The sequence below is a fragment of the Ambystoma mexicanum genome, chromosome 13, assembly GCF_040938575.1.
Source record: "Ambystoma mexicanum isolate Mex_15411 chromosome 13, UKY_AmexF1_1, whole genome shotgun sequence".
Taxonomy (NCBI): domain Eukaryota; kingdom Metazoa; phylum Chordata; class Amphibia; order Caudata; family Ambystomatidae; genus Ambystoma; species Ambystoma mexicanum.
The window spans coordinates 556,411,786-557,565,218 of NC_090938.1; the positions used below are offsets into that span (position 1 = coordinate 556,411,786).

The 1,153,433-nt window shown below is 47.3% G+C and overlaps 3 protein-coding genes across 11 annotated transcripts; all 3 read left to right on the forward strand.

Moving 5' to 3' along the window:
• Window positions 1-4,418: 4,418 nt before the first annotated feature.
• Window positions 4,419-12,113, forward strand: PPY (pancreatic polypeptide). Its single transcript, XM_069632939.1, has 2 exons — window positions 4,419-4,525; window positions 11,922-12,113. Exons 1-2 carry the CDS (start codon window positions 4,517-4,519, stop codon window positions 12,111-12,113), a joined length of 201 nt encoding a protein of 66 aa, XP_069489040.1. The 5' UTR covers window positions 4,419-4,516.
• Window positions 12,114-108,414: 96,301 nt separating this feature from the next.
• MPP2 (MAGUK p55 scaffold protein 2) lies at window positions 108,415-778,948 on the forward strand. 9 transcript variants are annotated; one of them, XM_069634348.1, is made up of 14 exons: window positions 108,421-108,548; window positions 116,927-117,013; window positions 216,002-216,117; window positions 411,606-411,724; window positions 478,202-478,354; window positions 496,875-497,024; window positions 498,506-498,733; window positions 653,826-653,957; window positions 658,661-658,766; window positions 680,134-680,202; window positions 687,990-688,151; window positions 714,438-714,640; window positions 757,583-757,711; window positions 773,219-778,948. In XM_069634348.1, the coding sequence occupies exons 3-14, from the start codon at window positions 216,087-216,089 to the stop codon at window positions 773,393-773,395; spliced, it is 1,659 nt and encodes a 552-aa protein (XP_069490449.1). In that variant the 5' UTR covers window positions 108,421-108,548; window positions 116,927-117,013; window positions 216,002-216,086; the 3' UTR covers window positions 773,396-778,948. The 9 variants fall into 9 exon arrangements, with proteins under 9 accessions (XP_069490448.1, XP_069490451.1, XP_069490449.1 ...); XM_069634349.1 differs by lacking the exon at window positions 116,927-117,013 and adding an exon at window positions 175,028-175,154 and having other exon boundaries at window positions 108,425-108,548; XM_069634347.1 differs by lacking the exon at window positions 116,927-117,013 and having other exon boundaries at window positions 108,415-108,548.
• A 104,674-nt stretch (window positions 778,949-883,622) lies between these two features.
• LOC138521474 (all-trans-retinol 13,14-reductase-like) lies at window positions 883,623-1,078,458 on the forward strand. The gene is made up of 11 exons (XM_069634354.1): window positions 883,623-885,557; window positions 907,493-907,675; window positions 915,879-916,108; window positions 955,775-955,970; window positions 963,552-963,749; window positions 965,732-965,851; window positions 981,453-981,591; window positions 994,836-994,945; window positions 1,005,312-1,005,478; window positions 1,029,529-1,029,688; window positions 1,073,079-1,078,458. The coding sequence occupies exons 1-11, from the start codon at window positions 885,389-885,391 to the stop codon at window positions 1,073,222-1,073,224; spliced, it is 1,818 nt and encodes a 605-aa protein (XP_069490455.1). The 5' UTR covers window positions 883,623-885,388; the 3' UTR covers window positions 1,073,225-1,078,458.
• The last annotated feature ends 74,975 nt before the right edge of the window (window positions 1,078,459-1,153,433 follow it).

The following is a 1,153,433-nucleotide window of genomic DNA, read 5'->3' on the forward strand; positions in this document are numbered from 1 at the left end:
TCATGAGCACTGCCCCCCTGGGGTGGACTGGGAACCAAAAGAGGCCCTAGAAATAATGTTCAATGTGGCCCCCTATTACACATTTTCAGCAAGCCCCACAATTTTCCTATGGAAAAAATTGGAAATACAACCAAAAGAGGCCCAGAGTGTAGAGGCCTACCAGGAAATCTCCAGAGTTCCCTACAGGCCAGTCCGCCCCTCACTGCCCCAGTGACTAATAATAAAATCGGCCATGCATCAGTTGGTACTATGACTAGCAAAAAATTGAATTCGAAACAGATGGACACGCTGCTTTGCAATGGACTAGTGTGTCTTCCTTTAGTAGGCATCCCATTATCAATCGGGCTGTGTGATCGCAAATTCTACCAAGCCTAATTCCGCGCAGGGTCGTTCCTAGTGATGATACAGTGATTGTTGACCAAGTTGAGCGTATTTCCCGAGCCACTTCTAATATGGTATTTCAAACGAATGACCTACTGGAATTTGGATTGGCACATGTGAACATATTATTTTAAAGGGGATACGAATGTCAAATGGTCAAGATACCCAAGTGGAGACTTCATAAAGGCTTGCACGATCTGATGGTAAGGCAACCTGGAAATCCAACCAAACCCTAAGATTCCGGGCCTGATGAAACAACATTGAATAGTATAGATGGAAAAAACACAGGGAAAATTACTATGGGACGGGAACCTGAGGATGGGGAGGTTGATAGTTCTAGGCAATGGTTGCCCAGAACATTTCAATCCCAATTCTTCAAAACAGCCCTAACCATAGATTTGGTGTTTGTTCTTGACACACAAGGGTTTTTCCCACTATACATCTGAGGGTGGACTATCTGAGAAGATGCATGTGTTTCCCCTGTTGCTATTAGGGTAGACTTGGTGTGTTGAACCATTTGAGGTGAATGTTAGGATAACCACACATGCCCCTGCGGTGAAGGAAGCTAAAGGGAGACCAAAGGGTGGGTTGCTCATTTCCATCGATAATTCTTGCAATATTATAAAGCACAAACAGAGTACTGAGACTCTCTTGGCTGGGACTATTACACATGAGGCATATCGGGGCGGGGGGGAATCCTTGTTATAAATGTATATGATCCCCCTGCAATGGCTCTTCACAGTAAGAATCTCAAAACAGTCAAGGAACCTTTAGACACTGGGGGCATTTTTAGGCCTGTCATTATAGGGGGTGATTTTGATGCTAAGCTTCCTCCTACTACCATTGCTTACATATCTGACACTGAGTCTTCTCCAACCAAGAAGTCTCCATATAATCACAAAGGGATGTCATGGGTCAGATTGTTATATCAGTATGGGTGTACGATGCTCGATGGCCATTGCCCGGGGATGGTCACGGTGGCTGTACTAGAATAGGGGGTTGTAGCGCTTCTGTTATAGATTATATATGTGTAAATCATGTTGCCTCCCATTTGGTTGTTGATAAATTCTTTGTAATTAGGGTTTAAAGCAATCATTCCCCACTGTGTGCTATACCCGATTGGGGAAATACTTTACAGTGGTATGATACGTGTGGTGTAGTATCCAGCAATTCTGGGTGTAGCCGAGTAAAGTGCAATCAACCTACATTGACTAAGTCTAACCAAATAGCTAGTGTTGAGCTAGGGAAGTATATCTTATTGGGTGTCCCTTGTACGAAGACTGAGAATGTCGATTTGATTGGGACATTAGAGATGATTTCGACCACGATACAGGAATATGTGCCTATAGATAGGGTAATTAATAGAATTCGCAATGTCTGCAAGTTAAATACCAGGGCTACTCACCCATATGACCCAAAGATCCAGCATGAGAAAAGGAAGGATATTAAATCCTTGATTCATGTATTTGTTCCACACATATACCCTTAATCTTAAGGCGGTCATGAAAAAAACTGAAAAATATATATATTAAATGGCTGCAGGTGTATTTTTAAAAAAAAGAAAGCGATCTGTGGTTGACTCTCGTTGATTATGCAAACAAGAACAAGTCTAGACTGTTTTGTGGTGTCGTTAATTGTAGGGCGTGTTCCCCAGTGATGATTACCACAATCGAGCACAGATTGGGGGGATGATATTGCTACCATATTGGGCATGCCAACTGGGTAACCTACTTTTAAGATGGGTAACAAGAAAAGTTAGAGGTTAACGTCAACTATTATTGATTTGGTGCTTCTTGTACAGAAACGGAATACTTCACGCGTGGCAGGACTCTATGGTAATGCCTTATTGAAACAGAACCCAGAATGATGGGCTGCTGCTCTCCATGGACCACTTTCTTGTATTAGTTTTACAAGTTGTATGGAAAGATAGCAATAAAATCCCACTATATTTTAAAGGGAGTAGAAATTCACTGGGAAATTATCGGCTAAATGCTAGACATACCATCAAATATCTTCGCAAGAGTATTGCTTGACGAATTAACAAATTGGAGTGACAGAGTCATCACTATTACCCATAACCACTCAGGGTTTCAAAAAGGTGCTAGTACCCTTTATAATGTGTAACTTAGGTATCATTGGTTGAGTTCACATGGACAAACAACTGACTATATAGGTGCTATTTATAGATTTCAGTGCAGTGTTCGATACTTTAATCACAGACCGTTTATGGTGAAAACTTCCTGCACTAAATATCCCGAAAGGACTTTTGTCTATGATTATTCCACTGCATACTAAAACCAGGGTCAGAGTCAGGCTGGATGGATCTGGTTGTGTCACTCAATGGATACCCACCTGTAGAGGTGTCAGACAAGGGTGTATACTTGCCCCGTCTTTGTTTAACCTCTATTGTGCAGACTTGCCAGAGGTATTTGATTTACCCGAAGCTAATTCCATAAGGAATGGTGATGATTCCATCCCCTGGCTTGGTTATGCGGACAATTTATTAATACTCAAATACACACCTGGAGGCCTGCAAGCTAAACTGAATGCACGTGCGGAATATGCAGAAATTAACAGATACAAACATTTTTTGATAAAACAAAAATCCTGGCATTTAAATACACCAGAGCAAATAAGAAGAAAATCAAATGGGCAATAAACAAGAGACAAGTCAAACCAGTTAGCACCAATAAATATATAAGGGTAATGGTGGATGAACAGTTAAATGGTCTGCCCAGTGAGTATATGTATGTGATAAGATGTGATAAGATTGCACAGCAAACAGGTTCTCTTAAATTTGCAGTCAATAAGGGGGGACACTCTTTGGAGTCAATTCTTGTTATCTATCGGGCAAAAATCTGCCCTGTATGCTGCATGGTGCTGAAGTATGGGGTAGGAGGTACATGAAAGCTGTGCATGAATTAGAGGGAAAATACTGAAAAAGCTAGTAAGGCCTCCCAGGTAATTGCTGATCGATGATATGTGCTTAGAATTCAATCTAACAAGTACTGAGACCTTGTTAGTAAAACAGCGATTGCTGTTATATAGGAAGATGCATGGACTGGATCATGGTGTGATTAGCTATTGGTTAGTCCAATCCTATATTAAGATGGCTGACCCACTGAGACATTGTTGTTTGAAATGAATATCCTTAACTGCCGAGCATTGAGATCCTATTTTGGGACCCCGCATTGCACAATTAACAGCCTCTAGCTATGCAAGTTTGGTAAGAGGTATTAAGAGTGTATTATTATAAGGAACGGGGCATAGCTTAGCTTGCAACCAAAGTAAACAGTGGGATGTTCCTGGAATATATGTTGGAGCAGAGGAGTATGCCGGAGTATATGTGTGCCTATCCGCATTGGGGACACAGTTAGACACTATATGCAAATTAAATTCAACATTGCCAATTCGTTTGAAATTGAAGGGGCTAGAAGGGGTACACCTCGAAATGAAAGGATGTGTAGATTATGTGGGGAGCCTGTTATCAAAACCATCAAGCACCTTATAGTTGAATGTATTAGCCTGGAGTCGCTCCACCACCGCTTCTTACTGCAACATAAGAATGATGTTAATGGAATTATCACACAGGAGGTGTGGGAGAAGTTCATGTCTGGGAATGATTGTAATTTAATTTACTATGTAGTGAAATTATGTGATTATGTATTTGGGATTTTAAGTGATCTGGTATCTTGCGGTTGTTTTAGGAAATGATGGCGAAGTCGGTGCAACACATTTTATTTCTATATTTACATCTATCCCCCCATTCTGTATATGGATTTGTTCATGTGGTATGATTTTAATGTGTACAAAGTCAATATGTAACTATTTGGAATAGTGGCTAAAAATAAATAAAGAATGACTATTTCGTCAGCTGCTTCCATTTGTCCACCACACCCTAGCATGGCCGCACAGGCTGAGCCTTGATCGAGGAGGTTCGCCATTTTGGATTCCTATCGCCGAGTGGCGCTGCAGCTTAACATGGATGTGCTGAGAGGGGAGGCGCTTGTCTGTTATGTTTTGGCAGGCCCAGTGCTCAGTGGCTCAGGCTTGCGACTGCCCAAATGAGTGGAAGCTGCCGTAGGGACCGTTGGGTGAGATTAGAAGCAGTCTCTCCAGGGGTGATGCAGCAGCCATGATGCAGGTGGGTATAAGAAGAGATTTGCATTGCCTGGAAAAGCAGCTCTCACTCTCAACCGAAGTACCCCATTTGGTGGCGTGACTGATTGCACACTTTACACGGCAAGCGTGTGGAGAGGGGCCGATTGCCTACACGATCCATTAAAGTCCTTAGTCGAGCTAATGGCTGCATCCTATGTGGGAGAGAGGCCTCTATATGTGCGGATCCCTGCCACTAAGGCGCCAGATCCCAAACTGTACTTGGACATTTTTCCCGAGTGAACTGTAAAGGAGGATGGGGGCCCTGGCCAGTTTGTGGGCCTCAGGGTGTGCCAGACCTGAAGCTACTAAGGGTTGTGTCCTTGGATGCCACTCTGTGGCTGCTGATGAACCGAGGAGCCTGGGTCATCCCCTGTGTCCTTCCTCTGTGGCCTGCATCATTGTGGCACCCAACCTTCCATGGACACCCAGGTTCCTGAGCCAGCATCCACCATGGGACCTCGCCATAGCGTTCTGTCACTCTATGTGCTCTGTCTCCCTCTCTGTGCTCTGTGCGCTTGCTCTTTCTCCCTATCTCTCTCTCTCTCTTTCTCTCTCGCTCTCTCTCTTTCTCTCTATCTCTCTCTCCTTAGGAAGAGAGAGGGTGCACATGCCCGCTCCCCAATGCACAGACATCCTTAGTGCTTTATAAATACAGGATACTATTATCTGACTTTGATGCTTTAGTTCCATAAGTAGGGTTTTTAAAAAATGTAAGAAGAGTGAAATAAACAAAAATATTGTATTGTGATATTATTATTGCTTACATATAGCATGTTTATCTTCACCTCCTCTCCCTATCTCTTCATCCTCCCTTTTCTTATTTCTCCCTTGTGTATCCTCTAATTCCATGTTTACCCCCTTTTCCTTTGCTCACCTTTTCTCTCCATCGTTCTAATGTTCCCATTGCTCTTTCTCCTGCTCTCCTTTTCCCTTCTTACATGTTCTACCCTACCCATTGCCCTTCCGTGTCTTCCCATTGTCCATTCTTCCCGTCCTTTTGCCCTTTTGCCCTTTCTTATCTTACTGTGAGGAATTCGCTCACCTGCGATTTTTGAAAATGTTAATTAAATTGAATGATAGTAGACCAACCTCAGGAACATGTGTGGGGCTCATCCACACACATGTTCTTCTGCTCTCACCACAACAAACTCATAGACCTCTGTACTCTGGGTGGACACATCCTACAGTCAGATTTAGTTGGAATGTGACAGCCAGGAGTGCACTATGTTATCTCCAGGAAGGGGGTGAAAACAACCTTCCCCCTGTCATGGCAAGCCTGATTTACTAACGATGTGCTCCATAGATCCGCTCAGCTCTTTTGTTAGGCTCTGCAGCTGGTGGCACGATTAACATACCAATCGAGGGTACTTCAAACAGGCCCACATGGGGCTTGGCTGCAGCGGTTAACAAAGAAGACAGGAAACCTAACAACCTTTCATATTTAACTGTGTCAACCTGAAGCCAGCTATGTCTGGCACTGCTCTTGACAGTAGGCAACCCCGCTAGGGGGACCCCATTCATAAGGTATGAGAATGTGGTTGGCGGGAGGCAGAGAGTCTGGTCTCGCTGCAGCTTCATGGGAGTGCAGCCACTTCAATAGAGACCACATAGAGAGGACCATTAACCAGAGAGACTCTGTGAACACAACAGACAGGAAGATGGGTGGGATGTAGTGTCAAAAAGGAGTGCTGCCAGAGCTTTCTGGTGAAAGAAAGTTTCCAATATTTTAGTTCTGGGGCACACCTTGTTTCCTGTTTTCACATCTTTACCTTTCCTGTTACAAAGCACTTTGATTATGGCCTCATGCATACAGAATATTGTTGGTAGGGACCTCAGGATTGGTTAAGGTAGGCCTAGCCTACACAAATCACTTTGGCCCACTTTGCTTTAAAAGAGGACTGGAACCCCTCTTTAAGCAGATCATCTACAGACTTAATTTGAAGTAACAAAGAAGAACTCAACCTTGGACCCTGGCTGTAGGTACAGTCTGCCTTACATCTATACCACGTTGTGTTCAAGAAAGCAGTCCTGCAGAAGGTGGGCACAAGAAATATTAAACCACTGAAACAGGTCAACATTTTGTGTGTAGTGATGGTATGCAGATGCTTGCCATTTGATAAAGCACCATTCTGATCGCACAGAGAAGAATTAGGTTGCCCTCCCTGGTGTGGAACAGAAGGGTCTTCATAGATACATTTTTAGCACTGTGTTTTTTTTTGTTGTAATTGGGAACTATCGACCAATAAAGTCATTTTGCCTAAAATAGAATTCTGGGACCCCAACATCTTTTTAACCATGAATGGGATGAATGAGGTTGAGATCAAGTGACGTGATGGGTTAAGATACAATGACGAGTACCAGATTGCATGTTCCGCCTATAAAGTTACAACGTTATTGCGTAAGGAGCTTTCCTTCTTTTCTATCCACTTTTAGATAAGCAACACACCAGTGCTCACTAGGAATAGTGCCAATGCTCTCTGTCCACTATTTCTCTAATTTAACCCCATTTTTAGAGATTGGAATACCATTGCACAGGCGGGATCTGGTCTATCGTGTATGTGTGTTTGGCGAGTTGCACTAAAGTACCTCAAGGTGTTTTGCCTGATTTTTGTGTTATAGAGCATTACAAATAGCTACAGCACAAGATACATTGTGGTTCTGCCTCTCATTCCCGGAAGACCCCTACCGACATATTAAGACTCATTGCTCCCTTGGTGTTGAAGCCAAGAAACTTTAAACTGTTGTGGTTATTAACTATACTGACTACACTCCTGTCAGTATCCAGAGTACATCCTTTTTCCTGCTTTGAAACTGTCTGTCCTCTACATTCCTTTACAGGGTGGGTTGCAGTTCGTAGTGTTGCTAGAACTGTCACTGTCTGTTGTGATATAAATAAAGTAATTATTTTTGATACAACCTTGATTGGACAGTCCCTTTTATCATTGGGTAATAATTGTATTTTCGCTGTATTGCAACTAACAAGCAATCCATGACCTTTCGGAAATAAGCCTGCCGTTATGTCCATGTTACCAAAATTGGACATGGAAGTTTATAATCTGCTTGTTATTCCAATCTGTTTGGATTCCTTCTGGTGTACTAGAGGTGTGGGGCTGATTGATGGTTTAGAAAGCAATCTTCACCCCAGGTCCACTGGTACCCCGGAAGTTGAGTCTTCACATTGGTGGCAGATTGTTGCATCTAGTTGGAGCCTTGCGCACGTCAACACACAATAAAAACAGTTAAAATTTAGAACACTGGTAGTTGTTTGTAATAATCATGGATCTTAACATAGAGACTGCAAAAGGCATGAGACATAGATGTCCTGCGTGTCCGTGTCAAGAGAGGGGACTACCCTACTGCACCAAGATTAATAAGCTTGCGTAGTAGTGAGGGTGGCTGGGGAAGAGACCCCAGGGGATGGGCTAGTCCCTGTGTACCAAGATGAAGAAGGCCTTCCAGAGGGGTAGTGGAAGATGGCGAGGAAGACAACTTGAGTAGTGTTTATCACCAACCATCCTTCAGGGGGCAGGTGTGGTTTCCCAACACTCCAGAGTGTCAGTGAGGTCAGGGGCACAGTCTCAAAGTGGCCACGTAATTGTTTCCAGCTGTTAACGCTGTAGCGGCTAGAAAGATCCTGCTGGAGGAGTCTAGCACTGGAGGAACAAAAACAGCGGGACAAGGTCACCCTAGAGCTGCGCAAGCTCTGCGCAAGAGAAGAAGAAGGCCAACAGATCTACCTCTAACGAAAGCAGCAGTAGTGATTCAAACCACAGTGCCCAGGATAAGCCCCACCGCCACATCATCAAAGACTTAGTGCAGGCTTATAAAGTGGGAAAGGATATTTCTGTTTGTTTTGAAGCACTCAAGCTTGCTTTTCAACTACAAGAGGTGGACGAGCTGCTGTGGTGTGCAGCCCTGATGAGTCGCTTCCCGACACCAGGAACTGATGTAATTCTTCAGTTCCCTCATGAGGAAAGATCCATTTATGAGAACATGAAGGCGGCCCTCCTCAGGAAGTTCAGTAAAACCACTGATCAGTGTCTCAAGAGCTTCAGAGAGCTCGGAATGAAAACTGGGCAGACATTTGAAGTGTTCACCCACTTATAGTTGAAATATCTGAGCGGGTGGGTGTCTGTTAACAAAGTTGACACATTTAAAGGGATGTACAATTTGATTGTGTGTGAGCATGTCTTGAAATAATGTGAGGTTGATCTGTGGACAAGACTATTACAGACCATCGGGAGCTTGCAAAGGCTGCCGACAGGTTTGTGAGTACTCGAGTCCAGATAAAGGCTCAAGCGAGCACACCCTAACCAGACCAAAAATCCTCAGACAAGAAAAGTAACAAGGATAGGAAGGACAAAGGTCCAACCCACTCCTCTTCTAAGTCAGGTCCCCAAAATAATGAAGTGAAATCACAAAACATTAGTTCAACTGTACACACCGAAAAGAAGAGAGCAGTCACTCAACACTGGGACACCTGCATTCTCACAACCCACACGTTGTTTCGTGTTTAAGGAGCTGGGCCATAAGAAAGGGGATCCAGTTTGCAACGACTTACCCAAGCAAGCCATAGTGAATGTTGGACTCATGGAGGAGGCCATCATTAGTGTGGGCCTCCTGGAAGAGAACTTCCCACTAGGCCAAGGAGTGGCTGAATGTGGATTGGTTACACTGGTTGGGAATGGTACCGGGTCTCCAGAACATATCCCAGTTATCAATAATACTCAAATGTTCTTAGAACATGTGTATATCAATGGACACGAAACTCTGGTGGTCAGAGACACTGCGGCTAGCATCACGTCTGTCACACGGCAGTGGGTACAACCAGACAGTACATTGATGGACCTGATTGTAACATCAGTGGGTTTGATGGAAAGGTTAAGCACCCATTGTCGACCATAGAGGTCAGCTGGTGAGGTGAAACGATCCAGCGCCATGTAGCGGTGAAGACTCAATCCCTGTCCCATATATGTTGGATAATGATCTTACTGACCCCGAGATAGTCACAGCGGCTACCAGATCAAGGGCGAAAGAGGCAGCCAGTTTAAAGGCTCTCAGTGCCTTAGGGCCTGGAGTGCTTCCAGAGAGCTTGTTGGAAGGACTGGAATGGCCGGTAGCCCCTGGTCCCATTCCACAGACTGCTGAGTTGCCTACTCCTGTGGGAAACGGGCCAGTAGCCAGTGAGGACCCTACCTTGGTAGCAGGGGACAAGGTGACTTCAGAGTTGATTGGCACAGTTCAGGCAACTGAGGTGGAGGAGAAGATGAGTTCAGATCTGAAGGGCCTGCCCAAGCTGGATGAGTTTGCATCAACTGGGGCCCATATCAAACTGACTTCTTCAAAGCCCAGAAAGAGTGTCCCACTCTGGTGGGCCTGCAGAAACAGACAGAGGAGCAGGCTAAGGGTGAGGCCCCTGGACTGCTCAAAGTGTACTTGTAGAATGGACCCCTATACAGTGAGCCAAAGGACTCTGAGAGTAAGGGCACCAGAAGGTTGGTGATTCTGCAATGCCAAAGAAAGTTCCTTTTGGATTTGGCTCATCAAATTCCTTTAGCGGGTCACTTGTGCACTTTTACTGACCCCATTTTGGTGTAAAAGTCAAGGAATTTGTCTGGTCCTGCCCGACTTGTGAGGCATCTGGCACGTCAGGTTGTTCACAAAGGCCCCCTTAATTCCACTACCTAGGGTTGGGCGGCCTTTCGAGAGAATAGGCATGGACATTGTGGGTCTTTAGACCACGGCACTCGGTACACTGAGGCTGTCCCTCTGAGAAGCATCAAAGCCCCTGTGGTTGAGAAGGCTTTGTTTGGGATATTCTCCTATGTTGGTTTCCCCAAGCAAGTCATTTCTGACAGGGCAACAAACTTCATATCAGCATATATAAAGGCTATGTGGGAAGAGTGTGGAGTCACCTACTGGTTTTCCACACGCTTCCATCCACAAATGAATAGGCTTGTTGAGCGGTTCAACAAGACCCTGAAAGGCATGATAGGTGGCTTGGAAGAGCACCTGAGGAGAACATGGGATATTCTCCTGCCATGCCTTCAGTTTGCCTACTGGAAGGTGCCACCTAACGGAGTAGTGTTTAGTCCCTGTGAACTTCTGTTTGGACACCCTGTAGGGGGTCCCCCTCACTCTAGTGTGCAGGTTATAAATCCCAGTAATATAGCATCTTTCTTTTTATTTCTTAGCTGCCATTCCTACCTTTCAATGTATCTACCCCTTTTCCTTTCTTTCCCTCATCTTGACTGCTTCTACACTTAACTTCTGTTCTTCTTATTTTCGTCTTGGAGACCTTACTGTTACCCAGCCCCTCACATTTTCTTACCCACTTGTACCACCTCTCCTTTCCTTTTCCTACACCAGCTTTTCTCTCTTTATCACTTTCCCCTTTCCATTTTGCTCACCATCCTTTTCCCTACTCACCTCTCATTGCCAGTTCTCTCCTTCTCCATTCTTCTCTTTTGCTCGCCTTTACCACATCTCCTTATCAATATTCTCCTTCTCTTGCACCAATTATCACTCACGGTACTATTTCTCACCCTTCCCTTGTCTATCTTATGTTCTCCTTGACATTTCTCTCCCATTCCCTGTCTGTCCCTCCCCCTTCCCTGCTAGTTTTATGTTTTAACACATGGGTGTCACTTTAGTGACAGCCATTGGAGCAATAAAATGTTGTATGCATATTTGTAGATGGCAGATATGTATAAATACACATCCACTTGAGTGATTTTTAATTATTCCCTACTTTTGTATGTTTCTAGCATTGTGATTTGCTAGAAGATGAACATTGTGTGTGTGTCTTAGCTGCAAACGGTTGCCCCTGCTGTAAATGTAACAGAAAGAGTCCCAGATGCCTGAAGCTTGACAGAACAGTTTTTGGTTTTCTCTATTGTATGTACTTAAAGCTGGAGTCTGCCATGTGTTTTGTCCTTTCATGATGTATCATTTGTAACTGAGTGAAGCTTTTTGATGTCCTTCAGTCATGGCATGGAGGTTATTGAGGCATTTGGCATGAGAAAGCCAACATCTAGTTGACCTGCACATGATTATTTCAATTCCCTTTCTGTTTCTTAATTTGTTGTCTCATACCATCCTTTCCCATTTGCTTGCAATACTTGACCTTTGCCAGCCACTCAATGACCCTATCTTCTCCTTGAACTTTCTCACCCTCACTCTTTTACCCTGCCTCTCCCTCCCCTTTCACATCTTTTTCTTCCCTGCTCCCATCTTGCGCTTTCACACTTTTCCCTTGTCTCTTCTCCTCACCCACTAATCGCTGTTGCTGCCCACTTTTTTACCTTCTCGCCCTCTCCTTTTACCCCCCTCACCCCTGGACATTGCCACACTGTTTCTCATCTCCCTCTCTCTTGCAGATGGCAGCCCTCCAGACACGCTGGCTCTCTCTTGTCACTCTCACATGCTGCATGGCACTGTTCTTGAGCCACTGTGCCCACGCCGCCCCGAGTGAGCCCCAGCACCCAGGTGACAATGCCACTCCCGAAGAGCTGGCCAAGTATATCTCGGACCTCTACCAGTACATGACCTTCGTCTCCCGCCCCAGGTGAGTGGGCCGAACCCAATATAGAGTGACTGGGGGGATGGGCTTCCCAGTGGTCATTGGTGTCAGGCACATGTTACAGAGGGCGCATTGTATGTTTAAGGTCAAAGTGAGAGTTAACTAAAGGGAACGGAATCCTACTACTTTACTTTTATATTTGTAATAGATCTGCTCCGTATTGAAACCATTTTAACTGTTCCAAAACTGTTATTTGTTTCATTTAAAGCATTCATCTTCCTTTAACATGATACACACTTAGTTTTTTTTTGTTTTTGTTTTTGTTTTTTGTCTTTACCCCGGGGCACCTCCTTTTTTGTTTTTGTTTTAATGATACACTCTTTTAAGACAATTACTTTAGTCAGACTAAGCTCCTAAGCTGTAGAATAGTGTTTGTGGCCTTGCTAAGTGTTGCTTTCTGGGTCCTCTGTTTGTGTGAGGCGGGGACTGTAAGGAGAACCTGCTCAGCTTAAAACCTGGCAGAACCTGATGGACAACCCAGAAAGCTTCTTTCTTGGCTCTATCTATCCTTTTGGAATGCATGTTTTGCGAATTTCCTTTTTTTCAACTACAGGACCTTTGGGAAGGGAAGAAGGCTACTCCCCCTGTGCCCCAAAAGACTGCCGTGCTACCATCTTCTTTCGGGATCTGGCTGTGGTAATCACCCCAGAGCATTATCTTGAGAATGGCTGTCAGCTCTCCCCCATCTACCCCTTGACTAGGCACCTAAAAGATGTAATGCCCCAGACTGCTTGAAACATTCTCATCCTTTGTGCGAGCAGCCTGTTAGGAGGCCAGACAAAGAGCAGTGAGGCAAAGGCTCCCACCCACCACCACCAGGGACAGACCCTAACCTACACCCTCTCCACCTGCCCCTGTCCCCTCACCTATTTTCCTTTACCTCCTGAGTTATAGTTCGTGTTCACCCGCCACCCTACCAGATTGACACAAAAGTATCGGACCTCTGACCTGACTGTGAGGCCTACTGCTTGTTACCGGCTTAATTGCATTTTTATTACCTGTTGGACACTGCCAAAATAATAGAATATTTTCTTATTTGTAATTCGCTACCAAACAAATAGTTTTTGTAAACTTGTTGGCTGCTACCAAACAAATTGCTTTTGGTTTCCGTTTGGTCGCTACTGGATTGGTTAAAAAAAATCCTTTCGGTAACCATGTGCTTACAGAAGAAACCCCCTAAATAATTGCGTATCTTTTGCTCGCTTTTCTGGCAGCTGTTGCAAAACTGGTAAATTTCGGATTTAGGACACACAATCCTTCACAAATGTTGTTGGGCACCCTAGGGAAGTAAACAGAAGGGCTTTGCCACCTATGTTTTCCTGGTAGGACTACAACATACTCAGGCACACCATGACACTGTGGCAGACTCACAGTACTGACCAATGCAGAGCCAATGTCATACCTTGTGTCCTTAACTCTGCCCAGAAGCATAGGCCTAGTGTTTGGCATAGTAGTAGTAGTCGTAGTAGTAGTAGTAGTAGTCGTAGTAGTAGTAGTAGTAGTAGTAGTAGTAGTAGTAGTAATAGTAGTAGTAGTAGTAGTCGTAGTAGTAGTAGTAGTCGTAGTAGTAGTAGTAGTAGTAGTAGTAGTAGTAGTAGTCGTCGTAGTAGTAGTAGTAGTAGTAGTAGTAGTAGTAGTAGTAGTAATAGGAGTAGCTGCCATTTATATAGCACCTTTTCCCATTTGTATGGCCTCAAAGTGCTTTGTGGTAGGAACGACGTCAGGGACCAAAGTCCAGCTATGGGAAGATTCTCAGAAAAGGCCTAAAGTGTGTGTGTACATTTGGCCAAGATTAGGAATTAGGGGGGGCTGACTAGGCTCCAGTAAGCAAACCAAGAGGTCAGGCATGTGGATGGGTGCTCAGGGAGGTCACGCCAGAGCGCTAGTGCAAGAGACTCGCTATGTGACCAGCTAGACTGAAAATTGTTGGTGAGACAAACAGGCTACCATAGGATCTAGGATAAGAGGATCCTCTAAATGCAATCCACAGGCTGCCTTTATTGTCCTACTAAATATTTTCCAAGTTCTATAAATGCTACCAACAGGCATCTACTAAATGCGATATCAAGGACCCCTGCATATAACCACTGTGCGTTACAATAGCTAACTTAAAGATCTATAAGTGCAATGGAGGGTTACCAATATATATCTTCGAGCCTAATGGGTGGGCTAATATTATAAGGCGCAACACAAGATGTTCACTCCCAGATTTGTGTAATGTCACACACTGCCCACACTGCTGACCTTCACAATTCTTTAAGAGCAATACAGGTGTTAGTTTTCACAGTTCTTCATGTGTAATGCATGTGTCAACCTAACAAATTCCTTCTAAGTGCAATACTGGTGGCAGCCCACACAATTACTTCTAGGTGCAACCCAATTTCCGGCTTTTACAGTTCTACAAGTACAAAAAAAGTGCTAGACATACGCAAATTCTTCTAAGTGCAATGCATGTGCTAACACACACAATTGCCTCCAAGTTTAAAACAAGAGTTAACCATTGTAGTTTTTCTAAGAGAAATAAATGTGCTAACCTAAAGCAAATTTCTAGGTGCAATAAGTGTGCTGACCTACAAATATCTACCAAGTGCAGTACAAGTGCTAATCTTCACAGTCAATCCATGTGCGGTACATGTGCTAAACTTCACAGTTATTTCATGTTGCCCTCGCACTGCCTCCGGGCCCCACTAGCACTTACGGGTCTGTATCTGCAACCCTGCAGTCCCTTCTCTCTGCACTTATGAGCCACCCTCGGGTAGCACTTATTGAGTTACCTGTACTTCTACCTCCCTAGCACTTCTCCCCTCCCTCTTGCCTGCACTTTCGCAACCAGAATGACACAAGGGCTAGTAAGACCGTTGTTTTGTCTTCCTTCTGTTTCCCCCCTCCTTGTCTTGTCGTGCCTAGAAACACTTGTGTACAGGTGCGTTACACATTTTATATCATATCATGTCATGTGCAGTACATTTGTTAATTTACACCAAATCCTTCAAGTGCAACACATGTGTTAACCTACATGGGCTAGTCTTCGAATTGCAATACTAGCCTACTTGCATACCTAGGTGCAAGCCCATGGCTGTCCTCACAGGTATTGTAAGCGCAAAGGCAGGCTAACATCAAGAATTTACCAGGTCCAATACAGGCAGCATTTACCCCCAGATTACAGCTGGGGGTAAATGCTGCCAGACTTGTGATTGGGCGGACCCTTTAATGCGGCGGTAATAGCGTTACTGCTGCATTTAAGGGCTACCACTCAACTCGTGATGAGGCCCATAGTCTTGACTAATTTCAATTGAACAAATTGTGCATAAGTGCTTGTTACCATTGACCCGTGAAAGGCAAGCCCATCACCGAAAAAGGGGGTGTCCCTATGGCATGGAGTCATCAGCTTATTCTTTGTTTGAGAAATTAAGCTTCATTCCTCCCCTCAAAGGAATTTCTTATGGCGGAGACTCCAGGACGGCATCCCGCATCTGTGTATGTCCAGCACAGTGGGGATAGGCAAGCACTAGGTCTAGAGGAGCCGGGGCAAGAAACCCCTGGCGTGCCAGATGTTTTGGACTACAACTCCCATCAACCCTAGCCAGCATAGTCAGGCCAGGTTGCCTAACCCTGGTCTAAAGATATGTAGAGGCTGGGCGTGTGTCTCTACCGCCTTAGACAGTGCCTATAAAATGATTAAAAAGCAGCATGTGTCTGCCCTACTTGTCGTTCTCTCTACTTCAATGCTAATTTTGCATCTCTCATATTCTGAAAATACATATAATGAGCCAAATGCAAATAGTCGCCGTATTCCAAGGAGACCAAGGAATGAAGCACCAATTTATGAAACAGTGACATACAAAATGTAGCTCTGGATCAATAGCTCCACCCAGTGGTTCATAAAAGTAATAAAACAAGGTTCTTCTATTCCATTTAATGCGATTCTCGGGTTAATAGTTCATTTCCGCGAACTTTTTCGCCTACGTGCCTTTCTGTGCCAAAGATGCACAGGTCACAAAGAGGTCACGGTATCCAGATCTGCTTAAATTTGAATTTCAAGAACCGTCCGGCAGCTGCCGCTCGTGAACCAACAGTATGGGTGTCCGAACCCTCCCTCCAAAAACAAACATCCGTTTTAATGTCTCACTGTAGCATCCCAAATACTGTAGTTCTAAATGTTGATGGCTATTGTCTGTAGAGAAAAGAGGATTCAGTGTTAAATGCCACTGTGCTAATAACTAGACAGAACCTATTAGGTTTTAAAGGCCATCTTGTATGGGAGATTAGGGGCTATCTTCAAGGAACCTAGAACCATTCGGGTTATACAGTGTAACTTCTTAGGACCATTACGCCAGTACAATTTAACTTCTGGGGCAGAGAGGGATCTGCGCCCTTTGGCTCTGCAAATCTTTTCAACTCCAATTCCCATCAGGCCCCGCCAGCAGAGTCAAAAGGATGGAATCATGGGAGTTTTAGACCAAAACAACTGGAGAGCCAAAGGTTGCAGACCCCGATCTAACATTTGCACCAGTGCTAAAAATTGGGCAAATGCTTAGGTATTGCGAAATGAAACAAACAGGGGCTGTCACAATCTGTATTATCTAAACACGTTTGCTCCAGCACACTAAAGAATCAGAATTGTTTGTACGATGTTTACTGCACAAGGTGGACAGAAATGTGTTTACTGAATGTCTGCTCACACCTCTCAGAAAACACAGTAAATAAAACAGCCTGCCTCATTTTGCCTTAGTGAAAACATTTTTAGATAAAAGGGATTGGTGCTAAACTTGTTTGCTCCATTCTGTATTATCTAAAAAAATTGGTGTTAAATACATTTCCTCCATGTTTTTTGCACAAGAGCACAGTTTTGATACCCTGGGCCAAGATTTGCCCGGTGTGGATTTGTTACAAGCATGAGAGCAAAAAGATATATGGGGAGAGGGTGCTAAATCAAGCGCTCAGTATTAAAAATAACACTAAATGGAAGAAGGGGTCTTGGAGTAGTCAGGAGAGAGAACGGCTACCAATTTGGATAATTTGAATGCCCTGAAGAGCACAGAATATACTGTTTTGCCCAAGATCACACGGCTGTACATCAGTGCAGTTCCTCTTCCACCTCATAGGCCATGCGTAATAGCAGCTTCAGATACATTCTCCGTGCACAGTCTGTATTGTGACAATAGAGCTAAAAAGGGGGGTGATGGGCAGGGCAGACAGTTGTTTCTAACTTACTTAATTCCATGCCTTGCCCATGCTCTTTGGCAAATTCTTCAAAATTAATATGTCACGTAAGGCAGCTATTCATGCAGAACATACGATTTACACATATCCAGTCCAGGGCAAAAAAGAGGGAAGGGTGCAGCAGGGACAGTGTGTCAAAGCTTTAGCTGTGAGAACAGAGAGCTCACTTTGTCAGTTATTAAATACTGCAGCAACACATGGACAGAAGCAGAGGAGGGACGCGTGTCCTGCCCTAATCCATTTACCGTCATGATGCAGCCGCAGGCTACTCTGCTCAGAGTTTTTAAGAAGGCTTGCACCTCCCAAAATGACCATCTCTTTGTGAAACTAAACATCCTTAAAAAACGGTCGCACAATATTAGGTGTGATTATTGCTACATAGGGACTAGGGAAGTCATTTCACCAAAATGCGAGGGGTAGCGGAAGTGACATTGCATGAACCTTGTCCTCTGATGACATTTGACCACACCCCGAAGTGACATCACGGGAAGCGATGGAACGCGACCTTTCACCCCTTGGCAAAACAGGGAGTGCCATCATATAGTACTGGTCGCTAAGTACACTACAAAAAATATGGTTACGATATCACTGTAATGTGATATACATTTCATACAAGAATGTATCACCATATTCATCATTAATATCAGTGTGTATAGGCCCATATTACCAAATTACTGTGAATGCAGTCAGACATCCAAGGCCAAATGATAATGTGTTATTTATTATACATTAGCACCAGCCATAGCACACGGTATTCCCTTTTACGCTGTGCGTGCCGGCTACTCTGTTCCCGGCCAGGGGCGTGGCAGCACCTCAGCCAATGAGGAGGCTCAAAACGGGGCAATCCCCGCTCCAAGCCTCCACACGGCTGGAGGCTTCCATCGTCCCCCGCCGGAGACCGCGGTACTTCTTTTTTTTTTTTTTTTCCTTCCCCCTCCTCTCCGCCCTCCCAACCCCACTTACGTTCTTTTTTCTTCTGGTCTTGGGAGCGAACACGCTGGGAACACTTGTGATCCTAGCGCATCCGCTCCCGATGGCCGCCATGGAAAGGGAAAACTGACTACGTTTTCCCTTTCTCGGCCATTTTTTATCTTTTTTTTTTTCTGTTTTGAAACAAGCGAAACAGAAAAAAAATGCCATTAGCACCCCGGTCTAACGGGCCGGGGTGCTAATGGCAATAAGACCCTCGGCGGCAGGCCAATACCGGCCACGGTAATGCCCCCGGGGCTTCGTTAAGGCCCTCGCTACGCTCGGGCCTGTAACTACGGCCCCAGGGGCAATACCTGGGGTGGTATTGGCCCACCGCCTCAGGTCTTATTGCACAGCACTTACGATTAAGTGCTTTACATAGAACAAATATACATACACTATCACCCAACCTGTGTTGGTACTCATTTATCTACCTCAAAAGGATGACCGACAGGGATTTGAACCTGCAACCTGCAAATCACACACACATCGCAGCAATGAGCGCTCAACCCATTGAGCTATCTTACCGCTATAGCTATCTTACCGGCTATAGTAAAATGAGCAATTACATGTCTGAATGTTCTCAAAGTCAGAAAGTAAATTACACTCTGTCGTGGATACCATTAAACTGGTAACTGAGAGTTAAAAGCAGGCCATCTGCAGGTCTGGTGCAAAGTTGGCCACATGTGAAGCCTGCATGGATCAACTTTTCAGGCTTCAGAGGTTGGCAAAATATGTACCATTGGGAGGGTTCATAACTGTGTATTAAAAAATTCAGAGTAGAGCAAGGAAAGCAGAGCACTCAAATGGCATCCCGCACTCTGGGCACTCGTTACCTCATACATGCGAACAAACATCCTGAACAGCATGCCAGGGAGAGCGGACAGATAGACACATTACAACAAAGCATTAATTGTGGCACAATGATATCAGGGGCCACCTTATGTGCTATGGTCAAACATTTCTACACTGTACACAAGCTTTTAGGCACAAGGATTTTGTCAAGTGACCGCGGACACCGAGATGGAATGTCTTGTGATGATGGTAACAGAGACAACAGCAGAAAAAAACATGCTAAAATTTCTACTTGCGAAAAGGAAAATACATAGTCCGAAATGGATGCTTATTCTACTCTAAATGCTTTTTGGACGTTTTTGTCTGCATTGTGCATTTGAGGTGTTTAAGAACAGACTAAATCAGTGACCCACCCCTTGAAGTGTGCCTGAAATAAACCTTTAATGAGTCTAGCAATTATTGTATAGAATTCCAGAATTACAAATTATTTGTTATTCCTATTCTTTCTTATTTAGGGTCACTGCTCAAAGTGTTACACTTGTGGAACCCCCTATTATTTTTAAGAGGCTTGAAAAAGAAAGCCTGCCCCTCCAGAAACAAAGAGCCGCATGGCGCAGGCCAAAGCGCAGGAGCTTCCATTTGTTAAAAAAAATATATATGCATTTGTATTTATTTTTTAGGGGTAGCAAGAGAGACCACGGGGGTAGCAAGGGAGACCTCAGGGGTCGCAGCTGCGAGACCCCTGCCGACTCCCAAATGACGTCCCTGATACTCGAGTGGCAGAGTGGAGTGTTTGGTTGTATACGAATTGTTCGTATTACAATTGTCCAAATGACAATTTGACCTTCTGCACAATTGACCGAATATAAACGGTCAATTAGGATATATATGCGGTGGAAACCCCCCGCAACCCCCTACCCAATCCACCAACCCCCCACCCAACCTCCTTATATTATTATTACCCCAACCCAACCCATTATATATATATATATATAAATGACCATACGGTCAATTGTGCAGAAGGTCAATTTGGACCACTGCAAAACGGTCAATTGTGTCATTCGAGCAATTGTACTGGAACAATTCGGGTAATACCGAGTGGTTTGACTCTAAGAGTGATATGATATGATATAGCAAAGAAAGGTTGGAAGCATGAGGGGTCTGCACTGAAGGGGCTAACTCCATTTGTTTGGGGGTGTATAGCACGAGTGTATGTGCTGTGGAAAACATGTATGCAAAGATAGAAAACAAGCATTAATACAGCCAACACTTTTGGCTTGTGTGTAGTGAACACGTTTCATTTGCTGCTACTGTAGGTATTGAGGCCGCATGGCCATGTACCCTCTCAATTTGCCTGGTGTTACAATACGTCCAAGTTACCATCATTTGCTAGGCTTTGCCAGGATATGTTCAGACACACGGTGTTATACAGTATTTTGAACAACTGATTTTTAAAAGTTGTCCTCATGTTCGTGCACTTTTGTTCAACCATAATTCGATTGATTTTCTACAGGGAGTGGGGGGGTAGAGGGTGGGGAGGTGGGTGAGTGGGGTATGTGGCGATGTGTGGGGGGTCACCCCTAAAAAAAAAACCTGGTCGAATTCTAGTCTAACAAAAGTGAACGACCACATTGAAAACCTTTAAAGTGAAGTCGTTCAAAACAGGTAGCAACATGAGGGCGCTAGAGGGCCATCCAAGATGGCCGCTTAGGTCAGAGCTCCCTCGTAGCCCCGCATCAATCCTGGTTAATCCTACGGATCCTGGCGCCACCGGCCCCCAGTTTGCCGGTACACGAACTGCTGATGTCCCCAGCTGTGCCACCCCGAAGTTTCGAGTGAAATCGGAGCTCCCAGCCCGAGACTCGGCCCAAGAAGCCTGGCTGCCGTAACTCGCGAGGTCGGCCACTCGGCCCCACGCTCCAAGAGCAGAGCTCCCCCACTACAGAGCCCGACGCACTCCCCCCGACCGCTCACGAGACGGGGGGCCAGTATCCTGGCAAGGAGACGGCAGTGGCCCGAGAGAGCCGACGGGAGACTCTGACCATCCCCCTCCTCCCGCCAGGAACCATCGCCAGAGCGGAAGAGTCAGACGTAAGGCGCCTGGGCCTCCCCCACGCCCGGAATTGGCTCCTTCGGCTCCGGCATCCGGCTTCCCAGCCGCGGGCCGTGGAGCGACAGACCCCGGAAGACAGCCAGCCGCCCAACAAGAACCCCCACACCCACCAGGTGGAGACGAGCGGAGGGGTCGCCCCCGAGACCCCGGCAGGTAAGGAGTGGTGGGGTAACAGCGCTGTTCCCCCTGGGCGGCCGCCGTACCCGCAGTGGCAGGGACGATCAAGCAGCGAAGCGCCCCCTGGCTAACCAGTCACTCCTGCAACCCGCTGGGCCCAGACGGGAGCGGCGCCCCCACGCACGGACGACCTGAACCCTTTCACCTGGGGCGGAGTACCCTCCCTGTCGCTGACCATCACACGGCCCTCTATTACGAATCGCGAGCGCGGGGTGCTGTCCACCACTTCACCCCCTGAACCAAGAGGAGCTGGCAGAAAACTTCTGTAAACCTCTCTCGTCACGAGCCAGCATAGCGCCTGAACAGTCAACCCCGGCACGCATAGCGGGCAACGCACATCCTACGCCAGTCTTCCACTGAATCCCACCAAGGGGGCTGCGCTGTCAGTGGACGTCCAGCCCTCGGCCCGCATTGCTGATCAAACACCACATTCACCCAGCCGCGGCCAGTACGATCCAGAGGGGGACCCGAGGCACAACCTGACCACCTGCAGCCAAAATGGGGAAAAGCGATAAATCTCAGCGGAAGCTAAACTTTGAGAGTGGCCTGACCCCCAGAGCCCCTCACCAAACTGAAGATCAAGCTTCATCGTCCGAATGTTCCCACCAAGATGAAACGGCGGAGAACCCCTTTGAAATCAAAGAAATCCTCCTTGACTTAAAAGCAGGCATCGGCAGCCTGAGTAACAAAATGGATGGTCTCGCGTCCAAAGTCGATCTCATGCAACACCGCATGGACTCCCAGGCCCAACTTCTAAACAAGGTGGAGCAGAGGGTGTCAAATCTCGATGACATTTCGGAAACCCTCACAAACAGAGTTTTACAGCTAGAATCGCAAATGAAACTAACCGCCGACAAGTGCGAGGACCTAGAAGGTCGGTTGAGGAGGAATAACCTACGGATAGTCGGTGTGAGAGAACATCAAACGCAGGAGAAAATGGAAGACTTCGTGGAAGCCTTATGCATCACTCTATTCGGCCACGAGGCCCTATCTCGCCTATTCATAATCGAGAGAGCCCACAGGATTCCCGCGATGAGACCGGCCCCAGGGGCTCCCCCTGGGCCCATAATAGCGAGGCTGCTGAATTACAGAGATCGAGACTCCCTGCTCCGCCTCGCCAGAGAGAAAGGCGATCTGAGCCACGATGGGGACAAAATCCACTTTTACCCCCGACTTCTCCCCGGCAGTTCAAACACAAAGGAAAACATTTGCAAGCGTTAAACAGAGACTCCGCAACAGCCAACTGCCATATTCCATGCTTTACCCAGCACGCTTGAGAGTCCAGCACGAGGGAAAGGTCCAATTTTTCCAAACCCCAGATGAAGCAAATTTGTTCCTCGATCGTCTGGGGCTCCCGGATCAGAATCAGGCTCGCCCCAGACCACAAAGAGATAGAATCCCCAGGAACCCTCCTTAAACGGGTGGACACAGAAGGACACAAGACCGGACACAGCTGCACTGAGTGGGCCAGACCAATTACAGCGGCATAAGTCGGGGCTGGGACACTTGGGAGACCCCAGGCACCCCCAGCTCAGCTACCGTTAAGTTGCTGTTAGCCTGAGTGGGGTCTGCCCGCCGAGGTGTGGAACGCACGTCTCGACATGGCGACTCCTAGGGCCGTTTTGGTTTGGGGTTGGGTAAGTTGGAACCTCCCGGTGAGCATGTTCAAGGTTTCCCACCCTCGGGAGAGCTACGTTATGGGCCAGTTGGGGATTGCCCGAAGTTCGAATATTACAAAGTTAATGGAGAAATCCAGCGCCACCAGTTCCCGATTGCCCCGCTCGCTGCCTGCTCCCTGCTCGTTGCCATATTCATCATCGCATCGTGACTCCCATCCCTCACATACAGACCCAGTCAGCAGCTTTGGCTCAACCAGACCACGGCCGCCCGCTGATCTAGATACAGGATCCGAAATAAAAGCAAAGCCGCCCCGTTCAACGTCTTAACATGGAACATAAGAGGAGGTAACATCCCGGCTAAATCTAGGAAAATCCTACACTATCTCAGACGACATGATGTAGACGTGGCCTTGATTCAAGAGACACACTTTACGCCGGCGAGTGACCGCCAGTGGGCCAAAAGCTGGGGCTGCCACAGATACTTCTCATCATACTCCACTTACTCGAGGGGTGTTGCGATCCTCATACACAGGCGGCTCAGTTTCCGGCTACTGCACACGGCAAAAGACGAGGAAGGCAGAGCACTACTGGTGAGTGGCATCGTCGCCGGTCAGAAAGTGACCTTTGTCAACTCATATGCTCCGAATGTGAATGGCCATAACAACTTCGGCTGGGTGTTGACACAGCTCTCCGTGCTCGGCCCAGCCACGGTCGTTTGGGGCGGTGACATGAACACGGTTATGGACCCTACGAGAGATAGATCATCGGCCATACATCAACCAACCTCAAAAGCTGCTATCCAAATAAAGGAAATCTGCAAAGCATTTGATTTACAGGACACATGGAGAGTCTCCAATGGGGAAAGGCGCGAGTACACCTTTCATTCTACAGTCCATAACACAAGCTCCCGAATCGATTACTTTTTCACCTCAACCAACAGCAACCTAGCCTGTGGCCGGTGCCTCATCCACCCGAGAACACTCTCGGACCACTCACCAATCTTCCTCAAGCTTCAGCCAGCTAGCCCCACCCCGCCGCTACAACGCTGGCGCTTCAAGCAGGGATCACTGCGGGACGAGGTCTTTGCCTCCGAATTAAGAGAAGAGATAGACGTGTTTTTAGGAGCCAACCTGGGTTCAGTCCCATCGGCAAGCTTAATTTGGGAATCCTTTAAATGTTTTATCAGAGGAGTCTGCCTCGCCAAAGAAAACGGCATCCTCAAGCTCATTAGGGGCGAGCTTGCAAGCAGCGAAAATAAACTAAAACAGCTCGAAACTCAGAACGCGAACAACGACAACCCGGAAGCTGCAGCGGCATTGAAGACGGAATTGCAGAAATTCAACGACGCAGCGGAGCGTGAGGTGAAATTTCTCCAACTCCCCAACCAAATCCGCCAATACGGCGAGGGCCAGAAACCAGGAGCTTTACTGGCAAATCTAATTAAAGCCGACAATAAACAGTCCCGAATCGAAAGGATCAGAACTAGGCAAGGGGAAGTGGTCCACACTGACGGAATGATAGCGGAGGAATTCGGCCTATTCTACCAAGACCTTTACAGTGCCAAGCTACCGAAAGATTCGCACCTCCCCCTGGAATATCTGGAAGACACAGAGCTCTACTGGGTCGAACATCATCTACGTGAACCCCTGAACGAACTAATCTCACAAGAAGAGATCAAAGCAGTCATAAAGACCCTACCGCCCTCCAAAGCACCAGGCCCTGATGGCCTAACGGGAGAATTTTATAAGGCCTTTGCAGAACCCCTGGCTCTGGTGCTGGCATCGGTGTACGAGGAAGCGCTAGAGCTTGGAACCCTTCCTCAATCTTCACGTGAGGCCAATGTCATTCTTTTGCACAAATCAGGAAAACCACCAGACGAATGTGGCTCGTATCGCCCGATCTTCCTGCTCAATCTGGACAATAAAATCCTTGCTAAGATCCTGGCGAATAGATTGATGTCTCTGATGCCTGCCCTAGTACTAGCAGACCAGGCAGGTTTCATACCGGGTCGCAATACGACCTTCGGCATCCGGAGAATGTTTGGAATCATCGAGGCATTAGACCCTACAGGCCAGGCAATCGCGGTCCTGCTTGATGCAGAAAAAGCGTTTGACTCAGTGGAGTGGCCGTTCATGTTCATGGTTCTCACCAGAATGGGGCTGGTGGCCCGCTTTATCAAACTGGTCTCTCTCCTGTACACCAACCCACAGGCCAATATCATAGTGGGCAAGGCAAAATCAGCAGCAATAAACCTGCAGCGCGGCACGAGACAAGGATGCCCCCTGTCAGCACTAATCTTCGCTCTGGTAATGGAGCCACTAGCTTCCAACCTGCGGGAACTACGCCAACAAATGGGACTCACCATCGGCCCACACAAACTAATTGGGCCTCATTACGACCCAGGCGCTGGACCATGGTGCTATTAGCACCATGGTCCATGCCAGCCTCCGGCATGGTGGATGGCGGAATTACCGCCCCCATCACAAGGTTGGCGGGGGCGGTAATTCCCCATTCACCATTTGCCCTTCCCCATTCCCATTTTGCCCCATAGGGCATAATGGGGATGGAGAAGGCGCTAATTACGGCACCGTAAATTACGGTTGCCGTAATTAGCTCCAAGGTCCCATAGCGGGTTGGATTTTAACGCCTGCAAAAAGAAGGCGTTAAAGCCTCCAACCCGCTAAGGGACCTTGTAATCAGGCTCTAATGGTTTAACGGCGCCGACGCTCTTTACGGCGCCGTTAAACCATTAGCGCCAGGGTCGTAATGAGGCCCATTGTGTCCCTATACGCCGACGACATAGCACTATTCATAAGAGATCCTGAAGTCAACCTGAACCCGGTCATGCGGGAAGTCATCAGATTCGGGGTAGCCTCCGGACTGAAAACCAATCACTCAAAATCAGTCGTCTTCCCATTGACCAGGGACACGAAACAATTCGCCGACGACTTCGGACTCGAGTGGAGAACCTCGAGGGTCTGTTATCTTGGAATCCAACTGTCACTGGACCCACTAGAGGTATTCCGGGACTACTATGAGGAGGTGTTTAAGTCTCTACAAGACAAGGTCACGTGCTGGAAGACACTCCCACTGACACTCTGGGGCAGAACCTCCTTAGTCAAAATGGTAATGCTGCCAAAATTACTGTATCTTTTCAACAATATCCCGCTGCTACTACCACAATCCTTCTTGAAAAGGCTGAAAAGCTTGGTTCTGGATCTACTGTGGGCTGGCAGACCAGCCAGAGTGGTGCACGCAATACTGATGCTTCCCGTGTCCAGCGGTGGTCTGGCCCTCCCAGACATGGAAAAATACTTCTGGGCAGCCCAAGCACAGTACCTCAGCCATTGGTACCCAACGCAAATGATTCGCCCCCATGTACAGGTCGAGAGGGCCTTGGCAACACCCAACTTCCTAACCGCCGTGGTTTTCAGTCGGCTTCCCATTCCCAACCGCACAATGAACATGATGCTTACAACATACAAGGTCTGGAAGTCACTAGCAAACAAACTGGGGGTGCAGATAAGGTACTCTCCCCTCTTGCCAGTTAAGTTTATTCCTGGAATCCCCCTAACATCAGAGAAAGTGTTTCACCAGTGGGTCGACAAACTACACTTACAATCCCTTGGAGACCTATTCACAGAGGAGGGCTTCCTGACCCCTGACCAAGCCAAACAGAAAGGGGGCGACTCAGCACTGGACGTGTTACTCTACTTCCGAACCCGATACACTATGAAGACCCACCTGCCTGGTTTCCCAAGACAGCCACCGACATGGCAGCTACTGCATGATGTCATTCAAGCACAGGGGGAAGGCAGGCTGGTGTCGCAAATCTACAAGGCGCTGACCACCGGAACACCCCCCGTCAACTCAAGAGCGAAAACGAGATGGGAACGAGCACTAACCACAAGTATATCGGAGGTTGATTGGGACTACATTCTGAAGCAGACTCAGAAAATTTCACTTAACTCCCGGCTCAAACTTATCCATTTTAATTTCCTCCACCAAACCTATTATACACCAGAAAAAGCTAATAAACACCATTCCGACACCCAGGCAGAATGCAGGAGATGCGGTATTCAATCAGCGAGCTTCGTGCACCTGGCATGGGAATGCCCTGAAGTAGCCCCATTCTGGAACCGAGTGTTAGACACGACATCCGCAATCGTGGGTGAAGTAGTACAACCGCGATGCACAGCAGCTTTGTTGGGAATGACGAGGTTGCTATCCACGCCGTCGAGGAAACTGACCGGAGTCCTACTGACACTAGCCCGCAGGAGAGTCGCCATGGCATGGGGCCGCGGCCCCCCGCCTTCCTACACCGCTTGGCGGAAAGACTTACTCTATTACCAGGACACAGAAGCAGATTTCATAAAACTCCTCCCGCTTCACGCGCGCCCGCCCGACATATGGAGCCCGCTGATATCCTTCCTGATAAGGGAGGCCGACACCTCCTCAGAGGAACCACTAGACACTGGGAACACACCCTGATGCAGTCTTAACTCGGACTGACGAGAATTACCACTGGGTCGCTGGGAGGCTGAAACGATGCACAATGAGGACGATGCGGAGATGCGGCAGGGGCTGGGGGAGGGGCTCGGAGGGAGGCGGGGGGGTTGGGGCACTGGTTGAAGGCGTAAAGTTAAATCCACCCTAATGTGGGTGCGTATTTGTATGGTGCGTTGAAAGACCAAAAATAAAGGTTTAAAAAAAAAACAAAAAAAACAGGTAGCAACATAACAAGATAGAACAGGTGGTGTCATAACACAGTGAGCTACTTGCATCATTGCCAGGTACTCACAAAAGTGGCCAACTTTTACAATCAGACACTTGCAACTCGCACAACAGGCATTTCAATATGTTTGCCTTCTACCTTTATACTTGTAGCATATAACAGTAATGGCATGATGTTTATCACGATTCATGTAGATGGACTGCTTCGAAGTTCTTCCATAAATCAATGTTATTGTTACCCCCTGATGGCACGCAATTCTTTGCCCGTGGACGGATGAAAGGCCTGGCCAGCCCACCAGGGTTTGGAACTTCTCACATGGCATTGTCACATTTCCAAAATAAGCACGTGGCACATGAGCTGGCCATCCGGCGTGAACTATTTGCCAGAAGTTAATACTGTATGCCAGGCACTCACACCACTGGCAGTTATTGCCATCTCATTGCAAAGCAGCCATTTTGTAGGACGTGCCATCTTACACTAAGTTTCTGTCGCCAGATGCCAGGTTTTGCCATTAAATGCTCACACACTCACACCATTTGCCAGGGGTTTTTATAAGCTGTCTGGGTGCTCACAACAAATGACTGCTTCACCTTGTAACCTACCTACTTCTCTATACTTCCCCTATAGCACTTAGAAGTAACTTCAAGGCACTCTTTGTAACATAGCCTTACTGCAGATGGCTAGGAACTGTCACCACTTCTCCTCACTGCCTAGCGTTCCCTTTCTTCTACACACATCTTCCATTCTTCCGCAGGAGCATTTGGAACACCCTCTCGGCGCTCTGTTCATCAATCGCCTCTTGCCACACTTTCAATTGAGAACACATTTGTTGGAAAAATGTATTATGCAGCAATAGATGCTTTTGAGGCGGCAGCAAGATCTAGGAGCGTGCCCTTCATTTAGACAACAATTAACATGACAATGGGATCATGAAAAGGAATTCCTTTTTGAAATATTGTTAATTTGTAAGCAAAAGTCAATAAAACATTATTTATATTGCAATGAATTCATGATGTTATGATATGATATTTTATTTGTATCACGTTCATACACAAGTGTTTTAGAGCACGACGAGGCAAGGTAGGGAACAAGGGAGGACAAAACAACGATCTTACTAGGACCAGTGACATTGAGAACGCGCAAATGCAGGGGAGAAGGAAGGGTGGAGTGCAAGGGAGAGAGGAGAAGTGGAAAGCGCTGAGCAAGGGATAAAAACAACAACAACTCGTAGAGCAGCCAGCAATGTGGCAAGTGCCAGGTTTAAAGTGCAGACAACGGGTGTCTGATAAGTGCAGGTAAGCAGACTGTAGGGTTACAGATACAGACCCAAGTGCAAGAGTTGCCAGGAGGCAGTGCGGGTGTGTGGCTGGGTGGGCAGGGACCTGGGCCCGAAATCAGAGGGTAACCCGGTGCACAGTGAAGAGGCAGAGAGATCAGCCGGAGAGAGGAAGAGCGAAGGCAGAAGCAAAGAGGAAGGTCAGAGGGGGGGCCCAGCTGAGGAAATTGATGTTGAAGGGGGGGGGTGCAGTGTGAGGTAACAGTAGAGCAGCAACATGGGGAGGAGGCATATTCTTTTTTTTACCACAGGTCCAGAAGTGTCTGGATAAAGCCCTGTTGGTCAGTGCCCCACTCTTGACCAACACATGCCTCTGAAAATGTGTGTGCATTATAGATGTGCACTATCAGGTGGCAACGTTTTGCCCAAAGTGCATTTGCATAGAGCTGAGTGTGCGAGAGGAAATGGCCTGTATCCTGTATTTACAAGAAGATCTGCTCAAAAAGTGAGCAGCCCTTGCTTCACACTGCACATGTTAAGTACAAGTGCAGGAACATGAGCAATGTACAGAAGGATCACTCCTGATCTTGCTGTGCGTTGCTGTAGCTTTAGATCAAAAGAGAACATTTTTACCAGGTTGTCTAGGATAGGAATGTTTGTCTAAAATTGTACAACTCTCCATGTCTGGACATTTAAAGCATGTTATGATCTGGACATTTAAAGCATGTTATGAATAACTGATCTACCACCCGCAGAGGGCTGGGGGCTGCTGGCATTAGGGGACTGCAGCCTTCCTACCCATTTGGACTCTAGGAGCCAACAAACAAATAAGCATCGGGTGTGATGAATGGGTGCTGGTGATCTCAGCATTTGCTTTTCCCTGCCGCTCCTCCCAAAATGCATCGATAACCTTTGCAAATGAGGTGGCCTGCATCATTCTTTTTGCATTTCTAAAATGCCCTTTGTTTTTAATAAACAAATGCTTATATCCTGCACGCTTTATCACGGTTAACTAATGTCCATGACAAAGTCCACTTGGCACCTGAACCCTGCTGCCATTGCTCGTTTTAAAGCTTCCATTTGACTTTCCTTCCTACAAATAGTACAATGGTGTTCACAGAACCCTCCGATTGGTAGGAGATGTCATGAGCTTGTACAAGACTGTGGACAGACTATTGACAGGATTAATCCAAGCTGGTCGAATTGAGTAGATACGTGTAATTTTTGATTTTCAAAGATTAAGTAGCAGAAAGCCAAAGCTTGTGAAAAAAATCATGTATGCCCATTGGTGAGACAGTTAAAAGATGTCTATTCAAACTGAAAAATAAAATCCTTACTTACCATAATCTGATAGACTAAAATGAAGATTGCTATGGTGACGTTTTTATATGTAATTTATGTCAGCACATCTATGTATTGAAATGCAAATATAACAATGTATAGTAGCAGTGGCTTGATAAAGTAAGAGTAAGTGTTGACATGTACATTTATTGCACATTATCCAGTGTTTCGGTAGAACCCTTTTTTTTCTCCAGAAAAAGCACTATAGTGGGTTGCGCTTGTGGTAAAAACGTTATAGACACCAATTATTATTTATTTTGAAAAATGATTTATTCTTTAGCGTGTCTTTGCTCATATTTTCATTGGAAAATTAACCTTTTTCTTTCTTGATTACATTGATTTTCATGCAAATCACATTCAGATTTTTCTTCAGTTGCATTAACTTTCATGCAGCTCTTGGTTTCAAATTAACTTTTTCCTTGTATAGTTAACGGATTATTTCAAAATTGTATTAACTTTCATGCAACTCAGAGTTTTACATTTTCATCTTGCATTCCTTGTTATTCACTTGTTCCAAACACGTGCTTGCCCACAGTGTAAAAAAAACGTGGTTCTTCAGGAGAGATACTAAGGAGAAAGTATGAAAAAGAACAGAAATTAAGTAATTGAAATTAGAAATAATAAAATTAGAATGTAGGGGTGGGAGGATGAACATATCTATTCTTTTGTTTTGTTTTGTTTTGTTTACTCACCTAGAGTGATTTTCTTCTTTGTTTAAAACTGAATGAAGATTTCTCTATAGTTTCTCATTGATTTCCCAATGTTCATTATACTTTTATCTGAAACAATATATGAAGCCAATCAGTTGACCCATGCATTAATTTTCGAATTTATACTTGCAGCTTTAAGGCAGCTGCATAACTCACTAATGGTACCAACTTGGCTACCAGTGTCACAAATCTTGACTCCCCAGTTTACAGCTTTAAGGGAACTGCATAACAAATGGTACCAACTTTGCTATCCAAGTCACAGATCTAGACTCCCCAGATACAGTATTTTAGAAGGGAAGTCCTGGAGAAAAACCTTACTATTCCTTAACAACAGTTACCTTTTGGTTTCAGATTCCTGGGTACGATTGCCTCTGGAGTGTGCCTGGATCCGCACTGCGTGTTGTGCTCATTTTTCTTTGTTTTTATAGGCCGCGATCGCGTAACGCGTGATGTCACGCGTCACGCAAAAGCGGCAGATGGCCATTTTGGGAAGTGAAGTTCGCTTTTGCTACTGTTCACTATCGCGTCTGATTTCTAATTGAAAAAGGAAGTGGAGAGAGCAGATTTTTGCTAAAAAAATAGATAGGTCTGGATATAGTGTTGAAAAAAAATGAAAGTATTTTAAATGGGTGTTGAAATATGATGAAAATATAAAAAATGAAATAAGAAAAAGTAGAAAAGATTTTCTTTAAAAGGAAGAAAAAGGATTTTTTTGTAATAAAGAAGAAAAAACAAAGTAGCATGGACAGAATGTTTTCTGAATAAACAGTAAGAGACAAACAAAAGTAACAGGGGGCAATTTAAGCATACATTATAAATAGCATTTCACAAATAAAGTTATTACAACATTCCTATAGCATCTGTTTCTCTCTGATTCAGATCTATGTTCATATCCTTGATGTTGATTAGGAAACATTGGAACTCAAGTCTGACTATTATAGCCAGTAGGCCATTTCATGTTCCGAATTCAGACCGGAATGGCAAGTGTCGAGAGTACATATCCATTTTGCTTCCCTCCTTCTTAACAGGAGTTCCCTGTTTCCTCCTCCCTCTGGTGTATCAACTCTTTCTAGACCCAGGAATTTATTTCATTGATTTCCGTTGATTGATGTTCTTGGTTGAAGTGAAGTGCCATAGGATATCTGATGTCTTTGTTTTTAATCGCTCTCAGGTGTTCTTTAAGTCTTATTTTTAATGGTCTAATGGTGCTTCCAACATATCTTTTCCCATAGATGCAGGTAATCGCATAAATCACAAACTTCGTGTTACAGTTGATGTATTGTTTGATTTTTTGAAGCTTTCCATTTGGTTGCATGATTTCCTTTGTTCCATTTTCCATTTGGGTGCAAATTGTGCAGTGTCCACAGCTGTGGGTACCTGTTGGTGCCAGCACTTTTAGAAATTGACTTAAAGTATCTGTTCGATCTTTTTTAGATGATTAGGACTGATTTTTTGTTTCAGAGTTGGTGCTCTTCGGTAGATCATCCTTCGTCTAGCTTCTATGTTTTGTTTGATTATTTTGTCAGTTTGTAAAATGTTCCAATGTTTTTTCAGAAGCTTATTTAATACAAATGTTTCACTGTTGTAAGTTGCGATAAAGTCTACTTTTGTTTGTTTACTTTCCAATTTTGGTTTGTCCGTTTTTGTTCTAGGTATATTTTCAGCTTTTCTTATTGCTCTATCCACTTCGGTTGAACCCTTTTTAGGTGCATTTAAGTCCAGTAAAAACATCCAAACATCCTAAACATTGGATCCAGGGAGTCAAAGCTTTTTCACAGATTACAATATGTTCAATATGTTCAACATATGTCTTCTTGTCGTGGAACCTAAAATGTATTCTTAAATGTGTTGATAGACTCTGTACTTCCTTTCACTGTCGCATAGAGAAACTCCCATCACTCTTTGTGGCTCAATTGGCATTTTTGCAAATCCACTGACTTTTTTAATTAGATTTTGTTCTTAGATAAACAACAACAAAAAAGCAGATGGCAGGGCAATTTTACCACATTTGTCATCCAAATATTAGCTTCCAACTCTTATTTCTCAGAAGCCATTTACTCCCAAAAATGTGAACATTGAGTATTTTTCCTTACAAAAAGAAGAAAGGACTTCCACGATTTTAATCATGGATTTTTTTTTAATTTCCTCCCCTGAAATGTCAATAGCAGCTCAGGCACTAGCTATATCTTTGCTCTAATTTCTATTTTGGAGTCACTCTAACTCAGACCCTTGGGTTTCCATAATTATCCTAAGTAAGTACTATCCCTTTTGGAAATCCTGATGTTTTTCATTTTACATGCAGGGTCTAGGTACATTGTCTTGGCATCACTGCACCATGATCACAGTCACGGTAGTAAATGTGGGCTGCCTGACCTCCTTGGGCTGCCTGACCTTGTTATGGGAGCTGCCTGTTTTAGAGCTTCCCTGCAATCATGCAGACTCTGGGGGTGTACAGCGGGTCTCTCTCTGCTCTGAATGGCCCCAGGAAGGGACAGGGACAGGCTGTGAGTGAGATTCCCACCAGCGGGGAGGAAGTACTGTTGGTTTGGAGAATGTACACCTCATCAATAATTGTCCTCCCTCCGTGCCCTTGCAATTGGCGCTTAATGGGAGCCGTAGCCAGAATTACATTTCCACCTTTTGAGCTCTTTCACGTTTATTTCTCCCCTTGCCTTTGTCCATGCCACGTGACGTGTTCTTGTCCACAGAACAAAAGCAACAACCCACCAGGGTAACACAAATGGAACTGACACAACCCAGGCAAACTATGTTTCCTGAATCTACTTTCCCTTACTGAAAAGGACAACAGTGCACTCTTCTTTACACAGAAGAAAGCAGGAAAGAAATGCTAATTCCATCAATAGCTATAGGGAAAACCCCTCTACACAATGCTATGTCCTCCCCTTGGATGGGGCACACGCTTTGACTCTATCATAGTGTCAAACAGTGGGCCGGTGACATGCTGGTAATATTGGACTCTTGACTTATTTATTATGTGCCGTCAGGTAGTGGCACACATGCATGCATTTCCTCCTTGTCACACCGCCGTCCTGAGACATGCACAAAGCCATCAACACACATGCTCATGAAGCAACCATTTATGAAATGTACAGCATTTCTTGTCATGCCGCCAAACCTACTCATTCAGAGACAGCAGACTACGAAATGACCCGCCAGACACGTCATAGTAGTGGACTGAGAGATGCTTAATATGGCATTCCAGTTGCCCAACCAACGTAGCGGCAAGACGGACACTTATCCTATGTACGGCTCTTCCTCTGGTGCTGCCCGGAAGAGAAACCTTTTCCAGCCTCTAGAGAAACTTAAATAAAAAAAACACATTCAAGTTTTGAATAGAGGAGTATTGAGAGGATAGTGTCAGGGCTCACTCTCTGGAGCACTCACAGCATGTCTGAAGTTGGGAGTAACCTTAGGCCCAAGGTGCCCAAGCACACAATCCAGGATGGGCCCCCTGTACTCAGTGTGACTCAATGACTTCTGCTCTGCAGGAGTACAGGGATGACAAGAGGCTAAACCTCCTACCCATCCTGGTGGTTGAAGCGTCTCGGATGGCTCTGGTGACTGCGGCGTGACAACAGTCAGCGGTGCAGTCGGATGCGGTTCGAGGACTCAACTGTTTCAAAATTGTCCTTAAAAAGATGGACGCTGGATGATGCTTGTGTGGCATTCCTCCTAGCTTCTTCACAGGACTTGTGTCCTTTCAAGGCGGATGGCCCAAAGCTCAGGAGGTTGTTAGCAGGCAACAGCCTTGTCCTTTGTCCAGAGACTCTCTGGCACTTTCCACCTAGGAAGCTTGCTGTCAAAACCTAGCAGGGCACGCTGTGTGCTGGGTGGGTACCAGATCTGGAGCTGCTGGGCAGGTCCTCTGAGTCTGGTATCTCCCTCTGTTCGCTGGGAGATGTTAAAGAGAGGGATCTTGCTTTCGTCTTGGAACTCCTGGCCTTCCTTCACTGGCGGAAGATGTAAGGTAGACTCTACCTTCAGCCAGGGTCCTATTGAGTCCTTCTTCTTACTCCTTTCGAAGTCGTCGGATATCTCCCAAAAGTGGGGCTCAACCCTCTTTTCAAGCCAAATGGGCCCCAGTGATTGATGCAGGCTAAACCTACCTTAATGAACCAATCCTGAGCCTCCACCAACAATCTTCTGTTATGCGCGAAGTCATAACCAGAGTGCTTTGCAACAGGAAAGGTAAGGGGTGACAACATGTACTACTAAGTGCCACCCATCTCCCTGTCTGTTGTCGATCAAAGTGTCTCTTTGGTTAATTGAGCTCTCTGTGACTCTTGACCAAAGCGCAGGTCTCTCCTAAAGTTTGCGGTGAGAACAGACTTTCTGTCTCCATCAAATCACATTCTCTTCCCTCTAAAAGTGGGTTCCCTGCAGGGAATGCCTACTGTAAGCAGTTGTCCCAGACTTGACATTCACTGACCTTCATACAGAGGGGTGGGAGCTAGCTTCAATGTGCCACATTGTATAACAAACAGGTGTTAGTTTCATGTCCCTTTTGTTAGTTTGTTGACCAGGCATCTTCTCAGGCCTGCATTCATTTAACTCTCATTAGTATGCGCTGCCACCACACAGAACTTTGACAATAGAACAGGGCAGATCCATGGAGCCTTTGATATTTAATTAGGCTGGCCATGGCAATAGGAATTTGTTGCTTTCCCCCTTCCTGAGATGCTATGATGATTCGTGGCTATCACATTCCAGCTACATCTGACAGGGAGGACTGCGCCTGTAGGTTGTGTCTCCCAAGAGTACACTTGACTATGTGTTTGTTGTGCAGCGAGCATAGGGAAAAGTGTGCGGATTAGCTCCACACATTTTCTGAGGCTGATCTCCCATCATTCTATTTATTACAACATTTAAAAAAAAAACAGGTGAGCACACACTCCCCGTGCAGATGGTCGAATTCCTCACACCATGCCCCCCTAAAAACCGGCTCTGCTAAGACTGATCCATCTGCTCATTGGTGCACCTCAAGCCCATCTCCAACAAACAATCAATTAGTGCCCTAGAGAAACGGTAGTGTAAAAATCGAAACCTCAGAGATCTCACCAACCACTAATCTCTCTGTGCCAACTGTAGGATTTTGGTCACTGAGTCCAAAGTTTCTTCCTACTTGATCACCATGAGAGCAGCCTCTAACAGGAGCAAATCCCACTTCAAAGTAGTAAAGCATTTCACCAAGCCCTTACCAAAGCCCTACGTGCCAGCTCCTCAGGAGAAATGTGACAGAATCAGCAACTCATTGACATAAAAGACAAAATTCAACAGATCATCCAGTCAACCTCCCTCTGGACTGAACTCTCTCCTCTCTCCCACCCAGACCTCCTAAAAGTGCTTGCCTCACTGAGACCTACTTCTCACGCTGACAATATCATCCCAGTTGCCATCATTAAACAACTGATGGGTCCGATACACAACACACTCCTCAGCATCATTAATGCCTCCTTCACAGAAGGGTAATTCCCGGACAACCTCAAAACTGATCTCATATGAAAAAAATACCACTAGGCCTAGATGACCTGGCCCATTAATTTAATGGCCCCTTTCTAACCTCCTGTTTGTCAGCAAAATATTGGAAAAAGTAGTTTCTACAAAATTAATCACCAAAATCTAACAGGTACATCTCCTACATGACTATTAGTCGAGGTTCTGCCGCAAGTACAGGATCGAGATAGCCACCATCCAGGTGGTGCACAGTGCTCTCAAAATCATGGGTAAGGATGACTTATGCTTCCTTATCCTCCTTGACCTCTTGGTTACATGGATGACCGCATCCTCCTTTCTCCTTGTCAACAGGGTGTGATTCACTGGTATCGTCCTCAATTGGTTTACCTCCTACCTATCGGAGCAATACTTGGCCATCCCGATGAGCACGTTCCTTGCTAAACCACTTCCAAGGCTCCATCATCTCACCAATTTTCTTTCACCTTTACATGTAGCCTATGTGCCTCATCCTCAAAGATTCCCATATAGCCATCCACCAATATGCGCATAATACTCTGTTATACGTGAGAGTAAAAAGCGCACGGGACATCAGTCGTTTTGGTAACTACATAGGCATCATCTAGTCCTGGATGTCGACTACCTACCTCAAACCTAACCCCTCCAAGACTAAATTCATCCTCATTGGTCCCCCCACTAAACAACAATTAAATCAACAATGATACTCGCCTATAAGGATTTGATCTGCAACGCTGCTTGGATTCAGCCACATCCTTAGGCTTCACCATCAACAGCAGCCTTTCCTTCCAGAAACACATACTAAAGAAAGCGCAAATGACATGGCTACATAACTCCACCCTTTGCAGAATTAAACCCTTAATCCTGCTGCAGGACATCTCAACCATCATCGCACATCGATGGGGGAAACACCTTCCTGTGGGGGCTCCCAGCCACTCACCTAGCTCCCCTAAAAGCCGTCCACCACGCTGCAGCATGCTTTATTATAAGTGCATGGAAACTTGAGTGGAACAACCCCAACCCACACAAACTACACCAGCTTCCTCTCCTGGCCAGGCTACTGTTCAAGACTGCATGTATCTCCTACAAATCAGTACCACACCAGCATACCTTGCAGCTATGCTCTAGATATCACTCGAATCACAGCTTACCTGCAAACAATCCTTCTCTTGTCACGCACCCACCCTCTGGAACTCAATCCCTATTTCGGCTCTGAATTTCCCCACAATTCTCCAATTCCACAAAGCACTCAAGACGTGGCTTTTTCAACGATGGACACACAGACTGACGGAATGACAGTGATTCACAGTACTGTGCTACTGTTAAAAGATGCTGCGTCCCAAATCCTGGCTACCCACCCCATGTACAGCGCATCACTGCTCTCAAGCGACATCTGTGCTTTAAACAATACAATAAAAATAAAATCAGCAGGGGTTTCAAGCAAGAGACGTGGCAATGATGTCAATATGTCATCGGTATGTTTTTGTAGAAAAATGTAAAGAAGAGAGAGCTTAAAAGTCACTATGGTCCAAACAATAGGATCAGGCAGACAAAGCCTCTTCAGAGTACCTTTGATTTCCTGTCTTTGAGAGCTCAAAAACACTAAATCAGACCTCTAGGAGCTTTCTGAGACTGTGATCCATCGTTGGGTTGGTGAACTGGTCAACTCGGTCCAACACACAGTGTGATCCATTCCAGCAATGACACGTGGCACTAAGAAGCTTGGGGCAGGCAGGCAATGTCTGGACCGGCGTAGCTAACAAGTGGTTCAAAGCAGTAATTAAGACCCAGAGCTGTTGTTTGATTTCTGGGGTGCTGGAGGCCCAATCCAGGGTCTCCAGGGACATGAGGGGCTGTTCTGTTCTGCACTCCCACTCCAAGGAGCCTGAATGGCACCTATAGGGATAACTCACCTACAGAGGACACAGGGTCCTGGTTCCAGCACAGCCAGGACAGAGGGCTTGGTCCACAGAGGTTCACCCCTACAGTTTCGGAGGCTGGTTAGGGGGCAGAGCTCTCTTCTGGCTTCACCTTCATAGCAGAGGACATTGGTGAAGGTTGTACTCCCAACAGAGGTCCACGGAATCCTTCTTGTCCTTGTAAGTGTCCAAAGAAGTTGCTGTCTCATTATAAGGGCAAACTGTCCCAGGGTCAACAGCAAACCTGCTGTGCGGGGACCAATCCAGGCTGTTTTAAAAAGTGCCCTTTGTCTTCTGACATCACACCAAAAGTGCCTTGAATGCAGGAAATAGGAGTGACGGGAAGTGGTATAGAGCCCTAGCAGAAACCAAAATGGCGAAACCCTTCTCTAAGCCCACCTCTCACATCTGGCTACTCTAACTCCCCCCCCTTATGTCTACTGACGTCAAAGGGACACCAGTGGCCAGTACCCTGTTGGGGGAGATTCCTATGTCCAGGGAGGAAGCAGATGGCCTTACTATGGGGGATCAAAGAGGCACCAACCTGGACATTTTTCCGCATGGCCGTTGTGGAGACAGTCAGACCAGACACCAATAGAGATCAGTCCTGTCATATCTGGGCCTTGCTCACACAGCTGACAACAGTGTAATTTCAAAACGATGTGGATGTATAATTGTGTGTGTTTATTAGTCACCATGCCACAACAAGGTGTGTCTTATATTCAAGGATGATCATGCCACCAGACTAACTAAAACATATAATTATTATGTTTGGGAATGGAAATGCAGAAGATTAAAAAGCCACCCCTGCCTGCAGGAACTTTGTGTTCCAGGAGCTGACATGGATGTGCATATGGTCTTTGAACTTCACTGTGTCATTGCAGGGCTTGGGCTGAAGGTGCCATGATGCTGTCTCAGAAAAGGCACATGGGCCCACTATAGGTTTGTCATGGAGCAATTTGAAAGGGGGTAAGGGGTCTGATTAGAAGACATCCTTTTCAGAAACAGAATTACAAGCATAATTTGATTGTACACCCTTGCAGATGGCAATCTGTCATACTCAGACATCTGGGTGGACAGTGAGTGTCTGCTCTGACCTTCTAAAGGCAGCAGGCAAGCAACTCTTGCAGTTTATGTAGGTTGTTTTCATGGATGAAGTGCACCTGGAGCATTCTACTGAAACATCCAGCATTCTTGACTACTGGGGCTTGAGGTTAATCTCTGTGGACGGACCTCAAGTCAGTGCCTCCTCCCCCTCTATGGTGGCGGTCTCGTGCAGCCTCTCCCTGTGACTTGGCACCTCCTGAGTGGTCTGACCACTATCTACATGCCCGCAGAGAAAATGCGGAATGGCTAGACTCCGAGGAGTGGCCCAAAGACGACACCCCTGCTGCCAGGTAATTTCCGGGCGTGGGGGAGCTCAGCTGCTGCTTTGCTCCTGGGGCTCACCAGTGGCAGGTGCTGCCTCTGAATAGGCATCAAGAACTCCCCCTGAACTCCAATAAAGACGTCAGGGGGCCCTGCAGTGCAGATTACTAGTGGCAGATTTAAGGTAAAGGGTCCATTGGGCAAACATTAAGGGGGTCCCCATGTGGACGAGCCAGTGGGCAAACATTAAGGTAGGTCCCAAGTGGGCGAGCCAGTGGGCAAACATTAAAGAGACCCCCAAGTGGGCGAGCCAGTGGGCAAACAATAAAGAGGGCCCCAGGTGGGCGAGCCAGTGGGCAAGCATTAAAAAGGACCCCAAGTGAGCCAGCCAATAGGCAAACATTAAAGTGGGCCCTAGGTGGGCGAGCCAGTGGACAAACCTTAAAGAGGGCCCCAGGTGGGCGAGCCTGTGGAAAAAATATAGGAGGCCCCCAAGTGGGCGAGCCAGTGGGCCAACATTAAAGAGGGCTCCAAGTGGGCGAGCCAGTGGGCCAACATTAAAGAGGGCCCCAAGTGGGCGAGCCAGTAGGCAAACATTAAAGAAGGACCCAAGTGGGCGAGCCAGTGGGCAAACATTAAAGAGGGCTCCAAGTGAGTGAGACAGTGGGCAAACATTAAAGAAGGACCCAAGTGGGCGGGGCATGGGCGTGGGCAGAGTTCCACAATGAGTAACTTTAGCTACCAATGCTTCATTTTATTTAAAGTTGTGTTTTTTACAGTTTTCTGTCCTTGGGGGTTTGACTCTAGGTAGAGGCAGCTGGGCCCCCTCGCCAGCTTTTGCTGGTAATGGTCGTAACATTGAAAGATCCAGCCTGAAGCTAATGCTGGAAATTATAGGGTTGAAGGCAATGGGCAATGGGAAGGGACATTACAGGAGGTGATATCACGGAGTAATTCCTACAGCATGCAGAACCATTTTGTGCATGTCCTTGGTGTTCTTACCCTTACCAAGTTGGCAGCTAAGCCCAGATGAAACCTAAGGTCAAGGGACAGGGCTGGTTGTCTCTGTAGGGTGGCCAAACATCCTGCATGTTGTGGGACTGTCCCAGATTCATGGGTCGTGTGCTATGTCTCACAAACATGAAGCTCAGGACAATAGTAACACCTAACATTTCTCATCTGAAGCAGGATCAGCTGTCCAGAGACTTCCCAGCTCACACACCGGCGGGTCCCTGTGTCAAACTCATTTGAATAAACCAATTAGAGGTTGTTGATCCAGATACAGAAGCACCTGTGTAAAGCGTGATTGGAGGTGATAATAAATGCGAGAGGAGTATAACACGGCGTCCGGTGTACAATGATGGCTCAAGCAGATTACCTTTCACTGTGAATAACTTTTTTAACCAAATTATATTATTTTTAAATCCACATTCCTCTGCAGGCTGCTACAGCAATTGTGCATTCAGGGTGGCCAAAATAAAGCTATATATCTCTTTTTGCTTGACCTATTTCTATAACAATGCATACAATGGCAGCTTGTTTTCTTTTCTGATTTCTAAAGACATTAATACAAAAACGAATTGTTTTGCTTTTGGAAACGCAACCTTAAAAAATATTTGTGACCAATGACTGGGAGGATATGTAGCCAAGTGCTTAAATCACAGACTGGTTCAAAATACTGATATCATCACTTTAACGAAAAGTGTGATCGTGGGCAAATCATTTCATCTCACTGTGCCTGACCTGCTCACGTTGGTTGTCACCAGACATTATTTAGTTTGCCATGTTTCCTATAAAGAAAAAAAAAACATGGTTTACTAAACTATTGAGTTGTTGCATATTAATAATAGTGAATATTTATATATTGCACTTGATTCTATTGTCTTACACGTGAAGACGTACTTTAATGTTTTTACCAAAGGTGCCCTAGACTACTGGAGATTGATGCCACTGCTTGTAATGTTATTTACTGTTATATCACTTCTGACCATGCCAATCCATAGCGTGCAAATTAGGGTTCTATATATCTTTTGCTGGACAGGTCTAAAAGAAAAACTAGAACATATCAGTGCCTTGTGTGCCTAACAGTTCCGCAGTGTTGTAATTTTGTGGTTCTGTGTATGTGTTCAGGAGCCTCTGGGAAGGGGGGTGGCCCAAGCAGCTGCTATACTAGCTCCTACACAGCCATCTAAATAAACCTTTTACACTGAACGGGGGGCGGAGGGGCAGTGGGGTTAAATCTCACAGCTTAAGGACCCTCCTCTGACATGTGGCAAGTCTGAGCATTGCATCTTCGAATCCCAGAAGTGCCAACTCACCCCATCATCCTTTGGAGGTTCATATAGTGGGTTGTAATAATAACAGCTATTATTGTAGTGCTTAGAACTGAGAGTATATTGGGATGAAGCACTATATAAAATCCTGATATTATTGTTATGATGCTATGGGACATTGCCAATGCAATTCAACTCAGTTTACTGTATTGTTGTCCTCTGCAAACCTGGCTGTAGAGTTGTTGAAGCATTGGAGCTTGGGGGTCATTTTCTTTTTCTAATGGGGGTACAGTTATCAACCCCCCCTGTATGATATACAGACCTGTGTTTTACCATGAAGAATCAACTGCCGGGTTCGGAGGGTGATTGGAGGTTGTGAGTAGGGATTGAAGCAATCTGGTGTTAAAAAAGCGTAGGTGCCACCCTGGGAATAAAGTGCTTAAAACGATGCTTTTGTTCTACTCTTCTAGGTATGGTAAGAGATCAGAGAAGGAACCATGGGCGGAGCCTGCATTGGGGGACTCCAGATACTGAGAACAACCCAGGTGAGTGCACGCCAGAGAAGGCAGAGTTCAGAAATGGGCAGCAGTCACCTGTCCCAGGATCCCCACAGGCGGCCTCTAGGCTTCATTCACAGAGCGCCGAGTTGAGCCATGCTAGGTGCATCCAGTCCTTGTAGGTTTTTTCGCATTCTGGGACTTGTAGTTTTGCATTTATCGAAGGGAACAACCAACATTTTTTTAAAAAACAGGATTGGATCCAGCACGGATGGCTGACACAGACCACTCGCGACCTCTCTGCTGCAAATTACAGCTTTTTCACTTGTTAACATTGTACAACTCTTGACAAATCTCCTTGTCTGCCAGTGCCACAGTATCCTTATCATCACACATTGAGATCTCTTGGAAAGAAGCTGAGGCCCACAGTTAAGCACTGTTTTAAAAACGAGACATTTTCATTATATGGACTTGCCACTGGGGAAACAGGGGCTGTCACCAGTGGGCACCAATGGACAATGACACCCTTTCTTGGAGTCCATTTGCGTCTTTTGCTCACAATTTGCTGTGCTAGCATTGCCTCTTTCAGAAAATTCGACGCCTCTGTAGACGTTTACGTTACAAGAAGTGGCGGCAGCGGTATGTACGCCAGGGATGCACCTATGCTACTATTTCGGTGGTGGGGAGGGACAGGGGGGCTGACCTTTCAAATGTTGGGAGAGGCGCTAACTTCAGAGGTCTTGGGGGAGTGGTGACCTTATTTGTGAGGGGGGCATCTAACTTCTTTAGGCATTCTAATGAGACTATTCTTCAATGTTACAAGCAGTTACCCTCTCCTTTAAGTCTGAAAGCACCCAGTAAGGACTGCTGAGAGTATGAGAGTCTCCTGTCCACTCTCTACCCTTCCAATCACTCCCCTGACACGCAAGTACTAAACCCACATCGCGATTTCAATTGCCTAAAAATGTATGCATATGATTGCAGCTGCTAACAGTGAAATGCTTTCTGTTAGTAATTGCAGGGCCTTTGTTAACAGCAAAGCCACAGGCACCGTTTAAATCTTTAACGTCTGTGTCCCGTCCTGTCCAGCAATGACTTTGTGGATCAGCGAGGTCGAGTCAACATAGGACAACATTTTGGAGGCGAGGGGGAGCAGGCAAGATCTCGATCTGTGCAATGGTGTTGCGCCACTTTTATTTATTTATTTATTTATTTATTACATATATAGAGCACCCAGACCCAGAGGTATCACAGCGCTTGTAGAGGTTCAATATCAGGATATTGGGGAATAGAGGCAGGTACAGTCGGGCCATTGAAGATACAGTAATCACATGTAAAGACAGGTTAGGCATGCTTGTTGAAGAGACATGTTTTTAAACGTTTTTTGAAAACCTGGAATGATGGCCCGTTACTGATCTTGTCGAGGAGAGTGCTCCAAACAGCGGGAGCCATTACGCAAAAGCTTGAGCCCCCGCTTGTTTGCGCTTTAATCTGCGGGGCGCAGGGCACCGCAGGATGACAGGCGGTGGCAACGGGTTACTGGGTTTGTGGCCACGCGAGGAATGAGATAGTCAGGGACATTTTGGTTGCAGACATCGGTGGGCAATAGTGAGCGTTTTGAAGTTGATACGTGCCTTCATAAGGAGCCTGTACACCTCTCTTCCTGTTGCTGAGATGTGAGCCGAGCATTTGAGACCCAGAGCAGCGCCTAGGGCTTTATTTTGTAGGAGTTGAGTTTAGCCAAGTTCTTGGAGGAGGTGCTGGAGAATAGAACATTGCAGTAATCGAGCTTACTGCCTATATTAGCTCTGGCGAGGGTGAGGCAATTTGGCAGAAAGATGAATTTCCTAATCAGGGAAATTAGTGTATGCTGTGGAGGAAGCTAATGCATTGATGTAGCGGTCCATGTTGAGTTCGGCATCGAGGTAGACCCATAGAGTCTACACATGCTTGGGCACTTGGATGGTGGATCTGTCAATGGGTACAGATGAATAGGCTGTGTCCAGGGTGTTAAGGCGGTGAGGAAAGCCTGCAACGAGGAGTTCTGTTTTCTTATCGTTAAGGCAAAGGTTGTGAGCAGCCATCCAGTTCTGAAAGATAGAGTAAGTCTGGTTGATTGTGGTCACAGCTTGGGCATACTTCCTTGATAACGGCAAAAGAACGTGAGTCTCATCAGCAAAGTTTGTGTAAGGGATACCCAAGGCGTCGAGGTGATCGATGAGTGGTTTTGTATAGGTATTATAGAGGGCCGGGGAGATGCAGGATCCCTGGGGAACACTGCATGGAACGGGGATGGGATCTGCAGTGTGGTCTCCTATAAATACCCTAGACATGAGCTCACTGAAGAAGGATTTCATCCAGTCAGTGGCTTGAGGAGAGAAGTAAAAGTTAGTCAGGAGGTGGAGGCAGAGGATGTCGTGGTTGACAAGATCTAGGAGGAGTAAAATAGCCATGTTGCCTGAGTCTCGGATGCTATTGAGTTGGATTTTAAGATCCAACAAAGCCGTTTCTGTGCTGTGTTTGTGCTAAAGCCAGATTGACATGAACCTGGGAGCTGGTGATGTTCTAGGTAGATTTGGATTTGGGAATAGGCAACTCAATCCAGAATTTGTAGGAGAAAGGGCACACTGGTGATGGGGTGGTAGTTAGAGGGGAGGGTGGGATCGAGGGAGGGCTTCTTGGTGAGGGGCAAGACCCATGCTGATTTGATCAGTTTGGAATGCTGTTTGAGGTGAAAGAGGCATTTACAAAATCTGCAATAGCCAGCACTAAGGAAGCTGCGCAGATTTTGATGATATGAGCAGGACAGTCGTCGCCTTTCCAATTAGATGGTTTGAGGTGTTGTATAGTGGTGACAATGCCGTCTGTGGCGAAAGGGGAGAAGTGGACGAGGGGTGTTGGGTTGGATGGGGGAAAGCAGTGGGGCATCAGGGTGGTGGGGTTAGCTAGGAGTTGTTGTTATTTAGAGAGGATTTTGTCTTGTAGCTTTTCGATTTTGTCCGAGAGGGCTGATTGGATGGTCGAACACCAAGCCTTGTCAAGAAACTGACACTGGTGTACGTGTGTATTTATTGTTGTGTATATGATGCCTACTGGAATAACATATTGTTCAAGTCCCCCTACACTCCATATTACCATAGTATAACGATATCTGGATCTGTCCCAGTAAGGTCGGTATGTATCGGGCAAAGTCATATATGTGTCAGGCTCATAGGGCCATTTTGACTATTTGTCTGTCACAGCAGCAACTGTGTCGATGACTGCTGTCCATGCATCAAACACTATGTAAAGAAGTGGCAGGGGCACTCTTAGCAGCTACCCCGATTACCAGCAAGAAGGTACTTGTGCCCTAACAAAATCCCAGCCGCAAGAATGGAAGACTGAACCATAGGGCAATGTTTACTGTCTTTATTATCAAACAAAGTGACATGGATCACACTAGAACAGCCATTAATGATGTCTCAAGAACAAGTTGCATCCCCCAAAACCTATCAGGGAAGGCAAATGGTCTGTTTAGGAAAACTATATATGTAATATATAGGGGCTAGTCTGGTTATTGGATCACCATATCTGGTGGCTCCTCCTAGGACCACCTCTAAATGTAACAAATACAAAGTTGCAGGTTAGCAGAGAAAGTTTTGGTCACTGTAACATAGTGTGCCTTAACGTGAAAGGTAGCCAAGGATTAGAGAGAATGGGCTTCATTACGAGGTATGCCGGTAAGGGAAAAACGATGCCGGTATGTTAATACTGGCATCATTTACTGTTCCGTAGCATTCCGACCTGGAACCCCGGTATTAGCGGCATACCAAACAACGGTGCTGCTAATAGCGGCATAGGCGCGTACACGCGCCTCTTCAGGTAGTAAATACCGGCATGCCGGTAATAGGGGGTCATTTCAACCCAAGCAAACATGCAAATACCGGCATTGCGAACCCGGTAATAACGGGCTGCATGATGCCGGCAAAACAGGCATCGCGGACCACCCACAAACAGCAAGCAAGATACAAGGCAGCTGCCACAGGTGCACACAATCTCCACAGGTGGAGTCAAAGGAGGCTGTGCTAGTATGAACTGAGCACACCCACACACCACAACCCCCCCCCCGCGGTGTAGGCAATGCAGAGTTGTCCAGTACAAAAGGGGCACAACTAAACACCACACCCCTTCCTTCACCAAAATGCCACCACTAGCATTTGCAAACATGGCGCAGGAGGACCTGCCTATACTGATACAACTACAGCAACAACTGCAACAACAACAACAGCAGCAAGAACAGGCAGCACAGAGGAGACACAGGAGGAGAAGGAGGTTGAGACAGGCCCATCCATTACCACCAGCGCAGCCACCAGAGCCTCGTAGGCAGTCAACAATACCTCACACCAGACCCAGCCCAATCAACCCTACCGCTGAGCAGATCCACACCCTGTACCGGTTGGACCGTGACACCATCACCACCATAGTGCACATGATACAGAACGACATTGCCAGCCACATACAAATATGCACTGCCATCCCCCCACTACTAAAGGTGGTGTCTGTGCCACACTTCCTGGCCACCTACCAACACACAGTGGGCCAGCTGCATGGCATTTCACAACCACTATTTTCATGCATGCTGAACCAAGTGCTGGATGCCCTCCTGAAGCATGCAAGCACCCACATATCCCTACCACGGACTGCCCAGGAGATAGCCGAAACCAAAGTAGGCTCCCATGCACTGGCAGGCATGCCCAATTGTGTTGGTGCCATCGACTGCACCCATGTGGAATTGATAGTCCCCCATGCCATAGAGGCTGTGTACCGCAATCGCAAACAACACCACTCCATCAATGTGCAAATGGTATGTGACTCCAGGAAGATCATCACCCATTGCTGCCCCCGATTTCCTGGATCAACACATGATGCCATGTTACTGGGTAAATCCACGGTACCCCATCAAATGGAGCGACATATCCCTTGAGGCCGTGGCTACACACCCCTGTGCCTAACCCGCAGAATGGCCATGAGGAGGAGTACAATCGTGTGCACACCCGTACCCGTGTTGTCATTGAGCAGACCTTTGGCCTGTCGAAGGGGCGGTTCCGCTGCCTCAGCAGGTCTGGTGGGGCACTCCTATATAGCCCTGAGAAGGTGGCAAAGATCACCATGGCCTGTGTCATGCTGCACGACATGTGCGTCCGGAGAAATGTACCATTGTCACCTGACATTGACATGCATGGGCCGGGTGAGGATGATGAGGACGGAGACGGAGGTGAAGTAGCCCCACTGCCAGTACGTGATGCACGGGATGGCCATGCTGTATGGCAAGCACGAATTCAAGTGTACTTCTGAAACACAGGGACTATGAAAGACTTGTGTCAGTCAGACACTGGGCCAATATGAACATGCACACAGGGAATGTTGGGAGTTGGGCACTGAACACCGTAACACATTAAATGGATGCACACGAAAAATAACAATATCCAGCCATGGATTTTTCTTCTCAAAACTTGTGTATTATTTAAAACTGCAAAAATGTGCCCACTCCCCCCTCCCTGACCCCCCGCATCAAACTCCCTCACCCACCCCACAAACCCCAGAAAATACCCCAACAAACTCCCTCACCCACCCCACAAACCCCAGAAAATACCCCAACAAACTCCCTCACCCACCCCACAGATCCCAAATGTCCCCATGTGTGCAACAAACAGTGTTCCCTTCACCAATGTAGTTCTTCACATTGTCATTGGCCATACTGTTATTTCTTCGAGACTTTTGGGTCTGGGGGTGCCATGGCCGAGCGCCGTGCGCTCCTACGCGTTAACCGCACAGGGCTCTATTGCACCGATGTGGAAGGGGTTGTTGTAGTGGAGGTGTCTATTGTCAGTCCCATGGCTGGGCCAAGGTGTTTCCGCTGCATTTGCGGGATGTTTGCAAGAAGGGGCTGTGTCAGTGACCCCATGCACTCCCTGAATGCACACGTAGATGCCTCCACAGCAGCTGTATTGGCTGCAATGGACGTGGCTATGGCCCTCATGGCCTCATTCCCAGTGTCGACCTGTCGATGCATGATTTGCAGCATTGACTCTTGGCGGGCCTCTACCCTTGCTAGGCGAGCCTCGAAGGAGGTGTCGGCTGCAGGTGTACTGGTGGCTGGCAGGGTGGTGGTTGGCAGGGTGGTGGAAGGCACCTGCATGGGCTCCTCGTCCTGGGCTCTGTCCTCCTGGAAGATCCCAATGTCTGATTCTCCAAGGTCAGAGTCATGGAGACACGGATCGTCCAGGCTCTCAGACTCCGCAGGTGGGTGGGGGCTGGCAATGGGGCTTGGAGTGGGTATTCCAGACATGATTCCAGCCTCATCATCCACCTCTGTGGACACAACGTCCGTGGTGGCTGGCGGAACGGCTCCCACTGTTGTGGGTGCCTGCTGCTGTTCTGTTGCTGCAGGTGCCCCCCTGCAGGGTTGATGCCTTGCGTGGCACACTGGGTGTTGCTGCAGGCATTTTCTTGGACGGGGGGGGTGGCGGTGGCCCTGGTCCCTTTGCGTGCACTGGATGTACTCGCACCCCTGTCCTGTGTTCCACCTTCCTCATCGGTGCCTGGGAGATAGAAGAGATGCAGGTCATCAGTGATGTTGTCAAATGGCAGCTATGATGTATTGCGGTGTGATATGTTCATACATTCAGGCATCATTTCATTTCGGGTGTGTGGCATTTGGTGTACTGAGGGGACATGTTGGCAATCAATGCATGTCTGGTGGCATAGCATTGGTTTGGTGTCTGTGTGGTGGGTCCCATGGGCATGGTTGGGTCATGTTGCACCTCTGTTGGGATTGGGATTTTCACTCAGCATGCGTGTGGTGCAGGGTGTGGCACTCATTATTCTATGGATGTGTTGATGTAGCCTTGGAACATGCATTGCCTTGCGTAGTCTAACTTCCACATCACGTGTGCCACATCATGTTTGGGTATACGTGGATGTGATGGTTCACTCAACTTCCTCTGTGGTAGTTGCAGCGCCGAACTCCTGGTCTCCTATTCCCTCTATGGATTCCGGGTCAATGAATGCACTTGCGGTCTCCTCCCATGCAGTGAGCTTCACAGGGGAGTGTGGGCCACCGCCTGTCACCATTGCGGCCCTCCTGTTCTCCGCCAGGATCTTCCTGACCCAGAGGCGGAGGTCGTCCCAGCGCTTCCGGCAGTCACGTACACTCCTTGGGGTGCTCCCCACTGCCGACACCCTCTGAGCGACCTCCTGCCAGACCTGTTTTTTTTTGGTTTGTGCAGCATGCCTGAGGTCTGTGCTCCTGATTGTGTCTGCATGCTGTTCGAGGGTGTTAGCAAGCATAGTCAGTTCAGCATCAGAAAAACGCTGCTTCCTCTTCCTTTGGGAGGATTTACTGGTGGCCTTCGACATCCTGCCTCAGTTGTGGCACACAACAACACGAGTGTAGTGGTGGTTATGGAGGATGGCAATGGATTGTGTTTTTAAAGATGGCCGCCGGCTCATTTCCCGTTCCGGCGCGATGACGTAATTTCCGGGTCCTTCTTTGCGACTGCCGGTGTTTAGTGGTTGTTATGACGCGGTTACGGAATGGGCGGTACCCGTAATGCCGGTATAGGGGGGTTGGTGGCCCGTTACAGGTGTGGCGGTTTTGCCACTACCAGCATGGGGTAACTAACGCGCCTGCTCGCAAACTCCTAATCACCCACTATTAGCGGGTTCATACGAGCACGGACCCGCTCATTCCGGCATGCCGGTAATGAACCCGGTTTTACCGGGCAACTCGTAATGAGGCCCATTGTATCTTTCAACCTCTGGTTTGATGGAACCAGCTTTCCTCCATCTGCCTCAAATGAACAGGCACTGTCCTAGTCTTCCAGGTCATGTGTGCAGAGACCACAAAATGGAGCTCTCCTGCTTGTAATTATGAGGATTTTTAGCTATATTCCTTGCAGGTGTCTTATCGGCATGGTAAACTGGAAACTTTTCATCTCTGCTCGTCCTTGGTTAGCTGCGCACAGTGTCTGCACTGGAGGCTCTCGGCCTCATTACAAGTTTAGTGGTAGCCGTGCTGGTAAAACCGACAGGCTGCCGCCAAACTTGCAATTTTTTCCGGCGCTAGTGAATGGGCAATTACCGGGTCATTACGGCCCTGCCGGACCCGGTAATTGTCCATTTGTGGGCGCCAGATTGGAATGGTCCCAATTCCCATTGAGCCCCTTAAAGCGTAATGGGAATGGGGAGGTTGGATGCACCGGCACCATTCAGAATGGTGCTGGTGCATCCGACATGCTCTGCTCATGGGTGCCGGTACGGCCGCCAGGTCAGACTTGGCCGCCATAATGGCACCCCCGAGCAGAACTCGTAGTTTGCCGGCCCGGGAACTACGGTACCAGCAAGCTTACCGGTACCGTAGTACCCGAATCGGCAAACTTGTAATGACCCCCTCTATCTGTCTGGCCTTAGCAAAATCGGGCTGTCTGCCTTTCCCCATATTCTGAGATTCACGTTGCTTCTCCATTCACTTCAATACACCATCTTTGTTCTTATGGTCGTCCATGTTAGTCGCTATAAAGCATGTGCAAGTTGATTGTACGTATTCTTGGTGTCTTGATTTTTCTGCTTAGCAAAGAATATATATGTAGGTGTGTGTGTCAGTCCTCTATCTGCATGTGTCATAAGCATTTGTTTTGTGTCTAGCAGCAATAAACTAAAAAGTGTTTGTGCAGCTTCATGGTTGGATGCCTATATGCTTTACGTCTAAATGCATCTATGCCGTGATGTCAGTAGTGACGTCAGCAGCTTTCTGAGCTTATAGTCAGTCAACTTCTTTGATCAATGACAGCTCTATCTCTGCCATATTGACAGCCGGGTATGGTTTGAATGACTGTGTGAGTGAATAATGTTTCTCACATCTCTAATACATCGACGATGGTGACAAAGGGCCCTGGAGTGATGTACATCTCTAATTTCCCTGCCTTCGAGCTGCGAGTCAGTTGTGGGTCACGAGATCCACATTTGACCTCTGCCTTCAATCCCTCCCTCTGGCCAACAAGTCGACCACACTCCTCAAACAACCCTCGCTATTCACGTATAGTTTTGGGACCCAAACATTTGTCACTCCTCCTAGATGTCCATGATAACTTGCATGGTCGTCCAAACTCCAGGTCATGTAGCTGCAATCTCCAACAGGGACGCACCATAGCCATTGTCCCCAATAATCACAAGAGTTGGAAGGAAACTCGAACATTGTGCCTTGCAGGAACAGAGGACTTCAGTGCATTACATATTTTCGTCTCCTCATCTTCTTCTGTCTCTACGTCCAGTAATACTTTCTTCCCTATAGTCTTTTCAGTGGTCTTCCTGCATTGTGATATTGCTATTCTGATGACAAAGAAGGCGAATAACAATAGTATCAATGCTGCTATCAGTACCTTCAATCCAATCGCCATGCATGATGGTATCCAGGAAAAGATATATGATAACCAGTCGTCATCCTTTCCTGTAGTATTTGTCTCTGCCTCTGTTTTAGCGTGCAGGTCTGATAGTTGACTGATAGCATCTATCAGGGTCCCATTATCTTCCTTGTGGGTGGGTTGGAATGTACAGCAAGAAGGACCGATCTTGGCACAAACTTCTCCTTCCATAGCTGTGAGAAGGTCTAGAACATTTTGATTCTGTAGAGCCATTGACCTGACAGCTCTCAGTTCTTCTTTGATGCCGTTGAACCCCTTAATGATTGAGTTTATCATCTGCATCAGCTCCCATCCTGTGATTTGGAGCCACTTGGCATTCACATTAGCCTGGACTGCTGGAACAATGGACGGGAAGAACATCTCAGTCCTGCTGAACAGCCTATGTTCTGGTGGTATTGCGTCCAGTGCATCTTCCATCGTTGATGATGCATAGTTCCCTCTTTTCACTCTTGTCAGCTCTACAGACCTCTTCTTCCGTTGATGGGAATCCATCTTAGGGAACCCGTCTACTTGTATGTCCTTCCGAGGTACTACTAATTCTGGCGTATTTACCTGCACTAGTGAGCATATTCCTAACAAATTCAGAGGCAAATGCATGTATGCCTTGGATCCGCAGGGCCAGTAGTGGTCCATTAGCAGTGCCAACCTTCATGGCAGGTATCTTCAATATATGATTGTATCCTTTATTCTCTCCAACATTCACTGGACCATCATTCTATAAACACAAAGGGCCTCATTACGAGGTGGGCGAAAAGGGATACTTGGCGCCGGTAATCCCTTTGCGCCCTATTCCAAGGTTCCTTAGCAGGTCCCTTCCTTAACGCCTGGTTTTACCAGGCGTTATGGACGTGGCCCGTTAAAGGTCTTCAGAGCTAAAAACTGTACAGCAATTTGCGGTACTGTTATTAGCGCCTTCCCTCTTCCCATTGAGCCCTATGGGGGCTGAAATGGGAATGGGGAATGGCTTTAACAATGGGCACTTAACGGTCCCGCCAAGGTCGGACTGGGCCGGTAAGTCCCCAATGAACGGGACCGGACACGGTCCTGTTATTGGTGGTAGTCATGGCACAAATAGCGCCATGACTACCACCAACCTTGGAATGAGAGCCAATGAAGTACTCTTGAGTGATAGAATTGGCATAGGACCTGCGTCATTCTCTACCAATGTGAGCAGTTTTGCACTTGCTTCCCATTCTTTGAGGCAGTTGTTGTTTTCCTTTTCTACCACTTCTGATGGAATTGTTAGGAGCTCAAGTGCCTTGCTCCCAACCATTCCCTCTTTCCATCCCTCTGGTGTGTAGATTTGCTCATATACTAATAGCTGTGGTCTTTTCCAGCATCCTGGCATTCCCCCTATCTCCTTTTGTCCTGTCTTGGGCATTGTAATTCCTTTTGTGTCACTATCTTTGCTTTTCCTTTCTGTGGGCCATCAGAGATGTACTCTAGTGTCTTGTCAGTGTTCCAGTAGTCATCTATCATGTCTTGAGTCTTGATATAACTGTCTTCACATGGGAACATCTTCTGCAACATCCATCTTAGTGCATCCCATCTCCCTTGAAATCGGTCTCTGGTGGTGCAGAGCGACAAGTGCACGTGGCATCATGCTCTGGCAGTTAGAATTTCAGGTGCTATGAATCTTCTGGATGTACTCATGGCATAGGAAATTAGGGAACATAGCTTTCCTTTGTAGTTTCTTTCCCTAACATGGACATGAGCTTGTACCACATGTTGTTGGAGATATGGGCCGAAGCAGTTAGATACAAATTTAACTGCTCAAAGTCCACGTCTGCACTATGTTTAAGTCTTTTTACTTCGTAAGCAGCATTTGTCATCTGGCCAGGTATGGGTTCCATAAAAGCATAGATGGGGGTTGCGTTTTTAGGAGTCAGAGCATTTGCATGCAAAAATAGAATCCATCGTAGTGCAAAGAGGGAAAAGAAGTAGAGACAAGAGAAGGCACAAAACATCAATACAGCAGTTTGAATTACAGTTCCCATTTTTTGTAGTACTGGATGTCCGTTCTGTTGTTCTGAAAGTTTGTAAGAAACACTTGAAAAGCCTCAAGAACATGTGATTATTGTTTTAGTGTGTTAGTTAAGCTCTCCGTCTCAAGTATTGGGTGAATGCTGCATAAAACAATCGCTCCCACACCAAAAGAACTCTAGCACTACTTAGTAATGTGATGACGGATGGACCTCCATGGGTCAGATGTGGGTAGGTTTGTGACAGGTAAAACAGAAAACCATGAAAAAAACAATCTAGGTGGGATCATCTGTTCAGTCTTGGTTTCAATTACAAATCTAACAAAGTGCTCCTCAAACGGTGTGTGAAGGTACGGAATCATATATTTTAAGCAGTCCTTTTACTTTCACGATAAATACCTAGTGTGAGAAAAGATAGTGTGCCTAGTCTAGTTCTGGGTTTTGTCCTTCCCTAACTCTAGTCATGGATCGAGCCAATTTTTATTGTGATTCTTCTCCTTTGTCTTTTTTGTCTTCTTGCTTCAAATTGTCTTCATACTGGTGGGAGGAGGTCTCACGTCGGCAGGGCTTGATGTCTCCAAGGTAATTCCAGGCTTTTTTGCCACTCAGTTTCACAGTGCGATCAGTGGCCTGCTCTACAAAAAAGGGCCCCCCAAACCTGGGTTCGAACCAAGGACTGAAGAAAATTCATAAAAACACAGAGTCCCCCTGATAAAGTTGGGGTTGCTTTAGTAGCTCAGCGTTTGCTTCTGGTTTGTTGTCTTCTTCAACCTTCTTTGACCTCTCCCGCCGGGATTGAAGCTGTCGAAGCAAGGTAATCATACAATTTGTCACCTAAGACAACCACAGAACTGTGGGCATGTGTCAGCGCTCTAGTGGGCGGAGCAAGTGGAGCAAGTGGAAGTTGCATGCGTTGCCCTGTCACCACATCGTGAGGGGTTAAATGATGGTCGGACCAAGGTTGATTGCGCAATGCAAACAATACTAAGGGCAGGCAACGGAGCCATCCCTTTCTCAATGTGGCTTTCATTTTATGCTATTTTAGCTTTTAACAGCCCATTGAGGTGCTTTCATATTTCATTCACCTGCAGGTGATATGCACAGGACAACTTGTGCTTAATCCCCAGTAGAGTTGCTATGTGGTTGAAGGTCTCATTTACAAAGTGAGGTCCATACCACAGGACCTCGCACCCGCCCCCCCCACACCCTCCCTGGGAACACCTAATCAGGAATTTTGCGTCCCTGGTGGCATCAGGGTGTGAACACGGACCAGCTTTGATCCATCTGGAAAAAATGCACACAACTACTATCATGTAGCGGTAACCTTGGCATACATGAATCATGTCTACATAATCAACGTGGAGATGTTGGAAAGGTCCAATTGGGCGGGGTATTGCTCCATGCACTATGCACAATGTATGGCCTGTGTTATACTATTTACAGACAGTACAATTGTCCATGAATACGGCTATATGCTCTCGCATATTTTGACAAAACCACTCTTCCCCAATGTGTGCAGCCAGTACATCCCTACTTAAGTGAGTGATATGATGCAGTTGCATGAGTCTAATTTGCAACAATGCTACTGGAATCACTAGTGTGCCTGTTCGCTCCTTGTGCCATAATGCATCTCTAGGGTATATTGAACAACCTTGCCCTTAATTCCTTTTTTTTCTAATGGTGCCTTTTCATGAAACTCCATTATTTCCGAGGCAGTTAGTGAACTATGCCCTTCCTGCAGTACCGTTTTGTGCACGCGCATCAGTGTGTTAGATGGAGTACCAAACTCATTTAATTTCTGCAAAATATGGTGCGCACTTCACTTCTGCGTCTGTGGCTTCATGGCCACAGAAGACTAAGTCCTCCCCCTTCCTGTGTTCTTGGCACTTCATGACCACTATGGCTGATGGGAGTTGTAGTGCGTCTATGAGTCTGCCCCATAGGGTCACGTGCTGCACTGGTTTGCCGTCAGCATGCTGGAAGCCCCTCCTCTGCCATCATGACAGTCCTGCGTGTACTGTAGACGTCACATAGGCCGAATCGATATACACTGTGACCTCCTTGTCTTTGTGCGCTTCTAATGCCATTATGAGAGCCACTAATTCTGCTGCCTGTGCTGATAACTGCGAAGGTAATCATACGCTTGCTACTACTTCGGCTGTCCCATCTGAATTCATTTTTACCACTGCTGTCCAAGTATGCCTGTCTGCCATCATCTTTTCAATAGTTGAGGGCCGGTCAATAAAATGTTTCTCTCCCCCCTAAAGGACATTCTCCCCCACCTTAGGAATGTTGTCATATTGTTCTATGCGCATAGTACAGTCGTCCACATAGTCTCCCTCCTCCACTGGTTCAGCTGTGAATGTCGTTGGGTTTATAATTCTGTATCTCCCTACCTTTATCGCTGGATTCGAGATGCTCACCTCGTGTCCAGATGCTATCTGGGTGGTCAATGTGCTTTTGGGCTTTTAGAAGATCGCAAAGATGGCATGCTCCATGTAAAGTGTGGCGCTGCACCCAATTGTGATACTCGCTGACCTTTCTACTGCAAACGCAGCAGTAGCCAAAGCTTGTTTGCAAGGGTAATGTCCAGTCATCACTGGGTATAAACGTTCACTATAGTAGGCCATGGGTTTGTGTCCTAAGGTTGTCTTTTGTGTGAGTACCACGGTCATCACTACTCCGTTTGAGTGTGAGAACAAATAGAATTCATCATTGTAATTGGGAATCCCTAACACTGGAGCTGTACATATTGCCTTCTTCTGCTCCTCAAAGGCTTCAGTCATTTACTTTGTCCATGATAGGTTCAGAGCCATCTTAACAGTTTCTGGGGCCCAGGGCACAGGCAGTCTTGGGGCCCCCTCCGAAATCCATGTCCTACTCCCCACCCCCTCGAAACCCATGTCAACCGCCCACGAAACCCATGCCATCCTCCCAATCTGAAAAATGAAAGGGATTTCATACCTTGAGTCATATTCAACAGAAACTTGTCTAAGCAAAAGCCCTGATTATGCATGTTAATGCCCATTACTCCAGCTCTCCTCTTTCATCACTGTACAAAAGATCCAGGGCACACATCTCTACATGTGTTGGTGAGACAGGGGGTGCATTTACATTTCTCTAGTTTAGGCTACAAGCTCCCGTCTATAGGAGAAAGCACTTATTGCGACTTGTAACTCAAGCCCCCATTGGACAGCCTTGCCTCTCTCTCTTTTTCGCACTGTCCGATCAGCCCTCGCCATTTGGCACATACTACACATATCTTTCCCTCATGTCCGCAGGTCTGTCTCTGTCCATCCCTATCTCTGTATCTCCCTCCGTATAGCATGTGTGCATGTGTTCAGCATTATCTCCCTACCTATAAAGACGGTGAAAGAGAATGCTAGACTCTTGCTCTATCTGCATTGGTAGGTCTTGAGATAGGCTTTGGTATACACATAAAGTAAACAACATGACAAGTAGTAGCAGCGGGCTTGCACATGTGCCATATTGCCTGTAGCATTAGCTCCTTTCTAGAAAACATTACTATATCGAAAGTGACCCCCCCCATAAAGGTGGTCCTGGAGCTCTTGCTGTGTCATGAAAGAGTCAGGCTGGCATTCCAGGGATCATATGTGGAACTCCTGGGTGAGGGAGGGGAGACCTTGTCAGCAGACAGCACCCAGTGCTGACACGCCATACTCCTCATGGGCCGTGCTGGGTTGACAAGCCACAGGGACAATGCAGAGGGCAGCCCAAGCCCTCTAACACCACTCATCACTACCAAGTACAGGGCACACAGTCCCTCTGCTGGTTTTTGGATACATGTACAGTGCCAGGCCACTTGCTGCCTACACCCCACACCATGCATGCCCATACCTTCCCTAAGATGAACTCTACATCCTTTCCTCAGGCCGTCCTCTGGGGGCCGAGGCAGGACTTTCCGCATGTTAAAACCATTATATTTCAGGCTATAGTGATTAAAACCCAGGCGTTAATTGGAGCAAGCAAAGCTGGCACCCATTGACAATCAAAAGAGGTGCATAAAGCACAGAGAATTGAAAACCCCTCACTACTACAACGCGGAGGTTAGTAGAGATTGAACGATTGTCTTCACATACAACTTACAAACACCATATTGGTATCATCAGAATGCACACTTCAATGACACTAATTGAGGCTAGAAGGCAGTTGCAACAACCCAAGTAAGGAAAAATATATATATACATCACTTTAATGATAAAAACAGTACATATTCATACAACAATGCATCACAAAAAACACAAAAGACATCTGTCTATGCAATAAAACATACAGTAGGGAGAGTGGAAATATTATCAATCCTACTTTCACATTAAAGAAATTCAACTATGGCGGCTATATTTAGACGCTATTCGAGAAAAAGGAGTGTCGACATGGACATGTTTCGGCCAAAGATCAGATTGGACATGTTCTCAGGTGTCCATTCAGGAACAGGTAAAGTGGCCATCTTCAGGACAAACAATTTCTTTATAATTAAGCTGATGTGTGGTTAGGATGAGACATCATGGATTTAATTCCAATGGGTCGAGTGTGATGGAATGGATGCAAAATTTCATCTGTCTCAGAATTATTTAACATACGTCTGGCGGCACACTGGCAGCACAAATCATAGATTCTGTGGCACAATTTACCACGTCAAATAGTTCAGTCACCAGCGCCCTTTCCACTATGTGTTGGCACTGCTTTCTGCAGAAGCAAACTGCAAGGAAGGGTAAAAAATACCCTCAATGAAGAGTGAAATGGAAGCCCCTCTCAAGAAAACTTGTAATATATCTGCCATGAGTGGCAAAGTTGAAACCTCTTGGGTTAGTTACACTTGAAGCACAGGGCATCTGGGCGTCAGATCGAAATACTGGGCAAATTATTAGCTCATGTGTCCAATATAAAGTGGTGGCACGAGGTCCGTTACGATCTCGGCCTCAGGGGGTTTAGGAAGACGCTCGTCCGCTTTGGATGCTTGCTGCTCTCCCAAAAGACTGGCAGTCTGACAGCAGAGCTCTGGGTTCAGACAGGACTTCGTGAGCTTAGCTAGGACCCTGAGGGGGTACTTAGACAGCTTATAGTTGAACTCGACACGGGCAGCCAGGGACCCAGTGTATGATGATAGTTGAACTTGAGTCGAGAGAGAGAAGCCAATCACATGGGGTCTCGTGCAGCTTGACTCAGTTGCACGCAGTCACAGTCAGTAAAAGGAAGGATGGAAAGAGCCTCAAAGATACGCCCAGAACAAGTCAGAAGCTCATAACAGTGGCTGACAGAAGCTGGCAGAAGCTGCATTGTTCCTGATTTTTCTTTCTCGCTGAGCAGAGCCTGTCTCACTCTAGTCTCTTGGATGGCTCAGCACACGATGTGCGCACTGTGGCAGCAGCTCTAATGTCTCAGTCTGAACACAAACACACTACATCTCTCACCCATACAAGACACCCTTCCAAAGTGGTAGGGGACCCTTCAAAGGATCCCAGGATGGGGGCACGGGGCATGAGCCCCGTTTGCCCTCCTAGAAAGACATCACTGGATAGGTTACCTTCCCCTCTCTATGTCTCACAAAGTCTGCTTTATAGGAGTCTCATGTATGTGCTGTTGTCGAAAAAGATAGAGGGTGATTCACAGTAGCCCTGTGGTAAGCTCGTGTGTTTCCACTTCTGGTTTCTAGATAGGAAGGAAATCAAATCCTGTGACTCCTTGTGGAGTGGTATAGAAAAGAAGTCATTTTTCAAATCTATTATGGTGAAATGGGTAGCTTCCGACAGAACGCTACACAAAATTGTCACTGGATTGGCAACTAAAGGAAATTCTGCATCAACAATTTGGTTCAAAGGATGTAAATCTTGGATAAAACTCCATGATCCCCCTGTGGCCTTCTTCACCGGGTACACAGCTATATTACACCGTGACTCCGAAGGGACTAGAATGCTTTGCTTTACTAACGTGGCAATCGTCTCATAAATGCCTTGGTCTGCATCTCTAGATAGGGGATATTGTCTTGCCCTCAATAAAATAGCCCCTGGCTTGAGCTTTATTTTGACAGCGCCTATCCCCTTCAACAGGCCCACATCATATGGACTGCTAGTCCATAGAACACTGGGTACTCGTGGCAAATCTTCCTCGAAAAATGGCGGTAGGGACTTTTTCAGCAAAACCATTCTCTGTGGTACTTCCCTGTAATGTATCCTCACCCAATGGGTAATGTTCATGGAAAACACTCTCTCATGATCTGTACGATCATCTTCAACCAGTTCCTCATGTGCCAAATCAGTCAGTCTGTGCCCTTCTCCCACTGCGATTACTGTCCTCAATGCTCCTCCTGTGCCATCAGTCCCAAGCAAAACTACTCTCTCGTCCTTTACTATAACCGCCTCCAGTTCTATTGGTATCACCTGTCCCTCCTTCTCATCTAGGGGAACCTCTGGTCTGAACAAGGACTCTTTGGGTATATGGAGCAGTTTGCCTTGTATCCCTGGAAGCCATTCTATTAGCACTTCCAATCAATATACAGTACAGTCTTCCCGCAATATGCCTGGAAAGTTCCCTCACATTAATATTGCGAATTCCTGGTGTTGAGCACACTATCCCCTGGCCAGAGAATGAAATTACCATGTTAAGTCAGCTCAACATGTCCCTACCCATTATGTTTAGGAATCTGTAGAAATGATCGAATACAAAAAACGGTATGGTATATGTGTTCAAATTTCAGCTGTACGAAAATTACATACAGCTGAAAATGTCAAACAAATACACCATAACATGCCATTATAGCAAACAAGGGGACCGGGGTTTGCAGGGATGTCCCCCGCACCCTTGTTCACTATAATGGCATCAGGGGTTGTGGGGTTGTCCCCCACTTTCTATAGAATAAATACTTTTTTTAAAAAGGACCCTGCTGAGTCAGTTCCCATCCACGTAAGTGAAGGGAACAGGCATCGCAGGAGACAGGGAGTCGGCAGCACACAGCAAAGTTGCCAATTTTCCATCTGTATCGCGAGTCCATTCCGCACTATACTTGCGTATTGTGTCTTGATATCGCGGAAGGGACTTGCAAAAATGTTGAATGGGTATATCCCTCATGGTGACATGTTACTTTGTAATTGTCAATACTTACTTGACCTCAAATCGGGATTTTGATATGTTCAATTACCTTTGTGAATTCACAGTTTATGTAATCAACATCACTTTTCAATCAACTTCTCAAAACCATAGCAATCCAAAGAATCGTCTCAACAGCTTCTCTGGCTCCCCCCCCATCAACAAGAGCGTGCTCCATGCACCACCCACACTGCGTTTTCCATCCTTAAGGCCCAAACCGCAACTTCATTCATGTGCGCCTCGAGCTCTGCCCAAATGCCTTAACACTTTTCATCAATTCAAACAATAGTTCAGCAAAATGGAATCCACCACCTTCTAAGCACCTCATATCCTATTCAACAAACTCACATGTGACGTCGCCAACTGTCCAAAGAAAATCCCCTTACACTTTGATATATGTCACTGCTTTTGACAACATAGATAAATTAACAAACATAACATAACACAGAGCCATCTTCCTGCCTCAATTAGACACCGGGTATCCCAGAAAATCATGAGGTCCCTCTTCTGTACCGCCGCGTATAGTAATACATCTCAATGAGATAAATTTAGAAACCACTGTCAGTGATATAAGCAAGCATCTCCTGCTAATACCTATACACAGGTAGCCACAAATAATTATGCATGAACCAAGCTAAATTGCCTATTCACAGGTATCCTTATGTTGTGCTTTTTAAACAGGTAAACTTTTTTATAGTATTTTTTATATTTTTCATCCATAAACTAAGCTGACCGTCTAAGCTTACCACCAAAACTGACCACCTAAAGAACAGGTAACCTTCACAAGGAACACAGAAACACAACAATAAGCTGAACTGTCCTTCCCCCTATATTTGCTGTATAGTTGAGTCTATACTTACACTCTGTGATCATTTGAAGCCCTTCGGACATTGACTCTCCCAGAATCTGCTACTCTGCCATCCAGCCTGCTTGGCATCCCACAGGGAGAGGGCAGGAATTCCTCCAAGGCGGCTCCTGATGACCACTTCAATTATTCCCATGCGTGGTCTTGGGGTCCGATCCCAGTTCAGACATGCAGCGGAACAAGGTGGGCTTAGTGCCGAAAGGGCTTAGCAACCATCCCTCTGCTACCGCTTGTAAAGGTGCGGCAGGGGCATTCTTAGCTGCTACCCTGAATACCAGTAAAAGGGTACTTTGGCCCCAACAAAATCCCTGCCGCAAGAACGAAAGACTCAACCATAGGGCAAAGTTTACTGTCTTTATTATCAAACAAAGTGACAGTGATAACACTAGAACAGCATAGTAGTCCACAGGTTCTCGTCTTCCAAATGTGTGTCACACCATTTAACCATAAATGACATCACAAGAACAAGTTGTATCCCATAAAACCTATCATGGCAGGGAATTGGTCAGTTTAGGAAAACTATATATGTAATACATAGGGGCTAGTCTGGTTATTGGATCACCATATCTGGTGGCTCCTCCTAGGACCACCTCTAAATGTAACAAATACAAAGTTGCAGGTTAGCAGAGAAATGATAGGCCACTGCAACATAGTGTATCTTAACGTGAAAGGTAACTAAGGATTGGACAGAATGTGTCTTCCCAGCCTTGGGACCTTGGCCAGCTACCAGGCTGAGTGAAACAATTCAAGGCAATGGGAACGATCACAAAGGTGTTGTATGCTCCCATCATGTTGCCATCGCTTATCGCCTAATTCCTGAGAATGTACATGCAGCTTTGAACCTGCGCAGTAATTGTATCTTTCCACCTCTGGTTCGATGGGAACAGATTTCCCCCAGCTGCCTCAAATGAATAGGCACTGTCCTAGTCTTCCAGGTCACGTGTATAGAGACTACGAAATTGTGCTTTCCTGCTTGTAATTATGACGATGTTAAGTTATATTCCTTGCAGGTGTCTTATCACCTTGGTAAACTGGAAACTTTCCATCTCTGATCGTCCTTGGCAAGACTGCGCACTGTGTCTGCACTGGAAGCTCTGTCTGCCTTTAGCTGAATCAGGCTGTCTGCCTTTCCCCATATTCTGAGGTTTGCCTTGCTTCTCCTTTCACTTCAATGCACCTATGGCTTCCATCGTTGTTCATATGGAGGACGTCCATGTTAGTAACAATTAAACATGTGCAACTTGCAAGCTGATTAGACGTATTCTCGGTGACTTGCTGTTTCCACTTAGCAAAGGATATATATATATATATATATATATATATATATATATATATATATATATATATATATATATATATATGTAGGTGTGTGTGTCAGTCCTCTTACTGTGTGAGTCATAAACTATTGTTTCGTGTCTAGCAGCAATAAACTAAAAAGTGTTTGTGTAGCTTCGTGCATGCATGCCTATATGCTTCATGTCTAAATGCATCTCCATCGTGATGTCAGTAGTAACATCAGCAGCTTTCTGAGGTTATAGTCAGTCGACTTGTTTGATCGATGACAGCTCTATCTCCTCCATATTGGCAGTCAGGTATGGTTTGAATTGCTGTGTGCGCGAGTAACCTTTCTCACATCTGCGATACATAGACGCTGGTGACGACGGGCCCAGGAGTGATGTACATCTCTCATTTATCTGCCTTCGGGCTACGAGTCGGGTGGGAGTCACAAGGTCCTCACTTGGACGTCCATCTTCAACTGGGTGCCCCACTGTGTCCCTACTAATATAATTGTGCACCTGCATGTCTATCACAGGGGCCGACTATGTTTACAAACACAGCTCTGCTGACATTCACTGCGACCCCACTATGTCTGTGATCCATTTGCCCATCCCTGTGACCCCTTGGTCTATCAGTGCAGTCCTTATTTCTCTAAGTTCAACTCTGTGTCTGTCACAGTCATGCCCCTCAATCACTCACTGTGGACCCTATGCATGTCAATATCTCTGTTTATTTCTTTGACCCCGGTACCTGCCACAGTGACTCTTCCTCTATTTTACCCCTATGGACTCCTGTGTTTATCACTATGCATTCCAGATCTGTTCCACTGTGTGCTCACTTTTCAAAACAGGATTTGACTGCCATAATCTTTAAAAGCAAATGTTATGCATAGGATGACTTCAAACGAAATGAGTCCTCAATTTTAAATCAAATTAGCACACTGTGTTTCGATAAATCCCTTTCTCGTTTTCAAGTTCTGCAACAGTAAATGAATGCATCACTCACTGTGGTTTAGTTCATTTGCTGAAGGGGGAAATCGTTTTATTTCAAGGGGAAAATAACAATCAATGAAAAAGAAGCAGAAGAAATACATATGAATGGAAGAAGGACCCGAACTAAAACAATCCTACAGCTTGGCACCATGAATCATTGCCGGTGGCCTAATGCTTGACTCTATGTTACTAATAGTAATACAGTAGACATAGAAAAAATACAATATAAAAATGGAAAACGAAATACTCAATTTCTTAAAATATCTCTCTAGTCTGACCAAATAGCATAAATCATATACTCAACTAAAGACAAATCACTATGGTAAAAAAAAACACGGAATATTTGTATTAATTCCCAAAGGGTACAACCTTTACAAAATGAAAATCCAAAAGCATTCCTTCTGTAAAAATCATTTTTCCGGTCCTTAAATCGAGCATACAGTGGCACTAGTTCTAAGACTAAATATCGTACTTAAGACACATTAGGATCCGCTCGAACCAAATGCTGTGCCATTTAAGACTCAATGCTATGTTCCAATAAACACTTCTTAAGGAGTCCAGTTGTTTCCCCACATAAGGATGATCACACAGATACATAACTGCGAAGAGACGCATAGCCATGGGATGGAAGAGCCCAAGGGCCCCGTATGAGGCACTGTGGTGAGGGGACCTGACGAAATGGATAACGGCGGAGACCGGCGCGTGGGAAACGGCAATCCTTGAACAGAGGCTGGACTCCAGTGGAGAACTGCATCGCTGGGTGGCTTTAACAGTGCCACTAATGCATCCTAATAACACTGACGATACCTCGGACGGTTCGGACTGTTCTAGCCATTAATCCGGATAATGTTGACTGTGGTCTTGAGTTGGGGGTGGGAGGGGATACGTAATTCTGTTGATTAACGTCTGATATTACAAGTGATGCATACTGTGTTTGTTAAACTGTTAAAACCAATAAATAAAGTTTAAAAAAAAAAAGGATGATCACACAGACATTTCAAGTGATAAATGGCACGCTTGCATGGCTCGTGACAAATGGTTTCTGTAAAATTTCAGACCTTGGACTAGGAGGCGTAAAACATTCACCATTCATTGGGACTCATTACAAGTTTGGCGGCTGCCTTGCTGGTAAAACCGGCAGGTGGACGCCAAACTTGCAAATTTTTCCAGCGCCAAGGAATGGGCTATAAACGGGTCATTACGGCCTAGTCGGACCCGGGGATCACCCGTTCCCGGGCGCCAGAAAATATTCTTCACCGTTACCATTCGAGCCCCATAGGGCTCAGTGGGAATGGGGAGGCCGGATTCACCAGTACCGTTCGTGAATCGTGCCGGCGCGTCTGACATGCTGAGCTTGCGGGTGCCGGTCTGCCCCTCAGTTCAGACCTGGGGGGCACACAGGCACCCGTGAGCACAACTCATAGTTTGCTGGTCCGGTAGTAACGGCCCCGGTAGCTTACCGACGCCGTTACTACCGGACCAGCAAACTTGTAATGAGGCCCATTGTCTTAACGCAAGAGGGACATCCCAAACAGCGGAAAGTTCCTTACTTAAGGGGTACAAGAAAACCTTGAGGATCCCTTCTCTGCAGCAAGTCAGAATACATAATAATATTAGCGATGCTCTTTTTCCGTCTCGGTGAAAATATAGCAAGTGAAGTTACATTCCTGGACGTCAATCAATCTTGAGTTCGCAGTGGCTAATATTTACATAGAATATTTTTTAAGGATGCTATGTGGCTGATGTTATCTTAGGTGGAACATTTATTTTTTAAAATAATGGAGCCAGAGACATCGGGAAAGGGGCATTTTATGCATCAAATGGGTTGTAGAATTTTGCATCTACCCCTCAAAATTCTGCGCTTCAGAGTAGAACCGCCAAGAACAAATATTTGCATTTTTGTGATTTGGGATATAGAATGTATTGGATTCAATTTCCTGCAACATTGTTCCATTCCCATGGGGACTTGATTTTGCCCAGGGAAAAAAAGCAACACTTTAGATGTTCTCCAGTGCTGAATGCAGAGGCGTTGCTAAGGAGAGGCTGAGGGCGCTACATCCCCGAGTCTTTTGTTTGCAGCCCTGGATAGAAGCTCCGGGGCTACAACCAAAAGGCTATCTAGCCCCGATTCCCGACAGTCCCGACAGTAGCGTAGCCCCGGATCTTTTCCACACCTAGGAACACCGCTGACTGTACGTTTACCTCAGTTCCAGTTCCTTGCTGTTTCTCCTATCCTTGCCCACTGGCATGGGCGTCATTTTAGGGGGGACAGGGGTGTCTGTCCCCCTAACTTTCATGGCACACCATTTTGTCCCCATTCGTTTGGCTGGGGCACCCTTTCTTCAGATGGCATGTCCCCCCCAACTTTTTCAGCAAAGTTACTCCATTGCTCACTGGCGCCCTCTGTGGCAATGAGGGGAAGAGCAGATGTTCTGTGTGGTCACCTGTACTCAGAGCAGGTTGTGGGCCAGGTAGGCAGTAGATGGTAGGACATGAAGGGGGCACACTGAGTCAGAGGATTATAAATTGAGGAAAATTCAATTTTGATGTGTGAAATAGTATATAACGCTACAAGCATATCAGTCTCACTGTACAGGCATTTGAACTAAAATCTGTCATAGTCTATTGCGCAATCTCAGACTTTTTAGTAATGGCGTTGCTTTGAAACTAACAGCTCTGCTGTAAGACTATTTGGTGACCTCCTTGTCTTTTCTGTTCCACAGGAAGTTAAACTCTCTGCACCAGCTGCAAATTTCCGGAAGTAACAAAGCAGACGTTGGACATTGCCCCCTGTGGTTCAGCGCTAACTCTCCTGCATGCCCGTCTTCGACAATGTCCCACAAACTGTCTGTTTTGTCAGAAAAGATGCAGAGAAATGTATGTGTCATGTGAGAAAACCCTGTGAATAAAGTGGGGAAGGAGGGAAAATGGATTGAATGTCTTTATTTTGTATTGGTAGGTGCCAATATGGCCGCTTCAGAGCACGGCAGAGTGGACGGTCATTTCTAGTTTGTTATTCACAAACAACTGCTAGAGTGAGGTGTGGAACAACAGCGGGTTCGATTGTTTCAGTCAAAGTGGTAGTTGCAATGGTGAAGGCAGGTTTTGGTGTTAGAGGGGGTGAAGGATTCCTCATGGGAATCCGCTCAAAAACATGTAACTACTTTATAAATGTTAAGGGAGTGCACCAGGAACTGAAAGGAGTTCCCGGTGGAAGGTGGGGCCATCGCTGTCCAGCCCCCTCCCACGGCTCCACAAGTTTCAAAGGAAGCTATAGTGTTGGGGGCGGAGCACTGTGGTCAGACTGAAGTGAAATGAAAAGTGTAATAAAAATGACAAGGCCAAGGAAAAGGACCTGGACGCGTTTCAGAATCAGGGCCTGGTCTAAAGCGTGGCATGACTGAGCAGCAAGGCAGAGGGAACGCCAAAAACGCACTTTGACCGAGGTGCATTAAATCGTCCCAATGACCCTGCTGAGGAGGAGAAACGTTCTCCCGAGTGGACAGCAGAATTATTAGGGTTTTTAAGGGATATGGGAGGTGGGGGAAGCAAGAGTAATCAAGTGAAATCATGCCTCCTCCGGTAATAAAATATCACCCTCCTCTTGGCCCTGCCACTTTTAAGAAGCTCAATGCTTTCAGCTTCACAAAACAATTAATTTACAGATTCTGTCCTTTTCATGATTCTTTCACCCACTTAATCCTTTTCTCGATATCTCATGCATTGCTGGCCTTCCCCGAAGGAGAGCATATTTCTGAGATCTGAACCCCCATGTTTACTACGTAAATTCCTGTTATCCCACCATGCCCTGACTTCCCTGAAGTTGTAGGCAACAAACTCCTTGACCAGATTCCATTGGCTATTAAAAAGCAGGAAGTGCCTCAGCTTTTTCCATCCAACTGCACGGATGTTCTCTCTGATGTGTGCAGCAATTTTTTTGTGTGAGGCTTCAAACATTCCCCAGGAGCTTGCTGCCCATGGCCGGATGCCCCATCTCCTATGTCCCCTCCAAACTAACCCTCATAAAAATCTCCCTCAACTACCCTCTACCACAGCCGTGTCAATAGAGAACATTGTATGTGACAATGGCATCTGTAGCTCCCCCCAATAGACATGAACGCATGAAGACATTTACTGGAACTCCTGACGCATGTGCTGCCCTGAGACATGGTTCGAACTCTATAATCACATCACCGGCGAGAGGGCGAATGACCCGTTAGTCAAATAATTGGTTTCTAAACCTTTTCCATAAAACCAGGCAATACTTTATTCCATGGGGACAACCCAAAGTTGTGCAGGAGGAGCAAGCCCTGGAAACCGAGCTCCTGACCATCGCTCATTGGCAGTGTGAGGGAGTGCCAGGTGGGCTACATTAACTGAATCAAGGGAGCAAGAAGATATATATGTGTGAACTATTTTTGACAGGCACTTGAAACTCCCTGGTATCATAGGAGGGTATGAGGGTTGCAGTCAGTCTGGAGCATGATCCAGCCATACATGTATTGCAGGAACCTCTGAAGGGCCCAAACCACTGTGAGGCACTCGCTGTGGCCACTGACTACATTAGGTGCCTAGCCCCTTGCAAGACATTTACGCTAAGTGCCTATCTGGCCAGTCTTCAGACTTCGTTTTAAGAATTGCCCAAATCTACATCTGAAGTATCCAATTGACAAATCTTAAGTTTCTCTTTGTTTAGGCAGGCAAATAAACAGGCAGAACACAGAACCCTCTTCTTGAGATCTTCAAATCTTTCTCGACTGGCTGGACTCCCCTTCGACATGTGGCACAGCTTCCCTTTAGCGGCCCTGCTAGAGAGGTTGTGATGCAGCTACTCTTCAGGTTGAACCCTCCTAGTCACCTCTGATGTCTATGCAGGCCACCATCTGTTTCTGGGTATAGGGCACATGTCAAATTAAGATGGCTTCAATTTTAGCTTGTACAGACTTCGGAGGGCTAAACACTCCTTCGGCCAAGATATGTGACTTCACACAGGGCAAAGTGACAATTATCTGCCTCCACACTGAGCCCTGCACCTCAGATCCGTTGCACCACATTCCTAGTGCAGGATTTCCAGTTATGGCAAAAATGGCTATATCATCCAGATGTGGCAAATCAATGGTGCCCTCCCAGCTTGCATCTAGTCCACCGTGTATTTATTAGATCTGTTAGGTTAAGTGCATGTGTGTGTGTTGTAGTCAGACTAAGGGGGTTATGTAAAGGGAAATCTGGCCCTAACAAAATCAGCATGACAGTAGCCCCATAATCTAATCCATGGTGGAGAAAACCTGGGGGGCACAGCCTCATCAAACAGGATAACAAACAGAGCCCACACGCAAGAGCTAGCACAGTGTTCCAATGAAAAACCAGATACCAATGCAAGATAAATCCAACCAAGGACTAGCACAGTGCTTCAAGGACAAACAGACACTCATGCAAGATAACCCTAACCAAATAGCTAGCACAGTGTTTCATGGACAAAACAGACAAAAACACAAGATATCCCCTACCAAAGAGCTAGCACAGTGCTTCAAGGACAAACAGACACTGATGCAAAATAACCCTAACCAAACAGCTAGCACAGTGTTTCATGGGCAAAACAGACAACAACACAAGATATCCTCAACCAAAGAGCTAGCACAGTGTTTCATGGACTAAACAGACAGCAACACAAGATATCCCCTACCAAAGAGCTAGCACGGTGCTTCAAGGACAAACAGACACTCATGCAAGATAACCCTAACCAAACAGCTAGCACAGAGTTTCATGGACTAAACAGACAGCAACACAAGATATCCCCAACCAAAGTGCTAGCACAGTGTTTCAAGGACAAAAGAGAATCTAATGCAAGGTAACACCAACAAAGGGCCAGCACAGTATTTCAAGGACACAACAGACACCCATGCAGTATAACCCCCAAAAAAGAAGTAAAACATTTGTTCAGGGAAAAAAACGGACTCCAATGCAAGATAGCCCTAACCAAAGAGCTAGCCCAGTGTTTCTAGGACAAAAGAGAAACTAATGCAAGATAACACCAATAAAGAGCCAGCACAGTGTTTCAAGGACAAAACAGACACCAGTGCATTATAACCCCAAACAAAGAATGAAAACATGTGTTCAAGGAAAAAACTGCCACCAATGCAAGATATCCCTAACCAAAGAACTAGCACAGCATTTCCAGGACAAAACAGATACTAATACAAGATAACCCGAACCCAGGTGCTGTCACAGTGTTTCAAGGACTAAATAAGCAACAATACAAGATACCCCCAACAGAAGTGCTAGTACAGTGTTTCTAGAACAAAACAGACATTGATGCAAGATAACCCCAACCAAAGAGCTAGCACAGTGTTTGAAGGACAAAACAGACAATGATGCAAGATAACCTTAACCAAAGTGCTAGCACAGTGTTTCAAAGACAAAACAGACACTAATGCAAGATAACTAGCAGGGTGTTTCCAGGACAAAATAGACACCGTTAAATACAACCATGCCACATAACACAAAACCTTCCAATCCAGTTCCTACATTCTAATTGTCATCTAGTGTAACCACAACGGAGACGCACTAGAATGCCCAGACATTAAAACAATGATGAAAATAACTCCAACCTCGAGCACTCTCAAATTGGACAAACACTCAAACCAAAGAACCAACCACTCAACAGAGCATAAGACATCATGGAAAATAGCCACAAAGGTAGGCTGCAGAGACTGACCACATACCTAGACCCAGACAAAAGCCTTCAAGTGACTCTCCCACTCGTACGTACCTGACGAACATATCCAGACCGGCAGAAGCACCTAGATAGACGTTAGCCTGCGTCACATCTGGATAGGATTGATTGAAGGATAACATTCCCACGCCTAGAAAAAACATGAATGCTAGCATGGGCCACACTTAGAGTTGTGAACACCAGCCTGCGTGGCGTTCGGATGGAGTGGTGAATGTTGGCATGCCCACACCTGGATGGAGTCCTAAACATTGGCCTGCGCCTCGTCTAGATGGGAATGTGAGGGCCAGCAAGTGCCACACTCAGACAGAACTGTGAATGTTAGCATGGTAAAGGTCAGGTAACCCACTAACCAATATAAGCTCAAACTCTGCATACTTATCTCACTCAAAAAACTCACACAACCATCTCACGCACAACAAGCCGCACGCACTTCACAACACTGCAACAACACATAAGCCGGAACAACAGCACACGCGGACTGACTCCGATTCGATACCCGCACCAAAGCTCAGCACCCGGTATATACTGAGTTGAAGCTGCCAACAGAACACCACTCCACTTACTATCCTACTCCCTTCTTCACCCTTCTAACCCATCCCACCTTTATCATTTACAGATCCGCCTACGCGCCTGGGGACCAATTCCGTTGGTGACGGTGCGCGGTACAAATACCTCTAACATTTAACATTTAACATCTTCCAATCCAATATCAAAGTTCAGTTTTTCGAAAAGTGGGAAATGCCAAAAGATCCCATCCCTAAAAAGGGGCCCACATCATCCTAAAGAACTTATTAGCCTGATCCTGCACCTTACTATGATGTGCCCTTTCCCCTTAAAATTGGGGATAATTCCAATGGCTACGAAAAAAGCAACCCTGCTTTTAAACACATCAAATGCAGACATATCCATTATTTAAAACTACAGTCCTATCTCACTCCTTCCACTCAACACCAAAATACTGGAAAGGACAGTGATCTGGCGCCCAGAGACACAGAAAGAAGAATACTCTATCCCTGGAATGCCTGGAATAGCAATCCGGATTAAGACGTGTGGATATAGGAGAGGAACTATTAGGGGCGCTTAATGGCTGCCAGCCAGCTGCACTGACACGACTTGATTTATCCAGGCCCTACAGTACAACGGACCACGCAATCCTGTGATATCACCGCCGCTACGCTATGAGAATGGAGTGAAGGTGAGCACTCAGATGACTGGAAATCTTCAAGATCGCTCAGCCTGAGTGAAGATCATCCAATTCCTATGAGACCCCCCTCATCAACTCTTGTGGGGTACATTAAGGCTCTACAATATGTCCTCAGGTATTTTGTTTTTGCATTGACATTTATTCAGCAAAGAAGAGCATTTTCAACGGAAGCATTGTTCGTGAGCAATACCAGTCAACCGAAGAGTCCCATCCCATTGTGCGAAGAGTCCCATCCCATCGTGCGAAGAGTCCCATCCCATCGTGCGAAGAGTCCCATCCCATTGTGCTTTGCAGCAGGGCAGGCGGTAAACAGTAAATGGCCGGGGTGAGGGAGCGGGTATCAAGGGGGTATGGTAAACTGAAGACAGCACAGACTGACACATAAGCCAATAATAGAGGATATACAACTCAACACAGCATACACAATATTATAATACACACAATATACAGTGTGAAGGTGGCATGTTTAGTACATAAGGATGATGAGATGGGTATCCAGTATTACATCGACAAGCAAAGCATCGACAGCCAAACCATCTAAAAAAGCATCTAAAAAAAAGCATTCAATGCATTTATTTAGATGGTAAAGCGTTCATGGCATTAGTTGCTTTGGCTTTCGATGGAATGACTATAAACCGATGAGATGTGAGTAGGGAATTGTCATGGCATCTGTAGTTGCCTCTTCAAGGGAAAGGAGGTGGCATTCATGGGCATTTTCTAATGCAGGGGGGGAGGGAGTTACAGTGTTGGGGGCCGGAAGTAAGAAGGAGCAGAAAGTGGCAGTCAGCCAGTGCAGGGTAACGGACAGTTGGATTAAGGCATTAGAACAGAGCCTGCCATTGCGTGATGACGTTAGCCATGGTGGGGGGCTGGATAGATTTTAAGACATGAAGGAGGAATTTATTGTTTTTTTTATATTGCCCTAATACCATACCTGAGTTTGGTTTCTAAGCGCTGATCTGTTGCCCTGCGTGGTCTTGCTTCCAAGACCAGTGCATTGCCCCTGTGCTATCCTCAGTTCACAATAATAATTTGTTCTGTCCAGTGAACTAGCTACCTTGGTGACGGTGAGCACAGGCGGAGGAGGCGTTTGGAAGGTTGGAAAAGGCATGAGTAAGAGGAGGCTGACAGGGAAGGCTTATGCCATGCTTTGGTGGAGTGTTATGCGATAAGTAAGTGACTGATCCTGATGTTATGCAGGTGATTCTGGCAGCAGGCGCAGAAGAGATGATACATTGGTGCAGTGTGAGGTCGCTGTCCAAATAACCTTGAGGTTGCAGGTCGTAGGGGCTGGTGTAAGTATGTCAAACGAAAATAATAGGAAGAGTAGAACATTATTCAGAGGGAGGCAGATAAATGGAGGTACCGATTCATGGAATTTGTAGCATGGTGCAAAGGGACTTTTCACTGGTGCAAAGTGACTCTGCACTGCCAACAAACACCCTGATTCATGGTGCAGTCCAAAGTGGTTTGCCCTGCAAAAATACACTTTGCACTGCTCCATGAATCAGAGTGTTTGTTGGCAGTGCAGAGTCACTTTGCACCAGTGAAAAGTCACTTTGCACCGTGCAAGAAATTCCATAAATCAGTCCCTGAGTCTTAGCAGAGTCCAGCACTGGATTGATTTAAGAAGCTTTGAGATGTGGCAGGAGAAGGAGATGTGAGGGAGAATCTAGGGGCTCAGATGATTGGCCGGAATGTCGAGAATGATTGGTAAGTGGGATAATGGGCTGGCGAGTATTGGGGTGCCTGACAGTGAGTTGGTCAGGGGAGACTGAAGAGATTGGTCTCTGGGTACTTGGGTCATAACCCTGAGAATGCCAAGGTGCGATTGGCTTCCTTGCAGTCTATTCTCGCAGTTGGCGCTCCTCCTCCTATGGTTCTTCAGTGCAGTGCTTCCTGTGCCCCTCTCCTGAGAACGAACATGAGTCAAATACTCTGTTCTATGGGATTTCTTCCACTCTGGGTTTCTTTTACTTGAGTAACCCCATTCATTTCTCAGCACCAGCTGCGCCCACCTGTTGCCATTTGATGTGTGATTTCCCACAATGGACACCAATGCTCCACATTGATCTCCAAATACTAATGATGTCGCACATCTCAGCAATTGGGGGGAGCGTCTCTGAGAGCAGAGGTGTTTTTGTATCACTCTTTATATCATGCTTCATGCCAGTATCACCCTCTAAACACTGTACTGGGGATTGAACCCATGCTGCCCATTGTTGTCTTGCTTCCAAGACAAACACGTTGCCACTGAGCTATCCTCCCAGCTGTCTGGCTGTTATTTTTCAAGAAAGAAAGAACTCTTTAAAGGTCCTCCCCTACCAGCCAATCAGTGACATGTGTTATCTCTGTAATTGTGTAGTACAGCCTTGCCTGCGCTGAGGACCACTCACGCAGGGAGGCCTACAAGACTTAAATGAAACACGAACACAACGGCCGGTATGTACATGTTTCTTTATTGCATGCCATTATTCATAGCACTGGCTTTCCCCTTTGCTCCCACCCCCTCCCGAGCCCAACATCATTTCCCTTATCTCGCCCCAAACGAGGGCCTTCCCACACAACGACGTGGGAGGGCAAGTAGCCCGTATTCACAACATGACATCATCTTGCGGCTTACCCCATTTCTTCAATCAATCTCTAAGTTTGATGCAACATCTCTGGGGTCGCATTGGACGATTGTGCAAATCGGAGGGCAGTCCGCCTCGGCACTGCTGGCTTCTTTTTCTGACTGCTGGCCGTCCCCCAGGTAGGAGTCATCCGAGAGGAGGTCGTATTGACTGCTGCTCAACAGTTCCAGGCTGTGAGGAGTGTCCCTGTGACTTTCTTGAAGTGGGAGGAGTTTCATGTTATGGACTGCTGCTTGTCTCCGCTGGCAGTTGTCATCATGGCGCTTGTTACGACCAACCATTCGGGGTGCGAATGTGGGGTCTTCTTTTTTCACTTTCAACTGTTTCACTAGAACGTGGTCTCCAAGTTCTATGTCGCACTCTTTTGCCCCTCGACTGGAGTTTGCTTTGTCCTTCATTTTTTCTTTCACTGCTTGGTCTCGGGTCCTGGCCTGTTGTTCCAGAGGTACTGTTGGCTCTTGTTTGTTACCTTCTAGTAGTCGTGTTCTTACTGTTCTGCAGATGGGCAGACTCCTGTGGTGCTATGTGGAGTTTGCTGATATTCGCACAGGAGTTGACATAATGCTTGTTCGAATGGCTTGTTGACATTGTTGGCAATTTGTAGTGTTCTTTTGATATTGGCCATGAATCTTTCAACGATGCTGTTGGCTTGAGGCCATTGTGGGGTTATCTTCCGGTGCTGGAACCCCATGTGGCATGCAAAGTTTTCAAAATCATGGTGAAAGGTGGGCCATTATCTGACTTTATGATCTTTGGTATACCGTATGTTGACAGCATGCGGTCCAATGCGGGGATGACACAGGTGGCTGCTGTGGATTCAATGAGCTGGGCAAATTAGTACGAGAAAATATGCTCCGTTTCGTAGTGGTCCAAAGAAGTCTATGGCCAGTTCTTCCCAAACACTTTCCTTTAGCGGGGACATCTGCAGTGGGTTGGGATGAGAGGGCGAAGCGACTTGAGTGCAGAGAGTTAATTTGCCTATTATTTCTTCTTTGGCATCCAGTTTTGGGAACCATACTTTCTGTCGTAGGAGACATTTTGTGGATAGTACGCCCTGGTGACCTTCGTGCGCTAGCATGACCGTCTTTTCTCTAAGCGACTTTGGTATTATCACTTTGCAGTCCTTCATGATGATGTGGTCATCTACGATAGTGAGTTCGTCCTTTACCAGCTCCATTCATCGCATGTCATCCCTTACGGACTCTGGTACGCTTCTGGCATGGTTCCTTAGGTGGGTTGTCTTCCCTGTCTTGATGCAGTGGGCCACGATCGTGAGCGCCGGGTCTCATTGTGATTCTTTCGCTATAGTGGTCCAGTCAACGGGCAGAGGTTGTAGGTGATGAACTACATAATGAATGTATGTGTCTGCAATGGGGGGCCTGCTTGTGTGGTCCCTGTTGGATGTCTCAAAATTTAGTAGGCTGGGTTGCTTTCTTTGCCTGGACGGTGTAACATGTTAAACTTGTAATCTTGTAATCTTAGTCCCCATCCCACTATCCTCTGTGGCATTCTTGCTTTTGGGTCCCAATAGATCGTCAGGAGGAACTGGTGGTCTGTGATAACAGTGAATGCCTTTCCGTACAGGAAGAGATGGAAGTACTCCCAGGCCCATACCACTGCCAGGCTTTCCTTTTCTGCCTGGGAGTATGCTTGTTCCAAGGCTGTGAGACTCCAGGTTGCGTAGTGTAAAGGAGGTCCCAAAAAAAAGCCTGCACTCCCATCGCCCATTTTGAAGTACCAGGAATGCTCACACCAAAATATGTGACAAATGATGAGCAAATAAACCAGCAAAGAGCCGCAGTGGGGCTCTGCCTAGTACCCATCAGAAGAGCAACACCTATTGAAGTACCGATACCCAGACAACCATGGACATTAAGGTGTCCATTGAGAAAACCCTACCAACAAATGAGACGAAATGAAGATTGCCTAAGTACCGTCCCGGAAGAAACCAAAAAGGCCTTAATGGAAAACGAATGGTGACGTCACGAGAGGCCGGACAGACTCACAGATAGAACAAATGACAAACCAAGAATGACACAAAGAGACGAAATGCCATGAGAAAAGAGATCGTGAGCTTAAAGTGATAGAAAGCTATCAAAGCGTAATAGAGTTAAACTGTAAGCAAAATGAATACAGTCGATCAGTTTACGCCTGTACATATGCTTGGAACCACAAGAAAGCTAAGAAAACAATGCAGCTTGTTATGTTAAGTAGAAGAATAGTGCGCCAAGCGCCATTATACATAATCTACCTCAAAACGAAGCACATTATTATAAGTACGATTCCACTTTGCACGACAAGCAGAAACAACTCAGGTTAATAGAGGCCAAACAAGACAAGATTCATATTCTAGCAAAATGAGAAGAGACGGCTGAATCGAAACTCAGCAGATGCAACACGTGCCAGAAGAGCCAAGGTCATACCAATAGAAGGAACGAACAGTAGCTAAATCTAATTGAAATTTAAGAACAGATATCCTGTCTTTGAAAGGTCAAGATAAGGAAGCATAGGCAGGTGGCAAGCCGGATAAGAATGAAATGCACAAATTGAGAGAAACTAGGCAAATTCACGGTGTCTGCATCACGTGACCATCCGAGCGCTGGAGAAGCACGAGTTCACACCTACGCTTGGCATCCGCCCAGAAAGAAATATCGGAACTTTCCCAGACAGAAGATGCAGTTTTGAGGCCAACCACAGTAACATAATTGACAAATAGTTGTTGAAGTGATGATTGATTGTAAACTTAACTGGAGGAAGGCCAGGTAGCTGAGGAAGCACCCTGCACCTGGCTGAAAATTCTGGGTGCTGTTATGTAAAGTTGAAATGTATGCATGGGGTTGGTAACAACCCAATCACAATGGACCAAATAATCTAGGGTCCTATAGTTAGTAGAACCAATGGGACGTCTTACTTTCAGTGACGTCTACAGTAGTCATTTTTGAAGGAAGGGCTTAGATGCCCACCTAACAGTATTTACCCAATCCCCTCACTCTGTTACCATATACAGATATAGTACCTATATTAAAGTTACCTTTTTCTAGCCAATAGAATTACATGTTAACTTTTAAGTGTAACATGTCATTATGATGAGTTTTGAGTATAAATGTCACTGTTTGTATGAAATTCATTGGAGTTGAAGCAAGACGGACTATCACATCACTGCTGATTGCCATGACTCCCCATTTTTTTATACTTGTCATTAAACTGACTCCCTTTGCCAAACCATTGAGTTATCCTTATTGATTGGTGTTGGAGTAATAAATCTGCACCCCATCCATCTCAAGGTCCAGCTATCTCGTCTTAAAGTACTTTGGAGCAAACCGGCCGGGGGTCTCCTGAGTACAGTAGGCTACGATGAATAAGTTGGTTGTGTCTGTGGAGTCTCGTTGTGTAAGTATTGCGCCCAGTCCTACCGGGCTGGTGTTGATGATGACCTCAGTCTTTCTTTCAGCGTTGAAGTAGGCCATGTCTTCTGCCTTAGAGATGTTGTTTCTTATGGTCTCAAGGGCTTGCTGGCAGTCCGTCGACCATTTGAAGGTTTGGTCTTTCCATGTGAAGAGGCGGAGAGACGTTGCTGACCATTGCATAATCCTGGAGGCATCGTGAGCAGTAGCTCACAAGTCCAAGGAATGAGTATAGTTCTGAGATGTTCTGAGATGGTTGTGCTCTGTTCAAAGCTGCTACTTTGTCCTGGCCAGGTTGCATTCCTTTCTCCAAGAAGATATGTCCACAAAACCTGAGTGGCCCTTTCCTGAATTCACATTTGGTCTTGTTGAGAGTCAGACCCACAGCTTTGAGAGCCGCACACACACTCGGTGCAGGGCAGCATCATGTTCTTCTTTCGACTTGCCGAACACAAGGACATCAACGGAATAGTTGAGGCAGTTGGAGACATGGCAGATCACTTTGTGGATCACCTCTTGAAAGATTTCTGCCACAGATAAGATGCTGAAACTGAGCTGTTTGTACTGGAACAGACCCATGTGGGTGTTACGAACGCTGCACAGAGGTGGTCCGTGCTGCGCCGCTGGTGCTATTTGCCGTCTCTCCACAACATCACTCCCAAGATGGCGCTGTGTGTGCAATCAGACGTTCCAGTGTTCATGCTGTTACCTGGGGAGTCTCCTCCCACTGACCAGGTCACGGTATGTAACGAACCGGAAGAGAAGCCGCAGTGCGTTGCTACTGCTTATGGTGGTCATGCTTCGTAAGTTCCTGCATAGGAAACTCCTATTTTCATTACCTAAAGCTTATTGCTCATTACCAAGGTTTCCTTATACTAAATCCTTTCTTTTCGAATCTTACTTTCCTCCTAGACATTTCCATCCTTTCAAACACCGCTCCTCTGAGCTAACGACGGCGTCAACAACAGAATCAGCCACTCGAGTCCCTTCTGAATTGTAGGTCATATTCGTTTCCTCTCCTATCTCACCTTTTCACTATTCTAATGAACATATTCTCCTACTTACACTTTGCTTGCCGTATAATTCAGGGATCAGCAGATTTCCCGACTACAACCCCCAGCGTGCATTTCTGGAACGCCTCATTCCTTTCAACCCGCATCCTACCCAGGTCGGTTAGCACCCTGACCACTCTCTTCTCTCCGATCTATAAACTTCGGTTCACACAAATACTCACCTGTTTTCCCTTCTCATCCTAAAGCTCCGGCTAGCTGCTGAAGCAGACCTGCTCCCACTCCCGGACATCGAAGGTATTCACTTCCGTGTCTAGAAGGAACACACCCTGGGAAAAAATAACCGGAACCCGTTCCGCTTCCTTCTCACCTCCGCTTTTCTGCGACTCAGGGTTTTCTCCCTTTCGAGGGTTTCCCTGCCACATCCTCTGTCCGCCGTGCACATTTTAGCAGTGAATTCCTCCATTTACATTCCTTTTCCTGTGTTTTCTATACCCAATCACATGGGATATATTTTTTTTTACAAGCAAAATTCACTGTTAAAATGTGCATATGGATGTCTAACAACGTATGTCATCTGTAAAAATGTTACACTGAATTGCCAATAGAACTATTTGTTTGTTTATTACAACGGTTACCTCGCACTGTTATGTATATATTAAAACTTAAAAATACTTTGCAAAAAAAGAAAAAGCATCAGCTAAAACTAATAAATGCTGACACTTTCTTACAAATTCGAGATATGTGTTTTTCAGTAGCAAACATGTGTTTTCTTCAAATCATGGTGGCCCCAATCACATGGGCACCCATAAGGGTTTAAAAACCAGTGCGTACTTGCTGGCCGATTCATGTAATTCTTCCCAAAAGTGTCGCACGCGGCTGGCGCACAGCGTGCCCGTGCGAACGTCTGCGCCAGCCACGTGCGATAAAATCAATTTCCGCGCACAGCGTATTCATGGATTCCCACCTCCAAAAGCAGACGTGGCGCAGAGTGGCGCAGCGACCCTGCATCAGCGCCAGTTACGCCCCCAAGAACGCCCTCGCGCAAGGAAAAGCCATCAAGATCGCAAAACCATTGCAAAGGGCTGCGCCTGCGAGAAGTATTACACGCGAATGGCCTGGGTGCGTGTATTCCAGGGGTGCGCGAGAAGTCCCACACGCGATTGGCCTGGGCGTGTGTATTGCAGGGGCTCGCGGGTGGTTTCACACGCGATCGGGCCTGGGGGAGCGTGTGCGTGTATTACAGGGGTGTGCGAGAAGTTCCACACGCGATTGGCCTGGGCGCGTGTATTTCAGAGGTGCGTGAGAAGTTCCACACGCGATTGGCCTGGGCGCGTGTATTACAGGGGCTCGCGGGTGGTTTCACACGCGATCGGGCCTGGGGGAGCGTGTGCGTGTATTTCAGGGGCACGCGGGTGGTTTCACAGGCGATCGGGCCTGGGGGAGCGTGTGCATGTATTCCAGGGGTGCGCGAGAAGTTCCACACGCGATTGGCCTGGGCGCGTGTATTTCAGGGGCTCGCGGGTGGCTTCACACGCGATCGGGCCTGGGGGAGCGTGTGCGTGTATTTCAGGGGTGCGCGAGAAGTTCCACACACGATTGGCCTGGGCGCGTGTATTTCAGGGGCTCGCGGGTGGTTTCACACGCGATCGGGCCTGGGGGAGCGTGTGCGTGTATTACAGGGGTGTGCGAGAAGTTCCACACGCGATTGGCCTGGGCGCGTGTATTTCAGAGGTGCGCGAGAAGTTCCACACGCGATTGGCCTGGGCGCGTGTATTACAGGGGCTCGCGGGTGGTTTCTCACGCGATCGGGCCTGGGGGAGCGTGTGTGGGTATTCCAGGGCTGCGCGGGAAGTTTTACATGCTCGCCTACAACACGTATTCATGGAAATGAACGTGGCCAATCCGGAAACACGTACGCCAGCAGGAAGTAGGCGTACGTCCATCCGCACAGCATAAAAGTGCACGCAAACAACAAACAAGCTCAGACGCCAGGATGAACATACCGTTCCTAGCAGCAGTGGCCGTGGGATACCGCAGGAGGAGGAGGAGGATAGTCCGGGCCAGAATTTTTACACCCAAAACCAGCCTTTTTGGGATGCCTGATGACCATGTGTATGGGAGATACAGGTTTCCACCTCACATAATACTCGACCTGGTCAGTGAGTGGGAGGATGACCTCACATCAACCACCCTGTGCTCCCAAGCACTCAGCCCCCTGGAGAAGGTCCTCAATGTACTGCACTTCCTGGCCACTGGATCATTTCAGCGGACAAGTGCCATAGTGGGGGGGGGTGTCACAGGCCACGCAGTCACGCTGCCTACACCAGGTCTTGGCCATCATGGTGTCCAGTCATAATTTCGAAAACATAATTTCGAAAGTCAAAAAAGTCGAATCAAAAATGTCTAAAAAAAAAATGTCGAATTGTTTTTTTTTTCGATATTTTTTTTTGGGCTCTAGTTTCTGTGAAAAAAATAGGTAAAAATAAAAAAAAGGGGGTGGGGGTTGGGGGGGGAACCCCCCCATTTCGAAAAAAAAACGTCATTAAAAAAAAATTCGACATTTTTTTTTCCGACGGTTTTTTTTCGACTTTTTGACTTTCGAATATTTTGTATTCGAAATTATGTCTATGAACCGGCCATCATCACTGCACGCCCATCAGTCCGCAGGCACATATACCTGCCCAGAACACCTGCAGAAAGGCAGGCTGTTGCCCAGGACTTCTACAGGGTGGCACAATTCCCCAAAGTGCTAGGTGCCATTGATTGCACCCATGTGGCTCTACGTCCCCCCAGGGCAACTGAGCACATCTATAGAAACCGCAAGCACTGGCATTCCATTAACGCCCAGGTAGTATGTGATGCCAAGGGAATCATCACCTCAGTATACGCCAACTATCCAGGCTCCACCCACGACAGTTTCATCTACAGAATGTCTACCCTAAACCGGGACATAGAAGCTGGTCGGCATGGCGATACATGGCTGCTCGGTGAGTATAAATGCCACTGCGCATGCATGCATGTCAGATACTGAGTAATGTCACAACCCCACTGATGATACCCATCACCACCTCCCCAGGGGACAGTGCCTACCCTCTCAGCACCCACATGATGATGCCAATTCGGAACCCCACCACGCCACCCCAGGTAAGATACAACACAGCCCACATTGCAACCCGGGGCATCGTGGAGCGCACATTCCGAGTGCTCAAGTCACGCTTCCGCTCCCTTGACCGTTCTGGCGGTCAGCTGTTATACGCTCCCCCAGTAGTGTGCAGGATCATAGTGGCAGCATGTGTCCTGCACAACGTTGCAACACGCCGGGGCCTGGCCGTGGACATGGTAGTGCCCCCACATCCCCAACCACATGCATGCCCACTGCGCATGGGAGGGGAAAGGGCACGGGGTGAGGCAGCCCGTACGCAGCTCTTGGCTAATTACTTCACATAAAATCACACCCCTGTGGAGTGCACACAGCCCTGGCACATACCAGCTGACAATCAATGATGATTGTTACTGACAGTTATGATGTGTCAATGGACAGTCAACTGTCACAACCATACCAGCCTGAGATTGTACATCTGGAAGTGTTCCATTGTGTGCTTCCCAAACTACACAAACAGCACCAATGCTGTGTTCAAAAGACACACTTCTATGCTGCTGAAATCATTACCCCCTTGCAAGACACAACATGACAACAGTGCCATGTCACCCAACCCCTCCCCAGCACCGCCACCCAACACACCATGGCATGACATGCCATGTGAGAGCAAACAAAGTCATCCCCAAAACATGACACGTGTCACAATGTACAGTGTCCCTAATGAAACTGGCCACACACAATATGCCCACATGAATGTAGAAACAACAACACACATGACCAAATACTTACCACAATACAATCGACATAGCATAAACATGACAGTACTAAGGCAAAGGATACGTAGTCTTACAACATGAGAATGCCAGCACATCCACCACCTCCAACTGTACAGTGTTGTTGCCACGCACATCTGGAAGTCCACTGCTCACAACATGAGCCCCATCTCCAAAGAGGACGGCCTTGTGAAGACACGAGGAATGAACCTGCAAATCAGGAGGGAGACATGGATGCACAAGCACACATCAATACACCATGCAGTGCACAATACAACAACAATATGCACTAGGAATGTATACACAGTATTGACTGCAGACTGCCCACACAGCTCATGGGAGTCCAACGTCACTGTGTAATTCACTGTCACTTGGGTACACCCTTTGCAAGCCCATGGAAACGGGAAGCAGGAGGGGTGTGTGTCTCACTGACCCAAGCATCTAACCCAAACTCAGGACAAGCCTGCATGTGCCCAGCCGGAATACAGTGGATGCCCACGGGAGCCACACAAGGCAACACACTGCAACAAAAAATCAAAAATCAAAAATCAAAAATGGCCATGTGTGGGCCAGGGGGGGGGGGGGGAGGCCACCCAGGAGGTCCGAGGACAGGGTGCCCACCAACAGTCACCTGCGTGAATGTTGCAAAAAAAACACCTCCATGGGCTCATGGCCTGCACGGCTACTAAATAGTGGGAGATTCACTGCTGGATTCGCTCTCCTCAACCTCTGCTGCTGCTACCACAGGAGGTGGTGGTGCCATGGGAGGCAGCCCACGCAATGCCCTAGTTTGGTCCTCCATTGCAGCAAGCATGCGGGCCTGGAAGGCCTCGTTCTGGAGGGATATGGTGCGGAGATCCCCATGCAACACCCGACGTGTTGCCCGGACCTCCGCCGGTGTTGCCTGCATCTCTAGTGAGAGCGTACGGGTGACGCGCTCAAGCAGCTGTTCCGTCCTGGTGACAGTGGAAGCCTCAAGGTCCACAAGAGTCTGCCTGAGGTGCCGGACCTCTCCCCTCACGGCTACCTTCTGTCCCTGGGCATCTATAGAAATTGATTCCCTCAGATTGTCCAGGGCTGCCTGTCTGTCCCTGTTGGACGCCAACATGTCCTCCCTGACTGAATGGCAAATGGAGTCTGTTGCCTGCTGTAGTAGCTCCATCTGCCTTTCTGGGGGGACAATGGAAGTGGCCACCCTCTCCATGGCCTGAGCAATCATTTCGGATGATGCTGCCTGTTGGTTGGCCATACCGTAAATGGATTGCTCCCATGCGGTATTGCCTGGTGGCGGACGGCCACCGCGTTGGCGGGCACCACACCTGTCTGGGGCAAGGCGAACTGCGCCTTGCTGTGTCGGCACTGCCTGAGGCTGCAGGACTGCATTTCCCCTCTGAACTGCTGGCCCAGGAACAGGATCAGATGTTGCAGAGTGTGGCCCTGCATCCGTAACCACCACAGGCGCACCTACCAGCACTGACATCCCCATAGTGGGCTCTACCCCTGGTGCAGGTGGGTCGGACAGAACAGTATCCCTTCCATGAACACATACCTGCGAATCCACATAGGCCTCATCCGAATCAACACCTGAAAAGAGTTCTGGGGAGGTGCAGCCAGGGACACCCCGGGACAGTATGGCCTGCAGCAAGAGAGGGTTCTCCCCCACCACCAAACCACGTCCCCCACTGGTGCCTGGTCGTGCTTCAGATCCCTCCTGGGCCTGCACCATCTCCTCTCCCTCAACAGCATAAGGTGCGTCATCCTCTGCAAAAACAAGAAAGACAAAAAATGGAAACAGGCATTAGCACCATGGCACGCTATTAGGCCAGACAAGCTACAGTACCAGTACTTGATTTATACATGTCCCACATGACTATAACCCTCCCATGCATGCACTGTCCATGAGTTGGAAGTGGAGGGAAATGTCAGACACTGATGACACCAAGATGGGAGAGCAACACATCAGCTGCATGCTGTCTAGCAGTGATATCACACATTGGCCTGTGAGTGGCATGTCCAATACACATACATGACACATGCCATCACACAGATGGCATGTACCATGGGCATGTCATATATGTGACAATGGGGCAGAGTGATGCGCAGTAGAACCAGGTGAATTCCTACTATCAGCCTGAATGAACACAGCTAAATGCGGAACAATGTGGTAGCAAGATGCCACTTCAAGGGCAACTGGCGCAATGTAGTGCAGAACGCCTACTGTGGCCAGAAGGGATACTGTAATACCCAAATCCGGGGCGCAGAATGCATTGGATGAAGCACATGGGTGGGACAAAACACTCAGGCACACACACCCTGACCTGGCACTCAACCAGATCCCCTCCCACAAACTACATACACATGGATCACACACACATGCATGTGCACTCACCGGACAATGCCTCGTAATCTGCCAGTTCTCCCACACCTTGGATCTGCTCCTCTGTGACGTAGGTCCCAGCAACATGCTCATGTAGAGTGAGTTCTATGTCCTCTTGTGGAGACCCACCTCCAGTCACCAGATTTGCGGAATGACTTGAGGCCAGCTTTTTCTTTGCCCTACGCTTAAGGTCGTTCCAGCGCTTGTAGCACTCAACAGCTGTGCGCCTCATAAACCCAAGGGCACTTATGCTGTCCGCGATGGACTGCCAGTGTGCCTGACGTCGAGCAGGTGTAATCCTACACCCTGAAGTGACCAACATTTCGGCGTCATGTGCGGACACATACTGCACAAGTGCATCCAGTTCGGCATCATTGAAGCTAGGCTTCTTTGGCGTGCCGGACCGTGTAGCCGTGTCGGGGTCATCAGCCTGTACTGGACGAGCACTCTTCCTCTTTCTTTTTGTGGGTGGTGGGGATCCGGAGTGCCCTACGCCGCTCAGTGCCCTACGCCGCTCTGGACACTAGAGGCAGGAGCACCGGTGGACTGTGTAGTAGTAGTGTGCGATGGCACACTGACCACATGACTTTCTGCAGGCATTAGCTGAAGTGTGATGATGGCAGGGGGAACCTCAATCTGATGTACCGGGACCAACACTGTCCTTGCTGGGGGAGTCAGAGATGGGGTGGACGGAGCTGCAGCTGCCCCTGCAGCCTCCCCACCCCGCCTACTCGGGGCAGCAGATGACATGGCTGCCCCTGTACCACGTGGCCTGGTGACACTGGCTTGCGCCGCCACCCGTGGCCTAGACTTGGCGACCTGGAAGTCAGCCTGGGAGTCACCCTGTGCTAGGTCAGGTGCCACAACGGGCCGGTCCAACAAGGGCTGAGCAGGGATGGTGTCAGCCACGTTTCCCTCAACCATGGGGGGGGGGGATGTGTGTCCCTGACTGGTCCTCCACACGTGGGGTCTTGGGGGAGTCTGCTAATCCTGGCCACGTCCCCTACCGCGCCCACCACGCCCACCTCTTGAGGCTTGGCCACCTTTGCCACCCTTACCACTTGCTCGCCTCCCAGCCATGGCACTGATGGAGTTGTGCGTATGGGATTTGCAGTGGACAATTGTCGTGGGCAATTGGGGGTCAAAGGGGTAGGGTACTGGATGGAATTCGTACCCAAGTGCTCTAGCAAGGCTGTATGTAACCCCTGGGGAAAGATGACGGGTCACGCAACGCACAGGCACCCCTAAAACAGAAAATGACGTGCACGCGACCCCTCGTAGACCACGTGCGTGGGAAAAGGAACCTGCACTATGCTGTGGCACCCAGGAACACAAAAATGAACGTATGCGTGTCACACGCAGCCTACAATGACCTCTGAAGGGGTACGCTACACACGTGGCTAGCACAGTTGGTAAATACGTGCGCGACTCACCGTCTGCCTGGGAAAAGAGCGTGAAAAATACGCGCGTGTGCGCGTTGGCAACACCCCCGCCAAAAGAAGAATTGTACACTGTCTGAGGAGACAGGACAAAAGGAGAAGTCAACGCTGTTTGAGGAAACAGGTCGAAAAGAAAATCAGAAAAATACTGACAGAGGTAACAGGGAGTACGAACTGGAAACGCTGTGTAGTAAATCGCGTGTGAACCGACAAGAAGTACAGATTTCACCCACTCGCTCTCCACGGGAAGACGTACAAGGAAATGACGTACTACATGCACCTTTTAAACCGCACCACACGTCCAACGTCACTTCTGCGTATACGCACTGAGGCACTATCCTCCAATCACGCAGGCTGACACTCGGACGTGCAGTTTTTGATCTTGTAACATTCCCCTGGGTACAGGGACACGCCCGTGCGTGTCACGTCACAGACGCGCCTGCGCTGTCAGGGCCTTTGGTCCAATGGAATTGCGTACACAGGCCAATCGCGTGTGGAACATCTTGCGCACCCCTGGAATACACGCACACGCTCCCCCAGGCCCGATCGCGTGTGTAAACACCCGCGAGCCCCTGAAATTCACGCACACGCTCCCCCAGGCCCGATCGCGTGTGAAAACACCCGCGAGCCCCTGAAATACACACGCCTAGGCCAATCGCGTGTGAGAAGCTTCTCGCGCACCCCTGAAATACACGCGCCCAGGCCAATCCCATGTGGAACTTCACACGCACCCCTGAAATACACGCACACGCTCCCCCATGCCCGATCGCGTGTGGGCCTTCTCGCGCGTGTAGGACTTTGGCGCACATTTTTTTCCTGCGCAGGGACGCTACCGCCTGCTTTCGGGTGGCGGACATGTATGGGCCTGTGCGCGTCTTTGGCCGTGCGCTGTTTTTCCCTATTCGATTCCATGAATACGTGTTGTAGGCGAGCGTGTGGGCGTTCTGCGCACTTGCCTCCTGTACTTCCCCAGTGACGCCCACATTTTCATGAGTTGTTCCCCATTCTGCGTGTGACGCCCCGTGTTACGCCTACTTTTGTTATGTGCGCCGCGCTATGTGCGAATTCGCTGTGGCCTTATCGCACGGCGTTCATTGACCTGTGCGCCAGCGTGCGCCAGCGTGCGCCGCGCACTTTCTCAGCGCACATCCCACATTTCGCGCGTGCACAGACTTCCATGAATTGATGTGCGATGTTTTCTGTGCGATAATCGCACTTGCACTGCGATTTTCGCTTTTTCTCTGCGAATCGCACGTTTTCGCACGCGTGCGCCGTTTTTTCGGCGCACGTTGATTCCATGAATCGGCCTGTTGATGTAGTGTGTGCACCCTTTTTTGACTCATAGAGGGTAGGACAAACCCCCTTGTTATTGCCTGCGCTGAGGACCACTCACACAGGGAAGACTCCAATATTTAAATGAAACCCGAACACAAAGGCCAGTACAAACATGCTTCTTAGTCGCACGCTGTTATTCGTAGTACTGGCTTTCCCCTTTGCTCCCGCCCCTTCCCTAGCCCAACGTCATTTCCCTTATCTCTGCCCAAACAAGGGCCTTCCCACACAACGATGTGGGAGGGCAATTAGCTCGTATTCACAACATGACAGTAATGGATATTGCTGCTTCAGTGCGTGGTAGCACATGTTAGTGTTTGGTATGCCAATGATATTTCTTCTATGTCTATTATAAACTCTTTCACTCAGTAACAGACATGAATCAAATGGTCTTTCCATCTCAATATCCGGAAGGAAAGATACTTTAAATGAGAAAGCCAGCAGTACTGGACGGCTAGAATATTTCACGGCAGACTAAGCAGGATGGCAGATGTTTCAAAGTCCGAAAGAACAAGGGTCTGACTTGAGGATTTTACAACAAATGTTAATGTTTATCAGGAAACGTATGATAGCCAGGTGTGTGATTAATTGTAAATTGAAGAGGTAATTTACACACGCCAAGATTGAGTGGTGAAACTTTAGCTGTCTGCAATGTGAGAGTTGCGTCATCATTATTGCAGTCCCAAGAAGACGTCTCCATGTTATGTAGATAGGTTCACTTTTTCATCAGCAAAGTTTCTTTTTACATTTCCTCACTTAAGCACCACAAATAAAATGGCGTCCATTCACATGAGCAATCTGAATGTGTGCAAATAAGGAGACGCTTCTGCACATTTCAATGCTCATCCGGAATTCGTTGCTCAAGTTGACAGTGGCGCAAATAATGGAACACACCCGTTTTGCAGTATTTTTGCTACTTGTTTAATAGGGAACGAAGCAGACATGTTTTGCTCGAGTCTGTACACAGAAGGATATTTGGCGAGGGGACAAACAGACCTAGGGCATTTTGCACAGTTCTTAATGGCCCCATGTCACAGACACGCTTTACTGCACAACTGTGCTTGGTACGTAGTGCATAAAATGTGCACTCATGCTGGAATGCTATACAAGTGATGTGGCACGATTTTGCAGTTTAGATGAGAGTAAATGGAGATAATATATGTTGTCCTTGTTAAAGATGATATTACCTATGAGAGGAAATCGGTTTGCTCCACTCCATAGTCCATACACTTCACAAATGCTGCAAAATATAATTTATCGGGTTTTAGGCCTATGCAAAAAAATACTGTAACATTGATCTGTGTCACAATGCTCGGTGCCCTTGCCTTTTAACATCAAGAAGCAGGTGAGTGCTGCGCATACCGATCCGCCCGCATTTGGCTGAAAGAAAGTATTATTTGAACCCCCAGGCACCCGTATCCCCTCGGTGTTCACCGCTTCCTGATCCTTCCCGTTTCAACCCAGCTACCGCCTCCCATCCCTCCCACCATTCCCTATTGGTTACTTATGCCCGTGGTTAGGGACTAGCGACCCGCAGTAGCCTGCCTGCTTCCTTTAACATCAAGACGCAGGCGAGTGCTGCGCATACCAATCCACCCGCATTTGGCTGAAAGAAAGTATTTTTTGAGCCCCCAGGCCCCCGTATCCCCTCGGTGTTCACCGCTTTCTGATCCTTCCTGTTTCAATCCAGGTCCTGCTTCCCATCCCTCCCACCGTTCCCTATTGGTTACTTATGCCCGTGGTTAGGGTCTAGCGACCCGCGGTAGCGTCCCTGCTTCCTTTAACATCAAGAAGCAGGTGAATGCTGCGCATACCAATCCGCCTGCATTTGGCTGAAAGAAAGTATTTTTTGAGCCCCCAGGCCCCCGTATCCCCTCAGTGTTCACCGCTTCCTGATCCTTCCTGTTTCAACCCAGCTCCCGCCTCCCATCCCTCCCACCATTCCCTATTGGTTACTTGTGCCCGTGGTTAGGGACTAGCGACCCGCAGTACCCTGCCTGCTTCCTTTAACATCAAGAAGCAGGTAAGTGCTGCCACGCCCAAAGCCTCTGATTGGCCAACTCATCTGGTTATAACTGACACTCCCAAGGCAGCCCTCTGCCCGGCAACCCCTGTGGCTAAGGGCCCCAAGGCAAAGGGCGGCTCCTACAGAGGTGGATCCAGATCGTGTTTGCAGGTGTCAGCAGGGGAAGCCAGTGGCCAGCCGTCAACCAGCACCAACCACTGAAGTAAGTGTGGCACGGGTGGGGAGTGGAGCAATTAATCCACTCCAAAAGCCCTGCCACCCTACATTAACATTAACCTACCTCTGAACTATGAATCCTTGCATATGCCGCACTTAGACAGACTATAAATGTCAGCATGCACCACACCTAGATGTACTCGAGAACATTAGTCTGCTTCTAAGACACATTTAGATAGAATTGTGAATTTTGGCCTGCGCCGGACCCAGACAGATTTGTCAATGATAGTAACTGCTTCTTAAGACTGTGTCACATCTCAATATTGTGCCTAAGAGATATTGGGCCTCATTACGAGACATGCCGGTAAGGGAAAAATGATGCCAGTATGTAAATACCGGCATCATTTAACGTTCCGTAGCATTCTGACCCACAAACCCGGTATGAACATCACCGTTATTTACGGTGCTGCTAATAGCGGCATAGGCGCGTACACGCGCCTCTTCAGGTAGTAAATACCGGCATGCCGGTAATAGGGGGCAATCACAACCCACGCAAACATGCAAATACCGGCATCGCGAACACGGTAACAACGGACTGCATGATGCCGTAAAAACAGTCATCGCGGACCACCCCCAAACAGCAACCAAGATACAAGGCAGCTGCCACAGGTGCACACAATCCCCACAGGTGGAGTCAAAGGAGGCTGCGCCAGTATGAACTGAGCACACCCACACACCACAACCACCCCCCCACAGGTGTAGGCAATGCAGAGTGGGCCAGTACAAAAGGAGCACACCCACACACCACAACCCCCCCCACAGGTGTAGGCAATGCAGAGTGGGCCAGTACAAAAGGAGCACACCTACACACCACACCCCTTCCTACACCAAAATGCTACCACTAGCATTTGCAATCATGGCGCAGGAGGACATGCCTATACTGCTACAACTACAGCAACAACAACAACAACAGCAGAAAGAACAGGCAGCACAGAGGAGACGCAGGAGGAGAAGGAGGGTGAGACAGGCCCAGCAATTACCACCAGCGCAGCCACAAGCGCCTCGTAGGTAGCCACCAATCCCTCGCACCAGACCCAGCCCATTCAACCTAACCCCTGAGCAGATCCACACCCTGTACCGGTTGGACCGTGACACCATCACCACCATAGTGGACATGATACAGAACGACATTGCCAGCCACATACAAATACGCATTGCCATCCCCCCACTACTGAAGGTGGTGTCTGTGCTACACTTCCTGGCCACAGGCACCTACGAACACACAGTGGGCCAGCTGCATGGCATTTCACAACCACTATTCTCACGCATGCTGAACCAAGTGCTGGATGCCCTCCTGAAGCACGCAAGCACCCACATATCCCTACCACGGACTGCCCAGGAGATAGCCGAAACCAAAGTAGGCTTCCATGCACTGGCAGTCATGCCCAATTGTGTCGGTGCCATCGACTGCACCCATGTGGAATTGGTAGTCTCCCATGCCATAGAGGCGGTGTACCGCAATCGCAAGCAATACCACTCCATCAATGTGCAAATGGTATGTGACTCCAGCAAGATCATCACCCATTGCTGCGCCCGATTACCTGGATCCACACATGATGCCATGGTACTGCGCAACTCCATGCTACCCCGTCACATGGAGCGACATGCTGGACCACGTGCCTGGCTGCTCGGTAAGTTGCACAACAGGCCCATGGCCATGCTGTGGGGTACTCATGTGTGAGGATGCAGAAGGGGGGGATAGTACACCTGGGGGGGATAATTTACCAGGCCGGGAAAGGGGGGGTATAGTTTACCAGGCCGGGAAAGGGGGGGTAGTTTACCAGGATGGGAAAGGGGGGGATAGTTTACCAGGCCGGGAAAGGGGGGGATAGTTTACCAGGGCGGGAAAGGGGGGGTTACAAGTGCACCTGGGTGGCAATAGCCAGTGAGTGGAGAATGAATGCAGAGCTAAACACTCCTCACCTGACACAGCCAAACTGAAAATGACACATCACTGGGCCACATATCACAAATGATGCAAATGGATGACAACAAGTAAGAGGCACAACCAGGGCACCATGGTGATGGCAAGCAATGCATGACTGAATAGGATGGCAACTGTGCCAATGCGGCCAGTGTGACCATGCATAGCAAAGAGTATACTGCATGAATTGGAGGCTAAACATTGTCGCACTGCCACAGCACATCTGCCTCAGCATGCATGCTTACACCCTGCATCATCTATTCAACCCCATCCAGTGTTCCACACCTCTTTACAATATACATTCCATATAGGTGACTATTTGGTACACGTACAGGGACATGTGCATGCTCACACCTAATAGCTGCTGCCATGACCGTGCTCCCTGAAGATGTCAGTTCAGAGTGACACACACCTATTTGTATCTGCTTGCAGGTGATGGAGGATATCCCTTGAGGCCGTGGCTACTTACCCCTGTGCGGAACCCGCAGAACAGCCATGAAGAGGAGTACAATTGTGTGCACACTCGAACCCGTGTTGTGATTGAGCAGACCTTTGGCCTGTTGAAGGCGCGGTTCCGCTGCCTAAGCAGGTCTGGTGGGGCACTCCTGTATAGGCCTGACAAGGTGGCAAAGATCACCATGGCCTGCGTCATGCTGCACAACATGTGCGTCCGAAGGAATGTACCACTGCCACCCGACATTGACATGCATGGCCCGGGTGAGGATGAAGGGGATGGAGACGGAGGCGAAGGAGCCCCCCTGCCAGTACGTGATGCACGGGACGGCCATGCTGTATGCCAACTACTAATTGACGAATACTTTTAAGACACAGGGACCATGAATGACTTTTGTCAGTCAGACACTGGGCCAATGTGAACATGCACAAAGGGAATGTTGTAATTTGGACACTGAACACCGTAACACATTAAATGGATGCACACCAAAAATAACAATGTCCAGCCAGGGATTCTTGTGTATTATATGAAAGTGCAAAACTGTGCCCACTCCCCCCTCCCACAATCCCCCAACAAACTCCCTCACCCGCCCCACAGATCCCAAATGTCCCCATGTGCGCAACAAACAGTGTTGCCTTCACCAATGTTACTCCTCGCATTTTTTCCATTTTTCAGAAAGTCACTTTTTGGTGACTTTTGGGTCTGGGGGTTCCATGGCCATGCGCCGTGCGCTCCTGCGCGTTAAGTGCACAGGGCTAGATTGAACAGAGGTGGAAGGTGTTGACGTGGTGGATGTGTCAATTGTCAATCCCCTTGCAGACCCATAGTGTGGCTGCTGCACTTGCCTGATGTTGGCTAGTAGGGCCTCGGTCAGTGACCCCATGCACTGCCTGAATGCAGACCTGGACGCCTCCACGGCAGCTGTATTTGCAGCAATGGCCGTGGCTATAGCCTTCATGGCCTCATTACCGGCAACGACCTGTTGCCGCATAATCTGCAGCATCTCGTCTTGGCAGGCCTCCACCCTTGACAGACAGACCTCAAAGGGGGTTTCTGTCGCAGGTGTACCGGTGGCTGGTGGGGTGGTGGAAGGCAGGGTGGTGGAAGGCAGGGTGGTGGAAGGCTGGGTGGTGGAACGCTGGGTGGTGGAAGGCTGGATGGTGGCAGGCACCTGCGTGGGGCCCTCGTCCTGGGCACTGTCGTCCGCGAAAATGCCGATGTCCGAATCTCCTAGGTCGGAGTCATGGAGACATGGGTCATCCAGGCTCTCTGTCTCCACAGGGTGGGAGGGGGTGCCAATGGGTGTTGGGCTGGGCAATCCCAAAGATTCTTCGGCCTCTTCGACCACCTCTGTGGACACGACGTTCGTGGTGGCCGGTGGTACAGCTGGCACTATCACAGCAGGTGCACCCTGCAGAGATGATGCCTTGTGTGGCACACTGGGAGTGGTCGCAGGCAATTTTTCGGAGGAGGGGTTGCGGTGGCCCTGGTCCCCTTGCGTGCACTGGATGTGCTTGCCCCCCTGTCCTGGGTTCCACTTTCCTCATCGGTGCCTGGGGGATAGAAGAGATTCAGGTCATCAGTGAGATTGCCAAATGGCAGCTGTGATTTGTTGCAGTGTAATATGTTGATACATTCAGGCATGATTTCATTTCTGTTGTGTGGCATTTGGTGTACTGTGGGGACATGTTGGCAATGATTGCATGGCTGGTGGCAATGGATTGTCTAGGTGTGGGGGGGGACATGGGCATGGATGGGTCATGTTGCACCTCTGTTGGGTTTACATATTTCACGCAGCATGCATGTGGTGCAGGGGGTGGCAATCAGTATTCTGTTGGTGAGTTGATGTTGCCTTGGGTAAAGGAATTGCCTTGCCTAATCGGACTCCCACCTCACTTGTGTCACATCATGTTTTGTTATTGGTGGATGTGATGGTTCACTCACCTTCCTCTGTTGTGGTAGCTGCCCCGAACTCCTGCTCTCCGATCCCCTCTATGGATTCTGGGTCGATGAATCCACTTACAATCTCCTCCCATGTGGTGAGCTTAACAGGGGAGTGTGTGCCACCGCCTGTCGCCATTGCGGCCCTCCGGTTCTCCGCAAGGATCTTCCGGACATGGAGGCGGAGGTCGTCCCAGCGCTTTCTGCAATCCCGGACACTCCTTGGGGTGCTCCCCACTGCTGTTACCCTCTGCGCAACCTCCTGCCACACCTGTTTTTTACGCGTTTGGGCCGTATGCTTCTGGTCCGTGCTTCGGATTATGTCAGCATGCTGTTGTAGGGTGTCCGCTAGCATTATCAATTCAGCATCTGAAAAGCGTTGCTTCCTCTTCCTTTGTGAGCTTTTTCCGGTGGCCTTTGACATCCTGGTTGTGTTTTGGCACTCAACAACACGGGTGTAGTGGTAGTAATGGAGGATGGCAATGTATTGTGTTTTTAAAGATGGCCGCCGGCCTATTTCCCGTTCCTGCGCGATGACGTAATTTCCGGGTCTGTTTTTTGCGAACACGGTAATAACATGCCGGTATTACCGTGCCGGTATTTACGGGTTAGTGGAGGCGGTAGCGCAATGGGCGGGCCCCGCGATGCCGGTATAGGGGGCTTGGAGGCCCTTTACCGGCATGGCAGTATTGCCACTACCGGCATGGGGGAACGCGCGTGCTCGTGCACTCATAATGACCTGCTATTAGCGGGTTCATACGTGCATGGACACGCTCATTCCGGCATGCCGGTAATGAACCCGGTTTTACCGGGCAACTCGTAATGAGGCCCATTGTGTTGCATACCACTCTCATAGCCTAACAAATCTAGACAAAGCATTGAATAATTATCTGTGCTACACTCTGCCCCTTAACACTGTATCACATCTAGATAGTGTGCTCAAAGATTGCTCTGTTGTACTCTGCCTATTAAGACTGTGTCACATCTAGATAGAAGGCTGAAAGTTTACCGAGTTATATTCTACCTATTAAGACTGTGTCACATCTAGATAGTGTGCTCAAAGATTACTGTGTAGTACTCTGCCTATTAAGACTGTGTCACATCTAGATAGTGCGTTCAAAGATTACTATGCTGTACTCTGCTTATTAAGACTGTGTCACATCTAGATAGTGTGCTCAAAGATTACTGTCTTGTGCTCTGCCTCTTAACACTATGTCACATCCAGATAGAGTGCTGAAAGTTTACTGAGTTGTTTTCTACCCCTAAGACTGTGGCACATCTAGATATTGTTCCAAAGAGCTATTGTGTTGCATACCACCCTCTCAGCCTAACAATTCTAGACAATGCACTCAATAATTATCTGTGCTACACTCTGCCCCTTAAGACTGTATCACATCTAGTTAGAACGCTGAACGTTTACTGACTTGAACTCTACCTTCTAAGTCAGAGTCACATCGAGATAGTGCGCTGAAAGTTAGTTTACTGAGTTCTATTCTACCCCTTGGGACTGTGTCACATCTACATAGTGTGCGCAAAGATTACTAGAAAGTTTAATGTGTAGCATTCTACCGCCTTAGACTGTATCACATCTAGATAGTGCGCTCAAAGACTATTGTGGATGGCGCACTGAAGGTTTGCTGTGTTGTACTCTGCCTCTTAAGACTTTGTCACATCTAGATAGTACGCCGAATGATTACTGAGTAGTATTCTACCGCTTAGGACTGTGGCACATAGATATAGTGCGCTCAAAGATTACTGGAAAGTTTAATGAGTAGTATTCTACTGTGACTGTGTCACATCTAGATAGTGCACCCAAAGATTCCTGTGTTGTTCTCTGCCTCCTCGCATATTGTGCCCAAGAGATATTGGGCCTCATTACGAGTCTGGCAGTAACCAGGTGGTTTTACCGCCTCGGTTACCGCTGGAATCGTATTACCATTCCGCCTCCGTGACTCCTGGAAATACGAGGGCATTTCCGGAGGCGGAATTCAGTAAATCCCCATCTCGTGATGGTGCTGGTGTTTCCACGTCCGCCTGCAGGCGGGCGGTGTTAAACCCACCAGGTCAGACCTGGCGGGAACATCACCTCCCGCCTGCAGGAGTCGGGATCGGGCGGTCCGGAATTAACAGTGGCGGCGGGTTTATCGCCACTGTTATTTCCGGACCACCCGACCTGTAATGAGGCCCATTGTGTTGCATTACACCCTCTTAGCCTATCTCAAATCGAGATAGCACACTGAAAGTCTACTGTGTTGAATTCTACCTAGTAAAACTGTGTCACATCCAGATGGCGAGCCCGTCTCGCAAATATCCACCTCTCACACCCGTCCAGATTCCTAGAACCCTGCGCTCCTTCCCTCCCGTCCTCACTCAGTACCCAAAGCTCGCGACCCGCACACTAGCTCCCACCTTCTCGAGCCCCCCATCCATTCCTTCTCTGAGCCCACCCATAGAAATCCTTGTGTCCTCCGCAATTCAGCATAACGCCACTCCCCTAATCTCCTACCACCACCCCGCATCCAACTCTAAAATCAGAGCCGCACTGTGGCACACCAACCACCTCCATCCTCGGAAGCCCACTCCCCCCTCCCCCTCTCTCCCAAACTCATCGCTCCCCACCCTCCCTCTGACCGTTTCTGAGAACTCCCCAATACACCACGCCACGAAACCCCGCCCCCTATCAAACTCGAAAATCAGAGCCACAATCTGGTAGGCCAACCACATGCCTCCACTGAACCCCATTCCCCCCTTCCCTCCCACTGAAACTCATCACCCCCCACCCTCCCTCTGACCGCTATTGAGAACTCCCTAATACCCCTTGCCATGACACCCCGCCTCCTATCGAACTCCTAAGTCAGAGGAGACCGCTGGTGCTCCAAACACCACAAACCCTCACCTTCTTCAACCCCTACCTCCCTCCCAACAGCAAACATCCCTCCGCTCCTTCCCCCATACCTCGGATTCCCTATCCCCTAACCCATCACAGAAATGCACAGCCCCCCGCCCACAACCTCTCCACACTCCCCAGCCCCCGTTAACCTCTCCTCGACACCTGCCAACAACCCCCCCACCACATCCCTTCCCCTCTCTGAAAGCAGCACGTCTCGCCCTCGCAAGAACAATACCAAGAACAATAGCTGCATCTCCTTCACCCTCTGACCCCCCAACCTTCTCTCACACCCCTACTGAAACACATGAAAAGTAGAAAATGAGCCTGGTCCCCCTCCATGTCTGTCTACTCCTCACCACCCCTACCCAGCCTCCCAATCTCTCCCTCATCCCTGCTACACTCCCCCCTGCCCTCGCCCTGCTTCCACCCCTCTCTCTTGATTTCTCGCCTTGCACACCAGAGCCCCGAATCCTTTGAGACTCACCCGAGACACCCCTCGCCCAATGACCATCCGTCCACTCGCCCGTGCCCCCTAATCTCTACACACACCCCTCACATATCCTCCTCTGCCTGCCTACTCTTCACAGCCACCACAGACTTGTCTCAACCCTTCATTACCCAGAGCCCGCTGACACCCTACCTCCCCACCACCCCTCATTTCCCTACCTCACTGACCTTGAGCACCCCACCCCTCCCCCCACTACCCTCCACGCTCCTCCTACTCACACCCCAACAACCTCCATGACCACACCCCACTTCGAAGTCAAGTGCATCTTTTTTAATGCCTACTCTGTAGCGAAAAACAGACACAGCATCTTTGACCTCCTCTCCTCTGACAAACTTGACCTACTCTTTATCACTGAAACCTGGTTCTCGGGCGCCTTCGCCCCTGTCGCACATGAGGCACCCCCCCCCCAGCTACTCCCTCATCCCGCTCAACAGACCCTCAAGAGGAGGCGGCCTGGCAGTCCTTTTCAAATCTCACTTCTCTGTCTCACTCGTTGATTCTCAGACATGCATTCCATCATGCAAATCCCTCCTTGTTAAACTCTAACTACCTCCACCTTTCTCCCACAGCTTCCTAATCATTTACAGCCCTCCTGGTTACGACAGACATTTCACAACTAACCTCTGTGACTCTGTAGCCACCATTCAAGTAAATCACCCCTCTTTGACTCTCCTAGGAGACTTCAATATCTGGTTGGACATCCCCACCAACCCCATGACCCATTCACTGGTCGACAGTCTTGATGCGCTCAATCAACCTCTCCCTTCACATGAACGATCCAACCCATTCTAAAGGGCACACCCATGACCTGATACATCTAGCCCCCCCTTACTACTCATCTGGTCTGACCACCTTGTTGTCCCTTTCTCCATCCTCTCCCCTTTCCCTGCCCCTAACCCCCAACCCGCCTCCCACTTCATGGAAAATCATGGAACAAACTAAAGATCATCCCTGACCTAGCAGAAGCCCTGCTTCTCAGACCCCCCATAACACCCCCCTCTGACAGACCTTTAACCATCGACTACTTCGACTTATGGCTCAATGATTCACTAATTCCGCTCACCGCCTTGCGCCCCTCTTCCTCACGCCTCGGACCGTTTCCCAAATGGCTTACTCCTAAGCTGAGGAATGCCAAAAAACGAAATAATTACCTGGAACACAAATGGCGAGCAGAAAAAAACAGTCTCAGCAGATCCACTTTCGGATTGCACCATCTCAACTACAAAGCAGAAATCCGGAAAGCCAAGAAAGCCCACTACAACAATCGGATCCTCAACTGTGGAAACCGCAGCAAAGAACTCCACAGAATCATATCAGAATTCGCCAAACCCACTAGCACCTCCTCCTAATCTACCCCATCACAATCGCTCTGTGACTATCTCTCCCTCCACTTCTACACCACTGCACTCGACAGAACGACTTCCCTTAACAACAAACTGTCCCTCCTCTCCCCGCCCCAAATACTGACCAATCCAACAACCACCCCTGTCACCGCAAACCCCACCTTACTCACCTTTGACTCCTTCAAACCGATCTCCAGAGAAGAATATCTTTACCTTCTATCTACTCGCAAACCTTCTGGTTCCCCCCTACTCCCCTGCCCTGCCTCTCTCCTCAAAGAAATATTCACGCCCACCTGCACAGGAGAGCATGCAAGAATCATCCTAAATGACTCCCTCAGCTCTGTAATCTTTCCCAATGCCTTCAAAATTGCACATGTCAAGCCACTTCTTAAAAAACCATCCCTTGACCTCCTTGATCCCAAAATTTACCATCCCATCTCAAACACCAGATTGCCTGCAAAACTCATCAACCAAACAGCATACTCCCAACTAAACACCTTTGTCAAATCCAGCAACCTCCTTGGCCCTGCCTAATCAGGCTTCAGACTGCAACATGGACACAAAACCACTCTGGCCTCAATCTGGGACGATCTTAAGATCACTGCAGACTCTGCAGGATGCGCTGCACTGATTCTCCTCAACCTGTCTGCAGCCTTCGACACAATTAACCACTCAATCCTCCTTGACCGCCTCCACTCCCTAGGAATGCATGGAACCGCTCACAAATGGATCGCCACCTTCCTCAACAACACGAAACAAATAACCCTCCTCCTCCCCCCTTTTGTCTCGGTTGCTCGCACAGTTAATACTGGAGTACCGCAAGGCGCATATCTATCTGCTCTCCTATTCAACCTCAATATGTCCACCCTCCCTGGAATCATCCGCCAGCACAATATCGTGTTCTACAACTATGCCGGCGGTACCCAAATCATCCTTAAACTCCACAACTCAGACTCCAACTCTCAAACCGACCTCGCAGCCTGCCTCCTAGATCTCGACCATTGGATGACTGTAAACCACCTCCTCTTAAACCCCACTAAAACAAAAATCATGGTGTGCGGCAACACTGAGCTTCTACCTCGTCTACTTCCTTGGCCCCCTTCCATGGCCCAACTCCCCCACCCCCTCCGTCACAGTATGAAACCTTAGATGCAACATGGGCTCTGGCCTAACCCTCTCCTGGCAAATCAACAACGTATCAAAATCAACAACGTATCAAAATCATCATGGCCCTTATTAATTACTCCTTCAATACTGGTACTGTCCCTGACAACCTCAAGAACGCTTGGGTCATTCCCCTCTTAAAATAACCAACTTTGGACGCAAGCATGCCAACCAAATATAGGCCCATCACTACTATCCCTTTCATACTCAAAATCCTAGATTGTGCAGCTTATCTGCAGATACAGAACTACCTGGAGTCTAACAAACTCCTTGGCCTCAGACAATCCGGCTTCTGCCGCAGGCACAGAACTGAGACGGCGCTTATCAACATCAAGACACAAATTGAGGATCTTAAAGATAATGGCAAATTAGCCCTGCTACTTCTTCTTGATTTATCAGCGCCATTGGACTTGGTCAATCACCATATCCTTTGTCAACACCTCAAAACTGCTGCTCACTTCTTGGACAAAGACACCACCTGGATCAGATTGTTCCTGAACAATAGGTCCATGAGGGTCTTCTCCCCATCCACATCGGCTGATCCATCACCAGTCCTATGTGGGGTCCCCCAAGGATCTTGTGTTTCGTCCACACTCTATAATGTGTTCACCAAACCTCTTTTTGACATACTTGACTATCTGGGTTTCACGTACACCACCTATGCTGATGACATCCCGATACTCTTCCCTATTACTGGTGACCACACTAAAGACATTAAGGCTCTGAATGAGGTATATCAAGTCGTACAGGCCTGGATAGCCCAACACGAGCTCTGTCTTAATGATGAAAAGACAGAGCTCTTCATCCTCAGCTCTCAGAACCAGCTCATCAAATTGGACCCAGCTTTCAAAGCCTTTAACATTGATGGCAACACTATCCAGGTCTTGAATAATACCAAAACCCTCGGTATCTACCTCAACTCCACACTCTCACTCAACAGACAAACTAACGCGGTCATTGCAGCCTCCACATATCTGCAAACTGATCTCAGCCTGCCGCCCTTTCCTTACTACTCCTAATTGCATTATTCTCACCATGACGCTGGTTACGTCTAAATTAGATTACTGCAATGCACTGTACCTAGGGACGATTCAACGCAACTTAAACAAACTCCAGGTTACTCAAAACAATGCCATTGGGGCTGCCCTTAACTTTCCTAGATCTTCACACATCTTAAACACTAGACGTAGCCTTCACTGGTTATCGATCACCCAAAGAATATCACTCAAAACGCTCGCTCTCACACATAAGTGTGTGTACAATCAGGCCCCCACCTAGCTGGTAAACCGCTATGATCATCACTCTTCCACTCGCCCACTGAGATCTGCCCAAATACGACGAACTCTCAATGTACCAAGATATAAACTTCATAAAGGGGGCGGGGTGAGCGTCCCTGTCCTCGCCGCTAAATTATGGAATTCGCTGCCCAAACCCATTAGGAATGAGCCATCTTTCCACTTTTTTAAGCACAACGCCAAGGCATGGTTGGTGACCCAAGATGTCTAAGCCGTCATGCTGTACATTAACTCTGCATTTACACTGTAGCTCTCGTACTATGGTACTTTCCAGTCTCCTCTAATCTCTAGTAGCCTCCTTGATGTATAGTCTCTTAATTTTCTACCTACTGTGTACATAGACTGCTCACCTCTCGCTCATGCTTATTGTAAATATGTGTAACTGTACTTGGTTGTTCTTATGTAATTGTAACGTGTAATGTAATATGTAATGTGTAACTGTACCATGCTGTTCATATGTAATTTTAACATAAGATATGCGCCCAGATGCCTTTGGGCCAGGTGCACTTTACAAATAAAATAAATACAAATACAAAGTATCTAAATCCTGTCACGACCATCTCAAAATTCTCAGGCGTATTTTTCCCTACCTCTCCTTCCCGAACAGACTTGCCGCTATTATGTCTATTGTAATGTCGAGAATGGACTATGCCAACTCCCTTTACCTAGGAGTCCCAGCATACCACCTTAATAAACTCCAAAGAGCGCAAAACGCTGCTGCTGAACTGCTCCTCGCCCTAGGTCCAAGAGCACACCTCTCCAGCTCTCAGAACCCTCCACTGGCTCCCAGTCGGACAAAGGTCCACTTTCAAGACCCTGTGCATAACACATTGTGCAGTGCACAAGACCAGCCCTCTATACCTGCAAGATAAGCTAAACCCTTACCTCCCACCCCACACCCTAAGATCAAGCTCTGCCCTCCTTTTAGTGATCCAAAACACTAACCCCGTCAGGATCGGAGGATCCTTTTTCTCAGCATTTGCCCCGACTCTGTGGAACTCGCTTCCACCACATTGGACACACCCAAGACTGACATTCCGCAAATTACTAAAAACATGGCTCTTTCCATAACTCCAAAAACAACCTTAAAGATGTGTCTGAACTCCCAACAACCCAATGACTAAATTCACAATGAGACTCTCTACCCTGTCTTCAATGAATACAGGCTCTGATTCGGCTATAGACATTCGTATATGAACACCGAACAAATAGATACACGCTGTGATTCGGCTATAGACAACCGTATATGAACACCGAACAATGACCTCTGATCCTACCCACAAGATAGGATGATGGACGGAATGGATGGATGGAGGGAATGGATGGATGGAATAATGGAGGGAATGAATTGACGAAAAATGATGGATGGAAACGCATGGAAGGGGGGATGTATGGAATGATGGAGGGAATGAACGGATGAAACAAATGGAAAGGATGTAATGAATGGAACGGATGGACGCATGTGAAAGGAATAGATCAAATGTATGGCACTGATGCATGTGGAATGAATGGAAGGTATGTATATGGAATGGATAGAGTGGATGAAATGGAGAGAATGGACGAAATTATTGGAACGGATGGATGGATGGATGTGGATGGAATGGATAGATGGAATGGATGGATAGAATGATGGATGAATGGATGGATGTAATAGACAGAATGGAATAGATGGATGGAATAGATGGAAAGATGGATGGATGGCAGGTATAGGTGGAACAGATGATGGATGGAATGGATGGATGGAATAGATGAAAAGGACATTTAGATGGAAGAGATAGAGGGTATGAATGGAATGGATGGACACATGTGGAACTAATGGATGGAATCGATGGCATGGATGCATGTTGAATGATTGGAAGGCATGTATAGGGAATTGATGAATGCAATGGATGGAATGGTTGAAATATATGTATATGGAATTTATAGATAGAATGGATGGAATGGACGATGTGGATGGAATTAGACAGAATGAATGGATGGAATAGATGGATGAAACGGATGGACGGAATGGATGGATGGCTGGAATGGATAGATGGAATGGATAGATAGAATGATGGATGAATGGATGTATGGAATGGATGGAAAGACGGATGGATTTAAGGGATGAGGGATGGAATGGATGGATGGAATAGATGAAAAAGACAGATGGATGGAAGGGATAGATGGAATGGATGGAATGGATGGACGCATGTGGAACGGATGGATGGAATCAATGGCATGGATGCATGTGGAATGATTGGAAGGTATGTATAGGGAATTGATGATTGCAATGGATGGAATGGTTGAAATATATGTATATGGAATTTATAGATAGAATGGATGGAATTAGATGGAATGGATGGATGGAATAGATGGATGAAACAGATGGACGGAATGGATGGATGGAATGGACGAATGGATGGAATGGATGGACAGAATGGATGGATGGAATGGATGGATGAATGGATGGATGGATGGATGGAACAGATGGAACGGATGGAATATAAGCATATGGAATCGATGGATGGATGGAAGGGATGGAGTACACGTAACGGATGGAACGGATGAATTGGATGGATGGAATATAAGCATATGGAATCAAATGATGGATGGAACGGATGGGGTAGACGGAATGGATGGAACGGATGGAACGGATGGAGTACACAGAATGGATGGAATAGATGGATGAAACGGATGGATAGAATGGATAAAAAAGACGGAATGGATGAAATGGACAGAATGGATGAAATTGGTGGATGGAATTGATCAATGGATGTAATGGATGGATGGAATGGATGAATGGAATGGAATGTATGGATGGAATTGATGGAATAGATGAATGGAATGGATGGATGAAATGGATGGAATGGATGGATGGAATGGATGAAAGGGATGGAAAGGATCGATGGATGGAATGGATGGAATGGATGGAATGGATGGATGGAATGGATGGATGGAAGGGATGGATGAAATGGATAGAATGAATCGAATGGATGAAATGGAAATAATGCAAGAATCGGACGAAATGGATGAGATGGAACGGATGGATAAGGCTGATGGATGGAAAGGATGGATGGACGCAATGGATGGATGAAATGGATGGAATGGATGGAATGGATGGACGCATGTGGAATAAATGGATGCAATGGAGGGCATGTATACATGCAGAATTAATGGAATGTATGTATATGGAATTGGAACATATGGAACGGAATATAAGCATATGGAATCAGTGGATGGATGGAATGGATGGAGTAGACGGAATGGATGGAATAGATGGATGAAACAGATGGATAGAATGGATAAAAAGACGGAATGGATGAAATGGACAGAATGGATTAAACTGACGGATGGAATAGATGGATGGAATGAATGGATGGATGGATGGATTGGATGGATGAAATGGAATGGATGAATGGAATGGATGGATGGATGGAATGGATGAATGGAATGGAATGGAATGGAATGGTATGGATGAATGGAATGGAATGGATGGATGGAATGGATGGATGGATGGAAGGGACTGATGGATAGAATGGATGTAATGGATAGAATAGATGAAATAGATTAAATGGATGAAATTGATTAAATGGATAGAATAGAGGAAATGGATAGAATGGATGTAATGGATAGAATGGATGAAATGGAAATAATGCAAGAATTGGATGAAATGGATGAGATGGAATGGATCGAGGGGATGTATAAGACTGATGAATGGAGCGGGTTGACAGAAATGGATGGATGAAATGGATGGACGCATGTGGAATAAATGGATGGACGCATGTGGAATAAATGGATGGAATGGAGGGCATGGATGCATGCAGAATTAATGGAATGTATGTATATGGAATTGATTGATGAAATGGATGGAATGATTGGAATGTATGTCTGTATGTGTACATACGTATGTATATGGAATTGATGGATGGAATGGACAGAATAGATGGAATGGATCGACGGGATGGATAGAATGGAAGAGATAGAAGTGATGGAAGGCATCGGATAGATGGAACTAATGGATGGAATGAGTGAATGAAGAAATGGAAGAAATGGAAGAAACGGATGGATGCACTAACTGAATTGATAAATTGAATTAACAGAAGAAGAAAAGGAAGAAATGGTTTGATGTAATGAATGGTTGCTGGAATGAATTGATGAAGAAATAGAAGAATTAGATGGATGCAGTGATGGAATGGATAGATGGAATGAATGGATGGAATGGATGAAATTACCCTACCCTCTAACACCTGTGTGCCCCCACACACGTGTCTCTGTGTACCCTGCTTTCCTATTCCCCATGCGGTTGTTGTACATCCCCATTTCCTGCCCTATTGCTATAATCCCAGCACCCTGTCACTGTGTGTCCATGTGTCGCGTGCTCCCTGCCATCCCGTTCCCATGATACTCTGCTTTTTTGTCCCCCATGCTGCCCCCTCCTGTCACCATAAAACCAACATTCTGTGTGTCCATGTGTCGATGTGTTCCCTGCCATCCTGTTCACGTGCCTGGTCTCACTGTGCTCCGTGCCATCCCGTTCCTGTGATGTTGATATGTATCCCAATGTATCACCAACCCTCTCATCACCATATGTGCCCACTGTGCCTATGTGTCACTGTTCTACTCTGCTTTCTTGTCCCCCAGGCTGTTATAGATCCGTATGCCCCCTCCTGTCACCATAAAACCAACCCACTGTCACTGTCCGTGTGTCGATGTGTACCCTGCCATCCTGTTCACGTGCCTGGTCTTGGGCATTTTAAAGATGGACCCTCACTCTTATCACATCACTATGCGTACTCTCTTCTATACACCATCGCACAACTAGAACACAGCTATACCCTTGATTAATTTGACGTAGCTGTTCACATACAAACACTACACCATGAACACCTCATCACCCTAAAAATACGCAGCTATCCCATGACACTCGGGCCTAGCTGCTCACATAAGCATCCTCCAGGGCTAACACAGCCAAACCCAGTCTGGATGTAAACTCACCAAACTGCAAACACATCCAACTATTATCTCCAACACCACACCTTACGCTAGGATACAGCTACCATGCGACAACTACACCAGCTGCACACATAACTGGTGTAGTTGTGCACCCATGCACTCTTTGACACCATCTATCTCTATTGACCTGAACTGTGGTTCCCAAGGGCGTTCAACCTACCAGCGCTTTGAGGTCATACCAATGATATATAGAGTGCTATATAAATGCCACGTAATAAAACATAACATTACAGACCACTAAGGGGATGACTGCAGAAGCATACAAACTCTGAACATAGCATGCCATGTGTTTTGTGAATTCCTCCTCTTAATACTACAAACCATTTTTACTTTCTCATGCTATGTGGCTCTTATCACCACCCATAAGCTAAAAATGAATGCAATAGAGGACAGATAGGGAGAAATGGCTTTTGAGGAGGGGCACACAGCTTGTAGGTGTTGTTTGGTTATTTGCACACCCATTGACTGCCCATGGCCATGCTAATCCCTATGGCCATTTGAAAGGATGATATCCGCTGTAAGAGCCGATGTCAACTTTTGAGTTTTATATATTCAAGCCCGCCGGCAAAGTCTCCCTCTCTGCCTCCAAGCACCAACTGTCACTGCCGTCACACGAACATCGCTCCTTGAAACAATACTAAGGGAAGATGTTCGCACGACGACATGCACACGGGTCAACCAGGACGTGCTCGCGGGCAACTACAATCTCTACACCATTCCCACCCAGTTCTTGACCCTCCTCATCCAAAACACCACCTCATGGGAACTCTTGACCTCGCTTTAACAAGCCTTACCATCAAACTGTGTACTCTAAGGGCCTGGCAGTGTTTTTAAAGCAGTCTTTTGGGAGTCCATTACTTAATTGGAGTTGCAAACCTGCTATTGCTGTAAAAATGCCTTAATCAGGTCTGCTTTCAGCCACTCTAGTATTCATAACCACTTCACTTAAGTCCTGTTAAAAACAAGCATTGGCAAAGCCAAGAGTTTTGGCTTGTATATAAGTATTGGGCATTTGCGAGGCACTGCTAGTGGATGCCCAGGTACTTCTACAATCAATGGCCAGTTTATACCACTAAGGCCGTGCCTGACAACTGCTTTCCCATGCTTACCCAAAAGCCCAAACTGTTGGCAGTGCCAATGCTTGTTAACATTTGATAATACCCTAAAAGATGTATAGGGACAATCCGGGGACACATTGAAAACGTGCAGAAGAAATATTGGGATATTTCCAGCATACTAGAGAGAAGTGTCAAGCTCGACACCGTCTGCCCGCCCTCCGGCTGAATCCAGGCTTTCATAGTGGGGCCAACTGGCATCGCCGCTTTAAGAAGGCACAGCTGCCGGTGCAGAGATTGGAGAGGGCGCTGCATAGAGGAGCATCAGAGACCGCGCTGGGGGTGGGCTGTACAGGCAGGGGGCTCCGGGTAAAGGACTGAGCAAGGCAGCTGCCTGCAGAGGGGACCTTCTCGGAAGAAGGTAAGGCAGAACGAGAGACCCCCACCTCAGCATCGCCTTACGGCTTGAATAGGGCAGTCCGCGGAGCGACGCGGATATGAGCCCCTGCCGCCTGCATGTTTGATATGTGTGAACGATATCCCCGTGGGGCCTGTGTAATATGCATTCACGGCGCGTGATACCGACATGAATAGACTAGAGTGATTCGGTGGTGTCACATGCACGCACCGCTGTCCCGGATGCACTGCCTGCCTGCTGGCAGGCATCAATAAGCGAATGCCTGCTCTCGTGCAGTCATCTGTCTCTGGCATTGTGTGGACAGTGTCACGCGCAAGGCATGGTTCTATCCACTAGCCCCAGGGAGCGCCTCGTCTATCAAAGGCCGTGCATGCATATCCACAACCACAGGCAGTGCATGCGGATCTACTATTGCAGGCAGTACACACGTCTACTCCCACAACCTGTGCACCATATCTCTTATCCCAGGCAACATATGCCTATCATTTCTCATGGGTAGAACCACGCATCACAGACACATCGCGCCTATCTACTATCACAGGCAACATATGCATATCATTTCTCATGGGTAGAACCACACACCACAGATAAGTCATGACTATATACGATCACAGGCAACATATGCCTATCATTTCTCATGGGCAGAACCACACATCACAGACACATCATGCCTATCTACTATCACAGGCAACATATGCATATAATTTCTCATGTGCAGAACCACACATCACAGACAAATCATACCTATGTACTATCACGGGCAACAGAGCCATACATCAGACAAATGGTGCCTATCTGCTGTCACAGGCATCATATGCATATCTTTTATCCTCACTCTCCTCTTCTTTTCCCTCTACTGCCCTCGATCCCCCCTCTGGCTGCCTTTCCCTCTCGTCTTCCTTTCTCCTCTTTCTCTCTGACAACATCTGACAATGTTTCTAGACAAGTCCGATCTATGAAAGTGTCGTCCAAACAGGTGCTCCCCTGCTCCTCCATAGGGGTGTACCGAACTTCGGCTTTGAGAAAGTATTTGGCCGAATTCCGGCTGAGAAAAAGCTATTCGGCTCCGGCCGAATAGTTTCTTGCTATTCGGCTCTTGCCGAATACTTTGACATTCTCATTTGAATACAATACAACATGAACTAAGTAAGGCAAATATAGATTTCCGTTTGCAAAACTGAATAGAAATTAGACCAGACAAATTGCTATCACACAGCTGAAAAATATCTTATATTGTAATCTCTTTAGGGCATGTTTTGTTACAGATTCTTAGACATAAAAGGTGGTCCCCTTTTATACTTAGCCTGCAACAATACAGGAAAATCTTTTCTTTTGGCAAATGTTTATATGCAATGTGCTCTTTTTTCAGTTGGAAAACACAAACTTGAAAGACATGTGCATAGATACTTTCAGTTCCTGTCATGTCACTTCCCATTGCGTACGTCATAGTCCACTCTATTCTTTTTTTAAGGACTCGAGTCCTGAGTTTAACATTATCTGATATTTTATCAGGAATGATAAGCTGCATATGTTTGTGTATTGGCGAGAAGGAGTGGCTGAGATAAATGAAAAGTGAGAAGCATTTATTTGGGTGGGGTGAATATTTGTGAGATGGAGTTCACACATTTCACATTTCCTCTTGACTTGTGGCATGAGCCAACATGAACCATTTTATACATTTCTATGTGAGCTGCAAAGAAGTTTTGAAACTCGACCACATCGACTTTGCAACTGGTTAGAGAATGCAATGCATCTGATTCACAAAGGCAGTCCTTTTGCATTTGTGAAGCCGCCTACTTTAACTGGCACTGAATATGCAACAATCTTCTGTACATTTGGTCCCTTCATTTTGGTTACATCCGCTTTATTTCTGGCTTTTATGCTTCAAATAAAGATGCTACATTAATTACAATCAAGAGAAATAAAAGTATAGAATGCATTTAACATGGTGCTTAATTCGTTTTTTTAAATAAAAGTGTTTTTTGAAGTTTGGAACATGATTTATTAAATAAAGCAACTGTTCGGCTTCATATTCGGGTTCGGCCGCATAGTTGACAAACTATTTGATATTCGGCCAAATACTAAATATGCTATTCGGTACAGCCCTACTCCTCCAGAACCATCAAGGACCACATTGAAAACCGTTGCTCCAGCCTTGGCCGATTTCTGCAATCACTCTTTCGCCACTGGATCTTTCCCCTATCTCCTCTAGCACTCCCTTGTGCATCCCCTCCCTAAAAAGCCTTCTGCCGATCCTACCTGTCCAGCAAACTATCGCTCGATCTCTACTCTATCACACCTTTCCTGGGCAAACTAATGGAAAAGCTGGCCATCTCCCAGTTTACTCTCCCCACTTAATCTGTTGGTTGTCTCCATGACCATCAATCTGGCTCCAGAGCAGCCAGAGGCACGGAAACTGCTCTCCTGAACACCAGTGAAGATCTGCTTCCTAATCTTGACTCCAGCCTTGCTTCGTCCCCATCCTCCTTGACCTTTCCTTTGCTTTTACAATGGTCAATCACAGCATCATGATCAATCGACTCTGTGAGAACCTGGGCATCATGGAGCAGGTCCTGGAGGGGCTGTCCTCCTTCCTCCTGGACCGACCCACCCAGGTCCAATTTGGATCCTTTCTCTTCAGCACCTCTCTCTCCACATGTGGTGTTCCCCAGGGCTCTATCCTCTCACCCTTCAATGTCTACTTGGCTCCTTTAGCTCACATGCTCTCTGCCTTCTCCTCTAGCTTTCAGTGTTATGCAGGTGACACTCAGCTCTCTTTCAGGCTCCCCTCAGCCTCCTCTCCTCTTGCTCATTGCTGACTGCCTATCCGCGACTCAGGATTTGTGCACCTCCAATGATCTCTGACTTAATGCTAGTAACATGGAGATCCTTCTCATTGGGACCCCTGCTTCCTCTTTCCCTCTCTCACTCTGGCCGCCCTTCTTGGGCCCTCTTCCTTAGCCTTCCTGTGAGGGAAAAAAACATTGTGTCATCTTCAACTCCACTCTCTCCTTCTCTCCTCACATCACAGACCTTGCAAAGAAGGCCCACTACTAACTACACCTCCTCAGAGATATTCTTCCTTTTCTCACTTTCCCCCAGAAGCTCACTGTCTCCAGAGCCCTGGTTCTCTCTTGGCTCGACTACTGCAATAACCTCTTTCTCAAACTGCCTTCCTCTACTCTCTGCCCTCTGCAACAAATCCAGAACAGGACAGCAAAACTTAACCTTGGCCTCAAGCCAAGGGACCGTAACTCTCCAGCCTTAAACTCTCTCCACTGGCTCCCAGTGGCTACAAGGATTAAGGTCAAGACCCTCTGTATCGTCCATAAGGTTATTCTGGGGCCAGGGCCCACAGTACATCTAACTCTCTCTTACAGAATACCTTCCTTCTTGAGCCCTTTGCTCAGGTACCTCCAACTCTCTGAGGGTCAGACGCTTCTCCAGGCAGTGAGCGGGGGGGTTGATCCCTCTCCCCGGCAGGTACCTTCCTCTGGAATTACCTCCCTGCCCTTCTCAAAATGGAGCCGCACCACCTGAAGTTCCGGAAGCAGCTCAAGACCTTTCTTTTCTCCTCTGCTTTCTCTCTCTACCTCCTCCACTGACCTACCTGTCTGCTGTGCCAACTGGTTGCTTGACTACCCTCAGAGTCTCACTGGGTACCAGGCTTTCCCATTATAAGTACCCCCTGCACTGCCTCCAGGCCTACCACACACTTAGGGGACGTAATTGCAACCCCCACAGTCCCCTGCCTCCTTGCACTTACCCAGAGCCACTCTGCCCTGGCTGCACTTTCTCAGTGCATTTTACCCTGACTGCACTTCCCCCTTCCCTTTCCCTAGCAATTTCCCCCTCTCCCTTCCCCCTGCTCTTTGCATTGACGCAATTGCATGATCTGAATGACTCAAGTCCTAGTAAGATTGTTTGTCTAGTCCTCCCTCTGTCTTCCCTCCCATGTCTTGTCGCACCTAGAAACACTTGTGTACAGACGCGTAATACATGACATATGATACATATCTTATCACAGCCAGTGAATGCCTGCCCAGCTACTACTACAAGCTGTGCACCATATCTCCTATCACAGTCAACAAATGTACATCCATTAACATGGACATACATCACAGACAGTTCATGCATATCTACTATCACAGGCAGTGTACTTTTGCAGGCAGTGCATAAATAACTACTATCACAGGCAACCTAAGCATTTCTACTATCATATATAGCATATATAGTACTTATAGATCTACTATCATAAGCAGTTAATGAATCAAAGACAGTATACTTGGCTATCTAATTTCAGAAACAGAGCATCGTCTATACTGTCACAGGCAATATATATATATATATATATATATATTATTTTTGTTTGTTATGTTATACGCATTTATAGAGCACACAAACACCCAAAGGCACCCTGGTGCTAGGATGAATAAAGAGCTACCCTATGAGAAAATTAGAACACAGATGTTTTTAGCATAGACCGAAAGGTAAGGTGATTGGCTGTCATCTGCAGTGGCAGGGGAATAGCATTCCAAGCCATAGCGGCAGCCACAGAGAAGGCCCGGTCACCAGTACGCATCAATCTGAACCAGGGGACCTTAAAAAAAGAAAGCAGAGTGGGAGCGGAGACATTGGGCCTCATTACGACCCAGGCGGTAAGTTACTGCCTGGGTCTTACCTTTACCACCATGGCGTAAACTACGTTTACGCCATGGTGGTTGGCGCACTTACTGCCCCATTCCGAGGTGAGTGGGGCGGTAAGTCCCCATTAACCAATTTACCCTTCCCCATTCCCATTTTTGCCCCATAGGGCATAATGGGAGTGGGGAAGGCGTTAATTACGCCACCGTAAATTACGGTGGCGTAATTAACAACAAGGTCCCCTAGCGCCATGGATTTTAACACCTGCTAAAAGCAGGTGTTAAAACCTCCATGGCGCTAAGGGACCTCGGAATCAGGCGGTAAGGGTCGGCGCTGTTTACGCCGCCGTAAACCCCTTACCGCCTGGGTCCTAATGAGGCCCATTGTGTTGGTACGTAATGGGGGAACTTAGCTTGAATATATTCAGGTCCAAGGCCGTTGAAAGCCCGGTGTACCATACAGAAGGATTTAAACAATATCCTCTTGTACACCGGAAGCCAGTGGAGCTGCCTCAGAAGAGAGGTAATGTAGGCTCCAATAGGAGGCCGGAGAGTAGCTCTGACAGCAGCGTTCTGTAGTAGCTGTAACCGAAGAATCACATAGCGGGGCTGGGCAAGATTCAGTGAATTGCAGTAGTCAAAGCCACTCAGAACGAGTGCTGCCAATACTGGAGCGCAGCATTTTTCCGGCACAAAAGGGAGTACCTTCCAGAGTACGCGCAGCTTAAAGTGACCGCTCTTACATACTGCTGCACCCTGGGCATCCATAGCAAGAGAGGAGGAAATAACCCCCAAATTCTTTACGGATGCCACAGGGACCTGGAGCGGGCCAAGGGAGACTGGCCAGCACTCATTGGTCCAATAAAGGAGAGGAGAGGTGGTACCAACCACTAATACCTCCATCTTACTACCATTTAGTTTGAGCCAGTTAGATGACATCCATTCCCCGACCTCCAGAAGACACAGCCTAAATCGATTGGCCATATTGGCATGATTACGGTCAATGCGGACCAGAATTTGGGTGTCATCGGCGTAGGAATAATAGCAAAAACCATGGGAGTGAAGGAGGGCCAGAAGATGCCTAATATAAAGATTGAAAAGAATCGGGGAGAGGGCAGACCCCTACGGAACACCGCAGGATAATGAAACTGGGCTAGATCGAAAAGGAGGGAGAGACATAGATTGTGAACGGTCGGCCAGGAAGGAGACGAATCAGTCCAGGACTCTGCCAGACAGTCCAGCAGTAGAGAGGCAGGAGATCAGAGTGGGATTGTCAACGGTGTAGAATGCAGCAGAGAGATCTAAGAGAACAACTGCGCTGACACCAACCTGGTCTACCAGGTGAGCCAAGTCGTCAAGCACAGAGTTCAGGACTGACTTGGTTCCCCTGGCAGGCCGAAACCCAGACTGAAATGGGTCAAAGTAGGATGTGGATTCCAGGAAGGTAGAGAGGAGAGGGGAGACTAGGGCTTCCAACAATTTCATGAGAAATGGCAGTAGCGAAATAGGCCGATCATTTGCTAACACCTCTGGATCAAGTGAGGGCTTTTTTAATAGAGTGATCACAAGAGCGTGTTTAAGTGTGGGTGGCATGATGCCCCCCTTAAAGGAGGAATTTAGAGCTGCAGTAATTTGAGAGATAATAGCCTTAGAGTTTTCTTTCAGAAACGCCAGCGGAATAGGATCAGTGGGAGACGCTGATTTCCGCCCTAGGATGGCATATATACACACAAATCCAAGAAAGTTATGGTGGGTTTAAAAAAGTTTGAATAAAAACCCTTTCACCTGAAATGTGAAAGTAGGAAAGTCCACATCCCACAATGCCACCTAGTAGCCATCACTAGAATTTCCCCTCCAGTTCTGAGCCACAACAGCAAGGCATTGTGGGTATGCAAATTACCTGAAATACAAACTGTTTTCTTCAAGAAATTGTCTTGTTCTAAGAGGGCAGTGCTACTTTATACATAGCTTAATCAACCCAAGACAGACATTTGCAAGGCTGCCAGGAAAACTACATACCTGGTTTCACCCTTATTAGGGCTCATCAGTGCAGTCTAGTCCTGACAGCCTAGTGGTTGGAGCATTTGGCCATGTTTTCAGAACACCAAAAAATAGTGCTTTTAGAAAGGTTTGAAAAATAACCTTTCACCTAAAGGTAAAAGTAGGAAAGTCCATTTGTGCCAAGTCACACATTCCACAATGTCACCTTGTGGCCATCGCTGGAAATTCACCTCTAATTCTGAGCCACAACAGCAGTACCCAACGCTGGAAATTCACCTCCAATTCTGAGCCACAATAGAAAGGCATTGTCGGTATTCAAATTAGCTCAAAAGCACTGCCCTCTTAGACAAAGACAATTTCCTGGAGAAAAAGGTTTGCATGCAAGCTAATTTGCAAACCCACAATGCCTTGCTATTGTGGCTCAGAACTGGAGGTGAATTTCCAGCGATGGATGCTAGGTGGCGTTGTGGAATGTGTGAAGTGGCTCAAATTGACTTTCCTATATACTCATAAAAACCAATCAAATTCACTTTATAGTGAATTTGATCGGTTATAATGAGTGCAATTTAACCATAACTTCCCTTTAACAACATTTTTTCAAAATGTTGATGTTTTTCAGTGAATTTGATAGGTTTTTATGAGTGTAACTTAACCATAACGTGTCACAACCCATTTCCTTGAACCCCCCGGGCAGGCCCATGGGCCAGGAGGGGTTTCAGTTTGGGCCCCCAACAAGTTTAGGCATCCTTGGCCAAGGCCCTCTTGGGGCAAGTCCTGGCGCCTTTGGCGCTAGGCTCATATTTAATGAGACTTGTGCTTGTTGCTGGGCACTACTTTTTCAATGCCAGTCAACATGGAGGCATCCACATAGCTTGGCTCCTGGGAACCAAGCTATGCGGTATAGTGTTTTGGGTGCGGTAGCCTAGAGACTACTTTTCCTAGACTATTTTTCTTGAGGCTATTTAAACCACACCCGATTGGAAGAACACGCTTCGCGTTACTTTGCGATCCAGCAATGTGACGCTCACCGTGTTCTGCAGCATCTGTTCTGCAGCATCTGCAAACCTCGGATGAACTGCACCTGAAAGGACAAAAGGACATTGGTATTAGCAGCAGCTTACCTGAGATTCCACTGTTAGCTGTCCACTGCTCCTGCGAGCAGCATCCAAGGAACAGCATGCCTCCTGGATCGTTGAACCTGCAAGAGAGAAAAGAGACATTAGACAATACATTTGAGCCGGCAGCTTACCTCAAGTCACCCCTCGATCAGCACCGCTCTGGAACTCCTTGCTCCGGTGAACACCACAACCTGCGGGAGCAAAAGACAACAGGTTAGCAAGGCAAGACATCATCATAGCGCTGCGCAAGCACTCACCTACCGCATCAAGGCACTCTTGAAACACCATCACTCGCCGGTGAGTCCAAAACCAGCCAACGTTCCACAGCGGACTTCCGCGCACCTAAAGAGAGAAAAAAGACATTAGTAAATCAAGGAAAGGCTTACAGTATACAGTAATAAGACCTACCTGAGAGACTCTAAAAGGGCAGCATCAGTGAAGTAACTAGATCGCATTCGCCCACAGAGGACAACGCGCCCCTGCGAAGAAGGCAGGACAGAGAGCACGCCAAAACCCAAAACAAGTTGAGGAAAGGTCCGGGAGGGGCCGCGGGCATACCGGATGTTGGGAGGCTCTTTCCCTGTTGCCCAGACTTGAACATTGCCCACCTGTTTTCCAGGCAGAACTTCCCTGCTGATAAATCCAGGGAGCGACCGAGAGGGGTACCAGAGTCCCGGCAGCTGGGTGGAGTCCCCGTGGATACCAGGTGAGCGTAACATAATGTCCCATTAACAATGTTTTTTCACTGAATTTCATGGGTTTTTACCAGTGCACCCTAATTTGCTACAATTTCCTAATATCATACTTACCTCCAATATAGCCTAGCCACATTTTCGGCCGATGTTAAAAGTTTTAACTTAAAACTGTGCCATTCCCCACCTCATAGCAACATTTTGAACACTTCTATAAACTTTTTGTAACTTTTTCCACTGCTTTTCTATTCCCCGATGTTTGCAAACGACTGACGTCACTGCAGACGTTCCGGACAGTGTCATGTGACCGAGCGCGCGTGCTGCATGAAGGCGTGTTTGCAAACACATCTGCACTTTGTGCACGGGTCCATGCTTCGCAAATAGTTTGAAACTGCATTTTCAGCTGATCTGGGGTGTTTTAAGGTGAAGATTTACGCTTGCACAGCTCCTACACCTATTCTTACTCCCTAGTATCCATCTGGAACGTCCTGAAAAAAACAGTTGACACAGAAGACTGCGCTGTGCTCATTCTCTTTGACCTCAACACAGCCTTCGATAGCATAGATCACAGTAGCCTACTAGACAGGCTACAAAAACTAGGAATCAAAAACTCAGCTCTCTGATGGATCTCCTCTTTCATCTCAAATCACTCACAAATCATGCACCTCCACACGTTCACCTCCACCTCACGATCAGTAAGAAATGGGGTCCCACAAGAAGCATCCCTATCTCCCCAAATCTTCAACCTCTACCTACAACCCCTGCACGCAATCGTCTACTCCCACAATCTTACTTACTACAACTACGCAGACGACACCCAGATCATCCTTAAAATCCCCAAATCTCCAGGCTCTGACAGTCCAGACCTGTCTTCATGCCTCTCAGATATTGACCTCAACCCTGGGAAAACTGAAATCCTAGTCTGCGGGAACACTGCGCGCCTTCCCCAACCAATTCTGTGGCCTTAATCCCTAAGACCTGAACCGGCAACTACAAACTTGGTAAAAAAACTCAGATGCACATTATACACCGATCTATCCCTCGCCCAACACATCACCTCTGTATCTAAAACCTGTTTCTTCCATCTATGGATTTTCAGGCGTATTTTTCCTTACCTCACCTATCCTCACTGCTTCTCAGACATCAACTCCATCATCCTGTCCCGCGTACACTACCCAAACTGCCTCTATCTAGGCGCACCAGTGTTTCAACTAAGGAAACGGCAAAGAATCCAAAACGCTGCAGCACACCTGCTCATTAAACTACCTCCCAGAGAACACATCAGCCCTACACTAAAAGTCCTGCATTGGCTACCGATTGGTCAACACGATACCGTTAAAGCCATGTGCATCACCCACTGGGCCATACACAACACCGGTCTGGAACTCCTTCAGGAGAAAATCCTGCACTACCAGCCCCCAAGGAGTCTCAGATCTAACACAGCACATCACCTAGTGGTCCCACTTCACAACTCCTCCAGGCTGGGCGGATCCTCGTTTCTCCGTCCAAGCACCGATCATCTGGAACTCCCTACCCCTACACATTTGCAATACAAAATAATCACCTGAAACACAGAAAGAACCTCAAAACCTGGCTTTTCCCAACATCCCCTTGAACCCTTCCACCTCTCAAAACTATATTGCTGAACCCAAACACAAGAACATTCCTATCCACCAATTACAGCACAGAGGCGTTTGCAGTGGTTCACCATGACAAAATATGCCCCCCCGCCAGGCACAACCACACTCCTACCCATCAATTCCACAGGGAAGCTGGCAGCATTCGCTGAGGCACACTGCAATAAACCTTACTCCTCCGAAGAAAAAACATATTTCTGCCCACTAAATATCAAAACCTCTGCTACTTAGTTACAGCGACTACCAATGAAAATAAAATCTGGTATAGCTGTATTGTGCAGTAAAAGAAGTACATGAATAGAAGTAGGGATTATCTAGTGCTCATAGAAGCTTAGAAGTAAAGTGCCAAGACATGCCACAAACTACCTGCTGGGTCAAAGGAGTACCAAGAGTGTGGTACACAGCTGCCAGGCGGTACCCCCGAAGGGTAATGCTAAGGGGTGTACTGGTGTTCACTAGATATAGGGCCTGTAACCTGTGAGGTTTATGAGGGACCAGACTGCCAGTCTCAGTAGCAGTGGTATCAGTTAGCAGGGAAGTGATTAAGTAAAACAGGGACACAAAAGCAGAGTTTTCGGACGTTTTCAAAACTTAAACAAGTCCATCTGAAGTATAAAAGGAGCAGGAAGGTTGTTCCAAAGAGATGCACTGGCCGACGACAGGGACATGCCTCCCACTCTCTGTTTCAAAAAGCATTTGACAAGCAGAGTATTGGAGTTACAGCAGCGGAGGGGTGTAGCAGGGCAGAATCTAGGGAAATAAAGTTGGACGTATTATAGTCCATGCAATTAGCAGGAGCCAATGTACACATTTGTGCTTAAGGCCAAGGATAAGTCTTGCAGCCCTGTTCTAGATTAGCCGAAGAGGTATAGACAACCAAGGGGGAGGTTAAAGAAGAGGCTGCTGCAGTAGTGCAGCCTACACAGGAGACTAGGGCTCTACAGATGTTCAGCTTCTGGGGGAAGGTAAGGAACGGTACAATGCCTGCAAGGAGGTCAAGCTCAGACCATGGGCTTTTTTACAAGCTCCAAAATGTAAGGAGTAAAGGAGAGAAAGGACTTAAAGATAACCCCAAGGTTTTTGGCCTCACAGAATGGTGTGAGTAGAGTGACCAAAGACTGCGGCAAGAGAGTATGAGAAAAACAGGGCACAGGTGTCATAATAGGAAAGATCTCTGTCCTACTACCATTGAGACAGAGATTGTTAGCCGCACACAATGCCTCGATGGCGGTGAGACAATTAGGGATAAAAAACGAGAACACATTAGCTCAGGTAAGTTTAAACAGACCTGTATGCCATTAGCATAATACTGGTAATAAGAAAAGAAGAAAGACATCAGGTGAGCCAGAGGGACGAAATAGATATGCAGTAGCTACAATGACAGGATAAAACCCTGGGGTACTCTGCAGGTACACAGTGCGGTGGTGGAGTACATACAGCCCAGTTGCAGCTGGGAAGGGCGTTTAGTGAAGAAAACAGAGTAGCCACTCCAGTGTCCGGTCCATGATGCTAAAGGTATCATGTAACCATTTAATGAGGATGCAATGGTTGACTGTGTGAAAGGTGGAGGAGACTTCAAGGAGCACTATCCTCAATTATACTACAATTATAAATACCATATACACTTTAATTATATAATTCCACCATATTACAAATACTGTGACACTCCCACTACATTACCTATAATGACTATACACATATTGCTACTGTGGTGGTTGTGGCCAGTAGCAGATTCTTGGGGCCAAGAATCTGGCCCCTGGCCACAACCACCACAATAGAATTAAACCATATAGCAAGTACATATAATACATCTTCAAATAACAAAACTCGCCCTGAACCCCCTGCAATCCAAATGATGTCCGCAGACACCAATATTGACTGCAGGCTCGGCGGCATCCGCAAACCATTTCTTCATCCATAAAAACAGCTCCATATCACCTTTATTCCACTCCTCCACCTTTTCCAAACCCTCTTTCAGCCATCAAAAAATCTCAAATGTGTTTTCCAAGCTGTTCGTTCACAGCGTTGTCCACGGACACCGGCCGCTGTCTGCGAATCCAACATTGCGACCGCTTAAAAAAATATGCCGCACCTCATGCTTTTCACCATCCAATCAGTGGCCGCATCCAAAGTCTACAGACATCACACCGCCCCTCTGATTGGTCCAGGGGGGTGTCCGTGGACCAAATAGGGAAGTGAGTGCGTGGATCAGACCCAGATATCACCACATTTCTTTACCTATTTTTTGGCCATTTTAAAATAAACTACTGCACGGATTTACACCAAATTTACACACTTTCAGGACCAAGCCGCCACTCCTGCCATAAAATTGCTGAATATCCGCTCAGTAGTTTGAGCTTTATTTGTGAGCAAATCTTTTTTTACATTGCGTATACGAGGATTTCCACACATTTCCGGACCCCACCTATAACTTTGCCCCGACTCCCCCCGACGCCCCCGGAAGGAATCCGGGGGGCCATATACTTCTTTTGCAAAGTTTTGTGAGGTTTCATCCAGGGGGTGCAAAGTTATGAGCCACCCAAAATGTGCTCTTTCTAGGAGTTGAGCAACTTAACCATAACTACCGGGCCACTACTGCAAGCCCTGTAACATATATATTTTGTGATCATGGACAGTACATTCATTCGATTCAGTTCATGCCGTTTTACTGTCACATGCTTTACACCATATCTACTATCATAGGCAGCAAATACATATTTATTATCATGGTCAAAACATTCATCACAAGCAGTACAAGTGTATCCACCATCACAAGTAGTGCATTATATCTACTGTCACAGACAACATATGCATATCTACTATCATGATCAGTAAATACAACACAGGCCATTTATTCCTATCCATCAACATAGGCAGTGCATACACAGCTACTATCAAAGAGAGAAAACAGATCCCAGGCAGTTCATGTCTATATGTTCCTAGGCAGTGCATGCATCACAGTGCATGCCTATTTACTATCACAGGCTGTGCATGAACAGCTACTATCCCAGGCAATATATACATCACACGCAGTACATGTCTAACTACTACCTCACGCAGTGCATCAAATCTACTGTCACAGGAAACATATGCATACCTATTATCAAGAGCAATTACATGCATCACAGGCCATTCATGCCTATCTATCAGCATAGGCAGCACATACACAGCTACTATCACAGATAGTACATATATCACAGGCAGTCCATGCATGTCTACTTTAATAGGCAGTGCATGCATCACAGTAAATTCCTAATTACTACCACAAGCTTTGCATGCACAGCTACTATCACAGGCAGTTCAAACATCACAGCAGGTACATGCCTGCATACTTTTAAAGGTAGTGCATCATATCCATAATCACAGGCAACATGTGCATCCCTATTATCTTGACCAGTAAATGCATCATAGGCAGTTCTTGTTGATCTACTATCAAAGGCATTGCATACATTTTACCATTAAAGTAGCACATGCATCACAGTCAGCACATGCCTATCTACTATCACAGAGAGTGCATTCATAACCATTGTCACATGCAATACATGTCCTTCTACTATCATGTCTACTGCATCATATCTCCTATCAGAAGCCACATATATGCATAATCTCTATCATGGGCAGTGCATAGGTCAGAGGCAACTCATTTCTATCTGATATCATTGCCAGTGCATGAATCACAGCTAGTACCTGCCTACCCATGGTCACAGGAATGTGTATATACTATCAGAGATAGTGCACACATAGCTATTATCACAGGCAGCACAATCATCACAAATAGGACATGCCTATCTACTTTCACCAGCCACAGCACATCCTATCTACTATCACAGGCAACACATACATATATGCTATCACGGACAGGACATACATCACAGGCAGTTCATGCCTAGCTACTATCGTAGGTAGTGCATGCATCAGATGCAGTGCATGGCTGTCTACTATCACAGGTAGTACATTTAGATCTACCATCATAGATGGTACATGCGTTTTTACTCTCAAAGTTAATGCATCCATATCTACTATTGCTGGTATTGTAGGCATATCTACTACTATGGGTAGTCCATAAATATCTACTATCATAGGTAGTGCATGAAAGACAGCACATGCCTATCAACTATCACGGACAGTGCATCGTATCTAGTATCACAGGCCATATGTGCATATCTACTATCATGGGCAGTAAATACATCACAGGCAGTCCATGCCTATCTACTATCACAGGCAGTAAGGTAATGTAATGTCAGTGGTCCTTTATGGTGCCTTTCTGCCAATAATATTGACTTTGCTGCTCATGGCACTGTAGGAAAAGCAGGGTGGGGCTGTTAATTGGATAGTGGAAAAGCAGATGGGGAAAACCTGTGGTGTTGAGTGTAGGTCGGAAGTACCTGTTGCCTGTGTGCTGATGTGAAAAGCTGTTCTTTGTTGAAGGTTATAAACCAGTGCAGGTTAGCCATAAGAGCGGCCCCTATGTTGCAAAGTAGTGATTGAAGTACTGGTTGAGTGGTTAATGAAAATAAGAGCAAAGGGCAGGGGTCTGGTAGATACACCAGATCTGGATGGTCACCTGATGGGAGTGAGTAGAGTATAAAGGTTGCTAGATTTTAGAGGCGAAGAGTTAGTGGGGGCATGGGGAGGGGGCAGAGACTTGGTTGGATAGAATTTGTCATTTCCAGATTTGGGGCATGGAATTACATAGAAAGATTGAGATGTGGCCCAAAAATCATGCAGCAGGTGTTCATGAACTGATGGGGTATGAGTGAGTGGTAGTCTCCAGTGATCTGTGTCACTTGATTTCCAATGGGTTTTCAATTCGACAACTAAGGTGTCTATCATATTGTGATATCATTTTTTCCCAGACTATCTCATATTCATATTAGGGGATAGGAGATGGATCTGGATGATCTTCACTAAATGGGGACGAGGAAGGTAGCTCTCGCAATAGAGCATGTTTGCGGGCTGGGTTGAATGACTTGTTCGTCTGTTCGAGGGGGAGACAGATCAAAACTGATATCCCAGGTGGGTATCAAATAGTCTTGCTCTTGCTTCATTGCTGTGTTATCCGAGGTGGTTAGTTGAAGAACCACGTATTGAGCCATTTTCTGAGCGTCAGGTGGTTAACTTCCAAGTGAAGATGCATAGGTAGGTTGTTCCAGAGTTTCGTGGCAGTACATATATCACAGGAGGTACATACTCTCACTGGTAGGGCATCACATCTCCGGAGGATAGCTCAGCGGCAACGTGCTGGCCTTGGAAGCAAGACGGCACTAAGCAACACAGGTTCGATCCCCGGGTCCGTGCTTAGAAACCTCTGGGTATTAAGCGCATTATAAATAACCTATCATATCATATCTACAATCCCAGACCCTGGACTGCCACAAGACCCCGAACCTCTTGTCTTGGAGCAAGACTGGGTTGCACATTTTAACTCTCTGTACAGTGCACATGATAAGGTTGATATAGACGGCATTCAGATTTCTTCTTACTCCAACCATACGCAATTAGACCCCTTCACTGTTGGGGAGCACGAACAAGCTATCACGCAAAACAAAAATCCATAAAGCACTAGGGGCTGAATGAATTTCGAAAGACCTCTTTCATATGTTGAGCCGTGGGCTCCATTCCTGACACCGATTTTGAACGCCCTTCTGCTAACTACTATGATTACGACTAGTTGGAAAAATTACAATATTAAGCCATTTATAAGAAGGGCTCTAAATCATCCCCATCATTCTACTGTCCAATTACCTTATTGGATGGAACGTCGAAGATGTTCTCCATTGTATGATCATGAAAAGGCTTGAGGAATGGGTTCTGAGGAATAATGTTCTTTTCTGATACCCAGCTCGCCTTTAGGTCTGGGAACTGTTCATCAGTGGATACATCTGTACTTGCCAGTCTCCAAGTATGTCCTTCTTTCTGGAACTCCTGACTACGTGTCTTTTAGGGACCTTAATTGGGCCTTTGATCAGGGAGACAGGGAACTCCTGTTGAGGACTTTGCAAGATATGGGAGTCTCTGGTGCCCTCCTGCATACACTCGAGACCCTACACTCTGATTCTACGGTCCGTGATGTGGTAACAAGGGTGAAGTGAGTGGCATTATCAATGTGGAGCAAGGGGTTCGGCAGTGGTATTTCCTTGCACCCCTTCTTTTTTATTTGTATGTCAATGGTTTACTGTCCTTCTTAGAAAGTCTCAACGCTGACGTCCCTAGGTGTGTTGTGTGGGCAGGAAGATCCCTATCCTGAGTTATGCCGATGGTGCGGCTCTGTTGGCGAGGTACTCGAGATCCCGTCAGTGTCTTGTAGAAGGGTTTCCCAGGTGTATGGCCCTTGGGGAACTGAAGGTTAACACTGACACATGCTATGTAATGTGCTTCACCAAAGAACATCTGTGTGATCACACAGCCTTCCATGATGGCCGCAGACTAAAGGTTTGCCACTACTTTGAGTACCTTGGCATAACGTATCGCAGACGACTAAATAGGAAGGACAATTAAACAATCAGAAGGCGTAAAAAGAAACCATCTTCTGGGATTGTTTTCAGATTTACCAAATCGCTGCAACATTACTCTGTGGTCATATACTAACTGCCTATAGGGTTAAGTGCGTGGCTAGAGGTGTCTGCGGTAGCCAACTTTGGGGTGTGAGTGATGTGGGGAGGGGACTTCAAGCAGAGGATAACTCTTTTATTTCTCACCTTCTGGGAGTTCCTCCGACAGCAGTGTCTTTTAATACTCATTTTGGAACAGGCCTACCTTATATCTCTGACACTCTGAGGCTCAAATCTGTTATTTGTTGGCTTTCTCTGTGGAAGGGCAGGAAGGTAATGGAACCAAAGCTTTGGTTAGCTCAGCTGATTGCTACACTTTGGCAATGGTTATAAAGTAAATTGGTTATTCTATATCAAAAGAACTCTCGATTCTGTGGGTTTTTTCCAACCCATCATATATTGTTGATATGACTGCGAAGGAACTTAAAAAGAGTCTCCTTTTATATTGTATTTAGTGTTTGCTTGTTAGGCGCTTATACAATAAGAATATACTGTTTCAAAGCGCCCACAGGGCAGGGAGGGAGGGGGAGTGGGAAATACATTACAGCATTACAACATAATATTAAGAGCAGAAGGGGAAGAGGGAGGGGGAAGAACCTACTTTGCCTTGTGAGTAATTAGAACGTGCAAGTGCAGGAAGAGGGAAGAGGGGGTAAGTGCTGGGGAATTTGAGTAATAGTATGAGAGGGGATACGAATCTTTTAAAATCGATTGTAAGACAGTATCTTCCCCTCTTGCCATTAACAGGGATGGCTGTGTATTTTGATGTTGTGAATCTCTCTTCTGTCACGAGCTAGTCTAAATACACTGCAGCTAAAAGCTCTATGTTGCTATTGGTCAGGAACGAAGTACATTAATGATAATCACTGCGTCTGCGGCCAGGCTGCATCTTTGGCCGACTTTGTCTTATTCTGTCCATTGTATAATGACCTGCGGATACAATACCTCCCAACGTTACTTAGACGTTTTGGTTTTAATTCCTGGTAACCTGCTTTCATGATGTTACTAGGTCCTCCTGATGCTGCCAGTGCCTTTAAACACGCAAGCTACCTCCAACATGCTGGGAATCTAAAAACATGCGTGTGTTCTTAACTATACTAAAATACTGATTGTTATTTTATGATGCACATTTTTATAATTCTTTTAATCTTGATGTATCTGACCCAGATTTGAATGTATGTTGTTTTTGTTTGAAGTTTTATGGATTATTGTTGTTGATCCGAAATAGACTACATATACAATTACAGGCAACATGTACATACCTATTATTATATGCAGTACATGCATCACATGTATTTCCCATCTATCTCCTATCACAGGCGTTGCATACAAATCTAGTGTCACAGTCAGTACATTCATCACATGTAGCACCTGCTTATCTACTATCACAAGCAGTGCATCATATCTACTATCAAAGACAACATATACGCCTATCTACTATCATGTGAAGTACATACATTGGAGGCAGCTCATGTATATCTGCTGTAATGGGCAGTGCATGCATCACAGGCAGTGCATGTCTTTCTACTCTTAGTGGTAGTCCATCATAGCTACAATCACAGCCAACATGTACACTCTGCTATTATTGACAGTACATGCATCACTATCTCCTATCACAGACGTTGCATACATATCGACTATCACAGGCAGTACATTAATCACAGGCAGCAACTGTCTACTATCAGAAGCTGTGTATCATATCTACTATCAAAGACAACCTATATGCATATCTCCTATCACGTGCATCATATCTACTATAACGTGCAGTTGGTACATCACAGGTGGGGAATGCCTATCTACTGTCACAGGTAGTGCATCATAACTACTATCACAGGCAACATATGCACACCTATAATGGTCAGTATATGCTTCACAGGCTATCCCCATCATAGGCAGTGCATATATTTTCCCAATCATAGACTGAGCATGCATGCCCATGTACTATCGCAGGTCACGCATGCATATCTATTATCACAGGCAACATATGCGTGTCTGTTACTGTGGTCAGGGCATACATCCCAGGCTGTGCACACATATCCACCATCACAGGCAGTACATACATACACAAGCAGCACCTGATTATCTACCGTCATAAGCAATGCATCATATCTACTCTTGCAGTCAGCATATATGCATATCTTATATTAAGTGCAGTGCACCCTTCACAGGCAATTTGTGTATATTTACTATCATGGGGGCAGGCATGCATCACAGGCTGTACATACCTATCTTCTATTACAAGCAATGCATCATAACTACTATCACAAGCAGCGCATACATGTCTACTATCACGGGCAGTGCATACATATCTACTATCACAGGCAGTGAATATACTAGATATGTTACAGGTTGTACATGCCTGTCTACTATCACAGGCAGTGTATCATAACTACTATCACAGGCAGTGCATACATATCTACTATCTACTATCACAGGCAGTGCATACATATCTACTATCACAGGCAGTGAATATAGTACATGCCTGTCTACTATCACAGGCAGTGCATCATAACTACTATCACAGGGAGTGCATACATATCTACTATCACGGGCAGTGCATACATATCTACGATCACAGGCAGTGAATATAGTAGATACATTACATGTTGTACATGCCTGTCTACTATCACAGGCACTAGATCATATCTGCAATCACAGGCAACATGTGCATGCCTACTATGATCACCAGTTTATGCATCACAGGCAGTTTTCATCTATCTCCTATCAGAGGCATTGCATACACATGAACTATCAAAAGCAGTTAATCAATCATGGGCAGCACATGCCTATCCACTGTCACAAGCAGGGAATTTTACCTACTACCATAGTCAACATATATGCATACCGTCTATCCTGTGCAGTACATCCACCACAGCCAGGTCATTTATACTTGCTATCATGGGCAGGTCATAACTCACAGACGGTAAATGCCTACCTACGGTCACAGGCAGGCATGCATGCATAACTCTTACCGCAGGCAGTACATACATCACAAGTTGAACACCGCTATCTACTATCAGAAGCCGTGATCTCCAATCACGGAAAGTGCATGTATATCTGCTATCACAGGCACTAAGGACTTTGCAGGTGGTGCTTGCCTATCTAGTATGACAGACAAGGCATGCATATCTCCTACCAGGGGAGTGCATACACCATAGGCAGTGCACGGCTATCTACCATCACAGGCAATGCATACGTCACAGACAGTGCACACATATATTTAATCACACCCAGTGTGTGGAAATCTATTGCAGGCAGTATGTATATACATTACATGCCACCCATGCTTATCTACTATCGCAAGCAATGCATTGTAGCTACATATCAACATATGCATATTTACTATCAGAGCCAGTACATACTTTACAACATTTCTTGTCTATCTAGTAGCACACGCTGTAAATACCCGAAATGACAGGCAGTTCTATCACAGTGAGTGCATGCATACCTACTATCACACGAAGTGCATACCCATCTAATATCACAGTCAGTGGATGCATATCTACTATCACAGTGAGTGCATGCTTATGTACTATCAAACACAGTGTATACCCATCTAATATTGCAGGCACTGCATGCTTATCTACTATCGCAGTGAGTGCAGTGCATGCATATCCACTATCAAACTCTGTAATACCCATTTAATATTGCAGGCAGTACATGCTTATCTTCTATCTCAGTGAGTGCATGCATACCTACTATCACATGCAGTACATACCCATCTGAAATATCAGGCAGTACATGCATATCTACTATCACAGTGAGTGCATGCATATCCACTATCAGACGCTGTAATACCCATTTAATATAGCAGGCAGTGCATGCTTATCGACTATCGCATTGAGCACATGCATATCCACTATCAGACATTGTAATACCCATGTGAAATATCATGCAGTGCATGCATATCTACTATCACAATGAGTGCATACATATCCACTATTAGATGTTGTAATACTCATTTAATATCGCAGGCAGTGCATGCTTATCTACTATCGCAGTGAGTGCATGCATATCGACTATCACATGCAGTACATACCCATCTGAAATATCAGGCAGTGCACGCATATCCTCTATCACAGTGAGTGCATACTTTAGTACTATCAAACTCAGTGCATACCCATTAATATTGCAGGCAGTGCATGCTTATATACTATCACAGTGAGTGCATGCATACCCACTATCACATGCAGTACATACCCATCTGAAATATCAGGCAGTGCATGCATATCTACTATCGCAGTGAGTGCATGCATATCCACTATCAGACGCTGTAATAACCATTTAATATTAAAGGCAGTGCATGCTTAACTAATATCGCAGTGAGTACATGCATATCCACTATCACATGCAGTACATACCCATCTGAAATATCAGGCAGTGCATGCATATCTTCTATCGCAGTGAGTGCATGCATATCCACTATCACATGCAGTGCATACCCATCTGAAATATCAGGCAGTGCAGCATATCTAATATCACAGTGAGTGCATGTATATCCACTATCAGACGCTGTAATACTCATTTAATATCGCAGGCAGTGCATGCATTTCTACTATCACACTGAGCGCATGTATAGCTACTATCGCACACAATGCATACCAATCTAATATCAAAGGAAGGTTGAGCTCGTGCTCCTCACTTATAGACACAAGACAGGTTGGATGAGAGTGATCTGGAGTAAATTGGACTGTACTTTTCTGCTCTAAGAACTGTCAGAGGCGATTGTTGTGACGTCTCCCAGCCCAGCAGTTGTTCTTTATTTCTCTTTTTTCAAAGAAACATTGCTGGCGCATGTATTTACTAACTTCACTTTAAACAAGGCTTTTTTCCTTTTTGAATGTCTTGATTTGTTTTTCTTTCGTCTACATGAAGTGTATGCAATGTCAAAAAATCGTATAACTATTGAGGGTGACTTTGTCTAAATTAAGAAGTTATTTTCTCTAAACAAGCTAAATATCGATGGAGACCGAGAGAGAGGTCATTATAGTGGGATAATGACCCACTACCAAGTTTTGGCCAGAGGCTGTGCCAAGGGCAATAAGTTGGGAAAGGCTCATTATCCCAAGGGATAATGACCCCTCCCTCTCCCGAGGTCTATAAGGCTATTATCACATAGTGCTAGTAGCATTAAAGGTTTTTGAGTTGTGATGGGGAAGTAAAGCATGTAGGCATAATAATGCTCAAAGTACACAAAACATGTTAGTACATTAAACGTAGTTTCATTTTGTAAAATGTAAGTAAAGAGGTTGCCTTTATGAGATAAGCAACTTAATTATAAACATGGTTAAACTAGGGCAATTTTATCACAAACTTGCTTTAGATGCAATGGGAACTGTTGTTCGTAACAAAAGTCAATGCATTGTTGCATGTTTTAACTTTCACTTTGTTGTGTTAAATTAGGGAAGAGTGTTTTGTTCAATGAAATCTTGCTGGAAGACTGCTATTGTTTCTCTGGCTACTTCTGAAGTCAGGATGTCTGGAATGTTGTCAATATCAGTAGTTATTGACTGCATTCCGAACATTCTGATTGAGAGGAGGTTAGAAATGACTTCAATGTGCTAATTATTCAATATACCCCGAGATGGACAGCTATTAATGGCCCATGCAATATCCCTGGACCCGAGTTACAGCTCATAGACCCTGGGCCATTATCATACCTTGTAATTTGTTTATTTATTTTTGCATTTGTTACAGCGCACTGTACCCTTGGGCATCTGGGCGCTGGTTACATTGATAGATCAAGAGACAGAACAGCATAATAGGTGGGGATGGGAAAGATGTAGTGGGGTACATGGAGGGTCAAGTATAATAGGTTCAGTGCACTGACATGAAGATGGTGGTAGATTGGGTCTTGGAGCGTGGTGCTTTAAATGAAAAGCCAGGTCTTTAGGTTTGTTCTGAAAGTCCAGAATGATGGCTCCTTTCTTAAGTCAATAGGGACGTTGTTCCATTGTTTGGGGGACCACGACCGGGAGCTCGAGCTTCCAGCGGATTTGCGTGTGAAACTGGGGACTTTGATTAGGTGGCAGTTGAGAGCGGTAGACTGGGGCAGTGTTGGAGAGGCATCTGTGCACGATGGCTAAGGCTTCGAATTTGATCCTCTCGCAGATTGGAAGCCAGTGAGCATTTCTTCTAGCTTCAGTGATGTGGTCATGCTTGGATAGACCTGTGGCAGCATGTAGGGCATTGTTCTGGATAATCTGTAGTTTGTTCAGATTACGTTTAGAAATTCCTGCAAATAGGGCATTGCAGTAATCCAGCATGGCTCCTGTGATGGCTCCTGCTATCGTAAGATAGTTTGGGGTGAAGAGGAAGGGCATGCTGGCATTGAGCAGTTTGGCGGTATATGCCGCGGATGAGACAATGGAGTTTACTTGGCAACAGATGTAAAGAGTCAAGTCAAGGTAAACGCCCAGTGTTTTAGCTGCAGATGAGTTGGGGATCAGGTCACCATCAATGTTGAACTCTTTGTATACTACGTCCATGTTTGGGAGGGTGTAATGGGAGCCAACAACTAGGATATCAGTTTTGTCATCGTTGAGGCATAGCAGGATGGTCACCATCCAGCTTTGGATGGTTTTGTAGACTGCGTGGACTGCTGCAGCAGCTTGCGTGTAGGAGCCCAGTAGGGGGATAAGGAGTTGGGTATGGTCGAAGTAGTTTGTGTAGGATATGCCGAGGTTGTCATAGCTTTCGAAGAGGGGTTTTGTATAAATGTTATACAGTGTGGGGAAAAGGCCGAAGCCTTGGGGGACTCCACATGTTACTGGCATTGGTGAGGTGGCGTGATCATCAATGAAGACTTGGGAGGACCTGTCAGCCGGGTAGGATCAGATCCGCTCTGTGGCTGATGGTAAGAAGTTTGCTGTCGATGCGAGGTGGTCGCAAAGTGTTTGATGGTCGACAAGGTCAAATGCTGCCGAGTGGTCCAGCATCATAAGTAGGGTTAGTTTGCCGTCATCCTTAATGACATCGAGATGATTTTTCAAGTCGAGCAGGACAGGTTCAGTTCCATGTATGGGGCAGATACCCAGAATATGATTTTTTTTCTCAAGGTATTGTACCTGGATGCAGGTGGCTCGTTCCAGGATTTTGAGGGCATGATTGTGATAGGGTGGTGGTTTGTGGGGATGCTGGGGTGCAGGGATTTGTTTTTTTGCAGGGGCAACACACAGGCTTCCTTCAGAGATGTAGGGACATTTTTTGAGGTGATGGAGGAATTGATGATAGCTGTGATGATTGAGTTGAGCGTTTCAGTGCATTCTTTGATGATTGGGGCCAGGCAGGCATCTCCTTTGCATTGGGATGGCTTTAGACTCCTGATTATGTTTAAAACCTCAAGTTCTGAGACCGTTTGGAAGTCAAATGAGGGATATGTGGGGGTGCTAGGTGCAATGGGGGATGGCTGGGGTGGTTTGGAGTGCATGGCAAGTTGTTTGAGGGAGCTAATTTTTCCAGTGACCGTGTCTTGAATATTGGAGCAATTTATACTAGGAGGAAGCCTGGTATACTAATAGCTAGGAACAGTTAGCTATGTATACTTTGTCTATGTCCAGGTAGACAATAGCCTGTATATATAAAGAGAGACAAAGCTAAAGTGTAGATGCCAGAGGTACGGAAAACAATTTATCACATCGGGGACCAGTCACAATTAAAATCAAATTTTAATAATAAATCATAGAAGTTAAAACAACCAATTAAATGAAGTGGTCCACAGTACAAAACATACAATATTCAAAATAAAAAAACAAACTAAAACAGAAGTTACGTGACAAACTAGTTCGGCTAGTTACAAAACCAGTGTGTTGAAAGAGCACAAGGGGGTACCTATTAAACAGATTGTATAGTACCCTACTTCCGTTGGAATCAATGTGTCATACATTTAGATCTCTGGTTACAATACAGAGAGGTATCTCGACATGTTTCTGTTCCTAAAACAAGTATGGAACATTCATCAGGAGGAAAATATTAACGTAACCCAGTTACAGTTGAAATATAGCACATAACAGTGAACACTCTCTAGCATCTGTGAGGATAAAACAGAAAAAACAAATAGTCAGCTCATGAGTAGCAAGATACTATGAAAAGTTCAAAATCTATGAACAGAGGCATACAAAAAGAGGAAACAAATACCTCAAATGACCCCTGTGGGTGCTCGCTACTCAGAATAGTAGGAGGTGGAAGACCATATGGTCAATCCTACAGGAGATAAAAAATAAAAATACCTTATAAGCGTAATGAGTCGCTTACAGAAAAGCAGAAACAACAGAATGGGAGACCAAAATGCAGATGTCAAGTACTGTGTGGCAGACGTCACAAGGATACATCAGAAATACGAAGGTACGTAGGGGTGGATCGCCGAGCAAAATGGTCGAATCATTTCATAACCGGTAAAGTAATGAAAGTCAGAGAAACGCTATGCTCAAAGTGCAAATACAGAAGCTCAACAGTGCTCGAAATTACTATGAGGGCCATGCATCGCTCCGAAAAGTAAAGAGGAAGGTGAAGGTCAATTATGTCCCGAACCCGAAGATGACACCCAGGGATGTGCTACTGTGAGGTATAAAGCAACACTGGTATACCTTAGGAGAGCCCATAAAGGCAACAGTTCAGCGGGAATCCTTCGTTCGACACTAGAAGAAAATAGAAACATACGAGCGGAGCTAGCATAAATATACGCTCGTAACACATCTCACTTAAACTTGTTCATGAGCGCTTAGGAAATAAAAAATTAATATCGCTTACCCTGAACATAATAACCGCCAGAGGATAAGTGCTCTGTACTCAGCGGGAACAACTCCCCGAGTGGCTCAGGAGGCTCGCCACCAATGCTAGCAGGTAGTCATAGTTACCTGGTAGTCCTACCTCTATGTTTAGTGGAAATAAGGCCAGAGCCTGGAAAAACAAGGAACACGACGGCGGCCATCTTAAGAAGTAGAGTAAGTGCCTGCAAGACAGTGGCCCAAGCGTATATATTGAATATTGGAGCACCAGATGTTGTTTATGGTCAGGTCAGGGAGAGGGAAAGTGGGTGACTGGAGCTCTCGCAGGATCGAGGAGAGCTTGCGAGAGCTGGAATTGGCATTGTTAATTCTCTTGTTGTTGATGTTTGCTTTGGCAGTGAGGATCTCTGTTTTGTATGTTTTGGCAAGAGCACTGATTGAGCTTTGGTAGGGGTGGAGGTGTTCTTTCTCCAGGCTGATTCTGCACCGCTCTTTTTGGCATGGGTGGTGAGGAGCTCAGGGGTGTACCAGGAGTTCTTTTTTAGGGTCGGTTTGACTTTGTGCTTTTTGAAGGGGGCAACTGTGTCAACCGCCTGGGCGATGGCATTGTTGTAGAGGTTGACTAGGGCTGCAGGGCTGGTTGCTGTGGCAGGTGGTTTCTCAAGAGCAGAGAGGTGCAGGGCCAGGCTGTCCTTGTTCAGATTTTTAGTACAGTGTGCCATGCCATTAGGTGTCACGGGTGGGCCGGACTTGGCCGTTTGCCGATGGAGAGGTCGCAGGAAAAGGTGTGATGGTCGGACCATGGGCAGTGTGAGGTGATGGGTTTGGTGACATTGCAGTTGAGGTCGGCAGTCCAATCGAGGGCGCAACCTTGGGAGTGGGTGGGCTCAAGGGACCGTTGTATGAAGCTAGCTTGGTGGCGCGATGAAGTTAAGCTGGGGGGATGGGAGTATGTGGGGTCATTGAGGCCTATGTTAAGGTCTCATAGGATTATGATTTTGGCGTTGGGCTTGATGGAGGGATAAATGCTTTTCAGGAGGTCTTCCTTGAAGGAGCAGATGGGGACACGGGGACATAAATGAGGTGGCGTGAGATGGTGCTGGTGGGGAGTTTGGCGATGATGGATGTGTAGCGGGGAATAGTGCTGGTGCTAACGGTGCTGATGATGAGAGTAATTTTGAAGATAAATGCAACACACCACCTTTAATGGGGGTTTCTGTCACTTCTTAGGATGGTATAGCCTGAGGGGATGGTGATGGAGAGAGCAGGACCAGCCGCTGGGTGGAGCCAAGTCTCTGTTATAGCTAGTAGCTCTAAGTCATTGCATGTGAGGAGGTCATGAATTTGCACTTTTCATAGCAGGGTTTTTTGCCGCGATTTTTTTTTTAAAAAAAAACCTCCCTTTCTTTTTTTTCTTTTTTTTACATCCCGAACACCCAAACCCATTTTTTTTAAAAATGTACCCCCCCAAAAAATTAGATGTTTTTTTTTTACGAAAAAAAATCGTGGCAAAAAACCCTGCGATGAAAAGTGCGGCGATGAAATGATGGTATACCATGAATTTCAGGGGCATGGATTGATCTGGTGTTGATCAGTGCGTATTTGATGGGCTTGTTGGCTAGTTAGTACTAACTAGTTGAGCCACAATAACTTAATCTAATGTTTTAAAAACTCTAGTACAAGCGAAATTCCAAAATGACTGTCTTCCTTGCATTGTATAGTCACAAGTATGTTGAGTTTTGTGCTAAAATATCATGTCTCCTGCACCGGTTTCAAGCACTTGATCTTCTTCTGGGCATACAATACTATTGCAAAGAATGTTTACTTGTCGAGTTTCTAAATTATATACATTAGTGTGCCTTCAGAGAAAATGGCAATGCATTTTCAATCCAGAGAAGAAATTTGTATCAAAGACTGTATTATGAATATACACGACATCCATCAATGGGATAATTCAACATGGGTTGACATGTTTCATGCTACAAAAACTTTTTCAAGACTCTAAATAAAACAAAGACAAAAATAAACATATCAACTGGATAAACAATCACTCTATATATATATCACTGAATCTCAAAAAACTGTAACGAATGGACTACACATAAATCAAATATCGTGCTGGTACATAATTTGATGGCCTGTTTGCATTTAATGATGTTTAATTTAACATGGAAACATTTCAAAACCCAATAACCAAATTACAAAATATGTAAACAGTGTACAACTTGATATCTCATAATCTAATTGCAAGGTCATGTGAAAGGTGTCTCAGGGGAAACGCCCCTAACTAATCTGACACTGGCTTCAACCCATGCGGTTCAGAAGAGAGTGCATCCACAAAATTAAAAAGCGTTTGTAGAGTGAAACATGTCCCATATTGAGTGAGCTCACTGGTGGATGTCTTGTATGTTCATAAAAACACAGACCGGGGCCAATGACAATTCTCTGCGAGTGTATGGCTCCCGTGGCAGCAGAGAGAAGGCTTAAGTGGGATCAGGTGTTATTTCACCAACATTATTAAGTTGCAAACTCAACTGCTTTCTGAAATCATTTGAGGTACTTGTTTGCTTAGGAGCCTCTTTGTGTAGGTAATTCTTCTAATCAAACAATACCATTACCATCAATGATTCTAAACAGTTAATAAAACATAAATAGAAGTATAAAAATTCCTGGGTTGTAGAAATTCCCCTTGTTATCACAAAATTAAATAAAACAATGAAACATACATTTAAAGGAGGATAAATATAAGCAAACAATGTTAGTGTAAATGTGCTAAAGTTAATCCAAAAGGGCAGTCTAATATCCATATCAGGCAGATATATTTTAACGCAAGTTCAATACTGATACTATGTTACTTGTGAATGACATGTCTTTAAACCTAGCAGTAATGTCCCCAAAGTACTTATCTTCTGTAAAGATTTAAATGTCCTAGGAGGAATCTTCTTCTCAGAAATTAATTAGGAAATCCATGGTCTCATATTTCAAGTTATTCTTCCTCACCTATTCTTCTCATTAATTTCTAGTTCCCATTCCGTGCAAATTCCAAGTTATAAAGAGGATCCTCTTCTAAAATAGATCCATTGACTGATTTTGAGCTCCAACCTTGCGGTGGTTGAGCCCAAAACCCTCTGGGTTGATGAAATAATCCAACGTTTCAGCTGTAAGTGTTGAAATTTTGCCAACCCGGGTCGTATCAAACATCACTGATCTTGCCAAAAGTTTGATGTCTGTTTGAAAGATCACATATTTTATGCATCCCGACTGCTCTTAGAATAACTATTAAGGTATCTTTAAAACAGTCATGGGTACCCTGGGACTTCCACCATGGCCGGGTATTAGCAGAATATGACAGACCCTTCTGTTCTCAATGTGCAATTATATATTGACAAAATACTGCAATACTTTACATGTTGTCTTTTTGCAGTATTTTATAGAGACATGTTTCATGGCAAAATGATCAGTCAAAACCAAAAGAAAAGGCCCTGAAGCTTTTTGAAATTAATCTAACAATCCCTGCAGTTATAAGAGCTCTAATAGCCTTTATGGTCTTTGCCCGGTGGTATCACAAAGTAGTCACGTGCAGCCCAACCTCCTTTGGCAATGGAGCTTTGAAGAGTAGTTTTTGAGAACATGCCATATCTAGTACTGAAATGTGCAGTATTGCTTTATGTAACTTAGAGTGTGGATTCAAGGGAAAACTTGTTTGGATATTTACATTTTAAAATATTGTCAATTTACAACGATGGTTTTCCAACACACCGGATACCCTCAGTGTTGAATGAGTATTAACCATGAGGGGATACTCTAGTACCTTTATCACTCTGCCCTTAAAACAATACCCTATGCAAAATAGACGGTTTCCGGTGATAATAGAGAATACAACTACAGAGACTGCTATAACAAAGAAACAAAAACAGTGAAAAAAACATTGACTTTAAAAAAAAAGTTATGGGGTTGGGGTAAGGGGGTTAAACGGATTGGAATGGAGTTGGGGTCGGTTTAAGCACATAGAGAAACAGGGGCCTTGGGGGTGGAACCCCCCCCAAAAAAATGTGATATCTTTTCACTGTTATTTTTTTCGCTGGAAAAGATGTCTCTGTTATGTATTCTCTGTGATCACATAGAACCACATAGATATATGGAGTACTATAATTATGATTTTGCACCAGTAGTCCACTAAAGATTACTAACAGACATTAGAATGAAAAGTTTCCCAAATCCCTTTACTTTACAAATCACAACAAATTTACTTCAGTTCAACAAAGAAAAAAGTAGGCCTTCACTATCTGAATGGTAAAGGGTATCAAGATTTTCAATTCGAGATTTACAGAAATGAAAAGCCTTGTCTCCAGCAATGTTTCATTGGAGATATATGTAAGTGTTTGGGCGCCAGGGACACCCTGCTCTCTGGCATTTAAAAACATATAAACCACTGGAATGGATCTACACCATAACAACAAAGGATTTCCTTTGAGTGCTTTGTGCCCAACTTGTTTCTTATTTGGTGACAATCCATCTAGCCACTTCGGCTGTGCCCTTTGTCAAAAAGTTACACTTTTCTCTATGTGAAAGCCAATGCAAAAAGTGAAAAACACACCTTTTTTGACTCTATAGAGCTTATGAACGGTAACATTGATTTGCACCAAGTTTTCTGGTTTTGGTGGAACCGGGCCAGGCTATTTGTTTGGAACATTTCATGCTGATCTGTCCTATGTGTTAAAAGTCATTAGACATAGCATTTTCACATTTCCTATGGATGACAGATTTCGCCTTAACTACCACAGAGGCCACACTCACACATCTGTAGTTGTGAGTAAGTCCATCTTCCCATAACAAGAGCACTTTGCGGAAAGGTGATGACTTTGGCATCATTGATATTGAAAGGAAGCAACAGTGAACATTGTACTTGAATTGTTCTGGAAAGTTTTGAACCAATCAATGAAGGATGGGAAAAGTTGTAGTGGGGTGATCCAAAAAGTAGTAATATTACTCTCTGCTTTTGTATATAGCAGCTGGCTGGATTTACATAGATGTCGATTAATGCTTAGTGCTTGGTGCAACATTAAGGCCTCATCACGAGTCTGGCGATAACCTATTACCGCTGCATTTAAGGGTCAGCCAGATCAAGGGCTTGGCGGATTTGCCCCTAGCTCTGAGCTGGGGGCAAATCCGCGTGAAATTTGCCGATTTTTGGCTCTATTACCGCCGCCAGGAAATCCGCCGGCGGTAATAGCGCGAAGATTCCCCATTGGGGAATGAGAAATTCCCGAATGGGCCCAATGGGGAATGGGAACCAACCATTCCGCCAAACCCGTGATCAAGCGCTAATAGCGCCGAGGGGTTTGGCAGTAGCGCTAATAGCCCCGGCGGTAATAGCACCGGGGCTACCGCCCAACTCGTGATGAGGCCATAAGTATGTTTGGGATTTGAATAAACCTGTCCAGCAGAAAAAAAAGAAGTGACACTTGACCTGCCTTACAATTTCAATGGAGCACTGCAGTCAAGGACAATCCATTCTGGGTGCAGGACCGGCCGTGCCCTGCAAAAAAGGAGAACTGCATCTGTCATCCCCATGGAATAATATCCTCAGGGCAAGGCAAGAGGCCATGCCTTGTTGGCACTGCCGGCATAGACAAAGGGGCCGATTCATGGAGTTATCTCTGCGGAAAATAGGATACATGCACGCGCAACTGTGCGCAAACCTGCCTTCGTCGATTCATCGAACCGAATGCGCTGTACTTTCCCTGGACTTGCGTGGATTTTGATCTGGCTCCGCACGTCTGTGCGAGCCGTTGAGGGCCTTGCGTGAGACTCCGAGTAGAGCATGGCTGTGGCCTTTGCAGGCAGCTGGGAAGGGCAGAGCACCAAAAATGGGGAAGAACTTCGAAAAAGTGGCCGTTCCGCGGGACGGATTGCAGGCAGTCCCTCGCATGCCCACTATTGCGCGGCACAAGACGTATTCATGGATTTGATTGCGCAACATCTTAGCTTGGAAATGGCCATGCAAGTCCATCATACGATCTGCCACCCGAAGGCAGGCGTAAATACAATCGCGCATAGGAATTTTAGCACGCAGGTGGGGTCACATGTCGGATTTCAGGGTGCATGCACTCAAATGGTGTTCCGATGTAATTTAGGGGTGCGCGTAAGTAGTGTAGCGGGGTGCAGGAACATTATGCGAGAGTTCACACGCATATTTCCACAGGTTATTGCAGAGTTATGATTTTTTATACGCATGTTGTCGGGTAGCCAGATACAGGGACAGGGGGAGCCCACGCACCTTTTGAAGGGTGCATGTATTCGCACCTTGGGGAGCGTGCAAAGGTTTGCATGTGGGCGTGTCGCGGGCGATCCAGCCATGGCTTGCAAATACGGTTACTTTGCACAAACAATTCCATGAATACATGGGGTGCACATTTCTTCTTGTGCATGCAGGCTCGCGCTGTGTCCTTCTCGTCGTGCGGTCCTTGTGTGATTTCTGCTCGAAATTCCATGAATCAGCCCCACAGTGTCTGAGCCTTAGCGCAGGCCCTCTCCCTGGTGCAGGGCCAAGTCATGCCATGAGAGCATTGCATGCAGTAGCATCCCCGTGGGGCAAAGTGACATCAGGACATAACTGTAGGCAATGCCCTGTGAATATTACATACCGGGATACTACACCCACACCATGGGTCCCAAAAACAGTGCGTGCAGGGCATGGTGGCAAGCAGTGCCCTGCCGACACTTTGGCCACAGTGACATGTTCTAAGTAGATCATTATCGAATATGTTTTTAAATGTACAATACTTTATTTAAGCAAAGTTGTGGTTCTCTTCTGCAATCAGCTAACCTATTTTAGGCAATGGTGGTATAGCTCAGTGGCAACGTGCTTGTCTTGGAAGCAAGATGACGCAGATCCCGCGCTTAGTAACCTCTTCGGTATTAAGGGTGTTACAAAAAAACAATTATAATAATAATATAATAATGGTGATGCTGGTGTCTCTGTGGTGGTTGTCAATATTCTGTTCTGTCTGTGAAGAAGGTTGTCCTCGATCTTAGCGCGGTGTTACGCAGTCCCGCGTCTTCCAGCCTCTTGACTGGTATTTGAGTATATGAGTATAGGGGCAGAGCTGATTGTGGCACCAGCCTTGGCTTTAAGATCATCCCCGATGGGTGGCAGTGCAGACTCTGCTGCTCTCATTGGTGTGAATCCTAATTCAATCGATTGCTGTTTGGGCAGTTGTTGGACTCGACATGTTCCAGGATTTGTCTCTAACTGTAGTTTTCCAGGATGATTTTAGCTGGGTGCGCCATGTTGGAAATTGGTTGGTGGCTTGTAGCGTCATCCAGGTTTTCAGTGCAGTTGTTGGTGAGTGGTTCAACACAGGCGCTCTTGAAAAGTCCTGGGGATAGTCTCATTTTGGAGAGAGGTGTCACCGAGTTTATGGTGAATCAGGCATTCATGTCCATGGAAGGTACGTCTTTATATATGTATGTCTGGTGGGCAGGCCGGGGCCCATTGGCGAGCTTGCCTTCTTACTTTCCCTCACCAGTTTATGGTCCTCAAATTATTGAGCGTTGAGGTTGTTGGAGGGAGCACTGTCCTTGTGAAGAGTTCCCGACAGTTAGAACAGCATCTATGACTTGCTCAATGTCTTGAGCTGTATTTCTGGGCAGTTTGGAATTGTTATTGCCTAGTTTTTGAGAGGGCAGAGTTTTGTTGCAGGGATGTGCTTTTATCTTCTCCGCTGACTTTGCACATTGTCTTGCTGTGGGTTGCTTGCCATTCTAAGGCGGCTGGCCTGCCTCTATGTCTTTGGGCACTGTGAATGTTGCATGGCCTTAAGTCAAAGTGACGCTGCCCTGTGACCACATGCCAAGCAGAGTGCCCGCACCTGCGCTGCTCACTGTTAATAACCTGTGCTTATGTCTTGGAGCTGTTGTCCCCTAAGCAGCATGGCCTGAATTGCAGCGCCCACAGGGTGACCCGCACGCATAAACCAAGCACAGATATCCTACCTGCGTTGCCCACCGGGCACGGCCTGCACCATGTTCTTTTACTAATGCGCCTAGGGCATGACCTTGCCAAACCGGAAATTCCCTTGCCCTACCTGTACCACCTTACTACGATGCCATGTGGCCTTTCCACCCTTTTCACCGGGCACAGTGACCTGACCCACAGTCCTGCTGCAGAGTAGGACCTCCAGGGACTGCGCGGTGGCACAGTGGCACTTCCAAAGACCAGTACACTTTGCTGAACTACTGCAACACCCATTAGTTGAACTCCGGTGCCTCCGGAAATCCACACACCAGGTGCCAGGTCTGCAGACCACATGGCTGAATGTAGACCCCTAGGAAAGCCAATGCCAACATTTGAAAGACCCCACCATGAGATGGGACTACTGGAGACCATGCTGCCCAGTTTGGCTAATTTCTCTGTAAAGGGGCAACTCCTACTCCTGTGGCACATGCCATGTACTCCACATGACCAGGACATGCTACAGAGGGCCGCTACATGTTGCTGCCTAAATTATGTTTGTTGTGCTGGATCTGTGAACCCGTTTCCAGGCGCTCAGACTAAAGATGGTTCCCACCAGTCATATGTAATTCTGTTATCCAAAGTCAGATTCCTGGATTCAGTTTCAACTTTAGATTGCCCGAAAAAACAAAGGGACCATTAATACATATGTTTGCCTATTTTTTTCATACAAAACTGATCTTGCGAAAAAGGATTTCAAATTGGTCCAGGCACCAACTACTTGTACAATGTTGCAGTACACGAGGGCAAATGCCCGATATGGGATTTTGAATGGGGTTAGGAAAGGTGGGGCACAGCCATGACAATTTCCCCCTTTTGATGAATTTGCACAATACTTTCCAAGACACATTTTTGGCAACCTCTATATGAGCTGTGTGCTAATACGTCAAAGAAGCAGAAAAGTAACAGAGGAAAACAAGAAACTTTCATGTCCATTCTAAGCCAGATGAGAACTCTCACCATCAGCACAAAAACTGCCGGACATATCAACATCAAATCCTCTAGTGGTTCAAAAATGTAATTCATGAAAAGAGCCGAGAGCTATACAATCATAAGATCCAGCTATTACCACATACAGATTGTTATTGACTTCCTCTCAGCCAATCAAAATGTGGAGGGTCTAGCTCACATTTGCCGAATGGCATTTTTGCTGAATGCATTTTCGACAACTTTTTCCCCCCGACAAACTTGCAATGGTAAGTATGGCAATGGGATATGGTAAGGAGGGAAGTTGGGGGTGGAAATGGGGGTCAGGCGGAAGGTCTCCCTTCACCGTTTGTGGTAAAAAATGTGGAACATTTGGCAAAGATATTTTCAGACAAAAAAAATGCGGCAACGGTTCAAAGAACCGAGCGCAGTCAATAACCATTGGTATTGACTGAACATTCTTTTTTCAAAAGCAAACATGGAAACAACATTTCAATTTTGATTCAAGATTTCTTTCAACAAGACACTTGCTCTCTGGGAGGATCTTTTTTGTACTGTGACATCATATTTAGCACACCAAAGAGAAAGCTAAAACATCGGGAAATACTTTCTTGCAGAGAAACTGTTTACTTTTACATTACACCTATGCATGCTCAGGCTAGAACTGCTTCAACTTAACCAAGTTTGCAGTTGAAATGCTTAAAATATGAAGGCAACCTTGTCATTAAGATACAACAAAATAAAACCACATTTAATATACTCATGAATTTTGCTTATTTACTTTAGTCACTATTAAAGTTGTTTCTTTTTTTTTAATTTTCCATCAAAACTCCAAAACAAATATTGCTACTACCACTATGTGGTAATAGCCTTATAGACCTTGGGGAAGGCCAGTATCGCTTGGGATAATGTGTCACGACTCGCTGCCTTCGCTCCCGTTCCCACCACTTGGGGGCATGATTTGGGGTTTATTCCCTACTGGACCTTTCCTCCGAACCTTATGCTACAGTGCTGTGATGAATTGGGAGCGCTAAATCCCTATTTTCCAAGCTACTTCCCTTCCGGATCCATTCCAGGTTTTTGGCAGCCAGCATGCTTCTTTAACCAAATGACTATGCTTCCCAGAATGTCTGGCCCACTGCTCCACCTCCACCCTTGCAGGACAAGGTTGGGTGGAGGATAGGGAACAGCTGTGGCTGCAGGTGCAGCAATCAGCACACCTGAGGCGTGTGCTCGTTAAGCAGCTTTAAAAGCCTCAGTCTTACTTCAGTCCAGCGCTGGTCATCGTTTGCAGTGTTCCTGTTGTGACTAGTCCCTTGTTCCTTGTTCCTTGCCTTTGTACCTAGTTCCTAGTTCCTGTTTTCTTGTTCCTCCGCCCTGAATCTCGGATTCATGCGCTAATTGATTTCTGCTCCCTTGATTCCCTTTTTGTCTTCCTCTGTTTGCAGGCAGCATTTCTCAGTGCTTTCCCCTTTTAGATGCAGCCCAGCTTGTCTGTGTTCTATATTTCTTTGACTCTGTCCTTTGCTGCTGTAAACCCGTATGCCTTAGCCTTCCTCTTAGATTAGCTTCCTGTCTTTTCCTTGCAGGGGTAGGGAGAAGTTTGCATTGGTTATTTCGTTTTTCCCTGCTCCTGATCCTTACTTTCTATTGGGATCCATTCCATGTTTTCCATTGCACTTCTGCATTTATTTCCCATTTGATTAATAGGTGTGGTGTGCGGTTGTAGCTAGCTCCTGTGTGAATGCTTATGTTTTCCTCACTAATTTGTAATCACTATTTCAACTTAGGTATTTAGTTTTCCTCCCATTGCTGTTCTAGCCTTTCTGGGTCCCAGTTTCATCAACAGGATTCGTGGGCTAGCTGACATTCAAGAGGTTTATCTCGTCCTCGTGAGTACAGTTCTTTAGTTCCCTTATTTAATACCATCAAGAGTGTTAGTTCACAGATCCTGTCATTGCTTGCCCTCCACGTGGGTTTAGCGCTGTCAGTACCTGTAACAGCAATTGGGGGTAAGGCGCTTGCCGACTTTCCTCGCGGTCAGGTGCTTACCCCACATCCCTTTTCATATATTGGTTTTGTTGTCACACTCTATTTGCACTCCTGGGTTCTAGCATACATGAGTCGTTGTTCCTGTGTGCACGTAGTTTAATTCGAAGCTATTCACTGTGTGATTTAGTGCACATTTCCCTTGCCATATTCGCTGCCTTTGTACTGCCTGACTAATCCTGACAGAATGACCAGCCCAAAATTCCCATTGAATATGGCAAGTTTAAGAAAGAAAGGCAGCAAGGCCTCTAACATGTTTGTTCAGAAAGCTTCCCCTACATTTACCTGTGACAATCAAATCACGAGTCCTGACTTAAATGAACTCCTTGTCACGAATGGGCATTTACGTGCAAAGTATTTTTCCCATAGGATGGCACATCCTACATTGCCTGATCCTAGTTCTATCTTTTGTTTTGATCCCGATTCTATGTCAGCGCAAGCCTTAGCCGCAGAAAACAACACACTGTTAGACTTATTATACAAGAGTACCTCTGTTGTTGAACCCCATGATTCCAGTTGTGCTTCACCTCAGATAGAACAGTTTCATGATACAAACATAAAGAATAGAGGGGTTCCTTGCATAACTTCTGTTTTCTACCCTCAGTCTAAAGCATACTCCTTTGCACAGGTACATACTGTAGTCCCTAATACCAAGAGGTCTAATGTCAATAGTTTGCTTAAGGGAAACACAGACCAAGTTGGTAAGAGAAACTATAGATCACAGAACCTGCAAGTAGTAGAGGACAATGTACAATCGGCGCACATCCAGATTGCTAGTGCAGGATCCAGCCCTGATGCCACTATGCCTCCCCCTGTGCCTACTGATAGTGATGTACAGTTAATGCAGGGCATGCTAAGAGCTAAGCTTGAGGAGTTAAGACAAGAATTCATTTCTTTACAAGAGGAGAATAAAACCTTGCACTCTTTACTGAATACACCTCAGACTTTATCTGTTGATGTTGAGGAAGTGAACACTGTTCAGCCCCTGAGTGCAGAGACTTTGGTAAACCATGATATTTGTCAATATGTTAGATCTATTGGGAGTGAAGGTCTCTCGTCTAGCACAGCGCTTAATCTGGGCACAGTTTCTAACAATTGTTCTGCTGTTTGTCAGGGATTGCAGTTAGCTGAAGATTTACAAGCCACTCCTTTACCTAAAATTTCCTGTGTAGCAGTTTGTCATAATTCTGAGCTAGCACACATACAAGCTTCTGATTTCCAAACACAATCCACAATGGTGGCATACACAGATTCAGTCACTACAGTAGGCTTAGGCCCTGCTCTTGATACAGCTGCTGAGACTGAAGTAGATGTTAAAGCTGATGTGGAAAACGATGTTACCTCTGGGTTCACTCTTCCTTCTGCCAATTCTGATCAATACGAACAGTCAGAGACAGTACAGATTTCATGTTCTGATGGACTCATTCCACAGTATACAGAACCAAAAAACCGGCAGGCGATTCCTGAACTGTTGATTGTTAATCTGCCTCTTTCAGAAGCTAAAACAGAGGAATGGACAATTGACGAAATCCTGATTAACAGAGACTTTACTATGGTGATTCCACTGGTTGACTTTGACTTCTACAAAGAAAGAGACTCTGTGTCACCCACTAAAGAAAGGGACTGCAAGGGTACAGCTCAGTCTTTGGTTACTGGTGCCAAGGAGTCTACTGCCCTAAAGGTGCCCTCCATTCCTGAGCCACCAATGAGTCTGTCAACTTCTGAGACTTCTGTCTGTCCTCCTACAACCATTGACTCTTCTATGATCCAATCCACAGCCTTGCAGTCATCTTTGGCACACGTGTCTTCAACCAATGAACCGCTGCCATGTCTGCCATTTATTCAAGAGCCAGTCCCAAAGACCTGGACATGTTTGTATCCAGCAACCGAGATTGCTCATGCTTGCATGCCTTCAGCCTCAAGGTTTCCTCTGGCCTGCCTGTCTTCAGCTACAGTGACTCATCCTGCAGATCATCCTTCAGCTTTAGAGCCTCCGGTAGTCCATCAAAAGTGCATGTCTTCAGTCCCGGAGTATACTGAGTATTTGCCTTCAGTTCATGAGACGCCTGTATCCTGCTTAGCCTCACTGCCAATATCAGAGGTATACCTGTCTACACAATCAGATCCTGCTGTATTTTCTTCTGCTCCAGCGATTCCTCCTGAATCCCAACCATTTACTGTCGATGAACGTCTAGCTTGCCTTTCTTTTGCTTCAGGAGGAGCACCAGAATGCCTGCCTTTTCCACAAGACGATTCTCCCAACTGCTTCACTTTAGCATCAGAGCCTCCTAAAAATGCAGCATCAGAGTTTGAGACTTTTGCCAGCTCCCGCTTCAGAGTCATCAAGCTGGACCAAGTGGTGAGTCAGAACCACTCACCTGGGTGTGCACAGGGGGTGGTGCAGACCGGCGTATTACCTACAGGACTTGTGCAACAGAATTCCGCCAAGAAGCACCAGTTGGGTGCTGGTAGCCAAAGGAATGGAATGACTGCTGCAGTTCAAAATGTGTCTGTTATTGCTCCTTCTGCGAGTGTGCCTGAAATACCAAGTACTGCGTCTATCACTCCTATCAGTATGCCAAACGTCCCTGCTGTTGTATCCCACGTGCAACAAGGTGGTTACACGACTGTCACCAGCAGTACCGGACTTGTACAACCCATTGGACTTTCAGGTCTCCAAGGCGTAGAACATGTGCAGTTAAACCTTAGTCACTTTCAACCACAAGCCTTTTCCCAGATGGATGACAGAAGAAAATCTGAACCTCTACCTCAGCCGCCACCTTCTCTAATGGCTGAACATAAACCTTTCCTGAAGCCAGCAATTTCCTCACCTCCCGCATGTCCACTCTCGGCAGAAAGGCTAACAGGGCTTCTACCATTGTCTAAGGCATGTTGCACCAGCCTGCCTCCCTCCTCAAAGACTTATAAGTGTCCACTCCCAGTGACTGAGCTTCCTGGACCTTCCAACTCTGCTTCAGGTCCTGCAAGTCCTTCATGCCTTTGTTCGAACCATGAGTCTCTTCCTCACCAGAAGCCACCGTTTCCATCAGTACCACCTCCAAAGACAAAGCACTCCTATCATGGAAGTCCATCTGCCTTTGCCCACAGGCCACCATTTCCATCAGTGCCACCTCCAAAGAAAAAGCACTCCCATCATGGAAAGAAGATGTCTCGTGCGGGTGGCGGGCACCCGAAGACGGCCGTAGGAGGGGGTATACTGTCACGACTCGCTCCCTTCGCTCCCGTTCCCACCACTTGGGGGCATGATTTGGGGTTTATTCCCTACTGGACCTTTCCTCCGAACCTTATGCTACAGTGCTGTGATGAATTGGGAGCGCTAAATCCCTATTTTCCAAGCTACTTCCCTTCCGGATCCATTCCAGGTTTTTGGCAGCCAGCATGCTTCTTTAACCAAATGACTATGCTTCCCAGAATGCCTGGCCCACTGCTCCACCTCCACCCTTGCAGGACAAGGTTGGGTGGAGGATAGGGAACAGCTGTGGCTGCAGGTGCAGCAATCAGCACACCTGAGGCGTGTGCTCGTTAAGCAGCTTTAAAAGCCTCAGTCTTACTTCAGTCCAGCGCTGGTCATCGTTTGCAGTGTTCCTGTTGTGACTAGTTCCTTGCCTTTGTACCTAGTTCCTAGTTCCTGTTTTCTTGTTCCTCCGCCCTGAATCTCGGATTCATGCGCTAATTGATTTCTGCTCCCTTGATTCCCTTTTTGTCTTCCTCTGTTTGCAGGCAGCATTTCTCAGTGCTTTCCCCTTTTAGATGCAGCCCAGCTTGTCTGTGTTCTATATTTCTTTGACTCTGTCCTTTGCTGCTGTAAACCCGTATGCCTTAGCCTTCCTCTTAGATTAGCTTCCTGTCTTTTCCTTGCAGGGGTAGGGAGAAGTTTGCATTGGTTATTTCGTTTTTCCCTGCTCCTGATCCTTACTTTCTATTGGGATCCATTCCATGTTTTCCATTGCACTTCTGCATTTATTTCCCATTTGATTAATAGGTGTGGTGTGCGGTTGTAGCTAGCTCCTGTGTGAATGCTTATGTTTTCCTCACTAATTTGTAATCACTATTTCAACTTAGGTATTTAGTTTTCCTCCCATTGCTGTTCTAGCCTTTCTGGGTCCCAGTTTCATCAACAGGATTCGTGGGCTAGCTGACATTCAAGAGGTTTATCTCGTCCTCGTGAGTACAGTTCTTTAGTTCCCTTATTTAATACCATCAAGAGTGTTAGTTCACAGATCCTGTCATTGCTTGCCCTCCACGTGGGTTTAGCGCTGTCAGTACCTGTAACAGCAATTGGGGGTAAGGCGCTTGCCGACTTTCCTCACGGTCAGGTGCTTACCCCACATCCCTTTTCATATATTGGTTTTGTTGTCACACTCTATTTGCACTCCTGGGTTCTAGCATACATGAGTCGTTGTTCCTGTGTGCACGTAGTTTAATTCAAAGCTATTCACTGTGTGATTTAGTGCACATTTCCCTTGCCATATTCGCCGCCTTTGTACTCGCCTGACTAATCCTGACATAATGGCCCTTCCCCCAATTTATAGCCCTCGGGTTCGCCACAGGCCTGGTGGCAGGCCATTAACCCGCAATAACGAACCCTCTCCTGTTCTATAAGGCTATAACAGTGACATTGTCAGTTGGAAATTTTGAATTTAAGTCCTGATGTGTGACTCGTGAAGGCCACACTTTAAATGTTTAGTATGGCAGCCATTTTTATCCCCAGACCGTCTGGTGTAATACCTCGTGAGTACCTCGTTAAGGCATGTTATATGGACAGTGGGCACTCCCAATCACCAGGAAAGTTATGCTTAATTCCCAAATGGGTTAAAATGCCCCCTCTGATTGGATAAATGCACCTTGAGTTAAACGGGTCCACTGGCATAATGGGGGGCCCGCCAGCACATCTGCTGGGAAGAGGCCCCACTTGGAGTAAAGAAAAAGGCAAAATTATATTTTTTCTTTTTAAAAAAAAATGTTTCTTTTTGAATTCACTCTGCATTCATAAAGAAATAATTTCTTTAACAGAAATAATTTCTTTATGAAGGCAGAGGGACTACAAAAAGAAACTTTCTTTTTGAAGTCTGAGTGCTCCCCCCTCCCCATGACATGGAAGACCATAGACTGGAGGCCTCCATGTCATGTGGTGGGGGGAGCCCTATGACTTCAAAGATAAATAGTTATTTTTGCAGTCACTCTGCATTCATAAAGAAATTATTTCCATTATTGTTGGGTCCTTAACAGAAAAAATGTCTTTATGAAGTCAGATGACTTCAAAAAGAAACAATTTATTTTTGAAGTAATAGGGCTCCCCTCAACCCCATGAGGTATGCGTGTGTGAGTGTATGGTGAAAGGGTGTACACACATGCATGGGTGGCTGGGTGTGCGTGTGTGCGTGTACGGTGAAAGGGTGCACACTTAAATGTACGGGTGGCTGCCTGGGTGTGTGTGCCTGTATAATAAAAGGTTGCACACTTAAATGGATGGGTGGCTGTGTGGGTGTGCCTGCATGGTGAAAGAGTGCACACTTATATGTATGGATGGCTGCCTGGGTGTGCCTGTATGGTGAAAGGGTGCACACTAAAATGTATGGGTGGGTGCCTGGGTTTGCCTGTATGTTGAAAGGGTGCACACTTAAATATACGGGTGGCTGCCTGGGTGTGCCTGTATAATGAAAGGGTGCACACTTAAATTGATGGGTGGCTGTGTGGGTGTCCCTGCATGGTGAAAGTGTGCACACTTAAGTGTATGGATGGCTGGGTGTGGGTGTGTGTATATGGTGAATGGTGTGTTTGTGTGCTTGTGGTCAGCGGCACAACAAAATCTACTTTTTCGGGGGGCTAACCCTTCAAATGTTGGGAGAGGCACTAACTTCACGGGCAGTGGGAGAGGGGCAAACTTATTTGTCTGGGGGCCTCCAACTTCTTTACGCATTTTAATAAGACTGTTCTAGTGCACCTTCAATGTTACGCACAGTTAACTCTATCCTTTAAGTCTGAAAGCACCTACTTATGGACTGCTGTGAGAATGAGCGGTCTCCTGTTCCCTCACTACCCTTCCAATCACTCCCCTGGCATGCAAGTACTAAACCCACATCACGATTTCAATTGCCTAAAGAATTTGGCATTTGAATGCAGGTACTAACAGTGAAATGCTTTACGTTAGTAATTGCTGGGCCCTTGTTAACACCAAAACCCAGGTGATGTTTAACATCTGTGTCCTGTTCTGTCCAGCAACTGCTCTGTAGGTCAGCCAGGTCGAGTCAACATAACCCAAAATTTCAGGGGGGAGTGCTGAAGCCCCATCAGCTCAATGCTATTGCGCCACTACTTGTGTTTAATGCCTTGATTACTTATTGCTAATCTTCATTACTCCTAGCCCAATTCTTCCTCGTCCCAGTACTTGTGTATGAGGTACTCTGCCTCATACACAACTACTGGGCTGAGGTAGAGGTACATGGATGTAATGCCTGACTTAGCTACATGTATTCTTCATTACTCCTAGTCCCACTCTTCCTCATCCCAGTACTTAGCTATGAGGCAAGGAGCCTCATACGTAAGCACTGAAGGTAATCCTGGGCCATGGAGCTGATTTTGGAAGTTGGGGAAGGGGTCGAAGGGAGAGGGGATGTGTGGGGGGTGGGATTGTGTGATAAATCATAATGGTCGTCCATGTCCATGCTAAGCAGGAATGATATGTGGTATTAGTGGCTAGAGAGGCATTTTGGTGCAGCCAGTCTATCCATTTCTTAGTTTGGTATGCATGCTTTTAACTGAGCATTCCAGATAAAGCAGTCCTGAAAGTGTCATTACCTGGCTAGACTGCCATTTGGGTGCTGCAAGTCTGGCCATTCCTTACCGCAACATTGTATATTTTTCTGGGAATATGTGGTAAAATGATATGATATGATATATGATAAGTCATTTATAAAGCGTCTGTAGACAAGTGCGTCTAGGCGTGACAAGACAAGGGAGGGAAGACAGAGGGAGGACAAGACAAACAATCTCACTAGGCCTTGTGTCATTCAGATCGCGCAAGTGCGAGAACGAGAACTGCAAGGGTAAAGGGAGGGTGAGTGCAAGGGAGAGGGAAGGGGAAAAAGGGCAGCAATGCTCTGAGTAAGTGAAGCCAAGGCAGCACAGCTCTGGGTAGTGCAAGGAGAACAAGGGACTGTAGGGTTACAGTTACAGCCTCTAAGTGTGTGCTAGGCCCGGGGGCAGTCTAAGGGTGACTGATCAAGAAAGAGCCTGGACTCAGTGAGATTCTGAGGGCAGCCATGCAACCAGTTGGTACAGCATACAGGTAGGTCAGCAGGGTAGGGAGAGAAGAAAGCAGAGAAGAGGGATGTTTTGAGCTGCTTCTGGAACTTCAGGTGGTGCGGCTCAAGTTTGAGAGGGGCAGGGAGGCTATTCCAGAGGGAGACACCTGCAAAGGAGAGGGATCTACCCCCCATTATCTGCCTGGAGAAGTGTCTAACTCTTAGAGAGTTGAAGGTAGCTGAGCGAAGGGTTCGAGAAGGAAGGTATTTTGGAAGAGAGTATTGGATGGAGTGTGGGCCCGGCCCCAGAAAGCTTTGTGGACAATGCAAAGGGTCTTCAACTTGATCATCGCAGCCACCGGGAGCAAGTGGAGAGATTTCAGGGCTGGAGAGATATGATCCCTGGGCTTGAGGCCAAGGATAAGTCTCACAGTCGGGTTCTGGATTAGTTGCAGAGGGGGGAGAGTAGAGGAAGGCAGATTGAGAAAGAGGCTGTTGCCGTAGTCCAGCCTAGAGAGAACCAGGACTTTGGAGACAGTGAGCTTCTGGGGGAAAGTGAGAAAAGGAAGAGTCCCTTTGAGGAGGTGCAGCTAGTAGTGGGACTTCTTGGCGACATCCAAGATGTGAGGAGAGAAATAGAGAGTGGAGTCGAAGATGAGACCAATGTTTTTTGCCGCACAGGAAGGTGAAGGAAGAGGGCCTAAGGCGGGCAACCAGAGTGAGAGAGGGAAAGCAGGGGCATGAGTCCCAATGAGAAGGATCTCTGTCTTACTGGCATTAAGGCAGAGATCATTGGAGGCACACCAATCCTGAATCGCGGATAGACAGTTAGGAATGAGCGACAGAGGAGAGGAGACTGAGTGGAGCCTGAAGGAAAGCTGAGTGTCATCCGCATAACACTGAAAGTTAGAGGAGAAGGTAGAGATCAGGCGGGCCAAAGGGGCTAAGTAGAGGTTGAAAAACCAGGGTGAGAGGATAGAGCCCGGGGAACGCCACAGGTAGAGAGAGAGGTGTTGGAGAGAAAGGGACAAAGTTGGACTGGGAGGGGTGGTCCAAGAGGAAGGATGTCAGCCAGTCCAGGCCCTGATCCGTGATGCCCAGTTTCTGACGGAGTCGATTGATCAGGATGGCATCGTTGACCATGTTGAAGACAGAGGAAAGATCAAGTAGGATGAGGACAGAAGGTTCGAATCAAGGTCAGAGAGCAGATATTCACTGGTTTTCAGGAGAGCAGTTTCCGTGCCTCTGGCAGCTCTGCAACCAGACTGATGGTCACGGAGACAACCAACAGATTCAGTGTGGAGGCTAAGCTGGGAGATGGCCATCTTTTCTAAGAGTTTGCCCAGGAAAGGGGTGATGGAGATTGGGTGATAGTTTGCCGGGCAGGTAGGATCGTCAGATGGCTTCTTGAGGAGTGGGTGCACAAGGGAGTGCTTAAGCGAGAGGGGAAAGTTCCAGTGGCGAAAGAGTAATTACAGAAATTCGCCAAGGCTGGAGTGGGGGTATCAATATGATCCTTGATGATTCTTGAGGAGCAAGGAAGCACCTGTTTGGATGACACTTTCATAGATCGGACTTGTCTAGAAACCTTGTCAGGTGATGTCAGAGAGAAAGAGGAGAAAGGAGGAGGATAGTTAGAGATGGCCAAAGGGGGGCCGAAAGAGGAAGAGGGAGAGGAGGCGGAGATAGAGGACAGAATGTCCTGAGTTTTAGCAGCGAAGTGAGAGGACAGATCCGTACAGATGGCCTGGGATGGAACTGGAGAGGTAGAGACTGCAACAGGATTGGCCAGTTCCTTGTAGATTTGAAAGAGTTTGGTCGTGTTGTTAGAGGATGCAGAGACGCGGGCTTCAAAGTGTGCTCCCTTCTTGATGAGTGTTATTGCTTCGACTGGCATTTTGTTGCAATCAATCTAGCTATGTCTAAATGTGGCTTGGCATATTTTACTGTAATGTTATTACGTGTCTACTCTGGTCTATATTGTGCAGCCAGTTGGATATGTTTTCATTGTGGCATTGCATTTTTAATAGCAAAGCATGAATGTTCCTGTGCACTGTTGGTGACTTGCATGTATTGGATTTGTATTACCCTACAAAACCATTGCAGACACTCTGGCTTTTTAGCCAATTTTCCTCAGAAAGTGTGCTGTATATTGCATTAAAAGACATATTTATATCTTTCTCCTAGTTCAGTGTGCAGCATACCCCTTCAGCAGTACGTTTGTGCGTATTGCACAAGCATGGTAATCTAGGCCGGCCCAGAGTGTGTCACGACTCGTGATTTGTTGCCGAGTTGTGAGGCGGGGACCCTCAGCATGGCTCGTAGCGGGACCCCCAAATTTTGTGTTACGCCACTGAACGGGTCCCAGCCCTGAGTCTGTAGAACCCAAGGCAGGGGGCTATGCACATTTCTGCACAGTCCTTCAAGCTACACTTCATACATTATCCTGTGGTATTGTTTCTTCGGCTCGTTTATAATCTTAACCGCCACCGCCCATTGACGAATCTGCGTGAATGTTTCCGTCAAAACTATTTATCTGCTTAAGTGTGATACTTGAAGATGGATTTCACACAGACACATAATAGTAATAACCCATGTCCCTTTTGATCACACTTACGCATGAAGGGTTTCTTCTGATTGATCAAGGCGGGGTACACCCTTAGACTAGTCCTAAAATGTGAATTGTCAAATCAAACTTCCAAAGGTGAGTAAGAGTTCGGCTACATATGGAGACCACAGCCCTGGCCCACAGACCCATTCCTTCCCTGTGGGATTACTGGTTAGGAAATAAAGGGTGTGTGCGCATGCGTATTGCAAGCCAGGGCATTGCACTTGGGGCGATGCCGCGGGCACAGACTTCCCACACAGTGCGCCTGCAGGCCACTCCCTGCAGATATTCCAGAGGGCCCGTGGTGAAGGGGGCACTGAAACAGCCTGGGCCCTGTGCACTAAACCACCGCGATGAATGGGCAGAATGTATCATGACATCCCACAGATTCACCTGTGATTCTTTACAACGCTTCCTGACTAGCCAACTTCAATAAGAAACAACGCTAGGTGAAAGGATATTATGGTTCTGATCAAAAACCTAAAAACCAAGGATAATCGGCAGTTTTGGTGAACTAAGGAAAGAAAACGTGCCCGCCATGCAGGGGGGAACTTCGAATCAAAAGAGGCCTTGGAAATAATGTCCAATGTGACTCCATATTGCACATTTTCAGCAAGCCCAACCCTTTTCCTATGAGATCATTTGGAAATATAACAGGTTACCACACAAAAAAGGCCCAGGGTGCAGAGGCCTACTGGGAAATCTCCACCCTTGGCGTCATGCGTGTTTATCATGAACTGGCACATCTAATGGATGTTTATTTCAGACAACGAACACAATCAACCCCCCAACTTGTCACTTTAGCTATATAAAAACATGTACCCAAAATCGCCAAGGACCCAGGGCGCAGAATGAAAGGAACTCTTTGCCCCTCACACCTCAGTGCTCGAAGCTCCCACTGCGCCAGTTCACAACTGGGTATTTCGAGGTGGAGGAGGGGCTGGCTGCGGGAGCATGGAACATGCAGGAAGCATCTTCATGCACACCTAAGTGTTGAGTGCATTTGTGACACCCAGGTGTGCAGTGACTCACTGACCTCATGCGGGTACCAAAGTGGCGTCAGTAAATGCATTTCTAGCAATTGGCCTTAAAGGGCCTGTTACTGCAAAGTACCTGTTTTCATTCCCTCCATCCAATGGGGGCATATGAATGTACACACAATAGATAGAAACTCTCATGGCAAGCATGAGCGTTTCTAATCAGTGGCAGGAAAATGATAGGTGGGACATGGTGCTGAGGATTGATTGTTAGGACGCCACAGATTACTGTGCATCCCTTTGTGAATGAGGGAGGAGCTTTCATCTGTGGCAGTCCCTGGCCTAACACACTACTTTATGAATCAGTCAATCCCAAAATGCAGGAGTATTTTCCACTTGGAGGTCCATGCGCGCGCGCGTGGGCACACACACATGCACACACATGAAGAAAACAATGTTGTTCTTAGCTTCCATAGAAAGCGATTAGCAACGGCGTCCTTCTACTGTGATGTCATAGCAGAGGATTATGGACTTGATAACCAATGCTGTGACATCCCAGCAGAAGACTAGAGTATTTTCTCTGCCATGAAGGTTTTCGCCCCTTTAGGTTGATGTGTGGTGACTGCAGAGTGAATGTGGTATTATGTTATGTTGCTGTAGTTCCCTCATGCCTCCCTGCAACACCCACTGCAATACAGTGTGGGGGGGGGGGGGAGCAGTGTGTCTAAATGACTACAGATCTGCAGGAATACAAGGATGAGTAGTGTCTTGAAGTGGAAGAGCTTTCTGACTGACAGCTCTGTACCCAGGCAGTCTGCCCTGGGATTTGGCTGGGTCCTGGGACTTAAATGAAACTCAGGATATGATTGACACTCAGGAACCTAGGGAAACCACACTATCATCCCTTTGGGTGCAATGGCACGAACAGCTATCATTACTGCTGTCCCTGACCACGTCCATGTCCGCCACTTGAATGGGTACCTGGATTGAGAGTTCAATATTACTACCTGCCCCCCTGGGCCTTCTCCGCCACCCTAGCTTTCTCAAAGCTTGGAGTCTTTTAAACCTTTTGGGTTGGCTAACCTTACTGCTATGGAGGATCACCCTTTCCTGATATAGCTCATGAAGAGCACTGGACTTCAGGTCCATCACTGAGGCCATGTTAAGCTGCCTTCTGCAAAAATCAAAAAATGCCTGCCAATGTTTTTAACATTGAATGCACAGTCTTTTATTTTGGCTGATTAAGCTGTAAGCGAAGTCTGTACCAAAACCAACCCCTGATAGCTAGTGTGATGAAATGACTACTGCTCTGCAGGAGCACAGGGATGAGTAGTTTCCAAAACAACGACTCAGCCCCACACTACTAGTAAACCAGCAGTGATCCCAATCATAAAGGTGAACTAGGTCAAGCTTGGCAGTTATACCTCCTTTGTCTCTTTTGGTAACGTTGGCCGATGGCAGACTGTGGTCTTCAGGAGGGGTTGAGCTGGTAAATATGCTACACACACAACAATAGTACGGTGGTACCAAAATAAAATAATGTCTCCCCAAGGGTCTATAAAATAAGATCTTAAACTAGAAATGCACACAACTAATTAAAAACACTAAAGAGTCACCCTGCAAAGGAAATAACGAAAATGCAGACTTTGAGAGCAAAGAGGGTTTTCTGGGTTGAGAGAGGGGTGCAGGCAACTGATTTGAGCAGCAGATGTCAACAATTCTTGAAAGTGTCTTGGAAATGCAAAGAGTGGGGTTTAACAATTTACTAGGGCCATTTAAAGTGGCCCATGACCTCTTCACATAATATTGATTGCAGTGTGAAGCCAAGCTTCTTTGATATTTTCTTCAGTCTTGTCAGTGTTGAGGTGGTCAAGCCGAGCTGTCCTATTTGCGAGTTGACATTGAGGTGCCTTTCATATGGGGCTCTCTGTGTTTCAAGTTGGTGCTCAAGAGGGGTTGAGCGATGGCTCCCTATAGGTTGAGTCGGCAGTCAAGTGGCTTTAAGACTGCTTCCAATGGGTCGATTCAACATTCGAGATGAGGATTCAATGGCTTCCTGTGGTTGGATTCCTCTTTCCAGTTGTGTAGAGATGATGTTTCTGTTTTGTCGAGTCTGCGCTTGGGATGCTGCAAGTTGGCTGCTTCCAAAACAGCACACCCGTGGTTAAGTTGCTGTGGCGATGTGCTTCACTGGGTCAAGTCAGCATCAAGACGGCTTGAAGAATCAGGCAAGCAATTTAAAGTTCTTAGTGTGCAAAAAACAGAACTGCAATTCCTGTAGTGGCTCACCATTAGTTGAGTGCAAACAAGTCAGTTAGAAAGTGTCTCGTTGTTCCTCACTTCCACTCCAGGATGATTCCTTAGCACCTGGAAGGGGTCTTTCATCTCTAGTGAACAGGATTCTAGTTCCAGTGCACAGTAAGCAGAGAAGTCTTGGTCCTCAGCAGTTTCACCCCATAAGTGCCATTGAGTTGGCTAGAGACAAGAGCTTTCCTCTTCCTTGTAACCTTCTGTGTTCACCTCTATGGCAGGGGACTTTGGAATAGACTGTATCCCCAAAATAGTTCCAGGTGAATCTTTCTTGCACTGAAGTCCAAATATGAATTAACTAAGTGGAGGGTTTCCTCTCTTGTAAAGGCAAAATGCTATAGTGGATTGGTACAGAACAGGTCTGTTGTCAGGGGTCCAATACAGGTTACTGTAATTAGTGCCCTTTGTCTTCTGATGTTATACCCATAGTGCTTTGTCTGCAGGAAGTGGAGAGGGGAGATAGGTTTGGGGAGCCCTAGCAAAATCCAAGATGGTGAAACACCTTTCTGGACTCAAATTCTCTTCTGTACTACTCTTACTTCACCTGCTTTCTCTGTCTGACTACTTCAAAGGGACTACAGTAATCAGCAACCTGGTGTGGGAGGGCCATAGTAATATCTGGACTGTCTCCAAAGCTTTAGTTTCTAGGAGCCCTCCCAGGGAGGGGACCTGTCTCCTGTAGTAGAGTGTTGACCTTCCTTGGGGATCAAAAGAGATGCTTCCGGAGCAGGGTCCCACATGGTCCTCCACCATCAAGCACCACATTGACTCCCTGGCTCCTGCCCGGGCTGACTTCTGCACTCATTCCTTTGCCACTGGAATCCTCCCATCCCCTCTAAAGCACCCCCTTGTGCCCCCTCTTCTTAAGAAACCCTCTGTGGACCCATCCTGCCTGGCTAACTATCACCCAATCTCCATCACTCCCTTCCTGGGCAAACTCCTGGAAAAGGTGGCCATCTCCCAGCTCAATCTCCACACGGAATCTGTTGGTTGTCTTCATGACCATCAGTCTGGTTTCAGAGCTGCCAGAAGTACGGAAACTGTTCTCATGAACATCTGTGAAGTCCTGCTCTCCAACCTTGATTCCAACACCCCCTGTGTCCTCATCCTACTTGATCTCTCTTCTGCCTTTGACACAGTCAACCATGCCATCCTGCTCAACCGTCTCCGTGATAACCTGGGTATCCCGGTCAGGCCCTGGCATGGCTGACTTCTTTTCTCTCTGACCAACCCTCCCAGGTCCAACTTGGGTCCTTCTTTTCCTCTATCTCTTTCTCTAGCTGTGGTGACCGCAGGGGTCTAACCTCTCTCCCTGGCTGTGCAACCAATACCTGGCACTTCTTGCTGACTGCATTGCTGCTCCCTGCCCCAACTTTCAGTGCTATGCAGATGACACTCAGCTAATTTTCAGGATACCCTCGGCCACATCTTCTCCCTCTCTCATCTCTGACTGTCTGCTATCCAGGAGTGGTGTGCCGCCAATGATCTCTTCCTTAAAGTCAGTAAGACTGAGATTCTCCTAATCGGCACACCCGCTCCCTCCTTTCTTGTCACTCTCTGGCCGGCCTCTCTTGGCCCTCTTCCTGCTCCCACCTGCGAGGCTAAAAACCTCGGGGTCATCTTCAACGCCGCACTCTAAGAAGTCACACAACCAGCTGCACCTCCTCAGAGGTATTCTTCCCCTCCTCCCCTTCCCCCAAAAGCTCACTGTCTCCAGAGCTCTGGTTCTCTCCAGGCTGGACTATTGCAACAGCCTCTTTCTAAATCTGCCTGCCTCTACTCTCCGCCCTCTGCAACTCATCCAGAAAAGGACTGCAAGACGTGTCCTTGGCCTGAAGCCCAGGGATCGTATCTCTCCAGGACTGAAATCTCTTTACTGGCTCTCAGTGGCTGCAAGGATTAAGTTTAAAACCCTCTGCTTTGTCCACAAGGCCTTCTGCGGCCTGCGGCCTCAATACCTTCAACTCTCTATTCCTAAATATCTTCCTTCTCGAGCTCTTTGCTCATCCGCCTCCAACTCCCTCAGGATGAGTCGCTTCTCCAAGCAACAAGTTGGTGGTAGATCTCTTTCTTCGGCTGAGGCCTCCCTCTGGAACAGCCTCCTGCCACCCTGAAACTTGAGGAGAACCACCTCCGGTTCTGGAAGCACCACAAAGCCTTCCTCTTTGCTTCTGCTTTCTCTCTTCCTCTCCCTGTTGAAATCCTGGCTGAAACTGTACTGGTTACCTGGCCACCCTATGATCTCGGGCCCAGGCCTCCCCCACCAGTTACACACCTGCACTGCCTCCCCGGCAACCCCCTGCATTTTGGGACTGTTTCTGTACACCAACAGTCCCCCACAAGCACTTGACACCTGATATCTGAACTTACCCTGGCACTTGCCACCAGCTGACCCTACTTCTCTTATTTTTTTTATTTGTACTTTATCCCATGTATTACACTGTCCAGACCCCCCTCCCATTCTGCACCTTTCCTCTTCCCCCTTCCCCAGAACTTGCACGATGTGAATGAAACTTGGACTAGTAGGGTTGTTGTCTCCGTTCTTCCCTCTGGCCCCCCCTCCCTTGCCGCTTCGCACCTTGAAACACTTGTGTATAGGCGCTTAATAAATGCCATATCGTATCATATAATATCATGGTTGTTGGGGGTGCACCCAGGCCAGAGAGCTAGTACACACCAGTGCTGTAGCGCAACATTTGGGGGTCCCCTGTTAGCCATGCTGAGGGGGACCCCCTAAACTCCTTAACAAAGCACAAGGAATTCCACACTCCGGGCCGGCCCGGACCATGACGTTTGTGCAATGTCCATGATGATCATGCCGCTGCAGGGGCATCCACTGCCTCAGGTGAAAGATGTAACTATATTTTTTTATCAAAGCTTAAATATTTCACCTAGCATAGAAAGAAGCTGATGGTGCCTGGCCCCAAATATATCAGCCACCATTGGTGGCTGGTGAGTTGTTTTATTAGAGGGTGTAAATATTTGACACAAATGTACGATTGCAACCAAGCATATCAAGTGAGCCCGAACCAATGCAAATGGGTTTGAGGGTCGGGGGGGATTCCTCCCGCACCCTGAGAAAATGTTTTGAATACTGGGTTAAAATGGTGAATTAAGCAGCACACTTTCTGTGAAAAATTGGGTAAAAGGCCAGAAAATGTGCAATCGGTCTAGTAGGGTAACTCATGAAAAATACTCATGTTCGCTTTGCACATAATGTCAGTATGTTTACTATAATAAAACATGTCAAAGTTGGCTCTGCCAATATATGCAAGCATCGCTATGTAAGAACATACTCCCGTTGGATTGACCATTAAAAGTGCCAGGCCACAATGAGAAAACATGTCTAAACTGGTTCCAATGTCGGCTAGTCTAGACATATAAGAACACATATTACGTTTGCTTTATCATAGAGGCTCAGTAAAAAAAAGTCATGCCACAGTAAGAAATAGCCAGGCTGGCTGCACCTAAATACCCATCTAGTAATGCAATACCACTTACCATGCTTGCTTGATCAAAAACGCCTGGTAATACATGTCATGACATAGTAAGAAATGTCTAGACTATCTCACCAAAATGCCAGTTTAGCCACATAATAACAATTATCATGCTTGCTTTATCATAGATGCCCAGAAAAGAAATGTCATGCAACAGGAACCAATGGCTAGACTGGCTCCACCAAAATGCCAGTCTAGTCTCGTAATAACACAAGTGAAGTTGGCTTTGCCCTAACACTTAAGGGAATGCCACAAATGCTCCATTGATCCCCAGCATCCCAGAGTAATGCAAACACACATAATCACATTCATCCCATTTCACCCAAAAGTCACTCACCTATACATCTTCTCTCACATTCACTCATACTGTGTTCTCCACCCAGGCACCTACCCACCCAGAACATTCACACTCACACACACATAATCACATTCATACCCATGCACCTACCAGTCACTCACCCATACATATTCTAACACATTCACTCACACTACATTCTCCCCACAGGCACCCACCCACCCAGAACATCCACACGCACACAAACACACACACAAATGCCTGTAAAACATGCCATGTCACTTAAGGGAATGCCACAAATGCTCCATTGATCCCCAGCATCCCAGAGTAATGCAAACACACATAATCACATTCATCCCATTTCACCCAAAAGTCACTCACCTATACATCTTCTCTCACATTCACTCATACTGTGTTCTCCACCCAGGCACCTACCCACCCAGAACATTCACACTCACACACACATAATCACATTCATACCCATGCACCTACCAGTCACTCACCCATACATATTCTAACACATTCACTCACACTACATTCTCCCCACAGGCACCCACCCACCCAGAAAATCCACACGCACACAAACACACACACACACACACATACACACAATCATGTGCATACTCATTCACCCGCCAGTCACTCACCCATACACCTTCTCTCACATTCACTCACACTGCATTCACCACACAAGCAGCCCACACACCCATATAATCAAATCCATACTCATTCACACACCAGTCACTCACCCATACATCTGCTCTCACATGTACTCACACTGCATTCTCCATACAGACACCCACCCTCCCAGAACATTCAAACACCCTCATAATCACATTCATACCCATTCACCCACCAGTCACTCACCCATACACCTTCTTTCACATTAACGCACACTACATCCTCCACACGGTCAACCACCCAGAACATTCAAACACACAGATAATCACATTAATAACCATTCACCCACACGTCACTCACTCATACGCCTTCTCTCACATCCACTCAAATCTCCAGAACAGCCACCCACCCACCCAGAGCATACACACACATTCATAAGAATACTCATTTGCCCACCAGTCACTCAACCATACACCTTCTCTCACATCCACTCACATTGCATTCTCCACACAGTCACCCACCCACACAGAACATACACATCCAATCACATCCATATTCATTCACCCACCAGTCACTCACCCATACATCTTCTCTCACATCCACTCACACTGCATTCTCCAAACAGGCACTCACCCAGAACATGCAAACACTCACATAATCACATTCAACCAATTCCCTTACCAGTCACTCATCCATACATCTTCTCTCACATCTACTCACACTGCATTCTACACACAGGCACCCACACTCCCAGACCATTAAAAAAACCACATAATCACATTCATAGTCATTCACCCACCAGTCATTCACCCCTAGACCTTTTATCACATTAGCTCACACTGCATTCTCCACATGGTCACCCACCCTGAACGTTCAAACACCCACATAATCACATGCATACCCATTCACCACCCAGTCACTCACCCATACACCTTCTCTCACATCTACTCACACTCAATTCGCCACACATTCACCCATTCACCCAGAACATGCACACACAATCACATTCATACTCATTCACCCAACAGTCACTCACTCATACACCTTCTCTCATATCCTCTCACAATGCATTCTCCAAACAGCCACCCACCCAGGACATACACACACAATCACACACATATGAATTTACTCACCAGTCACTCACCCATACACCTTCTCTCACATCCACTCTCACTGCATTATCCGCACAGGCATCCAACCCCCCAGAACATTCAAACAACCACATAATCACATGCATGGCTATTCACCCACCAGTCACTCACCCAAACACCTTCTCTCACATCCACTCACACTGCATTCTCCACACACCCAGACAGTCACCCACCCCCACAGAACATACATACCCAATCACATTCATGATCATTCACCCATCAGCCGCTCACCCATACATCTTCTATCACATTAACTCACACTGCATTCTCCACATGGTCACCCACCCTGAACATTCACCCACATAATCACATGCATACCATTCACCACCTAGTCACTCACCCATACACCTTATTTCACATCTACTCACACTGCATTCTCCACGCATCCATCCACTGACCCAGGACATACACACACACACAATCCCATTCATACTCACTCACCCACCAGTCACTCACTCATGCACCTTGTCTCACATCCACTCACAATCCATTCTCCGCACAGGTACCCACACACCCAGAATATTTAAACACCCACATAATCACATGCATACATTTTCACCCACCAGTCTCTCACCCATAAACCTTCTCCCACATCCACTCACACTGCATTCTCCATACAAGCACCCATCCACCCACACATTCATACTCATTAACTCATCAGTCACTCACCCATACACCTTCTCTCACATCCACTCACACTGTATTCTCCATACAGTCACCCACCCACACAGAACATACACACACAACATCAAATTCATACTCATTCACCCACAAGTCACTCACCCATACACCTTCTCTCACATCCGCTCACAGTGCATTCTCCATACTGGCACCCAACCACCCAGACCATTCAAACAACCACATAATCACATGTGTGCCTGTTCACCCACCAGTCACTCACTCACCCATACACCTTCTCTCACATCCACTAAGACTGCATTCTCCACACAGCCACACAGTCACCCACCCACACAGAACATATATACCCAATCACATTCATACTCATTCACCCACCAGTCACTCACTCATACGTCTTCTCTCACATCCACTCACACTACATTCTACACACAGGCACCCATCCACCCAGAACATTCAAAAACCCACATAATCACATTCATACCCATTCACTTACCAGTCACTCACCCATACACCTTCTCTCACATTGCATTCTCCACACAGGCACCCAGGCTCCCAGAACATTCAAACACCCACATAATCACATTCATACCCATTCACCCACCAGCCACATTCACCCACCAGCCACCCACCCATACACCTTCTATCACATTAACTCACACTCCATTCTCCACATGGTCACCCACCCTGAACATTCAAACACCCACATAATCATATGTATACCCATTCACCACCCAGTCACTCACCCATACACCTTCTTTCACATCTACTCACACTTCATTCTCCACACATCCAAACACCCACCCAGCCACACACGGCATACACAATCACATTCATACTCACTCACGCAACAGTCACATCCACTCATGATCTATTTTCCACACAAACACCCGCACACCCAGAACATTCAAACATACACATAATCACATGCATACATTTTCACCCATCAGTCACTCACCCATAAACGTTCTCTCCCATCCACTCACACTGCATTCTCCACACAGGTACCCACCCACCCAGAACATTCAAACACCCATATAATCACATTATACTCATTCACTCATCGGTTACTCAACCATACATCGTCTCTCACATCCGCGCTGCATGCCGTCAGGAACTAGGAAGCGAGAGGTAGCCTGAGGCAGAGTCCATCTGTCCAACAGCGTGAGCCGCGTTCTGCACTGGCCCAGCCTTCACCCTAATAGGTTAGGGCTTGGCTGGCTTCCCCCCTAGACTTAGTGTGGCGGGTTCCCCATAGTACGGGTGCTGTGGGTACGCCAGTGGTACACGCCCAACTCTGTCATTAATGGGTTGTCTCACCAAGAAGCCAATAATATGACAGCCAAATGCTTTTCACTTTATAATTGTATAATCTTAGTAGGCCACATGTCATAAACAGACAAGGCTTGGATTTGGAGATGAACGTGCCACCGGGCTGCTGGGGTACACAATTATAAGAATGTTGAACCAGTGATACAGATGAATTAAAAAGCAACCTAAGTCTCTTGGAACCTTGTCTTCCAGCGGCTGTTCAGGAATGAATGTTTGATATCTGAAGAGCAGTTTCTGGGAGATGTCCGTGGACAGCCACAGCAGGGGTGCATTGGTGCAGTATGTTTTTTGTATGAGCATTATGAAAGGGGAGTCTGATTAGCAAGCCCCCATTCAGAAATAGAATTGCCTGCATAATTGTATTGCTGAAAACACAAAAACACAGAGACCTTTACAGCTTCGCAGATGGCATTACATCAGAGACAGCACAAGAAATGCAGAAGGGATGCAGCGGGAAATACACAACATAAAATTATAGATGAATATCTTTTAACCACGGGTCTTATTCCATCTTGGAGTTCACAGTAATGTCAAAGATGACTAATTCTTCACTCCTGTTGTCTATCAGTTGTCACTCTGTGCCACTTGTTGGGTATATATCCCTGTATTTGATAGCTAGCCATTGATGTTTCTATATTTTGTAAATTGCCTCCTCCCGCTGCATTAGTGCCTTCTAGAAATTGACACAAAGCCCTGCTATGGATGACTGTGGACTGTCGAAATGCTTTCCTGTTCGGGGGGTTTGAATGCAGACGTTAACAAGTAAAGGATTTGGAGGCACTTCTACAAGTGGGAAGTTGCATTTCTGGGTTCAATGCAGTATTAAATGTAACCTATTTTAGATAGAAACTTTTTTTGCTGAAATCATTTTGAATTAATATGACAGATTATTGTCATTGTTATATTGCATTATATTTTGTTATTTGGACTTGCAATGCGTACCACCACCATTGACATGCTTTCCAGGTTCCTCTGGCGGGTACGACGTTCATTCATTCCCCATTTTTCAGCAGCACTTTTTGTCGAAAAATCTTTGCCAAAAAATACATCAGAAAATATGGGGGGGTGAGTGGGTGAGGGGGGAGGGCATATAAGGGGTAGGGTACAGTGGGGGGGGGTGTAACAGATAAATAATAGGGAAGGAGGATTGTGGGTATTGGGGGAGACCCCCAAATAAAAATAAAAATTCTATAATTTTTTTCAGCAAATGTTTTTCCGCACAAGTGCTGCAAAAAAAATGGTCGAAGAATGAACACAGATCCCTCTGGCGGATCTGAAAAGAGCTGAGTGGGTTAGGTTAGTTTGAACAGAGGAAAGCGAGTAGATAGCTTTGCTGTGTGTTAATGTGTGAATTTGGAGTACCTGATTATTGTCTGTTTCTAGGTATTTTGTGTCATCGGCATGAAGGCAATTGTGTCCAGTTGGAAACCTTGTGTGCCTGTGATGTCAGGATGCATTGGCTGGGGCAATGGAAAGTTGGTTGCATAGGTGAAGAATTCTGCTATTTGATTCCTGTAAGCAGAGTTTTCAAATATCCCTGTGTGAGCATCTTAGTTGGTCTGTGTATATTGTGTTTAGTATAGTAGATGAGAGAGTTAATGAAAGTGGTACAGTGGCAAGCTTACAGTGCCCATCCAATGTGACAGGGGACAATACTTAATAGGGCATAAATGGACATTAAATAGCATAGCAAAAATATCATAGACCCCCTCCCCTTGTCTGGACCCACAGGTAGAGTACAACGGGCAACAATGAATCTAGGGGGACAGTTAAATGTAGTGTGCAATAATTGATCTAGGATGCCAGGAAACAAAATACAGTGGGCAGAAATTAGTGAAGAACATCAGTTCAATACATTGAGAGCACCAGTGTGTCTATGGCCACAATTGATCTAGGATGCCAGAGATCAAAATACAGAGAGATCAACAATTAATCTAGGGCAAGCAATTAATGAAGTGGGGCAACCATTAGTCTAGGCCAACAGTTAAGTACAGTAGGGGGAAACAATTAATCTAGGGCAAATACATCATTCATTGGGCAACCAATTCATATTGGGCAAACACATCATTCAATGGGGAAATAATGTAGGGGAAATACATCATTCGGTGGGGAAACAATTAATCTAGGGCAAATACATCATTCATTGGGCAACCAATTAATATAGGGCAAATACATCATTCAATGGGGAAATAATGTAGGGCAAATACATCTTTCGGTGGGGAAACAATCTAGGGCAAATGCATCATTCAGTGGGCAAGCAATTAATCTGGGGAAAATACATCATTCTCTGGGGAAACAATTAATCTAGGGCAAATACATCATTCAGTGTGGAAACAATGAATCTAGGGCAAGTACAACATTCATTGGGCAACCAATTAATATAGGGCAAATACATAATTCAATGGGGAAATAGTGTAGGGCAAATGCATCATTCAGTGGGCAAGCAATTAATCTGGGGAAAATACATAATTCTCTGGGGAAACAATTAATCTAGGGCAAATACATCATTCAGTGGGCAAACAATCTGGGGAAAATAAATCATTCTCTGGGGAAAAATTAATCTAGGGCAAATGCAGCATTCAGTGGGGAAGCAATTAATCTAGGGCAAGTAGGTAATTCAATGGGGAAACTATTGATCTAGGGCAAATAGATAATTCAGTGGGCCAACAATTAATCTAGGGCAACATCTAAGTACAGTGGGGTCAACAATTAACATGCGGCAAACAAATCATACAGTCAGGTCAACAATTAATCTAGGGTAAACAAATCACACAGTGGGTCAGAATTAATCTAGGACAACAGTTAAGTACAGTAGGCCAACAATGAACCTACTGAAAACAAATCATACAATGGGGCAACAATGAACCTACAGCCAACAAATCATACAGCGGGGCAAGAATTAACCTACGGCAAACAAATCATACAGTAGGCCAACAATTAACCTATGGCTAATAGATCATACAGGGGGGCAACAATTAATCCAGGGCAACATTTAAGTACAGTGGGGTCAACATTTAAAATATAGCAAACAAATCATACAGTGTGGTTAACAATTCCCCTAGGGCAAACATATCATACAGTGGGGTACCATTCAATCTAGGGCAACAGTTATGCACAGTGGTGTCAATAATCGACCTAGGGCAAACGAATCATAGAGTGGAACAACAATTAATTTAGGGAAAGACGTAAGTATAGTGGGGCAGAAATAAATCGAGCACACCAGGGAGCAAAATACCATGGGGGCAAAATGTAATCTTGGGCAAACAATGAATACAGTTGGACTACAATTAATCTAGGAAAACAGATAAACACAGTGCACATCAGGGAACAAAATAGCATGGGCAACAATTGATGTAGGGCATCAGTTAAGTGCAGTGGTGGCCAGGGAGAAAAATACAACTGGGCAACAATTCATACAGTGGGGAAACTATTAAACTATGGCAAACATTTCATACAGTGGGGCAACTATTAATCTAGGAGTTCAGTGCACAAAATGAATTATTGGTGCATTTGTAGCTAGCAAATCATTGTAGGGTGATGCCTATTACCTGGTCATGCACATTCTGGGGTTACTGGATAGACTGTGTGTTTCAGTGCAGGACTTGCATGCCACATTGAACAAGCAGACAGGCTTTACCATGGAGGAGACGTGCCAGTAACGGGCAGAGAACACGGCTGGGGGCTGTGACAGTAAGGGAAAGAAACACGCAGAACCATGGAAGAACCCACCATAATATAGCAACCCTTGTCCAATCCGGTGGGCGAACATTATGCAGTGTTTGCTGCGGCTGCATATTTCATTGGCCCTAATTATGGTTCTTTTACTCCATCTTGAGTTTATGACGCCCTGATCCTGTGCATCATGTGAGGGTCATGCCTGCAAACCAAAGCTCTCTGGGCCTACAACGCTGAGGGCTGTACCCACAAGAGAAGAAGAAGCTATCTGGAGCATGTAATTGGCTCCCAGAGAGACATGTAACACACTGGTTCTCTTATTTAGTCTTCCTGGCCATCCAGCCCCGGCGTCTGCAGAGAAGGGCCAAAAGCAGCAAAGGCCAACTCCCTGTTTGGGCCTGTTACGGCTAGAAAGGGCCTTGGGCCAGAACACCTGTTCAAGCCAGGACTTTCCCGAGCTCACCCTTTACCTGACTTCTACTTCCATGCATGGGGTTACTTCCACTCATTGACTATCCTATCACCATGCAGCATCTGTTAACTCACACAATCAAAGAACATTGTTGTTTTAGGCCTGTTAAATATTTTTCTACCACTATAGCCCCATTCTAGTCCAAATCAGAATGTACACCTCCTTCACAGCCAACCATCCACCCCTTTCCCTTTCCACTCCCCCACCTATCCTCGCTCTCTTATGCTGCACCCTATCTTCATTGTCTTCGCTTGCCTATTTCTTCTAGCATTCATCATGCATTTTGACTTCTCTTCATTCCCCCTCATACTCACTTTTCTCTTTCCTTTCTCTCACAGTCTTCACCCTCAACATGCTCTTACTTCTGCATAGGTCTCCGCGGCCTCTCCATCGTCCTCCTTTCCCATGTACCCCTCAAATAAGACACTACTGTTCTTCTAGGATTCCCAACATCATCTCTCCCCGTCACCTACCGCACAACACCTGCTCCTTTTCCGCACCTCCTATCAGTCTTTCACTTGTCCTCTGCAATGCACAATCCCTCTGCAACAAGTCTGCCTACATCCCTGGCCACTTCCACTCTTATCACCCTCAACTTTCACTTCATGCGATCAGAGAAACCTGGATCTCCCCTCATGGTTCTGCTACACTAGCAGCTCTCCACACAGACTCTGCTACCTTCTCCCACTCTCCTCGACCTGTTGGGAGTTGGGAAGGGAGACGGTGTGGGAGTCATATCAATAAGGCCCTCAACACTACCCCTCTACCACGTATGAAACTCCTTCTTCCCTGATCTGAATCTTCTCCTTGAGTTACTTCCTACTGACATCCCCATAGCCATGCTGGGATGCTTTACCCCCTCACTCCCAAGCCCTCTACGGCCACCTGCCCTCAACTCAACTGCCTCCTATTTGACCAATCCCTCTACTCCCACCAAGACCAGCCCATCCACTCTGGTGAGAACTCCCTCAATCTTGTCTTTCTCTCTGCATGACTCTCGTCCTCTGGCCTCCGCATTGAACCCTCTCCCTCTGATCACTCAATTGTTCACTTTAACATCTCAGTCCCTCCTCCTACTCCTCATCTCCCCCCTTCAATGACTAGGAGGGGGACTCTCTTGCCCCTTACCTTGAGGATGTGAGGACCTCTCTCCTGCCTCGTTCCCCTATTCATGCCTCTTCTTCTGACCGTACTTTCTCTCACTTTCACTGTTCACTTATGACTCCATTTGACTAACATTATCCTGCTTTCACATTCATACTGTGCCGTCCCCGTCCTCAGCCCTGGATCCCCTCTGAAAATCATGTGCTCAAAACAAGCATGCACCATGACATTTGATGCTGGCGCAAATCAAAGACACCGATCCTACTCCTAGCCTAGCAAACTTCCCTTCCTGCTCTAACCTCTGCACTGAACTCTGCCAAATCCTCGTACATCAAAAACCTAATCTCATGCCTTTGCAATCACCTCCATAAACATTCTTCTGCCCTGCAATCTTTGCTCAGAACTTCCAAGTGGCTATCCATTGCCCCCTTCAATTCCGCTAATAACTTTCGTCAATACATTTCCATTAAAATCTCTAAAATGTGTGGAACACTCACAGCCCTTCTCATTCTCCCCCAACCCTCATATGTCTTCTACTCTCAACTACTTCTTCCTTACCTCTTCTTCGGTATTAGCATCCATCCTTCACAGTACCAACATATCTTATACTCCTATTGACCCTTTTGCTCCCCTGAAAGTCTCTATCACTTGTCCTTGTCGCTCTGAGCTCTTTAACATCTCTCTTTCTGCTGGAGTCTTCCCTGGCTTCTTCACATCATCAACTGCCTTACCCCCTAATAAAGAAACCCTCTTCTGACCCAACTGTCCCAGCAAACCATCTGTCACTGTTTACAGTAGGGGTTCCCGGTTCTTGGTCACTCCACTCCCCCTCCTCCTCACCTGAAGTCTCGGAGTCCACCGGGATCACCAATTTCTTCTTCCACAGAGCCTTTGTATTGGTCAGAAGGTATGGTCTGCCTCGGAAGGAAGCCACCCTGACCGTAAGTCAGAGAGGTCTGGGAGGGCCCCTCTTCCGGAACAAACAATTTGGGGAAAAAGCCTGACGGCACAAAAAAACCCTCCCGGGCAATGATTGAAAAGGTTTCCAGAGGCTGCCTGCTATCCGTGAAGATGGTAGGGCCAGGTCTCTCAAGGACTGGTTTCAAAGAGGAGGTGGCTAAGTAAAGAGAGAAAGAGGACCCAAACAAGGAAACTGGAGACTGGAAGGAGGGACTGCAGAAAAAACAAAGAATACACTAAGAGAGGGAAAAATTATGGCTAAGGCAAAAACCGCAACAGAAGAACTAAGGAAGTAGAGAAAAGCAGGAAAGGAAGGAAAGAAAGCAAAAAACGGTAAGTAATGGCTAACGAGGGGAAAAAAGAGGTAAGCAGAGTGAGGAGGAGGGGAGGAGACAAAATAAGGAGGCACAAGGAAGCCCTCCGGGAGGAAAGCAAAGGACGCAGCGAAGTAACAACGGAGCGAGGAAAACTCCGGCAGCGTTTCACCCGAAGCCTGACGCGAATGGGTTGCAACGCGCAGGCTTCTGGGTTCGGCATACGGAAAAGGCTTCTCACGGCCGTACGTCTGCAGAGAGCTAGACAGTCACACATATTAACGTGAGGAACGTGTTGGAAAGATCAATGGCCGCCCAAGCGCCACTTGCTCCATACACGCCAGTTCCTTTGGCGTGTGACACTATTGCCCAGTTTCTCTTCTTCACCATTATTCAAAAGTCCTTAAGTGGGTGGTCTTCAACCAGATCACTAAGTTCCTTGAGGATAATGGCCTTGGTGATCCACTTCAATCTGACTTCCGTAGTAAAAGCTCCACTGAAACTCATGCATATCTCCAACTTTCTCTCTAATTCTCATCACTCCGAACCCTCTTCTGTAGACATACTTTTGGACCTTTCTTCCGCTTTGAACACTGTCAACCACTTTTCTCTCCTCCTCACTTGCCAGGACCTTGGGTTTTGCAAATTTGCTTTTGACTGTATCGCCTCCGACCTTGAAAATCCATCCTTTAAACTCTCTTGGGACTAGCAATCATCTGAATCCAGCCTTTTCCATATCGGTGTGCCACAAAGATCAGCCCTTGGACCTCTGCTCTTCACCCTCTATACCTCTGCCCTAGGAAGACTTATCTCATCCTTTGGATTGTACTACCACTTTTTTGCTGATGACACTCAAATCTTTTTCTCTGTTCCATTCTTCACCCAAGCATCACTGAATGGATTATGAACTGTCTCACTGCAATGTGTCACTGGTTGGTTCACTTGTGCCTCATGCAAACCTCTTCAGAACTGCAAGTGATCTTTTTCCCATCTTCCAGTGTCCTCCCTGTCCCCCCTATCTCATCTCCTCCCTGCCTGGCCTTCTTGCTCCCTCGCCAAAGGCTCGCCATCTTTGGGTCCTCTTTGATAGTAACCTCAGACTGCAAAAAAACATCACTACCACTGCCTCTGGCACTCATATTAACCTTCTCAATATTTGGGAAATTCATGCTTTTCTTACTAACTACAAAAAAGAATCACCACTCCCATGCTCATAAAACTTGACTGCTGCTCAAGCCGGCTACCGGTCATTTGGTCGGAAAAAAAAAGGTCGACAGGTTAAATGGTCGCCGCAATTTGGTCGAAAGACAAATGGTCAATTTTTTTTTTTTTTGGGGGGGGTCCCCCTCTACCCCCTTTTTTTGCTTAAAAACTCTTTTTTTCCCAAACGAAAACCTGAAAAATATATATAAAAATAAATAAAAAATTCGACCATTTGTCTTTCGACCAAATTGCGTCGACCATTTGTCTGTCGACCAATTTTCTGTTGACCAAATGACCGGACAGCGCTCAAGCCTACTCCTTGTCCTTCCTCTCTACACTTTCCTCCCTCTAGACAAAGTCCTCAACTTTGCTACCTGCCCAGATCCTCCACCACTTTCCCTCTCAACAACATGCTGGTTGGCTCTCCATGTACAACCACTCCCTTTTTAAGTTCCTTCTCCTAGTCTACAAGCTATCACTGGTCTTGCTCCTCAGCACCTGTCTGATTGTGTCTCAGTTTGTTCACCATCTCATTCCTCTGATCTTCCCCTGCACTCAACCTCCCTGTCCCATACCCTTAGTGTCTTCTCTTGTTTCTGCTTTTTCTCCCTACTTGCCCAGTTCCACTGGCACCCACTGTCCATAATAAGCAAAGTCAACAAACTGTGGACCTCTTTAAAGGCTGGCTGAAACTTTATTTATTTATTTATTTGCTTATTTGTATAGCGCCTGGAACTCGCAGACATCAGGGTGCACACGTACACATCAAGACATACATAGAGAAGATGAGACAGAGAAAAGTCAGCGAGAGGCTGGTCAGGGCTAGTTAGGCCTCAAATTAAAGGGTTTTTAGTGATGAACAGAAAAACGTTATGTTCTTATCCGTATGTAGATTGGTTGGCAGGGAATTCCACAAATGTGCCGCTAGAGTGGGAAAAGCCCTTCAAAGCCCGTTAGCATGTATAACCTTGTGGCTGCTAACCAAGACAAGGTTTGTTGAGCGTAGAATACGTTTGGGATCGTATAGGGTCAGCGAGCCTTCAGGTAGGCTGGAGTCTTACCATAGAGGCATTTATAAACAAGTGTAGCTGTCTTGGACTGTATCTCTGCATGAATTGGGAGCCAATATAGGTTCTGTCTGCTAGACGCTATGTGCTCTGATCGGGGGATTCTCTTGATGACGCGAGCCACGTCATTTTTGAAGGATCTGAAGCTTTTGCATGCATTCTTTGTTTGTGCCTATCAGCAAAACATTGCAGTGGTCTAGGCATGAAAGAATGATTGCTTGGGCTACTGATAAGCAATGTGTCTCTAGGATAAAGGGTGCTATGTTCTTTAATAGTCTAAGGTGATATTGGCAGTTTTTGGAAATGTAGTTCACCTGAGTCTCGGCACTGAGTGAGAGGTCAAGGAAAATACCTTAGGTTTTAACTTTCCCAACGGCTGGCATGGTCCAATCCTGGATACGACAGCAAGCATATTCACTTCCGAGTTTGGCTCGGGCTAACGGTGATCCGAACATCAGTAATTCTGTTTTTCCGCCGTTTAAAGATAGCCAGTTCTCAGTCATCCAACATTCGATCGTATAGTGGATGGAATTGAGATTAATAGTATTGGAATCATAGTCCCCGCTGATGTTCATAATGAACTGTGTGTTGTCTGCATAGTTTGTAAAAAATACCCCCTGTTTCTCTCCCCCAGATCCAGCAATTCAAACATATGGGTCTGAAGGTCAAGTAATGCTGTCTCAGTGCTGTGCTCCGCTCTGAAGCCTGATTGTTTACTGTGGAATTCAGAGGTCGCTTCAATAAAGGCTTGCAGTTGGAAGGTAGCCACTTCATCCAATAATTTCAATAAGAAATGTGTGGTAGCGATAGCTCTCCGTTTTTTTTGCATCTTTAGGGTCATCTTTACTTTACTTTATTATATGTATATCGTGAACCACTGACCCGGAGGCTTAAGGGCGCCGAACAGACAAACAACAAAAAAGCATGGGTGTACGCGACGCCTCATCCGCGGTGGAACAGATACATGTAGCAAGGGGTGGTCAGAGAACAAAGCAGTGATTTTACACATAAAGGTTTTTAGTCTTTTCCTAAACAAGGCAGTTGATTTCTCTTCCCTAATGTCTGTGGGAATGGCATTCCACACAGTGGGTGCTGCCACAAAAAACCCTCCTTTTTTAACCTGTGTCAACCTAAGGGCTGGAGCCCTAAGTTGATTGGTGTTGTTAGATCTCAAATTACATACACTTGATTTTTTCCCGAGTACGTCACAAATATATGGAGGCGACGATTCTTTCATGCACTTCTGCGTTATAAGGAGAAGGCAAAAATCAATTCTGGGTTCTATAGGGAGCCAGTGCAGGCTCCTTCTAGCCTCTGAAACATGATCCCTTCTTTTGAGATCCATGGTAGTTCTAACTGTGTTATTCTACTTGAAGCCAACCTTTAATAGACCTAGCTAGGCCAGCAAGCAAGCTACCACAGTAATCAAGTCTAGAACCAATTATAATCCTAGCTAATATCTCACGGTTTAGTTTTGAGATGAAAGGGCGTGCTTGTGTCAGTGGTTTAATGTAGTATGAGGCTGCGGATGCTAGGCTGCTGACCTGTGCCTTCGTATTGAGATTAGAATCAAAATAGACCCCCACGGTTTTCCCCTTTGCTTTTGGTTTTTATGTCACACCCATCAATTTGCAACTGGGATTACTCAGTGCCTACCACTATCAATTCGGTTTTACCTGTGTTCAGGGCCAGCCATTATTACTCACCCAGCGTTGGATTAATCCATAGATACTATTAATATTTTTCTCATCCTCTGCATGATTACCAGAAAGAGGGATAATGCACTGACTATCATCTGCGTGATTAGTGAAATCAATTTGGTTTTCCTCTAGAAGGTCAACAAATGGTACAGTGAAGATATTATAAAAAGAGGGGGATGGACAAGCCTACTGGGGCACACCATGTGTAAGCATGACAGGTTTCGCCTGCGCCAAGGCACTGCCGACTCTACACCATCGATTACTGAGGAATGATTCTACCCAGTGGGTGGCAGGCCCTGAGAACCCCACCACACCCCCCAGCCTAGAGATCAGTAGTGCATGATCTACCAGTTCAAAGGCAGCATAGTGGTCCAGCAGCATTAGTAGGCCTGTCTGCCCGTGGTCCATGACACTGAGAAGTCTGGACTTCAAATCCAGAAGAGCAGTCTCCGTGCCGTGGTTTTCCCTGAATCCTGATTGCCATGTGTTATGAATCTTACTGTTCTTAGGGTGCGTCATGACTTGTGTGTATGATACACGGTCAAGGGTCTTCAACAGAAAAGGAGAGTTCGAGATTGGCCTGTAGTTCAGGTATTTAGAGGACACACACCTGGCTTCTTAAGCAAAGGCGTGATCCATGCATTCTTAATGTCCTCCGGAACATGACTGTCACTGAATGAAGCATCAACAAACTTACGCAGAATGCTAATTATTGGGGGAGAGCATGTTTTTATAGCCATAGCAGGGCAAACGTTCCCCTTGCAGGCAGTCAGCGTCAGGTTTTCTATCAGTAGAGCCAGTTCCGACTCTGACACTGGTTTACAGTAGAACTGTTCGTCCTGCCTCCACAGTTTCTGAATAGGATTGACAGTTATCTCGTCACTGGGTGCCAGGGGTTTTTTGGTGAGTTCCATGTTGAGTCATAGTTCGTTTGCCAAGCTTGGCTTCCTGGATGGATGTGCACCATTCAGCATTCCCAGTGATAGTTTCCCATCCGTGCTTTCTTCACTAATGGGGTGATGGTAACGTCCTTGATGGAGTCCGCGACAAGATTATGGTCAAATGAGGAGTTTAAAAATCTAGTGAGAAAAGGGACAACATGTTCTTATTATCCAGCGCACGTTTGGCAGGAATAATATTTTCCGGGCATGATGTAGGTAAGGGTCATTGCCATCCCCAAACTCGTGATGGATTTAAAGAGGAATTGAGGTTGTTCCTTTTTTGCTAAAGAAAGAGCCCCCTTGCCCTCTGCCCCATTCTCCATGCCTGACCCCACCACTGCCTCCAGTGACGCTTCATAATGTACATTTGTTTGCTTGTTTGTTTATAATGCGCTCCTCACCCGAAGGTATCTGGGCGCGACAAGGGAATGCAGTTTTTATATACAGTACAAGATAGTTACAGGTAAGAAATTACTATATACAATACAGGGAAGTAATAGAAATTAAAAGTAGAATACAATACAATATGGTACAAAGTGAACTTGCAGAACGACATGGTTGCATTAATTAGTATTCCTCTTTAGTTTGAAGCACTTGCCCCGTTAGGTTAATGTCACCTGTGTAACCTACCTGTTTTTTTTGGTTCTAGGTCAAAATATAGTTTTAAAATGTGCGAACAGGAAAAAGATTGCATGGTATCGAAGGCTTTGTGACCTCTGAGCGGTCTATCTAAAGCAACCTTCCATGCTAAGGTGACCTGTCATGCTCCTACTCCAATTATTTGAAACAAAATGGTGGCGTCCTGCCACATACATTTACGTCAGTTTGCATTATAATTTCCTGCAAATGTTATCTCATTTGTCATGCTGAATATCAGAGACACTGTATACTCGTGATTATATGAGATGTAAATACAAAGGGAACCCCACGTTTGATTTTTAGCTTATTTATTTGGCTAAGGTCAAAACGAAGAGGTAGAGTAAGGGTACAGTTTCCCTTAATAATTGGTGCTTTTTACAAACCAACACTTGCCTCTAGGTTGGCAAACATGTTCGAAATGGAGTGAAACAGAAAGCAAATTATAGACATAGTTCACAAACTTATTGTGCATAGTCATAACATTGTTAGTGCATGAGCATAAGAACAAGACAGTTATTTCAGCAGTTATGCTCAAGACAATACATAGGTGTGAGCCATGGACTGAAGTTAGATTTTCACATAAAACATCCTGGTAGTTATTTCCAAGCTGTATTGGATTATTTTGAGGGAGGTAACCAAGTCTTTGGCCTACGTCTAGATGTTGATCAGGTGGTGTGAGGGGACCGGCATGTCTGAGCCAGAGGAGGTGTGGTCCCGTGACGTTTCGGCGGGAAGCGCCTTCTTCAAGGGAAAAACCCAGTCTCCCTGCATGGGGGAATCAGATGGAAAGGGATTTAATGTAAATCCGGCATTATTGTGTTGTTGTAAAAACACAACAGGATATTTAGCATGGCATATAAACAAAAACAAATAGATTTAATTGAGGTTAAAATGCCCCCCGGCAGGTTTAAAATGAATACCCAGGCTTGTGGCTTGTGCTATCCAGTGACTGACCTGAATGTGTTTAAAATGGGATTCAACTTCCATTGGCGTGGATTTGAGAAGAGTGGCCTGGGACAGAGTTTTAAGGCAAACACTGTTCTGTGCCTGAATAATAGAGGGAGACAGAAAGAGTGGACATACATGTAATAAGCGTCGTTCAAATGTGCCACTGCTGGCCAAAAAACAAAACTGTGTGTGTGGATCAACTGGTAAAGAAATCCGCATCACAGGTGGCAAACTTAGATTTACCTATATCTGTAGTTGGTAATTTTTAGGCGTCCTTCGGGCGTGTAGAAATGCTGTGGGTCAGAGCCAGGACGCTTGCAGGGACAGGAGGCTATTTTCGTCACCCGCTTGCAGCGAAAAAATAAAGCAGCTGCACGTTCCACGTTGTGGATGTTGAGTCACCCACTGTATAGAAAGAGAGGGGAAGAAACGAAGGCCCGGTTAGGTGGCTGGCCGTCCTAAGAGACTGGCCTGCAGGCGGGCTGCACACGAGTACGCTCAGGGGCCTACAGGCAGGCCGCGCACGAGTACGGTCAGGGGCCTGCAGGTGGGCCGCGCAGGAGTACGCCCAGGGGCCTACAGGCAGGCCGCGCACGAGTACGGTCAGGGGCCTGCAGGCAGGCCGCGCACGAGTATGCTCAGGGGCCATCAGGTGTGCGGCACACGAGTGCGCGCGGAGGCCTGCAAGCGTATACCGACGAGCGGGCATTATAGCGTGGTCCCTCGTCAGTGTACCTCAGTGAAACAGCAACATTTAATACACTTTTAAGCCCCATACCCGCACCCCCTCCCCTACTTATTATCCAATCACCTACCTATTTTAATGAATGCACTCTCGTGTTGCTCCCGCCATTTTCGACTTGACAGCTGAATACTGTGTTGTCAACGCGACTGGACGAAATTGCTCAAGTACCCGAGTGTTTAATATAATAGCGCGGGAGAGTGGGGGGTAACGGGTGGGAGCAAAATAGGTCCGGGGGTGAAACCCCCCAAATTATAAAACAAAAAAGGGAAGAAGTGTGATTTTTAACAACGGCCGATACAATTACATGAGACCCTTATACTGCAGACTTTTCCCATACAACCGTGTGCTTTTTTGTTTGTTTGTTTTGTCCCTTGAAAAATATTGCTATTTTTCACGGTCTCCCACCTAAAATACCTTTAGACCCAATGCAGTCCTATGGGGAAATATGTGTCTCCCGATTTCCCTGTGGAAATCTCCCTCCCAGGTGCATCTGAATGTTGGCATGTATGTTATTGTAAAAGCACCCTTCCTGTAAACGTGTTACTGTATGTCATTTCTGTTTGAAACTGACATCCATTCTTTAAATAAATACACATACAGGCGTGCACGTAAGACTGTTTAATATCTTAAAGGCGCAGTCCAAGCGCTGGCATCGGCACTGTAAAGCAGTAGATGGATAGCGCTGTGCGTTAAACACCTGCTGTTGATACCTCTGTGCACCTAGCAGGTCGCTGGGGTCATGATGACTTCCCTCTGGCTGTCATTTTTCTGAGGTTGTTATAAAGTGCCGGTTTGCAGTAAGGTCCTGCAGCTTTTTTCTATTTCATTGGTAAGGGCCGCGGTGTTTACAGACGGGTGTATTGAGCCGAATAGACATTCTTGGCTGTGTCTGTTTCCAATCTCCATTGATAGTAGATCAGAGTCCTTCCGGGTCCCTGTATGAGCAGTCGTGCCGCGAGCTCGGGTGCCAGGTGTTGCACTGAATAAATCAGGAAACATTTCTGCTTTAAGCCGCGGCTTGGTGGTGCTGTGTTTGTGTGTGAGGCGGGAGCAGTGATGAGCTCACCGTCACATTGTACGGGGGATGCGTGCGCGCCCACATTAATAAAAAAAAGTAAACAGCAGAGATTGAGCTTAAAAGGGGGTTGTGTGTGCGCGCGCATTAACAATAAAGTAAAATGTATCGCACGCTGCAATATAGTCATATAGAAATGTGCAGACCTGTTTTTGCCAGATCCTGGATCTGTGAAGTCCTTGCCCAATGCCAGTACGACAAGTATATATTATAATAACACTGTGTGCGTGCATGCCTCCATGTGTGCAGGGCTGCAGGCGTCTGGGTATTTGTGTAGATTCATATCGTTGTGTGTCTTTCTACGTGCGTGCGTGTGTCCTTTATGCGGGGGTGTGTTTATGTTTGTGTCATACATGAGTGTACACTATTACGGCTGTTTGTATTTTGATGGGCATGTTTTGCTGCGCCGAGGCCTTTGTGTGCATACATATGTGTTGGCATACATCCAGTATTACTTGCTCATCAGATTAGTTTGTGTGCGTGTATGGTAGCGTGCTTAATTATGTGTTTTTCTGTGTGTATACATCTGTGTTTTTTTGTTGTGAATGTAAGTGTTCTCGGGCCTGCGTGCTTTCGCATGCGTGTGAGCGTTTGAGGGGGTGCATGAATGTGTGTTTAACGTCACGTGTGCTCTACAGTTTATGTGGGTGTTTGCGTTTATATTTGTGTGCTTCTGGGCAAATGTTGATGTGTTTTTGTCTGTGCACTGATGCAATCAGCCTGTTCATATGTGTGCATGAGTTTGCATGCATGTGCTTACATTGATTGGCAAGTACAGCACGTGTTGTTGCGATCTGTAGGCAACCTGAGGCCGCAGGGTGATTTGTGGCAGCTGTCAATCATGGCCATCTTTATTGCTATTGGGGCTCGGGGGAAAAGACAACTTTGCCCCCCCCCTAATCGAAAAAATTAAAGGACCCAAGAATAATTGATTGCAACCCCCCATCTCACCCCTTGGCTTGATTGCAACTCATAGCTTGATATGTTGCTCGGCAGTGTTTGAAATAAGCATGCAACTTCCCTCATGTCCCGTGATCCTCAGCATCCCATGATCCTCATCATCCATAATCATCATCCATGATCCTCATCATCCCATGATCCTCATCATTCATGATCCTCATCATGCATGATCATCATCCATGATCCTCATCATCCATGACCATCATACATGACCCTCATCATCCCATGATCCTCGTCATCCCACGATCCTCATCATCCATGATCATCATCCATGATCTTCATCATCCCATGATCCTGATCTTCATCCATGATCCTCATCATCCCATGATCCTCATCGTCCATGACCATCATACATGACCCTCATCATCCCATGATTCTCATCATCCATGACCATCATACATGACCCTCATCATCCCATGAGCCTCATCATCCATGACCATCATACATGACCCTCATCATCCCATGATCCTCGTCATCCCATGATCTTCATCATCCATGATCATCATCCATGATCTTCATCATCCCATGATCCTGATCTTCATCCATGTTCCTCATCATCCCATGATCCTCATCCATGACCATCATACATGACCCTCATCATCCCATGATCCTCATCATCCTATGGTCCTCATCATCCATGATCCTCATCATCCACGACCATCATACATGACCCTCATCATCCTATGATCCTCATCATCCCATGATCCTCATCATTCATGATCCTCATCATGCAAGATCATCATCCATGATCCTCATCATCCCATGATCCTCATCATCCATGATCATCATACATGACCCTCATCATCCCATGATCCTCGTCATCCATGCTGGAATAAAAATAACAAACAAGCATCTTTTCAAATAATAGCTGTTTGATGTCGGCATGTGTGCTCTAGCATAATAGTACCAGTCAGAATTAAGGAATACAGGCTATATTGTAGCTGTTTGAAGCAAGCATTGGCAATGCCAGCAGTTTGGGCTTTTGTGTAGGCATGGGAAAGGCACTTGACGGGCACTGTCGTAGTGGTATAAACTGGCCATCACTGGAAGCAACTGCAAAATAGTGCGAGTACCTGGGCATCTAATGGCAGTGCCTGGCAATATCTAATATTTATACACAAGGCAATACTGTTGGTTTCCCAATGCTTGTTTTTTTAACAGGACTTCTGTAAAGGACACACATAAACATCAAGTGATTGAAGGCAGACCTGGTTAGGACATTTTTATTAAGACAGTAGTAGGTTTACAGCTCCAATTAAGTCATTAACTCTCAGAAGGCTGCTTTGAAAAAACCCTGCCAGACACTTCGAGCACAAAGTTTGATGGTAAATCTTGGAAAATCTAATTCAACGAGATCCCAGAAGCATGTGTTTTGGGTGGGGAGGGGCAGGAAGGATGGTAATGTCAATAGGGATTAGCACAGCGACGGGCAGTCAATGGGTGGGCAGTCAATGGGTGGGCAAATAACCAAACAACACCTACAAGCTGTGTGTTCCTCCTCATGTGCCATTTCTCCTAGCTGAACTCTAATGCAATAGTTTTGTCTTACAATAGCCAAACCAATAAAGTATGCATAAAATGTATACATACCCCAGCATGGACACAGAACTCAGATTAGTAGCCTCCCAGAATGTACACATGCTCAAACATGTATAAAGAGGAAACATTTGAAGCCACCGAGAAGTACACATGCTATTGCATAGAGGATACTGTTTAGAAGTTGCCATAAGGGTGCACATATCTGAACATAGACTGAGATTAGCATAGAGCCATGGTTTTCAAGTGGTGTTGCCGTGATTGTTCGAAGAACACCCTCCTTTGATCCTTGCAATACAACAGTGGGCACTGTGATCACATATGAAGAAACAATGTAGCAAGTTAAACCAAGAATAAAGAAGAGAGAACTAAATGCCATTTAGGGGCTGAAAATTTTGAAATATGTAGGGGCTAGGAATGCTGATAGTTTATGCATAATGGGATTAAATGAGTTGCCCAGGATAAAAGACTTTGATCAAATGGCAAAGCTGGGATTGGAGCCCAGTCTGCAATCTCTGTACTTGATCACAATGTGTTTCGCAGTTATGGTACAGCAAGGTACAATTATGTGTGAATGTTTTACTTTCATAAACTATAATGAATAATCTGTTTTGGTGACCTCACTTGGAAAGTACACAAATCACGGGGAACGCTTGCTAGGAGGGCCCAAGCTCAATACCTGCAACGTGCTGGTGCTATGTTATTGTTGATAACTAGTGATATCTGGGGCAAGTTTGTTATTTTCCAGCACAATGGTTGTTACTGTCACCAGTGTGTGTCTACTCAAGTGCATTTACCTCTGAGAATATACCCGAAATCTGTCTTGCTAGAACTTGGAAGTGGGATCTGGCATATGAGCACAGATCTCTGCAACATGTGCTTAACACACTCAGCTATATTCAGATAAAGTGTGACACTCAAGCGTAAACATATCCATTTCAACATTGGTTATTGCATTTGATAAATACACTGCCTCAAAGAATGATAACAATGTTGCACAAGTTGTCCAGTAAACAACCAACCTGTGAGTACTACAGTGAACACAGATTGTGTTACAGGATTAATTGGCCAAATTAGACCTCCATTGTTAAGAACAGCCAGGCAGCAGGCACAGAGCCTCAGCGGCGCCCTGCGGAATATCAATACATGTGTAATGTATATGTTGCAAAACACGTGTATGCCTTCTTTCCATCAGGCAATCAGGTGGGGACCCCTTATGCCCTCCCTTAAAGACGTCTCTCCAGTAAATGAGCCTTGTTTCCATCCGAGGTTTATAATGGGGACCCATTAAATGAGGTAATACTAATACCTGTCATTCATAGCCACATGTCGAAGTGGGCGGGAACTAGAGGGTACAACGTTCCCCTGCTTTTCGTGTGAAATCTGCCATTGTTACCTTACTTAGTGTCACCTGAAGCACCCTTTCAGGACTGTACTAGAAAGCAGGGGGAGGGCACCTTTTTTTGTTTTACTTCTGACTTACCAGGGATTGAAGCCTGGGCCTTGCTGGTAAAACTTCAGTGTCACATCTTACTGAGCTATCTTGTCAACGGGATTGCTTTTGTTTATTTGAAGAGGCTGCTTAGGATATAACACCCACTCACGAGCCCCTACCAAGACCCCCTGCAGTGATCTGCAATTAAGCTTGCATTGCTGCAAGCACCGCTGTCTGTACAGGTAATAGGTAGGGTGGGGGGCAGGAGGGCTGCAGTCCCTTGAGAGGTGGGAATGTTGCTGCGAATGGTGGGGGATTGGAAAGGGGAGGGTGCATGAAGCAGCATACTCTGGGGACCAATGACTGGAAGTAATGGTGGGCATTTAAGATGCATTTTCTTTCACTGTGTTTTCTTCAGTCTTGATGAACTGTTCTAAAACACAGCGCCGGTTGGAGGAAAGGCAGGACCCAGGTGTGGAGTTTGAATTGGGGGTGAGTATGTGATCAGCGGGGAGCCGAGCAGGGAGGGGTGGTAGGGAAGAAGAAGGGGGAGGGCGAACATAGTTCCACTATTATTATTTCTGCACTTAGGCCCCCGTCATAGCGCTATCAATTGGCAAAATGACAGTTCCAAGCTACTTCTTACTTTATGTAGGAGCTTTGTGTGTGCACTCAAGTGCATGCGTGTGTTTTTGTCTGTAAATGTGTTTGTTATGTCTGTATGTGTTCCTATGTTTGTGTGCATATATGTCTGTGTTGCGGTACGTGTGTGAATGTTCCATTATGCTATGCTGTGTGTGTACTTGTTTGTATGTAGGTGTAGCTGGGTGTCTGTGCTGCTCTATGTGTGTCTGTGTTTGTATGAGTGACATTTTCTGTTTGCAGGCTTATATTTCTGTGTATTCAATGCTTGGGCTGCTGTTTGTGTGTGTGCAGGCATCTATGTAGGTCCCTGTGTTCATGTCCAGGCATGGTTTCATGTATGCCTAAATGTGTATGTGGTTGCATTCGATGACATGTCTCTCTCATGTGCGTTCATGTCATGGTATGTGGTTATAGACAGTGCTTTCAATGGGCCTGGCTCTAACCGCCCCTCAGTAACCGCACCTCTTATTTTTGGCCTTATTGAGGGCCGAGACTACTTCAAACTTGGGGAGAGTACCGGTACTCAAGAGCGGCCCTCAAGAACGGCACTCAATAACGGCACTCAATAACGTTGCCAAATGTCCCCTATTTCCTTGTCAGCACATATCAGCTGTCCACAGCCTAGGCACATCTGCTCCCCCTGGAGTGCCGCTTTGTGTCAACAAAGCATTAGAAGCGTGGTGATATGAGGTTGTTAGGCCAGGCACAGGGAGCCTGGGGAAGGACTAGTGTCTCTTAAGAGGTACGAAGGGGGGTGATAATAAATGGGAGGGAAGCATAACGATGCATGCGGTGTGAAATAACGACTCCAGCAAATGACATAGTTTATTTCACTATGAATACAGTTTCACAAACCGTTTTATTTCACTGTGAAATTAGTTTAAAAACAGAATCACTTCATTAGGCTTTTAATGTGATCTTCTTGTCAGGATGGGTGAAATAAAGCTAAAATCCTGTTCTTGCTTTATATATTTCTAAAATTATTTATTTGTCACGTTAGTTTTTTATGTAATTTGAGTACTTTTCTGCGTTCATGCCTCCGTTCGTGACTAAATCGCTATCATTTGGCTTAGCAGCCGTGGAGTTGAAAAGGGCTATTGTTGCACCCCTTTTGAAAACATTAACCTAGACTCAGGTAACCTTCAGGATTATGTCCGGTGGCCGGCCTGGCAAGGTATTAGAGAAGGTAGTCACAGTTCAACTACAGGAATATGTCGAGAAAGAGTCCCTACTGGACCCTCTCTAATCAGGGTTTCGGCTGGAATGTGTCACTGAGACAGCGTTATTGGCTATCTGGGATGACCTTCTGCAGGTCGCAGACCAAGGAGAACTATCACTATTGGTTATGTTGAATCTATCTGCAGCTTTTGATACGGGGGACCTCCGTATCTTGCTTAGTCACCTCAGAATGACCGGAAATGTCTCAAAACAAGCCATCAAATGGTTTGAACCTTGTGTAACAGATCAGCAGCAACATGTGAGATCGGCTGGGTTTACCTCAGACCCTCTCTCTCAGAGGTGAAGAGTACCTCATTGTCCCCACTATCATTTAACCTGTATCTTTGCCTATTGATGGATATTCCAAGGAATCACAAGGTACATTTCCATTTGTATGCCGATGATACCCAGGTGTTCATTAAAATAGGTAATGTGGAGGAATCATTCCTTAGGGGGTCACGACCCTCAGCCCTGATCCCCACTGGCAAGCCCATTGGCCAGGTGGAATCACGACTCGGATCACAAATAAGGCCTGGCATCCACGTCTCAGGCCCTCTTGGGGCCAGTCCTGGTGCCTTTGGCGCCAGGCTCATACACAGTGAAAGACATCTGGTCAGGGAACTACTTTATTTAGGCTTTCATCCAACATGGAGGCATACACATAGCTTGATTCCTAAGAACCAAGCTATGCAGTATAGTGTTTTGGGTGTGGTGGTCTAGGGACTGCTTTACCTGGACTACTTTGCAGAGGCTATTTAAAACACACCCGAACAAGACAACACGCTTTGCGTTACTTTGCAGCTAACAAAGTGACGCTCACCATGTCCAGCTTACTCACGAGCCTGGGAAATCAGAACCTGCAGAAAGACAAAAGAACATCGTTAGCAGCAGCAGCTTACCTGCGCTCTCCATCCTTCACTGCTTGCAGCTCCTGTGTAGCTCCGTTGGATCTGCGCTCCGCCCGGACCAAAGGACCTGAAAAAGGAAGAAAAGACATAATTAAAGGAGGTATTAGAGACATTTCAACCACAAATTGCTTAAAAGACTTACCTGGCTGATCGCCTTTCGGCTGGCATCGCTCCGGGAATCCACACGCGCTGGGAGCACACTGCGACCTACGAAAAAGGGAGAAAACACAGGTCAGCTAAGACAAGACATCGCAGCGCTTATTGTGCGCCATCATTTACCGGCGAGGCCCATCTTAGGCCCAGCTTAGGCCGCTGTCAGTGAAGTAACTGGACCGCACACGCCCACGAAAAACAACGCGCCCCTGCCCAGAAAGCAGGATGGAGAGCTCGCCAACTTCTACAACAAGGTGAGAAGAGGGCCCAGAGGGGCTGAAGTCATACGGGAGGTGGGGGGAAAACTTACCTTGGTCGGCCAGTCCTTAACACAGTCCTCCTGTATTTCCAGGCGGAACTTCCATCGAGAACCATACCAGGGAATCACTGAGAAGGATACCAGCGACCAACTGGCTGGGTGGTGTCCCCGTGGATACCATGTGAGCGTAACATAGGGTCAGACAGTGTTTGGATGAAGTCAGCAACTGGATGTCCTCCATCTGGCTTCAACTAATCCAAGTAAGTCCGAAGTAGCACTGTTTGGGCCCAAACATCTTCCTGACACTGATAGGTGCCCATCGCGCCTTGAAACACTTGTGTATAGGCGCGTTACAAATGCCATATCATATATCATATATCCTCCCTGTTTTTTAGGCTCCGAACTGTCTTTCGCTACCAAGAATAAAAGTGTAGGCTGCAATTGCCAGGATATTTGAGTAGTGATTGTCAGGTGGGGGTTAAGAGACAGGTTATTTTCTATGCACTATGTCTACTATGGCCGGCACTCCCGATGGTTGCTCCTGACGACCATGCAGTAGTAGTTGGAGCTCTAGTGAACTAGGAACTGGACTACTCTAACAGCCTTCTTGCAGGCATTCAGCTTAAACAGCGTCAGCGGCTGCAGAAAGCACACAATGTTGCAGTTAGACGGGTGTTTAGAGTGGGGAAGTTCTCTCCCATCCCAGTATTGTGGCATTCTCTTCATTGGCTGATGGTGGGTGATAGAATTGATTTTAAGGTCCTCTACTCGATATTCAAATTCTTAAACAATCTTGCCATCATATTTGGTGGATAAAATCAGCAGATATCAACCTAAAAGGACGCTCCGGTCAGGTCAGGTGGCAAACTGTTATTGACAGTCCCACCCTCTTCTTGTGTTTTTAGGGGAGACTGTAGATATGCAGTATATGCTCTCCGATTATTGAAGAGCCTTACTTTTGAGATAGGGCATTAAAACCCATTCTTCAATTTCATAAGGCCCTAAAAACTGACTTATTTAAGTAAAACTATCTAGAGTAGTCCTAGGGTCTGAATACTGACTGGGGTCTTCGAATTGAACTGAACCCTTTTATTTCTCTGTGCATACTGTTAACAACCTGTCCCTAGATAAGATTAATTGTGTTTAGCACCCTATACACATGAATCAAATCAAATCAAATGCATTGCTATAAAACTATTAATTAATATTTTGAAATCCAAAGCATAACAAATACAATGAATAAAGATGGCAAAAAATGTGGCCAACTGCTTAAATCGCCAACTGTGCTCAAATCCTGCTTTCAATACTTAAGCAAAGTGTGTGATCCTGAGCAAATAATGTATTCTTATTGTTTTTCGCTCAAAAATTGGGAGTCCTGAGATACAAAGTCTCCCTAATATTGGTTCCAGATTCCAATCTCCCAGTGCAGTAAATGAAGAGTTAAAAAACGTGTGTACTAGATGTATGCATTGATTTTTACTTGATTTTTCACTCCAATGTATGCAAGCTTTTGACTGGCTCAGGTGATTTCCAGAACAAAACGCACCTGCCCACCACCTCACTCAGACAAAGGCAGATGTACATTAGATTCCTATGGACTCAGCCAGCTTTTAGTAACCGCCCGCTAATACACAGAAGGAGGCCTTTACGATTGCAGTGCAAAGTTCAAAAAATGCACTGAGACGCGGATTCGCCTGCATTTCCATGCATTTGTGCTTCTTGGTGCAAGCAATCAAAATTGCATCAGGGGACTGCTAACACAGCAGTGTTACGGATAGTGGCCATCTCTCTGCAATTGGCAGAGGTAAGAAAAGGACCCCTTCAAACCAAGGAGTTGGTGTGATAGGTGACTCTCAGTAAAATGCACAGATCTACTTTCGGATGATCAGGTCTGAAGTCAAGTTACACATCTAAAAGTCTGCAGAGCAACTCATCGGGAGGATCAGGCGTGAAGCTAGGTTGCGCACCAAGCTGCTTAGTGTTTCATGCAGCCACCCGTGTCCCTCAGCAGTTTTCAATGGGAATTGTGAAGTGTATCTGTGACTTTTTTCTTTAAGCACGCTAATTTAGCCATAGACCATAGTTATATCTAAAGTATTCAGGTCTTCTGACCCTCCTTTCGATCAAACTCTGCCACCTTTTATACATCACAATGCAGTGGTGCCATACCAAGGCAAAAGGAGTCTGTGATTAATGAATGTCTTTGAGAGATGACTGCATTAGGTTGGCGGAATCAAATTTAATGCAAATGACTTAAAGTACACCATTATACTGAGTTGCTAGTTAGAATCACTGATTGTAAGGTATTAGTGTGCTCCAGACCCAAGGGCCAAGGCCAGAAACAAAACGACATACACAGAGTGACATGTGGTGAACATATGATTGGAGTGGGGGTAAGTGGGGAGAGAGACAAATAGAAAGTGATACAAATAAATAATGAGACACAAAGAGCAAGACACATATAGAAAATGAGAAAAATAGAGAGCTGCACCACTCTGAGTGGAGACCATGTGAATTTCATAGAGCTGGGTCGGGGAGACCCAGCTGGGCCCCATCACAAGACATTTTTTTTGGACCTTACCAGGTCTGAGCCCCGGCCCACATAAAGCCTAGAGTGGTGAGCAGCTGCACTTTCATTCCATTTAAATCACTGGGTATAGCTTTGTGTTTGTGTGCTGATCTGCGCACGTGTGGACATTTGTACGTCTGCCAGTTTACAAATGTTCATAGTTCTGGGGAGCACGCACATGTTTGTCACATTGTATATCAATGCTTGTGTCAGCACACTCTGTGAGGATGTGTGTGTGTTGTATGTGCTGCTATATATGCATGCCTAGACATATGCATTTTACATGTAGCTGTGTGCTTCTCTGTGTTCATGCATCTGTATATGGGTCTATGTAGGTCTGCATCTTTTATCTATGTTCATGGCTTCGTCTGAGTGCATATTTGCGTGTATTCGTGCATGTGTGGATGTATGCCTGATCATGCTGTTTCTGTGCATGCTTCTACAGCACACGTGTACACTGCATGTGTGTATGTGCACCTGTGTTTGAAGGGGTGGGTGTAGTTCTGCATGATTTGATTTGTGTGCATGGCTTCGTCTGAGTGCATGTTTGTGTGTATGTATGCGTGTGTTGATGTATGCCTGCTCATGCTGCTTACTTGCAAGCTTCTAGGTTATGTGTGTGCAGACCCGTTTTCGGGGGGGCAAAGCGGGTGACTGCCCGGGAAGTACATCTAAATAGCTCAGGAGGGCGGGGCAAGACGGGGCCCACCCAGACTGCTGCCTCTGAGCTGGAGAAAAAGTTAAGCATTCCTTTGTTACAAACAAAGGAATGCATATTGCAAACACACAGTCTCTGAGATTATCTGGAGACACACACCTGTGCCCTGTGCCCTTTGTGTTGACAGAGCCTTTAAAGTGGGGGTAACTTATGAGTGATGGCTCATTTAACGAGCCATTGTTTTTACACTGTTTGTGCTTAACATTTCAGTTTTAAGAACTGAACATGGGGCATTTTTATTCTGAAGGCCAACACAAAGCATCACTTAGCTGAACAAACATTCTTCCAAGAGAATTAATGTGCCACACAGAAAAAGTTTTAAACTATGTTCTTTATTTTCGTGTATTTTTATTAGGCACACCAAAACAGGGTTTTTTGTATATATATTACTTTTTAGTTATGTTGGTGGTTGCTTTAGGACATGGAATAAATGCACCCGCTCAGAATCAAAGTTCTTTTCATTTTCTTAACAATCCAACCGCTGCCTAGCGCACTCCAGATGACACCTCAACGTGGCTTTGCATCTTGATTAGGAGAGCAGGGTTCATTGTGGGTCACCATGCAGACAGTAGTCCATGGCTAATGCATGCTGTGATATGTGTGCACCAAGGATTTGTGCGCTGCACAAGTCACCACCCTGTTGGTTAATGGCGCCTATATGGTGCTCCTCTATGTAACACAGCATAGGTCTGTTTTTGTATGATGTGTCCATGTCCATACAATAGCACACTGTAACGTTGTGTGTCTGTAGCTCTGACAAGTTTGCCACACTGTGCCCACACTTAAACACATAAAGCAATCAAAGAAGTTGTCTCAAGGTGTACATCCAATAGGCCAAACGCCCTTTCTAGACTGCCACACCATTAGTTTCACTAGCTGTAGTCCAGCACTAATAAGATATGCTAATGCCAGCTATGTTAGGTAAAGCTTGGGCTTTGCCTTTTTGCAGATATAACTCATGAGGCCTGCGTAATGGTGAGGAGGTAGTGGCTGAGGAACTGTGGACCCTTCAGCATGCATTAGACACTAGTGTTGTTTAAAATGCTTCATCAGCTTATTACTGATTAGGCTAAAGTTTGTAAGAGGTACAATCCTTTCTGTGCATCCTTTCCTGCATATAGATATAATTCCCTAAAGATGTTTCTGTATCGTTTGCTGGGCATGCTCACACTCAGTCCCAGCCCTTCCTCATCTAAAATTCTCCAGAAACAAGAAGCAGAAGAGCTCTTGTACTGCATTTGAGTGGCTGGTGTTGCAGCCATTTTATACGAAACATTTAAAAAAACATGAAGAACAAAAGAGGTCCCAGTCTCTCTGTGCCAAGGAATTGGAATTTATTGAAGGTGAAAAACGCCTAACACGTGTTTCAAGCTGCGTACAGCTCTTCTTCAGAGGCTTGAATTACAGCAATTAGTCGTCAAAATCAAACGTAGGACAATGCCAGGATGAATTCTCAAACTGCCTCGCTATTGCGGAAGGCGCGACGATCGTAAGTTTGTGTCTGCTCAGGATTCCATCGCGCGAATTCCAGTTCGTTGCCGCAGAGAGACTGGGACCCCTTTTGTTCTTCATAACTTACCTCGTGGATTTATACTGGCAGTATACCCACACCACCCAGACACCTGCAGCCTTGGTTGATCTCTTTAATTGTTATACAAGCGCTGTGGACCTTGTGACTTTATCTGCCATAACCTTGTTGTTTATTTAAAAAAAACATGTAAGCTGTCCTAATGAGTATGAATGGTTCATGGTTACAAATATTTTGATGTAGGGGGGTGTTTTGTGTACAGTGATGTGACCACCAAGCCATGTGTGTGTTATGATCTTTGATCAATGTCATATTCCTAAAATGATCTTGTGATTTAATACAAAGCAGACCGGAACACTCATTTGTGCTATTTGTCCCTTTTCCCACTCCCATAGAGGTATTTTGAAAGAGTACAAATGATTGTACCAGAGAGCCCATCTTGGAATGATAACCTTCTATCAGAAAATAATTCATATGGTTTTTATAGTATTGTCCCTTGCGAAATACAAGTGAGGAGGCATGAACAGAACACCTGCAAATCTGGCCCACTGGTCAGTGGGATCTCAGACCCCACCAGGTTGATTACACCCCAGTGTGCCAGTACGGATGTTTGGAAACTGCTTTCAGGCAAGGCCTTCCCTAAGAGCAGATGACAGAAGAACTATTTACTTGAGCAGCTGTGTTTTCACGTTAGATTTCTTCTGTAAAGTAATTGAATTACAATGTAATGAAATCCAGCTTCTAGCAATGAGTTATTGATATGAAGGAGTTTTATTTTGTGTGACACAGAGGTGTAGTTTGGGGGTGATGTATGGCAGTCAGGGGGCAGTGGGGGTGGAGGGGCGGGGGGCGTTCTAGTGTTTTGTCTCGGACATCAAGTTGGCTAGAAACTGCCATGTGTACATCTGCACGTTTGCACGGTTGTAGGTCTGCGTGCGTATCTTTGTCCGCGTGTGTGCGCCTGCGCTGGTATGTGCCCGCACGTGCTGGTTTATGCTGGATGGGTTATAAATAGCACCCCCGCTTCTACCACCTCCCCATCTCCTTTGCTGTCAGGGGAGGTGGGAGCGGTTCCTGGATATCTCAGCTCTAACAGCAGGAGCTCTGGGGGGGGGGGGGGTTACGCTCGTCGGAGGGCGGAGGAGGGGAGAGGGGCATTGGGAGGAAAGCGCGCTGTTCTGCTCCAGGATCCTGACCCTTTCAGGATGAGCTCGTTTCCGTTAATTCCGCTCAAAGAGTTCTTGGGACCACGACCCCAGCCCGCATCCCTTTACTTGTCATGTGTGTTAGCACACACGTCACATGCTGATATTGAAGAGGCTGGGCAGGTGGGTTTCACTGCAGAGACACGTGATTGCGTGATGAGTGTCTGCTTTCTACTGGGCGCTGCACCACACAACAATTTTTTCTAGGTGCTATTGCTTCGCTGCTGCATTAAAACATGATTCTTTTAAGTTTACATCTCTTTCTGTTTTTTTTTCTATTTAATGTTAATGTTAAAGGATATTTGTACCACGCACTATCACCACCGGAGTGGTCCTCTGGCGCTCTGGAGGGGGATGGGGGGTGAGTTAGTGGGAATAACTAAAAAGTGAAAGAGAGCAGTGATGTGCTGTTGGCGGCTTCAACCCGATTAACTCTGTTGGCTGGGCTTGGGGTGTTTTTCGGTCAGTAGTCGTGTGCTGTTGTGCGAGTCTATGGGCCTCATTCCGAGTATGGCAGTAGGGGGTTAACGGCACCGGTAAGGATGTTGGTGCTGTTAACCCCCTACCGCCACATTCCAAGGTCCCTTAGCAGGTCCCACCATGAACGGCTGGTCTGACCAGCCGTTCTTAGCGGGACCCGTTAAGGGACCTTGGAGCTAATAACAGGCCCGCAATTTGTGGGCCCGTTATTAGCTCCTTCCCCATTCCCATTGAGCCCCGTGGGGGCTCAAATGGGAATGGGGAATGGTTTTCTGAATGGGGACTTACTGGGTCCTCCAAGGTTGGAATGACCCGGTAAGTCCCCATTCAGAGACAACGGACCCGGACCCGGGTTTAGAGGCAGCTATGGCGCTAATAGCACCATGGCTACCTCCAAACTCGGAATGACCCCCTATGTGTGGTTTGTTTTGTTGTTGCAGTGTAGTGAAGTTTGTGCGGATTGTTGTGTTAGAGGCTTGTGGTTGTGTTTGGTTAGAGTTTGAGAGGTGTATGCAGAGGGTGAGATTGTTAGTGGATTGGTTGAATGGCATTGCTGTCTGGAAGCGAGGCGCTAAACTTTCATATTCTCTCCTGGTGGGGCGCATGAGCATCTCTGCATCTCCATCCAGATTTGGGACCGGCCGACACTCACAGTCCCTTCCGCACATGACACCCACTCACATTCACAACCGTGTCCAAGTTCAGGTCCGGCCATCTCGATCCAACCTGTCTGTATGCAGGGCAAGCATGCGTTTGTGAGTCCATCCAACTCTGACCTGGCTAGCGTTCCCAAACCCGCCGGTACGTAGCATCGGTCAGCCAACGCTACTCCGTCCATAGTTGGGAATGTGTGCACTCATATAGCAAAACTTTACGCATTATTCGTTTCCTGGCGCTAAAGAAGACTGTTAATGGGAAAGGCGACAAGCAGGCAAGTAGCTGGGCATGTGGTTGGGTATCAATGGGACATAAATCAGGCAAGGACCCCTATAAAACATGCATTGGCAATGCCAACAGTTTGGGCTTTGTGTAGGCACTTGCCAGGCACAGTTGTATTGGTATTAACTGGCCGTTGATGGTAGCAACTGCAAAATGGTGCGAGTACCTGGGCATCTAGAAGCAGTGGCTGATGTGTTTTCTGCCCCAGCGTGTTGCTTCACCCACTTTGTTGCTGTGTCTTGTGGTATGTTGTATGAAGGGAGGTGTGCTATATCCTGTCTTTCTTCCCTGTGTGTGTATGAAGGGAGGTGTGTTATAGCCTTTCTCCTAACTATCGTGTTCCTCATCTCCAGCACCTGATGTCCTGAACGTAACCTGATATCTATGTAACTTAATAAAGAGCCTAATGATTTACCTGCAGACTCCAAGATTACTTTATTACACCTGGCAAAGGCCTAATACGTATATATAAGGCAAAACTGTTGGCTTTGTCAATGCTTATTTCTAACAGACCTTCAGTGAAGGAGAGGCATAGTACTTATAAATCCAGTGGCTGAAGGCAGACCTGGTTAAGACTTTTCTATTGCACCAGTAGTAGGTTTACAGCTCCAATTAAGTCATTAACTCTCGGAAGACTGCTCTGAAAAAACACTGGCAGACACTTAAAGTGCAAAGTTTGATGGTAAGGCTTCAAGAAAGTGAGCTCAAAGAGTTCCCACGAGGAGGTGTTTTGAGCAGGCAGGGGCCGGAACTGGGTAGAAATGCCATAGCGACTAGCATGGTCATGGGCAGTCAATGGGTGGGCAAATAACCAAACACCTGCAAGCTGTGAGTCCCTCCGCATATGCCATTTCTCCATATCGGTACTCTAATGCAATAGTTTCAGCTTGTTGGTGTCACAAGCGACACCTAATAGCCCAAAGTAAAAAGTGGACAGCGATTGCACATTCTAATATGATACATTGGCCTGATTTATAGAGTGTTTTCCTATGAGGTTGCACCATTATAAAACGCTCCTTTGAACCAGGCCCCTTGTGTCGAAATGTTTGTATGCTACCTAAGCGTGGGTAAAAATGTACTGCAAATAGTGCATTTTAAGGCCCATTTGAACAGAACCATTGCTCAAAACTACCTGTTGGACAGTACATTAACTCATCAAACTAGCCCGTTTTGCCACGAAAGACTGGCCCACACTAATATGTTGGGTTGGTCCTTTGGGCATTGCCCTATACGCCAGTCGGAGCCTGAGGATGGGGGTCCAATCTGTTGAGAAGAGACCGAGTTTCAAGGCTTTCCTGAAAAAGAAAAGACCCTTAATGCATCGGATGGACTCCAAGAGGGAGTTCCAGAGTAAAATGGACTGGACGGAAAGGGATCAGCCATCCAGGCGTGATGAACAGAGCTTGGTGTAGTCACGAGATTAGCCGACGATGACAATGCAATGGGACTGGATGATAGCCATGACATTTCAATAACAGGAATTTCAAGAGGTTCTAGTGGAGAGTTCTAATGACGAGACATAGGGTTTTAGCTTGGCTCATTTGGTGGCGAGACTCCAGTGCAAGGAGCCTATCGTAGGAGAGACATGGTCAGAAAGCCTCAAGCCAAGCAGAAGCCAAGCAGTGAAGATGGAAAATAGAGGACTTGGGGAGGCCTAGAAAGAGCAGGGTACAATAGGAAGGTCGGATGGAGGTGACGCCTATGAGTATTAAGGTATTACTAACATTAGAAAAGGTTGAGAGCTCTCTGTAAAGAGCAGAGATGAAAGAAACAAGCCTGGGACACAGAGGAAATACGGAGGCCAAGGTTTAATATGGCCCGATTTTTAACAGTGGCAGCTGGAGTGGGGTAGGGGGCAGGGGAAGAGGGCAAAAGGCAGGAATATAGGTCAGCAGGAGAAAAGGAGGCTTGAACCTTTTTCTGGGTCTATTTCAGTTGAATCTATGCTATCAATGCGCCACCCATTATTCCGCCAACGAAAATGTCGACTCCAATTACGGCACGGCGCAGTGATCAGATAGATCACTTTTGCCCGTACGCCCCGGCCCGCAATCATCCAACCCGCATCCCCCCACTTACCTGTACTGCAGCGCACCTCTGTGTGTGCCACCAACTGCCTGTTACCCCTGCAGCGTCAGTTCCTCCCACGTACGTGGGGTGGTGCTGACGCCACTGAGGCCGTTTTAAAAACAAAAATAGATTTCCTATCCGCCGCTTACCATAGTGGTAAGCAGGGGACACCCCTGCAACCCCGACCCCCATTACACTGACTATGGGAAGCGGGGGACACCCACGCAATGCCCGCCCACCTTTCAGTGTAATGGGGGGTCGGGATTTTTGTACTGCGCTCATGTGCAGTATTAGTAATGTCGCCACAATCGTGGCAACATTTTGGTATGATTTCTTTCAGTCTCACCCTATTGTGAAACTTCCAAGAGGCCTCCAAGGTCAGGCATGCATCACATTTGGTTGAGACGTTATGCAGGTTATCATGTCAACTTGTGTGTGGTTTCATGCATGCATGCAAAGGCTCCTAAAATTATGCAAGTGGTCCCACATAGCGGCTGAAGAGAGGAGAAGACAGGACCATGGGGATCCTCACAAGTGAAGAGGACCCTGTTGGAAGAGGAGAGGGTCGGATCCTGGGAGAGTTCGGAGAGCTGGATTCAAATCCAATCATTGGCCTGACCCAGTCCGCCATCGAGGAAAGGTCAGAAATATGCTGATGATGTTCTATTGAGACACAAGCAGCAGATAGATGAAATGGGATTGGAACTGTAACACTACCACAATTAGCTGCCTGCCTAAGGTCATCGAGGACACTGTGATGGATCAACTTCCGGTGCACCAGTGGTCCAGGGATGAATATTGGTTTCTAAACCATCAATCAGCCCCACACCTCTAGCACCAGAAGGGATCCAAATAGATTGGAAACACAAGTCAATAATAAACCTCCTTGTCCAATTTTGGTATCATGGACTGAACAGCAGGCTTATCGCCGCAAGGTCGTGGATCGTTGGCTAGTTGCAACACAGCGAAAATACACTTATTGCACAATGATAAAAGGGATGGTCCAGTTAAGGTTGTATACAGCTATCTACTTTATTATTATCACAACTGATAGTTCTAACACACCACAAAATACAACCCACCCTGTTTGGAATGCAGAGGACAGACAGTTTCAATAAGGGAATGGGATACACTCTGGATACTGACAGGAGGGTAGTTGTAAAGTAATTAATCGCAAAAGTTGAAGGTTACTCGGTTTCAGTACAAAGGGAGCAATCAGTTGTAAAATGTCACTAGGGGCCTTCAGGGAAGGACCAGGGGGTCGGGACCACAATGTACTTTGTGCTTGTAGAAGTTCTGGGTGCTCGACAGTGTAGAGTCGGTTTCAGGGCACTTTGCAGCTTCTGCAACAGAGTTCAAGATGGGAGACAGCTGTGGCTATCAGGCGCCAGGCAGTTTGGTGAGCGAGGATGGTCGAATTTCTCACATGCCCCCCAGCCATAACATGTGAACCACCACCCTATTGAGGGTCTTGTTCGTCATCAAGGTGAAAGTTGTGGGAGCCTGGCTTGTATTGCATGTCCATATCTAAATCCCGGTAGGGATATGGCCCAACGCAAAAGCTTAGGGTTCTCCCCTTGCATGGCCATTAACCATTGCAGAGGCCGTTGGTCTGTCTGTCGCATAACATGAGATCCAAAGATGTAGGGTTTCAGCTTCTTTGTGGTCCACATGACTGCGGTCGCCTCTTTTTTTATGACAGCCCAGTTCCTTTCCCTTTTTGTCAACCACCTGCTAATGTAGGCAACAGGTTGCTCTACCCCTTCAGAGTTCAGCTGCACTAACACTGCTCCAATCCCAAAATCACATGCGTCTGTCTGGATAATGAACTCCTGACCATAGTCTGGCACTTTCAGACCTGGAGCCCTGCACTATCCATCCTTTTAATCCCAAAAGGAGGTTTGACAGGCGGGGATCCAAGATATCTTCTTCTGAATTTTATTGAAGGTTTCGTCATTCGGGGGCATGTTATTGGTCCATACCCTCTGATGAACGACCATTAGTAGCCGGTAAGACCTAGAAAGGCTCTCACCTGCGTCTGTGTGGTGGGGATGTCCCAATCATTAACAGCCTGTACCTTTGCTTTGAAGGCTTGTTTCTTACCTCCAGCGGCCAGGTGGCCGAGGTAAGTCACTGTGGCCTTCGCTATCTGGCACTTTGTGGCCTGGATAGTCAGACCTGCATTCTGCAGCGCCAGGAGCACTTGTTTCAGGTGGGATAAGTGATACTCCCAGGTGTGTCTGAAGGCAGCAATGTCGTCTAAATAGGCAACACTGAAGTTTTCCAGACCCGACAAAACCTGATTAACCATCCGCTGAAAAGGGGCTGGGGCATTCTTCAATCTGAAGAGCATCACAGTGAACTGACAATGTCCTCCCGGGGTTGAGAATGCTGACCTCTGTCTCGCTCCATCTGTCAAGCCGACTTGCCAATACCCTGCTCTGAGGTCAAAGGTACGCATGTACTTGGCAGCGCCGAGCTTGTCAATGAGCCCATCTGCCCGAGGAATAGGGTGAGCATCTGTCTTCATGACAGAATGGAGCCCCCTGTAGTCTACACAAAATCGAACTTCAGTCCTTCCACCACAGGTATTTTTAAGGACCAGTACCACTGGGCTACTGGATATTGACAGGGTCGTAAAATATCACTAAGGGCCTTTGGAAAAGAATGAAGGGGGCAGTACCATAATGTACCTTGTGCTTGTATAAGTTTGATGATGCTCGACAGCGTCATGTCGGTTTCAGGGCGCTTTGCAGCTTCTGTGACAGAGTTCAAGATGGTAGATCGCTGCGGGTATCAGGCGTCAGACTGTTCTGTGAGAGAGGTTGTATTTGTATTTGTTTTATTTGTATAGCGCAACCGGGCCCATGAGCATCTGGGCGCATCATAAATTCCATAAATTGCATGAGTTACATAGATTACAACATAAATGAACATTTCTTGATGGAATATAAATTACAGACTATAAAATGCAGTTTAAACAGTTATATAGTTACAAAGTTTACAGAAGTAGCATACAAGTAATATTGATGTATAACATACAGAAAAGCAATTATGCGTGAGAAGCAGCTAGGTCCTGCTCATAGAGAAATTTCATGACCCTGTGCTTGAAGGAATGGAAGGAAGGCTCGATTCTCAGTGTAGTAGGGAGGGTATTCCATAACTTGGCTGCCAAGACTGTGAAGCAGGTCCCCCCTGCTTTTTGCAGCTTAAATCTGGGTATGTGCAAGCAGTGGACTTGGGTAGATCTCAAAGGTCGTGTAGATGTATGAACCAAGAAGCGGTTGGATAAGTATTCAGGGGCGCAGTTCGCTTTGCATTTATGAGTCAGAGCAAGTGTTTTCAAAGCTATTCTTTGCTCAACAGGGAGCCAGCAGAGGTTACGTCTAGTGTCAGATATGTGTAATTTCCTGGGAATGTTTAGGGTAGCCCTAATGGCGTTGTTTTGATTTACCTGCAGTTTATTGATGTTCCTAAGGCTAGTACCAAGGTGAAGAGCATTGCAATAGTCTATTTTAGACATTATGATGGTTCTGGCGATGGTGATACAGTTGGTGGCAGTGAGAAAAGGTCTACATGGTCTTGTAAGTTTGCACGTATAAGCTGCAGCTGAAGCCACGGCATTAGTTTGTCTGTTAAGAGATGAGGTGGAATCAAGATAGTTACCAAGAGTTTTAATATCATTGGACACCTTGATAGTGTTCCCATCAATGCTGAATGCCTTAAAGGCTAGGTCTAATTTGGTCAGTTTGACGGGTGAGCCTAGGATGAGTAGCTCAGTTTTTTCATCGTTAAAAAAAGCCCATGGTGGGCCATCCTGGCCTGGATGATCATGTAGACCTTGTTGAGCGCTTGAGTCAGACACGTGGTCACCGGTGATAGGGATGAGTATCTGGGTATCATCGGCATACCGATGGACGAACGGCTGCAGTCTGGCCTACACAGCGGCTTGGGGTCAGAAATCATCACAGTGCTGGTAGGAGGGCCTCTAGCACTAGTCGAGGTGCCTTGGACGGCGTGAGCGACTGCAGCTGACAACAATCAGCGGGCAGCCGGTTACAGCCTGAGGGGCTCGACTGTGTTGAAAATTTCCTTAAAAGTGGACGCTGATTGATGCTTGTCGGTGCACTCCTCCTAGCTTATTCCCTGGGCTTGTGGTGTCCTTTAAGGTGGACGGCCCAAAGCTGAGGAGAGTGTTGCAGTTAACAGCCTTGTCCTTTGTTCAGAGACTTTCTGGCACTTCCCACCTAGGAAGCTTGCTGCCAGAACATAGCAGGGCATGCTGTGTGCTGGCTGGGTACCAGTTCTGGACCTGCTGGATGGGTCTTTTGCATTCCCTGGGAGATATTTAGGGGAGGGATCTTGCTTCCCTCTTGGAAATCCTGGCCTTCCTTCACTGGCGGAAGCTGTAAGGCAGACTGTACCTTCAGCCAGGGTCCAAATGAGTCCTTCTTCTTACTCCTTTCGAGGTTGTCAGATGATCTACAAAGAGAGGGGCTCTGCCCTCTTTTAAAGCCAAATGGGCCCCAGTGAATGTTGCAGGCTAAGCCTACCTTAATGAACCAATCCTAGGTCCCCACCAACAATCTTCTGTTATGCAGGAGCTCATAACCAGAGTGCTTTCCAACAGGAAAGGTAAAGGGGGAAAACATGCACTACTAAGTCTGACCCATCTTCCTGTGTGTTGTGGATCAAAGGGTCTCTCTGGGTAATTGAGCCATCTGTGATTCATGAACAAAGCGCAGCTCTCCCTTGAAGTTGTGGTGAGAACAGACATTCTGTCTCCATCAAATCACATACTTCTACCCTGTGAAAGGGGGTCCCCATGCAGGGGTTGACTACTATAAATAGTTGTCCCAGACATGACAGTCCACTGCCCTTGATTCTAAGGGGTGGGAGCTGACTTCAGGTTGACACAGATGAATATCAAAAACATGTTGGGCTTCCTGTCCCCTTTGTCTGCTCTATGACCAGGCCTCTCACAGTCATCCTTCAATTAACTCTTATCAGGATTCATTGCCACCAGCAGGGCAGTCAAAGGGTATGGCAGATCCATGGGGCCTTTGTCAGTTAATGAGACTGGCCATGGCAGGAGGAAGGTTTTGCCTGTTCCCTTCTTGAGATGCTTTGATGTACCTGTGGCTGTCACATTCCAGCTGAACATGACACAAGGACTGCAACTGTAGACTGTGTCCACCCAGAGTGCACGTGACTATGTGTTTGTTGTATGGCGAGCATAGGAACATGTATGGATTAACCCCACCAGAATTAGGGGATTTAATGAGGTTTATTGGACCCTACCATCCAGTAAATCCTGCTGGTGAGAGGGGTTCTATGAAGCTATTATACCCTGTCTTAAAAGGGAATACCTGGTGGATGCAACAATTGAATGCAAATCTGCCTGGACAGTGAGTACATAACAGATGTGAAAATGTAATGTAAATCCACCTGGGCAATTTTGGGGAATTGGCTGCAGGTATGCTGAACCCCAATAAGGCCACTTGGCGTGTGCTGAGGAGGCATCAAAGACAAACTGTGGCAAGGATAGCCATTGTCATGAGGGAGAGGAACCTGTGGAGAAGGGACAGAGTATCCAATCAATGGCAGAATGGGAGCACACGGGCTCCCATATGTGAGCTCTGTAGCGGCACAGGAAAGAAGGATGGGCAACTAAGTGCGGTGCTGGAAATGACGGTGAACTAGAGGAGAGGGAGGGCACGGTGAGTGGCATCCCAACAACCTGTGGGCCATACAAGATTAGCGGACTATTTCACCTCATACAGCACCCTGATTTCTAAATGGCAGAGGCAGAATAATATTCCAAGTGCTGAAGGTAGAGCTGCAGTCAAATATAACAGTATTAGGGTCAGATAAAATAGTTTAGGGCTGTTGACCTATATAAGGGGATAGCGATTGACTAGTAAATCATTTCTATTGATGAGATACTATCTTGGTGCAGGGAACAAGTGGATGTAAAAACATGATTTGAGTGGAATCTCAAACAAAACACTGTAGGTTGAGTTTTGTGTCCTGACACTCAAAGTTCAGGTTCAGGTTCTGGCTACTTAAACTGAAAAGTGATGGCAATGCCAGGATCAGAGTATGAAATGAGGATTGATAGAAGATTGAGGGTGGCACATCTATATGAAGGCCTGGCAGCAAATGAGCATCCAACAATGACTTTAAAATCTGGGTCGAGAGAGGGGAGACATTTGTAAGCCAGGCATGATTTTAAAACAGATCTCATCAGCTATTTGTAATCTCAATCATTGATGGCATATTTGGCCCTAAAGGTGCATTATCTCATAATTGAGCCACAGTTGTGTTCTATAGGCAACCTTTGGAGGAAAGCAATAGTAAATATTGGAGAAATAAGTGGAAGGAAAACTGTTTCTACGGACGATGTGTCTGGCGAGCGACTAGCCGGACTTCACCCAGTACAGGGTATCTTCCAGGAAGCACAGGAGAGGTATACAGATGTTATGGCTCAGGCCCCCTTACTTTAAATCTGGTTGTCATCAGTATAGGAATGACATGGGATTGAATTGTTTTCAATCCCGGCTGGTCATATTGGATCAAATTCCTAGAAAAGACTCCAGCTAACTTAGGCAGATGGAGTTTTGATTGCTCTCCTGGATAATAAATCAAAAAGAACAGGATGATCCATGATTTCAAATTCAGGGTGGAGGCCCCACATCCTCAGTATCATAGAGCGATACAACCATGACAAGGAACTAACTGCTTTCCAGATGGCCTTGCGTGTATCAATCTTATTTTTTGCACACATTGTACCAAAAGACCACAGGCAGATGTCAACTGTTGTTGAGGTGTAGTTATTGCCCCCTTCTCTAAAGAGAGGATTTTCTCTAGCCTTATTTGATTTACACTAAGAAAGAAAACACAGATATGATATGATATGATATGTTATGATGTGATATGATATGATATAATATGATAGGTCATTTATAACGTGCCTGTACACAAGTGTTTCTGGGTGAGAAAGTTTCCCTAGCCTTATTTGACTTACTCTAAGAAAGGCAACCAGATTTCATATAATATGATATGATATGTCATTTATAACGCACCAGTGCACAATTGTGTCTAGGCAAAGGGGTTTCCCTGGCCTTATTTGAATTACACTGAGAAAGACATCACAGATATGACCCTGGTTTCAATGGAATAATGGTTCATTGAACGAGGCTATGATCATGGAGAGGTAAAGAATTTATATGTAAAGGTTTTGCAAGGAAGAACATGATATTTCAGGGAATTCAACTTGAATACTCCTTGTTAATGAATACAGTACATAGTCTGGTTCAAATAAGGCTACTTTTCTCCAACACTGGCATATTTTAGCTAGTGAAGTGACCCTTGTTCCAATATTGAATGTTAATAAATACAGTGCACTATCTGGTTCATTTGAGGCTACTATTCTCCAACACTGGCATTTTTTAACTAGTGAAGAGGCCTTTGATCTTTTATTTAATATGAATGAGTATGGTATATTATCTGGTACAATTGAGTCTACTATGCTATAACACTGGTATGTTGTGGCTAGTGAAGAAACCCTTCATCCAATATTTAATGTTAATCAATAAATGTATATTATCTGCTACAATTGAGATTACTATGCTACATAACCGGTATGTTTTAGCTATTGAAGAAACCCTTGATCCAATATGTAATGTTTCTACATTCTGAATATTATTTTGTACGATTGAGGTTCTATGCTACAGCACTGGCATATTTTAGCTAGTGATGAGACCCACAATCCATTATTTAATGCTAATGCATATAGTGTATTGTGTGGGTCAATTGGAGCTACTATGCTACAGCACTGGCATATCTTAACTAGTAAAGCTACCCTTCTTGCAATATTTAAAATTCCTCCATTGTTGACACAGCAACATGGCTGCAGCATTCGCAACCTTGTGATTTCAAGTGATAACCTAACTAAATATACAGTGTGCGATAGTTTCAGCCCCAAGAAAGAAAAGAAAACTGTGTCTGGCTGACTGGGCCCTAAAAATGCAGAAATACTTTCCTGTAATCAGAAGCATACCATTGACTGGCAGACTGAAAGGCCAGCATGGACATTTTAACACTGCCAAATATCCTAACAGTGTTCTCAGAAAAAAGGAAGAATACAATTAAGTGTGCCCTGTGTGTGAATGACAAGGCTGAAAAGAAATGTAGCCTACCTTCCATTACAGGCTAATGAGACACTGAAGTGCATTTTTTCCAAAGAGAAAGCTGCCATAGAAATCAATACATTTGGCAGTTTGGGTTGAATGGAATTGCTTACTGAGGACACTCCCTGGCATGAATCATTCAAATGTGTATTATAATGGGACGTTGTACATTGATGGCCTGATGCAAGATATTAAAGGAGGCCTCATCTGTAAAGTACCAGTTTTCTATGCATGAAGAAAAGCTGTACTTAGCCCAAAAGGCATATTTCTCATATGATTAGAAGGCCAAAACTATTCACTTTCCCCCATCAGATGGAAGGGTCAAGGTCTGCTCTTCTATGTATCAAATAATCTCTTTGAAGCTCCCAGAGCCAATAAAAGGACTGAATTTGTGCCAGGCTAAAGTTTTATGAGGTGAACAGATAACCACTGTGAAAACATGACACCCAAATAATAGGGGTGAACTCTTTAAAATACAGATAATTAAATGTGATTCCTGGTGAAGTCCAGGGTCTGACTGACAACTGACATGCTACAGAGACTTCCACATGAGTAAGGGGACAGAATTATGCCCTCTGCTCAAGGAAGATAAGGACCCGAATGGGCATTAGCCCTGGGAAAAGAATGTAAATGACTTTAGGGTTGGCAGAATAAACGAAGAAGCAGATGGCCCAGACTGATGTCTAAGTTTGAAGTAAATGAATGTAATATGCAGTTGAAGTTAAAATAAGTAGGCCATTATTTTTACATATGATCATATGGAGGATCATACTTTGGCCATTATCCCAGGAACTATAACACTCACTGAAATCATTTAAATATTTATGAAAAGATCACTGAAAGCTCCATCCTGTTATTCAACTCTTATACAAATCTGACCCTGGGAACTAAAGTTATAAGCTGAAATATGGTGGCTGTATCCCAGAAGAAAACAAAGTGGAGATTCAGGGAGATGATAGATTATTGAATAAGATATCTGTATAGAAAATATTGAGTTTATAAATGGTATATTTGTTCAATAAATTACAAAAGTCTACCGTGCAAACCTGAAACATTGTGCCAATGGCAGACACATCTCATTCAGTCCAGCATGGTCAGGTGCATTCAGACATATATATTTGTGATGCTTATTTGTAAATTGAAATAAAATGGCCATGCTGTAGATTTTGCTGCAACTGTAAACATTTTCAGAACGATGAGTCAAAGGGGTGGAGTCTTAAACTCCCAAACATGAGGCTTGGTAACTAAAGGAACCAATACAAAGAGAAGAGGCTAGCCTTTGTTTAATGGGAGGAAAATGGATGATCAATTGGAATTAATAGCCAAGGAGCCAATCTCAGATAATGTGGATATTTTGGGGGAGTGGTTAAAGATTTATAAGAAGACACACAATGGGGAAATGGGAGAACTGTCTGAAATCATCTGAGAGGGAACTGCTTAAAAATAATTGCTGGAGAACCAATTTTGCCTGGGAGGTGGATTAGATCAGGAGGAAGACTAATATCTGGAGGAAACCCAAAACAGGCAAATAAAGGGATTGATTTTGGAGTTCTCCATGACTGAACCAGGTGAGGCCATATAACCATGTCCCTATGTTTCCCTTGACTATCCAGAAGCCTTGATGTATTTTCCTGAGCACAGAACCCAGAGAAATCCTACATAAGTAAACTTGTCCAACCAAACCAAGGCTTGTGGAGATTTGTTTGATTTAATATCTTATCCTTATTGTTTGAGTGGGCAGACCAGGTAGATCCTTAGCATATATAATAATGTAATTAACTTGCATATAGTGAAAGAATGCGGGTGAACTTGGGGGAGTTCAAAACCTCTGGTCTCTCTCCTAGCTTGATTAAAGGTATAGGGCCTCATTCCGAGTACGGCGATAACCAATGGCGCTATTAACGCCTTGGTTGACGCCGTACCCGGACCGGCAGAGCCTTGGTGGATGGCGGAATTACCGCCCCATTCCAAGGTTGGCGGGGCGGTAATTCCCCATTCACCAAAGCTCTTCCCCATTCCCAAATGAGCCCCCATAGGGCTCAGTGGGAATGGGGAAGATGCAAATAACGGTGACCGTTCATTACGGTCACCGTTATTGGCTTGGAGGCCCCTTTGCGCCCTCGACTTTAACACCTGCTCAAAGCAGGCATTAAGGGCGAGGGCGCAAAGGGAACTCGGAGTATGGCGGTAAGGGATCACCGCCACCGGTCTCGTTACCGGTGGCCGCTATCCCTTACCGCCATACTCGGAATGAGGCCCATAGTCATTTAAAAGAAGTGGGTATCCCATACCTTATTGTGGCCAACTCCAAAATCCCCTAAAGGGAAGTGGGCCACTTATTTGTTTTAAAAACGAAATTCCTCACTGTTCACCATTCTTCAGACCGTGCCTTAAAGGGGTGGAGCAGCAATAGCTTGTCAAATTAAATAGAGTGAAGTGCCTGATTAAAAGCATACCCTCTGCAGAGAGTGAGAAAGTGACTCCTGGTAGAAGAGGGATTCTTCATTGCATTGTGGTGAAGGAAGAAGGGTTCGATATATATATAGCATTTCCCAGTGTGCAGGTAGATTATAAATAAAGAGTGCTGCATGTGTGAAATTGCTTTTACCAACAGAAAAGTGCTACATGTTATAAAGTAAACCTCATGCAAAGTATATTGTGAAGTTAAATTGTTCTGTCATGTCCAGAGTGCTGCACAATTCTGTACATTAAGAATATTTTGTGAGTGACCCAGGTATCTGAAGTATTCTAAAGACCTGTGTTTTTATGTAACCAGGGTGGAATTAAGCAAAGAAGGAAAACTGTTCATGTTGTGGGCTTGAAGAGTCTGTGATCTGTAAACCAACTGGCGTTTTCCATTTGTGTGAAAAGGGAGTTGTCAGGAAAGAAAAGTATTTGGGACCACAGAGTGACTGTGTGACATGGTGGCGTGTCTGGTGATTTGCGCAAATATTGATTTTCCTATTCATAAATAAATATATATCCTTTCTACACAACTGCCTTATTCTTGGCTGTTCTATTGTACTGGGGTGAGGGCTGATAGTGATATGAATTGAGTCAGGGGCTTGTGAATGATCCGGTAAATTGAGTTATTGATTTGGCGCTCTTGATAGGAGAGGGAAAAGATTCCCTGCATTGATTGTTGCCGCATAAATATCTACTACAACCCAACCATCCAGAAAAGGTATCAACTCGGATGGGCTGTTATCGTTGTTGTGATTGCAGTGTCTGAAAACCATATTATTGTTAGCCACACTTTCACTTCTCATACTTCAACAATAAAATAGGAAAATAAATATCACATTACATGTGATATTGAATTTGTAGTTTAGAGATTGACCTCTTCATCTGGATTAAGTTATGAGGGCACAACCAATAGAAAACTCGAGACAAAAGTTGTTCCTAAATGTTGGAGATCACGCAACACTGGTACATTTAACACTCAGAGACTCATTTTGAATACGGCATAACATAAGCAAAATGCATTAAAAAGTCTTGCATAAAAACTTTCATGCATTTTGATTACGCTGTGCCCCATTTTCATCCAATTCTATGGCAGAGAGGAGGGGCGGAACGCAACTTGTGTTTCCGTCGCTCCCTTACTCTCCACCATACAGATACTCCCACATTTGTACCTTCATGCATTATCATGCAGGCACAAATGCTGGGGATAACTATACAGTCCGGAGGCTTTATGCGCCAGTAAAAAGTAAACAGACTCCACAGGGATCTATTGTAAATGCTGCTTGCCATGTGTATATGGAAGGCAGCCTTTACTTCATTTGCATGGAGGAATGCAAAAGTGCAGGGCAAAAGGCAGCACACATGCTTGTATGAGACCTTTTGCCCTGCACTTTTGCACTCGGCCATGCAGATGACCAAAATTCTGCAGCGACCTGGGCACACCAAACTGCAAGCGTCCAGCTCCCTGCAACCGAGTTACACAGGAACTCTAAAATGATCTCCTCAGTGTTTAGCTGTCAAGGAATTGACTTGGTTTGAATACATAAACAAAGGTCTGTGAGCCCCTCTACCCTGAAAGTAAACCGGAGTAATCCAGATGTGGGAGCCCTTGCTCACTTAGAGTGGCACAGCCTCTCATTGCTGAGGAGGCCCGGCAAGGCTGAAACACGTGTCTGGGGTTGCTTATGGTCCTCTTGCTCAGAGGAGAATCGCCTAGCACTTTGGGGCTGTACTGCCCTTTTGGGTGGCACCAGACTAATATGCAAATGGCTATTTCTCCTCTGTGAAGGGTCAGTGAGCTCAAATGTGGTTGTAGGCCCTCTTGAGTGGAAGAAATTCCATAGAATAGGTTATTTGAACCATATTCGTTCTCAATTGAATGGCTATCACACTTCTGTTGATGAATTTGGTTTAAATATATTCTAGAGGGGGTTAGAGAAGTGATGCTACTCTGGTGAGAGGCTTTTTGGATTGCAAAATTGAAGACCATAAAGCCTCGAGATGTAATGACAATGTAATGACAAAACAGGAATTAATTGTTATTTATAATTCATGTCATTAGGATGCATTGCCATTTTACCTGTGTTCCGCATCCAATGTGTGGCGGATTAACTTCCAGGGTACCAGTGGTCCAAGGATGAATATCGGTTTCGGTTTCTAAACCATCAATCAACCCCACACCTCTAGTACACCAGAATGCATCCGAACAGATTGGAATACAAGTGAATTATAAGAGCCCTTGTCCAATTTTGGTAACGTGGATGTAAAGGCAGGCTTATCTCTGCAAGGTTGTGGACCGTTGGCTAGTTGTAACACAGAAAAAAACAATTATTACCCAATGATAAAAGGGACTTTGCAGTCAAGGTTTTATAAAAGATCTACTTTATTGTTACTACAACAGACAATTCTAGCACACTACAAAATACAATCCACCCTGTACAGGAACACAAAGGACAGACAGTTTCATGAAGGAAAGGGATGCACTCTGGATACTCACAGGAGGGTAGTAAAGTAATCAGTCTTACTGTTCAAGGGTATTTGTTTTCAGCACCAAGAGGGCAAAGGGTCGTAACTGTTTCTAGGGGCCTTCGGAGAGGGACCAGGGGGGCAGAACCACAATGTACCTAGTGCTGAATACGTTCTTGGTGCTCAACAGCGTTGAGGCAGTTCCAGGGCGATTTGCAGCGCTTGAGACAGAGTTAGTGGTAGGAGACAGCTGTGGGTACAATGCGACAGGCAGATTGGCAGCAAGGCTGGATGAACGTCTGCAGTCTGTCCGGCGCCGCAGCTCGGTGCCAAGAATCAGTGTTTCTGTGCTGGTTGAAGTATCTCAGACGGCTCTGGTGACTGCGGCATGACAACAGTCAGTGCTGGAGCCGGATGCAGTTCGAGAACTCGACTGTCTTGGAAATGTCCTTAAAAGATGGATGCTGGATGATACTTGTGTGGCACTCCTCCTAGCTTCTTCGCAGGGCTCGCATCATCCTTTCAAGGCGGATGGCCAAAGCTCAGAAGATTGTTTGCAGGCAACGGCCTTGTCTTTTTCACAGAGACTCTCCAGCACTTCCCACCTAGGAAGCTTGCTTGCAGTACCTAGCAGGGCATGCTGTATGCTGGTTGGGTGCCAGTTCTGGAGCTGCTGGATGGGTCCTCTGAGTCTGGTATCTCCCTCTGTTCCTTGGGAGATGTTTAGGGGAGGGATCTTGCTTCCCTCTTGGAATTCCTGGCCTTCCTTCACTGGCGGAAGATGTAAGGTAGACTGTACCTTCAGCTCGGGTACAAATGAGTCCTTCTTCCTACTCCTTTCAAAGTCATCAGATGATCTGCTAAGTGAGGGGTTCAGCCCTCTTTTATGGCCAAATGGGCCCCAGTTATTGGTGCAGCCTAAGCCCACCTTAATGAACCAATCCTGGGTCCCCACCAACAATCTTCTGTAATGCATGAGGTCAGGGTCAGAGTGCTCTGCAACAGGACAGGAAAGGGGTGCAACATATACCGAAGTCCTACCCATCTTCCTGTTTGTTGTATATAAAAGTGTCTCTCTGGTTAATTGTGACTCTTGATTAAAACACAGGTTTCACTTGAAATATGTGGCGATAGCAAACTTCTTGTCTCCCCCCAAATCACATACTTCTCCCCTCTGAAAGGGGTCTGCTCTGAAGGCTGGACCCAGACAAAGCCACTCACTGCCTTTCATACAGAGAGGTGAGAACTAGCTTTAAGTTGACACATTGCATACCAATGGTGCATTAGTCCTGCCTTCCTGTTGTCTCTTCCAGCAAACAAGCTTCTCAGGCTTGCCTCAATTATCTCGTTAGTATGCACTGCCACCGGCCGGAGTAGACAAAAGGAATGCAGATCCATGGAGCCTTTGATATTTAAATTGGACTGCCCGTGGCTGGAGGAAAGTGTGCCTTTCACCCTTTTTGAGATGCTTTAATGTCACATTCCAGCTGAAGATGACAGGGGAAGATGGTGCCTGTAGGCTGTGTCTTCCCGGAGTACACATGACTGTGCGTTTTTGTGTGGGAAGCAGAAGAACTGTGCAAGGAATGGCCTCACACATTTCTCGGAGGCTGATCTCCCATCCTTCATTTTCATTGTTAAAAAATCAAAAAAGCTCAGGCGAGCGCACTCTCCCTGTGCGTATTGTCATATTCCTCACACAATGCTAGTCTGATAAGTTACGATTTACTTTAAAAAACTTTCATGGTTTGAAGATATGGACCACTATCTTCACATCGGGAAGGTCCATATAGACTGTTTGCGGCCCTGTGAGATTATCAGTCCTCACTGTCACAGGTTTCCTAAGAGGAAATTCACTTTAACAATTTTCATTGTATGTGCTGGTTTTTATACTTTGTGCAAACCTACATGTTAAGCAAGGGAGCCCTGTCCAAGAACTGGGTACAGTAATAGAGTCCAATAACATGAACACAATTAGAAGTATGGCTCAGACAGTTTACACTTGGAAGGGCATGGAGTGATTGGATATGGTGGTGTAGAGGCAGGCGATACAAGTTAGGGAAGGAAAGGCAGACCCATCTTAATTTGTTTATTGGTGGATCCACAGCTGTGCTCATACTCCTGTCAAATTCACACAATCTGGCCTTCATAACTGCACTGTTGGGTCCCATGGTCTGCATCAGTGAATCCCAACTGTGTCTTCTAGAAGTCCCCAAAGGTGGACGGTCATTAAGCAGCTCTTTCACATTTTTCACTCGGTTTTCTATGCCAATCCCTCAGAGGACCACAAAGCAGGCAAATCATTAAGCAATTTTTCCCACATTTTACCCACTTTTTTCAAGACCGATGTTTACCAGATTTAAAAAGGCAACTCTGAATTTCACCTCTCTAGGAACTTGCACTACTTCTGGTGAAAGCAACAATGTGAATTCTACAAATTCACAATTACGTTTATTCTTTATTTTTCTTCTTTTCCTCTTTATTTTTCATTCCAAATCTTTGCTTCTTTAAAGCCCACATGAATTGAGATTCATGTGTTCCTTGTGGAGTGCTCCGAAATGGCATCTCTGCCAGAGAATCCAGGGAGTAACATCACAAAAGCTCAAGGTGCCTGCATCAGCCCCATGCAGAGGTCTAAATCTGGACCGAAACGTGTGTCGATGTCAAGATTAGGCCTGGGTGAACTTGCCTGAAAGTTATCCACAGGTCCTGTGAATCGCCTTGTGGGATTTGGGAAGGTTTGCTGGATACTGCAGCTTTGTCTTCCAGACAGAATGTGTCTGAATCTCTGTTAAGAGAGATACACATTCAGGGTAGTTTTTAGAGAAGTTCCGGCACGTTTTGGGGGCTAATTCATGGAAAAATGATATACAAAATAACTTTAACCTCTTTAAGAAGGTAGATAAAGATTAGAGGAAGAAGGGGTTGGGTGAAGCTGGGCTGGGGTGGATTAGCAAGAGGATAGAGCACTGTGCATCTGTGAATGTTATCTAAGTAGGCCGACACATCAAACTCTGCAGTGAGGTATCTCTGTAGATTAGTGCACCTTTTGCAGGGTCCTTTGTGTAGCCTGCAGGTCCCAGCTTTGAATCGGGCTAAGAAGCACTGAACCGTTCATAATTTTGAAATTGGTCAAATTAGTAAAGTTGAAGTGGGGAATTGTAAGATTACAAGACAGACCATCATAGTCAGTAATATGTCTGCCATGCGTGGGTCTACTTTTTCCCATTCACAGGTTGACACAATTAGTAGTGTTGGGGTTTATAATGTTACAATGTAGGAATTTCAAAACAGACATAGACCTATGAAAGTCTTGTAGGGCTGGGGAAGAGTCCTGCATTAGGGGTACATGAAGTTTGCTTCCATGAAGACGGCTGAGGTTATTTATTTAATAATAGGAGAGTCCATGGCTGCGGGTGAATGACCCCAGAAAGGCCTTTAGGGTAAAGGCAGAGTCAGTCACATGTTAAGTATTCATGATGTAGACTCTGGCGTTCCTTAAAGGAATATGATAATATGATTTAGTCAGGGCTGCAATATGTTGAGCTCTGTACCTGGAAAAAAACGATATATATATATATAGATATATATATATATAGTAAGAGGCATCTGAGTGCAGCCCATACGTGCTCCCAACACTAATAAATTCAAGGGGGCAGGCCAGTGCTTCACTTGCACTTCTGCATACTGAAGGGAAATGTGCATGCTGCGTTGTGAATAAGGTTACTTGCACATTGCTCAAAGTAATGCAAACAAAAAATGCAGCATCTGTGCTGACTTTCATAGCACCGAGTTTAGAATGTTAACCTTTGAATAATACAATAATAAACGTGATTTTTGAAGGTCCCCAGTCTCATTTGCTGTAAACTCTCGGATGGACGTCGACCTTTTGGACATGAAATTGATATTGATATTGATATTTTATTTGTATCACGCTCGTACACAAGTGTTTCAGAGCACGGCAAGGCAAGGGAGGGGAACACGGGAGAACAGAAACAATGATCTAACTAGGCCCAGTGACATTGAGAACGTGCAAGTGCATGGGTGAGGGAAAGGGGAAATGTGCATGGACGGGGGGAGAAGTGGAAAGGGCAGAGCAAAGGAAAAAATGATATAAATAAAAAATAAATAAATAATAAAAGGCAACAAACAGTGTTAGTGCAGCCAGCAAGTGCTCGGTTTAAGTCAGCAGACAGGGTATCTCTGAAAAGTGCAGGAAAAAAAGGGCAGGGGACTGTGTGGTTACAGATACAGACCCTATTGCAAGGGATAGCCTGGAGGCAGAGCAGGTGGGTGGCAGGGTGAGCAGGTACCTGGGCCCGGAAGACGGGGGTGGGCTAGCTGCACAGTACAGAGCGAAAGGGGATCAGCAGGGGAGAGGAGTGGCAAAGGCAGAAGCAAAGAGGAAGGCCTTGAGGTGCTTCCAAGAACCAGAGATGGTTCTCCTCGAGTTTCAGAGTGTCAAGGAGGCTGTACCAGAGGGAGGCCCTGGTAGAAGACATAGATATACCCCCAGCCAATTACTTTGAAAAATGACTGATGCTGAGGGAGTTATAGGTCCAGGAGTGAAGAGCTCGAGAGGGGAGGTATTTACAGAGGGATAGCTGACGGTATATTGGGCCCAGCCCCAGAAAGCCTTGTGGACAATACAGAGGGTTTTGTATTTAATCCTTGCAGCCACTGGGAGCAAGTGGAGAGATTTCAGGGATGGATAGATACAATCCCAGGCTTGAGGCCGAGGACAGGTCTTGCAATCAAGTTCTGGATGAGTTGCAAAGGGCGGAGAGTAGAGGCACGTAGATTTAGAAAGAGGCTGTTAGAATAGTTCAACCTAAAGAGAACCAGGGCTGGAGAGACAGTGATATTCTGGGTGAAGGAGAGGAAAGGAAAGCATTCAATCTCTGACGTTGAGGCACTCCAAGATCCTATTTAAGCACAATGAAGCTGTTTATTGATCACAGGACGCATAGGATGTTGGGGGCTAGCCTATTGATCAAGAGTGGGCAGGGGATATTGGCTGGCGACTGTTAGGGAAAAAACCCACCGAGCACAGAAATGAGAACTCAGACTGCATATGTCACCATCTATATATTAAGTGCGTGTCTACAAGAAACAGACATCTCCTGTTGCAGCTGGGCCTGTTGTGTCCTGATACCACCCTCTCTGGCACATAATGTGCCACTCTGCTCTTCCTCTATCAGTTTCACAGCTGGACATGTATTGTGCTCTTACCTCTCCCCTCTGTTCTTGTTAACCGGTCGTTTCTCTTTCCATCTCCCCCTCCTATTCCTCCTCTGCCCCTGTCACAGTCGCAGTAGTTCTGCACTTCCCTCCGCCGCGTGTCTTTTCACTCACTTTTACAGTTAGACATGTTGTTTTCCTCCACCTTCTCCTGTCTACCCCCTTCCACGATGCTTTTCTGTTCATGTGGGACCAAATGTCTTCTCCCCTCCCCCTCCTGCTTTCTCCTCTGCCCTGTCACAGCTGGGCCAGTTCTACGCGTCCTTGTTAATCATGCCCTCGCTCCCAACCACCCTCCCTCCCTTCTTCGGTCCCCTTCACAGCCTGACTCGATTTGTTCCCTACCTCTCTCCTCCCCCCCCTGCCTTCTTCTCTATCCCTGGCACAGCTGGAGCAGTTTTGTGTTTGCGCGTTTGCCTGTTTCTTGTGGCCTCCCCTCTCCCCTACTGCTCCGATGCCCGCTGCAGCCGCTCTGTGTTTTCCTATCTCGCATTCGCCCCTCCCCTTGCTCATAATCCCTCTGGCCCTGGCACAGCATGCCCCCGTGTTCACACCCTCTCTTTATCTCTCTGCAGCTTCCAGGTGCCCAGACTACTTCAGCCAGAAAGCATCTCCAGACCGACCGCTGTAGTGCCACCGGGCTCCTCTCCGGCCTTCACCATGCCAGTAGCTGCCACCCACTGCCATTCAGGCAAGTAGCATATCTTTTCTGTCTGGGTGGCATGTGTTATTTATTTATATCTGACGTGTGTCTATGGGATTTAGCATGGTGGCGTGAAGGGGCATAGGCCGGCAAAATAGTAATTTAACGGGCAACACAGTATTGCCGAAACATGATGGCTTCCACAGGTTTGTGCCCCTCAAGGGGTAATGTGTGGCTGCGGGGTGGCTGCCCTCCTTGTGTTGAAGTTCCGCACACCTGGCAATGCTACAGATCGTATCCAGTTTTCCTGCACCAACAAAAATCAGGCATCATATGCGGGAACGTGTGGCAGAGTTGAAGCAGGGCGTGTTGAAATGGCAGCACCGGCATGGCCGCCGTCATCGCAGTTCCCGGACATGCGCATGCGTAGCGAAGTTTGCATCGTTGCACCTGTGCTGTGAAAGGCCCAGCTAAACGGGCAAATCCGCTGGCATGCGATACATCCGATGGGGGGCGGATGGAAATGGCTGAGTGCCGCACCGGCTGGACTCGTCATCGGTCAGGCGCTTGCGTGTGCGCACGCCATGGGGGCTCCTGACCTGTAGACTGGCGGGTGTCTCTTCAAGTGCCTTTCTGTTGGCAGGGGCCCGGGTGCCCACTTTACCACACACCGGAAGTCGATGTCCCATTGAGAGATGTATCACCATGCTTTGCTGTTGCAGCTTATTACAGTGCTTAGAAGTAGGAGGGATGCTTCATGGGGCACTATCCAGATGCGCAATGCCATTGACCTTATCGGGCTTCAGCCCCGTCCCCGAACCCCCGCTGTAATGTGAGCTCAGGGGTGGGACTGAAGCCCGATTAGCTCAATGGCGTTGCACCCCATACTTTTCTGTTAATCAGAGAGGGGAAAGAAGCCTTTCCTGAAACTTGCGACTTTAAGGTTTTACTGTGTGCAGAAAAATGTATTTGCACAAACACAGCAACACTTTAAAGCTATACAGCGTCTTTGGCAAAAGGACTACATAAATCCGCATAAACTAATAAAGATTCTCTGCCTGTCCTCGCCAGAGCATGGAAAGGAAGGCTGTATGTTTTCTGCAGCCTTTGGCTTTCCAGATGTTTAGAACTACACCTCCCATCACTACTATCCAAGATAGCCAATGGTGAAGGATCATGGGAGCCGAAGTCTAAAACATGTGGAGAGCAACCGGTTGCAGACCTATGTTTAAGATGGCAGATTTTCCTTTATTTGGCTGATTAAATAGATGCTTCAGACCGCTGGAAATGATCTGAGGTACTTGGGTGTACCCCCATTTTACTTATAACAGTTAAGAGAAGAAAAAGACCACCAGGTCTATCTGTGGCGATAACTATCCTACCCATTGTAGTTGCTCAACAGGACAGCACTCCAGCACTTCCTGCTATTAATGAGTTGTAGATGTAGATTTCTGTAGATAATGTTTCTTTGTGGGGCACTGCTTCTACATACACTTTATTTACACACTTACAGTTTTCATTTGTATTTTTTTATTTTATTGTGCAATTAGTTTAACTCATTAATACACACTTACATTTAATTTAATCGTGCGCTTCTTCCCATAGAGAGGACAATATTGAACTAGGTTTCTACCCTGACCTCTTTCTGCCTTTCCAAATGCATAGAAGCTGCATCGTGCACACCCTTCCCGGGCTGTGAACACCTTTTCTTGGAAGTCCCCATTCTTAGGAGATGCTTTTATTAAAAATCCTGATTTTGTTACACTGTCAGCCAAAAGTGATGGATGTAAATGGTTGAGTCAATGCTTTTTAAGCAACCGGAAGTGAAACTGTTCTCCTGTTTTTGGATAACTCGGGCAAATATACACGGATTCGACAGGCTGCAGGAGGTTATATCCGTCCGGGAGACTTTGTAGATGCCAAACGGCAGAGTTGTGCCTCTGGTAGGTAGCGGAATTCAGTTAGCTGCCTAGATTTCAGTTTTCCCTGGGAAAATGCTAGGAGATGGGAATGTATTGCCTAGTGTGATGTTCAACTGGCTCTAGTACATTTTATCTAATAAATGCTGAGCTCTATTATCAGAAAGAGGCTGTGACGCGGTGACATCAGTATTTACGACGGCACGGTTGTGAAGCTTGTTAATCAGGGGGTAAAGATCATTTTGTGGTGATCAGAAAGGCAACAAGCAATTCTGATAATACTTTTTTTGGGAAAGATTTAAAGACTTTGGGTAAACTGGTGAATCAAATGCCTTCTTCTAGATTGTTCCATCTCCAGATGCGCTCTGGGCGAGTCTCCTATTTTTTGATTGTCTTGAGTTCTGGAGTTTTTATGTTGGATTAGAAGTATTCATTTTAGAGGAATGAAAGGGCCCTCACGCTTGCATCTTCATGCCCTTGGCCTTTATATTGATGGAGAACGCTTGTGCTTTGGGAGATAGACCAACAAGGATCCTGTCACTGCTGAATGATCCCATTGGGATGTGTCTGGGCCTGGCAAAGAGTTTCACTTGCCTTGATTTCTGTGAGCAATGGCACCTGCTTGCTGGTGGTTTCCGGGTGCTGACTGTCAGTGCTGTAAAGCAAGACCTCACAGTGTTGCTTCCAGTGCCCCTCAGTGATGTCCTGAGAAGGCAGACTCATAGTTGCTGGGTACCAGCTCAGAGGACCAAAGGCCATGTAGACAGACTGTTTCTCCTACTGTGTGTATGGATTTCCCGGCCCTGTGCTATCGATGGTTGTGGATCTCCGACACCAGGAGGTGGTGGCAGTGAAACTCACACTGGGCGATAGCCCCAGTGGAGATGTACAGGCAGGTTTAAGACACTCTTTCAAGATATGATGGTGGCCCTGCATGAAACTGATGCACGCACTCTGCATTTGATTGGCAGTCAGTTCAGGTGCTGTTCATACTGGGGTCTGCAGGACCCGTGAGAGGTCAGAAGTTCATTCTGAGTTGCCACAGGGCTATTTATTGTTATTATTGTTATTTGGCATTTATATAGCGCTCTAAATATCATTGGTATGATCTCAAAACACTTGTGGGTTGAACGCCCTGGTGGACCGTAGTCCAGGTCAGTCGAGAGCGTAGGGTAGTACAGGGTGCTTGGATGCACTCAATATGTGAGCAGCTGATGCTATTGCCTGATGGTAGCTGCATCCTAACATTAGGGGCGGTGGTATTGAGAGATCAGTTGAATGTGTGCAGTCTGGTGGTTGGTCTCTTGAGATTGCATTCTGGCAGCATTAGGCCTGTGTAGGACGCTTATGTGTGTAGCTAGGCCGATTTTCTCGTGGGGTATAGCTGCGTTCTAGCAGGATGTTGAGGTGTTCATGGAGTATTGTTCGTATGTGAGCAGCTAGGCCGAAACTGATCGAGGGGTATAGCTGTGCGCTATTGTCTGTTGGTGTAAAGTAGAGAGTGGGCATAGTGGTAGGAGAGGTGAGTATCTGGAGAGGATGTTTTATTCTTACGAGCCCACTGTTCCAGGATTGCATTCTCGTGTTTCGCAGTAGCTGCACTCAGAGGTGGATTCACAGCTAGAAGCCGAGTAAGATATGTTTACTCGGTCAGAGGGTCATTACTTTTAGGTTAAGCACTATGCATCTCAAGGGCCCGGTTTCCAGATCACTGAATGTGGTTTATGGTGGGTTGCTGGATAGCCTGGGGACTAGTGAAGGTGTCAGGAGGCAGGTGCAACCTGGGGTATTGTAGCCATATGGGGCCCACTGTCCTGAGTGGTGGCATTGCTCAGGTTCATTGAGTTGAATCGGCCGCACAGCCCAATGCTTGGAGCCTTTACTACTCTGGCCTGTGGTATTGGACCCAGACACAGGGATGCTGAGCTCTTGCATTTGAGGATTGGAATCTACAAAGCATGTCCTTTTTTTCTCCAACCAGCAGCTGTTGGTTGGTTCTTCGATGAGGACCTCAGGCAGTGACAGACTCCAGGGGTCGAGGTAGTCAGGTCCAGTGCTGCCCCCAGTGAAGATAGTGATTGCTTCGATCGAGCCTCGCTCTTTCCCCAGCGATAGCTTTCAGCTGGATGGGCTTAGTTTGCTCCCAGGCACTTTTATTAAATCCCCAAAGGGCCAACAAATGGTGGGTGGGAAGCATTGAGTTAAAATAACTGCTAAGAATGTGTCTAGTCGGCTCTCATTTGATCATTTGTTATCCTGTGGGTCACAAATGACATGGGCGCCAACGCTGACATCACACGCCCTTTGACGCCCGGAGAGAGAGCGCGACAGGAAAGGACATCACCAGTCACTTGACCCTGTTCATTTTAAGAAAAGAGAAATTAAAAAAGCATTTAAACCTGATGAAGTAACAGAAAGTGCCGAAAAGGAAGCAACAGAAGGTGCAGAAAAAATCCGACAAGAACTCTAGTACTAAGGATTAAGTAAAAAAAAGGAAGAGACGTTGATGTAAGACTGGGGTGGAAGTTGCAAGCAGGAATGTGGGGGTTACAGTTGCATTCACTGGTGAGCCCAAAATGCCGAACATTGTGCGGACTTTGGGAGGAGGCGGCTGCACAATTGCCAATATCTCCTTTCCCCTGGGTGCTAGAGTTTCAGGCAGCATCTCTTGCTTCATGCCAGCTCTGTTAGCTTTCATTGAATCCTAGGATAATGGCACCCTGGCATACTTCCTTACCAATTCCCTGCTTCCCCTGCCCCCCCTGCAAGCCCCTCCTTTCCAATGTGGTCTTTTGAGGCTTATCAGTGACCCTAGCTATGGCATCCAACGCTATCTGGGAAACAGCACTAAGAGCTGGAGTATCCCAAAAGAGTGGGCCGTTGCCAGGCTAGGGCATAGCTAGGTGGCAGGGGAGATGCTAGAGTCCCAGCAGGTGCAGCCCGGCTACTTTGCCCACCATGGAGCTCGCAGCAGAGACAACCGTGCAAGCAATTCAGCTTTCTTTCTCTGGCACCTCCCTGCCTGCTGTGCTCCTCTGGCCCTCCAGCAATGGTGCCCAGGACCTGGCCTGGCGCTGTGTGATAAATAGGGAGCCATGTCATAGTGGGTTTCTGGAAGATCATAGCATGGTGTGTGCAGCCATGTTATCTGGTCTCCTAGTGACACACAGGATGTCCTTGGCAGAGTGGGCCCTCGTCCCTGCCACTGCACCTGATGCTGCACAAAAGCTCACCAGCCTCCTACCAGTGGACATGATATAGCACAAACGACCCGAAGAGGGGGTGGGAGACTAGGATATCCCCCCTCTCTGTGCTCTTCTTGCACCTGGTGCTTGGCTGCTGGAGGGCTTTACATCACAGACCTCAATCCCAGAAATTCCAGGTAACTGGGGACGCGCCCCAGCTTTCGGATTGATGGGTATGCAGAGACTACTGGTCCATACGGCTTCTTCTTCCTGCTGGCAACTGACCCCCTATTCCTACTGCTGACTCGTCATCAGTGCCCCCCCCCCTCTTATAGATTCCAAGTTCTGCACAAACCCGTGGAAAAGAACTGGGGTGGACAGGCAACCCTACCTTCTAAATTCTCCTTCCCCAAAGCTATCTCTTCCATAGAGACGTTAGACGTTGCTGGAGGCAAAGTCACCCTCTGCATCTGGGCTCCCTCTTTCGTCTCTTGAAGGTCTCGCGTCTTTCTTCATGCAGGATGGGGCGGTGTGTGGGTAAGGAGATCTCCCCACTCTGCAGGATCCTGGCCTGGAACTGTGATCTCCCAGAGACCGGCACTCTCTCCAGCCAGCCCCCCAACTCTTTCCACCCGTCTGGAAGCGCTTTTTGCTGGATGAGACTGCGTTCTGTCCAAGGATGAGGTGAGGCGGTTCAGGGGGCACTGCCTTCTTTTATGCGGACCTCCTGTGCACTGGATCTCAGATGGCTCCAACTGGCAAAAGGATCTGCTTGACAATTCCATCCTGATGCTCCTTGCATGGGACCAGTGCTTTAAATGTAAATACAGAAGTGCAAGCACTCACTATTTCGGAGGGCTTGCTTATGTTGAGAAGTACTCGTACTCTCCCATTAAAAGTATCAGCTTTCTGCTGAGAAGTGCTGGTACTGTGTTTTTCAAATAAAAGAAGTGCAGGTACTCAGGACCGGCAAGTGCCTCCCCACTTAAAGCACTGCATGGGACTACCCCTGGAGATGTGTCACTACGTGGGAGTCAGGCTGTTCCTGGGGAATTCTTCCCATGATCCGCACACCAAGGATGTGGATCGTCCATTACCTGCATGCCTGCTGAAACCCAGGGGATGATAACTCTAAAGGTGTCCTTCGCCAAGGTATCGCAAGCATGCAGACAATCCTCATGTTCTTCCCAGCATGCACAGTGCATAAACAATGGCAAAGGCCACCTCATAGTCTCCTTCTGGCACCCTTGGTGCAGCCCACACTGCAATGCCCTGTGATGATCATCTGTGAGGCTCAATGTTATATGGTCTGACAAATGATCATTACAGTGTATTGTGCCATGTCTGGGGTGGGTGGGGGCAAGCAAAGTTCCCGGCCATAACACCAATGCTTGGCAATTGCAATTTGAGCACATTTATGAAGGATGCAGATCAAGATTTAGTGTGTCGGCAAAACCGTAGTAAATGCGCGGCACAAGGCTATGCCTCAGCTCAGCCAGCCCCAGACCTCTGGGCAGAACATGTGGATGTGAGTAAACACTGCGGGCAGGCTTTTCGATATTGTTCACCTGCATGTCGCACTGACTTAAAGAGGAGTTCTCCATTCCTGCCTCCCTTGCAGTGCCTTTTTAATTTTGGCTATTATGAACCAAAACTATTGGCATAGGAGTATAGAAAGGAGCAGTGCTTTAAGTGAGCCAGGGCCAGCCGGGGCTGGGCCCCAGCATTCTCTAAAGAGTGGGGCTGAGCTGGGGCCCTCGCAGGGCCCACCGATCCCACCACACCATGGCGGGACACATTATCCCACCACGGCCATAGCCGAGACAGGAGATGCGGCCACCATTTTAATGTCAGGCAAGCTGTGACTGACAAAAGTGCCAGACAGCCACAGCATCGCTGAAGCTTGAAGTTGCAGTTTCAGCAACGCTGTGGCTGGCTGGTACTTCTGTCAGTCACTGTAACTTCCTCTTGTGAGGAAGTTACAGATTATATCACGGAGCCTCACGAGAGGAAGTTATGGTCCCTTTGTTTCCCCTCCCCAGGTCACTGACCCTCAGCGAACCTGGGGGCTACGTGATCTAATCTGCAGATTATATCACAGAGCCTCCAGGTTCACAGAGGGTCAAAGACGCCTCGGGCTCAGTGATCGAGCAGAGCACAGATCACTGATCCCGAGGCGTCTTTGTCCCTTAGCAAAACTTTATAAAAGATGCCTTGAATTGTGTGCTTTTCAAGCCATCTTTTATAAACATAGAAATATGTAACATATTTCTATGTTTATAAAAGATGGCTTGAAAAGTACACAAATCATAGTAAGGTTCCAATTTCTCCTCTTTTCCCTCCCTCCCCATTCTTGCCCCCTTGCCAATATCTCTGCCCATCTACCTGATCTTCTTGTTACCGCCCTCCCTCTCGTCCACTTTCTCCCCACCCACCTGCTTCCTCTTCCACTTTTTCTCCCTGCCTTTGCACTTTTGTGGCCATCTTTGATTTCCTTCCTCGCTCACTTCTCGCCTGTTTCTTCTCTTTCTCATACAGCCTGGATGTACATGAACACATTATATTGCATTAAAGGCGAAGGACATTACAATACAACTGCAGGCACATTACATGTTGGCACTGAGGGCTAGTGCTGTATATTATTAATATTACATGCTGCAGCTGTATTTGTTGAATACTGGATTATGTGGGATTTCTTCTGTCACTGCATAAGTGATGGCTGGCACGAGGACCAAGGTTGGTGGTGAGACTCAGCCAACTTATATGGTGATCATGATGCTGCATTAAAGGTGAAGTGAGCAGTGCATATACACTACTATCTACTTCTAGAGCAACTGATTGCAGTCGTAGGCATTGCAATTATGTTTGACAGATCTTTACATGCCATCCCTATTTACTGAACTTTACATATTAAACATTGCATTGCATGCGTTGATGGTAGTAATGTTATGTCAAATGTTCTTGTACCGTGCGCTTTCGCCCCTTGCATGGTCTCTTGGCACTCTGACGGATACGCAATGGGAAGGGGTTGGGTGTTTGTTAGTGAGGTTGAGAGGGAGAAGAGCAAGATAACTGTAATGGGCTGTTGGCAGCTTCAGTTTGTAGAAACCGGTCACTGAGCGTTGGTGCGTTTTCGGTTGGTAGCCGTCACTTGGTGTTGAGGTCTGGTTATGTATGGTTTTGTTTCATGTTGGGTGTTGTAAAGTACATGCAGTTTGTGGTGTGTTAGAGGTATGGCTGTGTTTGGATCAGAGTTTGAGGGTGAGTATGCAGGAAGGTGATTTTTTTGTACGTGTAGGAGCAGTAACATAACCTACCCCAACCTTCCATCTAAGGGTGACATATTAGTGTTCCCAGCAGTCCATCTCCGTGTGATACATTACCATCTTTTATAAACATAGAAATATGTAGCATAATTCTATGTCAATAAAAGATGGCTTTAAAAGTACAGAAACCATAGTAAGGTACGCATACAGATATGTAAATGCTTACATACATTTGTATATTTGTTTGCCAACCTTACTATGGTTTGTGTACTTTTCAGGCCACGTCCATCATGAAGGCCACGCCCCCAAATGAGGGCGCCCCCCTCATATTCTTACCCCACTTAAAGCACTGAATAGGAGGGAGGTGGGGTGTGAGGAAGTGTCATTACCTCCACGTCCACTCTTCTTTGTCCCAGTACTTACCTCATGAGGCCCCTGCCTCTGACACAGGACCTTCTTTTATTTCTTTTAATCCGTATAACTCCTCCCCCATAACCACGTCGCTCAGTTTAATTTTTCCTGCTTCTGACAGGTTGGACTTTTTTCCCGGCGCGGGGTGCCGGGGAACGACAATTGTGGGCCCCCTGTGGGGCTGTGTGGTGGGGCCTTCGGCTCCCTCAGTTGCGGCAATGCGGGTTGAGCAGGTTTCCTTGCCCGGTTTCTGTGGGGCTGTGGCCAGCCCAATGCATCATGGCCCGGGTCTTTGAATCACAGATGGGGACCCAGGTTGAGGTAAGGAGTTGGGGGCATGATTCTCCTGCTGGTGTAGCCATGCATTCCCAGGCAGCTGGGCGTGGCTTACCGGCTCCCTTTTGATCTTTTCTCCCGATTTGATCCAGAGGCGGGTGGGCTCCTCCTCTGGTGCTATGGAGCAGTGTTACCATGGGAATTGGTTGTTGTTTCCCTATTGGTTGATGTTTTACTGGCCTCTTTTAAAATGTGGGAGTGGCAAGTTAGCATTTGTTGTCTCGGAGGCCTTGGTTCATTGTACAGAGGACTCTAGTGGTGAAACAGGCATCCCTTGGTTGCTGTTTCTGGGTTCTGCAAAGCGCAGGAATCTGGTCCTGTCTTCTTCTTCATCTTCCTCTTCACCTGAGTTGTACAGGAGAAGAAAGAAGAAGGCTAAATGTTTTTCCCTGACCGGAAAGGAGTTACGAAAACTGCTCAAACATCATGGAGGAAGTCGCGTCCATGCTCATCAACACAAGCACCAGCGTCTGTCTTCATCTTCATCCTCTTCCTCGGCCTCTTCCTGTTCCTCATCGGCTGATGCAGAAGTAAAATATCTGGACAGTCCTTGCTCAAGTTGGGGACTGCATGTGGTTTTCAGAGGCCCTGGTACCGGTAGAGGGGGCTGACCCTTCTATTCGCCAGTATAGGCATACCCCTAGGATGGGGTTACCCTTGGTATCTGATATCCGGGATAAAATCCTTTGGGAGTGGCGTGACCCAGAGAAGATTTCAATGCCCCGCTTTATGAACAAACTTTATCCATTAAAAAGGGGCGAAACTTTACTGTCTGATCCAGTTGAAGTTGACGATATCCTCACCAGCCTGGTGGGTCGCTCCTCTATGTCAGCCAAGGAGGTGGCCGTCCGGGACCCAGTGGACCGCAGGGTTAATTCCAGCCTTAAGAAAGTTGATGCAGGGGCACATCTGGCCCTTAGGGCGAATATCTACGGTTCCTACACAGCTGAAACTGTGCTAAATGGGTTCAGAAAATTGAAAAAGACTGTAGACGGGGGTTCTGATTGTGCCCGTTTGCTATCGGACATGCAGAGACAGGTTGAACATTTGACCGATCTGGCTTTTACAGGTTGAACTTTTGTCCGATCTGGATTTTGATGGGGTGTGTGGTTCGCCAATGGCCATGGGGGCTGGTGTGTCTGCCCAGAGACATGTGCAGATACAGGATTGGAAAACAGATGGTTCTCAGAAGGCAGCTGCCCTGAAACTTCCTTTTGATGGGTCCAAACTTTTTGGGGATTCACTTGAGGCTAAAGTGCATAAAGTGTTTAGGGCTGACAAACATGCTGACATATTGCGACGCAAGCCTGCTTCAACGTCCAAGAAGTCTTCCTCTAGTGCTGGTGCGGTGACCGGCAGGTCTTTCCCTGGCTCCTCATTTCATTCTTTTTGAAAAGCAAGCGGGGGTCAGGGTCCTCCATGCTCCTTGCGTCCTGGTCTAGTACCAAAGTCCTGACGGTTTGGACATGCTGGTAGGCGGGCGGCTCCGGCAGATTTATCGGCATGGGAATGGTGGTGCTCGGATTCCTGGGTTCTGGACACAGTTCGGAGGGGTTATCAAGTACATTTCCTATCTCCACCTGTCCAGGGTTGCATGGTTTGTACTGTGGTTCCCAGGTCACGGACCAAGAGGTTTACTATGGAAACCGCTCTCTCCGATTTGTTGTTGAAGGCTGCCACCATTCCCGTTCCTCTACCTGTTCGGGGTCAGGGTTTCTACTCTCGGGTGTTTTCTGGTCCCCAAACCTTCAGGGAAGTATCACCTAATTTTGGACCTCAGGCACTGAACTGCTTTGTCCAGAAAAAACACTTGAAAATGGAGACTTTGCAGAACATTCTTCCAATGTTGTACAAGGGGGATTGGATGACATCTCTGGATCTCCAGGATTCTTATTACCACGTGGCTCTCTGGCCCTGGCACATGAAGTTCTTCCGTTTTTCAGTGGGATCCTGACATTTTCAGTTCAGAGTGCTCCCGTTCGGGTTGTGATCTGCTCCCAGAGTGTTCACCAAGCTGATGACTCCCCTGGTGGCTTATTTGCATCTGCGGGGCATTCAGATTTTTCCCTACCTGGACGATTGGTTGATCAAGGCGTCCTGCAAGCAGACGGTCCTGACTCATCTCCAATTAGTCTGCCAGGCATTGTAGGACTGGAGATTCCTGGTGAACTGGCAGAAGTCTCAGTTGGAGCCTTCTCAATATCTAGTTTTCATTGTGGCACAGATTTGCACCAGGATGGGGAGGGTGTTGTCCCAGGATTGGGCCCATTGTTTGCTGTCTGTTCTGGGCAGGGTTCTCAGGAGGCAGTGTGTCTCGGCTCGCCTGCTGCTCAAGTTGCAGGGGCACATGGCATCTTGCTTGTTTCTGGTTCCTTGGGTCTGTCTTCATTTACGTCCTCTGGTGTCTTATCCTCTCTTCCACTGGCTACAGACATCTCAAACTTACGAGGCATTGTTTCCGGTGTCCTCTGTGCTGCGGGACTCCCTGCTGTGGTGGATGGGGGTTCCGAATCTCAGGGCTGGGGTGTCCCTGGTCCTTCCTCCTGTGACCACTCTTACTACCGACGCCAGCGCAAGGGGATGGGGGCAACATTGGATGTCCTCTCAGCTCAAGGGTTGTGGGATCTGGAGGAGAGCCATCGTTCATCCAATTGGCAAGTGTTGTGTGCCGTTCTCCACGCTCTGGTGGGTTCCATGTCTTAAAATCGTGGCAGGATTGGCCGTGTTTACAAAATATCGCAGCAAAAATGCTGTGGTTTTGCCACCACAATCATGTAAAGGATGCGGGGGACACCCCCCGCTCCCCTTAAATGGTATAATGAGGTACACCTTTACCGGGTCAAACCACAGCATTTTTGCCGCAATTTTATTACCTGATACCCTCTGGTGTACTTCAAGATGTTTCTGGAAGGGCGGGCGGTTTTGGTCCAGACGGACAATATGACGGCCTTAGCATATGTCAAGCGCCAAGGAGGTTCCAGCCGCTCCTTGAATGCTCTGGCGGCTCAGATAGGTTCTTGGGGGGAATCGCATCTGGTGTCCCTGGGGGCCTCACATGTCAGGGGGGTGGACAATGTACGAGCGGATCTTCTCAGCCGCTGGTTTCCCTCCTCTGCGGAACTTGTTCTGTCGGACCAGGTCTTTGCGGAGATCTGTGTCAGATTCGGGACTCCTGTTCTAGATCTATTTGCGTTTCCAGCCTCAGCAAAAGTTCCCCTCTTCTGCTCTCGGTTTCAGGCAAGGGGGCTTGGCGAGTGGACGCCCTCTTGGTGCAGTGGCCTCAGGGTCTCCTTTATGCTTTTCCACCTCTTCGCCTTCTGCCCTGGGTAGTTCAGTGCATCAGAGTGTCCAGGGTGACTGTGTTGTTGATAGCTCCATTCTGGCCCCGCCGGAGTTGGTTCCCCTCTCTGTTGGAGCTTCAGTCCCAGGAACCTTGGTTGATTCTGAAGTGGCCTTTTCCCCTTCAGGGGGGTTTGCGGTTGGAAGTCCTCTGGATTCAATGGGCAGTGTGGCTATTGCACAGTCTAGGTTGATGTCTCAGGGCTTTTCAGGTCCTGTGGTCGAGTATATAAACAATGCTCATAGACACTCTACTCTGAAGGTGTATGGCAGGCATTGGGGCCATTTCTAGGACTTGTGTGGGTGGTCTGGGATCCCTCCCCTGTGTTCATGTTTACCTGCTATCCTCAGCTCCTCCAGGAGGGTTTTGACAAAGGCTTGGCTGTCTCCACGCTATGTTCTCAATAGGCTTCTATTAAGTTCCTCTTGGGGGACTCTGATGGCCACCTGGATGGGGAGGTGTTGGTGGGGAAGTTGTTATAGGGTTTTTCTTCTTCCGGGCCCTGTGCTTATAAGGGGCGTCCCCCTTGGGACCTCCCTCTTGTCTTACGATTCCTTCAGGGGTCTCCCTTTGAGCCCATTTCTGAGATTGACCTCAAGCATTTTACGCTGAAGACTGCCTTTCTTATTGCTATCCTTTCTGCCCGTAGGCTCTATTGTGTCACCCGCCTTTCCTGAGGATGCTGCCGTACTCGGTGGTGTTGAGGTGTGATCCAAAGTTCCTTCCTAAAGTTGTGTCTCGTTTTCACACTTTTCAGGATCTGGTTTTCCCTGCATTTTTTCAGAATCCACAAACACCTGAGGAGGTGGCTTGGCATGCCATTGATGTGCGGCGGGTGGTGTCGGAGTAATTGGCGCTGACTGCCCTCTTACGCAAGTCTGATAGTCTACCGTTTACTTTTGGTCCTACTGGTGCAGGTCGCAAGGCCTCAGTGGTTTCATTAGCCATTGGATCAAGGTTGTTGTCTCCATGGTCTATGTGGCGGCTGGGCTCCCTGTGCCCTCGCATATTCAACACGGTCCACCAGGGGTTTGGCGGCTTCCTGGGCTGATGCAAGGGGGTTTCTCTACAGGAGATTTGTACGGCTGCCACCTGGGCTGATCAAAGCACTTTCGTCAACCACTATTGGGTGAATGTCTCCCACCCGGGCAAGGGTTCCTTCGGGGTTGGGGTTTTGTCAGTGGGAGATGTGATTTTGGAGTTATTAAGGTGTGTGTTTTCTGCACTGTTTTTGGCTCTATATCTCATTGGGACCTTTCCCCGTTGCTGCTATGGTATGCTTCGTGAGGTAAGTACTGGGACGAGGAAGAGGGGACGTGGTGGTGATGTTCTGATTACTTATCAATAATCTTCATTACTCCTAGTCATACTCTTCCTTGTCACAGTACTGACGACCCTCCTCACCCTACCTGCGGGGAAGGTCCCATGCTACAGCTTGGTAATATGAAACTGAGTGATGTGGTTATGGGGGACGAGTTATAGGGATTCAAAGAAATAAAAGAAGGTCCGGTGTCGGAGGCAGGGGCCTCATGAGGTAAGTACTGGGACGAGGAAGAGTAGGAGTAATGAAGATTACTGGTAAGTATTCAGAGCATTCCCACCCATTTCCCACTCCACCTTGCCCAAAACACACCCACATACCCTTACGGGATCGCTCTGAGTTAACTCTATTGTGTAGTAACATCAAACTTTGGATGTTATGGGGCTGCCATTTTTATTTTCTGAGAGTTAGAGCCTAATCAGATCTATACATGAGTTCCTGGTGTAATAAAACATTTCTTGACCAAGTGGGCCTTCAGCCACTTGATTTATAAGCAATATGTGTGTGTCCTCACATCCTCTCCTTTCACTGAATTCCTGTTCAAAATATGCATTGGAAAAGCCAACAGTTTGGGCTTTTGTGGAGGCATGGATAGGCATTTACCTGGCTGCACCATCATATGCCCAAGAAACACCATTTGCAAGCTATTTCCCCATGGTCTGGTAGTTCCATTATGGCAGTTCCTGGAAAATGCCTATGCCATGTCTGCGCAAAGGTCAAAAGTGATGCCTTTGCCACAGAGTGTTTCATTTGATTCGGTCTCGTAGGCAGATGGATACACCATTGTGAAAATGTCCAGGAAAGAACTCAAAGTGCCCACTAATATGCAGCCTGAACTTTGAGGGCAGAATTTACTAGACAATAACGTGGCAGCGTGAGTATACGCCTGCGGTACACATTGACCACCAGGGGAGGCTGCTGATGGGCACACCTGCACCGAGCTTGTAGAATTCTGGCTTTGAGGAGTGCGGCTGATTGACACTTGGGCAGTCATTGTCAAACATCACTTGTAATTTCCACTGTAAGGCTGTAAAATAACAGTAGAACTCACAAACGCCCAGTTTCCCTTTGAAACATAAACAGAATGTGAAAATTACAAGCAGGAAGTATTGCAGACTACCTACTCCAAAGTCTACACTAAAGGGACGTGCAACCCTGGTCACTAGAGGCGTAGCCGGGATTGTCTAACAAGTGGGGCCTGAAGCTAATGCAGTTCGGCCTTACTTCTCTCTCTCTCTCTCTCTCTCTCTTTCTCTCTCTTTCTCTCTTTCTCTCTTTCTCTCTTTCTCTCTCTTTCTCTCTCTTTCTCTCTCTTTCTCTTTCTCTCTCTCTCTTTCTCTCTTTCTCTCTTTCTCTCTCTCTCTTTCTCTCTCTCTCTTTCTCTCTCTCTCTCTCCCCCCAGTGGATTATTCATGTTGCAGTGCCTGCCTTATTTATAATAGTGAAGATTGAAGATGTTTGTCTTTTTACTTTTGGCCACTAGGTAGCGCTCTAGGTGCTGCCTATAAGCCAAAACTATTGGAATGACAAGCGGAGAAGGAAAGAGATGGGCTTCCAGGAGGAACACACAGCCTGTGGGCCTTATTCAGATTTTACCCACCCACTGACCGCCCATGGCCATGCTAGTCCTTATGGCCATTTCCATACACTACCTGCGCACAACCGCACCACTCCTTCTGCCCTGCAAGTTGCCCTCCAGTCTCTCTTCCTGGCACCATAGAGGAGGCTTAGAAAGGTGAGGTGAGTTTAGCAGAGCCAAAAGGGTTAGCTTTGCCAATGCTCGTTTCTATTATACAACGTCCTGTTCGCAAAGGTCAGATGACCCACATGTGTTAAAAAACGACAATGAAATAAACACTGTCAAAATAATTATCCATTGCCTACACACGAATTGGAAACACGCTTTGTATTTACTAGAAACCCCTGAACAAATAATGAGACTTGCTATGCAGCGAAGGGCAGAGGACTATCCGGGCATCAGGGCGGCTGCAGCCTTGCTCATTGCAAATAGGCATTGTCTCACTGCACCACTTTTAATAAAAACCAGAACATCCCATAACAGGGGTTTCAACTCCGCCGACAAACAAATAAGCCTGCAGTTTTACTGCATTATGCCATCGCTGCATCCCGTTGGCCCGGAAGCTCTGCCACTGCCATCTTTGCTTGCGTATTGAGTCCCTCCGCACGTCCCTGCCACTGGCTCTCAACCTTGCAAGAGTCATGTTGAAAAGTATCTCGAGCCCCAGTCCCAGGACTTGCAAAGATTCGTAGACCTGCCATAGCGAGCTTCCAAATGGACTCTGCTTCAGAGGTCGCAGCCTCTATTTGAATATTGAGTTCACCCAACACAGAGTCTCACATATAGCACGAGTCGCCTTCCCTGGTGCTGTGTACAGTAAAATATCCCAAACTCTGCAAACGTCTCCTTCCAAGAACGTTGCAAGAGTCTACCTGCAAGATGTCGCTTTCTATCAGGGTACCTCAACACTACAGGGGACCCCATTGGCGAGACGTTTTAGTAGCCAGGACCTGCCTTTCACCATGTGAAGTACTGGATCTAAATTCAGTCTCAGAATTGTGTTCCACAATAAGGTGGCGGCAGATGAAAATCTAAATATAAGGCATGTCTGGTTATGACATGGTGGTCTCTGGAAATTTACAAATAGACTGGCAGGAACTTCCAGGTGCCATTCTGTTGTGACCTTTCAGTGAGGGTCTCCAGTGTATTCACTGTGTAGGACCGAGTTTCACCCAATATGGGGCATTTGGGCTCTGCCCCAGTACAAGCCCTTGTTTTCCCTGGGAAAGGTGTGTCACCTTGCAAGAGGCAGGAGCTGCCTCCTGGGATCAAGGAGCGGTCCAGTGCTTTACAAAACAGGCTCTGCCAAGCCAAAGGACAGCACACCAGGGCGATAGTTAACAAAGACAGTATAAGAGAGTGGAGTGAGAGTAGCCATCTTGATTTCTCCCAGAGCTCCTAAATCTCCTGTACCTACTCACCACCTGCTGCAGACGAAGCAATCTTGGTAAAACATCACCAGGCAGAAGATTCCGAAACAGAAACCAGGAACGGACCACTTACAGAAGGCTAGAAGGGAACCAATGAACTGAAAAAGGTTGCCCATTAAAGGGGAGGAGACCACCACACTGTTCAATCATCTTTGGCTGTCCAAAAAAGAACGATTTTGGCTGCTACTTTGTTGGGGGTACAGTCTGCCCAAAAGTCCTCTTTGTTAGGTAAGATTTCCACAGAGCTAGTAACTCTTCCTTTCCTGGTTCAACCCCAGAACATTTTGCTTTTCTAGTGGGATATTTTCATTGATACCTCAGTGAATGGGAACCTTTTTCCACACTCACCTAATCTTTAACTCTTTTTATGGGTGTCATTTTTAAGACTCTCCATAGTGTCTTTTTAAAGTTATCATGTTTAACAACTTATTGGCATTACATGCCTGTTGTTGCTGGGTTGCCCTAGGGGCTCCCCATTTAACTTTCTTGTGCTAACCTTGAGTGAACTACAGTTTCCAAGGGTAGAAAGGATGTTTGGATCCCTTTTACATTTCATTCTGTGAAACCAGCACACCCTAATTTATGCGGAGTGCTGGGGCGATACAATGTATCCCCTTTCACAGTAAAACTGTAGCAATTCTGTTACAGTGACAAGCTAACCTTTAATGGCTGGTGGCAGTAATACCTTTTACTAATTTGGTGCACCTTTACCGTGGGCTGTGATCACAGCTGCAGTAAAGGCACCTATGGGTGCTCATTTTACCAAAATGGCCCCTGTCTTCATTTTCTGCCATTTTAGTGTTTCTTGTCATTTCTTGTTCCTTCCCCTGACATCCAGGGTGGAAAATTCCTTTCTGTGAGTTTTGTCTTCGGCAGGAGTCCCTTGGACACCCCGCCCAGTATCCAGTCAGTCTGTAAGCACAGCAAGTGGGGGAGGAGTCCAAAACTTCCCCTTCCTTTGTCTTACACCTTGCTTCAACTGGGACAAATCCCAGTGGGGGCTGACTTTCCTGATTGGACAAACCGGACGCCCTTTTCTTGTAAAATACGGAGAGAGAATGCAGAGGTTGTGCTGTAGTTCCCGATAAATACTAGAAACCTGTAAGCTGAAGTCATGTTGACCACTGGAACTTAAACCGAAAAGGATGATGAAGGAAAAGCATCAGAGATGATTTCCATTGACCAGAGAGCCTGCTGTGTAACCGGAGCCTGCTGCAGCACTTCCTTCCATTTGACCTGGGGTCTCCGAAAATGATGACCCAAACCCAGAGCCTGGTGAGTCCCACTAGACTTAGGAAGACCTGCATTTTGAGCCATCCCATGGGTTGCTGCAACCTTGCAATCTTGCAATATCCCAATACCCTGGGACCTCCAGCCACTGTGCGGTACATGGTCTCCCAAATTCCGAATCTCGCTGAAAATGCGTGGGCTTCTTGGTGTATCTCCAGAGACACAAATCAAGCCTGAAAAGTCCCTTCACAAGAGAGCTGGACCCTTAAAACGATTAGAATTCAACCACGATTTTCTGTCTTCTTCTGTGCTCATTGAAAAGGCGCCAAATCTGCAGAACCACATTCAGCCAAGAGAGAAATCTTGCCTAGAGTCTTCTTCATTGATCGCTGCTGCAAAGTCCTCTCTGAGGTCTTGTGTACAGTCTCCAGGACAAGGAATCCACTGACCAGGTATTTGGCTGCAGTCCCTGAAGTTCTCCTGCTGCAATCTCTTCTTCATTGCTGAGGTACTGTGTTGGCTTGGGTATATATTTAACTTAAGTCTTTTGGGATTTCTGTGTAGTCTTGGGATGTTTTCTGTGATTGGGGGGCCCCTCGTCCAGTGCACCCAGTCCCACTGCTAGAATCCTGCCGGGGTGTCGTCTGTGAAGCCCCTGGACCCTCTTCTAACTCTAAAGTAAAGTACTCATCTGTTTGCAAGTTTTCCCAAGGAAACTCTGACTTTTGCTACTAAAGAACTTATTCTAACACTGCCTGTTGGTCACTAGCTCTAGTGACCCCCCTTCTGCCACTGAGAACACTCATGCTCCAAGAATAAGGGATATATTTTGAAGGGATTGGGACGTCTGCTTAGAAAAGAAATCAAGTGTGAACAGTTAAAAAAGTTCTTACTGATCATGAATGTGTGATGCACTATTCTTAAAAGTATGGTTAACATCTTTTCTTCCTTAGTCACTGTTTGCCAGTCTAATAGAAAGTAGATGTGAAGGTATTTTATTCTCCTGTGATTAGGTTGTGCCTCTTTACAAAAGTAATGTGTTGGTTTCACCAGATTATTCCTGTAGGGTAATTGTATGAGTGTTCCCGAACTGGGTCTTGCTTCCCCTGACTTGCTGCTAGCCTATCTTTAATAAGTCTACATTAGGTTGTTGCCTACGTAGAATAACTATTCAGTAAAGTGTGACATTGGGTTTCACTTTCCCCTTCATTTTCAAGTTAAAGTATGTGGGTTTTCCTTGCCTTGTGTTAGCTGTGTGCCATCCAAATAAATTACCAAAGTTATTGCTTACCTCAATCAGGGGTTCCCTGATTTCAAAAGTACCTCACCTGGTATAACTGTGTGTTATGACAAAAGTAGTTATAGTTTTTTACTGCACCTAGGATAAGTGTTTCACTATTCACCAAAAGTATATTGTCCAGTTGACTGTTTATGTGATTTTTTCTAAGAGCCACTGTACAACTGGAAGGGCCTACTGTGCTTGTATTACTGAATGTAATCTGAAAGTAACCATTGGTCTTTTGCTCCCAAAGAATAGACTTGACCTATACTAAATGTGTATTACACGGTTTTGACTTCCCTAGAACTACTGTTAGGTGTTCAAACTAAGGTTTATACTTGGGTTTGTGTGCTTTCAAGTATAGTGTTGTGTTTTATATTGTGATTTCATATACTGTGTTAGTACTTACTTAACCCCTAGATTTATCTGGGCGTACCTGTATTTAAATAAATCCTTTATTTTTACAATACATAGTGTTTCAGTGTTTATTTTGATCATTTGTATTACAATTTCACTTGTACTGTGTCTACTGCCCTCTCTCCCTCCTAAGATAAGCCTGGCTGCTCTGCCTACGCTGCCATGTACTCAGGTGGTACAGTCTTATACTAAGAGTGGAGTCTTGTTCTGCCTCAGTTGAATGGTTTTAAAGAAGTTGGTAGCACTTCAGAAAAACTGTCCTAACACTCTTCCATAGATGTGAAGACAATGGTCTCCAAGAAAAGGCAATCCCTTTCCCTCAACCTTTCCAGGGAAACATTTGGGGTAACCTGCTTGCTGGGGACAAAGCCTACTGGTAACCAGGAATATGCTCACTAGAGGAGGCAGACCCTACCTGTTCCCTAAAATCCTTCCTGACTGGGAAGTGTAGACAAAGGACCTATCTTGTGCCTGATAAATGTACCCAGAAGACATTTGGAATTGGAATCATGAGGTCCATGATATGATATGAGTGGTTATTTAAAACACGGTTAATACCCAGAGGTTTCTAAGCGCGGACCCGGGGATCGAACCTATGTTGCTTTGTGTCAACTTGCTTCCAAGGTGAGCATATTGCCCCTGAGCTATCCTCCCGAGACATGATGATTGCCTGTCCATCACACTTAGAAGATGTATTAAGCTAGCATGTCTACTGCACCTAGAGATAACGCAGCCTTTGACAGATGACATGAGCACCCAACGACTCAAAGACAAAGCTCTGGCCAATCCTCAAGGTACGTATGCATACACTGCTGCAGTGTACCTCAGCCACAGGCATGACTACCCTCCCACACACATCAGAATGCATCAACGACTATGACAAAATATAGTCTTGCTGGACACATAATGTTTCCCCCAGGCTTAAACAGATCTCACAGCACATCTTCCATCAGAATGCAGCGTCGACCTACGAACAAATAAATCGATCCTGCTGGTCACTTAAAGAGTCCTCTTGTTCCCACACACATTCCCCCCACTCAGCACCATCCACATGCCTGATTTCGTGGCCAGCTTTTTTGAGCCCAGCCAGCCCTCATAACTCCATATCCAGGCCAAATGCACACACGCATTGTAGCCATCACACACTTTCCCACACCTCAGGCTTAGGTCCCCTGATGGCGTTCCCATCACAAGCCCATTGAGGCCATATTAATGGGATAAAGGCGCTATACAAATGACTACTACTACTACTGCTACTACTACTATACAGAGTCCCTCAGCAGTCAGGAAACAAGAACTGGACACTATTTTCCAGCTTTAATATTTTTTCAAGCCTTCTCCACTGCTTCAAAATGTTTTTTCGAGCCACTACAAGCACCCGGATATGCCTTTGACACTTCCAACTTTTCAGTCTGCTGCCTTTCTGTTGAACCCCTGACTTGACCCATCATCTGCCTGTGCTCCAGCTGTTTGCAAGGTGATTACCACTGAAGAACGGCATTGTATAGTTCACCTCTTCTAGCCAACTCGACTGATTAGAGACGGCAACTCGACGCATCACCTGCTTGTTCACCCAATTTGATCTGATCTCTGCTGCAAGGCCGCACCGCATCGCAGGACCATCTCAAGCCAACTAAACATCTCGATGCCCATGATCCATTGGGAACAACCAACTCAAAACATCTTGACACTGACTTTAAAGCACTTAGAAGCCTGGATCGATGTTGTTGAGTCTGAAGAACAAGCATTACATGTGTTTAAAGTAATCACCCACTCTCTACTTTTTAAAAGACGTCTTCAGTGAAATGACATTGCTGCTGAAATGATTACCTTTGTACCCCGTCATCAGATCCAGAGTGCCCCCTTTCTTTACAAAGTCTGCATATTCTGTGTCTTCTTTTAGAGGGGTGGGTTATAGTATTTTTGATGAGTGCGCTTGTATTTGTCGTTTAATTAAAATCTCCTATTTTTATAATAACTGGGTTTGACATTCTTCTATTTTGGATTTCTCTGATGAATCAACTTCCAGGGCTCCAGTGGTACAGGGATGAATATCGGTTTCTAAACCATCAATCAGCCCCACACATCTAGTACACCAAAAGGGATCTGAGCAGATTGGAAACACAACCAAATTATGATATGATATGATATGATATGATGAGTTATTTATAACGTGCCTGTACACAAGTGTTTCTAGGCATGACAAGACAAGGTAGGGAGACAAAGGAGAACAAAAACAACGCTCTTACCAGGCCATGTGTCATTCAGAACGTGAAAGTTCAAGGGGGCTGAGGGGGAAAGGGAAGTGCGGTCGGGGCAGCAAGTGCTCTGAGTAAGTGCAGGCAGGGGAGTCAGCTATGGGAAGTGCAGAAAAAATGGGGGGGTCTGTAGGGTTACAGATACAGCCCCTAAGTGTGCAGAGACCCGGAGGCAGTGCAGAAGCCTGGTGCCCGTTGAGTTCAGAGGGTAGGCAGGCGACCAGCTAGCGCGGCAGACAGGTGGTCAGCAAGGGAGAGCAAGAGAGAAAGCAGAAGCGAAAAGGAAGGTCTTGAGTTGCTTCCAGAACCTGAGGTGATTCTCCTCAAGTTTGAGAGGGGCAGGGAGGCCATTCCAGAGGGAGAACCCTGCAGAGGAGAGAGACCTCCCACCAACTCTCTACCTGAAGAAGCGTCTGACCGTCAGAGAGTTAGAGGTAGCTGAGCGAAGGGCTAGAGAAGGAAGGTGTTTCTGAAGGGAGAGTTGGATGTGATGCGGGCCACGGTCCCAATCAGCCTTGTGGGCAATGCAGAGGGTCTTGAACTTGATCCTTGCAGCCACCAGGAGCCAGTGGAGAGATTTCAGTCCTGGAGAGATACTATTCTTGGGCTTGAGGTCAAGAACGAGCCGCACAGTCCTGTTCTGGATTAATTGCAGAGGGCGGAGAGTAGAAGAAGGCAGACTGAGAAAGAGGCTCTTGCAGTGGTCCAGCAGCCTAGATATAAACAGGGCTCTAGAGACAGTGAGCTTCTGGGGGAAAGTGAGAAAAGGAAGAATATCTCTGAGGAGGTGCAGCTGATAGTGGGACCTCTTCAAGTCAAAGATGTCCCCAAGGTTTTTTGCTGCACAAGAAGGCGCAGGGAGAGGGCCCAAGGAGGGGGCAAAGTGAAAGAGGGAAAGCGGGATCAGGGGTCCCAACGAGGAGGATCTCTTTCTTACTGGCATTGAGACGGAGATCGTTGTAGGTGTGCCATTCCTGAATCGCAGATAGATAGTCAGGAATGAGCGAGAGAGGAGAGGAGGCAGAGGGGAGCTTGAAGGACAACTGAGTGTCATCTGCATAACATTAAAAGATAGAGGAGAAGGTAGAGATGAGGTGAGCCAAAGGGGCTACATAGAGGTTGAAATGCCAGGGAGAGAGGTTGGAGCCCTGGAGGACACCACATGGGGAGAGAGAGATGGTGGAGAGAAAGGACCCCAGTTGGACCCGAGGGACAGTCAAGAAGGAAGGAAGTCAACCAGGTGAGGGCCTGATCTATGATGGCCAGTTTCTTACAGAGACAATTGATCAGGATGGCATGGTTGACACCCAACAGATTTAGTGTGGAGAGTGAGCTGGGAGGTGGCCAGCTTTTCCAAGAGTTTGCCCAAGAAAGGAGTGATAGAGATTGGGTGGCAGCTTTCCGGACAGGAAGGATCGGCAGACAGTTTCTGGACAGGCTGGACCAACAGCTGCAGGTTCGCCTACACAGCAACTCAGGGTCAGGAATCATTGTCTCAGTGCTGGTCGGGGAGTCTGAAGCACTGGTCGAGGCGTCTCAGACGGCGTTAACAACTGGAGCCTAATAAGAGTCAGCATTGCAGGCGGTTGCAGCTCGAGGGTCTCGACTGGCTCGTAAATGTCCTTTAAGGTAGACGTCAGGGGATGCTATCCTCTTAGCTTCTTCACTGGGCTTGTGTCATCCTTTAAGGCAGACTTCCACAGCTGAGGAGTGTTGCACGAAGATGTCTTGTTCTTAGTTTAGTTCAGAGACTCTCTGGCACTTAGCACCTAGGAAGCTTGCTGCAGAGCCTACAAGGGCACTCTGTGTGCTGGCTGAGTACCGGTTCTGGAGCTGCTGTAGAGTCCTCTGTATTCAGTATCTCCCTCTATTCCCTGGGAGATGTTTAGGGGAGAGTTTGTGCTTCACTCTTGGAGGTCCTGGCCTTCCTTCACTCACTGGAGGAAGATGTAAGGCAGACTGTACCTTTAGCCAGGGTCCAATGCTGAGTTTTTCTTGCTGCTCCATGCAAAATCTTCATTGGTCTGTCCAAAAGAACATCTCAGCCCTCCTTTAAAGCCAAATGGGCCAAAGTGATTGGTGTAGGCTAGGCCTACCTTAATGAACCAATCATGGGTCCCCAGCTACAATCTCCTGTATGCATGAGGTCATACCCAGAGTGATTTGCTACAAAAAAGGTAAATGGGTGAAAACATGTAATACTAAGTCCCACACTGCTTCCTGTCTATTGTGCATCAAAGGGTCTCTCGTTAATGGAACTCTCTGTGGTTCCTGATTAAAGCGGCATGTCTCCCTTTAAGCTACATCAAGAACAGACTTTCTGTCGCCTGCAAACCACATTCCCGTAACCTCTGCATGGGGTCCCCCTGCAGGTGTTACCTACTGTAAGCACATAGTCACAGACAGGGCACTGCCCTTGATACTGAAAGGCAGTAGCTGGCTTCGGGTTGACACAGTGCAAATGAAAGGTTATTGGGGTTTCCTGTCTCCTTTGTTAAACTCTGCAGTCAGGCCTCATGTGGATCTGTTTGAATTAAACTCTGATTAGTATGCAAAGCTGCCACCAGCAGCAGAGCCTAAACAAAGGAAAAGGTCGGATCCATGGGGCCTTTGTTAGTTAATTAGGCTGGCTATGGCATGAGGAAGGATTGGCCCTTCCCCTTCTGAGATGACAGGTGTAATCCTGGCTGTGATATCCCAACTAAATATGACAGGGGGGACGGCACCTGTAGGCTGTTTCCACCCAGCGTACATGGGTATATGCTTTTATCCTGCAGTGAGCATAGGAAAATGGGTGCGGTTTAGCCCCACACATTTCCTGGAGGTTTATCTACCATCATTCAATTTCATATAAAATTTCAAAAAAGCCCAGGTGAGCACACACCCGCCATGCGGATGGTTGAATTCCTCACAGTAACACAGTAGTATTGTTGTTTGGATGCTTCTGTGTTAGCTCACATCCCTCCTGAGAGTATAGTCTGCCCTCATCCCATGCTACCTTTAATAGGGAAAGGAGGTACACATGTCAGGCTGTGTCTCTTTGACCTTCAAGATTGGGATCACTGCTGGTTTGACAATAGCATATGGCTGGATAGTCATCCTTGTATTCCTGCAGAGCAGTAGTCATTTTGTCACATCTTGAGAGTGGCAAAGCTGGGGATCGCATCTCACTCGTATCTCACTCATGCGTCAAAGTTGACCTTGCTCATCAGTGGGGGAGCCCATAAAGTCTTGTGAACTATTCTGTGAGTATGAGGCGCTCTTGATGCAGGTGAATTTGGGGCCCATTAATCAGGTTGAACTCTCACATGAGCACAGGGGCACAATCATTGGGTTAAAGCCAGGGCCGTAAATCCGGGCCAAGTCTTCAGTGAGAATAGGGCAACACGCCTGGATTTTGCCAAATCCACCAACCCACTCTCAACACAAGCAGTAGCACCAACAGTCCTGCACATTTGTGGGAAGTGGATTTAGCTGCATTACGTGCCTCTGACTCAATGCAGCAAATATACAGCCATCAATGCAGGCACACTGACAAACCACAGCACGCACACCCACCAACACACACACACACAAATGCACACTCGTCTTCGATGCACACATACACAAAAGAAACACACACACACATTCATGTACGCAAATACAAATACACACTTGTTTACGACACACGCTTAAACAACAGACATAAAAACATACACACAAACACACTAGACATACTGAACTATATATGCACCGTAAAGTCCCACACAGTTACTCAGATGAGGTGTCCTGCTTTTTTTCACCTTTTCCCTGATTGGTTGAAACTATTCTCCCTGATGATCCCTATGGAGGGATTTACCAGAGTCGTAAATGCTGTATATGCTCCTAGTTTTCACTGTGCAAGTCTCATAGCTGGGTATGGGGGATCCACTGGTTGTTGTAAGCCTTTTCCTAATTTCATCAGGTGCAGTCCTGCCAGATCCCAGGGTGGCACCTACCAGTGAACCCCGCGTGAAAATCTATTTCAAAGTACTGCAGAAGGCCAGTTTTTGTGGGTGAATTGTATATGAGGGTGGCCATCAATGACCATAGCTTTGCAGCCCTCAGAGTTGCAGCAGTGCAGTGGCCATGACTGGATAAGATTGCCTTGTGAGCGGTGCCTTGGCTCAAGGCTCAACCCACACCAAGAGAATTTGAGCTGGAAGGAAGCTTGTGAAGCCTGAATTTAGTGGCACCCACTGAGTGCATGGCCGCCAAAACATTTTAAATGACTGCAACTATATTATAGGGGTATGGGTTTCTTTCCAGACCCAACTCTGCGTCAAAGTGCCAGGGTGGATTGTGTGACCCCCAGGACCCCGAGGAAGAATCTCTGGACATGGAGAAGGCACTAAACGTCAGATTGGACCGGAGGAAGCCTTGCTGGGCTTGTAGCCTTCGAAGACCCGTCCTGGTGGTGGGGATTAGGCAGAGGACTGTAGTACCACACTTTCCTTGACCTGGGTGAGACAAAGGACAATGCTCATTCTCCTTGACGTGGCAGGAGCAGCGTTATAACATGTTTCAAGATGCCCCCCACCCACTGAATTCTTTGTGGTCTGTCCCTGCAAGGAAGTGATGACAAAGTGGCAAGGGTATCAGAACCGACATGCACCATCAGTCGAGAGACTGTGAGACCTGAAGATGCCAGAGGCTGAACTAGGAACAAAACAACCACCTAAAGTTGGTGGAGCCCTTCTGAAACCCTTCACCATGGAGGATAATCCTCCACCGGGAAAGACTGGTGTGCACTTCATCTTAAGTAGAGTTCATATCCTCCATCTGTGCAAAGACCCATCTACACATGCTCTGTAATGCCACTGGGCACACGGTACCCTCAGAACATCATCCCTTGACCTTCTCTGCAGCCGAGTATTTGACAGTTGTTGCAGAAAAGCCAGACGGATGGTCCCGCGAGCTGGTATCTGAATGCGTGACAGTTCTGCTCTAAGGTACATGATCAGTTCTCAATGCGCATCCAATTCACCTGATTGCAACTACGTATCATCAAGACCATAACCCACTCAGTGACCCAGGGATTTTCCCAGTGCCTCCACACTTCTGGGTACCATTTTATTAACTGTAACGATTTATTGGACAGCCAATCTCTATTTGGGGAGTTCCTTCCCTCCCTAATCGAGGTGTCGCTCAGCAAGCTGTTGAATGGATTCTTATTTGGGTCAATTCACGACCTGTATAATACCACTTAGCTTCCTCCCCCTGTGCCACCAATAAGCCAGGCCAGGCTGATGCATAGAAAAATATATATTGACTTATTTAACTTACACAATTAGAGAATTAAAAATAGCTACACCACAATAACACATAACTTCAGCACATAGGTAATTTACTAATTCTCATTCACTAGCAGATATTTCTAGATATTTCTGAATGACATTTCAATTTCTATGAACAAAAATTTATTTTTAAATTGGAGTGCACATCGCAAATGAACACATAGGACAGCTTGGAAACACACAGTCATTTAAAATAAACACCTCTGTTCCTTCTTTAACCCAAAGCAGTCTCAAACCTTTCTGTATTACTTGTCCACTGTCTGGAGAGAGTGTATATGCTTTAACTGGGGTGTCACGCTTTGCTTGATTTATTTATCAAACATACTCTTTCATCCCAGCACCCCACCCAGGCATCTGTTACATGTGACACCCTTGGCTTAAAGGCAAGGTTTAGGTAGTGGGAATATCTTGGGAATTTTGTTTGGCTGTTTATTTCAAAGGTAGGGTTTGGGAAATGGAATCGATGGGAACATTCACTTTGGGACAATTCACTTGCAAATGAAATGCAGGGTTTGGGGGATTTAAAATAAATGGGAAAATTTGGTTTGGGAAAATTCACTTTCAAAGGGAATGCAGGGTGTTGGAATGTTTGTTTTGGGCCAGGGGACCCCTTTCTTCACAGGCAAGGTCTGGAGAAAGGGGTAACAGTAAAGAATTTCATGTTAGGGCTATAGACCCCTTTCCTTAAAGTCAGTCTGTGGTTGAATGGAATTCAGACAGGTAGTTTCCCCATACATGTAATAGCATCAGGATATATCTACTTACATGGGAGATCTCTGTTAGTAGCTCAGGAGGCCAGCCAGGTTTTAGGATCCTCTTTTGGGAACGGGTAGGGGTCAGCTCACACCACAGGTATGGACAGCTCAGCTATTCTTAACAGGGCCCAGTCAGGTGTGTAAGCTGTCTCCCTCAGATGGGGCACCCAGTTCTACAAGCAGAAGTCTCCAGCAAGAGCCAAAGGGCCTAATTCACAGAGCTTTTTTCCAATGGGGTTTTGCCATTATAAAACGCTTCTGTGAATTAGGCTCAAAGTGTCTGCTGTCTCTCCCTCTTTTCTCCTTCTTTGTCTTTCTCCATTTCTCTCTCTGTGTTTCTGTCTTTTTTTCCTCATGATCATAGAGATTTAACCATATATAGGCCCTCTAACACCGTCCTCCTTATGAATATTCCCACACATTGGATTGGACAGTTATTTTCCTCTCCCTCCCACAGTCTGGCCTCTGCCAGTCGATAGGGCAATGTGTTTAGGAGGCCTGGATGATGGCATAAATTTGCACATCTGTCTCTCTAAAAGTCACAACATGACAACTTTCTTCAATTTACAGATAACCAACATAATATAAATAATTTTGTATTCAGCGATTTCTGGTTTGATTGTGGCACAACCTTCCTAAAGAGAGCTATCATTTTTCACAGTTAATTCATACACCCAAATAGTTATGAACATCAAACTTCACAGAACACACATTAATTTAGCTTTCCATGACCTCACCCAATTTCAAATGTCAGTAATTTATAGAAATGCCACAATCACCTTTTTATCTATCACTCAGATTCCACACATCACAGGAAGTTGAGCTTTACAAAGAAGTGGCAGGCTTTTGTGATCTTTGATATGAGCCCTGGATGAGCTCAATGGGCCACATGATTCTCTTTTTAGTAAGGCAATTGAGTCCCATGTTATTCAATAGCAATATATTAAAATAGAAGTCTTTATTTTCACAGCCCAGGCAGTTTTGTTTCTCTGAAGTCACATGACCTAGACATCTGATTGTCCATGCCGGCTGTTTATGTGACAGTTATTGAAGTTCCATTAGAATTCTCTGTTTGAACTGGGAGCCACTTTTAGTGGGGCCATATCAGTGCAAGAGGTCGGGTCTGTATTTCCTTATCTGCCCTCTGACAAAGTTTTGATCTGAAAAGATGTATTTCATTGCATTTAACTGAAAACAGAGCACATTCCTTGTATGCATCAGCCAAAGGTATCCAGGGGTCAAAAGCAGATAACCCAATCCATCTCACAGTTCAGTGGGGAAGCTGCAAAGCAAAGTCACATGTACAATTCTGAAAGAAATGGCATTTTAAATCACAAGCAATGCATTTTACATGCAACATTTTACATTGCATGTGGGTCTTCTGTCCGTGTGTTAATATATTTCTTAAATCTGGCAGTGGAAAAGATATGAATGTTCCGTCTGAATTGTCCAGATATGGGCCAATATTTAACATGGGAAACCAGTGTCCATTTTCAAATCAAGTAGGCCTTTCTATTTACATAATGTCAGTTTGTGTGTTGGAAAGAAAGTGTTTTATTTTTTTCAAATGAAATGTGTCACTTGGCTTTGCTTTTTGATATCAGGCACAATTTCACTCAGATTTCCAGATCACAGTCTGCTGTTTATCTTTCTCAGTCAGAATGTGCCTGCCTCTTCCCATTATACATGAAGTCAGCATCTGCAGAAACACATGCCTTTTTGGAATCTATTGGGCAAATTCAGCAATATTACACTTCTAAGGCACACTTTCCTTCACCTGGGTGCCTTTCCATTTTGCCACTTTTCACATTCAATAGGCCTCAACTATTTATTATGCATGTAGGATGCCCTGCATGTTCCAAAGGGCCTCTTTCATTGTCCAGCTTACATCTTGCATTGGAGGCCCATCTTGGCCTTTTAGTTAACATAACACTGTGGATTAATGTATACCCCACATAACAATGACTGTAACATCTCACGGTGAACCTTAAAATGATCATGACACCACTGTTGTCCTTAAACCTGGTGGTTAGGAGCTAACAAATGCTTTCACCAAAACTTGACGTTGTTAATGGTTGACATTACCTTTATCTGTACAAGCTTAGTTTCCCTGAATCGGCATATAAAGTATATGAACTACGCATCACGTGTTAATATTCTGTTCTTGTTGATACTGGTTTGCTCGTGAGAGCTTGGTATTGATTGTTCAACCACTGCTACAAATACGTTAGTTAAGGGAAGCCCTGTTCTGGCTATAAAAGTAGTGGCCTTGACCTACCGCCTGCTCAGCCTGACAATCTACGGCAGGCTTCCCGTCACAGTATCTTTTTTTTGCCTCACCCACTCTCCCCTATTGTCTCTTACTCCTTCCCCATTCCCTTCCTTGCCTACCTTCTTCTCGCTCTTTTCCCTGCCCTTTCTCCCTCTATCTTGCCTTTCTTCGATTAGTCTGTGGTGTGGGTTCTGTGTGCTGTTGCAGTTATCTTATCTGGTCCTTGGTGGAGGTTTGTCTCTAGGTTACACTCATCTCGTAACCCTTGAATAGCTGGCCTGTGATGCAGGTTCTGACTGTATGTTACACTCATCCTGCTGTGGCCCTTGCGTAGCTGATTCATTTTGTAGGTTCTACCAGTATGTTATGCACATTCTGTGGCCCTTGCCTTGCTGGTCTATGGTGCAATTTTTATTGGTTTGTTCCACTAATCCTTTGGACCATGCCTCGCTGATCTACAGTGTAGGTATTGCTGGTATGTTACACTCATCCTGTGGCCCTTGCGTATCTGAATAATAGTGTAGGTTCTACCGGTATGTTACACACATCTTGTGGCCCTTGTCTTGCTGATCTGCGGTGTCAGTTTGATTGGTTTGTTCCACTCATCCTTTGGACCTTGCCTTGCTTGTCTATGGTGTAGGTATTGCCAGTATGTTCCACTCATCCTGTGGCCCTTTCATAGCTGGTGTGTGGTGTAGGTTCTGACTATATGTTCCAATCATCCTGTGGCACTTGCCTTGCTGGTCTACAATGTAGGTATTGCCGGTATGTTACACAGATTATGTGGCCCTTGCAAAGCTGCCTTGTGGTGTGTGTTTTGCATGTATATTTAAATCATCCTGTGGCCCTTGCATAGCTGGTCTGTGGTGTAGTTTTGCCTGTATGTTCCACTCATTCTGTTGCCCTTGCATAGCTGGTCTATGATGTAGTTTTGCCTGTATGTTGCACTCATCATGTGGCCCTTGCACACTTGGTCTGTGGGGTAAGTTCTGCCTACACGTGTTAGGGAGAATTCTCACCCAAGTGCTAAATTCCCTCTACCTTAGAGCCCTCCAGCTCTTTTGCTATATTTTGGGACTTTGAACTTTTTATTTTCATTGTGTTTTACTTTTGTGTTCTTTGGATGTGGTGTTTTTAGACAAACTCCATAGGCATCATCTGTTTCTTGTATGTCAAACAGCATCTTCAGTGCAGTGGCACAGGGGTATCTTTCAGACTTCCCAAGGTTTAAATACCTTCTCTGGGACTGCCTACCGTCTCCCAGAGCATGTGAAGTTAAATTGACTTTACTAGTCCTTTTAAATTCATAGACCTACCACACCCTATCTTCCTATAGAGTGCTGGAGGGGTTGCTTAGCATCCCCTGTCTCTAAATACTCATGTAACAGTCAAATGTTACCCTTTCCCTCTTGAAATGGCTGGTGGCAGTGCTTTTTAACAAACTACCATGATTTTTCCCGACCGCGAACACCAGTAGCGAAAATCGGGTCAGCCATGTTTTTCAATATGGCGCCCAAGACCTATCTGTAAAAACAGACTCCGGTCAACTTTTTTCGCTGTTTATTTTAGGAAAGTCCTTCTACTGTTTGGCTCTGCGCAGCAAACCAGGTTTGGTCCCTTTGTTTGTTGGGCTTTGGCGAGCTTCAGTGCTGAAGCCCTCCTCTGGCGCCTGAGTGTCTGGGGTGGACAGGATGTGAGGGAGGTGCCCAAAACTCCCTGTGCTTAGTCTCCTAGGATACCTGAATTCACTCTGGCGTGATTGGCCAGCTGGCTGTCCAGCAAGGACAGCCACCCTGCTGGGTGAGTGACAGCTAGGCTGGAATGAATGGGGGAAAACCTTTTAAAAGCAGGTCTCTGGGACTTGGAAAGCACAGTCGACCACTGGAACGAAAGAACCGAAGATGAGCTGAAGGAAGACAACTGTTGCAATTCTTGGTCCCCCGGTGAAGCCCTGCTGCAGGTCTGAATCGCCTGAAACTCCATCGACAGAGAAGCCCTTCAAGGTTAACCTCTTCCCTTGAGTTTGGTGGGAACAACCAACTCGCAAGTCACCTGGACACCGTCTCAATACTGGTCGAATTTTCATCAGAGTGCTGTTGAAAACCGGATAGCCAGTGAGAAGGATACCAGTTTGTGGTCTTTAAGGCACTCAGACCTTAAACCAACATTTTGCCAAGCTTGTGGCTTCTTCCCTGGGCAGTGCAGGAACCTCCCGATGTCCTCCTTCTTGTCCCCACGACTGAAGCTCAGGAACAGCGAGATCTGCAGGAACTGCCAGGAACAATTGCCTCAGCTACAGCTCTTCTTCATTTAAAAGGTACTGTGCAAGTATGGTCAAGAACTCCTTTCTGCCGCTGTGAAAGTTTGTAAAACTTTCCCAACTTTGAAGGCTCGTCCTTCCCTAAACGAACATATAACTTTTCGTCTGAACAACTACTTCTAAAAACCGCGGCAAAGACTTAACCGTTTACTACTAGAACTGTGCTCTCATATCCAAGAATCTGAACCATTGACTTTGGCCCAGGCCTATTGAATTGAATTGCTTGTTGTAGTGAACTGAAACTATTTACCCTACCTCTGCAAAGTATTTGTGCTTTAATTCGTTTAACCTTGTCTTTTTACCCCTCTTTAAAGTAAATGAGGTGCCATTTTGCTTTGACTTCAGGGGAGCTGAATGCTAGTGGAATGTTTTCCAACTGACTGTGTAAATAAATGTATATTCTTTTACCAAGAAACCTTGAGTAAGTGTTTGTTTGAACCACTGTGATTGCTAGTCCTTTGTGTAACTTCTTGTACTGCTCACTTTACTCTTTAGATAGGTCTTGCTGCTCAGCCACTGATACTGCATTACTGTGTCATACAGGCTTGTACCAAAAGTGAAATAGATGTTATGCCGTGAAGGTTCTGCTGGCATGTTTCACTCATCCTGTGGTTCTTATATAGCTGTTCTGTTGTGTAGGTTCTGCTTCTGTGTTCCACTCATCATGTGGCCCTTCAATTCCTGGTCTGTGGTGTTGGTTCTGTTTGCATGTTACACATATACTATGGCGTTTCTCTAGCTGCTCTGTGGTGTAGGGTCTGCCTCTGTGTTCCACTCATCACGTGGCCCTTGAATTCCCAATGTGTTGTGTAGGGTTTCTATCTGTGTTCCACGCATCATGTGGCCCTTGAATTCCTGGCCTGTGGTGTTGGTTCTGTATGCATGTCACACACATCATGTGGTCTTTGCATAGCTGCCCTGTGGTGTAGGGTTTGCCTCTTTGTTCCACTTATCATGTGGCCCTTGAATTCCTGGTCTGTGGTGTTGGTTCTGTTTGCATGTTACACACATCCCGTGGTCTTTGTCAAGCAGCTCTGTGGTGTAGGGGTTGCCTCTGTGTTCCACTCATCATGCGGCCCTTGAATTCCTAGTCTGTGGTGTTGGTTCTGTTTGCATGTTAAACACATCCTGTGGTCTTTGTCTAGCTGCTCTGTGGTGTAGGTGTTGCCTCTGTGTTCCACTCATCACGTGGCCCTTGAATTCCCAGTCTGTTGTCTAGGGTTTGCCTCTGTGTTCCACTCATCATGTGACCCTTGGATACCTGGTCTGTGGTGTAGGTTTTGCCTCTGTGTTCCACTCATCATGTGGCCCTTGAATTCCTAGTCTGTGGTGTTGGTTCTGTATGCATGTTACACCGATCCTGTGGTCTTTGCATAGCTGCTCTGTGGTGTAGGGTTTGCCTCTGTGTTCCACTAATCACGTAACCCTTGAATTCCTGGTCTGTGGTGTTGGTTCTGTATGCATGTTGCACATATCCTGTGGTCTTTGCATAGCTGATCTGTGGTGTAGGGTTTGCCTATGTGTTCCACTAATCACGTGGCCCCTGAATTCCTGGTCTGTTGTGTAGGGTTTGCCTCTGTGTTCCAAACATATTGTGGCCCTTGAATTCCTGGTCTGTGGTGTTGGTTCTGTATGAATGTTACATACATCCTGTGGTCTGTATAGCTGATCTGTGGTGTAGGGGTTGCCTCTGTGTTCCACTCATCATGTTACCCTTGAATTCCTGGTATGTGGTGTAGGTTTTGCCTCTGTGTTCCACTCATCATGTGATCCTTGGATACCTGGTCTGTGGTGTAGGTTTTGCCTCTGTGTTCCACTTATCATGTGGCCCTTGAATTCCTGGTCTGTGGTTTTGGTTCTGTATGCATGTTACACCGATCCTGTGGTCTTATCATAGCTGCTCTGTGGTGTAGGGTTTGCCTCTGTGCTCCACTACTCACGTAACCCTTGAATTCCTGGCCTGTGGTGTTGGTTCTGTATGAATGTCACACACATCATGTGGTCTTTGCATAGCTGCTCTGTGGTGTAGGGTTTGCCTCTTTGTTCCACTTATCATGTGGCCCTTGAATTCCTAGTCTGTGGTGTTGGTTCTGTTTGCATGTTAAACACATCCTGTGGTCTTTGTCTAGCTGCTCTGTGTTGTAGGGGTTGCCTCTATGTTCCACTCATCACGTGGCCCTTGAAGTCCCAGTCTGTTGTGTAGGGTTTGCCTCTGTGTTTCATGCATCATGTGGCCCTTGAAATCCTGGTCTGTGATGTTGGTTCTGTATGCATGTTACACACATCCTGTGGTATTTGTCGTGCTGATCTGTGGTGTAGGGTTTGCCTCTGTGTTCCACTCATTGTGTGAACCTTGAATTCCCGGTCTGTGGTGTAGGTTTTGCCTCTGTGTTCCACTCATCATGTGACCTTTGGATTCCCGGTCTGTGGTGCAGGTTTTGGCTCTGTGTTCCGTTCATCGTGTGGCCCTTGAATTCCAGGTCTGTGGTGTTGGTTCTGTATGGTATGAACGTTACACCCATCCTGTGGTCTTTCCATAGCTGCTCTGTGGTGTAGGGTTTGCCTCTGTGTTCTGCTAATCACGTGGCCCTTGAATTCCTGGTCTGTTGTGTAGGGTTTGCCTCTGTGTTCCACGCATCATGTGGCACTTGAATTCCTGGTCTGTGGTGTTGGTTCTGTATGCATGTTACACACATCCTGTGATAGTTGTCTAGCTGATCTGTGGTGTAGGGTTTGCCTCTGTGTTCCACTCATCATGTGACCCTTGTATGCCTGGTCTGTGGTGTTGGTTCTGTATACATGTTACACATATCCTGTGGTCTATGCATAGCTGCTCTGTGGTGTAGGGTTTGCCTCTGTGTTCCACTCATCATGTGGCCCTTGAATTCCTGGTCTGTGGTGTTGGCTCTGTATGCATGTTACACCCATCCTGTGGTTTTTGCGTAGCTGCTCTGTGGTGTAGGGTTTGCCTATGTGTTCCACTAATCACGTGGCCCCTGAATTCCTGGTCTGTTGTGTAGTGTTTGCCTCTGTGTTCCAAACATATTGTGGCCCTTGAATTCCTGGTCTGTGGTGTTGGTTCTGTATGAATGTTACATTCATCCTGTGGTCTGTATAGCTTATCTGTGGTGTAGGGGTTGCCTCTGTGTTCCACTCATCATGTTACTCTTGAATTCCTGGTCTGTGGTGTAGGTTTTTCCTCTGTGTTCCACTCATCATGTGACCCATGGATACCTGGTCTGTGGTGTAGGTTTTGCCTCTGTGTTCCACTTATCATGTGGCCCTTGAATTCCTGGTCTGCGGTGTTGGTTCTGTATGGATGTTACACCGATCCTGTGGTCTTTGCATAGCTGCTCTGTGGTGTAGGGTTTGCCTCTGTGCTCCACTAATCACGTAACCCTTGAATTCCTGGTCTGTGGTGTTGGTTCTGTATGCATGTTACACATATCCTGTGGTCTTTGCATAGCTGATCTGTGGTGTAGGGTTTGCCTCTGTGTTCCATTAATCATGTGGCCCTTGAAATCCTGGTCTGTTGTGTAGGCCTTGACTCTTTTTTCCATGCATCATGTGGCCCTTGATTTCCTGTTCTGTGGTGTTGGTTCTGTATGCATGTTACACACATCCTGTGGTCTTTGTCTAGCTGATCTGTGGTGTAGTGTTTGCCTCTCTGTTCCACTCATCGTGTGACCCTTGAGTTCCCGGTCTGTGGTGTAGGTTTTACCTCTGTGTTCCACTCATCATGTGACCCTTGGATTCCTGGTCTGTGGTGCAGGTTTTGCCTCTGTGTTCCGCTCATTGTGTGGCCCTTGAATCCCAGGTCTGTGGTGTTGGTTCTGTATGCATGTTACACATATCCTGTGGTCTTTGCATAGCTGCTCTGTGGTGTATGGTTTGCCTCTGTGTTCCACTCATCATGTGGCCCTTGAATTCCAGGTCTGTGGTGTTGGTTCTGTATGGTATGAACATTACACCCATCCTGTGGTCTTTCCATAGCTGCTCTGTGGTGTAGGGTTTGCCTCTGTGTTCCACTTATCATGTGGCCCTTGTATTCCTGATCTGTGGTTTTGGTTCTGTATGCATGTTACACCCATCCTGTGGTCTTTGCATAGCTGCTCTGTGGTGTAGGGTTTGCCTCTGTGCTCCACTAATGACGTGACCCTTGAATTCCTGGTCTGTGGTGTTGGTTCTGTATGCATGTTACACATATCCTGTGGTCTTTGCATAGCTGCTCTGTGGTGTAGGGTTTGCCTCTGTGCTCCACTCATCATGTGGCCCCTGAATTCCTGGTCTGCGGTGTAGGTTCTGTATGCATGTTACACCCATCCTGTGGTCATTCTCTGTGGTGTAGGATTTGTCTCTGTGTTCCACTAATCATGTGGCCCTTGAATTCCTGGTCTGTTGTGTAGGGCTTGCCTCTTTGTTCCATGCATCATGTGGCCCTTGAATTCCTGTTCTGTGGTGTTGGTTCTGTATGCATGTTACACACATCCTGTGGTCTTTGTCTAGCTGATCTGTGGTGTAGGGTTTGCCTCTGTGTTCCCCTCATCATGTGATCCTTGAATTCCCGGTCTGTGGTGTAGGTTTTGCCTCTGTGTTCCACTCATCATGTGACCCTTGGATTCCTGGTCTTTGGTGCAGGTTTTGCCTCTGTGTTCCGCTCATCGTGTGGCCCTTAAATTCCAGGTCTGTGGCGTTGGTTCTGTATGCATGTTTCACATATACTGTGGTCTCTGCATGGCTGCTCTGTAGTGTAGGGTTTATCTCTGCATTCCACTCATCACGTGACCCTTGAATTCCTGTTCTGTGGTGTTGGTTCTGTATGGTATGCATGTTACACCCATCCTGTGGTCTTTCCATAGCTGCTCTGTGGTGTAGGGTTTGCGTCTGTGTTTCGCTAATCATGTGGCCCTTGAATTCCTGGTCTGTTGTGTAGCGTTTGCCTCTGTGTTCCACGCATAATGTGGCCCTTGAATTCCTGGTCTGTGGTGTTGGTTCTGTATGCATGTTACAGACATCCTGTGGTCTTTGTCTAGCTGATTTGTGGTGTAGGGTTTGCCTCTGTGTTCCACTCATCCTGTGACCCTTGAATTGCTCGTCTGTGGTGTTGGTTCTGTATGCATGTTACACATATCGTGTGGTCTTTGCATAGCTCCTCTGTGGTGTAGGGTTTGCCTCTGTATTCCACTCATCATCTGGCCCTTGAATTCCTGGTCTGTGGTGTTGGTTCTGTATGCGTGTTACTCCGATCCTGTGGTTGTTGCATAGCTGCTTTGTGGTGTAGGGTTTGCCTATGTGTTCCACTAATCACGTGGCTCTTGAATTCCTGGTCTGTTGTGTAGGGTTTGTCTCTGTGTTCCACACATCATGTGGCCTTGAATTCCTGGTCTGTGGTGTTGGTTCTGTATGCATGTTACACATGTCCTGTGGTCTTTCCATAGCTGCTCTGTGGTGTAGGGTTTGCCTCTGTGTTCCACTCATCATGTGGCCCTTGAATTCCAGGTCTGTGGTGTTGGTTCTGTATGCATGTTACACCCATTTTCATTGTGCAGCCATTTTTTGAGCTTTTTAATACCTGGAGCTGCGTTGCTATTTTGAAAGCACTCGTTTTTTCCTCCTATTGCTGCTTATTTGACTGTTTTTGGCCCTTCCAAGATGGCTGCCGTGGTTTTCTTTGTTTTGTAGACAGGCTGTGCTGAATCACCTCTCCCTGTGCTGCACTCCCATTGGTTGCTGAGTGTTTTCTTCCATCCAATCAGGGACCGGCAGGCTTCAGCCGGCCCTCTCAGCAAGGCCCATTGGCTGGAACTGGGTTTTTTCATCTGCTTCTCACTGGCAGTGAGGTCCTGTTTCCACCCTCCTGGCCATCTGTTGTTCTCCTGCACATGTGGAGTTTCTGCTTGGCTGCTAACCATTCTATTAGGCAGGTGCACTTTCTGTGCATTACTGCACCTCCTGGGGAATTATTGAACCTGAAAAATCGAAATTATGAAAAAAAAGAATAAAAAGAAAAACAGAGGAAATTTGCATAATATTGTTGGAAAGGACTGTTTTATTTGGCATTTTCTTCGTGCAAAGAACAGAGAGAGAGTCAACAGCTACCCTTATTTAACTGTGTTGCTACGGTAGGTTTTCAAAAGGCAGAAAGCTAGATTATGGTTGCTAGCTATTAAAGGTCACAAAAAATAGGAGTGGAATATAGTTAGATTTATTCAGACATACATATAGAATTGGTGAGTTCTCAACACGAAAACACAATTTAAAATGAAGGATCACATGCAAGCCTGGTTTGGCTTGTAACAAAGAGCAAGAAAAAATAATAGTAATGAGTACAAAACTGTTATTGCATCACAGTTAGGTAGGTGAGGGTTAGTAACATGTTGTGGATTTCAAATACTACAGTCAGACTGGTAGTATGTCATTGTGGTCGACACATTGTTATAGGTGTTTCTGGTTCGGGGTGTATTCAGCCTTCACTGATTAAACAATGTTCACAGATGAAGGGTCCTGCCCCATGAATAGGGGTAGCTGCTGACTCTCTCTCTGTTCTTTGTTATAAACGCCTTCTTGAGTAAAGCCCCCCTCTAACAAAAATGAAGGACCCCAGCCCCACTTTTTCTTTAATTTTCATTGTGCAGCCATTTTTTGAGCTTTTTAATACCTGGAGCTGCATTGCTATTTTGAAAGCACTCGTTTTTTCCTCCTATTGCTGCTTATTTGACTGTTTTTGGCCCTTCCAAGATGGCCGCCGTGGTTTTCTTTGTTGTGTAGACAGATTGTGCTGAATCACCTCTCCCTGTGCTGCACTCCCATTGGTTGCTGAGTGTTTTCTTCCATCCAATCAGGGACCGGCAGGCTTCAGCCGGCCCTCTCAGCAAAGGCCCACTTCCAAGGCCCGTGTCTGCTCCCTGTCCGCTTCCAGAACGCTAATTGGGGTCCTCCCTACACCTTAACCACAATGATGCAGCCACCTCTCTCCTCTAAGAAATCCGGACTGCCTTGACTTTGCCACCTCCAGAACTATGGGTTAGTTCCCTCCTTATCCTTATGGACTCACTTCTACTGCCTTTGACTATCACTGTTCTTTCTGCTTGTTGCTCCCATGTTGTCATCTTGCTGCGCAGTGCTTCCTAAACCCTTTGCCAACATTCGATTCCAAGATTGGAAAAGTCAAATCTTGCTGTTTTTGCTTTGTTCAAAAAAAGTCAAATCTTGCTGTTTTTGCTTTGTTCAAAAAAAGTCAAATCTTGCTGTTTTTGCTTTGTGCTAAAAAGTCAAATCTTGCTGTTTTTGTTTTGCTATTAAAAGTCATATCTTGCTGCCCAGTGCAAAATTATCTGTATTTTGCTTGTATACTGTTTCTTCTCTGTAACTTGCCAGCCCAGTGATCTCACCACTCTCTTTTGTCTCACACCTACCTGCCTTAGCCCCCCAGTATCTCTATCCTCTCCTTACTTCCACCCCAATGGCGCTTTCTGTTTCTCCTATCTTCTCCAACTGCTTCTCCATTGACTATCCTTCCCTTCTCACTAAGTCTGGTAGGAAGAAGTTCAAAAAGGATATCTTGGCCTCTAATCCTGGTCTTCCTATCACCGACACCTACTCTAATGCTTCTGCCAGACAGACCCTTACCGACATCCTCTTTGTCGTTCCTTCACCAGCTCTATGGACTCCTCATATGGTCTCTGTGCTCTGCCCTATCTCCTCCACGCCCATTAATGGTGGCACTCACTAGGAAGTTCTCATGGCTTCCTTCGACTCCTCTAAAGTCATCATTAATGTCTACCTAAATGGCACTGTCATGGTCCAAGGCCCTCAGGCCAATCTCCTCCTCTTTGATAGGCGCTTCCCTCGCCTCATCAATTTCCTCTCATCTCCTGCTGTCCCCTCCTCTTCCCCCTTGGCTACCTTGCCCTCTCTCCCCTCCTCCTCTGCCCCTCCTAGGGCTCTTTCTCCTCCGCAGGGCGTACCTCTGATCTGTACCCCTCCCCGGAAGGTCTTTAGGGCTGGCAACCTTCTTCATATTGCCACTCTCAACTCTCGCTCTGCCGTCAAACACTCCTCTGACATCTACCACCTCCTTGAAGAACTAGACCTTGATGTCCTTGGTCTTACTGAGACATGGTTCACGGCCAGCTCTGTTACGAGCTTTGACACTCTCCTCCCTGATGGCTACAAGATCCTCTCAGCACCCAGATCCTCCTGGTCCGGTGGGGGGGTAGCCCTGATCTTTCCTGAGTGGTTTCCTGCCTCTATCATTCCCACTCAGACCTACTTCTCTTTTGAATGCCTTGTCTGTAGGCTTTCTCTCTCGCCTACCCATTCTCTTACTGTGGTTACCATCTACCGGCCTCATTTCTCTCTGAGTCGGCTTACCTCTCCTTCTCCCTCCTGGCCTCTACCACTCAACTCCTCCTCCTCGTTGACCTAAATATACATTTAGACTCTCTTTGCTCCTCCTCTGTACTCTTCCGTGACCTCTGTGACTCCCTCTCCCTGTCCATCCTCCCCTCTGGCCCGACTCACTCTGCAGGGCACACACTCGATGTCTTGATCTCCTCTGACCTCCCCCTCTCCATCCCTCTGACCACTCCTCTCTCCTGGAGCGATCACTCCCTCCTCTCATCTCATCTCTCCCTCTCTTCCCCCCAAGCCAAGCCTACCCCAACACTGCCACCTACCTTCTCGGACATCCGGCCCATGAAGCGTGTGTCAGTTGAGGCTTTTGCCGCCACTTTCTCTCCCCCCCCCCCTCCACTTTTGGCTGTCTCTCATTCTGATACAGCCCTGTCTCTGCTCTACTCTTCAATTTCTGATACACTTGATGTTCTTGACCCTGTCAAGAGGATCCATTTGAAGTCCAAAGCCAAGTGCAGTTCCTGGTATGACTCTGACCTAGCTACACTTAAACGTAAGTGTAGGGCAGCTGAGAGGAAATGGAGGACTTCCTGTTCACCCTCTGACAAACTGGCCTGTCGCCTGCTACAAAGGCAATACCGACTCACTGTCCTCACCAAGAAGAGAGTCCACATTCAAGCTCGTGTCTCCGCGGCATCTAACAAATCGGCCGAACTCTTTAAAATCTGCAAGGAGCTGGCCAACCCTGCTGCAGTCTCTACCCCTCCTGTTGCCTCCCAGGCTCTTTGCAATGCCCTTGCCTCTCACTTCATTTCAAAAACCCAGGACATCCTGTCCACCCTCTCCACCCACACTCCTCCTCTTCCCTCTCCATCTGTGCTTGCTGACCCTCCTTTAGCCACCCTCCCACCATCCTTCTCGTCCTTTCCTCTTTTCACCCCTGACGAGGTTGCTAGACAAGTCTGATCTATGAAAGCCTCTTCAAAACAGGTTCATTTCTGTTCCTCTAAAACCATCAAGGACCACATTGACACCCTCGCTCTGGCCCTTGCTGATTTTTGCAACCACTCCTTTGCCTCTGGATCCTTCCCCTCCCCTCTGAAGCATTCCTTTGTGCATCCTCTTCTCAAGAAACCCACAGCTGATCCTTCTTGTCCAGCTAACTATCGCCCAATTTCGATTACTCCCTTTCTTGGCAAACTCCTGGAAAAGTTGGCCATCTCTCAGCTTAACCTTCATTCCAATTCTGTTGGCTGTCTCCATGACCACCAGTCTAGCTTCAGAGCTGCCAGAAGCACGGAAACTGCTCTCCTAAACATCCGTGAAGATCTGCTCACCAACCTTGACTCTAACATTGCCTCTGTCCTCATCCTCCTTGATCTCTCTTCTGCCTTCGACATGGTCAACCATACCATCCTCTTCAACCGTCTCTGTGAAAACTTGGGTATAACTGATCAGGCTCTGGCCTGGCTGACCTCTTTCCTCTCAGATCGACCCTCCCAGGTCCAACTTGGGTCCTTCCTTTCATCTATCTTCCTCTCTACCTGTGGTGTTCCCCAGGGGTCTAACCTCTCGCCCTGGCTTTTCAACCAATACCTGGCAACTCTCGGCCACTGCATTGACATTTTCTGCTCAAATTTCCAGGGCTACGCGGACGACACTCAACTCATATTCAGGCTGCCCTCTGCCACCTCCTCTCCCTCTCTCATCTCTGATTGCCTAACTGCCATTCAAGATTGGTGTGCCGCCAATGATCTTTGTCTGAATGCCAGCAAGACGGAGATCCTCCTCATCGGCACACCTTCACCATCCTTTCCCCTCACTCTCTGGCTGGCCTCCCTTGGCCCTCCTCCTACCCCCACCTGCGAGGCTAAGAACCTCTGGGTCATCTTTGACTCCACCCTTTCCTTCTCCGCCCACATTTCTGAGGTCTCTAAAAAGTCAAAATTCTGACTGCACCTCCTCAGAGGTACTCTGCTTTTCCTCTCCTTCCCCCAGAAGCTCATGGTGTCTAGAGCTCTGGTTCTCTCTAGCTTGGACTATTGTAACAGCCTCTTTCTAAATCTGCCTGCTTCTACTCTCCGCCCCCTCAACTAATCCAGAACAGGACTGCGAGACTTGTCCTTGGCCTCAAGCCCTGGGATCGTATCACTCCAGCTCTGAAATCTCTTCACTGGCTCCCAGTGGCTGCAAGGATTAAATTCAAAACCCTCTGCATTCTCCACAAGGCTTTCTGGGGCCTGGGTCCAAAATACCTTCAGCTATCCCTCCGCAAATACCTCCCCTCTTGAGCTCTTCGCTCCTCTACCTCCAACTCACTCAGGATCAGTCGTTTTTCTAAGAAACAAGCTGGGGGTAGATCGCTGTCTTCGGCTGGGGCCTCCCTCTGGAACAGCCTCCCTGCCACTCTAAAACCTGAGGAGAACCATCTCCGGTTCCGGAAGCACCTCAAGACCTTCCTCTTTTCTTCTGCCTTCGCTCCCCCTCCCCCCTGCTGATCTGTTCTCTCTTGGCACCGTGCACCTGGCCACCCTCTGTCTTTTGGGCCCAGGTACCTGCTCATCCTGTCAACCTCCCACACTGCCTCAGGGCCACCCGTTGCACTGGAGTCTGTATCTGTACCCATACAGCCCCACCCTTTATCTTCCTGCACTTATCGGACCTACCCTGTCTGCTGCCTTAAACCTAGCACTTGCAAATTGCTGGCTGCATTACCACTGTTTGTTGCCTTTATTATTTATTTATTGTTATTTATCTGTTTCTCCTCTGCTTCTCACTTTCCACCTCTCCCCGCTTCCATGCATTTTCCCCTCCCCCCTCTTCCATGCACTTGCACGTTCTCAATGTCACTGGGCCTAGTAAGATCGCTGTTTTGTTCTCCCCTGATCCCCTCCCTTGCCTTGTCGCGCTCTGAAACACTTGTGTACTAGCACGATAGAAATAAATTATCAATCAATCAATCAATCATCCTGTGGTCTTTGCATAGCTTCTCTGTGGTGTAGGGTTTGCCTCTGTGTTCCACTCATCATGTGGATCTTGAATTCCTGGTCTGTGGTGTTGGTTTTGTATGCATGTTACACATATCCTGTGGTCTTTGCATAGCTGCTCTGTAGTGTAGGTTTGCCTGTGTTCCACTCATCATGTGGATCTTGAATTCCTGGTCTGTGGTGTAGGTTCTATATGCATGTTACACCCATCATGTGGTCATGCTCTGTGGTGTAGGATTTGCCTCTGTGTTCCACTAATCACGCCCTTGAATTCCTGGTCTGTTGTGTAGGGCTTGCCTCTTTGTTTCATGCATCATGTGGCCCTTGAATTCCTGTTCTGTGGAGTTATCTGTGTATGCATGTTACGCACATCCTGTGGTCTTTGTCTAGCTGATCTGTGGTGTAGGGTTTGTCTCTGTGTTCCACTCATCATATGACCCTTGAATTCCTGGTCTGTGGTGTAGGTTTTGCCTCTGTGTTCCACTCATCATGTGGCCCTTGAATTCCTGGTCTGCGGTGTTGGTTCTGTATGCATGTAACACATATCCTGTGGTCTTTGCATAGCTGCTCTGTGGTGTAGGGTTTACCTCTGTGTTCCACTCATAATGTGACCCTTGAATTCCTGGTCTGTTGTGTAGGTTTTGCCTCTGTGTTCCAGTCATCATGTGACCCTTGAATTCCTGGTCATTGGTGTTGGTTCTGTATGCATATTACACACATCCGGTGGTCTTTGTCTAGCTGCTCTGTGGTGTAAGGTTTGCCTCTGTGTGCCACTCGTAATGTGACACTTGAATTCCTAGTCTGTGGTGTTGGTTCTGTATGCATGTTACACATATCCTGTGTTTTTTGCATAGCTGCTCTGTGGTGTAGGATGTGCCTCTGTATTCCACTAATCACTTGTCCCTCGAATTCCCGGTCTGCTGTGTAGGGTTTGCCTCTGTGTTCCACGCATCATGTGGCCCTTGAATTCCTGGTCTGCGGTGTTGGTTCTGTATGCATGTAACACATATCCTGTGGTCTTTGCATAGCTGCTCTGTGGTGTAGGGTTTGCCTTTGTGTTCCACTTATAATGTGACCCTTCAATTCCTGGTCTGTTGTGTAGGTTTTTCCTCTGTTTTCCACTCATCATGTGACCCTTGAATTCCTCGTCACTGCTGTTGGTTCTGTATGCCTGTTACACACATCCGGTAGTCTTTGTCTAGCTGTTCTGTGGTGTAGGGGTTGCCTCTGTTTTCCACTCATCATGTGACCATTGAATTCCTGGTCTGTGGTGTTGGTTCTGTATGCATGTTACACATATCCTGTGGCCTTTGCATAGCTGCTCTGTGGTGTAGGGTTTGCCTCTGTGTTCCACTCATAATGTGACCCTTGAATTCCTAGTCTGTTGTTTAGGTTTTGCCTCTGTGTTCCACTCATCATGTGACCCTTGAATTCCTGGTCTGTGGTGGTCGTTTTGTATGCATGTTACACATATCCTGTGGTCTTTGCATAGCTTCTCTGTGGTGTAGGGCCTGCCTCTGTGTTCCGCTCATCATGTGGCCCTTGAATTCCTGGTCTGTGGTGTTGGTTCTGTATGCATGTTACACATGTCCTGTGTTCTTTGCATAGCTGTTCTTTGGTGTAGGGTTTGCCTCTGTGTTCCACACATCATGTGGCCCTTGAATTCCTGGTCATTGGTGTTGGTTCTGTATGCATATTATACACATCCGGTGGCCTTTGTCTAGCTGCTCTGTGGTGTAAGGTTTGCCTCTGTGTGCCACTCGTAATGTGGCCCTTGAATTCCTGGTCTGTGGTGTTGGTTCTGTATGCATGTTACACATATCCTGTGGTCTTTGCATAGCTGCTCTGTGGTGTAGGGTTTGCCTCTGTGTTCCACTAATCACTTGTCCCTTGAATTCCCGGTGTGTTGTGTAGGGTTTGCCTCTGTGTTCCACGCATCATGTGGCCCTTGAAGTCCTAGTCTGTGGTGTTGGTTCTGGATGCATGATACACACATCCTGTGGTCTTTGTTTAGAAGATATGTGTGTAGGGTTTGCCTCTTTGTTCCACTCATAATGTGACCCTTGAATTCCTGGTCTGTTGTGTAGGTTTTGCATTTGTGTTCGACTCATCATGTGGCCCTTCAATTCCTGGTCTGTGGTGTTAGTTCTGTATGCATGTTACACATATCTGTGGTCTTTGCATAGCTGCTGTGTGGTGTAGGGTTTGCCTCTGTGTTCCACACATTATGTGGCCCTTGAATTCCTAGTATGTGGTGTTGGCTCTGGGTGCATGTTACACAATCCTGTGGCCTTTGTCTAGCTGCTCTGTGGTGTAGGGTTTGCCTATTTGTTCCACTCATAATTTGACCCTTGAATTCCTGGTCTGTTGTGTACGTTTTGCCTCTGCGTTCCACTCATCATGTGGCCCTTCAATTCCTGGTCTGTGGTGTTGGTTCTGTATGCATGTTACACATATCCTGTGATCTTTGCATAGTGCTCTGTGGTGTAGGTTTTGCCTCTGCTTTTCACTCATAATGTGACCCTTGAATTCCTGGTCTCTGGTGTTGGTTCTGTATGCATGTTACACCCATCCTGTGGTCTTTGCATAGCTGCTCTGTAGTGTAGGTTTTGCCTCTGTGTTCCACTAATTACGTGTCCCTTGAATTCCCGGTCTGTTGTGTGGGGTTTGCCTCTGTGTTCCATGCATCATGTGGCCCTTGAATTCCTGGTCTGTGGTGTTGGTTCTGTATTCATGTTACATACATCCTGTGGTCTTTGCCTAGCTGATCTGTGGTATAGGGGTTGCCTCTGTGTTCCACTCATCATGCAACCTTTGAATTCCTGGTCTGTGGTGTAGGCTTTGCTTCTGTGTTCCACTCATCATATGGCCCTTGAATGCTGTCTGTGGTGTTGGTTCTGTTTGCATGTTACACATATCCTGTGGTCTTTGCATAGCTTCTCAGTGGTGTAGGTTTCGCCTCTGTGTTCCACTCATCATGTGGCCCTTGAATTCCTGGTCTGTGGTGTTGGTTTCTGTATGCATGTTACACATATCCTGTGGTCTTTGCATAGCTTCTCTGTGGTGTAGGGCCTGCCTCTGTGTTCCGCTCATCATGTGGCCCTTGAATTCCTGGTCTGTGGTGTTGGTTCTGTATGCATGTTACACATATCCTGTGGTCTTTGCATATCTGCTATGTGGTGTAGTGGTTGCCTCTGTGTTCCACTCATCCTGTGGCCCTTGAATTCCTGGTCTCTGGTGTTGGTTCTGTATGCATGTTACACCCATCCTGTGGTCTTTGCATAGCTGCTCTGTGGTGTAGGTTTTGCCTCAGTGTTCCACTAATTACGTGTCCCTTGAATTCTCGGTCTGTTGTGTGGGGTTTGCCTCTGTGTTCCATACATCATGTGGCCCTTGAATTCCTGGTCTTTGGTGTTGGTTCTGTATGCATGTTACACACATCCTGTGGTTTTTGTCTAGCTGATCTGTGGTGTAGGGGTTGCCTCTGTGTTCCACTCATCATGCAACACTTGAATTCCTGGTCTGTGGAGTAGGTTTTGCCTCTGTGTTCAACTCATCATGTGGCCCTTGAATGCTGTCTGTGGTGTTGGTTCTGTATGCATTTTACACACATCCTGTGGCCTTTGCATAGATGCTCTGTGGTGTAGGGTCTGCCTCTGTATTCCACTCATCATGTGGCCCTTAAATTCCTGGTATGTGGTGTTGGTTCTGTATGCATGTTACATACATCCTGTGGTCTTTGCAAAACTGCTCTGTGGTGTAGGGTCTGCCTTTGTGTTCCACTCATCATGTGGCCCTTGAATGCCTGGTCTGTGGTGTTGGTTCTTTATGCATGTTACACATATCCTGTGGTCTTTGCATAGATGCTCTGTGATGTAGGGTTTGCCTCTGTGTTCCACTCATTGTGTGGCCCTTGAATTCCTGGTCTGTGGTGTTGGTTCTGTATGCATGTTACACATATCCTGTGGTCTTTGCATAGCTTCTCTGTGGTGTAGGGCCTGCCTCTGTGTTCCACTCATCATGTGGCCCTTGAATTCCTGGTCTGTTGTGTTGGTTCTCTGTTCATGTTACACACATCCTGTTGTCTTTGCTTAGGTGTCTGCAGTGAAGGTTCTGCCTGTGTGTTATAATTACCCCCTAGACCTCCCATTGCATTAATTTAAAGCTTTATTTGAAAAACACATTGCATTCAGCCAATACATTTTATTGCTCTTCAAGCAAATACTTGAAATACTTGAAATAAATTCAAGCAAATAAATTCATGCAATACCACCTTTCATCCATCTTTTAAAAAAATGTGTAGAGAACTGAGCATTCATTTATTGGGGCACAGAAAAGAACATAGCCCAAAGATTAAGGACATTCCTTAGATTCGGAGCAGCAATTCCAGTACTACATGTCATCCTTCTTAAAAGGCAGCGGTGCGTTGCTCACATAACAGTGATATATATTTTGCAACCGCAAATGGCACAACCCCCAACCTCCCCCTGCACCTCCACTCATGCACACACACCCCAGGCCCCTGGGTTCCGGGACCAGACACCATTTCATTTAATTAGATTACGATGTTCAGAGAAATGGAAAACGGACTGGCGTTTTGCGATGTGGCAGATTTGCCACATAGATACTAGTTGCCGGAGGAAAGATTCTGTCACTCCAATTTGCGGGTGTGTGTGGCTAGCAGCAGCGTCCCAAGCTCGACCTGCGCACGCGCAGATGATCCGTATAGGCCACATCTGGATCACATAAACCAGAAATAGTCTCAAAGGCCACGCCACTAGGCCCCGCCTAGCCACAGTATGCCACATTCAACCCCACATTCCCAGCTGCTGCCGTTACATGGCAAGTGCAGCCTTCTATGTGCAGGCACTTTCATCTTCTGGAAGTTTCAGCTTCACATGGGCAGGTGCTGCCTTCATATGCCATGTGCAGCATGAAATACCCCGGTGCATGCTGGCCACTCAAGTCATGTCGCAGAATTAATTCTGCCAAACACTGATTCATCTTCCACAAACTCCCCCAGTACTATCCTGGCACTTTGGGACAATGACACGCAGGCCACTCATGTCTTGAAGCTATTATGCACCAGTACTGTAGGGGTTATTTTAAATGATGCATGGCACTTGTGGATTTACTGAATCATGATTAAGCGCTTACGTGCAGGGACGTCATTTAGGGGTCAGCCGGGGTATCATCTGTCACCCCTGGCAACTCCCTTGGCAACCTTGGCACTGCCTTTCTGGCCTCTGGTTTTGAGTGCACAATGGCAGCATAGTCAGTGCACAGAAAGGGAGCAGGGCTCTTCAAGAGCCATGTTTGCATTCTGCACTTCCCGCACCCTGACCCTCTACAAGGCCCATGAAGGCACGCCTCTGCACGCTCACACCAGAAGAAATACAACCCGCTAGGGAAAAAGGTCCAAGTCACTGTTTGCCAGGCTAGCAAGTATTTATTTCTACAAAATAGAAGTGCATCAGCAAGGAACCCTGCTGCAGCGGACATTCTGAGCCCCGTCGGCATGTGCGGCACGCTATCAGCACAAATAACCTCACCGGTGATGTAATTTCATACAGCGCAATTCTTCAGTACTAATTGGCAGAGCCCTGTAAGTGTAAGGCGAACAGCATAGGGGATGTCAGGCCATTGGTGCATCTTCATCTGTCCATCTTCGTTCATGTGGATGCTGCTGGGCTCATCATCCGCAGTCAGATTGGCCTAACAAATGAATTAGCTACTTGGAAAACAACGTTATTTTATCATTGGAACAGTGCACCTGGCACACCGATGGGCCCCGGGTGGGGATGGGGGGAGACGAGGTCACGCTAACTCTCAAAATTCACTCACTTGCAGACAAGTCAGCAACTTCCAAGGCCATCCACCTTCGTTTTAGGCTATAATTTGAAACCACCCTGCACCCCGCTGTTCAAATCAAGTGACCCAATTGTGAAGACACAATAGCTTTGCTTTCTGATCTTATTGATCGATCAGGGGGTGTAACAGTTTTGTGGTCTGGGTTTGGATGGTACTGTGGTATGCAGAGGTCTTAGGATAAAAGCGTTGTAAAGCTGCATTTCTCATGTGGGGATTGTTGGGGGCAGGAGGGCCTTGCTATCTGTTCCATTGGATGGTAACTGCCAATAGGCACTTTAGTCCCTTCTCGTGACCTTGCAGAGCACATTCTTCCCAGAGCACGAAGGCCTGTATCTTCTAGGAAAATGGAGGACTTATGAATCTCTCAGGCCTGCCCAGGTGGGTGTGATGTCTGCCTTAAGGCAGGGATCTAATGCTAACCCATTTAGTGCTTTTTCATTGTGCTCGGGCCTGAATTGCAAAATGGCAGCCACTAAGATAGCGTTCACACTCGCATCTCATATGTAGCCTCTAATGCATGCACTTCTATGATTGTGCACCCACCTTCGTGTGCACCCTCAACCCCCTTACTCCCTTCAAGTGGTCTCTGGCATCTGTTTCTCACCTGATGCCGCCTAGGCGAAGGTAGGGATGTCCCTCTCTCCTTCCCAACACCCTCAGTGGCTTTATAATGCTGGGAAGAGGCTAAGGGAGGGCAAGGGCTAGGAACTCCTCTTCGAAAACTGATTGCACCAACAGAATTGTCCAAATGCAACGCAAGCAAGAAGAGGCGAGGGTGGAGAAGGAGTGGCAGCCTCTGCGTATGATGCAGAAAAATGTTGCTGTAGATGACCGGTTAAGCCAGTAGTGAAGGCAACTTTTGGTGCAGTGGGGTGGATAATAGGGTGGCAGTGGGCGATTGGGTGCATTGGGCGGCGGGGGAAGCAAGGAGGGAGGTGGCAGCTGCCCCCCTGTCCTCCCCCTGCCTCTGCCACTTTGTTGAGCATATACTGCATGCACAACTTGAAGGCAAGGATCGTCATTGGCTGAGGCGGTGGCCCCAGGAGGCTTGCATGCCGATACAGTATAGAACTCAGAAGGCACTTCAGGGACCTCAGTCTATGGGGCATTTATAGCAGAGCTGAGGGACCGCACATGGACATGTGAGGCTGTATGCACCTTACAAATGACGGCTACACCAGGCGCACCAGGCCTTAAGTGGCATCTTCACCCCTTTTTTCTCAGACCTACATTTGTGAGATCAACATTTAGCCAGTCTGCTACAAACACTTGTGCCTTCCCTTACCCTCGCACTGTTATCTGCCAACCTTTGCTGCTTCGATTAAACCATATTCCCGCTTTCCCCTACCTGCACCCCCTTCTCCTTTTTATTTTCCTCCACAGACCATGGTCTGGACACCCCAGGCAGAGGCCCAATAGGGCAACATCCAGTCAAGCCTCGGAGCTGTAAGACCACTTCTTTGGGGTGTTGGCGCATTGCAAAAGATGCCTCTCTTAACATAGCAAATGATGTTAAGACGAGGGCACTTGAGGCTGGCCTTGGAATATGATGGCAGCACCGGTACACTGGAGTCTGTGTCCCAAATAAAAATATGATCCCTTGCATGTGAGGTATTGCCTGGCAAATCAAGGAGCTCCGGGGTGGTGGGGGGAGGGGGGCTTTAGTTGAGGCTGAAATTGGCATTTGATAGCAGCACCATGACATTTGTGATTGTTCCAGACATAATGTGACTGTACCAGGCATATGAGATACGACAGGAATAAGATGTCCAGACCAGGGCATGTGAAGCTGCACTGGACATAAAATAACAGCACCTGGAGAAGTGTGGCTAGAAGATGGCATGTGCATGTGTTTGGCATGCATAGTAAAGCCCTTAACTGTAGACAGTTTCCTGTGGGTCTATAGACTAATACAGCAATATCACCCCATTCCAAGGGCTGGAACAGGGGTAACGGCCCGGCAGCCCAAGTTATAGGCCTGAGCCAAGCAATGCTTAAACTGTTTTCCGTCACACATTAGAACATTAGAAGCTGCCTACCAGGGGGCTCATTTTTGAGGACCCTGAAATTTGATTGCGGGGACCCGTTATTTGTACGCGTTCACGTGCACAGGTTCCCGCCGCCATTTTTTCCTCGTTTGCACAGAGAAGGTGAAGAGGGGAGGGCAAAAGGACGGTGTGCACATTTATACGTCGTCCTTTTGCACTCCGGCCCTGCAAATTGAGTAAGCACTGCCTGCCAATTGTGCCTGACAGGCAGGGTTTACCGTGGATTCGTATGGAGTTGCCTTGGTGCAAAAAGCTGGCGGACTCCATAAGACTCTCCAGCATTTACACCGGCATGAAAATCCAAGCCGGAGCAAATGCTGGGGTATTTGTATGGTGAAGAGGAAGGGAGCAGCGGAAATGTACGTTATGTTTTACCCCTCTTCCCCATACACATGAAGGAAAATGAGTCGTGACAGAAATGACATGCGTGAATGCCTTACGCAAGGCTTTTAGGCATGTCCTTTCCATTATGGAATCTAAATTGATTATATGTTTCAGCAGGTGGAAGATCTCTTACAATGCATTAAGCAAGTGGGCATGTACTAAAGGGGATGGCAGTGTAGGGCCATGTATTATAAGAAATATAATATCTCATATCATGCGTAAAAAGGATATTGCAAGTCACCTCAGAATTCCTTGACCTTATAAAGAAACGAGGCCACGGAACTCTCTGAGACTTGCAATATCCTTAAAACGGTTTATAGTCATTGCATTGAATGCTATAGCATCGAATGCCACTCCTTATCACTTGAAAAACAGGTAAAATCCCTTGCCTCCTCTACGGCTTACACCTGCAAATTGATAAGAGCCGGAAAACCATTCCTTTCTAATAATAGTTGTTTAATCCTGGCCAGAGCCTTAATACTCTCCAGAATTGATTACTTCAATGCACTATATTCCAGAGCCAATAAAACAATAACTCAAAGATTACAAATATTACAAAATAATGCCTTGAGAGCAGCACTAGGCATAAACAAAAGAACCCATATCGCCTCCGCCAGACGCCATCACAAATGGCTGACCACTGACAACAAAATACAACTCAAGATGCTATCTCTGACCCATGAAGCCCTCAATAACTCCGCCCCCAGATACCTGATTGACAAATTCCACAGGAGAACATCTCTCAGACCGACCAAAGCTGTCAATTCTAACTGTTTGATAATACCTAACTTCAGACTCACCACGATCGGAGGAAATAGTTTCCCTGTAAAGGCTGCAAAATCTTGGAATTCACTACCACAAGATTTGAGAGTGGACTTGCCCTACCTTCGCTTTAGAAAAAATGTCATTCAACTCCTAACTTCTACTGACCTTAGCTGACCTGTGTCACCTACCTCCCACTGTATTCATTCGCCTCAAACTCTACTGTATATTTCTGTAATTCCGATTGACCATACATTGAACATTGTATATTTTGTAATTATCTGTGATCTAGAGGCCGTATTGTACACTGCACATCATTCTATGTTGTAACCATGTAAGTTTTGCATTTTCTTACTGTTGCGCCCTGCTACCCTTGGGTCTGGCGTGCATAAAAAAGTGAATTCAAAAAAACAAACAAACAAACACCTGCTTGGAATGTCGCCTGCTCTCCACTGCGCATGCTCCCTTTGAAGGGCCAGCTGCTGTGCACGCCCTTGCGCACCCACTCCTTGCAGTCGCGTGGCACGCCTGTCCCGCATTGCCCTTTGGGAGTCTGCGGACAGTATCCCCGCGCGGTCCTGATTTGTTACCTCCCTGTCGCACTTTGCTCTTTTGTAAGCTCCTTTGTGTGTAATTAAATCCATTCTCCTGATCCAGAGATTACAGTGCACACTGGGCTGTAATCCCAGGGCTGTGCTCTAAACCAGTTAATGGCACACCGAGGCACTCGGGGGAGGTCCTGCTGTAGGTCGGCTGTGAACCCTTGTAGTAGGGAGAGAAGACAACTCTACGAGTGGAGGGTGATGTTCCCCTCTCATGCAGAGATGCACTGCGCCTAATGAGAGCAGGCCCCGGGGGACTGCTGTCAGAGCTCCATGCTCGAAGCCCTATGGTTGTTCTGTATTTTAAAACCCATAATTAGCATTATCACAGGGAATGGCATCACGTGACTGCTGATCCTAGCACCATCACAAGGACGTATGTCGTTTGACCTCTGACCCTGATAGCATCACATTCAATGGCTTTAGGCAATATGTTTTTGTGTCCGGAAATCATACAGCCTGATGAACAATAATTACTGTTCACAGGGGTCAAGTCCTAAAAATGAAAGTGGGGGGACTCATCAACAAACGCAATGGGATGTGACGTCGCCAGAAATTAGCATAGTAAGGGGAAATATGCACATTTCATTAAATTTTCTTTGCATAACCACCCAAATTGCACAGGAGGAATGGCATTTGCCTTTCATAAAATCAACACACACAAAAAAACAAGAGATTACATTTTCTTCTAATAGTGTTTTTGAAAACTTTAAAGAGGTGTGCATGTTTTAAACTCCAAGAACCAATACAAATGTTTTCCCTGGGACTTGCAGTGCCAAAATCGGACATTTCACCTTTAGTTGTTAGCTATTTTTCCTCAGGTTATATATAGTGCAGTGGTGAAGTCTCCGGCCTACAAACCTGACGATTGTGGTTTGATCACCGAGGATGGCTTTAATTCATAAATTTGTAGAGGATATTCAATGTTTCGCATTTTAGCTGGGGGGGACTGAGTCCACCCTCTGAATAAAGTGGGTGGACTCCGTCCCTGCGATTGTACCCTCGACTTGAGCCCTGACTGTTCGTGAAGACAGGGCCCCTGTGTTCTTTGGTAATTCCCAGACTCATTCAGCTCTTGACTAAGCCCAACCCACGAAACGCCTGGTAATTCTCAGACTTTCTCTGTGTTTTGGCAATGCTCATCCATCTCGGGAGGATAGCTCAGGGGCAACACGCTCTCCTTGGAAGCATGAGACTGGGAGCAACACAGGGTTGATCCCCGGGTCCGTACTTAGAAACTTTGTAGTTTTAAGCGTATTATAAATAACTAATTACATTACATCAGCTCTTGTTAAATACCGGACTGGATGTGTCAACGATCAGACTCAATCTTCACTCACATCTTGTTAAAGCCAAGACTGACTCATAAGTGACTCCACTCATGATAAATCCTGGACGATGTAATGCTACTGGTGTGGGATAGAGCCGAGAACTGGCCTATCTACTGGTCATTGCCAGTCTCACTCAGCTCCCATTAGAGCCCGCACTCCTTAACTCTTGGCATTGCACAGGCGCATTGAGCTCTTGATAGATCCCAGGCACACTTTATTCCTTGTAAATCGGGAACCCACTCTGTCCCTGATCAGACTCACTCCTCTCTTCAGAAAGTCAAGACGCGCTTAACTCCTGGCAACGGCTGGACTCACCCAGCTCGCGATAAAGCCCACTAAAAACTCAGACTCTCTTAGCACCCAGTGCCGCTCCGACACACCTCACTCCGATGGAGAACAGGCCCCAATGACTTTGCGTGATTCAAACCATTGGGAGACAAAACTCAACTTCTTTTGATGAATACCCTTCCCGATTCAGTGGCTGCAAAAGATAAGAGTGCGCCTAAGCTCGATGCGGGTCCGGAATGTTATCACATGTTTCTATTTTCATATCAATTTCCTTCAGTATTTCCTGCGTCTTCAGCTCTGATGTGTCCATTAGGCCCAGTGACAGGGCAAAGCAATCAACACTGAACCTGGATCAATACTTGCCACCTGTTCCACTTGGTGTGAATCAATTCAAAACACAAAGAAGGCTCATCAGCTTTTTAAAGGTTGGAATCCAGTCACAGGCCAATTCTTCCTAGAGGGATTTGACATGATTCAAACAATGATTTAATGATGTAAGAAATCAAAGTTGCGTTGAGCCCTTTAGGGCTTGCCCCTCCCTACCTCGAATGGGTGCTCCCAGAGCTCCGGCCTCAGGTCACAGAATGTGGACATTCCTTTAGCATCTCCCATCTGGGATGGATACAAAGCCCAGATGATCTATTTATTTATTTATTCATCACATTTGCTGATAGCGCCCAGACCGGGAGACATCACGGCACCAGTGCATGTTACAGTGAAGGCAATGCAGTCATGAGATGGTAGGATCTCGCAAGGGCATAATAGGTAACATTTGTGTAAATACCACTGTGCAATGTGGTTGAGTCTGGGTTACATGTCTTTATATGGACGTATTTTTATAACAAATGCCCATATATCGAAACTTTGATCATGAAAACGTTTATAGTGAATGCATTTTTTTATTTTTTTATTTTGGAGGTCCCCCACAAACCCCCGTTTCCCACCCCTAAAAACCCATCCCGCCCGTTTCCCAAAAATATTTAACCCTTTACCCCACCCTAAATACATTCACTGTAAAGGTTTTCAAGATAAAAGATTCGATATATGGGTATTCAATATAGGATTCGATATAAACACTGTATACCTTGAGTCTGAACATATTGGCATAGCATATATACACACACACACACACCGCACTGTGTGTAATATGCTATATGCACCACTCTACGTAATATCTCCTTCGACCTGACAGTACTCATGCTGAGTTTGCGCTGTCAAGTTTACTAATCGGATATTATGCAAACATAGCACAATGGCAACCAGTAACGTGTGCTACTGGGCACCCTCATACCCTGCAATGTGTATTAGGGGACACTATAGTCATTACCATTCTGTAAATGGGTCATACTCAACATTATGGATACTGTTCATTGTAAAAACTTAAACAGTGCTTAGCTGGCATAATGGAGACAGGCAGTGTCTGGTAAGGTGGGAACATTGTAATGCGCAGTGTTAGATGTAGCAAAGGTCAGCTCAGGTCAGCTCACTTGAGACATTGAGTTTAGACGGCAGGAGTTCCAGAGGAGCCGGCTCCGCATTTCATCCTTCCATGGATGACAAATTGAGTACCGTTAAACGGAATACAAGTTACATCTGTTATTAAATGCTCTCAAAGGGTGGCATTCCTATCACAATCCGTGTCGGCATGGACATTGGCAATGAATACTTAAAGGAACGTTATGAAAACCGATAATTTACTATATGATGGACCATAGTGGACACTGACTAAGTGTATTCACCTGTGCATTATCGAAGCTGGCACTGTTTATTACTGGGCCTAATAGGAACCAAATACAGCTGCACCCCTAAGCATTGCATGCACAGCAATCTGGCGAGCATTACTGATTATGGCAATATGATTAAAGTGATGTGTCAGAATAGGATATTGGGTCCTAGTGGACTATGGCAAGAATCCTTGCTTAACTTCGGTTCAGTGGCCTGAGTAAGAGCCCCCACCCCGATCTACTGGCACTAGATGGGGGGATTCCCAGCCAGGCGTGTGCCATGTGCACGCGGGGGAAGCAGGCCCGCCTCCACATTGCTTTGGTTTCAGTTAACGGCTGTTCTTGGCTCCCTCTGAACATGACGGGGGGTGGCGGGGGGGTGGCGGGGGGAGGGGGCAAGGCAGGCCCCGCCCTTAGCAAGCATGGAGCCATGGTCGCGCAGCTTTCGGAACAGGCAGGTGTCAGGAATGCCTGCAACGAGAGCAAAGGGTAAGTTTCCTTACACCTTCAAAGTGAATTGGTTCTAATAGAGCGGCTGGTAATGGGCAGCCTGTCCTGTTCCTATGCGCCCAGGCCTTGGCAGAGCCGAGGCACAGGGAGAGGACCTGATGTGCCCTCCTGATTAGGATCCAGCTCTTGCGCAATCAAGGTGTGCCGTCTGCCCACCCCACTCCTCCCTTTTGGTTCTTTGCACCGGCACCGCCTTCCTCGCTTGTTCCTTCTCCCCAGCCTGCTTTACTCGCCCCTTCCTTCCACTGTGTGATCCTCACTCCCTCTTTCCCTTTCTTACTCAGCCCCTCCTGCATCTTGGCTTCTGAACTCCCTCCTTCCCTCCCTTATCCTTGTCCTCATCCTTATCCTTCTTCCTTGTAATTCCTTCTCCCTTCTCATTGTTATACTTCCATCCCTTATTCTTCTTCCCTCATTTTCTGTCCGCCCCCACTTCCGCAAATTCTTCCATCTGGATACAGTCTGCCCCATTCTCCCAACCTCCACCCTCCTCCATTTCCCCCTCTGTTCCCCGCCCCAGCTCCCTGCCCTCCTTCCCTCTTACTACACCTTTCGTTCCACATCCCTCTCTTCCCTTCCATGTTCTCCCTTCCTTTCCTCCCTTTTTTTCTTACTGCATATTCTATTTGTCAATCCTCTTCCCCTTCTGCGTTTTCGCTTCCGTCTTCTCCATTCTCCCCAAGTTCTTCCTGGTCCACTACGTCCCTTCATTACTCCCTTTCCGTCCTTCCTCATTCTTACCCCCCTGCTTCTCTATTTCCTTGTACCCTATTTGTATTGCTCTTTCTTTCTTTCTTTCTTTCTTTCTTTCTTTCTTTCTTTCTTTCTTTCTTTCTTTCTTTCTTTCTTTCTTTCTTTCTTTCTTTCTTTCTTTCTTTCTTTCTTTCTTTCGCGTGAGAAAGCCATCAAGACCGGTTTTATTTTCTTAATGGGGTTGTGAACTGCTAAAGCCTGATTTGAGGTCGATCCGATTCAAGTGTGATTCTCGAAATCAAAGGGAGCCAGAGAAGAGCCCAGTTAACCAGAGCAACGGTCTCCCCTGGCACTGCCTGGGGGCAGCTTCCTACATCCTAACAACAGTATATTTTGAGTGGCCGGCGTACATGCCATTAAAGCATTCTCATGTACTGGTCAGAAAGGCTCAGGCGGGGCGCTTATGGTCATCCTTTTCAAATGGGGTCCTCAGTCTGCGGATGAGACGAAAAGAAAAAGACATCTTGTCCCCAAAAATATGAGTGTCGAAAGGTACCTCATCGAGTGACACTCAGGCTGTTGACTAAAAGATGGGAGGCACCGAAATGAGTTTGGGGTGAGCTTAGGCAGCCAACCCATAGAGAGGTCTATGCTTCCAATTGAAAGCATTCAGACCCAAACACTTTGAGTTGTTTCAGTTTTTAACCTGATGGCTATTGCCGTGAACCTAGCGCTTTGCAAAGGTACAATAACTTCCGATTACACCAATTTATTCCCGGAAGTTGTCAAAGGGAGTCACAGAGATATTTGTGGACACCTACCCGTGCGTAGGCTTAGGCTGCTGTACTGACACCTGAGGGTGCCTTGCTAGAAATGGAGGAACTTCGCAAGTGGATTGTCGGCTTCCTCTGTAATGAGAAAGCCCAGGAGTGTGTGAGTTACTACAAGTCACCTTTCTGGGGGAACCAAACCTTTGCACCGGCCCAACACCAGGGAGTCGACTCACCTGGGAGGACGGATTCGTGAAGTCTCTTAAGTGGCCTTGAATGACCTGGAGCCAGTGCTTTAAGTGGGCCTGGGCCAGCTAGGACCAGGCCCTGGCAGTCTCCAAAAAGTGGGGCTGAACCAGGCCCCCGTGGTGCCACCACGGCAGATCACATTATCCCACCATGGCCGCAGCCGCCACTGGAGATGCGCCCGCCATTAAGTCAGGCAAGCTGACAGAAGTGCCAGCCAGCTTTGCTGTGGCTGGCTGGCCCTTTTGCCAGTCATTACAACTTCCTCTGGTGACCCCTCACGCGTAACTGTCTTTTGTTTCCCCACCCCCTCGCCAGGTCACCGAGGCATCTTTAACCCTTGGCGAACCTGGGGACTCTGTGACATATTTCTATGTTTAAAAAAGAAGGCTTGAAAAGTACACAAATCATAGTAAGGTAAGCACACAAATATGATGCTATATACATGTGTGCGTACCTTACTATGGTTTATGTATTTTTCAAGCCATCTTGAAGTACACAAACCATAGTAAAGCGCGCAAACAAATATATAAATGTAAGCATTTGTATATTTATGTGCGTACCTTACTATGGATTGTGTACTTTTCAAGTCATCTTTTATAAACATAGAAATATGTAACATATTTCTATATTTATAAAAGATGGCTTGCAAACTACACCAACCATAGTAAGGTACGCATGCAAATATATAAATGCCTACATGCATTTATATATTTGTTTGAGTACCTTACTATGGTTTGTGTACTTTTCAGGCCACGTCCATCATTCAAGCCACGCCCCCAAATGAGGGCTCCCCCCTCAATTTCTTACCCCACTTAAAGCCCTGCCCGGAGCTATAGCTACATAAGCTCAGGGGCATTAGTATTTGTGATTATTTTGGAGGTTCTGTGTCTTGAACAGAGACACTTGGGCTTGGGGGTCCTGCAATCAGGTGCTGCAGAAGAGCAATTTACAAGGAGAGCAGATTTGGGGCATGGCCTGGGTAGGAGCAGTACATAGACTGGGGTCAAATGCAGAGATATCTACTCAGAACATCTGCTCGGGCATTGAGGGAGAGATGATAGGGTGGTGGAGAGTGAGTGCACTGATGGTGGGTGGGGAGGATTCAGTGGGGGTCAGGCTGTGTGAGAGGGTGGGTGCTACTTTGGGTGCACGGGGTGAAGCTTGAGTGCTAATAATATGAAGGCGTGAATGTTGGTGATGCTTTTTAATATCAGGAATAAGGAGTTCCAGTGGAAGAAGAAAAGGACTGATGAGGAGCGAAAGGGAGAAGGCGCGCAGACGGGTGAGGGACCAAGAGATTGAGGACTGCAGGATTCAAGTGGGAAAGTAGGGTGAGATAATGGATTCCAGGTGGGAGAACGAGCGGGCGGAGGGATAAGGATATGACTAGATTTGAAGACGAGGAAACTATGTGTCAAGAGAGATTGGTTCTGCGCGGCTAGCCACCTGGCATGATGGCAGCGAGGGGAGGAGAGGGAGGGTGATTGAAGGTTGCAAAGTTCAGGGCTTTATCAAAGTGAGCAAAGGAGTAGCAGAGGAGACTCAGGAGGTGACTTGAGCAGTCAAGGGCGATTGAGGACCGGTGTGGATATTAGAGTTTTTGGAGAGGGGTAGGTGTTAGGGGGAGGAGGGCAGATCTTGCAGATGCTGGGAAGCTTGATCCATCCTGGAGGCAGAGGCTGTGTAGGGGATCAGGTGCTGCAGTTCAGGATCACTGCTGAAGAGGACCATAAGCTTCCAACAGTTGGGGAAAGATGAGAAGTTTGCGGGGCCGAGGCAATGGGTGATGGGGAAAGGGGAAGAGTGTTAGAGGCTTGGAGAAAGGTGGTATCCGTTTCTTAATCCATGAGTGGATTGAGGGCAAGGAGGAACTTCCTGGAGGTTGCCAAATAATATTGAACCGAGACAAGGGATTAAACACATGCTGGCCTTTCTTCAAGGTAGTTAGTATGGATATGTGCCTTCTGGAGACAGAACAAGCTGGGGTTTAGAGGTAAGGCTGCTCTAAGTATGCACATTCTGCGTTACTGGGATCACCATCTGAGCAAACACTCCCAGCTTTTCTCTCACTTGGCTTCTTCCGGATCGAGAGTCCTAAATCCACATGTTTCTTGGACCATGGGGACCGTCTTCTCGGATCACCTTCCATTAGGCTGGTAAGGAAGCCACTGTTGCTGTGGAAGGCAACGGCTTGGTGTGTTTGCCCTCCTCTGCCTAGGAGAGCGAGTGAAAGCCATTCCTTTAGTCTGATCAATGGGCTACTGATAATATTCTGTTAAACATGGTCACTGCTAGCCAGACATCCTAATGACTTGCCCTGGCTGGACCCTTGGGAGTTGTGTGGAGCAGGTGCAGTGAGAAGGTCCCTGCATGAGGAATGAAGTGTGGCGAGAAGATGATGTAGCTTGGAAGTGGCCTTAGGTGTCGGATGGAAGCAAAGTGTCAGGCGCGCGTGCAGTGACTGCCAGCCTGTGGGTGTGGCACGTAGGCACAGTGTCAGAGAAGCATGGACGCATAGTGATAAGATCCCTGCTTGTAGGATGACGGCAGCTGGTACGCGTAGGATGGAGGTGTAGGAACCAAGGCTTTCGTATTGTGGTGCAGAAGCCAAGACTTCAGGATGTAGGCTTGGGATACAGGATCTGGAAGGAACCTCACTGACAGACCCACTTGGATTTTCATTTGTATTGAGGTCCAGTGATAGGGTCCCTTGGGAGTGGGACTGCAGTACAATAAATAGAATGAGTAAGTTTTAGAGAGAAGTGCAGTGACATATGCGTGTGGCTTTGATATTGAAGTACAGTGACGGGCGAGAGCTGGTTATAGCATTGAGGAATGGGAAATGTGGTACTTTTAGCACAGTCCGTGGTCAGCTCACACAGTGTCAGATGAGCATCAGCCAACCCCAGACATGTTTTGGTCCTACTTGCCTCACCAGTGAGGCACAAACTGAATCCCTAAAAATGGAGATCTTGAGACCGAGCTCAGACAAACAGGTCTCGGTTGGGGGCCTTCACTTACTCACTTACAAAGCTAAACATTGATGGATGGAATACCTGATCTAATGCTTCTTAACTACGGGGAATGTTAAACTCATTAGTCCAATTACAGAAGATATCAGTCAAGGGGAAGGATTTCAGCTTCTCCGGCTGGAAAGGCAGAGGCCGCCGACCAGGCAGCAATGGGTTACTGGGGCATTCAGCAAGGGTTTGGGAAGTGCATCATTTTCTTGAATATCGCTTACCACCACCTTAAGGCATTTCATAGCACAAAGGGGAGCGGAGAAGGGCAGCTGCGAGGGAATAATTGGGTGAGAATAAAAGGAAGCAAGCGGCGACAGTGATTGGCACTGGGCGGAGAGGTACTGGGCAGGGGGTTTCTCCATCTTTTCCCCAGGGTGTCTACGGAAGCCCCTTGGTCTTTCTGGAAGGGAATCATGAACGACGGAGCATCCTCAATGCATTTGGTGCTTCATGGCGCTGACCTTTCCTAACAGGGGTGGCACCGCCATTTTACCACAGCTCTTTGAGCACTGCAGTGATATCAAGGGGCAAAAACTCTTACCACGGAAAGCATGCAACGCAAAGTTCAGTGCCTGCAATGAGTATATACCAGGCTCGCAGGCTGCCCGCTCGGCTTGTACATACTATTAACCCACACAGAATTCCCTCACTGACCTCTCCTTCTGACACATTTGCAGCCAAACTTAAATGAGCCTCATTATGAGTTGGGCGGTGAAGTAAAAATGCGGCGGTAATACCGCACTGCTATACTGCAAGTTTGCGGGTAAGGTGGAGGAAAAACCTCCAGCAAGAAGCTGGAGGTAATTCCGCCACCTTACTGCCCAAAATTGGCCAATTTGGAGGTATTACCGCTGGCAGTAATACCACCAAAATCCCCATGTTGTCCTATGAACTCAAATTAATGGGTACTAACACCGCCTACCACTACTTGTAATACTGTGGGACCAAGTGGCAGTAACAGTAATACTGGTGGATCGGAAGCGGCCTCTGTGACGATACGTGGATACGAGGTGCAGCCTGATTCACTCGTTAATCACTTAAGGGCACGCTTAGAGGGTCTTCCCCTAACATCGATCTCCCCGATGGCGCTCTGAGTGTATCCCTGTCGGACATCCTGAGGCTGAAGCCATGTTCTTTGGCCCGTGGAAGTTCAGAGCTCGAGTAACAGAAGAAGCCGGCTCGCTGAGGGTACTGGGGAGAGCTGAGCACAGAGCATTGGTCTCAGGCCGTAGGCTTGTGGGCCTTGGAGACACGCAGTCCCGGAGCTGGGCTATAGGCCAATGGTAAGATTGAAAAGATCTCCCTGCGCTTTGTGAGGCACACAGAGCATGCTATAAAGAGCAGATAGTGTTTATAACACTGTGCTAACGTCGCGTGAACGGTTGTCATTCTCGATACGCTTGTGCGCAGCGCAACAGTAACTGCTGGCGCTCAATGCCTAGAGTTTAGTGCTGACGGAATTGCCGGGTGTGCGGCTAGCCTAGGGCGCCCTCTGGTTGCTTCTGCTACTATCTTGCTGCTGGCAGGGCCCGAGCATCTGCACCTATAGGCTGTAAGAGTGTGCATACACCGAGGTACAAATCTGTGGTGCGAAGGGGGATTCTGTACTACCTGGGTAGTGGGCGGAAGCCAATTCACGTTAAATAATAGCATGAAATTGGCCACCCGGCTACTGCTCAGGGTTAAATTTTAAAAGTTAATGCAGCACTACTCACAGAGACAGTGAACAGCACAATAACAACAGGAGACTGTGGGCTTTGTGCCTTTGATCCTGTTGGGTTCATATCAACACTTGATTTCTATATTTAACTCTCTCAGTGAAGAAGAGATACTGTCTGGGCAGTTCAAATTCCATCTGGGAAAGGGCCCTTCCAGTCTAAGTACAACCTAAGAAGAACAAAGGAGATGGTGAAATCTAGGAATCCACCAAACAGGGATCGGGAGGTGGTAACAGCTAAAACAAAAAAAAGGGAAGAACCCCATCCCAGCTGATCAAGGTGTGATTACTGGGTTCTTCCCCCCAAATCAGCTCCTTGAAATAAACTCTACTGCTATTGAGGAAATAATAGCCCCTGGACCCTGTGACAACGGTCTACTGAGTTCATCAAATTTTGAAGACATTGATAACAACTCACTGCTGGTAATACAGTTTGGTGGTATCTCGGCAGATTTACAGCTGAAATACCACCAAACGTATAATGAGGCCGATTATGATATGATATGGTATTTATAACGTGCCTATACACAAGTGTTTCAAGGCATGACGAGGCAAGGGAGGGGGAACAGAGGGAAGACAGAGAGAACTATTTTACTAGGCCAGGTGACATTGAGATCATGGGTTATGTGGACAAACGGATCAAACATTTATTTCATTCCCTTCACTGACTACCGGGAGACTGATCACGTTATAGCTTAATGGTGCAGCGAATATATACAAGGATCCAGACGCCCAATAGTGCCTTTCCCGATCTATGTCCAGGCTGCGTAACTTGCAGGGTCCTTGACTGTACACACACGGGACACACTGAAGCCTTCCATGTTACTAGACATACACCAGAGGTTGAGGAGTTGGTCCCTCACCATGCACCCGGGACCTGCAACACTTGGATCGCCAGCTGTTTTAGAGTATGAATCCCAGGATCCCTCACTATTCACTATGCGGACTAGGGGTGCATCGAGTTGTGGCCCAGAACAACTAAAATGCCAAAGGTTGCAGACCCCATCCCTACAGCCAAAGCTGCCATAAATAGACTTACGGTGTATATTTTTTGACAAGCTATGTTGGTATCCAGCGCAATGTCGAGTCCGACGCTACCAGCCCTACCCAAGGCCCTTTGTGCTGTATATAAGGAGCGGCCTGCCCCATGTTCCCAGCAACTGGCCAGCTTCAAGGAATTTGGCGTTTGCTACCCTGCCATTAACTAAACCCATTCAACCCCATAACATGTCTCCTATCATTTTAGAGGTCATTTTCTGACAGTAAAATAAGCGGCCACTCGCTGAACATCAGCCTCCAAACTTGAGATCCTCTAAGCAAACATCTCTCCAGGCCTTCTCCTCACTCTCTCTCCACAGAGCCAAGCCTGTCAGCAGTAACTGTCAAAACCCTCTCTGGGATAGGTCAGAGCACCCGTCAGTCAGCCTAAACGTCAAAGGGTGCAGCTCTGCCCTCTGCAGGGAGAAAGGCCACATCACACTCGCCTAAGCTGACCAATGAAACTGACCCTGGGTGTGACATCATCACTGTGTTGCAGGAGTGAAGACGGGGTTCGCCCTCTTCCGAAAAGCAGCTCGAAGGACGAAACTCACAAGGAAGATGCACACAAATACATGCTGCTGCGTAGCCCCAATGTATTCAGGGGCACCATTCTGCAGATAGGCATGCTCTGTCCTGTCTCCTCAATAAATACATTTCCCTAAGTCACGTGTGGTCGGGGGTGGTGAAGGGGGCCGGGTTGGGTCATTCCAGCTGCTCAGCCCTTCCCTTTCCAGGGCAGATGGGGCTTTGCGACCGCACGAGGATGACAGAGTTCGAGGGAGGTCAGTGTGCTGAGGGACCCTCTCCTTGCCCAGTGGGTGCCAGGCCCAGGCTGCTTAGTCCAGGTCCTGGCCCCAATTTGCTTCGGTGGTTTCATCGCCTGAGAGCTGTGTCAGAAGATGGCAGGTCAGGGTTAGCAGCTAGGGCGGGGACGGGTGGAAGACACTCGATGCAACACTCGGCCTGTTTCATTCCAGGATTAGAGCAGTCTGTGCAAAACGCGAGGCCTTGGGGGCAAAGAGCAAAACATACATCCTGGCACTCGGAAGGCAGGGGGGCACTCTATGCTAAATCAAGTGAACAGTCGGGATTGGGGTACGATAATCTGAAATCTGCCCAAATCCTAGATAGCCGGAGGGCCAGACCACATCTGGGTTAGAGGGAGGAGCGCCGAGGAGCCGGAGGCGAGTAGGCGGAGCTCAGCATGGGCAGAGTTGAGAGAGCGGGGCGGGGAGTAATGGGCAGAGGAGGGCAGATAGCAGGAGAGAAAGGTAGGGCAGACACGAAAAAACAAGGAAATGAAAGCAAAGCAGGGAGAGCAGAGGAGGTGGCAAACAGCTGGGAGGGTCAAAGAAGGAAGGACAGATGAGAGAGGCGAAGGGAGTGCCGAGGGGGGGAGTTCAGCCAGAGATGGGACTGTGGCAGGCAAACGCCTTTGGTGTGAGGGCAGAGAAGGGTGAGCAGGGAAAGGGAGATCAGGGAGAATAGATCAGAAGCAAACAGCAGGGAGAACAGAGTGGTAGTACCAGGAGAGAGGGGAGAGCAGAGCAGTAGTGCCACAGGAGAGAGTGCAGAGCAGGGGGAGCAGAGTGGTAGTACCACAGGAGAGAGGGCAGAGCAGGGAGAGCAGAGTGGTAGTACTGCAGAAGAGGGAAGAGAGCAGGGAGAGCATAGTGGTAGTACTGCACGAGCGGGAGCAAAGCAGGGAGAGCAGAGCGGTAGTACCGCAGGTGAGAGAACAAAGCAGGGAGAGCAGAGCAGTAGTGCCACAGGAGAGAGTGCAGAGCAGGGGGAGCAGCGTGGTAGTACCGCAGGAGAGGGAACAGAGCAGGGAGAGCAGAAGGGTAGTACCACAAGAGACAGGACAGAGCAGGGAGAGCAGAGTGGTAGTGCCACAGGAGAGAGGGCAGAGCAGGGAGAGCAGAGTGGTAGTACCGTAGGAGAGAGGGGAGAGCATGGAGAGCAGAGTGGTAGTACCACAGGAGAGAGGGCAGAGCAGGGAGAGCAGAGTGGTATTACCACAGAAGAGGGAAGAGAGCAGGGAGAACAGAGTGGTAGTACCGCACGAGAGGGAGCAAAGCAGGGAGAGCAGAGCGGTAGTACCGCAGGTGAGAGAACAAAGCAGGGAGAGCAGAGGTGTAGTACTAGAGGAAAGAGAATGGAGCAGGGAGAGCAGAGTGGTAGTACCACAGGGGAGAGAATAGAACAGGGAGAGCAGAGCAGTAGTGCCACAGGAGAGAGTGCAGAGCAGGGGGAGCAGCGTGGTAGTACCGCAGGAGAGGGAACAGAGCAGGGAGAGCAGAAGGGTAGTACCACAAGAGACAGGACAGAGCAGGGAGAGCAGAGTGGTAGTGCCACAGGAGAGAGGGCAGAGCAGGGAGAGCAGAGTGGTAGTACCGTAGGAGAGAGGGGAGAGCATGGAGAGCAGAGTGGTAGTACCACAGGAGAGAGGGCAGAGCAGGGAGAGCAGTGTGGTATTACCACAGAAGAGGGAAGAGAGCAGGGAGAGCAGAGTGGTAGTACCGCACGAGAGGGAGCAAAGCAGGGAGAGCAAAATGGTAGTACCGCAGGAGAGGGAAGAGAGCAGGGAGAGCAGAGTGGTAGTACCGCAGGAGAGGGAACAGAGGTGGGAGAGCAGACTGGGAAACCAAGTGCTGTGGGGCCTGTGCAGGAAGTGGCACGGTGAGCCGAGCAGCAGCGTGCCCCTTCCCTGATTGGAACTCCACCCCCCCTCTCACCTTCCCTGCCAGCCCTGCTATCTCTTTAAATCTGTACTACACCCTGGCATCATGTCCTTTTGTGTAATCCTTTACGGTTGCCATGGAAACCAGCCTGTAATACGGGGAGAGCCAATCTGCAGCTCTGAGCTTTAAAGAGGTGACAGCAGAGAGGCCCGAGAGGAGCTAGAACAGCCGGAGGGGAAGCAGGAGGGGGCGGGCGCCCTAGATCCGCCCGAGCATCCCTAACCCGAGGGCTGAGCGCACAGCCCACCACGCACCCTTGTGATAGGCCTGCACAGACTCTCCAGTCTGCTCAAGCATGGCATGGGTGTGTAACTAGGACATGGGGGGGTCTATATTACAAACAGTCATTCTGCCTAGTTCCTTTCCATCCGCTGTCCTTTCCTCTCCTCGACCCCCGCCCCCCATCCCCGTTGCCTGTCTTCCATGAAGCACACTGAATGCAGCATGAAGCTCTATACAAGCAGTCTAAATACCTGGGCGTAACTGTGCAGACGTCCCCTCTGGTGGAGACAGGCCCCTAAAATTGAAGGGACCACAGGTTACCCAGTGTTTTAAGTGGGCTGAGGCTAGCCGGCAGTCTCCAGAAATGGCTCCCGAGCTCCTGCTAGAGCTCACCCCGGACTAGCCCCAGCCACGCTGACACCTGAGGCAGCCCGTGTAGCGGCTGCACGGTTACACCAGCTGGCTGCAGGTGTCAGCACTTCGGATTAGAAAAAGAAAAGGCAGAGCAAGCAGCACGCGTAACCGTGAAGTGCGGGCTGCCTGATGGCTCTGTACTCTGAAACAGGAGGAGGGCTGGACAGCCCAACCCTCCTTTTATTTCCTAGTAAATGGCCATCACCCAGCATGAGAAGGCCAGGCTTTTCATGCTGGGTGATGACCATTTACTAGGAAACAAAAGAAGAGCTGGTCAGTCCAGCCCTCCTCCTGTTTCAGATCACAGAACAATCAGCAGCAGGCAGCCTTTCATTCAAGGAGCCCATGATTAAAGGGTTGCACCACGTGGCTCCTTGAATGAAAAGGCTGCCTGCTGGATGTAAAACCTTGGTGCACCCAGCCACCTTCTTTTGTTTAAAAGGAGGGTCTGGGGGCGCATCAAATGTAATAATGCCAGTGTGCCCCAGCTCTACTTCTTTTAGCAGGCCCCACCCCTTAGGCGAGGGGGCGGGCTCACACATACTTAGGCCACATCCCCTAATGAGAGCCCCCTCCCCTCGATTTCTAATCCCACTTAAAGCTCTGGGGTTACATGAAGCATGTGCATGTCTCGAGGTGGGGCTGATAAAGTTAGGGGCTCCTCATTACTTTTTGAAGGGGGCCAACACATTTGGTATTTTGTCACTGCCCGCATAAGAACTTCTTGCCTCCATCCATCCATCTTTCCTGCACTTGTTGTGCCTTCTCTTGCAGGGCACAAGTCTTGAAACAAACTTGCGCAAAGCCAACATTTTTGCCTTTTGGGTAGGCATGGGATAGGCATTTTCCATGCCCTGCCATAATGGTACTCTGTGGCCAAAAGATGGCAACAGCTGGCAAATGGTTTTAGTGCATGGGCATGTCAAGGTGGTGCCTGGTAAATGCCAGTGTAAAATGTCTACATTAATGTCAAAACTGTTGGGTTGACCAATGCCTGTTTTTAACAGGAATTTGGTGCAAGGAACAGATACCAGGATACACATATTACGTATAAATCAAGTGGCTGACGGCACACTTTGTTAAGACATGTGTATTAGGCCAGGAGCTGGATTACGTTAGCAACTAAGCCATTACCTTTCAAAAGCCTGTTTATGAATCACACTGGAACATAGTTCGCTCAAAGAAATCCCACGGGTGTGTTTTGGGTGGAGTGAGCATTTGGTGGGTAGGAATGGCAATTGGGACTACCATGGCCATTGGACATCAACAAGTGGATGAAAAGCCAAACAACATCTCTTCGCATCCCATTTCTCGCCTATCTTCACTTCGCATGCCGATACGGTCTGCTTCTAGGTAGTGCTGACAGCACCACATGAGAGCCAAAGCTAAAGATAAGCGGGTGGGGGCAGGGGCTAGTTAGCCTACATAATGCGCCACACCAGGGGGAAGCAAATACAGAGGACATGCTGCCACAGCAAGGCAACGCCAACCCCTTTCAGTGAGTGGGGCTGAATCTGGGCCCTTTGGTGACAGTCACCTGCTTCACATTAGAATGCGTCGTCTCTTCTGCCACGTGGTAGTAATATCCCTGCAGAAAAGCTGCGGGGGGGGGGGGGGGAGTGTGGGGCAATGCTGCGTTTAGACATAGTGATGTTGACTCGCTTCCTGGCACCTTTTCCACCTCACTCCTTGATCTTTCACCGTTTGTAATAAAGAAATGGAAAGCCTGCAAGTGCTGTTCTGCACATCCTGGCTTTTAGCCCATGTTATTCTGATGTCCTGTAATGTACATGTAGTGTCCTTTTCCATTTATAGATGTGGGGCTACACTTGCCAGAAATTCCAGAATGCAAAGTAGCACGACTTTTAAAGCCTGAACTGACTAAAGAGCTGACACAGCAACAGCAGCACATGTCAGCTCTCTGGCCCCACAATAGAGACACTCTCCAAAAGAGCAAGCAATACAGCCACCTGCTTATAGAGGCAGGCAGGCAGCCTGCTGTTATTAATGAGGATTTTAAATCTACCCTTTAGCAGACCAAATCATTTTTTTTAGGTATCTTTGAGTTGCAAATAAAAAACGCAGCTCAAAACGAACAGTGTCAGAATGGTCAGTAACCGAAGCCCACCATGCGATGATAGTTGGGGTGCAATTACTGGGGATGTTGGGCTCCAGAAGCTTAGATTTAGATGGGCCACACCCACTCCCAACTAAGATGGACTAAAGGCGGCAGATGCCCCTCGAACAAGCATTGGCAATGTCAACAGTTTGGGCTTTTGGTGTAGGCATGGGAAAGGCACTTGCCAGGCACATCCATAGTGTTATTAACTACGCATTGATGGCAGCAGGTGCAAAATGTGTGAGTACCTGGGCATCTAATGCAGTGCCTGGCAAAAGCTTAAAACTTATGCACAAGCAAAAAATGTCGGCTTTGCCAATGCCTGTTTTAAACAGGACCTCAGTGGATTTGCCAATGCTTGTTTTTAATAGGACTCCGGTGAAAGACATGCAGAGTGCTTATACATTGAGTGGCTGAAGGCAGACCTTGTTAAGACATTTTTAGTACACCAGTAGTGGGTTCACATCTCCAATGAAGTCATTAACTCTCAGAAGACTGCTTTGCACAAACACTGGCAGGAACTTTGAATGCAAAGCCTGATGGTAAGGCTTGATTAAAGCAAGCTCAAATAGTTATTACCATGGCCATGGACAGACGATGGGTGGGCACTAATGTTTCCTCTAAGCTGAGCTCAGGTGTGTTTGCCCGACTTCCATCTGGGCGCCGCTCAGAAGAATTTTAGCAGCGCACACAGACAATTCCCAGCTATTCAAAAATATGTAACAAGGCACAAGCCACAGCAGGTACTTAAATTTGCTTTCTTTCAAAATGAATCTAAATTATGCTAACTATTCTTGATATTCTGGTCTAGCTTATTTGCATTTCCCTACTATGCAAGCTTGACCATAAAACTTAAAAACCCTAAAAATAGAATACACACACAAGAGGTTAAAAACGAATATTTAAAAGTGCCTGCAGGAACAGAAGATATAACTAAGATATGCCTGCACACATTAACCACATTATCTTCCCTCCCCGCCCATGACTCCTTTACTTGACTCTACCGCACTTACACCTTATGACTCAAACTTCCGCACCAGGCCTCATTCGGATATTGCCAGCACACCTTTACTCTGCCTAGCTTAGCTCTGCAAAAGGTTACCAGAGTTGGGTTCAAGTCTTGTTTTATGTTTTTTATAATATGAATGATATTTAAGCACAAGAATTTCTGTTACTCATGATGCCTTAGCAAAAGCATCCCCCACACTATGACCCAAGTGTCAATTCAAATATCGGATACTGACTGCAGAATGTAATGTGTGACCTCGTCCCATGCTTCCTACTAGCTGTACACATCAAACAAGCACTTTGAAGTTCCCCCTTGCAAGTTTATGCATTATAAAACTCAAATATGAATTTGCGCTCTAAGGATTTTGAGCAGGCAAATGTCATGCTCAATGTCTCCTACTTTAGCATTGCTAACATTACCCTATTAGTGGAGAGCAACATTGCAGTATCATTTACTTAGCCTGCAAGGGATAACTAGAATGTTTCTCACACAATATGCAACCTTTCAAGAGTTCCATAGGGCATAGACCTTAACAAATAATATGGCAACTCGCTGCTATACAAAAATGGTTTCACTGAGCACTTGTATACTCTTACCCAACAATGGGTATGTTGCAAATAATCTTGTATGAACTTCATAGTAATTGTGCACTTGCTGGTTCATTTTCTTAAACTGCACATAATATCAGCTTGAGGTTTAACATGAAATTTGCTTGCAAAGTATTGTGATATGCAAATATCCCTGTTAGTGTTTTACTGCTGCAATCACTCACTTTTTTGCAAAGCCATTTCAACTAATGTTGGAGGCTAGCACAGGAGTCGGGGAATGCTACTGGTGGACAGCCACAGAACACTCCTTCGGGGTGAAGAACAAATCAGCAACCTTCAAAAACCAAATCAGATATTTTGGCAGTACAGTACAGCAAAGGATATGTGTTGTTTGTTTGCTAAAGGATAAGAAACTCTAGTAATAGTCTAGGAAACTGCACCTCATGTTTCTTGCTATGCTCCGCTGCTAAGGGTTTTTCAATATAAACATGGATTTGCATTTGTTGCATCTAGAATGCCCAATCATCTTGTTCAACTTATAACAGTGAATTTCAGAAGAGGAGTCCCTAGTTAAAGAAGAAGGGATTCATTATGTTGTACCTGTGAGCATTGCTGCTACTGGTTTAAAGGGCACATTTATGTGATTTTCTTCAGCTGGGCTCCAGAAGAGACTTCAGTAAGGCTCCTGTTGATTTTTGCCTAGGCTGTGGTGAGCACAGGTGGGCAAAACTATAAGCTGTATTGTGTGCCCTATCATTTCACTTCCTATGTCAGAGTTACAAGCAGAGCTCTGATGCGATTTTACTCCATACTTGGAATCAAAAGATGTTTCAGGGAGTAAGAAAGTAATTAGCTTTGCCAGTAGGGACATGTCATGCTTATTAAAATATGTTCTTTGTCCTTCAGATTTCTCTTGAGATCAGGCAATAATATTTGAGTTCCTACCATTGCCAATGCTCTGATGGTCACTGATTCGAAAAGAAATCAGTGGAACTTTGTGGGTGAAAGCAGGGCGTAGGCTCCTATATGTTCATGGTTTCCCATTTTTGTTAGGCCCATTGCTCTGTTTTTAGGGAGTCAAATGGATGGTGTATATGCCTCTTAGCTTTAATGTTGGGTTTGAGTAAGTGGATAGTGAGCAGAGGCCCAGGAATTCTGATCATCATATTCTGTGGTGCAGTTATTCTGATGTAATTATCGTCCTTACACAAATTATGAGAGGCATTTTCTCCTGGCCCATGAATTACTACATCGTCTTGGGAGGATAGCTCAGGAGCAACATGTTCGTCTTGGAAGCAAGACGGCACAGAGCAACACAGGTTCGATCCCCGGACCACGCTTAGAAACTTTGGGTATTAAGCGCGCTATAAATAACTGATTACAATTACAAAATTGCAATTTAAGCAATACTGGCATGTTTTCTGACACATTCCTTTTTGTTGCAATTATTCCATTCACAAAAATTGCCAGGGTGTCGCATTCACAGGGAGTAGCCTACCAAAGTATACTAATTACATATTCATCTTTAGTGAGGAACTATACTGTGAGCTCCCTATACAAGTCTATCAAAGTATAGTGGTACATAGCCATCTATAGTGAGAAACTATACCGTGAGAAGCCTATACAACTCTATCAAAGTATAGTAATCCATTGCCATCTATAGTGGACATTATATCATGAGCTTCCTATTCAAGTTGATTAAAGTATACAAATACATAGCCATCTATAGTGAGACACTATACCATGAGCTCCCTATACAAGTCTATCAAAGTATAGTGGTACATAGCCATCTATACCGAGAAAATATACTGAGTCCCTAGGCTAGTCTAGCTAAGTATAGTAATAAGTAGCCACCTATAGTGAGAAACTATACCATGAGCACACTATGCAAGTATAGTAATACGTAGCCATCTATAGTGAGAAAATATCCAGTGAGCTTCCTATATAAGTCTATCAAGGTATAGTGATATGTAGCCATCTATAGTGAGAACCTACACTGTGAGCTCCCTATACAAGTCTATCAACGTCCTGCAATACGTAGCCATCTACAGTGAGAAATGATTCTGTGAGCTCCCTATTCCCGTCTTTCAAAATATTGCAATATGTAGCCATCTATAGTGTGGAACTATACTATGAGCTCTCTATACAAGTCTATCAAAGTATAGTCATACATAGCCTTCTATAGTGAGAAGATATACTGTGAGCTCCCTATGCAACTCTATCAAAGTATAGTAATACATAGCCATCTATAGTGAGAAACTATACCTTGAGCTCCCTATACAAGTCTATCAAAGTATAATAATGCATAGCCATCACCAGTGATTAACTATATCATACACTCCGTATGCAAGACTATTAAAGTACAGTAATATGTAGCCATCTGCATTGAGAAACTCTACTATACTGTGAGCTCCATATGCAAGCCAACCAAAGTATAGTAATCAATACATAGCCATCTATAGTAAGAAACGATACCATGGGCTCTCTCTACAAGTCTATCAAAGTGTATAAGTCTGTCTATCAAAGTATAGCAATACGTAGCCATCTATAGGGAAAAAATATACTGTTTGCTCCCTATGCAAGTCTATTAAAGAATAGCATGACATTGTCACCTATAGTGAGAAAATATATTGTGAGCTCCCTATGCAAGTCTATGAATATATCGCAATACATAGCCATCTATAGTGAGAAACTATCCAGTGAGCTCCCTATGCAAGTCTATTAAAGTGTAGTAATACGTAGCCATCTATAGTGAGACACTATCCAGTGAGCTCCCTATGCAAGTCTATTAAAGTGTAGTAATACGTAGCCATCTATAGTGAGACACTATCCAGTGAGCTCCCTATGCAAGTCTATCAAAGTGTGGTAATACATAGCCATCTATAGTGAGAGACTATACCGTGAGCTCCCTATGCAAGTCTATCAAAGTATAGCAAATTATAGTCATCTATAGTGATAAACTATACCATGAGCTCCCTATACAGATGTATCAAAGTATAGCAATACATTGCATCTATATTGAGAAAATATCCCATTTGCTCCCTATATAGATTGTGTTTATTAGAAAGGTGGAGGCGGGTGTGCTACAAACAGCGTAGCCAGGGACAGAAGGGCCAGATCGATGCGCTTCTGTAAGCAGCGATAGTTTGAAACCCTTCTGTTATGTTATGTTAATGCTTTTGTACTAGGCTGGATCAGCATCGTGGTAATTTCAATGCAATGATCGTTGTTGGTGGCATTTTGTTCCACCCCCACGCCCACCAGAGTAAGCCAGACATTACGTCTGCTTGGAAGGAGGGCAAGAGCAAGAGTAAAGTAATAGGGATGGAAAGTGGGGAAGAAGTTTGCAGACACAGGGAGGAGTGAGGGACACACCTTTGAGTAAACAGAAAATGCAAAGGGGTCAAACATCAATACCAAAAGTATAAAAAGACCCAACAAAGAAAATATGTATTTAAGCCATTGAGGTTCTTTCAACAGCTTTTAAGAATAACATAATCGATGCATAAATGGTGGCTTTGTGCTTCTACACTTGTTTATTTATTTTAATGAATTTGTTTTATTTTACTTCCTGTAGCTCTTTCTTGAGTGAGAAGCTAACTTCCTTGAAGCAACAGTGATCTGAACATCGGCTGGGATGACAGGCATACGTTAGATGGTTACAGGCGGGACCAGTCCTTACAGCATAGCATGTATTCCTGCCATACCATTTAGGGGAGCGGGGGATAAGAACATGTACCGTTATATGGCATCACGGACCAGCGCTGAAAAGGGTCTTTGAGGTGGAAAAGTGGCCGGGCTGTAAAGGTGGATTGGGGCGGGTGTGCAATTTATGAGGTATGACCCATACCTCCCAAGGTCTCCCTGCAGTTCCCCCACACACCCACACACGCATGATTTCCCTTAAACTAGCAGGTCCGGAAATGTGTAAATTATTGTAAAAAGTGGCCAACCAGTTAACAGCATAAAATAAAAGTAGGGGAACTCAGTTCCTGTTAGTTCCCGCTCACCTTGTCATCTGCCTTCAACTTCCACCCAAATGGAATTAAGCACCATCACTGAGAGTTTGAAAGCCTTCTAAAGCTCTCCAACCACATCCGTACACATCCTAAGAATGATCAACAGCCCCTCCCACCATTGCATACCCCAGTCTAGAATGTATTTTCACCCCATGCCCCAAGCCTCTACCTTCGTTCTTCACTGCCACATCCGGCCTCTATAGAATGGTGTGTTGGTGGGTGATCCTCTCACACCCAGCCATTGCTGCCTCGTTATCAAGATAAGGTAAAGCACGTTCGCAGTGAAGCCCATGTGCCCTGTCTAGATGATGTCTGTCTCAGCCCCACCTCGAACATCCGCTCCTGCCTTCCTTCGCCACTCTGTTGCCAGTGGGTCTCCTGCTATTGGCCCAGGTGCCCCACTCTAGATGCAAACATCCAGCTCCAGTAGAAATGTGGGCATGAGGCACGGAAGGCGTGGGTGGGGGCGGGGGGGCTACTAGAATGCAGGGGTAGTGATGGACCCGGACCACGTGCATGTCTCTGTTTGGAGGCTGGTGTTTGACGCGCGTTGGCGACATATGTCTGTCAAAGCTAAACACTCCCACATCCCCCCCACTATAGGCCAGGCTGCCCTTCGTTTATAAGGCCAGGCTCAGTCATGCCCTCCCTTTGTTGCCCTTCGTTCGCACAGCTGTGGCTTCGAGGCTCTAGTAGTGGGAACCTGGCAGCTTGCCTTTGCTACCACTCTTATCCCAGAGTGCCTCGAGTGAAATGGGCAGTTCTTGCCCCACTCTGATGTTTTGACCACCCAGATACTTTACCCATGCTAATGTGTCCGAGCCCTTGCCCACCCTGATGCTTTGCCTTTTCTGATGCCATACGACCCTGGTGTTCGGCCCAGCTCGGTGCTTTACCCATTCTAATGTGTCTGACCTTTTGTGGACTCTGATGCTTTGCCCATTCAGATGCCATACGACCCTGGTGTTCGGCCCAGCTCGGTGCTTTACCCATTCTAATGTGTCCGACCTTTTGGCCACCCTGATGCTTTGCCCATTCTGATGCCATACCACCCTGGTGTTCGGCCCATGTGGGTGATTTACCCATTCTAATTTGTCTGACCTTTTACCCACCCTGATTCTTTGCCCATTCTGACTCTCACCGAGGTGTTTGGCCCGCCCTTGATGTTATTCCCATTCTGTTTTTCTTCTCCATTTTGACGTTCTGCCCTGACTGGCTTGTCCCTCATGGGGAGGTTCTGCTCACTGTGACATTCTGGTCACCCTGATGTTTTATCCACCCTAATGCTTTCCACAATCTGATGAGGTGCAATTCTGATGTCTTCCCACCCTGGTGTTTGGCCTGCACTGATATTTTGTCGATATTGATTTTCTGACTTCTGTGAAGTTTTGTCTACTGTGAAGTCCTTCCCACTCTAATGTTCTGCCCACTCTGACGTTTTGCCTACTCTGATGCTTTGCCCATTCTGGCACGGTGCCCATTTTGATGTCTTCCCAGTCTGATGTTTTGTCCACTCTGGTAATTTGCCAGTTTCAATGTTTTGTCCATTTTGCTGTTCTGCCTTCCCTGCTGCTTTGTCAAACATTCCAATGTGTTGTCCACTCTGATGGGAGCTACTCCAATGCTTTGTCCACCCTCAGCTTTCCAATTTCATGCCTGTGTCCATCCTGTCCACCCTGACGATCTGCTTCTCCTACTGTTCTGCCCACCCTGATATTCTGCCGACCCAGACACTCTGCACATTTCAATAGTTCACCAACCTTACTCTTTTTTACTCTGATGAAGCCTTCCCGCTCTCATGTGAAAAGTGAGCAAAATAATGTGCATTTCCCCACTAGCTGTTAGTCTAGGCGAGCCCTGTGATCTGGTGCGTTTGTGGAGTCCCTCAGGGTTCCAAACTGAGCATGTCAATTCTTTGCATTTTGACATACCTCCTTTTTTGACTTGGGCATTTTATATCAGTTCTTCAGTTCTCTGCACAAAGGCCCATGTGACCAAAAGTGAAACAGTGATTTGATTCTCTTTGTGGTCCATTGGCAAATTGACTTCCTGTCCTGTTCTCTCCACTGTGCCTTCAGATACTTTCGTCATGGCGGAACCTCATTTATTTTATTTTTTATTTTATTGTTCATTTATAACGTGCTTAATACCAGCGAGTGGTTTCTAAGCATGGAATCGGGATTCGATCCGCTGTTGCGCCGCGTTGTCTTGCTTCCAAGACAAACGCGTTGCATGGCTGGCTTTTGCTGTCTTGTTAGACTATTTTCATTGGGCTTTGTCCTCTTGGTGTATCATTGTTCCTCTATTCCAATGTGTATGCATCAATGAAACAGCAACGCTGTCTTGCATTCTCCTTCTCCACCCTCTGACTCAACGCGTTCCCCTCGCTTTCAGATCCAGCAGAGCACAGGTAGCAGTACAGATGCCAGGGACACAGCACACACTCTCTATAGATCTCCTCAATGCACGTTGAGCTCTGGGGCACCATTACATGGCCATCATTGGATGTTGGACTTTTTTTGTCTTCTTGGATTTTCTTCATTACACCTGACTCATGAGAGCCTCTGCTTTTCACACCGGTCTCTCGTGCAACATTAGACTCTCTTCATTACATATCAGTGCCTGTGTCTCTCCCTAGAGCTCCTCATTGCATGCTGGGCGTGTTGTCTCTTGTAAGAGTTCTTTTTTGTGTTGGTCCCTGTCTCTTGCAAGCGCTCTTTATTGTACTTTGGCCTAAGTGTCTCCTTTTCGATCCCTCTATTGTATGGTGGTTGCGGTCTCTCATATAGAGTTCTTCTTTGCACTTGCCTCTTAAGGTTTATTTGTATAGCACTTCATTTTATGTTGCTCTCAGTGTGTCTTGTTAAAGCTTTTTGTTGCACATAGGTCTGTGTGTGTCTCATTGCAGCAAATTCATTGAATGTTGATCTCTGTTTCCCTTGTTTGAGCTCCTTATTGCATATTGGTCATATGTCTCCCGTTGGAGCTTTTATTGTATGTTGGTCGCGGGGTGTCTACCAGGAGCTCTTCATGGCCTGTTTGCCTCTTTGTCGGTTCTTAGAGGTCTTTATTGAATCTTTGTCTTTTTGTCTCAGGTTTGATGTGTTTCTTTGCACAGAGCTTTTTCTGTTCCTGTGTGGGTCCTCTCTGTTGACGTGGCCGCTGTGTTCTCTTCTCTTCATTGGCTAGGTTTCATGTGCTAATGATTAGATGCTGCTTATCTCATTAGATTTGCTTTATCTCACATTGGTGTTTCTCGCATTAGAGGCTCAGCATTGCACACCGGTCTCTTGAGGAATCATTAGATTGACAAACAATATTGTATTTTTTTATTTTTATTTTATTGTTTAAAGCACAGGGCTAGCTCAAGAGCAGTGGTGTGCTGTACAGATTGTGAGAAGTGCAGTACTGTGAGGTCTGTGTATCGGTATGTGCATCCATTGGAATTAGTCCTTGGTCAGGTATTGCTGAAAGAGCCATGTTTTGAGAGATTTGCGAAATTGGAGAATTGTGGGGGCATTCCGAGCCGACACCAGGATCAAGTTCCAGAGGGTGGGTGCATGACAAGAGAAGAATTGTTTGCAGGTCCTCTCTTTGCGGACAAGTCGTGATTCCAGTCGGTAGGTTGATTTGCTGTGCAAGTAGCGTGTGCCACCAGATATGTGGAGCTTAGCCGCCAGATACTTGTGACTGCGTTGTAGATGATACATGCAGTCTTGAACAGTATCCTGCTTTGGAGAGGAAGCCAATGTAGTTTGCATGGTATGGGGGTGATTCGGTCACATTTCCGTGCTCCTGTAATCAGACGAGCTGCAGTGTGGTGGACTACTTTTAGGGGAGCCAAGTGAGCAGCTGTGAGTGATGTCAAGAGAGCACTTGCCCCATCGATGTGTGAGACCATAAGGGCCTGCAGTATGGTCGGGAAGTGCTGTGGAGGGATGAAGGGTTCGATTTTCCGATGGCTACAGATTCTGAGCAAGGCTATTTAGGCCTTCTTGGCTATGAGTTACTGGAAGGACAGGCTGCTGTCAATGGTGAAGCTTAAGGATTTTGGAGAGTCGGAGAGTAGTGGATCAAATCCTTCTAGATGCATATCATTGAGCCATTGTTGCACAAGATGTTTTTTAGCATGCGGAACGATGAGAACGAATTCAACCTTGGATGGGTTCAGCTTGAGGTAGAGAGTCGACATCCAGGAATGGATGATGGCTTGGTAAGTGAGGAAACGAATGATATCCTGTCCGCTATTTACTTTCATGGACAAATGAGTATCGTCCGCTTATTGGTGGATGGCTATATTGGGACCTTTAAGGAGACTTCCCAGAGGCTCTGTGTAAAGGTTAAAAAGGATTGGTGAGAGGATGGAGCCTTAGGGGACTCCGCAGGAAACCTGAAGTCATTTAGAATGCCAAAAGTTAATCTGGATATCCTGGTGTCTCCCCGAGAGGTAGGAGGTACACCAGTTCAGGACAGTGCCAGATAATCCCATCCTGTCAGCAAGGAGACAGAGAAGGATGCAGTGGTCAATGGTGTTGAATGCAGCTGAGAGGTCAAGGTGGACGAGCAGGCAAAAGTCGCCCTTATCCATGATTTGGAGAACATCATCCACCACCTAGATGGTGGCTGTCCCAATGCTACATCTGGGGCTGAACCCTGACTGATTTAGGCGGTGGAGTTGTTGAATTCTCAACTTCTTTTTCCATGATGTGGCCAATAAACGGGAGGTTCGTAATGGGTCCAGTTGTTAGCCAGATCGTCTGGATCTAGGGTTGTTTTATTCAAGCAAGGTCATATGAGAATCAGTCTTGAGGGTGTCCAGGAATGACCCTTCTGTGAGGGAGGCGTTGATAATCCCAAGGAGCGCATAGGGCGCTGAGCCCGTCAATTGTTTAATGGGTGAGGATGGGATTATATCGTCAGTAGGTTTGAGGGAGGAAATATCTTGTATTTTGTCTATTTTTTAATAAAAAATGTTTTGATTCCGTCACATTTTTCCTGAGTTACTGGTACCTTCGGTTTGGGTGAGGGTTTGCTACGATGCTTTACTACTCCAAAGATGGCTTTGCTCTTGTTAGAGGCTGACAAAATGGTTGGGGTGTAGTACGCAGCTTTGTCCTCCGTAATCAGAATCCTATGGTTTGCACAGAGAGATTTGAGGTTGGTGAGCTCTCTGTGGTTATGGTTTTCACAAAGCGTTTTCTCTAGGGCTCTGATTCAGCATTTGTTGGAGGCTATCTCCGAGGTGTACAATGGGGCAGATGGTTTGGTGTTCGTCCACTTGATTCTAGGGGGGAATGAGTGTCCACCAGTTGCATAGCAGAGTTGTTGAATAATTCCACGAGGTCCAAGTCAGTCCCTATGATGGGAGGTGTGCAAAGTTTGCTTCTTGCTCATTGACTCAGAAGGTTTTGAATGAGCGACATCCAGTGAGGGGGCGTTAAGCCTGATCTTTGTGGGCCGTAGTCAAATGGGTGACTGATAATGGGATGACGGTATGGTCAGCCAAGTCAAGGGGGATAGGGTCTGCACAGGTGATGTGGGTGGATGATGTGATGACTAATTCTAGGGTGTTGCCTTTATTATGCGTGGAGGAAGTACAATTTGCGTAACGTCCATGTAAGCGGTCATTGCAAAAAGTGTGCTTTGAGTGTGGTTGTCATCCTCTGGCGAGTGATTCAAACGAGCTTGTTCTGGGAGAGGGTATAATGCAGCATGGCCAATCGCTCATGTGGATGATTGCCACTCTGAGTCCTGCCCTTCCTGGCCGGTTGGTATGTTGGATGCAGTTGCCATGGGGTAGGAGGAGGTTGAAATTATGTGGGGAGGATGGGATAAACCATATTTCAGTGATGGACAGAGCATCGAATTTGCTGTATGAGACGATATAATCTCATACAGAAAGGGGAAACAAAATGAATTGGGCTGTTCACATCTATCACGCGCGGCAGGAGACTAGTTTGCAGAAGATATTTTAGTCTGATTTTGCTAAGACCACAAAATGCTCACAAGATAATTATGTGAACGGCTGGTCTGTAAATCAATCATTTTGACTATTCTTAAAAGTCACCCTATGACTCCTACAATGCAAATAATTGATATACACATTGAATCTTTTGTGTATGCTGCGCCCCCATTGAGTGTAATATCATTAGAGGCAGTTCATTAATTTAAACATGTTATTCTCAATGGCTCCTGATTTATTCTTATAAATATCTAGATTTTCTGCGTTGCATATTGGTTTCTTTGTAGTGTATTAGATGTTCTGCATTGTGCATTGGTGTCTTGGTTATGTATTACTTGATCTAAATTACACATTGGTTTCTTGCCACCTGATTTTGTTCCCCTTATTGCACATTAACCTTTGCCACTTATTAGATGCTCTGAATTGAACATTTGTTTCTTGGTAGCTTCTTAAATGATTTGCATCGCAGATTGGTTTCTTGGCGGCACATTGCATGCTTCGCATTGCACATTTGTTTCTTGACAGCTCATTAAGGGCTCAGCATTGCATGTTGGTTTCTTGTTGGTTCATTCAATGCTCTGCATTGCACTTTAATTCCTTGGCACCTGATTATATTTTCCTTTTCGCATATTACCCCGTGTCTCTTATTAGGTGCTCTGCATTACACATTGGGTTATTTGCAGTCATTAGATGCTCTGCAATGTACATTGGTTTCTTGGTGGCTCACTAAAGGCTTAGCATTGCACGTTGGCTTCTTGTTGTCTTATTCAAGGCTCTGAATTGCACTTTGATGTCTTGGCAGCTGCTTATATTTTCCTTATTGTTGATCACACAGCAGCTCTCTTATTAGGTGCTGTGCATTACATATTGGGTTCATTCTAGTACATTCTATGCTGTGCAGTGCATATTGGTTTCTTAATGGCTCATTAAATGCTTTGCACTGTACATCGGTTTCTTGGGGGCTCATTGGTTGCCCTAAATTGAACAGTGGTTTCTTAGTGGTTCATTAGATGCTTTGCAATGTACACTGGCTTCTTGGGGGCTCATTAAATGCTCTGCATTCCACGTTGGTTTCTTGGCTGTTTATTATACGCTTTGCATTGCACAGGGGTTTCTTTGATGCTCTGCAGAGGCATTGTTTGGGGTGTGGGGGGGGGCGGCTGAGAGGGCTATAGCCCCGGATCTTTTAGTTGTAGCCCCGGGTAGAAGCTCAGGGACAACAAGCAAAATGCTAGCTAGCCCCCAGTCCTGACAGTCCGGACAATAGCGTATTAAATGCTCTGCATTCCACGTTGGTTTCTTGGCTGTTTATTATACGCTTTGCATTGCACATTCGTTTCTTGAGAGTTGATTGGTTGCCCTGTATTGCATAGTTGTTTCTTGGTGATTCATTTGATGATTTGAATTGCATTGTTATATCTTGGCACCGGATTATATTCTATTATTGCACATTAACCTCCGTCTCCTATTCTGTGCTCTACGTTGAACATTGACTTCTTAGTGGTTGGTCAGATGTTCTGCTTTGCGCATTGGGTTCTCAGTGGCTCATGAAATGTTCTTTGTTGCACATTGGCTTCTTGGTGGCTCATAAAAGGTTCTGCATTGCATATTGGATCTTAGTGGCTCCGTAGATGCTCTCCATTGTACATTGCTTTCTTGGTGGCTAAGTGCAGGTTTCCATTGCCCATTGATTTGTTGGTGCATCATTGGATGTTTTTGCATTGCACTTTAGGTTCTTGGCACATTTATTTTTAAATTTGGTTATTAGCATTTATTAATTGTTACAAACACAAGGCAATAAATGCATCGGTAGTTAGAGGATGAAGCACGTTGCATCTTAAAAAAAAACAATAACAATTCAACATTATAACATTAACTGTATCCAAATGTTTTTCCCGATAAGCCAGGGTTATTTAGTAGTTCCGGAGGGGCCAGGTCGACCAGGGGGGAGGGGGAGAGTGGCCTCATGCTAGCAAGGGTCCAGTGAGGTTGTGGCCAGTTGCCCTCAGGAACTTCCGGTTTGGTTCCTAGGACCGCCTTCAGTGGATCTGGTCTAGTTCATGGGGGTTTGTCATCAGAGGGGTAGAACAGGGGATCCGTAAGTTCTTTCCAGGCCACTATGGTCGTACTCGAGGCGTCCATAGATCTGGCCACACTGTCCTCCCAGGCCTTCGTTTCCGCTTGTATCCAGCGTTTTAGTTCTCTGTGCCAAATTTTCTGTTGAGGCCCAGCTGGTTTTTTCCAGGACATCGCGATGGTCCTCTTTGCCAATATGTACATAATAGCCATTAGTCTGGCGAGGTGTTTAAGTTTGGCCGGTCTAGGGTATGTGCCCAGTAAGCACTCCATAGGAGTCCATTTGTATCTGGTCAACCCCAGGTTGTCACTTGTTTGTCGTATGGCGGTCCATAGGGATTGTGTCTTGGCACACAGCCAGAACACGTGAATCAAGCCTGCATTGTCCATTCCGTACCATGTACAGTTGGAGTACTGTGTTCTATTGAGTTTTGCCAGCCTGGATGGAGTTAAATATGTCCGATGTAGTAGGTTGAGTTGTATTTGTCTGAATCTGTGGTTTCTGGAGACTGTTTTGGGGTGTGTCATAGCCCTTTCCCATTCTCCATCAGTCATTTCCAAGCCCATATCTGCCTCCCATCTGGCTTTCAATTCTGCACTTCGTGGGTTGGGGATGTCATTTAAGTGGCTGTAAATTTGAGAGACCGGCCTACAGCCTTCTCCCAAGGCATACAGTAATGTGATCAGGGGGTTCGACTCTGGTTCCTCCGGCCATGTTGTCCACTTGGTTTGTGCTGTGGTTCTTATCTTTTGATACCAAAGGAACTGGCCTGTATGGACACTGTTTTCTTCCTGGAGCATTTCAAATTCTTGAAACGCCCCCTCTGTATACAGGTCCCCCCATGAATATATCCCTTTCTTTTCCCAGGTGTTGTAGATCATCCGGGGATCTGTATAGGTCCGAGATCAATGGTATGTTCTGGGAGTATTGGTGCTTTGCATGGGGAAGGGTTTCAGTTCTGTGCCAAATTTTCTGTCCTAGGGTGGCCATGAGGGGGGCCCCTCGTATCAGATGGGCGGGGGCCCAGGTAAGTTCTCTCATATATAATGGGGAGATCAGGGGCTGCAAGAGTGGCGTTTCAGATGTGGCATCGTCTGCTAGCCACTTGGTGATGAAGCTCAGCTGCGCTGCCAAATAGTACTTTTCAAAGTTTGGGAGTTGGATTCCCCCCTGGGTAAACGGTAGTGTCAAGGTGGCGAGTGCTATTTTGCGTCTTCCTTTCCCCCACAGGAAGTCCCTAAGCATTTTTTCTAATAGGCCGAAGAAGGGCACTTTGATGTGGAAGTGTACGTTCTGGAACCCGTACAAGAATCTGGGAAGGACGATCATTTTGATTATTGAGATCCTGCCCATCATGGACAGGGGAAGTTTTGCCCAGAAGTTCATGGATTTTCTCAAGGCGGGAAGTGCAGCTTTGGTGTTATGCTCATGCATCAGTCCCGTGGAGTGCATTATGTGTATCCCTAAGTATTTAAACGAGGTCCTTTCCCACTGTATTCCCACCAAGGGAAGTTCTGTTACGTCTGTTTCCTTAAGGCCTGCCAGAGGGAATAGGCAGGACTTTGCCTTGCTGAATTGTATGAAACCCTTGCGAAATTGTCTAGGACGTCAAGCATCGCGGGCACGTTGTTGTGTGGATCTCTGACGTACAATAGTACATCATCAGCATAGGGAGAGATAATGTGGTCTATTCCTCCCAGCCGGATCCCAGCTTCAAAGAACTGTTTTCGAAAGTAGATAGCAATGGGTTCCAGACCTAGTACGTAGAGCATGGGGGAGAGGGGGCATCCCTGTCTGGTGCCCCGGCATATGTTCCAAGGATCAGAAACGTGTTTTCCAGTTTTTACTCTGGCCCTAGTTCCTCTGTCCATGGTTTTCCATGGCACCTTGGCCTCTTGATTTCTCTGTCCATGGTTTTTCATGGCACCTTGTCCTCTTGGTTTCTCTGTCCATGGTTTTTCATGGCACTTTCTCTGTCCATGGTTTTTCACGGCACTTTGGCCTCTTGGTTTCTCTGTCCATGGTTTTTCATGGCACAGTGGCTTCTTGGTTTCTCTGTCCATGGTTTTTCATGGCACCTTGGCCTCTTGGTTTCTCTGTCCATGGTTTTCCATGGCACTGTGGCTTCTTGGTTTCTCTGTCCATGGTTTTTCATGGCACCTTGGCCTCTTGGTTTCTCTGTCCATGATTTTTCATGGCACCTTGTCCTCTTGGTTTCTCTGTCCATGGTTTTTCATGGCACTTTGGCCTCTTGGTTCCTCTGTCCATGGTTTTTCATGGCACTTTGGCCTCTTGGTTTCTCTGTCCATGGTTTTTCATGGCACCTTGGCCTCTTGGTTTCTCTGTCCATGGTTTTTCCTGGCACTTTGGCCTCCTGGTTCCTCTGCCCATGGTTTTTCATGGCACTTTGGCTTCTTGGTTTCTCTGTCCATGGTTTTTCATGGCACCTTGGCCTCTTTGTTTCTCTGTCCATGGTTTTCCATGGCACTGTGGCTTCTTGGTTTCTCTGTCCATGGTTTTTCATGGCACCTTGGCCTCTTGGTTTCTCTGTCCATGGTTTTTCATGGCACTTTGGCCTCTTGGTTCCTCTGTCCATGGTTTTTCATGGCACTTTGGCATCTTGGTTTCTCTGTCCATGGTTTTTCATGGCACTGTGGCTTCTTGGATTCTCGTTCATTGGTGTTCATCTTTACCTCCTGGGATTTTTCCTGCTGCCCTTCATGTCACATTGGACTGTGATTGCCTCGACAGATTTTCTCCATTTTGCATTTATTCATCGCAGTATTTGTTGTGTGTGACAAAGGGGTGCCAGAACCATGCACATTTAGCAACAATTCAGAAGAAAGATGTGGGAGAGATTGAAAGAAGAACACTGGCCCCCCATTCAGTGTTCTGCATATTGGCTTTTTAGCCTTGGCATCTGTGTAGATGTTCTTTGTTGTGCCTCTGTCTCCTTAGCTGTCGCATTATCTTCTGTTAGATTCTATGTGTTATACATTGCTCTATTCGTGCTTTACTAGACGTGTTGGTTTACATGTTGGACTCTGGTGTTGGCTGCTTTATGCAATGCATTGCAGATTGGCTTTTTAGTCTTGGCATCTGTGTAGATGTTCTTCGCTGTGCCTCTGTCTCCTGAGCTGTCACTTTATCTTCTGTTAGATTCTATGTGTTTTACATTGCTCTATTTGTGCTTTACTAGACACGTTGGTTTATGTGTTGGACTCTGGTGTTGGTTGCTTTATGCAATGCATTGCAGATTGGCTTTTTAGTCTTGGCATCTGTGTAGATGTTCTCCGTTGTGCCTCTGTCTCCTGAGCTGTCACGTTTTCTTCTGTTAGACTCTCTATGTATACATTGCTCTATTCGTGCTTTACTAGATGCGTTGGTTTACGTGTTGGACTCTGGTATTGGTTGCTTTATGCAATGCATTGCAGATTGGCTTTTTAGTCTTGGCATCTGTGTAGATGTTCTTCGCTGTGCCTCTGTCTCCTGAGCTGTCACTTTATCTTCTGTTAGATTCTATGTGTTATACATTGCTCTATTTGTGCCTTACTAGACGCGTTGGTTTATGTGTTGGACTCTGGTGTTGGTTGCTTTATGCAATGCATTGCAGATTGGCTTTTTAGCCTTGGCATCTGTGTAGATGTTCTTGGTTGTGCCTCTGTCTCCTTAGCTGTCGCATTATCTTCTGTTAGATTCTATGTGTTATACATTGCTCTATTCGTGCTTTACTAGACGCGTTGGTTTACGTTTTGGACTCTGGTGTTGGATGCTTTATGCAATGCATTGCAGATTGGCTTTTTAGTCTTGGCATCTGTGTAGATGTTCTTCGTTGTGCCTCTGTCTCCTGAGCTGTCACTTTATCTTCTGTTAGATTCTATATGTTATACATTGCTCTATTTGTGCTTTACTAGACACGTTGGTTTACGTGTTGGACTCTGGTGTTGGTTGCTTTATGCAATGCATTGCAGATTGGCTTTTTAGTCTTGGCATCTGTGTAGATGTTCTCCGTTGTGCCTCTGTCTCCTGAGCTGTCACGTTTTCTTCTGTTAGACTCTCTATGTATACATTGCTCTATTCGTGCTTTACTAGATGCGTTGGTTTACGTGTTGGACTCTGGTATTGGTTGCTTTATGCAATGCATTGCAGATTGGCTTTTTAGTCTTGGCATCTGTGTAGATGTTCTTCGCTGTGCCTCTGTCTCCTGAGCTGTCACTTTATCTTCTGTTAGATTCTATGTGTTATACATTGCTCTATTTGTGCCTTACTAGACGCGTTGGTTTATGTGTTGGACTCTGGTGTTGGTTGCTTTATGCAATGCATTGCAGATTGGCTTTTTAGCCTTGGCATCTGTGTAGATGTTCTTGGTTGTGCCTCTGTCTCCTTAGCTGTCGCATTATCTTCTGTTAGATTCTATGTGTTATACATTGCTCTATTCGTGCTTTACTAGACGCGTTGGTTTACGTTTTGGACTCTGGTGTTGGCTGCTTTATGCAATGCATTGCAGATTGGCTTTTTAGTCTTGGCATCTGTGTAGATGTTCTTCGTTGTGCCTCTGTCTCCTGAGCTGTCACTTTATCTTCTGTTAGATTCTATATGTTATACATTGCTCTATTTGTGCTTTACTAGACACGTTGGTTTACGTGTTGGACTCTGGTGTTGGTTGCTTTATGCAATGCATTGCAGATTGGCTTTTTAGCCTTGGCATCTGTGTAGATGTTCTTTGTTGTGCCTCTATCTCCTGAGCTGTCGCATTATCTTCTGTTAGATTCTATGTGTTATACATTGCTCTATTTGTGCCTTACTAGACACGTTGTTTGTTTGTTTATTTGAATTTGTAAAGCGCACAAACAGCCCGCAGACATCGAGGCGCTGGAACAGTGGTTAAGCGTGCTTACTTGAGGGTTACATTGAAGCCGCCCTAGAAAAAAATACTTGAAAACATTTGGGTAGTTACAGGTTACAGTGCGTTGCAGGTAGGTTTTGAGAGTTCAGACAAAGAGGTTAGTTTTGATGGCTTTGCGGAATGCAGTGTGGGATTCAATGGCTCTGAGGTGCGGAGGGAGCGCATTCCAGAAGGTGGGGGCAACTGATGGGAAGCTGGAGCCGCCCGCACGCGCTTTGTGAGTCCTAGGGATAGACAGGAGGTTAGAGTATTGTAGTCTAGATGGTTTTTGAGAGATGGGTTTGGTAATCCTGCGGCTTAGGTAAGGAGGAGCAAGGTCATGGAGACATTTGTGAGTTAAGGCCAAGGCTTTGAAGATAATTCTTTGCTTGACAGGAAGCCAGTGGACTTGTCTTCTGAGTTCAGAGATATGGTCTTTGCGTGAGAGGCCTGTGGCAGCTCTGAGCGCGTTATTCTGAACAGTTTGGAGTTTGGCTATATTCTTGGCAGTGGTACCAATGAATAGGGCATTACAGTAGTCGAGTCTCGAGCCAATGATGGCTCTAGCGATGGTGAGACAGTTTTGTTGGGTCAGGAATGGTCTGGTCACATTGATGAGTTTGGAGTAGTAGGCGGATGTGGAGGTTATGGCGTTGACCTGTTTATTCATGGACATGTCAGGTTCAAAGTACACTCCAAGGGTTTTGATGGACTGGGAGACGGTGATGGGGATACTGTCTATGACGAAGGAGGAGTACTGTTTGTTTAGTTTATTTAGGGTGGACGGTGAGCCAACCAGCAGGAGCTCAGTTTTGTCACTGTTAAGGCAGAGCCAGTTTTCTGCCATCCAGTTTTGAATTGTTGAGTAGATTGCGTTCAATGTATTTTGGTCAGATGTGTAGTCACCTGAGAGGGGGATAAGTACCTGGGTGTCATCCGCATAGTTAGTATACGAGATGCCCATGGAGTCGAGGATTTTGAACAGGGGCCTTGTAAAGAGGTTGTAGAGGGTGGGGGCCGTGCATGAGCCTTGCGGGACGCCACACTTGATGGTGCTGGGGTCGGCAGAAGAGGAGTCTGAGAAGACCTTCATAGATCTGTCTTTCAAGAATGATTCTATCCATTTGCAGGCATTGTCTGAGAAGTTCGCTATTGACGATAGATGCTGGCAGAGAGTTTTGTGGTTGACTAGGTCAAATGCTGCCGACAGGTCGAGGAGCAAGAGGAGAGCAGGCTTTCCTGAGTCTCTAAGGTCATCAATTTGATTCTTCAGGTCAAGGAGAGCTGTTTCGGTTCCATGCCGTGGCCGGAACCCTGATTGCCTAAGGCCAAGGAGATGGTTGTCCTCTAGAAATTTCTGTATTTGCAGGTAGGCTGCTTTATCCAGAATTTTCAGTAGGAAGGGGACAGTGGTGATTGGCCTGTAGTTTGTTGGGATGGCTGGATCAAGTGAGGGTTTTTTGAGGAGCGGGCGAACCCAGGCTTGGTTGCGTAAAACGTTGGTTTACGTGTTGGACTCTGGTGTTGGTTGCTTTATGCAATGCATTGCAGATTGGCTTTTTAGTCTTGGCATCTGTGTAGATTTTCTCCGTTGTGCCTCTGGCTCCTGAGCTGTCACTTTTTCTTCTGTTAGACTCTCTATGTATACATTGCTCTATTCGTGCTTTACTAGACGCGTTGGTTTACGTGTTGGACTCTGGTGTTGGTTGCTTTAAGCAATGCATTGCAGATTAGCTTTTTAGTCTTGGCATCTGTGTAGATGTTCTTCGTTGTGCCTCTGTCTCCTGAGCTGTCACTTTATCTTCTGTTAGATTCTATATGTTATACATTGCTCTATTTGTGCTTTACTAGACACGTTGGTTTACGTGTTGGACTCTGGTGTTGGTTGCTTTATGCAATGCATTGCAGATTGGCTTTTTAGTCTTGGCATCTGTGTAGATTTTCTCCGTTGTGCCTCTGTCTCCTGAGCTCTCACTTTTTCTTCTGTTAGACTCTCTATGTATACATTGCTCTATTCGTGCTTTACTAGACGCGTTGGTTTACGGGTTGGACTCTGGTGTTGGTTGCTTTAAGCAATGCATTGCAGATTAGCTTTTTAGTCTTGGCATCTGTGTAGATGTTCTTCGTTGTGCCTCTATCTCCTGAGCTGTCACTTTATCTTCTGTTAGATTCTATGTGTTATACATTGCTCTATTTGTGCCTTACTAGACGCTTTGGTTTACGTGTTGGACTCTGGTGTTCGTTGCCTTATGCAATGCATTGCAGATTGGCTTTTTAGCCTTGGCATCTTTGTAGATGTTCTTCGTTGTGCCTCTGTCTCCTTAGCTGTCACTTTATTTTCTGTTACATTCTCTTTGTATACGTTGTTCTATTTGTGCCTTAATAGACGCTTTGGTTTACGTGTTGGACTCTGGTGTTGGTTGCTTTATGCAATGCATTGCAGATTGGCTTTTTAGTCTTGGCATCTGTGTAGATTTTCTCCGTTGTGCCTCTGTCTCCTGAGCTGTCACTTTTTCTTCTGTTAGACTCTCTATGTATACATTGCTCTATTCGTGCTTTACTAGACGCGTTGGTTTACGTGTTGGACTCTGGTGTTGGTTGCTTTAAGCAATGCATTGCAGATTAGCTTTTTAGTCTTGGCATCTGTGTAGATGTTCTTCGTTGTGCCTCTATCTCCTGAGCTGTCACTTTATCTTCTGTTAGATTCTATGTGTTATACATTGCTCTATTTGTGCCTTACTAGACGCTTTGGTTTACGTGTTGGACTCTGGTGTTCGTTGCCTTATGCAATGCATTGCAGATTGGCTTTTTAGCCTTGGCATCTTTGTAGATGTTCTTCGTTGTGCCTCTGTCTCCTTAGCTGTCACTTTATTTTCTGTTACATTCTCTTTGTATACGTTGTTCTATTTGTGCCTTAATAGACGCTTTGGTTTACGTGTTGGACTCTGGTGTTGGTTGCTTTATGCAATGCATTGCAGATTGGCTTTTTAGCCTTGGCATCTTTGTAGGTGTTCTTCGTTGTGCCTCTGTCTCCTTAGCTGTCACTTTATTTTCTGTTACATTCTCTTTGTATACGTTGTTCTATTCGTGCTTTACTAGACGCGTTGGTTTACGTGTTGGACTCTGGTGTTGGTTGCTTTATGCAATGCATTGCAGATTAGCTTTTTAGTCTTGGCATCTGTGTAGATGTTCTTCGTTGTGCCTCTGTCTCCTGAGCTGTCGCATTATCTTCTGTTAGATTCTATGCGTTATACATTGCTCTATTTGTGCCTTACTAGACGCTTTGGTTTACGTGTTGGACTCTGGTGTTGGTTGCCTTATGCAATGCATCGCAGATTGGTGTCTGGTTGGGTATTACCCACTTTTGCCAAATGACTGTTTGGCCAAAGAGTTTTTTGCTGCATTTTATAACACTTTTTTTGCCACGAAAATATAGATGATATGTTTGGGTAAGGTATATGGAAGGGGGGTCGTGGAGTAGAAGGAGGGTGCAGGGGTCTCCTCCTGCTTCTTGTGGTAAAAAAGCAGTACAATCAGCACATAAAAAATGGCGAAATGTCATTCTGCAAAGAATATTAGGGAAACTTTCATAGATCGATCTGGTTGTCATATGTGAAAGGAGAATGTATGTGCTCCCTTGCTCATTGGAACATCCCTATTGGACACCATTCTTGTGTCTGGTAATATAGCTCTGCTGTTATGGGCCCTGTGCACCACCTTGAATACGCTGGGATGCAGGTTGGGTTTCACCTTACCTGTAGATCTATCTGCTACTTGGTCTCCGTGTCAGATTCAGCACTCTGGCATTTGGGTGGGCCTCCGCATCACACTTAGTGCTCCGAGGTCTGTTTTGGGATCTCTGTCACCATCAACATTCTCAGATGCCAGTTAACACCTGTGTCGCCTCCAGTACTCTGGACTATTATTCGCCTTCTCTGTCACAGCCAGTCCATTGGGGTGCATAGTGTCCTCTGTGTCACAGCCTGCACTCGGACATGCAGGTTGATTTCTGCCACATTCAATACTCTGTGATACCCATTGGTCGCTGTGTGGCATTCCTTGGTCTGGAGGATGTTTCAGTCCCTGGGTCCCATTCAGTACTGTTGGATAAATGTTGGTCTCTGCCCACCTACTTTCAGTACTCGTGGATGCACGTGGGTCTCTGTTGCCACATTTAAAATATCACGCAACATTTTGGCCATTGTCTGTCGCATTCAGTTCTTTAGTCTGTACCCTGCTCTCTACTGTCATATTCAGTTTTCTGACCCATGCAGTTCTTTCCGGGTCATATTCAGCACCGTGGGCTACATGCTACCCTCTCCTCTTGGTGGTCTATGGCCTGCTGTCCCAGGTCACATTCAGGACTCTGGGCTACATTTTGCCCTCTCCTCTTGGTGGTCTATATGCTACTCTCCGACGTCTCATTCAGTACTGTGGGGTACATGTTGCCCTCTCCGCTCTGTGGTCGATGTGCTACTCTCTGACGTCTCATTCAGTACTATGGGCTGCATGTTGCCCTCTCCGCTCTGTGGTCGATGTGCTACTCTCCTAGGTCTCATTCAGTACTATGGGCTGCATGTTGCCCTCTCCTCTCTGTGGTCTATGTGCTACTCTCTTAGGTCTCATTCAATACTGTGGGCTATTGGTTGCCCTCTCCTCCTGTGGTCTATTAGCTGCTCTCCGAGGTCTCATTCAGTACTCTTGGCTAGATGTTGTCATCTCCTCTTGGTGGTCTCTGAGTTACTCTCCTAGGTTTCATTCAGTACTGTGGGCTACATGTATCCAAAAGGTTTCACTTTTTTTTTTATCTGATGGCTCTCAGTCACTCTTTCTTGCTCCCTACACCTCTTTTTCAGCTCCCATCACTTCTGGTGTCCTCCAAGACTTGTCTCTCTCTCCTCTCCTCTTTAATGTGTACATCCAACCTCCTGTTAAGTGGATTCACTCGTTTGGGTTTCGCTGCTATTCCTATGCGGGTGACACACACATGCTTGTTCGTCTCAATCTCTCACTTCAAGCCACTGCTGAGCGCTGTGACTCTTGTTTACTTTCTGTGCACATGTGGGTGAGCGACAACTGGCTTCACCTGAATGGTGATAAACACGAGATTCTGGTATTGGGCCCCGTTGCCTCAGCCAATCTTTGGTCCTCCGCTTCCTGGCCTGTGGTTCTGGGTCCACTACCCAAGCGTGCCTCAGTTGCCAGGAATGTGGGAGTTAAGCTTTCTGCCTCACTGTCCCTTGAGGCTCAAGTCAGCTTGGTGTGTCAGACTGTTCACCTTCAGCTCTGTATTCTTCGCAAAGTACTCCTGTACCTGCCGCCTCATTTGCATCCTCTCGTGGTTTCCTGTATGGTATCCGGGTCCCTTGACTACTGCAACTCTTTGTATTTGGCTCAGCCTGCCTACCTATTTCAAAGGCTCCAGATCCTTCAGAACTGTGCAGCTAGGGTTGCTAAAGGCAGCCCGTTTTACACTTCTATTTCCCTGGTTCTCGTGTCTGGCTTCCCGTATTACGTGTGACGTGTAAGGCTCTATGCATTATTCATTTGGAGTTCTTAAGGACCACATTCTGTACTTATGTGCCTTCTCGCCCCCTGTGCTCTGTGGCTGCACTGCGCTTCTCTGTCCCTCTCTTCAGACGCTCCCGTATTGGGGGTCGTGCCTTTTCTGTCATAGCAGCTGGTCTCTGGAACTCTATTCCTGCATCACTTCGTTCTATTCAGGATCTGCTTTTCCAATGCTCCCTTAAAAACTTTCTGTTTTAAGTGTTTTCCCTTTTCCTCTCTACCAGTTTCTACAGCGTCATGATGCCCTCGACGGTGTAGGTTGCACTATATAAATGTATTTAACATAACATGTTGCCCTCTCCTCTTGGTGGTCTACGAGCTACTCTACCAGCTCACATTCAGTACTCTGGGCTCCATGTTGCCCTTTCCTCTTAGTGGTCAATGTGCTACTCTGCTAGGTCTCATTCAGTACTCTGGGCAACATGTTGCCCTTTCCTCTTGATGGTCTATGTGCTACTCTGCTAGGTCTCATTCAGTACTCTGGGCAACATGTTGCCCTTTCCTCTTGATGGTCTATGTGCTACTTTCCTATGTCGCATTCAGTACTCCGGGCTACATGTTGCCCTCTCACCTTGTTGGGTCTATCTACTACTCCCCTAGCTCACATTCAGTACTCTGGGCAACATGTTGCCCTTTCCTCTTGATGGTCTATGTGCTACTTTCCTAGGTCGAATTCAGTACTCCGGCCTACATGTTGCCCTCTCACCTTGTTGGGTCTATCTGCTACTCCCCTAGCTCACATTCAGTACTCTGGGCTCCATGTTGCCCTTTTCTCTTAGTGGTCAATGTGCTACTCTGCTAGGTCTCATTCAGTACTCTGGGCAACATGTTGCCCTTTCCTCTTGGTGGTCTATGTGCTACTCTGCTAGGTCTGATTCAGTACTCTGGGCAACATGTTGCCCTTTCATCTTAGATCTACTCTGCTAGGTCTCACTCAGTACTCTGGGCTACATGTTGCCCTTTCCTCTTGGTGGTCTACTTGCTACTCTACCAGCTCAAATTCAGTACTCTGGGCTACATGTTGCCCTTTCCTCTTAGTGATCAATGTGCTACTCTGCTAGGTCTCATTCAGTACTCTGGGCAACATGTTGCCCTTTCCTCTTGGTGGTATATGTGCTACTCTCCTAGTTCACATTCAGTACTCTAAGATACATGTTGCCCTTGCCTCTTGGTAGGCTATGAGCTACTTTCCTAGATCCCATTCAATGCTCTGGCCTACATGTTGCCCTCTCACCTTGGTGGGTCTATCTGCTCCTCTCCTAGGTCCCATTCAATACTCTGGGCTGCATGTTGCCCTTGCCTCTTGGTGGTCTATAAGCTACTTTCCTAGGTCTCATTCAGTACTCCGGGCTACATGTTGCCCTCTCACCTTGTTGTGTCTATCTGCTACTCCCCTAGCTCACATTCAGTACTCTGGGCTCCATGTTGCCCTTTCCTCTTGGTGGTCAATGTGCTACTCTCCTAGGTCTCATTCAGTACTATGGGCTACATGTTGCCCTCTCACCTTGGTGGGTCTATCTGCTACTCTCCTAGGTCCCATTTAATACTCTGGGCTACATGTTGCCCTCGCCTCTTAGTGGTCTATGAGCTACTTTCCTAGGTCCCATTCAATACTCCGGGCTACATGTTGCCCTCTCACCTTGTTGGGTCTATCTGCTACTCCCCTAGCTCACATTCAGCACTCTGGGCAATATGTTGCCCTTTCCTCTTGATGGTCTATGTGCTACTTTCATAGGTCGCATTCAGTACTCCAGGGCTACATGTTGCCCTCTCACCTTGTTGGGTCTATCTGCTACTCCCCTAGCTCACATTCAGTACTCTGGGCGCCATGTTGCCCTTTCCTCTTAGTGGTCAATGTGCTACTCTGCTAGGTCTCATTCAGGACTCTGGGCAATATGTTGCCCTTTCCTCTTGATGGTCTATGTGCTACTCTCCTAGGTCCCATTCAGTACTCTGGGCTACATGTTGCCCTTTCCTCTTAGTGCTCAATGTGCTACTCTGCTAGGTCTGATTCAGTACTGTGGGCTACATGTTGCCCTTTCCTCTTAGTGGTCAATGTGCTACTCTGCTAGGTCTGATTCAGTACTCTGGGCAACATGTTGCCCTTTCCTCTTAGTGGTCAATGTGCACTCTGCTAGGTCTCATTCAGTACTCTGGGCTACATGTTACCCTTTCCTCTTGGTGGTCTACGAGCTACTCTACCAGCTCAAATTCAGTACTCTGGGTTCCATGTTGCCCTTTCCTCTTAGTGGTCAATGTGCTACTCTGCTAGGTCTCATTCAGTACTCTGGGCAAAATGTTGCCCTTTCCTCTTGGTGGTCTATGTGCTACTCTCCTAGTTCACATTCAATACTCTAGGATACATGTTGCCCTTGCCTCTTGGTGGGCTATGAGCTACTTTCCTAGATCCCATTCAATACTCTGGCGTACATGTTGCCCTCTCACCTTGGTGGGTCTATCTGCTACTCTCCTAGGTCCCATTTAATACTCTGGGCTACATGTTGTCCTCGCCTCTTAGTGGTCTATGAGCTACTTTCCTAGGTCCCATTCAATACTCCGGGCTACATGTTGCCCTCTCACCTTGTTGGGTCTATCTGCTACTCCCCTAGCTCACATTCAGCACTCTGGGCAACATGTTGCCCTTTCTTCTTGATGGTCTATGTGCTACTTTCCTAGGTCGCATTCAATACTCCGGGCTACATGTTGCCTTCTCACCTTGTTGGGTCTATCTGCTACTCCCCTAGCTCACATTTAGTACTCTGGGCGCCATGTTGCCCTTTCCTCTTAGTGGTCAATGTGCTACTCTGCTAGGTCTCATTCAGGACTCTGGGCAATATGTTGCCCTTTCCTCTTGATGGTCTATGTGCTACTCTCCTAGGTCCCATTCAGTACTCTGGGCTACATGTTGCCCTTTCCTCTTAGTGCTCAATGTGCTACTCTGTTAGGTCTGATTCAGTACTGTGGGCTACATGTTGCCCTTTCCTCTTAGTGGTCAATGTGCTACTCTGCTAGGTCTGATTCAGTACTCTGGGCAACCTGTTGCCCTTTCCTCTTAGTGGTCAATGTTCACTCTGCTAGGTCTCATTCGGTACTCTGGGCTACATGTTCCCCTTTCCTCTTGGTGGTCTACGAGCTACTCTACCAGCTCAAATTCAGTACTCTGGGTTCCATGTTGCCCTTTCCTCTTAGTGGTCAATGTGCTACTCTGCTAGGTCTCATTCAGTACTCTGGGCAAAATGTTGCCCTTTCCTCTTGGTGGTCTATGTGCTACTCTCCTAGTTCACATTCAATACTCTGGGATACATGTTGCCCTTGCCTCTTGGTGGGCTATGAGCTACTTTCCTAGATCCCATTCAATACTCTGGCCTACATGTTGCCCTCTCTTCTTGGTGGTCTATCTGCTACTCTCCTAGCTTACATTCAATACTCTGGGCTACATGTTGCCCTCTCACCTTGGTGGGAATATCTGCTGCTCTTCTAGTTGTATTTGCTACGTGGGGCAGGGGTGTGCAGGCCCGGCACTAGGCATATGCAGCATATGCAGCGGCACTTGACCCCGTGGCGCCTAGGGCCCCACGCCGAGTGTGCCGTTGACTCCCTCTTTTTGCAGGCTGCCACGTGGCCCGTCTAAACTTGCTACAGTGCACTCTGAGCACACGGGTGCCCACGCTTCAGCATGCAGGAGGGTGAAGCTTGCTGGTGTTGTGGAATATCTTTTTCAAATGCGGCTGTTCTACCTCGGGGCTGAGCTCGCTTTTTGTTTGTCCTGTGAGGCAATGTGTCACATCTCAACCTGATGCTGCGACTCGGGAGAGACAAATGCCCCCCTACGAGCTGCCCAATAGGCGTGGCTGGCCTTGTAAGCACTGCTGATCACTTTTCCTTAAAGCAGAGCATTTAAAGCGGTTGAGAGCCTATTTAAGAGACCATTGTTTTGGACAACGTGTTCTTAACGTGTTAAGTGCAAAGGGGCATTTTTGCTTTGAAAGTACGTACAAAGCACCAGTTAGCAGCCTAAAATCTGTGTCCCCTCCAGCACACGTTCCTTTCTGACTTTTTTAAATCAGATTGCACTCTCCCAAAAGCACAGAATGCTTTAAGAACACCAAATGTCTACAAAATAGAGAATGTATTGTAGTTTTGTTAGCACCTTCATTCATATACATACATTTTAAGGCAATTGAAATTGAGATGTGGGGTTAGTACTTGCATGTCAGGGGAGTGATTGGAAGGGCAGGGGGTACAGGAGGCAGCTCATTCTCACAGCAGTCCCTAAGTGGGGAGTTTCAGATGTGTAGAAGAGTTAACTGCTCGTAACATTGAAGCTTCACCAGAATATGATAGAATATAAATAGACTGTGACCACACCCCAACTAGCCCCAGCACATGCTCGGGTGATCATCGGCTCCAACCAACAGTGCAGGCCCATCCCCCTTCCAACCCTTCAGGACAACATGCTGTTGGCAATGTGGGCAACCAAGGTAGGCATTCACCCACCAATCCGTAACCAATCACGAATAGAAGTTACTAGCAGCACTGTTTTCATTATTGAAACTTGACAACAGGTGATATATATATATATATATATATATATATATATATATATATATATATATATATATATATAGGAAAGTTCATTTGAGCCAAGTCACACATTCCACAGCGCCACCTAGTAGCCATCGCTGGAAGTTCACCACCAGTTCTGAGTCACAACAGCAAGGTATTGTGGGTATGCAAATTAACTCAAATGTAAACCTTTTTCTCCAGGAAATTGTCTTTGTCTATGAGGGCAGTGCTATGGCCACTAGGTGGCGTTGTGGAATGTGTGACTTGGCTCAAATGAACTTTCCTACTTTCACATTTCCGGTGAAAGAGTTTTATTCAAACCTTTTTAAACCCACCATAACTTTCTTGGTGTTGTGTGTGTGTGTATATATACATACCAATAAAGTTATGGTGGGTTTGGTTAAGCTATGTATAAAGTAGCACTACCCTCTTAGACAAAGACAATTTCCTGGAGAAAAGGTTTGCATTTGAACGAATTTGCATACCCACAATGCCTTGCTGTTGTGGCTCAGAACTGGAGGTGAATTTCTAGTGATGGCTACTAGGTGGCGTTGTGGAATGTGCGACTTGGCTCAAATGGACTTTCCCATTTATACATATATGCATTTTTCATTGCTGCCTACATATGTAGCGGTCATTATCCTGGGATGTAACTGCCTGTGATGACATTTCATGCACATTAAGCGGGCAGCACTTAATGCCCCGCACTTGGCCCCACAAATCCTAGGGCTGGCCCTGGGTGTGTGTGCTATTTTTAGGGGGGTGACAGAGAAGGCTTTGCTGCTGTAGCGGGTGTAGTGGCTATGGGTGATGATGGTGTTCTGCAGAACATGGCTGGGGGAGGGGGTGCGTGTTGCTGTTATGAACGATTGTGCACTGCTGCACATGGGGCAGGCGTGCATGTGACTGAAATGGGGGTGGTAAAAGTTTGTTTTCTCCTTTTCATTAGGCCGGTAGTGTAGCTGGTTTGGGGGAGGATGATCGTGTGCGTTCATGCGGGGAGGGATGCGGGCTTGCGAAGCAGGCGGTGGCGTTCTGCTGTGCACCGTGCATCGTGTGGCACTGTTCCTAGCATTACCGTGGGGGAGGCGGCGGCTTTCTGCTGCAGATAGATCAGGGGTGCGTGATGCTGTCGTAGGGGTGACAGGGGATTCTGCCCTACAAGGCTCGAGCCTCTGTGTGTTACTAGTACGGCTGGGGGCGGAGGGCGACCTTTTGCGTCCCTGAAGCAGCAGCCCGCTCCGCGCGCTGCAACCTTGCTGGCTTCCTTGCCGTCTCGCACGTCGTGCTCCCGCGCCGCATCCCTCCGCTTCACCAGTGATTTCATAGGAGCCGTGGATGCTCCCCTGTGCCTCGGCCCTTCTGCCAATCCCGGGGAGGCTGGCAGCTGTCAGTGGGATCCCATTGGCCACTAGCGCATGCAGGCTGGGCGGGGGACGTGGTACCCTCCTGCCTCACGCTTGCAGGCTTCGCCGTGGTATTAACCTCCCCGTCCCCACTCGCCTGACTCCTGGATCCTCTGCGAGACTCGCTGCCTTGGGAGGAAGGTGGAGGGGCGAAGAGGCGAAGGAGCTTAGCAGGGAAGCCGTGCGTGAGCCTCTGCAAGGAGGGGCGGGTTTACCGGCAAACAGAGAGCTGGGAAGAGGGCCAGAAGAGACAAATCTACCCCTGGGCTGGGCAGCCAAAGGTTGTTTAAGGCCTTGGGGCTAGATTGCCTCTGGCGAGAAGAGAACTATGGTATTCGGGGGTGTAAAGAGGCATATATTGTTGAGTGACAGAGCCCGAGAACAGAGTGGGTATTGGAGCCGAAGGGGGTACCAGAAGACCGAGCTGGAGGCCTTTGGCACAATGGCGGAGTGACCAGCGACCGTTTTGGGGCAGTGGGCCGCAGGTCCCCCCTAAGCACGGTGGCAGAGAGGGCTCGCGGAGTCCACCAGCGGAGGGGAGCCTGGCTACCTGGCACTATCACAGAGGGCTTAGCAGAGGCGGGTGCAGGACTCTACGCCCCAACATCTCGCGGCCATGAGCAGTCCAGCCAGCGGTGTCTCTTTGGAAGGGATCTCTTTGAACTCCTCGGAGGAGTCGGAGCTGCGGAGGGAAGGTACTGTGAGGGATTTTCTGCATGACCGGGGATCAGTGGTTGGGGGCTGGCATCTTGGAGGCGGAGGATTAGACGCTCCCTGTTCCCGGTCCTCGCTGTCTTCGTTCCATCACAATACTCATCCTCTTCATTTGTAAATCTTTCCCTTTGTCTGGTCTCCCTTCTTCTCCCCCGCCAACAGTCCTTTTAATCTTCAATTACTCTCCTATCTACTTTTGCCAACCCTACATTTTGCCGGCCAATATATTCTTTCCTTAACCAACCCTACATTTTGCTGGTAAATTCTCTCCAATCTATCTTCACCAACCCTACCTTTTGCCTGTAAATACACTCCAACCTACCTCACCAACCCTATCTTTTGCTGGCCATTACACTCTCTTCTACGTCCGCCAACCCTACATTTTGCCGATAAATACACTCCAACCTACCTCACCAACCCTACCCTTTGCTCGTCAATGCACTCCCTTCTACGCTGACCAACAGTTGATTCTACTTTCTGATGCACTCCCTTCTACGCTGACCACCAGTTGATTCTACTTTCTGATGCACTCCTTTCTACCTTCCACCACACTTTTTTCTAACTACATCCACACTCTGTTCACTTTACCCGAGCACTGCCTTCTTCCGTGCTTGTTACCTATTCCGTAACCACTGCCTCCGTCTTCATTTTACTACTTCCTGTCCCTGTCTCTTCTTTCTGAGCTTTCAATCTTTCCCTCTCATTTTCCGCCCTCTTATTTTAGTGGTAAGCACTCTACCCCTCTATATCCGTTATCTCTTAAACCTCCACTCTTTCCCCCTATTAATCTCTACCAGCCTGCGCTCCATTTCCTTCCTCGCCATCCTTATTGACTGAAGACCCCTGTGACCAGGCTTTGGAACTGTGTTTGGGATTAGAAGGGTCGCTGGAAGACTGGGGAGTCTTATGTTATGTTTCTTCATCTTATACAGCACAGTTTTTGCCATTTGCACGGCCTCTTGCACTTTGGGTCCTGCAAGAGAGTGGTTGGTGTCGTGGTTAGTGCTGTAGCGGGAGAGCAAGTTCTCTTTTTTGAAATGTTGGCATGAGGAAGATCCAAGAATCCGTGCTCATCTTTAGGGAAGCTTCAAAACACGAGCCGCGTATGTCTTGATGCCAGATGATGGTCGGGAGCCTCGTCCGGGCCCGTATGAGTGTACCCATGGAGAGAAGATGCTACAGTGTAGACATGCAGTTCAGGAACAAGTGGGTACATTCTATGCTTCAGGTATGGGATAGCAAAAAGTGGTGCTTGCTAGAAAGGAGGAGTTTTGGCCGCGTTCTAGTATGAAGATGACATGGGTGTCAGTCAAGGAAGTAGGAGGCTGAGAGATGTTAGTGTTGGTCACTTCAGGACCTAACGGCAAGGCTGATACGGGGCTACCTGCTATACTCCATCATTTCATGTAAACACCACTCTTAAATGACCTCTCCTAAATCTCAGTCATACGCCTCAAACTGACATTACCCAGAAGGTATTGTCCAATTTGACCTAATGCCAATTTGACCTACTCCCATTTGACCGCATCTTTTTGACCTAATTTGGTAGGTCAAATGGTACACTTTAATTAAAAAAATGGTTGTGGGTTGGGGTAAGGGAATAGATGGGGACGTCAGGGGGAGGCTGGGGGGTCTCCCCACGCATTTGGAGGGGTTGCGGGGGTCTCCTTCTGCAGTTGGTCAATAATAATTTGGTCAACAAAATTTAGGTCAAATGGGCAGTAGGTCAGGTTTTTTAGGTCAAACAACACATACCCACGCAGAAGTCAACACTCTATGCCACTGTGCACACTGGCTCAATCAGGAAAGAAACTGATTTGGATCAATCTGCCCGGTTCTGGTCTATCTAGGCCACACAGCCGTCATTAAACTGAAACCATGAAAGTAAGAATTGTACATCCCAAAAAACAACAACAACACAGCAAATGTTCATCCCTCGGAGACAGTGTCCACTGGAACGGGACCGGTTCACTCGAGCATTGAAATCCAACAGCAAGGAGCCTTTATCAATCCCAAATCCCTTCTCCTTTCACAAGATGAGCCTTCTCGCCATCTTCCATAGTCTTTGCAAGAAACACGTAGACCACCTTCCACATGGCATCAAGATGCCAACTAATACGACATCAACCTCGGCAAAGCAATGGCAAATTGTACGATCTCACGCCACTGGTTAAGCCCATTGCCCCAGCACTGTCATCTAATAGATCTTGGGGTCACCCCTCTGGATAAAAAACATGCTCTAGTGTCGGATAGTGTAGGATCTGTTGGAGTATATGCATCATCCCAATTAGTGCAAATGTACACCACTGACACAATCATTTGCATGCAGAGGTCTGTGCACCATGGGAAAGTTAGCATTCGGTCCCTTTTCTAAACAGGACTGTTCAATCTAAAGGTTGACTTGTTGTTCTCGCAGCATTTTATAGTATTATTTATCTTGGTTTGGAGAGAACTGCAGTGTACTTTTTGTCTATTCTTTGTCTCGTATTGTAATATATTTGAACATTGTAAATAATAGCATGAAATCCCAAAAGTAAACTAAAAATAAATAAATAAATATGACTTTTTTTTTTTAATACCCAGATCGTGCGCCTCTGCTTTGCCGTAGCGCTATAAGGCCTTCGGGGGAGCAAGCGGTCTATAAACTTCTTTAATAAAATAAATGAATGAAATGCGAGGGAGCATGAACTAGGATGTGTCACAGGCACTTGTAGGCACCATGTTGTGGTGGTGACAAGTGACACAAAATAAAATGTGGTGATTGGCCCCTGATATTCCCAGTGCCTTGTGGGCCACTTTGCGCAGCAGTTGCTGGGGGGGTGTCCTTTGCACCCCTGGTGGTGACCGGTTCACTAAAACAGCAGCAACTTGTACAGGAGAAATTCCTTTCCCAAAGTTACAGCATATTTAGTAATGTTCACGCTTGTATTTCTTTTGCCTTTTATTGAACTTGTATAGCACTTTAACAGGAAGTACAAAAACAAGTAATGGCAACAATGACACTAAATGCATAATATTATTGCAGAGCAATTACACTAAATGTGTAATATTATTGCAGAGATTAAGCCGTAATTGAAAAGTGGAATATGACGATTCAGACCTTGGAGGGAGACGCATGTTATCGGCATTTGAATGAACGAGCGCCCACAGTTCACCCTTTTCAGTCTGAACGTCCCATAAATCAGGGGATTTCCATTAGGACAACATCTGTATTTGTTTATTAAAAAGTACCCTCACCTGGACACACAAGCTTGCAGAGGAGCGTAGGCCTAGCTTACTGGCCATGGCCGCCCACTCAGTGTCTCCGTCAACTAGCACCCAGAGGGGCGTGCCCTGCCTCAAACCCTTCTGATCTGGTTCCTAGGGAAATGGGGAAATGAAAGGCTGTGCTCTTGCAGAGCCATTAGCTCCCATTCCATCGTTCTTCTTGCTCGCTTCAGCCCCGCGAAGGGCTCCATGAAGACACCCTGGGTCTATTCCACCACTCTCTTTCTCCCATTCAGAACTCTGCATGTATTATGTATAGTACAAACGACATCAACAGGCAGGATCATGGATTGGCTGTCTGGTGCTCTGTAAGGCAATCACCCAACTGGAAATCAGTTGCTGAAATGATGAGGAAAAACAAGAGCAAGTCCTCAGTGTCAAAGTCCACTCCAGTGGGCTTAGGAATGACGGCTTTACTGGCTGATGACTACCTCAGATTACTCACTACCATGCTCAAGCCTAAACCCCTACGAGGAACCTCAGGTCATCTACAGGCGCTCTCATTGATGACTGGTCTCCATCAGACTACAAAATGGAGGTCATCGTGGGCTGGTCTCCTTCAGACCAGAAAACATAAATCATGAACAGCTGGTCTCCTTCCAACCAGGAACCTCAGGTCATCTACAGCAGTTCTCCCTCAGACTAGGAACCTCGGGTCATCTACAGCAGTTCTCCCTCAGAATAGGAACCTCAGGGTATCTACTACAGTTCTCCATGAGACTAGTAACCTCAGGCACTCTACAGGAGTTCTCACTCAGACTAGGAATCTCAGGTTATCTACAACAGTTCTCATTCAGAATAGGAACCCCAGTTCATCTACAGGAGTTCTCCCTCTGACTAAGAACCTCAGGTCATCTACAGCTGCTCCCCATCAGACCAGGAACCTCGGGTCATCTACTGCAGTTCTCCTTCATACTAGGAACCTCAGGTCATCTACAGCAGTTCTCCCTCAGACTAGGAACCTAAGGTCATCCACAGCAGTTCTCCCTCGCACTAGGAACCTCAGGTTATCTAAACTAGCAGTTCTCCATCAGACTAGGAACCCCAGGTCATCTACAGATGCTGTCCAACAGACCAGGCACCTCAGGCCATCTACAGCATTTCTCCCTCAGACTAGGAACCTAAGGTCATCCACAGCAGTTCTCCCTCGCACTAGGAACCTCAGGTTATCTACAGCAGTTCTCCATCAGACTAGGAACCTCAGGTCATCTACAGATGTTGTCCAACAGACCAGGAACCTCAGGCCATCTACAGCAGTTCTCCCTCAGACTCGGAACCTAAGGTCATCCACAGCAGTTCTCCCTCGCACTAGGAACCTCAGGTCATCTACAGCAGTTCTCCATCAGACTAGGAACCCCAGGTCATCTACAGATGCTGTCCATCAGACCAGGAACCTCAGGCCATCTACAGCTGGTCTCCCACCCACTGCCAAACCCAAGAAAAAACTCTGCAGAGTAGAAACATCCATCACACTGGCACCAAGCAGTGGAACGCACTGGCAGCAAAAGAACCACCTTTGCTTCAGAAAGGCCCTAAATACCTCGTAGTTTCAACATGTCTTGCCACCCTGAGCCCCCGCCCCCATCATTACTGAGGGTGTCCCATATATAGAGATCCAAAAAACGCAGCTGAACGTTTCCTTTGGAGTGGTGTCCACTCAGGAGAGTCTACGATCACACTTGAGCTTTCTATGCCATGCCAGAGGAGAAACATCCATTTCCGTATCATTCTGGTCATTCCCAGAAGCACAGTCCAGCACCAAATTACAAGGCCACTGAGCAAGGTTAGGTTTGGCTCTGTACTAACAACCCAACATCATGCTCACCTTGCCCAGGATGCTCCATTACACGTTGCTATGACCACGATCAACTGGCGACCACCAGAGGCTCCCGCCACTGTCCACCATGGGACCCGTGACCAGCCCGACCTTCAGACACGCTTGTGTTTTTAAGGGTCTTCCAAGCACTTTATTGTTTGTCTCGAGTATTTGCAATGCAGCCTTTGGGTTTCTGTGAATGAGACCTACCACCCCTTCCTGCTTCACATTTTCCAGTTCTCTAGCCTCTCCCTATAGCGCTTCGAAGCGGTTCATTTTGCACTTATAGTACAATGGAACGCACACATGAATTCGATTATTTTATTCAAAATGTCCCAGGTTTAGCAGCATAAACTCTTCCCATCAAAGAAGCACTTAAAGGTGGCCTGTGGCACTATTATTAAGATAGAAACACTTGAGCATAGGCGCGTTATAAATTCCATATCATATCATAGTTCGAGTGGTCCTTCTCTTATGCATGCCATCCCCATTCTCCCTTGCTAGACAGCACTCTGCTGAATTGCCCTTCCATGATATCTGCCCCTTTTGCACCTTGCACTCTACATCCACGTTATTGAGAATTAACTCAAAGAGTTGAGTTCCTTAGGTCGTGATTGGGTTTCACGACCATAGGGGCAGATACAAGAAATGCCTTTGTGAGTTTATCAATGTGTGTTTTTCTGTTGGGATGAGAACATGGACGACAACCTGTCCCGGGGGGACTCTCTGGGCTTCCTAAGTTCAGGACAGTGCCACAGTGGACCAACTTCTCCGGTGCCAGGGAGTGTGTGCCGATGAGGGGCTGGTAAGCCTGGTTGGCATCGGTAGTGTTGGCGTGCAGTCTGCAGTTAAGGAGGATTTCTAAAAGGTGTGAGACGCCTCCCTATTTTATGAGCAGTCGCCCACTCTTCACGCTTTCAGCAAAGACACTATGCCCGCAATGAGCTCCACCACTTCGTCGGTGCTGCAGGAACCCAGAGAACAGAGCAATTTCCAGGAAATCGCAATGCAGCACCTGCCACCTTGCCCTGTGTGTTTTGTGCAGATATGTGGTGCACCACAAGCCCCTTCACGAATAAGCATCATCCAAGGAAGTGCACTAGAATGCATATCCATGTTCAGTGCACATCTGCCACATCTATGTGACTGTGGGGCAAGTGGGGCCAGAAGACTTCACATGTGCCAAGGGAGAGAGGGTGCACTGGAGACTGCATGGCGGCCAAGTGCACTAGAGGAAACCTGGAACTCAAGTGCTGTAAGAGGCAATGCGCAATCAAGAAGGCTTGACATTCACGTGCAAGGAGGGAATGAGCAAGAGAAGACCCAGCATCCATGAAGACAATGCACTGAAGAATGCATAGCAACAAAGGAGCACTAGATAAGGCCTAACACTCATATGCGATAAGAGGCATGGGCAATCAACAAGGCAGGACATTCACGTGCAAGGAGGGAATGCACCCAACAAAAGACCCGACATCATGAGAGATGGTGCACTGGAGAATGCATGGCGACCAGGAGCACTAGAGAAAACCTAACACTCATGGGCAGTGAGAGTCAATGTGCAATCAACAAGGCAGGACATTCACATGCAAGGAGGGAATGCACGCAAGAAAAGACCCACAATACATGAGAGACAGTGCACTGGAGAATGCATAGCGACCAGGAGCACTAGAGAAAACCTAACACTCATGGGAAGTGAGAGTCAATGTGCAATCAAGAAGGTATGGCATTCACATGCAAGGAGGGAATGCACGCAAGAAAAGACCCACAATACATGAGAGACAGTGCACTGGAGAATGCATAGCGACCAGGAGCACTAGAGAAAACCTAACACTCATGGGCAGTGAGAGTCAATGTGCAATCAAGAAGGTATGGCATTCACATGCAAGGAGGGAATGCACGCAAGAAAACACCCGCGATCCATGAGAGATGGTGCACTGGAGAATGCATAGCGACCAGGAGCCCTAGGAACAAATCTGACACCCGTGTGCAATGAGAGACAATGTGCAAACAAGAAGGCGTGATATTTACGTGCAAGGTGGGAATGCACACACGAAATGACCCAACATCCATGAGAGTTGATGCACTAGGCAATGCATAGCAAGCAGGTGCACTAGATTAAACTTTACATGTATGTGCGATTGGAGGCAATGTGCAATCAGGAAGGTGTGACATTCACGTGTAACGAGGGAATGCTTGCAAGAAAAGACCCGCGATCCATGAGAGATGATGCGCTGGAGAATGCATAGCAAAGAGGACCAATAGAGAACACCTAACACTCGTGTGACGAGGGACAGTGTGCAATCAGGAAGGTGTGACATTCACATGCAAGGAAGGAATGCACACGAGAAGACCCAACTTCCATGTACAGTGGACTGGAATGCGCTCCGGAACATGTATAGAATCAGAATGTACACAAGAGAAGACCCAGCATCCATGTCTAGTGTATGGGAACATGCACTAGAGAACACATTGGCCTAAAAAACAGGATGTGTGCGCCATTCTGCCTGCAAATCCCCGTTTAACAAATGGGGATTTGCGGGCAGAATGGCGCACAAATTTCGTTTTTTTCGGCGCAAATAATCCATGAATCAGGGCCATTACCTTTGTGTACGAGAAGGGAATGTCCAAAAGAGAAGAACCAACATCTATGTGTATTATTGGTTGATGACCAGCAAATCGCGCTCCTCCGAAATAGTAATATAATTCAGTAGTAATGTATTGTATACATTTGGAGTTATTTGCAAAAAATCTTACATCCTCACGAGCATCGTCACAGGGATTAAACCCCGATATATTGAAACTTCTATTAGTGAGATAACAATCGATACATGAGAGTATTGGACTCAGAACACCTCTTTCACTCAACAGCTCGAACATTTTAGTCTTCAATTGACAATTACTCAGTGCATCTATCCAACCGGATTAAATATATCAGGAAGCAATTTTGAAAGATTATAGTTTTGGAGCTCTTTGCATAGTGTCAAACACGTGAAAGCCTTGAGAACGACGCAACACGTGTCGGCTGATTCAGTGTGTTATTAAACACTATAGACACATGGACTTGTAAGAGGTTTCAATTCAACACTACAGCTAAGTCAATGCCTAGTCTGGGATACTGAATGGAAACCCTTATTGATATATCTTTATGTCCAGTTCATGCGTTATGGATGACTACCCCTATATAACACCCCTCTCTTTGAATCCCCCTGACCCCACTGAGCCAAGAAGTAGTTCTGTTTTGCAAGTTAAAAGGTTTATTTGATAATTTAAACAATAGATATATATATCACACTTTATAATAATTTAATAATTGAATATCACACTGAATCTGAGCAGTAATCAATAATGGATAGTCGGGCACTAGCACACTTCTTTATAATCAATGATGAGTGGTTATAGGATGGATAAGATAGCAACAATACTTTATGGTTTCAAATGGATGCAAGGTGGAATGAAAATGCAGTACAGAAAATACTCAATATGCGTTCAACAAAACAATGTAATCACTTTTCTCTGGCAATCCCCTCCCCCCTTTATGCAATGCGAGGAAATGGAAGGAAAGTACACAGTTCTCAGAAATGCAATCAAATGTAATTCAGTTCACCCCAGCAGCTTAGACTACAGAAGTTTACAACACAGGCCCAAAATGCTTTTATATGTGCTGGCAATGAAGTGAAAAATATGCTAAAATGCTTTTAATTCCCTCTAGAGGTTCAGGGTGAGTGGTATCAAGTTAATATTAGTCCAGGCTCACTTTAGCAAGGATCTAGGAGTAACTAGCAAGTTAAACGAATTTCTGGCACCTGAAAGCAAGAAAACTGCTGTTTTCACACGTTGAGAAATTTGCAAATCGCGGCAAAAGTATCGGGGGAAGGAATGCGGTTCTAGGTTCGTAGAAAAGCCACGATTCCCAGCTTTCAGAGGAAAGTTACTGCAAGTCTCTAGCACAAACGGTCATGGAGTTATGAACGATTAAATAAAGGTAGTTTTTCGGATTTGGAATGTTAAAATTCAAAGTGACAAATGACAGCTAGCAACTAGAAATGACAGGTGACAGCTTTGCAAATGACAGGTGACAGGAGGCAGTTCTACTTAGATTAAAATAGATTGAATTATATTATTTTAACTAAGAGATTGGTTCTGCACAGTTCTGCTAGGTACTCACACTATATTCTTAAATTAAATGGGCCTCGCCACGGATCTGGTCAGGTTTTAGACTGGACTCTGGTCTGGTCTCTGCACTTCACAGTGATCTGGGTCAGCTCTCTCTCTCTCTGGATTCTGGAGATTGATGGATTTGAAGTCTGGATCTTTCTGCACAGCTTTCTCTAGAGATTGATGGAGGTAAAGTATGGATTTTCCCGGCAGAGCGTCCCGCAGCAAATGGATTTAAAGGTCCCTATCTGTCCTGACTGTCTGATTTTATGTGTTTTGAAAATGGGTGTGTGTGCAGCATCACTAGGCTCTACCCCTCTCCACTTGTCATTGGCCACTTCCTCCTCTTCCCCTTGATTGGGGGAATGAAATGAAGTGTCATCATGATGAGGTCTGTTTATGATACAGAGAACCCACCCCTGACAAATTACACACAATCTATATTTTGACCCAAAAGACATATTTGCACAGGTACACATTTGTTTAAAATTACATGCACCCTTCACATATCACAGGAGGTATACCCTGTCCAAATCTGCTCTTCCTGGGAGCTTGCATTTAGAAATGGCAACATATTTCACTTTTTAACTGGTTTCGCAATATCGGACATTACCCCAAATTTATACACATGTGCGCAAGGAGTATGGACATTACTTGATGAAGTGTCAGATTTTTAACATGCATACATTTTAAGTAATACCCTCTTAACTGCTAGTTTGCCCCCAGATCATGCCACCGGTTCTAAAAACCTCTTAAAATGTGGGCAGAAAAATCACAAGAATTATGGTATCATTTAAATAATTTTCACAAGTCCGCTCTATGAGTTATTCATCTTTTTCTAAAACCATATTTTGGCTACAGGGGTGTGGTTTCCCCCCAGCACAAGGTTGAATTTCTGGTTTTTCCAGTTCTGCCAAGCCAGCTTGCTCTCACAGGCAGTGCTCCTCCCCTTTACTTCCAGGAGGAAGCCACTTTTTACGGCCCCATAATAAAACATTTGCCTGAGTCAGGACAGGGCTTTGTTCAATTTCCTGCAGAGCCCAGGTAATTCAATCAGGGAAGTGTCATATCCCTTTTGGTGGGAGCAGCAAAAGGGCAGCTAGGCCTGGGAACACAGCTGTTGTGCAAGTCTCATCTCCTGTCAGGGGTAGCTGGTGGGCAGAATTCAGTTCCTTAAGCCAGGCCCCAGCTAATGTCACTTTTGTTCCCCAGTTTTCTGCATTCAAATAAAATGAACCATTTTTACATATGCAGCTAGAATGCTGATTCTAAGTTTAAAACTATGACATTTAAACAATTGCAACCTATGTGACACTCAAAAGTAGGTCACTCATTTCTTTTAAACATTTAGATTTTTAGTGTCTTTCAGTCCAAATTTACTTAAACTGCTGAAATCCACAGCTCAGCCAGTCTTGTTATAAACCTTCAAGTCACTTCAGAATATAACTTTAGATTGTATCCACCTCTCAGTAAGTCTTTCTTTGGCATGCTTTGGGTTCATCTATTCAGTTTTACACATATAAAAAAAAAAAATCTGGTGGTTTTAAAACGCCGGCTTTCTGATAGTGGTGAGTACTGGTACTGCACCCCTTTTTGGGATTTAAGAAAATGAATTCCCCACAATTCTAGGTTGCTTTTGGCAATCAGCATTGCCATTCCCAATGGTTTCAGACTACTGTGTGGGTAGTCCAATGGTGGTTTTAGGCAGTGCCCTTCTGTGCCCATAACATCGGCAAAATGGGTGGCAGCCTATTCTTCATGCACTTCCCTGGGCATTTTCTGGGAAGCTCTGGCCATCATGATGTTTTCAATGCCAGTACTGCACAGTTTTTGAGGTAGGGCTTGGATGCATGGGTAAAAACATCCCACAAGCCCCCCTCTTGCGATGGCCATTCTGTTTCACTGATGGGACTCGCAAGACCTGGGATGTTTCCTCATCTTCTTCCAATAGATGGCATAGTTCAGCATCTTTTCCTCCATCCGGTCGGATCGATCGGTTCTCCTCGCCGGTCCTGATGGGAATATTAGGCGGTACCCTGGGCCCGTTGCGTCTCTGCTCCCGGTCTCCGGATCGTCCTCCTTGTCTCCGGATCGTCCTCCTTGGCCAGTCTACAGGTTTTCTTTCTCCTAGGACGACAAAGGGAGAGCGGCAATACCTATTCATGGACATTTTTCCCCCACCATTGATATAGTGGGGTGGCATATAAATTTATAGTCAAAACATATGGACATGCACATTTCTTTTTGCATTCAAAAACGAAAACACGCACATTGAGAAACTTAGAATTTGATAGGCGATATGGAGGATATTTTAAGTTAGAACTGAATTAATCTGAGACAGTACCCTCTAGGATTCCAGAGGATTCCTCCAGTTGTTGCAGAGTGTGCCTGGGATGGCAACACTTCAACTGGTTTATGTGTACCCACTTGTCTTCCCCCTCTGCCAAACCGCCTTTGGGGATGCGGATCTTGTAGGCCACAGGGGAGATTTTGTCTATAATCTCAAAGGGTCCCTTCCATGTAGGCAAAAAGTTTCGCTGTTTGGCCTGGTTCCTTTGGAAATTGTATAGATAGACCCGGTCCCCCACCTGATATTCCTTCCTGGAAGTTTTCAGGTCATAGTGGGTCTTCATACTCTCAGCTGATCTTTCGAGATTCCGCTGAGCATAGGCAAAAGCATGTTGAAGGTGTTTCCTTAAATTCTCCACATACTCATGAGTTGTGGAGGCATTTATCAGTGTCTGCTCTTGGGTCCTGTAGAGCAAATGCTGAGGAAGCACCATCTTGCTCCCAGTCATCAACTCGAATGGTGACATTTTGGTTGCAGATGAAGGGGTAGATCTGATGGCCATTAGGACCAGAGGTAATCGGATATCCCAACTTGGCCCAGAATCTGCCACAAACTTCTTTAATATGCTCACAATGGTTCGGTTATATCTCTCTACTGCCCCAGAAGAAGCTGGCCGGTAAGCAATATGCAACTTCCTTTTGACCCCCAGTATCTCCCACATCTTTGTCATTACTTCACTGGTGAAGTGGCTACCCCTGTCTGACTCAATCCTTTGAGGTAGACCAAAACGGGAAAAGATGTGGTTAATCATCAGGGCAGCTGCGGTTTCTGCCTTGCAATTTGGGGCTGGGAGACATTCCACCCACTTGGTAAACAAGCATGTCACAGTCAACATGTACTTATTCCCCCTAGCAGAGCGAATCACGGAGCCTACAAAGTCGATTTGTAAATCTGACCATGGCAGTGTCATCCCCCTCTTTTGGAGAGGTGCACGGTGCGTGAGGGATGATGGCTGGAATTGTGCACACACAAGACACCCCTTCAAATATTGGTCGAGGTCCTGCCCCATGTGTGGCCAGTATGCAACCTCTCTTAAGATTTCCAGTGTTGTGTGAAACCCCCTATGACCGGCGGTGGCCGCATCATGGGCGTGACTTAACATCAGGCTTCGGAATGAGGTAGGAACCACCCACTGATCGTGGCCAGCTTTGGATTTCCTTACCAACAAACCGTCTTGGATCCGGAACATTTTTGGACATTTCATCAACACTCTTAGGTCCTCTTTCCCAGTGTAATCGGTATCCGTCAGGGGAAAGTTCTCAGGGTCCTCAAGGTGCTGGTAAAACTTACCAATAATTGGATCCCCCTTCTGAGCGGTAATCAAATCATCATCAGGGGTCTCCTTGCTCCATTGGGCAGTTGAAAGGTCGTTGTGAGCAATTGTCTGGAACCTAGTGATAGCAGTGACCTGGATTTCCCCCAACAGGGACTCAATCTCAATTAGATCCCCTTGAATGGCCCTGGTTTTGGCTAGCTGATCAGCTAAGTCATTTCCAGTTTTGTCTGGTCCCTCTACTTTGGAATGACCCTTGATCTTTTTCCAATAGATGGTCATCTCATTCGAGGTGACCAGATCATCAATGTTTTGGATCAACTTCCCATGTTTCAAGGGTTTGTTGTTAGCACATAACATGCCTCTGGTTTTCCAATTAACCAGGTGCTCCACGAACCCGTTCCGTACATAATCCGAATCTGTGATTATGACCAGTTCGTGGAGTTGATGCTGGACAGCAGTGAGGATGGCCTGATGCACAGCCATCAATTCTGCCACCTGACTACTTCGGGGACCAATTTTGTATCCAGCGGAGGGTTCTGGGGACTCATTCACCCATGCATTCCCTACGCCGGCCACCAGTTCTTTCTCCCTGTCGTTGTCAACATGGTAAGAGCATCCATCCACATACACAGTGGGCATTCCCTCACACTTGTCTTCTTCAAAGACTTTGTGGGGGGAATTAAGGTATGCCTCCATGTTGTCCTTTATTTTTAGACTTTCGTCCTCGAGACAGTTTTCTCTGGCACAATCATGCAAGTCAGCCAGACCTTGCGCGAGGGGACTCTTCTTGTTTTGGCCATATCTGACCTCCACAGGAAAGCCTTGCATTGACAGAATCCAGGAAGTAATTCCGGAATTACTCACATTTCCGGCCCGGATTCTATCACTTTGGAGATATTGCAGAGGCTGGTGTGGAGTCTCCACTATGATGTGTTCCCCATGGATAAACGGGCGGTAATTCTTCAATGCCCACACCGTTGCCAGGAGTGCCTTCTCACAATCGTTGAATTTTTCCTCCACAGAGGATAAAGTTTTGCTCGCATAGGAGATTACTTTATTGACCTTGTCATGCTTTTGGTATAATACTGCTGTCAAGCACGTATTAGAGAACCCCGTCTCCAGGAAGAACTCCTTGTTTCTGACAGGGTAAGCTAGGCAAGGCGCTTGTGAGAGGCTTCTTTTGAGTTGTTTTACTGCCTCGGCGTGTTCTGGACCCCATTCCCACTTGACCCCCCCCTTCAGGAGATGAATCAGGGGTCTGGTGATCTCTGCGTAGCCCTCAATGAACTTTCTGCTGTAATTAGTCAGTCCAAGGAGGCTCCTTAGTTCCCGCAGAGTTGTGGGGTCTTTCAGTTTCTGAAGTGCTTCCACTTTCTTTTCCTGGGGACAGAGACCCTGAGGAGTAATCTCATGCCCCAAGAAAATAACACGGGTTCTACACCACTGTGCTTTCTGAAAGGAAAGTTTTGCTCCGGCGGCCCTCAACTGCGTCAGAACATAACGGATCTCCGCTATGTGTTCCTCCACAGATGAACTTTTGATGAGGACATCATCTACATAAGCCAGGTTACCCCTCGCACCCAGGTCGGGCATGGCCTTATGTAGGAAAATGTTGAATTCATTGCCGGAGTTGAGGTATCCGAAGGGAGTCTGGGTCCAAGTGTACTGCTGGCCCCCAAAGGTAAAAGCCAGTTTGTATTGGTCCTTCCTACTGACAGGCACGGTCCAGTATCCATTGGTCAGGTCTATTGCTGTGAATACCTGTGACCCCTGAATCTGGGCCAGCCCTTGGTCAATGTAGGGCAGAGGCCATCGGGAAGTATGGACCCGTTTGTTGAGCTCCCTGAGGTCGGCGCAGAGTCTCCACTGGCCGTTTGGCTTCAATATTCCCAGCACCGGATTATTGAAGGTGCTGTGGACTGGACGGATTATTCCCCGGGACTCAAGGTTCTTAATTATTTCAGTAAGGGACTCCATTGATGCGAGAGGCAAGCGATATTGCTTCACAAGCACAGGAGTCATGCCAGGGTCCGTGGGGATTGTTGTTGTGTGGATGTCAGTGCGACCACAGTCATATGAGTCTACCGCAAAGAGATCTTGGAAATCCAAGAAAACTTGTTTCAACTTTTGCTTTTGTTCCAGAGCCACACAGGCATCAGCTAGGTTGACTCTCTCTTCCACCATCTGCCTGAAGCCTGGAAAGACTTCTGGTTTGGCTATTTCAGCGGCCTCCTCCAGCTGGGTGGAGAAGTCCCTGGTCAGAGTGCTGATTTGGACTGGAGGCTTCAGGTGGGAAAGGCAGCCCTCATGGACCTGGAAAATCACCTCATCCCCTCTGAAGTCACAAGTCACATCTTCCTTACCATAAGGGCAAGAAGTGTACACCAGGAAGTTCCCCCCATGCCGGTAAAAATCCTGTCTGGTGTTGTATTGTCATCACTGTCACTGTCAAAGCAGTCCTTGGGGATGGGCCCTAACAGTTCATTACCTAAATCGATGGAAAAATGACGGTCATCAACCGCCATTCCAATAATGGTGCCTGCGGCTAGGGTAATACTCTTTAAGTCGCTGTTATCCACCTCTATTGGAATGGTGTCATGTTCTATGTTGACTAATGGAGTTGGGTTTACCCCCAACCCTTGCTGTTGGAGAGAAGCGTTTAGATGTATGTAAGCATCAGGGTTTTGCAAATGTTGTCCTCTTTTAACTTTCACTTCCAGGGAGAATTGTCGGGTCCTTTCTGGGATGATGACTTCCTCTTTGATCTGAATTTCAACTGCATAAGGTAGCAATTGAGCTGACCTAAATGCTTTTTCTGGATCATCAAAGCCCATGGGATTATCCGCTAATCGGGACCAAGCTTTGAAGTTTATTAGGTCCAAACTAATGGCAAAGCGATTGAGAATGTCACTGCCTAATTAAAAGGCGGCAGGGACGTCTCGCACGACCCAACAATTGCGGACTATGCTCTTGTTGCCAATGGAGATTTTGAGCATACACCTGCTTGGCAGGAGATGTTTGGAATTAGGTGCTTCCAGGTCCATTTCCCATTTGTCTATCAGTTTGAATGTGGGAATGGCTGGATCTTTTGGGAGTTGGCGAAACATGGCTTCGCTGATGAAGCTCTTACCATTGTTCACACACACTCGAGTGAGAACAGAGTCCTTCCCATCATTTAATTGGACAGGGATGAACAACTGCTCTCCAATTTGCTGAATATCAGCCAGGCTCTGAGCTGATTTGACATCTTTCTGGACTATAGGAGTGGGAGTTTCTGATTGTGGATTAGTATAGAATTTCAGAGTGTTTCCTTCCAGTGTGGAATACCACCTTAAACTGGAAGGAAGGTTGATTTTCAGAAATAGAGAGGACCCTCCATCACCAGTCTGTTGTCCTACTGCTATTACTGTCACGTCTGGAATTTGGCTATTCTGGAAGTGAAATTCTACTTGGTCAGATTTTTGTTCAACCATGTGGCAGGTGCCATTTAAACTAACATGGTTGACACTCTGTTTTAATTTTATTGGTCGGCTAGTCTGGGTCCAGAGGACCTTGTTTACGCAATCTATTAGGGGGGACAACCTTCTCAGGAGGTCATTCCCTAGTAAACAAGGGGTGCCCTCTGGAGTCACAACTATGACTGGGTGTTTCAACTTGTGTCGCCCAATTTTAATGTCCAAATCTGCCGTCCCCTCGACGGGAATTTCCTTCCCGTCAAAGTTCTGGAGTTGTCCAGGAAGTGAGGTGAGAGGAATTTGGTAATTCCCTCCCCTTCCTGCATTCAGTTCATCAAAGGCCCTTCTGGACAGAAGGGTAGCTTGAGATCCCGTGTCCACCAGTGCCAAAATTGTACCCTGTCCCTGTACTTGTACCGGGGCATAGTATCTTCCCTCCTTCTCCTCAAGGGGGCACAGATAATGCACATTTTTGGACAACTGGTGGGCTAACTTTCTGGTTTTGGACATCGCTAGCGAAGAGATTTGGGCAGAATTCTGTGGAGAGCCTTGGGAATCTGAAAGAAAAAGTTGGCAACTGGAGATCAGAGCCATTGTGGGTTCCCCTGGCTCCGGTTCTGGGCCGCCCCCCCCTTTTTGGAGGCAGTCATCAGGATGGGTTTGAACCAGGGGATTTTGGTATTGTGGGTTCTGGGATGAGATGATGGGCGGCGGTAGCTCAGTCTCCATATCTCCCCAGTCTGGATTGGAATCCCTTGGGGCCCATTTTTCCTTGGGAGGAGTTCCCCCATCTCTGAAGGAGAAGATCCTTTTCCCAGGATCTTCTGGGGATCCTTCTCCTTCAAATTGGAAGATCTGTGCCTCCTCCTCAAACTGTGTCTGTTTGGGTCTTTTGTTTCTCCTACCCCCCCTCTGCTCCTTAGGAGGCAGACTTTCAGAGGCAAGAGATTTTGTTTCCGGTTCCTGGGTTTCCAGGGGCTGTTTACAAGTGAGGAAGGAAGCTTCCTCCAAGGCTTTACACCCCCCTTCCCCTTGTGCCTCCTCCCTGGGAACCGGTGAGTTATCGGGGTGCTGCCCCCGTCATTGTTCTGGAGCACCAGGTCCAGAGTTGGGTGCGTTCTGCGCTGGCATGCCGATCTGAGGGTTCTGCTGAGCCCTCAGTATGTGACCCAGATCCCGCGCCATGTTTTGAACCTGGCGCTCTAACTGGGAAACCCGCTCAGGCTGATACGGGGCCCTGTTTTCTCCCCTGGGCTGATCCCGGGAAGGGTAGCTATCCCTTCTTTGGTAGTACCCTCCACCCTTGGCCTCCCCTCTCCCGGATTCGGTTGTCTGGGCTCAGGGAATTGGGGAAAGAAGGGTGGAGGATTTTGGGGCTGGAAGTTGGGTGGATACCTGGGGAAGAAGTTCTGCCCAGGGTTTGGTGAGTTTCTGCCCGCCTGTGAGAAGTTGGGAGGAAAGTTCTCTGGGTTAGGTGCTTGGCTGGATCCCCCCCCTTGGGCTGGAGGAGTCCACACATAACCCAGGATGGGTCTGTTTCCCTTGTAACGGGGGCTTACATAATCAGGAGAGCGAGGGACCCCATTTGTGGGGCTGCCTCCCTGGCTCCCTGTCTGTGACTGGCCCGAGGACCTTCTGGGCCTAGCATTATTAGGTGCAGGTAGGTTTTTAGGCCCCCCCATCTCCAACTCTAAAACAGGGGTGACCTTTACCTCTGCCACCTTGGCAGCAGCAGGGGTGTTGTTGGCTTTGGGGTTTTTGGGCGCATTATTTTTATTTTCTATTGGCTTCTGCACCTCATAGATCCGGGTCGCCTGTTCAATGACCCAGTCTAAAGATCTTTTCTCGTGAAAATCCCTCACGAGCTGGGTCATTATGTATTTGGGCAAGGCATGGAAAAACGTGTTAATAAATTCTCTTGTGGTCTGTGCAAAAGCACGCTTTAACTCCTGCACAATCTCTTGTGGGGCCTGATCCTCCCCACATTGTAAATTGTAGGCTGCCTTGCGAGCCTCTTGGGGATTTCTGTGAACAGAAAAATGTTTTAATATGGCCGCCCTATAGGTGGACCACCTGGTATGATTTTGGTCCTCCAGCCCTGCAAAGAAACTGGAGTACTCTGGGGAGAATGTCCACTTTACATATTGGATACAGCTTTGGCTGTCCTTCAAATGAAAAGTCTCCATCATTTGCTCATAGAGCTCCAAGTGTTCCCAAACAGAGTACTTGGCGTACTCATGATAAGGCGTGATGACACTCCTGATTGCCTTAATCTGTTTCAATGGGTCCTTAATCAAGGCCCTTTTGGCCTTATTGGCCTTTTTGGTTCGGGTAACCCTGGTCCATTCATCTTCTGACTCAGAGGCACTGCTCCCAGAGGTTCCCGTCTGTTCTTCCAGGTTTTCCCGGATTCTGCGAGCCTGGGAATGGCTGGCAGAATGTGGGGACCTGGTCTCCTGTGTCCTGTACCGCTCAGAGGAGTCTTCAGATCCCTCCTTGCTGCCAGGATTTGATGGGTACCCCCCCAACTGACCTAACTGGGCAGAGGTTTTCAGGATGCCCTTAATGGGCCTACACTCCTGGGGTTCCCCATCAAATTGCACTGTGCTTGGGTGCCCATACCCGGATGCCCGCCCCTCCATTCCTGGGTGGTACTGGCCTATGAGCCCCATGCTTCTGGCTGGATAGTAATCTGCCATCCCTGTGGCCATGTGCTCATGTGCGCCAGGGGACATGGGGGTGGCAGAGTCCAGGGACTGAGAGAGATAAAGGCCTCTGGTGCTAGGGCTCCTGAGGTTATGCTCAGGAGTTTCCCTTTCCCAGCGAACCTGGTCTCCATCCGCCCCTGCTCCCTGTTGCAATGCAAGAGCCTGTGCCTTCAGTTCCTCAGTTAAGGCCTTACTAGACTCTATCAGTCTCCCTTGCATTGCTACCTGTTGTTGGAGCCTATCATTGTGCTGGCAGAGAGCCTCATTCTCTCTCTGCGTTTCCTGATTGGTCCTGGAGCACTGGGCCAGTCTTTGCTGCAGGAGGGTTACCTCCTGAGCTGTGTCCCTATTGGCCTGCTCCTTTCTTGCCAGAGCATCCTCCACCTTCCTGGTGTGCTCTAACAAGTTATGGTGTTCTTTTTGGAGGTCACCCAGTCCCTGGAGGGCCAGGTGATTTTCTTCCATTTTCCTTTTTAAGTGGCAGACTTCCTGGCCTAAGGTATCCCTTTCCTGACTAAGAGCCTGCATCTGTGCCGCCAGGTCGTCCCTTTGCCTTTGGAAGGCACCAGCTTTCTGGCGCTCCTGGTCAAATTCTGCCTGGGTATCCAGGTCTTTCAAAATCAGTTTATTGCTCTCTGCCTTCTCCCTATCTAGGTGGCTTTGCAGGGTGACTACCTGCTCAGCACATGCCCTATTGAAGTCTAACTGTTGCTCCAGCTTTTTCTGGCTCTGCAGTAGGGAGTCCAAACCTTCTTGGTACTCCTTCTGCAAGGCCAGAAATCTGGTATCCTGGTCAGCCTTTTCCTGTTGCAGGATGTCCATGTCCCTCTTTATTTTAATGATGTGCTGTCTTCTCTCATTTTCTGACTCCTGGCTCCCCTGCAGCCTCTGCTCAGAAGAGACCAGGTCAGATTGGACCTTCTCTAACGCCATCTGTCGCTTATTCGCCAGATCTTGGCTTTCAGTACATTTATCCTGCATGTCTCCCATATATAGGTACAGGTATGCCGCTATCCTAACCATCTTGTCTTGTTCATCCTTAGCTTTAGGAGCCATGTATAGTTCACTCAGGGCCACATGTAAGGGACCCTGATCTCTCCATATATCTGACCCTGTTTCTGTGACCTGTTGCGTGATGGCCTGCAACCAGACCATGCGGTCCTGGTGAGTCCACTCACCTCTCACAAATAACTTATGTAAGAAGTGCTCTCTGGCTATTTTCATGTCTACTAAGGTCGTCATTCTGGAATTTGAGTTCCTTCCTGACTTACAGAAGTTTGTATTTTATTTTTGCAAAACAGACCTTCCTTTGAGGAGTGCTTTACAGCGTAACACAGCGTGGTGATCCGACCGGATATGTGTATCTGGTCAGCTGGCACGCTGTATTAATCTGCACAAGTGATAGATCTAACCCAAACGTCCGGCACAAGCCCCCAATTTGTAAGAGGATTCAATTCAACACTACAGCTAAGTCAATGCCTAGTCTGGGATACTGAATGGAAACCCTTATTGATATAGCTTTATGTCCAGTTCATGCGTTATGGATGACTACCCCTATATAACACCCCTCTCTTTGAATCCCCCTGACCCCACTGAGCCAAGAAGTAGTTCTGTTTTGCAAGTTAAAAGGTTTATTTGATAATTTAAACAATAGATATATATATATCACACTTTATAATAATTTAATAATTGAATATCACACTGAATCTGAGCAGTAATCAATAATGGATAGTCGGGCACCAGCACACTTCTTTATAATCAATGATGAGTGGTTATAGGATGGATAAGATAGCAATAATACTTTATGGTTTCAAATGGATGCAAGGTGGAATGAAAATGCAGTACAGAAAATACTCAATATGCGTTCAACAAAACAATGTAATCACTTTTCTCTGGCAATCCCCTCCCCCCTTTATGCAATGCGAGGAAATGGAAGGAAAGCACACAGTTCTCAGAAATGCAATCAAATGTAATTCAGTTCACCCCAGCAGCTTAGACTACAGAAGTTTACAACACAGGCCCAAAATGCTTTTATATGTGCTGGCAATGAAGTGAAAAATATGCTAAAATGCTTTTAATTCCCTCTAGAGGTTCAGGGTGAGTGGTATCAAGTTAATATTAGTCCAGGCTCACTTTAGCAAGGATCTAGGAGTAACTAGCAGGTTAAACGAATTTTTGGCAACTGAAAGCAAGAAAACTGCTGTTTTCACACGTTGAGAAATTTGCAAATCGCGGCAAATTCGCGATTGCGGCAAAAGTATCGGGGGTAGGAATACGGTTCTGGATTCGTAGAAAAGCCACGATTCCCAGCTTTCAGAGGAAACTTACTGCAAGTCTCTAGAACAAACGGTCACGGAGTTATGAACGATTAAACAAAGGTAGTTTTTCGGATTTGGAATGTTAAAATTCAAAGTGACAAATGACAGCTAGCAACTAGAAATGACAGGTGACAGCTTTGCAAATGACAGGTGACAGTTAGGAGGCAGTTCTACTTAGATTAAAATAGATTGAATTATATTATTTTAACTAAGAGATTGGTTCTGCACAGTTCTGCTAGGTACTCACACTATATTCTTGAATTAAATGGGCCTCGCCACGGATCTGGTCAGGTTTTAGACTGGACTCTGGTCTGGTCTCTGCACTTCACAGTGATCTGGGTCAGCTCTCTCTCTCTCTGGATTCTGGAGATTGATAGATTTGAAGTCTGGATCTTTCTGCACAGCTTTCTCTAGAGATTGATGGAGGTAAAGTATGGATTTTCTCGGCAGAGCGTCCCGCAGCAAATGGATTTGAAGGTCCCTATCTGTCCTGACTGTCTGCTTTTATGTGTTTTGAAAATGGGTGTGTGTGCAGCATCACTAGGCTCTACCCCTCTCCACTTGTCATTGGCCACTTCCTCCTCTTCCCCTTGATTGGGGGAATGAAATGAAGTGTCATCATGATGAGGTCTGTTTATGATACAGAAAACCCACCCCTGTCAAATTACACACAATCTATATTTTGACCCAAAAGACATATTTGCACAGGTACACATTTGTTTAAAATTACATGCACCCTTCACATATCACAGGAGGTATACCCTGTCCAAATCTGCTCTTCCTGGGAGCTTGCATTCAGAAATGGCAACATATTTCACTTTTTAACTGGTTTCGCAATATCGGACATTACCCCAAATTTATACACATGTGCGCAAGGAGTATGGACATTACTTGATGAAGTGTCAGATTTTTAACATGCATACATTTTAAGTAATACCCTCTTAACTGCTAGTTTGCCCCCAGATCATGCCACCGGTTCTAAAAACCTCTTACAATGTGGGCAGAAAAATCACAAGAATTATGGTATCATTTAAATAATTTTCACAAGTCCGCTCTATGAGTTATTCATCTTTTTCTAAAACCATATTCTGGCTACAGGGGTGTGGTTACCCCCCAGCACAAGGTTGAATTTCTGGTTTTTCCAGTTCTGCCAAGCCAGCTTGCTCTCACAGGCAGTGCTCCTCCCCTTTACTTCCAGGAGGAAGCCACTTTTTACGGCCCCATAATAAAACATTTGCCTGAGTCAGGACAGGGCTTTGTTCAATTTCCTGCAGAGCCCAGGTAATTCAATCAGGGAAGTGTCATATCCCTTTTGGTGGGAGCAGCAAAAGGGCAGCTAGGCCTGGGAACACAGCTGTTGTGCAAGTCTCATCTCCTGTCAGGGGTAGCTGGTGGGCAGAATTCAGTTCCTTAAGCCAGGCCCCAGCTAATGTCACTTTTGTTCCCCAGTTTTCTGCATTCAAATAAAATGAACCATTTTTACATATGCTGCTAGAATGCTGATTCTAAGTTTAAAACTATGACATTTAAACAATTGCAACCTATGTGACACTCAAAAGTAGGTCACTCATTTCTTTTAAACATTTAGATTTTTAGTGTCTTTCAGTCCAAATTTACTTAAACTGCTGAAATCCACAGCTCAGCCAGTCTTGTTATAAACCTTCAAGTCACTTCAGAATATAACTTTAGATTGTATCCACCTCTCAGTAAGTCTTTCTTTGGCATGCTTTGGGTTCATCTATTCAGTTTTACACATATAAAAAAAAAAATCTGGTGGTTTTAAAACGCCGTCTTTCTGATAGTGGTGAGTACTGGTATTGCACCCCTTTTTGGGATTTAAGAAAATGAATTCCCCACAATTCTAGGTTGCTTTTGGCAATCAGCATTGCCATTCCCAATGGTTTCAGACTACTGTGTGGGTAGTCCAATGGTGGTTTTAGGCAGTGCCCTTCTGTGCCCATAACATCGGCAAAATGGGTGGCAGCCTATTCTTCATGCACTTCCCTGGGCATTTTCTGGGAAGCTCTGGCCATCATGATGTTTTCAATGCCAGTACTGCACAGTTTTTGAGGTAGGGCTTGGATGCATGGGTAAAAACATCCCACAGACTATTGTTGATTTTCTGCAAATAACTTCAAATGTATACAATACATTACTACTGAATTATATCACTATTTAGGAGGAGCGCGATTTGCTGGTCATCAACCAATAATACGTTCTATTTTACTGTGAATGGGTAGGCATAAACAGAACTTGACCACAGCAACGCAGCTCAAACTCTATTGTGTAATTGAACTGTAAGCGATATTCAATCAACACTACAGCTAAGTCAATGCCTAGTCTGAGATGCTGAGGAAAACCCTTATTGATGTATTTTTATGTCCAGTTCAGTACTCTGGATGACAACCCTTGTATAACACCCCCCTCTTAGAATCCCCCTGACCCCACTGAGCCAAGAAGTAGGTTTGTTTTGCAAATTAAAAGGTTTATTGGAAAATGTAAACAATATATATATATATATATCACACTTCTATAAATAAATTGATAATGGATATTACACTTGTGGATATGAGCAGTAATCAGCAAGAGGTAACTTATGAATAGGAACAGAAGAATAAGGTGGGAAAGAATGCTTTATATGGTTCAAGGAAACGCAATGATGAATGAAATGCAGTACAGAAAATAACTTGATATGGCTTCAACAAAAGACAATGTAATCACTTTTCCTTGACAATTCACCCCCCCCCTATGCAATGTAAGAAATGGAAGGAGAGCACGCAGTCTTCAAGAATCCCAACAAAATGCAATACGAAATGCAGTTCCCCCCCCAGCAAGCTTAGAGGAAAACAGGTAGAAGTCTGAAACACAGGCCCAAAATGCTTTTAAATGTGAAGGCAATGGATGGGAAAATGTGCTAACTGATTTTAATTCCCTCTAGAGATTCAGGGTGAGTGAGAGATGCTTGTTGGTATTAGTTCAGTCTCACTTTAGCAATGCTCTATGAGTTATTACCAGGTTGCAACGGATTTTAACAAAGGAAAGAATGGAGCTGCTATTTTGACAAGTGGAGAAATTGAGCCAAATCGCAAATCGCGGTAAATTTAGCGAGTGCGTAAATCGGGATTGTGGAAAAAGTATAGGGAGTAGGAAGTTGGTTCTAGGTTCGTTGGAAAGCCTAGAATCAATTTCGTTCCTAGCCCAAACGGTTCAAGAGATACGGACGATTTAATGAAGGTAGATTTTCGGATTTAAAGTAAAACTCAAAATGACAGGTGAAAGCTTGCAGCTTTAAAATGACAGATGACACGGTTTCTAGGAGGCAGTTCTACTTAGGTTAAAATAGTTTGAATTAGATTATTTTAACTAAGAGATTGGGTTCTGCACAGTTCTGGCGGATACTCACTCCTCATTTTGAAATGAATGGGCCTCGTCACGGATCTGGTCAACACGTCCAGCGGTGGTTCTCTCTGCTCGGCGGGTTAATCAGGCACCGGTCCTGCTCACAGCGATCCGGATCTCTGGTTCTGCTCACAGCGGTCTGGGTCAGCTCTGCTCTGCTGGTCTAGCTTCTCTGGATACAGCGGTCTCTGGTTCTGGATACTGCTCTGCTTTCCGGTCCGGATCAAGTGAATTCTGGATGTAACACTGCTTTCTGGGTACTGGCAAAAGTTCTTGGCAAAATAATTCAGACAGCTCGCCCGGCTGTGGAATAGTTTGCAAATGATTTTAAGGATGCTGAGGCCTGCTGATAAGAGTTCTCAGTTTGTGGGTTTAGGCCCTTGCTTTAAGTTCTGAAGTAAATTTCTGTTCTCTGAAGATTGATGGATGTGAAGTCTGGAGTCTCCTGGCAGAGCGTCCCGCAGAAAATGGAATTGAATTTCCTACCTGTCCCAGGAGTCTCTTTTTATGTGTTTTGGAAGTGGGTGTGTGCGTGGCATAACTGAGACTGCCCCTCTCTACTTGTCATTGGCCCAATTCTCCCCTCTCCCATGATTGGGGGAATTGGGTTGTGAGTCAGAGTGATGAGGTCTGTTTATGGGTCAGAGGATCCTCCCCTGGTCAATTTGCCCACAAATCTATATTTGATTCAAATACATATTTCCCAGGTACACAAGTGGTTGACATTACATGTACATATTACACCTTGCTTAAGGTAGTCTCTGTTCTGCCTCTGGCGTTTCTAGGAGCTTGCATTAAAAAATGGCAACTTATTTTCGATTTTAGTGGGTTGTGCAATATGGGATTTTCATCAAAAATAATACAAAGGTACATTTCCCTTCCACATATATCCCAGTAACTTTCCATGTCTCTAGCTTAAATACATTGACTACAATATTCATAATTAGCGGGGTTTTGCCCCAGAACATGGTACAAATTGGAGTTTGGACTCAAATCTTGAGGGCATTTTTCAAACTAAGACTCTCAAAGTTGTACATTCCTGTCATTTGGTTACAATAAGTTATCACAGTTTCTATAAAATATATATTTGTTGCAATTCAACTCCCCAAAGTGTTTGGGTCCGCCTCCAGAAGTCTGGGTGGGTCAGTGATCACATGTCTCTCCTTGCTGGCAGAGGGCTGTTGACAGGAAACACTCAACATTAACATACCCCATTCAACAGAAAGGGGCTATTGTCTCTCTTCTCCAGGCTGAAGGGGAAACCCCCTCCCTCTCACTCAGAAGGGCCATGTGATATCCTGCCTCCTGTGGTGAGTCTCTAGGGTGTTAAGAGTTCTCAGCCTCTTGGCCTCTGGGAACAGCAGGTGGCTAAGATTTATTAATTAACCAACAGGCCTTTGAAGTCCAGTTGACTGAGGTCCCTTTGTCAGCCAATTCTCTTGTCAGAGTTTAGACCGCTAGCGCCGCTTTGGGGAATTTGTCAGTACTGCATCCATTTTTGGGATCTGTCTTGAATTACTGCATTTCAATAGAGTGGTCTTTTGCTTGATAGAATAGGACCCTTGCTTAACATTGTTTTGATGGCATCCTTACAGTAGAGTGGTGATGTGGAACCCCCCACAAGAAGGTTGTATCTTTGGAGTGGTCTTGTGCCATCTGCGCAGTTCTCCTGGATTCTGGCGTGAATGTGGGCGGCGACAGCTCATCCCCACATCCACCCAGTCTATTGATTTAGTTTGTTCTGGGATAGAATAATGGGCAGCGACAGCTCATCCCCACATCTACCTAGTCTAAGGATTCAACATGGGTCAAAACCCTTGACAAAACCCCCTGCCCGACTGCGCTTTGATTCAAGTCGAGGTGAAGTCGGGTGCCAAGGATGTTTTGAGCCCTGTGTTGGTATGTCCGCATTATCTTCTTCCAATTCTGTAGATGGCACAGTTCAGCATCTTTTCCTCCACCCAGTTGGATCGATCGGTTCTCCTCGTCGGTCCTGATGGGAATATTGGGCGGTACCCCGGGCCCCTCGGGTCTCTGCTCCCGGTCCCCGGTATTCGTCCTTGGTCAGTCTCCATGGTTTCCTCTCTCCTAGGATGATAAAGCAAAAGCGGCAATACACATTCCTAGACATTTTTCCACCACTATTAATGGTGTGGTGAACATGTACATTTAATACATCCGAATGCATTTTGCAGTCTGATTTTAAAAACAATATATAACAGGGAACATTTGCATTACGTTACTATATTTTTGATGTGTGGAATATTTTAGAGTTTGAACTGACTTACTCTGGAGCGGCCCCCTCTGGTATTGCAGAGGACTCCTCCAGTTGCTGCAGGGTGTGCCTGGGATGGCAACTCTTTAACTGATTTATATGTACCCACTTGTCTTCCCCCTCTGCCGAACTGCCTTTGGGGATGCGGATCTTGTACGCTACAGGGGAGATCTTCTCTATAATTTCAAACGGTCCCTTCCATGTAGGCAACAATTTTCGCTGTTTGGCCTGGTTCCTTTGGAAATTGTATAGATAGACCCAGTTCCCCACAGTAGATTCCTTCCTGGTGGTCTTCAGGTCGTAGTGGGTTTTCATGCAATCAGCTGATCTTTCTAGATTCCGCTGAGCATATGCAAAAGCATGCTGAAGGTGTTTCCTTAAATTCTCCACATACTCATGAGTTGTGGAGGCATTTATCAGTGTCTGCTCTTGGGTCCTGTAGAGCAGATGCTGGTGAAGCACCATCTTGCGTCCGCTCATCAACTCAAATGGTGACATTTTAGTTGCATATGAAGGGGTAGATCTGATGGCCATTAGGACCAGAGGTAATCGGATATCCCAACTTGGCCCAGAATCTGCCACAAACTTTTTTAAGATGCTCACAATGGTTTGTTTATATCTCTCCACTGCTCCAGAAGAAGCTGGCCTGTAAGCAATGTGTAGCTTCCTTTTAACCCCCAGTTTCTCCCACATATTTGTCATTACTTCACTGGTGAAGTGGCTACCTCAGTCTGACTCAATCCTTTGAGGTAGACCAAAACGGGAAAAGATGTGGTTAATCATCAGGGCAGCTGCTGTTTCTGCCTTGCAGTTTGGGGCTGGGAGACATTCCACCCACTTGGTAAACAAGCATGTAACGGTCAACATGTACTTGTTTCCTCTAGACGAGCGAATTACAGGGCCTACAAAGTCGATTTGCAAATCTGACCATGGCAGTGTCATCCCCGTCTTTTGGAGAGGCGCACGGTGTGTGAGGGATGATGGCTGAAATTGTGGACACACAAGACACCCCTTCAAGTATTGGTCGAGGTCCTGCCCCATGTGTGGCCAGTATGCAACCTCTCCTAAGATTTCCAGTGTTGTGTGAAACCCCCTATGACTGGCGGTGGCCGCATCATGGGCGTGGCTTAACATCAGGCTTCGAAATGAGGTAGGAACCACCCACTGATCGTGGCCAGCTTTGGATTTCCTTACCAGCAAACCGTCTTGGATTTGGAACATTTTTGGACATTTCATCAACACTCTTAGGTCCTCTTTCCCAATGTAATCGGTATCCGTCAGGGGAAAGTTCTCAGGGTCCTCAAGGTGTTGGTAAAACTTACCAATTATTGGATCCCCCTTCTGAGCTGTAATCAAATCAGCATCAGGGGTCTCCCTACTCCATTGTGCAGTTGAAAGATCATTGTGAGCATTTGTCTGGGACCTAGTGATAGCAGTGACCTGGATTTCCCCCAACAGGGACTCTATTTCTATTAGATCCCCTTGGATGGCCCCGGTTTTGGCCAGCTGATCAGCTAAGTCATTTCCAGTTTTGTCTGGTCCCTCTACTATGGAATGACCCTTGATCTTTTTCCAGTAGATGGTCATCCCATTCGATGTGACCAGATCATCAATATTTTGGATTAGCTTCCCATGTTTCAGGGGTTGTTATTAGCACATAACATGCCTCTGGTTTTCCAATTAACCAGGTGCTCCACGAACCCGTTCCGTACATAATCCGAATCTGTGATTATGACCAGTTCGTGGAGTTGATGTTGGACAGCAGTGAGGATGGCCTGATGCACAGCCATCAATTCTGCCACCTGACTACTTTGGGGACCAAATTTGTATCCAGCAGAGGGTTCTGGGGACTCATTCACCCAAGCATTCCCTACGCCGACCACCAGTTCTTTTTCCCCGTTGTTGTCAACATGGTAAGAGCATCCATCCACATAGACAGTGGGCATTCCCTCACACTTGTCTTCTTCAAAGACTTTGTGTGGGGAATTAAGGTATGCCTCCATGTTGTCCTTGATTTTTAGACTTTCGTCCTCGAGACAGTTTTCTCTGGCACAGTCATGCAAGTCAGCCAGACCTTGCGCGAGGGGACACTTCTTGTTTTGGCCATATCTGACCTCCACAGGAAAGCCTTGCATTGACAGAATCCAGGAAGTAATTTGGGAATTACTCACATTTCCGGCCCGGATTCTGTCACTCTGGAGATATTGGAGAGGCTGGTGTGGAGTCTCCACTATGATGTGTTCCCCCTGGATAAACGGGCGGTAATTCTTCAATGCCCACACCGTTGCCAGGAGTGCCTTCTCACAATCGTTGAATTTTTCCTCAACAGAGGATAAAGTTTTGCTCGCATAGGAGATTACTTTATTGACCTTGTCCTGCTTTTGGTATAATACTGCCGTCAAGCACGTATTAGAGAACCCTGTCTCCAGGAAGAACTCCTTGTTTCTGACAGGGTAAGCTAGGCAAGGCACTTGTGAGAGGCTTCTTTTGAGTTGTATTACTGCCTCGGATTGTTCTGGACCCCATTCCCACTTGACCCCCCCCTTCAAGAGATGAATCAGGGGTCTAGTGATCTCTGCGTAGCCTTCAATGAACTTTCTGCTGTAATTAGTCAGTCCAAGGAGGCTCCTTAGTTCCCGCAGAGTCGTGGGGTCTTTCAGTTTCTGAAGTGCTTCCACTTTCTTTTCCTGGGGACAGAGACCCTGAGGGGTAATCTCATGCCCCAAGAAATTAACACAGGTTCTACACCACTGTGCTTTCTGAAAGGAAAGTTTTGTTCTGGCGGCCCTCAACTGCGTCAGAACATAACGGATCTCCGCTATGTGTTCCTCCACAGATGAACTTTTGATGAGGACATCATCTACATAAGCCAGGTTACCCCTCGCACCCAGGTCGGGCATGGCCTTGTGTAGAAAAATGTTGAATTAATTGCCGGAGTTGAGGTATCCAAAGGGAGTCTGGGTCCAAGTGTACTGCTGGCCCCCAAAGGTAAAAGCCAGTTTGTATTGGTCCTTCCTACTGACAGGCACAGTCCAGTATCCATTGGTCAGGTCTATTGCTGTGAATACCTGTGACCCCTGAATCTGGGCCAGCCCTTGGTCAATGTAGGGCAGAGGCCATCGGGAAGTATGGACCCGTTTGTTGAGATCCCTAAGGTCGGCGCAGAGTCTCCACTGGCCGTTTGGCTTCAATATTACCAGCACCGGATTATTGAAAGTGCTGTGGACTGGACGGATTATTCCCCGGGACTCAAGGTTCTTAATTATTTCAGTAAGGGACTCCATGGATGCGAGAGTCAAACGATATTGCTTCACAAACACTGGAGTCATTCCAGGGCCCGTGGGAATTGTTGTGGTGTTGATGTCGGTGCGACCACAGTCATATGAGTCTACCGCAAAGAGATCTTGGAAATCCAAGAAAACTTGTTTCAACTTTTGCTTCTGTTCCAGAGTCACGCAGGCGTCAGCTAGGGTGACTCTTTCTTCCACTATCTGCCTGAAGCCTGGAAAGACTTCTGGTTTTGCTATCTCAGCGGCCTCCTCCAGCTGGGTGGAGAAGTCCCTGGTCAGAGTGCTGATTTGGACTGGAGGCTTCAGGTGGGAAAGGCAGCCCTCATGGACCTGGAAAATCACCTCAACCCTCCTGAAGTCACAAGTCACATCTTCCTTACCATAGGGGCAAGAAGTGTACACCAGGAAGTTCCCCCCATGCCGGGTGAAAATCCTGTCTGGTGTTGTGTTGTCATCACTGTCACTGTCAAAACAGCCCTTGGGGATTGGTCCTAACAGTTAATTTCCTAAATCAATGGAGAAATGTCGGTCATCAACCGCCATTCCAATAATGGTGCCTGCGGCTAGAGTAATACTCTGTAAGTCACTGTTATCCACCTCTATTGGAATGGTGTCATGTTCTATGTTGACTAATGGTGTTGGGTTTACCCCCAACCCTTGCTGTTGGAGAGAAGCATTTAGATAAATATAAGCATCAGGGTTTTTCAATTTTTGTTCTCTTTTAACCTTCACTTCCAGGGAGAATTGTCAGGTCCTTTCTGGGATGGTGACTTCCTCTTTGAGCTGAATTTCAACTGCATAAGGTAGCAATTGAGCTGACCTAAATGCTTTTTCCGGATCATCAAAGCCCATGGGATTATCCGCTAATCGGGACCAAGCTTTGAAGTTTATTAGGTCCAAACTAATGGCAAAGCGATTGAGAATGTCACTGCCTAAGTAAAAGGCGGCAGTGACGTCTCGCACGACCCAACAATTATGGACTATGCTCTTGTTGCCAATGGAGATTTTGAGCATACACCTGCTTGGCAGGAGATGTTTGGAATTGGGTGTTTCCAGATCCATTTCCCATTTGTCTATCAGTTTGAATGTGGGAATGGCTGGATCTTTTGGGAGTTGGCGGAACATGGCTTCGCTGATGAAGCTCTCACCGTTGTTCACACACACTCGAGCGAGAACAGAGTCCCTCCCATCATTTAACTGAACAGGGATGAACAACTGATCTCCAATTTGCTGAATATCAGCCAGGCTCTGAGCTGATTTGACATCTTTCTGGACTATAGGAGTGGGAGTGTCTGATTGTGGATTGGTAAAGAATTTCAGAGTGTTTCCTTCCAGTGTGGAATACCAACTTAAACTGGAAGGAAGGTTGATTTTCAGAAATAGAGAGGACCCCCCATCACCAGTCTGTTGTCCTACTGCTATTACTGTCACGTCTGGAATTTGGTTGTTCTGGAAGTGAAATTCTACTTGGTCCGATTTTTGTTCAACCATGTGGCAGGTGCCGTTTAAACTAACATGGTTGACACTCTGTTTTAATTTTATTGGTCGGCTAGTTTGGGTCCAGAGGACCTTGTTTACGCAATCTATTAGGGGTGACAACCTTCTCAGGAGGTCATTCCCTAGTAAACAAGGGGTGTCCTCTGGAGTCACTACTATGACTGGGTGTTTCACCTTGTGTCGGCCAATTTCGATGTCCAAATCTGCAGTCCCCTCGACAGGAATTTCCTTCCCATCAAAGTTCTGCAGTTGTCCAGGAAGAGAGGTGAGAGAAATACGGTAATTCTCCCCCTTCCTGTATTTAGTTCATCAAAGGCCCTTTTGGACAAAAGGGTAGCTTGGGATCCAGTGTCCACCAGTGCCGAAATTGTACCCTGCCCCTGTTCTTGTACTGGGGCATAATATCTTCCCTCCTTCTCCTCAAGGGGGCACAGATAATGCACATTTTTGGACAACTGGTGGGCTAACTTTCTGGTTTTGGACATTGCTAGCGAAGAGATTTGGGCAGAATTCTGTGGAGAGCCTGTGGAATCTGAAAGAAAAAGTTGGCGACTGGAAATGGTTTCGGGTTCTGGGCCGCCCCCCCCTTTTTGGAGGCAGTCATCAGGATGGGTTTGACCCATGGGGTTTTGGTATTGTCGGTTCTGGGATGAGATGAAGGGCGGCAGTAGCTCTGTCTCCACATCTCCCCAGTCTGAATTTGCATCCCTTGGGACCCATTTTTCCTTGGGAGGAGTTCCCCCATCTCTGAAGGAGAAGATCCTTTCCCCAGGATCCTCTTGGGATCCCTCTCCCTCAAATTGGAAGACCTGTAACTCCTCCACAAAGTGGGTCTGTTTGGGTCCTTTGTTTCTCCTACCCCCCCTCTGCTCCTTCGGTGGCAGACTTTCAGGGGCAGGAGATTTTGTTTCCGGTTCCTGGTTTTCCAGGGGCTGTTTACAAGTTGGGAAGGAAGCTTCCTCCAAGGCTTTACACCCCACTTCCCCTTGTGCCTCCTCCCTGGGAACTGGTGGGTTATCGGGGTGCTGCCCCCGTCATTGTTCTGGAGCACCAGGTCCAGAGTTTGGGGCATTCTGCGGTGGCATGCTCATCTGAGGGTTCTGTTGGGCCCTCAGTATGTGACCCAGATCTCGTGCCATATTTTGGACCTGGCGCTCAAGTTGTGAAACCCGCTCAGGCTGATACGGGGCTCTATTTTCTCCCCTGGGCTGATCCCGGGAAGGGTAGCTATCCCTTCTCTGGTAATACCCCGGATTGGGAACATTTGGGTACCCCTCCACCCTTGGCCTCCCCTCTCCCGGATTAGGTGGTCTGGGCTCAGGGAATTGGGGAAAGAAGGATGGATGGTTTTGGGGTTGGACATTGGGTGGATACCTGGGAAAAAAGTTCTGCCCAGGATTTGGCGAATTTCTGCCCTCCTGGGGGAAGTTAGGAGGGAAGTTCCCTGGGTCAGGTGCTTGGCTGGACCCCCCCCCTTGGGCTGGAGGAGTCCACACATAACCCAGGATGGGTCGGTTTCCCTTGTAGCGGGGACTTACATGATCAGGGGAGCGGGGCACCCCATTTGTGGGACTACCTCCTCGACTCCCTGTCTGTGACTGGCCCGAGGGCCTTCTGGGCTGTGAATTATTTGGTGCAGGCACGTTTGTAGCCCCCCCATCTCCAAATCTAAAACGGGGGCAACCTTTACCTCCGCCACCTTGGCAGCAGCCGGGGTGCTGTTGGTTTTGGGGTTTTTCTGCGCATTACTTTTATTTTCTATGGGCTTCTGCACCTCATAGATCCGGGTAGCCTGTTCAATGACCCTGTCTAGTGACCTCTTCTCGTGAAAATCTCTCACTAGCTGGGTTATGATGTATTTGGGCAAGGCATGGAAAAAAGTATTGACAAATTCTCTGCTGTCCGTGCGCACCCTTCTGGTGGTCTGCGCAAAGGCACGCTTCAATTCTTGCACAAATTCTTGTGGGGCCTGATCCTCCCCACATTGCAAATTGTAGCCTGCCTTGCGAGCCTCTTGAGGATTTCTATGAACAGAAAAATGTTTCAAGATGGCCGCCCTATATGTGGACCATCTTGAATGGTTTTGGTCCTCCAGCCCTGCAAAGAAACTGGAGTATTCAGGGGAGAATGTCCATTTGACGTACTGGATGCAGCTACTGCTGTCATTCAAATGGAAAGTCTACATCATTTGCTCATAGAGCTCCAAGTGTTCCCAAACAGAATACTTGGCGTTATTATGATAAGGCGTGATGACACTCCTTATTGCCTTTATTTGTTTCAATGGGTCCTTAAGCAAGGCCCTTTTTGCCTTATTGGCCTTTTTGGTTCGGGTCACCCTGGTCCATTCATCCTCTGACTCCGAAGCACTGCTCCCAGAGGTGCCCGTCTGATCTTCCAGGTTTTCCCGGATTCTGCGAGCCTGGAAATGGCTGGCAGAATGTGGGGACCTGGTCTCCTGTGTCCTGTAACGCTCAGAGGAGTCTTCAGATCCCTCCTTGCTGCCAGGATTTGATGGGTATCCCCCCCACTGACCTAACTGGGCAGAGGTTTTCAGGATGCCCTTAATGGGCCTACTCTCCTGGGGTTCCCCACTAAATTGCACTGTGCTTGGGTGCCCATACCCGGATGCCCGCCCCTCCATTCCTGGGTGGTACTGGCCTATGAGCCCCATACTTTTGGCTGGATAGTAATCTGCCATTCCTGTGGCCCTGTGCTCATGCGCGCCAGGGGACATGGGGGTGGCAGAGTCCAGGGACTGGGAGAGATGAAGGCCTCTGGTACCAGGGCTCCTGAGGTTATGCTCAGGCGTTTCCCTTTCCCAGCGAACCTCGTCTCTATCAGCCCCTGCTCCCTGTTGCAATGCAAGAGCCTGCGCTTTCAGTTCCTCAGTTAAGGCCTTACTAGACTCTATCAGTCTCTCCTGCATGGCTACCTGTTGCTGGAGCCTATCATTGTGCTGACAGAGAGCCTCATTTTCTCTCTGTGCCTCCTGATTGGTCCTGGAGTACTGGGCCAGTCTCTGCTGCAGGAGGGTTACCTCCTCAGTCCCATCCCTACTGGCCTGCTCCTTTCTTGCCAGAGCCTCCTCCACCCTCCTGGAGTGATCTAGCAAGCCCTGATGCTCTTTTTGGAGGTCACCCAGCCCCTGGAGGGCCAAGTGATTTTCTTCAATTTTTCTTTTTGAATGGCAGACTTCCTGGCCTAAGGTATCCCTTTCCTGACCAAGAGCCTGCATTTGTGACGCCAGGTCGTCCCTCTGCCTTTGAAAGGCACCAGTTTTCTGGCGTTCTTCATCAAACTCTGCCTGGGTATCCAGGTCTTTCAAAATCAATTTATTGCTTTCCTCTTTCTCTCTGTCTAGTTGGATTTGCAGGGTGGCTACCTGCTCTGTGCATGCTCTGTTGAAATTGATCTGTTGCTCCAGCTTTTTCTGGCTCTGCAGTAAGGAGTCCAAACTGTCTTGGTGCTCCTTCTGCAAAGCCAGAATTCTGGTATCCTGGTCTGTCTTTTCCTGTTGCAGTATATCCATGTCCTCTTTTATTTTAATGATATACTGCCTACTATCATTTTCTGACTCCTGGCTCCTCTGCAGCCTCTGCTCCGAACAGACCAGGTCAGATTGGGCCTTTTCTAACACCATCTGTTGCCTATTTGCCAGATCTTGGCCTTCAGCACATTTGTCCTGCATGGCTCCCATATATAGATACAAATATGCCGCTATCCTGGCAATCTTATTGCGTTCCTCTTTGGCCTTAGAAGCCATATATAATTCACTCAGGGCCACATGTAATGGACCCTGATCTCTCCATATATCTGACCCTGTTTCAGTGACCTGTTGCGCGATTGCCTGCAACCAGACCGTTTGGTCCTGATGAGTCCACTCACCTCTCACAAATAGCTTATGTAAGAAGTGCTCTCTGGCTATTTTCATATCTACCAAGGTCGTCATTCTGGAATTTGAGTTCCTTCCTGACTTACAGAAGTTTGTATTTTATTTTGCAAAACAGACCGTTTCCTTAGAGCGTTCCTTTGAGGGATGCTTTCACAGTGTAAAACAGCGTGGTGATCTAACCAGATATGTGTATCTGGTCAGTTGGCACACTGTATTAATCTGCACAAATGGTAAATCTAACCCAGAATATCCCGGCTCCGAGCCCCCACTTTGTAAGCGATATTCAATCAACACTACAGCTAAGTCAATGCCTAGTCTGGGATGCTGAGGAAAACCCTTATTGATGTATTTTTATGTCCAGTTCAGTACTCTGGATGACAACCCTTGTATCACACCCCCTCTTAGAATCCCCCTGACCCCACTGAGCCAAGAAGTAGGTTTGTTTTGCAAATTAAAAGGTTTATTGGAAAATATAAACGATATATATATATATATATATATATATATATATATATATATATATATATATATATATATCACACTTCTATAAATAAATTGATAATGGATATTACACTTGTGGATATGAGCAGTAATCAGCAAGAGGTAACTTATGAATAGGAACAGAAGAACAAGGTGGGAAAGAATGCTTTATATGGTTCAAGGAAACGCAATGATGAATGAAATGCAGTACAGAAAATAACTTGATATGGCTTCAACAAAAGACAATGTAATCACTTTTCCTTGACAATTCACCCCCCCCTATGCAATGTAAGAAATGAAAGGAGAGCATGCAGTCTTCAAGAATCCCAACAAAATGCAATACGAAATGCAGTTCCCCCCCAGCAAGCTTAGAGGAAAACAGGTAGAAGTCTGAAACACAGGCCCAAAATGCTTTTAAATGTGAAGGCAATGGATGGGAAAATGTGCTAACTGATTTTAATTCCCTCTAGAGATTCAGGGTGAGTGAGAGATGCTTGTTGGTATTAGTTCAGTCTCACTTTAGCAATGCTCTATGAGTTATTACCAGGTTGCAACGGATTTTAACAAAGGAAAGAATGGAGCTGCTATTTTGACAAGTGGAGAAATTGAGCCAAATCGCAAATCGCGGTAAATTTGCGAGTGCGTAAATCGCGATTGCGGAAAAAGTATAGGGAGTAGGAAGTCGGTTCTAGGTTCGTTGGAAAGCCTAGAATCACAGCTTTAAAATGAAAGGTAGATTTTCGGATTTAAAGTAAAACTCAAAATGACAGGTGACAGCTTGCAGCTTTAGAATGACAGATGACAGCTCGCAGCATTAAAATGACTGATGACACGGTTTCTAGGAGGCAGTTCTACTTAGGTTAAAATAGTTTGAATTAGATTATTTTAACTAAGAGATTGGGTTCTGCACAGTTCTGGCGGATACTCACTCCTAATTTTGAAATGAATGGGCCTCGTCACGGATTTGGTCAACACGTCCAGCGGCGGTTCTCTCTGCTCGGCGGGTCAATCAGGCACCGGTCCTGCTCACAGCGATCCGGATCTCTGGTTCTGCTCACAGCGGTCTGGGTCAGCTCTGCTCTGCTAGTCTAGCCTCTCTGGATACAGCGGCCTCTGGTTCTGGATACTGCTCTGCTTTCCGGTCCGGATCAAGTGGATTCTGGATGTAACACTGCTTTCTGGGTACTGGCAAAAGTTCTTGGCAAAAGAATTCAGACAGCTCGCCCGGCTGTGGAATAGTTTGTAAATGATTTTAAGGATGCTGAGGCCTGCTGATAAGAGTTCTCAGTTTGTGGGTTTAGGCCCTTGCTTTAAGTTCTGAAGTAAATTTCTGGTCTCTGAAAATTGATGGATGTGAAGTCTGGAGTCTCCCGGCAGAGCGTCCCACAGAAAATGGAATTGAATTTCCTACCTGTCCGAGCAGTCTCTTTTTATGTGTTTTGGAAGTGGGTGTGTGCGTGGCATAACTGAGCCTGCCCCTCTCTACTTGTCATTGGCCCAATTCTCCCCTCTCCCATGATTGGGGGAATTGGGTTGTGAGTCAGAGTGATGAGGTCTGTTTATGGGGCAGAGGATCCTCCCCTGGTCAATTGGCCCACAAATCTATATTTGATTCAAATACATATTTCCCAGGTACACAAGTGGTTGACATTACATGTACATATTACACCTTGCTTAAGGTAGTCTCTGTTCTGCCTCTGGCGTTTCTACGAGCTTGCATTCAAAAATGGCAACTTATTTTCGATTTTAGTGGGTTGTGCAATATGGGATTTTCATCAAAAATTATACAAAGGTACATTTCCCTTCCACATATATCCCAGTAACTTTCCATGTCTCTAGCTTAAATACATTGTCTACAATATTCATAATTAGCGGGGTTTTGCCCCAGAACATGGTACAAATTGGAGTTTGGACTCAAATCGTGAGGGCATTTTTCAAACTAAGACTCTCAAAGTTGTACATTCCTGTCATTTGGTTACAATAAGTTGTCACTGTTTCTATAAAATATATATTTGTTGCAATTCAACTCCCCAAAGTGTTTGGGCCCGCCTCCAGAAGTCTGGGTGGGTCAGTGATGTGGGTCACATGTCTCTCCTTGCTGGCAGAGGGCTGTTGACAGGAAACACTCAAATTTAACATACCCCATTCAACAGAAAGGGGCTATTGTCTCTCTCCTCCAGGCTGAAAGGGAAACCCCCTCCCTCTCACTCAGAAAGGCCATCTGATAGCCTGCCTCCTGTGGTGACTCTCTGGGGTGTTAAGAGTTCTCAGCCTCTTGGCCTCTGGGAACAGCAGGTGGCTAAGATTTTTTAATTAACCAACAGGCCTTTGAAGTCCAGTTGACTCAGGTCCCTTTGTCAGCCAGTTCTCCTGTCAGAGTTTTGACCTCTAGCGCCGCCTTGGGGAATTTGTCGGTACTGCATCCATTTTTGGGATCTGTCTTGAATTACTGCATTTCAATAGAGTGGTCTTTTGCTTAACATTGTTTTGATGGCATCCTTACAGTAGAGTGGTGATGTGGAACCCCCCACAAGAAGGTTGTATCTTTGGAGTGGTCTTGTGCCATCTGTGCAGTTCTCCTGGATTCTGGTGTGAATGTGGGCGGCGACAGCTCATCCCACATCCACCCAGTCTATTGATTTAGTTTGTTGTGGGATAGAATAATGGGCGGCGACAGCTCATCCCCACATCTACCCAGTCTAAGGATTCAACATGGGTCAAAACCCTTGACAGAACTTTGGGTTGTGTAGAGTGCACACACAGGGCCTTTGCCTACCAACCAACATCTATGTGTGGTGGGAGGGAATGTACATGAGAGATGACGTCACATCATCTGTGAGGGGAAGGACGATGCATTAAAGAAGAACTTAAATATCCATGTGCGGCGGAGGTAATGTGAACTAGTGATGGCCAAACATCCATGTGCAAGAGGAGGGAATGTGAAATAGCGATGGTCTAACATCCCTCAATATGAGGGAAAGTACACTAGAGAGGGCAGGGGCAGGGATTGTGCACTCGAGAATCAATAACGTGCAAACGAACGTGTATCAGAGAAGCCCAAACATGCCTGAACAAGAGAAAAGTGAAAATGCACTAGATAATCCATAACATGTGTGAGGAGAGGGATGTGCACTAGAGACCCCATCACATGAGCAGGGGGAGGGAATTTGCACTGGATAGCCCATAATATGTACAGAGGGAAGGAATGTGCAATAGAGAACCAGTAACATGCACAGAGGATGGGATTGTGCACTTAGAGAGCCCATAACATCTGCAGAGGGAGGGGATGTGCACCAGACAAGACCTAACATCCATATGTGAAGAGTGGAATGTGCACTAGAGAATGCCTGATATCCATGTGCGAGGAGGTGGAATGTACACTTGAGAACCCATAACATGTGCAGAGGGAGGGGCTATGCACTAGAGAACTCATAACGTTCAAAGAAACAGAATGTGCACAAGGGAAGGAATAACACCAAGGGAGGTGTGCTCTAGCACCTTGAAGCATCTCATGTGCTAGATGGAATTACCAATAATGCTCTCAGGCTCAAATAACTGGACAGAACCAAACAATATGGCAAAGTACTCCTTTATTATTAGCATAAAATAAAGTAGGGCAAGCTGGCGAACAACAAGCTGTAGTCCACACACTCACACTCTAACTTGACTATACAAAGGTTTTATAAGGTTATATTCCTTGAAGTAGCATCCTTGATCACAGGCTAATAGACTTATCTTTACTTTTCACACAAAGCTGTTTTCCAGCCTCTCCTGACTCTGCAGCCCTGGTCTGTCTCTGAGGTAGGTTGATTGGTTTTAATATGAGTCTGGCGTCCATCTTTCGATCATGACCGATATAGCCACGTCATATTTTCCTCTGCAGAAAGCTTCTATATGTCTCGTCTACCTTGCATTTCTGCGTGTGTACACTTATTAGTCAGCAGGTTACTTTATCTTTTTGCATATATTATTTCTACATATTTGATTGTTTCTTTTGTTACTTCAGTTACATCTTTATTCTTAAAGTATTTGCATATAATTTCAGTACGTCTCAGTATCTTTCCTTCATGACTTCACTCTGCCCTTGTCAGATTTCACCTATAGCTCTATGATGTTCAATTGTGTGTGCCAACATCCTGCCACCCTTTCAGTGCAAGGGTAAATTCTGTATGGTTGTCTGAGTGCATATAGTCTCTCATACACTCATTGCGGTAGTGGGATGATACCTGGTGTCCCACATAGGGCTCTTCTCCTACTGTACAATATTCATCCTCTCTTCATACTGCGGTTTCTTTGGGATCCATATCTTTACCAGCCCCCTGAGGTGACCTGCATTCTTTATATGTTTATCCATCCCCCAGGTCATATTGCAGCACTCCTCAGATGGTGGACAGAATATCCAAAGACCTACATATTTCTTGTGATCCTTGGGGAAGTAGAACTTTGTTCCTCGGGGTGCCAGGGGCTTTTCTTTATACTCTCACAGGTACTGTCTTCATTTTGCATGTGAACCAGTTTCAGCATCTATATCGATCATTATCTTCACCTCAATAGCTTTCTTGGCTGTCTTTTGGCATTGTCCGAAAATGATCCTTATCATGCAGAACCCAAGCAATGTCAATACTACTATTGCTCCAAGTAATTTGAAGCCATTTGCCAGCCAAGTTGGAATCCATGAGAACAATCATCTCCTGCTGTCCCCTCAACTTCATCTTCCATCTTTGTATGCAGGATTGTCAGCATAGTTATTGCTTGTCAGAGTTTTGTTTTCTCCACCATGGGAAGGTGTGAAGGTACAGCAAGAAGGCCAGACCTTGGCACACACACCTCTTTCCATTGCTGCAATTGAGTCCAAAACCTACTTGTTCTGGAGGGTCATTATTTATGTATTTTTTTTATTTAATTTGGGTTTTATATAGCACTTTAAGCCAAAGTGCTGTACAAGAGGTTATAATCCGAATGGCCCTCAATTGTTCTCTAATTGCATTAAATCCTATAATTGTAGCATTAATCATTTGCAGCAGCTCTCATCGGGTAACCCACAGTCATTTAGCATTGACTGCAGTCTGAAGTCTTGGCATAAATATCAATGTCATTATCATTGCTGTCTTGCTGAATAATGTATCCTCATCTGGTATATCGTTATAGGCTTCTATTGACTTTGATGAGAAATAGTTCTCCCTCTTCAGTCAGCGGAGGTCGAGCGACCTCTTCTTCCTCTAGTGTTCATCCGTCTTTGGAAATTCATCAATATGGAGGTCACTTTGAGGAATCACTAATGTAGGAATGTGTATGACCACAATGGAGCATACCCCTCCCCACTTTTTAGGTAGCTGCATGTAAGCTCTGGATCCACAGGCCCAATATCGATCCATCAGTACGACAGTTCCTCCATTCACTCCTGGTACTTCGAACACCTGCTCACATCCTTTATTTTCTCCAACCAGATCCAGACCTTCATTCCTAAATTATGTTGCATGTTTTAGTGATATTATAGATACTGGTCCTGCTTCATTGTCAACCCATGTTAGTAGCTTAGCGTACTTGGCCCATGACTCTAAACACATGTTATTTACTATTTGCACTACGGTTATGTGTTCCTTCTTCAATAAGTGTGCAAGGCAAGATAACATTCCGTCCTCCCATCCTGTACTGGTGGCAACTCGTCCTTACATCAATAGCTGCGGTTGCTCCCAGTGTCCTGGTACTCCTGATCTTTTTACTATATGTGAACATTCCATCCATCCATTTCAACAACCTTTATTCGTTCTCCAATCTGGGATGGATACATACGTTTTTTGCTTGTCCAACCCATCCCTTTTTCCATCCTTTGTTTTTTCACATAAGTATCTTCATATGGAAATGTTCTTCTTGATCGCCATCGTAGGGTTGCCCATTTTCCTTCGAATTACCCCCTGGTTTTGCGAGCTGCTAGATGACCAAGGCAATTTGCATCATGTGCAAGCATTTCTTTTGCAATAAATGTTCTGGCTGCATTCATGGCTTAGGGGATGAGAAAACATATGTAGCAGCTTTCATATGACGTACTCTCTCCCACCTCCTTCATGTGCTGGTACCACAGATTATTCTTTAAATGAGCCGAATTGTCAAGACATGTATTTATATCTTCATGATGCTCCCCTGTATCTCTTTTAAGTTGACAATTTGTTTAGTAAAATCAGGAAAGATGATGCTTGTGCTTTTGTTAGGGACCATAATGAATGTTTCATTCTCACCCACAGTATTTGCATTTTTAATCTTTATGTGTCCAAATGCCATAATAATAAGAAAGAACAGACAAATCATAATGCAAAATGACACCACAATTAAAATTCCCGAAGAACTCATCGATTTTCTTGATGGCAATGCATTTCTTATATTCTGGAACAACCCATCTTGTTTTCAGTTTACCATGTAATTTTGTTATTTTCTATAAATCAAACATTTATGTAAAAACCTGTAAAATTATTTCCACTACAATTCTGAAAAGATTATGTTTGTTTTTAGGATTTCCAAGAAATGTTATAATGTCCACATGTTGTCTTATCAAAGCTGGGTAAGACTGCAATATGCTGTTGAAAACAGCATACAAGAATGTGTGTAATGTGATTATGATGGGTAGAATAGGAGATGCAGTATGCTCCTTGTCTTTCTGCACCTGTACTTCGTCACATTCTTCCTTGTACCTATCTAAAAAAGTTCCAGGATATTTGCAAGTCTATTAATTCCTTATCAGATTTCAGAAATGTCATCTTTATTTTAAAAAGGTGTTTTATTATTCCATAGACTCCCTTTCATGTGGATCCTATCTGCATGTGCAGAACATTTTCTCTTGCTTCACTGTCAGTAGATATAGGAGTGTTCGAAGAGTATTCCTTGTATAGTTTGATGTCATGCAGATGCAGTCAGGCTCGCATTAATTGTAGCTTAACAGCTGTGAGGGTAACTTCCCCCACCTCGTAGAGTCCCTCAAAACTTGGTTTGTTCCAAGTGAGGCCAACTTTTCCCACCGGCACCTGGTCCACTGGATATAAGATTGGTTGTTTTAATAGGCAGTCTGGATCAGTTGGCTGGCTTTCTTCTTCAATCCACTTGGACCCCTCCCTCCGGTTCTTGATCTCTTTAGAAATAAAAGGAACACTAGCGGTCATAGTTGGCAAATAATCATGCATCTTATCACCTAATGTCTTCACTACACTGTGGGCATCAGTTTGTAACCTAGCTGGAGGAGCAAGAGGGGCTCTCATTCAGCGTCCAGTCACAAACTCATGAGGAGTTAGATGGTGATCTGATCCAGGCTAATTTCAAAGTGCATATAGTGCAAGGGGTAGGCAATGGAACCACCCCTTCTTTAAAGTGATCTTAATTTTTGCTATCCTCTCTTTAAGTAGTCCATTTAAACGTGAACAAATCCCATTTGCCTGTAGGTGATAGGCAGAAGAGAACGTGTGCTTTATCACTAATAAAAGAGTGACCTGTTCAAATAATTCTTTTACAAAATGCGGTCCTTTGTCACACCACAAGATTTCACACACACCCCATCTTGGGAACACCTCATGCACAAGGAACTTGGTGGTGCATGTGGCATTGTGGTGTGTACACTGACCTGCCTTGATGCATCTTGAAAAGGGACATGCAACGACCAGTAGATGCTGAAATGGGCCATTGGGTCTAGGGATTACTTCTCTCACTGTTCACAAAGTGTGCCCTGCAGTACATATTTGGTGCATGATGTAATTTACAATAAACTATGTCACAGGTTCTAACAAATTTGGTGAAAACCAATCTTCTGCAATTGTAGCAGCAAGACTCTCTTGAGTCATATGCTCCAGCGCTACACTCAATAATATCACAGGCTTTCCAGTTCTATCCTGCCTCCAAATTGCCTCAGTGGGGAATAAAGAACAGCCTTGTTTTCTCCATATATCTTGCTCCTCCTGTGATGCTTGAACCTTGTATTTCAATTAACTGAACAATAGACAGCATGTTAAAACCCTCCTTTACTAACATGCACTGTCCAGTCATTTGTTTAACTCTTCTTACTTCAAAATTCAAAATATTTAGGAAATATGCTGCCTTTTGAGCTTCTACGTCTGCGGCTTCGTTTCCACTAGAAATCGTGTCTGTTCATTTAGTATCCACTGTGCATTTCATGACTGCGATAGTCAATGGGAGCCTTAGTGCCTCAATAAGCTTATCCAATAGGGCTACATGTTGCAGTGGAGTGCCATCTGCGCAGAGGTAGCCTCTCTTATTGCAGCGTGACAAACCTGCATGCACAGTTGATGTCACATAGGCAGAGTCAGAGTACACCATCACTTCCTCATCCTCGTATCTTTGGAGTGTGGCAATAAGTGCCACTAATTCTGCTGCCTGTGCTGAGCAAGGCTAAGGCAATCTCATGCTTGTGACTACTTCAGTTCACCCTCACAATTCAGCTGTGATTCCACTGATCCAGTATACCTTTCGCCAGTTGTTTGATCAATTTTTGAAGAACCGTAAATGAAGAGAATTCCCTCCCCCCCCCGCATTTTTTCTAACATGGGGAATGTCATCATAAAATTCAGTATATGTTGTACAGTTGTGTACATAATCCTCCTCCATTACTGGTTCTGCTATGAATGTTGCTGGGTTCACTATTCTGCATCTTGATAGCAGAGTTCGAGATAATTACCTTGTACCCTGATGCTCTTTGTGTAGTCATTGTACTTTTAGGTTTTTCTAAAATAGCATATAATGCATGCTCAACAAATAGTGTTACTGAACACCCCATTGTAATACTTGAAGCTTTTTGGATGGCAAATGCAGCAGCAGCTAAAGCTTGCTCGCAAGGGTAATCCCCTTTCATAACTGGATCTAAAATCCCACTGTAGTAAGCCAATTGTTTATGCCCATGTCCTAATTGTGTTTACTGTGTAAGGACTGCCATCATGACTTCTCCATTTGAATGGGAAAATAAATACAATTCTTCATGATAATCTGGAATTCCTAACACAGGGGCTGTACTGATTGCCTTTTTTAATTCCTCAAATCCTTCAGTCATTTCATCTGTCCATGTTATCCTACTTTTGTGTACCTGTACTTCTTTAAGTTCTTTTAAAAGTGGTCACATATATGTGCTGTAATTGAAAAGCCAGGCCCTGCAACATTAACATTGGCCTAAAAACTATTACATTTCTCTCAATGTTTTAGGTTCTAAAGTCTTCATAACTGCTTCTGCTCTTTCAGCTGTCACTTTTCTCCCTTCTTTAGAGATGAACTGTGCTATATACAGGACCCCTGTCTACCTTGTATCCTTTCTCTGCTAGCATGGTCATTAGTAGAACTGATCTTTCTCTGCATCTTACTTCTGTCTCACTGCACACTAATATGTCATCCACGTACTGAATTATTGCACTTTCAAGCTGAACATTACCTAAATTCATCTGGAGGACCTTGTTAAAGATTGAGGGGGATTCACAGTACCCTTGGGACAAACAAGTATATTTCAGGTGGATATTTCTAACAGAAAATGAAGTCAAATCTTGTGAGTCCTCATTCAGGGGAATTGAAAGGAAGGTTTTTTTTAATTTATAACTGTAACATATTTGGCTCTGATGGGATGTTACCTAATATTGAAGCAGGGTTTGTAACTAAAGCAAACTCTGCTTCAGCAATATTGTTTAGGGGTGGAAATCCGGAATAAATCCCCATGACCTCCCAGTTGATTTCTTCACTGGGTACACAGCCGTGTTACATGAGCACTCAGATGGCACCAATATTCCTTTCTTCAATAAGGCGGAAATATTCTTGAATATAACTTCATCCGCATCGCTGGACATGGGATATTGTTTTGCTCACTGAAAAATGGATCCTCGTTTAAGCTTGATTTGAACTGCTCTTATTCTTTTCAATAGACATAAATCATATGGGCTTGTAGTCCATAAAATATTTGGCACTCTCTAAGTCTTCCTGAAATAATTGTGGTTTCTTTTTTTACCATCACCATTCTCTGTGGTATTTCTCTATTCTCCACTTCAATCCAATAAGTGAGACTTATGAAAAATACTAGTTTATCATCCAAATAATCATCACTAAAAAGTTATTTGTTGGTCTAATCTTTCAATCTATATCTTTCACAGAGGGCTGTCACTGTTCTCCACCCTCTCCCCTCATCATCTGTTCCATGAACAACCACCATTTCCTGTCTGACCACTGCTGCTTTAAGCTCTAAGGGGATCACCGGTCCTTCTTCGTTATCCATAGGCATCTCTGGTCTAATTAAAAACTTCAGGTATTCTCAATATTTTACCTACCAACTTGGGTAACCACAATAATAAAATAGTCACTCCATACAAATATACTTCTGGGTCTAAAAGGGACTCCTCATAATGCCATCTAGCCTGTAAAAGCTGATATAAACTCTTTCACATTCATGTAAAGTATCCCTGGAGTGGAGCACAGTATTCGTTCGTCAGTAAAAGATATCGTCATGTTAAGTTTTGTCATCAAGTCACGACCTGACATGTTTACTGATGTCTGCCGAGAATATAATAATGGCATCGATGTGTCGTGTTCTCCTATAGAGATTGGTAATTCATCTGTAAAAGGAACTAAGCTCATCACCCCAGAGAATCCCTGTGCATTCATGGGAATGTCTGACACTGGGCATTTTCCCTCACGGACACAGGAACAAGTTGCTCCTGTGTCTAGAAGGAACACAAATGACTTGCCTCCTATCGTTTCCTTGACCCTTGGTTCCTCTTGGGGGTCCGGTGCCACTAATAGTACTGAATACATCAGGTCACTCTGTGGGCTATCCTATTGTGGATATAAATTAATTCCTGTACCGGTGAAAGGATTTCCTCCTGTCATGGTCACACTCCCTAATTTAGGTATGGGTATTTGCGGGACTCCTGCATTTGTATTTCATTGTGGTACCATGGCCTGTTGTGTCTCCACCTGCTGTTTTTGTATCTGTTATGTTTGCAAAGGCACTTGGTGTGGTTGTCCTTGTGGCGATTGCATTTGTAATGGAGCTTGCTGTGTTTGCTGTGATTGCAGTGCACATGTCTGATTCTGTGTGCTATCTTGAGCATAATGCTCTTGTGGTTCTGTATTATATTGTGGAACATAGCCCATGCCCCCTCTTGGAGCTTGCCAGTTTTGCTGCATACCTCCTCTACTTCTGCATGTTCTGGATATATGTCCTATCCTTCGATAATTACAGAATTGTTGGGGCTGCCCACCACTAACTCTTCCTACTCCCTGAGGGTGCTGGAATCTGTGTTATCCTCCTCCTCTAGGTCCATCCCTCTCCAACTTGGAAAAAATGGTACCCACTCTGATCCACAGGGTATACTAAATTACTTTGCTGCACTGTTCGCATCTCTTGTGTCGCCACAACTTCATTACTTATCAATACCGCTCCCTCTATGGCAGCTGTATTCAAACTGTGGGGCTCGGCCCCGGAGGGGGCCACGGTCATCTCCCTGGGGGGCCGTAAGAGGCCAGCATGAAATCTAAAAAAAATAAATTCTCTTTTTATTAGATTGCAAGAAATGGCTGGGGCGGCTCACATGGTCGGGCAGAAGTATGAAACTGTAGACACCATTGAAAAAGTTGCCCGCAGTTGTAAATGGATATTCATTCCTTTAGTCACAGACTGTTTGAATAGTACCCAAGCGGGTGCTTTGTGTTAAAATGTATGTAAATTGTGATATTTAAAGACTAGTTATTCAGTAACAATGGTCAAAATTATTAACTGTTCAATGGTCAAAATCTAACTGCATAGTGAAGTAACTCATCAAACTGGCCCACATTGGCCAAAAAGGTGGCCCATTTTTTTTTTTTTTTTTGATGGTTTTAGTTTGGTGTCAAACTTTTCCATCATTTTAATTCGTAAAAGAATGAGAGAAAGCGTATATGGCCATGGAGCTGGAAATATAGACATCAGTGGCAAGAGGCAAAGGAACTGCGGAAAGTCGTTGCTTTTTAAGATTTCTTTTTCGTGAGGACAAGGATATTTTGTAGGTAGAGAGATACTGTATAAGTATGTTTGTTGTTCTTTCCGCTGAGAATTGTCGCCCATCTTTTATCTGTAGTCATTCGTTGAGATCGAATGTCAAAATATCCCCCAAATTTTTTCCGTTGGATGGCAAGAGAGGGGCATTCCATCATGAGGTGAAATATGGTTTCTGGTACCGTCTTAAGTTTACAGAACCGACAGTGATTTTGGTCTTTTGGGATTTGTCTTGTTTCAGCTAAATAGTCATTCGTTGGTAAAATATTTAGCCGAAGTCGTAAAAAAGTTGCTCTGATCTTTGGATCAGGAAACTTCAACAGGTATTGCTGTGGTTCATGAAGTTTTCTGTTGTCTGCGTTACAGTGCAGCGTCCGTTTGTAGCTGTTTTTCTGTTCAATGGTTTGAATCCAATCATTCTGGAGAAGTTTGATTTTGGCATGTTGCGGCCGGTTGAGTAAAAGTTCTTCGGAGATCTCTTCTTTCTCCATTTCTTTGTTGATTAATCTTTTCCAGTTTTCTAAGATTGTGTTGTTTAGAGCGTTGCGATTGGTTTTCAAAATTTGAATTGCAGGAGTGATATCGTCCGCTATTATTTTCCGATAGAGGTCCATTCTTTTCCATCGTACCATGGATCCGATGGATTGGGTTGCTATCTCATAGCGGATTCTGGGCATAGGATATGATTGAGGAAAATTTAAGATCTTGCGCCAAAATATTGCCTCAAGTTTTGTCCAGTTTACATGTTCGGTATTCAACATAGTTTCAGATCCATATGTTATTATGGGAACGTATTTTTGCCTGTAGTACATAATGATTGGTTTATATGAGAATTTTCCATATTTTTTGTGCAGGATGCACCCCTGACGCGCCAATGCTTGGGCTTTCTGTTCTATTTTGTCCAGCCAGTCCGCTTCTGTTTTTGATTGATTGAGCGTAATCCCTAGATATCTAAATGTTGTGACATTTTCTATTCTTATTCCATTGATGTTGAAGTTCGGTTGGTGTTTTAATGTTGTTTGTGGTTTCGTCAGCATCATGGTCTTTGTCTTCGTAATATTGATGACTAAGTCATTTTGTTTCATGTAGTTGCTTAGTGCTGTAAGCGAAAGTTGTAGTCCAGATGGGGTTCTATCGAGCAAAACGATGTCATCTGCATAGGCCATTATCGGGACCGGTATCGAGTTTATTTTAGGGGGATTTGTTTGGGGATTTGCCAGATGTTGATCAATGTCTGACGTGAACAGGTTGTAAAGCGTCGCTGCCAGAGGGCATCCTTGTTTTAGGCCGTTCCTTGTCACGATGGAAGCAGATGTCTGTCCTTGTTTTGAGAGTCTGACTTTTATTGAAGTGTCAGAATACAGAAGGATGATGGGTTCGAGAATGTTCGCTGGACATTTCCATGCATACAGTTTTGCCCATAGCTTGTGTCGAGGTATGGCATCAAAAGCCATCTTTAAATCAATGAATGCCGTGTAGATCATGCTCTTGTTGTTTATGGCTTCATGCTTGATTAAGTGCAATAGTAGAAGATTTATATTGGTCCCCACGTTGCGCGTGAAACCTGTTTGGCGCGGGGAGAAACGTCCATTGGTGGTGGCCCACGCAGTGAGCTGCCTTAAGAGAGCTGTTGCAAAGATTTTTCCCAAAGGGTCCAGTAGAGCAATTGGACGAAAGTTCTCCGGGAGGTCGCGTGGTCCTTGTTTATGTATCGGAACTATTGTTGCTGTTCTCCAAGTGGTTGGGATTCGGTTAGTTTTGTTTATGATATCCAGGATCTGTGTCATGAACTGTGCCCATGCTGTGGGATTTTGTTTAAGGACGGCGTTCGAAAGGCCGTCCGGTCCTGGGGCTCTTGATGAGTTGAGACTTTTTATCATATGTAGGAAGTCTTCTTGGGAAGTATGGATTGTCCATTTTGTACTTCTTTGATTCGATGTTTCTTCTGGATCATTGTGCTGTGGTCCGTACAAGGTCGAGAAATGCGTAATCCATGTCTGTTGTGGTACATTAGCTGTGAGCTTATGTTGTTTCAAATGGTTTCTATTCAGTAGGTTCCATAGTTCACGTGTGTTGTTGGTCTTTAGAGTCTTCATTATTGATTCTGCATCCATCTGGAGTAGTATCGATTTATGTGATTTCCTCCAATTGTTGTAAGCTTGTTTTAGTCTTGCGATCTTTATCCGGTTTTCTGTTGTTTTGTTTTTGTTGAGTTGTCTTCTCTGTTTGGCCAATTCTTTTTTTTTTCTGCTATTTCCCGGTTGTAGGTATGTGCGTGTGAAGTTTGAGGACAGTTTTTTACTGTTTGTTGAAAGGGAAGAAGAAGCCACCCGTAATTCAGTTTTTCCAATTCTGGTTTTGATGAGTCTTCGAATTTCCTTGGAAGAAGTGTTATCGCTGTTTGTGATATGCGTAGTCTTGTTGCTGAACTTGCAAGTTCTAGTATTGTCGCATCCAGTGGTACTGGTTCATTCGTCATTAGCTGTGAGGTGACGGTTAGCATGTTGTGGTCACTATTTTCGGAGGTTATCGTTTTAGCTACCTTGACAGACGCTTGCAGCGTTTGTGAAAGAAATATGTAGTCGATGGTCGCTTCTGATTGTCCTCTGGTCCATGTTGGGACAAAGGGAGTCGAGTTATCTTTTGCATGATTTAGTAATATCAGATTTCGTGTTGTTATTTCTTTCATCCATGTTGCTGCTTTAGGAGTTAGTTGGTCCAGCGTGCGTAGAATACCATTTGATGTCATTAGATTTATGTTGAGATCACCGCACAATATTAATTCGATGTATTGATAACTCTGAAGTAGATTGTCTATAGTCATGAATACGCCATCCATGAATGCCTCATTTGTGATGGCCGCAGGATTCCAGTAGAGGTTCAGGATGGCAATTTTTGTTTCGTGGCTACTTTTTTGTTGTTTATCTGATGTAGTTGCTATTATGGTCAATTGAATCCAGGAGTTTATGTTTTCATTTGTTAACACTTTCCATTTCGGAGTTATTTTGATAAGTGTGAGTAGTCCTGATGCGGGTCTGCCTTGTTGTTTTTTTAAGGCAGGGTTTAAGAATACGAGAAAACCGTCGCAAGCTGGCGTATCAGTGATCCAGGTCTCTTGTAGGCAAATGATTAGATAATTCTCGAGATTAGAACAGGGTTGGGTGTATAAGTGCAGGTTTCTTCTTGTGTTCCATGAACAAAGTGACCATGTTATGCTTGTATTGATTGGTTGTTATGAATAGGAGTAGCTTGAACTTCTTGAGTATATGGTTTCTGACCTTGACGTTTCTAGGTCGTAAATTATTTTGATTGGTTGTTCTTGGCTGGTTGTTCTTGCCGCTATTGACAGAGAGTTCCACTTTGAAATTTTCGTTACTTGATTGTTGCTACAGGTATAGTTCTGTTTTCTCTCAGCATTGTTTCGTGACATTGTAGTAGGCCAACAGTTGAAGCCAAGTTTGAGAAGGTGTTCCCGTTTTGATATAATTAAATCCTGGTCTTCTGGATCAGATAATTCTGCGACAATTTTGTCCAGATGTTTATCGTCCTTAAAGGTGATTAAATCGAGCTTATTGGTTGTGATATGTTTTAGATGTGGTATTGCTCCAAAAAGACGGAGAATATTTGTTCTGTTCAGTATTAGAGGTTTTGATCTTTTTATTTGATTTTCGATATGAATTTGATAGATTTGGTTTTGTTCTAGTGGATTTATAAAAGATAGCGAGGTGCAATCGCTTGTAGACATGTTTTGTGATTCAAAGGAGTCGTCTGTAATTTGGTCATAAAGGTCAGTCGATGAAATGGTGGAACTGGGGCTGTTGAGGGACGTATTTGCGACATCTTGTAGTGATTGATTGGCAACGTGTTCATGCTGGTGTAAAGATTGCGGTTCACGGTTATTTAAGTACTCGTCAAGTATTATGTAACTTGATGACGTTGTGGGACATGTGGCTGGTGATGTGTCGTCTGTTTCCTGATCTTCATGAGTTGAGCAATTTAGTAGTTCTGTTCTGACTTGAGTGTCGTGTAGACCGATGAGACCTCCGTCCCCAAGTGACGCACAGGGGAACGAAAATAGAAACCCGCTGTGCGACCCTTGAGGCCACAGGTGAGAGATGTCTTCCCAGATCCACGGAGCCTCTGGAACACCGATGCTGCTGTCAAGAAGGAAGGAGGTTAAGCACCAGGCAATCACAATACAGGCAGGTAAACAAAATAAACTAAAGTGTCTTACCTATCTGGTGTAAGGGAGACCCAGGTAACCTAGTAGGGAGGTTCGAGGCTCATTAGATGCGGCGGTCCCTGGAATGGTAGAACCGCAGGTTAGCGTGGATGAGGAGTAGCCACCTGTGGGAGTCAGGGCTTGACTTGAATCCCCAGTAGGGAAAAGGCGTAGGAGATCAGCAGGGTACCAAGGGATGATCCAAAGACAAGTCGAGGTGCAGTCCAAATATCCGGCAACAGGTAAACAGTTCCAAGCAAAAGTACCAAGGGGTGTCCAAGGGAGTCCGAGATAGAGTTCCGTGATCAAGGTAACAAGGAGCAAGTTGTAACGCCAAACAGTGTCCGAAGCCAGCTGAGAAGCAATGAGCGTTCTGTCTCTCAGACCTTTATACTGATCGCCCCTGGGTCATGTGACGTCCACCAAGATCACATGGGGAACGATCACGTGACCGGCGTGAAGACGTAAGGCCGCCCTTTCTGCTATACGTTCTCCAAGGCAGTTGCCAATGCAGAAAGGGTTGCAATCGAGCCCGTACACTGGTACGAGGTTTTCGGTTCTGTGGTTTCACCGAATCACTTGAGCCTCGAAGCTTGGGAGGAGATGTTGTGGGAATGTGAGCAGTGTTCTGATGTGTCGTGGCCTGGTGTGTAGAGGATCGCCTAACATAGCCCCCCCCCAACGGCCCACGACCCCGTGGGCAGGACGGATGATCCCTATGGAAGCGGGCTACCAACCGCGGGGCGTTCAAATCAGATGCGGAAACCCACGAACGCTCCTCCGGGCCGTAACCCGTCCAATCCACCAGATACTGGAGCCTACCCCTAAACCATCTGGAACCCAAAATGGCCGACACCTCAAAAACATCAGGAGAGGTCAAGGACACCGGCGCAACAGGGGTACGAAGACGGACCGAGTCAGGACAGGGTTTGAGGAGGGAGACATGAAACACAGGATGGATACGCCAAGAGCTGGGGAGTACTAGACGGAAAGCCACCGGATTAACAACCTGTGAGATCACATACGGCCCGACAAAGCGAGGCAGCAATTTCCGGCAACCCACTAGGCGAAGATGTCGGGAAGATAACCAGACCCTAGAACCCACCACCAGAGGGGGAGCAGCACGACGTTTGCCGTCCACACGGGCCTTCATAGAGGCCTTTGCTTCAGTGAGATGAACCACTGTGCTCGCATGAATAGCAGAAAGATCCCTAAGACATGTCGTGGCCGCAGGATTCGATGAACCAGAGGCATCAGGGACCGGCAAAACCTTGGGATGTTGACCATAGAGGGCGTAAAAAGGAGAATAACCAGTAGCTGAATGAGCCGCATTGTTATACGCGAACTCCGCAAGCCGCAAAACGGCCAACCAAGAGGACTGATGTTGCAATATGAGGCAACGAAGGTACTGTTCCATCGATTGATTCGTCCTTTCGGTCTGACCATCGGTCTCCGGATGATAGGCCGAAGAATACCTCGTATCAATGCCCAATAGTTTCGTCAAGGATCTCCAAAACCGAGAGGTGAACTGTGAACCTCGATCAGAAACAATGACCGAAGGGAGGCCGAATAGCATAAACACATGTTCAAAAAACAGGTCCGCCAAGACAGGGGCCGAAGGGATGCCTTTGCAAGGAACAAAACGGGCCATTTTTGTGAACGTGTCCACCACTACCCAGACGGTATCGAAGCCTTTCGACTTGGGGAGATCGGTAACGAAATCCATTGTCAATGTATGCCAGGGCCTGGGAGGTACCGGAAGCGGAAGCAACAACCCAATCGGTCGACCCCTTTGATGTTTAGCCTGGGCACATACCGCACAAGATCTGACATAACACTCCACATTGCGCTTCATAGAAGGCCACCAACACCAACGCTTGAGAAGGTCTAAAGTGCGCTCTTGTCCGGGATGGGCATTAAAGGGGGCGTCATGAGACCACTCAAGGGCAAGATTACGTGTATCAGGTGTAGGAAGGAACAGGCGTTCATGTACGAAAGGTAAACCATCAGAATATACCGGATCCCATTCTCGTAACTGGTCAGAATGATCGCTAGTCCAGGATCGAACCGAGTCTATCAGTGACAATGAGGGAGTACAGAGACAGATCACATGACTCTTTCCGAGAACAGTGTCGGGGAATGTAGGCAATTGGACCCCCCCCGGGGAACGTGACAAGGCATCCGCCTTCCCATGCGCCGTTCCAGGACGGTGCATAATACGGAAGTCAAAGGAGGAAAAGAAAAGATGCCATCGGACCTGTCTGCTATTAATGCATTTCAGGGAGGCCAAATCCTGTAGGTTCCGATGATCGGAGTATACTGTGACAGGATACTTAGCCCCCAGAAGATGATGACGCCAAACACGGAACGCGTCCATGACCGCCAAGAGTTCTTTTTCCGTAACGGTATAATGGGACTCAGTACTGGAAAACTTACGGGAGTGGAATGCCACTGGATGTAATTTGCCGGTATTAGGACACGTTTGTGACAGCACCGCCCCGAGGGCAAAGGAAGAGGCATCTGCCTCGACTATGAACGGAAGATCCGGATTGGGGTGTTGGAGCACCGGTGCGGTAGTAAAGGCGGTTTTCAGAGTCTCAAAAGCCTCCTGCTGTTCTCTCTGCCACTGATATGGTACCCGAGGACTAGTCAGGGCCGTGAGTGGGGCTACAATCGTGGAAAAGGAAGAGATGAAACGCCTATAGAAGTTGGCGAATCCTAAAAAGGCCTGCAAGGACTTGAGTGTTTGAGGTACTGGCCAATCTAAGACTGCTTTGACCTTAGACTCGTTCATGGATAACGCCCCAGGGGTGATGTGGAAACCCAAAAACTCAACAGAGGTCTTATGGAACTGACATTTCTCGGGTTTGGCAAATAAGGAATGTTTGCTTAAACGGGTTAATACTTCTCGGACGTGTTTTACATGGTCATCCAGATCACGAGAGAAGATCAGGATGTCGTCCAAATACACAACCATGTACACATCCAGAATATCCCTGAAAATGTCATTCATGAATCGTTGGAACGTGGCCGGGGCGTTACATAAGCCAAAGGGCATGACAAGATATTCGTACAATCCGTAACGAGTACAGAAAGCAGTCTTCCACTCGTCTCCCTCGCGAACGCGTACCAAATTGTATGCGCCGCGTAGATCGAGTTTGGTAAAAATGGAAGCATGTGTCAAATGATCTAAGAGTGGAGTGATTAACGGGATGGGATATCTATCCTTCTTGGTGATCGCGTTAAGACGCCGATAATCCACACAAGGACGTAAATCCCCCTCCTTCTTGGGTACAAAGAAGATAGGACTTGCCGCTGGTGAAGTGGAGGGGCGGATGTGTCCTAAACGCAGGGCGTTCTGTACATATTCTTTTAACACCAGTTCCTCCGAAGGAGACAGAGAGTAGATCCTGCCCGAAGGAACGGTGGAATCAGGAAGCAATTCGATTGGGCAGTCATAAGGTCTATGTGGAGGAAGTACCTCAGACGAGCCTCGATCGAAAACAGATTCGAAAGCCAGATATTCTGGCGGGATCCCAGACACCAACCCCCCAACAGTATGGGACTGTATGGCTTCTGGATCGTCAACCGTCAGTGTGAGTTGTGCTAGGGCTCCCAAGACCCGAGAGGGTGTGTCAGGGGCTTGATGGATCGGGAGACAATAATTCTGACAAATATCGGACTCAAAGAGTACAGTGCCTGCTTGCCAATTGATCAATGGATTATGTTCACGTAACCAGGGAATCCCTAATATGATACCGAATTGAGGTGCGGTGATCAAATCAAAACTTAAGGTTTCGGTGTGTATGTCCTGTATGTTCAACAAGAGGGGTGCAGTTTGATGTCTAACAGGACCAGAAATCAATGCAGAGCCGTCTACGGCTTGGACAGGTTCCGGTCGTGTTTTTACCACTAAAGGTAGATTGAGGGAATGGGCCAAATCAATATCCATGTAATTACCAGTGGCACCAGAATCAATAATGATATTGACTATATGTAGAAGGCCAGTAGAGGGACATAGAGTAGCCTTTACGGAGATAGGTCGAACACGAGCAAAGGTAAGAGGGGTTCCCGGAGAAGATGATGGAACACTCGACCTGGTCTCCGGTTCTAAGGTCGAGCCATCCGAAAAACCTGACTCTTCTTGGGACGTCGAGGACACTCTTTCACGAAATGTCCAGTGGTGCCACAGTAAAAGCACGCATTATCAACCCTTCTTCGTTCCCTCTCAGATGTTGTAATAGGACTGCGTACCCCTCCCACTTGCATAGGTTCTACAGTAACAGAAACGGGAGTATTAACAAGAGGAGGAGAGGAGGAGGCCCCTGATTCAGCTCTACGCTCCGCTCGGCGTGCATCTACCTGCAGGACGAGATCAACCAGTTCCTGGTACTGAGTAGGCATAGAAGGGATCACTGCTAAAGCGTCTTTCATGGTGTTACTCAATCCCCTATAAAAGACCACCGCCCGCTTATTTTCTGGCCATGATGTTTCCGCAACTAGCTGATTAAACCTGGTGATGTAATCTATCAGCGTTCTTTTGCCCTGAGTCAATTCCAACAACTCCAAATCCCTAGACTGTGCCTTGTGTCGAGTATCGAATACTCGGGACATTTCTAGGACCAACAAATCAAAGTCATAAAGAACCGGGCTATTGTTTTCTAACAGGGGATTAGCCCAAGCGGCAGCTGTTCCAGCTAAATGGGAAAGGGCGAAGGCGGCCTTAGCAGTGGACGTGGGAAAAGCCAAAGGCCTGCATAAGAAATGTAACTTGCACTGGTTAACAAAGGTTCTGAATGTCTTGGGATCGCCCTGGTAACGTTCAGGAGCAGCCAGGGGGGAAGGAGTTGGGAGGACTATTGGAGTCGGGACTGGCGGTGTAGGGGAGGAGCTGCCCTCTCCAAACTCCGGGTCTGCAGGAAGTGAATGCTGAACGCTCTGTATGGTATCCAGCCTTTGGTGAATCACTGTGTTCGCGGCGGCCATGTCTGCCCTTAGTATTGTAATTGCCTGAACTAAAGCAGGTATGGGTTCGTCCGTGGATCCCTGCATCGTCTAACACGACTATACGGCTTCTCAGTCTGTTCTGACTTGAGTGTCGTGTAGACCGATGAGACCTCCGTCCCCAAGTGACGCACAGGGGAACGAAAATAGAAACCCGCTGTGCGACCCTTGAGGCCACAGGTGAGAGATGTCTTCCCAGATCCACGGAGCCTCTGGAACACCGATGCTGCTGTCAAGAAGGAAGGAGGTTAAGCACCAGGCAATCACAATACAGGCAGGTAAACAAAATAAACTAAAGTGTCTTACCTATCTGGTGTAAGGGAGACCCAGGTAACCTAGTAGGGAGGTTCGAGGCTCATTAGATGCGGCGGTCCCTGGAATGGTAGAACCGCAGGTTAGCGTGGATGAGGAGTAGCCACCTGTGGGAGTCAGGGCTTGACTTGAATCCCCAGTAGGGAAAAGGCGTAGGAGATCAGCAGGGTACCAAGGGATGATCCAAAGACAAGTCGAGGTGCAGTCCAAATATCCGGCAACGGGTAAACAGTTCCAAGCAAAAGTACCAAGGGGTGTCCAAGGGAGTCCGAGATAGAGTTCCGTGATCAAGGTAACAAGGAGCAAGTTGTAACGCCAAACAGTGTCCGAAGCCAGCTGAGAAGCAATGAGCGTTCTGTCTCTCAGACCTTTATACTGATCGCCCCTGGGTCATGTGACGTCCACCAAGATCACATGGGGAACGATCACGTGACCGGCGTGAAGACGTAAGGCCGCCCTTTCTGCTATACGTTCTCCAAGGCAGTTGCCAATGCAGAAAGGGTTGCAATCGAGCCCGTACACTGGTACGAGGTTTTCGGTTCTGTGGTTTCACCGAATCACTTGAGCCTCGAAGTTTGGGAGGAGATGTTGTGGGAATGTGAGCAGTGTTCTGATGTGTCGTGGCCTGGTGTGTAGAGGATCGCCTAACAGTTCTTCGTCGTGAGGAGGAGATTGTGACAGGAATTGTGACGGTATGGTGTTTGAGGTAGGTGGAGTATGATGTTGTAGCGTCGTGGATGTTGGAGCTGGAAGTCTTATTTGAGTCGCTGATGTTAAGTGGCACTGTCTCGTTGTCTTCTCTTTTACGTCTTGTGTGAGTTGTCCGTTGTTTTTTATAGTTCTTAGGAAGGCTCTCGATCCTGTTTGTCTTTTCTTGCAGGGTTTTGTCTGTCCAGGTTTTGGAGTGATATTTGGTTTTTCTTTTGAGAAAATCTTGAAGTGTTCTGTTTTAGTTGCCTGCAGTGTGTTCTGATCTTGTGTATCCGAGTAAGAGCGGGCTGCTGCCGTTGATGGTTGTTGTACAGTGTTTTCTGCAGAAAGTTCTGATTGTGTGGTTAGTTGTTGAATATTTGAACATTGTGGTACGAAGGGTTGAGTAATCTTCAAGGCTGGTTTTTGATTTAATTGATGTTGTTGTTGTATTTTGAGCAGATTCACTAGTTCTTTATTTAAGTTTGTTTTTTCTTGTTGGTCACATCTAGCCATTTCGGCTAGACGTTGTTGCCAGCGGTTTGATTGCTCTGCTTCTGAATTGAGACGAGCCTCCGTTGTGTTCAAAAATTTTTCAATGTAAATCTGTTTAGAATGGATCATTGCTAATAAAGTTCCTTAGTCTTTAATATTATCATTCATTGTTTCATGTAGCTTGATGAACGGTATCATGGTTTGCGCTAGTACTGCAATCATCATGTTTTGCAAGTCCAGCATAGTGGTGGGAATTCTTGGATTAGTGTTTTCATGTTGTTCAAATTTGAGATCCGTTAAGGCAGGGGATTTCTGTTCTGTGAAGTTTGTTAAGTGCGATGGGGGATCGTTTTTGTTGAAGTTATCTGGTGTGTAAAAAGAGTTATCTGTGTCATAGGTAAAGCAGTTTGGGATGTGTTGTCCCGGTTGGTGTATCATAGCGTGTTCTCTCTTGATAATCCTTTTTCCAGGTTCCTGGAATAAACACGGGGTTGATGTCATCCGAGATGGATGTGATCCTTTATTTGTACTAAAAATTTCCTTTCGTTTGTCGATGCTTGACATAATAGATTCAATTTCAGTTATGTCCATTGATAGTCTTTTTGCTTTTAGTAGTTCTTGATTGTTTGTGGATTCTATTGTCTGAGGAAGTTTGAGTGGGTTATGGGTTTTCAGCCATGCGATTTTGGCTAGTCTTGCCTTTTCTTTCTTTGTTTGGTGTTGTGTGTCGTTTGCTGCATCTTGTGGTAAATTTGGAGTTTGTAGTTCATCTACCAGCGATTTGATAGGATCGTGAGTAGTGGCTCTTGTTTCTTTGGGATATAGTTGTTCTTCGTTGTTTGGGTAGGTTCTAGATGGGCTAAGATTATTTAATTTTCCGTTGATTGTATGCTGTAATATGTCGGTTACTGTCTCGGGTTGTGATGCATGGGTACGTGGTTCTTCAGTCGGTGGTTTGATGAGATCATGCGTGATAGATCCTGGATCATTAGGAGACAGTTGTTCTTCATTGTGGTGGTAGATACGGGTGGAAATGATGGCAAGATCCGTTATAGCGTTGTTTTCAATTATATTTTGTTGGGTTTCACTGGGTCTTCGTTGCTCGGATTGGTTGACTATTGTAGGGGATCCAAGTTTGATGTCTTCTGTTGGGCCTTGTGTAGTTTCTCCTGGTATTTGTGGGCTTTCAATAGTTCGTTGGTGCTCATACGGTTGAGGTATTGTGAGATTCGCTTTTTGTCTTTCTTCTATTAAGGATGGTTCTGGTTTTCTGGGTGATGTGGGAGAATCCTGATTTCGGTGGTACTGGATGTTTAATGGGAGTTTTCCCCGGACAGTTTGCGGATTTACAGTTGTCTGTTTTTCTTCGATGGTGTTCACGCAAAATTTTCCACTTGTGAATTCAACTATTTCAAAATTATTGTTTAGATAGGTTTGAGTATTAGGTGTGCTTTGAGGAGCTGGGCAGTCATTTCTTTGGTCTTTAATTTCATTTTCAGATGCAGAAGAGGTATCAGAGATATGGTAGTACTCAGTATCATTGACCATTTTCTGTATGTGTTGATTCGATTTGATGTTTGGTAATTGTCTTCGCAAGAGTGTTTGCTCCAGGGTAAGTTGTGATGAGTCTTGGGTGATAGGGGCTGCTGTATTGAGTTTTGTTCTCAATCTCGTTTTTGGTCGTATAGTTGAAGGTTGCTTGGTTCTATTTGTCGACATTGTCTCTCAGGGTTTTTTTTTTTTTTTTTTGTTTTATTATTTTTTTTTATTTTTTGTCACCCGTCCTCTGTATGTATCTTCTGATTATAGAGACTACTGGTGAAATCCAGAGGAGGGTTCTTTGCGGTCTCTCACTGATGTATAATACTTGTCTCTTCCGATTTAAGAATCTACTGGTGAGATCCAAGGAAGGGTTCCTTTCGGTCTCTCACTGGTAGATGAGTTTCTAGAATCGAGGTATTTGAGGTAGTTTTAATTGGTGTCCGCCTGATCCAAAGGACTAGTCCTTTTAGTCTCCTGTCATACAGTTAGAATTATCGCAAATGCCACTTTACCTAAGTTGTTCGGTTTTAGTGTTGTGATCCAAGGGAGGAACCCTTTCGGTCTCACAACAGGGAGTGTGGGTCCTTACGGTCTGGTGGTTCGTCTCCAGAATAGCAAGTAAAATAAACCGTACGGGCTCTTGAAATATAGATGTCTTCCTCGTGGTGGAGTTCAATTGGCGTGGTCGGTATCTCTTTGGCTCGTTGTGTTGGGGTCTGAGATGGGGTCCGTTGGTAAAGCAGGTGGGTGAAAGATCGCTCAGCGTTTTTCTCTTTTGCTTGTTTGATAGTATCACAATAATCAGAACACAGTTGTCAGATTAGTGTAGAATAAAAGATAATAGTGATTAAGGTCTCTCAAATCATGTATTAAATCACAGTTTGTCCGGCCAGAGGGTAAGGAACGCCCGACAGCTTAGGGAGCTGCCAGAGTCCGTCTCTCCCCCCTTACCCTTATGGCAGTCAAAAGATTATGTGGTTACCTCTAAACTGGAGTGCACACTGCACACGAACACAACGAAAACAGCAAAACAGCGTCTCCAGCCCTTACTGCCTCCAGGGCTTAACGCCGCAAGGGTGGATATGCCGGCAATTAATGCTGGGTGAAAGTCACGTGACCGCTCACGTGTGCGCGATGGGCCCCGCCTCCTCCAGGAAGCAGGGAAAGCAGTCGGAGCTCGCGCTGCAATATGAGCAATTTCAAAAGCTTCGTTCGTGAAGCGCAGCCTCCAGAGAGTAAAACACACGCCGCTCGGGTGGATATGCCGGCAATTAATGCTGGGTGAAAGTCACGTGACCGCTCACGTGTGCGCGATGGGCCCCGCCTCCTCCAGGAAGCAGGGAAAGCAGCCGGAGCTCGCGCTGCAATATGAGCAATTTCAAAAGCTTTGTTCGTGAAGCGCAGCCTCCAGAGAGTAAAACACACCATTTTAAATGGCCCACACTAGTCTTTTTGCATTTTGGATACATGCATTCCCCTTTTGCCCTATAGGCCAGTCCGAGCCTGGTGGCTCATCTATAATGGCGAGGGGGCACCAACCCAGAGGCCCCCTCACCCATTATGGAGGAGCTAAGGAGCCAGTGAACCAATGAGGACTCCCTCAGCTGCTTTTTTCAGCTGAGGGAGTGCTCCTGGGCTGGCGGAACTGTCAAAGGGAAACACTATTTCCCTTTGACAGTTCTGTTCAGTGCCCCAGCCACACATGCTCACTGAGCCATGCAAGGCTGGGGCGTGTTGCTTCGCCAGCATTGCATAGCTCATTGGAAATGCTGGCTGGGGTACTGCATGTCTGTATGTGTTAGGCAGAGCTCCTGCACCACCTCGAACATACGGACAGAGCAGCTTAGAGTGGGGCGTTTCAGCACCCACACGCAGGCTTCTGCAGAAGGTACATTTGTGTTCATTTTTTTATTTAACATGTGTATGGATGCATGTATTCTTGTGTTATGAGTGAGTGTAGGGTGATGAATGCTTGTGTGAATCATAGAGTGATTGCTGTATGAATGTGTGTGTGTGTGTGTGTGTGTGTGTGTGTGTATGTGTGTGTGTGGGTGTGTGTGTGTGTGTGTGTGTGTGTTAGTTTTGGTCCATTGAGCTGATTTTGACAAGTTATGGATAGAGGGGGAATGAGGGTTCTACAGCAAAGGCATTTTAAAAATGCCTTTGTTGCACAATCCCCCTTCCCGCCTGCCAAAATCAGCTCTCCTTCTGAGGTGCTGTGGAGCCCAGGGAACAGGGATGGTATTTTTATACTGGATTTCTATCATAGATGTCCAGTCAAAAATACCATGCTTTCCCCCTTCGCACCCCACTGCCTTATATACACACAATCATGTTGATTGGGTTAGGCCCAGTGGGGCCCAGGGAACAGAGATGGTATTGTTTTATTGGACATCTATCAGAGATGTCCAGTAAAAAAGTCATGCCTGCCACCTGGGCTCCCCAGCACCAATTGCAAACTGTTTGGCTATTTACCCATTTTTTTATAGTATTCTCTACAATGCAACATTTTAACTCATTATTTTAAAAAGAAATCATAGGGAGAAACCCCCCGATCCCCTCTTGATTGGTTCAGGCTCCCTCACTGCTCTCGGTCGCTTAGGCATTTTTGGGGGAAATAGTTATGGCCCTCCACTTCAAAAATTCATCAGCCGCCACTGGCCCTCGGACTGGGTTGGGAACGGGATGGGGGGAGCCCAGGGACTGTGGTGGGAACAGGATGGGTGGGAACAATGGGATAGTGGTGGGAGCAGGTTGGAGAAAGTCCATGGTGTGTGATGGGGTGGGGAGAGAGGGGATAAGTAGGTGCACACCAAGTGTTTCAATTATAAAGTAAACTTTCTAAATGTGTAACAATGTAGATATTTTTCCAGGTGCGGGGGAGGAAAAGTGATCCTGGCACAGAATCACTATAACGTGTAAGTGAGGAAAAAAATGAAAATCCAAAGGTAGGAGCCCTTCCATCCCCTGCACCACATGGGGTGGGGAGAGCCCAGGGACTGGGTAGGAGTGGGATGAGGGAGCCCAGCGACTGTGATGGGAGCAGGTGGCAGAACCCAGGGACTGGGGTGTGGTGACAGCGCGCAATAGTGGTGACAGCCTGGGAGGATGGCTTAGTGGCAATGTGCTCACCTTGGAAGCAAGACAACACAAAGCAACACAGGTTCGATCCCCGGGTCCGCGCTTAGAAACCTCTGGATATTAAACGCATTATAAATAACCTATCCCATCATACATACTGTCAATTCAACATTTTTGGGGGGTCCCTGCCAAAAAAGTTTGAAGACCACTGCTCTATGGCCAGTTTTGATGATGTTTTCTCAACTAACTTCATTTTCTCATGCTTTCAACTCTCAGCTTTCTTCCTGTTCTATTCCTGTAACAATTGGATATTGGTGTATGATAGTCCATTTCATTTCTGGCCATGGCTTGGCTTCGTCTCCATCCCTACCTGTTTCTTTATCTGCCTGTGCACTGGCTCGGGCAGTCCCTGGCATAAAATGTGATAAAACAATGCCACCATTTTATCCCACGGTTCTCTAGTCTCAAGACACCATCTCTATTGAATATCTTGAATAAAGGCAACAGGATCTTCATCCTCACCCATTTTCCTAGCCATAATTGCACCCATATCTGAGGTATTTGGATATTGTACTCTGAGTGCCCGCCATACATCGGCTCTACAATTATTAAATGGTGCTCCATTGTGTGTTGTGTTTTGTGCAGTCACACCCGCATACCCTGCTCACTTTCAAATGTCATCAGCCCTCTCTCCTAGAATGGCTGCCAGAAGACCTTTTATGTCATCTATTGCTAACGTCATTACTAATGTCATTCTCTCTAATTCATTAATCCATTTTCCTGCACCCGAAGTCAAACTAGGGTATTCATATTTCAAATGATCCTTATCCATTTGTAGCCACTGAATATATTGTGGTCATCCTCCTCCTTTCTCTAATACTTGGAATTGTGAAAACCCTGATCCATAATCATACCCACCTATGCTTTGTGTTTTCCAGGTGGGGTTAGTCTCGCCCATTTGTCCCCGTCCTGGTAGTTACCTCAATCTGCTAACAATACGTGGGGCTACATGCCCTGCACTGCACAATTGTACTTGTGGTCGCTCAGTGTATTGTGTCGGTTCTGGTGTTTTTTCTTTATGGTCCTCTAGGTCTGACCATTTTACCCCTTTTTCTACACTCAGTTCTTTCAAAAAATGCCTGTGCCCTCTCTTTGTGCTCTCTTGTTTTTTCCCTTTCTTCGTCTGACATAATTATGCCCCAGCTTGTATGACTTTCTTCCCTCTCCACCTCATCAAGATCTAGTCTACTTAAAGACAGCATTCTGGGCTCGTCTGTTATGATGTCATCTGACCTCCTCCTGCTTCCCTCAATAAAGATACTTCAACATTCTCCTTGGTCTTGCACCCATCATTATCACTCAATTGCTTATATAAATCCCCAATCCTCTTCCCTATGTCGTCTGCTTCATGCTCATCAGCCCATGTTTTTATTCTTGAATTCCTGCAGAGCTGTTGTAACCCTCTCTCTTCCTCAGATCATTCTCGTAATCAGCACTATATTTCTATTTCTATTAAATAGATAATCTATCCCATCATCCGTTTACCCCCTACTTCTGTTAATCTCTTCTTGCCTTCTCCTCATCTCTCTCAACTCTTCCTCATTTTGCCTTCTTTGCAACCTATGTGCGTTCAATCTCTGTATTTCTATCTCTTCTCGTTTTTTCTCTTCTAGTCTCCCCTTCTCTTTCCTTGCGTCATACCTACTTCATTCTTCCTTGTTCTTCTTCTGTTTTTCCTTCTCGTCTTTCTATGCCCTCTCATGTCCTCTTTCTTTCTTCTCCTGCTTTTCTCTTTCTCGAACCACATCAATACCCTTATCGACTAGCTTGAGTAATATCTGTTCTCCCATCCATTCATTCTGTACTATCGTTACTCATCTAGTCTTGTCTTTCTCTTCCCCCTGTCTCCTTGCGCTTGCTTCTTCCTCTATCTCCATCTGTCTGCCCTTTCTCTCATCACTCTGTTTACTTTCGTTGCATGTTGATATATATTTGCATTCTCTACTTTTGCTCTCTTCCGCATTATCCTCACTGTTATAAGCGTGGGGCTTATATGTCGGATTGACATACCCCGCTGCTGCTTTCAATTCCTTTAAAGGATAAAATCCCTGCTCCTCGGTACCTGCGCTCTTGTTTTCAGAAGGGGAAAGAGGAGTTTTTTCAAAAGTGGAAAGAGGAGCCGAAGGCATTATATCCTCCTTTTTATGCTGATTGAGCATCCACTCCTTCTCCGACGGATCTTCTTTGTTGCTCAGATACATCTTCCACATCTTTAAAACGGCCAATCTTTTCTGTAACTTCTTCCCCTTATATGTAGCATGCAAATATTTTGTCATATTTTGTAATACAGTTTTTGACAATGAACACTCTTGAGATCATGTCATCAGTGTTTTATTAGTCGTGTCTCTGATCCTCTCCGCGTGATACTGTCTTATCTTGGGTGAATATCTCGGCAGTGTCCTGCACAGGTGTAAAAGAGGAGTGTCCCTAATGATACGTCGATCATGACTGTCAGTACTTGCCAGATCTTTTACTCTTTTATTTATTTTCTCAAGTATGGCACACTGATTAATTTGAGCAGGCACCATCAATGGCCACTTATTACCCCTACAATTGTTTTTAACAACTTTACAAATCTATGCAATGGTGTTCTTTTTGTTCCTTTGTTTACATGTTCTATCAATTTTAACTGTCTTGTCGCTTTACTATTGATGTTTTACAAATCTCTTCTTTATCATTTATTTTTCTCCTTTGATTTTTGCACTCCTGGTTGACGTCAATCTCTTGATTTAAAAATCTGATGATCACCTTAATTTTTCACTATCGTTTTATATATCCTAATCTAGGCACAATAAAAGTTTTATACTGACATATTTATAACCCCATAAACATGTGCACTTTTAATTTTTCTGCGTACGCCTCCCTTTACTATCTCTATAGTAAATGTATCTCATCTCACTTTTTACTCCATTTTGGAGTTTAACACACACTCTTGTTTTTGGCCTTGCCTTAGGAATCCTTAATAACCCTACTTGGCGTTTTGTACTGCATACACATCCACCCCTCTTTGAACCAGGAAAACGAGATATCTATTTCTCTTCTTTCTAATCCCCCAAAATCCTGTTGCTTTTATACATATATTTACAATACAGTCCCTCCCCCTATTCTTGCCACCTAAGATGTTATACACATCCATACTCAGTCCGAGTCCCTTGCCATCGACTCTTACCCAATCAACCAATTCAACTTCAGTCCACAGTACACATGCAGGGACCGGACAGGAATTTCATCAAAGGTGCACCTGCCAACTGATTCTTCTCACACGTATGTTTGTGCGTGCCAATCTCCACAGGAAGCTCCACAGTCTTCTGGTTAAAGGCAGAAGCAGTTGATAGACCAAGAGTCTAGACCTGGGCCTAGGTCGATTAGATCAGAACCTTGCACACTGCTACCAAAATGTGCTCTAGCACCTTGAAGCATCTCATGTGCTGGATGGAATGACCAATAATGATCTCTGAACCAAATAACCAGACAGACCCAACGAATATGGCAAAGTATTACTTTATTATTAGCATAAAGTAAAGTGGGGCAATCTGGCGAACAACAAGCTGTAGTCCACACACTCACACTCAAACTTGACTATACAAAGCTTTTAAATCTCAATGTACGTCAGCTATGACGTGATCCTACGCGGAAAACTTTAAAACCCATTAAGGGAGGGATTGGTTAAGGGAACATATGTACCTATAGTATGTATAAGTGTTAATAACATCATTGGCTGCCCCTTATCTGCTAGGCACGCCTCAAACCAGTGCTAAATGCATATATTACTGATTGCAGTGGAAAAAATGGAAGAGGGTTGGTCTTTGCAACATTGTATACCATGTTGCTCTTTATATCTCGGATTGGTTGGCATGCTTTCCCAACTTTGGACTTTTGGCTTGTTAGCAGCACATAGACAAAATGGACCCCAGGTGCAGAGAGTAAAGTCAGACTTCTCCCCACTTTCCCAATTAGTCCATCATCTCTGGCTCTAAGCCAAAGCTTCTCCTTTGTAGATGACCTTGCAGCCTATTTCCTTATTCTGGGACTTTTAAGGGAGCGTAGGCACATCAATATCTTTGTCTGAAGCTTAATGAATAGCCCTTGTTTTCGACTTCTGAATCACGTGTGAGGAGACCACAAATGCACTAATTTCAACCTTTTATTGCTTTTTGATTAAATTGCACTTGGTGTCATTACTCCTCACTGCCTCTAGAGACTTTCTCACTCCACCTTGCATAGGCTTTCCACACTTTTAATTGTCCAATACTTGGATCTTGCAGATGTTTCCCTCTTTGCTTAATATAATAGAAATATGTCTTACGTACATGGCTTAACCTTTTCACTCCCCTTGTGCCTTCCAATTATTCCTTGGAGTAGCATCCTTGATCCCAGGCCAATAGACTCCTCCTTATTCTTCACACAAAGCTGCTTTTCCAGCATCTCCTGACTCTGCAGCCCTGGTCTGTCTCTGGGGTAGCTTGATTGGTTTTAATACGAGTCTGACGTCTATCTTCCCATCATGGCCGCTCTAGCCACGTTATGTATTCTCATCTACCTTGTGTTTCTGCTTATATACATTTATTAGTCAGCAGGTTATTTTATCTTCTTTGCATATATGATTTCTTCATATTTGATTACATGTTTCCCTTGTTATTTTATTTACATCTTTATTCTTAAGTATTTGCATATCGTTTCAGTTCGTCCCAGTATCTTTCCTTAATGACAGAGCAGATTTCACTTTATAAGGTTCAGAGGGAATGTGCACTAGAGAACCTATAAGGTGCAGAAGGAATGTGCACTAGGGAATTTATAAGGTGCAAAGGAATTTGCACTAGATAATGTATACAGTGCAGAGGGAATATGCACTAGAGAAGACCTGCTATCCATGTGCGAGGAGGTGGAGTGTGCACTTTGAGAATCCACAACGTGTGCAGAGGGAAGGACTGTGCTCTAGGGGGTTGAGGGGGATGTCTGCATCCTGCTGCTCTGCAGATGTTTTAGACTATGACTCCCATGCCCCCTCCTATTAAGATAGTTCAGCGGGTTGAGCACTCGCTATTGCGATCTCTGTGTGATTTGCATGTCACAGGTTAGAATCAACTCAGCCTTTGATCCTCCCGAGGTCGATAAATGAGTTCCAACTTTGATTGGGTGATAGTGTATGAAGTTAAGGTTTAATTATCTGGGCTTACATCTGGTTACCTCCTTATGGAAAGTCCTGATTTTGTCCTTATCGCCCTAATGCAGCCAGATCATTGTTGCATTTTTTCTTCTCCTTTGTCCTCTTTATTGTCATGTGAGCACAACTTTGTTATTGCATGTGCTCCGAAAGCTGCGCACTGGCATCTACTCACCATTGTTGATGAATATGCTACTTGGTGTGCATTGCAGTTGGCGAAGAAAGCGCTTGCAAAGAGACCAAAGAGCCTTACAATCCTTGTCCCTTGATTTTAGCACTCCATGTAGTATTAAATTATGCATCGTTTTTTCCTGCATGCATTTGTTTATTTTCTATGGTATTTTTAAGGCGTCAATGCTGAAATAAAGTTTTGATTGAGTACAGCTCCCTTAACATGTTTTTTCAGATTTGGGGCACATGTGTAGAGCTGCAGGTCTGGACTGTGGGATGGGGGTTGTGGAGGCATGTGCAGGACTGCATGCTTGCACTGTTACTTTGGTATTGGGGTGAGCATGTGCGGGACCCTAGGCCTGCACTGTTACATGTGACTGTGACAACCTGTGACACTGTGAAATTGCTGTTTTCGTATTTGAAAAAGATACATTTATTTTCCTTGCGCCCTTTACAGTTGTAAATTCACTTAGCTGTATGAAGAAGTAAGAATGTTATATGTAAAACTTCGTTTGCTCACAAAAGAGAAAACACTTCACATTTTCACTCATTCGGCTGGGTCACAAATATGCAAATGAGTAACTGTGACGCTCAGTCTTGCATAGATCAAACGTTAACCATAGAGGAGGCCTTCAAACAAAACAGGCACCGATTATTTCTTTCTTCTATGGTGAATATAACAGTGCCACCGGTAGGCAGACATGATGTACTACTTGTCCTGTGGTTACAGGAAATGTAATGAATTGATTATTTCCTGGGGTGCTACAACATGTGGCTCTCCTTACGTTACAGACTACACCTCTGATCCGGGACCACCGACTAGTCTACCTAGACACGAACAAAACATCTGGAAAGCCAAAGATTGCAAGTGCCTGCTATAGTCTTACATGAAAGTTGTTCTATTACTTAGCTATTAGATAGCATTTTGGGGGATTCAATGGTAGCAATAACATTTTATTCATCAATCTAAAAGAAGATATGCTGCGGTGAAATGGTGATGATTGCATATTCCTCTCCCCCATGTTACAGTGCAGGCCTGCAGCCACAGCCCCTCTCCCCCCCGTTGCTAAAATCAAAGTGCAGGCCTGCACATGATCCCCCATATCACCCACATCACAATGGAGGCCTGCCCATGCACGTTACCCCATCACGCATCACAGAGCAGACCTGCAGCACTGCAAACATGCCCTCTGAAGCCCATGTCACAGTGCAATCCTTAGACCCTGCACATGTGCCCCCATCCCACAGTCAAGTGTTTCAGGCCTGCACGTTTCTCCATGTCACAGTGCAGATCTCGAGCCCTGCACATGTTACACCACACTACCCATGCAACAGTGCACTCCTGCAGCCCTACACATATACCCCACCCAATCACTTATTACAGTGCAGGCCTGTAGCCCTTCACATGTGCCCTTCATCACCCATGTCACCCCCATCATGGGTCTCATGGTGCAGTCCTGCAGCCTTGCATGTATGGCCCCGACCGCCATGTCACAGTGCAGGCCTGCAACTATGCACATGCCTCCCCACATCACTCATCCCTTGGTGCAGGCCTCATGTGCTCATACCATGTCAACCCTTACCCATGTCACAGTGCAGTCCGGAACACTGCACAGGTGCACTCATCAAACATGTGAAAGTGCAGACCATCACCCATGTTAGAGTTCAGTCCTGCAGCTGTAAACACGTGCCTACCACCCCAATATCACAGTACAGGTCTGTGTCCATATACCTGTGCTCCCTATCGCCAATTTCACATTAAATGCATAACATCTTGCAAACGTCTCCTCATATCACCCTTGTCACAATGCAGGCCTACAGCCATGCACATACACGCAAACCCGTCACTCATCGCAGTGCAGGGCTGCAGCCCTGCACACATGTCCCCCAAAACCCATGTCACAATTCATTCTTAGGGCGCTGCATATGTGCCATGTTGACTGTAATAGTCTATTGAGAAGCCACCCTCAACACAGGGATTTCATTCCTACCCCACTTAAAGTGTGACACAACAAACTGTTTAACAGATTATTTTCTTCAGCCCTACTTTAGACGCATATCAAGCCCCTTGGATCCCTCCCCCTGAGCTAACAATGAGCCAAGAACCAGGCCGGTGTACAGAAAAATATATTGGAATTTATTCAAATAAAAGTAATAGAAATTAGCACGAAAATATCAAACACCACTTTATCAGTGTCACAACACAATCAACTTCTCCCAGCATAAATAAATCACGAAAGTGAGTTTGAACAGAACACAATCACAATCCACTTTCTGCAAATTTCACTTCAAGAAATAATTACAATGATCAATAACAAACGCAATTATCATGTAGTGTTGTGCGTTTTTGATTTCCCTGCGGGTTTAAAATGCTAGCAGTAGGATTTCAAGATTGGTACAAATACATATGGCAATTATGATTTCGCCTACACTTTTGCTGATTTTGTGGTTTGGATTTCAGACCACCCGCCACTGAAAGGTCTGTGTTGGGGAAGCTGGATGAAGAGGCTGGACTGATTTAAGAACAAAGAAACCCCTCTTCCTTAAAGAAGTTGGGGTCTTTGGACAAAAAGCATTACCCAATTAATTTATAGGCTATTGTTTTCAGCACACACTGGGAAGTGAGCTTTGTTAATTTGGAATTTTACCAAAATTCACTCCGTAATGTTCTGCCAAATGAGGAATGAATTCAATTAATATGTTTAGTTAACTTGCCTAAGGATCTGCACAGTTCTGCCCCCCGCTCACTATAAAAGGAAAGGATTCAAGGCAAGCAGACTCCCCCACCTTTTGGTTTCCTAGGGCTCAGTTCTACTTACATAGGAAGCTTCTGTTTAAAGTTCAGGAAAGCCAGGTGCATCTCAGGCCACTCTGGAATGAGAGGGCAGGGGTCTGGTCACTCCACTCTAAATGTTGGCCTTGCGCTCTCCATCATAGGACCCAGTCAGTATTGAGGCCTTCTTAGAAATAGACAGCTCCACCCAGATGCACTATCAGCAATCTCCTCTGTCTGATGGTATGTTTCAGCAGCCTTCCTGATGGTCTGTCTCTTGTCTGTCTGTTCCTGGGTGTGTGTCCCTCTTCCTAGTGCAGTCCCCTTTATATAGCAGTGATGACACCATCAATTTTACAATCTTGGGGAAGTACCCTGCAGTAATTCCCACAACTAGGATTGGACTGTTACCCTTCTCTCTTCTCCCAATCCCAGCCTCCAAGCCAGGATTGGTTTAGGGGTCTGGAGCAACACATGGCAATTCCCATTTGTAATCTCCATGTGGTCTCCTTTCAAATTTTTGGCACACACTAGTTATGTATCACAACTTCATAATTTTACTAGCAACTGCCATAATATAAATATTTTCTGATTCAGCCAATCATGGGCAATTAGATAAGCCGACCACCAAGTCGGTATCATGTAGCACAGCCATGTGACACTTTTCTGCTGTTTCCATAAAAAGAATAACAGTTAAGAATATGTAAGTTATTACCCATATCCCTATTTTTATTCTTCACACGCTCACCAACTCTCACATTTGAAACATGTTCAGATCTGCCAGAAGCCTAGTTTAACTGGCCATTACAGTTCCCTGAGTCGCATGAGTAGGAATTTTATATCACTACAAGTGCCTGGAAATGACATAGAAAATGGTACAAAAATGAAGAAAATATGCAGTATGGTTTCTGAGAAAAGGGCCTAAATGATAATAGTCCTTTAAAATTAATTGTGAATCTTCATGTGGGACAAATGGCCATCCTCCTGCCTTCCGGCCATTTGTTTTCACTGGGCCAGCCTGTACCCAGAGTTATTTTTATATCAGCCTCTTTGTGTTGGAAGCTTGCTCTTTGAAGTTGTTGCCCCCATTTCCACACATATTGGTCATGCTCCAGCCGAGGGGAACTTCTCCTGCAGTCAATGCCTTCAGAGCCAGCAGGTCGCGAGAACACTGAATTTCAACACCTTTATCAGGACACTTTATTGCAGTTGGTAATTAGATGGGAGATGTGACATCCAGAATGGCAGTGGGAGATTTCCTTGTGAAATTTGCCCGGAGCCAGCAAAAAGGCTTTGCCTTTGGCTGACATTTTTATATGAAAACAAAGTGGCTTTTCAGTCACTGGTGTTTTGTGTGTGAAACATAATATAAATTGCTTTTTGTCAACCCACACATCATGTCTTTCCCCTGACATTTTTCTGTGAGCAGTGACACATTTTCACATTTAAATTGGTTTTATTTGCACACACCTGTGCAAGCCATTTTTTTGACATTGTTTAAAAATCCTGTTTTCCATGTGAAAGTTATCTTTGATTCACCCTTCTTTTGTGAATGAAAATGCTGCTTTTCATTGTGTTAATGACAGGTAGACCCCTTTTCCACATGGCTCTTCAATTTTACTTGAAATAGACACAAGCTGTTATTGTTTCAGTGTTTACAATTCTGCTGTTCTGTCACGCCGCCTGTCCTGGGGTCTCCTTACCCACTACGGCGCTCCCCGTCCTGGAGGTTGTATCCCCGCTTTCGGCTTCGGGGTCCGGGGCTGTTCTGGGTCTCGGGTGCTTCCAGGTCTTCTGTGCGCACTGTTCTGCGCATGCGCGGGCGTCCGCTCTCCGCTCTCCGCGCATGCACGGTGCGCAGGATGCTCGATTCGGGGAGACCTGCGGCTCAAGCCTCGTTGTGGGTTATCCAATGCCTGGGAGGCGGCACGGCTTGCGTTGCAAGCTTCCCAGGTGCTGGTGGGCCTATTTAAGGAGCCGTGATCCTTTTCCAAACCGCGTCTCAACGCGGTTTGTACGGATCGTGTCTTCGCTGCCCCTTGTGTTGCCTTCCCGTTTTTCTGTTGTCTTCCTCCTGCCCTTGGTCTGCCTGGGGCACTCCTGACTCCTTACCTGTTCTGCCTCGCTCCCTTCTTCCTGCTTCCATTCTGGTTCTGGGTTCCCGTTGGCCCTCTTTGGTTCTGGTCCCTGTCATTCCTTACCTGCCAGCCTTGCTCAGTCCTCCCTGACTCCATCCTGGTTCAGAGTTCCCACTGCTCCTTCTGGTTCTCGTAGCTCTCCTCGCCTGCCAGCCAACTCCTCTTGCTGCCTAGTCATCGCTCCTGGAGGAACTGTTCTGCTTCTAGTCTCCTGATCCTCATCAGCATCCGTCGGGATCACACTGCCTCCTGTGGACCTTGAACCTTCTACCCAGAGGCTCCCCCTGTCAGTGCTTGCACTGTCCTGACGCCACGCAAATCAGGGGTGAGCCAACCCGTGGCATTGGGAGCCGGTTCACCTCCAATCCGGTTCCATTCGGGCTGGTGTTGGGCTGGTTCCCCGCGCCATCAGTCACGTCTACACGGATCATCTGACAGCCTGGCTTCATCACCAAGGAACCCAACCGGACGAACAGGTATGCAGCGTTCTCGTGACGCTATCTATAATAGATTGAGACGCCTGTCTTCAGACACCTCGGACTCTGCGATGGAAGAGGATCCGGGTCTTCGTAATGAGCTTCAAGCGCTTCGTGCTGAGATGGCTGCACTCCGTCAGGAGAACTTAATATTACGCCAAATGGTGACACAGAACGTTGGTGCCATTTCACAGCCCGAAAGTCCCATGGCTCACACTGCTCCCATCAAGTTCGATGGAGATCCCCGCCGTGTGGGTGAATTCTGCAACCATTGCCGCATACACTTTCTCTTCCGTTCAACTCACTTTACCAATGACAAGGCCAAGATCGGATACATATTGGGCAACTTGTCTGGAAACGCGCTTGCCTGGGCAACTCCTTTGGTCGTTACCAATAACCCAATCCTGAATGATTTTGTAGCCTTTGAGAAGGCATTCTTGGATGTGTTTCAATCTCCCAATCTGGCTTCAGCAGCACAGAACCAATTGATGGACCTACAACAAGCCAATACTGACATCATCACTTACATCAGCCGTTTCTGTCAATTAGCAACTGACTCCCTATGGCCAGAGGTAACGCAAAAGACCTTGTTTCGCCGGGGATTAAGAGAGGAATACAAGGATGAATTGTAACACATTCCTGAACCTGACAATCTGCAGAAACTTATTGATCAAGTTTTGAGGATAGACCAGAAATTGGCCCAGAGAAAAGGAGAGAGACGACGGTTTGAGAAGGGAAACCCCAGACCACTGACTCTACCTACTGGGATGTCAGCACCTTCGGATTCTGCCCAGGAGCCAATGCAACTGGGAGCTGTAAGGGGTCCTTTATCGGAAGAGGAGAAGAAGCGCAGGAGAAGTCAGCGACTGTGTTTGTACTGCAGAGGTGCTGGTCATTATCTGGGTACCTGCCCTCTGCGTCCTATCAAGAAAGGGGGAAACTAGAAGACCTGTCGTCTAAGGGAAAGGCTACGACAGGTCCTTTCTTGCTTTCAGACCTTTCCAGTCCTGGTTTACAACTGCCCCCCATGCAGCCCGCCGTCTTGATGATTCTAGAGATCACTTTGAAGTGGCTTGATAAAACGGTTGATGTCCATGGTCTATTAGATTGCGGGGCCTCCGGAAACTACATAGACGAGGTATTCGCCATCAACATTGGTATGCCTTTACTTACCAGAAGAACTGCTATACCGGTAGAGGTCATCGGTGGTACACCTTTGGCTTCCGGTCCCATCCGGTTGCATACAGTCGGCATGCTATTGCAAATCAAGGGGCATGAAGAAAGGATAGCCCTCGACGTCATCAAGTCACCTTCGTATCCAGTGGTTTTGGGACTGCCTTGGCTTTTGCAACACAATCCTACAATTAATTGGGAGTCCCGCACTTTGATGTTTGTTTCTGCTTTTTGCCTCTGTGAATGTTGCTGCCACAACACATCCTTGAAGTCTACAGCCTCGATCCCTCTAGTCCCGGGAGGGGACTCATCTGCTTTATGTTCCTTGTCCCAGATTCCGAATGTTTATGCCGACCTTTGTACAGTGTTTTCTGAGCCCGGAGAAATACCTCTTCCTCCTCACAGGACATTTGACTGTCCCATAGACCTGATTCCTGGTGCTGTGATTCCTCATGGGAAGATATACTCTCTAACTCAGTCTGAAAGACAGGTGCTCCGGGATTATCTGGATGATTGTTCTAAGAAGGGTTACATCGTACCTTCCAAATCCTCCGCCGGTTTCCCGCTGTTCTTTGTCAAAAAGAAAGAGGGGACCCTGCGGCCCTGTATCGATTACCGGCAATTGAATGACATAACACTCAAGGACAGGTACCCATTACCTTTGATTCGGAACATCATGGAGCCTTACGTTCTGCCAATGTCTTCACCAAGTTGGATCTCCGGGGAGCCTACCACCTGGTTAGAATCAAAGAGGGCGACGAGTGGAAGACGGCATTCAAGACACCCTTTGGGCACTATGAATACAGGGTAATGCCCTTCGGGTTGTGTAATGCCCCAGCCGTCTTCCAACGGTTTATGGACAACGTCTTTGGCGACTTGATTGGCATCTCGGTCTGGGTTTACCTGGACGACATCCTGATCTTCTCGGACAATCTGAAAGAACATGTCTCGCATGTCCGAGAAGTACTTCTGCGACTGTCACGTAATCATCTGTACGCCAAAGCCGAAAAGTGTTTGTTTCATCGGAATAGCATGGAGTTCCTGGGATACGTAATCAGCAATGCAGGTATACACATGGATTCGGGCAAAGTGAAGGCTATCCAGAACTGGAAACAACCACATGATCTGAAGTCCCTTCAGCGGTTCTTGGGGTTCGCCAACTTTTATCTGCGTTTTATTCCACAGTTTTCACAGGTCACGGCCCCATTGACACGTCTGACCAGTGTTAAGATACCTTTCCTTTGGGATCAAGAAGCATCAACAGCTTTTGATTGCTTAAAAACAGCGTTCAGTACAGCTCCTGTTTTGCGTCATCCTAACGATGAGATGCCCTATGTCATCAAAGCGGATGCTTCCAACTTCGCTGTTGGAGCGGTCCTCTTGCAAAAGCATCCTACGTCCGGCGACGAACACCCTTTGGCCAATTACTCACGGAAACTCACCTCCAGTGAGCTGAACTACGCAGTCATTGAAAAAGAACTTTTGGCCATCAAGACGGCATTCGAAGAGTGGAGGCATCATTTGCTTGGTGGTCGTTTCCCTGTAGAAGTCCGTACTGACCATCGCAACTTGCAGTTCCTACGATCATTGCAGTGTTGCACCGCTCACCAAGCCCGATGGGCCTTATTCTTCTCCCACTATGACTTTAATATCACATACATTCCTAGCTCCCAGAACCAGAAGGCTGATGCCTTATCCCGATCCTTGGAGAAGGAAGAAGAGGGAGTCGGTTTTAACACGCCTATGATATCTCCCAAACACTTTCTACTGACCATAACTCTGCAACTCCAGAGGATCATTCAAGAGACCTTGAGGGATCCGGAACGTGTCAATCTGCTGAAGAAACCTCATATCTGTGAACGTGACGGTTTTCTGTTCTTTCTGAACCGGTTATACATACCGACGATTGCCCTTCACTTGGACATTCTACATGGCTTTCACGATTCTCAAGTAGCTGGTCATCGTGGTATCAAGGCTACCCAGGAGTTGATCTCCAGACAATTCTGGTGGCCTGGATGGGCCAAAGAAGTAAAATCGTATGTGGAAAGTTGTCCAATCTGTGCTCAGACGAAGACGCCCAGAAGAAAGCCTTTGGGGCTACTTAAGCCTACTGAAACACGACCCTTCCCTTGGCATACTATCGCCACGGACTTCATTGTTGAGCTTCCGCCCTCTGAGGGTCACAATTGTGTCATGGTGGTCGTGGATTGTTTCACTAAATACGCACACTTCATTCCTTTCATGAAGATCCCAACTTCCTCCCAGATGGCTTTGGCATTTCTACACAACATTTATCGGTTACATGGACTCCCAGAGAAGATCATCTCTGATCGTGGTTCACAATTTCTTTCTTCTTTCTGGCATCAGTTGTGTAATCATCTAGGTATCCACAGAGCCTTGAGCTCAGGCTATCACCCGCACACCAATGGTCAGACCGAAAGGACGAATCAAACCCTGGAGCAATACTTACGTTGCTATGCCAATGCCACTCAGTCAAACTGGCTAAGGTACCTGGATCTGGCGGAAGTTTCCTATAATAATGCGGCCCATGCTGCCACCGGTATCAGTCCTTTTTTTGTTCAGCCAGACAACATCCCAAGCTGGTTCCCTTCTCACCTGTGGTGTCCAGCACTGTTCCGTCTGCGGATCAATTGGTCTTCAATATTCAGAAACAGCATGACCTGGCCCGGAGTACCCTTACGGAGACACGAGAGCGCATGAAGGAGCAGGCTGATAAGGACCGAACCACAGAGCCCGATTTCCAGGTGGGCGATCTGGTTTGGTTGTCTTCCAAGAACCTGCCTGTTCACAATTTACCCACTAAGTTGGCACCCCGGTTCTATGGGCCTTTCAGGATTGCCAAACGTTTGTCTTCAGTGGCTTTTTGATTAGTGCTGCCCCTCACTTGGAGAATACACCCTGTATTTCATGCCTCCCTTTTGAAGCCCTATGTGAAGGAGGTCTTTAGGCGCTCTGGTCCACGACCCTCCTCTGTTCTGGTACAGGGGGTTCCTGAGTTTGAGGTTCAGGAGATCTGTGATTCACGGATTCGTCGGGGTGTACTCCAATTCTTAATCGATTGGAAGGATTATCCTGCTTGTGATCGCACTTGGGAGCCGCGCTGTAATGTGCACGCTCCCCGGCTTATCCGTGAATTCTTTCTTCGTTTTCCCTGGAAACCTGGGGCCCCGGGTCTTTCTGGGAGGGGGCATAGTGTCACACCGCCTGTCCTGGGGTCTCCTTACCCGCTACGGCGCTCCCCGTCCTGGAGGTTGTATCCCCTCTTTCGGCTTCAGGGTCCGGGGCTGTCCTGGGTCTCGGGCGCTTCCGGGTCTTCTGTGCGCACTGCTCTGCGCATGCGCGGGCGTCCGCTCTCCGCTCTCCGCGCATGCGCGGTGCGCAGGATGCTCGATTCGGGGAGACCTGCGGCTCAAGCCTCGTTGTGGGTTATCCAATGCCTGGGAGGCGGCACGGCTTGCGTTGCAAGCCTCCCAGGTGCTGGTGGGCCTATTTAAGGAGCCCTGATCCTTTTCCAAACCGCGTCTCAACACGGTTTGTACGGATCGTGTCTTCGCTGCCCCTTGTGTTGCCTTCCCGTTTTCCTGTTGTCTTCCTCCTGCCCTTGTTCTGCCTGGGGCACTCCTGACTCCTTACCTGTTCTGCCTCGCTCCCTTCTTCCTGCTTGCATTCTGGTTCTGGGTTCCCATTGGCCCTCTTTGGTTCTGGTCCCTGTCATTCCTTACCTGCCAGCCTGGCTCAGTCCTCCCTGACTCCATCCTGGTTCAGAGTTCCCACTGCTCCTTCTGGTTCTCGTAGCTCTCCTCGCCTGCCAGCCAACTCCTCTTGCTGCCTAGTCATCGCTCCTGGAGGAACTGTTCTGCTTCTGGTCTCCTGATCCTCATCAGCATCCGTCGGGATCACACTGCCTCCTGTGGACCTTGAACCTTCTACCCAGAGGCTCCCCCTGTCAGTGCTTGCACTGTCCTGACGCCACGCAAATCAGGGGTGAGCCAACCCGTGGCGTTGGGAGCCGGTTCACCTCCAGTCCGGTTCCATTCGGGCTGGTGTTGGGCTGGTTCCCCGCGCCATCAGTCACGTCTCCACGGATCATATGACAGCCTGGCTTCATCACCAAGGAACCCAACCGGACAAACAGGTATGCAGCGTTCTCGTGACGCTATCTATAACATGTTCATGTGAAAGGGACTTCTGTTTGGGTCCTTTGAATGCACCCCACATGACCTGTCTCACAGTGAAGTGCTGCAGTCCTGTGTCTTTTACCCCACCATCCACATCACAGTGCAGACCTCCAGGCATGAACATGTCTGACCACATCACCCGTGTCATAGTGCAGTGCTGCAGACCTGCACCTGTGCCGTCCATCACACATGCCACTGTGCAGCAATGTAGCCCTGCACATGTGCACCTCCATCATAGTGTAGGCCATTAGCCTTGTTCATTTCGCCCTGACACCCTTGTCATAGCACAGGTCTGCAGCCCTGTCCATGTCCCCTGCCCCACATCACCTCCTACCTTGCACCCTACCTAGCCACCTCCTACCTTGCCATCCAAGCTCCTCCCTCACCCCAGCCCCTATGTCACAGTGGAGTACTTGAGCCGTTTACACATGCCTCCCACCCCCATGTCACTATGCAGCCCCACAGCCCTCTACATGTGCTCCCTGTCGTCGGTGTCTCGGTGGAGGTGTGCAAGTCTCCACATATTTCGTCACATCACCCATGTGACAGTGCAGGCCTACAGCCCTGCACATATACCCTACCCCATCACTTATTACACAGCAGGCCTGTAGCCCTACCCATGGGCCCTTCATCACCCGTGTCCAAATGCCGGCCTACTGCCCTGCACATGCCCCCCACATCACTCATCTCACAGTGAAAGCCTTGCGTGCTTCCATCTTGCCTCCCCCATCAGCCATGTCACACTGAAGGACTGCAACCTTGCCCATGCCCCCATCATCACCCATCTCAAAGTGCAAGCGTCAAGTGTTCCATCTTGCCCATCACCCATGTCACACTGCAGGACCGCAGCACAGATTTCGAGTGAGTCATCTTTCTTTTGCCTTCTCTTGTGCCAGACTAATATATAATGAGGAATGATGCCTTTCCAACCAGCATCCTCCGGGTGAGGCGGGTGGGGACTGCGGTGGGGAGGGAGGGAGCAATGGCTTTGCAATGCCTTCAGCTAGAGGTCCCCTGAGAACACAGGATTTGATCAGACTCTCCTGAACTCATGTGCAGAGCCCTCCACAACATGGGGCTCTTTTAAATGAAGCACAAAGCCTCTCCCTACCTGGTGCCCCACTGAACCAACGTATGGAGCCCCTGCCTCCCTGGGACCCGTCTAAATCAATGTCCAGGGCCCCTCCCAAGCTCATCTACCCCACCTTCATTACTCAAGGATATCCCCCATCTCTACACCCTCCTGCTGCCCTACTGACCTCACTCTGGGCATCTGGAATTGCCAATCTCTCAGCAGCAAAACTTCCTATCACAGATCACTTCATCTCGCAGTTGCATCTCCCCAAATTCTCTGTGATGGGTGTTGCTGAAGTGTGGTTGCCCACCCCTAGACACTGCCACGCTGGCTGCTATTCACATCGATTTTGTTACCTTCACCAACACCCCTCAAATAGCCAAGAGAGGCAGCAGTGTTTATGTGGTGTTTAGGAAGGACACATCATCGGCCCCTCTTCCCGCACGGATTTTGCTCACGTTTCCTTTGAAAACATCTCCGTCTCCAACTTCTTTCCACCACTCCCCTAACTATTCTGCTCATCTGGTGCCGAGGTGGCATCATCAACCTCTTCTTTTCTGATCTGGACCTACTCCTCGAACCTCTCCTGGCTGATACCCCTGCTGCCATCATAAACAACCTCAACCACACTAACAGGACTAAAGCCCATGGACTGTAGCGGAATTACAGTTTTCCGATGAGCCTTTGGTCAATCTACGCAACCTATCTACCCACCACAAGACATATTACTAGATCTCATCATCTCGTCTTTTTCTCTTCACTCCTCTGCTCCCTCCATTGTTCCCTCATCCCTGACCACTCACTCATCCACTTCACCTCCTCCACCTCTCTTCACGCTCTCTTCCTTCCTCCACCATCAAAATTCAAGCCTGACCATATTCCCCCCTCTATCGACGTAGTCAGGACCTTGCTACACGCTCTCTCTCCCCTACTTGCTCGCTCTCTATTGAAACTGCCTTCAACACATCCCTATCTACCCCCCTGGAGGTCCCCGACCCAGCTTGTTTCACTCTCACTCACTCTTTCCCTCACTCATGCTTCCCCTGAGCCAGCCAACCACTGAGGACAGCCATGCATTGTCCCTTGAACCACTGGCATGAAGCTCACTTCCGTGCTACTGTCTGGATCGCTATCAGGTTTCTACAGGCAACCAGGCGGAAACGTAAAGAGTAACAAGGGTTTTTTCGTGATTGGTGTACAGGTTAGGGACAAAATAACAAACAGAGTGGGTGAAGGTAACTAAAGAAATCCTTCAGGGTTCATCAGCAGCCCCCTCGTGGGGTAAACTTCCCAGTTAATGATCTCGCCCTTTCTCTCTCGCTCACACTCTCGGGCCGCCGTCAGGGTTTCAGCTGCTGAACTCTTCTTGAGTCCCCCCATTATGGATTTAAAGGAGTACCCAACCCCTAATTAAGGAAAGTCTAAACAGTTGTTTCTGTGCTGCTTATAGGGAGAAGTGAAGTTTTGTTCGTGGAGAGAGTACTGGCTCAGGCTGGGGTGATGAACTCCTAGTGATCCAGAACTGTTGAATGGGGTTCCCAAATGTTTTCTGGTTTTGGCCCCCCTGTCCCAGTCCCCTAACTATGATACGTTCCCTCCTCGTCGCCATACCAGCAGTTAATTTATCCTCCTTCCTCTAATGGCTACCTATGATAGGTCAGGACCCTCTCGCATCGTCAGGCACTGTCTGAGTACCTGGCTTTCTCTAAAGCCTCCTTCCTCTCTGCAACTCTCCCGCTCTGCCCACTCACCCACTGTTTCCTTCTAATATATTTTAATTGATTCTTTTGTTCAGCTCTTTCAGCCTTCTAGCCCCCTCGTCCTATCTCTTGAACTCCTTCCACCTCCTGATCTTTTCCTCCTCTTCTGCCTCCTAATATGTATTACCTCTAGCTCATTCCTCTAATAACTTCTCATAAACCCTCTCCTCTAAAAACACAGTGCCCTCCTCAAATGTTCACACAACCTCCTCTTCAAACTAAAGTAGGTGTTCCTCACCCACCTTGATACCACTCTTCTCTTTAGCCTCCCGGGTATCTCCTCCAAGCACCTCATTTATCTCTCCTCCTTCTATTTCTCTTATACGTTCCTATGCAAGCTCTTTATTTCTTTCTTCAAGGTTATCTCTTTTTCCTCAGCCACTGCTAATCTTTGCCTACCTCCTCATCCTTCACAGTCTGTCTCTGTCTTGCCTTTGGTCCTCTGAGCCTCACCCTCCTCCTGCCTATATTGGACCTCGTTAATGATTTTAATCTTTACATACAACTCTCCTCAACGTCTTCTCTGACCACCTCCTTAGTCCACTCTTCCTCCACTTCTTTCATCTCTCCTCCTATCACCTCCTTGTCTGTACTCCTTCCTTCTAACTCCCACAGTGACTAACTGGAATTCTTAGTTTTTATTGTGCCTTGGCCTCTCCTTCCAGCCTCTCTATGGTGTAAGGGAGCTCAGGTGTGCAGACTTGTTGCAGGGCTGTTGTGATATATACTTCTTTGCGGCAGGGTGGGCCTCCAGTGTCTACTGCCCTGCAGCCGCAGGAACTACGTCAGCCAGCTCGGAGTCCCTAACTCCCTCTTCCCTCTGGGCATTGCGTGGTATGCCCCTTCCTTGATGGTGGCTTCCAGTTCTGAGGTGGGGCTTGAGACTGGTTGGCTGCCTCAAACATGAGGGGAGCCGAGCGCATAAGTGTTACTAGCTCCAGGGGACCAGAGTAGCTGGTTCCATTAACGCGGCCCTCCTACTTGCCCCATTTATTCTAAGGGGTCTGTACAGTGATTTCAGGTATTATTGGATGATCCCTTAAAAGGATGCACACTCATTTTCTGCCTGATGTAGTTTGACCCACAAGAATCCTATTTGTCTTAGGGGTATGTTTCAGGGTGCCTGTCTGGGAATTGAGCATCTGAGGGTCACCACACTGCTGACCTTCAATGCCAAGCAGGGGCCTGTGTTACACTACATACTAAGACTCTCGCCATAAAATCCTCTTATTACATCAATCTCATATCTCCTCATTCTCGCACCCTTGAAAGCTGGCTATGGTGCCCCAGGCCATACCCCCCTTTCCACTGATGACTTTGTCTCGTATTATTCCTCTATAATTACCAGAATACTGGGCGGGAAACCTGTCTAAATGTGTATCTTTCCCCTCTTGCTCCCTCCTTTTTTCCATCACCAACCACCCCCACTCAATCTTTACTCTCTCACTTCTGTCCCACCTCTCATGTGGAGCTGACACCCACCCCCCTATCAACCAACCCATCCTGTTCAATTGATATTCTTGCACCCCAAATAGTAGAAGAGCACTCACCAGGTTACCTGATCTCGCTTCCTCTCCCTTTTCAACCTAACTCTGTCATTTGACATGTTCCCCAGCCTGCTGCAAGGTAATCACGATCATATCCATCTTGAAAAAAACTTCATCTGACCCTAATAACGCTCTTTCTACAACCTGTCTACCTTCTGCCTCACCACTCTAAAACCCTTGAGCCCATGGTCTTTAAAAGCATGTTCAACAGCCTCAAGTCTTGCACTCTGTGCAACATCTTCCAGTCTGGTTTTCCATCGGCCATTACACTGAGAGCTCTCTCTCATGCCTCAAACCTTCCCCTTACTGCTCAACACTCTCACTTCTCCTCTATTTACATTGTACTTGATCTCTATGCTGCCTTCAATACTCTTTCCTCACTTGCCTTCTATGCCATCAAACTCTACTGGGGGCCCTTATATCTCTCCAGCGGCTTCTTCTCCATCTCCTTGTCCACAACCCTACTAGCCTAAATCCGACAAGGGTCAGACCTGGGCCCACCTCTCTTCACTCTTGTTTTCCTCCTCTCTGGGCAAAGTCACCTCCTTCGGCTTCTCATCCCACCTCTTTGCAGACAAGAACCAGATTTTCTTCTCTTTTCCCTCCTTCACCATTGACAGCTTTGAAGGCATCCCAAGCTACCTTGCCATCCTCTCTCAATGGATGGCTTCTAAACTCGTCTAAGACTCAAGTCATCTTTCTCCCAGACTCCAATGCCAACCCCCCTTCTCACCTCCATTGACCAAGACAGGCATGCGTGTGCATGTGTGTGCGCTCATATGCACTCTCATCACCATCATGGGGGTTGGAAGGACAGCGTGGCCATGGGATCACCTCTATGTCCCTCACAATTAAAACATCAAACCACAATAATGACATCAGTAACCGCACGGCTTCCAAGACCCAACCCTTGCCGATACCCTCAACCCATGCAAAAGGGGAATGCACTCACAGTGGGAAGCCGAGACTTCACTGGAATCTTTTAACAATTGTTCAGGGATGACGGATCTCGTAGCTCTGAGGATGGGAAATGACCACTGCGTGCGTGCACGAAGGGTGGTCCGTGTCTGGTCTGTAAAAGGGAACCAGACTTTGCTCAGATTAAACTGATGCAAACCTGCCTCTGCCAAAGCAATGTAGAGTTGAAAAGGGAGACTGGTACCAATAATCTTGTACAGATTCCTCCTCTCCTGGGTTATACAAGTGTAGGTGATGTGCCCAGATGAAGGTGCTACTGAAAGTATCAACATTCAGACACAGCTAGATGTCCTGCATCAAGCCCTGCCCCGTTCCCATGCGACCCACCAAAATACTACAATCTCTGTGATCTGTGTGTAATTTCAAGTGGATCTCTGCGTCATCAGCATATAGTAAACGATGCAGTTAAGTCCGGGTAAAATGTAGATGCTGAAGAGCAAATACAACAGAGCCGAACCCCCTCTTACCTCCCTTCACCCCCAATGTTACAGTGGGGCCGGCTGAGATGAGCTGACCAAGCTAGACACTCTGGGTTCTGTCTGCAAGGAAACAATGTATCCACGCCTGCGATGAGGCAGGAATCCCCATTGTTTTCATTAGGCAAAGGAGGCCCTTGGTCGGCCATGTCAATATCTGCAGATTGGTCCCGGAAGCAGTGTCAGCTGGTGAATTGGCAAACTATTGAGATGCAAAGATCCTGCCCGACGCGGTGCAATCAAGGCCAGCTAATGAGCCAACCCCAAACAGGGGGTTTTGGGTAGGGGTTCGTCCCAAGCAATATATTTTTTTTTTGGGAAGTTTTATTTATAGAATTATGACAGGGTCAAGCATCCCTACAGCGCGATAACATGAGGGACATACCCTCCAAAAATACTGTAGACAACGTTTAAACAATGGGAAGCAAGGCGCATTTTGCAGCATCATTTCAATTACTAGTTGACTACAAATGGACAGGATTTACAACAGTTCAGAAGGGCAATAAATGGGTAGCATTGCCCCCATTCCATCTTTCTGGAATGCATTTGGCTTAAAACATCAATGACAAATCAATTGCAGTCCGACACCATTGTGAAGATTAGGCTTGATCACCAAATATCGACTTAGTCCACATTAAAGCCACATTCCCACATTGGGTCCCGCAATCAGTGTGAGGGACTTCCGCCAGCTCTCCCATAACCCCACACTGGCCAATCAGGGACATTTCTCCAGTGACCCCCAGAATCAGAACCAGTGCTCTCAGTGGAACCAAGTGTACCATCAGATCTTGTTATAGGGCAATATTCGAATGCTGCCCAGGGTGGCACCAGGAGGGGGCACCAAAGTGGCCTTCCCATGCTCCTAAAAGAAGAAAATATTGCTCAGTTGCCATAGAGGGGCAAGGCAATATGTCTATTTGGCAATGGCTGCAAAGCCCCTTCCACAATCCCTGTGTAATGTATCAATACACAGAAGGCCCAAGCCTACACAATATTCAGTACACATAATGACCCAAATTTTAGCACACAAGTTGCCTATATCACCAGCATAAAAACAATATTGATCCATTGCATTTATTTCCTCTCATTCAGAGGAACTACCCTCATCTGCATGGAGGCATTGGTAAACAAGAGACACGCCATTGACTAATAAATCAGTATTGTCCCTCAGCATCGCTTGAGACGTGATAATGATGGTTACCAATGTTGTACCCCATGGCTCTCATTCCACCTAGAGAACAAAGCAAATTAATGTGATTTTCAGTCCAGTGGTTGACCACATTCTGCTATATTGGACGTTTGGGAGAGAATGGCTGTTAGCTATTTGCCAAATTAGTTATTCAGGGAATCAAAGGGTGTCAGTTTGGCAGTATTTCGGTGGTAACCCTGCCAAAATACCAACAAACTGACTTAGCGTTACCATCACTTGGTCCTGTGGATTTACTGTGGGATTCCAAGTGGTGTTGAGTGGTGTAAATCCCAATTATTTAGAGTCCATAGGATTCCATGGGGATTTTGGCAGCTGTCTGTAATTATGCTGATTTTGCCATTGTTTGATGATTTACCTCCAGCATTTTTATAAAGGAAAATCCTCCACCTTACCACCAAAGTTATAGTACAGCGGTGCGGTAATGCGTTGCCACTGTTTTTTCCCCACTCCGCCGTACTTGGAATGAGGCCCAAAGAATGATTGCAAAGAAATAATGTTGCTTGTTCTTCTGAGACATTAACTAATTTCTGATAAATCGTAAAGTGTTCCGTTCTGCTAGATGTGACATTTATAATTTTGGATGGGTAGTGTTCTGTCGTTGCTAATAAGATTGCCTTTCTATGCCTCTTGAAGTATGACTGACATTTCCTCTTTTCCTGATCCAAGATGGAGTGTCTCCACCGACGCCCTAGACATTTCCGTGCTTTTAAAATGGAAGAATATCTGGTGTGGACCTGGAATGACATCTTTGCTCAGTTGTGATAGTCCTAATATAATTGAAACTAGGTTGTCCTGTGCGTCCAACATTTTCCAACTTTTCCAGAGAAGCATAACAGTAGACTGGCCAGCGATGGCAATGTCCCTTTCCAAAGGCTCTGGTAGGACTTCAGAGGGACCACTGTAAATGCCCTCCCCTATTTGACTGCGATCTTCATCGAGTTATCTGAAACCTTTTCATTTGTTTAAATTCCAAATAAAAAATTGTCTCGTTGAAAAGCTTCACCAGCACATGATCTGGTCACCCAAAGCCATATTTAATTTCAAGAATCAAATCAAAAGAGTGACCTGGTTTGTAAGTGTCTCCCTTGGGGCGTTGCTTGACTGCAAGCACATTGAGCATTCAATGGGCCTCATTATGACCCAGGCGTTAAGTGTTTAACTGCGCCGTAAAAGGCTGGGCGCCGTTAAACACCTAGCGCCTAATTACGAGGTCCCTTTGCGGGACCCGACCTTAACGGCTGGTTTTACCAGCTGTTAAAGTAGGTACCCGCAAAGGGACCTTGGTGCTAATTATGGTACCGCAATTTGCGGTACCGTAATTAGCGCCTTCCCCATTCCCATTGAGCCCTATGGGGCAAAAATGGGAATGGGGAAGGGCCATGGAGGCATGGGGAATTACCGCCCCACCAACCTCGGAATGGGGTGGTAATTCCCCATTCCACCATGGCGGACACCGGCATGGACCATGGTGCTAATAGCACCATGGTTTAACGCCGGAGTCCTAACGAGGCTCAATGACTGGTCCATAGCCGTATGAATATTCAAATCACCCAATGTGATGGCTACCTCCAAACTCGCATCGGGTCCGGCACCCGCGAAAGGGGAATCACTGGGTCATTCCGACCTCTGCGGACCCGGTAATTCCCCTTGCGTGGGTGCCGGGTTCGGTACATCCCCATTCCCATTTGAGCCCCCACAGGGCTCAATGGGAATGGGGAGGATGGTAGCAACGGTACCGTCAATAACGGTTCCGTTGCTACCATCAAGTTCTGCTCGAGGGTGCCGGCGGCCACCTGGTCAGAACTGGTGGCTACAAGGGCACCCGCGAGCAGAATCCCTAGTATGGCAGTACGGTACCAACGGTGCCGGTAGCGATATTGGCACCGTTGTTGCCTTACCGCCATACTCATAATGAGGCCCATTGTCTAGAATCTTCATGCCATAGGCATCTCTTTCCTTTCAATTTCTCTGACTCTTGACTCAGTTCTTTCTTGTAACATGCTTTAATTTTTTGCCGCACATTTGTCAATATTTCATATTGCAATCAATACATGTAAAACCTACACAAGTGCTAGGATTCAGTGCAGTGTGTTTCAGTTCTAACCAAATGGAGAATGAACATGAGGACACTACATAATGTGTAAATAACTAACACAAAGTATGCAGTTCCCTTGAGGCATTTACAGTGACTTAATCTACTGTTAAAGCAGATGTTTTTTTTCCTGTCGGGACATCCCACTTTATCTTTAGCTTGTTCCCAAAGGCCTGTAGCTCTTTACGGAGGGTGTGACACTGTGGAAGGAACAGCGCAGTGTCCTTAGGTGTCCCCCTTGTTACTTTAATGATGAGATGCTGAGAACTAGACCACAAGCTGAAAAAGTCTCTAGAGGGAAACATGGGCTACAGGACGAGATGGCTATAACCCCTCCTCGAGCCCCAGTTTGTTCCTGCAGATTTATATACATTTAGTGTCAAGTTTATCCTTTAAGCACATAGGATAGACCTAAGAAAACCAATTCCCCTAATTGCCATGCTTATCAGTTCCTGAGTATATAAGGCATTTTTGGCTGCTGGCCAAATATTTAATAGGCCGACTGTGACATTAATCGATTTGCCGCTAGCGACGGTATATTAACGCATTGAAGGTTTGGTATGTCCAAACCTGCTGCTCTGCCGCGGAGCTTGCTCAGCCGTTTCTTACTTTTCACAAAGCATTCAATGACATTGAATCGGCCGCCTTCATGCTCAGCCCGCCTCGGCCCTTAAAAGTAGATCTGCAAAGGATGCCCAGTCTCAGGCTCCCTGACTCTTACCTGTTAGCATCGTGAACCAATCACTTCCGGCTGATGTGTGTGGCCGCATGATCCTCTGTCACCAATGAGGAACCAGACTGGCCCCTGAGGAGGCCCGGGATAGGCACAGGTCCCTGTGCTACTTCTTTTGCCTTAGGAGGAGAGCCCAGAGGACGAATGGCCTAAAGCAATACAGGAAAGGTAAAAGTGGCAAGACCTACAGCAGCCTTTGCAACCTGTGCTTACTGAGATGATAACCACTGGGACCCAGCCAACACGTGGGCTCTTCTGAATCCATGCATGGAGCGACGCCAGCATGTGAGCTCCTCTGAATCCATGCATGGAGCAACGGCAACACGTGGGATCCTCTGAATTCATGCATGGCGCGACGCCAGCATGTGAGCTCCTCTGAATCCATGCATGGAGCGATGGCAACACGTGGGCTCCTCTGAATTCATGCATGGAGCAATGCCAACATGTGTGCTCCTCTGAATCCATACATGGAGGGATGCCAACATGTGGGCTCCTCTGAATCCATGCATGGGGCGACACCAACATGTGGCTTCTCTGAATCCATGCATGGAGCAACGGCAACAGGTGGGCTCCTTTCAATCCTTGCATGTGTGACACCAACATGTGGGCTCATCTGAATCCATGCATGGCGCGACACCAACATGTAGGCTCCCCTGATTCATGCATGGAGCTATGCCAGCATGTGGGCTCTCCAAATTCCATGTTTGGAGCAATGCCAACATGTGGGCTCCTCTGAATCCATGCATGCAGCAACGCCAACATGTGGGCTCCCCTGAATCCATGCATGGAGTCTAAACATACTTTTAATTTAATATGACAGGGTTAACTCAACCCAAGGATTGGCTTGGTGGCAACTACATTGTGGACCATCTTCGGATGCTGAGTCGTTTGCCTCATCCTAATGTACCTGGCCATTATATTCTCTCCCAATCCCATGTGGCAGTGAGTGGACATTGTTGATTGGATCCATGCTGCTATGTGTTTGTCGAATAATACCATGCCTCGATAGACCGGTAAATACAACGCTTCAAGAATTTACCTGGACGCTTATGATGTGGCCGTCTGATCATTATGGCTCCTCAGGGAGACATTTAGAACAATAGTGCCCTAGTCCCTGGATACCATCAAAAGATCCCTCAGAGATGTCCAGTTTCAGCTTTGTGTCAACCTCATTTCAATAGACTGCTGAGAGGTTAATGACCCAGGCACGGGGCGCCTGCGTAAGGACTGTTGTCCCTTAAAAGGTGAGATTGGTGGGTGATAATAAATGGGAGGGGAGTATGACTCTGCATGCTGTGTAAACTAATGGCTCAAGAAGATGACCGTATATTGAATTCTCTTCACTGTGAATACCTTTTTAAAAACCAAATGATATTGCTTTAGGTCTGCATTCCTTTGCAGGCTGCTACTGCAATTGTGGAATCAAGGTGGTGAAAATAAAGCTATACATGTCTTTTTGCTTGACCTATTTCTATAACAATGCACAGAATGTCAGGTTGGTTTCTTATGTGGTTTCTGTACTTTTTGAGGCATTGTTAGAAAAACTAATTATTTTGTTTTTGTAGAAAATATTTATGTGACCTATACTGGGAAGATATGTAGTCAAGTGATTAAATCACAGCCTAGGTCCAGATACTGATTTCTCCACTTTAACGAAATGTGTGATCTGATCCTGGGCAAATCATGTGATCTCCCTGGGCTTGATTCTCTGACATTGGGTGTCATTAGAAGTGATTTAGTTTTCAATTTTTACTATGAAGAAAAACCATCATGGTTTGCTAATCTATTAAGTTGTATATTTACAATAGTAAATATTTATATATTGCACAGCATATTATAATATTGGCTTGCACATGAACACTTCTTGTAATGTCTTTACGAAGGGTACTGAAGACTGAAGTCACGGCTTGTAATGTTATTTAATGTGATGTCGCTACTGATTGTGCAAATCCATAATGTGCAATTTAGGGTTCTGCATATATATTGCTGGACAGGTCCAGAAGACAAATTAGAAGATATCAGTGCCTCGTATGCCTAACAGTGCCACAGTTTTGCTGTGTATATGTTGAAGAGCCTAAGAGGTAGGGGGGGGCACACAGCTTCCATTATTTTGTCTGTCTTACTACACAGCAACATAGTTCTTTCATTGCATTAAATATGCACTTTGCCTTGTGCACATGTTACAGGCTGCTCTTTTCTGGCTGCTGTCACCTTAACTCAACGGTATTCAAACTCTTTCATGCATGAGCCCCCCCCCTAGTAAATAAAATGTTTCTGAGCCCCCCTACCTAAGTGTTGGACTCCTCTGGGGCCCAACGGATGTCTAGGGGGGCACAGGCTCTATAAAATATTAGCATATTGTCTACTGTCACCTTAATCCTTTTTTTTATATTAAAACCATTAATCTTAATCAGAGTCTGCCCCCTTGGACATCCTTCGAGCCCTCTGGTTTGAATACCACTGCCTTAACTGAAGACTATACATGTGTGCTTGGCAGCAGCTTACAGACTGCCTTTGATAGCATCCAGCAGTGTTTACACCTCTTTGCCTTTTACCTTGGTTTCCTCTGCATTAGCATCTTGCTGATAGAGCAATCACTAACCTTTCAGTGGCTGTTTAGTGTTTCAGCTCGCATCTGGCTGCCTGCCCCTTGAGACTAAAGGACATTCCTTTGTATACATTCTTATTTAAGCAACCCAAGGGTGCCACAGACTGTGTCCACCCCACTAACCTTAGACAGGGGTCGAAATGGGGCCCCACAAGCCCTGACAAATGTTTAGCCGGGCCCTGTTAGCAAGTGCTAAAGCTGCTCTGTGTTATTCCAATGTGCCTGCCTGCCAGCAAGGAGGGAGGGGGTGTGTGTGTTGTGGGTGGTGCAATGAGATGGGAAGGTGTCGGCAGGGCCCAGTCGCCTTTTGCCCATCATCAAAGTGCTAAGTCCGCCGCTGCTGCTCAGCATCTAATAAAGTGTATGGCAAACAACCAATGAAGCCGCATACAACTGATGCCGGCTAAAGTTCCTGGATGCTAGGACATAACTCTCAAATGTATGGGAAAGTTATATGAACTCAGGTTGTGGGATGTGCATGTCATCAAGAGTCTCACATTTCATTCTCCTTTCGATACACATAAGACGGACATGTGAACAAGGCACATGTTCAGCCCTTAAGAACCACAGAAGGGGCCTTATATGTCTGTATTTTACCCCCAGCTTCTACCAAAGACCTTCCTATGCACTTTGTGCAAAGATGGGTGCATAATGAAAGGAAATGCTCAGCTTTATGTGGGTGCACAACAGAGCAGTAACGTGTGACAGCATCAACCGGATAATGGCTGTAGGAGTAAGTCAGGCACCCATGAGGCTGGCCTAAAATGTATTGAGCAAAGTGGGAGGGTTAGAAGCAAAGGAACCATGAGTGAAATGTGGCCTGTATGTGGGCTAAGCAGGGTGGATATAGGCATAGAACCCAATCCCACACTCTTAGAGCAAAAAGAGAAATACGTTGACAATGCAAAAACCCACAAAAAATGCATTGGCAATGGCAACAGTTTGGGCTTTTGTGTAGGCAGGGTAAAGGCACTTGGCAGGCACTACCCTAGAAGTGTTAACTGGGCATTGATGGAAGCAAGTTCAAAATGGTGCAGGTACATGGGCATCTTATAACAGTGCCTGGCAAATGCCTAATTCTTACACACAAGCCGAATCTTTGCCAATGCTTGTTTTTAACAGGACTTCAGTGGAAGTGGTGGAAGGCGGAGCTGGTTAAAACATTTTTATCACAACAGTAGCCCGTTTACAGCTCCAATGAAGTGATTAACTCTCAGAAGACTGCTTTGAAAAAACACTAGCAGGAACTTCGAGTGCAAAGTAAGAGGGTAAGGCTTGATTAGGGCGAGCTTAAAGAGGTCCCATGAGGAGGTGTTTTGGGTGGGGATTGGCAGGAACTGGGTAGGAATGGCCATATGGATTAGCAGGATCACGGGCAGTCAATGGGTGGGCAAATAACCAAACAACACCTACAAGCTTTGTGTACCTTCCCATATGGCATTTCTCCCTAATGTCTGTAGGGTCCTAACAGGTAACTATGCAAGATTTAGTGCAGATTGGTGAAACAGTGTGGAATTGTATAAGGAACAATGCTTTGCAACAAACACAGCCACCCACACATTTTCACTTTTATAAATATAGATATGAGGATGTAAGCCCGAACACCTTTTTCTGTCTATGAATGCAACCGACCTCAGGGCTTCTATAAAGTGACCCTTGCATTAATGTTTACGATTTGCACAACAGGGCGATGTGCAAAATAGTATCTCTTTGTCTCTCTCTCTCTCTCTCTTTCCCTCTCTCTCAATATATGTATATATGCAAATATATTTCTCTCTCTCTGTCCCTTTCTCTTTCTCTCTCTTCTCCCTTCCCTTCTCGCTCTCTCGCTGCATGTACTCAGCTGTAATATAATCACCATAGGAAGCTGCAGATGTATGCAATTTTCTCTCCCAGTAAATACATTTTTCTTTGCTTTAAGTCTTTCGCATAAAATCTCTCTTTATTTCTTACAGAATCCCTCAATTTCTCTGTTTTATTCTATTTCCTTTTGTGTTTCATCATCTATAGCTATTTCCCCACTATCATCATCTTTCTCTTTTCTCCCCTTTCTATTTCCACCTCCCCTTGCTCTTCGTGCATGTAGACCACCACGCAGCTTACCATCTGCTCTTCTCTCCCTTTCTCTCCGCAGCGATGCAGCAGGTCCTGGATAACCTGGGTGACCTACCGAACTCCACGGGGGCCGCAGACCTGGACCTCATCTTCCTGAGAGGGATCATGGAGAGCCCTATAGTAAGATCCCTGGCTAAGGTACCGGCTCAGGGGGTGGCAGTCCGCCGAGGCGAGTGCATGTGCTAGTATGCAACATCTAATGATCATAGGCTCTCCTCCATCTGATCCGCTCTGTCAGACTACTAAGGAGCCTTTCCCAGCACTCAGCATCCCTTGTTTCTGAACCTGCCCTGACTTAGTACAACTCAAGTGTACATTCCGAGTAGATGGACTTTCTAGTTAGCTGCATTGACCCTTATTGGACTAAATGATGACACTGATTCTAGGTGACTTGGGCGAGTTTGTTTCATTGAATTCGTTGAGATTTTATTTCTTTCTTTTTTCAATTTGGCTGCAAATATATGTGGGGGGAGACTCCCTAAAGCCCCCTCCAAATTACCCCCATATTTATTATCACAATTACCCCCCGCCCCATATATTTACGGCCAAATTCTGCCAACGGAATTAGACAAATTTGAATTCGATGAATTCTGCTGCGACCAAACCCCCCCATTCCCGATAACACCCTATGTTCAGTGGCATTACTTTCTCCTCTTGCTACAACAGTGCAACTAAGGGCTTTCAGAAACACTTCAATTTTGCTAGCTCTGTTCAAACCACTTACAACTGACAAGTAGCTTCTGGAACCCAAGGTTTGTGAAAGGAGGAAAGAAGAATGATAAAACAACAAAATGCTTTGCTTGGCTGGGGAAAGGTTATATTAAAGCTTCTTGTTCCAGACAAGAAATTGAGCTCAATAGATTTAAACCCACCAGCCAATGTTACAGCGAGAAGTCAAAGAACAAGTTTTACAAACGTTCCACTTAGTTACTTATAAACCCTAATCTACTAGTGTATCTTTAGTGAGGCGTACTTTGCATTTATACGACTCTAGATTAGGGGTCTGAATCCTGAGGCTCTCCAGATGTTCAAGACTATGGGCCTCATTATGAGTGTGGCAGTCCGGAAACAAGGGTGCCGGCACCCTTGTTTCTGGACCGCCACACTCCGAGTCTGCCTGCCGGGGCCGCTGCGCCTGACAGGTCTGACCCTGCCCGGTACAGCGGCCCCGTTAGGCAGATTGATCACAGAAGCATGCTTCCGGGAACCCATTCCCGTGGTGTCCTATAGGACTCCACGGGAATGGGGACCAACATTTTCCAGCACCTAGCTTCCCGGGCCGCTGGGACTTGTAATGTCCCGGTCGCACCGGGAATATAGGTGCCGGTAAACTCTGTTACGAGTCCGGCGGGAACCCTGCCAGCGCTTTCTTATGACTCTGATAATCCTATGCCATTGGCTATGCTGACTAAGGATGATGGGAGTTGTAGTCCATAACATCTGACGAACCAAAGCTTGCATACACCGCTCTGGATAATTTCCTCAAATGTTTGTGAAGACTCCATGCTGGGTCAGAGCTTTTAGGCACCCTCTTCAATGTGGGAAGTTCTAAATTGCCGGTATCTATTGCTCTGTCACGTTCTTCTTCTCCTTCCAGTGGAGCAGAATTATTTTCTTTGCCATTTGTCCGGGGAGAGGTAATTATCATGTCAATATTTTGCAAAGAGGTTCTCCCAAAATGAAAATCGTTCCAAGATTGAACTATCGTTTGCCGTCATTATAAGGGTTTTGGTGTTTGTGACACAATTTGTAATGTATACCTACATAGGCATAATTCTGCTGATGAAATATGTCAAACTAAGTCATAAGGAAACAATGTCAGTTGTATATACCTAATTCTTTCATGGCAAACCCCAGTCAAAGTTTATTTTCTGTAATCCCAAGTCATTTTTCAGGATGGTGATCTTATCCTGGATCACTACAAAGGGTCCGAACACGCAGCTGCACACCTGGAAGCGTATATTAAGTTGGGACGTCTATACATGATAGACGTGAGTCACAAGTGGAGACTCATGTTCCATCGCTTTCATATCTTTCTTGCCAGAGGTGAGCAATGAGTCCACAACAAGGAGTTTCCAGATCCATGTCAGGTGGATAGTCTAGCCACCTTATCAGTGGTTCCACTTTAATAGACTCAGTGCCACCCCAGACCTTTGTAAAGGTGTTTATTTATGCCCATGGGCATGTAGAAATATAAGACCTCTGGGCGTCCCATACGGCAATGGAACCAGAAGCTAATATAGTGACTAGAGCCTGGAGTATCCCTTATTTGACTCTGAAAATACCTCTTGCATTTCCTATCTTGACTGCTCAACCATGACCTTTGCATTCCACCTATACCTGGTTTAGAATGTGTCTCTGCTAGAGAACAGCGCTGCGGAATCTCCAGCTAACACTTTGTTTGCTGACCTATCACTAGCTTTGCACTCTAGCAAAGACTGCCTTCTCTCAAGGTGTTGGGTCATCCTCATAACTGCATTCCCTAAAACACGAGACAAGTCAGAATTACTGACTGGTCTTAAAGTTAATTTTGCACAAACTAGTGTGAAAGCCCGTGTGCACCGCCCAAAGTGCATAAGGAAAGTAATGTTCAGCGTGTTAATATATTATTTGGTATCTTTGACTGTAATTGATTGTAATTCATGTTAATAGAAAAAAATATTTGTTAGGTTTTCATTCACACAGTAGGACCACTATATGTCCCAAAGCAACAGCTTCATCAAGCAGTGACACCAGGCCGAGCAGGCAGTTTCTACTGTGCATGACGGCATCAGACACGCATACACCATCCAGTTTAGGCTACCTCAGACTCTGCCAATGCCCCAATCAGTGATAGGACATATAAAGCCCCAGAGCTCTCCGCAAATTAAAGGCTCCCTACAAGGGTCTAAACGTTCATGTTTGGAATCGCTTTGCTGCTGGAATCACATAGTGGGCCTCATTACGAGGTAGGTGGTAAGGGATTACCGGCACCGGTAAGGACAGCGGTGCCGGTAATCCCTTACCACCCTATTCCGAGGTCCCTTAGCGGGTCCCTTCCTTAACGCCTGGTTTTACCAGGCATTATGGAAGGGACCCGTTAAGGGACTTCAGAGCTAATAACGGTACCACAAATTGCGGTACCGTTATTGGCTCCATCCCCATTCCCATTGAGCCCTATAGGGGCTCGAATGGGAATGGGGAATGGTTCCCGGAATGGGGACTTACCGGGTCCTCCAAGGTTGGAATCACCCGGTAAGTCCCTATTTCGGGAACCCGGACCCGGAATGCGGTAAGGGGGTAGCCATGGTGCTAATAGTACCATGGCTACCTCCTACCTCATAATGAGGCCCAGTATCTTGATGAATTCAATAGCTCTATAGTGATTTCTAGGGAAAGGTTCAAACACAGGGCACTTAGTTCAGCAGCATCATAGCAAAGCAAGGACTGAAACTACAACCCGTCCTGTTAAAATCTGCTGTCTGAGAGAATTCAAGACATGATTTGCAAAACACTGCTTAAGAGGACTTCGAACATGCTCTTTTGCACACAAAGGAAAACAAACCACATCCACCATATTGAAATTCCTGGTTCTTCTGCTTAGGGGGTTTCCCTTCAAAATAATTGCCAGTGAACAAGTTCTTTGGAGAATGAAGGATATTCATTAAAGTGCCGCTGCTAATGTTGGTGCCACTCTTTTATGTAGGGACAGTCACTATTTATGTATTTATTTATTGTTTGCTTGTTGGGCACCTATACAGCAAGTAAAATACCATTTCAAATCGCCCACAGGGCGAGGGGAGGAAACAAGGCAGTGAAATATCTTACAAAACACAATATTTAATGAGAGCAGTGGAGGGAAAAGGGAGGAACGAAGGACAAACCTACTATGCGTTGTGAGTATTCAAAACATGCAAGTGCAGCAAGGAAGGGGGCAGAGGTCATAAGCGCTGGGGAGTCCGGGCTCCTGGGTGAGCCACAGATGAAGTGCTTGGGTTGTTGATTACTACCCGGCCAGGGGCCACGTTAGGAGTAAGTGTGAACCTCTAGGGTGGAGGCTGTGCCAAGGCAAGTGCTGAGGTTAGACAGGAGCTGGGACGATTAGGTGTGGGAGGTCAGGGGCCCCGAGAATACATAAGGGCCCCAGACACCAATCACAGCAACTGTGAGATTAGCAGAGGAGAGAAGAAGGGAAGGAGCAGGTAAAGAGGAAAGTCTTGAGGAGCTTCTGGAATTTAAGAAACTCCTGCTCAAGGCGCAGAGGCAGGGGGAGGCTATTCCATAGGAGGGAGCCAGCTGAGAGAACTAACCAACCACCTACCCTCTGTTTAGCGAAATGCTTTACACACAAAGAGTTTGTGGTCCCCGGGCCCAAACAGCCTTGTGGAGGATGCCAAGGTATTTGAGTTAAATCTGTGCAGCAACCGGGAGCCAAAGAAGACTTTTTAGGGCAGGAGAAATGCAGTCCCTGGGGTTAAGGCCAATGATAAGTCTTGCTGCCCTATTCTGTATTAGCTGGAGGGGTCACAGAGTGGAAGAAGGTACATTCAGGAGGAGGCTATTGCAATAGTTAGGCCGAGAGAGAACCAGGGTCCGTGTAACATTGAGCTTCTGGGGGACAGTGAGAAAAGGGAGAATTCCTTTGAGAAGGAAGAGCTGAAAGTGGAATTTCTTGGCAATGTCCTGAATGTGAGGGAGGAAGGAAGGAGAGAGAGAGGAGTCAAAGATGACTCCAAGGTTTCTGGCTTCAGAAGAAGGAGCGGGGGAAAGAGCCCAAGGAGGAAGGCCATAAAGCAGTCGACTGTGTTATTCATTTATGTTTATGATGGGGTATTCTGTGTTCCACATTCATGTCACTGGTGAACCTGTTTTTGGTATGTATCCCTTACTCCCTCTCTCTAGAGGTAAAGGGTCTAATTTACAAAAGTGTTGTCCAATGAGAAAATACCATTGAAGAACGCTTTGTAAATCGGCCCTTAGTCTTTAATTGTATTCTTTTGTGTCCACTGGATACCTTGCTTCCGTTTCAGAGGTAAGTTACCTGATGAAACGAACAATGGTGTATTTCAGTCTTGAAATAGGATTTTTGATGCATTTAAAACAAGTTGTCTGTTTATTTGGGACTGTTTCCTCCATTTCTTGCTCGATGGTTGTCTCCTGGCTTATTTGCTTGGATGATTTTATTGACAATATCTAAAAGTTATAATGCACAGTTTTCCCATAGTTATGATTGGTGGTTATCTTGTACTTTTTGATGTATAGTTTTCCATGAATTGGTGGAGGATTTTCTGGGCTTGTGATGGAGTTCTTAAGGTCTTCATGATGTCTCGAGATTTTCGTGGATGCATTTTCTATTGGTTTTGATGCTGATCTCTGCTTTAAACAATGCTTTGTTAATCATTTGTTTAGAATTTGGAAGTATTGGAATCACAAGGTTATGAAGGCTTGGCGAAGGGCTGCTTGGTAAAATATATATTTGACAGAATTATGATTTTCTGATAGTTTGGTAGAGGGTGCTCATTTTTTAGAAAGGGCAGTTCATTGTTGGATCAAAACATTGTTTTTCTTTTTCTTTCCAAGGTATTGTTCTCCTGTTTTAAAAAACTGTTTTCCATGGAGTTTTGTGAGACAATTGTACTTTGCTTTTGAAGAGAAAATATCCTTGTATTGTTGATGAACACTTTTACTTCAGGAATTCACAGGAACTTTTCCTTTGGTTTCAAAGGACATGTGTGCTTTGGTTTTGGAAGTAGGGGATATTGTCAGATAGTTTGAATGACTTCAGACTTTGCTCCTCACTTCCACTGATATGTGGGCAGCTTTTCTTAACTGAAGCAGATGTGGGTACCCTTGATTTTGATATTAAGTGGGTTGAAAGGACCAGTCTTGTTTGAAAGATGGCATTGGCCAATGAATAAACTCAGTGAAACCCAGAGTTGCATTGACTACTTACTGTTTATATATATAGTTGTTTCATGACTGCCTATTTGGACTCAAAAAAACAAAAGTGACACTTTATGACATTGATTATTAAAATCAGCACCCAAAAATGTTTGCCATGTAGAAGCAGTTAGTCTTTTTGAATTAAATGCATTTTGGCTAACAAATTCTCTATTTGAGTTGACAATATGTTTTTTCAAAGGATATATGAAATGCACATTTATGGATCTAATGATTGTCAGGTAGGAAATGTAAAATTTGCATGCTTGTTGGGCACTAGAAATTTGGTTAGTAACTTTCAGTCAGCCGCACGCACAAAACCAAAAGCTAGTGCACTGATACCATAAACTACAGCCTTTCTCTCTTGTCCCTGCTTGAAAGAGATATGAAGCACCGTCTCACCCTTGCTATTTAAAAACAGTTTGACAGAATTATCTATTTCCCCCCAGTTTTTTTTCTGCATGGGACAGTGATAGCTTGAGGATACGGTTTTTCCATTCTTTTTTTAGGATTTTGTTAGGTATGTAAAGCCACAGAGTATAGTGCTGGAGGTAAATACTGGAGGATCTACTAAGGTGAAATTAACGCACACAGTAAATCTTCCAAAACCCCCATGGACTCCAATAAATATGGACGAACACCAATGTTACCGTACTCATAATCCGGCCACACTAAGAGGCGGAAATGTTAAATTAACTTCATTGTGATTCAAGCAGAATTAACCCCCAAACTCGTAATTTGCTTTTTTTTCCATTTAGTGTGTTACATTTGTAAACTACAATAATAACTTCAAATATACTATATACATAAAATAGATTAAAAAAAACATTTATCAATATAAATGTGCAAACATTACACACTACATTGAACAACAACATAAAACTCAGTTCGCACCCGGGAAAGGTGGTCAGACCAATCAGAAAACACATCTCCAAGTCACGATTCTGCAAACCCCTCCCGTAGTGATGAAAAAAAAAGAAGACAACAAAAATGGATGCCGCTATAAAAATCATCCTACCAAAGCTCGGGCTCGCGGCCCGTTAAACGTTATGTCCACCCTGGTGGCGGGGCGTCAAAGTTATATTAACAGACATTTACTTTTACAAAGAACAAGACCATAGTTAAAAAATAAAAATAAATAATCAGTTAACAATTATGTGTCCACCCTTAGTGCAGACCACTTTTAGTGAACATAATGGCAGCAACTTTCCATACTTGCACAATGGATAAAGTCATACCCAGGCTAAATCCCGAAACACATCTCAACCAAAGGTTATCACTTCTAATTGTATGAATTTGTTCTGCGTGTTTACTATGGTACACAACTTAGAGCCTATGCATAGCAGGACATAGGGTTACACAATGTTTGATGGTCTTAACTTGATCAAGGTCCAGACATTGCCTACAGGTATGATTACACATTGGAATACCCAACCAAGCTCACCTATTAGCCAGTACTTCCAAATGATTTAATCTAAGTTACATAAACAATACATAAACAACCTGCGCATTACTGGGGATGGAATCTGGCCTATGCAATACTGCGGTTTCTTAAATGGAAAGCTCATTTGTGAAAAGATAGTGAGGGATTCCTTATTGGCTACTTTCTCATGACTGAAAACCCAGTCCCATTTTCACCACTGTTTCTAAAGGATTTCAGAACCACACCCATCGCATGTTCCCAAACAGGTGTCCACCCCATGAACTGAAAAAACGACTCATTCAATCGGTCATAGATTTGCCCAGGTCGACGAATGGTCCCTATACAAGATCTCCAGAGCTTAAAGAATTGTGGAGACTACCTTCTGTCTATAGATACGAATAATTCCAATTAAGCTGTACCCAGGCGCACGTCTTGCAAATTGTCTGATTGCTAACATAATAGACAAGGCTTTGGCGTGTTTTCTACACAGCAAAGGGTCATCACCCTTACCAGATGTAATCTCAAAACCCAGGTAGATATAATTGCCAACTCTCTCAATATCACCCTCCCTACACCTAATGTGGGCACAACTTACTCTATTCCAACCAAAGGCCATAAACTTAGTTTATTTCATATTGACACTATGGGGCCAATTCATAGAATTCGGCGCACAAGTGGCGCACGCGGCTGGCGCACAGTGTGCGCGTGCGGTAGGCTGCGCCAGCCGCGTGCGCCGAAACACATTCAGGCGCACAGCGTATTCATGGATTCCAACATCCACAACCAGCCGTGGCGCAGAGTGGCGCAGCGACCCTGCAGCAGCGTCAGTTACGCCCCCAAGAACGCCCCTTGCGCAGGGAAAAGCCATCAAAATCCCCAATCCAGCGCAAAGGGCAGCAGCAAACGCAGTGCGGGGAGCGTGTATTTCAGGGGTGTGCGGGTGTCCCCACACGCGATAGGCCTGGGTACGTGTATTACAGGGGTGCGCGAGAAAATCTACACGCGATTGGCCTGGGTACGTGGATTTCAGGGGTGCGCGAGAAATTCTACACGCGATTAGCCTGGGTACGTGTATTACAGGGGTGCGCGAGAAATTCTACACGCGATTGGCCTGGGTACGTGGATTTCAGGGGTGCGCGAGAAATTCTACACGCGATTGGGCTGGGTACGTGGATTTCAGGGGTGCGCGAGAAATTCTACACGCGATTGGCCTGGGTACGTGGATTTCAGGGGTGCGCGAGAAATTCTACACGCGATTGGCCTGGGTACGTGGATTTCAGGGGTGCGCGAGAAATTCTACACGCGATTGGCCTGGGTACGTGGATTTCAGGGGTTCGCGAGAAATTCTACACGCGATTGGCCTGGGTACGTGGATTTCAGGGGTGCGTGAGAAAATCTACACGCGATTGGCCTGGGTACGTGGATTTCAGGGGTGCGCGAGAAATTCTACACGCGATTGGCCTGGGTACGTGGATTTCAGGGGTGCGCGAGAAATTCTACACGCGATTGTGCTGGGTACGTGGATTTCAGGGGTGCGCGAGAAATTCTACACGCGATTGGCCTGGGTACGTGGATTTCAGGGGTGCGCGAGAAAATCTACACGCGATTGGGCTGGGTACGTGGATTTCAGGGGTGTGCGAGAAATTCTACACGCGATTGGCCTGGGTACGTGGATTTCAGGGGTGCGCGAGAAATCCTACACGCAATTGGGCCTGTGCGAGTGGGGCAGTGTATTACGTAGGTGTGCGGGAAGTTGAAGAGGTGAATTGCCAGTGTGGGTCCTCCCAGGTCTCCCCTCTACCCCCTCCACGACCTCTGCAGGCAGCCCACACCACAGGGGACTACCCTGCACCCCTGGTCATGTCCCGCAGGCAGCCCATCCACCATGGGCATGCCCCCCAGCCAAGCCACATGTCCCCTTGCACCCCCACCCCCCAGCAGGCCCCCACTCATGTCCCCCTGCACCCCCACCCCCCAGCAGTGCAGGGGCAGCCTCCACCAGGCCCCCACCCATGTCTCCCACCACCCCCAGTCACCAGCCACCAGGGGCAGCCTCCACCAGGCCCCCACCCATGTCCGACTCATGTCTCCCAGCACCCCCACCCCCCAGCCACCAGGGCCAGCCTCCACCAGGCCCCCACACATCTCACAGCACCACCACCCCCCAGCCACCAGGGGCAGCCTCCACCAGGCCCCCACCCATGTCTGACTCATGTCTCCCACCACCCCCACCCCCCCAGCCACCAGGGGCACCCTCCACCAGGCCCCCACCCATGTCTCCCAGCACACCCACCCCCCAGCCACCAGGGGCAGCCTCCACCAGGCCCCCACCCATGTCCGACTCATGTCTCCCAGCACCCCCACCCCCCCAGCCACTAGGGGCAGCCTCCACCAGGCCCCCACCCATGTCTCCCAGCACCCCCACCCCCCAGCCACCAGGGGCAGCCTCCACCAGGCACCCACCCATGTCTCCCAGCACCACCACCCCCCAGCCACCAGGGGCAGCCTCCACCAGGCCCCCACCCATGTCTCCAAGCACCCCCACCCCCCCAGCCACCAGGGGCACCCTCCACCAGGCCCCCACACATATGTCCCCCTGCACCCCCACCCCCTAGCATCCAGGGGCACCCTCCACCTGGCACCCACACATGTCTCCCACCACCCCCACCCCCCAGCCACCAGGGGCAGCCTCCACCAGGCCCCCACCCATGTCTCCAAGCACCCCCACCCCCCCAGCCACCAGGGGCAGCCTCCACCAGGCCCCCACCCATGTCTCCCAGCACCCCCACCCCCCCAGCCACCAGGGGCAGCCTCCACCAGGCCCCCACCCATATGTCCCCCTGCACCCCCACCCCCCAGCCACCAGGGGCAGCCTCCACCAGGCCCCCACCCATGTCTCCCAGCACCACCACCCCCCAGCCACCAGGGGCAGCCTCCACCAGGCCCCCACACATGTCTCCCAGCACCACCACCCCCCAGCCACCAGGGGCAGCCTCCACCAGGCCCCCACACATGTCCGACTCATGTCTCCCAGCACCCCCACCCCCCCAGCCACCAGGGGCAGCCTCCACCAGGCCCCCACCCATGTCTCCCACCACCCCCACCCCCCAGCCACCAGGGGCAGCCTCCACCAGGCCCCCACCCATGTCTCCAAGCACCCCCACCCCCCCAGCCACCAGGGGCACCCTCCACCAGGCCCCCACACATATGTCCCCCTGCACCCCCACCCCCTAGCATCCAGGGGCACCCTCCACCTGGCACCCACACATGTCTCCCACCACCCCCACCCCCCAGCCACCAGGGGCAGCCTCCACCAGGCCCCCACCCATGTCTCCAAGCACCCCCACCCCCCCAGCCACCAGGGGCAGCCTCCACCAGGCCCCCACCCATGTCTCCAAGCACCCCCACCCCCCCAGCCACCAGGGGCACCCTCCACCAGGCCCCCACACATATGTCCCCCTGCACCCCCACCCCCTAGCATCCAGGGGCACCCTCCACCTGGCACCCACACATGTCTCCCACCACCCCCACCCCCCAGCCACCAGGGGCAGCCTCCACCAGGCCCCCACCCATGTCCAGGAACAGAGACTTCCATGCTGTCATGTGTGCAATCTGCACAGGGCTCCCCATGTCACATTCAAACACATGCAACAACCATGCGGTTCACACATTACAGGTCGCACATGCATTACCATGATGTCCCTGCACACATACATGCGTACATGGCCTATGTCACACATACAGGCAGGTATCAGACAACCAGCACACTGCAACATGCCCTGTCTCACACAGCAATGCTTGGCCACTTACCGCTCAACTCCAGACGGGTCTCCCTCTCAAGGACCTGGGCGTGGAGCGCTGGGTGTATGCGTTCCAGGACCCTCAACTGGATGGAACTCATGCGGCCCCGGCCCCCCTCCACAAGGCGCCGGGCCTTCATGAGGGTCCTTGACCTCAAGTCCTCCCAGCGCTTCTTGACCTTCTGGATGTTGCGGGTTGCCACCCCCTCCGCGTCCTCTCCCGTCCTTCCCTCTTGGCGCGGGACGATCCGAAGAGGGCATCATACTGCCCCAGGACTTGCTCCACCAGGACACCAACTTCGGTGGCAGTGAAGCTGGTGCCCCTCTGCCCCTCTGCCCCTCTGGCCGGGGGTTGCAACTGGTGTCAGATGTGGATGTGCTCCACATGGCAACCCCAGGGGCAGGAGTGGCTGACCAACTGGGTCCTGGGGCTGGGCTGTGGAGCGATGTCATTTGAGTCGGGACTCTTCTGTACCAGCAGGGGTGGACACAGCAACTGGACCCCTGCAGATGGCTGATGTGCAGGCACCAAATGGCAGGGCACGGTGGCAGCAGGCAGGCAGGCAGGCAGCAGCAGATGGCATGTGGGAGGCTGCTTGGGGCACTGGGGGCCAGTGAAGTGTCCTTCTGGGCAGGAGCGCGGTCTTCCGTGCGTTTTCGCGTGGCCAGCTTCATACGGAGTGATTAGGCACGTGAAAAATCTGCACGCTGCGTGTAATGCGCGTAAGCGCGCGTGAAAAACTGCACGTCCGCGTGTAATAGGAGGAAAGGGCCCATGCATAAGCGTGCGCGCGTGAAAAACTGCACGTCCGCGTGTAATGCGCGTAATCAAACGTGAAAAAGTGCACGTCCGCATGTGACTTGACGCGCGCGTGCGTTTTCCCTCAGCACGGGTTAAAGGTGAGCGGGCCCAGCAGTTCGCTGTACGTGCCTTTCGTGGAGACCGACGTGTGTTGCTGCTTCCAGTTGTTTCGCGCGCCATCTACTTCACAGCTCTCAAGGACGTATCTCTTCTTTTGGCGGGGGTATTGGCTACGCATGTTTTTCTGCATCGCGCTAGTCAGACGGTGAGTCGCAAACGCTCCTTTTCCCACTGCGGGTGCCCCTGTGTATCGCACCCATTTTCGATGTCATCGTAGCCTGCGTGTCCCACGCGTACGCGTTATACGTGTTACTGGGTGCCACCGCGTACTGCGGGAGGTTTAATCCACGCACGTAGGCTGCAGGGTTGCGTGCACGGTTTTACTGCAGTTTTGGGGTGCCTGAGCGTTGCGTGACCCGTCAACACATCACCGGGGTCACATACAGCCTTGCAGGTGCAGGGGGGCTGTTAACATCTTGCTTCCCACCCCCTTCACCCCAATTGCCCAGGTCAATTGTGCTGTACACCTCCCATTGGCACCACTCCATCTGTGCCAGCACTATAACATCTGTGCCATGGTAGGGAGGCTACCAAAGGTGAGGGGCGCCTCAGCTGGGCGTCCTCCTCGTGGCGGGCGTGGTCGGGGACGTGGCCGTGGTGACCAGGGAGTAGGGGGACTCCAGGGTGTCCAGGGCAGCCACAGAGGGGGAAGAGGCAGGGGTGCGCCACTTGAGCACAATGTTGTGCCATGTGTCGGTGCAGCCATGCCACCACCCCCTGTGGTTCAGGGGGATGCAGCTCCTGCATCTGGCACTGGCACCCGTATGACCCGGCAGTCCGTTCCATCGACTGCCACGGGCCCAAGGGTAGCGGTAGCTGCAGGTGCAGTTGTGGACCCCGCCACCCAGGCTCAGGGTCTGCCAGCGCAGGCTGCGTTGGCACTTGAAGAGCCCTTGGTAGATCTCCAACAGGCCAGGGGGGAAACCATTGGGGCAGGCCGGGCTGCTCAGACCAAGACACGTGTCCCTGGGGCAGTCATGTCATCTGCTGCCCCGAACAGCCGGGTGTTGGCAAGTGCAGGGGCAGATGCACCCAACAGCACCCCGGTTGTGAGTCTGCCAACCAGGACCGTTGCGGTCAATGACCCTGCCACAGCTGATGTTGCTGCGCAGGGTCCATTAGTGGGCACCCAGCTGCCACTGACACAAGTCAGGCCTTTGGTCATCCCTCCACCTGCCACTCCCTCGGCTCAATCCACCCAACCCACTGGCCATACTGGTCAGGGCGGCATTAGCCAGCCAGGGTCTGCGCCACAGTCCAAGAGGAGGAAGGTTGCATCTGCAGCACAGGCTGGGACCCCACACACAGCCACGACCTCCTGCACGTCGAGGAAGAAGCCTTTCTGTAAGCAGGAACTGGACTTCCTCGTGGACTACGTGCGGGGACACAGCCGTGACATGCTAGTGGGTGCCAATAGTCAGAGTACGGCTGCCCAACGTGACACCCACTGGAAGCATGTGGCGGAACATGTCAGTTCATTCGGCCATGAGGTGCGCACGGCGCAGGAGTGCAAAAAGCGCTGGAATGACATCAAGCGCAGCACTAAGGCCAAGCGTGCCTCAAATTACAACTTGACTCTGGTGACTGGCGGTGGGCCTGCACCAGAGGAGGAAGAACTCACTCCGCATGAGGCTCTCGTTGCGGAGTTCATACCACCAGAATTGGTCGAAGGTGTGGGAGAGATGCTGGACTTTGATGCCCAGTCCAGTGAGTGTTGATGCGTAGTTGTTGAGGACGTGTGTGTTTCACATGTGGGATGTGTTGTGCATGATTGCTGCTACATGTGACCTGTACATGGTTCTGATGTGTAAGTAATGCAATGCCACCGTCATGCATGTCTCCTCTGCCTGCATGCGGGACTCCATGTGGCCATGCTCCCTTGCCCCTCCTCCGCCACTCTGCACCCCAGTTCCACCTTTGCACTGGTCTGCTACATTCTTGCCAATGTGTAGTTTCATGTTCATGTGTCCTGTGTAGATGCTAACTTCCAGCTTAGAAACTGCCAGACATATGCCGTGTGGTACAGCCTTAGTACTCGATGCAGGGCATCCCACTTGTACTGTGCATGGGTCAGATGTCCCGCAGGGACATGAGTGCCCATTCATGCTCCATGTGCATTGCACACATGCCCCTATGTGTCCTTGACTGGATGATCACTGTAATATGAGTCCTTGGTTACATACATTGCCTGCCATATTATCGGCCTCCCCATGTCAACTGTGGCTCAGTCCTGCGTTGCACACATGTTTAGGCTCTGACAATCTGTGTGGCTCACAGGCCTCAGCCTGTTCAATGGCCAATGACTCTGTCCAACTCCTGTCGTGTCTTCTACACACGTGGCCGGCCTCCGGATCTTCCATCATGTGTCCTGCCCACTGTCCCAGCATCATTTGCAGTGTTGTAATTGAAATCACATTAAGCTGTTGATGCCAGTCAACACTGCTTGTCAATACACAGGTGTATGGTCAGCCTTTTGATACCATGCTAGGCATCCCTGCTTTGGTACTGGGGTGGAGGGGTGCTTGCCTTCTAGACATGGTACACATTGAATACACAATGCACGTGATGTCTGATTTTGACATTGCACTGCCTTCACATTTCCTGGCACACACCATGGAGTGCTTGTACATGTAGGTAGTGAGTGGCGTACACATTTTCTGCACTGCATAGACCCACTTCCATGCAAACTGCCACCTTTCAACAGGTCTGATCACAGAAGCTATTCTAAGTAGACCCAGCATGCATGCAAGGTCATATGTTGTGTGTCACATGTCTGCCAGATGCCTTTGCTGTCGGTGTGTGTGTGTGTGTTGTGTGCTTCTGACATGTGTACTGACCCTTTCCTCTCTATTTTTCAGGTGATGACGCAATGGATGCAGAGGATGGTGTTGTCATGCCAGACACAGGGTTGGTAAGACCACATCAACCCGGCACTAGTGGGGGTCGTGGGGTGGTAGGCCACGAAAACCCCCAAGTGCTGCAGTCCATCCTGTCTCTGGCTGTCTATGAGTCCAGCCTTGATGACGACTCTGACGTCCATGTTGAGTTGGATGACCATCAAGTCCATGTGTCAGGGGTGAGTGATTCTGATGTGGACACTCCTCTGTCTGCGACCCCTGCACTGAGGGATCAGACAGTCTTGGTTCCTCCGCCCGTGGTGGATCGGGACGCAGGGTCACCCTCCACACCAGTCACTGATGTGCCTGGGACATCACGTCGACGGGGGCATGTAGTCGTGCAGCCGCAGGCGGTGCCAACACAGCGAGGACCCCCGGTCCTTGGGTCCCGCAGGGGTCAAGCCCGGCAACGCGGTCGCCGCGCGCAACCGCTGTATACTGAGTGGGAGCAAGACATGACTGCCAATTCAGAACGGCAGGGGGCAGCAATGGAGAACATCGCTGACAGCATGGAGCGTGTGGCCCGATCTGTGCTCCCCCCTGCTAGGCAGGTGCTACTCCAGCAGCAGGCGGCACGGTCCACGGCCCGCTCACTCAGGCTGGGCATGGCGGCCTCAGACAGGGCACGCCAGGCTGAAATGTCGTCTCTGCGTCAAGCAATTGCTGCTCACGCAGAGGCGCACATGGATGCCCTGAGGGAGGAGTATGCCTCCCTCAGATCCACTCTGGGTGTCCTTATGATGTCCCAGAGGCAGCAGGCAGAGGAGAGGTTTGCACAGCTTGAGCGCACCATCTCGGCTGAGCTACAGGCTTGCCGGGAGGTGCAGCGGTTGTCCAGCCAGGCCTTGCAGGAGGAACTCCGTGTTACACGTGCTACCTTGCAAGAGGAAGCACGTGTATCACGTGAGGTCCTGCATGCAGACCTATGTAACATCGCCACACAGAACCAGGCTCACCTGTCCGGCAGACTTGCTGCCGACGAGGGGCAAGCTGCGGCTAGGCGTGGCCAGGCTACTGTGCCACGTCCTCCTTTCCAGGATGAGCCAGACTCGGACGACCATCTATCTCCCACATAGGTCGTGCTGTGAAGGCGTTGAGCCCATGGGTATTTTTTTTTGGCTCAGCATCATCGCATGTGGATGTTGAGCAGCACCCTGTACCTCCCCCCTCCTGGGTGCCTCCCCTCCCCCCCGGGTCGTATGTGGCCATTTTTGATTTTTCTTTTAGTTTAGTTAGTTAAGTTTCTGTTTGATAGTTAGTTTAAATAGGTAATGTAGGTTTTCCTTAGTTAGTGTAATTAGTTAATAGTTGAGTTAGTTTAAAATTTGTAGTCTATTGTGCTTACATGTGACAGTGCGGTGCCTTGTGGTTTTTGAAGGCATCCACTGTCTGTTCCAGCTGGGCCCTTCATGGTTGTCTTGTGTATGTGTTTGCTGCTTGGGTTCCTTGACTCACATATGCCACTCCTGCCTCCCTTATCCATGGGCTCGCAAGGATGGTTCGGTGTAACAGAATTTTACACAAGGGCTTTGGACTGTCATATCTGTGGCATGTCTGGTGCTTTTTGACTTGTGTTGACACCCCTAGTGGGGATGATTTAGGTGTAATTGTCCACTGTTCAGCTTTTGCTAGATGGGGCGTGTCATGATTAATGTGGACATTGATTGCTATGCATTGTGTATTATGTTTCATATCTTTCCTGTACACGTGCTTGTTGCAAATCATGCTGTAGATAGTGTTCCACACTTTGGAGGTGAAAGACGGACTGATGGTGTGATTTGTGATGTGACTCTCTGACATGGTCAAGTAATGAGATGCCTGATGAGACACACACAGATCACTTTGATGCATTAATCATGTGTTTCATGCACTTTCTGCAGGGGGATGAGGCATCAGAGCACCTTTGCCAGCAGACATGGCCCATTGGACGACCTAATTCCTGACCCGTTTGTTGGTGCCCACATGCACATGTGTGCACAAGCAGAGCCACAGTGATTGCAGACCCACATCCTAGAACTGCTGACATGTTCCAAGCAACTCCAGGCAAGGTGAGCATCACAGGGGGGCCACGAGACAGCAAAGCTTGCACCAGGCGAGTTGCACGTGCAGGCTTAGTCACAGCACTGAGGGTGAGCTTAGACAAATATTGGTGTTGAAGCACAGAATGCAGCTCAGATGTGTTTGTGGACTGATGGCTGTTGATAGTAGGGTTGTCTGGGACACATGCGGGGGCAGTGGCACATACCCTGCGGTACACCAAGGTTCATTGAGGCACTTGTATCAACCATGTAGCCTTCCAAGACATGGAAAGGGGCAGCTCACAGGGACATACAGCAAGGGACATACTCGGGTGCAGTGCATGTCTATTCCACATACTTCATGATAAATGCACTGGCAACTTTGTTTTGGTCATGGTGGTACGCAACTTGATCTGTAGTCATGGCTTGCCATATGGGTCTGTCTGCTTACCCAGGGAACATTGCATGTTGTGTGAATTGTGACACATTGGTGTTCCATTTGCCACGCACCCACCAGCGGCTGACTTACTGCATTGACTGTGAATGACCCGTCACAGGGTTGATGTTATATATGGGTACGAAGCATGGAGCACAGATTTTCTGTTTGTAGAGGTGTATGTTGTTATGGGGCATGTTTTGTGTTGTGTTTTTGTGTAATTGGCATGTACTGGTTGCTGACTGTGTCTCTCTTTGCAGCATTGCAGTGCTCCTGTAACCGGACCTGAGAGTGCGCAGGCAGGAGGCCAGCATTCAAAACCAGAGCTAAGTGTCTTGTTGTATTTTCTTACAAACTGCCCTGCATAGGCTTGCTGGGGAGTGTACTGATGCATGGATGTATGTGTGGTCCTATTTGGTATGTTTTTTACCCTAATCACCCTTGATCCTATGCAATTTCGAAACCTGTACCCTCTACCCGGTGTTCCTGCTTCCCATGCCTATCCAAGCAATGTTCCCTGACCCTCTTTCCCCACTGGGGTTGCGGATGCCTGTGTAAGCCCCGAACTTGCAGGCGCCAAAACCCTAGAGGGGGTGGTTGGTTCGTACCACTCCTGAGCCTGGACTACAGAAGGCCATGACAATGATGTCCAAGTTTGTTTGGATTGTGCATGTGTTCATGCAGGTTGTACATTTTCGTGCATTCCCTGGTTTCATGTGTCATTCCTGCTCCCCTCACCTGCCACGCATTCCAGTCATCCAGTGTGTCTACACCTGTCCAGACTGCATATCCCTGAACCTCTTTCCCCACCAGGATCTCAGGGGCCTGTGTGAGTTTGACCTTGCAGGCACCCGGGACATGGTGTGGGTGGTTGTTTCATGAGACTCCAGCGCCTGTACAGGGGATCTGTGACAGTACACATCCATTCATGGTGCATCATCCTATGTCATGTACCACACATGTCTCACATCCAGTCGTGACATTGTTTTGCTGTGCTACCTTGGTTGTTGCATCATTGTGGTAGTACTTGGCCTTTGAGACGTACTGCTATGTCAAGTCATCTACTGGAGGGTGTTTGGGTTCCTTTTCATGCCTTGGATTATGTGATTTTGGAAATGAGTGTGGATTCTGAGGGTTCAGGCATCTCTTTACACACAAGGTGGGAGATGGACACGAAGGGTAAAGGTGATCCTGTGGCCAGGTGGGAATGAGGGTTGGAGGCTCCATGACCCAGGTGCAGTTGTTCAGTGGGTCATGGTCATTTGCGAGGGGGGGGGGTTGTTGTTGATAGTTGCGTTGCCCTGCAGTGTGATGGGAACTCTGACATTGTAATGTTGTTGTCCTATGTACATGTTGTGTTCTGCTGATCAATGCCTGTTCATGTGTTGTGTTTTCCTTTCAGGTGCGAGGGGATAGTAGTGGTTTGACATGCTGGGGTGTACACATGGTGGATGTTCACATGTGATGTGTAGGGAACACTGATGGTCACTTGAGTGCACATGCATATGTGGAGTGCATGTCCTTGCAGAACCACACACTTGCACTCGGATGCACTCCATGTACTCCCACCCTTGCATATCCACGTGTACACTGTTTGCCTTCTGGTGGCCACTGTGTCCCGCCAGCACATGTTCTGTGACCGATTATGGTTCGAGTACATGCCTAATTTGATGTTTGATGTAGTCTGTCACTTAGATGTGATGCTCAGGGTGTGCATCACACGCAATGGCTGTTCACTGTGCTGTGCGCTGAGCAGTGTGATGCAGGAGTAGGACATTGCACACATGAGCTGCAGTGTTCATTTTGCAATGCATCATGTGCATATAGCCAGGCATTCATTGTGATGTTACGTCTACGACAGTTGTAATGCATTAGGAATCGACTTATTTTTGGTGGGACATTTTGTTGGTCTGTCATTTCATCGGATTCCGGGTCAGGCATCATTGTCCGATGCCACTGTACATTTAGGACATGGAAATGTGTACCTTATCGTTACTGGGTCGGTGTATGGGTATTGCTTGCCATGTCATGTTGATGTTTGGGAGGGTTTGACTGTCATGACAGTGATGGCCATGGCCTGTTTTGCAGGTGTGTGTGATGCACACCTTGCATGTCCAGGTCATCCGCTTCTCAGAGCAACTAGCTGGGGGTAGGTTTCTCTCCGCAGCAGGGCCCTCCCCCTCAAACCGACTTCCTGACTTGACCTTGAGGGGAACCATCTCCAGTTCAGGAAGCACCTCAAGACCTTCCTCTTTGCTTCTGCTTACTCTCTGCCTCTCCCTTGCAGAATTCTTCACTGGAACTGCACAGGAGCTGCAACTGGGCCACTCTCACCAACCTCGGTCCCTGGCCCAGCCACTGTCCACTTGCACTGCCACCCTGGCAACCCCTGCACTGCAGTACTGTCTCTCTATCCCTACAGCCCTCCCTTCCCAGCACTCGTCTGCACTTACCTTAGCAGTTGCCACCAGGCGACCTATGTATAATTGTTTGGCCTACTTCCCCTGTACTGGACTCCCCCCCCCCTTGCACTTTTCCCTTCCCCCTACCCCTGCACTTGCACAATCACAATGACACCTGGCCTAGTAGTGCCATTCTCTGTGTTCCCTTGTTCCCCCCCCCTGCCTCATTGTGCCTTGTAATACTTGTGTATGGCTCATGTCATGTCACATGTCATATGTGTGCATTTTGGTTGCACAGGATAGCTTGTGTTTAAGTAGCTAGGGATGCAGACAATGTGGCACTTCCATGGCAACTATCTCAGGGTGGTAGGGTTGTGACAGTTGACTGTCACTTTGTCATCATCGATTGTCACCTGGTATGTGCCAGGCCTGTGTGCACTCCGCAGGGGTGGGAGTTTAGGTGAAAAATGTGGCCACAAGCTGGGTCCGGGCTACCTCGCCACGTGCCCTGTCCCCTCCCATGGGCAGCGCCTGTGCCTGTGGTTGGGGATGTGGGGGCACCACCATGTCCACCGGGACGCCCTGCCGTGTTGCAACATTGTGCAGGACACATGCTGCCACAATGATCCTGCACACAACTGCTGGTGCATAGAGTAGTTGCCCACCAGAGCGGTCAAGGGAGCGGAAACGTGACTTGAGCACTCCGAATGTGCGCTCCACTATGCCCCTGGTTGCAATATGGGCAGCGTTGTATCTTACCTGGGGTGGTGTGGTGGGGTTCCGGATTGGCGTCATCATGTGGTTGCTCAGAGGGTAGGCACTGTCCCCTGGGGAGGTGATAATTGTTCAGATTAATGGGGTTGGTATATTTGTCTGTGTGTGACTTGCATGCATGTGCAAGGGCATTTGTACTCACCTAGGAGCCATGTGTCACCATGCTGCCCAGCTTCCAGGGCCCGGCTCAGGGCGGACATTCTGTATATGAAACTGTCATGGGTGGAGCCAGGGTAGTTTGCATACACAGAGGTGATGATTCCCTTTGCATCGCATACCACCTGTACATTGATGGAATGCCAGTGCTTGCGGTTTCGGTAGATGTGCTCAGTGGCCCTAGGTGGACGTAGGGCCACATGGGTGCAATCTATGGCACCGAGCACTTTGGGGAAGTGTGCCACCCTGAAAAAATCCAGGACAACGGCCTGCCTTTCTGCGGGTGTTCTGGGCATGTATATGTGCCTGCGGACTGAGGGGCGCGCTGTTATGATTGCCAGTACCTGGTGTAGGCAGCGTGACTGCGTGGCCTGTGAGACCCCCCCCACTATGGCAGTGGTCCGCTGAAACGACCCAGTGGCCAAGAAATGCAAGACATTGAGCAGCTTCTCCAAGGGGCTCAATGCTTGGGAGCAAAGGGTGGGGGATGTGAGGTCATCTTCCCACTCCCTGACCAGGTCTAGGATGATATGGGGTGGAAACCTATACCTGCCGTAGACCTGGTCGTCAGGCATCCCAAAAAGGCCTGTCCGTGGTGCAAAAATGCGTGCCCTGGCTATTCTCCTCCTCCTGCGGTGTCCCACAATCACTGCAGCAACAAATGGGGCATTCATCGTCGCTGTATATACGCGTTTGTTGTTTGCGCGCACTTTTATGCTGGGCGCGGGACGCCTCCGTGTGGGCGGACTCGTTGGTTTCCCGTATTCTGGTGTCATCGCGTGTGATCGGAGGGCAGCGAGCGTACATGCGATTGGCCTGGGTACGTGTGTTTCGGGGTGCGCGGGAAGTTCCACACGCGATTGGCCTGGGTACGTGTGTTTCGGGGTGCGCGGGAAGTTCCACACGCGATTGGCCTGGGTACGTGTGTTTCGGGGTGCGCGGGTAGTTCCACACGCGATTGGCATGGGTACGTGCGTTTCGGGGTGCGCGGGAAGTTCCACACGCGATTGGCCTGGGTACGTGTGTTTCGGGGTGCGCGGGTAGTTCCACACGCGATTGGCCTGGGTACGTGTGTTTCGGGGTGCGCGGGAAGTTCCACACGCGATTGGCCGGGGTACGTGTGTTTCGGGGTGCGCGGGTAGTTCCACACGCGATTGGCCTGGGTACGTGTGTTTCGGGGTGCGCGGGAAGTTCCACACGCGATTGGCCGGGGTACGTGTGTTTCGGGGTCCCGTGAACTTTCACACGCGATTGGTTGGGATCCACGTGTGTACTGTCATCACGTGCAATGAGGGATACTCCCTCGCACGTCACGTCACAGACGCGCTCACGCGCTGAGGGCCTTTGGTCCAATGAAAATGCGTATGCGTGCAGACGCGCTTACGCGCTAAGGGCCTTTCCTCGAATTACACGCTGACGTGCAGAATTTTCACGTGCCTAATCACTCCGTATCAAGCTGGCCACGCGTAAGCACACGGAAGACCACGCTCCTGCCCAGAAGGCCGAACTACTGCCCCCCAGAGCCCCGAGCACGCTCCCACCTGCCATCTGCTGCTGCCTGACTGCCTGCTGCCCACGTGCCCTGCCATTTGCTGCCTGCACATCAGCCAGGGGTGCTGTTGGTGTGACCACCCCTGCTGGAACCAAAGACTCCCGACTGGGATTCCATCGCTCCACAGCCCAGCCCCAGGACCCAGTTGCCCACCCACTCCTGCCTCTGGGGTTGTCATGTCGGGGCCAACTCCATCTGTGACCACTGACAACCCCCGGCCAGAGAGGCAGAGGGGCACCAGCTTCAGTGCCACCGAAGTTGGTGTCCTGGTGGAGCAAGTCCTGGGCCAGTATGATGCCCTCTTCGGAAGTTGCCGCGCCGACAAGGAAGGACGGACTCGGATCTGGACTGACATCGTGACTGCCATCAACGCGGAGGGGGTGGCAGTCCGCGACTTCCAACATGTCAAGAAGCGCTGGGAGGACTTCAGGTCCAGGACCCTGACCAAGGCCCGGCGCCTCTTGAAGGCAGCGGATGCCAAGGGGCGCCGGGGCCACTTGTCGGAAGAACAGATGAGGGTCCTGGAACACATATCCCCAGCGCTCCACGTCCAGGTCCTTGAGAGGCAGACCCGTCTGGAGTCGAGCGGTGAGTGTACATGCATCCTGATTGTGAGCAGTGCGTGTGGTGATTGTTCAGTAGTGTGCAGGTTGCACATCTGTTTGTATGGGGTCGAGTATGGGTGCGGGTGTACAGGGCCGTGGGGCTGACACATGCGAGGGCTGTAATGTGTGAGACATGGATGGTGCCTGTGTGTGTGGGCTTGCATGCCAAATGCAGTTGTGTGGGCACACAAGTCTGTATGAATGTGTATGTGAGTAGACATGTCCGTGATGTCACGCATGTATGTTGTTTTCAGCTGATTGTATCAGCGCTGTGTACATGTGCATGTGTGTGTATTTGACAAGGGTGCAACAGTGATGCAACATGGATGCATGTGACAGCGGTATGTGGAAGCCTGATTGGCAGATGTGACATGGATGCCCGTCTGAACACTGCGACACTTAGCAGAGGTGTACACATGCATGCAAGTGTGGTGGTGTGTGTACATGTGTGGTGCACTTCCTGTGTTGCATGTGATGTCTGGCTCACCTTTGCCTGCTGATGCTGTTGTATGTGTATGGATGGTGTTGGCAGTTGCAACATGGCTGTGGTATGGCTCGTGTGTGCAAGTTGTAATGACATGTGTGTTGGGGATTGTGATGACATGTCAGAGGTTTGCCAATGCCACTCATGTACAACTGTCATGTGTGTATGTGTACATTGTACAGTGCCCTGATGCCTGTGTTTTGTTTCTCCCTGTCTGCAGCGTCAACTGATGAAGAGGGCGGAGAAGGTGCTGTGGAGCACAGCGACGGGGATCCCACCGCCAGCCGGAGACGCAAGGCCCGGCTCCCCTCCCAGGTTGTCATCTCGTCGGGGAGTGAGGAGTCCGGTGCCGCGTCCCAGGCCGCAGCTGCCGGGGGGAGGTCCAAGAGGCGGAGGTTGCAGTTGGACTCCTCGGCAGCAGAAGGGGCAGCTGGGACCCCACAGGGCCCAACGGGGGAAGATGGCACAGAGTCATCCAGGTTGGTGGGGGGTTTGGTGGAGGAGGAGGCCGTGCAAGCACCGGAGACGGGGTCTGGGGGTGGGGATCCCACTGGTGCTAGTGGTGCAGTGCAGGACCAGGGACAGGAGGCAGCACAGGCCGCCGCGGAGGTGCCTGTGTGCAATCCTGTCCCTGATCCTGTCCCTGCATCATCTTGCACCAGCAGGGATGCCCATGTCCAGACCAGTTTTCAGGCAGGGGATGAGCTGACGTCAACTGGCCTTCCCCTGCCTGCGGACGTGGCTATCCAGGCCCGGGTTGAGCCTGTCCTGGCTGGAGTGGCGTTGCGTCAACGGGCCATGCGAGGCGACCTGCAGTCTTTTCATGAAGAGACTGCAGGTCATCTCGAATGGCTCGTTGACCACGTCAGCCTGCTGGGACAGGTCACCCAGGCCGGATTCCTCCGTCTGATGGGGCTTGCCACGACCCCCTCCTCAGCTGGACCCCCTACGCGCCAGTCGTCTTCTGTGCCATCTTCCCACCCATCAGTCACCTGGGTGCCCTGTGGAGCTGCCTCTGACGGTGCGGCCAGGCTGGTGGAGGAGGCATCCCTGCCACAGTCGGGAGTCGGACGTCCAGCAGGGGTGGCCACGTCAACGACTGCACCCCAGCCGGCGGAGGATGTGCAGGCAGCAGGAGGCAGTGCAGGGGCAGAGGCACAGCAGCAGCAGCTCCATGGTGGGAGCCATGAAGGCTCGGGGCCTTCGACATCGGAGGGGCAGGCATCGGCCGGAGGGCAGGAGGACCCAGGACAAAAAGTGTCTTCCGTGTGGCAGCGGTTGGGCCACGCCATAGATGCGGAGCGGCAGCGGGCGGAAGAGGCACGGCTCTCAATGGTCAGGGCGGAGAACTCCATGCAGAGGGCCCTGAGGCGGGTCGAGTGCCTCGAGGCAATCCGCAGGGCTTTGGAGGTGGACACGTCGACGGCCCTGCGGACCCTCGGGGCCATGGAGGAGGACCGCCTCCGGGACATAGAGGAGGAGTTCGATGATGCCCTGGCCCGGCACATCCAGAAGTGAGCCGTGGAACTAGCCCGCTGCCCTTGTACATAGTTATGTAGGTAGTGTTAAGTTTCATTTTTGTTTTTATTTCATTTGGACCTTTTGGACATTGGCCACATTTTTGTATATAGTTTTTTTTATTGGTTAGTGTAGTTAGTTAGGTTTCCTTTATTTTGTTGGGATGATGGACCCTGGCTTCTTGCTTTGTACATAGTTGTGGACTTGTACATACTTTATTTTTTAAAATTATCCATGGATCAATGGCTTATGTTTTTTTTTCACATTGGATTTTGTTTGGTGGACATTGACTTTGTAGTACATTACTTTGGATTTCTATATTCTTTGATTTTTTCTTTTTTTTGGACGGACATGCTTCTTTTCATTTTTTCCATTCACATTTCAGTTTCTTCATTTTTGTTTCTATTCATCTTTCCTTTAATACATTATTTATTTGTTGCACTTCAATGTGTGGTGTCTCATTGTTTTCATGCATTTCATGTTATGTGTTTTGAGATTCACTGACACCCATTGGGTGTATGTGAGGGACATGTGTTTGTTTTGGAACTTGCAATTGGTGTTCTGTGATGTAATTGCAGAATATGAGTGGGTGGATGCAATACTCGGGTGGGTGTTTTGCATTTGGGGGCTGACCATAGAGACCAGGGATCTGGACTGTGATGACATGTTGGGTGGGGAACATGAGTTGGACATGGGTGGGGGCCTGCTGGCAGGTGCCCCACAGTGCTGGGGGGTGGGAGACATGAGTGGGGGCCTGGTGGAGGGTGCACCTGGATGCTGGGGGGGTGGGGGTGTTGGGAGACATGAGTGGGGCCTGGTGGAGGGTGCCCTGCACTGCTGGGGAGTGGGGGGGATGGGAGACATGTGTGGGGGCCTGGTGGAGGGTGCCCCTGGATGCTGGGGGTGGGGGTGCTGGGAGACATGTGTGGGGGCCTGGTGGAGGGTGCCCCTGGATGCTGGGGGTGGGGGTGCTGGGAGACATGTGTGGGGGCCTGGTGGAGGGTGCCCCTGGATGCTGGGGGGGTGGGGGTGTTGGGAGACATGAGTGGGGCCTGGTGGAGGGTGCCCTGCACTGCTGGGGAGTGGGGGGGATGGGAGACATGTGTGGGGGCCTGGTGGAGGGTGCCCCTGGATGCTGGGGGTGGGGGTGCTGGGAGACATGTGTGGGGGCCTGGTGGAGGGCGCCCCTGGATGCTGGGGGTGCTGGGAGACATGTGTGGGGGCCTGGTGGAGGGTGCCCCTGGATGCTGGGGGGTGGGGGTGGTGGGAGACATGAGTGGGGGCCTGGTGGAGGGTGCCCTGCACTGCTGGGGAGTGGGGGGGATGGGAGACATGGGTGGGGGCCTGGTGGAGGGTGCCCCTGGATGCTGGGGGGTGGGGGTGGTGGGAGACATGTGTGGGGGCCTGGTGGAGGGTGCCCCTGGATGCTGGGGGGTGGGGGTGGTGGGAGACATGAGTGGGGGCCTGGTGGAGGGTGCCCTGCACTGCTGGGGAGTGGGGGGGGATGGGAGACATGAGTGGGGGCCTGGTGGAGGGTGCCCCTGGATGCTGGGGGGTGGGGGTGCTGGGAGACATGTGTGGGGGCCTGGTGGAGGGTGCCCCTGGATGCTGGGGGGGTGGGGGTGGTGGGAGACATGGGTGGGGGCCTGCTGGCAGGTGCCCCACAGTGCTGGGGGGTGGGAGACATGAGTGGGGGCCTGGTGGAGGGTGCCCCTGGATGCTAGGGGGTGGGGGTGCAGGGGGACATGAGTGGGGGCCTGGTGGAGGGTGCCCCTGGATGCTAGGGGGTGGGGGTGCTGGGAGACATGTGTGGGGGCCTGGTGGAGGGTGCCCCTGGATGCTGGGGGGGTGGGGGTGGTGGGAGACATGAGTGGGGGCCTGGTGGAGGGTGCCCCTGGTGGCTGGGGGGTGGGGGTGGTGGGAGACATGAGTGGGGGCCTGGTGGAGGGTGCCCCTGGATGCTAGGGGGTGGGGGTGCTGGGAGACATGTGTGGGGGCCTGGTGGAGGGTGCCCTGGATGCTGGGGGGGTGGGGGTGGTGGGAGACATGGGTGGGGGCCTGCTGGCAGGTGCCCCACAGTGCTGGGGGGTGGGAGACATGAGTGGGGGCCTGGTGGAGGGTGCCCCTGGATGCTAGGGGGTGGGGGTGCAGGGGGACATGAGTGGGGGCCTGTTTGAGGCTGCCCCTGCACTGCTGGGGGGTGGGGGTGCAGGGGGACATGCGTTGGTGGGCAGTAGTGCTAGTTGATATGTGGGTTGGCTGGTGGGCATGGCCATGGTGGATGGGGTGCCTGCAGGACATGTGCTGGGTAGGCCCCTGTGGTGTGAGCCACCTGCAGGGGCCGTGGAGGGTGTAGAGGGTACACCTGGGAGGACCCACAGGTGCAATTCACGTGTGCTGCTCCCCGCGCACCCCCGAAATACACGTACCCCGCTCAATCGCGTGTGGAACCTCTCCTCGCACCCCTGAAATCCACGTACCCGGCCAAATCGCGTGTGGAACTTCCCGCGCACCCCCGAAATACACGTACCCCGCTCAATCGCGTGTGGAACTTCCCGCGCACCCCTGATATCCACGTACCCGGCCAAATCGCGTGTGGAACTTCCCGCGCACCCCCGGAATACACGTACCCCGCTCAATCGCGTGTGGAACTTCCCGCGCACCCCTGATATCCACGTACCCGGCCAAATCGCGTGTGGAACTTCCCGCGCACCCCTGATATCCACGTACCAGGCCGAATCGCGTGTGGAACTTCCCGCGCACCCCCGAAATACACGTACCCCGCTCAATCGCGTGTGGAACTTCCCGCGCACCCCTGATATCCACGTACCAGGCCGAATCGCGTGTGGAACTTCCCGCGCACCCCCGAAATACACGTACCCCGCTCAATCGCGTGTGGAACTTCCCGCGCACCCCTGATATCCACGTACCAGGCCGAATCGCGTGTGGAACTTCCCGCGCACCCCCGGAATACACGTACCCCGCTCAATCGCGTGTGGAACTTCCCGCGCACCCCTGATATCCACGTACCCGGCCAAATCGCGTGTGGAACTTCCCGCGCACCCCTGATATCCACGTACCAGGCCGAATCGCGTGTGGAACTTCCCGCGCACCCCCGAAATACACGTACCCCGCTCAATCGCGTGTGGAACTTCCCGCGCACCCCTGATATCCACGTACCAGGCCGAATCGCGTGTGGAACTTCCCGCGCACCCCCGAAATACACGTACCCCGCTCAATCGCGTGTGGAACTTCCCGCGCACCCCTGATATCCACGTACCAGGCCGAATCGCGTGTGGAACTTCCCGCGCACCCCCGAAATACACGTACCCCGCTCAATCGCGTGTGGAACTTCCCGCGCACCCCTGATATCCACGTACCCGGCCAAATCGCGTGTGGAACTTCCCGCGCACCCCCGGAATACACGTACCCCGCTCATTCGCGTGTGGAACTTCCCGCGCACCCCTGATATCCACGTACCAGGCCGAATCGCGTGTGGAACTTCCCGCGCACCCCCGAAATACACGTACCCCGCTCAATCGCGTGTGGAACTTCCCGCGCACCCCTGATATCCACGTACCCGGCCAAATCGCGTGTGGAACTTCCCGCGCACCCCCGGAATACACGTACCCCGCTCATTCGCGTGTGTAACTTCCCGCGCACCCCCGGAATGCACGTACCCCGCTCAATCGCGTGTGCCACTTCCCGCGCACCCCCGGAATACACGTAGCCCGCTCATTCGCGTGTGTAACTTCCCGCGCACCCCCGGAATACAAGTACCCCGCTCAATCGCGTATTTTACTTCCCGCGGCGCCACTTTTTTGATGCGCTGGGACTCTACCGCCTGCCTTCGTGTGGCGGACGTGTTTCAGCTTGTGCGCGGCTTTGGCTGTGCGTGGGTTTGCCCTATTCCATTCCATGGATACGTGTGGTTCGTGTGCGTGTGGGCGTTACCTCTGCTTCCGTGCAGTGCATCCCCAGTTACGCCCTTATTTTCGCGTGTTGTTCCCCATTCCGCGCGTTACGCCCCATGTCCCGCCCACTTTCTGCTGTGTGCGCTGAGGTTGTGCGCTTTCACTGTGCGCGTCGCGCACCGTCGCGCACGCCTTTCGCGATGTTGCAGTGACTTGTGCGCCATGCACGGGTTTGGCGCACATCGCGCGGTGAACACGCGCAGGGACTTCCATGAATCGCACGCGTGCGCGTGCGCCTGTTTTTTTCCGCTTGCGCCTGCTTGCGCCTACTTGCGCGTAGATTTTCGGCGCACGTTTGTTCCATGAATCGGCCCCTTAACCCATTAGCTGCAGCATACACAAGGATGGCCTGGGCACACCGCCTAATACCATTAAAGGTACGCTCAAAATGAATAAAGTCGTCGGCATATCCAAGCCACCCTATCTTTGTAGGCCCCAGCCTGGGGGGAGCATTATCTATCCCCTGCAAACTCAGATCAGAGATAAACAAATTAAACAGGAGGGGGGAGGAAGAACACAGCCTTGTCTTACCCCCCTCCTAATAGGAACTGGAGAAGAGAGTTCACCAAGGCCATTCAGTGTTATACATGCTGTGTTGTTGTGATACAAAAGTTGGCAAGCATACAACAGATTAGCGAGCATCCCTAAGTCTTTCAACTTTATCAACAGTTTTGATCTATCCACAGCATCGATTGCCGCTGTGAGATCAACGTATAGAACATACCGTGGAAGAGCATCCCTTTGTTTTGACTTATCAATGAGAGAGTAGACTAAGAAAAAAATCATATTAGTTGATAATCCTCTCCTTAAACCAGTTTGCAAACAGCTCAGTAAAGAACAAGTATAAACCCAGCTGTTTATCTCTTTCAGCAAAAGTGTTGAACAAGTCTTGCAAGCACTATAGGCCAACGCCATTAACCTAGAGCTCTCAGGGTCATCTCTCTTACCCCTCTGATAAAATGGGATCAAATGAGACATGCACCATGAATCTGGGCCTCCTCCGCAAGCAACTATCTTATCAAACAGTGTTCGCCGAATCTCCGACCAAATAGGGGGATTTGCCTTCAGTGCTAAATTACAAACCCCATCGGGTCCTGGAGCATGGGACTGTTTGAGACCTTTTATGTTGTCTATCAGAGAAGATTGATCGGGTTTCCTACCAGTAGATGCTGTAACCAATTCTACCTGCTCGGTGGAATCAAATATCTCCCTTGGATGTCTAATCCAAGTATCTTCATTTATACGGCAGGCCAGCTCTAGAGAAGCTTTTTTTTGTGTAAACTTCCTAAAAGACATCCGTAGCCTCTTACTATCATCAGATTTTAACACCCCCAAACATAGACTGGCAAGCTGCATTTTGAGATAGAGCCTTGTGATATTTGACCCAGTTCCTAAATCTATGTTTGGCTTTCCTGGTGTCAGCCAATTGAGCAGCCTGAGGCAAACCAGAGGACCTAACAGCGCAGATGATATGGCAAAAAGTTCTTTTCAGTACTAATTCTTTTATCAAACACCCGTCCAGAGGAATCCCCTACTTTGAAAAACCTACGACTGTTCATAGGTAAGAATCTCAAGGTAATCGAGGTGATCCAATTTACAACCTCATTCGAAGTCGCAAACGGGTTATACTCATCATTGACCGAGAACATAAAGTTGCTAATCAGATCCATGTTCTTATCCGACCAGCCCAATCTATTCATACCCGCATTAATAGACAGAGAGCCAACTTTATCATACCTCCTCGCCCTTCCTAGATTAATATTCAGCCTTACAATTAAGAAAGCGTGATCGCTACGTTCTGTAAAACGGACATTCATATCAGCTGCACCCTGCAGTAATTTTTTGTAAACAAAGAAGTAATCAATAGTAGAGGATTTCAAACCACTCTTCAAGGTGCAAGATGCAGGAAGATTGCCCGACACAGGTCCGTTCAGAATGTACAATTGTAGGTCATCAAAAAAGTCTCCCCACATAAGCAGATTTACCCATAGATCGCCTTGAACCTTTCTTAAACCCAGATTTCACGCGATTTTCATTCACAAGGGGGTCGTTTTTGCAATAAGCGTTCAAATATCCTCCAAACAATATCATGCCTCTTTTAGCCTGAGCAGATCTAGTGCACAAGGTTTCATATACACACTCCCGCCAGAGGGTCATAAATATTAACCACCAGGATATTGTAACTGGATGGAATTGTTATTTACGCCATTAACACATTCAAATGTTCTGGGAGGAGTATAATTTCAAAGGAGTTTAGGTCATTTGATTTTAATGTTGCTATACCCCCAAAGGGACTGCCACATCCCCTCTTTAGCATTTTAATAAAAACTAGTATAGGCATAAAATATGGCTTTGCCATGCAACCAAGTCTCTTAAAGCAATTTAACATCTGCTGAGGCCAACAGATGAACAGAACCTTCTTCCCTAAACAGATGGCGATGACCACGTGCATTCCAGCATTCAATTAGTAGAGAGGATCAGGGCATGGTCACCCTTGGGGGTAAAAAAGAGAGCAGCCAATTTAGGTGCACTGTAGCCGATGGATCCAACTTACAATCATTGGACCTGCCCCTCTCTTTCACCACCAGAACTTTTTTAGTTAAGTCCTGCTTAGAAGACCCCTTTGATTGCGCCACAATACCAGCCATTCTACTTGCTAGATTATGCACAACACAATCTAAATTGTTTCCCCATTTTAAGAGGGCTACTTAATTCAATCTGAATAAATCAGCAAATTTTGACCCACAACAAGGGACTCTAGTTAAAGGGGGAGAATGACCCTCAATTTGTTCCACATATTAAAGTCCTCACTTTTTAATACTCGCAATGCAGTAATATAGCCAAAGAGATCCAGCAACCAACCACAGTTAATACGAAACTTGCAGGGAGTATGTACAGTGAATGAAGATGAAGGCAATGGAGTGGATGACAATGCTTCACAAGCAACCACAGAGTCCTTCAGTGACTCCCTGCGAACATACAGTTTCTGAATACTCTGATTACTCTTCACCGACAACAAGGAGGACTCTAAGAAAGAAGCACCCTGAGTACTCTCATCATGATCAGTTTCCTGATCAACACACACAGGCTGCTGATGCTTCTCTTTTTTACAAGACTTTTCCTTTTTCAGCCAAAAGCCAATGAGTACGAATCCCTGTCTTATTTGTAGTTCTTTTAGCATGCTGAGCCAGAGCCTCTGTTTCATCTGTAGTTCTTTTAGCATGCTGAGCCAGGGCCTCTGTTTCATCTGTAGTTCTTTTAGCATGCTGAGCCAGAGCCTCTGTTTCATCTGTAGTTCTTTTAGCATGCTGAGCCAGAGCCTCTGTTTCATTTGTAGTTCTTTTAGCATGCTGAGCCAGAACCTCTGTTTTATTTGTAGTTCTTTGAGCATGCTGAGCCAGAGCCTCTGATTCATCTGTAGTTCTTTTAGCATGCTGCGCCAGAGCCTCTGTTTCATTTGTAGCTCTTTTAGCATGCTGAGCCAGAGCCTCTGTTTTATTTGTAGTTCTTTTAGCATGATGAGCCAGAGCCTCTGTTTTATTTGTAGTTCTTTTAGCATGCTGAGCCAGAGCCTCATATTTATTTGTAGTTCTTTGAGCATGCTGAGCCAGAGTCTCTGTTTTATTTGTAGTTCTTTTAGCATGCTGAGCCAGAGTCTCTGTTTTATTTGTAGTTCTTTTAGCATGCTGAACCAGAGCCTCTGTTTTATTTGTAGTTCTTTTAGCATGCTGAGCCAGAGCCTCTGTTTTGTTTGTAGTTCTTTTAGCATGCTGAGCCAGAGCCTCTGTTTTATTTGTAGTTCTTTTAGCATGCTGAGCCAGAGCCTCTGTTTTATTTGTAGTTCTTTTAGCATGCTGAGCCAGAGCCTCAGATTTATTTGTAGTTATTTGAGCATGCTGAGCCAGAATCTCTGTTTTATTTGTAGTTCTTTGAGCATGCTAAGCCAGAGTCTCTGTTTTATTTGTAGTTCTTTTAGCATGCTGAGCCAGAGCCTCTGTTTTATTTGTAGTTCCTTTAGCATGCTGAGCCAGAGCCTCTGTTTTGTTTGTAGTTCTTTTAGCATGCTGAGCTGCTTTCTTTCTATCCTTTCTAGTGCCAGCACACAATCTTTCCGGCCAATCGACTTCCTGCCCAGCTCCGCTATCACATTTTTGTGTCGCTTTCATCACCGCCCCGACTTTGTGAACTGTGCATTTTTGGATTTACTTGATTTGCTTCTTTTCTTCCTAACTACATTACAATGGACGTCTTCAACCAATGGTTCATCTAAGCCATCATCTACCTTTGTTTCTTTTTTTATGACGTTTTCATTGGAAATAAAACATTGAAACATACACATTCCATTTCAAAACAGTTGTTTCCCCAAAGTATTTTCACCTCCCAACTCTCCCCCTACCAAGAGAAAGTGATTTCAACCAAATAATCATGACTGCCACAATAGTTTGGATAACGTGCAAGTCCGGCCAGTTCAAAACATTCACCTTTTAGTAGTCCGAAACTTACCATAAAGTCTTTCCATCCCCCTCCCTTCCATCTGGTCACCGCCGTTATGAATCCCTCCTACAAATCCCAGCCTGCACTCTCTTCCCACCTGCCCCCCTCCAAGGTCTTCACTCTCCACTTGTACACACCCATCTCCCACCATTTATTGTACATTCCAGCACTACCCCAGACCCCCATTCTTCCCTGAAAGTACCCGCATAGCCATGGACCAGGGCCGTCAGTTTCTCCATAATAAACATTTCTCAGAGTTTACACTTCCAATCGTCGTCTCCTGACAGGTCAGTGCTCTTCTATTTCTGGGCTAAGGCCACTCAACCTGCTCCAAAGATGTCTTCCCGCATTCTAGGATATCTAAAGGAGATCTATGTAAGACAGGGGTAGCCCTACGACATCCACCCTAGTTGGTCCTTCCGGTAATTCTGAACTTTAGAGCGTTGCCACCACACGTGGGCCAGCGACCTCACCGCCTGCATCCCCTCGGACATAGTGCAGAGGCTCCCGCAAACATCTTCGAGATCCTCAATGGATCTCGGTGCCAACTCTGTAACATGTTAACATTGTCCTCAATGGAGACTGTAAACAAATTCCCATGAAACCCAATCTTAAAGATCCTACCTGACGTGTCCTCTGAGATGTCCTCACTACTCAATTTGTTCCAGTAATTCTTAAAATTCTGCTTATCCGTCCTTTCTGCTGTGCTTGAAACCCCATGGAACCTATATAGAATGCCTTTCCGCGAGGCTGAGTAGTCTAACACCTTCTCAAAGGGCGTAAGCGACCTCCCAAAATGAGTAATCCACTTCTGGTCCGTGAGGATCCCCTTAAGCCGAAAGTAATCAAAGATTGAAATCGATTCCCTAACCAAGGTGCCACTCATGGAGTCATAGTTAAGAAATCTTCCCTCTTCAAACAAGTGCCCTGCTCTCTCCAAACCCACGTCCGACTAGGCCTGCGCCCCCTGGAATCCTCGGCACCAAAGTCTCACCAGCGGACCCCACACGGACGTCATGGGTGATGGTCATGAGGACAGCTGCTTCATAAATCATCCCTCTTCCACAAATGCCAGATGGGTTCCTGCAGCCGACCCTCCAACTCTGTTGTGCGGGTGGCCCATAGTAAGTTGCACACTTTCACTGGCTGGGTATCCATATCTTCCAGATACGTCCAAAAAGTACCCAAAAGTTCCTCATATGCTCGCAATTGGGCCGCCAAGTAGTATAGTAAGAAATCTGGATATCCAAAAACTCCATGTACCATTGGCAGAGTAAGAGTGGTCCTCTTAATCCTGTGGTGCCTGTTCTGCCATACAAACCTACTCAACAATGAGTGTAGTCACCATTGGTCGAAGTGGGCAGGAGCGGTTGGAAGCGGTGCTCCTCTACTTTTTTAATTAGGTTTCACTGTTCCTATACTTTTATTTTAAAAAGAAACCGTTCCGGAATGGTTTCGTTTTGAAATAAAAGTGTACGAAAAAGTTGAAACTTGCTCTTCGTGCACTGCACTGAACGTTCCCTTAAAGAGCAGACTCATTTGTTTGGGGGTTTCGATTGTGCGTAGGAGGGTGGGTGGCGATGGGGTTTGTGGGGTGTGGAGCAGGCCAGCAGGGAACAGAGTTCCACTACTTTTTTTCATGCACTTCGACCACTGGTAGTCACACAAAAAAGCTACTGGGGAGTTTCGTTGGGAGGGCCGTAGAGGGGTACAAGAACCGGGGGAGAACATTCATCTTTACCGCCATCATCCGCCCATTGAAGGACAACACCAACAGGCCCCATCTCTGTAAATAACTCTGGACTGCCACCATGAAGGGATCGAAGTTGACTTTCCGCCAGCTGAGATAGCTCCAGCGGTATTATGATTCCCCAGGCATTTGCCACCTTCTCCACCCCTATATGATAAATCTGCTTCCTACCCTCAAGACAGGAGGTGCGGCTCTATAATGCCATTATGGATGATTTAGGAGTATTGATCTTCAACCCCGAAAATATCCCAAACCATTGGATAAGAGCCAACAATTCGGGGATGGATGACTCCACCTCACTCAGGTAACATAGAATGTCATCAGCAAACAAAGAAAGCTTAAATTCCACCTTCCCTCTCCTAATGCCTTATCTGCTGACGAAGTGCAATGCCCAGAGGCTCATGATTAATGTATAGGTAATGAGGGACATAGTTTTCTTCTTACTCCTGTTTGAGTGGCTTCCACTTTGCTGTTTTGCTTTGTTTTTCTCCTGATTTTGTTGGCTGATTTTACACACGGATTTGCTACACGCCTTTTCTCAGTTTCTCTTGCCATTTTTCTGTACCTATTGTCATTGTTTTTCTCCCCTGACTTTTATAGGTGGACTTCTCTTTACATTGATTGATGCTTTCATCTTGGTTTTGATGTACCTTTTGATCTGTTTCCTGTGTACTTTTGAATCCTAAAGGCTATTTTGCTTTCAGTTTTGAGGCACCAGAAAAGTGGTGTTCTTGTTGTTTTTCAGGATTTGTAAATCCTGTAGGCATTTTCTTCCCTGTGGCTAGAAGGGATCTGCTCTTTGCTGCTTTGAATGATGGTTTGCTTGCTGTTTTTTATGGAAAAGTTCTTGTTCTTTTTGAAGAAGCATTTTCTTGCTGTTTTCAACAGAGGCTTTTCAAGGATTGCTTTGATGTAGTTTCTAAATCATTAAATAACGAGTGTTCAGGTGGTTTTAAAAGGTGATTTTGTTGTTTTGGAAGGATATGATGATTGGTGCTGTCAAGATGTCTTTTTGCTGATTTATATAAATAGGTGACTGAGGATGGGCAGCTAGATTTCCCTTTGCTTTTTTGCCATTTCTGAGAGGCAGTAGTGTTCTGTTTGTGACACTTTTCAGTTATGCTGTTTGTGAAGTATGGTTGTCGTACTCTTTGTGACATAAACCTTCTGTTTTTTAAAGTACGCTTTATTCCTGTTTCAAAAAGATGTTTTTCTTGCTGTTTTGAAATGTGATCTTGCAGTTGCATAAGGCGCATTTTTTGTGATTTCAAATGAAGTCTTTTTGTCACTTTAAAGGTATTCGATTGTATTGTATTGTATTTATATAGCGCACCGAGCCCTGAGGCAACCGGGCACATTTCTTAGGTACAGACACAGATATGCATATATACAGTTACAGACATGGAGCATCAGGATTGCACGCATGGTAGATAACGGAAGGCAGAGTACATATAACAATTTTACATAAGAATTTACATTTACTTAGATAGCATAGAACACAGACGTCTGTACAAAGCTTACATGATTGGGAAAGAGAGTATTTAGATCGAGTGTAGCTGTTGTGGATTAGTTTTCATTCTGAGTGAGCCAAGTTTTAGCCCTATTGTGGAGTTTATGAATGGAAGGTTCTAGCCTGATGTTGGGCGGTAGTGTGTTCTAAGTTTTGGCTGCGAGGACTGGGAAACTTCTGCCTCCTGCTAATTCCATTATGCACCTAGGTATGGGGAGGAGATTGGAGTGGGAGGATCTAGTTTGTCTAGCAGAAGTGTTGAGTTTGAATTTGTCAGAGAGGTATTTAGGTGCTTGGTTGTGTATACAGTTGTGTACTAGGGAGAGAGTCTTGAATTTAATTCTTTGGTTGATAGATAACCAATGGACATTACGTCTTAGATCTGAGATGTGCAATTTTCAGGGGGAAATTGCACATACATTGTGTAGATTGTGTTGACTGGTGCCTAGATATAGCGCATTGCAGTAGTTAATATTGGTAAGTACCAGTGCTCTGGTCAAGGTGATGCAATTTCCTTCATCACAAATGGTCTGCAGGCATTAATGAGCTTGCAAGAGTAGGCAGTGGTGGATGCTGTGGTGTTAATTTGTTTACCTAGCGAGAAGGTGGCATCAATGTACATACCTAATGTTTTGACGTCTTTAGATACTTTGATGTCATTGCCTTCAATATTAAAGGTGTTGAATTAATTGTCCAATTTGTTGAGCCTGGCTTGTGTGCCCACTAGGAGAAGTTCAGTCTTGTCATCAAACTGGCATGTCGCCTACTCCAAAGGCAATACCGTCTCTCTGTCCGTACCAAGAAGAGAGTCCACATTCAAGCCAGTGTCTCTGCAGCATCTAACAGCTCGGCCAAACTCTTTAAAATTTGTAAGGAGATGGCCAACCCTGCTGCAGTCTCTACCCCTCCCCTTGCTTCTCAGGCTCTTTGCAATGCCCTGGCCTCACACTTTATCTCAAAAACCCAGGACATCAGGCACACTCTCCTCCACTCCCTCTCCTCTCCCCTCTCCATCGGTACTCACTGACCCCCCTCCAGCCACCCCCACCCTCCTTCTCTTCCTTTCCTCTCTTCTCTCCTGAAGAGGTCGCTAGACAAGTCCGATCTATGAAAGCCTCTTCAAAACAGGTTCATCTCTGTTCCTCTAAAACTCTCAAGGACCACATTGATACCCTCACTCCGGCCCTTGCCGACTTCTGCAACCACTCCTTTGCATCAGGATTCTTCCGCTCCCCTCTTAAGCACTCCCTTGTGCATCCTCTCCTCATGAAACCCACAGTGGATCCCTCATGTCCGGCCAACTATCCCCAATTTCCATTACCCCCTTCTTAGGCAAACTCCTTGAAAAGCTGGCCATCTCTCAGCTAAACCTTCATTCTGATTCTGTTGGCTGTCTCCATGACCGTCAGTCTGGCTTCAGATCAGGCAGAAGCACGGAAACTGCTCTCCTGAACATCCGTGAAGATCGGCTTTCCAACCTTGACTCTAGCATTCCCTCTGTTCTCATCCTACTTGATCTCTCCTCTACCTTCGACACGGTCAACCATACCATCCTGCTCAACCGTCTCTGGGATAACTTGGGCATCACTGATCAGGCTCTGGCCTGGCTGACCTCTTTCCTCTCTGATCGACCCTCCTAGGTCCAACTTGGGTCTTTCCTATCGTCTGTCTTCCTCTCCACCTGTGGTGTTCCCCAGGGGTCTAACCTCTCGCCCTGGCTTTTCAACCAATACCTGGCAACTCTCGGCCGCTGTATTGCCATTTTCTGCTCGAACTTCCAGTGCTACGCAGATGACACTCAACTCATTTTTAGGCTGCCCTCGCCCACCTCCTCCACCTCTCTCATCACTTATTGCCTAACTGCCATTCAAGATTAGTGTGCCGCCAGCGATCTTTGTCTTAATGCCAGCAAGACAGAGATCTTCCTCATTGGCACACCATCACCTTCCTTTCTCCTCACTCTCTGGGCGGCCTCCCTTGGCCCTCCTCCTATCCCCACCTGCGAGGCCAAGAACCTTGGTGTCACCTTTGATTCCACACTCTCCTTCTCCACCCACATCCCTGATGTATCAAAAAGTCAAACATCCTACTGCACCTCCTCAGAGGTATTCTTCCTTTCCCCTCATTCCCCCAGAAGCTCACTGTCTCCCAAGCTCTGGTTCTCTATAAGTTGGACTATTGCAACAGCTTCTTTCTTAAACTACCTGCCTCTACTCTCCGCCCTTTACAACTTATCCAGAACAGGACTGCAAGACTTGTCCTTGACCTCAAGCCCTGGGATTGTATCTCTCCAGCTCTGAAATCTCTCCATTGGCTCCCAGTGGATGCAAGGATTAAATTCAAACCCCTCTGCATTGCCCACAAGGCTTTCTGGGTCCTGGGTCCAACATACCTTCAGCTATCCCTCCGCAAATACCTCCCATCTCGAGCACTCCGCTCCTCTACCTCTAACTACCTCAGGGTCAGTCGTTTCTCAAAGAAACGAGCTGGGGGTAGATCTCTGTCTTCGGCTGGGGCATCCCTCTGGAACAGCCTCCCAGCCACTCTAAAACTTGAGGAGAACCATCTCCGGTTCCCGAAGCACCTCAAAACCTTCCTCTTTGCTTCTGCCTTCTCCTCCCCTCTCCCCTGTTGATTCTACTCTCCCTCGGCACCATGCACCTGGCCACCCTCTGTCCTCCGGGCCCAGGTACCTGCTCATCTTGCCACCCTCACGCACTGCCTCCAGGCCACCCCATGCACTGGGGTCTGTATCTGTACCCATACAGCCCTCCCCTTTTCTTCCTGCACTTTCAGACCTACATGGCCTGCTGCCATAAACCCAGCACTTGCCACTTGCTGGCTGCACTCCCATTGTTTGTTGCCTTTTTATTTATTATTTTATTATTATTTTTTCCTTCTCGCTCCGCACTCTCCTTTTGTTCCCCCTTCTATGCACTTCTCCCCCTTCCCCCTTTACCCTGCACTTGCACATTCTCAATGTCACTGGGCCTAGTAAGATCGTTGTTTTTGTCCTCCCCTGTTCCCCTTCCTGTTCCCCTGTCGCGCTCTGAAACACTTGTGTATGAGCGCGATGGAAATAAAATATAAATATCAATATCATCATTGAGGCATAGACCGTGTTGTGCCATCCAGGCATGGATGATCAGGTAGATGTTGTTGAGTCGTTGTGAGTCAGAGTCATGATTGCTTGTGATGTGTATGAGAATTTGCGTGTCGTCAGCGTAATTAGTGTAGGATATGCCCAGTTGGTCGAGTTTGTCAAATAGAGGTTTGGTGAAGATATTGTGGAGTGTGGGGAGACACATGAGCCTTGTGGGACCCCACATTTAACAGTCGAGGGAGGTGCAGAGGCTGATGGTGCAAATACTCTGGTTGTTCTATTGATCAGAAATGATTGGATCCAAGTAATGGCGTCATTGGAGAAGTGGGCTCCGGTGGAGAGGTGTTTGCAGAGAATTTTGTGGTCGACTAGGTCAAACGCTGCTGATAGGTCTAGTAAGAGAATGAGGGCAAGGTTGTCTAAGTCTTTAATGTTCTCAATTTGGGTCACTAGATCTATCAGGGCAGTTTCTGTGCCGTGTCTAGGTCAGAATCTGGATTGTCATAGCCCTAGTAGATTGTTGCTTTCCAAATGGTGCTGGATTTGTAGGTAGGCTGCTCTGTTGATGATCTTCAAGATGAAGGGTACCGTGGTGATTGGTCTATAGTTGGAAGGGTTGTTGAGATCGAGGGATGGTTTCTTAAGGAGTGGCATTATCCATGCGTCCTTCAGGTTAGTAGGGATTTCATTGGCCCTGAAGGAGGCATTGATCTGCGAGGTGATGAATGGGGCAATTTCCTTCACTGTTTCTTTTATGATGGGAGCAGGGCAGATGTCGCCCATGCATATAGATGGTGTGAGGCTTAGTATTATTTCTTCTACTTCCTTGACGCTGAGTGGGGAGAATTTGAATAGGTTAGGTTGGGGAAGGGGTGGGGTTGCTGATGAGTGAACAAGTTGGTTTTGAGTTAGGTTAGCTTTTTTCATTTCAGTTTTCTTTTGTAGGAGCTCAATCTTGTCTGATAGTGCTTTTTGAATGTTTTGGCACCAAGTGGTGTCCTTGATGCAGGTTTTGGGAGGTTGTATTGGTAATTCCAGCTCGCTAAGAATGCTGAATACTTTCTTAGTGTTATATTTGGCATTCTGGATGTGGTTGTTGTAGGAGTCAGATTTGGCTAAGAAAATAGCAGATTTATATAGGGTAGAGGCTTCTTGGAAGTTTTCTTTGTTAGGAGCCGTGGGTGCATTTCTTCAGTTTGTTTCCACTGCTCTTTCATTTTTCCGAAGTGTCCTCAGTTGTGGGGTGAACCAGGTGTTCAGGTGGGTGACAGGTTTGGCTTTACGAGCCGTCTGTGGTGCTACTTTGGCGATGGCATTTAGGATGGTGGTGTTGTATAGGTTCAACAGGTAGGTAGGGTCATCATTAGGTTCTAGGGCAGTGTCCCTATGCAGGATTGTTTGAAGAAGTGGGAGTAGTTTAAGAGCTGTTATGTTATGCAGGTTTCTTGCTAATCTTGGAGAGGCTATGGTTTTCTCTTGGTTGGGAGGGTCTCTAGGAATAGAGAAGAGGATAGCGTGATGGTCAGACCAGGCGAGAGGATAGTTTGCTGTGATGGTAGTGCTGTAATTGCAATCAGCTATCCAATCTGGTTCTCTACCTTTGGAATGGGTGGTTTGTGTCAGGCGCTGGGTGAGACCTAAGTCTGTTATGCTGTTGCTAATCGTCGTAGCGTTATTATCATTGGTGTCATATAGACCCAGGTTGAAGTCTCCAAGGAGGAGTGTTTGTGAGCAGGGTTTAGTGTTAGTGGTCAGTAATAGCGATAAGTCTTCTTCGAAGGAGGAGAGTTGGCCTGGGGGTCTGTAGATCAGGTGGGCTGTGATCATTTGGGACGGTGATAGAGGTATTTTGAATGATAAGTGTTCAGTAGAGGTGAGTGTTTGGCAAGGAATTTGTCTGAGGCCTAGAGAGGATTTCGCAATAATAGCTACACCACTCCCCTTGGATGAGGTTCTGCCTTGTCTAGTGATGGTGTATTGGTCTGGTATAGCTAGTGATAGGAGGGGGCCTGAGGCGCTGTGGAGCCACGTCTCCGTGATGGCTAGGAGGTCTAGGTCATTGGAGGTTATAAGGTCATTAATGTCAAGTGAATGTGCAGTTAGAGACCTAGCGTTGGTAAGGCCTCCTTTCAAAGTGGAGGAGGTCTAGGTCTGTGAGGGTTGTTGGCTGATGTTTTTGGCTGAGAGCTAAGCGTGGTAGGTGGATTATTAGCGGTAAATGCTATGTTGTGTACAGTGTGTTGTTGTTTGCTGTCACGGTTAGGTGAAGTCTTGAGATGTCTTTTAGGGAATCTGCTGCCTAATCTAGAGTTTCTGATGATGGTAGGGCATGGCATGTTGGGTGTGGGTTTTCTCGTGAATCGATGTATCCATTGTTCAGGTTTGAGGTTGTGGTCTTGGATGGTGTTAGATGCGTGTTTAGTTTTGGGATGTACAAAGTCTGGCAGGAAGGTTGTGGGTTGGATGTTGGCTGAGCAGGGCAGTGTCATAGCCATAGCTAGGGAGCAGCTGTAGAGTGGGTGGCTACTTTTGGCGTGATCCAATTGTGGTCTGCCGTGTGCTCGGTATACCAAAGTGGTTTGATACCATTTGTGAGTAAATAGGTGTAGGGATAGTGCATAGGTTAGCAGACAGGGTAATAGCCTAGCTAAATTAGTATGCTGGGTGGCCATAGGTAGGTAGTGGAGAGTGTTGGATCAGCAAGTAGATGGGATTTGAAAGCTGGACTGGTCAAATATCAAAGTATTGACAAGGGTTCCAAGCGGGCTGTGGTCAGGGGTAGCAAGGGAGTCACGTGCCGGCTAGTTCTGGCCGATGAAACAATACAAATGCAAAGGTACATATAGATCATGTGAGTAGTTGTTCATGTCAGACGACAAGCATGTTCAATAGCAACATAAAGGAAGGTATGCAGAGCGGAGGCAATTCTAATTTGGAGTAGTAGTTCAATTTAGTGGTGGCAAGCAGTCAGGCATTAGGCATGAACATTACAGACAGAGTGAAAAGCTGCCACAGGTTTAGTGAGCGCAGTGTGCAAATGCCTATTGTTGGTGGGGAGGGCTACGCAGTGCTACGCATTCGTAGGAAACATTTATATAAGCAGCTTGCCTAAGTGCATAGGTAGTGCTAATAGAGCAGCAGGGATATAAAATATGCCTGGGCGTGAGACAGTACCTGGTAGTCCTTAGCGTGGGGGGCTAGTGAGGATATTGTCCATGGCAAATTGCTTCAAGATCGGAAGCGATAGTTCATATGTATGTCGTCTGGATGTAGGAGGTTGTAGCGGGGTGTAGCAGCTGAGGAAGTGGCGACGGGTAGTGTCTTGCGCCGTGCTGCCGGTGCGGACAGGTGCAGACAGGCAGGGGGCCTTGGGTACTGTGGGCATTAGGTGAGGTGAGCCGGCTTCCGCCTCCATTCACCTTGCAGGCCTATCAGTACGTCGCAGGGCAGGTTGCCAGGCAACCGAAATAAACAAAGTGTAGCTCTGCGGTGCGGTGGCCATCTTAGGAACCGGATGTGCAGGGTAATGGCTCCTCGAGGTGGAGGGGGGTGCAGCTAGATCGTACCTTGTTAGTGGTGGCCTTCATAGGTGCCACTTAGGTTTGCAGATCCTTCAGAGTTAACCAGCAACAGCATCTGCTGGTTTGCTGAATGCAGCGAGCGCGGCTGGTTGAAGAGGCAGCGTGTAGCTGCCCCTGCAGCATGCAGGCCTTGCGTGCAGGCAGCACTGCGGAGGCTCGTGTAGCAGGGCTCCAGCCCTGTTGGTGTAATGGTGAGGCTGAAGGTGCAGACAGGCAGGGGGCCTTGGGTACTGTGGGCCTTAGGTGAGATGGCCCGGCTTCCGTCTCCGGTTCACCTTGCAGGCCTATCAGTATGTCGCAGGAGGTTGCCAGGCAACCAAAATAAACAAAGTGTAGCTCTGTGGTGCGGCGGCCATCTTAGGAATGGGGCGGCTCCTCGAGGTGGTGGGGGGTGCAGCTAGGTCGTACCTCGTTAGTGGTGGCCTTCATAGGTGCCACTTAGAGTTGCAGATCCTTCCGAGTTAGCCAGCAACAGCATCCGCTGGTTTACTGAATGCGGCGAGCATGGCTGGTTGAAGAGGTGACGTTTAGGTGCCCCTGCAGCGTGCGGGCCTCGCGGGCAGGCAGCACTGCTGAGGCTCGTCTAGCAGGGCTCCAACCCTGTTGGTGTGATGGTGAGGCTGAAGGTGCAGACAGGCAGAGTATTGTTGTGTCAGTTATGACAGAATCGTTTCTCAATGTTTTGAGACATATTTCTTAGTTTTGCTGGATGCTTTCTTCTCAGTTTTGTGGCCTTGTTTGCTAAGACTTGAAGCTTTTATGGAGTATCTGAGATGAACAACAACATTGCGTCTTTTTACTCTTGGCAGTTCCCACACCTTACTGATGTGAGAAATATTAGGCAGGGTTTATGGTCATCATGCTTAGGGCAATAATGTCTATGGCACTTCCCGTGCTCACTTTGCATTTCTATAGCCTGATGTTAGAAAAAGTACAACCACTATTCATTTATAAACATATAATAAGCCATACTAAAATCTACCCCTGGACAACTTCAGCAGTGGTTGCAGTAGTCAAAGACTAAATAATTCACAAACGCCTTTGAATGAGCAGCAAAGTTGAAGGAAACCGGGTACAAGTGGAACTATAAAATGCGATTCTAATATTGTCAACTGCAGAGGCCCACAGGGAGGCTTCCTCCAGAGCGCTGGACCACTGTACAGCCCCGCTCTCTGCATCATTTTTTGAATTCCTAAAACCTAAAATGACTTGAGCTGAGCCTCTTTCTTCTAAAAAGATATGATCTCTAGATCAAAGAACATTTCAATGTCCTTTATAATGAAATGAGCGTTAGACTCCCTGCTCTACCAATGCTTTAGATGAAGATAATTTGTGAAATAGTGGTTTATTATTAATTTATTTATTTGCTCATTTATAGAGCGCCGGCAGCCTGTGGGCATCGGGGCACAAACAAGGGCACGATTAGACAACAGAAAGCATGGGATAGAGCGAGATTGGCGAGATGCTATTGCAGGAATTTCATGTGCTACCAAAGACAGGCCAACATCCCAATTTTGCTGTTGAACTCTCAGTTTTCCCAGTCTATAGAACTGTCCTTTTATCAGGCAAAAAACACTTCCCAAATGGCTATAGTTCTTTGATATCCAATCTCAGGGGGTGTAGCCTGTGATTGCAAAAAGCCTGGACTGCTGTTAGCCCCAACCACTTAAGCGACTGTACTGTTGATATGTTTTATATAGTGACCGCGTGCCACATCCGCTTTGCTCCAGAGCACCTTGAGACATTGCAAAGAGACAGTTTCAGCGAAGATGACGGCGAAAGAAAACATAGCCAGGTGTAGTAAACAGAGTGACCTTGAAGGATAAAGGATGGCAGCATTACGTTGCTACATATTTACCAATATTCATACAACACGACCACAGAAGATATTTTTAACAAGGGAAGGTATTCGCAGGGGCCCCTACACTGGACACATTAGTGGTTGCCATTGTTGCAAACTTCACAGGTGAGATAAAGACGTCTGTGATGGCCTAACATGAGAAAATCACTTGAATTAATTGTTGCACCAACTCTCTACATATTGTACAATTATCAATTCACATTGGTTTTGTTGTGTTCAGTATCTTAATTTATGAGAAATCAAATTGTAATTTTCCATCATCTTATAGCTAGCACATGTTTCAAGTAATACGCTCTTCCTCAGGGATATCTATTTTGTACTGGAAATTCCTTGCATTCCTGATCTTTTGTGTAGGTGTTTCAGGCTCATTCTAAGTATGCCTCCAATTGTTAGTGGAACCCAGTTGTGTTCATGGCAACATTAGTTTCCTTCTGATGGTGGCATTATTCTTCATTGTCTGCAATTCATTTTATTTTTCCCTGTGTACAGGAGGGCAGAGCATCCTCTGACGGGCCCATAGGTCAGAACTCACCCTCTAGTACCTGTAAAACAAGATAGCTGTACCTTGATGAGGTTAGGGTGCAGGATTCGTTTACTCCGACACACTTCAATAAGGACAACTCAATGGTTTGGCAAAGGGAAATCGTTTAATGACAAGTACAAAAAACGGGGAAACAAATGGTAATCATCAATGGTGCGATCGCCTGTCTCGGCTTCAACTCCCAACTTCTTCATTCAGACAGCAACTTTTATAGGCAAAATTCATCATCATTTGACGTTCAAAACTCATAAGTTTGTCATGCAATTTATATTGGTCGGAAAGGTAACTTAAGTATAGGTGCTATATCTGTATATGGTAACAGAGCATGCGGGTTGGATAACTCTTATCAGGTGGGCGTCTATGCCCATCCCACTACATCACTCGTGATAGACGTCACTACAACTACGACGTCTTATTAGCTCTACAAGCTATAGGACCCTAGATTATTTGGTACATCGTGATTCGGTGGGTTACACCACTAGACATAAATATCCACTTTAATTAGCAGCATGCAGAATAGACACCCATATGCGGAGTGCCCCAAGATTCACCCTGCCTCCCTTCCATCACTCAGTACCTTTAGGGCTATGTGTCAATTAGTTGGTTGAGGATGTCCTCGAAACTGTAGTTCTTATCAGGAAAAGTTATGGCATCCTCGGGTTCTGGGTGACATCAGACGCTGGTACCTCTTTCCCCTTGGCTGGTCACGTGTCTGTTCGCTGTGAATCTGCTTCTTTTTCCTTCTTTTTGTATATTTATTTCTTTGTTCAGCCCAGCCACCTGCCTGGGGCCTCTTATCTCAACGTTCACTGGCTGGCAGTCATGCTCTGACGTTTTGAGTCTTCAGAGTAGCCGCTCTCCTCCCTTTCTGGAGTTGACCTCGAATTCCCAAGCATGAGCTACTTCTTGCTGAGTTTTGATTCCGCTCTTCCCTTCTGGCTTTAGCTGGAATATGAATCTCGGCCTTGGTGGCCCCCTTGCAGCCTGGGCTTGGTTCTGCTTTACTCATATAGCGTGCTTCTTTGAGGTAGAGATATAATTGGTGCATGCCGCTCTATTCTTCTACTAAGCATTGCAAGCAGTGTCTTTTACTTAGCTTCTTGCATTCCAAGACTATTTACATGCATTCAGTCAGTTGCACAGTTCGATTCTGGGTATGTTCTTTGTGCTGCAACGTGGTATCTTCTTATACGTTTGTCACATCATTATTCTTTTACAGTTCGTCCTTGTGTACTTTCTTTTGCTTGTCGTTTTATGGTTGTATGTACGTCACGTCTAGGCTCTTATATCGTCACCAATTGCCTTCCATTAAGGCTCTGTGGGCCTCTTCGGGGACAGTCTGTAAGTAGTCTTCGTATCGTGTCATCTGCTGGTATGGTTGTCTCAGTGGATACCTTGCAGACCATGGTTGTCTGGTTATTGGTGCTTCAATAGGTATACATGTCCCTCATATGGGTACAGGACAGAGCCCCACTGTGGCTCTCTGTTGATTCATTTGCTCCTTATATGTCACATATCTTGGCGAGTATGCTTCTGGCATTTCAACATGAGTGGCTGGAGTGCAGGCAGGTTATATTTGGGTCCTCCTCTACACACCCCCCTCTGGTCGGTTTATCGACCACTTCTTCTTCCTTTAAATTATTCTTGCTTTGTTCTTCCACATCCATCTCTTCGTCATCTGCGTTTGTACATGATGGTGTGAACGTGTGCATCTTTGGAGTCCATATTTTTATCACTCCTTTAAAACTTCCTGTTGTTTTAACGTGTTTGTCTTTGTTCCAGGTCATTAGCTGGCATTGCCCATTTGGGCTGCAGTAAATCCATTTCCCTTCATACCTTCTTCGTTTTCTGGGGTATGCAAACTTTGTTCCTTCTGGTGCAAATTTGCTGGCCTTCACGAAGTTTGTTATTTCTTCATCTGTTATTTCTCTGGGCTTCCATTCCAGTACGACATGGACCATAATTTTCATCCCAATGGCTTTCTTCGCCGTTTTCTGGCATTGAATTACGATTATCTTGATAACACAAAACCCTAGTAGTATCATTACTAGCAGGGCTCCCAGAATCTTGAATATGTCTACCATCCATTGTGGGACCCATAGAAATAGTTTTCCAAACCAGCTGTCATCATCCACTACGTCAGTTTCCTTGATCATCTGATTCTGCAGATCTACCAGCATACTTATGGCTTCTGTTAAGGTTCCATTTTCTTCATCATGTGAAGGTGTAAACGTGCAACATGATTCTCCGATGTTTGTGCAAACACTTCCATCCATTGCTGGAATCATGTCAAGTACATATCTATTCTGTAGGGTCATCAATCGGATTGCTCTCAGTTCTTCTTTGGTTGCATTGAATCCTTTTATGGTAGTGTTGATGGTCTGCAATAACTCCCATCTGGTTATCTGCAACCATTTCGTATTTACTCCAGCTTGGACGTGGGGCAAGAGCAGTGTTGTGAATACTGTTGAGGTGAGGCTAAACAGCCGGTGCTTGTATGGGACTGCAAGGAATGCTTCTTCTGATTTGGCAGAAAAGTAATTCTCTCTCTTCATCCGGGATACCAATTCTACAAATCTCCTCTTCCTTAGATGAGCGTCTGTTTTCGGGAAACTGTCAATACTCAGGTCATCTTTCAGGATCACTAGTGCAGGAAAGTGGACGTTTACTAGTGTGCATATGCCTCCCCAATTTTTAGGTAGTCTTAAGTATGCCTTGGATCCACACACCCAGTAATGGTCCATGATTACTGCGGTCCCTTGCATTACTCCCGGGGCTTCAAAGATTTGTCCGCAGTTTTGATTCTCTCCCATCTTCCTTGTGCCATTTTTCCTAAAGCATAATTTCGGGCTTTCCAGTGCACTATCTGCAGGCGTCCCCCTCTATCTTTGACCCATGTTAGTAACTTCACCAATTTTGGCCATAGGGGTTTGCACAGTTTTTGAGAGTTTTCCATTGATTCCTTGCAGGCTCCAAGGACCATCCATGCTCGGCATATCAATACTCCTGCTTCCCATCGGCCTGGGGAAAGCACTGTTCCCCAAATCTGCATCTGGCCTCTATTTCTCCATATTTGCGCTTCTTTTAGTGTTTTCCCTTGGATGTTCAGTCTTGGGTTTATCTCCCATCTTGTTCCTGTTCCTTGTGCTTCTGGCTTTGCATACTTAATCACATGATTCCTGGTGTGAGCTCTGTTTCTTGTCTTGATGTCTTGGATATAGTCGTCTTCATCAGGGTATGCTATTTCTGTTGCCCATATCAGTGAGGCATCTCTCCCCAAGAATTGTCCTCTTGTGTTGCACATTGCTACGTGTGATAAACAGTGTGCTGTCGGGACATCAATTTCTATAACCATGAAGATCTTGGACTATCCCATGCTGCACGGTAGGAGTGCGCAGACGTAGCATTCTCCTTCAGCTTTCCTTCTTCCGACCTCTTTCATGTGTTGGTACCAAATGTTGTTTCCTAGATGTGCTGTGCTGTCTGGGTAATCGTTTAGTTCATTGTTGTCTTCATGTGGGTTTCTCTTGATTCTTAATGTCTTTTTGTAGTTAGCTATAACTACGTCTCTAAATGCATCTATGTGACTTTTTCTTGCTGGAGGATTCTCCGGCATGCTTGTTGGAGGAGCAGGCTTCATTACCTGCATCGCTATGGTAGGAGAAGGTTTTGTGTGTCTCTTCTTCTCTTGCATTCTCCTGTAGGGCTCCTTTAACCACCATCTGTGTATCGTCTGTCCAACGTGTGGCCTCATCGTGGACCTGTTGCTCGTAGGAACTGATGTGCTTGCTGCGATAATCACTGTGGTCCTATTTTTCAGCTCCTTATGCACTTCCTTTGCTCTGGCTATAAACGGGAACACATGGTTATCAGCATTTGTGTTTTTGCAGAGAATTCTTTTGTAGCAGTCTCTGTCTTCTTGAGTGCTTTGCTTATATCCTTTTCAGTTGGCCTTTCGCTTGCTTCCTCTTGGTTGCTTCCACTATTTTCTGGAACTGGTTGTTTGATAGGCAGTCTCTTATTTTCTGTCACCATCATTCGAGGTTCTGTAGCCATTGACACTTACCCTTGTTCGTGTGCATTCAGTGTGTGTGTGCGTGTAGTGGTCATTGCTATGTTTTCATTCATTCCGTGCTGACCCTGTCTCCAGCTTTTCTCTTCATTTGTTAGCTCAGATGTGTATGAATCACTGCTAATTACATTTAATTTTAGTTAGTTAACCTTATCGTCAGTTTTTCTAGGAATCGAAATGACTATATAGGGTCTGGGTGCTTTTGTGGGATTACGTACATTATCTGGTGGGTGCACTGAAATTGGAGCGCTTTGCGCACTAATAAAGAATGCAGTTCTGATTGTTAATGAAAGAAAAACAATAATAATAACTATACATATGCACATTATCGTCCGATAAGATAATTTGCAGCATTTTATTCCAGGGAATTGGGGGCGCCCCCCCCCCCGGTTGTGGGAGGACTAGGTTACTGTTCTAGGCCCCCATTTCAATCATACCAATAGTTAAAGTTCTATAACAATCTCTTCTTTTCATTTACTCCACAATGGTCTTTCAGGAGGTCTTGGACGTAAAGTGTCATGTGCTTCATAAGAGTCCCCCCTCTCGAGGGTGACGATTGTCTCTGGTTGTGGGATGAAGTTCCCTTGCTAGACTATGGAAAAAGATTAGACTAGCCTCTTTGGTGAGTCACACACATTGAGCATATTCAAAATAGGTCAATTCCCAGTCCATCCCCTGAATTTGCCTTAGTCCCGGAAGACATGCTGCAATCTTGTTTGAATGCGACAAAGATAGAAAAATTGGAAACAATAGAAAACATGGAAAAATGGTAAAAGATGGAAAATGGAAAACGGAAAAATGATACCATTCAAAATCAAATCAAAAGATAAAAAATAAACATAAAAATGAAAAATAAAAATAACCAAAACAGTGAAGCTCTCTTCTCTACTCTTCTCGATCTGTCCCGCGGCGGAATGTTTCACTGGAATCTCCTCAGGTATTCTCGCTGAACATTGGATATTTCCACCTGGAGCATGATTCCGTGGAGGAGTGTGCCCATATGTGTGACATTAGTTGGGTCTCTGAGGAAGGTGATGACATCAACATCTGCAGGCCTTCCCACCATCTCGGGATAGTCAGTGACTAGACGGAACAGGACATTGTGCGCCAGGCGACTGTCCTCGGGTGACAGGAACATTTGTCCTGCTTGGCTGGGTTCTGTATTGCAGGCATTTCTTTCAACGAGAACAGTCTCTGCACTTTCCTGCTGCATGGATTGCGACCACGTAATTTAGCTTGATCCACTTTTGGTTCAGGTATTCATTGTTTCTTGGATCTCTGATGAATGTTAGGGTATCCGTGGTTCTCCCGATGAGTCCTGGGCACTCCTGTTTGATGCGAAAGAAAAGCGTATAAGTGAGTTCATCTATTATCACCTCTGGAGGAAGCATCTGCGTCAAGATTCCCGTACTCAGGTAGGACTATGAATGCTTCTGCGATGACAGTCAGTAGTTGCCAGATCACCTTCTTGTTGGCAGGATCTTGGACACAGTCTGTGATGCTGGCAACCCTCCCTACAAGCGATGGATATGTCTCTAGTATTAACTGAAAACAGGACAGCACATCCCTTGTGATATTTCTGTTGGGGGATGTCATACGTTCTGCAAAGCAAAGTCTGGCTGTTGGTTGACTCAGGTGACTGTGTGATGTTCTTAACTTTGTCTCTTAGTTCATCAAAGTCTTGTTTGCTGAAAATGCTTGGATATGGCTTAATTCAAAAGTTTGTATCATCAGTGTGATGTGGCTTAGATGTGCGATTCTCTTCTTCACCCTGCAACCAGAATGCACAGAGTGTTCGTTATGTCCTTATCCCCCTTTGCTTGGAGAAACTGTCCAGTTTTATGCCAAAACTTGCATCCAGGTTCTTTGTCTTGATTTTCCTGCTCATGCGTCCTTCTTCCTCGCCATAGCTCTCGTCTGCACGTGCTGAGGTTCTTCCCTGTTGTCTGTAGGTTCTTTGCAGTGGGGTGCAGCTAAGGGGATCTCACCGATTTAAGGTTTAATGTCATTTAGGAAGATCCAAGCTTTCCTGCCTTGCAGTTTCATGGCTGAGGGAGTGCAGTCCTCCACGATGAATGGGCCGTTGAATCTTGGCTCGTCCCACCTTTTCTTTGTGTGATTTCTCACAAGCACTGTATCACCAGGGAAGATGATTGGAGTATGTAGTCCTTGAGCTGTGTCTGTTTCAGCATCTCCCTCTGGGTCTGGTGTTGTGCTGCACCCTTTTTGTCGTTGCTGCAGTTGGTCTGAAATGACAGCGAGGCTTGATGTCATGCAGTTCAGATATTCCGACAATTCGGTTCCCAGGACCTCTCGGGTAGACTGGGCATCACATCTAGCTCTATCTCGAGGGGTAAGAGGGGTCCTCATTCTCCTTCTCGTGCGGCGTGAGATGATGGTCAGAGCCTGGTTGGTTCCGAAGTGCATACAATGCCAGTGGTAGTCAGTGCAGCCATCCCTTTTTTAGAGTAAGCTTCAACTTGGCTATCCTCTCCTTTAGCAAGCCATTGAGCCTCTCGCATATGCCATTTCCCTCTGGATGATACGCTGACGAGAACTTGTGCTTTATACCAAGCAACAAGCTAATCTGTTAAAAAACTGTATTTACAAAATGAGCCCCATTATCTGATCTCATCACCTCACACACCCCCCATCTAGGGAATACTTCCCTTACCAGGAATTTGGCAGCACAGGTTGAGTCTGGGTGTGTACAGGGACCTGCTTCTATCCATCTAGAGAATGGACACACCACTACAATTAAGTTCCTGTACCCGTTACACACTTGAATCATGTCGACATAATCGACGTGCAAGTGCTGAAATGGCCCATTTGGCCGGGAGATGACTCCTCTCACTACTTTTAATGTGTGCCCAGCTGTGAACTGCCGGCAAATTATACAGTTCACTATAAAAAATGCAACCTGCTCTGCTAAATTCGGTATGAACCAGTCTTCTGCGAGCGTTGCGGCTAGATTTTCTTTTGTCATATGGAACGGGTAGTGTAATTGTTCTAGTGATATCTTTAGTAGGGCTACAGGCATTACTGGTTTACCAGTGCTGTCTTGTCTCCAGAATCCATCCGAGGGGTTTAAAGAACACCCGCAACCTTTCCACAGGTTCTTTTCCTCCTGTGGTACCTCCCCTTGAAGCTCAATCAATTGAGTTTGCCCCATATTACTATAAGCCTCTGGAGTGGCTCGAGTTATCATCATACGCTCATGGGTGCGTGCCACTTCTACTTCCATGATTGTCTCATTTTTGGATGCCATACGCTTGGCTTCCGTGTCTGCTGCGTGATTTCCACGTGACACAAAATCTGTCCCGTGCATATGGGCAAAGAATTTCACAACTGCTATGCCCACTGGGAGCTGTAGTGCCTTGATAAGCCTGTCCAATAAGGCTGCGTGCTGCACTGGCGTGCCGTCTGCTCGGAGGTAGCTCCTCCTCTTCCAGCCCGCTAGTCCTGTGTGCACTGTGGACGTTACATAGGCGGAGTCACTGTACACCATTACTTCCTGGTCTGCATGATTCTCAATGGCGAGTATCAACGCCAATAATTCTGCAGCCTGTGCTGAATAATGAGATGGTATTCATGCACTAACGAATACTTGGAATTCTCTGTTCGCTATGTGTTTTATTACGGCAACGCCCGTATATCTTTGTCCATCTTCTTGGTTGATTCTTGAAGAACCGTCAATGAAAACGATCTCACCTCCCGCCAGGACATCTTCTTTTACCCTGGGGATTTCATCATAGAATTCTTTGTAGTTTGCGCAGTCATGTATCAGCTCACCTTCAGTGACTGGTTCAGCTATGAACGTGGCTGGATTCACTGTTTTACATCGCACTATTTTGATCCATGGATTTGATATGATCACCTCATAGGCCGAGGCCCTTTGAGATGTCAATGTACCTTTTGGTTTCTCTAATATGGCAAATAATGAGTGTTCAACATACAATGTCATGGAGCATCCCATTACAATGGTTGTTGCCTTCTCTATGGCGAACGTTGCGGCAGCTAAGCTTTGTTTGCATGGGAACTGGCCTCTTATTACTGGGTCCAGATTCCCATTGTAATATGCCAGTGGCTTGTACCCCAACAAGGTTTTTTGAGGGAGTACTGCCGTCATAACATTGCCATTCGTGTGTGAGAACAGGTAGAATTCCTCTGCATAATTAGGAATCCCGAGAACTGGAGCTGCGTAAATTGCTCTCTTTAGTTCTGTGAACCCCTCTTCCGTCACTTCAGTCCATTCAATTTGTTCTTTTGTCACTCTGGCCTTTTTCAGGGCCTGGGGCAAGGGCTTGGTATACGAACTGTAATCGAAGACTCATGCTCTGACATAGTTGCACAGGCCTAGAAAGCTCTGCATTTGTTTTATCATGAGCGGCTTAGTCGTGGTCATGATAGCTTCAGCCCTTTCTGGGGTGAACCTTTTCCCCTCATGCGAGATTAGCTGGCCTATGTACAGCACCTCTTGTTGACAATATTGTAACTTTTCCTTGTCAACCTTATATCCTTTTTCAGCCAATATAGTCATCGCCTGCATTGTTCTTCAGTGGTGCTGCAGATCAGAATGTCATCCACATACTGCAAAACAGCACTGTCTACTGTAATGTTGCCTAGGTCCATTTGCAATACTCGGTTGAAAATGGATGGGGACTCACAGTACCCCTGCAGCAACCTCGTGCTTTTCAGACGCATTTGTCTGAACGTGAAGGACATCAGATCTTGTGAGTCACGATGCAGCGGGATTGAGAAAAAAGAATTTCTCAAATCAATCACCGTGAAGTATTTTGCCTCGATCGGTATGTTACACAAGATCGTAGATGGATTAGGGACTATAGGGAACTCGGCTTCAACAATATCGTTTAATGCTCTTAAATCTTGGATTAAATGCCACGACCCTCCCTTTGATTTCTTGACGGGGTAAATCACTGTATTGCATGGTAATTCTGACGTCACAAGGATGTCCTGCTCTATCATGGCGGAAATTGTCTTCGCAATCCCTTCATCCGCTTCTCTGGACATGGGTTATTGTCGTGCCCTTGGTAAAATTGCTCCTAGTTTCAATTTAATTTTGACCTCTCCTGCTCCTTTCAGGATTTCTACGTCATAGGGTCATGTAGTCCATACTGAGACAGGCACCTGGGCCATGTCGTCATCAAAGTATGCGGGGCGGATCAGTGCCAACATCATTCTCTGAGGCACTTCTCGTTTGATCATTTTGACCCAAATTATTAGGCTTACTTCCACCCTTGTCTCTTCTGAGTCAGGGTGTTCTTTGAACAGATCATCATCGGTGACGTCAGTCACTCGGTAGCCTTCTTCAATGGCGATAATTGCACACCATTGTCTGCCGTCATGATCGTACCCTTCGACCATTACTACCTTCCCTCATACTGCTGCAATATGTATCGATAAGGGAAATACTTGTCCCTCTTCTTCATGCATAGGTATCCTTGGTCTGAATAGAAACTCATCAGGAGTTCTCATAGTTCTATCTGCGAGGCCTGGCAGTCCTGCCATAAGCACACGCATGCCATGTGCGAAGACTTCCGGTTCTAATGGTATAGCTCTCATGGCTGTGCGTCCAGAGTACGCTCGGATAATTTCGCACACGTTACAATAATGCATTCCTGGAGTGGAGCATACTATGCCCTCCTCTGTGAATGATATAGTCATATTCAACTTTGTCATTAAATCTCGACCCAAAATGTTTACTGGGGTCTGGCGTGAATATAACAAGGGCACATTCATCTCACATTCCCCCACAGAGATTGGGAGATTGTCCGTAAAGGGAACTCTACTGTGAGCTCCTGTAAAACTCTGAGTGTCTATGGCCTGGCCGGACAAGGAAAACTTGCCTTCTCGTATGCACGAGCGTGTTGCACCCGTGTCAACTAAGAAGGAATATTCTTTCCCCCCTATGACAACATTTACCCTAGGTTCCCTGTTAGGGTCTGGTGTCACTGATAGGATAGAGCACATTAGAGTTTCCCGTTAGCTGTCCTATTGTATACATAGGTTTGGTCCGTTATATACTTGTGGATTGCCCCCATTTCCAGGGTTGACTCCCCCTCCGGAGTTAGTGCCCTGCGACATTTGCGGCGGTGCCTGTTGGGATTGATCCTGTGCTAAATTCCCCATATTCGAGGATTGAACCCCTTGTGGCATACCGTGCTGCATGCCTGGCGCCTGCTGCTGCACTGCGTGATTCTGTGCACCGTCTTGTTGTGGGACGGCAGGCTGATTTACCATGCCTTTTCCCGTCCCTTGGCCATTCTACCACATGCCTTGGCTTCTGCATATGCGCGCCACATGTCCTGTCATTCCACACAGCCAGCACACCGGCGGTGGTCGGGCCATCTGGCCATCAAACCTCCCTGATTACAGTGAAATCCTCCCTGATTACTCTGCCATCCTCTTCCTCTATATCCCCTACCCCTCGGGTAAAATCCTGAGCTACCCTGGTTATTCTGCAATGGTTCAGTCACTTGTTGCGCGCTTGGCTCAGCTGGGTTTGTCAGCATAGCTCCCTCGAGAGCATACATTGAGAGTTTCTTTTGCACCAGCTTCGCTTCCTCACCTTTACGAGTTGCCTCCTTTTTTCGGTTCTTTTCTTGCAACAATCTACAGTAGTGTGCAATTGTCAACTGTATTTCGGCCCATGGTTTAGCTTCTACTCCTACCAATTTCTTGAGCTGTTTCTGCACCGGTTCTGGCAACCCTTGGCACAATATGTGGTAGAATACAGGGATAGATATTTTCTAAGATTCATGCGTTTCGAGTTCCCACGGGTCTTGAAAATTCTGGATATAAATCAGGGGATCCTCTGACTCTTTCATTTTCCTAGTCATTATAGCTCCCATAGCGGAAGTGTCTGTGTACAGCACTTGCAGCGCTTTCCACACTGCTGCTCTACAATTATTGAATGGTGCTCCGTCATGGGCAGTGTTAGTTATGGTTACCCCAGGGTATCCAGCCCGCTTCCATACATCATCTGCTCTCTCACCCAGTATGGCATTCAGGAGACCTTTAATGTCCCCTATAGCCAACGTGACAGTCCCCTGTCATTTTTTATAACTCATATATCCATTTTCCGGCTCCCGAAGTCAGCATTGGAAGCTTGTTTTCTAAGTTCTTTCAATCCATGTGTGGCCATGGAATATTTTGAGGTCTTGTGCCCCCCTTTTCTAGCAGCAGGAACTGAAATGCGCAGTCTTCCTTCTCTTTCCCCATAGCTCTCCTGTCTATCGCTGGGGTAACATTCCTGCATCGCCGTCTAACTTGCAATGTCCTCAATCTGTCTACATAGGCAGGTGCTGGCTCCCCCCTCTGACCACGGGGTATTCCTCATGGCCAGGCTGCACGACGAACCTTGATACCCTAAGTGCGGACTCGCTAGTGTCTGACCATCGTACCCCTTGGTCCTTTGGTAGCCGCTGCTGGCGTTGTCTCCCTTCTTCTTGTGTCTCGTCCTCCATTTCCCCACCGGAGTCGGATGCTGATTGTTCCCAGTTCACGCAACTCCTTGCATCTGCTTCATTCTTACTAATTTCTAGCCTATCCAGGGACAGTCCCCTGCTCCCACTACTTCGGGTGACATCCTCAGTGTCATACAGCTGAGTGCTTTCCAAGCACTCATCTTCCCTTTCCCCTTGGGAAATCTGTTCCAGCCCCATTTCATCATATATTTTATCAATCGTTTCCCCGATGCTTCTGGTGTCGAAGTCATCCTCAATATTTGTCCCACTCGTACCTGGTACAGAGTCATTTGCAGGAAAGAATTCTTATATGTCTTCCCATTCTACAACAGGATTGGGTTTTTTAACTTCCCGCTCCAAATATTCCAGATCTCGTGCCCTCTGTCTGCGTGTACGTTCTATTTCCTCATCTACTTCCTTGCGCGTCCTTGCTTCTTCTCTAGCCTTATCTACTTCCCTCATCCTTTCGTTTCTACGTTCCTTTGCCCTTCTAACTTCCTCCTCTACTCTTCTCTTCACCCTCTTGCTCTTCACGATATATTAGTCCTCGCTTCAGCCTATCCTTTCTTCTTATTCTTTCGTCCCTCATTTCCTTCTCCTTTTCTCTCTCCCTCCTTTGCGTCTCATCAGACTTCTCTCTCGGTCTCATATCATCACTTCCTTTTCCATCAAGTTTCAGCAATATCTGTCCTCCCATCCATTCGTCTTTTGCGAATGCTATCTCATCTGTTCTGTGTTTACTTCCTTTCCATTTCTTTCCCTCTCTCTCCTTAACGAGAGGTGCACAACTCTGTGCGTGGTCCTTCGCTTCATCATCGCGTCTCTCCTTGTCCTTCGGGACTGCCGAGGCAAGTTTAATTTCCTGTTCCTTCTCTTTGATTTCATCACTACTGTATGTAGGTGACTCATATGCGGGGTTGCTATACCCCGTGGCTGCCTTTAGTTCTCTTAGCGGGTAGAGTCCCTCTGACTTACTTCCCTCGATGACTGGCTCAGGCGGGGCTGGTGGCAGCGGTAGGCGTCTCACCCCCTCCGTGCATAGGTTTAATATCCAGTCGGCAGGTGGTTCTTCCTCCTTCACCTGTTCGAACATCTTCCAAAGTTCTAAAACAGCGAGGCATTTCTCTAGCTTTTTGCCTGTGTATGTGGCATGTAGGTAAATTGTCATGTGTTGTAAGACGGCTTTAGATAAGGACCCATTTTGTGGCCACGGCACAAACATCTTGTGGGAGGTTCCCTTAACCCACACAGTACTGTACTTTTTAAGCTTAGGTGCATGATTGGATAACTGCTTACACAGATGTGCAAGTGGGGTAACCTCCTCCATTCTCAATTTCGTTACAACAATACTTAGGCAGTTTTTTATCCTTCCAATAGTGTGAGCGAGCACCAATACTCAATCTCCAATCCAAGCTTTTCCGGCCAAAATTCTTATATCATCAATTTACACAAGAACATCAATTCATTGGCGATTCCCTCTTAAATACGGAATCGCGTAAACCCCAAACTTCATTTCAAACAATCAATGATACAGTTCTTTACGTTTGACATATAACAGGACACATATGACAGACACTTGACAGACTAGACGGACACCAGCTGGACACACATATACCTGCCTTCCAATCAATACCCCGACATGGGGTTTAAACGAACTCCATTTGTGCCGTCTTTAATCGTCACCGTAGCCTAATCGTCCCCTTTTATGTGGGCTTTGAGTTCACGTTTCTTCTGACCGCTGTATTAAAGCGCAGGAACAAGGCGAATCCTTACTGTTTTCCTCTCGGATGCCCTCCCAGTAACCTTACTTTTTCTCTCGGGTGTCCTCCCGATAACCTTACTTTTTCTCTCGGGTGTCCTCCCGGTAACCTTACTTTTTCTCTCAGGTTTCCTCCTGGTAACCACTTTTTTTATCTATCATACTCGAGTGATTAACCCCTTATATATATAAAGTCTTCTCTACATCTAACTATTTTTTTGTTTTGTTTCCACCACCCTCCGTTACCTTTCCCTTACTTGTTCTAATGTCTACAAGACTTTTGCCAAAGTAATGAGTTTATTGTTTCACTCACAACTCGCATCTATTCCTCTCTGGAACTTCTGGATCACCAGCCCCTACGTTGTTACCGCCTCTTGCGGTCTTTTCGTCTGATCCGCTGGCCGTGAGAATGAGAAGGGTTATGCTTGGAAAGGCAGGTTGCTTCAGACCTACTGCAGATTTGATGGATCTACTTCTATCATTGTCCATGGGAAGCTTCTCAGTCTACTCAGCCGAATGGCGAAGGACTTGTGATATTGCCGAAAGCCTAGAGTTACTTTGTGCCGTCGGTCTATGGGTGTCTTAATATTAATCAATAAATAGTTGATGGTCGAACCATCTTCACGCTACCAAGTGTACAGGAGGGCAGAGCATCCTTTGACGGGCCCATAGGTCAGAACTCACCCTCTAGTACCTGTAAGACAATGTAGATGCACCTTGAGGAGGTTAGGGTGCAGGATTAATTTACTCCGACACACTTCAATAAGGACAACTCAATGGTTTGGCAAAGGGAAGTCCGTTTAATGATAAGTACAAAAAACGGGGAAACAAATGGTAATCATCAATGGTGTGATCGCCTGTCTCGCTTCAACTCCCAACTTCTTCATTCAGACAGAAACTTTTATAGGCAAAATTCATCATCATTTAACATGCAAAACTTTTAAGTTTGTCATGCAATTTCTATTGGTCGGAAAGGTAAAAAGTATAGGTGCTATAACTGTATATGGTAATAGAGCATGCGGATTGGATAATTTTTATCGAGTGGGCGTCTACGCCCATCCCACTACATCACTCGTGAAAGACGTCACTACAACTACGACGTCTTATTGGTTCCACAAGCTATAGGACCCTAGATTATTTGGTACATTGTGATTGGGTGGTTACACCCCTAGACATAAATCTCCACTTTAATTAGCAGCATGCAGAATAGACACCCAGATGCAGAATGCCCCAAGATTCACCCTGCCTCCCTTCCATCAATCAGTACCCTTAGGGCTATGTGTCAATTAGTTGGCTGAGGATGTCGTCGAAACTGTAGTTCTGATCAGGAAAAGTTATGGCATCCTCGGGTTCTGGGTGACATCAGACGTTGGTACCTCCTTGCCCTTGGCTGGTCACGTGTCTGTTCACCATGAATCTGCTTCTTTTTCCTTCTTTTCGTATATTTGATTCTTTGTTCAGCCAAGCCACCTGCCTGGGGCCTCTTATCTCGACCTTCACTGGCTAGCAGTCATGCTCTGACGTTTTGAGTCTTCAGAGTAGCCGCTCTCCTCCCTTCCTGGAGTTGACCTCAAATTCCCAAGCATGAGCTACTTCTTGCTGAGTTTTGATTCCGCTCTTCCCTTCTGGCTTTAGCTGGAATATGAATCTCGGCCTTGGTGGCCCCCTTGCAGCCTGGGCTTAGTTCTGATTTACAAAATGGAGTCGCACTCGTATAGCGTGCTTATTTGAGGTAGAGATATAATTGGCGCATGCCGCTCTATTCTTCTACTAAGCATTGCAAGCAGTGTCATTTACTTAGCTTCTTGCGTTCCAAGCCTATTTACATGCATTCAGTCAGTTGCAAGATTCCACGATTCAATCCTAGGTACGTTCTTTGTGCTGCAACGTGGTATCTTCTTATACGTTTGTCACATCATTATTCTTTTACAGTTCGTCCTTGTGTACTTTCTTTTGCTTTTTGTTTTATGGTTGTCTGTACGTCACGTCTAGGCTCTTATATCGTCACCAATTGCCTTCCATTAAGGCTCTGTGGGCCTTTTCGGGGACAGTCTGTAAGTAGTATTTGTATCTTGTCATCTGCTGGTATGGTTGTCTCAGTGGATACCTAGCATCCCACGGCTGTCGGGTTATTGGTGCTTCAATAGGTATACATGTCCCTCTGATGGGTACTGGACAGAGCCCCACCGTGGCTCTCTGTTGATTCATTTGCTCATTATATGTCACATATCTTGGCGAGCATGCTTCTGGCATTTCGACATGAGTGGCTGGAGTGTAGGCCATATTTGGGACTTCCTCTACACCTGTATGGTATGAGGCTCTCAGGTTTCCCCTTTGTGTTTTTAGTATCCCGATGTCATCTCTTCAGTGTTCTGTGCAACGTGTCAGGGAAACGCGGGAAGAAACAAGGCATACGTGTCATTTTAAAACCAGAGCAAAGACATGATTTAAAACTTTGAAGAACCCATTCTCCCAAAATATGAGGAAACAGTTCTTTAAAAACACAAGGAAGGCGTGTTTAAAAACAAGAGTCTATGCATTAAACAAATGAAATACCTGTACATCAAAGTCACGTCACAACCTTGAGAGAACTGTTATTCCAAATCACAAGAGAGCCATCTGCAAAACCATTGTGCAGCCTCCTTTCAAAAGCACGAGTGACACAAACTTCAATAGAATAAGGCAGGCATTCTTCAAAAAGCATTTATTTAAACACACAAGGGGTAACTCTCTGGGGCTATTATTCATCTCCAACTTTCTCTCAGCCACTAATAGTACTGTCACACCATCCATATCTGACCATTCAATTGTTTCCACCACCATCACCTTTCCTAATCATTTGCTTCACCTATTACTGAAAAGAAATGTAAACCTTCTGCCATTCCCCTTTCTCTCTGACCTACAGTTCTCACTCTCCTCCTTCACATCTGATGCCTCTTCCACCAACACAGCCTTCTCTGGCTTCCAATCCCTACTGTATGACTCATTTTCCTCTCACTTCCCACTGCTCACTTTCACCACTAAGTCTCAGCAGCCTCAACCATGGGTCACCCATTCATACGCTCTCTCCACACAGACAAATGTCAGCTGCTGTGCAAATGGAGGCATACCCACTCTCATGAGGAACTGCAACTCTACCTCTCTGCCCTGAACTCTCTCCCTGAACTCTCTCAAGTCTACTCTTTATAGAGTCAAAAGGGAATTTTACCTAACTCTCATTGACTCTCATTGACACTCAATCCAACCACCCTCGCCGGCTCCAAGACACCCCAAACTCACTCCTCCTAGGTATATGACTATCAACTCCACTCTCACAGCTAATGACCTAGCTGAATACTTTGCTGAAAACATTTTTTAAAAAATTAGAAACTCTGATGACCTTCCTCACATTCCCACCTCCTACATTTTACACTCCGCCTCCTCTACCATCCTCTTCTACCTCTATCTCCCGCTTTAGTCACACTAATACTGATGAAGTCCTTTCTCTACTGATGAAGGCTAACCTAACTTATGCCCCATCAGACCCTCTTGCTCCTCAGTTAGTCAAGCCTATTGCCTTTTTAGTGGCCTCTCACCTCACTGAACTCTTCAACTTGTCCTTCGACTCTACTTGCTTTCCCTCTGTTTTCAAAACAGCCACGGTCATCCCTCTCCTAAAAAGCAAGGGACTGACCCGAACCTACCAGCCTGTGTCTCTCCGTCCACACTACTCTAGAGTGCTCGGAAGGGTTGGATTCAACCTTCTTAGCAATTTCTTAGACGTCACCAACCTTGGAGTCCCAGTATAACCAGGTGTCTGCTCCTGTCACTCCACGGAAACTGCTCTCATGAACGTGTTCAACTTCATTGCCTCTGCTTAACTCTCCAACTTGTCCTCTATCCTAATTTACCTTGACCTGTCTGCTACCTTTGACCCTGTCGATCACTCTGATCTCCTTAATACTCTTTTTCTTCTAGAGATTTGCGATCAAGCTATTAGCCTGAATGCACCTCTCGAATTCTCAGTCTCCTGGAGCAAACCTCTCAAATCACTCCTCTAATTGTTGGTGTTCCACAAGGCTCTGTCTTGTGTCCTCTGCTGTTTATACTCTAGACCTCTGCGCTTAGGGCACAAATCTCCCCCTTGGGTTCCTGTACCAACTCTTTGCGGATGACACCCAAATTGTCTAGTCTTTTCCTGAACACTCCTCTGATGTCTATCAAAATTTCAAACTGTCTTTCTGCCATTAAATAATGGATGGCTTTGCACTCTCTGATGCTAAATTCTCCCAAACATAGGTGCTCGTCTTCCCTGCCAAAATCTCTCTCTCATCTCTTCCTCTGGCTGTCCAGTTCCCACCTGACACCCTCCTCTACTCTTCTTCAGCTAGAGACCTTGGCATCATCTCTGACCCTTCTCACACCTCGTCTACTTACATCTCCAAAACTGCAAAAGCAGCTCACCTCAACCTCCTAAATATTAGGAAGATCAGACATCTCCTTCCTTTAAACTCTGCCAAGCATCTCTTAACCACTCTCTAAACTGGAATACTGTGCCAGCATTATCTTTGGTCTCTCCAACTATGCTCTCTGTCCTCTCCACAAGATCATTAACTTTGCTACCAGGACTCTCTTTGAGCTCTCTCACTTCACACCTACTTCCTCGTACCGTCACCAGGCTGAATGGATGATGATGCACAATAGGGCCAGATTTAAATGTCTTCTCCTGGTTCACAGATCTATCCATGGTATCATTGTATTTATCATCCTCTATCCAACTCTAGAAGCCTTCTCGTAATCTCTGCTCTTCCTCCTCGACTGCCCTTGTGGTTCCTCGCGCTTCCTGTGCTTCCTCTCGCTTCCACTCCTTCTCTCTTCTTGCATCACTTGCAAACATCTGATAAACAGTCCACACAGATTTGTTCAAAACCAAACTTAAAGCCTAACTCCTTGTTTCTGAGTTACCCTCTTAACCTACCTCTCATCTGCCTGCTAACTGATATTTTTACCCTCCCTAAACCTGCATTTGACCCTCACTTCCTCTGCCCCCACTACACTCATCATGGTAACATTCCGAGCCCAGCTGGCTGTACTGCCTACCTGCACTTAATAATGTCCAATGTTCATTGTCCTTAATCTATGTATGTCTACTTATTTGTATTCGTATTTATTAAATTTATAGAGGGCTTTATGCCAAAGCGCTTTACATTACAACAAAAAGGATACATTAGAATAAATTGGAAGAATAATTGCAAAACATGAGACAAACCATCAATAACAACTTGAAGAACAATTTACAGAGGAATGTGAAAGAGAGGCAGAGCAGAGAAGGAGTGAGAGAGAAGAGATGAGGTTAACAGGACAGGGGATGAAGAAGATGAGATTTCAAGGAGGAGTGGAAGGAGTGGTAAGTGGAAATGGAGCAGATAGAGAGAGGTAGAGAGTTCCAGTGTAGGTGGGCCAGGAGCTGAAAGGATTGGAAACGAGAAGGGGCACAAGGAGATGGGGGAACAGTGAGTAGGAAGAGATCAGCAGATCTGAGGGTGTGGGAGGGAGAGTAGAACGAGAGGAGAGAGGAAAGGATGGGGGCGAGATCATGAAGCAATTTAAAGATGAGACAGAGGAAGTTAAATTTAAGTTGAGAATGAAAGGGAAGCCAGCCAAAATAAGAGAGCAAAGAGGAAATGGAATTGTGCGGAGAGAGAGCAGACAAAGGGTATGGATAGCAGAGCGATAGAGGGATTTGAGGGGAGCAAGATGCGATGCAGGGAGGCCCAAGAGGAGAGAAGATGAGGGAAAAAATTAAGATTTTGGTAGCATGGAAGGTAAGGGAGGAGCAGATTTTACGAACATTGAAGAGGTGATAGCGACAGGCGCTGGAGGTAAGAGAAATATGGTGGGTAAAGGAGAGGGAGGAGTCGAAATGGAGGCCAAGATTGCGATCATGGGCAGAGATGGGGAGATTAGAAGGGGAAAGGGAATGAAAGGAGGGGGAAATTATTTATTAATTTATTAATTTATTAATGAATTATTATTTAAATTATGTATTGTCCCCGGTGACTGTTCCATTTACTCCCATCCATAACCCGGTCAGAATGTTCCTCAAACTAATCCTGGTGTAAGAAGCTCACCGCTTCCTGTCAAATCTGATTTCTTATCTATTGTACGTTATTTTGTGATCAAAACAGCATTGTTCCTCCTGTATATAAGTAAATAAATAAATACAATTATAGGGTGGTTGCGGTTTTTAGAGGTGGTTTCTGGGCTTTGCCCTGTGATTTTGAATGCCAGTTTACTGGTTACTCTGAATGTGGTGTTTCCTTTGCATTGAAAACACGGTTTGTTTGTTGCTTGAAGGAGGGTTACTTACTTTTGTGTATTGAAGGACATGTTGCTCTCAGTTTGTTTCTTTGAGATTTGTTGAAAGATGTCTTTTTTGTGGTTTTATTGGACATCCTCCTCGTTTTTATTGTGCATTATAGTGCTGTCTTAATTTTGCTGAATGATTTCTGGCTAATTTCTTGGGAATTTTAGGCATGTTTTTCAGGATTTAAATGGCAGTTTTTGGGCAGTTTCTCGTATTTTTAATGAAATGTTCATGTTTTTCGTGATTTTGTTCGTTTTTTTATCATGTTTTAGGACGTCTTTCTTATGCGTAAGAGAGAAACGGTCTATGAACCTCTAAAAATGTAGAACAATTTTGTAGAATCTTTTCATTTTAAATCACTGCACTCCAATTTCTAAAACACCTGTTGCAACATAATGCCTTTTGAGTTGTGGGGGTCTTACAGTGACACGGAATGTGGCGACGATCTGAAAGTCCCGTGCTACTGCGTTGACTTGGAAGATCTTGCTCTCTGCATCGACAAACCCCATAATGGGCTCGAGCAAATCGATCAGTGGTCGGGAAAAACATATTTTCAGGAAAACATAGAGTATCTGCTATAGTACGAGGTTAGGACCTTTGCTTGGTCTCTGAATCCTGCACTAATGCGGGATGCTTCATTGAGAAGCACTGTGCCTCTGTGTCTGTTCTGGGGATTTACAATACACACACAATAGTTTGATACCTGAAGTAGCCAAGGAGTCAGCAATGGCATTTACTGAAGTCTTCATTCATAGGGTATAAAGGCCCTCCTCACACCCCTAACAGCCTTCTACTAACCCCTGGCCTGACCAATTGCTTTTCCTTGAATCCCTTCTTAAAAACATTCCCAAGATGAAATCAGGAAGCAAGAGTCCAGAGAATCTGGTAAGAAACTGCACTGCCTACTTGGGGTGTGAGGTTGGACCATTACTGTGCGAGAGGGGGGTCTGGTGGGTATTATGTAGGTGTTTCCAGGTACTGTTGTCTCTTATTGGCAGATGTTGGTCTCCAGTACTCTCTGCTTGGAGTTACTAACTAGTATTAACCATAGATGGAGCGCACCGAGCAGGGATTCCTTTCACAGTTCTGCTATGCAAGATTGCTCTCTCCTACTCCTTAGCCACTCACTATGTGTTGTCCTTTGCTTGTGGGTGTAGCTATATGGAGGTAGGGGGTTCTGTAAAAGTAATACTTTTTTCCTTCCCTTTCTCTGCCTCCCCCTGTCTTGCAGGCGCATGAGCGACTGGAGGAGAGTAAGCTGGAGGCCGTGAGTGACAATAACCTGGAGCTGGTGCAGGAGGTTCTGCAGGATATTTCCCCCATCTTGGAGCAGAGCCGGGCGGCAGCGGAGCTAGCCGGGATCCTCCAGGAGCCTCACTTCCAGGTATCGATAAGCCAAGAATGTGGATGCAAGCGGTTGGGTGGGCGGGGCTAAGAAGATTACGGCAAGGAAATGTAGGATCTTTACACAGGTGGAGCATGGAGGCCTATCTTTGAGAGGTGTTGACTGAAAAAGTCGAAAAGAAAATGCTGAATATGCAAAAAAAGCACATTCGGCAGGGAAAAAACCGGAATCCGATCATATCGAAGAGTTGCAGGGGTGTGTGCCCCGCTCCCCATGTTCGTTATAAGGGGATTTGGGGGTTGCAGGGGTGTCCCCCGCTTCCCAAGGAAGGAGTGCGGAGAGGAACAATAACGTTTTAAAAAAAGAAAATCATCCTGCAACGGTACTCACTCCCCATTTTGGGGGAAGGCGCGAGCGAGAGGAGGATCGGCGGGAGAGAAGGTAAGTGGCAAAATCCAAGGTAAATGGGGAGCGGGGGACGCGGCTAGGGGGAAAGTGGGACTCGATCATGTTGCTATGCAAAGTTTTCCGCTTTGCATACTTGTGCTGCCTTCTTTTGCGCTACGGGTAAATCACGTGTATCCCTTTGAGACAGTGCGAGGGAGGAAGTTGGAGCATTAGGGCCTCTCCCTAGGGTAGGGTAGGGAGTTGGCAGGTTAGGACCTGAGTAACAACGTTTTTTAGCAAAGCTACCTCACATCTGAGTCACGAAACCTAAAACTGCAGCAAATCTAAAGATGCCTGCAGCATGTCTGCAACGCCGTGGAGCAAATCTAAAGGTGTCTGCGGCATGTCAGCAATGCCCAGGAGCAAATCTAAAGATGTCTGCGGCATGTCAGCAATGCCCAGGAGCAAATCTAAAGATGCCTGCAGCATGTCTGCAATGCCCTTGAGCAAATCTAAAGGTGTCTGTGGCATGTCTGCAATGCCCTTGAGCAAATCTAAAGATGCCTGCGGCATGTCTGCAATGCCCAAGAGCAAATCTAAAGATGCCTGCGGCATGTCTGCAATGCCCTTGAGCAAATCTAAAGATGCCTGCAGCATGTCTGCAACGCCGTGGAGCAAATCTAAAGGTGTCTGCGGCATGTCAGCAATGCCCAGGAGCAAATCTAAAGATGTCTGCGGCATGTCAGCAATGCCCAGGAGCAAATCTAAAGATGCCTGCAGCATGTCTGCAATGCCCTTGAGCAAATCTAAAGGTGTCTGTGGCATGTCTGCAATGCCCTTGAGCAAATCTAAAGATGCCTGCGGCATGTCTGCAATGCCCAAGAGCAAATCTAAAGATGCCTGCGGCATGTCTGCAATGCCCTTGAGCAAATCTAAAGATGCCTGCAGCATGTCTGCAATGCCCTGCAGCAAATGTAAAGATCCCTGGAGCATGTATGCAATGCCCTGGAGCATTCTGCAATGCCCTGGAGCAAATCGAAAGATGCCTGCACCATGTCTGCAGTGCCATGGAGCAAATCTAAAGATGCCTGCAGCATGTCTGCAACACCGTGGAGCAAACCTAAATATGCCTGCAGCATGTCTGCAATGCCCTGGAGCAAATCTAAAGATGCCTGCAGCATGTCTGCAATGCCGTGGAGTAAATATAAAGATGCCTGCAGCATGTCTGCAATGCCCTGGAGCAAATCTAAAGATGCCTGCAGCATGTCTGCAATGCCCTGGAGCAAATCTAAGGATTCCTGCAGCATGTCTGCAACACCGTGGAGCAAATCTGAAGATGCCTGCAGCATGTCTGCAATGCCCTGGAGCAAATCTGAAGATGCCTGCAGCATGTCTGCAATGCCCTGGAGCAAATCTAAAGATGCCTGCGGCATGTCTGCAATGCCCTACAGCAAATGTAAAGATGCCTGCAGCTTGTCTGCAACGCCGTGGAGCAAATCTAAAGATGCCTGCGGCATGTCTGCAATGCCCTACAGCAAATGTAAAGATGCCTGCAGCTTGTCTGCAACGCCGTGGAGCAAATCTAAAGATGCCTGCAGCATGTCTGCAAAGTGCTTGAGCAAATCTAAAGGTGTCTGCGGCATGTCAGCAATGCCCAGGAGCAAATCTAAAGATGCCTGCGTCATGTCTGCAATGCCCTACAGCAAATGTAAAGATGCCTGCAGCTTGTCTGCAATGCCGTGGAGCAAATCTAAAGATGCCTGGAGCATGTCTGCAATGCCCTTGAGCAAATCTAGAGGTGTCTACGGCATGTCAACAATGCCCAAGAGCAAATCTAAAGATGCCTGCGGCATGTCTGCAATGCCCTACAGCAAATGTAAAGATGCCTGCAGCTTGTCTGCAATGCCGTGGAGCGAATCTAAAGATGCCTGCGTCATGTCTGCAATGCCCTTGAGCAAATCTAAAGATGCCTGCAGCATGTCTGCAATGCCCTGCAGCAAATGTAAAGATCCCTGGAGCATGTATGCAATGCCCTGGAGCATTCTGCAATGCCCTGGAGCAAATCGAAAGATGCCTGCACCATGTCTGCAGTGCCATGGAGCAAATCTAAAGATGCCTGCAGCATGTCTGCAACACCGTGGAGCAAACCTAAATATGCCTGCAGCATGTCTGCAATGCCCTGGAGCAAATCTAAAGATGCCTGCAGCATGTCTGCAATGCCGTGGAGTAAATATAAAGATGCCTGCAGCATGTCTGCAATGCCCTGGAGCAAATCTAAAGATGCCTGCAGCATGTCTGCAATGCCCTGGAGCAAATCTAAAGATTCCTGCAGCATGTCTGCAACACCGTGGAGCAAATCTGAAGATGCCTGCAGCATGTCTGCAATGCCCTGGAGCAAATCTGAAGATGCCTGCAGCATGTCTGCAATGCCCTGGAGCAAATCGAAAGATGCCTGCAGCATGTCTGCAATGCACTGGAGCAAATCTGAAGATGCCTGCAGCATGTCTGCAATGCCCTGGAGCAAATCTAAAGATGCCTGCAGCATGTCTGCAATGCCCTGGAGCAAATCTTTATGAACCACATTGGCACATGAGCATCTCAGAGATGCTCCAGGCAACATGAGATTTACTCCAGTTTCAAGCTCTGGGAATTAGGTATGAGCGAGCAGGTGCAAATCTGAGATGCTCACGGGCGGGCATCTCCCCTTTTTCTCCAGTGAACATCTCTGTAGATCTGGCCCCTAGCCTCTGTCCATAAGGTGGCAGGAATTGTAGTTAGCACTCGGCTAAAGGGTGGGCATAGAGCCGTGTCCAGGAGGCAGTGAAGGGAAGAAGCTAGGAAGGTAGCCCATATATCTGAACTGATAGAAGGCTGGCGTTGCGCGTTTAGGCCATGTCTTGGCATGCGGGTGAAACACACATACATATCCCGAGGTGGAAAGGATGAGCCTTTTGTCAAGTGGGCTGAAAAAGAATTGGGCACCCTCACCCTGGGTCATCCAGAAAGAAGCCTTGTAGGAAATGAACTAGGGAGAGAATTTTTCCTTAGTTATGGAGACTTAGCTCGACCTCACTGGAAAGAGGCAAGGGATAGAAGGTCAAGGGAGGGGGATAGGAATTAGATAAATAGGATTTGAGTGAAAAGGGATGAAGTTGAAGGAGGGAGGGGGCATCACAAAGAAGGGGGACACGAGGAAGCAGGAAAGAGTAAGGATAAAATAGCAGGGAGCGATGTCAGAAGAAAACGAAGTAGAAATATGATAAATTAAGGGAGGAAGTGGTAATGGCAGAAGGAATGTGGGGGAGAGAGAGGGCAGTAGTGATTCGTTCACTCTGTGTTTGACTCAGAGATCTTGTGTACTAGAATGTGTGCATTAATAATGTATCCTCTTTTGGGCCTTAGCAGGGGTGTTGTGTCTGGACTGTGGCATTTGTAGCACAATTTGCAAGTCTGGACCGAACAGCAGGTGGGAACATATGTGAGCTAATCTGAGGTCCTGGCCCTATTGTGGGTAGGAGACATATAGACAATTATAAAGGGGCTTTTCCATGCTGTGTTCATTCCCATGCCCGGGTGGGAAACAGCAGAACAGAGATGGAGAATTGCTTGGTGCAGAGGGAGTGAAAGGGGAATGTGGGGAAAAGGACAGAGGCAGGAAGGGTCCAAAGCCATGCACAGTATGCAGCAAGAAATTGCTTTAGAATTAAGTGCAAGGCATCCCTTTGAAAGTGAGAGGCAAAGATAGATTAAAGTGAAGTGGGAGAATGGAACAAAAGACTCCCACCAATCCCCTCACGCTCCTGGCCTAGAGGATCGCGGCCCAGACATCTGCCACGAGAGGAGTTTGCCTATCTACCAGACAACCAAATACCCTGGTACAGGAACATACGGATGTGCCCACCAGCCTGCCCACCAGCCTGCCCTGCTCATGCCGACGCCTGCGGCATGGCTGAACTCGACTGAACCATTCAACAGTAAATGAACACATCGTTAGAGATGCCATGACGACCTAGCCAACGGTCAGCACACCCGTGCAAACATGCACACTGGACACTCCCACACCAATCCACACGAAGAAAATATCCAGTGCTATGACGTAGGTGACGGGCACACCCACTGACGCGCATCTTTATTATTTTCACATAGCTTTTTTCAAAATGCAGAAACGCAAGGCGCACAACGAACCCATCTAAAATGCTTGCTGACGCTTCTCCTACCCCATGCATTGCAATAAGAAATATAACGAAGATATGATACTGGGGATAAAACAATATGATACCATAACCTAAAGCGCCGTGCATCAAACGTCCCCACCTATGCACCAGGCCCAAGTAGGCCGCAAGCAAGAGCCTCCATGAACATTGAACGAGCAAGAGTACAATTGCTGACCCTGCAGAATGCGCCCGGCAAGAGCAGACAGTCAAGGGCACAATGTTGCAAACTCGCATGCCACAAGCCGAAGCCAAGGTCTCACCTGCAAACTGAGCCAGGCACACAGTGGAAGATGCAACATTAAATGTGCAGAATTCTGCTTCAACCACGGTCTCTCCTCACGTGACCAAGCCGAACCTGACAGGATGCCAGGCCCAGGAGGAGGGAGGCGCCTGGATCCCACGTTTTGAGACACAGGCAGCAACAATTAAGCGACTCAATGGATATCTGCGGCAGTGGGAGTAGTCTGCCCTCCAGCATATGAACAAATCCTCGCATTGTCTGCACATACCCATAGTTATACATTGTTGCAAATGACAGGTGCACCGCGAGCTGGGAACAACGATGGTCCCAGACTGGGGGGCTCGCGAGTGGACCAATCAGAACATGGGGCTCTTATCACTGACGCCATTAACATTAGCCAATCCTCAGGGGTCTTCATGTAACAATTTTCATGTATCTAATTGAAGGGACAACCCAAGTATACCACCTGACTGACCCTCAACCACTAACAGCGTTCTCTATACGTATGCTATACTAACCCTACCACTCGAGGAACCAATCCAGAGTGGCGATAGGTTTTTTGCTAACTTTCACAGGTGACGCAAGTAGCGTGTCATACTAAAGTAAAAAGGGCCTGCGAGCCCCACGAATTGAGAGAGTGTGTCAGGACGGACGCGTACGATCCTTGACCCATCCCTGCCGTTTGTTTAATAAACAGCAGAATCACCTTGCTTCTTGCGTGTGCCTCATACTCATTTTTGGGATACGCGGGAGGAGTTGGGGCCTCCCTGCCCGGAGGTCCGCGGACGGCCCAGCCGGCCCCGGGAGAATTTCCCCCCGACAAGTTGGAGGCACTGCTGAGATCTGTTTAAGATCTGCTTTTATTTTATTTTTCCGAGTGCTCCCGTTGCGAGGAGGCCCGGCGGCGCGGCCCCCTCTGCCACTGCCCCCTTTTGAGGACTACAGGACCATCGCGGAACTGCGAGACGACCGGACAGCGCAATCCGGATATTGGCCTTCGGGAGCCGGTTGAGAAGTATCCCGCCCGCGGTTGGCGAGTGTCCAGACGTGGTCCAGACGAGGGGAGGTGGCGAGCCGCTTGGAGGGGTGCACGCAGTCGAGCGGCCCCGCATCAAGAGAACTTGGTGAGTATGCCACGCCCAACAAGCAATGTGAAATTGTGAGGGAGGGGGGAGGAATAGAATACGGGAGGCGGGAGGTGTTACACATGTGCACGGCGAAGGTTTGATAAATTAGTGTTGACGGTGAAGTGAATGGTAGCTGGACAAGTGCGAGAGCAGTCCGCTAAATTACGGAAGAGGAGGGGGCGGAGAACGAAAACATCACGTGCGGCCGCCCGTAGACACTGATTGGCCTAGGTCGCAACCACGTGTAAGGGTGTGTGTGTGTGCGGTTTTCTACGATTTGGTGATTATTGATCAATGAGTAGATGAGGATCCCTATTGATCGAGCAGGAAACTCGATAGATAGATGACGTTTCCCTGTAGGCGGTAGTTAGCTGGTTGCCTAATACGGAAGATAATTGGCTGGTTAAGCCCTCCTGTCGAGGGGCGTATCACACGCGAGGCGACGCAGCGTGCGCAGTCCGATTATATTGTTGATTACCTTGTTCCAGGCGTGACAGGAAGACAGCTGTGGGATTAACGGGGGTAGATTACAAGCGTATTTTGAACTTTTAAAAACATGTGAAGAACTTACCTGTAGTTTTGGAGGAGATCGGTGACGTCACCAGTAGGGCTTTCATAGGACATCTTGAACACAAGGCATTTTTTATTTTGGAGAGTGGTGGGGAAGAGAATTACGGTAAGGGAGTGGAGACGGAGATAAGCGGTAACGAGTAGATTGGGGAGGGTGAAAAGAGGGAGGTGGATGCGCACGGAGAACGCCAACCACGGCAAGTGAAGAAAGAGGAGGAGGGGTATAAGAAAGTAGGACGGCTGTACAAGAACGTCACACGGGGCACGCAGCTGCAGGGGGCTACGTGCGCCTCGGCCGCAGGGGGTCGTTAAGGTGTTCGGTAAAGGAAGAAAAGAAAGAAAAGAGTATACAAATGCAAATGCTATATTTTACTATTTTTCCTTAGCGGACAATCGCAAGTCCCCAAAATTACGGGGCCAGGTAAAGATCTAAGATTGTATAGTGTACACTGTTAGCAAGATAACCGCTACTAGATAGGGGAAGGATAAAAAGTGAAGTGCTACTATGTCATACGGGACAGGATCGGGAGGGTGGGGGAACACCCTCACTACCCCGCTACAGCACATATGTAAAACACTGTCACCCCACAGGGAGAAACTGATCAAATACAGCATAGAATGGACACAGGGGACGGACAACAAAATGACGACACCATGGCCGCCTAATGGCAGTTTCGACCCATATACCCAACATTCACTATTAACCCATCTGCATAACACATACAAGGGGAAGAAGTTGACACACCACGTGGAGGTGTTTAACTTATGGAGGATGTTCCAAGGGTCCCGACCAGGACCAAACGGAATGTTCATTGTGGGGGAAACAACGGAAGAAAAGGAGATTAAAGAGGAAGGGGAGAATGGGGAAAAAGAGAGTGAAGGCACACAGAACACGGGGAATGGACAAGAGGGAGGAGAAAAGAGTAACAACTCAAACGAAAATGAAATAAAAAAGGAACAGAGCGACGATATACTCCTAGCAAAGGTAGTGAAAACGGAGGGAGGGGGGTTGTATCCTTTAAGAGAACTAGGAGAAATAGCAAGAGAACAATTAAGGGTGGCTGAGGGGTACTCGAACCCGGCATACAGCCCGCCACCATACACCGCTACAGGTGGCCAAACGGGAGGGGAGCGGACTAGTACGACGGGATCAGCTCATAGGAAGATGCCAGCAGGGGAGGGGAGGACTGGAGAAGAGCAGATCGCGGAAATAGGACATGATGAGTGGGTAGCTGCGCAGGTACTATTAAAATTACGAGGTTCATTAACAGGAGAAGAGAAGGAGGTAGTAAGGAAAATGGACGAGGATAATACCAGGGAGAGTGAAATGAAAGGGGAAGAGGGGAAAAGAAAGGGGGAAGAGCTGTTACAACAAAAGGAAGAGATTTTGGAGGAACGATTAGCAGAATTAAGGGATGAGTAGAATGCACTGATCAAGCAGCTCGAGAGGGAGGAAAGAGAGAGAGCCCGGGAAAGGAAAGAAGGTAAGAATGAGTTGGAAAAAATGAGGGACGAACTGAGGAGCAAAAGAGAGAAGCAGAAAGGGTAAAGGCAGTAGCAGAAAGGGTATCCAGAGCAGCACTGCGTGACAGGAAAAGAGACGAAGAAGAGAAAGAAAAAGCAATGGGAATATGGAAGAGGAGATTACTATCAGAAACGACAAGGAAATACGAAGAAGGGAGGATGATAGAGAGTATATTAGAACGGGAAAGGGCAAGATGGGAAAGGAAGAAAGAAGATGAAAGGATATTGGAAAAGATGAGTAGTGAAGTAATGGAGGAATTAAAAAAGAAAAGAGAGGAAATTGGTAGAGAAATAGCGGAGAAAAATGAAGGGGAAAGAGAAGATAGGAGAGGGGAGAGTGAAGTAAGGAGGTATGTATACAGAGACACAGAAGTAGCAACAACATCAGCACAAAGGGGAGCGATTGGTAAAGAAGAAAAGGGAGGAACGGATCTAATAGACTTAAAAACAGTAACGATTAGGGGGAAAAAGACAGATTGGGGGTTGCCAATAACACACAACAGCAAGGGGGAGGATTAAGAAATTTCTACCCCACCGGGCAACCAGTATACCAGGACAATTCAGGGAGCTTTCCATGGCAGAACAGGGAACCACCGGTATGTTGGATTTGTGGATTACTAGGGCACATGTCACGCACATGTAGAATGAGACTAGGCACACCATAGTGGGGAGAACGGGGACAACAAGGGCCTACACAGGAACAGCAGGGCATCCAGCAACAGCAGGCATTGCAATCGGGAAATGGGCAGCAACAACTAGTAACACAACAACAGCCACAGACATATTCACTGCCACAACTACAGGTAGCGATAACACAACAACCCCAAGTGCAGGCAGTACAGCAACCTGCCCAAATTCAAGACCATAACATAACCTCCACCAATACACAACTACAGCAAACACAACTGGGAAGGGTGACGGTCCTGGGACACAACCCTTACACAGGAAGTGGTCAATCATTATACCCACAATAGGACAGCCCACAGACGGCCTTGGTGTGTCCCATCCTGTCGGTAACACCTAATAGTGCGGAGGAAACACGCATAGAGGTAACGATAGGTGACAAAAAATTGTCATTCCTTGTTGACAACGGGGCGACCCGGTCTTGCATAAGGGAAGGTAAATTTAAGATGTCAGGTGAAGCCATGAACACCCAAGGATTCTCTGGGGCTAGGGGGTTGGTTGCCTTTACTGATAACATTCCCTTATCAATAGGGAATTATGACATGTCCGTCCCGCTTTTATATTCTAGGGCCTCACCAGTAAACATACTAGGGAGAGACATAATGAGAAGGTTGAATATGTCAATCTCCTTTACGGAGGACGGCATAATTTGCTCCACTCCAGGAATAAACATGCTCACTGCACGACAAATTATGCAAGCATATTGTGGACAGACAGTGATTAGGGCTGAGCCAGTAGATGGCGAACTATTCCAGTACGGAACAGACATGGCATTTGCATGGATGCCAGGAATAGAAGGAAAGATCTGGAGGAGGCCAACAGCCTATTTGTTCAGACCAGAAACACCAGCCAATGAACCAGAAGGAAAGGTGATTTCAGTGAGCATAGAGAGCATTATAGCAACTGCTGATTACATCGCAGTACATGCCCAAGACAGAGAAGGAAGAGCATGGAGGGCAGTGATAGCCCTAGCAGAGGGATGCAGGCTCACCCAGGTGTCAGACGAGGAGCTCTTTTCAGAAGAAAAGGAAGAAGGTGAAATGGTATTTATGATGAGTGTAGACATTTGGCTAAGAGTAACATACAAACAAGTAGCACAGAAAATTGCAATGGCACTTGAAGCACCCACATCCACTCCAGTTCCCTTCTTTGAGGAGGATATGGCAAAAGTACCAACATCATTATGGACTACTAGTCCCTATGACGTGGGGTGCATAAAGAGCATAGGGGGAGTAAGAATAAAATTGAAAAAAGGTGCAATACTCCCTAGAGTGAAGCAATACCCACTATCAAAAGAGGCAGATGAGGGCATATATGAAACAATAACAGCCCTTATAAATAATGGCATATATTGGTACCATCAGAATCACCATGTAACACAGCTGTATACCCAGTGCGCAAAGCTAAAGGAGGGTCTTGGCGTTTCATCCAGGACCTCAGGCCCTTGAACAACATAGTGGAAGCAGAATACCCCATAGCAGCCAACCCGGCCACAATATTGTGTGGCATTCCAGCAGAGGCATCACGATTTACAGTGATTGACCTCAAAAATGCCTTTTTCTCAATACCCCTGCACCCAGACTCACAGGATCTAACAAGCTTCACGTACAGAAACACAAAATGGAAACACACCAGATTGCCACAAGGGTACTGCGAGTCACCCTCAATTTTCAACAGAGTAATACAGATGGACTTGGGTAACATTGAAGTGGAAAGCACAGTGTTGAAGTATCTCGATGACATAATAATTTGCAGCACAAGCGAAAAAAGATGCAGAGAGGACTCATTAAAGATGATGACAATATTGGCTGAAAAAGGTTACAAGGTAGACAAAGAAAAGTTACAGTACTGTCAGGAACAGGTACTATACATTGGTCAGCTCATATCCCAATACGGAAGAAAGATTGCACCACAAAGAGCACAGGCCATATCAAAAACGCCGTTGCCCCAAACAGTGAGGGAACTGCAGCAGTTCCTGGGACTGTGCAACTACTGTAGAGCATGGGTGTTTGATTACAGCACATACATAGGACCCCTACTTGAGGCATTAAAAGAAGCTAACAAAGGGGAGAAAAAATTGTGGTGGACAATGGAAATGAAAGAGGCCTTTGATGAACTGAAAGATGCAATATCAACTGCTCCGGTACTGGCCACCCCAGATTATGAACGACAATTTTTTATATTTTCACACTGCGACTCAGCAGTAATGAAAGCAGTGTTGGCTCAAAAAACAAGCATGGGTTACAAACCAGTAGCATTTTACAGTGGTCACTTGGATCCTGTGATGTTAGGACATTTCCCTTGCGAACAAGGTCTCACCGCAGCTGCCTTTGCAGTAGAGAAAGCATCATCAATCACAATGGGGTGCCCAACCACACTATTTGTGGAACATGCACTATTTGCAATATTGAACAAGCCTAAGTCCACACTAACCACGCAGAGGGCGTCAGGTTATGAGATCATCTTATCTAGACCCGAATTATCAATTGTTAGATGCAGCACAGTTAATCCTGCAAGGTTTATAGCGGAAGTAATTGAGGAAGGAGACAATGCACATGATTGTACCCAGACTACCGAAATGTACTCATGTACTAGAAATGTTGAAGAGAACGCACTAGATGGAGGAGAGCTCTTGTTCATTGATGGATCGACAATAGACCAAAGTGATGGGATAAGGAGAACTGGGGCAGCAGTGGTAAAAATGACAGAGGAACCGGTGTGTGTGGCGGTGAAATGCATACAATTACCACAACATTACTCTGCTCAAGCAGCAGAATTGGTTGCACTGATCTTGGCGTTAAGGGAAAGCTTTGACAAAAGAGTGACTATATATTCTGACAGCGCATATGTCACGTCTACTGTCTACTCAGGATTGTCCAAATGGAGGAGAAGAGGGTTTAGGAGAGCTGACGGCACCCCAGTGCAACATGCTCTCTTATTAGCTGAACTAATTGAAGTAATAAATGACCCACAACAATTAGCTATGGTTAAATGTACCGCACACACTAATGGAGAAGATCATATCTCAAAAGGAAATGCAGCAGCAGACGCACATGAGAAGTATGCTGCATATTTTGCTGAGATATGGAACCCCCCAGAGTCAGAGAGAGGGAGAGGGAGGGGGATAGCTAAAGAGATGTTGATAAGAGAAGGGTACACCCATCTCCCAGCCACACAGATAATGGAGTTACAAGCGGCTGCACCAATGGCAGAAAAAGAAATATGGGTAAAAAGAGGATGTACAATGTCACCAACTGACGCACTATGGCGCCAGGGTAACACTGGAAAGATGGTAATGCCATTGGCACTATTGAACAACGCCCTGAGCCAACTCCACCACCCAGCCCACACAGGCAAGGAAGTTATTGCAGCATGAATTAGGGAAGATTGGTTCTGTCCCGAGTTAAATTCCCATGTGACAAATTTTATCAGCAATTGTCTCACATGTCAACAGTTTACGGCCGGTCACACGCTGAAAGTGATAAAAGGTACTATACCCCGGCCAGAGGGACCATTCCTGCACATCCATATTGACTATGTTGATATGATCAACGTATGTCAAGGAAATAGGTATATGATTGTAGTAGTATGCCCATTCTCCAGGTGGATTGAGGCAGGACCCTGCTCACATCCAGACGCATTTAGAGCAGCTAAATTTCTAGTGAGGGAGGTTTTCCCCAGGTGGGGAGTGTGCGATCGGATAATGGCCCGCATTTCGCTAATGAAATGTTCCAGCACATCACATCCTTACTGAACATCAAGCATAAATTTGCATGTGCATATCACCCACAGGCCAACGGTTTATGCGAACGCCTGAATGGCCTACTGAAGGAGGCAATTGCAAAGATACAGCAAACAACAAAGAAGAGTTGGTTGTATTGCCTTCCGCTAGCTCTATTTGAGCTGAGGAATAGACCAGGCTCCGACCACCACCTCACTCCTCATGAGGTGGTGACCGGACGACAAATGCGCCTTCCTCTAACGCCAACATCAAGGGCATTCACAGACTATGGAAACACTGCAACTGTTCTTGGTGATGAAATGTACCAATATGTGTCTTCTTTGGTTACTAGTGTAGTGTTTGTGTCTCAACAGCTCGAGCGCACGCGGGGCGGGTCTAAGAGTGATCAACAAGAAGACGCGGATAAAGAATTGGAAAAAGAAAAACTGTGCAAAATTGCTAAAGGTGATCACGTGCTACTCCCCACTTTCAATAGAAAGTGGAACAGCCCGCGCTTCACTGGCCCCCACCTGGTAGAGGAGGTATCTACGAGAGCAGTAAAGTTGCAGGACAAACATGCTTGGAATCACCTACACGACGTAAAGATCTGCAAACTCCAGACCCGCCCTAGCGTCACCGACAGGGCCATTGGAAGAACAGCAACAGCGTCACCCACGGAGGAAGAGACTTCTACCACAGCTGACGACCTAAGTGTCTCCATACCCTGCCACCCCCCAGATTCCCCAGAGACAACTACTGAAACTGGTCATTCCTATACCGCCCACCCCATGGTCACACGATCAAAGAGTAAAGAGACTTCCGCCAGCTGAGCCCAAACCCTCTGCCCATCGACCCCCTACCCACTACAGTAACCACCCAATTGAAGGACATTGTCTTGCACATATATACATGTAAACACTTGAATGTTCTCCTTTTTCTTTCTCGCACATGCAGGTACCGCGTATTATTGTGTTGCTAAGAAAACAGATAACTAACAAAGTTCATTGCCCAGGAGTAGATGCTACCCTCAGACGATAACTACCCTGAAGAGCTATCACACCAATTTGTCTATCACATAAAAAGACCAAATTACCTGAAAGGAAGGAGGGTACGTGTCTACTACACAGCATTTATCTTGGCCATAGAACAATCAATGCCCCATCTTCACCAACACTTGCCTGCCCTAAGAGACAGATCGCTTAGATTGGCGTGGGAACAGCTCTTCGCCTGGGCACTGAACGACTACTTGATAGGGAGAGCTTGAAAACAACTAACACTAATAACAAGCATATTGAGAATTTTCAGGCGGGCAACTTTAACGTCGCAAGAATAAGCTGCCGGACTGCAGCAAGGTAAGAGCAAAATGCCGGTGAGACTAGCCCCTGTAATAAAGATGATAGGGATGATAGGGATGATAGGGATTTTGATGATCACCGGGTTTTTGGCTGCCTCTGTATGGCAGAAAAGTTATGCTATCAATATTTTGGCTGTATCCAAACCTAATATGCTCCCACCCACGGCTGCAACAGGTGTCACGTCAGGTGGTACTAGCAAGATCCCACATAAGGAGAATAGAGTTAAACGCAGCACATACTAAAGGTATTGATAACTACATAACAGATTCAGCACACGTCTCGAACAACATGTGGTACCAACACATGACCCAAATAGGTAAGCAGACAACAGAAGACAGCTGCTACGTCTGCTCATTGATCCCATACGCCATGAGCGCTTCTCGAACATTCGTTGCCACGGAAATAGATGAAAAGACAGCACGATGTATAATATACCTGGCACTGTTCCAAACGAAAGGGAGATTTCAAGGGACGGTGGTGAAACTGGTGTGGAAAACACGAGACACATATCCATACGAAAACAACTTCCTCAAGACTTATTTGAGTTACCACAAGAGCAGTTTGCATGCTGAGGCATTCAGATACATGACAAGTGGTCCTGAAAAGGGAGAAACAAAGAAAGTAACACTACAATACCTACCATGTGACTGGTACGCTACTGAAGTTCCTGGTAAACAAGGATGTTGGGAAAGACCACTGGTAACAATAACAGGGAAGGTGTACATGGACAACAAATGGGACATAGGAGTGGTTGGCAGCAACATGGTAACACGAGAAAATATTACAACTATTAATGAACACAATGACAGATGTTGGACGATTTGGGTCAAGTATGTACCCATGCTAACGTGGATAGAGAAGGATGAAGACCCAATAACCATACTGCCGCTGTCTGCACCTAAGGTATGCTACCAACATAGAGGAGAAGTGGACGTGGGATACAACACCAACTGTGCAAGCGTGGTGGAGTTACCTGAGGGGGGAGCAGGAACAGCAGTATTAATGGACCATTACTGGGCCTGCGGAGACAAGGCATACCACACACTGCCCCCTCTGTGGAATGGTATATGCACTATGGTACACGTTAATGTACCATCACTAGTGGTGCCCCAGAAACATGTGAGCGTGGCGAACTTCCCTAAAATGGATGAAGGAAACAAGAGGAAGAAGAGATCTGTAAAACCTCAGAAGGGGCCAGAGAACGAAGACAACAACAACAACAATGTCCTGATTAGAAAGAAAAGACAAGGAGAACCTCTGACAGGAAATTACCTATGGGGAATGTCGGAAACAGCACTCACTTCAATCCCACCAGAACACAGACTATTCAGCAGAGCAGCAATGTTCTTCTCGTCAATAATACATCCGGGACTACAAGCTTACGCAAACGCAAAATGGCTCCAGATAACTCGATGGGAGCTAATGATGACAATTAATTCTACAGTAAATGGATTCAACGCAATAAAAGAGGAACTGCGAGCAGTGAGGATGGTAGCACTACAGAACAGATATGTATTGGATCTCCTTACAGCAATGGAAGGAGGAGTTTGCGCAAAGATAGGACAATCATGCTGCACATTCATTCCTGCTAACGATGCTGATACACTGACAGAAGCAGTATCACAACTGGCCCAGATGCACTCCAAAATGATGAATGAAAGTAAAGGAGTGAAGACGGATGACAGCTGGTTTTCACTGTTATGGTCGTGGATGCCATCTTGGCTGTCGGACGGACTGAAGATTATAGTTGGATGCATAATACTGGCTGGAGCTGTACGGATCATAATAAGATTCTGGAAGGCCCGGAAGGCACGCACCACAGACGAAATGATCTAAATCGTTGGTATGCACCCCTTGATGCCGGCAGACGATGGCCAGCACACAGGCATAATAATAAAAGAGAGAGAAAAACTGCGCAAACAGATCATCACCAACCACCTGGACCCACCATCTGTGAAGCTCGAAAACCCAAGAAACCCAAGGAGCTACATAGGGAAATGGGTATACTGCACACCTGGAGGAACCTGTGTATATATGTATTGGTCATTTGAAGACCATGTCAACCACTATGGGCATTTGGGAGGAGTAACTAAAATATGGAGAGTAAGAGGAGATAAGGAAAAAGATATGTTTGTGGTCGACAAGTCGACCAGAGGGGGGACTGAAGTGGGAGAATGGAACAAAAGACTCCCACCAATCCCCTCACGCCCCTGGCCTAGAGGATCGCGGCCCAGACATCCGCCACGAGAGGAGTTTGCCTATCTACCAGACGACCAAATACCCTGGTACAGGAACATACGGATGTGCCCACCAGCCTGCCCACCAGCCTGCCCTGCTCATGCCAACGCCTGCGGCATGGCTGAACTCGACTGAACCATTCAACAGTAAATGAACACATCGTTAGAGATGCCATGACGACCTAGCCAACGGTCAGCACACCCGTGCAAACATGCACACTGGACACTCCCACACCAATCCACACAAAGAACATATCCAGTGCTATGACGTAGGTGACGGGCACACCCACTGACGCGCATCTTTATTATTTTCACATAGCTTTTTTCAAAATGCAGAAACGCAAGGCGCACAACGAACCCATCTAAAATGCTTGCTGACGCTTCTCCTACCCCATGCATTGCAATGAGAAATATAACGAAGATATGATATTGGGGATAAAACAATATGATACCATAACCTAAAGCGCTGTGCATCAAATGTCCCCACCTATGCACCAGGCCCAAGTAGGCCGCAAGCAAGAGCCTCCATGAACATTGAACGAGCAAGAGTACAATTGCTGACCCTGCAGAATGCGCCCGGCAAGAGCAGACAGTCAAGGGCACAATGTTGCAAACTCGCATGCCACAAGCCGAAGCCAAGGTCACACCTGCAAACTGAGCCAGGCACACAGTGGAAGATGCAATATTAAATTTGCAGAATTCTGCTTCAACCACGGTCTCTCCTCACGTGACCAAGCCGAACCTGACAGGATGCCAGGCCCAGGAGGAGGGAGGCGCCTGGATCCCACGTTTTGAGACACAGGCAGCAACAATTAAGCGACTCAATGGACATCTGCGGCAGTGGGAGTAGTGTGCCCTCCAGCATATGAACAAATCCTCGCATTGTCTGCACATACCCATAGTTATACATTGTTGCAAATGACAGGTGCACCGCGAGCTGGGAACAACGATGGTCCCAGACTGGGGGGCTCGCGAGTGGACCAATCAGAACATGGGGCTCTTATCACTGACGCCATTAACATTAGCCAATCCTCAGGGGTCTTCAAGTAACAATTTTCATGTATCTAATTGAAGGGACAACCCAAGTATACCACCTGACTGACCCTCAACCACTAACAGCGTTCTCTATACGTATGCTATACTAACCCTACCACTCGAGGAACCAATCCAGAGTGGCAATAGGTTTTTTTGCTAACTTTCCCAGGTGACGCAAGTAGCGCGTCATACTAAAGTAAAAAGGGCCTGCGAGCCCCACGAATTGAGAGAGTGTGTCAGGACGGACGCGTACGATCCTTGACCCATCCCTGCCGTTTGTTTAATAAACAGCAGAATCACCTTGCTTCTTGCGTGTGCCTCATACTCATTTTTGGGATACGCGGGAGGAGTTGGGGCCTCCCTGCCCGGAGGTCCGTGGACGGCCCAGCCGGCCCCGGGAGAATTTCCCCCTGACAAAAGCATGTAGGGAAAGATAATAGTGGCAGATGTTAGGCTATGTCCTTTAGTATGCAACTAAAAGGGGCAGAAAGAGAGGGGCAGAAGGATAGATATGACATGATATGGCTTTTATAATGCACCTGTACACAAGTGTTTCTAGGAGCCACAAGACAAGGGAGGGAAGACAAGACAAACAATCTTACCAGGGCTTGTGACATTCAGATTGTGCAAGTGCGACAAAGCGGTGCAGGGGCAGGGAGTGAGGGAAGTGCAAGGGAGAGGGTGGAGGGGAGTGCGTACAGGGCCAGTAAGGCTCTGGGTAAGTGCAAATTGTCAGGGGGCTGCAGAGGTCACAGATTACAGCCCTTAAGTGCGCAGTAGGCCAGACGGCAGTGCAAGGAGGACTGGTCGTAGAGGAGTCTGGTGCCCAATGAGACTCTGAGGGTATCAAGCAACCAGTCGGTGCATCAGACAGGAAGGTTAGCAGGGGAGCGAGAGAGAAGGCGGAGGAGTAAAGGAGGGTCTTGAGCTACCTCCCGAACTTCAGGTGGACCGGCTCAAGTCTGAGAGGGGCAGGGAGGCCATTCCAGAGGGAAACACCTGCAGAGGAGAGCGACCTACCCCCCAATCTCTGCCTGGAGAAGCAACTCACCCTTAGAGAGATGGAGGTAGGTGAGCGAAGAGCTCAACAAGGAAGGTACTAAGGCAGCGAGAGCTGGATGTAGTGTGGGCGATGGACAGTATGCAGCAAGAAATTGCTTTGGAATTAAGCACAAGGCATCCCTTTGAAATTGAGAGGTAAAGATTAAAGGAAGTAGGGAAAGAGGATAGGGGCAGATGTTAGGCTATGTCCTTGAATATGCAACTAAAAAGGGCAGAAAGTGCGGGACAGAAGAATAGAGGGCATCCCTAAAGATTCATGTCTGTGCAGGATGGGAAGGGAGTGATGGAGCAGGGCATTCTGACTCTGGCAAAGGAATGGAATGTTGCAGGTACCTTCTTGTTTCTGCTCTAGTTGACATTTTCAAAGTCCAAACTCATATCAAAACGTCTCTTCTCTTTCAGTCCTTGCTGGAAACTCATGACTCTGTGGCCTCCAAAAGCTACGAGACTCCGCCCCCCAGTCCAATGATGGACTTCGCATTCAACAACCAGCCGGTGCCCCCAGATGCGGTCCGCATGGTGGGCATCCGCAAAACAGCTGGTGAACATTTGGTGAGTATGGATTCATTATACGTTCATTTGCTGTGCCCTCAGATGGAGACGCTGGCTGCAGAGCGGAACACTCACAGGGAGAGCTAGCCTGAGACAGGGGCATTGCAAACTAACTTTCTGCTACAGAGAATGGGGCAGTGTGTGGGAGGGATTGCAGCTCAGCAGGATTGGCAGATGCAGCGATGGGGATATGTTGGAGTGGTAGCTAGGAGATTCGGCTTTGCAGAAGCAAGACATGCACTTAAATGCCAGTTACTGATTGCAAGGTTGGGTGGGGATGCGGCACTTGGCCGGAGCTGCGTGTAGCATCTGGTGACACTGGTTGTATGCCGTGTTGAGAATGGGGGCATTGATCTTATGTTGTGTTTACAGACATTGGTTTGAGGTCAAATCTGGTAGGCCAAGGGGAGTCTGGTCTGAAGTTAGGGAGGGACAGCAATCATTGGCTCGAAGTCATAATGCCATTTCCAGATGGTCGTTATGACAACAGGCAACTATGCCCTTAAGTAATGTCCACAGTATGAGCAGTGGTTGGAGGCTGCCGTCGAGGGTAGTGGAGGGCACTGCTGTGAAACACAATGGGGGAAGAAAGACCCATTGTTGACTGACTGGTGAGCAATGTCTCCTGGAAGTTATGTCTAGAATAGGGTGCAGAGACACTGGATTGACCTATTGAAATTGCTAAAGAGGGGGTCAACAATGACAAAAGAACAAAGACTTTTCCTGGATATTGAGTTGACAAGATGGGTCATTCATCACACGTGTGATAGATGGGCCAGCCAATACAATAGGGGACATTTGTTGGTGGCTAAGAAGATCACAGGTTGGAGAGCAGGTTTGGCTCAATTGCTTGAAATCAGGAAGGAAGAAGCTATTGAATGTTTGCAAGTCTGTCCTTACATTGTGTTGACAGTGGGTGCCATTGCTAGGAGGTTATGGATGAAAGCAGGAAGTGACACTGGACCGCAATGGGCGAGGAAGGAGCCATCATTGAAATATTCTAGAGATCTTATTAATAAAAAGACGCATAAACAATACATTAGGTTGACAGCAAAAGGAATCGATTAAAAGGTATGCGTGTTGGTAAGGAGTGACACTGATTTGAAGTCGGAGGAACCAGCATTCATTAGAGGAAAGTGTCATTCCCGGGGAGATGTGTTGAGAATAGTGGATATTGACTTTACGTTGCTATGCCTTTTGGCGCATGAGTGAGAAGTACGATCACGGATTGGCACAAATGGTGAAGGACACTTAGGCAGAAGAAAATATTTGTCGACTCAAGGTCAGAAGAGAATTTGTTGGGCCTTCCAAAAATATTAATGCAATAAGATGCAGGGAGAGGTGACCCGTTTCCTGAAGGTCATTGAGAGTAGTGGGGCACCCCGGAATCTTGGGTGTGGACATTGTCTGAGGCCCTAGTGACTTTCATTATATTGTTATCCACATGCCAATGAATTTGTCCTCTGCCTGTTTCTCTCCAGGGGGTGACGTTCCGGGTCGAGAACGGGGAGCTGGTGATCGCCCGGATATTGCACGGGGGAATGATTGACCAGCAAGGCCTGCTGCATGTTGGAGATGTCATCAAGGAGGTGAACGGCAAGGAGGTGGGCAATGACCCCAAGGTCCTGCAGGAGATGCTGAAGAACGCCAGCGGCAGTGTTGTCCTGAAGATCTTACCCAGCTACCAGGAGCCTCACCCGCTGCGGCAGGTATGTCAACGCTGTAATGGTAGAAAGATCTCAGCCTGCAAGGAAGTAGCCGGGTCAGGCACGCCATGCACATCATTTGTGTGGAGTGTGCATGAAAGAGGACTGGTTTAATGATGGTGCAGTAATGCCAGAAAGTGCTGCTAGATTGTGGTAACTGTACAGAAGTGCAGCAGGAGGTCGGAGAAGGTTCTGCAGAAGCAATTGCTGTGAATCCCTGCGTCATAGATTTGCAGCAATGGTAAAGCTCTAATGAGACGCCAATCCTGGAGTAGCCCCCATGGTCTTGTTTTCATGGAGGTGCTGAGTCAGGAAATGATGACATGTATGTGGAGTCCCCTGCTGGTGTCTTTAACAGCATGTACATGTACAGGGCCTTCTGCCGAGGCATCGCTAGGAAGGTCTAGGGGGGCTCTAGCCAGAAGCGCAACCAGGATTGTCTAACAAGTGGGGCCTGAAGCTAATGTAGGTGGGCTCACCGCTGTGACATTAACATCTATAAATGCCCACACAGCGGCTGCTTAGTGGGCATTTACTGATTTTGGCTGGGCCTTGCCCACTCACGCCCTACACTGTCTACGCCTCTGGCTATAGCCCCGGGTCTTTTGGTTGTAGCCCTGGATAGAAGCTCAGGGGCTACAACCAAAAGACTATAGCTAGCCCTGAGCCCTGACAGTTCAAACATTAGCTTAGCCATGGATATTTTCCAGACCTAGCAACACCCACAGCAAGACAATATTAGGAGTTCAACTTGTGGTGCTTGAATGGGTGGCGCCTGTATACCGTATTGGCCCTGAAAACAGCTAATATGATCCTATTTCAAAGCAGAACACTGAGGTGGCTGGTCACATGAGGGTGCACATACACTTGAATCGGACGTGCACAAGCACTTTTAAATTGACTATTGAAATGATATGATAGTAAAACATCTGTGTTAGTTAGCAAGATAGCTCAGCAAGTTAAGCACTCGTCCCAGGCATCAGTGTACAGACTGCAAGACACAGGTTTGAATCTCGGCATCGTCAACCCACCACTTCATCCCTCCGATGTCAGTCAAGTGGGAAATAATAATGCTTAGACGCAGTAGCAATCAGACATGAAGCACTATATAAAAACGTGTTACATAAAAATGGCGTCTTTCTTTTCTCTTCCATTTTCCCACGGTGCCCGTTTTCAAGTAGGTTCAGGGGGCCACTTGGGGCATCGTAGAGTGCCTCCACCACTGGAACCCCAACTTTCTGTGCATTTTCCATATTTCGTATACTCTTTGAATGACTTCAAGAATTGGAAGAAAACCCTGCTGAAACAAGCTAGGAATTGTGCAGGAGGAGGCTCAGATGACCCCCGCAGGTTGTAACAGGAAGCAGAAATGACAACTTCCGGTAGTTGCACAGAACAGTTCCGGAAGTGAGAGCTGCTCTGCCATGGAACACCCCCTCCCCGCCACACTCGGCCCTGGAATGGACTACAGCTGGTGGGGCAATAACAATAGGGCAGTGGTCTTCAAACTATGTGGCTGTCCCCCTTAGGAGGGTTAGAAAGATATCTGGAGGGGCCGGGGGTATGGAGGGGACAGAGAGGCTCTTCCTAAAGGGAATAGAGTGGCGGCCTTTAATAGAAAATATAAGCAGATATGGGATCTGGAGGGTGGGGGGTCCGAAACAATCTGTTTTACTCAACAGAGGCAGGGGGCTTGGCAACAACATTTTTACCCAACGGGCTCAGAATAAACAAGTTTGAATACCACTGCAATAGTGGGGAGACTGGGACTGACCTATACATAGGGCAATAGCCCCATGGACAAAACAAAAACGGCAAATTCTGACGTGGGCCAGTTTTTGTTGGTCAAACGGGCCACTATTTGGGGCATTGCGGGACAGTTTGATGAGTTAATTCACTCTGCGGCTAGTAGTTGTGACCAGTGTTGCTGAATAAATATTCTTTATAATGTACAATTTGCATCACAGTTTATCAAAAAAACTCCCACTTGGGTGCTATTCAAATAGTGTCACAAAAAGAATGAATAGCCATTTGCAACAGTGGGCTTCTTTTTCATTGGTGCCTGAGACACTTTTATGGCCCAATCCAGACAGCGGTGGATGGATGGCAAGCATGGGCGTGGGTGTTCATCTCCATTTGAAGCGTGTATTTGATGGGCGAACACTTCCGCTGGCACTTAAGTGCAAAAGGTCCCCAGCGGACTTTGTAAGCCTCCACTGTGCAGTGGAAAAGCAGATGCCCTGTCCTAATTTAGCGCTCTAGCTCAAGGTAGCAGACGCCGACCCATCATCAGCGAAGAACGAGGCCAACGGCAGGGTTGGAGGTCCGTCTGCGATTATTTATCGGGCTGGGGGGATAGCTAAGAGGGGGCAACGCGCTTGTCTTGGAAACAAGACAGCCGAGTCCCGCACTTACTGGTCCCTGGTGTTAAGCAGGTAATAACAGATGAATGAATTCACTCAATTCATTTAGTCTCCTGCACTCAGCATGGTTGCTTGTACACCACTCCACCAGTGCCCATTCTATAAACCCGCCCACTGGATAGATCCGGCGTCTGTGGAGGATGGTAGAAAGTGAAGGGCATATTTTCTAGAGCAGGGGGCTGCAACCTTTGGCTCTCCAGATGTTTAGGACTTCAATTCCTATGATATCTGGCTATTGACTATGCTGGTTAGGGATGATGGGAGTTTGTAGTCCAAAACATCTGGAGAGCCAAAGGTTGCAGGCCCCTGTTCTAGAGTAACCCCCATTGGCCATCAGAACATCTCTCATTAGCGTGCTCTAGTCCTCAAAATGTGAATATTTAATGTCCAATTGGCCCTCCCCTGATAGTCAAACATGATACTGGATGTGGTGTTTATGTTTACACCCCAATTCTTCTGCCTATCCATTAGAGGAATAAAGCTCATGCAGGCTGAGCCAGTGTGATTATATTCACATGAGACTTGACGTGGCCCTGATAGTGAGACGCTTTAGATGGGTCAATAAGCTGAAGATAGCCAGATAATGAGATCAAAGAAATAGTGCTACCCCAATCCTTGGCTTTCCCTTACAATGTGTTGTTTCCCTTAATATTCATGGACATGGCGTTCTGGTTGAGTTTGGAACCAGCGCCTCCTAGTCTTGGGTATGAAAAGATTCTATCTGCTCCTCAATACGTCCCCCATAAGAATGCTTTGGATTAACCAGCGACTTCAGACCTGCAATCATGGCTGCAGCTTTGCTGATTGGTCCCCACATTCCAGACCTAATGCTCTTTTCGGGGTGTCTAGTGGGGACTTGTCCAATCCCTGAGGAGCCTGTTCTGAAGAACTTTAATGTAGCTGTACCAGGATGACCCACAGACCTACTGTGCAGGGCATTTCCTTTCTTTAGAACACAGAGAGAAAACCTCTTGTGCCAGAACTTCAAAATTCTGAAAATAGTCAGCAGACCTCTTGCCATTCTCTGCCTGACTCTTCATCTCTGATACCATCAAGAGCAAGCATTGGTGAAGCGCACTGTGCCGGCCTGTGTGTAGGCTCAGGGTTTTCCAGGCACTGCCATGGCGGTACTACCTGACCATAATATGGCAACAGCTAGAAAATGGTGTGTGTGCCGGGCAGATGATAACAGTGACTTCCAAATGCCTATCAAATACTGATGCACAAGCAAACACTGCGTACTTTGCCTATGCTTGTTTTAACAGGGTATCAGTGCCTTTCAATCAAGTGGATGAAGACCCACTTCAATAAGGTATTTTTGTTACACGATTAGCAAATATACTGCTGCAGTTAAGGTAGAAGCTCCACGAAGACTGCTTAGAAATAACCCTTGCAGGACTTTGAAGCACAATGTTTGATATTACTGCTTGATTCTAATGGACACCTTCCTCCCACTGATTCCTCATCTGTGATATCCCTCTCCCAACGCAGCTGTTCTCTGGAAACTTTTCATCCATCAGGGGGTGCAGCATGGCTCTGCGTCAGCTTCGTCCGATGCCTCTATGTTCCCCCCGCCTTAGATCTGATGTTGGAGCCAATATATATAGCGACACTGTGCCCCATGATCTCAGTTCCTTTTTTTCTGCGCACTCTGATCGCTGATCGGAACACATTCATCAAGTTTTTTAATACTTCATTTTGAAGTAAGCCATGCCTACTCTGTCCAAGGCCTCAGGCTTCAAGCCATGCGTGGACTGCGGCCAGAAAATGTCGGCCTTGGATCCGTATTGTATCTATTTGTATTTTTTGGGGCGAGGACCATGACACACAGGATTGTGGTTCATGCCTGTCCATGCATCCAAAAGCCCTCTGGGAGAGGGCGATGAAGATCTTTACCTTCATCCACAAGTCGAAGGGTGAAGTTACACAGTCTCGGTCGAGGTCGCATGGTGTGGAACAATGCTGTGTCGAGCAGGTGGCTCCACGCAAGGAGAAGGACAAAAAGAAGAAGTATCTGACAAGGTCCCACCCCCCGACATTCGTCTGTCCCCTGAGCGTCCGACATAGGTACCTTTTCCCACCTAGTCCTCCATGCAGGAGGAATGGGAGGCTTTTCACCAGAAGATGTTGAACATCTTCGCCAAAGCACCAGCGGCTCTGGCCTCGGCACAAGTGCTGCTGGTGACAATCCCATCGGCTCTGGCTACGGCACTGCAGGGTCCCTCTGCCTTTGTTGTGACCGGCAGGGTACTCTGTGTGGCCCACTCCCTCATGCCTAAGAGCTCGGGCCTGGACTAGATGGAGACATAGGTGTCTCGGCGGTGACAGGCCACACTCTTGGGCGAGGAGTCCTCGGCTGTGTGGGAAAGGGCCATGGCCACTAGCACTGTGGTCATTTGCCACTTGGTCTAAGAACGTCAGGCTTTGTGGCGGATGTTCAGTACAGATTGTTGGATATGCCATTTGACGGCCATGACCTTTTTGGAGCTAAGGCTGAAGATGCCCTCCAGAAGGTTCAGTCATTTATGGTGATTGCTAAGTCTTTGGGCTAGCAGTGAAATTGCCTTCCGCACAGATATCATCATGTGACAGGGGTTTTCCATCCATGTCCCAGCTTTGTCCGGAGGGGCCATGGTCAGTCTACCTCAGGAAGAGCACAAAGCAGATGTTTCGCATGAGGAAGGGCTGTCCACCTAGTGGGTGCTGCAATGGCCACTGTCTTTGCCCCACCCCAGGGTGCCAAACCTCAGTGACAGGCTTTGCCATAGGGGAAGGATTTCTCTGTTCAGCCCAGAATGTCAAAGACCACGTCCGACGCTCGGGCCTCACAGGTAATTCGGCAGGGATACTGCATTCCATTCCTTCAGCACCTCCGGACCAGGGTCCTCAGATCACCCCTTTGTCTCTGGACCCCATTCTACTGGAAGAGGTCCATCAGCTTCTGTCAAAAAGCACAAACTAGTTCTGCGCTCAGACAAGGGAGGGGGTGGTACTCCCTCTATTTTCTGGTGTTGAAGAATGACTTGTCTTGCGCCCCATTCTAGATCTGTGGCTGCTGAACGTGCTCCTACACAAGGACAAGTACAAGATTGTAACTATAGCTCAGATTCTACAAGCCCTCGATCTGCTGGACTAGTTGGATTCCGTAGGCCTTCAGGGTACCTACTTCCATGTGCTGATTCATTGAAAGCATAGGAAGTGCATGCGATTCGTGGTGGGCCAACACCATTACCAATTCAAGGTCCTGCCATTCAGGCTTTCTTCGGCTCCCAGGATTTTCATTAAGCTGCTGGCAGACATGTTGGCTTCTCTCAGGAGGGAGGGCATGCATGTCCATCCCTACCTGGACGAAAGGCTCGGCTGAGCTTGCTCCCCAGTTCTAGTGTCTGAGCACCTATTCCGCACATGCACTCTATTTCACACACCGCTCCAGATACGTTTTTGGAGTGAGAGTATTTTATTCCCAATTTTTAGAATTAGAGGGTAAATCCAATTTTAAGAGAGTAAATATGATTTTTCTCCTGAGCAAGAGATTAAAAAGTGTCTGACAACTATCCAATTTGTGCGTAAAATTTAAACTTTGTTTGAAAGCCTAAGTGACAACACAGCTGTATTTTAAAGTGGTTCTAAATAATTTATTGCACCTGTGGAAAACATTTTCCCCACTCAAGAACCTTGTAGATGCATACTACCCAGCTTCATCTTCATGATACTTGGGCACAAACTCTGTAAAGAGTTACTACAGATGCCAGCGAGTTACATCGGGTGATTCATCAATCAAGTCCCTCACTCTACCAGCATCACTTCTCAGCCTCTCGGGCCTACTGTGGCTGCCTGGCACTGCCTGCTTGACAGCCACTCCATGTTTTAGCTCCATCTTTCCTTCCCTTTGCTACTTTGATTCCCCTGTCTCTCACATTCTGACACTCTGCCTAGCACCCTTAAGTGTTGCGATGCCACATTTTGCAGTCTGTTTCTCTGTCACTCTGCCTCTCCCATCTCTGCATTCTATTGTTGCTTTGTTCCCTCCTATTTCTCACTGTATCGGTTGATATAACTCTGGCATTATATGTTTTTTCATTTTCTCGGTTGTGGTTGCTACTCCTTTTGATTATCTGTCTTGCACTGTCTCTTATGTTATTGGCCTGCTCTTCTCTAGTCTTGCTTTTCTACATCCATCTCTCCCCACCTGCTGTTGATCTGTGTTTTATTTTACTCTCTCCAAATGTCTCTTTTGCTCTGCTTCTATCCCTCCCTCCTATTGTGTGTTTTGCCTATTATTAATTCTGTTTCCCTTCTCACTTTCTTTGTTGCTCTATCATGTAACTCATTGCTCTCTCTTCATTGCTCGAATTCCTGTTTTGGATTGTCTATTATGTTCTCTGTCCCTTTGCCCCCCTCCCCACCACACCTTTGTTCTTCTGTATTGCTTAGGTTCAAGGTTGCTCTTCCTCTCCTGTTTTTCTGTTTGTCTTTTAACATAACACCAATAAATATCCAAAAAAGCTGAAAATGACTTTTGTATTTAAAAATCTAATTCAGCTTTACCATTGGGTGCTCCTTTTTTGATGTCTGCAAACCTTCTTTTGGCCATTAGGCTGGGAATGATAGTTAGAGGTTTGTCTGACCAGATGCAGCACTTGCTTGAATGCAGATGCTTTACCAGCACTGTATGCCGTTACAAGTACAAGAACCCATATGAGATGCGTGTTCTGAGCCATTACAGGTATAGCAGCTTCAATGAGGTGTGTATTCTAAACCATTACAAGTATAGCAGCCCTGAAGAGTTGCGTTGTGAGCCATTACATGTATATCAGCCATGATGAGGTGTGTGTTCTGAGCCGTTATAAGTATAGCAGCCCAGTTGAGATGTGTCTACTCTGAACCGTTACAAGTATAGCAGTCCTCATGGGATGTGTTTTTTCTGAGCCATTACAAGTGTATAAGCCCAAATGATATGTCTACTCTGAACCATTAGAAGTATAGTGGTTCTAATGGGATGTGCGTGTTCTACTTCTGAGCCATCACTGGTAAAGCAGCCCTGATGAGGTGTGTGTTCTGAGCCGTTACAAGTATAGCAGCCCAGATGAGATATGTCTGTTCTGAGCCATTATACATATAGCAGTCCTCATGTGATGTGCCTCTTCTGAGCCATTACAAGTATAGCAGCCCAAATGAGATGTGTCTGTTCTGAGCCATCACAGGTATAGGAGCCCCGATGAGGTGTGTGTTCTGAGCCATTACAAGCACAGCAGCCCTGAAGAGTTGTGTTCTGAGCAATCAAAGGTATTGCAGCCCTGATGAGGTGTGTGTTCTGAGCCATTACAAGTAGAGCATCACGGATGAAATATGTGTGTCCTGTATCACTGAACATTTAGTAGTCCTTTTGAGAAATCGAAAGTTAAGTCAACTTTGTTACAATTGAATGTTACCTGCATCTTAAATGCATGTCTCTGATGCAGACTCATTAACTCACCTATTAACAGGATTTGAACTAACAGGTTACACAATAATCTCTGCAACAGGGTTATTGACCCACTGAGCTGCCTTTCCCAGCAGGCTGTTTAAACTGAAAGGCATATAGGGTTAGGGCACTGGCAGTTCCATGTGAGGCTTGCTTGACATAACTAGCTTGTCAAAAGCTCTAAGCCTGTTTGGACTATCCTACATTTGTCAGGAGATCCATAATGAGGCTTTGAAATGTGCTAGATTTTCGGCAGTGGCACTCAGTAATTGGACATGGGTGAAATAGAGGTTTTGAAAAGCGCAAGACCGAGTTGAAGGGATTGAAATATCTGACAGCAATGCCATCTTCTCACACTGGCGGAGGTTGGTGGGAAGAGCTCAGACACTGTTCTTGCTCTGTACTTTGCCTTGCTGCCGAAAATGGCAACACATATTCATGCTTTCTTAACAACAGCTCTGTTAAGAAATTCAGGTACTGTCCCAAAACATAGCATCCCTGCTAAGAAATGTGGGCATGATGCAATCAGCCCTGCTGTGAATATTTGGCATTGTGCCAGGACATGTGTACGGTATAGCAGCTCTGTTGATAAATTAGGCTACTTTGCCTGAATATATAGCAGTGCTGTTAAGAAGTACTGGTACAATCTGTGACACTGAAAATAGATACAGCACTGCTTCTACCGGTATCTATTATACCTGCTTGGGGTGGGTGGTCAGAAAGGGAGTTAAAGTTCAGACCACATACCTAGCTATGCAATTGGTGTGCTTCAGTGATGAAAAGAAAACAAAGTTTGAAATGCCATGCTGCTGCAACTGTGCTGCCTCTATTAAAGTCAATTAAACAGAAATGCAGCCCTTGTTTAAGAAAATGTTCATTTTAGACAATACTGTCTGTGTTCTAAAGCAAAGTGAACAGCATGTTCATGGTTCAAGATGCTTTAATAGCACTGTAACCTACACAATGAGGGCAATTGAATTAAGTGAACAAAACACAAATTCCCTTGTACATTACTCAGAAAGTATTATCTTGATAGAATCATTAACAGAGGAGAGTGTTAATAAAATTAAACAGTCCAGGACTCATCCCAGTTGCTTCTTTCAAGGAAATGTGTCAATTACTAAAGTAAATAGTGGATTTGCAAGCTGCTGCTAGCCAGGCTGTCACCAGTGTGCTCCATGATGCATGGGGGTGCTTCCATAAATAGCCTGTATAACTGGTACGCAAGGAAGAATTAAAAAGGGCCATATTGACAAGATTTATGTGCATAAAAAGGCCTAATACACACCTTATCTGGCGGGCTGATTGCACAGCCTGAGCTTTGCTCTGAACTTCAAAAAGTATCACATTTCGCCATCCCAATCCCTGCGATTTATCGATGCGGTCTTGGACACTCGCGTGGGCTCGGCCTTGCCACTAGAGGATCGAGTGGTGAACATCTTTGGAATGGTCATGGCCTCCAATCCCAAGGACAAGTCCCAGCCTCAGCCTTCCTGCACCTTCTGGACCTCATTGCCTCCTGCATTCTAGTGGAGCTGCATTTGTAGCTGCACATGAGATCACATCAGTGGCTTTGTCGTTGCAAATGTTCCGAGCAGCACCAGTGTGCTGATAAGGAAACGTCAGGTGCTTCAGCACTGGCTCTTCCGCGATGAAGCCATCTACGGCGGGCATCGGCACATCGGCACGCTACTTTGTCTAGATTCCTCCCCGTCTAAGCACTTTCGGGTAAGAAGTGGGCTACTTAAAGACGCAACACTTGCTAGCACAACCAAATCAGATACACAACCAGCACTTAGTGCAACAATTTATGCACTCCAAACACAATTTGCCCAGCCCACATGCATCAGATGGTCCTCCCAAGGCGGCAACCATGATACAGCTCAAACAAAGTCCCCCCACGGGTGCCAGTATAGAGCCTACAAAACATCTGTATTCAGTGGAAAGGGTTCCAGACAACACACCCCTTATACCACTAGTCACTGCAATTGACATAGTTAGCCAAAAAGCGAGCACAATTACACAATCTCCCCAGGCATCGATAGGCTTCATCCATATGTCAAAATTGCACTGCTTAACACAAGATCCCTTAAGAAACACGGTCAGCACATCTATGACTATATTACCAATGATAACCTAGACATTCTATTCCTCACAGAGACTTGGTTACAAGAACCAACAGGACCCACCATCAACACCGCAGTTCCCCCAGACTATAACATCTATTTTGAAAATAGGGAGTCTGGGAAGGGAGGCAGTGTGGCTATAATAGCTAGACAAAACCTTAAGCTATTTCCCTCTCCAATGCACAGGATGCGAGATCCTACACCTAAAAATGACCGCCACCCAAAACCAATGTATCAATTTTATCATCATCTACAGGCCCCCATTGCTAATATCAGACTTTAATGATGAGCTACGTCATATTTTGAACAACCTAAAAGGACTAAATACAGGGACTCGGCTCCTGGGTGATCTAAACAGATGGAGAGGAAATGTCACAGATAAGGAAGCCATAAATCTGGAAAGGGATTTACAAAACATTGATTTTCTAGTAGCAAATAAAGTCCCTACCGGCAAATCAGGACATCAATTAGACTTGATCATAACAAACAATGTGGAATTGTCAGTGACAGACACCCTACTCTGTATCTGGACAGATCACCACAAAGTCGAAGCCAGACTCTCTCTAACAAACAGGAATATCAAATTTAACAACACACCTAAGACAACCCAAGGCAGAAATAAAAAAATTAAAAATCAAACTATCCATTCTATCACAGGGGATCAATCACATTATGAACATCACAATTGATGAATAGCCATGTGATTTAATCACATCCACCTACAGTAACCATTTTCAAGAGATACTAGACCAACATGCTCCTTTAAAAAACAATCACGTTCGCCCAAATCCCAACCATCAAGGCTGGTTCAAGGCAGAAACTGCCAAACTTAGAAAAGACAAAAGAAAACTTGAAAGAAAATGGCGTAAAGATCCCTCTCAGATGAACAAAGAGAATTTGAAAAATACTGATTGCATCTACAGAACCAAATAAACAGAACTAAAAAAGAAATATTATAACGACCAGATATCTTCTGGCGCTAATTCTACTGGGAAATTATACAAAATCTTAACATCCATCGAGAAACCACCTACAATTTCTCCCCCGTTTCAGCCCACCTATGAAGACTGTGAACACGTGCATACAGCCTTTCAAAACAAGATCAAAAAAGCTCGAGAAACAATAATAATTTGCAAAGTTAAAGATCCACTACACTCCCCCCCCAACAATAGAGGATCCCGCCGAACTTAAAGAGCCTATGTGCCAGTTTTCCTCAATCTCACTGGAAGACATGATGAACGTTCTCTCTTCCGTCAATTGCACCTCATGCCCAGAGAGAATTCTACCCCCAAAGCTTATCATAGATAATGCAGAAATTTCGCCGTTTAGCTTAGTGGTATTACAAACACCTCCTTTAGGGACCGCAATGTCCAGGTGGAAATAAAGACTGTCACAGTCACCCCTTTAGTAAAAAAAAACAGGTCTGGACCAACAGGACCCATCCAATCTCAGACCAATCACAAATTGTAATTTTCTTTTAAAAATACTTGATAAAATAGCTACAAGGCAACTTCAGGACTATGTCGACAAAAACAAACTCCTTCATTCACAACAATCTGGGTTAATAATCACACAAAGTACGGAATCTGCCTTACTCGACTTACAAACCAAGATGCTTGGCATCTTGGACAAAGGAAAAGCAGGCCTCCTGATCCTCCTGGAACTTTCGGCAGCTTTTGATTTGCTAGACCATCAGAAGCTCAGAGAGGCCCTGAATACAGCGGGAAGCTGTTCCAATGAAGCTATCGATTGGGTTGCCTCCTTCCTTGAAGACAGAAGCTCAAAAATCACCTGGGGAGGCCACCCTTGCACATCAAGGAATGTAGATTGCGGCGTTCCACAAGGGGACAGTTTCTCACTGTTACTTTCTAACCTCTATCTCTGTTGTCTCTGCTCCCTACTGACAAAACTTGGGGTCTATTTTACAAACTTTGCAGATGACACACAACTAACCATGGAATTGTGCGGAAATCACACCCTCGACAATGACAGACTCTCAGCCATTTATAACTCCATCGAAATATGGATGAAGTCAAACTGGATGTGCCTGAATGGCTAAAATCAGAGCTCATGACATTCGGCTCAACTAAAGCCATAAACAAATGAGACCCTGCATACTCCTCTTTCCTTATAAAAGACTCCGCCATTAAAGTATCTGATAAGGTTAAGACACTTGGAATCTACCTACAATCCTCACTAGGAGCAGAAGTCCAAAAATCCTACCTCAAACGAAACTGCCAAAATCATCAAAGGCTCTTGTGCCGCATTAGGCCTTTGCTGAGTAAATGGAATAGTGCCACGATAGCTCGGGCTACCATTCTGTCATGTCTCGACTACAGAAATTCTCTGCTCTTGGGAGCCAGCAGTAAATGCATTAAACAATGCCAAACAATATAAAACAATGCCTTTAGATCCATTACAGGCAAATCCAGAAGAGAACATATTACGAGTGATAGAAAAGATCTCCACTGGTTAGCAATGGAGGAACGCATCACGTTCAAATCCCTGACACTGGTCCACCGTTGTTTATATGGAACGGCCCTTGCTTACCTAAAACAGGAATTCAAACTGTATGAACCTAGTCAGAGCCTTAGATCAGAAAACCAGGAACTGCTGGAAGTTGGCCCCATTAAAAAACCTATGGGCTTAGGCAGAGCTTTCTCTTCCAAAGCCATTTCAAGATGGAATGAGATACCTAGCCACCTCAGACTTGAAAGTAACTTCCTAAACTTTAGGAAACAGCTCAAAACCACTCTCTTCAAATAGCTTTCTGAGCTCGTTATTCTCCCCCTCTCTTCATCCTGACATATGTGTCCTTCCTTCTCGTTGTCCTGTGTTTCCACCAGTCAACGTGTTTCTGTCCGCGCCCTGATGCTTGCGAGCTTCGGCACATTATAAGTATATAAATAAATAAAATAAATAAATGGCCAGAGTTTTAGTACCACATGTCGGACCCTTTGCCGGTCTCGGATCAAGTGGCTCAGGATCTTGTGTGGTCGGCCATGCAAGATAACTTGCTAAAGGGCGTGTAGTTTCACTAATCTTGGCCCCAGGTTATGGTGGTCATGGACGTATCTCTGACTGGTTAGGGCACTCAGCTGTCAGACCTCACATTGAACGGACTGTGGCCACCCATGCAGTCACAGAAACACATCAACTTGCTGGAGTTGATGGCCATCTTGCTAGCCCTCATTGTTTTCCTCCCACTGTGAAGCGCAAGACTGCGCAGTTCCTAACAAAAAACACAGTAGTAATGCACTTCCTCAACAAATGAGGTGGTGTCGGGTCCTTGCCTCTGTGCAGAGAAGCAGTGTGACTGTAGTTATGGGCTCTGGAGAACAATGTCTCTCTGATGGCAGCTCATCTGGCTGGATGAGAAAAACACACAGCGATGCCTTGAGCTTGCAGACTTTGGCCTCCCACTAGCAGGAGCTCGGTCAGGAAGTTCTGGTGATCTTCTTATTTCAGAGAACACTTTAAGAGGACCTCTTTGCTTCCAGTTTCAACAGAAAGTGTAAGTTGTTCTGGTCCAGGGAATTTCCTGGGGGATGCACTGACAGTCCAGTGGACCTTCAACCTCCTTTATGCATTCACGCCGATCCCTGCCATTCCTCTGGATCTCAGGAGATTGCGCCTGTTCGGAGCCATGATGATCCTGATCACCCCAATATGAGCTCAGAGAGCATGGTATCCCAAGTTGCTGTACATGTCAATCTGCCCTCAATGGTGTCTTCCAAGGAGAGTTGACTTGCTCTCCCATTTGGAGGGGTGACTCCTCCACCCGAACCTCATCGGCCTGAACCTTCATACTTGGCTACTGAGAGGCTGAGATACAGGGAGTGAGACTTGTCAGACGCTGTCCGCCGTGGCCTCTTTTCAGCTCTGAGGCCTGCTACGAAATCCATTTCCGCCTGCGGGTGGCAAACATTTTTGATCTGTTAGCAGGCGAGGGATTTGGATACTTTTTCCTGTCCTCTATCCCCTGTGTTGGATTTTCTACTTTCTTTGGCCCTAGTGAGTCTGCACATTGGCACTGTAAAGGGTTACCTCGCCGTTATTTTTTTTTTTTTCACGAGGTCCCCACAACAGGGCATGTTCTTCACAATTCCCGCAAGTTATGCAGTTTTTGCAGGGTTTCTGTAACTAGTTTACTCCCTGCCAGTTTGTGGTTCCGGCGTGGTGTTTGTAATGGTCTTTCTGTTTATTATGTGCGCTTCTTTTGAGCCTCTCGATTCCTGTTTCATTAGATTACTCACCCTTGAGGTTATTTTCCTGGTTGCCATCACTTCCGCAAGATGGGTGAGTGAGCTCAAGTCGTTTTCGGTTTTACCTCCCCATTTGGTTTTTCCAAAAGAGAAGGTTGATGTTGAGTGTCAGATCCTACTTTCTGCCAACAGTATTCTTGAATTTCCTCTCTCTCAGAGGATCCATTATCCTGTGCTTTTTCTCTGACTGATACTTCCATTGTAGAGGAATGATATCATCGACTAGACCTGGTTCGGGCCCTGAAGTTCTATGCCTTTCGTACTAGAGAGGCTAGGAATGATGACCAGCTTTTTGTTGGTTATGTTGGTGCTCGTGCTGGCAGGGCTGCTACAAAGCAGACCCTGTCCAGCTGGATCATTCTCTTATCTCAAAATGCTAAGATCTAATTGGGAAGGATGTCCCTGGAGGCCTTGGAGCTCATCCTACCCGGGGCGTGGCTGCCACCTCAGCCCTGCAGAGGAGATTGCCAGTCCGCTACATTTGCGAGGTGGCAACGTCGACGTCTTTGCACACGTTTGCTAAGTATTATTGTTTGTAATTTCCTTGCGGCCCACAAGGCCCTGTTTGGCAGGGCAGTCCTCCAGAGTTTTCTGGTGTAGGTTGTGTCTTTGCTTTCTCCCTTCTCCAGGTTGCCTACTGCTTTGAGGGTCTATCGTAGATGAGGAATCAGTGGGAGGAAGGAGTCCATTAGAAGAACAAATTACACATCTTTCAGTAATGTTCTTTCTGTTGGACATTTCTCCTCCCACTGATTCCTCATCACCCTACTTACATTCCCCTCTTGTGGGAAGCTACTACACCATCGGTTCTGCGGTCCCTCACCTTCAGAGTGCTAGGTAAAAATAAGGTGGAGTGGAGATCACGGGGCACTGCGTCGCTATATATACTGGCGCTGAAGTCACATTCGGCGAGGGAGCGTAGAAGCTTCGATGGAGCCGACGCAGAGCCACGCTGTGCCCCCTGGTGGTACAAGATAACTTTCTAAAGGGCGTGTAGTTTAACTAATCTTGGCCCCAGGTTATGGTGGTCATGGACGCATCTCTGACTTGTTAGGGCGCTCAGCTGTCAGACCTCACATTGAACGGACTGTGGCCACCCATGCAGTCTCAGAAACACATCAACTTGCTGGAGCTGATGGCCATCTTGCTATCCCTCATTGTTTTCCTCCCCTCTGTGAAGCGCAAGACTGTGCAGTTCCTAACAAACAACACAGAAGTAATGCACTTCCTCAACAAATGAGGTGGTGTGGGTCCTTGCCTCTGTGCAGAGAAGCAGTGTGACTGTAGTTATGGGCCATGGAGAACAATGTCTCTCTGATGGCAGCTCATCTGGCTGGATAAGAAAAAGACACAGCGATGCCTTGAGCTTGCAGACTTTGGTCTCCCACTAGCAGGAGCTCGATCAGGAAGTTCTCGAGATCTTCTTATTTCAGAGAACACTTTAAGAGGACCTCTTTGCTTCTAGTTTCAACAGAAAGTGTAAGTTGTTCTGGTGCAGGGGATTTCCTGGGGGATGCACTGACAGTCCAGTGGACCTTTGACCTCCTTTATGCATTCCCGCCGATCCCTGCCATTCCTCTGGATCTCAGGAGATTGTGCCTGTTCGTAGCCATGATGATCCTGATCACCCCAAAATGAGCTCAGAGAGCATGGTATCCCAAGTTGCTGTACATGTCAATCTGCCCTCAATGGTGTCTTCTAAGGAGAGTTCACTTGCTCTCCCATTTGGAGGGGTGGCTCCTCCACCCGAACCTCATCAACCTGAACCTTCATACTTGGCTACTGAGAGGCTGAGATACAGGGAGTGGGACTTGTCAGACGCTGTCGGCCGTGGCCTCTTCAGCTCTGAGGCCTGCTACGAAATCCATTTCCGCCTGCGGGTGGCAAACATTTTCGATCTGTTAGCAGGCGAGGGATTTGGATACTTTTTCTTGTCCTCTATCCCCTGTGTTGGATTTTCTACTTTCTTTGGCCCTGGTGAGTCTGCACATTGGCACTGTAAAGGGTTACCTCGCTGTTATTTTATTTTTCACGAGGTCCCCACAACAGGGCATGTTCTTCACAATTCCCGCAAGTTATGCAGGTTTTGCAGGGTTTCTGTAACTAGTTTACTCCCTGCCAGTTTGTGGTTCCGGCGTGGTGTGTGTAATGGTCTTTCTGTTTATTATGGGCGCTTCTTTTGAGCCTCTCGATTCCTGTTTCATTAGATTACTCACCCTTGAGGTTATTTTCCTGGTTGCCATCACTTCCGCAAGATGGGTGAGTGAGCTCAAGTCGTTTTCTGTTTTACCTCCCCATTTGGTTTTTCCAAAAGAGAAGGTTGATGTTGAGTGTGAGTGTGAGATCCTACTTTCTGCCAACAGTATTCTTGAATTTCCTCTCTCTCAGAGAATCCATTATCCTGTGCTTTTTCTCTGACTGATACTTCCATTGTAGAGGAATGATATCATCGACTAGACCCGGTTCGGGCCCTGAAGTTCTACGCCTTTCATACTAGAGAGGCTAGGAAGGATGACCAGCTTTTGTTGGTTATGTTGGTGCTCGTGCTGGCAGGGCTGCTACAAAGCAGACCCTGTCCAGCTGGATCATTCTCTGATCTCAAAATGCTAAGCTCTAATTGGGAAGGATGTCCCTGGAGGCCTTGGAGCTCATCCTACCAGGGGCGTGCCTGCCACCTCAGCCCTGCAGAGGAGATTCCCAGTCCGCTACATTTGGAGGTGGCAACGTCGACGTCTTTGCACACGTTTGCTAAGTATTATTGTTTGTAATTTCCTTGCTGCCCACGAGGCCCTGTTTGGCAGGGCAGTCCTCCAGAGTTTTCTGGTGTAGGTTGTGTCTTTGCTTTCTCCTTTCTTCAGGTTGCCTACTGCTTTGAGGGTCTATCTTAGATGAGGAATCAGTGGGAGGAAGGAGTCCATTAGAAGAACAAATTACACACCTTTCAATAATGTTCTTTCTGTTGGACATTTCTCCTCCCACTGATTCCTCATCACCCTACTTACGTGCCTTTCTTGTGGGAAGCGACTACACCATTGGTTCTGCGGTCCCTCACCTTCAGAGTGCTAGGTAAAAATAAGGTGGAGTGGAGATCACGGGGCACTGCGTCGCTATATATACTGGCCCTGAAGTCACATCCGGCGAGGGAGCGTAGAAGCTTCGGATGAAGCTGACGCAGAGCCACGCTGTGCCCCCTGGTGGTACAAGATAACTTGCTAAAGGGCGTGTAGTTTCTCTAATCTTGTCCCCAGGTTATGGTGGTCATGGACGCATCTCGGACTGGTTAGGGAACTCAGCTGTCAGACCTCACATTGAACGGACTGTGGCCACCCATGCAGTCTCAGAAACACATCAACTTGCTGGTGCTGATGGCCATCTTGCTATCCCTCATTGTTTTCCTCCCCTCTGTGAAGCGCAAGACTGTGCAGTTCCTAACAAACAACACAGTAGTAATGCACTTCCTCAACAAATGAGGTGGTGTGGGTCCTTGCCTCTGTGCAGAGAAGCAGTGTGACTGTAGTTATGGGCTCTGGAGAACAATGTCTCTCTGATGGCAGCTCATCTGGCTGGATGAGAAAAAGACACAGCGATGCCTTGAGCTTGCAGACTTTGGCCTCCCACTAGCAGGAGCTCGGTCAGGAAGTTCTCGAGATCTTCTTATTTCAGAGAACACTTTAAGAGGACCTCTTTGCTTCTAGTTTCAACAGAAAGTGTAAGTTGTTCTGGTGCAGGGGATTTCCTGGGGGATGCACTGACAGTCCAGTGGACCTTTGACCTCCTTTATGCATTCCCGCCGATCCCTGCCATTCCTCTGGATCTCAGGAGATTGTGCCTGTTCGTAGCCATGATGATCCTGATCACCCCAAAATGAGCTCAGAGAGCATGGTATCCCAAGTTGCTGTACATGTCAATCTGCCCTCAATGGTGTCTTCTAAGGAGAGTTCACTTGCTCTCCCATTTGGAGGGGTGGCTCCTCCACCCGAACCTCATCAACCTGAACCTTCATACTTGGCTACTGAGAGGCTGAGATACAGGGAGTGGGACTTGTCAGACGCTGTCGGCCGTGGCCTCTTCAGCTCTGAGGCCTGCTACGAAATCCATTTCCGCCTGCGGGTGGCAAACATTTTCGATCTGTTAGCAGGCGAGGGATTTGGATACTTTTTCTTGTCCTCTATCCCCTGTGTTGGATTTTCTACTTTCTTTGGCCCTGGTGAGTCTGCACATTGGCACTGTAAAGGGTTACCTCGCTGTTATTTTATTTTTCACGAGGTCCCCACAACAGGGCATGTTCTTCACAATTCCCGCAAGTTATGCAGTTTTTGCAGGGTTTCTGTAACTAGTTTACTCCCTGCCAGTTTGTGGTTCCGGCGTGGTGTGTGTAATGGTCTTTCTGTTTATTATGGGCGCTTCTTTTGAGCCTCTCGATTCCTGTTTCATTAGATTACTCACCCTTGAGGTTATTTTCCTGGTTGCCATCACTTCCGCAAGATGGGTGAGTGAGCTCAAGTCGTTTTCTGTTTTACCTCCCCATTTGGTTTTTCCAAAAGAGAAGGTTGATGTTGAGTGTGAGTGTGAGATCCTACTTTCTGCCAACAGTATTCTTGAATTTCCTCTCTCTCAGAGAATCCATTATCCTGTGCTTTTTCTCTGACTGATACTTCCATTGTAGAGGAATGATATCATCGACTAGACCCGGTTCGGGCCCTGAAGTTCTACGCCTTTCATACTAGAGAGGCTAGGAAGGATGACCAGCTTTTGTTGGTTATGTTGGTGCTCGTGCTGGCAGGGCTGCTACAAAGCAGACCCTGTCCAGCTGGATCATTCTCTGATCTCAAAATGCTAAGCTCTAATTGGGAAGGATGTCCCTGGAGGCCTTGGAGCTCATCCTACCAGGGGCGTGCCTGCCACCTCAGCCCTGCAGAGGAGATTCCCAGTCCGCTACATTTGGAGGTGGCAACGTCGACGTCTTTGCACACGTTTGCTAAGTATTATTGTTTGTAATTTCCTTGCTGCCCACGAGGCCCTGTTTGGCAGGGCAGTCCTCCAGAGTTTTCTGGTGTAGGTTGTGTCTTTGCTTTCTCCTTTCTTCAGGTTGCCTACTGCTTTGAGGGTCTATCTTAGATGAGGAATCAGTGGGAGGAAGGAGTCCATTAGAAGAACAAATTACACACCTTTCAATAATGTTCTTTCTGTTGGACATTTCTCCTCCCACTGATTCCTCATCACCCTACTTACGTGCCTTTCTTGTGGGAAGCGACTACACCATTGGTTCTGCGGTCCCTCACCTTCAGAGTGCTAGGTAAAAATAAGGTGGAGTGGAGATCACGGGGCACTGCGTCGCTATATATACTGGCCCTGAAGTCACATCCGGCGAGGGAGCGTAGAAGCTTCGGATGAAGCTGACGCAGAGCCACGCTGTGCCCCCTGGTGGTACAAGATAACTTGCTAAAGGGCGTGTAGTTTCTCTAATCTTGTCCCCAGGTTATGGTGGTCATGGACGCATCTCGGACTGGTTAGGGAACTCAGCTGTCAGACCTCACATTGAACGGACTGTGGCCACCCATGCAGTCTTAGAAACACATCAACTTGCTGGTGCTGATGGCCATCTTGCTATCCCTCATTGTTTTCCTCCCCTCTGTGAAGCGCAAGACTGTGCAGTTCCTAACAAACAACACAGTAGTAATGCACTTCCTCAACAAATGAGGTGGCGTGGGTCCTTGCCTCTGTGCAGAGAAGCAGTGTGACTGTAGTTATGGGCTCTGGAGAACAATGTCTCTCTGATGGCAGCTCATCTGGCTGGATGAGAAAAAGACACAGCGATGCCTTGAGCTTGCAGACTTTGGTCTCCCACTAGCAGGAGCTCGGTCAGGAAGTTCTGGAGATCTTCTTATTTCAGAGAACACTTTAAGAGGACCTCTTTGATTCCAGTTTCAACAGAAAGTGTAAGTTGTTCTGGTCCAGGGAATTTCCTGGGGGATGCACTGACAGTCCAGTGGACCTTCGACCTCCTTTATGCATTTCCGCCGATCCCTGCCATTCCTCTGGAAATCAGGAGATTGCGCCTGTTCGGAGCCAGGATGATCCTGATCACCCCAAAAGGAGCTCAGAGAGCATGGTATCCCAAGTTGCTGTACATGTCAATCTGCCCTCAATGGTGTCTTCCAAGGAGAGTCGACTTGCTCTCCCATTGGAGGGGTGGCTCCTCCACCCGAACCTCATCAGCCGGAACCTTCATACTTGGCTACTGAGAGGCTGAGATACAGGGAGTGGGACTTGTCAGACGCTGTCCGCCGTGGCCTCTTTTCAGCTCTGAGGCCTGCTACGAAATCCATTTCCGCCTGCGGGTGGCAAACATTTTTGATCTGTTAGCAGGCGAGGGATTTGGATACTCAGTCCGCTACATTTGCGAGGTGGCAAAGTCGATGTCTTTGCACACATTTGCTAAGTATTACTGTTTGTAATTTCCTTGCGGCCCACGAGGCCCTGTTTGGCAGGGCAGTCCTCCAGAGTTTTCTGGTGTAGGTTGTGTCTTTGCTTTCTCCCTTCTCCAGGTTGCCTACTGCTTTGAGGGTCTATCTTAGATGAGGAATCAGTGGGAGGAAGGAGTCCATTAGAAGAACAAATTACACACCTTTCAATAATGTTCTTTCTGTTGGACATTTCTCCTCCCACTGATTCCTCATCACCCTACTTACGTGCCTTTCTTGTGGGAAGCGACTACACCATTGGTTCTGCGGTCCCTCACCTTCAGAGTGCTAGGTAAAAATAAGGTGGAGTGGAGATCACGGGGCACTGCGTCGCTATATATACTGGCGCTGAAGTCACATTCGGCGAGGGAGCGTAGAAGCTTCGATGGAGCCGACGCAGAGCCACGCTGTGCCCCCTGGTGGTACAAGATGACTTTCTAAAGGGCGTGTCGTTTAACTAATCTTGGCCCCAGGTTATGGTGGTCATGGACGCATCTCTGACTTGTTAGGGCGCTCAGCTGTCAGACCTCACATTGAACGGACTGTGGCCACCCATGCAGTCTCAGAAACACATCAACTTGCTGGAGCTGATGGCCATCTTGCTATCCCTCATTGTTTTCCTCCCCTCTGTGAAGCGCAAGACTGTGCAGTTCCTAACAAACAACACAGAAGTAATGCACTTCCTCAACAAATGAGGTGGTGTGGGTCCTTGCCTCTGTGCAGAGAAGCAGTGTGACTGTAGTTATGGGCCATGGAGAACAATGTCTCTCTGATGGCAGCTCATCTGGCTGGATAAGAAAAAGACACAGCGATGCCTTGAGCTTGCAGACTTTGGTCTCCCACTAGCAGGAGCTCGATCAGGAAGTTCTCGAGATCTTCTTATTTCAGAGAACACTTTAAGAGGACCTCTTTGCTTCTAGTTTCAACAGAAAGTGTAAGTTGTTCTGGTGCAGGGGATTTCCTGGGGGATGCACTGACAGTCCAGTGGACCTTTGACCTCCTTTATGCATTCCCGCCGATCCCTGCCATTCCTCTGGATCTCAGGAGATTGTGCCTGTTCGTAGCCATGATGATCCTGATCACCCCAAAATGAGCTCAGAGAGCATGGTATCCCAAGTTGCTGTACATGTCAATCTGCCCTCAATGGTGTCTTCTAAGGAGAGTTCACTTGCTCTCCCATTTGGAGGGGTGGCTCCTCCACCCGAACCTCATCAACCTGAACCTTCATACTTGGCTACTGAGAGGCTGAGATACAGGGAGTGGGACTTGTCAGACGCTGTCGGCCGTGGCCTCTTCAGCTCTGAGGCCTGCTACGAAATCCATTTCCGCCTGCGGGTGGCAAACATTTTCGATCTGTTAGCAGGCGAGGGATTTGGATACTTTTTCTTGTCCTCTATCCCCTGTGTTGGATTTTCTACTTTCTTTGGCCCTGGTGAGTCTGCACATTGGCACTGTAAAGGGTTACCTCGCTGTTATTTTATTTTTCACGAGGTCCCCACAACAGGGCATGTTCTTCACAATTCCCGCAAGTTATGCAGGTTTTGCAGGGTTTCTGTAACTAGTTTACTCCCTGCCAGTTTGTGGTTCCGGCGTGGTGTGTGTAATGGTCTTTCTGTTTATTATGGGCGCTTCTTTTGAGCCTCTCGATTCCTGTTTCATTAGATTACTCACCCTTGAGGTTATTTTCCTGGTTGCCATCACTTCCGCAAGATGGGTGAGTGAGCTCAAGTCGTTTTCTGTTTTACCTCCCCATTTGGTTTTTCCAAAAGAGAAGGTTGATGTTGAGTGTGAGTGTGAGATCCTACTTTCTGCCAACAGTATTCTTGAATTTCCTCTCTCTCAGAGAATCCATTATCCTGTGCTTTTTCTCTGACTGATACTTCCATTGTAGAGGAATGATATCATCGACTAGACCCGGTTCGGGCCCTGAAGTTCTACGCCTTTCATACTAGAGAGGCTAGGAAGGATGACCAGCTTTTGTTGGTTATGTTGGTGCTCGTGCTGGCAGGGCTGCTACAAAGCAGACCCTGTCCAGCTGGATCATTCTCTGATCTCAAAATGCTAAGCTCTAATTGGGAAGGATGTCCCTGGAGGCCTTGGAGCTCATCCTACCAGGGGCGTGCCTGCCACCTCAGCCCTGCAGAGGAGATTCCCAGTCCGCTACATTTGGAGGTGGCAACGTCGACGTCTTTGCACACGTTTGCTAAGTATTATTGTTTGTAATTTCCTTGCTGCCCACGAGGCCCTGTTTGGCAGGGCAGTCCTCCAGAGTTTTCTGGTGTAGGTTGTGTCTTTGCTTTCTCCTTTCTTCAGGTTGCCTACTGCTTTGAGGGTCTATCTTAGATGAGGAATCAGTGGGAGGAAGGAGTCCATTAGAAGAACAAATTACACACCTTTCAATAATGTTCTTTCTGTTGGACATTTCTCCTCCCACTGATTCCTCATCACCCTACTTACGTGCCTTTCTTGTGGGAAGCGACTACACCATTGGTTCTGCGGTCCCTCACCTTCAGAGTGCTAGGTAAAAATAAGGTGGAGTGGAGATCACGGGGCACTGCGTCGCTATATATACTGGCCCTGAAGTCACATCCGGCGAGGGAGCGTAGAAGCTTCGGATGAAGCTGACGCAGAGCCACGCTGTGCCCCCTGGTGGTACAAGATAACTTGCTAAAGGGCGTGTAGTTTCTCTAATCTTGTCCCCAGGTTATGGTGGTCATGGACGCATCTCGGACTGGTTAGGGAACTCAGCTGTCAGACCTCACATTGAACGGACTGTGGCCACCCATGCAGTCTTAGAAACACATCAACTTGCTGGTGCTGATGGCCATCTTGCTATCCCTCATTGTTTTCCTCCCCTCTGTGAAGCGCAAGACTGTGCAGTTCCTAACAAACAACACAGTAGTAATGCACTTCCTCAACAAATGAGGTGGTGTGGGTCCTTGCCTCTGTGCAGAGAAGCAGTGTGACTGTAGTTATGGGCTCTGGAGAACAATGTCTCTCTGATGGCAGCTCATCTGGCTGGATGAGAAAAAGACACAGCGATGCCTTGAGCTTGCAGACTTTGGCCTCCCACTAGCAGGAGCTCGGTCAGGAAGTTCTCGAGATCTTCTTATTTCAGAGAACACTTTAAGAGGACCTCTTTGCTTCTAGTTTCAACAGAAAGTGTAAGTTGTTCTGGTGCAGGGGATTTCCTGGGGGATGCACTGACAGTCCAGTGGACCTTTGACCTCCTTTATGCATTCCCGCCGATCCCTGCCATTCCTCTGGATCTCAGGAGATTGTGCCTGTTCGTAGCCATGATGATCCTGATCACCCCAAAATGAGCTCAGAGAGCATGGTATCCCAAGTTGCTGTACATGTCAATCTGCCCTCAATGGTGTCTTCTAAGGAGAGTTCACTTGCTCTCCCATTTGGAGGGGTGGCTCCTCCACCCGAACCTCATCAACCTGAACCTTCATACTTGGCTACTGAGAGGCTGAGATACAGGGAGTGGGACTTGTCAGACGCTGTCGGCCGTGGCCTCTTCAGCTCTGAGGCCTGCTACGAAATCCATTTCCGCCTGCGGGTGGCAAACATTTTCGATCTGTTAGCAGGCGAGGGATTTGGATACTTTTTCTTGTCCTCTATCCCCTGTGTTGGATTTTCTACTTTCTTTGGCCCTGGTGAGTCTGCACATTGGCACTGTAAAGGGTTACCTCGCTGTTATTTTATTTTTCACGAGGTCCCCACAACAGGGCATGTTCTTCACAATTCCCGCAAGTTATGCAGTTTTTGCAGGGTTTCTGTAACTAGTTTACTCCCTGCCAGTTTGTGGTTCCGGCGTGGTGTGTGTAATGGTCTTTCTGTTTATTATGGGCGCTTCTTTTGAGCCTCTCGATTCCTGTTTCATTAGATTACTCACCCTTGAGGTTATTTTCCTGGTTGCCATCACTTCCGCAAGATGGGTGAGTGAGCTCAAGTCGTTTTCTGTTTTACCTCCCCATTTGGTTTTTCCAAAAGAGAAGGTTGATGTTGAGTGTGAGTGTGAGATCCTACTTTCTGCCAACAGTATTCTTGAATTTCCTCTCTCTCAGAGAATCCATTATCCTGTGCTTTTTCTCTGACTGATACTTCCATTGTAGAGGAATGATATCATCGACTAGACCCGGTTCGGGCCCTGAAGTTCTACGCCTTTCATACTAGAGAGGCTAGGAAGGATGACCAGCTTTTGTTGGTTATGTTGGTGCTCGTGCTGGCAGGGCTGCTACAAAGCAGACCCTGTACAGCTGGATCATTCTCTGATCTCAAAATGCTAAGCTCTAATTGGGAAGGATGTCCCTGGAGGCCTTGGAGCTCATCCTACCAGGGGCGTGCCTGCCACCTCAGCCCTGCAGAGGAGATTCCCAGTCCGCTACATTTGGAGGTGGCAACGTCGACGTCTTTGCACACGTTTGCTAAGTATTATTGTTTGTAATTTCCTTGCTGCCCACGAGGCCCTGTTTGGCAGGGCAGTCCTCCAGAGTTTTCTGGTGTAGGTTGTGTCTTTGCTTTCTCCTTTCTTCAGGTTGCCTACTGCTTTGAGGGTCTATCTTAGATGAGGAATCAGTGGGAGGAAGGAGTCCATTAGAAGAACAAATTACACACCTTTCAATAATGTTCTTTCTGTTGGACATTTCTCCTCCCACTGATTCCTCATCACCCTACTTACGTGCCTTTCTTGTGGGAAGCGACTACACCATTGGTTCTGCGGTCCCTCACCTTCAGAGTGCTAGGTAAAAATAAGGTGGAGTGGAGATCACGGGGCACTGCGTCGCTATATATACTGGCCCTGAAGTCACATCCGGCGAGGGAGCGTAGAAGCTTCGGATGAAGCTGACGCAGAGCCACGCTGTGCCCCCTGGTGGTACAAGATAACTTGCTAAAGGGCGTGTAGTTTCTCTAATCTTGTCCCCAGGTTATGGTGGTCATGGACGCATCTCGGACTGGTTAGGGAACTCAGCTGTCAGACCTCACATTGAACGGACTGTGGCCACCCATGCAGTCTTAGAAACACATCAACTTGCTGGTGCTGATGGCCATCTTGCTATCCCTCATTGTTTTCCTCCCCTCTGTGAAGCGCAAGACTGTGCAGTTCCTAACAAACAACACAGTAGTAATGCACTTCCTCAACAAATGAGGTGGTGTGGGTCCTTGCCTCTGTGCAGAGAAGCAGTGTGACTGTAGTTATGGGCTCTGGAGAACAATGTCTCTCTGATGGCAGCTCATCTGGCTGGATGAGAAAAAGACACAGCGATGCCTTGAGCTTGCAGACTTTGGTCTCCCACTAGCAGGAGCTCGGTCAGGAAGTTCTGGAGATCTTCTTATTTCAGAGAACACTTTAAGAGGACCTCTTTGATTCCAGTTTCAACAGAAAGTGTAAGTTGTTCTGGTCCAGGGAATTTCCTGGGGGATGCACTGACAGTCCAGTGGACCTTCGACCTCCTTTATGCATTTCCGCCGATCCCTGCCATTCCTCTGGAAATCAGGAGATTGCGCCTGTTCGGAGCCAGGATGATCCTGATCACCCCAAAAGGAGCTCAGAGAGCATGGTATCCCAAGTTGCTGTACATGTCAATCTGCCCTCAATGGTGTCTTCCAAGGAGAGTCGACTTGCTCTCCCATTGGAGGGGTGGCTCCTCCACCCGAACCTCATCAGCCGGAACCTTCATACTTGGCTACTGAGAGGCTGAGATACAGGGAGTGGGACTTGTCAGACGCTGTCCGCCGTGGCCTCTTTTCAGCTCTGAGGCCTGCTACGAAATCCATTTCCGCCTGCGGGTGGCAAACATTTTTGATCTGTTAGCAGGCGAGGGATTTGGATACTCAGTCCGCTACATTTGCGAGGTGGCAAAGTCGATGTCTTTGCACACATTTGCTAAGTATTACTGTTTGTAATTTCCTTGCGGCCCACGAGGCCCTGTTTGGCAGGGCAGTCCTCCAGAGTTTTCTGGTGTAGGTTGTGTCTTTGCTTTCTCCCTTCTCCAGGTTGCCTACTGCTTTGAGGGTCTATCGTAGATGAGGAATCAGTGTGAAGAAGGAGTCCATTAGAAGAACAAATTACACACCTTTCAGTAATGTTCTTTCTTTTGGACATTTCTCCTCCCACTGATTCCTCATCACCCTACTTACGTGCCCCTCTTGTGGGAAGCTACTACACCATCGGTTCTCCGGTCCCTCACCTTCAGAGTGCTAGGTAAAAATAAGGTGGAGTGGAGATCACGGGGCACTGCGTCGCTATATATACTGGCCCTGAAGTCACATCCGGCGAGGGAGCGTAGAAGCTTCGGATAGAGCCGACGCAGAGCCACGCTGTGCCCCCTGGTGGTACAAATGTTTCCAGAGAACAGCTGTGCTGGCATAGGAATATCGTAGATGAAGAATCAGTGGGAGGAACGTCTATCAGAAAGAACAATACCAAGAGGTAAGTAATTTGTTCCTCACAGAGTTCCCTGGAGGAGGTGTGTGTATTGGGTGGAGAGGGGCAGGCAGTGGGTGGGAATGGCAATAGGTGGTGCAAGGGTGCAGAGGTAGGAGACTGACACACATGTGGCATGATTGTTAGCATACACTTTTATTTAATCAAAATAAAGAGGAAACCTATCTCTCCCTGCCTCTAAGAGAGGTTTCCCTGCCTCAATGAAGGAACTAAGGATTCAGTTAGAATGTCCAAATAAATGAAAAGAGTCCACTGTCATGTGTCAAGATGCCTACTTCTGTCCCTAACACTTGTGACTAATACTAAAGAGGTAGTGGATCTTCTTGGTCCTCTAGAAGAGTGGCTCCCTTCTTCTGGACAATGCACTATAGTTCCAATTGCAAGTGGGAACTTTGCCTGAGAGAATGACTCCCATCCCCAGGTCTCAGTTAATTCCAAAATACACAACAAAGTTCCAGCTTGTGATGCTGTACATTTCTCAGTTCCAACTCAAAAGTAAAGTTCCATCTCAAACATCATTGCCTTATTGCCCATAGTTTTCTTCACTATTGGGTTCCTGGAGAATGTCTCCATTCTCCAGGTATCTTGTTCGCAATACTTTCACGGTGCCAGGGGAAGGACTCCCTTCCCTGGGCCTTCTTCTGCTTGGCTTAACGGTACACAAAACCATAGGGTATGGCTTCCTCCCCATAATCTCTCTTGGCTTACCCGTACACAACACCAGAGGGTATGGCTTCCTTCCCCCTCATCTTTCTTGGCTTACCCGTACACAACCCCAGAGGGTATGGCTTCCTTCCTCCTAATCTTTCTTGGCTTACCGGTACACAACACCAGAGGGTATGGCTTCCTCCCCGTGATCCTTCTTGGCTTACCCGTACACAACACCAGAGGGTATGGCTTCCTCCCCCTGATCTCTCTTGGCTTCACAGTAAACACCAGGAGGTATGGCTTCCTTCCCCCTAATCTTTCTTGGCTTCACAGTACACAAACCAGGGGGTATGGCCTCCTTCCCCCTAATCTTTCTTGGCTTCCCAGTAAACAACACCAGGGGGTATGGCTTCTTTCCCCTGATCTCTCTTGGTTTCACGGTACAAAAGGCTGGGGGAATGACTCATTTCTCCATGCCCTACTCAGGCTCCTTGTTACAGTTCACAAAGGCTGGGGAATGACTCCCTACCCCAGGACCTTCTCAGGCTTCTGTGTTAGAGTTCATGAAGAATGGAGGGATAACTCGCTTCCCCAGGCCCTTCTCAGCCTTCTTATTTTGGGTGTGGGTCCCACACCTGTGTTGGCAGACTTGGTTTACCTCCTTGCCAAATACTGCAATGAGGAAGAGTGTTTGTGATGCTCTTCCGATGTGGGTGCGGGTCCCAGACCAGTTTGCAGACCTAGTTTACTCCCTTGCCAGGTACAGCGAGAAAGAAGAGTGGTTGTGATGACCTCTTTCTTCCGTTGCAAGTCCCAGATTCTTCTCTCTTCTTTGAATCTTGTTGTTGATAGACCCACTACCCTGCCAGGCACTATCATGTTTCAAGTTACTTGAGGCAGTCTCTAAAGTTATATATGGGTCCACAACCCTAGTTTCCAGGCTTCTCTTTCCCTCCTGTCTTCCCCCAACAGCCCTTGTGCCTTTTAGGTCTCTGTCTCTGTCAGGTCTCGTTTGCCAGTTGCAAGCACTTCTTTTGCTCCGCTCGGTGTCTCGCATGCTTCCCCTGTTTGCGTGACTACTGCGGCATCTCTGCAGAATTTGGTGCTGGGTCGGTGGCGAGTCTATCCATGACTGTGCGGGTCGATGGCTCTGCTCCGTCGGACTTCCGCTCTTCCAGCTGTCTGGTCGATCAGCATACTGCAGACTGGGTAGGAACGCTTCTTCTCCCGTTCTGGCATCCCAGTCAGCGACTTCCTCTATCCCTCATCCTGGACATCCTCCAGGCTTGTAGAACCTCCTGGGAGGGTCTGACACCTTGCTTGGTTTTCACTCTTCTATTTTGTATTGATCTCGGCCAATAAGATTTTGTGAAACACTAGACTGCTCAGTAGCGCTTTGTGGAGTGCGCTTCATGCCTCTGCACCTCCTACTCATCTCAGTATTTCCCTGAGAGCTCGCTCTTAGGTGAAGCTGACTCTTTTTCGTTTCAGTACTACTAATACCATGTACATGACACATGTACACAGGATGGTAGCGTAAAGGAGGGTTAGATAAGGGGGACTGATGGGAAACATACCACATTCTACCTGGATAGTCGTACCACATCCCATGGAAGGGTCCCTCCGCATGAGATCCACCTGCTGAATACCACCTCCAGGGGGACTATCGGTAGCAGCCTCACCTCCCTGTCCTCATGGGAAGGTGTTCCTGCTCAGGGAGAAGGGACAACATCCAGGCAACAGTTTCAACGTATAGATGGTCCTGGGCCCTCCCTGTTCAACCTATACAATGCTGATGTTGTCGATTATTTAAAGGGGGCTCATGCCTATCCATCATGTTTAGGATCTCTTTCAGTACAACATTTGGTGTAGGCAGATGACTTTGCTTTGTTGGACCAGAAGTCCTATAGGTCTCCAACATTCAATTAATTCCCTGGCTGCTTTGCTTTTGCTGAAGACATTGATCTGTAGAGTAATCCTTCTAAATAATAAATGTTGATCTTTCCTGCTTGGAAAATAGTGAAGAAATTCAAATGGCACCTTAAGCAAGTTGAACTAGAAATGGTGCCTTTGTGGAAAAATCTTGGAAATAACTACGATATGCTATTAAAGATAAATACAATCACTTTAATGAACTAAAAGACATGTCTCCTTTAATTGAGTTACATGTAGTCCAAGGCCCTCATTACGAGGTATGCCGGTAAGGGAAAAACGATGCCGGTATGTAAATACCGGCATCATTTACCGTTCCGTAGCATTCCGACCTGGAACCCCGGTATTAGTGGCATACCAAACAACGGTGCCGCTAATAGCGGCATAGGCGCGTACACGCGCCTCTTCAGGTAGTAAATACCGGCATGCCGGTAATAGGGGGTAATTTCAACCCACGCAACATGCAAATACCGGCATTGCGAACCCGGTAATAACGGGCTGCATGATGCTGCCAAAACAGGCATTGCGGCCCACCCGCAAACAGCAAACAAGATACAAGGCAGCTGCCACAGGTGCACACAATCCCCACAGGTGGAGTCAAAGGAGGCTGTGCCAGTATGAACTGAGCACACCCACACACCACAACCTCCCCCCGGTGTAGGCAATGCAGAGTTGCCCAGTACAAAAGGAGCACAACTAAACAACACACCCCTTCCTACACCAAAATGCTACCACTAGCATTTGCAAACATGGCGCAGAAGGACCTGCCTATACTGATACAACTACAGCAACAACTGCAACAACAACAACAACAACAACAGCAAGAACAGGGAGCACAGAGGAGACACAGGAGAAGAAGGAGGATGAGACAGGCCCATCCATAACCACCAGCGCAGCCACCAGAGCCTCGTAGGCAGCCAGCAATACCTCGCACCAGACCCAGCCCATTCAACCCTACCCCTGAGCAGATCCACACCCTGTACCGGTTGGACCGTGACACCATCACCACCATAGTGCACATGATACAGAACGACATTGCCAGCCACAGACAAATATGCACTGCCATCCCCCCACTACTAAAGGTGGTGTCTGTGCCACACTTCCTGGACACAGGCACCTACCAACACACAGTGGGCCAGCTGCATGGCATTTCACAACCACTATTTTCACGCATGCTGAACCAACTGCTGGATGCCCTCCTGAAGCACGCAAGCACCCACATATCCCTACCACGGACTGCCCAGGAGATAGCCGAAACCAAAGTAGGCTCCCATGCACTGGCAGGCATGCCCAATTGTGTTGGTGCCATCAACTGCACCCATGTGGAATTGATAGTCCCCCATGCCATAGAGTCTCTGTACCGCAATCGCAAACAATACCACTCCAGCAATGTGCAAATGGTATGTGACTCAAGGAAGATCATCACCCATTGCTGTGGCCGATTTCCTGGATCAACACATGATGCCATGTTACTGGGTAAATCCACAGTACCCTATCAAATGGAGCGACATGCCTGACCACGTGCCTGGCTGCTTGGTGAGTTCCACAACCATCCCATGGCAGGGCTTTGAGGTACTGATGTGTGGGATGCATGGGGGGGCAATACTGCACCTGGTGGGAATAGCCGGTGATTAGAGAATGCATGCAGAGCCAAATACTCCTGTCCTGAACCAGTCAAACGTTACATGACACTTCACTGGGCCACATATCACAAATAATGCATATCAATGAGAACAAGTAAGAGGCACAACCAGGCCACCATGGTTATGACAAGCAATGCATGAATGAACAGGACGGCAAGTGTGGCTTTGTGGGCAGTGTGACCATGCATAGTAAATAATGAACAGCATGAATTGGAGTCAAAACATTGTTGCACTACCGCAGCATATCTGCCTCAGCATGCATGATTACACCCTGCATCATCTATTGAATGCCAACCAGACTACCACACCTCATGACAGTACAGATTGCACCTAGATAACATTTTTGCATGCTTACAGGGACATGTGCATGGCCACACCAAATAGCTGGCGGCATGACTGTGCTCCCTGAATTACGGAAGTTCAGAGTGACACACACCTATTTGAATTTGCTTGCAGGTGATGGAGGATATCCCTTGAGGCCGTGGCTACACACCCCTGTGAACTAACCCACAGAATGGCCATGAGGAGGAGTACAATCGTGTGCACACCCGTACCCGTGTTGTCATTGAGCAGACCTTTGGCCTGTCGGAGGTGCGGTTCCGCTGCCTTAGCAGGTCTGTTGGGGCACTCCTATATAGGCCTGAGAAGGTTGCAAAGATCACCATGGCCTGTGTCATGCTGCACGACATGTGCGTCCGGAGAAATGTACCATTGTCACCTGACATTGACATGCATGGGCCGGGTGAGGATGATGAGGACGGAGATGGAGGTGAAGTAGCCCCACTGCCAGTACGTAATGCACGGGATGGCAATGCTGTACGGCAAGCACAAATTCAAGTATACTTCTGAAACACAGGGACTATGAAAGACTTGTGTCAGTCAGACACTCGGCCAATGTGAACATGCACACAGGGAATGTTGGGAGTTGGGCACTGAACCGCGTAACACATTAAATGGATGTACACAAAAAATAACAATGTCCAGCCATGGATTTTTCTTCTCACAACTTGTGTATTATTTAAAACTGCAAAAATGTGCCCACTCCCCCCTTCAAGAACCCCCAACAAACTCCCTCACCCACCCCACAAACCCCAGAAAATACCCCAACAAACTCCCTCACCCACCCCACAAACCCCAGAAAATACCCCAACAAACTCCCTCACCCACCCCACAGATCCCAAATGTCCCCATGTGTGCAACAAACAGCGTTCCCTTCACCAATGTAGTTCTTCACATTGTCATTGCCCATACTGTTATTTCTTTGAGACTTTTGGGTCTGGGGGTGCCATGGCCGAGCGCCGTGTGCTCCTCCGCGTTAACCGCTCAGGGCTCAATTGCACTGAGGTGGAAGGGGTTGTTGTAGTGGAGGTGTCTATTGTCAGTCCCATGGCTGGGCCAAGGTGTGGCCGCTGCATTTGCGGGATGTTTGCAAGAAGGGCCTGTGTCAGTGACCCCATGCACTCCCTGAATGCACACGTAGATGCCTCCACAGCAGCTGTATTTGCTGCAATGGCCGTGTCTATGGCCCTCATGGCCTCATTCCCAGCATCGACCTGTTGACGCATGATTTGCAGCATTGAATCTTGGCGGGCCTCTACCCTTGCCAGGCGAGCCTCGAAGGAGGTGTCGGCCGCAGGTGTACTGGTAGCTGGCAGGGTGGTGGCTGGCAGGGTGGTGGCTGGCAGGGTGGTGGAAGGCACCTGCGTGGGGTCCTCGTCCTGGGCACTGTCCTCCTGGAAGATCCCAATGTCTGATTCTCCAAGGTCAGAGTCATGGAGACACGGATCGTCTAGGCTCTCAGACTCCACAGGTGGGTGGGGGCTGGCAATGGGGCTTAGAGTGGGTGTTCCAGACATGATTCCAGCCTCATCATCCACCTCTCTGGACACAACGTCCGTGGTGGCTGGCGGAACGGCTCCCACTGTTGTGGGTGCCTGCTGCTGTTCTGTCGCTGCAGGTGCCTCCTGCAGGGTTGATGCCTTGCGTGGCACACTGGGTGTTGCTGCAGGCATTTTCTTGGCCGGGGGGTGGCGGTGACCCTGGTCCCTTTGCATGCACTGGATGTACTCGCACCCCTGTCCTGTGTTCCACCTTCCTCATCGGTGCCTGGGAGATAGAAGAGATGCAGGTCATCAGTGATGTTGTCAAATGGCAGCTATGATGTATTGCGGTGTGATATGTTCATACATTCAGGCATCATTTCATTTCTGGTGTGTGGCATTTGGTGTACTGAGGGGACATGTTGGCAATCAATGCATGGCTGGTGGCATAGCATCGGTTTGGTGTCTGTGTAGTGGGTCCCATGGGCATGGTTAGGTCATGTTGCACCTCTGTTGGGATTTGGGATTTTCACTCAGCATGCGTGTGGTGCAGGGTGTGGCACTCATTATTCTATGGATGTGTTGATGTAGCCTTGGAACATGCAATGCCTTGCCTAGTCTAACTTCCACATCACTTGTGCCACATCATGTTTTGGTATGTGTGGATGTGATGGTTCACTCACCTTCCTCTGTGGTAGTTGCAGCGCCGAACTCCTGGTCTCCTATTCCCTTTATGGATTCCGGGTCAATGAATGCACGTGCGGTCTGCTCCCATGCGGTGAGCTTCACAGGGGAGTGTGGGCCACCGCCTGTCGCCATTGCGGCCCATCTGTTCTCCGCCAGGATCTTCCTGACCCGGAGGCGGAGGTTGTCCCAGCGCTTCCGGCAGTCACGTACACTCCTTGGGATGCTCCCCACTGCTGACACCCTCTGAGCGACCTCCTGCCAGACCTGTTTTTTTTTCGTTTGGGCTGCATGCTTGAGGTCTGTGCTCCTGATTGTGTCTGCATGATGTTCAAGGGTGTTAGCAAGCATAGTGAGTTCAGCATCAGAAAAAGGGTGCTTCCTCTTCCTTTGGGAGGATTTACTGGTGGCCTTCGACATCCTGCTTCAGTTGTGGCACACAACAACACATGTGTAGTGGTGGTTATGGAGGATGGCAATGGATTGTGTTTTTAAAGATGGCCGCCGGCTCATTTCCCGTGCCTGCACGATGACGTAATTTCCGGGTCCTTTTTTGCGACCACGGTAATACCGTGCCGGTATTACCGTGCCGGTGTTTAGTGGTTGTTATGACGCGGTTACGGAATGGGCGGTACCCGCAATGCCGGTATAGGGGGGTTGGTGGCCCGTTACTGGCATGGCGGTTTTGCCACTACCGGCATGGGGTTACGCGCGTGCTCGCGCACTCGTAATCACCCGCTATTAGCGGGTTCATACGAGCACGGACCCGCTCATTCCGGCATGCCGGTAATGGACCCGGTTTTACCGGGCAACTCGTAATGAGGCCCCAAATGTATAAATGTATAAATTAAAATTGAAATATGGCGCATATTCAATTGAACCAACCTTAAAGTTGTATAAAGCAAAAGTAATCCTTGCGCTACTAAATGGAGCAGAATTTAAACAACCTATTTCCCTTGTTACAAAGTCAAAGGGAAACTATGGCATAGGTTTTTACTTCTACCACAAGGGGTACCTATAGTTATTATGAGATTTGAGGTGGCCCTGTTATCAATGCAAGTGTTTGTCATTTGGACGATATTGTCTCTTTGTGCCAAAATGTTTGACACATTAGTACATTAATTATTTCTGGACCTGCCCAATTTGGCTGAAGAAGGTTCTTGCAGAACACTTAACACTCGGCTTGTGCATTAGACTGACCTTTTAGATGGAACAAAAGCGACCAAAAAGGAGTTACTTACCCATCTTCTTGCTATTAAGAAATTATTTTGGTATAAGATTGGATCAAGAATGGGTTATTAAAAAATAGATACAAGTTATATTCTCAATTACTTGAAGATAAAATATCTATCCACCTATCTAATTATTTAAGAATATTTCCAAATGATAGCTGGAGATCAACCTGCCTGATTCTGAGATTGTCTATTCCTGACTCTGGAAGTGCCTGGGGCTAGACTTCGTTTGGATAGTTCATGCTTGAGCTGCTGTTTATGTCTGGCGCCTAACAGATTAGAGAAGTTAAAACATATATTTGAAAAATGTCCCAAACTAAGAGAATTATATATTGCTGGGTTTGTTTATAGCATAAATCTCACATGTCTAAAAACACTCTGGAAGTGAATCTTAAATGGAAATGTAGCTTCCCTTTCTATTACCCCTTGTGTATATACAAACACACCTTTGGATGACACTAAGAAATACTTATATCCTTTTTAGATAACTAATCATGAGTCATTGAATTGATAAGCTTTTTTTATTTGCATTTACATTGTAACAAAAACATTTACATAAGAACATCAGCATCAGCTTTCAAACAAACAAAGCAATCAACACCCCCACCACCCTAATCTAACCTGCCCCCTCCTCCACCCTGTCCTCTCCACTACCTATGTAGACAATCAACCTTCATTAATACAGTGCAAGGAATCTACCCCAGATGTCTTTGAACAGTGTAAACGTCTTATGATTCCTATAGAGTACCCCGTCCATCAACGACATCCTGTTCATCTCCTGTACCAACTCTTCAACTGAAGGCCGAGTTGTAGACTTCCGACCCCTAAGTATTAACTTCTTAGCTATCAGGGCCACTTGCAATACCCATCTCATTTGAGCCCTGGAAATATCCCCCAACAAAGAGACTTACCCCAATATTAAAGTCTCAAGGTCAAACTCCAATGTCATCCGCAGGACTTTGTTAAAAATCACTAATAAATCACTCAAAAAGAACCTCACTCTAGTGGACTCCAATAGCATGTGTTCCAGAGGACCTGTCTTGTGTGTGCAACCCCAGCAGGAGTCAGAGTCAGTGAGGCCTCGTTTATACAGATGTTCATGTGTCCAATGCATTCTATGCAGTATTTTAATCTGTGTAGACCTTTTGTTCAGATTAAGAGAAGAGAGAGCCTCATTGCTACAAATCTTCATCCACCGCACCTTGATCATCTCCTCACTCAACCTCGTCATCCAACTCCCCAGTAATCGTGTGTTCCCTTCTCTGGTACTGACAACAAGCTTATATATCTTGGCTGTCAAATGACCATGCAATGCAGCTTTCTTAATGAATTCCCCCAGACCACTCTCCTCAATTCCGTTCTCAGGGTCAACAGCTCTCTCTCGAGTATGCGATAATGTCCCAAAGAAAAACAGAGTAGTCCCTTCTCCATCTTTAGCTGGTGAAAGCTAATCCAGTTCCCATTAACAAGCAGGTCACCAATCACCTTGATCCCTTCCAGAAGCCACTCCGGCCAAAACAGTACTTTATTCCTGTCCTTTGGCGTTAAGGATCATGACCCAGGGTAGATGCAATCTTTTTCCATGCATCCCTCATATATACCATCAGGGGACTGGATGCAGAATTCCTTATTGACCAGGTAGACAATGACGCCCTGGGATCCAACGGACCAATCTTACTAGATTCTGCAGGTATCATTTGCCCAGAGTTTCCTCCAGAAATGGGACAACATGTCTAGTCGGAAACTCAGGTGGTAAGATGCAAAATCTGGTGCATTCAGACCTCCTTTGTCTCCTAGCAATCGAATCTTCCACAGTTTTATATGTAGATGCTTATTGTCCCAAACAGACCCCTGAATCAGCCTGTTCACCACATCCCTCACCCTCACCGGGGGAATAAGGGGATCATACTCAGGGTGTAATTTGTTCTAAGCGTGCTTATCATTTTAAGGGCATTAACCTTCCTCCACAACAGCAAATGAAGGTGACCCCACCTTTCTAGGTCAGCCCTCAGATGATCCACCAACAGACTCACATTCACTCCCATGATTTTGTCCACCTCTCTGGAAGGCCAGATGCCTAAATACTTTAAACGCTGGTTATACCAGTGAAAGTCGTGCTGAAGAAGATCCATCCATAAACAATATTTCGAAGCCGGCATGATTTAGTCCAGTTGACTTTGTAACCAGAGACCTTCTTGAAGAAATGGATATGTTCCATCAAAGCTGAAAGGGAGTTGTCTAGGTCCTTAAGAACCAGCAGCAAGTCATCTGCATATAACCAAACCTTCTAACAGACACCTTCAAAATGGACTCCCATGAGTCTGTCGTCTTCCCTTAATAGAGAAGCCAGTGGCTCCATCGCTGAAACAAGCAAAACGGGTGGCAAGGGACAAACTTCGTGCATCCCCTTCTCCAAATTAATGGATTGCTAACAGAAACCATTTGTCGATCAGCTGCAGTTGGTTCAGAATACAACAGTTTAATCCAACCTAAGAAGCTTTCGCCGAAGGCGATCTTCTGCAGGACCTCAAACAAGTAGTTCCACTCAATTCGATCAAATGCCTTCTCAGCATCCAGTGATAACACCATGGCCCCCTCCTTCAATGTTTGGGCTTAATACATGGTTTGAAACAATCTTCTCATATTTGTTGATCCATGTCTGCCCTTCACAAAATTTGTTTGGTTTGGGTGTACTAAATGAGACAGGATATCTTCCAACCACCTTGCCATAGCTTTTGCCAACATTATTTTATCTGTATTTATAAGGCAGATTGGTCTATAACTCCCAGCGGATGTTGGTGGTTTCTCTTTCTTCAGAAGGATTGAAATAACAGCATGTTGTGTCGATTGAGAAAGAATTCCCATCTCCATAGACATATTAACCATCTCTTCCTTCAATGAAAACGCATTGGCCCTCATTATAAGTTTGCTGGTCCGGAAATAAGGTGGCGGTCTCGTTGGGCTTTTTGGGAATCGGGTTCTCGACAATATCAATTTATTTTACTTAATAATCGCATCATTTAAGTATCCGTATGAGAGGGGCAGGTGCTGCCTGCATAGGCTGCTGCTCTGTAGCTCAACATTCCAGCATCTGATAAACTGTTGCTTGAAAAATGTGTACAGGTATTTTTGTGATTGATTTGTATACAATTGCAATGAAAGACTATTATCTGTTTAATATGTGTAATATTTCGATCTACTTTGTCAAAGATTTAAAATAAACCATACACAGTAACATTAAAACATAGAGGTGCTTAAGAGCCACCTAGAACCAAAACTAAAAATAGGGCCTGAGATATCCTCTTATGGGGAAGGGGAAGCACCGGGATCACGCATTTCTTAGTGTACACTATCTGTTCGAGAACCCCCTACACATGCATGCTTTGAGGTGTAAAGTCCTAGGGCCCGATTCTCATCTTGGCGCAGTGATCGTGCTAAATAGCACAAACTCACTGCGCCATTTCTTAATGCCCAGGAACCACTGCTATTCTCATGTGGGCCTTGGCGTCTTCGCAAATCACGACAGTGCTTTCGCTGTAATCCGCCTGTTTCTAATGGAAACAGGCAGATTGCAGAATCTCTGCAGCATTTTCGTTAAATAACGAGGGAATTGTTATTTAACGAAAATGCTGCCGAGAACACAGTTCCTATAAACCAAAGTGAGCAGCTTCAACATTGCAGGATGTTGAAGCTGCTTACTGTGGTGTATAGGAAAGTGTTCATATACACTTCTGCGGTGTATTGCTCGCTTTGGTGTAAATGAAAGTGTTCCTATACACCGTGTGTTGTATATGAACACTTTCATGTACACCAAAGCAAGCAGCTTCAACGTTGCAGCAACGTTGAAGCTGCTTGCTTTGGTGTACATGAAAGTGTCCATATGCAACACGGGGTATTGGCACTTCCATTTACACCAAACAAGGCTTCTTGTGGCACTCCTCCAGTTTAACAGCACCAAAAGGGTACCATAAATGTGCGCTAGTTTAGCGCACATATTAAACTGGAGGAGTGCCACAAGAATAGGCTTCCAAAAATCCAGTTTACGAATGTGGTGGTTGCTAGGTTGGTTTCCAACCCATCCTTGCAACCGCCACATGTATTCCGAAAGTGGTGCATTCCTTCCGACTTCAGAAGAATGCACCACCTTCAGAATATTTCTTAAGTACCGAAAAGGATGTTAAGCCTTTTAACATCCTTTTCGGTACTTAACACCTACATGAGAATCGGGCCCCTAGAGGGGACTCCACTCTTTGTGGTTGTTTTCACAGTGATAACTGCTTACTCTGAAAACATGATACAGACAAACATGTCCAAAAGAATATAATACATTGTGCTGGAATAAATGTCATCTGATGATGGGGGATAGCTGTAGCTTTTTTGATTTTTAAATATAAAATTATGCCAGTAATTATTTTGCAGTAAGTGAGATCTGCAAATCAGACTTAACTTTCCTAATGTTCTATGCCAAAAAGCATAATGCATCCATGTACCTTGCTGTGACAGTCAGGTGATAGCTCCGGCAGCTGTGCTGCAGTGGAAATAGGGCAGGTTCAACGGTCATGTTGTCATGATGCCTACCCCCAGGGAACCAGACCAGGTCCAGCAACCCCGGAAGCAGGCATCAAGTTGTTTTGAGCAAGCCCAAAAGCCCCATTTAGGGGCTGTTTGGGTGCGGTCCTGGCGCCTATGGCGCCAGGCTCATATGGAGAGTCAGTGGGCGCCAGGCTCATAGAGTAGAACTTACCTGATGCAGACCATGCTGCAAGCTTACCTGGTGCAGACCATGCTGCAGAGCTCCAAGCCAAATGAGGCTTGGAAGGGACTATTTTACCTAGGGACTATTTTTTTTACTCGGTGGGCTGGGGAAGAATACTTACCTGGGACTACTTTGGAGGCTATTTAAACCACGCCTGAAGAGCAGCACACGCTTTGCGTTATTCTGCATCCAGCAGCTTAATGCTCACCCTGTCTACAAGCCTGCATCCAGTCTTCTGCCACGCCCGCCTCGAGTCTGCAGCTCCTAGAAAAAGGGAGGAACAGAAGGAGAAAGGTTAGAATAAGAGCAAACCTTCGATCCTTATCTGGATTCCAGATCCACCGCACCTTCGAGCTGGAAGAAAGAGGCATTTACGCGCGCCGCCTCGCCTGCTGCAGCGCCGCACTGAACTCACCGGCCTTCGCAGCATCCTCACGATCCACTGCATCCTTCTGCACGTTTCCGCCGCATTCTGGCACCTAAGGGAAACACAAGAACTGCAAAGGTGAGCCAAGGAAATAAACAGAGGCAATAATAACTACCCCCATAGACGTACTTGATTACCGCCGGGGTTACTATTCCTCTTCACGGGTCGGCGCAGCCTCCATTGCATCCTCGCCGCACCCTGGCCCCTAAGGGGAACAAAAGGACGACAAGATGAGACAACGGGACAAATAAGGGGAACTATTCTCACCGCAATAGACTTACCTAATTTTACCGCCGAAGGCATAATTCCTCGAACTTCATATTTTCTCGCCACATCTGAATAAGGGAGCAAGCAGCTTACATTCTGGCCCTATTTTATTGAACTGTGTAGGATAAGCCAAATCCTTACCTGAACTTCATCAGCTACCACGAGGAACTCTTCGCTGGGGTCAAGCTGCAAACTGCAAGGAATCGGACAAGAGTGAAAGTCAGACATGTGAACTCTTACGAACTACATATTTTTCGGAGTCATTATTGTTCTGGAACTCACTGATTCCTTCGAGCCAGTGAAGCAACTGGTTATCAACGCGCCGCTGCGCTCAGTGCAGGATGGAGAGCTCATCTTTTCAAACCATCAGGTGAGACTATAAGAGGGGACATCAAAGGTGATCTGTGGGGAGAACAGCGGGGGTGGGAGGAATTTACACTCAACTCCACGGGTGGTTAATTCCCTTTCTCCATTTCCAGAAGAATATTCCTACGGGCCAAGCAAACAAAGCTAGGTGGGCCAGTCCAGTCCGTCATCTCGGCCTTACACGACACATTGGTGGAGACCGCAGCTGTCCAGTTCAGATCGACGTCTCTGTGGGAGCTAGGTGAGCGTAACACATATGTGCATTCCACAACACAGCTTCCGGAACCCAGAGTTCCAACAGACAGAGGTGGCTTTTTAACTGTATTCTTTTTTGGGCCAGAAGATCACAATTATGTACCCCCAGAAGTATGATGGCAGTTGTTAAAAACTGAATATAAGCCATGTCTTGTTTTGACATGGTGGGTGGTGAGATTACACACTTATACAGCCACAAGCATTTAATACCCTTTTATTGTCAGCTTGGTGGACAGTGGCTCATTCACTACAGGGACTGGTGTGCATTCAGATGTCTGGCTTGGTTGTACCCACAACAACCCTGTTGGATCCAACACAGGAAGCCTACACTTTGAGCCCTCTGAAAAAGCTTGTCCCATCCTCCAGGGAACAAGAGTACTCCCTGGGAGTAATCAAGGAGTTGTTGCTTCAAAGACAGTCCTTTCATTACAATGGCCACCTCACAGCTGGGTGCTGATGTAGTTCTTTTGATATAGGCAGACGGAGGAAGGGGTTGAGTTAGAATAGACCAGGAGAGAGCTTTAGACCATGGGTTGGGGTCTCACTGTCTTCAATTTTGTTAGGGCACCGAACCTTCGTCCCTCCTGTCCCCATACCCACTTCCTGAAAAGGACATTTTGTTACAGCAGCATGGACTGGACTCTTAACAACAGGCTTGCAATGGACCTATCCACTGTGTGTCATGTCACGCGGGAGACTGGGGTCTGCCGCTCCCATTTCCTCCTGGCGAGTCTACCCGCGCGTTCGCGTCTGGGGACTCGCCGGGAGGGGAGCGACGGGTTACGGGGACGGCGGTCTTCGGCGCATGCGCGGAGGACCTCTCTCTCGGTTCCGCGCATGCGCCGTGGACTGGGCTCGCCTCCTTGGAGGGGCTTGCCTGCCAAGCCTCGTTGTGGGTTCGCCGGCGCCCGGAAACGGAACGGCTTGCGTTCCAAGTCTCTCGGGCGCCGGCGGCCCATAAAAGAGGCCGCGAGTCAAAGCGGGTCGCGTCTCAACGCGGTTCGCTTCGCTCACCTCGTTGTTCCTGCCTCAGTCCTTACCTGTGGCCTGTCCTGGGCCTGCCTGCCTCCAGTCCTTACCTGGGTCCTGTCCTGGGCCTGCCTGCCTCCAGTCCTTACCTGTGGCCTGTCCTGGGCCTGCCTGCCTCCAGTCCTTACCTGTGGCCTGTCCTGGGCCTGCCTGCCTCCAGTCCTTACCTGGGTCCTGTCCTGGGCCTGCCTGCCTCCAGTCCTTACCTGTGGCCTGTCCTGGGCCTGCCTGCCTCCAGTCCTTACCTGTGGCCTGTCCTGGGCCTGCCTGCCTCCAGTCCTTACCAGGGTCCTGTCCTGGGCCTGCCTGCCTCCAGTACTTACCTGGGTCCTGCCTTGGGCCAGCCTGCCTCCAGCTCTTACCTGGGTCCTGTCCTGGGCCTGTCTGCCTCCAGTCCTTACTTGGGTCCTGTTCTGGGCCAGCCAGTCTCCAGCTACTTCCTGAGTCCTGTCCTGAGTCATCTACCATCTATTATGGGTCATACCCTATACTAGCCTGCATTCTCCTGCTCCATACTGGACACGTTATACAGTTCTTTATTTGGCCAGACAGCAAGCTCCAACTGACCTCACTCTTTCCTGTCTTGCCTGACTCCGAACTTTATCCTGTGTACCATTGGGACCATCAGCACCAGCCAAGCTCCTTTTGCCTACAGCGAATACCTTTTCTGCTACACTGGTCTATCTACCGGTCTTGACAACAAGCTCCACCTGGACTATGGTTCCATCCATCTGAGCCTACAATCCTCTTGTCACGCATATCTGGAGAGTGCCTTTCGTGACATTGGGAGTTGGTCCATCCTTCACCCAGTTTCTCTTTTGGGTGGTGGAGAGGCTGATTCCTCGTGTCGCTATTTCATCAGTTCCCGGACTCCAGACTGGCTACCTCTGCGAGACCAACCACCAAGACTACAGGTACGCGGTCCTCTCGGGCCAATCAGCTTGACAGATTGAGACGCCTGCCTCCTGATTCAGAGATGGATGAATCGCAAGACATGAGGAACGAGTTGCTAGCGCTCAGGGCCGAGATGACCGCCCTGCGTCAGGAGAATCAAACATTACGTCAATTGATAACGCAAGGAGCACCCAGTACCTCTCAAGTAGAGGGATCATTGGCTCATACGACACCCATCAAATTCGACGGAGACCCTAGACGGGTGGCAGAGTTTTGTAACCACTGCAGGATACATTTTCTCTTCAGGTCTACCTACTTCAACAACGATAGGGCCAAGATTGGTTACATCTTGGGGAACCTAACGGGGAACGCATTAGCTTGGGCAACTCCGTTTGTGGTTACGAACAGTCCTATTTTGAATGACTTTGCTGCCTTTGAAAAGGCTTTCCTTGAGGTGTTCCAGACGCCGAACCTGGCCTCCGTTGCACAGAATCAATTGATGGACTACAAACAGGGAAGCACTGACATCATCACCTACATCAGCCGCTTCCGACTTTTGGCTACCGACTCCCAGTGGCCCGAAATTACACAGAAGACACTGTTTCGTCGAGGCCTGAGAGAGGAGTACAAGGATGAGTTACTCCACATCCCTGAACCAGAGAGCCTTCAACTCTTGATTGATCAAGTACTCCGTATTGACCAAAGGTTAGCCGAACGAAAGGCTGAGAGACGTCGGCTTGACAGAAGCGGTCCTCGGACGACCAACTCACCCGCTGGTTCATTCGGGCCGACCGAGTCCGGACCTGAGCCCATGCAAGTAGGAGCCATGAGAGGACCTTTGACGGAAGAAGAGAAGAAACGAAGGAGGTCTTTGCGTTTGTGTCTTTACTGTGGAGCAGCTGGGCATTATTTGGGTACGTGTCCTTTGCGTCCGCAGAAGAAGAAGTCGGGAAACTAGGAGACCTGTCGTATACGGGAAGGGCAATGACAGGTCCTAACCCTTCCTCAGACCCTTCTGTTATTTGTTCTATTCGTCTGCCCATGCAACCAGCGGTGCTACAGACCCTGAAGGTCCGAATTAAATTACCAGACAAGAACCTGGAAGTATCCGGTCTACTGGACTGTGGGGCTTCCGGCAATTATATTGACGAAACGTTCGTCTCCAGACATAAGATACCACTCATTTCCAGACACACACCTCTGTCGGTGGAGCTTATTGATGGTACTCCCTTGTCTTCTGGACCCGTTAGTCAGTTCACAGTTGGACTGGCTCTTCTGATTGCTGATCATTACGAGGAACTTGCCTTTGATGTTATTAAGTCACCGAACTACAAGGTGGTCTTGGGATTACCTTGGTTGCAACACCACAATCCTTTGATAGACTGGAGAACCCAGACCTTGACCTTTTCATCCGAAAGGTGTGCTCAAGAATGCAAGCTACCGGTTCCCACCATGGCCGTTTCGACTTCTCTAGAAACAGACAGCAATGGGGTCCATCTATGTTCCACATCTCTGGTCCCACAGGAATATTCCGAATTCAAACAGGTTTTTTCTGAACCCGGCAACATACCCCTTCCTCCACACCGTTCCTTTGATTGCTCCATTGACCTGCTGCCGAACCACGTTATTCCCCATGGGAAATTATATGCTTTAACACGTGACGAGAAGAGAGTTCTTCAGGAGTATTTGTCGGAGAGTCTAGAAAAGGGGTACATTGTGCCGTCAAAATCGCCTGCAGGATTTCCCCTGTTTTTTGTAAAGAAGAAAGAAGGTACATTGAGACCCTGTGTCGACTACCGGCAGTTGAACGACATAACAGCCAAGGACCGGTATCCTTTACCTTTAATTCGCAGTATCCTTGAAACCCTGCATACTGCGCGGATCTTCTCCAAATTGGACCTCCGCGGAGCTTATCATTTGGTGCGCATCAGGAGTGGGGACGAGTGGAAGACAGCTTTCAAGACATCTTTTGGGCATTTCGAATACAGAGTTATGCCTTTCGGCTTATGTAATGCCCCAGCTGTTTTTCAACGATTCATGGACTACATCTTTGGTGATCTGCTAGGATTATCCGTCTGGGTTTATCTGGACGACATATTGATATTTTCTAAATCCTTAGACGAGCATGTGGAACACGTTCGTGAGGTCCTTCATCGGCTGTCCATCAATAACCTGTTCGCCAAAGCAGAGAAATGTAGCTTTCACCAACCCAGCATTGAGTTCTTGGGATTCGTTATCAATCAAGAAGGTATTGGGATGGATCCCAAGAAGGTGCGAGCCATACAAGAATGGAAACATCCACACGATATCAAGGCTCTCCAACGCTTTTTGGGATTCGCAAACTTTTACAGGCGCTTTATTCCACAGTACTCGCAGATCTCGGCGCCCCTCACCAGGCTAACCAGCAGCAAGATCGCTTTCGAATGGGATGCCGTGGCTTCTCAGGCTTTCGACGTATTGAAGTCGGCCTTTATGGCTGCCCCGATCCTGCGCCATCCCCAGGAAGAGTTGCCCTACATAGTGGAGGCCGATGCTTCCAGCTTCGCGGTTGGAGCAGTCCTGCTTCAGAAAGACCCAACCACGTTAGTGGAACATCCAGTGGCCTATTATTCTCGCAAATTGAGTCCCAGTGAACGAAACTACGCGGTGATTGAAAAGGAACTGTTGGCCATCAAGACCGCATTCGAGGAGTGGAGACATTTTCTCCTCGGAGCTCGCTTTTCTGTGGAGGTGCGGACAGACCATCGCAATCTGCAATATCTTCGCTCCCTGCAATGTCGGACTCCTCGTCAAGCCCGGTGGGCCTTCTTCTTCTCTCCGTTTGAGTTCCATGTTACTTATATCCCGGGAACCTCCAATATAAAGGCGGATGCTCTTTCCAGGTCCCTGGAAAACGTAGAAGGGACGCCTTGTCCAGATCTGCCACTGATTTCTCCTCGCCATTTTTTGCTGGCCTTGTCCTCTCACCTCAAGTCCATCGCGGAAGCCACTCGGTCGGATCCAGAAAGAACGACCCTTCTTAGCCGGCAATTGGTTTCAGAACGAGATGGACTGTTGTTTTTTCAGAAAAGACTCTACATACCTAGAGGAGCCGTTAGAAGGGGCATTCTACATGGATTCCATGATTCACCCATAGGAGGACATCGCGGGGTCAGAGCCACTCGAGAGTTGATATCCTGACAGTTCTGGTGGCCTGGTTGGGCGACCGAGGTCCAGAAGTACATCGACAGCTGTCCGATTTGTGCCCAGTGCAAAGTTCCCAGAAGACGACCATTGGGTTTGTTAATGCCCACTGAAATAGCTCCCTATCCGTGGCATACAATCGCTACCGATTTCATTGTGGATTTGCCTCCATCAGAAGGGTACACCTGTATAATGGTGGTTGTGGACAGCTTCACCAAACTGGCCCATTTCATCCCATTCCAGAAAATCCCTACAGCTACTCAAATGGCTTCAGCATTTCTGCACGACATCTACCGGTTGCACGGCCTACCGGAGAAGATCATATCGGATAGAGGAACCCAGTTCCTTTCGTCATTTTGGAGACAGGTGTGTGGTCATCTGGGAATACATAGAGCACTAAGCTCAGGCTACCACCCACAGACCAATGGGCTAACCGAAAGGACCAATCAGACTTTGGAGGGGTACCTCCGCTGTTTTGCCAATGCCACACAGTCTAATTGGAAAGGTGGGTTAGATCTGGCCGAAGTATCCTACAACAACACCGTTCATGCTTCCATTGGAGACAGCCCATTCTTCTGTTCCACTGGTCTACATCCTCGGTTGATGCCTTTTCAACCAGTTCCATCTAGTACTGTTCCTTCTGCTGATGGCCTGGTCTTACACATCCGGGAACAACAAGAACTGGCACGCAAGATCTTGAGTGAAGCCAAGGATCGGATGAAGAGACAGGCAGACAGGAAGAGGAGTGCAGAACCTAATTTCCAGGAGGGTGACAAGGTGTGGTTGTCCTCAAGGAACTTGCCCCTCCGCAACCTGCCCGTCAAACTGGCCCCTCGATATTTGGGACCCTTTGTTATCACCAAACGGTTGTCCTCTGTAGCCTTCCGTCTTCGCCTACCCTCTTCTTGGCGTGTACATCCCGTTTTTCACGTGTCCCTGTTGAAGCCCTATGTGGTCGATGATTACGGCCGCACCTCTCCTCGTCCGGCCTCTGTTCTGGTGCAGGGCGTCCCTGAGTTTGAGGTACACGAGATCTGTGATGCCCGTTACCGTAGAGGGGTGCTCCACTATTTGGTTGACTGGAAGGGGTACCCAGCCTGTGATCGTACATGGGAACCGCGCCAGCACGTGCATGCTCCCCGGCTGATACGTGAGTTCTACGTACGATTTCCCTGGAAACCTGGGGCCCCGGGTCTTCCTGGGAGGGGGCATAGTGTCATGTCACGCGGGAGACTGGGGTCTGCCGCTCCCATTTCCTCCTGGCGAGTCTACCCGCGCGTTCGCGTCTGGGGACTCGCCGGGAGGGGAGCGACGGGTTACGGGGCCGGCGGTCTTCGGCGCATGCGCGGAGGACCTCTCTCTCGGTTCCGCGCATGCGCCGTGGACTGGGCTCGCCTCCTTGGAGGGGCTTGCCTGCCAAGCCTCGTTGTGGGTTCGCCGGCGCCCGGAAACGGAACGGCTTGCGTTCCAAGCCTCTCGGGCGCCGGCGGTCCATAAAAGAGGCCGCGAGTCAAAGCGGGTCGCGTCTCAACGCGGTTCGCTTCGCTCGCCTCGTTGTTCCTACCTCAGTCCTTACCTGTGGCCTGTCCTGGGCCTGCCTGCCTCCAGTCCTTACCTGGGTCGTGTCCTGGGCCTGCCTGCCTCCAGTCCTTACCTGTGGCCTGTCCTGGGCCTGCCTGCCTCCAGTCCTTACCTGTGGCCTGTCCTGGGCCTGCCTGCCTCCAGTCCTTACCTGGGTCCTGTCCTGGGCCTGCCTGCCTCCAGTCCTTACCTGTGGCCTGTCCTGGGCCTGCCTGCCTCCAGTCCTTACCTGTGGCCTGTCCTGGGCCTGCCTGCCTCCAGTCCTTACCAGGGTCCTGTCCTGGGCCTGCCTGCCTCCAGTCCTTACCTGGGTCCTGCCTTGGGCCAGCCTGCCTCCAGCTCTTACCTGGGTCCTGTCCTGGGCCTGTCTGCCTCCAGTCCTTACTTGGGTCCTGTTCTGGGCCAGCCAGTCTCCAGCTACTTCCTGAGTCCTGTCCTGAGTCATCTACCATCTATTATGGGTCATACCCTATACTAGCCTGCATTCTCCTGCTCCATACTGGACACGTTATACAGTTCTTTATTTGGCCAGACAGCAAGCTCCAACTGACCTCACTCTTTCCTGTCTTGCCTGACTCCGAACTTTATCCTGTGTACCATTGGGACCATCAGCACCAGCCAAGCTCCTTTTGCCTACAGCGAATACCTTTTCTGCTACACTGGTCTATCTACCGGTCTTGACAACAAGCTCCACCTGGACTATGGTTCCATCCATCTGAGCCTACAATCCTCTTGTCACGCATATCTGGAGAGTGCCTTTCGTGACATTGGGAGTTGGTCCATCCTTCACCCAGTTTCTCTTTTGGGTGGTGGAGAGGCTGATTCCTCGTGTCGCTATTTCATCAGTTCCCGGACTCCAGACTGGCTACCTCTGCGAGACCAACCACCAAGACTACAGGTACGCGGTCCTCTCGGGCCAATCAGCTTGACACTGTGGCAATTTCCCTAAATAAAGGAATTGGAGGACTGCCCTTAATTGATTCATCTTTGGACACTGATTTAAGAAGGATTCACTTAAACCTTGTGGGAGTACGGTCTACTCCAAGGCTCAAATAGATGAAGACCAAGAGCTCCAAGAAAGAGGAAGGCTCATCTTCCTAACCATCCCAAGGGCGTATTTGGGATGACCAGCTGGCTGGACAAGGCCTACTTCAACAGTGACCCAGTACCCTGCTCATTGAAGGTGTCAGAACCCTGCAAGTGCTCTTTCCAAACCTTCCTGGTTGGGAAGGACAGAAGAGAGGGTTCACCTTGCCTCTGAGACCCTCATCTGGGCTTCCCAGCTCCCAAAAAGTTGAATAAGTGACTCCTGGCCTCTCTGCATCTCCAAACTGCCTTGACACTAGTTTGCACACCTTCGACACCATCCAGGCTGCTGCAAGGAAACTACCGGAGTCATAATCGATTTAATTGCATGACTCCCTCACACACCTCTGAATTTCGCACAAAGCCGGCACTAAATCACCTCTGCACCCAAGACCTGCAAGGTCTAGAAACCCCAACTGCCAACTTCGGCCAGGTTACCAGCTTTTCCATGTTTGAAGACATTGCCGCTGCAGTACCACAATGCCATGTTGAGCCAGTTGATCCCGCTCACTGCGGAAGCCAAGTCTCCAGTTCTCCACACCAGAGGACAGCGAGTCTTCCAATGCCACCCTCCCAAGACCACCTGTCATTTACAGCATCTTCGATTCCCAAGCCTTCTCCACTACTGTGCATTGTTGGAACCTATTGCCGCTGGTGCGTGCCTTGACCCCAGCTCACTGGCAAAGCACTTAGCCTCCTGGTTCAACAGCGAAAAGCCTCTCTCAATGCTGTTGAGCCATGAAAGACAAGAACTAAAGGTGTTTGAAGTCGCTCTGTCCCCTTGGTCGAGAACAACCCAGCAGGGGTCGCTCTGGCGATCCCTGGCAACACCAGAATGACGTCCCTGTCATTGCCTTGCAGCCATGGATTCTTCCTATTATTAATAATTAAACTCAGTAGATCTCATGGGACCAAACTCATCAGGATGAAACGCCATGCACTCCTGAGGCATGGCTGACTCTTTGCCAGCCCTATAAGGTTTTTAGAGATCCTTGTATGTTATGAATTCCCTATACTGTAATATTATAAACCTCAATACTCCTCTAGATTTTCAAAAATAGATTCAGGTATGCCTGGCACATGACTGCCTCTGCTGCTCTGACATGCAAACTTACAATACCACAATTTGTCTACTGATTTCATCAACTTCAGAAGGCTGAAACGCTCAGTTCTTACCCAGATTCAAGCCTGGAACCTCCAAGTTAAACATAGGCCAAATCTCTCCTGCCCTAAAAACTCTCCACGGACTCCCAGTTGCTGCACTGATTAAATTCAATCCCTCTGCATCATCCACAAGGGACCATGCTATCTGCAACTTGCTATTACTAAATATTCCCCCTCTAGACCTCTACATTCTTCTGGAACCAACTCTCTGAGTGTTAAACGTTTCACTAAACAGAGGGCCGGAGGCCGATCTCTTGCTTCTGCCTGCTCCCTCTTGTGGGACACCCTACTCTTTCCTCTTCGTTTTGATCCAGACCTCCTCAAATTCCAGAAGCTGCTCAAGACTTTCCTTTTCACTTCCTCCTTCCCATCTTCCCTCCTCTGCTAACCTCACAGTCGCTGTGGTTGGTGACCAGGGCCCTTATGTGTCCTCGGGCACTGGCCTCCCACACCCAATCGCCTCAGCTTCTGCTTGCACACAGCACTTGCCTCGGCACCCATTGGCCTAAGCCTTTGTAGGCCTGCGCTTACCCACTTATTGCAGCTCAACGCTCCCTTTCACTTACTATACTCAACACTTACATCTGCTACTCAACCACGAGCACAGACCCTACAGCATTTACCCCCACTCACTCTTCCTCCCACATTCTCTGCCTGCACTTGCAGGTTCAAAATACTCACAAGACATAGTAGGTTGCGCCTTTATCCTCCAGTGTATATATTGTTTTTCATTCCCATGTTCCCTCTCTGTTGCCATGTGGACGCTTTGAAAAACAATTTACTTGTTGTATAAGCGCCTAACAGATACACAATAAATAAATAAATAAATCACTGCACTATGTGCATTAATCTACTAAAATATCATACTGCAGAGTTTAACGTGCTGTTCTAATTGGATAGAATTCACAGATGCGCAGGACTTTTCTTCTTGCTAACCCCACCACCCAGTACCTACAATTCCCATAACCTTTCTCTCTCTTCCGGAAGCCTTTTCAGTTATTTAGCTAATGTGCCCTGTGCTGTTTGCGAATAGTTTCCATGTAGGGAGGCAGCTGTACAAGTACATAGGAGTGATACATTTGAAACCTTCATGGCATGGGATACCAACATTGTCTGTCAGTACTTCCTGTCACGTGACATTCTTCCATTCCATGGGTCCCTTTTGTATGGCCCTCCCTTTAGAATGTGTGAGTCGTTCGAGCTCCCACTAGGGAGTGAGTCTTCCCAGTTTTCTGATTTTTTTTTATTTGCTTTCTTTCTTTTTCTGTTCTCGGTGTGAATTAGCACGTGGCTCCTCCAGAGCATGAAACACCTGTGTCTGTGATAGAGGAGTGAAAGGTTGTCCCAGTGTTTGTTATTCACGGCTACCTCTGTTGCCATCTGCATGCGGTATTGTCAGTGAAGTTAATCCGATTAAGCTGTCCCTTTTCACTGGGTATAATGGGCACGTAGAACAGCCCAGGAAGTGCTTAAGGACATGGTGCATGGGTACACAATAGCATAATTGTATCCCCTGTAAACATTGTAACAGGCGCCCTTTTGCCACGTTATGTTGCAGTCATTCTTGGAATCACTACAGAACTGAAATCTGAGGTATAAAAAACTCCTGAACACTATTTAGGTGTCCCTAGATTGGGCAAAGATCTCTGCATTTCCTGGTGTGATGGCAGGACACTGTGCAAGAACTTTCTTTCATGCCGCTGAGTGAGGATGGGCTGCTTTAAGGCTGACAAGTGGCACAGGCACCCCACAGTGGTTATAGGATGGGCTGTGTTATGTTGTGTTATGTTATACAGCTCTTATACTGGGCCAGTCATCACCACCATAGTGGTCTTACTCAGGGGAACCAAAGGTTAGTCTATGGAAGAAAAAGACAGGGAAACAGGCGGAAGTGAGGGGTTGGGAGAAGCATAAATAGCCATTTGCTGCAAATGGCAAATATTGTGGATTGTGCACTGGAATACCTCACATAAATTGCAGTAGAAAATGCAAAACAAAACCCCCAGCCAACAGGGGGAGGTAAGGACTATTAGGGAAGGCCATTTAAAGTGCAAGGGCCCCACATCAGCTGTGAAGGGTATACAGGTCCAGAAAGGCCAGCGGCAGACCACAGATCACCAGTGGGTGTGCATGCGCAGGTGCGACTGGTAACTTAAGGTGGAGCCGGCAGCAACATGAGATGGGGTGGAGACATCTGGGCTAGAGGAGGAGAATGAGGGTGGTGATGGGGAGGGCCACTGTTCAATGAGGATGCCTTCACTCCAGATGCCCAGCAAAGAGAAAATACTCGCTCACCGACCCGCCATACCCTTCACCAAGCCATACCCTTCACACAGCAGCTCTTCCAGGTGACACTGAGAGCAGCATTGACGCCTCTTCCCAAGGTGGCTGTGCTGCATTTCTGTGCTACTGGGACATTCCAAAACACAGTGGAAGTGCTGTCCCAGCCTACAGGCCCTGTGGTCCATTTCTAGGTTTTGCAGGCATTCCTCCGACCCCCCCCCCCTGCCACTGCCTAGCCAGAACTCAGTGCTACCAAAGCCAGCTGTTTGATATCACTGGCTTTTCCAATGTTATGGGGTGTTGGATTGTACCCACAGTGCTCTGGCCCATTGGCTCTGTAAGGAATTTGACCATCCGCCTGGTGGGTGTGAGCTCGTCTTGGCTTTTTTGAAATGTTAAATGAAATTGAACGATGGCAGATGAACCTCCGCAAAAGGTGTGGGGATAATCTGCACGCCTTTTTCTATGCTCCCTGCACGACATACACATAGACCTGTGTACTCTGGGTCGACACAGCCTACAGGCACAGTCCCCCCTGTCATATGTAGTTGTGATATGAAAGCCAGGAATACACAATGTCATCTCAGAAGGAGAGGACCAAAACATTCCTCCTGCCATGGAGAGCTTAATTAACTTACAAAGGCCCCATGGATCCGCCCTGTACTTTTGGTTAGCTCTGTAGATGGTGGCAGCAATTAACATAATGAACATACTAATAGAGTATACTTCAAACAGGCCTACATGGGACCTGGCTGCAGAGGCTAACAAAGAAGAGGTGATACCCCGACAACCTTTCAGATGCACAGTGTCAACCTGAAGCCAGCTCCCGACCTCAGTATCACTTTGACAATGAATTGTCATGTCAGGAATGTGTGTATTACAGTAGTCATCCCCACAGGGAGATCCCATTCAGAAGGTACGAGTATGTGGATTGATAGTGCCAGAAAGACTGGTCACGGCGCAGCTTCAAGGGAGACCTGCCACTTTAATTAGGAGCCACAGACAGGTGCTTTAACCAAAGAAACCCTTTGATTTACAAAAGACAGGAGGAATGGGTGGGGCTTGGTATTACATGTTTTCACTCCCTTACCTTTTCTGTTGCAAAGCACACTGGCTATGACCTCATGCATACAGGAGATTGTTGGTGGGGACCCAGGATTGGTTCATTGATGTAGGCTTAGCCTACACCAATCCCTGTGGTCCATTTTGCTTTAAAAGAGGGTCAAACCCCTCTTTTGAGCCATTCATCTGAAGACTTTGCAAGGAGTTACAAGAAGAACTCAGCATTGGACCCTGGCTGAAGGTCCAACCTGCCTTACAGCTTCCGCCAGTGAAGGAAGGCCAGGACCTTCAAGAAGGAAGCAGGATCCCTCCGCTAAACATCTCCCAGGGAACAGAGGGAGATACTGAATCCAGAGGACCCTCAAGAAGCTCCAGAACCAGTACCCAGCCAGCACACAGCATGCCCTGCTATGCTCTGCAGCAGGCTTCCTAGGTGGGAAGTGCCAGAGTGTCTCTGAGCTAAACCAAGTACAAGGCCGTTGCCTTTAACACTCTCCTCAGCTTTAGGCCATCCGCCTTATAGGACGACACAAGCCTAGTGAAGAAGCGAGGAGCAGTGCATCAACAAGCATCTACCAATGTCTGCCTTAAAGGACATTTTCTAGCCAGTGGAGCCCATCTAGCTGCAACCAACTACGGTGCTGACTGTTGTTACGCCGCAGTCACTAAAGCCGCCTGAGACGCCACGACTCGTGCTTCAGGAATGCTGACCAGCACTGAGACAACGATTCCTGACCCTGAGGGGCCGTGTAGGATAACCTGCAGCCGCCTGTCTGGCCTTGCTCGCCGAAACTGTCTGCCCTCTGATACCCGCAGTTGTCTCTCATCTTGATCTCAGTCGCAGAAGCTGCAAAGTGCCCTGAAACGAACACGACCCTATCGAGCATCAAGAACTTCTACAGCACAAGGTACATTGTGGTTCTGTCACCCCTGATCCTTCTCCGCAGGCCCCAAGTGACATTTTACAACCCATACTGCCGTTGTGTTGAAACTAAGTATCCTTCAACTATTGCAAATAATTACTGTCAATATCCAGGGTGCATCCCTTTTCCTACTTTGAAACTGTCTTCCTCTGCATTCCTTTACAGGGCGGGTTGTATTTTGTAGTGTCATAGAACTGTCAGTTGTCATAGTAATAAAGGAGATATGTGTATACAACCTTGACTGGACAGTCCCTTTTATCATTGGGCAATAATTGTATTTTCGCTGTGTTGCAACTAAACCACGATCCACGACCTTCCAGAGATAAGCCTGCTGTTCAGTCCTTGTTACCCAAAATCGGACAAGGGGGTTTATATTTGACTTGTGTTCCAATCTGTTTGGATCCCTTCTGGTGTACTAGAGGTGTCGGGCTGATTTATGGTTTAGAAACCGATATTCATCCCTGGACCACTAGTGCCCCCGAAGTTGATTCTCAGTCCCCCAGAGCATATCATGCAGATATGGAAGCAGCAGCATAGCATGAACGTGCTGATGACATGTGATGCCAGTTGTGGTATCACCCTCTTCTGTGTTTGGTCTTTTGAAATAGCACACTGCCATGGTACAGGGAGGCACACATGTGCACACAGACATGACTGCCACCACCCCACTGTTACATCTCCACACTACATACCCAATCCCCACGTGTACATACCTGCCCACTATTACTTCCCCACCCTATTTGCACTTACCCTGCCCCCAGGTGTACATGCCCCATTCTCACACACGACCCAGGGTGCCCCCCCAGTTAAAGAAAGTGGCGCGTGTGCACAAGGAAGAAGAGGGGGGCAGTGACAGTAATCACAACCACTGCTTTCACCATGTGTACAACATGCATGACATAGTTGCCTGCTTTTGACATCCATGTCTCACGTGTTGCAGGTGACTTTGCTTAGGCCCCCATACCCATCCCGGACTCCCGAAACACAATGGAGGAACAGTAGAGTGCCGCACATATAGGGACGCGAGGAGAATTGAGTGGGCCTAACTCCAAGTATAGGACATTCGCACCGGGGGAAATGTGCTCAGCCAGTGAGTTGGCTCGAAGAGTGGGCCATAATACACAATCCTTGCCCCAGCAACGCCAGGCCCTTCCCAGGGTGGCACTTTTTGTTCCCTTTTTTCATTGTGGTGAGGCAACAGGGAGCTTCTCCCTCTTAACTCCCCACCCCCTCCACTAACCTGCGGGACTACGGCATTGCATTCCAGCCCCAGAGCTCCTCCAGTCTGGCCACTGTCATAGACACGAAAAAGGGACTTGGTCTCTTTTCCATATGGCGGCAGCCATCTTTTTTTTCATTTTTCTTCGGGAGATCGGCTGTGCTAGCAGTACGGATCTCCCGGTGAAACATTTTGAAAACCATTCGCACCCCGGACAAACCCCAGGTGTGAATGGCTTTCATGCCCTGCCAGGAGGGCGGACATGGCCTTTAACGACCCATAGCTCAAGCTGAGGCCCTCGCTGCACTCGGGCATGCCTTAACTCGGCCTGACGGGCCGTTAAAGGCCATGCCCGCCCTCCTGGCAGGACATGAAAGCCATAGTATATCACTGCCATCCAGCAGCCCCAACCAGCTCCTTCCAACTGCCAGTAAGCAGAACACTCATATCCAGACACTCAGACTATTGCACCCATGGAATGCATTCCACAAGCTGCACCATACATTCTAACAGCATGCACTCTGACCAGCAGACGACTGCACACTGCAGTACACCCCAAGAAAGGGAAATGATTGAAAGTGATCACTGGACAACCTGGTGATCCGGTTACCAGTACCGGTGCGTGACCTGGCTGATGCTGACTCGGTCATTGAGCAGGGGGAGGACTCCTTCCTCCATCCACGCGGCTGGGTCGGTGCACAGGACGCCCCAGGCACCCAACAAGACCTCTTAAAACACTTCTTTGGAGGGCATGATTTCCTGAATTATTGCTGGTAGTTCTCTTCTCATCTCCTATTTTTTTGCTGCAATAAACTACCGCATCACGTGTCATATATTACAAAAGGAATATGTTTCACATGGTATTTATGTGAATGAACCCTAAATTCACACCCATCACCTCACTCCTACCCCTCACTAACGCAACACACTGTGTCATAGTCCTCACCCAAACCCATCACACACCGTGGTATCATTTGACGTGGGATTGCTTAGCAACGTCAGAGGAAGTGTGGGGGTAGGGGGGTGGGGTGTCGGGCTACCCTGGAAGACCGCATACATAGGCTGTTGGCTGTTGACAAATTCAGGAAAGAGACGAAGAACGATCTGGCTGAAGATGGCATCCCAGGCTCTGTAGACACACCCACTGCATGCTGTGGTGTGTTTGCTTCTAGTTAAAGAAAAACAAGTGGGCATTGAGTGTGTGCCAACCTAAGCACAGATAATACAGATATGAATGTCCATGTCAATTGATTGAGTTCATTTCTTGAAAATTGCTGCAAACTTCGTTTTAAAACACCTGTCAACACGAGTTTCGAGCTACATGCTCTTCATCAGGATCGTGATATATTCTTAAGCACGGTTTTGTTGTTGTTGCAATTGTAATTGCATATTAATTCATGTAAAATGCCCTCCTTAAGTGATACATTATTGACATTTAGTCATGTTATGCATGTCTGTGACGTCATCTCGAGAGGTGCTTTTATTTTGATGTACCCTGATGGCAAGGTTAGTAGTTGAGTCAATTGGGTTCCCCCTTATAATGTGTCACCCTGACACCTGATAAGAAGGAACCCAATTGCCTCAAATACTAACCATGAGGGTCCAATTAAAATAAAAGCACCACTCGATATAGGCATCACATGACAAAATGTCAAGAATTTTGAGAAGATCATTTTGCGTTAATTAATATGCAAGTACAATTGCCAGAACAACAAGGCTGTGCTTACTAATATAGAACACGCCCTGATGAAGAGCATAGCTTGAAACACGTGTTGGCAGGTGCATAAAACCCCAGTTTTCAGTCGTTTTCAAGAAATTAACTCAATAAATTGACAGAGAAATTAATCTGTGTATTGCCTGTGCTTAGGCTGGCTCACTCAATTCCCAAGCGCTTTCCTTTATCTGCATGCAGAAGAGGCAACCAGAGAAGTGCCTCAGACATGGGGCAGTCTGCGACACCGTACAAATTCTGAATTGCCTAGCACATGAAGCTCTATATAATCATGTATGAATATGTGGGTCTATTTTAAATTGTTCTCGGGTATGCCTGGGTTACCTCAGCTGTCCTTTCAGTTTACATTGGCTTAACTCCCAGAAGAGTGTTTATGGTACAACGCAATGGGTCATTTCTCTTCCCTGCCCTCTTCTTGAACCAGCTGATGCCAGCTGCCACCTCTCTTCACATCTGCTTCTAGACAGGAATCCTCTTGGACAACCTGTCTGCCCCCCTTGGCCTGCAGATGCTGAATGCGCTCCTGCAGTTCGCATCTGGACTGTTTGATGGATGAGGAGAGGGATCTCCTGGCCAGCATCCCCTGATGACACTTCCAGCATGCCAGGATCATCCATAGATTCCAATGCTGCAGTTTGTTTGTTTGTTTGTTTGTTTTATTCATTTGTAGTGCGCACCAAACCCGAAGGTAACCGGGCGCAGCCGTATATAAAATGCGAGGCTTACATATTTACAAATGGTAATATACAGCAGTGTTCTGTATTGTCCCCATCATATGTCCCATTGCGACATCCATCACCAGTAAACCCACATGCTACTACCAGTACTCCCATGTAAAGCACGCAATTACAGGACAGCTCAATAGCGCTTGTGATCTATTGAAAGGTGTTTATGACCACGGCAACCTGCTTTTGACCAAACATGCAAATAGTAACAAAAAATGGACACACGTGTCAAAGTAACACTTCACCTGAGAGTATGGTCGCTCTGCTTATTTTGCCACTACGCGTTTTGGCAGGCACATTTCTCTCCACCTGGCTTGTGGTCATGCGCTGCATTCAGCAAATATAGATGTGGCCAGTGCTCACCAGATGTGGCCATGACCCATGTTATGGCTCATCTTCTGCTGAGGATTTAGCTCCTTCCTCCCGGCTCATGAACGCCACAGGCCACCAGGGTCCAACATGGAGTCTGCCTTCTCCTCCCATGGGCACGCATCAAGTGGAGGAACAGCCGCATCTCCTGTGTTGCAAAGACCTCCTTCGTGTCCCGCCCCACAGGACTGGCCGCTTCTAGTGGGGGGACAGCATTTGCCACACACCCTGCTTGGGAGCCTCCTCAGCTGCCACCTGGAGTTCCTGCTCTGAAAATGGCATCTTCCACGGTCTCCCGTCACGTGATGCTCCAGTGGCTGCTGAGTGGCTAGAAGAACTGTAACTATACATATGCTGCACAAATGTACAAATGTTCTTACCTATGCCTGTAACCTGATGCTTAAGCGCCCATATACCTCTGGGTCAGGAGCGCTATACAAAATAAATAAACAAACAAACAAACAAGAAGAAGAAGAAACCTGGGGACTGGGAGTTTGATGAGGGATTGTGTTTTGCACATTTACCTGAATGGTCATTTCTGCATGCTCTTACTGTAGCCCATGCGGTAATTGTACCATGTGTGTTGTATTCTGCTTTTACACACAAGCCCTTCCATCATCGCTGTTGCTGCAGTAACCTACTGCATGGGAAGTGGCCCTCACACTTGTGGTAACGCGGTGTATTCCGTGGGCGACAATTACACAATAGCACAAAACCTCTAATAACAGACGTAGTCTTACAGATGCTCCTATAAGAGAATTTTTACACATATGTGACACGAGGTTCTTTGCAAATACTAGGTCCAGTCATAATTACGAGCACATGGAGGCAGACATTATATATGTGAAACCACAGCATTCTGAATTGGCCTCTATACGCCTGAATCTCTAAAAGAATGCATGCAAGCAAAGAGGGCATGCGCCTTTTTATAGATACTGATCTTTGGAAATTGACAAAGGGGACGGGTCCCTCTGGGGATTTTGCCACGTGTACAAATGATGTCTAGTCTCGCCCCATCTTATCATTGTCTCGCAGCACCTAGCACGTTTCAGAGTGACCGGCCTGTTACTGTGAAAAGTAAAAAAAAGAAAAACATTGTTTCTTCCCATGTTTGAGAGATAGAAGTATAAGCGGAGCAGCGGCCACTCCTATTCCATAAAGAAGCAGAGCAGGAAAGGGTCAGAAATGACCCTCCTGTGCAATGTGCTGCACCTTTGCCTGTTTGGAACAGGCTCATTGTTTCTTCGCATTTTAAAGTCATGTTTGTGAATTCCTGGCACGCTTTAAAATGCCCCAAACCAGCTCTTTATGCCCATGCCTTGTGTTGTACTTGTGTGCAGGGGAGCCGACTTATGAATTTCCTGGGGGGGGGGTCCAAATACAGGAAGGGACATCACTGGCAGTTATATGACCGCAAATTTGCATGTAGTCGCCATCTTGGTGCAACGGCATGGGGGGTGGCGGGTGTTGGCGCGCGCAGCGCATAACAGTGGAAACATTGGCTAGCATGCACTGCATATACTAAAGTCAAGAAAGAAGGAGATTTAAGCCTTCGAGTTGCATTCCAGTAAGACATCACTGCCCCTACTCCACCCCTCTATAATCGTCCAGCAACACAACTAGGATGGGAGAATGAAATGCTTGCTAAACAGAAGGTACAGCTGCAAGGTGGAGTACCACCACCACCACCAAAAAAAAAGTTCCCAATTCAAGGGAAACGAGAAGTAAAGACGTTTCCCGATTAAAAACTACCAAGCAAGACGTGTGTGGTGCCATAGTTAATTAAAACATCAACAATTCAAACTTACAATAGTGCTGGTGTAGATTGGCCAGCCACAAGTGAAATTTGCTAAGATGTTACCTCTGGGTAACCAGATAGAGTTAGGGATGTAGCTTAATCTTAAACCTTTCAGTGGACACATCAGATGTGCTGCTGAAGTATAATGCAATCCTGGCTGAAGTATAATGCAATCAAGTGTGGTTTCAGACTTGGGGGGGAAGAGTGTTAACTGCTTTTAACATTGTAGTTACCCAGGCTCACCCTGCACCCAGGTGATGTTTGGGACTGATGGAAGCACTTGCGTCTAAATGTTGTAGCCATGGTTGTCTCCATGTTTTAAAAACTCCCACTTTCCGGGTTTGCAACATTCATTTGAAACACCCCTTATACAAAAAATGAAGGAGTCAATAAAAAAGCCAATGCTGAAAAGCCTATTTCGTACAAGTAGTAAGACCCAAAGGGTAAGAGCGACTGTATAGCAGACCATGCCAATGTAGGATACTCCAGGATTACCTTCAGTCAAAATTCGCCCACTGCAATGTTCCTAAATTCAGATTGCAGAGTAGTGTCCGACTGAACCTCAATCAGCTCTTCCTGGGCATCAAATGGATGATGCACCACCTCCTCTGCCAGAAAAGTCTGCATCACCCAGTCATTAATGCCAGCATTTACTTCAGGGAAGTATTCATCAAAGCTGGACCGTAATGTTGCTAGGTGGCTTGCCCAGCTCCAACTGTTCTTTTGCCAAGATCTAGCGTCCTCTAGAAGGCAAATACTTTGTTATTCATTCTTTCCTCTGTGTTCCCATGTCCACAGGAATGCCCCCAAAGGTGGGATTGGGAGTTTCTGGGGTGGTGAGTTCTAGTGGTCTTAGTTTCCTTTATAAAATACACAAATCACATAGTATGTCAACCAGACAATGTATCATTGTGTACAGCTTGAAGAGGACCACCTGACCCAAAGCAGCACACTAGGAGATGTATTTTGGAACAATCAACATTGTAAATACACCTCTAGTTTAGATTGTAAAGAGTTCTTGTGCTGCAATTACAAGCACCCAGTTAATAAAGTCCAGACTTAAAACACTTGATCAGCATTCAGTGAGTAAAATAACCTTATAAAAATAAAATGCAGCTTTGCATAAAATTACAGAGAATTTTGGGATTATCAGGCACTGGCAAGCGGGCTCTGCTGTTGCTGTGGGAGAAGTGAGACTTGCAATGGCGACAAATTTAAGGTTAATAGCTGCCGTTTATCACAAGATGGCAGGCCAGCATAGATCTTAACCACTGAATGCCCACTGAACAGCTATCAACCCTTCTATGTCAGCAAGAGGCTGATGTAGAGGAACCAGTGTTAGAAAGCAATGAGGTAATTATACTGTACCATATCCCGTGGGAGGTGATGCCCCCCCAAGACTCAGTAAAGGCCTCTCGTGTCAAAAGGTTGAAAAGTCCTGCCGTCTCAGTCCCCACAGTCCTAACTGCACCCCCGCTTAGAGTGGAAGCAGTCTGCAGCACACAGCTTGTAATGCAAATCGCACATTTTAAGCGTCAGGACAAAAAACAGAGAACTGAATACATTGCTGAGGTAAATGAGTTCTGATTGGCAACACTGGTAATACCGTATAGAACCATATTATCGCACCGCCCAACTATGAGTTTGAGGGCAAAGATGGAGGAAAATCCTCCAGCAAGAAGCTGGAGGTATTTCCTCCACCATACCGCCCAAAATAGAACAATTTGGGATATTACCACCAGCAAAATTACTACCAGCAGTAATACCGCTGAAATCCACCATGGAGTCCTAGGGACTCCAATTAATGGGGACTAACACTGCCTACTACCACTTGTAATCCGGCAGTAATACCGCCAGACCAAGTGGCAGTAATGGTAGTACAGTTTGGTGGTATCTCGGCAGATTTACAAGCCACAAAGAGACATCACCTTTCTCCATGTTGTCTTTTATTCTAAAGTGGATTACAAGGTTTCAGACCTGTAAGATACCCCTGTCTCCTCAGGTGACTCAGACCCCCACCATTCCATCCTATATAAACTTGATGCCCCCAGGCTGTTGATCTTCTAGTCTACTTTTATTCTACCCATGTAGATCCAGGAACGTTATACTCCTGTTACTTTCATTGATTATTTTACTTCCTGTTCCTTAAAGCCAGGGGTCTTAAACATGTGGCTCTTCAGATGTTTTGGACTACGACTCCTATGATCCATCACCATTGACTATGCTGGCTGGGGCTGATGAGCATTGTAGTCCAACACATCTGCAGAGCTAAAGGTTGCAGAACCCGGCGTCCAAGCAGAGGCCTGGAACTCCATACTGCCACAAGCACCTTATCATTTGACTCTGGCTCTGAAATAGAGACTTTATGCCGGCCCTTTACCCACAAACACTGGTTGTTAATATTATACCTTGGAGCTGCACGTGTTAATAGCACTAGTGCAAGAAACAGACGTTCAGGACGGGCGGTAAAAAGACTTCTGCGGGTCGTATGCGGCCTATGAGTTCACAAGGTTTGGTTGACCAGGGAATAGCACACGAGGCATGCAGGTGGGACAGGATGGCAGGTTAGCTGCTGGCAACCTTTCAGGTGGCAACCGTAAACCCATGAAGAGGGAACGGAGATGTGCAGTGCTTCTTTGCCCCCCCTGATTCTCTGATTTGTCAGAGCTACATTTTCAAAGCCCCTCTGAATGGAGCATGAGTGCATTCATCTCTCAGTTGACTCACACAGTTACTGTTCTGTCTGCGTCTTTCATTTGTTATAAAACAGCACCCAAGGTTGGTGGCTCTCAGGGGGCAGGGAGCCTAGGACACTCCAAGGACAATAAACTGGCAGCCAGGGGGTTTTAGCAATGCGTTACTTTTGTAAACATAATGAACCCCCAAAAAATCTTTTTTTTGTGACTGCACCAGTAAATCATCAAGAATCGATGACTGGGAGAGAGGCTGCAGGAGAGCGATTCACCCTTATTTGTATGATACAGTAGCACAGATAGGAGAAAGAGGTTGGTTGGCTCTCGACTTACATCTACCTGTTCAGTAGCACACCTGGGAGTGGGTAGTTGAACTGGCTTTGGGGTCCCCGTTTCTCTGTGATAGCATACTCTTGAGGGCATACTTTTTTAATGAACATTTAATTGCAACTGCATGTGTATACCAAGTGCTTAATTTGTAAAACAGTAGGTGCCTGTGCCTAAATATGTTCTAGCACTTCTGTGACATTGGGCAGTTCCACACCACTACTGCCACCCAGAGTCAGACTGGGACAAGAAATAGGCCCGGTCACCCAAAAAAAAGTGGCCCACCCCTCGCCTCAAAAAAGTGGCCCACCCCTCGCCTCAAAAAAGTGGCCCACCCCTCGCCTCACGACACTTGACCTCTGATGATATCACCAAAAGTGATGTCATTTGACCCCACACCAAAGTGACATCCCAGGAAGCGATGAAACACAACCTTTCACCCCTTGACAAAATAGGAAGTGGCATCAAATAGCATTGTTCCTAAGTAAACTACACTACGAAAAATATGGTTATGATTTCACTAAGGTGATATACATTTCATACAAGAATGGATCACCATACGTATCATTAATATCTGTGTGTATAGATCCATATTGTTAAATTACTGTGACTCCAAGCGGACGTCCAAGGCCACATGATAATATGGTATTATATAGCACTTACCCTTAAGCTCTTTTTTATAGAACAAATATGCATACAATATCACCCAACCTGTGTTGGTACTCATATCGACCCAAGAAGGATGAAAGGTTTTTGAAGAATAAAAAATGAAAAAAGAAATTTGAAAAAAAAAGAATTTTTCCTAATTTTTTTTTTCAAACCGGCCCAAGCATGGCCTGAAACCGGCCCTTACTCCCCAGGGACGATTTCAGCCTTGCCAGGGGCCAATCCAACCCTGCTGCCAGCACCCATAGTGCGACAGAGGCCAGGCCTTTGTGGGGCCTCAGGCTCCATTAGGAGCCTATTCATGGAAAAATAAAAAGCACACACCTTCTTTTGCCGAGATGACCATTGTCAAGGCAAAATAAGGTGTGTGCTGTTTCTTTTGTCTTCATTAATAGGCTCCTAATGGAGCCTGAGACCTCACAAAGGCCCGGCCCCTGTCGCACTAAGCATGTGTGGCAGGGGCCCTGGATCGGGCTGCTGCTTGTTAACGAAGCAACAGCCCGACCCTTTGGTCATTTATCCTCTTTTTTTTTTCTTTTCAAACTGTGGATGCGGCCCACCAGAGGGGCGCGCCCCACAGTTTGAATACCGCTGCGCCTAAGCCCTCCGCTCCAGGACCATACACCAATGAGTCCTAGAGGGGAGGGCTTCATGGCACTTTTTTCGCGATTATACCCGGCCGCAGAGAAGTGCTGCAGTATCGATGGAAAGGGCCATCGATCCTGCATCACTTCTCTCCGGCCGTGGGGGGGCTCAGCCCCGACTTGATTTTGCCAGGGGTGGGGGGGGGCTTGAGCCCCGGAGTCCCCCGTACTCGGCGCCCCTGCTTGTGTGCCTGAAGATGTGTGTGAATCGCAGCCTATGCGCACACATAGGAGCAAAGTACGCACAGGACGCGCGTATCATCCATAGGCAGGGGCGTCGCCAGGAATCAAATTTAGGATGGGCACGGAGGGTGCCAAAGACAAAAATAGGGGGGCACAGACAAAAGGTGGGGGGCCGCCTATGAAAGGTAATGTGTGCCATTACAAGTACTCCTGCAGAGAGGCGTTTGTGCACACCAACTACCCACACCTCACTGCACCTCCCCTCCCATTAAATGCACTCTGATGGGAGGGGCTGCAAGCTGCTCTGCTCATTATGGAGGTCGCTGTGCAGAAGCCGGGCAGGATCACCTGAGAAGTGGCTCGTGCTCATGTTCATACCGATGCCAGAATGCACACCAAGATCACTGCTCGCTTTCAGACGAAAGGAGAGTATTTGCCGTGTGATCTGCAGACAGTTGTCACAAATAACACCACGAACAGATTCTCGCCTTAGGAGGGGGCGGGGGAAGGGGGTCACAAGGGGGGCTCGGGGTTTTAGAGGGGGGCAAGCACCCCCCGCCCCCAGGGCTCCCCCTGGCGACGCCGCTGTCCATAGGGAAAGGCCTGGAGCCAGCAGCAGTATGCTGCGTCCTGCGTGTGGTTCCGGGAGGCTAGGAACAGTCTGGGCAGCAAGAGTAGACATGCAAATAGGGCGAGGAGACGAAGCTGCTGCTCCTAATGTTTAAGTGTGCCTTGTCCTGAGGGAGTTGTCAATCACAGATAACTCATATATTACTGTCCTCTTTACTCTTTTACTAGCTGCTGGTTTTCTAACTCGCGCTGTTTCTCTTTGTCCTCATTTCACACATAACCTCTCTTTATCTTCTAATCTAATACTTCCCAACAGTAACGCCCCTCTCCCCTCTTCCCCTCTGCACCGTCTCTGTCCCTATTGGCCTTTCATCTCCTCTCTTTACTTTCTGCCACCAATCACTGGAGTCTATACAACCTTTGGCTCTCTGGATTAAAACGTCCATCAACCTAAAACTATATAGCCAGTGGTGAGGGCTCACTGGAGTCCAAAACAAACGGAGAGACACAGTTTGCTGGCCCCTGATCTAGGTCATTATTTTGTTTTGGGTTATTTATTTATTTAAAATTCAAATTACAATATCATCCAGAAAAGTCAAGGACGTACTTTCATATTAAAATACAGGGAATATACTCACATCAGGCAGGGGTCTTTCTCACGGTCAAGCAAACCTAGCCCGCTCAACTAGGGTTCTGTGTGGCTGTGGCTGGTGGGACAGAAGTAAATACCAGTACTTATCGGCCTCATTATGAGTTGGGCAGTGTTCTGACAAAAAATCTGCCGGAATACCACCCAACTGAATTACCGCTACCACCACTTGGTCTGGCGGAATTACCGCCGGATTACAAGTGGCAGTGGTGTAGTCAATCCCCATTTTTTCCTTGAACTCTATGGGGCTTTCTTGGCTGAATTACTGCTGCAGTAATTCTGCTGATTTTGCCGATTTTGGGGCGGAACGTGGAAGTATGTAGATCACCCACTCTTGGGTCATACTCATATTATGGCATTGTGGGTAAAGGGGCAGTAATTCCGTTACCACCAATTTTTTCCCACACTGACATACTTGTAATGAGCCTCTAGTGTTGAATTGCAGTACAGGCTAAAAAAACTATTATCGAACCGTGATGAAGTGAGCCGGTAAACCAGCCGGGGAGCTTTGTAAAGTTCCACAGAAGCCGGATGATCCGCCCACACTAATCATGAAAGCAGGCTTCAAGATGGAGCTGTGAGAAAGAATGGATGCCCGAGCCCAGAGCGCTCAGTGGAGAATTCCAAGGATTCGAACACGCGAGGCGCGGGGGTCGATGAAAGGCTCCATACATCTGAGCACGTGTTATATCTACAAAGAAAGGTCTGAAGAGAGCTCTCTGAAAATCCTCCTGAAAATGCCCCCTACTTGACACCTAGCAGAGCTGCGCCCCTCCAAAAATCATTAAAGTATGTGCGTGATACAATGTCACGTGATTCGCCCATACAACGAAGCTCTCTCTACCCTTCAAGCAAAGGGCACTGCTGAATTAATGTGCAGAATCCTGCTATCAGTGCTCATTAAAATGTGACCCACGCTGGAGCCAGGCTGAATTGCACATTTGTTACCAAAATCAAATATCCTTTTATTGAGCTTTGGCCTAAAGGTGGCACTTCAGCTGTTCTTTGCTGATAGGTGCACATTCTGAGTGTGTCCTAGTTGCAGTAGGTTGCCTCTGCTGTCATTTTCATGCAACGAGTCACAGATGTCTGAGGCTTGATGGAACAGTCTTTGTTTTGCTTTACTTTTTTTGTTTGACGCGTGTGCCTGTTTAGTGTTAGTGCATTCATGATTGTTATTATATTACATTGTTACATTACATTAGACATGCAGGAAGTTAGAGGGGATGGGGGGGGAGTAGCCTTTATCCTAAGAGACTCCCTTTCTGCAGTGACATTTTGCATAGCAGCTCCTCTTTAGAGCCTGGACATCAGATTTTTCACCAGCGAGCGGAGAAGAGGCAGGTCTTCTATTTGTCAGGGTAGACCGCCAGAAACATATAGGCAGGATGCAAATATCATTTGTGATGCTCTTGACTGGTCAGTGGGTTTTGGCACTGTAGACCAGAGCTCTGCAGCCTGCGACTGTGCAGGTGTGTTGGGCTGCAACTCCCATCAGGCCTAGCCATTATTGTCAGTGGTGAGGGATCATGGGCATTGTAGGCCAAAAGACCTGCAAAGCCGCTGCTCTAAGCTGACTCATTGGGGCTAAGCATGGTGACCGGGGTGTCAGAAGCTGCATATAGCAGGATTCACTCTGCCTTCCGACAGACATCCCATCTTGCATGTGCAGTATTTCTGGTGTGTGCACAGCCTGCATCAACTTTCAGTTCCTATGTCTCCCCACTTCATTATCTCCTACTGAAGAAATCACAGCATTGGTCCTCCCCCCTGGGCCAATGCTAAACCGGTGATAATGGCAACTGGGCAAGTGACATGAAAACAAAGCATTTTTAAACCTTATTAGACAAAAGATGCTTTCAAAATGGTTGTGCTTACCAATTTATTTAGTTTGTGGTTTTGTAGTCTCCATCCTCAGTATGTCCTCAGCATGCTACAGGCCCCATTCCATGATGGATCAAGTTGCTGTGGCGTGATCCCAGGGGTACGGCGTTCATTCATCGCCATGGTTTTGTTTGCGAGGTTTTTTGCGGCCGATTTTTGGCCAAAAAAACGAATCGGAAAATAGGGGCGTGTGGGTAACAGGTAGTAAAAATCTGGAAAGTGGGATTTGGGGTGGGGGACCCCCCCAAAAAATAAAAAAAACATTGATGAGTTTTTTCAGTTAAAAATCAGCAGCAAAAAACTGAGCGAAAAAAAACCCTTGCAATGGAATGACATTCCATTATCCAGTATCCAGTGAGATCTTCAGCTGATAGAAATATGCTTAAAGACGAAGGGCCTCATTTCGACAGTGCCGGCCCAGTAACAATGGTGTCTACCAGCACCATTGTTACCAGACCGGCAGAGTACGACTCTGCGGGCGGGTGCCGTCCCACCCGGGTCAGACTTGGCAGGCGGAACAGCACCCGACGCAGAGTTTCACGTAAGCACCAGCACCGTTAATAACATGCCGGTGCTTCCGTGGTCCCCATGGGACTCAAATGGGAATGGGGATTTACAATTACCAGCGCCTGACTTCCCGGAACGCCTGGGTTGTAATCCCCCGGTGTTAACGGCAAGACAGGTGCCGGTAAATCTTACAAGTCCGGCGGCAACCTGACGGTTTTACCGGCACGGTTACCGCCGGACTTGTAATGAGGCACAATCACTCTAATTGCATGACTTTTTTACATAACATTTTAAAGGTGGAGACCGGGATGTTAAGACTGACGCTGACATTGCTAAAAAAAACAAAAAGACACACTTGTGACTTCTGTGCCAGAAATATGTTTTCTTTTGAAAACTAAGGCAGACGTTCTTCCCTGGCTTTGCCAACTTGTGCTGGCGTTCCTAGTCAGGAAAAAGTAAAAGGCTGGAGCTGGGATCCTTGGGATAGATTTTAAAGCATAATTTGGAACGACACATGTAATATTTGTCCAAACATACGCCTTCACTCAACGTGCTTTGAAAATAAAGTGGTACTCGCAATAGCTATGTTAAATAATAAAGCCATAGGGAAGCAGGGCTTTACACTGTTCGGAGATATAAAATAGATTCATTTACTTGTCCATAGAAAATGTGCATTACAATTTAGGAAACAACTTAAAATAGTGATTTGGTGTTCAGGAACATCAGCATGCTAGTGCTTTCAGTTATCTATTTACATGGGCTGCTTGTCCATAATGGGCGGGGGCGTTGACCCACCGGGTCTTGGCCCCCTCTCGCCCATTCTGGAGGAGCCAGCCTAATGAAATACGAGCACTCCCTCAGCTGGTTTTTTTCAGCTGAGGGAGTACTCTTAACTGTCAAAGGGAAACACGTTTTCCCTTTGACAGTTAGAGTTCCCTAGCCGTGCAAGCTCAATGAGCCATGCAAGGCTGGGGGCGTTTGCTTCCACAGCCTCGCAAGGCTCAATGGAAATGCAGGCTGGGGAACTGCATGTCAGTATGTGCAAGGGGGCGCTCCTGCGCCTCCTCGCACATACAGACAGACCAGGCTGGAGTGGGACATCTAGCCACCCACGCTCAGGCCCCTCTACGCATGTGCAGAAACCAGGAAGCATCCTGATTCCTGTTCATTCTAGCAGCGACCAGAGAGCTGGCGAGGAAAGAGTTTGTTTATGTTCATTTTTTTAAATTTAAATAATATGTATGGATGCGTGCATGCTTGTGTTGCTAGGTGAATTAAAAATGCCTTCGTTGCACAACCACCCTACCCTCACCACCGGCCAAGATCAGCTCTCCGTCTGAGGTGCTGTGGGACCCAGGGGACAGGGATGGTATTTCTTTACTGGACATCTATGATAGGTGTCTAGTAAAAAAATACCACCCCTGCTCCCCCAATGCCCTGCAAACACACATAATCACTTTGATTGTTTATGTGTGTGTTTGGCGCTGTGGGGCCCAGGGACAGACATGGTATTTTTGTTACTGGACATCTATAGTAGATGTCCAGTAAAAAATACCACCACGCCCTATGGATCCCCAGTGCCTGGCATACACACATAATCAAACATTTCAGACCAACCAAGTTTTCAGTACCAACAGAGGGTTATTTGTATTTGGTCTCAATCTAATTTAATTTTTGTGAGCTTTTTTGTTTCGGTATTACAAAGAGGATATCAGATATAACATACTTTAATGCATCTATCAAAATAAATTAAGCTTCATAGGCAAAAAATCCATTGGGAATGTCCCGTGTATTTTGTACCTTCTAGAATTAGTATATGGCAATCACCTTTCTTTGTTTTGCGCGGAAAGTAGAGGACAATCTCTTCTGCAATTGTCTTCACTTTAGAGTGACTCAGGGAAATCACCAGATCCTCCTCTACTGCGCCACACACCCAATAAACTTCTTTCCACTTTTTAAAGCCTGAGTGTATGTGCACTCCAGTTCAGGTTGCCTACCTTTTTTGAGCTATGTATGGAGCATGTGATGGTTGGTGATCAATATGAAACCAAACTGAGAAAAGGATTCTTATACTAGGATGTTCATAGGCATTTAGGAATCGGTTCACAGGCAAGGGCAGGTACTACAATGAAGCATAGCACAAGTAATCTGGCACCATATTCCTGGTGCAATCATATGTTTTGACACACTGCTGGCACAGTGCTTGGTATGGTCAGAGCCATGGCTAGCATTGAAAATAGTCCTATGTCTGAAACCTTCACCTGATCAGCTTATGATGGGCAAGCACGTTCTGACAGACACAGTCCAGATAGGCTTGTTGTTGGCATGAGATTTCTGGCCTCCACATCCATGGCACAGCCAGCATATTATAGCCTTATAGACTCGCCTCGGGCCATAACTTGGCGGCGGGTCATTATCCCAAGCAATAATGACTCCTCCCAAGGTTTATAAGGCTATTAGCACATGGTGGTGGTAGCAAAGCATGCTTTGGTGTTTTGGTGGTGGAGTAAAAAATGTTATCTGAGTGAAGTAAATAAACAAACTGAGTTAATACATTAAATGTTTCGTTTTGTAGTTTTGTAGTATTTATATAACACGGTTGTCTTCATAAGTTAAGCATTTTCATTGGAACTTGATTGACTGAAACTGGTTTAACATGAGCTCGCATGTCAAAGTAAATGGTTTCTCTATATTGAAATGAAAGCATTTAATGTTTTAGCTTTCTCTTTCGTGTGTTCAATATCAGGCTTCCAGAAAAAGAAAGCTCCTTCCATAGAGGAAGTTTCTTATTGAAAAATGTTTTGCAGGTAAATTGCGTTTTTGGTTCCCTGTCTGCTTCTGAAGGCAGAATGTTAAAATGCAGTTAATACTAGTAGTTATGGACTGTATTCTAAGCATTCTGATTGGCTGGGTGAAGGTCACTAACGGTGTCCATGTGCTAATCCTCTTTTTGCCACATCATCATTATTATTGGCATGTGCCAGTCATACTGGCAGGTCTGTTCATAGAACAATCACTCTTATTCACATAGGGAATCTGGCATCTGCTGCAGACCAGTATTGGTGCCACCTGGAGGAATCGACCTCAATCTGTAGGAATGTGGTCTGTCCTAGCACAACTCTGCAAAGGCAACATGCTGGCCACTTTCTATGGCAATGTGAAAGGTAGAATGGCAATGTGCTCACCTGGGGCATCATCAACATTACATGGTCGAACGCGGGTCACTATGGCTCGAATGAGGTTAAAAGGCTTTTAAAAACCATGTGGATTTTAAGAAAGGATTTTATAGATTCTCCTAACTTTCTTTCCGCAAGTGATGATATGTGCGCTACTCATCACTTGTACCAAAAAGCACTTCTACCCTACGAATGTTATTATCACGCGTGTACACATTCAGATGCCCTTTTTCACCCCCTTATGCGTATCTGGGTATTTCCAAGCAAATCCTGAATCCACAAATGGAATTCTATGTGAAATGCACAGAAAGTAGTCACATTGCCCCAGCGCCGATTTGGAATAGGAGCAAGCAGCGTGCAAATGAATGATAGGGCCATGCTTTTGCTTTTAAATGGAAAAGCAGCACTATGAGCAGCGGCTGTCCCGCTTGCATTTCTATCCCTCATACAAGGATAGAAATGCTTTTTTTTTCAATATTTCACAATGCATTTCTTTTAAATGGAACAACAGTGGCACACACCACTGCTGACCCATTTGAATTGCCATCCACCAAGCAGGGATAGAAATGCATTATTTTTTTTTTTACATTTCGAAATGTCACTGTGAAATGTGCTCCTAACACCTGCTGGTACCCTGTCAGATATTAGTGTGGGAAGTGCTGTCCCCACGCTTATGTATGGAAGGGGGTGGGCCAGCACATCAGTTGCGCTGCTCCACACCCCTCAAGAAATGCTCAGGTCACCTTTATGAATATGGTTATCTGAGCTTTTTCTAAAATGAAGGCAAATGAAAAAGTGCATCCTCTGTGCTTTTTAGTTTGCACTATTAACTGGTGGTTTATCACCGCCTATAAGCCGGAACTATTGCATTATAGTACATATAGGGAGAGATGGCATATGAGAAGGGACACAACGCTTGTAGGTGTTGTTTTGTTACTTGCCCACCCATTGACTGCCCATGGCCATGCTAATCCTATGGCCATTCTTACCCAGTTCCTGCCCCTTCCTGCCCCAAACACCTCCTCATGGGAACTCTTTGACCTCACTTTAATTAAGCCTTAACATCAAACTTTACACTCTGATTGCTTTCCAGTGTTTTCTTAAAACAGTCTTCGGAGACTTAATTATTTAATTGGAGTTGTAAACACACTACTGGTGTAATAAAAATGTCTTAACCAGGTCTTACTTTAACCACTCAATTTATAAGCACAATGTGTGTCCTTCACTGAAGTCCTGTTCAAAACAAGTAGTGGCAAAGCCAGCAGTTTTGGCTTGTGTATATGTATTAGCATTTGACAGGCACTGCTATTAGATGCCCAGGTACTCACACCATTTTCACCTGCTACCCTCAATAGCCAGTTGACACCAGTAAGGCAGTGCCTGGCAAGTGCCCACGTCAACACAAATGTTTGATTTGCGTTCATTTTTATGTCCATCTTGTATAATTTCCTTAGACACCACTAATACTGAATTCTAGGATACTGGTCCAGTATCGCGGTTATCAAATTTCATTCAAATATTGTGATGTTAATGAACCCAGGGGATGGTATATTGAACACTTGACAGAAGACAGGTGTAGGCGGGCACAATAAAAACCGTTATTTAACTTCTATCCTGGTTCTATGCACCGCCCCTTACCTGTCCATAGAGTCCCTGCTTTACCTGAGTTCTGGGATCACCATGGGTGCGCCCCGGCGTCCCACTGTACTTGGGTTCTGTGATCACCCTGGGTGTTGCCTGGTGTCCTCGTTGTCCTTGGATTCTGTCATCACCCTGGGTGTGCCCTGGTGTCCCTGTTATCCTGTCCATGGGCTCTGTGATCACCCTGGGTGTCCCCCTGCATCCCTCCTGTACCTGGGTACTGTAATCACCCTGGGTGTGCCCCGGTGTCCTGGCTGTACTTGGTTTCTGTGATCACCCTCTGTGTCGCCCGGCATCCTTGCTATCCCTGGTTTCTGTGATCACACTGGGTTCCCCCTGGCATCCCTGCTGTCCCTGGATCTGTGATCAACCAGGGTGTGTCCTAGCATCACTGCTGTGCCTGGGCTCTGTGATCACTCTTGGTGTGCCCCTGCGTTCCCACTGACCCTGGGTTCTGTGATCACCCTTGTGGGGGCCCAGGCGTCCCCGCTGTCTCTGGGTTTGTGATCACCCTGGGTGTGCTCTGGTATCCCCACTGTTCCTGGGTTCTGTGATCACCCTGGTGGTGGCCCTTAGGTTGTGTGATCACACCTTGTGGGCTACCCAGCCTCCCTGCTGTACTTGGGTTCTGTGATCACCCTGGGTGTTCCCCATTGTCCCCGTTTTCCCTGGGTTCTGTGATCACCCTGGGTGTGCCCCGGCATCCCCGCTGTCCCTGGGTTCTGTGATCATCCTGGGTGTGCCCTGGCATCCCCGCTGTCCCTGGGTTCTGTGATCACCCTGGTGGTGCCCCGGCATCCCCGCTGTCCCTGGGTTTGTGATCACCCTGGGTGTGCCCTGGCATCCCCGCTGTTCCGGGGTTCTGTGATCACCATGGTGGTGGCCCTTGGGTTGTGTGATCACACCTTGGGGGCTACCCAGCCTCCCCGCTGTACTTGGGTTCTGTGATCACCCTGGGTGTTCCCCATTGTCCTTGTTTTCCCAGGGTTCTGTGATCACCCTGTGTGTGCCCTGGCATCCCCGCTGTCCCTGGGTTCTGTGATCACCCTGGTGGTGCCCCGGCATCCCCACTGTCCTTGGGCTCTGTGATCACCCTGGGTGTGCCCCAGCATCCCTGCTGTTCTTGGGTTCTATGATCACCTTGGGAGCTCCCCGGTCTCCCCACTGTACTTCGGTTCTGTGATCACCCTGGGTATTCTCCAGTGTCCCGTTGTCCCTGGGTTCTGTGAGCACCCTGGGTGTGCCCCAGCATCCCGGCTGTACTTGAGTTCTGTGATCACCCTGAGTGTGCCCCAGCATTCCCACTGACACTGGGTTTTGTGATCACCCTCGGGGGGGGGCCTAGGCATCCCCGCTCTCCGTGGGTCCTGTGATCACACTGGGTGTGCCCTGGCATCCCTGCTGTTCCTTGGTTGTGTGATCACCCTGGGTGTGCCCCGGCATCCCTGCTGTTCTTGGGTTCTGTGATCACCCTGGGTGTGCCCCGGCATTCCAACTGACACTGGGTTTTGTGATCACACTCGGGCGGGGGGGCTAGCCAACCCTGCTGTCGCTGGGTTCTGTGATCACCCTGGGTGAGCCCTGGCATCCTTGCTGTTCCTGCATTTTGTGATCACCCTGGGTGTGCCCCAGCAACCCTGCTGTCCCTGTGTTCTGTGATCACCCTGGGTATTCCCCAGTGTCCCCGTTGTCCCTGGGTTCTGTGATCACCCTGGGTGTGTCCCAGCATCGCTGCTGTCCCTGGGTTCTGTGATCACCCTGGGTGTGCCCCAGTGTCGCTGCTGTCCCTGGGTTCTGTGCTCACCCTGGGTGTGCCCCGGTGTCCCCACTGTACTTGGGTTCTGAGATCACCCTGAGTGTTCCCTGGCATCCTAGTTGTCCCTAGGTTCTGTGATCACACTGGGGGCACCCCAGCATCCCCACTGTCCCTGGGTTCTGGGATCGGCCTGGGTGTGCCCCGGGATCCGAGCTGTCACTGGGTTCTGTGATCACCCTAGGTTTGCCCCGGCATTCCTGCTGACCTTTGGTTCTCTGATCACCCTTGGTGTGCCCCGGCATCCCCGCTGTCCCAGGGTTCTCTGATCACCCTGGGTGTGCCCCGGCCTCCCTGCTGTCCCTGGGTTCTGTGATCACCTTGGGGGCACCCCGGCCTCCCTACTGCACTTGGTTTCTGTGATCACCCTGGGTGTTCCCCGGTGTCCCCCGTTGTGCCTGGGTCCTGTGATCATCCTGGGAGCACCCCGGTGTCCCTGCTGTCCCTGGATTCTGTGATCACCCTTGGTGGGCTACTTTTCTAATGATAAAAGGGTATGAGGAACTTCTTAGGGGATACCAACGTGTGAGCCTCAGCGCCCTAATATCACTTGTAGTACAATGCCAGTGTTGCATGTATATGAAACTGGAACAGAGAAAAAAGTCCCTCTACTCCGTTTGGCATAACGTAGTATGTGACATCTTTACTTTTTGTGGCACATGAGTAATATGAAATAACTACATACTACTTTTCTAATGATTTCTCCTCGTAAGGTTGCTTTAAAGGCGTCCCATGTTATTTCCATATTAGTTTGGTCAGGACGGTTGAGTGCGAAGAATTCCTTACAGAATTCAGTGATCTCTTTAGTGAAGTTTGGATCTTTAAGAAGAGTTGTGTTTAGACGCCATCTTTTTTTATTATTATTATATATATGATTAATATTTAAAACAATTGAGATGGGAGAATGGTCAGATAGCACGATCAGTCCGATTTCAGTGTCTATTGTTTTGTTTCTGATGTGGGAGCCCACTAGGAAGTAATCGATTCTAGAGTATGATTGTTGAGGGTTGGAGAAGAAAGTGTAGTCCAACTTTTTATGGTTCCATAATATCCAGATATCAATAAGGTGGACTTTCTCAACCATTCTTAGCACAGACCTTTGAGTTTTCCCACCAGAAAATCATACTTTTAATTTTCTGTCTAAGATAGGATCGATTGGGAGGTTGCAGTCTCCTCCAATAATGAGGTTGTCACCAGTGAGTGGTTCTATCTTCTTTTTGATGTAGTTCCAGAAGGATGAGTCGGGGTGTAGACATTCATTAGATGGAATTTACTTCCATTAATTAGTAGTGAACAGAACATTCATCTTTTCTCGGAATTTGATTTGGAGTGAATGATGGATGCATTTATAGATGATTTAACAACAATTAGCACCCTATTCTTTTTACCTAAGGCTTGGGAAATGAGACAGTGATCAAAGGTTTTTTTCTTTTCTTTTTTATTTCAGAGCTTCAGTTTCTCAGAGGTGAATCTATTGGAGCAACACGATGTCCGCTTTATTTATTTTTGATATGACTGACTATTATTTGTCTTTTGATTGGCATTCCATGAGAGTAGGTTGAGGAACATCGGGAGCTACCTGAGAACGTTTGGGCCAGACCTGGCTGTGTTATGGATCGCTCCCCTGGGGTTAGCTGCATCGGAATGCTAAACATTAGTTTAAGTATAGAGGGGATTGGAGGTAAGTGATGGAAAGTCAGCTGAGGTGATACTTTAGAGACTAAGCTGCCAGGATATTGCAGGTGAAGCCAATTAATGTGACAGTCTCTTGTACAGTGATGGCTAGATAATTCCTTCCTTCCTTTGTAGGGATAGTAAAAGAAGAGGAGAAAGAGAAGACAAAAGCTGGATGTAATAGAGAAAGAGAGCTGATGGTAGGAGTCATATAGTAAATGTTGAGCGAGTATATATCAAAGAAGGCTAATGTGAACAAGTAGATAACTAGGAGCATTAAGACCTAGTGATGGACCTTTGAGGTGATAGCCCCTTCCAGCAAGTTAGGTCTGCTAGAAGAGGAAGTGGGTGAGTGAAGTGTGAGAATAGTCTAGATTCGGCTACTCATAGGGTATTGACACCATATCCGGACCTGAAATACGTACTAGATCTTTTAACTGTTACGCTATAGGGGCTGTAAAGGCAACACATGCAATTAACCTCTAGAGTTTGGTAACAAGAGAACATTCAATGTCCGGGCGAGCACTGAAGACAACATTCCGGAAGCAGAACAGATACTGTAAACCAAGTTAAACATTGTAAATTATGAAATAACTTGGAACCAATAGTGTGCAGTGGACACCCCCACGGCAAATAACCTCTAGCATTCATTAACAAGAGAGAACAGATCAATTCCCTGGCTAGCAGAGAAGAAAACATTACAGAAACAGAACAACAGAACAAATACTGTAGACCAAGTTGAACAATGGAAGTTGCGTAGAAACTTAGAACCATTGGTATGCAGGGGTCACCCCCAGGGAAACTACCTATTTTACCAGTTTTTGAGGATCGGAGCAATGAGTTTAAAAGGTGTAGCTTTTTTGGGGTATGTACAGTTTGGGAGAGCTGTGGATGAGGCGAGTGGATGATTTTGAAAGAGGAGGTTGTGTGTTTAAGGGTATAAGAAGGCAGGTGAAGTGAGACTGAGTGATGTGTTGAGAGAATAGATCAGGAGGTGAGTAGTTGGTAAACTGAGCACTTGGGAGCCAGAGGGTTTTCGTATTGGGTTTACATGTGAGAGCTTTATTGCCTAGCGGAACTTTAGGGCTGCATCACATTGGCAGCTGTATTGTGTTGTATTGTAGGTTGTAGTAGTGAGAATTGCCGGGAAGTGTTGTAGTTTTAGAATATGTGCAGAGTTGAAGTAAAGGAAGCAGTACCTGCAAATAGTAAAACATGAGTTGTCCCATAGGAGTATTGGTCCTGGCATAAGTTAGCAAGTACATGCAGCTGTGAATGAATGACCTGAATGCTGACATGATTAGTTGAACATTGTAGTAACTGGTGAGAGGTGCAGTCTAACTGTGACTGCCATGGATGTACTGGTTTACTAGCTCGTGTGCGCTGATGTACGGAAATCCAAAGCTAACGATCTACCAAAATCCTGCTTTGTGGTGTAGACAAGTGTAAGCGTGTTTACATTAGACCCATTAAGGCAAAGTGAAGTGTAGTTACTGATCTTGTTGAGATTGGTGTTAAGATCAATGATCTAGATGGCCCATGCAGATTCATCTTGGCAAGGTGTGCATCACCACAAGGGATTGTGGGTGCATGTCTGGGCTTGGAACATTTGGTGACTCTCGAATCAGAGTTCGACGGAAGAGCACAATTGTTTTTTGAAACACCAGATACTGCTCAGATATTTGATCCTGTTCAGGTGTTCAAGGATGGAACTGAAGACATGGATGGTGGGAGAAAGTTCAACCGTGGACCCTCTGCTTGGCTCTCCACTTCTTCGGTGAGCAGATTATCCAGCAAGAGAAGGAGGGCTTGTCGGTCATCAAGGTCCATAGTTCTGACATTGCGGGTGATTTTGCTTCTGCCGGGGTGTAGGATACCGTATCGAATGTTCAACTGTCTCGGTCTAAGGTCCAAAAACTGTTTTTTCCTTGCTGCAATGGCCCTTGAGACATCTTGAGAAAGGTAGATGTTATTTGCCATCCATGAGATCTTCTTTTTCTTCTTGGCTGCCTCGAGAACTGACATAGCCTGAGTGTACTCATGATTAGACCTCTGGGTCTTGCCTTTCAGTAAGCAGAAGAGTTAGGTTTCTGACTTAGGTGATTGGCACGTTGGATATTCAGGCTGATTTTGGGGTCCATGTCCAATATCTTGGGAAGTAAAGACTGCAGCAAACCTCTTGGGTCCTCTTTTTCAACTCCTTCTGGGATTAAGATTAAGGTGAATGTTGTTCCTTCTATTACGCTTTTCACTATCTTCACACCACTTTTGTATGTTGTACATATCCTGCTCCATTGATCTAATTTTAGGTGGGAGATATTCAAGCCGTACAATCCTCTTTTCAGTTTCTTGGACTTTAAGGTCCATTTTATTTAGTTTCTACTCGATGGCTTCCAGCTTGGCTGTGGTTGCTTGCATGAAAGGTGGGAGATTTTTTAGCTCAGCCATAATAGTGTCAAGCACTGAGTCTATCTGTGCCTTATTAGGTGATGGAGGATCAACCGTGAGTGATTTTGAGCTACTGATGACTACTTCCGCTATACAGACTGACCCACAGGCACATTCGGCAAAGCAAACATTATAGTTCTTCCGAAAAACAATAACGACACTGCTGACCCCAAAGGTTACAGACCCATCTTGTTAATCAATGTTGACTGCAACATCTTTGCTAAACTCCTCGCTATTAGATTAGAGAAACCACTCCCACTCCTGATAAAAAAATGACCAAGTTGTCTTCATCAAAGGCAGGCACGCCCATGCTAACACCAAACTGGTCACCGATATTCTCTCGATTGCTAACCCTACCATTGAACAAAGGTTCCTAATGCATTAGACACAGAGAATACTTTTGACCGGCTTGAGTGGGACTTCATGTTTAAAGCATTGAGCTGGCACAGCCTCGGTGACGCCTTCATCAAACTTATCACATGCCTATACAACTCTCCCATAGGCTCCATTACAGTTAACAACACCACCTCATCAATTTCCCCCCTTAACAGGGGTACTAGACAAGGCTGCCCACTCACCCCACTCCTTTACATCCTTGCTCTAGAACCATTACTAGAACTAATTAGAAACGACTCAAGGATCACTGGAATTCATATCCATAATACCAAAATTAAGCTACCAGCATATGCGGATGCAGATATCCAGATGATGTCATCCTTTTTCTCTCGAACCCCAATAGCTCAAATAGGAAAACTCTAGGGGCACATCGAAAACTACAGCAAGGTCTCGGAGTACAAACTCAGCAAAGCGAAAACTGAGATCCACCGTATAGCTGTCTTGTATCAAAAAAGACCTAGTGAACCTAGGACGCAGCTGGAAATCAAGTCACATTAAATATCTTTGGCTAAAATTCACCCCTAATATAGACTCTACAATCACGAGAACTGAAAATGCCATATTAGAATCTCTAAGGAAAAAAATAGAATCCTGGTCGCCCCTTTGTCTATCATGGTGGGGAAGATTGGACACAATCAAAAGATGCTCGCTCAGTACTATTATACCCCCTAGCTCCCCATCCCACTTAGTAACAAATTCTATAGAGAAACCAACTATGGTCTCCCAAAATTGCTCTGGAAAGGGACGTCGCAAAAAGTTCCTTAAAAAAACTCCAAGCAGATAACATTCAAGGGTGGGGTCAACTTCCCAAACTTCTTGGCGTACCACCACACTTTCGTCCTCACACAAATAAACCAGATTGTGTACCACAAATCCCAAGATGGAAGCGATCCGCCCTAATGGCTAGAACTTGGAGAAGCCTTATCACATCCATTCCCACTAATTAGCAGATTCTGCATGACTAGCCCAAAAAGAAATATCCTAACCCCTAGTTCGGCCATCAAAATTCTGAAAGGATCCACTATAGCTTCTGTGACAACACCGTTAGATGCCTGAATGGTCTCACTCTGGAACAATTCCGCTCTATTAATTAATAAACAAACCTTAAAGTGGAACTCGTGGATAGAAAGGAAAATCTTTGTCATGCATCTAATGTGGCCCGGTGTATCTCCTCTTAGCTTTGTAGAGCTTCAAGACAAATATGATCTACCTACCTCAGACCGAACGTAGCAACTATCTGAAGCTCTGTAAATTGATCTCAAAATACATAATAAGCACGGTGGTCAGTCAAAATCTCGAAAACAAAATCTCGAATGACAAAAAGCACGAAACAAAAATCTCGAAAAAAAAAATATCGAATTTTTTATTTATTTATTTATATATGTTTTTGGGGTCAGGTAAGTAAAAAAAAGGGGTAAAATAAAAAAAAAAATGAAAAAAAGGGGGGTTGGGGGGAACCCCCCCATTTTGAAAAAAAACGCATTGAAAAAAAAATTTGATATTTTTTTTTGCGGCCTTTTGTTTTCGAGATTTTTGTTTTCGAGATTTTTTTATTCGATATTATCACTATGAACCAATAAGCACACAGTCAGCATGTAATGCGGATACCATTACACAGTCCAGCTCACTTTACAAGACCAGTCTCTTTTACAGACAAAATACCCCTTCAAACAGTCACAATTACCTGAACCCAGAAGTACTAGAAAATTGGAAGAAGCTCTAGATCTGACACTGGATACAAACCAATGGCAACAGATATTAGGGAGACTAAAGAAAGCTTCCAGATCAGCTAGTAAAACCCAAACCATTTTCTTCATGTTTCACAAGGCATTATGGACTCCAGAAAAAGTACAGATTGCCAACATTAGTGACAACCGTTACTGCTGGAGATGCATAGACACACAACTACTAGGCACAATGGAGCATATGCTTTTCACATCCTCAACATTCTGCTTTCTGTGAGAAAAGATGTCTTAGATATCCTTCAAATTGGCTCAATACACTCCTTGAAAGACCTATGCATCAACTCATTAGTCACTAACGCTAAAGGTAGACTTCTAAATTTCAGACAAATCTCCATATTTGATACTTTTCTAGCCACAACCATCCAAGGTATCACCACAAATTTAAAAAATAAAGACCCAGCAACCCCTCAAGCCTGGTGGAACTCTGTCTATCTCATCGCTTGGAAAAAGCATTGTGTAAAGACAGATTTGAAACTGTAAAGTTGTTGGAAATTTGGAACCCCATGGAGAAGTACCTCTGCAAACTCTCTCCCCCATTTTTCACACTTGACTGCACAGCCCCAGAAATCCACAAACCTCCATAAATTAGAACCATTAGATCTCTCTCCCAAAGACCCTCTGACAATTCCATCTAACACAAATTCTTCTTTAATTCATTCCAGGACGCCACCATTGCTGGCTGGGTCTGCCCCACCCCTTCGCAACCTCCCTGAAGCTGCTCACCCTTGTACATCGGCCACACCTCAGAAGAACCCTTTCAAAGTCAATAGTGAACCCCTCAATAGTTCCATTCTCCTTCCTTCCTCTCCACTCTTACTTTCGTTTCCACTATTTCTTGTATTCGTCTCCTCTATTCCCTTCACTCTGCTTCCTCTCAGTAGTAACCTTACTCTCCATAGTATCCTCCACTTTTGGTACACACTGGTGCGCTCCTGCACAATCAAACCATTTATCGAATGCTTTTGTAACAAAAATGTAGTTCCCTTCATCAAGAGTCGAATGACATTATTTGTACTAACGCAGCATAACAGAGTCCGTCATGAACCAACTAATTATTGCCAATGACTTCTTCTCCTGTTCATCCACAGCATGTTTTTCGTATGTTGTGGTTCCTCCTGTGTACCTGTAGGCCTATCCCTCACCTATGTTTTATCTATTACACATCTTCGTCATTTGATGTATGCCCTTCTGTTTCCCTCTATGGCGGATATGGCACTAAATGTGGACTGTCTAATGCCGTCTCTCTTAAAAACTCAATAAAACCTTTTGAAAACAAACCATTTTTTAAAAACCGAACGCTACACGAGCAGCAAAGGAATAAAAAGAGTCTTAAAAATATCCATTCACAGGCTATAACGTTCACTTCATAAATGAAGGATATACATAGTATCCTTACTCGACAGGCGGCCTGGCCAAGGCCATCTAGATGTCCCCAGTTTGATGGAAACTTCTCTGTATTGCTCCTTGCATGTGAGCCACAGACAGCGTATCTGGGCTGCGTCTGTCAGGACAGCCCGGGGCGGCCTAGATGGCATGGGCTCTAGGGGTGTGACAAAACCTACATTTCAGGCAGGTGCTAACTGGTGACGGGAGGGGTCACCTCAGAAACTGGGCGCAACAAACTTGCAGGCTCTGCCCCCACTGTTCTACCCCCAAGGTCTGGTGTGGGGACCAACTATCAAATAGTACATTTTGAAGTGCAATATGCCGAGAGGCGATGGAAGCCTTTCTTGCAGGTAGCAACTTGAAAGTGTTACTGCGTTTGTTCAAGTACATTTTTCTGCACTAACACAGTGAAACTTTAATGCCGCCAGTTTCGGGAAAGGCTTCCCTCACCTCTCTGCCTAAAAATATTCAAGTGCGCACATCAAGGGGTGCACCTAGGCTAAAATTTCAGCAGGGACTAACCCTTCAAATGTTAGGCAAGGCACTGACTTCAGAGACTGTGGGCATTCTAATGAGTCTATTCTGGTGAGGCTTCAACGTTACAAGCACTTAACTCTCTCCTTCACATCTGAAACCACACACTTAAGGACTGCTGGGAGAATGAGCTGTCTCCTGCCCCCCCCTACCCTTCCAGTCACTCCCCTGGCATGCAAGTACTAACTCTACATCACTCCCCTAGCATGCAAGTACTAACCCCACATCACATTTTAATTGCTTAAAAATGTATGCCTATGAATGCAGCGGCTAGCAGTGAAATGCTTTACGTTAGTAATTGCAGGGCTTTTGTAAACAGCGAAGCCCAGCCGCAGTTTAATGTCTGTGTCCTGTTATGTCCGGCCATGGCTCTCTAGGTCAGCCAGGTATAGTCAACATAGCCCAAAGAGTGCTGAACCCCTCACTTAGCAGATTATCTGACGACTTTGAAAGGAGTAAGAAGAAGGACTCCTTTGGACTTGGGCTGAAGGTACAGTCTACCTTACTTCTTTTGCCAATGCAGGAAGGCCAGGACTTCCAAGAGGGAAGCAAGATCCCTCTACTAAACATCCCCCAGGGAACATAGGGAGATACCGGACTCAGAGGATCCGTCCAGCAGCTCCAGAACCGGCACCCAGTCAGAACACTGCATGCCCTGCTAGGTTCTGCCAGCAAGCCTCCTAGGTGGGAAGTGCCAGAGAGTATCTAAACTAAGGACAGGGCAATTTCCTGCAAATACTCTTCTGAGGTTTAGGCCGTTCGCCTTGAAAGGATGACACGAGCCCTACGGAGAAGCTAGGAGAAGTGCCCCTACAAGCATCAACCATTGTCCATCTTTTAAGGACATTTTTGAAACAGTCAAGTCCTCGAACGGCAGCCGGCTGCACTGCTGTCTGTTGTTACGCCATAGTCACCAGAGCCGTCTGAGAGGCCTCGACCAGCGCTCCAGATCCACCAACGAGCACACAGACAACGATTCTTGACCCTCAGATGCCATGTAGGCGAGCCTGCAGCCGTCTGTCCAGCCTCTCTCACCAAACTGCCTGCCGTCTGATACCCACAGCTGTCTCCCGTCTCGAACTCTGTATCAGGAGCTGCAAAGCACCTTGGAACCGTCTCAAAGCTGTCGAGCATCAAGAGCCTCTTAAGCACCAGGTGCATTGTGGTTCTGTCCCCGTGGTCCTTCTCGGAAGGCCACTAGAGACAGTTACAACCCTTTGCACCCTTGGTGCTGAAACCGAATGACATTGAACAGTAAGACTGATTACTTTGCCAACTACCCTCCTGTCAGTATCCAGAGTGCATCCATTTCCTTTTTGAAACTGTCTGTCCTCTGTGTTCCTTTACAGGGTGGGATGTATTTTGTAGTGTGCGAGAACTGTCTGTTGTTGTAATAATAAAGTAGATATTTGTATACAACCTTGGCTGGACAGTCCCTTTTATCATTGGGTAATAATTGCATTTTTGCTGTGTTGCATCTAACCAACGATTCACGACCTTGCGGAGATAAGCCTGCCATTCCGTCCACGGTACCAAATTTAGGCAAGGAGGTTTATAATTGACTTGTGTTCCAATCTGTTCAGATTCCTTCTGGTACTAGAGGTCTGGGGCTGATTGATGGTTTAGAAACTGATATTCATCCCTGGACCACTGATGCTCCGAAAGTTAATTCATCACAGCGTTTTTGCTCTTTACTCAGAAATAAAAGGAGAGGCTGGCCAACCCAGCCCTCCTGCTGTTTTGTAATAAAGAGACATCACACAGAAGGCAGCCCATTGTATTCAAGGAGCCATGTAGTGAAAGGGTTGCCTGGGAGCGTCAGTGACCCCACAGGCAATTCTTTAACCAAAGCTCCTTGTATGCTTGAATGCAAGGGCTGGAGGGGCTCTTATGCAGCGTGGCCTATGCACTCGTACTTAGGGCACGCCCCCTAACGAGAGCCCCCATCCTCAATTTACCACCCCACGTAAAGAACTGGGCATGGGTCCACTGCAGCTGTAATAACGGCACTGCACTCGCACTTGTATCTTCACAACTCCCTGTTTATTTTTGAAGGCTCCCTTTCATGGCATACGAGCACGGGGTCCCTTTTGCTAAAGGCACAGCCTGGGTGTATATTTGAATGTACAGATCCTACCTTTTATTGTGCCTGTGCACTTGCACAGCTGACACCAATGCACAAAATGATATGAAACAATGTTTTCTCTGTGCTTCCCTGTTCATTGGGAGTTTTGTTAAAGGCCCCTCAGTAAGGGACCTCGCAGAGGCTGTGTATGGTTCGGATTCAGTGGGCCTCATTACACGTTAGGCGGCCACGTTGTAGAGGAGGTGCCAAATAAAGCCTGAACTCCCATCACCCATTTTGAAGTATCAGGAACATTCACACCAAAATATGTGGCATATGATGAGCAAATAAACCAGCAGAGAGCCACAGTAGGGCTCTGCCCAGTACCCATCAGAAGAGCAACACCTAGTGAAGTACCAATAACCAGACAACCATGGCCAATAAAGTATCCATTGAGAAAACCCTACCAACAAATAAGACGAATTGAAGATTGCCTAAGTACCGTCCCAGAAGAAACCAAAAAGGTCTTAATGGAAGACGAATGGTGACGTCATGAGAGCCCGGACGGACTCACAGATAGAACAAATGATGAACCAAGAATGACACAAGGAGACGAAACGCCATGTGAAAAGAGATTGTGAGCTTAAAGCGATAGAAAGCTATCAAAACGTAAGAGAGTTAAGCTGTAAGCAGGATGAAGATATTCAACCAGCTAACACTTGTACATATGCTTAAATCTGCAAGAAAGCTAAGAAAACAGTACGGATTGCTATGCTAAGTAGAAGAATAGCGCGACAAGCGCCACTGTATACAATCTACCTCAAAACGAAGCACAGTATTATAAGTGCTATTCCACTTTATGTGAAAAGCAGAATCAACTCAGGTTACTAGAAGCCAAACAAGACAAGATTTATATTCTAGCAAAATGAGAAGAGGCGGCTGAATTGAAACTCAGTAGATGCAACTCATGCCAAGAGAGCCAAGGTCATACCAATAGAAGGAATGAACAGTAGCTACATCCAATTGAAACCTAAGAACAGAATATCCTGTCTCTGAAAGGTCAAGATAAGGAAGCATAGGCAGGTGGCAAGCCGAACAAGAATTAAATGGACACATGGAGAGAAACTAGGCAAATTCACAGTGTCTGCATCACGTGACCATTTGAGCGAGGAGAAGCACGAGTTCACACATACACGTGGCATCCGCCCAGGAGAAGATAGCAGAACTTTCCCAGGCAGAAGATGCAGTTTTGAGGCCAACCACAGTAACATAATTGACACATTGTTGTTGAAGTGATGATTGATTGTAACCTTAATTGGAGGAAGGCCAGGTAGCTTAGGGGGCACCCTGCACCTGGCTGGCCATTCTGTGTGCTGCTAAGTAAAGTGGAAATGTATGCACGGGGTAGATGCCAAGCCATTCACAATGGACCAAATAATCTAAGGTCCTATAGTTAGTAGAACCAATGGGACATCGTACTTTTGGTGACATTCACAGTAGTCATTTTGAAGGAAGGGCTTAGCCGCCCACCTGACAGTGTTTTACCAAATCCCTCACTCCGTTACCATATACAGATATAGCACGTATATTAAAGTTACCTTTTCCGAACCAATCGAAATGCTTATTAACTTTTGAGTGTTACACGTCACTCACTTATAACAGATTTTCAGTATAAATGATGTATTTTTTATGATGTTCATTGGAGTTGAAGCGAGAAGGACGATTGCATCACTGCTGATATCCATAACTCCCCGTTTTTTGTACTTGTCATTAAACAGACTCCCTTTGCTAAACCATTGAGTTGTCCTTATTGATTGGTGTTGGAGTAATAAATCTGCACCCCCATCCATCTCAAGGTGCAGCTATCTCGTCTTAAAGTACTCTCGGAGCAAACCTCGGCTAACTGGACGAGTCGAGTGTCTCCTCAATACAGCGTACTGAACAGTGCCAGTAAGGGACCGGCACCGTTCATTACGGGCCGCCACATTACGGGTCTGCTCGTGGGTGGAGGTAAGGGCGCCTGGTCCAGACCAGACGTGCTTACCGCCACCCGCGAGCAGACCAGGATGCTCTCAACGGGCCCGTCATTAACAGGCCCATCATTAGCATCCTCCCCATTCCCATTGAGCCCTATGGGGGCTCAAATGGGAATGGGGATGTACCCGGTCCCAGTCCCGAGAATGGGAATTACCGGGCCTGCCAAAATCGGCATGGCCCGGTAATTCCCTCTTTTCGGGACCCGGACCCAGACCCGGGCCGGGTACCCGCGGCATGGCTATCTCGAAACCCGTAATGAGGCTCAGTGACTGCATTGAGGACTCTTTCTGAAGTTGCATTAAGGCCTGTTTTCTTGGGACATTTGTGTGCCTGAGAGGGAGCCCGAGGGACATAAGGTTTATTGTACCATGTTTCCTTTGAATATGTGTTTTCTGGTGTAGGGCATGTTTGCTCAGGGTTTCGAAGAGAAAACAGGAAGTTGTGGAAAGTGAGAGCTTCTCACTTCACTAAAGTCTCAATACAGCGTTCTAAAGCCAGGTTATCGCTAGTGCCAGTTCTGCAGCACGCTGTGTCATACTGGTATGAGCATCATATGGTGCGCTGAGGACAGGTTTTCGTAATTTTCCAGCCAGCAATCGCACCTCGGTAGTTTAAGTGCATTACCCTGATTTAACAAGGGACGGCTATCACACTGTAGAATTGGGGAGGTGGTAACGTGTGTGGCATTGCTTTAGATTTGGGATTGTCTGAGTGGCATGAGGTGTGTGGTGGACCATGATTGTGGTGAATTGTGGCATTGTTAAGTTGTAGCTGAAACTGCATGCTTGCAGACATCCCCCTTTCCTGGCACGTTACCCGCACGACTAGCCAACACATACAAGCATTGTAAATCCTGGCCCCTAATCCCATGAGAGATCTATACCTAGACAGACCGAGATGTGGGGTACATGCATGCTTAGATTAAATGCTTCTGTCTGAACATGGATTTATCACACTCTCATGCTGTCTCGACCAAGGGCTTGGTGATGCAGCTGCCCTTTGGTATCAGCTGTGATTCAAGAATGCTGCAAAGCCCATCATTGGACTCGACTCGAGTGCACCCTAGCCTGTTGACCCGTGCACAATAATGTATCTTTAATTGCTATTTTCCTATATAACAATGGGGTGGAATTACAGAGAGTGAGGAAGGAAAGAAATAAGGAGGAATGGTAGAAGAGATAAAAACAAGGAGGGTAGAAGGATGGGAGGGGGTTAAGTGCAAAGATGGTAGGGAGACAGGAAGGATACAATGTGAGAGAGGAAGCAAAGGAGGAGAGGAAAGATGCCCATGAAGAAAGGGGAGAGAATGGAAGGGGAAGCAAGAAAAAAGGAAGGAACAAAAGGAAAAAGAAGAAAATCAAGGGGAAGGGAGGGAGGGATAAGGGAGTGATGGATGATGAGAGGGAAGAAGAAGGAACTACTTGTTCCTCCTAGCGTACTCCAGCAATGTAGACCAGCAGGTTGAGCGCTAGTTGGCGCTGCCGCGATCTATGCATGATCTGCAGGTAGCAGGTTCAAATCCTGGGAAGGCCAACTCAGCCTTTCATTATCAGAGGTTGATATAAGTGAGTACCAACTACTTCGGTAGGGAATGATTGTATGTAAATAATTGCTATGTACAGTGCTTTGGAAAATGCGCTATTTAAATAACAAATCATTATCAAATGCTGGGGCCATGTAAAAGGAATGTTATTGCTCGTTTTCTCAAGTGTGTACACAAAACATTACATGCAACAAACACCATTAACCCTCCATAAGTAGCATCTTCTGTAAAGTTGTGAATTGACATGATTCACGGATGAGGGTTTGAGGGCCACTTTTTGTAGGTGAGGGCCATTTTTTTTTAGGTGTCCGGAGCCATTTCTTGTCTCAGTCCGACCCTGGTGAACAATGACAATTTTAAACAAATGTACATGTTCCTTTTTGTGTTACTCAAGGCAGCACAATGACGTCACCTCTCCAGGTCATCGTTACACAATTAGGGCCTTGGACGCCATCCTCAATGTGCAACATGTGGCCGCTGCAGAGAGATTCTCACCTGCGGAGATTGAATACAAAAATGTGCACGTAAAGGGTGGCCTGGTGAATTTGGAAACTCTACTTACTCCAAAAGCACCCCCACCTGCGCTGTTTCCACTGAGAATGAGGTGTCTGCTATTTCACTGCTTGTAGGAGCGCTCATTTCCACTGTGCTGGTTCGCCCTTGTGAGACCTCAGCCCCGCGCAGCCCCACTCAGGATAGAGGCAGGATAATTCCTCTTCTATCCCACCCACTCGGGAAAGTGGGAGGGATAAGTCCTGCTATCCGCTCTGGTTCTTACCCCCATGCTGCTGCAACAGGGGCTAATACGTGCATTGGACCATGAGAAGAGGTTGAAATTGCGCAAAGCAGCGAGAGCGCCATCCCGCTGGGCTCTACCACCTCCCCCACCCTTTATTCTCGGGGGCAGGAAGTGTAGCAAGGCAAGGCTAGTTAAAGCTGTCTGGCGGCGACATAGATACAATGTTGACAAAATGATCCAAATTCAAAAGTGTGCGCATTGGGAAGACTTTAAGGAAAGCAGCGATTCATGAGGGGGATAACGCGTCGCCTGAACAGTTGCTATGGTACGCAGGTTCTCGAACCTTCCCCATACCACTCCTTCCTGTCTCCCCGATTTTAGTAATTGTTTGATGCCCCGTGTTCCCCTCGTTCTGCTTTGGGCCGAGAATCTGTTCTCTGTGCTCTAAATGACTCTACATGATGTTATGTGTCAGTGAAGAGCAAGTTCCTCCAGCCCGCTGCTCCCACAATCCCCTGCTTCTGAACCCTGGTTGCTCTGTGGCTCCTACTAGAATCTACCAAGTCAGCCAGATATAATAGCAAAAACAACAAGAACAATAATAATGATAGCAGTAATTATAATGATTATTTCTGCTATTATTACAATTACTATTATTATATATGTTAATGTTAATGGACATTTGTACCGTGCACTATCACCACCGGAGTGGCCCCCTGGCGCTGTGGCGGCTCTGACAGAGGGAGGGAGGGAGGGCGGGTGAGTTAGTGGGTGGAGGTTGGAAAAGTGCAAGAGAGCGGTGATCTGCTGTTGGCTAAGGTTTCCCATACCATATTTGATAAGGATCCGTGACCGAATAGGAACAAAGCTGAAGGAAAGTTCTTTCATAAGGTCACGTAATTCAGAGATGACTTGTAATATCCGTTTACAAATGCTAGGGGGTATTTTATTCCTTATAATAAATGGCTAAGCACTGCCTTCTCCTTGTATGCCTGGTCTCTTGCTTAATCTAATGCAAGAGATCGTCCAGCTGTTGATAGATATAATCAACGTAGAATCGGTTTGGATTAAAACACACTATTAGGCAGCTTGCAATGTGTTGCCCAAAAACATGTTAATACATTTACTAAAATTATTAAAAAAACTTTAAAACCCGTTTGGTGGTTTAAAGTAAACAACATGCAGATGGAGTCCCAGTCTCCTGCTTCAAACGCCACCAGTACACCACCGTACCATTACCCGTTCCTTTCTAATGAATGTCTGTGAAGTGTCCCAGAAAGGTAATTTAGAAGAAAGGAATTCGAAATGTATGTAATTACTGATTACAGTTAGAGCAGTGATGTCACAACTAGCCTGTAACAGGAACATTATTCGCAGGCTTTAATGCAGGTTTTTTAGGCTGCCGTATATTATGTACATGCAATACATGGCAGCCTGCAATGCCGTTATAAAAGCCTGTAAATAATGTTCCTGTTACAGTGCAGTTGTGACCCCACTACAGACCAGTAACAAGAAAATGACTGTAGCTGCGTAATCAGTGATTGTGCTTTAGTTGCGATGTCACAATGTCTGATGGCTGTGCTACCACAGAGCCGAATTCCACCTGACACTGCAGTATTTAATTAAAGCTTTGACAAGTTTTTCTAATTCTTTTCCATTTAAATCACATTGGCAGCCGGGGCGAGTGAGCAGCCAATCAGGTTCCATGAAACGCGGGCTGAAACTGCTAATCTCAGCCCATGTTCCATGGAACCTCCACGCTGCCTCCCCGCCCCGGGTCGCCATCTTACCCGACCCTCCATCTTTTTAAAAAAAAACTTTTCCCAACCCCTCTGCTCAGTCCCACTTACCTGATTGTTGCGGTGGCAGCCTCCGAGGCTGTAGGAGCAGGTTCCCTCCTCTCTTTTTTTCAGCTACCATGGTAATAGAAGAGGCACTACGTACCATGGAGGCCATTTTGGATAAGTATTTTCATTCATTGAACAGGACGTGCGCGGCGTCCCGTTCAATTAATATATTTATTTATTTTAAATGTTGTACTGCGCCACACACCCATAGCTCTCAGGGCGCACATAAAAATAGGGACAAACTATGAGAGTCAGAGGAGGAAGGGAAGGCCAGTGATCAATTATGGTGCAAGGTTAAAAAGATGAGTCTTGATCCTTTTCTTGAATTCAGACAAGGGTATTGTCTTTCTCAGATCTGGAGGGAGGGCGTTCCAGACTAGGGGGGCCTGCACAGTCAAGCTAGTATCATCAAAACCTTTCAGTTTGAATTTCGGTTGTTGGAGGCTCATCTGGTTGGAAGATCGAAGTGAACGGCACGGTTGGCAGACCTTTGTGCGTTCAATGAGATACGAGGGGGCCTGGATATTAAGACATTTGTGACTCAGTGTTAGTGACTCAGTGTAACATAATGTTTCACCGGGTGCCAGTGTAGCTCCCGCCTTGCATTGGTTATATGAGCTCGTTGGGTAAGACCCTTAGTTGCAGGGACAGCCCCATTTTGAATCACCTAGAGTGCTGAAAAGTTGGCCTGCGAGGTGCCCAGGAACAAGCTGTTACAATAAGTCTGGCGAGAGTTAACCAGCCCTAAACCAAGGAGGCACATGTTCCCAGGTGACAAGAAAGGACGGGTGTGACCAAGGAGTTTATTGCTATAACGGCAGGACACCCGAAGGAGCGCAACTTGAGGTTTCATGGTAAGTTCAGAATTGAACATGACCCCAAGGGTCTTTACACTTTTTACCACTGGAATGATGAAACCAGCGATGTTGAAGATTTGGAAGTCTTCAGGTAGCTTTTTTAGCCGGGGCCCTAAGGCAACAATCAGAAGCTCTGTTTTATCTTTGTTCGTTGCCAGCACATTGGCGCCATCCATGCCTGGATGGCGCCATAGACTATATTAATGGTTGCTGTGTCTTGCGCTTGAGTGCCCGAGAGCTTCAGGACAACCTGGGTGTCATCAACCTGGGTTTCATCAGAAGGAAGACTTTTTTTAACTTCGATCAGTGGTTAACTCGGGCGCCCGGGCCATTACCCCCTGTTCCAGCCCTTGGAATGGGGGGCTAACACCACATTCTGTGACGGTTTACAGCCAATAACTAAGAAGGAACTGTTTATGTCATTAGATTTATTTTGTGCAATGCTGGAGTTTAACCCATGAGAATAAGATTCAACATGGTATTGCTTATTTTAAAGCACAAAATGGAAACCTTTTTATATGCATTTTAATACAATGCTTAAACAGTTTTTCTACAACACATTAGAAGCTGCATATTCGTTTTTTTTTTATCCAAACAGATTCTACATTGATTATATATTTCAGAAGCTGTAAGATCTCTTACATTTCTTTAAGCAAGAGGCCAAGTGTGACAAATCAACTTCTGGGGCACCAGTGGTCCAGGGATGAATATTGGTTTCTAAACCATCAATCAACCCCACACCTCTAGTACACCATAAGTGATCCGAAGAGATTGTAATACAAGAGGAATTTGGTGAGCCAAATCTAAAAGGAACTTTCTGTGGCATTGGGGAACCACCAACCTTCTGGTGTCCTCGCCCTCAGAATCCTTTAGCTCACTGTACAGGTGTCCATCCTCCCAGTAAACTTTGAGCAGTCCAGGGACCTCGCTGTTAGCCTGCTCCTCCGCCTGCTTCTGCAGACCCACCTGAGTGGGACTCTCTTTTTGCGCTATGTAGAAGTCACTGGCCCTCATTCCCAGTACGTTATTAGCCAGGCGTTAAGGAAGGGACCCGCTTAGGGACCTCGGAATAGGGCGCAAAGGAATTAACGGCACCAATGTCCTTAACGGTGCCTGGTATCCCTTTGCGCCCAACTCGGAATGAGGCCCAATGTGATCTGGGCCTCCTCTGATGCAAACTCATCCAGCCTGCTCAGACCCATCAGATAGGCTGCCACCTGGTCCTCCACCTCAGGTTCTTGCGCTGCGCCAGGCAACTCTGAAGTCACAGGGTCCCTTGCTACCAAAGTAGGGCCCTTTGTGGCTACCAGCCCCTCTGCCGCAGGAGTAGGTGGCTCATTAGTCAGTGAAACTGGACTAGGGGCTACCGTCCATGCTGGCCCTTTCAATAAGCACTCTGGAAGCCCTCCAGGCCCTAATGCTTTCAGAGCATTCAATCTGTCACTCTCTTTGCCCCTCAATCGTGTAGCCACTGCGACTTTTTTGGGATCAGGAAGATCATTACCTAACAGACATGGGACAGGGATGGAGTCTTTCACCGCTACACGGTGCTGGGTCGTTACACCTCACCAGCTGAACACTACTATCGCCAAGGGGCACTTACTCTTAGCATCAAATCCACTTACGCACAAATCAGGCCCATCAATATACTGGCCTGCCTGTATCCACTGCCAGGTGACAGAGGTGACGCTAGCCACGGTGTCTCGGACCGCAGGAGTTTTGTGTACACGTGCTCTAGATAGAGTTGAGTATTATCGGGAACTGGGGTCTTTTCTGGAGATCCGGTACCGTTCCCACTCAGTGTAAGCAATACACATTCGGCCACTCCCTGGCCTAGTGGCAAATCCTCCTCTGAGAGGCCCACACTAATGATGGCCTCCTCCATGAGTCCAACATTCACTATGGCTTGCTTGGGTAAGCCCTTGCAAGTAAGATCCCCTTTCCTATGGCCCAGCTCCTTACATATGAAACAACCTTTGGGTGGTGAGAACGCAGCTGTCCCAGTGTTAGGGGTGCCTGTGCTCTTCTTTTCGGTGTGCACGGCTGAACTAGAGTTTGGGGGTTGCCCTTCATTCTTTTGGGGACCTGACTTTGATGAGGATTGGGTTGGACCTTTGTCCTTCCCATCCTTGTTTACTTTTTTGTCAGCTGATTTTCTTCCGGCTTGGGTGTGCTCGCCTGAGCCTTTTTCTGGACTCGAGTACTCAAAAACCTGTCGGCAGCCTTTGCAAGCTCCCTAGGGCCTGTGATAGTCTTGTCCACAAGATGCTCGTGTAGGTCAATCTCACAAATTTTCAACACATGCCCACAAGCAATCAAATTTTACATCCCTTTAAATGTATCAACTTTGTTACCAGTCACCCATCCACTCAGATATTTCAACGACAAGTGTGTAAATGCTTCAAATGTCAGCCCACTTTTCTTTCCGAGCTCTCTGAAGCTCTTGAGTTACTGTTCTGGGGTTTTACAGAACTTCCTGAGTAGGGCTGCCTTCATGCTCTAATAAATGGGCCTTTCCTCAGGAGTTAACTCAAGAAGTGCATCTGTCCCTGTGTCGGTAAGCGACTCATCAGGGCTGCACCCAACAACACCTCATCCACCTCCTGGAATGCCAGCTTGAGCGCTTCAAACCAGTCAAATATATCCTTCCCCCACTTCATAAGCTTGCACTAAATCTTTGAGAATGTGCCGTTGGGGCTTATCCCGGGCACTCTGGTTTTAGCCACTACTGCTGTTCTCGCTAGAGGCAAACCTGTTGGCCTCTTTCTGCTCTTCAAGTACCAGCTTGCGCAGCTCTACGGTAACCTTGTCCCGCTGTTTCTGTTCCTCTAGCGCTAGTCTCCTCTCCTTGAGCAGGAGCTTTCTAGCCGCTACCTCATTAACAGCAAGAACAATTACTGGGCCACTTAGAGACTGTGCTGAGGCCTGGGACCTGCGGGAATGCCGCATTAGCCCCTGTCCTCACTGACACTTTTGTCCGTTCGGGTACACAGGGCCTAGCCAGTCCCCTGGGGTCTCCTCCCCAACCACCCTCGCTTCTACCCAAGCTTGGAGGCTGGTCAGCAACTCAGGTTTATTAACCTTAGTGCTGTTGGGAAGTCCCCTCTCTTGACATAAGATGCACAGGACATCCTTGGACAGGCCTTTTACAGTCTCAATGTCAACCTCCATGGCTATTACTATTACTTAGCAGTAACTAAACGTTACCTGCAACAGTACTTTTATCGTTGGGTGACTAAGCTGTGCGCAAGGCTCCAACTGATCTGACCGCCTTCCACAAATGTGACAAATCTACTTCCAGGGCAGCAGTGGTCCAAGGAGGAATATTGGTTTCTAAGCCATCAATCAAACCCACACCTCTAGTACACCAGAAGGGATCTGAATAGATTGTAATACAAGTGAATTATAAGACCTCCTGGTCCAATTCTGGTAACGTGGACAGAACAGCAAGCTTATCTCAAGGTCGTGGATCGTTGGTTAGTTGCAACAAAGCGAAAATACAATTATTACCCAATGATAAAAAGGACTGCCCAGTCAAGGTTGTATGCAAATATCTACTTTATTATTAATATAACAGACAGTTCTAGCTCACTACAAAATACAAGCCACCCTGTAAAGGAACACAGAGGAAAGACAGTTTCAAAAAGGAAAGGGAAGCACTCTGGATACTAAGAGGAGGGTAGTTGGTAAAGTAATCAGGAAAAGAAAGGGAAACCTAGATACCTTGTCTTAGTTTTATATATGGAATAATATATTGTCCACACAATTTTGTATTTGAAGTGCTATCTTTGTAGTACGGTTGGTTTATTTTCTCAACCTAAGGAAATAAACCAACCGTAGCACTTCAAATACAAAATTGTGTGGACAATATATTATTCCATATATAAAACTAAGACAAGGTATCCAGGTTTCCCTTTATTTTCCTACCAACCAAACAAGGTGTGGGCTGCACCTCAATCGTAACCTGTGATCTTGCCGCAACATTAATAACCAAGAAAACCTATTACCAGAGCTCAGCAAGGTAGGTTCCAACCTAGAGCCTGTGTTCTTTTCCCACCGTGGTAAAGTAATCAGTTTTACTGTTCAAGGTTATTTGGTTTCAGCACCAAGGGGTCAAAAGGTCATAACTGTCTCTAGGGGCCTTTGGAGAAGGACCAGGGGGATAGAACCACAATGTACCTGGTGCTGAAGAAGTTCTTGGTGCCCGACAGCGTTGAGGCAGTTCCAGGATGCTTCGCAGCCCTTCAGACAGAGTTAGTGGCGGGAGACAGCTGCGGGTACCAGGTGGCAGGCAGTTCAGCGAGCGAGGCTGGATGTACGTCTGCAGGATATCTGGAGTAGCGGCTCAGAGGCAAGAATCGTTGTCTCTGTGCTGATTGGTGGATCTGGAATGCTCGTCGAGGCTGCTCGGGCAGCTCTTGTGACTGCGGCATGACAACAATCAGCAGTGCAGCAGATGTAGTTCGAGGACTCGACTACCTCGAAAATATCCTTAAAAGATGGTTGCTGGAAGATGCTTGTGTGGCACTCCTCCTAGCTTCTTTGCAGGTCTCGTGTCCTTTGAAGGCAGAAGGCCCAAAGCTCAGGCGAGTGTTTGCAGGCAACAGCCTTGTCCTTAGTTTAGATACTCTCTGGCACTTCCCACCTTGGAAGCTTCCTGGCAGAACCAATCAGAGCATGCTCTGTGTTGGCTTGCTACTGGTTCTGAAGCTGCTGTACATGTCCTCTGAGTCCGATATCTCCCTCTGTTCCCTGGGAGATGTTTAGGGAAGGGATCTTGCTTCCCTCTTGGAACTCCTGGCCTTCCTTCACTGCCAGAAGATGTAAAGTAGACTGTACTTTCAGCTCGGGTCCAAATGAGTCCTTGTTCTTACTCCTTTCAAAGTCTTCAGATGATCTGCTAAGTGAGGGCGTTATCCCTCTTTTAAAGCCAAATGGGCCCCAGTGGTTGTTTCAGACTAAGTCCACCTTAATTAACCAATCCTGGGTCCCCACCAACAATCTTCTGTTATGCATGAGACCAGGACCAGAGTGCTCTGCAACAGGACAGACAAGGGGGTGACAACATATACCTAAGTCCCACCCATCTCCCTGTCTGTTGTAGATCAAAGTGTCTCTCTGGTTAACTGGGCCCTCTGTGACTCTTGATTAAAGCGCAGCGTTCCCTTGAAGTTTGTGCTGGGAGCAGACTTCCTGTCTCCCCAAAACCACATACTTCTCCCCTCTAAAAGGCGTCAGCTCTTCAGGGGGTTGCCTACGGTAAATAATGGACCCAGACATGCATTTCGCTGTCTTTCATGAAGAGGGGAGGGAACTAGCTTCAAGTTGACAAATTGCAAACCAAAGGGGTTTTTAGCCCTGCCTTTCCTGTTGTCTATTCCAGCAACCAAGCCCCTTCAGGCTTGCTTCAATTATCTCTCATTAGTATGCACTGCCACCAGCCAGAGAACAAAGGAAATCACATCCATGGGGCCTTTGATATTTAAATTAGACTGCCCATGCTGAAGGAAGGTGTGTCTTCCTTCTCCTTGAGATGATTGATGTACCCGGGGCTGTCACATTCCAGCTGAATATGACAGGGGAAGATGGTGCCTGTAGGCTGTGTCTTCCCTGGGTACAGGTGACTATGCGTTTTGTGCGGGAAGCAGATGGACTGTGTGTGGAATGGCCTCACACAGTCCTTAGAGGTTGGTCTCTGATCATTCCTTTTCATTGTTAAAGAAATCAAAAAAGCCCAGGCGAGCTCACTCTCCTCGTATGGACGGTCAAATTGCTCACACCATGTGTCACTTGCAAAAACCATATATCGCATGGTATAGGGTACTTGATCTCATATATTGTAAACAATAATTCCATTCTTTTAAAAACACTGAAAGAATGGGAAAAAGTAACTTCTGCAGAGCCATAATGGACTCCTCCTTGACTGCAGCTAAGAATTACAAATTAGATCTAGGCCAAGGCTACATATAGTGTCTCTCAGTAATCCTCTTTTTCTTTCGCTCCCTAGGTACATGCACCAATTGTCCAAAATCTTGGAACATAACCATGCACACTTCCAAATATGATGGTGGTAGTCATCAATATTATTGGTATTATCAATAGTCATCTAAATAAATTCCTTTATTATTTTGTGGTTTTATGCAGCACTGTGTGCTGCTCAGTCGCTGCCTTCCAATGCCAGGAGGGGCTTACTGAGGATGGTTCAGGACTGTAAAGGCAGACATGTTTACCTCAAACGCCACAGGTAGAAGGACGCATTCAGCAGACATTCGGTGTCATCGAGGTGCATAAGGTAAACCATGTTGAGGCCATAAGGTCGGAGAGTTCAAAAAGAGCATCTTCGACCCATCGGATTAGACTTGAGACAGGACTCACCTCCGACTCTGCTGCTGGATATGACAACGGATCTGCAGGTGTTGACTCTCCGTCAGCTCTCACACTATAAGGCCTCAACTTTGCTCACCTTGCACACCTCAAGGAAGCCTCAAGTCGGCTAAGTGTATCCTTCTGGTTCTGGGTTTTTTCACGTCCTATCATTTTTATGGTGGACTGTTTGGTCATGGCATTGCCATTGTTGCTATTTATTGTTTGTCTTTCTTCTAATGCAGGGCCAGGGGTTGGGGGGGGTGTCCTGGTCCACACAACTCCTTCCTACCCATGTCTAAATACTGCAGACCAAGGGTGTACAAGTTCAAATGGGCGATCATTCACCATATGCCATACTTAAGAGGAGACATCCGTAGGAAGAGAGCCTTCACATCCCTGCGAAATTGGAGTATTCGGACTGGAGCCCTGAAAACATAGAGTGTAACTCCATACTTTTTATACGGATTGGCCGAATCTTGCGTGGTGTCAGATTTGCTGATCACAGGTGCCCAGGTGGTTGGTAGGGTTGGCAAATACTAGACAGGTATCCTGATAGTTATTTTTTAAACAAACACATGGTGTTCCTTTTTTGGGAGCCAGTGTAGGCCCTCAAGTCTGGCAAGATGTGGTCACGTCATTGCAGTAGATTTAGGGACTGTACTGGGCGTCTGGGGTCTACGCTGTTGTGTAGTCTGACGTGGAGGAGATGACTGCAAAGGTGAAGATTGTTTTATGGGGATAGTGCAGAAAGGGCTGAATCCCTTTGAGCCTACATGGCTATCAATATTAAACTAAATATCAAAGGAGCGTTTTCTGGCAAGTGTTACCGCCACGCTGCAGGCATTACGGTGGGTGCAGGAGGCGGGCCCATGGGAGCAGTCCTGATGAACAGTAGTGGTGAGAAACCAATGCAATCGCTGCTTGTTCATTAGTGAGTCACAACCAGGTCTCTGGCATCCATTTCCGGTCCTTTCTTTAGAAATCTGGCCAGGTTCCCCGGATGTTTTCTCCAATATTAGAGGAAGCTGAGTATCCTCATCATACATGCAGAGCCGGGCGGATAACGCAAACACAGCATGATTACCACGGGAATGGGACGATGCTGTGAAACATTGGTTCAGTATCCAGGATGGGCAACTCAGCCCTTACCTGCCCCCTCCTCCCCCTCTTACTCTCCAGGTTGTTAAATTAATTACCACAAGTGGTGAATAACAGTGACATGGATTATTACTGCACGTAGAAGCTGGAGAAATCCAGAATGATGTGCTATTCAACTCAACCAATTATTACTATGCTATGTGCACTGATGATGGGGGCTTGCGGGGTCATGTAGATATTAAAGCAGATCATTTTGAAACTATGTACAGTGATGCAAGTAGGCCTGGAAAGTGCAAACACAAATTAAGTTCATGGTGGCATGGGCGTCATTTTAGGGGGGACAAAGGTGTTTGTCCACCCCAACATTTGTGGCACCAATCCAGTGTACCAGTGTCTCTGCATCAGCAGCCGTACAGCCGGTGCATACTACCAGCCTGCCCGAGCACCACTATGGAGTGCCAGTGTCTTGAAGAAGGTGGACATCCAGATCTCCCACGAGGCAGTGGTTGCATTGAGAGGACCGTAGCGCCATTGAGGAGTTGGCACGAAACGGGCCGGTTTCCAGCATAACACAGTATGACCCACGACCATATCACGCCAAAGCACAGGCGTGTGTGCTGCCCAGCATCCCTGCCTCCAGGAACGTGTGCCATACATGAGCATGCCATCCACATTAAACCTCCAGCTTGGGAAACACATCACAGCCTCGTGACACGAGTGTCATCCTTCCCATTAGTACAACGCTGCATACTGGTAGGCAGCTATCTCCCCGTCAAGCAGACGGTCCATGAGTTATCCCAGTACTCAGAAGCACTCTGCTTCACCCCAGTACATTTTAAATAAATAATATATATATGTATATATATTTCTGAGGCTTGTGGAATCTGCTTAGATCACATGCTGTGCATAGGCCGACATCTAGTGGAAGCTGCGGAGTATTACAGTTTGTTTTTCGAAACTCGAAAATGGGCGTCGACACAGGCGTGCCAGTAATACTATCCCTAGTGTGACGTCCACTGTACCCAAGATCCCTCACGCGTCTAGGATCCTCAGATTGTTTTTTTCCGCCATACTGGTCGGAAGCATCTTGCGGAGTTCCCTGGCCTTAGCCATACTTTTGCTAATTATTGAAGTAAAATTATTTATTGACATCCTTCCCCACCCCAACGTCGACCATCGACACTCGACGACGGCTGGAGAAGACATCGACCGTCGGCTGCTGCACGACGGATCTGGGCCCCGGAAGGCCGCTGGCCTCGGCCCGGGCCTAGTAGGCCGCTGGCCTCGGCCCTGCAAGTAGGGAGAGTGGGGGGTGGTTCATACTCTTCACTCTTAGTATATAGGTACACCTTATATATTTCCTACACTTACCAGCCCGCTGCCTCAAGGTGCGTATGGAGGGTACCCCTTTCCAATTCTGCCCCAAGTGCAACCGCAAATACCCTTGGGTCGACAGGCACGCCACGTGCAATCTCTGCTTGCCGAGGGACCACCCCGAAGCGAACTGCAGAGCGTGTAGTAGGTTTAAGCCTAAGACACTTAAGGACCGTTCGACAAAGCGTTGGGCCCACCACGCCAGGCAGGCAGCCATGGCAGCGGAGGGCGCCTTCAGCGATGGCAGCGACGCCGTACTTTCGGACGGCGAGGGCATTACGGTGTCGAAAGACTGCCGAGCGCAGGTCCCCGACCTCGGAAGGTTGTCCGGCAGGGCGGCTATGGGGAAGACCCCCGGCGACGCAAGCGCTACACACCCTACACACACTAAACACACTGGCCCTCATTACGACCCTGGCGGAAATCGTGGTGCAATATGCACCATGGAGCACGGCGGAAAGCTGCCGATAGCGCCATGGGGGTTGGCGGATTTACCGCCCCATTCCGACCTTGGCGGGGCGGTAAATCCCCATTCCCCATTTTACCCTTCCCCATTCCCATTTTTGCCCCATAGGGTATAATGGGAGTGGGGAAGGCGTTAATTACGCCACCGTAAAATACGGTGGCGTAATTAACAACAAGGTCCCGTAGCGCCATGGATTTCTCCGCCCGGAAAAACCAGGCGGAAAACGCTCCATGGCGCTACGGGAACTCGTAGTAGGGCGGACGGGTCCGCCGCGAATACCGCTGGCGTAGACCCACTCCGCCAGGGTCGTAATGAGGGCCACTAAGTCCAACCGAACCTCGACGACGTCGACTTCTCGGAAAGAGGCACAGATAGAAAGGTCCGACTCGGTGTCCTCTGGGCGCTCTCGATCGAGATCGCCGCATGACGCAAGGCAATCATCCACTCTTGCCAAGAGTGCCTCGCTCCCTAGATTAACGGAAGTTCGATCGTCGGAAGACGAAGACGACTTCCACCCCCAGGCCGCGCTCCAGGAGACCGAGGCCGCAGTTAACACCAGCGAGGCCCCACGCTCAAAACAAGGTACCTCTCCAGACCCTCGACGCCAGGCGTCGAAAGTCTCTGAGGCCTCCAAGGGGCAGGGAAAACATTTTTCCACGCACGGGGAGGGGGGGAAACAGCGGAAAGCACAGCCTTCCACTCCTGTAAGACCATCCTTCCAGCAGACAGTCAAACATAAATCTACTGGGACATCAACATCCAGCAAGGCTACCCTTGATAAGTCCTCTAAGTTGCCTACTAAAGCCATACCCTGTTCCAAAGAATGGTCCAGTGAAGACATAGACAGGGTCATGTCAAGGATGTCTTCCTTAGCTGATTTTTATGACAAGAACCCAGAACATTTCCTTTCGTATGACCCTCAAGGGGCCACACCCTCAGGCTCCTCTGATCCTATCCCCCTAAGTAAAAAGGCCCGGTTCGAAAGACCTGAACCCTTCGAGGTGCAGCCTTACTCTACTCCATATTCTACTCCACACCCCAGATACCAAGGACAGCCTTTCCCTGAAGGGGACCAGGAGTTTACAATTATGGAGGAACAAACCGGGACTGAATACTATGCGGATGATGAGGACCTGGAGGAGGTAGAAGACGAGCAGGAAATATACAGAGTAGATTCCCCGGTAGAAAGCGAAGCCCCAGTTACCGACTCGCTAGTTGATAACCAGCCCCTCCTTAATGAAGTTCTCGCTCGCGCGGCAGAACATTTTCACATCGACACCCACGGTGTACAGGAGGAAAGGGACTTCGCAGAAGAGTTGGTGGGAGAAAGGAGGCCGGTCGCTCAAACCATCCCTATCCTTAAATCCATCCAACGTAGAATAGATCCATCCCTGGTGAATCCAAACCTCACCAGAGCCGTCAACCCCAGAGTCGAAAAACTTTTTCGGGCAGCCCAGTCTGACCCTCTTTATATAAGAGGACAGCTTAAACCAGACTCCCTAGTGGTTACCAACACTCGGAAGAGGGCTGGGACACCCTTATCGTCATCAGAAGCTCCTCCCGACAAGGAGAGCAAAAGACTATACGGGTTTGGCAGGAAGGTAGCCTCAACGTCCGCCTACAAAGCAAGGATTGCAAACTCCACCACCCTATTGGCAAGTTACAACTGCCATCAATGGGAAGAGGTCGCGGCGCTCATAGCCTCTGCTCCTGAACCGTTAAAGGGCCAGTTGGCTCGGATCTCGGCAGAAGGGAGAACCGTGTCTGGTTGCATATTAAAAGCAACTTTCGACGCCGCGGACAACGCAGGAAGATTGATAGCAGAAGGTACTGTTATCAAAAGACATGCGTGGTTACGGCAGTCAGGGTTCAAAACAGAAACACAGGCTTCATTAATAGACAAGCCGGTGGAACCCGATCTATTGTTTGGGAAAGCGGTCGAAGACGCACTTAAGAATGCCAAGGACGAGTACGAGACTCTCAAATCCCTTGGCCAGCTTACCAACAAACCCCCTAATCAGAGGGGGAACAGTAATTTTCGTCGCCCACGCGGCCAAAATTCACAAAGAGGCAACTATGCCCAAGGACAGGGTACACAATGGAACAACAACCAGCAGTCTACCCAGAGTTACAGCAAGGGTAACAAAAGAGGTCGTGGAAGAGGCAGAGGCAGCCCCAACAAGGGAGGTGGCACGCCTCCACCAAAGCAGTGACGCTCAGTTCAGGGTCCCTTCTCACGCAACCCCAGTAGGGGGACGCATTTCCAACTTCACCCAGGCTTGGGAAGGGATCACCTCAGACAGATGGGTGCTGTCAACAGTGTCCACAGGATATTGTATAGAATTACTGCAGCGTCCCCGGAACCACCCTCCACGACAAAGAGTACACTCCTTAGAACATCAGAAGATCCTCCTCGAGGAGATCGCCATTCTGCTAGAAAAGGACGCGATAGAACTCGTCCCAGGACACCAGGTAAACAAGGGTATCTATTCAACTTACTTCCTTGTGCCAAAGAAAGATTTAACAATGCGCCCAGTATTGGACTTACGGCCTGCCAACAAGTATGTCAAGCCCCAAAAATTCCGTATGACCACGCTACAAGAGGTAATCCCCCTCCTAAAAAAGGGGGATTACATGGCAACCTTGGATATGAAAGATGCTTATTTTCATATTTCCATGCTCCCAGCCCACAGAAAATACTTGCGCTTCAAGGTGGACAGTCGCCACTACCAATTCAAGGTACTGCCCTTCGGGATAGCTTCAGCACCAAGGGTGTTCACCAAGGTACTGGCGGTGGCAGCTGCACACCTACGCAGGGAGGCAATCCCAGTGTACCCTTATCTGGACGACTGGCTCATAACGGGGGAAACCCCAGGAATTTGCAGGTCAAACATTCAGAGGACTATCGACCTCCTCCACGAATTAGGCTTCTCTATCAACGAGAAGAAGTCAAGTCTGGTGCCAAGCACCTCAAAACAGTTCCTAGGAGCAATCCTAGATTCTCAAAAAGGGTTGACCTTCCCTTCAGAAGAGAGAATTCGGAATATACTACTGCAAATTCCACATTATCAGTCAGGTCAACAAATAACGGTACGCAAAGCAATGCGGTTACTGGGCATGATGGCGTCTTGCATTTACCTGGTCCCCCACGCGCGTCTGCGCATGCGTCCCATTCAGGAATGGTTGGCGAAACAGTGGTCTCAGGCAAGTGGTCAGTGGGACGATCTAGTGGTCGTTTCACCAACACTCGTACAGAGCTTACACTGGTGGACAAGAGAGAATCTCGCAAGGGGAAAACCCTTTTACGATCCCGAAGTACAGGCAGTGGTGACTACAGATGCATGCCTGACTGGGTGGGGAGCTCACCATCTCCACCACACAGCTCAGGGTCTCTGGTCTCACTCAGTAGCCAAGAACCACATCAACCTGCTAGAGCTTCTGGCAGTATTCCGAGCGCTTCGGGCGTTCGAGCCCCATCTGCTAAACTTGTCGGTGCAGATCCGGACGGACAGCACGACAGCCATGTTCTATTTGAACAAACAAGGAGGGACTCGTTCGCCAAATCTGTCCAAGCTTGCCCAGAAAATCTGGATATGGGCACTCAGACGGAACATCTTCCTATCATCACAACATGTTCCAGGGGAGCTCAATTCCCTAGCGGATGCCCTAAGCAGAGACTCCCTCCCAGAGGAACACGAATGGGTCCTTCACAGAGATATCGTAGAAGACCTCTTCTCTCAGTGGGGTTTCCCCATTATAGACCTATTCGCCACAAGCGAAAACAAACAATGCCCAGGATTTGCATCCAGGTTCCCCCAGCCAGACTCCCTAGGGAACGCCCTGTGGATGAACTGGTCAGGGATGTTTGCGTACGCTTTTCCACCAACTCCTCTCATCAGGAAGGTGGTGTACAAGATGAACAAGGAATCGATGACGCTCATCCTAGTTGCTCCCATGTGGGCGAGACAACCATGGTTTCCACACCTACGCAGGATGGCGGTGTGCGAGCACATCAAACTCCCAGCCTGGTACAACCTACTGTCCCAGCAACAAGGTCAAACAGTGCACCAGGAACCCAACTCAATGAACCTGGCAGCATGGCTCCTGAGGTCATAGAGTTTGGCCATCTCAATTTACCACAAAGGTGTATGGACATCCTAAAAGAATCCAGGAAACCAAACACAAGGCACTGTTATTTTGACAAGTGGAAGAGATTCGTTATTTGGTGCCAGAATAAACAAATCAACCCAGTTGATTGCACTCCTTCCAACGTTGTGACATACATGCTCCACCTGCTGGATGCAGGATTGGTTTTTAACTCTCTGAAAGTACACCTGGCAGCCCTCTCGGCTTACACCACATCCCATGACAAGGTGTCGTGGTGGAAAGTACCAGTAGTTAAAGCCTTCATGGAAGGAGTAAAGAGACTTCACCCTCCTATTTCGAACCCACCGCCAGGATGGGACCTTAATGTGGTGCTAGCTAAGCTCATGGGCCCCCCTTTCAAACCCATGCATAAAAGTAGTCTCAAACACCTGACTTATAAAACGGCCTTCTTAGTAGCCATTACCTCTATAAGAAGGGTCAGTGAAATTCAGGCTCTGTCAGTGCAGGATCCTTTCTTTACTATCCACAAGGACAAACTGGTTTTACGCACGCACCCTAGGTTCTCACCTAAATTTATATCAAAGTTCCATGTAAACCAGTCCATCGAGCTTCCGGCTTTCTTCCAGAACCCGCAAAGCTCAGCTGAGGTGAAACTACACACCCTAGATGTGCGTAGGGCGGTCCTCTACTATGTAAATAAAACCAGACCGCTAAGGAAAACAGATCAACTGTTTGTCTCCGTAGCTACAGGCAGAGAGGGAGATCGCGTCTCTAAAGGCGCTATCTCGAAGTGGATTATCAACTGTATACAGCTGTGTTACTCTCTTTCTGAAAAGACTCTGCCTTTTACGCCAAGGGCCCACTCTACTAGAGGCATTGGGGCCACTCTGGCTTTCATTGCAAATGTTCCCCTCGACACCATTTGCAAAGCAGCTACTTGGAGCTCTATTCACACTTTTACTCAGCATTACTGCATTGACACTCATTCCAAGACAGATACACAAGTGGGACAAGCGGTTCTAAGACACCTGTTTGCTCATGACCCTTCTCACATCCCACCTCCTTCTTCTGGTACTGCTCGCTAATCTATGCACAGCATGTGATCTAAGCAGATTCCACAAGCCTCAGAAGGGATACATTACTCACCGTAATCGTATTTCTGATGCTTGTATCTGCTTAGATTCACATGCGACCCACCCTTCCTCCCCTCCGAGAGAAGGCGCATGATTGCTTGTAGTCTTACCTTTCTGTCTATCTGCTTGGATTATCTGTACTCACGCTACTCCTCATGCTTCCTCATGTCAGAAAAAATACAATCTGAGGATCCTAGACGCGTGAGGGATCTTGGGTACAGTGGACGTCACACTAGGGATAGTATTACTGGCACGCCTGTGTCGACGCCCATTTTCGAGTTTCGAAAAACAAACTGTAATACTCCGCAGCTTCCACTAGATGTCGGCCTATGCACAGCATGTGAATCTAAGCAGATACAAGCATCAGAAATACGATTACGGTGAGTAATGTATCCCATATATACACTGCACTCCTAGACAAAGACAATTTCCTGGAGAAAAAGGTTTGCATTTGAGCTCATTTGTATACCCACAATGCCTTGCTGTTGTGGCTCAGAACTGGAGGTGAACTTCCAGCGATGGATACTAGGTGGTTGTGGAATATGTGGCGTAGCTCAAATGGACGTTCCTACTTTCACATTTCAGGTTAAAGGGTTTGTTTCACAGCATTTTTGAACCCACCATAACTTTCTTGGTGTTGTGAAAACATGGCCAAATTCTCCATCCACAAGTCTGTCATGACCATACTGCACTGGCGATCCCTAATAAGGGTGCAACCAGGTATGTAGTTGTCCTGGCAGCCTTGCAAATGTCTGTTTTGGGTTGATTGAGCTATATATAAAGTAGCGCTGCCCTCCTAGACTAAGACACTTTCCTGGAGAAAGGGGTTTGCATTTGATCTACAGGTCGAGCAAGGAATACTGCCACCCCCACCCAATACAAACAGGGCATCATTTCTGGGGAAGCCATCACCTTTCGAACTGGCATCACAAGCTGATTGGGGCTCAAGATGGTCAGAATGGGTAGAAGACTTTGAGGACTTTAACAAGGCGGTGTGAGACTGAAACGTTGCTAATATGGTGGATATCTTCACCAACCTACTGGTTAGAGAAGTGAAAACAGTTATAAAAACACTTCAGACAAACTGCTATATACCACTTAATTGCAGCACTCAACGAAAAGTTCATAGAGAAATAAAGACAATGAGCAATTTACATTCAACCAGTGCAGCCAGAGAGCCAGAGAAACAATGGCCGAGTACATCTGCTGCCTACAGAAACAAGTGGCGTACTGACAGTTCCATAACTTTTCGGAAGAGGAAACAATCAGACTATGCATCATCGAGGGGTGCACATCATCCGTATTCAGGAATCAACTTCTGAAGAAGCCGCACCCATTATCTGAAATTCTGGACATAGCAGGGGTGTACAGATGTGTAGACTCTCAAGAAGCAGTCATGGAAGCTCCAAAGACAGCTGCGGAAGTAGCAGCCATGAAACAGAAACCATATGCTGCACAACAAAAGAGAAGAGCCACACCAGAGGCTGGCCATTCCAGTAGGGCAAACCGATACCACACACCTACGTCCCAACTCCAGTACGCGACCTGTGGCAGAATGCATGCCCTGACTCTGCTACAGATGTGGGTTCCCATTTCCACATCACAGTCTGTGTCCAGCGCTGACCTGACAATGCAGCAAATGTGGCAATTAGGACATTTCCAAACGGTTTGCAGGGATGGGCGGGCGTTTCCAACTCAACGGTACATTGACACAGCCCAGCGCAGACACATGATACGCCACCTCGCAATGGACGAGCCCCAAGAAGGAAGATATTAAATGTCCTTTGAACACATGGGCATCCAGAACGAATATGACAAATATGCCCCCATCCAGATCCAACGTGATCAATATGTTCACCTCATGACTGAGGAGGTGGAGGAAGAAACATCTCTAAAAATAACACTCCACATGCTGGGTCACAAGGTCCAGTTTGTGACAGACACAGGAGCAACTGTGAACATCATAGATGAACGACAATTGAGGCACTTTAACATGGAACAAACATGATCCCCATTGACTGCCCAAATATTTCAATGGGGCGTTCAGAAACCTCTCCCATGTGCTGGCTAATTCTCCCATATTCTGTGCATTGGGGATATTGAACTGCCTGCACTCTTTCATGTCCTTTGCACACCAGCACTGAGTCGGTGCCTACTCTGTTGTTTTAAAACAGCAAAACGAATGGGCCTCATTGAAATGGTATTAGCATAATTGACCTAAAAATCTTTGACCTAAAAAATTTGATGGAGTTTTTTTGACCTTTTTGTTGATCAAATTTAATTAAATATATATATATATATATGGGGTGATTAAAGGTATAGATTAGGTTGAGGGGAAGTGGGTGGGTATGTGGGGGGTCTCCCCCCGCATGTTGGACTGCAAAAAAAGGTTCAAACAAATTGATAAAATGTGATTAGGTCAAATGTTTAGGTCAAATAGACCCAAACCATTGAAATAACATGCCACATGGATGTGTAGCGTCCCACGCAACCGGCAATGCAACCTATATCCAAAGCCACCATGCAAGTGCTATTCCCGGAACTGGTGACCGCCCTGGGTGCATATAAAGGATCACTGATCATCCGGCACATTAACGAGTACATCTGCCCAGTGCCCCAACATCCTAGAAGGTTTGGGTTTCACCTGCAGCGCCTGGTGTCTGAAGAACTGGCCCAGCTGCTGGCGGCTGACATCATTGAGAGAGCTTGGCTTAATCAATGTCATTCCAACTTGTCTTTTACATGCCAGTATGGCAGAGATACATTACCATTGCTCGATCTTTCCGTCAAACATAGACAGGGGAAGCTATACACCACTTTATACAGAAAGGAAACTGACTGTAATACCATGCTGCAATATTCTAGTCACCACCCCAAGGCATGACGTGACAACTTGCCTTTCAGTCAATGTTTACGCATATGATGTAACTGAACTTTTGCTGAGGATTTTGAACATGAAGCACAAACCTTGGCTGAGAAACTCTCGATAAAGAGGGTATCCACATAAACTATTGAAACATTCAGCGGAGAGGATTTGATTCACTCTTTGGGAGGTCCTGTTACAATCCATGGATGCAAAGAGTACAGATAACAAACTGGTCTTTCTGGCTACCTTCTCCAAGCTTGCCCCTCGCATGAAGAAAATGCTTAAGAAATACTGGAATTTAGTCACCAGTACAGGATGTGTTATCAATTATACCCTTTTTGCTCTTAAGAGAGGAAAACATCTAAAGGACAGGTTGGTACACTCCCGATTCCCAGGGGAATGTACGCATCTGCCTCAAAACACCCGAGAAGCCGCCTGGAATTGCCCTGAGGAAGGCTTGGTAGAGGAATCATCAGACCCACACAGCCGAAACTCGAGTTGGCACATGACGGCTCATTCTTCGGGAAACGTGTTGATGTTTTGGACACTATTAAGTCACTGTGTCTCAGTGGCTGAGTTTCTATTCTAGGCTCCGCCGGGGCTCAAGTCAAGAGGACAATTGTGCAAAGATATGATTATGTGCCTTGATTACATTTGTAGTAACCAGTTCAGGCTTGATTATTTTATAGTAGCTATTTGCGCATTCTATGTTTTGTTGTATGTATGTACATTTGTGTGCATGTGTTGTTCGAGGATGTCACGGGATTGTCTTAATAATTGCACTGATTGTTTTGTGGAGCGGATGCTCATGGCGATCTGTAAAATGTATGTAATTTTGTATAATCAATTCATGTGCCCTTATTACAATAAATAGTTTAAGATTAGCTCCGTGGAATGATTTTCGATCATCAAGGCTCGCACTGATCTTATAAGATGAAATGAACTCTTCTGACACAGATACTTTCAATGTGTGTTGCTTATATCATCGAGAGAGCGACAGCACCCACGCCCAGGGTCTCGCCGGTAGTAGTAGTTCCCAAGGGTGGGGGCGGGGGGCGCACCAGGCTCTGTGTCACAGCCTCCGCCCGTGGGAGACACCACAGACACGTCCCTGACCGCCTTCTCCAGTGCATTAGCAGTGAAAGAGCTGAGTTGGGAGCGTGGGTTTGACGCTTGAATGTCTTAGCTGAGGATCTAAGAGCGTGGGCTTAAATATAGATTTTCCAGTAGAGTGATCTCGGCGTTCCAATTAAATGATCGCTTTTCAAGAACGACCGAATCCCTGTTAGAGTGCACACAGAGATTCAGGGGAGCAGAGACGCGATCGCAACACTGGCCCTGTTTATGCGTCAGGCAGCGGCAGTTGCGAGCGCCTGGTGATTGGTCATGCGGTATTTACCTGGCTCATATCATATGGCTTTCCGTGGGATACCGTGCGCTGATCATTACGTGTTAAACATCTGCATAGGCTTTCCGCCAATGTTTAGCCGCGTTCTAGAGGTGGAGGTACATATTCTAACCCGCCCCGGCAGGTAAAATACGTTTGTAGTTTACGCCAGGATTCACTTAAGGGATGAAAAGCGCGCGTGGGACACCAATAGAAATGGCTATTTTTTTATTGCACTGTTTTATCCTTTTTAAAAGCCTTTCAGACTGTGCACATGACAAGTTATAAACACAAAAAAGACGAATCATTTATAATCAAAATAAACGCATGTTCCTTATAACATCTTTATTATGTTAATCCAAGTAATCTAAAATCATCAGTATTAACGTATAATCCTTCTCTCCGATCAATAGTCTCCAGAGGAACTCCGATTCTGGATGGAAATTCATATTTCAATGATGATAAAACATAGCGTGTGAGTTTGCTGAGGTACTACTGCGTGCAGTAGTGTATGTTTTACCGCATACCGCTGTCAAGGGCCTTAGATTTGCGCACGAGACAACAGTAATTAATGTCTGCAGAAATCACTTTCACAAATATGCAAATCTCGCTGTGAGGGCCAATGAGCCAGTCCCTGCCTCTTCAGAACCCGCTGCTCAGCTGTAGATGCTGTTAAAGATCCTTTCCATGGCACGAGACAAGACTGAGCCCTAATTGCTAGTGAGCTCAGTACGGTAGCGTCCACCTCACGGGTGTATTTCTACGGCTATGAGTCTGTTTACAATTACAGGTTTTAAATAGGACGCCATCTAGTGGCTGGCCCCGTGTATTACACGTTATTTGCTTTCAAAGTAAAAGAGTGTTAACAAAGGCGTTTCTGCAATACAATCCCTTCCTTGCATACCCATAACCCTTCACATTTCGATGTTCACAGATTGATTTTTTTCCGCCATCACTTGGTCACATTGCGAGTGAAAGACTGTTTTGACCATCATCGTTTTTTTTTAACGTTATCATCAGGGCCGGCTGTTGTGGCCTTGTAAATGATCACACCAAGCACGAGATTGAGTTAGCGTTCTTTTAATTGCACAACACACATAACTATGCTTTACCCACACATTACCATTCAGCATACAGTGCAGTATTTGGTGGTATCATCACTTTAGTCCAGTGGTCGAAGTGTACGAAAAGAAGTAGTGGACCTATGTTCCATGCTGGCCTGCACCCACTCCCCACACAACCCTTCATCACGCCCCTCCCACGCACAATCCAAACCCCCAAACACATGCACCTGCTATTTAAGGGAACGTTCAGTGCAGTGATTTGAAAGTGCTAGCTTCAACTTCTTCTTACACTTTTATTTTAAAAAGAAACCATTCCAAGTATAGGAGCTGTAAAACATAATGTAAAAAAGTAGAGGAGCACCGCTCCCAACCGCTCCCGCTCACTTCGACCACTGCTTTAGTCCTGGCGGCAGTTTCTGTATTTGTAGGCCCCTGATTAGGAGGTAGCAGGGGAGAGCGTTGGGCAGCCGCCTCTCTGTGGCTTGCCTCCCTCATAATGTGTTGAGCGGGAATCTCTTGTTAGTGATCTCGTGATCGTTCCCGCGAGACTTGGCACAGGACTTCCTGGAGGTTTCTGGAGGTCCTTTACTCTGCACCGGCCTTAGAAGCTGCAGCGCCCCGGGCAGGGAAACCAAAATGTAGCGTGCCTCCCCCTGCCCCGCAAGCCCCATGTCATGCGGGAGGGAGTGAAGGGAGCAGTAAACTTTTCAATAGGTGCAGCAGGCGCAGTATCGCACTGCTCCCGAGAGAGGTGCGCATTTCATTTCAATAGTGCACCTGCCGTACCTTCTCCCAACACGCCAGCCTGGGGGTACACCTGAAAGACTACCCCGAGTTGGCGTGGAGGGGGACTAGTGGCATGGCCCTGGTTATCATCAACCTGGTTATCATGACATCTAAATCGGCCCATATGCGGACTGTTAACTCTTCAGCCCGCCCGGATACAATCTGAACCGGCCCATACGCCAACTGTTGAATCTTCAGTCCGCCGATTAGATCTGCCCCAATCACCATCTCGGCAGCACAGACTGACGCTGAATGTCTAAATTTCAGCTTGAAGAAAAGCCGCCTTTAAGCGTACAATACGGACAGTGGGGGTGGGCCTTTAAAGTTCCCAGAGCCATTGAGAATGCAGTTAGTGCCTCACACAACTACTGACTCGGCTTGCCCCGGTTCCGCATTGCCACATGGGAAGCACTCCTTTTATACTCTGTCCCAAGTGTAACACAAAGTGCCCTTGCAAGAAGACACCCATACTGTGTGCAACCATTGCCTTCCAAGGGACCACACAAAGGAGAGTTCATCAGCCTGTAAGCACTTCTAGACAAAAATGCCGAAGGATCATTGAAGGATGAGCTTGGCAGCGTGTGCAATGCCGGCTGAGATGGAGGAGACTAAGCTTTGGCCTCCGAAGAAGTTATCGAGGTAGTGGAACCAGGAAAAAGGGACAGCACCATACCTCTTCAGCCTTCAAAAGAGGCTTACAAGTCAAAGCCCTTGCAGTCGGTCCCCAGCTCCAATGGATCTGCCGCTTGCCTCATAAAGAGACATGTCCTGGTGACCACACAACTGCCAAACAAGCAGAAGCCTCCAAGCTGTGTCCCGGGGGCCAGACCCGCACACATTACGCTAAAGAAATCGGATTGGCACCGGACATTTGGGACACCAAACTTTCCAAAACTCTGAGTGTCTCCAGGACCCAAAAAACATAAACAATGGTCGGCTCATGTCAGTACAACCCCAGAAATGTCTCCTGCACTCGCCTCTCACGGGGTACAAAAGAGGAAAACCTGTGCTCCTTCATACCAAGAACAAGCATGGTTCCAAGTAAATGCCCTCCACACTTTAAGAATGTCCACAAGCCACTTTGTACACTGAGTTGCACCAAACTCTGGCTATAACCCTCCAAACAAAAGGACTCCTTGACTTCTTATTGTATAAGGACCAGCAGGCTCAGTAATATACCTTTCAAGAAGAGAATGAAGAGGAGGAGGAATGAGGAAGACTCCATCATTCTGACAGAGATCCCTGCCCAATCAAGCAAGGCAGTCTGGGATGAGAAGGCTTACCTCATTACCATGTTAAAATGCCAGAATTTTGGAAAGAAAGGGAGACAAAGTTAAATAAACATTCTCAACACTTCCCTACATCTCAGTTAACACTGCCTAAGAGTAAAGGGTGGATTATATTCACCTCAATGCCCTTGGAGATCAGTAATACTACGAGGAGCAGGAAGAGGAGGATGAGGCGAGTGAGACAACCCTCGATGAAGAGGACATAGAAGATCGAGATGGCTTTCTCTTGGATCCGCCAGGAGACACAGATACACCACTCAATAATGCCACTATTGGAAACCATTGTGGGCATACTTCACTGCTAACGAGAGCAGCTACAAGGTCACGGAACAAGGCACAAGAGTCCAATGAAGACATATGGCCTCATTACGACTCAGGCGGTAAGTTACCGCCTGGGTCGTACCCTTACCACCATGGTGTAAACTACGTTTACACCATGGTGGATGGTGGATTTACCGCCCCATTCCAAGGTGAGTGGGGCGGTAAATCCCCATTTCCCATTTTACCCTTCCCCATTCCCATTTTTGCCCCATAGGGCATAATGGGAGTGGGGAAGGTGCTAATTACGCCACCGTAAATTACGGTGGCGTAATTAGCACCATGGTCCCTTAGCGCCATGGATTTTAACGCCTGCAAAAAGCAGGCGTTAATATCACCATGGCGCTAAGGGACCTTGTAATCAGGCGTTAAGGGTCGGCGCAGTTTACGGCGCCGTTAACCCCTTAACGCCTGATTCGTAATGAGGCCCATACACATTATAGAGGATAGGTTAGAGGAGCACAAAACCATGTCACATTGCATCCCTGTTGGTGCAGTTGGCGAAAAGCACCTTTCACCTTTTCTTCTGAAACCAGCCTCAACTCGGGCTGTTAATGTGAGGATTGAAAATAAATCACCCTTCTGATCCCTAATATATTCAAAGTCAGCCAACACATAACTCTCTGGGTGTGATAGCAACCAGAACGCGGGCTACTTCCCCCCTCTCAATGTCTGAGCATCCACCAGAGCGGGAGAGCAAAAAAATATAGACCGTGGGTAGGGCGATGGCAACCACGGCTGCAATCAGGGGAGTTGCTAGGTCTGGAAAAGACCCGGGGCTAAGCTGATGTCGGAACGGTTGGGGTTGGGGGCTAGCCAGTCTTTTGGCTGTAGCTCCTGAGATTCTATCCAGGGCTACAACCAAAAGATCAGGGGCTACAGCTCCCTAAGCCCCCCCCCCAGCAACGCCCCTGGCTGCAATCAGCATGCAGGTGGCCAACGCTAGGCTCTTAATGGCCGGGCACTATAGGTTGAACTCAATGCCTTCAACACGGCCCACCCAGACGCCTTGCAAGCACGCATGCATGGTATAGTGCTGGAGAGCTAGCAATCCACAAACTGCGATATCAAGAACGCTTTGGGAGCTGCATAGAGAGCTGGCCGCCATGTCGCAGATGCAGCAGTGCTCACAAATATGCCTGGCTCCTAGGAACAGTTTTCGGACCTGAGACACAGGCTACCCTTACCGATAATCATTCAGAGGATGCTCTGCTATTTGGCCGAGGAGGTGGCCAAGTGCTGAAAAAGCAAAAAAGAAGCATGAAACCGTTCAAACCATGGGCCAGATCACAGGTAAAACTTACAAGCGTAAGGTATGACCAGGGTCGGACTGGTCTATAGGGCAATAGGGAAATGCCCGAACCACTAATGCAAAATGCTAGTGTGCTCCACTTTTTTTGGTCGAAGTTGGACACTTTTTTGCCCAATGCTGGCCAGTTTGATAAATTACTTCACCGTGCGGCTAGTAGTTTTGACCAGTGTTACTGGATAAATATTCTTTAAAATGCACAATTTGCATCACATTTTATGGCAAACCTCCCGCTTGGGTACTACTCAAACAGTCCGTCACAAAAGGAATGAATTGCCATTTGCAACTGTGGGCCAATTTTTCATTGTTGACCGAGACAATTTTATGCCCCAGTCCGACCCTGGGCATGGCCCTCGCTACACAAAGGATATTACTGTGGTAGGGGAAAGGGAAGAGTGCACCCTCAGGGGAAGCCACCTCCTCAGAAAAATAGTGGCTCCCTGGTGCAGGTGCCCTCCCATGCATCTCCAGTGGGAGTGTGAATATCATTATTTACGCACATGCGCACACCTGGAAGAGGATCACAGTGGACAAGTGGGTGCTGAGTATGGTGTGTCAGGTTTACTGCATCAAACTGATCCGAAAAGTAAACAATCGCCACAGCACATGCGCACACCTGGAAGGAGATCACAGTGGACAAGTGGGTGCTGAGTATGGTGTGTCAGGTTTACTGCATCAAACTGATCCGAAAAATAAACAATCGCCACAGCACATGCGCACACCTGGAAGGAGATCACAGTGGACAAGTGGGTGCTGAGTATGGTGTGTCAGGTTTACTGCATCAAACTGATCCGAAAAGTAAACAATCGCCACAGCACATGCGCACACCTGGAAGGAGATCACAGTGGACAAGTGGGTGCTGAGTATGGTGTGTCAGGTTTACTGCATCAAACTGATCCGAAAAATAAACAATCGCCACAGCACATGCGCACACCTGGAAGGAGATCACAGTGGACAAGTGGGTGCTGAGTATGGTGTGTCAGGTTTACTGCATCAAACTGATCCGAAAAGTAAACAATCGCCACAGCACATGCTCACACCTGGAAGGAGATCACAGTGGACAAGTGGGTGCTGAGTATGGTGTGTCAGGTTTACTGCATCAAACTGATCCGAAAAATAAACAATCGCCACAGCACATGCGCACACCTGGAAGGAGATCACAGTGGACAAGTGGGTGCTGAGTATGGTGTGTCAGGTTTACTGCATCAAACTGATCCGAAAAATAAACAATCGCCACAGCACATGCGCACACCTGGAAGAGGATCACAGTGGACAAGTGGGTGCTGAGTATGGTGTGTCAGGTTTACTGCATCAAACTGATCCGAAAAGTAAACAATCGCCACAGCACATGCGCACACCTGGAAGGAGATCACAGTGGACAAGTGGGTGCTGAGTATGGTGTGTCAGGTTTACTGCATCAAACTGATCCGAAAAATAAACAATCGCCACAGCACATGCGCACACCTGGAAGGAGATCACAGTGGACAAGTGGGTGCTGAGTATGGTGTGTCAGGTTTACTGCATCAAACTGATCCGAAAAATAAACAATCGCCACAGCACATGCGCACACCTGGAAGGAGATCACAGTGGACAAGTGGGTGCTGAGTATGGTGTGTCAGGTTTACTGCATCAAACTGATCCGAAAAGTAAACAATCGCCACAGCACATGCGCACACCTGGAAGGAGATCACAGTGGACAAGTGGGTGCTGAGTATGGTGTGTCAGGTTTACTGCATCAAACTGATCCGAAAAATAAACAATCGCCACAGCACATGCGCACACCTGGAAGGGGATCACAGTGGACAAGTGGGTGCTGAGTATGGTGTGTCAGGTTTACTGCATCAAACTGATCCGAAAAGTAAACAATCGCCACAGCACATGCACACACCTGGAAGAGGATCACAGTGGACAAGTGGGTGCTGAGTATGGTGTGTCAGGTTTACTGCATCAAACTGATCCGAAAAATAAACAATCGCCACAGCACATGTGCACACCTGGAAGGAGATCACAGTGGACAAGTGGGTGCTGAGTATGGTGTGTCAGGTTTACTGCATCAAACTGATCCGAAAAATAAACAATCGCCACAGCACATGCGCACACCTGGAAGGAGATCACAGTGGACAAGTGGGTGCTGAGTATGGTGTGTCAGGTTTACTGCATCAAACTGATCCGAAAAATAAACAATCGCCACAGCACATGCGCACACCTGGAAGGAGATCACAGTGGACAAGTGGGTGCTGAGTATGGTGTGTCAGGTTTACTGCATCAAACTGATCCGAAAAATAAACAATCGCCACAGCACATGCGCACACCTGGAAGGAGATCACAGTGGACAAGTGGGTGCTGAGTATGGTGTGTCAGGTTTACTGCATCAAACTGATCCGAAAAATAAACAATCGCCACAGCACATGCGCACACCTGGAAGGAGATCACAGTGGACAAGTGGGTGCTGAGTATGGTGTGTCAGGTTTACTGCATCAAACTGATCCGAAAAATAAACAATCGCCACAGCACATGCGCACACCTGGAAGGAGATCACAGTGGACAAGTGGGTGCTGAGTATGGTGTGTCAGGTTTACTGCATCAAACTGATCCGAAAAATAAACAATCGCTACAGCACATGCGCACACCTGGAAGAGGATTACAGTGGACAAGTGGGTGCTGAGTATGGTGTGTCACGTTTACTGCATCAAACTGATCCGAAAAATAAACAATCGCCACAGCACATGCGCACACCTGGAAGGAGATCACAGTGGACAAGTGGGTGCTGAGTATGGTGTGTCAGGTTTACTGCATCAAACTGATCCGAAAAATAAACAATCGCCACAGCACATGCGCACACCTGGAAGGAGATCACAGTGGACAAGTGGGTGCTGAGTATGGTGTGTCAGGTTTACTGCATCAAACTGATCCGAAAAATAAACAATCGCCACAGCACATGCGCACACTTGGAAGGAGATCACAGTGGACAAGTGGGTGCTGAGTATGGTGTGTCAGGCTTACTGCATCAAACTGATCCGAAAAATAAACAATCGCCACAGCACATGCGCACACCTGGAAGGAGATCACAGTGGACAAATGGGTGCTGAGTATGGTGTGTCAGGTTTACTGCATCAAACTGATCCGAAAAATAAACAATCGCCACAGCACATGCGCACACCTGGAAGGAGATCACAATGGACAAGTGGGTGCTGAGTATGGTGTGTCAGGTTTACTGCATCAAACTGATCCGAAAAATAAACAATCGCCACAGCACATGCGCACACCTGGAAGGAGATCACAGTGGACAAGTGGGTGCTGAGTATGGTGTGTCAGGTTTACTGCATCAAACTGATCCGAAAAATAAACAATCGCCACAGCACATGCGCACACCTGGAAGGAGATCACAGTGGACAAGTGGGTGCTGAGTATGGTGTGTCAGGTTTACTGCATCAAACTGATCCGAAAAGTAAACAATCGCCACAGCACATGCACACACCTGGAAGAGGATCACAGTGGACAAGTGGGTGCTGAGTATGGTGTGTCAGGTTTACTGCATCAAACTGATCAGAAAAATAAACAATCGCCCACCATGCCCACAGAAGGTTGCCAGGTCATTGTCAGTAACCTTTTCAAAATGAAACAAATAAACCTCCTGTGAAAGGAGCAGTCGAGGTAATGCCCAAACATCAACCAAAGGCATTTACTCCGTTTATTTCCTGGTACCAAAGAAATATCTCACAATGAGACCAGTGTTAGACCTGCGTCCAGCAAACAAGTTTGTCAAACCACATACATTTAGAAGGACAATACTGCTAGAAGAAATTTCACTATTAAAAAGGAGAGGTTACTTGGCAACTCGGGACATGAAAGATGCATACTTTCATATTTCCATGCTCTGCGGTCAATGCAAATATCTCAGGTTGAAGGTGATCAGGCGCCGCTTCCAATTCAAAGTACTTACTTTTTGGAATTGTGTCAGCTTCTCCTGTGCTCACAAAGGTGTCGGCATTGCTGGCAACACACTTGAACAGCAAAACATCACAGTACATACTTATTTGGATGATGGCTCATAATAGTGAAAGGTGCCAGTGAATGCCATTAAAACAGAGAACCATCCGTCTTCTGCATCAACTGGGGTTCTTCATAAACACAGACAAGTCAAGCCTTGTCCCAAGCCAGACCAAAACCTTTTGTAGGACATGTCTGTGCACAAAAGGGGCAATGATATTCCAACAGGAAAGAGTACATACTCTTCTGGTGCAGATCTCTTGTTATCAAGCCAAGCAGTCTGTACCCCTTATAACAGTAATAAAACCACAAATGGGTAGCGTTTAGAAGTAAGGGAACACATATATATGAACTTATATGCAAGTGAAAGATGGACTAGGAATGCTCATTTGACCAGCAGCATTAGTACATCAGCACTACGTAGCACAGAGGAGTGGTTAGAAGCACATAGAACTTCAATGTTCACTGAATGTAAACTCAGGACTAGCAAGGCAGGGACTGTTTAAGACACTTGCAAAACATGTAGAGCATATGAAGGAGCACTTAGAAGCTTATTGACTTTTACAATTACAGATCAATAACTAATGTACCCTTCATATTGAAGATTTTGGACAAACTTGCACACATCCAACGTCAGGCCTATGTCGAAGAGCACAACATCTTAGGCACTCGACAGTCAGGCTAGAGGGCTCATCACGGAACAGAAACCGCCATGCTCGATTTAAAGTCTACTCTAGCTGGCATAGCGGATAAAAATCAAGCTGCTTTGTTGATGCTGCTCGACTTCTCTGCAGCCTTCGATCTTGTTGATCATAACTTGCTAGCGACAAGGCTGAGAGGTCACAAATTGTTCCAGATTGGCAACCAAATGGATAGCGTCCTTCTCGGGCCCTCGCATGGTAAGGGTGTGTGGGGGTAATAATCACTCCATCCCCATCTCTCAAACCTGCGGTGTTCCACAGGGCTCATGCCTGTCGCCTCTGCTTTTCAATTTGTATATACGACCACTGCTGGATCTCCTAAATTAATTAGTTGTTCAATATACAAACTATGTCGACGACACTCAGATTGTCATCCAGCTGAGCGGTCACTATAAAAATGATGCTGAAACTATCAATACCACCTATAAAGCCATCCAGGGGTGGATGGCCTACAACTTCTTGGCCCTGAATAACAATGAAACAGAGCGTGATAGTATCCTCTAAGAACACCCAAAACAAGCTAGCCCTAGATTATGCCAACTTCACTATCGCGGACAATGTCATCATGGTCCAAAGGAAAGTAAAAACATTAGCCGTTGTTCTAGATGACGAGCTATCCATGAAGCCCCACGTCTCCAGCATTCGATCTAGCTGTGGACTGATTAATAAGCGAATACACTGTATTCACCCATTCATAACAACTGAATACTGTGCAATTCTGTCCACCACGTTGATAAATTCCCGATTAGATTATTGTAACAGTCTACTGTCTGGCCCACTGCTGCCAACATACACTCTTTGCAGGTGGGTCAGAATAATGCTGTGCGCACCATCTTTAACCAATCACACCGCACTCACATTTCCACGCACAGAAAGAAGCTACATTGGCTTCTGGTAAAACACAGAATAACACATAAAGTGTTAACAATGACACACAAGTGTGTGTCCTTAAGCAGTCCCTCATATTTGTCAGAACGCATCAAAGTCAAGACAACCGGCAGGAACCTTCATTCCTCTACTGCTACAGTACTTGCTTCCCCCAGATTCAAAATCGCTAAATTTGGAGGTACCACTCTCGATTTCCAGGGTCCTCTCCTATGCAATGTTTTGCAATAAGCCAGGTTCAAAACTACCCTCTTTTTAAAAGAGCTATAAAGACTCACCTTTTTAACATAGAGTAATCTTACAACTTCTCCACACTTCCTCTGCTTCAGTCTTTCAATGTTTTGTTTGTCTTGTTTTCACTTTCTGTGTGCCCTGAGGCCCACGGGCATGTGGCGCGTAACAAGAATTAAACTAAATAAAATAAATAAATAAAATAAAAATACTTATTGGATTATAATTGTACAATGTGAAAAGGCGTATATTTCATAATGCAAAAGTGAACAAGCTTTGTACATTTCAAATGCTTACAGCTCTCAGATCAAAAAAAGACCTGCGAGGCAGCACAACTAGTTGAATGGTGAAAACATTGCAATCAATCTAGATAGGCCTCACGTAGCATAACATGCAGACCTTTGCAAAACATACAGAGAAGGCTGTTGTAATGTTCCACAGGTGCAGCAAGAAACACTGCATAGCGCAGATGCAGTTAGATGTATAAATATACAAGCAACAGTAGTCAGACATTACTTATCATGCAATCATCTTTCTGTAGCTTGTATCTGTTTAGAGGCACATGCACCCCACCTCCCCAGTCTCCCCACATGGGAGCTGAGGAACACAAACCATGCTTTACTCAGATTATGCTAATGAGATAATGTCAGAAAAATAAACAATCTGAGGATATTGACGCTTGAAGGATCATGGGTATCTGTACACATAGGTCAGAAGTAGTGTGACAGGACACCCCTGTCAAAGTCCTGTTACTTTAGAAGTAAACCACTTTAACTACTCTGTGCCCAAAACTAGACAGTGGCCTACATAAATCATGTGAATCTAAACAGATATACAAGCTACAGAAATACTATTACTGGGTAAGAAATGGCTGCTGTATTGAGGGCGTGCCGGATGGAGTAAAATGCCCACCTTGCCTCCTGCACTCTGGGCCCAAGTGGGCATGGGCCCTTAAAAGGATAAATATGTTAAGCTTGTCTTGCTTGGCGAGATACATTTCCTCTGCAAATATGGAGGGGAGATTTATGCTCCTTTTGGCTAAGAGGGAGAGCCATTTGTTGTTCTCTAGGAGCGTTGTTACTTTAAAGAAAAAAGAGTTGCAAATGTGCGATCCCATTCAGTGGGAGGAGCAGATCACAAGTTCGGAATTACACATCCGTTATCTAATGTAGTGTCGGAACAAAGCAGTGTTGCCTTGTCAGGGAAAAGTTACCTTCTACAAAGAATGATAAGATATAATTAAGATAAAACAGGGTGGAGCCTGGAGAAAGTGTGGAGTTTGGAAAAGTGGCATGTTAAAGTCAGGGAGCATAGAGACTTAGGGCCCGATTCAAGGAAATATTTGCATGGAAAATCTGGGATTTGCGTGCCAGTCTGCGCACATATTCCCATTCAGCGATTCATGGAATCGAATGTGTTGGACTCATCTGGGACTTGCGAGGATTCCGCACAGGCCCGGCATGTGTCTGCAAGTGGACAAGCGCCTTGCGCGAGACTTTCACGCAGAGTGTGTGCAAGGCCTGCGCAGAGGGCGGACTACGGGCGGGATTCTGAAAATGAGGACGAACAAGGGAAAAAGTGGCCGTTACGTGGGACGGGCCATAGTCAGTTCAAAGCACGCCTACAATTGTGCATGACAAAGCATAGTGTGGTGCAGGAACCATTTACGGGGGATCGCAAGCAGATTTTCAGAGTTTTACCCAAGTTACAAAGAATCTTACGCATGTCTTTGGGGTGCCAGTACCACTTTTGGGTGACCACATGCAGGGTACACAAGATGCAGGCCTGCCTGCGAGGGACCCCGCGTTCTGTTTGAAGGGTATGTGTATGCAGCCTGGGGGAGCACGCAAAGGTAGCTGTTCTGGCTGTTTTTGCTTTGCATGGGGGCGTGTCCGGGACGTTCCAGCCGCGACTTGCCTATACGATTACTTTGCGCAGAGATTTCCATGAATACACGGGGTGTGCATTATTTATTCTGCACGCAGGCGCTCAGTGTCATTCTCGGCACACCTTCTTTGCAGGATTTATGCACACTTTTCCATGAATCGGGCTCTGAGCTGGGCCTAGGGCAGCAGAATGCCTCCACTTGGCAATTTGACTCACTTCCTCACTTTCCTCTTTCCATGGCACTTCTGCTCACATTGCCGGCTCTGCTCTGACCGTAACGCCCACGTCATGTAATGAGACCTGATTGAGACGAAAGGTAGCTCAACAGGGGGAGTAACTGGTGCTTCTCGCATGTCTTGTAATTAATGCAAATCCCATCGCTTTTCTCCAATTTTCTTCCGAGAAAAGTTCTGCGCTTTCTGGCATGTTATTTAAAATAAATGCAGTCGACCCCAAACGAGCTAAGAGCATGCCTGCCTACATTTGCCAAAGGAAAACCCGGAGGATGATCACATCGGATCCCCGCCGCTTTTTCTCGGGACCTCCCACCTGCGCTGCCCACATGTTTGTAGTCTGGAGACTGGTAATCTAGTTTTTTTAATAAATTGGACCGAATCTGCAAGGCAAATTGAAATGGTTTGTGGAGTTAAGGCTAAGCAAGTGAGGAAGCCGGTAAACAGGCAATATTGTTTTTCTGTAAGTAAAATCGAGTTGTTTGGCCTTTATTATTCTGAAGAGCCCTTCTCCTATTTGCCACTCCCGCCTTCATTAACACCCTTTTGAAAGCACAAATATTCCAAGAGGGGGCTGGCCACACCCTGAGAGCTGGGGGTGTCTTCATTAGTTTTTGCAATTAAACTGTAATCTAGCTGAATATTGCATAATGACCCAGTTACTTGCTTGAGTGGTGTGCCACTGCGCTGCCCCTTGTGGTGTGGGAGGAGAAGGTGTTCTATTGTTATTGATAATGTTTGGTGCAGTGGGGGAGTGATTTATAACAGTGCGCACCATTGGCAAGTGTGGAAGTGGACCAGAAACCTCATCTGCAGCATTCCCTTCGGTCAGCACAGATGTGCCTTGTAGTGGGCCATCTGCAGTCTCCCAGGAAAACCCAGAGACTCCACACTCTTCCCCGGAGACGCAGAGAAGAGAGTAAAAACCCTGAGTCTCTGGGTTAAACCCAAAGACTAGAAGGTATGGCTAAGAGAGGGATTTCTGTCGCCATAGTGAAAATGAATTTTCACACACATGATTCTCATTCACAAGAGAAAACAGGAAGATATCTGGACAGCAGACAATGTATCGCAAAGCATTAACATCAGAGGAAGGGACCCGCTTGCCAATACCGAACAGCCTCCTTGTTCCTACTGAGGGAGAATAGTGTCAGGGATGATACGGGTGTACATTGCACATTGATTGTGGGACTCAGGGGCGTTGCTAGGGGGGGGCTAAGGGGGCTATAGCCCCGGATCTTTTGGCTGTAGCCCCAGATAGAAGCTCAGGAGCTACAGCCAAAAGACTAGCTAGCCCCGAGTCCTGACAGCCTGGACATTAGCTTAGCCCCGGATCTTTTCCAGACCTAGCAACTCCCCTGGTGGGACTTACATTTTTACAAGGGGGGTAAAATGCACAGTAACACCGGAGTCCACCAAAAGATATAACTCTTCCTCTCCCTTCTCGCATAGACCGCAAGCATTCAACTCTCACACTCCCACACTTGTCATTGCCCCTGCATTAATCTGTCTTGGCAAAACAAGGGTGGTAATCACAAACCGACCTGGTGAAAGCCCCCTCAATACTAGGGTCTACTTGAGCGACTCTGAAGTCCATCACCAATTTTATCTAGCTCCAGTCCAGACTGGCCTAGATTATTCTGTCACTGTCCATTTAACTGCAAATATCCTATGCACTTAGCACCGCGCACACATTCACATAGCCACAACCATACCTCCCACAATATTTGTGTTTTGCCCGTAAAACATGTTTGTATGATTTTCTCTCCCTCCTCCACCCCCAATTTATCTGTCCTACCATCCTTCCTTACCCTCAGACCAAGGTCTGGTAACACCTTGGTGGGGTCACAATACACCTAATGTTCGGACAAGGTGCAGGCGCCTTAAGTCCATTACTGTGGTGAAGGATGCAGTACAAATGCTGTATAACATGGCATACCATGGGCACATGCCTGAACTTCCCCTGCACACTTCCAGTTTTTTTTTCTTCACCAGGTGCCAATGGGTGCTAATGGTGACATTGGCCTTACTGGTGGGCTGTACCATCGTGATAATGGCCTGTTGCCACCGGTAATGCCCTTAATTTACTAGGGCCATTGCCTCGGTACAGCAGGCCATTACCACACATGGCATCCGTCCGACAAAGCCATTATCACATAATTGCACAAAACCTGAAATTGGTATCCTTGTAACCAGCACATGCATACCATAAAGGCTTCCAAAGTTGCCTAACATCAAACGGATAGGACTGGCCTAAATATTAAAAGGGAAATACTGGCCGCCTTTCCAAGATGAGTGCATGTGAAGAGAATAAAGCAAGAGAATGATAGACAGATATCGCAAGGGACAATCACAAGGGCGGTGAGCCATGTTGCGCTTGTCTTTAACTTCATCAGTGCTGGTTTCAAGAGACCTTTTCTTTTGTCTCCCAATGATGCCAACATAAGCAAAGTGCTTGCACTCGGTTGTCTCCTTATAGAATTGTTCCCATACCTGTCTCTGCCTCACAAGCTTGTCTCTTTACCTGAGACATCTAAACGCCTCAATTGTTTATTGTTACCCTTCATTTGGATCTTACAGGACCAAGACCAGCCCTAATCCATATGATGCCTGCATTTATACCTTGTTGTTTGCTCGTATCATTCTCCCCAAGGTGGTACTGATCCTTTATATCAGACTGGCCCAGGAACAAGCAACAGACCTTTCCTTCAGTGGCCTGGTAAGATATTGGGGTCAATTTCCAAAATATGCAGACAGAAAATCGTGCAAATTGCATATGTGGCAAATTATGCCTGATCCCTAAAACATTGAAAAAGCCCATTTGTAGGCAGACACAATCTGAACACATATACCTGTGACTTAATGGACATGAGGGGTGTCCCTTCTTTAGCACCTGGGTGAGGGGTGCTGGCCAATCAGTAGATGTGGAGCGCGGGAGTGTGATCGGTCAGTTAAGGCCTGCATTCCTTGCAGGCCTCTCTTTTCTCTTCCCCAAGTGACATTTTTAGTTTGGGCTATCAGGTGGCGCTGAAAGCGTTACCTTTAAGCCGAAACTATTGTCATTAAAAATAAGAGCTTTAACATAATAGCTTGAAATAGGGGCTTTGAATGATGGTATCTAATTCTTCTCAATGCAAATGACATATGAGGATGGATTTGTGTTGTTTGGCTGCGTGTCCCACCCATTTAACACCCATCTCTAAGTCAAATCTATATGATTTTCTTCCCATTCCCACCCATGTTTCCTCAAACCACACCCCTTTTTGCACTCTTTACCTTGTTGAATTTGTCTGCCATTTTCTTCCCTACAGATCCGCCATCTTGAAATGTAGTTGTTTACATTTTTATGTTGGTATGTCACATCGAAAATTAGATTGTTACGTTTTGATAAAAGTAAATTATAAAACTGCACCATTTTTAGCATCATTTTGATTTTGTTGTAAAAAAAGCAATCCATTACACACATTACACACATTTTAATAAAAAGGATGTATTTATCAAAATTATTTTTATTTTCGTTAAAAACGTTCCAAATAATAGTTATTTCTCCATAGGTCTGCTTATAAGGCAGGAAGAATTCCTCGCTGTAAGATGGTTGCTTGATGTATCATCACCTCCGTCTAGGGATGGCACTGCTGCTTCCTACTGGCAACTCTGAGATTGCATGTAGGAATTATGCTATAAACAACGTAACACGTAAATCACGTAATGAGGACGCTTGTGGAGGGACTCACGTGAAGAGGAGTTTCGGGTCATCCCGCTCCTATTCTAGGAATAAGTCACTAATGTTTTTTAAATAGTTTTTTTTTTACAGTTAATAAAAAGTTAATTCGAAACAGAAAATATTCCATGAAACACACAGCATTAAAATCATCATTCAAAAACAAACGAGAAAGCAGTCTCGAACAAATTACTGGCCCATCTGCCCCCGGTCTTTAACAAACTTAAAGAGCCCATGGGGTACTGCACAAAATATCCTAGCAAACTACTAATGGGAACCTTATTGAAAGCCTGTCTATACCTGCTACCCACTCAAGAAATCCTAGCAATTCGAACAGCGTCAGATCATAAAGCATGCAGACTCTGCAAAGATCCACAATCCGCCGAATCAGCCAGACACCTCTTGATGATATGTCCAGCAATTGACCAAGAAAGAAAAGCTTTCATCGGCCCCCTGGTTACAAACTCTTACGTCGACGACGAGGACATTTGGTGGAATCGCCTCATCACAGGAGCCCAAACTAGATGGCTTATTGCAGCGACCAAACTCCTAAATATCGCCTTGGAAAAGGCTTCGCAACCTCAACCCCAACAGGCTTAGCCATTCTAGTAAGACGAACCTGATCTAGCCGCAAAGCTTTTCTTTCTTTCTCTGTTTTTAAGTTTTTTCTTTTTTTTTGAGGCCTACTAAGTGAACGTACAATCAGAACACTAAACCTCTTTTTCACTAGAATCAAAACGTCTTTGTAAAAATCTAAACAGATTAAATACAAAATGAATTAAAAAAAAATCATCATTCATTACATAGGTTAAGACAATAATAACAACCATACAATAATGAACATTTAAAAACAATTCTGCAGTAACTTAAAAAGGTGAGATTTCAAGTAATAAGTGTCTAATAAAAGCATGTTCTCGACATAAACGTAAATGCACTGCGCCACAAGCAAATCTGAGGAGGAAGGAGAATCCTCGGGGCAGCCTTGAACAGGCCTCACTCCCCTCGCTCACAACAATGGAAGATGGAATCTCTTTCTTGGGGTCACAAATATAGGACAAAAGAATAGGAAATGCTGTAAATCACACACATTACAAACTCACTTTCTTCAGCCTTTACCTATGAGTATTTCCTCAGTGGAAAGATGTGTACAGCCGAGTTTGCGGAATGAGGTCTTGATATATTTAACCTGGGTGAAAGGCCAAAAACATTTGAAGCCATTACGTTTCTCACCAGAGTGCGAGTTAGGGTTAGCCTGGGAGGCCATGGTGCTTTTAACCAAGCAATGCTTGTTACATCTGATAGTGCCTGGATCCCGTTTGTGGGGCCTTCCTTTGCACAAAATCTCCAAACTTGACTTTTCCATCCAGCGAGAGTGCAACACGTGAAACACCTCTCACGTTGTCAAAAAGTCAGGTGGAGCGGCCTAGCCAGCCTGTTAATGACTACCGCTTCTTTTTTTTTGTTGCCGTTTGTGCAGTCTTTCTTCTGTGTCAATAAGACGACAGCACAGATGTCAGTGAATGGTTCTGTTTGTTCAGTATGTGAAACGTGACAGGCAAGGGCGAAAGGGAGTCCCAGGGGGACCCCACGAGAGTACCCTCATGCCCCCCGCCAGTGAGTGGTGACCAGATGACCTGTTTTTCCTGGTATAGTCCCAGGAAATCGCCCTCCGACGCGGGGTCCCAGGAGTTTTTAATTTTATAAACCCCGTTCCGGGATTCAAATGGTGGTTGGCTATGATCCGGTTTTTGCCAGGACCCGATTTCGACATCCTGAAATCGGGCCCGGTGCGACTCTTCCTGCACGTGAATGGGGGCTTGCATGCTTTTCATGCCCCCATTTCCTCCCCATTCCCCTTGCCGGCCGCTCTCCTCCAATGAGTGGAGTGTGCCTGTGAGCACAAACCCCCACGCTGCAGCAACAGGCCAGCGACATAGAAATAGGACTACAGTTTTATTAGTGTTTAATTTAAACCTACTTCTATGAATAGGGACTGACCCGTCTTTGTTTTTTTTCAATCTGGTCACCTTATGATTCCCCCCTGCGCAGGATGTCCTCAGAGGCTGATCCCGGCAGCCTGTAGAGCAGACCCTGCATCCCTACCCCCAGCTGCCGCTGCCTCCTCCACAGACAAAAGACCCTGGGCCGCCCGGTAAAGCTGGTGCAGACTCAGTACAGCAGACCGACCGTAAGCAAGTGCCTGGGGTGAAAGTGACAACCAAGGGAGTTGTTTGGTGTCTCCAGAACTTTCAAGTTAGCCAATAATGAACGCTCCCAGCGCTGTCTTTTTTTATTTTCACTTCTAGTTTATTTCTTTATTTGTAATGCTGCCTTTTATAAATGGAAAAGCAAAACTGAAAGTACCGGAATGCAAATGAAAATATCAGGCTTGTGTGAGCCACTCGCGGCAGGCATGAAACAACTTGACGACTCGGTTTTGAAGGGTCTTATTCAAGTAATTGGGCCTGTGCTTGAGTTGAATAACTCTGTAGAAGCTTTTTGTTTTTCGTTAGGCTGTCTCTTCCGTGGGAATAACTTCACTTTGTTTGATAGTTGGTGTGAAAATAGCATCTTCTTTCGTCCTCAGTATGGCACTCACCTTTCCTTCTGGGATTCTTTCTTCCCTCCTTTTGGGACCCCCTGTTCCATTTCTTTGCTCATTCCTTTGTCATCCTCTTCTTCTTTCCTTCCTCTCCTCGTGGAGAGTGATCAGCGACCTCTTCCAACATTATTCTACCTTCCTATAACTTCGTAGCGCCTTTATTTGCCCTTCTTCCAAGAGAAAGTGTACAGTGATTGTCTGACTTTACATAGGCTCAATGACAATTTTTCAATATTTATTTAATATACTTTTAGCCTTACGGCTTTGTATATACAACACATAGGGCCTCATTACGACCCTGGAGGTAACCATGCCGCTTTTTGCGACATGGCTACCCCCATTCCGGGTACCGGATCCGGGTTCCCTGAATGGGGAAATACCGTGCCATTCTGACCTTGGAGGGCCCTGTATTTCCCCATTGAGGGAACCCGGACCCGGTACATCCCCATTCCCATTGAGCTCGATAGGGCTCAATGGGAATGGGGAGGATGCAAACAACGGGCCTGTGCAATGACGGGCCAGTTGTTTGCATCCTGGTCTGCTAGCGGGACGCGCTAAGGATGCCTGGTTAGCGGGTCCAGCGAGGAGACCTCATAATGAGGCTGTGGGAGTTAACGGGGCCGGCAGCTCTACCGGCCCCGTTAACCCACTACCGCCTTCCTCTTAATGAGGCCCATAGACATTCTACATGCACACAATACAATCCAAAAACTTAAAAAGGAGCACATTATATGTTTGCAGTGACTATCATGATTTTCAATAAATATCACAAATTTACTAAACAGTAATATTAAAAATGTTTAAATATCTACTATTTTCAGATAAAATGTAACCATAAAATAAATAAAATTAATGTCATCTCCTTTCATAAAGTTCATCCATAGATCCGAGACATTACTTGGATCAATCAAATTGTTATAAGACTATAAAAACGTATTACGCAACCCGGAGAGACTTTCACAGTGCACCAGGAGATGATGTAAGGATTCAAGAACCTGACAGCCACATTATCGACACATTCTTGCCCCTTTCATCTCAAGTGCCTCCCAGTGGTTGAACTTCATCATGCGATAATATCTGAATGTCTGTGGCCTGGGGTATGCCATTATGTACCAAGGCTTAAATTCTCGTAACATCCTATATTGGCAAAATGAGCCACTATGAGTCTTCGTGGCCAGCTGACAACATGACATTCATAACTGTATATTGCCATTTTCTTTTTTAGCCAGCCTTTAAACTGTGTATGAAAACTATGCCCAGGGGTGTGCTCAAACCCAGCTGCCCATTTATCAGACATAGTTTTAATGGCTCCAAACGTGCCCATAGCGGTGCAGCCATCAATTCCTAGGAAAGCCTGCACATATATGACAATAATAGTATTATTATCTAGCGCCATAAGATTTTCATAACACATTACAGATCTACTGTTACACTCAGATGCTATACATTTTAAGTCAAATTCAAGGTACACATTTCCACTGTAATATTGCGGGGCAACCGCATAAGTTTACAGATTAGCATAGCTTCAAACCTTTTTCAATAACGCCTGGTATTTGTATCCCCATATTTCGATGCCATATAATAACATTGATCGTATTTTTGCAGTGTACAACATCCGTACTGCATAAGCCGAAAATCCAAAATTTCTACCAAGGAACGTGCTAATTGCGTAGGCAGGTGTTAAGCACTTAGGGGGTCATTACAAGGTTGGAGGTAGCCATGGCGCTACTAGCGCCATGGCTACCCCCTTACCGCATACCGGGTCCGGGTTCTCGGTATGGGGACTTACCAGGTCATTCCAACCTTGGAGGACCCGGTAAGTCCCCATTCTGAAAACCATTCCCCATTCCCTTTCGAGCCCCCATAGGAATCAATGGGAATGGGGAAGGAGCTAATAACGGGCCCGCAAATAGCGCAAATTGCGGGCCCGTTATTAGCTCCAAGGTCCCTTAGCGGCTCCCCAGGCCGCTAAGGGACCAGGCGGCCTTAGTGGGACCCGCTAAGGGACCTAGGAATGCGTCGGTAGGGGGTTAACGACACCGGCATCCTTACCGATGCCGTTAACCCCTTACCGCCGCACTCGTAATGAGGCCCTTAGTTTTAATTGACGTCCAGTGCTTATCCAGTTTGAGCCTGTCATCTTCTAACACACCCAAATATTTGTAGTGATGGACTTGTTCGAGATTATTAGTATTAATTTTCCACACATATTTTTTGGGTTTTTTATGCAGAAAAGACCATCATATTACGTTTTTCAATATTAATTTGCAGCCCAGTTTTATTTGAATAATCCACCAACGCATCTGGAAATCTTCTGTAGTACTGTGGGAGTATGGTCCAACAACAACAGGTCATCTGCATAGGCCTAGCACCCCACAGATGAAGAACCTATCTTAACGGCGCATGTTGCTAAATTCATAAACCGCTGCTGCATATCGGCTAGATATAAGTTAAACAGGGATGCCGCCACAATGTAGCCCTGTTTAACTCCACAGCAAGTTGGAATTAGGGCAGACAGTTTTCCTTGGGCATCTAACCGAATGCAAACAGTTGTTTCATAGTATAATAGCATAAGCATTCTTAGGAGGCCCACTGGTATTTTCCTCAAGCTTAACCTGTCCCACATCCTATTCCTGAGCACAGAATCAAAGGCTACGGAGAAGTCAATAAATGCACAATAGACGTTTATCTCCCTCCTCTTCCATGCATACTTTATAGCTGAAGTCAGTATTACCAGATTATGTGTTGTACTTGAACTAGGCCTAACCCCGGTCTGACATTACTGTTTCCAAACATTTCAGGAGAACTTGCTGGTTGTTTGTGTCGGTATTTTTCGTTTTTCTCTGGCCTTGCTTGCGGGGTTGTCTAGTTGCACTTTGTCCCGGAGCCTCAGTATGGGAACCTGCAGGATCCAGTTAGAGCAGCACATGGATGTGGGACCCCCCCCCCACCTGCATCCTCCCCCGCTGCGGACATGTCGGTGTGCCTGCTTCACAAAGTGGAGAGACATGCCTCTTCTTAGATTCCATTGTATCTGTATAGTAGTCTTTTTCAGTACACTAGAAAATGTTCTTACCAAATGTTACAAGGGGTGAATTGTTTGTCCAAAATACATTTTTGCTTTAACATGGACTTTAAGGAACCATGGGGCACTTGACATGTCTTTGGTTGTTTTGGTGAATGTAGAAGAAACTCATGTTGCTAATGAATTTAGGTTTGAATTCTTTGATCATAAAACTTTGGGCCCCATAATGAGTGTTGCGGTAAGGCAACAATGGCGCTGGTAGTGCTACCGGCGCCGTTGTTACCTTGCCGCCACATTCCGAGTTCTGCTTGCGGGGCTGCTCTGTACGCCTGATCAGGCCAGACGTGCAGAGCGGCCCCACTAGCAGAACAGGATGCTAGCAACGGTCCTGTTATTAACGGGACCGCTGTTGCCATCCTCCCCATTCCCATCGAGTCCTATGGGGGCTCAAATGGGAATGGGGATGTACCGGGTCCGGGTCCCGCGAATAGGAATTACTGGGCCCGCAAAGGTCAGAATGGCCCGGTAATTCCCATTTTACGGGACCTGGACCCGGTAGAAACGGCATGGCTACCTCCAAACTCGTAATGAGGTCCATGGTCTTTAATTGCCTATGTAGAAATACGTTAAACGCTGATCGCCCTAAACAAACAGGTTTATTTTAAATCGCCATTCTCTCTGTACTCAGTACATCGTACTTATGTTCAGTGTTTCCTCAAAAGGCATGTTTCTTTACTAGGCACCAAAACAATTGCTACATTTGAAAGCAGCGTCAATTTGAATTGCGGATGAAAGGAAGGGATGTAGTGTTGCACGATCATGTTATTGTTGCTGTTCCTGCAGTCTTCCTACCCTACAAAATTTGGGGACATCTGTGGGCAGGGGGGGGTTTGAAAAACTGAAAACTCAAATGGCCCCCTCTTGCATCCTAAACTCAGGTGTAGTAGCAGGGATTGAAATTAAGATTGGATAAGCAGGCTCTAAAAGCAGCTTCTGGGGATCCAGAGTTAACCTGTCAACCGGAGCTACTGCGGCGGAACAAGGAGCCAGTGCACAGCGGGGCTCTGTTAGGAAGCCCTGCTCATTTCCTAAGTGTGGCAAGCTGAAACGGTGTACGTATGGCAGTCTTTCACATGGGCACCGTTTTAGCCACACTTGGGAAAGGTGCAGGCATGCTCAGACTGGCCTATAGGGTAAAATGCCCATGGCCGAACCAAAAACACAAAATGCTGGTGTGGCCCAGTTTTTTTTGGGTCAAAGTGGGCCACTTTTTTGGCCAATTTGATGAGTTAATTAACTCTGTGGCTCGTAGGTTTGACCAGTGTTGCTGAATAAATATTCTTTAAAATGCACAATTTGATTCACACTATCAAAACACTCACCTTTGGTTACTATTGAGTGTCACAAAAGGAATGAATAGCCATTAGCAACTTTGGGCCACTTTTTCATTGATATATGGCCCAGTCCGACCCTGGGAGCAGGGCTTGCTCCCAGAGCCCTGCCATTTCCAAATATATCTTCTGTAACTGAAAATTAGCCCAGGACGAAACAGACATTAAGCGTAATACAACCAAAAGACCTGGGCCTATAGCCCCCCAGCCGCCCTCCTAGCGAAACCTCTGTGTGGGAGCTTCAGACGTTCGGAAAAAAAGGCCTTTGCTTCCAATAGCCCCACCTTTTATACTATAATGGTGGCACCGGCCCACGGGCATCGCTTGATTACAGGGATGCCTTGCCGGTTCCAGTGCCACCATTCTGGAGAAAAGTCAATTTTTTTCAGAAACCTGAAGCTCTCGCACATGAGCAGGGGCTTCAGGCTTTAGAAAAAAGCCTTGTCCTCTAGTGGCCGAGGTTGCCAGACATTAGTGAGCCCTGGCAGGGCCCTGCCTGAGAACCATATTTCTGAGCCTGCAGGGGCTCGACCCCACCCCACTTAAAGCGTTGTGCTTAGCACTAGAGGTGATGAACTGCTAAATTATTTAAAAAGGAAACAACACCACTCTTGCAAAAGCGTGGCTCCAGGTCATATGGCTGCAGACAGCTTTTGACACTTGCAGCCTCACTCTATTGAACTGTGCATCCCAGTCTGATGTTCATGAGGTGTGAATGGGCCCAGCAGGAGGTTGCAGACATAAAGCCTCAGGCATTGACAGAAATCAACACATCAGAGGCAACAGGGCGAAAGTATGAACAGCTATAGGCCCTGTCAGAGTGGGCACACTGGGAGGACTCTTAAGGCCAAACATGCCGCTCAGGCACGTACAGAAAAGAAATGCTCATTTCCCACTGCCAGTTGTCCTGAAGTCAGAGTAAGGTCATATTGTGAAGACCCCCCGGCGACCTCACCTGAAAGACCTGCCTGTCCTAAGCCTCTAGCGTATGCTTCTTAGTGCATATTAAATCAAGTACCAACCCCCAGTTCAGTAGCGTGTCCAGACTCGTTTGCCTGGGCTGGCCCAAGTGGGGCACTGACTTAACATGGGCGCCCACACATAATGATCATAGCTTAGGATAATGGTTGGCACCTGTGGTGGCCAATAATGCTTGTTGCTGTGGTCTGTTTTTGATCTGCAGGCCACAGGTTCAAATCCCGGGCAAGGTCGACTCAGACTTTCATCCTTCCGAGGTCGATAGAGTGAGTGCCAATTTCGATTGGGTAATAATAATAATGTATGTAAATATAGATCAAAGCGCTATAAAAATATAAAACTATTATTATTATACCAGGGCTAGCAGGTGCCACCCCTGGTCACTCTCTGGCCATTCCCCTTTCCCAATTGATCTCCTCTTTGCTCTGTTTTCTCCCCGTCCTTGCTCAGTCCTTCAAGGCACTGAAATAAGAGAGCACTGGTACCATTCAACAGGCCTGGGTTACTACGGTTTTTGGATTAACCTCTTAAGTGCCATTGAGGTTCCCCCCCAGTGCCAATGGTTTTTTTTTTAAATCGCGGTATTCACCGCCCAAACCCGCCAGCATTTCCCCCTCATTAACCCCTTAAGTGCCACCGACGAGCCGGCTCGTCAGTGGCAACCTGGAGCGGTTTTTACCGACGAGCCGGCTCGTCGCTGGCATTTAAAGGGTTAAAAAAAACTTGCCATGAGTTGTGCGACAAAGAATGTTAGCACCTGAGAAAGGTACCTCGGGTTTCCTGCTGCTGTCACTAGACCTTAGTTGCACTCTTCAGCCACCAGAACTGCTGTTACCCCTGGACCGGACTGGTCCTTGATGCTGCGTGGCAGCAGCAGGGTTCTTTTCTCTATTTTCTTCACCCTTTGATCCTCTGCATTGACCCTTCAGTTTCCGGCGGCAACTGTGGACCCTCAATGTCAATGTTCTGAGGTGGGGGAGGGGACCCCTAAGACTTCAAAAATAGTTTCTTTTTGAAGTCAAGCTGCCTTCATAAAAAAAAAAAATCTGTTACGGTTCAGTCCTTTATCGGAAATAATTTCTTTATGAAGTCATAGTGACTTCAAAAGAAACCATTTATTTTTGAAGTAATAGGACTTCCCTCCACCCAATGACATGGAGGCCTCCAGATCCTCTGCAGATGACGGGGACAAGCGTTCCTGGCTGCTGCAGGGAGCTGAAGGCCTTGTTCCCTGGACCAACAGATTAAAGGTAAGAACATGTATTTTCTTTAAATGTCTGTGCATGCATGTAAGTGTGTGTGTGTGTAATATGTACATAATGTAGCGTGCATGAATGAGTGAGTGTATGATGTAGGGGTGGCTGCCTGGGTGTGCCTGTTTGAGTGTATGGTGAAAGGGTGCACACTTAAATGTATAGGTGGCTGCATGAGTGAGTGTATGGTGAAGGGATGCACACTTAAATGTACGGGTGGCTGCCTGTGTGCCTGTATAGTGAAAGGGTGCACCCTTAAATCTATGGGTGGCTTCCTGGCTGTGCCTGTATGGTGAAAGTTTGGACACTTAAATGTAAGGATGGCTGCCTGGGTGTGCCTGTATGGTGAAAGGCTACACACTTACTTGTATGGGTGGCTGGTTGCACGTGTATGTATGGTGAATGGTGTGTGTGCTTGTGTTCAGGGGTGCAAAAAAACCTATATTTTGAGGGTGGAGGCCTAACCAGGGGAGTTGCTAGGTCTGGAAAAGACCCGGGGCTAAGCTGATGTCGGAACTGTTGGGACTGGGGGTTAGCTAGTCTTTTGGCTGTAGCTCCTGAGATTCTATCCGGGGCTACAACCAAAAGATCAGGGGCTATAGCCCTCTTAGCCCCCCCCTAGCAACGCCCCTGGGCCTAACCCTTCTAATGTTGAGAAAAGTGTCAACTTCACAGATGGTGGAGGAGGGGCACACTTATTTGTGTGGGGGCATCTAACTTCCTTACACATTCTAATGAGATTATTCTAGTGCAGCTTCAATGTTACAAGCAGTTAACTATATCCTTTAAGTCTCAAAGCACCCATTTATGAGCTGTGAGAATGAGCAGTCTCCTGTCCCCTCTCTACCCTTCCAATCACTCCCCTGGCATGCAAGTACTAAACCCACATTCCGATTTCAATCGCCTATTTGAATCCAGGTACTAAAAGTGAAATGTTTTATGTGGTGTTGCGCCACTGCTTGCGTTTAATGCCTTGATCACTTAGTTGTAATCTTCCTTACTCCTAGCACTATTGTTCCCCGTCCCAGTAATTTTGTATGAGGCATTTTACCTCATACACAAGTACTGGGATGTGGTAGAGGGACATGGAGGCAATGCCTGGCTTAGTTACCTGTAATATTCATTACTCCTAGTCCCACTCCCCCTCTTCCCATTACTTACCTATGAGGCAAGGTACCTCCTACATAAGCACTGTACAAGGAAGAGGCAGGGGAGGTAATTCTGGCCCAAGGAGCTGATTTTGGGGGTTGGGGCAGGGGGTGGGAGAGAGTGGGGATGTCTGGGGGCATGGGGCGGGGTGGGATTGTGCGATAAATCATGACGTTCATCCATGTTCTGGCTGAGCAGGCATGATATGTGGTATTAGTAGCTAAAGAGGCATTTTGGTGCAGCCAGTCTAGTCATTTATTAGTTTGACATCCCTGATCAAGCAGTCCTTCTAAGTGTAATTAGCTGACTAGAATGGCATTTGGGTGCTGCCAGACTAGCCGTTTCTTACTGTGGCATTGTATATTTTTCTGGGCATCTGTGATAAAATAACCATGATAACTGTTATTGCTTCGACTGACATTTTGGTGCAACCAGTGTGTCAAAATGTGGCCTGGCATGCTTTACTGTAATATGTTATTATGTGTCTAGACTGGTCTACATTGTGCTGCCAGTTGGACATGTTTCCATTGTGGCATGGCACGTTTAATAGCAAATCATTCAATTAATTTAAACATTAACGTTCCTATGCACTGTTGGTGACTTGCATACCATGGATTTATGGACTGGTGTTACCCTACAAAATAATTGCAAATGCTCTGTCGTTCTAGGCTTTCTCAGAAAGTGTGCTGCATAATGCATTAAAACACATTTATTTCTTTCTACTGGTGCAGTGTGCAGCATAACCATGCAGCAGCACGTTAATGCGTATTGCGCAAGTGTGGTAATCTAGGCCGGCCCAGAGTGTGACGTGACCTGTGATTTGTTGCCGAGCTGGGGGGGGGCCTTCAGCATGACTCCCAGGGGGTCCCCGAAATTTTGTGCTACGCCTGGCAAGCTATGCTGCATGGATGCATAGCTGTGAACGCAATAAAGCACAAAACCCTCGAGGCCGCAACAGTGTTGGGGAAACCCAAGCAGAGGAACAAGGTCATCACGTAGACAAAGTGATGATTCTTTCAGATGCAAAGCAAGACTTTCATCTACAGTAGCTTTACTGAGCTCTGTTTCTACCAAACAATCACAGAGTTTGACCTCCTGTGACCTCTTTAAGTTTGCAGATTTCAGCAGCCCAGAATAAAAAAAAGCATAACTTTGCTGCCTCATCTCTAAAACACAAAATCAAGTGCCTTGTGGTAAGCAAATAACTTACACTATTAAACACTACTATAAAAAGATAAACAAAAGTCAAATGTATGTGTTCCTAATTCTAATGCAAATAGTGGGTTCAGAGCACATTTTGTCCTTTCAGTGAGGTGTGTGGAGCTATGCAAATTATGCACATTTTGGAGTCCGGGACATGGGAAAGGCACACAGCACAAGCGACCCTCGAGCACACTCGGAAAAGTCGGCGTCGATGAGGAAGATACCCAGAGCTGCAGCCAGATGGAGAAAGTTGACTCAGGCAATCTCGTCTCCTTTTCATACCTTCTGTATTTCACATGTGGCACCGGGCAAGGAAGGGGGTGTCACTAGAACGGCGGCAGCCTCCAGTGAGACCGAAGGAGAGGAGTGACACGTTCTTGAGTGTTTCCAACTAGCCAACTCTTAAAGCTTCCGCCTATAACACTGACAAAGTGTTTTCCCTAATCCCTCCACGTGGGCACCTTCTCACCTCAGCACTGCTGCTCTGGTGGCTTCTGGGTGCACATTTCTAGTAACCATTGGGCAAGCGGTCACAGCGTAGCACTGCGTGCGCTGGTAAACAGAGGCGTAACTAGTGGGGGCAGGGTGGGCTATAGCCCCGGGTCTTTTAGTTGTAGCCCCGGATAGAAGCTCAGGGGCTGCAACCAAAAGGCTAGCCAGCCCTGAGTCCCGACATTAGCGTAGCCCCGGATCTTTTCCAGACCTAGCAACACCCCTGCTGATAAATGATTCCCTCCCCTCACTTGGGTCCTGGTCAAGTGTGAGGCCTGGCTGCTAACCACCTCACCAACACTGTCTCTTCTGGTGCACCCATTTCTAGACAATAGCAGATGGGTGGTCAGAAAGTGTTCAAGACCAGCTGAAAATCTTTTTCCTCTCCACATTATCCCATTCATGTATGATGCCCTTGGTTTCGACCCAATCACCTCATCAGCATTGCCCGCATGTTTTCTAGGGAGGACAGTTGTGATGGCACAGACAGCTGACATGTGGTCACAAAGAAGCATTGTCACGCCTGGCTGAAGATGTGTGAGTGCAAACTTCAACATGGTGACACCCATTGGGTGAATACATTATAATGGAAACAACGAAATACAGCCGGGGGTTAATAGGCGCCGGTTATCACGAGATGGCCAGCCAGCAGAAAGCTGAAACACCAAATGCCCACTGAAAAGCTAGACATCCTTCTTTGCCAGCAAGTGGCTGATGTGGAGGAACCGTTCTTAAAAGTCAACGCAGTGATAACACTTCTATATACCTCGAGGGAAGTGACGGCAAGAAGGGCTCCAGAAAACGCAGCTCACAAGGCGAGTGCTGCAAAGAGGTAATTTTAAGCCCCAGAATATAAGGAATATAGAAAGTAATATATTGCTGTGTTATAAGACTTTTGGCTGACAACATGGGGGGGGGGTTACTTCCTCCCACACCACGCACAGGATCAAGGACCATTTCAACGGAAAAGGTTGGAAGAATCTGATGTGTCAATGCGCCTGCGCCCTACAACGAATCGCGCTGCCTCTGTGTCTTGAGTTTTGAAGTGTTCTTCATGTTGTAGAGACGACTCCCCATTTATCCCCATTTTCAGTCAAATAAGCGTCTTGCATCGCTCTCCACCTTTTGCGTCGCCAAGGTGGGTGAAAACACCTGATTTAGTTTTTTTGGCAGAGCCCATTGAAGTGAATGGGCGTGCAGGATGCTTGGCGAGTGAGTCAGCTGTTTACACAGCCGGTGACACCCGCCAAAAGTGTGTGAGTTGAGAGCTATGGACTTGTTTCTTGCAAAAAATGTATCCGGTCCAATACATTTCAGTGGGAAGTTCAAGTGGGACCAGCTTTTTATTGCCTGAGGACCCACTGTACAAATATAAGAGGTTAAGAACTATGCATTCAGTGGGTTGCAGGCCTCTCTGTTGCCGTGGGCAGTGCTCTTTTAAACTGAGGAGGTGGGGCAGACCCTAGCCCAGCAGTGTTCAAAAGTGTGAAGTGGTGTGTGGGAATCAACGGTCTGGGGGTCTGTGCGACAGCTGGAACGTCATTTCACCAAAATGCCAGGATTAGCGGAAATTAAATCACACAACCCTTGACCTCTAAGGACATCACAGGAAGTGATGTAATTTGACCCCGCCCCCAAGGGACATCACAGCAAGTGATGGCAAACGACCTTCAGATGCGTCTAACGACTGTGCTTCCAAGCACTCTCATTTCAGCCAGATATAAGAACCCGAGGCACAGAGGGAGGCGAGATTTGTCCACGATCATACATTTGGGGAATGTAATTTCCCAGATTCGACGTGGAGCCTACATGTAAAACATACCTAATGCAGTACTTGTAGCAGGGTAACCAAATTCCCTAACGCAGGCTATAGTATGAAACATCTATAGATCAATGGACGCAGAAGTACTCGTTATCTGTGACATTGAAGCCAAAAAAGCACTGACCTTGGAAGGTGTGCGTTGTCTGTTCACCCGGTAGCATAATGCTGCATGAGCAAGGCCTGAAAATTAAATCATTGACCAGGATTTTGTATCAGCAAACTTTCCTGGTTATAAATGTATATGAGTCAGCTACAACTACGATAGAAGAAACCTATTGTGCTGGTGTAAGCTGAGGCCATCTGTCTCCGTGTGCATTATCTGTACGTTATGTGACAAGCAACCAAATGTTGTCCCCCACAACCCAGAGCCAAAGATAACACCTTAAGTCCTACGCTTTGATACATGACTCTTATTCATTCTTTTTAACTGGGTGAGGTGTGGGGAGAGGGGAGTCTGCACTTCTCTCAAGAGTGGGCTCCATGCATCTACGATTTTCAGAGCTCTATTTGCGAGGTGCGTTATTCAATGACCCCACCTAACTACCCAGGACCGGCCCATGAATGAAGCTTGCACACAGCACTTTCCAAGAAGGAGATCAAGTGGTGAGGGGTGGGTCACTCCATGGCTCTCTCACTTCTGAGACTCCATGTCCAAAGCTTATTTTCTTAAACAGCGTTGCACCAGAGCAAGGTCCTGGTCGAGTTTGCATCCCCTCTCAAACATTCACATCACACTTGAATGCATTCAAGGTAAGCAGAGCCCAATCAGGGGAATAGCGCAAACTTTGTGGCCCCCCTGCATGCCATGCTGAAGCTCCCCCTCCCAAGCTCCTTAACAAAGCACAGGGCACGCCACACCCCGAGCCGGCCCGGACCACCACGTGTGCGCAATGCCCATGATTGATAATACTGCTGCAGGGGCATGCACTACTACAAGTGAAAAAAGTAAATATGTTTTGTAATCAAAGCTTAAATGTTTCACCTAGTGCAGAAAGAAGGGGGCGGTGCCTGGACCCAAAATGTACCAGCCACTAGTGGTGGCTGGTGAGTTGTTTTATTGGAGGGTGTAAATATTTGCTACAAATATGTGATTGCGACTGAACATAGCGAGGGGACCCGAAGTAATAAAAACGTGTTTAGGGGGACCCAGGGATTCTTCCCCTTCGCATGAGAAAATGTTTTGAATAATGGGTTAAAATGGTGCATTATACAGCACACATTTTGTGAAAATTTGGGTAGAAGGGCAGACAGTTTGCCATTGGTTTTGTAGGGTGACTCATGGAAAACAAAGTACAATAGATGCAAGTCACCAAATGTGCACATGCGCATTTTTCAATGTATTGTCATGCCAGTCTCTTCAATATATGCCAGCATAAAAAAACATGTTCATGCTGGAGACACACACACACACGCATCCCCTTTCAGCCATCCATACATCTCCTCTCACATTCATTCATCACACAGGCATGCACCCATCCACCCATAACATTCAAACGCAATCACATACATACCCATTCACCCACCAGTCACTCAACCATAGACCTTCTCTCACATACACTTACACTGGCATCCACCCACCCGGAACATTAACACACACACACTCACATTCCTACTCACTCCCCCATAAACCTCTGACGTTCACTTGCACTGCATTCTCCACACAGGAACGCACCCACCCACCAAGAACTTTCAAACACACACTATCACATTCCTACTCATTCACCCACTACTCACTGACCCATACACGTTCTCTCATGTCCTCTTACACTGCATTCTCCATCCAGAACATTGAAACACACACTATCGCATTACACTCCTTCACCCACCAGTCACTCACTCATACACCTTCTCTTACATCCACTCTCACTGCATTATCTACACAGGCATGCACTCACCCACCCAGAACATTCAAACACACACACTCTCACATTTCTTCTCATTCACCCACCACTCACTGACCCATAGCGCAAACATACATGTGACATGCACATCACATTTCTTTTAAAAGAAGCCATCTTTCCTGTTTTTCCAGCTTTAGTCTGTCGCTCAAGGCTGGTAGACCTTCCCGGTTCCTGTATATGAGCTGCGAGGAAGCCAAAGGGTTGGAGCTGAACGTGGCACGGGACATCTGCCACATGCCACGATCAGCTCCAACCCTTACTGAGTGCTTCCTTCTCGCGCTGCGAGGCCACGACCTAGCCTTCACCCTGATGGGTGAACACTTCGCCAGGGCACCACCAGACCTGGTGGTAGCAAGGGGTAGCAAGCGAGATTGCAGGGGTAGCAAGGGAGAACACAGGGGTTGCAGCTGCGAACCCTGGTGACCCCCAAATGACGTCCCTGTGTTACAGGGCCTGAGGTTATCACTAGTGAGGAGTCATGGTGGTCATCAGCTAGGGGGCTGTGTGGCAGAATGCCTTCAGGAAGAGGGCATGCAACACTTGCCCAAGCTGGAGACTCATCAGGGTGGGCGGCGTCTAAGTAAAGGGGTTTCTGGGCTATGTTGTGGGGGGTGCTGTGTGAGAATCTTCATGGAGATTGAGACATGCCCCTCACCTACGCCTAATATATATCCCATGACTTCCACCACCCCAGTTCACAAATCCAGAGATCATACAAGAAGGCCAGCACTGCCATGAGGTTGTGTGAATGGCAGAGGTGTACTTTAACAGGGACGGCTGAAGATGTGACAGGGCTCGTGGGAGCACATTTCAAAATGATGTTGGGGGGCTTCTCTGCAGCTGGAACAACCGGTCTGAGGCACCTCTGAGGTGCACCCATTACAATGGAGATATAAGGGAATGCAAGGGTGGGGCGCAGCTGCAAATAATCCCAGGAGAGGTTTATTTGCCTCATTATGGAACACAGAAAGGCAGCCAGTGGGGAGCAGCTGAAACAGTACCTTTCCACTGAAAAACTATTAAGATCTTTTCCAACAAGGAGTTAATGTAGTCGAAAAGCAACTAAGTGAAAATAACGCTGATGGATACTGCAAGGCCCGAGGGAGGTGACAGCCTGCCGGTGCAAGCAAAGGCGATGCAAAGCGCACATTTAATGTACTGATTTAAAGAAGTACTTTGCTTTGTGATAAGACTGCCAACATAGGGGCACCCCAAGCCGGCCCGGACCACCACGTGTGCGCAATGCCCATGATGATAATACTGCTGCAGGGGCATGCACTACTACAAGTGAAAGAAGTAAATATGTTTTGTAATCAAAGCTTAAATGTTTCACCTAGGGTAGAAAGAAGGGGGCGGTGCCTGGACCCAAAATGTACCAGCCACTAGTGGTGGCTGGTGAGTTGTTTTATTGGAGAGTGTAAATATTTGCTACAAATATGTGATTGAGACTGAACATAGCGAGGGGACCCGAAGTAATAAAAACGTGTTTAGGGGGGCCCAGGGATTCTTCCCCTTCGCATGAGAAAATGTTTTGAATAATGGGTTAAAATGGTGCATTATACAGCACACATTTTGTGAAAATTTGGCTAGAAGGGCAGACAGTTTGCCATTGGTTTTGTAGGGTGACTTATGGAAAACAAAGTACAATAGATGCAAGTCACCAAAAGTGCACAAGCACATTTCACATATCACAAGTGATAATAACGTTGATGGATACTGCAAGGCCCGAGGGAGGTGACAGCCTGCCGGTGCAAGCAAAGGTGATGCAAAGCGCACATTTAATGTACTGATTTAAAGAAGTACTTTGCTTTGCGATAAGACTGCCAACATAGGGGCAGCAACTCGGGTGGGCTGAGTCTAGAGGGACATTTTCAACTGAAGAGTTTGAAAGGCCCTGGCACCTTCTCTGCACTTTAGAAGTCCCAGCACAGCATAACATGTGAAATTGGGGCGAGGGAGGCCATCCCCAGGGATGGGGACTTTTGGAAACCTTAAATGAAGAGACCTCGGGCGGGGGAGGAGCAGTCCCAGTGTCCCATAGCAGCGGGCAGTGCTGCCCAGCTGCTGGGGATTAGCAGGACACGAGTTCTGGCAGCTTAAGGGCTGTTATCCAGGCCCTGCCTTTCACTGGGATTTATCCCAAGCCATGAATGAAAGGTGGTGCCCCGCGTGACAGTAAGCACTTCACCCACTCTCATTTTCACTGTCACTCATCCCTCCTCTCACTAGTTGGTGTTTAGTTCTTCAGACCTTTCTCTTCATGCCCTTTCTTTGTTCTCCCCCTCTCTATGACTATATCTTTTGACATATTCTCATATTCTCGTCGCCACTTCTCTCCTCCAATTTGCTCTCCTCTCTCTCCTACTAGTGTACTTCCTCCTTCTCTGATAATCTTGCCTTTCTCTCCTTCTCTCTCTCTTTCTGCCCCTTTCATTTCTTTCTCTTGCTCAGTTGTTCTCTCCCCCCTCCTCTCTCTGACTCATAACTAGATGTTCAATGTATGCAGCAAAAATAGGGTTCTAATGCACTATCACCCCTGTGCATCACATTAGTCCATACTAAATTGGCATCTTCCCATCGAGCACAGAAGCAGACTGCTTTATGGGGAAAGAGATCACTTTTCCCCAACTGGCCATTGCCTCTGGAAGGCCAGAAGGTCTGGAGCTCTGGAGAAGAGTCAGTCCCAAGACAGGCATTTGACCCGAGAAATCTGGATTTCTCTGTGACAAAGGGTTACAAACCCGCATCCAGGTCTTTAAGTGGGCCAGGGCTATCCAGGCTCAGCCCATGGCAGTGTCCTAATAGCGACATTAAAATAGGGCTCTGCCAGGCCTCCCCGAACTGACTTCCCTGACCAGATGTTTTCCCTACAGTAATGCAAATGGAAAAGAGTGATTTATAAGCACTATGGTGTCCTTCACTGAAGTCCTGTTAAAAACACGCATTGGCAAAGTCAGCAGTTTTGGCTTGTATATAAGTATTAGGCATTTGCCAGGCACTGATATTAGATGCCCAGGTACTCACGCTATTTTGCACCTGCTACCATTAATGGTCAGTTAATAGCACTATGGCAGTGCCTGACAAGTGCTTTTCCCATGCCTACACAAAAGCCCAAACTGTTGGAATTGCTAATGGTTGTTCTTTGATGCAACACCTCTCATGGTGCAGTGTTGCATCAAAGAAAACGTTTTAGAAACATAGCCTCATAGTTGCCAACATGACCCATTCCAAACTGTAGGTGTTTTTCCAGGCCTGCTTTTTCTGTGCATTCTAGAACTTGTAGTTTGAATTTTAAAATGGAAAAGCAGAACTAAAATTCCCAGAATACAAAGAAAACAAACCAAGGCTGGACAAGTACCTACAGATTAGAATGGCTCATGTTGGCAATTATGTACCATTAGCACCCGTGTTGTCACATCATGGGTACAAATGGTGATAATCACCTGGCTGGTGGCCTGACCGTGCTGGTACCTGCATTGCTACCCTGTTAAGTGCCCTCGTTTTGCTCAGTTCCTTAGTGCGCATCTGGCCATTACCGACTGGGTCAGCACACCGGCCAGGATGTTATCGCCTCATTTTGGACTCTGTTGGACCAAAGACAGAGGGATACCACCCAAACACAGCATGTTAGAGCAGGACTTTAAAAAGTGTTATCATGACAAAACTTCTTCAACCCTGAGAGGAAGTATCAACACCAGCTTCTATATGGGGCGTCATTATTCTCTGCACAACTCAAATGATAACATTAAGTAGGAAAAGGGGGGAAACATTGAGACCGGGTGATGTGTGATTTAGGCTGATGGATAGGCACTACGTCCTTGTTGTGATTTTGGTCCCAAAAGGGTCTGCAACCTTTGGCTCTGGGGATGCTGTTGATTACAGCTCCCATCAACCATAGCTGGCATAGTCAATGGTGAGGGCTCATGGGAGTCGTAGTCCAAAACACCTGGAGAGCCGCAGTTTGCAGACCCCCTTATTGCATGTAATTCCAAGGTATTTTCTATGACCCTTACTTCCTCATTTAAAGTTTGCACAGAGAAAAAAACATTTTTTTTTTGTAATAACGAAACACGAATATGTACAAAAAATAAAACCATGTCGTGTGCAGCGATTATGACTGCAGGAACACAGTAGCACATTTTCCTCCTATTGAAAATTGGGGGTAGGATGTGAGGGCACTTTGCCCTTGTACCTCTGTGTATGCTTTTCCCACCTCATAAGTACTCGATTCCCAACAGGAAGATGTAGGAGGGGCTTGCTGCGGGTCAGCAAGTCCTGCCATGCACCCCCAAATGAAATGTCGTGCGCAGTATCGTCTCCCAGACATGTATTGGATTATTTACCTCATTTGGGAGGCCACTGGGCAGCAAGGGACTCCAGCCCGGTTCGTAAAATCTAAAACTATTGCCCTCCATACACTGTGAATGAATAATGATTGAGGAACCTTTCTGGTGTGGGTTTCCCAAGGGTTTGACCTCAGCGTCCTGTTTGTTTTACTAATATGTTCACTGATTTTCGGGGTGGTCGCAAAAGATTGTAACAACGGAGTTCCGGTTCCTCTACTCCGTTTTGGTTGAAAAACAAAAGTGTTTTGGGTTACTGTTTTTCTTCTGCGCCCTTATGGAAAGAAAAAATATTTATACCAAACTTTTTTCTTGATTTTGTAGTAAATAGATATCTTTTATTCAAACATATTGTTATGTTTGTTGAATTGCCCTCTATGGTCATAGAGGGCAATTCAACAAACATAACAATATGTTTGAATAAAAGATACACTGTGAATGCTTATGCACTCATAAGCATTGCCACAAAAAATAAGACTTGTACACACATTAGTAGAATGGCTGTGTCAGCAGTACACGGATGTATGTTCTCAGAAAAAATACTTTGCTCTGAATCAGATCGCAGTTTTGCTGAAATTTGCCACTCCGCCACCTTTGCGTGTCGGAAAGAATGGCACAAACTTTGTTGTGCCGTCTCTTGACCCAAAACAAGCTATGCAAAGTTTCTCGTGCCCCTGCCCAAAGCTAGCATGAATTGAAAAGAGCGGCAAAATGTTTTTTGTGCCACTGTGCAAACCTAGTACGAATCAAAAAGAGCGGCACAAAGTTTCTTGTGCCGCTGTGCGAACCTAGTTCGAAACGAACAAAAAGCTGTGCAAAGTGCCTTGTGCTGCTGCCCAAACCCAGCACAAATGAAAAAGCGTGGTACGAAGTTTCTTGTGCCGATCTACGATCCTACTACGAATCCCCCCAAAAAACGGCGCAAAGTTTCTTGAGCAGCTGCATGTACCAAACACGGTTAATCGAAAAGTTGCAAAGTTTCTCATGCTGCACGCAACAAGCATAGATCGCGTAAAAGCGCCCAAAGTTTCTCATGCCGCTGTCCAAAACTACCACAGATCGAAAAAATTACACATACAAAGATTCTCGTGTCACAAAACTGACATGGATTGAAAAAAAAGATCCATGCACAATTTCTCATTGCACGTCACGAAACTAACATGAGAACGAAACAGCACCCACCGTGCGGAATTTCAATGGCTGCAGAAAAGTAAGGCTGATTTGCGGATCGGACAGAAGCAGAATCCAGACCAGATTCGTCACTACTGCCTTCACCGGAAAAAAGTTTGCTCACCCCTATTTAACACAGTGAGCTGTCTGCCCTTCATGGGAAGAAAGTGGTTTAGCTGTGGATGACTAGTGTTTATGCTGATGACTGTAGGAGGTAGGCGCGCCATAAAGTCTCACAAATTCATTAATTATGCTAATGATTTTGAATAGCTTTGTCTCTGCTAAATCTGACTGTGACTTAAAAGGGAAGAGGAAGGAAGTGATCACATGCAAGGAGGGAGCCTTAAACCAACACAGAACAGCCCTGGAGCCTCTGCTGCTGCTGGCCCATCACCGTGAAAAGGCCCAAACTGTTTAATGGCCAACCCGCCCACTGGTGCACAAAACTAAGAAGTTATCATTTTCAATATGTAGCCTTAATTTGTTCGTGCACAATAGAGCCGAATATACACAAACAGGAATGGATATGAATAACTCATGCTCAAAATTCACACACAACCGAGTACCGGATTTCTCCGAACATACCCACGCATGCCGGATGCACAAGCACACATACTTGCACAAAGCAACAGAATTACTTCAGACATGTGCAGAAAGCACAGATTACACGCTAACACATATGAACGCAGAGCAGAGAAACAAATGGATATTGCATGCCCATGAACAGACCCAACTTCCAACTTGTGTGACCAGACAGACAAAACACATAACCTGGGCATTTGTCCATCCTTGTACCAACACATTTGCTCATTCTATTGCCCCTTTTGCTAACCCCCACAAGACAGGTGCAGAATGAGACATGCTTTCTTTGTTGGCATAAAAAGGCTGCATATTTATTTTCACAGCATAATAAACACAAAACATTGCAAACAAGCTTAGTGAAAATAGTTCTGAAGATGCAGCGACTGCTCCGTGTCCAAAACTTACTTCCCCCTTTCCCAACCAAGTCCACAGTAGGCTAGAGCTCCCCCGACCCTTCTCCTGGGCTGTGGGAGTGGCGTTTAGTCGGGGGAAGCTGAGCCCTTATTGCTACCTCCAGCGCCCCTGCCGCTTAGGCCCCCAAGAAGCGCTGGTCCCGGGAAGAGCAAAGACCTTTCCGGCTTTCCCACAGCTCATTCGGAGTCTGATTCTTGGCACTCGTCGCCAAAACTCTGCCTTGCCATTCTGCGACAGCAACGGCCAAGCTTGGTTATACCGCTGTCCCATAAGCAGGGTGGGTGGAAAATGAAAATAGCACCGATCCCTCGGTGCAGCAGGCGTCCTTCTTCTGAAGCCGGAATCTCCTGTGGAAGGATGCTGGGCAGCTTATATGCTGCCTGGCATGCCCCCTCCCATTGTTCAATTCGCTGGCATTTTTCTGTTTTTCGCGGGCTTCCTGCCCCGTGGCCCTGTGACCTGCACACCTCCCCCTTACCCAGGGGGGTGGGAGGGGAGGACCCTACTCTTGTTATCAGGGCACCTCCTCCATCTTTACGTTGACGCCTCCATGACCTGGGCATTTGTCCATCCTTGTACCAACACATTTGCTCATTCTTTTGCCCCTTTTGCTAACCCCCACAAGATAGGTGCAGAATGAGACATGTTTCCTTTTTTGGCATAAAAAGGCTGCATATTTATTTTCACAGCATAATAAACACAAAACACTGCAAACAAACTTAGTGAAAATAGTTCTGAAGATGCAGCGACTGCTCTGTGTCCAAAATGTGCTGTTCCCTTTCCCAACCAAGTCCACAGTAGGCTAGAGCTCCCCCGACCCTTCTCCTGGGCTGGGGGAGTGCAGTTTAGTCGGGGGAAGCTGAGCCCTTATTGCCACCACCAGCGCCCCTGCCGCTTAGGCCCCCAAGAAGTACTGGTCCTGAGAAGAGTGAAGACCCTTCTGGTTTTCCCACGGCTCATTCGGAGTCTGATTCTTGCCACTGGTCGCCAAAACACTGCCACGCCAAAGGTGGGTCCACGCCCGCCGTGGCTCCCCCTTTCCAATTTCATAATTCCAGCAGCTTTGTGCACAGATTCCAATAAAACAGATCCATGACCAATGATGACAAATGCACTCCATCCTTCAAATAGTATTCCGGGGACTTCAAATTGATCAGGCCGTGCCTGATCTGGGGGAAACCTCTGACTCTGCAAAATTTTGCCATTGCCCCATTCAACTGCCTCCTCGATTTTTCCCTTCCATTCCTGTCTTGGAATGATCTCAGACCACAGGATCTCGGTTTCCCCCAACTGTGAGGACAACTCCTGTAATGAGAACATCATCTCCCTCATCAAAACCCCCCTACCCAGGCTTGTAAAATCATTGCCGCCTAGGTGAATGATCAAGACGGCCGGCCTTTGCTGCTTACACAGCAATTTGTTGATGTGCCGCTGCAGCTGAGCCCATCTCATTCCGGGCACCCCGTGCCACCAAATCCGCTACTCGCCGGCAGTCAAGTCCTCTCTCTCTCTGCCTTCCAGCTTGGCCCGGCCCTAGACACAAGTGAATGCCCCACCACCCAAACGGACCGTCTCCTCCTTCGGGGCTGCTGCTATTTGGAAGGAGATGAGAAGAAGAACATTAACTACATTTTATCAGGCCTTATGTACCTCTTATAACACTTTGGATCTCATTACGTGGTAGGCGGTAAGGGATTTCCGGCACCGGTAAGGGCACCAGTGCTGGTAATCCCTTACCACCCTATTCTGATGTCCCTTAGCGGGTCCCTTCCTCAGTTTTACCAGCCGTTATGGAAGGGACCCGTTAAGGGACTTCATAGCTAATAGCGGGCCCGTTATTAGCTCCATCCCCATTCCCATTGAGCCCTATGGGGGCTCGAATGGGAATGGGGAATGGTTCCCGGAATGGGGACTTACCGGGTCCTCCAAGGTCGGAATGACCCGGTAAGTCCCTATTCTGGGAACACGACCCGGAATGCGGTAAGGGGGTAGCCATGGCGCTAAAAGTGCCATGGTTACCTCCTACTGCGTAATGAGCCCCTTGACTTCCATCCCCCAATTCTCATGATTGCTTGCCTACCTCTTTATGATCTGACCTACCTCTTTACAATCTTTCGCCATACGATCTGACCCACCTCTTTATGATCTGACCTACCCCTTACGATCTGACCTTCCTCTTTATGATCTGACCTACTTCTTTACGATCTGACCTACGTCTTTATGATCTGACCTATCTCTTTACGATCGGAACTACCTCTTTACCATCTGACCTACCTCTTAATGATCTGACCTACTTCTTTACAATCTTTCTCCCTACCATCTGACCTACCTCTTTATGATCTGACCTACCTCTATAGGATCTGACTTACGTCTTTAGGATCTGACCTACCTCTTTACGATCTGACCTACCTCTTTATGATCTGACCTACCTCTTTATGATCTTTCTCTCTACCATCTGACCTACCTTTTTATGATCTGACCTACCCGTGTACGATCTGACCTACCTCTTTACGATCTGTCCTACCTCTTTAGGATCTTTCTCCCTAGCATCTGACCTACCTCTTTAAGATATGACCTACCCCTTTACAATCTGACCTACCTCTTTATGGTCTAACGCACCTCTTTATGATCTGACCTACCTCTTTACGATCTGATCTACCTCTTTATGATCTGACCTACCTCTTTACGATCTTTCTCCCTACCATCTGACCTACCTCTTTATGATCTGACCAACCTCTTTACGATCTGACCTACCTCTTTACGATCTGACCTACCTCTTTACAATCTGACCTACCTCTTTATGATCGGACCTACCTCTTTATGATCTTTCTCCCTACGATCTGGCCTATATCGTTACAATTTGACCTACCTCTTTATGATCTGACCTACCTCTTTATGATCTGACCTTCCTCTTTATGATCTGACGTACCCCTTTACAATCTTACCTGCCTCTTTATGATCTGACCTACCTCTTTATGAACTTTCTCCCTACAATCTGACCCACCTCTTTACAATCTGACCTACCGCTTTATGATCTGACCTACCTCTTTATGATCTGACCTACGTCTTTAGGATCTGACCTACCTCATTACGATCTTTCTCCCTACCATCTGACCTACCTCTTCACAATCTGACCTACCGCTTTATGATCTGACCTACCTCTTTATGATCTTAGTTACCCCTTTATAATTTGACCTACCTCTTTATGATCTGACCTACCTCTTTACGATCTGACCTACCTCTTTATGATCTGACCTACCTCTTCACGATGTTTCTCTCTACCACCTGACCTACCTCTTTATGATCTGACCTACCTCTTTATGATTTGACCTACCTCTTTAGAATCTGACCTACCTCTTTATGATCTTTCACCATACAATCTGACCTACCTCTTTGCAATCTGACCTGCCTCTTTATGATCTGGCCTAGCTCTTTATGATCTTTCTCCCTACGATCTGACCTACCTCTTTATAATCTGACCTACCTCTTTATGATCTGACCTACCCTTTTACGATCTTACCTACCTCTTTGTGATCTGACCTACCTCTTTATGATCTGACCTACCTCTTTACGATCTGATCTACCTCTTTATGATCTTTCTCCCCATGATCTGACCTACCTCTTTATGATCTGACATACCTCTTTATGGTCTGACCTACCTCTTTATGATCTGACCTACCTCTTAATGACCTTTCTCCCTATTATCTGGCCTACCTCTTTATGATTTGACCTACCTCTTTACGAGCTGACCTACCTCTTTATGATCTGACCTACCTCTTTATGATCTGACCTACCTCTTTACGATCTGACCTACCTCTTTACGATCTGACCTACCTGTTTGTGATCTGACATAGCTCTTTATGATCTGACCTACCGCTTTATGATCTTTCTCCCTAAGATCTGACCTACCTCTTTCTGATCTGACCTACCTCTTTATGATCTGACCTACCCCTTGATGAATTTTCTATAGTGCTTTGATGCTCCAGTGCAAATGTGCATGCTGTGCAATACCACAGAAATGCAAATATTTACATAAGCGTGCAATAGCTTCTTACTGCAATAAAAACTAGCCCGTGCCTACAGCTGGCTGAGCCCATGATCCCTGCTTTAGGAAGACCTTACTCAGTTTACAAAAGAACGCCTCATTCTGTCCACTCTGATGACATCTGATGTTTTTGTCACATGCTGATACTTTCTTTTACAGAACACACAGAGCTACCCACCCCCAACCCATCATGCTTACGCTGAGTCACATTCACAAACATTAAGAAAATGTCCAAAATGCACACTACTGGAGGGACATACTCACCCTTCCAAGGTCTAAATTAGGGACCTAAAGCATTTACTTTATATAGGCTACTGCACACTGCCGGGATGCCAAACATGGTCTCTACCTCTCCTGTGCCCTTCTTGCATGGCCGGGCCAGGAAGAGGGGAGGAAGGTGGACAAAATGGAACACTGTAAGTCACAGAGAATGCGTATGCAGAAACATATACGAGTTTCATGTGCCCAAAGACATTGCTCATAGGACTGAATGAGGCCCCCTATGCTGGGTCATAAGGGAGTCCTAGGCATGCATCTATTGCGCCTGTGTGTAAATTCAAGACTTGTAAAGCCCTGATCGTCTCACAGTCATAGGGCATATGATCTGGGAAGGGTTATGCCTTGCTAAGATGTTTGGTGCTTCCTCCTATGATCTGGATTGGTTTGTACCTTGCTGATCTGATTAACTGGTGCTGCCTCTTGTGATCAGAGATGGTTTATACCTTGATGAGATGATTGGCTGGTGCCACCTCCTATGATCTGGGATGTTTTATAACTTGCTGGCTGATTGGTTAGTGTGTTTCCTATGATAAGGGGTGGTTTGTACCTTGCTGAGCTGATTGAATGGCTCTGCCTCCTGTAATCAGGCATGGTTTATACCTTGCTGAGCTGATTGGCTGGTGCCCCCTTCTATGATTTGGGATATTTTATAACTTGCTGTGCTGATTGGCTAGTGTGCCTCCTATGATCTGGGGTGGTTTGTACCTTGCTGAGCTGATTGAATAGTGCAGCCTCATGTGATCAGGGATGGTTTATACTTTGCTGAGCTGATTGGCTGGTCCCGCCTCCTATGATCTGGGATCATTTATAACTTGCACAGCTGATTGGCTAGTGTGCCTCCTATGATCTGGGTTGATTTATACCTTGGTAAGCTGATTGGCTGGTCCCGCCCTTATGATGGCTCAGACATTAACCCCTGTTCTCTGTTTTCCCTTAGGTCTTTGTGAAGTGCCACTTTGATTATGACCCTGGCACCGACAATCTCATCCCATGCAAAGAGGCAGGGTTAAAGTTTACAGCTGGAGACTTGCTACAGATTGTGAACCAGGACGACCCCAACTGGTGGCAGGTAAGATTTGTTGGTGCGATTCAGGGTCATTTTGCTACACATATTTCCTCCTGTATGGGTCACGCTTGTTCCCCCCGAGCTTTGTTTGTGTGCTCGTTCGTCCCGGATTTCTGTGCTCTCGCGGTGGGTGTGGTGCCTTACTTTGTCCTTTTCTAACCCCCTTAATTTGCTTTTCTCCTGCCTTCTATACTACATGGGAAGACCCCTAAGCACCCCCTTTTTAATGTTGAAACTAGGCAGCCAGGATACTTCTTGCTGGAAAGCAAATTTGCTGCCCGACCCCAGCCACCTCTTGGACTTTCCCACTCCCAGTAAATTGCCATTATTTTTGTATTCATTCTTTCTTATACGATATGATAGGTTATTTATAACGCGCTTAATACCCAGAGGTTTCTAAGTGCGGACCCGGGGATCGAACCTGTGTTTCTTCGTGTCATCTTGCTTCCAAGGTGTTCACGTTGTCCCTAAGTTACATACAAAACTGTACAAAATCATAAACAAAGGAAACATTTTTAACACCAGAAACAACAGACTAAATACAACAGTGAAAGCGGTCACAAGAAGATTCCTAAGTCTAAAACATAGAGGCCGCAAATTAAATTCTAGTGGACGATAACAAATAAGTACTTTGTAAAAAAAAAATAATAGAGTAAGAGAAGACCGGAATAAAGACGTAACACAAAAGGACGCTAAGTCGAAAGAAGAAAGTGAGAAGAACAATGGAGATAACGAGACGGGTGAAAGAGAAAACAGGTCAAGGAAGTATTCAGAATCTGATGCATGAACGCGCTAAAAATCAATACATAAAAAGTGAAAATCACCCTATTACACTGGAGGAAATTTATAAGGCTATCCGTTCGCTCCTTAATCAGAAGGCCATGGGGCCTGACTTATTTAGCCCACTGTTCTTTAAAACTTTAAGTCCCAGTTGTTAGCTCCCCTGACGGCACTATTGAATTTCTTCTTGCATTCGGGGCCGTGAAGGACATGATCAGTGGCTCTTTGCTGTCTTTGATTTTAAAACCAGGTAAAGATGCTACGGTGTGCAATTCCTAAAGCCCAATTTGACTCCTTACCAAAGACATCAATATCTATTCTAAGGTATTGGCCTCTCGTCTAATGGGGCCCTACCTTCTTTGAATCACCGGGATCAAACAGGATTCATAGTGGGGCGCAGTATGCATGACAACATCAGCGAGCTATAGATGTTGTGGAAGCAGGGTGTCTGGGAGGAAAACCAATGACGCTACTGATGCTTGACGCTAACAAAGCATTTGACTGTGTTGATTGAGGCTTCATTCAGGCGAAGCTTCGGAAGTTCGGGTTTGGATCCAGAGACTTGGCTTGTTGCAAATTTCTGAAAATTAAGATACATCTTAATGGGTTTTCCCCCTGTTATGTACTGATCTCTAGAGGCACCCGACAGGGATGTTCTTTATCCCCCCTCATCTTTGCTCATATAATGGAACTCCTGCCCACCAAAATTAGAAGCAACCCAGAAATTAGCGGTATCCCGATTGGGGGATGATGTTGCATGCTCACTCACTATCAGCGTTGACGTTGGAAGTAGACAAGTTTGAAAAAGCCTGAGGCTTTATTGTAAATTTGGGCAAATCCAAGGGACTGAATGTCTTAGTGTCCCTAGACGAAATGAACAGGATTCGAAGCGAGTTTCCCTTTACTTGGAGTGATGTTGAGTTAGACTGTTTGGGTGGTAGGTTAATGCCTACCTAAGCTGGTTTTGTAGCAGAGCAGACGAGTATGTCACTGATAGACTCCGCCCTCTCACCGCCGTCATACTGCAACAGCAGTAGAAGAGCCCTATGTGTGACACTAGGTATTGTCCAAATGCTGCATCAAGTGTATGAGAGACGAAATGCACTCAGACAACTGTATCGAATGTACCTATGAATTGAAAGGGTAGTGGAAGATATGCAGGAAACATTAAGCTTTGAAGAGCTGTAAAGAAAATCTGACAGCCGGAGAGTGACGTCATGAAGGAAAGACCTGAGGACACTCTGCAACTATATGCAAATGCTTAAAGAATGAAGATGTAACTGAAGTAACAAGAGAAACATGCAACTGATCATAAAGAAATCATGAGCACCAAATAAATAAGTAAGCAGAGACAAAGTGAATGTATACGTATATGTATACGCAGCAACACAATGTAGATGATCCTGTCAAGAAAATGAGGCAGCAAGGATAAAATCCAGATTATGAGCCTCTGTTGAATTAGGAAGTAAAATAGGAGGACAAAAGATGGGCAGAGTAGAGGGTGCAGAAGCTGAAGCTGGAAAAAGGGGATCTCAGTTGTCTTTGGATTTAAACATGAAAATGTGTTGAAGATTTAATGACAGAAATCAATCAGATATTAGTTGATGGAGCTCAAGAGTAAAAGTTGGAAAATAAAAGAAAATGTGTGAGTCATCAATATACAAATTTGCAGAAAAATCCAAAAATCCCGAATTTATAGAGGCAAGTGGTATAGTGTATAGGATAAACAAAAGGGGACACAACTATGTGCCGTGTGGAACACTGAACAGGAGTAGCTTAGAAGAAAAACATTGCCCCTTCCTGGAGAGCACAAATGAACTACTACTCGGAAAGCAGGTCTCTATAAGAACAGAGCCAAAGATACCAAGAGAAGAAAGATCGTTGGATTATAACCAGTGTCAAAAGCAGCGCCTAGAGAGAAGATCGAGGATTAGGGACAGCTAAAAGACAGTCCCAGTACAGTATCTTGGACGAAAACTAGATTGAAGAGGGGGGCAGCAAATCCTGTGAATTAAGAAAAACAGACAGCTGCTTATGACCACGCCTCTCCAGAAGCTTGTGAAGTTCAAATAAAAGGGACTCAGGCTGATAGCCAGAAAGACCAGAAGCATCTACTTGAGATTTCTCTATTAATGGCTTAATGAGTGCCTATTTAAAGGCGTCAAGAAAATGGGTGACTTGAAGAACAACCCGATGAGACTGTAGCAAGGAAAAACTGGTTTGATGAAAGGAGCAGGTAAGGGATAGCTAGTGAGTGCCGAGGGATTAGACCGGGCAATGCACAATAGCAAGGTCAGCTCCAGAGACCCAAGCAAATAGAAAGACAGACACGAGTCAACTATACCCCGCACTGGTCAGAGTGTCCTGGTGAAATGTACATCCATTGTCACTGACTTTAGAATACACAATCTAGCAAAGTGCTCGGGAGTGACGGGGGACTTTGCAGCTTCATCCACAGTCAGTAAGAAGTCCATACTGCTTACCTGGCACATGCTGTCGGAGTGAAGCAAGCGGTATGCTGGGGGGTGAAATCAGGTGTGTGGTAAGATGACCTGGTACCTTTTGATATGTAGCGGGGAAAGCCAAAGCTCCTGCCGACTTTACTTGGCACAACCCAGACCAATCTCCAAAATCAGTATTTCACTTTCCTGCTTACAGCATCAGCCTTCCTACTTACCCCACCGCCCCTTCACTAGAATCCACAGTTCTCACACTCATTACATCATCACTACTTCTGCTGCCCTAATTACTGGTCCAGTCCTCACACGTGTCCTTACTCCCATCCTGGTGCTCCGTCCTCACTATATCTCCATGCTCATTCATGCCATCCGCTCCTTTACTATGTGCCACCTTCACTCCTGCCCCTGGGTTCATTGTAAAGTCACAGTTTTAAGTTTTGGCTATTAGGTGGCAAGTAAAAGTATTGCATTAGAGTACAACTAGGGGGCAATGGCATATGAGGAGGGGCAAAGAGTTTGTAGGTGTTTGGTTATTTATCCACCCGTTGACTGTCCATATCTGTGCTAATCCTTGAGGCCATTCCATCCACGTGCTGCCTCTGTCTGCCCAAAACCCATCCTCCTGGGATCTCCGCAAGGTAGCTTTATCAAGCCTTACCATCAAACTTTGACCTTAACGTGCCTGCCAGTGTTTTTTTTTCAAAACAGTCTTCTGAGAGTTAATTACTTAATTGGAGCTGTAAGCAAGCGACTGGTGTAATACATATATCTTAACTGGGTCTAGCTTCAGCCACTCAATTTATAAGCACTAGCAGTGTCCTTCACTGAAGTGCTGTTAAAAATAAGCATTGGCAAAGTCAACAGTTGTGGCTTGTGTATACGTATTAGGCATTTGCCAGGCACTGCTATTACATGCCCAGGAGCCTGCACCATTTTGCAGCTGCTTCCATTGATGGCCAGTTAATACCACCAAGGCAATGGCTGGCAAATGTCTTTCCCATGCCTACACAAAAGCCCAAACCTTTGGCATTGACAATGCTTGTTACTATATTGCCCCACCCCACCAGTGACAGCTGTCCGGCTGTAGCCCTCTCTCACACCACAGCGGTTCCTCTCAAGTCCCAGCCACCTAACAAGAACCCCTCAGTGTTGATATCATTGTAGTAGCTATGCCCCTGAGACCATGTGCAGACAGGCTTCCCTCGTGGCCCTGATAGTAATGTCTTCAAAAAATGATTCTGCTCTCTTAATGACTGGCCTTCTTCCAGGATCATGACATGATCATAGCCCCCCGCCCCCCGTCCATACGACTTGTGCAATTCCATCCCTGATCTTCTGAGCAGCCTGCATATGACTGTCATGATGTCCACACTGATATCGGGGACAGGGGGATCTGAGTGGAAGGCTGGTGTGGCTTCCCTGTCTTACTTTGCCTGTGCATGTCTGAGCTGTCCCTCAATATTCTAGGCCTGCCACGTGGAAGGGGGGAGCGCCGGCCTCATCCCGAGTCAACTCCTGGAGGAGAAGAGGAAGGCTTTCGTAAAACGGGACCTGGACCTGACCCCTGCCTCTGGTAAGCACCAGCAAAACCTTGCATTTTAGAATGTATTTTGTGCCTAAATATTGTGGATCTAATATGGTTTCCCCTTATTTCATTGTCTCACTGATGCCCTTTCTTTGGGGACGGCCATCCCCCTAACCTCATATTACTTTCCCTCACCCCCTCGCCTCTCTGTCCCCAACCAATCATCTCCCTGTAGAGCACCCCCACAACCCCTGCGGCAACACATCTGCTGGGGTTCTTCCCTTAACCTTCCTCACACACTCCTGATCCGAATTTTCAGTAAGTATCGGCTATTGTGTGAATGGAGGAAGCAGAGACATAGACAGGGTAGGGCCTGAGCGGGCAAGGCCCACCCAAAATCTGCAAATGCCCACTCAGCAGCACAGTGCGGGCATTTACAGATGTTAATGTACCTATGGTGGGCCCAACTACATCAGCTTCAGGCCCCACTTGTTAGATGATCCTGGCTACGCCTCTGGGAGGAAGTGAGGTGGGGAGGGAGCAGAGGCGTTGTTGGGGGGGACTAATGGGGGTATAGCCCCTGGTCTTTTGTTTGTAGCCCCGGATAGAATCTCAGGAGCTACAACCAAAAGGCTAGCTAGCCCCGGGTCCTGACGGTTCCGACATTAGCGTAGCCCCGGGTCTTTTCCAGACCTTGCAACAGCCCTGGGAGGGAGGTAGGCAAGCTTCTCCTGATTCTATGTTTACACTGAGGTTAGGTTTACTGTGGTTGTTGGAAGGGAGGAATTGAGGTGAGGCAGGGGGTACTGGGTGTTCCTCCAGTATTAAGGGCTATGTAAATGGTGTTAAGAGGTGGGATGTAGTAAGCATAAAGGGTATGAGTGAAGTAATGGATCATTTATTTTAGATGTTATTGGAACCACTTACTTAGGTCCATTTCATTTGAAGAGTTCTGTTTAATTTGAAGATTATTTTGGTGTCCCTGTGCTGAGTGGGGAATGCCCCGCTTCTGACACCCGAGTACCCACACAGCGCCACACTCTAATAAGGCACGGAGACAGCGCAGGGGGCAACACATGTCTATATTCAGTGGTGTGCTCCGTCTAACTCACTCCTCCCTTTTTGCCCACCCTGCACCTCGTGCCTTCCGGCCGTCCCTTCCTTCACACGTGATGTGGGACGTGGCTTCACGACACCACAACCTCTCCTCTTTTTAAACAAATAGTTAACATTTAGTCCATTTGCTCAGTGAGTTGGTGAGGTTTGTTCCTGGCTCTCTGAGGTCAGTCAGGATGACTCACCCGGACCTTTCCTAGGCTGGGACCGGCAGACAGGTCCCACATGTCATTGCTGGACACTTCTCCATCTCCTTCATAGGGGTCATCGGACACCCCACCCCACCTCGGTGTCTTCACCTTCTGATCTTCTCCCCACTTGCCTGGTTAGCCTCTTAAAATGAGATGAGTTCCGGGTCACTTGCCGTCGTTCATCCTCTGCTGTTATGAGGGACCCTTTTACTTTTGTGATTGTCAATGGGTCACTGCGAAACGCCGCGATATGCTTGTGAGTACAGCATTGTCGCACTATCACAGTGTTCCCTGTATGTAGATTCACCTCACGGGTTGGTCTCATAGCATCTGCCTGGTGTTTCTTCCCTTCCTTGGCCTGAGCATCCCGTTCTCTCATAGCCCGATCCTCCACATACACTTCCTCCGGTAGAGTGATCTGTGGCAGTTGCGTTCTAACATTACAGTCACACGTGATTTCGAAGGGGGCCTTGCCCATTGTGCTGTGTGGGGTATTTCGATGGTCCCAGAGCAGTTGGTACAGCAATTTCTCGACAGGTTCCCCAGTCAGGTAAGCCCTCTGGATGTTTCTTTTGATGTTGCTCATGAAGGGCTCCACTGTACCATTGGCTTGGTGCCGGAGAGGCATTATTCTCCTATGTTTAAACCCCATATGTTTGGCAAATGCCCAGAAGTCCTGACTTGTGAAAGGAAGGCCATTGTCCGTCTTAAATATTTGTGGTACACCATAGGCCGTGAACATCTTGTCGAGAGTCCGAATGGTGTAGTATGCTTCAGTAGATCTCACCAGTTGTACCTTCAGAATTCTGGAGTATTGGTTCATGGCTACTAGGACCAAAGAAATGAATGACGATTTCATTGCACGCCTTCTCTGGCAGCTCCATCATTTTGCAGTGGTTCGGGCTTGCTATGTGGGTTGATGACTGTGAGTAATTCGACCATCATGGTGGGTGTGCACTTGCCTGGGTTTTTACATTTTTTTAAATGAAATTGAATGATGGTAGATGAACCCCAGGAAAATGTGTGGGGCTAATCTGCACACATTTTCCTATGCTCACTGCACAACATACACATAGACCTGTGTACTCTGGGTAGACACAGCCCGTAGGTGCCGTCCCCCTGCCATATTTAGTTGAGATATGACAGCGAAGAGTACATCAAGCCATCTCAGAAGGGGGAGGGCAAAACCTACCTCCTGCCATGGCCAGCCTAATTAACTAACAAAGGTTCCATGGATCCACACTGTCCTTTGTTAGCTGTGCTAGTGGCAGCTTTGCATACTAATCAGAGTTAATTCAAACAGGCCCATGGGGGCCTGGTCCCAGGACTAACAAAATAAACAGGAAACCCCAACAACCTTTGATATGCACTGTGTCAACCTAAAGCAAGCTCCCGCCTCTCAGTATCAAGGCCTGTCATGGCTGGGACTATGTGTTTACAGTAGTCAACCCCAGAGTGGGACCCCATTCAGAAGGTACGAGTATGTGGATTGACGGCACAAGGAAGTCTGTTCCTGCCACAGCTTCAAGGGAGAACTGCCCCTTTAATCAGGATCCACGGAGAGCTCCATTAACTAGAGAGACCCTTTGATCCACAACAGACACGAAGATGGGTGGGACTTAGTAGTACATGGCTTCACCCCTTTACCTTTTATGTTGCAAAGCACTCTGTTTATGACCTCATGCATACAGGAGATTGTTGGTGAGGACCGAGGATTGGTTCATTAGGTAGGCCTAGCCTACACCAATCACTGTGGCACATTTTTAGGTTTAAAAGAGGGTTGAGCCCCGTTTTTGGGCCGATCATCTGTAGATTTTGCAAGGATTAACAAGAACTCATTTGGACCCTGGCTAAAGGTGCAGTCTGCCTTCCAGCTTCCGCCAGTGAAGGAAGGCCAGGATTTTGGAAGAGGCAAGCAAGATCCCTCCCCTACTAATCTCCCAGTGAATGGAGGGAGATACTGAATCCAGAGGACCCTCCAGCGGCTCCAGAACCAGTACCCAGCCCTGCTAGGCTCTGCAAGCAAGCTTCCTAGGTGAGAAGTGCCAGAGAGTCTCCTAATCAAACCAAGGACAAGGCTGTTGCCTGCAACACTCTCCACAGCTTTGAGACATTAACCTTAAAGGACGACACAAGCCCAGTGAAGAAGCTAGGAGGAGTGCATCGACAAGCATTAACTAGTGTCCGCCTTAAAGGACATTTTCGATCTAGTTGAGCCTCTCGAGCTGCAACCGACTGCACCACTGACTGTTGCCATGCCGCAGTCACTAACAGTGTTTCAAGACATCTTGAACAGTGCTTCAGACCCACCAACCAGCACTGAGACAACAATTCCTGACCCTGAGACACTGTGTGGCCAGCCTGCAGCCATCTGTCCAGCCTCGCTCCCCTAACTGTCTGCCATCTGATACTTGCAGCTGTCTCCCATTTTGAACTCTATCACAGGAGATGAAAAGAGCCCTGAAACTGAGTCTACCTTGTCGAGCATGAAGAACTTCTACAAGCACAAGGTACATTGTGGTTCTGTCCCCCTGATCTTTCTCCGAATAACCCTAGTGACATTTTATGACCCATTGCTCCGTTTGTGTTAAAACCAAGTATCCTTGAACTATTGGGATTAATTACCTTACCAACTACCCTCCTGTCAGTATCCAGAGTTCATCCCTTTTCCTTCTTGAAATTGTCTGTCCTCTGCATTCCTTTACAAGGTGGGTTGTATTTTGTAGTGTGTTCAAACTGTCTGTCTTGATAATAATAGAGTAGATATTTGTATACAATCTTGACTGGACAGTCCCTTTTATCATTGGGTAAAAATTGTATTTTCGCTGTGTTGCAACTAACCAACGATCCACGACCTTGCAGAGATAAGCCTGCCATTCTGTCCACGTTACCAATATTGGACAAGGAGGTTTATAATTTTCTTGTGTTTCCAATCTGTTCAGATCCCTTTTGGTGTACTAGAGATGGGGGTCTGATTGATGGTTTAGAAATCGATATATATCCCTGGACCACTGGTGCCCTGGAAGTTGATTCGTCACAATGACTGCTCAGGTGGGACATTTCTTGAGGAGTATTTCTACCTGTCCATCAGGGTGGGGAACCAGATCTTTTGCTCCAAAAGCCTTTTAGTGGATACTATGCCCCAATGTCCCCCATGCGCCAACTCGAGTATCCTGTGTCCCAGGGTTTGTGGGATGACTATCTTGGTACCCTTTAGTAGTAGTCCTTCCTCTTATTTGGTTAGTTTGTCTTTGACAAGCAGTAAACTTCCTGCGTCTTTTTGCACTGCGGGACCGGCACGCTCCCTGCCTGTTAAGCGTGCTTCCACCGTCCCCACTCCAAGCACCTGAGGATGATTTGAAAGGCCTGGTTATTTTCTTTCTCATGAACAATCTGCAGGAGGTCGATTCCTTTCTTTTGTTGTTGCTGCTTGTACCACATAATGAATTTACTGGTCTGCTATCGTTGGACCTGACTATGACGTGTCAATGGGATGACTGGATAAGAAGTCTTTAGGATTTTCTTCTTTTCCTGGCCAATGTATGGTGCTGGAATGGTAGTCTTGTAACTGCAATCCCCATTTGGCAACCCTAGGCGGCATCGTGGCTTGGGGCTTGCCATAGATGAACAGTATGGCATGGTGATCCGTTACGATGGAAAATGGCTTGCCATATGGAAACAGATGAAAATGTTTGCTGACCCACACTACTGCTAACCCTTCCTTCTCTGCCTGTGAGAAGGCCTGCTTCATCTTGGAGAGACTCCTGCTAGCGTATGAAACAAAATGCCGTTTGCTAGGTGACTCTGGGTCCACATATGCCAGAATGGCGCCAAGTGCCACCGGGCTGGTATCAATCGTGAGCTCTGTCTCTCTTGTGGTGTCAATGTAGGCCATGTTGTCAGCTGTTGATATGTGCCTTTAGCGTGAGGTGGGCGGCTTTCAGTGCCATTCACATCCTCGGTAGCGTGTTGTCATGCTGGTCCTGGTCTTTCTCAAACATTAAAATATTGTCACTGTAATTGAGACAGTTGAAGATGTGCTTTATGATGTTATGAATTTCTGCTTGGAATATCTCAATCGCAGAGGAGACTCCAAAGCTGAGTCGTTTGTACCTGAAAAGTCCTAACTGGTTAATGGAACTCGTTATGTACCTGGATTCCTCACACAGCTCCAGCTGGAGTACCCCTTATTCAAATCCAATTTGGAGAAGACTTGTGCCCTGTTGAGGAGATGGATCATGTCCATGATCCGTGGGGCCAGGTGCCTTTTCCTCATTATTGCCTCATTTGGTCTGTGCATGTCGAAGCAAAGTTGAATGGCTTTGTATCCCTTTTTAAGGACAGGGACTATGGGTGAGACCCAAGGGGTAGGTCCGTCCGCCGGCTCACTTATGTCTTGCTCGAGCAGTTTGTGTAACTCTTCCTCTACCTGCCGTTGAATGTTCACAGGTTCCCCTGTAGTGTTGCGCAACAGGGCGCACCGTCGTGTCAATGTGCAATTTGATATGTGTATTTTTCAATTTGCAAGGCCTCTGAAAGCGCAGGGAAAGGTTGTTCAATCCTTGCAGTTGAATCTATGTCTTTGTGAACCATGAGTCTATAGAGTAAATGGATTAGTCCCATATCTAGGGCCGCTTTCAAGCTCAGGATGCAGCCACTTTCGGCTGCTGTTTCCAATACGTGGATTTATAGCTTCTTGGTTTGGGATTTGTATTTGCACTGAGCCACGAAGTACCCCTTTCAGGGTAGCGGGCTCTTCGACCCATAGGGGTAAATGTCTACTTCTACCAGTGTGAGTCTAGGAGAGTGTAGAATATTGTTGTAGATGTCTTCACTGATGACATTCACTGTTGCCCCTCTACCAGGAATTCTGTATGTAGTGTATTGACATGTAGCAAAAGAGTGGGGCTTTGCTCCTTCGATGTGAGGCTTCCCAACGCATACAGGTAGCCTTTCTTCCAAGGTTCTTCTGCGGATGAGCAACTGGAGCTGATGTTTGATGGGGACTGTTCCACTAGGTAACAAATATGGCTTTTTGATTGTCTGTGTGGCTGAGATGCAGACGAGCGATGAGAGTGCCACACAGGTATTGACTTTTCGTGTTGTTTCTCTTCTTCCTTCCTCTCCTTGTGGGGTTGGTGAAGGTATTTATAGAGTTGTGATGCCCCCGCCTGTAAGGGGCTGACTTTCCCCTTGACCTTTGGTGGCATGGTATTTGCACCATCAGCCCGTGCTTGACTGTATGACATCCGGCACACTGCTTTAAAATGATTTCCCTCCACCCTCAACTCCTGCACATTGTGGGGGCAGGGCATGCGGCATCATGGGGGAATTCATACCCACATCTGTAGCAGAAAGGCTTGCCATTATCTTGGTGCATCAGAGTTTTTGCTATCTTGTTTACTGACTCGGAATGCAGGGTGGACACCTTTATGTTGCTCATGGCTTCAACCTGCATTTCCAACGCAGTGTTAGAGCGTGCCAGCCACGGTATTTCTTCCAACGACTGGGGTTTTTGAAGTAGGTGTTTGCGAAATGCTGTGGCCTCACATGCTGAAATGATCTGGGATCGTACAGTCTCCTCGTTGGAATAATTGTTGAAGTCACAATGTTTCACGCAGAGCCGTAGGTGCCTTAGGAAAGTGTCTGTCGTTTCTCCTTTGTTCTGTTTGGTGGTATGAAATATGCTGCGTTCATCGTCCATATTGGCATGAGGTGCCAAATAATCCGTGAGCGCTGCATGAAGACCAGCATATGAATCTGTGAAAATGACTGGCAATTCATCCACTATGTCTCTCAGTTTTGGCCCTATGGCTAGAGAGAGTAGGCATTGCTTCTTATCGTCATCCAGTGGGCCGATGGCTCTGATGAAGACATCAAAATCCCTGGCCCACATGGCCCACCTAGGCCCCATATTACTGGTCTCTGTAATGCTGAAGTGAACAGGTAATTGAATGGCCACATTTTCCTGCAGACGTGGGGGTAGGCCCCCTTGTGGAGTAACGAACACCGTGAAATTCTCAGCATCTGACATGGTGGCACTCGTGTGAGCGAAGGGTGCAGTCCTCTGTTCTTCTGGTGCCCTTTGAATTGTCCTTGGGGTGCTGCTCTCTGTGTCCCTTGGCTTAGTAAGTGGCCTCCCCTCTTTCCCTTAAAACCAGCTCTGACTGAGCCACGCTCTTCTCACCTTCCAATCCATGGAGGGAAGGACTCCCTCTGGTCCGTGCGCACTGCACTGTATGTGGCAGCCACCTGTACCACTTCCAATCTGCTTGACTCCCCTCCAGGCAGCCACGTGCTGTATAAAGGAAGCACATTAAAGAGAATATGAGACCCAACATTTAAAAAGGGGAAATAACAGAATGCATGCAAGTGTGTAAAGCAAATCACATGAGAAAGCTCTCGCAGAAGAGTATACCAGGCAAAGTCAAGTTTGTAAGTGTGTAAAGTGAATTACCTGAGAATGCCCTGGCAGGAGAGTGTACCAGGCAAACTCAAGTTTGCAACTCTACAAAGTGAACTGCATAAAGAAGCCCTGCCATGAGTATACCTGGTAAATTCAAGTTTGCAAGTGTGTAAAGTGAGTCACATGAGGAATCCTTGATAGGAGAAGGCACCAGGCAAAGCCAAGACTTTTAGCAAAGGTTACATTAAAGTGGAGAAGAAACCTGGCAAGGGAGTACACCAGGTATCCTGTAAAATCGGGATTGAAATGATATGATCGTTTATTTATATAGCGCCTATACACAATGTGTTTCAAAGTGCTTCAAGGCAAGGGAGGGAACAAGGGAAAATACAACATTCTTACAGGCCATGAACAGTAAGGATGTGAAATTACCTATCGTACTCGGCCTGACAACATTTCAGATAGTGCAAGAGCTAAGACATAGATAAGGAAGGGAGGGGGAGAGTGGGAAGGAAATGGAAACAGATAGGCGACTACCGTACTAGGCCTGACGACATTTCTGGTAGAGCCGGAGAAAAACAAAAGGTGAGGGAGAGGGGTGCAGAAAAGGAGGGGAGGAACAAAACAAGCGACTATCATACTAGGCCTGACGACATTTCAGATAGTGCTGGAGGCATGGTGGGGAGGAAAAAAACAGTAATGGGAGGGTGCAGGAAACAGACGAGGTTGCTATCATATTAGGTCCAGGGACAATTCTGATAGAGTAAGTGCATAGAAGAAAGTAAGGGGAGGAGATAGAAAAAGGGAGAAGGGAAAGGAGGAGAGAAAAGAGAGTAAGCAGTCAAAAAGAGTGGAGAAGCAAGTGTGGAGAGCGAATACAATTACAGAAGTTATTAGTAACACATAATGTTGCAAGCCAGGATACAAGATGAAGATCGGAACAGTATGATTCAGGGCCACCATGAGTACAAGATGCAAAGGAAGTCCAGCATGAGAGTTGAGAAAGAGTGACGCACCGTGAATGAATGAAGTCCATAAAAGTCAAATCCAGCATTGGCCACAAGACAGGAAGGTGAAGGAAGGCACCAGGTGGGCGGGGCTTGCTAAGTGGTGAAAAGAGCAGCAGGCAGGAAGGTACCAGGTAGGCGGGGCTTAGGCCAGGTGATCTAGATCCACTTGCACCTGCTCCCCATCTGCAAAGGAAAAGAAGCTGGAGGGCTCCTTAAGTAGGGGAACAGAGCAGCAAGCAGGAAGGCACCAGGTGGGCGTGGCTTGCTAAGTGGTGAAAAAGAGCGGGAAGCAGGAAGGCACCAGGTGGGCGTGGCTTGCTAACTGGTGAAAAAGAGCTTCAAGCACGAAGGGACCAATTGGGCGAGGCTTCCTAAGTGGTGAAAAAGAGCGGCAGGCAGGAAGGCACCAGGTGGGCGGGGCTTAGGCCAGGTGACCTAGATCCACTTGCACCTGCTCCCCATCTGCAAAGGAAAAGAAGCTAGAGGGCTCCTTAAGTAGGGAAACAGAGTGGCAAGCAGGAAGGCACCGGGTAGGCGTGGCTTGCTAAGTGGTGAAAAAGAGCAGGAAGCAGGAAGGCACCAGGTGGGCGGGGCTTGCTAAGTGGTGAAAAAGAGCAGCAAGCAGGAAGGCACCAGGTGGGCGGGGCTTGCTAAGTGGTGAAAAAGAGCGGCAGGCAGGAAGGCACCAGGTGGGCGGGGCTTGCTAAGTGGTGAAAAAGAGCAGGAGCAGGAAGGCACCAGGTGGGCGGGGCTTGCTAAGTGGTGAAAAAGAGCGGCAGGCAGGAAGGCACCAGGTGGGTGGGGCTTAGGCCAGGGGACCTAGATCCACTTGCACCTGCTCCCCATCTGCAAAGGAAAAGAAGCTGGAGGGCTCCTTAAGTAGGGAAACAGAGCAGCAAGCAGGAAGGCACCAGGTGGGCGGGGCTTGCTAAGTGGTGAAAAAGAGCGGCAGGCAGGAAGGCACCATTTGGGCGGGGCTTAGGCCAGGTGACCTAGATCCACTTGCACCTGCTCCCCATCTGCAAAGGAAAAGAAGCTGGAGGGCTCCTTAAGTAGGGAAACGGAGTGGCAAGCACGAAGGCACCAGGTGGGCGTGGCTTGCTAAGTGGTGAAAAAGAGCGGGAAGCAGGAAGGCACCAGGTGGGCGGGGCTTGCTAAGTGGTGAAAAAGAGCGCCAAGCAGGAAGGCACCACTTGGGTGGGGCTTGCTAAGTGGTGAAAAAGAACGGCAGGCAGGAAGGCACCAGGTGGGCGGGGCTTAGGCTAGGTGACCTAGATCCACTTGTACCTGCTCCCCATCTGCAAAGGAAAAGAAGCTGGAGGGCTCCTTAAGTAGGGAAACAGAGCGGCAAGCAGGAAGGCACCAGGTGGGCGTGGCTTGTTAAGTGGTGAAAAAGAGCGAGAAGCAGGAAGGCACCAGGTGGGCGGGGCTTGCTAAGTGCTGAAAAAGAGTGGCAGGCTGGAAGGCACCAGATGGGCGGGGCTTGCAAAGTTAACAAGCCAAGTTGTTTTATATACTAGTTGTTTTTGTTGATCAGAGAATTCCAAGAAAGAGTCATACCATTAGGAGTTCAACATACCTTGAAGAGAAAACCTGGGGAAGGAAGCTATCCCCTGGAACTGTGAACTTTACCACTGGGAAATGTTATGTTGGAGTTACACCTTTCCTTTCCTTATGAACTTGAACATTTGTGCCAAAGACATTATCCTTTTCAGCTTATAGTTACTTTTAGAATGTGAGGGCCAGAATAGTATTTCAGATACAGGACTTTTTTGCTCTGGACTTCTTATCATCAGACAGACTCTTAGTTTTGGTTGAAGTAGGAAAAGACCTCCTAGAATAGGGACGCCAAGGCATTTTCCAACCCCCCTTTTAGTTTGAATAAAAGTCTATAGCCAAAACTATGAGCTCTCCGTGTCCGCGTCTCACTCATGGCTCCTCACACACCTCTTACGGCAATGTGGGAACTAATGCCGGTGCCGAAAGTTAGATTGTATATTCGGTGTCCACATCCGAGTGACTGGAGCGCTCTTGTACCACTGAATGAAACTTAAGTAGCGGCCATCTTGGATGACAAGGTGTCCGTAGGCATATGCGTCTGGACTGCTGGATCGCTCAACATGACGTTGAATGGATCATGGTTGGTGGCCATCTTGGGTGTTATCATTGGCATTTACCTGCATTTAACTGCCTATGCCATATTGATAAAACTATACTGCGAACATTTGTTGCCACTGCCAGATCAGCAGTCCATCTTTCATAATTCATGTCCTGTGAAGACCAATTAAAAATGAGGTGTGCAACCTCCCTGCCATGGTATGTGTGCCTGCATAATTGAATCCTAGTGACAGCCATATAGCCATACGGTAGTGGGGGCTCAGCAACATTCTTAAGACTACACAAGACCTGTAATTTACTGGCCTGAAAGCTGCAATAGAATGGTGAAGATCCAAAGTATAATAGAATACCTGCACTGATGTATGGGAAGTTTATTGTATGTATTGGATATTTGTAAGGTGCCTATACAACAAATGGTGTTTCAAGGGCCAACAAGACAAATAAAAGGGGGGGAACGAGGGAGAAAGATAACAATAACGGTCCTACTAGGCCGTGTGTCATTTGGATCATGCAAGTGCACTAACAAGAAGTGCGAGGGAGAGGGAGCAGGGGGGGTGCCGGTCTGCACAAAATGTGAAGTGCTAGGTTGGGATGGGAAGTGCAGGAGGGGTCAGCAGAGGGCTTTTTGACAAGTGGATGCACAAGGGAGTGCTTGAGGGGTAACGGAAAGCATCCAGTAGCAAAAGAGTGATTACAGAAATCGGCCAAAGCTGGTTCAAGGGAGGCAATGTTATCCTTGGTTGTTCTGGAGGCGTAGGGGAGCATCTGTTAGGAGGAGGCTTTTATAGAGAGTACTTGTCTAGAGATCTCATCTGGTGCTATGAGTGAGAAAGAGGAGAAAGGAGGTGAAGCGGGCAGGGGGGCCAAAGGAGGCCTGTGAGCTGTGGAGGGAGGAGGGAGTGGTGTAGAGTAGAGGAGAGTGAGGACAAGATGTCCTGAATTTAGGTTAAGATGTGGGAGGCTAGTGAAGTACAGCGGGTCAGGGATGGCATGGGAAAAGTGGAGACTGCAGTAGGATTGGAGAGTTCCTTGCAGATTTTAAACAGTTTGCCCATGTTGTTATTGGCCCCAGAGATGCAGCTTTGGATATGGACCCTTTTCTTTGAAGTGGACACATAGTTATTGTGCAACCACTCCAGTTTTGTGGACTACAAATCAACATATTAATGCTACCCAATCTGTCCTCATTCAGTCCCATTTCTTGAGACTTCAACCTGTGGATCCGTTTTTGTTTTAAACGGGGCAGCCTATTAAAAATGGAGAAGTTGTGTCGATTTGTTTTGATTACATCTCTGACCATTCCTTTCAAATTCCAATCACAGTGTTAATACTATGCAAAGCTTGTGAATCTTAGCAGATTCATAAGCCCCAGAAGATAAATATTATTTACCCAGTAGTTGTCTTTCTATGGCTTTTATCTGCTTAGAATCACATGCGCACACCATGTCTACCCAAATGGGAGCACTGGCACAGTACAAAGCATCAGCTATACGCTCAATTGCAAGCACAACATACATGGACATAATGTCAAAAAAACAATTTGAGGATGCCTATGCGTGAAGGTTTATGGGTCCCTGTACACTTAGGATAGGGATAGCGTCACAGGAAGGCCCCTGTCGATGACCTGTTTTTTTAATTTAAAGAAATGTGTAACTCTTCGAGCCAACCACTAGATGGAAGACTATGAAAAGCATGTGATTCTAAGCAGATACAAGCTACAGAATGACGACTTCTGATTACACTCACTGACAGTGCCAATTACACTCACCCACTTTTGCACCCTCCCTCTTTCCTATCAGAATCACACTCTATTCAGTCTATTGTGACCTCAAAGCTCCCTCTTCTCCCCATGCTCTCCCTTTTAGTCTCTCCCTCGCTGGTCTTTACCTAGAGACTGATGCCTGTGTAGCCTAGAACCCCCACACACTCTCCCTCAACCCCCAATATTGACATGCCAGGATCATGTTGCAGTGTCTTCTGATCCTCTAGGCCTGGGTCTGCCAACTTTGGTTCTATGCATTTTGGGCACTCCATTCAGCACGTGCCAACCTTCCAGCATAGTCAAAGGTGAGGGATCATGAGAGTCGTAGTCCAAGCCACTTGGAGAGCCATATGTTGCTATCCCTGCTCTAGGCTGTTGGTCTTCACGTTGTAAAAGAAATATGAACATGCACTGTCATCCCTGCTGTTCCAAAGAAGAGGACACGGCATGGACGAGTGGTACTGAACATTCTGTGCATTGTGCACCTCCCTGGGCTGAAGAGGTGAGAATGTGAGCATCAGAAATGCTCACAATTGCACCAATTTGGTGACCACACATTCCTTTTTCCCATAAGTGAAGGATTTCTCTAGCACATCTCTTCCCTTTATGGACAAAGTATTTTGTTACTCGGGGGTAACAAAAATAATGTGTATCTATACCTTTCATGTGGGTGGTGGTAACTATAGGGGGTGTTGATGGGCAGTATCGCAACCCATGATCATAAAGTAATTACTACATGTAGTCGTAATAAATACTTCATGGTCATAATGAGGGGTACTCTAAAACAAGCATTATTTTAATACCGCCTCTGTGTACTGTTGCAACCTCACTCATAATGACTCCCTAAATACCCACGCCTCTGAGGTAGCCTTTTATTTTCATTGTCGGCGCCCCTGTTCTCGGGCACCTTCTGCCCACTCTGGGCAAGGCCGAAGCACCCCCAGTCCCGCAGCTGGCTTCGCTGGCGACCTTCTGCCCCTAGGTTCCCCCTTGTGCCCAAAGCTGCAGTACTCTTTTTTTAGACTCCCATCGCCTTCCTCCTGTACCCTCTCCCCTTCCTGCAGTCCCACTGCCTCTCACCCCAAGCAGACTGTGCCCCTCTCCTCCTTTAATCGCCACTCTGCCCATGTGCATCTGTAAATACAGAAAACGAAAGCCACTATACACAGCGCCAAGCTATACACCATGCCAAGCTATACGCAATGCCAAACTATACACAATGCCAAGCTATAGGCAATGTCGAGCTATACACAATGCCAAGCTATATGCAATGCCAAGCTATAGTTAATGCCAGGTATATGCAATGCCAGGATATACGCAATGCCAAGCTATACACAATGCCAAGCTAAACGCAATGCCAAGCTATACACAATGCCAAGCTATAGGCAATGCCAAGCTATAAACAATGGCAAGCTATAGGCAATGCTGAGCTATACACAATGCCAAGCTATACGCAATGCCAGGCTATACACAATGCCAAGCTATAGGCAATGTCGAGCTATACACAATGCCAAGCTATACGCAATGCCAAGCTATAGTTAATGCCAGGCATATGCAATGCCAGGATATACGCAATGCCAAGCTATACACAATGCCAAGCTATACGCAATGCCAAGCTATACACAATGGCAAGCTATAGGCAATGCCAAGCTATAAACAATGCCAAGCTATAGGCAATGCCGAGCTATACACAATGCCAAGCTTTACGCAATGCCAGGCTATACACAATGCCAAGCTATAGGCAATGCCAAGCCATACACAATGCCAAGCTATACACAATGCCAAGCTATAGGCAATGACAAGCTATACACAATGAAAAGCTGTAGGCAATGCCAAGCCGTAGACAATGCCAAGCTATAGGCAATGCCAAGCTATACACAATGCCAAGCTATAGGCAATGCCAAGCCAAAGGCAATGCCAAGCTATACGCAATGTCAAGCTATACACAATGCCAAGCTATACACAGTGCCAAGCTATAGACAATGACAAGCCATAGACAATGCCAAGCCATACACCATGCCAAGCTATACTCAATGCCAAGCCATACACAATGCCAAGCTATACACAATGCCAAGCTATAAGCAATGCCAAGCCATAGACAATGCCAAGCTATCGGCAATGACAAGCTATACACAATGCCAAGCTATACACAGTGCCAAGCTATAGGCAATGTCGAGCTATACACAATGCCGAGCTATACGCAATGCCAAGCATACACAATGCCAAGCCATAGTAAATGCCAAGCTATAGGCAATGCCAAGCTATACACAATGCCAAGCTATACACAATGCCAAGCTATAGGCAATGCCGAGCTATACACAATGCCAAGCTATATGCAATGCCAAGCCACACACAATGCCAAGCTATACGCAATGCCAAGCTATAGGCAATGCCAAGCCATAGACAATGCCAAGCTATAGGCAATGCCAAGCTATACACAATGCCAAGCTATACGCAATGCCAGGCTATAAGCAATGCCAAGCCATACACAATGCCACGCTATAGGCAATGCCAAGCTATACACAATGCCAAGCTATACGCAATGCCAGGCTATAGGCAATGCCGAGCCATAGTCAATGCCAAGCTATACACAATGCCAAGCTATACGCAATGCCAGGCTATAGGCAATGCCGAGATATACACAATGCCAAGCTATACACAATGCTAAGCTATACACAATGCCAAGCTATAGGCAATGCCAAGCCATAGACAATGCCAAGCTATTCGCAATGCCGAGCTATACACAATGCCAAGCTATACGCAATGCCAAGCTATACACAATGCCAAGCTATATGCAATGCCAGGCTATAGGCAATGCCAGACTATACACCATGCCAAGATATAGGCTTTATCAACACTGGTTTCCTCTGCTTGTGATTTCTCTACTGCCCGCTATGCAGCCTTTTTGAGCTTAAATCTGCTTTCTAAATAGCTCAAAAGCTTTATTACCCTGACACAGGCCAGGGGGATAATATACTAGCCATCACCAGTCATTAGTTTATACCTTTAATGAGACAGCATACATCTTTCTGTTATTGTGCACTACTTAATTCTATAATGTCTATGTTATGTGCATGAGATACTCAAATAAAAGATAAAGGAATAACATTAATGAACCAAAGGTGCCAGGACAGTATCAAAAAAATTGCTAGGTTAAAAAATTGTCATTACGAGTTGCGAGGAAACGGTAAACATGGCGGTATTTGCCGAATACCACTGTTTTTACTACCCACCCAATTCGGCGTTGAGTGGGGAAATATCTCTGGCGGTATTTCTATGGCATACCGCCACATGTATTATGAGTTCAATTTCCCAAACGGAAATCCACCAACTTTCACCTCCACTCCAGAAGTGGCAATAAATATTTTAATTTGACCCTCAAAAGTATTTTTTGACTTACAGAAGGGAAGCACGTGCCTTTCCCTTCAATGGAATTAAAAATGTGTTAGGATTGGACCATTGTAAGGGGGTGAAACACGCTCATCTGTGTTGCCACCTCTCTCGCCACCTTTCCAAAGTAAGGCATACCACTGGCAGAAATTACTCTTTTGTGCATTTAAACAAATGTACAGTAATGCAATGATCCATCCCTCTGCACGTTATCCATTAAATACATAAAAACATGCATACAAACTGAAGCAAGTGTATTTTCTACACTACTCATGGCAGTATTATGCAGGCCTCAAGTCGAGGGTACACACGGGTACACACGGGAGTCCCCCACTTTTTTCATGAGTCCCCCACTTTTTTCAGAAGGCATCTGGATATGCTTATTTCTGGTGACAATACAATCAATTGGTATGTTATCGAGCCCCGCCCCCTTTTTTTAAGGTCTTGACCCCTGGTATTAATGAATGCCAAGGCATTAGCACTGGGCCTGGTGCTAACTCATGGTTGGGTACATTTTCCAGAATTCGCTGGTCGCGGTGGTCATTTCCTTTGTCAATGTTAAACCCACTAACTCATAATGACCCTGTAGGTCTGTCACAGAATAAAGTCCCTGACAATAATCCAATATGGTATGTTAATAGTGTTTTACACTTCACAATATCACTACTGTAGTAGTCCCAGTGCACCTAGACTTGTCTGAGAGTTGGTCTGTTGTGCCCCCACCCATGCTATCCAGACCATCGGTGTCACAATGTTATATGCAATATATTGAGTCTCTCAAATAAGCATTTAGGCCAAGCACTCCTTCACCACCTGTGATAACTGTGCCGGTACTACTGGTGGATTGACGCCGGGCTCGAAGTATTTACTGGTGCTTGGCTTCCCGGTGCCACCGGGAGTTACAACCCCGGCGGCCCGGAAAGTCAGGCGCTGGTAAATTGTAATTCCCCATTCCCTGGGAATGGGAACACGGAAGCACCGGCACCGTTGCAAACGGTGCCGGTGTTTCCGTGACAGTTTGCTTACCATTACCACTGTGCCCGGCAGGGTCAAACCTGTCGGGCATGGCGGCTCCGGCATGCAGACCTGTAGTATGCCGGTCCAGAAACAACAGTGCCGGTAAGCTTATTTCCAGACCAAATTTATGAGGCCCAATATCTCAACTCCAAGGAATCTGGTTCACGGTACAACTGTCTGATCCAGGGCTCTGCACACAGAATACAGAACATACTGTCACCAATTAATTTTGGTACATCAAGCAGCCAGGCTGCTCAAGTGTTTGCATTGTCAGTTTGACCATCCCACTTCTTTATCTTCTGTATACCAACAATATTGAACGGAAAACACAATCCAGACTACAAAATTATGAGAATGGAACATCCCTGGTATGGTTTCGACCGCCCACTTGTTATTTGCAATTGATGATCACACCGTGAAAATACAAATCCCATGCGCGTCACCAGGCCTGTAAGGCAGCATTGTCAGCAATGAAGGCTCCCATATTTGGGTGTAAGGCAGCATTGTCAGCAATGAAGGCTTCCATATTTGGGTGTAAGGCAGCATTGTCAGTAATGAAGGCTCCCATATTTGGGTGTAAAACAGCATTGTCAGCAATGAAGGCTTCCATATTTGGGTATGTATGTATCTTGTACAGAAAGCTCAGTTTTCTTTTACAAACGGCACATGGGACGGATTTATAGTGAATCTTGCACCTTGAGCGGGGCTCTGGGTAAACTGGCATAAATTGAGTTGGTTATTAATAATGCGCTTAATACCCAGAGGTTTTTAAGCGCGGAGTCGGGATCGAACCTGTGTTGCTCTGGGTCGTCTTGCTTCCAAGGCAAGGCTGTAGCCCCTGAGCTATCCTCCTGGCGTGCACCAAATTCTTCCTGCTGCCAGCTTTCGGCAGAATGATGTGGCCCATAGCAGATTGCACCCCGGGCAAGAGTGGAAATGCAGTATTGCTGGGGCGGGTGCAATGATAATGATCCCAATCTGGCCCTCAGTCAAACCTTAAGACACACACCATGTTTTCACATTAGAACGGTATATATCATGGAAAAGCATCAAAATATCTTGCTGCAGGTGCAGTGAATTGCACATGCACCAGTTAACAGAACTATAGTCGAAATCACAACCAGAATTATTTGCCTCACTCTGGCTGCATATCACACAGGAATTGGACGCGCTCGCGCAATCTCTCCGTAGGAGAACATTTGCGCCTGCGTTGTGCAATGTCTGGTGGCTTTCTGACTGTAGAAAGACTACATCCATATCTGGAAGGAGACCAGCAACATGGACAATGATCAACACGTTTCGGTTAAAGCCATCACCGGGAACATCACAAAATCTCCCATTGCAGGAGGTCACAGGCTCCTCTTGCGAGGAATCCAGGTCTGCCTAAGGGGGACAAAGCACACAGCATCGGACATGTTGGGAATCTGGGACTGCTCATTGACTCACAGAAGGTGGCGGAGGAGCTCCAGGCCCACCTGCAAGGGGCGCTTGTCTTGCTTGTCGGTGACCTCATAGCGGAGCTCACGAGCCGCTGGCTGAGGGCCCTGCACTCAGAGAAGCCACACAGGGTAGAGTTGGGGTGTGAGGTGGGTATCACAGACTGTGAGTGTTGCTTGGCTTGTTATGAACAGTAAGCAAATCCCAAAGGAAACTAGGCACATGGAGAAGATGTAGCAAACAGAAATGCGTGGCTTATTGTGTCATTAAACTGGAGTATTCAGAAGAGAAGAAACACATCACTGCAGGTGAAGTCTGCACATATAAAATTGAAGCATTTATAAAGAACTGCCAAATTAAAGCATTTGCAAAGGACCGCCAACACGTGTTTTCACCAAAACACAGGTCTTTTTCAATGCCGGACGGGTAACTGAATGAATCCACCAAGAGGGTAGATGAGTCCTAATTTGACATGAGTGATGGCTTTGGTTGGAGACCAGAATTGGGCTGTCCTTCGCTAAGGCTTTAGTTTGACTGTTCTTTGTAAATGTTTCAATGTCTCTATGCAGGCTTCAACTGCAGTGATGTTTTTCTTCTCTTCTGATTACTCCAGTTTAATGACACAATAAACCGCACCTTTTTGTTCACCACACCTACTCCATTCGCACTGATGTCTTTGGGATTTGGTACTGTCCATGGTTTTGTTGGGGCCTCTAATGTGTGGATCTTTATCCAGGCACATGCCGCGGGAGGCATTCTCATACTCAGTGGAGAAACTTTGCTGAAAATGTTGGGGGGGGGACATGACCTCTGAAGAAAAGGTGCCCCATTCAAATGAATGGGGACAAAATAGTGTGCCATGAAAGTTGGGGGGGGACAAACACCCCCGTCCCTCCCTAAAATTACGCCCATGCTCATACTTATCACAAATCATTGCACACCGAGTGCATGAGATTGCATTGTTAATTTCCCGTCCCTTAGTTTTAGTTGGCTTTTTACCCAACAGTTGACATGTCATGATGGCCGATTGTCCATTCTCTCACACTACCCGCCCCTCCCTGCAGTTGACTAGAATTTAATGGCTCACTTGCAGTAGTAAACCTGCTCCTGGTGTATTATGTCTTAACCAAATGTGCCTTCTGCCACTCGATTTGTAAGCAATGTTGTTACCCTGGAAACTGTTCCCAACACTGAGTTCCAGTTAAAAACAAGCATGCTGTAAGACAACAATTTTGGTTCTTGCATAAAAAGATTGGCATTTGCCCAGCAGTGCCATAATATGCCCCGCCTGGTGCCAACTCCATTTGCCAGCAATCGCCAATTTATGGAAAGTAGTACCATGATGGCAGTGTCTAGAAAATTCATATCCCATGACTTAACAATAGCCAAGACTGTTGGCTTTGCCAATGCTTGTACTAAGTGTAGCATCCTGCTTTTAGTTTTCTTTGAAGTCAGGCCATTTCGTTTCTGCAGAGCCGAAGACACTGCCCCGTGGGATTATCACTTTTGCCTGATAAAGAAAGCCAACTAAAGGTTATTGAGGCTTTTTCTTGCCCCCACATCTGCCTTGCCAACCCCGCAACCCCCAGTCAATGCCTGAGCACCCCTAGTACTTGCTTTACAGTTTACCCACCCCCCATCCTAACCCAAGTACATATGTGATGTTTCTCTTTAATTCTTTCAAGTAGCTTTATGGTAGGGTTAATTGTAAAATAATCGACATCTCCTCAATAATAAAACGTATTGGTAGCTAGAATTGTCCTTTCCCTAACTCCTTCCCTCTATCGCTCTCTCTTTCTCTCTCACTGCATATGCCATAGTGCTTTGAAACTGTTTATTTAAGATATTCGGCTCTAAATGACCTACACACGTAAATGCATACAGACACACGTACTCCCAAACACGCATACATACAATGTCTCCCATCCGCCCAACATCACCTTAATAGCCTTTGGCCATCCAGATGTCTTGAACTACATCCCCCATCAACCCCAGCCAGCATTGTCCATGGTGAGGGATCATGGGATTTATAGTGGGAAACATCTGGGGACTCGCAGGTGAGCCCATAGATGAAATGGCATGGTTCCCTCGAGAAGAAGATGCTCCTTCAACTATCAATCCAACATGGACGTAAGAAAGGCCTGCACACGTGATGGAGAATATTTACCAGGATAATAATCCCGTCCATGGGATGTCAGTGGCAGCCCTTTGATCTAATCAAGTGGCAGGCAACGTTCAGTTCGGTAAAGCTCCTCCGCCCAGATAGGTTTCTCCTTTCAAAGGCCTGGATCTCAGGAAGAATTCAGCTCACTGCCACTTATATCACAGGGCCATCAGACATTTTGGACTACTATTCCCATGAGCCCTAGCCAGTCAGGCGAATGAGGAGGGAACATGGGAGTCGAAGTCCAAAACATCTGGCGAGTGGTAGGGTGGAGACTCCAGCTATCAGGCAATCGGCCACTGGGTGAATAGTAGTTTGTTTGTTTTGGTTCTATGTGATTGTAACGAATAATTAAATGAACATGAATTTTTACCGATCCCAAAACAACGAAAAGAATACTGAATTTCTTTTCTGGGGGGAGAGACCCTTTTGGGGTGGGTCCCCACAAGCCCTCCCGTTTCCCGTGTTTAAAACCCCACTCCAACACCCTCCCTCCAGATGTAACCCCTTACCCCACCCCCGCATACATTTCTTTTTACATGCGGCATTTAGCTAGACTAGGGGTTGCCATTGCTGTGATTACGGAATGTCTCTTGTTTGTGATCATAGCTGAGTGATGTGATGGGTGACGCATGTCTGGTGCACGAGGGACACGCAGTACGCTTTGCTTTCCATGTCTCTGCCGCAGGGGTATTGCATGAGGCAGGCGTTGAAGTTTACTTGGTGTCCCAGTCGTTAGCCAGGCCTTGTTGCGAATTCTTTTAGAATCTTCTTGATTTTAATCACGCGCTTTGTTCATGGCAGGTGCGCTTTGCGGAAGTATCAGCGGGAAAAAGAAAAAGAGAATGATGTACCTAACCACCAAGAATGCGGGTGAGTCCCTCCACCATTTCCCGCCACGCTTCATGGCGCTGCATTGCACTGACTGCGAGAATGTGCGCCCCAGGGATGAAACATGGATTCGGGGCTTTCAATCGCATTGTACCCACTAGCGTTGCTCTGGGCAGGCATCCGAGCTTTTATTTTTCAACTGGTTGTGCGACTACAAAATGGGCAAAACCATTTGCAAACCAGGATTTGGTGCCACCCGGATGGGGAAGTACATAACAAACTGCTGCGTCGCATCCCGTCTGCAAAAGACCACAAGCTTCCCCAGAGATGTGTCAGCCTGACTGGGCGTCATCAGTGTGTTATTGTTATTATTTGTATTGTCTTCATTGATGTGTGGCTTGGGGTGCAAGGCACAGACAGCTCGAAACTCATGTCTCGGCAGGCCTGGCCCACATTGAGGACTTTACAGAACAGAACTGAAGGCTAATGGATGAAAGGGTTTAAATTGACCACAACGTCTGGGATTTCTCAGTGCAACCCTCCAAACCCTCCTTTTTCTTATCACTGCCCTTCCCCTGGCACTTTTCCCCTCCCCTCACCCCTGCACTTGTGCGATCTCAATGTCACCTGGGCTAGTAAGATCGTTGTGTTTGTCCTCCCTTTGTTTCCCCTCCCTTGCCTGGTAGCGCCTTGAAACACTTGTGTATAGGCGTGTTATAAATGTCATATCATATCATATATCACTGTGCCACTTGATCATGGGAAAAATGCTGTAGTCGGACATTCTCGTCCACACTCCACTGTGCGCTGTCTGTCCAGGCTAATTGAGGAGAGAAGCCATGCTGGAAGCCTGAATGCATGTGCCCCGTCTTCAGTCCTGTTTCTACGTCTACTGATGGTTTTATTAGCGCATCTGGAGAATTATTTCAAGGTTAATCGACAGAAATTAGGTACATAGAGTCAGCTGAGGCAGGTTAAGCCAGCAAGGGGACCTGGGAGAATAACAGTGTCTTGAGGTGTTTACAAAATGTCCAGTAGGATTTCTCGGGTCTCAGAGCTAGAGGTAAAGAGTCTCTTCTGGAGTACATGCACAAAAAGCACCAAACAATTTTCCTTCTTTTTCTATGGAGAGGGGCAGAAGGCTGCTGCCCAATCCTTCCAGGATCCTGAGCTTTAAAGAGCACATTTTACATCAGTCAAGTTAGGCAAATCCTGCCTGCAATGTTGTTCGTATTAATACCCTCAACACCTGAGTCTCAAGTATTTGGGGGTGCTTCACCACATTCTTTCTTGCTTTATTGGCGGCATCGTCACCGCTAAGGTACTCTTGGCTTGCCTCCTGTGATGGCATAATGACTTCCAGGCTAACAAACTACAGAGTTTCAGTTTTCCACCGGTAGTAAGGTTAGGGTCATTCAAAAGATTCCCCTCAGACTTCTGTGGCCGCCTGGGCCAGAAGGGACTCTTCAAATGTGAGCGTGAGTGGCTCGCATGAACCTGTAGACTGATCATCCCCAAAGGGCCGTCTCCATTTACCACTCATTTCGTTTTTATCTTGGAACATCACAGCATCACCAACATTCTCCCCCATGAAGCCTTACAACCACTTACACCGCATGAATGTACAGCGGTATTGCTGGCTATTCCACCCCACACACTCAGGACTTTGGATAGGGATAGAATATCTACCAGGTAATGGAATGGCCATGTCAGAAACAAAAGGGTGTGCAGGGTTGGGTCGATGCTGAAGATGGCAGAGGGAGATTGGCCCTAGATCACTTGGAAACCTTCTCCTGTGAGGTGCATTTCTCCAAAACAGTGTCACTCTTCAAGAGGATCCCAACTTACAATGGGGCTGGAGTGGACACTTGGCCAGCGGGAATCGAAACACTACACAGAGGCCCCAGAGACTATTGATCATTGGAGCTTGCGGCTCATGGATGTCATGTTCTATGGAAGGAATTGAGAAATCATGACCCTCCCTCCAATGTGAAATGTTCTTTTCCAGTTGGACCCCTCGGTCTTGTGTGAATAGCCTGCAGTGATGTGGAATTCCTGGTCTCACCCCCTCGCCCCCGTTAAGCAGCAATCAAGATATTTGTCATCAAGTGTATGGAAGAGAGGGGCCTGGACAGGCTCCAATATTCCACCAGTCACACCATCATGGTCCCATCAGCCCCACCTCAAGCCCCACCAGTGCCTCTGATCATCAGCAATGATTATGGTCCCCATTCATTCTGCTGCCATGGTGACATCCTAGGGAAGGGACCTGCGATCCGTCCGTCTCCAGATGTTTTGGACTGTGACTCCCATGATCCCTTACCATTACCTATGCCACCTGAGACTGATGGCAGTTGTATTACAGCACATCTGGAGAGCCAAAGGTTGCAGGCCCCTGTTCTGGGGGAGATTTATTGTCCACCACTGTTGGTTTTTCCTGCCCCTGTTAGCTTCCATTGCCAGTCCAGGTTTCCGTGAACTCTTTCGGTGGTCCCACAGAAACCTTATACTGAGAGCAGTGCCGCAACATCTTCCAAAGGCAACAGCACGTCCCAATATTATGCAGCCACTGATGCTGGCAATGCAGGCTACCTGTGTCGCAAACAACAGTGCCAGTGACCACTGGGGCCGCAATGTAGTGGCAGCGCTGGGTACTGAATGTTCTCAGAGAAGATCCCACACCTCACAGAGAGGTCACACCAGAACCCCTTGGTCGTGGCTCAGGTTTCCGGCATCTAGTAAAACAGTCGTCATTGCAGACTACGGAGTAGCACAATCCCACAAGCTCTTTATGTAACCCTTTGTGCTGATGGAAAGGGTGCACTGTCAATACATTGTTCCCCCCTCAAGTTGCAGCGCGACACCCTGTGCCTTCAGCAGTATGATAGGTGTTGCCCATCCAAGACGGAGAGATTCATGTCCCTCTGTGATTGGACGACTGGCTCATTCGTTCTCCGGTTAAAGAGGAAACGAAGTAAGTGTGTAGAGTATTAGGGTAACTCACACATACAGTTTAAAATGAATTACAAATGGATGACCTGAAAGCACACCTCTTTAATAACTTGCGGGTGATGTTTTAATGTGAATTTGGAGAATCGTGGTTTGTACTGTATCGCACGATTGCACTTCATGGAATTGATGTTAGAAGCACTTTAGGTAGGAGTGTGTTGGGTAAGTGTGATCATTAGTGGGCACTTTGTTATGTATCGTCAACTATTTTGAATGTTGATGTATTGCTAATGTAGAGTGTGGAAATGTAAAAAAATAAATTCTCTGGGTAATGGTAAGTGATTAGATTACGTGATGGGCAACCATATGGCTACTTCCTAACTGAGCAAGAATACAATGGGCCTCATTACGAGGTTGGAGGTAGCCTTGCCGGTAAGAGCGGCAAGGCTACCTCGATACCGACATGAAAGTCCAGCACCCGCGAATGGGCAATTACCGGGTTCTTCTGGCCCAGCCGGACCCAGTAATTGCCCTTTCGCGGGTGCCAGTGACGTTAGATCCCCATTCCCATGTCATCTCCATAGGGCTCAATGGGAATGGGGATGCCTGTAGCACTGGTGCCTGCACCGGCATAACGGTGTCGGTGCTACAGGCACGCTGTGCTCGCTGGTGCCTTTTGTTCAGCCAGGGCAGACCGGTACCGTTGTTACCGAACCGGCAACCTCGTAATGAGGCTCAATGTCAATCATTGGATCAGAATCACTTTCGAGTGCTCTTGTTGTTTACGTGGCTGATTCATACAACATCAGGGAAGACATCTGGAAAAAGCAATGCATCCCATCTGCCCATCATTGTTAGCAAAGTAGACACCTGAATTGGTCAGAGAAGATATGATATGCCATTTATAACACGCCTGTACACAAGTGTTTCTAGGCGCCAAGTTTCTGTGCACATTTCTCTCCTCTCCCCAAACCCAAATGCGCTCCACAAGCCTCAAATTGGCTCTACACGGACAGCGTGATGGATATTTGGTAACTAAATGACGAGTAACACGTTGTCATGTACACATTGGGAACATACCAACAGGCACGTGTAGACATTCGAAACCTCAAAGCATGTATGTGGCGATCACAGTGATGGAAACTCCGCATACAAAATGGGTTGGAAAGTTTTTACAGGTAAAGTGAAATAAACTGGGCGAACTCAAGGGAGGCATCTGCCAGTCACTTCTTCTCTCCCCTCCAGCCAATATGTCTCGGTTCTCTTTCATAGTGGGGCAAGTCTTCGGGTTCAGTGTAACGTGTCACCAAACAAAAGAGACGTCTCTGCCAGGATTCCTTTACATGAGAGTTATGTCCTACAGCAATTGGGCTCCCCAGAATGCCTCGTGATGTCTTTTTGCTTAAGCGAGCAGAGCTGAATGGCCAAAAAGCATCTCTCGTTTATGAGTCTTTGTTGTTACCTGGGTCTTCCCCTCAGCCTTCATGCTCCAGGGCCTGAAGCTTTCAGACTAGAGAACATCCTGGCCGGTGAATGGATGTTCCCAGGAGTCCACTGCTGCTGCGTCTTGCTGAGGTCTCAGAGGCAAACTGGCTGCAGCCTGAGGTTTTCTGTCAGTCGCTTTCACAGAGGTGCAGGGAGGCAAGGAGGAGGGGACTTGGCTCGCCTCCCGCGTTGGGTGCATGAGTCCTAAACCTCCCACGCCCTCCTGACATGCCTCCTCTGTGAACCGCTGCTCCCTCCTACCTGGGTGACAGACACTGGACCTCCTCGTCACTGCCCCTGTCGCTGTCAACTAACCTTCTTGACATTCCACCACGTGCTCGTTCCTCCGCCCAGTCCTTCCAGTTAACAACTGGCAGACCTGCATTGGCTCAATGTTTGCTTATTGATGCCCCTGTGCCTCTATGTGACTCCCCAACACCCTCCTTTCAGGGTTTCCTACTTCTTCTCCCACCTCCAACTGCCTCTTTGCCACCTCTTCTCCTTTCTCTCTCCAGGTGGGTTAATTCGCTCTCTATCCCCGTATTCCCCATCTCTGATATTTTTGATTTTGAATATTTCTAACGTGCACCAGACAGAATAAACTATATTCGCACGCAGATGACAACTATCTTAATAAGATTCGCAGTGTGTAAATCACGTGTACATACATTAAAAATGACTATCTATCTAAAAACAGTCTCAAGTAGTTACATTCCCTAATTTCTAGGGGACGCTTGTTCCAAAACCTGGGGCCAAACACTCCAAATCTCCTGTCCCCCCTGGAGACCAGATTGGAGAGAGGAACACAAAGCAACAGTTTGTCTCCGGAGAGCAGCTCTCTATTTGGGTAGTACCGAACGATCTTGTCACAAAGATACTCCGGAGGAAGTCCATTCAGGCACTTTTAGGTCAGACAGGCCACTTTGAATTTGATCCTGTCTTCGACCCTTAACCAGTGAAGGGATTTTCGTAGAGCGGATACGTGAGCCCTCTCCCTAAGATATCCAATCAACCTCACTGCTGCGTTCTGGGCCTTCTGCAGTCTACTGACTTGTTTTGCTGGGATCCCTGCTATTAGACTGTTGCATTAGTCAAGGTGGGTATTGGTCATGGCCCCCACCACTATAGCACGATCCTCCTCCGGGATAAATGGAAGTACGTCCCTCAGTGTATGTAGTGCATGGTATACTGTCTGCTGATATCTGTTGCTACTTGTCCTCCGTCTTGTGCTTCACCTCTGCCAAACTCTTCTGCTCTCTTTCCCCCTCCCACGTGGTGTTTCCTGCCTGAAACCTCTCTCCTTCTCTCCTCTCCTCTGTGGTGTTCATCTGCTAAATCCTCTTTTACTTTCCCCCTCTCTGATAAGCACTACCTCTAACCTCTGTTCGCTCCCCTCCTCAGTAATGTTCGCCTTCCACTCTCTTCACCCCTTCACTGCCCCCTGCACATCCCCCCATCCTCCAGCCCTCTCTGCACCTCCATCTTCTCCTGCACCTTCAGTTTTCTCTGCACCTCAACCTCCTCCAGCACCTTCAGCTCTCTGCACCTCAACCTCCTCCTGCACCTTCAGTTCTCTCTGCACCTCCTCGTCCTGCACCTTCAACTCTCTGCACCTCAACCTCCTCCTGCACCTTCAGCTCTGTGCTCCTCAACCTCCTCTTGCACCTTCAGTTCTCTCCACGCCTTCAGTTCCTGCACCTTCGGCTCCCTCTGCACCTTAACCTCCTCCTGCACCTTCAGCTCTCTGCACCTCAACCTCCTCTTGGACCTTTAGTTCTCTCTGCACCTCCTCGTCCTGCACCTTCAGCTCTCTGCACCCCAACCTTCCCCTCCGCCTCCAGTTCCCTCCAGACTTCCACTTCCTGCACCTTTAGCACTCGGCACCACCACCTCTTCACTGCTCGCTGCTCTGCCGCTCCAGCACTCCACATTGCTTCCCTCTTTCTGTGGGGTTTTATGCCTCTCAGTACCACCTCCTTGGGTGGATCTTCCTTAAGGGTTTGTAGCTGGGGTTATAATTATTGCTTCTCAGGACTACCAGCTGCCTTATGGATTTCCCTTTTCAGGAGCTTGACTGACTTGTACTTGGTTAGCTCTGTTTGTAAAAAAAATCTTTAAAAGCAGGCCTGCCATCTTTGTTCTGTCAGTCATACATGCACAGTGGAGGGCAGCCCCTCCCTGGCCGTATGGGCAGATCTGTCACTGCTCCAGTCTCCTCTACACTTCATTCTCTACTCACAGTAGCACTAAGTGTTCTATATGTACAATCAATATCGGTGACCTTTACTCTGTTGATAATAGCTGTGATCATTAGGGTTGCGTATCCTGCAGCTGCAGACTCTGGTGGATTGCTAAAATGAATCTGCCACCGTGGGTCCTCTCTTAAAGGGCTCACAGATCTCTTTGTATGCATTTGGCAAGGTACTTTCAAAAGGACAACAGGGGTTGTGTTATTAATATGAGGATCTCCTACCAGCCCAGCCCATGCTGTGGGAGGAGCAAGGGATCGTCCCCAGACCCACTCTGGGCCTCACATGAGACAGCAGGTGGCGGAGCTCGGCTCACTGACCCACCCACGGCAGCAGGTGATCTTGTCAAACCGTCGAATGGGTGGCTCTCACAAGGCTGAAGGTCCTTTCTTCAAGTGGGTGGTCATAATGTGTTCTGGATGTAACATCTTTTTCGTGTTTGAAGAAAAAGGCAGTGATTTCACCTGAAGGTTCAGGAAGTGTTAACCCACTATTAGATGGTTTGCCCCAGAAATGTTCTTCGCTACAATTGGATGGGTCTTCTCTTCCCAGGGTTGAGTGCTTTCCTCCAAAAATAATATGAGGTTTTCTTGTAGGATTGAAGGGAATTTGCTGTGAGAAATTAAGATAGTGATTTTCACCTGAGAGATCAGTGGATATCTCTCAGTGCGGGCAAGAGTTTCTCAAGATCAGTGACGAGATGGATACGTTTTGTGGACATGCAGTGACGGCAATGTGACAATGTTCTACCCCGCAAGCAGCAGAACCTCAGTTCCTTTAGCCTTGCTGTGAGTGGCATTGTTGGAGGCAGGAAATGTCATAAAGAACATGGTTATTATGACATGCGTGTGGTAAAAGCTTCCAATGCCATATTAAGGCAAGCTAGTCTTCCCTTGGTGGTGTGTTACACTGTATGAAATCCCTACTAACTCAGCCCATACACGCGCTTATAAACAGGTGTTATGAATCTTATGAACCCCAGTGGTGATGTTGGGTCGTGGATGGCGTATTATTCTGAAATGTGATTTTGTTGTCCCTTGGATGAAGGTGATGTGTTTTACTAATAACTATGTTTTACCCCTTGGAGTACAGATCTGTGAATGCATGTACCCTGAGCATCGCTGTGTTTTTCTCCTGCCCCTGCAGAATTTGATAGACACGAGCTACTGATCTACGAAGAGGTGGCCCGCATGCCTCCTTTCCGGAGAAAGACTCTCATCCTGATTGGAGCCCAGGGTGTTGGGCGGCGGAGCTTAAAGAACAAACTCATCCTATCGGATCCAGGCCGCTATGGAACAACCATTCCTTGTGAGTATTCGGCAGATGTGTGACCTTCGGCGGCCAAACACTGTCCCCACCTGCACTATCCCCACCGCCCCTATCACACACTCATCCTTTCTTTTCCACCTTGTCTCCATCGCCCCTTTTACTTCTTCACATTTGTTTCTTCCATTTTCTTTCTTTTAGCCTATAGTGGTTTCCTCTTCCCAAATTTCACTCTGCTCTCGGTGCTAATACTTCGTTGCTCAGCAACTGTCAAGCCCTTCCTTTTTTCTTGTGGTTCCTAACTATTTTCACGCACCCCCTTTCTACTGCTTTGACTCTCGTTTCCCCTGCGGCTCGCCCTGCAGCTCTTTAGTTTCCATTTTCTGTTACTCCCGCCTTTTCGGCCCATGTTATTCTTTTCTCTCCTCTGTCCTGGATCCCCTTCTTTGCGTGGCAATTGATACTTAACCTTGTGTTTCATGCTGATCTCGCTCCCTCTTTGTCTCTTCTTTCCTGTTTTGAATCTCTTCTCCCCCCTATGACACACTCCTTTTCCATTCATCTACAGATTGTTCCTGTAAGTAGCATCTTCTCCGTGTGACTCCTAAATCTCACCCCTGTGACCCTGTGCTATCCCTTAGGGCTCCATAATTCCCTACTCATTCCCTCAGCTGATTTCCTTCCCGTGATTTTTGCTCTTACTATTTCTTACTTAAGAGTGAGATCCTCACTCCCTTCTTTTATGTTATGTTATCTTACTATGCTTTTGTACTGCACCAAATCCTCCCCACTGTATTTTCAAAGTGGTGAAACTTTGTATGTGGCAAATTATGAGCCCCCATGGGGAAACCAGAGCGTAGCCTGCTCGGAAGGAGAGCATGAGTGGGGTAAAGTAAGAGAGTGGGAAGTGGTGACGGATAGTGCAGACACAGGGATTGACCATAGGAAGTGCTTTGAAGTAGTATGGATGCATGCTAGCCCACTCTATATTGACTAGCATGAAAGCCTTGAGAACATCATAGTCAGGTTAGGGAAATCTCTAAAGACTGTCACTCATACTTTGGCCCCTCTTAAAGACAAATGCTTGGCAAAGCGCAAATATAATTACTGGTTTAATGATAATCTTTTGGAGCAAAAAAAAAAATCAAATTAGTCTATGCCTGGAGACATTCCCAGGATCAGCCAAGTTTGGACAACTACAAAAAAGCAGCGCTTATTCATAAATCGGCGATACTTTCAGCAAAAAAGGAATCCCTAAATTGCAGAATATTAAATGCTACATCTGATAGTGAAGAGTTAGTTAAGATCCTAAAAGAACTTGAAACTCCAAAGAGCCCTAACCAAGGCCCCATCCTCAAGAATGAGATGTGGTGTACATATATCCAGTCCGCTATGTTTCAGAAACTTGAAAAAATTAAAGAGACCATGGAAGAAAAACAAATGCTTCTGAACATTGAAGAATGTGAATTAAAGGTGCATATCTCACCTAAAAAGGATGAAAAAGTTCATACCTTCAATTTCACCCCTGTTTCAGAAATCGACCTAGCAAAAATCATCTCACAACTTAAAACCACTACTTGCAAGGGAGATCCTTGCTCCGCCATAATCATTAAGGAATGCTCTCCCTCGCTTATCAAAGCCCTCACCAAATTTGTAAACTCATGCTTTGCTCAAAATTGTGTTCCTCAAAACCTCAAGAGTTCATGGATCACTCTTTTATTAAAGAAACCCAATTCATGACCACTGACCCACACCAATTATAGACCAATCTTTCAATATCTTAATGTTGCCCAATTCTACATAAATTCCAGTCGGAATTTCGTCAAAATCATGGGACTGACACAGCACTACTGGCTCTTAAATCTCAGTTGCTACAAGCTATGATGGTGGCCAAATCTCGTTACTTATGATCTTGGATCTCTATGCAGCGTTTGACCTGGTGGACCATTCCATGTTAACCACCAGGTTAAGGGACATCGCACAATTTTCAGCCGAAGCCACCCAATGGGTCTCATCATTCTTGAGCGGCAAACTGGTTAGAGTGGCAAGTGAGCTAGCTGAATAAAAACCAATGCGGCTACTTTATGGGGTCCCTCAGGGAGCGTTCATAACACCTTGTTTTTATAACATCTTCATGGTCCCCTTCTTCACCTGATGAATTGTACATCAATAAAGTATACTCTGCTATTCAAAGGTGGATGGTCTTGAATGGACTGGCTTTGAATAGTGCTAAGACAGAGCTTCTTATCATTGGCTCTTAATCTAAATTGGTAAAACTAGATCCGATTTACTCCAGTTTTAACATAGACCAATGTAACATCACGGTCCAAAACAAAGGAAAAATCTCTGGGCGTTATACTGGACAAAAATCTGAATATGAAGGCTCAAATTAGCAGCCTGGTCTCTACTTCATCTTACTACATCAAACTTTTGCGCCATCTCCGCCCACTAATTTCTGAAAAAAACTCAGAAACGTTAGCAAGAGCCATCATAGGGTCTAAGATAGACTACTGTTGTAGTCTTTCGGCTGGCTCTACCCTAACCGATCTTCACCGCCTTCAGGTGATCCAAAATGGGGCAGTAAGAGTCGTGAAAAGACAGAATCTTTTTGCAATGGGGCAGTAAGAGTCGTGAAAAGACTGAATCGTAGGGACCACGTTTCGGACGCAAGACGAAGTCTGCACTGGCTCCCATTACAAGCCAGAGTGTGTTTCAGGCTGTTATTAATCACTCAGAAATGTACTGCAGGTCACATGCCGACATATCTAATGGAAGCAGTGGTAAAAAGGCTCAATCTCAGACTCGTAAGATCTGACAATTCAAACCTCTTAAAAACCAGCCGCTGCAAAACCAACAAAGTACATTATGGAGCCTTTAATATTGTAACTCCACTTGCCTGTAATGCCTTGCCACCAGATCTCAGAACTATTGAGTCAACTGACGTGTTCAAGAAAAAACTAAAAACCCATCTATTCTGCTAGTCTTATAACATTCTTATAACATTCTCGCCCTAGTCAAGCTCCAACTGATGCAGTTTGTGTTGTTTGTGTTTTCTTTATGTCTTGCTCCCTTAAGACTTTGGGTACCGGGAGCAGTGTTCCCTTTAACCTGTGCGCATGTGCGCTTGCCCAGCTTCCATCTGGGTGCCGCTCAGAAGAATTTTAGCAGCGCACACAGACAATTTCCACCTTCTCAAGAATTAATATGGTACAAGCCACAGCAGTTACCTGACATTTGCTTTCTCTCAAAATAAATCTAAATTATACTAACTCGTCTTGATATTCTGGTCGAGCCTATTTATATTACCCTACTGAGCAAGCGTGGCCTTAAAAACCTGAAATAGAGAATAGATCTTTGAACATAAGATCTTTCTAAGATATGCCTGCACACATAATCAAAGAACCTTCCCTCCCCCACCCATGATTCCTATACTTGACTACCACACTTACATTATGACTCCATTATGTCACACCCATATGCTGTACCTCACATCCCTCCCCCCCCATGCTTGCACACTCTCCACACCCATCCAACAGCAAAATATAGAGCAATTAACTTGGGCACCCTTTGATGAGAATTCTCGTCATAAATTACAAAACACATAGTGGCTGTCCTTTGTTGCCTAGGAAATTTCCGTTAATTACAAGTAAACCATATGGTTGTCACACTGTGAGTCTCTGGAGGAAGAAAGGCGTATGTTATGCTTAAATTATGTAATGCTATGTTATGAAGCTTTTCACTGCACAATATCACCACTGTAGTGGTCCCACAGTGCCAAGTACTGACTGGGTCCTGGAGTGTTCTGTCCCCACTAGGGGCAACCCGACCATAGTTTGTGAAGGAAAATGAAACCACAAGTAAAGTGGGTACAATGTTTAGACAGAGAAAAGCTTTTTGAGAGAGTCATGCAGGGAAAAGGGAATAAGTAATTGTTTGGGGCTTTTGGCTGCGTGTTCGTCCAACAGGTTGATGGAATGGAGAGTGCAGAAGTTCGGAGTACACGTTCTTTCGTGTCTCCTCTGTATTAGTGATGGAGTTGTTTCCCTGAAGGCAGATTGCGAGTGATCATCTTGTCGTAGGATAAGTGGTGAGTGGTTGTGCCATGGGCTTGAGATGTGCTCTAGCAGTCCCTGGTAGCATGGAGGCTTCGTTGTTTGGGTTTGTGGATACTGACCTGAAACAAAACCCTGGAAAACTAATTCTGAAACTTCAAGCTGGCCGCCTAAGATAGGAGAGTCAAGAGTGGAGGCGTGAAAGATGAATGTGGAAAGAAACAAAGGATGAGCAGGTGAGGGGTGGGGTAGGATTCTGTCCGTCTGTGTACGGACAATGTTCAGCAGTGTAATGGATGATTGTGTGTAATTCATAAAGGCAAATCTTCAGTGATTCCCTTCTTTTATCTCTTTGATTCTCTTTTTTCACTGTGGCTTTCTTACTCTCCCTTATGATGCCCTGACTTTCCATGCCATGTGACTTCCTTTCCCCCCTTGCACATTTTCTCCAATGATCCCTTGACTTTTCATTCCCTGTGACCTTTTCCCCTCATGTAACATTTTTCTAATGAGGCCCTGACTTTCCATTGAATGCTATTTTCTTTTTTACTCTTGCATCTATCTGTTTTTTCAAATCTTTACTCCCTTTCATCCCACCTGTGGCTTCTATTTTTGTGTAGGTCCTTTCATTTGGTGTCCAGTCATTAGATACAAACAAGCAGATCTAAAAAACTGAAAATCAAAACAATAAGATCTAAAGTTCAAAATATCACAACAATAAGATCTAAAGAGCAAATGATAACAACAATAAGAACTAGAAAACAAGATTTCTCAACATTACGATCTAAAGGACAAACTATTACAATAAGATCGAAAGGCAAAATATCACAACAGTAAACTCTAAAAGCAAAATATCATAACAACCAGATCGAAAGAACAAATGATCACAACAATAAGATACAAAAACTAAATATAACAGCAATAAGATATAAAGGATAAAAGATCACAACAATAAGATCTAAAAAAAACAAAATACCAGAAAAATAAGATCTAAACCACAAAATATCACAATAAGACCAAAAGGACACAATCTCACAACAATAAGATTTAAAGGATAAACTATCACAATAGGCACAACAATAGGATGTACAAACAAAATCTCACAACCATACAATCAAAAGGACACAATATCACAGTAAGAAAGAAAGGACAAAATATTGCAAGTATAAAATAACTGAGGGTGCGTGAAGATGATGGAAAGGGCTCCACAAGGCTCTCACCCAGGATGACAGCCACTTCACAGCCAGGGACACAAGAAAGGGGGATAGGCATAGGATGTTTCAAGAGGGGAAGATATTCACCATCCTCTTCATGTTATTTCGATTTGTTTCTCACATAATGCAAAACTCAATTTTTTATTGGTGCTTCATCTGTGACGTAAGCTCTGTTCTGATTCCATATCCTTGGGGTGCAAGAGCAAGGTTTCTAGGCCGGCCCTGGATGCTGTGAGGCTGTTGGCCCATTTCAGGCAATACCATAGGTGGGATCTAGGGTTTTGCGCAGCCTGTCTCCCCAAACTTTTCTTCTAGTTTCATCACAGGTTTTTGGCATACAGTCTAGGACCATAGGGTCTTTATTTAGTTATTTATTAATATATACAGGAGGAACAATGCTCTTTTGATCACAAAAGAACGTACAATAGATAAGAAATCAGATTTGATGGGTAGCTATGAGCTTCTTACAATGGGGTGAGTTTGAGGGACATTCTGACCAGGCTGTGGAGGGGAGTACATGGAACAATCACCGGGGACAAAACATAAGTGGTCATACATAGGTTAAGGACAACCAGCATTGGACATTTGTAAGTGCAGTTAGGTGGTACGGCCAGGTGTGCTTGTGATGTGACCATGACGGGATGTGACCATGATGGGTGAAGTCCTAGAGTGGAGGCAGAGGAAGTGAGGGACAGAGGCAGGTTCGAGGTGAGGGGAAAATGTTAGCTAGCAGGCAGATGAGAGGTAGGTTAAGAGGGTAACTCTGTGGCAAGGCGGTAGGCTTTTAGCTCGGTTTTGAACAAATCTGTGTGGACTGCTTCTCGGATATCCAGGGAAAGAGAATTCCATGCAAGTGGAGCAAGAAGAGAAAAGAGCGGGAGCAATAGGAAGCACAGGCAGGGCGAGGAGCCCCAAGTGTTTTTGAGGAGGCAGAGCAGAGATTACGAGAAGGCTTGTAGTTGGATCGAGGAGGATAGATACAGTGGTGCCTTACCATGGATAGATTTGTGAAGCAGGAAAAGACATTTAAATCTGGCCCCATTTTGCATTGCCAGCCATTCAGCCTGGTGACAGTTCGAGGAAGTAGGTGTGAACTGAGGGAGTTCAAAGAGAGTCCTGGTAGAGAAGTTGATAATCTTATCGAGAGGACAGAAAGCATAGTTGGGGAGACCAAAGAGGATACTGGCACAGTAGTCCAGTTTAGAGAAGACATAAGTCATTAAGGGATGCTTGGTGGTGTTGAAAGAAGAAGGTGCCTGATTTTCATAATATTTAGGAGGTTGAGGCGAGCTGCAGTTCCAGTTTGGGGGATATAAGTAGAGAAGGTGTGATATGGGCCATAGATGACGCTGAGGTTTCTATCTGAAGAAGAGTAGGGGAGAGTGTCAGGTAGGAACTGGATAGGCAGAGGAAGAGATGGGGGAGAGCTTTTGGCTGGGAAGAAGAGCAATTCTGTTTTGGCAGAGTTTAACATCAAAGAGTGCAAAACCATCCACTACCTTTTGTAGTGTGCTTGGCTTTTTTTAGGGGCTTTTTTTGTCCAGGTCTTTGCACATGTGTCACAGGATGTTGGTCTATTTCCTGGCGTTCATGGGCTGGGGGTGGAGGAGTGAGGGAGGAGCAGCAAATGTTTCTGGGGTGATAGGTTACTTATTCCCATTTTCTCAGTCTGAAGCTGAGTATTTCGGCTCAATTATTGGATGTTTTACTGTCTTTTTACTGGTTAGGCAAGGACACCACCCCACACTCCGCCCCATCTGAGGCATTGCAGTAACCTAGCCTGTGGTTGAGCAGGTCGTTCACATCCATGCTTCCGCATCATATGTCATCATTTACTGTGAAGTCCTTTATTTCCCCTGTGACACCTTTCTGTTCCCATTGACACGCCCCTGTATTCAAAATGTGAGTGCCTTCGTTTTCTCTTTTACTCATTTCTTTTGCCTAGTACTTTTTCCCTGTGATGTAAATCCATTCTTTCCCCAAGCGAGAGACTTTTCTTTTCTGTGTGCTAGCCCTCTTTTCCCTCTTTGACCCCACCGTCCCCTGATTCACTAATCGCGCCCGTCCCCTCCCCACTGCACCGGAACCCTCTTTTTAATCTTCACACTCATTCCTTTCTTTTTTACTTAGAAATTCTCCTCTTCTGCAGCATGGCTCATTCGTAGATTCGCAAAACACATTCTTCTGCCACCTCCTGTATGCCTCCAGAACAGTATTTTAAAGAAACAAGTGATAGTCTGTTGCTGTCACCAATGGGAGGCTCTATGGCAGATCCAGAGGGTGGAAGTGTTCAAGCTGCAGAATCTGATTGTGCAGGGAAGTCTAGAACAGTCTGCGTAGTAGAATGTGCAATAGGGCACCAGACATGCACTTCCTTTTCTTCCCCACTAGAAGATGTTTCTATCACCAATTATCTGCTGAGGGGTTTTGGGAAATCTGCAGATGATAACACCAAGTGGCGTTTACCTCCTTTTCCTGTGACTTTAAGTATTCTAACCAAGGGGAGAATGTGCAGCATTCATTCGTATAAGGTGTAAGGCATTGGTGGGTCGACGAAATGTTATGTTATGTTATGTTACTGGTATTCATACCAGACACTGCTGCCATTTGCATGCTCATCCAGAGCTCTCGTGGGTCTGATGGGCATGAGAGTCTTCTCTGCTGCCCATCATGGCAACCATGAAGCAGAAAACAGCACATCTTCCCATTCTTCCACTGTTGGGGCTTTCAAGTCATTAAACAGATATGCTCTGTGTAGAGCCACCTTCCTAACACCGTATCCTCATGAGAAGGGAGTGATTCTCTGTGGGCTCCTATGAAGTCACCCCCACCTCTCCATTCCAGGCTCTTCTCTGCTGAGGTCACTCTACCCCTGCAACCAAGGGAAGCAACGCTCTGACTGCCAGTAAAGGACTGTCCCAGAGAACAATGGCATTGCTGGTTATACTACCCCTCTCCCCTCAATCCGAACTACGTCATCGTCAAGACCCTAATCATCTGCAACCTCAACCTCTATGAACCGCGCCAAAATCAATAGTTGCCATATTGAGCAGACAGAAAATGGATCCATCATTGAATGTTGAGCAATCCTTTGGTGGGAGCACCTCTCATATACAATTGAAAACACCTTCGGTATCTGTTGCCGCTGGATGTTCCTTTGATTGCTTATGAATTGTACGTAACGAGTTAGCTGTGATATTGTAAGATGATCAGGTGAACACTAAGGTCAAGGATAGGACAGCGCCTGAGAAGGTTGCTCAATGCAAAACCTGCCCACCAATTGCCCTATTGGCTTCCATTGGTTTTAACAGGCCCGGACATTGTGCAGCACAGCATGAATGTAACATCCAAAAACGGAAAGAAATAATATACAACAGAACTCCAATTTTTAATTTAGGCCCTTCGTGAAGTCTCACACTGTGGGGTGCACTTCAGATGCACGCTCGGCTGTGTCATTTCATCTACCCATATCACCTCAACATCATGGTTCGCATGTTTGCAAGTTGTCCACAGAATCCAAAATCTCTAGCTTTTGTGCCAATCAATCTGTGATCCCTCTGTTAAAAAAAACCCTCTCTGGACCCGGCAGTTCTGTCTAACTTTCCTCCTATTTCACTTATTCTTTCTCTCTATGAAGTTGCTCGAATCCTTAGTGTCTCCTTTACTGAGTTTATTTCTTGAATCGTCTCTCTTTTTTTATCCTTTTCAATCTGGCTTCTGCCCCGGTCCAGGCATGGGATCTGTTCTAGTATCTGTGGTAGATGACCTTGCCCGTCTGGCTGATTTGGGTGGCATAGGGGCGCTGATTTTATTAGAACTTTCAGCAGCGTTTAACACTGTAGACCACCCCACCCTGGTTGCCCTTTTGTCTTCTGCAGGTCTTTCTGGCCAGGTGCATACCTGGTTTTCTTCTTTTCACTCTTGTCGCATTCAATCTGTCTTGCTCTCTCCCTTTTCTTCCAAACCAGTGCCTCTGTCATGCGGGGTCCCACAAGGCTCTGCCTTGTCACCTATCTTGTTCAATATTTACATCCAGCCACTCCTGGCTCTCATCCGCTCCCACGGTTTCCTCTGCTATTCCTATGCCAACGACACGCAGATTATGCTACGTCTTGATCTGTCTTGCTCTGACATGGCTGCTGAACTTCAGAACTGCATGGAGGGCGTGGATGGCAGGGACGTCATTTAGGGGTTGCCATGGGTCACAACTGCGACCCGTGAAGTCTCCCTTGCTACCCTTGTGGTCTCCCTTGTTACCCCTCAATTTTTTTAAAAACGTTTTTTATATATGTTTTTTTAATGCAATGTCCCGGCCTGTGGCCAGTGGCATGTGGCTGTTTGCTTCTGGAGTGGCTGGCTTTCTTGTTCAGGCCTCTTAAACAGGGGTTCCACAAGTCTAACACTTTCAGCAGTGATCCGGAATAAGAAAGAATAGGAATACCAAATAATTGTTCTTTCTGGAATTCTATTCAATAATTGCTAGACTCATTAAAGGTTTATTTCAGGCAAACTTCAGGGGGTGAGTCACTGATTTAGACACCTCAACTCAGCCTTTCAACCTCTCAGGTTGATAAATGAGTGCCAACACAGCTTGGGTGATATTGTATGTATATGTGTACTATATAAAGCGCTTAAGCGTAAGTACTATATAATAACACATCATTATCATTTGGCCATGGATGTCTGCTTGCATTCACAGTAATTCGGTAGTATGGGCTTCTACACACTGATATTAATGATACATATGGCGATCCATTACTGTATGAAATGCACATCACATTATAGTGATATCATAATCATATTTTTCGTAGTGTAATGAGGAACAATGCAACGCCACTTCCTGTTGTGAAAGATCATGTTCGATTGCTTCTCGTGATATCACTTCGGGGGCGGGTCAAATTACATCACTTCCTGTGATATCATCAGAAGTCAAGGGTCATGTGATGTCACTTCCGCTACCCCTGGCATTTTGTTGAAATGACGTCCCTCGTGGGTGGATGGATGACCAGGAATTGGCTGAAATTGAATGTTGATAAGACAGAGGTGCTGGTAGCTGGATCTGTCTCCCCTTCTTTGTTCTGGACCCCTGACTTCTGGCCTGCTAGTTTCGGACCCTGTCCAGTGCCGGCTACTGTGGTGAAAGATCTGGGCCTTAAAATCTCTGCATCTGTCAGTGGCCCTCATTACGACCCTGGCGGAGTGGGTCTACGCCAGCGGTATTCGCGGCGGACCCGTCCGCCCTACTATGAGTTCCCGTAGCGCCATGGAGCGTTTTCCGCCTGGTTTTTCCGGGCGGAGAAATCCATGGCGCTACGGGACCTTGTTGTTAATTACGCCACCGTATTTTACGGTGGCGTAATTAACGCCTTCCCCACTCCCATTATACCCTATGGGGCAAAAATGGGAATGGGGAAGGGTAAAATGGGGAATGGGGATTTACCGCCCCGCCAAGGTCGGAATGGGGCGGTAAATCCGCCAACCCCCATGGCGGTATCGGCAGCTTTCCGCCGTGCTCCATGGTGCATATTGCACCACGATTTCCGCCAGGGTCGTAATGAGGGCCAGTGTCTGACCACGTGGCAGCTGTCCGTCAAGCTGGCCATCTCAAGTTAAGAACCCTCTGTAAAGTCCTGCTGTTTATTCCCTCTCAATTCCACGCTCCTGTTGTATCTGCTCTAGTCATGAGCAGTATTGACTACTGTAACGCCCTCTATCTGGCTCAACCTGCCTATTTGATTTGTCAACTCCAGCTCTTGCAGAATATGGCTGCAAGAGCTGTGTTTAACCCTCCCTTTTGGTTCTCATATGACTCTCCTCCTACGTCAGCTGCACTGGCTCCCTGTTGGAAAGCGTGTGGTTTTCAAATTTCGGTGTATTTTCCATAGAGCTTTTTACAAACTGGGGCTGAATATCGCCATGAAAACCTCTGTGCCCATGTCCCCTCCAGAGCACGTAGCTCTCAATCTTCGTTAACGATTCAGGTCCCCCGGATAAAATATTCCCAGATAGGCAGTCGAGCGCTCTTCGTTGCTGCAGCAAAGGCCTGGAACTCTCTCCGATTCTCCCTTTGAGCGATCGTTAATCACCTCTCCTTTCACCGCTCCCTAAAGACTCTTCTTTTCTAAATCAGATTTGATCCTATCTCTGCTGGCTACTTTTGGTCTTTTAGTGCCAAGATGCCCTTGTGTGACTGCTGTGCTTAATAAGTTCCATTAACATAAGTAATGTCACTTCAACTTAACAATACTGAAGTTGTGCATGACCAGACTTCAGTTTTGGTTGTTAAACTGCTCCTGTTGCTAAAGAATTGTAACTCCAAGATGCATGGGGAGGGTAGGGGATAGGCAGTGCAGATCAATAAGAGCTGAATGTTCATGACCGGCCATCAACCAAGCTTCTTGAATCGATTCTATGTTTGAGATGGGCAACTTGCTGGCTTCCAACGGTAATCTGTGTTTGAAACGGTTGCTCCCATGAGGTCTTGCCTGCAATTGAGGCAGTCTACTTCAATGGGTCGTGCCAACATCTGGGTGGCTTGAAATGCCGCAAGTAGTTCATGCAGAGTACAAAAACCGACATCACATTTGCTGTTGGAGCTCTAAAGTGTATCCAGTGCGCTCAAAACTAGCTTGAACGTCTAAAGGCAATGGAACTGGGTCACTGCAGCTTTTGGGGTACTTGGAGGCTCAATCCAGGATCTGAGACGAGGAGCACTATAGCTCTGCACCCAAGTTGGCTAGCATCTATTGGGGGTCCTTCATTCCAAGTGAACAGGATCTTTGTTCCATTGCAAAGACAGCAGTGAGGCTTTTGTCCACAGCGGTTCACGTCCCCCACCCTGCGCCCCACTGAACAGGTTGTAGTTGGGGGGGTGGTAGCAGAGCTCAGCTCTTCCTTAGCGGATGAGATGTTCTCCCAACAGGGGTCCAGTGAATCCATGTAAGATCCCAAAGGGGAATCAAGGGATCACAACCTTGTTAATTATGCAATGTCACAATTAACAAATTAAGTATGTTATTTTTTTGGTGCTCATTTTTCATCAGCATGTTGCTGCTGTCTACTCTAGACCTCTACATTTGAATTGCCAAGCTTGCTACTCCTATCCCTACTTAGGATTTATAATCCACTTATTTCTGTACCTTGCTTACAGTGGCTATGAGACACTCAGCCACTGCCCTCTGCAGATGGCTATAATTTCCCCTTTCTGTTTTGCCAGACACTTTGGCTCATAGTTCTTGGTGAGGCGTGTCCCCTGCAATCTGCAGGGTTTGTAAGTAAAAATAATTGTATTTTGGTCCTTTTTACTCAATTGGATAGCCTTGGTGCTCAGCCCCACTGTGTCGCCACTTCCCGGTGAATAATCCCACCTCCCTGCCCACCCACTCCCCTGATTGGTCAAAGCCTGTAACACCAAAAGAGTGTGGGCCTAGACCCACACCCCATTGCCTCCGTGAGCCACTTTGGCTCATAGTTATTGGTGAGGCCTGGCCCCTGCAATCTGTGGGGTTTATAAGTAAAGAAATGTTATTTTGGGCATTGCTACGGAATCAGATAGCCTCAGAGATCAGCCCCACCTTGTCCCTACTTCCCGGTGAATAATCCTGTCTCCCTGCCTACTCCCTCCCCTGATTGGTCCATTGTGCCCATATCACACAACTCACCAGGGCAGCCCACTGCCCGTTGCAGCCCCCTCAGCCAAGGGCCGTGAGACAAAGAGCAGCTCCTACAGAAGCATCTCCAGATTATGTTTGCCAGTGGTAGCAATATCTCATAATTTAGGCAATTAATTTTAGTTGACCATCATTTGCATTTAGGCCTATTGTCTACTGCTATATTCCCAGCAAGGCATCTCTACCTATATCCAGGTATCCAAACATTTGTGGTTACTGCGTGTACTGTTTTTACCTCCATTTCAAGCATTCCGACATCTAGGCGTTTCCGTTTCTACAATTACTGGCCCAACTACCAACCATACTCCTGCACCTGACCCCAACCACACCAGCCATACCTGTGACCTCCCAACATAGGATGCAGCCTACCCACAGGATAGACACCATGCAACACACTACCCAAATCAGAGCCTCACGCTGGCATGCCAGTAGGTCTCATGAGACCTAGCCACACCCCAACCCAACCAACCCCATCAAAATGCCCAACATCCTATCCCTCCATCTTATCTCGCAGCCCCCACGCCACCCTCTGAAGCTCGACAGTATGCGTCCCTCCTCCTCACTCGCTTGCACAACCCCGCCCTCTCCCACCCGCTACATACTCTGCGTAGATCTGGCTCTGCTCAATCGAGAACAGCACGATAGAGAGTAGCACGATGGAGAGCGGGAGTTGAAAACATTGACCTGTGGAGCATACCGTACTGCCAAGAGACCCAGGTAAATCTACCATCCCATGCCACTCCCGCCCCGCCGGCTACTCACCTGCACCCTCTGCTCACACCCCCACAAAACAAAATAGCACTTGCACCCTCTACTCATGATCCCCCTCTCTCAGTGCAGCAAGAGCAGCCCTGGCCAAAACTCCAACCTCCACTCTCACCCACACCCATGGGCCACCTGAAAGTCAAGGAAAGGCCCAGACCTAGGCCATTTCAGGCCCCACCTAGTTTCACCCCTTCTCCAACCCAGATCCCACACCCTGCCACCTCACTATAGAGCCCTAGCCTCCCTGCCAGCACCTAACCCGGTCCTAGTCCTATTCTCCTCTTTGCCTGTCCCCCCGGGCCACCTCCACCCCCCATGCCTCCTCACTACACTGTGCCTCGTCCACCCCTTTCCCCCTCTGACCTCGATAACCCCTCCCCTGGCCAAACCCTACCCCAAACCCCTGCCACCTCTCTTCCCCAACAGGACCCGTAAATCACCTGTAAACATACCCCACCATCTCTCTGGCATCCTCATCAACTCGGGGTCAGTCTCTAAAAGCAAATTCCGCATTGTTGTGCTTATCACAGAAGAAAACACAGATGTCCTTTTCATCAAAGATACCTGGTTTCCTGATGATTATGAGCCCATTGCCCACAAGGCCTTCCCACCAGGCTCCAACCTTATTGTACGGAACAGATTGCAAAGAGGTGGAGTACTTGCGATACTACACAAACACCAATTCCCACTACTAATTAAGGACACTTCAGCCAACACCAAAGACTACGAATCCCTACTGGTAAAACTCCAACTCTCGCCCTCTGCCTCGCACAGATTCCTACTGATTTACAGACATCCTGGCTGTAACAAAAACTTTGCAGACATACTCTGCAATGCTCTGACAACTAACCTCATCCTCCATCTTACACTTACCATCCTAGGGAATTTCAACATCTGGTTTGACTCCTCCTCAAACCCCATGACCGATCTCTCACAGACAACCTAGAAGCCTTCAACTTCACACAGATCAATCTCATGCCCACCCATACTGGAGGCCACACCCTCGATGCGATCTTCAGCACCACAAACACCATTTCCACACTGCCTCCATGCCGCCTATAATGGACAGATCACCCAGCAATCTTCTTCTCTGTACCACTCACAACCATGGGCCACACCCAAGGGTACGCCCGACCACCACCCACCTCCACCCCCTCTCACTCCACTATGGAACAAAGTTGTTATCACCCCAGATCTAGCCAACTCCCTCCTCACCACACTGCCAACACTCTGCCAGCAGGAAGGCCCCCCCCATCAAACTCTTAAACCGCAGGCTCTCAAGTGCCTTTGCACCCCTCACCCCAACAAAACGGCCCTCTCAGAGATCAGGACCCACACCCAGGTGGTACACCACCAACCTCAAATCACTAAAAACCCTCAAGGACCATCTGGAACGGACCTGGAGAACCACTCCTACCACCTAGAACAAAACCATACTAGCAAGTCTAACCAGAGCATATAGATTGGAAATCAGAAAAACCAAGAAAACATTCTGCAGGGACAGAATCCTAAATTCTTGCAACCCAAACAAGGAAATGCATAGAATCATTTCTGAATTAAATTCTCCGGGCTGCTCTAAACCCCCCACCTCCCCAACTCCCAATCCCTATGTGACACCTTATCAGACCACTTCCACAATGCCTCTATCAACAGACACTGCACATCCTCTCTAAATTGGAACACATGCCTCGCCCACTGCCTTTCCACAGCCCAACCCCTGTCCAAACCCCCTTTCAATACAAACCCCCACCTCTTTCACTCCAACCTCACACCAGGAGTTCCAATTGCTCCTAGCACAAAGCCGCTCATCAGGCTTCCCTGAGGACCCCTGCCCACCCACCCGCCTCAAAAATATCCTAGCCTCAACCTGTGCAGGCAGTATTGCACGCTCAATCCTCAACCACTACCTAGTATCAGGAACCTTCCTGAAGCCTTAAAAACCTCCTACAACATGAGCACCAGGGACCACTCTTGTGGTAATAGTGCACTGTAGAAATGATCTTTAACATTAACATCAAACCCCTCCTCGAAAAATCTTCACTCGACCCACTCCTCCCCCGGAACTACCGGCCCATCTCCAACACCTGCTTCATGGCAAAATTCATGGACCGCACAGAATATAAGCAGATCTGCCTTTTCACTGAAGCCTACAACCTCTTGGATTCTGTCCAATGTGGCTTCAGACCACTCCGAGGAATGAAGTCCTTCCTAGTGTCCATCTGTGACGACCTAAAAATAACAGCGGATGCAGAAGGCTGCGCTCTACTCATCCTCCTTGACCTCTCCGCCACCGTCGATACCATCGACCACACCATCCTCCTAGACAGGTTACACACATTAGCAATTAAAGACATTGCCCTCTTTTGGATCTCCTCTTTCATCTCTAATCGTTCACAAATCACCCTCCTCCAGCGGTTCACCTCCACCTCACAACCAGTAACAAAAGGGGTCCCACAAGGAGCATCCCTATCCCACCATCCTCTTCAACATCTATCTAAACCCACTACCCACACTCATCCGCTCCCACAACCTCACCTGCTACAACTATGCCGACGACACCCAGATCCTTAAAATATCAAAATCGACAGGTTTTAACCCACCAGATCTATCATCATGCCTCTCGGATGTTGACTACTAGATGACGACCAACCACCTCATCCTCATTCCTGGGAAAATGGAAATCCTAGCCTGTGGAAAACAGCGCTTCTTCCCCAACCTTTTCCCTGGCCTCAATCCCTAGGCCCCTCACCGGCAACCTCCACATCAGTGAAAAACCTTGGATGCACAGTGGACACAGATCTATCCTTTGTTCAACACATCAACTCTGTATCCAAAACCTGTTTCTTCCATCTACGCATCCTCAGGCACATCTTCCCATACCTCACCTATCCTCACTGTTTCTCTGCCATCATCTCCATCATCCTCTCCTGCTTAGACTATGCAAACTGCCTTTACCTGGGCGCACCAGCATTTCAGCTGAGGAAACTGCAAAGAATCCAAAATGCTGCTGCCCGCATGCTCTTTAACCTACCTCCCACAGAATACATTAGCTCTACACTAAGAGTGCTCCATTGGCTCCCTATTGGTCGATGCACTTTAAAGCCATGTGCATCACTCACCGGGACCTCCAGAGCGGTGTGCAGTCATAATGTCGAAAATAACATGTCGAATGACAAAAATGTGGAAAAAATGTCCAAAAAAAAAAAGTCAAATCTATTATTTTTTTATTTATATGTATTTTTTGGGTTTGGTAAGTATAAAAAATGGGTAAAATAAAAAAAAAGGGGGGGTTGTGGGTGGAACCCCCCATTTCGAAAAAAAACGTATTGAAAAAAAAATGCGACTTATTTTTTTTCGACATTTTTTTTTCGACATTATGACGTTCGACATTTTTGTTTTCGACATTATGACTATAAACCCTCCACAGCACCAGCCCGGAATTCCTCCAAGACAAAGTCACTTGCTACCACCCCTCAAGGACTCTCAGATCCGGCACAGCATCCCTCCTCGTTGTCCCACATTATAACTGCACCAGACTGGGCGGATCCTCCTTCTCTGTCCAGGCGCCAATCATCTGGAACTCTCTACAATACTGACAATCACTTGGCATTCAGAAAGGCCCTAAAAACCTGGCTCTTCCCTTCCCCTCCTGTAACCCTCCCACACTCTATACTGTTGATAGGCGCACAGAAAAACTGACCGAAACACAGTAACACTCCTTTTCCATCAATACCCACACTGATGCTGGCAGCGTTCGCAACGGCATACAGTGACAAATCCACATCCTTACCCCAGAGCCCCTCACTGACAGACGATCATACACACAAAGCGCATTGAGGCCATACAAATGGGGAAAGAGTGCTACATAAATGACGACTACAATACAATACAATATTATTGCCTTTAGATTTGGTTAAACAATTTTTACAACTTCTTTGAGAAAAGTTTTTTTTTTAATCACTTTATTTAACATTTTAAACAACAATCAAAACTCAGTACAACAATCTCCATATCACAACATTATGTCCAAATTGCAAAACTTATAATAACATTAGAACTAAAATAGACTAATCAAATACATAACAATATGGATATTTATAACTCACGTAGAATAACATTTTACAACCTTATAAAAGATCCATGACACACAACCAAAAAAGACAAAGCAACAGAAAAACGCACAACTAACAGTCCCCCACCACCATAAAATGTCCCCCAGTCAAGGGACATACCATGAAACACTGGAACCTGTACTCTCAACGTTTAGGTCATTAAAAGGTCCCCAAAGCCAAGAATAATGTCTCTCCCTCCCTTGTCCAAATAGCATAACTTTTTTTTCATAGTCCGACAAGATTTGCATGCCAATAGCCACTCCTCCACACCAGGTTTCTTTCTAGATTTCCAAACTCGCAATATATGTTTCATCGCTAAAACCAAAACCCTATTAATCCAATCTGCACCATCCCTAGCCCTGTCCCCTCTTCCCCTGTTGGATAACAATATGGTCGAATGGAAAGTGCGAGGAAGTTTCTCCTCCAATACAAGGTCTAACCTATCCAATCCACCAGACCAAAAATCAGACAATCTTGAGCACATCTATAACATATGCATCAAAGAACCCCCGCCACATCCACAACCCCAACAAGAATCAGAATCCGAAAGTCCCAACCTAGCCATCTTGGATGGTGTCCAATATAATCTGTAGAGGACCCTTTGTCTAATATATCGTAGCTGTAAGTCCATCTTTGCTTGCACCCCTACATGAAGTAAATAGACCCATTCCTGAATAGGGATATCCATACCAAGGTCATTCATACAAGCCTGGCAAGGTTTATCCCAAGCCTCCACATCCGTTCCTTCTATCGGCATTAACCTCATATAGTGAAAACCACACACGAGGTAGAGCGGAGAATTTCACACAATGAAGGTCTCTCATTCATGACCCCGTCCAACATCCCTGTCCTTTCAGTCAAGAGAGCATTCAAGGCATCATAACAACCTCTTTCCCTAGCCCCAATCCCAAAAGATGTTCTCAATTGGTCAAAGGGGATCATGTGATCGTTTAGCCACACATCATGAATTCTAAGTATGCCCCTACTGATCCAACTCTTCCTGCATAAGGGCCTATTCGCTAACTGCAAACATGCATTATGCCACAAAGATGCATCATAATGCATCCAAGCATTCCCACCATCAATCTCCATAAAACACAATAACGCCTCCCTAGTAGCACACATTGTAGGCAGCATCTTCACTGAAGACGGTACTTTTAATATAGAGTATATATCTCTAATAGCATAAGGTGAAAAATGGGTACTCTCAATAATATGCCAATTGGGAACATATTCGATAATATCAGAGAAGTATGAGTTCGATTTCTTCAAGAGAAAGCCAGTGCAATAATTCATCAAGATCGGGTATCCAAATCCCCCATCCTTCACAGGACATGTTAAAATAAATGTATGAACTTTAGGCCTTTTACCTTCCCCCCCAAAGAAATTCTTGGAAGGCTTTGTCAACAGGAGTAATTACTTTTTTCGAGAATTTTAGGGGGATGGACTGTATGATGTAGAGAATCTTTGGTAAAAGTACCATTTTAATGGCATTAATCTTGGCCCATATCCACATCTTCAACTGGCCCCACTTTAATATGTCCCTTTTAATTACCTCCAATATTCATGATACATTGAAAGCAGCCATTCTTTTCAAATCTCGGACCAAGTGAATACCCAGATACTTAATTGTCCCTATTTCCCAGTGGCAGTTCCAAGAACCAAAAACATCACGTGGGATACTAACATCCAGAGGGAAGGCCACTGTTTTTCCCCAATTTATTTGTGGCCTGACAACTGACCTACCTCTTCAAACATATGTTTAAGTTTCACACATCCCTCCTCCAGATTAGACAAGATAATAGTCATGTCATCAGCGTAGCACAAAACCCTTTAACTAATTATTTCAAAATCGAAGGCCATGAAGGCCCTGTTCATGTTTCAAGTATAAAATGAGGGGTTCCAATGCCAGATTAAACAGGTATGGAGACAATGGGCAACCCTGTCTAGTCCCCCTAGACAACAAGAATGAGGAGGACATAACCCCATTCACCCATACCTTCGCACTAATATCGGAGTTCAATGCTCTTATAGTCCTTATGAATGTGTCACCAAATCCCATCCTCTTAAGAGTGTGATAAAGAAAAGACCAATTGACCCTGTCAAAGGCCTTTTCTGCATCCATAAAAAGCAACAAGGTATCCCGAGTCTTTGTCTTCGGTAGACCCATAATGTCAATCAACTTCCTAATATGATTGTAACCATATCTACCTCTCATAAATCCAACCTGCGAACTATCAATCAGCTTACCAATGCACGCATCCAGTCTATTAGTCAATATTCTAGTAAAAATGTTGAGGTCCACATTCAGAAGTGAGACCGGCCTATAATTCTCACATTTTCTACCATCTCTTCCCGGTTTCGGAAGAACGATAACACAAGCATCTTTCATGGTGGGACAAATTATCCAGTTCCTCATAAAGCCATTATACAGGGTGCGCAGGAACGGTACCAGCACACCACTCAACGTCTGGTAAAATTCTACTGGAAGACCGTCTATCCCCGGTGACTTACCCTTATTGAGCTGACCAATTGCTATCAATAATTCAACCTCCATAATAGGGCTATCCACCATCACAGACTGATCCTCACTCCAATTTGGCATAACAATCTTATCAAAAAAGGAGTCCATATCATCTGAAGTCAGGAATTGATCCCCCCGATATAAAGTATGATAACCCTCGCATATCTCACCCTTTTTAATAATATTTTCACCATTGTCATCTACCAATTTTTGAACAAAGGAGCTATCCGTTAGGCCCCGTAACCTATTTGCCAGCAGTTTCCCATTTTTGTCACCTTGCTCCCAGAACTTTTGCTTCATAAAGAACATGCCTTTTTCATATTGGACATCCATTTTTTGCCTGAGTAGTTATTTGAGTCTTCCCACCACTATCCTATCCCCATCACTCTTAGATACTGCATAATTTTTCTGTGCTTCCTCCAACTCCCTTTCCAATTTCTGAAGCTCAGTCAAGCTCTTTTTCCTAACCCGGGATGTAATATTCATAAGTTCCCCCCGTACAGTCGCCTTATATCGTTCCCAGACCATGATATCAGAAGCCGAGCCAACATTAATTTCAAAGTAATTCTTCGTGAAACCCTCCAGAGAGTCAGCTACCCCCTGTTCTTGTAATACATACGTTTTAAGTCGCCACTTAGAAAACCCTGTCCTTTCCTGCCCTATACTCAACTGCATCGTCATCAGAGAGTGGTCCGAAATACTTCTTTCCTTAATAGTCACATCCTGTAATTTGCCAGCCAACCTATCAGGATTAAGAAAATAATCCTTGAGTGAGAGTCAGGCACCGGCGAGTGAAAGGAGAATTCCCTCTCCTCCGGATGAACAAACCTCCAAGCATCAATTAAATCCATGCTATCCATAAACTCTTTAAAGGTCCTACTTGCGCTCTCAGCAGTATATCTACATTGTGCTGAACGGTCCATTTTCCCGTCAATCACACAGTTGAAGTCACCCCCTAAAATCATATATTCCCCGCCCATCTCTCTCAAAAGTAAGGACAGTTTCCCAAAGAAAGGACTACCACCACTACATGGACCATAATTGAACCTATCGTAATTAGCTTATATTCATATTTAACATCAATAAGAAGTATCCTCCCTTCCTCATCCATCACTGCCTTTTCTATCTGAAGCAGCAGACCTTTGCACAGTAGTACACCCACTCCCCTTGATTTAGAACTGTTGCAATTTTGAAAGGACTCAGCATACCATCTATTTTTGAGCAGATGTATTGAATCATCCAACAAATGAGTTTCCTGAATAAGGACAATATCAATCTTTTCCCTCTTCAGCCTGTTCAGTACCTCTTTCCTTTTCCTTGGAATGTTAAGGCCTTTAACATTCCAGGAACATACCCTCAGATCACCCATCGACATGCGTTATACAACCCGAAACCATCCATACAGTTCCAGAACATATTCAATTCAAAGGATGAAAGGGGGAAGCGAATAGACTGAGTTGTGTAGACACCACAGGACAACACACAACAAACACACCGAATCCATGAACAGCACACCCTGCAAAACTGTAAGGTGATAGTGAGTGCATTTATTTACAAAAACTCCAAAGTCTTGAACTGCAATTGCCCCAGAACCCACACCCAATTCTTATTCAGTAATAATAAATAACAATAATCTTTCCCATATTACCCTTAACAATATCTACAAAGAACTCCAAATCAGAATGAAGACCATGAGTAACCCTCCATTTTCCCACCCGGAGCCCAATACCATTTCAAAGCCAGTATTAGTGAAGCTAAAAGGTGCGCAACCTAGAATCTTCATCCCAAAACCGACAACGTATAATACCATAGACCCAACAGTCTGTCATTGCAATTTAACCATCCTAAATATCTCATTCAAATCCCAAAAATATATTCAGTGTGAAAAAACGTATACCATATCCCACATCCAAGCAATGTTGATAATAACACCCCATCCCCAGCCTCCCTGGAAACCTGCAAAAGCGTGCATTCATAGCAGCCCTCCATGGCACAAAGACTTCAACTCATCTGTAACACAACCACCCGCACCCACTAGTGTAAACCAGTGAGAGATCGATGGCAAGGTAGACTACTCAACATCAGACTTCTAAAAAAATGGCCTTAAACTCAGTTTCTGCCTAGACCTATCAATCGGTGCTCATTATCAAACCAGATTACCACGTGGCCTATAGAGAACTAAAATCTACAGGAAGCATCAGTAGGCACCAGCAACCCCCTCCCCAACCACACTCCCTCATAACCCAGAGCCCTCTCACAAGAAGAGTATGGCCCACATCTTCCCCACCCCTAATCAGCACTTAGGCCAGAGTACACATTGGTTTGAAATACATGTAAACACACAGTACCAAATAGGAATGCATCATAAATCACATTTGCGAGGAAGTGCATCTGGAATCAATGTCCGCTGGTCTCCAGAACGCTCTTGTCACTGTCCAGCAGCCCACAGCCACAGGTCGATTACGAGTCTCTAAAAGCATGGTAAGCACTCACTTGTCCTTCAGCGCTCCCCTGAACCCGTTAAACAGTATTTGAGTCACCCATGTCTTTTGGGCATATCAACGTACCTGGATTCTGTCCCTTCCCCTCTATAACAACACAGATCAATCCTGTCTCATGCGCAGACAACCATAGGAACTGGTCCAGATCACAACAGAAATCAAAAGCCCAAAAAACCCAATGTGTATATCGCGGCTGTAGAGTTGGCACCAATACGCAGCAACATGAAGGAAGGCAATGGGAAGGGGAGCGAAGGCTGGTGAGAGGAAGGGACTGCGAATTACCAGTTAATCTGTAAATGGCTGGCCTGCCATTTTTGTACGGATCATTGCCAGAGACTGGAGTGAGCTACGTGAGCATTGTTAAGCTGTTCCAGAGAGCCAGTTACATGAAAGTATTAATATGCCTGAGGTACTAAATCCCTCCACTGTCCTCGTACGTACTCAGCAAACGGAGGGAGAAATGTGGCCACATAGATTCCCCAGTGCCGTGAAATTAGAGAGCAGGGAGGCAAGCGTCCACAACCCGAAACAGTGCGGTGAGCAGGAGCAACAAAAAAAAAGAAGTCTCCGAGGAGATGCAGATTCCATGGGAGGGGAGTATGTGAAGACCCCTGGAGAAGACCACCAGGAGGCAAGAGAGGGGGGGGCCGAGGAGGTCAGCAGATCCCTGCATACTGTCAAAAACACAATAGAACCCAGTGGAGGCGTAGGAAGACAACAGGGACCGAAAGCCGGTCGGAGCATGGTATTAGAAAGATGGGCCCCATCAGCAGCACCTACCGCCTGATTCCAGCCAGAACGAATCCTCTGTCCATGACTGGCAACAATCCTAAAGTGTACTCCATAATACGCAGGGATCTACCTCCTTGTGAGACACTGACATCCATTAATCACGTCCTCTGTGACGTGATACAACGTGAGACAACGTGAACAACACCAGTTGAGTACAGAGACCAGCACTTTTTCAATAAATTCCATGGGTTTGCCTCTCTTCATGTCTTCAGGAAGGCCAGCACTCTCACATTGTTCCGCCTTGAAAAATGTTCCTACTCAGAGAGTTTCAAAAACAATCTATCATTTCTTGATTGCAGGTCTTTAATCTGGCTTTCCATCATTTCCACTGTGCTATCCATACCATTCAAATGGTTGGTTCTCAACTCTGTTAAAGTTTGAAGTTAGTTCAAAGTATCTTTCCTCCGCCCTAGACACCTTGTCTTTGATCTCATTCACATCCAAAGTCAATTTAGTAAGCATGTCTAGAATGTTATCCTCTCTCTGATCTGAAGTCTTCTCGCCACCCCCTTCTGTCTCTTTGCAGGTTGTTTTGTATCAGGTGAGACTGGTTCAGCCATAGTAGTGTAGAGTAGGAAATCAGTTCAGGTGCAGGAGCTCAGCCTTCAGGCAGCCATCTCTGAAGCTGACAGTTCTAGAATCTGAGAAAAGTTTTAATATTATGCTAAAGTGAGTTTTTTAAAATCTTAATATTTCACTAGTGATGTTGATGTAATCATGTATATTTTTATTGTTGGGATACATGTCACACGTGAAATTGTATTCATTGTTTTGTTATAAGTTTCACTGTGATTTACTTGTGAAAGGTTTATTTTAAACCAAAACACAAAAAATACCTTTTTCAAAATCATTGTATTATCTGATGTAGCCAACATTTCACCTGACTTCTTTTAGCAGGATCAGGTCTCTTATCCATCGGTGTATCTTGGCACATTGGCCATGAATAATATAAAATGATACTATTTCACACCATTGAGGGTCCCAGTTGTGCATCATTTTGAACAAGGAATTGTTACCAGTTCCTTCGTGAAAGCCAAATATCTTTTCAAAAACAATAGGTTACCCTTTTGAAAACATGTGATATTGAAAACTGTTCTTACCAGGTATTTTTTTTGTTACCACAGCAGAACGGCTTAATAAAGAGCATGTAGGTGTCATCACAACCAAAACAGAACCCAGGATTCCAGTTAACTTCATTGCGGCTTGACTATTTTTCAATTTTAAGTGGTAGCTTTGAGACATAGCCACAAGATGACAAAATAACAGAAATCATGTGGTTGGTGCTAGTCATGGCGCTATTAGCTATTAGTGCCATGACTAGTACCATTAAAGGTACTGTGTCTGCCCTCGTTCAGTGGGAACTTACCGGTCTAGTCTGACCTTTGCGGGACCGGTAAGTCCCCATTGAAAATACCATTCCCCATTCCCATTTCAGCCCCCACAAGGGGGCCTTAGCGGGACCCGCAAAGGGACCTCGTAGTAGGGCACAAATGGTTTACCGGCACCAATGTCCTTAACGGTGCCCGGTATCCCTTTGCGCCCTACTCGGAATGACCCCCGTATGAAAGTTGCCTTGTCCCAATTTCTCATACGATTTCCATCTTGTGATTCTGGGCAAATCCAATTGTCCATGTGTCTCAAATTGTAAATATGTGGAATGTGAAGATGGTAAAACAGCCATTTAGTATTTTACTTGTCTTTTTATAGTATTCGAAGACTATAGCTAGTCTTTTTTTAGCATTTCATAGTATTTGTTTTGAGCAGCATACCATATGAAGACTATTCAGCATGCTGAATACTGGTCAATTACTTATAGAATACTAAACAAATGCTTTAATCTTCATTTAGTATTGAATACTACATTACCACTATTGACCACTACTGAGAAGACAAAAAAAGATGAAAATAAGATCTTCCATTTCAGTGAGGGGTTCTCTTCCCACCACATCCCGGGTTTCTGTAATCAGATCTCTGGGACCCTCTCACCGTAGAGTTCTATGGACAGCCCCTCATTGTCAAGATTTTTTTACTACAATAAACATTCTCTGTAAAATTGTAAGTTGCTCTTTTTGGGGCTACACGTGTTTTATCAGACCATATCCAGTGAGTGTGATTAAAAAGGAAGGATGATACGGCACATCTAACAGTTTTTTAACCCATTCGTTGACACCCATAGAAATAGAATGTTGCCAGAGACGTGTCATTAAAAGGCAGAGAAGAAAAGAAGGGCGGGGATTAGCAAAGGGGAGTTTCTAGTGCAACGGTGGACAACTTGCAGCTCTCTCCAGGTGGTCTGGTCTATGACTCCTATGATCTTCACCATTGACTGTCCTGGCTCTGTGGCTGATGGGAGTTGTTGGTCAGAACATCTGGAGGGCTGCAGGTTGTCCACCACTGGTCTAGATTCTGGATGCTGATGTCACTTTTTAAATGTTTTTTTAAAAGGACAACATTTAATTGTTTTTTTTTAAAACAGGTCTTCCAAAAGATATCCCTTGACCCCGAATAACCCTTCTCTTTTTCCCTGTCTGGACATCTCAGACTCTTCTCTTCCTTTGCTCTGGGCTGGACCAGTCTATCTGTCTATCTCTGTGTTGATAACTGGCTAGTGATCTCTGTGTTTGTGTCACCTGGGATGAGCCTCTTTAGTCTTGTAGCCCTTCGTTGACTGATCATTTCTTTTACTCCGCCCACGCAGACACGTCTCGGAAGCCCAAGGATGATGAGAAGGACGGGCAGGTGTACTCGTTCGTGTCACGGCATGAGATGGAGATGGATATCAAGGCGGGGCGCTACCTGGAGCACGGGGAGTATGAAGGCAACCTCTACGGGACAAAGATTGACTCCATCCACGAGGTGGTGGAATCCGGCAAGATGTGTATTCTGGACGTCAACCCCCAGGTGAGAACACCAGCAAGAGGGCGAGGGTAGAGGCGGGGGGAAGACGCTAGCAGGGGTGGGGAGTGAAGGCAGAGATGCTAGAAGGAGGCTGGAGGATTACGCTGGCTTTGGTTGTGGAAACAGAGTTAAAATCTGTCAGAACGGCGGGAGGGTGGGTGATTGAGTGAGTGAGTGAGTGAGTGAGTGAGTGAGTGAGTGAGTGAGTGAGTGAGCAACCATACTAATATAGTTAACTATGCCATAAAAGGAATTGATTTGCACTGTGGGCACAGATATGGATAGGGCAAGGTTTCTCAACCTCCGCAATTTGTATTTATTTTGAGCCAAAGACAGATCTAGCAAACCATGACACATAGATTCAATCCTAATTCTGTTTTTAAACTAGCATCAAGGTTTTCAAGCAGGCACACACAAGTCAAGAACGTTGAACCCTAATGATCGTATTGGTTCTATGTGAAAGTGTCGCCAGGGTCGCAGTGAGGTGTTTTTATCCTGATCCCTAAAAAGCCTCCCCCAACTTATTGATCCACCCCATGCATAGCAGAGTGAAGGGGACACATGGCGAACACCTTCCCTGTGAGTTTCCCCAGCCACCGCTTTGGATCCCATGTGTTCCACGAACAGCTCTTCCACTGACATGGCATCCCTGCAATCTAATTCGATTTACTGAGATTCATAATTAGTTTAATATTTTGCATACATCCAGTTACATACATGTCATACAAATAACTGGTTCCACATCAGTGAAATAGTGAGTAATTGGTGCAGCAATTCTTAATAAAGTCCGTGTTGTGTTTGCAATAGTGGGAGGTTTTTTTTAAAAAAAAGCTGCAGCTGCAATATGAATTTAAAACAGCACTTGTAACAATCAACATGTTGACACTGTTTCAAACTAATCGCAGGTGTACTTTGGTCTTCATCAAGATGTGGGCAGGGGCATTCGTGTCTTTTATGAGGGTGCTACTACCTGCGCCTTGCAGAACTTTTCAGGCCAGTTCAGCTATCGGGAGAATAGCTCAGCGGTAACAAAAAACAAGACCATACTGGAGCAACACAGGTTCGATCTCTGGGTTCGTGCTTAGAAACCTCTGGGGATTAAGTGCTCTATAAGTAGCCAATTATTATAATAAAATCTGTTGCTTTATCATTGAAGCTCAGAATGTGAACTAGACAGTTAAGGGCCTTGATTTATTGTCCAATGTATTAGATGTTTATGCAGTTAAAATGTCCGGGTAAAAGAAATCCTGTTCAGTGCTTACCCTGCAGTGTTTTAGAGGTAGGCCTTCTGCACCAAGTCATTTACATGCATCCTGCTTCATACGGACGGGCTCAGGTGTCCATCCGGGTCATGTACAAAGCGTGCCGGTGTAACGTCACTTTTTGCTACCCGTCAGAAAATCCTATTGGTAGGAAAATCTGACAGGAATTATAATGTCATGTTTTGCTACCCGTCAGAAAATCCTACCGATAGGAAAAAGTGACGGGGTAGGAAGGAATAGGAAAATCTGACCGCCTGGCCTGTCATTTTTTCCTACCTGTCACAAAATCCTACCGACAGCAGGCATTGAGCAACCCACCCAGAGGTAGGAAAAAGTGACGGGGTAGGAAAATCTGACAGCCTGGCCTGTCCCATCGTCTCGTCCTTCACTACATGAACCCCCTTCAATACAAGACGCTACAATCCCCCTGGTCACACATACCCTGACCGCCTAGTACTTCCAAGTCACACCATAGCTATCTACACACCTTCATAACCCTCCAACAATTCCCTTGATTACTTGTGAACTGATTCACCCATTACAACCTACTTGGTGCTGGCTGCATGAGCGCCTCTACGACAACCCCCATTTCAAGGAAGCTTCTCCGCTTCAAACCATTACTCCATCCAATCCTCTCGATAGCAATCACAACTTACAACTAGACATACAACCCAAGCTCTCCTCTTCCTCTCACCACCTCCTGCTGGTACCATCCTTCTTGAAATGCACCCACCTGGCCCCTCGTTGTACAACGCCTCCCCCGCCAAGACTGTCACTAACGAAAGGAACATATATACCACCTCTGTTCGTCTATCCACCTATACCCTCGGTACGTACTCTACTTTCCATCTCTTCCCTTCATTCACCCTTCCACTTACTTCTGCCAGCCAAGGTACGTACAGGCCTCACCCATTCCCTCTTCTCCCCCCCGCTACCCCATCCTCTGTTGCGCCTTTCCCGTATTCTTAATAAGCCCACTATTCCAGCCTCCTCACTCCCTACCCCCTCCCTTGTCCCCGGTACGCACCGGCCTTCTTCGCTCTGCTCTTCAGAATGAGACAGTCGCCAGTGCAGATATCGTACTTTAAAAATAGGGAAAATAGAAGTAGCGTTTAATGAAGGTAGTCATGGCCCTTTTATTATCGCATATCTACTTAAAATGATACATAAAAGAATAAACTGTCAAGCACCAGCACACACAGGGTCAGCAACGAGGCGGGCCCGATGCCACTGAGGTCAGGGGCAGCACCTGGCAGCCCTGTGAGGCCGTCGCCTTCCAATATATCTTCTATCGCACGCGACGCAGAACAGCACCACCCGACTGCTTTCACAGGGGGAGCAGGAGCTGTGCTTTATTTGGCTTTCAAAAATGCATATACATAGCGCATCTGAGCGCCATTTATTGAGGGGGCGAGCGGAGGAGACTCTGCTATTTCGGCACCCCTGCCCCCAATGCTTCACTACACACAAACATCACAGAGGCAATATGCCCTGGTCTTTCTACAGCACAATTCCAACCATGGAAGTGACTTTTGAATAAGTTGCCATAAGTAAGCAAAATGGGAAACAAAAGCAAATGTAAGTTATTTAAGAACAAACTTACCTGGAAAGGCAGCAGCAGTACTCTGGGATTCTACACCTTTCTCCATCCAATTCAGCAAACAAAGAGGGCTACTACTCCCTAAACCTGTGCATATTAACATTTCCCTGCCTCCCACTATCCAGCCTTGCCTCTGGACAGCCCCTCACACCTTGCCCCAGTATTCGGCCAATGTCCTTCTGCCATCCTCTTCACCCCAGCATGCCCTCCCTTTTATCACACTCTCCCATTTGCCAGGCGCCCCTTCCCCTTGGAGCTGCCTGCATCCCTTCCCCCCAAGCCGGTGAATCTCCATGGCTGGTGGGGGCTCACCACTAGGTGTTAGGTGTGGGGGCCACCAAGAGGCCAATGTGAACAGGTCTGCATAAGACTGGTGCAGCAGAGGTCCACTGCACACTTTACATAGCGCTTCTGCATTTTGGAGCTCGTAGTATTTATTATATGTCAAATTTAATATGGAACTCCAAGTTTCAGGGTGCAACGCGTGGTTGGCTAAAATTATAGGATCGTCCTACCATTTCATACACTATGAGGAGAAACTGTACAATTTGGTCACAGAACAAGTGTGTTAATAATTGTCCAGTAATCAGGGTACCTGCCAAATAAAAGATGTTTTTGGAGGGGACACCATTGTGTTACCTGACTGGCATACTTTTGTGTTTGTGTTCAGTGGTTTGTGAAAAATGGCGCCCAAAAAGGTGGCAGTACTGGAATTACCACTTTTTGCCATGCCACTGAACTTGTAATGAGGCCCTTAAAGTGTGCTGCTTTTAGCTCAGTTGGATGTGTGTTGTGCTCAGTCGAGCTATGGGATGCTTGTGTGAGCTATGGGATGCTTGTGTGAGCTATATGATGCGTGTGTGAGCTATGGGATGCTTGTGTGAGCTATGGGATGCTTGTGTGAGCTATATGATGCGTGTGTGAGCTATGGGATGCTTGTGTGAGCTATGGGATGCTTGTGTGAGCTATATGATGCGTGTGTGAGCTATGGGATGCTTGTGTGAGCTATGGGATGCTTGTGTGAGCTATGGGATGCTTGTGTGAGCTATATGATGCATGTGTGAGCTATGGAATGCTTGTGTGAGCTAGGGTTTGCTCAGTTGATGCAGTGGCGGGCATCAAGAAGATGCAATCTAGGGTGGTGTTGATGTCTTGAGAGGAGCCTGTACTGGGATGTAATTGGGTGCTTGGCTATACAGTTCGGGTGAGCTTATGTGGGTGGGTGGGCTGCTGGCATGAGCTAGGCTGGGTGGGTGCTGTGCTGGGTTGAATTACGGTTGGGTGCTTTGATGAGCCACGGTGACGTTGTTATTTGCTCTAGTGTCCTAGGGTGGGTTGGTGATGTGCTGTGATAAACTATGTAATCTTGTTCAGCTGCTGGGGGGCTAGGTTAAGTGGGCTGGGTGCTGGTATGAGCTGAGGTCCAGTGGGATGATGAGGTGAATTAGGGTGGGGTTGGTGGGAATAGCTCTGGTGGGTGTGGAGCTAGGGTGAACTAGGATGCATGGTTTGCTGGGGTGAATTAGGATCGGCGTGCTAGTCTGTGTCATGCTAGGCTGGGGCATTTTGCTGGTATGAGCTACGATCAGTGGATGTTGTACCTGATGAGCTAGTTGGGTGGGTGCTCTGTTGTGGTGAGCTAGAGTGAGTGGCTAGGGGCTGAGATGAGTTAAAATGTGCGCAGTGTTGGGGGAGCTTATGGTGGATGAGATGCTTGGATGATGGGATGCTTTGGTGAGCTTGAGTTGACAGATGGGGTGCTACAGTGATCTTGTGCTGAAGTGATCTAGGGTAAAGGGGGTGTCGCTAAGAGCTAGAGGAGGGTGATTGTACTGGACAGGTGAGCTAGGGCAGGTAGATTGTATGCTAGTAAGAGTTAGGGTGAGTGGATTGTTTTTTTGTGGTGAGCTATGTTGTGAGCTAGGGTGGGTTGGTGGTGAGCTGGAGAGAGGAAAGGTCGGGAGTGTACTGATGCAAGCTGGGATTGGTGTGTGGATGGGTTTGCTGAGGCAGTTTATGGTGCCCTGGTGAGCTACAATAAGTATTGGGCCAGGGCAAGCTAGCCAAGGAGGTTTATGTACTGGAGGGAGCTAGGGTGGATATGTATTGTGCAGGGATTAGTTAGGGTAGATGGGTGGCGTGCTGCGGAGAGCTAGGGTGGGTCGGTGTTATGCTGGGGAGCTAGGGCGGGGTGACGTTGCTGGGTAAGCTTGTGTAGGATGAGGCAAAGAGGTTTGTTGAAGTTTGGTGGGGTGTGTGAGGTCGGGTGAGGTGTCAGGGAGGTTGTGTGACTGGGGAGAATGGGGCGCAGGGGTGAACTCATGTTTTCTGGGGTGCTTTGGCGGTGGTTGGATAGTTGGGCCGCTGGGATGAGTTATGTTGAATGAGTTGTGCTTGTTTTTATTGCATTTGCATTGGGGTGAATGCTTGGCTGAGCTAGGGTTCCTGGGTGTGGTAGGTTGTGCTGGGGTGAGGTAGGTTGTGCTGGGGTGTGGTAGGTTGTGCTGGGGTGAGGTAGGTTGTGCTTGGCTGTGCTAGGGTTCCTGGGTGTGGTAGGTTGTGCTGGCGTGAGGTAGGTTTGCTCGGGTGAGCTAGGGTTTGCTAAGGTGCGCAAGGGTGGTTGGGGTGCTGGGGTGAGCCGCATGTGTTGCAGTGATGTAGCCGGGCTGGGAGTGATCAGGGTGTCATAGGTTATGGGATGGGCTAGGGTATGGGAGTGAGCTTGGGTGGGTTCTTAGGGTGTGTGTGTGTGTTGGTGTGATGCTACAACCAGCAGGGGGGATTCTAGGTGAGGAAGGGTGGGTAGAGGGTTAGGTGTCATCCCGGGGTAGCAAGTGTGGGTGAGCTATTGAGATGCTTGTGTGAGCTTGGGTGGGTGGACTCCTGCGGTGAGCTCTGGGTGGGTTGCTGGGGCACGCTGGGTTGGGTGGGTGGTGTGTTACTTTGAGGTGACCTAACGTGTGTGAGTGGGGTGTTGGGGTCAGCTATGGTGTTCTGGGGCTAGTTATGAAAAACGGGTTGTTGTGCCTGGATGAGCTAGGGTAGGTGGGTATCGTGCGAGGGTAAGCTAGGGTCCTCAAGCGTATGTGCGATTGTTAGCCTAGGTGGGAGGGGTCCAGAGGTCAGTGGGGTGGTGGGGTGATATTATGTTGGATGAGGCGAGCTAATGTGATGAGGTTGGGTGAGCAGGTGACATGGTTGGGTGGGTGCTGTAGATGGGGTGATGTGAGGTAGTGGGGGGTTGGTTTGGTTGAGGAGAGGCGGTGGTTGGGTGGAATTAGGTGTATTAGATGGGTGATTGTGGGCGGTCTGAGATTTCTGGGTGAGAGTTTAGGGTGAGGTTAGGTCGTTGGGACAGGCTGGGTGGATGAAGTGAAGTGGGGTGGGGTTGGGTGTGGTGAGCTTTAGGCTGGCATGTGCTAGGGTACATGGATGGAGGAAGGGCAAAGCTGAGGCAGGTAAGTTGTTGACCAGAACTACGGTTCCCGAGGGCGTTCAACCTACCAGCGCTTTGAGGTCATACCAATGATATATAGAGCGCTATATAAATGCCAAGTAACATAACATAACATAACATAGGACTGGGGTGAGCTCGGATGGTTGGGATTCACTACTGGGGTGATCTAGAGTGAGTGGGTTTCAGTGCTAAGGTAAACTAGGCTAGGTGTGTTTCGGGAGTAGATAGGGTGACAAGACGATCTAAGATGGGGTGCTAGGGTGAAGTAGGTGAGCTGGGGTCAACAAGGGTTGGTTGGTGGTTGAGGGGCTAGTGAAAGTTTGGGATTCTGGGTGGGGCTCGGCTGGGTTAATGAGTGGCAGGTGAGGGCATGCTAGGGTGGGTGAGTAAAGGGGGTGCTGTTAGGTTTCACAGCCATTTGGAGTGCTGCAGTGAGGTAGGATGAAAGGGTGGGCGGTAGGGTGAGCGTATACTGGAGGCTGGGCTACTGGGGATATCTAGTGTGGAAGGATGAGCTGCTGGGGTAATCTAGAATGGTTGATGTGCTGGGGCGATCGAGGGTTGCTGGGAGGTATGCTGTGTCAAATTATGGTGGGAGGCAGTGAGATGGAATGACTACACTATGCTGGGGATGAGGTAGAATGGGTCGTTTGAGGTGTTCTAGGGTACGTTTTGTTGGGTGTGCAGGTTGTTGTGTTGAGCCAAACCTGGGTGGGTAGCATGCTGGGACGCCATGGCGTGGGTGTGTTTGTGTGAGGTAAGGTGAATGGGTGGTGGGCTGTGGAGATTTAGGGTATGTGCATGTTGGGTAAAGTGGTGTGATAAGGATGTGTGGGATGATGTAAGAGAGAGTTTAGCCTTGGTGAGTGGATGGAGTGGGCAAGGTGGTGGGTTAAGGATGGCTGGGGTGATGTTGGAGGAAGTGGGCTGAGGTAGCGTGTGTGGGTTATGTGGGTGGTGTGGGTAGGTTGGGTGGCATGAGCTGTAGTGCTGCGGTGAGTTAGGGTTGTGGTGGGTGGCAAGAGTGCTTGGATAGTTCATTGATGAGGTGAGCTTGAGGGTGTGGGTTGTAGAGATGGAGCAAACCAGGGTGGGTGGTGTTTTGTGCTCAGGTGGACAATATGTGTTTAGGTGGAGTGCTGGAAGATGCTAGGGTGGGGTGAGCATGATTATTAGGGTGGCTGTGTACTTTAAGCTGCTTCCAGGGGAAAGCAAGGAATCAGCTTTCGGCACACTCTACCCCACTCATGAGGCCATTTGGTTTGAGTCTCTCTTAACACGGCTTCACTGTGTTCTGTTATTTCAGTGAGCCTGGCTCACATCAAGTTACAGAAACTGCACCCCTGGGACCCCACAAACACAGGCACACCACATTCCTGCTGTCAATGAATCCTATCCTTTAAGCCTGTGGGATAAGCGCGCTCTCCCTGGAGCTGCTGCCAGTGCAGGTCACCACTGTGTAGTGTATCCAGGATTTGGCTCAATGGGATCACTAGAGCTGGAAGGGCTAGGGCTACTGCTGGGCTCAATGCATCACTAGAGCTGGCGGGGGGGGGGGCTGGGGCTACTGCTGGGCTCAATGCTATCACTAGAGCTGGGGGGCTGGGGCTACTGATGGGCTCAATGTTATCACTAGAGCTGGAAGGGCTGGGGCTACTGCTGGGCTCAATGCTATCACTAGAGCTGGCGGGGGGGGGGGGGGCTGAGGCCACTGCTGGGCTCAATGCAATCACTAGAGATGGGGGGCTGGGGCTATTGCTGAGCTCAGTGCATCACTAGAGCTGGGGGGGCTGGGGCTACTGCTGTGCTCAATGCTATCACTAGAGCTGGGAGGGCTGGGGCTACTGCTGGGCTAGATGCACCACTAGAACTGGAAGGGCTGGGGCCACTGCTGGGCTCAATGCTATCACTAGAGCTGGGGGGTGGGGGGCTGGGCTACTGCTGGGCTCAATGCTATCACTAGAGCTGGAAGGGCTGGGGATACTGCTTTGCTGAATGCTATCACTAGATCTGGGGGGGCTGGGGCTACTGATGTGCTCAATGCTATCACTAGAGCTCGGGGGGCTGGGGCTACTGCTGGGCTCAATGCAATCACTGGAACTGGAGGGGGCTGTGGCTACTGCTGGGTTCAATGCATCACTAGAGCTGGGGGGGCTGGGGCTTCTGCTTGGCTCAATGCTATCACTAGAGCTGGAAGGGCTGGGGCTACTGCTGGGCTCAATGCTATCACTAGAGCTGGGGGGCTGGGGCTACTGCTGGGCTCAATGCTATCACTAGAGCTTGAAGGGCTGGGGCTACTGCTGGGTTCAATGCATCACTAGAGATGGGGGGCTGAGGCTACTGCTGTGCTCAATGCTATCACTAGAGCTGGAAGGGCTGGGGCTACTGCTGGGCTCAATGCTATCACTAGAGCTGGGGGGCTGGGGATACTGCTGGGCTCAATGCTATCACTAGAGATGGGGGCTGGAGCTACTGCTGGGCTCAATGCTATCACTAGAGCTGGAAGGGCTGGGGCTACTGCTTTGCTCAATGCTATCACTAGAGCTGGGGGGGCTGGGGCTACTGCTGTGCTCAATGCTATCACTAGAGCTGGGGGCTGGGGCTACTGCTGGGCTCAATGCTATCACTAGAGCCTGAAGGGCTGGGGCTATGCTGGGCTCAATGCAATAACTGGAGCTGGGGGGGCTGTGGCTACTGCTGGGTTCAATGCATCACTAGAGATGGGGGGCTGGGGCTACTGCTGTGCCAATGCTATCACTAGAGCTGGAAGGGCCTGGGCTACTGCTGGGCTCAATGCTATCACTAGAGCTGGGGGGCTGGGGATACTGCTGGGCTCAATGCTATCACTAGAGATGGGGGGCTGGGGCTACTGCTGTGCTCAATGCTATTACTAGAGCTGGGGGGCTGGGGCTACTGCTGGGCTCAATGCTATCACTAGAGCTTGAAGGGCTGGGGCTACTGCTGGGCTCAATGCTATTACTAGAGCTGGGGGGCTGTGGCTACTGCTGGGTTCAATGCATCACTAGAGATGGGGGGCTGGGGCTACTGCTGTGCTCAATGCTATCACTAGAGCTGGGGGGCTGGGGCTACTGCTGGGCTCAATGCTATCACTAGAGCTTGAATGGCTGGGGCTACTGCTGGGCTCAATGCTATTACTAGAGCTGGAAGGGCTGGGGCTACTGCTGGGCTCAATGCTATCACTAGAGCTGGGGGGCTGGGGCTACTGCTGGGCTCAATGCTATCACTAGAGCTGGAAGGGCTGGGGCTACTGCTTTGTTCAATGCTATCACTAGAACTGGGGGGGCTCGGGCTACTGCTGTGCTCAATGCTATTTCTAGAGCTGGGGGGGCTGGGGCTACTGCTGGGCTCAATGCTATCACAAGAGCTGGGGGGCTGGGGCTACTGCTGGCCTCAATGTTATCACTAGAGTTGGAAGGGCTGGGGCTACTGCTGGGCACAATGCTATCACTAGAGCTGGGGGGGGCTGAGGCTACTGCTGGGCTCAATGCAATCACTAGTGATGGGGGGCTGGGGCTACTGCTGAGCTCAGTGCATCACTAGAGCTGGGGGGGCTGGGGCTACTGCTGTGCTCAATGCTATCACTAGAGCTGGGAGGGCTGGGGCTACTGCTGGGCTAGATGCACCACTAGAACTGGAAGGGCTGGGGCCACTGCTGGGCTCAATGCTATCACTAGAGCTGGGGGTTGGGGGGCTGGGGCTACTGATGGGCTCAATGCTATCACTAGAGCTGGAAGGGCTGGGGTTACTGCTTTGCTGAATGCTATCACTAGATCTGGGGGGCTGGGGCTACTGATGTGCTCAATGCTATCACTAGAGCTAGGGGCTGGGGCTTCTGCTTGGCTCAATGCTATCACTAGAGCTGGAAGGGCTGGGGCTACTGCTGGGCTCAATGCTATCACTAGAGCTGGGGGGCTGGGGCTACTGCTGGGCTCAATGCTATCACTAGAGCTTGAAGGGCTGGGCCTATGCTGGGCTCAATGCTATGACTAGAGCTGGAAGGGCTGGGGCTACTGCTGGGTTCAATGCATCACTAGAGATGGGGGGCTGGGGCTACTGCTGTGCTCAATGCTATCACTAGAGCTGGAAGGGCTGGGGCTACTGCTGGGCTCAATGCTATCACTAGAGCTGTGGGGCTGGGGATACTGCTGGGCTCAATGCTATCACTAGAGATGGGGCCTGGGGCTACTGCTGGGCTCAATGCTATCACTAGAGCTGAAGGGCTGGGGCTACTGCTTTGCTCAATGCTATCACTAGAGCTGGGGGGGCTGGGGCTACTGCTGTGCTCAATGCTATCACTAGAGCTGGGGTGCTGGGGCTACTGCTGGGCTCAATGCTATCACTAGAGCTTGAAGGGCTGGGGCTATGCTGGGCTCAATGCAATCACTGGAGCTGGGAGGGGGCTGTGGCTACTGCTGGGTTCAATGCATCACTAGTGATGGGGGGTTGGGGCTACTGCTGTGCCAATGCTATCACTAGAGCTGGAAGGGCTGGGGCTACTGCTGGGCTCAATGCTATCACTAGAGCTGGGGGGCCGGGGATACTGTTGGGCTCAATGCTATCACTAGAGATGGGGGGCTGGGCTACTGCTGTGCTCAATGCTATCACTAGAGCTGGGGGGCTGGGGCTACTGCTGGGCTCAATGCTATCACTAGAGCTGGAAGGGCTGGGGCTTCTGCTTCGCTCAATGCTATCACTAGAGCTGGAAGGGCTGGGGCTACTGCTGGGCTCAATGCTATTACTAGAGCTGGGGGGCTGGGGCTACTGCTGGGCTCAATGCTATCACTAGAGCTTGAAGGGCTGGGGCTATGCTGTGCTCAATGCAATCACTGGAGCTGGGGGGGGGGGCTGTGGCTACTGCTGGGTTCAATGCATCACTAGAGATGGGGGGGCTGGGGCTACTGCTGTGCTCAATGCTATCACTAGAGCTGGGGGGCTGGGGCTACTGCTGGGCTCAATGCTATCACTAGAGCTTGAAGGGCTGGGGCTACTGCTGGGCTCAATGCTATCACTAGAGCTGGGGGGCTGGGGATACTGCTGGGCTCAATGCTATCACTAGAGATGGGGGGCTGGGGCTACTGCTGTGCTCAATGCTATCACTAGAGCTGGGGTGCTGGGGCTGCTGCTGGGCTCAATGCTATCACTAGAGCTTGAAGGGCTGGGGCTATGCTGGGCTCAATGCAATCACTGGAGCTGGGGGGGGCTGTGGCTACTGCTGGGTTCAATGCATCACTAGTGATGGGGGGCTGGGGCTACTGCTGTGCCAATGCTATCACTAGAGCTGGAAGGGCTGGGGCTACTGCTGGGCTCAATGCTATCACTAGAGCTGGGGGGCCGGGGATACTGCTGGGCTCAATGCTATCAATAGAGATGGGGGGCTGGGGCTACTGCTGTGCTCAATGCTATCACTAGAGCTGGGGTGCTGGGGCTACTGCTGGGCTCAATGCTATCCCTAGTGCTGGAAGGGCTGGGGCTTCTGCTTGGCTCAATGCTATCACTAGAGCTGGAGGGCCTGGGGCTACTGCTGGGCTCAATGCTATTACTAGAGCTGGGGGGCTGGGGCTACTGCTGGGCTCAATGCTATCACTAGAGCTTGAAGGGCTGGGGCTATGCTGTGCTCACTGCAATCACTGGAGCTGGGGGGGGGGGCTGTGGCTACTGCTGGGTTCAATGCATCACTAGAGATGGGGGGCTGGGGCTACTGCTGTGCTCAATGCTATCACTAGAGCTGGGGGGCTGGGGCTACTGCTGGGCTCAATGCTATCACTAGAGCTTGAAGGGCTGGGGCTACTGCTGGGCTCAATGCTATTACTAGAGCTGGAAGGGCTGGGGCTACTGCTGGGCTCAATGCTATCACTAGAGATGGGGGGCTGGGGATACTGCTGTCCTCAATGCTATCACTAGAGCTGGGGGGCTGGGGCTACTGCTGGGATCAATGCTATCAATAGAGCTGGAAGGGCTGGGGCTACTGCTTTGCTCAATGCTATCACTAGAGCTGGGGGGGCTGGGGCTACTGCTGTGCTCAATGCTATCACTAGAGCTGTGGGGGCTGGGGCTACTGCTGGGCTCGATGCATCACTAGAGCTGGAAGGGTTGGGGCCACTGGTGGGCTCAATGCTATCACTAGAGCTGGGGGGGCTGGGGCTACTGCTGGGCTCAATGCTATCACTAGAGCTGGAAAGACTGGAGATACTGTTATGCTCAATGCTATCACTAGAAGAGGTCTGGGGCTACTGCTGTGCTCAATGCTATCACTAGAGATGGGGGAGCTGGGGCTACTGCTGGGCTCAATGCAATCACTAGAGCTGGGGGGATGTGGCTACTGCTGGTCTCAATGCATCACTAGAGCTGGGGGGCTGGGGCTACTGCGGGGCTCAATGCAATCACTAGAGCTGGAAGGGCTGGGGCTACTGCTGGGCTCAATGCTATCACTAGAGCTGAGGGGGGCTGGGGCTACTGCTGGGATCAATGCTATCACTAGAGCTGGAAGGGCTGGGGCTACTGCTGGGCTCAATGCTATCACTAGAGCTGAGGGGGGCTGGGGCTACTGCTGTGATCAATGCTATCACCAGAGTTTGAAGGGCTGGGGCTACTGCTGGGCTCAATTCTATCACTAGAGCTGGAAGGACTGGAGATACTGTTTTGCTCAATGCTATCACTAGAAGGGGGGCTGGGGCTACTGCTGTGCTCAATGCTATCACTAGAGCTGGGGGAGCTGGGGCTACTGCTGGGCTCAATGCAATCACTAGAGCTGGGGGGATGTGGCTGCTGCTGGTCTCAATGCATCACTAGAGCTGGGGGCTGGGGCTACTGCGGGGCTCAATGCAATCACTAGAGCTGGAAGGGCTGGGGCTACTGCTGGGCTCAATGCTATCACTAGAGCTTAGGGGTGCTGGGGAATGCTATCACTAGAGCTTGAAGGGCTGGGGCTACTGCTGGGCTCAGTGCTATCACTAGAGCTGGGGGGCTGGGGCTAATGCTGGGCTCAATGTAATCACTAGAGCTGGAAGGGCTGGGGCTACGGCTGGGCTCAATGCTATCACTAGACCTGTGGGGGCTGGGGCTACTGCTGGGCTCGATGCATCACTAGAGCTGGAAGGGTTGGGGACACTGGTGGGCTCAATGCTATCACTAGAGCTGGGGGGGGCTGGGGCTACTGCTGGGCTCAATGCTATCACTAGAGCTGGAAGGACTGGAGATACTGTTTTGCTCAATGCTATCACTAGAAGGGGGGATGTGGCTACTGCTGGTCTCAATGCATCACTAGAGCTGGGGGGCTGGGGCTGCTGCGGGGCTCAATGCAATCACTAGAGCTGGAAGGGCTGGGGCTACTGCTGGGCTCAATGCTATCACTAGAGCTGGGGGGGCTGGGGCTACTGCTGGGATCAATGCTATCACTAGAACTTGAAGGGCTGGGGCTACTGCTGGGCTCAATGCTATCACTAGAGCTGGGGGGCTGGGGCTAATGCTGGGCTCAATGCTATCACTAGAGCTGGGGGGCTGGGGCTACCGCTGGGCTCAATGCCATCACTAGAGCCGGGGGGGGGGCTGGGGCTACTACTGTGCTCAATGCTATCACTAGAGCTGGGGGGCTGGGGCTAATGCTGGGCTCAATGCAATCACTAGAGCTGGAATGGCTGGGGCTACGGCTGGGCTCAATGCTATCACTAGAGCTGGGGGGGCTGGGGCTACTGCTGGGATCAATGCTATCACTAGAACTTGAAGGGCTGGGGCTACTGCTGGGCTCAATGCTATCACTAGAGCTGGGGGGCTGGGGCTAATGCTGGGCTCAATGCAATCACTAGAGCTGGAATGGCTGAGGCTACGGCTGGGCTCAATGCTATCATTAGAGCTGGAAGGGCTGGGGTTACTGCTGGGCTCAATGCTACCACTAGAGCTGGGGGGCTGGGGCTACCGCTGGGCTCAATGCCATCACTAGAGCGGGGGGGGGCTGGGGCTACTGCTGTGCTCAATGCTATCACTAGAGCTTGAAGGGATGGGGCTACCGCTGGGCTCAATGCTATCACTAGAGCTGGAAGGGCTGGGGCTACTGCTGGGCTCAATGCTATCACTAGAGCTGGGGGGGGCTGGGGCTACTGCTGGGCTCAATGCCATCACTAGAGCTGGGGGCAAGGGTGGGGCTACTGCTGTGCTCAATGCTATCACTAGAGCTGCGGGGTGCTGGGGCTACTGCTGTGCTCAATGCTATCATTAGATCTGGGGGGCAGGGGCTCCTGCTGGGCTCAATGTGATCACTAGAGCTGGAAGGGCTGGGGCTGCTGCTGAGCTCAGTGCATCACTAGAGCTGGGGGGGCTGGGGCTACTGCTGTGCTCAATGCTATCACTAGAGTTCGGGGGGCTGGTGCTACTGCTGGGCTAGATGCATCACTAGAACTGGAAGGGCTGGGGCCACTGCTGAGCTCAATGCTATCACTAGAGCTGGGGGTGGGGGGCTGGGTCTACTGCTGGGCTCAATGCTATCACTAGAGCTGGAAGGTCTGGGGATACTGCTTTGCTGAATGCTATCACTAGATCTGGGGGGCTGGGGCTACTGCTGTGCTCAATGCTATCACTAGAGCTGTGGTGGCTGGGGCTACTGCTGGGCTCAATGCAATCACTAGAGCTGGGGGGCTGGGGCTACTGCTGAGCTCAATGCTATCACTAGAGCTGGGGGGCTGGGTCTACTGCTGGGCTCAATGCTATCGCTAGAGCTGGGGGGCTGGGGCTACTGCTGGGCTCAATGCTATCACTAGAGCTGGGGGGCTGGGGCTACTGCTGGGCTCAATGCTATCACTAGAGCTTGAAGGGCTGGGGCTACTGCTGGGCTCAATGCTATCACTAGAGCTGGAAGGACGGGGGCTACGGCTGGGCTCAATGCTATCACTAGAGCTGGAAGGGCTGGGGATACTGCTGTGCTCAATGCTATCACTAGAGCTGGGGGGGCTGGGGGGCTACTGCTGGGCTCAATGCTATCACTAGAGCTGGAAGGGCTGGGGCTACTACTTTGCTCAATGCTATCACTAGAGCTGGCGGCGGGGCTGGGGCGACTGATGTGCTCAATGCTATCACTAGAGCTGTGGGGGCTGGGGCTACTGCTGGGCTCAATGCATCACTAGAGCTGGAAGGGCTGGGGCCACTGGTGGGCTTAATGCTATCACTAGAGCTGGAGTGGGGCTGGGGCTACTGCTGGGCTCAATGCTATCACTAGAGCTGGAAGGGCTGGGGATACTGTTTTGCTCAATGCTATCACTAGAAGGGGGCTGGGGCTACTGCTGTGCTCAATGCTATCACTAGAGCTGGGGGGGCTGGGGCTACTGCTGGGCTCAATGCAATCACTAGAGCTGGGGGGATGTGGCTACTGCTGGGCTCAATGCATCACTAGAGCTGGGGGGCTGGGGCTATGCTGGGCTCAATGCTATCACTAGAGCTGGGGGGCTGGGGCTACTGCTGGGCTCAATGCTATCACTAGAGCTTGAAGGGCTGGGGTTATGCTGGGCTCAATGCTATGACTAGAGCTGGAAGGGCTGGGGCTACTGCTGGGTTCAATGCATCACTAGAGATGGGGGGCTGGGGCTACTGCTGGGCTTAATGCTATCACTAAAGCCGGAAGGGCTGGGGCTACTGCTGGGCTCAATGCTATCACTAGAGCTGGAAGGGCTGGGGCTACTGCTTTGCTCAATGCTATCACTAGAGCTGGGGGCGGGGGCTGGGGCTACTGCTGTGCTCAATGCTATCACTAGAGCTGTGGGGGCTGGGGCTACTGCTGGGCTCAATGCATCACTAGAGCTGGAAGGGCTGGGGCTACTGCTGTGCTCAATGCTATCACTAGAGCTGGGGGGGCTGGGGCTACTGCTGGGCTCAATGCTATCACTAGAGCTGGAAGGGCTGGGGCTACTGCTTTGCTCAGTGCTATCACTAGAGCTGGGGGCGGGGGCTGGGGCTACTGCTGTGCTCAATGCTATCAATAGAGCTGTGGGGTCTGGGGCTACTGCTGGGCTCAATGCATCACTAGAGCTGTAAGGGCTGGGGCCACTGGTGGGCTCAATGCTATCACTAGAAATGGGGTGGGGCGGGGGCTACTGCTGGGCTCAATGCTATCACTAGAGCTGGAAGTGCTGGGGATACTGTTTTGCTCAGTGCTATCACTAGAAGGGGGGCTGGGGCTACTGCTGTGCTCAATGCTATCACTAGAGCTGGGGGGGATGGGGCTACTGCTGGGCTCAATGCAATCACTAGAGCTGGGGGATGTGGCTACTGCTGGGCTCAATGCATCACTAGAGCTGGGGGGCTGGGGCTACTGCTGAGCTCAATGCTATCACTAGAGCTGGAAGGGCTGGGGATACTGCTGGGCTCAATGCTATCACTAGAGCTGGGGGGCTGGGGCTACTGCTGGGCTCAATGCTATCACTAGAGGTGGGGGGCCGGGGCTACTGCTGGGCTCAATGCTATCACTAGAGCTTGAAGGGCTGGGGCTATGCTGGGCTCAATGCTATGACTAGAGCTGGAAGGGCTGGGACTACTGCTGGGTTCAATGCATCACTAGAGATGGGGGGCTGGGGTTACTGCTGTACTCAATGCTATCACTAGAGCTGGAAGGGCTGGGGTTACTGCTGGGCCTAATGTTATCACTAGAGCTGGGGGGCTGGGGATACTGCTGGGCTCAATGCTATCACTAGAGATGGGGGGCTGGGGCTACTGCTGTGCTCAATGCTATCACTAGAGCTGGGGGGCTGGGGCTACTGGGGGGCTCAATGCTATCACTAGAGCTGGAAGGGCTGGGGCTACTGCTTTGCTCAATGCTATCACTAGAGCTGGGGGGGCTGTGGATACTGCTCTGCTCAATGCTATCACTAGAGCTGGGGGGGTGGGGTTAACGCTGGGCTCAATGCTATCACTAGAGCTTGAAGGGCTGGGGCTATGCTGGGCTCAATGCAATCACTGGAGCTGGGGGGGGCTGTGGCTACTGCTGGGTTCAATGCATCACTAGAGATGGGGGGCTGGGGCTACTGCTGTGCCAACGCTACCACTAGAGCTGGAAGGGCTGGGGCTACTGCTGGGCTCTATGCTATCACTAGAGCTGGGGGGCTGGGGATACTGCTGGGCTCAATGCTATCACTAGAGTTGGGGGGCTGGGGCTACTGCTGTGCTCAATGCTATCACTAGAGCTGGGGGGCTGGGGCTACCGCTGGGCTCAATGCTATCACTAGAGCTGGAAGGGCTGGGGCTTCTGCTTGGCTCAATGCTATCACTAGAGCTGGAAGGGCTGGGGCTACTGCTGGGCTCAATGCTATCACTAGAGCTGGGGGGCTGGGGCTACTGCTGGGCTCAATGCTATCACTAGAGCTTGAAGGGCTGGGGCTATGCTGGGTTCAATGCAATCACTGGAGCTGGGGGGGGCTGTGGCTACTGCTGGGTTCAATGCATCACTAGAGATGGGGGATGGGCCTACTGCTGTGCTCAATGCTATCACTAGAGCTGGAAGGGCTGGGGCTACTGCTGGGCTCAATGCTATCAGTAGAGCTGGGGGGCTGGGGCTACTGCTGGGCTCAATGCTATCACTAGAGCTTGAAGGGCTGGGGCTACTGCTGGGCTCAATGCTATTACTAGAGCTGGAAGGGGTGGGGCTACTGCTGGGCTCAATGCTATCACTAGAGATGGGGGGCTGGGGCTACTGCTGTCCTCAATGCTATCACTAGAGCTGTGGGGCTGGGGCTACTGCTGGGCTCAATGCTATCACTAGAGCTGGAAGGGCTGGGGCTACTGCTTTGCTCAATGCTATCACTAGAGCTGGGGGGCTGGGGCTACTGCTGTGCTCAATGCTATCACTAGAGCTGTGGGGGCTGGGGCTACTGCTGGGCTCGATGCATCACTAGAGCTGGAAGGGTTGGGGCCACTGGTGGGCTCAATGCTATCACTAGAACTGGGGGGGCTGGGGCTACTGCTGGGCTCAATGCTATCACTAGAGCTGGAAGGGCTGGAGATACTGTTTTGCTCAATGCTATCACTAGAAGGGGGGCTGGGGCTACTGCTGTGCTCAATACTATCACTAGAGCTGGGGTGCTGGGGCTACTGCTGGGCTCAATGCTATCACTAGAGCTTGAAGGGCTGGGGCTATGCTGGGCTCAATGCTATGACTAGAGCTGGAAGGGCTGGGACTACTGCTGGGTTCAATGCATCACTAGAGATGGGGGGCTGGGGTTACTGCTGTACTCAATGCTATCACTAGAGCTGGAAGGGCTGGGGTTACTGCTGGGCCTAATGTTATCACTAGAGCTGGGGGGCTGGGGATACTGCTGGGCTCAATGCTATCACTAGAGATGGGGGGCTGGGGCTACTGCTGTGCTCAATGCTATCACTAGAGCTGGGGGGCTGGGGCTACTGGGGGGCTCAATGCTATCACTAGAGCTGGAAGGGCTGGGGCTACTGCTTTGCTCAATGCTATCACTAGAGCTGGGGGGGCTGTGGATACTGCTCTGCTCAATGCTATCACTAGAGCTGGGGGGGTGGGGTTAACGCTGGGCTCAATGCTATCACTAGAGCTTGAAGGGCTGGGGCTATGCTGGGCTCAATGCAATCACTGGAGCTGGGGGGGGCTGTGGCTACTGCTGGGTTCAATGCATCACTAGAGATGGGGGGCTGGGGCTACTGCTGTGCCAACGCTACCACTAGAGCTGGAAGGGCTGGGGCTACTGCTGGGCTCTATGCTATCACTAGAGCTGGGGGGCTGGGGATACTGCTGGGCTCAATGCTATCACTAGAGTTGGGGGGCTGGGGCTACTGCTGTGCTCAATGCTATCACTAGAGCTGGGGGGCTGGGGCTACCGCTGGGCTCAATGCTATCACTAGAGCTGGAAGGGCTGGGGCTTCTGCTTGGCTCAATGCTATCACTAGAGCTGGAAGGGCTGGGGCTACTGCTGGGCTCAATGCTATCACTAGAGCTGGGGGGCTGGGGCTACTGCTGGGCTCAATGCTATCACTAGAGCTTGAAGGGCTGGGGCTATGCTGGGTTCAATGCAATCACTGGAGCTGGGGGGGGCTGTGGCTACTGCTGGGTTCAATGCATCACTAGAGATGGGGGATGGGCCTACTGCTGTGCTCAATGCTATCACTAGAGCTGGAAGGGCTGGGGCTACTGCTGGGCTCAATGCTATCAGTAGAGCTGGGGGGCTGGGGCTACTGCTGGGCTCAATGCTATCACTAGAGCTTGAAGGGCTGGGGCTACTGCTGGGCTCAATGCTATTACTAGAGCTGGAAGGGGTGGGGCTACTGCTGGGCTCAATGCTATCACTAGAGATGGGGGGCTGGGGCTACTGCTGTCCTCAATGCTATCACTAGAGCTGTGGGGCTGGGGCTACTGCTGGGCTCAATGCTATCACTAGAGCTGGAAGGGCTGGGGCTACTGCTTTGCTCAATGCTATCACTAGAGCTGGGGGGCTGGGGCTACTGCTGTGCTCAATGCTATCACTAGAGCTGTGGGGGCTGGGGCTACTGCTGGGCTCGATGCATCACTAGAGCTGGAAGGGTTGGGGCCACTGGTGGGCTCAATGCTATCACTAGAACTGGGGGGGCTGGGGCTACTGCTGGGCTCAATGCTATCACTAGAGCTGGAAGGGCTGGAGATACTGTTTTGCTCAATGCTATCACTAGAAGGGGGGCTGGGGCTACTGCTGTGCTCAATACTATCACTAGAGCTGGTGGCGCGGGGGCTACTGCTGGGCTCAATGCAATCACTAGAGCTGGGGGGATGTGGCTACTGCTGGTCTCAATGCATCAATAGAGCTGGGGGGCTGGAGCTACTGCTGGGCTCAATGCTATCACTAGAGCTGGAAGGGCTGGGGCTACTGCTGGGCTCAATGCTATCACTAGAGCTGAGGGGGGCTGGGGCTACTGCTGGGATCAATGCTATCACTAGAGCTTGAAGGGCTGGGGCTACTGCTGGGCTCAATGCTATCACTAGAGCTGGGGGGGCTGGGGCTAATGCTGGGCTCAATGCAATCACTAGAGCTGGAAGGGCTGTGGCTACGGCTGGGCTCAATGCTATCATTAGAGCTGGAAGGGCTGGGGCTACTGCTGGGCTCAATGCTATCACTAGAGCTGGGGGGCTGGGGCTACCGCTGGGCTCAATGCATTCACTAGAGCTGGGGGGGCTGGGGCTACTGCTGTGCTCAATGCTATCACTAGAGCTTGAAGGGATGGGGCTACTGCTGGGCTCAATGCTATCACTAGAGCTGGAAGGGCTGGGGCTACTGCTGGGCTCAATGCTATCACTAGAGCTGGGGGGGGGCTGGGGCTACATCTGGGCTCAATGCCATCACTAGAGCTGAGGGGAGGTCTGGGGCTACTGCTGTGCTCAATGCTATCACTAGAGCTGGGGGGGGGGGGCTGGGGCTACTGCTGTGCTCAATGCTATCATTAGAGCTGGGGAGCTGGGGCTCCTGCTGGGCTCAATGTGATCACTAGAGCTGGAAGGGCTGGGCTGCTGCTGAGCTCAGTGCATCACTAGAGCTGGGGGGGGCTGGGGCTACTGCTGTGCTCAATGCTATCACTAGAGCTGGGGGGGCTGGGGCTACTGATGGGCTAGATGCATCACTAGAACTGGAAGGGCTGGGGCCACTGCTCGGCTCAAAACTATCACTAGAGCTTGGGGGTGGGGGGCTGGGGCTACTGCTGGGCTCAATGCTATCACTATAGCTGGAAAGGCTGGGGATACTGCTTTGCTGAATGCTATCACTAGATCTGGGGGGGGCTGGGGCTACTGCTGTGCTCAATGCTATCACTAGAGCTGTGGGGGCTGGGGCTACTGCTGGGCTCAATGCAATCACTGGAGCTGGGGGGCTGGGGCTTCTGCTGGGCTCTATGCTATCACTAGAGCTGGGGGCTGGGGCTACTGCTGGGCTCAATGCTATCACTAGAGCTGGGGGGCTGGGGCTACTGCTGGGCTCAATGCTATCACTAGAGCTGGGGGGCTGGGGCTACTGCTGGGCTCAATGCTATCACTAGAGCTTGAAGGGCTGGGGCTACTGCTGGGCTCAATGCTATCACTAGAGCTGGAAGGGCGGGGGCTACTGCTGGGCTCAATGCTGTCACTAGAGCTGGGATGGCTGGGGCTACTGCTGGGCTCAATGCTATCACTAAAGCTGGAAGGGCTGGGGCTACTGCTGTGCTCAATGCTATCACTAGAGCTGGGGGGGCTGGGGCTACTGCTGGGCTCAATGCTATCACTAGAGCTGGAAGGGCTGGGGCTACTGCTTTGCTCAATGCTATCACTAGAGCTGGGGGCGGGGGCTGGGGCTACCTCTGTGCTCAATGCTATCACTAGAGCTGTGGGGGCTTGGTCCACTGGTGGGCTCAATGCTATCACTAGAGATGGGGGGCTGGGGCTACTGCTGTGCTCAATGCTATCACTAGAGCTGGGGTGCTGGGGCTGCTGCTGGGCTCAATGCTATCACTAGAGCTTGAAGGGCTGGGGCTATGCTGGGCTCAATGCAATCACTGGAGCTGGGGGGGGCTGTGGCTACTGCTGGGTTCAATGCATCACTAGTGATGGGGGGCTGGGGCTACTGCTGTGCCAATGCTATCACTAGAGCTGGAAGGGCTGGGGCTACTGCTGGGCTCAATGCTATCACTAGAGCTGGGGGGCCGGGGATACTGCTGGGCTCAATGCTATCAATAGAGATGGGGGGCTGGGGCTACTGCTGTGCTCAATGCTATCACTAGAGCTGGGGGGCTGGGGCTACTGCTGGGCTCAATGCTATCCCTAGTGCTGGAAGGGCTGGGGCTTCTGCTTGGCTCAATGCTATCACTAGAGCTGGAGGGCCTGGGGCTACTGCTGGGCTCAATGCTATTACTAGAGCTGGGGGGCTGGGGCTACTGCTGGGCTCAATGCTATCACTAGAGCTTGAAGGGCTGGGGCTATGCTGGGCTCACTGCAATCACTGGAGCTGGGGGGGGGCTGTGGCTACTGCTGGGTTCAATGCATCACTAGAGATGGGGGGCTGGGGCTACTGCTGTGCTCAATGCTATCACTAGAGCTGGGGGGCTGGGGCTACTGCTGGGCTCAATGCTATCACTAGAGCTTGAAGGGCTGGGGCTACTGCTGTCCTCAATGCTATCACTAGAGCTGGGGGGCTGGGCCTACTGCTGGGATCAATGCTATCAATAGAGCTGGAAGGGCTGGGGCTACTGCTTTGCTCAATGCTATCACTAGAGCTGGGGGGGCTGGGGCTACTGCTGTGCTCAATGCTATCACTAGACCTGTGGGGGCTGGGGCTACTGCTGGGCTCGATGCATCACTAGAGCTGGAAGGGTTGGGGCCACTGGTGGGCTCAATGCTATCACTAGAGCTGGGGGGGCTGGGGCTACTGCTGGGCTCAATGCTATCACTAGAGCTGGAAAGACTGGAGATACTGTTATGCTCAATGCTATCACTAGAAGAGGTCTGGGGCTACTGCTGTGCTCAATGCTATCACTAGAGATGGGGGAGCTGGGGCTACTGCTGGGCTCAATGCAATCACTAGAGCTGGGGGGATGTGGCTACTGCTGGTCTCAATGCATCACTAGAGCTGGGGGGCTGGGGCTACTGCGGGGCTCAATGCAATCACTAGAGCTGGAAGGGCTGGGGCTACTGCTGGGCTCAATGCTATCACTAGAGCTGAGGGGGGCTGGGGCTACTGCTGGGATCAATGCTATCACTAGAGCTGGAAGGGCTGGGGCTACTGCTGGGCTCAATGCTATCACTAGAGCTGAGGGGGGCTGGGGCTACTGCTGTGATCAATGCTATCACCAGAGTTTGAAGGGCTGGGGCTACTGCTGGGCTCAATTCTATCACTAGAGCTGGAAGGACTGGAGATACTGTTTTGCTCAATGCTATCACTAGAAGGGGGGCTGGGGCTACTGCTGTGCTCAATGCTATCACTAGAGCTGGGGGAGCTGGGGCTACTGCTGGGCTCAATGCAATCACTAGAGCTGGGGGGATGTGGCTACTGCTGGTCTCAATGCATCACTAGAGCTGGGGGCTGGGGCTACTGCGGGGCTCAATGCAATCACTAGAGCTGGAAGGGCTGGGGCTACTGCTGGGCTCAATGCTATCACTAGAGCTTAGGGGTGCTGGGGAATGCTATCACTAGAGCTTGAAGGGCTGGGGCTACTGCTGGGCTCAGTGCTATCACTAGAGCTGGGGGGCTGGGGCTAATGCTGGGCTCAATGTAATCACTAGAGCTGGAAGGGCTGGGGCTACGGCTGGGCTCAATGCTATCACTAGACCTGTGGGGGCTGGGGCTACTGCTGGGCTCGATGCATCACTAGAGCTGGAAGGGTTGGGGACACTGGTGGGCTCAATGCTATCACTAGAGCTGGGGGGGCTGGGGCTACTGCTGGGCTCAATGCTATCACTAGAGCTGGAAGGACTGGAGATACTGTTTTGCTCAATGCTATCACTAGAAGGGGGGATGTGGCTACTGCTGGTCTCAATGCATCACTAGAGCTGGGGGGCTGGGGCTGCTGCGGGGCTCAATGCAATCACTAGAGCTGGAAGGGCTGGGGCTACTGCTGGGCTCAATGCTATCACTAGAGCTGGGGGGGCTGGGGCTACTGCTGGGATCAATGCTATCACTAGAACTTGAAGGGCTGGGGCTACTGCTGGGCTCAATGCTATCACTAGAGCTGGGGGGCTGGGGCTAATGCTGGGCTCAATGCTATCACTAGAGCTGGGGGGCTGGGGCTACCGCTGGGCTCAATGCCATCACTAGAGCCGGGGGGGGGGGCTGGGGCTACTACTGTGCTCAATGCTATCACTAGAGCTGGGGGGCTGGGGCTAATGCTGGGCTCAATGCAATCACTAGAGCTGGAATGGCTGGGGCTACGGCTGGGCTCAATGCTATCACTAGAGCTGGGGGGGCTGGGGCTACTGCTGGGATCAATGCTATCACTAGAACTTGAAGGGCTGGGGCTACTGCTGGGCTCAATGCTATCACTAGAGCTGGGGGGCTGGGGCTAATGCTGGGCTCAATGCAATCACTAGAGCTGGAATGGCTGAGGCTACGGCTGGGCTCAATGCTATCATTAGAGCTGGAAGGGCTGGGGTTACTGCTGGGCTCAATGCTACCACTAGAGCTGGGGGGCTGGGGCTACCGCTGGGCTCAATGCCATCACTAGAGCGGGGGGGGGGGGCTGGGGCTACTGATGTGCTCAATGCTATCACTAGAGCTTGAAGGGATGGGGCTACCGCTGGGCTCAATGCTATCACTAGAGCTGGAAGGGCTGGGGCTACTGCTGGGCTCAATGCTATCACTAGAGCTGGGGGGGGGGGGGCTGGGGCTACTGCTGGGCTCAATGCCATCACTAGAGCTGGGGGCAAGGGTGGGGCTACTGCTGTGCTCAATGCTATCACTAGAGCTGCGGGGTGCTGGGGCTACTGCTGTGCTCAATGCTATCATTAGATCTGGGGGGCAGGGGCTCCTGCTGGGCTCAATGTGATCACTAGAGCTGGAAGGGCTGGGGCTGCTGCTGAGCTCAGTGCATCACTAGAGCTGGGGGGGCTGGGGCTACTGCTGTGCTCAATGCTATCACTAGAGTTCGGGGGGCTGGGGCTACTGCTGGGCTAGATGCATCACTAGAACTGGAAGGGCTGGGGCCACTGCTGAGCTCAATGCTATCACTAGAGCTGGGGGTGGGGGGCTGGGTCTACTGCTGGGCTCAATGCTATCACTAGAGCTGGAAGGTCTGGGGATACTGCTTTGCTGAATGCTATCACTAGATCTGGGGGGCTGGGGCTACTGCTGTGCTCAATGCTATCACTAGAGCTGTGGTGGCTGGGGCTACTGCTGGGCTCAATGCAATCACTAGAGCTGGGGGGCTGGGGCTACTGCTGAGCTCAATGCTATCACTAGAGCTGGGGGGCTGGGTCTACTGCTGGGCTCAATGCTATCGCTAGAGCTGGGGGGCTGGGGCTACTGCTGGGCTCAATGCTATCACTAGAGCTGGGGGGCTGGGGCTACTGCTGGGCTCAATGCTATCACTAGAGCTTGAAGGGCTGGGGCTACTGCTGGGCTCAATGCTATCACTAGAGCTGGAAGGACGGGGGCTACGGCTGGGCTCAATGCTATCACTAGAGCTGGAAGGGCTGGGGATACTGCTGTGCTCAATGCTATCACTAGAGCTGGGGGGGCTGGGGGGCTACTGCTGGGCTCAATGCTATCACTAGAGCTGGAAGGGCTGGGGCTACTACTTTGCTCAATGCTATCACTAGAGCTGGCGGCGGGGCTGGGGCGACTGATGTGCTCAATGCTATCACTAGAGCTGTGGGGGCTGGGGCTACTGCTGGGCTCAATGCATCACTAGAGCTGGAAGGGCTGGGGCCACTGGTGGGCTCAATGCTATCACTAGAGCTGGAGTGGGGCTGGGGCTACTGCTGGGCTCAATGCTATCACTAGAGCTGGAAGGGCTGGGGATACTGTTTTGCTCAATGCTATCACTAGAAGGGGGGCTGGGGCTTCTGCTGTGCTCAATGCTATCACTAGAGCTGGGGGGGCTGGGGCTACTGCTGGGCTCAATGCAATCACTAGAGCTGGGGGGATGTGGCTACTGCTGGGCTCAATGCATCACTAGAGCTGGGGGGCTGGGGCTATGCTGGGCTCAATGCTATCACTAGAGCTGGGGGGCTGGGGCTACTGCTGGGCTCAATGCTATCACTAGAGCTTGAAGGGCTGGGGTTATGCTGGGCTCAATGCTATGACTAGAGCTGGAAGGGCTGGGGCTACTGCTGGGTTCAATGCATCACTAGAGATGGGGGGCTGGGGCTACTGCTGGGCTTAATGCTATCACTAAAGCCGGAAGGGCTGGGGCTACTGCTGGGCTCAATGCTATCACTAGAGCTGGAAGGGCTGGGGCTACTGCTTTGCTCAATGCTATCACTAGAGCTGGGGGCGGGGGCTGGGGCTACTGCTGTGCTCAATGCTATCACTAGAGCTGTGGGGGCTGGGGCTACTGCTGGGCTCAATGCATCACTAGAGCTGGAAGGACTGGGGCCACTGGTGGGCTCAATGCTATCTCCAGAGCTGGGGTGGGGCTGGGGCTACTGCTGGGCTCAATGCTATCACTAAAGCTGGAAGGGCTGGGGCTACTGCTGGGCTCAATGCTATCACTAGAGCTGGAAGGGCTGGGGCTACTGCTGTGCTCAATGCTATCACTAGAGCTGGGGGGGCTGGGGCTACTGCTGGGCTCAATGCTATCACTAGAGCTGGAAGGGCTGGGGCTACTGCTTTGCTCAGTGCTATCACTAGAGCTGGGGGCGGGGGCTGGGGCTACTGCTGTGCTCAATGCTATCAATAGAGCTGTGGGGTCTGGGGCTACTGCTGGGCTCAATGCATCACTAGAGCTGTAAGGGCTGGGGCCACTGGTGGGCTCAATGCTATCACTAGAAATGGGGTGGGGCGGGGGCTACTGCTGGGCTCAATGCTATCACTAGAGCTGGAAGTGCTGGGGATACTGTTTTGCTCAGTGCTATCACTAGAAGGGGGGCTGGGGCTACTGCTGTGCTCAATGCTATCACTAGAGCTGGGGGGGCTGGGGCTACTGCTGGGCTCAATGCAATCACTAGAGCTGGGGGGATGTGGCTACTGCTGGGCTCAATGCATCACTAGAGCTGGGGGGCTGGGGCTACTGCTGAGCTCAATGCTATCACTAGAGCTGGAAGGGCTGGGGCTACTGCTGGGCTCAATGCTATCACTAGAGCTGGGGGGCTGGGGCTACTGCTGGGCTCAATGCTATCACTAGAGGTGGGGGGACGGGGCTACTGCTGGGCTCAATGCTATCACTAGAGCTTGAAGGGCTGGGGCTATGCTGGGCTCAATGCTATGACTAGAGCTGGAAGGGCTGGGACTACTGCTGGGTTCAATGCATCACTAGAGATGGGGGGCTGGGGTTACTGCTGTACTCAATGCTATCACTAGAGCTGGAAGGGCTGGGGTTACTGCTGGGCCTAATGTTATCACTAGAGCTGGGGGGCTGGGGATACTGCTGGGCTCAATGCTATCACTAGAGATGGGGGGCTGGGGCTACTGCTGTGCTCAATGCTATCACTAGAGCTGGGGGGCTGGGGCTACTGGGGGGCTCAGTGCTATCACTAGAGCTGGAAGGGCTGGGGCTACTGCTTTGCTCAATGCTATCACTAGAGCTGGGGGGGCTGTGGATACTGCTCTGCTCAATGCTATCACTAGAGCTGGGGGGCTGGGGTTAACGCTGGGCTCAATGCTATCACTAGAGCTTGAAGGGCTGGGGCTATGCTGGGCTCAATGCAATCACTGGAGCTGGGGGGGGCTGTGGCTACTGCTGGGTTCAATGCATCACTAGAGATGGGGGGCTGGGGCTACTGCTGTGCCAACGCTACCACTAGAGCTGGAAGGGCTGGGGCTACTGCTGGGCTCTATGCTATCACTAGAGCTGGGGGGCTGGGGATACTGCTGGGCTCAATGCTATCACTAGAGTTGGGGGGCTGGGGCTACTGCTGTGCTCAATGCTATCACTAGAGCTGGGGGGCTGGGGCTACCGCTGGGCTCAATGCTATCACTAGAGCTGGAAGGGCTGGGGCTTCTGCTTGGCTCAATGCTATCACTAGAGCTGGAAGGGCTGGGGCTACTGCTGGGCTCAATGCTATCACTAGAGCTGGGGGGCTGGGGCTACTGCTGGGCTCAATGCTATCACTAGAGCTTGAAGGGCTGGGGCTATGCTGGGTTCAATGCAATCACTGGAGCTGGGGGGGGCTGTGGCTACTGCTGGGTTCAATGCATCACTAGAGATGGGGGATGGGCCTACTGCTGTGCTCAATGCTATCACTAGAGCTGGAAGGGCTGGGGCTACTGCTGGGCTCAATGCTATCAGTAGAGCTGGGGGGCTGGGGCTACTGCTGGGCTCAATGCTATCACTAGAGCTTGAAGGGCTGGGGCTACTGCTGGGCTCAATGCTATTACTAGAGCTGGAAGGGGTGGGGCTACTGCTGGGCTCAATGCTATCACTAGAGATGGGGGGCTGGGGCTACTGCTGCCCTCAATGCTATCACTAGAGCTGTGGGGCTGGGGCTACTGCTGGGCTCAATGCTATCACTAGAGCTGGAAGGGCTGGGGCTACTGCTTTGCTCAATGCTATCACTAGAGCTGGGGGGCTGGGGCTACTGCTGTGCTCAATGCTATCACTAGAGCTGTGGGGGCTGGGGCTACTGCTGGGCTCGATGCATCACTAGAGCTGGAAGGGTTGGGGCCACTGGTGGGCTCAATGCTATCACTAGAACTGGGGGGGCTGGGGCTACTGCTGGGCTCAATGCTATCACTAGAGCTGGAAGGGCTGGAGATACTGTTTTGCTCAATGCTATCACTAGAAGGGGGGCTGGGGCTACTGCTGTGCTCAATACTAACACTAGAGCTGGTGGCGCGGGGGCTACTGCTGGGCTCAATGCAATCACTAGAGCTGGGGGGATGTGGCTACTGCTGGTCTCAATGCATCAATAGAGCTGGGGGGCTGGAGCTACTGCTGGGCTCAATGCTATCACTAGAGCTGGAAGGGCTGGGGCTACTGCTGGGCTCAATGCTATCACTAGAGCTGAGGGGGGCTGGGGCTACTGCTGGGATCAATGCTATCACTAGAGCTTGAAGGGCTGGGGCTACTGCTGGGCTCAATGCTATCACTAGAGCTGGGGGGGCTGGGGCTAATGCTGGGCTCAATGCAATCACTAGAGCTGGAAGGGCTGTGGCTACGGCTGGGCTCAATGCTATCATTAGAGCTGGAAGGGCTGGGGCTACTGCTGGGCTCAATGCTATCACTAGAGCTGGGGGGCTGGGGCTACCGCTGGGCTCAATGCATTCACTAGAGCTGGGGGGGCTGGGGCTACTGCTGTGCTCAATGCTATCACTAGAGCTTGAAGGGATGGGGCTACTGCTGGGCTCAATGCTATCACTAGAGCTGGAAGGGCTGGGGCTACTGCTGGGCTCAATGCTATCACTAGAGCTGGGGGGGGCTGGGGCTACATCTGGGCTCAATGCCATCACTAGAGCTGAGGGGAGGTCTGGGGCTACTGCTGTGCTCAATGCTATCACTAGAGCTGGGGGGGGGGCTGGGGCTACTGCTGTGCTCAATGCTATCATTAGAGCTGGGGAGCTGGGGCTCCTGCTGGGCTCAATGTGATCACTAGAGCTGGAAGGGCTGGGCTGCTGCTGAGCTCAGTGCATCACTAGAGCTGGGGGGGGCTGGGGCTACTGCTGTGCTCAATGCTATCACTAGAGCTGGGGGGGCTGGGGCTACTGATGGGCTAGATGCATCACTAGAACTGGAAGGGCTGGGGCCACTGCTCGGCTCAAAACTATCACTAGAGCTTGGGGGTGGGGGGCTGGGGCTACTGCTGGGCTCAATGCTATCACTATAGCTGGAAAGGCTGGGGATACTGCTTTGCTGAATGCTATCACTAGATCTGGGGGGGGCTGGGGCTACTGCTGTGCTCAATGCTATCACTAGAGCTGTGGGGGCTGGGGCTACTGCTGGGCTCAATGCAATCACTGGAGCTGGGGGGCTGGGGCTTCTGCTGGGCTCTATGCTATCACTAGAGCTGGGGGCTGGGGCTACTGCTGGGCTCAATGCTATCACTAGAGCTGGGGGGCTGGGGCTACTGCTGGGCTCAATGCTATCACTAGAGCTGGGGGGCTGGGGCTACTGCTGGGCTCAATGCTATCACTAGAGCTTGAAGGGCTGGGGCTACTGCTGGGCTCAATGCTATCACTAGAGCTGGAAGGGCGGGGGCTACCGCTGGGCTCAATGCTGTCACTAGAGCTGGGGGGGCTGGGGCTACTGCTGGGCTCAATGCTATCACTAAAGCTGGAAGGGCTGGGGCTACTGCTGTGCTCAATGCTATCACTAGAGCTGGGGGGGCTGGGGCTACTGCTGGGCTCAATGCTATCACTAGAGCTGGAAGGGCTGGGGCTACTGCTTTGCTCAATGCTATCACTAGAGCTGGGGGCGGGGGCTGGGGCTACCTCTGTGCTCAATGCTATCACTAGAGCTGTGGGGGCTTGGTCCACTGGTGGGCTCAATGCTATCACTAGAGCTGGGGTGGGGCTGGGGCTACTGCTGGGCTCATTGCTATCACTAGAGCTGGGGGGGCTGGGGCTACTGCTGGGCTCAATGCAATCACTAGAGCTGGGGGGATGTGGCTACTGCTGGGCTCAATGCATCACCAGAGCTGGGGGGCTGGGGCTACTGCTGAGCTCAATGCTATCACTAGAGCTGGAAGGGCTGGGGCTACTGCTGTGCTCAATGCTATCACTAGAGCTGGGGGGCTGGGGCTACTGCTGGGCTCAATGCTATCACTAGAGCTGGAAGGGCTGGGGCTACTGCTTTGCTCAATGCTATCACTAGAGCTGGGGACGCTGGGGATACTGCTGTGCTCAATGCTATCACTAGAGCTAGGGGGCTGGGGCTACTGCTGGGCTCAATGCTATCAAAAGAGCTTGAAGGGCTGGGGCTATGCTGGGCTCAATGCAATCACTGGAGCTGGGGGGGCTGTGGCTACTGCTGGGTTCAATGCTATCACTAAAGCTGGAAGGGCTGGGGCTACTGCTGTGCCAATGCTATCACTAGAGCTGGAAGGGCTGGGGCTACTGCTGGGCTCAATGCTATCACTAGAGCTGGGGGGCTGGGGATACTGCTGGGCTCAATGCTATCACTAGAGATGGGGGGCTGGGGCTACTGCTGTGCTCAATGCTATCACTAGAGCTGGGGGGCTGGGGCTACTGCTGGGCTCAATGCTATCACTAGAGCTGGAAGGGCTGGGGCTTCTGCTTGGCTCAATGCTATCACTAGAGCTGGAGTGGGGCTGGGGCTACTGCTGGGCTCAATGCTATCACTAGAGCTGGAAGGGCTGGGGATACTGTTTTGCTCAATGCTATCACTAGAAGGGGGGCTGGGGCTACTGCTGTGCTCAATGCTATCACTAGAGCTGGGGGGGCTGGGGCTACTGCTGGGCTCAATGCAATCACTAGAGCTGGGGGGATGTGGCTACTGCTGGGCTCAATGCATCACTAGAGCTGGGGAGCTGGGGCTATGCTGGGCTCAATGCTATCACTAGAGCTGGTGGGCTGGGGCTACTGCTGGGTTCAATGCATCACTAGAGATGGGGGGCTGGGGCTACTGCTGGGCTTAATGCTATCACTAAAGCCGGAAGGGCTGGGGCTACTGCTGGGCTCAATGCTATCACTAGAGCTGGAAGGGCTGGGGCTACTGCTTTGCTCAATGTTATCACTAGAGCTGTGGGGGCTGGGGCTACTGCTGGGCTCAATGCATCACTAGAGCTGGAAGGACTGGGGCCACTGGTGGGCTCAATGCTATCTCCAGAGCTGGGGTGGGGCTGGGGCTACTGCTGGGCTCAATGCTATCACTAAAGCTGGAAGGGCTGGGGCTACTGCTGGGCTCAATGCTATCACTAGAGCTGGAAGGGCTGGGGCTACTGCTGTGCTCAATGCTATCACTAGAGCTGGGGGGGCTGGGGCTACTGCTGGGCTCAATGCTATCACTAGAGCTGGAAGGGCTGGGGCTACTGCTTTGCTCAGTGCTATCACTAGAGCTGGGGGCGGGGGCTGGGGCTACTGCTGTACTCAATGCTATCAATAGAGCTGTGGGGTCTGGGGCTACTGCTGGGCTCAATGCATCACTAGAGCTGTAAGGGCTGGGGCCACTGCTGGGCTCAATGCTATCACTAGAAATGGGGTGGGGCGGGGGCTACTGCTGGTCTCAATGCTATCACTAGAGCTGGAAGTGCTGGGGATACTGTTTTGCTCAGTGCTATCACTAGAAGGGTGGCTGGGGCTACTGCTGTCCTCAATGCTATCACTAGAGCTGGGGGGGCTGGGGCTACTGCTGGGCTCAATGCAATCACTAGAGCTGGGGGGATGTGGCTACTGCTGGGCTCAATGCATCACTAGAGCTGGGGGGCTGGGGCTACTGCTGAGCTCAATGCTATCACTAGAGCTGGAAGGGCTGGGGCTACTGCTGGGCTCAATGCTATCACTAGAGCTGGGGGGCTGGGGCTACTGCTGGGCTCAATGCTATCACTAGAGCTGGGGGGCCGGGGCTACTGCTGGGCTCAATGCTATCACTAGAGCTTGAAGGGCTGGGGCTATGCTGGGCTCAATGCTATGACTAGAGCTGGAAGGGCTGGGACTACTGCTGGGTTCAATGCATCACTAGAGATGGGGGGCTGGGGCTACTGCTGTACTCAATGCTATCACTAGAGCTGGAAGGGCTGGGGTTACTGCTGGGCCTAATGTTATCACTAGAGCTGGGGGGCTGGGGATACTGCTGGGCTCAATGCTATCACTAGAGATGGGGGGCTGGGGCTACTGCTGTGCTCAATGCTATCACTAGAGCTGGGGGGCTGGGGCTACTGCTGAGCTCAATGCTATCACTAGAGCTGGGGGGCTGGGGCTACTGGGGGGCTCAATGCTATCACTAGAGCTGGAAGGGCTGGGGCTACTGCTTTGCTCAATGCTATCACTAGAGCTGGGGGGGCTGTGGATACTGCTCTGCTCAATGCTATCACTAGAGCTGGGGGGCTGGGGTTAACGCTGGGCTCAATGCTATCACTAGAGCTTGAAGGGCTGGGGCTATGCTGGGCTCAATGCAATCACTGGAGCTGGGGGGGGCTGTGGCTACTGCTGGGTTCAATGCATCACTAGAGATGGGGGGCTGGGGCTACTGCTGTGCCAACGCTACCACTAGAGCTGGAAGGGCTGGGGCTACTGCTGGGCTCTATGCTATCACTAGAGCTGGGGGGCTGGGGATACTGCTGGGCTCAATGCTATCACTAGAGTTGGGGGGCTGGGGCTACTGCTGTGCTCAATGCTATCACTAGAGCTGGGGGGCTGGGGCTACCGCTGGGCTCAATGCTATCACTAGAGCTGGAAGGGCTGGGGCTTCTGCTTGGCTCAATGCTATCACTAGAGCTGGAAGGGCTGGGGCTACTGCTGGGCTCAATGCTATCACTAGAGCTGGGGGGCTGGGGCTACTGCTGGGCTCAATGCTATCACTAGAGCTTGAAGGGCTGGGGCTATGCTGGGTTCAATGCAATCACTGGAGCTGGGGGGGGGCTGTGGCTACTGCTGGGTTCAATGCATCACTAGAGATGGGGGATGGGCCTACTGCTGTGCTCAATGCTATCACTAGAGCTGGAAGGGCTGGGGCTACTGCTGGGCTCAATGCTATCAGTAGAGCTGGGGGGCTGGGGCTACTGCTGGGCTCAATGCTATCACTAGAGCTTGAAGGGCTGGGGATACTGCTGGGCTCAATGCTATTACTAGAGCTGGAAGGGCTGGGGCTACTGCTGGGCTCAATGCTATCACTAGAGATGGGGGGCTGGGGCTACTGCTGTCCTCAATGCTATCACTAGAGCTGTGGGGCTGGGGCTACTGCTGGGCTCAATGCTATCACTAGAGCTGGAAGGGCTGGGGCTACTGCTTTGCTCAATGCTATCACTAGAGCTGGGGGGCTGGGGCTACTGCTGTGCTCAATGCTATCACTAGAGCTGTGGGGGCTGGGGCTACTGCTGGGCTCGATGCATCACTAGAGCTGGAAGGGTTGGGGCCACTGGTGGGCTCAATGCTATCACTAGAACTGGGGGGGCTGGGGCTACTGCTGGGCTCAATGCTATCACTAGAGCTGGAAGGGCTGGAGATACTGTTTTGCTCAATGCTATCACTAGAAGGGGGCTGGGGCTACTGCTGTGTTCAATACTATCACTAGAGCTGGTGGCGCGGGGGCTACTGCTGGGCTCAATGCAATCACTAGAGCTGGGGGGATGTGGCTACTGCTGGTCTCAATGCATCAATAGAGCTGGGGGGCTGGAGCTACTGCTGGGCTCAATGCTATCACTAGAGCTGGAAGGGCTGGGGCTACTGCTGGGCTCAATGCTATCACTAGAGCTGAGGGGGGCTGGGGCTACTGCTGGGATCAATGCTATCACTAGAGCTTGAAGGGCTGGGGCTACTGCTGGGCTCAATGCTATTACTAGAGCTGGGGGGGCTGGGGCTAATGCTGGGCTCAATGCAATCACTAGAGCTGGAAGGGCTGTGGCTACGGCTGGGCTCAATGCTATCATTAGAGGTGGAAGGGCTGGGGCTACTGCTGGGCTCAATGCTATCACTAGAGCTGGGGGGCTGGGGCTACCGCTGGGCTCAATGCATTCACTAGAGCTGGGGGGGCTGGGGCTACTGCTGTGCTCAATGCTATCACTAGAGCTTGAAGGGATGGGGCTACTGCTGGGCTCAATGCTATCACTAGAGCTGGAAGGGCTGGGGCTACTGCTGGGCTCAATGCTATCACTAGAGCTGGGGGGGGCTGGGGCTACATCTGGGCTCAATGCCATCACTAGAGCTGGGGGGAGGTCTGGGGCTACTGCTGTGCTCAATGCTATCACTAGAGCTGGGGGGGGGCTGGGGCTACTGCTGTGCTCAATGCTATCATTAGAGCTGGGGAGCTGGGGCTCCTGCTGGGCTCAATGTGATCACTAGAGCTGGAAGGGCTGGGCTGCTGCTGAGCTCAGTGCATCACTAGAGCTGGGGGGGGCTGGGGCTACTGCTGTGCTCAATGCTATCACTAGAGCTGGGGGGGGCTGGGGCTACTGCTGGGCTAGATGCATCACTAGAACTGGAGGGGCTGGGGCCACTGCTGGGCTCAAAACTATCACTAGAGCTTGGAGGTGGGGGGCTGGGGCTACTGCTGGGCTCAATGCTATCACTATAGCTGGAAAGGCTGGGGATACTGCTTTGCTGAATGCTATCACTAGATCTGGGGGGGGCTGGGGCTACTGCTGTGCTCAATGCTATCACTAGAGCTGTGGGGGCTGGGGCTACTGCTGGGCTCAATGCAATCACTGGAGCTGGGGGGCTGGGGCTTCTGCTGGGCTCTATGCTATCACTAGAGCTGGGGGCTGGGGCTACTGCTGGGCTCAATGCTATCACTAGAGCTGGGGGGCTGGGGCTACTGCTGGGCTCAATGCTATCACTAGAGCTGGGGGGCTGGGGCTACTGCTGGGCTCAATGCTATCACTAGAGCTTGAAGGGCTGGGGCTACTGCTGGGCTCAATGCTATCACTAGAGCTGGAAGGGCGGGGGCTACTGCTGGGCTCAATGCTGTCACTAGAGCTGGGGGGGCTGGGGCTACTGCTGGGCTCAATGCTATCACTAAAGCTGGAAGTGCTGGGGCTACTGCTGTGCTCAATGCTATCACTAGAGCTGGGGGGGCTGGGGCTACTGCTGGGCTCAATGCTATCACTAGAGCTGGAAGGGCTGGGGCTACTGCTTTGCTCAATGCTATCACTAGAGCTGGGGGCGGGGGCTGGGGCTACCTCTGTGCTCAATGCTATCACTAGAGCTGTGGGGGCTTGGTCCACTGGTGGGCTCAATGCTATCACTAGAGCTGGGGTGGGGCTGGGGCTACTGCTGGGCTCATTGCTATCACTAGAGCTGGGGGGGCTGGGGCTACTGCTGGGCTCAATGCAATCACTAGAGCTGGGGGGATGTGGCTACTGCTGGGCTCAATGCATCACCAGAGCTGGGGGGCTGGGGCTACTGCTGAGCTCAATGCTATCACTAGAGCTGGAAGGGCTGGGGCTACTGCTGTGCTCAATGCTATCACTAGAGCTGGGGGGATGGGGCTACTGCTGGGCTCAATGCTATCACTAGAGCTGGAAGGGCTGGGGCTACTGCTTTGCTCAATGCTATCACTAGAGCTGGGGACGCTGGGGATACTGCTGTGCTCAATGCTATCACTAGAGCTAGGGGGCTGGGGCTACTGCTGGGCTCAATGCTATCACTAGAGCTTGAAGGGCTGGGGCTATGCTGGGCTCAATGCAATCACTGGAGCTGGGGGGGCTGTGGCTACTGCTGGGTTCAATGCTATCACTAAAGCTGGAAGGGCTGGGGCTACTGCTGTGCCAATGCTATCACTAGAGCTGGAAGGGCTGGGGCTACTGCTGGGCTCAATGCTATCACTAGAGCTGGGGGGCTGGGGATACTGCTGGGCTCAATGCTATCACTAGAGATGGGGGGCTGGGGCTACTGCTGTGCTCAATGCTATCACTAGAGCTGGGGGGCTGGAGCTACTGCTGGGCTCAATGCTATCACTAGAGCTGGAAGGGCTGGGGCTTCTGCTTGGCTCAATGCTATCACTAGAGCTGGAAGGGCTGGGGCTATTGCTGGGCTCAATGCTATCACTAGAGCTTGGGGGCTGGGGCTACTGCTGGGCTCAATGCTATCACTAGAGCTTGAAGGGCTGGGGCTATGCTGGGCTCAATGCAATCACTGGAGCTGGGGGGGCTGTGGCTACTGCTGGGTTCAATGCATCACTAGAGATGGGGGCTGGGGCTACTGATGTGCTCAATGCTATCACTAGAGCTGGAAGGGCTGGGGCTACTGCTGGGCTCAATGCTATCACTAGAGCTGGGGGGCTGGGGCTACTGCTGGGCTCAATGCAATCACTAGAGCTGGGGGGATGTGGCTACTGCTGGTCTCAATGCATCACTAGAGCTGGAAGGGCTGGGGCTACGGCTGGGCTCAATGCTATCATTAGAGCCGGAAGGGCTGGGGCTACTGCTGGGCTCAATGCTATCACTAGAGCTGGGGGGCTGGGGCTACCGCTGTGCTCAATGCCATCACTAGAGATGGGGGGCTGGGGCTACTGCTGTCCTCAATGCTATCACTAGAGCTGGGGGGCTGGGGCTACTGCTGGGCTCAATGCTATCACTAGAGCTGGAAGGGCTGGGGGTACTGCTTTGCTCAATGCTATCACTAGAGCTGGGGGGCTGGGGCTACTGCTGTGCTCAATGCTATCACTAGAGCTGTGGGGGCTGGGGCTACTGCGGCGCTCGATGCATCACTCGAGCTGGAAAGGTTGGGGCCTCTGGTGGGCTCAATGCTATCACTAGAGCTGGGGGGGCTGGGGCTACTGCTGGGCTCAATGCTATCACTAGAGCTGGAAGGGCTGGAGATACTGTTTTGCTCAATGCTATCACTAGAAGGGGGGCTGGGGCTACTGCTGTGCTCAATGCTATCACTAGAGCTGGGGGGGGGGCTGGGGCTACTGCTGGGCTCAATGCAATCACTAGAGCTGGGGGGATGTGGCTACTGCTGGGCTCAATGCTATCACTAGAGCTGAGGGGGGCTGGGGCTACTGCTGGGATCAATGCTATCACTAGTGCTTGAAGGGCTGGGGCTACTGCTGGGCTCAATGCTATCACTAGATCTGGGGGGGGGCTGAGGCTAATGCTGGGCTCAATGCAATCACTAGAGCTGGAAAGGCTGGGGCTACTGCTGTGCTCAATGCTATCACTAGAGCTAGAAGGGCTGGGGCTACTGCTGGGCTCAATGCTATCACTAGAGCTGGGGGGCTGGGGCTACTGCTGGGCTCAATGCTATCACTAGAGCTTGAAGGGCTGGGGCTACTGCTGGGCTCAATGCTATTACTAGAGCTGGAAGGGCTGGGGCTACTGCTGGGCTCAATGCTATCACTAGAGATGGGGGGCTGGGGCCACTGCTGTCCTCAATGCTATCACTAGAGCTGGGGAGTTGGGGCTACTGCTGGGCTCAATGCTATCACTAGAGCTGGAAGGGCTGGGGCTACTGCTTTGCTCAATGCTATCACTAGAGCTGGGGGGGGGGGGGGCTGGGGCTACTGCTGTGCTCAATGCTATCACTAGAGCTGTGGGGGCTGGGGCTACTGCTGGGCTCGATGCATCACTAGAGCTGGAAGGGTTGGGGCCACTGGTGGGCTCAATGCTATCACTAGAGCTGGGGGGGCTGGGGCTACTGCTGGGCTCAATGCTATCACTAGAGCTGGAAGGGCTGGAGATACTGTTTTGCTCAATGCTATCACTAGAAGGGGGGCTGGGGCTACTGCTGTGCTCAATGCTATCACTAGAGCTGGGGGGGGGGCTGGGCCTACTGCTGGGCTCAATGCAATCACTAGAGCTGGGGGGATGTGGCTACTGCTGGTCTCAATGCATCACTAGAGCTGGGGGGCTGGGGCTACTGCTGGGCTCAATGCTATCACTAGAGCTGGAAGGGCTGGGGCTACTGCTGGGCTCAATGCTATCACTAGAGCTGAGGGGTCTGGGGCTACTGCTGGGATCAATGCTATCACTAGTGCTTGAAGGGCGTGGGCTACTGCTGGGCTCAATGCTATCAGTAGAGCTGCGGGGGTCTGGGGCTAATGCTGGGCTCAATGCAATCACTAGAGCTGGAAGGGCTGGGGCTACGGCTGGGCTCAATGCTATCATTAGAGCTGGAAGGGCTGGGGCTACTGCTGGGCTCAATGCTATCACTAGAGCTGGGGGGCTGTGGCTACCGCTGGGCTCAATGCCATCACTAGAGCTGGGGGGGCTGGGGCTACTGCTGTGCTCAATGCTATCACTAGAGCTTAAAGGGATGGGGCTACTACTGGGCTCAATGCTATCACTAGAGCTGGAAGGGCTGGGGCTACTGCTGGGCTCAATGCTATCACTAGAGCTTGGGGGGGCTGGGGCTACTGCTGGGCTCAATGCCATCACTAGAGCTGGGGGGAGGGCTGGGGCTACTGCTGTGCTCAATGCTATCACTAGAGCTGGGGGGGCTGTGGCTACTGCTGTGCTCAATGCTATCATTAAAGCTGGGGGGCTGGGGCTCCTGCTGGGCTCAATGTGATCACTAGAGCTGGAGGGGCTGGGGCTGCTGCTGAGCTCAGTGCATCACTAGCGCTGGGGCGGCTGGGGCTACTGCTGTGCTCAATGCTATCACTAGAGCTGGGGGGGCTGGGGCTACTGCTGGGCTAGATGCATCACTAGAACTGGAAGGGCTGGGGCCACTGCTGGGCTCAATGCTATCACTAGAGCTGGGGGGTGGGGGGCTGGGTCTACTGCTGGGCTCAATGCTATCACTATAGCTGGAAGGGCTTGGGATACTGCTTTGCTGAATGCTATCACTAGATCTGGGGGGGGTGGGGCTCCTGCTGTGCTCAATGCTATCACTAGAGCTGTGTGGGCTGGGGCTACTGCTGGTCTCAATGCAATCACTGGAGCTGGTGGGCTGGGGCTTCTGCTGGGCTCAATGCTATCACTAGAGATGGGGGGCTGGGGCTACTGCTGTGCTCAATGCTATCACTAGAGCTGGAAGGGCTGGGGCTACTGCTGGGCTCAATGCTATCACTAGAGCTGGAAGGGCTGGGGCTACTGCTGGGCTCAATGCTATCACTAGAGATGGGGGGCTGGGGCTACTGCTGTGCTCAATGCTATCACTAGAGCTGGAAGGGCTGGGGCTACTGCTGGGCTCAATGCTATCACTAGAGCTGGAAGGGCTGGGGCTACTGCTGGGCTCAATGCTATCACTAGAGATGGGGGGCTGGGGCTACTGCTGTGCTCAATGCTATCACTAGAGCTGGGGGGGGCTGGGGCTACTGCTGGGCTCAATGCTATCACTAGAGCTGGAAGGGCTGGGGCTACTGCTTTGCTCAATGCTATCACTAGAGTTGGGGGCGGGGCTGGGGCTACTGCTGTGCTCAATGCTATCACTAGAGCTGTGGGGGCTGGGGCTACTGCTGGGCTCAATGCATCACTAGAGCTGGAAGGGGTGGGGCCACTGGTGGGCTCAATGCTATCACTAGAGCTGGGGTGGAGCTGGGGCTACTGCTGGGCTCAATGCTATCACTAGAGCTGGAAGGGCTGGGTATACTGTTTTGCTCAATGCTATCACTAGAAGGGGGGCTGGGGCTACTGCTGTGCTCAATGCTATCACTAGAGCTGGGGGGGCTGGGGCTACTGCTGGGCTCAATGCAATCACTAGAGCTGGGGGGAAGTGGCTACTGCTGGGCTCAATGCATCACTAGAGCTGGGGGGCTGGGGCTACTGCTGAGCTCAATGCTATCACTAGAGCTGGAAGGCCTGGGGCTACTGCTGGGCTCAATGCTATCACTAGAGCTGGGGGGCTGGGGCTACTGCTGGGCTCAATGCTATCACTAGAGCTTGAAGGGCTGGGGCTACTGCTGGGCTCAATGCTATCACTAGAGCTGGGGGGGCTGGGGCACTGCTGGGCTCAATGCAATCACTAGAGCTGGAAGGGCTGGGGCTACTGCTCGGCTCAATGCATCACTAGAGCTGGAAGGTCTGGGGCTACTGCTGGGCTCAATGCTATCTCTAGAGCTGGGGGGCTGGGGCTCCTGCTGGGCTCAATGTGATCACTAGAGCTGGAAGGGCTGGGGCTGCTGCTTTGCTCAATGCTATCCAGAGCTGGGGGCGGGGGCTACTGCTGTGCTCAATGCTATCACTAGAGCTGGGGGGGTTGGAGCTGGGGCTGGGGCTACTGCTGGGCTCAATGCAATCATTAGAGCTGGGGGGGCTGTGGCTACTGGTGGGCTCAATGCTTCACTAGAGCTGGGGGGGCTGGGGCTACTGCGGGGCTCAATGCTATCACTAGAGCTGGGGGGGCTCTGGCTACTGCTGGGCTCAATGCTATCACTAGAGCTGGAAGGGCTTGGGCTACTGCTTGGCTCAATGCTATCACTGGAGCTGGGGGGCTGGGGCTACTGCTGTGCTTAATGCATCACTAGAGCTGGGGGGGGCTGTTTCTACTGCTGGGCTCAGTGCATCACTAGAGCTGGAAGGGCTGGGGCTACTGCTTGACTCAATGCTATCACTAGAGCTGGGGGGGCTGAGGCTACTGCTGGGCTCAGTGCATCACTAGAGCTGGGGGGGCTGGGGCTACTGCTGGGCTCAATGCTATCACTAGAGCTGGGGGGCTGCGGCTACTGCTGGGCTCAATGCTATCACTAGATCTGGAAGGGCTGGGGCTACTGCGGGGCACAATGCTATCACTAGAGCTTGGGGGGGCTCTGGCTACTGCTGGGCTCAATGCTATCACTAGAGCTGGAAGGGCTTGGGCTACTGCTGGGCTCAATGCTATCACTGGAGCTGGGGGGCTGGGGCTACTGCTGTGCTTAATGCATCACTAGAGCTGGGGCTGGGCTGTGGCTACTGCTGGGCTCAGTGCATCACTAGAGCTGGAAGGGCTGGGGCTACTGCTTCACTCAATGCTATCACTAGAGTTGGGGGGGCTGAGGCTACTGCTGGGCTCAGTGCATCACTAGAGGTGGGGGGGCTGGGGCTACTGCTGGGCTCAATGCTATCACTAGAGCTGGGGGGCTGGGGCTACTGCTGGGCTCAATGCTATCACTAGATCTGGAAGGGCTGGGGCTACTGCTGGGCTCAATGCTATCACTAGAGCTGGGGGGCTGGGGCTCCTGCTGGGCTCAATGTGATCACTAGAGCTGGAAGGGCTGGGGCTGCTGCTTTGCTCAATGCTATCCAGAGCTGGGGGCTGGGGCTACTGCTGGGCTCAATGCAATGATTAGAGCTGGGGGTGCTGTGGCTACTGGCGGGCTCAATGCTTCACTAGAGCTGGTGGGGCTGGGGCTACTGTGGGGCTCAATGGTATCACTAGAGCTGGGGGGGCTGTGGCTACTGCTGGCTCAATGCTATCACTAGAGCTGGAAGGGCTGGGGCTACTGCTGTGCTTAATGCATCACTAGAGCTGGGAGGGGGCTGTGGCTACTGCTGGGCTCAGTGCATCACTAGAGCTGGAAGGGCTGGGGCTACTGCTTGACTCAATGCTATCACTAGAGCTGGGGGGGCTGAGGCTACTGCTGGGCTCAGTGCATCACTAGAGCTGGGGGGTCTGGGGCTACTGCTGGGCTCAATGCTATACCTAGAGATGGGGGGCTGGGGCTACTGCTGCGCTCAATGCTATCACTAGAGCTGGAAGGGCTGGGGCTACTGCTGGGCTCAATGCTATCACTATTGCTGGGGGGGGCTGGGGCTACCGCTGGGCTCAATGCATCACTAGAGCTGTGGGGGCTGGGGCTACTGCTGGGCTCAGCCCGTGTGATAGGCGGGCTCTCCCTGGAGCTGCTACCAGTGCAGGTCCCCAAATATGTACGTGTATGTGAACTAAGTGCATTATTATCACGTAAATAATGCACTTAGTTCACATAAACATACATATACATTTTTGATGGATTCTTTAATATGTTTTCAACATTTAGTGATTACTAGAATCCTGGGAGCCTATAAAACAAAGTGTCCGCTGGGTTCAGGTTCCTTCATCCGCTGGGTTCGTGCTTTTTATGTCCGTTTTGGAGTTTCTAGTGACAGCTTCACCATATTCTGTTATTAGAGAGAGCCTGGCTCTCATAAAGTTAAATGTATTGCACTCCCGGGACCCCAGAAAGACAGGCACACCACATTCCTGATGTCAAAAAATCCTATCTGTTAAGTAATGACTGAGCATGCGCACGCATGTTCAGTCAGCAGGATAGGATTTTCTTACACATAGCAAAAAGTGACGTTACACCGGTCTGCAATCAAGTAGAAATGACACTGATATCTTCAGGAAGTGAATTAACTTTCCAACCCATGCCATTGGCTTTGCCTCTTATCAACAGTGTCAGCACTGAGCCTTTTCTGCATCTAACATCACGTGCCTCTCAGGGCCGTGTAATGTCTCCCTCGCGTGCCTCTCCTCACCATTTAACGTGTTTTTTGTTTGTTTTTGAAGGCTGTGAAGGTTCTAAGAACAGCCGAGTTCGTCCCGTACGTGGTCTTCATCGAAGCTCCTGATTTCGATACCCTGAGAGCTATAAACAAAGCGGCCATTGAAACAGGTGTATCCACAAAACAGCTATCGGTGAGTAGAACACGTCATTGCCCTCTGCTGGGGCTCCTTCTATACTGCAAGTAATGAGAATGATGTGTGATTTATATGGCGCTTTCACCAACGGGCTTGATTGATTGATTGATTGATATTTTATTTTTATCGTGCTCGTACACAAGTGTTTCAGAGCGCGACAAAGCAAGGGAGGGGAACAGGGGAGAACAAAACAGCGATCTTACTAGGCCCATTGACATTGAGAACGTGCAAGTGCATGGGAGGGGGGGGAGGGGAAAAGCGCATGGAAGGGGGAGAGGTGGAAAGTGCGAAGCAGAGGAGAAACAGATAAATAACAAAAAATAAATAATAAAGGCAACAAACAGTGGTAATGCAGCCAACAATTTGCAATTGCTAGGTTTAAGGCAGACTGACCACAAAAGTGATGGGTGGAAGGTTTCGAATGAATCTAAACCACTGGCAATTGCTCTGGGCAACCTTCCACACCACCATTTTTTAGCCCGTCTGCGCCATTGCAAAAGGGGACCAGCCATGTGCAAATCAGTCAGCAGCTGCCGCCACCGAAGGTAGCAGCCCAGCCCGAACTGCTAGGCCAGGTCCCCTCTGCACAGAAAACCAAGCTACCCCAGACATGTTTCGGCCTTGTTGGACCTCCTCAGTGAGGTGCAGCCTGGTTTCCTGTGGTGTAGCGAGCAAGGGACCCACGTCTGGGCATACCCTCTCTCACAAGGAGAAACAAACTGACCACAAAAGTGATGGGTGGAAGTTTTCGAATGAATCTAAACCACTGGCAATTGCTCTGGGCAACCTTCCACACCACTGTTTTTTAGCCCGTCTGCGCCATTGCAAAAGGGGACCAGCCATGTGCAAATCAGTCAGTAGCTGCCGCCACCGAAGGCTCATTCAAGGAACCCGGACCCGAGTTTGGCGGCAGCCATGCCCTTATTAAGGGCATGGCTACCTCCAAACTCGTAATGAGGCCCAAACCCTGATTCATGGAACTGTACAAAGTGTATTTTTGCAGTGCTAAATCAGTGCAAAGTTATTTTTCCAGAAGTGCAAAGTCACTTTGAACCGTGCAAAAAATGACATGAATCGGATCCTCTGTACATTGATCTCGTGTGTGTATTCATGTTCCTTGCCTGGTATCGTCATTACTATAAGAATGGGGGTCATTACGACCCTGGCGTTAAGGGTTTAACAGCGCCGTAAAAGGTGTCGGCGCTGTTAAACCCTTAACGCCTGATTTCGAGGTCCCTTTGCGGGACCCGACCTTAACGGCTGGTTTTACCAGCCGGTAAAGTAGGGTGCCGCAAAGGGACCTCGGTGCTAATTACGGTACCGCAATTTGCGGTACCGTACTTAGCGCCTTCCCCAGTCCCATTGAGCCCTATGGGGCGAAAATGGGAATGGGGAAGGGCCATGGTGAAATGGCAAAATACCGGCCCGCCAACCTTGGAATGGGGCGGTATTTCCCCATTCCACCATGGCGGACTCGTTGCAACACCGGCACCAACCATGGTGCTAATAGCGCCATGGTTTAGCGCCCGGGTTGTAATGAAGCCCAATGACTTGCAGTCTGATCATCCCTCTCTAGTTCGTTTCGTTTAGGGAGACCTTCAAGCTCCATAGTCACAATGTGGGTGTCATAAGAACTTAAAACTGCCGGCCTGTGCTTCATCTCTGAATTTTTGTGCCAATCAATACTGCCTGGCCCAGATTGCATAGTGTGGAATAGTAATGGCCAAGTTTGCCCAGCTGATGGCCATTCGCACCAATTTACCAATGCAAAGATAGGAATTGAACAGAGTAACCAGTGCAGAAATGGCATCAGAAAATGGGGAAGAACATGCGAAAAAGTGGGCTTTCCGGGGTATGGCCCGCAGGCAATGCCTCGCATGCCCACAATTGTGCCAAACGACCCGTGTTCATGGAACCACCCGCGCAGCCTCTTGGCATAGTAATGGCCACACATATCCTTCGATCTCTATGCCACCCGAAGGCAGGCGTATAGAGACGTGCGCGTAGGAATCGCAGAACGGAGGTGGGTTTTCATGTCGGATTTAGGGGTGTGTGTACGCAACCAGGGTTCCGGTCTAACTTAGGGGTGCCGGTACCCAGTGTAGTGGGGTGCAGGAACGGTTTACAGGGGTTTGCATGCAGATTTTACAAGTTTTTACTGCGTTACAATTTTTCATACGCATGTTGTCAGGGTGCCCCCAACAGTTATGGGGTACTCTGCGCAGGGTCCCCGAGATGCAGGCCTGCTTACGGGGGAACTCATGCACCGTTTGAAGGGTAACGTATTCGCGCCCGGGAGAGCACGCTGAGGTAGCTGTTCTGGCTGTTTATGCTTTGCATGGAGGCGAGTCAGAGGCGTTTTGGGCACGACTTATAAATTCGGTTACTTTGCGCAGTGAATTCCATGAATACGTGGGGCATGCATTTTTCATTCTGGGCTCAGGCTCATGCAGTGTCCTTCTCGGCACACGGCCCTCGCGGGATTTCTGTGCACATTTCCATGAATCGGGCCCCAAGTCTTTTATGTCCTGTGGCAAAACCACGCTAGACCTTTTTGAAAAAAATACATTTTTGTTCAAGTCCACTCTTTCACTGGTGCAGCCCGTCTTGTCCATGGCACCAACACAATCGCAGGTCCTTGTCCGCCCTGCTCAAGTATCTGCATTTAGAAATATCCCACTTTTACACAAAACCACCTCTGTTCCAAGCTGGCTGAAAGCAGTACATTTAAGGAACTGTCCAGAAATAAGACTGAATCGTACAGTACGCAATTGCCGATCAAGAACACTGACAAAATGAATTATAAAACCCTGAGAATGTTGGCCAATATTAATAATTTGAATCAGTGTCACTGTCAATTGTGAAACTGGTATTTGTGTACATTTGGTATCTTGCCACTGACCGCTTTGCACATTGGCATCTTACACTTGACCATACCAATGGGAATCTTGCCAATTACCATTGCGCGAATGGAAAGCTAGGTCATGGCAAATTTGCTCCTGGGAAACTTGCTCATGGCCCTTTTGCACATAGAGATCTTGCTCGTGGCCATTTTGCACATTTTAATCTTGCTTTTGGCCATTAGAGATCTTGCTCATGGTTATTTTGCACATTGGGATCTTGCTCATGGCCATTTTCAACATTGGGATCTTGCTCATGGACATTTTGCACATTGGGATCTTGCTCATGGTCAGTTTCAACATTGGGATCTTGCTCGTGGCCATTTTGCACTTTGGATCTTGCTTTTGGCCATTAGAGATCTTGCTCATGGCCATTTTGCTCATTGGGATCTTGCTTGTGGCCATTTCGCATATTGGGATCTTGCTCGTGGCCATTTTCAACATTGGGATCTTGCTTGTGGTCCTTTTCAACATTGGGATCTTGCTCGTGGTGATTTTGCACATTGGGATCTTGCTTGTGGCCATTTTGCACATTGGAATCTTGCTCGTGGTCATTTTGCACATTGGGATCTTGCTCGTGGCCATTTTGCACATGGATATTTTGTTCATAGCCATTTTGCACAGGAAATCTTTCCAGTAAACGTTAGTCCTATTAGGTTTGCACCTTGTCCTTGACCAGCTTGTCCTGGTATAAGCAGCTAACTTCATGTCCTCTTGCTAACAAGCAAGATTTCAATGGGCAAAGTGGCAATGGTTTCTTTCTTCTTCTTCTTCTTTTTTTTCTTTATTTTATACGGTTTGTACAAACCTTTAAAATTTTTACACACATCAACAAACAACAAATTACATACATCCCACATCATCAACTCCGCTCCACCCGGGCCACGTCCATCCAAGTCCATTTTCCCCAATGATCCTTCGGCCGCGACTCGATTCCTAAACTCCAGAGACCATACCTAGCCGATGTTCAATTATCGTTAAAATGTGCGTCAGTGGAATTAACAATTTCGAGTCGATTCCATTAAACATGTGACCCCACCATTCGTCCGCACATAAGGAGGGGTGAATCCTGCTCCACGGACCCAAATGCAGAGTTCTTTCACTACGTAGACTATTGCAGAATAATACTAAATGCTTCAATGTTTCTGCACGTGAGGTTTATGGTCTTATTACATCGCCACGTTTGCAAGCGCTCTTTGGTTTTAAACAGATTCATTCGGAACAGCATGAAGCGTCTCCGTGCATTGGGGTCTGGAAATAGGCTGATGTAACGTTGAACCGTGTTGAAAGCGCATGCTTCGGATGGCACGTCTATCTTCAGTTTTGCCAAGGCTCTTTGGGAGCAAGTTCTCTCCCAATCTAAACGCCAAATTTTCAGTTTTGCACCGTTTGGGTTTTCGTGGAGCAAATTGATCTTAATGTCATATTCTTCCAATAAGCTTTCCCATCTCTGCATCCACATTGCCACCACGTTTTGACCTTCGGCCGTTGCACTGTGGAGGATTTCAAACTGCAAGATATTTTCTAGGGCACAGGTCTTTCGAAACAAGGATAGCAGGTTCCAGGTAATCCTTGCCTGCAATTAAATGAACGATAGCTCGTATCTAATGCACAAGGACATAGTCCCTCTTGGAAGACCCAACACTTTAGTCCAAAATTGGTTCTCCAAGGAACACCATACCTCGTGAGGACACCCCAGGGCATTTTCAGCCCCATAGATCAGTGCTGGAATGACTTTTTGTTGGTAAAAGAGCCGCAGGGGTTCCAGTGAGAATTTCCCAAATTTCTTTTTCATGCATAACGCTTGACTCACTAACTGGGTGCATTTCCCTTTTGTGTCGGCTACCCGGGGGTCATCGTTAATACAAGAACTTAAGACCATACCTAGGTATTTAAAGATTTGTGATATCATCATCGGTACACCACCTAGACGCCATTTGAATCTTCTTGCTTTTTTTGATGCAGCCCCTCTCAAGTTCTTAAATATTAAGATTTCGCTTTTTTTTGTGTTGATCAACAGCTGATTCTCACTTACATAGTTCTGGAGGGCATTGAGTTTTCTTTGCAAGCCGACAGGTGTTAAGTCCATCACGACGAGATTGTCGGTATATAGAAGCCAGCTTACGCGTGATTTGTTTATTTTCGGCGGGAATGAAATTACTGCATCTATCAAATTGCCTATGTCCGATATAAACAGGCTAAATATAGCTGCAGCAAGCGGGCAACCTTGCTTTACACCCTTATGTGTTGTGATCACCGTTGACAGTGTGCCAGATTGATCTAGACGGATCCTGATAGTTGTATCAGTGTGAAGCTCCTGGATTGCAGCTACTAGCTGTTCTGGGCACCCCCACCGGTGCAATTTCGAACACAATAGGTCCCGATCGACGGTGTCAAATGCACTGGAGAAGTCGATAAACGCCAAGTATATTGCTGTGTTTGATTTCAAGGCCTCCATTTTTGCCAGATTGAGTATTAACAGATTTAAGGAGCAACCCACTTGTTTCACAAACCCAGCCTGCCGGGCGTCTACGTGCGCCGTTTCTGCAGCCCACTCAACCAGTTTTTGTTGCAGAGTGGTGGCATAGACCTTACCCAGTACATCTAACAATGCCACCGGCCGGTAATTTCTAGGGTTTGATCTATGCCCTTTTTTAAATATTGGTGCGATAATCGCCGATTTCCATGACTTGGGAGATTGACCCGAGTTGTTTATTCTGTCGAAGAGGGCTATGCAAAACTCAGCCCAGGTCTTGGGGCATTGCTTGATGGTATAGTTGGTTAAGCCGTCCGGGCCAGGAGCTCTTGAGTTGTTGGCCTTCGTGATAATAGACACAATGTCGTTTTTGCAGAACTTAAGTGCACGAGGTGGAAAAGTCAGTTCTTTCTCGTTGCCCGATGTCCTGTATCCCTTATATAGGCCCTCAAAGTGAGAGATCCAGTCTGTTTCTGTCACCAGCCATGTTTGCAAAGCCTTTTGTGGTGCCTGCATATTGTTGATGATCCTCCAGAACTCTCTTGTGTTTTCATTCTTTAGTGCAGTTAACATTGTTTCGGCGTCATTTTGGATGGTCAAATGTACATGTGCCTTCATCCAGTTCTTATACCTCTGTTTTGCAGCTTTAATTTCGTTTTTTCGAGTTATCAGGTCCAGTGTTTGGGCCTGTCGAATCACCTGTCTCATCTGCCGTTTGTGTTTCGGTATTTCTGGATGGAACCAATGTTTACGGACCATGTTTGAATTCTTTAACCCTACGTTCTTGATCTTGAATTGCAGCAGTAACTGATCATATTCCAGTTGGGTGTTGTGCTGACAGTAGGCCATTGACAGCTGGGCAACCTCATGTTCCTCTAGGCGAAGTCTGACCCTGTTTGCTGCAACCGAGATGGTGTGTTGCCACCTTGAAGTGCTCTCCTTTAATGACGTTGTAAAATTTGTTATTAACATGTTGTGGTCACTACTGGATTGCTTCCTAATCATGAAGGATTTTACTCGGGGGTGCAAGTCAATAGACACAAACATGTAGTCGATTGTCGATGTTGAATCTTCACACTGCCAAGTTTTTGCCGGTGGCATGTCCCCAAGGGTGTTCCCATTTAGCATTAGCAATTGCCTCGATTCCATTTCTTCTAGCCAATCATGTGCGAGCACCTTTTTGTCTTTTGCCACAAGGTTGAAAAAGTCAATATTCAGGTCTCCACATATCATGATGTTAGCCCTTGCCGTAAGCTCATATAGGGCGTCTAGGATTTCCGCAACTTGCTCTATGAATTCCGTTCTGCCTGCCCTCAGATGATTCCAATACACGTTTAAGAGTGTTATTTCATCAGTGTCTTCAGAACCCAACTTCTGCTTTATAATCGTGGTTTCCTGAATGAATGGAGAGTGATTGATAGATTTTCAAATCCTGAAACCCGAAGCCCTGTTTACCAATATTAACAGACTTGCTGCGGGGCGCCCGTTCTCCAGTTTTATTGCGGGATTCAGGGCCACTTCATAGTCACTTGAAAGTGGAATTTCATGTAGCCATGTTTCCTGTAGACAGGCGATAGTTAAGCCCTCCAGCCAGTTCATTTTAGAGAGGTGAGTGACGCCTCGAGTGTTCCAGGAAGCCACTAAACAATCAACCAAGGTTGGCGATTCCTGGCATTATTGCTAGTCATTCGTATTGAGCGTTGCTGCTACCCAGACCCAGTCACGAGTGTCCCCATTTGTATTCGGTCCACTGGAGGTGCTATCTGGTGGCAAATTTGAATTGTGATCTCTGCATATCGTGATTCTTATGTCCGTTTTGGTTGTCTCGAGTGCACTCACATTCTCATTTGTCTTTAAGTTAAGGTTTTTTCCCTCAGATTTTGCATTTTCACACATGGGACTCGCGGATTGGCCACTGACCACTTTCCTTATCTCAGTACCCTGGGGGCAAGTGATATCTTCTTTAATTTGGGAGCGTATCACTGTACTCTGCTGTAAGCAGCTTAACGCATCATGGGTGCATCGTACATTTTTTTTGCGGGGGCTCGTGCTGGGGACTTACAGCGCATAGACTTCAAACCAGAGTGAGAATAGTGCTACATTCGCCTCAAAAATTGTCTTAGCTATCAATGACGAAGTCACATGAAGAATTACTTTATCGTTCCGTCTTTCATTAGGAAATTCGACGATCTTTAAGTTATTGGACTTGATGGCGCGTAGGCTTGGAATCAAATCGAATAGTCGGATGATGTTTGCTCGATTTAAGATCAGCTTATCTTTAGAGTCCAGCCTCTCGATCATAAGCTTGAATACCGCGCTAAGTCTTTCCCTCTTTTGCCTTTGCTTCTGTTTCTTCCGAGGAAATCCACTCGTGAGTCCCACTGGATGCTTGGTGAATTATCTTTCATGTGGTTTTCGGACGTATTGCCATCTGCCCCTACGGCTCCCTGAGTGCAAGTGGCATGTACATCCTCTTTACTGATCAAATCAGTTTGGGTAACCTCACAGACGTTCTGGTGTGCCCTTTCTTGTCCAGTGCATAGTTTCTGCCTTCTTTCGTGCATTGTCATAAACGGTGGACTTGCCGGGACATTTCTGCCCGATGCAAAAATCCCTGGTTCATTAACAAGGCGACAGGTTCTAGTCATCTTGACTCCCGCACTCTGCAATGAGGTAGCCCGGTCTGTGTGCCATATACTCGAGACTTCAACAACAGAGTCATCTCCAAACTTGTCGTCTGGGCGTTCATTTTGTGAAAGCACTGGTACGTTTGCGGGAATCGATTCAGTACGCGTGTTCTCACCTCGGAGCGTCGGCAGGCCAGCTGGTATGACCTCAACTTCCTCCACCTCGTCATATGTAGACATATTTAGGAGGGCCTCCGAGATGTCGTTAGACGTTGGTTCTGCCTCTTTCAGTGTTTGTTGAATGACAACTTTTTTTGACGACTCCGATTGTTGTATACTTTCTTTTAGATTGAGTTTGCTGGATTCTTTCGTCACTATTTGAACAAATTTTATGTTCCCCAAGAATTTTCTTGCTCCTGTGTTTTTATTACTTTTCTTTGCTGGCAAATTCTTAGATTTTTTTGCAGGCTTTGTTAGTTTAGTTTTTAGTTCCACCAATTTTGTGCAGGTGCTTGAAGTGCCGCCAAAAATGGCGAATACATTAGGTTTCTCTGCGCCTTGGCTACCAATTGGTCCACTTTTCTCCGTACTTAGTTGAGGTTCTGTATTAGATGTTGTCGGTGTTTGATCTTCAATACACAGTTGCTTTTACAAGCTCTAGCCTGCTCGAAGGCCGTGTTAAATGAAATGTCGGCAATTTGTTCACTCTCAAGTGAAATATCGACTGCTCGGTCCAGGGGTTGGGCGCTGCGCAAACACTACTCGAGTGAGAATAGATGATCGGATCCAGACCCTTAGTTCCAGTGAGGTCAATTGCACTATCTTGCGGTGTTGGGGCAGTCGCCACAGGTCCTCTGGAGGCATTTTCTGCTGCTCTCGGAGCACTCTCTGAGTCGCCGCCAGCAGATTGCAGTGTAAGTTCAGGGCACACCACCACGGGCAGCTTTGAGCTTCTTTGCAGTGTGTTGGTACTGTTAGGTTTGTTTTTTCGATGGGATCCTACTAGACCCAGACCTTCGTATTTGAACAAGGCCAGAGCTTCACGAGCTACTTCTGCCAAGAATTTTTTATCTGTAGAGTCATTTCTTTTTTGGTCACATAAAGATTTGAATGAAGCGTCCAGGCTTTTCAAGGCTTCGTTGACGTTGCCAGAGGACTGGCTACATATGTGCTCCAGGTGCACCACTTTAGTGTTCATCAGGGCAGTCAACATTGTGAGGTCCTTCATTGAATCATTCAGATTTTCATATAATTTCATGAAGGGGCCATGGAAATTGCTAGGGAAGATATTATCGTGGTGTGTAACTCAGAAGTCACGCTGAGATCTTTGGACACCAAGTTTTTGACCTCAGAGGCGCACTTCCTTGCCTTCCTGGGCCTGTGAACTCTTCCCCTCCTTATTTTCGGAAAGGGGCGTTCTAATAGGGAGGAGTCAGTCACAGGTATCCGATATAACCGTGTCGGAACACTGTGAATTACGCGCACTCTGGTGCGTTGTGTTCAGTTCTAATCGTTTAATGTTGACAACTCTCTTTTGTGAGTTCATATGATTAAAGGACAAGTCATCTGAAGAGGCTGCGCTTGTCTTCTCCTTTGCACCACAAATAGACGGCTTTCTACGTTTATAGGAGACATTTGCCCATATGTCCTTATTGGGGTCATTTAGTTGAGCATTCTGACGTTTAAGGGCTAATTTTTGAGCGTTCTCACATTGCAGAGTCATGTCCTTCATTAATTTGCTACTGCATGCTTTGTTCATAGAGATCAGATTGTACAATATGTTGTTAGCGACATCCAACGAGTCACAACGTTCTTCACTTGTGTGGGCTGACAGCCCACCTACCGCAGCTATGTTCGACTCCAGATCCGGGACATAGGACTCTTTTGGTGATCCGAGCGTGGAACTAAACACCTCGTCATCAAGGTCCCCGCCCGCGTTCAGGATAGAACGCCTCCCAGATCGAGAGACAGGCGAGCGTGCAATCATGTTCACGCCCACACCGTCAGCCCCAGTCACTGGCACGAGAGAGACAACTCCAGCCGTCCCATCGGTTCCATCAGCGTCCACAGCCGAGCCGGAAAGAGCCGGCGTGGAGGTCCGCCCACCCGAGGGAAAGCCGCCAGAGTCCCCACAACTGGCGCCGCCCCCAGGCGGAGTCCCCGCTCCACACACGCCACCATGGACCAGCAACGCCGCATCCGCTTTGACCCCCACCATACCCAAGCAAGCCGGCGGACCAACACCGGGCTATCCCGAAGTCTCCTCCGTCTCCACAGCCCCACGGTCCCCACTGCCCCGGCACGCACCCACGCCCAACGAGCCTCGCGGGCTGTCAAGGACCAGCAGCATGCCAGGTAAGGCTTTGTTGTGGTTTTTGAGAGAATGTGTATTGTTGCCGGGACCCAGCCCGCCAAGAGTAACCTTGGGCAAATTTGACAAGGCCGATTGTTGGATAAATTATTACAAGTACAGTTACTGTTACACACGGTCCTGGACGGCCTTAACACGCCATCGACCACTGCACTACACAGGGGCAAGCTCTGAATCCTCATCCGGAACGCTGCTGGTAGCAACATTTAAGTCATCACTCGTTGAGGCACAGGAGTAGAAGCGACTTACTTTTCTGGGTGAAGGCCGATTTACAGCGTTGCATTCTCCGTTGGCCTCATCCCCTCCAGGTCATTCGCGTTTCTTCTGTGCCCGCATTCTGGACACAGGGGTGGTTTGAGCAGTCATTAGTTAGCAGCACTGGCGCCACTTGCCAAACAGCCTAAGAGCGATTGTGTCCAGCCCTTTCTCCACAGGGCTTACGCCGCAAGGGCGGGTGAGGCGGCCTTTTAAGGTCAGCTGGTCAGGATACCTTAATGGCACACGTACCTCAGCAGCTCACAATGTCCACAGGATACACTTGCCACAGCCTAACAGCGATTGTGTCCAGCCCTTTCTCCACAGTGGTAAGGGTTTCTACTTCATAAATATTTCCATGCACATTTTTCACGCGATGCAGATGAAAATGTTTTTTCTTAACAAGGAAAAAAGTAGAGGTTCCTCCAAAGGCTTGAATTTAAAAATAAGACAGGTTTTTGCACAAACACTGAGTCAAGCTGTGTTTCTAGACAGATGGATACACATTTCCATTTGGTGACCAGTTCTGTAATGCACCTAGACCAGGGGGCTGCACCCTTCTGCTCTAGAGATGTTTTGGGATATGACTCCTGTTAGATAGATTTATCCACAGCCCTCTGAGGAGGGAGGTAAAACCATCTAACCTAAAGTCAAGACAGGGTTCCCAACTAAAAGAAAGCCCCACTCTGTAAAATGGCGGCTATGACGGAGCAGTCCGGTTCAAACCAATGGAGGAGGAAGGCTGGTAGCAAAATACAGTTATTCCCAATAGTTGCCCCTAGAGAATGCACCACACAGGAAAACTGAAAAAAGAGACACTTTATTATAAACCCACACATACAATATCTATACGTTGAAATGCGTGTTTTCAGTTAAACATAACACATGGGAAGACACAGTGAATGGGTAAAAACAGTAAAGGGTCATAGACCCACGCCTAAGCTAAAGGTATGCCCACTTCTTGGTGGTAGGCACAATACATACAAGCAGTGGTAAAGGCACCTGTTTTGCTTTTTGTGTAGACATGGGATAAGCTTTTGCTAGGCACTGCCATAATAGTGCTACCTGCCATAAAATGGCAACAGGTAGAAAATGGTGTTATTATCTGGGCACATGATAGCAGTTCCTGGCAAATGCCTATCTAATACCCATACTGAAGCCACATTGTTGGCTTTATCAATGATTGTTTTCAACAGGACTTCAGTGCAAGGAACACATATATATAAAGTGGGTGAATTCACTCTTGGCTATATTACACCGGTAAGACATCTAAAGATTCAATTAAGCCATAAACTCTCAACGGACTGCTTAGAAATATCAAGGGCCGGCCAAAGTTTGACATTACCGGTTGATGGAGCTAGCTCAAAGAGATTCCAGGAGAATGTGTTTTGGGCGGAACCGGCACAGAGTGGGCAGGAATGGTCATTGGGATTAGTGTGGCTATGAGCAGCCAGGAAGTGGGTAAATAGCGAAATAACCCTCACAAGCTGTGTGTCCCTGCTTACATGTCACCTCCCACCTAGCTGCACCCCAGTGCAATAGTTTGGGCTTATAGGTGGTGCTTAAGTGCCACCTAATAGCCAGAACTAATACAGTTGAGGGGCAGATGGGTGAAAAAGTCAACCATAGACCATAATAAAACACATTTACAGAGTCATGTTCAGGAGCCAAAATGCCCCTCATGAAAAGTCACTGTAATATCCCTCACCTCTAGTACATAGTAGAAATAATTATACAAATGTACACTGCCTACTACCTGTTGCACCTAATGGGAGCACAATGGCCTAACGCTCATCCAGCAAGGACCTCCTAAAATTAGGATTAAGTTAGTTTTACAATACCAGGCCCATACATTCTAATTACACTTCTAGAAATAAGGAAATTAAATTCAAAAGTAACCATCAATGATACACAGTACCTTAGTAAATTTCAGTAGGCAGGGGCAGTGATGTAAAAAAAACCATATCAAATCAGTGGCACGAGCTAAAAGTCAGCAATCAACCCCAATTTACTCAACAAGAGACTCTCTCAAAGAGTTCAAGTTCCAGGATCGAGACTCAGAAGCCGAAGAAAAAAAGGAAGCAAAGCAGGGATTCGGGCCAACGTATGTCAATGGCGACTGTGTTCGAAGGGGGCCTGCGGAAATGCACTATCACAGACACAGGGGACATGTAAACATAAATTATTTGAAGAGTAACCTACCAGTCCAGGAACCAGAGGAAAGTACTCATGGCACCAGTTTCAGAGAACATGGTACATAAACAGCAAATCTTTTTCTAGAGGTCGAGTTACAGGATATGGTCACCCAAGGATTTGATCCCTGGACCATCGACAACCCAGATGGCCTAAAAGAGGAACAAATGCCTTTCTCAGGAGGGTGGCCCATCATCCAGGAGTTGAACCAATGATGGAGGTGGCACCTACAATGCGTCAGATCCCCAAGGCTCGGAGGGAAATAACAGAGCAGCCAGCCAGTAGAAAACATTCCCATGACGAGGGCATGAGGGGAAGCAGCATAGGGCAGCCCAGATAAAGAGAAGAGGTGGGGGCAGTAATGTCCCATCATCCTTCTTGATGATGGAAGCTTCCTCCCCTCAGGCACTACAGCGTGGATAATTACACAGGAAGGCAGTGGGAAAACAACCTAGAAACATTTGCAGCCCAGGACATCCAGCTGATCCAGTGAGGAGGACCAGTCAAGAATGAGAGACAGCCCAGGAAAGATATCCAGCATCTAAAAGAAGAAACGAGAGCAAAAGTGCAGGACACAGGGTTCAGCCAGTATGGCCCAAACCTGGTCCACACTATGCAGCAACACAGCTGTGTGGAACATCCTGCAGCAATGCAGGTAAGTAAGCCTACAAAATCCCAGGAGTCTCAAGGAATCCCCAGATTCCCATCTAGATATACCCATTGATTCATGGGCTGTCCTGGGCCAGCTCCCCAATCACACACAGGGTAGACAAACAAAGGTTTTGGTGCCCAGTCGATCAGGCTGGCCCTACAGCTCAACAAGCAACTCTGGTCCCCCCGCAGAGTTTGTGTATTGGTCTGTCTAGAGCAAGTGACTAGTCTAAAACAGACCAAAACAATACAGGGGATGCAGGGCTAGTTTGAGAGTGAGTCCATGTTTGCACAACAGTCATTTTAGGCCTGGCTTGTGGTTATCCCAAACAAAGGAATTGTCCAAAATAAAAATGACGAAGAGTATGACTTACAACATATATTTGTACCCAATGGCTACAACAAAGGTACGTTTGGCTACTACTGCAAAAAAAGAGGTTGCACTCCCGGTGAACATTGTACCATTATAGGGTGATATAATCAACCCAAGGCTAACATTGAGTGGTAAAAAAACCCTGTCCTTGGATCCATTTGGGCTACCATAGGACAACATGGTGAAAAGGGTTACAGTGGCAGGGGGACTTCAGTAGAAGTCCCGCTGACCACATAAATAAGCCAGAAACCCTAGAAAACCAAAAAGGAGGAAATGTTTATAACTCTCATGAAGTGGGACAGCAGAACCACAAAACATGGAATTCTGCCGCGACAACTCCCATGATCCCTCACTATTGTCTATGCTGGCTAAGGCTGATGGGAGTTGTTGTCCAAACTATCTGGAGAACCTAAGACTGCAGAGTGCAGCATAGACCGGTGTGGGTGGAGACAATGTCCGTTTCTAGTCGTTGATGTTTGCCATTGGTTGCAGGTTGCAGGTTGTAGAAGCCCAGAGAAGGCGAACACTTGAGGAATGATGTTTTTGTTTCCTCTGTAGCCGCCTCAAGATGGCCACCAGGGATTTCCCATTTGCTTTGATGATAAACCCTATCCCACCCCTCCCGGAGATGAAAGCTGATTGCCAGACTTAAGTGCACACTCTCCCAGATTGGGGCCTTCAATTTCATTAAGGACCACAAGTGTGGGCTAGCAGTTTTGGGGGAGGGTATTTTATTTTTATTAGTGCTTTTTGTAACTCACTCATTCCAGTTTTTGCAGCTTCAAAACAGGAAGGGAGAGTATGAGGTTAAATCAGGACTGGCTTAAACCAGCCGGCATTTGCCAACCAAAATGATATCACAAACCTGCAAGCAGTTTCTATTGCTGGACAAAAAATAAGTCCAATTCTTGGCCACTCTCCCCTCTTTGGGCTTAATTATAAAATCTGAGATCTTTCTTTTCAAAAATACTGAGTGTGGTAAGATTGTTTCCATGACCTCATTTGATAACATAATATAACATGCAGTACCTCAACGGACGATATCCCATTCCAAGTTGGGTGGGTAATAAAACACATTTGCATGTGGTATTATTAAAACACTGCATGAGTAAATCATGCATGCTTTGCCCATCTCATAAATAGGGTTCATGATAAAATAGGTGGTACTTGAAATACCATGTTTTCATCAAATCTATAATGAGGTCCTTAATTGGGTGAGGGGTGGCCCGCTCCTGAGAGGTCCTTAATGGGGTGAGTGGGTGGGCCGGTTCTTAACTTTGAGAGGAGTTTCATGTCTGACATCTGGACATGCTGGCAGCCAACAAGCATTCTAAGGAAGCTCAAATCAGTTTCCCTACTCCCACAGGCCAATTTCTTGGAATATGATAAACTTGAATGGGGCTTTAATCCAGTCACTGAATCTGATAATTTCTCTGTGTATGGTCATTTTCCTAGTAGACAGCTATATGCTTATAGCCTTACCTGTAGGGGCAACTTGATTTGTAATTTATTTTATAATTAAATCTATTTGTATTTTCTTTCCTCCACTCTTTCCTGCTCTACTCCTTTCTTTACTTCTTTCCTGCTTTGTCTATTTCTTCATTTCATTTTTTATTTCCTCTTTCTTTCTTGGTTTTCTCCTTTCTGGGATCTGGAAGGATGTGGATCTAAGGCGGACAGTAGATGAGAGCGGCCGGATCCAGCGTGCCTACGGTCACTACTTTGACCTCAGCATCCTGAACGATGACATGGAGCGAACATCCCTGCAGCTGCAAGATGCAATGGAGAAGCTGCGATCAGAGCCTCAGTGGGTCCCCGTCAGTTGGGTGTACTAGGAGAAAGACCAAAGGGAGGGGGTGGGATGTATTGAGTGCATCCGACGTGCAACGTGTCTCTCCTCTCTCTCCCAAAGACTCCCTCGAGAACCCCTCTTGAGCCACTTGAGGGGGTCTGTAGACCAGCAAAAGAGAGGGGAGAGGGGAGCTCCTGTTTACTGTTTTACCATATCTCAAAGGTTTTTAGGAAAGAGAAATTGTATCTAGTTGTGAGATTTTGGATTCGTTGTAATTTCATGAGAACCTCTGAGTGAGGGTGAACAAGGGAATCTCATAGATGGGAAGAGCTGGCACTGCGCCACCCAGATGAAGAGGACTACTCCTCTTGCCATGACCAATGTCTTACATTCCAGGAAATCACCCTTTGGGGTGATCGACCAACACTTAATTTTGCATTTCTCTTTCCATTACTGTATATTAATGGAACTGTTCACTGTCTGAAATGAAATGCACTTGTCTCTCCCCTCACCCCTCTCTCTCTATACTCCAACATTTGTTCCCCATAACCCCCCCCCCCCCCCCCGGTGTAGGAAGGGTTATTCAGTATTTGCTCTTTTGTACATATTGTCAGTTCGTAGATCCTTCCCCAAGGGACTCTGAATTGTATTTTAACTTTGTATCATAGAAAAACCTAAATTATTCAGCCAAGGACTCCGCGCCATACTTGTGAAAACTGTGTATATTTTAGAATGATAGACTTGAACAAGATATTATATTATGAATAGGGGGTACTTCCCGCTGACCACATACGCAAGCACCTCTTCCCTGTGCTGTTTTAGACATTCCAAAAACACGTCACTGGCTGCAAACCGGATTCACAACCTCAGTGTTTGTACAGTATCTCAGTACCTCTTTTTTGAATCATCATCACATTCTTAGAGTCATCTTGACAGACTCCATTCTCCATCCAAGATTTCAGTTCTCCATACAAGACCCACAACCTCCTGTTCAAGACACTAACTTCGACAGCCATCCTAAGACCTTGCACTGCTGCCTGAGACTGCCACCTCCTATCCAAGACAGCAACATACATCTAAGACTACTTCATACGTATAAAGACAAGCGCCAAAGCAATTTTAAATTGTCACCATTTACGCTCTCGAGAGCCAACGCGTAAGAATCAAGATGCAGATGCAGAATCTGCAGGGGAATTATCCCAGTATTACAGGAGAACATGAGTAACAGGACGCAGTACTAATGAGAATTAAACATGCCCAGATTTGAAAAAGGCGCGTAGCCGAAACACGTGTAATCAAAAGGTCACATATACTGAATGATTAAATGGTGACAATTTAAAAATGCTTTTGCGATTGTCTATTGAATATATGTATGAAGATTTGAAGGATCAGTGTTTGGCTTTTCAACGATATATTCTAACAAGGCGTGACAAAACCAAGTATAAATAATAGACATTGAATTCACCAAGTAAGTCGGTCTCAAGAAAGAGCCTTCTAAAGCATAAAACTAAGACTACATCAACCGCCCATGACACTGGTCATTGTTGCTAACCTGAACTTCATTCTCGGGCAACTCCGTCTAAAACACCCATCCCGTTTCCAAGACCCACAATCTCTTAAGCCCTTAACACAATCTTCTACACCACTGCACTCCCCCTAGATGGTCAATCTCTCTAAAAGACCCTTCATCATAACTTACAATCAATATTTATACAATACACTAATGCTTCAACTTAACCACCATTTCGAAGATCCCAAACTCCAGGCTCTTCACCCGAAGTCGGGTCTGTTTATACAGCCACAATCACCATGTCGGTAGAGTGCTTAACCCTCATTTAAGGTTCAAATCCTTTCCTAAAACCCCAAATTTCAAGATCTTTCACCCAAGTCCACTCTTATCTAAAGCCCAAATCTTAAAGTTGTTAGAGTGCTCAAGCATAACCCTGATTGAAGATTGAAATCCTTTTCTAAGACCCCAAAGTTCAATATCATCACCCCAAGTCCAGTCTGTACCAAAAGCCCCAATCCCATGGTTGGTAGTTCAAATCTAGCCCATACCTTAGGAAGGGATGCTGCCACAGCAAGAGACCTTTAAGTCTGAATGAGCCCGCTCTTCTTCTGGAGCAAAATCAAACAAGGACACCTTTTCAAAAAGAAATAAAATCAAAGATATTATTGACCCGTCCAAAAGAGAACAAGATAGAGATGCTGTGAAAGCAAATATTGAAGTTGAAAATGTTAAAATGGTGGGGAGTTTAGAAATGTACAGGAACTGAATCCTGCTGCATTCCCAGCCCACTCTCAGATGGTCTCATGGGTGCTCCATGAAATGCAGAATTTCCGTACAGAGAATATTGAAATGATCTCACAAAACATGCCAAATGCTAGTTCATTCCCATCAAAGGTATGGATAGAGAGCCTCGGGAGGTTCCTTGTATTTGCCTCCCTAAATTCAGGGAGGATGCCCTACACAGAGTCCAAATAATAAGAAAGCGTGGCTTCTCAGTCGAATATGGCCTGCCATGACTGGATCTATATAGTTACCTATTCACCCAGGCAGGGAATTAGGTGATGGTAGTAGTTTAATTGTAAAATAAATACTATAGTCATTTATAAATGCATACTTTGGATGTGCTTGCTGCAGAAAGAATAAAATCTTTAAAAAGAATTGACATTGAATAGTGATTGAGTTTCTAAATTACTGCACAAGATGAATGTTTGACAAAATGGAGCCTAGGAGGTTAGGGGAAATAGCATGCCTGCACATATTGCAGCAGTCCTCAAGGAACCCTGTAGGCTGCCAGGATAAAGGGACAGAATCTGGGACGGTGGCAGACATATCGCTATTTCCAAGAGATGGATCTGCTTAATGAGTTACCAATATAATCAGCTTCTTAATCAGCTGCCAGCGTTGCATATGATTGCCTATAATGAAGAGCAGAGCAGTTGCAGTGATTGGCCCTGCAATGTGGAGTTTGGTGCCTCCATCGGTCGGGGTAACACCAAAGGGCTCTCGTCTTTGACCCTCTCTCAAAATCTTACTGCAGCATCCACCCTTAATATTCCAGGTCCATGAGTGACCATGAGTTTGGGATTTTATAGCACCTTTCATATTTTTACAATTTACCGTGTTATACAAGTTTCGAAATTCTTCATCAGTGCCAAAGCTCTCATGCAATGCACATCATTTTCAACCAACCCATTAAAGACAAAATTGGCACCCACATTTTCCATTAACCACACTAGTGTATGCATTATACAATACTGTAGTTTTCAAATTTCATATAAAAGACCAGACCGTATCCACACACGATGCCCCCTCTGCCCGGCCGACACTCAGATGACCGCCCCTCCTTTCTTTAACATAGAAATTAGAAGAGCCCTTCCTGGAACTTACCAAGTTCTATCCCATGCCTTATCCTCCTGAGCCTGCTGTCAATATTTGTGTGTTGAGGGGGCTGCACCTAATATGGCCTGGTTCAAGACCAACTCATATTATTCAGAGGTCAACATGCCATAGACATAGGAAGAGAATGAAGGGCAGCAAAAACAACATCCTCAGCCAGGTGTAGACAGCACATGCCTAATGGCATGACTGTACAGCACCACTGCTCCTGGGCCAGTATTGATATGGTATGATAAGATGTGGCATTTATAACGCGCCTGTACACAAGTGTTTCAAAAAGTATTGCAAAAATAATTCTATAACCCTTTTCTGCTAACTCTCCCCGCTGTGATGCAGAGAAGTCTTATCAGGACCATAACCCTGACCATCACCGTTGCAAGTCCTTAACCTTCATCCAAGCACTGGAGCCGTCATCCAAGAATCCTTCCTCTCTACGAGACAGCCTCTCTCCAAGGCTAACTCAAACCTGCCTTTGCAAAGACTTACAGCCAGACCAAGGCAACCAGCATTCACAGAACAGAAGGCTCCCTTTAAGAGAGCCTCGAGTCTCAGCACAACTTTAGTGTACATATGAAACTGTACTTTCCATCAAGATGCACATTCTCTTTCCTCCTTGTCATGTTCTTGACATCAAAAAACATTCCCATGGGAGTAAGGAACCTGCAGTTATCCACCCCATGCCCTACCATGTGCATCCAATGCCTCTTCCTTCCCCAACCCCAACCAGACACCACTCCCCTCGCAGCTCATCAATCGGCCCATATGGCCCTGTTTTGGATTCCTTACACCCTCGCAAGGCAATGCGTGTTGTGTATTGCGTTGACTGGTTCGTCGATCGAAACTGATGACCTACCACTCCTGTTCTTCCCCATTTGGTGCTTTTAGCTGTACATAGATAGTGCCCATTGTTCGTCTGCCTTGGGGTTGAGGGGGGGATGGTAGATTCTAATGTTTCCTGGGACATAGTTCTTTTCTTATATAAGGCTGGGGCTAATTAAGTGTGAAATGTGCCATATTTTCTTAAGTAGTATATAGTAAGACACTTGATTAGGAACCAGTGTGAACCCATCAGTAGATTCCGCTCACTCTTCCACCTATCAACAGCGTAATAATAAAGTGCCAGCACCGCCTGGCACCCATGTTGGCGGGGGCGGAGATTCAGCAGAGGCAAAGAAGATTCCCAGAAGAAGCATCTCTGGTGAGCAGCGCCACCAACAGCCTTTCCTCATTTTCTATTTGGTGCCACTCCCGTTGAGCCGTGGCGTCAAGAGTTGGGGCTTTGGATGCCTAGGAGTGGCTGCTAGGGGAGAGGACAGGCAATCTAGTAGAAGGCCTTGTCAGCCAGTTCCCTTGTAAATCTTCCCTCCATCTCAGATCCACGCCAGCCTCTTTTGACAGTGCTAGCAGTCACAGGGTGATTCGCTGAGGCAGAAAAGTGGTGGGTAGAAGTGCCAAGCTAGTGGATTTGCTCACCATCTCCATGACCAGAAGGTCTCCGCGTGCATATGTCCCTTAGTCATGTGGCCGCCACTTATTAGTGTTGCAAGGTGTTTCAGCGTAGCCAATGGCCACAGAGTCTGTCTGAAGCTTAGGAAGCCTGTGACTCACTGATGTCAAAATGAATTGGTTGTGGAAAGTTGGTTAGGCAAAGCCCTCTACTGTCTGCCTGAGGATTCATTTTGGCTATTGAGTAAATTTAACTTTGATTTCTGGACCTCTCCTTGTTGGTTGGTTCCCTTGGATTGTCTAAAGATGAATTCTTCAAGATGCGTCTTTGGGTCTTTTCGTGTTGCCATGCTGTGTCCTGTTACCGCCTCGGAGTTTCATGCCGCCACCCCTGTCCCACGTGATTCACTTTCTGTCTGTGGTAACCCTGGTCATGAAGGTAGATGCCGAGAATCAAACCATCCAAGAAACTGCTTTCTTTTAAGAATTTTTGTACTGGATATTTTATATTCTTAGTATTACTGGTCCTTTTCATGGGTCTATGCAGCCTACCGCCATGTTTCCCCTTCTACCTGGTGCCGCTGAGGTCCATTGTATCCCTGATCGTAGACTTCCGTGTACCACGGTGCATGGTGAACGTGGACATTCCAGGTATTGTCACGAAACTTGTGTGCCACAGTCTATCCTTTGGTTACTTTCCGTCACTTGGATTCAATAAAAAGGAACATTTAGATAAACCACAAACTGTTGTCTGTCCTTATTTCGTACATCTCTGAGCACTTTGACAATGCCACCAATGTCACTGGCAACAGGGCAACTCAGCCTTCATATCAGCCTGATTTTTCAGTGGCAAAAGGCAACTTTTTGTCTGTGAACATCCACAATTATCATCTCGTCCACTGCTTTTCCACCGAGTGATCTTGCGTTCAAGGTCCTGGATAACGCCTCAGATAATATGAAAGTTGTGCATGCAGTGGCCAGTTGGCGAATGGTGTGATTGCAACTGTGGAACTGGCAGTAACTAAGAGGAAACCTGGTTCCTGGGAGGGCTAGCTCAGACATGGCTTGAGGGGGGAAGGAGGGTTTAAGAATCCTGCATGCCAGAAGACGGACATCAGTTGCCTGGGAGTGGCCCGGGGCCAGCATTCCACCAAGCCCTAAGGACTACAAGAGATATTGCCAGATTCCCTCAACTTTGTAAGAAAATTAACTTTCCCTCCACCGACCCGACTACGCGTGGCAGCATGACAAAGACATTGGGCCTCATTACGACCCTGGCGCTCCCGGATTGAAGGGGGCCGGTACAGCACCGGCCCCCTTCATTCCGTGAGCGCCGATTACAAGCTTCCCATCGCGGGACCCGGATCGCACACCTGGTGAAACCAGGAGTGCTTTCCGGGTCCCGCGAGGGGAAGAGGGAGGCAATAACGGACAAGATGTAATCTGCCCGTTATTACCTCCCTCCCCACTCCCATTGAGCCCTATGAGGGCTCAAATGGGAATGGGGAAGGGTTGCTGCATGGAGGACTTACTGGGTACTCCTATCTCGGAGTAACACGGTAAGTCCCCATTGCAGGAACCCGATAATGGAGCCGGAGCGGTGGCAGCCATGGAGCTAATAGCTCCATGGCTACCGCCGTTCTCGTAATGAGGCCCCCTGTCAGTAAAGCAGCACTTCGACAACACAAACAGCATGGAATATACAGTGCATTGCAAACAGTGAACGTAAAACTAAGCAACCTGGTATTCCCAAAACATATACCATTTTGCATTATAAAGGTCACTCCAGAAGACAAGAAGGAGGAAATGGATCTTGGCCAACTCAAGTCCTACATGGTCCATCCCACTCTTTCAGATCTGTCAGAGAACCTGGAGACCATGCATACGGCAGTGGAGTGTGGTATAAACCCCAGTAACATAACATAACATAACCTGACACATTATATCCACATGATAAAGCTGGATACATGTAATCTAGATGACGCCTAAGTGCATAGGCACTATTAAAGAATGGCGTGATTGTGGCTCCTGAGGACTGAAGTCCATGTAGGGGAAGTTATTGGAAGGATTCAACCCTTCCTGAGAAACAGTGTTGATATAAGAAGGTTCTCCAGGAGGGGCCGCTTAATATTTTTGGAGATGTTTCCAAGATGCAGACAATGCTTACATTCCATAAAATGTAGATATCTGTCCAGTAGTTTCACATGAAATGGTTATATTGATATAAAGAAGGGGAAAAGTAAGTTGACCTTTGGCAAACCACTTCCTGGTTGAGCAAGGGAGCTTCAGCCAATCGGGTTAAGGGACAGTGGTGGCGTTTACCTTGATGGGTTACTGATACTGCACAGGCAGTGCTGGTTGATCAGAGCCTTGCTCTGCTTCATGCTGATTGGCCACTAAACGTAATGCTTGTCAAGCCCCTCAGGTGCCTTGGTAAGAAGACTGCCTAAAACTAAAAATGCTTTTAAGAGTCCAGCTTTCTGCTGCAGCTACAATCCAAAATCCTTATTGAAAGGTTACACCTTTCCGTGCCAGGATGTTTGCCAATTTATTTCCCGCAGGAAGCTGCGATTGTTGGTACACGTAGCCCCCACCAATCCTTCCTTCTGAACTTTGGACTCATTTCCGTGGGTACACACCATTCTCCATGCAGCTACATAAGGGGGGTACTGCCGGCTCTTGTTCCCCATTCTTCAGTTCTCTGGCTGTGCTGTGACGGAACTGTGAGTTCTTGAAACACCTTGCTTTTGTCCAGCATGTCGTCATGGGTCCACCTGCCACTTGGGAACAAAGACAGACTCCGTTCCCTACTGATGCGCTGCATACAGGAGGACATTTCTCATGAGTCTAAAAGGCATAGGAAGGGACTCAATACCTGCCCAAAGAAGCAATCATTCTAGAGAAAACGCAGACCCAACTGTGTCTTTCTGCTTGGCACTTGGCTGTTCCATCTAGCAGACCAGGGGGCAATTTGTCATTTTACAGAAATTAAAGGTTCTACTATTGGATGATATTGTGGCTCTGTCGTGTTATACATGTTTGCTCTCTGGAGGTTGTTTATCCCCTACAATGAGCCAATCGCATTTCACTGTACTTGTAAAGAAAGACAAAGATGAAAGTCCATGAAAAAATGATCAACCAATCTTGTGAACCCATTGACTGCCCTTAGGACATTCAAACATATACATCAGACAAAATGAGGCAGTTTTGCTCTTCACATACATGCATGTGTCCTAAATTAGGGCAGTGGTTGGTGATCTGTGCATCCCCCCAATCTTATGGACCACTGCTAAAATAGTGTTTTTCTCCTCAGGCAAGGGGTTAATCAATGTTGAAATCAAACTCTTTTAACCAAAAATCAGTTGAAGTTAATTAAGAAGTTGGGATCGAAGTTTTATTTCAGACATGGCAGCGATAGCATTCAAACATTTCTTGACCTGCTAGACTTGGGCAGAAGATCAAATCATTCTTAATCCTTCTTTGTGATTGACATCGAAAAAGCGTTCGATGGCGTGGAGTAGGGTATCCTTCAGAGAGAGTGTTGGAAAATTATATTTTCCCAAAAAGAATGCATCTCAATGAAATCCTGTACATTAATATCTTATCAATCTTTTTGACTAATACGTTCATATCAAGTGCTTTCCCAGTCTATCCGGGTGCAAGACAGGGCTGCCATTGCCCCATACCCCTTTTTTTTCAGCTCCACGGCGTAAGGCTAAATCCACAAACTGAGGTACTTGAATATAATATGCTTTCTGCATGAAAGATCTCTGTATGCTGATGCTGCATTAATTAAGCCTTATAGATGGAAGGAGGGGTCATAATTGTTGGAAAATGGCCTGCCACCAAATTGATGCCGGAGGCAAGGCCAAACCCTAAACATTGGGAATGGGTCCTTCTGCCACACAATCATGACCCTTCTTGAGTTCTAAAAGGATATTAGCACCCTCTTTAGGACCCTCCTTTTATTTCTTCACAAACACCTCATTCGAAGGAGGGAAACCAAGGTATAGAAAATCATCCCCAATTTAAAATGGACACCTAGCAAATGATGGTCAGAATGAAGCACATTGTAAGATGACCACCAAGTCGGTGATGCTCAGCAGCCACCATTCAGCTATGGAAGTGTGAGCAGGCTGACGGCAAGTGGAGCCAATCAGAGTCCTGGATAGGTAAGTGAGGAGGAGGGGCTTGAGTATGCGGGACAAAATGGATGCAGACAGCGGTGGCCGTGGATGCATTCTATATGCGAGGTACAGACTGCATTCTGAGGATTCTGATTGGCTCCCTGGCAGTCTACAACATCCATGAGGTACTCATTTTTATTTCTGACTTAGATGACTCAGACCAGGATGTGGTGAGTGCTCTTGGCATACTTGGGAAAGGTTTGGGCTGTCCATTTCATCTACGAAACATATTTGAGAGAGTGGGCTTTTCCAACACATTTATTTCAATGCGCTTGTTCATCAATGTGACTCCAAGTGTGCAAGAGGGGAGATCAAATATCCATGCATCGGGATGACAAGGAGGTTGATGCATATTGTGAAAACCAGCTTAGAATTGTTATTACTTCAAATACAATATTACCTGAAGAGATGGGTTTTGCTAAAGATGCCCCTATAGGGTAAAGTGAGCAGTGTAAACATCACAATACTTCACAAATTAATCCATATGTATGATCTCTTCCTGATGAAATTGCAGCATGTTTCTGCCATTTGATTGATTAACTCATCAGGACCTTCTTCTGAGAGGATAGGAAACCTAATCTACGAAAACCTCAGATATGTGCAGACGAAGGGGACTGCCGTCTACCTAATGTTTGAACCATTATCGAGGAGCAGTTGTGCATCGGGCAGTAATGTCCCTCAGAATGGAGGAGGATGAGCAAGCAGCCTCCTTGGTTGCAACTGAATGGGTGCATGTTCTCCGCAATGCCATTGCTCTTATGTTGGCGAGTGGATACCGTTTGCTGGGTTCTCAAACGCCTTTGTCACTGGGGACTGTCATGAAGACCTAGCTCAAAACCCTAAACCTTAATAACTCTGTTGGAGTATTGGCAAAAATGGAAGCATGCACATGGGGTTGCCTCATGATCGCAGTGAAATGGCTGCCATGAGGTAGCTGGAAACTTGGCCAAGTGTGGCGTGGGAGCATAGTGTTTTTTAGTAATGTGTTTAGTTCGTTGGTGATCTACTGTCCTATTCTATCTACAACGGTTGCAAGAGGGACGCTATTGAAAACAACATGCATCAAAATTGCTGGGAGCGATTTAGCGTCTGCTTTTAGACTCAAATGCTCTTTTTGGCTTGACACGAACAGCTAACAGAAGCTACCATTCACTTCCCAAGCCACCCGGTTACACACAAACATACCTATGTGAGATTAACTCTGTATGTTTCTGAATGTGTATGAAGGCATGTTAGTCTACATCTATCAGTGATGTAAAGCATCACAGAACACATATAAGGGGAACTCATGTGGAACTCATGCAGCACGCGGCACACTCGCTACCTGTTACTCAGCGATAGCTCCTTCTTACTGGGTGCTGCCAGATACCCAAGAGCTGCTTAAACCTCTTGCTCCCCAAACCCTTATTTAGACGCCTGAAATGGTGTCAATGGTTTCTAGTCCATTTTCCAAAAAGAGGTTGTGGGGAAAGAATCTAGCTACTGGAAAGTGATCTGGAATTGATGGAAGTATGCCAGGAAATGCTTTTACTGACTTATTGGACATGAAAGAACTGTCCCAGCCAGTCTCAAGGAAGATGGCCCATCCGAGGAGGTGGGCACCATAAAGCGCATGATGTGGTCATGTTTTGCACTCCTAACTTGGAATGATATTTCCTCTATATCGCAATGTAATGGAGAGGGATATCAGTTCCATTTGACAAGTGTAAAGTTAGAAAGAAGTTCTTTGCTAAGTGACTGGGAGTCTGTAGCACAGACACTGGAACATGCAAAGAAGAGGAGAATTGAGCACTGGGTTGAGGAAATGCTTATTTGGGTCGTTTTCAAGGGGTGTCCTATGTGGTCAAAGAGCAAATGCATCTGTAGGCCTTGATCTGGGGTGAATGCTCTAAGTCCTACATGTGTCTCCCATGTATCATTGGTCTTTGTGTTTCATTGATTATTTACACAATATTGTTACCTTGCTTTCATACATTGTACAAGATGGAACAGGACTGGGAAGGATATTGGTTAGGGTTGTCCAACTGCAGGCCTCAAGGGCCGGGATCCTGACGGGTTTTCAGGATATCCCCCATTAATATGCATGAGGAAAAATGTGCCTACAGTTAAAAACATTGTATGCAAATGTATCTAATGAATATTAATGATGGGTATCCTGAAAACCCGATATGGAGGCCATTTTAAGGAACAATGCATATTGGTCCAGGTCATGCACCACTCTTTCTACTACCATCAAAATGGCAAAATGGAAAAAATATGGTGCCACGATGCCCAATTTACCTGGTTAGTTTATAGGAAGAAAGCAATTGTAGGTCAATTATAACGGGAATGAGGACGCATTACCTTCATGTCTGGTACATTTCCTTTTGCTTCCATCCACATCTTGTCATTCATATAGGCTTAGCTCTTGGCCTGCATAGGTCAGCATGCTGATAATTTAGATACATGTGAGACTAGCTCTCCTGTGAGGTCCTGGAGGTTGTATGCAAATGCACGCAGAGTGTCTGGAATAGAAGATCCATCTTTAAATAGCTTTGTGTGCAGTGTTCACCTCTGCATATGAGGATGTATGTCAGGTGTGAGATCCACGCTGACGCGGGCCCACTAACTAGGCTCAACGGGGAGTAGGACATTACCTACGTTTTGGTTCCTTAGTTACAGTGGGTTTGAATCAGAGGCTCCAAAAGGACTCTTGCAGCTATGATGCCAGTGCAGGTAAGTGTTTACCAGCCAGCGTTTATTCAATAGCCAGGAGCAAGTAGGTTCTGACAGCATCCGAGTTAGAGGGGCACCCCAATGCAGGGGCTCTTATACTGAATTAGGCACATTCCTGCTTCATTCCCCCTCACTGCCACCTATCCAAGTAAAAATGACAAGGACAAGGTAGATTTCTGGAGAAAAGTCCAAACCTAACTTAGACAGGAGGGAACAACTTCTGTTAGGTGGGGTTATGTCAAGCCACAACCTTTGTGAAGGATTGTTGAAGTATCGCTCTAGTTTTGCCCTGAAAAACCTACAATATGGAAGTGGGAGATTTTTCAGACTGGCTGTGGTAGGAGTGTGTTGTTTGAAGGCATCCCTGTAGACATGCCTTGCCACAGACGTTTGTGACGGAAGGTGTGGAAGCAAGGCATGTCAATCAGTGCTTCCTGAGGGGGAGCCAGTGGATCCTGAGGGACAACCTTTGAATTCTGCATTTAGCAGAATCTGTGTGTGACCTTCCAGCCACATAGGACGCAGATGTGAAGAGGGCATCACGTGTTTGTTCTCATACAACAGGAGTACAACATTGAATTGACTTATTCAACATCATGCAATCATGTATTAAGTGCTGTAATCACACAATTGACACATCCAAGCGCTGAAATAGATGAAGAAGGATAAGGAGATGTGAAACAGAGATCTGACTTGGGATGATGGGAGTTGTTGTCCAAAACAGCTGGAGAGCCAAACGTCGCAGACCTCTGACCTACAATTTGATACTATTCTTCGGTAGGGGGGATTTCCCAGAGGACTTCACCTCTCGGGCCAGAATGTTGAGGGGCAGCCTCTTTTTGAGACATAGAAAAACATTGCCTTAAATGCTTCAACGGACCATTTTTTGCATATTAAATTCAGCATCTATGAGCAGCACGTTCTCCCCAATGGCACTGTTAGGTGAATCATTCTATAGGTATTGGTCACTGCCCCCCCCCCCCACTGAGTTCTTTAAGACTTGAAGCAGATCAGCAAGATCCTTCACCCACTAATCAGCAAGGAATTGCCGTCATCAATTCATGAGTTGATGACTGCTCTTGCTGCGGTGGAAATCACATCCTCGCAACATTTCTTTGGTAGAGAACTGGAAATCTGTATTTTCTGGGGTTTTATAATGAGGCGAACGTGAAACTGCTTCAGAACTCATTGTGGGAGGAGAAGAAGGGAGGCAAAAGGTGGGACAAAAAGATTGATATGATAGGGTGAAGGGTAACCAATTGTAGCCTATCTATGTTCACATTCCTGGGAACCTTAGGGCTTATTTACATGGCAATAGAAGAGATTGCATTAATTTGGTAAATGTTCCTATTTGGGTGTAAGCGCAGCTGAACCATGTAAACTTCCATAGAGAATAACAAAACTTGAGGAATCCTGCTAGACCTTGGAGTATGTGTTATCCTTGAGGGGTTGGCAGAAGATTCCTTGGCTGGTGCATCCCTGCCACTATGTGATACAACTAAAAAGCGGACAGGGCCAGATAATCCAGTGTACCCGCTGTGCAAAAATGGGTTGGAAACAATAGCACACTTTTTATTACTTTGCGATACACTGAAAGATCTTAGAGTCAAATTGCATGGTGTTCGAACCGTTAGTGAAGATGTCCATCTATGTAAGGACTCCACAGATCTGACCGCGGCTCATTTTGTGTCTAAATATATTCATAGACCCTGGTTAAGGAGGATCAAGGTCCTGGCATGTATTTTGTGAAGATTTTGAATCGAATCAACCACTATATGCAAAGTTGTAGCCCTGAATAGTTGTTATGTTATGTTACATACACTTGTAAAGCGCACGGTCGCCAAAAGGCATCATGGCGCTGGTGTGGAAGCTGCAAGCTAGAGAAGAGCAATAGAGAATCAGAAAGCTAGAACAGAGTGGTTTTCAAAGCTTTCCTAAAAGCCAGATGATTACCGGAAGATTTAAGTGATAAAGGGAGAGTGTTCCAAAGCTTGGCTGCCGCAATAGAGAAGGCTCTGCCACCAAGTCTTTCCCAGTTAAACCTGGGGACCATAAGTAGGTTGGTTGTAGAAGAGCGGAGGTTACGTTCCGGAATATATCGGGAAAATATGGATTGAAGGAACTCCGCTCCTATGCCATGAATTGCTCGATGGACAATACATAATGACTTAAACTTGATTCGCTGCGCCACAGGAAGCCAATGGAGTCGGCAAAGCACCGGTGAAATATGGGCACCGTAGGGGGAGCCAATAGCCAATCTGGCTGCCAGATTTTGTATACGTTGGAGCCGTTGGAGCAGGCCAATCGGTTGGGATAGGTACAGGGAATTACAATACTCCAACTGTGAGAGGACCAGCGCCGCCACCACAGGGGGACGCATGGCTTCCAGGATCATAGGCAGGACCCTCTTTAAAACCGTGATCTGGTGATGGCTGGACTGACAAATGGCCGAAACCTGATTTGACATGGAGAGGGAGGCGGAAAGAATAACCCCCAAGTTCTTTACCTTGTTGACTGGACAGGGTAATGGACCCAACGATGTGGGGCAAAAGGCGGGGGTCCATAGTGAAGGGTTTGGGGGACAACCCACTAACATCACTTCCGTTTTATCGCCGTTAAGCTAAAGCCAGTTTTGTTCCACCAGACACTGACTGCTTTAAGGCAGTCGTGAAGACAGGCTGAGACCGTGGGTGGATCCTGATCAAGCCGGATCAGGATTTGGGTGTCATCCGCGTAGGAATGACAGTTGAGTCCATAGGAGCGAATAAGGCAAACCAGTGCCCAAATATAAATGTTGAACAGAATCAGGGAGAGAGAAGAGACCTGAGGGACACCACAGGTAAGAGCACAAGGGGCAGAGGGAGGCATAGCGAGAGTCTGGGTGGGTCTGAAAGGAAGGAAGTTAACCAGGCAAGAACAGGACCACAGATCCCAATCTGTGCAAGACATGATAGAAGGATAGGATGGTCCACCGTGTCAAACGCGGCCCCTACTCCGCCCGCATCGACTAGTCTGGACATATCGTCTTGTACTGAGACAAGCACACTTTCCATCCCTCTCCCTGGCCTAAAACCTGCCTGGCATGGTTAAAGATATTTGAAGATTCCAGGAAGGAGAACAGGAGGGGCATGACCAGAGATTCCAAGAGTTTAGCCAGGAACGGAAGTAGTGAAATGGGGCGAAAATTGACTGGGACGGTGGGGTCAAGTGAGTGCTTCTTGAGGAGAAGGATAACCCTCGCAGATTTCAATTCCAGGGGGACCAGTCCGGATTGGCAGGAGTTATTAATAGCCGCAGTAATTGCAGCCAAAATGTCAGGAGCAATCGTTTTCATGATAGTAGCAGCAATAGCATCCTCAGGGGAGGAAGATTTAATCTTTAATATGGCTGCCAGGACTTCTGCCGCGGTAAACAAAGGGAAGGCAGACCAGCTAGGGGAAGAATCAGTAGAGAGTGGTGGCACAAAGCTGGTGATATCAGGGAGCGGTATCGTCAAGGATTTGGCGATGTTTGATTTAATCACATCAATTTTAGTGGTGAAAAAGGATGCAAGGTCATTGCACAATTTTTGTGATGGCGTAACCATAGAGGTCAGAGATTCAGAGGAAGCGAGAGAGTGAACAATGGAAAATAGGGCTTTTGGCTTGAGCAAAGCATTTTCAATTTTTTGAGCGAAAAAAGTTGATTTAGCAAGTTTAACCTTTGCTAAATAGGTAGAGAGACTGAGCTTGTACAGGTCTCTAAGCGCCAGATTGCAATTGATCCGCCACTTACGTTCGGCTTGCCTAAGTTGAAGGCGAGCATTTTTTAGTAAATCAGTGAACCAGGGCTGAGACGGTAGTCTACGGCCTTGAGTAGGTTTCAATGGAGCAAGGCAGTCACCAGCAGACGCCAATGACTGTGAGAGTGTGGTTAGCGATAAGGGTCTCAGAGACGTGCAATTGGAAGCTATATGAGCACTAAGTGCCTTAGGATCAACAGAACGCCAGGAGCGGCATAGCGTCTTAGAGGGGAGAACCTTGCAGAGGGAGGTGGCTGACTGAAATGAGCATGAGACTAAATAGTGATCAGACCAGGTCACTGGCTCAATCGGGCCGGGGTCGAGCAAGGTATCTTTGGCAAATACCAGGTCATGGATTTTACCATAGAGGTGGGTGGGGGCTTGCATCAATTGGCAGAAGTGGAGATCAGAGAGACTATCAAAAAAGGAATTGAGTTTGTCCGATCTAGGTAGATTAACATGTAGATTAAAGTCACCTAATATCACAAGATTGGTGTAGTGCAAATTTAGATCAGCTACAAGATCGGCAAAGTCTTTCCCAAAAGGGCCTTTGGGACCCGGAGGACGGTAAATGAGCAGGAGGTGAGTAACGCATGCACCGACAAAGGAGGGCTTCCATACTTAATGTATGTGGGCATGGTATCTGGGTGACCATGTATGAATCCTTAAAGATGACTGCAAAGCCTCCACCGCGCTTAGGAGGTGGACGGTCATGGTGCAGAATGAGATAGTTTGAGGGGAGAGCTTGGACTATAGCAGGTGCCAATCTCGGCGTGAGCAAAGTTTCTGTCAGGCATAAAAAGTCTGATTACCTATGTACTAGCAAGTCCCAGATCTCACCAGCGTGAGCCGGGAGAGGTCTGGTATTTAATAGGCATGAAGTATGGGTGGTCGTCGTAGGCTGGCAGTAAGAAATTATTTGTGGGCCGCAGGATGGCCCTCCAGTGATTAAATGGTGGGATATGCCACAGCATCTTGAAATATTAGCTGGTGTAGGCAATAGGCTGGTTTACGCTTACAGTGCGGGAACAGAGTGTTAGCCCAAGAGATTTTGCTGTCTGTCTGAAGCAGTGCCAGAATCAAGACCTCAGGATACTGGATGCCCAAAGTTACTGAGAGAATCCAGTCCTTGCCTCATTAACACTGTCTCATAAGGAGAGTCAGAGAAAGAGTGGGGACTGAGTTTGGTGAGAAACAAAAGACAGACTGGACGAGCTGCATCATACCCGAGAGGTCAGTTGGGAGTTAGAGCGGGGCATGCCAGCAAGAGAGGAAATGTGTTGGTAGAGAGAGGACAGACCTGGCGGCAGAGGAAGTGCATGGTGGGGACAGAGAAGGCTGGCTGGCAGTATCGATGAAAACCTGCTGACCAGGTAAGGGAAAGTCTGGGAGGCGAGATGGTGGAGCTTGGAGTTCCCAATTTAGTGAGCTCTATTTGCCCACCACATGTACTAATTATGGGTTACTATTTCATCGGGCGTTCTTTGACCTAAACCAATGGGCATGGACCTCCAAATCAGTGTATGAAATTCATGTTTTCTGGACACTTGGCTGGTCTCATCAGTAGAGATCTGTGTGAAATGAAATCCAACTTGCTTTTGTGTTTAATGCGATGAATATGCACTCAGTCTGCAATTTAATATGCCTTAGGCCAATGGATTCTGGAAGGATATTCCAGAGTTAATCGCACAAAATTCTGTTGAGGGTCTCACTGGCGGATACAGTTGAATATGTTGTTTCGAAGAACCAGTAAATTAGTATGGATTAACTACAGGAGATGGTTCCATAGTCAGCAATTTTGATATTTTGCATGTGCTGGTCTTGTTAGCACACCCGTGTTGAAATAAACGCCCACAGGGTGGTATTATAAAACATGTGCACTGGTGTAGGTGCAAATAGAAGAAGGACAAAAAGCATATTCTTTCCATGAATTTCTTTTTCACAAGGACATTGTTTGCCCTAGTCCTAGACCTTTGCCCTGTGTCAAGTACCTGATCACGATGTACTTGAGTCCGAGGTCGTGGTGCTACCCTCTTCATCCTTCCTTGATTCTCCAGAATTCTGTCGAGCAGCTAGTATGGCGTATAGGCCAACCAGTGAGCCCACTTCCATGTAGGGAAAAAAGAATAGGAACCCCCAGGCTGAAGCTACAGAACAGCTTTCCCGGATTAACGTGGCATAGAGACAGCGCCAAGCGCAGGTCGGGAAAGCTGAATGTTAGTCAGGTAGTAAGGGACTGGCACTGATTATGTAGACAGGGAGGCAGTTGAAGGAGGCCAGGAGTAGCTGAAAAACCTTTGAGCAGGAGTACAAGGCCAGGCAAGAAGCAAAACACAGAAGTTTCTGATAAGCAAAGGGAAGATAGAAAGGTCGGCCAGAACAGATCTGCACAGGACAAAAGGAACGGCAGGTCTGCAAGCAGAGCCAGACTGGAGCAAAGTACAGTAACAGAAAAGTAAGCGGGCGAACGTACGCAGCGCATTGAGACTCATCCGTCAACTATTTTGCAGAGTTTAATTAGCCAACTGCTCCCGCACTGTATTCACCGCAGCTGACGCTGCCATGGTAGTAAATTACGCTGTGCACAGTGCGCATGCGCGAGTAAGCAGTTTCCAGTCACGCATTCACCTTGGATAACGACATGGCAGCTCTGATAACGGGATTGCCGTGAGGATGCCTGCCCCTGAATTGCAGGTTTGGCTGGAGCCATCCCCCGTTGTCTCACCCACTGGCCCTCCATTGCATAACTGCCATCATGGGTAGCGCCTCCAGGTAAGTTGCCGCGGGCCTCAGCAGTGACAGGCCCGGGGCATGACAACCTGGTGCAAAATGCATACTCTTTTAATGAATTTCTTTTTCACAAGGGAGACGTGTGTGCTACTCCTAGGCCTTTGCCCTGGTTAAAAATGCTTGCTTCGACGCCTTTCACATCCCGATTAATGCTTTATAACAGTACACAGATAAATAAAGAAACTTTATGGAGTGGACCACCTACGTATGTAAGGCTCTCTGAATTGGCTTTGAGGAAAGGCAGATGGAGTTACCTTTCCACCAGAATATTTCACATTTGCTTCACTCAACTTCATAGAATTTATATCGGAGAAAGTCCAAGTTGCAGAGGGAGATGGAGACTAATGGCAACTAAGAACAGCCCATGGTTGCTGTAGGGCTCCTCTATATTACTATCGTGTGTAAGTGACCAAGAGATGCCAAACTGCCCTCCTGTGCTTTATCCAACCCTTCATCCCTGATGAACAGACTTCCGATCTGTTGTTCAGGTCCTAGTGCTCTCCCACCTGCATGGTGGCAGTGCCCCCCTGGCAGGTGTCTCAAATACAACTCTGCCATCTAAAATATCTCCAGCGCAATACTGCATGCCTCATCACAGGACTGAAGAAATTCACCCACATTTCCTGCATGGAATTACAATGGTTAGCTATGGCCAAAGGGATTCTGTCTCGTAGGAGTACAAGGATGAGCAGGGAGATAATGGCTCACTCAGCCCTCACACTTCTACAAACCAAAACACAATGCAATCATAAAGATAAAGGAGGGACAGTTAAGAAATATTCCTCCTTCGCCTTTTGTTGTAACGCGGGCCTAAGAGGGTTGTGAAGGTGAACCAGTAGTGACCCAAACAACATAGTATCACAGTCCAAAATAAAGGGAATGTCCAATCAAGGCTCTACAAAAATATAAACACTTTGATAAAACACACCATGTGCAAGTAGAACAAAAAGAGATTACTGTGCAAAAACCCACCCAGAGGAAAGACAGAGAAGGCAGATCAACTAGAGAAAGTAGCACTTTGAGCTTAGTTCCAGGGTTGGTAGCTATGGTACTACCAAAAAGGATATGAGACAGGGACGATTGTGACCTAACCCGTCTCTAGAACCCAAGTCAACCAAGGATGCAGTTCACCGTCACAGTACCTGAATTCAGTTTGTGGTGGGCTGACTCATGAAACCTGGGTTGAATATTGATGCAAACTGATCAAGCTCGGTTGGCTAGGTAGGATTGCAGATGCCCTGGCAGCGAGCAGGCATCAAGAAGCAGCGAATGTGGGTGCTCTGTGTGGTTGAACGGTGGCAGTTCAAATGCTGCAGATCAGGGCAGCCCTAAGAATGCTTCAACGTTGGCCCGGCCGAGCCCGGCATTAGCGGCTTGTGGAGGTCATCGAGTGACGCTCCAGCGGGTCAAGTTGGTGAGCAGCGGTCATGAAATGGTGATTGGGTCCCGCACTACCTGGGCCAAGTCGTGTGGTAACCGCTGGGTCGGATCAGCGAGTAACCCTCCAGAGATTCCGTTTGCTTTCCAGCATTGAGCAGATGCTTCGGGGTTGGCAGTCGACTGGCTCTGCCAAGCCCTGATTCGGTGTCGGGCTGATAGACACGCAATGCAATTGTTCAACTGGTTGGAGGAATGCAGATACCAGCACCAGTGCATTCCTTCTCGTTCAGGATGTGTGGAAAACGGAGTGACCGGTATGGTGTGGGTGAACAGGGCGCTTCGACTGGTTTGGCCCTCCAGATTCCTGTGAGGCCTTCTCAACGGGCTCGAGGGCAGCATACTCCACTCCAGGATTTGTTCTTATGGCACAGAAGATGCGTTGCAGATTGGTTGGTTGTCTCCTGGTCCACAGCACTGGTCAATCCCGTTGGTCCCTGGGAGTGGTTAGGGGACCTATCTACCCTCTGTCTTGGACAGTTCCTTCTTCAACTCCGACTGAGTGCTTTGGTCAGTGCATCTGTCCCAAAGGAAGTCCAGGTGAGAGTCCGCAGAACATCTCTTCGACCATAAAGGGTCCTTGAGGAACTGAAGGTATTCTGTTGAAGGGGTGAAAGACACCTTCTTTAAGGGCATACGTCCTAGGGGATTGGTCTAAACCTAGCCTACTTTAGGGGACCAGTCCCTGCTCCTGGCAGGACTGGACTTTGCCCTCTTCATCTTGCACCCAAAGTGCTTTGCTCCAGGGGAAAAAGAGTAGGCAGGAAAGTGAAAGAGAGACAGTAGGAAACAAGATGGTGGAAGGCTTCTTCTATTGTTCAAAGTGCTCCTGCCTATCTTGCTCCCATCCCCGTTACTCTTTCTGACAACAATAGACCTTTAGACATGCAGCACCCTGTTGTGAGGCTACTCCTCCTGAAAAAGAGAATCAAAGAGAGGCCGGGTCCTCTGGGTATTTGTCCTGCCAGCTGGCAGTATCGGCCCATCTGACATTCGCTTCCACATCAAAGCTGACTCACAGGAGCTGACACATGTGCATTATCAATTGGTATGTGGTGGTCACGATCATATGTATCGTCATGAACTATGGCATAGCTTATTCTTTGAGATTACGCTGCCACCATCATGGGTTACTCATGATCATTGTAGTTTGGGTACAGGGGGCATATCTTAAATGCCGCCCCTGTGCTGAAGTGACCTTGATGTTACTGCGGCGGTCGAGTGGAAAACCTGTGACCTTTGAACCTGCTTTGCACCACGAGCAGAACGGGTGCTGCGGATCAGGCTACTGATGCAGCAGGACACAAGGGTACAATTCTTTTGACATGGAGTTGTGACAAAGGGGGATCTGATTAGTAGATTCCGCTTTGGAGAATTAATCACCCACATTATTTTATGTACTAAAAATCAAAAAAGCCAGGGCTGTGCACCCTTGCCAGATGGTAATTCCTTACAGTAGCCCTTCAAGCTTACATCCCCTTTAAGACTGCTTCAATCACCTTCAAAGCTGTAATGTCCAGGATGCCATCACACTTGACAATCTCAGACTAATACCCCAAAAAGTGTAAGAAGACCAGCAGTATTCTCCTGTTATCCTCCCATGCTATGGAACAACTTCCCTGCTAATATCAGGCTGGCTTTCTCCTGTGACTCAGGAACGATCATGTTCTTCAAGAACTCTTCACTGACACCTGAGGACCACAGACTGACAAGACAATCCCCCTCCTCTATTGTAAATTACTCCATTTCTTCCTAGTGAGATGCACACTATATAAATCACATACATATATACATACATACTGGGTTTCCTTTTTTCTGTCCAATTAATTGCAGCTAGTCTGAAAGGCCCTAGTCAGGTCTCATGGGTTCTCATTCCCTTGTGGGTGCTACCGAGTGTTCATTACCATCACTGCACCTTTTTAACATCTACATAGAGCTGATGAACTATTTGATCATGGTCCCAGAACCCCAAAACGTGAATGACACACAGGTCTACCTACAGGTCTCAAACAAAGATGATCATCAGTCAGGGGTGGACTGGAAGGAGTGAAAGATGGAAATTGCACCCCCAGGCTCAGTGAGCTGTTACTCTCTGGGCCAGGGCTGCAAAATGTTACATTAAAAAGAAAAAAGACAAAATCCTTCAGAATCCAGCCTGCCTCAAAGCAATCGAGTGGTGCAAGGGCTGCTCAGCTTCTGTGTACATGGGGTGAGACGCGCCTCCTGATATCAGCAATGTTGCAGATGTGCCTGGTTGTCGCCCATTCAGGTGCCTCCACAGAGTGACAGGGAGAAGAGTCTAGGCTGCAGAGACATGTTCATACTACCCAGCGTCAACGTGCCCATTTAAATTACACGTTCTGAGGCCCTGGATAATAGATATTTGCACCACATGTTTGCGGGGGAGGAGGTCAGGTGGCCTCCCAGGCAATTAGGAAGCTCAGAAAGAGGTTTTTACTTCATGGTAAAGCCCCCCACCTTTTGAGCTTCCTCAGAAGCAGTAGCATGCCTCCCTATAAGTGCTCAATAGACCCAGTGATTAGAGTTTTCCTCGGTTTCATTCTGTAAGAGCGCTTCCCCCATGTTCTGGTGAATTTCTTGTTCACTAGGGAGTTCATTACAAAAAGAGTTTAACAGCACCCAGAATAGCATTAATCTAAGGGGTTCATCCATAGTTGGGTGGATTATTTTAATGAAAAACCTCTGGCGAAAGTTTCCACCTCCACTGATGGCATTTCTGAAAATACACCTACATCAAACTTTACCACCATCTATTTCAGAAATACCAACTCTGCTGGTGGTAACGTAAAATATTTTTTTAACATTGACATTCAGCCATGTTCACTGTAAATGTGGAGGTAGATACGGGTTGTGCCACTACTTTACATTATTGTATACACAAAGGGTACATTCTGACCCTTTTATGCATTACATTGGCTAGGGTGGTAAGAGAGGGGGCCCACCTTTTCACACCCTTAACACGGCCATTTATGAACACATGTTTCACTCTATCGAAGAGAAGCACTTGTGCTTTCCTTCTGTACAGTAAAAGATAAAATGTCAATAGATTTGGAGCCGATTTAGGTTTTTTACCTCCAACTCTTAGGTGCAGTTAAAAATGGGTGTATTTTCTGCACAGAGTCTGCCTAAAATGCCACTGCCAGTATTCCCATGGGATACCGCCGATGGTATTCAATTGAACTCTGAATTGAGTGTACTGTAAATTAGGTGGTATTTGCCGAATACTGCAGATTTTACCATTACCACCCGACTCTGAATGACCACATAAGTCTGTGATTGTTTTTCGTTGTCTAGTCCAGAAGCCTCTTATGTGATCAACAAAGAACACACATATAATCAACAACCGGTTCAGATATATATAGATACAAAGTCCCATGAACTGACGCATCCTTTCACCTATACTTTACACAGTCGCTAAAACACATATCACAGAAACATTAACACAAACACAGATACACAAACAGACTCGCTCCACCTGCCTTGAAAACGCAAATACTTATTATGATGGTATTTATTGCACACTGACCTCGCTTTGAGAAGCAACGGAGCACTTTACACAGGCATGCACCGATACAGATACACCACAGAGCGCTTTACAGAGTTGTGCAACATTACCTATGCATAAAAGATTGCTTTTCAGTGGTAACAACAGAACAGATATACAGCAGGGGTAGGATACAGAGGGGGACAGAGGAGGGGTACAGCCGTACCGGGTGGTGGGGAGGAGAGGGGCGGGCGGAATCTAGTGAGTCAGGGGGCGCGAGGGGCGACTTGATGGCCTAGGCGTTGAGGGGGAGGGATTTATAATAGGTCACCTTTGCTTCTTCTCCACTACCAGATCCCATGCATATTCCCTTTTTAGTTCCCTCTGCACCTGTGAAGTGGAATATGAAGCCTACCTTGCAAGAAAGTGCAACTTGGGAGCACAATAAAAGTAATGCCCCCTAGGTGCCTTCAGCTCTGCGTTGTCCAGCCCCATATCCACAATTACCAGCCATATCCATACCGCAGCTTCTTGTCGTGTCTGGCAGAGTCTGACTGGCAAATCAATGTATTCTGCTCTGTACCTCCTGTGAGTCAGGGCAGCCGAAGGTGGTGTGAAGGGCAACAAATGGTCTTGATGTGATGGAAATCGAAGCAGGTGAGTGGCAAGAAATTGGTGACTAGCAATGTGGGCAAGTGAAGGGGATACACACATGGGAAGCAAAGGGATTGAGTTGAGGGTAAAATAATGAAGCAAAGGTGGAACAAAGATCTGAACGTTAAATGTAAGAAACTGTGGTAGAAGGGGCATCAGGAATGTGATTCAAGAGAAGGACACTGGAGGGTAATGGGTAAGAAAAATAAGGTAAATGAGGCAGAGGTACACATTGGGAAGGTAGGTCGGCAGGTTGATTGACTGTTGCTGAGATCTGTAACTCACCTGTTTACCACTGCACCCAATTGTGGGACTGGCTCAACCCCTTTCTTTTTTTCTGACAAAGTGATGTATACATGCTTTATGAACATATGCTTCAATTAAGACTTCTCTTATATTTTGTCGGGTTGGTTTATCATGTGACTTGGTGCTTCGAAAGTACACACAATTGTACAGACTAAGACTAAAAATATAGTGGCTTTCGTTAAAATTATAATCTTAGTCTGAAACATTGTATGTACACTCAGATGTTTTTGCCTCAGGATACAGATGATTAATTGGTTTGTAGACACATCGGTTCTCTGAAAGCCAGATTTATTGAACAGTGCCCCAGGTTAGCCCTTGAATAACATCATTGTAGAAAGTGTTTGGTTGGTTTTAATATTTAAGATGGAATTGGAAAATATGAAGTTTCTCCTGCTATCTAAATTGGAAACTGTGGAACCAGGAAGGCACACTTAATATATTAGGTGATCATGAACAAATCATTTTTTCATCACTGTACCTTATTTTCCAAAATTCTCTGCAGAGATGTTCTTACTGAAATGGATGTATAATCTATAGTGTTACTCCATGCATAATTATTTTAGCCATATATATTATTCATAGAGCTAGAAAGGCAGGATGCCAAATGAGGGTCTTATGTTGTGGGGGGTAGGTAGAATGTGTGCCAGGTACCAGCACATGTTTCACTCAGAGTGAATCTAGACCCCCAGACTCAGCAAGGGCTCAGCCCTGCCAGAGAATCATTGGTCTAAAACTAAAGATGGGATCGGCTGAGTTGGGAGAAGAGGTAGCCTGCAGTCAAATTGCAAACTGGAGCACGAGGAAACCTAAGCTCAAATCCCAGCTTTCCCATTTCACCAATTATATTATCCTGGCGAAATCATTTCACTATTTGGTGTGTAGGAGAATTTCCTGGGGTCTGGTTCTCTAAGAAACCACAAACATGACTGAAAGACATGTTGCATAAAAGGAAAGTAATGTCAATAATGGCAACTATGTATACTTGAGAATGTGTGGGTTGGGGAGAGGCTGGTATTGAGTTTATTTCTTCCGGAAGTTGGGGGTGCCTGATTGTGGGCATGGGCCACTGCACTATGCACCAGGAAATGATATCTGCCCCCCCCAGGCCAAAAGTTGCCAGTCCTCCCCTGTCGTTAGTTTTTGAGATGCTGCCTTCAGGACATCAAGGTTTCTATAGCCGACCATCTCCTCAAGCTAAACACATGCAATGCTGAGTTCCTCTTTTTATCCACTCCTTCCTTAAAGCTCCAAGTGAGGCATGGATGACTGACTTGGATGTATGTATTTAATAGTTTTTTCATAACACGCCTAATGACATACCTGAGTTTGGTTTCTACATGCAGATCCAGGATTCGAACCTCTGTTGCTCTGCGTGGTCTTGTGTCCGAGACCAGCGTGTTGCGCCTGTGCTATCCTCTGTTCACTAGGCAAGGATGCAGTTATCCGATCCCCTGTTGCCTCTGTTAAATCAATTGTTTTTACCTTTGACTCCCAGCTGAACATGTATTTGCATATTCAGTACATCCGAGCTTCCACAGTTGTCCTCCTTTTTTTGCTATTGCATTCAATCCATCCACTATTTTTTCCATCCTTGGTGCTTTGATCGTGGTATCAGGACCTGGTTCTTTCCTGGAGCGACCCAGGGAAATCAGTCTTGGTGGGTATATATGAAATTTCACCCTCAACCCCTCAAGTCTGTTTTTCAAGCCATTGCTAGCCTGGTGGTGGACTCATGCAGTTGCATCTATATAATCCTAGTTCTGAAACATTTGCACTGGCTCCCGCTTCTGACAAATTGTATTTCATATTAACGGGCCTTGTCCATTAATATTTAGGCCGACAAGCTGATCATCTGTGGAGGTGTTTGGGTATTAGGAGTCATGACCTACTCCACATTTGAGCAAAGTGAAACCTTTCCCCCACTCTTTCTCTCTGGCTCCCCACTGTTAGCTTCTGGAATCGCATCCTGAATAAGGCTGTCCAAGACCAAACCAGGACTGCTCATTGCACGACATGTGCATCTTCCATCAATACAATCACAGTCTTCAATTCATTCTGGTTGTTCTCCAGAAGAATCTGCAGAGCCAACCAACCACAACTGTCCCTATGGCAGCAGCTTCAACATGAATGCCATGTTCTAGAGCTACGCAGAGTATTCACCAGTACTAACAGCTCAGGTTCAAAACCTGGGACTGCAGAGGAGATGGCAGGGAAAAGGAATTCGGCAGATGAAGGATATTGTCGGGGGGAAATTCTGCCGGGGTCGGCCGGGCCGTCCGCAGACCTCCGGGCCGGGAGGCCCCAACTCCTCCCGTATATCCCAGATGAGATAGAGTATGAGACACACGCAAGAAGCAAGGTGACTCTGCTGTTTATTAGACAAAAACGGCAGGGATGGGTCAAGGAGCGTACGCGTCCGTCCTGACACACACACAATCGTAGGGCTCGCAGGCCCTTTTTACCTTAGTATGACGCGCTACTTGCGTCACCTTGGAAAGTTAGCAAAAAACCTATCGCCACTCTTAATTGGTTGCTCGAGTGGTAGGGTTAGTATAGCATACGTATAGAGAACAATATTAGTGGACAAGGGTTAGTCAGGTGATATATCTGGGTTGTCCCTACAATTAGATACATGAGAATTGTTACATGAAGACCCCTGATGATTGGTTAATGTTAATGGCGTCAGTGATAGGAGCCCCATGTTCTGATTGGTGCGCCCGCGAGCTTCCCAGCCTGGGACCATCGCTGTTCCCAGCTCTCGGTGTACCTGTCATTTGCAACAATGTTTCACTATGGGTACGTGCAGACAATGTGAGGACTTATTCATAGCTGGAAGACCGACTACTCCCACTGTCGCAGATGTCCATTGAGCCTTTTAATTGTATCTGCCTATGTCTTGTAACGAGGGATCCAGACGCCTTCTTCCTCCTGGGCTTGGCATCCTGTCAGGTTCGGCTTGGTCACGTGAGGTGGGACCGTGTTTGAGGCAGAATTCTGCACAATTAATATTGTTTTTCCACTGTGTGCCTGGTTTAATTTGCAGGTGTGACTTTAACGTTGGTGTGCGGCGTGCGAGGTTGCAACATCGTGCCCTTGATGGTTTGCTCTCGGAATGTGGGTTTGCAACATTGCGACCTTGGCTGTTTGCTTTAACCGGACTCATTCTGCAGGATCAGCAACCTGACTCTTGTTCTTTTAACGTCCATGGAAGCTCTTGCTTGCGGCCTACTTAGGCCTGGTGTATAGGTGGAACCGTTTGGTGCACAGGCGCTTTAGGTTACAGTACCATATTGTCTTATGACCAGTATCGTGTCTTCATTATATTTCTCATTGTGGCACCTGGTTTTAGGAGAAGCGTAAGCAAGCTCTTTTAGATGAGTTCATGATGCGTCTTGCATTTCTGCATTTTGAAAGCCTATGTGGAAAATAATAAAGATGCACGTCCGTGAGTATGTCTGTCCCCTACGTCATAGCACTGAGTATATTCTTCGTGTAGATTGGTGCCGGAGTGTCCAGTGTGTATATTTGTACAGGTGTGCTGACCGTTGGCTAGGTCGTCATGGCATCTCTAACGACGTGTAGGTTTTAGTCTAGTTGATCCGCGCCGCAGGTGTCGGCATGGCCAGTGCGGGCTGCTGGGCAGGCAGATGGACACATCCGTATGTTCCTGTACCAGGGTATTTGGTCGTCTGGTAGATGGGCAAACTCTTCTCGTGGCGGGTGTCTGGGTCGTGACCCTTTAGGCCAAGCGCAAGAGGTGAAGGACGGGAGCCCGGTCTTCCATTCTCCCACTTCAGTCCCCCCTCTGGTCGACTTGTCGACCACAAACATATTCTTTTCATTATCTCCTCTTACTCTCCATATCTTAGTTATTCCTCCTAAATGTCCATAGTGGTTCACATGATCTTCAAATGACCAATACATATATTCACAGGTTCCTCCAGGAGTACAGTATACCCATTTCCCTATGTAGCTCCTGGGGTTTCTTGGGTTCTCGATCTTCACCGATGGTGGGTCCAGATGGTTGGTGATGATCTGGTTGCGCAACTTCTCTCTCTCTTGTATGATTATGCCTGTGTGTTGGCCGTCATCTGCTGGCATCAAGGGGTGCATACCGACCATTTCAAGCAACTCGTCAGTGGTGCGTGCCTTCTGGGCCTTCCAAAATCTTATTATGATCAGTGTAGCTCCAGCCAAAATAGTACAACCAACTATAATTTTCAGTCCATCTGACAGCCAAGATGGCATCCATGACCATAATAGTGAAAACCAGCTCTCATCCTTGTTCACACCGTTACTTTCATCCATCATTTTGGAGTGCATCTGGGCCAATTGTGAAACTGCTTCTGTCGGTGTACCATTGTCAGCATCGTTGGCAGGAATGAACGTGCAGCATGATTGTCCTATCTTTGCGCAAACTCCTCCTTCCATGGCTGTGAGGAGGTCCAATACATATCTGTTCTGGAGTGCTACCATCCTTATAGCTCGCAGCTCCTCTTTTATTGCGTTAAATCCATTTACTGTAGAATTGATGGTCATCATTAGTTCCCATCTAGTTATCTGGAGCCATTTTGCGTTTGCGTAGGCCTGCAGTCCCGGATGGATTATTGAGGAGAAGAACATTGCTGCTCTGCTGAATAGTCTGTGTTCTGGCGGGATTGAAGTGAGTGCCGTTTCCGACCTTCCCCACAGGTAATTTCCTGTCAGAGGTTCTCCTTGTCTTTTCCTTCTATTTAGGACAGTATCATTGCTGTTGGTCCTGTTCCCTTGCTCCTCCTGAGGTGGTGCAGATCTCTTCTTTCTCTTGTCCCCTTCATCCATTTTGGGAAAGTTCGCCACATTCACATGCTTCTGGGGTACCACTAGTGATGGTACATTGACGTGCACCATTGTGCACACACCATTCCACAGGGGAGGCAGTGTATGGTATGCCTTTTCTCCACAGGCCCAATAATGGTCCATTATTACTGCTGTTCCTGCTCCCCCCTCAGGTAACTCCATCACGCTTGCACAGTTGGTGTTGTATCCTACGTCCACCTCTCCTTTATGTTGGTAGCATACCTTAGGCGCAGTCAGCGGCAGTATTGTTATTGGGTCTTCATCCGTCTCTATCCACGTGAGCATGGGTACGTACTTGATCCACGTCGTCCAACATCTGTGGTTGTGTGCCTCGATAGTTGAGATAGTTTCTTTTGTTACCATGTTGCTGCCAATCACTCCTATCTCCCAATTGTTGTCCAGGTACACCTTCCCTGTTATCGTCACCAATGGCCTCTCCCAACATCCTGGTTTACCAGGAACTTCAGTGGCGTACCAATCACATGGTAAATACTGCAGTGTTACTTTCTTTGTTTCCCCTTTTGCAGGACCACTTGTTATGTATTTGAATGCTTCAGCATGTAGACTGCTCTTGTGGTAACTCAAATAAGTCTTGAGGAAGTTGTTTTCATATGGGTATGAGTCTCGTGTTTTCCACACCATATGCACCACTGTCCCTTGGAATCTTCCCTTCGTTTGGAACAGTGCCAAGTATATTATGCATCGTGCTGTCTTTTCATCTATTTCTGTGGCAACAAATGTTCGAGAAGCGCTCATGGCGTATGGTATTAATGAGCAAACGTAGCAGCTGTCCTCTGTTGTCTGCTTACCAATGCGGGTCATGTGTTGGCACCATATGTTGTTTGAGACGTGTGCTGAATCTTGTATATAATTATCAATACCTTTATTATCTGAGTATGTGCTGCGTTTAACTCTATTTTGCTTGTGTGCAATTTTACTAGTATCACCTGACGTAACACCTGTTGCAGCTGGGGATGGGGGTGTATTAGGTTTGGGTGCAGCAATAAGATGAATAGCATAGCTGTACTGCCATACAGAGGCAGCCAAGAACCCGGTGATCATCAAAATCCCTATTATTTTTATTACATATGCTAATTTCACCGGCATTTTGCTTTTACCTTGCTGCAGTCCTGGCAGCGTATTCTTGCGACGTTAAAGTTGCCCGCCTGAAAATTCTCAATATGCTGGTTATTAAATGTTAGTTGTTGTTTTTTCTTTAAGCTCTCCCTATCAAATAGTCATTCAGTGCCCAGGCGAAGAGCTGTTCCCACGCTACTCTAAGCGATCTATCTCTTAGGACAGGCAAGTATGGGTGGAGGTGGGGCATTGAATATTCTATGGCCAAGAGGAATGCTGTGTAGTAGACACGTACCCTTCTCCTTTTCAGGTACGTTGGCCTTTTTATTTCATATACAAATTGGTGTGACAATTCTTCCGGGTAGTTATCGTCTGAGGGTACCATCTACTCCTGGGCAGTGAATTTGTTAGTTATCTATTTTCTTAGCAATACAATAATACGCAGTTCCTGCATGTGCGAGAGAAAAGAAAAGAGAGCATTCACGTGTTTACATGTGTACGTGTGCAAGGCAATGTCCTTCAGTTCAGTTATTACTGTAGTGGGGGTAGGGGTCAATGGGCAGGGGGTTTGGGCTCAACTGGCGGACGTATTTTTACTCTTTGAGCGTGTGACCATGGGGTGGGCAGTATGGGGATCACCCCTTTCTTCTTCAGTTATTGTCTCTGGGGAATCTGGGGAGTGACAGGGTATGGGAACACTTGGGTCGTTGGCTGTGGTAGAACTCTCTTCTTCCATTGGTGATGTTGTTGCTGTTCTCCCAATGGACCTGTCGGTGGCGCTGGGGCGGGTCTGGAGTTTGTAGATCTTTACATCGTGTAGGTGGTTCCAGGCACGCTTGTCCTGTAGCTTTACTGCTCTTGTTGATACTTCCTCTACCAGATGGGGGCCAGTAAATCGTGGACTATTCCATTTCCTGTTGAAATTGCGAAGTAGCACGTGGTCACCTTCAGCAATTTTACACAGTCTTTCCTTTTCCAATTCTTTATCCGCGTCTTCTTGTTGATTGCTGTTAGACCCGCCCCGTGTGCGCTCGAGCTGTTGAGACACAAACACTACACTAGTAATCAAAGAAGACACATATTGGTACATTTCATCACCAAGAACACTCGCTGTGCTTTCGTGGTCGGTAAATGCTCTTGATGTTGGCGTTAGGGGAAGGCGCATTTGACGTCCGGTAACCACCTCGTGTGGGGTGAGGTGGTGGTCGGACCCTGGTTTATTCCTTAGCTCAAATAGGGCTAATGGAAGGCAATATAACCAACTCTTCTTTGTTGTTTGCTGTATCTTTGCAATTGCCTCCTTTAATAGGCCATTCAGGCGTTCACATACACCGTTGGCCTGTGGGTGGTATGCACATGCAAATTTATGCTTTATGTTCAGCAAGGATGTGATGTGCTGGAACATTTCGTTTGCGAAATGTGGGCCATTGTCTGACCTTAACACCTCGCACACTCCCCACCTGGGGAAGACCTCCCTCACTAGGAATTTAGCTGCTCTAAATGCATCTGGGTGTGAACAGGGCCCTGCTTCAATCCACCTAGAGAATGGGCATACTACTACAATCATATACCTATTTCCTTGACATATGTTGATCATATCAACATAGTCAATATGGAGATGCCGGAAAGGTCCCTCTGGCCGGGGTACAGTACCTCTTATCACTTTTAGGGTATGGCCGGCCGTAAACTGTTGACATGTAGACAATTGCTGATAAAATTTGACACATGAGAATTTAACTCGGGGCAGAACCAATCTTCTCTAATTCGTGCTGCAATTACTTCCTTGCCTGTGTGGGCTGGATGATGTAGTTGGCTCAGGGCGGTGTTCAAAAGTGCCAATGGTATTACAACCTTTCCAGTGCCACCCTGGCGCCATAGTGCGTCGGTTGGTGACATTGTGCATCCTCTTTTTACCCATATTTCTTTTTCGGCCATTGGTGCAGCCGCTTGTAGCTCCATAATCTGCGTGGCTGGGAGATGGGTGTACCCTTCTCTTATCAACATCTCCTTAGCCATTCCCCTCCCTCTCCCTCTCTGTGACTCTGGGGGGGTTCCATATCTCACCAAAGTATGCAGCATACTTCGCATGTGCGTCTGCTGCTGCATTCCCCTTCGAGACGTGGTCTTCACCATTGGTGTGTGCGGTGCATTTTACTAGGGCTAATTCTTGGGGGTCATTTATTACTTCAATTAGTTCAGCCAATAAGAGGGCATGTTGCACTGGAGTGCCATCAGCTCTCCTAAACCCTCTTCTTCTCCATTTCGACAGCCCTGAGTGGACAGTGGATGTAACATATGCGCTGTCGGAGTATATGGTCACTCGTTTGTCAAAGCTTTCCTTCAACGCCAAGATCAGTGCAACTAATTCCGCTGCTTGAGCGGAGTAATGCTGTGGTAATTGTACACATTTCATAGCCACACACACCGGTACCTCCATCATTTTTACCACTGCTGCCCCAGTTCTCCTTATCCCATCCCTTTGATCGATAGTTGATGACCCATCAATAAACAAAAGCTCACCTCCCTCTAGTGCGTTTTCTTCAACCTTTCTAGTACATGAGTACATTTCAGTTATTTGCGTACAGTCATGGGCATAATCTCCCTCCTCAATTACTTCTGCTAGGAACCTTGCAGGGTTGACCGTGCTACATCTAACAATTGATAGTTCAGCTCTGGATAAAATGATCTCATAACCTGATGCCCTCTGCGTGGTTAGGGTGGACTTAGGTTTATTCAATATTGCAAATAGTGCATGTTCCACAAACAGTGTAGTTGGGCACCCCATGGTGATTGCTGATGCTTTTTCCACTGCAAAAGCAGCTGCAGCGAGACCTTGTTCGCAAGGGAAGTGACCTAACATCACAGGATCTAAGTGACCGCTGTAAAATGCTACTGGTTTGTAGCCCATGCTTGTTTTTTGAGCCAACACTGCTTTCATTACTGCTGAGTCGCAATGTGAAAATATAAAAAATTGTCGCTCATAGTCTGGGGATGCCAGTACTGGAGCAGTTGATATCGCATCTTTCAATTCATCAAAAGCCTCTTTCATTTCCATCGTCCACCCCAGCTTTTTCTCCCCTTTATTAGCTTCCCTTAAAGCCTCAAGCAGGGGTCCTATGTACGAGCTGTAATCAAATACCCATGCTCTACAGTAGTTGCACAGCCCCAGGAATTGCTGCAGTTCCCTCACAGTTTGTGGCATTGGAGTGCTTGAAATGGCCTGTGCTCTTTGTGGTGCAATCTTTCTTCCATGTTGGGATTTAAGTTGACCAATGTAAAGTACCTGTTCTTGACAGTACTGTATCTTTTCCATGTCTACCTTGTAACCTTTTTCAGCCAATATTGTCAACATCTTTAAGGAGTCCTCTCTGCATTTTCTTTCGTTTGTACTGCAAATTATTATGTCATCCACATACTGCAACACTGTGCTTTCCACTTCAATGTTACCCAAATCCATCTGTATTACTCTATTGAAAATTGAGGGTGATTCGCAATACCCTTGTGGCAATCTGGTATGCTTCCACTTTGTGTTTCTGTAAGTGAAGCTTGTCAGATCTTGTGAGTCTGGGTGCAATGGTATTGAGAAAAAAGCATTTTTAAGGTCGATCACTGTAAATCGTGATGCTTCTGCTGGAATGCCACACAATATTGTGGCCGGGTTTGCTGCTACGGGATATTCTGCTTCTACTATGTTGTTCAAGGGCCTGAGATCCTGTATGAAGCGCCAAGACCCCCCTTTAGCCTTGCGCACTGGGTACACAGCCGTGTTACATGGTGATTCTGAGGGGACCAATATGCCATTGTTTATAAGGGCCGTTATGGTTTCATATATGCCCTCATCTGCCTCTTTTGACAGTGGGTACTGTTTCACTCTGGGGAGTATTGCACCTTTTTTCAATTTTATCCTTAGTCCACAATGATTTGGGTACCTTTGACATATCCTCCTTAAAGAAGGGGACTGGGGTGCATGCAGGTGCCTCAAGTGCCATTGCAATTTTCTGTGCTACTTGTTTGTAAGCCACTCTTAGCCATATTTCTACACTCATCATGAACACCATTTCACCTTCCTCCTTTTCTTCTGAGAACAGCTCCTCATCTGACACCTGGGTCAGCCTACATCCTTCTGCTAGTGCTATCACTGCCCTCCATGCTCTTCCTTCTCTGTCTTGGGCATGTACAGCAATGTAATCAGCTGTTGCAATAATGCTCTCAATGTCCATTAGAACCACCTTTCCTTCTGGTTCATTAATAGGTGTTTCTGGTCTGAACAGATAGGCTGCTGGCCTCCTCCATATTTTCCCTTCTATCCCTGGCATCCATGCAAATGCCATATCTGTTCCATACTGGAATAGTTCGCCATCTACTGGCTCCGCCCTAATCGCTGTCTGTCCGCAGTATGCTTGCATAATCTGTCGTGCTGTGAGCATGTTAATCCCTGGAGTAGAGCAAATTATGCCGTCCTCAGTAAAGGAGATCGTCATATTCAACCTGTTCATTATGTCTCTCCCCAGTATATTTACTGGTGAGGCACTATAATATAGAAGTGGAACTGACAGATCATAATCTCCAATAGATAAGGGAATGTTATCAGTAAAGGGAACCAACCCTCTAGCCCCAGAGAATCCTTGGGTGTTCATGGCTTCGCCTGACATCTTAAATTTACCTTCCCTTATGCAAGACCGGGTCGCCCCGGTGTCAACAAGGAATGATAATTTTTTGTCACCTATCGTTACCTCTATGCGTGGCTCCTCCGCACTATTAGGTGTTACTGACAGGATGGGACACACCAAGGCCGTCTGTGGGCTGTCCTATTGAGGGTACAACGATTGGCCGTTTCCTGTGTAAGGGTTGTGCCCCAAGACCGTCACCCTACCCAGTTGAGTTTGTTGTGCTTGGGGTTGTTGTGTCATCGCTACCTGTTGTTGTGGCAGTGAATATGTCTGTGGCTGTTGTTGTGTTATTTGTTGTTGTTGTTCATTTCCCTGTTGCAACGTCTGTTGTTGCTGTAGGCCCTGCTGTTATTGTGAGGGCCTTGGTTGTCCCTGTTCACTCCATGATGGTGTTCCTGGTCTAACTCTACACGTGCGTGACATGTGCCCTAATAGTCCACAACTCCAACACACCGGTGGTTCCCTACTCTGCCATGGAAAGCTCCCTGTGTTGTCCTGGTATACTGGTTGCCCTGTGGGGTAGGAATTTCTAAGTCCTCCCACCTGCTGTTGGGTGTTATATCCGTATCCTCTCCCTCTCATAAATCCTCCTCTCCCCCTGTTATAATTATAATACCCAGCTCCTTGCATTGGGTGTCCTCCTCCCATGTTGGTTGTGTATGGTTGCAGTGGCGGCGCCTGTTGTGTTACAGTCTGTGAAGGTGGTATTTGGGCGGAATCTTGTGCAGCCACTACTTGTATGGGGCTTTGGGTCATTGTTGTGGGCGTAGTTATTAGTGCCCCTTCCATTGTGTATTTAGTAAGTTTTTTCTGTACTAGTTTAGCCTCTTCCGTTTTCCTGTCCTCTTCCTTTTGTTTCATTTTTCCTTGCCATGTCCTGCAATGATGCACTATAGTCAGTTGTATTTCTGGCCATGGTTTTGCTTCCATTCCCACTACTTTCTTTAGTTGTTTCTGAACTCCTTCTGGGAGCCCTTGTACTAGTATATGATAGAATATTGCTGGTGTTTTATCCCATTGCTCTCTAGTTTCCATGCGCCACTTCTCTTGGATCTCCTGGATATAATCAACAGGATCTTCATTCTCATGCATCTTGCGGGAGGTAATTGCTCCTATGTCTGATGTGTCTGGGTACTGTACCTTCAGTGCCTGCCATAGTGCATGTCTGCAGTTTGCGAATGGTGCCCCATCATGCGATGTGTTTGTTATTGTTACCCCATGGAATCCCGCTCTCTTCCAAATGTCATCCGCTCTATCCCCTAATATTGATATTAAAAGGCCCTTTACATCTCCTACTGCCAGTTTCTGTCCTGCGGTGTGTTTTTCCATTTCATATATCCACTTACCCGCACCTCCACTTAATGATGGGAGCCTGCATTTTAAATTTTCTTTATCTGTATGCTTCCAAGGGACATACTGTGGTCTAACCCCTCCTCTCTCCAAAAGTGGCATTAAGTTATGTCTCATTTCACCCTTTGTGTTCCATAATATCGAGTCCTCACACCCTTCCTCCTCTTCCCTGTCTTCTACATCTTCAATTTCGTCCTTATTACCCCTTCTCGTAACTCTTTCTTCTCCATTTTTTCCCCTTCTTCCATCATTTCCTGTATTTAAAGTGGGCATGTGTATTCGTCTGTCCTGCCTGCGACTAGGGAGGTCTCTAAGCCGACATGCATAGGGTGTCAGTTCGTCTGTGAAGGGCGCGAGTTTTATTTTGCGTAACGAGCGTGAGGTGGTTGAGCATGTAGGGTGCGATGGGGGAGGGCGTGATGGGGATGGGGATGGTGCGGCCTCATGTGTCTGTCTTTCCGCTATCCCTTGCTCTCCCTCCTCACTTCTCTCCAGCTCATCCTTTCTCCTACTGATCCATGGTGAGTCTATGTTGGTCTGGGTGATGTATAGTTTATCTAAGCTTTCCCTTTCACTGTTTCTTCCTTCCTTCTCCACTCCTTCTTCTTCCTCACTACAAAAGTCAGCCATAAACGGCACCCCCACTCTGTCTTTTTCCCCTTGATCGTTACTGTTTGTAAGTCTATTAGGTCCAGTTCTCCTTTTCCTCCTTCATCAACCGCTCCCCTTTGTGCTGATGTTGTTGCTACTTCTGTGTTTCTATATACATCCCCCCATGCTCCACTCTCCCTTCTCCTATCTTCTCTTTCTCCTTCATTTCTCTCCTCCATCTCCCTACTATTTTCCTCCCTTTTCCTTTTTAATTCCTCCATCACTTCACTACTCATCTGTTCCAATATTCTTTCATCCTCTTTCTTCCTTTCCCATTTCACCCTTTCTCTTTCTACTATACTCTCTATCACCCTCCCTTCTTCATATTTCTTAGTTGTTTCTGATAGTAACCTCCTCTTCCACATTGCCATTTCTTTTTCTTTTTCTTCTTCTTCCCTTTTCTTCTCTCGCAGCACTACTCTTGATACCCTTTCTGCTGCTGCTTTTACCCTTTCAGCTTCTCTCCTTTGCTCCTCATTCCGTTCCCTTATTTTTTCCAATTCGTTCTTACCTTCTTTCCTTTTCCTCGCTCTCTCTCTCTCCTCCCTCTCGAGCTGTTTGATCAATTCATTCTGCTCATTCCTTAGCTTTGCTAGTCGTTCCTCCAAAATCTCTTCCTTTTGTCGTAATAGCTCTTCCCCCCTCATTTCACTCTCCCTGGCATTATCCTCGTCTGTTTTCTTTACTACCTCCTTCTCTTCTCCTGTTAATGAACCTCGTAATTTTAATAATATCTGTGCAGCTACCCACTCATCATTTCCTATTTCCACAGTCTGGTCTTCTCCAGTCCTCCCCTCCCCTGCTGCCATCTTCCTATGACCCACATATGGTGGAGGGCTGTATGCCGGGTTTGAGTATCCCTCAGCCGCCCTTAACTGTCCTCTTTCTATTTCTCCTAATTCTCTTAAAGGGTACAACCCCCCTCCCTCTGTTTTCACTCCCTGTGTTATGGGTATCTCGTTGCTCGGTTCCTTTTTTATGTCATCTGATTTATTATTCTTTTCTCCTCCCTCTCCTCCGTTCCCCGTGTTCTTTGGGTCTTCACTCCCCTTTTTCCCATCCTCTCCTTCCTCCTTAATCTCTTTCTCTTCCGGTGTTTCCCCCATAGTGAACATTCCATTTGGTCCTGGTCGGGACCCTTGGAACATCCTCCATAAGTTAAACACCTCCACATGGTTTGCCAACTTCTTCCCCTTGTATGTATTGTGCAGATGGTTTAGCAGTGAATGTTGGGCATATGGATTGAAGCTACCATTAGGCGGCCACGGTGTTAGCATTTTGTTATCCGTCCCCTGGGTCCATTCTATGCTATACTTAATCAGTTTCTCCCTATGGCGTGGCAGTGTTGTGCATATGTGTTGTAGTGGGGTAGTGAGGGTGTTCCCCCACCCTCCCGATCCTGTCCCGTATGACATAGTAGCGCTCCACTTGTTACCCTTGCCCTATCTGGTAGCAGTTTATCTCACTAGCAGTTTACAATATACAACCTTATATCGTTTACCTGGCCCCGTAAGTTTGGGGACTTACGATAACCCGCTAAGGAAAATTATAAAAAATATGGTATTTTACATTTGTATATTTTCTTCTGTCTTTCTTTCTTTATACAACACCCTTACGGCCCCCTGCGGCTGAGGCGCACGTAGCCCCCTGCGGCTGCGTACCCCTTATGACGCTCTTATACAGTCATCCTATTTTCACGTGCTCCTCCCCCTTTTACACTTGCCGTGGCCGGCGTTCTCCGTGCGCAGCCACGTCCCCCTTTCTCCTTTCCCCGATCAACTCATTTACCGTTTATCTCCGTTTCCACTCCCTTACCACACTTCTCTTCCCCACCACTCTCAAAACGAAGATGCCTTATGCTCGCGATATCCTATGAAAGCCCTACTGGTGACGTCACCGATCTCTTCGAGCTACTGGTAAGTTCTTCATATATTCTTTAAGTTCAAAATACACTTGCAATCTACCCCCGTTAACCCTACAGCTGTCTTCCTGTCACTCCTGGAACAAGGTAATCAAATCAATAATATAATCGGACTGCGCACGCTGCGTCGCCTCGCGTGTGATACGCCCCTCAACAGGAGGGCTTAACCAGCCAATTATCTTCCGTATTGGGCAACTAACTAGCTACCGCCTACAGGGAAACGTCATCTACCTATCGAGTTTCTTGCTCGAACAATAGGGATCCTCATCTACTCATTGATCAATAAATGCCAAATCGTAGGAAACCACACACACCCACCCTTACACGTAGTCGCGACCTAGGCCAATCAGTGTCTACGAGCGGCCGCACGTGATGTTTTCGTGCTCCGCCCCCCTCTCTCGCGTGACGTAGCCGACTGCTCTCGCACTCGTTCCACTACCATTCATTCCATTGCCAATGCTAAATTGTCAAACCTTCGCCGCGCACCTGTGCAACACCTCCCACCTCCCTTATTTAATTCCTCCCCCCTCCCTCACAATTTCGCATTGCTTGTTGTGCGTGTCATGCTCACCAAGTTCTCTTGATGCGGGGCCGCTCGACTGCGTCCACCCCTCCAAGCGGCTCGTCACCTCCCCTCGTCTGGACCACGTCTGGACACTTGCCAACCGCGGGCGGGATACTTCTCAACCGGCTCCCGAGGGCCAATATCCGGATTGCGCTGTCCGGTCTTCTCGCAGCTCCGCGATGGTCCTGTAGTCCTCAGAAGGGGGCAACGGCAGAGGGGGCCGCGCCGCCGGGCTTCCTCGCAGCGGGAGTGCCTGGAAAAAGTAAAAATAAAAAGGCGGATCTTAAACAGATCTCAGCAGTGCCTCCAACTTGTCGGGGGGAAATTCTGCCGGGGTCGGCCGGGCCGTCCGCAGATTTCCGGGCAGGGAGGCCCCAACTCCTCCCGTATATCCCAGATGAGATAGAGTATGAGACACACGCAAGAAGCAAGGTGACTCTGCTGTTTATTAGACAAAAACGGCAGGGATGGGTCAAGGAGCGTACACGTCCGTCCTGACACACACACAATCGTAGGGCTGGCAGGCCCTTTTTACCTTAGTATGACGCGCTACTTGCGTCACCTTGGAAAGTTAGCAAAAAACCTATCGCCACTCTTAATTGGTTGCTCGAGTGGTAGGGTTAGTATAGCATACGTATAGAGAACAATATTAGTGGACAAGGGTTAGTCAGGTGATATATCTGGGTTGTCCCTACAATTAGATACATGAGAATTGTTACATGAAGACCCCTGATGATTGGTTAATGTTAATGGCGTCAGTGATAGGAGCCCCATGTTCTGATTGGTGCGCCCGCGAGCTTCCCAGCCTGGGACCATCGCTGTTCCCAGCTCTCGGTGTACCTGTCATTTGCAACAATGTTTCACTATGGGTACGTGCAGACAATGTGAGGACTTATTCATAGCTGGAAGACCGACTACTCCCACTGTCGCAGATGTCCATTGAGCCTTTTAATTGTATCTGCCTATGTCTTGTAACGAGGGATCCAGACGCCTTTTTCCTCCTGGGCTTGGCATCCTGTCAGGTTCGGCTTGGTCACGTGAGGTGGGACCGTGTTTGAGGCAGAATTCTGCACAATTAATATTGTTTTTCCACTGTGTGCCTGGTTTAATTTGCAGGTGTGACTTTAACGTTGGTGTGCGGCGTGCGAGGTTGCAACATCGTGCCCTTGATGGTTTGCTCTCGGAATGTGGGTTTGCAACATTGCGACCTTGGCTGTTTGCTTTCGCCGGACTCATTCTGCAGGATCAGCAACCTGACTCTTGTTCTTTTAACGTCCATGGAAGCTCTTGCTTGCGGCCTACTTAGGCCTGGTGTATAGGTGGAACCGTTTGGTGCACAGGCGCTTTAGGTTACAGTACCATATTGTCTTATGACCAGTATCGTGTCTTCATTATATTTCTCATTGTGGCACCTGGTTTTAGGAGAAGCGTAAGCAAGCTCTTTTAGATGAGTTCATGATGCGTCTTGCGTTTCTGCATTTTGAAAGCCTATGTGGAAAATAATAAAGATGCACGTCCGTGAGTATGTCTGTCACCTACGTCATAGCACTGAGTATATTCTTCGTGTAGATTGGTGCGGGAGTGTCCAGTGTGTATATTTGTACAGGTGTGCTGACCGTTGGCTAGGTCGTCATGGCATCTCTAACGACGGTAGGTTTTAGTCTAGTTGATCCGCGCCGCAGGTGTCGGCATGGCCACTGCGGGCTGCTGGGCAGGCAGATGGACACATCCGTATGTTCCTGTACCAGGGTATTTGGTCGTCTGGTAGATGGGCAAACTCTTCTCGTGGCGGGTGTTTGGGTCGTGACCCTTTAGGCCAAGCGCGAGAGGTGAAGGACGGGAGCCTGGTCTTCCATTCTCCCACTTCAATATCCTAGCACAGGACGGCTGGTGTCCTTTCCCTCAGGACCGAGACAGGTACACCTATGCAAGACTGCATCCTGCTATGGGACAAGGGAAGCGGGATACCTGGGAGATCCCCGAGTGGTACCTGATCGTTGCAAACTATTGGAAGGAAAGATAAAGGGGGAAGGCAATATCACAATTGTATGACATGATCAACAATTTTACCTCCACGCCCCTGCTGAAACTAAAAGGGAGTTGGGAGAGGGACCTGGGCAGCCTGGAGGAGGAGGACTGGGTGGAAGCTTGGACGTCACCAAGAGAGGCAGGCATAACTAGGCGACTGCGCCTGACACAGTGCAAGATCATGCATAGGGTGTATTATTGCAGGGTCCGTCTCCACCAAATTGGCAGGGCAGCAGATCCCCTGTGTCTGAAATGTGGAATAAGGACAGGCTCCCTTGTTCACCTGTTATGGGAATGTCCCATAGTGCAATCATTTGGGGAGCAGGTAAGGGTGGTCAGAGGACCAATTCTGGCATGTCTGAAGGTGGTGCTCTTACATGTGTGGGGTCAAACAGGGTTCACCTGGCAGGAAAAATGTTTGATTAAGACGGCTTGGATGTTGGGTAAGAACACTCTGGCAGTAGACTGGGGCAATTCAATCCCGCCTAGCATACACAAGTGGGTGGAAGGGATGGAGCATTGCGCAGAACTGGAAAAAAGGGCGTATAGAGATGGGGGTTGCCCCCAAATATTTGAAAAAGTCTGGGACAAGTGGATGGAGGTGAGCTGAGTGGCAAATGCTGGGGGTGTCAGTCAGGGAGGGGGAGGTGGAAGGGCGGACTGAATAGGGGGAGAGTGCAGGGAATGGGGAGGCAGTTTTGGGTGGGGAGGACCAACACTGGCCTGGGAGGTTGTACTGAGAAATAATAATAATGTATTTCTTATGTTGTGCTACACAATGCTCAAATAACAGAAGACATTATTATCACACAGAGTGGTACTCATTTAATCGACCTCAGAAAGATGAAAGTCAGAGTTGCCCGAGCTGGGATTCGAACCTGCCACAGCAGGCTACACACAGGTATCAGGGGCGTGTGCTATCTGACCAGCTATAGTTGAGTAGTTGTTGTTAATGGTGTCATCAATGTTGAGGAATGCAATGCATATTATGGAAAACAATAAAAACACGTTGATAAAATAAATCCCTCGAAAACAGGCAATGTTCAGTGCAGCGCACTGAAGTGCAAGTTTCGCCTTCTTCCTACATTTTTATTTGAAAACGAAATTATTCTGTAACGGTTTCTAAACAGTAAAACTTAACAATACACAAAAGTAGAGGAGCACCAGTCCCAACCACTCCTACCCACTTCGACCACTGAATGTAACTTCTCTTTGGTCAGGAAAAATCCTTGTACCAGACCTGCTTGTATATGACCAACGTACTTGGACTTTGAAAATGCATCTGGCTATAAAAGTTGAGTTTTTTAGTCTCAGCTTCAGACAATTTTACACCTGAGCATGTGAGGCTATACCTTACATAGGGTGACTGTACTTGAGGCCATGATTGATATATAAAGGCTGAACCTGTACATTTGAGTCTGCCATTGGCATATGGTGAGAATGTTTGGGCATATGAGGCTATACCTGGTATGTTGAATATACCTGTCATAAAGTGGCAGTACCTGGATATGAGGCTGCACTGGAATATGGGGCCAGGCGCCTTGAGTATCTTTCCTGTGCCCTTTAGCAATTCCAGGCTACCCACTGACACAACAGTGCAGTACCATATATTACACAGTCTGTGGGAGTGGGCGTGCAGTTATGGTTAAGTTGCTCAAGCAAAATGAATAGCACTTTTTAGGCGGCTTACAACTTTGCACCCCCTGCACGAATCCTTGCAAAACTTTGTAATACATGATTCTGCAAAGTATGGTGAGGTTTCGTGCAGGCGGGCGGAGGGGTGGGCAAAGTTATAGAGGGTCCCAAAGGTTTTGGTTTTTCCCACGCAATGGAAAAAGAATTTTGCTCATGCTTACAGCCCAAACCGCTATATGGATTTTCACTAAATTTGCAGCAGGAGCTGCGACTTGGTCCTGAAAGCGTGCTTTTGTAAATTTGGTGTAAATCCATCCAGTAGTATGTTTTAAAATGCGCAAAAAGTTAGGTACAAACAAATTAGTGATATCTGGGTTCAGTCCGCGGTTCGCAAACATCTAAGATGTTCGGGGTCGAATGTTCGTGATTTCACCGAATCCACTTCACGTAAAGGAGAAATCTTTCGAATTAGTTTTTCTTCAAATTGTTTTTTATTATGCTGGGGGAGATGCCTATTTCTGCATTACAGGGTTGGGGAAAGGCAGTTTTTGGATCTCTTATACCTTTGGAACCACTCAATGAAACTGTAAGTGTGGTGCTGTTTTGTCAAGAGGGAACAAAATTAGAGGGGGGGTCCCAAAATATTTTAAAGGCTTATAAATGTGGTGCCATTTGATGAATCTGCACAAAAGTTTGCAAACAGACTGTAGACCTAGATATGAATGTTTTTTGCAAAGTTTGGTAGGATTTTGTCAAAAGGGGGGAAATTAGAGAGGGGGGTCTCAACATTTTAAGATGGCCTTTAACTTTGTTCTCGTTTGACAAGTTTGGACACAAGTTTTCAGAAAGATTATAGACCCAACCTTGAATGTTTGGGCAAAGTCAGAAATAGATTTTGTCCAGTGGGGGCTAAGTTATATGACTATTTTATGTACATACATTTTGACACTTTTCAAAAAGTAAAACACAGCGGATTTGCAGCAAACTCGTGCAGGTAGCCTTGGCAAGGAGCTGATAACATGGTTTTGCAAATGTGGCTGTGTTTTATTTTGTGAAAAGGGTCATAATGTAGGCACAAAAAATAGTGATGTAACTTTGGTGACTGAGGTATATAGCCTGTGGCCATGGACAGTGGCCAGATTGTCTGTCATGCCCTAAGGCCATGACCCGGACAACAGGGGAGTTGCTAGGTCTGGAAAAGACCCGGGGCTAAGCTGATGTCGGAACAGTTGGGACTGGGGGCTAACTAGTCTTTTGGCTGTAGCTCCTGAGATTCTATCCGGGGCTACAACCAAAAGATCAGGGGCTATAGCATCCTTAGCCCCCCCCCTAGCAACGCCACTGCCGGACAATCTGGCTACTGGCCATGATCGTGAGGGACCAGCAATGGGGTTAAAGCGGGCATGGCCACCAGGGGCCGGCTATATGTAACATTTTTCGAAATTGGGATAGGTTTAAATGGGAAAATAAACTGCTTGTGGCTACAGCCTGAAGTGGTGGACTAGATTACAACAAGCCTGAGTATTAGCAAGGACCTGAAAGCATTTTTTTGGAAATATGTCTTGTGTTTTATTTTTCCAAAGTGTAAGACTGTGATTAGAAAAAAAAAATGATATACATTTGGTGTCAGGGTAGTGGGCCGGGCCCTCGACAAACGCAAATGTGTACTCTGATTTGCTTATTGGGAAATGGGGCATGGCCGAAGCCCATGCCCCATGGATTTGGAGACTGTCCATAGCAGCACTGGCCCTGAACACTGACCATTGGTTACATTATTATGGTATAGTGGACACTGCCCTAGGATGCAGCAGGGTATGTGCAGTGAATAATAGGGGTAGTTTGGTTCAGCTGGGGTCATGGTTGAGCCTTATGTCATAGGCAATTGAATGATGGTTTGTATTCTCAGCATTCACTGTTGATAATGACAGACATAAGTATATGTTGCAAAACAATATGCCATTTATGTCCTGGCTTGTCATGAGCACTTGCTCATCTGTACTGCCCCTTCTATTTATGCACTTCTGTCACTGCACAATGTATATGTGAATTCATATGAGCACTGTGTACACTATGTTTGTATAAGTAAGGGAAATGCAGTTGCAAAATATTTGTAGAAGATTGTTAAGTGCCAGTTGGTGTGTGGAAGCTGAATTTGGTCATAGTGTTATATGTACAGTTTTTGGAAGTGATTGGTGGATGGATGTGGCACTGTTTGAAAGCAGGCATTCAGGGAGTGTTATAAATGTAAAGGGCAGCCCTGTGTGATGGTGTGCACGTGCCATCCGGGTCTTTTAGTGATCCATGGCCTGGAAAGGGGAATGTGCAGACCGCAGATAGTCATAAAGGTCCATCGATTATGGCCCTTATTGCATGCTAGAGAAAAGTATTTGGGACAGAACATTGTTTCTGTACTTTTATTTTTTTCTTTAGTATACAATTATCCATTATTCCCATTAGCATAACACAAAATTCTAATGGAAATGTTGGAGAATCTTATTGAGTCTAACTACTTTAATGTGGAGTAGATGGAGTCTATAAGATTATTTCTTTAGTTCTATTTTTTAACTGTGAAAGGTGGTTCCTAAAGGAACCCTTTTTTGCTGTTTTTTTATTTGTTATTTTTTTGCAGGAGTGGTCAGAAAGTAAGGGAAATTAGGGAAAAGGCACCAAGCACAAATATGGAGGGGCAGGTGGACAGTGGAACGTGTGTTACATCTAAGATAGGGGGCAGTGTTTCTCATGCTCCTTGATTATTGCATTAAAAGCACTTCGAAATTGCTCCCCCTGCAGAGTGCTGTGTTGCAGTATATACAGAGCAATGTTCTCTTCAAAAGATATGGATCAACCGCCTCTTTTATCGCTTGCAAGGTAGCTGGTGGGATTTTGTGTCCCACAGAAGTAGGCTGCGTGGTTACAGTATTGGTTGAGGAAGATGAGGTGGAGGAAGACAGCCCACTACTTGTTGAGAAATGAACAACCTTTCTGAGGGCATTGCAGTGGTTGCATTTGGTGTGGCGGCGCATGGAGGTGGTCCCGTAGGAGTACTGTCCAGGTAGTCTGCGACTGAGTACAACGTTGCACTCAGTGCATTTCAATTTGGTAGCTGTAGCCTTTTTCTAGATTCCCAACAGGGGTAAAGAACTGCCACACCCTTTATTCTCTCTGGGTAGTAAAGGTAGGCACTTCATCTACTTAATCTTCTTGATCCTGTTCATTGTCTTTGAAAGTACTGCGCTTTTTTTGTTGTTTAGGCCCTCCAGCTGGTGGTGGTGGCTCTTGGGGAGGAGGGATGGCAATAGCTGATGTCATTTTTAAGATGAATAGCAGTTTTGCTAATAGTCTTCCAAGTCTGTGCTCTGTGCTAGATTGTTAATGGATAATGCGGAAGAATAGGTGTAGGAGCTGTGCAAGGGGACTTTTAGGGCTTGAAAGTTCCTAGATCAGCAGTAAATACAGTTCTGAACCGCTTGTGAGGCACAGACCCGTTTGCGGAAACATCATCATGCCATGCGCGAGCGCGTGGTCACATGACACTGTCTAGAAAGTCTGCTATGACGTCAGACGTTCACGAACATCGGCGAACACAAAACAGTGGGAAAAGTTGCAAAAGGTGTATAGAAGTGTTAAAATGATGCTAGACGGTGGGGGAATGACTGAGTTTTAAAGTGATACTTTGTAAATTGGACAAAAATGTTGCTATACTGGGGTAAGTATGATATTAGTAAGTTGAAAGAAATGAAGGGTGCACTGGTAAAAACCTATGAAATTCACTGAAAAAAAACATTGTTAAAGAGACATTATGGTTAAGTTACACTAATAAAAACCTATGAAATGCACTGAAAAAACTTTTTTAAAGGGATGTTATGGTTAAGTTGCACTAATAAAAACCTATGAAATTCAATGAAAAAATGGGACATTATGGCTACAAGTAAAACCGAAAAACCTCTGAAATTCACCACTTATGGTAAACTAAGCAACCATAACTCGCGCCACCACTGTGAACTGCTAAGACTAACACCCAGGACATGAAAAATGTTATCACAAATGTCATTGATGACAATGAGTACACGCAGTCAGCCAATTACGCATGGCAGTAAGCATTTAAAATGTATTCCTATTTGTAAAAACTAGAGGGGAGGTCTGTACTTCCGCTCTCTATTTGGTAGAGGCGAGGCACAGTGGACCCCAGCCAAGATTCTCTATTGTGGTAGCAATGGATGAACAATCAAGGCCTAGCTTCTCAGTAGGTGATGCAGGCTGGTTCTTAAGTACAGTGTAGTCCCCAAGCACCCACAAAGGAATGTCCGCACACTGTATCGGTTAAAACACAGTCTTTATATAATTAATATTCAAAGGTATATACAATATCACGATAATGCACCGTGTGCTCGGAAAATCAACAATGGTAAATATATACAGTTCTAAAGTGGTACCACAACGATTATTAGATCTCATTAAAGTGCATCAACTATACAGTGAAAATGTCACACAGATCAATAAAGAGGAAACCAGCAGTAGAGAGAGGAAGGAAAGCAAGATGGTTGAACAATTGGCAGAATACTAGTCACTACCGTTAAACACAGTTCTGTGTGGAGATCCCCCACCTGTAAAATAAAGATACAAGCCCAGTCCATATATTTTTCACACTAGACTTCCCAATGGTTCTGCAACCCCAAAGTACCTGGCGTTGTAGCGTTCCTCGTCGGGGAATTGACGGCCCTCCTTGAGTGCCCTCCCTTTAAGGCAGGAGTCACGGGTCGTTGAACGTCCGATGGAGAACAGGTCGAGCTACGACAGTGAAGTGGCAGCTTCGTTCCTAGCAGTGCTCATTGGCGGAGAAGTGTAAATGTGCTGCACGGAAGAGGCGTGCGGGGCACCTCGGTGTCGATAGTTCTGGACCGCAAAGAGTTTGAAGAACTGTGGCCCAGCAAGGGCATCGAGTCGTCGGCGTCTCTGTGGTCTTTGGGAAACCCACCGGCAGATGCTCCTCGGCTCGTCGGCAGTCAGGCCTTCTCCAGCAGGATACAGTGACGACGATGCGGACGAGAGTGTCCTTGGATAAAATGAAATTCTTAGGCAAAATGGGAGCACGGCAGCTCCGGTCGGCGATGGCGGTCGGCGACAGTGGCGGACAACAGTCCGGGCGCTTCTCTTTGTGATTCCACAGTGGTCCCTGTCTCGGGTCGGCAGCCTGTCGAAGGCCTGTCTACCAGGGAGCTTGGCAAAGATCAGCTGGTGCACGACGGTCCCTCGTAGCTCGGGAAGAGGGCGCCTTACCAGGTCCTCTCTGGGTCAGTCCTTGGAGGCACAGCAGCTTTCAGATTGTGAAGGAGAGCAACAGCAATTCTTCTTGTCCAGCAGGGCTTCAAGGTCAAGCTTCAGTTACTCCAGTTACTCATCGTAGTGGACATCAGCTTCTGAACACGATTCCTAGCAGTGAGAGGTCCCCAGATATACTGTTGATCTCCCATTAATTCCGCTGGGTCATACTCAAGCATCCAATCACGGCGAAGGGCATTCATGCAGGCCAGCAGCCAATCAGGCACACACCGCATTCAGGCCATTTTTTTCTCTCCAGACACTCACAACAAGTTATGTGTATTGGGACAAGTACCAAGCCATTCAACACTCCACACTGCATTCATACCGGTTTCGGGCAGGGCTGTCTCAGTCATTGTGTCAAAGACCAGATACTAGACACCCACAACATAGAATGCGTATTTGTCACACACTCCATTCACCCAGGTCCCACCCACAGGCGTACCCACAACATACGGTCGCTGGGAAGGCTCCAGCCAGTGTGGCCAGCACTTCATCACACTACCATATATGGAACTTCCATTCAACAGCCAGTCAGGGGGAAGGGACAGAGTCAGGGCTTCCCGGAACTTCGGGAAGATCAAGATAACAGGCGATGGAAGGCAAGGAGCCATGGGGGCCATTTTGTCTCCATCAGGAATCTACCGATTCCAAAGACAGGGCCTGGGCATCCCAAAATGGAGGACGCTCAGGGCACACGTCAATTCAGCACGGAGCTGCCACCAGCCCGAACCCTGCTCTGTGGGCCACACACAGGAGCCCAAAAACATACACTAGGGGCTCAGGGTTGTATCCCCACCCATGGGTGCCATACGGGTATCCCATGGGTCTGTTTACCAAAATCAAAGGAGAGAGCTGCACCGCCAGGAGTCCCACATGAACTCCTGTGTGGAAAACACGACAGAACACATGATAAAAAGCAGTAAAGTACAAGGATACGGAAGCTCTGTGTCTCTGATGCATTTCCAGCATCACACTATGGAATCGGCCAGCTTTCTGATTGTGTAACAAGCTGGAGGCTTTCTTAGTAATCCATGGGTTTTACTCCACCATGAATGTCATGCTGACGTGAAATTAATTGTTGTTCAGGAGGAGGAGAAAAGGTAAGCAGAAACGCAAGGCCAGTTCCGGTCGCCACCTCTGCCTTCAAACACCGCAAAAATGACACAGAGCGCGAATAAAGGTGTTCAGACAGCCGCAACACATTTACACCCAGGGGTGTTGCTAGGTCTTGAAAAGACCTGGGGCTACGCTGATGTCAGAACTGTTGGGACTGGGGGCTAGGTAGCCTTTTGGTTGTAGCTCCTGAGATTCTATCTGGGGCTACAACCAAAAGACCAGGGGCTATAACCCCCTTACCCCCCCCCCAGCAACACCTCCGTTTACACCTGTCTATTGCATGTTTATTTATGCACGGGAATATTCTCAAAACGGCAAATACATCAAGTGGCTCTGCTCCATAGTTCCATTACAGCCAGAAAACACCCAAGAAAATATTATAGACTGATTGGTTGAATTATTACATCTTTAGAAGTGCTGAACCTTGTTGTAAAGATCTCTGGGTGTTGAAGTCATCGTCTGTTTATTTTTTGCTTTGTACAGAAGACTGAGAGTTGACCCCCTTTATAGCTGACATCATATTTCCATTCAAATTAAAGAAGAACTTTGTAGTATCCGATTCTCTGCTCTTGACATTCCTGTGGGTTTGGTTAGAACTCTTTCTCTGCCTTGTGACAAGATGTCCCATGAAGTGGGCGGTATCAGTCAGATTACCCTCTCTTCATTGGCCAGTGCTGAGCTTGAGCTATCTGTAGCATTGATCTACCTCAGAGTCTTATGACCACCACGTTCCCATTCACTTCGAAGGTCTGCTCCTCCATGTTCACATTACCCGCTTTCTTCTGCCGAGAGAAGTGGGGCACAAGCAACCGGTGTGCCTCTCTTCTTCTGGTGGTAATCTAAGCCCAGCCCATGTGCCTCAAAAAAAGGGTCAAGGTCGGATGCACCTGTGTCACCGTTTCCACTTTTGCACAGAACAAGAGGACAACCCATCACCGTAACCACCACCAGGCCGGCTCTGATTATCGAAAAGGGAAAAGTGTGCGGTCAACCGGAAGTGGCGTCTGAGGTGGGTAAGGGGGTAGAATCAATTGCATACGAAAACAGGACTATTGGCTGGATGTTAGCACAAGATGTTCAGTGACAAGAAAATTAAGAACCAGCTGGTGAGGTATCTGGGAACAAACATGAAAATGAGGAATTGCAAGAAGCCCCCATCCTGTCACCGGCTGTGTACACACTCTTGACCAGTCATATGACAGTAAAAAGACCAAAGCACAATTCTAGAATGGGATAGGTGCAGCTTATACACCAGCTCGCCCCTACCAGAGAAGTGTCAGCACGCTGAAGTGGACCGGCAACCAGGAAAGGGAACACTGCATGTCCCTGTTCCATCGTGGCAACTACCTCGTGCTTCACAAGTCCCAAACGCCATCCACCATCATCATGCATAACACACCACCAGAGCCCCATGCATCATCACTGCTAGTCTAGTCGCATTTCCAATAAACACTGTCCTTAAGATACTCTATCCTTAAACATTGGGACGAGTTATGACGTCATGGTGAAATTCATAACCAAATGAACGTTCTCTTACTGTCAGGGTTAGAGCTTTGTGTTGACTGGTCTCACGCAAAATAAAATGCAATTAACTTTCTTGTTTACATGATTTGGTCGGCCATTATTTGATTCTGTTTTGCTTCTTTGATCAGTTTATTTGTTTTATTTCTGTTTTTATTCTAGTATTATGTATCTGTTCTTATTGTATTCTATTTATGCATTTTTTTATGGAGGTTTAGCATAATTTGCATATGTTTTGTGCTGCTTGTTTGTTTGCTTATTTTGCGCTCGTTTGCCTATGTGCCTAAGGCGCATTATAAATAAATTAATAAACTGCAAGTGGGAGCTTTTCTGGGTTCAGAACATTTATTATAGGGCAGTTACATGTGAAAACTCAACAGCGGTCAATGTCCTGGTGTCGAGGGTAAAATAACAATGCCAGTACTCAGCAACTTGAGCTGAAATGTCTGAACACCAATGTACAAGTGAAAAAAAAAGCAATCGGTACGTGGTAGCCATCACCAATAAGTATGAGAAAAGATAAATATTTATCAAAATCTATGTTTAAAATCCTTAATGAACTTAGCAATGCAGATATGCTTCTGACAGACACTCCACCACCGCAGGCATTATGTCATGAAATAGGTGACTTTTCCAGAAAAACAATAAAAAAATGTGATCCCAATTTATCGACTCAATGATATTTTACAGACGCAAATGCTCCGAATAAGGACTGAAATGGGAAAAGAAACACTCCTAACACAGATGTAAAAGATTCGGATGAATACTCAACCTTCTGGATCTCTCACGGATCTATGCCAAGCCCAGATGTCCAAGAACATCTCCCCTTGCTGATTAAAAGGGCTCCGCTGAAATACTAATCCCATCTTCCTCCTTGACCACGGGTTCCACAGAGCCCAAATCTGCAGCAGTTCTTACTTTCATAAAATAAATCCTCATTAGATACCAAAAATCTAACTAACATGCTATGGGAAGGCCCGAGAGTGATCGATTTGTGGGGGGAAGTTCTGGACAGGCTGGATACAATTTTGGGAGTAGTGTTTCCTAGATCACCTTGTCCAGTAATCCTGCTCTCAGACACTGGGAGATGTAATGTGGCTCGAGACTATGGTAGCTGGATAAATAAGGCACTGGTGGTGGCACATTTTGAGGGTTTGGAAAACAAGAAAAAAGCCAAAGGTAGAGGGATGGCTGTCTGATTTGCAGGCTCTGTCCAGCTATGAGAAACGCATGATGCAAAAACAGAAATGAGAGCGTGAATATTTGGGGATATGGGGGCCATTTAATGAATTGTATGGTTGAGGCAAATCTTCCATTGCAACAGTTGAAAGAGTTGAGGCGAACGATTGTGAAGATGTGAGTGAGTGGGACAATTGTGTGTGAGTTGAGTTGTGTTCTATTGTCTATACACGTCTGTGTATGTCTTTGTTTTTTGTCTTTGTTTTATGTTGTTGTTTCTCCTTTTCATATCCAGTAATATTGCATATGGTTTAAGTTATAGTTGATGGTTCTATGATATATGATTCCGCAAGAAAGAATGGAACTATTCTACGGGCCTCGTAACACGGTAGGCGGAGAACCATGGCGCTATTAGCGCCATGGTTCATGCTGGTAAAATACCGGCACCGCCTTGGTGGAAAGGGGAATTACCGCCCCATTCCAAGGTTGGCGGGGCGGTAATTCCCCCTTCCACCATTGCCCTTCCCCATTCCCATTTTTGCCCCATAGGGCATAATGGGAATGGGGAAGGCGCTAATTACGGCACCGCAAATTGCGGTACCATAATTAGCTCCCTGGGTCCCTTTGCGGGTTGGGGTTTAACGCCTGCAAAAAGCAGGCGTTAAAATCCCCAACCCGCAAAGGGACCTCGTAGTAAGGCGGTAAGGATTTACCGGTACCAGTAAAATGCCGGTACCGGTAAACCCTTACCGCCTACCGTGTAATGAGGCCCTACGTCTTTCCTCCTCAGGAAAGAATCATCTGATTTGTTTAGATGTAACCCACTGACTTTATTTAGATGTTTGTGTTGTATTCAATATTTTGAAATGACAAAGGGCCTCATTATGAGGTGGGCGGAATGGTTTTAACGGCGCCGGTAATGGTACCGGTGCCTGTAAATCCATTCCGCCCTATTATGAGGTTCCCTTGCGGGACCCGCTCAGAACATCTGGTCAGACCAGACGTCCTTTGTGGGTCACGCAAGGGGACCAGGGAGCTAATAACGGGCCCGTTATTAGCTCCATCCCTATTCCCATTGAGCCCGATGGGGGCTCGAATGGGAATGTGGATGGGTTTTTTGAATGAGGAATTACCGGGTCCTCCAAGGTTGGAATGACCCGGTAATTCCTCATTCAAGGAACCCAGACCAGGACCCGAGTTTGGAGGCAGCCATGGCGCTAATAGAACCATGGCTACCTCCAAACTCGTAATGAGGCCCAAAGAGTTTTAAAAAAAAGAAATAGTAAGATCAGTATTTGTAGCAATGCTTCTAACAATGAGTTGAGGTTGAGCCAAAGGATTTTGCTAACTCTGATTTTTGACCAGACAATTTCCCTGATATCAGACGGAATCTGAATCACCCTCAGTGTGGGATAGAGGGATCTCCTATTTTTGTTCTTCAATGTCCACTCTTTGTACGTCTACAAGCGCCATCAAGGCTATGTAAGAAAGCAAGAGAGAGGAGGTAACTGGTATTGAAGTGGCAGAATTTGCAAGATGTCATTCAGGTGTTATAGGAGCGTTTAACGGTTTAATCTTTATTTGGTTATCAGGTAAAATATTCTATGATGTTCCTGAAGTGCACTCAGCTGTTCTTAGAGTATGGCTGGTCCCTAAAACACTGTGATCTTGTAACATACATTGGACAGGTAGGGCTGTACGCCTGGCTACAGGATGCAGCGTTCCGCTGGCCTTCTCGCCCCTCTGTGCTCCACACCGTCTGCATGGGACTGCTTCCTAGCTCTGCTTCTAAGGGAGATTGGCCCTCCTCTGTGTCTCGTCTCTGCAGGCTTTTGCACCTCTCTCCTGTTCTCCTGCTCTTGGTCGGTTTTTGTTTGTCCCTAGGAGGAAGCAGAACAGTCCATTGTTCCTGCATTCTACATAGAGAGGTCAACATTAAAGGGTCAGACATGTACCAGCTACCTCTTTGTGATCATTTCCATAGTTGTCTGATGCAGTTCCCATGTAGCCACAAAAAACAGCTGTCTGGGACAAGGGAGGTAAGCATATTTCCCTGTTAAGGAATAGCTGTCCTCCCCCAGAGGGATACCCCTTTCCCTGTCCCCTAAGGGGTGTGAAGCTTAGTGAGCTAACCTCCTTAGTCCCAAAGGTGGTAGCTCCCCCTTGGGGCGAGGGGACGAATTCCCTGGATTTGACACATAGCTCTTGGGTTAGTTTAGAGCCCGCCTCTACACAGCTCAAGGGATCCTGACTGGGGAAGGCATTGTTGTATTGGTCTTTCCCCTTTCTGTGTTCTACAGGAAAGCATAAAGGACTCAAAGTCTAGGAATCACCTCATCAACCTGGCATTCTTCCTCAGGTACATCCAGGTTAAGGGGGTGTGGTCGGGAATGAGCCTAAACCTGCGCCCCGTTAAGTAATAGCATAGTCTTGTGAAAGATTTAAGTAATTTGAAAGCGAGATGGGCATCCCTGTAACAGTTCTTAAAAATATATATATATATATATATATATATATATATATATATACTTCTTTTGGCAATGTGTATCCACATTCTCAAAGCTAGTGTTTAAGAACTGTACCAGGTGTGCCCAATTTTCTTTCAAATTACTTGAATACTTTCCCTGCCCCTAGCATCCCTCCACTTCCTGTACTCCTTTGCACCCACCACCTGGGTCCCTTCCTAAAACCCAACCTCAGAAACTCTCTGCTGTCTCTGGGCTGCCTTTTGTGTGAAGGTAAGATTTCCATGTATTTCGCTGCACTTCGTAATGTGATTGTGAGCTGTGTGTGGAGGAATGAATGGACTGTGGTGAGAGGCATACATTTAAAAAAGAAATGTTCGCACTCCCCATTATGGCTCAAATTAAAACCGAAAAACCCCTGAAATTCGCCAGTTATGGCAGACTGAGCCCCAATACTTGCCATCAGCACTGTGCACTGCTAACAGTCACACCCGGAACATGAAAATGTATCTCAAATGTAACTGATGACATCCCTGACCACATCACATGTTTAGCCCCTTTGTTTTCGTTCCCTGCTCTCTCTGTCTCTCTGTCTCTCTCTCTCTCTATATATATATATATATATATATATATATATATATATATATATATATATGTACATTCAGTAAAAAAACTTTGTTAAAGGGATGTTATACTTCACAGTGAAACCAAAAAACACTGCATATTCCCCCATTATGGTAAGCTCAGCAACCATAACTCGCAGCATCTACGTGCATTGCTAAGACTAACACCCAGGACATCAAAGATGACATCACAAATATCATTGATGACATCACTGATGACATCACATGTCTGCCTCACTTATTTTGGTGCATTGCAAAATGTAGGACAGGTGGTTTTATTCACTGACAATCACAATATAAAAATTGAAAAGGTGCTGTATATCAAAACGGTAACCTTGTCGAGAGCAACGTAACTATAATGTCCCTTTAACAAAGTTTTTTTTTAACTGAATGCATAGGTTTTTAGTAGTGTAAATACATCATAACAGTACGTTAACAAAAATGTTGTACTATATTTATCAGGGTTCTAATAGTAACACATAAGCATACTACTGTAAAGGAACATTTGAAGTAACTGGCCACCTTTCGAAAAATTCCACATTATCATATGCTGGCGCACAGCATGGGGGTGTGTTCAAATAGTCATACGCACTTCACAATGACATGTGTAACTGGGTGATAGTGGAGACGTACATTATATATTCTTGTACAAACTTGAAAATGGGAAATTTCCGGCACAGAACTCCACAAGGCAAGCATGCAACACAATATAAGCAATAGTGCATACCGACGTATCTGGGTCATTAACCCCCATTCCTCCCCAAAGAGTGGGGGATGAATACCATACGCAATCGAGATTTTACAGCAGTAACCCGTTCTACCAAGAAAAAGGATTTTTTGTCTTCAACCGGAACGCCTCCGGTACCTTTCTCCAAAACGTTCCTTGGCAGCTTAAACAAATGCGTCCATATTGACGTACGTGCCATGATGTAGCACCTACAAAAGAATACATTACAACATGCAACGCAGCATGCCACATTGTGAAAGCAGAGAGTAAATTTGTTCAAAAAAACACTGACATTTCAAAATTAGTACAGTAGTTTTATTTCACAATAAACTAAGCAAAATCATCACCCTAACCAATTAGTAAAGTAGTTGTGTTTCACAATGAACTGTGCGAAATGATTGCCCTATGCACATTTCCATACAAGTAGTACGTTTCTGTCTTTCGTCGACAATGAAAATGGTAATGGACACGTTGGTTTCTTTCACACACAGAAAGTGAGCGTTGCCGCCACAGTAGTCGTTTTCCTCCCACATTGATGTGCAAGACAACATCAACTGCAGTGATCTACACCACCAGAAAGGATGGAATGTTACTTCTTATTGCGACAGCAGCGTACGGACATAGAGGTCCAACACGATCATCCCACTAAATTATAACGCACAGACAACCGGTAATGAACAGCTGCATTTGACGGTTAAAAAAGCCTTCACTCGGCAGCTGTAATCCGTGACAATCACAATAGGGAATGAAGTATCTGAGGGGAAAAGCGTAAATAAAACGTATATCAATACGCAACCTCTGCACAAAACAAAGTTGTAACACAAACTTTTATTAGTAAAGAATAATTTAATTTGGGGAAATGTATTGGCACCCTACAAATGGCGACAATATGCAATATGACGCACAGACAACCGGTAATTAACAGTTGCATTTGACGGTTAAAAAAGGCGTCACTCGGCAGCTATAATCCGTGACAATCACAATAGGAAAGGAAGTATCTCAGGAGAAAAGCGTAAATGAAATGTATATCAATACGCAACCTCTGCACAAAACAAAGTTTTAACGCATACTTTTACTACTAAATAATAATTTAATTTGGGGAAATGTACTGGCACCCTGAAAACGGCGACAATGTGCAATGTCCATAATGGGGAAAATAAATTCAATGGCACGTAAACCTTGTGATGCAGTAGGAAAAAATAAAAATGTTTCCCCCAAAGTAAAAATGTAATGTCAATTAGGTATATAGGCGGGAAAAATACACTTACCTGATGTGGACCAGCTCCATTGCGTTAGCTGCAGTCAGACAGTAGTGTAACTAATATTTCATGGTTGGTGCAAACGTTTTTGAAGCATAACCTTATCAAACGATATGTTTGTCTAACTGTTACTCCCTACATTCTTTCTGCTCTATCCCTGGACCTCGAGGTTAAAAAACAACTGACCCTTATGGCTGTCGACAAATATGCGGCCGTACTGAGCTTGTATTTCAAACAGAAAATAAATTGGCCTTCACTGTGAATGCAAATACATTCCCATTTTGCAACAACATATCAGCAGCTATTCATGAGAACCGCTACTCCCGTACATGCGCGGAACTGCTGTGTGTACAAAATAGAGCAGATTCCCGCCAGTCTGACCGCAGTAATGTTGTTTATGTATTGTAAAATGGACGCAATAAGTTCATTTCGTACAACACGACAGTGCTAACAAGAATACTTCAATGTTTCAGTTTCTACTACCAAGTCTCATTAACACTCACCCTTCGAAACAGTGTTCCATAAGTGTAACAAGTGCATTGGTGTCTTCTTCGTTTAGGTATTTTAGCGGCGATGTCCGCGTTCAACAGAAAATGAAGTAAACATGTCGGACGTATCGAAAGATTAAGACGCACTTCACGCTGTGCCACAACCAATCAGTGAAAGCGCAACATGGTCACAGCCAGCACGCCATGGAATAGCCAATTGCAATCTTCTCCACGGAGCGAACAGGGAAGTGTGACCGCGGAGCGGACATAGATATCACTAATTTGTAGAGACATACTTTTTGATCGTTTTTAAGGGAACTACTGGATGGATTGTCACAAAATTTACAAAAGCACGCTTTCGCGACCAAGCCCCTGCCACTGCCACAAATTTGGTTGAAATCCGTCCAGCGGCTTGGCCTGTAGCCGTGCGCAAAATTTCCCCCCATTCAGTCTATGGGGAAAAAAAGATGTTTTGGGACCCCCCCTATAACTTTGGCCCCCCTGGACCAAACATCTCCAAACTTTGCAAAAAATTCAGAGTGGCTCATATACTTTTTTTGCAAAGTTTGGTGAGGATTCATTCAAGTGGAGCGGAGTTATAAGCCGCCCAAAAAGTGCTCTTCGTATGGAAATAGCAACTTAACCATAACTACACAGCCACTATATGCATATATGCTCTACCATTTTGGTTATTTTATGTGCATATATATATATATATATATATACATATAGTATTAGTGTTATGGTTAAATAAACCTTTTAACACAACAGAAAAGTGTAAAAATATGATATAATACAAATATTTCATATTACATTTAATTTCATAAATACCAACTAAATATATTTAGTATATATATATATATATATATATATATACTAAATATATTTATTAATTTATTCCGACTCATATATATATATATATATATATATATATATATAGAGTCAGAACTACATAGGAAATCCAAAACATTACTCGCTAGTAAACCTTTGACTTGTGTGAAGGATTTTGCTGGTATTCTGCAGACAATGTTGTACATCTGCCCCCCTGCCAATAGTCCAGCTTAGTCCCCTTTCATTTGCCCATAGACGGAAAAGGTCAACTTTTACTCAACCACACAGCCAAAACCGCTGGACAGATTTTGACCAGGTTTGAAACAACTTCGGCATGAAGCGTTAACATGCAATCCTTTTTGGTTTGTGGTTATTCCGTCCAGTACTTTTGATGGAGCCGCTTTCTCAAAAATAAATAGCTATACATTGAGTATCCGGGTGTTTAGGGTTTTTATAAATGAAACAGAGGCCATCTTTTTTTGCCGTGATGTTACTGTTTTTATTTTCTCAATGCGAGTGATAGCTGCGGTTATACACCAGTTTATGCCCCAAGCTATCGTAAAATAAACTGCAGAAAAAAGCCATTTCCAGGTCAAAAAACATGTAAAAGCCATCAGGCTAGAGGTTGGCGGGGAGGCAAGAGGAGACCAAGCGTAATTTGGTAGTTGGAGGGTGGCTAGGGACCAAGTTTACAACACGATACTCAATCATTTTTCACATACCCTCTGGTTTAACTTAGGGTATAACCGCGGCTACCCGACATTTCAACTGAAACTGCATCACAGAAATGATAAGTATTGTTGGGGGAATGGGAGAGTGCAGGGGAGGGGAGAAAGCCATCAGGGTAGTGGGGGGAGCAGGCACACATGAGGGGGGCACTTATTTCTCACTATTTTCCCGATAACCACGAGTATAACCTGGGTTATACCCGCAGCTTTGGGAAAAAAAGTTATTTTAAAAATGTAGTCATTGGGACATTTACAGTGAGGGCGGGGTTGAAAACAACAAAAGACCTAGAAAACAAGCTATGGTCGGAAATAGGAGCTTCTCGAACAATAGCTCGGAAGACGACAATAGAGCAGGTACATCGAATATGGGAGCAACTACCAACATAGTGAGAAATCCAGAACGTGCTGTACATTTCCAAGGCAACACAGCCAACCAGAGAAGTATTCAAAATTGGACAGGGCCTTTTTTATGACAAGACACCCGGGGCAGAGGCAGATGGCAGACCAAATCCCCACGGGTGACCAAGAGAAGAGGGAGGGGAAATTTCCCACACCAAAATTACTAGTAGTTAACCTGTCCTCACAGGCACTTGGTGAAGTCGAAATACAGACGTTGCAGAAGAGGCTGTTCCATGTTGCCATGTCTACATATGACCCCTTCACCACCAGAGTGGAAATGTCCAAACTTATTAAAAAAATTCGCCTAAAACCAAATTTTGTGGAAACAGAAACAACCGCAAGGCCCGATACAACAGGCCTAAATAATCCTTCAACCTTTTATCCAACAGCGTGTGGCCTGACGATGGAATCCTACACTTTAGAAAAGCACTATTCAAAGCAGTAGAAAATGGAATCCTACACTTTAGAAAAGCACTATTCAAAGCAGTAGAAAAACTGGAGAGAAATATAAAACCTACTTTTGACAATTGTAGCAGACAAGAGAGAAGCATTTTACAATCTATGGCGAAAAACAAGAAGATCATAGTAAAACCGGCAGATAAAGGTGGTGCCGCAGTAGTATTCAATACAGATGATCAACACAACATAGTGCAAGACCTCATTAAGGATACAGCTAGCTATGTCCACTGATGTACCTCCACTGATCCTTGCTGGAGTCGGGAACCGGGAGACCTTTTTCTATCTTTTTATTTAGTAATATGGTTTTAGACTATCTTTTATAAATTCAGTTTTATTTTGTTTCCTGAGTGACTGCAGGCCCTCTGTACCTCCACTGATCCTTGCTAGAGTCGGGAACCGGGAGTCCTCTTTCGATCTTTTTCACCGCTCGCGTTCCCACTTCCTAGGCATTATTTAAAGTTCATCCTGGAGCAGACACGTAGCGGATGTAGCCTGCTGGTGCGTCGAGAGGATGCTGAAGGCGCACGAAAGGCAAGCGCATCTGGGTGCGTCCGAGTTGTCGGATAGGTTTTAGGCCCTAACACAATGCCAGAATCATGAAGATCCCTTTAAGGAAAGTAACATCATTGCAACGTGCGTTTTTAGGTACGCACAAAATGAGCTTGTAGAACTGACACCAGAGGGTTCACTGCTTAATGAGGTTGCTCAATATCCGGGCCAAGAAGGGAGAGCATCTGGGTTTTGCACCCTTATGGGAGAGATACGCAGAGGAGGGAAGTTTTGCAATTGCAAGGATAATCTTAAATGCCTATTGATTAATGCAAGATCAGCGGGAGCTCAGCGATACAATTTTCATACCACCCTGTGGTACAGCCCCTGATTTTATGTGCATTACAGAGACTTGGTTCTCTGCCAGTTCTGATCCTGACTTTATGTCAGTTGCTGCCAGCATCCTATGTGGCACTGCACCTTGACAGGCCCCCACCGGGTAGAGGTGGTGGCCTGGCAATAATTCATTGCGTGTCATATCAATGTCAATACATTCCAGTGGAACACTGTCTGGTCTGTGAACTTTTCCTTATTAGAGCACAGGTCAATGTTAACATGACCATCCACTTCTTATTGGTATATAGACCTCCATCATCGAGCCGAACTGACTTTGCAATTAATTTTACACAGTTGGTTGCCAATCTGTGCTTGGCACACCCCAACTTAGTTGTTCTAGGAGATTTTAACCTCCACCCAAATGAGTTGTCTGATCGTTGTGCCAGTAACCTGGTGACCAGTTCACCAGACCTTTCTGTAGGTCTTTGTAATGATCTTCCCACTCATAAAAGTGGTCATTCGATGGACCTAATCTTCTGTGAAGCAGAATTGGTCACAATGTTCACCCCTGTTCCGGTTATATGGTCCGATCACTGTCTGGTACTTTTTATGATAATGATACCTTTCTGCCTTCCGAAGGTTTCTCATGGTGTGCAGACACATAGATTATGGAATAAAGTGGACATGTCTGAGATGACTGACTCACTATTTGAGGCCAACAATAGATTTAGGTAGGAGGGAGATGATCCCAATCTGGTGTTTGACACACAATGGGTACAGAGTCCGTTACAATCTCATTGCTAGATGACTTAGCTTTGCTGCAGGGCCATGGAGAGGCCGGATTACTAATTCTCCTGGACCTGTCAGCGGCTTTTAACACAGTGGATCACGATATCTTACTGACCTGGCTGGAGCAAGCAAGGGTTACTGGACCTCTTCTGGCATGGTTTGAGTCTTTTCATGAAGGGCGCTCTCAAACCGTCTCCTTTCAAACCTGTTTTTTTCTCCTTTGGAATTGACTTGTGGAGTTCCCCAGGGGTCAGCTTTGTCCCCTCTTCTTTTTAATCTGTATGTGCATCTATTGGCTGACCTTATTGCTGAATCTGGAGTCCTTTTTTACACTTAGGCTGTCACGGCCATAGCCCCTGGCCTGGGGACTCGGGGTCTCTGGGCCTCGCAACAGTGTTCCTGCAAGGCCCCAAGGGCCCAATCATGCCCCTCTCGGCTGTCCTGGAGCTGGTCCTGGCGCCTTTGGCGCCAAGCTCATATGGCAGATGGAGTTCCCATTGGGGAATGGACCAAGATGACTGCCCCCACAAGGTTCAGTTCAGAACTGAATCATGCAGTCTAGTATCTAGGGCGTGGTCCGCCTTGGAGGCACCTGGGATACCTGTAGGCTATTTAAGCCATGCCCGAGCTGAAGCACGTACTTCGCGTTGTTCTGCACTCGCAGCGTGACGTTCACCGAGACCTGCTCGCAGCATTCCAGGCGTGCATCTGGGGTGAGAAGAAGAACACCATTATTCCTCCGTACCTGTTCAGCAATCCAGCTCCTCGATCGCTCCGGAGTCTTCTCTTGAACCTGTCCTCACCAGCAAGCAACATCCTAGGGAGGGAGAGAGAAGAGGACAATTTAGTAAGCGTTTGTCTTCCGATTCCAACGCCTTTCAGACTAGCGCTTACCTACCGAAACTCTCCTGGTATTCGACAGTGGTCCGGACATCTTCCACTCTGCGTTCCACTTCCATCTGATTGCACTTCTTCCAGGAACTTCTCGGCGACCTGCAAGGGAAGAACAGCACAGGTTAGCCAAATTCCAAAGACGCTCATAGCGCCGCGCTTCGCACTTTCACTCGCCTTCTCGAGCATCGCCCTCTCCATCAGCTCGACGTCTCCATCATCCCTTCTGCACCTACGAGAAAAGGAGATTAACAAGACAACTACTAATACGGACACACACTCTTTAAGAATTATAGACTTACCTCAAGAGCGGAGTCGCAGCAGGACCGGACTCCGAGACCCACGCCAGTGAAGAACTTGGCAGTAAGGTGCCCAGCCACGACGTGCCCCTGCACAGAGCAGCAGGACGGAGAGCGCATCTTATCGAGATACAAGGTGAGGAAGCCTCTAAGGAGGTTTTAAGGGGGGGGCACTTGGGAGGTGGAGCCCGAGAGAAGGAGATTGTGGCTAAAACAGGACTGCTGTCTTCCAGAATAGACCCACGGCAGAACGAGTCCCCGGGGGAGGTGAACCCGAATCAGAAGCGATCCAGTCCAGTTGGGTGGCGTCTCTGTGGATACAAAGTGAGCGTTACAAGGCTGATGACACTCAGCTGGCATTTCGGCTGGACTCCCCACAAACACACCCCTGCCCCTGAAAAACTTCAGGACTGCCTGGAGAAAATAGGAAACTGGATATCAGCAAACTGGCTAAAATTAAATGGAAGCAAAATGGAACTCCTGATGTTCGGGCCCCAAAAGGCGGATTACCTTTGGAATTTGCAGTATTGGCCCGACTCGGTGGGTCCCTGCCCGGTGCCCTCACTTCAGTAAAAAGCCTTGGGTTTAAACTCCTACTCACTGGCTCAGTGTGAGGTGCAGATTTCTGCCATATGCAGTGCCGGTTTCGAAAAACTGAAGGTCTTGAGGAAGATTCTTCCCCTACTTCTCCCAACCAATCGAACAACATTGGTGACAGCAACTATAATGGGGTCATTGGATTACTGCAATGGGATCTACTTGGGACAACCCAAGTATCAGATCCAGAGCATGCAGATACTCCAAGACTCGGCAGCAAGACTGGCACTTATGGTGCCATATCTGCCTTCTTCAGTAGCTCTCCTGCATCACCTGCATTGGTTGCCAGTGGCAACTTGGATTGAGTTTAAGACACTCTGCCTCGTCCATCGGGCTGTGCACAATGTTGGCCGTCAATACCTAAAAGGGAATATATAGCAGTACTGCCCAGCCAGACAATGGCGCTCTGCATCACGCTTACTTCTTAAGATCCCTATATACCAGCGCAAGTGACTGGGAGGCCATTCCTTATCAGTCCTGGCCACTAGTTTATGGAATGCATAAATAATAATCATAATGTCCCTCTTATGTCTGACCCTACACAGACATTACACAAGCTCATGAATCCAATCATAGCAGAGGCTGAGGCAGAAGGGTGGATAAGCAGTAAAGAGGCAGACTTTCTGACACCCACCTTCCCACGCACACCAGTCATGTATGCTTTACCTAAGATACATAAGGGGAGGAATCCACCACCAGGCAGACCAGTTGTGTCTCGAATAGGCTCAATGTTTGAGCCCCTATCACAGTTTGTGGACTTGTTTCTTAAAGATGTAATGCCTAAATGTAAGTCCTTCACCAATGACACAACAGCAATGCTGCATCTGCTAAAAGATAGACCATTTGATGCTGACACAGAATGGTTTATGACACTGGATGTACCACCACCAGAGGTACCCATACAGTTCATCCTACAACTTGCAGAGATTGCCCTTACAAGGAATCCTTTTCACTTTGGGTTACAATCTACCATAAAGCCACAGGTACATCGATGGGGCCATGTTATTCTCCCAGCCTAGTCAACCTTCATGCGGATGCCTTTGAGGAAGATGGCATATACATCAATAACCCATATCTTCACCACTTGAAGATTTGGCGTTGCTACATCGATAACATTTTTGTCATTTTCACAGGTAATGAAATGGAGCTTGATGCCTTTTTTGAGTGGCTAAACAGGCAGAACACACACTTACATTTTATTAAGCCACAAAGTAAAAAAGCTATACAGTTTCTCGATTTGTCGATCTCTGCAAAAGGAGGGAATCTACTCACGACAGTGTTTCATAAACCAACTGACTGCAACTCACTAATGCTATACGATAGTTATCATCCTCGTAGTCTGAGAGACAGTTTATCATTTGGTCAGTTTCTAAGATACTGATGCAACTGCTCCACTCATCAAGACTATATACAACAATCAGAAGAACTAAGTAAAAACTCTTAGAGAGAACTTACCCTAAAACAACGGTCTGGCATGCTCGTAAATGGGGCATGCAATATCCCGAAGGAATTGACATTACAACAGCACCCACAGACAGATGCGGGCGAGACAGGGATTTTTTTTTTTAAAGTATTTTATTGGCATTTATATGAATACAACACAACCATCAAACGGTAACACAACAAGCAAACTAAAACAAATTAACTAACTAACTACCACAGTCTTCATAGGTGAATATATTGTTCGTAATTGTGGCGGCGGGCGAGGGGCTGGTGTGCGGCACACCCAAGTTCACGGGGGCTTGTTCATCAGGTTGACCATTCTTGGGGTAAGTCACAAGCAAGTCTCTAGTGAGGGTGAAAGCTCAGGGGGGTTTATGGTCGGAGGCAAATTGGATGTCACGCACCAGGGCCTTCCATGAGTCTAGGGTGTTGTTGGAGTCATCATCGTTTGAGCTGGTTCCATCCTGCCAGGCCCTGGTTTCTGCCTCCGTCCACTTTTCCAGGTCCATAAGCCAACGTCCGTGCCTTGGGCCCCTTGGGGATTTCCATGCCATTGCAATGGAACATTTTGCAAGGATGCAGGCTAGGTCCATCAGTTTGACCAGGTGTTTGTGTTTGCTAGGCCTGGGATGAGCTCCCAACAGGCATTCCTTGGGGTTCCACTCATATCTCGTGAGTCCCGCTGCGGTGCAGGTACGTTCCACAATGGACCAGAAATTTGCTGTTTTGGTGCAAGTCCAAAACATATGGACCATGTCCGCTTTGTCATTTCCGCACCAGGGGCAGTTCGGCGATGCATGTTTGTTGAAAGTTGCAACTCTGAGTGGGGTCATGTATGTCCTGTACAGTACGTTCAATTGAACCTGCTTAAATCTAATGTTCCTCGACACCTCCTTGGGGTATAGTAGTATTCGCTCCTATTCACTGTCGGTTAGCGCGGTCCCTAGTTCGGATTCCCATTTCTGTCTCAGGGACGCGCTTTTCAGGTTGGGTCTATCATTTAGTTTGGTGTACAAGCGGGAGACCGGTTTCCAACCATCTGCTAGATCGTACATCTCCTGGAGGAGGGGGTCCGGCGGGGGTTCTTCTGGCCAGTCAGGCCACTGTGCCTTTGCTGTCCGCTTGAGGCGGTGGTACCACAGGAACTGGGTGTTCGAGATGCCTTTGTTGGCCTGTAGCGATTCGAGCTCTCTGAACATGCCGTCTTCAAACAGATCTCCCCATGTATAGATTCCAGCTCTCTCCCACCTCCTGGCTGTCGCCAAGTCCGCCTGGGTTTTGCACACATCCACCAGGATGGGAGTATTGGGATTATAGGGGTGTTGCAGTTGTCGAAGGAAGCCAATTCTAGCCCATACCTGCCTGCCCAGGTTGACAATCATGGGGACTCCAGAAGTTTGTTTCGTCGGGTTCCAAAGCATTTCTTTAGGGAACAGTTTGGGAGTCGAATGTCGCAGGAGCCCTACTTCTGCTGAGAGGTCGTCGGAGAGCCATTTCGTTGTGTGGCTAAGCTGCGCGGCTAGGTAATACCTTTGCAAATCGGGTAGTTGTATCCCACCTTCTTTGTATGGAAGCGTGAGTGTGGGTAGGGAGATCTTGTGTCAAGACGACCCCCATATAAAGTCCTTGATCAAAGAGTCCAATTTTTTGAAGAAAGGAGGTCTGATGTAGAAGCATACATTCGTGAAGTGGTATAAGAGACGGGGGAGAACTATCATCTTGACTATTGCCGCTCTACCCATAACTGCCAGTGGTAACTTCGACCAGAAGTTCATAGATTTACGGAGGGCTCTTACTGCTTTTTCGGTGTTATGTTCGTGCGTGAGCGCTGGGGTATGGCGCACCTCAATTCCCAGGTATTTGAACTGCTCTGGTTGCCATTGTATCCCGACATCTGGGAGGTCGGGCGCATCTAGACCCCTGAGTCTGGCCAGTGGAAACGCACACGACTTTAGTTTGCTGAATGTTATTCCAGAGTATCGAGCATAGTTGTCGAGGATGTCCAATGCGACTTGTGCATTGAGCTGGGGATTGTTCAGATATAGGAGGACGTCGTCTGCATACATGGATATTATGGCGTAATCGCTGCCCAGCTCAATGCCCGCGTCGAAGTGTTGTGTCCTGAAATAAGCAGCCACTGGCTCCAGGCCCAGTATGTATAACATTGGGGATAGCGGGCATCCCTGCCGCGTGCCCCGCTGTATCGGCCAGGCTTCGGACAATATCTTGCCAGTCTTCACTCTCGCTGTCGGTGTGTTATACAGTACCTCGACCCACTTTACAAAGCTCTCGCCAAAGCCGAATTCTTTTAGCACTTCAATCAGCCACTCCCAGTAGATTGAATCGAAGGCCTTTATGGAATCCAAGGAGAGCACCGCTAGGTCCTCGTCCCGATCATAGGTCTCTGCCATGATGTGTTGGAGCCTCCTCAGGTTCGCGGTGGTATTGCGTCCTGGCACAAAGCCATTCTGGTCCTCATGGATCAAGGTTCCAATCACTCTCGCCAGTCTCTTGGCCAGGATTGTCGTCAGGATCTTGCAGTCGTAGTTTAGCATGGCAATCGGGCGGTATGATTCGCAGTTATTGGCGGGTTTGTTGGGTTTGAGTATAGGGATGATAATCGTCTCTTTCATGGTGTTGGGTAAGTTTCCGTTTTCGTATGCCTCCATATACACCTTGTGGAGGGTCGGGGCAAGGGTCGCTTCGTAGGCTTTGTAAAATTCAGGCGGGAGCCCATCGCTTCCTGGGGTTTTGCAGGTGGTCAGCGATTTAATCGCGTCTGTCACGTCCTCTATAGTGATCTCCGCATCCAGTAACTCTCTTTGGGCTTCTGTCAGTCTTGGGAGCTCAATCTCGGCCAGTGTGGCCCTTATGTCGTCCACTGGTATTTTGGTATCGTGGGCGTACAATCTGGAGTAGAAGGCCGCAAAAGCTGAGTTGATGTCCAGCTGCGTCCGGTGAGTTATCCCCCTCTCATCGGTTATTTCGGTTGGGAGATGTCTTGGGAACTCGCGCCTACATAGCCAGGCCAACATTCTACCAGGCTTATCCGCTTCTTTGTGAGCTCTGGCCGTGTAGGTCGCGTAGTCAAATTTGGACAGTCTGTTCCAGGCCAAAAGGCACTCCTCCCCGGTGCTCTTTAATTCTATTTCGGCGTCCGGCTTAGTATTGATTCCGGATTCCAGGTGGGTGATCTTGTTCTCCAGTTCCTCCAGTTCCAGTCTCAGGAGCTTACAGATACCACCGGCTCCTGATATTACTTCACCCCTTGTCACAACCTTCATGGCCTCCCATAGTGTGTTCCAGCTTGACACTGAGCCTGTGTTAATGTCTAGGTATTCCTCAAGTTTGGTGCCAAGTTCCTCCCTAAATGTGTGGTCTGTGAGTGCTGCGGATGGCATTCTCCATAGGGGGATAGGCGGTCTGGGACCTCTCGGGGCCCATTGCATGATCAGTGGTGAGTGATCGGATATGGTTCTGCCTAGGTAGAGTGTGTCATCCACTTGTTGAGCCAGCTCACGATCTATGAACAGGTAGTCTATCCTCGTGTGGACTTTGTGCAGGGCGGAGTAATAGGAGTAGCACCTCTCGGTGCGATGTTGTTCCCTCCAAATGTCCACCAGGTCGAGCTGTTCTATTGCAGTGTTTAGCGCTTTGGATGCAGGGCTGTTCGAGAGGCGGGGGGGGTCTGATCTGTCCACAGCGCTGTTTCTGATGGAATTGAAGTCGCCACCCCATATGAAGACGCCCTCTCTCCGAGGAATCATTTTGGCACTGAGCATTGAGAGGTGTGAGGGTATTCCATGTTGCGGAAAGTATGAGTTCACCAGGCAGATTGGCGTGGATTCAATGGTACCCCATAATATTAGGTATCTGCCCTCTTTATCTGCTTCGTAGCCCAATAGGTGGAAGGGCACAGTCGGACTCACCCACGTGAACACTCCTCTGGCGAATTTGGAGTATGGGGCTCCTTTCCCCATACCTCCCCATCTATCAGATAATTTAGCCGTGGTTTCTTCCGTGAGGTGGGTTTCTTGAAGCATCGCTATTGACACCTTTTTCCTACGCAAGTAGGAGTGGATCCGGTTCCTTCTCAGATACGTGCCCATGCCCCTCACATTCCACGTCATCACCTTAAGTTGGAGCGCCATTGGGCCTGCGTCTTGGTTTCATCTTCCCTGCCGCCTCTGTCTCCTGGTGGTGTGGCTTTCCCTCTAGGTTCTGATGTTTTCTCTTCCGCCTCCCCCAAGGGCCTCCGGCCCCATATTTCTTTTCCGCTGATATTCTGAAGACTGTGGTGTGATCATAGCAGTTCTGAGTTACTCACCCTTGGTTAACAAAATCAAAAAAGAAATTCACTGACTGTGGTCTTTGTTAAATGTGAGTATGAGTAACAATGAACGGCCCAGGTTTGGGATAAAAAGATGTAAGAACTTGAGGAACGTCCTTGTTAATAGTTACCAGGCCGCCCCTTCCACCTGGGGGGTCAAACAGAGACAGAGTACACTATAGTGACTCCTCCCAGTTTTGGGACATGCCCCATGTGGTAGCTGTTCAATCTGTCCACAGACCACTCGAAGCCAGACAATAGACATAGGTCTCAAGACACCATGGAAACAAAGATATTTTACTAATTGTAATATCCAGAACGTTATATACTAACACTTGCCCTTGCAGACTTAGATATGTAGGTATGACGGCAAGGAAGATAAGGCTACAGATAGCGCATCTTAAGTCGTGTATTAGAACCAGGAAGATCACAGCCCAATAGTCACACATTTCTTGGAAAAGGCACATTCAGAGAATGACTTGAGATGGACCATCATCGCACAAATAAAACTTCCAGAAAGAGGAGGCAACATCGGCAGACTCCTATTGCTTAGGGGACAACATTGGGTAATAAGATTCAACATGAATACCAAGGGGCTCAATGAAAATATTTCCTGGCAGAACCTGGCAGTACTCTAAAAAGAGTAGATAAGCATCCTCATTAGGAATTTGGAAGTGTACACAAGTTGGATGAGTAGAATACCTGTTCTCTTGCATACAATACACCTTTCGCCACTGATATAGACTAGCGGTACCCTGCGACAGCAGTCAACCCATTGGGGAAAATAAATAAATAAAGCAGATTGTGAGCACTGGAATAACCCATCATATCTGCCGCCTACTAGAAACGGATAGCAGTGACTCTGTATAAGTATTCCCTAGTAGTTCCTCTGAGTACTCTGAAGTGAGTGGACATGCACTCACAATTGGCATCTCGAGGCTCTAAGGTAGCCAATTTACAGGGGTACCCCTTAATTATACAGGTATCCCTAATGCTCAAACCAGAATGAATGCAATCCTCTAGGGAAGCCAGGCTAAGAGACTTATCTTGCAAGATCTTACAGAATTGAGGATGGGGGCAAAGAACTCTGCTCCCTGAACAGTCTGTTCTGCCCCTCAACCATTCCTTTCTCCTGCAAACAGGTGCCAGGCAGGAGCTTTTATACTCATAACTTGTTGTAGTGGCATCTCTGGATATGTGCATAGCTTTATCCCAACTCATCCTGCTTCCATACAAGGGATGCTCCAGTCCTCCTTCGTCCATGGCCGGCGTTGTCTGTTTTAGGACATACTACTTACCATATCGCTAGCTTATGCAAAAATAAACTGTAGCTTCATTTTTCATCATTTTGTTACTTCTGAACATTTATATATAAACACATTTTCCCGTCATGCTCTCCAAACTTCACTCATTATACTCACATTTTTATCTGGTCCAGTAATTCCCCTTAAAACCTTGTTTTCCATAATTCTGCATGTCGTGCATTGAGCATGAACAATCCCCTATTCTTAGTCTGCATGGGCTTTTGACAGCTCGTCAACCGCATTTGTGTGCTCTGCCAGAGCTTAGCCTCAGTGACGCAACACTGCATGCTCAGCGATCCATTTTTAACGCAGGCCACATTCCTCCCCACAGAGAGCTTGCCTATACCATGCTTTTTAACATTTACCAATTTATTCAGCTAATAGTTATTTGCACCTTATATTTAAATAATAACTGCCTTCATGGCTGCCTCCAATACCGGGTCCAGCACCGGTCTGGTTGAATGGGGACTTACCGGGACATTCCGACCTGTGCGGACCCGGAAGTCCCCATTCAACCAACCATTCCCCATTCCAATTTGAGCCCAATGCGAATGGGGAAGACGCTAATAACGGGCCTGCGAATAGCAGGCCCGTTATTAGCTCCCTGGTCCCTTAGCGGGAGCCGTAAAGGACGTGTGGTCAGACCACACGTCCTTTACGGTTCCCGCGAAGGGACCTCGGAATTGGGCGGTAAGGGATTACAGGCACCGGTCTCCTTACCGGTGGCCGGTATCCCTTACCGCCCAACTCATAATGACCCCCCAGGTCAATTTGGCAGCAACAACAACAAACAACGCATTCTGAATCCCATTGAGGAGCAGGTTTGGATGGATTTTGTTGGAGGCAAGATGAGGTCCATATCTGCATCCCGGTTACCATCCTTGGATGAGAGTAATGACCGGTGGCCGCTGAATACTTCCATCAAGACTTTACTGGCAGCCATTACAAATGTAAAGTCTTCAAGGACTCCAGGACTAAGTGGATTAGCCAATGTGGTCCTAAAAAAGGACCCAGTAGGCTGGGCACCTTACTTGGAGGTGTTATACAATAAGATCTGCTGTGAGCATATCATTCCATCCTCATGGCGGCAGTCTGTACTTATTCCTGTCTATAAGAGAGGAGGCAGGAGCATGCCGGAAATTACAGACTACTGTCCATTTTGGATGTGACTGGTAAACTGGTCTAAGGTCTGGTCTTAAAAGAGATGCAGGCCTGGGTAGCAGCTGAGAATATCTTATATGACTTTCATACAGGCTTTCGGCCTGGTTCCTCAACAACCTACAACATCCAACAACCTACAACATCCAACAACCCAGCTACCTGACTAATAGATTCTCCCTCCACAACTCTAACAGACCCCGTAGAACTGCTCAGACTAACTGCCTGTCCATACCACGCTTCAACCTGCAGAGATCGGACGAGACCAGCTTCCCAGTTATGGCCTCTAAACTTTGGAACTCGCTCCCCAACTCGCTAAGAGCGGAACCCTCCTTCCAAAGATTTAAAAACTTGGCTAAAAGTTGTCCCTCTGCCCAAGATGCGCCCTTGTCCTTGCCTCAATCTCCTTTCATGCAATAGCCACCAGTTTCACTGCATGTAAATAGGTATTTGCTTATTCTGTACTTTCTCGTATGTATATAACTGTAACTTGTCCTGTATATAACTGTAACTATGTAATGTTCGGTATGCTTATCACTATGTTGTAACCAAGTGATGCGCCTGGATGCCCTCGGGCCTGGTGCGCTTTATAAATAAAATAAATACAAATACAAATACATACGGATGTTAGATCGTTTGATTTTTGAATCCATGTGCAAGGAAGCTCAACCTAACGTTTGTCGTCTTTAGGTCGGCTTCTGACTTGGTAAATAGATCTAGGCTTTGGGACAAAATTAACTTTGGGGTGTCTGGGCTGGTTGCTGTCTCTAATCCAAAAACATCATCAGGAAACGAGTGCCAGAGTACATCTAGATAATGATTGAAGGGTGACTTCTTCGTTGCAGCTCAGCAGGGGAGTCAAGCAAAGTTGTGTGCTGGGTCCCCGTTTGTTTAATCTATATATATCTGATCTCCTGAAGAGGATGTTGAAACATTCCAACTGTCCCCCCAGGATTGGAAAGACAAGAGTTGCACGCATGTTATATGCTGATGACCTTGTCATTTTGTATCACACTCTTACTGGATGCAGATCCATGCTGGATGATGTGGCTGATTTCACAAAGGAGTATGACCTTGTAGTTAACAGCAAAAAAAGACCAAGGCATTGCTGATCTCCAGGAAAAGGGTAAACAGAGTGAAGCTCAAATCCGAGCTTGGGAACGTAGAGTATGTAGATCATTACCCATACCTCGGATTGGAGATGAGTGCAGAAATAATTACCCCTACAACATTGCTAGCAAAAAGAGGAAGGCTATACTGTTGACCCATCTCTTCAGTAGATGTACCCACCAGGCAGCAAGGAACTCGTCTGAGGGTATTTTAATCCTCTACAAGCAGTGCTTTTGCCTGGCTATTCTGTATGGCCTTGAGGCCCTTTGAATGAAGGACCTGAGGTGGCTAAATGTTCTGGAGGTTTTTTTTTGGAGAAAGTTGTTGAAGTTTGGACCATCAGTCCCTGTGGAATTGTTACGCTTGAAGTTGGGACTGATCTCACTGGGTGGTCAGGTGGAAAGGAAAAGGGGAGAGTTATACCTTAAGGCAAAGATGACTCCAGTGGGCCCTATCTTAAAAACGTTGGGTGCAAACTATGGGAGAAATGGAAAAATCAACCCAGATACATTCAATGATCTTGTGATGACTACCTTTCAGGAGATACATTGGTTCCGAAATTGCAATACCAGGTGTGGTTACCAGATTCTAAAAACATAATTTAAAGAGAAATTGTATTTATATGATTGGAACAAAACTACAATCATATATCCACCCTAAAAAGTGTCAAGCAAGTATCCAGTATAAAAGTACTGTATAAGTATATAGGTATAAAATAACCCAAATGTATGTTACGTTGTGTCCTAACCCATACGTTTGCAGTCTTATGTTGTGCCTTCGTATTAACCAACTCCCATTGTTGTCAGTATTGGTCTCCCAGATTAAATTATTGCTGGAAGACAGATTTTGTTGAATCTGCTAGAACCAAGGCAAGTTGGAAACATCTAAAACATTTGTTTACAGAGTGTATAGCCTTGGGTACCCATTGTATGTGTACCTATGAAAATGTTGTATTTGATTATCACACCATCGAATCAGATGAATTTTGGATACATTGCTTGACTCCCTCTCACTATCAATGCATCTTGCACTTTTTAAGGTCGGGAAGCAGATAGCAAGAATACTGGCCATTGGAGTAAATCTATTTTAGTCCTCAGGCATCCTCAGCAATGGCTTGATATCAAGATTGAAAGGTGGCAGATATCAGTAAATCAAGCTTTGCTTGTTGTGGTCATTCGCACATGACATTTTACATAGGTATCAGGGCTTTGATTGCTCTGAACAAATGTTGTAAAACCTGTAGGGGCGAACAAGCACAATCATAAAAACCAAATAGTAATATTGTGGTTATATATCATGTACTCCCCGGTTCCTTGTATGTGAGGATGTAGTGATGTGATGTATCCTGTTTTAGTTGATTACTACCTTGTGTATTTGGTATGAGGATGTTGGTGAAATATTTCAATGTTTCCATTGTGGCTGTTTATATTTGACTTATGTATTGATTTGATTGTAATCACTGTATGTATTTTAAACTTGTGATTATTTTAGTCATGTAGTATGTGTATATTTATTTTGCACTGATATGTTTGTAAAAAGTAATTTGACTAACTACAATAAATAATAATAATAATAATAATAATAATAATAATAATAATAATAATAATAATAATAATAATAATAATAATAATAATAATAATAAATGGAGAGATGCTAGCCCCATTATATATTGGTTGGATGCCACACACATTGTAGACTACAGAACAAGTTAGCCCGCTAGGGACATGCAAGAACAGCAATATATTCAAATTCCCACACACTTACCTTATGCCTAAACTTTGCATGCAATAAAAACCAGTAAAAACACCTTTTTCGATTTTTATTATTTAATTGTTATTGCTAAATCATTTTACATTTTCCTTCATCTTTGTGCTCACAATTTTTTGGGATAAGGAGTTTAACCACCATTCTTCCTGTATTGAAAAAATGTCTGGCTCTACATGTTCCTATAGCCATGACAAGATGGCCAACATATTTGCAGTAAGCACAGTCAGGCACGCAGTGGCTTGTTACCATGGACACTGACGCATGTGTGCACCCGGCAGAACGCGACCACACACCATAACACTGTCTGGATTTATGCCGGCGTTGCTAAGTGTTGTCGAACTACTGATAGGTAAGCTACAATATATAAATGACATGTTCACTGTGGATGGAGAGAGATATTCAGATATATAGATTCCATGTTTCAGCCAGATTAGCATGATGTACCACTAGCGCACAGATCGGGCATACAGACATGTTTAGAATGCAATACGGGCGGTGAACTGAGATGGTCCACAGGAGCCTCCTTGGTGAAAGTCCTGACCGATCACCATGGGTGCCCCGCAGGGCGAAGGCAGAGTGGCCGATTGAGGGATGTAAGTACAGAGCATCGATTTGGCAAACGAGGAGGGAGGGTTTTGGTTGTATATATAAATTGGGGAATTGGGGGGGGATAAAGTATTGAAGTACAGGAGGCTACCTGTAACAAGGTTGTGGAAGGTGATGCACTAAACCTCGTGATGAGGTATCAAGGTATTAAAGATAAAGAGATTTCCAAGGTCAAGGAAGAGGGCGTCACACCCCTTTCAGGGGTAAATATTAAGCAGAAAGACAGCCATGGGGATTTGGGGTTTTGTTGTGTTATATTGAAGGTGCATCTATATGTGTAGCGATTGCTAGTGCCAGCGGGAGGATGAAAAGTAGTTTGAATTGGGAAAAGCAAGGCTCTTGTGGATACTGGTGTACATCGTAGAGCATGTGGAGCTGTGGTTTGGACCCAAAGGGCATAGTCCTGAGAGTCGGTGGTGCCTGTGGTGCTTGCCCAAATAGTTGTTGTAGCAGAGAAGACATTGGGAAGAGAAGTAGAAGTGTTAGAAATAGTGGGAAATATTGTTGACAGGAGATTGTGATGGAGGAGTGAAGTAGTAAAATGTTTGAAAGCTTATTAAGGTCTGGTAAGTATCGGCAGTCAAGACTGTGATGTGCTATCATGGAGACACTCCCCTCATGCATTCATGCACATCGCTGCCTAGGTACAAGCAGAAAATATTTAAGTACCATTCCAAATGGGTCAAAGGCACAGTGGGAAAAATGTTTATGCCCTGTCCCAAGAGAGGACTCTTTGAAAATGAGCGTTGTAACACATGATGACATATTTACCTGCTGCCTATAAAGGAAAGAATTTGGAAAAGCTATTAGCCGTTCCATAGTTATGAAAGATGTATGAGGACGATACAGAGGATCCGCCCCCAAGGGAGTGGATGCTTAATTAGAATGAGTTGGAGGGCACAGCACCCTCAGCTCCTCCTCCTCTCCAGAACATCGACCCGCCAGATGAAGGGCAAGGATTCTACCCATTGAAAGAATTGAAAGCAGCAGCAGGGTACGCTAACCCTGTATATGACCCCCTGCTTACAGTAGTGAATATGCTATAAATGGAGCTAAATTAAATAAACAAAAGCGAGTGTCCATTCATGATGAGCATGATGAGAGCTGCGAGCTGCAGGCAAAGCTGACAGCGGCTGAGGAAGAAATCCAGAGACAGAAAGACAGCCAAGCAATAAGGAAGAGACAGTGGTCACTCTGAATGGGTGGGTGACAAATATTGCTCAAATTAGATGGAAGAAACATGAACAATTATAAAGAGAAAGAAAGGGAAGTTAAAGAAAGACAGGAGAAAGAAGAGCAGGGGAAAGACAGAGAAGGAATCAGGAGAAGAAAGAAAGAGAATTGGACAGAATGATTGAGGAAGAGGAGGAAAGAGGAAGGAAACTCAAAGCAAATAGAGAGAAGGAGAGGAAGTAAAAGGAGTAGGAGAAAAGGGTGCTAGGGGAAAGAGAAAGAGCGAGAGATAGAAGAAAGAGAAAGAATAAGGAAATGAAGAGAAAAAAGAGAAAGACAAAGGAATATTGAGGAAGAAAGAGTCAAGGAAATAAAGAGAGATGAGATAAAGCAGGGGAAGCAACAAAAAGTAATCAATGAGATCCTATGAGGGTGCATGCTCCAATAGGAAAAGTGAGAACAGGAACGGGAGCCGAGAAAAAGAGCGAGGAGCTTAGAAAGACGGAATAAGGTACTGAAGGACATAATCAAAAATTGTACTCTTCCAGATGAAGATGCGGGAGAGGCCATGAGAAGGAGGATTGGTAATTTGTACAGGAGCAGAAGAGACAGTGGTGCTCATGGTGTAAGAAGTGTAGAAGGGAATCCACAAAGAAGAATGGGAGTGCATTGAAGGAAGGAATGAGTGGATTGGATAGAAGGCTAACCTTGACGAAATTAGAGTTTAAAGACAGAGAAGACGAAGGGAGTGATGAAAGTTGGGGGACGATACTTTCAGATGAGGAAAGAAATGAAGGTGAAAATGAGGGCGAGGAAGAGGGCACACAAGTCCCTTCGACAGAAGTAACAACAGGGGAAACAAAAATGTGACTGGGGTTGGAAGGAGCACACGGAATGCCGGAGCAGTATGGGGCTCCAAAAATGCAAACAAGAAGCTTAGAAGATATGATACCATATGTGAACTGGTTGAGAGACTTTTCAAGATGGGATAAAACTGACTACACAGGCACCATACCCAAGTAACAGGAACTGATTGTGAGTGAAACAAATGCAGAGGTCACACAGTTTACATTGTTGGAAAAGGGGGGAGGACGGCCGCAAATCATACCATAGCCACAAATAAATAAGGATAATATAAGGTGTAAGTTGCTAACTTTGATATTGTGCGTGGGCAAGTTAATCTATGAATTAGAAAGAATGACGCAAGGGATGACGTAAGCAGTGGTTGATATAAAAACCTTGCTTGCTGCCACCATTGGGGAGAGAGCTGATGACATTTGGAAGTGAGCGGGGTATCCCGGGTGACAGGCCAGAACACAACTCATGACAGAGCACTGCTTAACAATTGTAGGGCATATGTATGGGGAGCACTCAGCGTGCAATATCCCGATGCATCAGATATGCGTGCAATCATGATGCACAAAATGCGTGATGATGACGAACCAGTTGCTTATATTCAAAAGATTTAAGAGATATGGCGTCTTGAGACAAGGGAACTGTGGGACAAGACGGTTACATGAGCCAGTGTAGAGACAATTGAAAAAATGTGTGGGGATGGAAGCGAAACCATGGGAAGAGATCCAATTAACTATAGTTCATCATTGTTGATTAATGCATGGGAAAGCCATAAAGAAACTTGAGGAAAGAAAGCTGGAGGAAGCAAAGTTAGTTCAGAAAAGGTTGTCAGTGTAAGGAGTCGTGTTGAAAAGTGGAGAGGGATTGGTTACACATACACAGCAGGTACGGTCAGTGGCTGGAGAGAATTTTGCAGGATTGGAAAATATAATCACTGGCCAGAAGCAAGACTATAATTATTGGCCACGAGGAAGAGGAGGTGCAACCGGAGGAAGAGGGATTTTATTTCAAACTTTGCAAGGAGGAGGGTTTAACAGAGGACAATCTTGATTTGGAGGACAGCCTCAACAGTGCTGGATGTGTGAAAAATGAAACACGTTTCCTGAGTATGTAGAAGCAGGTGAGGGATGCATCAGAATTGTCAAGATACAAGAGGGTGATAGCATATCCTCTTCCATAGAGTTCAGAACCACCTGGATATTATGCCCATGATCTCACACAGTATCAGACATATGTGCCGCAAATACAACCTGTGCAACAGACACCAATGCCATCACAACATGCACTGATGCAAACACAGCAAGTCCCTATGCAGACACAGATGCAACCACAAGCACCTGTACAACAGAATATCATGGTGACATGGAACACAAGTGTGGGAGAACAGACACCTACACCCAGAATAGGGAGTGTGACTGTGGTGGGAGGATACCCTTTTACTGGAACAGGGATGAACCTATACCCAAAAGAAAGGACAGCCCACAGACTGAATTGAAGTGTTCAATCCCATCCGTTACACCAGACCCACAAGAGGAACCATGGGTTGGGGTGACCATAGGTGACAAGATATTTTTCTTCCTTTTAGATACAGGGGCGACTAGGGCCTGTGTTAGGGAGCAGAAGTACCCAATGTCAGGCATTGTCATAAATGTACAGTGTTTATCTGAGGTTACACATTGTTTTTGTTTAAGTGATGACTTACCTATTACTATAGGAGAGTACGACCTGTCTAGGCCACTAGTGTACTCCTGCAAAATACCAGTTAACATATTGAGAAGGGACTTAATGAGTAGGTTAAACATGATAATATCCTTCACTGACCAGGGTGTAGCATGTTCCACTCCAGGGATTCATTATGTAAATGCACAAGAATTCATATCAGCATTATTTGATAAGAAAGCACAGTGGGGCATACCACTAGACCCAGAGGAATTCCATTATGGAGTACATATCTTGCTAGCATGGCTTCCTGGCAAAAGGGGCAAAACATTGTGGCTACCTGCAGAAGTTTTGTTCAAACCAGAAGTACCTATGGGTGATTCCCATAGAATTTGAAGCAGTCATAATGAGAGAAGAAAGAGTGGTTATTCACGGTACTGATGATGAGGGAAAAGCATGGAGAGCAGCGATACTGCTTGGTGAAGGACACAGGTTGACAGAGTTGACTGATGAAAAACTGTTTAGAGACAATGATTCAGATGATGAGGTAGTGTTCTTCATATGCCTCACTTATTGGGTGAAAATTGAGAGGAAAGAAATATCACAGAGTATGGCATTAATAGAAAAGACACCATGATTTTCCTGAGAAGATTTGGCACAGGTACCAAGCATACTGTGGACTAGCAATCCATATGATGTTGGCCTATTGAAGGGAGTAGGTGCAGTTAAAATCAAACTGAAGCCAGGAGAAATTTTGGCATTGGTAAGACAGTATTCAGTATGTCAAAGGAAGCAGATGAAGGCATATATGACCCCATTTCCACCCTAGTGCAACAGTGAATATTAGTGCCATCAGAATCCCCATCACGCACAGTGGTGTACCCAGTGAAGAAATCGAAAAGGGGGTCCCGGATCCAGCAACAATATTGTGTAATATTCCATCCGAAGCAAAATATTTTACGGTGAGCAATTTCAAAAATGCTTTTGTTTCAATTCCTCTTCATGAGGCGTCACAAGACTTGACTTTGTTTTTATACAGAAATCAAAGTGGAAATACTTGTTTACCCCAAGGGTACTGTGAGTCCCCTTCAATATTCAATTGAGTCCTCCTGGTTCACATCTAAAACATACACCTTGATAGTGTAGTGATCCAGTACATAGATGACATTCTGATGTGCAGCGAGACAGAAGAGCAGTGCAGAAAAGAAAAATTGTTCAGAGAAATTGCAATATTGCCAGGAGGAGGTTTTGTACATAGGGCATTTGATGTCTCAAGAGGGAAGAAAAGTGACCCCTGAACAAGCAGAAGCGATCATGAAAACACCCCAACCAAAGACAGTGAGGGAGATTAAACAATTTCTGAGCCTTTGCAATTACTGCAGGGCATGGGTATTTGATTATAGTACATAAGTTAGACCCCTCTTAAAAGGACTAAAGGAATCTCCAAACGATGACAGTGACATAGCCTGGACAGAAGCATTTGATTAAATAAAAGGGGCAATATGTACAGCACCGGTTCTAGGGGTTCCTGATTACAGTCCAGAGTTGTTCTATTCTCTCATTCAAATAGAGTGGTAATGACAGCATTTCTTACACTTAAAACCCTACGACAAAAACCACTAGCATACAACAGTGGGATTCTAGATCCAGTGATGAAAGGCCATTATCCCTGTGAACAATCATTGGTGGCAGCAGCCTTTACAATTGAGAAATCTCCCAGTAATGTTATACGTGGCACATGCCATGTTCGCCATTCTTGAGAAACCCAAAAGCTCATTGACAACACAGAGGAGAGCATCTGGGTATGAGGTGATCATCACAAACAAATTGATTTAAATTGTCAGGTGTAAAGTAGTGAATACAGCAACATTTATAGCACAGCCAGTGGAAGAAGGAGATAATGTGATAAAGTCCTTTTCATTGACGGTCATCCACAATTGACCAGAGCTCAGGGGAGAGAGGCACAGGGACTGCAGTGGTAAAAATAAAGCAGCATGGCAACTTTGAGACAGTGGCGAGTGTGAGATTGCCTTTACATTTCTCAGCACAAGCAGCAGAATTAATAGTGCTTATTGTGGCACTTGAAACACATGAGGATGAGGGACTAACAGTGTATTCTTACTCCTCCTATGTGAGGTCAACAGTACATGCAGGCCTGTCACAATGGAACAGGAGGGGATTCCTACACCAGTGTAACATGGGGCATTATTGGACAGGCTCATAAACACACTACAACTTCCATCGGACGTTGCTGTGTTGAAGTGTGCAGCCCACACTAAAGGGGCAGATAAGATTTCTCATGGTAACAAAGCTGCCAACATAGAGGCCATAAAAATCAGCGTATTTTCCTGGAGTATCGGACTTTGACACAGCACCCAATGAATATATATGCATGCACAGCCTGGTGATGAGAGAAGGATTTAATTAATTGCCAATAGGGTAAATTATTGAATTACAAGGACTCACGCCACCAGAAGAGCAGGATTTATGGACACGCAGAAGGTGCTCATTGTCCTCCACAGAGGAACTGATACAGAATCCAAACAAAGTGAAACAAAAGTTGTATAGATATGTTAGGATTCAGTTGAGGGCTGACCTGTTAGAATATCAATGCTTTAATGACCACTTTGTTTGGTCAATAAAAAGTTTTAGGACCTGATTTGTAGAAGTGTTTTATAATGGTGCAATGCCATAGGAAAATGTTCTGTGAATCAGACCCTTCAAGTCTTGGCCCCTTATTTGAAAAAGCACCCCTCGAGAGACATCAGGTTTAAAATGTTGCAGCTGAAGCTTATCCAGTTCCCAACCATGTAGATCTTGGGGATAAGGATGAAGGTGCCAAGGGTAATGAGACTATGGGCCTCATTATAAGATCGGCGGAATGGGTTAACGGGTTCCGCAAATGGGTGCGGACCCGTTAACTCCATTCCGCACGATTACAAGCTCCCCTTGCGGGACCCGGTAAGGAACGCCTGGTCAAACCAGGCGTCGTTACCGGGTCCCGCGAGGGGAAGAGGGAGCAAACAACCGACCACTCATAATCAGCCCATTGTTTGTACCCTCTCCCATTCCAATTGAGCCCTATGGGGGCTTAGATGGGAATGGGGAAGGTCCGGGCCCGGATTCCCAGAGGGAGGAATTACCGGGCCCTCCGTACTCGGAATGGCCCTGTAATTCCCCATTCTGGGGACCGGTAAAGGTGCCCGGTTTGGCGGCTGCCATGGAGCTAATAGCTCCATGGCTACCGCCAAACTCGTAATGAGGCCCTATGTCGATATTGTGCCAAAGAGGATGAGACCCTAAAGAATCTTTGTATAAATAGCCCCGCTTTGCATTCTTTGGGGAGGGAGAAAACATAATTGTATGTCGGTCCCTCTGAGGATGAGCTATGGACAAGAATTTTAAATACTAATGAAATCTCTTCATCATTAAGTTTTTTAGAATTCTTTATCATTAATATTTTTCGAATTTTTGGATGTGGTTTTAAGCTTTTAGGATGCGTGTTTTACAAAAATGTTTAGGATGTGGGATCAAAAACTTTAGGTTTGTATTTTCTATAAATGTGTTATGTGACGAAGTAATTGATATTTTAAAATGTGTGAAAAGTTCAGTTCATGTTCCAAAACGCACAATAAATTAATAAAATATAACTAAATACAAATTGTCCTCCACAGATGCAGTGTGGCAGCAGGACAGCACCAAAAAACAGTTATGCCCCTTGGATTACTTAATGCAGTATTAGACCAACTGCACGACCTAGCACACTACACAACAGAGTCTTGCAGCACTGATAACGGAAGAGTGGCTCATGCCAAACTTGACATAGCGCGTTTCTGCTTTTGTTACAAATTACTTAATTTTGTAGATGTTTACCGCAGGACACTTGCTGAGCAAAAGTGAAAGGAGCAATACCCCATCCTACCAGACCCTTCCAGCATTTGCATATCGACTATGTGGATATGCTCAAAGTTTCTAACAGCTACAGGTATATATATGTTCGTAGTCATGTGTCAATTTTCTCGATGGATTGAAGCAGGTCCATGGACACATTCTGATGCCACATGTGCTGTGAAGTTCCTCATACATGAGGTTTTCCTGAGGTGAGGAGTGTCCGTCGGTATGATAAACGACCGTATTCTGTAAATGAAGTCTTTGAGCATGTCACAGTCATATTGGGTATTAACCATACATTCTCTTCTGCTTATCACCCACTGGGAAACAGATATTGTGAGTGCCTCAATGGCCTTCTCAAGGAATGGGTTTCTACCCTCCCACTCCCCTGAACTTGCGCGATCTCAATGTCACCTGGCCTAGTAAGATCGTTGTCTCTGTCTTCCCTCGGTTCCCCTCCCTTGCCTCATCGTGCCTTGAAACACGTGGGTGTAGGTGTGTTATAAATGCCATATCATATCATATCAAGTTAAAAGTGACCCTAAAAAAAGGATGGCTCTATTGCCTACTCTTAGCCCTAATTGTATCATGCAAACAGCCTGGCTCAGACCATCACGAGACTCCTCACAAGCTGGTGACAGGATGCCATATGCATACACCTCTTGCTTCTCGAATTCAAGCGAGAACTGATGCCCATAATGCTGCTGATCTGCCTGGTTGGTTCTAGAAGGCATGAATATTTGGCTGCTATGACGGAAAGTGTCACTATTACGTCTCAATAGCTTGGAGCATGGCTGGGAAGGTCAAAGAAGAATGAGGAAGACAGTGAACAAATCGATCCACAGAGTCTTAGAAAACCACCTGTCCTGTATGCAGGTGATAAAATCCTTATAAAAAATGTTCTGAGATGCTGTCACAAACTGCGCTTTGAGAGACTGTACCTTGTTGAGGTCTCTCTCACTGCAGTACGTGTCCAAGGAAGGCAAGGATGGGCCCACCTCGCTGATGTCATACCCTAGAAAGGAAAGACTCCCCTGCCGCAATTACCTGAATCTTAATGAGAAGAAGAGGTGGCACAGATGCGACACGATCAGCCATAAGGAACAACCAGCGATTAGCGGACTGAGACAGACAATAACCTGCTCATTTCCAATGAGCAAAGCAAACAGAGTTAAATAAAAAAAAATCCTAATGGTTTTCCTGCACAAATAAAGAAATAGCACTTTCCCAAGGAATAGAAATTCAGACCTTCAAGTGTGCCCTTACACAAGACATTACTTGCAATCTGCTCATACATAGTCAATGCCTATCGGGCTTTGCGAACCAGAAACATCACTCTTACCACTCTTTTTGGTGACCCAAAAAATTGTTTAATTCTTGAAAGTTTTTCTTGCAATAATTATGCAGTTTTTCTTGTGAGACTAACATTTTGAAAACAACGTAAAAAGATCCAGGGAAAAGAAGAAGCTGGACCTTTTCAATTTTGCATATATATACACTTCTGGCCGCCAACAACCTGATGCACGTAGTCACTTATGACATGCTGATGAATTAGCAATAATGTTGTGGCTATTTGTTTCACCTTTTGTAGTCTCTACTTTATTATCCTCCTAGGATTGCGTGAGATGGTTCTCTACAATGTATCCAAACCAGTGTACAATAATGTAACTCCTATCACTATAGCAACTCAATTTGCAACTCATGAATTCTCTGCTGCTACTAAGTAGATGAAGAGATAAAAAAGCACAAAGGATGACTTCCAAAACATAAATGCCTACATCATTGATTCTGCCCAAGTGACTAATAATATGTGGTTCCAGCACATGAGCCAGGTGGGAAGAGGGACATCTGATGAGAGCTGCTATGTGTGCTCCCTCATTCCCTACACTTTGGATGCTTTCAGGGTTTTTATAGCCACAGAAGTACCCACGGGAAAGGTATATTGCCTGGTGCACCTTGCACTCTGCCTAACTAGAGGGCGATTCCATGGCTAAACAGCCTCACTAGTGTGGGTAAATAAAGCAAAAACCCAGCAAGAAGATAATTATATACAAGACCTGAAGTCCATGGCAAAAACTGAAACAAACCATAAGATAATAAGCTATGAGCAACCTGGAACAAACAGAGCAGGGATTGTCATTGAGGACAGTAAAATGCTGCAGTTTAATGACCACAAAGTGAAGGAAATATCCTGATGTTGGGAGTGTGGCCAATTGCACATAAAGGGATCTGAACTCACACTTGAGGGTTGGGTCGGTGGGAAAGTTGTGCACAAAGCACTAGCACTGCTGGAAGAACGGAAAGAGGTTGTAGTAAATGCAAATAAAGCATGCCTTGATCAGTGGCCTAAAATGTCAAAGTTACTTACATAGGTCAACGATGAGGGGGATCAGTACAAAAAATATAGCTGAAAAATTCCACCCTATGCTTCCAGAATAATGGTACAACAAACGTTGGGAAAATACTGGGTGCAAATGCATCCTTGATGAACCAGGCATGAAGACAGGAACAGCAGCATTAATGGACCACTATTGGGCTTGTGGATCCAGAGCATATATGAAGTTTCCCCCAAATTGGGGAGGGTTATAGTCAATAGTTTTAATAACAGGTCACGTGTTCAGGGACCGTAAAAATGATTTTCTCTGCTGGCATTTATGGAGGATTTCACCCTTTTTGTCCTTGCAGGTGTTAAATCTTTTCAGTTGACTCAAGCCCTCTTCCCCAGTATCCTTGGTAGGGCTGGACATGCTGCAAGGCCTGTTTTGCATCTCTCAGAAAAGTCAGTGTATCAGGCCTCAGCCCTGCGTTTTGAGCTTTCCCAATTCTTTTCAATGCAGTTATGCCTTCAGTTTGGCTATAATCAATTTTTCGATGTGAGCAAGCATTTCATGTGTGTTGTTTTGCACCTGGCTAATGTATATATGGGTGTGTTCAGCCATGTTGCCTTTTCATGATTAATTTGGTGATGTCATCCGGGCACGGTCTGCGGGGCTGCTTCAGTGGGTGGCATCCGTCATCTTGGGGGTATGATTGGGGTTGGGGGGTTGAGACCCCTCAACAGCATGCCTTGATCAGTCTCCTAAAATTTCAAAGTTACTTACATGGGCCAACGATGAGGGATATCAGTACAAATAATACAAATAATACCCCTGCAAAATGCCACCCTATACTTCCAAAATAATGGTATAACAAACAGGAAAAATACTGGGTGCAAATGCATCCTTGATGTACCAGACATGAAGATAGGAACAGCAGTATTAATGGACTACTGTTGGGCTTGTGGGTCGAGAGCATATATGAAGTTCCCCCCAAATTGGGCAGGGTTATATTCAATAGGGCTAATAAACATAGATACTGTGGTAGTCCCCAAAGTGATATACAAATTATGGGCTTCCCTAAAATTGATGCACATTTACAGAAGAACTGACCGATCACCCTGGCCCGCCAAAAAAGGGAAACTTATTTCTCAGCAAAATCGGAGGATACTTTTTAGACACACTAGATGAGCATACATTGTTTAGCAAAACAGCTGTGATTTCATTCTGCTATTTTCCTCCATGGAATACAGACCACTGCAAATGTGAAATGGCTTCAAATCATGAGATGTGAGCTATTACAAATAATTAATACAACAGTGAAGGGCTTTACTGCCATAAGGGAGGAGCCGAGGGCAATAAGATTTATGGCCCACCAAAATAGGCATGTCTTTGATCTTATAATAGTCATTGAGGATGGTGTGTGTGCAAAAATTGGGCCATCTTGCTGCACATACCAAACTGCCCATGATGAGGAAAATGGAACCCTCACAGAGGCCATAACCCTGTTAAAAGATCACCACACCAAAATGGAAGAGGAGGTGGGGGAAATCCTCAATGATGATTGGCTCTCTTATCTATTCTCCTGGACCCCCCCCGACTTGCTAATGCATTAAAAATACTAATAGCTATATTAGTATTAGTGCTCTTGGCATTGTGCACCCGAGACTAGTCATAAGTCAATGTAAGGAAAGGCAGAAGAAATAAAAATAGTGATAAACTTGGACACTAAAATCCACAAATGCACACAAACTGATGAACTGCCCCATATCAACATAAGACTAAGTCATATCGCCACTCCAGGATCAAAATTTTGTTACCCCTGAGACCCGCATAACTATGTGGGACGTTGGGTATACTGCAAACCAGATGAAGAGTGCTGCTATATGACTTGGAGTGTGGACGAGAACATACAAAATTCAGGTGACCTGATGGGATGACCAAAATATGGACCATTAAGGTGCCTTACTAACGGGAGGGCTTATAAGAGATACGGGCAGAGGTGGGAATATCGAGAGCCAAATTAATATGTCGCTCATAGCGTCGGCCCGTCCCCGGCCTCTATATCGTAAGAGTGAGAAGAGTATGCCATTCATGGCATCTGTGCCTCCTCCTCCTCTATACTGGAAATATGAGAAATGCTATTCACTACGGCAACTCTATCAACCTTATCCTGGAACAATAGATGAAGATAAAACCTGCAAACTCAAGAAGAAATGAACATGCTGTAACTAAAGATGATCAAAGTGAATGACTTCACTGCCGAACTGACGCACGTAGATACAATAGTCATGAAGCAGAAAATATGATGCACTTCACGCTTTTCACCATCCAATCAGCAGGCGTGTATGATGTCCGCGGAACTCACGCCACCCTCTCATTGGTTCAGAGGACTGTCCGCAGACTGAATACGGAAGTAAATCCATAGATGGAGCCAGATATCACGACATTTTTTGTACCTAATTTTTGTACATTTTTCAAAAAACTACTGGATGGATTTACACCAAATTGATAAAAGCACACTTTCGGGACCAAGCTGCCAATCCTACCACAAATTTGGTGCAAGTACGTCCAGCGGTTTGAGCTGTAGATGTGAGCAACACATATTTCCATTTCGTCATGAGGTTTTCCACACATTTTGGGACCGTCCCTATAACTTTGTCCCTCCAGGACAAAACCACAACAAACCTTGCAGAATCATTCCCAGGGGGCCATATTGTCAGCCCTGGAATCAACTGGAGAACCCTCCCGTGACTCCTCCTCACCTCTATCCTCTGAGGAGTAAAACTGGGTTTCAGATGTGTCTCTTATCTGTATCTTCTTCTGTTTTGTATACTTCTTCTTCTTATTGTGCAGGTAAGGACAGGCTCCACCGGAGGCCACCTTGACAGGGTATGCATTCCTGACCAAAGGGAACCTCGAGGAGCCAGCCTCAAAGAGAAGGGAAATCCCTGCAGCAATCGAGTATCCGGTGGGAAAAAGTTGACAGTACTCAGTCTTGAGATGGCGATGGTCAAAGTAGTATTTCCCAGCGGAAGGTGGAAGTCTCTGACAAGTAGAAAGCTGTCTGTATTCCAGTAGTTCACAAACTGTGCTGAAGTGAAAATACAGCAGGAAGAATGAAAAGTAATCTCCGAAAGAAAAGTCAGAGAGATTTAAGCCAGGACCACAGTGCGATGATAAAGTCAGAATCAGAATTCCAGAACGGCTACAGCGGGTGCAGGGGCACAGAAAAGACAGAGCAAATGAATATCTGGAGAGCAGAACAGTCTGGTAAGCAAATAGTAAACAAGGACGAAATACAGAGTAGCGGCAAGCCGATGAAAGATAGGGAAGGCGTACCTGTAGAAGGGAAGTACCAGCCGAGTCGAAAACTTGGATGAATCCAAAGCGAGGAAACGAAGCAAAGGAATGCAGAATAAGATTACGAAGGGCAAGAGAGGGCAAGGACTAAGAGGACTGGATGATCTACAGAAGGCTGTGATACTAGAACCAAACTGCGAGGGACGCAGCAGCGGTGTACCAGGTAGAACGAGATACAACGCACTGAACAGGAAGCACTGCTCGTAGTTAGGGAAACGCTGTGTGAGGTTGTGGCCATGATTGTAGAGGACTAGACAGAGTTATCCGCTTACTTCATCTATTTGGACCACTTTCATTTTCAGAATTCTGTGTAACAGCTTCTGCTGATAATTTGTAGTATTCTAATTTGTTTTGGAGTTCTACTGAAAGGAGCAGTAGTTGGTGTAAAGTTACACCTCCTATGTTGTAGGCAGCTAAACCTGTGGGGGCTGTTACAACAGTGGAAAGGTTGTTGTTTGTTAAGTTTTGTAGAAATGTGCTGATTATTTTAAATAAAAATGTTTTACCAGAACCAGCTTCACCACTTACATACAGGAGCAAAGGTTTATAATGTTTACAGCTACAAGTTTTAGTTTCATGTTTAAAACCATGTTTAATTTCTTTAGTGACTTCTAGATAAATGGTGAGTTGTTCACCATTGAGCTGTGATTTGAGCACTGACAAGTCTTCTTCAGAGTGTGTATATCGATACATAGTATTTTCTACCTCTGTCTTGGCTATTTCTGCTTCATTTAGAATGAGTGATTCTCCAAGTGGTTCTTGGCTTCCTGTAAGGGAAGGTTGACTTACCTCAGGAGTGTCTTTATCTCACTGAACTTGAATGTCTTCCTCTCTTTGGCATTCATTGTCCAACATATCGTTGTATTGTTTGAAATTGGCATTTGGTATAATGCTTAATTTGCTTTGCTCTGGGTGCAGCTTCAAATAAGTCATAGTCACCTAACAATCCTTCTTCCTTTCTCCAAGGTTTAAAAAATTGCAGTGGGGCCATTTAATGCAGTTATCTATGTTGCAGAGATTTAAATTATAACATGAACTGATTCATTAGGCTGGGTATGGTAAGTTTTACAAGGCTTCTTTCACAAGTTGAGACTGAATATATACCATTTGTCTCATCTGGTGTGACATTGTTTGTGTAGGAGTAGTTTTGGGCTATGTCATACAGGAACTTGTTTTCCAAAGCAGTACTTCTGTTTTGGTAGTGTTTGTCAATTAAATTGTTTTTTAAAATGTCCTGGCTGTTGGGATCATTTGTGGCTGTTGTTACTATCTCTTGGTAGGATTTTAGTACTCTTTTACGGGATGAAGCTGGACCAAGGCTATACCTGGTAAATGGTCTGCAGTTTCATAGCACCCACATTCTCAATGGGACAGCATCTTTATACCGAAGATGTACAATTTTTGTGACATTGTTTTGTCTGATGATATGTCATCCCAGAGGTCTTTTGTCTCTGTTTTCTAAACTTTGGTGAGAGGCTGTGACATATCTTGCAACTGCAGTGGAATTGTCTGCAATGCATTGTATGTTTATGTTTGCATTCAACAAGAGGGCAATGTTTGCATTGTAGGTTCCCTGTTGTGCTCTGTGCTTTGCCTTTGGTTGTGTATTACATCTGCATTCTTACTTCTAGGTTCCCTGTTGTGCTCTGTGCTTTACTGTTGGTTCTGGGTTCTGTATTGCATCTGATTTGTAGGTCAGTTGTGTGTGTTCTTTGTTGTTCTCCCCTCCCTTCATGTCCCCCCTTGTGCCTACCTACTGTCTGCCCCCCTGCGCAATCCCCCCTTACCAGCTGGGACTCCCTCTCCCCCGTCTTTCCCCCCGCTACCCTCTATGGTGCTCTCTATCTCACCTATCTTCCCTAACTGCTTTTCTATCGACTATCCTATCCCTCTCAATAATTCTGGCAGGAAGAAGCTCAAAAGGGACATCCTGGTCTCCAAACCAGGCCTCCCTACCGCTGATACCTACACCAGTGCTTCCTACAGACTGACCCTTACCGACATACTCTTTGTCATTCCCTCTCCAGGCCTATGGACCCCCATATGGTCTCTGTTCTCTCTCCTTTTTCCTCTTCTCCCATTAATGGTGGCACCCATTGGGAGGCCCTCCTGGCCCCCTTCTACTCCTCTAAGATGATCACTAATGTCTACCTAAATGGCACTGTCTTGGTCCAGGGCCCTCAGGCCAATCTCCTCCTTTTTGATAGACTCTTCCCACACCTTATGAACTTCCTTTCCTCTCCTGTTATCCCTTCTTACCTCTCTCTTTCTCCTCTGCCGCCTCCTTCCTCAGCCACTTCTTCTCTACCCCCTGCTGCTACTATGGCTACCCTGTTGCCTCCCTCCTCTGCCACTCCTTTGCCACTCTCTTCTTCCTCTCTGACTACCCTGCCTTCTCTTCCTTCCTCCTCTCCCCATCCTTGGGTACCTTCATGACTTCCGTAGGGTGTACCTCTAGCCTGTACCCCACCCCGGAAGACCTTCAAATGTGGCAACCAGCTCCATATCGCTACTCTCAACTCTTGTTCAGCTGTCAAACACTCCTCTGACATCTGCCATCTCTTGGAAGAGCTTGTTTTGGATGTACTCAGTCTCACTGAGATTTGGTTCACGGCCAGCTCTGTCACGAGTTTTGACACTCTTCTTCCTGATGGCTAAATGATCCTTCCAGAACCCAGAACCACCCGTCCCGGTGGTGGTGTGACCTTGATTTTCCCAGAGTGGATCCCTGCTTCTATAATTCCAATGCAGGAATACTCCTCCTTTGAATGCCTGGTCTGTAGGTTCTCTATCTCTCCTGGCCTCTCTCTCATTGTGGCCACTATCTACAGGCCATCTGGTCAGGTCGCCCTCTTCCTCTTTGAGTGGTCTGACCTCTGCTCCCCCCGCCTTGCCGCTACTTTTCAACTTCTCCTCCTTGGAGACCTGAACATTCACCTGGATGCTACCAACCCTGCTTCAGGACTCTTTCGTAACCTCTGGGATTCTCTCTCTCAGTTCTTCCCTCTGGCCCGACTCACTCTGCAGGGCATCCCCTGGATGTTCTGATCTCCCCAGACATCCCCTTCTCTAACCCTCTCACCACTCCTCTCTCTTAAAGTGATCACTTTCTCCTTTCCTCAAACCTCTCTCTCTTTACGCCTCAGACTAAGCCATCTCCAGCGCTGCCACCTACCTTCTCGGTCATCCGACCCATGAAGCGTGTGCCAATTGGGGCTTTTGGCGCTATGTTGTCTCCTCCATTTCACCTTTGGCTGGCCCACACCCGGACACAGCCCTTCATCTCTAACACTTTGGATGTTCTTGCCCCTGTTATGAGGATCTACTTGAAGTCCAAATCCAAGTGCAGCTCTTGGTGCAATTCCAACCTCGCCACCATTAAACGCAAGTGTCGGGTGGCGGAGAGGAAGTGGAGGGCATCATATGCACCCCATGACAAACTGGCCTGCCACCTGCTCCAAAGGCAGTACTGACTCTCTGTCCTATCTATGAAGAGAGCCTACATCTCAGCACGGGTCTGTGCAGCATCTACCAATCCGGCAAAACTTTTTAAAATCTGCAAGGAGCTAGCCAATCATGCTGCAGTCTCTGCCTCTCGTATTCCCTCCCGTTCCTCAGCACGGCCTTGGCATCTCATTTCACCACTAAAACTCAGGACATCCTGTCCACCCTTTCTTCCTCTTCCTCCTCTACCACTCCTGGCCCATCTGAGGCCGTCTTTCTCCTCCTCCTTTCTCTTCCTGTCCCCTGTTCACCCCTGACAATGTTTCAAGACAAGCCTGATCTATGAAAGTCTTGTCAAAGCAGGTTCTCCACTGCTCTTCCAGAACCATTATGTACCATATTGACACCCTTGTTCCAGCCCTGACCGATGTCTGTAATCACTTCTTTGCCACTGGAACTTTACCCTCCCCCTCAAGCACTCCCTTGTGCATCCCCTTCTAAAGAAGCCCTCGGCCGATCCTTCCTCTCCAGCTAACTATCGCTTGATCCCCATCACTCCTTTCCTGGGCAAACTCCTGGAGAAGTTGGCCATCTCCCAGCTCAATCTGCATACTCAATTTGTTGGTTGTCTCCATAACCACCAGTCTGGCTTCAGATCTGCCAGAAGCGCATAAACTGCTCTCCTGAACACCTTTGAAGACCTGCTCTCCAATCTTGACTCTAGTCTTCCCTCTGTCCTCATTCTCCTCAATCTATCCTCTGCTTTCGACACAGTCAACCATGCCATCCTGCTCAATCGACTCTCTGACAACCTGGATATCACTGATCAGGCCCTGTTCTGGTTGACCTCCTTTCGCACCGACCAACCATCAGGTCCAACTGGGGTCCTTCCTCTCTTTTATTTCTCTCTCTACTTGTGTTCCCCAGGGGTCTAACCTCTCTCCCTGGCTTTCCAACCACTACCTGGCACCTCTTGTCCACCGCATCGCTGCTTTCTGTTCCAATGTTCAGCGTTATGAGGATGACACCCAGCTCTCTTTCAGACTCCCCTCAGTCACCTCTGCTCCTTCTCGCATACCAGATTGTCTGGCTGCAATTCAGGAATGGTGTGCCGCCAACGATCTCTGCCTGAATGCCTGTAAGACTGAAATCCTCCTCATTGGGACACCTGCTCACTCCTTTCCTCTCTCTCTCTAGCTGCCCACTCTGGGTCCTCTTCCTGCTCCTTCCTGTGAGGCAAATAACCTTGGTGTCCTCTTCAACTCCACCCTCCCCTTCTCTCCTCACATCTCTGACATCTCTAAAAAGTCAAACTATCAGCTGCACCTCCTCATCGGTAGTATCCCTTTTCTCACTTTCCACAGAAGCTCACTTTCTCCACAGCTCTGGTCCTCTCTAGGCTGGACTACTGCAATTTCCTCTTTCTAAATCTGTCTGCCTCTAATCTTCAACCTTTACAACTTATCCAGAAAAGGTCTGCAAGACTTGTCCTTGGCATCAAGACCAGTGATCATATCTCTCCATCCCTGAAATCTCTTTACTGGTTCCCCATGGCTGCAAGGATCACGTTCAAGGCCCTCTGCATTGTACACAAGGCTTTCTGCGGCCTGTGACCGCTCTACCTCCAACTTTCTCTTCCTAAGCATCTTCCTTCTCGAGCTCTCCGCTCATCCACCTCCAACTCTCTGAGGGTCAGACGATTCTCCAAGCAGAGAGTTGGGGGCAGATCTCTCTCCTCGGCTGGTGCCTCCCTTTGGAACAGCCTCCGTGCCTCTCTCAAACTTGAGCAGAACCACCTCTGGAAGCAACTCAAGACCTTCCTTTTCGCTTCTGTTTTCTCTTTTCCTCTCCCCTGCTGACATTCCTGACTGCTCCGCACAGGTCACCTGGATGCCCTCTGAACTCGGGCCCAGGCCCCTGCATGTCCAGTTGCCCTTGAACTGCCTCCGGACTCCCCCAGCACTTAAGGGTCTGTATCTGCAACCCTACAGTCCCTTCTCTCGCTGCTCTATGAGCCACCCGCTTGTTGCACTTATTAATTTACATGCGCTTCTCCCTTCCCCTCCCCCCTGGTACATCTCGGCTGCCCTCTTTCTTGCACTTGCGCGATCTGAATCACAAAAGGCCTAGTAAGATCATTGTTTTGTCCTCCTTCTGTTTCCCCCTCCTTGTCTTGTCGTGCCTGGCAACACTTGTGTACAGGCACATTATAAATGCAATATCATATTTGTTTTTAGTTGATTTGCCTTTTACACTGTCCCTAACAGAAGACATCAAGCTATTTACTTGTCCTTTTTTGCAAAGTACTCTAGGGAAGCCAAAGCGACATTTGGTATAGTGTTTGCCTTTGTGTTTACATCTACATCGGCAGTATTTGCCACATTTATGTTTTTGAAAGCATAAGATTTGTTTATGTAGGTAACGATCTGTGGTTTCTGGAGGGACGTCGCAGGTAATCTATATTTCCATATACTGTAAAACAGTGGTATCACTGTCATGGCCAAATTTGGGAGCATCTTTTATCCACAAAAGCATGTGGATGTGTGGTGCTCCTCTGGATTGATATTATTTTCTGAGCAGAGGGGTAGTTTTATTGCAAATGAAGTACAGCACGGCAATGAAGCTATGGTGAAAGTATATTAATACATTTACAGGGTCAAGAGAACACAGTTATCCTGGTGTTTTTATATCTATTTCATCTTCAATTTTGGCTTGCAGAGCATAAGAAGTCATGCAAGTCATCCCATGCATGCTCGGCACAACTTAAAGTAACAAACCATGTGGCTGAGCCTAAGTTCCTTACTATACAACACACGTCAGCGTGACGTCGGAACCAGTATTCTTTTGTGCCATGCATGTTTGCCAAGAGATTTGTGATACTTGACCGCAAAACTTCATCTTAGTTTTTTTATTTTTTGAAGCAGTTGGGTAGCGAACATGTTTACAAAAATAGAGCATGTTTTTAATGTGTGTGCAACTCCATAACAGTGTTGCTAGTTCACTTTCAAACGGGAGGTAGAAAATGTATTCTACATTTTGTCTGAATCTGGGGTCTCCAGAATACATTCATAAAGAGCGATATTCTGATCCACTAATTTGTGTGTACCTTTCATCATATCTTCCTCCTTTTCCCATAGGAACGAGTAGAGGAAAAGAACGTGCTTCTAAACTTTTTTCCTATATGCTCATTGGGGATCCTTTGGCTTGATGCATTTCATATGTTTCTGATGCATCTTCGATGGAGTCTTTGAAGTGTAGTGGGCGAATTGTATACTGGTCTAAAATGTTGCATGCACTTAACAGGATCTAAACGTTCAAATTGGGCAGTTGCTGGTGAATCATGAATTACTTGAGCGGTTTCTGTTAAGTTTTCCTCTATGTTTATATCTTTGTAGAATTCATTGTTTTCTTTCAATTATTGTAGGGCTTGCCTAATTTTATTTAAGTCAACTAGTTGTTGCCATTTTTTTTTTGTTGGTACACCATTAACTAGTACGATTAAAGATTGATCTATTTGTCGTTGTACCCCTAGAGTGTCTACATTTTCTTTAAGATCTTATGGCAAATATACTACTTTGCCACAGATGCCTTTTAGTAACAAAGTTTGAGGTAATTTGGCTGTTTTCTGCTTGAAATGGGTGTACTGTTTGGAATATAATGCTCTCATACAAGTTAAGTTGTTGGAGAGACTTGGAAGTGGGAACATTATTAGTGATAGCATGTGACAGCATTTGGTTATTGTCAAGCTTTGTTTTGCAGTACGTGCAAACTATTGAGGGGTCTGCTTTTAGATATAAAGCTAATTGCAACCATTGGGATTCTTCATTGTCCTCTATTTTATAGGCCATATCTACTATTTTTGGGCTCTTTTTATAAAAAGGTCTGCGACAACAGACACATACTTGTTCTGGTAATTCAGCAGATGTGTTTTGAAACGTAGTTATTTCTTTGTTATATGTGTTTGTTAGGAGGTTGGTGTTTGTGAGGTTTTCGGTAATGTTTTCTGAAGTTACTGAATTTTCTAAGTCAAATTCAGTTACAAAGTAATTACTTTGGGTGTTGTGCTCTAGCACCCTGAAGCATATGTGTGCTAGATGGAATTACCAATAAAATATTCAGACCAAATAGACGGACAGACTCAAATGAGATGGTCAAATTCTGCTTTCATCTCAAAGAAGTTAAGCAGGGTGATTAAACACTCATCAAATCGATTTATGAAGGATCACAATGTGTTTTCCATAATACTCAGTTTATATAATGTGAGATGCGTCATTTACTATGTCATTTTACGTGGAAAACTGTAAAACCTTTCAAAGCGTGTGTGAGAAACCAGAGGGTGTCTGACCGTCTAGTCCCTGGGGATTTTTTGTCCAGGTGGCCAGGGCACAGCCATCGCCTTTGGAACCAGTCCCTGGCTGTGGACCACTGCGGGAGGATCACCTGGATGAGGGGTTCTCAGGGAGTGGGGGTGGAGCACCCAATGGTGAGATGTGATATTCCCCCCTTTTCAATACCTTTACCCCATCCTATTTTTTAGGATACTCCAACTTCCCAAACCCCCTTTTTTATGCAAACACTGGGACGAGAAAGGGAAGGCCTGAGAGGCTGAAGAGTACTGAGAAACCACACACTAAGAGACAGGGGAGAGGCCCACCCATTTTGACAACAGCCTGTCCGGTTAACGAGGACAGGCAAGGTCAGGCAAGCCCAACCCTAACCACACACCTGCAGCACATAAACCTCTAACAGGTGTTTAAAAGGATCCTGCAGGGGAGAAGAAGACAGTTGCTTTTGGTAAAATAGGAGGGAGGCTACAAGGCTGAGTCCGGGACACGAGAAGGAACAGCTCAGCAGGGGCTGACAAGGACCCGGCAGTGAAGTGTGGATGGCAGAGGGGTTGTTCAGCTGCAAACAAAAGTAAAAGAAAGCCAGATGGGAAAACCGTGCTTACGAAATGCTAGAAGGGTTTGTGACATGGAGCCAAAGAGCTGGAGAAAGTATCCCTTCTTTGTGTCAGGAAATGGGCCATTCTCCTCTTGGGTAAATCACAGTGTTAGAGAAGAGCAGAGAGGCTGATGCTGAAGGCCTTGCCCGCAAACCAGCTGGAAGAAGTGGAAAGCCTGAACGCTACCGTTGAGTGAGTGAATGAGTCTGGTTGGCGAAAGGCACCAAAGATAAAGAGGCAAGAGCAAGGCCTTGTGGGACTTGTAGTCTAGTTGGTAAAAGAGAGATTCAGAATAATGGAGTGGTCTGGCAGAGAAAGACTGCCCAGTTGAAAGTCCCTGTGAGGCAGAGGCGTAGCCAAGCTTGACTAACAAGCGAGGCCTGCAGCTAATGTAGTTGGGCCACTGCAGTGACACTAACATCTGTAAATGCCCACACAGAGCTGCCGCGAGGTGTCTTGATGTCATAAATGTGGCAAAGTGAGTGAAAGAAACATGAGCTATGTGAAATGAAATTTGTAATGCTAAATTTAAGAAGTGATCCTGACTACAGGAATCCAAACGAGTACAAGATTGAATGGAACTGTTATGTTCGAAACTACAGGTACCAAAAGGCATTGGGAGAGGAGCTAAAAGTAAAATGGGAACGAAAGTCGAAGTGGTCCTGCAGAGGTATTTGACAAAGCTTCACACATTCAAATGTCTTCGAAAGGAAACAAAGTATAAAGAAACTTTTGTTAATGATAAAATCTTGGGGAAGGGAGCCCCTAAGCATTGTGGTTGAGAGGCCCGAGCCAAGAATTGTAATGTGAACCTGAACATTGGGAACTTTGTTGAACTGTGAAACCAGAAGAATCTGAGTCATGTTTGAGCTGTAGAACAGGGAACATTCATTTGGAAGGCTAAGCAAGCCTTGACCCACACTGGGATTTGTATATTCTTGCAACCACAGACAAAATATGTAACCCAGCCAGAGTGTGCCACCTTACCCCATGCTATGTAAACGTGGGGAAGAGAAGTTGCTCAGCTCTTTTTCAACACTATTTTTCCTTTTTACATACATATCACTTTTCACAATTATACTATAAGTGCAAGGGGAGGCATTTGTTTTTTTTTTAGTATAGGCCATCTTTATTTTGACTAAAAGACTGACTAGGACTTTGTTTTCTTTATTTTGATGGTAGAGACTACTCCCATTTTAGTATTGATATTGATAGTGATTGTGTATTTGTATAGTGCCTATACACACATGTGTTTAAAAGCACTTCAAGGCAAGGGAGGGAGCAAGGGAAAACACAATGACATTCTTAAAAGGCCTTGAGACATTAAGAATGTGAAAATAACTATCGTACCAGGCCTGATAACATTTCAGATAGTGCAAGAGCTTTGACAATGATAAGGAGGGGAGGGAGGGAGGGGGAGATAGGAGATGAGACAGACGACTAACATACTAGGCCTGGGGACATTTCTGGTAGTGCAGGAGAATGACAAAAGGTGACGGAAGGGGTGGAGGAAGGAGAGGAACAAAGCAAGCGACTATCGTACTAGGCCTGACATTATTTCTGGAAGTGGTGGAGATTCACAAAAGGTGAGGGAGAGGGAGGAAGGGGGGAGAGGAACATAACAAGCAACTATCATACTAGGCCTGGTGCCATTTCTGGTAGTGCAGGAGAATGACAAAGGGTCAGGACAAGTTAGGATTTTTCCAACCCCACAAATATTAAATAAAGGTTTTGAAAACGTATTTCTTATGTGTCAGTCTCTGCTTGTGATTTCATGCCTCCCCTACAGGTGGGATTGGATTAGGTGAACATGTCAACATATAGATGATACGCGTGTTAATCCCTTATTGGTGGTATTTTGTCTGTGAGACACACACTGTGCTACTTCTATACACATGGTACAATATACTCACCAAAGCAGAGAATATGGCAGTGGAATAATACTTTGCAACATTGTATGTAAAGGTGCATGCCAAGCTTTTCTGACTGGTTGGCAACTCAAATCCAACCTTGGTCATTCGGCTCGCTAGCAGCACATACATGGAAATGAAACCAAGGTGCTTGGAGATACATCAGCTGTCCCGTTCTTTTCCCAATTAGTTTACCCTCTCTCATTGGTAGGCCTTATGCCAGTGTCTTCTGTTTGAAGGATGACCTTGCCAATCTGCACTATCTCAGGACTTTCGAGGGAGTGTAGGCATTCCATTATCTTAGCTACAGACTTAATGAATATCCCGTTTTGTGGGCTCTCCATCACGTCTCAAGAGACCATGAAATTGTCCATGTTGGTAGTGCATTTAATACAATTGGATTCAAATATGCTGGGTGCAGTTGCTCCTCTTGACTTTAAGATACTTGCTCACTCTGTCTGCTCATTAGAATACCTTTGTGCTTTTCCTCCATCTCTCAAAATAGCATCCTTGGTTCTAGGCCAATGTACTCTTCTACTTTGCAAGGGAAAACAACTTCTTCATCATCTTTTCACTTTAAGATCCTGGGCTCATATTTTGAGGTAGCTGGGTTGATTGATATAAGCCGTCGTCGATCTTATTCTAATGATCGTCCTTAACGTTGAATATATAGATCTCATAAGCAAGCTTCTATGTTTTCTTTCTACATTGCGTTTCAGCGTATTTACAGTTATTGACCAGTGAGTCACTTTATTCTTCTTTGTATCCATTATTACTGTATTGTAGGGTACATGTTTCTCTTAGTGCTTCAGTTACATTGTCATTCTTAAGTATTTTCATATCATTTCAGCATAGGTTCTTATATATTTTTTATGACATTCTTTTGCTGTCATTGGACTTTGTTTTAACGCTCATACATTCTGTTCATGGCTGCATTTTGACAGCTCAACAAAGTACATCCTTCTTGGTAACTTTCCTCCACTATGTCAGCTTGCGGGTACACTCTGAAGGGTTGTCTGAGTTCATATCGTCTCTCATATACTCAACGAAATACAGGAATATTGCAAGGATTCAGGCATGGGTTCCCCATCATGGCCCTTCATATGTCATCCCAATATGATGATGGCAAGGGGGCGGGGACTAAGGAGAAGACAGGTACCTCCTCCTCTACAGTGTACTATATTTTTGGAAGGAGTTTTTTGACTGTTCCATGTGGGAGAATGTTATTTAAATGTTGCAGATTTTGCATAGTATAGTGTACTAGCTGTGGTACTCAATGTTGCCTGTATCCTGATCGAGTGGTGTCTCATGTAACCTGGAGCATGTTGCTCTTTTCCTTTTGTTGGCAAGTCTTGCTTAAGTTTGCTCTGGTGTCTCATGTACCCTGGAGGATGTTGCTCTTGTCCTCATGTCAGTAGGTCTTGCTTCCGTTTGCTCTGGCATCTCATTTGCCCTGGAGAAAGCTGCTCTTGTCCTCTGGTTGGCAAGTCATGCTGCTGTTTGTTGTTGTGTTTCAGAAGCTCTTGGTATTGATTTTCAGTGTGCGTCCGATGGAGCTTTTCCAAGTGATGTTTTTTTTTTGTGCGGCATGTTTCAGTCACTCAATGGCTTCAGCAAATTTGAGAACATGTCCAAGAAAGAGTAGTTGATGTAGTTGATTGTGCTCCCTTCTCGTGAATGAAAATTTAAGTAAACTGTAACCTTGCCATTTCCCATATTTGGAGTGGCATGATAAAAATAAAATTGTACTCTTTTCAATTCTCTTTAAAAATGTTTTAATAAACACTTTCAAACTGTATACAGTAGTAATACATTTTAAAGGAATTACCAACACATTGAACATTTTGCTTCAGACACTTTTCAAAATGTTTCCTCCTTCTAGTACCTTCTGTAGTGAAATTGGATGAGCAGCAGTAAATGAGGTGGTCTATGGAGTGAATGTTTTGCAGCCAAACATAGACTACAATCTTACCTAAGACAAATGAGGAATACAGGCAAAATTTGGTAGCAGTGGGTTCAACGTTGTGGATTCGTATAGCCAGACTAACACACAGACACACATCCCAAAACGTTGTTTGCATGTAAGAATTTTGCATCCAAACATAGACCACAATCTTGCCCCAGACAAAAGAGGAATCGATGCAAAATTTGGTAGACGTCTGGATTTATGTAGCCGGACAAACATACACACATACATACATTTCTCTTTATATAAGGATGCCCAAGGTTTCCGTGTAGCAGAATGGTGTGTTGATAATATTTTGATGTGGTGGAAGGTGCGTTTGCAAGCAGTTCCTAAAATGCAGGCTAATGATAGTCCTCAAAGTACAGTGTAGCTGCGCACTGGACAAGAGTCAGTGGTTTGTAAAGTTTTCATTTTACGTTTGTCTGTTAGTTTCACATAGTGATTGAGGAATTGTCATAAAGATTTAAAGGATTGGTGGTATACGTTACACATAGAGCTTCATGTCCATTTGTACACTGGACATTTGGTTGAACGTTTGTTGGGGACGTTTTGTCTATATGGGTTTCTTTTGCCATAATGGTGTCTCCTACCATTTCATACCCTCGGCCATCACTGGCTATGGCAATTGATTTTTTATCTTTTTTTTCTTTATAAGCCTCTTCACTGACATATGGTTCTGTGCTGCTTGTGTGAATCCATTCACCTTGAGAGAAGTTTGAAAAGGTATCAATATTGCCATTGCACAAGTTTAGGAGTACTTTTTGTAATGTATTAATTAATTTAGTTAGTGGTTTCATTCTGTTTAAAATTAATATAAAGACTTTTCTCTTTAGTAGAAAATCGCTGTCAATTAGATCAGTCTCCTGCAGTAGTTTTTAAGTGTAGATCATGACTTTTCAGCTCTTGTACAAGATTGTGAAGAACTCTATGGTGGAACATTTTTTGTAACATTGATTTTTTGGATCGCTTTACAGTGGTTACGTTAACACTGGTAGATATAGTGTTAGGTGCATTAGTAGATCTGCTTTTCTTTGTACATAATTTTTTACTTTTAGTTTCTGGAGGAGGGGGCTTACCATTTTTAGTCATGGCTGGTTAGTTTTGGTGAGTGATGTTACTAGCTCTTTCATTTTAATGTTTTCTACACATTGTTTTAGAGGTGGATAACTATATGGATTGTTTTTATTCTTATCTGTTCTATTTTTTCTTTCTTTTCTATGGAGTTGCTTTTCAGCAGGCGTTTTGTTGTATCTGTTGGGAAAAAAGAAAGATTGTTTTGAAAGTTGGGGAATGTATATGCATGTATGGTGCATGGGTGAGTGGGTGTGGGACTGTTGGATTGTGAAGTGGCATAATAGGTGTGGTTGGGAAGGTTGGAAGAGTAAGAGTCTGTAGAGGTGTGATGGGCTTGAGTTAGTGAGGAAGGTTGTGGTGGTGTTATTGAATAAGTTGGGACATTGTGATGTTTTGTGGGTGTTGTATTGGTGGTGTTCAGATGGGAATAGAAAGAGTGTGAATGGTGCAATATAATAAGTTAGAGTGAAATAAAAGTTGATTTGTTAGGAATACTCTGAGCTAATATATAGTGGAAGTATATTGTTACAATTACAGAAATATACATGGTACATTAATAAACTTAGTTTGTAGGATGTGAACGATATCCTTTTTTTCAGCAGCTGTTTTCGTTAATCTTCCAAATGTCTGTGACATCATCAAGGACATTTGTGATGTCATCTTTGATGTCCTAGGTGTTAGTCTTTGTAGTGCACAGTGGCGGCGTGAGTTATGGTTGCTTAGCTTACCATAACTGGCAACTTTCTCAGATTTTTAGGTTGTACTTGTAACCATAACATCCCTTTAACAAAGGTTTTCACTGAATTTCATAGGTATTTATTAGTGCAACTTAACCATAACATAGTGACTATATATATATATATGTATATATGAATTTTACAGTGTGAGCACTGTTGTTTGCAGGAACCATCTGACATAGTGAGCTATCTGTCCCGCAAATGAACATCAGCTGTGAAGTTGGTCGCCATGGGCCTGGTACTGCATTGCATTTTTTTTATCATTGTTCCTACCAGCCCTTTGATTGCACATCAAGGAAAGCCTTACCTCTCTCAGCTTCCCTGCATCCTTCCCCAGGTCTGCCCTTCTCCCTTCTCAACTCCCGTCCTCTTACCTGACCATGCTCCGCCCTATCCTACTTCTCTTAACTCTTCCCCTTCTCTCAGGACCTCTACCTCCTCCGTTGGCATGCCCCATCGCTTCCATATTCCCCATCCCCATTCTCCCTCTAAACTGCACGCTGACCTCTCCTCACACACTATCCACTCCACCCTCATCTACCCTTTCCACTTTCCATCAATTACTCCATCAGCCCAAACTCTCTGGGCCTCATTAGGACCCTGGCGGTAAGGGGTCTACGCCAGCGTTAGCTGCGCCGACCCCTTACCGCCAACTACGAGTTCCCAAAGCGCCATGGTCATTTTTCCGCCCGCTTTTTGCGGGCGGAGAAATCCATGGCGCTATGGGACCTTGGTGTTAATTACGCCACCGTAATTTACGGTGGCGTAATTAACTCCTTCCCCACTCCCATTATACCCTATGGGGCCGAAATGGGAATGGGGAAGGGTAAATGGGTCAATGGGGACTTACCGCCCCGCCGACCTCGGAATGGGGCGGTAAGTCCACCATCCGCCATGGCGTAAACGGACTTTACGCCATGGCCGGAAAGTCCGTCGATGGCGGAAAAAATCCGCCAGGGTCGTAATGAGGGCCTCTGTGATGGCCATCACCAGTGGTGTAGCCTGAATTTCTCTATAGGGTAGGCCAGCACTGTATTCAAATGGGCCTGGGTCAGGGTCCCCGTAAATTAAGAGCAATATATCTATTTAATTAAGGCCAAAGTTTGAGCTTTAATATGCTATTGTCATTCCACTTTAAATAAAAGTCGTTAATATTATCCAACTAAACAGTGCTCATGTTATTGACAGTGTAAGAGTGAAGGCAGGAAGGACCCTGCCAGAATTCGAACATATGCATGCAACGCTCACCAATATCTCCAGAGATTTACATGTATTCACACTGTGGGATGAACTCTCTTAGACGGCCTCCACACTCTGAGTTTTCCGGCCCTTCTATCTCTGTATTCTCCCCCTTTTTGTGCATTCCTCTGTCACTCGCTAGTGAGGGTTGTGCTAAGTAAATTTGTATTTGTATTTGTATTTATTTAATTTATAAAGCGCAGCCAGGCCCAGGGGCATAAGGGCGCATAGATTAAACAAGTTGCAGAACGTGACAGTTACATACAGTGTTTACATGTTGCAGATACATACAGTAGAGTAAAGGCAGGTGCGGTTAATAAGACAGTATAATAGTATAGTATTTATAGTTAAAAAGAAGGGCCGATGAAAAGCTTAATGTCAAAAAGTTAAACTGTCGTCGTATCCGAGTCTTGAAGCCAACTTTTAGCGTTGCGCTTGAATAGGTGGAAGGAGGGTTCTGATCTAAGGGAGTCAGGCAGAGTGTTCCATAGCTTTGATGCCTGTACCGGGAAGCTAGCACCTCCCAAGTTGTGGAGTTTAAATCTCGGTATGAACATTGTATTTTCTTGAGCTACTCTAAGAGGTCTTGACGACGTGTGTGATGTAAGTTGATTAGTAAGGTAGGCTGGGGCAAGGTTGGCCCTGGCTTTGTATGTTAGTGCAAGGGTTTTGAGAGATATTCTGTGCTCTACCGGGAGCCAATGCAGATTACGTCTAGTCTCAGAAATATGCGACTTCTTAGGCATGTTGAGGGCTGCCCTGATAGCATTGTTCTGAATTACTTGTAACTTGTTAATGTTTTTGCGGCTAGTGCCTAAGTAGAGGGCGTTACAGTAATCGATTTTGGACAGAACTAGTGTTCTAGCCAGTGTGATGCAATTAGGTGAGGAGATGAACGGCCTGCAGGCAGTGATTAGTTTACAGGTATATGCGGATGACGATGCTACCACATTAGTTTGTTTGGAGAGGGATAAAGTGGTATCGAGGTAGATCCCAAGAGTTTTAGTGTTATTTGAGACAGTAATGGAATTGCCGTCTATAGTAAATGATTTGAAGGCCGTGTTTTGTTTTTTCAGTTTAGCATGTGTGCCAAGGATGAGTAGCTCCGTTTTTTCATCGTTTAGACAAAGACCATGTTGTGCCATCCATGCTTGTATTACTGAGTAGATTTTGTTAAGGGTTTTACTGTCAGTTGAATAATCTCCGGAGATGGGAATGAGTATCTGGGTGTCGTCCGCAAAGTTGGTATACGTGACACCCAGATAGTCAAGGATATTGAATAGGGGCTTCGTAAAGACATTCTAGAGCGTAGGGGACACATAAGAACCTTGCGGAACCCCACAAAGTACTGGGGAAGGTACAGCAGAGTCAGTAGGAGAGAAGACACTCATAGTTCTGTTTGCCAAGAAGGAACTGATCCAAGATGTGGCTGAGTCGGAGAAATGTGCTGCAGATTTCAGATGGTGACAGAGCGTTTGGTGATTGACCAAATTGAAAGCTGCTGACAAGTCAAGCAGTAGTAGGAGTGCTAATTTGCCATTGTCTTTTAATATTTGAATTTGGGTGGTGAGATCTATCAGGGCAGTTTCCGTGCCGTGTCTTGGTCGAAAACTGGATTGTTTTAATACCAATAGGTTGTTGGATTCTAGGTACGCCTGTATTTGCAGGTAGGCTGCTCTATCCAATATTTTTAATAGAAAGGGTACTGTTGTTATTGGTCTATAGTTAGAAGGGTTGGCAGGGTCAAGAGTCGTTTTTTTGATTAGAGGAATGACCCAGGCATCTTTTAAGTTATCAGGCACTACTCCAGTTTTAAAGCAGGCATTGATAAGGTTAGTAATAAATGGTTTTCCCTACAGCAGTAACCTACATGCAAAGTAACTGCTGTATATGGAACTTCTAAACTGGTCATGCAGACAAAACACATCCCATTGTTCTTGGTCAGCTGTTAGTACATGTCTTTTTGCATTCATGTACAGTTTAAAAATACAGCACTACAAGTACAAGAATCAATGCATCGCACAACCTGAAACCTTTCCCAAAGGATATACTGTCAAGATTTAGACACACCTAGAGGAGCCTGTGTGATAAAGTGACATGCTTATAGTCATTGTTTGACACAGTCGTGCAGCTTCTTGTTATGTATAACACTCATAAATGATGCAGTTCCTCAAAAATGTATAACACATTGTACCATTAATCAGGCAATTATGCATCCTCGTTAGCTCTCAGGAAAAGCTCTAGGAAAGGAACAGGTATGTATACAGATGGCCAGTAGCCAGAATGGCAGGTTGTGCCCTAAGGCGATGAGCGTGAGCCTTGCTCCACATGCCAGACCCATCTATGCCACTGGCCTCCATCAGAACCTGATCTACTCCCATGACATTGACCCCCCAGCTGCCCTCCAAACCAACTTTGCCTCCCTTTCTCACTCACCTTGACTTGCTAAACAAAGTATTGGTGTACCATAATAACACACCATCATCCCCTATTCCCATTACTCTTGATGTGAGCACCTTTCTGTCCGCCTTGTTGATCGGCCTACTCATGTACCACTCACCTGGCACCCTTAATCTCTTCTTCTTGGACCTTTACCTCTTACTTGAACCCATCCCAGCTGATATCCCCTGCGGCATATTGCATGACCTCAACCTCTCCAATATGACCAGTTACGGCTTGCCTCCACTCTCTCTGAGCACTCCCTGGTCAACCCACAGAAGCTAAATAACCTGACTACCATACATTTGGGAATTCCCATGATCTCATCTACTTTTCCTTCACCTTCAACTCTTCTGCTCTTTCCCTTTGCCTCTCTCTCTCTGATTACTCATGTATTAACGTTATCATCAACATGACTCAATGGCCCCATAACTGGACCAAGTACAGTCACCCCTCACTAGCCCACGTTTCGTGCTCTATCGAGGCGTTCTCCTTTGAATACCACTGGCAGTTCACTGCCATGGCTCTCTCCCTTCAGCCACAAGCTGAAGACAACCACTAGTCTCTGCCTACACTGCTGGTAAAGGATCACTCGCGTGCGTTTCTCTCTCCCCACGAAGGCCCTCTTCTTACCCTCACTACTCCACATGATGCCTCCAAAACCGCTTATTATACTGACCTCATATCCTCCCTGGGTTCACATTTGCGCAAACGATCTATGACTCCACAGCCTTCTCCGAAATCACAAACAATAGATGACGTGGTGTTCCCCCATCTTACTCACCCTTTATCCTTCACCCCACCTCCTGCAACACCAACCATCCCCATCCCACGACTCTCTCCACCCCCTCGCCCCCGCGATCCCCTACACATTCTCTGCTCAGCTATCCCATCCTTTGCTCCAGCAACCCCTCTGCAACACTCGAATCGAATTAACAAGCTTGCCCGTCATCTCCTCCTACCTACCCTCCCGCTACAAGCTTCTACAGACTTGTCTCCTTCCCATCAACACTCCAACATTTTCAAGAGAGTTGTTTTTGTCCACACTGTCAACTACCTTAAGTATCAATCACAGCTTTCTAATCTGGCTTCCTGAGCAAACACTCCACTGACACTGCTCTCAACAGTGTATTTGACTTTCTAAAACAGTGCATTGACCCTCATCTTACTTGATCTATGTGTAGTTGTTGACGCTGTGGACCCTCCTTTTGATCTTCTGCTCCCTAGGCTTCAAGGACATCACACTCGAGTGGGTGGCCTCCTACCTCTCCTTCTCCATCTCATTGAACACCTTCTCCCCCACACTACTCCCATTGAAAGTCTCCAACGGATCTGTCGTTGTCAGACTTCCCTTCATTCTCTACACCGATTCCTGGGCAACTTGCATCCTTTGGCTTTCACTGCCACCTATTTGCTGAGGACACCCTGATCTTCTTCTCCTATCACTCATGCTCCCATGTCATCTCTACCCATATCACCTGCTGCCTCCGAGCCATCTGCTATTGGATGGCTCTCTGATGCCTGTTGCTAATTGCCTAAAAGACAGTAGTCAATATTCTTCATTCTTCCAATGCCACCACTCCCCCGTCTCCTTCCCACCTGATCACCTCACTCCTTCACTCAAGGCCTACTATCTTGGGGTCCTCTTTGACAGTGACCTAAGACTTCAGCAGGTTGTCACGGCAACGACCACTGCGGCCAGGTTTAGCTTTCTGAAGTCTTATCTCTATTGTAACGCTCACAGAGCATCCTCTTTGGCCTTACCCTCTATTCCTTCTTTCCCCTCAACAGACCCTCAGCTTCTACACATGCACCCTCTACAACCTACCAAGATCCTCCCCCACCTTTACATTGTGACGCCACGCTGGGTAGCTCTGTATGGGTTTCAATATAAAGGTGCTCTCTTTAAATTCCTACTCCTTGTGTACAAAGCTCTCCATGTTCCGCTCCACTCTACCAGTCTCACTGCATCATTCGACTCTCACTTTGCGAGCTCTGTCATCCTCCTACCTCATCAACCTTTCCATCCCCCACCACCTGCGCCCGTCCATTGCAATGTCATCTGCAGGATATAGAGCCAGCCCACCAATGGAATTAAGAGTATACTTCTATTCTAGTTATTAGCCCTAAATAATGTGGTTTACTTTCATTCATCAAACAAGATGGCGACCGTATACATGTCTCTTTCTACCGGTTATAAACAACATGCAAAAACAAAGCACTTATAAGAGACACTAGTTTCTCATTTCTTTGCCCTTCGTTCCACTTTCAAACAATGTCATACCTCGCATCCCATCTGTTTTTTCAGAGCTGATTCAGCTTGACATATCCAAAAAATGTTATTCAAATGTCAGTAACTATATACACATGTACATGTTTGTGTCATAAAAACCTAATGATGTTAAAACAGAAGCTAGTGTATGAACACCTATTCCAGTACCCATCAACACTTGCATCACTACTCAGTGGGGGGTTAGTAAAGTGTGCCATTATTCCACAGATTCTTTTTTTTAATTTTTTGGCACATTATTCTCACTTCAGGACACAAACCACTGGTCTCGACTTTCACCTGCATTATTTGTACACTTGTCTGGCCAGTCTCCTGTAGCTCAGTCTCCTTGATAGTTAATTTGGCCAAAGTTATTTTTGCAAAGCACACCCTGTCCAGAAAGTTTTCTCGTCTCAGACCTTTTCTAGTTTATGGTGCAGTGTATTTAAATCCAAAAAACATGTCGACACTTGTGCATTTCGGCCTCTTAATTAGCGGTCAGCTCTATTCAAGCGAGTACTCCTAACAATTTCTAATCAGGCCTTCATCAGGACAGATACACAGTTTAAGCCCCAATCCTTATATCAAACAAAAACACTTCTGGACAGCGGTCTGACATGTCTTCTTTTTCTCTTTTTTCAATACATCTCTTAGGACCTTTAAATGTCATCTCTTATTTTGCAATTAATGCTGCTAACAAATGTGAAGAAACTTTCTTCACTCTTTATACTGTCACTCATTCACAGAAGTCTTTTTTCGTCTTCCATATGCTTTTACGGTAAATTGTTTCTTTTTCTCCCCGATTGGGTCTTCCAATCCCAATCAGGCTGTTTCGCTGGGAAGTTGGTCGCACGCTGCGGCCGCCAGCTTACAAATGCAACATTCAGACGTTCACCCAGCCCTACAGATAAGATGTGTATTGACCACTTTTACTCCCTACAAATATGCAAATACTCCCCAAAAATTAAAATAGGAAGTAAAAATACTCCCAACTAAAATGGGAAACAGACTCATCAGAGCATATCCCCCTGCTTTCATCCACACAGCCCCATAGCTATGTTTTGACTAGTAGTAAACACAGTGCAACAGCAAGACGCGCTACTGCTATTACTGCCTGATCTCAAGAGTATAAAATGTACCTTTTCATGTGCATAAATAACTTGGAGCAAAGAAATATATCTCACAAAACATTTCTTTTTTTTTCAGGTAATGGGACTTACTTTGTTATTCTCTAAAAAATAATTTTACTCCCAACTTAAAAAAAATAGGGAGTAAAATACATCCACTTCAAAATCTTATCAGGAGCACTGCATTCAACTGTGAGGGAACGCTACCCAGGGACTGCAATTGTTATCTGTAAATCTGACCAAACATGCCATTTCTGATGGAAGTGTCCATCCATGTCAAATATATACACCTAGATATAATAACGCGTGAGGAGCATTGTGTGCGCATAAGGTACACAACGCTGTAAAAACAGCGACATGCTGAAAGGCGCTGTGTGTATGTGTACTCAGTAGCTGTCACACTGCTGAGTGGAGCTATGCAGCGGACAGAGTATTTATGGCGTGTGTGTGGGATTAACAGAGTGCACATGTGCGGCTCGGTGCGTGAAGGCGTGCGTGTTGTACTGCTGCACTCCTTCTCGGATTGGGAAGTGCCGTGAGTGGGCTGCTCTATCCTTGGCTGGCTGTGTGGCGGGTGGGGGCGGAGGCCTGTGGAGCCCTTTGGACTGTGCCCGCCCCGCCTCCTCCCTGGCACCTTGCCCTTCGCAGGGCCTCCACTGAGCACTCACTCGCTCCTCCCACCTGCCTGTGGCTGGCTGCTGGTTTCTCCTGGCAGAGGATTCCCAGTTTTCTGACAGCGGCTTCAATGAACCCTGGTCGCTGCGGTGCTCAGCTCTGTCTCCTGTGCCCCCCTATTGTTCTGTGGCTATTTGCTGGTCCTTGTCGGCTTGGGCGCTCTAGCCCCTGGATGTTTTCTGGTCCCTAGGTGCTGCTGTGGTGCTGGTGTGCCCTGGCCTGTCCCCTGATGCCTGGTTGTTGTTGCTGCTCTAGTCCTTAGCTGCCGTGGGCGCTCTAGCCACTAACTGCTGAGGACCCAGACTGTTCTCTAGCCCCTGGCTGTTTTCTGGTCCCTTGCTGCTGTGGTGCTGCTGTGGCCCTGGCCTGTCCCCTGATGTCTGGCTGCTGTTGCTGCTCTAGTCCTTGGCTGGTGTGGGCGTTCTAGCCACTAGCTGCTGAGGACCCAGACTATTCTCTAGCCCCTGGCTGTTTTCTGGCCCCTGGCTGCTGTGGTGCTGGTGTGGCACTAGCCGTGGGCCTGGTGTCTAGCTGCTGTTGCTGCTCTAGTCTTTTGCTGCTGTGGCGCTCTAGCCACTAGCTGCTGAGGACCCAGACTGTTCTCTAGCCCGCTAACTGTTTTCTGTTCCCTTGCTGCTGTGGTGCTGCTGTGGCCCTGGCCTGTCCCCTGATGTCTGGGTGCTGTTGCTGCTCTAGTCCTTTGCTGCCGTGGGCGCTCTAGCCACTAGCTGCTGAGGACCCAGACTGTTCTCTAGCCCCTGGCTGTTTTCTGGTCCCTTGCTGCTGTGGTGCTGCTGTGGCCCTGGCCTGTCCCCTGATGTCTGGCTGCTGTTGCTGCTCTAGTCCTTGGCTGTTGTGGGCGTTCTAGCCGCTAGCTGCTGAGGACCCAGATTGTTCTCTAGCCCCTGGCTGTTTTCTGGCCCCTGGCTGCTGTGGTGCTGGTGTGGCCCTAGCCGTGGGCCTGGTGTCTAGCTGCTGTTGCTGCTCTAGTCTTTTGCTGCTGTGGACGCTCTAGCCACTAGCTGCTGAGCACCCAGAGTGTTCTCTGGCCCCTGACTGTTGTATCTGGGTAGGTCCCTGGATTCTGTCAGTGTTGCTGTGGCCCCAGTAGTGGCTACACTGCCCCTTCTTGTTCTCTCGCCACTAGAAGCTGAGGCCGCTCTGGCCACTGGCTGTCAGCTGCTGGTTCCCTGGCTGCTGTGTCTGGTTTTGTTGTGTCTGATGTGGCCTGTAGCTGCCTTCCAGTTCCTGGTTGTTCACTGGAACCTGACCACGGGTCTCTGACTGTTCTCTGGTCCCTGGCAACCGTGGGTGCGTTGGATCTGTCAGTTTCATCTGGTTCCTGCGTGCTTTTTGTGTTCTAGCCATTGGCTGCCGTGTCCCCTGGTTGGTGTATGGTCCTGACTGTGGGTGCTGTGGTGGCCCTAGCTGTGTATTCACTGCCCTTTGGCTTTACTCCTGCGCCTAGAAGCTGTGGGTTTCAATGCTACTGGCTGATCTCTCTGGTCCCTAGCTGTGGCCCCTGGCCCTGACTGTGTTAGTGTTGGGTTGTTGTCTGGCACCTGGCTCTCCTTTGGCTGTTCTCTGTTCCCTTGGTAACCACGGATTTGTTGGCCTCTGACTATTCTCTGGTTCCTGGTTGCCGTGGAAGATCTAGTCTCTGGGGGCGGTTAGCGCTCAGTGGTCTTGCTGTTGTGAGTGCTGTGGCCCCAGCTGTGGGTGTTTCTTCATTTGGCTGTTCTCTTGTCCCTGAGCCATGGCACTCTTTCTACTGCTGCTGCTCGGTCTGGCTCTGCTTGCCTTGGGTCTTGTCCTGTCTCGCAGGCTTTTCAGCGGCACAGGAGGGACCTTCTCCGAAGCTCACCTTCGCCCCCCCAAACCTTTAGTGACGGATCAGAAGCTCAGAGACAAGGTGCTGAAGCAAGGTAAGGGGGCACAGGTGCCCTAGGTATTCTCTGAGGGCAGGGTGGCATCAAATGTTTTCCCTGTACAACAAAACAAGCAAAAAGCACATCCTATTTGGCTGCTTTAGAATATGATGCATTCAGAATTCAAAGCTAGACATTCAACTTCAACAGGATTTTCGTAGGTCCACTGAGATAAAGATGATGGGGAAATGACTTCTATCTGCATACAACATGTTGCAAACATCTCTGATGCGCTGGGTGTGATGTGGGCCTCCAACCCACCTTTTCTTGAGAGCTGTGTGGCTCCATTGCTCTCGATTCTTGAGTGGGGTATGAGATTTGAGTCCAGGTTCTTGGGGGCACCCGAGCCCTGAGTTCCATATTTGCAGGAGGAATTTGTTTACGGTGCTCTAGGCTTTTTAAGGAGATGTGGGTCCTGGGTCTCTGAGTTTGAGAGTGGTGGTGGCTCTTGAGGTCAATATCATTGAGAGAGATGGGAGCCTGTAGCTGTGTGTTTTGAAGTGGGTCGTGGGTCCTGAGATTCAGGTTGTTCAGAGGGATGTGGGCCCATAGCTGTTTCTACTTTAGAGGTATGTGGGCCCTGAACCCCATGTCCTTGAGAGGCATGTGGGCCCATAGAAGTTTATTGTTGAGAGTGATGTGGACCGCCAGCCCCATGTCCTTTAGAGGCATGTGGGCCCATAGAAGAGTATTCTTGAGAGGGGATGTGGAACGCCAGCCCCATGTTCTTGAGAGGCATGTGGGCCCATAGAAGTGTATTCTTGAGAGGGTATGTGGGCCCATAGAAGTGCATTCTTGAGAGGGCTGTGGACCGCCAGCCCCATGTTCTTGAGAGGGATGAGGGCCCATAGAAGTGTATTCTTGAGAGAGATGTGGACCGCCAGCCCCATGTTCTTGAGAGGCATGTGGGCCCATAGAAGTGTATTCTTGAGAGGGATGTGGAACGCCAGCCCCATGTTCTTGAGAGGCATGTGGACCCATAGAAGTGTATTCTTGAGAGGGGATGTGGGCCCATAGAAGTGCATTCTTGAGAGACTGTGGTCCGCTAGGCCTGTGTTCTTGAGTAGGATGTGGGCCCATAGAAGTGTATGCTAAAGAGGGATGTTGACCACTAGGCCCATGTTCTTGAGTGGGATGTGGGCCCATAGAAGTGTATTGTTGAGAGGGATGTGGACCGCCAGGCCCATGTTCTTGAGTGGGATGTGGGCTATGCATTTTAGGTTCTGTAAAATGATGTGGACCCTAAGCTCACTGCATTACAGACATGTATACTTTTAGCTATATTTTCTTTGTGAGTGTAAAAGGCCCTGGCATTGAAGTTCTCGACAGCGAGTGCGACATTGGCCTGTAGTAGTATTCTTGGGATGGATGTGGGCCATGACACACATGTTTTTGTGGGGGACATGCGATCTGCGTGCCATGTTCCAGATCTTCAGCTACATATCCTTGAAAGGGATGTGGACCCATAGAAGTGCATTCTTGAGAGGCTGTGGACCGCTAGCCCCATGTTCTTGAGAGGAATGTGAGCCCATAGAAGTGTATTCTTAAGAGGGATGTGGACCGCCAGTCCCATCCTCTTGAGAGGGATGAGGGCCCATAGAAGTGTATTCTTGAGAGGGGATGTGGACTGCCAGCTCTATGTTTTTGAGAGGGATGTGGGCCCATAGAAGTGCATTCTTGAAAGTGTAGTGGAACACCAGCCCCAAGTTCTTGAGAGAGATGTGGGCCCATAGAAGTGTATTCTTGAGAGGGATGTGGACAGCCAGCCCCATGTTCTTGAGAGGGATGAAGGCCCATAGAAATTTATTCTTGAGAGGGATGTGGACAGCCAGCCCAATGTTCTTGAGAGGGATGAGGGCCCATAGAGGTGTATTCTTGAGCGGGGATGTGGACTGCCAGCCCCATGTTCTTGAGAAGGATGTGGGCCCATATAAGTGTATTCTTGATAGGGTTCTGGACCGCCATCCCCATGTTCTTAAGAGGGATGAGGACACATAGAAGTGTATTCTTGAGAGGAATGTGGACCACCATCCCCATGTTCCTGAGAGGGATGAGGGCCCATAGAAATGTATTCTTGAGCGGGGATGTGGACCGCCAGCCCCATGTTCCTGAGAGGGATGAGGGCCCATAGAAATGTATTCTTGAGAGGGGATGTGGACCGCCAGCCCTATGTTCTTGAGAGGGATGTGGGCCCATTTAAGTGTACTCATGCTAGGGTTGTGGACCACCATCCCCATGTTCTTGAGAGGAATGCTAGCCCATAGAAGTGTATTTTTGAGAGGGGATGTGGATCACCAGCCCCATGTTCATGAGAGGGATGTGGGATCCGCATTCCATGTACCTGAGAAAGAGGCAGACCTTCAGCTCCATTTCCTTCAGCAGGGTGTGGGCCCATAGCAGTGTATTCTTGAGAGGGATGCAGGCCCATAGAAGTGCATTTTTGAGAGGGGATGTGGATCGCCAGCCCCAAGTTCTTGAGAGGGATGTGGGCCCATAGAAGTGTATTCTTGATAGGGATGTGGACCGCCAGCCCCATGTTCTTGAGAGGGATGTGGGCCCATATAAGTGTACTCATGCTAGGGTTGTGGACCGCCATCCCCATGTTCTTGAGAGGAATGCTAGCCCATAGAAGTGTATTTTTGAGAGGGGATGTGGATCGCCAGCCCCATGTTCATGAGAGGGATGTGGGATCTGCATTCCATGTACCTGAGAAAGAGGCAGACCTTCGGCTCCATTTCCTTCAGCAGGGTGTGGGCCCATAACAGTGTATTCTTGAGAAGGATCTGGGCCCATAGAAGTGCATTTTTGAGAGGGGATGTGGATCACCAACCCCAAGTTCTTGAGGGGGATGTAGGCCCATAGAAGTGTATTCTTGAGAGGGGTGTGGACCGCCATCCCCATGTTCTTGAGAGGGAAGATAGCCCATAGAAGTGTACTCTTGATAGGGATGTGGATCGCCAGCCCCATGCTCTTGAGAGGGATGAGGGCCCATAGAAGTGTATTCTTGAGAGGGATGTGGACCGACATCCCCATGTTCTTGAGAGGGATGAGGGCCCATAGAAGTGTACTCATGCTAGGGTTGTGGACTGCCATCCCCATGTTCTTGAGAGGAATGATAGCCCATAGAAGTGTATTTTTGAGAGGGGTTGTGGACCGCCATCCCCATGTTCTTGAGAGGAATGATAGCCCATAGAAGTGTATTCCTGAGAGGGATGTGGACCGCCAGCCCCATGTTCCTGAGAGGAATGACAGCCCATAGAAGTGTATTCCTGAGAGGGATGTGGACCGCCAGCCCCATGTTCTTGAGAGGAATGACAGCCCATAGAAGTGTATTCTTGAGAGGGATGTGGACCCCCATCCCCATGTTCTTGAGAGGGATGTGGGCCCATGTAAGTGTACTCTTTATAGGGATGTGGATCGCCAGCCCCATGCTCTTGAGAGGGATGAGGGCCCATAGAAGTGTATTCTTGAGAGGGATGTGGACCGACATCCCCATGTTCTTGAGAGGGATGAGGGCCCATAGAAGTGTACTCATGCTAGGGTTGTGGACTGCCATCCCCATGTTCTTGAGAGGAATGATAGCCCATAGAAGTGTATTCCTGAGAGGGATGTGGACCTCCAGCCCCATGTTCTTGAGAGGAATGACAGCCCATAGAAGTGTATTTTTGAGAGGGGATGTGGATCGCCAGCCCCATGTTCTTGAGAGGGATGTGGGATCTGCATTCCATGTACCTGAGGAAGAGGCAGACCTTCAGCTCCATTTCCATCAGCAGGGTGTGGGCCCATAACAGTGTATTCTTGAGAGGGATGTGGACCGCCAGCCCCATGTTCTTGAGAGGAATGTGGGCCCATATAAGTGTACTCATGCTAGGGTTGTGGACCGCCATCCCCATGTTCTTGAGAGGAATGCTAGCCCATAGAAGTGTATTTTTGAGAGGGGATGTGGATCGCCAGCCCCATGTTCATGAGAGGGATGTGGGATCTGCATTCCATGTACCTGAGAAAGAGGCAGACCTTCAGCTCCATTTCCTTCAGCAGGGTGTGGGCCCATAACAGTGTATTCTTGAGAGGGATGTGGGCCCATAGAAGTGCATTTTTTAGAGGGGATGTGGAACGCCAGCCCCATGTCCTTGAGAGGAATGATAGCCCATAGGAGTGTATTCCTGAGAGGGATGTGGACAGCCAGCCCCATGTTCTTGAGAGGAATGACAGCCCATAGAAGTGTATTTTTGAGAGGGGATGTGGATCGCCAGCCCCATGTTCTTGAGAGGGATGTGGGATCTGCATTCCATGTACCTGAGGAAGAGGCAGACCTTCAGCTCCATTTCCATCAGCAGGGTGTGGGCCCATAACAGTGTATTCTTGAGAGGGATGTGGACCGCCAGCCCCATGTTCTTGAGAGGGATGTGGGCCCATATAAGTGTACTCATGCTAGGGTTGTGGACCGCCATCCCCATGTTCTTGAGAGGAATGCTAGCCCATAGAAGTGTATTTTTGAGAGGGGATGTGGATTGCCAGCCCCATGTTCATGAGAGGGATGTGGGATCTGCATTCCATGTACCTGAGAAAGAGGCAGACCTTCAGCTCCATTTCCTTCAGCAGGGTGTGGGCCCATAACAGTGTATTCTTGAGAGGGATGTGGGCCCATAGAAGTGCATTTTTGAGAGGGGATGTGGACCGCCAGCCCCATGTTCTTCAGAGGAATGATAGCCCATAGAAGTGTATTCCTGAGAGGGATGTGGACCGCCAGCCCCATGTTCTTGAGAGGAATGACAGCCCATAGAAGTGTATCTTTGAGAGGGGATGTGGATCGCCAGCCCCATGTTCTTGAGAGGGATGTGGGATCTGCATTCCATGTACCTGAGGAAGAGGCAGACCTTCAGCTCCATTTCCATCAGCAGGTTATGGGCCCATAACAGTGTATTCTTGAGAGGGATGTGGACCGCCAACCCCATGTTCTTGAGAGGGATGTGGGCCCATATAAGTGTACTCATACTAGGGTTGTGGACCGCCATCCCCATGTTCTTGAGAGGAATGCTAGCCCATAGAAGTGTATTTTTGAGAGGGGATGTGGATCGCCAGCCCCATGTTCATGAGAGGGATGTGGCATCTGCATTCCATGTACCTGAGAAAGAGGCAGACCTTCAGCTCCATTTCCTTCAGCAGGGTGTGGGCCCATAACAGTGTATTCTTGAGAGGGCAGTGGCAACTGACCTTGGTTTCCTTGGGAGGGATGTGGGCTCTGCAGCCCAAGTTCCTGAGGGTGATGTGGCCCCTACTGAAAGAGTTGTAGGCTATGACATTCAAGTTCCCTGTGTGAACTTAAGAGCACCGGGACCACCATGACTCCCCAGCTACCCTTTCCCACCCCAAACTTAGTCACTCCGGGGCTCTGCCTCTTTCTGGTAAATGTAGAGATAGTGCCCCCCGCAGATACATGGTTTTAGGGGACCATGAGCACTGTTGTGTCGGGAGCCAGGGCACAGGGTCCAGACACACGGTTGCTGGGGGCACACTCATCATGGATGCACATGTCAGGCTGACAAATGGGCACACGTGCCAGCCCCTGGGGTGTTGGGGACACCCAACACACACATTTGCAGGGGTCACCCTGCTGGGCTGTGATCACACAGACTTGGACCATGGCCTGGGGGGCACCCAGGCCAAAGTAGCCAGAGTTGCCAAGCAGGGGCTCCAGCACACAGCTGCAGAATTGCCAGGCAGGGGCTCTTCTAGACACCAGGGACAGTGTTGCCCAGCAGGGGCACTGTCATAGCAGAGGACCTTGCAGGGCGGGCCCTCCACCTGCAAATGCAGCGCCAGGAACAAGCTGAAAATGAAGAGACTTCAGGCCGGATTCTCACGGTTCTCACTTATTCTGTGGGTCACATGGTCACAGACATGTGACATTAGCACGAGCCCTTATCAGGGACTCGTTTCCTTAAAGGGGCACAACATTACAAGCACTGATGTGTGCCTGGCTCAGGGATCAGCAGCTGAGTGGTCCCCCCGCACAAGAATGCACCATAATAACAGGGATGTTTCTGGGAGCAGAGCACCCCAGTCAATTCAGCCTGCATTTCTTTTGACCTGCAGGCAGTCAGTCTCTTTCACCTTCTAAGACTGGAGCTGCCTTCTCAAGTGGTCGCCAGCCAGTGGTGTCACTACACTGTGGCCTCCCCTTCCCCGAGATCCCTCTCCCGCTCAGCTCTTTCCCCGGATTACAGGTCACACGTACCAAAGCACAGGGATAAGCCGCTGAGCCCTGCAGTAGCGTAGCCATCTTATATCACGTGCTGGGACACATGGGTTATTCAGTTAACGATTTAAGTGCAGATCAGTCTGCTGCATTTTCCAGGATAAGCCTCACTTCTTTTATGATGGGGGAGGCCCTTTTTAGTTCTGCATCAGCAGACAGTGAGCATAGACCAGCTGATCGCTGTGTGCCAGAACAGTGGAGCAAAACAGTGTGAGGACTGGCAGATACCGACTTGTCAATTTCTAAATCATGAGCAGGGCTTTAAGTGGGCCGGGGTTAGCTGGGGCAGAGCCCTGCCAGGCTCCCTTCAACTGTGTTTGAGCTGGAGCCCTGGCGGGGCCTCTTACTTTTTAACATCCTTCGCGCTTGCCCCTATCTCTCTTTTCATGCCACAAAACGTCTTCTTTTCCTCTTGTCTTTTCCCTTATTGATTACTGCTCACCTTTATTGCTCGGTCTTCCTGCCTCCCATTTTCTCCGTATTTACTCAGTTTATAATTCCCAGATTCGCCTCCTTTTTCCTTTACCCGTTCAGTCTTCTATTACACCCTCCTTACTTTCGATTTTATTACTTCCTTTTGAATCTCATCTTCTCTATCACTTTCTCTCAATTGTTTTCAAATGTACCCATGGTCTGCACCCCCCCTCATCTCTCTGCTTTACTTTCGTTTTACGTCCCATCTCGCCCTCTAGGAATACAGAATGTATTTTTTTTTTTTATGTGTTCCCAAACCTCCCTGTGCTTCTTCTCATTTACGTTATTTTGCTCTCATGGCCCCCAAACACTGGAACTCCCTTCCCCTCTCACTTCATTCTGTCTCATCTCTACATATCTTCCAATCAAACCTAAACCTCATCTTTCATCTTCTCTTTTTTCCTAACCCTCTGGCTTCTCCCTCTTCTGTTTTTACCTGTGTTTCCATTTTATCATTATTGTGCTGTTTTTTTTTATATATTTTGTTCAGTGCCTTTGGTGGAAGGTGCTCTATAAATCCAATAAAGATGAAATGAAAAATGAAATCACAACCCACCGGAACATTAAGACTTGAGTCAGCTTCCCTCGGCAGACACTCAACTCTGGCACACACACATCGCTCTCAACCTTCCAGTCATCCATGACATCACCGGCTACAACTCTCACCAGCTCACATCATCCTCTGTATGGACCAGGGGTCTGCAACTTTGGCTTGCCCAATATTTTGAACTACAACTTCCATCAGCCCCAGCCAGCATAGAAAATGACGATGGATCATGGGAATCGTAGTCCAAAACAACTGTAGAGCCACAGGTTGCAGACCTCCGGTTTAGATTGTCATGCAGGGATGTGGGCTTTGCCTGCTGCCCAGGTGGAAACTGCAGCTGACCAGGTACATATTGTTCCTACGGGTACCAATTGCTGGCATATGGGTTTTTGGTATCCATTCAACTGCTGCTAGGTGCAAAGGCCACTTGATTGCAGTCGCATCTCGGGACAGCTTACAGGTTTCAGGTGGTTTCTTTATAGCAGCAGTAGAACGCTCCTTTTACTCCTGGTATGAGATAGCCCAACATCAAGGAAACATCCGTCTGTGGTACTGTTTTATATTGCAGTAACATGTTGCTTTCTGGTACCTTTCCAGCTCTTTGAGATACTGCAGCATGTGGCAAAGTTCAGGCCGCTGCAGCAAACAGCGTGATGTCCCACAGGGCGCAGCGGTTCCAGGGATGCAGTCAGGAGTCAGCCCTTTTTAAGCAGAGTGAGTTTCCTTTAGAATTCATCTGCCTCCACCTCCCCTTCTGAAACCCCCTCCTTGTGCTGCAGGTCCCCCCTCCCTGAGTTCAAAGGTAGCGGGAAGGTGAGCTCTAAATGTGTAGCCAATGGGATATGATATGATAGGTTATTTGTAACGCGCTTAATACCCAAAGATTTCTAAGCACGGACCAGGGGATCGAACCTGTGTTGCTCTGTGTAGTTTTACTTCCAAGGCGTGCAGGTGGCCCCTGAGCTATCCTCCCGAGGTAGCCCTGCTGTGTACATGAAAACCTCAGGACTGGGGCAGTATCGAGGCTGCTGTGGGGAAGAGACAAGTAGAGCTCCGGAATGGGGGGGGAGTGGAGCAGCTCAATTGGAAAATCTTGGATCAACTTGTTAAACACTGTTTGAATCAGCTTGATTCAGTGGAGCTCGTGTCGCTCTGAACGGATTTTGCAATAGGCCTGATTCGCCTCTTGGACGGCTCGAATCCTGAAAGTATGAAACTAACTTGAGCCGCAACCGACTTTGAGCCAAAAGGCCCCCATTAGCTCGAAGTGTGTTCAATTGGCTTGGGCTACTAAAATCACTGGGTGATATAATCTCCGTTTCCGTATCCTAAAGTGTAGTCATTCCCTAGTGATGTTCCAATGGTTTTGAGCCAACTTCGAGTTCATTTTAGCCAAGAAGTACTTGTATTCCATTTGAGTGGCGCAAATTGGAGTTGCAGACTTTTGAATCATATCGATCTTTGACTCCACGACCAGAAGTTCAAATAACTTGAGCCAATTCCAGATGAATTGCAGATCCACGCTGAGAAGAGTAGAGAGGGCAACCCCCGGGCAGACACCTGCCCAACAGGGATACTATGGATACCATGACCCAGTATTGATGTTCTACCTAACTGCGCCAGAAGGCAGCCTCTATCCAGAACCTAGCCTTGATAAAGACCCGGAGAGTTCGAAACACGTGTCGGCTGACCCCCGAAACCACACAATAAAATTGCACTGTAAACAAAGAGCCTAAGAGTTCATATTCTTTTTGGGATTCGAGCGCAAGGTATCCGGGTTCAAACCAGCAGAAATTGTTCATGGAGGTTTGATTTAAATTCGAGTCGGCTAGACCACGCCTACCACCCAGCAGAGTCACAACGAGAGAATGAACAGGTTAGTGAGCGCCAAAGGAATTCACGTGCATGCGTTTTGCTGTATCTCAACCAAGCTCCTAGGAGAACGTGTTCCCTGTCAGCATTTGCCTGTAGATCCTAGGCATGGAGGCAGTGGCGGAGCCAGGGGGTACAGGAGGTGGCTGTTCCCCTGGATCATGCTTTTGCCCAGTGCGCCCCCGAAGCTCCCGCTTGCCCCTTATTATTCCCCCACTTGGCACCAAAAGCTGCCTCCGCTACTGCATGCAAGTGCCGGTGATGTACTGAATGACCTTGACATGTAGGGACATGTAGGGTGTTTTGCAGAGTGCGTCAGGCTGCCTAGCAACGTGTGTCCACCACGGAAGGTTAATAGGCAGGTTGCTTCTGCTGGATGGTTAAATACTTCTAACATTTCACATCAGCAACTGAGGCATGATGCCTGCAGTTTGCACGGCTTGCTAGAGGTGCCATCTTGCAAGACGTCATCAATAATGTTGAACACACCTGCAAACCCTGGACAGAAGCTTGCAAGATAGCACAGCAGGTTACGCACTCGCTGCTGCTGCAATCTGGGTGTGATCTGCAGGTTGCAATGCCAACTCAGCCTTTCATCCTTCCGAGGTCGATAAATGAGTATCAACTTCAGTTGGGTGATATTGTATGCAAATATGTTCTCTGCAAAGCGCTTAGGCGTAAGCGCTATATAAACAACACATCATTATCAAATAACACATCAAACCCCAATCACCAGGGCAAGAAACATTGTCCAACAAAATGGTTTAACCCATAATAATCAGTTTATTACTGGGACAAAATGTAGGTCTGTACTCTCTAAAATAGAATATAGGCATACATAATATACGTGAACAAGTGAAGGAGGGTGCACTGCTTGATGGCAACTGTTTCCAGCACAATGAGAATAATGGGCCGTAGCAGCACACAGTTGCAGTTTACCAGCTACGCACATGTAAACACACACATGCAATATTAGTGGCAAATGTCATTGTAACATACACACAGCACAAAACAATCAACACTGTAGGACTATTATACAGAAAGGGCACTGACTGTTAGATTTCTCTCCAGAAGGGACCCTGGGATTTCTGAGGTGCTCTACGCCAAAAGCCATCTACGACCCCTCATTTGCATAGGTTTGGACATCATCACAAGTGATGTCACAGAAAAGGAGATTACACCTGTCTTTGATAGTCGAGGACATAGTTGGGAGGAACATTACAAGAGGTTGTCATGAGTAAGTCAAGAGACAAATACCTTTGTAGTGTGCCATGTATGAATGGTCACTTTGAATATTACATCTGGTCCAGCATTCTAGTTTAGTAACCATGAGCAAGACAATTTTTAAAACAGTGTAAGCGGAAAACTGAATCAACTCTTGGTACTCCCAATTTCAACATATAATAGTGAGATTACATTATTTTCCCAGCATCACACATTTTGATTTAGTGGTGAAAACAGAATTTGCATACAGTCTGTGCTTTGGGCGCTTGACCAGATATCTTCTCAGACCTTGTTTGTACAAATATATGTTGAGGTTTGAGTTTCAAGAGCTAAAATAATACTTTGCTTTATAGAGATGCCTTGAAAGTACACCAATCACATGATAAACCTGATAACACATGTTTATGAAAAACAGCATAAGTGTGATTATCGCTTTACTATCCTAACTCTGAACAGAATATCACAGTAGCAGCAAGAAAGAAAGGGAATGGGAGCCTAATCAAATCACTTTTGGGTTTAAAAACGGTATTATTGTGACTGTAAACACACAGGATAGAAAATGCATGCCACTCTCACCGGTTTTGAATCTTTAGTTCATGCAGCATTATGTGCCCCGCCCATTTCCATTCAACCAGTATTCAAACCTCTTAAGGGAGAATAGTCACTCCCAATGGCTCAGTCACTGCTGTGTCTCTGGCCATCTACCACCACCAATGGCTATCATTTTAATGTTCTGCTGAAACAAAACAACCTGTTAAGAAGCCATTTGACAGAAAATCCCAGTTCCTCTCCGTGTTTGAAAAATAAAATGAACAAAGAGACAAACAGACCTCTTCCACTCTGAGCTGCGAGAGAAGCGAACTGATCCTCAGCCCTAGCCAGCCACCTGCCCCAGGAAATGGCCCTGTCAACTAGGCAAGGAAAGCCAGAACTCTTCCCATTCAAGTTGTGTGCGGGCTGTAATCATGTTGTGCCCTCTGGTCGCTCATTGACCACAGTAATCATGTTGTGCCCTTTGGTCGCTCATTGACCACAGTAATTGTGTTGTGCCCTTTGGTCGCTCATTGACCACAGTAATTGTGTTGTGCCCCCTGGTCGCTCATTGACCACAGTAATTGTGTTGTGCCCCCTGGTCGCTCATTGACCACAGTAATTGTGTTGTGCCCTTTGGTCGCTCATTGACCACAGTAACTGTGTTGTGCCCTCTGGTCGCTCATTGACCACAGTAATCATGTTATACCCTTTGGTCGCTCATTGACCACAGTAAGTGTGTTGTGCCCTTTGGCCGCTCATTGACCACAGTAATTGTGTTGTGCCCCCTGGTCGCTCATTGACCACAGTAATTGTGTTGTGCCCTTTGGTCGCTCATTGACCACAGTAACTGTATTGTGCCCTCTGGTCGCTCATTGACCACAGTAATCATGTTATACCCTTTGGTCGCTCATTGACCACAGTAATTGTGTTGTGCCCTTTGGCCGCTCATTGACCACAGTAATTGTGTTGTGCCCCCTGGTCGCTCATTGACCACAGTAATTGTGTTGTGCCCTTTGGTCGCTCATTGACCACAGTAACTGTGTTGTGCCCTCTGGTCGCTCATTGACCACAGTAATCATGTTATACCCTTTGGTCGCTCATTGACCACAGTAATCATGTTATACCCTTTGGTCGCTCATTGACCACAGTAATCATGTTATACCCTTTGGTCGCTCATTGACTACAGTAATCATGTTGTGCCCTTTGGTCGCTCATTGACCACAGTAATCATGTTATACCCTTTGGTCGCTCATTGACCACAGTAACTGTGTTGTGCCCTCTGGTCGCTCATTGACCACAGTAATCATGTTATACCCTTTGGTCGCTCATTGACCACAGTAATTGTGTTGTGCCCTTTGGCCGCTCATTGACCACAGTAATTGTGTTGTGCCCCCTGGTCGCTCATTGACCACAGTAATTGTGTTGTGCCCTTTGGTCGCTCATTGACCACAGTAACTGTGTTGTGCCCTCTGGTCGCTCATTGACCACAGTAATCATGTTATACCCTTTGGTCGCTCATTGACCACAGTAATCATGTTATACCCTTTGGTCGCTCATTGACTACAGTAATCATGTTGTGCCCTTTGGTCGCTCATTGACCACAGTAATTGTGTTGTGCCCTTTGGTCGCTCATAGACTATAGCAATTGTGTTGCCCATGGTCATATATTCACCACACTGCCATCTGTACGAGCCCTATGATTACTGCAACTTAACACTATGTGCCTGACCTCATTTTCTAGATAACAACATAGCAGACTTAGCAGTTACTCTGCCTGCACTACACCATAACTAAAACTCTAGCCATCTATCCAGACACAGAACGCTTACACATTACACAATGCTCCTTATACTATCCTACCTAGTATACCTGGCCTCCTCACTCACCCCATGGGAACATCTCACCATGTCGCCTCTTATAGCAACTACAATACAACATTCCACTACACAATATAACATAGCTGACAGAAACCTAAGATTACGAGCAAGACTACCCAGAATCTTTGATCCGCTCATCAAATACGAAACTAACACTACTCGAACCAAAAAAGAACCTACTCGCAAACCATTCACCCATAACCACGTTAAGCTCAACAACTACCAAACCAATAAAGAAACAATTGCCGCTCCCAATGCTGCAAAAAATACTGCTACACATCTTAACCGCACACCTAAACTCAAAGGAGCCTTAATAAACGCTAGATCCTTAGTCGCCCACGCCATAGAAATATCGGAAATTATCCTGACAGAAGATTACGACTTCCTAGCCATTACAGAAACTTGGCTACATGAGGCATCAGGCCCAGCACTATCCCTAGCTGTGCCCAATAATTACACTATCCTCAGATCGGATAGGTGCGGAGCTCGAGGTGGAGGACTAGCCATCATCGTCAAAACTAAACTCCAGATGAGACTCACCCCCTCACCAACCATTGAATCTTGTGAGATAATGTCCACCAAGACACCTACAGCTAACTCACAAACCCTTAACATTCATTTGATATACAGACCTCCAGGTCCAATCAAGAATTTCATAGAAGACTTAACTACCATCCTATCAGAAAACCTTAAAGATACTACTCAATCAATAGTACTAGGCGACCTCAATATTGGCTTCAATGATATCAACGACTTACAAGCCACAGCAGCCTCCAACACCCTAACAGAACTGGGCTACACACAAAGAGTGCTTGAGCCCACCCATATCAAAGGGAGAACCCTTGATTGGATTGCTGACCACAATTGCAATATAGCCACTCTCACCATCTCACCCCAAATCTGGTCAGATCACCATCTAATCTCATTCTCCTTGGACACTGCCACCCCCAAACTGCAACAACCATGTGCACCTCCTGCACTTACCAGAAATAAAAAAAACATGACACTAGACAAACTACTCCCCGGCATCATGCCCACTTTGGTCGCCCTACCTGACAACCTTAACCCTAACAGCCTAGTGGAAGAATTTAACAATATCATGAACAAAACTCTTGACAACATCGCACCACTCAAGCTCAGAAACAGCAAGCCAAAGAACCACCTGAACAATTGGTTCACCCCTCTCTTAAAAAATCTGAGATTAGAAAAAAGGAAATGGGAAAATACATGGAAAATTAACCCCAGCCCAGAAAATAAACTGAAACTAGCTAAAATCTCTTCTCATTACAAAAAAGAAATCATCTTAGCTAAACAAGAGACCTACAATAACAGAATCACACAAGCCAAATCAAGTACTAAAGAACTGTTCGCCATACTCAGAGAACTGGAAAACCCAATAACACCTCAAGACAACTGTCTTAAAGATAAAAAGTGGTGCTCCGAAATCCAGCAAGCCCTCTCTAACAAAGTCCGAAACCTCCAAAAGAAAATAGAACTAAAACGTGAGACCCTAGCACCCAACATATTACCGCCTATCAAGACACTCCCTAACTCCAAACCCACTACGCAATTCCACTTCTCCAAAGTCTCCATACTAGAAGTAGAGAAAGTAATACTCGGTCTAAAACCGTCCAACTGCAAAGGAGACTTATGTCCAGCACAACTCATCAAAGATGCCGCACGAGATCTAGCACCATTTATCACCAAGTTAATTAATGCCTCCTTTATCACAGGCATTATCCCCAGTAACTTAAAAGAGTCCTGGGTGCTCCCACTCTTAAAAAAGGCTACTCTAGACCCCACCATACCCACTAACTATAGACCTATTACTACGGTACCATTCCTTCTGAAGATACTGGATAAGGTGGCATATATACAAATCCAGAGTTTCCTGGAACAAAACCAACTACTAGGCTCCCGACAATCTGGCTTCCGCCCTCTTCACGGCACAGAAACTGCATTGATTGACCTGAAAGCCCAAATAGACAAAGTAAGAGACTCTGGAAAACCAGCACTCCTCCTGCTACTAGACCTATCGGCCGCTTTTGATTTAGTGGACCATAAAGTCCTATGTAACCACCTAGATTCAGCAGCACACTTCTCCACTGAGGCTATAGCATGGATACAATCCTTCCTCAGTGACCGCACCATGAGGGTTTTCTCACCTATAGCAGCTGCAGACCCCATCCCTATTACCTGCGGCGTGCCACAGGGATCATGCGTTTCACCAACGCTATATAACATATTCACTAAGCCTCTGTTTGATGATTTGGACCTTCTGGGTATCACGTATACCAACTACGCTGATGATACCCAGATCCTCCTCCCACTCACAGGGGTTTACGAAAAAGATCTAGCAATGGTGAACAAAATATACAGCATCGTTCAGGCATGGATGGCAACCCATGGCCTATGCCTGAACGATGATAAAACTGAGCTTCTTATCCTAGGCACCGCACCCCTCATCAAAAAACTAAGCACAAACTACTCTTCCTTTATCATAGATGGGAACTGCATACAAGTTGCCAAAGAAGTTAAAACATTAGGGATCTACCTTGATTCTACCCTATCATTTTCCAAACAGGTAAACTCCCTAGCTTCCTCGACAGCCTACACATGTAAGCTCATTAGAGCAGGAAAACAATTCCTTTCCCAGCACAGCTGTCTAACTTTAGCCAGAGCCCTTATCATCTCCAAACTAGATTATTGTAACGCACTGTACATAGGAGCCAATAAATCTATCATAAACAAAATCCAGATACAGCAAAACAAGGCCCTCCGAGCGGCATTGAACATCCCCAGGAGAGAACACATTACAGTAATAAGAAGGAAACACAAATGGCTCTCCACCCACGAGAAAATCAGACTCAAAACGGCATCTCTCACATACAAATCTCTACACAACAAAGCCCCCCAATACCTTAAGGACAGATTCACCAGAACACACCCCACAAGACAAACCAGACTTGCTTACACCAACCGCCTACAAGTACCACGCTTTAAACTGACCACCATAGGCGGAGCTAGCTTCCCAGTCAAAGCTGCTCAATTGTGGAACGAATTACCCATTACTGCGAGGCTAGAACATTCCTTTTCCAAATTCAGGCAAATTGTAATTAACTGGCTAACGACAGCAACTGCTAATTGAACCCATGATAATGCTCACGCCTGTTTGCTACACAGTATCTGCATCATACGATTGTAAACCTGTATTGTAAACTTGCACCTGTAACTGGTAATTTCTGTAACTGGTAATGTCTGTAACTTGTAACTGTAACCTGTAACCTATGCTCTAAGCTGTACATATTCTTACTTTTTGCGCCCTTATACTCCAGGGTCCGGTGCGCACAATAAATTCTAAACAAACAAACAAATTCTAAACAAACAAACATAGATTCGGCACAATGTAGCAAAATACCGGTTGGTTGCATACCTCGCAATTCACACGCTTTTGGCAGGTGCCACCAGCCATGCAATCAGTTCACTCACTGGCCAAGCACCCTCCACACCCATACTCTTCAATGGTCTCTCACCGGCCAAAAACAAACTCAGCTGTTTTCACCCACCTTGGGGACACAAAAGGTGGAGAGCTATGCTTCATGTAACGGGGGGGGGCCTTGAGAGACTCCAGTTTGGCATCATGGAGGATGAGAGCGCTGCATTTGCTTTATCTGAGGTACATGTTTGAGTGAGGGAGTCCAGCCCAGATTCATCCAAGGGCAACACCAGGGGCAGACTGGCAAGTGGGGCAGAGGGACAATTGCCCCCTAGGCTGGCTGGGCTGTTGGTCCTGGGCCAGAGACCCAGAATGCAAAAAATGACAAAATCCTTCAGAATGTAGTCTGCCACAAAGGTTCCGAGTGCTGCAAAGCCTGCTCAGATTCTGTGTAAATAATTCATCTTGATGTCAGTAATGTTGTAGATGTGCCTGGCTGGCCTGCACACATGGGCCTCCACAGTGAGTTACAGGGAGAGGTGTCTAGGCTGCAGGGACATGTTCATACCTCTCAGTGGCAATGCATGCATATTCATAACAGATTATGTGACCCTGGATGGTAACGTTGGCACCATGCAATCCACAGCAGCCTATCACAATGCCTACTTGTCAACACAGTAAGGGTCCATATCTTCTTAGAGTTTGTCCTTGATTTGATTCTGTATGAACACTTTCCCTATCTTCCGGTGAATTTCTTGATCACCAGTGTGTTCATACAAAAAGAGTTGAATAATACCCTGAAAAGCAGACATGGATGTTACTGATACAGTGGATATAGAAAGGGCTGTTGGGCTGTTTGTGGAACTTAGTTTTGGACACAGTTGAAAAATATACATAGAAAGATGTAATATTCAGGTATTCATTATTAGACAACAAACTAAGGGGGGTCATTAAGAGTTGAGTGGATTTTTTAATAACGGTGAAGAAAGTTACAATGTTTGTCAGGTGGTATGTCTGAAAACCTGTCCCACTCAAAGTTTACCACCAGCAGAGGTGGTATCGCTGGAATACCTCCAGTGCTCTTTCAGAAATACCACCATCAATGGTGGCAATGTAAAAAGGTATTTTTAATTTTGTTTTGAGCCATTCTCAGCATCACTGTGAAAGGAAAAATTGATTACGTGCAGTAGTTGCTCATAACACTACTGTTGGTTTTCTTTATGCACAAAAGGGTCAATTCTGGCCCTTTTATGCATTGCCTGTGTAAGCTGGTGAGGGGAGGCAATCAGAGATGCCCGCCCTTTTACCCACTCAACATGTCCCTTGTTAATAACATGTTTTACTGTATTGAAGGGAAGCACCTGGGCTTCTGTTCTGTACAGTAAAAAGAAAGATTAAAAACATTTGGGCCCGTTCGGATTTCTTACCTCCACCTTCAAGGTGGAGGTAAAAATAGGTGGATTTTCTGCACAAAGTATACCTAAAATACCACCGCTGGCATTCCCATGGAACACCACTGATGGTATTTGGTCAACCTTGAATTGGGTGGACGGTAAATCAACAGTATTTGCCCAATTCTGATGATTTACCACCCAATGCTGAAAGACCCTTAAGTCTGTGATCATTTTCCATTGCCTTGTCCAGAACAAAACTCTTATCTGACCAACAAAAGACAAACATGAAAATCAACACCACATTCAGATATATAGATACAAAGTCACATGAACACAGCTACATCTTTCCACCTATATCTGCACTGTCACAAATACACTCGAAAAAACATGCACACACTCCACCCTATTTGAAAACTCACATAAATATAAAAGGCCACTCTTGCTCCCTCTCCGGTCCTAGTTGTATCCCCCTTGCAGTTCTCTCTGCGTCCGTAAATTGAAATAAGCAGCTGACTTTCCAAGGAAGTGCAACTTGGCAGCACAGAAAACCATATCCCCTTGTCGTCTTTTGCTCAGCATTGTCCAAGTGCAGGCCCCATAGCCACAATTACAAGCAAGACCCCGACCACGGCTTCTTGAAATGTCAGCCAGAGGCTGACTGGCAAATCAAGCTGGTCTACTGTCTAACTGTAAGCCATGAAAATGGAAGGTGGTGAGGGGCAAGGAATGGGCTTGGTGTGATGGGCAATTAAAGAGCTTGAATGGCAAGGAATTGGTGACTGAAACATGTTGGCAAGGGAAGGCGGTGTGTGTAAGGTAATGGAAGGTGTTTGAGTTCATAGTTAAAGGATGGAGCAAAAGGGAAATGGAGGTCTGAAAGTTAATTGTAAGAAACAGGGGTGTATTGAGAATGTGATGTAAGGGAAGCACACAAGAGGATGATGGGTCAGGAAAATAGGGTAAATGAGATGGAGGTACACATCTGGAACGTAGATCAGCAGGTTGACCATTGCAGAGATACTTGTCTGCCCTGAATGCCACTGTACTCCATTGTGGCACTGGCTTGACCCCTTTTCTAAGTGATGCATACTTGCTATGAACATATGTTTCAATTACTACTTTTCTTATATTTTATGAGGTTGCTTTATCATGTGACTTGGTGATTTGAAAGTAAACACATTCTACAGACTAAGATTAAAATTATACTACATTTTCATTGTAAATATAATCTTAGTCTGTTTCTCAGGTCTATTTGCCTCAGGGTACAGCCGATGAATAGGCTTCCCTCGTGTAGGTACATTGGTGCTTTGAAAACAAGATTTATTGAACAGTATACTAGTTTAGCCATGGAATAACAACTTTGCAGAAATCATTCTAACATTGAAGATGGAATAGCAGAAGTTACCCCTGCTTACTGAATTGGAAGCTGTACGACCAGGAAGACAAGGGTCAAATCCCCACCCTCCACACTTGACACATTATGTGATCCTGAGCAAATCACTTTTCTATCACTGTGCCTTATTATCCTTAACTATCTGTAAATAAAGCCTCACTCATATGCGTTTATACTCCATAAACAATTAGAATTTTAACAGTTCACGTCAAGCATACTGGTGAGGAGGCAGGATGGCAAGTGATGAACCTATATTGTGGTGGGTATGCATGGCACAGGCAAGGGTTTTATATTGCGGGTTGGGGAGGCAGGAAGCCAGGTATCGGTCTTTTGCCATGGCAGCTCATTTTTGACTCTCTGAGAGCAAACCCAGAACCCCTGGCTCAACAATGGCTCTGCTCTACCAATGAATTCTCTAACTTTGCCACCTCTTTACATTGTTCTAAAACTAAAGATGAGTTGGGATGGGAGGAGATTTAGCCTACGGTTGAATTACAAACCACAACACAATGAAAACTGGGCTCAGATCCCAGCTTTCCCATTTCACCAATTATATTATTCTGGTGAAATTATTTTACTGTTTGGTGAGTGGGAGAATGTCCAGGGGTCTGGGCTTCTAAGAAACCATAAACATAACTGAAAAATATGTTTCATAAAAGGAAAGTCATGTCAATAATGACTAGTATATATACTCGAGAATGTGTGGGAGGGGGGAGTATGGTATTGAGTTTACTTTTTCTGGAAGTTATGGGTGCTGGACTGCGGCCTTGGTCCATTGCACTATAGACCAGAAAGGTGCACTTGCCCCCCTCCAGCCCAAATGTTGGCAGTCCTCCCCTGGGCAACACGCCCGATGTCCTCAATATGTGAGCATCCACAGAATGTTCAGTGGAATGTTTGTATACCAGAAATGGCAGCGTTTTAACTCTTCTGGGGTTTCCGAAACAACCAATCACGATGTAACCAGCACGTTGCCAGTTTACTTAGCACATGCGCAGTTTCACAGCTGTCCTCCACATCGCCTACGGCAGAAACAATCTTATTTGCATGTCTGTTACATGTTCATGATGTGTCTGCTATTGCTGTTGTGTAGTGCTCTTAGGGGACGTGGCCTGGCAGGGGGTCAGTGCCGCAATCAGGAGGCAACACTTAACGCACCTGAATGAGCCCTGGCTCGATTGTGCAAAAGGACAGGAGCTTGTGGTATAACAGGCACCATTCAGGTCAGGAAAGTGCTTCCTTGTCTTTTAATAGCGGCGCTAACCCCTGCCAGGTACCCCTTTTTCTTTGTATATGCAGGGAGCATCACCCTCTCACACAGTGTGATGATCCCTGATCCCTGCATCTCTAATGAAAGGGGTGCCTGGCAGGAGGTCGGAGATTCAATGAAAAGCTGGGATTTCTTTGTTTGTTTATAAAGCCCGGATGATCTTGCTTGCATGCAACAGCTTCAGGCTTTACAAAAAAAGCCTTGCTTTTTGATTGTGTCACTGACCCCCCCGTCAGACACCCCTTTCATTATAGATGCAGGGAGGTCAGCGACACAATGACAAGGCAAGGCTTTTTTGAAAAACCTGACGCTCGCACTTACAGAAAAGAGCTTAAGGCTTTACAAAAAGCCTAGCATACTATCAGCCTGATCGGATAGCGTTAGCTGGAGAATTAAGAGGCCCCGCCAGGGCTCCAGCTCAAACACAGTTGAAGGGAGCCTGGCAGGGCTCTGCCCCAGCTAACCCCGGCACACTTAAAGCCCTGCTCATGATTTAGAAATTGACAAGTCGGTATCTGCCAGTCCTCACACTGTTTTGCTCCACTGTTCTAGCACACAGCGATCAGCTGGTCTATGCTCACTGTCTGCTGATGCAGAACTAAAAAGTGCGTAATGAGAGAGTGAACAATGGAAAAAATGTGAAAAGAAAATGAGAGAGAAGGATCAACAGTTACACCAAAGTTACGCGCAGAAAGTGAGAAAGAAAGAGACGATGGAGGAAAAGAGAGAGACGGAGGGCGAAGAGAGAGATGAGGGAGGAGACTTGATTACAGGACAATGACTACTACTAAATGATAATTTACCTGCCCTGTAACAAGAAATAAAGAGGCTTCCTTTGTGTGTCCATGGCCGAAGGATGCTTCTTGAAACAAGCACCTGCCTTTACAGCTCTTCATCATTCAGTGCCCTGAGGCTTGTTAGCGGATGTGTTCTCCTTTGCATAAATGCATAGCTCTCTGCTGCTCATTTCATCCCTTACCCTTTGCTCTTTCTTCACCTTAGCTCTCTCTTTACCGTTAATCACCCCTTAGCTTTGTTCTCTCACTTCATTTCCTTCCCTCCTTGGGCTCCATTATGAGTACCGCAGCAATTCCGTGATTTTTGATTCTTTTTTGCAATTGCTAGCAGACTTATTTGGTTTCCCTTCAGTTGGTCTCCATAGGGATTTGCCATGAGCTGAAAATCTGCTGCAGTAAATCCACCGATTTCTGGAGGTAAAGTGGGGGAGTTAGCGCCAGCTAAATGCTGGAGGTAAATGTAAAACTTCACCTCCGGACGCAGAGTTAGACTGCGCAGTAAAATAGATGGTTATCCGTGACTGCCAAAAAAAGAGGCGGCAATGGAATAACTGCTGGAGATGGCAATCCAAGCCTCCGAACTTGTAATGAGGCCCATTGTCTTGGTTGCTCTATCTTACATTTTCTTTTTGATCATTTTTACTCTTTCTATCCCTTCACTTTCTTCCCTTTGATGTCTCATCCCATTTTGCATCTCTTCCCCTTTGGCTTCTCCTTGGTCTTGATCTTGTTTTTCTCACCTTTTCATCTCTCTTTCCTCTCTCACTCTTCCTTCCTACTGCTTTCTTTGCCCCCTCTGCCCATTGTCATTTATTCTCACATGGTTCTTGTGCCCCATTCCATGTCTCCCTCTAGGTTTCCTGCAGGGCAAGGTCCCCCCTCGCTTGGACGCAGTGGTGATCGGGAGCGGCATCGGTGGCCTGAGTGTAGCAGCCGCTTTGGCAAAAGCGGGCAAGCGGGTGCTGGTGCTGGAGCAACATGACCAGGCGGGCGGCTGCTGCCACACTTTCCAAGAACAGGGGTACGAATTTGATGTTGGTGAGTATCTTTGGGGCACAGGGCGTGGGGAGCACATACAATATCTCCCTATTGGCAGGCCCTGGGAACTCATACACATATGTCAATATCTTAATACCCGTACACCCTCATATAGACACAATAAGTGCATAGGCAGAGACTTCGCATGCCTCCCCAGCACACCATATAGACACATTATGGCCATAATTTTGCCCGTTGCGCCACCTGACTCACTAGACACCGTCTGCCCCTTTCCTCCCCACAACCCGGTACAGCTGTACCCCTCCTCTGTTCCCCTCTGTATCCTAACCCCCGCTGTATATCTGTTCTGTTGTTACCTCTGAAAAGCGCACCATTATGTATCTGTATTTGTAGACCTCTGTAAAGCACTCCGTTATGTTTCTGTATTTGTAGACCTCTGTAAAGCGCTCCGTTATGTTTCTGTATTGTTGTAGACCTCTGAAAAGCGCTCCATTATGTATCTGTTCTGTTGTTACCTCTGAAAAGCGCTCCATTATGCATCTGTATTGTTGTATACCTCTGTAAAGTGCTCCATTATGCATCTGTATTGTTGTATACCTCTGTAAAGTGCTCCGTTATGCATCTGTATTGTTGTATACCTCTGTAAAGCGCTCAGTTATGTATCTGTATTGTTGTAGACCTCTGTAAAGCGCTCCGTTATGTATCTGTATTGGTATATTCCTCTGTAAAGTGCTCCGTTGCTCTCGTAGCCAGGTCCGCGATCAATAAATGCCATAATAATAATAATGACTATGGTGGTACATACAAACCCATATATACACCCACTGGCACTGACAACACGCGCTCTCCATTAGGAAGCCTGGGTTTAATCATTTCCCACTTAAAGCCTTTGTGAAATGAGCAGAGTTTGCTTTAAGCCCCAAGCAATTATTCCAATTAAAAGGACAGATAGTTCATTCCACTACCTCTAACTTCTAAAACTCTATAACAATCTCTCCAAATTCTTCATTGAAAAACATAAACACCACCCATGAGGATATATGTAAAACCCAAGACACCTTCTATAAATCAGCAATCTAAATTATTCCAGTACGCGTTGAGTCGGGCAATGCTGCACCCTTAGTTTGCCATTCAGTATGCCCAAGCACAATGCCAACATGGCCAACATCTGTGGACGTCCTCTACTGCAAGCATTTTCTTTAATCTCTGCTCACATTTCTTTACTACCTAACCTCTAAAATAGTTCAAGTTATTCGCTGTAGGGACTCTCTTCGTACTCCCAGCCCTTAATCCTATTTCCTCAATATTTATGGCGATACTGGGCTGGAAACAATTGTGTACAGGTGGGTTATAAATGACATATCATATCAATTCATAAGAAGACTGGATCGGAGCAAACTATGCTAGATTTTTTCTTTAACTTTAAGAAAGAGGTCAGGTTGCATAATTCACCCCATTAGTAGCCCCTGGTTTCATCCCCTCAGTCCTCCACTCTAAATGTAAAGTACCCTTTGCAAGGACTTATATTGAGGGGATGGATGGAGGACAACCTGGACAAATGAAGATATGGCCTAAGCGTACAAGAGTTACTTTGGTAAGTAATGGGTACTTACTCTCCTGTCCTATCATCTGTCCGCCTGTAAAGACGTAGTAAATGGGACTGACCTGAGAGGTGGTTAGAACCGGGAGATGCTGCCTGGAGCGATGTCAAGAGACTCATTTTTATTTTATTTATTGCATTTGATTATACGCCCAAACCCTTGGGTATCACGGCGTAGGTTACATATATCTTCATTTTTATGTCAGGGTTACATCAGTGGTCGAAGTGTAAGAAAAGAAGTAGTGGAACTATGTTCCCTGCTAGCCTGCCCCACTCCTCACAAACCCCATCGCCCTGCCCCCTCCCACACACAATACGAACCCCCAAACACCTTTGCCTGCTGTTTAAGGGAATGTTCAGTGCAGTGCACAGAAAGTGCAAGTTACAACTTCTTCCTACACTGTTATTTTAAAACGAAACCGTCCCGGAACGGTTTCTTTTTAAAATAAAAGTATAGGAGCTGTAAAACGTAATTAAAAAAAGTAGAGGAGCACCGCTCCCACCTGCTCCCGCTCACTTCGACCACTGGGTTACATACATTTTGATTTGCAAAAAGCAGTACAGACATATACACAAATTGGCTATCATATGACATTGCAGTTATTTTGTGATACTAGGAGGGTTACCGGCTACGAGGGAGAACCTGTGCTAGGGTTATAGTATTTGTTGAGCAACCAAGTTTTTTGTTGTTTTTTTAAACTTTGTTAGAGAGGTTTCATTGGACAGATGGGGCGGGAGTGAGTTCCAGGTGCAGAGGGCTTCAATGGGGAAACTGGTGTTGCCTTCTCTTGTGGTGGTGAAGCGTGGGATGTGCAGCTGATTATTGGCATTGGATCTGAGTGCTCTAAGCAAGCCTTTGCGTGCAATGCATCTATTGAGGTAAGTGGGGGCGTCAGCTAAGCATTTGTGGGTGGTGGTTAGTGTTTTGTTGAGGATTCTTGCATGAACTGGGAGCCAGTGCGCATCTCTTCTGTGTTGTGTGATGTGTTCTCTTCTCTTGATGCCCAGTGCTGGTCTGAGGGCTTTATTTTGTAGGAGTTGGAGTTTGGTTACATTTTTTATTTAGGTACCTAGCAGCAGAATGTTGCAATAGTCTATTTTTGTTAGGATGAGGGCTCTAGCAAGAGGATAGAAGAGGCCTACTTAGTGTGATGAGTTTGGCAGTATAGGCCGTTGAGGCGAGGATGCTGATGTGATTGTTCATGGTGAGATTGGAGTCAAGGAGTACTCCTAGTGTTTTGACTTTGTGGGAAATGGTGATGGGTGTGCCAACAATCACTATGGTGGTGTAGTCTGGGTGGAGTTTTCTGAGTCTGGTAGGGGAACCAACTATGAGAATCTCCATTTTTTTCTCCATTAAGACATAGGCTGTTATTGGCCATCCAGTTTTGGATGTGGGAGTAGATAGTATTGATGGTGGCCGTGTCCTGTACCAAGTTGCCTGTGATGGGAAATAAGGATCTAGGTTCTGTGTATCATCAGCAAAGTTTGTGTAGATTACTCCCATAGCATATAGTGCTGCAAAGAATAATTTAGTGTAGGCGTTGTATAGAGTGGGAGAGAGACAGGATCCACGTGGTATTCCTAATGGTACCGGGATGGGGTCTGCTGCAGCTTCCCCTAGGGTGACTCTTGAGGTGCGATCGGAGAGGAAGGATTTTATCCAGGCGGTGGCCTTCTGGGAGAAATGGAAGTTGGTGGATAGGGTTTGGCATAGTTTGTCGTGGTCGACCAAGTCAAACAGCGCTGAGAGGTCTAGGAGTAATAGGATACACAGTTTACCGGAGTCCCTGATAGCGTCCATCTGGTTTTTTAGGTCCAAAAGGGCGGTCTCCATACTGTGATTGGGGCGGAAGCCTGATTGTCTTTCCCCTAGTAGGTGACTTTGTTCAAAATGGGATTGTGCTTGGGTATAGGCTATTTTGTCGATGATTCTGAGGAGGAATGGCACCGTTGTTATTGGCCTGTAATTAGTGGGAATTGTTGGGTCTAGTGAAGTCTTTATAAATAGGGGTGTGACCCATGCTACTTTGATGGAAGCTGGTATTTCACTGGAGTTAAAGAACTCATTCACGAAGCTAGTGATGGTGGGTGCTAGCGTGGTGGCGCAGTCTTTGACTACTTTTAGCTGGAGTGCTGTCACCTTTGCAATTAGAAGGCTTGAGTGATGCTATTGTTTTGAGGACCTGATCAGTGGTGACTTGTGTAAAGTGGAATTCAGGTACGTCCGAGCTAGTGATAGTAGTCAGATGGTGGGGAGGCATAGTGGCAAGATCTAGTAGTTTTCCTGAATGGTGGTGCACCAGGCTTTGCTAGGGATTACAGGGCTGGTGAGATGGATAGGTGATTGTAATTATCTAATAATAGTAAATAGCTCTTAAGTGTTAGAAGCTGGGGCGGCTATACGGTCATTGAGAGATTCCTCTTTGTGAGAGAGTACACTGAGCTTATAGGCTTTAGATAATTATTGTAGTTTGGTTTGAAGTACCAAGCCCAATAGGTGTCCACCTTGCCCTATATAACAGAGCAAAGGTGTGCACCCTATGGGCACCCTATAATCCCAAGGGGAAATAAACCCAGAAGGGAAAAAAACAGCGAAGATTGTGATGAAGTTGAAGCCTTGAAGAGCAGAAGGCAGCTTTTGATGTGCAGGAATCCAGATGCGTTATCGGTATCCAGGCAACAGAGAAAGTGAAGCATCAGAGCAGAGTCGGGACTCCGGAGCTCAGGTAGTTAGAAACCAAGCAGCCAACGGGAAGCAAGAAGGCAGCCAGCAGGTACGAAAGGGAAAATGCAGGAACGCAAGGAAGCCAGGGGCAGTGCGCAGAGCAGCCGCTCGCAGGAGTGGAACAGAGAGGCAAGGAAACACTGAGGAACAGTAAACAAAAGAGAAAGCAGGAAACAAGTGTCAGTGCCAGGATAGGGATCGAAGTGATACAAGACGCTCACCTTTCACAAATTTTTAAAGAGTTGATTCAGTGAGTTCCGCGTGAAGGCCCCGTAACAACAGGGATACTAGGGCCCATCTTGGAAAAACTGGTGACATGCCTCTCGAGCTTCAGTACGTAGAGCTGACACGCCACCATCTCAAAGGGATGTAGACTCCATGAGGCTGTCATCTCCGCCACTGCTGCCAGAGAGACCATGCATTACCTGGATTCCTGACACCTCCAAACTTAAGGGAGATGGCCAAGTGTTCATGGTGAAAGGGCGGCGTCAGCTAACTTATAGCATTTCTTTTGGAGAACATGTTGTTTTGGGTAGACTGACCTAACTGAGCGTCAGTCGTAGAGTGTGTGTCCAGAAACCAATATTGGCAGAAGTAATCAAATGTTGACCATGTGCCACTTTACAGATAGTGTTCAGTGGAACGTATCCCCTGAAAGACCATGGTGGCTCCCTTCGCTTTGAGCGCTTGAGATAGAACACCTTCCAGCGGATGAAGATCCGTCACTGAGTAGTGCTCTACAATCCAATAAACCATCCAGCCAGCTACCGAGGCCACTGCCTTGGGGGCCCCCCCAGCATTAGCACTGCTATGCACTTGGGTACCTTCAGTGCAAGGTGGCACATTTGCATGACACAGGGGACAAGAAAGCTATCAGAACAGGTGAAGAAATTGCCTTAACACCTATATTTAGTCTCTGTTTTCCCAAAAAGTCAAAAAGCTGCTTGCCATTCTGCTTGGCGGATAGCATTTATCATATAGTACTATGGTAAACACCAGCTGCAAACAACAGGCGGAATCAGCAGGAATACATTGGTTTTAAGCCCTCATGAAAATGTCATGCTGGCATAAAACCAAGCGGTTTGGCAGGTGGAAAAAAGGCCGGTGGAAACGGTACTTCCTGTCTGTGCCCCCACTCCATCTGAAAATCTCCCAGAGTGTAAGAGCAAGGTGTAAACCATTTATGCTTTGGGTTTACACCTGGCTTTTAAGCTCTGCTGACTTGGAACATCTCACTCTTACTGCTGGTTGGAAGATCTGCTGAATTGAGTGTTGTCTAAAGAATTCCAAGAGCTCTGTCGCCAGGCCAAATTATGTGCAATTTGCTTGGCATCCCTTGGAAGATTAGGAAAAATAGGATGGGTGAAAAATCTCCTTATTAAAGTGAAACTCAATGAGTACCTTAGGAAGGAAACATGGTTGTGTCCGAAGGGCCATCTTATCCCTGTGAAGTGCAGTGAAGGCCTCTTCAGAACATGGAGCCTGGAGCTCATTAAGGTCACTGGCAAAAGTGATAGCAACTAAAAGGCAGTCTTCCGGGTTACCAATCTTAACTTGGCTGCAGCCATGGGTTTACCATGCACCCAGACTCCCTGAACAACACTGAAATTGCAAGCTGGGTGCGGAATAGAAATCCCCCCTCCCCCAAAAGATTGATCTGGCCAAAGAAGTGGTGCTTAACCACAGACCTGTGCAAGGAGGAGGTCTGTAAATCACTGTTATAATATGCTCCAATCACTGCCAGGTAGGAGTGGCAGGAAACCGCCCCCTTAATTTCTGACCCGGCCAGGTTATAAACAACAGAGACAAAATTATCCTGGGAACTGGATAACAGATTCATCTGCCCTTCCAGGAGCCAATAGAAATAGGAGGTGTACTGTCTCTCATATGGGAGTCTGGCTGAAGAGGTCCTACTTTCTAGTAGAATGGGGGTCTTATCCTGCGGGAGGTCTAGACGAATGAAGGCCGGCTTCCCAAGGTCCAGGCCACCAGAGTCTTCAGTTGGAAGAGTGTTTAAAAAGGAGCCTCTTTGCTGAGTGAGACGGTGACTCTGTGGACCGGGGTGGCATATCCAAGTGCCAGACCCTAGTTTCTTACTAGGGGACAACTAATATGTAATGAGAGTTGTGACTGCAGTGCCACACATTGCCAGTTTTCACAATCTGCCAGCAAGCACATTGCCAGTTTTCATAATAGGCTGGCAAGCACATTGCCAGTTTTCATAATAGGCCAGCAAGCACATTGCCAGTTTTCAGAGGACAGCAGACTGCACAGATTGATTGGCAATTTCCACTATGCCCCATGAGACACATATTGGCAGTTTCCAGAAGGCCACGGCAACTGCAGTCGAATACAGTGAAAAAAAAGAATACCCGATGAATAACACTTAACACCTGTAATTAAGCAAAAACTATAAACGGAGGAAAATCCAACAATGGTCCTCTTACTTCTTAATAGATGCATTCATCCTTAGATTTAAGAAAGCATTGCACTTAAGTAGGGCATCAGGGTTTGGCTGCTGCAATTGCACCACTGGTCACATGTCTGTGTATGCTCAGACCCACTGTGAGTGTTAGACTGGCCTAGTCATTTCCTGGAGCACGTCAGTCATGACTCTCGTCTCCTGGCCTAAACGCAGGAGCAGCGGTGGGTCTAGAGGAACGACGCATCTGGTTGGGCGAGCCCCGATTCGGATTTCTAGAATGTCTATGCTTCCCTTGTTGCTTTCGCAGGAGGCCCCCCGAAATCTTGAATGCCACCATCATAGTTCACCTTGCTGTCCCTGTTCCTACTAAGATGCTGTGGTTTCCAGATTTAAAGCACATCCACCAGGACCAAACATAGACTTACGTTTCCCTGTTAGACTTGGAAACAACAAAGCAGGACACTTAGGTAATAGAGAATAGTACAGGATGCCACAACGGATGCCCGCTGGGTAAATGTGAGAGAAACCACTATGTTTGGGCACAGCGGGGAAGACCTGCACCAGCAGTAAGGGTGAGACAGACCTAGCCGGTGCCTAGGGCACATCAGTGAGGCAGCCTAAATGGTGGAGTGTATCTGTGTTGTAGAGTGCCACGGCCCTCTAGACCCAGGGGGCACTCCAGAAGAACACCCCCTACATTGGCATTTAGACTGCAGGTGAAGAGTGTTCTCCAGTGGAGTCTTAGGGTCGCATTAAAGGTTTGGCGGCATTTCACTAGTTTTTATCACATGGAGTAGCTACTGTTATCAAAAACAGAACACCTCAAGGAGATACATACAGTGCCTCATTTTAGCAGATACAGGTCCTCAATGCACAGGGGTCGGATAACTGGAGGCAATGGCTCGGATAAGCGACACACACGCACACACCTAGGTTCAGAGGTTCAGCCCGAGAGCACAGTGATGCACTTGAGTTCCAAAAAAGTAATATGGCCCCAAGCAACCTGTGGATTAGGGGCCCCTGAGATTGCCATTGCCATAGACGTTCAAAGTCCTTTGTTCAATCTGGGGACCTTTAAAAGTTCCCCTTATTCGCCTACAGTGGTGCCCCATTATCATTGTTTTATGACACCATTGACGCCCACCCCCAACACTCAGAAGCTCCCTTTCACATAGTTATCTAGTATGCAGAAGCTTCCCCCGTGCACAGGGGAAGACTGGCCTAAGGTTTAGTTGAATATGTTACAGGCCATCCAAAATAACTGCAAGACTTAGGGGGATACAATATGGGAATAATGGATTCTGGATGTCTCCCAGTTCCTTTTCCCGACCTAAGTCTCTTGAAAACACCCCCAAACTACACCGAGGACATTATAAGTTGCTGTTAGACATTATGCTTAGTTGTCACTCAAGTTATAGAGCGTCCAAATCTCCTGAGCTGATTCGCTCTCCCTCCTGTTTCTCACACTCTCCATCCTTGCCACCCGCAGGAATACACTACGTGGGACAGATGCACCCCAATGGCATGATGCGAGTGATCCTGGACCAGCTGACGGAAGGGCAACTGGATTGGACGAGGCTGGACGATCACTATGAAACTGTAGTGCTCGGCGAGCGGGAATACCACCTCCACGCCGGCAAGCAAGCCTTTGTCGCTAGCCTTGAGGCCCAGTTCCCAGAGGAAAAGAAGGCCATCACTGAGTTCATGAGGATGATGAAGGTAAGAGACCGGGATGGGTGGCGAAGGAGTCCAGAAACTATTTCCTATGGGGTGATGGTCCCCGCAAGCATACTGCATGCAGGTATTCGCCCGTCGTGTGGCTAGAGATTGAAGCATGTATATTGGCTTCGGCTACAAGGACGTCTGTGGTAAAGAGGTTCAAATATAAGTTGTGGGAGGTTTTAGCCATGATTATGCTGTAATAAATCTAAAAGAATTCCACAAATTCATAAAAGGTGTAAATGTTCTCCTCTTCCACAGGCATATGGTTAAGGTACCTCAGTTAGACAAGTGTGCCCTCTTTAAAGTTTAAGGTTCATGGGTACCTGTACACCTGGGATAGGGGTAGTGTGACAGAAATGCCCCTTGTTGACACTCTTTTAATGTGTAAGTAAAAAGTATGTTCTTCTCCAGTCTTACCACTAGATGGCAGCCTATGCAAATCATTTGACTATCAGCAGATACAAGTCACAGAAAGATTATTACTCAGTATGTTGTAGCCTTTTTAAACCCAGCATAATATTGCCAGTATTTACTACACATGCCCCAATACTCCAACTCCAAGGCTGTTACACCACACTTCACTGATGATCCCTAATAAGGGCAAAAACAGAATGCAGTTGTCTTCCGCTTTGCAAACTGTCTTGTGTTGAAGAAGTCATTAATACAATTTCACTGCCCTGTTAGACAGAGAGTTTACGGGAGCTAAAGACTTTATTTTGGGCTAATTTCCATGCCTACAATGCTTTGCTCTTGTACCTCTGAAAAGGAAGTGAACTTCCAGTGATGACTGCTGGGTGGCGCTGTAGCATGTATGACTTGGATCAAATGGCTTATTCTCCATAAAGCCCAAGGAATTCTGTGCAATGTTAATAAGGCATGCACATGCCAAAACCTCCGCAAAGCTTCAAGCTGTCTGTCGGAAGCGGCCTCTGTGATTCTGTGATTCTGTGAGTTCGAGGTGTGGCTTGACAGTCTCTCACGGCGTAGGGTACTTTTTCGGATTTCCCTGTTCCAAGGGTGTGTATGTGGAGCTGGGGGCTGGAGCAAAAGCGGGAGCAGGAAGCTGTGGAGAGAACAGGAACGGGAATGAGCAGTAAGCAGCTATCAGCGACCAGGAGGTGAAGAATTCAGACCCCCGTGTTGGTACCTGAAAGCACGGCCATGAGGTCTCACGAGAGGGCCCCAAGTCCCCAGGTCTCCAGGCCTCCAGATCGCTCCAGGTCGCCCCCATTTGCAACGCTGTGTGCTGCATGTGCAACAGATAACGGGTGAGTGACCTGTGAGGGATCGGTGAGGGGCCTGCGAGTTGCAGGGGAACTTGTTGTCCTCCCTTATTTTTAAACGCTTACCCTGTACTCCTAAAGCTTATCCTAAATGTTGTGTGCCACGGGCAACGTGAGTGACCCGTGAGTTCCATAGGGTATGGTGGGGCCCTGTTAAATTCAGGGCGATAAGAGTGTGAAAAGAGTGAGGAGGGGCAGTGACCCTCAGTCGCCGGTAGTCACTGGCACCCACACCCACTCAGCTGAGCCTGTGCCTGTTGCCTGAGGCCTGAGGCTCTTGTGTTTTTGGCCCGCCTGCTTGAGCTACGCTCGCTGCCCAGCAGTGATTTTGGGCCGGATAGGGGGTGGTGACTCTTTGCGCACTCTCTCCCTTTTGGGAGAATAGTTTGCTCCCTTGGTGGCCAATTGGAGCCTATTGGTGCTGTGGGGCACATTTGTCTGGAGCGCGAAAGTAGCCAGTGAGCAGCTTGGCTTTGGGTAGTGCGGGCTGGTAGGCCTTTGACCCAATAGTCTTTGTGATTAGTGCATTACAACAAGACCCCATTCCCCCTCTTTCAATGTGGTCCTTTGGAGCAGTAATCTCAGTACTCAGCACTATTCTGAGGAAGACTGTATCTTTGATAACCTCAAAGTGGGTTGTTTTTCTAAAGGTCCTGAAATGTCAAGGACTTATAATCTCCAGAGAGCCCCCCAGGATTTGGGCTCAAGCCTTTTAAGGGAAAAGGATCAATATGCCAGTATCTCCTCTCAATCCACCATTCCCATGGAGAAATGTTCCTTTAAACCCTAGAAGTCAGGGGGTGGTGTGTTTATTCCACAGAGTATCCACCCCACAGATCAACAACTGGCTATGAGTTTGGGGCTGTTGGATTTGCCTGCTCTGATAAAATCAGAAATGTGTGAATCGAAGCCCCTAACTCATACTTTTCTGGATTTACTCCCCGCCAATCAAAATTACACCATGAGGGCGTCATCTATGAAAATGGCAATTGGCAATCATTTCCTGGTGCAACCACCGAATAGGAGGGTGGAGGATCAGGGTTTGTCCTTGGGGGTTTGTGTTAGCCCTCCCTATCCGGAAGGCTCAAGAGTCTCTCCCTCTAATGGTGACCTGTTGGACGAAGATCTGCTGGAGTTGGATAATAGATTGGCTGTTGAGTCATTTTATGAACTGAATGCTTTACCTGCCACTTGGGCTAATGTCCCAACTCTAGGGGCCCCGACTGGACATTTCCCCCAAAAGTTCATTATGCTTGGGGTCAAACGAAAAAGTGGTGGGAACAGAGAATTCTTCAGAACTGATACCACCCACCATAACTGCTCTTAACTTTGTTTTGAGCTCACTGGTGCAAGTATTCGAAAATCTAAAATTAGAAGTACATCATCAGTCGGGAAAACTTTTGGAAATCACCAAGGAACTGGAAATTAATGAATCCACAATGGTGCGTTTTAAGACTGCCTTGAATGATTCGGTTTTGGAGATCTAAGGGGAACTGCGCCGGGTTTCTTTGGCTCAGACCACCAAAATGGATCTCTTAGCGGAACAGTGGGGTGGGGTAAAGGAGGAGATGAGGCGTCTCTCAGAGAAATTGGATGCCCCCCCCTGGATGCCTCTAGGCAGGATTTACTATCAGCGCAACCTTGAGTCCAGTGATTGAGTTGGATGACTCACCACTCTCACCTTCTGTGATGGAAGAGTTCCTCCTCCTGGCGCAGGAGGTGGAGCTGGTCTCTCCTGCTCCTGTCCCTGGCGAAGTGCCTGCTTCAAGTGTTCCTTTGGACTCGGAAGAATTATTGGTGCCCCAAAGAGGTAAATCAAAGGGAAACTCAAAAAAAACGAAGAAGATGGGTCACAGTGCTAATGGTCCCTGAAATAATTTCCCAAGTCTTTCAGAAAATCAGCCTGCCTCAACAGAGACTTTAGTTAGCTCACATATAAAGCTTGTTTCCTGGAACACTCGAGGCTATTCTTCCTTCTCTAAAGACCTGTGAAAAAGTCCACTCTTTTGAAATTGGACCTGATCTGTTTCCAGGAAACCTGGTTGACTTTTATGCTGGGTATTGATGGGTTCTCCACCTACCAACAGTTGATGCAGGGTTCAGGAGGAGGCAGATCTGTGGGGGGGGGGGCTATTAGCTCTTCGAGATTGCTTTCGATAATAAACAAGGTATCTTGATGGTGAGAGTTCAGATGAAGAGGGGTAAGGGAGTCACGAACTGGTTGGTGGTTAACTTGTATTGGAACCCCTCGGCCTTCCCCCTGTCGGAGTACCTACAAGATCTGTCTGATTGCTTAGTTGAGTTTTCATCCCTTTTTCCCGGTGATTAACTTATAATTGCTGGTGATATAAACTCTCGGTGTGTGTCCTCTAAAGATCCGATCTCAGGTAAAATGAAACCTGTTACCAGTAATGGTACTCTCTGGTGTGGTTTTATGAGAGATGTGGGCCTTTTTATGCTTAATGGTAATGTGGAAGTGGACCTCTTGGTCACCCCAACCGGGCACAGAGGTATGGCCTTTTCAACGATTGATTATTTTTTTGTTTCTAGAGCTATTATGAACAGCTGCACTGAGTTTAGAGTGATTGAAGGGAACAGTGATGATCATGACATGTTGGTGGTCTCTCTGTTCCGCGACTTCTCCCATACTACGTGTTGTTACACTGAAATGTTGTCACTTAATTCTGCGGGTACCCAGCTCAGAAAATTTGATAGAGGGGGTTTAACCCTTACAAACAATTTGAACGGGTGAATCAGCTTTCAAGCAATCAGTTGCCAATGTATTGTCAGTCTGCTACTTTTCTTCCCTTTCTTTGGGATCTGAGTCCTGAAGTGCTTTCAGTCCCTAAACAGCGTAAGGCCAATAAACATTTGTTTGATGTGCAAATTCTTCAACGGAAAAAGCTCAAAAGTTTGGAGAGGGCACGCCTAAAGAGGATGATATTTGATGAGGAAGAATTGGGTGTACAACTGAGAGCTCTTAATCAAAAGTACAGAAACTGGTTAAGCTCCCATAGGCACCAACTATGGACGGGGAAAGAATGCTGAGGACGTTGCTTTCTAGAAATTCCAGAAATGTCTGGGCTTTTGTAGGGTCTCTGAACAATCTTTCCCCCTCATCCCATGAAACTATCCTACAGGAACAGGTATGGGTCACCCACTTTTCAGAAGTGCACCATCTATTTGAACTAATGCTCCCTAAAATAGCAGTGGGTGGTCCCTGGTCCCTAGCTTTCTCTTGTGATGATGTAGAGAATCGAATAAAGAAGTCTTCGGGCTCGACGGCAGCTGGTCCAAATGGCTTAAGTAATTTTATCCTAAAAATGAATGCAACACTTTGGGCCAAGGTCCTCAAGTCCCCTTTAGATAATATTGTACACTCAGGTAAAATATTAGAGTCATGGAGATCATCGATTGCAATACCAATTTATAAGAAGGGGGACCGCCTTGCAGCCTCGAATTATCACCCCATTTCACTCTTAGATGCAGACAGTAAAATCTTTGTGGGTTTGATCTTGAGTGAAATGGAGGCATGGGCCAAATTGAAAGGTATTATTCCCAAGCAGCAAACGGACTTGTCTTAAACTGTATTAGCTTGCAATCTAATATGAAGGGTAACCCCCCATGGTTTGGGGCATGGATTGGCCCGTCCCAGGCTTTCGACACTGTCAACAGAAATCGCTTGTGGAGAAAGTTGAATCGCTGGGGAGCTCCTTCTAATCTATTGTCTATCGTAATTGAGCTTCATCAGAATTCTTTGATGCGTGTTAGGCTTTCTAGCGCAGGCTCATTATCGACTCCAATTGGGATCGAGAGAGACGTCCGGCAGGACTGCTTGATTGCACATTTTCTCTTCATTATTTTTATGTCAGATCTGTGTGAATGGCTTCAAGGTGTTGGACTCATTGTTCCAAAAATTGGTGAAACTAAACTAAACAGGTTAGCCTATGCTGACGATGTAGTGGTCCTAGACGACACTCAAGTCCGGATGCAACATATATTAACAGCATTGGCAGATTATGCCCGGATGAAGGGGCTCAAAATGAATCCTGGAAAATCGAAGGTGCTTGTGTTTAAACATCCTAATAAGATACTAAAGTCTATAGTTGGTCAATCGATGATCGCCAAGTTGAACTGGTCAATGAGTGAACCTATTTAGGGGCAGTGATTAGAGCATTCCCAACAATGAGTCATCTTCTTCTGATTCTGGATCATAAATTAATAATTCTGGGAGCCCAGATGAAAAGATTTTGCTCCAAACTGTGTAAATTTTCCATCCAACCAGTAGTAAGGTTTTATGTAGGAAAAGTGGCCCCTGTAATTCTTTATGGCTTGGAGTCCAATCCCCTATCTATGAAAATTGATTGGGATAAATGGGAGGCCAAGATATGGAAGAGGGCTTTAAATCTGCCCAATTGTGTCCCCAATGGGTGTTTAAGATAAGAGATGGGCCTGTCCTCCTTGCTGGCCATGATGGAGTGGAGATGGATATCGATGTTTAGGTTAATCCTCTTTCCCCCAAAGGGTTCGTTATATGAGGATGTAGCATTACTACTGGAAACAGCTGACAATAACTTTCTAAATGAGCTTAGACTAAAGTGTGGTGGAATCCTGGTGAAGTCAGATTGTTCTATTGACCTTCGTATCCAGGATCCGGAGAAAGTTAAAATGCGTATGAAACAATGGGATTGGATTCGAATGATCAATTGAATGAGGTTGGCAAAGATATCAGCTTCACATACGCTTTTTGATAAACCTTGATCCCGGCTTCCTCATTATTTGAATATGTTTCCTGATCCAAAGGCGAGAGCGGAGTTTTTGAGATTTAGATTGAATTTGTGTCTAACCTTGGAGGTTCGTTCTATCCGAAACAATGGGGATTTCCCCTCTACCATTTGTGACAAGTATAGTATTAATGAAAGACAGTCAGTGAAACATCTATTGACGCATTGTCCAGGAACTTGGTCATTGAGATGGCAAGATTTAACAGATTTGTCCGCGAGGCTGGTTGGTTGACTTCTGACATCTTCTGGGACAGACTGTCGTCAGGCAATGAAACACTCCTGATGTTTGAAGTAGTTGCTCTCTTGAAAGACTTGTGGGGGGGGGGGCTAGGCACGTCCTTGTTGGGGTGTTTTGTTTTGTTTTTTCGAGTTAGCTTCAGTGATATTTTAATTTGTTTATCCTTAAACTTTCTTGTTTGTTAAGTATGTTTGTAAAATAGAATGTTTCTTATTCTTATTTTCTTGTATGTGTTAAAAGTCATAAGTATGTATTATATGGTTTTAATATATGGCTACGCCACAATAAAATTAAAATAAATTTTAAAAAGCCATTGACAGACATGGATCCCCAGGGCGGGGAGTGGACGTCGGTTAGAGAAAGAGAGAGAGAAAAATGAGAGAGCCAGAGCTGACAGAGTACCAGAGCAAATAGAGAGAGCACACAATGAGATAGAGCGCACAGAGAGACAGTGCACACAGACTTCTTGATTGGTGTATAATAAACCGCATACGGCCGGTCTATTAACAAAAAGGATGTGCACTCTCCGAATCACTCAGTGCCGCCATCCTAACTTCTGCTGTAGCCTGCACCGTTAAAATAATTCCACAGCTATGAAGAGTACATAAAATTATATAGGGAAGAGTAACGTTTACTAAAAGGAACCCAACTGAAAAAAAAAATATTTTAAGATTGCCTCAAACACATGATGAAATAGATCAAAACATAAAGGTTGGAAAAATTGCTGGTGAGTAGTTAGTAAATGTTCACTGATGAAATGGGTCTGTGCAAATGAAGACCTTGCCAGATTGAGTAGGGAGATACGGAGGCCCGATTCATGGAATATTTGCCCCGTTCAAAGTGACTTTGCCCGGCTGAAAAGTGACTTTGCACTGCCGACACACCTGATTCATGGAACGGTGCAAAGTGTATTTTAGCGGTGCAAAGTCCAGGCAATGTCAGCCCATAGACATTTTTGCAGTTCAAAATGACTTTGCCCGGCAAAAATACACTTTGCACATTTCCATGAATCAGGGTTTGTGTTGGCAGGGCAAAGTCACGTTTCAGCAGTGCAAAGTCATTTTGAACCGTGCAAATATTCCATGAATCGGGCCCGGTGGGTTTTCCCACTTTACTAATAAATCAAAAGCAAAACAAAAAACACTTTTGAAAGAAACCCTCAAGTTTAGAAGAAATTCCTCTTTCAGGAAGAAAATAAGTAAAATAATGTATCTTTTTATTTTTACTTTCTCCATTTAAATGTTCTTTCCTTTTCCTTTAACTGTTAACCTTAGTTTTAATGTAAAGGTTCTTAGTCTGACCTCTTCATGTTTCCCGCTTCATTCTCAGTCTGGGTTATTATTCTGGGGCAGAGTAATTCAGCTGCATCCGACCACCTCTATCTTTTGAATGCTATATGACCCCAGTGTGGTCGCTGGCCGCATAATATCCCGGGCTCCCATAAATCCCCAACATTTCCCAGGAACTGGTGGCACCGCACGTGTCTGCGCGCACTACGCTTCGGAATGTAGGCTCATACGCAGAGCAGTTGAACGCGCCGTCTCACTCAGCACGAGACCCTGTTTCGCCTAATCCTCGCGACCGGCTCCAACCGCCCGGAAGCAGCGGGTCTCTAGGTGAAAGGCCAGGCCTCCCAGGCCCTGGTCAGGAAGACCAATGCCTACTTATTGGCAAACCATCGCCATTTTACTTAGACATTCACTCCTGGTTATTTGGTCTCTCATCCCACTGGTTTGAATGGAAACTAATGCTTTTATCTCGAAATGGCCACATTTCCTTCAAAATGCCCTTCAGAACAGTTTATGAAACTTTACAAGGCGGGTATTAAAAGTGCGTCACTTGGTGCAATGTTTCGGCTCACATGGGGCTTCCTTTTCCATCACAGCTACATTATTTTTGTTTATTTCGGCATGGAAGTCTTATTGTAGTTCTGCAAGATAAATATTATATCAATGTCTGAAGTGAAAATGAAAGTACAATTCATATCAGCAGATAAAAGGCGTTAACTTCCATTTTCAAGCCAATCTTGAATTGCTTTCCCAACTCACCTGCTTGCTTCTGCACCCCAAACTCTACTTTTCAGTGTGTTGCCCTGAAGCGTCAAGGAAAGGACCCCCAATCCCCCCACTTGCATGCACTGCATTTCTAAGCCTTAACAGCAGCTGTAAGCGCATGCACCTGTGTGTGAACACTGGGTAAACCAAACTCTGCACACCAGGAGGGTAGGGAAGCCGGCACTTATCTCGGTGTACCTTTTCATGAGATGGCCGAAACATTTCTTTGTTGCCCATAAACCGGTAGAGGCCCTTATTCTTCAGCAAACGTCTCTTTCGCTCTTAATTCTGTAGGTGAGTTCATCAAGCATGCTGTCATAAAAGTCGCAACATCCAGCTTTTAGTGGGCAGAAAAACTTTGAGAGTTCTTGGTATTTCGGTCGTACCAAGGGTTGTTTTGCATAAGTGGTGTGACGACCGATGAGACTGGCTATTTAGGGGTCGGGCCAAACACCATTTGAATATGGTGTTACCCTTTCTGCAATGATACAGCAAGCTGAAGAACAGTGGATTGGAAGACTGCTTGGAGCATTGCCAGTGGTTGTGGTTAATTCAAAGGTTTTCCCTTTGCCACTCTTCAGTGTTTCAAAGTTGCCCTAAGTGGCATGGTTCCTGTGCTGGCTGTAAAGCTATGTGTCACTGATGAGGCCGAATGAGGCTGAAACATGTCTGTGGTTGCTTGTTGTCTCCTGGATGTGATTTAGCAATTTGGGCTGAACAGACCTGTTTGGGGGTGGGAGCAAGCCTAATTTGCATATGGCCTTTATCCTTCTTTAATGGTTCAGCAAGGTAAGACATTATGGAATAGCAGGAGGCTCAGAGCTATTGCCGGTGTTGGTGATTATTTCAAATCTTTTCCATCCCACACTCTTCAGTGTTGCATTCTACCGCAGCAAGTGGTAGCACCCCATCCTGCAGGGATTATGTAAGGGGGTCCATTTCAAGCAGGTAAACTAGAATCCCATGATCTTCGGAATTCCAAGGACCATTGGTGGTCCATTTAGGGACATGCTAAATCAGTCCAATGTCCTGCCCTGCAGATTTTGTGAGTTATAATCCAATGAGCCGTTATCCACTTCCAATCCTACAAGTGAAAGGGTAGGTTTATGGGTGGATTAGAGGATTAGAAGCAGCAGAGATGAGGTTGTGTGAGGCAGTTTGAGAATAGGCCTGGGCAAACTTTATCAAAAATGATTCTAGACTCATGCCTTTAAGAGCCATACATCTTCTTGGAAGTTTGTCAGGAGTGCGGGGGATGTTGGGTTGAGTCTTGGGGAAAGAATATACACACAATAAATTCAAAGGCTGTAGGGAGGGAGTGACCGATTAGGAGAAAGGGAGATATGGATGCAGAGGAGGAGTCAAGTACCCCCACTCCAACTGCCCCCGCCTACATTCCCTGAAACGTAAGAACCAAAATATGTGACGTATACTGAACAGTTAAACCAACAAAGAGAAGAGAGAGGGCTCTGTGCAGTACCTGTAAGAATACCTATACCTAAGAGAATATGGGAAGTAAAGTATCCATTGAGAAAACCATACTTGCATCCAAGACAATATGATGGCCATTTGAACGAGATTCCTGATGAAACAAAGAAACTGAATGACCAGGATGAATGGTGACATCATACAAAGTGAATCGACACCCAGATAGAAAGATATCCAGACCAGAGAGGCAGATGATTATAAAGAACAAAGAAGTACCAAGGATAAGTGCCATCTTGGGATCAAGATAAAGAAACTTATGCCACAAATGTGATATTTAGTTAGTTTAAACGTGTACAGATGTGTACAGATGCAATGAAACGCAAGCAGCAAAGCAATCATGAAGCTAGCCACATGCTTAAATAGATTAGACTGCGGCAAGCGCCAACATATAGCTATATACCTCATAGATAGATATGGATTAAGTGAAGAATGAATGTTTCCACTTCGTATAAAGCAGTAATGAACAATGCGAGGAGGCCTCATTTCAGTGTCGCAGTTATAAAAAGCAATTGAATTAAACAGAATCCATTTCAGCTAAGGAGTTCACTGAGCCAAGAAAGCCAAGGTCTTATCAAACTAGGAGTTGGCTGACATTGGATACAATTAATGTGAAAGAACAGGTCAAGCAAAAACAAAAGACGTCAGAGGACTATTGAAGAGTGAAATCAAATACACGAAAAGGCTCAATTCAGTCCAGTCACGTGATGAAAGAAAGTTGGACGGACGAGATGGTCACACCTACGCATGGAAGCCGGATAGTACCCATACTCCTTAAAAATTCTCAGAGAACAGTACAGACTCAAGGCCAACTTCAAAAGTACTAATTGACACTAGTCCATTAAGGTAGTGATGGATCCTATTTAAATTGGAGGGAAGCTGGTATCAAGACGAGCATATCCGCACCTGGTTGTTCAGTCTGCGTGCTGTTCACGTAGGTGGAAATTACTGACAGGGGGTTAGAAGCCAACCAATTGTAGGGGACCACGCAGTTAAGGGTCCTATAGTTTGTGTAGCCAATGGGACGTCGTACATTTAGTGACATTTATAGTGGCCATTTTGGAGGGAGGGCTTAGTTGCCCCACCTGATGTTAGCTATCCTATTACCTTTCTCTGTTATTCCATACGTATATAGAAAAGATGCTTAGTTATTCACTTAGAACCAATCCCGCTTCCCGATAAGTTTGAGTAGTTTGCCACATAGGATGACATTGGTAATGGCGCAGGTCAACAGGTCAGCAGGTCAACAGGTCAGCTATGACCAATTATGGGGGTCAGAGTATCGAGCGATTGCTGATGTTCGTTGTACTCCCTGTTTTAAGACTTGCATTAAAACAAACAAACTTTGCCAAACTATTTGCGTCGTCTTGATTATTGATGTATGAGTAGAATCTGCATCCCCATCCATCTCCAAGGTATTGCTACTCATCTTAAAGGGCTGGAAGCCTCCAGTTCACTGGGATAAGAATTGATAAGGGGGTTAGCAGGGCATAAATCCTAAAGAAAAGTGTGCTGACTCTTTCACATACTCAATGGGAAATGACAGTGTACAGGAGGGTGGAGCGTCCTCTGACGGGCCCATAGGTCAGAGCTCACCCTCTAGAACATGTAAGACAAGATAGCTGCACCTTGAGGAGGTTAGGGTGCAGGATTCACTTACTCCGACACACTTCAATAAGGACAACTCAATAGTTTGGCAAAGGGAAGTCTGTTTAATGACAAGTACAAAAAATGGGGAAACAAATGGTAATCAACAGAGTCGCGATCGCCTGTCTCACTTCAACTCCCCCAATTATTCGATCAGACAGCAACTTTTATGGGCAAATCTCGTCATCATTTGATGTGCAAAACTCATATGTTTGTCATGCAATTCTGTTGGTCGGAAAGGTAATTTAAGTATAGGTGCTATATCTGTATATGGTAACAGAGCATGCGGATTGGATAACTCTTGGGTGGGCGTCTACGCCCATCCCACTACATCACTCGTGATAGACATCACTACAACTACGACGTCTTATTGGTTCTACAATCTATAGGATCCTAGATTATTTGGTCCTTTGTGATTGGGTGGATTACACCTCTAGGCATAAATCTCCACTTTAATTAGCAGCATGCAGAATGGACACCCAGATGCGGAGTGCCCCAAGATTCACCCTGCCTCCCTTCCATCAATCAGTACCTCTCGGGCTATGTGTTAATTAGTTGACTGTGGATGGCCTCGAAACTGTAGTTCTTATCAGGAAAAGTTATGGCATCCCCGGGTTTTGGGGGACATCAGACGTTGGTACCTCTTTGCCCTTGGCTGGTCACGTGTCTGTTCACCGTGAATCTGCTTCATTTTCCCTCTTTTCGTGTATTTAATTCCTCCATAGCCTCGCCACCTGCCTGGGGCCTCCTTATCTCAACCTTCACTGGCTGGCTGGTATGCTCTGAAGTTTCGATTCTCTGAGGTTGCAGCTCTCCTACCTTCCTTAGGTTGACCTCGAATTCCCAGGCATGAGCTTCTTCTTACAGAGTTTCGATTCCGCGCTTTCCTTTGGCTTTGGCTGGAATATGAATCTTGGCCTTGTTAGTCCTTTGTAATATGGGCTTAATTCTGCTTCACAAAATGGAGTCGCACTTGTATAGCATGCTTCATTGAGGTAGATATATACTTGGCGCATGCCACTCTATTCTTCTACTAAGCATTGCAAGCAGTACCGGTTACTTAGCTTCTTGCATTCCAAGCCTATTTACATGCATTCAGTCAGTTGCACACTTCGATTCTGGTTACGTTCTTTGTGCTGCAACGTTGTATCTTCTTATACGTCTATCACATCATTATTCTTTACATTTTCATTCTTGTGTATCATCTATTGCTCGTTGTTTTATATACGTCACGTCTGTTTGGGCTCTTATGCCGTCACCATTTGCCTTCCATTAAGGCTCTATGTGCCTCTTCGGGGACCGTTTGTAAGTAATCTTTGTTTCGTATCAGCTGCTGGTATGGCTGTCTCAATGGGTACCTTGCAGCCCACGGTTGTCTGGTGATAAGTGCTTCAATAGGTATGCATGTCCTTCTGATGGCTATTGGACAGAGCCCCACGTGACTCTCTGTTGGTTCATTTGCTCCTTATACATCACATATCTTGGTGAGTATGCTTCTGGCATCTCGACATGGGTGGCTGGAGTGCAGGCCATATTTGGGACCTTCTCTACACACCCCCCTCTGGTTGGTTTTTCGACCACCTTTTCTTCTTCCTTTAGGTTATTCTTGCTTGGTGCTTCTATATCCAATTCTTCGTATTCTGGGTTTTTACATGATGGTGTGAACGTGTGCATCTTTGGAGTCCATATTTTTATCACTCCTTTCAGACTTCCTGTTTTTTTTACGTGTTCATCTTTGTTCCAGGTCATTAGCTGGCATTGCCCATTTGGGCTGCAGTAAATCCATTTCCCTTTATATCTTCTTCGTTTTCTGGGGTATGCAAACTTTGTTCGTTCTGACGCAAATTTGCTGGCCTTCACAAAGTTTATTATTTCTTCATCAGTTAGGTGTCTGGATTTCCATCCTGGTTCGACATCAACCATAATTTTCATCCCAATGGCTTTCCTCGCAGTTTTATGGCATTGTGTTACGATTATCTTGATAACACAAAATCGTAGTAGTATCATGACTAGCAGGGCTCCCAGAATTTTGAATATGTCTGCCATCCATTGTGGGACCCATAAAAACAGTGTTCTGAACCAGCTGTCATCATCAACTTCGTCAGTTTCATTGACCATCTGATTCTGCAGGTTTGTCAGCATACTTATGGCTTCTGTTAAGGTTCCATTTTCTTCATCATGTGAAGGTATAAACGTGCAACAAGATTCTCCGATTTTCGTGCAAACACCTCCATCCATCGCAGTGATCATGTCGAGTACATATCTGTTCTGGAGAGTCATCAATCGGACTACTCTTAATTTTTCTTTGATTGCGTTGAATTCTTTTTATGGTGTGTTGATGGTCTGCAATAATTCCCATCTGGTTATCTGCAACCATTTTGTATTTACTCCAACTTGGATGTGGGGCAAGAGCAGTGTTGTGAATACTGAGGAGGTGAGGCTAAACAGTCTGTGTTTATATGGTATTGCATAGAATGCTTCTTCTGATTTGGCAGAAAAGTAATTTTCTCTCTTCATCCGGGATACCAATTCCACAGATTTCCTCTTCCTTAGATGAGCATCTGCTTTCGGGAAACTTTCAATACATTTTTTGGGATCACTAGTGCAGGAACGTGGACGTTCACTAGTGTGCATATGCCTCTCCAATTTTTCGGTAGTCTTATATATGCCTTGGATCCACATGCCCAGTAATGGTCCATGATTACTGTGGTCCCTTGCGTCAGTCCCGGAGCTTCAAAGATTCGTCCGCAGTTTTGATTCTCTCTCATCTTCCTTATGCCATTGTTTCTGAAGCACAGTTTCGGGCTTTCCAGTGGTACTATCTACAAGGCTCCTCCTCTGCCTTCAACCCATGTCAGCAGCTTTACCAACTTCAGCCATAGGGGTTTGCATAATCTCTGAGAGTTCTCTATTGCTTCCTTGCAGGCTCGAAGGACCATCCACCATCCAGCTTGATAGATTACAATTCATTCTTCCCACCCTTTTGGAGAAAGCACTGTTCCCCAAATCTACATCTGGCCTCTATTCTTCCAATTTTGGGCTTCTTCTGGAGTTTTTCCTTGGACGTTCAGTCTCGGGTTTATCTCCCACCCTGTACCTGCTCCAGGTGCTTCTGGCTTTGAATACCTAATCACGTGATTCCTGGTGTGAGCTTTGTTTCTTGTCTTGATGTCTTGGATATAGTCATCTTCACCAGGGTATGCTGTTTCTGTTGCCCATATCAGTGAGGCATCTCTCCCCATGAATTGTCCTCTGGTGTTGCACATTTCTACGTGTGACAGACAGTGTGCTGTCGGGACATCAATTTCTACAGCCACGAAGATCTTGGATTTTCCCATGCTGTACGGTAGGAGTGCGCAGATGTAGCATTCTCCTTCAGCTTTTTCTTCTTCCGACCTCTTTCATGCGTTGGTACCAAATGTTATTTCCTAGATGTGCTGTGCTGTCCAGGTAATCGTTCAGTCATTGTTGTCTTCATGTGGGTTCCTCTTGATTCTTAATGTCTTTTTGTAGTTAGCTATAGCTACGTCTCTAAATGCGTCTGTGTGACTTTTTCTTGCTGGAGGATTCTCGGGCATGCTTGTTGGAGGAGCAGGCTGCATTACCTGTATCGCTGTGGCAGGAGAAGGTTTTGTGTTTCTCTTCTTCTCCTCTTGCATTCTCTCATAGGGCTCCTTTAACCACCATCTGTGCATCGCCTGTCCAACGTGTGGCCTCATCGTGGGCCTGGTGCTCGTAGGAAATGATGTGCTTGCTGCGATAGTCACTGTGGTTCTATTTTGCAGTTCCTCATGCAGTTTCTTCACTATAAATGGGAACAAATGGTCTATCAGCATTTGTCTCTTTGCAGTGAATTCGTGTGCAGCTGTCTCCTTCTTCTTGAGTGCTTTGGTTACATATTGTTTAGTTGGTCTTTCGCTTGCTTCCTCTTGGTTACTTCCACTATTTTCTGGAACTGGTTGTTCGGTAGGAAGTCTCTTACTTTCTGTTGTCATCGTTCGAGATTCTGTAGCCATTGACACTTGCCCTTGTTCGTGTGCATTCAGTGTGTGTGTGCGTTTAGTGGTCAGTGCTACGTTTTCATTCATTCCGCGCTGACCCTGTCACCAGCTTTTCTCTTCATTCGTTACCTCAAATGTGTATGAATTACTGCTAATTACATTCAATTTTAGTTTGTTTACTTTACCATCAGGGTTTCTTGGAACCGGAATAACTATATAGGGTCTGGGTGCTTTCGTGGGATTTGTACGTACATTATCTGGTGGGTGCAATGAAATCGGAGCGTTTCGTGCACCAATGAAAAAGGCAGTTCTGATGGTTAGTGACAGAAAAACAATAATCGTTATACATATGCACATTATTGTTCGGTAGGACAATTTGCAGCATTTTCTTCCAGGACAGTGGGGGCGCTCCTCTGATTGCGGGAGGACCAAGCTACTATTTTGGGCCCCCATTTCAATCATGAGTCAAATGTCAGAGTTTTAATTCTTTTCACTTACACCATGATTATTTCTCAGAAAGTTTGTAACATAAAGTGTCTTGTGCTTCGTAAGTGTCCCCCCTCTTGTGGGCGACGATTGTCTCTGGTTGCAAGATACAGTTCCCTTGCAAGACTATGGAAAAAGGTTAGACTAGCCTCTTTGGTGAGTCACATTCATTGAGTATATTCAAAATAGGTCAATTCCCAGTCCACCCCCCAAATTTGCTTTAGTTCGGAAGACATGCTAGAACCTGTTTAAATGCGAAAAAATGGAAAAAATGGTAAAAATGGAAAAAATGGTAACATTCAAAATCAAATCAAAAATGGGAATCAAATAACCATAAAAATTGAAAAATAAAAATAAAACAAAGGGGTGAAGTTCTCTTCCCTGCTCTTCTCGATCTGTCCCACAGCGGTAAAATTAAGAATTGTGCCTCTGTCTCCTCGATCTGTCCCATGGCGGTAAGTTTCATCGGAATCTCCTCAGGTACTCTCGCAGAACGTTGGACAGCTCCACCTGGAGCATGACATCATGGAGGAGTGTTCCCATGTGTGCAGTGTTAGCTGGATCTCTGAGGAAGGTGATGACGTCAAGCTCTGCAGGCCTTTCCACCATTTCTGGATAGTCAGTGACTAGACAAAACAGGACATTATGTGCCAGCCTGCTGTCCTCGGGTGACAGGGACATTTGTCCTGCTTGGCTGGGTTCTGGATTACAGGCTTTTCTTTTGACGTGAACAGTCTTTGCACTTTCCTGCTGCATGGATTTCAACCACGTAGTTTAGCTTGATCCACAGTTGGTCAGATATTCATTGTTTCTTGGATTTCTAATGTAAGTCAGTGTTTCTGTGGTTCTCCCGATGAGTCCTGGGCACTCCTCTATGATGCAAAAGAAAAGCGTGTATGTCAGCTCATCAATGATCACTTGTGGTGGAAGCATCTGTGTCCTTATCACCGTACTCGAGCAGTACAATGAAGGCTTCCGCGATGACAGTCAGTAGTTGCCAGATTATTTTCTTGTTGGCAGGATTTTGAACAAAGTCTGGATACTGGTAACTCTCCCTACAAGCGATGGATATGTCTCTAGTACTAACTGAAAACAGGACAGCACATCTCTTGTAATATTCCTGTTGGGGGATGTCATAAATTCTGCAAAATAAAGTCTGGGTGTTGGTTGATTCAGGTGACTGTGTGATGTTCTTAACTTTTGCTCTTAGTCTGCCAAAGTCTTGTTTACCAATAATGCTTGGATATGGCCTGATTCAAAAGTTCGTATTATCAGTGTGTTTGGCTTAGATGCGCAATTCTCTTCTTCATCCTGCAACTAGAGTGCACAGAGTGTTCGTTATGTCCTTTATCCCCCTTTGCTTGGAGGAACTGTCCAGTTTTAAGCCACAACTTGCATCCTGGTTCTTTGTCTTGGTTCTCCTGATCATGCGTCCTTCTTCCTCGTCATAGCTCTCGTCTGCACGTGCTGAGGTTCTTCCCCGTTGTCTGTAGGTTCTTCGCGGTGCGGTGCAGCTGAAGGGATCTCACTGATATAAGATTTAATGTAATTTAGGAAGATCCAAGCTCTCCTGTCTTGCAGTTTCAAAGCTTAGGGAGTGCAGTCCTCGACGATGAATGGGCCGTTGAATCTTGGCTTGTCCCACCTTTTCTTTGTGTGATTTCTCACCAGTACTGTGTCACCAGGGAAGATGAGTGGCGCACGTAGACCTTGAGCTGTGTCTGTTTCAGCACCTCCCTCTGGGTCTGGTGTTGTGCTGCACCCTTTTCGTCGTCACAGTAGTTGGTCTGAAATGACAGCGAGGCTTGATGTCATGCAGTTCAGATATTCCGACAACTCAGTTCCCAGGACCTCTCGGGTGGACTGGGCATCACATCTAACTCTATCTCGAGGGGTAAGAGGGGTCCTCATTCTCCATCCCGTGACTATCCTGTGTGGCGTGAGATGATGGTCGGAGCCTGGTTGGTTCCGAAGAGCATACAATGCCAGTGGTAGACAGTGCAGCCATCCCTTCTTTAGAGTAAGCTTCAACTTGGATATCCTTTCCTTTAACAAGCCGTTGAGCCTCTCGCATATACCATTTCCCTCTGGATGATATGCCGATGAGAACTTGTGCTTTATACCAAGCAACAAGCTAATCTGTTCAAAAATTGCATTTACAAAATGAGCCCCATTATCTGACCTCATCACCTCACACACACTCCATCTAGGGAACACTTCCCTCACCAGGAATTTGGCAGCACAGGTTGACTCTGTGTAACACTCACCTGGTATCCACGGGGACGTCACTCAGCCAGTTCTGACCTCTCACGAGCTCGAACCCTTCCCAGGAGTCTAATCGACTGGAGACTGGGCCTTGTTTTCTTGGAAAGTGTGCTCTCCACCCTGCTTTCAGTGCAGAGGCACTTTGATTGATGCAGGCTCGTTGCTGCCTAGTTACTTCACTGGCAAGAGTCCGACAGGTAAGTATAATGAGTCTTTTGAACAGTTCTCTAACTTCGCTCCTTTCCTTCCTTAGATGATGGCCGGCGTCCGGGGATGGCGACGTGCTCCTGAGATGAGTAGCGCTGAAGGTGAGTGAGAGCACGATGCGTGATGCGACCCTTTCATATTTGTATTGAACTGAGTTCTTTTTCTGTGTCTTTTAGGTGCCGCACCGTTTTCAGCATGGATGCCGGTTATGAAGAAGAAATGCGGTGAGTAAGCGTGGCATGCAACGCCTCTAGATGTTTCCACGCTAACCTGGAGTATCTTTTCACTCTTGCAGATGGATGAGAAGTTCCAGAGAAAGAGTTGCCCCAGAGCGGCTGGGATTCAGGTAAGCGTTTGAAGCTCGTACAGTCTTTAAAAATAAGCGAATATTTGCTGAATGCTTACTAATGCCTTGTTTCTGTTCTTTTCCCTTTTACTTAGGAGGCAGCGTGCCGGGATGGGAATGACACCGATGAAGATGCCCGCAGAACAGAAGGAGCAATGAATGATGGGCAGAAGCGCCGCAAGGTAAGGCTGTTCCTAACGGTGTTCTTGTTCTTGCAGGAGCTGGGCTCAGAAGAAAAATGCAGGCCTACTGGAGACCGATCCGAACACGGTGAGTGTCACGCTGCAGGTGCAGAAAACACCATGCATGTTTCTCAGCCTGGGCATGGCTTAAATAGTCGCTGGGTATCCCAGGTGTCTCTGGCCTGAACCACACCCAAAAGACTAGACTGCACATGCAGTTCTGGGAACCGAAATATGTGGGGCATCCATCTTGTCCCCATCAATGCACTACAAGTCCAATCCCCAATGTTATCCTATGGGAATGAGTGAGTCTGGTGCCACAAGCGCCAAGTCTGACTCCAAGTGGGTCTTTGGTTTGATGGAAAGGCCCTTGAGGGCCATGTAGGTGATCGTGGCCTGGCTCCAGCCTGACATCTTGGAGGGCTGGGGACATGAGGGGCAGGAATCATGACAGCACTCCCCCCCAGGGCCCCTCTCAAGGTGGCTCGTCTGTCTGGTCTTGGTTTGTTTGGATGGTTTTGATGACATCGTCTAAGCAAGCGAGGTGCATGGATGTACTCACAAGGCTCCCATGTCCTGTCTTGTGGACCATACCCCTTCCAGTCTGCTAAGTAGTATAATTGGGATCTGACATACTTTGAATCCAGGATATCCTTGACTTAGAATTCTGGCTCCCCGGTGACTACTACTGGCTGCGATGGCGTTGCTACCCAGGTCGCAGTTTGAACAGGTTTAAGGAGAGACATGTGGAACACAGGATGAATCTGCATGTTTGAGGGCAAAGCTAGTCTGGCGCCACAGGATTTATCACGGAGGTGACGGTGAATGGACCCAGGTATCTTGGACGGAAAGTTCGGGTTCCTTTAATGGACACGTGTTTAGACACCAGCCAGACTGTGTCTCCCACTTGGTAGCTCGTGGCCTTTGCTCGGTGTTGATCAGCAAACTTCTTTTGGCGATTCTTAGCTTGAAGTAGGTGTTCAGCTGCCCTTTTAAAGGTTTGAGAAATGGTTGTGTGCAAGGTTTTGACTGCTGGCATTTCCAGGGTTGTAGGAACGTCCAACTCAGAAGTACGCGGGTGCCTGCCATACATGGTATAAAAGGGTGTCTTCCCAGTGCTGGTGTGTAGGGAATTATTATAAGCATATTCAGCTATCCATAATAGGTCGAACCAGCTTCCTTCAGTTTGGTGTAACATGCAACGCAGATACTGCTCGAGCGTCTGATTTGTCCTCTCAGTTTGACCATCCATTTGGGGATGGTGACTGGTTGATAGCTGGATGTCGATCTGGGCCATAGAGCAGCATTTTCTCCAGAAGTTAGATATGAATTGAGTAGCTCGGTCTGAGAACAAAACTGAAGGAAACCATGGAGCCGTACGATGCCTTCAAGAAATACCTTTGCCAGAGTGGAAGCATTTGGGAGCCCCTTAAGAGGAATGAAATGTGCCATTTTTGAAAATAGGTCCACGACCACAAGAATAGTGTTAAACCCTTGACTGGTTGGTAAGTCAGTAATAAAATCGAGGGACAACGTGTGCCAGGGTGCTGGTGGGATTTCCAATGGTTGTAATAGCCCAGCCGGTTTCTGCTTGGATGACTTGTTTTGAGCACACACTCCACAAGATAGGATGAATTGGATAATGTCTTTACGCCACGTGGGCCACCAATAATTTCGTTTTACCTTGGCTAAGGTTTTAGCAATTCCGGGGTGGCCCTCGATCAAGGAATCATGATAACCGGACATGACTTGTTCTCGTAGTTCTTGGTTTGGTAAGAATAAATGACTCCTGAAGTAGGGCAACTGATCTTTTATCATGTAATGTTCTCCTTGTGCACTCCACGCTTGTAATTGCTCCAGACTCATCAGGTTTTGGATTTCTTCATGTAATTCTTTCTGAGTTATGGTTGCTGTGATTCCTAGGAGCTTGTCACTCGGGATGATTGCTATTGGGTCAGGGGTCTGATACCCTTGCCCTTCCACCCCCATACGGGAAAGGGCATCGGCCTTCCGTTTTTCACCCCTGGTCGAAATGTAATCACGTAGCCATATTCAGCAAAAGAAAGAACCCAACGTAGTTGTCGTGAGGATTGGGCCTTTGTTGTTTTTAGGTACTGGAGGTCCCAGTGGTAAGTTATTACGGTGATTGTGTGTCTGGCGCCCAAGAGGTAATGCCGCCATGCCTTAAAGGCTGACTTAATGGCCAGGAGTTCTTTGTCTATGGCAGCATTATTGAGTTCAGGGGGTGTGAATTTACGCGACCAGAAGGCAACAGGGTGCAACTGGCCCATTTCGGGATCCTTTTGTGAGAGGACGGCTCCCATAGCCATGCTTGAGGCGTCCGTTTCCACCAGGTATGGGAGATCGGGGCGAGGGTGGCGTAAAATTGGGGCAGATGTGAATCTTGCTTTGAGTTCCTGGAAACCTTCCTCTGCTTCTGTTGTCCACTGGAACTTTTTGTTGCTTTTCCTTAGCAATGATGTGATGGGATGCACAATTTGCAAAAATCCTGGGATGAACCGGCGGTAGAAGTTTGCAAAACCCAACATAATTTGAACCCCCTTGAATGAATTTGGGGATGGAAAGTTCAGGATAGCATCTACCTTGTGTGCATTCATTCGGATTCCATTCGGGCTGAGAATAAAGCCCAGGAATTCCACCTCGGAGATGTGGAATGAGCACTTTTCCGAGCTTGGCGTAGAGCTGGTGTTGACAGAGTTTCTCCAATACGGATCTGACGTGTTTAACGTGGTCCTGCTTTGATGCGGAATATACTAGAATATCGTCGATGTACACTAGGGAACAGACATCAATCAATTCCCGTAGGACATCGTTCATGAAGTATTGAAATGCTGCAGGTGTGTTGCAAAGGCCAAAGGGGATTACTTGATATTCGTACAAGCCGTATTTGGTGCGAAAAGCGGTTTTCCATTCGTCCCCCTGTTTTACACGAACAAGGTAATATGCCCCCCTCAGGTCTAGTTTTGTGTAGATTTGGGCATCTTTGACTTGATCAAGCAATTCAGGGATCAGTGGCAGGGGGTAATGTTTTTTTACGGTAATCTGGTTCAGTGCGCGATATTCGATGCATGTTCTCAAGTCCCCCTCCTTTTTCGGTACGAAGAATAGAGGACTGGCTGCTGGAGACTTCGAGGGATGGATGAACCCGTTGGCCAGGTATTGGTCGAGATAGGCCTTCAGGTGCTGGTTTTCTGGTTCCGTGAGTGCGTAAATTCGCCCACAAGGGATTTGTGTGCCGGGGATCAGGTCGATTTGGCAATCGTATGGTCTATGCAGTGGCAGGGTATTAGCCTGTTCTTTCTGAAAGGCATCTTGAAAGTCCTGGTATTCACTTGGTAGGGTGCCGATTGCCACAGTAACAAGCATGGAGGTTCTGGTGTCTTTTGGTTGTTTCTCTTGGTGATAACATGTGTGGGCGCAAGTCTCAGGAAAGGCCAATTCTTTTGCTCGCCAATCGATTCGAGGATTGTGAGCTACCAACCATGGCATTCCCAAAATCAACTGGAACTGTGGTGCCTTAATGAGGTCGAAAATGGTAGATTCTTGGTGTCCATCCTGGTACAGAAGGGTTAAAGCTGCAGTGCATTGGGATACTGGACCAGAAGCTATTTCCGTGCCGTCGACAGTGGTAACAGTGTCGGTGGTTGATTTAGGGCGTAACGGAAGCCCCATCTTTGCCGCAAAATCCTGGTCGATGTAATTCCCAATGGCTCCACTGTCAATGTACGCTTTTACTGCGTGCATCCGAGATGGTTGTTGGTGATTGATCAAGACCACAGATAGTGCAAAATGGGAGGTCTGTAGTTCACTTTCTTCACTCGACAAGTGGACCCCTACACTTGCCAAGCTGGGGAGTCTTCCGATTCCTTGATGGTATCTTCCTTGTCCGTGGCTCCTAACGTCCTCCTCGGTGGCTTCATAGGGCACTCTTTAAGGAAATGACCTGACCTTTCACAGTACAGACATAACTGCTGCTGTCTCCTTTTATCCCTTTCCGCTTTGGTCAAGGGGGATCTGACCCCTCCGATTTGCATTGGTTCTCCTGAACCTTCCGTTGTGTGGGCAATATTGTCCTTTGAACGCACATACATAGGGCGAGGGTCCAGTCTGGTTCGATCTGCTCTTCGGTCCTGCAACCTATGATCCAGTTAAACAACAAGGTCAATGAATTCTGAGCAGTCTTTCGGGGGGTTCACTACTTGTGCAAGAACATCCTTGAGCTCCCCCCGCAACCCCTGATGAAATAACGTGGTTCTCTTCTCCACTGGCCATTCTGCTTCAACTACAAGTCTATTGAACATGGCTATGTATGTTAATAGGTCTTGATTCCCTTGGCATAGGGACAGAAGTTTGTTGTCTAATTCCTGCCCATGAGTACGACGGGCGAACAGCTTTTCCATCTCCTGCTTAAAGCCCCTGAAGTCATGCAGCAAAGGATCGTCTTGGGCCACAAAGGGTACAGACCAGTCCGCGGCGCTACCACTCAGGTAGGATAGCACAAAAGCGACCCGTGATTGGTCATTCGGAAAGGCCCCTGGTCTACAAAGGAAGTGCAGGCGGCACTGGTTCATGAACGTTGCAAACCTCTTGGGATCCCCCGTAAATCTTTCGGGCGGAGCCAAGGGAACTGGCCCAGGAAGGGTTATCTGAACGGGATTGGGTGATGGTGCTGGCATCGAGGGCACGCTTCCCGGCAATGGTGCATGCCCTGCTTGTGACTGGAGAAGTTGCCAGCTTAAATCATCAGTGCGTTCTTTGGCTACTATCAGCTCTCTCCTCAGGGTGTTGGTCTCCTGCCTGGCTGCATGTACTTCGGAACGTAGCTGCCCCAACATGTGGGCTGACTGGTTGGTTTCTGATGTTTCCATGATGCCCAGGTGGATTTTGATGTAAGGCTTTGTGTTCTGTAACGCTCACCTGGTATCCACGGGGACATCACTCAGCCTGTTCTGACCTCTCACGACCTCGAACCCTTCCCTGGAGTCTACTCGACTGGAGACTGGGCCTTGTTTTCTTGGAAAGTGTGCTCTCCGTCCTGCTTTCAGTGCAGGGGCGCGTTGATTGATGCAGGCTTGTTGCTGCCTAGTTACTTCACTGGCAAGAGTCTGACAGGTAAGTATAATGAGTCTTTTGAACAGTTCTCTAACTTCGTTCCTTTCCTTCCTTAGATGAGGGCCGGTGTCCGGGGATGGCAACGAGCTGCTGAGATGAGTAGCGCTGAAGGTGAGTGAGAGCTCGATGCGCGATGCGACCCTTTCGTATTTGTATTGAACTGAGTTCTTTTTCTGTGTCTTTTAGGTGCCGTGACATTTTCAGCGTGGATGCCGGTTATGAAGAAGAAATGTAGTGAGTAAGCGTGGTATGCGGCGCCTCTAGATGTTTCCACGCTAACCTGGAGTGTCTTTTCACTCTTGCAGATGGATGAGAAGTTCCGGAGAAAGAGTTCCCCCAGAGCGGCTCGGATTCAGGTAAGCGTTTGAAGCTCGTACAGTCTTTAAAAATAAGCAAAGATTTGCTGAATGCTTACTAAGGCCTTTTTTCTGTTCTTTTCCCATTTCCTTAGGAAGCGGCATGCCGGGATAGGAATGACACCGCTGAAGATGCCCGCAGAACAGAAGGAGCGATGAATGATGGGCAGAAGCGCTGCAAGGTAAGGCTGTTCCTAACAGTGTTCTTGTTCTTGCAGGAGCTGGGCGCAGAAGAAAGATGCAGGCCTACTGGAGACCGATCCGAACATGGTGAGTGTCACGCTGCAGGTGCAGAAAACACAAAGCATGTTTCTCAGCCTGGGCGTGGCTTAAATAGTCTCTGGGTATCCCAGGTGTCTCTGGGCTGAACCACACCCAAAAGACTAGACTGCACATGCAGTTCTGGGAACCGAAATATGTGGGGGCATCCATCTTGTCCCCAACAATGCACTACAAGTCCAATCCCTAATGTTATCCTATGGGAGTGAGCGAGTCTGGTGCCACAAGCGCCAAGTCTGACTCCAAGTGGGTCTTTGGAGGGATGGAGAGGCCCTTGAGGGCCATGTAGGTGATCGTGGCCTGGCTCCAGCCTGACATCTTGGAGGGCTGGGGACATGAGGGGCAGGAATCATGACAGCCTGGGTGTGTACAGGGACCTGCTTCTATCCATCTAAAGAATGGTCACACCACTACAATTAAGTACCTATACCCGTTACATACTTGAATCAAGTCGACATAATCGACGTGCAAGTGCTGAAATGGCCCATTCGGCTGGGGGATGACTCCTCTCACTACTTTTAATGTGTGCCCAGCTGCGAACTACTGGCAGATTATGCAGTTCATTATAAAGAATGCAACTTGCTCTGCTAAATTCGGTATGAACCAGTCTTCTCGAGCGTTGCAGCTAAATTTTCTTTTGTCAAATGGAAGGGACAATGTAATTGCTCAAATGCTATCTTTAGTAGGGCTACAGGCATTACTGTTTTACCAGTGCTGTCTTGCCTCCACAATCCATCTGAGGGGTTTAAAGAACACCCTCTACTCTTCCACAGGTTCTTTTCGTCCTGTGGTGCCTCCCCTTGTAGCTCCATCAATTGGGTTTGCCCCATATTACTATAGGGCTCTGGTGTGGCCTGAGCTATAATCATACGTTCATGGATGCGTGCCACTTTTACTTCCATGATTGTCTCATTTTTGGATACAATACGCTTGGCTTCCGTGTCTGCTGTGTGATTTCCATGTGACACGAAATCTGTCCCGTGAGTATGGGTGGCGCATTTCACGACCACTATGCCCACTGGGAGCTGTAGTGCCTTGATCAGTCTGTCCGATAAGGCTGCGTGCTGCACTGGCGTGCCGTATGCTCGGAGGTAGCCCCTCCTCTTCCAGCGCACCAGTCCTGCGTGCCCTGTGGACGTCATATAGGCGGTGTCACTGTACACTTTTACTTCGTGGTCTGCATGATTATCAATGGCGAGTATCAACGCCAATAACTCTGCAGCCTGTGCTGAATAATGAGATGGTATTTGTGCACTAACAAGTACTTGAAATTCTCCATTTGCTATGTGTTTTATTACGGCAACGCCCGTATATCTTTGTCCGTCTTCTTGGTCGATTCTTGAAGAGCCGTCAATGAAAACGACCTCCTCTCCCGCTAGGGCATTTTATTTTACCCTGGGGATTTCATCATAGAATTCTTCATAGTTTGCACAATCATGTATCGGCTCTCCTTCAGTGACTGGCTCAGTTATGAACGTAGCTGGGTTTACTGTTTTACATCGAACTATTTTGATTGATGGATTATATATAATCACTTCATAGGCAGAAGCCCTTTGAGATGTCAATGTGCCTTTTGGTTTTTCTAATATGGCAAATAATTAGTGCTTGACGTATAATATCATGGATCATCCCATTACAATGGTTGTTGCCCTCTCTATGGCAAACGCTGCGGCAGCTAAGCTTTGTTCGTATGGGAACTGGCCTCTCATTACTGGGTCCAGATTCCCACTGTAATATGCCAGGGGCTTGTATCCCAACAAGGATTTTTTGAGCGAGCACTGCCGTCATAACGCTGCCATTCATGTGCGAGAACAGGTAGAATTCCTCTGCATAATTGGGAATTCTGAGAACTGGAGCCACGCAAATTGCTCTCTTGAGTTCTGTGAACCCCTCTTCCTTCGCATCAGTCCATTCAATTTTTTCTTTTGTCGCTCGGGCCTTCTTCAGGGCCCGGAGCAAGGGCTTGGTATATGAGCTATAATCGAAGACCCATGCTGTAACATAATTGCACAGGCCTAGGAAGCTCTGCATTTGTTTTATCGTGAGAGGCTTAGCCGTGTTCATGATAGCTTCAGCCCTTTCTGGGGTGACCTTTTTTCCTTCATGCGAGATTAGCTGGCCTATGTACAGCACCTCTTGTTGACAATATTGTAACTTTTCTTTGTCTACCTTATATCCTTTCTCAGCCAATATAGACAGTAGCTTGATAGAATCGCGTCTGCATTGTTCTTCACTGGTGCTGCAGATCAGAATGTCATCCACGTACTGCAAAACAACACTGTCTACTTTAATATTGCTTAGGTCCATTTGCAAGAGTCTGTTGAAAATGGATGGGGACTCACAGTACCCCTGCGGCAACCTCGTACTTTTTAGGCGCATTTGTCTGAACGTGAAGGACATCAGATCACGGTACAGTGGGATTGAGAAAAAAGCATTTTTCAAATCAATCACCGTGAAATATTTTGCCTCAGTGGGTATGTTGCATAGGATTGTAGATGGATTAGGGACTAGAGGGAACTCGGCTTCAACAATATCGTTTAATGCTCTTAAATCTTGAATTAAATGCCAAGACCCTCCCTTTGATTTCTTGACGGGATAAATCACTGTATTACAGGGTGATTCTGATGTCACTAGCATGCCCTGTTCCATCATAGTGGAGATTGTCTTTGCGATCCCTTCATCCGCTTCTCTGGACATGGGATATTGTCGCCCTCTTAGTAAAATTGCTCCTGGTTTCAGTTTTATTTTCACTTCTTCTGCTCCTTTCAGGAGGCCTACGTCATAGGGTCCTGTAGTCCATACTGAAACAGGCACCTGGGCCATATCGTCATCAAAGTATGTGGGGCGGATCAGTGCCAACATCATTCTCTGAGGCACTTTTCGTTTGATCATTTTGACCCAGAATATGAGACTTACTTCCACCCTGGTCTCTTCTAAGTCAGGGTGTTCTTCGAACAGATCATCATCGGTGACGTCAGTCACTCTGTACCCTTCTTCAATGGTGATAATTGCACACCATTGTCTGCCTTCGTCGTCGAACCCTTCGACCATTACTACCTTCCCTCGTACTGCTGCAATATGTTTCGATAAGGGAAATACTTGTCCCTCTTCTTCATGCATAGGTATTCTTGGTCTGAATAGAAACTCATCAGGAGTTCTCATAGTTCTATCTGCAAGGCCAGGCAATCCCGCCATAAGCACAGGCACGCCATATGCGAAGACATCCGGTTCTAATTCTATAGCTCTCATGGCTATGCGTCCTGAGTATGCTCTGATCATGTTGCACAAGTAAGAATAATGCATTCCTGGAGTGGAGCATGCTATGCCCTCCTCTGTGAATGATATAGTCATATTCAACTTTGTCATTAAATCTCGACCCAAAATGTTTACTGGGGTCTGGCGTGAATATAACAAGGGTAAGTTCATTTCACAATCCCCCACAGAGACTGGGAGATTGTCCGTAAAGGGAACTCTGCTGTGAGCTCCTGTAAAACTCTGAGTATCTATGGCCTGGCCGGACAAGGAAAACTTGCCTTCTCGTATGCACGAGCATGTAGCACCTGTGTCAACTAAGAAGGAATATTCTTTCCCCTCTATGACGACATTTACCCTTGGTTCCCTGTTAGGGTCTGGTGTCACTGATAGGATAGAACATATCAGGGTTCCCAGCGAGCAGTCCTATTTGATGTATAGGCTCTGTCCACTGTATACTTGTGGATTTCATCCATTTCCAGGGTTGACTCCCCCTCCGGAGTTTGTTCCCTGTGATATTTGCGGTGGTGCCTGTTGGGATTGCCCCCGTGGCAAGTTCCCCATGTTCGAGGGTTGAACCCCTTGCTGCGTACCTTGCTGCACGCCAGGTGCTTGCTGCTGCACTGTGTGATTCTGTGCACCGCCCTATTGTGGGCAGGCAGGCTGGTTCACCATGCCTGTTCCCATTCCTTGTCCATTTTGCCACGCACGTTGGCTTCTGCACGCACGTGCCACATATTCTGTTATTCCACACAGCCAACACACTGGCGGTGGTCGGGGCATCTGTCCATTTGGCATATCTGGACTACCCATCTGTATGTTTTGAAGCCCCCCTGGATTATTCTGGAAACCTCCCGGATTACCTTGAAACCCTCCCTGATTATTCTGCCATCTTTTTCCTCTGCATCACCTTCCCCTTGGGTAAAATCCTGCGTTACCCTGGTTGTTCTGCAGCAGGTTAGTCGCCTGTTGTACGCTTGATTCAGATTGGCTGGTCAGCATAGCTCCTTCCAGAGCATACTTTGATCACTTCTTTTGCACCAGCTTCACTTCCTCACCCTTACGCGTTGCCTCTTTTTTCGATTCTTTTCTTGCAACAATCTACAGTAGTGTGCAATTGTCAACTATATTTCAATTGTCAACTTCTACTCCTACCAATTTCTTGAGCTGTTTCCGCACTGGTTCAGGCAACCCTTGCCACAATATATGGTAGAATACAGGGATAGATTTCAACCAAGATTTGTGCGTTTCGAGCACCCACGCGTCTTGAAAATTCTGGATATAAATCAACGGATCCTCTGACTCTTTCATTTTTCGAGTCATTATAGCTCTCATATCGGAAGTGTCTGGGTACAGCACTCGTAGCGCTTTCCACACTGCTGCTCTACAATTATTGGATGGTTCTCCATCATGGGTAGTGTTAATTATGGTTACCCCAGGGTACCCAGCCAGCTTCCACACATCGTCTGCTCTCTCACCATGTATGGCGATCAGGAGACCCTTAATGTCCCCTATAGCTAACGTGACACCCTCTGTTATTTTTTCTAATTCGTGTATCCACTTCCGGCTCCCGATGGCAGCATTGGAAGCTTGTTTTTCAGGTTCTCTTGATCCATATATTGTGGTCTTGCGCCCCCCTTTTCTAGCAGCGGGAATTGAAATGTGCAGTCTTTCTTTTCTTTTCCCATAGCTCTCCTGTCTAATGCTAGGGTAGCACTCCTGCATCGCCGTCTACTTGGCAATGTCCACAATCTGTCTACATAGGCAGGTGTTGGCACCACCCTCTGACCGCGGGGTGTTCCCTCATGTCTGCCAGGCTGCACGGCGGAATCTGATGCCCTACGTGCGGACTCGCTGGTGTCTGACCACCGTACCCCTGGGTCCCTTGGGAGCTGCTTCTCACGTCGTCTCCCTTCTTCGTGTGTCTCAACCTCCATCTCCTCACCGGAGTCGGACGCTGATTGTTCCCAGTTCACGCAAATCCTTGCATCTTCTTCATTCTTACTAATTTCTAGCCTGTCCAAGGACAGTCCCCTGCCCCCACTACTTCGAGTGACATCCTCAGTGTCATATAGTTGAGTGCTTTCCAAGCGCTCGTCTCCCCTTCCCCCTTGAGAGATTCATTCTAACCCCATCTCATCATATATCTTATCGATCGTTTCTCTGATGCTTCTGGTGTCGAAGTCATCTTCGATATTAACCCCATCCGTGCCTGACACTGACTCGTTGGCAGGGAAGAATTCTTCAATGTCTTCCCATTCTACAACAGGAGCGGGTTTCTTAACTTCCCGCTCCAGATATTTGACATTGCGTGCTCTCTGTCTACGTTTGCGTTCTATATCATCATCGACTTCCTTGCGCTTCCTTGCTTCTTCTCTAGTCTTATCTTCTTCCCTTCGTCTTTCATTTCTCTGCTCCTTTGCCCTTCTAACTTCCTCATTTTCCCATCTCTTTACTCTCTTTTCACATACTCTTTTCTTCAAACCTTGGCCGATTCTGTCTGTACTGGTCATAGGCTGCCTTCTGTTTGCGATCAAGCTGTTTTTCTTGCTCCTCGCGATAAAGCTGTTCTCGCCTCAGCCTATCTCTCTTTCTTATTCTCTCGTCCCTTATTTCCTTTTCCTTCTCTTTTTCCCTTCTCTATGCCTCATCAGACTTCTCTCTCGGCCTCATATCATCACTTCCTTTACCATCAAGTTTCAACAATATCTGTCCTCCCATCCATTCGTCTTTTGCGAATGCGATCTCATCAGCTTTATCTTTATTCCCTTTCCATCCCGTTCAACCTCTCTCTCTTTATTAAGGGGTGCACTTGTCTGTGCCTGATCCCTCTTTTCATCATCGCGTCTCCTGGTCCCTCGGGACTGTGGAGGTAAGATTCATTTTCTGCACCTTCTCCTTGATTTCTTCACTACTGTACGTGGGTGACTCATACGTGGGGTTACTGTACCCCGTAGCTGCCTTAAGCTCTCTTAAAGGGTAGAGTCCCTCCGATTTACCCCCCTCATTCCCTGGCTCAGGCGGGACTGGTGGCATGGTAGGCATCTCACCCCTCTCTGTGCATACATATAGTATCCAGTTTGCAGGAGGCTCTTCCTGCTTTGGCTGTTCTAACATTTTCCAGAGTTCCAGAACAGCAAGACGTTTCTCTAGTTTCTTGCCTATGTATGAGGCATGTAGATAAGTCGTCATATGTTGTAAGACGGCTTTAGATTAAGACCCGTTCTGTGGCCACTGCATAAACATTTTGTGGTTGGTACCCTTAACCCACTCCGCACTATACTTCTTAAGCTTGGGTGCGTGTTTGGGCAATTGCTTGCACAAATGGGCAAGTGGGGTAACCTCCTCCATTCTCAACTTTCGTTACCAACAATATTTTATGCCTTTTTATTTTTTTTTCACACGTCCAACAGTATGAGCAAGCACCAAATACGCAAGCTCCAATCCACTCTTTCTCGCCAAAATTCTATATCATCAATTTACTCAAGAACATCACTTCATTGGCGATTCCCTCTTAGATACGGAATCGCGTAAAGCCCAAACTTTATTTCAAACTATCAATGATACAGTTCTTCACATATTGACATATAACAGGACACGCATGACAGACATTTGACAGACTAGACGGACACCAGCTGGACACACATATACCTGCCTTCTAATCAATACCCCGACATGGGGTTTAAACAAACTCCTTTAGTGCCGTCTTTAATCATCACCGTAGTCTAATCGTCCCCCATTATGTGGGCTCTGAGTTCACGTTTCTTCTGACCGCTTTATTAAAGCGCAGGAACAAGGCGAATCCTCTTTACTTTTTTCTTTCGGGTGCCCTCCCGGTATCCTCTACTTTTTCCTCTCGGGTGTCCTCCTGGTATCCTCTACTTTTTCCTCTCGAGTGACCTCCCGGTAACCACTTTTTATCAATTTATACTCGAGTCATTAACCCCTTATATTTATAGTCTTCTCTACTTCTGACTATTTTTATTTTTCTCCGCCACCCTCCGTAGCCTTTCCCTTACTTGTTCTAATGCCTATAAGACATTTGCCAAAGTAATGAGTTTATTGTTTCACTCACCGCTCGCATCATTTCCTCTCTGGAACTTCGGGATCACCGCCCCTCCTTTTTCCTGCCTCTTGCAGTCTTTTCGTCCGATCCGCTGCGAGAATGAGAAGGGTTATGCTCGGAAAGGCAGGTTCCTTCAGACCTACTGCAGATTTGATGGACATACTTCTATCATTGTCCACGGGAAGCTTCTCAGTCTACTCAGCTGAATGGCGAAGGACTTGTGATATTGCCGAAGGCCTAGAGTTACTTTGTGCCGTCGGTCTATGGGTGTCTTAGTATTAATTCATCAATAGTTGATGGTCGAACTATCCTCACGCTACCAAGTGTACAGGAGGGCGGAGCGTCCTCTGACAGGCCCATAGGTCAGAGCTCACCCTCTAGTACCTGTAAAACAAGATAGCTGCACCTTGAGGAGGTTAGGGTGCAGGATTCACTTACTCTGACACACTTCAATAAGGACAACTCAATAGTTTAGCAAAGGGAAGCCCGTTTAATGACAAGTACAAAAAACGGGGAAACAAATGGTAATCAACAGAGTCGCGATCGCCTGTCTCGCTTCAACTCCCCCAATTCTTCAATCAGACAGCAACTTGTATGGGCAAATCTCGTCATCATTTGACGTGCAAAACTCATATGTTTGTCATGCAATTCTATTGGTCGGAATGGTAACTTAAATATAGGTGCTATATCTGTATATGGTAACAGAGCATGTGGATTGGATAACTCTTATCGGGTGGGCGTCTACGCCCATCCCACTACATCACTCGTGATAGATGTCACTACAACTACGACATCTTATTGGTTCTACAAGCTATAGGACCCTAGATTATTTGGTCCATTGTGATTGGGTGGGTTACACCCCTAGGCATAAATCTCCACTTTAATTAGCAGCATGCAGAATGGACACCCAGATGCGGAGTGCCCCAAGATTCACCTTGCCTCCCTTCCATCAATCAGTACCTCTCGGGCTATGTGTCAATTAGTTGGCTGAGGATGGCCTCGAAACTGTAGTTCTTATCAGGAAAAGATATGGCATCCTCAGGTTTTGGGTGACATCAGATGTTGGTACCTCTTTGCCCTTGGCTGGTCACGTGTCTGTTCACCGTGAATCTGCTTCATTTTCCCTCTTTTCGTGTATTTAATTCTTCCATAGCCTTGCCACATGCCTGGGGCCTCCTTATCTCGACCTTCACTGGCTGGCTGGTATGCTCTGAAGTTTCGATTCTCCGGGGTTGCTGCTCTCCTCCCTTCCTTAGGTTGACCTCGAATTGCCAGGCATGACCTTCTTCTTACTGAGTTTCGATTTTGCGCTTTCCTTTGGCTTTGGCTGGAATATGAATCTTGGCCTTGTTAGTCCTTTGCAATATGGGCTTAATTCTGCTTCACAAAATGGAGTCGCACTTTGCTTCAGCAGCTGGCATCATTCACGGAAGAAACGGTTACCAGCGGCTTGTATCACTGACACGTGGATGTGGGTAGCTGGATGCCAAAGAGGAAAAGAGGGGGATTCTCTGATGTCAACTGTTCCGAGGTCCTTTTTTATCGGTGTATTTATCCTCTCAGATGCTGTATGTTATGTACTTTCATGAAATTAGCGAATTGGGAAACAGTTCTGAAGTAACCCTGCTGGTCAGTGTATCATCCAGGCTCTAGGAGTTTACTGAACTGGGAACTAGAAATTACAGAGTGAAGTACGGTTCGCGAATGCCGTGCTCTGGTGAGTTAATGTCTTGCAGAAAGCGAGTTCTGGGTTAACGGCCAGTTAACGGTTGACAGTTACTGGTGGCAGCAGGTTATAGGAGGGTGTGACTGATAGCAGGGGAGCCGACTTATGAATTTCCCGTGGGGGGGGGGCCCAAATACAGGAAGTGACATCACTGGCAGTTATATGACCGCAAATTTGCATGTAGTCACCAACTTGGTGCAAAGGCGCACGTTGGAGTCTGAGGGGGTGGATGCGCGCCGTTGCACCAACACAGAACAGTGGAAACATTGGCTAGCATGTACCACATATACTAAAGTCAAGTAAGAAGGAGATTTAAGCCTTCCAGTTGCATTCTAGTAAGCCATCACTGCCCCTACTCCACCCCTCTATAATCATCCAGGTTGTAGTAGCCCTCCCTCAAAAGGCAGAGCAACACAACTAGGATGGGAGAATGAAATGCTTGCTAAACAGAAGGTACAGCCGCGAGGTGGAGTACCACCACCACCAAAAAGAAGTTCCCAATTCAAGGGAAACGAGAAGTAAAGACGTTTCCCGAATAAAAACTACCAAGCAAGACATGTGTGGTGCCATAGTTCAGTAAAACATCAAAAATACAAACTTACAGTAGTGCTGCTGTAGATTGGCCAGCCAGGAGAACAGGTGAACTGTTTTCATTGCAGCACCTTCCCCAGGCTAAATGTATTTTTCCGGAGAACAGTTTGTTGAATAAATTCATCTGCAATTACAATAATGGCAGATTACGTTTTATTCTTGTCCTGTCTGAAGTGCTCCTTACAATGCAACCACTTGGCTGGAGCTTGCAGCCTTGCGCTGCCCACAGGCAATGTAACTACCTGATTTGTCCTCTCAGCCTTGCGCTACCCACAGGCTCTGAATAGGCTTTGTAACGACCTGATTTGTCCCTGTAGCCTTGTGCTGCCCACATGCTATGTAACTACCTGATTTGTGCCTGCAGCTGGCGCTGCCCACATGCCGTGACTATGTTATGTAACTACCTGATTTGTCCCTGTAGCCTCGCGCTGCCCACATGCCTTGACTATGATATGTAACTATCTGATTTAGCCTTGCGCTGCCCACATGCCATGTCTTTACAATATAACCACCTGATTTGTCCTTGCAGCCTTGCGCTGCCCACATAGCTTACCCATACTATGTAACCCACCTGACTTGATCATTAAGCACTTGCACTCTGGAACCACAGTAACTGTATCTGCTACTCCTGTACCCAAGTTCTTAAGTACAAGCGTCCAGATACCTTTGGGTTCGGTGCGTTACATAAGTGTCAAAATAAATAATAAATACATTAAATAAACAGTCAAGTGCACCTTTTCGAGTGGAGAACGATTGTCCCTGCGGTGCAGAATGTGCAATCTATGATTGCGTTTACAATAATAAAGATTAGTTTTCTCCGATGTCATTGATTTGTCAACTGGTACATTTTTTTTTTAAATAAATGCAAATGAATGCCTTCCATATGAATCGTGGGCTGCGCCTCTCTCCTTGGCCTTAGCCCCTATGACGTCGATTGACGGAGACCGACTAATGTGTTTGAGCTTCCAAGCTCCCTTATAGGAAGCACGAGGCGCTTTTTTGTCAAGCAGCGGCCCTTGGTTAGTAAAATAGATGTTGGCTATTGTCAGGCATAAGGGCCGGATGCTTTTACCCGCCGGAGAGAAGTGATGCAGGATCGATGGAAAGGGCCATTGATCCTGCATCACTTCACTCCGAAGGTGGGGGGGCTCAGCCCCGACTTGATTTTGCCGAGGGGCCTGGGCCCCGGAGCCCTCCGTACTCGGTGCCCCTGACTGATACTGGGAGGGAGGTTTCTTGAAACAGATCAGTACAGTCAGCTGCTCTACACATTCAGGCCCCCGCGAGAAAAACGCAATTACAGCGTAACATTAACGGGCCAAGTTCTGATGACGTAGGAGTTGGAGGTATGAGGAAGAGGTATGAGCAGGCCCAACGTCTTAGTACATTATTTCTTGTCGTTGAAAGGGTAAATGCCAGGTAGAAGCGGCCTTGAGCTTCTCGGGGAGCCCCCAGCGACAGCCTCCCATGTTGCTAGCCAGCAGTTTTTAGCACGGCAATCATGTAATTTGGCTATCTTGGTTCTGGGGTTTGAAAGGTGGGCATCACGCAGGCTATGCAGACGTATTTTCAACACATCAGCCCATGGGTAACAGAGAAAGGCTAGACCTCTTGAGTAGAAAAGATACCCAGAGTAGGGCAGAAAGTTGAGTAATAGCAATAAAGCAGCGATTACAGGCTTAAGAGAAGGAAGTCCGTTGTGCATTAGTGGAGATGCTTTTGACAGGTATGTCCCTCCCATGCGGAAAAGGTAAGGTCACGTTTTGACAGTTTGCAACGGCAGTGGCCCATTGGTCTTCCCCGCGGCGGGGAGCTGAACTTATCGTAGCTCAGCCCAAAAGACATTTGTACTTGGTCGTGGCATCGTAATTGGGAATACCGCTTGCACTGTCGCGAATAGTGCGGTGCCGAATGACCCAGGCTGGTCCACGATCTTGAAAGTATTGACAAGTTATTACTGTCATTGGGGTATCAGGTAATAATGCCCCTTTATTTACATGGTCGCCGCACATAATGTCGCTGGGAAAAGTTTGTGGCAACATTATATAGGTGACCATATATATAGGGACAGGGTTACCCGTGAAAAAAAAGGTTTGGAGTGTTGCGAGGTTATCTCCCGCGTGTTGCTTCTAATGAAGTCTCTGCAAAAAACTGCAATTTTTTGTATTGCGACATTTTTGCAGGGACATTATCACATGGAACTGTCATTGGAGCATGAGAATGTTGAGAATGTCCACAATTTCAGAGTTTTGCAACCAGACGAGGGGAGAAGGGGAGCAGTTCTGCTTGACTTTATTATGCTCAATGAGGGAATGTTCTCAGGCAGACCGCACCACACAAGGATTGTACGAGAGGAGTGTTCTTGGGTGGGGTTCCGAGATAATAGAGAGCCACTGGCAGGATGCAATATCGGGTCCAGCGCTCGCTGCTGCGATCTGTGTGTGAGCTGCATGCTCGTGGCCCGTCAAGGGCAACTCAGCATTTCATCCTTCCAGGTTAATAAATGAATATCAATTTTGGTGGGGTGATATTATATCTAGGTATTTTCTTGGTGAGGCGCTTAGGTGTGAGCATTGAGGGACTACACATCATGGTCATTACACGATGACAGGGAACTTGTTATTCTGTGCAGCGGAAGGCGCGACTCTAGTTTTCACCAGTATGTTTATTGGGGAGAAGAATCCTGACGTATTCCACCCCCTGTGGGGAGTTATGCAGTAAGCCTTGAAGGAAAGGCACTGATAGGAAATGGTGGTTTTTATATGTGGTATCACCCATGCAAGTGTTGGCAAGTAGAGGTCAATGGGAAATCACTTATCTGGGCCTCTTCTAGTAGTAACGGAGCGCCGTGCGGAGACAGAGAATAAAGTGCCATTCCAGCTAGTGAGTGTATGCTGTGGAGTGGTATGGAGGGAAGATAGGAGAACTCCACGAAAAGCAGAAAAATAGCATGGGTGATTAGTCACTCGTTCGTACAGAGAGTAGGAAGGAGATGCGGAGCACCTTTCTGAGAAGGGTACGGATAATTTCTTACGGAACTTAAATAGCAACTTGAGGGAGTTGTGAAGGGGATCTTTATGGGGGAGCGAAAGAAGGGCGTGGACTCTTCTGTGGCATGGCGGAATTCAGGCGACAAGTTGGACTTAAAAGACTATGGGCCCATCACAAATTTGCCAGTAGTCCTTAAATGCAGTGCTAAAGCTATTCCGCTGCATTTAACGGTCCGCCCAATCACAAGTCTGGCAGCATTTACCCCCAGCTCTAAGCTGAGGGTAAATGCACCAGCTAAATTCCCATTTTCAGGTCAAATTAGCGCAGCACGATTAACGTGCGCTAATTGCACTGCAAATGCCTCATTGGGTCCAATGGACCCAATGGGGAATGTGGAATACCCATTACCGCCCAACCCTTGATCCGGCACTAATAGCGCAGGTCCGGTTGGTGGTAACGCTATTAGCATAGGCAGTGATACCACCCAACTCGCGATGAAGCCCTATGAAGTGAGCTTGGAAATAATCAGGAGGAGTTTTCGCCCCTCCCGTGGTGAGCCTCCGTCTGGGGCCCATCGGTGAGGAGGGCTTTAATGAAGAAATAAAGCTCAGCTTCCCCCATCAGGAACGGGGCTCCTCCAGCCCAGAATCTCCTGCAAGGGCATGATGACCGATGAGACTTTTGGATGGGGAGCTTTGGCCGAGTGGGGAGTTAGAAAAATGTAAGTTAGTCGGCTGGCTGCCGCTTAAGGAGAAATGGTTTTGTATTGCAAATATAATGTTTTGAACCAAAGAGTAATAATGCAGCCAAAGTGTGATTTGCAGTGTTGGCAATCATGAAGTGCAACTGAATCGATGTTGATTGGTGTGTATATGTAATAAACCTGCAGCCTTTTAAGCCACAAAGAATAAGTGGCCCTTGGACATGTGTTATTACTGTGAGGGTTATGCGCAGGTTCTGTCAATAACACAAGGTGACCAGAAAAGTAAGGGCAATGTATGAAGCGAGAAGTGGCCAAGTGCCAAGGCTATAACTTTTGCATTAAGTTTACACTGTTTTCTTTGAACTCCTTAAAGCTCAGCGAACCCTGAGAATCCCACATACAGTGAACCTTTGTGTGATTTGGGGATGGTCCGAATGTGCTCACCCAGGTTTATCCAGTTGTTATCATGGCTGAGGTGACGTTGGGTGTGTGCTTTAGAGTTTTTGCTGCGTATTGGTGTTGGCAAACTAGAAAATAACATTACCTCTCCAATCTTTACATGCTGGAAACTGAGAGGCGCCCCCCACCATTTCAAGAAAACCGAGACTATGGCACCTCCCCTAAAATGGCTGACGAGCATTAGAGTATTTGGCATGCCTTTCACTTAAACCCAGGGCTCAAGTCGAGGGTACACACGGGTGGACGGCGTTCCCACACTTTTGTCAGAGGGTGGACACCGTCCCTGATGGTATTTTAGAGGCCTTGTTTAAAACAAGACATTGTAACTGTCTTTTTTGAAATTATGATTTTAAGCACAACCTGGGGATTTGCACCACGGACCACGGGTTCACATGTGTGACACTTCACCACTAAACCACATAACCTGGTGCAAAACAATGAACAACTAAAGGTGCAATTTCACATTTCGTGACTGCACTCTCCAGGGAAAACATTGGCATTTAATGCTTGGGGTTTAAAATGTACTTTTTAGCATTTTCAAACCCTACTAGGAGAACATATCCTCTCTTGTTTCTGTATGCTGATTTTATGAAAGGCAAATGCCCATTTGTCGTGTGCAATTTGTATGGCTATGCAAAACCCATGAATGAAATCTGCATATGTCATCTTGATATGCTAATTTCTGGTGACATCAAATCCCATCGCGTATGTTAATGAGGCCCCCATTTTAATTTTTTAGGACTTGACCCCTGCTTAAAATCCACCATGTAATCATAGCACTGCGTATAACGTGCCACGCCTTCTGAAATGAACGGTACTTATGACCCCAGAGGGCTGATTTGGCACTGCTGGGATTCGAACCTCTGGCATTTGGGACACACAATAGGAACAGTATTAGGACTATGTTGATTGGTTTTATCTCCATTGGAAACAGTGAAACATACTTGATTTTGGACTAATCTTCTTGTGTAAAGGATTCATTTTTTAATACATTAATTACATGGCGTGCCGTAAACTGGAAACTGATTGCATGTAGATAACTCAGCATTTTGTTTTGGCTTGTAAGATTAGGCTGAATGCCCTAGAGAAAGATATGCTCAAATCAGGATATCATGATCTATTTTCACAGATTGCTGCCACCCGTGTTCCACTGATCGCGATGCTGAAAATGATCCCACAGTGCCTCTCCCTGGCCCTGATCCGCTCAGGGCTCATACACTGGATTTCCCCCGTATTTAAAATGGCAGCATCCAGCCACACCAGCATCCTGAGCCAGCTCACCAGCAACAAGGACCTGCAGGCGGTCCTCAGCTACCTCTTCTATGGTGAGAGAATGTCCTTGGTTATGCTTGCTCTGTGTACTGAGGGGAAGTCTGGAGCCAAAATCCTTTTTACGACCTCCAGCGCCCATGTAATAGAGAGCTTCTCTCCTCATAGGCTGCTGTCCATACCCAACATTCCTTTTGGAGACCATCTCCTGTTAGGAAAGGGCTCTGCAACCTTTGGTTCTCCAAATGTTTTTGACTACAACTCCCATCAGCCCTAGGCAGCATAGTCAAAGGTGAGAGATCATGGGAGTCATAGTCCAACACATCTGCAGATCCGCAGGTTTCAGACACCTGTTATAGGATCTGGTTTCTATTCCTTCATATTCACTCTGGTTACCATTTCTTATACGGCCAACAAAATGGCTCCACTGCCCCTTTTCTCATGGGACAGATACAATGGAAAAAACTCACCCTGGTTCGAGGCATGCCATAATCAGGGGTCTCAATTCACAAACATTGCCTGAGACCTGTCTGCTCATGCTTGCTGTGGTCTATCTCCTGCTAGAATAAATGCTCTTCTGATATCCCACTTGAGGTCCGTTCTAGGAGGGCCTCTTGCCATCCCTCGGCGCCTTGCCTTGGCTTGCTTTCTCCTGGAGTGGTTCTTTTAATCATGGACACCATTTACATGCTCTGTCTTCTGATCTTGTGAATTTTCAGACTAAATTCTTCTCCTGACATCTTCTCCTGACATCAGCTGACCGTGCTTTACTCCTATCTTGTTCCCACATTTTTGACCTGGTGTTCTCCAACGCTCTACCATACTATGGTGATGCGTCTCAGGGTGGGCCGAACTCCATCTGCCACCTTCCTGTTCAGGTTCTCTCCCGCTCTAGGAGATCTGGGCTTTATATGGTTGTACACATGCCTGAATTTCTGCTATGAGTAGCTTAAGAAACTAATAAGGTGTTGAAGGTCACCGAGCAGGAGAGTAGTCATGAGGATTCTAATAACATGGGAACTGACATGTTATAAACCAAGTGAAAGAGAAACAAGTTCCCAATCCTTGGGAACTCCCATCCCCTGCACTCTATCTGTGGCCTGATAGCCAGATGATTCAACGTAGGAATAATAATAATTATGATTTGGTCTGCATCATTCTGACGTAGATAATGGTCATAGAATGTTAGAAAACACAATGCATTTGGTATCCAAATCGTTATTAACACAAAATATTTTTCACAATATTATTTTGAATAATTTCAAGCAAAAGCAGCTGAACCCAATGTGTTTCGAGTAGCAATTCGCTTCATCAGGGGTATCCTTATTTACAGGTTCTGAAAATAACCACAAAAAGGTCATTGTAAGCAAAGACTCTTCCAAACAATGTAGTAATGTATAACATAATATGTAGGTAGCACAAAGTAGGCCTGGTAAGTCACCTCCTGTGTTTATAATTCGATCCGAGTGTCAAAACTGGGACAATCGTCCATATAATAGTTCTCACCCACTTGCTAGAGGTTATGACGCATCTGTAAATACATGAAGGACTCGTGTTAAGGCTGCTCTTCACTGCCTTTACAACCAAGAACATCTTCATATCATATACTCTATTACTGATGGGATGCACAGGAAGAGGATTAGCTTGAAAAAAGACCCTGTGTATCACTGTGCTTCCCTGTATCACTGTGCTTCCCTGAGGGAGGTCACGGGAAAGATGGTCGATCCTATTCCTCAAGGGAACATGAAATCAGAACTAAAGGTCACCCTGTAGGAGCGGAGAGTCTCAGGAGTTATGCTTGAACACACTTTATCAGCGAAAGGCTATTGGGTACATGGTACTGCAAGGCTCCATGTAAGTGGCGCAATTACCTGCTTTATGCCCTAATGTCTGGCCCATACACCAAACAGCGAAAAATAGGGAGTCAAATATACACGTGTCTGGCCCTTTCTGCCAGCTGCGCTGCTGAAGGGTTGTGTTCAAAGGAGGGGCATGAGCAGCACCCACCATGGAGAGGATCTTTGCTATGGTGCTGCCTGATGTCAAGGCAGCCTATGTGGTAAACATGTTCCTTTGCTTTCACAGCAATTGCTAGCCACAACATTGTTTGGATTACAAGTAAAATATCTGTGCAACTATGTTTGTATGCCCCAAAATATATTTCACTTCCTAAATCCTAAAACAGTGAGCTAAGTATTTTCAAATCAAATTCTAATTCAGTCTCTGGAGACAACCTTTAAAATTGAAGAGGAGAAACACAATAAGCAGTTTAGGTAGTGACTCAGAGTTGGGCGGTAACATTAAATTGTCAGTATTTGGCAAACTGTCTGCCCAGTTTTTGTTTTGAGCAGATACCACTGGCGGTATTCCACTATTCCACGGATGCACAGAGGCAATCGTACCGAGAGAAAGGAACATCTTTGAATCCACAAGAATCTACACACAAGGGGAAAAAAAGAAAAAAAGGAAAAAAAAGGGAAAAAAAAGGGAAAAAGAACAAAAGGAAGACAAATAGAGAGCCGATGAGAGAGAAAATTGAATACCAATCAATACTGAATCAGAATTATGAGAAACATGACAAGGAATCTCCCCTGAGGAACCGTGGCTAAAGTCATGGGGAAACACGTGTTGGGAGACAATTTGGGAGACAAAGTTTGTTTATTGAAACTTTAAGTGTATGGAGTATCCAGAACCTATACTGAATAAACAAATTGGAATTAACATAACCAAGTGATTGAGTAATTCTTCCCAAGGAGCGCACTAAAGGGTACCAACTTTATTTCTCGGAATTGTACATATATTGCTGCAGCCACAATACAGGCACCCCTGGTGCAGACCCTTGGCCATCTGAGAAAGGAACCAGAGAGGCACAAAGGCTTCGCTCTAGATAGGAACTCAAGCCGACATTGGCTGCAACATCTGTTTTTTTTTCAAAAATGTTCCTTTGCTTTCACAGCAATTGCTAGCCACAACATTGCTTGGATTACAAGTAAAATATCTGTGCAACTATGTTTGTATGCCCCAAAATATATTTCACTTCCTAAATCCTAAAACAGTGAGCTAAGTATTTTCAAATCAAATTCTAATTCAGTCTCTGGAGACAACCTTTAAAATTGAAGAGGAGAAACACAATAAGCAGTTTAGGTAGTGACTCAGAGTTGGGCGGTAACATTAAATTGTCAGTATTTGGCAAACCGTCTGCCCAGTTTTTGTTTTGAGCAGATACCACTGGCGGTATTCCACTACTGCATACAAGAAGGTCCGATAGTGGTATGAACCACTGGTGTACATTATCCATTGTCACCTTCACATTGAAGGTGGAATTGGCTGAAAAGTCATGTTTAAAAGGACACCTTTTAGGTAACCACTGGTGTAGGTGATATTTCTAGATTATCTCCAGATGTATTCCAGAACTGCAACCTCCGACAGTGGTAAACTCTGATAGGGGCAGATTGTTTAAATGCACCTGGTGGAGTTAGTAACTTCCTCTGGCGGTAGTTCACAAGTAATCTGCCTACTTAGTTTTTTGCTAGAGATACAGTGGAGCCAGGGTAAGGGTCGAGAACGGATAGCACTTGTCTGACAATAATAGAAAAGACTGTGAAATGACCCGTCCAGGTGGACTCTGGCGACTATAAAAGTCTGCAGAAGGTTTCCAAGATGGCGTCTCTTGCAGAAACAGACACGCTCATGTACAAATTGTGAGGTCAGGGACAAAAGCTGCTGTATGCTGTAAACCTCCATAAAAAAGAGTAAATCAAGTGTGATAATACATTGGGTGGCTGGCAGGGAAGAGGGACCTGAATCCAACGATGGCCTCAAACTGCCCTGGCCTTTCACAAGCAGGCATGCAACGCTCCCACCCCTCTAATTGTCCCTTTATCTGCTTAGGATAACTGGTGTAATGAGTCCAAAGGGCAGTGCAGATATGCTTCCTGAGCTGAGAACCAATGCCCCAAAGTGCAGACTCAGGGGCCTCATGGTGCACGTACATGAGCTTGTGGGACGCATGCATTCTTTATCTGTCATAGTAAAGTGCATGGCCGCCCGGTTCTGTGTGAAAATGTCCCCTAGGAAAAAGTCGCCAGGTAGGCAAATCTTTTCCCTGCAGCCATAATAGCCTTACCCCACATATTGAAGGATCGATATGAATTACTATTCTAACTCCAGTCCTAGAATATTTGGGGAAAGTGGTTGATTTTCGTGGGAGTGCAAATTTGAGGAAGTGTCACCCCTGGCAACCTTTTCCCAGGCGACTTTATCACTGGACACCTGCCTCACTCCATCTATGGACTCTTGTTAGTTTGCCTTGAACACTTGCGAATTCAGGTTTTTAGATACCGCTTTATGCTGGACTCCTCCCACTTCTAAGCGTATAAACAATAGATGTTATCATTATTCAATTGAATGGTATTACATTAATGGACTTCTAAAGAATGTAGGGTTGAGTCGGCACTGCCGGGATTTCAACTTGAAAGACTCCAGGCTGGTCCCATGTCTGAAGCAAGCACTTAAGTCACTGAGCTACTTTGCCCAGGCATCCCGGAAAGAAACTAATCCAGACCTTACTGTGCTGTTTTGTTGATCAGATAACAGCACCATGAAGTGGATAATGGTGTAGGCTTCTTCTCATTGTAGATCTGCAAGGGTAGGTGCGATGTGAGCATCTCTGCTTCGGTTCCTCGGGAGATGGGGGGCTGAGCTTGTACCCACTGTAGAGGACACAAGGACTTTTGTCACCGTAGGCAAAGTAACATGTTTCCGCCTCTTCTCATGGAAATGGAGTAACCTTTGCTGCTTTAAGTAGCAATGTGCTGCCCGCCTCCAGGTGGTGTCCTAGGCAATCGTTATTAGTGCTCAGCTCTAGTCTAGCACCTCCCCTGGGGGGAATGATAATTTACAGGTAGAGGTGGAAGCGAGTGAGTTGTCCTTCTGTTTCTACCTGGCAAGCTGATACCGACTTCCCCAATTTGATGTGCCCAGAGGTGATACCCCCAAAAAAAGACTGCATTATGAACTCTACCGATTCCATCTTATATTACTGGAGGGTGGGCATTTCCAATGGGAATTTGATGATCGAAGTAAAGGATGGGCAGACCCAGCATTAAGTGACATTTTTGGGACAAGTATCCACAGAAGGTGCCAGAGGGTCTTGCTGCAAAGGTTAGGGCACCGCCCAAGGATGATGACTTCTGTTTCATTGCTGTTGAGTTTGAACCTGTTGTATGGTCTCTGCCGGTTGTCTTCCTCTGCGGCAGCAGCAGTGTGATTAATTCGCCACCCGCACAGTGGGTGTGCACTCGCCTGGGCTTTTTGGAAATTTGAAATTAAATTGAGTGATGGTAGATCAACCTCCGGAAAATATGTGGGGCAAATCCGCACACATGTTCCTATGCCCACTGCACGACATACGCCTCGACCTTTGTACTCTGGGTGGACACAGCCTACAGGCAGTGTCCCCCCTGTCATATTTAGTTGTCATATGACAGCCAGGAGTAAACCATGTCATCTGAGAAGGTGGCAGGTCAACCCTTCCACCTGCCAATGCCAGCCTAATTAACTAACAAAGACTCCATGGATCCACCATGTCCTTTTGTTGAGCCATGTAGCTGGTGGCAGCCTTCACATACTAATCAGAGTTTAATTCGGACAGGTCCATGCAGGGCCTGGCCGCAGAGGCTAACAAAGGAGACAGGAAACCCCCAACACCCGTTCATATGCACTGTGTCAACCTGATGCCAGCTCCCACCTTCAGTATCGATTGACAGGGAAATGTAATGTCTGGAACTGCGTGTTTACAGTAAACATCCCCACAGGGAGACCCCAGTCAGAAGGTATGAATATGTGGTTTGACGGAGACAGAAAGTCTGGTCTAACCAGAAAGACCCTTTGATTCACAACACACAGGAAGATGGGTGGGACTTAGTATTACATGTTTTCACCCCATTACCCTTTCTGTTTCAAGGTACTCTGGTTATGGCCTCACGCATGCAGGAGATTTTTGGTGGGGGCCCATTTTTGATTCATTAAGGTAGGCTTAGCCTACACCAATCACTGTGACCCATTTGGCTTTAAACGAGGGCTGAGCCCCGCTTTTGGCAGATCATCTGAAGGCTTCACCAGAAGTAGAAAAAATAACTCATCATTCGATCCTGGCTGAAGGTCCAGTCTGCCTTATATCTTCCAACAGTGAAGGAAGGTTAGGGCCACTAGATAGTACCAGGCCTCCAAATCCCCTAACACAATTGATGCAAAGATGTGTCCCTCTGAATGTAACAGTGAGATCGGATGAAAGTTACATGGGTCACATCTATGATCATTGTTTGTAAATTGTGACTACTATCGACCCACTCCAGGAACTGGGAAAAGCCCTTGTATCAAGCACCGCCCTAAATAGAAGAAACAGAATCTGCGCCCACAGTTCAGGATTCAATTTCAGCAGAGCATTTGTTAAACCATGTGGGCCCGCTGCTCGCGAATTAGAGGCCTTCTTAATGAGACCCTCAGTGGTGTTTACGTCAAAGTGCAGCGTCCATGCCACCTCCACATGGGAATATGAGCGCAGCTGGTTAGATCTCTATAAAGAACCCTAAAATGGGGCACCCATGCTCCTCCAGATATCGGGTTAGTTTGTGCCTGATCTAATGGTTTAATAGTGTGATGGATCAAGGCCCAAAAATTACAGGAGTTGTTTTCTACAACAGTTGTTAGCAATCCCTCTGCCTCCCTTAGAGTAAAATAAATGTATGGCTCTTACACCAGTTTGTACAGGTTTGCCTCAGCCTCCTCCCTTCTTCTTGGCACACGGTATTCAGGTCCCACTTTCTCCTTGCTGCCCGAACATTACTTCTGAGCTCTCTCGAATACGATGGAGCCCGAGGGGCGAACTGTGTGACCTTTTTCCTTTTCTCTATATTGCCTCTACACCTTACCTCTCCCCCACGAATTACTCACTGATAACCTCTTTCAATGTTACAGTGCATTTACTTCCCAGCAGACAACCCACAAGACTCCTAGCCTGTCCTTTTCCTATCAGCACCCCACTGCAAGCATCCACTACCACTCTCTTAACCCTGGGGCTGCCCTTATTGCTAACACACCCAAACGTATCCTGATTCCTGACCAGTCTCTAACACAGTAGAACCTGTACTGGCACCCAGGTAAAAAGCGCTGCCGACCTGCACTCATCAACACCACTGTTTTTCCACATTTGCCGTTCCACCCTCTTACTAACACGTGCACTCCCTCACCTCCCTCCCGCACCCTTTTTGTCTCGGGAGGATAGCTCAGGGGTAACACGCTTACCTTGCAAGCAAGACGACGCAGAACAACAGTGCAACACAGGTTCGATCCTCAGGTCCGCGCTTAGAAACCTCTGTCTATTAAGCGCGTTATAAATAACCAATTACAAAAAAATAAATATATAAGCAATTACAGAAACACTTATATCGAGGCCCTCAATATTGGCAAAAGAACAGTATAGAAGACCTCTTTCCTTACCTTACCATTTCCCCATGACCTCTTCCCCCCCTCTTGTCTCTGTGTTTCTTTATCCCACGTTCCCACTTCTTGCCTCGTTTGACTGCACTCTCCTTCATCCGTGCCTTGCACTCATGTTATTCCCTGCCTCTCCACAGGTGTACCGCCGAACGACTCCAGCTTCCTCATCAACGCCATCCTCATCCATCACTACAAGCGTGGCGCCTGGTACCCGCGAGGGGGCGCTAGCGAGATTGCATTTCACATGATCCCAGTCATAGAGAAGGCCGGTGGCGCGGTGCTGGTCCGGGCTCCGGTGGCACGCATCCTGCTGAATAAAGATGGCGCGGCTGAAGGTGGGCAGTGGACTGAGGGGCCCTGGCTAAGCAGAGTGTTATGCAAGAGCACGTTGGCTGGGGAATGCGAGTTAGGGTTCCAAATGAAAAATGGCGTTCAATCTGTCTACACGAGGCCTGCCCACGGCTAGAAATCAAGTTAAAATATTTGCGGAAAAACCCCATAGAAAGAAAAACGTTCAATGAATTAACGTTGTGCCCTTGTAAGGTTTGTACCCAGATATCAAGCTTGCTATAGCCATAGCTTTTGGTGCCTGGCATCACTGATGTTTAGTGCCTGCCATCACTGAGGTTTAGTCCCTGGCATCACTGATGTTGAGTGCTTGGCATCACTGATGTTGAGTGCCTGGCATCACTGATGTTCAGTGCCTGGCATCACTGATGCTTAGTGCCTTGGGTCACTGATGTTTAGTGCCTGGCATCGCTGATGTTTAGTCCCTGACATCACTGATGTTGAGTGCCTGGCATCACTGATGTTTAGTGCCTGGCATCGCTGATTTTCAGTGCCTGGCTTCACTGGTGTTTAGTACCTGACATCACTGATGCTTAGTGCCTTGGGTCACTGATGTTGCCTGCCATCACTGATGTTTAGTGCCTGCCAACACTGATGTTTAGTCCCTGGCATCACTGATGTTGAGTGCTTGGCATCACTGATGTTTAGTCCCTGGCATCACTGATGTTGAGTGCCTGGCATCACTGATGTTTAGTCCCTGGCATCACTGATGTTGAGTGCTTGGCATCACTGATATTTAGTCCCTGGCATCACTGATGTTGAGTGCCTGGCATCACTGATGTTCAGTGCCTGGCATCACTGATGCTTAGTGCCCTGGGTCACTGATGTTTAGTGCCTGGCATCGCTGATGTTTAGTCCCTGGCATCACTGATGTTGAGTGCCTGGCATCACTGATGTTGAGTGCCTGGCATCGCTGATGTTCAGTGCCTGGCTTCACTGATGTTTAAGGCCTGGCATCACTGATGCTTAGTGCCTTGGGTCACTGATGTTGAGTGCCTGGCATCACTGATGTTTAGTGCCTGCCATCACTGATGTTGAGTGCTTGGCATCACTGATGTTTAGTCCCTGGCATCACTGATATTGAGTGCCTGGCATCGCTGATGTTCAGTGCCTGGCATCACTGATGCTTAGTGCCTTGGGTCACTGATGTTAAGTGCCTGGCATCGCTGATGTTTAGTCCCTGGCATCACTGGTGTTTAGTGCCTGGCATCACTGATGTTTAGTGCCTGGCATCGCTGATGTTCAGTGCCTGGCTTCACTGATGTTTAGTGCCTGGCATCACTGATGCTTAGTGCCTTAGGTCACTGTTGTTTAGTGACTGGCAACACTGATGTCAAGTTTGACATTCAATCGCAATTGAACAGGTTATTGTTTTAGGTTTCGTTGCAACTGGGAGGTCCATTTTTCCAGTTCCCTGGCAGATGTGGGTCAGGAATTTGAGAGGCCTGATATGCAAGGCTAATGAAAGGGAGTGCCCTGGCACCAGAGGGTGCATGGCTCGGACTCCTTTAGCATCAGCTTTGTGATGGTTTTGATTCTACCAGCATTAAAGGTGCCATGAATTGCAGAGCCCTTAGGCAAGATAAGAAGTATCAAGGGTTTGAATGCTCATGTTTCTGAGTCCTCTGGCGTTAACATTGTCATCTGGCTGGGAGCCCTGGCAGCAGTGGAGCTGAATTTTCGAGGTCCTTCTCTTTTTTGAGTGCCCTGGTGGGAGATCCTTCATGGTTTCAAGTGGTATTGCCCCGGAAAAGGGGGGTGTGGTTTTGAGTTTCCTGGCAGAAGAGGAGTGTTGTGTTTGAGTGAGAGGGAATCCGAGATGGGAGTCAGCCATTGGTTGGATGGTTCTGGGGACATGGTTACAGATGGGTAGTCCAGGTGTCATGAATGTTGAAGGAGGCTCAATCCTTAAATGAATCGATTTGTGCTGAAGAGGTTGCATCTACCCTCTTGATTTGTGTCCCCCCAGGTGTGGCGGTGCTGAAGGGTCAGGAAGAGGTCAATGTTTTCGCCCCTGTGGTCATCTCGGATGCCGGAATATTCAACACCTACGAGCGGCTGCTGCCCACAGAGATCCACGCACAACCTGGTAACACCTTCTTCCTCATGGGGATATGGCTGCCATTCATGTGGTTAGGGGAGATAAAAGTTATACCTACCTATAAAAACAGCAGACATACTTGCAAGGGTCAGTTCTACTTTATAGGCAAGTGACTTCAGTCCTATGTGATAATAAACAGGGAATGGTAACCCAGGCTGAACCATGGCCTACAGCCAAGCGCTGGGCACAACTACCAATACTCACAGTACCCACAGGCCATGCCCTATACGTACTGCACATGGGGCATGTCCTGTGGCTAAGCCCCGTTGCAGTACCCATACCCTTAGTGTTGAGATGGAGTGGCCTGATTCCATGCCCTGGGGGAAATTAATCTGGGGCACGTCATGCTTTATAACCTGTCCACACAAGACCTAGAGGATATGAGCTGCAACTATGCCTTGTGTGATACTGCACCTTCGGCATGCTATGCATTATATCCTGTCCTCACAAGACCTAGAGGGTATGGGCTGCAACTATGCCTTATGTGACACTGCACCACCGGCATGCTATGCATTATTTCCTGTCCCCACAAGACCTATAGGGTATGGGCTGCAGCTATGCCTTGTGTGACACTTCACCTCTGGCATGCTATGCATTATTTCCTGTCCCCACAAGACCTATAGGGTATGGGCTGCAGCTATGCCTTGTGTGACACTTCACCTCTGGCATGCTATGCATTATTTCCTGTCCCCACAAGACCTATAGGGTATGGGCTGCAGCTATGCCTTGTGTGACACTTCACCTCTGGCATGCTATGCATTATATCCTGTCCCCACAAGACCTATAGGGTGTGGGCTGCAGTTATACCTTGTGCAGTACTGCACCTCAGAAATGGCATGCATTATAACCTGTCCCCATAAGTTCTATAGGGTATGGGCTGCAGCTATGCCTTGTGTGACACTGCACCTCTGGCATGCTATGCATTATATCCTGCCCCCACAAGACCTATAGGGTGTGGGCTGCAGTTATACCTTGTGCAGTACTGCACCTCAGAAATGTCATGCATTATAACCTGTCCCCACAGGTTCTATAGGGTATGGGCTTCAGCTATGCCTTGTTTGATACTGCACTTGGGGCACGTCATGCATAAAATCCTGTCCCCACAAGACCCATTGGGTATGGGCTGCAGCTATGCCTTGTGTGGTACTGCATCACGGGCACACACCTGTCCCCACAATAACTATAGGGTAGGGTCTTATAACCTGTCCCCACAGTACCTATAGGGTATGGGCTTCAGGTATACCTTGTGCGGTCGTGCACCTAGGGCATTACCTACTTCCATTTACTAAACATTACTCAAACCACCTGCGCATAGCCTGAGACCATGTCCCATATGTGCCATGCACCAAAAACACAATTCCATTATCCCCTTTTCCTAACGGGTGAAAATACCTTGAAGATGTCATAGGTGAGGGCATTCGTGATGTCATTGATGATGTAATTTGTGATGTCATCAGTGGTGCCATGGAGAGAGGGGTGAAATATGGCTGCATTGGTAAGCTTAACCAGTGATTTTCAGTGGATTTAAGGTTCTATTTTAGACATTCTGTCTCACCAAATGTTTGTTTTCTGGGAATTTGGCAGGAATTGTGTTAATATAGGTTAGCATATAACCACCAAGAACAAAGTTTTCTTAGTATTTCTTTTTTTAATTGTGATACTTCAGCTTTGTAACCTTAGTACAGTGCCCAGGGCACTGGCATCAGCTATGCCAAGGGTATAGATCCTCTTCCCGCAGAACCCTCAAGGCTCGGTGTGCCCAGCGTTTGCACGGCCATGGCATAGACACAATGCCTGTTACCGCACTGCACTCTCCACAACACTCATTAGTCTGCATTTGGTACTTTTGGGGCCTGCAGACCAGTTACTAAGCCCCCGGACCATAGGACACAACTGTCATCCACACTTTCAAGAGAGACACGCACACAATGCATAATCCTGCACTCCGGGCCACGTGAACACGCCCTCCACGGTGCACAGAACCTGCATCCACATTCTGACATTATTATATAGTATTTCTGTCCCAACGGACGCGGAATACTGAAGGGGGCAGCTATGCGCCCCTCGTGGTATTGGCAGCACAGGCTCTGGGGGAGCGCATCTGATTCTGCAGCCCCAAGATGGCTGCCTGCGAGACTAAACCTTCTGAACCTGGCATCCACCAATCACATTACTCGATTCAGATTCAAATTTGAGTCCAAAAAACGAATACATATAAATTGGCTGTACCTGGTGTATCAAAAACGGAACAAGTGTTCTCTCTGGCCCTCTGTCTGAGTGTCTCTCTGTGCACTTGTCTCTCTGTGTGCCCTGTTTCTCTGGGCACTCTGTTTCTCTCTCTCTGTGCCCTGTCTCTCTGCATGCACTGTCTCTGTCCGCACTCTGGGTTCTGGCACTATGTGCGCACTGCCCATATGTTCTGTCTCTCTATCTCTCTGTGTGTGTTCTGTCTCCCGGTCTCTCTGTCTTCAATGTCTTCTTTGCACGCTTTCTCTAGGTGTACTCGGGGTCACTGTGCACGCTGTCCCTCTGTGTGCTTTTTCCCTCTGTCTACCATGTCTCTCTGCATACTCTATCTGGTCTGTCTCTCTTTCTCTCTGTCCCTCTTCAATCTCTGTCTCTCAGCCCCATCTCTCTGTCTCTCAGCCCCATCTCTCTGTCTCTCAGCATGATCACTGTATATTCTGCTCTGTTCCCATCTGTGTGTGCTTTGTCCCTGTCTGGCTGTCTTTTTTCTCTCTCTGCTCTGTCTCTCAGTCTAGCTGTGTGCGCTCTTCCACTGTATCGCTGTATGTCTCTCGTTTTGCTCTCAGCTGTCTGTAACTCTGTTTGTCCTGTAGGCTATGTCTCTTTGTCTGCTCTATGTCCTTTGTGTGTCTTTCCCTCTGTGTGTTCTGTGTGCTCGATGCACTTTGTGCGCTCTGACTTCTCTGCATCTCGGTCTGCTTTGCCACTTTGTCTTCTGTCTTTCTGTGCATTCTGTTTCTCTGTCTGTCTTGTCTCTCTGTGTGCCTTCGCGTGCTGGTGTGCCACGTCTCTCTGTCTAGTATGTTAAACTGTTGGCTCTGTCTCTCTGAGCACACACTCTCCCTCTGTGTTCTGAGCTCTCTGTATCTGTGTGCTCTTACTCATTGTTCATTTTGTCTCTGTTCCTCTGTACTGTCTCTCTTTGAGTTCTGTCTCTGTCTGCTCTGCCCTCTGTGTGATGAGTGCCACGGTTTCCCTGTTTGCTCGACCTCTTTGTCTCTATAGTGTACTTTGTGTGGTCTATTTTCTCTGTCTGTTTGATCTCTCTGTCTCCCCGTGTGCCCTGTCTCTCCAAGTGCTCTGTCTCTCTGTGTTTCCCATTTCTCTGTGTGCTATGTCTCTCTCTATCTGCTCTGTCTTCTGTGGCTGCTTTCCTATCTCGTCCTGCACTGCCTTTCTGCACACTCTGTTGCATTGTCTGCGTGTGTGTGCTGTGCGCTCTGTTCACATTTTCTACTGGCCACTCTGTGTGCCCCTGTTAGTTCTGTCACTCTCTACACTCTATCTCTCTGTGAGCTCTGTCCGGGGTCGGACTGGGACAAGAAATAGGCCCGGACACCGAAAGAAAAAGTGGCCCACCCCACGCCTCAAACAAGTGGCCCACCTCTCGGCTAAAAAAAGTGGCCCTCAAACTATCATCCGTGTATCGCGTCAATTCACGACTTGAGAACATGCTACTTATGGAGGGGTCATGTGTCTGTTACTTTACAACAGGTGCACATATGGTGAAAGGAAAAGATATCAGACACGCCAGGGCTGTATAAACCACATCAGATATTTGGGGTGAGCAGCTGTAGTGGACATGTATGTAGTCGAGGGAAGTGCATCAGACATGCACATGCTTGAGACACATTGGGCACATGCTGGAGTAACAATGGTTCACACAGATTAGTGTGATGAGCACATTATATCATTGGCGATTCAGCACTTTGCACATTTCTGGAAGTCTGCCATTTCAGTAGGGCCAGTAGGAGAGGCATGTGGCAGGGGCAGTAGGAGATAAGTGATGAACATGACTGAAGAAGGAACTTTGTGAGAGGATACGTAGATGGGGGATGGGGGGAGGGGAGGGAGGGGCATAGTATTTCAAGAAAAACCAGAACTGATTATTGGGAGAAAAAAAGCGCTGAGACAATAGACATACACAAGCAAAATATTTCAGTGTTCATATTTTGGCAACCATTGTGCGTGCCTCTTTATGTAATGAAAGTCGTTTAAAAAACAGGTTTCCCACGGTCTCTGGTGGAATGGTGCAGGGACAAGTGGTCCAACTCCCAGCAATAGCAGTGGCCTGACAACTTCTCCCTGGCGCCCGTGAAGTTAATGTCCTTCTTTCAGGAAATCAGTGCCAACATGCCACATTTCGTGTTCCCACACCTCAGCTGAAAGGCCGTGCCAAGCTTGAACAAAGTATTTCACCGGCGATATAAATGTGTGGATTTGGAATTTAAAGTGCATTCAGAGCAGTGTATAATCACCCCCTAGCTGACTGTTCCAAGCCTTAAATGGAGATCCTTTACATTACAACCAGCGGCCCAGAGCTCTTAGTAGGGCAAGTCTTCCGCACCAGGGAAAGCAGCTTGTGCAACACTTTTCCGGTCACAGATTTAACCTTTTTTTTCTTTTCCACAAATCATTGGTATCAGTCCAATTTGCTCAACAAAAAACGACAACTTCCATAATGCATTATTTAATGTGTTAAATGAAAGCCCAGGGCTGGAAAGGTGACATCCTGGTGACAGTCCCGTGTGTTCATCTCAGTCCTTAGAAATCTATAGCGCCCAAAATCAATGTGCTCTCTTCTTATTGGCTGGGCGCAAAAGCCTAATATTTAAAACGGCCAATTTCACACATGCGTTTTTCTGGAGGAAATCCCCCCAAAAAATGTAACCGAAAAATATCAACTCAAAATGTAACACTTGCCCTGTGTTGCTAAACCAATATTCTTGTAAGCCACTGTGTCCAACTGTTACTCTGTAGCTGCGTTTGCACCACCAATCAGTGGTCCCCTTCCAAGCTGTAGACAAAACTTCAACTTCCAGAACAGGGTCCTTTCAATCTCCCCATGGCCATGATACAAAACGGGGGATATTTTTAAGATATGTGTGCTCTCGTAATATTTATTTATTTTCATCTGGAGTACCTTAATCGTGAAATATCCTTTCCATTGCTGAGATTCTCCTAAGGCATCACAATGCCACCTGTGTGGGTGGCGGGGGGCATTCTGCAAGGGAAACCTGAGGCCATACAAACTGCCCAATGATCATCCTCCTCCTCCTCCCCTCCCCACCAGGGGATAGGAAATGAAGCCAAGAGCCTCAATGAAACGGTCTGTCCGGCCCCTCATTGCAATAAGAAAGCGCCCCCATCATAACTATGAGAAACATGCAGCGCTTAATGCCACAAGCCAACATGTTGCACTCTGAGCCCCATTCTGTGTATCAGACACTAGTTGGTGTATCTGGGACTAAGCCCTTTGTTGCTAAGCTGAGTCTATTTGAAGCAGACCCTACTTTCTGTGGGGGTCATTCCGAGTCGAGCGGTAGGGATACCGGGCACCGGTACGGAGACCGGTGCCGGTAATCCCCTGACCCCCGATTCCGAGGTCCCCTAACGGGACCCGTAAGGGATGTGTGGTTGAACCACGCATCCCTTACGGGTTCCGTTAGGGGACGAGGCCACTAATTACGGGCCTGCCATTAGCAGGCCCGTAAATAGCGCCTTCCCCATTCCCATTGAGCCCTATGGGGGCTCAAACGGGAATGGGGAATGGTTGGTGCAATGGGGACTTACCAGTCCTGCCATGGTCGGACTAGACCGGTAAGTCCCCATTGCACCACACCGGACACGGTCACGGTATGGGAGGCAGCCATGGAGCTAATTGCTCCATGGCTACCACCATACTAGTAATGACCCCCTCTGTGTCTGAGGACACACAGGTGCTCTGTCACTCTGGAGGTCATTACGAGTGCGGTGGTAAGGGGTTAACGGCGCTGCTAAGTATGCCGGTGCCGTTAACCCCTTACCGCCGCATTCCGAGGTCCCTTAGCAAGTCCCACTAAGGCCGGCTGGTAAAACCAGCCGTCCTTAGCGGGAGCCGCTAAAGGACCAGGGAGCTAATAACGGGCTTGTAATTAACGGGCCCGTTATTAGCTCCCTCCCCATTCCCATTGAGCCCTATGGGGGCTCGAATGGGAATGGGGATAGGTATTTTGAATGGGGACTTACCGGGTCCTCAAGGTTGGAATGACCCGGTAAGTCCCCATTCAAGGAATCCGGACCCGGACACGAGTTTGGAGGCAGCCATGGCACTAATAGCACCATGGCTACCTCCAAACTCGTATTAACCCCCTCTGTGTTTTGCATATGAACGCAGGATAGCACGGGGCAACATGCTGTCCGCGCAAAGCACCAGAGGTTTGAATCCCAGATGCGCGCTCAGAAACCGGACTCCGGTATTAAGCACGTTATAGACAAAAAAAACAATAAATGAAATCTGTGTTTTTTCTGTCTACTGTGTCTCTATACCCATCTGAGAGCACTCTTTTTCTTTTCTTCTGTACACCCAGCACTCTGTCTCTGTGCACCACGTTTCTGTGTCTGTATTGTCTCTCTCTGCTCTCTGTCTCTCTGAATGATCTGTCTATCTCTCTGTTGCTCAGTATCCGAGTGCGCTGCTCTGTCTCCCTGTGCACTACTTTCTCTTTCTGTGTTCGGTGCTGTCTCTTTGTGTGCTCTGTGTCTCTATCATCCTGTTCACTCTATCCGCCCCGTCTCTCTGTTTGCGCTGTGCACTCTCTCTCGTGCTCCTTATCCCAACCACCCTCTCTATGTGTTCAAAAGGGGCTGTGTCCTGGTGGCGGAGCCATGGGGATTTGTCTTTGCAAGGGTTGAGGAGCTGTATGACATGTCCTGTCTCCTCTGCACAGGCATCATTAGTAGTATATGGAGACTGTGCAAAAGTTCTATAAATTATCACTATGGGCCTCATTACGAGTAGGTCAGTAAGGGATACTGGGCACCGTTAAGGAGACCGGTGCCCGTAATCCCTTACCGCCCTTCTACGAGTTCCCTTAGCGGGTCCCTCCTTCAACGCCTATGGACTGGACCCGTTAAGGGACTTCAGAGCTAATAACGGCACCGCAAATTGCGGTACCGTTATTAGCTACTTCCCCATTCCCATTGAGCCCTATGGTGGCTCAAATTGGAATGGGGAATGGTTTTTTCAATGGGGACTTACCGGTCCCGCAAAGGTCGGACTACACCAGTAAGTCCCCATTGAACGAAACCGGTGCCGGTACCGTTATTGGAGGCAGTCATGGCGCAAATTGCACCATGACTACCTCCAATCTCGGAATGAGGCCCTATGTCTCAAGTTGTGCGTACGTGAACAAGTAGCGGGTGCGCTACGAAACGCGTTGTGCCGTGTCTCCTTCTTTTTAATGGCTGCGTGTCAAAATAAAAAATTGAAGTTTTTAAAGAAACTGCAATTGTTTGGCACCTTTATGTGAGGCAATTTTCTTGGAGTACGTTTGCCTCTGTGCGCCATCCTTTGTGTGGAGGCAGAAGTGTTTCTTCTTTGCCTAAATATATATATATATATGTTGCCCACTGATCTTCGTCTTTGCCCTGAACTTTCCTCATTTAAGAGATCCCTAAAAACGTATCTCTTTAATTCCAATAACTAAACTCCTTAATTCTTCCTGACTCCTTTTGGTTTTGCAACCTATAAAAGATATTTAACATTAACACACACATATATATTATATATATATATATATATATATATATATATATATATATATATATATATATATATATATATATATATATATATATATATGATAGAATAACAGCAGCCAAAGCAGAAAGTGGACAATAACTGCTAAGTGTTGACACTTCCCTGGATCCTATTGGCCATTTGTCCTTCCAGACTGTAGTAGCTCTGTGGTCATGGCAGCTTAGCAATGACTAAAAGAGCTGCCACTGCTCCAGCCCCTTTTCTGTTGCACTGGTGCATCTACTTTGGGTGTCTGGAAGTTCCTGTTCCGTTCCTGCACATCCTTTTCCTCAAAGCTTCCCTCAACCGGTTCTGTGGGATCACTAATGTGGAAAGGGACTTCTCCATACATGCCAACCCCCCCCCCCGATTCAGATGAGAGCCGATTATTTTAAACAAATATTGTTCTTTTTTTACTTCTTCCTCCTAAAATAATTCCAACCCCAATGCAACCCAATGGGAAAAATTCATTCTCCCGTACTCAGTGAGAAAAATCACCCTCCCGGGTGCTGCAAAATGATGGCATCTATGCTTCTGTCCTGCTCGTTGTGATGTTGTCATGTGAGATGAGAACGTCATGACGAGAAGCGGCATGGCGCGTTCATTTCCAAAGGGAATACATGCGTGTCAAAAGCCCGGGAAGATACAGTGGTCTTTCGACTAAATAACAGTGTGTGCGCTTTCTTTCCTCATCAGTCTGCTCAAAGGGAGGGCCCGCCGAGCGGATATCACACTGGCGACGGTGGTGGGTGTTGGTGCAAGTAAGTCACGCCAAGTACGACACAGCAAAGCTTTGGACCCCGTCCCGAGGGAGCATAGCGAGGCCACCATGGTGGATAACCCACTAGCCTCACCGGCAAGGGCGAGATCTCAAGAACCAGACCCTGAGGTAACCACGTGCATAGACTCATCCCAGGGGAACTTCATGAAACCATTTGACTCCCATGGCCCCGAAGCAGCTCAAAAGCGGGAATTATGGCTGCAACAATTCGAGCTAGACATTTAAGATTGTGAATTCTCAATTAAGGTGTACTTTCATAGAACAAGGAAGAAAGGCAGGTTAGCTTCAGAACATAGGTGGTATACTTGCATGAGACTCAAATAGCAATACTGTGTGAGGATCCCCCACCTAGGCAACCTGCAATGGAAAAGTTAGGGAGTACCTTAGCTTGTCTTTTACAGCCCAGACCAAAAATGTTGAATAATGCTCTACTTTCTTTTTACAGGTTCTACCCCCCTCCTCCCCCCCAATGTACCTGAGAAGTCACAGGAGAACAGGATCCAAGATGACTCTAGGACCCCCTTGATGACTCCTGAGGCTGGAAGACGCTATTCCTTGTCAAAGTACCTTTGGTGCCTTGGCAGGTGAAGTGGCAGAGTTTGATGGCTTCATTCGATGGGAACCTTGAAGATGGAACCCCCTTTGCAAGAAGGAGTCGCTGGGATGCCGAGGTCAACAGTTAAAGAGGAACCAGCTGCTTTCGGAAAGGAAGCAGTTGCGGTCTTGGCAATGGTCTCCTTTGGATGGTGGTTACTCTGCTCGTCGAAGTCCCAGGAAGGTGAAACCTACTGTGGACTCCAAAAAGGGCTGGCTGAAGAATATAGGACCAGTGGGTCCCTTGGATGCCTTTCGATGGGGACTGGTGCAGTGGCAGAAGTAGGTATCGGTTTCAGGTTTTCGTGGTTCACCATAGTTTGGATCTTCATTGCTGCAGCACTGACCTCTGGATGGTTTCTGGTGATCTGGACCCGACCACTGGTTGGGACTATGAACCCTCACCAAGGCTGGACACTAAGGATGTCTTCTTTGGAATGGTGGACCTTCCTCTGCACACAGCATGCTGGAATCTTCTTCGGTGGGACAAAGTGGTCAGATGTCGTGTCAGAGATGTCCCTTGAAGGATTATTTCATCAGGCGGAACTTTCACAGCTCCGGGTGCCAAGCAGCACTATGCCAGGGTACCCCCTCTTCTGGGTAGTAGACAGCAATGTAGCTTCCAGCAGTCACAAACACTCCTCTGGACCTTGGCCATCACAACTGGACTTCTTTGACTCAAGATGTCCAAGTACTTCTATTATGGACTCATAAAGACCCATTCTCCAGACGGCAGGCACACAGGACTGGCTTCCCGGGTACTTCTGATGGGTGCACGATAGTCCCCTGTAGCTCGGCAAGAAGCCTCTCTCCAGATCCTCTCTTGGGCCAGTCCTTGCAAGAACAAAACAGCTTTCAGATTACATGAAGAAAATGTAGCAGCAGACTTCTTCCTCCAGCTGAGCTAGCAGGGAACAGCTTCTTCTTGCTTCTCATTTGACTTCAGCTACTGAACAAATTGGTGCGCGAGAGGTTTCCATATGTACACATCAGTTCCCCATTCACTCAGACTGAGCCAGGCTCAGCAGCTAATCATTCACAAGTGCATTCATGCAGGCAGGCAGCCAATCAGGCTCAGAGTGCATTCATACAGGCAGGCAGCCAATCAGTCTCACAGGCATTCAGACCATTCACTCCACCCAGAAACCCATAACACAGAATGCGAATTGGTGTAAGCACCCAGCCTTTCAACACACTACACTGCATTCACTCCAGTTTCAGTCATGGCTGTCTCAGGCATTGTGTCAAAAAAGCAATACCAGACACCCACAGCACAAAATGTTAGTTCACTTCAGACTCCATTCATGCGGGTCCTACTGTAAGGGTGTACCCGCAACACACTGCCCCTGAAAAGGATCCAGTCAGTCTGTGAGGAGTCAGTGTGAATGTGTGAATGTGGTGCAAGGAGCCTGATTCAAGTGATTATCCCCTCGCCCACAGCTGCAGCAGAGAGCAGTGCAACTATCCGCATATGGATGCAAGATGCTGCTACTCATGAAGAGCTCGGTCAAATCAGAGCTAAGTTACAATGGGGGGAAGTGCAACACACAAATCTTCGTGGTATTTGCTGGCATTGAAATGCTCTTCAGCTGCAAAACAGCTAAGTGTCTGAAACACATCCAGTTTGCATTTAGCGTATGCACCCACAAAATAGAACGCCTGATGGAGAAACACTCCAAATTATTCCAAGGCATCGGATGTCTGAAAAACCGCAACGTTAAATTACACATTGACCCAACTGTGGAACCCCAAACAGTGAGACACAGGAGAGACCCGTTACACATCAGAGCAGCAGTGGAGAGGGAACTAAAGAAACTGGAGGACCTCTACATTATCAGAAAAATGACCAGCCATACGGAGGGTGTTACTGATGGTAGTGACCACCCAATCCAAACAACCACACGCCGTTCGCATCTGTATCAACATGCTCCTGCCCAATGTGGCAATTGGCATGGAACATGTCACCCCCACAACTGACAAACTCATTGTGGACCTGATGGGAGTCAATATTTTCAGCAAGCTGGAACTGCGATCCGGCAACCACCAGATAAAGCTTGCAAAAGACTCAAGGTACATTACAAAATGTTCCACGCACCTTGGCCTGCAGAGGTATCAGCTGCTCAACTTCAGAACTTCATCCGCCACCGAAGTGTTCCATAATGAAATTAGGAAGATGCTCTAGGATCTGCCCTGTGTAACCAATGTCAGCGATGACATCCTCGTCTACGGGAAAACTGAAGACGAACACAACGCATGATTAGCGGCAACATTTCAGCGCCTCCATGCTGAGAAGTGTGAATTAAGCAAACAAGAATTGTCATTTTTCAGGTACGTATTTAATGAAAACAGAGTATCCCCAGACCCTACAAAAGTCACTGACGTGAAGAATGCTGTATCATCCACCACTGTGTCTGAGGTACGCAGCTTTCGAGGGATGGCCACGTGTAGCGGAAGGTTCATTCTTGAACTAGCAGCGGATGCAGTCACACTCAGGCAACTCGCTAAGAAAAACATCACATGGGAGTAGAGAGATCAACATTAAGCAGCCTTCCAGCAAACAAAGGACTCCTTACTTGGGAGCATTACAGTGGTGTTTTTTGACACCACCAAGAACACTTGTGGATGCTAGTCCGGTGGGAATAGGTGCAGTGCTAACCCAAACCGATCCTGGTGGAACCGTCTGTCCGATTGCATTTGAGAAAGAGGCACTAGCCATCATGTGGGGTGCCAGCGCTTCCACGTATAAATCATAGGGCACACATCAAAATATTTACTGATCACCAGCCACTCAGAAGAATTTTCAATCTCCGGCACCCCATCCCTCGGCACGGATTGAGCAGTGGATGCTGTTCGAACCTTTCAATGTAGAAGTCGCATACAGGACTGGAGCCAATAACCCGGCTGACTTCCTGTCCCAAACTCCAGACCGGCAACACCAGGAGAAGGCAATGCCATGCAGGAAACCAATTAACATATCTGCCACATCGTTGTAGTGCCCGGCCAAAAACAATGAAACTGCAAGAGATCATCGAGGAGATGGAGAAAGGCATATGCCTGCAGATCCCCAAGGAGCCCTCCTAACTGGTGAATGGAGAAACTTCTTTACATCTATATCGCATTGCACGATGCCCACTCAAGAAATGCTACAGAGCTTGTTTGTCATCCGCCACAAGCTATCCCTCTCCCTGGAGAGCTTGGTGCTGAAAGGGCACAGAATCGTGATCCCGACGAGTTTGGAGGACAGGCGATATAACTGGCACACAAAGGGAATCATGGGGTGGTCAAAACGCAAGCATTCCTAAAGTCCTGCCTCTGGATGCCCCACATTAAAAGGACAGTGCTAGCCGTTGGGGGGCATGCATGGCATGCCAAGCACACCAGCGCCTAGCCCCGCCCAAACTCATTGCCAGCCCACCCTGCAGTCAACAACAGTGACTTATGTACAATAGCCAGTGAGGTTATATGTTTGTGACTATGGATGAGTTCACCAGGTGCTTGGAGGTGGACCCAGAGCGGTCTACGGATGCCGTCTCAGTGATCACAGCACTAGAAAAAATGTGTGCAGTGGATGGCATACTTAGCAAGATCAAAAGTGACAATGGACCTCATTTGAAAGGTTGAGGGCTGTAACCATCAGTCACCATCGAATAACTCTGTACTGGCCGCAGGCAAATGGAGACACCGAGAGATGTATGGCCTCAATCAATAAGGTTGTTAGGATCGCCAAGGATCATCAGAAACCATGGCTACCCGAAGTGTACCGGTTCCTCCGATCGTACCGGCAGACACAACCCACTTGTCAACCCAGGTGAGCCTGGCTACCCGGATGTTTGGGGTCCCCATACAAGTTGGGCTCCCCCTACATCAAACCTGGATGTCCCGAGAGTGAACAATGAGTGGGTAGAACAATCACGACAGGCCCCCAACTAACATGAAAGCCTGATATGGCATGCCACCCCAGTGGTCTCCAGGTTGGGGAGACAGCTTTGGTCAAGAACAAGTTACCCTAGGAAATTGGCTCTGTCCTATGAGTCTCAGCCATGGGCTATCGTGGGAAGAGAGTACGGCACGGCATGGTGACTGCATCCCGAGGTAGTGAGAAAGTGACCTGGAACTCCTCTCACTTTCAGAAAGTGCTGCCTCTGATGTGGAGAGAGCCAGAGGAAGTGGCACCCGAAACCAGTGAGGATGCCCCAGCAGGAACTGAGTCCCTGAGTGTGGGAGATGGTACTCCCTCCAGGGGAACGTACCTATGTACAGGGAAATCCCTGGACAGAGATCAAGGACCACCCAAACAGACAGATACGCTGTGCCAAGATGGTCAGCCTCACCAAGCCCTCCGGAGCAGACCGCAGCTGTCCACCAGGCTCTGAGGGAATCTATCCTCCATTGAATCTATCAACGCTCTGGAAGCAAGAGTCACCATTGAACTCTAGCTCCATGGGGTTTTCTTTTCTTTGAATTACCGTCTGTTTTCTTTCTTCACCCAATTTGGGGGGGGGTGTGATGTTGTCATGCGAAATGAGGGGGCCATGATACATGTATTTCCAAAGGGAATAAATAGGGGCAAAATGCCCAGGAAGATACCAGTGGGTCTTCTGACTGGATAAGTGTGTGCGTATTCTTTCCCCATCACTTCGCTCAGCGGGGTGGGCCCACCGAGCGGATATCATAATCGTGACCAGCGTGGTGTTTCTGTCCTTCTTGGAGGCCATCTTTAAATGTTCTCTTTTCTGTTTTTTGGTCCCTTTTCCATTTTGAATTCTGAATGCTTAGCACTTAAGGAGAATAAAGTCCAGGAGATGGAGCAGGATCAGAAGGTGGAAAAGAGCTAGAGAGGAAAGAGCTGAAGCTGAAGGGTGTTGAGGGAGACCTTCAGAGAGGTGGGCGGAGAAACATACAGAAGAGTTTGCAGAGAAGAAAGAGGATTAAAAGTGCAGCCAAGGGCGGCCAGTGGGAGAAAGAAAGATGAAGATCAGGCATATTATTCTCTGATAAAAGGGAGATGAGGCAAGCGGGAGGCATACGCATGTGGTGGGGAATTGAGGAGGGGTCAGGAGAGGCAAAAGAGGAAGATAGTGGTAGGGCGGGACAGGAAGAGGAAGTAGGCAATTTTTCATTAGGTGTAGGATAGATTGTCTTGAGCCATGGAGGAGGCAGACTAGAGCGGATGTGGAGTTGGGCAATAGAGTTAATGGCCCCATACCAGAAGAAGTGCACTACTGAACACAGGCAGCATACCAGTTTATCTGGCCAAAACCCTGGTGCAAGCTCTGGGGATTGAGTTGCAGGTACAGAACCATTCCTACTGCAGATGCCTAAACATAAGATGCAGGCATACCCAGCTCCAGGTTCTAATGGAGTAGAACCTACAGGAGATGAAGTAAAGAAAAATATGGCAGATCCCAGTCACTGAAACCAAGAACCAAGAAAGAGGTGCACTGACACTTAACCCCCCCCAGACTGTGAGTGACTAAGAAATTGACTAATGTTTCGGGGGGAGGGATCCGTTCAAAAAGTATTGTTTGTTGCTGAATTTAAAGATTTGTTCTGTGAACTCAAAGAACCCCTTTGTGTTAATGTTACATTAAGCGAAACTACGTAGTCGTGCTCGAGGGACAAGCCCTCAAACTATGTGTGTTAACCAAAGGACACGCGAACACTTGGCTATTGATTCTGATATATAATAAAGATAGGAACGATACCTACCAATGGGTTACCTGAAAAGGAAGAAGCAAGTCACTTGGAATCCCGAGGAGGGGCCCAGCTAGGGGAGGCCACCAAACATAAGGAACCCTGAGAGTTAGAGGAGAGGATGGGGCTGTTCCTGTATGCCAACCGAGATCTGCATTACACCTATCGGGAATAAACCCATACTTAAGCCTTGCTAACCGTGTCTAAGCAATTTTGATCTTGCTCGGCTTGGTGGCAGGCTTTCATGGAAATGTCATAGATTCCAACCCTGTCTACCTCCTCGGAATCCTTCCAAGAGCTAAGAGTCATGTATGTATGAGAACCCCCATGAAACCCCAAGAATCATATGCCTATCTTAAGTCAGCGCCTAGAAGAACATCTAGCCCTTCAGAGCCACACCATACTTATGAATCTTGTCAGGCATTTTTGATGTGAAGCTGATGAAGTTTTAATAAAATGTGCGTGACCTTCGAGGGATAAGCATACAGTGGCGCAAAGTTCTCTAAGAAAAGTGGCACAACTACTTATAGTCATCAGTGATCTGGGGCAATGTGCTGCCAATGACACTGAGTCAGGGCCTATCTTTACTTTCTTAAAGGACATAATTGTGTGTTTTTTAAAAATAAATACCATGTAAAAGGGTAAGTGTGAGGCCAAATAGAAATGTCCCGTCATGTATTCCTCAAATTGACAAACCTCTCTTTCTCTCTAAGAGATACAGTCTCAGCTAACCAGTCTCCACCATGGAATGGGCTCCTTCCTGGTCTTTGTGGGCTTGAATGGTACCAAAGAAGAACTGGGACTTGTCTCAACCAACTACTGGATCTACAAGGATAGCGATCTGGACAGCATGTAAGTGACGCAATACCGAGGGGAAGGGAAGGAGGCTGGCCTAGCATGGTCTAATACATGACCTAATATACTGACTGCTGGTGGGACGGCAAAATACTTACCTCTCCCAAAGGTCAGTCTAACCTCTAGCCAGTTCTAGATATGAAGAGTTCTAGGCAGTCCCTATAGGTCTACAGGGGGCGCTTCAGAAAGGAGTCTACATTTACCACTGAGGACCAGGTCATGATGATTGGATACGGTCACAAGGCGTTCGAGAAGAAGTCATGTCTTTAACACGCCCCTAATAACTTAATTGCTAGACCATGCCACCTCTCTGTTTAGATTTGGAGTGAGGAGTGGGGGGGGGAAGACCTCCAATATGACGTGTGCCTTCCTTTGATGGTACAGTTTTCTAACAAAAGCGAACAGGGGCCAGAAACCGACACGATGGAAGGGGGAGATCCCAGAGATTGTAGACGGGGAGCTGCTGGTTTTGGCATGGCTTCAGTGGCACTGTAAGCTAACTGAGTGATAGGATCAATTGACTGGGGCTCTTATTGGATAGATAAATAAGAATGAATATACTGGATAGTAAAGGCAGATAATGTTGGGCAGGTTGCGATGAAGCCCTGTAGGAGGAGCAGTAAGGGTACAAGGATGAACATGGTCTGACCGCCACGTTGTTGGGGTGATCTTGAGTCTACCATGATAGAGGATAGCAGTTGGCATGGGCACCTGGCGGAGGGATAATGAAGAGTTGGCAGATCAGGTCCTGAGCAGGTGCACAAATAAGGACTGGAAGATGTTGATGAATGGGAGAATGCACCATATATATTGCATAGACCTAACGTATGAAACCAGGCCCCAAATGTTATCCCAATGAGGAACGGCAGGGCGATGCTCACAAGAGAAGGCGCGCACAGTTTGAAGAGTAATGTAAAGCAGTTTCTGCTGTTCAATTGGATGGAGCAATAAGGGATGGCAGGCTAGGCCAAGGCTTCTGAGAGAACAAAACTCTCAGGTTGAGGTGTGACCACCCCTCCACCCCCCATTATAAATTCCCTTCTGTACCCATGGAATGTACAAATAAGGTGCAAAATAATTGGGTGAGGTGGTTATGGAGTATTAATGACCCACAGGTTCAGGTGGAGTCTTGAGCATGGAATGAGGTTTTCTTGGCATATGGAAAGAAGAGCAACATCATGTTAATTTGACGGCACAGCCATACATGTGTTCAAGTTAAGAATCACTGCTCCCCATCGTGGCTGCCCAGCAGCAGACCTCACTGAGCACCCCAAGCGACCTGGACTCCATCAGTAAGACTGGGGAGATTGGGTCCCCGCGGATCACAGGCCCTGGACCTAGACTTCTCTGACAATCATCTGGAATGCACACTGCTTTCACCTTCATTACGCCGCCCACTCCCCTGACATAGGAGTCCAATGAGCACGCCAGAATCAGCATTCCATCAGCGGGGTTGGAAGTGGAACAGGCACCCCCTCAAATCTCCCTCTCCAGGGCGTCCAGCACATGTGTCGGCCAGGCGAAGGTCAGCTTGGTAAAGGGCCTACCTGTTTGCCTGTTCACCTGGCTCACCCTCTTTGCCCCTTTCCTCACAATGGTAGATTCCATCAGGATCCAAGGACGATGATTAGAACTACCCCATCCAAGACCCCATAACTGCATTATCTAGCCTACTTTGGTCTATATCGAGTCACTAGAAAATGCAATTGACGGCTAGGCGTTCTTTTTTAATTTTCCGGTCACTATCACACAATTTATTAATTTGTTGCTTACCATCTCCTTTTATTTGATGTTTAATCACAATCCACCGATTGCTTAACTTGGTTGTTGTTAGTGGGATACTGTGCATCATGTTTACCAACACCTGAATATCAAGTAGACCGTGATTTCATTGCCCCTCTCTTATATCTACTGGGTCCCTCATTTTTTCTTACCTGATACCCACTCACCTCTGCTCCTCTACACACCATGCTGCTTGACATCATCACCCTCGTCACTTGACTCTCCCTCCCCTAATAATGGCCATTCCATGAGTAGCCTCGCAGTATCCCATGTGATACAGTGCCCTGCCTGACATCACTGGTGGATGATGGGGTTGCCAAGGAGACCTGCTGTTGCCACAATCCAGGCGATGCTGGACATGGGGCAGCATGAGGAGAATCCCATGGCTATCCCCCACTATGCCACCCATGGGAGGCACAGGTGCATCCCATCGCCACTTTAAAAGCTACTGTCCCTTCAAGCGATCTATGAGGGGTGGTCCCACTGAGCAGGGAGTGCCTGTACACCCAGCCCTGCCAACGCAGCTGACAAATGACATTAGAAATGTTGAAACAAGCTGTAAGCCATTCACGCAGCCAAACCACAGAAGGATTGAATGGAACCCAAACTAAGAGCGAGAACTCCACATGTACTTAAAGCCTGTTAGGCTAAGGGAGTCCTCCCAGAAGGCTGAAGCAGGGTCTACCAAGCAGAGAGAGGACCACCCATGTGGAGAGACTAACCATCCCCCAGTTTAACATCAAAGCTGCAAGCGGTTCATCTTCAGGGGCAGGGTCCCATCAACCAATCTCCATACCAATTGCATAAGGAGACCCATTTGAGTTCACTTATGCCAGGAAGAGACTGGGATGTGAGTCAAACCCCTATAGAACAAAGTGCCTGTGGCAGAAGCCAGTGGGAGTTTGGAGAAGGTGCCTATTTGGTGATGTCCGGAGAAGAACGCAAGAGGAGCAGAGAAAGGAGGCAGAAGGCCAGAGGTGGAATCCAGGAGCCTGGGAAGAGTAGGAGCCCGAGGATGGGGCAAGGAAGTTACGGAATGTTGTAGGAGAGGCACAGGGTGCAGGTAGAGAACTGCCAAGGCTCTTTGGAGAGAAAATCCCATGGTGCAGTGGGGGGGGGGAGGCCCAGAGATCTGGGGGGAAAAAGGCCCAGGAGAATGGGGGAAAGAGAGAGACTCAGGAGGCTCGGCACTGAAGGACCCAGGGATCTGGAGATACAAAGGCCCAAGGTTCCGGGGAGCAAAGACCTAGATATTGGAGAAGGACCCATGTGTGGGGAGAAAAACACCCAGTAGGCTGAGAAGAGGGTTCCAGGAGGTCGAAAAACCAAGTAAGCTGGGAAGACATAGACCAAGGAAGCTGGGAAGAGAGTGACCCAGGAGTCTGGGGAGAGCAAGCCCCAGGAGCTTGAGGAAAGAGACACGTGAAGCTGAGGAGAGAGATGCAAGAGGAAGGACGGAGAGTGACCCAGGAGGTTAGGGAGAGAGAGCATCCCAAGAAGCTGGGGAAAGAGAGACACAGTGGGTTGGGTGAGACTACGGTGGCTGTGTGCAGAGGTTGGGCAGAAAGATAAGCAGGAGATTGAGAAGAAGGGGTAAAGAAGCCATCCTTCAATAGAAAGATGCCTAAGGAGGAGGTGCTAAAGCGAAGGAGCAGAACAGCTCAAGGATGTTTAAACAGATGGCAGATCAGAGTGAAAAGGTGAAGTGGAGAACCACCAGAAATCGGACAGAGAAGGAGGAAGAAAGGAAAGTCCGGGGAATGTAGAAGAACAGGAGAGAAGATGTAGGGCAAATCCTGGGAGCAATGACCCTGAAGCGAATCGTCAAGGAAATGCAGAAGAATCATGAGGATTAAGATAACGAGAAGGAAGAAACAGAGTGACCCCCAGTAAGAGCCTCTGGCAGCACAATGAGGTGGAGCGAGAGCTTGGGTTGTAGAACCCTGAGTGAAAGGGGGTGCTGGAAGGCCTGCAGAGTAACCCATGAAGACCTTACGGTGGTCCCCTGTCTTCTTATGGATGCAAGCCTTGGTTTATGGCCAGTTCCAACGTGAAGCCAACTACATAATCAACCATCAGACATTGGTACATACCCGAGACCATGGAGAAGACTCCACACCGAACAGTACCGGCACTACAGCATTGCCAAGAAGCCTACAGACGTAAGAGGCTTTACTTACAGATTAAAGTGGCAAGATTTCAAGAGACATTTGCGAATTCTGGACTACTTCATGCTTTATTTGGGACACTCGGTATCTACTCCAACATTTGCTTGTGTTTGGTTAAAGCCACGGGAAGGACCAGGACCTGGCACTACTAAGATGGAAGAACGTTTACTATCGAACGTCCGGTGAGAGACTGATGTATATTTTGGGCATGACTGTCCTGACCATGACTGAGTTACGTTTTGCACATTGTTTATCCTGGGGAGAGTTGCTTTAGTTTGTCCTTATTACCATTATAAAGACATCAACAAAACCTAGTCCATGTCTGTTTCATAGCTGATCCTTGTATACTTTGTAACAGACCCAACCTTTCCCCTACCCACTCTTTAACCCCAACCTGGCTTCTCTCTCTGACCACCATAACATGGCTTGTAGCTTCATTAGCCTTCACCCCAACCCCAGGTTTGGAGTACCCTGTTCATCCAACAGTGGAAGACAACCAGGGGGCAAGACACTTGCAGCAAGTTCTGCACTCTTGACCAGATTATCTCCTACAAAGAATCCATCCCTGGCTACCCTCACACGCCCTTTTCTCTGCTAAATACAGCTTCTACACAAACCATCCGCTCATCTCTATGCATCCACCCCACAAACTCTCCATCACACCCAGGCCATGCTGTTGCTGCCCTTTGCCCATGCTCAGTCGCCTGCACTTTCTCTCGCCTATTATATTTGCACTATACTTCCCTTCAAAATCTATAACATGATGGACACATTGACTGCCCTCTAATCTCACCTGTCCTGCTTTATTCCATCCCCCACTTCCCACTTCCACATCAATCCGCAGGTCTCTCTTCCCAACCTCACCCACTGAGCTAGCTCCCAGCCTCCAGCCATCATCTTGTGTTGCTGTGTACTTGTTGTGCCACAGGTAATCAAATAATAATAATGTGTTTTTATATAGCACTTTAATCTGAAGTGCTTTACATAGGACATAGTTACATACATTAGTTTTTATTACCCAATCGAAATTGGTACTCATTTATCGACCTCGGAAGGATGAAAAGCTGAATTGGCTTGGCTGGGATTCGAACCTGCGACCTGCAAACACAGATCACAGCAACAAGCGTTTAATCCACTGAGCCATTTTACCTTGCACTTATCACCTTCTATTACCTCTCCTCTATCGTCAACATCACATCCACCTCTTGGATCTTTCCTGGCTTATCCAAAATAGTACAGATCACAGCAACAAGCGTTTAATCCACTGAGCCATTTTACCTTGCACTCATCACCTTCTATTACCTCTCCCCTATCGTCAACATCACATCCACCTCTTGGATCTTTCCTGGCTTATCCAAAATAGTAACTGTCCTACCCAGACAACCAGACCAATTGCTGGCCTGTCTCTCTTTTCCCTCACTACTGAACATTTTTTGAAGGCTGTGTTACTCAAAATCACTGCCTTCCTGGGGACCAACAGCATAGACAAAACCTTTGAGTCAGAACAAAATCAAGAAGCAGGTCTCCTCCCGATTCCCTTCCCTATGGACTCACCCCTTATCCTGCAAAAGGTAATGGAACATATGATGTAATATAATCGAGTCTTGAGTCTGCCATCTGGTTCCCTTGGTTTAGTTTAGTTTATTATTTATATGGCGCGCCATACCCTGGGGCATCAGGGCACAAGCAGACAAGGATATGCTCAACTTAGTTACAAGTACATGATAAGTAGGAACAAATACAGACATCAACAATGTTACAATAGGCAGGTATGTACAAGGAAAGGTCAGGGTCAAGGAACAAAGGGTAACAAGATGCATGTTTCCTGCATAGTCATAGGGTAGTAATATACAGTTATGTACAGTGTGACATATCAGGTCACCAATGTCAGAGTGATGGGCTGCGCACGGAGCTTCAATCGCATGGTAAGTAGGCTCCAGGAGCAGGGAGTGGGAGTCAATGGAGGAGCATTTAAAGGGTCATGTAGGTTTGAGTAGCTAGATGTCATTGGCTCTCAGCCACCTAGTTAGGTTCGTCTGAAATTGGCGAAGAGCTGAGGTTCTCTGATGTCATGGGGGAGGGAGTTCCATAACTGCGCAGCCTTGACTGGGAAGCTATGGCCTCCTACAGTGGAGAGTTTGAAGCACGGAACTTGGAGGCAGTTTGCGTTGGCTGTTCTTGTTGGTCTGGAAGAGGTTCTTTTACATAACCTGTCCATGAGGTAGGGTGGAGCTTTATTATTGAGGCATTTGTGGGTGAGGGAAGCGATCTTGAGTTGAATTTTAACAAAGGTGGAAAGCCATTTGTGTTCTCTTCTTATAGAGGATATATGCTCATTTCTGTTAATCTTGAGTGCTGCTCTCAAGGCATTGTTCTGGAGGACTTGAATTGTGTGGATGGTCTGTTTATTTGCCCCAATATAGAGTCCGTTACAATAATCCAATTTGGATAGTATAAGGGCTCTGGCAAGTATAATGCAGCTGTCTGTGGAGAGGAATTGTTTACTCGCTCTGATAAGTTTGTATGTGTGTGCTGTGGCAGAGGCTAGAGAGTTAACTTGTTTGGTAAAGTTCATGGTGGCGTCTAGGTAGAATCCTAGGGTTTTCACTTTGTTAGCTACTTTTATGTTGTTCCCATCAATAATGAAGTTGGCATAATCAGGGCTGAGTTTGGATACATAGGTTGGGGTACCTAGGATGATAAGCTCGGTTTTATCATCGTTCAGGCATAGGCCGTGTGTGGCCATCCATGCCTGAACGATGCTATAGATTCTGTTCACTAGGGCCAGATCCTTGGCGTAAACTCCTGAGAGCGGGAGGAGGATCTGGGTATCGTCTGTGTAGTTGGTGTAGGCGATACCCAGATGATCCATTTCATCAAAGAGGGGCTTTGTGAAAATATTGTAGAGGGTGGGTGACACACACGATCCTTGTGGTACACCGCATGTTATAGGGATTGGATCTGCTGAGGCTGATGGAGCGAAGACTCTCATAGTCCGGTTACTCAGAAATGACTTGATCCATGTTATAGCCTCTTTTGAGAAGTGGGCTGCAGAGTCGAGGTGACTACATAGGACTGTGTGGTCAACTAAGTCGAATGCTGCTGATAGGTCCAGAAGGAGGAGTAGGGCTGCTTGGCCATTATCTCTGCATTCGTCTATTTGGGCCTTAAGATCTATTAGAGCTGTCTCAGTCCCATGTTGCGGGCGGAATCCTGATTGGCGGGTTCCGAGTAGGTGGTTGGGCTCTAGGAAGTTTTGTATTTGCATGTAAGCCACTTTGTCTAGAATTTTTAGAAGAAAGGGCACAGTCGTGATGGGCCTGAAGTTTGTGGGAATGGCAGGGTCGAGGGTTTGTTTCTTTAATAGTGGCAGTACCCAAGACTCTTTTAGGTTATTCGGTACTGTGCCTGTAGTAAAGGAGGAGTTGATAAGTTTGGTTATGAATGGCGATAGTTCTCTCGCAGCATCCTTGATAAGTTGTGCTGGACATTGGTCGCCTTTGCAGTTGGACGGTTTAAGTCCCAGAATGACCTTTTCTACATCAATGGTCGATACCTTAGAAAAGCAGAATCGGGCTTCTTGATTAGGCTGTGGTGGTGGCGCTAAGCTCTGAGGGATGTGAGGCATTAGGGATGCCTTCTTGAGAGCAATTTTTGTTTGTAAATTAGCTACTTTATTTGCTAAGGCAAGTTGTATACTGGAGCAACATTTTTTGTCCTTGGTGCAGTTTTCTTGAGGTACAACGGGAGTTTCCAATTCTTTCAGAATGCTGAACAGTTCTCTGACACTAGATTTCGATTTAGATATTCTAGTATTATAAGTTTCCTGTTTGGCTAATAGTATTTCTTTCTTGTATTGGGAGGAGGCTTTGGAGAGGTTGAGTTTATTTTCGACTGATGGGGAGAGTCTCCAAATGGTTTCAAGTTTTCTTTTGGTCAGCCTGAGATTTTTTAGATGAGGCGTGAACCATGTGTTGAGGTGTTTTTTCGGTTTGCTATTTCTTAGTTTGAGCGGAGCTATGTGGTCGAGGGCTGAGTTCATAGCTTCATTATACTGTTCAACTAACAGATTAGGGTCCATAATGTCTGGTAGTGAGTTCAATTTAGGTATTATGACGGGCATCAGATTTTCCGCTGTCATGAGGATTTTGTTCCTCGTGGGCAAGGGTGGGGCAAGTGAGGATTGGGCAGTAGCAGGGTTGGTCGTCACTGTGAATAATAGCAGGTGGTGGTCAGTCCAGATCTGAGGTACGGAATCCGTGATATTTACTTCGCAATTATGATCTGCTATCCAATCAAGGATACAACCTTTATTCTGGGTGGGTAATTTAACTTTCTGTGACAATCCCAGCTCTTTCAGGGTCAGGGCAATTGCTGTAGATTGGATATCCTTAGTGTCATTATAGCCTAGATTTAAGTCTCCTAGCGCTATTGTTTGGGATGTATTTTGTAGGTTATTGGACAGGGATGTCGAGATGTCCTCAGCGAAGGTTCCAATAGGACCTGGTGGTCTGTAGATAAGGATGATGTTTAGAGTTTGTGAGTTAGCGATGGCTATTTTGACCGGGAGGCATTCACAGGATTTCATAGTGGTGGTTGTGATAATTCTCATGTCTAGGCTGATTTTAGCTATGATTGCTAGGCCTCCACCTCAGGAGGTATGTCTGTCCACTCGTAGAATTGTATAGTTGTCCGGGACTGCTAATGATAAGGCAGGGCCTGCCGCATCATGTAGCCAGGATTCTGAGATGGCCAGGAAGTCTAGGTTGTCTGTAAGAATGATATCTGATATCTCTGTTGCATGTGCGACTAGAGACCTGGCGTTTATAAGCGCTCCTTTGAGATAAGGTTTGTGGCTTTCTAAGTTAGGGCAGGTAGTATTATGACTATCTTTAGCTGTCTGTTTGGTGCTGTTTAGTATAGGTCTATTGGGATTGGAATGTTTCCTGGTGGGTTCTCCAGTAACCTTCAAGGGTAACTGTTTTTTTTTTTGGGAGATTTAGTAGTTCAACTTTCTTAGCTGGTGGCTCATGCAGTTTGGACAGGCAAGCGCGTAATCTTAGGTTTCTCTCTACAGTATTAGATGGCCTTTGTATAGTGGTACTATCTTGATATTGGTTCATTTTAAGTCCTGTATTAGGTTGTTGTGTGTCGAGCATGATGGGGTAGGTGAGATGGGTGGGATAGGACGTGGCGCAGAGACTCAAAATGTTAGCTTTGGTGGTCAAGCTAAGTGTTTGTACTCCTAGTAGGATGGAGAAGGTAATATACAGTGGTATCCAAGGTGACCTGTAGGCGAGACCCAGGGTGTACATGCTAAGTGGCTGAATAGAGGCAGGCTAGGTGCAATTTCAGTTGTCAGAATGCAATTTAAAATGGCTAAGTACAGGCAGGCTAAATGCGACTGTCAGGCTAGGTGCGATTTCAGTTGTTGGAATACAATTAAAAAATGGTTTGGTGTGCACTAGTGACAGTGTATCTCTCAACTGATCTCCAGCCATTTTTACCAAATCTTTTGATGAGTTCCGTATATTCTCAGTTCTAAGGAGCACCATCAGTCCATCCCTTCTTTTCACCTTGATACATGAGGGGTCTCTCTGATCCCTCATTTGGTTGCTTTATCTCTTTTGGCGATTATCAATGCAGTTATTATGCATTTTTTCTCCCATCTTCTAGATTCGTTTTCCCCACAGTGCCAGTTTGGAACAAACCAGAATTAGGTGGCTAGTTTTCCTTGATAATAGTGTCAGAGAAATAGTGTGTGTGTACACTAGAGGCCCGATTCATGAAATTAGTTGCAAGGTAAATAGGGACTTTGCGCGCTAAACAGAGCGCAAAATCCTGTTTGTCGATTCATGGCATCGACTGTGCTGCACTTTTTTGTACTTTGCAGGGACCTAGGTACATCACTGCGTGCAGACATAATGCAGAGCATGGGCGTGGCTTGCGGAGAGGGCAAGGAAGGGGGTGTAACTCGTAAAATGAGGAAGAACAAGGGAAAATATGGCCTTTACGATGCCATCGCACACCCACTATTGCACAGAACGATATGTGTTCATGTGTCCGAGCGTGCAACCTCCCAGCAGAGAAATGGCAATGCAAAGCCCTCATTCTATCCGCCACCCGAAGGCAGGCGTACAGACACTTGCGCATAGGATTCACTGAATAGAGGTAAGATCGGGTGTCGGTTTTAGGGGTGTGTGTACACAGCCGGGGTTCTGATCTAATTTAGGGGTGTGCGTACACAGTGTAGCGGGTTGCAGGAACAGTTTACGGGGGTTCGCACACAGATTTTCCTAGTTTTCCCAAGTTACAATTAATCGTATGCATGTTGTCGGGGTGCCGGTAACAGTTACGTGGACCCTTCGCAGGCTCTCTGAGATACAGGCCTGCTTCTGTGGGACTCCAAGCACTGTTTTAAGGGTACATGTATTCGCGATCGGGGCTGTATGCAAAGCTAGCTGTTTCTGGCTTTTTTTGCTTTTGCGTGGGGTCGTGATGGGGGTGTTCTGGCCTGACTTGCATTACAGTTACTTTTCGCGAACAATTCCATGAATACACGGGATGTGGAGAAAAACATCTGCGTGCAGGCTCGCGCAGGGTCATTCTTGGCACGCAGGCTTTGCAGGATCTCTGCACACTATTCCATGAACCAGGCCCCAGGTATGTGTGTGACTAGACTGTATTTAACGTGGGGGATAGTTGCATTCTAATACTGGAGGTGGTGTGCAGAGTATGTAGGACAGGTAGTATGTGTACAGCTAGACTGAATATGTCGTGGGGTTAGCTGCATTCTAATTAATTATGGTGCTGTACAGTGAGTAGGGGTATGTGGGATTAGGTGTGCAGCTAGGCTGAATTGATCATGGGTGATAGCTGCATTCTAAAGGTCGTTGCGATGTGCACAGTGGTAACAGATTATGTGTGAAACTAGACCAAATTGATTGTGGGGGATAGCTGCATACTAGTATTTTAGGCTAATCTTCATAATTCTATCTAAATCTGATGAACAATTGTTAAGAATCGGGCGAAGCACAATTCAAAACAGTGGCTAGCTATAAGGCGCAGCACTGTTCAATTCAAGTTAGCTATGGGACGAAACACAATGGCTAGCTGTGCGTGCTTTAATAAATGGTTATCTTTTCTATAACGGGACACTTGCAGCTTTCCATTGTAGGAAGGAAAATCCTTTTCCAAGATGGCCTCCATGGAAAGGGAAGGTGGGGCTCCGTACAGAGCCCCTCTTCCCTTTCCATGGCGGCCTGCTGGAGGTGAGGGGAAGGAGCAGAGCTGGCAAAAAAAGGTAAGTAGGAGAGTCAGGGGGGAGGAGAAAAGAAAAAACAAGAGTGACGGAAGCTGGGGGGAAGATGGCGGTGTGGGAATCCAGCTGTCAGATGGCTTGGAATGTGGGCTGGTACCGGCAGTTGAATTCTGCCTACCTAGCCATATGATTCCCTGGCTCCAAAGTCTTTCTTTAGTTTGATTAGTTTGGTATTACTCAGAAAAGTCTGTTGCTTTATACCGATCAAGATGGTGAGGTATTTTTTGGGACGCTCTGTGATTTTTTAAGGGATAAGTGTCTGGTATCACCTCCTGGCCTCCTTTTACTGGGAGAAATGCAGACTTGTCCCAGTTTATTCTTAACCCGCAGTGGCGTCCGAATTCCTGGACAAGGTCCTAACCATTGAGCTCGACACTTTAGGGTTTCCCAAGTATATCAGATGAGCGATATTCTCTCCTCCTGGCCACCTGAACTCCCTGAATGTCTGAACTCTCCCCCCTGCACTCTGTGTTCCTAAGCACTTCTCAACCTATCACTGCCCTGTTCTCCTTTTTGCTGCACCCCATTCGTGCTCCTTTCCCGGCTTTATGCGCCTTTCCACTGGAACACCCTCCCTCCTGAAATAAAAAACATCAACATTGTTCATGGTTCAAAGTGCCTCTCCCGCTCTCTGGTGATGTCCCCCCACCTCTTAGTGATCAACCACACTTCCGCTTTGAGGTCCCTGATAATACTGTACACAGCTATGAATGATGCTTAGGATTGTATCTGTCCATCTGTAATGGCCCCAGGACGAAATGCCAGTGTGTCTTCTTCCCCATCTGCTCATCTCCCCATAGCGACTCCTACCCCACCGCCTAAAGCACACCAGGCTTTTAGGGAATCCCTGTTTTATGCACTCGCCCCATTCTCTTATAAATATAAACACAAACTGAGTCTCCCATGATTTAGAGAGGCGAGGACTGACTAGTGGAATAGGTTCTATGTGATAAAGTCGCCAGGTAGGTGACTTTTTTTTTAACCCGACCCCTAAAATTCTTTCCCCATACATTCTAGGGTGGAGTATAATTATGTACTATTGCCTCCAATTCCAGAATATTTGGGGAAAGGGTTTGATTTTCTGGAGGGTGCATTTGTAGGGAAGGGTTGCCACCTGGCGGGCATTTCCCAGGTGACATTATTTATTTTATTTATTTATGTATTTATTACATTTATATAGCACACAAAGCAGCCCTGGGGCATCGGGGCACTGTTACAAGCAGCCTTACTTAGTTACATGAAGAGAACAGAAAGGGGGGAGGGAACAGGGGAAACAAAAAGAAACAGCCTGAAAGCGGTTCGTGGTTACAGTGAACCTGATAGCAGTATGGTAATCACTGGATACTGGAATAAGGATCGAAGGCTGAAATATGACAGCAAGAGGGTGATGAGATGAGGACTGATGGGCTGCGGTCTGGCTCAAAGAAGTTGGTGAGAAAAGGATTCGGAGCATGGCTTTCATTTACCGGGGTCGATGCAATAAGGACCGGTACATAGATAGATTTCCCCAAGGTGTTGCCGAGAGAATAACCAAAAGGTTGAGTTATGGTGACTCCAATGAGTTGTTGAAATAAGAATGGACAGGTAGAGCTAAGGCTCCCAGGAGTTGGTTAGATAAGGGCCAATAGACAGAATTAGATCTCCAAGTATTTGGCGAGGTATAAACCAGCAGGATGAGATGTGGCCCTAACAGGTTGGTGAGATAAAAGCTGGTTGTTTGGCTTATGATGCCATGGTGTTAATAAGATAACCAGCAAGGCTTGTTTGTACGCAATCGATGGCATCAAGAGCGGTGGGTTGAGTTATGCCTCAAAGGGAATAGTAAGATATTGGCTGAAAGGTGGCTGTATTGCTCCAAGGTGTTGTGAGATGAGGGCCAGAAGATACAGGTGCACGGCAGACAGACAGAGACAGCATGGATTGGTGGTGCTCTCTCAGCTGCATTACATTTTTTACTTTGTCCCATACAGGATGCGTAACTTTGCAGCCCTGAGAAAGGAGGAGGTGCCTGACAATATCCCCATGATGTTCATCACCTTCCCTTCAGCAAAAGACTCCACATACCATCAAAGGCATCCAGGTAGGTATCCTCATCAGTCTCTGGATGATAGCTCAGGTAAAATGTGTTTGCCTTGGAAACAAGACGATGCGAAGCAGAAGCAACACAGGTTCGATTCCCGGGTCCGCTCTTTGAAACCTCTGGGTATTAAGCACGTTATAAATAACCAATTACAATTACAATCACACTCCCAACCTCCTGAGACCAATGTGGCACCTAAGCATAGGGTCATGAAGAACCTCCCCAACCTCCACCACCATACCCCTTCTTTCACACATTCATCAAACATTTAAAGATATCTGGGTATACATGCTCCCCATCTGCTTTATCCATTAGAAAAAGGAACTTGGCAGTCAGACATCCCCAGCTGCACCCAGTCTTTACCCTAACCAAATTATATCGGCGTAGGACATTCAACGACACTCCGCAAAGTCCATCCAAACCTGAGATACCTGGCATGTTCCCCCTGCCTAACAGACATCAATAGACATCTCTTATCGAAACCTATAGATGAATTCGTGGAAATGGCACTCCTTAGATCAAGATCACCCTCAACCAGATACCCAAAGCTAAAGGAATAGTGCTCTCAAAAATATTATTGTACAAAAGATGGGCAATAATAAAAAACATGCATTAAACATAATTTTAATGAAAGTTCCTATGTAAACTTTTGAGCAAACGAGGCTCAAAGCGATTACATGCGAGCATTCTTTTTGCCATTTCAGGCAGCCTCCTCAGCTCTGCCCTGGTGGCACTAAACAAGCAGCAAAAGCTCCCTACTGGGAGCTTTTGCTTACTGCAACCAGAGCAGAGCTGTACATGAGCTTGGGAGGCTGCCTTCACTTTCATTTTACATTTTCGGTGCTCCCCAAGCCCAGGGAAGCACCGAAAACGTAAAATGAAAGGCAAAAAGCAAAGGCTCAGCAATTATAAATACAACGTTGTTGTATTTGTGATTGCCGTGGTTGGAAAACCACGGCAATCACAAATACAATGTTGTTGTATTTCTGACTACGGCGGCATTCGCTTTGAGTCTCCTGTGCTCCCCGGGTTGGGGGAGTCCAGGAGACTCAAAGCGAAAGCTGCCGCAGTCAGAAATACAACGTTGTTGTATATGTAAATGCTGCGGTTTTCTTTCTACGAATACCGCAGCATTTACAAATACAACAACAGTATTTCTGACTGCGGCGGCTTCCGCTTTGAGTCTCCTAGGCTCACCCGGGTCAGTGGAGTGCAGGAGACTCAAAATGAAAGCCGCTGCAGTAATGCTGCGGTTGTAATGCTCACCTGGCTCCCACGGAGGCGCTGGTCTGGTCTGGGTTGCTGTGGCCTCTTCAAGCGTGATGCGCAGAATTCGGACCACCGATTGAACAGGACCCCCAAATCTTGCTTGTCTGGCCCGTAGGAATATCCTTCTGCAGATGAGAAAGGGGATTAACTGTCTGCTGAATAATGTGTTTGCTCCCCCCTTTCCCCCTTCGCTCTCCTCTGACTTCCTCCAAAACCCCCGGTTTAAGCTCACCTTATGGTTTGGAAGGATGAACTCTCCATCCTGCTTCTGGTGCAGGGGCGCGCGTTCGTCCAGTTACTTCACTGGTTTTCAGAATGGCGCTGGCAAATCCACTTGACTTTACTGAGCGATACGCCGTAAGTATGAAGATGCAAAAGTTCAAGTGTGAGCCTCCTTTTATGTTGTCTTTTTCTGTCCTTTAATTCAGGTGCAGAACAAAGGCGATGCGTTGAGGGGTTAAATTGCCGGGGTAAAATCAGGTGAGTCAGTGATGAGGGCGACCCCTCTAAATGTCTTTATAATTCCCCAGTAATGTCTTTTGTCCTTTCCCCATAGGGGCCGGGGTGCGGTACCTGCCAGAGATGTGGCGCCGACCCGAGATGTGGAATGGCTCACCAAGAATAGCCGGTAAGTAACATGGCTGAAAATCCGGCTTTCCTCTTGTGTTCCCTTGCTCACCTTTTGTCTCTTCTTCTCTCCCTTAGGTGCGGTGCAGAGATGTGGCGACCGGCACTGAGAGCCGCGATGGAGCCGGGCGGCGTCTCGGGAACAGGTGAGTGAAGCGCGGCGCTGCAGGGAGCAACGCGGTGCTTTTAAATGGAAGTCTTCCTTCAGGAATGCTGGCGTGAAGATTCCGGATGCAGGTAAGAAGGTTGAAATAGTTCTTGGTTTTCACCTTTCTCTTCTCTTATTCCCTTACAGGTGTTCCAGGTTCGAGGCGGGCGTGGCTGGAGTCCAGGTGCAGGAGCAGACACGGTGAGCGTTCAGCTGCTGGGATGCAGAACAACGCGAAGCAAGTGTGGCTGTCTGGGTGTGGCTTAAATAGCCTTGGAAGAAGTTCCATGTGAGTATTCTTCCACAGCCCCACCCAAGTAACAAAGTAGTTCCTTCAGAAAAATAGTCCCTCCTAAGCTTCATTTGGCTTGGTTCTTCATGCAGCATGGTCTGCATCAGGTGAGTGTGCAGCATGGTCTGCTTCAGGTAAGTGCACCAAACACTTCCCTTTATGAGCCTGGCGCCTATGGCGCCAGGACTGATGTCCAACATGAGCCTGGCGCCAACGGCGCCAGGACAGAGTCCAAAGAGCCCCTATAAATGGCCGCTGGGCTTTTACCCGGGGGCGTGATGCCTGCTCCCGGGGGTGCTGGGCCTGGCCTGGTGCTCCGGGGGTAGGCATCATGACAGCACTCCCTCCCAAGGCCCCTTTCCCAGGAGGTTTCGGTTTGTTCGGGAAATTCCGATGGAACCTTTTTACTAGCCGAGGTGCATGTACGTGGTCGCTGGGTTCCCAAGATCTTTCCTGAGGCCCGTACCCCTTCCAATCAATTAGATAGAAAAGTTTTGATTTTGAGATCTTAGAGTCCAAAATGTTCTTCACCTCGAATTCAGGCTCCCCATCTATCTGGATTGGTTCTGGTGGCTTTATTAATCTGGTTCCTGGTTGCACTGGTTTCAAAAGCGACACATGAAAGACGGGATGAATCCGCATGTTAGCTGGTAGATCTAGCTTGACTGCCACTGGGTTAATTATAGCTTTGATCGAGTAAGGGCCTAAATACCTTGGATTAAAAGTCTGAGGTCCCTTGAGTGATAAGTGTTTGGTAGCCAACCATACTTGATCCCCTATTTGGTATGGAGGCGCCTCCTTGCGATGCAGATCCGCATTCTTTTTGTATTTCTCTTTCGCATGTTGTAAGTGTGCAGTAGCATCCTTGAAGGCTTGAGTAATCGTAGAATGCAAATGGTCGACTGCGGGCATTTCAAGGCTCAAAGGTGAGTCCAGGTCTGAAGTACGAGGGTGATGTCCATATAGGGTATAAAAGGGGCTCTGACCAGTTCCAGAGTGTATCGAATTATTGTATGCATATTCAGCCACCCATAAAATGTCCTTCCAATTACCCTCCGATTGGTGCAACATACATCGTAGATATTGTTCAAGGGTCTGGTTCGTTCTCTCCGTCTGACCATCGGTCTGTGGGTGGTGACTGGTTGAGAGTCTTATGTCGATTTGTGCCAGTTGACAACACTTTTTCCAAAAACGAGAAATGAACTGGCTTCCCCGATCGGAGATTAGTATGGTCGGGAAACCATGCAGACGGATGACATTTTCGAGGAATTCCTTGGCAAGAACAAAAGCTGAAGGTAATCCTTTCAACGGAATAAAATGGGCCATCTTGGAAAATAAATCCACCACAACCAGAATAGTATTGTATCCATTACAAGAGGGCAGGTCCGTGATAAAATCTAGTGACAAGGTGTGCCAAGGTGCTGGTGGAATGTCTAAGGGTTGAAGAAGACCGGCGGATTTTGTTTTTTGACCTTTGTTTTGGGCGCAAACTCCACAGGACATCACAAAAGATTTAATATCCTTTCGCCAGGACGGCCACCAGAATTGTCGTTTAATTTTTTCCTCTGTTTTGGAAATGCCAGGATGTCCTTCCATCAGAGTATTTTGATGACGGGAAATAACCAGTTCTTGCAATTCCTTTTCTGGCAAAAATAAACGTCCTTGGAAGTAAGGTAAGCCATCGTTGATTGAAAAGGCAGACCCCCTTTTGATCCAATCCTGCAAGGCTGAAGAGTCCAGGCATAGTTTTACCCGTGCTTGAATGTCTTCAAGGGTTTGTAAAGTGGTTATCCCCAAGATTCTTTGTTCGGGAATTATCGGCACAGGTTCTGAGTTTGTGTCCGTTTCTCCCATTCCAATTCGAGATAGCGCGTCCGCTTTGCCATTCTTACAGCCAGGACGGTAGGTGGTTACAAAATCGAACTCAGCAAAGAATAAAGCCCATCGGAGCTGTCGTGAAGACTGAGCCTTGGCAGTTTTTAAATATTGTAAATTTCGGTGATCAGTGATCACGGTGATGGTATGCCTGGCGCCAAGAAGATAATGCCGCCAAGCCTTAAAGGCGGACTTAATGGCTAATAATTCCTTATCGGTGATTGCATAATTTATCTCCGGCGGCGAGAACTTTCTGGACCAAAATGCTACGGGGTGCAGATGGTTGGTTTCGGGGTCTCTCTGAGACAGGACAGCTCCCATGGCTAAGCTGGATGCATCGGTTTCGACTATATATGGGAGATCAGGATGCAGATGTTTCAAAATAGGTGCGGACGTAAATGTAGCTTTTAATTCCTGAAAGGCCTGTTCAGCTTCCTCGGTCCATTCAAAACATTTATTCTTCCGCAAGAGTGCAGTGATGGGTTGCACCACCCGTGAAAATTCTGGGATAAACCTGCGATAAAAATTGGCAAAACCAAGCATGCTTTGGACACCTTTCACCAAACTAGGTGATGGCCATTTGAGGATGGCATCCACTTTCCGTGAGTCCATTCGGACCCCTTTAGGTGTCAGGATGAATCCAAGAAATTCAACCTCGGTGGTATGGAAAACACATTTTTCCAGCTTTGCAAACAGTTTGTGCTGGCGCAATTTCTCAAGGACGGCCCTGACATGTTTTCTGTGATCAGATTCCGAAGAGGAGTACACCAGAATGTCATCGATATACACAACAACACAGACGTCGATGAGTTCCCGAAGGACATCGTTCCTGAAGAATTGGAAGGCAGCAGGCGCGTTGCACAACCCGAAAGGCATCACCTGGTATTCGAATAGTCCATATTTTGTACGGAAGGCCGTTTTCCATTCGTCGCCTTCTTTAACTCGTACCAGATGATAAGCCCCCCGGAGATCTAACTTGGTGTATATGCAAGCGTCCTTCACCTGGTCAAGGAGTTCAGGGATCAAAGGCAGAGGGTAACGATTTTTAACAGTTATCTGGTTCAATGCGCGGTAATCGATACAAGTTCTAAGGTCGCCTTCTTTTTTTGGCACGAAGAACAAAGCCGAAGATGCCGGAGACTTTGACGGGCGAATGAAACCATTGGCTAGGTATTGATCTAAATATTGTCTCAAATGCAGATTCTCCAGCTCAGTAAGAGCATAAATCCTGCTACAAGGGGGTTGTTCACCGGGCACCATATCGATTTGGCAATCGTACGATCTGTGAGGCGGTAACGTGTTGGCCTGTTCCTTTTGGAAGACGTCCTGGAAGTCTTGGTATTCTGGAGGTAGTTGCATGGAGACAAAGGTTACTGATGCTAGACTGACCTTCAGATTTTCCGGGTAGCAGGTTCGTGCACACTCTGGAAAGGTTATTCTCTTCGCTCGCCAATCAATTCGAGGATTATGTATCTCTAACCAAGGGATTCCGAGTATAACCTGAAACTGTGGAGCCTTGATTACATCAAACACAACTGCCTCCCGATGGCCGTCCAGACCTACAAGTGTTACCTCAGCTGTGGAATGTGTTACCGGTCCCGAGGCAATTTCGGTTCCATCGACTGTGGTGATGACATCTTTGCTGGTTTTAGGACGCAGGGGGAGGTTAATCCTGGAGACCAATTCATGATCCACGTAGTTTCCTATAGCCCCACTATCGATGTATGCCTTTATTGCATGCAACCGCTTAGGCTGTTCCGGATCTACGAGGACCATTGGCACAGTGAAATGCGAGGTCTGAGAGTTTGTTTTCAAGCTCGGCAAGCGGACCCCTACGCTTGTCGGGCGGGGTCGTTTCCCGATACAGAGGTTTCATGGATTTTTTCAGCGGCTCCTACCACCTTCCTGGGCGGCCTTTCCGGGCATCTCGCAGAAAGTGTCCAGAGGATCCACAATAAAGACATAAGTGCATCTGCCGTCTTCTTTCATGTTCCTTTTGCTTTAAAGGTCCTTTAACTCCTCCGATTTGAATTGGCTCTGAGGCTTCAGCCCCCTTGAGGTTAGCGTGGGTCTTGACTAACACCCGGGTCTCAAACTTCGACCGATCTGCTTTTCTGTTTTGCAGTCTGTGATCCAATTGGACCACTAAGTCTATATATTCAGAGCACTCTTGGGGCGGATTTACAACTTGGGCCAGGATATCTTTAAGTTCTCCGCGTAGATCTCGATAAAATAACGTGATTCTTTTATTCTCTGACCACCCAGTTTCCACAATTAGTCTATTAAAGATTGCAATGTAGGAAAGGAGGTCTTGATTGCCCTGTCGCAGAGATAGAAGTTCGTCATCTAGAGCCTGCCCCTGGGAGTGACGAGCAAATAACCTTTCCATGCTTGCTTGAAATCTTTGAAAATCACGAAGAATCGGGTCATCTTGAGTTACCAGTGGAACTGACCAATCGGCAGCACTGCCGCTGAGATATGACAATACAAAGGCTACCTTGGTCTGGTCATTAGGGAAGGCCCCAGGTCTGCACAGGAAATGCAAACGACACTGATTCATGAATACGGCAAATCGTTTGGGGTCCCCAGCAAAGCGTTCGGGTGGGGCCAGCGGCATGTTTCCAGGTAGATTAATCTGCACCGGGTTACTGGAAAGCACAGGAGCGGGGTTCCCTCCGGAACCGGGTAAAGGAGTTTGTCCAGCTTGACCTTGCAAAAGCTGTCTAGCCAGGTCATCAGCTCTTTCCTTTGTTACAATCACTTCCCTCCTGAGAGCATTAGTCTCTTGACGAGCGGCGTGTACTTCGGCCCGTAATTCCCCCAGTAGTTGGGCCAACTGGTCAGTCTCGGAAGTTTCCATAGCGCCTGGGTGGGAATTTGTAGGAAGGCTTCGTGTTCTGTAACGCTCACCTGGCTCCCACGGAGGTGCTGGTCTGGTCTGGGTTGCTGTGGCCTCTTCAAGCGTGATGCGCAGAATTCGGACCACCGATTGAAAAGGACCCCCAAATCTTGCTTGTCTGGCCCGTAGGAATATCCTTCTGCAGATGAGAAAGGGGATTAACTGTCTGCTGAATAATGTGCTTGCTCCCCCCTCTCTCCCTTCGTTCTCCTCTGACTTCCTCCAAAACCCGCGGTTTAAGCTCACCTTATGGTTTGGAAGGATGAACTCTCCATCCTGCTTCTGGTGCAGGGGCGCACGTTTGTCCAGTTACTTCACTGGTTTTCAGAATGGCGCTGGCAAATCCACTTGACTTTACTGAGCGATACGCCGTAAGTATGAAGATGCAAAAGTTCAAGTGTGAGCCTCCTTTTATGTTGTCTTTTTCTGTCCTTTAATTCAGGTGCAGAACAAAGGCGATGCGTTGAGGGGTTAAATTGCCGGGGTAAAATCAGGTGAGTCAGTGATGAGGGCGACCCCTCTAAATGTCTTTATAATTCCCCAGTAATGTCTTTTGTCCTTTCCCCATAGGGGCCGGGGTGCGGTACCTGCCAGAGATGTGGCGCCGACCCGAGATGTGGAATGGCTTACCAAGAATAGCCGGTAAGTAATATGGCTGAAAATCCGGCTTTCCTCTTGTGTTCCCTTGCTCACCTTTTGTCTCTTCTTCTCTCCCTTAGGTGCGGTGCAGAGATGTGGCGACCGGCACTGAGAGCCGCGATGGAGCCGGGCGGCGTCTCGGGAACAGGTGAGTGAAGCGCGGCGCTGCAGGGAGCAACGCTGTGCTTTTAAATGGAAGTCTTCCTTCAGGAATGCTGGCGTGAAGATTCCGGATGCAGGTAAGAAGGTTGAAATAGTTCTTGGTTTTCACCTTTCTCTTCTCTTATTCCCTTACAGGTGTTCCAGGTTCGAGGCGGGCGTGGCTGGAGTCCAGGTGCAGGAGCAGACACGGTGAGCGTTCAGCTGCTGGGATGCAGAACAACGCGAAGCAAGTGTGGCTGTCTGGGTGTGGCTTAAATAGCCTTGGAAGAAGTTCCATGTGAGTATTCTTCCACAGCCCCACCCAAGTAACAAAATAGTTCCTTCAGAAAAATAGTCCCTCCTAAGCTTCATTTGGCTTGGTTCTTCATGCAGCATGGTCTGCATCAGGTGAGTGTGCAGCATGGTCTGCTTCAGGTAAGTGCACCAAACACTTCCCTTTATGAGCCTGGCGCCTATGGCGCCAGGACTGATGTCCAACATGAGCCTGGCGCCAACGGCGCCAGGACAGAGTCCAAAGAGCCCCTATAAAGGGCCGCTGGGCTTTTACCCGGGGGCGTGATGCCTGCTCCCGGGAGTGCTGGGCCTGGCCTGGTGCTCCGGGGGTAGGCATCATGACAGCGGTTTTCTTTCTACGCTTCTCGGGCTCCGGGAAACGTAGAAAGAAAACTGCAGCATTTTTAAATACAACAACATTGAATTTTGGTTTGCTGTGGCTTCAGCTTTGAGTCTCCTGGGCTCCCCCGACCCAGGGAGTCCAGGAGACTCAAAGTGAAAGCTGCCGCAGTCAGAAATAAAATGTTGTTGTATTTATAAATGCTGCGGTTTTCTTTCTACGTTTCTCGGGCCCCGGGAAACGTAGAAAGAAAACTGCAGCGTACTTAAATACAACAATGTTGTATTTATGTTTACTGTGGCTTCAGCATTGAGTCTCCTGGGCTCCCCCGAACCGGGTCGGTGGAGCCCAGGAGACTCAAAGCTGGAGCCACAGCAAACCTAAATACAACGTTATAAATGCTGAGGTTTTCTTTCTAATTTAGAAAGAAAACCGCAGCATTTATTTTGCAGTGCTTTTTAAAAAGAAGGAAATTTAAAAACACTTAGCAGCAGCAACTTGTGTTAATCTCTGCTCTCCGGTAATAATGAAGCAAAAGCCACCTGCTGGTAGCTTTTGTTTATTACAGCTGGCTGGCTTTTGCTTCATTAGTGCCGCAAGGGCACAAATTAACACAAGCACAGGAGGCTCATCCATTTCACAAAATGGATGCCCCCTAGTGCTTTAAATCTGTGAATCTTGCTCAAAAGTTTACATAGGACATTTCTTAATTAATATTTTTTATATATATTTTTGATGATGGCCCATCTCTTGAGCCAATAATATTTTGATGGCACTAATCCTTTAACGCGCATGTCACAGACTACAGTGGCACAGTGGTTCTAAGCCGTTCAGCCTGTGCCTTGACTGTTGAGTAAATACAGAGATCGAAATTACAGGGTGATAGGTGACATTAACTGTGTGCACCTGAGCATGTGTATAAGGAGCATCGGCACACACCTGGAAGACATGCAAAGCATAATGGGTACAAAGTTATCACTTGCGTCACATGCTGCTGTTTACTAGCCCTTCATTACCCAGAGGCAGCTCTTGCTTTCTGGGTGACGCCTGCTTCCCAAGAGCTGCTTTTAGCTCCTGGTCATCAAATCTCATTCCCATCCCTGAGCATGATTTCCTAGCACACAGAAAAAATCAGGACTTAGTTTCGTTTAATGTATTGAACTTACATAGTGCTTTCGTTAAAGCGCTTTACATAATGAAGAGAAGCATAACAACATTATTTGCAAGTAAGGCAACAAAAAGAAAGGCAAAACCACCTTCATAAAAATGGCAACTCATGTCCAAAGGCGGGTTAGTAGCCAGTAAGCTCTTCCAAGGGTGTCTTTCAATATTTCAAACTTGATGGGATACTTTTTACAGAAACATGTCTAAAAGAGGTTTGGCGGATCACTACGCACATGCTTTTTATAAGAAAATAATAACATGGGAATTTTAGGAACATGCCGCGTCCAGTATTTTTCCTAAACAGCATTTTTATAGTTGATATGAAGAAATGAGCACTGATTTAATTAAAATTCATTAGACATGTTTTGTTAAATCTCAGGTAACTCAAATTTTGCAATCGTGATATTCGAGGTTTTCCACAGCAAACTACATTGCTTTTAAGTGCTGGGGTGGGCGAAGCCTAAAATGATTCCTTATGGAAATTCAGGACAAACATAGACACCCTTACTACTTAATTTAATGATGTCCTGGCGAAAATCCATCACAGTGGCAGTGGGGTGCCTGAGGCAGCTCCATATGCCAGTTGGTCGGGATACCTGAGTTAGTTCATAAGCTTTCATAAGCTCGACTGGACACCAGAGTTGGTTCTGCAGATCCTGTGTTTTGATTGGTTTCCAGGGAAGTCCTGTATGACGCTGCTGACCATGGCCCGCTACGAATGGTTCGAAGAGTGGAAGGAGGGCCGTGTGAAGAAGCGCGGCCACGAGTACCAGGCCTACAAGATGGAGATTGCTCGGAGGATGTTGGACTGGGCTATCCAGAGGTTCCCGCAACTAAAGGACAAGGTATATTGTCTCTCCTCTTCTCCACCAGATGCACAGAAGCACAGTCACAGGAACAAGGAAACAGACACAGGCATTCAAAGGAACACGTATGTGTATATTTAGACAAACACTAACACAGTCATCCAAAGTAATATGGATCACGGGAAAATGCAGACCTTCACACAAACACGCAAACGTTTACACACAGACACACACATTCACTCAAACACGGATGCGCAGACCTTCACACAAGCATATAACAACACAAAGACATTCGTACAAACACAGACATTCACAGAAACACTCACACTAGCCAGTGCTTAATTTCTAAATAAATAAGTACTTGGCCCAAGTACTTTCTAGCACGCCTGTGCCACATCATCTGTCGGTAGCTGGCTGCCCACCTCTTCCCCAACCCGCTGGTGCTCCCCACTGCGTCATCATACTTGGGGTTGCAGTTGCAACACCCACAAGCACATTGGAGGTGATGTTAATGTTAAAAGATATTTGTACCGCGCACTATCACCACCGGAGTGGTCCCCTGGCGCTCTGGCAGATCTGAAAAGGAAATGGGGTGGGGTGTGAGTTAGTGGGAACGAGCGGGATAAGTGGGTGTGAAATACCAATTAAAATAACTTGGCATAGTAGTTCTGTCTTGAAATTAGGGATCAAATGTTGAACTGCTTTTTTTAGCCACATCATCCGCATTTTCAACTTTCTCTGATTCTAGACGTGGCACGTGGAACATTTTGACCCCCTACCCACAAAGAAGAGAGTGAATGTGAATTCATCCTCGAACAAATCCATACAAAATCATTATGGAACTGATACACTTTCCTATCAGACGCCCCCTCAGCAAGATCCTTTTCTGTAAATTGGCCCCAAACGCAGAGCACTTACCATGCACTTCATCTGCTGCTCACCCACGAGCACAGACATTCCAGCACTTACTTTCGCCCCCATTTCCCCTCTTCTCGCTGCACTTTCACGTTCTGAATACTCACAAGGCGTAGTAGCTTTGTATTCATCTTCCACTGTATTCATTGTTCTCTAATCCCATGTTCCCTCCCTGTTGCCCTGTGGGCGCTTCGAAACAGAATTGACTTACTATATAAGTGCCTAACAAATGCACATTAAATAAATAAATAAATAAATAAATAAAGGTACTCATTCTTGGCAGCAGCCTTTTCCCGGGTTCTGACATTCTAGTGGCCATTGATGGCTGGGGATTGTCCAGTTGAAATGCAATGTTCACAGTTATGGGCCACTGAGTGTTAGAAACGCAGTGAGTGGGTAGTTTGGCATGCAGCTATATATTGGTGCACCCCCTGCTGGCTACACACCAGAAGAAAAAGAGGAAGCGATCAGCTCAACATGGCCATTCATGCGCTCACGCAGTGCCGCCACCTTCAGAGATACAGCACAGTCAGCTCCATGCCGACACTGGCACATAAACACATGTGCATGCCCGCCTGACCACCAAACTAGTGAGCTGCAAGCGATACCCCGGCTCCCTAGCTACTGCCCACGGCACATGCCGGAGCCATGTACCCTGCTGTGACAGTGCTTCCAGTTATCAGAGTCTCAGTGCCGAATCCACTGTCACATAGGCTGACCAGAGCAGTGTGCTGGCTTGTCCAGAACGAACACCCAGCGATTTCTACTTATTGAAACTGAACAGCCAGCACAGCAGCGCTGATGTGGCTCACTGATGTGTTGTTTCTTGTTTGGTGACTAACACTAACGGTTGTCATGAATTTGTCAAAACACCACATTATAATTAAAATGAGTCTGAGACAATAAGTGCCGGTGCTCAGAAATATGTCCTAAGGCTGAGCACTGGCAAACACCCCCACAAATTAAGCACTTATTACCACCATACACAGACATTCACACAAACATGCACACACGCACACACACAGGGCACAGTCATTCACACAATCAAGAATGCAAATACACTCACAGAGACACAGACAAGCAGGCATTCATCGACACAGATAAACATTTGCATGTGCTTGGGCGTGACAGGTCTTCCCCTCAACATTTAGCCTTTGTAGCTTCATTATCCTCTTGCGTGGGTGCTGACTTAGTGACAGACACTCTTTCACCTCGCTCCTTCCCCCCGCCAAGCTGTACCCGTTGGCCCCACGTCACCCTGATCCCCCATCCATGTAGCTGTGGAAAACCATGCTTCTTAATTCAGGGTTATAACAGCAGCGAATGACGTTTTACGAGCATAGTTATCATTATATATAGTGGGTTTGTCCATTCATGTCCCTGCGCAAGTGTAAAATTGCAATAGGAGCCTTCGTTACCAGTCCCTTAGAGTACTGGAATGCCCCAGCCGCAACATTTGTCAAATGCTGCAATGTGCTCCCACCTACCCTCTCCCCTGCGGAGACCACAGTTCCACTACTTTTTTCGGTGCACTTCTACCACTGTATAACAGGAGTGCCCAGAGCCTCCACTCTCTTCGACAAAGCTTTGTCAGCACTGACTACTGTATCCAGATATATCCATAACTGACCGCATGCTGCTCACAAACCCCACAGCTTTCAAAGCACTGCTGATGCCCTTCTCCTTCGAGATTATTTATTTATTTATTTATTTATTTATCAGCATTTATAAAGCGCACAGCAGCCCTTGGGCATCGTGGCGCTGAACCTGCACCGGGTGCTTCCCTCTTATTCAGCCATTTGTTCTGCCCAACGCTGTCATTTTCCTTTTTTCCTTCGGTCTCTTTAACAGTCCTCTTCATCTACCCCTAACTCAATTTGCTCATGACCCTCATTAGGACCGTGTCCCCAATGACTCCACTGTTTCCCTTACAAATCCTAATGGTGGGGTACAGGGGTTCCATCGGAAGCTGAGCTGGGAAGCCTATGGTGAAATACCATGCATTGGACATTGGACAAAAGTGGGGAAATTATGGTGGGAGGGGCCGAGCCCCATCGAAGATCGAGTCGCGACCCTTGAACTGAAGCCTATGGTGAAGAGACAACCTGTGGACACTAGACAGAGGGGGAAAATGGTCAGAGTGACAGAGGCCCATCAAAGGCAGAGGAGCAAAGTCTGCACTCTAAGGAAGTGGTCTAACAACAAAAACCTTTGATGACCCTTAAATGACTAATTTGCATAGTTCAACTGAGACAGCACCTGTGCTATCACTGTAAATATGTTTTGAGGAAACCTAAACCCAAATGAACACAAGCAAGGACACAGATATCAAACAAAAACCGGGAAATCCACAGAAACGTGAACACATAAGGGCCTATCTCGAAGTGCCCAGAAGCATGAACATGGGTGGGTTTTGCTTGTATCAGCTCATGCCCCAGCTCTCTCTAGCCGCTGCCTTCTTTAATTTGCCTAGAGTGGCCTAGCAGCCTATGCCCTCATCCTCCTCTACCCCATAGTCCTGAATCCACCCTGTGGTGCCCCGCTCCTCTCGGCTCACCGCCCCCGCCCCTTACCGGGTCTCTCAAGCGCCCTTGCTCGGTCTCAAAACTTTTTGGCTCACCCACAATCCCCTTGTCTGTCCACAGGCATCAACGGGCTCTCACTTGTCAACAAAAACATTTTCTTTTTTCACCAGCCTTGGTAACTCCAAATGTTGACAGTTATGTGTTCTCTTGTTCCAGCTGCCAACTCCTCATCATAGAACTAGTAAAGGGACAATGCCTCTTTACCATTTCCTCCTCAGACTTTTTTGTAGTTTGTTTTTTAAGAGAAAAAGGCATGCAAAAGTTGTGTGAGGCTGGGTGCCCTTAAAAAGAAGAAAAGAAAAACACTCTATCTGCACCAAGGATGGTGCCCCAGGGTGTAAATAGATAGCATCCCCTTGTTCGGTGATGGACAGGGCAGGGATGTCATTTCACCAAAATGCCAGGGGTAGCGGAAGTGACATCACACGACCCTTGACCCCTGATAACATCACAGGAAGTGATGTCATTTGACCCCACCCCGAAGTGATATCGCGGGTAGGATGGAACATGACCCTTCACCCGTTGACAAAACAAGAAGTGGCATCAAATAAATACGCTACGAAAAATATGGTTACGATATCACTATAATGTGATGTAAATTTCATACAAGAATGGATCGCCATATGTATCGTTAAAATCTGTGTTCATAGGCCCATGTTACCAAATTACTCTGATCTGATTGGATGCCACCTATCTGATTTAATCCAATCATACGCGCCGACAGGCGGAAGCCGGCTGCGGAAACAAGGCGAGGAATAAGGCACCAGCGCTGACTGAGCTGACCGAGTGCAGCCGGAGCCAGTCGATGCCATTATACCCGTGTCCCCGCCGACCATATACCTAACAGTGGCATGCTCGCACCTTTCTGCGCAAGGTAAGGCCCCCTAACTCACGCCTAACTACCAGTGTGATTATCGCGTGTTCTGCGATTCATTCAGCCTTAGCTGTTCGATGTAGCCCCCACCTCATCCCCATGCCTCTGACTAAGCCATTAGTCCGCTTCCCACCTACCTTTGAATCCACTTACTGCCACACGGTCCAACACTCTGCTTGATGCTCCACCCTTCTCTGCACATGCACTCACTATCTTGAGGCACCTGCACACCGCCTCCTTCCGGGGTTGTATCCCACACTGCTCAGCCTACCTACCATTACAACCAGACGCTACCTGCTGCATGTACAGTCTACTTCCCCGAAGGGTGCATGACTTTGATCCCAGCTACGCCGTATGGTGCCACCTCAGACTTTATTCTACTGTGCTGCCTACCGCATTGTATTACCTGATATGCCTGAAATCTGATTCCAGTTGTGCCGCCTCCTGCGCTATATTTCCTGTTATGCTTGAAATTCGAATCTAGATGTGCCACACTCCGCACAGTACTACCTGATATGTTTGATATCTGATTCCAGTTGTGCTGCCTCCTGCGCTATTTCCTGTTATGCTTGAAATTCGAATCTAGATGTGCCACACTCCGCACAGTATTACCTGATATGCTTGAAATTTGAATTTAACTGCGCCGCACTTTGCACTCCTTTATGCAGATGTACTTGAAACTTGTTGCCACTGACCTGCGCATACTTGATGCCAGCCTACTGCGCTTGCACTGCCTAAACTTCATGGTGCCGCCTAATTGACTCGTACCTTTGTATATGACTCTGATCCTTGCTTGCTAGACCCATACTCTCACCTTGACCCAGTATCAGTATTGCCTGCACCCTGATCTGGATGTCCTTACTACCCAGCCTATTGTAACATGCAGCTCTACCAGCAATTCCCACTTAGTCTCGCGCTGTGCTACCCCTCCAACTCTGGTAACATGTTATCACGCTTGTCCATCCTAAGGCTTCTGCTCTCCATATTACAAGTACCACTCCTAGTTTGGGTATCCACCTGGACTCTCTCCACATTAGTAGTACCTAGTACCCTACACTCCACATCCATGGCCGCCACCCACATCCCTGCCGATACCTCCCCAAGCATGGCCCCCCAGATCCACAACATCTACCTCAATACGCCAGCCTTATGGCTTGACCATTTCGCTAAGAAACCTACACCCAACCAACCTTGCCCTACCGCCCTAAGAAACACAAGACTAGGCGCTAGACTTATGGGTAAGAAGGGTCACCCTAGGTACCCGGACCTTCATCCAAAAACCTTGATGACCAGCCCTCCCCAACCAACGTCCACCCTACCTACGCCCCACTGCCCCCAGCCCAACCTTGCTTCAACAAGTAACTTCGGCATTATGAAGGCTGCTCTGATCAAAGCAAGGTCCTTAGCTGCCCACACCGTGGACATTGCTGATCTGATCAAAACTCAGGAACTTGACCTCGTCGCCATCACTGAGACCTGGCCACATGCTACATCAGGCCCTGCACTCTCGCTGGCCATACCCACAAATTACTCCATCATCAGATGTGACCGCACCTCAAGAGGTGGAGGATTGCATTTATCTTCAGAAACTCACTAGGACTTAGAACCACTCCCAGCATTAAGTTGGAATCTGCAGAGTTACTCTCTGTCAAACTCCAACTCACAACCAACCAAACGGTCACCATCCACCTAATTTACAGACCCCCTGGCCCTCCTACTTCCTTTGCGGACGACATCTCTGCATTAGTACTTGACAAAGTAAAACCTAACTCTCAAATGATCATTCTTGGCGACCTTAATCTAGGATACCAAGACGCTAACGATGCTGCGGCCTTTGACCTCGCCAACACCCTAACAGATTTAGGCTTCTCTCACCAAATACAAGACCCTACTCACATTAAAGGACGGATCCTTGACTGGCTTAGTGCCTCCAACTGCAATATCAGTGTACTTTCGAACGCCCCTTGCATTTGGTCCGATTACCATATTATCACCTTCAGCATTGATGCCACTTCCTTACCTTCACCTACTACCGCCCCAGCCACCCGCACGAGAAATAAAAAATACATAACCACCGAAAAACTACTCCGCCTCATCCTTCCCACCCTTAATAACGCACTCAACACTTGCTCGGACCCTACCACCTTAGCCGACATGTACAACCAGTCAGTGCTTGCAGCTGTTATCTCTATTGCCCGGCTTAAACTCAGGAGATCCAAACAGCGTGCTCACCTTAACTCGTGGTTCACTTCCCAACTCAGAGTGCTACATAAAAAGAAACGCATCACAGAATCTCGTTGGAAAAGCCACCTGTCCGACACCCATAAGGACAGTCTTCTGCTAGCCACCCTTAACTATAAGAAAGCCATATTCCAGGCTAAAAAAGATTCATACAACAACCGTATTGTGTCTGCCCAGTCCAACACTAAGGAACTTTTCAAAATCCTTAAGGAACTTGAGACGCCGGCACCCCCTCCTGACCCGTGTACCAAAGACAGAATCTGGTGCACGAACATCCAGAGAGCACTCTTGGGTAAAATTGCTACTCTCCAAATTAAAATCAGCGAAAAACAAAAATCACTACAGACTGGACAACCTCTGACCACACCTTTACTGAATATGCCTCTAGTCAATCCCCCTCATAAACCTTTCTCCTTCTCCCCGCTCACTACCTCGGAAGTAGAAAAAATCATAAATAACCTCAAACCGTCCAACTGCCAAGGCGATCCTTGCCCAGCTCCTATCATCAAGGAAGAATCCCACGACTTAGCCCCGTTCATCACAGCATTTATAAAAGCCTCCTTCAAGTCAGGTATAGTCCCAGATAACCTAAAGGATGTGTGGGTAATCCCACTCCTCATAGAAACCCTCCCTTGACCCCAACATCCCAACTAATTTTAGACCCATCACTACAGTCCCATTCTTGCTTAAAATCCTGGACCGCGCAGCCTACTTGCAGATTCAAGACTACCTCGAATCTAATAATCTCCTGGGATCAAGACAATCAGGTTTCCGTCCTAAACACGGCACTGAATCAGCCCTGATTGATCTGAAAACTCAGATGGAGACACTAAAGGACAATGGGAAGCTAGCACTCCTCCTTCTCCTGGACCTCTCCGCGGCCTTTGATTTGGTCAACACCAAATACTGTGCCAACATCTCAAAACCGCGACCCACTTCTCTGATTCGGTCAATTCCTGGATCCACTCTTTCCTGAACAACAGATGTATGAGGGTCTTCTCACCCACAGCTTCAGCAGACCCCTCCCCTATTCACTGTGGCGTTCCCCAAGGTTCCTGCGTGTCCCCTACGTTGTACAATGTATTTACGAAGCCCCTCTTCGATGTGCTTGACTATCTGGGTGTCTCCTACACAAACTATGCGGATGACACCCAGATACTCATCCCCATCACGGGCGATTACACTACAGACACTAAAGCCGTGAATGATGTCTACCTGGTCATCCAGGCCTGGATGGCACAGCACGAACTTTGCCTAAATGACGATAAGACCGAGCTCTTAATACTTGGATCAAGCTATTGTCTTAACAAACTAGATCAAACCTACAAGTCCTTCACTATTGAGGGCAATGATATCAAGGTCTCTAATGACACTAAAACATTAGGTGTCTACCTTGACTCCACACTCTCAATGAACAGACAAATAAATGCAGTAAGGTCGGCATCTGCCTACACCTGCAAACTTATCACCGCCTGCAGACCCTTCCTAAACACCTTCAACTGCATCACCCTCTCTAGAACGCTCATTATGGCCAAAATTGACTACTGTAGCGCTCTCTACCTTGGAACCAGTCAGTCCAACCTCAATAAATTGCAAACTGTACAAAATAATGCCATAAGGGCAGCCCTAAACATCCCGAGACGCTCCCACATTTCCTCTGTCAGAGCTGACCTTGGCTGGCTCCCGGTAAAACAAGGAATTGCCTTGAAAACCTTAGCCCTGACCCACAAATGCCTGAACAACATGGCCCCACCCTATCTCTCCTCCCGCCTTACACCATACACCTCCGCTCGACCCACGAGAGCAGCACAAACCCACAGCCTCACCCTACCTAGATTCAAACTCCAAAAAGCGGGTGGCGTGAGTTTCCCAGTTTTAGCCCCCAAACTCTGGAACACACTGCCTACTACTATCCAAGCTGAACCGTCATTCCAAACCTTCAAGAACAATGCCAAAAAGTGGCTATTCTCCCATGAGTTATAAGACTCCTCGCCACAGACCTGCACCTGCCACCTGCAATATGAGCTAGGGGCTTACATACCCTCCATGTGTAACTTAATTTGCCTTTGTATTTCCTGCTGTCCATTTTCATTGTATATATCTCTGTGTGTAATTCACTGTGTATGCTCTGTCTACTGTACTTGCTTGTAAGATTATGCGCCCGGTATCCTCGGGGCCTGGTTTGCGCTTTATAAATAAACAAAACTTCAAACTTCAAAACTGCAAGCAGACGTCCATGACCAAATGATAATGATGTGTTATTATATAGCACTTACGCTTAAGCGCTTTATATAGAAAAAATACACACCCAATATCACCCAACCTGTGTTGGAACTCATTTATTGACCTCAGAAGGATGAAAGGCTGAGTTGAGGCGTTTAAGAACAAACTAAATCAATGACTCACCCCTGAAGTGTGCCTGAAATAAACCTTTAATGAACCTAGCTGAACAAGAAAGCCAGCTACTCCAGAAGCCACCCTGATGCAGGCCACAGACCAGGAGCTTGCATTAAAAAAAAGGTTTTTAAAAAACTTTTTTTTAAGAGGTCGCAAGGGAGTCCACAGAGGTCGCAAATGAGAACTCAGAGGTCGCTGTTGCGACCTCTGGTGACCCCTAAATGACATCCCTGGGACAGGGTCAGTAACGGCCCCAAGCTCTCATCGAGGCCCTTGCTTCACTTCGGCTTTGGTTACATGTCTTTATATCAAACCATTTTATAAAGAATGCACGTATAACGAAACGTTTATAATGAAAAATATAACTCTTTTTGGGAGGGTGGGGGGATCCACCAAACCCCTGTTGCCAAACCCTAAAAAAAAACAACGTGAATCGTTTCCCCGCAAGATTTAACCCTTTACCCCACCCCTAAGTGCATTCTTCATAAAGTGTTTTGTTATAAAATATTCGATATGTGTTCATTCTTTATACCATTTTCATTAAAAAGACTGCATACCCACTTCGGCCTACTTAGGCTCGGGCTGGCAGACTGTTACCAGCCCGTCAACCGTAAACTCTGAATTGATAGCGTAAGTTAGCGAACATTTAAACCCTTAAGTGCCAAGAATGAGTATGCTCGTCCTTGTTGCATAGACTTGCATAATAGCCTGGCACTTAAGGAAGTTGCAGGCTCAATTTGTCATCAAAAGCCAGACATTCTGTCATGTGTCTACACAGCAGATGTTGCACTTAAAACCAAGTCCAGTTATACTCAGACTTGGTGAACATAGATCCAGTCTTTCAAAGACACACTCCAATTAGGGAGAAATAGGCAGATTGTGCAAAGGATGTGAAAAGTCCACTGCACTGTCTCCTTCCCAGTACAAAGCTGGCTCTCTGTCACACATGCGTTTCACAAGTGTTCTTACACAAGCTGCTGATCTGTGTCAGTGATGGCCCATTGTCACTTCCTTATAGGGTGACCCGAACAAGATCTGGTTTAATGCCCCTGCAGGACACTTCTGTTCTCAGGGCCTGCTATACATAGAGAAATGTGCAGCAACCCCCTCCCTCTAAAGGACTGTACATTCCTCCCACAGCCAATAGCTAAGAATCCAGGCCTGTGAGAGCCCAGTGCTACAGTTAGAATGTAGCCAGAGCATATGTCCTGAAGAAGACTTGTGAGCAAGTTACCGAAACACACAGCTCCTCCTTTCCTGGGAGAACCTGCCTACTGATTTCACAGCACAACAATGCAGTAAACCTGTCCCTTTGCAGGCCACAAAGTATTTTGCAGTCAAAGACACACATACACTAGAGCCTTCTGATTTTAGGCACCATTGCTTACAAAGATATATAGATATTCAGACAAACATAGTAACCATGACTCTAGACGTTTACCTGTATAATGTACTCCCTACAATCTGGCCAATAGTCCAAAAAAACGTATTTGTGCTACAGGAATGGCCACCTCGAAAGTAAGTTTTGATTACAAGAAACAGTAGCTATATATTCAAACTAAAATATATTTTTACATACCTAAAAATATGCCATTCATAATTGAGAACTTTGGTCCACTGCTCCCTAAACAATCCTTTACTCCCAACTTCCATAATCTTTTTCTGGAGATCGGATGTGTACCACTGCAGTGCATTAGGGCAAACACAGAGAGAAACCTTGGCCTAGGCACTCATAATTAGACGCACAGATATTATGTTACATTAACTTGCTTTTAAACTGCGCCAAATCACCACTGTAGCAGTTTCACAGCACCTTGCTTGTCTGGGAATTGATGGATTGTGCCACCATACTGGGTGTCCAGATCTTAGTCTGTTGAGGGAGGAAAAGGACTAAGGGTAGGGTAAGGGCAGTGCTTTACGTGGCATGGGATAATGAGCTGGGGCTTGTCAAGGGGGCATGGCCTAACTGTGGGGGTCACTTGCAGCCTGTTAAGCCATGCCCCCTTAACAAGCCCCGGCGTAATGGTCTAATGGGGTGCAGGTGACCCCCGCCAGGCTGCAGCGATCATCATCCTCTCCCCCTAGGGAGCAGGTACTAATCCCTGCAGCTCTTACCTAAAGTGATGCCTAGAAGAGGTCACACCATCCCTGTTCTTCCTTAATGGTGCTGGTGACCCTTACCAGGCATCCCTTTGCAGGGATCATCACCCTTGCACCCTAGGGTTCAAGGATGATGATCCATGTATCTCTTACATTAAGGGATGCCTGGCGGGGGCAGCACCGCATCTTTTAATCCTTAAAGAGGGCGCTGCCTCTCGCCAGGTATTCCTTTAACTAAGGGATGCAGTGATCACCATCCTATATGGCCTGTGCAGCTGAAGGTTCTTTTTCTGTTACTACCACTGTACCAATGCAAACTGTTTCTGCTACTCTGCCCTTGCATTGTGGTTCTCGTTTTTAGTCCTTATGATGACATTGACCCCGCTGATTCAGAAAGGTTGCATCCTTGGACTCCCCTCCCCCTTTTTAATGATGGGGCTACTAATATTGCTTGTGAGGGCCATTTGGGGACTAGCTTTCACCTTTCCTCCCGTATTAAGGTGGGGCTCATGAATACGCGGTCCCTAGTGAGACACGCTGAGGAGGTCTCTGACCTATTACTTACCAAGCACTTAGAAGTTTTATGCCTCGCGGAAACATGGCTCTCTGATGGGACTAACCATACTGCTGCCACTGCCCTTCGCAATGGCTGCCAGATCTTTCGGACTGATCGTCCATCTGGTCGGGGTGGAGGCACGGCAGTCATCAAAAGAGGTGCGTTTATTTCACCTACTTGCAATTCTTCTACTATTGATGTTTGCCAATATATCCTTATTAGAATTGCTATGGATTCCAACACCACTATCGGCTTTCTCACCATCTATCGCCCACCTTCACATAGGCCACTGTTTGAAGAACAGCTGTTTAAGTTTCTGGGTGGTTTTATTAAATCCTCCTCCTATGTACTTGTTCTTGGTGATCTCAGTTAGTGGACGCATAGCGCAGATGATCCTGAAGCAACCAATCTGATTCTCTCATTCGAGACTTATGGCCTGTACCAATGTATAAAGACCCCTACTCATAGAGAAGGACTTATTTTGGAATGGGTGCTCTCCCATCGTTTATCTTTGAATAACTTTGAAGTCCTAACATGTCCCTGGTCAGATCACTGCCTCATTTCTTTCTGGATGGACCTTCTGGCTAAAGTGACCAGGTTGAACTCCAATCCTCATGCTGAACACACGTTTAGGAACAACCGTAAAATGACACCTACAGCTTTTTATGAACTTGCCCAACCTACGTTAGCGAACCAGCCGCTTTCAGGTTGTACAAATACTTTGGTTGGCCAATACAAAGCCATTATTTCATCTATTATTGATACTCTTGCCTCCTCTTCTGTTAAATTGGTAAAAACTGAAACACTGGGTAAACATGGTTCTCAGATGAAATACTTGACTCCATCCAATATGGCATACCTTTTCAGGCCATTGGGCAGACACAACCAAGGAGCCAACCAGCAACAGCTTTATTACCCACATGTTTGCAATTTGTCGGCAATTATCTGTTAAAAATACTTGTAATGAGCCCCAGTGACCCGAGCAGAAAAACATCTCGCAGCATGTTCTTGCAGTTTAAAAACATGACGTGGAGAGTACAAATGAACACAGTGTTGCATGCAAAACCTAGAAGAGCATGGCATTTCAAAAGCAGGACAGGGATACACAGCCACAAAGTAGAAACATGCATTGCTTGACATAGCAAACAAATGATAATGTAACCCAGCCTAACAGCTCTGTAATGACACACCCACATGTGTGCATACACACACACACACACACACGGCCCACCGTGCTCAGCATTCACAAAAAATACATTCATTAAACACTGATGGTCATGCATGCGCACAGAAATGGCCGTACAGACATTCACACAAACAGGCACACAGTCATATGCAGGCAAAGTTATTTACACAGCCATCAACACACAGAAGGGCAGTTACACGTGGAGACACAGACATTACCAAAAGCACTCAGAAACCGGGCAACAGATGTTTAAAACCACGCTGCAACACATTCACGTAAACACTGACACACGATGTTCACACATTAACACATCTGTGCAGCTTTTAACAAAAACTCGTTCAGTACAGATATTCAGACGTGCACACAAACACAAACGTAGAAAGAGTGCATGCGCACAACCTGATTCATAGAAGTGTTTTATAATGGTGCAATCCCTTAGGAAAACGTTCCGTGAATCAGGCAAAGAGTGAGGTAAACAAATACATTCCCACATGTACTGAAACACTGATACACATTCAGTTATATAAACAGACATAAAAGCACAATTGGACGCCCTATGCCCCAGCCCTGTTCCATTGCCACCAAGGTTAACGGCCGCACAGGTTCATGAACTTTTTGAGATTAATGTGATGAACAGCTGGCGCCCTCCAGTGTCAGGCTGCTGTAATCACAGGTTGTTCACTTGCATTATGAAGCTCATTTTCTACAGAGACATAATAACATGGATTGGGAAAAAACCCTTGCGTATGGCTTTTGTGCCATGCATTCACGCCAGGGATCATTTTCATCCCTTTGTATGGCGGAGTGGAGGGGCGGAAGACAACTTGTGTTTCATGCGGGTGCAAATGCTGAGGCTCCTTAGGGGGTCTGCCGGCTTTATGCGTCAGCAAAAAGCAGGTGTACTACACAGGCATCCATTGTAAAATCTGCACGCGTGTACAGCACCTATTGCCCTGCACTTGTGCATTCCACTGTGCAAATGACCAAAATTCAGCAACACGGACCCTCCTACGTGTATGTCTATGCATAATAGCCCTGATGCTCACTAAAATGAGCCCTTGTGCGTCTTATTCAATTTCAATGCTTACCTGTGTCTCAGTCACTGACATCTAAAGATGCATGGCCCAGTATTGTGTGTGGCCTGGCTGTCAACGAGAATCTGGGAAGAGTTCCGAGGTCTGGTGATAGGCGTCTAACAATGAGTAACCTGTCTGTAGAGTGGTGTGGAGTCTGGTGATACGAAGTGTACACTGAATAGCCTGGCTGTAGAGTGGTGTGGAGTCTGGTAATACGAACTGTACACTGAATAGCCTGGCTGTAGAGTGATGTGAGGTTTGGTGATATGAGATGTACAATGAGTAACCAGTCTGCAGAGAGGTGTGAGGTCTGGTGATAGAAGGTGTACAATCAGTAACCTGTCTGCAGAGTGGTGTGGAGTCTGGTGATACGAAGTGTACAATGAGTAAAACTGTCTGCAGAGTGGTGTGGAGTCTGGTGATACGAAGTGTACAATGAGTAAAACTGTCTGTAGAGTGGTGTGTGGTCTGGTGATAGGAGGTGAACAATGAGTAACCTATCTGTAGAGTATTGTGGAGTCTGGTGATACAACGTGTACACTGAGTAAACTGTAGAGTGGTGTGAGGTCTGGTGATACGAGGTGTACAATGGATAACCTGTCTGTAGAGTGGTGTGAGGTCTGGTGATACAAGGTGTACAACGGATAACCTGTCTGTAGAGTGGTGTGAGGTCTGGTGATACGAGGTGTACAATGGATAACCTGTCTGTAGAGTGGTGTGAGGTCTGGTGATACGAGGTGTACAATGGATAACCTGTCTGTAGAGCGGTGTGGAGTCTGATGATACGAGGAGTACACTGGGTAAACTGTAGAGTGGTGTAAGGTCTGGTGATTGGAGGCTAACAATGAGTAACCTGTGTGTAGAGTGGTGCGAGGTCTGGTGATACAAGGTGTACAATGGATAACCTGTCTGTAGAGTGGTGTGAGGTCTGGTGATACGAGGTGTACAATGGATAACCTGTCTGTAGAGTGGTGTGAGGTCTGGTGATACGAGGTGTACATTGGATAACCTGTCTGTAGAGTGGTGTGAGGTCTGGTGATACGAGGTGTACATTGGATAACCTGTCTGTAGAGTGGTGTGAGGTCTGGTGATACGAGGTGTACAATGGATAACCTGTCTGTAGAGCGGTGTGGAGTCTGATGATACGAGGAGTACACTGGGTAAACTGTAGAGTGGTGTAAGGTCTGGTGATTGGAGGCTAACAATGAGTAACCTGTGTGTAGAGTGGTGCGAGGTCTGGTGATACAAGGTGTACAATGGATAACCTGTCTGTAGAGTGGTGTGAGGTCTGGTGATACGAGGTGTACAATGGATAACCTGTCTGTAGAGTGGTGTGAGGTCTGGTGATACGAGGTGTACATTGGATAACCTGTCTGTAGAGTGGTGTGAGGTCTGGTGATACGAGGTGTACAATGGATAACCTGTCTGTAGAGCGGTGTGGAGTCTGATGATACGAGGAGTACACTGGGTAAACTGTAGAGTGGTGTAAGGTCTGGTGATAGGAGGCTAACAATGAGTAACCTGTGTGTAGAGTGGGGTGGAGTCTGGTGATACGAAATGTACACAGAATAACCTGTCTGTAGAGTGGTGTGAGGTCTGGTGATACGAGGTGTACAATGAGTAACCTGTCTGCAGAGTGAGAGTTGGTAGGAAACCCTGTATGTATTGGCGCTGGATTTCATTCAGATCTTGTGGGTATAGATTGTTTAGATTGTTTTGAAAAAGGGGTCTTTACACCCATAGTTGTTTCATAGTCGCGATTTATTGGGCACATACGGTCGAGTGGATAACTTAGCACATGTAGTAGTGGTCACATGGGTAAAAAGCCAACACGTGTTTTGACCGCAGTCTTTAACAAGGCTATGCATCTGTGGTGATGTGCAAGTGTTGGGTGACATTTTAGGTACATGGTGGTCATGAGTGCCGTTGTCACCCAATACATTTCACATTTGTTCATGGCGAAGGTGAGGTGATGTGACAGTAAAGATTGTAAATAACCATGCATTCAAGTTTAGGCAGTTTGATTGTCACCCCAAATGGTTAATGCACACAGTGATCAGTTGTTTGCACCAAGGATGAGACCAAAGCAGGGAAGAAAAGAGGGAAAAGTTCCGATGAACTATGCTAAAGTAGTTCTGACCAGTTGTTAGACGCGGGTTCTTACCGGAGTAAAAATAATTGCTGGAACTTCAGTGAGGAAGCTGGGACACCACTGCAAGAATTGGGAGGCAAAGTACCTATTAGGTGTGGCACGATGGTAGGGTACATGTAGAGTAAGAGATATAGCTAATCTATTCCCGGCCGGTGGTAGTGAGAATCATGGGGGGCGCGTTAGGCGTGCTAGGTAGCATCTGATTAGCCTTGTGGTGGGTTGCAGGCTGGTGTGATGGCCAGCTAGTGCCTTCAGTGGGGTGGGTAGTGTAGTCAGGTATCTAGTTAGACTGGTGTGTGCCGATGCCTGTTACGCAGGCTTTGGAAGTTAGTCAGTCCCATGGCGGCGTGCAGGTGTGGTGTGAGGTCTGGTGATACGAGGTGTACACTGAGTAACCTGCCTGTAGAGTGGTGTGGAGTCTGGTGATACGAGGTGTACACTGAGTAAACTGTACAGTGGTGTGAGGTCTGGTGATACGTGGTGTACAATGAATAACCTGCCTGTAGAGTGGTGCGAGGTCTGGTGATACAAGGTGTACAATGAATAACCTGCCTGTAGAGTGGTGCGAGGTCTGGTGATACGAGGTGTACAATGAATAACCTGCCTGTAGAGTGGTGCGAGGTCTGGTGATACAAGGTGTACAATGAGTAACCTGCCTGTAGAGTGGTGCGAGGTCTGGTGATACGAGGTGTACAATGAATAACCTGCCTGTAGAGTGGTGCGAGGTCTGGTGATACAAGGTGTACAATGAATAACCTGCCTGTAGAGTGGTGCGAGGTCTGGTGATACGAGGTGTACAATGAATAACCTGCCTGTAGAGTGGTGCGAGGTCTGGTGATACAAGGTGTACAATGAATAACCTGCCTGTAGAGAGGTGCGAGGTCTGGTGATACAAGGTGTACAATGAATAACCTGCCTGTAGAGTGGTGCGAGGTCTGGTGATACAAGGTGTACATTGGATAACCTGTCTGTAGAGTGGTGTGAGGTCTGGTGATACAAGGTGTACAATGAATAACCTGCCTGTAGAGTGGTGCGAGGTCTGGTGATACAAGGTGTACATTGGATAACCTGTCTGTAGAGTGGTGTGAGGTCTGGTGATACAAGGTGTACAATGAATAACCTGCCTGTAGAGTGGTGCGAGGTCTGGTGATACAAGGTGTACATTGGATAACCTGTCTGTAGAGTGGTGTGAGGTCTGGTGATACAAGGTGTACAATGAATAACCTGCCTGTAGAGTGGTGCGAGGTCTGGTGATACAAGGTGTACAATGAATAACCTGCCTGTAGAGTGGTGCGAGGTCTGGTGATACGAGGTGTACAATGAATAACCTGCCTGTAGAGTGGTGCGAGGTCTGGTGATACAAGGTGTACAATGAATAACCTGCCTGTAGAGAGGTGCGAGGTCTGGTGATACAAGGTGTACAATGAATAACCTGCCTGTAGAGTGGTGCGAGGTCTGGTGATACAAGGTGTACAATGAATAACCTGCCTGTAGAGTGGTGCGAGGTCTGGTGATACAAGGTGTACAATGAATAACCTGCCTGTAGAGTGGTGCGAGGTCTGGTGATACAAGGTGTACAATGAATAACCTGCCTGTAGAGTGGTGCGAGGTCTGGTGATACAAGGTGTACAATGAGTAACCTGCCTGTAGAGTGGTGCGAGGTCTGGTGATACGAGGTGTACAATGAATAACCTGCCTGTAGAGTGGTGCGAGGTCTGGTGATACAAGGTGTACAATGAATAACCTGCCTGTAGAGTGGTGCGAGGTCTGGTGATACGAGGTGTACAATGAATAACCTGCCTGTAGAGTGGTGCGAGGTCTGGTGATACAAGGTGTACAATGAATAACCTGCCTGTAGAGAGGTGCGAGGTCTGGTGATACAAGGTGTACAATGAATAACCTGCCTGTAGAGTGGTGCGAGGTCTGGTGATACAAGGTGTACATTGGATAACCTGTCTGTAGAGTGGTGTGAGGTCTGGTGATACAAGGTGTACAATGAATAACCTGCCTGTAGAGTGGTGCGAGGTCTGGTGATACAAGGTGTACATTGGATAACCTGTCTGTAGAGTGGTGTGAGGTCTGGTGATACAAGGTGTACAATGAATAACCTGCCTGTAGAGTGGTGCGAGGTCTGGTGATACAAGGTGTACATTGGATAACCTGTCTGTAGAGTGGTGTGAGGTCTGGTGATACAAGGTGTACAATGAATAACCTGCCTGTAGAGTGGTGCGAGGTCTGGTGATACAAGGTGTACAATGAATAACCTGCCTGTAGAGTGGTGCGAGGTCTGGTGATACGAGGTGTACAATGAATAACCTGCCTGTAGAGTGGTGCGAGGTCTGGTGATACAAGGTGTACAATGAATAACCTGCCTGTAGAGAGGTGCGAGGTCTGGTGATACAAGGTGTACAATGAATAACCTGCCTGTAGAGTGGTGCGAGGTCTGGTGATACAAGGTGTACAATGAATAACCTGCCTGTAGAGTGGTGCGAGGTCTGGTGATACAAGGTGTACAATGAATAACCTGCCTGTAGAGTGGTGCGAGGTCTGGTGATACAAGGTGTACAATGAATAACCTGCCTGTAGAGTGGTGCGAGGTCTGGTGATACAAGGTGTACAATGAATAACCTGCCTGTAGAGTGGTGCGAGGTCTGGTGATACAAGGTGTACAATGAATAACCTGCCTGTAGAGTGGTGCGAGGTCTGGTGATACAAGGTGTACAATGAATAACCTGCCTGTAGAGTGGTGCGAGGTCTGGTGATACAAGGTGTACAATGAATAACCTGCCTGTAGAGTGGTGCGAGGTCTGGTGATACAAGGTGTACAATGAATAACCTGCCTGTAGAGTGGTGCGAGGTCTGGTGATACAAGGTGTACAATGAATAACCTGCCTGTAGAGTGGTGTGGAGTCTGATGATACGAGGTGTAGAATCAATAACCCGTTTTTAGAGTGGTGTGTGTTCTGGTGATAGAAGCTGAACAATGAGTTATATTTCTGTAAATCGGAGTGAGGTCTGGTGAAAGGAGGTGTGCATTGAGCTACCTGTCTGTAAATCGGTGTGAGGTCTGGTGAATGGAGGTGTGCATTGAGTTACCTGTCTGTAAAGCAGTGGCATGTCTGGTGAAAGGAGGTGTACATTGAGTTACCTGTCTGTAAAGCAGTGGCATGTCTGGTGAAAGGAGGTGTACATTGAGTTACCTATCTGTAAAGCAGTGTGAGGTCTGGTGAAAGTAGATGTATATTGAGTTACCTATATGTAAAGCAGTGTGAGGTCTGGTAAAGGAGGTGTACATTGAGTTAGCTGTCTGTAAAGCAGTGTGATGTCTGGTGAAAGGAGGTGTACATTGAGTTAGCTGTCTGTAAAGCACTGTGATGTCTGGTGAAAGGAGGTGTACATTGAGTTAGCTGTCTGTAAAGCACTGTGATGTCTGGTGAAAGGAGGTGTACATTGATTTACCTGTCTATAAAGCACTGTGATGTCTGGTGAAAGGAGGTGTACATTGAGTTAGCTGTCCGTAAAGCAGTGTGAGGTCAGGTGAAAGTAGATGTACATTGAGTTACCTGTCTATAAAGCAGTGTGAGGTCTGGTGAAAGGAGGTGCAGTATATCTGTAAAGATGAATTAAGTCTCAGCATGGCATTCCCTATCAATGTATAGTCAGATTGCATAGATCGAAAGAGTGCTGCCAAGAGGTAGTCTGACATTAGCTTTCCGTTGAGTCATACGGGCCTCATTATGAGTGTAGCGGTAGAGGTAAATCATTTGGTATTTGAAAATAAATACTGTCTGTTTTGCAGCCTGATTATTAGTTTTAGTATTACATTCACTCACAATGCCATCCAATCACAATGGCATAGCAGCCTGGGCGGAATTACTGCCTGCAGTATTCCTAGACTGGGGAATAACAAGAACACTGAATTGTGCAATAGGTTAACGTTACCCCATGCAGTGATAGTAATTCTGTTAACTTGTGATGATGCATAAAGCTTGTTAACCTCTTCCTACGGCGTGTTCCTGTTGCAAAGCCCATGAGCACAAACATATTATAAGAGCAGGGATTCACAATGAGATACAAAATGGCATAATGGGGGACATAGCATTATGGGGGACATCAACGGGAATGCGCCACGTGCTGGTCATGACTTCCCACACCCGCTGAATTTCAAGGGTTTAGTCAAATCTGCTTAACTTAACTGCATCTTAACGAAGGGTTTTTCAATGATTAGTACTCGGCGAGGTGTGTTACCGAACCGGGAGTCCCTCTCCCCTTCTCCCCCACAACCTTTCTTCCTTTCTGTCGCTGGCAGGGGGGTGTAGCAGCCACTCGGCCAATGGCGAGGCTCGGAACGGGGTAATCCCTGCTCCAAGCCACCACACGGCTGGAGGCGGCCATCTTCCCCGACTGGGGATCGAGTTAAGTGTTGTTCCCTCCCCCCGCACGTGCCAATCCAAAGAATCCCCTCCCCGTCCTCCCAGCCCCACTTACCTTATTTTTTGTCCAGTTTGGGAGCTGATGTGCTGGGAACACTTCTCTCCCCAGTGCACCCGCTCCCGATCCACGACAGGACGTCATGGAAAGGAAGAAGGGACTACTCATAGTCTCTTCTCTCCTTTCCATGGCAGCCATTTTATTTGTGTACATGTTTCCCTATTTTTTGAATGGCACCACGGAAAGGGAGAAGGGACTACTTGTAGTCCCTTCTCCCTTTCCATGGTGGCCATTTTATTTGTTTACCTTTTTACATTTATTTTCAATGGCCACCATGGAAAGGGAATACAAACTCCATTTTCCCTTCCCCGGTGGCCATTTTGTTGACATTTGGTTATAAATGCTCTTAGTACCCCAGTCTTATGGACCAGGGTACTAATAGCAATAGGCCCCTCGCTTTTCTCGGGCCTGTACCTATGGGCCCCGGGGCATTGCCTGAAGTGGTAATGCCCACCTGCTTGGGGCCTATTGCTTAAATATATATGTACACACATTCCAATGCAGTTATATTAATTCTAGTAACAGACTACGATTTAAAGTTCTGTATATATAATTGTCTATGGACATATGTTTGATGGGAACTGGGCATGGGAACGCAAGCTCACAGCCCCATAGGCACAGACATCCTTACACTGTCCCTGCTTTGCCCTCTCAGCCCTTCCTCTTCTAATATTCAGGTCTTATTGGGCCCTAGACCCCCACGGATTGACACATATGTTAGCCATATTAGCCTCACATCTAAAGCAGAAGGCTGTCTGGATTAATATATATGGTTCTTAGTTACAAACACTTAATATTTGGGTGAATGTTATAAAAACAGAAATGAGCATCAAGCCCGGCTTTGTACTTAGTGATGCCAGTAAACAACCCTTCTATCCAAAGTTGCCAACTATGAAGATTGGCGGTCATTCTGATGTCCCGAAAATGCCATTTGATTTTATGCAAATCAGCCTCCTAGTTGCAATGGTGCCCCTTCGAGTTCTAATAAGGGTATACACAAGGAAAACAATGTGTATGGTTATTCTAGGTTTTCATGATATGCTTGCCTCAGAAAGACTTGAAACATTCTTATTAGGTGTTCTATATATAGTGGAGTATTCTTTGGAAACGAACATTGCAACATGTTCAAAAGAGACTGTTTGCAATGTTAGTGCAATTCTATAACTTTCCTTTTTAGTAGCTTCTTTTTGTCGCAGTAATACACCAATTTGTCTGTCAAAATGTTCTTCCTTCCTGGAGACAGTCACAGAGCACCAAGGCAATATGACATGTTGTGTGCTGAGCACTGCTGGGCACTGATTGGTTGATAGTGCTGCTTAAAACCACACAATGTTAATCACATCCACAAACATTAATAAAGAACAAAAAACAGAAACTGAACAGAAAATAGCACAGTTGTAGAGCCTGCAGCCTGATTCTCTAGTCCCTTACAAAGTCTTTCATAACACGAGCCCCCCGAGAGCCTATCCACATACCCCTTACCCTGCACTGTACGGAGAATGTGTGCTGGCGAAATTCCTGCAGGACACACACAATATCAATCATTGTTTCCTAATACCCACCTCAGGCGATTCCTTTACACCTGCTGCACTCATTCTGCATCTAAACAACAGTCACATTGTCCTCTCTGAACTTTAGGCTGGCATCTCCCAGGCAACACATCTGAATACCACATTAGCAGAATGCTTAGCCACACATGCTGGCTATTCTGCTCCTCTGGGGTCAAATACATAGTAATCATCGACTGACAGGGGAGCTGTCTTGACCCCTATGTTCTCCCTTGTGCTATATATCTATCTATCCACTTACCTCTGTACTAGACTGGCCGTCTATCTATCTATCTATCTATCTATCTATCTATCTACCTGCCTATCTCTCTGCCGCTAAACTATTTATCAATCCATCTGTCCCTCTCTGTAATACTTGCCTGCCTATCCATTTATCTGTGTAGATAGCAGGCTGGCTATTATCTACCTATCTATCTCTGCATTATCTCCCTCTCCCTTTCTCTCGCTATCTATCCCTCTGAACTATATGTGTTTCTGTCCGCATATCTACCTCTCTATTTATCTATCTTGCTATCTCTTCATCTATCTATCACTCCCCTTCTATCTCCCCATCTCTCTCTTTCTCTCCCTCCCTCTTTGTCTCTTCCCTCCCAATCTCTATCTCTCCTTACCTCTATCTCTCTGCCTATCCCTCTATCGCTCTCTGTTTCTCCATTGCTCTATCCCTCTGTCTCTATCTATCTCTATCAATCTGTCTCTCTATCGAACCATGTGTCTATCTTGCTAGCTCTCTGGGCATCTCCCCCCCCCCTCAGCATCACGTGTCTAACTCCCTCACTCTTCTATGGGTGTCTATTCTTTCATTGGTCTATCTTTTCTCTTTGTACTTTCAACCATCTTCCGCCTCTTCCTCATGTTATCTCTCATCTCATTTTCTCTTTTCTTCTTTCTCTCTTCTCTAGTCTGTTGTTACTGTTTCTGTTCCGTTTTCTTTACAATGTGGCTATATTATTTATTTCTGTGTGTACTTCAAAGAACTTTCACATACAAAAAGAAACCTATATACAATTTCAGTACCAAAGTCTAAAAAAAACACCTTATATACAATCTACAGATCCACTTACATAATGTTTAAATACATCCATTCGTTGTTTCATATATTCAACTTAATAAATTAATGTAAAACAAATTTAAAAAAAGATCACAATTACATTTGTGATGTCGGCATGTTAAGCTGCAACATTTATATGGGGTAAAATTAGTTACACCTTTGCGTAAATAGTTTGTTACCAATTCCCCTACTATGATTGGTGTGGTCTGTCAAGTTTGCCTGAGGCCATGACCCCCTTCCAAACTCAATAAAGTGCAATATGTCCAGATGTATTGCCCGTGTTGAGGTAATATGACCAAAAACCGTCTGCTTTAATGTCGTCATAACTTGCAGCAAAGGGTCCGAGAAGGTTCATATATAAGGGGCCAAATTCTCTACATTCAGTCAAAACTTGTCAGGCAGACTCTAGTTTTGGCTATAAAACCCAACCCCCTTTCCTTCTCATATCTCTTCTTCTCAACATCATAAAACGGTTGTGTCCTATGTGGTTTATAAGTGATCACTCACTCACCCATTCACTCAGTCACTGACTCACTCAATCCCTCACCTCTTTCTTTCCCTACCCGTACATCAGTATATCAGTGCCACTCTCCTCCTCTTGTTTGTTTATCTGTCGGCCGCTACCTCCTTATTTCCCTAGCCCTTCCTCTCGGTCGGCCATGTTGAATAGTCCTATCTTCTAGAAGGGCTTGCTTGAGGGGTCAGAGAAAGGATACATGGCCTTACTGGTCCCACTTACCTCCAGAAGACTAGGTTTTAAATGACGGCACGCACCAGTGGGATGATGGCCCAGGTTTGGGAGATGAAGGCTGTTGGAAGGACAGAGGACCAAGAGGGGTGAGGGATGAATGGAATAATGAGTGTATTGAATTCCTGAGTCCTTTTTCTTTGCCACAGGTGGAGTTTATGGACGCTGCGACCCCGCTCACAAACCAGCACTACCTGGCAGCTCCCTGTGGCGACATGTATGGGGCAGAGCACGATTTAAGCCGTTTCCAGGCTGAGGTCATCAGCTCCCTCCGTGCGCAGACTCCGATCAAGCATCTCTACCTGACAGGTGAGGCGGGGAGGAGATGGCATCTGGTATCCACCACCGTGTTGCCCTCAGCTCCTAGGGGGTGCCTAGTGTTCACGGTTTGAGAGCACGAATCTGTTATGGATACACATGTTGTGTTTATCGGTATTGTACAAAAGGACTGAAAAGTTCGACTCCCAAAAATCCGACCCCCAATTTTCCGCATATATATAAGTGGGGGGTAAAGTGTATAAAAAATGTATAGGGGTAAGGTGGGGTGGGGGCTGTGGGGGGTCTCCTCCCATATATATATTTGCGGAAAATAAAAAATAAATCAAACTTTTGGGAGTAAAACCTTTGGGTTCAGTAAAATCACGCAGATCCGTGTTTATTCTGGCCAGCCGGCGGTTGGTCATGACACATCCCTTAGAAAAGGAAAGAGCGCAACCTGTTCGTGGCATGGGGTGTTGCTAGGTCTGGAAAAGATCTGGGGCTACACTAATGTCGGGACTGTCGAGACTCGGAGCTAGCTAGTCTTTTGGTTGTAACTCCTGAGCTTCTACCCGGAGCTACAACCAAAAGACTTGGGGCTATAGCCCCCTGAGCCCCTCCCCCCTACCACTCCAAGCAACGCCTGGCGTCACCCCCACAGCGTGTCTGCGCCCAGCCCTTCCTTCAGAAGTCGAATCTAGTTTTCCACAGGGTCGTGCGATTTGACTTTCTTTGACGTTCGATTCAGTCTGTGACGCACGAGGCTCCAGTTTCTCCCCCAAAAGAAGAACGTAGTTTCCAGTCAGTCTGGTGAAAAATACAGGCACACTTTTGTGTTTGAATATTTTTAATGACCATCCTAAGTAGATTGGGTTGGGGGGAAGGGAGGCTAAAACAAAAGATTTTTGTTTTTTGTTTTGAAGAGTGAAAGGGAGAATACAGTACTAACATGGGGAAAGGTTTGGCTGAGCAGTGGGAACAGCTGTGTGGCATAACAGATCATCACTCTGTATAATAAAGAACTTCAAAAATAACTGGTGTTCAAAAACAAAGCCTATTTTGGGCAATTTGTCAAAATAACACAGTTGTCATCATACACATAACTTAGACAAAGGAGCTGTGTTCAAACAGGTTGTTGGCTCCATTTCCACATGGTTGACAACAGATCATATTTCAAAGAGTGTTCGAGGCAAAGTAGATAATCTTTCTTTCTACACGTGCCCACAGTGAAAGCACAGGTTCTCAGACCAAGACACGCATAACATACTCAATCTGCATCTATATGCATAGCAGGATGGCCAACACTGTGAAGCTTGCTGGGGCCACACCCCAATCTCCCTCTGTGAAGCTTGCCGGGGCCACATCCCAATCTCCCTCTGTGAAGCTTGCCGGGGCCACATCCCAATCTCCCTCTGTGAAGCTTGCCGGGGCCACATCCCAATCTCCCTCTGTGAAGCATGCCGGGGCCACATCCCAATCTCCCTCTGTGAAGCTTGCCGGAGCCACATCCCAATCTCCCTCTGTGAAGCATGCCAGGGCCACATCCCAATCTCCCTCTGTGAAGCATGCCAGGGCCACATCCCAATCTCCCTCTGTGAAGCTTGCCAGGGCCACATCCCAATCTCCCTCTGTGAAGCATGCCAGGGCCACATCCCAATCTCCCTCTGTGAAGCTTGCTGGGGCCACATCCCAATCTCCCTCTGTGAAGCTTGCCAGGGCCACATCCCAATCTCCCTCTGTGAAGCTTGCCAGGGCCACATCCCAATCTCCCTCTGTGAAGCATGCCAGGGCCACATCCCAATCTCCCTCTGTGAAGCTTGCCGGGGCCACATCCCAATCTCCCTCTGTGAAGCATGCCAGGGCCACATCCCAATCTCCCTCTGTGAAGCTTGCTGAGGCCACATCCCAGTCTCCCTCTGTGAAGCTTGCAGAGGCCACATCCCAATCTCCCTCTGTGAAGCCACAGATTCCTACCTTTGCGCAGTCCTCATCCGCAGCATCATGCACCACGGCAATATACTCGGGTCCACCCCCCCACAACCAAGGCAGCACCCCGGCAAAACTCCTAACTGCACCCTAACAATATGAATACCATTTCTCATAAGTGAAGCCAGACACCGGTGAATCTGTGTTCGAGCACCCGTAAATCAAGGCTCCACCCCACTAACCTGCATACGAACACCTCTAACTGCAATCGGCACCATAACTGCGCGCATGCACCCCTAAATTCCTAATCCCATCTTACCTTTGCACGTTGGTTCCAATGCGATTGGTACTTTTCGGGTCCTCTCATGTGGTGGTAAGATCACAAGCTTTGCATGCTTCTTCACCCAATGTGACGTTAATCGATCAGATCCATGAATACGCTTGTGTTTGCGCATTGCTGGGCATGCAATTTCTTTGCATAGCTTGTCCCTCAACACGCCCACATAAGCCAGTTTTCGTCCTCATTGTTCGTAGTGAATGGGGAATATGCATGTTCCGCCTCCTGTTTATTTCCTTGCGTAGGCCCATTCCACACTTTGCGAGGAGTGTCGCGCAGAGTGCCTGACTGTACGCAAAGACATGATGGACCTGCGTAAAGTCCGCGCAAGGTCCCGGAACAGCACGCAAAGACGTCTACATGAATCGATGCAAGGGTTTTTGCACGCTGAAAAGTGTGCAAAGCCACTTTTTAGCACGCAAAAAAATCTATAAATCAAGCCCTTAGTCTTTCTATCAGCAAGCAAACGTTACACTAGGGCCCAGTTAAAGACATAACCTTTGCGTGGGCCAAAATGAAGGTGGTGAAAATGGTAGCCCATTTTCGTTCTATTTTGGCTAACCACCATAATCTCCCCTCCCTTTTATATCTCGTCTTCTCAGCACCAAAAGCCAGCGGGGAAGGTAGGCCCCTCTCATTAGCAGAACTGAGTGTGAGGACAAAGACCATTGTGATGGACAAAATGGTAGGCACAGGGCCTTGTGGACAAGAATAAAGCCCAAACTGCGGAGGATAGCTCAGGGGCAACGCAGAGCAGCACAGGTTCAAATCCCAGTCCCGCCCTTAGATACTGGTCTCCTGCAATTGCGCAAATAAGGGGGTGTTTCTGTGCACTTTAAAGCACATCACGAATTCACAAATGAGATGTTCTTTAAAATAACCAGAAACTGGGGTCTCCCCACTGCGCCTGTTCAGAAAAGGCACTGGGGGAGGCGCAAAACATGGAAGGGTCATTTCTGACACTGTAATGATTTGTTTTTGAAGCTGCAGCTGTCACACTAACATTTCCATCTCCCAAGCAGGGATGGAAATGCATTTTTGTTCTCTATCAGTTCACCAAGACGGGCCCTTTAACGGCCCATCTCGGTGAAACGCTCTACCAGCAACCGCGTGGCTGCTGTGAACCTGTCAGACCATAGTGTCGGGATATTAATGTTTGCAAGGGGCCTGGACAGTGCATCTTTGCACTACTGTCCAGCTCCTCGTGAAAGGCTCAGGTCACCTTTGTGAATAAGGTACCCCTAGCTTTTCGGAAATGGGCACATATGAAATAAAAGCATTCCCTGCACTCCTTTCATTGGAACATTTTTTTGAGGATCTGTCCCTAAGACTTCTCCCTTCGCAAACACCGTTCTGCGACCAAAGAACACAAGCCATGGGAGTTTGGGATATTCTTGTCCATGTGAGGAGGAGAGTGGGCACCACTTGTTCACAATCAACTTTAGCAAAAAGTACAGTCGATATTTGGCTCACACCAGCAACCCTCCTGCGTAGGGAGGGTAACAGAAATGACAACATAGGACTAGCAACCTCTTGCCAGAGACAGGGGGAAGAAAACCCCACCGTTCAATTACATCAGTCCATTCACAAGGTGTCTACAGCTAATGCATTCAGATCTGCTGAGTACAAACAATACTCAAAGCCCAGCGCGTTTCACGTTGCGACCCTTCGTCAGGGAAATGTCTGCCTCGACTGTGTTTCCTGTAAAACCTCGGCTGATTAGGGAGCAAGGATTCCTCCCAAGCAGCAGAGGCTGCGATCACATTCTTCAGATCAGAAGTTGAGGCTCTGGTAGCAACTTGCCTGTACTTAGAAGTACTAAGCTCAAAGACGTCTCCAGTTTTTTTAGAAGAGACACAGGGCCTCATTACGAGTCCGGCGGTAACCGAGGCGGTAAAACTGCCTGGTTACCGCCGGACTCGTATTACCATTCCGCCTCCGTGACTCACGGAATTACCGGGGCATTACAACCCCGGTGACCCGGGAATTCCAGAGGCGGAATGGTGTTAATCCCCATTCCCATTGAGTCCCAGAGGACTCAATGGGAATGGGGAAGTGGAAACACCGGCATCATCTTGTGATGGTGCCAGTGTTTCCGCATCCGCCTGCAGGCGGGCGGTGTTAGACCTGGCGGGTTTGACTCCTCCGCCTGCAGGAGTTGTGATCGCCCGGCATGGAAACAACGGTGGCGGCGGGTTTACTGCCACCGTTGTTTCCATACCGGGCGAGTTATAATGAGGCCCACAGTCGAGACAGGCATTTGCCTGACAAAGGATTGAAATCCGAGAAGCTTTGGACTTGTGTCTGTGCCTGCGTCTATGATTAAAGGTACTTTTACGTCATCAGAATTTGTGAATATTTGTGGGACTTTCAGCAGGTGTGAAGGCATTAGCTTGTGACACAAGAGATTGATGTAATTGTACTGTGGGGTTTTCCACAGGGGTTTACAAGGTCTCTGGCAAGTGTTTGATTGTCCTATGTCATACGTTCTTGCCTCTCATCATTAAACACAATCGCTGAGTTGGTGGAAAACACAGAACCCAGTGAGGGGAAATACAGGTAACAATTGGTGTAGATGCTTCTCTCATAGCATAGGAAGCACTTGCTCGAAGGGCAACTCATGGTAAGTGTCGCCCAATCAATTCCACGAAAATCGAGTGGTCATATCCCTGCAGGCGTTTGATCCTTCAACGCCAACAAGAATACGCAGGTGCCGCTAATACCACCAGCAGGATGCGTTCAATCCTGAAGTAGGAGCATAGCCATAACCTGGGCATTCGTCCATTAGCTATGCCATTTGCATCCAACATTTCTCATCCTGTAAGCCCCTTTCCTTACCTTCCAGTAAGGTGCTGCATGAGACATTTCCTTTGGTTTGGCATAACAAGGCCGCAGATTTATTTTTACATATACATAACCACTGCAAACAGGTAATAAAATAGTTCCAAAAGTGTTCCAAAAGTGTGGCGACTGCTCCTCGTCCTGCTTCCCCCTTTACCTCCATGTCGATTGCAGGCACAACTCCCCCAAGGCCTTCGAGTCTGAGAACCGCCTGCCCCTGCAGGTCTTTGCGGACTGGGGGAGCACCGTTTGTTGGGGGGAAGTTGAGCCCCAATTGCTACCGCCAGACACCCCCGCCGTTTAGGCTCCCAGGAGGTGCTGTCTAGAATGGGCGAAGCCCCTTCCGGTTTAGCAATGGCTCATTCGGAGTCTTTGTCTTATCATAGGTTGCCACAACCCGCCACGCCAAAGGTGGGTTACCGCCCACCGTGGCTCCCCCCTTTCCTTGCTTATAACTCCAGTAATTTTGTGCAGAGATTCCAGAAAAACAAGTCCATTCCTTGTTCTGACAAATGAACTCCGTCCTTCACGTAATACTCTGTGTTTTTAAGATTGATCCAACCATGTCTGTTATGCTGAAAGCCTCTCCCTCTGCAAAACTTAGCCATAGCCCAATTCAGTTTCCTCCTTGACTTCTCCACGGCCGCCTGACTTTCAGCACCCCTCCATTCGTGCCTCGGGATGATTTCCGACCACACGATTTCAGTTTCTCCCATTACCACCGATAGCTCCTGTAAGGAAGACATCATTTCCTTGAGCAAGATCCCCTTCCCAGACCAGCCAAGTCATTGCCCCTGAGGTGCACCACCAACACCTCGGGCCCCCGATGTTCCCTCAGGAGTCTGCGCACGTGCCCCTGTAGCTGTGCTCATTTCATACCCGGCACTCCGTGCCACTGCACCCTGTATTCCCAGGGGGTCAACACCTGCTAGGCTGTCCAGCTTGCCCTGGCCCTTGACACAAAGGAATGGCCCACCACCCAGGTGGACCGTCGCCTTCCCTTCTTCGATGCTATTTTTCTCTTCCAGGCCTGACATACCGCTTACAACAACCGGACCTCCAGCCCCCAATCTGCTTGATTGCCTCTGCTCCCAGGCCCATCCCTGCCGCCAATGTGGCTGCCCCTATCCTGAAGGAATGCGTCCCATAAACTCCTTTCGAGAACCCTGCCTCCACCAGCGCCATGTCCAACACCTTTTTAAACTGAAACAGACTTAACGCTGACCCATCGTTATGTACTAGAAAAGGGGGCTCCTCCCCCGTGTCAATCTTCCAAACTCAAATACTTGCTTACGCATCCTACTGGACAAACCGGACTGTCCCGGGTACCCCCAAACACAATGCTTCTGCCTTTCCCCCTCTGATCGGTCTTGGATCTCCTCAAAATTATGTATACCGCTCTCCTTGTACCCCCATATCACAGCTCTTAAGAAAACTTACACTTTTACCCTTCTTGTTGGCAGGCACCGGCTCGCTCACCCTTAAGGCCCCAAAACTGCCAGTGAGAAGGCTGCTGCGCACAATGCTATTTCATAATCATCCCTACACACCACCACCAAACTCCTGATCAATTCGTGCCACTTCCCCACATCTATGGGCCGCCTCTCGTCGGGTTTAACTGTCGCCTGTTTGGCCCAGCCCCTCATTGCCATAACAATGTAATGCTCAGATAACAGAGACACCCAGCTGGAACGCGTCAGGGCTGGAAAATCAATAGCCGAGAAGTTCAAAGGCCTAAAATGGAGATTCGTAATGGGAGCACAGACTTTGGGAAGTGGAACCGCCAAGACCCACGAAAGAAACCCCAGTAGAAACAATGTTTGCAGTGTCAGTTTCGAGACACTACGCCGCGACAAGTACGCCGGAGGGGAGGAAGGAAGTACCTGGAGTGCGGCGGGGCCCGAGCGGGAGGTGGGAGGCTGGGCGTTTGTTGTTGTTGTTGTGGTTAACAGTTGAAGTTCGAAGGTTAAGGTTAAGCTTGCAGGAAGAAGGCACAGGAGGAAACGGACACAACAGTCGGCGAAAACAGGGAGATGGCACGATGGGAAATCATTTGGGACAGTCCCCAAACGCAGGGGGCTGGCAGAGAGCACGGAAAAAGACAGTTGACAGCGAAATGAAACCAATGGCAGCAGGAGTAACTTGGGAAGGAAAGCAAACTAATCATCTAAATTCTGACAAACTGGGGACGGGACATAAATCCCCGACAGCGACATACCAGGAGAATACGACAGCAAGCGGGCCCATGGGAAAGAGCAGGCCGCCAGCGCTAAATCCCACAAAGATCGAGATGACTTAGGGATCATCACGTGGAACGTAAGAGGGCTGAACGCATACGTCAAGAGACTGAGGATTTATACCTGGCTGAACAAAGCGAGAGCCCACATTGCAATGTTACAAGAGACACACCTAACGGCAGAAAAACAAGCCAAGATAACAAAAAAATGGGGAGGTCAGATGTATAGCTCAACATATTCCAATTACGCAAGAGGGGTGATGACCTGGATTGCCCCCGGCATCCCATTCCAGCTTATCAATCAAGAAAAGGACGCCGAAGGTCGGATCCTGATTGTCCATGGGATGTTGGAAAACCGGGAGGTGTGCCTGGTGAATACCTACGCCCCCAACCACGACGCGACGGCCTTCTTCAGGTCGCTCCCACCCCGGCTGGCCCCGTACAGGAACGCTACGATAATCTGGGGCAGAGACCACAACTGCACATTGGACCCTCGGCTGGACAGATCAGACGACAAGCATAAGAGAGCAGCGCCACCAGCAAGGGCGCTACGGCAGTTGTTGGACCAGCTCGAGCTTGAAGACATCTGGAGAAAGGTACATGGGGAAGAAAGGGGATATACGCATTACAGTGCCCCACACAAAACATTCACACGGATAGATTACCTTGCCACGGGCAAAGAAACACTGGGAGAGTTCACTAAGGCACATATACACGCACGGACCCTATCTGACCACGCCCCCTTGGGAGTCACATGGGCACATACACACAGGGGAGCCCCCATATCCACATGGAGGCTAAGGGCAGAAGCACTACTAGACGGGGACTTCCAGGAACACATCCAAAACACAATAGATGACTATTTCGAACACAACACGGGTAGTGTGGACAGCACGGGGACGATCTGGGAGGCCTTCAAGGTGGTGATCAGGGGGGAGGCAATGGGGAAGATGGGAGGACTCAGGCGGGAAACCCTAGCACAACTGGACGAACTAGAAAGGAAAATCGAAAAAGCTGAGGGGCAGGCGGGGGTGAGAGGAGCGGAACAGGGCAACCTTACCGCTCTGCGACAACAATGCATAGCGACCTGGGATAGACTGGGGCGCTTTGACTACGGGAAATACATACAGAAGCTGCACGCCGAAGGGGATAAGCCTAGTAGACTCCTGGCCTGGCTTACCAAACAGGAGACAAAGCGGGAACCGATCAACGCGATTCGGAACAGGGAGGGAGAGGTGATAAGGACCCAGGAGGGTATAAATGAGGTGTTCTCGCAATTTTACGAGGACTTATACTCCAGAGTCCAGGAAGCGGAGGAGGGGGACCTGGAGGAGGCCCTTGCGGAAATTAGGCTCCCACAACTAACGGAGGAGCAGGCCCGAACGCTAGATGCTCCCCTCACTGCGGAGGAACTGGCGGGGGTGATCGCCCAGCTGCCGACAGGGAAGTCTCCAGGGCCCGACGGGTTGCCGGGGGAATTTTACAAACAGTACAGGGAAGTCCTAGCTCCGAGACTGCTGGAAACATTGGAAGAGGCATATGAGACGGGTAGGCTCCCGGACAGTATGTCGGAATCCATAATAGTCCCGATCCTTAAACCAGGTAAACCACCCCTCGAATGCGGGTCTTATAGACCGATCTCCCTGATAAATCAGGACTCCAAGATTTTGACAGCGGTGTTAGCTAACCGCCTTAAGAGGGTGATACCCACCCTGATCCATACGGACCAGACAGGGTATGTACCGGAACGAAACACGTCATGGAATCTTCGAAGACTCCACTATGTCATCGACAGGACGAATCAGGAGAAGGGGGAGTGCGCTGTAGTTTCGCTAGATGCAATTAAAGCGTTCGATTCGGTGGGCTGGGATTGGCTCCTGGGGGCACTTGCCCATTTTGGAATAGGACAGGGGTTCTTACGTTGGATAAAGATACTTTATAAAGACCCAAGAGCAAGGGTCAAGACGGGTAGACACCTATCCAGGGAATGGGGCATAGAGAGAGGCACAAAGCAGGGGTGCCCCCTGTCCCCAATGCTATATATTTTGGCTCTGGAGCCGTTCGGGGCATTCCTAAGAACGGACTACAAAGACACGGGCATAGAGATAGACGGGGAAACACACCAGATATCGATATACGCGGACGACATATTACTCTACGTACAAGATCCAAGCACCCACCTACAGGACCTGCTAGAAGCGCTGAGCGCATTCGGTAGGTTGTCAGGAATTGTGATCAACAGAGAAAAATCCATAATGTTCCCCCTGGCCGGCCTGCGCACAATACCAGCAGACCAACTGCCACGCCTGGGCATCAAATGGTCCCCGACCACTTTCAAATGCCTGGGAGTGGATATTTATCACGACACCACGGAAACACATATAGGCAACACGCAAGCAGCCCTAAACAAAATCGGGAACGCCATGAAATTCTGGCAGACCCTACCGCTGGGCATGATAGGCCGAGCAGCCTTATTAAAGATGACGGTCCTGCCTCGACTACTATATTACTTCACAAACATCCCTTACAACATTCCAGAGACCTTCTTCAAACACCTGCACACCATGGCGAGAGCTTTCTTGTGGGGAGGAGGGAGAAACAGGGTGGCACTACACACATTGCAAAGGGACTACGAGTGGGGGGGAATCAAGGTCCCGGACTTCGAGTACTACTACTTGGCAGCACAGCTTCAATTCGTGGTACGATGGCTGGGAGAAGAGGTCTCCATAGATGCAATACTCTTCCAGCCAACACTCCGGCAATATTACTTGAGAGAACTGTTATGGCTAAAAGGCGCCCAAGCCAAAGACCTCCCCAACATGGTCCAGTTGGGCCGAACACTGTGGAAAAGAGCCTGGAAGACGCAAGGCACGCAAGACCCCTGCTCAAGACAGATCCCCCTGGCGGGACTAGTAGATGCCCGAGTGGCGAGCCTGACCACGTACAGGACACAGTGGGAGGACAAAGGAATAGCCCAAATAGGGGACTTGCGGCATGAAGGACAAAGGGTCGAATTTCAGACCCTGGTGGACGAACAGGATGTACACAAAGGCCAATTCATCCTATACAATAGCCTAGTGCAAGCAATAAAGAAAAGGTGGGATATCACGCCAGAGATAGAGGACACCGAAGGAGCGTTGGACGCATGGTACGACGTTTCTGAGGGGGGACACACCGTGTCCAGACTCTACGAGCAACTACTGGGGACTACCAACAAAAAGACACTGAAAGCGCGAGCGAAGTGGGAGGAGGAACTCCGACAACCCTTCACAGATGGAGAATGGAACAGGATCCTCCTGTACACGAAAAAAGTCTCCAGAAACGCCAGGTTCAGGCAGCTGCAAATTTATATAGTACACAGAGCATACCTAACTCCCAAGAGAATGTCGAGGATGGGAGGTAGACAGACCCGGTGCTGCCCGCGTTGCAAAGAAGAACAAGCCGACATGCTACACATGTTCTGGTCGTGCCCGAAGATAATAGACTTCTGTAATGTGGTAAGGGAAAGGGCGATGGCGGCAGAAATCCACATGCTGACCGGGTCGCCGGCGTCTTATATTCTGGGCCTGTTCCCGAGGGGAGACCGGCAGATGTCGCACGTGGCAAAAATGAAAGACTTGATGACAATATTAGCGAAGCGCCGCATAGCGATGGCATGGAACAAGAGCGAAGGCCCCTCGAAGGAGGGCTGGTGGGCGGACCTGCAAAAATGGGCGATAGCAGAAACAGCAGTCTGGACGAGAGCCACGCAGAAGGGAGAAGGCAACAGCGGGGCCAGACTACTGGCGTGGAACACCCTGGTGCAAGATCTGTTCCGAAACAGAGAAGAAGACAGTCTGAGTGATCGAGACAACCCAGGAGAAGAAGGAGTTGACCCGCTAGCGCCTGGGGGGAATATGCGTATGGACCAGAGAAGGGCAGACAACCGGACAGGAGAAAAGGCCCGGTAGCGACAGACGCGGTCAATGGACAACGCAGATCTCACCTGAATGTGCCTTCTCATATACTCATGGACAGAGGAGAGGACACCCCCAGGGAAGAGAAGGGGGCGGCCGAGAGGGTGGTCCCTCCACCAAACACTTGACAACTGTTGTGCACCGGCGAGGAGACGACGGATCACGGACATACTGCTGCTGCCTTCGAGGGAGAGAGGGGGGTGGGGGGGAGCGGGGTAATGGTTCTTTTTCTTTCTTGCCTTTCTTTTTTCGGTTTTTCTTTTTCCCTGTTGTAAAACCAATAAAAAGAAGTTTAAAAAAAAAAAACAATGTAATGCTCTTTGATGGGATCGGGCCTGCCCCCCAATTTATAGAAATGCGCCACTGCTGCTAGGTGGTAAGCCACCCAAGACCTGGACCTTCCTTGGTGCCAACACCATCCCGCAAAGGCCCGCACTGGCCTTTCCTTCTCACTCTCGGGCAAGATGTTGCTTTGAAAGGCCATGAATTGCTCCCAGCGCCCTCTATATCTCTGCATTGTGCCTGGTGCGGGTGCCGTGTCGCTCAGCGAGTTCAGATCTCCCCAACCAATACCCACCATTGTGTCTGGAAGGGTGTCATCCTAGTGCTTGCCTCTGGATGATTTTCCCAAAACTTTCCCCACTGTAAACGAGAAAGAGAGAGTCAGCGGCCACATTCTGAACCCCGGGTATATGTCGTACCCTGACTTCTGCGTTCAGCTGCAGCAAGAACCTTGTGAGCTCTCTGAGTAGCCCCAACGCCCTGCCGTTCTTGCGGGCATCGCAAGCCCTGCCCTCATTTACCAGCCAATCCCGAGCCACTTGCACCATAACTTTAGGAAACCCCCTCAGCAAAACCTACGCGCACCCCTGTAACAGCTGAACACTACCGTTCCATACCAATATCCAGCGTATAATCGTTCCTCAAGGGCACTGGCCCGCTGCCCAATTACTTCTCCGACCTTTGAAACCTTCCCTTTCGTATTCAGGATGCCCCTGTTATGCGCGTGTCATCCCATACTGAATGCCTTGATTCACCCGCATCATCCTTCTCACCCCTGCTACGCAACCCAGCCGCATGCACCTACCACTGTGGCTATCTCCACTTCCCAATCCCCGTGACGGCCAGTAATTCCACGTACAAACCGGGAAGACCTACCATATTCGATCTCCGTGCCCTAGGTGCAGCTCTTTACTCAAGTACCCTGGCCCTCTTAACACGGGTGGAGCCCTTCCATTCTATCCCTCTCGTTTCCAAACCACCCTGTAATAAACCTCCAGTGGTTGGGGCCGGAGGGCAATGACCAAAATTTGGTGGACGATATGCCAGCCACGCTAACTGCTTGTCCCCTTCTGGCCTCTTTCGCTACCCATTCCTTTCCATGGCCTCTCGGTTGAATTTGCACGCCACTGCGTGCATTACTTACTGGTCCAGGGAGCCTTCCCCTGTGCCAATCCCGGGTGGCCCTATTTTCCAACCCATCTACTAGCTCTTTCCCCAATCACCAATAAGACGACCTGGGGTACCAAGACACCCCGCAGCTTCCAACTATGCTGTGAATGATGCAATCACTGTCCTAGTGTTTTGTGTAAATAGATCAGCACCCACACGCGCTGCATCAGGTGCCTATAGTAGAAACGCCCCCAACCCATTGTCCTACCCCTCGCATAATGCACATGCCGCAAACAATATACTGACACAAAATGGGGAGCGGCATTAGGCACGCGCGGCAGCGTGCAAGCAGGGTTATTTTGTCCCATATCGCCCCGCGTGTTTTTCAATTGAAAAGGGGGGGCAGCTCAAGTCAAGCATATTGGGTGGGAAATACCATAGTGGGAATGGGGGAACCTATCATGGGACGGGCGATGAAGAATAGAGAGCGGATGCTCCCGTGCTGCTCCAGCCTGCAGAAGACGTGGCGGTTGCCCGAAGCTGGGTCAGCCTGGCGCATTACATTTGGTCAACCAATTTAAAACTTGTCCCGTCGTTGCAACATCAATTATTTCCCTTTCGGACCGACTATTCAAATAATTCCCAGGGTGGAGTTTGACGGTACATGTGTTGTAAATTGTGCAATTTAAAGACTACTGCACAGTAAAACTGGTCCAAACTACTAGATGCACAGTGAAGTAACACCCCATAGGTGCTCAATTGCAGTGACCCATTCTTGACGGCCATAACCGTGCATGCAATGACCAGGTTGGCCACTATTACTGCCGCCAGCGCGACCGCAATGGAAGCATACACGCCCGCCTCTAATGAACACCTTAGTATTTGTGTCTGACATATGATGTTATTTATAATGCGCTCAATACCCCGTGGTTTCTGAGCGCGGACCGAACTAGGGGTGCTTTGAATCATCGTGCTTCTAAAGGAAGCACATTATCCCTTGAGCTATCCTCCCCCTGTTCACAAAGTTTGAATGCAGTTTTAAAACCTGTGTCTGACAACTCTCGCAGTGCTAAGCTAACCGAGAACACCTGTCTGTTCGCATGCTGCGGACACCCCCGATCCATACTGCAACATTCCCACCATGCGTGCCTGGTTGTGCATACGATCAGTACCCCAAGCCCGGCCAACAAGGTGCAATATGTAACACCGCAAGTTCTGTGCGAAATTGGACAACCTTTTCCAACAATTTTTCCTTAGTAAGAATGCTCCTACTTGACTCCACCACGGTTGCACTAATGCAGCTTCACATGAATGTGATTTCGGCATGAACACCCAGCTGAAACCCCAACATGCTGCTTCTGTGTCACCGCCTTGTAAAAGCTACGAGTCCATTTCGTTCGCTCTCGCTGAACCACCCGTCCTCGATCGCTGCTGGCATTTGGCCTCCCCGGCGCTGTAGCTCTACCTCAATTTTATTTGATGACGTGCTTCACAGCTCGCCTTTATCCGTCGCACATGAATATTTGAGGCCGTTTATTACTCTAACTTTTTTTTTTTTTTTTTTTTGCTGCGCTTTTGCATGGAAGGATCCCTGAGCGGCTTCTCGCTCCCGCACCACGGGATGACGTGAACCCAGCGCAGCGACGTCATGCCCCAAAACCAAGCCCGGGTACTATTTAGTCATGTGACCCAATAGTGGAGATGCCATCTAACATAACAAAGGTTACCTCGAGTTAGCAGTAACCCCTATAAACCACGCGAAGAGAGATAACTATTCCTGGTACCAACAAAACTAATGAGGACAGCCTGCTTATGTACTATGTGCCAGGGAAGAGCACGGCTACACACCGATGTGCCCTCGAAGCTAACTGGCAGGCAGTCTCCAATAGCTTTAAGGCTGCAGCCGCTCCTTTTAATCACGTTTTGCGTGCATACCCGATAATCTCGCCTCTGTTAACCCTCATGCGATACTAAATTGATAGTGCGCCCCATCTGCATTCGCTAACTCTTAACCGCAACGGTCATGTAATCCGACCGTGGTATTACTTTAACGTGGCTAACGCGCCAATCCCCTCGTCAGGCCACCGAGCCGAGGTATCGACCAAACACCCCCTTGCCCACCTCATTAAACATTAAACTGGGCCAGCTATCATTTGCGCCCCGGTGCCCCTAGTGAACCTCATTAAAATCAGTTTGTCTCAATGGCCCCCTTCTTGCAGCAGAACTAGCTACACAGTGTTATATGCACCTACCACGCTCCGACGCACGCCTTCGTTCCCGTTCGTCCCTTACCCGACGCCGCCTTGCTGCTGCACGACATTCCGCCTTTGGTGAAACAGTCATTCCAGCACTGGAACCCTCTTCTGCTGAAACCGGAACACGAACTGCCTCACGAACCAGCAACACGACCACAACGAAATACTCCTTGCTGCTAGGTCTCCAGGCGAAGTTCCCGCAAGGTCCCCACGGCCTCGAAGTCCACGGGAAACGAAGTCCTCTGCTAAAACGAAATCCTCCAATTTAGGCGGGCGCCCGGCTGCTGGAAAAGCTGCAAGTGCTCCTGTGCCGGGCGCCAGCCGTTTATATCCCCCAAGCCCCTCCTCCTTCTTTTGTTGCCCTTCGCGGGCTTTCCAGGGCTCTTGGCGCCCTTTCCTTTGTTTCCCTTGCCGCCCTCTCCCCAGCCCCTGTGAGGAGGGGGGGGGCGAGAGGGCGGAAGGAGAGAGGCCCCTGCCCCGGTTATCGGGGTGCCTCCTCCATTCACTGCGTTCCCCGTTCGTCACCTTCATTCCGAACAAAAATCCCCCAAAGTACAACAAATGTGCTATTGGTCAACACATAGAGATATTCCTACTCAAGTCAAGCATGACCAAGACGAACAAAATATCGCTGTGTATGCCATAAGCCGCAAGATGCAGGATGATCGCGGATCGGACATTCTCACTATTGGGAAGTTGAATTAAAGGCCGCTTCAGAACAAGAAAGCACAGGAGATGCTGCAGCTTTGCATCCAGCTACCATTAGGAGAGCTGCATCAGCATGGACAAGCCCAGAAGAAGTGGGACCTGCCATGGCTCGGGCACCAATCAGAAAAAGGGGTGCTGTTGTGGATTTACAGTGGAGCTTGGGCCTGGGCTTTTGGGGGGCTTGGACTTTTGGGAACAATGAGTACTGTGAAAGTGAAACACTGGAGCTGTGGGTAGATGCAGAAAGAATAGATTTAATTCACCAAATTGTGATCAGTTGTACTGTTTATGAATGTCTCTTGGCAGTTTCCTCACTATCAAGCTCCCATGCGGGTAGAAAAGAGGAAGTTTCCTTAACTGCCTCTTACTCCTTAATGGCCGGATAGCCCACCATTCACTGCTTCTTTCTCTCTCCCCACCAGCGTTCTGTAACAAAACGACAACACAATCTGGTGAGTTTGTGGGCTTGTATGTCCTGCCTCTATCTTGCTTCCCTACCAATCAGCTTTCTTCCTGACTAGCGTGCTTTCTATAGCCTGGTTAACTAGTGTACCGCATTCTTCAAAAGCTGCCGTCCGGTTCCTCCCTCTTGATACGTCCTGGCAGTCCCTCTCCAGCCTCGTTCCCATTGCTCCCTTGGTCGCACGGCCTCATGGAATGCTAGGCCCCCTGGCCCGTTTACTTTGGCGTGGCGTCCTTCCCTCGCCCTGGAGACGAGTTTGCAGTGCCGGAACTCGGTGGGCGTTCGGGGCACCTGAGGGTTAGATCTGCCGTCTGGTCTCTTGAAATCTTGCTGCAGTGAGTAAAGCCCCTGTCCCTCGAAGTATACGTTGTAACTTTTATACGCACCGTACAACCGCTCTGGAGGAGTTGTTGTCAATCCCATTAGTGAGCCCTTCTACCATGCTCCGCCTGTGCTTTCCACCCGTTGCGCTCTTCATGCGCCGTGTCTCCCTCGCTCAGCGACCCTTTCCCTGGTTCTGCGTTACAGGTACACAGACGAAAAAGACCTTAGCGCCAGGTTACCCGTGAGTTCTTGCAGATGATGCCATGACTGGGGTTTGATGTCTTGGTCAGGTCGGTTTCGAAGGGGTCAATGAGCAAGTGCACCAGGTGACCTCGATTCAGTTCATCAGTTGGGAAGGGTGTATCCAAGGTGGTATTATCAGAAGGTGGACGGGGCCGTCCTTCCGGCGCTATCAAGTTCTCAGGCTATAGTGTCTGATTTTTTGAGGCTGAAGGGAGGAGTCAATATATTGTTGCTTTCCATGACAGACAATCGGCAGATGGGTATCCCTTTCGAGAGGCATTCCAGCAGAGCGAATGAGCAGGTGGCGGATCCCATTGGGGGGCGTGGCCCCAGTTTTTCCGGAACCAGACCTGAGGTTTCAGTTTGGGAGTATAGACGCACACGCTCTACAGCTCATTTTTTGCAGGATGCCTACTTCCCTTGTCTGTAGGCTTGCCTGAAAGCACATGTGGCTTTCGGGTGTATTTGGGGAGGCGATGAGATGCATGGTGCCAGGCCCGATCTCAATGCCCAGAGCTGGCAGGGCTGGACTGGCCTATAGGGATCTCTGGGGATTTCCCAGCAGGCCTCTGCATCCTGGGCCTCTTTTGAGTGGTATTTTCAAATTTTCCCATAGGATAAGGGTTGCGCTTGCTGAAAATATGTAACATAGAGCCACTTTGAAAATTATTTCCAGGGCTTCTTTTGGTTTCCAGTCCACCCCTGCTTGCTGGTCTGCATATAGTCCTGTGGACTGTAAAGAATGGAGGTGGGGGCCTGCAGCAACGAGACAGGCTCACTTGGACCTATTCTAGCCACAAACGCTTGCTTTGATGACTCGGGCGACTAGAATCGAATAGCTTATCATGGATCTCTGGGGATCATTGGTGTGCAAGAGAGGAGGGGACAGAATGCGGACCACCGGATGCTCGCAGGAACTGTCAGAGGATCTGGACTGGGCAATAGAGATCAGCTGGCCACGACTAGAGCATGCAAGGACCTTTCAGTGGATTAGAGGGCGGGTTCCCATGTCATAGTGCCATTGTCCTGGCAGAGTTCAAGCCCATGTGTAAAAAGACACTCATTTTACCTGTGACCTTCTTTTTACCATCAGGTTTCATTTTATTTTGTATTTTTACTATTGAAGAAATTGAGCACCCTAGTTTAGTCTAATATGAATATATATATATTTGTTTTAATCTGTATTAAAATCTCAAAACATCTTTCCTTGTGAGGGCTTCGATGAATAATCATTATACATGCGTTTCAAGATAAGCAGGGCATTGTGGGCCACAATGTCATTTTGCATGCAGGGTCTGTATTCCTCTTTATTTAGCTTTCCCATCAAGTACTCCTTATTGTTGCAAATTAACCCCTTTAACGCTGGTCAAATACTTCTTCCAATGCCGTGTAAGACAATCTTAGTTTAGATATACGGATAAACCTGATGATCCAGTTTAAAACCTTTTAGGTCCTTGGGGTGAAGTAAGTGCGCTTATACTATGCCAAGTTCTCCTGTTGTTTTACATTTTTATTTAGACTGCGTAGACTTAAATTATAAAATGAAACATTTTAGTGCTGACACAGCATTATAAGGATTCAAGTTCTGTCTCGCTTGCTTGACCCTTTAAGTAAGTTCTTTCAGTTTATCCTTCACGATCCTCATCCTCACCTAAATCCTTTTTACACTCTCTCCAAAGCTCTTACACAAGAGCAGCGCATATATTTTGGACTATGATGGCCTTGTCCGTGGCATGCCACTTCCCCAGACCTTTAAAAGACATAGGGCCTCATTACGACGTTGGCGGTAGCCGTGCAGGCAATTATAGGCACGTCTGCGGCCGGAGTCATTTTTTTGCCGGCACCCGGCAATGGGGATGTACCGGGGCATTCCAGTCACGGCGGACCCGATACATCCCCATTGCCGAGTGCCAGTAATAATGACTCCGTATTCCCATTTGAGCCCCATGGGGCTCAATGGAAATGGGGAGGTTGGATGCACTGGCACCATTCGTGAATGGTGCCGGAGCATCTGACATGCTTTGCTCGGGGGTGCAGGTACGCCCGCCAGCTCAGACCTGTTGGGCAAAAAGGCACCCACAAGCAGAACTTGTAGTTTGCCGGTCCGTTAGTAACGGCGCCGGGAGCTTACAGGCACCATTACTACCGGACCGGAAAACTTGTAATGAGGTCCATACCGGCTCATTATGAGTTTGGCGGTATCCTGGTGGTAAATCTATCAGGATATTGTCAAACGGAAATCCAATACCAGCTCACGGTCCAATGGAATTACAGCAGGATTACGAGTGCCGCTACGAAGAGTAAATCCACATTCCATGGAGTCCTACTCCATTGGGGATTTTGGGGGTATTACTGGCACCGGTAATACTGGTGCTGGTAATACCCCCGATTTTCGCAGGAATGGTGGCAGAATGATTTTCAGCTCTTAGCTGGAAGCAATTGCAACACCACATTCGGAAACTCAGAGTTGGCCGGTGCAGTAACATGCCTGTGTACATCAATACTGGCACATTAAAACCGCACCTTGCCGAAGGCCACCAGGGGGCGCATGGACGATGACCGCCTCCATGTGAGCTCTCGACCCACGGGCCCCAAAAGTGACCTGAGCCCCACTTTTGCCCCCCTGCTCAACAGCAGCAGTTTGAGCCATTGGAAGCGCCCCCCACCTATCGAGCGAAATCCTGACAAAAATCGGACCTTTAGTTGCGGAGAAAAGTTTGTCGGAACCTGCCTCCCTCTCACCCACGAGGACACCACTTAGAAAGGAGGCCGAGTTCACACGCGGACCGCGGCACCCAACTCCTCCCTCAGCTCTCCCGGCAGAATCCGCGCCGCGCAGTAACTCCTGGGAAAGCCATGGACACCCAACAGCCTGACGTACGTCAGGGGCCGATCGACCGTAGCTGCCTCCGCATCCCCGGACACCGGCACCGCGACGAGCAGAACCAATCTGCGGGGGTGAGTGCCCATCCCTCCTGGGGTGCTCCGTGGCACCTCGCCTCGACTGGGGCCCATTTCTCCTCCCCGGAATGTGCCTCGCCCGGAGCCCGGATTTGAACAGCCAAGCGGGGGGTGCCATACACCGACTGCGACGCTGGCCCCCGCGCTTCACAGCACTAACCCCATTGGGCCATAAAGTCACCAAAGCGCCAATTACGCCCCAGCCTCCACTGTTTCTAGCCGGAACTACCCACGCAATCCCTCCCGACTCCGCCACCCGAGGCCTCTCATCACACGGCAACAAACTCGGCAGTGCAGTGAGGCTAAGCAGAGGGTTGGGCCCCCATTCCTGGGGCGTGTGCCCTCCTCTGGCAAGGCCTCAGCCCACTGCCTGATCAGGACACGGACAAGTGGCCCAGTAACCCAGAGCAGAGGAATACCTAGAGGTGTTCACCCCCCCACCTCGTCTGCATTCAAGACCCTCTCCTTGGGGCCTCGCCTCACAGACTCTCCCCGTAGCCCCATTACCGGCCGGCATCGATACTCAGACCCCCCTGACACGACATTGGACCCACCGAAGGGTATTGACCGGAACGGAGGGTAGAGCCCCTGGAGACAGGGCGTGTGCCTCCTCCCACCGAAAAACCCCGCCTAGAGGGTCATCGCCTCAGTGCCCCCCAACATTGCCTACGTGCCTACGTGCCTCTCAACACACCAGGACCGAGGGTAGGGCCCTCGATCCCAGGGCGTGTGCCTCCTCGCATGCAACTGCCCCATGAACATTCCAAGTAAGCTTGCCAAATATGCCTACACCCAGCTGCCGCAGGCTCCTGACCCAAGGCCAATAATGTCACTAGAAGCCTCTGAAACGAGTGCTGCTGCTACCAAGGGAGTCATTGCCGCCCTCCTAAGTGAAATTCGGAACATGGGTACCAACCTCGGCGGTAAAATGGATAAGATGACACAGAGAGTAGACAACATCGAGGAGAGACTGGAGGGAGTCGAGAACAACCAGGCCTCGATCGACACCCTAGAAGCCCAAATGGAGCTTAGAATACGAAATATAGAGAAGAAGGAAGACGAGATTCACCTCAAGATAGATGATTTGGAAAACAGAGAGAGAAGGAATAACCTGCGGTTTTTCTGAATTCCTGAGAGAGAAGGGGAGACAGAGGAAGACCTAAAACAAACAATACACAATATTGTCAAAATCCTGACGGCGGACGAGGACATTGATGAACTCAAGACCGAAAGAATTCATAGAGCCGGCGGCCCCCCAGGTGGCCCGAGATCGGTCCTTGCCAGATTCCACAGATATCAGGACAGAACAAGGATACTTGCTAAAGCCAGGTCCGGAGGCACCCTTACTCTTGGAGGGGCCCAGATTACCGTTTTCCAGGATCTTTCATAGCTGACTCTGGCCCTACGCCGCCTGTGTGGTCCCCTCACAAGATGGCTAAAAGACCAAGGCACAAGATACAGATGGGGATACCCCTTCTCCCTCGCATTTGAACATGGAAGCAGGAAGTTTTTACTCCGCTCTGAAGAAGAAATCCGAGAATGCATTGCCGACCTCCTCAGATCAACCTCGGGGGAGGGAACTCAGGGTACCCCTGCACAAGACAGACCAGGATGGGAACTTCGGGGCACGAAAAGGAAACAAGTAAAGGGATCCAGAAAGTACAGGAGACCCAACGACACACCAGACATTAACAAATGACAACGTGTGCCCAAGCTCTATATCCCAGCGATCTTTGCTTCCAAGATCCCTGCAGTGGACCTAACCACATCCTGGATCACAGCACTCCTGTATCACTGATTCCATCAGATGCCATGTGAACTGCTTGAACCGCAAACGCGAACCGCCGAGGAATGAAGACTCCGGAAACCACATGTATCATATTAAATACTGCCACACAGTTAAAGTTGCTGTTGTTTGTAATATTCTCGTTTGTTACAGAATTTTATAAAAGAGGGGGGCGGGGGCTCAAAAATGATATGTTGATGTTATTAGTTGACGGGGCCGTGCAGTTACGACCCTTGCTTGTGGTCCGACAGTAGACCGGTTGTTCACATCCAGTCCAACTCGGACGCCATCACAAACAGACACAGACCCTCATCGAAGAACCAAAGAGCAACGTGAGAGAACAGAGGGCAAAGGGGATGATGTTCAATACCCTACAGGGGCGGGTAGGGGGAGGGAGACAGGGAATGGCACACCCTCAGGTAAAGTCTCTGTCATATAGAGGCAGCTACTACATTAACTCCAGCACGGCAATTTCCTGCAATGGGCAGCGTGACGTTGCAACCGATCTTCACAAACATATTAATGTCCCACAGACATAACGAATCAAGTGACAGGCAGGGCACACTTAAAATTGGCACGCTGAATGTTAAGGGACTTAACTCCTCCACCAAGAGATCACTGGTAACGAGAGAGTTCAAGAGGGCCAAACTAGATATACTCTTTCTACAAGAAACCCGATACAGCAAGGGAGAAGAGAGGAAAGTCTTATATGCTAAGTTAGGCGCTGAATTTTGGGGCTCTGGCCCGCTGAAGAAAGCGGGAGTTGGCATATTAGTCAACAAAATGATTCAATTTGAACTCTTGAAGTCATGGATGGACTTCAGTGGCAGAGCACTAGTCCTAGCGGGCAGGATACAAGGCACCGTCATCACCCTGGCGTCAATATACGTCCCCAATACAGGACAAACCAGATTCATGCAGAGGATAATCCTCGAAAGTCATGAGCGAAGCAGAAGGCGAGGCAATACTCGGGGATGATCTGAACACGTGGATGGATCCGGAACAGGATAGACAATCAGGTTGCACCTCTACGCCCCCTCAAGCGGGCGACAGACGCCCACCGGCCGCAGATATGATGGATGCCTACAGTCTCACCGATGCGTGGAGACATACCAATCCCAACCGTACTGGCTTTACTTTCTTCTCAGCACTGCATACGACCTTTTCCAGAACAGACTATATATACCTAACTGCGGACCTCATCACGGCAATGACTGATGCCACTATAATCCCGGTCTCATGGTCAGACCACGATATGGTCATGGTTACTCTTGATCAAATGGCCCTTCCTCGAAGATGCTCCAAATGGCGGTGCAACAAGACTCTCTTTAAGGACCCAATTTTCCGGGAACAACGAGAGCAGGACATCACCCAATACTGTGAGATTAACAACACAGGCAAAACTTCCATGAACACAATTTGGGAAGCTGGCAAGGCGACCTGGAGAGGGCTACTTATTTAAAAGGGAGCAGCGAAAAAAAGAGAAAGACAACTGATAGAAAATAGGCTCCGAAATGAAATAACTCAGCTTGACCTCATGGCACAATCAGCCGACCAAGATAGACTACAAAAGATTAAGGAGGCCAATGACAAGAGAGAGGAACTATGACAACTGGAGGCGGGCAGCATTGCGCGCAAGCTTCAATGCCTGAAGCAGAAACACTATGAACATGGGGACAAAGCAGGCGCCTTAGTAGCCGCAAGACTTCGCGGTCAACGCCAAGAGAGGTGGGTGCGATCCAAACAGAAGGGAATTCCTGCGAACCATTTCCCCCCAATGTCCCGGAAGCCTTTGCCGACTTTTATGAGGAGCTATATACGTCACGCGCTGCTTCGCACCCAGAAGCGTTAATTGAGTATATGGACAAAATACCCTTGCCTACCCTCCCGTCCGATACAGCACATAACTTGGAAGGCCCCATCACAGGGGAAGAAATTGAAGAAGCAATCAAAAGACTTCCAACAGGGAAAGCCCCCGGGAACGACGGGTACACGGCGGGGTTCTATAAGACTTTTAAAGATGCTCTCCTCCCATTCATGGTTGACCTATTTAACAACATCCTTCAATCCGGTGTGGCACCCAAATCCTTCTCTGAAGCACTGATAACAGTCATCCCCAAGGAGGGTAAGGATCCAAAGCTGTGTGCCTCCTACCGTCCGATATACGTTCTAAATATTGATGCCAAAATTTATATGAGAATCCTTACTGCAAGACTGGAGTCACACATGCCATCAATAATCCACAATGACCAGGTGGGTTTCATCCTAGGCAGACAAGGCGCGGACTCCACCCGGAAAACCCTGCACTTAATCCACGAGGCCCAAACATCATTGAGCAAACCAGTGCTACTCTCAATTGATGCCGAGAAGCCGTTCGACAGAGTCGAATGGCATTTCCTAGAGGCCACACTAAAGAAGATAGGCCTAGGCCCCACGCTCCGTCGAGGGATCAAAGCAATCTATACATCCCCAAGAGCATAGTTCGCGGTGAACGCCCAATTCTCCCGTTGGTTCCCCCTCAGTAGGGGTATGAGACAGGGTTGCCCCCTCTCGGCAATACTTTTCGCGCTGTCCCTGGAGCCCCTCGCCGTAATACTGCGAGCAGATCCTGCAGTGGAGGGGATTCGGGTGAATGGCAAAGAATATAGGCTGGCCTTGTATGCGGACGACATTCTGCTCCATGTGTAAAACGCAACGTCTTCCATTCCACGAGCGATCCATCTGATAGAGGAATACGGCACACTTTCAGGATTCAAGATCAACAAATCCAAATCCATTCTTTTTCCACTGCATGATCCATCTCTGGAACACCAAATCGCTCTCGAGCAACTTGGGTTGATCATCGGAGGCCCAACAATGAGATACTTGGGGATTAACTTAACGTGAAACCTCGACAATCTTTACAAAGCCAATTTCCCCCCACTTCTCGAAGCTCTCAAGGCTGATCTTAAGAAATGGAAACCGCTGACAATCTCCTGGATGGGGCACCTAAACGCAATCAAAATGGTGACCCTCCCACGGTTCCTTTATCCCTTTCAGGTCTTGCCCATCACAATCCCAGAGCATTTCTTTAGACAAGTCAGAAAGGCCATACTAGAATTTCTGTGGAATGGGAAGAAATCAAGAATCCCCTATGATGTTCTAATATTACCAAAGGACCTAGGAGGAGTGGGCTTACCAGACATAGAACGCTATTATCAAGCCACACAGCTCAGAATTTTAATCACACACCTGCGAGATAGGAAGGACCTCCAATGGGTCCAACTGGACAACAACGTTTTAGCCAACGTAACTCTGGCAGAATGGCTCTGGGTCCCCAGACCGAAACTTACGAGAAGACTGGGCAATCACCCGATACTGGGCACAATGTGGAACATATGGAAGAAGGGGAAAGCGATGTTGGGAGTCACCACGTGGCCCTCGCCCCTAAGCCATCTCTGGTCCCCCGGGATCAGAGAGGAAATCCCGGAACACGCTAGATACCAATCGTGGTTCGATGCCGGCCTCGAGAGAGTCGGTCAGCTCTGGAGAAAAGGGAAATTCATCTCAATAACGGAACTAGAGCAAGCCCTCCAAATTCACCCAATACCAGTCTTCTTGTACCTGCGATTTAAAGGCGTTTTATCCAAAAGGGAATGGAAGGCCACCACACAGAGAGAACTAACGCCCTTTGAGACCATCCTAGATACGACTGCCACTTCCAAAGGCCTCATGGCACGAATGTACAAGGCTCTAATTACTAAAGACGACGCGCCAAACAGCCGTCTCAAGGCAAGATGGGAAAGAGACTCCGGCAGAGAGTTTGACCAGCAGGCCTGGGACAAAATTTGTGAAACGCCATCCAAAATATCAATCGCAGCCCAGTATAAATTACATGCAATAAAAGTGCTCCACAGATGGCAGTACGATCCATACAGGCTGTCCAAAATGTTCCAGACCTCCAGCCCAGGATGCTGGCGACAATGTGGTATGAATGCCGACTACTGGCACATGTGGTGGACCTGCCCCAAGGTCCGCATCTACCGGCAAGAAGTCCTGGGATGGATCAGGCAGCTGGACGGCATAGAGAGGGAACTGTCACCCCTCCTGATTCTTTTTGGCCTCGAGGAAGAAGATGACGAACTGATCAGGGTAAAAGGTCTAATATCCCCACTGTTACTCGCGGCATAAGCAGCCCTAGTGATAAAATGGAAATCCTCACACCTACCTGATAAAAAAGACTAGATACAGATCGCCACAAACATTTACACAATTGAAAAGATAACGGCTTTGTCATGTAGATAATGTAATATCTACATGACAATGCCGCACGACAAGAGGAAGCCTGGTGCGACTTCACTGCACAATATATTTCGCGCTCAACCACGGATGACCCAACACAGCAAAGAAACTAGCACCCAACCCAGGCCAACAATGACGGAACGCTGAACGACCCATGGCCAACAACCCATGCCTGTCACAGACTATATTGGAGATCGATGACATAGAGATGATTGAAGATGAAGATCACGCAGCCTACCACGAATCAAAGTAGCAATGCCTCGGAAGAAGGAGACTCAAGAACCGGGAGGGAGGTTGGGGGTAGGGGGGCGGGGCTCTTATTTTCTTCTAATTGGAACAATGAACGTTAATGTTGTTAAATATTGTTATGGTGGACTGGAACAATTTCGTGAAATAACTCCTAAAGCATAATATGTATCCACCTGTATGTTCACATCCAATGCCAAAATTAATAAAAGTCCAGTTTAAATGTCACCCCAAACCCTTTCCCATCATGTCCTTTCCATCCCATCTCAATTCCCCAATTTTCATTTTACTCCAGGAGACTACGGTCTGGTGATGCAGGGCGGGACACAGTACACCCCACAGCTCGGGAAGGGATCAGTGCTCGGAGACCACCGCAGTGGTGATTCAGTGCTGTGTAAAAGCTCAGTAATTGATCCTGGGAATGCAGCTCTTATAAACTGAGCAAAGAGGCTTGCTCACGCTTTTCCAATGCTGCCCCTCATATCTCTAGCAACATCCAAGGTGCATGAGGCGGACAGGACACTGGCATTCACTGTTCCAATGTGGTTGCCCAAGCCGTGCTTGTCCCATCTCGTGACCATGTGTTCAATCAATTATAATTACAGACATTAAAGCTTTTTGCCAATAGGAGGCACAGCCTACCTAAGTTCAAAGTGCCATTTGCTAAGGGTTAGTAAAAACGGGTTGCACCATCTCATGCCCTTTCTTGAGACTTCTTCACAAACGTGGTTTTGGAACCCCTCTGTGTCCGTGTGTGACGGGCCACTAACCGGCCAGCATGTAACAAGCCTTGTGGGCAACCATACCCCCTCAGCAGTCGGAGACGTCCCCCCACAGCGGGACACCACCGCAGCCCTCTCACGTCAAGACACAGGGTGACAACAAGCCTGCACCTCACAAAGGGACACGGCCATCACGGTTGTTGTAATTTATGATTGTAGTCTGTCATTACAATGGTGTGTAATGTGCGTGCCTATAGCGATGCATTCTATAACTTGGATGACGCGTGTGTGTTCTAAGGGAGTCAGTTGGTGAGTGCCCACTGGGTGGGAAGCCGGTGCCTGTTCTCCTACGTGTCAACTTGTACTTGGAGACATTAAAGACTTACAAGCAACTTACTTGAGCGTGGACCTACTTTATTACACTGGCGACGAGGATGGGGGCTGCTGCGGAGGGGGCAGCACAGCTGGAGAAGACACCACCCTCCGGTTCGAACATCCCACCCGGCGGGACAGCCCACTACATCATAATGGGGCAGGGGTCACCTCAGCACAACAGCAACGAGAGAGGCAGACCCAGGGTTCAGGAGGAGGGCCTGCCGGCACAGCCAGGGAGGCCAAGGAAGAGAGAAAAACAGATCAATACTCCCCCGGCCCACCCTCAGAAGTGGGTGGGGGCGTTATCAGCTACCAACCAGTAGAGACACCCAGCAGGAAGAGAAAGGGGGCAACAGCTGAAGATATCAGAGTCCCTGATCCTTGTCTCTAAAGCCAGCCATGGGAGAAACTGAGTGCAGAGAACAAGATCTTACCTGGGCTTATTAGAAAAAGAAGGAGGACAGAGAAGGGCGAAGGAAGATTCAAAGAAACAGAGAAGGAAGATGCTGGGTCTCGAAAAAGGACCTGGACAAAACTGCTCCTGGGAAGAATCCCGCATTATAGCTACTGGTGGTAACAGACTGGCATCTGTAATAAAAGCTTTTTAAACACATCCAAACTGGTCCATGCTGTTTGCGTCTGGCCTTCCAAAAGTGGTGGCAGTGGTGGGATGACCTCGACGAACGCCATGCAAAACCTTCTGAAAGCACTGACCGAAGGCCAACAACAGCTCCAGCAGGCTCTATACCTACAAGGCCAGCAGGCCCAAGCAGATCACCAGGCCTTCCATCAGGCCATGCAAATAAAGCAAGCTCAAATGTAGGACATGACCGCCCTACAGCAAAAACCTCAGGTCCCCATGAGTGTCTTTCAGAAATACACCCCAGGAGAGGACCCTGCCCATTTTTTTTATAAACTGCCAATGGGTTTACCGTAACGCTGTTTGGCCACAGGATAGGTGGGGACAATATAGCACCCCTCTCATGACCGGGGAAATGCAAAACGCCTACCAGGCTGCCAACCCCATGGGGGAAACCCCTTTCCTCAAAATAAAGAAATCCATCCTGGAACGCATGGGTCACAACAATGAGTCTTAGCGAATCAATTTTCGAGAGATGAGACAAAATAGCGGGAAGACTCCCGACCGCTCTTCTACCATATCAACGACCTAGAAGACAATTGGCTAAAACCATCAAGCTCCACCCCGGCCACAAAGGCCGGGCAAATCATCGTAGAACAGGACATAGAGGCACATCCCCCACCCATACAATGCTGGGTAAAGCTGCAGCATTGCCCTATTCTAGCAGAGGCCATCAACATAGCCTCTGCCTACCAGAAGGCTGGAATGGGCTGCCTGACTACGGTAACGATGAGCCGAACCAATAGCCCTGTCCTCTCGAACGCCCGAATCCCTGGGTGAGCCGAAGTACCCTGGGATCCATTCGAATAACAGACAAAGAGGCCGGAAAGTACAAGAGCACAGAAACCACCAACGCTAGCATCAAGATTCACAACATTACCTACACCAAGGGCCCCTCAGTACTATGAGTGTGGGAATTGGGGCCACATAACCCGGAACTGCGTAAAAATCCTGAAAGCAGAACCAATGGATATTGGACTGTTTGAGGGAACAGTGGACAAGCAGTACAGAAAGCAGAGCACATACCCTTATGTATGTGAAGCTGAATTAGAGGGCCACCCCATGGCAGCCTTGGTAGACTCTGGTAGTCTACAGACCGTTGTGTGGAGTGACCTCATCAGGCCTGCCAAACCTGAGGGACTGGGGTAAGTATAAGGTTCATACACAGGGACGTAAAACCCTATCCCCTGAAGGGAGTGCAGATAAGGATAAAGGGGAAGGAAATGCACCTGAAACCAGCTGTTATACCGTCTCTCCCCGAACCCCTGGTGTTAGATTATGATGTCCTGGGATTTAAAGATATCATTAAGGAGATAGAGAAGGGGTGGTGTGTGAAGCTCAGTTCTCCCTCGAAAGGATCAAACCTGCAGAGAATAATGAGAGAAAGTCACACAAAGGCAGCTGTCACGAGTACCACATGCCAATATTATGCAACATGATGGCTTACCAGGGAGAAGTCCAACACTGGTGATATCAGGTGGTTACCTCTTCTGCTTCAAATGAAGAAAAGAACAGACCAGGAATTTGCTACCTCTAAATCAATAACAGACCATCCCAACGATACACCCTACTAGCTACCAAGAATGTGAAAAGCTAGATGAGCATATCATTTGAAAGGGCATGGGATCTGAAGCACAGGAGTACACCAAGCTGGAAGAAGAAGCCTACATTAGAAGCTATACTTTTTTTGGTATTTAAATAAGCCTGTAATTAAACCAGACTAACCTGGAAGTGTGAGGTCCCAGGCTTCTGTGGTAGCGGTACGGAATTCCCTGTAGGTCCCCCTAGAAAAGCAAGGAAGGCCAATGAAACCAATGAAACTGACAAGGTGGTATCCCTACCCACCTGTCCCTGCATATTGCCCCTCTAACACTCTTCTTACGGTAATAAACGAGTTAACCCAATGGGAAGGTGCTGGTCCAAGCAATCCAAGGTGTCACTGTAGAAGGAAACGACAAGGAGAGGGAAGGTTAGTAAGGGACTAAACCCATACAGCACGAGCGTCGCTCTAGTGTTAGGCTGGTGCAATGGGTAAGGCTGTAGAGCGTCCAGAAAGTTCTGTGCACTTATCTGCAATGTAGGAAGTGAAGGGAGGATGCCATAAGATTGGAGAAACAAATGTAGCATCAGTAAGTTTGTTGTGCACACTTCAGATATCCCTGTAAGAGATAGGAGGCTTAGCGCCTCATTACGAGTTTGGAAGTAGCGCCTCCAAACCGGGCTCCTTTTACGGGTTCCTGCAATGGGGACTTACCGGGTTATTCCGACATAGGAGGACCAGGTAAGTCCTCCTTGCAGGAACCATTCCCCATTCCCATTTGAGCCCCCATAGGGCTCAATGGGGATGGAGGTAACAATGGGCACATTTTAAGTGTCCCGATGTTACCTCCCTCTTCCCCTCGCGGGACCCGGAAAGGACGTCTGGTTTTACCAGGCGTCCGATCCGGGTCCCGCCATGGGAAGCTTGTAATCAGCCCTGACAGAATGAAGGGGGCCGGTCCCGTACCGGCCCCCTTCATTCCGTCAGCGCAAGCCCCGTAATGAGGCCCTTATTGTGTTAGCGGAAGATGCACAACCATTAGCTGGAGCCTTGAAGGAATCCGAAGCCGGAATTGTGCAACGGCAAACACGTAAGAGAATGGGAGCCCCATAGTAGCCTCAAAATAGTACGCGATGCTGTAATTGTGAAGAAATACCTACCCCGGTAGAAAGGAAAGACTGGGTGGCTCAATTGATAGCATGCGTACGTAAACGTAGCAGTTCAGCAAGAGTAGCCAGTCCGTTTAATAGTCCGAGGTTGAGATGGATCCCGTCACAACAAAGCCGTGGGCGGAGACAATTAGGAAATCCAAAATTCGAGCGCCGAGGTCTTCAGGAGAGGAAACAGGTAATGCATAGAAGCGCTGGATACGATGGAGCTTCCGTAGGAAAAGACAAACAATCAGAACACCTGATTGCAGTAGCTCCAGTGTTTAAATAGTTCCCATGTGATTTACTGTGTCCCGTACCACTTGATCATGGGCAATCATGGTTTCCAAGTGACGTACCATCGTGCTGCCGCATAGTTACCATGGTAACCGGCCCAGCAATTTTCAGCATGTGTAAAACGGCTTGGCAGCTGTTCTGTACTCCAATGGCAAAGGTTTTGCTCAGGAACCGTCAGTAAACCTGCCTGCATGCATTACAGGAGGACAGAGCTTAGCAGTAGCATCCCTGGGATTAGCAGGCATGACAGGAGCTGACAAGACAATCAAAAAGATTGTTCAGACGTTCTGCTGGCCTTGTCTCTATGCGGAAATAACCCATTTCTACAGGCAATGTCCGGAGGGCCAATTAAAGAAACAAGCCAATATACCCAAGGCTCCCATTCAACTTATGGCCCTGATTCAAGAACCCTTCCAATGCAAAGGAATGGACATTGTGGTGCCCCTGGACCCATCGACTAGGGGCCACAAATATTTGCTGTTAATCGTAGAATATGCCACAAAGTATCCAGAGGCATTCCCTTTGAGGGGGGTGATGGCCACAAAGGTATGCAATTCCCTAATAACATTCATGACACAGGTTGGAATACCAAAAGAAAGTGTCACTGACCAAGGCATCAACTTTACATCCACGCGAGTCCAACCAGTGTGTCAAGCTCTACACATCGCTCACTCAAAAACGGCATTGTATCAGCCCGAAACTGATGGTTTGGTAGAACGATACAACCAAACTATTAAGCAGATGGTGTGGAAGACTCTAGAACTAGGGAACAGAGACTCGGATAGATTCATACTCCTGATCCTAATGACACTGAGGAACACCCTGCAATCTCCACCGGTTTATCCATATTGAAGCTCTTGTTTGGGAGCAGACCCAGGTCTCTCTTAGACCTACAACGGGGGAATGGGAGGAACAACCAAGCAAAGAGATATCCATGACTGAGTGCGCCCACAATTTCGAAACATGTACAGACCCTGCAGGAGGTAGCACAAACGAACCTCCAATGGGCACTAAAAATACAAGTGAAATACTATGATTGGGGAACTTGCCTCTGAGCTTTCCAGCCAGGCAGCAAGGTATTGATGCTTCTACCGACCACCGAAAACAAACTCCTAGCTTCCTGGAAGGGACCCTATCGGGTCAAGCAGGCCATAGGCCTGGTAACTTACAAAGTACAACAAGAAGACAAGAGACCCCAGATACAAACCTATCATGTGAATTTGCTGAAGAAGTGGGAAGACTCCCCCGCAACCATGGCTCTCATTGTGCCAGATGAGATACACCCAGAATTGGAACCTGGAAATTGCAACAAACTACATGTCATCTGAGAACTAGCTAACCGACAGTGCAACAAACTGGATCACCTATTAAAAAAAGGAGACCTGTATGTCAGGGCGGCCAGGTTGGATGACGGAAAGATACCACGCAATACACACCCCACCCAACCAGGTGAAGCATCACCTGGCTTGTATACAAACTAGGGAAAAAGAAGAATCCATGCTAGTACTAGGCATCATCAAACCCTCAAACAGCCACTGGTGTTCCCCCATCGTTCTAGTCTCTCAAAGTCTGATGGCACTGTCCGCTTTTGCATGGATTTCCAAAGATTAAACAGCACCTCACGATTTGATGCATTGAGGACCTGTTGGACCATTTGGGTCGAGCCAAGTTTCTAACTACAATAAATATGACATAAGGAAACTGGCAAAATACCTTATGGGTGGAAGACCAGAAGAAGAGCACCTTTGCCACCCCTAGCTGTCTATACCAGTTTATTGTGTTACCCTTCAGTTTACACGTGGTCCCAGTAACGTTCCAAGGACTGATGGACAAGCTGCTAAGGAGTCATGTCAAATATGTAGCAACCTACCTACACTACATTGTTGTGCATAGTGACAATTGGGGCGACTACCTAAGGTATCTGGAGAATGTGCTGGCTACCTTGCAAAAAACAGGATGGCATATAAAAAAATGAAAAACGATGATAGCAGCCTTCCATTCCAAATACCCAGGATATCAGGTAGTAAACAGAACATTATAACCACAGACAGATAAGATCAATGCCTTCCATCATCTTACTTTTCCTACAATACCAAAATAGGTATGGGCCTTCCTGGGTGGGTTTCGTAGGCTACTACCAATGATTCATCCCCCACTTTGTCACCCTAGCAGCCCCCTTAACTGATCTCCTGAAGAAAACATCCTCGCTCTCTCCCTCAGAGCGGATGGCTGGAGCCCAGTTGGCCTTTGTACAACAGAAGAGTAGCCTCTCCACATATGCCTTCCTCCATTGCCTAAACATTTTGGAGCCGTTCTGCCTACCTACAGATGTGTTGGGGACAGGACTAGGGGCTGTGCTCTTCCAAGGCACAGGGGAGGCAAAGCGACCAGTCATGTTCATCAGCAGCAAATTACTTCCACAAGAGACTCAGTATGCTACCATCGAAGGAAAGCTTGGCAGTCAAATGGGCCATGAAATCCCTGTGCTTCTATCTCTTAGGACATCACTTCACGTTGGTGACTGACCACAACTCTTTGGTCTGGCTAGTGTGGCATAAGGACAGCCAACCCACAAATCCTTTGCTGGTTCCTGTCCCTACAGCCCTTCTCCTTCACTCTCATCCACCTCCCTGGAAGCAGATTATCTCAAGCTGATTATATCTGCAGATCCTTTTCCCTGCCCAAATGGCAGGGCATGGTGAGGGGGCTATGTGACAGGCCCCTAGCTGGCCAGCATGTAACAAACCTTGCGGGCAACGGTACCGCCTCAGAAGCTGGAGAAGTCCCCCCACATCAGGACACCACCGGAACCCTATCAGCCTTCTCACATCAAGACATAGGGTAACAACAAGCCCCCAACTCACAAAGGCAAACAGCAATCATGGCCTTACATCATAATGGGGCAGGGGTCACCTTAGCACAACAGCAGTGAGAGAGGCCGACCCCAACAAGCTCTCAGGGAGAAGCAGTTGCAGCAGTCACACCCTGAGATAACCTAATGCCTAACAGGGTTGAGACAGAAGCCCTGCCGGACACAGCCAGGTCGGACAGGAATGGGAGAAAAACAGATCAATACTCCACCGGCTCACCCTTGTAATGGAGTGGAGGCATCACAAGTCATCAACCAGTAGAGACATCCAGCAGGAAGTGAAAGGGAGCCACAGCTGTAGATATCAAAGTCCCTGTTCTTTGTTTCTGCATCCAGCCATGGGAGAAATCGAGTGCAGAGAACAAGAATTTACCTGGGCTTATTCAGAAGAAGATGGATGACAGAGAAGGATGAAGGAAGGTTCAAGGGAACTATGAGAAATCTGAGGGAGTTCTCGCATTTAACCCACTTAAGATCCCCCTCAGGTAACCAAGAGAAGTGTAAGACTGCCAGATTCTGACCCCGGGAGTGAGGCTGTGAAGGGGCACTACTGGGTTGGAGGATCTTCAAAGAATGGAAGTGGGACACCCGAAGATGAGATCTGGCATCGCCCTTTTCCTAATCCCGATCTATCCTACCTTGCCTCTAATGTCATAGAATACCATCATGCATGTCCTACCCTACGCCAAGATCTTCCGTCAAACACTCACATCCGGAGGAAAGCAAGGGAATTTAAAACCCCTTTTTCTAACTATAACCCGGACTTATCCTCCCATCCCTCTAATACCATAAACTACTGTGAGAACCATTATTTTCCTTCCCTGTTAACCTCATTTACTGAGGGTACCAGAGTGAAAGAACCAATACCAATTTCCTATCCTAAGAACACCCCTAGACCGAGACATGGTATCACCCTTCCTTGACAGTGACCTACCCAATCCCGCTCAGCCTTCACAGAAAGTATTAAGACACACAATCTTCTTTTTCCCCCCAAGTATCACTCAAGTACTGTGACGAAGAAGAGGAATTTAAGAGTACAGATTTCCTATGAGAAAAAACACTATGTTACTGGGACGAAGAAGATGCAGATAGAGGCACATCGACATCTTCATAGGCCATGTCCCACTACTAACAAGGCCAGGAAGGGTCAGGCAATTGAAATCCACCATGCCCACCTGCAGCCTATGAAGTCTTCAGGAGAGTATAAAAGGAACACTAGCAATCAGAAAAAAGAGCAAGTTGGGAGGAGAGCTGAGGAGCCCTGGCTGCCCAGGACCAGCTGGAAGAAACAGGTATGCTGAGATGCTGAGGGTCTGTGTGAGGAAGCATGCGGGAGAAGCGTGGCTAACGACCCCTGTTTCCAACAAAGAACAGAAGTCCAAAGAAGGGAGCTGGGAGGCTTGCTGATCCCTGAGGCATAGCCAGGATTGTCTAACAAGTGGGGCCTGAGGCTAATGTATTTGGGCACTCCGGAGGGAGATTAACATCTGTAAATGCCCACACAGCACTGCTAAGTGTGCATTTACAGATGTGGGAGGGCTTTGCCCGATAAGGCCTTACCGTGTGGACGCCTCTGCTGATCCCGTGTTACAGCAAGATACAACACTGCAGCCCGAATGCTTAAGACTGGAGAAGTGTGGGATGAAATGGACAAATTAAATTACAAGGATACATAGTGGCAGAGTAGTCAAATGACTCTGTGTAAAGAAAGGAAGTGTCTGCAAAGAGGGCAGCTGTGCACAGACACGAAAAGTGAGTGAAATCGAGGTCCTAAAAAGGGGGAGCTGCATTCCCAAAACTGATAGAAAAGTGTTGACAACAAACAAAGTATGTTGGAAAAGCATTGGTGTGACCACCAGGTGGGAGATTGATCCAGGCAGGCCGCAGAGACCCCAGAACAAGCGAAGAGTGTTGGAAAAGTATGAGGGTGGCTCCCAGGTGGGAGATTGATCGAGGATGGCCGCAGAGACCTCAGTATAAGGAAAACAGAACTCTATTAAGGATAAAGTACCTGGTTGCGTGACCTGTATTGGGTTGACCGTGCAGTCTGACAAATGTGCCGTGACCAGGGGAGCCAAATTGAAAGCAAGGAGCTGCATGATAGTGTGAACTAGAGGGATTCTGGGTTCACAGAAAGGAGACCCAAAGAAGCCTTAAGAACTTAACAGGAAAAGGTACAATTAACTTTTTGCCACTTGAAACCTGAGAGACCTGTGGCATTTTATGATCCTGAGTGCCTTAAACTTGGGGAAAGGAGCTGCAGAAAGACTCCATCGTCAAATTAACTTTACCTGAACACTGCTGAGTTGGCAAATTCCCATTCACCCTATTATTCTGTAGAAGTGAGGATAAGCATAGGTTTTGACACAGACAGTATTTTGTTTTGGACTGACAGACTTAGACTTCCCTTAGTTTTCTTTCCGTTAGGGAACATTCCCATCTTAGAGTCAGGGCAGGTTAGGCCTGATGCATGGTCAGATCACTGTGGCCGTGCATTTTTGTTCCTGCAGCCCCCCAGGCACCACAGTTTCTAACCAGCATCCCCCACCATCTACCTTTAAAATCTGCCTTGATAACGACCTATGGTCGAAACACGTGTTGGTTTTCCTGATGTGGTCTCTGATTAACTGAAGACTACATATACATTCAAGTGTCCTGACCCTTGATTTATTGGAACCAACCATATGTGATTATCAGACACGGATCCAGCGCCGATACACACAGGGTTTAGGCCATCCATTCTTCATCTAAAGCGTAGCCTCTGAGTCTGCTTGGTGCTCTCCGAGCAATTTGATTTGGGTATCTGGCAGCTATCGATGTTTCCACTACTAGCCCCGCTTGTCTTGATTCTTCATTGTCTTGCAATTCTTTATTTTGTTCCGCAGTGGCAAGCAAGCTCGTTGCTTCACGATGCATGAGAATGGAATGGTCTAATGTTCTTCACTGATTGTCGCCACCTTCTTCCTCTGATATCCTGGGGAGTCATGCTTTTTTGCTCACCTTCATCTGGAGTTATTAGTTTTCTTAACCAGCTACAATTTCTGGTTACTTTTTCACATCTTCTGGTGAACGTGGAACCTTCTATGGTACCATCTCATAAGGAAGGCACAGTGTGTGTAGGGGACGTCTATCGCATAGTAATGCTTGATCTCCGACTTGAATTTGTGAAGGAATCAATTTCCTACTCGTTGATTCTTTGTCATTGTTGGTCACTTGCTTTTGTTGTGTCCTTTGTGTGTCACTGAGTGGCGTTTTTCTGGATACGTGTTTAGGTACCATAGATCCTACTTTCCGGCCAATGTGCGATAAGCATTAGAAACGTGGTAAGAGCTTCTACCATGGCATTGCCTTTGTCAAAAGCAATACAAAATACCTTGTTCAGAGTGTGCATGAACCTTTCCTTGTCTCCATTAACCACAGTGTTATGCAGAAATGGTGTATACGATCAAAGTTGATGAAATCTGAAAATGTGTTTCCTGGAACCGAGGGCCATTGTCCAATCGGATTAACTCCAGCAGGATGCCATGAGTGGCAAAGAGTGCCTCCAAGATCGGAATGACGGTGTCTGCTTCTATGAATAGCATAAAATGTACCTCCATGTACCGAGAGTACTCATCCAACACCACCATGAAATGTCTGTATTGGTGTATTTAGGCTGAGGTCCATAGTTACAGCTTGCCATTGAGTTGTGGCTCTGTTCAGGGATTCTGTCTGTAGTGGTCTTGTCTTTGCTATCGCCAAATGACACCATTTGCAATGCGCCATGAAGGAGTGCACAGTTATTCCCAGCTCTGGAAACCACACCCTTTCCTTCTATTGGCCCTTCATCTTGCTGGCCCCTTGGTGTCTGTGTGGGCAATTTGAACGACTTTCTGGATTAATAGCAGCGGTATAGCCAGTCTTGTTCTTCAAAGGAGCACACCTTCTGTACCATCCAACATTTACTTTCTCATTTTCCATAATCCTTGCAGGAATGTATGCAACTCAGTGATGAAGTGTGCTTGAGCTGCCAGAAGCAATGATATGATATGATAGGTTATTTATAACGCGCTTAATACCTAGAGGTTTCTAATCGCGGACCCAGGGATCGAACCAGTGGTGATCCATGTCGTCTTGCTTCCAAGGCAAGCATGTTGCCGCTGAACTTTCCTCCTGAGACTTGACATTGCCCTCCTTGTAGATGTTCCACAACCCTCATAATGCGGCTGTGGCTCCTGGTAGCATCTGTGATGTCTTTGAGAGACATTGATTTAGGCAGAGCCACTCTGGTGACCATATTTACGACACCCTCTGACTTGTTAATTAGAGCGGGTGCTACCATCTATTGGGTGGTCAGGATGGCGAGAGAGATAATTGGCAGGGTTGCTGGCTTCTGCCTGGAACCGTAATGAGACCCCATATCCTGTAGTTGGAGCATCCATCTTTTCAGCTGAAGACAGCTCAGGGCTGCATCATGTTGGGGTTTATGATCTGTCACCACTGTGACTGTGATTGGGTGGCTTAAGATATAAATCTGAAAATGCTTGCATCCCGAGAGTACGGCTAGAGCAACCCTCCCAATGCAGGAGTACCTCTGCTCCATCAGGGTGAGTGCCTTACTTGTGTAGGGGATAGAGCGACTAATTCCTCGATGGTCAACGTGTAGTAAAACTGCTCTGAAACCTACAGGACTGGAGTCAACCAATATCTCTGAATGTTTTGGCGGATCAAAGAAAGCCATGGCTGTTCCTTCCACAAGGGCCTTCTTTCTGTTCTCAAAAGCCAGGTGCTTACGCAACCCCCACGACCACGCCTGGGCCTTCTTAGTGAGGAGGAGCAGAGGTTCCGTCTGGGTGGCCAGATTCAGGATCAACCTCCTGCAGAAGTTCACTATGTCCAGGGAACTCAGTATTTTGGTAGAGCAAATGCTTTGATATCCACTAATTTGGTAGGTGTGTGTGTGCGTGTATGCCTGTCTGAGTGTTTTTTTGGGGGGGTGCACGATGTGACAACGTCACCTGCCTGACTTTGCAGACAAGTGGGAGAGTGGTCTTGGGGGCCTAGTTTCCACCTCACGCCAGCGAACGATGGGCCCCTGGGCAAAATGAGTGATCCCCAGCACACTCTTCCACTGTCTGAGCTGCTTGGCAGGGGATGGTCATATGCTATTATCCCCCTAGACCCCACCAAGGTATGCCAGAGATTGGGTAACCTCTACCCACACCAATTCCACAGGACATCTTCAACCCGAAGCTCAGGACATGTGCCCCAATCCATCACAAATCCTATGAGCAACCCTCTGCTCAGGTTGCTGGCTTGTGCAGGTTTGCATGCCTACTCCTAGCACTCCCGAGATCATTCTGGACAGCCAACCCACCTACAAAGACCACAAGCAGATGTAGCTTCGCAACCTGCTTGCTGCAACCATGGACCCACCATGAATATTTGGGGGCCTACAAGTATGCCAACAAGTCCATGAGAGCTCCAGAGAACTCCAAGACAGCGCAGGGTCAACGCAGGGACCCAAAAGGTTCATTCAGTCACAAGCACCACAAAAACAGACATAATGAAAAACCAACTCCTTCTCCCTGTCCACTCACATACATGAAGAAAATCCAAAACAGCTGCCATATTGGCTATAATATTAGGATGGAGACCCTAGTTTCATTGTAGCCCTCAATAAGTGAGGGAACCCAGCAATTTAGAGCCCTCAAAAGCTTTGTGCCCACAGCTGCAGACCCTGAGTCCTAGTCCCACCCAGGAGGGGGTGGAATAATGGGAATAGGCCAAAATTACCAAAATTAAATGACCGACTCCACCAAAAGACCTAAAACACATACCACGAAAAGTTTAAACTAGTGGACACCCCGCAGCTCACCTGACTGAAAATTAAAAAAAGCCTGGGTCTGCAACACCCTGCTCACTATACTACAGAGTATAGTGAGCGGGGGTTGCGGGGAATACCCCCGCAGCTCACCCGAACCGAAAAAAAAATAATAATGAAAAAAACAGGGGCTGCGGGGGTGTCCCCCGCAACACCCCGCTCACTATACTATACAGTATAGTGAGTGGGGTTTGCTGGGGACACCCCTGCAGCTGTCCCGACTAAAAGTAAAAAAGTAAAAGAGAAGGACCCCGCAGCCCTGGTTCCTGATCATGCAAGTGAAAGGGAACCCGCACTACACGGACACAGTGCGTCAGAATGAAAGGTAAGTAGGGGTCTGGGGGTGTGTTGGCGGTGAGGGTGCGTTGGGGGTGTGGGTGGGGTTGTGTGATTGTATGGATTTGGGGTTGTTTTTGAATGGATGTCCGCATGGGAAATGCACAAACATTTTTGTATTGCGTACCTTTCCCATGCGGTCATTTCCGTCGTGGGTTATTGAGCCGCGGGAAAATCCCACAGATTTGGAATAATGCAATAACACCAACCCAGCCTAGACCAATGGGGTTGGTTGTAGGAAGAGGAATTGTACGTAGAGAGAAGCCTGGAGATTGGAAGGCATTGGGATACTAGGATGCAGCAGAATTGGAGGATGCTGCAGGGGTGGTGGTAAAGTAGAGTAAGTGGCCGTGAGAGCTACTAAGGTGGTTGATGGGCTTCAGAAGCAGAGGTTACATCTAGAGGAGGCATACAACTGGGATAGGTGTTGAGAATGAAAGAGGTGGTTGGTAGAAGTCAGATACGGAGGTTACACTTGGAGGAGGAGGTGAAGAACTGGAGAATTTGGTGAGAGCTAAGGAGGTGGTTGCTAGAAGTCGAGGAAAAGTGAAGACATATAGGAAATGGTAGGATCTAAGGAGCAGTTTTGAAGACGTCAGATAAGGAGGTTACATCTGGAGGAGGCGACAAATGAAGGAGGTACTAGCAGTAGTAAAGTGGAGTGGGAAGGGGCTGATAACAACAGAGGAAAGGAAGAAAGGTGAATCAGTGAAACTAGAGGTAGAGAGGAAGGGGGTGGTCATAACAAGAGTGAGGAAGAGGTGAGAGCCAACACTAGAGCCTGGGAAAGAGGGAGAAGCAATTGTGATATCAGGGGAAAGTGATACTGAAGAAGTGAGGAGATAGCAAGGAAGATCTAGTAATGAGGAGCACTGAGAGGAAGACCAGAGCCTTGACGGCCCAAATAGGCAGGTTCCTGCAAGCAAGGTCATCCCTAAGCAGGTCCAGATGGTTGGGGGAGGTGCACAATGGGGTCAAGGACAGTAAGCCAGTTTAGGGAGGGCAGGGGGCTAGGTGTCTCTGATTGTGCTCCAGAGGCCCCACTCCCTAGCATTGCCTGCTGCCTATTGCAAATACTCAACCATTCACGATCTCTTTTGGGAACTGTAGTAGACCATGGGTGTGGTACCAGTGTCGGACTGGGACATACAATTCAACAGGGCACCAATGAAGAAGTATCCCACAATTGCAAATTGCAATTCCTTACTTTTCAGAACACATTGTTTGTGTCCTACCTAAGTGGGAGTTATTGGCAAACATTTTTACCAACCAAGCATCTGAAAGCATATTTGCTTAGTAACATTGGTTCAAACTAGTGGCCAAAAAACGGACCCCCTCTGGTCAAACAAACTGAGCCCACATTAGAATCATGGCCAGGCATTTCGGGCATTGCCCTATAGCCCAGTCCGAGCCTGTATGGAAACCCCAAAAGCTAGCAGTTATAGAGATCGAAAGAAAAGGTTTTGGGAACCCCCATAAACCCACTATGTCAAGGCAGACAGAGGCTCTAAGGTGTGGGACTTGGAGGCCAGCACTGCAAAGTCTGGCGCCCGCAGTGGGCAGGAAAGAGACTTACAAGGAGAAGCCATTCCTGACTGTTCTGTTCGTCTGATTATGTGTCATTTTTATGGGGCAGTTTTCCGCTAGCTGGTGGTTGATCCCCTGTGCATATTCCTGAAAAACCTTTTAAACTAAGTAAGTGGTATTGGCATTCTTCTTGATCCCTGGTGTCCGCTACATGAAAGGGCACACACAAATGTATTTTGTGTGTGTGGAAGCAGGTTCAAACAAAGTTGTGTATGTATTCCTGCATGGTTTCCATGAATCTGTGAATCTATTAATCCACTAATGTGTAGGTTTAGTAGTGCATGGTTTCCATGAATCTGTGACTCTAGTAATACACCAATGTAATACACTGGTGCAGGCTTAGTAGCGCATGGTTTCCACAAATAATACATTGGTGTAGGTTTAGTAGCGCATGGTTTCCATGAATATGCGACTCTAGTAATACACCAATGTAATACACTGGTGCAGGTTTAGTAGCGCATGGTTTCCACGAATAATACATTGGTGTAGGTTTAGTAGCGCATGGTTTCCATGAATCTGCGACTTTAGTAATACACCAATGTAATACACTGGTGCAGGTTTAGTAGCGCATGGTTACCACGAATAATACATTGGTGTAGGTTTAGTAGCGCATGGTTTCCATGAATCTGTGACTCTAGCAATACACTGGTGTAGGTTTAGTAGCACATGGTTTTCACGAATCTGTAATTCTAGTAATACACTGGTGTAGGTTTAGTAGCGCATGGTTTCCTCGAATCTGTGACTCTAGTAATACACTGGTGTAGGTTTAGTAGAGCATGGTTTTCACGAATCTGTGACTCGAGTAATACACTGGTGTAGCTTTAGTAGCGCATGGTTTCCACAAATCTGTGACTCTAGTAATACACTGGTGTAGGTTTAGTAGTGCACGGTTTCCACAAATTATTGACTCTAGTAATACACTGGTCTAGGTTTAGTAGCGCATGGTTTTCATGAATGTGTGATTTTCATGAATCTGTGACTCTAGTAATACACTGGTGTAGGGTTAGTAGTGCATGGTTTCCATGAATCTGTGACTCTAGTAATAAACTGGTGTAGGTTTAGTAGTGCACGGTTTCCATAAAGTATTGACTCTAGTAATACATTGGTCTAGGTTTAGTAGTGCATGATTTTCATGAATCTGTGATTTTCATGAATCTGTGACTCTAGTAATACACTGGTGTAGGTTTAGTAGCGTATGGTTTCCATGAATCTGTGACTCTAGTTATACACTCGTTTTCATGAGTCTGTGACCTCAAATCTGTGACTCTAGTAATACACTGGTGTAGGTTTAGTAGTGCATGGTTTCCATGAATCTGTGACTCTAGTAATACACCAATGTAATACACTGGTGCAGGCTTAGTAGCGCATGGTTTCCACAAATAATACATTGGTTCAGGTTTAGTAGCGCATGGTTACCACGAATAATACATTGGTGTAGGTTTAGTAGCGCATGGATTCCATGAATCTGTGACTCTAGTAATACACTGGTGTAGGTTTAGTAGCGTATGGTTTCCATGAATCTGTGACTCTAGTTATACACTCGTTTTCATGAGTCTGTGACCTCAAATCTGTGACTCTAGTAATACACTGGTGTGTAGGATTAGTAGGGCATGGTGTTCCGCAAGTGTCTTTATATCTGTAGACGCGGGTGTTTTATGCTTACCAATGGTTTTTCTCAGATATGTGTGTGTCCTTACACGTTTTTATGTGTGTCCCCATACTTTCACATGCAGGAGTGTGTTTGTGTTCAGATGTGTATATTGCAAGTGTGCGATTATATCCAAAGACAGGTCTGTGTTTCTTTACACATGTTTCTTTGAGAGTGTGAAAACAATCATATATAAGTGTGTGTCTGTTCACAATGGGATTTTGTGTTTTTTTGACTATGCTAATACATGGATGTTTATGGACTTAAACATGGCTTTTGTGAGTGTGAATGCATTCCTACAAGGGGGGGTAGAGACGTAGGTGTGTGAATAATATGTGCATGGTTATGACTGTGTAGACTGATAGCGGCACAGGTGTGTCTTTATTCCCACATGGACTTCGTGCGCATCTACATGTTTCAGTTCTACCCAGAGTTGACTGTTTCCATGTGATTTTCTGCAGGGCAAGATGTCTTCAGCTGCGGCCTGGCCGGGGCACTGCACGGGGGCCTGATCTCTGCCTGTGCTGTTTTAAATCGCATTCTATACGTGGACCTCCTGCTCCTTAAGAAGAGACTGAAAAGGCAGAGTGCCCGAAAATCGGAATGACCCTCAGCAGAGTCAAGGACTGGGCGACTCAACATGGGCAGCAAAAACGTGTACAGGATGGGACAGACATGAAGCTTAATGGGTCAGCCATGACTGCTCAAGCAATGCACCGGCCATTTTGCGGTCTCCTCGGTAGAACCATTGGACAAACTCTTGAACAGTGTGTTGAAGAAGAGGAGGCCCTGCCAGATGGTGGGGAAGGTGGGAGTGTGGCCTGCCTGAAAGTCTGGCAAATGCAAGTTTAGATTTCAATTCCTCACTGAATTGCCCGGTGACCTTGAACATATGCGTTTCTCGTCGCCCCATCTCTTTAGATAATATGAATTGAGGGGGTTGGCCACCATGGTGCCAAGTGGATATACAGTTCTTTTGAGGTGATTCTTACAAAAGGCCGACTTTTGAAGCTTGTTTGGAAACATTTCCGTCTTGTCATGTGCTTTCTAGTGTCGATGTTGACTCTGCACTGCAGAAACAGCGCCTACAATGAATTCAGAATGTTTTTAAATAAGGAAAATGGGGAAAAGACGTGTAATAAAGAAGTCTAAGGAACATACAGATGCCAGGAGTCAATTTCGGCAAAGGCGGGTTATGACATACTTGCTGGGGTAGGGAGAGCTAAAGGCAGAGGCCCTAAATCCCGCGAGGACCACCAGTTCAGTGAATAACCCCCTCTAGGGGGGACTTTTGCCCCGAGTCCAAACGTGTCTTCCTCTTTTACAAATCAAGGTTGCTGAGTGGTTGCAGCCAGAACAATATCCCACAAGTCACTCCCAGTCTCTGTGAGTTTGATAGTTCCCCAGCAAACGCTTTGATCCCGGATTGGGTCCTGGTCTTCTGGACCCTCATCATCTTTGCTTATCTTGGTGTCTGAGCCTTGGATGGCTGTGGCGACTCAGGGGTGGACTGACTGGGAACCAAAAGAGGCCCTGGAAATAATTTTCAAAGTGGCCCCGTATTACACATTTTTAGCAAGCTCAAACCTTTTCCCGTAGGAACATTTCAATATAAAATAAGTTACCACACAAAAGGGGCCCAGGCTGCAGAGGCCTACTGGGGAATGAGTTCCCTATAGGCCAGTCCACCCCTCTGTGGAGTAAATACCCTCGTGCCCTCAGGGGTCTTCTGATCTCTCAGTTGGACATGGTCTTTGGGTTCCACTCCTGCCCTCTCCTAGTTGGTTGCCCATACTTAGTTACTTCCGGGTTGAATTTTGCCCCCTTCGCTACCAGGTTGATGGCCTAGATGCACTCAACCCCCCTTTTATCTACCTGCCGTTAAGTTTTGGTGCTGGCGATACAGTGCCCTACTCGCAGCATCACGTTTAGGGGGTTCGACCCCCAGACTTGCTTCACCGCCTTAGAGGATATGTATGGCCCCTGTACGTCTCTCAGGGCTGGTCACCAAGTGTGTGGGGGTCCACACTACCGTGTACCCCCACACACTGGCTCCCTGGATACAGCTACCCTCTTAAATCTGATTGCGCTCCAAGCTCGCCCCCTGGCTTGGCCAACACTGCTCCTGCACTACACAGTATACTCCTGTTCCTCTCACAATCTCACTACTCCCATTCTGGCAGGTCATGCTGTCCCCATAAGGAGATTTCTGCTTCTTTTTATACGGTGGATAATTGGGTAGTTGGCCAATAAGGACTCTGAATGGACAGGGTCTGTCCTTTCCAGGGATTTCCAGGCTTTGATTGGCCCTGCCCCACTTTCAACGCCTCTTCCCTAAGTGTTTGTGTTCCGTTCTCCTCTGTGTCGTGTCTCTACATGTGGGGAGCTGTTTAGTGAGTTATCAGAGCTCTGGCATGGCTCCACTATATCAGAGTCAGGCTGAAGGATCCCGGTGGCTTCCCAGGCTGGCATTCCGCCTGCCAGATCTGCGGGGAATTGTCAGTCTTGCCTACAAGCCTGCAAGAGCAAGTGTGTTCTGCAGTGGTCCGGGGTGCAGCAAACATAGCCCAAGCCTTCCGTCAGTATCCTACATTCTTGCCAGTGGCTTGCAAACTCATCGGTGTCTACGCCTAAGGTTGTCGTCCCCGTTACTGTCAGGGGTCTCCCATAGTACCTACTTGCCCTTCCATGGCTATAATTAGAAGACACATTTCTTGGAGTTGCTGAGGATTTGCTTCTGGCCTGGATGAATTCTGGGTGCTCTGGGGGATCCCCCATTTACTGCCTTCAAGGGTTGCCTCACCGAGCGGGTGGTTCCCCGTAATCACAGAATTTCCCAGTCTCTCATCACTAAATCGGCCCATGTGCCTATGTCACAGAGAGAAATGGAGGCCAGAGACAGAAAATATTTCAAAATTAATTTTAGGAACTCTTTGGCACATTCATGAAATGGAATTAAAGCATCTGAAGTTCATGGAAAAATAGCAAAAGAGTCAGTTGGGAAATGGAGCACAGTCAAGAGGAGATGGGATATTTGGGAATCTGGGAAGGGCACAGAAAGGGGGCATGTGCTTTTCTGGCCATAAAATGTAGCAAACAGAGAAAAACTTGAGGTTTTGAAAAAATCTTGGCAATGATGTTGACTGTTCCTCATATCCAACGAAACGAAACAACCTTTAAGGCGGGGCAATTCTTAGTATTGATGGACCACCTTTTGAAAGCTGACCCTCAACAGACAACATTTAGGAAAAGGAGAGTAGTACAAATTGAAGCGAGACATCAAACCACCCAGCATGAGCCGCAACGTCTTTACTGGGACTGAGCTGTCACCAGTTAAGATCCTTAGAAATTCACAAAGAATGTGGTCAGCAGGCCCAGCTATTCTAGTCTAGTTAATCTCCAGCGGTGACTTTGCTCTCAATCTACCTTGGAGAATCCCATTACTGATCATGAGGACGCAACTTTTGGGTGAATGAGTTTTCCATACTTGCAACACTCATTCTGAGAATTACGCTCCTTCTCGTGTAGGAAATGGGCTGGAACAGCACAGAGCTCCAGCAAAGTTTGTCTTGCCGGTGCTGCCGTTCTGTACTGAGGCCCAAACGCCTCTGTAGATCAGAGTGGTAGCTGCCGGCCCCCATGCAGACGTCAGGAGACACCAGCAAGCAGGAGCATTGTTTAGCTTGTTACGAGGTATGTGTAGAAACAGCACAGCCTCACCACTTTCGGATAAGCTGTCCTTCTTCTTCTTCTAAATTATCGAAAGCATGGGCGGACCCACGCAGGCGCTTCCCCATCCTAAAGGATGATGCGCACCTAACCCCCCAATCATTATTGAGCTCACATAAACTCACAGTTCCTCCCACCTCCCCGTCTGTCTCACAAAACCCAACAACACACTGCTCTTCTTCCTGCCACTCACCCTATCACCTCCCAACAAAGCCTTCCCACTCAACTCAGCCACACCCAGCGCAGACAGCCGAACCCTCATCAATTCTCTCTCTGCATCCAGCTAGGTATATATCCCTTGGCTTTTACATAGCTTTTTTTGTGAGGGTCAGCATAAAGACCCATGTAAAAAGGCAGTGACCCCAATGTGCATTACTTGATGAGAAGGCTTTCAAGGCTGAATCACCATCACAGACATATTTCAAATGCCCAATCTGGTCATTCTTAGGTTCCCAAAATGCTCTTTGCTTTCATGCAAATCGGTAGGATTGGGTTCCCCGAAGAGATAGGGTGCTTCTTGCCTTGGGCTTTGGCTCCGCACGTTAGCCCTGCCCACATAGCCCTGCACCGGGACCCGCACGAATGGGAGAGGGTTCCCAAAGTAAATCTTTCCCATTTCTTGCACTGCTTCTTCTCGCCCCCTGAGAAGTCTTATTTATGAACCCCTTGTTCTAAAACAACATTTACTAGATTATGCTCACTTTACGCGCGAACCCCTCTTCCCGGTCTTCTGAGATCACGGCATCCCACATGTGCACATTTCTGGGCCAGACCTTGCACCGCCTGGCTGGCTTGCCACTGGTCTGTCTGCCACCTGTCGCCATCTTTCTGGAAATGTGGTGCATAGAACCCATGTGTGGCATTGCCAATGGTTTGCACCATCGCACTTGCCGGTGGCTCTCTTTGAGGTCCCCCAATTCTACTGGAATTAGCTAACATTATCCCATCATGCCACTGCCCAGCGGCCCCTTGTCTTGAGGCTCTGCCACATGGACCCAGAGCAATTCACTGCTGTCAGCACTGATGCTGGAAGCATGCTTGTCAGCACGAAATCATCAAAGTCATAAGCCACTGATTGGCAAGTAACATCATTAAGAAAGCAATCCTCTATGCTACAAAACTGACATCAAAACGAGGGCATGTCTTTTATGATGTATGGCTGAATAAACTTTCCAAACAGATAAGCAATCTTTCCTTCTCATATTTGAAAGAATATTGTTCAGCTTATTTTCTGACATGGCTGCATGGGATCCAGCAAACCATGTGTCTCTTCAGAAGAGCGCGTTGCCCGTCAGAAGTCGCTGTACACCTTCCCCCCCCCCCCAGATCTTAACAGAACAGCTGGAGGAAACTAACTGAAGGGAACCAGTATTGTCACCATGAAGTAATGCACACTGTATTAATTCAGTTGGTTCTGTGCCTCGAAGACATGCCAAGAGATGCAGTCAGATCAGCCCCTTTGGTAGGCCTGACTGGAAACCACCGGTAGACCCATGAGGGGAATGTAACTCCAAACATGTTGCCTGTCCTGAGGAAGAAGCTTTTTCATAAATGAAAGCACAATGGAATGCGGATCCTGTGGAGATTAGGGCTTGCAACAGATCCACCCAATGTACTCAATGAAATGTGGAAATGGACACCCATCTAGACTAAAGTGGGGGCATTCTTAGGGCGAAGATCAAATACTTGCAGTTGCATTTGTCAGCATCAAAACCTCTTTACCTCACCAAAAGCACATGCATATTTATCATAGGGAAAGGGTTAGGTGTGCAGTACGGTGCCCCACTCAATGGTGTAGAGTGTATTTGTCTGAGATTCCCTCCTTCCTTTGATGTTTGGCTCAGTATGCCTTGGCCCTTCGGGAACTCTGGTAAATGTTTTCACACGATCATACTACATGTATTTGAGCTTGTCATGCGGGCGGGGCAGGAGAATCTAGGAGAGTGAATGAAAACACTTGGGTAGAACATACACTGCCCTGTATTTTTTTTTCTTTCTTGCAAAGTATTATTTGTTTCTCACTTTTTGTGCCGGAGCTAATGGTGACTTTTTCTTTTGGTTTGAGCAAACGTAAGTTGATCTATAGGGGAAATAAATTATTTATTAACTCTGCTATTGATTCTGCTATTGACGGTACAATGGTATGAAGCTACGACATAGATTGCCTGTGAATGTGATCAACCTTGCTGGACTGGGTGAGGTTTCAGCGATGTACGAAACATAGAGTAGACAGTGATAGCCCGTAAAGAGAGCGGAAGAGCGTGCCAGTGTAGGGGGGCAAGATGAGAGAATGAGCGAAAACGTGACTGTGTACAGGGGGGAACTGGTGCTACAAGCCGAAACTGAGAGCTAGGAGTAGTGTAATGCGGAGGATTTCACTAGACAAAAATGGTTTCCTCAAATTACACATTGATGCATTAGTAGCAGAATCGGCTAAACAAAGGCCCATTACAGCAGAAACTAAGGAAGTGAGGATAATGCTCTGATTCCTTACTGGTAATCTTCATTACTCCTAGTCCTGCTCTTCCTTGTCACAGTACCTATTTATGAGGCACCAGCCACCATGACAGGAACCCCTTTTCTATGTCTCCTATTTCTTCTACTTCCCATGCCTCAGCAGCCTGGGGGTGCGTTGGATGTAATTGGAGCTTGTTGAGGTGAAGGGTGTGTTATACTCCCTGGTACAGGGGAGGGGTAAGGGAAGATGATGAAATAGGAGACATCGAAAAGGGGTTCCAGGCATGGAGTCTGGTGCCTCATGAGTAAGTACTGTGACGAGGAAGAGGGACTTGGAGGTAATGCATGTAAACTGTAGTTGAATCTAGTGCAGTAATTCAAAATGTTGCTCTAATTAAGCTTTAGCATTAATTAGGATATGTGCACGTGAAAATGATATACCAGTGAATCATGCAAACACCAATTAATTATTTGAGTTTTGAAACAGAGCGTGATAGGAGTTCCCCATCGATGCAGGTTTATTATTTAAACCAGTTAAAACAGTGTGAACTCCCTGGTGCACAGACCCAAGCAGGGTGTGGCAGCCACTACATTGCAGTGCTAGAAAGACGGCACTAAAGAGGAGAACATCTCGCTGTGGTGCCTCGTTTGCGTTCTCCTCCAGACTGGAGCACTGGCCCCATTAATGGCGATCGCCCTCCGTGTGTCTGACTGAGGTTCAAAGACGATTGGGCACCCAGACAAAATGCACAGGTACATACACACACACTCACCACCCATGAATACCTTGCCAGGATGAACCTTTAGCAGGCGGCGCCTAGAGGGGCACCACAGTTCACCTATAAGGAAGGCACTAGGAGGGCAAATGGACCCCGCCTACATTCTCAGGGGCCAGGCCAGTAAGCAACCACAGGAGTATTTACTGGAGCTGCAGTTCCCTTACCCTATCACACAGGCAGTGCTGGCGTTGTGGTTGCGAACCCTCACATCTCAATGGGGGTACTTGGCGAGTCTTCAGTGACCCACACCCTCAGTGAGCATAAGTATGTGGGGATGCCTAGGGGGTCTTTTGGGACCCACACCCTCTAGGAACATGCTCGACCTACTCTTATTTCTTGACCTGACCCCGCTGCCTACCACTTAAGTACTAATACTCCACTCCTCTACACTCATTACTCCAGTCCGTATTACTCCAGTCCATCTGCTCAAACTTTGCTCTCCCTTGCTACGGCCTATACGTGGCCTACCTCACAACTATTCTCCCTCCTGAATGGCAAACCTGACAGCTGGAAGCCAGACAGTTATTGTGCAATATGCCATTGTGTGTTGAGGGGTTCCCACTCCACCTGGAGAGAGGGGAGAGCCCCAGGTATTCTACAAAGGAACCCCCTTTAGTCCAAGGATATAACCGGTGACCCCTCACTTGGTACCAATGCCTCTTCTTGGCTCCTGTCCCCTTCTCCTCACAGAGTGACCCGGCTGTCGCTCCCAACTGTCACAGTTACAACTCATTGGTTCATACATGCTGTCAATCCAGCACTGCCATCCCATGTTAGCTAATACCATTGTCATGGTGATTCCCCCTGTTGCGAGGAATGAGGAATATCACAGCACAGGTCCAGGAAGTCAAGCAAATGTAACCCCCTGTCACAAATCTCCTCGGGGTACACATTAACATGACACAACACAAACAGGCTGCGTCATGAGCCAACTGGAACCAACTTGAGCAGGGTGCTGGAGACGGCAGAAGGTTTTCTGACAACAACACAGTCTTGAGAACAAGGCACGAGGGCGGCAAGCTCATATCTGGGAGCTTTACAATGGCAAGATGCTGCTGGTAGAAAAGAATAGCACTACACCTCTGGGGCTTAGAACATTCTGGTAACCATTCTGACATGCAAGGGGTGGGGAAGGAAAAGGGAGCCCACCGCCTGCACTCAGGTGGGAGGAGCTAGGAGGAGGAGCAGCAGGCAACCTGCCCACAGGTGAGGGGTGAGGACGTGAAGTGTCTGGGATCCCGGAACCAGCCAGTGGTGGGAAGTGAAAGGACATTTGGAACCAGATAGAGGGTGTGAGGGATTGGAGGAGGCCATTAAGAAAGATGACAGCATTCAAAATGTTATTGCCCTAAAGGGGTCCCCAGGGACGCAGCTACCCGATGCCATTTTAGCATAGAGGTTCCCAAAAGGGGTGAAGAGGGGGATCCGGAACAAGAGGCATTGCTGGGGGTGCGGGGGGGCTGAAGGGGCTATAGGCCCAGGTCTTTTGGTTGTAGCCCCTGGTACAAGCTCAAGGGCTACAACCAAAAGGCTAGTTAGCCCCGAGTCCCAACAGTCCCTGCATTAACGTAGCCCCAGATTTTTCCAGACCGTGCAACACCCCTGAGCGACAGGCCAGCAGACACCGCCCTTTCCATGCGCCCGTCGCTGTAAAGATGATTCTTGGAATTATATAATGGGGTCAAAGATAAATATGGAGGCCGCTTGACTGCCAATGCAAGGGTTGCTGTTGGCATTAGATGTGGTATTGTACTGTTTGTTGAGAAACACATTCACTTAAGAGGATCCTGCAGTAATATCACTAAGCTGGAGCACATTTATCTGTATTTTCCTCGCACTTTACTTATTTATTTATTTAATATTTATAATGCGCCAGTAGCTCACAAGCCTCGGGGCGCAGATACAAGAACACAAGAACAGACAAACAGTGACTGGACGAGGAAGACAGGACAATAAAGTAAATTTACATAGATTTACTCTGAAGCTAGGTGTAGACTGAGGGTGTCGTTTATTTGAAAATATGGGTTTTCACCAGTTTGCGGAAATGGATGTAGTTGGTTTCCATTCTTATGTGGTCCGGCAGGTTGTTCCAAAGATTGGCTGCGAGGGTCGGAAAGGATCTGCCTAGGCCGCTTTTAAGTTTGTGTGGGGTCACTGAGATTTTATCAAGGTGGGACGATCTCACTGTTCTACTTGGAACATATGGTTTAATCCTAGTTTTTAGGTAAGCAGGGGCTTTTCCGTAAATACATCTGTGCACGATGGTTAGGGTCTTGAAGTGTAGCCTATCTTCGATTTTCAGCCAATGTAGCTCCCTTCTGGAGTTGCTGATGTGCTCTGATCTAGTTTTGTGCTTAACAATTCTTACCGCATTATTCTGGACAACTTGGTAGCTTTGCGGACACTGCTTAGATGCGCCCAGGACTAGAGCGTTGCCATAGTCAAGGCGCGACATGATGGTAGCTCTGGCTATGGTTGCGCAGTTGTCCTCTGATATGAAGTGTCTAATAGATTTTATTAGTCTGAGGTGGTAGGCACAGTTTTTTTTGATGTACTGTACTTGGGCATCTGCCCCAAGCGATGCTTCTAGCATCATACCAAGGATTTTAACCTTACACAGGACCGGTATGGGTGTATCTTTAATCTGGAAAGACATGTAGGAGGAGGATAGTTTAGCTCTGGCTGAGGACGAGCCAAATATCATGAGCTCTGTTTTTTTCCGTTGAGGCACATCCAATTGGAGTCCATCTATTGCTCCACGTTGTTGTAGATCATGGTAAATTGTTCACTATCTTTCTGATAGTTGCCACTTAACTCAAACACCAGCTACGTGTCATCAGCATAGTTTGTAAAATAGGTGTTGATATGATCGAGAACAAGGCATAGGTACCTCAGGTAGAGGTTGAATAACAGTGGTGGCATGCTGGCCCCTTGAGGGACTCCACCGAGGATTTCCTTTTCCAGGAAGAACTTGTCCCCCCAATGTACCCTAGATATCATATTTTTTAAGAAAGACATTATCCAGCCGATGGCTTCATCGGAGCAGTTGGTAGTCTTTTTTAGTGCATTCTGAAGTAAGTTATGGTCGAGGAGGTCAAACGCCGCGCTGAGGTCAAGGAGAATGAGGAGACCTGTTTTACCCTTGTCAATAATGCTGAGCATTTTGGTCTGTAGGTCTGGCATGGCCGTCTCCGTGCTCAGAGCAGGGCGGAAGCCTGACTGTTGTGTGTGAAGGGAGTTCGAATCCTCCACATGTGCCTGGAGCTGCATGGTGGTGATCTTATCCATGATTTTAAGGACAAAGTTGCAGTTGGTGATAGGTCTCAGGTTATTGGGATCTCGTTGGTCGAGATTGGGTTTCTTAACCAGTGGCGTCACTGTGACCCTTTTGATGGCAGTAGGGACTTTTTGATCTCTGAAGGAAGCATTGATGATCTTTGTTAATATAGGGGCAAATATGTCAATGTTGTCCAGTATTATTTTGGGCGGAATGATATTGTCTGCACATGTCGTGGGTTTCATGGAGGCGAGTACCTTAGTCATTTCACTGCTGGTAATTTCTGTGAACTTGAAAATTTCAATATATGAGGATGCGGTCTCATCTGGCAAAGTGACTGTCATTTTTTGTTAGTCAGGGCGTTTATGATAGATTCCCTGGCTTTGGAGATTTTGTTGAGGAAGGCGATCTGGGTTGCATCACATTCTTCTTGTGAGGGTAGGAATGGAGGAGTGATGGCTTTGGGTTTTTCTATAGATTTTAGAATGTTGAAAAGTTTGCTTGTGGAGTTTGCGGCTGTGGAAATCTGTTCATTATGGAAGTTTTTCTTAGCCTCTGTTATCATGTGTTTATATTTTACTTCACTTTCCTTCCATAGGGCTTTATTGGCAGGTGAGTTTTTTTTTTTGCCAAACATTTTCTCTGATTCATTTGTCCCTTTTTGTGGGGAAGAGACCTCGTATTGGCTCCAACGATGAGGTTATTCTGAACTGGGAGGTGGAGTCTGTCCACTTCCGCTAGAAGCGCGGCGAAGCCGCCCAAAATAGCAGCTGACCCATTTCACAAGCTTGATGCTGGTCCCAGTTGCAGCATAAGGGCTTTGCACAGTGAAAGACATAGGGCGCCCCGGGGATAAAACCACATAAATGTGACTGTTTATAAACAAGCTGCAAGTGAAACTAGGGACGCCTGACAAAGCAGTCCCGTGATGCACCTGCAATCATCTCGAACACCACGAGCCCTTCGCAGCTCATTAAGTTCTCATGCGCCTCCTCTTCTTCAGCCTGACCCACTCTCACAGTTGACTGCATAGCAGGGGATTTCCAGGTCGTGGATCTGAAGAGCAGGTGCTCGGGCTCAGTTTACTTCCGGTATCAAACACGTTATTCATAGGCACAGGCTGGTAAACGCTGACAGCAAAGTAATGTCGCAAAGCGTTGGTGCTGCCGCTTTTGCTACCTTAGCTGGAAAAACGTCATTCCCAGGGTAACAGGATATCATAGGTGGCTCAGGCCACGTAACCCAGCTGCTCACGCATAAATTAAACGTGAACATGGGGTAGGGCTACTGTGTGTATTAATTCTTCCCTTGCAGGCACACAAGCACGTACTTCCTCCTCCACCCGCCTCACATCCCCTGTACGGCCTGGATCTAGATCCCTCCTACACAACGACTTGGACAGACAGCCAGGATGTCGCAATGTCTTAAACAAAGATTCTTCAAACAATTTCTTCAATCCAATGGATAAGTTGTCATGTGATCCTTTTTGTCCTTACACTTCAATTGTGTGTCTCATGGTCACCACAGTTTGTAGCTTAATTTATTTCTGGTACACTGTCCCCCGCATACCCTGCTTCACCCTGGTAGCCGTTCCCGGGATTTGACGTTGATGTCTGGGTTTCTTATGAAGGATATATCCTTGGTGACCTTCTTACCTGCCTTCTCACCGGTCACCATGGGACTCTTCACTTTCAAAATAGAGGCTCAGGGCTAAGGCGAGGCATTTCTTTGTGAGTCATTGGTTGGCGTACTAACACCATGTCTCCTTGAACTAGGTGGAATTGTTTAGTGTCAGGGCATCTTTTCAATGTTTCCTTTGATCATGTACACCGTAAATAAATTCTCATCTCACGTATCACGATGGGTTCCAATCAAACGTGTGCGTGTTGTGTCTCCTGAACATAGGTTGCACTGGGCGTGCGGCTAATTCCTGTAATCCTGCAACAGTTCATGGAGAGCCTGTTCAACGAGTTTGTTGGCGATATTGCAGATACCATGAGGCTTTTTGCGCTCGGGGTCACAGAGGGGCTATGCGTCGTTGTTGGAATCCAATATATGAAACCAATGAGGGGAAATCTTGGCTTGTGGAAGATGGGCCCTGGTGTGATTTTATTCCTTTGGAATTACCATACACAGTAAATATCTTGCCCAATGCAGGTACTACCGCTAATGCAGCTGTGGATGGAAGAATTTGTAAGTCTGGGTATCGTGGGTACTCATCAAATACCGCAGATGTAGGAACCCGAAATTAGTGAATTAAAGAAATGTTATGAATACTTCCTAGCAGATGGTTTGGGGTGATGGAGTCATATGCAGAGGTTTGGGGAAAAGATGAGGTTGCAAGCTTTTGCAAATGGTGCAAGATTGCAGGGTTGTTTCACCGTAGATGGTCTGTCTATCCTTGGGGATAATCCATACCTTTTTTCTCAGTAATGTGGATGTGATGCCTCAATGTCCTTTATGAGCTAGATCATTGACCCTTTGGTGTAGGGATTGAGGCCCTGCTGTTTTGTTATTCTTTAACAGTAATATGGAGTCCAGTAAGGATAGAGCACCCTTTACCGCAGCAGTATTTGGAGGCTGTGTTGCTCTTTACCAAGTTGTTGTGATTAATCCCTGGGCATGCTTCTGTTTTCCTGATGTTAAACAAGCAGTGATGATAGCTGGTGTCAGAGCTCCTTTTTGCTCCTTTTTAAGGTCTTCTATAAATAGTAGTGCGGGTCGAGCATAATGTATTATGTGGTTGATGTTATGATCCGCTATGGAAGGTGTTGTGATGGAAGTCTGCGTCCTTTTCTAGTTTATGCACTATGTTGAAATGGTAGTCCTGGCAATGCGAGGTGGCATGTGAGCAGCGGTTTTGCTATAGATGGTTGTGAGCGCTTGATGGTCATTAGTGACTGTTGACTGTTTCTCAAACTGAGAAAGGTGATAGACTTTGGGCCTCATTACACGGAAGGAGGTAACCATGCCGCTATTAGCGGCATGGCTACTCCCTTACCGCAGTATACCGTAATTTCATCGACTGGCTTTTCATCGCAGGGTTTTTTGCCGCGATTTTTTTTCGAACAAAAAAAACATCGATTTTTTTGGGTTAAAAATTAAATTAATTTGGTGTGTGTCTAGGGGAATATTAAAATAATTAAACGGATGGGGGGACTGGGGGGGGAAACACCCCCAAAAAAAAAAAAACGTTTTTTTTCAAAAACCCCGCGATGAAAAGTCCGTCGACGAAATCACATAAAACCCTTACCGCATTCCGACCCTGGAGGACCCGGTAAATCGCCATGGCAAATACCATTCCCCATTCCCATTCTTGCCCCCTTAGGGCTCAATGGGAATGGGGAAGGAGCTAATAACGGTACCGCAATTTGCGGTACCATTATTAGCTCTGAAGTCCCTTAGCGGGTCCCGTCCTTAACACCTGGTCAGACCAGGCGTTAAGGACGGGACCCACTGAGGGACCTCGCAGTAGGGCCCTTACCGGTGCCAGTAATCTCTTAGCACCTACCGTGTAATGAGGCCCTTTGAGTGGTGTAGGAGACTATGCAACTGAGAGGGGGAGACCCAAGACAATGTTGTGCCGGAATCAATCGTAGTCCCACTCGGCTCACATAAACTGTGATTTTGGTATTACGGTTTGAATCGAAGTACAACATGCAGACTGGTCATGCTATGTGAAGGTAGATTTCATCAATTGCTGTATGGTAGCTTTTCGACCATGTGATTTCTTGATCTTTCCTGAGAACGTGGCTTAGCGGGGCACTAATTGCCATGAAGGCATTCATGTATCACGTGTAATGGATGGCTAGGCCTAGGGAGGAACGCAGTTGTTATGCGCTGGATGGGTGCTGCATATTTGTTAGCACTTCTACTATATCAAGATCTGGTTCAAAGCCGTTGGCTGAGAAAATGTGTCCATAAAACATTAGTGTATGGTTATTAAATTTGCGCTTTCGCGATTCATTTTCAGATTTTCTTCTTCCACGACACGCTCTGTGTAATGTAGCGTCCTGGAACTCTGGGGACATGCCGAATACTAACTTATCAACATCGTCATGTATGCAGTTTGGAATATGGCATATGACTTCATGTATCTCTTCTTGGAATCATGGCTCAGCAGCTGAGGATATTCCAAAAGTAAGACGATTGTAGCAAAATAGTCCTCGGTGTGGCGCGAATGTTATGATGTAACTGGATTGCTGGATTAGCTGAAGCTGGTGGTATCCCTTTAATTAAATCTACTTTGGAAAAGGTGGCTCCATTTATTTTGTCTATTATCATTGGGGCTTGATGTCTCTCTGTCGGGCTTCATTGGGTACTTGTAAGTCTATGCAGAGACAAATGCGCTTGTCTCACCATTTCTTAGGAATAGTGAGTGGGGAGGCCCAGGGAGCGGGACCTTTTACTGTTTTGATGATGTCTTGTTTTAGTATTGAGTATAATTTGTCCTCCACTTGGCTTTAACATATTCATTTTATACCCCTCTTGTGCGTTGCCATCAGTTTGATGGATGTGCAGATGTGTAGTTCAACTTTATTTTTGCCTATGCCTTGAAATCACGTCAGGAACAGCGTGTCTACTTTCTGTGCAGTATCTATATAGTGACCAGCCAGTATGTGACATAGGTACGTTGACCAGTCCTATTTGTAATGCCATCCCAGATCTAAGATTGCAGCCGCTATTAGCATCGGTCTTGATAACTTCTTTTTCTACCTTTTCTCGCTTTTCCCCAGCGGCTCACTGCCTCCAGAGCCCTGTTTCTGTCTAGGCTGGACTATTGCAATAGCCTCTTCCTCAACCTCCCTTCTTCTGCCCTGCACCCTCTGCAGCCCATCCAGAACAGAACCGCAAGACTTATCCTTGGCCTCAAGCCCAGAGACTGTATCTCTCTGGCGCTGAAATCCCTTCACTGGCTCCCTGTGGTGCAAGGACCAAGTTCAAGACCCTCTGCATTGGGCCTCAGACCTACCTACCTGCAACACTGCCTACCTAAATACTGTCCCTCATGAGTCCACTGCTCATCTACCTCCAACCTTCTGCGAGTGGGTCAGTTCTCCAAGCAGAGATTTGGAGGAAGATCCATCTCCTCAGCAGGTGCCTCCCTCTCGAATAGCCTCCCTGCCGCACTCCGTCTTAAGCCTGATCTTCTTAAATTACGGAAACCCCTCAAGACCATCCTCCTCTCCTCTTCCTTCTCTCTCGCTCTACCCTGCTAACCTAGTACTCAGCTCTTTCCCTCTCTCCCTCCTCTTCCCTACAGCTTGCTGACTGGCCACCCCGTGTACCTCAGAGTCTCACTGGTCCCTGGCACCCACGCCATTCCTCTTTCGCACTTGCCTCACGGCCATACACCCCACCCACACTCTCTGCACTTGAGAAATAACCCAAGAGATTGTCTCTCTCTCTACTTACTCCAGTCTCCACCAACCGGGTGCACTTGAGCCTCCCTCACCTTGTGACTGTCTGTGCACTTGCACGATCCGTACGCACTGTGCCTGAAGATCGTCTGTCTGTTCTCCCTTGTCTTCAACCCTTAATTATACTGCTAAAACTGCAGAATCGCCATCAGGCCTATTTGCTGTATCTCAAACTGTTAAATGTATTTTTACACACTTCCTCTGTCCTGTGCAGACTATTATCATCTCAGAATTTCAAGGACTCTGAGCGACTTGTTTTTCCCCATGTTTCCACCCTCCATGAGCGCTTTGAAACACTTGCCTGTGTATAGGCACTTTATAAATAAACAATACCATACCATACCTTATTGGTAGATATTCACTTCTGCCAGTATGAGCGTTGGAGGTCTTGGCCCGCAGGCATAGTTGTTTTCACTCATGAGTTTGACCGTGGCCCCCATCTCTAGCAAGAATTTGAGGTATGGTCGTTTATGTGCACTAACATCTTGTCACTGGTCACCACTACTGTGGTATTTCCCAGCGTGAAAATAGGGCCTGTTTTTTCGCTCTCCACTTGGTGAAGTTCCTAATTTGCATGCTAGTGGTGGCACGCTCTTGAGATCATATTTTTCCCTTCGGGACCTCTGTGCTCGTCTTTTCTCAGTGACAGTTGTCATTCGAACGTCCGAGAGCTTCGCATTGGGGGATGTCTCAGTTTTTTGTCTTGGCGCGCCCAGCGCGCGTATTTGCATGACGCGCAGTTAATCTCTCATAGTATTGCATTGGCTTGTGACGTTCGACATGCAGATCTAAATTGGTTCTCTCTCACACAGTCAGCGAGGGATTGTCCTAACGCTGGGCCCTCGTCATGTGGGAAATCATAGCCACATCTACAGTACTTTTTCTTCTTGTCTTTGTCTTGCACTGTGGTAGTGGACATTTGATGTAGAGTCATGGATGCAGGAGGATCACATTTTCAGTGTGTCCATGTCTTCCACATGTAGATAAATGGCCATTGCAGTGCAGGCCATTGCTTGCCAGGATCTTCTCTAGCTAGGGTGACCAGACATCCCGATTTTGCCGGGACTGTCCCGGAATTTTGTGCTCTGGCCCCCTTTCTCAAGATTATGTTCCCATTGGAAACTGCACTGGTCCTGGTTTTCTGTAGTAGGTCCTGATGCCTGGCAGTCAGGAATTCACCATCGTGCACAGAAAAAATGCATTTTACAACTTAAAATAGTGTTAGTTTGTGATACATTAATCATACTCTGTGTTTATTCGAACAGTAACACTTATACCACCTTCTCCTACAAACGCTATTGAAGTGTAGTGCCTTGACAGCCACTTTCAAGAGTTAGTCCTACTTTTATGTTGGTTGCCCTGTCCCGGTTTTTGACTTTTTAAATCTGGTCACTCTTCCTCTAGCGTGTGGGGCTTTTGTGCCTCTGTGGTGCTCTATAGAGTCTCGGCAGCCTCGGAACCTTTGCGTCCCCTGGACCCAGACCCGGTTCTGGCTGGCCCAGGGGAACTATCGTGGGGAGTGGGAAGGCAAGAGGGGCAGTCCGCTATGTTGGCTGTCCCTCTAGCGCCCCCTCCGGGGACTGGCCATCCACTGATGCCTCACAGCCTGTCATCACATGAGATGTCGTTTTTTTTGTTCATTTGAGTAAAGAAGAAAATCACAGAGCTTGACACGTATGCGTAGACGTGACAAAAGTGTCCATGCTCTGTTCATGGTGTAGTGATAATTTAAGTGTTTCTTTAGACCATCAAATATGCTAACGTATTTTCTGGCCTTTCATACATGATGCCAGCGGAAAGCGGTAGGAGGCCTTCATTCCGTCTGTTGTTCAGTGATGCAAGGGCATCGCTATATTTAAAATGTGCGGCTCCACCTCACCATCTAGGTTCTAAACCGGTCATGGTCGTCATGTCAAATGCTGGAGGCGTTTTATTGTTTTTTTTACAGAGAAAGTCTCAATGTTCATGCCTTGCTCTTGACATGGAGGTGCAGGCTGACTCCACAATGACGCTTCAGTGTCGGACATTTTGTCTGCAGAGTTGATGACGTTGTTTCATTTGGAGGATTTGCTGTTTTGTCTTTTGTCTGCCATCTGTCTGTGATATGTGAGAGTTATTGAAATGGTGATTGTTATGTAGTCCCCCTCCTAGGAGCATGGTATCTCCCAGGAGCTAGTGGCAGTAGCCACGTGACGTCCTTAATAAAAGGGACTGAGCAGCTTCCCGCTCATGCCAGTCCGAGTATGCAGCCCGGTGTGCCGTGTCATTATTTCAGCAGCACCATGCTGGTGCTGCGTAGCTGACAGAGGGCCTGGCTCCCCCAGGCCCTCCATCATGACGGTGTCCCAGCTGGGCAACTCCGTCCACACCTGCTGCCTGACCATACCAGTGGAGCCCCTGCCGGGCAACTCCAGCTGGTGTAAGCCAGTGTCCCTGCTGGGCAACACCAGCGTCGGACGATGATGTCGGCCTGGGTGCCCCCAGGCCACGTGGAGCCCGCGTGCCCATGGGCTGACTGGGTGCCCCCAGTCCTGGAGCTGTTGGCTGGGTGCCCCCAGCCATGGATGTCCACGTGGATGCCCCCGACGTATGCAGGGTGATCCCTGCCACCGAAGGTCTGCTGCGTGACCGCAGCATCTGTGTCGCTGGAGGCCCCCAGCATAAATCGGACTGGTCTGGGTGCCCCCAGAGCAGGACATAACAGTGATGTGTGGCTAATTTTGTTCTCGAGTTTCCTCTCACTTCACAGTTTAGAGATGATTCTGCTTTCAAGTGCAGGTTCTGGTGCAAAACTAGCCTCCATTGTGTTACATCATTTGTGTTCCATAATTCACACTGTTCTCTGCTGCACATGCATGTTTCTCCCTTGAACCTGCTTTCCAGGTTGCAACGCTCTTCCCGGTGGAGCAGAAAAGGAGACGGTTGGAGCGTGCAGTAGTCTGGTAATTCAACGTGGTGCCGGATCGAGTCAAAACTGGATTATGACAGGAGCACATGTTTAGCAGCATGGCGAGTCCTCCCCACTCCAACGAAAGACATGCCAACTCCAGCACTCGTTCCCGCCTAAAATAATTAAAACCCCAATGCTATCCTATGAAGAAAGTCGACTCTCCTGCTTTCTGGAGCAAAATCTCCCTCCCACCTGGTTGAGAAACTTGGCATGTCTGCACCGTCCCTTTGGGCGGAGCAGAATTAAATTATTAGGACGCGCAAGGACAATTATGCTAGCATGGCGGAGTTCCTCCAAGATGAGCAAAATAGTATTTGGGGGTGCACTGCACAAGGGGATACAAACACAGACCTCAAAGTGCTTTTTTGTGAGTTGTCATTGGTGGCCCGGGTCGAGGCACCTGGACACTCACACATAAATTGAACACTGACGCAGGAGAGGGTCCCTGTGTCTTTATTCTCCTCCCTACAGCAATAGGCATGCTGTAGTGTAATGTGGCATTTCCCCATGCAGTGCCTTGGAATTCCAAAATGGTAAATAACAGAAGGGCCTGCATGACTGGGAAACATGCAGGCCTTTCCTGTCGCCGAATCCTTCGTGTGCGATAACAGGACATGAGTAATCGTAGGTACTTCCTCCTCCATCTTCACAACGATCTGGGTAGGAGCTACAGCCTGCTACAAAAGCTTTCATTTCATTCATCCTGGTGACATCATCCCAGCACAGCCAGTATTGCAGTATATGGAAAGCAAGACCGTGTGCCATTTACTTACTGGTAATCTTCATTAGCCCTGCCTTACTCTTCCCCTTCACAGTATTTCCTCAGCATATGCCAGTCAGATAGCACAGCGAGGAGAGTGCTCGCTTTGACGTCCGTCCTGCTGTCGCAGGTTCAAATCCCGGCAGCGCCAAACTCAGCCTTTCATTCTTCAGAGATCGATAAATGAACACCACACACCGTGGGTAATAATAAGCAGCACTCAGATGCCTGAGGGTTTCTAGCGCTATATAAATGCAAGATTATTATTATTATTTACTTGTGAGGTCCGAACCTTCCCATCCCCCACCTCCCTCTACTGAGAACAACACACTCCTATCCACCACAACGTGTCAGTTCAATACTGCCTCACACACATAGATGCCAAACGTTTCACAGCGGGCTCAAGGGTTACATGTGCATTGCCCACGTTCCCATAGTTTCCACTCCAAAAAATGTGCATAATTTGAACACCTTCATTTTCCACACTAAGAAGACAATTTGGGGTTCGTTACATGTATGGCAGTGTGGGGAAAAATGGGTGTCAACGGAATTGCTACCACTTTTCCTGCACCGCCATACTACGAGTATGGCCCTGGAGTGGTGGAATTTACCTCCGACACTATGCTGGAGGTAAATCCTCCAACTCTCCACTCAAAATTGGCAAAATCGGCAAAATTACCACAGCAGTAATTCCGCCAAAAATGCCCCATAGAGTCCAATGTACTCTAATGTGGATTAACTCCACCACTGCCACATGGAATCCGGTGGGAATTTCATCATCCCAAGTAGTGGTAACAGTAATTCCATTGGAATACGGCCCCAATTCGTAATTAGGCCTAAAATGTGCTGTGAGCCAACCAGATTGTGCAAAATTGCATTAGAAATAGAAACAAGCACAGGTCACTTTTATTTACCATTTTGTAAAAGTGTTTAATAGTGTAGACAAGTGTATTGGCCCATTAGAGGTGACAGTTCCTTAGTTTTAGTTAAATGTGATTTGTGATTAATTTGACAGACAAGCACTTCATCTTATTTTCGTCACTCAGCGTGTGTACTGCATGGTACTTGTAACTCAAGTGGTGGGAAGACAATGGAGTGCCTGGTGTATTCGGCAAAACGGTTCTGGGTGTTCACTATCAGTGACTTTCTTGACAAATTGCAACATCAGTAACTGATGTATGTAGATGGAGCAAACACAATTATCTCAACTTACAATTAAACCAATTGTAAACACTTGTATATCAGGCTCCTCAGTGCTTTATTGTCAACCTAGCCCCACCAATAACTTTTGTGACCGAAATCGCTTGCATGTGTGTTTTGTTTGGAGTTGAGGCAGCAAGGTTGAAGCCTTGTCTGTGAAAACGGCAGACTTTAGGAGGTCAAAGCTCTGATCGGCAGAAGCAGGCCTTAGTAAAGCCATTGTACGCAGATAAAAGGCTAGCTTTGCATCTGAAAGGTTCATCACTTTAGTAAAGTGAGGACCTTCTTCCTCAGCCTGCCCTGATTCCGGGTTTCCTGACACCTTTGCAGGCCCAAGGATTGGGTGTTTTGGGGTTTCTGCTTCTAATACACCTTTGTATGAAGATGTCTGCTCATTTAAATCTACTGAAGAAGATTATTTAAGTGCTTTATATCCAATGGCATCTATCAACTCCATAGATGTCTATGAACTCTAACTCCCATAATCCTCAAGTAGTGAAATGAGGAGGATGAAGGAGTTGGTGCAAGGTAACAAAAGCTTGAAGCTCAATGCACAGACTACTTGTTCTACAGAAATACCTCTGTATGGGATATTTAAAGCTGGCAACTGCACTATGGATGGATGCACTGCAGGAGAAGATGTCGGCTCCAGAGAGAAGGCTTTCTAGTGTGGGAGACATGTACCTTTGTGGTGGAGCAGCAGCGTCCACAGAAGCAGGAGCAATGCAGAGCCAGAGCAGGAAGTGCCGTGGAGATGGCAGGAACCGCAAAAGAGTTTGTGGGCACTTGGTAGATCGACAAAGCATCCTTCTCCAGACCGGCACCTGTGGGAAAGCAGGTGTAAAAAACGCAGACCCGGGAGGGAGCCAGAAGGACATCTGTAGCATCCTGAGTGGGAAGCGATCCACAGAGCCCCACTGCAGAAGCGCAACTAGGACCAAAGCTGCTGGAGAAAACCAGTGAGTCTGCCCAAAGCAAGTGGGGACCCGGGGCGCTCTGGCAACTGTACCGAGAACAGTTTGAACGTTTAGAAAATACAAGAAGTTTATTTGAATGCAGAAAAGGCAAAGTGCAGAATCAAAACTCAATGAGAAGTTTGTTTGAATGCAGAAAAGGCAACGTTCAGAATCAAAACTCAATAAGAAGTTTGTTTAAATGCAAACAAGGCAAAGTACAGAGTCAAGCTCCAAAGAGATATAAGTGCATAAGATGCAAGTGTGGGGTAAGGTTTGAACAAATATTACCATAGGCAGGTATACCGAACACACCACGGTATATACAGTTGTGGTGATACAGACGAACTGCGAACTGCATATGAAGTTTTGGCACAGCAGTATACCAGACAAGTGAAACCAAAAGAGACGTCCTGGCGGGAAAGTACACCAGGCAGTGGGAATTGCATAAATTGACCTGGCAGGGGAGTATACCAGGTGAGTTGCAAAGCTACAAGGAAAACTACAGAAGAACAGTGTGTGTTAAATAAAAGGATATACTTGTGTTGAAGAAAGATTGTTGCTGAACTTGTTGCCTAATAGGAACATTATGAACCCAGGAGAAACACAAAAGGGAACTGTTAGTAAAAAAAAAAGGATATTGCCATCCATTCCAAATCCAGGGGAAAGGAACCACCCTCTGGATCCATGATCTTTCACCTTGGAGAACATTTTTTGGAGTTATTTGAATCTTTAGTTGTGAATACTTTGTTTGCCCATACTAGGTTGAAGACATTTCCTTGCACACATTTTATTATTTATTATTCTTTTATTTGTGGTGTGAGGGTCAAGATATGCTGTTTTGGATATAAAGAGGGCTTTTCAGTTATTGACATCCTGTGTGGGGTGAAAATACAGCTCCAGAGTTACAGAGATGGAGAGGCCATGCTAAGATCCTGTTGTGAGAGTGAAGCTGGCTAATGTGGAGCCGCATTGAAATATAAAAGCCAGTACAAAACAGTGATTTCCAACATGAGGCCTAGTGAATGAGTGAGAATGGGCCTTATTCAACTTTATCAAAATGAAAAGGAACTCAGTGGAAAGAGAGCGTGACTCAGAACGGTAATATTGCTAACAATGCCCAATGAATAGGAAAAGACATAGGGTGCTGCACATGCTGACTTCATGTAAACTGGGAAAAGGCACATTTTGACAGATTCAAAACTGCACCAGTACACATGGGAAAATATATATTGCAATGCTGTGCCTTTGAAAAATAAAAAGGAGGAATTGTGCCTTACATTTAAAAAGTGAGGCCAAGTGACATATTTCAGAGAAAGACACTTACTTTCCACAAATAAAATGACATTTAAATGGATAGGCTTACTTGTTAGAGAAGTGAACACATATTTTCTATGTAACTGTGGCCTTTGTGTGAATAATTCCTAAAATGAACTTATATCTGTCCAGACCATATACAAAGAAAGATTGTATTTTAAACAACATGGCGAGATATAATGCTACATGTTACATGTAAGCACATCTTTTTGATTTAAAGCTGTATTTTCTGAAGTATGGATGCAACTGGTGTTTTTCCCACTGAACTGAAAGGTCTGTGCCTTTGAAAATTTGAACTGAAGACCTTTGGGCTGGGCCCCCCAAGAAAAGCAGGCCTGGTTTGGTTAGAAATACAAATATAACAGAGAATTAGATCAAAATTGTGGGAGCTGTAGATAATAGGGCTAGCACAGATGACTTTTAGGATCAGGTCTCCCCATTAGCTGTGCATTAGTGATCAACAGAAATGACCTTTTCAAGATTGACTCAACCTCAAGAAATGGCTACAGAGCCACTAATGGATGATCAAACATTGTGGATGAAATAGGCCTTGGTGATAAGCAGATGTTCATGACAGGTCGTCAGGTCACAAGAACAGAAATTATTCTTTTAAAAAAAAGGTTGGGCTAGTGTAAAGATGAGGGACACATTTGATGCCTTGCCATGTGATTAACATTGAGACAGGTTTTCTTTAATAAAAAGAGAATTGGATATCCCAGTGAATTTATCCAAGACTCATATTAAAGAGGATAAGAAGCCCATCAGTGTCATGTAAATATGAAACCTGTATGATGTATACAAGTCAAAAATTATGATTCCGGACTTCTCATAATTTCGAAGGAATGGAAAGTTGGTGTGGTTATAGGTTATGTAAGTAAGGTTTGAATCTTTTAGGGTCAGAGTTGTGACTATTTCAACTGTGCCTGCAGTTATCAGAAAAATGGCGTTAGCTGCCATGTTGTTAGATTTTTAAGGACAATGATAAAGTTAAACCCACTTGTCATTTTGAGATGGTAAATCTTTCTCCGCCATCAGCCACCATCATCCACACACCCCAACTCCTTGTCCTATCAGCAGGCAGTGGGTGTATTGGGGGTGGAGGAGGGAGAGAGCTGGCCAATCCATAGCATGGGAATTATGATAATAATAGAGTGTCACCAGCCCTATAAGAGATCGGTTTCCAATCTGAGAGTGTCTTTTCTTTGACTTTTTGAGGCTGATTCATGGAACAAATGTGTGCCGAAATTTGTGGTGCAAGCTGGCGCAAGCGTGAAAAAGCAAGCGCATGCTTGCGATTCATGGAAGGCCCTGCGCGTGTTTTCCCCGGGATGTGCACCTAATCCGCGTGTGGCGCACACGGGCGTGCATGTCACTGCAACATCCCGAACGCCGTGCGTGATGCGTACAGTGAAAGCGCCCAATGTGTAGCGCACACACCAAAAAGTGGGCGGAACACGCGGAATGGGGAACAACATGTGAAAAAGAAGGCGTAACTGGGGAAAGACTGCTGGAAATACACAGAACGCCCACAGGCACGCGAACAACACGTATTCATGGAATCGAATAGGGGAAACCCACCCACGCCAAAGGACTCGCACAGGCGTAAACACATCCGCCACACGAAGACAGGCGGAAGCGTCCCTGCGCAGTATAAAAGTGCGCGCAAACAACAAACACATATATATAGCTACGATGAATGTCCAATTTCTCGCAGCTTTGATCGTGGGACATCGTAGGAGGAGGAGAATAGCCAGGGCCTGCATTTTTTTGCCCAGGGCCAGCCTTTTTGGGATGCCTGATGACCAGGTCTATGGCAGATACAGGTTTCCACCCCATATCATCCTAGACCTGGTCAGGGAGTGGGAGGATGACCTTACATCACCCACCTTGTGCTCCCGAGCACTGAGCCCCTTGGAAAAAGTGCTCAATGTCCTGCATTTTTTGGCCACTGGGTCCTTTCAGCGGATAACTGCCATAGTTGGGTGTGTCTCACAGGCCACGCAGTCACGCTGCCTACACCAGGTGTTGGCAATCATGACTGCGCGCCTCTCAGTCCGCAGGCACATATACATGCCCAGAACACCTGCAGAAAGGCAGGCCGTGGTCCAGGACTTTTACAGGGTGACACATTTCCCCAAAGTGCTTGGTGCCATGGATTGTTCCCATGTGGCCCTACGTCCACCTAGGGCCACTGAGCACATCTATCAAAACCGCAAGCACTGGCATTCCATCAACGTACAGGTTGTATGCGATGCCCATCGAATCATCACCTCTGTCCACGCAAACTATCCTGGGTCTACCCATGACAGTTTCATATACAGAATGTCCGCCCTGAGCCAGGACCTGGAAGCTGGGAAGCATGGCGACACATGGCTCATTGGTGAGTACAAATGTCTGTGCACATGCATGCATGTCACACACAGACAAATACGCAAACCCAACTAATCACAACCATTATGACCTCCCCAAGGGACAGTGCATACCCTCTGAGCAACCACATGATGATGCCAATACGGAACCCCACCACACCACCCCAGGTAAGATACAACGCTGCCGATATTGCAACCAGGGGCATAGTGGAGTGCACATTCGGAGTGCTCAAGTCACACTTTCGCTCCCTTGACCGCTCTGGCGGCCAGCCACTACATGCACCCCTCAGTAGTGTGCAGGATCATTGTGGCAGCATGTGTCCTGCACAATGTTGCGACACGGCGGGGCGTACCCGTAGACATGGTAGTGCCCCCACATCCCCAAACACAGGCACATGCGCTGCTCATGGGAGGGGAAAGGGCACGTGGCGAGGCAGCCCGGACCCAGCTTGTGGCCACATTTTTCACCTAAACTCTCACACCTGCACAGGCCTGGCACATACCAGGTGACAATTGATGATGACAAAGAGACAGTAAACTGTCACAACCTTACCACCCTGAGAATGTTGCCATGGAAGTGCCACATTGTGTGCATCCCTAGCTACTTAAACATAACCAATCCTGTGTGCCCAAAAGGAACACATGCAAGGTGTAAATCGCACCACCTCCTTGCAAAACAGGCCATGACAATCAGTGGTATGTCACCCAAACCCTCCCAACCCACATCACCCTTGTTGGCAACACCATGACATGGTATGCAACATCAAAAGAGGAAACCAAAAGCACAACACATGCCCTATTACATATGAAGTGACACGTGATAAATGGAAATAGGCCTGAGACAATCACACCTGACATGGAATCAGATGAAATGACTGACCAACAACCTCCCACACATACAAAGTCACATACAAATGCATGCCACCAGCGGTGCCATCAATAAAAGACAGAATGCCTGTTGGCATGCACATTGGCCAATCCAAATGCACAAATCCCTAACCCGTGTGCTGTGTGTGTCTCCTGCAACACAACGCTCAGCATACAGCACAGTGAGCAGCCATTGTGTTGAGGATACACCTTGAGCATCATATAAAAAGGACAAGCAACAAACATATCCTACTGATGCATGTACACGATCCCCAAATGGTAAGTGATCATGCGCTGTAGGGACACAGCATGCCAGAGAAGGAAATCTGTGTGCACGTGTGGGCATGGAAGGGTGGTTGAATGTGTGGTGGAGCATTGTGTAAGTGTGTGTGTCAGTAGGGACATGCACTCAATACATGCATGTGAAATCAAATGACCCTCAGTGTCCTGTACACATCACATGTGAACATTGGCCATGTGTACACCCAAGTATGTCAAAACACAACAATCCCCTGACACCTGAAAAGTAAACACAACACATGAACAGCCATTGACCAGCAGAACACATCATGTACATAGTACCCCACAATGACAATGTCAGAGAGTGCCCAAACACTGTAGCCCAAGCGTACTGTCTGACAACAAAAGGCCCTCCCTCATTTACTCGTCACCATGACCTTCAAAAGAACTGTGTCTGGGGTCTGATGGCTTCTTCCTTCTAGTCTACCTGGCTTCACGATCCCCCTACCCCTTGGTTTCCTTGTTCTACCTTTCGTGTAAATAGGGTCCATCCCCCTCAGAGGCCACCTTGACTGGTAAAAATACCAAATCGCAGCGAACTCCAAGGAGCCAAACCCCCAAACCAGGGAAAAAGCCTGTAGGCACCAAAAAACCCTGGAAGAGTCTCCAATAGATGACTTGAAGTCGCTGAATATAGCCAAGCACATGTCCAAGCAGAATGATAGAATAACTACCAATCTGTATATATATCACGATCACTGGGAATTACATCACCCACACATTATATGTCCAATCACAAATGTCACATGATATACACCCAATCACGAATGGTGAGTGCCCGATCTTGGGACCACATTGGCACCAAATATGTACCGAATCCATTGTTATTAAAAATTATGAACGGTAGCCTAGAAAATGACCTGTTAGCTCGAAACACGTGTCAGCACCACCTGTTATATCATCAATTGATGAATGCGAGACAATAAAAGATTGGAAAAAATGAAAATCACAAACCTTGTGGAACTACATTTTTCAAACGCAGCAAAAGACAATGGGGTAAATCCCAGCATAAGAAATTGCACACACGCCGAATGAGTGGAAACTATAACAATTCTCTCTGGATACACACAAAAGGCACCACGAGCACGGGCCTTTTTACAAGTTTCCACCAACTGGCTGGTAGTGCACCGATAACAAAGATGGAGGGCGCGGCAACCCATGGTCCCTGGTGCTCTTAACGTAACTACCAAGGTAGCACAGCTGAACAATGGTTCAACAGGATGGGTAGCAATTTCAGTACACAATAATCTATGAGGATGCAACAACTGATCGGTAGTGTCACAGCTCCAGTCTCCAGACGCAGGAGTGGCACGAACCAACCACCCCCTCCGCGGTCTGGGTGCCTGCAAGGTAAACTTACACAGGCCTCTGAGACCCCGGAGGGGAAAGAGGGTTAGGGATCCGTTGGTTGGATAGGCATCGGTATTTAGGATAACCGGAAAGAGGCTCAGGAGAGGGGAGGTGGATGGGCAAGGGAAAGTAGTGAAAATACAAAATATAACTATTGACAATTACACATTCTCAATAAGAGAAACCATGTACTTCATGCACATTGTACAGTATGGCTCAAAATCAAGCAAAAGAGAGATTTATCTCTGGGGTGAGTGCTGGCCTCCTGCCTGCGCACTCTCAGGTCCGGTAACAGGAGCAGTTCAATGCTGCAAAGAGAGCGTGAGTTACTATTCTGTGTGTGTTTTTTCCACACACACATAACACCATTCATGTCTCGAACTTAGTGGCTCCTCCCCAACCAAGCACTCTTGTCTGCTGCTTTGTTCGTATAGTTTTGCTGGCCCCCGTGAAGGTTAATACACTGTTAATGCATTAAGGAAGCCGCACGTGGTCCCGCGTTAAACGGAAGACCATGTGTTAAGAATCACACGTGATAGAATGTGTATTGGATGTGCTGCTAGACGCATGTGGCGAGGTGCGACTTCAGTACAAGTAGCGGTCTGCCACCCGTGGCTTTCTATAGGCAGTGCACGTGGCTAATTGCATATGCTAATAATATGCACTGCACTCGAGTTTGTGCGTCGCTGGGTGCCCCCTGTTGTGCTGTATTAGTTTGTGGCTAGGAACGCTACTGCGCTAATAACTTAGCTTCTATGGATCAGGGGGGACTCAAGGATATGGCTGACGCCCCCTGCATGTGCCCCTGCCAACTGTGAAAGCTTCCTGGCATTTGCTCCTCAGCGCGGCTTAGCTGTACTGTGCGCATCTCCCCCAATGCCTGGCTAAGTTAACCAGCACTGGTGCTACTTAGCTTGCATGTGCGAGGGGCCTGGAGGAAGGTCGGCTGCGGTGTGGCACCTTGTGCTGCTCACCTTGCTTGGAGCTCCTGATATGATATGATATGATATGATGTGGCATTTATAACGCGCCTAGACACAAGTGTTTCAAAACGCGAAACACTTGGAAAACACGTTTGCTTCTGTCGGACGTCTGAGCACAAGCTCTGTGCTTCTGCTTGCACACGCATGCACATGTGTGCACCACCCAACATGGCCAGGTTTTTGTAGTTCTTGGCCCGTTGCCTGCTGGGAAAGGTAGTCTGGAGGCTCATTTTCCTTCCTGCAGAAAGGGCATAAAAGCTTTTAATAAGGCTGGAAAGTTTCCTGTGTGTGTGTCATGCTGGTTGTCACTGGGCCATGTCTGAGACCTACACCCAATCTCCTCCCACAGAACCCCAGGTTCTGTACCCTGACAGGTAGAGCTGGAACTTGAGTCTAAAATAACCAAGGAGGCTGGCACAACAGGATGGTTGAGCTGATAGCGTGAACAAAGAAAGGCAGAGACAGCAGAAGTCCTGAAAGGCACAGAGAATGCGAGATAGCCGGAAACAGCTCACAGCAAGTTAAGAGCCACAACAGTTGAATAGCAATGGCAAAAGCCAACAGCCAACATAAAGGCATGGATGTAATAAATGAAAGACAGGAAGAGCGACAGAAAGATGCTGTTGAACAGAATTGTACAGAGGCAAACCAAGGCAGTGTAAGAGTATGTGGAAATAACAGCCCGAGAGACAGGTGGACAGATCTGCAACAAGGACAGTAGCAGGAAGAAGTACAGGGACTAAAGGCACCAGAGTGTGAAAAACAAGTAAAAGAGCAGTAGTCAATTAGGAAGACTGTGCCCTCAGGCAGCATCAAAGTCCAAGAGGGAAGACAGACACAACGTGCTGTCCAAACGGAACAGAGCGTAGGAGTAGTATAGGCGGACATCTCAGGTGAGGACTGGACCATGACTTGTGCCTCTTGGGTCACATTCCTAATGCATCCTCCTTTGCCACAATCCCCAGGGGCTGAACTCAACATGTACCAACTTGACATTGTCAAAATTCGGCCCCCTCCCACCATCAGTGTGACTTTGACAGCCAAAGGTTACACGCTATTGTCTACAGCATGAAGTGCATCAAGCACATATACAGGCAAGAAAAGAACATACTTCACAATCAACATCATTAATGGACATTTCAATAATGTACTCACCAAAATTGATTGCAGACATGCCCTGGAGAAAACATCCATAATCCCCACTAGGGGTGTTAACATAAATAGTACAGCAGCAGACAGGCCACAGATCTGACGAAAGTCCAATGCCCTTGTGTAAATGTTTGTAACACCGAACCATCCTTGCGAGCCCATGGATAGGGGAAGCAGGAGTGGCATATGTGAGTCAGGACCCCAAGCCACAAACACATACACGAGACAAGCTTGAAGGGCCCAGCTGGAACAGACAGTAGATGCTTTCAAAAGACACAAAGCATCACACTGTCACATGAATGCACAATAGACAAACAATTTAAAACTATATTAACTAATTAAACTAACTATTAAAATAAAAAATGGCCACATACAACCCAGGGGGAAGGCACCCAGGAGGGGGGAGGTACAGGGTGCACCTCAACACCCACATGCGATGATGTTGAGATAAAAAAAAAACTCCATGGCCTCAACGCCTGCACGGCCCGACCTGTGTGGGAGATAAGTCGTCATCCTCCTCACCCTCTGACTCAAAAGGTGGATGTGGCACAGTACCCTGACCATGCCTATGTGCATCTTGCCCTTCGTTGGCAGGAAGTCTGCGGGACTGGTGAGTCTGGTTGTTACGCTCACCTGACTCCCACGGAGGCGCTGGCCAGGATCGTGCTGCTGTGACCTCTTCTTAGGTGTTGCGCGGGGCTCAGAAGATGGACTGGACCGGACTCCCAACTCCTGCTTGTCCGGCTTGCAAAAGTATCCTTCTTAGGGTCTTGAAGGGCGAGCTCTCCTTCCTGCTTCTGATGCAGGGGCGCGTTGGTATCAAGTTACTTCACTGGATTCTTGGTTTTATGAGAACCAAACTTGCTTGGCTTCCAGGTAAGTTCCTTGAAAGGTTCCCCTTTTGTCCTTGCATCAATATGCTAATGTCAATGTCTTTTTCCCCATAGGGGCTGGGGTACGGAATGCCGGGGAAAAGGCACCGACCCGAGATGCGAGGTGCAATCCCTGTAGAAATCGGTAAGTCTTGATGAGCGTTTTTGGGTAATGTCTTTTCATTCGCTCATTGACGCTAATGTCTTTTTCCCCATAGGGGCCGGGGTCCGGAAACGCCTGGATGCGGCGCGGACCCGAAATGAAAAGGGAATGACCCAACAGGTAAGTCTTAACATGGAAGGTTTAGGTTTCCTCATTCCCTTCTCTCTCTCACCTTTGCTCTTGTCTTTTTCTCCCTAGGCGTGGAAGCGTGGCTGCGAATGCAGGTGATCGCTGCTGAACATGGAGGCGCCCTGTGAAGGTGAGTGGAATGCGGCGCTGCGGCGGTCGATGCGATGTGCTTTTAAATTAAGTGTCTTCCTTTGCAGGATCGTCGGCGAGCTGACTCCGGAATGCGGATCTTGCAGGTAAAGTCTTTTCCTTCTCCTATTCTCTCTTTCTCTTCCTTTGTAGGTGATCAGGATGCTGGCAGGCGTGGCAGAAGTCCGAATGCAGGAGCAAACACGGTGAGCGTCCAGCTGCTAGATGCAGAACAACGCAAAGCATGTGCTGCTCTTCGGGTGTGGTTTAAATAGCCTGTAAAGTAGTTCCAGGTATGTATCCTTCCACTCAGATATGTATTCTTCCTCAGACCACACCCGAGTGATAAAGTAGTCCAAAAGATAAAGTAGTCCCATTCAGTCCTCAAGAGGGCCTGGATGTAGCAGCACGGTCTGCTTCAGGTAAGTGCACATTAAAACACTTACACACATGTCTTGCTTTATGAGCCTGGCGCCTAAGTGCCAGGACTGGGGTCCAGAATGAGCCTGGCGCCAAAGGCGCCAGGCCTGCGTCCAAAAAGCCCCAACTTGGGCCTGCTGAGACGTCCTTGGGGAAAATTATGTCTGCCTCTGGGGTTGCTGGGCTGGGCCTGGCTCCTTGGAGGTAGGCATCATGACAGTACCCCCCCACAAGGCCCCTCCCAAGGTTGTTTCCTCCGGGGGTTTTGGCTTGTTCGGGAATCTACGGTGGAACCTTCATATTAATCGAGGTGCGTGAATATGGTTACTAGGCTCCCACGATCTCTCATGAGGTCCATAACCCTTCCAGTCAACAAGATAGAAGAGTTTTGACTTTAACATTTTGGAGTCTAAAATGTCTTTCACTTCGAATTCTAATTCCCCATCAATTTGAATAGGATCTGGAGGCTTGGACAGTCGGGTTCCTGGTTGTACCGGTTTCAAAAGTGATGCGTGAAAAACGGGATGAATACACATGTTGGAAGGCAAATCCAGTTTAAAGGCCACTGGGTTGATTATGGCTTTGATGGGGTAAGGCCCAATGAATCTGGGATTGAAAGTCCGTGGGCCCTTGAGAGATAAATGTCTAGTTGCTAGCCAAACCTGGTCTCCTACTTGGTAAGGAGGTGTTTTACTTCAGTGCCAATCAGCGTTTTCTTTGTACTTTTTCTTGGCTTGCTGTAAATGAGTTGTAGCTTCTTTGAAGGCTCAGGTTATTGTGGAATGCAGATGATTTACTGCGGGCATTTCCAGGGTCAGAGGTGGATCTAGGTGAGAGGTTCGAGGATGGTGACCATACAAAGTATAAAAAGGAGTTTGACCGGTTCCGGAATGCATAGAATTGTTGTATGCATATTCTGCGATCCAAAGAATGTCTTTCCAATTGTACTCGGATTGGTGCAACATGCACGAAGATATTGCTTGAGAGTCTGATTTGTCCTCTCGGTTTGTCCGTCGGTCTGGGGGTGGTGGCTGGTGGATAATCGCACATCTATTTGTGCTAGTTGGCAACACTTCCTCCAAAAATGGGAAATGAATTGACTTCCACGATCTGAGACTAGTACGGAAGGGAAACCATGTATTCGAACTATATTCTCCAGGAATTCCTTGGCCAGGATGGAAGCTGAAGGCAATCCTTTTAGAGGGATAAAGTGGGCCATTTTGGAGAATAGATCCACGATTACTAGGATAGTGTTGTAACCACCACACGGAGGCAGGTCCGTAATGAAGTCCATAGACAAGGTGTGCCAAGGTGCCGGTGGAATCTCCAAGGGTTGAAGTAGGCCGGCTGGCCTGTTCCTTTGACCTTTATTTTGGGCGCAAACTCCGCAAGACATCACAAAAGACTTTATGTCTTTTCTCCAAGAAGGCCACCAGAATTGGCGTTTGATCTTTTCTTCCGTTTTAGCGATACCAGGGTGTCCTTCCATTAACGATTCATGATAATGAGCAATAACTAGTTCTTGCAATTCCTTACTTGGCAGAAATAACCGCTCTTGGAAATACGGTAAGTTATCCTTAACGGTGAAGTGGGGACCCTTTTGAGTCCATTCCAGTAAGGCTGAAGGGTCAAAAAGTAGTTTGACTCGAGTTTCAACGTCCTCGATGGTTTGCAATGAAGTCAAACCTAAGATTCTTTGTTCAGGTATTATCGGCACAGGTTCTAAACACGAATTGGGTTCTTCCATGCCGATCCGAGATAAGGCGTCCGCTTTGCCATTCTTGCAGCCAGGGCGATAGGTAATTATATAATCAAATTCTGCAAAGAATAAAGCCCATGGGAGTTGTCGTGAAGATTGGGCTTTGGCCGTCTTTAAATACTGCAAATTTCTGTGATCCGTAATTACAGTGATGGTGTGTCTTGCACCGAGGAGGTAATGACGCCAAGCCTTAAAAGCAGATTTAATGGCCAGTAACTCTTTGTCGGTAATTGCGTAATTAATTTCAGGAGCTGAGAATTTCCTGGACCAAAAGGCTACAGGGTGTAGCTGGTTAGTTTTCGGATCCCTTTGCGACAGGACAGCTCCCATGGCTAAACTGGATGCGTCAGTTTCAACAATATACGGGAGATCAGGACGCGGGTGCTTCAACACAGGTGCGGAAGTGAATTTGGTCTTTAGGTCTTGAAAGGCTTGTTCGGCCTCTGGAGTCCATTCAAAATGTTTATTCTTACGTAAAAGAGCAGTAATGGGTTGGACTATTCGTGAAAACTCCGGGATGAATCTTCGATAGAAGTTGGCAAAGCCAAGCATACTCTGAACCCCTTTCACTGAACCGGGAGATGGCCATTTGAGGATGGCGTCCACCTTTCGTGAATCCATTCGAATTCCTTTAGGAGTCAGAACAAATACGAGGAATTCAACCTCAGTGGTATCAAAGACACACTTTTCCAGCTTGGCAAATAGTTTGTGCTGGCGCAATTTCTCTAGAACTGCTCGAACATGTTTTCGATGATCTGACTCAGAAGATGAGTACACCAGGATGTCGTCGATGTATACGATGACACAAACATCGATAAGTTCTCGCAGAACATCGTTCATGAAGAATTGAAAAGCTGCAGGCGCGTTGCACAAACCGAAGGGCATAACCTGATATTCGAAGAGCCCGTATTTGGTGCCGAAAGCTGTCTTCCACTCGTCACCTTCTTTTATTCGCACTAGGTGATAAGCTCCCCGGAGATCTAACTTGGTGTATATATGAGCATCTTTTACTTGATCAAGAAGTTCAGGGATCAGAGGCAGGGGATAACGATTCTTTATCGTTATCTGATTTAAAGCGCGGTAGTCAATACAAGTTCTAAGGTCTCCTTCTTTTTTAGGCACGAAGAACAAAGCGGAAGAGACCGGGGACTTTAATGGGCAAATAAAGCCATTGGCAAGGTACTGATCCAAATACTGACGCAAATGCTGGTTTTCAGGTTCAGTGAGAGCATAAATCCTACTACACGGCGGTTGAGCATTGGGAACTAGAGCGATCTGGCAATCGTAAGAACGATGAGGGGGAAGCGTGTTAGCCTGTTCTTTCTGTAAAACGTCCTGGTATTCAAGGTATTCTGCCGGTAGTTGAACAGTGGCAGTGGTTACTGTAGCTAAACCAATAGCTGGATTTCTAGGATAACAAGTGGGACCACAATCTGGAAAAGTTATTCTCTTTGCTCGCCAGTCTATTCGAGGATTGTGTGTTTCTAACCAAGGAATTCCGAGGATTTCTTGAAATTGTGGAGCCTTGATTATATCAAACACTATTGCTTCCCGATGTCCATCCTGACTCACAAGTGTCACTTCTGTGGTGGAATGCGTTACCGGCCCAGAGGCTATTTCGGTACCATCAACCGTAGTAATGACATCCTGATTTATTTTTGGATGCAGAGGAAGGTTCATCCTGGAGGCCAATTCGCGGTCCACGTAGTTTCCGATAGCTCCGCTGTCGACGTATGCTTTGATGGCATGCAACCGTTGGGGCTTTTTTGGATCCACGAGCACCATTGGCAAGACAAAATGCGAGGTCAGAGAGTTTGTTTTCAAGCTCGCAAGCGGACCTCTACGCTTGTCGAGCCAGGTCGTTTCCCGAAACAGGTTCCATTAAGTTGTTGTCAGAGGCACCAACCACCTTCCTAGGTGGTTTTACGGGACAATCACGAAGAAAGTGACCGGAAGCCCCGCAATAGAGGCATAGTTGCTTTTGTCGCCTTCTCTCGCGTTCCTTCTGAGTTAACGGCCCCTTAACTCCCCCTATTTGCATAGGTTCCGAACCTTCGGTATTCCTGGGGTTTACGAGGGTTCTGATCGGTACTCGGGTTTCAAACTTGGACCGATCTGCTTTCCTATTCTGAAGTCTGTGATCCAGTTGTACCACAAAGTCAATATATTCTGCGCAGCCCTGGGGTGGATTCACTACTTGGGCCAGAATGTCTTTTAGCTCTCCGCGCAGACCCCGGTGAAATAAAGTGATCCTTTTATTTTCAGGCCATCCGGTTTCCACCACCAGTCTGTTAAAGGAGGCTATATAAGACAAAAGATCTTGACTACCTTGTCGTAGAGATAGCAGTTCGTTGTCAAGGGCCTGTCCCTGCGAGTGTCGAGCGAACAACCTTTCTATGCTGGCCTGAAAGCCCTGAAAATCCTGGAGAATTGGATTGTTCTGGTTCACCAAGGGAACAGACCAATCGGCAGCACAGCCACTTAGGTACGATAACACGAAGGCCACTTTGGTCCTATCATCAGGGAAGGCTCCTGGTCTGCATATAAAATGTAAGCGACATTGGTTCATAAAAATGGCATATTTCTTTGGATCCCCCGCAAAACGTTCAGGCGGTGCTAAAGGCATGGATCCCGGCAGATTGATCTGAACAGGGTTACTCGAACCCAACGAAGTGGAAATTCCCCCGGGACTAGGTAAAGGAATTTGTCCAGCCTGACTCTGTAGCAATCGTTTGGCCAGGTCATCAGTTTGTTCCTTGGAGAGAATGAGTTCTCTTTTGAGGGCATTAGTCTCTTGGCGAGCTGAGTGTACCTCTGCCATTAATTCCCCCAACAGCTGGGCCAGCTGGTCTGTCTCAGAAGTCTCCATAGCGCCCGGGTGGGAAATTGTGGGTAGGCTTCGCGTTCTGTTACGCTCACCTGACTCCCACGGAGGCGCTGGCCAGGATCGTGCTGCTGTGACCTCTTCTAAGGTGTTGCGCGGGGCTCAGAAGATGGACTGGACCGGACTCCCAACTCCTGCTTGTCCGGCTTGCAAAAGTATCCTTCTTAGGGTCTTGAAGGGCGAGCTCTCCTTCGTGCTTCTGATGCAGGGGCGCGTTGGTATCCAGTTACTTCACTGGATTCTTGGTTTTATGAGAACCAAACTTGCTTGGCTTCCAGGTAAGTTCCTTGAAAGGTTCCCCTTTTGTCCTTGCATCAATATGCTAATGTCAATGTCTTTTTCACCATAGGGGCCGGGGTACAGAATGCCGGGGAAAAGGCACCGACCCGAGATGCGAGGTGCAATCCCTGTAGAAATCGGTAAGTCTTGATGAGCGTTTTTGGGTAATGTCTTTTCATTCGCTCATTGACGCTAATGTCTTTTTCCCCATAGGGGCCGGGGTCCGGAAACGCCTGTATGCGGCGCGGACCCGAAATGAAAAGGGAATGACCCAACAGGTAAGTCTTAACATGGAGGTTTAGGTTTCCTCATTCCCTTCTCTCTCTCACCTTTGCTCTTGTCTTTTTCTCCCTAGGCGTGGAAGCGTGGCTGCGAATCCGGGTGATCGCTGCTGAACATGGAGGCGCCCTGTGAAGGTGAGTGGAATGCGGCGCTGCGGCGGTCGATGCGATGTGCTTTTAAATTAAGTGTCTTCCTTTGCAGGATCGTCGGCGAGCTGACTCCGGAATGCGGATCTTGCAGGTAAAGTCTTTTCCTTCTCCTATTCTCTCTTTCTCTTCCTTTGTAGGTGATCAGGATGCTGGCAGGCATGGCAGAAGTCCGAATGCAGGAGCAAACACGGTGAACGTCCAGCTGCTAGATGCAGAACAACGCAAAGCATGTGCTGCTCTTCGGGTGTGGTTTAAATAGCCTGTAAAGTAGTTCCAGGTATGTATCCTTCCACTCAGATATGTATTCTTCCTCAGACCACACCCGAGTGATAAAGTAGTCCAAAAGATAAAGTAGTCCCATTCAGTCCTCAAGAGGGCCTGGATGTAGCAGCACGGTCTGCTTCAGGTAAGTGCACATTAAAACACTTACACACATGTCTTGCTTTATGAGCCTGGCGTCTAAGGCGCCAGGACTGGGGTCCAGAATGAGCCTGGCACCAAAGGCGCCAGGACTGCATCCAAAAAGCCCCAACTTGGGCCTGCTGAGACGTCCTTGGGGAAAATGATGTCTGCCTCTGGGGTTGCTGGGCTGGGCCTGGCTCCTTGGAGGTAGGCATCATGACACTGGTTCTGTGTGGTGATGACACGTAGGTCAGCATGCAGAACCGTACGTGATACGCATGCTTCCTCTTGCAAGGTAGCACATGTAACACAGAGTCCTTCCTGCATGGCCTTACATGACATCTGCAGCACCTCCCGGCATGCACGTAGCTTAGCCGAGATGGTATTCTCAAGCTGCTCCAACCTCTCCTCTGGCCGCTGCCTCTGGGACATCAAGAGCACACCCAGAGTAGATCTGAGAGATTGATGGTCATCCCTCAGGGCCTCACTGTGTACCTCTGCATGAGCAGCAAGTGCTTGACGCAGAGACATCATTTCAGCCCGGTGTGCCCTGTCTGAGGCCGCCATGCCCAGCCTGAGTGAGCGGGCCATGGACTGTGCTGCCTGCTGCTGGAGCTCCACCTGCCTGGCAGGGGGGAGCACAGATTGGGCCACACATTCCATGCTCTGAGTGATCTTATCAATTGCTGGCCCCTGTTGTTCTGAATTGGCACACATGTATCACTCCCACTCAGTATACCCCAGTGGTGCACGGCCACCGTGTTGCTGGGCTTGACACTCGCAGGGCCGAAGGAGCCGCGGTCCTTGCTGGGTTGGCACCGCCTGCGGCTGCAGGACTACATCCCTCCGTTGACGTGATGCCCCAGGCATATCATCAACTTGTGTGGAGTGTGACCGTGCGTCCCGATCCACCACAGGCGGAGGTTCCAACACCGTCTGGCCTCTCAGTGCAGGTGTCGCGGACAGAAGCTTGTCCGCATCAGAATCACTCACCGTCAACGAATGGACATGATGCGCATCCAACTCAACATTGTCGTCAAAGAGATCATCCGGGCTAGACTCATTGCCAGCCCTAGACACGATGGCCTGGTCTACCACCCCACGACCCCCACTTGTGCCGGGTTGCTGATGTGATACCAACCCTGTGTCTGGAATGACATCACCATCCTCTGGCTCCATTCGTCATCATCTGCAATGTGGAAAAAACAAACATGAGCACACATGTCAGAAGCACATAACCCACACACACATAGACATCACATCGACAGCCAACACATGAAGCAGACATGTCACACACAATTGAAAATCCAGCATGCATCCAGTGGCATTGATATACAAACACATCCCAAAAACAGAAATGGATGTGTCTAAATAGCAAAGCCCACACATGTACAGAATGCAGTATATCACCTCCATCACACACCACCTCTGTCAGGCACATGTCACAGGCAGAAAAGACAGATGGCAACAAAGAGATAGCACATACCATAAGCATGTCTGAACTGCAAAATGGCCACAGCTGCAAGTTAATCCAAACACACAATGACACACGTAAAATGCATGCACATATGCATCACTAAACCATCATCACCAATATAGCTTCATCAATCTGCAGCTCGGCCCGTACCGGGCCTCATGGGCCATGTAGACATAGTGAATTTCACGAGCAAAGTGAGGGCCTGCAACCAGGCATGAGGGACCATAACACACAGTACGGTCTGAGGTGCCGGACAGAAGCCTCCAGAACACCCCTCAGGGTCTGATTGAGCACATTGTGCATTGATTGTGCCCTAAACCATTATTCAGTGTGTCAAATCATCACGGGCAGGCCCCAGCAGATTAGCCAAGTGGGCCTGGGCGTACACATACTGCACCACAGAGCACCTTCAGGATTGTGACAGTAGAACATAACGGGCGCAATCCTGAAATCGCAGCAGCAGTAACGATAATCATCTACATTTTAGTCATTCAACCAAAAAGCTGGAGAGAACACATGTGTAAATGAACACCTTCACACACACATGAGTGAGTAGCTGCAATGTTGCACTACACAACATTGAAGCTGCTAGCATATGTACATGTGAAAGTGTTCAAGAACACCCGTGTCCATATACACCCGTATGGTGATTATGAACAGCAACCTATACAGCAAAGCAAGCAGCTACAACGCTGCTTGCTTCGATGTATGTGAAAGTGTACACATACACACGTGAAGGCAGCTCCACAGTCATTACAACCCGATTGGCAGGCTACAATCAATCAGCGGCCTATACCACTTGGTATAGGCCGCAGATTGAACAATCAACTTTGCTAAACACCCATTAGGGTGTTCCAATACTGAGTACATTTGTCACAGGATGCACCTGTGCCCGTGGCTTTCATGACAGTGAAGGGATGACAATCTGACCATACATGCCAGGTCACTTTGACATTGCAGCAGTGAGTAGGCATGTAGAACGGTGTAACACAGCTCAGAAGTGGGTTGGTGCAGTGCAGAACATGTGTATGTTACCGACTATGTACATGAACATTATGATGTCAATCAATAAACATGAAGGCAGTGTAAGGGCAAGTTAAGACATCACGTGCAATGTTCATGCAATGGGTTGCATGGCTACAGGCTACCTCCCCCCTTCGTGAAAATGCAGGGAGGCATTGCATGGCATCGAAAGGTTGACCAGAGAACTGTGTATTGGCAGTGTTGACTAGCGTCAATTGCATCATCTGAGTCAACTGACAACACACCAGATGAGAATGGGACAGTAAGCAGGACACATGATGAACCCTCAGTAGTACACCCATTTGTGCAGAAGGCACTACACCAGTTGAACAGAGTCAGGGAGCCTGAAACTGGGGGAGGCCTGTGCCCCACACAGACTATGACACCCTAAACATGTGTGTGATGCAGGACTGAGCCAGAGTGGGCATGGAATGGATGATCAAATGCCATTAAATGTATGTCATCCTGGACACGTACTACAATGATCATCCTGACAAGGACACATAGGGGCATGCATGGAATGCACATGGAGCATGAATGGGCACTCGTGTCCCTGCGGAGCATCTGCCATCTGCACAGTCCGAGTGAGACACCCTGCATCAAGGACAAAGGATGTACCCCACTGTATGTGTCTGGCAGGTTGGCAGGGGGAAGTGTGCATGTACACAGGAGCGTTGAAAAGGCCATTGCAGTAGTCCAACATTATACGCACCAGTGCCATGGTGAAATTGGGGTGCAGGGAGGGTGGAGGGGCAAGTGAGCATGCCTACGTGGAGCACCCACATGCAGGCATAACACACATGCACGTCAGTCAGTCCCAGTGCTGAGTGGAAAGACACCCCAAGCTACATGCAGAAGGGCCGGTGAGCTGGAACATAGACCAGAGGGGCAGCCGGGTGACTAGCATGTGAGTAGGGTACAAGTGTGGTGATGAGGACAGTCCCCGTCTGCTCTACATGTCCAGCATGCTGCACAGCAGGCATGCATCAGTGAAGAATTGGATGACTCGCACATGAGAACCATGTACACATAGCATGTACTGGCAGTCAAGCACAACGCATCACACAAGCAAACCACACATGGGCTGGACAAACATGCGACAACACTCACTTGTTGAGGCATCAAAGTCCAGCATCCCTCCCACTCTTTCGTACAATTCTGCCGGTATGAACTTTGCAGCGATCAACTTGTGCGAAGTGAGATCTTCCTCCTCAGGTGGTGACCCACTGCCAGTCACCTGAGTCATGGCATAATTGGAGGCACGCTTCAGTTTAGCACAGCGTCGGAGGTCATCCCAACACTTTTTGCACTCCTGAGCTGTGCGCATCTCATGTCCGAATGCACTGACACCCTCCGCAACATGCTTCCAGTGGGGCAAACGCTGGGCAGCCGTAGTGTGACAATTCATTCCCACTAGCATATCACGGTCGTGTCCCGACACGTAGTCCATAAGGAAGTCCAGTTCCTGATTGCAGAAAGGCTTCTTCCTCGACGTGCTGGAGGCCGGAGCTGATTGTGGGGTCCCAGACCCTTGTGCAGATGCAACCTTCCTCCTCTTGGGCAGTGATGCAGACCTCGACTGGCAAATGCCGCCCTGATCAGTAGGGGCAGTGGCGCTGGTGGATTGAACCGAGGGAGTGGCAGGTGGAACAAGGACAGAAGCCCTGACTTGCGTCAGTGGCTGCTGGGTGCCCTCGACTGGACCCTGCGCAGCAACATCTGCTGTGCCAAGGTCATTGACCAGGACTGTCCTGGATGGTAGACTCACAGCCGGGGTGGTGTTGGCTGCATCTGCCCATGCACTTGCCAACACCCGGTTGCTCGGGGCATCAGATGACAATACTGCCCCAGGGACATGTGCCTCAGTCAGGGCAGCCCTGCGTGCACTTACCGTATGCCTCCTTACCTCCTGGAAATCATCCTGGGACTCTTCAGGTGCCAACGCAGCATGCGCTGGCCGGCCCAGAGCCTGGGTGGTGGTGTCCACAGCTGCACCTGCAGCTACCACTACCCTTGGGCCCGTGGCAGTCGGTGAAACTGTCTGCCGGGTCACATGGGCGCCAGTGCCAGATGCAAGAGCTGCATCTCCCGGAACTACAGGGGGTGGTGGCATGACTGCACCAACACGTGGCACAACATTGTGCCGAAGTGGCTCACCCCTGCCTCTTCCCCCTCTGCAGCCACCCTGGACACCCTGGAGTCCCCCTACTGCCTGGTCACCCTGGCCACATCCCTGACCACCCCCGCCACGTGGAGTATGCCCAGCTGAGGCACCCCTCACCTTTCGTGGCCTCCCAACCATGGCACAGATGCAGTAGTGCCGGCACAGATGTAGTAGTGCCAATGGGAGGTGTACACAACAATTGTCCTGGGCAATTGGGGTGAAGGGGGTGGGTTACAAGATGTTAACAGCACCCCTGTGCACCTGCAAGGCTGTATGTGACCCTGGTGATAAAGTGACGGGTCACGCAACGCTCAGGCACCCCAAAACTGCAGTAAAACCGTGCACGCAATGCCCGGTAGTCCATGTGTGTGGAATTAACCTCCCGCAGTACGCGGAGGTACCCAGAGACACAAAAAACACATACGCGTGAAACACGCAGGCTACTATGACCTCGAAAATGGCTACACGATACACAGGGGGGCCCGCAGTAGGAAAAATCGCATGCGCGACTCACCGTCTGACAAGCCTGGTAGTGAAAAACACACGTAGCCAATACCCCTGCCAAAAGTAGAGATACGTCCTTGATCCGCTGTGAAGTTGTGATGGCGCGTGAAACAATCAGAAGTAGCAACACATGCGCCGGTCTCCATGGAAGGCACATACAGCGAACTGCTGGGACCCACTCACCTTTAACCTGTGCTAAGGGAAATGACTGCACGCGTCACATCACTTACGCACTTAGGCCCTTTCCTCGAATTACACGCATTAACACGCGGACGTGCTGTTTTTTCACATGCTGAACCACTATGCACCCGTGACGAGGGAAACGCCTGCGCGTGTTATGTCACATACGTGCTTACGCACTAAGGGCCTTTCCTCAAATTACACGCTGACGTGCTGTTTTTTCACGTGCCAAATCACTCCATATCAAGCTGGCCACGCGACAACACATAGAAGACCATGCGTCTGCCCAGAAGGCCATTTTCTTGCCCCCCAGAGCCCAGAGCAGACTCCCACCAGCCATCTGCTGCTGCCTGCCTGCTGGCCACGTGCCCTGCCATTTGCTGCCTGCACGTCAGCCATCTGCAGGGGGCCAGTTGATGTGACCACCCCTGCTGGAACAGAAGACTCCCGACTGAAGTTCCATCGCTCCACAGCCCAGCACCAGGACCCAGTTGCCCACCCTCACCTACCTCAGGGGTTGCCACGTCGGGGGAAACACCATCGAACACCAATGGCAACCCCCAGCCAGAGAGGCAGAGGGCTGCCAGCTTCACAGCAGGAGAGGTTGGCATCCTGGTAGAGCACGTCCTGGTGCATTATGATTCCCTCTACGGAAGAAGACAAGGATGGACGGGAGAGGATCTGGCTGGACATCGTGGTTGCCATCAATGCGGAGGGGGTGGCAACCCGCGACATACAACACTTCCGTAAGCTCTGGGAGGACTTCAGGTCCAGGACCCTCAGGAAGGCGCTGCGCCTCTTGGAAGCAGCGGATGCAGTGAGGCGCCGGGTCCACCTTACCACCAACAACATGAGGGTCCTGGAATGCATTAATCCAGCGCTTCACCACTAGGTCCTCGAGAGGGAGACCGGTCTGGAGTCGAGCGGTAAGTGTCAATGCGTACTTATTGGATGCAGTGCATGTTGAGGTGTGCCAGGAGTGTGCAGCTTGGACATATGTCTGAAAAAGTCCATAAATGGATGTGCATGTGCAGGGACATGACCGTGATGCATGTGAGTCCTGTCATGTGTGATACACATCAATGGTGTATGTGTTCCAAAGCATGATGCACAACTGCATGTGGAGATGCACACATGTTAGTATTTGCGACAGTGATACACCATGGATGCATGTGACACAGACATGTAGGAACCCGATTGGCAGATGTGACATTGTTGCCGATGATTGCACTGTGACAGGTGGTGGAGATGTACAGATGCATGTCTGTCTGTTGGCGTGTGTGCATGTGTTCAGCACTCCCCATGTTGCTTGTGACGTCATGCCAACCTTCGGATGTTCATGCTGGTGTGTGTGTATGGATGCTGCTGCCTGCTGCACGATTCCTGTCCTTTTGTGCATGTGTGTGGGTTCAAATGATATGAGTGTTGTGGAGTGTGATGCCATCTGTGAAGTTTGACACTGCCACTCATGTGCAACTGTCATGTGTTTATCCGACCATTGTACAGTGCCCTGTGTCATCCGCCAACGTACGTGGCGAATACTTTGGCGTTGACGGCTCCTTTGTGGGAGATGGAACTGATAGTTCTGTTACGTCTCTTCCAACGTTGGGTATGGGTCTAGTGGTTTCCAGCATGGTGACCGCTGGGAGGTACTTAGACATCGCACTCCCAGCGGTCGTCGCGTTGCAACCCCTGCTTGGCGCTCGCACTCTCATTGTGTTTTGACGCTAGTGTTCCTTACTGTGGCCTTTCTTGGCTGTTTTCTTTCTGTTTGGCTCGCCTCTCTAGCGTTCCGATTCTTTTCTCTCTGCACTGTTGCCAGCTCCCTCTTCCTCAGGCTCGCACTCCCTCGCTCTTCCGCGCTCGGTGCCTCTCCGCCGCAGCATGTTCCTTCCCCTCCTTACCTGCCTCCCGCATTGGTCGTCCGCTCAGTGTGGCTCCATACATTCCTTCAGCGAACTACAGTTTCCGTTCCGCTCACTTACCAGCTCCAGCCTGCTTCCTCCAGCACACCTACTTCCTGGAATACGATCTTCTCCATGCTCCTGGACTAACATCGACTAGAGGCACTGCCACTCAGCTCTATGACTCGCCAGAGGGGTTTTTTCTGCCTGTACAGGCTTTTTCCCTTCTACCCGGCCTGATCACGGGACAGGGGCCACAGGACTGATGACTTGTATTGCATTCACTGTGGCTTCCTCCCGAGGCAGGCAGACTTCACACAAAAGGGAAAAGGATAACCTGGCCCATCGACACTTCCGCTTTGAAGACCTCGAAACAGGTGAGGAGAGTGGGGAGGAAAGAGGGTTGGAGGAGAACCAAGAACAGGTCAGATTGCAACGCCATTCATTTGAGATGTCGGCTGAAGAACAGATTCAGGAATTATGGAAAGCCATCCAAGGGATGTCCCAGGAATTGCAGACAGTAAAGGCGGAGAACGCTGTACTTAAACAGTTGGTTTCGGCTCGTGAACACCCACCGTCAGAACTGCCTATTATGGCGCTTTCTTCATGGAAGTTTGATGGCTCCCCTAAGAAATTCAAAGAATTCTTGGAGGCCTGCATCGTGTATTTTACATTCAGGCCCCATTTGTTTGCCACAGACCAGTCAAAAGTCGGGTTCCTGGTATCTAACATGACTGGCCATGCACTAGCATGGGCTACCCCGTTGGTCACCAGTGCCAATCCTATATTGCAGGATTTTGCAGGATTCCAAGCTTTACTCAAACAGACTTTCGAAAGGCCCGAATTGACATATACCGCTTGCGAGGACCTGTTGGATATCCGCCAGGGGTCTTCTGATGTACTGTCATACATTTCCGAGTTCAAAACTTTGGCAGCAGGAGCTGTGTGGTCGGAACAAGCCCAGTATGCCATTTTCCGAAGAGGCCTTAAAGAGGAAATAAAGGATGAACTTGCTAGAGCCTCCTGACCACCAACTTTCCCAGACCTGATATCTTCCGCTTTACAGATTGAGTATCGTCTTCAGGAACGGCACTCAGAACGCCGTAGACATCGGGCTGCAGTGTATCTCTCTGATCCCACGGCTTCCTCTTCTTCTTCTTCCTCCTCGTCCCACTCTCCTGAAGAACCCATGCAGATAGGAGCCACGAGAGGACCTCTGTCAGGAGCGGAAAGAAGAAGGAGAAAGGAAAAGGGACTTTGTGCTTATTGTGACTCAGATCAACATCTCCTCAAAGATTGCCCTGAAGTGCCTCTTAAACGACAGGGAAACAAATTCCCTCGGCGCCAGTAGGGACTACGTTCCGAGGGGCTTCTTGCAAGACAATCAGTCCCTATGTTTCTCTCTCGATCTCTGCCCCCAACATCCAGGAAGATTCCAGATTGATGGTAATTCCTATATTCATCGACACCTACGGAAGGTCGGTCAAGCCCTTAGCCCTCCTGGATTGTGGTGCTGCAGGGAACTTTGTGGACACTTTATGGGTCAAACAAGAGGGTCTCCGAAGGGTACCTCGTACCGAAGACCAAAAGGTGGAAGGAGTAGACGGATCTCCTCTCTTTTCAGGACCTATAACTCATACCACGGAGGAACTGCCGGTTAAAAATCTTCCAACACTCTGAGACCCTCAAGTTTGATATAATAAGAGCAGCCCATTTCCCTGTTATTCTTGGAATCAAGTAGCTGAGAAAGCATAACCCACATATTAATTGGGCGGATAACCAATTAAACTTCTGTTCCTCGTTCTGTAAACTTCATTGCTTCCCCAACAGAAGTGACCTCCAGACCATGACAGTATTAGCCAAAGAGCAGTCTGGAGTACATGCTTTACCACTCTATTGCTCTCTATATCAGGAAGTATTAATCGAAAGAAGACCAGCTACATTACCTCCACATAAGCCGGAGGACTGTACCATTGATTTGGAACTTAATGCCCTGGTTCCGTTCAGCAGGATGTTTTCTTTGACACAAACCGAGAGACAAGTCCTGCAGAACTATTTGGACGTTAATTTGCAGAATGGGCTCATACAACCATCAAAGACCGCAGAAGGTGCCTCTTTGTTTTTCATAAAGAAAAGAGACTCAACTAAACTACAGCCCTGTATTGATTACCATGGCCTTAATAAGGTGACGATTCGGGACCGCTACCCCATGCCACTGATAAACAAAATTATTGAGGCAGTACAAGGGGCACGCCTTTCACCAAACGTGATCTAAGGAACGCATACCATTTATTGCGAATTGCAAAAGGGGACGAGTGGAAGACAGACTTCCGTACCCCGTTTGGACTGTATGAGTATAAAGTCATGCCTTTTGGATTGGTGAATGCACCAGCTGCGTTCCAACATTTCATGGACAGAATGTTTTCTGACTTGTTGTCAGTTTCTGTTATTATCTAACTAGATGATATTTTGATATTTTCTACCAATCTAGAGGATCACGTGAGGCATGTTCAACAGGTATTAGAGAGGCTACAAAAGAATAAACTCCTGGTCAAACCTGAGAAATGTGTTTTTGCCGTCTCCTCCTTTCCCTATTTAGGGTACATATTGTCAGAGGGAGGAATTTCTATGGATCCAGGCAAGGTAGCAGCCATACTAAATTGGCCTTCTCCTTCTACAGTCAAAGAAGTACAAAGATTCCTTGGACTTTCCAACTTCTATCGTAGTTTCATCTCTAATTTCTCAGAAATCGTCCTTCCCATAACACGGCTACTACAAAAAGAGGTCAGACCTTTTCGCTGGACGGAAGAGGCAGAACAAAGCTTTTGTCGTCTGAAAAATCTCTTCTGTTCCACTCACATCCTTCGCATCCCGACCAGACCAGGCAATTCATCGTGGAGACAGACGCCTCTGCAATGGCGATCGGAGCAGTCTTATTACAATTCTATGATGGTCTTGAACACCCTATTGCTTATCTTTCTAAGACTCTGTCTTCTAGTCAACTTAATTACTCTTTTCTAGAGAAAGAGTTGCTAGCCATGAAACAGGCTTGCGAGGTCTGGCGACATCTATTAATGGGGGCATGTCACACATACATTATTAGGACAGACCACACGAACTTGAAGGTGTTACAGACTATGGAGTGCCGTCAACTCTAGACAAGCCCGCTTATTTTTTTGCCCAATACGATTTTCAAATCACATACCTACCAGGCACCAAAAACAAGGTAGCGGATGCCCTTTCTAGGAAAGAACCGATTATCAATGGAATGTCGCATTCAAGAGAACCCATGTTCCAGAGGAATAAGGTATTGGGTCTAGTCAACACCTTTCTCCAGGAAGTCAAGTCTAGTCTGATTTCCGAAAGACCAGACCTGTTGCTCCAAGGAAAGACACCTTATACTGAAAAGGAAGGTCTGGTCTATCTGGGCAATCGCCTGTATATTCCGGCAGGTCCCCTTTGTCAGAGAATCATTGGCTGGTGTCACGATTCCCTCATCGCTGGTCATCGAGGGAAGTACAACACCACTGAACTTGTTACTCAATCTTTTTTTGGCCAGATCTCAAGAGAGACGTTGAGGAATATCTACGAGCCTGTCCGGTCTGTGCCATGGCCAAACATCCTACTGGTAAACCCATGGGCCTTCTTACTCAAACCGAGATGCCCACACGTCCTTGGGGACTGGTATCCACAGACTTCATTGTCGATCTCCCAGTTTCAAGTTCCTGCACTTGTATTATGGTGACCATTGACACCATGACCAAATTGTCCCATTTTTCTCCATTACCAGGATTGCCTACTGCTACAGAGATGGCTGAGGTTTTTGCTCGGGATATTTTTCGGCGACACGGTCCTCTGGATAAGATAATTTCAGACCGTGGCAGTCAATACGTTTCACAGTTTTGGAAGGCCCTTTGTTCTCGTCTGGGGGTGGAACGAGCCCTTTCCTCTGGTTTTCACCCACAAACCAACAGTCAGACAGAGTGACTCAACGCTACTTTGGAACAATATCTGAGATGCTATAGCAACCAACATCAGCATAACTGGGTATCCTTGCTTCCTACAGCAGAGTTCACATATAACAACTCTAAACATTCAGCCATTGGTCATTCTCCTTTCTTTTGTACCTATGGAGTGCAACCCAGAGCCTTTCTTCCACTACTACCAGTTCCCACGAACTCCCCGACAGCTGAAGGTATTCTGCAATCCATAGCTGAGGCTCACGCTACTGCTAGGCATTGTTTGGAGGAAAGCCGAAGATACAACAAAACCCAAGCTAACTCACATCGTAAGCCTTGCCCTGATTGGGATAAGGGAGACAACGTGTGGTTATCTACCAAGTTCCTACCCCGTTGGGTTCGCCCTTCTAAGCTTTCTCCTCATTTCTTGGGGCCTTTCTCTATCCTTTCCAAGGTTAAGCCTGTCTCCTTTCGACTCAAACTTCCCAATACCCTTACTGGTATTCATCCTGTCTTCCATGCCTCTCTTCTCAAGCCTTTCATTCCCAACTCCTACCAGAGACCTATACCCCATCAACCTATTGCTCAAAGGGATGACTAAGATGAGTAAGAAGTCTCTGCCATTCGTGATTCTAGATACTACAGAGGACGCCTGGAGTACTTGATTTTGTGGAAAGGGTACCCTAGGTCGGAGGACTCTTGGGAACCATCTTCTCATGTCAAGGCTCCCAGATTGCTTGCCCGCTTTCCTTCTCATTTTCCCAACAAACCTGCGGTGCACCGCACTGGAGGGGGGCATACTGTCATCGCCAAAATACGTGGCGAATACTTCTGTGTTGGTGGCTCCTCTGCGGGAGACGGAACGGATAGTTCCGTTACGTCTCCTCCAATGTTGGGTATGGGTCTAGTGGTTTCCAGCATGGTGACTGCTTTGAGGTACTTAGACATCACACTCACAGTGGTCGTCGTGTTGCAACCCCTGCTTGGCGCTCGCGCTCTCATTGGGTTTTGACGCTAGTGTTCCTTACTGTGGCCTTTCTTGGCCGTTTTCTTTCTGTTTGGCTCGCCTCTCTAGTGTTCCAATTCTTTTCTCTCTGCACTGCTGCTGGCTCCCTCTTCCTCCAGCTCGCTCTCCCTCGCTCTTCCGCGCTCGGCCCCTCTCCGCCGCAGCGTGTTCCTTCCCCTCCTTACCTGCCTCCCGCATTGGGCGTCCGCTCGGGGTGGCTCCCTACATTCCTTCAGTGGACTACAGTTTCCGTTCCGCTCACTTGCCAGCTCCAGCCTGCTTCCTCCAGCACACCTACTTCCTGGAATACGATCTTCTCCACGCTCCTGGACTAACATCGACTGCAGGCACTGCCACTCAGCTCTACGACTCGCCAGAAGGGTTTTTTTCTGCCTGTACAGGCTTTTTCCCTTCTACTTGGCCTGATCACGGGAAAGGGGCCGCAGGACTGCTTACTTGTATTGCAATCACTGTGGCTTCCTCCCGAGGCAGGCAGACCACACAAAAGGGGAAAGGATTACCTGGCCCATCGACACCTCTGCTTTGAAGACCTTGAAGCAGGTGAGGAGAGAGGGGAGGAAAGAGGGTTGGAGGAGAACCAAGAACAGGTCACCCTGATGCCTGTGTTCTGTCTCTCCCTGTCTGCAGCGTCGACTGATGAAGAGGGCAGAGACGGTGCTGTGGAGCACAGAGGCAGGGATCCCACCGCCAGCCAGAGACGCAAGGCCCAGCTCTCCTCCCACGTAGTCATCTCTTCCGGGAGTGAGGAGTCTGATGCTGCGTCCATGGCCGCAGCTGCAGAGTGAAGGCCCAAGAGGTGAACGTTGGAGGTGGACTCCTCGGCAGCAGTAGGGGCAGCTTAGCCCCCACAGGGGCCTATGGAGGAAGATGGCACGGAGTCATCCAGGTTGGTGGGGGTTTGGTTGAGGAGGAGGCCGTGGAAGGCCCCGCGTGGGGCCTGGAGGGGGGATTCCACTGGTGCTAGTGGTGCAGTCCAGGGGCAGGGACAGAAGGCAGCACAGGCCACCGCGGAGGTGCCTGTGTGTAATCCTGTCCCCAATCCTGTGACTGCATCATCCCGCACCAGCAGGGATGCCTTCGTCCAGACCTGTTTTCAGGGAGGGGATGCGCGAACAACAACTGGCCTTCCTCTCCCTGCGGACGTGGCAATCCGTGACCAGATTGAGCCTGTCCTAGCTGGGGCGGCGATGCGTCAACGTGGTATTCGGGATGACGTGCAGAGTTCTCGTGTGGACTATGCACGTCATTTCGAATACCTCATTGACCACGTCAGCCTACTAGGACAGGTCACCGGCGCTGGGTTCCTCCGTGTGCTGGATCTTCTAGCGACCCCCTCCTCACCTGAACTCCCTATGCGGCAGTCATCCTCCGTGCCATCTTCCTGCCCAAATATCACCTGGGCACCCTGTGGAGCTGCCCCTGACAAAGCGGCCAGGCTGATGGAGGACCCATCCCTGCCACAGTCAGGAGTCGGAGGTCCAGCAGGGATGGCCACCCCACCAACTGGACCCCAGCAAGAGGAGGACGTGTAGGCATTGACAAGCAGGGCACATGCACGGCAGCAGCAGGCTCATGGTGGGAGCGATGATGGCTTGGGGCCAACAAGATCACTGGGGCAGGCATCGGCCGGAGGGCAGGAGGACCCTGGATTGGGAGTGTCTTCCGTGTTGCAGCGGTTGGGCCTGCAGATAGATGCGGAGCGGCGGCGGGCAGAGGAGGCACGGCTCACTATGGTCAGGGCCGAGAACTCCATGCGCAGGGCATTGTGGCGGGCTGAGTGCCTCGAGGCAACTCACAGGGAGTTGGAAGAGGCCATGGCTGCATCTAGGCCAGGGAAGAGTCCCGCCTCCGGAACATCGACGTGGAGTTCGATGATGCCCTGGCCCGGAACATCAACAAGTGAGCCGTTGGACTTGCCCGCTGCCTTTGTACATAGTTCTTTAGGGTTAGGTTTCCTTTGTTTTTTTCTTTTTTTTTCGAGTTCATGGACTTTGCTCCACCTTATGTATATAGTTTTTAATTCATAGGACTTTTTTGTAGGTTTCCTTTTGTTTTGGAATCATGGACCCTTTGGACTTGGATTGTATATAGTTGAAGACTTGTACATACTTTCTTTTTTTACAATTCCCTAGGATCAATGGTTTTATTTATTTTTTGATTATTGAATTCATATTGGCATTGACATTGGCGATGGACCACTTTTCTTTTTTCATGCCGGGGATTTTTGTTTTTCATTGGATTTTCTGGTTTTTTGTTAATAGCTTTCATTATTTATTAATTTGCAAGTTTGATTTTCATTATGTTATTTCATTAGGTTTTCAATACATTTATCCTTGGTTTTGTGCATGTCTCAATGTACATTGCCCCAGTCATGTGTTGCCACTGTGTGGCTCTGTTGTGCATTTATGCATGGGCATGGTGGTTCTTTTAAGACTGTCATGGCATGGGTGATTTGGGAGTGGGTGCAGTGGATGGTTGCATGGTTGTACTTGGGGGCAAGGAGGATTTGGGTTGGCATTAGGGCCATGGGTCTGTTTTGTTAGGACATGTTGTTTGGTGGGCCATGTGTCGGGGCATGCTGGCAGGTGCATGTCAATGTGGGTGGTTGGGGGGTGGGGGGACATGAGTCGGGGCCTGCTGGCAGGTGCCTGTCAATGGGTGTGGTTGGAGGGGGTTGGGGGGACATGAGTCGGGGCCTGATGGCAGGTGCCCGTCAATGGGTTGGTTGGGGGGTGGGGGGACATGAGTCAGGGCCTGCTGGCAGGTGCCTGTCAATGGGGGGGTTGGGGTGTGGAGGGACATGAGTCGGGGCCTGCTGGCAGGTGCCCGTCAATGGGTGTGGTTGGAGGGGTGGGGGGACATGAGTCGGGCCTGCAGGTGCCCGTCAATGGGGGTGGGGTGGACATGTGTCGGTGCTCCCGAGTGCATGGTGCCATGTGGCCTGCCTGTGGGGCATGGTCTGGGATGATGGGCTGCCTGCGGGCCATGGTATGGGGTGATGGGCTGCCTGCGGGCCGTGTTCTGGGGTGATGGGCTTTCTGCGGGGCATGGGGAGGGGGGGTACACCCGGGAGGGCACACACTGCCAAATCGCATGTGACAATCCACGCGCACCCCCAGAATACACGTACCCCGCTTGCGCCAGTGAAAATGCGTGAAAAGGTCCCTGCACACCCCTCGGAATATGCGTACCCCGCTCGTGCTAATGAAAACGCGTGTAAAAATCCTTGCGCCTCGGAATGCACGCACCCCACTCGCGCTAGCGAAAACACATGTCCACCCCCGGAATAGATGTACGCCAGCGAAATCGCGTGTGAAAGTCCACACGCACCCCCGGAATACACATACCCCGCTCGTGCCAGCGAAATCACGTGTGAAAGTCCACGCACACCCCCGGAATACACGCAGGCAGCCCATCCACCCTCCCCATGGTCCGCAGGCAGCTCATCACCCCTGGGAATGCCCCGCAAGCAGCCCATCACCCCATTCCATGGCCCACAGTCAGCCCATCATCCCAGTCCATGGCCCCCAGGCAGCCCATCACCCCTGGGCATGCCCCACAGGCAGCTCATCGGCCCAGTCCAGGACCCACAGGCAGCCCATCACCCCAGTCCATGGCCCGCAGGCAGCCCATCACCCATACCATGGCCCGCAGGCAGCCCATCACCCCAGTCCATGGCCCGCAGGCAGCCTATCACCCCTGGGCATGCCCCGCAGGCAGCCCATCACCCCAGTCCACAGCCCGCAGGCAGCCCATCACCCCAAGTCCATGGCCCACAAGCAGACCATTACCCCAGTCCATGCCCCGCAGGAAGCCAAATGCCCCCAGTCCATGGCCCGCAGGCATCCCATCACCCCTGGGCATGCCCCGCAGGAAGCCCATCACCCTAGTCCATGGCCTGCAGGCAGCCCATCACCCCAGTCGATGGCCCGCAGGCAGCCCATCACCCCATACCATGGGCCACAGGCAGCCCATCACCCCTGGGCATGCCCTGCAGGCAGCCCATTACCCCAGTCCATGGCCCACAGGCAGCCCATCACCCCAGTCCATGGCCCGCAGGCAGCCCATCACCCCTGAGCATGCCCCGCAGGCAGCCCATCACCCCAGTCCATGGCCCACAGGCAGGCCACACCACAGGGTGGACTTTTTCCACGCATTTTACCTGACGCAGCAGGGTACGCGTGTTCCAAGGGGTGTGCGGGGTGTTTTACACGTGATTTCTCTGGCGCGAGCGGCGTACGTGTATTCCGGGGGTGTGTGTGGACTTTCACACACGATTTTGCTGGCTCGCACGGGGTACGTGTATTCCGGGAGTGCGCGCGGACGTTCACATGTGATTTTGCTGGCGTACATGTATTCGGGGGTGCGCTTGGACTTTCACATGCGTTTTCGCTAGTGCAAGCGGGGTACGCGTAGTCCGGGGGTGTGTGAGGAGTTTTACATGCGTTTTTGCTAGCGCAAGCGGGGTACACATATTCCAAGAGGTGCGCGGGGAGTTTTACATGCGTTTTCGCTAGAGCGAGCAGGGAACACGTATTCCGGGGGTGCGCGTGGACTTTCACATGCGTTTTCACTGGCCCGAGCGAGGTACGCATATTCTGAGGGGTGTGCGGGGAGTTTTACATGCGATTTCGCTAGGCGAGCAGGATACGCGTATTCCGAGGGGAGCGCAGGGATTTTTCCACGCAATTTCACTGGCACAAGCGGGGAACGCGTATTCCGAGGGGTGCGCAGGGAGTTTTCCACACATTTTCGTGGTTAGGGGGGTGTATGCTGGTCCAGTGGCCTTTGCGCCGTGTGCTGGATTTGGGTGATGCTTTTGGCGCACTGGGCGGGGTTGGGGGCTTAACTGGTGCTGCTGCAGGGTCGCTGCGCCACTCTGCGCCATGGCTGGTTATGGATGTGAGTATCCATGAATACGCTGTGCACTTAAATATGTTTTGGTGCACGCGGCTGGCACAGACTGCCGCACACGCACTCTGTGCGCCAGCCGCGTGTGCCACTTGTGCGCTAAATTCTATGAATTACCCCCTTTGACTCTTGGGAACTTTTTTGGGACTTTAGATTTTTCCCTTAACTTTCCCCCTCTAGTGATGGAGGTAGTATACTCCTGGACTCTTGCAAGGAACCACTGTCGGAGAGACAGGGAGAGCTACCAGGGCCTTAAACATTGAGTTAGAGACAGAGACTGGGAAATCTAGAAGCTAGCTGGGCCTGCGATTTGAGGAGCCAGAGGAAGTCTGGGTGCTGGGGACGACACTTGACCGAAGCCTTTGACCAGATCTGCCAGCCTTAATCTCCATCTCGCATAGTAGGTAGGCGGTGGCACTGGAGTGAACCTTGGGACATTTTATTAAATCCAACTCAAATTCCACGATAGAAAACTACCCTTTCCATTTAAATTGAATTGTGTTGGGAACTGCCTGTCAGATAAAAAGCCCAAAACAATGTTTTTCATTGTATCTATTTCCCGAAACCTGCCTTTTTATAAAAATCCAGAACAATGTTTCCATTGTATTGCCACTCCCAGTACCTTGCCTCCAAACCAGAGGGGTCATATCTAATTGATGCCTGGGGGTGGGGGTTGCTGGGAGAAAAGAGTTTGATAACAGACTAAGCAATCACTGTGTGAGTCAAATTGTTTGTCGGTGAAATTGCAAGAAATCTGATGTAATGTGATGACTGTCCATCTCAAAATTTTACATGTGTTTTGTTGTATTTGCAAGTCCATTAGAAATATAAATTAGTCAATTGGTGCAAGTAATTTGAGATGGTGACATTGTGTTGTTCCACGGCGTTGATGGCTGATGGTTTGGTTGTTTTTATTATTCTTTGTGAAACATTAAATTAATATATATTCTTACTATTAACTGGCCTGGTTCCTAGCTCATTGGTGGTACAGAAGGTATTTTCCGGGTGGTGCGAGATAGGTTGAAGGCCTCACTAAAGTTGAATCTGTATAAGCGCTTTGGGTGCGCGCCACCTTGCTTGGGACAGGCGGGGGTACTCCCTGAGTTGAGAGTGACTGCCTAATAAATCGTCACACCTTACACAGACAGACCCTTAGTTTTGGTTTATAGCAGCTTCAAGGGAGACCTGTCGCTTTAATCAGGAACCACAGAGAGATCCATTAACCAGAGCTACTCTTTGATCCACTACAGACAGGAAGATGGGTGTGACAGTATCACATTTTCACCCCTTTACCGTTCCAGTTTCAAAGCACTCTGGTTATGAACTCATGCATACGGGAGATTGTTGGTAGGGACCCCAGGATTGATTCATTAAGGTAGGATTAGCATACACCAACCACTGTGGTCCATTTGGCTTTAAAAGAGGGCCAAGCTCCTCTTTTGGCAGATCATCTGACGTCTTTGCAAGGAGTAGAAATAAGAACTCATCATTGGACCCTGGCTGAAGATACAGTCCGCCTTACATCTTCCACCAGTGAAGGAAGACCAGAGCCTTCAAGAGGGAATCAAGATCTTTCCCCTGGAAGGCACTACAGACATTTAAAGACCCATTGCTCCCTTTATGCTGAAGCCAAGTTGTTCTGATTATTTACCATACCGACTACCCTCCAGTCAATATCCAGAGTGCATCCCTTTTTCTTCTCTGAAACTGTCTGTCCCCTGCATTCCTTTACAGGATGGGTTGTATTTCATAGTGCTGTTAGAACTGTATGTTGTGATAATAATAAAGTAGATATTTTTGTACAACCTTGACTGGACAGTCCCATCATTGGGTAATAATTGTATTTTTGCTGTGTTGCAACTAACCAACAATCCACAACCTTTTGGAGATAAGCCTGCCGTTCCATCCACGTTACCAAAATTGGAGTAGGAGGTTTATAATGTGCTTGTGGTTCCAATCTGTTTGAATCACTTCTGGTGAACTGGAGGTGTGGGACTGATTGATGGTTTAGAAACCGATGTTCATCCCTGCACCACTAGTGCCACGGAAGTTGATTCGTCACATTGGTGGCAGATGGTCAGATCTAGTTGGAGGCTTGCGCACAGCTTAGTCACCCAACAATATAAGTACTGTTGCAGGCGACGTTTAGACACTGCTGGGTATTTGGAATAATCATGGATCTTGACATAGGGACTGTGAAAGGAAAGAGGAAGGATGTCCTGCATGTCCTATGTCAAGGCAGGGGACTTCCCCACAGCACCAAGGTTAATAAACCTGACCAGCCTCCAAGCTTGGGTAAAAACAACGGTGTTGGAGGTTGGAGGGGAAGACCCCAAAGGATGGGCTAGGCCCTGTGTACCTGAATGAGTAAGACCTTCTGGGAGGGGAAGTGGACAATGACTAGGAAGACAGGAAGAGTAGTGTTTCTTGCCAAACATCCCTCCGGGGGGGCAAGCATAGTTTCTCAACACTCCAGATTGTCCGTGAAGACAAGAGCTAGTGCGGCATACCACAGGTCCCATGCCTCGGCACAGTCCCTAAGTGGCCCCGTAATTTTTCCGGCTGTTAACGAGGTTGCGGCTAGAAAGCTCCTGCTGAAGGAGAGGAAACTAGTGCTAGAGGAACAGAAACAGAGGGACAAGGTCACCATAGAGCTGCGCAAGCTGGTGCTCAAAGAGAAGAAAGAGGCCAACAGATCCACCTCTATTTAAGGTAGTGGTAGTGGCTCAAATCAGGGTACCCTGGATAAGCCCCAGTGCCACATCCACAAAGATTTAGTGCAGGGTTACGAAGTGTGGAAGGATATTTTTGACTGGTTTGAAATGCTCAAGCTTGCTTTTCACCTACAGGGGGTGGATGAGGTGCTGTGGGGTGCAGCCCTGATGAGTCGCTTACCGAAACCAGGGACAGATGCAATTATTCAGTTAACTCCTGTGGAAAGGCCAGACTATGAGAGCAAGAAGGCAGCCCTCCTCATAAAATTCTGTAAAATCCCTGACCTTTATCTCAAGAGCTTCAGAGAGCTCGGAAGGAAAAGTGGGCAGACATTTGAAGTGTTCAAACACTGGTTGAAATATCTGAGTGAGTGGGTATCTGGTAACAAAGTAGACAATTTAAAGGGATGTACAATTTGATTGAGTGTGAGAATGTACTGAAGAATTGTGAGGTTGACCTACACCAGCATCTTGTGGACAAGTCTATTACAGACCCTAGGGAGCTTGCAAAGGCTGCCGACAGGTTTGTAAGTACTCAAGCCCAGAAAAAGGCTCAGGCGAGCACACCTAAATCAGAAGAGAAATCTTCGGACCAAAATGTTAACTAGGATCAGAAGGACAGAGGTCCAACCCATTCCTCTTCGAAGTCAGGTCCCCAAAAGAATTAAGTGAAATCCCAAAACTTTAGTTCAGCTGTACACAGTGAAAGGAAGAGCGCAGGCACACCTCAGACTGGGACACCTGCATTCTCACAACCCAAAGGTTGCTTCGTGTGTAATCCATCATATGTAAGGCAAAGCCTTACATGTCCCTTTGCTGTGATCATGTGCCAAGTGAAGCTTCAAGTACCACAGTATTGCCCTCCAATGGTAGTGAATACATCCTAATAATATCATAATATGTTTGTGTATAGTGCTTCATGATTCTAGGTGCTGGACTAATAGTTGTTATTGTTCCCCAGTTCATTAACCTCAGAAGGATAAATGGCTGTATTGGCCATGCCCTGGTTTGAACTAGTAGAGTTCAGGTTATACACATGTCAGAATCCAGCTTTTATCCCATAGAGCTATCCACTTTGTGCGACCTAGTCACTAGTTTGTGATTCATAATGTGATTCAAAATAAGTGATATTCTGGTGCTCCACAGGAAAGGGAAAAGGGGAAAGGGAAGATCAACACAAGCAGGAGGGGCCTAGATTCCATTGTCTTACCCCAAGACCCTTTAAGGGGTTGCTCAAATAAGGGGCATTCCTTACAAGTTTGGACATATTCCCTTTCAGTAGGTTTCTAAGCTCAAGATAAATCCTCCTGAGCTCTGCGGTTGGCTTGGAGGATGAACTACAGAACAGGGTTTACTCGAACATGAACATCTCAGCAAAACATTGAAGGGAACTTCTTCCCTGTGTGCATGTATTTCTGAGGAGGACTGGCAACGCCTGGGCCTCAGGGAGACCCACTAACTCTGTGAACCATCCCCAGAAGTGGCACATAGAGGATACCCCAGAGATTCCCCTTGTCCTCCCTGTAAGAAATCCCTGACCCCTAAAGTTGTGGGAAGTACCAAATTATATATCTTTGGGATAACTAGTGGAAGAGACTCCTTATCCATGATTTCCAGTGAATTTCTGGGACAGGAAGGAATAACAGAGCAAGGGACACAGTCCTCGATGCAGACCTGTGAAATGGGGCTGGCCACCAACTGTCTTCCACTACACCAGTTTAGCCCACAGGTACAGGTCAGCTGGGTTAGAGCATGCAGCAGCTCTGTGAGGATCTATGGGATTACTGCTTAGCGGGAAATTGCAAATCTGAAAATATCGAATTGCTAAATCCTGCTGCGCAGTGATCACATAGATCACGGTCACTGATATCCTGCATAACCTACCCCTTTTGTCCTCTTACCTTTTCGGTGGTACACACAGAAGTGTGCCGCTGACTCTCTATCCCTGCGGCGTCAGTTTTGTCCGAGCTGGCACCGCAGGGTCCTTTTTCAGTTTATTATTTTTTTTTTACACCTCTGCGTCCCCGAAGCCCATAACGCCAAACATGGGGACAACCCCGCTCCTCACTTTTGGGATCATGGGATCAGATTTTTTGGTGCAAGACGAATGCACAGTAAATGCGCATTCAGCTTTTTTTTGTTGCTATTTTCAAACGTTACCCTCTGTGAGACCGGAAGTGGATCACAACCGGAGGTCAATATGAAAACAAAGGTTTCACAAATCACCTGCATGGTGCACTTTTGAGTAGAATGTTCATGAGAATGTTCCCCCAACCAGAAGCGCATCTGAGGAACGCAGAGCCAGCCTTACAAGCATTCCTGAGCCCAAGATGGCGGACAGGCTTCTATAAGATTGGACCGCTTGGCTTAGAATGATCTCACTAAGGAAATACTCCCACCTGTTCCCATACTGCAGAAAAACACGCACATCCGCCAAACTGGTTTCACCAAAGGAGTTGGTGTTGAAGTCAACCTACTGAACCTAAACATACTGAAATTGGTAACCATAAAAGCAAAAAGAAAACTTCACCTGGCCTTTATTGACCTTCAGGGCACTTTGACAGTGTCAATCGTGCAAAGCTATGGCAGAAATGTCAAATTGGAATTGCCCACAAAATCTGCTTCAACCAATTACAGCGTTGCACTCTAGTACCTCCATCCGGATTCGCCTAAATAACCAGGGAGACTTATCAAGAAAAATATCAACCGATAAAGGGGTGAAACAGGGATTTCCCCTGGCAGCTGAACTTTTTAAACTGTTTATCTCTGATCTCCCGACCCATTTGGAATCCATCCGATGTTTTCCACCTAAGATAAACAACATCGAAATCCGTTGCATAACCTACGCTGACAATTTTGTTCTATTAGATCTCACGCAGATTGGTTTACAACGGCTTCTAACAAGCCTTCACGAGTATCTCACCAAGAACGAGTTAGTACTAAATATGGAAAAAACCAAGATTGTGACCATTGGGGTAGGCGGCACCAAAAAATAAAAGGCTTTTTGTGGAAGATCAACGGGATCTCTTTGAGTTTGGTAAACTCCATCCGTTATCTTGGTATCATATTCAACACTTCTATCAATGAACACCACTGGAAGTCGGACCTTGTAAACCGAATGATCCAATTTAGTATCCAAGCTTCAAAAATAAACAAGCAATATGGAAAGTTTTCGCTTGAACCAGTACTAACGTTTTATGTACAAAAGGTCTTATCAGCTATTACCTTTGGGTGCGAATCGGGCTAGAATATCGATGCCCATTTCTGGCAGAAGCTCGAAGGTCTAGTTTGGCGTTGGGTATTACATTTACCATCTTATATATCAATGGTGTCTCTTTGATATGAACTTTCACTAAATTCACTGCACAGTTGTGTCATGTGGAAATCCTTGATGGTACTGCGCAAGACGAAGCTGACTCCATTGACTCCGGCATACAAAATATTCGAACACCCTTCGGGATGTGGGCGACCGGGCCTTCTCAAAGCCTGGCGACAGCTTTTGGAAGCTGCTTTAATTAATGCTGATTCAAATCTAGCCGATTTACTTAGCCAACCTCAATGTGTCAAAAAGAAATTTGACTTGTGGTGTTGGATCCAGAATCACAACCTGCTGCTAACAAAGCCTACGCTCTTGAGATCAGGGATCGGAGAACACAAACTCAATGTTCAATGTCGAAATCTTGTAACCTGTCCATCACGACATCATCGCAATCAATTCCTGAGGCTGCGTTTGAATGCATTGAACACTAGAGAAATGCAATTTTTACGACACATTGACGAAGCAAACGGCAAGCTTTGCCGCTTCTGCAATCTTCAAATCGAATCCATCAAACACCTAACCACAAGATGTCATGCGATCACCACAAGACGAGTGCGTCATCTAGGGGACTTCACAACTGTCGATCCAGACTCCCGGAACTGGGGGTTTTATGCGGGTCCTGGGCAGAACATCAGGCTGACCTGTGCTATTGTGAACTTTTTAGACTCTTTACATTTAAATGAGAAATGACTTAAAAAGGAACTTGTGAAACCACGTTAAAATTAATGATAATGACACATAGGGGGTAATTCATAGAATTCAGCGCACAAGCGGCGCACGGGGCTGGCGCACAGTGTGCGCGTGCGAATCCCTGCGCCAGCCGCGTGCGCTAAAATCCATTTCCACGCATAGCATATTCATGGATCCCAGCTACCAAAACCAGCCGTGGCGCACAGTGGTGCAGCGACCCTGCAGCAGCGCCAGTTACGCCCCCAAGAACGTCTCTCGCGCAGGGAAAAGCCATCCAAATCCCTAATCCAGCCCAAAGGGCTGCGCCAACCCTGTACCAGCACGGCAAGCGGGCTACGTGTATCACTGGGGTGCGCGGGAAGTACCTCACGTCATTTCAGCTGGGTACGTGTATTTCAGGGGTGCGCTTGAAGTTCCACACGCGATTCCATCAGGGTACGTGTACATCAGGGGTGCACGGGAATTTTCACACGTGAATTCAGCAGGGTACGTGTATATCAGGGGTGCGCGGGAAGTTCCACACGCGAATGTCCTGGCTACGTGTATTTCGGGGTGCGCGGGAAGTTTCACACGCGATATCAGCAGGGTACGTGTATTCCAGGGGTGCGCGGGAAGTTCCACACGCGAATGTCCTGGCTATGTGTATTTCGGGGTGCGCGGGAAGTTTCACACGCGATATCAGCAGGGTACGTGTATTACTAGGGTGCGCGGGAAGTTCCACACGCGAATGTCCTGGCTATGTGTATCTTGGGGCGCGCGGGAAGTTTCACATGCGAAGTCAGCAGGGTACATGTATATCAGGGGTGCACGGGAAGTTTCACACGCGATATCAGCAGGGTAGGTGTATTTCAGGGGTGCGCGGAAAGTATCACACGGAAAGTATCACACGCGAAAAGTATCACACGCGATTCCATCAGGGTACGTGTATTCCAGGGGTGCGCGGGGAGCCCCACACGTGAATTGCACGTGTGGGTCCTCCCAGGTGTTCCCTCTACATCCTCCACGGCTCCTGCAGGTGGCTCACATCACAGGGGCCTACCCTGCACATGTCCTGCAGGCACCCCATCCACCATGGCCATGCCCCCCAGCCAACCCACATGTCAACTTGCACTACTGCCCAACAACGCATGTCCCCCTGCACCCCCAGCCACTAGGGGCAGCCTCCACCAGGCCCCCACCCATGTCCAACTCATGTTCCCCACCACCCCCACCCCACAGCACTGTGGGGAACCTGCCAGCAGGCCCCCACCCATGTCCAACTCATGTTCCACAGCCAACATGTCATCACAATCTAGATCCCTGGTCCCTATGGTCAGCCTCCAAATGCAAAACACCCACCCGAGTATTGCATCCACCCACTCAGAAATGGGAATTACATGACAGAACACCAATTGCAAGTTTTGAAACAAACACATGTCCCTCACATACACCCAATGGGTGTCAGTGAATCTCAAAACCCATATCATGATATGCATGAAACCAATGAGATGATACTACACATTGAAGTCGATCAAAAAATATGTATTAAAGGAAACATAAATAGATTAAAAAATAAAGAAACAGAAATGGGAATGTACAAAAACGAAAAGAAGCATGTCCGTGAAAAAAAGCAAAACAAAAAATCATAATCCAAAGGAATGGTGTCCAAAGTCACAGTCCACAAAAGAAAATCCAATGGAAAATAATAATTGAAAGCCATTGCTCCATGGGTAAGTTTTGAAAGAAAAAGAAAATCCAACATTGAACTATGTACAGACGAACAAGCCAGGGTCCATTATCCCAACAAAAGAAATGAAACCTATCTAACTACACTAACTAATAAAATAAACTATATACAAAAATGTGACCCATTGTCCAAAAGGTCCAAAATAAATTAAAAAACAAAGGAAACCTAACACTAACTACATAACTATGTACAAGGGCAGCGGGCTACTCTGACGGCTCACTTTTGGATGTCCCGGGCCAGGGCATCATCGAACTCCTGCTCAGGTGGTCCTCCTCCATGGCCCCGAGGGTCCGCAGGGCCGTCGACGTGTCCACCTCCAACCCCCTGCGGATTGCCTCGAGGCACTCGGCCCGCCTCAGGGCCCTCCGCATGGAGTTCTCCGCCCTGACCATTGTGAGCCGTGCCTCTTCCGCCCGCTGCCGCTCCGCATCTATGGCGTGGCCCAACCGCTGCCACATGGAAGACACTCTCTGTCCTGGGTCCTCCTGCCCTCCGGCCGATGCCTGCCCCTCCGATGTTGAAGGCCCCAAGCCTTCATGGCTCCCACCACGTTGCTGCTGCTGCTGTGCCTCTGCCCGTGCACTGCCTCCTGCTGCCTGCACATCCTCCGCCGGCTGGGGTGCAGTCGTTGATGTGGCCACCCCTGCTGGCCGTCCGACTCCCGACTGTGGCAGGGATGCCTCCTCCACCAGGCAGGCCGCACCGTCAGAGGCAGCTCCACAGGGCACCCAGGTGACTGATGGGTGGGAAGATGGCACGGAGGACGACTGGCGCGTAGGGGGTTCAGTGGAGGAGGGGGTCGTAGCAAGCCCCATCAAACAGAGGAATCCGGCCTGGGTGACCTGTCCCAGTAGGCTGACGTGGTCAACGAGCCATTCGAGATGACCTGCAGTCTCCTCATGAAAAGACTGCAGGTCACCTCGCATGGCCCGTTGACGCAACGCCACACCAGTCAGGACAGGCTCAACCCGGACCCGGATAGCCACGTCCGCAGGCAGAGGAAGGCCAGTTGTCGTGCGCTCATCCCCTGCCTGAAAACGGGTCTGGACGTAGGCATCCCTGCTGGTGCAAGATGATGCAGGAACAGGATCAGGGACAGGATTGCACACAGGCACCTCCGCGGCGGCCTGTGCTGCCTCCTGTCCCTGGTCCTGCACTGCACCACTAGCACCAGTGGGATCCCCACCTCCAGACCCCGTCTCTGTTGCTTGCACACCTCCTCCTCCACCAAACCCCCCACCAACCTGGATGACTCCGTGCCATCTTCCCCCGTTGGGCCCTGTGGTGTACCTGCTACCCCTTCTGCTGCCGAGGAGTCCAACTCCAACCTCTGCCTCTTGGACCTCCCCCCGGCAGCTGCGGCCTGGGACGCGGCACCGGACTCCTCACTCCCCGACGAGATGACAACATGGGAGGGGAGCCGGGCCTTGCGTCGCCGGCTGGCGGTGGGATCCCCGCCGCTGTGCTCCACAGCACCTTCTCCGCCCTCTTCATCAGTTGACGCTGCAGACAGGGAGAAATAAAACACAGGCATCAGGGCACTGTACAATGGACACATGCACACATGACAGTTGTACATGAGTGGCATTGGCAAACCTCAGACATGCCATCACAATCCCCAACACACATGTCATTTCAACTCGCACACATGAGCCATACCACAGCCATATCGCAACTGCCAGCACCATCCATACACATACAACAGCATGAGCAGGCAAAGCTGAGCCAGACATCACATGCAACACAGGAAGTGCACTACACATGTACACACACCACCACACTTGCATGCATGTGTACACCTCTGCCAAGTGTCGCAGTGTTCAGATGGGCATCTATGTCACATCTGCCAATCAGGCTTCCACATCCCGCTGTCACATGCATCCATGTTGCATCATTGTTGCACCCTTGTCAAATACACACAAATGCACATGTACACAGTGCTGATACGTGCAGCTGAAAACAACATACATGTGTGACATCACGAACATGTCTACTTACATACACATTCATCCAAACATGTGTGCCCACACAACTGCATTTGGCATGCAAGCCTACACACACAAGCACCATCCATGTCTCACACATTACAGCCCTTGCATGTGTTAGCCTCACTTCCCTGTACACCCCCACCCATATTCGACCCCATACAAACAGATGTGCAACCTGCACACTACTGAAACATCACCACACGCACAGCTCAAAATCAGGATGCATGTACACTTACCGCTCGACTCCAGACGGGTCTGCCTCTCAAGGACCTGGACATGGAGCGCTGGGGATATGCGTTCCAGGACCCTCATCTGATCTTCCGACAAGTGGCCCCGGCGCCCCTTGGCATCCGCTGCCTTCAAGAGGTGCCGGGCCTTGTTCAGGGTCCTGGACCTGAAGTCCTCCCAGCGCTTCTTGACATGTTGGAAGTCGTAGACTGCCACCCCCTCCGCGTTGATGGCAGTCACGATGTCAGTCCAGATCCGAGTCCGTCCTTCCTTGTCGGCGCGGGAACTTCCGAAGAGGGCATCATACTGCCCCAGGACTTGCTCCACCAGGACACCAACTTCCCTGGCACTGAAGCTGGTGCCCCTCTGCCTCTCCGGCCGGGGGTTGTCAGTGGTGCCAGATGTTGCAGTGCTCCACATGACATCCCCAGAGGCAGGAGTGGGTGGGCAACTGGGTCCTGGGGCCGGGCTGTGGAGCGATGGAATCCCAGTCGGGAGTCTTCGGTTCCAGCAGGGGTGGTCACAGCAACAGCACCCCTGGCTGATGTGCAGGCAGCAAATGGCAGGGCACGTGGGCAGCAGGCAGTCAGGCAGCAGCAGATGGCAGGTGGGAGCGTGCTCGGGGCTCTGGGGGGCAGTAATTCGGCCTTCTGGGCAGGAGCGTGGTCTTCCGTGTGCTTACGCGTGGCCAGCTTGATACGGAGTGATTTGGCACGTGAAAATTCGGCACGTCAGCGTGTAATTCGAGGAAAGGCCCTTAGTGCGTAAGCGCGTTTGCACGCATATGCAATTTCATTGGACAGAAGGCCCCTCAAGTGCAAGCGCCCCTGTGACGTGACATGGGCATTCCAGCGCGCGTGAAAAACTGCACGTCCGCGTGTAATACGAGGAAAGGGCCCATGCGCGTAAGTGACGTGACACGCGCGTGCGTTTCCCTCAGCACGGGTTAAAGGTGAGCGGGCCCAGCAGTTCGCTGTACGTGCCTTTCGTGGAGACCGACGTGTGTTGCTGCTTCCTGTTGTTTCACGCGCCATCACAACTTCACAGCTATCAAGGACGTATCTCTTCTTTTGGCGGGGGTATTGGCTATGCGTGTTTTTCTGCATCGCGCTAGTCAGACGGTAAATCGCACACGCTCTTTTTCCCACTGCGGGTGCCCCTGTGTATCGCACCCATTTTCGATGTCATAGTAGCCTGAGTGTCCCACGCGTACGCGTTATTCGTGTTACTGGGTGCCACCGCGTACTGCGGGAGGTTGAATCCACGCACGTAGGCTGCAGGGTTGCATGCACGGTTTTACTGCAGTTTTGGGGTGCCTGAGCGTTGCGTGACCCGTCACTACATCACCGGGGTCACATACAGCCTTGCAGGTGCAAGGGGGCTTTTAACATCTTGCTTTCCACCCCCTTCACCCCAATTGCCCAGGTCAATTGTGGTGTACACCTCCGATTGGCACCACTCCATCTGTGCCGGCACTACTACATCTGTGCCATGGTTGGGAGGCCACCAAAGGTGAGGGGTGCCTCAGCTGGGCGTACTCCTCGTGGCGGGCGTGGTCAGGGACGTGGCCGTGGTGACCAGGGAGTAGGGGGACTCCAGGGTGTCCAGGGCAGCCACAGAGGGGGAAGAGGCAGGGGTGCACCACTTGAGCACAATGTTGTGCCATGTGTCGGTGCAGTCATGCCACCACCCCCTGTGGTTCCGGGGGATGCAGCTTCTGCATCTGGCACTGGCGCCCGTGTGACCCGGCAGTCCATTCCATCGACTGCCATGGGCCCAAGGGTAGTGGTAGCTGCAGGTGAAGTTGTGGACACCGCCACCCAGGCTCGGGGTCTGCCAGCGCAGGCTGCGTTGGCACTTGAGGAGCCCTTGGTAGATCTCCAACAGGCCAGGGGGGAAACCATAGGGGCAGGCCGGGCTGCTCAGACCAAGACACGTGTCCCTGGGGCAGTCATGTCATCTGCTGCCCCGAACACCCGGGTGTTGGCAAGTGCAGGGGCAGATGCACCCAACAGCACCCCGGTTGTGAGTCTGCCAACCAGGACCGTTGCGGTCAATGACCCTGCCACAGCTGATGTTGCTGCGCAGGGTCCATTAGTGGGCACCCAGCTGCCACTGACACAAGTCAGGCCTTTGGTCATCCCTCCACCTGCCACTCCCTTGGCTCAATCCACCGAACCCAATGGCCATACTGGTCAGGGCGGCATTAGCCAGCTAGGGTCTGTGCCACAGTCCAAGAGGAGGAAGGTTGCACCTGCAGCACAGGCTGGGACCCCACACACAGCCACGACCTCCTGCATGTCGAGGAAGAAGCCTTTCTGTAAGCAGGAACTGGACTTCCTCGTGGACTACGTGCGGGGCCACAGCTGTGACATGCTAGTGGGTGCCAATAGTCAGACTATGGCTGCCCAACGTGACACCCACTGGAAGCATGTTGCGGAACATGTCAGTTCATTCGGCCATGAGGTGCGCACGGCGCAAGAGTGCAAAAAGCATTGGAATAACATCAAACGCAGCACTAAGGCTAAGCGTGCCTCTAATTACAAATTGACTCTGGTGACTTGCGGTGGGCCTGCACCAGAGGAGGAAGAGATCACTCCGCATGAGGCACTCGTTGCAGAGTTCATACCACCTGAATTGGTCGAAGGAGTGGGAGAGATGCTGGACTTTGATGCCCAGTCCAGTGAGTGTTGATGCGTGTTTGTTGAGGACGTGTGTGTTTCACTTGTGGGATGTGTTGTGCATGATTGCCGCTACATGTGACGTGTACATGGTTCTGATGTGTAAGTAATGCAATGCTTCCGTCATGCATGTCTCCTCTGCCTGCATGCGGGGACTCCATGTAGGCATGCTCCCTTGCTCCTCCTCCGCCACTCTGCACCCCAGTTCCACCTTTGCACTGGTGTTCTTCAATCTTGCCAATGTGTAGTTTCTTGTTCAAGCATCCTGTGTAGATGCTCACTTCCAGCGTAGAATCTGCCAAACATATGCCGTGTGGTACAGCCTTAGTACTTGATGCAGGGTATCTCACTTGTACTGTGCACAGGTCAGATGTCCCGCAGGGACATGAGTGCCCATTCATGCTCCATGTGCATTGCACACATGCCCCTATGTGTCCTTGACTGGATGATCACTGTAATACAAGTCCTTGGTTACATACATTGCCTGCCATCTCATCAGCCTTCCCATGTCAACTGTGGCTCAGTCCTGCGTTGCACACATGTTTAGGGTCTGACAATCTGTGTGGCTCACAGGCCTCAGCCTGTTCAATGGCCAATGACTCAGTCCAACTGTTGTTGTGTCTTCTTCACACATGGGTGGAATCCAGAGTTTTCATCTTGTGTCCTGCTTACTGTCCCAGCATCATTTGCAGTGTTGTCACTTGAATCGCATTAAGCTGTTGATGCCAGTCAACACTGCCTGTCAATACACAGGTGTATGGTCAGCCTTTTGATACCATGCTAGGCATCCCTGCTTTGGTACTGGGGTGGAGGGGTGCTTGGCTTCTAGATATGGTACACATTGAATGCACAATGCACGTGATGTCTGAATTTGACATTGCACTGCCTTCACATTTCCTGGCACACACCATGGAGTCCTTGTACATGTAGGTAGTGAGTGGCGTACACATTTTCTGCACTGCATAGACCCACTTCCATGGAAACTGCCACCTTTCAACAGATCTGATCACAGAAGCAAATCAAAGTTGACCCAGCATGCATGCCAGGTTATATGTTGTGTGTCACATGTCTGCCTGATGCGTTTGCTGTCGGTGTGTGTGTGTGTTGTGTGCTTCTGATATGTTTAGTGACCTTTTTTCTCTCTATTTTTCAGGTGATGATGCAATGGAGGCGGAGGATGGTGTTGTCATGCCAGACACAGGGTTGTTACCACTACATCAACCCGGCACTAGTGGGGGTCGTGGGGTGGTAGGCCACGAAAACCCCCAAGTGCTACAGTCCATCTTGTCTCTGGCTGCCTATGAGTCCAGCCTTGATGACGACTCTGATGTCCATGTTGAGTTGGATGAGCAACAAGTCCATGTGTCAGGGGTGAGTGATTCTAATGTGGACACTCCTCTGTCTGCGACACCTGCACTGAGGGATCAGACAGTCTTGGTTCCTCCGCCCGTGGTGGATCGGGACGCAAGGTCACCCTCCACACCAGTCACTGATGTGCCTGGGACATAACGTCGACGGGGGCATGTAGTCGTGCAGCCGCAGGCGGTGCCAACACAGCGAGGACCCCCGGTCCTTGGGTCCCACAGGGGTCAAGCCCGGCAACGCGGTCGCCGCGCACAACCGCAGTATAGTGAGTGGGAGCAAGACATGACTGCCAATTCAGAACGGCAGGGGGCAGCAATGGAGAACATTGCTGAGAGCATGGAGTGTGTGGCCCGATCTGTGCTCCCCCCTGCTAGGCAGCTGCTTCTCCAGCAGCAGGCGGCACGGTCCACGGCCCGCTCGCTCAGGCTGGGCATGGCGGCCTCAGACAGGGCACGCCAGTCTGAAATGTCGTCTCTGTGTCAAGCAATTGCTGCTCACGCAGAGGCGCACATGGATGCCCTGAGGGAGGAGTATGCTTCCCTCAGATCCACTCTGGGTGTCCTTATGATGTCCCAGAGGCAGCAGGCAGAGGAGAGGTTTGCGCAGCTTGAGCGTACCATCTCGGCTGAGCTACAGGCTTGCCGGGAGGTGCAGCAGTTGTCCAGCCAGGCCTTGCAGGAGGAACTCTGTGTTACACGTGCTACCTTGCAAGAGGAAGCACATGTATCACGTGAGGTTCTGCATGCAGACCTACGTCACATCGCCACACAGAACCAGGCTCACCCGTCCGGCAGACGTGCTGCCAACGAGGGGCAAGCTGCGGCTTGGTGTGGTCAGGCTACTGTGCCACGTCCTCCTTTCCAGGATGAGCCAGACTCGGACGACCATCTATCTCCCACATAGGTCAGGCTGTGCAGGCGTTGAGCCCATGGAGGTTTTTATTTTGGCTCAGCATCATCGCATGTGGATGTTGAGCAGCACCCTGTACCTCCCCCCTCCTGGGTGCCCCCCCCCCGGGTCTTATGTGGCCATTTTTGATTTTTCTTTTAGCTTAGTTAGTTAAGTTTCTGTTTGATAGTTAGTTTAATTAGGTAATGTAGGTTTTCCATAGTTAGTGTAATTAGTTAATATAGTTTAAAATTGCTTGTCCATTGTGCTTTCATGTGACGGTGCGGTGCTTTGTGGCTTTTGAAGGCATCCACTGTCTGTTCCAGCTGGGCCCTTCAGGCTTATCTTGTGTATGTGTTTGGTGCTTGGGATCCTTGACTCACATATGCCACTCCTGCCTCCCTTATCCATGGGCTCGCAAGGATGGTTCGGTGTCACAAACTTTTACACAAGGGCTTTGGACTGTCATATCTGTGGCATGTCTGGTGCTGTGTGACTTGTGTTTACACTCCTAGTGGGGATGATTTTGGTGTTATTGTCCACTGTTAAGCTTTTGCTAGATGGGGTGTTTCATGATTAATGTGTACATTAATTACTATGCATTGTGTAGCATGTTTCTTATCTTTACTGTACACGTGCTTGTTGCAATTTATGCTGTAGATAGTGTTCCACACTTTGGATGTGAAAGACGGACTGATGGTGTGATTGATGCTGTGACTCTCTGACATGGTCAAGTAATGTGATGCCTGAAGAGACACACACAGATGACTTTGAAGCATTAATCATGTGTTTCATGCCCTTTCTGCAGGAGGATGAGCCTCCAGAGCACCTTTGCCAGCAGACATGGCCCATTGGACAACGGAATTCTGGACACGTTTGTTGCTGCCCACATGCACATGTGTGCACAAGCAGAGGCACAGGGATTGCAGACCTACATCCTACAACTGCTGACGTTTTCCAAGGAACTCCAGGAAAGGTGAGCAGCACAGGGGGGCCACAATACAGCAAAGCTTGCACCAGCGAGTTGCACATGCAGGCTTAGTCACAGCACTGAGGGTGAGCTTGGACGGATATTGGTGTTGAAGCACACAATGCAGCTCAGATGTGTTGGTGGTCTGATGGCTGTTGATTGTAAGGTTGTCTGGGGCACCTGCAGGGGCAGTGGCACATACCTTCCGGTACACCAAGGTCCATTGAGGCCCTTGTATCAACCATGTAGCCTTCCGAGACATGGAAAGGGGCAGCTCACAGGGACATACGACAAGGGACATACTCGGGTGCAGTGCATCTCATTTCCATGTACTTTATGATGAATGCACTGCCAACTTTGTTTCGGTCATGGTGGTACTCAACTTGCTCTGAAGTCATGGCTTGCTATATGGGTCTGTCTGCTTACCCAGGGAACATTGCATGTTGTGTGAATTGTGACATATTGGTGTTCCATTTGCCACGCACCCACCGGCAGCTGACTTACTGCATTGACTGTGTATGACCCGTCACAGGGGTAATGTTATATATGGGTACGAAGCATCTACATCAGATTGTCTGTTTGTAGAGTAGTTTGTTGCTATGGGGCATGTTTGGTGGTGTGTTTTTGTGTAATTGGCATGTACAGGTTGTTGACTGTGGCTCTCTTTGCAGCATTGCAGTGCTCCTGTAACCGGACCTGAGAGTGCACAGGCAGGAGGCCAGCACTCAAAACCAGAGCTAAGTGTCTTGTTGTTTTTCTTTCAAACTGCTCTGCATAGGCTTGCTGGGGGGTACACCAATTCATGGCTGTATGTGTGATTCAATTTGGTATGTTTTTTTCCACCTAATCACCCAGAATCCTGTGCAATTTCGAACCCTGTACCCTCTACCCAGTGTTCCTGCTTCCCGTACCTATCCAAGCAATGTTCCCTAACCCTCTTTCCCCGCTGGGGTTGCGGATGCCTGTGTAAGCCCCGAACTTGCAGGCGCCAAAACCCTAGAGGGGGTGGTTGGTTCGTACCACTCCTGAGCCTGGACTACAGAAGGCCATGACATTGATGTCCAAGTTTGTTTGGATTGTGTATGTGTTCATGCAGGTAGTACATTTTCGTGCATTCCCTACTTTCATGTGTCATTCCTCCTCCCCTCTCCTGCCACTCATTCCAGTTATCCAGTGTGCCAACACCTGTCCCGACTGCATATCCCTAACCCTCCTTCCCCACCAGGATCTCAGGGGCCTGTGTGAGTTTGACCATGCAGGCACCCGGGACACAGTGGGGGTGGTTGTTTTGTGACACCCCTGCGCCTGTTCATGGGACCTGTGACAGTACACATCCGTTCATGGTGCATCATCCTATGTTATGTATCACACATGGTTCATATCCTGCTGTGACATTGTTTTACTGTGCTACCTTGGTTGTTGCATCTTTGTGGTAGTAATTGGCCTTTGTGAGGTACTGCTACGTCAAGTCATCTACTGGAGGGTGTTCTGGTTTGTTTTTATGCCTTGGATTTTGTGATTTTGGAAATGAGTGTGGATTCTGAGGGTGCAGGCACCTTTTTACACACAAGGTGGGAGATAGTGATGAAGGGTAAAGGTGATCCTGTGGCCAGGTGGAATTGAGGGTTGAAGGCTCCATGACCCAGGTGCAGTTGTTCAATGGGTCATGGTCATTTGTGAGGGAGGGGGGGTTGTTGTTGATAGTTGCCTTGCCCTGCAGTGTGATGGGAACTCTGACATTGTAATTGTGGTATCCTATGTACATGTTGTGTTCTGCTGATCAATGCCTGTTCATGTGTTGTGTTTACCTTTCAGGTGCGAGGGGATAGTTGTGGTTTGACATGCTGGGGTGTACACATGGTGAATGTTCACATGTGATGTGTAGAGAACACTGATGGTCACTTGATTGCACATGCATATGTTGAGTGCATGTCCTTGCAGACCCACACACTTGCACTCTGATGCACTACATGTACTCCCACCCTTGCATATCCACGTGTACACTGTTTGCCTTCTGGTGCCCACTGTGTCCCTGTAGCACATGTTCTGTGACCAATTATGGATCCTGTACATGCCTAATTTGCTTTTTGATGTGGTCTGTCGCTTAGATGTAATGCTCAGGGTGTGCATCACACACAATGGCTGTTCACTGTGCTGTGCGCTGAGCAGTGTGTTGCAGGAGTAGGACACAGCACACAGAAGCTGCAGTGTTGATTTTGCAATGCACAATGTGCATGTAGACAGGCATTCATTGTTATGTTACATCTATAACTCTTGTAATGCATTTTGAAATGACTTATTTTGGGTGGGAGGTTGTTGGTCGTTCATTTCATCTGATTCCAGGTCAGGCATCATTGTCTGATGCCACTGTACATTTTGGACATGGCAATGTGTACCTTATTGTTACTGTGTTGGTGTATGGGTATTGCTTGCCATGTCATGTTGTGGTTTGGGAGGGTTTGAGTGACATAACCGTGATGGCCATGGCCTGTTTTGCAGGTGTGTGTGATGCACACCTTGCATGTCAGGGTCATCCGCTTCTCAGCGCAACTAGCTGGGGGTAGATCTCTCTCCGCGGCAGGGCCCTCCCTCTGGAACAGCCATCCTGCCTCACTTGAACTTGAGGGGAACCATCTCCGGTTTGGGAAGCACCTCAAGACCTTCCTCTTTGCTTCTGCTTTCTCTCTGCCTCTGCCTTACGGAATTCTTCACTGGAACTGCACTGGATCTGCAACTGGGCCACTCTCACCGACCTCGGTCCCTGGCCCAGCCACTCTCCACTTGCACTGCCTCCCTGGCAACCCCTGCACTGCGGTACTGTCTCTCTATCCCTACAGCCCCCCCTTCCCAGCACTTGTCTGCACTTACCTTTGCAGTTGCCACCAGCTGACCTATGTATTTGTTTTTTGGTCTACTTCCCCTGTACTGCACTCCCCCCCTCCCCTTCCCCTTGCACTTTTCCCTTCCCCCTACCCCTGCACTTGCACAATCTAAATGACACCTGGCGTAGTAGTACCGTTGTCTGTCTTCCCTTGTTCCCCCCTCCCTGCCTCATCGCACCTTGAAATACTTGTGTATAGGCCATATCATGTCATATGTCATATGTGTGCCTTTTGGTCACACAGGATAACTTGTGTTTAAGTAGCTAGGGATGCAGACAATGTGGCACTTCCATGGCAACTATCTCAGGGTGGTAGGGTTGTGACAGTTGACTATCTCTTTGTCATCATCGATTGTCACCTGGTATGTGCCAGGCCTGTGTGCACTCCGCAGGGGTGGGAGTTTAGGTGAAAAATGTGGCCACAAGCTGGGTCCGGGCTTCCTCGCCACGTGCCCTGTCCCCTCCCATGGGCAGCGCCTGTGCCTGTGGTTGGGGATGTGGGGGCACCACCATGTCCACCGGGACGCCCTGCCGTGTTGCAACATTGTGCAGGACACATGCTGCCACAATGATCCTGCACACTACTGGTGGTGCATAGAGTAGCTGCCCGCCAGAGCGGTCAAGGGAGCGGAAACGTGACTTGAGCACTCCGAATGTGCGCTCCACTATGGCCCTGGTTGCAATATGGGCGGCGTTGTATCTTACCTGGGGTGGTGTGGTGGGGGGTGTGCTGGGGTTCCGGATTGGCGTCATCATGTGGTTGCTCAGAGGGTAGGCACTGTCCCCTGGGGAGGTGATAATAGTTGAGATTATTAGGGTTTGGGTATTTGTCTGTGTGTGACTTGCATGCATGTGCAAGGGCATTTGTACTCACCTAGGAGCCAGGTGTCGCCATGCTGCCCAGCTTCCAGGGCCCGGCTCAGTGCGGACATTCTGCATATGAAACTGTCATGGGTGGAGCCAGGGTAGTTTGCATAGACAGAGGTGATGATTCCCTTTGCATCGCATAACACCTGTACATTGATGGTATGCCAGTGCTTGCAGTTTCGGTAGATGTGCTCAGTGGCCCTAGGTGGACGTAGGGCCATATGGGTGCAATCTATGGCACCTAGCACTTTGGGGAAGTGTGCCACCCTGAAAAAATCCAGGACAACGGCCTGCCTTTCTGCGGCTGTTCTGGGCATGTATATGTGCCTGCGGACTGAGGGGCGCGCTGTCATGATTGCCAGTACCTGGTGTAGGCAGAGTGACTGCGTGGCCTGTGAGAGCCCCCCCCCACTATGGCAGTAGTCCGCTGAAATGACCCAGTGGCCAAAAAATGCAGGACATTGAGCACCTTCTCCAAGGGGCTCAATGCTTGGGAGCAAAGGGTGTGGGATGTAAGGTCATCTTCCCACTCCCTGACCAGGTCTAGGATGATGTGGGGTGGAAACCTATACCTGCCATAGACCTGGTCGTCAGGCATCCCAAAAAGGCTTGTCCGTGGTGCGAAAATGCGTGCCCTGGCTATTCTCCTCCTCCTGCGGTGTCCCACGATCAGTGCTGCGACAAATGGGGCATTCATCGTAGCTGTATATACGTGTTTGTTGTTTGCGCGCACTTTTGTACTGTGCGCGGGGACGCTTCCGCCTGCCTTCGTGTGGCGGACGCGTTGACGCCTGTGTGCGTCTTTTGCCGTGCGCGGGTTTCCCGTATTCGGATTCATGAATACGGATTGTTCGCATGCGTATGGGCGTTCCGTGTAGTTCCCTGCAGTACTTCCCCAGTTACGCCTTCTTTTTCACGCATTATTCTCATTCCGCGTGTTACGCCCACTGTTCCGCCCAGTTTGGTTGTGTGCGCCGCGCTATGTGCGCTTTTGCCGTGCGCGTAGCGCACGCCGTGTATGCCTGCGTGCGCCATGGCTGGATTGGGTGCACGGACAGCGGGAAACAAGCGCAGCGTCTTCCTTGAATCGCACACATGCGCGTGCGCTGCATTTCTCGCGCTTGCGCTCCCTTGCGCCTGCTTGCGCATGGATTTTCGGCGCACGTTTGTTCCATGAATCGGCCCCATAATGTCTTCTGCGGGAAAGAAGACATTTTATAAATCGCCAATGTTTTGTGGATATCATGGGAATGGCGATGTCCTGCTGTAACAAAAGTTTGGCGGCTTGTTAGTTTACTATCACGTTCGCTGAGCTGAAGTTTCAATAAAAACATTTTTTAAAAACACGCACAAAGGGAAGAAGTGGACCCAAACACCAAGGTGGTGAGTGGCGCGATATAAAAAAAAGTCTTACCAGTTCCTAACAAGGGGGTCTCGTCTCGTTGCACTAATCTATTAATTGCAACCCCTTTAATTAGAGGCAGGAATGCTGTGAGAGATCATACAGCTCCAGAGAGAGATGTGAAACTCAGAGAGAAGAGAGAGAAAGGTGACAGAGCAGACTTGTGTAAGACCAGCATGGGCCAGTTCGTTGGAGAAGTGTATAATCAGGGTTGGCTTAGCCAACCGAGCCATATAATGGGACAGGACAGGTGTGGGTGAGAAGCCTTCCACAGTCCTGTACCCAGAGGCTGGCAGGAGAACTTTCAGAACCGGGTGCCGGGAGTTTGCCCAGATTGTGGTGGAACCTGCAAGACCATCCTTAGAGCTGAATAATCCCACAGCGCGAAACCCAGGCCCATCTAGTAGAGCCTAAAAAGACTAGCTACAAGTAACAGCTATTGTAATTGGTTATTTATAACGCGCTCAATACCCAGAGGTTTCTAAGCGCAGACCCTCGGTTTCGAACCTGTGTTGCTCCACGTCGTCTTGCTTCTGAGCTATCCTCCCGAGACAATGGGGAGGATAGCTGTACTCAACAGAGTGCAGTCCCCAGGTCAAGGGAGAAAGCGGCTCCAAGTCTTGCCCAGAGAAAGAACAACTGGCTGACCAACTGCTGTTGCCCATGAGACTGCATGGAATTTACAGGAATTATCGCCAATGGTAATTATGTTCGTGTTAATTCCTACATTTCTGAAGGTTACCTGGGGGAGAGGCACACATACAGCCTAACTTTGGAAGGTTTCTTCCACTTCCTAACTTGGAATAAGGCAGGCAGGGCAGTATGCAGGACAGCCTTAGAGGCCGCAGCACACTGGGCAGTAAAGCAAAGATGTGGTGCCCCACTTCCCTCCCCCTGTGCGCCCCATGTGAGGCGGGGCACCAATTTTTCAATAGGCGCCGCAACGCCCTATTGTTATTAAATGCACTCCACTCCCGAGAGCGGGCGCATTTAATTTCAATAGGGAGCCTGCCACGCCTTCTTCTACCCCGCCAGCTTCGGGGAGAACTTGAAAAGACTCCCCCCAGCTGGTGTGGCTGGGGGGGGGCTAATTGCACCCTGGGTGATCGCCTGGGCGGCCCTGTCCTAAGGCCAGCCCTGGCAGTATGAGTGGTGGTAATTCTATTTCCAAGAATTTTTTTTGCAGACTCTATACTGTGATGACCCCCCTTGTTGGCACTGGCTGCCATTAATAATGGAAACCTCCTGCATGCATCCCGGAGTGCATTGCGAGTGCTGTTTGCTGTCCTGAACCTACGCTGGTGATTGTATCGACCTGTATCGGGTGGAACAACTACTGTGATGAGACTTAAAGTGGATTTTTGCTTACTTTGATTAATTAGCCCATGCCACCTCATTCCGGAAAGAACTACAAAGGTGCCGGGGCATGCGCATCTGCGCGTGTGCAATCCAGAGTGTACCGCAAGTGCTGTTTCCTGTCCTGAACCTACGCTGGTGATTATATCGACCTGTACGAGGTGGAACAACTGCTGTGAAGAGTCTTAAAGTGGACTTTTGCTTACTTCGATAAGCCCCTCCCATCTCATTCCAGAAACAGCTACAAAAGGTGTCAGAGCATGCGATCCGTGCATGCGCATTCCTGAGTGCCCTGCAAGTGCTGTTTGCTGGCTTGTGGCATGGATTGGGCCATCGGTTTGCTTTGTGCTCTGTTTCCAGATTATAAATTGATATTAGTAATAAGTGTTGCTCTTCATTTTGTGTGACCTTACACCCAGAGAGTTTATACTGACACTTATTGGCATTGGTAATGCTGCACATAATGAGGAAAAAAGAGCGAGCGGCTCCGAATAAAAAGGACATCATGGCGGCACCACTAACCTTCACTAATAGAAGGGACAGTATGTCTCACGCTCTGGCTCTGCCGCTGTCCCCCTCCCCTTTGGGAGGCGACAACAACTTGGAGCAGAGGTGTGACCCACTACATGGCCCTATGGTGCAGGAATAAGGTGTGATCAAAGACCTGGCCATGGTGAGCTCCCCACTGTTATTGGACTCCGAGAAGCTGGGATCTTTCCCCCAAGAAGTGTAGAATATACTCTTAGGCCAGGATGCTTTTGACGTGGCTGAAACCTCAAATGCCTCATTTTTGAAAGCCCCCGTCCCACATTTGCGACTGGCAAGGTCTCTCTTTTGGCATTGCCAGTCCATCCGTTGGTGGAAGATGGAGGGATAGATCTTAGCCTTACATCGGCACAGATACAGGCGGCAACTATTAGGGAGGGGAGCGGGACTAAACATCCATTATACGACTATCTCTACGCAGGGGAACGTGTGCTGAGTTGAAAGAACATAGTAAATATCTAAGAGACGTTTCAGTGCAAATGGCCTCACTGATTAGCCTGATTGGGGTTGCTCTTCAGTACCGGCATCTCCCATCCCCTCGATTGTGGCAGGTAATAACCTGAATCCCATTTTGGCCAATACTGGCATGACGTGTGTTGGTGGTGTCCCTCAGAAGATTAATAACACACATGTGACTGTAGTTGGATGGAATCAGTCGGCAGCCCTGGCAGCCCAGTGACCAGAGACCGATAGGGTATCCGCCAGGGAAGGGGCTAAGGGTTTGCCAATTAACCACTAGAACATATCTTTAAAAAGATCAAAGAAAGGAAAGAAGCTAAGGAAACAAAACAAAAATGTTCCAACTAACATTTTGAGGGCCTCTAAAAAATCATCCTGCAAATATTTACGCTCCGTGGTTCAGGCTGATTTAATGAGGAGTCAACAGCTACAGGATTCTGACGGTACTATGATGGGTGTGGAGGGAGATTTGTTTGATGTCCCCTCCGATTGTGCGAATGGCTCCACGCAGTTGGTGGTGGATCTAGGGACGAATCAGGAAGGAGAGGAGGATGGAATTAAGTGGACGCGAGTTGAATTACAGGTAGAGTGTGAGAAACCAGAATGTGTCTCACCCGGAGGGGCGTGGCTTGGTGGCCATGCATTGAGGAGCGGAATCTCGAGGCTCCCGCATGATCCGACCGAAGATTCGAAAAAGCTGGGAAAACACAGGCGACAATTTGTATGAAAAGCACAGGAGAGGTATCGGAAGGTGTGGGGCACAGTTGGTCGTAGTCGCGAAGGAAATCGGCCCGGGACTTGTCCAGGAAGACGACCGAAGCTATAACGAGACCGGCAAACAAAATGGCGGGCATGGCAGCCCAAGCCAGAGAAGGGGCCCTGCCAGCAAGATAGGCCCATTGAAAGCGACGCAGAGCCGAACCGCAAGGCAAGGACCGCCAAGTGTGAGAAGGGCGAACCAGTAGGTAGGCCACCCGACAACTGGACGCAGCGCCCAACAACAACCGGGGGCCATGGTGCAGAGCCGACCAACAACTAGAGGCAAGCGGAGGACCGCGTAGACACTGCGCGCACACGGTGGGCGCTAGCAGCGTGGAAGGGTGCCAGTGGTGCGGACTCTCCAGCAGGAGTGTATCAGAGACTCTCACAGCCACATCTGGAGGACCCCGCGAGTCACTCTGAGCAGAGAAGAAGAGTGCTCGAGAAGAAGGCAGCAACCTCAACGCCTTGGGGCAGTGAACCCACAAGTGGACACCGGAGGACAAGGATGCACAGGTCCCAAGCGGATCACTTCTGGTCGCTTGGCTGCCGCGATCGGACATGGTGGTCCGAGCAGCGGGACGACAGCACTGGAGGGCGACCCGAGAGGCAGGGAGATGATGCGAGGACCAGCGGTGGGCCCCCCTGAAGGAGAGCGGTGGGCCCCCCTGAAGGAGAGCGGACGCCCATGGCGGGAAGAATTGGAAGCAACACCACCCGCAGGTGACGAGCGAGGGACCCCCTGGCGCTTAGGAGTACGGCAGAGCACAGCCGCACATAGAACAAGGGTACAGCTATAATCTACTGGATAATAACATGGCTCCCCTGAGAAATTAGTGTGGTGAGGCAAACACACATTATGTGGGAGGCCACAGTCCACGAGCCATAACCATGCATTTACTGGTAGGAACCACCCCCACACTGAATCAGGCAAACTTATAAGTATGACGTATGAAAGAGGCCAGACGGCTAGACAGCCCCAGTGAGGCTGACAAAGTGGCAAAGGGACACAAAGACTAAGGCTACCTGGCACTTGAGGCGCAGCCAGGGGGCCACACCAGCAAGGAGACCCAGACTGCGGTCACACCGCATTTAATACACATTCCAAGGGTCCACACCAGGGGACAGGGCGGACCAGCATCGCAAGGCAAGCAAACCCACGAGGGAGGCCACAGCCCACTGGTGCACAACTCATTGGCTGCAGGGAAATAACCCACAAACACGAACTAACGAGCCACGGAAAAGAGGGCCCAGACCTGTGCAACCTAATAGATCCTGGACCGACAGGGGACTGACAGACCACGGGAGACAGGGGAGACACCCCGCACAGGAGAGAAGCCTCAGCCCACAGGGCATAATAACACGGCTCCCTGAGGCGAGATCAGCAGGGCAAGACACAAGGCATACTACGTGAAAGGGCACAGTCCACAGGCCCACCATCACGGACCTGCTTGCAAGGAGAGACCTGGTCTGACACCAGGACGCAGGGACTGCGGCTGC

Coding starts and splice junctions, on each gene's coding strand:
- MPP2 (XM_069634344.1), top strand. CDS start 317,213: ATGAGCAGTCCAGCCAGCGGTGTCTCTTTGGAAGGGATCTCTTTGAAC. Junction 658,767..680,133: donor GGACCTGACCCCTGCCTCTG/GTAAGCACCAGC, acceptor TGTTCATGGCAG/GTGCGCTTTGCGGAAGTATC. Junction 680,203..687,989: donor CCTAACCACCAAGAATGCGG/GTGAGTCCCTCC, acceptor CTGCCCCTGCAG/AATTTGATAGACACGAGCTA.
- LOC138521474 (XM_069634354.1), top strand. CDS start 885,389: ATGGCACTCTTTCTACTGCTGCTGCTCGGTCTGGCTCTGCTTGCCTTG. Junction 907,676..915,878: donor GGGGTACGAATTTGATGTTG/GTGAGTATCTTT, acceptor TGCCACCCGCAG/GAATACACTACGTGGGACAG. Junction 916,109..955,774: donor AGTTCATGAGGATGATGAAG/GTAAGAGACCGG, acceptor CTATTTTCACAG/ATTGCTGCCACCCGTGTTCC.